The 1153433-nt window shown below is 35.5% G+C and overlaps 58 protein-coding genes and 1 long non-coding RNA gene across 132 annotated transcripts; 24 read left to right on the forward strand and 35 right to left on the reverse strand.

The window, feature by feature from the left end:
- Window positions 1-46017: 46017 nt before the first annotated feature.
- LOC128677010 (hemicentin-2-like) lies at window positions 46018-150301 on the forward strand. 2 transcript variants are annotated; one of them, XM_053757523.2, is made up of 16 exons: window positions 46018-46159; window positions 66998-67025; window positions 106242-106440; window positions 112371-112497; window positions 117580-117776; window positions 128117-128230; window positions 135918-136118; window positions 139612-139775; window positions 140196-140349; window positions 141275-141405; window positions 142254-142413; window positions 143472-143654; window positions 144995-145150; window positions 145692-145991; window positions 147947-148123; window positions 148665-150301. In XM_053757523.2, the coding sequence occupies exons 3-16, from the start codon at window positions 106350-106352 to the stop codon at window positions 148853-148855; spliced, it is 2346 nt and encodes a 781-aa protein (XP_053613498.1). In that variant the 5' UTR covers window positions 46018-46159; window positions 66998-67025; window positions 106242-106349; the 3' UTR covers window positions 148856-150301. The 2 variants fall into 2 exon arrangements, with proteins under 2 accessions (XP_053613498.1, XP_053613500.1); XM_053757525.2 differs by having other exon boundaries at window positions 148705-150301.
- Window positions 150302-154598: 4297 nt separating this feature from the next.
- Window positions 154599-157929, reverse strand: LOC128677053 (protein Fer3-like). Its single transcript, XM_053757624.1, has 4 exons — window positions 157745-157929; window positions 156542-156635; window positions 155818-155981; window positions 154599-155579 (listed from the first exon to the last, which is right to left on the reverse strand). Exons 1-4 carry the CDS (start codon window positions 157787-157789, stop codon window positions 155406-155408), a joined length of 477 nt encoding a protein of 158 aa, XP_053613599.1. The 5' UTR covers window positions 157790-157929; the 3' UTR covers window positions 154599-155405.
- A 5526-nt stretch (window positions 157930-163455) lies between these two features.
- On the reverse strand, window positions 163456-168837 carry LOC128677301 (CXXC-type zinc finger protein 1). The gene is made up of 10 exons (XM_053758047.1): window positions 168642-168837; window positions 168447-168568; window positions 168131-168294; window positions 167453-167579; window positions 167020-167121; window positions 166643-166826; window positions 166015-166212; window positions 165515-165724; window positions 164730-164977; window positions 163456-163800 (listed from the first exon to the last, which is right to left on the reverse strand). Exons 1-10 carry the CDS (start codon window positions 168666-168668, stop codon window positions 163695-163697), a joined length of 1488 nt encoding a protein of 495 aa, XP_053614022.1. The 5' UTR covers window positions 168669-168837; the 3' UTR covers window positions 163456-163694.
- Window positions 168838-169157: 320 nt separating this feature from the next.
- On the forward strand, window positions 169158-172661 carry Wdr92 (WD repeat domain 92). Its single transcript, XM_053758051.1, has 6 exons — window positions 169158-169556; window positions 169675-169802; window positions 170241-170458; window positions 170813-170935; window positions 171337-171449; window positions 171865-172661. Exons 1-6 carry the CDS (start codon window positions 169273-169275, stop codon window positions 172070-172072), a joined length of 1074 nt encoding a protein of 357 aa, XP_053614026.1. The 5' UTR covers window positions 169158-169272; the 3' UTR covers window positions 172073-172661.
- On the reverse strand, window positions 172424-235205 carry Pli (Pellino). Of its 3 annotated transcripts, none has more exons than XM_053758048.2 (10): window positions 234975-235205; window positions 218183-218287; window positions 208668-208899; window positions 185084-185278; window positions 184724-184903; window positions 183601-183708; window positions 178102-178258; window positions 177535-177715; window positions 177061-177194; window positions 172424-176428 (listed from the first exon to the last, which is right to left on the reverse strand). In XM_053758048.2, exons 1-9 carry the CDS (start codon window positions 235166-235168, stop codon window positions 177068-177070), a joined length of 1479 nt encoding a protein of 492 aa, XP_053614023.1. In that variant the 5' UTR covers window positions 235169-235205; the 3' UTR covers window positions 172424-176428; window positions 177061-177067. The 3 variants fall into 3 exon arrangements, with proteins under 3 accessions (XP_053614023.1, XP_053614025.1, XP_053614024.1); XM_053758050.1 differs by lacking the exon at window positions 234975-235205 and adding an exon at window positions 232321-232719; XM_053758049.1 differs by lacking the exon at window positions 234975-235205 and adding an exon at window positions 218883-218974.
- A 2003-nt stretch (window positions 235206-237208) lies between these two features.
- Brf (Brf RNA polymerase III subunit) lies at window positions 237209-270906 on the reverse strand. Its single transcript, XM_053758135.2, has 11 exons — window positions 270492-270906; window positions 270153-270377; window positions 269708-269812; window positions 253531-253680; window positions 244949-245175; window positions 244634-244772; window positions 242534-242677; window positions 241802-242035; window positions 241200-241440; window positions 240668-240828; window positions 237209-240485 (listed from the first exon to the last, which is right to left on the reverse strand). Exons 1-11 carry the CDS (start codon window positions 270703-270705, stop codon window positions 240358-240360), a joined length of 1968 nt encoding a protein of 655 aa, XP_053614110.1. The 5' UTR covers window positions 270706-270906; the 3' UTR covers window positions 237209-240357.
- Window positions 258388-268186, forward strand: lute. 2 transcript variants are annotated; one of them, XM_053758137.2, is made up of 7 exons: window positions 258388-258650; window positions 264083-264246; window positions 264993-265274; window positions 265507-265654; window positions 265994-266210; window positions 266822-267187; window positions 267298-268186. In XM_053758137.2, exons 1-7 carry the CDS (start codon window positions 258484-258486, stop codon window positions 267784-267786), a joined length of 1833 nt encoding a protein of 610 aa, XP_053614112.1. In that variant the 5' UTR covers window positions 258388-258483; the 3' UTR covers window positions 267787-268186. The 2 variants fall into 2 exon arrangements, with proteins under 2 accessions (XP_053614112.1, XP_053614113.1); XM_053758138.2 differs by lacking the exons at window positions 258388-258650; window positions 264083-264246 and adding an exon at window positions 264569-264774.
- An 868-nt stretch (window positions 270907-271774) lies between the features above and the next one.
- On the forward strand, window positions 271775-303096 carry LOC128676955 (transcription factor kayak). Of its 4 annotated transcripts, none has more exons than XM_053757435.2 (5): window positions 271775-272164; window positions 298868-299042; window positions 300257-300803; window positions 301789-301951; window positions 302375-303096. In XM_053757435.2, the coding sequence occupies exons 1-5, from the start codon at window positions 272033-272035 to the stop codon at window positions 302588-302590; spliced, it is 1233 nt and encodes a 410-aa protein (XP_053613410.1). In that variant the 5' UTR covers window positions 271775-272032; the 3' UTR covers window positions 302591-303096. The 4 variants fall into 4 exon arrangements, with proteins under 4 accessions (XP_053613410.1, XP_053613409.1, XP_053613412.1 ...); XM_053757434.2 differs by having other exon boundaries at window positions 271780-272164; window positions 301789-301957; XM_053757437.2 differs by lacking the exon at window positions 271775-272164 and adding an exon at window positions 277420-277714 and having other exon boundaries at window positions 301789-301957.
- Window positions 273157-274822, reverse strand: LOC128676956 (uncharacterized). The gene is made up of 3 exons (XR_008405487.1): window positions 274745-274822; window positions 274542-274625; window positions 273157-274258 (listed from the first exon to the last, which is right to left on the reverse strand). It is a non-coding gene; the product is annotated as an uncharacterized LOC128676956 (long non-coding RNA).
- LOC128676954 (sodium channel protein Nach-like) lies at window positions 302760-309387 on the reverse strand. 3 transcript variants are annotated; one of them, XM_053757431.1, is made up of 10 exons: window positions 309166-309387; window positions 308887-309096; window positions 308317-308446; window positions 307697-307866; window positions 307456-307594; window positions 307091-307227; window positions 306671-306861; window positions 305444-305570; window positions 304846-304955; window positions 302760-304521 (listed from the first exon to the last, which is right to left on the reverse strand). In XM_053757431.1, the coding sequence occupies exons 1-10, from the start codon at window positions 309261-309263 to the stop codon at window positions 304382-304384; spliced, it is 1452 nt and encodes a 483-aa protein (XP_053613406.1). In that variant the 5' UTR covers window positions 309264-309387; the 3' UTR covers window positions 302760-304381. The 3 variants fall into 3 exon arrangements, with proteins under 3 accessions (XP_053613406.1, XP_053613408.1, XP_053613407.1); XM_053757433.1 differs by having other exon boundaries at window positions 308887-309016; window positions 309166-309279; XM_053757432.1 differs by lacking the exon at window positions 304846-304955.
- A 2064-nt stretch (window positions 309388-311451) lies between these two features.
- Window positions 311452-321089, reverse strand: Syt14 (Synaptotagmin 14). 2 transcript variants are annotated; one of them, XM_053757954.1, is made up of 11 exons: window positions 320777-321089; window positions 320535-320708; window positions 319849-319934; window positions 318243-318428; window positions 317522-317680; window positions 317024-317132; window positions 316276-316445; window positions 315235-315453; window positions 314652-314816; window positions 314001-314165; window positions 311452-313774 (listed from the first exon to the last, which is right to left on the reverse strand). In XM_053757954.1, the coding sequence occupies exons 1-11, from the start codon at window positions 320811-320813 to the stop codon at window positions 313742-313744; spliced, it is 1503 nt and encodes a 500-aa protein (XP_053613929.1). In that variant the 5' UTR covers window positions 320814-321089; the 3' UTR covers window positions 311452-313741. The 2 variants fall into 2 exon arrangements, with proteins under 2 accessions (XP_053613929.1, XP_053613930.1); XM_053757955.1 differs by lacking the exons at window positions 319849-319934; window positions 320777-321089 and having other exon boundaries at window positions 320535-320691.
- A 2051-nt stretch (window positions 321090-323140) lies between these two features.
- Atpalpha (Na pump alpha subunit) lies at window positions 323141-371690 on the reverse strand. 12 transcript variants are annotated; one of them, XM_053758035.1, is made up of 18 exons: window positions 371570-371690; window positions 344028-344134; window positions 339793-339873; window positions 339270-339401; window positions 338834-339004; window positions 338086-338307; window positions 336809-337027; window positions 335325-335505; window positions 334843-335100; window positions 334197-334546; window positions 333566-333817; window positions 332722-332933; window positions 332015-332198; window positions 331275-331490; window positions 329551-329645; window positions 326118-326292; window positions 325592-325824; window positions 323141-325150 (listed from the first exon to the last, which is right to left on the reverse strand). In XM_053758035.1, exons 2-18 carry the CDS (start codon window positions 344034-344036, stop codon window positions 325030-325032), a joined length of 3111 nt encoding a protein of 1036 aa, XP_053614010.1. In that variant the 5' UTR covers window positions 344037-344134; window positions 371570-371690; the 3' UTR covers window positions 323141-325029. The 12 variants fall into 12 exon arrangements, with proteins under 12 accessions (XP_053614010.1, XP_064292593.1, XP_053614014.1 ...); XM_064436523.1 differs by lacking the exons at window positions 329551-329645; window positions 339793-339873 and adding an exon at window positions 328432-328526; XM_053758039.2 differs by lacking the exon at window positions 339793-339873.
- Window positions 371691-372403: 713 nt separating this feature from the next.
- On the forward strand, window positions 372404-386381 carry LOC128677159 (alpha-mannosidase 2-like). Of its 6 annotated transcripts, none has more exons than XM_053757809.1 (21): window positions 372404-372728; window positions 373158-373259; window positions 373665-373809; window positions 375479-375656; window positions 375928-376028; window positions 376269-376469; window positions 376603-376688; window positions 377897-377997; window positions 378794-378971; window positions 379157-379341; window positions 379724-379897; window positions 380419-380683; window positions 381645-381817; window positions 383018-383236; window positions 383995-384175; window positions 384467-384625; window positions 384757-384909; window positions 385179-385301; window positions 385371-385562; window positions 385705-385818; window positions 385902-386381. In XM_053757809.1, exons 1-21 carry the CDS (start codon window positions 372597-372599, stop codon window positions 386046-386048), a joined length of 3309 nt encoding a protein of 1102 aa, XP_053613784.1. In that variant the 5' UTR covers window positions 372404-372596; the 3' UTR covers window positions 386049-386381. The 6 variants fall into 6 exon arrangements, with proteins under 6 accessions (XP_053613784.1, XP_053613785.1, XP_053613787.1 ...); XM_053757812.1 differs by lacking the exon at window positions 373158-373259 and adding an exon at window positions 374265-374390 and having other exon boundaries at window positions 372405-372728; XM_053757813.1 differs by lacking the exon at window positions 373158-373259 and adding an exon at window positions 374293-374390 and having other exon boundaries at window positions 372405-372728.
- A 2381-nt stretch (window positions 386382-388762) lies between these two features.
- Window positions 388763-405059, reverse strand: alpha-Man-IIa (alpha-Mannosidase class II a). Of its 2 annotated transcripts, XR_008405495.2 has the most exons (22): window positions 404594-405059; window positions 404054-404347; window positions 402857-403004; window positions 401644-401821; window positions 400628-400728; window positions 399718-399918; window positions 398962-399047; window positions 398082-398182; window positions 397136-397313; window positions 396533-396717; window positions 396085-396258; window positions 395318-395582; window positions 393869-394041; window positions 393269-393487; window positions 392662-392839; window positions 392148-392306; window positions 391419-391571; window positions 390977-391099; window positions 390393-390584; window positions 389924-390037; window positions 389638-389846; window positions 388763-389315 (listed from the first exon to the last, which is right to left on the reverse strand). XR_008405495.2 is itself a non-coding variant. In XM_053757634.2 (21 exons), the coding sequence occupies exons 1-21, from the start codon at window positions 404723-404725 to the stop codon at window positions 389700-389702; spliced, it is 3501 nt and encodes a 1166-aa protein (XP_053613609.1). In that variant the 5' UTR covers window positions 404726-405059; the 3' UTR covers window positions 388763-389699. The 2 variants fall into 2 exon arrangements, 1 of the variants encoding a protein (XP_053613609.1); XM_053757634.2 differs by having other exon boundaries at window positions 388763-389846.
- Window positions 405060-405878: 819 nt separating this feature from the next.
- On the reverse strand, window positions 405879-418761 carry Gnpat (Glyceronephosphate O-acyltransferase). The gene is made up of 11 exons (XM_053757545.2): window positions 418357-418761; window positions 418049-418225; window positions 417475-417604; window positions 415928-416131; window positions 414658-414809; window positions 411351-411837; window positions 409413-409550; window positions 408918-408997; window positions 408345-408506; window positions 407775-407923; window positions 405879-407410 (listed from the first exon to the last, which is right to left on the reverse strand). Exons 1-11 carry the CDS (start codon window positions 418543-418545, stop codon window positions 407263-407265), a joined length of 2016 nt encoding a protein of 671 aa, XP_053613520.1. The 5' UTR covers window positions 418546-418761; the 3' UTR covers window positions 405879-407262.
- Window positions 418762-419789: 1028 nt separating this feature from the next.
- Window positions 419790-435935, reverse strand: LOC128677015 (putative helicase mov-10-B.1). Of its 2 annotated transcripts, XM_053757542.2 has the most exons (21): window positions 435765-435935; window positions 435245-435295; window positions 434642-434768; window positions 433511-433631; window positions 432649-432811; window positions 432324-432451; window positions 432067-432170; window positions 431604-431741; window positions 430754-430850; window positions 430050-430146; window positions 429700-429805; window positions 429045-429215; window positions 428394-428541; window positions 427689-427837; window positions 427201-427335; window positions 426735-426928; window positions 426023-426171; window positions 425631-425749; window positions 422565-422676; window positions 422158-422334; window positions 419790-421628 (listed from the first exon to the last, which is right to left on the reverse strand). In XM_053757542.2, the coding sequence occupies exons 2-21, from the start codon at window positions 435264-435266 to the stop codon at window positions 421350-421352; spliced, it is 2736 nt and encodes a 911-aa protein (XP_053613517.1). In that variant the 5' UTR covers window positions 435267-435295; window positions 435765-435935; the 3' UTR covers window positions 419790-421349. The 2 variants fall into 2 exon arrangements, with proteins under 2 accessions (XP_053613517.1, XP_053613519.1); XM_053757544.1 differs by lacking the exons at window positions 433511-433631; window positions 435245-435295; window positions 435765-435935.
- Window positions 435936-437069: 1134 nt separating this feature from the next.
- On the reverse strand, window positions 437070-452747 carry LOC128677020 (uncharacterized). Of its 2 annotated transcripts, none has more exons than XM_053757553.2 (5): window positions 452448-452747; window positions 446129-446231; window positions 439689-439821; window positions 438744-438903; window positions 437070-438045 (listed from the first exon to the last, which is right to left on the reverse strand). In XM_053757553.2, exons 1-5 carry the CDS (start codon window positions 452451-452453, stop codon window positions 437860-437862), a joined length of 588 nt encoding a protein of 195 aa, XP_053613528.1. In that variant the 5' UTR covers window positions 452454-452747; the 3' UTR covers window positions 437070-437859. The 2 variants fall into 2 exon arrangements, with proteins under 2 accessions (XP_053613528.1, XP_053613529.1); XM_053757554.2 differs by lacking the exon at window positions 452448-452747 and adding an exon at window positions 447613-447751.
- On the forward strand, window positions 441499-451651 carry LOC128677018 (uncharacterized). Its single transcript, XM_053757549.2, has 4 exons — window positions 441499-441747; window positions 442854-443030; window positions 447647-447774; window positions 449730-451651. The coding sequence occupies exons 1-4, from the start codon at window positions 441654-441656 to the stop codon at window positions 450522-450524; spliced, it is 1194 nt and encodes a 397-aa protein (XP_053613524.1). The 5' UTR covers window positions 441499-441653; the 3' UTR covers window positions 450525-451651.
- A 311-nt stretch (window positions 452748-453058) lies between the features above and the next one.
- On the forward strand, window positions 453059-462102 carry LOC128677017 (uncharacterized). 3 transcript variants are annotated; one of them, XM_053757547.2, is made up of 9 exons: window positions 453059-453237; window positions 453854-453988; window positions 457468-457572; window positions 458768-459082; window positions 459535-459621; window positions 460052-460214; window positions 460531-460674; window positions 460973-461177; window positions 461374-462102. In XM_053757547.2, the coding sequence occupies exons 3-9, from the start codon at window positions 457503-457505 to the stop codon at window positions 461596-461598; spliced, it is 1209 nt and encodes a 402-aa protein (XP_053613522.1). In that variant the 5' UTR covers window positions 453059-453237; window positions 453854-453988; window positions 457468-457502; the 3' UTR covers window positions 461599-462102. The 3 variants fall into 3 exon arrangements, with proteins under 3 accessions (XP_053613522.1, XP_053613521.1, XP_053613523.1); XM_053757546.2 differs by lacking the exon at window positions 453854-453988; XM_053757548.2 differs by lacking the exons at window positions 453854-453988; window positions 459535-459621 and having other exon boundaries at window positions 453063-453237.
- A 627-nt stretch (window positions 462103-462729) lies between these two features.
- On the forward strand, window positions 462730-464311 carry LOC128677019 (uncharacterized protein). 2 transcript variants are annotated; one of them, XM_053757551.2, is made up of 2 exons: window positions 462730-463627; window positions 464150-464311. In XM_053757551.2, exons 1-2 carry the CDS (start codon window positions 462806-462808, stop codon window positions 464168-464170), a joined length of 843 nt encoding a protein of 280 aa, XP_053613526.1. In that variant the 5' UTR covers window positions 462730-462805; the 3' UTR covers window positions 464171-464311. The 2 variants fall into 2 exon arrangements, with proteins under 2 accessions (XP_053613526.1, XP_053613525.1); XM_053757550.2 differs by having other exon boundaries at window positions 462730-463883; window positions 464150-464289.
- A 3602-nt stretch (window positions 464312-467913) lies between these two features.
- puf (puffyeye) lies at window positions 467914-498201 on the reverse strand. 7 transcript variants are annotated; one of them, XM_053757536.1, is made up of 57 exons: window positions 498007-498201; window positions 497759-497855; window positions 496703-497457; window positions 496195-496466; window positions 495283-495501; window positions 494814-495005; window positions 494323-494401; window positions 494173-494245; window positions 493766-493884; window positions 493408-493519; window positions 492471-492651; window positions 491921-492049; window positions 491431-491558; window positions 491215-491293; window positions 490751-490962; window positions 490251-490431; window positions 489754-489904; window positions 489142-489427; window positions 488464-488656; window positions 488028-488156; window positions 487617-487796; window positions 486876-487200; window positions 486450-486574; window positions 486198-486317; window positions 485718-485840; window positions 485268-485399; window positions 485005-485134; window positions 484378-484761; window positions 483803-484041; window positions 483186-483389; window positions 482783-482955; window positions 482094-482260; window positions 481621-481711; window positions 481216-481393; window positions 480424-480561; window positions 479827-479978; window positions 479326-479452; window positions 478756-478866; window positions 478241-478317; window positions 477988-478096; window positions 477489-477647; window positions 476791-477003; window positions 476218-476394; window positions 475370-475549; window positions 474408-474656; window positions 474012-474146; window positions 473467-473657; window positions 472697-472894; window positions 472142-472269; window positions 471599-471714; window positions 470892-471165; window positions 470205-470429; window positions 469573-469712; window positions 469177-469311; window positions 468853-469057; window positions 468441-468598; window positions 467914-468305 (listed from the first exon to the last, which is right to left on the reverse strand). In XM_053757536.1, exons 1-57 carry the CDS (start codon window positions 498047-498049, stop codon window positions 468249-468251), a joined length of 9855 nt encoding a protein of 3284 aa, XP_053613511.1. In that variant the 5' UTR covers window positions 498050-498201; the 3' UTR covers window positions 467914-468248. The 7 variants fall into 7 exon arrangements, with proteins under 7 accessions (XP_053613511.1, XP_053613514.1, XP_053613513.1 ...); XM_053757539.1 differs by having other exon boundaries at window positions 485005-485116; window positions 493408-493522; XM_053757538.1 differs by having other exon boundaries at window positions 485005-485119; window positions 493408-493522.
- Window positions 498202-498729: 528 nt separating this feature from the next.
- On the forward strand, window positions 498730-502458 carry Alg12 (Alg12 alpha-1,6-mannosyltransferase). 2 transcript variants are annotated; one of them, XM_053757451.2, is made up of 8 exons: window positions 498730-498949; window positions 499018-499150; window positions 499259-499432; window positions 499647-499800; window positions 499911-500055; window positions 500383-500609; window positions 500740-500880; window positions 501013-502458. In XM_053757451.2, the coding sequence occupies exons 1-8, from the start codon at window positions 498824-498826 to the stop codon at window positions 502151-502153; spliced, it is 2241 nt and encodes a 746-aa protein (XP_053613426.1). In that variant the 5' UTR covers window positions 498730-498823; the 3' UTR covers window positions 502154-502458. The 2 variants fall into 2 exon arrangements, with proteins under 2 accessions (XP_053613426.1, XP_053613427.1); XM_053757452.2 differs by having other exon boundaries at window positions 498759-498949; window positions 499018-499146.
- A 790-nt stretch (window positions 502459-503248) lies between these two features.
- Epp (Ecdysteroid phosphate phosphatase) lies at window positions 503249-517288 on the reverse strand. 2 transcript variants are annotated; one of them, XM_053757453.2, is made up of 14 exons: window positions 517061-517288; window positions 516588-516828; window positions 516018-516213; window positions 515514-515603; window positions 514615-514784; window positions 513365-513503; window positions 511267-511362; window positions 508351-508524; window positions 507909-507967; window positions 506131-506291; window positions 505631-505797; window positions 505003-505138; window positions 504807-504916; window positions 503249-504328 (listed from the first exon to the last, which is right to left on the reverse strand). In XM_053757453.2, the coding sequence occupies exons 1-14, from the start codon at window positions 517207-517209 to the stop codon at window positions 504078-504080; spliced, it is 2139 nt and encodes a 712-aa protein (XP_053613428.1). In that variant the 5' UTR covers window positions 517210-517288; the 3' UTR covers window positions 503249-504077. The 2 variants fall into 2 exon arrangements, with proteins under 2 accessions (XP_053613428.1, XP_053613429.1); XM_053757454.2 differs by lacking the exon at window positions 515514-515603 and having other exon boundaries at window positions 517061-517287.
- Window positions 517289-517641: 353 nt separating this feature from the next.
- HSPBAP1 (HSPB1 associated protein 1) lies at window positions 517642-522778 on the forward strand. Of its 2 annotated transcripts, XM_053757826.1 has the most exons (7): window positions 517643-517981; window positions 518200-518359; window positions 518491-518627; window positions 518741-518865; window positions 519360-519484; window positions 519733-519843; window positions 520994-522778. In XM_053757826.1, exons 2-7 carry the CDS (start codon window positions 518243-518245, stop codon window positions 521390-521392), a joined length of 1014 nt encoding a protein of 337 aa, XP_053613801.1. In that variant the 5' UTR covers window positions 517643-517981; window positions 518200-518242; the 3' UTR covers window positions 521393-522778. The 2 variants fall into 2 exon arrangements, with proteins under 2 accessions (XP_053613799.1, XP_053613801.1); XM_053757824.1 differs by having other exon boundaries at window positions 517642-518359.
- A 328-nt stretch (window positions 522779-523106) lies between these two features.
- LOC128677164 (very long chain fatty acid elongase AAEL008004-like) lies at window positions 523107-526194 on the reverse strand. Its single transcript, XM_053757827.2, has 6 exons — window positions 526022-526194; window positions 525401-525591; window positions 524959-525093; window positions 524620-524725; window positions 524236-524372; window positions 523107-523320 (listed from the first exon to the last, which is right to left on the reverse strand). The coding sequence occupies exons 1-6, from the start codon at window positions 526080-526082 to the stop codon at window positions 523150-523152; spliced, it is 801 nt and encodes a 266-aa protein (XP_053613802.1). The 5' UTR covers window positions 526083-526194; the 3' UTR covers window positions 523107-523149.
- A 339-nt stretch (window positions 526195-526533) lies between these two features.
- LOC128677367 (aldo-keto reductase family 1 member A1-like) lies at window positions 526534-534817 on the reverse strand. Its single transcript, XM_053758142.1, has 6 exons — window positions 534658-534817; window positions 533072-533252; window positions 532535-532722; window positions 527972-528210; window positions 527315-527465; window positions 526534-526830 (listed from the first exon to the last, which is right to left on the reverse strand). The coding sequence occupies exons 1-6, from the start codon at window positions 534727-534729 to the stop codon at window positions 526687-526689; spliced, it is 975 nt and encodes a 324-aa protein (XP_053614117.1). The 5' UTR covers window positions 534730-534817; the 3' UTR covers window positions 526534-526686.
- A 248-nt stretch (window positions 534818-535065) lies between these two features.
- Window positions 535066-538469, forward strand: LOC128677370 (homeobox protein MSX-1-like). The gene is made up of 3 exons (XM_053758144.1): window positions 535066-536526; window positions 536885-537051; window positions 537574-538469. Exons 1-3 carry the CDS (start codon window positions 536388-536390, stop codon window positions 537895-537897), a joined length of 630 nt encoding a protein of 209 aa, XP_053614119.1. The 5' UTR covers window positions 535066-536387; the 3' UTR covers window positions 537898-538469.
- Window positions 538470-538594: 125 nt separating this feature from the next.
- Naa40 (N(alpha)-acetyltransferase 40) lies at window positions 538595-552758 on the reverse strand. Its single transcript, XM_053758143.2, has 5 exons — window positions 552539-552758; window positions 552047-552303; window positions 551664-551822; window positions 541246-541404; window positions 538595-540877 (listed from the first exon to the last, which is right to left on the reverse strand). The coding sequence occupies exons 1-5, from the start codon at window positions 552542-552544 to the stop codon at window positions 540727-540729; spliced, it is 732 nt and encodes a 243-aa protein (XP_053614118.1). The 5' UTR covers window positions 552545-552758; the 3' UTR covers window positions 538595-540726.
- LOC128677365 (UDP-glucosyltransferase 2-like) lies at window positions 543618-551558 on the forward strand. Its single transcript, XM_053758140.1, has 6 exons — window positions 543618-544114; window positions 545945-546412; window positions 546503-546673; window positions 548541-548772; window positions 549010-549229; window positions 551109-551558. Exons 1-6 carry the CDS (start codon window positions 543944-543946, stop codon window positions 551461-551463), a joined length of 1617 nt encoding a protein of 538 aa, XP_053614115.1. The 5' UTR covers window positions 543618-543943; the 3' UTR covers window positions 551464-551558.
- A 146-nt stretch (window positions 552759-552904) lies between the features above and the next one.
- On the forward strand, window positions 552905-555767 carry LOC128677366 (1,5-anhydro-D-fructose reductase-like). Its single transcript, XM_053758141.1, has 6 exons — window positions 552905-553438; window positions 553519-553686; window positions 554000-554203; window positions 554442-554692; window positions 554983-555133; window positions 555364-555767. Exons 1-6 carry the CDS (start codon window positions 553295-553297, stop codon window positions 555532-555534), a joined length of 1089 nt encoding a protein of 362 aa, XP_053614116.1. The 5' UTR covers window positions 552905-553294; the 3' UTR covers window positions 555535-555767.
- Window positions 555764-563018, reverse strand: Mcm5 (Minichromosome maintenance 5). Its single transcript, XM_053758139.1, has 14 exons — window positions 562744-563018; window positions 562522-562669; window positions 562295-562402; window positions 561778-561950; window positions 561488-561566; window positions 560688-560846; window positions 559933-560170; window positions 559468-559661; window positions 559004-559144; window positions 558361-558537; window positions 557740-557867; window positions 557170-557283; window positions 556449-556591; window positions 555764-556294 (listed from the first exon to the last, which is right to left on the reverse strand). The coding sequence occupies exons 1-14, from the start codon at window positions 562896-562898 to the stop codon at window positions 556065-556067; spliced, it is 2187 nt and encodes a 728-aa protein (XP_053614114.1). The 5' UTR covers window positions 562899-563018; the 3' UTR covers window positions 555764-556064.
- Window positions 563019-563508: 490 nt separating this feature from the next.
- LOC128677107 (dynein beta chain, ciliary-like) lies at window positions 563509-598695 on the forward strand. The gene is made up of 81 exons (XM_053757716.1): window positions 563509-563679; window positions 563915-564019; window positions 564785-564953; window positions 565217-565389; window positions 565533-565621; window positions 565694-565797; window positions 566009-566197; window positions 566650-566823; window positions 567136-567271; window positions 567472-567700; window positions 568376-568567; window positions 568958-569092; window positions 569343-569476; window positions 569961-570150; window positions 570709-570810; window positions 571019-571172; window positions 571871-572066; window positions 572923-573013; window positions 573118-573367; window positions 573695-573843; window positions 573993-574113; window positions 574435-574575; window positions 575040-575134; window positions 575299-575466; window positions 575704-575873; window positions 576106-576325; window positions 576863-577027; window positions 577274-577447; window positions 577623-577771; window positions 578210-578333; window positions 579087-579217; window positions 579299-579413; window positions 579544-579768; window positions 579910-580096; window positions 580258-580436; window positions 580514-580709; window positions 580872-581082; window positions 581322-581463; window positions 581681-581837; window positions 581943-582183; window positions 582275-582476; window positions 582586-582810; window positions 582895-583382; window positions 583564-583782; window positions 584141-584378; window positions 584790-584982; window positions 585206-585383; window positions 585529-585657; window positions 585826-586045; window positions 586175-586336; window positions 586428-586627; window positions 586977-587143; window positions 587276-587454; window positions 587589-587666; window positions 587749-587910; window positions 588128-588376; window positions 588534-588645; window positions 588796-589058; window positions 589173-589253; window positions 589399-589614; window positions 589990-590138; window positions 590399-590558; window positions 590917-591083; window positions 591218-591419; window positions 591734-591864; window positions 591952-592236; window positions 592349-592604; window positions 592781-592962; window positions 593113-593244; window positions 593532-593664; window positions 593819-594045; window positions 594285-594408; window positions 594559-594695; window positions 595008-595203; window positions 595572-595745; window positions 596069-596137; window positions 596218-596400; window positions 596680-596853; window positions 597047-597195; window positions 597576-597770; window positions 598483-598695. Exons 1-81 carry the CDS (start codon window positions 563671-563673, stop codon window positions 598580-598582), a joined length of 13767 nt encoding a protein of 4588 aa, XP_053613691.1. The 5' UTR covers window positions 563509-563670; the 3' UTR covers window positions 598583-598695.
- A 519-nt stretch (window positions 598696-599214) lies between these two features.
- LOC128677124 (uncharacterized protein) lies at window positions 599215-617273 on the reverse strand. 4 transcript variants are annotated; one of them, XM_053757753.2, is made up of 9 exons: window positions 616446-617273; window positions 611164-611391; window positions 609276-609555; window positions 604746-604879; window positions 604204-604376; window positions 603700-603965; window positions 600545-603236; window positions 600059-600453; window positions 599216-599964 (listed from the first exon to the last, which is right to left on the reverse strand). In XM_053757753.2, the coding sequence occupies exons 2-9, from the start codon at window positions 611218-611220 to the stop codon at window positions 599660-599662; spliced, it is 4302 nt and encodes a 1433-aa protein (XP_053613728.1). In that variant the 5' UTR covers window positions 611221-611391; window positions 616446-617273; the 3' UTR covers window positions 599216-599659. The 4 variants fall into 4 exon arrangements, with proteins under 4 accessions (XP_053613727.1, XP_053613728.1, XP_053613729.1 ...); XM_053757754.2 differs by lacking the exon at window positions 616446-617273 and adding an exon at window positions 612091-612269; XM_053757752.2 differs by lacking the exon at window positions 616446-617273 and having other exon boundaries at window positions 599215-599964; window positions 611164-612007.
- Window positions 617274-618555: 1282 nt separating this feature from the next.
- Window positions 618556-620939, reverse strand: LOC128677125 (uncharacterized protein). The gene is made up of 3 exons (XM_053757757.2): window positions 620646-620939; window positions 619177-619273; window positions 618556-618938 (listed from the first exon to the last, which is right to left on the reverse strand). The coding sequence occupies exons 1-3, from the start codon at window positions 620766-620768 to the stop codon at window positions 618574-618576; spliced, it is 585 nt and encodes a 194-aa protein (XP_053613732.1). The 5' UTR covers window positions 620769-620939; the 3' UTR covers window positions 618556-618573.
- A 1937-nt stretch (window positions 620940-622876) lies between these two features.
- Window positions 622877-647743, forward strand: LOC128676902 (uncharacterized protein). Of its 2 annotated transcripts, XM_053757349.2 has the most exons (34): window positions 622877-623111; window positions 624183-624293; window positions 624532-624549; window positions 625781-625952; window positions 626039-626616; window positions 626699-626992; window positions 627108-627289; window positions 627942-628094; window positions 629533-629714; window positions 629897-629979; window positions 630152-630303; window positions 630694-630880; window positions 631049-631171; window positions 631456-631557; window positions 632194-632295; window positions 632540-632796; window positions 634693-634796; window positions 634917-635044; window positions 635458-635612; window positions 635976-636101; window positions 636302-636469; window positions 636754-636850; window positions 637159-637343; window positions 640248-640403; window positions 640983-641217; window positions 641566-641704; window positions 641838-641946; window positions 642261-642418; window positions 642682-642855; window positions 643268-643394; window positions 643568-643723; window positions 644070-644228; window positions 644797-645055; window positions 645266-647743. In XM_053757349.2, the coding sequence occupies exons 1-34, from the start codon at window positions 623006-623008 to the stop codon at window positions 645466-645468; spliced, it is 5640 nt and encodes a 1879-aa protein (XP_053613324.1). In that variant the 5' UTR covers window positions 622877-623005; the 3' UTR covers window positions 645469-647743. The 2 variants fall into 2 exon arrangements, with proteins under 2 accessions (XP_053613324.1, XP_053613325.1); XM_053757350.2 differs by lacking the exon at window positions 624532-624549.
- LOC128676904 (larval cuticle protein 65Ag1-like) lies at window positions 637555-639642 on the reverse strand. The gene is made up of 3 exons (XM_053757353.1): window positions 639485-639642; window positions 639218-639327; window positions 637555-638847 (listed from the first exon to the last, which is right to left on the reverse strand). The coding sequence occupies exons 1-3, from the start codon at window positions 639494-639496 to the stop codon at window positions 638625-638627; spliced, it is 345 nt and encodes a 114-aa protein (XP_053613328.1). The 5' UTR covers window positions 639497-639642; the 3' UTR covers window positions 637555-638624.
- Window positions 647324-650396, reverse strand: mr (morula). 2 transcript variants are annotated; one of them, XM_053757351.2, is made up of 2 exons: window positions 650100-650386; window positions 647324-650003 (listed from the first exon to the last, which is right to left on the reverse strand). In XM_053757351.2, the coding sequence occupies exon 2, from the start codon at window positions 649772-649774 to the stop codon at window positions 647765-647767; it is 2010 nt and encodes a 669-aa protein (XP_053613326.1). In that variant the 5' UTR covers window positions 649775-650003; window positions 650100-650386; the 3' UTR covers window positions 647324-647764. The 2 variants fall into 2 exon arrangements, with proteins under 2 accessions (XP_053613326.1, XP_053613327.1); XM_053757352.1 differs by having other exon boundaries at window positions 647324-650396.
- Window positions 650397-652578: 2182 nt separating this feature from the next.
- Window positions 652579-653913, reverse strand: Nop10 (Nop10 ribonucleoprotein). Its single transcript, XM_053757567.2, has 3 exons — window positions 653476-653913; window positions 653181-653223; window positions 652579-652860 (listed from the first exon to the last, which is right to left on the reverse strand). The coding sequence occupies exons 1-3, from the start codon at window positions 653527-653529 to the stop codon at window positions 652763-652765; spliced, it is 195 nt and encodes a 64-aa protein (XP_053613542.1). The 5' UTR covers window positions 653530-653913; the 3' UTR covers window positions 652579-652762.
- Window positions 653914-655185: 1272 nt separating this feature from the next.
- Window positions 655186-658903, forward strand: LOC128677027 (tRNA-specific adenosine deaminase 2-like). 5 transcript variants are annotated; one of them, XM_053757562.2, is made up of 6 exons: window positions 655344-655853; window positions 656338-656457; window positions 656808-656951; window positions 657302-657457; window positions 657634-657762; window positions 658055-658903. In XM_053757562.2, the coding sequence occupies exons 1-5, from the start codon at window positions 655578-655580 to the stop codon at window positions 657742-657744; spliced, it is 807 nt and encodes a 268-aa protein (XP_053613537.1). In that variant the 5' UTR covers window positions 655344-655577; the 3' UTR covers window positions 657745-657762; window positions 658055-658903. The 5 variants fall into 5 exon arrangements, 4 of the variants coding, with proteins under 4 accessions (XP_053613537.1, XP_053613538.1, XP_053613539.1 ...); XM_053757563.2 differs by lacking the exon at window positions 657634-657762 and having other exon boundaries at window positions 655539-655853; window positions 658055-658217; XM_053757564.1 differs by lacking the exon at window positions 656808-656951 and having other exon boundaries at window positions 655539-655853; window positions 658055-658193.
- Window positions 658904-659024: 121 nt separating this feature from the next.
- Window positions 659025-660670, reverse strand: Hexim (Hexamethylene bisacetamide inducible). The gene has a single exon (XM_053757561.2). It carries the CDS (start codon window positions 660612-660614, stop codon window positions 659595-659597), a length of 1020 nt encoding a protein of 339 aa, XP_053613536.1. The 5' UTR covers window positions 660615-660670; the 3' UTR covers window positions 659025-659594.
- Window positions 660671-661664: 994 nt separating this feature from the next.
- Trs33 (TRAPP subunit 33) lies at window positions 661665-662574 on the forward strand. The gene is made up of 3 exons (XM_053758024.2): window positions 661665-661931; window positions 662017-662280; window positions 662370-662574. Exons 1-3 carry the CDS (start codon window positions 661845-661847, stop codon window positions 662493-662495), a joined length of 477 nt encoding a protein of 158 aa, XP_053613999.1. The 5' UTR covers window positions 661665-661844; the 3' UTR covers window positions 662496-662574.
- Window positions 662575-663967: 1393 nt separating this feature from the next.
- PolA2 (DNA polymerase alpha subunit 2) lies at window positions 663968-671079 on the forward strand. The gene is made up of 12 exons (XM_053758019.2): window positions 663968-664116; window positions 664261-664495; window positions 664780-664825; window positions 665880-665950; window positions 666215-666385; window positions 666552-666675; window positions 667078-667202; window positions 667461-667609; window positions 668253-668487; window positions 669143-669346; window positions 669870-670047; window positions 670924-671079. Exons 1-12 carry the CDS (start codon window positions 664041-664043, stop codon window positions 671050-671052), a joined length of 1743 nt encoding a protein of 580 aa, XP_053613994.1. The 5' UTR covers window positions 663968-664040; the 3' UTR covers window positions 671053-671079.
- Marc (Mitochondrial amidoxime reducing component) lies at window positions 671068-675194 on the reverse strand. Its single transcript, XM_053758020.1, has 8 exons — window positions 675037-675194; window positions 674261-674483; window positions 673900-674048; window positions 673601-673691; window positions 672903-673014; window positions 672543-672748; window positions 672371-672445; window positions 671068-671942 (listed from the first exon to the last, which is right to left on the reverse strand). The coding sequence occupies exons 1-8, from the start codon at window positions 675050-675052 to the stop codon at window positions 671813-671815; spliced, it is 1002 nt and encodes a 333-aa protein (XP_053613995.1). The 5' UTR covers window positions 675053-675194; the 3' UTR covers window positions 671068-671812.
- A 450-nt stretch (window positions 675195-675644) lies between these two features.
- Window positions 675645-676861, forward strand: Srp14 (Signal recognition particle 14). Its single transcript, XM_053758025.2, has 3 exons — window positions 675645-675809; window positions 675911-675983; window positions 676069-676861. The coding sequence occupies exons 1-3, from the start codon at window positions 675786-675788 to the stop codon at window positions 676293-676295; spliced, it is 324 nt and encodes a 107-aa protein (XP_053614000.1). The 5' UTR covers window positions 675645-675785; the 3' UTR covers window positions 676296-676861.
- On the reverse strand, window positions 676859-694186 carry Sptz (Spastizin). Of its 8 annotated transcripts, none has more exons than XM_053758011.1 (20): window positions 693995-694186; window positions 693622-693806; window positions 693448-693535; window positions 691570-693223; window positions 691239-691360; window positions 685113-686837; window positions 684919-685032; window positions 683891-684703; window positions 683506-683651; window positions 682969-683094; window positions 682300-682431; window positions 681649-681770; window positions 680906-681324; window positions 680351-680821; window positions 679974-680199; window positions 679496-679644; window positions 678908-679059; window positions 678622-678756; window positions 678166-678292; window positions 676859-678026 (listed from the first exon to the last, which is right to left on the reverse strand). In XM_053758011.1, exons 3-20 carry the CDS (start codon window positions 693529-693531, stop codon window positions 677859-677861), a joined length of 6885 nt encoding a protein of 2294 aa, XP_053613986.1. In that variant the 5' UTR covers window positions 693532-693535; window positions 693622-693806; window positions 693995-694186; the 3' UTR covers window positions 676859-677858. The 8 variants fall into 8 exon arrangements, with proteins under 8 accessions (XP_053613986.1, XP_053613992.1, XP_053613991.1 ...); XM_053758017.2 differs by having other exon boundaries at window positions 693622-693778; window positions 693995-694176; XM_053758016.2 differs by having other exon boundaries at window positions 693622-693788; window positions 693995-694176.
- On the forward strand, window positions 687018-690894 carry LOC128677289 (uncharacterized). 2 transcript variants are annotated; one of them, XM_053758022.1, is made up of 5 exons: window positions 687018-687283; window positions 687483-687600; window positions 689398-689548; window positions 689993-690229; window positions 690591-690894. In XM_053758022.1, the coding sequence occupies exons 1-5, from the start codon at window positions 687033-687035 to the stop codon at window positions 690776-690778; spliced, it is 945 nt and encodes a 314-aa protein (XP_053613997.1). In that variant the 5' UTR covers window positions 687018-687032; the 3' UTR covers window positions 690779-690894. The 2 variants fall into 2 exon arrangements, with proteins under 2 accessions (XP_053613997.1, XP_053613998.1); XM_053758023.1 differs by having other exon boundaries at window positions 687018-687140.
- A 236-nt stretch (window positions 694187-694422) lies between the features above and the next one.
- On the forward strand, window positions 694423-702836 carry CLS (Cardiolipin synthase). 2 transcript variants are annotated; one of them, XM_053757866.2, is made up of 5 exons: window positions 694425-694977; window positions 695403-695540; window positions 700962-701177; window positions 701640-701735; window positions 702382-702836. In XM_053757866.2, exons 1-5 carry the CDS (start codon window positions 694552-694554, stop codon window positions 702529-702531), a joined length of 1026 nt encoding a protein of 341 aa, XP_053613841.1. In that variant the 5' UTR covers window positions 694425-694551; the 3' UTR covers window positions 702532-702836. The 2 variants fall into 2 exon arrangements, with proteins under 2 accessions (XP_053613842.1, XP_053613841.1); XM_053757867.2 differs by lacking the exon at window positions 695403-695540 and having other exon boundaries at window positions 694423-694977.
- A 1820-nt stretch (window positions 702837-704656) lies between these two features.
- On the reverse strand, window positions 704657-706783 carry LOC128677133 (transforming acidic coiled-coil-containing protein 3-like). The gene is made up of 2 exons (XM_053757764.2): window positions 706624-706783; window positions 704657-706340 (listed from the first exon to the last, which is right to left on the reverse strand). Exon 2 carries the CDS (start codon window positions 706266-706268, stop codon window positions 705303-705305), a length of 966 nt encoding a protein of 321 aa, XP_053613739.1. The 5' UTR covers window positions 706269-706340; window positions 706624-706783; the 3' UTR covers window positions 704657-705302.
- Window positions 706784-707261: 478 nt separating this feature from the next.
- On the reverse strand, window positions 707262-715227 carry CIA30 (Complex I intermediate-associated protein, 30 kDa). The gene is made up of 5 exons (XM_053758163.2): window positions 714786-715227; window positions 709704-709921; window positions 709045-709230; window positions 708359-708503; window positions 707262-707396 (listed from the first exon to the last, which is right to left on the reverse strand). The coding sequence occupies exons 1-5, from the start codon at window positions 715078-715080 to the stop codon at window positions 707317-707319; spliced, it is 924 nt and encodes a 307-aa protein (XP_053614138.1). The 5' UTR covers window positions 715081-715227; the 3' UTR covers window positions 707262-707316.
- LOC128677380 (uncharacterized) lies at window positions 710406-713095 on the reverse strand. The gene has a single exon (XM_053758162.2). The coding sequence runs from the start codon at window positions 712909-712911 to the stop codon at window positions 711343-711345; it is 1569 nt and encodes a 522-aa protein (XP_053614137.1). The 5' UTR covers window positions 712912-713095; the 3' UTR covers window positions 710406-711342.
- A 364-nt stretch (window positions 715228-715591) lies between the features above and the next one.
- On the forward strand, window positions 715592-725494 carry Gnpnat (Glucosamine-phosphate N-acetyltransferase). 3 transcript variants are annotated; one of them, XM_053758165.1, is made up of 7 exons: window positions 715592-716073; window positions 716509-716728; window positions 717829-717956; window positions 718428-718489; window positions 718901-719041; window positions 719401-719457; window positions 725384-725494. In XM_053758165.1, the coding sequence occupies exons 1-6, from the start codon at window positions 716047-716049 to the stop codon at window positions 719417-719419; spliced, it is 597 nt and encodes a 198-aa protein (XP_053614140.1). In that variant the 5' UTR covers window positions 715592-716046; the 3' UTR covers window positions 719420-719457; window positions 725384-725494. The 3 variants fall into 3 exon arrangements, with proteins under 3 accessions (XP_053614140.1, XP_053614139.1, XP_053614141.1); XM_053758164.1 differs by lacking the exon at window positions 725384-725494 and having other exon boundaries at window positions 715594-716073; window positions 719401-720154; XM_053758166.1 differs by lacking the exons at window positions 715592-716073; window positions 725384-725494 and adding an exon at window positions 716291-716309 and having other exon boundaries at window positions 719401-720154.
- On the reverse strand, window positions 720664-732429 carry yata. 3 transcript variants are annotated; one of them, XM_053758160.2, is made up of 14 exons: window positions 731824-732428; window positions 731429-731658; window positions 730606-730782; window positions 730183-730411; window positions 729161-729304; window positions 728628-728809; window positions 727967-728195; window positions 727180-727267; window positions 726530-726691; window positions 725979-726119; window positions 724536-724666; window positions 723911-724109; window positions 723451-723647; window positions 720664-720961 (listed from the first exon to the last, which is right to left on the reverse strand). In XM_053758160.2, the coding sequence occupies exons 1-13, from the start codon at window positions 732199-732201 to the stop codon at window positions 723496-723498; spliced, it is 2442 nt and encodes an 813-aa protein (XP_053614135.1). In that variant the 5' UTR covers window positions 732202-732428; the 3' UTR covers window positions 720664-720961; window positions 723451-723495. The 3 variants fall into 3 exon arrangements, with proteins under 3 accessions (XP_053614135.1, XP_053614133.1, XP_053614136.1); XM_053758158.2 differs by having other exon boundaries at window positions 720664-723647; XM_053758161.2 differs by lacking the exons at window positions 720664-720961; window positions 723451-723647; window positions 723911-724109; window positions 724536-724666 and adding an exon at window positions 724677-724699 and having other exon boundaries at window positions 731824-732429.
- A 325-nt stretch (window positions 732430-732754) lies between these two features.
- On the forward strand, window positions 732755-734035 carry mRpL11 (mitochondrial ribosomal protein L11). Its single transcript, XM_053758149.2, has 4 exons — window positions 732755-733019; window positions 733175-733364; window positions 733604-733770; window positions 733881-734035. Exons 1-4 carry the CDS (start codon window positions 732885-732887, stop codon window positions 733977-733979), a joined length of 591 nt encoding a protein of 196 aa, XP_053614124.1. The 5' UTR covers window positions 732755-732884; the 3' UTR covers window positions 733980-734035.
- A 338-nt stretch (window positions 734036-734373) lies between these two features.
- On the reverse strand, window positions 734374-744968 carry LOC128677372 (uncharacterized protein). Of its 2 annotated transcripts, XM_053758148.2 has the most exons (6): window positions 744768-744945; window positions 741566-741693; window positions 740927-741101; window positions 739116-739200; window positions 737519-737741; window positions 734374-736460 (listed from the first exon to the last, which is right to left on the reverse strand). In XM_053758148.2, the coding sequence occupies exons 2-6, from the start codon at window positions 741647-741649 to the stop codon at window positions 736293-736295; spliced, it is 735 nt and encodes a 244-aa protein (XP_053614123.1). In that variant the 5' UTR covers window positions 741650-741693; window positions 744768-744945; the 3' UTR covers window positions 734374-736292. The 2 variants fall into 2 exon arrangements, with proteins under 2 accessions (XP_053614123.1, XP_053614122.1); XM_053758147.1 differs by lacking the exon at window positions 741566-741693 and having other exon boundaries at window positions 744768-744968.
- Neurochondrin (neurochondrin) lies at window positions 741951-744708 on the reverse strand. The gene has a single exon (XM_053758145.1). It carries the CDS (start codon window positions 744396-744398, stop codon window positions 742185-742187), a length of 2214 nt encoding a protein of 737 aa, XP_053614120.1. The 5' UTR covers window positions 744399-744708; the 3' UTR covers window positions 741951-742184.
- Window positions 744969-874537: 129569 nt separating the features above from the next.
- Window positions 874538-961594, reverse strand: LOC128677215 (nephrin-like). 6 transcript variants are annotated; one of them, XM_053757900.1, is made up of 18 exons: window positions 961464-961594; window positions 944418-944826; window positions 932553-932694; window positions 921166-921374; window positions 905558-905668; window positions 899293-899499; window positions 898991-899136; window positions 898239-898389; window positions 890595-890725; window positions 888957-889116; window positions 882031-882192; window positions 881563-881697; window positions 879362-879541; window positions 878940-879098; window positions 876676-876930; window positions 876465-876533; window positions 876306-876382; window positions 874538-876045 (listed from the first exon to the last, which is right to left on the reverse strand). In XM_053757900.1, the coding sequence occupies exons 2-18, from the start codon at window positions 944524-944526 to the stop codon at window positions 875731-875733; spliced, it is 2718 nt and encodes a 905-aa protein (XP_053613875.1). In that variant the 5' UTR covers window positions 944527-944826; window positions 961464-961594; the 3' UTR covers window positions 874538-875730. The 6 variants fall into 6 exon arrangements, with proteins under 6 accessions (XP_053613875.1, XP_053613874.1, XP_053613877.1 ...); XM_053757899.1 differs by having other exon boundaries at window positions 961457-961585; XM_053757902.1 differs by having other exon boundaries at window positions 944418-944762; window positions 961431-961585.
- A 59728-nt stretch (window positions 961595-1021322) lies between these two features.
- Window positions 1021323-1022369, forward strand: LOC128677315 (uncharacterized). The gene has a single exon (XM_053758063.1). The coding sequence runs from the start codon at window positions 1021323-1021325 to the stop codon at window positions 1022367-1022369; it is 1047 nt and encodes a 348-aa protein (XP_053614038.1).
- Window positions 1022370-1048482: 26113 nt separating this feature from the next.
- LOC128677157 (piggyBac transposable element-derived protein 4-like) lies at window positions 1048483-1052391 on the reverse strand. 2 transcript variants are annotated; one of them, XM_053757805.2, is made up of 3 exons: window positions 1052015-1052391; window positions 1051362-1051772; window positions 1048483-1050738 (listed from the first exon to the last, which is right to left on the reverse strand). In XM_053757805.2, the coding sequence occupies exons 2-3, from the start codon at window positions 1051770-1051772 to the stop codon at window positions 1048879-1048881; spliced, it is 2271 nt and encodes a 756-aa protein (XP_053613780.1). In that variant the 5' UTR covers window positions 1052015-1052391; the 3' UTR covers window positions 1048483-1048878. The 2 variants fall into 2 exon arrangements, with proteins under 2 accessions (XP_053613780.1, XP_053613782.1); XM_053757807.2 differs by having other exon boundaries at window positions 1051362-1052391.
- Window positions 1052392-1057167: 4776 nt separating this feature from the next.
- Window positions 1057168-1145465, reverse strand: LOC128677093 (neural cell adhesion molecule 1-like). 4 transcript variants are annotated; one of them, XM_053757698.2, is made up of 18 exons: window positions 1145310-1145465; window positions 1139236-1139729; window positions 1079252-1079384; window positions 1077468-1077676; window positions 1075174-1075284; window positions 1070879-1071085; window positions 1068679-1068824; window positions 1068180-1068330; window positions 1067386-1067516; window positions 1066580-1066739; window positions 1062885-1063046; window positions 1062373-1062507; window positions 1061555-1061758; window positions 1060851-1061000; window positions 1059718-1059835; window positions 1058892-1059019; window positions 1058377-1058483; window positions 1057168-1057404 (listed from the first exon to the last, which is right to left on the reverse strand). In XM_053757698.2, the coding sequence occupies exons 2-18, from the start codon at window positions 1139327-1139329 to the stop codon at window positions 1057294-1057296; spliced, it is 2457 nt and encodes an 818-aa protein (XP_053613673.1). In that variant the 5' UTR covers window positions 1139330-1139729; window positions 1145310-1145465; the 3' UTR covers window positions 1057168-1057293. The 4 variants fall into 4 exon arrangements, with proteins under 4 accessions (XP_053613673.1, XP_053613672.1, XP_053613675.1 ...); XM_053757697.1 differs by having other exon boundaries at window positions 1145322-1145452; XM_053757700.1 differs by lacking the exons at window positions 1077468-1077676; window positions 1079252-1079384; window positions 1139236-1139729; window positions 1145310-1145465 and adding an exon at window positions 1075428-1075587.
- Between the last annotated feature and the right edge of the window lie 7968 nt (window positions 1145466-1153433).

Here is a 1153433-nt window from a genome sequence, read left to right on the forward strand (position 1 = left end):
CGTCAATTTTTTAAAGATACTTAATGCTGAAAATTATTAAAATAAAAATTCATAACGATATACTCATATTGCGAGTTCGCCCGACCGATGCATTACCGCGGCACAAAGTTACATGCAGGGTAACTTGATATGTGCTCGTACATGCAGTCGATTTTATGTACGTTCAATAAAACAATGGAGAACTATATAGGTACATTTATATTTCAGAATACTCCGTAATTCCCACGGGAAAATACTTCATTAAATCGCGGGTGAAGCGGCAGGCGAATGTTAGTACTATCGTAATCCACAAAACCTCTATAAAATTTATAATTGGTAGTAACCGTTAACTTTTGTGTCTCCTAGTGTTTTGTTATCAGTTTATGCAAATAAAGGCTTTATGAGGCCCATTCATTTCGGGCCCACTCGGCCGCTTGGCAACTTTTACTGCGAATTTTATTTTCCTTATCCAACAGACGAGCGACGGATGGACATACAATATTGTATATTGTGGACTAAAATTTTAAATTATACATTTGGTTTTCACAATTATCGCGTAGTATCAACCTATGAAGCTGGGTCCATGGCGGGTGGTTTGCCATACACAATTGACAAAAACAATTAATTTAATATTCAACAAAATTGTATACACGAAGACCTATCACTACAAGATCACAAACACATGGTTGCTTTTTATATATTAGGACAAATCACACAGATTTTCAGTTGTTAACATTATGTACTATGTCCCTCGGGACATAGTACTGTCATATCATCGGCCAAACCTAAGTTTATCACAGCTCATGAAACATGTTTCAGAAACAATAATTGTGTGTTTTTGTAAAAAAAAATACTTTTGCTTGAGAGCCAGCTTAAAAATGTCGTCCAAGTCTAGCAGTAATAGTAAAAAAATGTGTCATCTCAACTTCATAATATGCTAAACATACTTAAATGTTATAAACCACTCAAACTATCACAAGACTATAAAATTATGCTAAATGTCTAAGTTATGCTAAAATCTTTTAACAAAGCAAGTTTTAAGTAACGCCAATTCGTAACAAATGCTAATTCAATTAAGTTTTAGTGGGTTACACCAGTCAACTTTAACCTTTGCCATTTTGTCTAAATTTCAGCGGCGCGAAGGTCAAAGTCAACGTCAAAGATGATTGGTGAAACTCACCCTAAGTGCGACTATCTTGACTCTAATAAAAATCTGTTCAGCAAGCTAAATTGAAACCTCCTTAATAAAATTATTATCTACAGTAAAGATGCTTCAGCTAAAATCTTTTTAAACTTATAATTTTTTTAGTACTCAAATGGATTTGAATAAGTCCTTGTAGGGTCACGGCCATTTTTAAGAAAGTTGTAGACAGATTAGTTGAGGCAAAATTAAATAATATCGTTACGAATTTTTGGATTTCAATAAAACTTGACTTGCAGTTGTTACTCCGTCTAACAAAATCAAAGGCCTGGACGGCAACTGGTCGTGTGGCAATAATGTTAGTTCTCTTGAAAATGATAGAGAATCTCAGTTGCCAATGTATGTGGACTAATGGAAATAATTTTATTTTTCAAGTAAAAACATACAACAAAAGGCGAACTTGATGCTAAAAGCATTCTCTTACAGTTTATACAATTCAAAGTATATTTTTATTTCGCAAATTATTATTATGTATTTCCTTTTAAAAATTCACGGCACTAAGTCCGGTCCTTTGAGGGGCTTGCGTGGGGATATGGATCCAACACGTAGAGGCCCTTTGGAGAGTTATTATTATTTGATGAAATATATATTTATTTGAATTTACAATTCAAAATTGATTGACGAGGAATCGAGTAGGCTGTAGAGGTAGAGTAGAAGACTAGACGAGTATATATAATATATAGGTACTTATCTGTCTCTCATCTTTAATTCAAGGTAGTGAGAGGTGAGAGGTAGTGACGCCGTGAATCCCAGTTCAGCGTATAAAAATAAATCTTAAAATCTTGAAGTTTTGGCTGTGATTCCACAACCAAATCTTCAAGATTCAAGAACCGCCCGCTTGACGACAACTCTCCTTGGGAATGCTATTGTCACCTATCCACTGTCAAAGCAGGGTGTCCCTTAGGAGTTGTCCTATTGTAGCGCCGTAGCGCAGGACCACAAGCTGTATGGATGGATATCACAAAAATTTGAAATTCAAAAATCTTGACATTCTACAATAACCAAACAAAGCTTATATAAAAGTAAACTATTCAAAGATTAAATTCACTCGATATAATTTTATTTTAATTCTATAGAAAATACTTAATAGGTAAATATTTTTTCTCAATGGGGTGTACTGATTGCTTTAAAGATTTGAGTACAAAATATGGCTTACACCAGGATGGACTGAATTGTATCTGATGCAGGAAATTGCTCTCATACTTCTTATTAATGTTGTAAAAACCTTTACGTCTAACTTTTTCCTTTTATTTGAGTTCTTTATGATTTGTTTTTACGAGTTAAAGTTTGCAAGAGTTAAATATAAGCAGTATAGCTACTTAATTTAATTTCACAGAATAAATACTTACGAGAAAAAGTACAAATTATTATTATATAGCACTATAAAAAAATACTTATACATTATATATAATTAAAAGTTAGTAAATAAAAGTTATTAAACTATACTTATTTAACTTCTGTCGCCCTCTCTATTGCAGGTGTTTTATACTACTAAACATGCAGCCCACCTAATGGTAAGTGGTCACCACAGCCACAGCCTATCATTCTATCCCTGCAACGTCACACGCACGTTGCGTTGCGGCGTGTATACTTTACATACCTTATAGACGCCTCGTGTGACATAGAATCCGCGCGTGTGCACAGCACAAAAAATAAACCTATTAATTTTGAAAATTTGGCTATGCTTTTACGACCGGCCGTCTACCTGACGTCAACCTGTATGAGAACAATATATTATATATATTGATAAAAAATTATACATAAATTTATATATATAGACCAACACTGTTTGAATGAGTTTCTTTCGGCATTTCTTCTCAGCAGTGGTCGTTCCGAAATGCTAGTAGTTTGTAGCTTTGGTAAACATCATTTAATTTAGAATATGACGTGAAAAAGTGCCTGTGAAGGCCTAATTTCTGAATAAATGATTTGATTTTGATTTTGAGAACAATATATTATAATAATATATAATACGAGTACATTTGAGAACAAAATATAATCTATACTTAATAATTCAATTTATCCTTTGCAAATCGCCCTCATTATCGTAGAATTCTCCGTCAACTAACAGTCTAGCTAGTCTTTCTAGGTCGGGTTTCCGCCTCGTTAGAAGATTGAATTATCGTGTTACCACCATTCCTCTGCTCAAACGTGACTTTAATTGTGACAGATTAATTTCAAAATGGCGGGTAGTTTTCTCTGGCCACAGAAATTCGCTTCGTGACAGTTTCAAGCTCTGCCACATTTCAGTCAATTGGTCTTTAGATTAATATTTTTATTAGGACAAATCACACAGAATGAGCTAGCCCCAAAGCAAGTTCAAGACTTGTGTCATGGAATACTAACTCAACGATACTATATTTATATAACAAATACATATATTGATAAACATCCAAAACCCGGGCCAATCAGAAAAATATAATTTTCCATCATGATCGACGATGGATGACCGGGGATCGAACCCGGGACCTCTCGGTTCAGAGGCAAGCACTTTGCCACTGCGCCACCGAGGTAATTGAAATTATTTTCGTTATAGGTATACCGAACTCAGACATATATGCCGACGCAGATGCGCGAACATTGTGTAGTTTATATGAGTGCTTTTATTTACTGCATTGAATCAACAATATAGGTATGACGAATCCGTCAAAGTTTAGCCAACAGTTCGCGATAGGTCTGGAACCGGCATAAAAGTTCTACGTGTTGCGAAAACAAATTACGTCTAATATTTGACAACAAATTCACAGAACAAATGTATGCTATTATAGCTGTGTAAAAAGCAATTAAACAGCTTTTGTCTAGAAGTAACTCAGTCAATAGGTTGTTGTGATCTTTGTGTAATGCCATTAACAGAAATAGTTCTTCCAGAGACTGCCCCCGACGGATCAAGTAAGTACTAGTGTTACAATAAAGCTGATATCACATTGGTATTAATTTATTAAGTAGATTGATTTATTGGATGTGATTTTTATTGCAGAATTTACTGTCCCGCGCGGGACAGCTTTGTCCCGTTTTTTTGGATTTGCAGTCTGAAGGAAAAAAATATACGACATCGACGTATTTTTGCACATTTTTGCAAGGGTTCATTTATAAAATAGTCAGACATATAGAGAAACGAATACAGAAGGTTTTATTTATGTGTGCAAACATAAAAACGCTTTCTCTTTATACATATTAGTAGTGCAGACAACTTTTACTCGCGGCTTCACCCACGTATTGACATATTTATTACTTTTTTATACCCTGAATAACGATTTGAGTATTATGAATTTAAATGCAATATTTTTTTTCTTAGAAAATACAATATCTAAAATTGAGTAGGTACAATTTTTTGCGACAGCGACAGGTAACGTGCAAAGTTCTTTAAAAAGCTACGTTCAAAAAACAACTTAATCAGAATTCAAATTCATGTAGGTACACTCCATATATGAATTCCACTTGGGGCAAAAATTTGTATGTATGTTTGTAACACGATAACTTTAGAACCGTTCGTCTGATTTTAATGAAATTTAAAAACTTATGTAGAATTTGTCAATAAAATTATTCAGTTCGAAAATAGGTTTAGTAGTTTTTTTTAATTTTTGCAATTTAAAAATTAATTGTGTTCGCGAGGTCTAAGTTCGCGGCAAACAATTACTTATTCAGTAGGTAATTAAACAAAATAGAGCACAAATGTATGAGGCCGCCTTATTTGTTTCGTAACAAGTACACATCAACAAACGAAGTATCTGTTAGTAGGGCGTAAACATCCCAAAATACTGTGCTACACTTTCTCAATCAAAATAATTTGTAGTTAAGATATTTTCTAGGACTCCACCTGCCTTAATGCTCATTATATCATTCGATATCAGTAATTTCTCAGGCTTCAATTTATTAAATTGAATTAATAGGTAACCGGTTCTCAAACTCTTTTAAGAAATGACGGAGAACACTGAATGAGTTTCAAGGATGAGAATTTAATGGAGCTCTAAGTTACAGTTGTAAAATTTATACGTGTTATATGAGTACTGACGTAACAGTTAATTTTATTAAAACTTTCTTCCAAGTTCATATAACAAATGTAAATAATGATTTTACGAAATTAATTAAAACACATGATTTTTTCATCTCTTACAACGCGTTTTTAGGGGTTTCGTGTTTCACTGGCCATTGATAAAAGTGAAAGTAATAATTGTATTCCTATTTTAAATATTTTTTCGCACTAATGTTGTAAAGGCAGTAGGTAATTTCTTTACAATATATGGTCAACATTTTTGTGGGGCTCCACGGATCTTACTTTGAGAACCACTCGATTAATAGATGAACAGTTCCACCACTGACCCATCTTCACATTGAGCCTGGGACGGGGAAATAATTTATATATTACCGTATTATTAAATTAGTGTGTAGTTTCTTGCCCAGTTCACTCACTTTCTTGACTGGATCCTGCTCAGACTCGTGCAGGCACACAGATCGCGTTGGGTTGGCTTAGCCGTGGCCAACTACTGGGAAAAGCTGCTATAGTTCTCAATTGTCCAATTTGTAGACTCGAATAATAAGAAAAAAATCTACGCTAAACATCGCTGCATTATTTCTAGTTTCTACGTTCAGAAGATTTGGTGTTGATTTGCCATTCCCAACCGGTGTCTATCTTCATTTAGATGGAAATGTAATTGTGTAACAATTGTTCTGAGTTCTGACACCGACTTGCTTTGTTTGAAAGGCCAAATATATCACAAAAATCTGACATAAAAAACATTTTTTTACGAATATATTGTTCTCCATACAATAACATCTACATATGAAGTGCATAAGTAAAGAAATGATTTGTGTCACCATAAACCCACCTCTTTCTGGCGTCTGGCTTCTTGCTCGGGAACAATCCTCGATTCTCCAAGTTTATGGTTACCCTGAACCTAGTTAAGGACCAGACACTACACTTTTTCCGACTTCAAACATATTTATCCTTCCGAGTAAATTTGAAGTTCGATTGATTTTCGATTTTTAAATCACTTTGCTTGTAATATACTTACAGTTATTTTTTTTATCTGGTGATGAAATATAAAATCATTGTATTCTGCCTGGGTCACAAAAGCAATTATAATTTGCAAAAATATAAGAGGCGGACTTAATGTCAAAAGTTACCTTTAAACCTACATTAGAAAGATATCTATCCCTTGTTATCATGTTTTGGGCCTTCTGATAAAGACTGAGTAATTGCATTATTGATACATTACGATTTATCATAGATAGTATAATATTTAACAAATCCATACATTGTAACTCTGCGAGATAAATTTTTCAGTTCTCCATTTCGAACTAGTATGGATAACAAAATTTATAGTTTTTGAATTTTACTCAAAAAAAAAAATATATAAATCAATGTTCAATCAGGGCTGCCCCTTATCTTTTCCTTTCACGTCTACAAATCACATAATGTTGCATCTGTCAAATGTGGATACAATTTATTATGGATAGTGTTAGTTAGTATTGCATTCATTTCTCGTAAATAGAAATTTTGTGCTCCTGCTTGTATGTAGCTATAAAAATTACAAACCGAAATTCTCGTATAGTAAAAAATATACCGAATATTTATAAATGACCACTCGGTTAAATTTTAATGAGGAAAGTAATATATAAAGTTGCTTTATGATGTGACTCATTTCCTGGGGGAGATGAAATCATTATCCAATCAATTGATATTAAAGCTTTTGAAATTATTTCGCAGAATTAATAATAGTACTCAGAAAGGCCATGTTGAATTGAATTTCATCGCTATAGCTCATAAAGCGTGAACGATATTTATTACTGGCAGTAAAACCGCCATTTTGCTAACCGCTTACAGGCTGATATAGATCAGAGTGATGTGTTGAATATGGGCTATATGGCCCATAACATTCCTATAATCGGCTGGCGAAATACGCGTCAAATACGAAATAAAATAATTACAGCTTTTATATGTATATATAAATATCCATGTTCTGGTGGAGAATCTTGTAACTCAATTTTGAAGCAGATATCTTCAACCGATTGAGCTGAAACTTATACACACGTTTAGTTTGTATGACAATACAGTATTGTGATAAGCATGACTTGTCAGTGCACTCAGAAACGGCGCTTGACGAGGGAACTCGTCACGGTTTTACTCCACAGACCTGATTTTTGTCACGCACTGAATGCAATCAGATTTTTTAAAACATTTAAAGCTTGTATAAAACATGGGAAACAACACTGTATTACCTGTATTGGATTAAAATAATAAATATAAGCTAAATTATTTATGCACTACGCATTAAAATTATTTCTGTGTAAAACGAGAAAATCTTGACTTACTTATCGATTATTTATAAAACTATAAAAGCTGCATTAAACTTTGCGTTGTTAACTAGTGGGTATTGTATTAAACTTTAATGAATTAGAAAATTTTCTTCTTAACAAAATGCAAATGAGATGTAAAATCATAGTTTTGAAAAAGTAAAAGCAGCTGGAACTTTTCAGACATCTACGTGAGGCGAATTTTACGTTTATATCGTGGCTAAAAACTTGCAGGACGAGGAAACACTATTTTACTATTATATTGTACAAAGTTATATGCCAGCATATTTAAAGGAACAATGCAAGTAGAATACATTTAGGCTACTTTAATGCTGTGTTTTTTGCAAAAGTATTTGTTCTAAAAATTATGAAACCTAATGATGCAAAAAATAAGTAAGTAATTTCCTATGATAGCAATTCAGCAAATAGCACAGTTACTATGACACGTTCTGCAAATTAATCTAATTATAATATAGGTAATTAATTATTGTTATAATCCGTCGTTTTATTCACTGCCTTATTTTATTGTTTTTCATAGAAAAGTATTATTGCATAGTGAAAATGCAAGTTTAAATACGTAGATCAACAAACAACACAGCATTTTAAAGTGTGATATACATAAAATAAAACATTGCGTAGTTTCAATAAGAGCTTTTATGTAGTAAGCATGAAAAACCAGCAATGTATACTAAATTAGTTTGACGAACTGTTTGCTGATAATGGGTGTAGAGCCGGCATAATGGTTACAACTCTTTGCTTGTGAGCCAAAGTCAGTTTTTTTGTAGATAATAATATCAACATCCGTTTTATTACATTACTAGATTTTGCCCGCGGCTCCGGTTCCGTGGGAATTTTAAATATAGCCTATAGCAATCTTGGAAATGTACCTTTCCAATGGTGAAATAATTTTTGAAATCGGTTCGGTAGTTTCGGAGATTACTCGTCTCATACAAACTCACAAACACTTACCTCTTATAGTAATATAGTATAGATTATATGGCGTACTTATAAAAGTCAATAAATTTGTTTACATTATAAACTCAGAGCTAAACTTCCTACCACCTAACCGAGAGTGGAGAAGAAGCGCAACAAACTCTACTACAACATTTTCTCCTTATCAATATTTTACGACCTAGGTTACTAACATGTTCATAAACATTAAAACGTAAGAGGTCCATGTTTATTAGTAATTTACATTAAAACACGAAACTCCCATGGTTTTTCTAACCAGAACCAAGCTAGTGGCATGTAAAAAAATCATTATTAAATGCATGTTGATCCGGTTATCCGTAGCCCGCGAAATAAGGAAATTGTATTAGTGTTAGTTCACTTATCATATTAATCAGGTTAAAATTATGCGACACGCAAATTGCTAAGCTCTTGAACTGGTACAGTCTACTCAACTTGAACCTACCCCTATGCAGTGGTAATAAAAGTGGATTCGCAATGAATTTGTACAGTTTGATATGGTGTTGACCGTGCTACATGAATTAGCAATTTCACCCACGTAGTTGGTACTTGTAGGAGAAATATTTTCTCTGAAGCTGTCCTTCCTTATAGTCGGATTCCTCAGGGCTGTGGATGGTGGTTCTTATGTGGAATGAAACACACGTAACAATTTTCTTGGTAATATTAATTTAGGTTGCCATGCACTTTTCTATTTTAGAGATCGACTCATACTAGATGATAAATTAATCAACTACTTATATACAAGTTGATCAAAATCTAATGCAAAGATCTAATGTATGTAGGAGGTCTAACGGTAGTGTATATTATATAGTATATACTATAGTGCACTCTAAAACAAGAATCGAAACAGTTTTTGAACAAACATTGTCGTGTTCACTTGGAGCCAACATGCGTAAAATGACAACGCACGTATGGCAGTCACATGCACCTATACACCGCGAATGACGTGCGTCGCATGCGACATCGAAACATAGACGGAATTGACGCATGCGACACGGAATCAGAAAATGTAGAGGAAGTATATGGATTTACAATTATTTTTATATTTTAATTTATTATGACCTTTGCCCAAAGTGTCTGTTATTTCAAAATATCTGCATTTTTTTATTGCATAGTATTAATAACCCGTTTCCATTACCTAAACGCTTTTTTTACAATTTTTGTCTGTCTGCCTGCTTGTTCAGGGTAATCTTCGACACGGCTTTGTCTATGACATTTAAATAAAAACATCTTTTTTTCAATCCCTTTTATGCAATACAATGAAAATAACGAATTCTATTTAAGATTATTGCTTAGAGATTTGTTTTTATCCGACGAAATCCATTTTCTTTATTCTAAAATAGATTTAATACAAACAATTGGTCAATAAACATTTCGTGTTGTTGTACAATGTAGTGACCGGATACAATATGTTGAGGCAAAAATATTTGTAAACAAGGGGAATCGGCGGGAACCAGTTTTGGACACGTACGACTCAGGAAACGACACCAGTTATGAATAAATTTATTATATCTGTAAAAGATTTTAAACGAATTCATGAATAAATTAATGAAAAGAAAATTTTCTTCGTACGTAATACGCGGTTTTGAATTTAGCTCCAAAGCGTGACATTTGTTATAATTGGATGAAGCATGTAAATACAAATTTTGTAGCGTTTGTCCTTAATTTTCAATGCAAAACAGTTTTATTTTTTTGTTATTGTATTAATTATTTGCATTTGTGTTCTCCTTTATGAAAAAATAGTTATGAATGATTGTAGAGTTTTGTAATACTTATACACTGACGATAGTTGACGATTCAACCTGATTTGTATTTATTAAAGATATGTACTTATATTTTTATTTGAAACGAATAACCTTAAAAAAACAACAGGACATATTTTGATTAAATTATACACAGACTAAACCTTCTAAAGTAACATGCACATCGAAATATAACATGCACATGAAAAACGTGGACGAAGTCGCGGGTGGCAACTATAAATTTATATCAATGCAACAGTTTAAAAAACGTTTAGCATCTGTCGAGCGCCCCGTGGCGCTTACAACTGTATAATAAACTCCAGGGACTATAATACCACTACACTACAATATGTATGTAAAATTCATAATCATAAAACTTATTTTATATCCATTAATTACATGTAATTAAAAATAATTAAAACTAATTTAGTTTAAATTACTTGTTTTATACAATTTACGTTTAGTCCCTTTCCTGTATGGGTATCATTAATCTTATTGAAATGCTGTCTGCTCACTGCCTGTAATAATTCTGATGATACATATCTGTTAAAGAGTAAACAAGTGCCCATTAGTTACGCTTTGAACATAGAGTTAAATATAAAATAGAAGGGACAGGTACCTTACCCTGTTTCACACCTGTTTTTGCTGAGGATTCGAGTCTTCTACGATAAAAATTATATTAAAGCATATATCTTAATAGATACATATAAGGTTCAATATTGCTTCAATTTAATACATAGACCTCGTGAATGTCTCAACCGGGTCACAATAGACTTTATTCCATTATATTATTTTGATTAATATTTTTTGTATTTAGAATTTAATTCTAAATACGCTAGGAATTACTAATTCTATGATTTGAATTTTTTTATGACCTGTCTGCACTGTATTCTAATTTTAGTCTATGTTGACAGGTGATATAAAATAACTTAACCACCTCGTTAACCCGCGTAATCTTGACTTTCAAAATTTAACAATGTTACCCATCGTTTACCCATTAACCTTTCCACTTACAATTATGGTTCAAATTCCGCTGGCAACGTGGAAGTCCGTATCTATAATGACTTCTTTATACTTCCCTCCAACATTTTTTTTTACCAAAGCTTGAGATAAAAGCAGCCGAATCGTAAGTAATCTCTTTTATGGTGTAATATAGTTTTAATTTTATGGTGTGGTAAAGTGTAGAGAGCCTTCTGGTGTTACTAGTTTTCAAACCTGTCACTAAAAGGGCATTTTACATCCATCATAATTTTCTAAAGTGAAGTTTAAGTGAATAAGTAAGAATCTCCCGGGGATCACGTTATAATTGCTTGTACTTAAAAAACAATCTTGATTGCATTATTAATGTATACAAAAAAAAGATTACTTACCAGCGACTGGGGTCTGAACTAAGCAGAGCGAGTATCCCAGAACAGAACACTAGCCACCAGGCAAACCCATGTGTTTATCTAGAAGATTCCTAATTTACTGCTTAACTTTACAACATTCATTCATCATACTATAACATCGTGTAATTTAATATTTTTTTCATAGACTACGGCTAGTAACCTATCACTATTTAAATAATTTAATCTCCATATACGCCATACAGCAAAATACTCGTATGACCATCGTATGGTCTCGACTCTCACGCGATATCCTATCATTTCTATCTATAGATCTATATCCTTGGTTAGTTATATTTATAACTAAGGATATAAGGAGAACCACAAAAATACGTACCACAATAGTAATAATTGTACCACAGAATAGTAGTAGTAATTGTACCACAGAATAGTACTAGGGAACCTGTCTCATAAAGCTAGTTTCTAGGTAGAACCTGCTAGGTATTTATTAGAAGCAATCTGTCTCAATTATGTTATTTACCTATGGTTTCATAGCACTCGATGGAGTCAAATATGATAAACGAGGCGTGGTACTCATAAATTGTCAATATATTCGACTAAATAGCGGTTAATACCATGTAAAACTAACAATAATATTGTGGAACAGAAAAGTTATGAATATATTATTAACAGCGACGAGATGGCTAAGCCAATATTTTGACTTGTATGAAGAGTTAGGAAATGCCAGACTTACCTATATGTATATTAAACTGCAGAGTAAGAAAGTTCGCTCTATATGAGATCTGATGAACATTACAAATGTTGGAAACATTTTCATGAAAATGTTATTGGTTTAAAAGTTCTTTTAAGGACCTTACTACGAACTTATTTCGAATAAATATATTTATGTGGACGAACCACACAGATTTGTTAGTATCCCTTTATACAAATCACGATTGTATAAAGGGATACTAAACTCATCGATACTACAGTTTATAACTATACAAATATAAGTAAACATACAAAGTCCAGGTCAATCTGAAAGAGATCATTTTCCATCTTGACCTGACCGGGGATCGAATCCGGTAGGAGTCCGGCATGATAACCTCCAGGCTCTGAGGTCGTCAACGTTATCACCTTAAGGGGATGACTTGCCACACACCACGACAGCTCGTCATTTTCCCAGTGAAGTGTGGCATCTATTCTGAAACGACTTACTGTCGTTAAGGTCGATAGTAAAGAACCTCGCGTCATCATTCTCTGATGTTCGTCAGCTGGAGAACGAATAGGTAGTAATGGTAACTGTAACACGTTAACACGGCGCCTGCTTTATGCAGCCAAAGTTTGAGATGTTGCTTGTGTAGATGCGTTATATATTTTTATTGCAAATAAGTTTTACATTTGAAAATTGTTTGATAGATTGTAAATTAATATATAATTGGCCGAAGAATGACGTTTAGGAACCCTTTTATCTATTACCAAAATATTTTTGTTTTCTTAGCTATGAGCTTTGCTTTTGTAGGTTTCATTGTGAGGAATGCACGTATTATGCATTACAATTTTGGCAATGTTAAATGGAAAATCACAAGAGCTTTTTCATCACTGCGCACACAGTGCGTATAAATTTTGGGAATCGGGTGAGGACAAATCACTGCAGGAACTCAACCGATTCCAAATATTTTTTTCAATTCTACATTATTGCTTAGTGACATAGGGTACTTTCTAATTCCTACGGTAGCGAAGCCCTAGGGCGCAGCTAGTAAAATATAAATTCATTTACAAATTGCTGTACAGGATCTGTACATAAAACATCGTAGACACCCATTTAAAATAGCGTCAGCTGTATGCACACTTCTACTATCTGCGGATTTCATAGCAGTACTTTCGTCTAACAACTTGATAAATGTGCAGTTGCTCAGGTTATTACGTCCTGTTTAAATATAGCTTAATCGCGCGGTTTCTCCCGCAAATTGCTGGTTGTATGCTGGGAATTCTCGGGTTGTTATCGACGATGACTTTATGGGATCGACGGTCTTATACACAATAATGATCGTGACCAATCGATGTACATTGCTGAGTTGTTTCTTACGTTGATACAAAGTTTACTTTCAAACTGAGCAATGTACGTCGAAAGATCGCGATTATGGCCGTGTGTATTTTATCTACTCTCTGTAATGACGGGCATTAAAATACAAAGTATTTTATTAATAGTTTAACATTGAAACATGCAAAATGCATTAGGTATTTTATGGCATTTATATATGGTGTGAAATTATATTAATTTATTACTAACTGAACATCGGGACCGCTCGTAGGAATGTCATGATAGGTATCTTTCTTCTAATTAAGTTTCAAATTTCATCGAAATATTACATTGCGTGATTAAATAATAAATATTATCGCGAAAGTTTCTCATAAACGTATTAGTAGGATAGTAAGTTTAAATACATCTAAAGTTCATTCGGTTCCGTACTTCAAAAAGAACCCCGTACGATAAAAACAGAACCCTACACTTTGTCCGTCTATGAGTACTAGTATATTAGTATTGTTTCTGTTTCCACCCAAAGATTGGCTGGAAGAAATTGTATTTGGGATAAGTCCGTCGTTGCGCTCATTTATGTTTGAATACCTTATTGTAACTTCTGACTCTTTCTTCTTCTTCTCTCTCTTTGTGAATGGGGCAATAAAGAGTTCATATATCTATCTATATTAGTATTTTAGCATATGAATTACGGTAACAAATATCGTAACTATGTTAACTGCGCTTACAACAAAATGTATGTAGATTATTTTACAAACATTATAATTTTGCAATACAATAAATAGAGTATTATGCTTCACATGCAATTTTATCCGAGTTACAGCTGTCAGCCGATATCATTACACATCATTTGCAGCAAAGTATAATGACAGGTATATTATACTTAGTACTTACTCAAATTGCTACTCCAACATTATATATTACATACCTAACTGTGTACACAAAGATAATAATGTTTCAAAACTACTTCGAGTATACTACTGGATCACATTATATTAATAAATGTATGTTAATAAATTTAAAAGATTAGATATGAAATTGTTTGATACATAAATCTTTAATTTTACTAAATTTTTCGGCAGAAAGTGTACAGAAATGCATCCGCCACATGCTTCTTCAAATATTTTATTAATCTAACAGGCCTCCCCGCATCATACCTGAAAGTTCCCATTATACTGGCTGCATTGCCACGCTGTATGGCAATGGAGATTTTTTTAGACAGACACATAATAGGCTAAATCCTAGCGAAAGTAAGTATGTTTGTTTGTTACCTCTTCACTCTTTATCTGCTCAACCAATCATCTTTTTCAGATTTTGCACACATGTAATTTGAAGTACGGAGAAGGACCTTATTTTTCATCTCAGAAAAATAACTGTTCCCATGGGAAATTCACGTGGGCGAAGCCGCGGGCAAAAGCTGGTACACTATAAGAATTTTGATGATATTTGACACACATTCTTACTCTTATCTCCATTAACTCATCCTAATGGTTGTAAATCCCATCCTATTTTTCATACTAAGTACTTATGTACCTAAGTAGGTATATCACTGTTGACGAAATACATAGCATTTTGAACAGTCAAAGCAGTTTGACAAAATATATGTGGCAACATAATGTTTGAACATAATGTTTTTTATAGATAGTTAGATAATTAAACCCCCAGTGAAAAGGGATAACGGACAAAGAAGAAGAGTTAGATAAAATAAAAGTACCTGTAGCAAAAGAAAAACCGCGAGCAACAGCTAGTACGTAAATTAAGCTTATTATCATATAACTATTATCTTTTTGTCTTCAGAAAAAAGCCGCCAATTATCGTAAATTACCAAGATATAATATATGCTAAAGAATTCAGTGATCATCGTTTCTGCGGTTAATTCTACAGCAATCATTCATAGATTGCTCGGGCAATCATAATCGTCATCGTTTACTCATCTCTGTAATACTTACTTGGCCTTGTTGGACAAATTGAAAAACAAATAGAATTAACTATCATGTTTAATAGTCCCATCCTGAAGCCTCCTTGGTTTTGGCTCATATATATAAGGTTACTGGTAACGCAAAACCTTCTAAAGACTACCTACTTGGGTACATCAAAACAAGCAACTTCTATTCGACTTTTCGTGATGCGATAATTTTTTTTTCATATAAAAAAAAACAATCTAACTCTGTGTTATAGCCAAGGAACACGAGACCTATATCTATGTAGCGGAATCGAACATAGAGGTACGTTTTATAGAAACGACATTAAAACTAAAAAAAGGGAAGTCGTAGAACAAAAGATAATAGTACCTTAAGCGCCTTTGGAAGGTATAGATTTATTAGATATCGCCATTAGATACCAGTACCTGCATAATACATAGTAACAAATTAGCTACCATAGATTTATAATATAACTGATATCATTCATCGAATGTGATTTAGGATTAGGCTTGTAGCATTTTTCGTAGGTATTAAAATTATCCTGTAAAGATAGATGTAAATTCGATGTATTTTTTTTCATCATTTACATCCTACACAACTCCGATTCTATTAGTAGCCCCTTAAATGTTCAGAACAAGCCTGCATCTGGCAACCCTAATTAGGGCATTACATATAAAATAATTTGATTTCATAATAGTTATGTTGTAGGAAAACTATGATTCCGTTCGTAGCAAGTGGCAACCCTAATAACATTGCATATTTTTAATTCAATACATTTCTTTACGTTCGTAGTTGACTCTCTCTAAAGTGTTCTATTGTCAGTATTTATGGTATACTCCCAATATTTTCCTAAAATGTCGAGCGTTATCTCAACTAGGAGATGGGTTTGCGCCGGGCTGTTTGGGCCCAAACTTGGGCAATATTGGGCGAAAGCCCATCCCTGATTTGTCAGTCATTGATTTGATATAATGATTGTATGCTAATTCCTAATCAGATCCTGTCACGTCTGAGTTTATAAAAAGCCCACGTTGTATGCTTGATCCATATTTCAATAGAATCACAATTAATTTTGTTTCGTCGTGTTCGTAATAAAACCTACTTAATTGTTACGTCATGATGTAGCGAATGACATATATATTTAACTAGCTGCGCACCGGTGCTTTGCTCCCGTGGGAAATATAGGATAACAGTGCCTCTCCAGGATATATTCTACTCGTGTACCAAATTTCATTAGAAACCGTTCAGTAGATTTTTCGTGGTTGAGTACCAAACATTCTTACACACATCCCACAGACTATACAACGTAAACGATCACGCATACCTACTTAGATATTAAACCAAAAAAACTGGCCTCTTAAACAAACAAAAATGAGACAGTATTACACCAGTCAACTTTGACGTTAACTTTAACCTGCGCGCTGCTGACATTTAGACAAATTTTTTCCGTGGTTCTACGCAGATAAAAGTTAACGTCAAAGTTGACTTATGCAACTCGCCCTAAGAATAAAATGATTTAAGATTGTCTTTCTCAACAGTTCCCTAACAAAGCATCCCACAGATCACAATTTTACTGCCCGTGCAGCGTCATTTCACAATATTCCTGTATTCAGTAATAATAATAATTTCCAATCAAGAAGCTCTCAGTTGTGGCGGCTAACGAACAGATTGCATCATGTTTAATTACTCACAATTTATATCATTTAAACAAACATTCTCTTCTTGATAAGGCCTGGCGCCATATTTAAAATTATTCTGATTTTGTGGTTCCAATCTATTGTGAACTTCTCTTTAGAACTGAAACAAGAGATTTTGATAAATTGCGGTGCGGAGACGGTGTAGTTTTCATTTAGGTCATTTGTTGATGCAAAACTAAAACATCACTCCTCCCTCTCTAATTTAAGCGTATCCCTGTGACTTTCTTGGATGTGACGACCCGAAGCGTAAGGTCTGTCTAAAAATAAACGTGTAAATTTCAAAGATCAGGCTGTGATTTGACAACAGATTATTTCCTTTGGTCGCCTCGTACGGCACCCTCTAGGATATAGAGTATTATTCTAGGGCGGGAACTACACGCCCCGCGGAACTACATAATGTTTCAACTAACCCCTCTTTTTACGTTGTCGGTCAAACTAAGCTTCTTCTCAAGACCATAAGTTATACAATGACAGGCCCTTTTTCAACTAGCACATGCATAAAGTCAATAAAAATGTTAATAGGCGGTAGCAATACCCAATAACTTATTTAGTGAAAGTTAGCCCTTAGGGCCCCTGTCCACGACACAAAGGGAATATGATTTACATATTATTTATTCTACTTTTATAACATTTTATTGGTTTCCATAGTTATTCGATAAATCATTAAAATATTCTAATTGAATCCGGTCACCTCGACAGATTTAATTCGTTAACTAAGTAATTTATAAGAATACATCTCAATGTTTCAAAAAATTAACTATTATTCTTCTTCTTTGTATGTCGATTACAAATAAGTGTGTTCCAATTTTGTAGTATGTCAAATTCCAATATTGTAGTCAATAAAAATGTTCATCATCATGGGGTGCCATCTTCGAATTGAAGTTTGGAGGTCAGCATACGGAAACCCTCGCGGCTTTGGGCCGCTATTTTCAGTTGGTTGTATCTACGTCCGATCCAATCCTTTATGTCATCAAACCACTTTCGTCGAGGGTGGCCAGGAGGTCTTCTGCCAGGGATTTTGCCTTCAACCGTCGATTGATCAAGAATCAGTCTTAGAAATACAAACTGGAGTCCTCTTTGTATGTGGCCAAAGAAACCAGCTTTCCTCCTCCGAATGGTGGTCAACAGTTCGCGTTGACTCTTAGCTCGTTGCAGTACTTTGACATTGGATGTAAAACTGGTCCACGGAATCTTGAACATTCTGCGCAGCAACCACATCTCGAAGGCTTGTAGTCGATCACAGCTATCTTTTCTAAGGACCCATGTCTCGCAGCTATACAACAGGATAGACCAGACATAACATTTCATAAGGCGATGTCTTAATGGGAATGGGAGCGAGTCAGCCCGAAAACAGATGTTTGAGCACTCGAGACTCGGGACAGGCGATCGCATGACCCAATCATTTATTACCTAAGAATAAGTATAGACGAATGTACTGATACTTATATAGATGGTATAAAACAAAGTCACACGCCGCGTCCAGAAATAGTCAACCAGTGTGCAATTTTTCTCACGATGTTTTTCCTTCAGCGGAAGCAACCTGAGAAAACTACTAAATACATTTACTCAGAGTTGTATACAAACTCATGTGGCACGATTAGGATTCGAACCTTCCAATCCACAGGCGGGCGCTACCACCACTTCAATATTATGTAAATTATTAGTGTAAACACAGTAATGGATGTTCACCCTAACGAGTGATAGATTCTCATAAATTACTGTCGCCTCTCGAGTGATGTTCGTTGACATTTCATATGGATTTCGAGTACTCTCGGGAATATCGACTCAGGCTTCTGTTTACACACCGTTGGACGATCGATCGATGGAGTGACGAATCGTCGAGTTGTATTGTTGACTGGTAGTGAACTACGGCTTCGCTCTCGTGCGTATTTCGAGGTTCTTGATGGCCTCATGAAATCATTTCTTTGTTATAATCAGGAGTTGAACTTATCCAGCTAAATGGGTTTTAGAGCTTTTCGACTGCCGTGAAACGGTATTCGCAAGGAGCATAGTGTGCAAAGTTAGCACGTTACTTACTTTCCCTAAGTCATTGCCTTATACAATGATGAAACACGTGAATGAAAGATGTAGACCCATGAGAATGAACGTTTATTTTGGATTATCATCATCTTATATACTAGTAAAACAACGAAATAATAAATAAAACACACAAAATTATGTACTAAGAGATCTTGGCTGCATGCACATATGTCGGAACGTATGATGCTTAATTACCATTTCGTAATTTATTTCCTAAATCAACTCACGTACAGCAAGGTGCAGCCATATACTTTCCCTTTGAGGAAAAATAAACAACAAAATAAATAAACTATAATAATTTAAAATATAAAAGATACAAAACTATCAATGAAATAAATTAGACATTATTTATAGCAGCCGCTTCTGAGAACTGTTTCTTCCAACCACGTCCCGAACATAGCCGCCAAGCCGAGAGTGTCAGGTTGATCACTGCAGAGACGGCAACCAACGACCCCATCCTAAAGCGCAGGTCCTTCATCGTTGAGAAGCATCACGTGCGCGTCTGGTCCTGGTTCTCCTGCAGTGGTTTGACGTTCTGTACCATATTAATTTGCTCTTGCTAACTAATTCTGGTGGCTTGCAATTGTTCTCATGTTTATATATGCTGGATGTGTTTCCACCACCACGTCCGATTATTGAGGACTGCAACAGTTCCCTGACTTGCTGTGATTGCCCTTGTGAATGTTTTCTCTATCCTCCCTTTGCACTTTTAATCGTTCACATTATAAAAATTATTGACACTATTTGTTTATATCTTTATTAATATTTAGCCAGTTATAATTTCGTGATCTTGTTTTCGCTGAGCCGTTAAAATAGGTTTTTGAGGCTTCGTTTATTGAGGAAACTAATACATCAACAAATATAAATACGAAGTCCGCAAATGTCTAAATATCGAGTCATTGAGCTTGGTATGAGTACGGTTGCTTGTTTACACGTTAAGTTACTCCGTGTGGATCTCTATGACAAGGTAACAAATAAACGCATAGAATGTTATACTGTAAATACTGTTTGTATCCCAAATAATAATTTAAAAAATCCCCACGAGATAGTACTCTATCTGGACACTATATTCGATATATTACGTATAATGTTGCACCCTGTATAGTGCACTATATATACCTACTTGTTAAACACTAATAACCTCGCAGAACTAAGAAGCTTACGTTAAACCTACACGTCACATAACTCCTATTCTAATAAAGCATTGGTAGTGATTATGAACCTTGGAGCCTGCGAATCGATAATGGGTGCCAAGTTCGAATCCTACTCGTGCCTTTTGTATACCAATCTGACTCCTGTATGTATGTCTTAATGAGCGCTACTTGTTTCCGGTGAAGGAAAGCATCGTGAGGAAACCCGCATTCTAGCTAGTTGGTGTAATGTATCAGCTATTGTGTGACATGGTAAAGACATCAGCAAACCACTCCAACAAATATTGCCCAATTATGAATTATGAAAAAGTAAAATTTACATGTAGCCTCGTATATAGGTATGTGTTTACAGTATATTCGCTAAGCTAAGTAACGAATAATTATTCGGATTCGGAAATGGGATCAATTCAGACATTGTTGTATATATTCCATTGAGTTTGATCATCGAATCGGAAAGATATTCCCTCGCATGCCAAGCTCCGAATTGATGTACTTAATGATAAAGCATAAACTTGTAGGTTCAAATGGAAGTATGTTTGAACACGCTAATCTCTAAAATTCTAATTTTCCAAATGAAATAAGAAACAAAATAATATTAATGGTTTTTTTTTAATATTTCGTAGATATGTCACGGAACTAGATCTTTAAACATTATGTTATTACTAACGGCCCGTCCTGGCTTCGTTTTTCATAAATATACACCTAAACCATCCTCTTCAATCACTCTATTTATTTTAAAAACCTGCACCATTAATTGCTGCAAAATGCGTTGCGTTTTAAATATCCATGCATACAGACATACAGCAGGAAGCAGCTTTATTTTATACATGCAGTGATGATGTTTATAGAATCAACTTTTGAAATAGATCTTGTTCTTGTAACGACGCAGTCCCTGCGTTGATTAACATACAAAGCACTATGTCTCAAAATTCAGGTATATCAACAGAAATTTCCGTTTTTATTGTAAACATTTAAAGTATCGAAATATTCAAAGTAAGTATCTCAGTAGAAAACAGTGCCTTAGATATGATCGGCCAAAGAACACGAGGGCTTCAGGATATCGAAAACTCCATATTTACTGGAGCGAATATATCGGGGAATAGCTTGTAAATAATACGGATAAAATCGTGTACCAAATCTCCATAAAATAAACCAAACTCTATCGAACGAAAACCCGTTTTTTCTTACAAGATTTATCTTAGCATTTCTTGATATTACAGCAATTAATAGAAAAAACGGGTTGCACTCCGAGAGTGAAGTGAAAACTTGAATATTAACATTGTGCACTTTTGACGTCTAACGAATTTTCGATCAGGGTCACGTGTCCTGACGCGAGTTTATCATTTTTTACTATCACAAAAAGTGCACAACGCCGCTAAAGAAGTTTTCACTTCAAAAACACTAAGTATTTAGGAAATTACTTTCATGGTTGATGAATATTTTACTTTAAAATAGTTTATTATATAAGTTTGAACATATTCAATAACAAGTACTGTGAAGATCGTAGACTCGTAATAAATAAATAAAAAACTAAAAATATCGGTTTAGCCGTTTGGTTGCTACGATGCAACGGACAGACATACTTATACACAGTCTCCAACTCCTCTCTGTCCGTCATCGGGGTTTAAAAAAGGAGTGTATAATAACTAGTATGACTAGATCAGCTTTTTAAAAGAAGAAAGTTTTTATTACACTACAGTTATATTAAAAAAAAAAACAGCTAATTAACCCGGGCAATGCATTAATAAACTTAAAAAGCGTTTGTTCCGCCACTTCCACCCTTCCAAGTTACCCCAAGAAGCAAATAACTTAGCAAAAAGTTGATGGCTATTAAAAAGTCGTTACGTAGCATCGGGAAAGAAAACATTAAAGTTGAACATGCACGTTCTTTTATGAGTTTTATTGACTTCATAGAAAGTGGTTTTTTTTTCAAACAATTATTATGTACGATTGCTTACACGTTAAGTTACTCCGTGTGGATCTCTATGACGAGGTAATAAAGAAACGCATATAATGTTATACTGTAAATACTGTTTGTATTCCAAATAATAATTTTTAAAAAATCCCCACGAGAGCGAGGCACACGGGCTCAGGTAAATATACGTGATGTTCCACATTATAAGATTATAGATTACAGTCAAGTCGTCTAAAGGTATCTGATAAGCGCTCCAAAGCAAATACACACTAGCGAACTAATTATAACGATTGAACGAATTCAGTAAGTGGTATTATGTTAAATGGCAATGATAAATACAAATTTATTGCGTTAGGTATTGAAATTGGGCAATCTGGCGATATATCTCCGCCGAAGGAAAAGTAATCATTACTTTGTAAATAAATTTCTCTTCGAATTTTCATATCTCCGATAATAACTTTTCTTTAAAACAAAACTGATTTGCAGAGTTTTCGGCACTTTCTGATATCTTCAACGTACGTGGGGCTCGTAATCGAATCACGAAATTTAACTAAATGTTTATTTCATACAACTCGTCTTTAGAAGCCCTAAAACTTTTACGTAATCGAATGAGAGGAGTAAGATAAATTGAATTGAGTTGGAAGTATGTACTTATGTACGAATATAATATTAGGTGTGTTATAAATGAACTTTGGTTGTAAGGTCGATTGTTTCGAATTTAGCAGCTGCACAAGATGCTACCCAAAACCATTACAAATACCTTTGGTAACTTGACAGAAGTTGACTGTATAAAAATTCTCAATAGCTGGGTTGCTAACCACGTCCAGCAGATTTTAAAAAAAGGGATAAAAGTAGCTTAACTTTAGCCTTAGTTTTGTTGAAATATAATTTAATTTTTATTATCTTTTACCCTTATTTTTGTTGAAATCGAATTTAATTTTCATTTTTACCTTTAGTTTTATTGAAAATTTTACCCTTAATTTCATATTTTTGTTACGGCTGACATTTCAATGGAGTTGCGTAATCTTGTTCGAAGAGACAGTCAAGTATATTATTAAAGAATGATGAATCTTATTCTCATAAACTTTCGCTTTTGTATTTATGCTGTGGCTTTGTGCTTATATTTATTATTATTACTAGAGAACCTTGTTGATGAGATCTTGAACAAACATTGTAAACGCCTAGTAGCCTTTTCGCTATTCTTATCATAGGCTCGTGTGGCCGTACCTACTTATCGACAAAACAGTCGTGTTTAGAAAGTGGTTCTATATCGTCAATGGCTATTACCCTATCGTATCGCTTGATCAATCGCATATTTTGAATATATCTCGCATAGGTACAGTGGGCATAAAAAATACAGCTTAAATTTTCCGATTAAAAGCTTTTAAATGGATGTAGAATATACGTTCCCCTATTAGTTAATAGTCAAATGGACTGATGCTAATGGCTGAAACTGAGGTTCATGGTTATTGTACTGGTCTATTTTTCAGGTTCATCAGCGATGGTGAGTCGCCCGCCTGTGACCGAAAGTCCCTAGACACGATTTCTGACCGTCCTCATAACTTATAGGTCTCCTAAGGTAAATCATATATCAAGTAAGTAATTGTATCACTTGCTTCCGGCGAGAGAAAACGTCGTGCAGCTATATAGGACGAATTATTAACGAACTACATTTTTTTGCTATTGCAATACCTACCAAATAGAATGGACAAGATTGGTTGATATACACCCAGTATTGCCAGCTCGGAGGAGACAGCGCCCACATATGTTTTATTTATTTTAACTTAACATTTTTGATAGACTGTATTGTAGGACTGTTTGTCTCACTGTACAGTATGTCGATATTAGCATATAATGTGTAACGTTACGGTAAGGTGATGGGAACAGATACATAGGTTTATCTTAATTGGTTTTTTATTGTGCTCTTCTGATAGCGATTGAGAAATTTGGGGGTCACAATGTTAACAGTTTGAGAAATTGTGACACTGTGTTCCAATCTTTATGTCAAGTGATGTTAGCCCACTAATATATTTTGAATACAACGTATTAATTATTTTGATTATTAAAACGGTGAAACATATTTTTCGTTTTATTATAAGTGGGTACCAACAATTTGTGTGTATGTTTTTGTTTTGTTTACTTAGCGAAAGTTATTACCAGATTAAAAAGAAACGTTTTGGGCTGGTGGAAATATTAAATTGTGATAATTATTTCAAAATAAAATTTGTTAAATAATGGGCTTTACCTATTATAGTTAGAGACCTATTTGCAATATTATAGGATGTTCATAAAAAACAATACAAGTGTGTTTAATATTTATTTGAAGTTAGTACTTACCTGTTTTTATAAAAAAAATATCTACATATTGATTGACAAGGCTGTTCAGCTGGGTGACGAAATCGCTGATATCTTATAAATTTGACAAAACCCCAAAAGATTTTCGAAAGTTTTCGATTTTGACCGCCTGACCAGATAGGATATCTGGTCATGTCATTGTTTACACACATTCATTACACATAAAAAACACTACACGTTCGAACTTCAGAAAACAAATATTAACATCAAGTAACGCTGCAATTTATACATTATACTCATAAATAAAAAGTCGAGTCATTATCCTAACCAACAATCATTGTAGTGGCTACAAAATAAACAAAAGTTGAGTGCGTGTGGACTGGATCCGCTCCTCGTAATTATACACCGGCCGTCTACCAGAGACTTTATAATTAAATTCAAGTATCGGCACATGTCATCACTAATTATAATTTAAAAAATAATTACGCCCTTTTCTATCGTTACAAAAATATTGAGAGTACAGAATTAAAGATAATACTAGTACAAACGCAGGTTAATTTTTTTTTAATACGATATAGGTCGGTAAAAAAGCAATCGTGTCGTCTGGTAAGGTGAGTGATCACTACTGCCCAGAAACAACTGCAACGCCGGGGGCATCACAGAATTGTTGCTGGTCTTTCAAGAAGTCGTAGACTCGTTCCTTGAAAAGACTAATGTCGTATCGGATCGGGAATACCGCCGCAGGAAGTTGATTCCACAGTAAAAATTAATAAATTGAGCATGTTTTCGAGAAAAGAATCAATCGAGAATTCTGTTTTAGCAGAATATATAGTTGAAGGACTGAAAATATACTTACTAGTAAAAAATAATAGTTGGAATCTTTGTAATAAGTATTTGTAATAAGCTTTCATTAAGGGAATTTCACTATATACGACGCCTTAACAACGGCATAAATAAGAGTTAGCTTCCAATCCGTAATGGTAATACGAGTAGCATGGCCCATACAATGAAACCCTGTGCCCCAGCAGTGGGGACATGTAAATGACGACATAATGATGATGATAATTAGGAGTACTACTTAATTGGGTTGTACCTACGTGGCAGTAAGTTTTTTTTTTATATACGGTATTTGACAGCTAGCAAGTCTTGCACATTGCACTCCAGGAAGCTGCATTATTTAGTGTGTATTATGTTCTTGAGTTACATTACTCTCTGTTCCTATATTCTGGGAGCGAAGCCCTTGGCCTTTTGTAGGTAATGAAATGAGGAAACATTATTCTTTTGAATTTCATCAAAATATCACGTTACCTAAGGGTATAACGAATGGTATTTATCATTTTCAGAGTTCTATGGCGTCCCTTCTGTACTTAATTTGTCTATTTTTTAAATCCCTATTCTCCGAAACGAAACCTAACCAATATTAATAATAAAATTGAAATTAAAAGTTGGAATTAATCTATTAAGTTATTTCGATGGCTAGCAGGGTAAGTCATAATTATATGTACTAATGAATATTTTAATTGGGCCGGTTATTATTAAATAAGTGTTAATTTATGTAAGACCTATAATATGTATGTTTAAGATGGTATATAGAGACCACCTGTGTAGAAATAGCGACCTGTTATCACTGACACAGATTCTTGAAAATTTGAAGAAATAAATTCCGCCACGATTAACACATTAGTTTTAAATTTATCGCGAACAGACATACAGAAGACTTTGTTTTATAGTATAAGTAAGGATTATTAGTGTTTTTTCTTGTTTTGTAGTAAAAATAGGTACATTTCTAAATTACGTGGATTGACATGAAATTATGTTAAACATACATTAAATTCCATGTCAATCATAGATAATATATTTATCTATTGATACTTTTATCCATTGATGTCAATCCATATCTATATACCAGTACTTAGTGTTAAGTATAGGCATATGTAATCAATTTACACGGAAATAACGCCAAAAAAAAACAAAAAACGATCGTTTTCGCATTATACTTGCAGTTCATTGTATTACTATATTTATACCTTTAAAGGATCCCCAATTTGCAGTAATGACTACAATATCACATCGTCCAATCTCCTGTTCATTAAATCAATTAGCTTTAAAATGGAAGCGTCATGGGAAAGTATTCGAAATACTTACCGATGCATCCGCGATATAACATTTCGTGCGTGAGCGAAATTTATTAAGTTTTTACCTGAACGAGACAAGAAGGGGAAAGATGTTTGGCCACCATATACGACACGACAACTTTATGAAATATCTGATTGAAGGAAAAAACGAAGCAAGAAGAGGAAAAGGAAAGGCAAGAAGGGCATTCCTAGATGAAATAAAAGAGAAGGCAGAGCTCGTGACGTATAGGGAGGTGAAACCGACGGCTGATGACAGAATAAGATGGAAAATGCTCCACCGACAAGAACAAATTTATTACATTAAAGTGCTACTAGTGTATTATAACTATAAGATATGTAGAATCAATTACAATTTCGATCGCGTATTATTGCAATCAGTCCAAGCAGATGTTGACTCAAGCCAATCTTCATCGATTATATCTGAACATACGGAGATGCGCGATAACAGTAGCAAATTGCTCTATTATCTATGCTTAGATCTTTAAAACTGATTTTGATGCGGATTCTTTAACAGATAGAGTGATTCAAGAGGAAAATGTATAACATGCATAAAATTGCACTTATGCGGAGTCGCGGCGGGCTGCTAGTATTATTATATAAAAAGTTTTACTGTAGATGTACCTAAGTATCTGTGTCACAAAATGTTGATGATAATTAGGTGTAATAACAATACTTCTGAACGCGAGCGCAGTCGTGGGCAAAAGCCAGTTATCTATACTGTTAACGGTTAGAAGCGGCGGTGGTGTAATGGTTAAGACCTGAGAAGAACGGTTAAGCCTGTGGATCGAGGGTCCCAGGTTCGAATCCTACTCGTGCCACATGAGTTTGTATACCAATCTGACTCATGTATAGTAGTTTTCATCGACCACCACCTACTTCCGGTGAAGGAAAACATCGTGAGGAAACCTGCACACTAGTTGATTATATTAACTTGTGTGTGAAATTGAGAAGGCAATGGCAAACCAATCCATTACTAATGCCAAGAAAGTTGTTATGTGTGTTTCATTCCACATAATGACCACGACCCTCAACCATGAGGAATACTACTGTGATACTAGAAGATACTGTTAACAAATAACAATTCCGAAAACAATTTATCACAGTGTTTATTCTTCGACAACCATTACCAAAGTGGACGAGACACCCCCATATAATATGTACTTTCAAGCTTTTAACGTTTTTACAATACATATACATTAATCACATTACTATTATGTTTAGTTTATAAAGCACGTATTATATGCATATATATAAAATATTTGATTGAGCTGATTTTTATTCTCTCATCAAAATTAGGTTAATTTTTTACAATGAATAGGGAACACGCGATGTTGAAAAGATAATTGTATCTGATAACCTTTGTTACGAGGTATTCTCGGCTAAGCTGCAAAAATCCAGCAATAGTTTTGAATTTTATTTCCTAGTAATAAGGTTGAGAGGTATTACTGGACTTTTGCAGGCGACTGTACACAATCAAAGTGCATTCCGTCCAGTTTGTCTGCAGATTGATTCACTCACGTTACGATGAGCCAATATCTGCTGGGGCATGGATTAATTGATTGATTAATTGCAATAGTACGAGATCGAAATGTTATCATATCCTCATAGCAACTATACAGGGTATTGGTATCAAACGCAAAACCTCCTAAAGACTACTTGGGTACATCAAAACAAGCAATTTTTATTCTAAGATTTTTCGTGATTCGTAGTTTTTTTCTTTCATATAAAAAAATACTATCTACTTTGTATTTCTACACATCTTAACTCTATGTAATAGCCAAGCAACGCGAGACAATACAGTAGCGTTATGTAGCGGAATCGAACATAGGGTTAACTTTTTATAGAAACAAAATTTTTGTATTACACCCACATCCAACACTTCGAATTCATAATAATAGTACTATATATATTATATACGTACTCGAGTACTTATATAACGAAAAAATATAGACGAAGGCAAGCATAACAGTATAATAGTTTTAATTAGGTAAGTAGTTTCCCTTTAAAAAATAAACAAGTCTGTTGAATTTCGTACGTCATTCCGGATTGAGTTTGTTTAAAGGGTTGGTTACACCAGTCAACTTTGACGTTCAATTAAACCTGCGCAGAAAACGCAAAACACTCAATTCAAATCTAAAGGATGGCGCCAGCGGCGCGCATGTTACACTTATCGTTAAAGTAGATTGGTGCAACTAACCCTTTTTTCAAATTTTCAGTTCACTTTTAAAATATTATCGTTCTATCATTCCGCCAGTCGCTCGGTAGGACTTGTTATTTAAATTTCTCGTTTTTTATTTATTGATGCTTTTATATGCAAGTATTAATATTTATTGGCGTTCGGTCATTGGCTACAAAGCGTATCAATGAAGTATAGCCGACCGCGTATCAGGTTACATTGCATACCTCTTTATGTCGTAGAATTAGCGGGGAATTTACAATGAAATCGGATAGCTTGATGTGCTATTGACTGTACGACGACGTCAATCACTGTTTGTTGCTTGCATGTAATAGTAGTGTAAGCAGTCACGAAATTGAACCATTTATGTAAAATAGAGTTAAAACTAACAACTTCCTAAAACCGAGATGTAGGTATAAATTAATATTAAAACACTGTTTTACTAACTTTTCGCTTGACGTTTTTATACAAATATTGTTCATTCAAATATCAATCGTACCTTTTTAATCTTCTTTCTTTTTCTTGCTGGTAGATATAATTAATTAATAAATATCTATCGTATAATGTTGTTGTAATGTATAGTTATGCTAGATCGGACGGACAAATCTTTTTGACAAATTCTAACTTTTTTGACATATTATTTGTCTGTACACATTTTTTTGTCTGATTAATTTAATATTATGCATGCGGTAAAATTATGTGTGGTAATTAAATCGTTTTTGTCACAATAAATAAAAAATAAAAAAAAAACTTTAAACTTTTTTTTTCTTATTTATGGAAAACTATATGTGGAAAAACGTAGAAATGTTACTTCCTACATGAGCAAACTTATTTAATGTTTGTCTTCCACAATAATAGTTCATTCATTTCTAGTGTTTCATAGTCTGTAGATTTTCAATATGTCTGTTCAGTCGAACGTGAAACCGATCAATACTTATTTTTATATGCGCTGTTCATGTACACATTCTACTAGATTATAGTCGAAGGAGTTGCGAACGGAATACCAATTCGAGCGAGTCGTGTCCCACCTACGACCATTTTATTTAATCTGTAACATGTGGCACTTATCTGTTTGTAATAATATGGTAGTTTGCTACCTACGTAATACGTTATTTCGCGCTGAGGTTTTATAATGTGTTAAAATTATAGCCTTTGCTGCAGCTCCGTTTGTTAATAGAATAAGAAGCAGCCTGAAAATTGTAATTATAATATTCTGATAGTCTTGAAGCCGCGAAGAATGATGTCAGCGTAAAAAATAAAAAAATAAACCAAAGATTTTGAATATTCAGCTTGGCTTTACAATCGGCCGCCTGCCTTATGTCAATCCTCCTTTAGTATAATACCATGCAACTTTTTTTCAGAGTTTAGGTAGGTTATATTGGAGAAATTGCTTAACTCACTTTCCTATTCAAGATCATAATATGGGTGCAAATCAATCAAAAAATAAATAATAATTTCTGACCGGTTAAAACCTTTAAAGACTTTATTCGAAGAATATTCAAGTGAGTCTTTGTCTTTTGTGTACAGTCTCGTTAATATAAATATGTGCTGTAGGAAATTTATTAAGCGGGATGATTGGATTTAGAACGCAGCAGCTTTGTCAAAGTTGACGGTACAACCCACGCTAAATAGTTTGAGCTATGTATTTTGATTAATAACAGATGTATTTGTTATTACATGAATCCTATGACGACGACTGTACAAAGTACACGTGTGTTCGAAGAGTTTTACTATAGGTAGCGAGCGGTAGGGTTTAGGTAGCGTGCTGTTAAAGTTAAAATGTTTGCTCTTTTGAAACTCCAGCTGTCAATTAGTGTTGTCAACAAATTAGTGACGGCGCTCGGCCGACGCGTGCGATCATTTTAATGAGATATCGATATATTTAGAATCGGTTATTGAGCATCGTTAAAATAATTTGACAAAATGAATCTATTTACACGGAAAAATTATGAAAGATGGAATTTCTATGGTGGTTAGATTTGCTAAGTAAGAGTGGATTGCCCAGTTTTAACCTGCGCACCTCTAGACAAAGACATAAAATCAAAAACAAATAAAAAATATTCAAAAATTATGCCTTCACAATCACCTAAATTAAACAATATTTATCAAAGCTTCAAACTACTAGCATTTCGGAATAACACTGAGAAGAAATATCAAAAGAAACTCATTTAAAAAAAGCACATTATTAAAACAAGCACACAAAATTTAGCATAGCATTCATAACAATTTTAATCATAAAAGAAACAATAATATAAATTCCACTGCCTCCATAACCTCCATTATGTTTATTTATTTCATTTATTGCGGTGTTGTGACCAAACCGGTTTACACTCCTAAAGTCGTTTATAAATTGGGAGTAATTTCGTTTGTCGTTACCATTGCCATATAATAAAAAGAATGTGTATCAAATCAATTGTAAAGTTTATAAGTCTCTATAGAATTTGTGTTATAGTTCTTAGAATTTGAATTTATATTTAGGTTTATACACGTGTAGGTTTATTTTTATTTAGATTAGATAAGCACAGGATAGAGAAGGAATAAAAGAATAGAGGCTTATGCTCAGGACTTTTCTGCCCAGAAAAGGATATCGTTTTATGGCGCGAAGGCGCGAAGTTTTTCCGTATTAATTTATCTTACAATAACTAAGTTTAATTCTATTTGAAACCACCCTATGTCTTGTATAATCCTCCTAATGATATATTTCCTATTTTCTCCTTATCTTCTTCGCTCAAAAAATACCTATGCAATTTTTAAGATCTAAATCGAACCCCCATTAATTTAGGATTAAAATTTCGGATATATCAACATATATGATCCTCAAAGAGTCAATGACATGAACCAATGGACAAAAAGAATGCCGAATCTCCTCTATTGGTGGGCTTTAGTGAAAAAGTTAATGATTCTGCTTCAAACTGGCTCACACCGCTTCTGACTGGCTGGGTTCGGAACTAGAACCGTTTTATTTTGATAGCAGCCGCCGTTGTGGCGGTTGCTCTTCAAATTTTATCTCTACTACTTTTATTCGTATATTCGAGGGAATTTCAATAAAAACTTTGTGGGTTATTTCAATACACAGGTCGAGTTATTGTTTTCATTGCATATACTTGTTGTCATAACTAGTTCGGCGTATTCCACTATACGTGTAACATAAATGGTCTTGATTTTGATAAAGCGTTTAAAAATACGTTACAGCTTGTCCATAATCAATAGAAGATTACTTTCAAAGTCAAGAATTGATCGACGAAGAGTCAGCGACAGCCTGCACTTTGACTGACTGTTTATTTAGTCGTACCTATTCTTTATCATACTGTGATTTATTTTTTTTAGTGTGTACTTACCTATTTGATTACTGCCGGCTGGATTTGTGATAGTAGTAAATCAGTTGAGTAAAAATAGTATACGTATACTACCAGTGAACGAATCACTCAATAGAAGGGAATAAAAATGAAGTGATTTAAAACAATAAACTTAGTTATTGAACTTGCACATAGTATATTGAATTCTAAATCAGTTAGGGTATTACTGTCACTAGCAGTCGACGTCTGCAATATTGCCTTATTATTTGTTATAGATTTTTCAGGTTTCACTGAATTTCAGGTACAATAACGTTTCGGTTTTATTTCTGAAAACACATAAATAAATGTTGAAAAATTACACACTGATTTAGCTTCAATGTGAATTTCCTTGCATGATCGGATAATAATGTTTTATAGTAAATCCATAATATGTATATTATACTTATAGATCCTAGTTTATGTAAAGATCATTGTCCATTTTCACTTGACTGGAGCATTAACCTGGAATACTGTTGTTCAGAGACAGGATCCTTTGTGATCACTACGACATAGAGTTAAAAATAAAACAAAACAAATGACCATATATTCTTTAAAATTCATATATTAGATACCACCTTATAAAAAGGCCCTTGAATAGGAGTTCATTACCAATGCACACAGTATGGAGCCTTAGAGACAAATGTATGTAATATGTAGCGAAAGGCCATACCTTTAAATAAAATATTCTACCAACACACCTGTTAAAATATCAAAAAGGTGTGTAGATGGTCTAAAAATCCACATTTCTGGGTTCTGTTACATATCAAAAAAAATTTTAATAACGAAGTATACGTTCAGGATACAGACTACTTAACCTTAAGGCTAAATGGTCTGTGATTCAGGATTATAGTTACAAATAACTAAAATTAAACTAAATAAAATTAATATGACTTAATATAGAAATAAGATAGAGAGAGGCCTAACGAAAACAAAACCAGTGTCGTCTCAAGATTTATCAATATACTAATTAATATATTTAGAAATTTTAAGATCTCTAGACAGTACGGATTCTTAAATATTTCTTGAAGCCCTAGTTATTCTGTGACCTACCAATGACAGACGAATTTCATTTGTAAGAATATCCGGAGAACACATTATAATTAACTACAAAAAATAGGCTTGGCTTCTTTAGATATCTTGTTGAATTATTTATTTGGTAGACATTTCTTTTATCAAAAGTAATACAAATTAAGGTAGAAGTATGGTCAATACTATGAGTCAATCTTATAGAATTACATTCATAATCACAAAGTTTGTGAGTAGGTACCAATTGTTGTTTGTTCTTCTACCGAACGGATTTTGACGAAATTTTTTTGACGTGCGATTTTGAAATCACGAATGGTATATTTTAAATATAGTATAATATTTAAAATAGGTAGGAACCTCAACAGACATGCATGATATAAAATTATCATATTCAAGCGTTACCTCAAATTAAACCACAAATTATTTGTGATATTAATTGCTAATGCCTTTTAATTAGTTGTTCCGTCTGTTCTAACAGCGATATATTAATATTACGTCCCTTTGTCGGTACCTTCACGTTTCATAATTATCTTGGATGATAACAAAAAGGAAGATGCGACCTAGATATCACCATAATGTTTTTAATTAAAAAAATTAAAATAAATTGTATTAAGATCTCGAATTTCTTTTATTTATAAATTTATTGCAAAAGATAATAGTTTTCATTTATTGAGTATTTCAACATTTATTTCATTTATTAATTTAGCCGTTAAGTTAGTAACTGGAGTTTGTTTTTTTTTTTTGACGTCAATAAGTGATGTTTATCAACCTAAATTGAATACAGAATTTTGAATTTTTAAAACTGATTTCTTAAAAGGATTTTTACAAATAATATTAACCATTGAAAGATGGAAAAACCTGATACAGTTATGCGTACACCCAGTTTAAACACACTCGCTAAAAATGTACATCATGAAAATTAAATAATTTGGTTAGGTAATTAAATCGTACAATAATTATTTACGAGTATGTTACTAATTACACAGATATCGAGGCAAGTAGCGCATCCAGTTCTAGTACTGGCATCCGTCGAGATATAATTTACTTAGCAAAGTTTTAATCCAATGACCACATCTTAAATTTAATATCAATGACACGTGTTCACAGCTGCGTCACAATTTCCTGTAACTAGTTTTTTAAATGTAATACTGTCAAGGGTCATTCGGTCCACGATTTGTTTATTTTCGTAATTAACATGTAATAAAACGATTAATTTTTATGATTAGGTATATTTATATCCATTTGAAATTTTAAACGAATCTTAGTTTTTTCTTAAGTTGCTTGACAATCAAAATAAAAACTATAGGTAGGTACTTCATGGGATTTAGAGATAAGTTTTTTTTTTACAAAAATGTCATTTTTGACTGTTTTGTTTTTATTGTTGCCAGAGCGATGTTATTGAATTCAATGCCGTTGAAGAGTTCCCTCGTCGTGAACCGTTTCTGGGTGTATGGTTGGGTATCCCATAATATAATATTTATTTATATTATTTTATTACTAATTGAAACACCAGCCGAATACTGCATCTAAAATTGAGGGTTTTATTACTATCCGACTTTTCACGATAAAGAAGTAATTAACGGATGCTTTTGAAAGCTCACACCTGTTTTTGATTGGGCAATATTTACGACACATTGGTTCCGTATAAATTAGTGTATGGCGAGGGGTTTATAACAGCTGTCGCCTGATTTTTTCGTGTCGTATCGTAGATTCCCAACGTTCAATACTTGACTTCCCAATTTGTCCGCAATGTGTTTATTTTTTAGCCCTCTTCCACCAACTGGGAGCAATTAAAGAAGATTTTATCTTAAGTTGCCTGAAAGACATTTACCTACCGGAGAATATTGAGCGGTTTTAGGGCGGAACCACACGTGTCTTAAGTCTTATCAAATCCCGTTTTCGATTGGGTCAGGGCATATTTATTTTCCTTCGACAAGTGCACCTTAGTATCTAGTACTATATTGTCTATATCCGTATTTTCCAATACATCTCAAGGGATAGGACTTTGTTTGTCTTTTGTGGTTCGTTAGCATTCAGTTTTGGTCCGAAATATCAAAGCTTGAAACTGGAGCGCTGTTCAGTTTACTATTGGTTTGTTCTTGTTGAATATATATGTTATGTTATGTGTAAAATGATTATTTTTCTATTGGATATTCCTCGAAAACAGTGTTTTAGGACGCATATATTTATGATGGTAAAATAGTTAAATCATTAGAGAAAACACTTGATTTGCGTTTCGTCTAATGAATTTACCTAAACTTTAATACCAAGAGGGAAAGTTACTTAATTATGGGTTAAGAAACATACTTTTTTTACTAATATATTGTGAATGCGGAAGATTGTGAGGATGTGTGTATGTATGTTGGTTACTCTTTCACGTGAAATCTACCGTGTATCGATGTTATGAAATTTGGTAAACGGGTATAATATGATTGTAACCTGGAATAACATATATGGTACTTTTTATACCGAAATTCCCTGCGGGAACGAAGCCCCGGGGCGCAGCAGTATTCTATATTTCTTGTAATTCGTTAGGTATAGCAAGCAAAATCAAATAATTATGTTTGTCTGTGAGCGATACATAATAAATAAGTTCATTATCCAAAAATAAACTGAATAAATCAATACATTCGATCAGATTACGTTGAAGATATTTTAAATTCGAAATCTTTCTTGTCATTGACATCACAAACATTTAGCTTCATCTCTTTACATTTTCATTACAGCGAAACCTACTGAGTATGCCGACATTGTCAAAGCCAAAGAACCAGGCCTTTTGAGAGACTAACCTGAATTTCAGCCATTTTGCGATGCTGACAGTGCAAGTGGATTAAAAACGGGGAAAACGTAATTTCATAGAGAGCTCTCGTGAATAGAGACATTGACAGGGCAACTCGGTTTACTGACCTACTTAGATCTTTTTGTCCAGTGTACAGGTAGCTATTATTTATTTTATAGGGCATGATCCGCGAAGTCTCCCTCTTAGAGAAATGACCGGACCGAAGAATTGGGCTAGGTTTACATCTGCAATTTGTAATGTGTGAATGAAGTGTGTTAGAATTTGTAGCTTAGTAATAAAACTTAGTGAAATTTAGTCCTTAAACATATTTAGAGAAATTAAAACTAAAATGCGTTATACCTACCACCAGTGGGCAGAGTTGTGTCTTCCATTGTTTAAAAATGTATGTTTTATATTCTTTCATCTAAAGTTAAATATAATAATGCGCAATGTCAAAAGGAAAAGTTACGGAAGCTTGCGTAAATTCGCAATCCTCTTAAATGATTTGTACATACGAGCTAATATATTATACAAACAAACAAACTCTGCAATTAAAACAGGAGCTCCTCGTTATCGGCGCAAATCCTACGGGATCGGGCGGTCTCCGATTATTCGGTTACGAATGGAGCAGCTGGTAAATAATAAAGGCGTTACAGCCTTATATGTGTGTAGGTGCAGAATGTGGCGTGTGGCTTCGCGGCTTCACAACCCCGAACTCAACCGGGAACATGCAGAGATGAAATATATAGGTACAGAATGTTATTTTCAAACCCCGACGATAGAAGGGGGGGTATCTGTTTGTCTGTCCGTGGCATTATACATAGATATATTAACTACCCATTTTAATCAATATTATATAGAGTAGAGATACATAAATAGAAACACAAGAAAACAAATTAACTAATGTAATAATCTGAAACAACAAATGAATCAACAATTGTACTTTCTACTCTTTCCTATTCCATAATAAATAACTTCTTTTATAGCAAAAGATGTCTTTGATCTAGCCTTGAGGGCGCGATCAGCCATTAGGTATCAATTTTCGATTCCCAAAATTACGGTCCTTCACCGACACTACTATAAAATAAAAGTTGTATAGACGTTATACTACACCGCGAAAATACATTTTTTGGGGTGTGTTTTTTTTTTACTCCGCCCTAAAGTAGCTACCTACCTAACTACTCCAACTCCTCCCAATTTCTTTTTTCACATTTGTAATAAAAGTTGCGTAATTGTAATAAAAAGTAGTATAAAAGCACAATAATATACAAAAGTGGACACAAAAGTTGCGTGTATCTTTCCACATTATGTCGAAACCAAAGAAGATTCACTTTAGGGCAATGTTTATAGCCAAATCACCGAAATTTGTAATTTATTTTTTTCGTGAATTTAAAAATGAAATCACTTAAAATATGACTTTTTATTCGCAATCTTCTTATTTTGTGACGGGCTTTATTTACGAAATTCAATTTAAATGATCATTTAGAACGAACTTCGGCGGTTTCCGAAAGCGGTCCTAATCTAATTGGAAATTGACTTCTGTTTTCTGATGTTTCAGTTTAAGTGTTATATTGTCGCTTCTATTTAACTTTAAGTCTACTTTGAAATTATTCTAGGCGCTGTGTAGTGCCTCCAACGTTATCTATGTGTTTTTATAGCTACGTATTTTCTGCTTCTTTACAGTATGCAGTAGAGCACTATTTAAAGCACTTTATAAGATGTTCCGCAAACATCGTATCATTAGGTAATTGCCTTTACAATATAATGAGTGATTTGATGTTTTGATGTTCTAAAATAGACGGGACTCGACATGTATGTGTGTGTATATCGAGTCCTCAAGTAAAGTGTTAATTTTAATTTATTTTATTTATTTATATATTTAGGCATACACAACAGGTTACAATCTTAAAAATCAGTATGTAAACAAAAGTAAATTTAATATTATGAGCCAGACTGGATTCCAAAAACGTGCACACACAACAACTATTGTAAGCATTGCTAATGTTAATGTTAATACATAAGACTTAACTAGATTCGGTTTTAACGAGATATGTATGTAGGAAAACACATTATCACATATCAAATTAAATTAAGTCATTTATTCAGAATAGACTTTCACAGGCCCTTTTTTACGTCAAATTTAATATTATGTAGTAATTTCTCACAAGCTACAATCTACTGGTACTCACTAAGTTAGTTACTAACTAACACTGATAGTGCGATAGAGAATATCAGAATTCTAGATTTATAAGTATTTTTTATAATAAAATTTGCGTTTCCAAAAAAAAACCATGACAAATCTCATTGTTTTTGGTATCAACCGGATCAGCATAGGTACTATATTTTAGGTTTGTAGGTGTCGCTCCAAAAAAACATTGTTTAGCAGTTAACTTTAACGAAATTTTAATCTCAATAATTATGATTTTCAGGTTTTTGTTGAAAATAAAAATCAGCGGCGCGCCGCTGACGTTTCGACAAAATGTCGTACATGGCGGCACACGTTAACACAACTTAACGCCAAATTTAACAGTGCAACCCACCCCTTAATGTGAACAACCACCACTATTTCATTAAATTGTTCATTTATAGTGACAAAGGTACTGGAATTGTCATACACTGAAGTCGCCAAGCAAATAATCCTAAAAAACAAAGGTGCTATTTATGATACGCCAGTATCGCTATAAAGGCATTTATGGCGTAATAAACATTTGCAGACATTAACAGAAAATTTATATGCCTCCAATTTACTACCTCGGAAATATTCAGGTTTATTTGGTGTAGATTCCCGTCAAGGAAAATCTTGCTTCTGAATGTTTTTACCCATTTCAAGGTGTAAGGTTTTGTTAGAGGAAGAATTAAAGATCAGCATTGTGCAGCAAACTCACAAACGCTTACTTCTTTATAATAATAGTATACCAAATTAACTTTTGCCCGTGGCTTCTCTTGCGTTAATTTCCCACGGGAACATTTATTTTCCGGGATGAAAGGTACCTATCCTATGTCCTTCAAGATGATTGGACGAGCAGATAAAGCGTGAAGAGGTAAAAAACAAACAAATAAACGAACTTACTTTCGCATTTATATTAGTTGCGATAGAATATCTAAATATTCGATTTTCATATGAAATAAATACTCACATACTCGTCAAAATATAAAAACTCACATACTCGTCAAAATATAAAAGTCATCAAATAAATTTCCACTTTAATATTTCGCGCCCTTAAATGACAATTACTTACATATGGCAAATTAACAATATAGGTTATGTAGTGCTAATGTTTTCAAGTAAACCGGTCTCGATAGGATTGAATAATTATAGCATGTCCGTCCAGTGACCTAGTTTTGTAGAAGTTATATATATGTATACTAATATTATAAATAGAAAAGGTTCGTATTTTTGTTTGTAATGAATAAACTCAAAACTTAAATTTGGTACAGAGATGTAAGAGGCAAAAAAACTATGTAATCTTAATGACCAAGCCATATCCAGACGATGGCCAAAAATGACTCTTTGGCTTCATGTATCTTGAGTAAGGAGCCTAATGTTCTCTGGTACATAGCGCCGAAACCGTCAGGCTACTTTTTATTATGGTTTTACCCAAGTGAAGTCGAGGGGATCGGCTAGTATATGGTATATTTTCAGAATTGTTATTTATTATATTGGTTTAACAATTTCTCAGTAGGTAATGTATCTTTTATTTACATTGCTTTATTATCAAGACTTTGATGTCAAACGTCGACAATGATTTACATGATTAGATTTTCATATTTGGTAATCATTCAGAGGATGTCAATTTATAGAAATCGTGTTGGATATTACATTATTATGGTAGTTTGATAAATGGAAATCGTTATTCTAAAGTACATTTTTTAATGCAATTTGAATTTAGTTTAGTACTCGGTCGCTCCCAATATCAATTTATGCCAATTGTTGATATACATACATAATATATCAACGGATAGAAAAGTATGATCATTTTTCAAGCCTCTTTTTACAAGCTTTTATTCAACTTGCACTGTATGTATATCCGATTCGGATGGAATCTATAGTAACTCATTTTAAAGAATTTTTTCAACCGATTAATAACGATAAGTATGACCTGATAGTGCACCCAGGAACGGCTCCCGACGAAAATCATAATCTTGTGTCAAAAATAAAAAATAATCTTAGGTACTACGTGCTGTGTACATTGTTTTTTTCTATAACACGCGTTTCTCTCCCACATTCGTTAAAGCCGATGCTGAAGAAAGCACTCAACTAATATTTATTGATCAGTCGAAACGGTCGAAATCAATAAACAGACGGGCCCTACCAATCAGCAGAATATTAGTCACGTGCTACAATTGAATTTGCCACATACGGTTTACGAGTGCCATCAACAAACACGCGTGGTTTCAACTGGTCGAGTGGAAGTACTTAACTGACCGAAGCGAGTAGAAACGAAAGTGAGGGAGAAGAGATGTACTTCCATCTTCTTTCTTATAATGATTCTTATAGTGCATTTTTTTTTTGTATTTTAAGAGCTAGTGTACTAAATTATGTTTTTTGTTTTATTATTTTGTGCAAGATTATTTAGTTTTGCAAACCCATAGTCTGTAAAACGTGTAGGTTTAAGCTTAAGAATACGTAAACAGTCATAGGTTTAAACTTTTTTCTTCAACACCAATAACAGGACAGGACATTCCTTACAGTAATTCGGTAAGGAATGTCCTCATGTTTTTCTGAGCTTCAACTATCCAAGTACCCAGTAATGCAACAAAATCTTGCTGTTAAGAGAGAACTAAGTAAGTAATTACTGGCTCAGTGTGAATTTAATTTTAACGCCTGTATCAAACAAAAGATATTTTTATTTATTTTATTTTCCGTAATGGCGCCCACGCTGTTTGATGGGAGCGGTTTATTTATGGCAACACTAATTTATCGTTCGGAAGGGAATGGTCTTTTGTCAGACCGCTCATTGTCGTCCTAATTAGGAATTGGTGATGAATGATTCAGATATAGATTTATAGGTGCTGGATGAGACAGCTACATGGCAAACTATTTGATTTTTTCACCACCTATAGACCTACAAATATTTCAAGGTCATTAAAAATAAAGATTAATTCGACTCAACATATACATATATTTTTTAATAGTAGGTAATAGATTAAACAAGAAATATTTTTCTCACTTTCGTAAGAAGAATTAAAATATTTTTTTGTAATTACGATATTGCAATTATTATTTTTTTTGTTGAAGTAACACAATATATTCGACCAGCTTTTGCGTTGAGTTTCGCCCGCGTGATTTTCCTACGAGATCAGAAAGTACCTATATACTCTTTCCAAGATGAAAGGATCTCTTTTAGCATATTTTATATTTGCATTTAGTATTCGCATTCTATGTAATTATGAAAATTTTTGAGACAACTAATTGTTATCCGGTGGCCGACTGCCTGTTAATAGGCGAGGTCAATGTTACATTTTCACGCATTAGAACCCTAGAGCGTAAAGGTAGCAAACGAATTAATTTACTTTCGCATTTATGATAGGAGTGACCGGTATTTTAATTAGGTAGTATAATATTTAGTTTATTACAATCATTTTATCGTTTCCAGCTCAGAAAATGATACAATTCTGATATCAACGTAAGCAATAAGACAAAAGAGAGTGGTCTGCAAATGAATGAAGTGTTACAGAAACGTTCGCTCCGGGAATACCTATCGCAATATTGGGAATGTGGGACGATCCGGTAGCCATTTCGTCAAGACTTGCAGTACACGGGGAGCGAAATTCGTCCCACAACATTGTTGTCCCATGGGACGAAAACGGAACGTGCATTCTTTGAAAAAATTTTAATAATTGGTTATTGCCCAGAAATTTATACGTTTAAATTTAAACTTACTTATAATAATTTTGATTATAAATAAGTTTTTTACATAAATATAATGTTTGTCACAAGCTTTTACTGGCGTCAGAGAAATCTTGTAGCATTCAACGCATGGCAAAATTTGGTGCAGTAAACCGTTGAGGAGTTCCCTCGTTGATAACAGATCGTGGCTTCATTATGAAGGTGCATGACCTCAATGTATTATAATAATACATAGTATTGAAAACTGAAGCGACAGGAAAAAAATCAACTCTGTAGTAGGTAGAAATAAACATTGGGATAGATGCAACTAAACAAAAGCTTGTAAAAAAACAATAGATTTTAATATTTTCAAAATAGGCATTTCTCCCCAGGGACGAGAACATTGTCGAGATATACGCCTGCCCACTCGGACAATCGGGAACGGAAGATAAACTTGCGAAACGGGGGCAACACTTTAAGAGCGCTTTTATAAGAATTTATGCCTTTATAAAGACGAGATAACGTCCGTTAAAAAGACCTAGCTACTGATGAGCCGATCATTCTAGCTGTGAAATGGCCGTGTAACTTTTAAAAGGCGATTTTCAATGAATTTTAATGGGTTTGAGAAAGACTCTGGATAACATTTTAACAGTCAAAGTTGTTTTTGTTTTACATAATCTTTTTATTGCTGATAAGAGATTACTTTCATTACTTACGCTTTCAAATATTTTCGCATTGACCTTAAATAGTTATACGCAAGAAGATATCACAGTTTTATAAAATTATACCTATGAGTAGGTAGGTGCATTTTTATCATTTTTTTTCGGAAGCTAATATATTACGTTGGTTTGTATATAGTAATGCGCTATTTTAAGATAACGTCTTATTCTTATTTAAATTTCACAATAATACCTAAAAAGCTATTTCTAAAAGATCGCGTAACAAACGGGCTGAGCTCAATAAAACCGTTTAAAAATGGAAATTTCAGATAATCTTCAATTATTTTTTCTTGAATATGGAAAACTAAGGAAGGACTAGAGTTGTACTTATGTTTGTCTCAATTGTTACGCTTAGATGGAATATTTTATTAATTTATGGTTTTATTAAATATATTCGGTTATAAGTACATTATTAATTACAGATGCGATAACAAAGTATTGGAAAAAACTGTAAATTGACAAAGGGAAATTTTGCCATTTACATTGGAGTAATCAAATTTTCTGAAAGATCAGAGATACCGCCGATTATAATAACGGCCGCGGCACCTTAATGTGAAAATTAATGAAATCGTAGAAAAATAGCTTAATTTTTTAAATTCCGTCTTTATTTTTCGCATGCTCAGCACGGGAGAGTTCACAGATCACGATCTCGTCACGATTATAGAGATCAAACAGCGCGGACCAAGCTGCTTGACCCAGAAACTCTTGCGCAACCACGAAGAGCATTACTTCACTGATGACTGTTAAAATATCGATTTTATTGTCAGAGGCATCATTGGTAGCTCAGTATATATGTACATTTAACTTTTGATTTTGTAGAAAGCTATACAAGCTGTTGATTGTCTGAAAAACAAGTATAAAAATTATTACTGGTAAGATATTTGTACAACGGCGGACTTATCCCTTGTAAGGATATCATACTGTTAACCGGTGATAGGTTGAGAAGACATGTATTGTATACAGTAGCAGGCAAGTCAGAAATAATAACGTACAAAACGTAGACTAGGAGAATTTTTGGGAAAAAATAAGTTACATGCATAGATGAATTTATTTAATAACATATATAATATATAACTTGTAACTTAATACTAAACTAATTAGTTAACACCAACCAACTTTAAAAGTAGTTAATCGCATGCCATAAAACAAAAAAGACATTTCATTTCCCTTGTTAGATTAATTACACATAATTTCATCGGCTAGAAGTTGTTTATTATTTTATTTTAAAGAGCAAACGCTCCGCGTGTCAAAATTGTTTCTGAAAATTTACTTACCAAGTCGAATCGAATGCCTGGCTCGACATTTTCACCGCAATCTATTTACCCTGTATCTCAGAATTTGCTGCGCCGCCGCGCCGGTGCTGCTTATTTAGGAGTCCGGTCGAATCTAGCCAGTCAGCAGTGTCTCGCAAGTTATGGCATCTCTTTGTTTGAGGCAGTCCGAGATAAACTCAATAAGGTATAAAAATAAACATATTTATATACGGCAACTCCATTCCACAAGAAAAAAGGTGTAGAGTTCATCATCATCCCCACTGTTGGGCCACTGGGTGAGCTACCCTATGGGTGGGTAAGGAATGGATCATGACCCACCACGCGGGCCCAACTCTAGACTCATTCCTGGTCCTAATTCAATTTATTATACTTTCGAAGGCGTAATAAATTATAATGTAAGTAATGCTTTTATTCACTAATACACGCCAAAAACAACAGGACGGATTGTAATGAAAGAACTTACGCTAATGATGGAATAAGTTAAAGTGATTTCGAAAAATATACCGTTATTCGAGCCTTGGCTTTCTATGAAAATTTCTTTTGTAATAATTAAACGCAGTCTTTACGAAAACTATACGGAACGATTACAGGGGTCGTGTCGTGAGTAATTTTCCCCAATTTCATCCAACCATCTTATTACCTCGAGGGCCGTAATCAAGTGAAGGACATTTGTGTAAATGTCACCGCACTAGGTCCAGAAAGTGTAGTTAAACCACTAAATTGCAACCAAAACAGTGAGGGTTCGTTCGTGCACGATGGCCATTTTGACAGACTTTCTTTTTATGAGACAACGATTTGCGATTTTCGCTAACATGCCTTATCGACTGATAACATGTATTGAGTATCAAAGTATTAATTTAGGAAAATAATTTATTGTTATGTTAGTAGTTATATTTTTTGATAATTTTTGGTGTATGTTTTCTCGCGATGTTTTCCCTCACTCAAAAGCTAAATCTATTTACAATAAGGTTGCCTATACATAAATAACCCTATATATAATATGCGAAACATTATGAAACACAATAATCAAATGTCACTTTAATTGATCTATTTTATTTATGTACATTTAAGTAAAATATTTTTTATTTTTTGTTCTCATTAAAGTATAATTAAAACACTTTCTGGCTCCAACATTTGTGACGCCATTTGTGTCCACTGCCATACAAGTCCCATATAATTTTTGGTTATTGACACATGGAAAATAATATCTGATTTGACTTGATGGTGACTACTCTATTTAATAGAAGATGGGTCGCTGTCAACTTATATGTTAAATATTTTGGATGGTCGGATTTTTGAAAATTTAATATATAAAATTGTTTTCTCAAGAAAACTAATTTTCTACCATTGGTCGGGCATCTATTGTTGAAAGTTAAATTGCATTGCACGGAATAAAGGCTTTTGAGTGGAGGATAAAATCACAAATGTCTTATAATAATTCTGATAAAATCCTTATCGGAAGTGATGAATGTCATTTTTTAATCTAGTAAAAGGTTTCTTCATATTTTAATCAATGTATTCGATTGTTTTTTTTTATTTGTTTGGAAATCGAAGAACTATAAATTCAAAATTAGTTTCACATTTAATGTTTTTAAAACGTATAATATATCTATATAACATTTTTCAATAACATAAAGTATTAGCATTATAACATAAAGTTTACAAAATTGAATTCGTATTATCTATGTCGATGTAAATTATAAATACTGCTCATCTAATATTATAAATACGTATGACGCTTAGATGTTATTATGAATACGAACCTTATTTTTCCAGATGAAAATTAATTACACCCATCATTCGTCCCGGAAAAAAAATCAGTTATTTTTATTTACTAGAAAAACACCCTATCACAGATCACATAATACCCCAGTAACCCTATTAAAACAAACAAAGCTAGAATACTGATAATTTAATGATGGTAATCGATCATTAATATTTTAATATTGCTGACATCCTTGAACTTTCGTGCGTGACTTTGCTTACTAATAAATAAAAATAAAAACACAGGTGTATTAATTTTTCGTCCTGCAAGCGGCATGCGGCGATGGAAGCCCATCACCCTGGCTGGCCCATTCAGTATGTTTTCGGTCCGCGTCAGGACTGCACGCCTCAGAATCTCGTGTCAGCTTTAGTCCGCGCGTTGTGTGTATCCGATCGTAACAAATATATGTATTCGTTCGAACTTTATTCATTAATAAAAGTGTGTGTACTCGAGTGAAACTTTTGTGTTTTTTAGCGGTGATTTTATTGTGCGATTATTCTATTTTGTTTACTGTGGGACGTGAACAGAAACTTTCATTTGGAAAAAAGTTGTGTAAGTATTAGATATATGTTTTAAAATTCTATTTAAGTATTAATTGTTTAAAGTATTTATCCAAAGGTTTAGAGATTACCCGGTTTTACCCTAAAATTTAGGGCAACTTTAAGTAGCTTTACTGATTCAAATCCATCAATAAATAAATACTTTGTTAGCTCTAACTTTGTGTGTAGATAGTATACCAACATTATAAAATCCGATTTTGCATAATTTATGTAATTATATACCTATTTTGATAACTTCAGAATGTAGGTATGAAGTAGAGTAGAAATATTTTAATTGAATTTGATGTTTATTCAACACGTTTTAATGTTGTTCGTACATTACAAAACAACATGCACTGCTATATTTGATTTTAAGTTAGTATTAAAAAACATATGCTTGTGATTTGGTCCTTGTCGCTTAGTTTTAATCTTCAGTTTCAACACACGACATTTTGATTCGTAACTTTATCATATCTGGTTCTCTCGATATTTCTGAATCATAATCTCATCTTGATAATCGATAAATGTCATTCTGATGTCAATTACACGCATTAAAGCAACTGAGCTCATATCCCATCGGAATATCCGAACGATTGTGTGGTCCACGATAAAACACTAGTGATGTAGAAAGTCGATAACTTCACATCATAAATGTTTATTTATTATAGTAATTTAAACTTTATATTACGTTTGATGAATTCATTATATTTTTGGTAGGTAACCATGGAACGTCATAAAAACAATTCTGATGAGTTTTCCCTTTTGAAGTCGCCGCCTGAAGTGATATTAATAACCGAACGTGTGTACATAATCGTACCAAATCGATGTATTTAAGATATCGATTAAAGTTGTTGCAGCGTTACTAATTTGTACGTCTGTGAAGTTAAATCGCTACGTTATCGTCACTTGAATGTGTAATATGTAACGAAAAATAAGTTTTATTCCAAAAAAGACATTTTTGTCACAAGTTTTTATTGTGGTCAGTGAAATCTCTGTTGCATGTAATGCTGGTTCGAGCTCCACTCCCTACGAGTTCTCTCGTTGGAAGCCATTAGCCGATCCTGGGTGCATCAGGTTATTCCATAACAATGTATTAATTATATCAACACATTGTTGTGGAAACTGAAGCGACGTAGAAAATTTACAGGACAAGCGAAAGTAACAGAAATTTAACTTGCAAGATTTGATTACAGACAAACATCACGAAGCTAAGAGCTTGTAAAAAGATAAATAGATGGTGGTTCTCAGAGGGTTTCGACCGGCTGTGATCGCGCTGTCATTACGATCCATCAATTTTCTTGAGGAAGAAATCCTTTCCAAAATTAATCACTCATAATCAACCATTCATAAAATGTACATTACCACAGTACAGATTAATTATAATATTTTGAAGTTGGATATTATTATTTTCTTTGCTAAAATAGTAAACATTCTAATAATAACGCGGCCATAGCGATCGAAACGTTCTAAGAACAAGAACCATACAGATATGAAAACAGGCAATGAAAATAATAATAAAAACATGTGAAGGGCCCCAAAAATTCTACCTGCCGTTGCAACACCTATGGATAAAAATATTATAGCCAGTTATAACCTCATTCTGTTTAATATGCGTTCGATACTGGTCAGACGAGGCATAGGATGAGCATGTCGCCTCTATGCTAAACTTGTTTTTTCGCCATGCTGGAGCAAATTAACGAAACAATAGATAAGTAAATATCTGCAAATCAAGTCTTTGAAAAAGAACTAGCCACGTATATTGATGTGCCATTCCAAATTCATATTACCAAGTAACGTTCGCTCAAACTGGTAATATTTCATTCCCGGAAACGGAAACATTTATAACTGGGAATAATTCTGAAAAAGTAAATGAACATGTTCCTGTTTCTTTACTTTTTCAGAATTATTCCCTTTCGAAGTGGATTTAAAATACTGGAGGCTGCAGTCCAAATTCATTAATGATAACTCTAGGTCCGTTTTTTTACCCCCCGTCTAACACCTGCACTCGGGATGACCTAATGATGGCCAAGAACGAGGTTATTACTGTCCCGACACCGAACATCACTACATAGTATTATAATGCAAGCTATTCCCAAAGGATTATAGACCATGTGTCTATTACATATGATATAAAATAAAATCATTTGAGAGCATCGAAACACAAAGAATAACTAGGAAATAGCATCGGTTCACCAATTCTGTGTTTGTAGGGTTACCTCGGTTAGTTAACTTCTGTTAGCTAATTAATTTGTGATCAAAGTTGGATCGTTGCGTGTTTTCGACGTATTAATTTAGCTACCGGTGGTCGTCGTGGTCTCTGTAATTGTGATGTCACTTGTAATCGTGACTTTGCCCTTGTTTCACATGCTGTTGACACTCATCATCATATCAAGTGTGTTATTGCTAACACTGGTGTCAGAATTTATTCAAATCGTATACAGGCATATGACATGACATTTAAGACATGTTTGACACTCAAATGTCATTACATATTTATTTATTCACATCTGATATGGGATAATAGAATATGACGTGGTGATAAATTAAGTGCAATGAAACAAACATTATCAACTTCTTGGTAAATGCTGATAAAATATTGATCAATTGAAGTATATTCAATGCTTACTTCATGTAAACTTTTACGCGAACACCACCTACTTACTAATGTAATAGTAAATGTAATATATATTTTTTAATTATTTCTCTAGAATTTATTCATACTCGTATCGATTCTCTCAAATCGAATTAAACTATCCTTAACTTCTAGACAAATTTAACAAATCTGTGGAAACTTTTTGTCTAATCTTATTTACTGAAAAAAAACTTACATGAATTTAGAAGTAACAGACACGATCTAACATTTCTGACGAGCAAAGTCCCTTGCTCCCTGACTTCGCTCCTGATAAATGTTAAAGAAAAAATACGAGATTTGGTTACCCGTAAATCAGGTTCTCCGGAAACCTATCATTAATTTTGTATGCACCTACAAACTAATTTTATTTTTAGTCTGTTTCTTGTGGAGAAAATAAACAATATTATTATTATTTATTACTTTGGAAAAAGGAGAAATAATACCAACTGAAATACTGATGTAGACCATTTATTTTATTTAGAAATACTTGAAGCTTCTGTGGTGGAAGCTATGAAAATTTATTGCCGTCAGGAGACGAGGGCCAAGCCCAAACAGGCGGATAACGCGGGAAATTCGAACTTGGCCTTCGTCACAACTTGACAAGTCTGCCGAACATTGCTATTTTCGATATTTGTACCTTAAATAAAAGAATTTTTGATCAAAGGCTGCTCTGATATCTATGTCGATAAGAATAAGGTCTATATACTGTCACATCACTATTTTAGCATTTTATCATTATTTCGGTTACTTATTGAAAAAAAAATAAAGACTTTGTTTTCTTTTTTAGAACTTGTAATATTTATTATACTTAAATATGTCCTGGACAAATAGATGTTTATTTTGCTATATTGTCGTTGTTACTATTTTTTTTCGTATGGAACTGCAATTTCTTATGGAAAGCTTTCATTAAAATTTTAAACAAAATATGTATTTTTACAAAAAATATATTTTTGACACAGACAAATAACATCACCAGAGAGATCTTATCGCATTCAACAGGTGACAAAATGTCCTAGCAGTAAACCGTTAAGGAGTTCCCTTGTCGGAAGCTGATCCTGGGTGCACTATCAGGTCATGCATATCATAATAATGTATTATTATCATATCATGTATACAAAATGCTATATTATATTTCATAGTTTAGTCATAGTCGAAAAACGCAACTGAACTCGACAAAAAAATTTACAAAACTATATAACATACAACTGTACTTTTTTGTATGAAGGTAAATGACAAAATTGAAAAATAATAATTGTGTACTTAGCTTTGTCCATTCTTTTGGTATAATATCCTCGGATCTACAATTGGAAGTATTATTACGACCCTAATAATGTTATTATTGAATTCGAGATAAACTACTGAATGAGAATCGATACAATATGTTCTACTGGCGGGTTGTGAAAGAAAATATACTTGTATTATTTTAGGTTCGATGTTCAAATGAGAGGTTCCAACTTCGCTCATATTAGAGGGAGAGAGAGTTTCAAATATTTTATACAAAAACTTGAATGGGGAATTAAGAGAGAATCAATCTTATCCAAGACTAGCTTTGCCCGCGGCTTCGCCCGCGTAAATTTCACACGGTAACATTTAATTTCCGGGATGAAAGGCACCCTATGTCCTCCATATTTCAAACTATATGTACCTATGCACAATTTCAAGAAGATTGGTTCAGTTAGATAGAGTGAAGAGCTAACAAACAAACTTATTTTTTTATTTATAATATTTTTTTCGTAAATATCTCCTATGTACAGACATAGTCCAGTTACAGTTTTATTATAAGTATAGATAAGGGTTTGTTTTTGTTACTCCTTCACGCTCAAACAGCTGGGCCAATATAATGATATTTGGTATTCAGATTGTTGATATCTTAGATTAACTCATAGGGTACTTTTTATCCCGAAAGTACACGGTTCCGGGAGAATTTGCTCAGTTTTCTTAGTTACTCTTCTCGCTTGTCAGCACGCACATCTTTCTAGACGACGACACTTGTGTAGCCTCCATAAATCATAAAGTTAATTTACCATAACACATATTTATTGATGGTTAATTATTTAACTGTTATTGTAAATCGACTATTATATATGTAGGACTATATTTTATGTATGTAGATAACACAATAACTTGTGTTTCTAGTACCTAAGGTGATGTCAAATACGCAATTACCTTTACTAACTATACATATATAATACCTATATAATTTTCGCACTGTAATCACACTTATTCACAGTAAAGTGTCGCATAGTAAATTACTATGCTAATCGTTAAATGCTACTGGCACTTAGTATATTTTTATTTTTCACCTTATACTCGTACGTATTAGAAACTAGTTGTGCACTATGTTGGTAGGATTCATAAAAGGAACTAGTGGCCCCGGCACCGCTCGGGTACAACCATAACAAATTATATACCTAATTCTTCCTCAGTAATCTATCAATTGGTGAAAACCGTACAAAAATCCGTCCGGTAGTTTTTGAGTGACAGAGAGACAAACAGATAGACGCGACAGTAGGTATATCACTTGATGTATCTTACAGGTTTTTCAGCCTTCAACATATGTATAAGATTATAAGAGCATAAGTGATGTCTATATAACTTGGGGTGAAATGTCTTAAGTCGTCCTAACATTGCGTAGTTGGAATGAGAGTTTATATTTACCGCAATGAAAACCCAGCAATGTATACCGAATCCGCCATAGTTCGGTGAACGTTTCCGTGATAATGTATAGACGTCATTAAGTGAATATAATATTCGTCTAGTGAATTTTAAGTTGAGTTATTGTGCCACCTTACATGGGTAATGGCATATGACCTTTATTTCCATAACGACAAAGGTCCAATAGCAGGTCATTATGTAGTTTTTAGGTAGGGTAGGTACAGTCCACATCATTACACCTATTACAAAACTTGCTATTGTTATGAATAAGTTATTCAAGTACATTCACACGCGACCGACATGTTATGCTGGCTCCACACTGTCGTCGAATAGTTTGTCAATTGCTACGCCCGTAAGGGTCCTTAATTGTCTCTATTACCTATAAAGGGTTACTGGTACCAAACGCAAAACTTCCTAAAGACTACTTGGGTACATAGATCAAAACAAGCAACTTTTATTCTACGACTTTTTGTGATTCGTAGTATTTATTTGTTCATATAAATAAATTAGATTGTATAATCTAATTTGCGATTCTACACATCTTAACTCTATATTAACGCAACACGATAAACAGTACCTACTGTAGCGTTATGTGGCGGAATCGAATATAGAGTTAACGTTTTATAGAAGCGACATTAAAATTAAAACACTGGTTTTTCATTGCGGTAAATAAAAGCACTCATACTAACCACGTTTACGAATTCACGTCGGCATGTGTCTGAGTTCGGCGACAGTGTGGAATCGGCATTAGAATAATAATAGTTGCTGGAATATATGCAAAATTGCCTCGTTGCATATAATTGGTAAATTACGGGTTTTTTCAAAGATTTCTTATAGAGTTTATCATAAAGTATTCCAATTTGTCTAAACGTTAGCAGCGCTCGGGTTAAAGTCAATGTCAAAGTTGACTGGTACAACTCACCCAAGTCTAAGAAAATCCTAATATGATAGTGGCAATCCCAACTAATAACAAAATTATAAATGCGAAAGTAAGTTTGTTATCTCGTGACGGTTTATCTAATCTTAAACTCAAGATCGTGTTCTTTTCTAGAAGCCAAGATTTTTGATTGATTCATTCAAAAATTTGTAAACAATGTCTCATAAAGCAAGTTTGTAAGTAAGAATTCTTTCTTGGAGGATGCAGATCTCAGTAAGTAGATATAGCTAATCTATACTATTATTATAAAGAGGTAAGCTTTTGTGAGTTTGTATGTTTGAGGCGGGTAATATCCGAAAGTACCGAACAGATTTCAAAAATTATTTCACCATTAGAAAGATACATTATCCAAGATTGCTATAGGCTGAGCTATTTTATCTCCAAATTCCCACGAGAACGAAGCCCAGGGCAACACCTAGTTATACTTATACTGAGATTGTGTCCAAAATATCATTCCTTGCCATTGGTGATGAAATAAAAATTTATGTGTTGATAGAAGATAAGTGTGATTCAACAAAATGTTTGATGTCCAACCAGTTTTAAAGGTTATGTGAATACGTTATTGTTACGCACCTCAAATGTAAATATTTTAAGGTGAGTTGCACCGTCAACTTTGACGTTAATTTTTGACGTGCGCAGAAAAACGCAAAGTACGCCATTTTGTCTAAATGTCAGCGGGGCGCACGTTAAAGTCAACGTCAAATTTGACAGTGCAACTCACTCTTAATGTGTATGGCACACGAATACAGAGATAATGACATAGAAAGTTCAAGGTCAAGCAATCAAAACGCATGGAATGTTGTCTGGTCTGTCGCTGTCGCCAGTGGTGTGCGGTCCCGCCCTAGGATAGGATCACTCCAAATCCACTTTATCGCCTTTACATGATAGGCACCAATAGCCCCTAAAGAGGGTTGACGTCAGGCAAGCAGCCGCTTGCGGACAGCTAGGTGTTACACAGTGTTTGCCTACTGTGTACTTACCTAAATTTGTTAAACATGAATCTGATGTCTTGAAATGTTACATTTCTGACTAATTTGACGACTTACGTAATTAACACGCTATTTCTCTACTCAAGAGGTCCTAAGTTCAGAATTTTGTGAGGTCCAAGGTCGATCCTGTCTGTATCCTACTTCCTATTAATATTATAAATGCGAAAGTTTGTGAGGACATCCTCGTACGTTTACGTATGTATGTTTGTTACTCTTTCACAAAATGTACTAGACCGATTTTAATGAAATTTGGTGTACGGATAGAATATAACCTGGAATAGCACATAGGATACTTTTTATCCCGAAATTCCCACGGGAGCAAACTTCCGGGATGCAGCTAGTAGTCTATATATATATATGAGATTTTCTTGGAAAACTTACCTATGAGTCATTTTGTGCCTAAAAGTAGTTATTAACTACAATGTCTGTATCATTACGGGTAAATACTTTAAGGTTCTTATTATAACCCAAGCCCAAGCTCGATTTTTTTACGGATACAGCAAGCGAAGACTTTTCTTGTTTGAATTTCGGCGTACATTTATGCGGGTTCCCGAAATCCGCTTGACAGGAAAAAGGGCTGTAGGTAACAGGGAGATAACAGATTAGATTCCATAGATTTATAACTTCAGAGACAGCTATAAAGTTCCTTCTGACATGCATGAAATAGATACACAACAGTGAAAAAAATTGTCCTTTGTCTTCCTTCTTTACGAGTGGGTTATTGCTAACACTTATGTCAGATTTTATTCAAGTCGCCCAAAGGCATCTGACAACACTTTTACGACTCCTTTCGTCTAGTGGCAAGTAATCATATAGTGAACTTCCAGTAACCGTTTGGCTGCTACGATGCCACGAATACACAGACACATTAAATGTATAACTCTTATCTTTCTATCGTCATAGGTTAAAAAGAAACTAAGATTATCGCAAGGTTCCAGCTCCGAATATTATTTCCCAGTAAAATGTCGTTGTAATATTAAACTTTTGTACCTGCGAACAAATGTCCTTATCTCAAGTTCGTGTCCTCTATTTTTATACAACTCCTAAAAATACCTATTTATTTTCAGAATGTAAATCGATCCAAATAATCGTGTCCTACAGTGTCCTACTAATATATAAATGCAAAAATTTGTGAGGATGTATGTGTGTATGTTTGTTTCGCTAAATCTACTAGACTGATTGTTATGAAATGTACAAGGGCAGAATGTAACCTGGATTAACATATAGGGTATTTTGTATCCCGAGTTTCCAACGAGAGCAAAGCCCCGGGGCACAGCTAGTCATAAATATATTCTTTACGCATTTTAAGCTAATAGTTTATTTATTGCAAACTGCGCCGAGACTTCTCTCTCATGAATTTCAAGATAAAAGAGTACCTACCCTATGTGTTATTCCAGATTATTATCTACCTGACGAAGTAGATCATGCAGTATTTCTCGGGATAACTATGGACAAGTGTTGTACATGGAAACAGCACATAGATAAAATTTGCTTAAAATTAAATCGTTTTGTGTATGTCTTAAGACGTCTTACTATGATAACTGACCAAAAAACAGCACTGCATGCCTACCACGGATATGTTGCTTCCAATCTACGATATGGAATTCTGTTGTGGGGTAATTCGGTAGATATACAGAGGCTCTTTCTTATCCAGAGGAAGTGTGTTAGAGCAATTTGTAACGTTCCTCCTCTCACCAGTTGCAAAACACTCTTTAAAGAACTTAAACTTCTGACTCTTTCTGGCCTATATATCTATGAAACTTGCGTCTTTGTTAAAAACAATATGCACCTGTTCAGGAAACGAGGCGATCATTGTAATAATAACTGCAGATATCCGAACCGCTTATTGTTGCCCGCTAGTAGATCTATGATATGTTCTAGAGGTTGTTATGCTATGTGTGCTAAAAAAATTCAAAAATTCAAAATTCAAAATTCAAAAAAACTTTATTGTAAAACATAGGTAGGTGTTACAGATATAAGTCACATGTTTTTAGTATCACTATGTTTTATCCGAGAGCGGATGTACAATAATTAATTAATTATAAAAATATTATTTCCTTGTGTGGCATGCATCAAGATTATATGTTTAATTATATTTCACGAGTCATCATTATTAAATTATTAGAGTCAAAAAACCTTTTAATTGTAAATAAAATTAAACTATAAGTACTGTAAGTTTGTCAATCGCCATGCAAAATAAAAACAAAATAACAAGAAAGTAATTAAAATTAAAATAATTATTTATACTTGTCATATTAGGTAGGTATATATCATAAATTGTCATTTAAAAATTCATTTATTGTATAATAGCATTTATCTAATAAAAAAAGTTTCAATGTTTTCTTAAACTTCAAAAAATTAAGATCTTTAAAACTCTCTGGCAATTTATTATATATAACAGGGGCCATGCCAAATACACTGTTTCTTAATAACGCCGTATTGTGACCACCAACTACCAGTTTGTGTACATATTGTGGCCTAACACGGTCCTTTCTTTTTCTCGTGTCCCTTATTTTCTTAAATAAGTGCGGATTTAATTTTACAAATATACATATTTCAAATATATAAATACAAGGAAATGTTAGTAATTTAAGGGATTTGAAATATGGCACACAGCTATCTTGAGTTTTTAAAGCGCACATTGATCGCACACATCTTTTTTGTGCTTTAAAAATGATGTCTTTATCCCTTGAATTACCCCAAAATATTATCCCATATCGCAATATCGGCATGACTAAGCCGTGATAAGCTACAACACACGCCTCTAATTTTATTTTTTTCTGAAGCTGAAAAAGAGCGTACGCACATTTATTTAATTTGTTGCAAACATTATCGGTATGACCATTCCATGTTAGTTTGTTGTCAATTGTTAGCCCTAGAAATTTGGTTGTCATGACTTCATCAACCTGTTCTCCATTATAATGAATAGTTAAGTTTTGTACTGTCTTTCTTTGAGCGAATTGCATCAATTTAGATTTCTTCATATTAATTTTCAAATTATTTATCTCAAGCCATTCTACTATATCACGTAATACATTAGTTATATCGGTTTCATATTCCTTTGGGTCATTACATTTTATTACAGCTGTACTGTCATCAGCGAACAATACCATGTGTTGTCTAACATGTTTGGGCAGATCGTTAATGTATATTAAAAATAACAGTGGCCCTAACACACTGCCCTGCGGAACTCCAAATTTATTGATACGATGGTCCGATAAATAAGTTTGTTCTTGATTAGTTACAGTGCAGATACGGTTTATCTCAACGTGCTGACCACGGCTATCTAAATAAGATGATATAAGATTCAGTACATTCCCTCTTATTCCATATGCGTGCAGCTTATTTATTAATCGCTTATGGTTAACAAAATCAAACGCCTGAGTCATGTCTGTATACAGTGCACATACCGCGGTTCTATTATCTACATTATGCATTACAATGTCAAGTAATTTATATATTGCCATGTTGATAGTTCTACTTTTCCTAAATCCCATTTGTTCGTCACATAGTAAATTGTATTTTGTCAGATATTTATAAAGAGCATCATAAAGATATTTTTCAAATATTTTTGTGAATATAGATCCCAATGCTACGGGTCTGAAATTGGACATATTGAGTTTGCTTTCTTTTTTATGCACTGGCTTGATAACTATTGTTTTTAGTGTTTCAGGAAAGATACCAGCATCTATGCACATATTTATTATATGACTCAGATGCTGAGCTATCTCTTCTTTTACAAACTTGACTACTTTAGTACATATACCGTCGAGTCCAGTACTATTTTTATTTTTCAAAGTCGTAATAATACGTATGACGTCTTCAGGTGATATGGGTTGTAGGAACATGGATTGTGACTGTGTTTGTATATCAACTTTGTTATTCAAATTTTTTGATAAATATTCAATTTTATTGATGAAGTGTGAGTTAAAAGCATCTGCAATTTTTTTAGGGTCCGTAATAATACTACCATCTTTTTCAACTCTTGTAATATAGTTTCTAGTATATTCTCTTTTATTTATTATTTGCCATGTTGCTTTGGACTTATTTTCGGCTTGATGAATATAATGTGAGTTTTGCGCCTTTTGAGTTAAGTTTACGATTTTCTTTAATTTTTTACTGTAATTTTTAAAGTTAATTTTATTTTCATATGATGCATTTTTTCTATATTTCCAAAGAAGAGCTCTTTTGCTTTTACAGCATTTTTTTATTCCTTTTGAGACCCATTTATTTTTATTAATGTTTCTTACAGTTACTATTTTTACCGGAAAACAAAGATTATACAACATTTGGAAATTTTCTAGAAAATATTTAGTAGCCAAATTTGGATCCTCTGTGTCGTAAACACCCGAAAAGCCAAATTCCTTTACATATTTTTTAAAAATACTTAAATTGTCTGAACCTAAATCACGTTTTTTTACCCGCCAATACTTTACAACATTTACTTTCTTGACCGGGATTTCTATTATTTGAGCCGTGTGGTCAGACAAACCGAATTCTAGCACATAAGTTTTGCTTATACCTTCCATATTGTGAGCAAAATTGTCTATACATGTTTTACTGCTCAATCTAGTCGGTATTCTGATTTGTAATGTCAAATTATAACCCCTAAGGAAGTACTCAAAATCCAAAGCTAAAGTACATCGTTTTAAGATATTAATGTTAAAGTCTCCGCATATTACAACTTTCTTGTTTGAATGTGCACATAATATTTTTAAGATAATATCCAATTTATCATAAAAAGTATCGTAATCCTTAGAAGTGGATGGTCTATAGACGCACAATATTATTAATTTAAATTCTGTCAACTCTACTGCACAACATTCTATAACTCCATTAACACAATGTTTTGATATACGAATTTCTTTATATTTATATATTTTTTTCACTAAGATACATGCACCTCCACGACTTTCACTAGACCTCGAATAACATGCTGCAAGACAAAAATTTTGGATATACAAATTGTCTTCATTTCCCGATTTAATAAAATGTTCAGATACACAAATAATGTCAATGTCAATTCTATTACATAATAATTCTTCCATGTGTATAACAAGTAAGTCAGACTTATTCACTAAACCTGCAATGTTTTGATGTATTATAACTAATTTCGAATCACAGAAAAAACTGATCGTTTGTGTTTAAATTATTGATTGACAAGAATTTATCACATTCCCTATTATTATACTCGATGTCTTGAATTAGATTTTCCAAGTCTTTAAATATCCTCTTCATCCCGTAGTAATTTATAGTCCCGTACTGTCTTGAGAACATGTCATATTCAAATGATAAATTCAAATTTGTGTCTAGTAGATATACATAATTATGTGTATGGTTATCCAAATATAGTAAATTATTGAAGCATTCCAGTCTCCAATTAAAAATGTCTGTATTGTCAGCACATTTAAATATTGGCAGACATAATATTATATTTGTATGAGTAATTGCTGATAATGTTTCCCTCAGCATTAAAACTAAATCAAAATAGTTGTTTGTTTTTTTAAAGTCTTCTTGACCAATAAAAATAATGCAACAATCATCCTTTGTAAAATCTTTAAGTTTCACATCTATGTTTTTTATGAGCTGGCCTATCCCACACTTAGGGTACAAGTAATGACATATTTCTGAGTTACTAAAAGAATTTTTTGCTATCTCTAGCATTTTAATATCATTATTACTGCTTATCATGCATAATTTCATCTTCTTTTCTGATTCACTCTGTATTGATATATTTTGAACTATATTTTGGGGCTTCATAGTAACTTTTCCTGCTTTCTTAATATCATTTATTTGAGGACTTGAGACTTTTTTAGTTTTTGGTGCTGATTTTTTTGTTTTAGACTTTTTATTGTCTTTGTGGGGCTTTAATTCTGAAATAGTTTTTTTCAGAACTTCATTTTCTGCTGTTAATTCTATTATTTTATTCGAAGCACGATCCAATTCATTCGTGAGCTGCGATATTTTATGTTTAAGAGAAGTGATTTGATCATCTTCTTCGCTGTCTGATAACTGAGGTATACTGCTAGTGGTGACACTCAATGCAGCATTACAGGCAGTGGACGTTGACGGCTGCATCAAATTACTGTTTTCAAATATAGATAAATCTAGGTAGACCGGACTACTTTTGTCCGCCCCTCGCTGTACTGTCACGCCGTCAAAAGAAGCGCGTACTGGTGTATTTGTATTATCGATTTTGGGCTGTTTGCTTTTACATACAACGCACTGCCAAGTATTTTTGAGTTCTTTAGTCATTATTTTGTAAAATCGAACTTCCGGAACATTGGCACAAATAAGGTCGTAATATTCCATGCAAATGCTGCATTGTAAATACCGTTCATCAACAATAACGCCTTTACAGCCACTACAATTCTTTGTATCAGACATTTTTTATTACCTTAGTACAGAGGTAGCGATAGTTAACGTCGCTAAAATCTGCGTCTCGTGGTACACGGGCGGTCGTGGCTCAGCTGAGCGATGCGATGCAATGATTCATCAAGCGGCGACTCTGCGGGTTGTCGTAGGTCAGGGATTCCAACAGTTATTTTGTAAAATTTAAACTGTTTTGTTGATTTCTTCTTTAACTGTTCACTTTTCCATTAAAGTTACATTAAAATATTGATGATCTTATTCTTATATTCACGTATTTCACATAAAAAACTAGAAATGTATGCAAATTACACACTTAAACAATTAAATTCTACGCAGCGGTTAGCTTATTATGCTTGCCTCTTGCCTGGCAACTCACAACTCTAAAATATACAATAACGTTCCTGATGAACTTAAAGAACTACCTCTAAGATTGTTTAAAAGAAAATTCCAGGATTGGCTAATAGAAAAAAGTTTTTATAACATTAATGAATTCCTAGAACCAAATTACAATTAGTCATTCAATTTATTCAAATAATATAATTTAATTTTGCTGTTTGTATTGATTATTGACATTTATATATTTTTTTTTGTTTGACATATGTTACGCTTAGACATCAGTTCTACATCCTGAAAAATTAAAATCATATTTAAATTGACTTTGTAATTGTAAGTAATAACTTTGACTCATGTAATGCATATAAATAATTTTACTTTTTGCATGCCAGAAACGGCTAAGTGTGCGAACTAAAATTTATGTATTTCACCTCATGTACCACATTTAAGCAAATAAATTTCATTCATTCATTCATTCATTCATTCATTCATTCATTCATTCATTCATTCATACCTGTGTGTCAAATTTCATCGAAATCCGTTAAGTAGAATTTGCGCGATTGACTAACAAACTTCATCACACTCCATCCTCTATCCAAAATTTTCTATTATAAAAAATATATTAATTAAATATATTATGGAATTGGTATCTATTTTCAAAGGTGATTTGTTGTTATTCTATTTTCACATGTCCAAACTTCCCCGTAAACTTACAAATGAGCTGTCGTGTCGAATGCGGGTCCTAACATTCTTCCTGAGTCACGGTTTCATAAGGAACCCCACTCCATTGTAACTCTTCAGGAATGCGGAAAAAGAATTGTGGGCCGTTTCAGCGAAGACTTCTGTGTTAAGACAGCCAACATTTTAACAACTATTTCTTTTTTCCTTTTCAAGTGGCCTTTTCCACAAGTTTGTATGCTATACTCAGCAAGCGTCTGCAATTATCCGGTGTCCTAGGTAGGCGACGGTACACTGTACGACATATGTATCTTCTTCTTGGCGATTATTAAAATATATCGTTGGAATAGCCACGAATTTAAATTTTCCCTGAACTAATACTGCCTAATCGGTGGCCGCTATTAAGTTATCCTGGGTGGAGGTGATATCCACAGGACAACAGGTTCTCCATTGTTTGGGGAGAGACGCCACACATGCATACATTTTGTGAGTTAGTTATAAACCCCCACTTTGTCAGGCTGTCTTACGATGCGATGCAAACGTATGCATGGATGTCACAAGTGGGTGGGACGCGATAAATCAGGATTTCCCGATTTCATCAATTAAACCGAACTATAGTTTGTGCATCAATCAAACGGATCATTCTTTCTATATCTGCTCCAACTGATTGTTTGGTTGTGCAAAATGGATATAGATAGGAGGGATTTCCACTCCGACTAATTAATATTCATATAGATAAATCGCGCTGTTTTGTTGCGTTTGTCGCTCGCTTAGGACAAAGTAAGATTTAACCTCAACGCCTCCAAACACGTAGCAAATAACAGGTAATAACATGTACTTGTTTTATCGTGTGCTCTAATTGGAAAGAAGATACTTCCGTGGCGCCTTGTATTGTATTACGTACTTTGTATAATATAATAATATAATTGTGGCTACCCAATACCCACGTAATAATGACATTCTCTGTTCTAATTTTAATGACATCTATAAACGATAACAATACAAAACAACACACATTAATAACCTATTGACAACGAAACTTGATTCCTTTGGCGAGGACAAAACCTGTGCGTTCCAAGCTTATGATTCCTATAACAGAAATCAATACTACATGAAACATTAGGTACCACAATACCGTTACCAGATTGTTTGTTCGGACACATGAAACTAGTTTTCATAACATAAGGTTGTGATTGTGAGTCGGACACAATGTTGTATAATACATTGTTCGAATTGACAAATTTAAATTTATAATTCGGATCGGAAACATAAAAAGACACGACCATCCTTGAACTGTTTCAAACTATAAGTATTAATAAGATAATGGCAAATAATTTAAATTATTGCAGAAACAACTATCTATATAATACACGTACGTATGTTTCTTTCATCTATTATAAAAAAATTTGTGAGGTAAACTTATTTATGTTACTTAGCTTTTGTTGACTCTGTTTTCGTTGTATACCAATCCTGATAGTGTCAATCCTCAATGGAGAATGGATAAAAAAGGATATGCTATGTGTCTGAGTTTTCAGTCTTTCGTATACGGCAGATTCTATTGCCTGTCTTACTCGTACTACTGGTGGTACAACCGGTAGTAATGAGGATAAAAAAAAGGAATCAAAAACATCGAAGGACTCAGAGCGCGTGCTTTCATTGAAAATTCTCTATGACACTTCTTTATTCGTATTCCTGAGGGCGGAAAGGGTATATGCAAATATATTTAAGCATGTAAAAAGCATGAGTTTAGTCCCAATTTTAACCCTTTAACCCTCAAAGGGCTTTTCTCTTCGCTCCTTATATCATGTCACACTATTTGTGTGATCCGTTGTCCTAAGTGAGCGATTAACACGGTAGGGAAGCGCGACGCGACGCGATACATCAATATCAAATGTACGGATGTATTTTCTTGAGGCCTATGATTTCGCCGTAACTCGTACTTCCATACTAACCATACTTCCATGATTAATAAATGGGAAAGTGTACTGTCCGTATATAAACAAGAGAGACTCGATGACAAACTTAAGCTACCTTATGTTAAAAACTTATATTTTAAAAAATCAACAAAATTTAGAGAAGAAAAAAAGATTTCTTTTCTGCGGATCGCAAAGCATCATTTTGCGCTGTGCAGCGTTCAGTCGCCCATCTAGGACGCCTGGTTATACTATGTGGCGGGAAGTCAGTCGGTTATTGACGCCACAAGCGCGACGTTTTCAATTTCGCGAAACCACTCAATATGTTGACGCTTTCGTGGAAAATGGCGTACAGTTATTCCACAAAATATATAAGATGAAAAGGTATACGAAAAATCATGAGAAAATTATAAGGATATTGGGAATAATATTCGCGAAATTTTGTAGATACTTTTTATTAGTCTGCGAAGATTTATAGAAAAATATAATTAAGTAGGTACCTAAAATTAATTACTTGAATTTACAAAATAATCTTCGTACACAAACATTGATGGAAAAAATTAGTAAGACTACATTTTAATAACAGATTTAATAAATTGGAAACAAAATCAGAACTAAAAAAAATAACAAGAGAAAATAAAGTGGAAACTTTTATCATAAAATTTATTTATGACTTAACTGTTAAAAATGGTAAAATTAAAGCAAATTCCTGGAATAAACATAATCATACTTTATTTGCAAACAAAATGGCCGTGCTTTGAGTGGAAATGTCCTGTTATCGGCTCACGGCTAAACAGTTGTAATCCTCAAGGAGCGTTTCGGTTTCCCGACAAAACCATTCAATGCGCTTTTTATGTTAACATACTGTACCGGTTTTTGCTGTAAAAGCGCCCAGGGCGATTTCTACAGCGCGCCCCGATAAAAGATCTAAACCAGAAACTAAACGCGTACCTGTTTCTGTCCAACTGACCGACTTTTATTGCGGTGCTAACAAAAAAACGGCGTGATAGGAAAAAGTAAATGTATGGACATATTGGACGTAAGTATATGTTATTCAGTATAGACTAAGGGGGATCACAGATATATTATTCATCCATACAGTTAGCTTGTGTGTAGAATAGAATAGAAATAAGTTTATTCAAAAAACTACAGACACACACATAATAACATAAAAAGAAAACAAAGATAAAAAAAAAAAAAAAACAAAACGTACAAAAAGTGATTATGGGTGTGTGTGCTGCAATAATCTAAACAGGCCACAATTCAGTGATGTTATTACTCTAGGAGCAATACACTGATTTTCAGTTGGAGCCTTTATTACTAAGTAGCTGCTGGCTTTACTACTAAGTAGGTGTTGCTGGTGCTGGTGTATGAATGCACCCATCCCTTGCACAATGAAATATTATCCTTATCCTATCGACAACGAAATGGACCTCAGTCGTCATCCGACCGCCGTCGCGTGTAACACCTCTTGGTGTATTACCGTTAATTAAGTAATATAGTTTTACAACAGTACATTTTTATTTTGTTTTTGCTAATAGGTATTTTCTCTTACATATTTCCTCATCGCATGGAGCCGGTTTGTCTCAATGAAGACAAACCATTAGTTTTGTTTACCGTGTTGATCGCATGCGCAGTATTGTATGGAATTGTATCTGGCTGCCATACGCATTACGCATTATGTCTGCTACCAGCTAATAACTAATAGTAGCAAGTGTTGTGTGAATAAAAAAAAGACTTCGGGCAAGTAATATTTACACGCTCTTTTTGCAAACCTGAGACGCCCATTTGTATCCTGCGCCCTGGGCAGTAGCCCCGCCTCGCCCGCCGCATCCGCCATTTCTGTTAACATACCTATATACACTGATTCAGAGAATCCTCGCCACAGTGATGTTTTTGTCCTTTATGTTGAGTGTTATACATGTGTTTTGTTAGGGTTGGGAACCTCAATATATGTAAAATAAGGCACAACTGATATTTTTTATTGTTAACTTTTTCTTGTGAACTTTGATCCAGATTAGAGGGTTGCCCAAAACGTGTTTATCTAAAGAGATAAAGTTTTATTTTATCCTTAGTACTGCCTCTCATCGCTTCGCAGAATATATAATAGGCCTAACCCATTTAATTATCGGCTATGACGACGCGAAGCCCGGTACGCATAAAAATCGAATGCTTAACAGTTTTAGATTCGTTTGTGATTTTACTGGCCGCTTGCCTGACGTCAAACTTTTTTAGAAATGCTGCTGTTATCTATCAGCTGTCAATTTTTTTCTGCTTCGTACAACATCCACGAGAGGATATTGAGTGAAGGGGTCCTATACTCGTCGCATCCAAAATTCAAAAGGTCTACACAATACAGTAAATTATAGCCGGAAAGGTGACCATTAGGACGCGTGTATCCTCATCTTCTTCATTTCAACACCTCAATAGCTGTCTAACTACGTATTTTCCAGCTGACTGTACCTTTTATACGCATCAATCATAATACTTAATCATTTGACACGGGTCCGGTCGGTTTGGATTAGTCAAGTGCTTAGCGAAGTGGATAAGTAAAATCGCTCTACTATCCTGTTTCGACGTCTGAAAAGATCTTTCTTCTGAACAAATGTCACCATTCTGAAATAGGTACGGAGCCCTTATTGAATTTTGTGCGCGTCTGTCAATTAAGATAAATGTTCTTTTCATTTCATGTAGGTACATATTATTTCTTATCTTTGTAAAACTATAATTTATTTTTGAATTGGTTTAAAAGCTCGTTCTTTTATTTGAGGTTCTCTCACGCGTATTCGCGGCTGTGATACCGCGATGACCGGACTGAACCTGACGGAAATTTAATTTATTTCTTTGCCCAGCTGTGAGACACATAATGCAGGCTATAAAAAATATTTATAACCATCTTAATACCAATTAATAAATGTTTAAGTTTTGATTCGGCTGTCATTTTACTGTCTGACGCCAACCCTCTTCGGGAATGCTTTTGTTCCATTTCAGAGAGGCAAGAACCACACGCCGTTGTTATACTGTTGAAAACTATTAACTCTGTACATGTATAAAAAAATGTTACAACACTATTGTACAGTTCATGTTGTGCTCAAAATACTCAAGGGAACATTACTCGTAGTTTCAAGGTAGGTTGTAATAAATCAATTCACATCTTTCGATTTAATCCTGCCCGTTGTAGCTAGAATACTTCAGAAGTATTATTTGTGTTGTTATTAATAAATAATCGCTAAAGGAGTCGGTCCCGCGACACCTGTCTTCTGTTTCACTATTCCACTCACATTTATATTTATCTTTATCACAAGTACAAAGTACTTTCTTTGACGGACCTTTTAGCGAGCGCTGCTATTATAATTTAAATTGTTGAAAAGAAACGCTAAATTATAATAAAGGCCAGTAAGTAGACACTCTTTGTTGCTGGATAATCTTGCTTCGAGGAAAATTCTCATTTACCGCACGGGCCCAGGTGGTCGCAATATAACGATGGTAGAATATCACAATCACTATATAGTATAAAACCTTAGGTTAATAAAGACTCCGACTATTATTCTAAATTCTGTGTATAAAACAAAGTCGCACCTCCGCGTTTGTTTGTTGACTTTTTTCATTTAAACCACACTATGGATTTTGATGTAGTTTTCGCTGTTGTTTACAAGATTTATAGACCTCGTGCGAAGCCGGACCGGGTCGATAGTAATTGATGTAAAGCGGAGCTAAGAATGGCGAAGACAATGGCTCGATTAAATTGCCCAAGGAGTAACAGCTGCGTGTGTTACATTCCACACTATAGCTACGTATATACTACGAATAGACGCTGTTACTTAAAGACATACAAAAGTACATTCCCTATAGATGTATAATGAGTGTGATATTGTCGAACACTGGTTCTAAATTTATTCAAATGTTTAACGGCATCTGAAACGATTTTTATTTATATCGACTAGTGGCAGTAGACATACATTAGTGAAATTAACAGTCTATCATTTGGCAGGTTTCCTTCACCGGATGCAAGTATGTTAGTTTTTGAACATGAGTCACATAAACTCAAATGTTTCAAGTAGGGTTGATCAAATACTTTTATTTGTTTGAATTGTTGGTATTACTGCTTTAGTTTTACTTCTTTCCCTTCCTGTTTTAGCAGGTGCTATTACTATACTTTTAACGGATCAAAATCTTAACACTTCTTTTTTTGACACTGCTGGAGGGGAAGATCCTATCCTGTGACTTTCTGATTATGGGCGGCTCAACAACTGGACCACCATCGCTTCAGTTCATAATACTAAAAACAAAAAAATGATAATTAGACGAAGTGTTTGCACTCATAAATTTATTTTTGTTTCAGATGGAGCACACATCTTGATACTATTCTGGTACGTACTTAAAAGTTGTTCGTCCTAATTTTATTTAAAGAGTAAAATCATTTTCTTCTTCGTAGTCGTGTTCCTCATGGCTGAGCGTCATGGTCATTAGGTGGAATGAAACAACACGACTTTCACTATTAATGGAGTGGTTTACCATTGTCATACACAAGTTGATTATCAACCAGAGTGCAGATTTCCTCATGATGTTTTCATTAACCGGTAGCAAGTGGTGATTGATACAAACTGCTATACATCTATACTCTTACTATAAAGAGCATTTGTGAGTTTGTGTGTTTTAGGCGAGTAATATCCGAAACTACCAAACCAATTTCAAAAATTCTTTCACCATTAGAAAGTTACATTATCCAAGATTGCTCTATGCTATATTTTATCTCAAAATTCTCACGGGAGCGAAGCCCCGGGCAACATCTAGTGAGTCATATTGGTATACAAACTCATGTGGCGTGAGTGGGATTCAAACCTGGGAATTTTCGGTTCACAGCCGAGCATTTTAACCATAAGTTTCCCCTTGACCATTATTTATAAATAGAGATTGTCTGAGAACATGGGGACGAAAATATATGATAATAATAAAAATAGGGCAGACCGTAAAGTTGTTAAAAAATTGTGGATTTGACTACGGACTTTCTCACTTCTCTGGTTCTATCTAATTTATATAAAAATAGGTTTGATGACCTGAGTTATAGTTCAATAGTCTGTACATTGCACAGGCGATTTATTCTAGCCATTTTTCCGAAAACTTTAAAACAGAATCTGTGACACCAACTGTTGGGAATCGGCTGCTGAAAAATTTAGAGCCGAAACTAAACGCAATTCAGAAGGAAATACTGGCAACACTAGCGTTTTAAATTGAACCTATTGTTTCGTAACTTTTCGAGAATCACGCCCCAGTTTCTGAATAGTTTAAATTTCTACATTTTTTATTGTAGTTATATACGAGTAGTTTAAATTTCTACATTTTTTATTGTATTTAGTTCTACCAAACTAAACAATTAATCTTTGACATTCAGAAAGGGCATTTAAGTATTTAGTAGAATATTTAAGTTGGCAATAACAGCCGACACTAGTTAGTCTCTAAAAACCTGTCTTTTATATTTAAAGTTGTTTATATTTCAAGAGGCAATCTTTCCAATTTTTTGCACAGTTGAAAAATAGCCCTATTCTAATTTTCAAGACCGGAAAATTCTATCTTATTTTTTATTCAAACATCGCTTTCATTCGCCCAACTTTACATGCATGTGATAAATTATTTACATGAAAAAAGAATTGGCCGAGCCGGCCATTAATCTCGTTGGTTAAGTTTCGGCGAAAACTCGATAAAAACGGTCGACTTTGCTAACTTAAGTACCTACTTATGGACGGAGACGTCCTAATTGATTAATGAGAAACTTTTGCCGAGATGATCTTAATATTGTTAATTGGGCAGTCAAATTTATAAGGAAGATGGATACCTTCCCAGGGATATTTGTTTGCTGTAATCACATTTTTCGAAATAAAAAGTTCTGAAATTTTGTTAAATAATGCAAAAGAAAAAAAACCATTATTTTTACATTTGAAAATTTTGTGATGTTCCGTAATGCATTTACGCATAAAAATATACATTATTGTTTCGCAGCCATATTGAAAAACTCGCGGTTTATGTCGATTGATGTTCATAAGTAAGGTAGCATACATACATACAGTATCTCGTCGTATAGGTATGACGAGCTTATAGTAATGAAGGTTAAATAGTGACAGTTTACAGGAATAATTTCTACAAATTTTTCCTGCAAGCTGTATATGGCCCTTTCGCATTGACATTTTCAGAATAATTATAGTGAGTTGCACTGGACTAAATGGCGTACTTTGCGTTTCTCTGCGCACGTTAACTCAACGTCGAAGTTGACGGTACAACCCGCCCTTATTAGTAGGAATGTAACTAAGTATATGTTAGTTTTTAAAGTGAAAGATGCTTATTTAGATTTCATATCTACCTATTCGCATTAAAGTCTAAATTTTTAATAAAAAAAACACTAACAAATACTTCAAACCTTCAAACTAGCTGCTCAAATAGCGATAAAATTCATAAATTTCATTTCTTTAATATTTGTTAATTAAAATCACGGTAAGCACTACTATTTGAAAAAGCATTCTATGATTAGAGTGTTATTGTTGTCAGAATCCGTTTTAGGGTTCCAAGTCGAGTGAGGCATTTGTTTTGGGGGGATTACCGCAACTTCCAGAAATGACGGTATTCTATTTTTACGTAAACGTGAAAGCATACCGGGAAATATGCCTGCTCATAATTCTCACTCTCGCAAATTTAAAAAGTTTATGTATTACACAATCTGTTATGCGTATAAGAGTTTTTGGAACCCTTCTAAGGGTTTGTTTACAGGCTCGCGACGCTTGAAACGGGCAAGTGGGTGACAAGTTAAATTAAAATCTGTGTGGTCATTACATTGTGAAAACATCGGTCAGCGCCATAAGTGATTTTAAATAAATATTCCTTTTTTATTGAAAAACATTAAAAGTGATTACACGCTATGAAACATAATTACTTTTACCAAAGCACATGCGAGTATGATAACAGGCACTACAATCCATCTAATTGTAATAAACTCAAAAGTGAGTTTGTCTGTATATTTATTTATTTTTAACTATTTCGAAGTGTTAAGGTTTAGTGTGTTTAGTATATTTCAACTGGATTGGGATGGCCCAGGACAGAGATGGTTGGCGGAGACGGAAGGAGGCCTATGCCCAGCAGTGGGCCACGGAGGGCTGCAGATGATGATGATGAAGTGTTTGCTTTTGGAAATTATACGTAAATATAGTTAGGTTTAGAATGAAATATCTAGAAGGACATAATATAATAAGTATGTACCTTTCGCCCCGGAAAAAAGAAATGTTCACTTGAGAAATTTATGCGGGCGAAGTCGCAGACACGACAGTATAAAATAAATAGCACATAGTCGTATGCGAATGAAATAGAAATTATTCATGAAATTCGAAATTGAGGCTATGGTTTATTCGCCAGCTTGAATTCGTTTGTATAACGTATGCTGTTCCGATAACAGCGAGCAATGTATCATGCACAATTGCACGTATCACATTTTTGCAGTCATTGTATTCAAGCTATCAAAAATCATCGCAAATTCGCCCTTATTACCGCTGATTTAAGATTATGTAGTGTACGTTAACATGCAGTTGATTATACACTCGTGTTTTTCCTTATGCTTACATAATTATAAAACAAATTCCTCTGCCGCATCTGCGTACTCAAAAACAATTGGACGAATTTTTATTCGGTTTTCACCAGTACATAGAGCGATTTCTGATGCAATAATAACATTGATAAATGGGACAAGAAGCCTATGCCCAACTACAAACTAAAAAAAAATATCCTCCTACCAGAGGTGTATGTATGGTGGTATCATAATAAATGTTATTTCAACTGACACCATGGGAAAGTTAACAACCACATCTAACAAGAGAAAATGTGACTTTAACAGTACTACAAACTATTCTATGAACAATTTTACTGTCTTCTGGGATGCATTTTCTTGGGGGCACTTAGTGGGCAATGATGGAAAATGGTTACTGTATATGGTCTTAACATTTTTCTAAGTACCTATTTATTTTTTACAGTATTTTAAAACAATAGGATAAAACAACATACATATTTTTAAATATCTATCTATTTTATCTATATCATACAAATAATCTTTAATGAAACATTGAAAAGCGAAATAATTATGAAATAGAATGATAATTATCATACTATTTCATAATTTATTTCGTTTATATGATGTTAGCCACTTATGAACAAGAAAATATTTTTCTTTCTTCTTATCATTCAAACGGAGCTCGGTCGCCCATGGATATACTATCCGGCTCGAAGAACCAATGATCAGTTTGTTAGTGGACTGTGTTTTGTGATGCTGGGTTAGGTTCGTCGCTGGGAATTAAAATTGCGGGCTTCGAGACGATGCGTTTATTTTGGCACTGACAGGAAGAAAAAGGCAGATACATTACAATGCTTCCAGTAGTGAATATTAATAACAACTTTAAATTAATGTTGCTAGTCGCACCACAATATTCCGTAAACGCATCATAGAGCTTACTTTATTGCGGCAAATTGAGGGCAATACATTGAATTATTTCTAGCTTAATTATATTTATACTTTTTTTTCCATAGCTTCCATGTAATTTATCTTTATTATTGTTTGTTTTTCTTTTTTTTTCTCAGTCAGTATATGTTTAATTCCTCAATTCCATCATATTAATATTATTTCACTACACTTGTACATTAGTCTCCTATCTATTCCTAATGTTTGCTGTTGTTTGTTTCTGTTTCCGTACATATTAACTTGTTTATTTTGCCACCTTACCTACTTTTGTACTTGGTTCCAGCTTAAAATCAGCGCCTCGGCTCGATACCATAGCATAATGCTGAGCTGGTCGCCATTTCGGTTGACATATTGTATTCGATCTATATTCGATACTCTTTTGTACTTTACCTTTAAGTGTTAATGTTTAATGTTTGGATTTTATGTGTTTGCCGAATAAATGATTTCTTTCTTTTCTTTCTAACGACAAATAAAATAGCAGGAATTATACAATTTCTTCTTGTTTAGCTTTGCATCAACGGTCATAGTTTATTTATCCCTTATATCTTTATTATAATCTCTATAATACATACAATACAATGGTGATTTGTTTAGACATAAATATTCATTTATACGCTACCATCGACAGCAGTATCGCTTGGTTTAACGCTGCCTCACGTACGAACTTTATTGGTGTTCCATAATGACTGGCCATTTGTTTTATTACTTAACTAACGTTTGCTACAAAATAACAGTCTATCTTAATACCACAGGGCAAAGTCCCTATCACCATAACTTTGCACCTCTAGACTTCGTTCGCGTGAGTGCTTTTTATACGTTTCAATAGAACTTTAACGCGACGTATTTTTATAGCATTTTCAGCGTTGTCCGTTGGAGGGTTGGTACGTCGAAAACGTGAAAAGAACGCGTTTAAAAAACGCTCGTGCGGACGAGTGGTTGGCTTATTATTAACCAGTAGAAAGCTATATTATTCCTGTCTCAGTGATATAGGATACTTTTCATCTCGATATTCCAACTAAGGATAAAGTAGGAAAACTAACCCTGGACTCCAACGCTCAATGGCGGCATAAGTAACCGGGAAAACGCTAAGATGAAAGAAGATTCCCTCGGAAGCGACGCCCGGGGACGCGTCTAGTTGATTATAAAAATGAAATACTTACCGGCATGCCTTTCCCCCTCATAATTCTATCCGTTCTAAGATTTTATGCAAATCCTTACGCATTTACCGCGACTTATTGAGTTTATTACAAAATGAAACTTTAGCAATGCTTTTAGTTAATTATATAAGGCTGTGCTTTTAGCAAAACTCTTGGTGATCATTTATATATTAATTAATTTGATAATTAATCAAATATATCAATTAACTTCAAAAGCCTTCTAACAGACTAAATTTTGTTTTAAAAAAAGAATTGTAATGTAATGTATTATTTTTTTTAAACTAATTAATTTAATACGAATAGATATCTTTCGGAAATGTTCGCTGAGGGTGAGTTGCACCACTTACATCAGTCAACTTTGACGTTGACCTGCGCGCCTTTACTTTACGTTTTTCTGCGCAGGTTAAAGTTAACTTCAAAGTAGATGTTGCAACCCACACTAAGTGTGTCGCTGACGCGTTTCCTATCCAAATTTAATTATTCGCCATTGAACCGTGATTGAGCACCGTCATAGTGATGTAGGCAACTGCTAATGAGTTTTGTACTTTTAGTGATTACTAAACAGGCTTCAGACTTACTTTTTGATTGACTTTTGGTTACAAATGTTTTATTTCAAATATTAAATTTTCTCTTATCACGAACTAGCTTTTGCCCGCGGCTCCGCCCGTATGAGATTCTCTGCGAACGCGAATCCTAAAACCAAATTAAAATATAAAAATAAATATAATATCGTACATAAAAATATTGTTCAAACAAACAAAATAAGCACTCTTCTGCTCACTTCTTCTGCATATTTAACACACAAACTTGCCAAATAAGATAAGTATTATGTACAACAAGGGAAGAGACCTTCCCAGGCCTATTTTCACGTTCAAAATTTATTTAATAACATTTTTTATTAATTCTTCATAACAATACAAGCTTGCAAATGTTGGTCATAAGATTCGAGGCGAGATTTTAATTAAGATGGCGCCTTGGAAATTTAAATAGTAGAGATTTCTATTTTTATTAACATTTACAAATAATGTCAAGTGATATTTTATAAGTTTAATCTTCACTTTCAAAAACCTTTTAACAATGTTTTGTCTGCGCATATATATATATATTATTTCTTTTTACACTGCCCAAATTTTGTAAACTGATACGGATCATGAAACTGAGCCGGTATGCAGAGAAATCTATCAAAATATAACAATTATAAAATTTGTTTGGCCTCCCATACAAATTCGGAAACTCGAAATTTTTCGTTCTTATTTCACTTATTATTTCTTTTAGTAATCAATTTACTGATGTAAAATTTTTGTAAAGAATATAAATATTAAACTATTTTTCAAATTAACCTCTTCTAATATTGAGATTCAGCATATATGTTGAATTTGTAGCTTTGGTAAATATTATTATCTAATTTTGACGTGAAAAAGTGCCTGTGAAGGACAAATTTAAAAACAAAATATGATTTTGCTTCAAGTCGAAACGTGTGTTATAATGTAAACGTACAAGCACTTACTTGTACGTTTACATTATAACACACGCAAAATAAATATTACTTAGCTCATGTAAAACACCAATTGTCTTGTAGACTGTACCGATTTATCAGGCCTAAAGATAATCTCGCAAAAACTTGTAATCCTTCGTTGGCATTCACCCGAACACCTCGTTTCAAATTAACCACGGTAAAAACCGTTGAATCTGTATCCGGCTTTGCGGTAAAAAACAGCCGTTCTGATTGGTACCTTCGTGTAATTTTGTCGACTTAATTGTTTATTTTTCTGTGGAATCTACCTGATTTACGAGGTCACGGTAAGTGTTTATTTTATGATCTTAGTACCTACTAACTATAATTCCACTTCAAGTTTTTTTTTATTAAAAGGTTGCCTGCGCCAGCCATTGTGACGCAACGACAACCACTCTGCAATGTGATTGGTTCGCTGCGTCTCAGTTCAAATCAATTCGATGGTGAGAAATGAAATGCAAACCCGCACTAACCCCTCTGATAATATTGTAAGTATTGTGCAAAAAGTACAATTCCAATATGCAATAAAAACTGAGAATTTATAATCGACGTACAAACAATTGAAAACTCTAAAATGGTGCTTATTAGCAGACGATACGTGGAGTCCGGTCCTTAACCGACTACCAAAATTAAAATATAATAATAGTTACCAACTAAGCCTAATTTGTATAGGTTGCACCAGGACGTTAACTTTAACTTGCGTGCCGATTAGATAAAATGGCGGGTTGTAATGTGCAGGTTAAAGTTAACGTCAAATCAACTTGTGCAACTGACGCTAAATAAACCATGATTTCAATTAAAGCCTCCAATTACTACAATGTTCTATACACAAAAGTCCACAATTCGTATTGCACAGTTTTGGACACAACCACGTATATGAACAGTCAACTACATTTAAAGTAACCCTTTAACCTCTATGTAAATATATAAATATAAATATATTAGGACAAATCACACAGATTGAGCTAGCCCCAAAGTAAGTTCGAAACTTGTGTTATAGGATATTAACTCAACGATACTATATTTTATAACAAATACATATATAAATAAACATCCAAGACCCGGGCCAATCAGAAAAAGATCATTTTCCATCATGACCCGACCGGGGATCGAACCCGGGACCTCTCGGTTCAGTGGCAAGAACCTTACCACTGCGCCACCGAGGTCGTCGAAGTGGTGGGGTCTATGTGGTGGTAATAAAGACGTATTTGCAATAAAAGGTTGGTTGATATGCGACCGTGCAAAACAGAAGTGACCTAAATACCACCGCTGGCGGCCCAGCTCCGCGATGCGACATGAAAAACTGTTTTTCAGTAAATGGACACAAATAACAATATGGCGAAATGACATGACGAATGAATGAAATTACGGTTGGCTTATCACGTGGGGACTGAGGTAGCTAAAAATATTTCTTTAAAGTAGAGCAATGGAATGGAATTATTTGAAAAATGTTTTGTAATTTAGTAAAATTAATCTTGAATAGAGTATTTTTTCTTCCTTTGTTTAATTGCACTTTATGGCACCACCTTGCCAATCTCTGTTTGGTCTAATTGTTGACGGGTAGAGAGTCCACCTTTTGTACATATTTTTTAAAATAAAGTTTGAAATATGATAATAATAAATCAATCCAATAAATTAGGTGTTGAAATACATATAATTTATAGCCTTGATAATATGTATGTACTAGTGATAATTATTATTTCTTCCTTTCTTTCGTTCGTTCGTAAAGCTATTAAAATTGAATATGTACTATTTTTTTAAACTGTATTTACGGCTGTTCATTGTAATAATGATCATTGTGTTTCCTTAAGTCAAAAAAATGTCCTTGCAAAAATAAGGTCCTTCATTTTCCCAGTCGTACAATCAGAACATTTCCGGAATCAAGAAACGACGAGAACTCTTGTATCCAGACAACATTTTCAACGTTTTTTAATGTTTTTTTTTTAAGTCGATATACTTTGTATTTACGCGATTTTATACGAATTATTTTTTTGTGCATTTCATAAGAAAGTCTATAGTAGACTTCGTTCTTGAATTTGAATTTTAAAATAAAATACAACATTATTTTACAATTTAACGCTATGACAATAAATTGATTTAAATCAATCCAAATCAGGAAGTAAAAATACATGTGTTGTTAAAATCAAGGCACAGAACCCTCTCCATGCTAGTTCACCTCGTTCTTGACTGGGCTTTTCATGCTTGTGTAACCCAGTTCGTACGTCTGATGAACGAAAATTGTTGACGAAAGCCACTGGAAATAGGCAACAAAAAAAAATGTTTCTCGTGTTTGGCCACAGCCCCGTCAATTTGCATGATTAAAATTCAATAGCGGACCGATTTATTTTATTTTACAAAGTCATTAATAATTCAAATGTATAATTTGAAATTGAAATGAAGAGAGCAATCAATGCAAATAACTTTTTGCTTACCCACTCGTACCTACGGGCGCTGATTTGGGCTTTTCCTCTGTAATATTTTATCGAGTCCTTGATCTCAAAACTTGAAAGAAGTTCAACGAAAATGTTATCTTGTCATTCCAAATTTATTGGAAAACTAGTTTTCCCCCGCGGCTTTGCCTATGTTTATTTCGTGCGTTCGCTTGTAACTGTATCGTCGATACTGGTAACTGTCACTATCTCGGGTTCGGGAAACCTATAGCAGATTTTGAGTTAAACCATATAGCTAAAACCGCATCAAATACCATCAAGTAGGTTTTGCGTAATACAACATACAGACAGAAAGACAGACAGACAAAAATTCTAAAAAAAATTGTTTTGGCTTCTGTTAGTTCCATAAAGAACCTCCATAATATTTTTCTTTTAGCCCTCTTACAGTTTTATTATACGTATAGATATGCCTATAGAAATTTGATAAATTATCGGCCTATCCCCAAAGGAAAAATCGAAGCAACTCAATTAATTAATTTTGTCAAGAGACTCTGAAGAAGAAAAAGTAATGTAAACACAGATAAAAGACATATAATATTAATTTTATCTTTGAACGTTAACAATAATGTAATAAATTGCACACTGAATGCGTATGCAACACGATTATGGGTCTTAATGGACATAATTAAGGTGGAATTTTGTGTAATAGGTGGTATGTTATTTCAAAAATTACGTTCACTTCGAAAGGATTCTACTTTCGAACAAATGAATGTAAATGGCTTCCATTTATTACTTCGAAAGGATTCGTTTGGTGAAAAACACGTGAGAAAAAAAGAGTAATGGAAAAGACATCAGACAGAATGCGCTGTTTGTGACACAGTCATGGCCGACGTGTTTACATTACGCACCAACGTGGACTCGTATATTTTCAGTATTTACAAGCACATTGTGTGAAACTAGCTTTTAGCTACTACCCGGCTTCGCCCGCATAATTTTCCCACGGGAACAGTTATTTTTCGGGATTAAAAATAATGGACCCTATTGTCCACACTTCAAACTTCATGTATGCAAAATTTCAAGAAAATTGTTTGAGTAGAAAGAGCGTGAAGAGGTAACAAACAAACAAACTTACTTTATAAGTACGCAGACACTAACAAACACTATATAAGTACGCAGTGGGTATTCGTAAAAGGCATGTCAGATGCCTTTAGGCGACTTGCATAAAATGTGATATCAGTGTTGGCAATTGACAAACTTGAAAAGAAGAAGTACGAATGACATAGGTGGGTAATCGAAAAAATGTGGTGAAACATGACATGATTAGTCTTTTAAGAAGTCATGTCGTTATTCAAAAATGTATCTCCTGTTTACAATTTAAAGCTGACACAGCCTCTAAATATTCGAGTCGCTCATTCCCCCATAGAATTACCAACCGCATACATATTTAATTGATTGAGGTGTTGAGTTACATGTGGTTTCATATACGATGCTTCACATTTCATAGCGAACTTGTTGACAAAATGCGTTAGGTTCTTCTGTTACTGTAGCAAAAAAGCATAACTATATTGGATTAGCTGCACACTAATTATTTAAAAAAATACTGCGTTTTTATGCAGTAGCGCCATCACCTTATAAAGCCCCATTGACTATCAGACTTTCAAACTAAATTCTATGTTATTTATATAGAATAATATATTAAATATATATATATATTATATAAGTAACAGTGTTAAACATAAATAATACTAAAAGTGGGATAAGCGTCTTTTAAATTCAGACCAAAGATGTTCAGAATTCACGTGAAAATTGTGAAATGCACTTACTAAAATTGCTTCACTTTTGGAGTGCTGCTTGTGTTCAAGTATGAAAGGAGCTTAAAGATGTGTCATTTTTAGGGTTCTGTAGTCACATTGACAAGGAACCCTTATAGTTTCGCCATGTCCGTCTGCCCGTCCGTCCTTTCGGTCTCTAGCTCAAAAACTATTAGTACTAGAATGTTGTAATTTGGTATGGATATACACATACATCACGGCGACGAAGAGGTAAAAAAATTAAAAAAAAAACATTTTTTTATGCTACCTCCCTCTGTGTGAAGTGGGAATAATTTCTTTTTTTATCTTTCTTATAGTGTGTTGTGTGATGTTTTTGGATAAGCCTTTCAAAAAAATTTTGGATTGTGAGAAGACCGTTTACAGATTTAGTACATCATTAGTAAATTATTAAGCTACTTTCGTTCCAGTCAAGTGTCCTCTAACAACGTAACAGTTGTTAGAAATTCAAACGTTACGGTATTTGAACACATTATAACGAAATTTGAAGCAAAAGTATCACACTTTATTTGGGGCTTCACAAGATTATCAATAATATTCGACCAACTGTGTTCTACTATAAAACTGGTTACGAAACTCTCCGACTCGCCCTTTTTTGGTTGTTGTAGTAGACTACGGAACCCTACAATGCGCGTAGCCGACCCACACTTGGACCGATAATTTTCTATCGATACGAGCGACACAGCAAACTGCATGACGTGTCACCACATCAGGGACTTTTATGCGGTGGTAATAGCAGCCAATTTGCATTGAATTTGGCTGGGTAAATTTGATTGAGTCCCATAGCCCAATTACAGTTTTATTATATGTATAGATTTATTGGACATAAATAAAAAAAAATGATGGACTTACATTGCGTAGCATTGTGGTGCGATATAATTCATCTAATAAATAGAAAACTTCCACACCTAATTATTTTTATTATATCATTTCGGGGAATTCCCTTTTACACACGACTTAATAGGCCACGAGGAAGTCCCAAATTCACTAGCAAAAATATTATTACTCACATAATTTTTTCTATGTGGACTTTTATCTGCGCCTAATAAAATTGTGTCGTCCCTCATAAGACCAAACAAATTGCTACACTTACGTAATTTCATAGAAACTTGAGATGGAGGAAGACAAAAAGTCCCTTAAGTGCATCTCTTCGTGTAGCTCCGGAATAATGGATCGCACTAAAACGGGGAGAGATACAGCTTCATATATACAGGGTGTTACAAAATAATTGTTATTACTTCTAACTAGCCTTGAGAGAACATGTATAAAGTTCTCACAATCCATCTCCGGTTGACTGTAAGAGATCCCTACATGGGATAAGTCCGTCGTTGTACATATAAGATACATGTACAAATGTATAATTTTTTGTATAAATTTTAATTTATGTTTTATTTTCGTGCAAAGTTATTACAAACAAACAAATTACCTATATATCCTACTAATATTATAAATGGGAAAGTTTGTGAAGATGTACGTTTGTCACACTTTCACGTAAAATCTACTGGACGGATTATTATGAAATTTGGTACACGGGTAGACCCTGTAATAACACTACATTACATTTTATCTCTAAATTCCCACGGGAGCGAAGCCCCGGGACGCAGTTAATACATATATCGTATCGTAAATTTATAGATATGTATATATTTAGTCTTCGTATGTATATTGGTATTTTATGACAACCTGTATGTCTCCTATTTTATTGAATTTTTCTCAGGAGGCTATAAAATATAGGCTCTTAAAGAGCGTGAATCATTTATCTGACGACTTACAAATGCGAAGACGTGATGTAAACTAAAACTTTAGGTGAGATTCAGAGGTTAACACGCTCGCCTGTGAACCGAAAGGTCCCATGTTCAAATCCTATTATTGAGTGTTTGAGTTACATGAGTTGTTTTATCAATCTGATTCAAGTATGGTAGTTTTCATCGACCACTGGTTTTCTCTCCACTCAAAGATTGAAATCATCGAGAGGAATCCTTATTTATCAGCAGCCGTGTGGAATGGGCGTGTAGGCAATGGCAAACTACACTTCTAATATAAGGATGTGGTTTGCCAAGATAGTTATTGTGTCGTCAGCCCTCAGCTTAGAGAAATACCTATAATAATTATCCTTAACCTTACATATTATACAAAGTCCGCTTCCGCGTCTGCCTTCCTCACCGCGACTAACTCACAGGGCACGGATATTCATGCAAATTTCACCAATAGTGTGATTCCTAAGGATGTTTGAGGTGTATAATTTATTATGTTTTAGCTGAACGAAGCCTGGACGGGCTGCTAGTTAAATTTATACAAAAGCTGGTATTTTTGTGTAACTCGTGATATACATAAACTCTTTATTTTGTGTGTACTTCAAAAACAAATGCAATATGAAAATAGTTTTTACAGTCTATGTGGCAGATTCCAAAATAGGAAAAAGTTTGCTAAAAATATATTCAAAAGTGTAGAGCGTATTCGCGGATATCGAGGCAGTGAATCGACTGAAAACTGAAGCTTTGATCCCGAACTTAGGTAACTTTAAGCCTCTGAAATTCCTACTGGTATTGGCCTCCATCATTTTACTTGAAATCGATATTTTCTATGATGTAAGGTTTACGATATATTTACTCTTCTTACACAACAAAGCTAAAGTAACACATTCCTTTCGAGATTCCTTGGGTAAAGGTCCTTTAAAGTGAAGCCAAGAGGATTTTATCGAATAAGGACAATTCGTGTACAAATGTTTTGTGGAAAATGGTTTTGATTATAATCGATTTCAATAAATCCTCAATCCTCAATATTTTCGTAAATAAATACCAATTGATATCCGATTTCGAAAGTAAGTAACTATTCCTTCAAATTGACGTATATATACGAAATTTACTACGATAATGAGTGGATTGCACCAATCAACTTTGACTTTAACTTTATCTTGTGCAGAAAAACGCGAAGTTAGCAAACGCTATTTTGTCTAAACAACAGCGGCGCGCAGGTTAAACTCAACGTCAAAGCTGACTGGTGCAACTCAAACTACGTGTTATTAATTATATTAACTTTACATTACTATAACGTTAATTAAATTAATCAGCAACTGCCAGTTACATAACACGTGGATTGAGAACTATTTTGGTAACATCTTCCACAGTGGAAATTATACTATCGATATATTACGCTTGGGTGTTTAATACAAATTTTCAAATTTTAAGAAAGACAAGAATTAGATTTAAGTACTATCTGACTTTAAAATAATTAATCTGTACTGTGGTAATGTTAGTTTTATAAGTTATTGATTTTGGAAATGACTCCTTCCTCAAGAAAATTGACGGGTCGTAATGACAGCGCGGCCGCAGCGGTCGAAACGCTCCTTCAATGTAATGTTTTTATATCCTGTGAAAGGCTCGAGTCCACCGTCCAAAGGTTAGCTCAAAATGCAACATATATCTCACAAACTGCACGTGTGTATCCACAGTAGGTCTGTAAAGTCAGTGATTGAAACGTCAATTTATTAAAATACGTAAATAAAATAAATATCAAGGCCACGAGGCCAATTAAAATGTATAAAAGCATGGGCTTTGTTAATATTAACAAAATAATGTAGATTAAAATGACGCTATACAATAGCGTTAACACTTACGAGTGTTGAATATTTAATTCGCTTTTGTTAAAATTTAATATAAACGGCCCAAAAAATTTTACGAAAATAACAGTTTGCCAATAAAATTTTAGTTTTTTTAATATGATGGTAAATATTTTTAGTTTGTGTACGAACTTTGAAAACAGAGAATATTAAATGATAAAATGATTACTTTGTATGTATTACCGGTTTATGTTTGACGACCTCGGTGGCGCAGTGGTAAAGTGCTTGCCTCTGAACCGAGAGGTCCCGGGTTCGATCCCCGGTCGGGTCATGATGTAAAATGATCTTTTTCTGATTTGCCCGGGTCTTGGGTGGATCTATATGTGTATTTGTTATAAAATATAGTATCGTTGAGTTAGTATCCCACAACACAAGTCTCGAACTTACTTTGTGGCTAGCTCAATCTGTGTGATTTGTCTCCGATGAATCCGTGTGTTTATTTGTCCTAATATATTTATTTACCGCAATTTTATACAAACATCCTTACATATTATAAAACAAAGTCTTCTGCCGCGTCTGTCTTTCTGTTCGCGATTCACTAATGGTGTCATTACTGAGGAAGGTTTAGGTATACCTATCATTTGTTGTGTTGTACTCGAGAGAAGTCGGGACTGTCCGCTAGTATATAATATAAGTCAGTATTTTGTACTTGACTATGCTGTAGTGTGAATTTGTTAACCTACTGTTTGATAAATATGTGCGTATGTCAAGTACGTTAAGTAAGTACCTACTTACCTACTTATTTTGGGTCAGAGACTGTCACGTTAAGCTGTTGAACATGACCAAATCGTTGATCAACAAATTGTATACTAGATATATTAAGAATAGATATTTTAAGATTGTATACTAGATATATTAAGAATAAATGAATAAGTTTTTAAAGTGAAAACTTATTTAGCAGCGTTATGCACTTTTTGTGATGGGTAAAAAATGTTTAACTCGCGTCACGACACGTGACCCTGATCGAAAATTTGTAAGACGTCAAAAGTGCACAACGTTAATATTCAAGTTTTCACATCTGTCGGCACTCCCGGAGTGCAACACGTTTTTTATTTAATTATTTATATTTTTATTACTAATTTCATATTTTAAAAAATATATGAATTAATATTCAAGTTATAGACGCTTTGTTAACATTTTTTTCTTCCCGTATTACTTTAAAAAATGCTTGTATCTTCTTTCTATAGGTATACAAAATTATTCGGATTGAGGATCTCTGTACGCTCTATGACAGCGGCTTAAACTTCTAAGTTACTTTGCAATTTAATTTACAACATGAAACTTTGCGACGCAAAAAATACTTAAGAGCTTAACAAAACCTCATTTCCAAAGATGCTAAGTAAGTCGGTACCTCTTTGTATTCGTGATTTATGACACAATAAAATAAAAACAATAAATTTTGGCATTATTAATTACGGTGTTGTCAAGCGCAGCGTTGAAGAAAATTTGCAGAGACCGAAAATGTTTCGACGAAATCCGGCTTAACACCGGAGAAATGTTCGATGGAAGTACAAAAAAGCCCTTTTTAGACAAAGTTAATAACAGCCCCTTGTTCTCAATCAAATTTCTCGGGCCATATTTCGACGGAAGATTAAATTTTCTTCGTTGGAAAACTACTCTTGTACAATTTTTAGAACAAACGAAATTTTGCGTCTGGGGTACTATACCTACTTAGGTATATTAATTTTGCAATTGTTAAACACATGGTTTGTTCAGAAATTCTTCACAGGAATTTTAAATTATACCATAGAACTAGCTTTTTCATGTATTTTCATCCTCCATTATATCCATTTGGGGGTTGATAATACACGCAATTTAGCCTATGTTTGAACGGGAGTATTAGTAAGTTATGGATTTCTCAAAATACTATTGAATAACGACCACTGGTGAGAAAAAATGCCAATAAAACTAATTTAAACGGTGTTGGTCCCTAACACGACGGTAGCGGGCTTGTTTTTTCAGGAAGTAGTATAGTATAAAAAAGTATAGTAACAAAGTACATAATTAAAAATAATACAAATACATGTTACGATTGAGATCGAGTGCTATTAAAAAAATATAAAATACGATTAACCAAAGGGACAAACAATCGTTATATAACATTTATGTTAAAATCATCTGGCAAATGTAATCCGCCGATCGATCAAACGAAAATCGCAGCGATAAACCGGTACAGGTCACTCGAAACCAACTGATAGATAATTCTAGAAATAAATGTGATAGGAGTATTGGCTTCATTGGACTGCCAAAATTGGAAATCACTTTATGCTGTGATAAAAGCGAATTCTATCACGCAGACCAATACATATAGGTACGATAGTTCTATTCTGGTGCGGAAAATACGCCACGCGATAAAGGTAGCGGGTCTTGCTTGACTTTACTTTTCTTCAAAATAAATAAATGAATTCAATAAGCCATTACTTAAATTCGTTATACAAATACCATTAACGAGCCAAAATGTCAATATATTCGGGTCTGACTCTCCGGACTTAGGATCTCGTGTACTTTTGGGTTAAAACGTCGGGTTGAGTAAAAATATGCAAATTAACCCGTACCTATACTGAAGAAACAAGCACCTCGATACGCACAATTAAAGTCGCGTTGAACAGGCTTTACTTGTAAATTAATGTACTTTTTATTTTTTAAAGGACATAAGCACACATGTATTGTGGCATGTCCATGTGATCATTTCATATCCTCACGCGTGGATTTTGGCGACTAAAGGACACAAACTTAGATCGATCATTATTCCCCAGAACATAGTGATAACAGACATGCGTGTTACACATACATGATATGCATGAAAAGCAATACCAATCAAAATCAAAATCTTGCTGCGTTGTTTTATTCCGCAGATTTCCGCATATTTTTTCAGTTCGATTTCGCCGAATCAATCTGAAGCCTGTTCACCTATTTATAAATTTAAGCCAAAGCCAAGAAAAAAATAAAGCCAAGAAAACCCTTATTTATAGCTTATAGCTTTTGTTTTTACTTATGAATTTCCTATTGTAAAAGATGATAAAGACATGGAGTTATTGAGATAACCTTCTTCACTCTCCTTGCCCAGCAAATGAAACCGCACAAAGAAGTAGGGCTTTTGTTTGCCAAAAAGACATAAATCACTGTTCTCTGTTAGCTTTCAATTAATAAGTACGAGGAGTAGGAAATGAAACATGAATCATTTTCTTACAGTTAATGAAATTCCCCGTTGTTTTGAATGTGTGTATCTGTGAAATCGTCTTGAAATCTATGAATTCATCTTTAAAAAATAAAAGTAAAAATTACCTAAAAACAATTCGGTACCCAAAAAGAATTCATAGATTAGGCGAACGTCATATTATGGTACACAAGGGCGCTAAGGTATTCATTGCACACGGGCGCTACATTAGGCTAGATCTGTCCCTGCTGGTCCTAAATATGAGCTATTTTATTTGTTTTTATACTTGGTCCTCGCAAAATTGGCCATTCAAATAGTTTATCCCTTGTCCGTGTGTGTTTTAGTAATGAAAGTCGCCAAGGAAAAGGCGAAGAACCAACTTGCGCTAAATCGTTTTACGTAATCAATTTTATGGACGCTACCCACAAAAAATTACAGACACTTTGGGTTATTTCTTGTTATATGAAGATATTTTTTTTACTCTGGGCATAAAATGTAACATTTCACGTAATACCTGACCTGGATTTCGCTAACAAAAATACCAATTAACATACAGAAGGTGTAAAGTCGTGTCACTTTCAGGCAAGTTTTAATTGTGTTGTGTTGGGAAGTCAGAAATGTTCGCAAATTCTTGTTTACCGTAATCTATGCAGTCTTGCTCACGTTGCAATGTGTACCTACATCACCGCAAAACGTTAATGTCTATACAAAATGTTGTTTTTGTATATTAATTTTCTTGTTACATGAAACAATGAAGTGATTTCATAACACTTATTTTTTTATAAACTAAAAAAAAAAATTAAAACACGGGTCAATAAGCATAAAATTTAAGTCAATTAAAAAAATCAATTATACCTTAGTCCTATTATGCCAAAATATTTTACGCCAAAAGGACAAAACACAACCGTGATTGTGTGAACGAAAAATTAATAATAAAATAATAAATATATTAGGACAAATCATACAGATTGAGCTAGCTCCAAAATAAGTTTGGGCCTTGTGTTATGGGACACTAACTCAATGATACTATATTTTATAACAAATACACATATAGATAAACATCCAAAGCCCGGGCAAATCAAAAAAGATCTTTTTCCATCCGACTGGGGATCGAACCAAGGACCTCTCGGTTCAGAGGCAAGCACTTTACCACCGCGCCACCGAGGTCGTCAAAATTCACAAAATATATAAGTATAACCACGACCTTTACCCGAGCTTAGTTCACACCACAGAGAAACAAATATGCTGAAAGGAAAATAGCCTATTTGTGCAAAACCCGTGTATGTTCCAGCCACTTCTCGTATACAAGAAATAGCTTTTAGAATATATTTGAGGTGGTCGCTATACTGATTTCAGAGTAAGTATTTTAGATCGAAATTTAGTTCTATTCAGGTAATGCTGACACGAGTGGTTGTTAGTAGAATTCTATTGGTATATTTAATATGCAAGCACTTGACAGCTCCTATATTATATTTGCAGTTTTATTATTGATTTTAACGGCTTTTATGAAAAATTGAGTTACTGAAACGATATTAAAATCATCAAGCAAATTATTTGTTCAATATATCCGGGTGACCCTTTCGCGTACGCTTGTTGAGCGTATAAAAAAACTGCTATAGGATTCGAGTGTCTTAATTGGACAAGGATATTGATTAATCCTGCTAAATTCTCTAGCACATATCTGCAGCTATAATAATACCGTTCATAAACAATAAAAAGCAAGAAGGGAAGCGACTGCGTGAAAGGAAACACAAACCACACTATAGGCCCGGCTGAGAGAGATCTCAATGCAATCAATTGTACTCCCCAGCCAAGTTTATGAGTCTCGGCCCTACCTGAATTTATTGCGTTTCACCCAAAATCCTTCCTTTTCTAAAAAAGATTTGGCCACTTTATTAGGTAGGGTGAAAGGATAAACCTATAAGTGTTACTGATTTCAGGACTTATTTTATACACATTTTTCAGGAAAAGAGAAAAAATGTATTAATAATATATATTATTTATTTATTTATACCTATGACGGGACCACACGCTGCCTAAAACAAAATAATATTTTATAGTAATGGAATTAATGGATGTACATTTTATATTATTAAATTACTTCCCGATTTTAATTTAAAAAATAAATTCATAATATTTTAGGTATTTTAAAATTGAAACTATATTAACCGAATAGATAATTTTATATTGGGTTATTGCGTATGGATGGCAAAATCATCATTTTACTTTTTATTTTTTTTACATGGAAAGGTTGCTACTGAAACAGCTGAAAATCTACTAAGTACTTATACCTCCAAAGTCTGCGATAGTACATTGAAATTATTACAATATTAGCCTCCATCATAAAATTGAATATGCCTTCCGAGCTCCGATCCAAACCGCAGCTTTATTCTCAAATAAAGCTCAAAAACTGGCAAGTGTTACGGTGTAATTTAAAAAATCTGCTTAAATTAAATCTACCTGCAAAAATATATAAGGACTAATTACTATTTAATGAGTATTTCGTACAAACAAATGCATAATTCACACACACACTTTAGCTTTGGTGAGCACACCAAAGCTAAAGTGTGTGTGATCCAATGAGCACATTGGATTATATTATTTCCATGAGTAACGTAACGAAGTAGAATTCTACGTAACGAAGTATTTAGTAACAATGATAAATGTACCGCCTGCGGAGGGCTATATTTGTACTTTATTATGACGAAACGCCGCCGCTAAAACTTCTTTTCATATGAACGTTTTCTCGATTTTTTTCTTAAGCTGTTTTATGTCGGAGCACAGACTGATTTAACTTTCTTGTAGCAACTTCTAATAAACCTATTGCACCAAAGAAAACAGAATAGGTACATACATAAGAAATGACCTAAATTTAGTTCCCTATCTATTTGCACAATTTTTTAAGTTATAATATTATAATGGCATACTGTAATTTTTACTAATATTTTCGCATAACTCGGATCTTTAACTATATCTATCCCAAATTTAGTCAAGTACTTTATTCGTGGAAGCGTAACAGACAAATAGACTTTTGCATTTAAATCTTTTATTTCAACTTTTAATCTTTTATCATGTGTCTCAATTGATGCTAATAAACTTTATATCTATGTAAGTAGGTAAGTATTTATCTGCCATTAATACAAATAGATTTGAACCAACTATCAATCGGTCGAAGCCGTCAATGTTTACGAGATCAAATCAACAAACCGAATCTAAACGAAGAGCCGATGCAGAAATGAAAAGATACGATCTCATTTATACGAATTGACCCCGAAACGTCCGTAGGCCACTTAACTGTTTCTTTTCACCCCATTTACGTGAACGTAAAGGACTGACAGGGTGGTGAAACTGAGAATCGGAACGGCCAAATAAAACTGAATAAAGAAGCTAACGATTCGTTCGATTTAAATCGTGTGTGCAGATAAAGGATACCTCCTATCTATAAAGTGCTTTTATTCAAGTAAATGTTGACCTTTAGATCATAAAAAAAACTATGCCTAATTCCTTAAAATATCTACATTAAAGCAAAGTATGGGTTTGCATTTCATTTCTCACTAATGAGTCGATTCGCAATTGACGCAGCTAACCAATCACATCGCGGTGTGATTGTCGTTGTGTCACAACAGCGCACTGTGATTGGTTAGCCGCGTCTCACTGCGAATCGACTCAGTAGTCTAGTCGATAGTGAGATGTGAAATACAATCCCACAATTCGCCCTCTGGAAGTCAGTCTCCACACGTTTGTGTTGCTCTTGAAACTGGTAGTTAATTAAGTGGAGGCAACCCTAACCTGGAATCGAGCCAGTTTACATACCGCCTCACAACCCGGGTCTAAATCAAGCCCGCTTTAAATGCTTGTTTTGTCGTGTTTTACTGCATTGGCTTAGTTGGCAATATATGATTCGGCGTGACGTAACTAACGTAATGTCAGTGCGACCTTAGTGCGGGTAAAATACACTTTTCACGTTGACCAAGGAAACAATAGACAAGGACACATGAGATTGAACTATTTAATACTAGTGCCTACTTAGTAACTAGGAGACAGGCTGGCCCTTAGTAAAAGTCTGCACACGATCTGTGTGTAGTTTTCTCTGTCTACAACTTTTCAACGTAAAGACAAATATAAAGATTATTTATTTGCAAAAACATGAGTTTAAATTTTTTTACAATGTGGTGTTAAAAGAAAAACTTAATCCTACATGTTTCACCGTCCAGAAAATAAGTAAGAAGTTAAGCAGTAGATAGAGAAAACTGGAAAAACAATTTTCTTTATCTTTGCTAACAACAACAACTCTTTTCACAGTGAGACGCAGTTAACCAATCACAGTATGGTACGACGATAAGCACACTGCAATGTGTTTGATTGGCTGCGACTTACTACGGAAAGATTTTAAGGTGACACGTGAATTACAAACCCGCACTAAGACCTTTGGTCACAGAATACATAAATGTACTTTCGGTACAGAAAGTCCAATTTGGAATGAAATTCGAACGATATTAAAACGTGTTGCCATATGCATTCATTATTAAGGCAAGTGCAGACTACTGCAGACCCACAAAACCTATTAATTATTTAAAAAAAAACTCTGTAGTAATGTTTCAATTGACTAATTCAAAAGATTATGCGATAGACCCGATTAGTATCAGACGAAGTCACACAAAATGCACATCACAATGTAACTATACAATATCCAAATCATCTATAAGTATGTCATAATTGGCTACTTGATTGTTATCAGAACAATCTATAAATAATGTCGGAAATGATCGCTTTACATTACTAAGTTACCTTTCGGGAAGTCAATTGAGAGAAATCTTAACTTGAGGGGTCCGTCAGGCGTTCGTACCTAATTTTAGAAGTTGATCTCCACACGTCACTAACATAATGCTACCCCTGATCACAGTTAACGTAAGGTAACATGCAATTGACATACCACTTTTCTATTTGTGTTAATGGCGGCAAACGCAGTAAAAAAGTCATTTGAACTTTATCTTGCCTGCGCCAACTATACTGTATTTAAACCCAGAGGTGTTTAAGTTACCCACAGATACCAAGGGCAGTCACCTGCCCTTGGTATCTGTGGGTCTGTCTGTGGGACGGCATTTTGATCTACTTTATTTGTTTGACATTGAGATTTTTCTTATTTAATTTATTAGTATACTTTGTACTGTGTTTTATTTCGACCATTGCATTTTAAAAAGATTATATACAACAGTAACCGCTAATTAATATGCTCCAACCGGACAAGGCTCATCATCACCAGCCTGTACTTAATGCCATAAGGCATTTTCTGTCAGTCAAACCCAGGGACCAAACAAAGAATGCAAAAGGACATTAAATATAAATCTAAATAACAGTGATAAATAAAATTATCACTGTTATTTAGTCAATTTATTTCCGAATATCGACAGACCTCTTGCGAAGCCGGCCTGAGTCAACAAAAATAATATTTTACTTGCAAAATTACGGCCAGAGAGCTGTGCGAGCGACCGAATAAGTTGTGAATGTTAAACACATACAAAATAGAAACCTGTGTGGAACCAGAACAATTCTAAGTAAGTGCATTACTCTAATTTGTTCGTACGCGGGGGGAATACGGCATCCAGATTGATTCCCAGCGAAGTGAGTCTTGCGCGTGCACGTGTGGGATGAAAATAAGATTTTACTGTAAGAAATGTGTAGCTTTATTTCTTGCATGACTGCTCAAAGGTAGCTCAATATTATATGAATTTAATCGATAACTCTCTATTTGCAGCAACTTGATATGTAGGGTCTGTGAATGTGAAGAGTATATAAAAGATTTACGGAAAATATTACGGTTACACAATATATTTCTTGAATTATGTACACAATAATAGTGCAAATAGAAAACAAAGTACAAAGGCACTTCCTACTTATTTCAATAGACATTAAATATACTACAATATGCAAGTACATCGCTCTAACGTCTCGGAATAGATAATTGGAATCGAATAAGTCTCAAGACGGTAGTTTTCGACGCAGCTAAATGATCAGAAGAAATCGTAACTCTGGAGATAATTAGTAAGGACCAGGTCTCGGCTCTGAGGCTCATTAGAGAGTGGGAGTGATTAAGCTAAGAATAGAATCTTCCAGATCTATTCCATACATATAATCGTATTTACTTTCGTTCGTTGGATATAAAGAACTTAAAACATAATGTAGACAATGATAACGATTGACTTGTTGATGATTCGGATTGTACTTTCAATTCTGGAGAAAAATCGATTATTTTTATTGCATTTCATATATTTATTTATGTCATATCATATTCAGCCTATATTAACCCACTGCTGGGTATAGGCCGCGAAAAACGGGACTTTTTCGCACCAATTCCTATGGTATTGTGTCAGTCTCATCCATTTCTTCCCCATGACATTCCATAACAAAAATGTGACCCAAATAATGTCATATGTCTTCAATCTAATCACATATTATATATGTGACAACAACCCTAAGCTCCTTGTCAGGCATTAAAATGAGCGAGAGTGATGCATTTTTTTAATCCATAATCTAGCCCCATTTGTAGACTTGATTTTTGACTCGTGATGCCACTATAGTCTTTATTTCTACTAGTCGGGATACAGTGGAACCACGAGCCAATAAACCTAAATGTGTATATCAGTGGTTCTTGGTATTTTTTTTTTTTTATTGAAAGTGGAACTACGAACCCAAAGCTAGTGGGACTAACTTTTGTGTAGCTGCTCTTGGAGTGATTACTCTGTGAGCACCTCGAATAGCTTCAACTCCAATAGCACTTAGCTATTACCTATTCCTCTTAGCGTACCGATCAATAGGTACCTATCTCGCGGTGGGTGGTTCTCAGAGAGTTTCGATCGCTGCGGCCGCGGTCAAATTTGAACAAAAATAAGAATTAGTTTTATTATCTGTCTTCAAAATAATTAATCTGTACTATGGCAACGTCAATTTTATTAATGCATGATTTTGGAAATTATCGTAATGACAGCACGGCCGCAGCGTGCTAATGTGGTATATGGACACGTATGGTACAAAACAATCGCAATATTTGTTAAAGGTAGTTTTCATAACCTATAATTCATAACATTTTCTTAATAATCTGTAAAAATCAAGAAAATTAATTTCGAAAACAAATTAATTGACCTCCAAATCTACAAATAAATAGCTTAATCAATTGTACCACTTTGAGTGGCCGCAGATGATAAAATAATATTAACACCTTCCATTTTAATAGGATTGGAATTAAAGGTCTCGAGACCATAGAAATAAAGTGGGCACCTACTCTCAAATATTACTCAATGGGTTGATTAATGAAATAATGCCGACGTCCATAAAGGCTGTTTACGATCACTTTACGATTACGACTGACCATTGCGTTTCATCTGATGAAGAAACAACCAGATTATGCAGATACAGTCTCATATTTTCCTATCCGGGGTTAATTTACAATACTATATTTTATCTCGAAATAAAATTAATAATACAAATCGTAATTGTTTTTTGAAAATATTTTTTCTTTCTTTCCTTTATTATCATCCTTTATTATTATTGAAGTCAGTAAAAATCAAGAAAATTTAGAAGTTTACCTGTACATTGTATTTTTCTAAATATAAAAAGTAGTTACAATTGAACACGACATAGATTTAGCTTAGGTTACAACAGGAGTATATTACATCTGGAAGATTAAACAATTTGCTTCTTATCCTATACCTATATTGTTTACATTGCAACACAATATAATTAATTGTTAATAAAATTTGACAAGATTTTTTATTTATTTAATATTTCGTGTTCATGAGCTTTATTTCTGTACCCTGTACATTTTGTGGTGGTGGGTTGGTATAATGTAAACACTAATGATTAATTCTCTCCGTAGTTTACAAGTAACAGCTATTTTCGGTTACTGTGGACTATTAAGTCATCGGAGTATAAAACAGCTCACGTATATGCCTGGTGTCATTGTTGTTAATGTGTTTTATGATCATGAAATTTTTCGCTCCGGTCGCTTTCATAACGTTTTAATTTTCTTGGCGAAAATATTTTCCTTATAAAGTAATAAAGGAGTAAAAATATACAGCTATATTATTATTTTGCTGAGCTTTATTTTAGGCAGTGTTGTCAACACACAATACTTTTATTATGTGAAAAATATTACATTATTCATCGAGAAATGATAGTCACAGATTCTTACGAGGGTGTATGTAATTTCTTTCGTGTGATACATAGTGCTTTATACGACACCTGCCTACGACGATAATAAAAATAACAAGATACATAAATAATTACAACAACATCCATCACATAATCACATTAGTTCGTATTTTTTAAATATGATTATACGAGTATGAAAATATAATTAAAGAGAATTATATTATGGTCATCCATGAAATAGGTCATCCATAGTTATACTGTTAACAAAAATCTGATTAATTAGCTAAAAACAAAGAGCTTCGAAGACCACATGGTGACAAATGGATAAAATGGTCTTCATTATCTCCCATCATTTGAATGCACAAAATGTTTTCTTTGTCTACAATCTATCACGCTCAAGACCACTCTCAATCCTACTAATATTATGTGTATGTTTGTCACTCTTTCATGCAAAATCTACTGAACCGATTGTTATTAAATTTGATACACTGGTATAATATAACCTGGAATGACATAGGGTACTTTTTATCCCGAAATTCCCACGAAGCCCATCATAACTACCTTCATATAATCCTTACAATCTACCCATCTCTTTTTAGGTCTCCCTCTCCCCCTGTATCCATGAAACTTTATTTTCAAAGCTCTTTAAAATAAAAGTTAATAGATTTAGGAGACGGCCATACCAAATCTAATTCTAATTCTTCGTCGGGTACACCACTATCGCCGAAGTCAAAAAATGCCGCCGCGAATGCATGAACATTGCAATACGAGTGCGCAATGCGAGTTTGGCGATACTGTGTAGCTGATATTAAACAAATGATGACTCTCTCTCTCATTCATCTGAGCGTATTCCTGGTTGTTTCCTTAGCCGTTGTGCGTTGAGCCCTGGGCCCGCTTTCCAACCTTTTAATTACCGCGATTGCCAGCATACTTAGTTGTCAGACCATTGGCACGCATATCAAATAAATGATAACTATCCTATCCTGTTATTTATAAAAATAGTTAAAACATACTTTAAACTAAAGTACGTTTTCTCTCTTTCAGTCAAGGACAAATATTATAAAGTGTGACAAGTTATGAATAACACGATACGTATGGTTTCAGTTCCCACATCGCCATGAACAACATTTAATTTAGCCTGTTTAAGATTCGGAAATACCTTTCTCCTTGTATTTCTCATTACGTTACTTATCCATTTAATTTATTGGAATAAACAAACATCTGTCGTACGGAAGCCATTTTAATTTTTCCTTCACGAAGACCACTTGTTCTCAACTTCTGTACTTACAGTGAGCAAACATCACAACTTTTAAATTTTAAATTCCGTTGGCGTTTAATAAGCAGTTTAATTTATACGTAAAACTAGATTTTACCCGTTTGCATTTTTCTGGGCACGTTAAAGTTACGTTAAAGTTGACGGAGCAACCCATCCTAAGCAAAAATACATGGTTAATGGTCTAATGTACTGTGAAACATTCCTTTCAGACGTTTTTATCGACTACGCTCATTGTTTGTAAACGCTATGATATTTATTAATTTTATGCTTTTTTTAATGCCTGCTCATAATCGTACATATATGTATATGGGTTCTGGTATTCCTACTTTTTTACATATATTTTTTTATTATTATTACTTGAAATACTTAGAACGCCAATAGAGCAAATGTGAAAACTACACACAACTTTTTGAAGTGGCACTTTAAAAATTACACTGATAAAAAAAAGTTCACTCGAAGTGAATCATCGTATTCTTAATAATTTGTTTAAATTACATTGTTTCATATACTTTTCTTTAATCAAGAAGGGGAAAAGACCCTGAAAATTTCGTTTACGACTGTAACTGAACCATACAAAAGAACTCGTGTTCCTTTAATTGATGCATAAACGTGGTTACTCTTGATGTTACATGTATTCCGTTTTAGAGTTAGCCTGTAAGCCTTATACAGACGCATGCACACTGCTGCTTACCCTTTATTTACCTCTACGTGGCGGTAATAAGGCCGAATGCGCACTGAATTTGGGTAGGTTAATGTATTGTTGACTGTCCATTTGTACCCAAAGCACGTCCCGTTCCCATCGACTGTTTAAAAGCAAATCATCATAACGTAAATTTCCCTGACATTCCTTCAAATGAGCTCATAAAATAAAGATTATGTGAAGGTATGAGTCACTTTTCAATTTACGAGATCCGATTACAAGTGAATTATTAAATTTTTCAGCAACGTATGAGAGTAGCCTCATGTATGTGTCAATTCAGCAAAATAAGACTATACTTTATCTATGTATTTAATGTCTTTAAAGATCATTTCGCATTGCAATGGAGTTTCTAAGAACAATTCTATTTTGTTAAAACAAAATTTAATTAACACGCGCTTTGAGCTCGTGGCGGGTAGTTTCGAAGTTTCCTCGAACTTTTGAAATAACAACAGAAAATCGACTTATATTTCAAACTAGAACTGAATGAAAATTCTATCATGACAATTGTAGAACTTAATCAGTTTTCCTATTATATTATAAATGTCAGAATTTGTATCTATCTATGTATGTGGTGTGAACATGTGTTAGTTCCCTATCCTCCCGAGTCGCCACGTTCGACGACGGGGCGAGCAAGGGATAAAAGGAATAGCAATCGATAAACAACAACAGCATTCCAAACGAGACATCATAAAAACGACCGATGGTAAAATTACTGCCAAATATTCAAAATTTTTGGGAATATCTTTTATGGAGGATATTTGTAAAAGCCAATCTATAATCAATGATTGAACTTCAATTCTAATTCCATTAAATATAATGAAATATCGGTCGATGAATAATTAAACAAACAATTAAATTAATGATTGATATTTAGGTATTACCATTCGTCATAGTCATATCGAATCGTGATAAGAGTTTTACGGTTTTATATATTTCTACTAGACTAGGCTATAAGTTAATATGACATAAGTTATAAGTTAAAATACTATCCAGCTTTATTTAGAGCTTTACAAAAAGTAAAAAAAAATGCTAGATGCTATCGGAGCCTACTTGCAGTTGGTCGCTACGTCGACCTTAAGCAGTAAACTGCTTAACCGGAGAAAATATGGCGACAGTCGCAAGGACCATACAGCCGAAATAGTAACAGCTCAAAGGGCTCCCAGGTGGGAACGAACCTCGGCTTTGGCGTTACATGTTACGTGGCTAGAGCGGTATATTCTGGCTATTTATACAGGCTCAAGGTGCCTGAAGAGCCTATTGAGAGAAGCGTCCGTGCCGCCGGGCGGTACAGAGTATACGCTGAGAAATATGCTGAGAATGTCATATTACTACACAAGTTTATTTGTTAAACAAATTAAAAAACCCTCGACTTTCAATAGTCATTTCGCTACAACTTTCGAACGGCTGAACCGATTTTCACGAAACATGGCTAAGAACAAGATAAAAAAATAAGATAAAAAAATAAACGAAAATCGGTACATCCGTTTGGGAGCTAAGATGACACAGTCAGATACACAGATAAACACGTTAAACTTATAACACCCCTCTTTTTCCGTCGGGGGTTATAAAATAGAACTCAAGTGTGTGGCTCCAGAAGATAATCGGTTGACTCTGCTCAACCGATTACGTGCGCCCATGCGAACAAACCCGAACTCACCCGAAAACAGAGATCACCCTCTATTTGCTTAACTATTCCAATATACGCTTTTGACCAACGAAGTCTATGAGTGTCTATACGACTGGCCCTATAGTGTATATTATATTACTGCATTTTATGCATATATTGCTGTAAAAGAGAGAATCGTGGGAAATAAAAAATATATAATAATAATATTAAAATATTTCCTACCATTCGATACGATAATTATAGTAGGTAAGGTACACCCTCCACATTAAAAATAAATTTAAAAGTTTTAAAGTCATGACAGCGATGAACAAATTCCACCGAGTGACTCTTTCATCTGCGCGTGTTCTTAGTTGCATTCCGGGATGTGATCCAAGGAAGTGGTATGGCGTAACAAAGTCTGCCGCCCCCAATCGCGTTAATAACTTCTGTTGCACCGCAATCGAACCTCTTGCGTTCCGGAATTTTCTGAACGTTTCTGTTACAAATTTCTTTTTGAAAATTGTTGTTTTGACAACGACAATGTTGGTTTACGTTTCAGTTTTGATCCAAGAAGCTGTTAAACTATTTTCGAGAAATACCAAAACGGTAGAAAAGGTGAGACGATTTAGGTGTAACTGCGTGATCCAGCAAAAATTAATGAGCGCGATAAAGGGCCGCTGTATCAGCGCAAAAATATTCTTTAAATTTTGAAAATTCAGTTGTGATTTTACAACCGGTCTCCTGTCTAACATCGATCTTCCACATTCAACATGCATCAACTTTTACCGGCAAAATCACGCAAAAGCCGTTCAGTAATAATCGTTAAATTTGAACCTTTACTATCAATCCATTTTACTATTATGTCGTATATCATGTCAGAAGTAACTTCAACGTCAGACTTTGATATATGTCAGGATTTACGAGTACATAGTGGCGTATAATAACACGACATGCCATGAATATATTTATTAAATAGCCTGGAATTAGTAGGTACTCCGAACAACGAAGTACTTATTAAATCCATGTTAGATAGATACACCAACTGTAACAAATATAGAAATTGCTCTAAAAGGCAAGACCAATATTAGTCTAAATTCTAATCAGTGAAATAATATTATTCTAAGAAAAATCACGGGTTTATAATTTTTAAATAACTAAAATATAGTAGTAATTAAATAAATATTCGTTAAAAATGGAACATTCTTCATTCTTTTAACCGGTCCGATAAGTCAGTTTATAGCACCAATAATTTATGGCGCGCGAGATTTTAACAACTCATTTTATTATAGTGCAGAAAATTCGGAAATATATAAAGTAAATTCTCCAAAAACAAAAAAGGATCTCGTATAAAAAACAATATTCAAGGCTGAAAAATAAAGACGGTAATCCTAAAATATTTATACCCTGGCTCTTGGCTCGTTTCCCGAGGATTTTTTAAATCCTTAAGGATACTGTGGAATTGCTTGGTCTGTAAGCCTTATACGGATATATCAGGGATCTTTCTATTAGCTAAGCCTTGCTTTTGACGTTTGACTTACGACAGCGAAGACCATTCTTTTAGGGTGAGTTGCACCAGACGTTAACTTTAACCTGCACGCTGCCGCCGTCGTTTAGACAAAATAACTTTGGGTATTGCATTTTTCTGTACATATTAATATTAATCAAAATTGATTGGTGTAACCGAACCTTAGAACCCCGAAATTAGTGTAGTTAATACGTGATATATCGTATTGTATTATTGTTCAATTAATAAGGACGTTATCCTTCTAAGTTCTTAGGCGTGACTCGTAATTGATGCCGATTAAATTAATTAAATATTATCTTATTTTTCCTCTCGCTTATTAACTATAATTATAACTTGAAACAGATTTATTTTTTCAACGACGTTAACGCATTTCTATCTCATCCTTTTATAAGTTTTGTCACGAGTTGTTGTCAATCGTTTTCATGTTAAAAGCTACAAGTTGCAGTTGAAAATAAACGTTTTGCGAAGCAGTCTTCGAAAAATCAAATTATTGACAATATTTTTTATAGCTTTTAGCCTTACGTTTGATTGCACATCAATTTAAAACAACGTCAATTTTCAGTTATTTTTCGGGATTCAGGGTTGAAATGAAAGGAAAAATATATAGCTGAAACATATTATATTTAATTCGAGTTCAGTCCTGAAATTTTAAACACGAATGACTTTTTTTTTCATTTATCAATAAATTATATATCAATATTTTGATCACTCTTAATGCCAATATTAAGAATACATAACGAGGATACGGTACAAAATTTTAAAAAAACTTGACAAATCAATCAGTGACTTAATGACGAAAATTAAAATACCACCCATGTCCGTAGTGATTCATGGTCGCTAATAAATGAGAAGTGTCAATCTGTCGCCTTAGGCATTTTTTATGTTGTGAAACAAACAATTACGCAGTCATAGCACGCCTTCTTTTGGCACTATATCTTATAGATAGATGATAAGAACTTGTTTAGTATCGTCAACTAAAACATGACTTTTGAGTATACATATACTTGATTTTAAAGTACATAAGATATTTAAACACACCGTGGTCGCGTGGGATTCATTTGTAGATGGATCAGCGGATAAATGAAATAAAATATACACAATCCAAATTTTCATATCTACTAGTTCTAGCTCATGTGGCTATATTCCCCCGTGGATGTCGTAAAATGCGACTAAGGGACAATGGCCTAGGCAGCTGATACACAACAACAGCATTTCCAAGGAGGAATGACAACGGCCAGGCGGCTGAAGGTAACATTCCTTCCGAATCTCCAAAAAAAAAAATTAACATTAAAACTAGGCGGCGTAAGAGCCACGAGGTGAGAGAATTATTAGATATCCATTTATGATTTACAATAATATTGACCCGTTCGATTCCCGGTGGTTACCCTTATCGCTAGTTATCCAGCGGCCTGTCAACCCTTAACTCCCAAAACAATTTGCTCAGATTATGCTAAACAATCGACCGGAATATCCCCAGTCGAAGCTGTCAGGAGGAAGCGATGTTTCATTTCGATACTGTTATTATACTGAATACTGATAAATGGCTCAAGTTATTTGAAATTCAAAATTTAATTCAGTCCTAATTTAATAACCGTAGATTAAAAAAAATAACAAATGAATTTTATAAACCGAACTATTAAACCGATGCACAATACGCACATGCCGATGGAACTACAGCTTTTTTTTAACAAATTCCCTCCCACTGCTGGGCATTTGTTCCCATCTGTTCTATTGAATAGTTCTACGGTAGAAAATCCATAAGATGATTGTGTCTCCAATTCCTACTAGAAAAGTAATAATGTAAATTATTTTAAATGCAACTTTTACACCTTTTCTTTTGCAGAACGTAATCTTTGCAACAGTCAACTTTGACGTTAATTTTAACCTGCACAGAAAAACGCAAAGTACGCCATGTTACCTAAACGACGCGACGGCGGCGCGCTGGTTAAAATTAATGTTAAAATTGAGAGGTTCAACACACTCATACTGATTTGTTTCTCGGTTTAAGGCCTTTGTGGGAAGATCATAAAATACTAATTTAATTCATTGGCTATTCGTAAAAGACGTTCTCCTTTCTGCCTCTGATTGCCGTAAAGTTTCCCAGTGTTTGCTTAATCACCAAGATGAAAGCGTGTATGTTTTCTAATTCTTAGGAGTAGAAAACATACACGCTATCAACTTGGGTGGTCCATTATTAAATTGACATATTATTATTATATGTATATAGTATATTTGAATTAGTTGTAGTCTTATAAACAATCGCGTCAGACTCTGTAGACAAATAAATTTTTTGAAATATAAAGTTGAATTTTATTGTACATTGTCACTTCATCAGCATCGTCTGCAGCCCTCCGTGACTCCTTCCGTCTCCGCCAACCATCTCTGTCCTGGGTCATCCCCATCCAGTTGTTGCCAGCAATTTCCTTTACATCATCGACCCATCTAGCTGCCGAAACATTGCCACTTACACATGTACATTGTAAAACAGACCAAAAATTCAAAATATACCTACCATACGGGTCCAAGCGATCGTCCCGGAGGGACATTAAGCGAAGAGCACTTCTTGTAGTTGTAAAATTGAAATTGGCTAGAAGGAACAATGGAAGGTGGAGTAGAGCTGTAACTGAGTGGTACCCCAGAAATGGAAAACTGATTCGGTAGCTAATTGGATCGATTATGTAATCTGGCAACAACTGTATAAAGTTGGCCCAGAACAAAGATGGTTGGCGTGGACGGAAGGAAGCCTATGTCAAACAGTGGGCTACGGAGGGCTGCAGTGATGATGTTGATGGATATTGAAATATTTGAATCAAATGTATTCTGCACCAAAACCATCGGTCGAATACAATTATAGGATAGCGAATACGTAATATCAAACAAATATTTGGTGCATTGCAAATAACGTTGCTTTTGCTCCTTTTTCCTACTTCTAAAGCATCTTTTTCCAACGTTTTCTTTAAACAACTCTAATGACTGAAGTTTAAATGAATCCCGTGCAAGGAAAGATTGATTAAAGTGCTGTTGCTTCACATTAAAACTAAGTATATAACTTACAAACAATCGAATAAAGGTCTTCGAGTATATCATATATGACATTCCATTTCGTTTACAATGATGTAATGATTTTACATAGCCATGGAAAGATCTACTTCGTATTCTTCTTTACGTATCGATGGCATTTGATTACGAGAACAAGTCAAATCATGTCTTCCATAAACGGGCTATATCAATAGCTTCATTTGTGCCACTCAGGACAATCGAGTAAGTGAACCATTGATTGCAGGGAGACACCACCAACAGTCATATGTTTTGGGAGTTATCGAGCATACCCCATCTGGACAGATCTTTGCGTCGGCCCATTTGAATACGCAGTCTATTAAGTAATTTCCATCAGTAAAGACTTGTCTTGGTCAGAGCTTATGATTGATAGGTGGTAGCTCCTCTCGCGGGGCGAGATATTCTCTACCATAACTCGATTTTGCGATCTATCCTATCTCTTATAGATACTATTGTGTGTCATTTGAAATATCTATTAATCAAAAACTGTAGTTATTGTTTTTTTTTAACTCAATAACACAGAATTCGATTGGACAACTGAATATCATGTCACACCATACCATGTAATCCACTTGGCGCACTTATAGCGGTGAATATTGCTTGCATTTACATTAGAGTTTTGTGTGTTTGAAATTTATTAATACTACGGGTCTTTAAATATCAAATTAATAGACAGAATTTCATAACATATTATGATATCTGAAGTTACGAGCAGTAAAGACAGAAGTTTAATAATAAATTAGTTTGGCGGTTTTAACTTTGTAAATCAGTACGTTCAGAATATATCACTTTTGTAGAAAATTGTGAAAGTTGTAGTATAGATGTCAATTTCATAGTTACAAACAATTTTGTAACTATATTCGGAGTCACTTTGAACATTTCTAAATACCGACATAAATCAGACACTGATATTAAACCATGATACGAAAAATAAAGGGAGGCATTCTGAACATTAGTCATTTATTTCAGAGAAATTTTGGATGACAATATAGGGATTAACTATTATTTTTTACTTTCCATACAAATTGATCAATCTGTTGATCGCATTTAGCATGGAAACATATTTGTTATATGTTACACGTGCTAATTAAAGTGAAAAAATTCAAGACTCGGTTTTCATCTCATTAAATTATTTTTGGTTTTTATTTTGTATGCACTGAGCATGTTGTGAAAATGCTTAAAATGCGTCTCAATATTTAAATTAACCTTCTTATGTTGATTAACTAGAATCAGATTTTAGACCAACCTTTGACATAACTATGTACTAATCCGGGCGAAACTATAAAATACTATGGTTATCATTGGACATTGGTATCATAACATTTTGCTTCACCAATCCGACCCATACTTATTTCCCAATAAACTGTAACTGGGATCAAAGTGATAGTGCGGAGTTATCTCGAAACTTTCCGGTGTCTGGCCCCGAAAGAGGCGTCGGCCAAACATTATATTTGTGCCGAAGCACATCAAATACTGTCTTGAAAAGTTACATCGACCTTTTTTCTCGACGTGAAGAATATTAACTTTTTCTCGAATTTCGCGCCGCCCTAATCCATACGATTTCCCGTGGTTTTGATTGACGTCCATATTTTCATTTGTCAAAATGTTCATCATAAAGTTACCATGTTTTTGTTATCTCTGGCTTTTATATGGCCGTTGCCGTCGGCTTTTATTTACGTCTCTCTCAAGTGATATCTGTATTACTGAAGCGAAAACTTTCATAAGCTATTATTAAAATCCGTCTACGATTTAGTAATAAGCGAATAATACTTCAAATATGGTATAAATAGTAATACACTAGGCTTCCGTAGAAATTTTATAAAAGTACCATATACATTGCTAATCCTGGATTAATTCCACTAATCTACAGCAAGTTTTAGGCCACTGTGACTGTTATATGTACCATTTTTTAAATTAATAAAGAGGGAGCATTGCACCAGTCAACATCAACATTAACCTCAGAAAAACGCAAAGTACGCCATTTTATCTAAACGACAGCGGCGCGCAGCTTTGCCAAATAGAAATTTCTTGGTACAGAAACAAAACTACATATTGAGGTTTGAAATCGGGTATGCGCAAGTTTAAAACAAAAAGGTTTACAATCTGAGTTCACTGACCCGTACCAACTACAAGATGCCTATAATAAATCAATAGGAAATCTGTGTTTCGAAAACTTATACACCTCGTGATAATGTCTTACCCAACTCAATGAATGGCGATATTGTTGTAATGTTGAGACATTCGTTTCCTATTGTTTTAAGTAAAGTTTTTTTTTGAATGAACACATCTCTATCTATTTAGATATACTTATTATAGTAGGATAAGGAGCCCACGGAGCAAAAGAAACAAAAAACAAAAGCAAACAAACAAAAAAGGTGGTGTCATGTCGTATCAAGAAGTAAAACAGTAAGCTATGAAGAGAGAGCAATAGAAAGAACTCCACCGACAAGAGAGCAGAGTCCAAAGGCGGATTTGTGGCTCAAGCGCTCAACGTCTGATGAAGAAACCGACAAAACGCTCAGACAAGAGAGTTCCATAGGGCCTATTTGTTTTGGCGTGCTTAAAAATGTAAAAATAAAGATATATACTTAGGCTTGGCAAAACAATGTCTCAAAGGCAACGGGAAAACGATGAAAACCAAGCCAAAAGCGTTCGCCGGAACCAAACGAAAATGGCAGGGCAGTTTGCAGTTGACAAGTTCGGAAATAAAAGCTTTCTAGTTCACAAACTATAGTACAATTTCTTTTTTCATTTTCCCATAAAAAGCATCGGGAAATCCCTCTTTGTCTCGTCCTTGCATGTTACCGGTTTCATTTGGGGCTGCGAAGTTGTGAACCCCGGCGTGAGGCATAGGCCGCCTGCCTGATATCGACAGCATATTAGACTGCACGTCACATTAGCAAATTCCAAAGACATGACAAAATGAAGCGTAGGCCCAATTGTAACCGGAAACACGCGAGGATGAGAAATACTTCTTAGCAAAATGAAATGATAATTTATACTTTTGATCAAAAAAATTACAGGATTTTGTATTTTTTAAAGAAATGCAAAATAATCGTAAAGAAGAACGAAAGAGTCGTTACCGTAAACTCACCCAAAACAGAAACATGTTAGGCGTAGTTTTATTGTGAGTATCTTCATGAGTGATGTCACAACCCAACGCATTATCAATTAATGTCTATAATATGTAGTGATGATGACGGCCATAAACTTTAATTAAAGCGTTTCAATAGCTCTATTAATCTAACCCAATATAAAACCGACTCCGTTGCAAACTAAACGAATAACCACAGTAACAGAACCATGTACGTGTCGTAATTTTTTTGCTTCTGATTGCAAATCCAAAGGTTACTTAGGTTACTAACCCTGGGCTTCGCATCATCACAGCATCGGATGAAACCAGCCGCGTAGATAAGAGAGACTGATGTAAGACAATTTCTTCACGCTAACAGGCAGTTAATAAATAGTTAAAGCGGATTAGAATGATTTAACAAAGGCTTCAATATTTCTTCTTTAGCGCAACATTTTTGGCTTCGAAGCATTCCCATTGTCTTGGCAGGTGATTATGCGAAATGAAACCAGTCTTGCCGTGTAATAATGCGGAATGAAAGCAGGTGAACTTAATTGAATTACCTCACCGTCATAATTCGTGATCTCTTTGTACCTGTCCCATTTTCTGAACCAATTTTCTGTTATGAGCGTTATAATTTATAATTTGCCTTTTATGATGTGACGTTATTGATATTACATATATTGTGTTGAATATGCTTTGACAGAATTAGAAAAAAATAATCGTTTATTGCCAAATATAAAATACACCACAGGAACAGGGAGAGAAAACAAAAAGAGAAAAAATTGTTTATATCATTCAAAAATATATTTACATTCGTAATGGTGAATCTAAATGGTCTATGTGGTGAATAAATATGAATTTGATTATATAAGGTTTCTTCTTCAGCCGTGAAGCGTCGAAAATATGGTACTGTCCATTTAGAATTACAAATAACACGTGAAAAAAAAAACGTTTCAACCACGATAAAAAGCTATTGTATGCAGAACTGCTAAAATTGTAATATTCCTTATCATCTTAGCAATGCGCTCCGATCTCCTTAAAGTAGATTACTGATACAAAAAGTTGTTTGACCCACACACACGCACACACACAATGACCAAAAGAGTAGCGACTTTCCCGTATCGTAAGTAGATCTGTTTGATCGAACCTACAGGCTATTTGTATATAAATATATAGGGACAAATCACACAGATACTAACTTTTTTCAGCGTCCGCGTAAATGTCGTTCTTTTATCACCGTTTTATTAATGTAATTTTCAAAACTCCCTTCAATAAATTATACAAATTAGGTGTCTACCTACCTTCTGATATTACAGCTTTAGATTACACATGTCCATCAGTCAGCGTAGGTACAATTTTTTAGCATTAAACATTATGAAGAAAAAAGATTTTTATATTTACTTTTTGGGGTTTTGTTTGTAACGAATAATCTCAAAAGTACTGATTTACCTAAGGCTTGATTTCGTTGAAATTTGAATGATGTCAAGTATGATTTGCGTGCCTATGGTCTGACAACTAGGGATGCTGACGACTGTGCGAAGTGGAGTCAAAAAAGTAGGAAAGGATACCTGGGATGGACTTAGACATTCAGAAGTATGATAAGCCAATTTAACCTATTAACTTTATTGTACAAAAGAGCAATTAGATGTGGGGAGGTACACCTCTCCAATCTGTTTAGTTAAGACTTCTACATTTAACTTTTAAACTCACTGAGAGCAAAGATCAGTGTAATATCATATCATATCAAATCTCATTAATAAAGGTCAATTCACATTGGAAATATGTAATGTACGGTTGACTAGTAAAGACTTAATTTTCTATTCAAATATTGCCAAACATTTTCATTATAAGTAGAAATAATATAAGACAGCCGAATAGAATCAACATGATAACAGAATTAAGAACTCGACGTAGACATAGTCAATACGAATACGTTACTTTGCAAATAACAGTTTAGAGAACTGTTAAACTTCACCTTCCACGAATAATTAAATTACTTCCTACGCCAGGTATTATCAAAATTTAATTAAATCATTTGATTTCAGAATGCCGCACGCGTACACATGGCGACGTCGCTTGCGATTGGTACAGCGCAACTAGTACTAGATGCGAGTTACTATCTCCACCAATGAGGGCGCGGCGAAGGAGTATGGATGGACCATAGGATGCGCGTCACTTCGGCGCTCATATATTTATTGCTACTGTTCTTCACTCAAGTCTACACATTCATACCGGGAGTTGACGGTAAGATTCACGATTTTAACATCCATACTAATATGAATGCTACTTGTTACGCTTTCATTACTATAGCGCTGGGCCCATTCTGATAGTATTTGAAATAGATTTAGCTGATGATTAGAGGTCAAACAAAAAATTACATAAACAAGCTGCGGACAGTAGCAAATAACGGGTCAAAAATGTCTTTAAATATATACAGTTCCTCACATCCTCGCGTGTTGCACTCGGGTCTGTGACGCCGCGAATCACATTGTCAGAGGGGAATATAATAAAAAACAGTACTAGATGCGATAAGTAATAGTAAAATAAAGAAAATAAAATTTCTACTTTCTACTACAATAATAATTATGTAGCTTTAGAAGAAAGCTGTAGAGCAATAATATATCAGATTTTTGTTACGTTCGTCCAAAACTACTCCCATTTTTGCGGTTATTAAAAACACAAACCAAGACAACAGAGGCAAATTACCGATAAATATTTAGATAGACCGGTGTAATTGACAGTTGAATAACACCAGTTACATCGCGATGGACGAATCAATCATCCATAATCATAAATGTTTTAGTGTAAACCCAAAAGTAAATTTATGAGGTCAACGTACAGTATATCCTCTATAACTTGTTTAGATCGACACGCAAAAATCCAACTTCAATTTTTTTTTATCGCCAAAAAAGAGCCGCACATTTCTATTCTTATGTTAAAATGTAGCACTAAAATATGTCGTTGAATATTTAACTATAAGCTGTTTCCATATTAACACGCAAAGCCAGTAGAATATTAGTAAAGCTAAAAAACTTCAGGAATTTTAAACACTAGCATTTGCTCACGACTTCATACGATTGCAATCAGGACGTTTACTTACTTTACGTTTTTCCCCATTCCAGTGGAAATTTTGAAAATGGCAGGTTGGCAGTTGTCCCCAAAGGAGTCTTGGAGTCACTGAGATAAAACAACTGCGATGCGATACGAAGATATCAAATGTTCTATACATTTGATATCTTCGTATCGCATCGCAGTTATCGCATACGTCTGTAAATTAGTAATTAACATATAAAGTGACACAGGACGCAGGCGTATACACGTCTGCGTCCTGTGTTACTTTAACAATACAATGTGACCATCGCCCTATTCGTTATCAAATCACATCGCGTCGCGAATTTTATCTCAATGAAAACGCAGTATAAGGAACGATACCAAATTTCAGCTCTACTTGTAGCTTCGGCTGAGGATTATGTGATCAATTGGCAACAAAATAATGTTATTGATAACTAGCTTTTGCACGCGGCTTCGGAAGAATCGAAGTTATATCTCAGTTATTTTATTAACATTCTGGTAAAATTTGTTTGATTTGAATTCGTATCGTCTCATTGAAGTATCGATCTTTTCACTACAATCGTTACAATATTACGATTTTCTAATTTTAGTATGTCTACCACTTATTGATTTCAGTTTCTTTGCCTCTTATAAATATTTAATTTCTATTTGTATTCACAAATTTGGTTTTTTTAAGTTCAACAGTTTACCTATTTTTATTTTTAACAGCTATTTATCTCGTTGTCGAATAAAAATAAAAATGTAAAATCCTTCCTGAAAAATATACCCTTTCAAATCTTCTAGCAAAATTCACATAACTTTTCGTGTCACGTCACTATCGCTAAATACCATGTCTCTGGTATCCTTACAACCTGTAGACTGCCAAACAATGAAATGCTTTCAAACCCATTATTCCGCTGTTAAATTTCTACAATGAACTTTCTCTTTGTTAGGAATAAAATAGCAAAGTATTTTGTAATCGAAGTTGTCTTAATCGGGGTTTTTGCTTGACCCAAATAGATGCAAAAAGTGGGCAATGTTAATCTGACAGTCTTTAAGCCAAGGTTAAAGGAAGTGCGTCACGCTAAGTTAGCGTCGCTAACCATGACACGGAGTTTAGAAAGCCAATTTGATATATTAACATGACACAAGACTTCGGATATGTATACTATAGAGATATTTGACGCGGTGTTGGTCAAGTGGTTAAGTAAGCTCGTCGACTGTTATCGAAAAGTCCCAGATTCGAATCCTACTCATGCAACATATGTTGGTATACTAATTTGACCCATGTATAGTAGTTATCATTATCATAGGACACCATTTGCATACGGTGAAGAACAATGTCGTAAGGAAACCTTCACGCTGGTTGACAGTTTCCCTATAGTGTGTATGGGATTACTTGAGGCGGTAGATAAACGTAAAATTCATGTCAGAAGCCTTAAGGCGACTTGTTAAAATCTGATACCAGTGTTTGTAGCAATTAACATACGCGAAAAGAAATAAAGAGAAAGTATATTATAATAATGAATGATCTGCAGATAATATTGAGCTTCAAACAATAGTACAAATAGACTCTCTCAGAAGTTGTATTTTCTCGATTACTTTACTTCCGCAGCCATAAAGCGTTGAAGCCCAGGTTCCGTTCTCCCTATTTTTCTCCTACACTTCGCTCGATCTTAATTATTCCACTGTCACGTATATCCTTGACAATATCAAGCCACAGCTTCACTGGTTATAAATCCAAGCTTATTAATTAGAGTAGACGCGAAACCCGTTCTCATTGTCTCAGAATTTGAGGATTAAATTACTGTTACCGAGTTGAACCCCACCACAAAGTGTACCACTGCTCGTCCTGAGTTACCCAATATCTAATAAGCAGGTGCTGTAACAAAACATCGAATGTGCACAAATATACTCATATTGGTTTACGATTATCCACCACTTTTCAAATGCTCTCTCTTTTGCTCTTTACCGAGTTATTCCCATTAGTTATACTTGTACTATGCAGTAGGAAGTAGTAGGAAGTAAGTAGGTACTAATAGGAACAACCTTCTTTACCTAACCTTTATTTGGGTTCGGCCCTTTTCGTCAATCTTTACCATGTACAGTCACGGGCAGATACACCTAACCCGTGGGGGATTAGGTGTATCTGCCCGTGTTAGTACCCTAAGTAATTTAGGTTTATTTTCTCCACGACTATACATAGATTTCGTCGTCCTAACAAAGTATTAACTTTTTTTTAGGTCACTGTTGAAACGAGCTGTTTAAAGTGCCTAGAACTTTTCCCCGCTCCGTCTGCCTCAGCCTCGCGTATCATTTTGGATAAAAAGTAGTCTATGGTTTAATATATTCAATTTCAGTTTTAAAATTCGCAACAATTTGGGGTCTTAATGAACAAATACTATACTAGGTACTATTACATTTCTAATATTTACAAAGTAAAAACAATTTGATAATTATTTATTTGGGCGTTACGTCATTTTATGACGCAGTTTAGCAGATTTATCAGTAGATATCTGTTAATGGAGTAAATCTGTTTGCAGTCAGAACTATTCTATAAGACGGGATGAGGTCTAGACTGTGCAAGACATTTCAGACCATTCAATATAATTAGATTAGCAATTCGCTCGATATGACAAATCTTATGATTAATTTGTAAATTTAATATAAGTACTTGGCACATACTTGTAGTTAAAACATTTCTGCTTTCAAAGTCGACAGACAACTTTAAAAAATATAAAATTCCGTAACAATGTAGTTGGCGAAAAGCCGCTTGGCGAAGAGTTAAACCTAGTAACTTTTCCACAATTACAATTTTGTTGCCGTTTTGCTAAGCTTTTACCAACTACCTGAAATCTATTTGTAGAAAATATTTTAATTTTATAATTTTTAGGCTTTAACTATGAATTAAATTCAGCAGTGCTGTTATAAAATATTTATCTATATGAAAAAAATGCTAGAACTAGATACGAAAATTCGTTAATTCGGTCTTCAAAATTAGTTTACTTCTGCAAAATTTTATGAAACCCAAATTTTCATGTTTCATTTTCTTTATGAGAAATCCCAGAAATTGTTCCACAAGACAACTTATTCTTAATGAGTTTCTTGCAGAGGTGACTTAACACCTGAATCGTTCTGAATCTACTTTGAGCTCCCGCTCTAAAAGTAGGTACCTGCGCTTTCACTATTTTTTTACTCCCTTGAATGCAAATTCGCATAATGAAAAAGCTAATGAATTAAGATCGCTTTGTTCTTTTAACACGAAATCCCGGAAACTAGAATCGCACTCAACAGTCCAGATGTCTTGAATAAGATTTACGTTTTCACTTAAACTGAGAACGTTTTAGTAAAATCCTATTGTAAATAATCTTTATGAAAATTTACAGCGCAACCCTCCGTTTATCTTATACTCGAAGGACGGAGGCCGGTTATTTGTGACAACTTATGAGAGGATCGCCGTCCTAGCTACACAACGACGACGCTATGCTTATATATGTAAGACTAGATGTTTACCCGCTATTTCGAAGAAGACAGCGTAGAATAGTTACTTCTAACAACGTTATATTTCATGCTATTGTATTATTTACTAACACCAGATTTATAATTTCTAGGATTTTATGCCAATCATCTTTGATCAAATTGCCAATTGTCTTTGATCGTCCTTTCCACAAGATTTTCATACAAACTTTCAACCCCATTAAAGAATTTTGGGAGTTGATTTTTGAAAAAAAAGGAGTTCTATGTTTGAACAGGGCTCTTGCATGCTACTACGTGCATGCCAAATTTCATAAAAATAATCGCAGCAGTATTGCAGACAGATAGACATTCGCATTTATAATATTAAAGTATGGATTAAGGCCACAACACAGGACACAAGAAAATACATATGAGTAACTATGTCGTATTGGTGGTTTAGTTAGGACGCTGGCTAACTACAGATACTCGTATCTACAAGACCACGACCTGAGGTTTCGATGCTGACACAAGCAGACCCGAACAGTGGTGAAACAAATATGTCTCAAGCCGCAGCATACCTTGTTAGTGTAAACAATTCGACCCCCTGTTCATTCAGGCTGAGCTTGATTTGATACTGATATCGGGGTCAATGTAAGGTCAACTCACGAACTTACATACATTCCGATCTCTTTGTTAATTTAAAGCGTGCATACGTTACATACATTTTATTTATAAATATACTACTAAGGCAATAAATTGAGGGATGGTAAGAACTGGAATGGTAAGATAGAAACGTGTCGAAAATTGAAGGCAGGCTTTCTTATTACTTATACTAATTATTATAGCAAAATATCAATAATGCACTATATTTAATTACAACATTGACAGAGAATAACAAGTCAGCTTACGTAATCTAAATATTTAAAAACAAGCGGATATAAAAACCAACCAGGCGTATAGATCCGTCCAGCACTGTGACACTAATTCGCTTAAAAACAACTTAAACTTTCATATTAAATCTTCCAATATATTATGATGAGTTTCTTATTTACTAAAATTTAGTAGAACAAGCCGTGTGAGTATATTAGTATTATATTATATAGTAAAATCCCCAGAATCATTACTCTTTTTCTTGTAATTTAAAATAGTTTTTAGATTTCCTTCGTAGGTAGAAACGATCGTCGAACGTCGATTAGGTAGAAACCTAGCAAGTTCATTTTCTGTTTAGCGTCCCAGTAAACGCATTTTAATTCCGAGTTAATTATAAATTTATGTAGACTTATTTAACATGATCTTGCAAAGTCTTTCTTGCAACTGTCTTGTGATGTCATTTTTTACCTTTGTATCTTCTTGGATTCAAAGGTTCTTCCCTTTGAATCCAAGAAGATTGAGAGAGAGATGTTGGAAATCTTACTAAAATCGATAAGTAAATAGTAAGGTATCTATTATCTTAACCGAGTGTATATCCGCTTAGATAGCTATACTTCATGAAATATGAAAAATTGAAAGCTTACTAACGATATTGGAAGTATTGTAAAATCTGTGCTGACGGTAATTATTAATTTAAAATTCTGAGTTATTTACTAAAAAAAACCGGTCAAGTATGCAAAGCATCGGGCCACACTGAATGTAGGGTTCCGTAGTTTACTACAACAACATCGTTACAGGTCCTGTGATCCACCAGGAGGCCCTGGAGGGAGGCAACACGACTCTGCTATGCGACACCTCAGTCGACACGTCTGCCGATGAGTTTATGCTGTTGGTGTGGTACAAGAATAACGTTCCTATATTCAGGTTTGTTCTATAGCTATTTTTACATTATTTGATCTTCACCTATGTCTGGCACGCCGTGCACACCGATTACTGTGCAGCGATTTAGCTGCACGGTTGTATGGAATTAATTTCGTGTACACGCATGATATGTTTCCATGCAATTTTGTTGTGTACGAATTCGGGGTGCACGGGCCTATTAAGGTGTGTTGGAACTTGCAATTATCAGGGTGTAAATAATACCAATATACGAATAGCCTCAGGCAAATCCTTTATGCAAATGCGAGGGCGAGATGCGAGATTTGTGAGGGCGAAGTGTGGGTCTACCTACATGTCACTTCTCACCATAGAATCGATTCGAAGTGAAACGCAGCGACCCAATCACATTGCGGTGTGGTTGTCGTTGCGACACTATGGCGCACTTTGATTGGTTAGCTGCATCTCACTGTGAATCGACTCGATGGTGATATGTAAATACCAAAGTCGCACTACGATCACTGAAAAAGGCGCTCGGGACGAGGTTTCCATATTCTTTACAGTAGACATGACTGAAGATTTTTAGGAGTGTTGATAAGTTATCTTATCGCTTCATATGTACATACTTAAATATGTATTTTAACCTTCTTCTGCTTGTTGTACCAAATTTACACATGACTTCACTTCCGATAGCAATACATAAATTATTATGATGGATTTTAGGTCTTCGTTTCACAGGAATTTATGTAGGAACATGACAAAAACTATATTCAAGCTCAACAGCATGTATACAAATCTACATAAATCATAAAGCTTTCAACAACAAAACACATAAATGCGTGTTGCGTATTTTTTCTCAGTCATGTAAAAACCAGAAACCGCTTACACCTAAAATTGTTATAATGCCATAGCCATAGCGGCTAAAACCAGTATATAATTACAATAAAGAGGCAATGACCTTTTAAGATCATAGCAATTAAGTATTCCGTATTCTTTAAATTTCCCTATTCCAAAATTAATTGCATAAAAATTCGAATCTAAAAACTATTCGGCATCTTAGATTGAAAAATTTAGATATTAGAACATTTTTTTCTGTATTCTTTGAAGTTCTAATTTTTTCTAAATTTATTGCATTAAAATTCGAAACAACAAGCATTCCATCTGCATCCTGCGAACATTTTGAAGTGGATGGAAAGAAAATGTATCCTTAGAGTTTATTTCACTTTTGACACATTGTAAGAGGAACTATTTTAATATCAAAAGTACCGACGACAGGCAGATAACGAGCAAGAAGTGACGCAAAAGAAACGTCTAAAGACACTTAATTTAACATATGAACTGATTTCATTAGTGCCCAAAATGTTCACGTTATTAAGGCTAGGTTTTCTTCTGAATGTAATTTGTAAGTCAGCTTTTTGCATAGTCATCCAAAACCATTTACTATTTACGACTCAACATAGAAATACCTACAAAATATTTAGCTCCAATTTGTAAGACATTCCAGTTAGACCATTCTAAATATAACAAACTGGATATTTCAACAAGTTTTCAGACATTGTGGAGTACCCTTTGCTTTTCATCCGAGCAAATGTTCTCAAGGCTAGTTGTATTTTTATATTATTTTCTTTTAATTTTTCTGCTTCTTCTTTCTGTTACATTTCAACTTTTGTAAAGTTTGTAAATTTCCGAGATACATGACTGTTTCCAACTTTTTTTTGGTTCGAAACGTTGCGATGTTGATAAGTATTAAAAATTTGTTAATTTAAACAATTAAGTAGTTAACTCTCAGTCCCGTCTGAGCGTTTTCCCCGGTCTTCTTCAGAAATTAAGCGTTGGAGCCCAAAGTCCGTTTTCCTACTTTGTACTTATATTACTATGTAAAATAAAAATCAACCTATTTTTCTTTTTTGCTCATGCTGACTTCACGTCGTGTTATGAAGTTACTTTTATCCGTTACGATTTTATAACATTAAAGTTACAAAATGTTATTTTCGTTTTTATAGTCATACATCACCGTCATCGACACAGATTTCAAATAATACAAATTAAAGAATATTTTCAGAATATTTATTTAAACTGCGCAAAAGATCAAAAACACAGTTTATAACAATATAACTATGAATATAAAAAAAAACTAATAGTACAGACTAACATTATGCAAGTAGGTTAACAGCTCAGAGAAGGCTAATGGTTAAGTTCAGACTAAGATAACGTTAATCTCGGGTACCAGGTGAACCGCTAGTTGTACCTATTCTAACCAAGTTTCAGCTATAATCACAATGTATAGCACTAACGTCTATTATAATAGCCTTAAATATTAGTCTTAACGTCGATTCTCTTAGATGTAAATATTTAATTAGTTTATTCCACTTTATGAACTTGTGAAAAAACATTACAATATCCATGATCTTTGGTAGGTTCGTCCTTTGCCGACCTCACGTTAGTCATTACCATTCCATTAGCCATTAACCTGCCATTCCATTAGTTCTCACCTCTCACGTTTACGAACTACACTTTGTCTGTTTATCTCCTCTTTAGACCTGCTACACACGCTCCGATTTAAGGGACTACAGATAGGGATGCAGGTATTTAAAAGAAGGAGATGTAGGACAACATTCCATTGCTATTACATACGTGCATTTCCTTCTTTAGACCCTAGATTGCCCTAACGACAGGTGTGTAAGTAACCTACCTTAGTTTCCACTCATACACATACACTCAGTACATATCCTATAATATTTTGTATTTGATAATGTCGTATAGGATGATATGCGTGTCAATGGTCTAACAACTAGGGATGCCGACTACGTTGCGAAGACGACACGAGAAAGTAGGAAAGCGAACCCTGGGCCCCGATGCTCAATGGCTGAGGAAGTAACCCAGGAAAACGCTCAGATGATAGAGAGATAATATTTTGTTGTTCTAGCATAGTATACAAACAAGCATTGGATTGCCTAATGGCAAGCATAACCCAATATGAGTATCTCATGCGTTGCCGACTTTTGTTTCATGTTCTTCTTATTTAGATTGTTCTTCGCTTTATGCCAGCTATACATCTATCGCCGAACTCACACAACATTGCGTAGTTTGTATGATAGCTTTTATTTATCACAATGAAAAACAATCAATGTATGTCGAAGCAAGTTCGGCGAACTGTTTCTAGCTAGCATTACCAAAAAAGGTTTTCTGCGATGTCTGGCTATTTGCCGTGGCATGAGCATATTATTTATCTTTCTGCGTACATATTTCATTAATATTTATGATTATTGTACTATTACATAATGTGTGTTAGATATATTCATTTACATCTTGTAATTTCAATTGTAATTCTGTTTAATTTGTACAAAAATTTACATTGAATTAAGAAGCAAACTTTAAAGTCCGTGACTCCGTCCGCTTTTGTTATTTAAATATTGTAATATTAAAGGGGTGGTTTCTCGCAAAGTTGTGAAATACACAAACTTGATGATAATTTCAGTTCTTGTTATGTTAGCGTTGGAACTTCTTCATTTATCAGAATAGTAATTGAAGAAGCGAATTTGATAGTTCAGTTGATGATCTTTTAGCAAGTAAACGACGTGAAAATGGCAAATCACTACGTTAGCTTTACCAAAAACTCATTGTTTCATTCCACTTAATGTCCGCAGACCTCAATAATGAGGAATACCATTATAGCAGGTAACATTGAAGAGGCAAGTATCGAGAATGTTACCTAACTCAGAACACGCATATTGTAAAGTTAGCTGAAATTAATTTTATGAAATAAATTACTTTTATGTTATGTTCGCCAAATAACCTATTTCTGAGATCGACGAAGACAATTGCAAATGTAGAATTCAGATTGTGCTTGCTCACGAAAGACTTGTTTATGGTTTGGACTAAAATCGTTTTGAATTTGGAATGACGCGGCAACACGCATCTGTTGCGAAATCATTTCATAGCTTATATATACTTATACTTGCAAAAATAATGATATAGGTATAATAAATAATGATTTATGATAGTGATAGATAGCTCAGTAACGCAGTCGACTGTTGTACACGTTTAAAAAGGAAATGACGTTTGAAAATTTTCAATTTGTACTACACCCCACTTTGTTCAAAACATTTATCTTCGGCTGTCAAATATCGAGTATATTCCGAGATCGACATATTATATCTATATGACATCACGATAAAACTATTCTTCTTGTCACATGACAGAACAGTGTCGCGAGTCGTGATTGAGGTTTAACCGGACTCGCGAACGATCGAGCTAAAACTATAAAGACAAATTACATTATCTGAAACTTTGACAAAAAAGTACAAATATCTCGTATTTTTATCAGTCACTGAACAGCAAGTATATATACCGGGTTTCCATTGGATTGGAGCTTAGGGATGCAGGTCATAACTTAGTGGTTTGGCTTACTATTGGAACACTATGGTCGATTACACAAGAAGGCGGGGGCGACGAGATGAATCGAGGTGATAAAACGTTTGCCAACTCTGTTTCTGTGATAATTAAAGTAATTACTGTTGATGTATGTGTTTGGGCGAGATAATAATAAGATAATAAGAATATACTGATATTTTGAGAACATTTTTTTCTTGAGGAAATCACACTATTATGTTATTTATGATTCTTTACTTCTTCCTACTCAGGTATTATATTGTAAACCATTCGATGTTTATTTGGGGGACTCACTCACAATCTTTCACGGCCACTAACTACTAACTATATATACATATCTATATTAACTACACACTTATATACATTTCTTTGAATAACAAGTAAAGTAATTTTACAGGATTTTTTTTTATTTGCCTTTACTTGTACTTTACCTTTACTCCAAATTGCACAGAACTACAACCCCTTGACGCAGTTAGACCCAAATAATTCATGTAATTTTGTTACGTCTTCACGCTTTATTTCCACATAACAGACGATTTTAAAATTTCGCCGACATATCTCTAGGATTAATGGTGCGCGACATAGGAATAGGGTAACTTTTATGCCGGAAAAAACGTAAGAAAGACGGACAAACGCTCTAGTTCTTTTTAACTCTTTGAAATAAGTATCTGGTACCTTTGTACTTAGTTTTCTCAAGTCTTTCCGTTCAATTTACATTGTTATGTTGTGTACCTACAGCTACGACGCACGGAACGACCACGAGTGGTCCAGCGATAGTTTCAACACCGGCGGCAGACTGAAGGCAGATGTGGTGTCCCAGCCCACGGCCATCACCATATCAGCTCTGAGGCAGGACGACCAGGCGCTGTTCCACTGCCGAGTGGACTTCCTGGTCTCCCCCACCAGAAACATCGGCGTCAACCTCACTGTTATTGGTGAGTCATTCAAAACTAGATACCTGTGACTATTTCTAAATCCTAATTCCACTAATAAGTCCAACTCCTAGAGTGACTCCTCGAGGTTGTCAGTTCGCCTATAAATTCAACTAACTACCCCGTAAAAGATGTAGACGTGAAGTTCTATCTGTCCACTTGGATAAGTCTCCCATATCCCATTCAAACATCTTATATAATTTTCAACTTCAATTTCTTTTTCAAACACCACACACTATATCAGTTATGAGACTGGACGACCAGGTTTTGTTCCACTATCCAGTGGACAGGATATTCTTGTCTCACCAAGAATAGGCGTTAACCTCACTATTATTGGATAGTCACTTTAGTAGATTAGTTCATCTTCTTTTCTATTTCTTCCATTGTCCTTTTTTTAAAGTTCCGTACCTAAAAAGAAACCCTATTAATATATCTCTCGAAATTTTTACACAATTTATTTTTAAAAGCTTATTGTCTGGCTAGCGTCCCATACCCTCTTCAACGCCAGCGCTTAATTTTTATTTTGTTTTTCATCGATACATACTTGACCTGAACTACTTTCTTATTAGCTACAAGAACACACCCATCCGCTTGTGCAGCCCTTGGTAAATTATCAGCCGTTTTATCCTCTTTTATTTATGATAGGTACCTACTTAATCAATTCATATTAAAATTCATCTTCTTAATATTGCGGATCTGCCGAGTCGAGTATGATATGAAAATGTTTCCTGTCGACATAAAATTAGAAGTAGAGATTACGAACATTCGATGCGTGTTGAACCGTGAATGTCTTTGATGAAATTTTGGCGCTTTTTTTATAAAATAAATCGATAATTGTTAGGATTATTTAGCAAATAAAGCTTTGCATTAGCTTGTAATTTTTAGATGGTCATTTGTTCGTCCGTCTACATTTAACTGATTAAATAAAAAATGCTTTTTTAAACATCTATCATAGTACATAAAGCTATCAATTCATTAAAAAATATCGCTATTACCACAGCATAGAGATCATGCCGGTTCATTTGACGTGAGGTTGACTTTACTACATAGGCGTGACAAATCTGGACTCATAAGAATCTAGACCCGTGCTGGGATTTCAACCTGGGTGAAGTACGAGGTACTTACAGGTCCTCCCATAACGTAACGTATGGCCTATTTTTTTGTAATACTGTTGCGTGACCTACCGTGTTTATCCGACTTTGTAAAACACGCTATCGTTGCATGTTTTTTTTTTTTTTAATTCACTATTTATCTGTAATGGTATTTAAAAATAGAAAATAGTCAATAAGAACTTATTTTTCACAAGATTTTATTTAACTTGAAATGTATGCACGATTAGAATATTGTAATTCTATTTTGAAGCAGATATCTTCAACTGATTGAGCTGAAATTTTGTACATAAGTTTAGTTTTGATGACAATACATTACTATGATAAGCATGACTAGATAATGAACCCAGGAACTGGTCCCGACGAGGGAATTCCTCAACGGATTACTGCACCGCCGTGATTTTGAGGTCACTCATTGAATGAAATAAAATCTCTCTGACAACAGCAAATGCTTGTGTCAAAAATTATATTTTTGTAAAAAACTTATATCTCATTTTAACTCTTTGAAATTCTCTACTCTTATTTCCCCAAAAAGAGCACGGAATTGATATGTTTGCGTACTAACTGAAATCATGCGAAGCGCGAACTAAAGAAAAACAGGATAGGAGACGCTGACCTGAGTTCCAATGGCTCTATGCCCAGGAAAACATTCGGAAGATAGAAAAATAACCAGAGTACTATATACTTTATTGTGTACCTATGCATAGAAAGTTATTATATCGGCCCACTCCTTTTCATATTACCTTCTATTTAGTGAGTGTATTCCAATCCAAATGCCACACAAAACGATGTTTGTAATATTACAAATGGAATCGATATGAAACAACCCCGTGATGGAAACGAAATGTTTCATCAAATATGTATTCGAATGAATGGTAATCGAAAAAATACCAGATGGACATCAAATAATGAATTTTGTAAATACGTTGAAATTCCGTCGAACAAAAATTTACCACCACATTGTTGTAAATATAAATCTTATTTAATAACACATAAGGTACGAAATTCCCATGGGAGCGAAGTCCCGAGGCGCAGCTAGTATTGTAAATACGAAAATATGTGTTTGTTTGTTACTTAGTATGTTGTGATTTAGTACACGAGTAGAATATAAGCTGGAATAACACATAGGGAAGTAACTTAGGTATTATTCCGAAATTCCCACGGAAGTGAAGCCCTGGGACGCAGCTAGTATACTATATAGTATACTAGCTGCGTCCCAGGGCTTCAATTCCGTGCGTCCCGTAGTATACTGAATTTTGTTGATTACAAGTTGTATAAAATCTGTTCAAATAGTCATTTGTTTAATAGAAGTCTGTTTTGGGAGAATATTCTTGGTCAAATATTTTGGAGTTCTGTGAAATCTGATCAACTATCGTCAATGAAATACCTAGGTAATACTATTTTTATATTTCTAAATATTCTAAATATCTAAAATAGTATGCAAAACGTTGACGCCACGCTGCACTGCCACACGGGACACACTAAGGGACAGCAGCATTCCCAAAGACGGTGGATGTCCAGTAAGCGGGCGTTCGAAAAACCACAGCCTAAGTTTAAAATTTAAACGTTTTTAAACGGCCACCGAACTTCCAGATGTTATTGCCGTAAATTCAACCAGGAATGAGGGAGAGAGAAAGCGAGGATGAGAGTGCAAGAGAAGGATAATAAGGTTTCAAATTGATTGCAGTTGAGCTAGTTCCTGTCTCAAAGGAAAGTTGTCGAATACCAAGTTATCTATGACAGTTTCGGTGCACAATAACAGTTGGATATAATAGACCGAAGTTTTAGTATACTGCCCCACTGTTTGTGACATGGTAACGAACGAGTATAATTTTAGTAGCTCACTTGCCGGGTCGGCTGTGACCGCAAAATCATAGTTTTAAACTTAGTATAATGACCGTCTTGAAGGAATTTTCCATTAGTACATATTTAAACATAATAACAAATGTGGCGTGTGGTTCCGGTCCCTAGAATAGAACCACTCCATATCCTCCCGTGGATGTCGTAGGAGGCGACTAAGGGACACACAACCTAAGCAGCTAATAGGCATCAATAGCATTCCCAAGAAGGGTTGACATCAGGAAGGCGAGCAGTTGTAAAATCGCAGCCGAACCTTTGAAATTTTAAGTTTTTTTTTACTGACGATGGCCTTCGCGGCTTCACAACCCCAAACGCAACCGGAAACATGTAGACGACGAGAGATAAACATATAACACATTTAGCTTCATTCATAAGCTAAACCTAGAAACCAAAAATAAATTAGTTTTCTTTTTTTAATGGTTTCCTTGTATGTTTTCAAAGAAAGCAAGAGTTTACAAAGTTTGTTTACAAAATTTTTGACATAAGTTTATACTGTCACCAAAAAACATCGAAATAGGTAAGATAAACAAACGAAGGGTGGGTTCCACCATCAATTTTGTACAAAGTTGACGGCGCAACCCACTCTAAGACGCGTATTAATTCGATTTTATCCATGGAATTAGTTAGGTAATCCGTAGTAATTTTATCACACTATACCATACAGAAAACGGATCTTAATATATATACCTATAAGGACAACTTTCGGGGTACGGAACCCTAAAAGTATATATTAAATATAGTGTATTTTCAGAGATAATACCTATCTATTCCAGTGCCCTGACCCGTGTTGTAGACTTGAATTTAATATTGATGGCCATAACTGTAGGTTCCGCCTCCAGGGACTTACTTCAAATCGAAATTATCTATGTAGGTATAAGCTAATGTAATAGAACATTTTGGGAACCATTAGTTTAATTCCTTCCATAATTGTCTCTGTGAAATTTTAGAATTTGATAACGTAATGAAATACTTAATGATTTTTAATATAATTACATAAATAAAACATAGCTTAAACTAAAAAATAAAAACCGAAATCCAATTAAGTATTTTGATAAGTAAAACAGTTTTATCACAACAATGGCTTTATTGAGAAAGATTACTGTAATTTCAGATTGTTTTGTGTAATCTGATGGAGAAGGAAATAAAATTCATAGCGTGTTAATAGCACCGTGCCCCGAGCCTAGTAGCTACCTGGTCACCAGTCCTAACTGCACTACAAATGTGGCAAGGTTACGAGACATGGCTAGAGCTACAATATAAAACGTATGTAATACGTGTTATGTTTCCTTATTTTCGAATTTCAATGATTTTTAGGGTTCTCTACTTCATACAACCCTTATATCAAGATCATTTCGTTGTACATTTGTGTGTCTAAGACTTTTTCTCAGTAATTATGTACTATAGTAGATTATAACCTATGTTAGCAAGATTAAGCCGTAAACACAGGTCACATTTAGTTTCTGAACATTTTATGCTCTTGCCTGTGTGTCCTTTGACCTCAAAATTTTGTTTGAGCTTTTGGTAAACTTTTATTTATACTACTTTTGTTTGGCGTGTCCGAATAGGCTTTACATAAAAATGAATTATGAATGAACTAAACGGATTTATAACATGTCAATGGCTTTTTTATATCCTACTAATGTTATAAATGCGAAAGTTTGTGAGGAAAAATGTGAAAAAAAAAAATTGAAGCATAAAACATTAGATATAGGTGAAAGATAATTGAATGTTAGTTATTACGTGCCATTAATTAAAGCTTAACAATCAACATCAATTCCGCAGATGATTCGAATGAAATGCTCGATATAGCGAATATTTTAAATTGCAATCCTGCTACAAGCGTCTACAATTTAGTGATGTTCAGATGTACGATTCGAAAATAGCTTCTTTCTGAATATGTTTGAACTTATCGCGAGGGGAACCACGTTTTTACTCTGAGCGTTTCGTGGTCCTTCTTAGCCGTAAAGCTTCGGAGCCCAGGGTCCGGTTTCCTACTTTTTCTTCCCCACTTCGCACGGTCATCGACATCCACAGTAGCCATCGGCATGCACATAGTCCATGACAACCTCAAGTCAACACTTTTAGTGACATATAAGTAACAACCTGGTACTTCCTCCGACCTGTTCGGTATCAAAATTTAAATAATGAGATTTAAAAAGTCATAACTCTAGCGGGAATTGCACCACGTCCATACATCAAACTATTGTGACATTCAGATCATATAGCATTTTTTTATTCAATAAATGGCTGTGCCTCCGCCACGTCACATCTCTAGACTTGGCCTCGCCTCGTATTTCACAAACATCAAAGATAACGTAATTCCCGTGTCGAGGCGATATTAATTAGTCGCCGGAACATTCTGCCAGTTTCATATGTAACATGTGCCCGCCTCAATTTATTATGAATGTCAATCTCCATGCATTTCCGAGGCTCATACCAATTGAACTACCAGCCGTTTTTAAAACAAACTTAGAGCAATAAATAATCTAATAACTTATTGGGATAAAGTTAGCTTTTCCCCACAGGCTTGGAAACAGGAAGCCACAGGAAAAGCTAGCGTAGACAAACGAAATATAAAAAAATAAAAGCTGCAAATATTTTATTTCGCACCAAATCTTTTCTATAAAACTTAAACAAATTCCAATTTATATAAACAAAAAAATCGACATAACTCGACGGCCCATACTAAGCACTAAGCTTGTATTAAGTAAACAAAAATAAAAGTAGTTAGTACATAGTACCTTCATAATAAGCTGAAATGGAAAATTTGAATTTTTATAACGTTTTCATGTGACATATTTCAACTCCAACAATACTATGGATAAAAATGATTAGACACCTTTTTGAAAGCTTTTGACAACAGAAACACTTTCCTTACCAAATACTGAGTAATACAAAAGTGGATATGCTAAAGTAGGTATTATCTGGCATAGAAGTCGGAATATTAAAACAACTATAAATACGATCTGTTTTCCAAAATGTTATAGAAATATGGAAAGAGAGAACCGAACCCTTGTTTTTACAAATAAAAAAAACATTCAAATTAGAGTCGACATTCAATTTGTACCATTGATTGTTTTTAACCTACAACGACAGAATGAGGGGAGTTATAAGTGTATCATGTCTGTATAAGTATATATATAGTTATATATGTCTGTATGTCTGTCAGTGGCATCATAGTATCCAAACGGCTGAACCGATTTTGATCTAGTTTATTTATTTTTTTAATTTGAAAGAAAAGATTAATCGAGAGTATCCACTCGGAAACTACCAGTTGCATTCTATAAATGAGAGTAGGCAAACAACTTCCACAGGGCTGTTTGGGACCTCGTAGGAGGCGGTTAGTTTATTGGAATTTTATTATAAAAGGCTCGCAAGTTCGACAAAACCATGCACCTGGACACTTCTATATCTTTCCGAGTCCAAGTCATACTTTATCAGATTTGAATTCAATCTCGCAAGAAATTGAAAATGTTTTCTGAACAAACATCAAGTGCCGAGTGTATGGCACGGCACTACGGTGTAGACAGTGTCTATTTGCTTCAATGGAAACAAATATATCCCTGTTTGCTTCTATTCGGACAAAATATAAAGTGTCTACTTTTATTTGTGTGTAGGTAGACTTCTATTTATTTCATACTAGATGCGCCACGCGGTGTTAACCTTAATTTATATCATTCGTTGTATTGTAATTATATATAAAGAAAATGTAGCTTTAAATACCTAAGTTTTTTTTTACTGTACAGTAGTGCCATTTACTTTATGATGCGCCATTATTTATCAGACTGTTTGATCAAATCCTACTAAAATCGCGTATTTTCGGAATAAAAAGTACCCAATGTCTATATATAATCCAAGGTACTTATCAGTTATGTCAACACCCAATTTCACAAAAATTGGCATTGGAGAAAACTGGAGATTCACATCGGCGATATAAGCTAACAACATATCTCCACCAATGAACCTCCCATAAAGCTAAACATGGCTTCGGTTTTTCACTCTTGGCTCTGTCTACTCCGTAAAAGTTGGAGACGTGACACTGTACTTACACAAAAAATAATCGTTTATAGTATGTAAGGACAGATGAATATTTTTACCTCTCGCTGTTATTGCATCAACAAAACGAATTCTATTTTCCATTATCTATAAAAACAAAACGTGTAATGCCATTCGTCGATACATCGTGATCGTGGATCATAGTGGGATGTGTGAAAATAAACACGACTACAATCTCCAGGTGTGTTGACGTGGGGAAATAAATAGGGATACCGAGGTAAATTTGAAATAGAAATACAGTTATACTCATGGGCGTCGTGTCATGCGTACAATATTATTCTTTATGTAATCGTCATAATAGCCATTTTTAATATCTACCACTGCACTGTCGACTTTCTTATAATGCTGAGCAAGCGCGTAATTCCCACGGAAACAGAAGGCCTACCACGAAACATACAAACACGTAACACGTTACAAACATCTACAAGCTGTCTCTTTTTTCTATATCGTGTGCGCGTCATGTAAAAAAAGAGAACATGTGGACGCACAGACGTACTGCGTGTTTTATGTTTCATGGTAGATAAGCAGTACATTTTTCCAGGATAAATTTGTACCCAGGATAAATTAATCCTTCTCGATGAAATTCAGGAAGATTTCAGGAAGATTGCTTAAGTAGATAGAGCGTAAAGTAGATTATATGATAATAGTAAATTTGGCATTTATAATATTAGTCACGGCTCATGCGCACCGAATCGCGGTGCAGTATTTTTCATAAGAAGTATACTTTTATTTATAATCTTATAAAGAAAATAATTTCTGGCTATATGTAACAAAAAAGTTCCTCGGAATTATTTCCGGAAGACTTCATTTGAATACATTTTCGACTTTTCGGCTTGATTAGATAAACAACCATGATTATTTTCTTCTTTTTGAAATCGTACTGATAAAGAGAAAAATAAATACAAGAAAAAACTGAAGTATATAATCCGTTCAATGAAAATAGGTGAACAATATCCATGTAAACAATGTTGATTTATCTCATTATTAATTAACACATTAAAAATGTTTGCACACCACAAAATTACGTACTATAATATATATGTTTATATAATTTGTAATGTGCAAGTCGGCCCTCTGACCACACGCACAAAATAATTTTGATATTTTGTGTGTGTATTGCAATAAAAAGGTAGGAAAAAATGCACACCCAATCAAACACTTTGTTATCCGAGTATTATTCAGAAATTAGACCTTCACAAGCAATTTTTACGTCAAATTTTAAATCATGTAGTAATTTCTAAAATAGCTACAAACTACTGGCACTTCGAAAAAACTACTGCTGAGAAGAAATACTGAAAAAAAATTGGTCCCTATCATGGCAGAAAGGCTACAATTATTATTTATTTATATGCGGTTGAAAAAAAATTCTACTACCAAAGTGATGGGCCCTAGGGCCTCTTTCTTTCTTTAGATATTTTTAATTTGTAAATATTTATAAGTTAATTAAATTTATAACTTAGATAGTTTTTAGTTGAAATTAATATATTTTGTGTTTTTATTATTTAAAAAAATCATAATCATTCAAAAAACTACCGAAGCACAGATTAAATAATACCCCAGTAACCGAAGTAATATACCGATTACTTTACCTACCAAAACAATTTACACTATCCTCATATCTTCGTGTAAATTCTCAATGATTATTCTGTCGAAAGTATTCCGATTCTCCAATACAAATAACAGACAAAATCCGAATAAGGTATTCGAAAATAACATGTTTATACAAAAGGCGAATATTGTATTAGGGTCGGCGCACACGTAAACGTTGTTTATCATGCTCATATCCGACCACAGATCGATGCCGTAGAGAGAACACGACACACTTACTGAATTGTACACAAAATTTTAGGTCTAATTGGGTTTGTAATTAGGCGTGCATCAGAATTTATCGTGTTTATTAACGCCCATTTTTCAAATTTCGTATATTATTGTCCGAAATATCAATCACATAGTGTAGCGGCTCTCGTAATGTGCTTCGCAGAGCTCCTACAGCTCCAAAAGCATCTCGAAAATATTGAAATTGAAATAAAAATTATTGATCGAATATTGAAAAAAAAAATTATTAGCTTAATACATGAAAAATACGTTAAAGAAAATATTTTTAATATGATATGGATATTTTGAATAGGTATTCATACTAGGTAGTCAATATTTAAAACTGTTAAATATGAATGTATTGAAAGTCCCTTATTTAAAGCAAATAAATATTTTTTGATTTTGATTTGATTTTGTCCAATAATTATCTGTTACGTCAGTACATACACATCTCTCTCTTTATAGTCGTATTCCTCATGGCTGAGGGTCGTGTGGTCATTGGAATGAAACACACACAATAACTTTCTTGGCATTATTAATGGAGTGGTTTGCCATTCCACACACAAGACTACACAAACTCATTTGGCACGAGTAGGATTCGAACCTGGGACCTTTCGATCCACAGGCGTGCGTCATATAACTATTACACCACCACCGCATTTTGATTTAACAGACCTTATAACATATAATGGAACGGTACTCAAGGGTTCAATTTACTTTGACAGAGTTGTGTACACTGTGGTCGAATTGAATTTATTTGCGGGGCATCCCCAGTAACCCAGCATCCTTGTTAAGTGTAGTGTGTTTATTTGGACCTCTATCACACCCCATGAAACACACCCTCGTCGCTAGGTAACAATTAACAATAAAATTTCATCCGTTTCATATTTACGTACACAATTTGTGGCCTTGTTACAGTAATCAGGTTGTTTATTTATATTTTGTTTATTGTGAATAATGGAACACAAATTGAACGACCAATCAGTTTTAATTATCTTATTATACTAAATTTTAGGTAAGCATATCATTGATACAGATTACAGAATCATCCTATATTGCTGTTGAGTATTATATTGTTAAATTAATCACAAACGTGACAAACGAATTCCATTTCTGCATTTTATTTTTATAGTAATAGTATAGTATAATTTTATAGTAATAAAGTTATAGTAAAAAAAACAAATTCTTGGTATTCTGATTTTTATACACACAGACATAGTTACAAAGAGGTTTTATTGTACATTAACATTTTTGCTAATTTTAAGTAAAATAACAAAGTTTTTATCTATCTACAGCGGAGCATCTCGTTTTATTTCTAACTAGTGACCCGTCCCGGCTTCGCTCACCCGAGCGAAAATATAATAAATTATACACCTAAACCTTCCTCAGGAACCACACTATCTATTGGTGAAAACCGCATGGAAATTCGTGCAGTAGTTTTTGAGTTTACCGCGACAGACAGACTTTGTTTTATAATATGTAAGGATTGTGTTTTTGTTATAGTACTGCCAAGTCAGCCGTTTTTCCTGTATGAAGATGGCAACAAAGTGGAGGAAAATCGCATCAGGCCATTCCACGAAGGCGACACGCTGGTTCTCATCTGCCTTGTCATTGGAGGTACGTATATCAGGCCACTTCTAAGCATAGACTTTTCTTTATGCGCCGTTTTCTGCGATTCTGCGCCAAGCTCATAATGTTGTTTTCCATCAACCAAATAAAGCGAGACCAGCGGGCTGATGGTGAATGCGTCTCTATATCTCTTTCTCATCATCGAGCTTTCGGTTACATACTTGGAAGTGATACCAAAATTTAAAAAAAAATAGAAGAGGCTCTGGTTTGATAGGCCGTCTGACTGATGTCAAACCTATGTGGAAACCCTGTCGTTACCTATCAGCTTTATGTCCCTTAGTCGCCTCATACGACATCCACGGAGTGGCCTCTTTTTGGGGCGAGTACAATATTGGCCTGTTAAGCCTACCGGATCTAAAATCCATATTTAAGTAGTGAACCAATATTTGTCCAAATTGTTGGACAAACATTGGTGTTTGCTTGCGTGTCACCATTGATGTAAAGGAATATTAAAGAACTCTCTCGAACCATTTTCCAATACTCCATAGTCGTAAACAGATTTCAAAATATTATTTCCATATAAATTCACTAAATAAGGATTTTAAAAGTCACAGTCTTTAAAGACATTTTATCTTTTCAAGTACTAACTTCCGACATTAATTAAAATGTTTTCTTTTTTTTTGTCCTATGCAAATAAAATTCCCTAGGGGGAACTAAATCTCATTTCCAGAGTAGGTAGGTAGCAAAATCTCAAGAGTGTGAAACGCTTATCTAAGTAAAGAGTCTTGCCGCCTTCTTGAAGTGTCCTTCAATGTAATTTGGGAACCAATTATCAAATTATTTTCGTAGAATGCTTGTCTTATAAATTCGTCCTACTCATTATGGATGCAAAACTTTGGATGTTTATTATTCAAACGTTTGTGGAAGGAAATTCTCTCAGTGAAGATGACGAGAAGGGTTTTCAGGGCCAATTATACATAGCGGAAAATTAATTTTCATATCGTCTTCATCGTCTTGTGCCGTCTCAATATTTGAATAATTGCCCGTTTGATTGTAGGTTAATGTGTGTATGTATAAATACATGTAATAGTTTTTTTTATTCATCAACGGTATATACGTGCGTGCAAAAAAATCCGAATCCTCCGAAATAAAACCTAGTTTTGCATAATAATTATATTATATTTAAATGAACATTGTATTTCATTCATGTGATTGAATGAAATACAATACGTCTTAGACCATCCGCTATATAACTAAGAAAACCGCATCAGTTTCTATCCTGTAGTTTTTGCGTAATGCGCGAACAAACATACTGACAGACAGAAATACAGACAGACACAAATTCTAAAAAATATGGTTTTGGCTTAATGATATTTCTGTACTTCTGTGATGACTAAAATCTACATATATACCGTGTATTTGTATGTTAATACGTTGCCAACACGGCATGGCGAATATTGGATGAATTCAGTTCTCCACTACTCAGGTCGTGACTGACCTGCTACTATATTGCACGATTGCAATTGTACATGTAGGAATTTTTTGGATAATGGAGAACGCGTAGACGCGCACATGATGTAAAGACTTGTTTTATTTTGATTTCTTTCATAGTTTGATCTTTGTATCCCCGAACGACATTACATATCTGGATATGGCATTATATAATTGTTAGGTACATACTATAAAAAAAGGCATAATATTATAAAACAATGTCCTCTGCCGCGTCTGTCTGTTTGCGATAAACTCAAAACTGCTTGGATTTTCATGCGGTTTTCACCAATAGATAGTGTGATTCCTGAGGAAGGTTTAGGTATATAATTTTTTATCTACTTTTTTTTAGCTAATCGAAGCCGAGGCGGACTGGATTAAAAGAGACGGAGACGGATAGACGTAGTAGTATTTTTCGAATTATTAGAATCATACGAAAAATACGAAGGAAAATTTAATAAATTTAACACAGATATCATGCTAATATTTTTCTACATTTGATGAAATTTTTAAAATTAGATGCAGCAGCGCTGAGAAAATCTTAGTCAAATTTAAAGTAAATGGCCGTCCACGGAAATGAAATGCGAAAATGACATACTGAGTTTTTTTATTTTATCTGAGCCAGGCACTTCGTTTTGACTATTATAATTACACAATGTTGCATAGGTTTGACACCATCAAATTCTATATTCTCTCTCTCTATCTGTTTTTTACCACTCACTTTCTTTTTCTCCTCCACGGTCCACGGTCGTCGGCATCCATAGTTGCCAGATCATTGGCACGCATATATAACCTGGCGATATCAAATTAGACTTTCTAGCTGAAAAAATATCTAAAAGACACAAATATTTGCATTGACAAATTCTCCAAATTGAAGTCTAATAAATTCGATTATATTTGAATCCAACTTCGAGCCGCATTAGACTTGCAAATAAAGATGGAATCTCCGAATGACCACAGATGCATCGAAGTATGCCTTCAAATGACTCCGTTTCTACAATATTGGTTTTGAAATTGCCGTCGTAGGCATTTACTTTTAATTTTAAATGGCTATAACTGGCATATTTGCATAATTAGCAACATACACACACACACTTCCCGATTTTGAATAATATTACTCGTTCATTTTTTCATTAAACATTATTTAAGTACCCTTTAAAGTATATTATCAAGGCTAGTTCTTATAGCTCATAATAACTAATTTTCGAATAATCCTACATCAATATGTGGAGAATGTCTTGAATAACCTGTCTGTTGGTTTAATTATATTAAATAAACTGTGGCGTGCCAACGATTACTTTTTCTAGGAATTAAATTACTAGATGTGGTTAAGTACTTGAAAGTGGAATAACTAGAGGATTCCGTCAACTGGGGACCGCTATATACCAGGACTGCGACCCCAGTCACAGGATCGATTTATTTAAACTTTGCCCGCGGCTTAATAAAAACCATACACAAATTAGCCTAGACAGACATTGGGAATATTCATTATTGATTTATAATTCTACATTACAGCAAAAAAAATATTAATGTCACGTGAAAAGTATTTCAGCGTAACCTACCCGCGCGCTATGTCGGAGGTCACATGTACTTTCAAGGTTTATACAAACTCTGTATAAGTACATTGTATTGTATACCCGTTGTCAATATTGATATAGGATAGCACGTGTTATAATAAATCACACACTAACCCTCAATAGGTTATTTATGATTGCATGAATATTCAAAATAGATGCCCAATTCAGATAAAACGCGATGCGGTATCGATAAAAATGTAATCTAACTTCACGGGTATTTCCCATCTACTATATGTCATTTGCTGTTACTGTATTTTATCGCTGTATAGCTATAGGAAAAATACGTAACAAAAAGTGCGTAGCAAAACACTTTTGTCCGTTTATGTGTCATTGATCCATTCTTTCTTTCTTTGCTACATGGGAATAGATTTTTGCCATGTTTTGCAAATCAAAAAAGTGTCAAAAATAAATTAAACAATGTAGTGACGTCATACAGGCCAGTGGCTTAAAATTGGCTTAAACATTGATAAAATAAATATTTTTTCCCACGTCTCTTCTCTTCTCCCCTCACTCGTCCCAATCATGATAGGCCTCTACCCACCAATGTCGGATATTATTCCGCTATATTTCATTTATACACTTGGTTATTGTTATTTTGCGTATCGTGACACGTAACACATGTTCTTCTTCAGTTTTACACAATACATAATACTAAGACTTCATTATTTGTTATAAGAACAGACATACTCGGTGTGGTTATTGTGGGGAAAAATAAATAGACATTAGCGATTGTTTACAAACATAAAACAACCGACTGAAAATTTATCAAGCTTTCGATCTAAATTGAGATGATATAAAGGAAATATAATGATACAAATCCTTTATAATGACAAAACCATGTAATGTGGAACGTTCAAAGAAACAATGGAAACTTTAAAGAATATGCTCATTACCTAATCTCATAAAGTGAATAACACAACGAAAAGAAAAGGTCGCATGTAAGTACTCGTATTTTGTTCTCTTAATTAGATGACATCTAGTTTTGCCACACGTACATAACTTAATTACGCCAAATTACTCAAATAAGTAGGATGAGCATAACTCTCAAAAGGATAAGCATAAAATATATACGAGACAAATATTTTCAGAATATTTTACTCGTAAATATTATTACAAATCAAGTTTATTCCTTCGTGGGTACTTTACATTTGGTCGGTTGTTTTAAAATAAAACTTTATTAACTAGCTGTTGTTGGCTTGTCGTGTTATTTACGACGACCTCGGTAGCGAAGTGGTAAAGTGCTTGCCTCTGAACCGAGAGGTCCCGGGTTCGATCCCCGGTCGAGTCATGATGGAAATATTTTTTCTGATTGGCTCGGGTCTTAGATGTTTATCTATATATGTATTTGTTATAAAATTTAGTATCGTTGAGTTAGTATCCCATAGCACAAGTTTCGAACTTACTTTATTTAGCTCAATCTGTGTTATTTGTCCTAATATATTTATTTATTTACAATGATGAAGCCTAAGAGCAATAGACACGTATTGAACACAGACACATATTATATGTATATTATTAAGATTTCTGTGGAATTTCGGTTTTGGTACCTCATACTTTTGGTTTTATTATATTTTCTCAAAAAAAAAAAGATTTTTTATAGATAAAAAAGTACTTATTTTCTTTCACTATTCCTTACGTATCTATTACATACTAAAACTATAAACATTAATAACAAATTGTAATGTACATGTAATGATATATTTACTAAACAGATGTTTGTATCTCAGTACATCAGCGTATTTTCATACTAATAATAATAAATAATATTTTTCCTCGCAACAGAAGGAAACATTAAGATTGAAGAATGTCGTTCATTATATGCTTCCCTAAATCCTTATCTTGTTGAATAGACTCCACTTTCACATCGGAAGGCTTTAGAAAAGGGTGGTCGTCCATCGAGCAGGAAATATAAATATGTACCTACCTATTTTCTGGCTGAACGATGTGAGGAAAATCGATGTAAGACTTCGACTTCGTTTATGGCAACGAAGCTAAAATATAACAAAATATACACATCTATGAATGACAAAATGGACTAACTTACGTGATTGAACTTAAGAGAGTTTTTTTATATACTAGTGTACATAATACAAAACTAATGGTGCCTGTGCTAGGATGTAAAACTCGTAATGTAATGTTCGAGAGATCGAGTGGTTACTCATCGGGTACAGTCAACCGCATATCAACTTACCATGCATAGAACTCCATGTAACGGCAATAGCGGCCAATTTCCAATGACTTTCGAGACGAGGTTCTGCATTATAATATATTGTTTAATTATTGAGTCTGATGTTACAGCATACGAGGCGTTAAACAAACGAACGAATATAGTAATCTATAATTTGAAAAAAAAAATGCTTTGACATAATCACTACCCAAATATTGAGTGTGTGATATAATCTAAGAATTTGAAAATCCGCTGACAATCCATAGATTAACTCGACGAGATTGTTATCTTTAGATTATCGGTTTGTCGAGAACCCTCACTTACATATGAATACTAAAATTGACACTCCAATCTCTGTATTTCCTGTGCTTGTTAGCTTTGATCTCGGCATAAAAAATGAGGTGCCGATGGAAAATATATAGACATATTTCCAATCGCCACGATAATGAGGTACTGTGTATCATTATTATTTATTATGATAATATGATTAAGGTTATTACTGCTACGGGGTTTCGTAAGGAACTCATTTTGAGGGCTCATTCTCGAAATCTCTTGAGAGAACCTTTGTTACGTGTAGACTATAAATTCAGACTTAAAATAACAATACTTAATCTCATATTATGGCTATGTTGGTGTTGTTTAACTATGTATATCCGTCCATAGTACTTACCAGATTGTATTTATACCAAATTTCAAATAAAAAATTATTGGTCCACTTGCATAAATTTGGTCCAATTTATCAGAGGTTGGCCTTGGTACAAAAGTAGCATGTATACCTAGCATAACTAAGGTACTTCACTCTCATCTATGTCTACCGACAAACTGCAGTACTTGCATTGTTGCGTTTCGATGTGAAGGGTGAAAGAGACAGTGTAATTACAGGGTAATCTTTTGCCAAAAAGATTCTAGGCCACAAAGTAGGCAACCGCGTGTGACGCCCCTTGTGTTGCAGACGTCGATCGCTGCCACTTACCATCAGGTGGGCCGCATGCTTGCTTGCCTGCTTAGCAGTATAAAAAAGATAATAAAAGACAGGTCGACAAAGATTCACGTTTTCTAGCAACGTGACTCACGATGTTTTCCTTCACCGGAGCTAGTGGTGTTCGATGAAAACTACTATACATGAGTCAGATTGGTATACAGACTCATGTGGCACGAGTACCTGGGACCTTTCGATCCACAGGCGGGCTTGACCATTACACCACCACCGCTTCAAAGAAAAAGGATAGTCATCTTAGAATCAGAGTGATTTTTTATAGATTTGTGAGTAAGTGAAACCTTCAAAGAGTGTACGAATGTGTACAAATTGCACTGCAGTTTCTATCAAAATCAAAGCAATCAAACATATTTACATGTAACAAAAGATTCGTTGAACTTCTGGCTTTGCTTTGAATTCAAAAAATCATATTGAAAACATGTATGCAGCGGTAAATCAAAATACATCTAGCCAACGCTTTGATTAAAGGATATACAATCTATGAGGCAGGCAACATTCAACAGAAAGGGAGGGTAAGGCAAGGGAAAGGTTATGTGTTTCGCGAGTGTCTTGTATGCGTGTAATATTCTTTATAACCTCATACTCACCAAGCGGCTGGATGGATTTCCAAATATAATATTTATTAGAATCTTCTTGACCGCCCAAGTATTGTTCTGTACATTTTTGACGTGTCCTAAGTGCCGTGTCTTAAGTACATATGTTAGAAAAACTAAGATGGCGGTCATGAGATGAAATTGTGGCGTGTGGTTGGAAAGATACGTCATGCTATCATAATAATAAAGCCTTGAAAAATTACGAAATCTCTTTTCAGTCGACATACAGGCATTTATATATATTTTTAAATGAATTCCCTTTTACAAATGAAATGCGCCTCGTTACAAGCGGTAAACTTGCGACGCTTGCGTTTATTTCAATTTGTTTCAAAGAGCGAAATATGTAAACGAATTCTGCAGCAAAATTGTAAAAAAATGTGCATACAAAGCAGTATGGTTATCCAAATGTATGCAGTCAAATTGTCCGAATTTGTATTTTTTTTTATATGGAATGAGAACAAATTTAGTGTTTCGTGGCGTGTGGTTCCGTCCTAGAATAGGACCACTCCATACCTTTCCGTGGATGTCGTACGACTAAGAGACGCATATCCTAAGCAGCTGTTATCCTATACAACAATAGCATTCCCAAGGAGGGTTGACGTAAAACAGGCGGTTGTAAAATCACTGAAGAGACAAAAATAAAATAAAAAACAATTTTGGCTGGCGCCTGTTCAAGATGAAGATTTTTGTTTATAGCATAAAAAGTCGTTTTAGGTCACCTGCATCCAAGCATAATGAAGAACTTCACAATTATGGAAAGTGAAAAGTAATCAGCCTTTCAGTTCTCGCGATCCTGTTATTGTTCGATTATTTTTATTATCTCCAGTATCGAAAAGGTAAAATAAATCGGCATCTAAAATAAGTTCACAGCGTGTATTTCCCTCATATCCTCACCGTTCTTTTTCTTATCCAGGTCGCCCCCCGCCCCGCATCAGCTGGTACTCCGGGGAAACTCTGGTGGACGCGTCAGACGGCGCCAGTGACATCCCTAACGTGAGGGAGAACGAGCTCTATCTCCCTCTCACTCGGGAGAACGCCGCCGACCTCTCTTGCAGAGCGTCCAACACTAAACTCGCACCTGCTTTGATTGCGAATCTGCAAATTGAATTATATTGTGAGTATTTACCAATATGGTACAAAGACGGGCTTAATGCTGAAAGCATTCTGTATCGGTCGACCTTTGGGTTTTTCGTCTACTTAATGTACCAAATCAATGCAGTAGATTATGTCTAACAACCTTACAAACCGGTGCAAATACACCAATCAAACAATTGTTTAGGTACCTATTCTATTGTGTCTCGATTCTGCGCGCTATCGACGTATTGAAATATAAACTATGATACAAACATACATACATCCATTCTCACAAACTTTCGCATTTATAATGTTAGTAGGATTGGTGCATAATAATTGTTAAAGTTTACAGGTAATTGTGCATTACTGGTCAGATAGATTACCATTTATCAATAGTGATGTCGTTTATAATATACTAGCGGCCCGTCCCAGCTTCGCTCGAGTAAAAACATAATAAATTATACACTTAAACCTTCTTCCGGAATCACACAATCTATTGGTGAACCGCATGAGAATATGTGCAGTAGTTTTTGAGTTTATCGCGAATTGACAGACAAATGGTTCAGAGGACTTTAAGTTATAATATGTAAGGATAATTATATTTCAACCTTAGATTATATATCTAAAATATTCTATTCGCCATGTTATCTATGATATGGCAGCGAGACACGTAGCCGATGTCATGCCAAATAGAGTACATGACGCAAGTAACGCCACTCATGTTTTTAATAAAATCCTGTTGACCGATGTGACCCTGTGCCATCATCTGAGAATTATTTATAATGAACAAAAAATCGAACATGTCGGATGTGGTCAGATTAGCCTTCGGGCATTTGACTGAGTTTCTGATCGCCATAGTCACCATAGCCCGGTTATTCATAAAAAAGTTAAAGCATACTATATCGCACTTTATAATATTTGACATTGATAGAAACAAAAATACTTTAGCTTAAAGTATGTTTTAACTTTTTATGAATAACAAGTTTTAGAATCTAGCAATATGGTTCGAAAAAGAATTAAAACCTCATTCTTATTTTACCCACCGACCAGGAACCACTCAAGAACATTGTAATGTTCTTATATACTCGTATCTGTGGATTCACCTAAGGGATTCACTTGTGGAAAAATGATCCTTTTCAATCCACCGTTTTACGCTAAAAGGGTATTTAAACTAGGAATGCACGCGTGGATTGATCGATATAATGGATCATGTTCATGGCAGTGACATGGTGGATGAGAGATAAATTATCTTCACAACTATTTCTAGATCTATGAATTTCAAACACAATGTAAATTGATCTTGATAAAGATAAAGAAAGAAAGACTGAATCAACTTGCATAAGATGACAGTCAAAAGGACTGAACAAGATTCTCTTGGTTTCGGTTTACCAGTGAATTCATGAATACAAAATAAAAATGGCGTCCAACAGGAGATACTCGGGAGTGCTCAACAGGTTGACAAATGGACAAAAGTGTCTTGTAAATGTAGTTTTATCCTCGGTGTAGAATGCTGCTTTGCGTCACCTTTCTATTCCCTTGTCTCCTAAAGGAGATACACATTACTAACACAGCACTAAATATCGTCTAAAACGAGTTGAAAACATTTTAGACGCGATCGAAGAATTTTACTTTGCTAAGTTATTTGCATTGTCAATAATCCGAATATTTTACATTTTACCTCCGATTTTGACATAGTACCTAGGCACTATGTCAAAATTGCTTGCTTTCTGTCATAATAGGGTTATGCTTATAGCAATGGGTAGTTGACAAGGTCAGAAAATTGTAAAACAATATGTATAATTTATCTATATCTATATTTTTTATATATACATATGATCATTATGATAATTCATAGACTGTAACAATGCAGCTAGATCTAATTACGAAGTTTTTTTACGTTAGTATAAGTTAGTTGGAAAGTCAATTTTCAAAAAATATGAAATTATAAAAAAATAATTTAACCATCGTAATAAACAAAAATATTGTAACAACTTTTATTAAGAAGTCATCAACATAAATGTAATATTTAATGTAGCTGTCGAACAAACGTAGCTTTCTCATTATCACAGTAATTTTTTCACATGTGTTTCTATTAATATAAGTGCCTTCGAATAGTCATCAAATCAAAAATTATTACTTTCGGAAAATGCACTGAAAAGTAGATAAGTATTTGAAGTCAATAGAAGCTAGAAGGATGCCCGTATAATAAAATGTGTGAATATTCAAGTTGAATACATTTACTTGGTACTTTCCGATTATATGCGAAATTTTATAATTATTTGCAAAATGTTACCTAATCCTATAGAGATACTTCTAAATATAAATATAACTATATGGCAAAAGCTACATAAAAATGGCGTCTATTTATCATTCCGTCAACGAATAATAAAGTTATGATAGAAAAAAGGTAATAGCAAAATACCATGTGAGCGAAACGACTATCGTAAATGACTATAATTTATTATCACAAGTTTTTTATTCTACATTAATATCGAATTTGCATGTCATGGTCATTCTGAGCGGGACATCCTTGAACTTAGAAGCTCGAATTATGGCCGTCTCATCACTGGTAACAAGTTGGTTAACTTCCAAGGTCGCCGGTCCAAACATGGCTCGTCAAATTTAACATTTACTATATAGGTACTCTGTAATCACCGTGACTAAGATTTTTAATCTTATTAGGATCTTCGGTTAAAAGGTTTACGCTTTACGCTGTCAAATTATCGTGCTATAGACATAGCCTACTTACAGTTTTATTATTCTTAAGTAGTTAATAAATTTATAACATATGAACTTTAATTTTCTAGGAATTCATGCGTCAACAAATCAATTTAAATCTATCGTTAGCTGTGGTTTTCTCATCTCTAATAATTTCGTGTACTGAGCCTCAATTAGTCATTCCGAATGATTAATAGCTTCTGGTGGTAATGTGTCCAAATAAATCTTATGCTCGCATAGTGATGTGGTGTTACTGTGCTAACTAAATGTTGAAAGTTGGTAATGATTTAATGTTTCGGTATCTATAAACTTACAGTGAACTACTACTAATATAATTTTATTTCACTATATGATTTAGTATATTATAGTAATATTTTTTTCATGTTGAGGGGAGTGTGTACCTCGCACTCGCCCATACAAAAAGAGAAAACGTTTTTCTATTCCTAAATAATTATATTTATTCAATGAATTTTCGTAGTATTTATATTATACAAATGCACCGAATTTTAGTAATAAGAAAGAAATAGCAATAACAATAGTTTGTTGCGTCTGAATGCTGCAATTTAAATTATTCGCGGTTATTCTGCAAAACAAGAAAATCTAAGTACTATTAATATATTTACTTACTTTGTGTTTCTATCGTGCAATATTTTATATTTATAATTTAGTACGTTTTGAGAACTGAAACATAAAATAAGAATGACTACTTTATTATTGTTACTTTATATTTAAATTTGAAATATAAAGTAAGAATAAATAAGGTAGAAGTAGTAAAGTATCAAATTAAAATCTTACAAAGAAATAATATTCAACAGTGCCAGCTTACAACGTGTCAATCCACTGGGTGGGAGGTACAGATGGCGAAACATTAACGGTGGGAAAACCAGCGCTTGTACAGTGCACTGCACTGGGCTCCTACCCCCAACCTGACCTGTCCTGGTGGCTAGATCACAAGCATCTCACGCAGCATAGCAATCAGGTTAGTAAGGCACCAAGTTTAGTTACTAAAACAAAATGTGATGACCAATAAGAATTTTGAGCTTACAAGTATACGGGATGAGTGTAGAAAATAAACTATAATCTTACAACCGACCGCTTGTCAGACGTCAACTCTCTCTGGGAATGCTTTAATTGCCTTCAGCTACCAACCAAGTCCCTTAGCTCTTACTACTTACAATTATTCTATCCCAAGATTTCGTAACATAAAGGAGCTGTAAGTTCTTGATATATCACACGAGTTTTTTGTTTCTTTGAAATAATTTTATTCCATAATAAAACACAAAGATACAGAAACAGAAAAAGTACTAGAAACCGCGGGCTTTTCTTTTTACCTGTCAAGTTTAATTTGTGATTTTCATTTTAATAAATCCTTAACTCTGGTATAACATTTTTCTTACAGACGTGGAACAGCAAACTGCGTAGATCGGTTTCATTTTTAGAGGTTACGCCATCGGTGGTAGACAATGGTGCGACGCTGGCCTGCGTAGCCACCAACCCCGCCATGGCGCCCAGCCGAGGCTCCAAGGCCGACGTCATCAAACTCAACGTCACTTGTAAGTCTATCTTCCATTGCTTAATATCATGATCAAATAAGCAATCATGAAATAGGATTTATTATGATAAATAAATAAGATATTTTAGCATGGATTTACAGAACACGCTCACATTTTCGTAATAAGTCATAATTTATTCCTTTCGTTTTAACAGGGTATTAAATGAAATTGATGTAAATGTTCGTGCGTTTTTTAATATTCTTTATTTATTCTTCATCAGTCCGTTTCATACAGTATTATAGTGTCCCGTCCATTTTATAATATTTGTACACGTTTGCCCTGGAAAAATTTCTTTGCCGTTTGAGTGAAATTCCCACATACAATAAAAATGCTCTGAATGAAACCATTCCGTTCCGTCGAAAGGAAACGAAATATTTTGCGCATTTAGCGCACATTGAGTTACGACGTGGAGACGATATCCTAGTAAAAACAGCTATACAAATCTAACAACTAGCTAACAGTATATAAACCTTTGAAAATTGCCTTCGTGACCAATAGGTGATAAATAAAAAAATCATAGGATAGTGGATAAACAAAATTGTTTTGATTTTGTTATTCGTCGTACGTAGCGCAAATAAAAATCATATTACCTGTCCGCTATTTTTTACCTTTGGACTCCACACTTAGGTACCTACGTGTAATTTGTTTTTATTATGCATTTAAGAGAAATGTGGATGTGCCTGTTTGAATGTTACGCCTGCAGACTAACCGCAAACCTCAACACGGTTGTTTAACTTAATTATATTTATCAATCTTTCTGAATGCTGAAATGAATTTTATGGCTCCAAAAAAATCTCAGAATAAGTACCCATTATGATATTTCATACAACAATATAAACACATACCTGAATCATTTCATGGGCTTATTTTTATTTTGTTGGCGGCTCTATGCAAAATATATCAATGTCTATATAATTCTTTTCAGATAGTCCAATAGTTGAAATATCGAGGCTGGGTGAGGGCAGCCTGAACAGCGTGGTGGAGCTGGACAGCTTACACCTGGAGTGCGAGGTCAGGGCCAATCCGCCCGTGCACAGGTTTCGATGGTATTTTAATGTGAGTATTTAGAAAATACTTGTTTCTATGCATGCATTTTTGCAGCCGATCTAGACTACAAAATAGAATGCGGTAAATTGGAATTGAATAGAAATTTTATCATCTGAGGGTGAGTTGCTCCAGTCACATTAACGTTGACTTTAATGTGTTTAACCTGTCCGCCATCGACGATGTTTATACAAAATGGCGTGATTGTTTTCCATTCTCAGTCAGAGAATTCATGTTGGGACTTGTTTGTGTAATATATTATAAGTGAAATAAAGCTAATAAAAATCTGTGTTTTCCGCCCGTGTATTATGTGAAATAATTATTCATAGTACACTCGAATATTATTTTTAAATATTCGCCATAAATAATAATTTTAATGAACCAGAACGTTAAAGATAATCAGTTCAGTTAGTTATACGTTCAGTCAGTGTTCGAGGAAATTAAAATACACATGTATTTTCTAGTTATCGTTCACTTTAATGTGAAACATAAAGCTGAAAAATAACTAGGTAGTTGTTTTTCATACTTATTTCTGGACGTATTTTTTGTGAATAAAAATTATAGCTGTTGAAATTTTGAAATAAAATATTTGCTTATAAGAGCTATCTAAGGAATTGCACCAGTCAAGTTTGACGCTGACTTTAATCCACTCTAAGAGAGAAGTTTCCTATACATCCATTCTTACATACTTTCATTTTATAATAATAGCATATTGTTTTACATTTTATTTAAAATTCCGCGTTAGTTTATTAGTGTGGGTAAAATCATGCAAGCTGAAGATTTACTTCCACAGTGTTTAAATTTTCTTTCAGTTCCTGTGGACACATTATTTTTATTATTTTTTTATTATTAATTCCCAGGACAGTAAGATAATTCCCGGGAACATATGGGGCGAGCAGACGTCTTCCCGCAAGCTGGTCATCGAGGAGATCTCCAAAAACCACGCCGGGTCGTACTCCTGCGCAGCTACTAACTCTGTAGGGGAAACCAGGGCGGAACCACTATCCGTCACTGTATATTGTAAGTAGAATATTTTCTTTCTATTTAATTATAGTGTAATCTATATTGTTCAAATAAGATATTCTAGTTTTTGTCTGAAATTATGCAACAAACTAAAAAAAAAAACAAAAAAATAATAATTTATACCACCTTGAAAGTATTTAAATAAGTACTAGATGAACGGGGCGTAACTGTTTAACCACTCGTCTGCCCCAACTCCGCGAACATTTATCCATGATTAACATTGTTCATGATTGACGTTGCACTAGCAACCAACAAAAAATAAAGTAATTTTACATTCCTTAATTTACATTTTTTTACAATGACAGATACAAATATTCCCGCCGATTGCTTTTTTAATATGAAAATTGATTGTTATTTTTATTGTAAAATTTAAAAAAGCCAATACAATTATACTTATTTAACTACCACTACATAATACTTTGGACCAAGGATAAGGACCATATTCATAAAAAAGTAAATTATGCTTTGTCACTCTCGAACACAATGCCAGAAAGAGACAAAACTAACTAGATTATAGAAAGAAATCTAGGTCAGAGGTGGCAGCGTATCTGTTGGATGTCGTTATGCAACGATTTACATGAGATTGATAGATAGGAAGATAAACGACACTTCGCACCGGCTGTCGAAGTCACGTCGACGCAACGCGTACCTTGAAAGTATGAAATGGACGATTGATATGAAATTTTTTAATCATTTTTAATTAGCTGTTTTAATCGCAAAATAAACTTATTTAGATACTATTAACTATTAATTAAATATTTATAGCAAGTATTTCTATTATTATAAACTTTCATTGTAAATGGGCTACACTCTCGTAGGAATTTCGGGATAGCAAGTTCCCTATGTGTTATTCCAGGTTATATTCCACCCGTGTACCAAATTTCATAACAATCGGTCCAGTGAGTTTTGCGTGAAAGAGTAACAAACATACACGCATACATCCTCACACACTTTCGAATTTATAATATTACTAGGACAATGCCAAACAGGTTACATTAATGACTACAAAAAAGCAAAAAGAAAACATTCTCCAAAAGAATCGCTTCATCTTCCAGACCCTCCAGAATGTTCTGGTCCCGGCGTCACTCTAATCAAGGAGACAATAAAATGCAACGTCAGAGCACTGCCAGGGCCGGACACCTTTTTCTGGCACGTCCAGCCGCTGGGCCTGGACGTCCAGCACCTCACTACTGGCTCGCCGTTACTGCCTCTAGCCCAGATCACAGGACCGCTGTCTGGTAAGATCTAAGTTCTTTTTTAATTGAGAAAGTGTTGAAACGCTTCAAGCATTTATGACTTTTTTGGCTTATTCGAGGTAATAATTAATACCGACTCTAAACTTTAGAAATAAAAATTTATGGTACCTCTCCTTCACTTAGAGATAACAATTTTTGTGTAGGACATACTTTCAGAACCCTATAACATAAAGCGTGGCCCGACCAACACTTTTTTTTAATATATTTTTGTTCCACTTCTAGTCCAAAATAACTCGAAACATAAAAAATATCCTGTAACTGACAGACACACGAATCATCCCAACGACCTGAGAACCTTAAATTGGAGTCAATCGATCGACACACCGCAAGTAATCAATCACTCTGAAAAAGTTTTGCTTAAATTTGTAGTTTATTTACACTTCAATGGCAGACAATCAATCAGCGGCTTTTTACAGCTACATTATACTCCAAGGGTTAGGTTAGATCCTATAATAAAGAATTTTTCAAATAGTAGAAAAAGAGGTCGATATGGTACAGACAGAAGGACCAATCTCAAAAACCCAAACCCAAAAAATGCTGGCTTGAAGTCTGATAACTTTGATTATGAATTCCACGCAAATTCTGGCGTGTCACTTCCGACGCTCAGATTGGCGAAATTGAAAATTTTCAATCTCTATTACTTTTCAGACATCATTAGTTGGATACTAATGATTTTCTTTTGTTCTGCGTATGTCTAAAATAGGTATTTTGCTTATTATACCAGTTGATGCTTGGTAATTTGGCTGCAAAATCATAACAATAACTCTTACTGTAAGTAACCATTTTGTTGGAAACTTCACCAACAAGTCACATCAATAAATAAGTATAACCGATTCCCGTAATTTACTTAAAACAAATATTGAAAGCAGAAAGTTCCCCCGGAAACTCAATACTTCAGTGTAACTTTGTTTTGGCAGAAATTTCGCAGAAGACTCGCTTAATTTCGCGTAGAAAGTAGACTATAGATTTGATTTATTCATCTATTCTAGATTCCTAGCTGTAATCACATTAAAATGACAGCCAGTGTCATTAAAAAAGGCAGTTAGCGTTCCATATTTTCAATTTTAAAATAGGTACCTACTGTTTGGATAATTTCTTTGACTCCATCGCCGAATTTCGTAATCGAAAATCTCAATTTTAATAGCTGCGCTGTTTGAAATGTAATCTCGAAATATTTGTTTATTTATTATTATGCACATCTTTATAGATACAATTGGTTACACTTACTGATCAGCAGTCTTCTCAGTTCGCCTTTGAGACAATGTGAGAATGTTGTAGGTGTGCAATCAGTACTTTCAGTGTACCTTAATATTTCTTTTCAGGTACAATCAAAGTGAGTTGCGAGGCCAGTAACGGCATATCGAACCAGTACAAGGCATGCCAGCGCACCTTTAGCTTGGAGCTGCTGCGGCCTCCGCAACCCAAGCAGTGCGACCTGGCCTACGAGCTAGGGGAGTTCCACATGAGGTGCATACCTGGTGAGTAAACCGCCGTAGAATGGTCTCTTGTATCCCGTTTTGTCTTTATTATTATTATTATATTATTGTTGCGTGTGGTTCCGCCAGGTAATAGCAACAATAGCCTTCCTAAGGTGGATCGACGTCAGGCAGACTGCTGATGATTGTAAAATAAGCCAATCTTTGTGGTTATTTTTTGCGGGGCTGCGCAGTGCAACAGCCCCGGACGCAACCGAGAACATGAGGAAATAAGTGCGAGTATCCTATATTGTAGGTACCTATTTATCGATTGACACAAGTTCATTGATGTCTGTTGAGGGATGTTGTTTGATTCAGAAAATGAGAATAAATCTGATCTATGTCTTTTTTGGTCGATAGCGTCGATAATATACTCCCGTAAGTGGTGCAAAAGCCGTCCCAGGCGCGATGGTAGATAGGAATTTTGTTTATTTCTGTAATTCGGGGCTTCATAAAACCTACTTTTGTAAACAACTTAATCGCGTCGTGTGAAAACTTTTCTCAAAATGTACTTACCAAATGATGTCTACCATTCCCTTTTCAGTTGAAAACGCAACATATTACGAAGTGTCAGTGTGGCGGATGTCGACTTCAAACTCCTCACTAGTGTTGGAACGCCGAGGGTCTATGGGGTATGGAGCGCGGCAGGAGCCCCTAGCTCAAGGAGTCGAGGGGGGGATCCCGATGAGCACTGGTTCGTGGCTGGTGCGGGGGACCCTGGGCAGCCTGCGGCCGGCGGACGAGGCGGGGGCGGCGGCCTGCAATCGCTACGGGTGCTCCGCCCCACTTCTTCTAAGGCCAACGGAGTATCTGCTGGAAGCAACTGAACCTCCCTGGTGGCATTGTAAGTTTGTTTGATAAACACAGAACAGAACACACAAGAAACAGAAAAAGTAGTTTATTGTACAAATTTTAACATCATTATATGTTACTGCGCATTTACATTTTTTTTTCAGACCATAACTATTTAGTTATGGTCTTAAAACTTATTCTATTTTATACCTTCGTATTTACGAAGGTATAAAATAGAATAAGTTTTCTGAATATTTACGTTCTGTTTCAATTCCGCGCTTTGTAAAGACGTTCGAAATTAAATTCTCAGATACAAAGGGTCTTTTTGATATATAAGAATTGTCTTCTCTATTATTTCATAAATAGTTACAATGAACAATATTAAACAATACCTTAAAATAACTTGAAATAATTGCTTCACACTAACTTCTTTTAGACAATCTAGTTTCTTTCAAATTTAATTATTACTGAAACAAAAATAATAGTTTTGCAAACCCAACAGAGAATTAATTCTGGATCTTTAAAAATGTATATAAAAAAGATGTTAGGTATAAGTAACATTATATGTTAAACGTACAGGTAGGCTCTAGCGTGAATGCAAATGAAAGTAAGACTAATATGTCTGTTTATAATATGCAAATACGTTACTTAGCACCTGTCTTCATATTTCACGCTTCTAGCGGAAGGGAATATGGCCTAGTTCGCACGAATATTTTTTCTACGCGCGTTAAAAGTACCATGGAATTAAAATTAGTATCCGTGTATCGTTTACACGGCAACTCTTTTTTACAGCGAATATTTTTTATTCCGCTGGAGCCCGATTGTTACGCAATTGAAGTTCTTGTAATAAATTTTCTCCACCTTTAAAAACTTTACTTTTAAAAAGTTTTAACACATGCATGGTTCTCAGAGCGTTTCGTCCGCTGCGGTTGCGCTATCATGAAGAAAATGAAAAACAATTTTTAAAATTGGAGAAATTTGAAGAAATGAACTTTGATTGCGTGATAGTCGAGCCCCTGTGCATTGAACGAAAGATAAGATAGATGTCGAAAGTGACAAAAATGTGCCGACAACGACAGGAGATTTTTAACGCCCGTGCGAAGTGGTGTAAAATTTAACATTTGCCGTTCCGCTTTTAGTTTCAGTCATACATGTACCATACGTACAAGCTATAAAGCTTTCAGCCTCAAAATAACATAGAATAACCTAAATTATGTAAACAATTCGTCTTTGCAAGATACTTAGCTGTTTCGACACGAAATTGTGGTTCCAGTAAAGTACTTCTTAGAATTGAGTTTAATACCCAAAGAATACCTCATCAGAATTTAAGCCACTTTTACATGGTTTAAATAATGCCAGGTTTAGAGCAGTAACTAGTAAAGTAATATTAATTATCAACTTAGCTTTGTTCACTAACTAGCTGATGCCCGCGGCTTCGTTCGCGTGGACTGAACGAAAGTGAGGACATTTGTTACGTACTTGTACATGACCCGTCGTTACTTGCCACTAGATACTGCAGGTACCTAGTCGTAAAAGTTAAGTCACCACCGTAAAAGTCAGACACAAGTGTTAGCAATTAACACACTTGAAAAGAAATACTATTATTTTCTAATTTGACGACCTCCGTGGCCTAATGGTCATCACGCCGGACTGCTGAACCCCGGTCAGGTCAACATGGAAAATTATCTTTTTCAGATTGACCTGGGTCTTGGATGTTTATCTATATGTATATATTATACAATATAGTATCGTTGATTTAGTATCCCATAACACAAGTTTCGAACTTACTTTGGGGCTAACTTCATCTGTGTGATGTGTGTACTATATATTTATTTATTTAATTTTATCCCGGCTCCACACTATCCGCGAACAGTTCGCAAAACATTTCTGATTTTTCATTTCGGTAAATAAAAGCTCTTATACAAATTACGCAATGTTCACGCATCCTAAGTTCGGCGACAGTGTGGAACTGGCATTAAATGTTTTTTTTTTTTTCATTTTTTTCAGTCTTCCTCGAACGCGACGTGGGCATATCCCTGGGCGCGGTGGTGCTGGTAGTGGTGTTCGCGGTGTCCTCCGCGCTGGTGGTGCGGCTGGTGCGCCGGCCGCGGCTCAAGCCGCCCGCGCCCGTCATACAGGTCATGCAGCTCGATGACGTCACCAACTACTTGGACTCCATATCTGGTAACTACATAGATCCTTACTTATTATAAAAAGAAGACCCACTCTGACTGTATGAAAGCAACAAAATTTTCGTATTTTCATGCGGGTTTCACCAATAGATAGTAAGATTTAGTAGTATCATTTATTGTGTTTTTACCCGAGCGAAGCCGGGATGGGCCGCTAGTATAATAAAAAGAAGTAATAGTGTCGTAAAAGGAAAAGCATGTCGGAGACACTATCGCGGTGCAGCTCCACATTGTCGCCAAACAGTTTGTCAAACGATGACGTTGCTGGTTTTTTATTACGGTAAATAAAAGCACTCGTACTAACTACGCAATGTTCACGAATTCGCGTCGGCATGTGTCGACAGGGTGGAGCTGGCATTATATAGGAGCATACGGAAATTTAAAATAAATTCACCTAAGTATTACTTTGATAAGTAGATAGGTGCCTAGCGAAACTACTTTAAGAGTTTATCATCTAGAAACTCATCACCAGCGCACTATTCAAAGGCAGAACGCAAAGACATTACAGAATAATAAAGTAATTTTATTATTTTTAGAACACATAGTCCGCGCTTCAAGCAGCATTCGTTCTTGCAGCAGCGGATACTCAGAACGGTCGGCCTTCGAAGACTCCGCACTAGCGCCACCTGTCGACCGGCGACGGAAGCCGCCGGCCATCTGGCGCGAGAGTTGGGGTGTGCCGCCACCAGATGTCACCCTGACGCTGCACAGAGAAAGTGCCGTGTGAACTGCGAAGATCCTAGACTGTTTTACCGCTACTTCACAGATGGGGTGGGTAGGAAGCTTATGCCGGCTCCACTCCACACTGTCGCCAAAGAGTTCGCCAAACTTTGGCGAATTCGGTATACATTGCTAATGTTTCGGCGGGCGGTAAATAAAAGCACTACGCAATGACGCAATGTTCGCGCATTCGCGTCGGCATCTATCTGAGTTCGGCGACAGTGTGGAGATGGCATTATAATGTTAACCTTCGAAATATTCGCCGTGTCACGGCGGGATCGACTGGTTATTGCTTATTTTTCCTTGTGCAGAAAGTTCTCAAACCTGGCAATATACATGTGGCATTACAATTTCAATGTAGAAACCCTTGTCTGTGCTACTGGAAGTATTATATAATCCATGCCTTATCATTTTATTGATTAAGGGAAGCCTTCTGTTATTATATTACACAAGTGCTTTTTCCTAAAACTCTATTGAGCTTTATTTTCTGACTGCTCAAAAACATATTTCATACTTACTTTTAGCGAAATTGTAGAACAATAGGGATAGTTTCCTCCCGGTATTTTCTCTGGAATAATGAAACCTATCATAGAAAAGGAAAAAAAAATCATTTTCATCATGTCATCTTCAAAAAGGCATAAAGAAAATAACTTAGTAACTAGGATACTTGGTTCTACAATCAAATTGGTTGAATGAAATGATTCGTAGCCGCATTATTGCTAGTTCATGTGTAAGAGTAATTTACGTTTGTAACTTTTTCTATGATTTACAATGTAGGTACGTCATACCTACCTTAGTTTTCTGAATAAAAGCTCTGAAATGCAGCTACGAGAGCATTAGGAATCTTCGAAAGTCATGCTTGCTTTGTGAAGCAAGTTAAAATAATATGTTTCTCCATATTCGTAGTTTGGTTATTAAGGCAAAATGATAAGGACGGTGTTATGAATGAGCAGCAGTAACTTTTATTACTTAAATGTTTTGATCCGATGTTATTAGTTCTTTTAGTACAATTATAAGTAGTTTGTAGATAAATCTGTCATTCAATCATTTTATTTTCATCACGCTTCCTACCGCCTCCAGTGATACAGGTTTAATTTGAAGGCAGAGCGCGTTCAAGACAGTTGCAATGAGATCATTATAGGAAACTAAGTAAAAAAATGAGAATGTTGATGATATGTAAATCCATATTTGTGTAGCGTATAAGTATGATATAATAAACTCAATTGCGTAAATCTAATTCAAAGTTGAATATTTGTAAGAAAACCAGTTCACGAGTCTTGTACATTTGGGTGCTGTTTAGGAAACGATTGCCAATTTTGTGTTTAAATAAAGAGACTTTAATAATTATAAAAGTTTATTATTGTAAGCTAATTTAATTTCTAATAAAAGTTAAAAGTATACTCGTACTTACATACTACAACTATTTAACAATAAATAATTAAATCGAATAAAATATATTTTATTATTATCTTACCCTTCCCTGCTTTTACAATTTACAAATACAATATTATTTACAATAACTACTCAATTACAGTTATGGAATATCTCCTCTTTTAACATTATCTTTCTTCGGAGTAATAGTTACAGACACAACAGTCTGATCACTTTCCATGATCACAGCTGAGCCGTCAACTTTTCTGTGTTCATATGAATACGACATAGGCTCATCTAAAACTACAATAGGATGATCACTCAACTTTTCTACACATGTGACGTCTTCTACAGGTGCCAAAACTACTGCAGACGGTGGTGTATGTATTTCTTCTATAGGAACAAGAGATTTGACCGGAGGCAGCTCATTTACAATAACTGGTGGAATATAAACATAATCATTAAGTACTTGATCAGCTGTAGAATCATTGTATGTCTGGCTGCCAGCTACGACTTGATTGGATACCTTCAAATTATCCTTAGATGCTGTTTCGTCAATGTTTACTGCTACTGTGAATTGATCAGGTTGATTATGATTGATTTGTTTGTACGAATAACTTGACACGATGGGTTTTGTAAGTAAAAGTTTGTTGGAATCAGCAACCAATATACTGGCAGTACTATCTGTTATGACATTAGTTGATGTTTCCTGTAATTTGGGAGCTGGAGGAATAATATTAGTGGCTTTTGTATACTCATAATTTGATGTCGAAACATCGATTGCATTCATATGCACGTTTGTATCGTCAAATTTCATATTTTGCTTACTTGGAACAGAATCCTTTACTTGATTGGACTTAACAATTAACGATTGTTGATTTTTATCTCTTTCTTCTTTCACTCCATTTTGTGAAATAATAGTCATGGAACCGTCACTATGAACTTTTTTGTAAGGAAATGAGCCTGAAATAGGGCTTACATTACTTTGTTCATTTACTTGTCTATTAGAAGGCAGTACAGCATAATTTACTTGAACATTCTGTTTGGCGTTTTCAATTACTTCTTGTTTGTCCCTTACCGAATTCTGATTTTTATCTTGATTCAAATTTTTTTTCTGTATGCCGTTAATTTCGCTTACTCCATTTTGTGAATAAATCGTCATTGATCCATCATTATGAATAGTTTTGTAGGAAAATGAGCCTACCGATGGATTTTGTTCACTATTAACAACATTCTGGTGAAATACATTATCTGTGGCACTCATTCTGTTACTGCCACTTACTTGGCCAGTTCCTTGATATTCAATGGGCAATTTGTCTCTTTCATTATTATTGCTACTTGCTGGAATATTTGATCCTTTTTTTTCGACTACGCCTGTATTAGAATGACTAGAAACTGAACCATCATTGTGGATTATTTTGTACGTAAACGATCCTGAAGATCCCTCCTTGTTTAACTGCGGTGTACTTGCATGGAAAATAGGAGTTTTCTTCTCCAATGGTACTATTTTATTTCCACCATCAATTCCTTTGTGTACTCCAAATACTCCATAATTTGTTACTGAGCCATCCTTGTGAAGTATTTTATACGAAAATGATCCACCGCTTGCCTGAGCGATAGATTCCAACTTATTTCCTATATGTGCTGGGGAAATCGGCTTTGCAACAATATTTCCTGCCGGGTGGTTGAGTACTGGAGCTGTTGATTCATAATGATTAGTAACAGTACCATCCTTATGAATAGTTTGGTATGAATATGTACCTTTTGAGACAATGTTCACCTTCTGCTGCTCTTTACTATCCATTTTTAACGGTACTCCACCTCTAATGTTAATTATTGGATTGGTATTGATAGGCTGCTTATACCAATAAACTTGTCCGATATGTGGTGCAGAAAGAAGAATATTTGGTTGTTTTCCTGTAACGGCTGTAGCAGCAACTTTTTCTATGCTTTCTGTAATAAATTCTGGTAAAGTAGGCACTTTCCCTGTTTGTGTCACGATAACGTTATCGCCTTTAAACTCAGATGAGTATGAAGTCGCCGTGCCGTCCTTATGAATTTGTTTGTATAAATAATTTGACGCATGCGGAGAATAGTTCACTTTTGGAGTATCAAAGTACTGAACCACGGGCTTTCTAATGTGGCCTTCAAATATCGGCATTGAAGACATTCCATGTGCTCCCGATTTTATAACTTCTTGAAGTCTGTGGGTAACAAAAGGCGGCAATGGATCTCGGCGATTAGATTCCGTTACCATTACGTTGTGGTTATCATTTGAGGTATACGTAGTTACTCTTCCATCTCCGTGAATTTGTTTGTATAAGTATCTTGTTGGCAAAACTGGCACAGGAACTTGTACTGGCTTCACAGGTTTAAATACACTTGGAAATGGGATGGGCCTATGGAAGATTGACAGGAGTCGTTGATTATGGTAATATTCAGGTTCTGGGATGAATACAGGTCTCTCATTTACTGGAATATCATCATAAATGGTTGGAGAATCAAATAAAATTTGTGGTCTTTCCACCATACTGTTACTAACAGTAACCACTTTTAAGGGAGGTAATACAGGGGCGACAGGAATAATTCCTTTTTTAGCAGTCGATACTCCTAAGCTAAGCAATGTCTTAAGACCTTGTAAAGCTTTAAGAGTTTCAGATTCAGTCTGGGTTCCAAGGTAAGAAGCAACCATACTTGCTGTTTGATGTTCAGCTACACTGATTGGTACAACTTTTTGTACAACTGCAAATTTTTCTGGAACTGCAACAGCTACGGGCACTTTTGGTATCGCTTTAATTAAAATATTATCAAACCCAGGCACCTTGAAAATTCTAACGTTTTCTTCGTTATTAATTAGAATTGGTGCTGTAGTAGTTTTATTTTCCCTTCCAAAAATGGCTGATTTGATAATTTTTTTAATTAATGTCAAATCTCTTTTATCCCTTGGGCCTTCAGCATTTGTGGCTGATAATATAGCAAACCCGGCCAGTAACACACACTGAAACAAAAACATAAAATATAGTATACGCATTAATATAAGAATCCGCATGTTTATACACAATTAATAATAAAAATGTACTAAAAGAAAAATATAAAACAATCAAGATAAATGGACAAAACTACATGAAAGGATATAGGTACAGTTGAATTAATCGAGGAAAATAATGCACATAATAAAGGTAATTCTTAATTACTACATCGAATAAGACTCTAATTTCTAATAGTTCTCTAGGCTTTACTAAGTACTGGACTTGTCAATAACTAGGTATTCAGGGAAGGAGATGTAACTTATAAAAACTCTTTATTTTAAAAGGAAGTGAAATTTTATAATTTCTCTAGATCTAAATATATACACATATAAAAATAGCATTTAAAAATGCTATACAGGATAGATAGATAAATTATAAAAATAAAAATATTACGCAGTAATGAACATGTAAAAAATATGTAAATTAAAATGAAAATTATCCAATTATTGATTGACCTTTGAAATATATACTTACATTAATTTGTAACCACCGCATTTTTTTCTTTCTAATAACATGCACTAGAAATCACTTTTTACAATATGATTTGCACTTGACCGTCCCGGAGTCCCTCTTGGTTATACTGATTTAATACAAGAAATGTATTATCTTTTATAACAACATCATTGGGGAAAGTCACTTAGATAGTAATTTTGGTTAATTTAAGGATCATTATCTAATTTAAATGAATGAACTTTCTAAACATTCGTCATATCTCCACTACAAACTTCAAATGTCATTATAAATCGATGGATTAGCTCCTAAGCTAATTAAGATTCTTCAAATAGGTATGTTAAGTCATTTATTTCTATTCAAAATGCTAGTTGCTAGTGAATTTCGGGATAAAAAAGACTCTATCTGTTATTCCGCAGGTGATATTCTAACCTGTGTACAAAATTTCATCAAAATCCGTTCAGTAGAATTGACGTCATTGAGTAAGAAACGTCTCACACACTGACTCACTCACATACTTTGACATCAAAGTCTGTTCAGTAGATTTTGCATGATCCAGTAACAAAAGATCCTTACACACATTCAGTAACTTTTTCATACTTACTAATAAGTAGGAAAGTATACTACTATCCTAGACTAATATAAATGGGGATGTATGTTTCTTACTCTTTCACAAAAAATCTACTGGTCGGATTGTAATTAAAAAATAATTGTAAAATATGGTACAGGGGCAGAATATAGCCTGGAATAATACATAGGGTACTTTTTACCTCAAATTCCCACGCGCAGCTAGTAGGTATACAAATTAAAGGAAAGTATAACTTATGACAGTAAAATTAGAAAACACTTTCGGAGTAGGAAAAAATTAAAATACCACACAAATCTTACTTAACTAATTTATTATAAAGTAACAAGGACTGTAAATACATGATAAGTATTATAATTAATATCTAGTCACACAGTCTCTATTTTTATTTAATTTTAAACGCCATGATACAATAGAAACTACCGTGCAATAGATACGTACCATACAGATAGACACTGTACATCTCTAAGTACCTGACTAGTAAATAAATGGAAGACATTTTTTTTTATTTTAGGCTACGTATATCTAAAATATACAAGACTTATAAGTTGCTACTTGACTAGAATTTATACATGTGGCGTGTGGTTCCCGCTCTTGAATAGGACCACTCCATAACATATCGTGGATTTCGTATGAGGCGACGAAAGGTCAAAAAGCCTAACGTTAAGAAGGAATAACAGCATTCTCAAATATTTTTTTGTTTCTTACAAATAATTATTCGTGGAAGACAACGGAGGAAGCCCAAGGCTATTTCTCCTAAACTCCACACCTTCGCACTAAATTTTTCTCTTAGTAAGTGTCTCTTTTGATGAAAACCATAAGAACATTTGTTAGCTAACTATTGTATCCCACTGCTGGGCAAAGGCCTCCCCTTTCAGCCTCCACATTTCCCCAATGCGGTTTCCCGTCATTCTACCAAGTAGCGCTGGATGTCGTCGCGCCACCTCGTTCTTGGTCGTCCTCGTTGCCGACGCCCCTCTGGTTCCCACAGAGCAGCCATTTAAACAGAATATTCCTATAAAATACCTAACATCTACCACTGGCATATCCTATTTAAAACAATTGAGATAATTAATAAATTAACAAAATGGATCAAATTGAAAAGCTACACATACAAACGATTACGCACACCATGGTACTTCAGCGTCAAACACATGCCTCGGAGGTAAAGAGTGGTGGGAGTGGTGAGGCTGCGGGGAGCCGTGGAGGAGCTCACACATGAAGCTGATGTAGGTGATGGCCAGGCGGAGAGTTTCGATGCGCGAGAGACGCTTCTCGTACGCAAAAGTTGGTACCTGGAACAAATTCGTCCCATTTATATACAGTATGTAACGTTGAGTGTCAAAATAAATACAAGCCAAGATAAAACCACCTTACTTTTCGTCTCAGCTTGAGGTTGAACGTACGCCGTCGCTCCCGAATGTACGTCGCGCGCCACTGGGCGACGGACGTGACTCTACGACGAGGATTCATAATCCTCGTCTTAAACAATTCTAAGAACAATTATTATGCCAAGGTGTGTAGACACATTACCTTTCGTCTCAGCTTGTCAAAGGCTTCATTGAGGTTGAACATACGTCGACGCTCGCGAATGTTCGCCGCGCGACGCTGAGCGACGGACGCGACGCGACGACGAGGTTTCTTTCCGCCGGGAGTCGATCGCGCCGACCCTCGACCGCATCCCGCCGCCGACCATACTGTTACAAATAAAAAATCTATCTAAATTCATGGAGTCTCTTCCTGAAAGCGTATTGCCCATAGCTTTGGGTCGTGGTTATTAAAGTACTTTCTTTGCAATATTGCAATCAATCAATTCTTTTGGATCATAAGTTCGTATATAGTAAAGTAAAGGTTGTGTCCTATTACTAGGGCTTATAAGAATTTGCCATAGTCTTCTCAATTTCACACGCTAAACAATTATTTGAATAACAATCAAAAAATTTTTTTGCCCACAATTCAATGTCAAAAGTTTGAGGAGCCGTGGAGCCCTGGATCTCTAAACAAAAGTAGAAGAAGGTGCATAAAAGAGCTATATAATCATGTTTCTCCTTTGGAACTCGCGGCACATAGTCTGGTCATTTAAGAGCCTTGCGATATTTCTTTTATCTATGCTTGCGTGAGTATACCTATATAGATCCAACACAAAGAAGGCATTGGAGAGTATTGGTTTTAAGTAGATTAGGTCTAGAATACTACTATTGTATTTTGTGTAAGACTCCAGATAAGGTGTTTAAGAAAATGAGAAAGGAATACAAACCCAGGTCGGCAGGCGGGAAAGCCAGAATGTCTGGGTAAGGCACCGGCGCCGGCGGAGCGTCCCACAGCGGCCCGTACGGCGACACTTCACTGCCCTGCACAATGATCAGATTCGTAAGTTGCAGTAACTAAAGTAATTCGGCAAATTGCCAGGGGTGTGCCCAGGAGTAGACAGTTACGCCCCTGCTTAGTTGGCTTCTTGTTGGACATTGAGGCAGTACAGTACTTGAACACAATAAAATTTCAATTATTTATTTCATTGTGGATCATAATCACACGATGGTAAAACTCCAGATACCTATTTATCCAGGTACCTATTTATTTAAGTATGTCCTACCACAAGGGTTAATATATACTTATTTCTTTTATGGGTTAATCACATTGCACTAGGTTATAAAGATTAATCATTACAGCCAGTGTCTGTAAGAAATTATTTTTTTCGGAAGACCGATGTTTTTTGCATGAGAAACATTTAGCAAGGGCTTGAAGATAGATACTGTGATCTTATAGAATGGTAGGTTGCTAAAAATTTAATTTATTTATACATCTCCTGTAGGTACTAAATGAAAACATTATAATGATCATTTTGACTTGTTTATTAAGATCACGCATGTAATCTAGTACAGGCAACATCTAATCCAAGATAATTTAAATATTATTTCCGTGATTTTATTTTTCCATGTTGCTTCTGTTCCAATTTTAAAGCACTAGGCCGTTTAAAATAAATAAATTAAATAATAAATTATACACCGAAACCTTCCTCAGGAGTCACTTTTAATATATATTATCTATTAAAAAATACGATCAAAATCCGTTGCGTAATTTTAAAGAACTAAGCGTTGTCTGTCTGTCCCAAGGCTGTCCATAAGGACAGCCTTGGGAAGCAACTTTGTTTTATAATATGTCATGATACCTACATGATCAGCAGGCGCAACTAGGATCATCTCCAAACAAGGAAACTCCTCATTAGTCAACTGTTCAATTGGAAAATAAATTCTGTCATCCATCGGCCGGCACCTTTATGCAAATACATTTCTTTTTTTTTACGTAAAGATATTAAAATTAATTTAAGTAAATTGTTACGAATTTATCATTAAAAATATGCCCGTCTGATATTAATGAGACTAATAACGCTAACAAAAAACCGCCGTATGAAGATATTTTTTAAAGAATAGGTTTTTTTTATTCAAGTAAATTTACATACTGCAGAACTGCTCCAGACGTGCGGCGTCTCGCTGCCGTATGACATCAGCGGGAAATGAATCTTGATACTTTTGCACCGCGCCGCGAGCCGAAATCACTCACCACTACACCACTGACCACTTGCGTACAATATTATTACTTTATATTTTTTTCTTCATGCACAATTTTGAGAGTCAACTGGATACAGAGGAATATGAAACTGAACTAAATCATAACATTAAAACTTACCATCCCGAAATATAGACGGGAGAATTTTATTAATTTTACCAAAAACAGGCAAAAAAACTATCTTATGCTGTCGGTATAAAGTTTATTTTACAATGGCAGACCAGAATTGCACCCTTGGTGGTAAGCACACCAGATTTCTGCGATATGATTGGCTGATCTCGGGGTGCTGCGAGGGTGGTTGGCTGTGATTGGTCACAGATGATGCTGGGCGGGTCTTCGTGACTCCTGATTTCAGTCATAAGGCATAAATCTCCAACACAAGTATAATAATGTGCTCAAAATCTAATACGATACGAAACCAAAAATATTAACAAATGAGATCATTTAGATAAACAACTTTATGAAATATAGAATGATTGATTCATTGTTGTTATTTTCAAAAAAAAGGAAATATTTTTAAGTCTGGACTATCGCGAACTCTAACAGATGCCGAAACGAATGTACGAACATTGCATATGTGTGAAGCATTTTTTACCGCAAGGAAAAACCAGCAATGTACGTTGAAGCTGAAAAATTTGGCGAACTTTTGCCGATAGTATATAGCGGACATTACATTCACTTTGCTTGCTTTTGCATTGCAACGCTAGAGATCATTAGCTCGTAGAGCTAGCTACGATGTGCCTACGACGTGGCTATGACCGAGACGTCGATCTCGTGGCATCACATGTATGTATGTAATATAAGTTTTTTGCCTTCCTAGGTTACTTTCCAAACAAATCTGATACTTTTATTATTCTTCTTCATAGTGGTATTGCTCATGGCTGATGGTCGTGGTTATTACGTGGAATAAAACACACACTTGGCATTATTAGAGGAGTGATTTGCCATTGCCTTCTCCATTTCACACACAAGTTAATAAGAATCAACACTTGGCATTATTAGAGGAGTGATTTGCCATTGCCTTCTCCATTTCACACACAAGTTAATAAGAATCAACAAGGAAAACATCGTGAGGAAACCTGTGCAGGTTTCCTCACGATGTTTTCCTTGTGGTGGTCGATGAAACATGAGTCAGATTGGTATACAAACTCATGTGGGACAAGTAGGATTCGAACCTGGGACCTTTCGATCCACAGGCGGGCGTCTTAACCATTACACCACCACCGCTTTACTTTTTATATATATTATATTTATATCACAGTAATGTGCTTCTTCTTATCGAGTGTGTTATTGATGTGCTATGCCGACATGATTTAGGGGTCAAAGTTAATTCCTAGTTAAAGTTAGTGAGAAGAAAAAATGTAAATTAAAACTGTTCAATCAAAATGACATTGTTGTGTTTGGTTCATTAAGAGCTACTATTTGGTAATTTAATAACCTTTATGTAGTTATGAAATTTATTTTTTACTCAGTCAAATAGCCAAAAAAACCTATATAATTTATTAGTCCCATAACTTAAAATAATTCACTATAATATTTATTAGTCCTTTAGCTAATAATTCATAAATGTAGGATAGCCGGGAACATGGTAAATACATTTAAAGGTTCATTATACATATTTGAAATTGTCAACTATACCCGCGTTACAGAAGTGAAATATAGGTACATAGATTTACTTGAATTTTCTAATAACGAGTGTTATGTAATGAATAAGCGTGATGATAAACAATTATTCATTATTATAATAGAGATAAATAATAAAACGTACTTACATTTCAACAGCGTTTATTCTCCTCTCTTTTTTAAACCATAGAGGACTGATCGCTCACAAAAATAGCGGTAAATGTAAGTATCACCGGTCATAACAACTACTTCAAAATATAATTACACAATGCGATCAGTCCGAATTAATCACATACAATTAATATATTATTAATTTATTTATTTATGTATTAATACAATATTTAATTATTGTTTGTAACATAAGTATGAAGGAATTTTTGATACGTAAACGTTGGGATATTTGAAGTCAAATTCGTCTTGCAGGTAAGTTGTAATCATATTTTTTTTTAAATCAGTATTTACTTAGCTGTCTCCGACTGGAGGTATATTAATACAAAGTCGATAAATAAATGTCACTCAATTGCATCAATTTTATTAATTAAGCAATTAATAATAATTTTAATTAAGATATATTAGGAATGTGTTTTGACTCCCAAATTAGAACGTTACAGGATATCACTGTCACACAAGCTCTAAGGTACAAATTATTGTTTTATCCATATTTAGGTAGGTATAGTTCATATACGTTTTTTATACTGCACTTGTGCACATCCACCCTCGCTATTTGTGCAGTGTTTGCTGATCAGTCATCGACAGCACTATTTATTTCTCTCATTTTTATAAACAACGTGAAACGACACGTCACGTAATTTTCTGTTTTTTTATAAATATCACTTTTTGACTTTATAAAAAAAGAATCGAATTTGACTAGTTGGAAAAGCCCGGGAATTTCTTTTTTTATTCTATAGAAATTGCCTATAATAACTATGAAGCACTTTTTAATGTAATTTTTTGTCAAGTTAAACCAAGATCGAAACCATGTTACCGTATTGTAAAACTCAAACCCTATGCACTTGCATCGCATACGTAATTTCAGACAAATTAATCTGTTATTGATAACTAGATCGCATTGCGATTAGTCGCGCCAAAATCGCAGATGTCGATTCGTCATCGCCATATTGTTCCGATGACGTAATAACCTGACACTTGTCATTTTGGCGCAAAATTGGGGCGGATAGGGTAAATCCGAAAACTAAATTAGCAGAGGGTAGTTTGCAGCTGTCAGCATTCTTTCATTAAACATGGTTATACGTTAACTACATTTAGAATTAATCTTGTTCAAAAGATATTTTTATTTAACTTTTCAAATTCAAAATTCTTTATTCAATTTAGGATGATCACCACTTATTGACGTCAAAAATTACTTAAACTAAGTCTACTGCCGACAGTGCCGACTTCCAAAGCGCAGGTGAAGAAGAAGCGGCGCAAGAAACTTTACCGCAGCCTTTTCTCCAAGGACGTCAATTAACAAATATACTTAGCTCTTTTTACTATTTACTATTTTCCCAGACGGTTTTACCATCATCCTAAAGCTAATATCTATATCCAATCCATATTTCCTAATATTCTAAAGTCTCTTACGATTTCACAGCTACCGGACATATTGATGAAATTTGGAATTTATATAGTTTAAAGACCTGCGTTGAGGCTACTTTTCAAATTTTTATTTCAAATATTAGATTGATGGGGATTATTTGGTTTATTACTTTTGGTGTGGGAAAAAAGAGTTGGCGAGCTGTAAACTACCTACTTTTTGTCGGGGCTAATAAAATACCTACCTATGTTAATATGGCTCATATCCTTCAAAGTTCAACCTCTCGTAAGATCCAGACCTTCCTCATTTCCATTACAATGTAGAAAGTGATACAAAAACGATTCAAGGATAAAAATCATTTTAAAAGTCAACGAGGATGATGATTCGCGTCAAATTATAGGATTTAACAAAACATGTCAAGAATTACACGCTTCAATTAGAGGGTGTTACAAAAAGAGGGTGACGGCGACCGCACGTGTCTACGCTTGGGGCGACTTTTGATATTGATATTATGATAACTAGAGGCCATCGTATTGTTGTCTAATTGTTTCATTTTGCCAATACAATGGTTTGTGTTTATTTGAAAATGTAAAATATTTCTCTCGGTCGTCAGTAGACATTTTCTTTTTTTAATGTATAAATGGCTATACATTTTGTATATTCTATGGTCTACGACTTTATCTATGGCCGGGTAAAGAAAATTTAAACGCCTAACGTCATACAAAGCATCTCAATTCTCAAACATTTTCTCGATCGAAATCCATGGGTTTAATTAGAAGAGTGCAATTTTAATTAGTAACGCATTAAGTAAATCGATATCATCTATTATAATTACACCCGTCATAATAATGACAATTTACAATTACTTAACATTTCACTCATTACAGTTTGCTTAATAATAATGTACTTAGCAAAAAAATTCATTCAAGTTCATTTCTTGGCAGAAAATTGTAACAGATTGTTGATGCATCTGTATCTGTTAGGTAATTAATACCTTTATCAAAATAACGGGTAATTTATTTAAAACTAGCTTTTGCCAGCGGTTTCGCCCACGGTGAATTTCCCACGGGAACATTTATTTTTCCGGGATGAAAGGTCCCAATGTCCTTCTCCATACTTGTGTGCAAAATTTGAATTTATTTATTTATAGTTGCCTAAAAATGCAAAATTGGCCAAGTGCGAGTCAGACTCGCGCAAGAAGAATACCGTACCATTATATATAAAGTATGAAATCAAAGCCCCCTTAAATATGAATTTTATTCTGTTTTTTAAATGACGAAGCGTGTTCGTTTGTAAACTCTTTATTGCACCCAGAAAACACATACAAAGAAAGCAGTAAAATAAAGAAAGAGACGCGTGTTGTTAAGTTTATTATTATTACTTTTGTAACGAAATAAAGTAACATATAGAAACAATATATATAGATATATATCTTAAAACAATGTATGAAATAGTTTATAGCTTAAAGCGTATAACTTTTATTTAATAATTTTAAAACAGATTATATTAAAATCACTTATTTCTATACAAATTAGTAGTTGCACGAGCGTAAAATCGCATATCCGTATCTAACGCGCTAATACGATTTTAATGAAACGGAACCAAAGATAACGCGTAGATTTAGACAATATGTCCGACTGTCGCCCTATTTTATTGTTACAGTAGTAAACAAGGCAGGCAGGGTGACCATGAGTTTTAATATAACTAAAATAATATTTTTGGTCACTATTTGACAATGTATAACGTAATTAATATATATACTTATAATACTTATAATAATATATATACTTATAATAATATATTCTAGAGTTTACTCTAGAATATATTATTATAAGTACTTTAACATATAACAGAAACTAGTTTGTTTGTACTGTTTAATCTAACTTTATATAATATAGCGTGTGGTTCCGCCCTACCATACGACCACTCCATAACGTCCCGTGGTGTCTTACGAGGCGACTAAGCACCAACGTATGGGCAATGACAGCATTCCCAAAGAGAGTTGACGTAAGGCCTTTACAACCGGCACCACCGGTTGTAAAGTCCTAGCAAAATCTTCCAAATGTAATGGCAACTTTTTAACGCTAAACCTGGGCTTTGGGGTATCACAGCTCCGAATGAAACTGGGAACACTGGCTGTACCTACAGATATAAGGTTCCATTTAGATACCTACTTACATAGCTAAATAAATCAAAATATTATATTTCGGATACTATTTCCTCTCATGTGTATGGTGTTAGTTTTGTCACCCTATTGTTTAGGACACAACTGTTCGACCGTATAAAATGCTTTTTTTTTCATTAAATACCGTAATTAAACTGTTTCATCAGTTAATTACTCATTAGTTATTTCATGACGAATCATTATATTTGTTTACGTTGTACATAAAAAAGTGTATCCGAATTGATGGATATGGGTGAATTAGTAATAAAATAAAAGACACTTATTTTTCATGAAACACATTTACTTCCCTTTCAAAAACAGTATTATTTACAAAATTATACTTAACTAACTTCGCTTGCGTCACATTAAAATAGTTTTTCTTATTCCTTAATCTAAACAATTTCAGCAATAAAACTTAAAATTACATTGTTCTTAATTTAAAATGGCGGCTTGACAGCCATCTATTTTAGCCAATTCGTTTTTATCCAATTTTTTTTGTTTATGCGTAGTGTCGCTGAGGTGTCAAGAGCCTTCCTTGACTTTGCCATTCTCTGTGACCTTGGAGGTGATTCGCTCCATCACTTCATGGTTGTACGTCGAATGCAGCATGAGACCCAGCACGCCAGCTCTGAAAAAGCAATGGTATATGATACATTCATAAGTACACATATTTTATTAATACCATGATTTTGAGCATGTAAATCAATTTATTAATTACTAGCCGCCCCGTCGCCGCCCGGCTTCACTCGGGATAAAACATAATAAGTTATATGTCGCAGTGTTAGATTAAAAGTAACTACTAGCGCCATCTGGTTTGTAGATTAACTGATTTTATTCAAAACACGATATGGTAACACTGACATGTGACAGTTTGTCTTTGGTAGAATGAAATTATTCAGTTGTCAGTTCAGTTAGCGAAGGAATGAAATGAATGATTGAACCGTTTCATTCATTGGACAAGAGTGGGATTCAAATCTTGTTCGGTGGGCGTTGTCTTCTAGAGATTCAGTTTGTTCTGGCGCTGTCGTGCAAAGTGGTTGTGTCGTAACTGGCTGTCACGAACAGACCCGTACGGGGCGGGGAACGGATCCTTGCTGTGGTAGGTAGGGTTTTGTCCAGATGTATGGGCAACGGCCCTGGATTTTATGGTCGTGAGGACCACCACCTAAGTAGTATTTGAGAGTTAGTAATGGATGATGATAATCGGAGGCTATCTCAGTAATCTCTTGGTGTTTTGAGCTGTAACTTAAGATAAGAATTCTATTGCCTGTTCATTGGAAGCTGTGTGCATTATTTTAGAGAAATACGGAGTCTGCCATGTTATTATTGTTTGTTGTTTAACCTGCGGGCTATTTGCCTGTTGTTTTTGGGTTAAATAACCCTCCTCCTTAACCTCCTCATTCCGTCATTTACAACAAAACCTTCTACAGAAATCAAACTACACATTGGTGAAAACCGTACAAAAAACTGTCCACTAGTTTATCGCGAACAGACAGAAGACTTTGTTTTTTAATATGAAGTAATATTGAAGTGAAGATTAAGCTTCAAAAAAGTTACCTAGACGCCATAGCCAATCGAATGCTCCTCTCCTGCTCGACCAGTTCATCAAGTCTGAGCCACTGTCGGACCCTCTCCATGTCGATCTCAGCCCGTCTCAGCTTCTCCCACTGGTAGTGCTTCAGACAAGACTTCTTGGGCGCACGACAGAACTCCCCCGTAGGCTCGAACACATTGCGAACTAGTGGACAACCACAGCATTCGGAGTCACTGACCTTTGGGTCTTTGAAATGTTCCGGACACATCACCTGTGAATAATACAACTTGAATATGTGTTTTGCGGCCAGTGTAATGGGAACCTTTGTAATAATAAATGATAATATAAATGACGAATGATAATAAAAATGTAATAAAAGTTTATTTTATTACAAAAGAAAAAAATTATATTATATTTATTTTATAATATATATTATAATTATTTTTATTATTGTAATATATATCTATAGCTACTTTTTTGTATACGTGTTCTTTTTATCGAGTGTGCTATTTATTCATTTATTTATTGTTAATACTATGCAATGAATGTTCATTGCCTTTAGCAACTTCGTGACGTATCTAGAATGTTCTTAGCCTCAACCTCTAAGTTCAATTCAAATTACAATAATTTCCTCACAGTTCTAGAACCCTCAATCTCTTGCAATAAGTCCCACTGACAGTAGTGACAGAACATGCTTTATCCCCCATCTGGCGTTGACTACCAAACGAACTTAACAAATAATGAACCTTATGCTCGCAATAAGGTTCACATCAAGTTACAATACATGCCCGTTCTAGAATGTTCTTACCCTCAATCGCTTGCAGTAAGTCCCATTGATAGGGTTGTAGTAGTCACAGAACATGCTTTGGCCATCGATCCTCGTCCTATGTCGACTCCCGAAGGACGCCTGAGCCTCGTACTTGACGAAGCACTTCTCCATGTGTTTGACCGCTGTTCGCGAATGGATCTCGTGTCCGCACGTGATGCAGTACATTGTTAGGGTTTCATCGTCAGCCTCCTGTTAAATAAAAAATATTCAACAGTCAAGATCAACAAATATAGACTAATAAACTGATACATAAAACAAGTACAAGTACTTGTCTGCACTATGGTTATCGAACCTAAGACCTCCACTAGGCGGTCAGTTTTTTGACCAAGTTAGCTTTAGTTTTAACTTCAGTGCTAATTGTGACGGTCGAACAGACAGATGCACGAAAATAAAAAACGTTATGTGGCGTGTACCTTATCAAGTTACGAAACCCTCACCAGCAAGTTCAATTCGCACTTGACCGATTTTTACGTACTTACCTTATCATCACTATGAATGACTGTAGCGTTCCTAGCCCTCGCCACTAAAGCATCCAGATCTGTATGTTGTTTGTCCAAAGCGCGGAGTGCCGCTTGCGCCTTGGCCATGCCGCTGCGGACCACTTCCAGGGCCTTCCTGTTCTTCAGCTCGGCCACGCAGCTCGACAGAGACCACTCTTGGATGCGTTGCGGCAACACCTGCAAGATCAAAAGAGATATGTAAATTATTTTATCATAACTTATGAAATATTCCCGGCCGATGCTATTTTTTTTTAAATGTCATTATTTAGACTATATGTTTATTTCGGAGGTGACTTCGTACACACGTAAAATTCTGTTGTTCCCCTTCCGTGGTAATTCAAAATAACTGGACTTTTTGATTCAAGACATCATAAATCAACTCCCCAGTAGCTGAAAAGGGGATGAAAATTTACATACACAAAACACTTTTCCCGCGACTGGAGTTGCAGAATTTAACTATACTTTGTAAAATATAACTTGATTATAATGACAGATGTCAAATAGTATGAAAATAAAACATCATTCTCTGTCGTTCTAATTTCGAATGTATCGGTTCACACTACTGTCATATGACTCCAGTTATATTTTAGATAGTATTACATAGCACCTGGTATATCCTGGCTGTAGCTAGCCTGACGCCACACTGCCCCGAGCAGTACTTGGAGCCGAACAGAGCGGCGCGCGTGCACTGCGGCCCGTAGCATTGCCGCGCCTCCGCCGTCTGCAGGTGAGCTATCGATTCTTCTGGCTCGTATGTCTCGCGTTCGTGGTGCTTCTTCTTTACTCTCGTGCTGTAATTTTAAACAGATATTGCATAGCATTATTGTCGTCACTATGTTAAAAAAGTCAAGTGAAAACTTGTTGAACCCGGTTGTTGAAAAAAAAAACCAAAAACGATTGAGATAATTTTTGGTGTGATTGAATACATATAGTTAGAGATCCATAGATTGGAGAAAGTGAAAGTTTACAAGTAAATATATTTACCTAGATTGCCTTGAAGTCTTCTTGGCTTTTATACAAATACGCTGTTTGCACTTCAGCTTCAGCTTATTACTTCCGCTGTACATATCTTCACAAGCATCACAACTGAGGAAGAACAAATTATTTTATAGTGACTTCTGTTAGACAAGAATACGAATCCTACTGTGGATATCGTAAGAAGCGACTGAGGGACAGCAGATAGACAACAATGTCGTTCCCAAAGTGTTTACATCACAGCCAAACTTTCAAAATTTCTAGTGTTTTTTACATTAATATCATGCATAAGGAAATTTTGAAGGTACTTCAAACATTTGTAATTTATATATATAATTTATGTAAGATGTTAATTACATTAATTTATAGTGTAAAACTTGTTGGACTGAATGATTTGTACAAAAGCATAAAAATATTAATATAATCAATATATAGTACTGACTGTCCACAATCATGTGTCTGCAGACATCCCGCACAGTCCCCGCATCCATCTTTGGTGCTCGGTCTCTTTGATGACTTATTTTCCGAGTGATCCTTTTCCTTACGCTTCTTTTTTCTGTCATCCCGACCTGTTTCAATACAGTTTTCATTTTAATGCTTGCAATAGAATTCATTTATTTACTTTATTACTAAAAACTTAAAAGAATGGGGCTTTTTCTACCAGTCAACTGTGATGTCAGAGTGATGTAAATATCTGTAAGATAAGTAAAGATATGTGAAGAATACAAAATAGTAGGTATACATAGATAGACATAGATTGTTTTTCTTTTATCGATTTTTTGCCGAGGCTTCAGTTGCTTAGTGCGACTATGCCAGCCTCATGCGGAAATTCCTACACAGATTCTTGTTAAACTAATTTTGAATCATACAAACATATAAGATCTGTAACATATACTTCTAAATGTACAAATGTACAGTTTGTAGAACTAACCCAAGGGCTTTGCTTCCAGTACATATTATCCAATACATGCATTTAAATTTGTGTATGTGGTGTTAAGTAAAAATATTTGAATTCTCACTGATCTGTGCCCGTCAAAATTGTGAACTTAGCATCTGCACTTAATACTCTCACTTGACATGAAACAAAATGAAAACAAAGTTCTATCCATCAATGTCCTACCAGAGTCCCCATCATATTCCCTCTTCTGTGGCTTGAACCTTGTCTTCAAAGTCGGATCCTCCTCCCGACAGCGGTCACAGAAATAGTTCTTGATGTACTTAGCCTCCCTCTCTGATATATTAATGCAGTCTCCATGATACCATTCCTCACAAGAATCACAAGCTCTGTAACAATAAATAGTTAATTTATCTAGTCAATGAATTTACACAAGCACACTTTTCATTATCCTTTATAGGACAGAGCCCAAAGGGACTGTCCGTTAATCAGGTAATGTCATTTTTTTGTGAGATTTAATACTGCTACTGTAAAAACTTACATCATAAACCGCGAACTGTCTGAAGATCTACAGATGCAATATGCTTGGCCAGCCTGATTTAGTAATGTGGTGATCTTGGACTGCCTCTCAGGGAGATTGAACTGCTTAGCAATATCTGCTTTCTGTAAACCGATGGAAAATTAATATTTATACAAAACTTGCAGTTTTTAAAAGAAAATAATAAAAAATACTTACACTTTGCTTGTATTTTTTATCTCCCATTTTATAAAAGGTTTATTTGACTTATATAAGTAAGAAGTATCGGATATAATTATCTCGACTAACTTAACTTAGCGACAATGATATTATTTTCTCTATTTATTCCTTAAATCCAAAATAATTTTCTGATTTTCATGAACCCAACGAAACGAAGCAAACAACAATGACATTAGTGACAAATGACATTGACAGTTTTTTTTGTGATGCTGGCTGATGCCCTTTCTTTTCGGAAGCTTACACACACGGCGGCGGTCTACAACTTGCCGCTGCAACTGAGAGGAATGCACGTATGAAACAGAAAGAGAAATACGGTTTCTCTTCTTCTGAGTTCTCCTTTTGATACGGGCATTGAGACGAGCACGGGGCCCTTTCTAAATCTATGGTGGCATCATTGTTCATTCCCCTTCAGACGCTGCCGCCACCGCTTTTGAAACTATATTCTCATCCATGATTGCAAAGTGTGTAGAGCGCCTAAACCCAGAAATAAAAGTAAAAAAATAGAAAAGACAGCTGTCTGTTGCTGTTGCTATAGCAACGAATATGTTTATCGTTTTAGGTTATAAAAGTTATCGAATTAATAAAGTTATAAACAGTAACTTCTATAACAATGGAAGATCTAGATACTCCACAAATAATAACACATATAGAGAGTAATTTGAATCATACACTATTTGATTGCAAATGGATTCCATGTTCAGCGAAGTTTGTCGTCATTGGGTCTTTGCCAAAGGGAAGTGGAATGGTAGAAGTCTATGAAATAACATCGGGAGAAGCTAAGAAACTAAAGGAAATTGAAAGACCTAACTCATTCAAATGTGGTACTTTTGGAGCGAGTAGCGACGTGGAACGTAGGCTTGCCACCGGTGATTTTAAAGGCACCTTAGAAATATGGTAAGATTCGTTGAAACAATTACTATATTACAGTACAAGTCACAAACTTTATGTACTTACGTGCAGGCATTAGTATCAAAAAGTAATGCCTGCATGTACATAATAATAATGTTTTCAGGGATATAGAGAAGAGTTGCCAAGTTTACATAACAAGAGAGCACAAAGATATTATAAACTCAATAGATGGAATGGGAGGGAACACAACAAACTGCGGTGCCCCAGAAATTGTCACTGGAAGTCGTGATGGTAAGATCTTCTTTGAATCTTGGACAAGGATCTGAAGTGTAATTTCAATTTTGTTATTAAAAAGCATATCAGCATATGCCATCAAAGTAAACTTTGAGGATTTGGTATGATTTTACAACCAACAACCTCAACTTTTCATCATTACATCAACCATCCTTGAAATGTATATTGTTGCCTATCTGGTGCCAAGGCAAGACTATGAGATGACTAAAGGATAATAATCTCATCGGAATCACAAGCCATGTTTAGTAGGTTTACTAGCTATTTGAAAACGTCTACAAGAAAGAATCGGCTCCATCTAATAGAAACTCACTCATAACTTCTAGATGTTGAAGTTTTCTCCATTTCAAAAGACACTGTGACAAAAGGCACTTGTCATCAATTAATAATCAAAACACTAGTACCTCTATGTTTATGCTATGGTATAATGAATTTCAGGCACAGTGAAAGTATGGGACCCCCGTCAACGAGGCAAGCCCGTAGCCAACATGCAACCGAGAGAAGGCGAGAGTCGTCGTGACTGCTGGACAGTGGCGTTTGGCAACTCCTTCAACGACGCGGAGAGAATTGTGCTTGCCGGTTATGACAATGGTGACCTGAAAATGTTCGATCTCCGTACCATGTCATTGAGATGGGAGTGCAATTTGAAAAATGGAGTAGGTTCTTAAAAGTATTTTAGAAGTACTAGAACATTATTTACACCGACCAAACTACTTGGTTAGACTACAGTCCGAGGGAGGACCGCTAAATAAAGGGATTTATTCGAGTTTAGAAAAAGTAATACAGATATTCATTATGACAAGCCTGACTGCACTGTCAATACTGGCGGTTGTTTCCCTTTTAGCAAGGCCATCGAACAACTGTGTAAATGTCATTACACTGTGTTATTAGTAAAGTCCAGTGGTTTTTTTTAAATTTTTAAGAAAGGCAATACCAAGCGGGGATCAAGGATACTTCATCAATTGAGTCCATTTTAGCTTAACTGTGTATTTGATTGTATTTTTTTTCAGGTGTGTTCAGTTGAGTTTGATCGCAAGGACATTCCTATGAATAAAATAGTGGCCACTACCCTCGAAGGGAAGTTCCATGTCTTCGATGTCAGAACACAAAACCCGACTAAAGGATTCGCTCAGGTATATTAATAACGAATAACGTACGGTAATAATTAACGAATGTCAAGGCAGAATAAAAACATAGTTTGATACCTACTAACAGACGATTAACAGACGAACGACAACGGAAGAAAAGTACAGCCGTCCTGCATCTATTTTATATACCTTTATCCCTTTCTGTAGAACGGTCGGCCCGTGCCTTTACACCAGTTGGTAGAATTACGCTGCTCCACCCGGCATAAAGTCGTCACACCAAAACCACCTCAATCCAATGCTCTGTTTTCACAAAAAACTAGCTTTCACTTCCACATATACATTATATGTATTTTAAAATAAACACGTTTAAAATAAACACATATTGTATTTCTTCATATTAAAGTCTCGCTCAGATATACTTCGCTTTACTAAAATGTTTGTTCTAGGTTCTAGACAACACAACCAAAAGTGGTACTATATGGGTGGCGCGACACCTCCCTCAAAATAGGGACGTATTCATTACATGCGCGGGCAATGGACACGTTACGCTATGGAAATAGTAAGTACTAATGATTTTACAATGGCCCAGGACAGAGATGGTTGGCGGAGACGGAAGGAGGCCTATGCCCGGCAGTGGGCCACGGAGGGCTGCAGATGATGATGATGATTTTACTAGCTGCCCTCCTGGCCCAACCCTCTTTAGGAATTATGTTGCCTATGGACTACCAATATTTATATATAACACTATTGTCCCTTAGTCGAACAATCGAACCCAACGACCTACGGATCGAAAGACGCGTTGGGATCTTAATCAAGGGCTGTAACTTTTGTATAATCAGATTATTAATTACGGATGTATGCGAAATTATTAATTAATAATATTTTGTGACAACCCGGACTTCATTCGCTCAACGCTGGCTGCTGCTTCGTCCTTAACAAGGCCCTCTAAAAACTTTATGATTACTCTGTTGCAGCTTATACCCCGAACAGCGATGCCGCACGGACGACAAGGGCGCCGCGGTGGGCGTCCCGGGGAAACTCAAGCGGCTGCAGCGCATGGTGATCAGCTCTCAGCCAATCAACGCGCTGGACTGGAACCGCGACCACACCGGATTGGCTGTCTGCACCGCGTACGACCAGTGTATTAGGGTTCTTATTACTACCAAGCTCAATTTGCTGTAATTTAGGTTATGATTATTAAATTATTTTATAAATAAGTAAATACTAATGTTTTCTCAGGGTTCAAAGTAAGGTAGGTAAAGGTAGTTGATAACGGAATTTCCACGGGAGCGAAACCCCGGGCCGCAGTTAGTGTTAAATAATCATTATAGGATTTTTTTCATTCCCCACACTTTGCTTCTGATCTATTCGAACAAAAAACTGTACATCGATATCAACATTTCGCTCATACAATAAATACGTACGTAGAAGAAACAAGACAGCCTATCTTACCGCTTTGAGTTTTATCCAAATGTTATATCTCATCTGGCTACGCTGGACTTGTGAAGGTGATTTTGAAATAAAACATCATGATAATTTTCTAACTCAAAAGAGTGATTTTATTATCCTAGCACTTATCATAAATAAAATTAAGGCTAGCATTCAGTTCTTTACCACTAATAAATGTTAGAACATGTTAACGATTGTGCACGTCAGGCCAAGTCTTGTTTATGATCACTTTGCATTTGGAAAATAAACTTTAACTATAGCTGGATAGAGTTCTAATTTGCATAAATATCTTTACTTTGCATTTTTTGACACCTCTTACGGGTAACATATCTTTTTTTAAAAGTGATTCTTATTTATCGACATAGGACTATTTAAAGCCCATTTTCAATTAACATAATTTTGCCGGGAACAATCGGATGCTTTATGAAAAAAAACAACGCATAGAAATTAATTTTTCATATCGAATTGGATGGACTGATCTCGATTAGACAAAATAAAGATATTCACATAAATTGTAAAACATACAGATTAGACTGAAGTGCAGAACGGTCGACACAAGCGCCACTACATCGTAACGTTCTAATCAAAATAACGCTATATAAACTATCTAGTGCAATGTAATTTTTTACAACACAAGCATGTTTTAAGCTACATCCACACCGTGCCACGAAGGCAAACGAATATGTTTCTATCTCTTTTTAGCATTGTAGTACTAATAAAAGATAGACTCGTATTTGTTGGTGTGGACATACGGTTATATTGGCGCAGGAGGGTTCATTGACCCCGGTCTGCGCCGTCATCGCCATGACTGTCAAATCAATAGTCTTAAACAATTGGTACCTGGTTGAACAAAATGCACAGTTCCGCCTTTATACGCTTGGCGAAAATATACAAAAAAATCTGATAATTTGATTCCGCGTTTTGTTTTGACATTGTAATATGCAAAGTTGAAGGATCGATATATAATTATTATAATTGTTCAACGACGACAATAATTTGTTTTTGTATAACAGTGGAAATCTGTATACTCTCATATATAAATCTTTAGTATTCTTTATTACATTGACAAACAAAACGCATTATTAAATTATGAACATTACAAAAATCGATCGTAAGAGTGTCGTCATCACCGAAAACGTTTTATGAAGTCCACCAATTACTATGAATAACCATTACGTTTACAATTTCTCAGCTCGAAGGCAATTAATCCACTAACTAGTGAATCCAAATTGTACAAAAACTAAATTGTCAAACTCGTAAGCTAACGGTCTACAGTCTATCTTACTCTATTTTTACAAAACCCCATCAAAGTACCGCAAGTTCCATTAACGCTGCATTTGCCATCACCACAACAATTAGTGCGCAAAATTTAATTATTGGAAAGTGTCTTTCAATTATATATTGCATACTTTCAATAGTATACGTATGAATATGTTACGTAGTTGTACGTAATTATTTTAATATCCTGTCTCAGATGCACACAATTTAGCAATATTTATGACTGACACATTTAAGCCTGATAGTATTTATTGAGAAAAATTCCCAGCAGTTAAACTAGTAAGACTACTCAGACTAAGAAATATAGGGAAAATTCCATTTAGTTCAACTGGTAAGACTACTCAGTTGGACTACAAGGAAAAAATGGCCTCCAGACTAAACCAGTACTTTTATGGTTACGGACCCGCTTATTGTTGTGGTAAGGTAAATTTTTCTCATTATAACAGAGACTATATTAAAGATTACCACTGTTAGCTTATATCAACTGATTAAAGAACTCTTTAACATTTCTACATTGTAAGTTCAACATTCCAGTATAAATATAATTATTGACGATACATTTAAGTGGACTGTTGCACTATATCATCGGTCATTAATATTTTTTCTGGTTTGAAATACTTGTAAATCGAAAATTGCATATAAACAATATAGCACAACAGCGCCGTCTATCAAGCAGTTTACCGTCAACATTTCATCTTACACAAACTCCACACAAAATATTTATTAGATAGAGTGAAAGTTCAAATTATTACAATCTAATACAAACGCTTATTAGTATAACTGTTTATAAACAATATACATGGCATTGCTATCACGATAGATGAAAATCGTCGGATATTTTGTGGGAGACGATTAATTTTAGGATCATGTCTCAAATGACGACTATGCTAAGCCAAACAATAAAAAAAACGTTTCGCCAAATACAGACATAAAAATAAATGACAAATTCGAAAATAGAACTTTCTTTTTTTACTCGAAAAAAGAAGAGCTATATTTTAGGCCAGTAATTTAGTTTTTATGTCTTTTATTTGGCTTGTGTCTAAGGCTAAGGCTGTATTACGCTATAAAGCATTTCACACGCTACAGAAACACTCAACATAAATTACTAACACTAAGGCATAGGAGTTAGCATAATAAATATTTACACGAACCGACTAAATGTTCCATATGCATCTTCACTTATCACATAAGGGCGGTGTTGCTATATTCAACGTTTTAAATCGTTATAAAATCTATAGTGAGCCACGAATGTAAACTCTAATAAGACATTTGCCTTTATTAAAATAAGACACATTATGATCTGTCTCTATGCACGTTAGTTGAAAAATATTGTCTGATAAAATATTTTTTAAACATGCTATGTCTCAAACAAACACAATTTCGAACAGCCAACTTACAGTACAGTCGACTGCATATAACAAAATTCACAGCGTTATGGATGGTTATTTCTGGAGGTAATCAATCAGTCTAAAATACTAAATATTTTAGACTGATTGATTACCTCCACCTAGTTCCATGCAGGGCAGCTTGATATGCAGTTGACTGTACTAAATGAATATACAAAAGATTGTGTCAATGTAGAATACAATATATCGCGTATTGACGATTCGAAATCTTGCATTCTCTTCTGGAATACTTATGCGACAAGCTCAGTGTGTTGTACGAAATTCTTTCTACACAGCAATGAACGAGCTATACAATTCATAGAACCTTATGTATATCCAACATCAATAAATTGCGCGCAAAATAATTTGGAGGTATTTGAGAACAGTTACGCTTATCATTCACACACTGACCTCGTTATAGCGATGTACAAAACATTTCAATACATATTTCTTTATACGTCTTCGTCAAGTTTATACACGAATGAACCAATAAATAATTATAGCTTATTCAAACATACAGACACCATTTTGAACGTAAAATATAGCCTTTCCTTAAATATTACATTTCATATTAATTTTCTCAATCCATAATCAACTTTAGTATAAAAGGCGTATAGAGAATATTACTGTTTCAACAGGATTAGACTATTATGTGTATCCGTATGCGATTATTCAACGATTGTGAGGCAGCATGATATATTGCTTGTCAATGTAACCTTATGAAATAGTATACCTTAGAATTATTTTACCAAAAAAAACAATAAGAACAAATAAAAAAAATAACAGTTTAAATGATTATGGAATAGACTTCTTCCGTTGATATTTAAATCGTTCTATACGCCATACCTTCTTTAAACATTTGTTTAAAGTTATAATGAAAATAATATAATGATTGTAAAAAGTTTACACGTGCATTTTGGAAGCTACGTACGTGAGATTCCTTAGTTTACCGTCGGTGCGTCATTGGCTTAAATTATGTATACATTTCCAATATATAAAGCGTTGTGGTCATGAAATAAAAACAAGATGCCATGATTTATCCATCTATTTATTATATGAAACACTGCAGGATTTAGCTATAGGACTAATTCTAAATAGCAAAAAAAAAATCATAAGATTTTTTTTGCCGCCCCATTCCACGAATCATTCAAAATCGGTGTATAAAATCAGGATCTTCAATGAATTTTTTTTTATATTACTTGTATACTTTGTGGGTATTATTACAACGCCATTTTAACGAGACGGCGGTATCATAAATGATAAGTAAACCAAACAGGGCTAACGGCCAAATACAACACGTAAATAGAACATACACGCTTTATAGATCGGAAATATGTTATGGACATTGTGGAGACAGTAACAGAGCCACATACAAACTGACCACGTGATTCACACTGCTTCGTCTCCAGTGACACGTGTCACGAATCTGGAAAGAAATAATTATATTATCTAAAAATATATACAATACTCCATCGACAAAAACCTGATAATAATTAAATTGATTTGATAATTATATGCTAGTTTCCCATGGGCGTAGGCAGAAACTAGACATTTCCACTTGTCACAATCGTAATGCCGGCTCCACACTGTCGTCGAACAGTTTGCCAAACTTTGGCAGATTCGATATACATTGCCGGTTTTTCGCTTGCTTGTTGCGGCAAATAAAAGCACTCATACCAACTACGCAATGTTCATTCGCGTCAACATGTGTCTGACTTCGGCGACAGTGTGGAAGCTGGCATAAGAAATCTCACTCGCCTCCTCTAGTATACTCATCATTTTCTTCGCACATGAAATCGTTGAAAATATTTAAACACATTACTCATCAGTCTGCTATTAGGTTACATTGTAATATAAATATTAGTGTACTTGTAGTAGATCTACTTTGATTATACCAATTTCTTAATGTTTCACTTCGTCTTGATGTCATCTTCTGAGAAGCCACAGCTTGGTGGCAAAGAAATATTTAGTATCCAATAGAGCGTTTGAAGATCTGCCGTCGATTTACAAAGAAGAAAGAAGTACCGCAGCAGAGCTGGAAGTAGACAAAGTACTGACCTCCGCTTCAGTCGAGGTTGTCCTGGAAGATGAGCCGCACGTAGCCGGGCGAGCCCTCGAGCGGCGCCGCGCAGAACGGGCAGATCGCGTGGAACCCGTTCGTGCCGTGCGGGATATCCACCGTGGCCCAGTATCTGCAATTGTTCCAAGTTAAGAAAATATTGATCAACAAAGGCGAATTTAATGCTAAAATCATTCTCTGCCAGTTACTAACGGAAGAAACTATTTAATGAATTTAATGGTAAATGTAGGTAAAAATATCTTGTAGAGCAAACACAATGTATTTTCAATAAAAAGAACGAATATTCTAAAAAACAACAGGAATCGTTTCGAAAAATTGGGTAAATAGACTTCGCACACTTTGGTTGGATGGTCAATCGACCGTGCGCGCCTTTTGGTTGGTTGCATGGTCAATCAAATACGCGCACGCAAATCATCCAAAATTCCACCGCAAAGCCCCCAGAAGGCACTCACTTGACAGTCCTCTCGGAGGCCATGTGCCCGCAGGGGTTGAAGGCGTAGCCGGGCGGGCCGGAGTCCACGTAGAAGGCGGGCTCGATGCCCATGCAGACGCGCACCACGGGCCCGGCCGTCAGGCACATGGGGCAGCGGCGGGTGCCCGCCTCGCTGCCGTCCGCGCCCCACGAGTGCTCACCTGGCGTGGTGTTAAGACGAATACATTACATTAATATTGTGGTGTCATTCCGTCCTAGAATAGGACCACTCCGTACCCTCCCGTGAATGTCGTACGAGATGACTAAGGACTCAGCTGATAGGCAACATTAACATCCCCAAGAAACGTCAGGCCCGTTGTGAAATCACAGAAAGTATGTAAAATCTTTATCTGAACTAATTGTGGTCTTATAACACTGCTTTTTAAAACAAAAATCTACAATGATAATAATGCAAAAGTTTCGATTGATCGATCATCTTGATGTACATAATCTACTATTTTAGTTCTCATAAAAACTTTTCAACTTCACTCCTATGAAATTCAAACATAAACAATACGTACTAAATGAAATACATAACAATTGTTACCTTGCACGTGTCCACAGTTGAGGTAGACGTAGGGCTGGTTGAGGTCCTGGTGGTGCGAGGACAGCTTGCGCGGGATCACCAGCGTGTTGAGCCCCACCGGGCACTGAGGCCGGCCTGCATTCAGCTCGTCCACTAGTGTCTCCAATACACGTTTTGTCTGTAAGATTAATCACTATCACTACATAGCATAAAACAAAGTCGCTTCCCGCTGTCTGTCCCTGTGTACGCTTAGATCTTAAAAACTACACAACTGATTTTGATATTTTTTTATATACCTAGTGTAATTCCTGAGGAAGGATTATGTGTATTATTATGGTTTTACCCGAGCGAAGCGGGAAAGGGTAGTTATACAGTCAAATAGGTTACTTTCCTGGCTGTCGTTGGCATGCCAATGGTCTGACAACCGTCTGAAAGTCGTGCGGAAAAACACAAAAATGAGAGAGAGATTACTTTCTTTGCTAAAACATAAAATGTATGAATTTCATTGAATTGACTTAACGAAATACTGTAACTTACACGCTTCCATTGATAATTTATTTATTTCACGGCAATTCCTCCCCCATTAGCTAGGGAAGAATTGGTTTATCAACGCAACGCCACAACTGTCACTGATCGTGACATGTCAAAGCACAGATAAGCAGCTGTCTAGTTCCGCGCATGTACACAATGACGGGTCACCGGGTCGCGAACGCTGTAAGTACTTGTGGGTATTTAGCACTAACTGTAGCACGTAGCGGTCAAAAAGGCTCGAGCCTTTTAGCCCTAAATTTAAAGTTGCGAGTCTTTTTTAAAGGCGGACTCACAATTGTAGCGGTCGAAAAGGCTCGAGCCTTTTAGCCCTATTAAAAGCTTGCGAGTCTTTTTTAAAGGCGGACTCACGAAACAGTAGTTCTAAAATTGCTCACTAAAAAAGAGCTTAAGGCTTTTTTAGGCCTAGGCTTTTTTTAAAGCCTTTTTACAAGACTGGCGTCGTAATTAGAGTTTTATCATTTTAGCGGTCAAAAAGGCTCCTTATAGCCTTTTTTTAAGACTCACCGTTTTATAGCGATGGCTACAATATTAATTATAATAATAAATCGTCGTCTCAGCCGATGGACGTCCACTGCTGGACATTGGCTAATAATAATAAATATGTCACTACATTCATATAACGCCATGGGTAGTAAAAACAATTAATAAATATAAATTTCTAAATACATACATATTATAGATAAAACACCCAGACACAGAATAAATTATCATGTTCATCGCACAAACAATTGTTCTGGGTGGGAATCGAACCCACGACCTCCGGATTATCTGTCAGTGTCACTAACCACTACGCCACGAGGCCAGTCAAATTTAGACTTATTTTAAAAATAAGACTGTATTTTATTAATTTTGTACTTACGTGAATATTATTTTTTTACAATTTTCAAAATAACATCGATTCCTATTTCGCCATTATTATCTTGGAAATGACAAAGAAAAATACTTATTTCCGTGGTGTTTAATATTTTAATGTGAGGGTAGGTAGGTATATTTGTTCTTATGCGTTGCTGGATGCCCGGTTTAATTTACGTCATTCATTCGTTTTAATATCGTTCTATTCGAATTGTTGTTCGTATCATGACCAGGAAATGTGTTAAGTTAAATATCTGTTAGTATATTGTGTTGCGGTTAATATCGTAAATAAATACTGGTTCATCAATTGAACTGAAACATTGGGTTGGAATTATATTTTAGCGCGTTGGTTACTATTACTCGTTATCTTTGCGCCAAAATGGAAAATGATGGATTTGATGGTGATTTGGATGTGTCTACTGATGTCACATTTACGAGTTCTAGAGAAAATGTGAGTATTGAGTCTTCTCCGAATCCTAAAAAAAAATATAAAAAGCTGAGGAATACATATTACACGAAGAATGACAGTGGGCTTAAATGTAAAATATGTAAAAAACCATTTTCGATAAAATCGTCACATTCTACGCTAAAAAATCATTTGCTAAGTCATGAAGGCATTGAAGGCCCCTCAACCTCAACCAGCAATACTTCTGCATTGACATTGAGCAAACATAAAAAGGCACTGTATGACCGACTAGTGCTTAATTTTATCGTTCACGGCAACCATCCGTTTAAACTTGTAGAAGAAGAACATTTTAAAAAATTAATGGCTGAGATAAATCCTAAATACTCGCCATTAAGTTCAACGTCACTTAAATCAAACATTCACAAACTATTTAAACAGAAACAACCTGAAGTTATAGAGAAAATCAAAATGATTACAAATAAAATTTCTTTGACTTTTGACTTTTGGACCTCCGTCACGAACAAACCATACGTAGTTGTTACTGCGCACTTAATAGATAATGGTGCATTACAGTCATTTATCCTGGACTTCGATTTAATACCGTATCCACATAAAGCTGAACAGATATTACATAAAATTGTAGAAATCTTCAATTTATATGCTTTACATAAAAGAATTATGTCCATTACTACAGATAACGAGAAAGTAAATGTGAAATGTTTACAATTACTGACTTTATGTAATGATGATTATGATGATGTGATTCACACTAGATGTTTGGCACACATTTTAAATTTGGTAGTAAAGAAAGGTCTAAAAGAAGTTGAAGAGCCTATTTCAGCTGTGAGTAAACTTGTTAACTTAATAAATTTTTCCACTAAAAAAAAGCAGACCTATTTTGAAAAGTGTGCAGAATTAGATATTCCGCAATTAGCTTTACTAAAAGAAATTAACATAAGGTGGAATTCGACCTACCTTATGCTTGAGCGTGCATATAAAATGAAAGCAGTTCTCAATGATCTTTGTCAGAATGATAGGGAATTTCGAAATTCCAATATTGAAGAAATCATGTGGGCTGATGTTAAATTATTGATTGACTTGCTAAAGCCGTTTTACGATGCCACACTTTTACTATCTAAGTCAAAATACCCAAGTATTTACTATGTAGTACCTATAGTAGACGTCCTAATGAATCGACTTTCTAATGCCGAGGAGATGGATAATGATCTTAAGAAAAAAATTTCTGGAGCCATGCTCAACAAATTGCAAGAATATTTTCCCTTGCTACGCACTGAGTATGCTATGTTTTCTATTATACTCGATCCAAGATTAAAAAATGATTATTACTCCGAAAATTACAATGGTACTGAAGATCCCCTCACTTCTATGACATTACTTTTTAATACCAGATACAATCTTGGAAATCAAGCAGCTGAACAGCAATCCGATCTATCGGAATCTTCCGGTGCATCTGGAGTCAATAACAATATTTTTTCTTCAATTTATAAAAAAAGAAGACTTGATAATAATGAGCTGGAAAAATATTTATCCCTACCGATTGAACCCGAAGACACTGATGTAATAGACTGGTGGAAAAACCAACAATTAAACTTACCACGCTTACAAAAGATGGCTTTTGATATTTTATGTATACCAGCTACAAGCGTTCCCAGTGAACAGTCATTTTCCAAAGCTGGAAATTTAATCAATAAGAAAAGGAATCGTTTGAGTAATAAAAGCATACAATCCTCAATGTGCCTTTCATCCTGGCTAAACGTTTTTGGTGATTAATGTTCGCGTACCTAACGATGTTTTACCTATGCTTTTTTTATTTCATTAATTGATTTAAAATATGTTAAACTGTTATAATACATAATAAAACTTTCATTTATAATTCATTACGTTTCTATTAACCTAATCCTCAAAAGAGTCGAGTATTTTTAAAGATGGAACTCTAATTAAATAAATATTTTTTTTAAAGAATGTTTTTCTTTTTAATCACTTTTCTTTTGGATATGTTATGCGCAGTGGTTAAAGATCCAATATATTATATTGTAACTTGAAGTTTAAAAAAAATATCAAAAAAGTTGTGGGTAGGTCAACATTTCACCTACCCACAACTTTTTGGATATTTTTACTATTTTGTAATCTGTTAATCATTAGCAATTGTGATTTCTTGGCTCGTTAAGATAATACATTTCATTTTTATTATATAATAAAAATGTCTAGTGATGACGGGTCTCCTCCGTGTTCTCCGAGTATTTTACCTGGTTTATCTCGCGAGAAGAAGAGGAAGTTATCTTTAAATGAAGAAAAGTTAAAACCAGAATCATCATCAAAAAAACAATTGGACAAAGGAGTACAGGTACGACAAGAAGATATTATGGATTGTGCCATATATAAAAGAAATCGATGGGACTCATCCGATGTGCGAGCACAATTGAATGTGGTAGTGGTAGACGATATCCACCTGTGCTCAGAGCAGCAACCAAATGATCAAAGAAACAAAGAGTTTGCAAAATTATTAGCTTTTGAGCTCGACCGTGTTCCTCCAGAAAAACGCACGATGACGTATTCAAAGATTCTGGATTTCATTAGAAAAATACGCCAAGAAGACAGTTTGGCTAATATCAGTTTGCCAAGTTTTGATGATTCCGACAATGAAAATGAGTAGATATCCAAGTTGTGTCATTGGTTATATTTATTACGTTTAATTTCATTTTTATATTTTTTAAATATGATACTGTATTTTTATTAACACATCCTTTATTTATTTACAATTTCATTTCATTGCCATACCTAATGAAAATCGGCTGTTTTTCTTTTTGGAACAATGACTATTTTAAGTTGGCCTCTTATGACTTAGTAAATCTTTATAACCAAGTGTCAACGTATACTGGTTTTATATTTTATTATTAAATGTACCAAAAATTATGTAATTGTTTATGTTTTTGCTATATTTAAACCAATCATCGATACCACCTTTAGACCTAATTAGTACCTAATAGTGTCAAATAATATTATATCTAAAAAGACTTTAAAAAAGCCTATGCCTAAAAAGCCTCAAGCCTTTTTTAGTGAACAATTTTAGAAAAAAAGCCCGCCTTTAAAAAAGACTCGCAAGCTTTAAATTTATAAGGCTCGAGCCTTCAAAAGCCATAAATACAATTAGCCTCGAGGGCTTAAGAGCTATTTAGCCTTTTAGCCTTCTAGCCCTCGCTATAAAGCGGCGAGTCTTAAAAAAGGGCTAAAAGGCTCGACCTTTTTCGATCGCTAGTAGCACGGATAATTATACTTTAGCTTCAATGTACAATGTGTACTCAACCTTTTGTTCGTCAAAATACACTTTAACAGTAATTGTTCTTGAAAATAGAAAAGCACCAAATTAATAATTTATTGTATAAATTGTTAAAGACAAATATTTTTTAAATGTTTTGTTGTTTACAGAGTTTGTTAGAAATTACTTTTAGTATTAAGACATAGTTTGCCATGCCATGTTTATTTCTGAATCAACGTATATTATTGTCCGTCCCGGCTTCGTTCGGGTAAAACAATAACAAATTTTATACACCTAAACCGTCCTCAGGAATCCACAAAAACCGTACAAACATCCGTACAAAAATCCGCTCGGTAGTTTTTGAGTTTATCGCGTTAATACAGACAGATATAATTATTTATACTATGGGCCCGGCTGTCTACTAATTACTCACCGGCGAATTTTTGAGTCCCTCTGCGCTTCTCCATAAGAGCGTGGCTCCACACAAGTCTATCATGGTGCCGTCTCTCAGCACGTTCGTCTCCGATTGACACGGCAAACCCTGCAATAAAAAAAATATAGAAGATATACATAGATAATACATGTAAGATATACATAGAATATGAACCTCATCGATACTGAGAAAGTCCAAGCTCAGGATATACCAAAGAGCAATGGAGCGCAGTATTCTAGGTGTCACAAGACTGGACAAAATCCGAAACACCTCCTGTCCAACACTGGGGTCGCGAACGAAATAGCTGTTGCCAGCTCCAGCTGCGGTAGATTAATTTTGGCATGATCATATTTATTTCAAATTTCAAAGATAAATATTAAGTAAACAAAATGCTCAACTTAATAATTGCACAATCTTTTAATGACAAAAACAACAAGCACGTAATAAAATGTAAAACATTTTTTTACGACCTCAATCAAAATTGAATATTAAGTCTAGTGGAAAGTCTAAAGCATTATAGATAGCAACCACGTGTTATCGACAAGGTGTGTCGTTAAGCTATCAGTTAATGAAGTCGGTACCGTTATAAAGAGTACTTATCAATATGTGAACGAGCTGATTACAAGACAATGGACGATACTATCTAAACATCTTTGTTTATCTTTTGTTTGTTTTGCTATTTTATTGATTTCTAATTTCAGCCTTGATCGTGGAGACGACCGACTGTAGTACAAGGTGACCTAGAGATATAATAGACAATAATAATAGCATTCCCAAAGAAAGTAGACGAAAATCAGCGCCGAATATTCAAAATTTCCCTCCAGACGACTACATCATTTTCTTTTACACTTTATAGTACCTTTACCCAGATTTAACTTTGGTTATTTTATTTTTTACGCAGACCCTTGTCTTCGGGCATCACAGGATGAGAGAAAAGATGTCTGGAAAAATGCTATAGAGAAATTTGTTGTGCCACTTCTTTTCCGCTGTTTGTCAGTTATTAAATTGTCACGACTGAAAAGTGTCATAAAACCATTATGTCTTTGACCTTTTATAACAGTTCGAAATTATTGAAAAAAAAAATTATTTTGATCTCATTAAATATCTTTAAAATTAGACAAACCTTCTGCTGTGCGGAGCGGCTCTCCCTTAGCGAGAAGACGGCGCCACCCACGGAGGTCTCCCTCCAGGGCTCCGAGGTCGCGTTCCCTCCACAAAAGTCCCCTCTGGGATGCATGATGAGAACGCCGTTCGTTGTGAGCCCGTCGATTTCGTGGTTCTCTGTCCATTTTGTCGCTTTCTCCTGCAAGTAATGTTTACAGTACTATTTGATTACATGATACATATTTTTTAAGCATGTGTAGTAATTACTTTTCTACCCGATCTGCCCACTTGTTTTTTTTTGCCTTCTTAAATTTAAAGCCTAAGTTCTATAATAATTAACATTGCCTGAAGGTATAAGTAACTTTTAGTGTATACTTACACCAAGAAAGATATTCCTAGAGGAGTCGAAGCCGGCCGCGTAGATGCGGCAGTTGTTCACATCGTTCCTGTCCGCTATGATTCTGCAAGCGAATCGTGATATCGTGCTTTGCAAGACTTTCGTGTCGCCCGTCTTGTCGCCGGCGACTGTGTCCATCACTACGAAGTCGATTGGTGGCTCTGATGATCTGCCAATCTGTAACAATCGATAAGATACATTACGGAAGGTATAATAAAATTCTCCCAGATCTGAAAAACGTAAGTACTTTATCTTTCTAAGCGTGTTTCCTGTTTAGTTCCAACTGCACCCTTTTTGGGAAACTTACATAGCTAACTAGCATTTGCCCGCGGTTTTCCTACGGGTATAGTTATTTTACATAACAAGCAAAACGTGAACAACTTGCTACGACAAATTTTGTTTATTCACATTAAAACATAGTTATAAAAAGACTATAAAGACTGTAAACATTGATTGGACTCGTTTTCGGACTAATTAAAATAAATGGGTTTCCCCACAATGTCAACCTTCATGTAGGTTGAAAAATATTCCGTAATATCGTAGACTAGCACCGTACAATGAGTACTACGTACTAGCACGGTCAACAATCATATCTACATAATGTATTTACATTTTTTCTTCGATCGCCAAATCATGAGCTCAAACGTACCCTGGTAAAATATTGGTGCTTCGTCGCAGAATGTATAAATTTGTTTTTTTTTTAATATCATATTTCCATTTTCTATCACGAACCACTTATGAAATCTAAAAAGGCCAAAATATACATTCTGCGACGAAACGCCAAGTTTTTACCAGGGGACATTTTGCGAAAGGGGTAATTTGCCACGAAGCTATTCATATGTGTTTTACGAATAAATAAATAGTGAATTAAGCACTTCAGGAATACTAAAAATCATAGGAATATCGTATACCTATATGACACTGAATAAAAAAGTATTTACAATTCACTCAGCGTGGTATTTACTAAGATGGCGATGATAATCCGCCCAAAAACAGAATCATTGCGATTCAATTGTATTTACGTGATGCGGGCGGCTCCTCAAATCATAAGGTTGTGTGCCATACACGTACGTTATATCCGGTTTTCAATTGCAAGTACCGTTGTTCGATGTTTCATTTCTCATTTCATTGTGTGACTGTTTCCTTCTAGATATCACTATCGACGCGGAAGTTTTGATTACAATCGTGATTATTATAACAACACTGAGCGGGAGCAAAAAGATAAGGCTGATTTACTTAGTAAGTTTAAGCTAGAGAGCAGCTGATAAAGCAATATTATACTCTAATCCCAATAATTTCCCAGTTTAAACCTTTTTAACAAGGACTTTCCAGATATCGACATGTTCTCACAATTGCTGCAGACTATAAAAAGTAATTTATTTAAAGCACTGTCTTCAGCTTCGTAAAAGTAATATAAACTTTTACGAAGCTGATAAGAACATGTCGATATCTGGAATAAAGAAATAAACAAGTATGTATTAAACTATTTATGTAATGTTTTGTAATGCGCGAATCTGTTACTTCTTCTTATATAATATCTGTTCTTGTTTTGTATACAACTAAATAGTACCTATGTTGTCAACACACTATACTTATTATGTTCTTCTGTTAAGTTTTCGGCATTGTTTTGTACCTACATGTTATTTGTATTGTAAAATGATTCTTATAATGACTGTTTGTGCCAAAATAGATTTTTTTAAAAACCGAACTTATGAAAAGCGATGTTTTCTAGTTGCTTGCTTTGAGGGGTGTACTTGCACATGCATCCTAAATAATTTACCAATTGATTTTTTTTACCGATTGACCACATCTGTTTTATCAATAACTTTAGAGGGATACCTATAATGACCTATAATGAGAGAGATAGAAGGAGATCATTACAGAAACCAGTGTGAAGTGCTATGAAGGCTGCGTTACGTCAATCGTTCCGCCATGCGCCTGCGCCGCTCTGATTGTCAATGACGGAGCGAGAGGCAGTCACATTTTGGCATCGTACCATCCAGCAAGGAGAAGTCGCATTAACAATGGGATAAATTTTATGCGTGAAAATCAGAAGGATTCATTTAGCAATTTTACTAAGTACACCAAGTGCAATTAATCAACTAACGAATGTTAAAAACAATCTGTAAGCCATGTGTACTGCCAACAACACTTATTACCGTTAGCTTCGAAATGGGCAACTGATCCGTTTCAGAAAGAAAACACTTTCTGAGACCGTTGTATGAAAAATAAAACCGATGGAATAACTGCACACAAAACAACTATAAAAACATGCACCTTCGGGATAAATTCAAGCGTTATTTGAGTTCCCAGAAAAATTCTTTTATCGAATTCCACATTCGCCCGGGGCCGAGCGCAATGAATATTTGTTGCGTGGAAGCGACAAATTCCACCCGACTTGAATATTGTCTTCAAATAAATTTTCTATTATTTATTTTTTAATTTTCTATTATGTATATGTATGTATTCTATAAAGCTTCATCATTTGACTTCGAGTAAGTTAGCAGAAACGTAACCGTATCGTAATTTAGCTATTATTATTAGAGTATTTACACATCAATTTACCAAGTTGGAGAAGTTTCGATCACCAATTACGAGGAAACGTGGCGTTTCATTGAAAGTTTAATTACAAATTGTTGATGAAGCCTGGGATTTAGAAACGAGAACTTACTCAAAGTCGCTTGCATGAAGCTTGAGAGCCGAGATTATTTTTAAAAAAATATGTTTGCAGCCAAAAAGGCGCTTTGTATTTTGTATCCAGTGTTCTGTTATTTAAAACATCTGTATGTTTGATTGATGTAAGTTGTCATAGCTGATCGTCTGACTCTGACTGCATGGCCGCGGTGTGCCGGCGATGTGAGGCATTGCGATGCACTATTTGCGAATTATAATCGCTGTTACATTACAATGCAGATGGCTTAAGCCGCAGTTCTGAACGCGATGACAAACCCCAATGTCTTAAACTTAATATATCTACAATTCTACATGACCAAATCAAGTGTTTCTTAGTCTAAACCGTGACCGTGAGAAGTGCAGACGAAAAAGTAGGAAAGCCTGGGCACTGGGCACCGACGGTCAACGGCTGAGGAAAAAAACCGAGAAAACGCTCAGATAAGAGACAGAGCTTCAATTGGCCGAAGTGGAAAAAGAAAAAGAAATTGTAGACGTCGTCGTATACACCACAATACTATAACTTTTTATACGATTGTATATACTATTTTGATACGATTTTTGAAATCATTATTCCAAGCGTTTCCAGTTGTTTGCATGTTATCGGAACATCACCTTTAGTTCAAAGCAGTTGAGTAAAGGCTGGCCCGCGTCACGAGTCGCCGCGTGCTGCGTGTCCCTGCATTATGCACTTGGGAAATTGCAGTTTGAATCGATCCTTTATTGTGCTGCTCAACCGTTATTGGCTCTTTAGGTTAAATATTCAATATAGCTTTAATGCTATTTGGATGAGTGGAGCGGTGCTTTATTTTTGTGTTGTGAGTATCAATTTCTTCTTCAAAATAAAGCAATTTGAATAGCATAGTACTACACATTTCATGATTGTCCACCAACAATAATCCTCTTCTTCTTAGAGTGACGATTTGACTTTGACAAAATTTATGTGTATCGGATACAACGCCTCCGAAACAGCATTATCTGCCTCATACACCTTGACCAGCTTATTTTCTTCAGGAAATTAGAGGAGTTAAATACATTTTGCAATGGTACCAACTCTAAACTAATTCATGACTATGATTAATTGCAAATATATTTTCATCAGCTCAAATCAAATCAGAAGCATTTAGTCTCAAGCGTTCGCCAATCCATCATTTCAAAGGCCAGTTTCGCCACTTGTAGTATTCTTTAAACCACTGGTAAACGGAACTCTCTACACGGAATCTTAACTTATTCACATCTACCGAAACCGCTGCAGAGCGTGACACTAAGATGTGTGGAAGATTACATATTGGGTCCCGTTATGTGGCGAGTTGATTTACATCTTAAACCGTGGTTACATTAATCAAACCAATCTGTAATTGATTGTATTTATGTGAAAAACGAGCTTTCAAATAACTATTCTGTAATAATACACAATTTTAAACTAATTTAAATAGATAAATGATAACTAGTCATTAATCAAATGTACAAAAAATAAATTAAGCCTTTCTAGGAAAGACGTCTTATAGAAAATATGTATACGTGCGAAGACAGGATAATCTAAAAATAGCAAATTCTATTTGATTACGTTCGTACCAACGAGATCGAACGGAATTGAAAACTCAAACTCCTTCCCCGACTGGACTGTGAACTGATGTCTCCAGAACCTATTACTACATTATATTTATTAGAATATTTCTTTTTACGTTATTACAGTACTACATGTGTTTAATATTACTATGTTAGTGCCTTTTAAAAGTTAACGCAACAATTTATTGATTCTATTTTGAGATTATATATAAGATTTGCTTCGAAAATATGGTGATATAAAATATCGTCACTTTAATCTCTAAAACTATATTAATAAATATCCATACGAGTAAGAATTGGATAAAAACAGCACAATTTTTCGTGAAATTAATGATGTCGAAACTAAAATTGTACTAAATTATGCCAAAGATTTTGTTTTGCCGCCAGCACACGTCAGACCAAATCCAATCTTTGTGGAAGTAAACACAGTTGGTCCAAATTGCCTGAATAGTTTTTTCCATAAATAGCTGTTGACAAAACGTGCACGAAACTGCTGACCCTAATGATAATGATCTCAATTGTGGCTGACCGATGGTCGTATCTTCAAATGCACGAGCAACTGCTATTATAGGAATAGAAACTAACAGTATACTTTGACGATGAAGAAGATATTTCCTTGTAAATACCAGCAAAATGTCAGACATAAACAGGAGCCAAAAGTGTCGACACAATCATAAGTTACCTAATTTATAAAAAAACCAAACCTGTCAAAGTTTTAACATTATATGCTCGTACAGAAATAGACCAAACGCAAAATATAAATAAAATTACAAACTGGATTTAATGAAATATAGTATTAATAACAGTTGATTGATTGAACTGTATAATAACTGTACTGTTTATAGGAATGAAGCCCCGGGCGCCGCATATATATTGCATATACTAGCTGAACCCGGCGCTTCGCTCCCATGGAAATTTCGAGGTAAAAGTAACCTATGTATTATTTCAGGTTATATTCTACCAGTGTACCAATCGATCCAGTAGATTTCGCGTGAAAGAGTAACAAACCTACATACATACACCCTCACAAACCATACATAGACAATACTCGTTTGCATAAATTGATTAGTTTATATATTCGTATGTATCGAACCAAATCTTTAGAAACCTCTAAGAATGAGCGAGCAGTCGGATCTGATCCAATATAAAAACTAGTTGTAGGTTGACCATGAGTGGTTAACATCTCGATTACAGAAACCGATATTATTTGTATTACTAATATGAATAAGGTACGTGGCAATGAACTCACCAGATGGCTCTTTTACCACTTCCATCAAGTAAGCAACAAAAACTCAAAACTTAGTATATTTTTGGTCCTCAAATCAGCAAATACTTATTTCGCAGAGAACATCTACAAATTGGGCTGTTGGGCAAAAAACGCTCCAGTATTTTTTGAGGCGCAGAATAGTCATGAAACACGGAATTATACAACTGATTATTCAATCTTCAAAATGTAATTACAATGGCTACAAACGGAAATTCAATTATCATATTAAACCGTAAACAATGCCAAGTTCCACTTGTAATGTTTGAAGGTTGGTACAATTCGGCCAAGTTCATCATTACTTTGTCTGTGTTTATACATTTGCGTGATTATGATAATATACTACACACGTTTGCAGCTAAAAATGTATATCAGGTTTAAATCATTAATAATAGTGCAATCATTGGAAATATAACAAACTTTTATATTTTTTGTGGTTAAGGCGCTTTAGAATATTTTTTTTATTTTTCCCTGAGAAATAAAGGAAATTAATAAACGTGTGGAGTGGCGCCATAGTGCGAGGAGTAAGCGCCTTAAATAAAACTTTTAAATCATTCCACAGATTTTGGTAGAACACTTAAAACCTTAAAATAAGTTGAGAAGAATAACAAGACCTATAAAATTTTATTTCCAAATCCACCATATATGCTGAGTTTGATCAATACATGCGATACACACATTCAGATATAACTTATGATGTAACTGGCGTTGTGGCTAGAAGAGGACTATAAATATTACAAAATTTGGACATGGCCAATATGGTCATGGTCAAGTTCAATGCAAAGTGCCGTCCAAACGTAATGTCGGTCAAGAAAGTGAAGAAAATAAATGAGGTGCGTAACACTGCGTGTTCATCAACCAATCTTGACAACTCTATTTGATCTTGCAATAGCAAAACAAAATCGTTCATTAAAAATCCGTTTTCTTCTCTTTTTTGACAGACTAAAAAATAATTTCATATCAAAAAAGAAGGGACGCTAGACATCAACATGGATACGACCAATTCGAAAGCAAAGTTCACGGTTTCCTTTTGAAATCGGAAGTGAATAAATCAAAAAATCTGATACCGTGAGTGGCAAGTTTAGTAGTCACACACGAATAACGTACATGAATCACCTGATAATTTCAGTAAATACAATTTTTTGTAGGTTTGTTCATTACAATTTTTGACAATGACTGTGATTAAGAAGCAACCTTGTGAGTAGAGGCATGGAATTTCGGAGACTAATTTTTGTCTCTGACAATAACATAATGTGTCCTCATCTTCATATAATAATATAGAGTTATCGATACTAAGAATCTTATGTCATGTTAGTCCGAGTAAATTTGACGGTTGAAAGAAAAATGCACATCGATTTATTGTAGAAGCTGTTAACAAACATGCACATCGATTTATTGTAAAAGCTGTTAACAAACTAGAAGCGGCGATGCTCTAAGTTATAGCAGCCGCTTCATGGCAATTTCCTGGCACCCGACCGGCTATCATAAGCCTGGATCTCTACGCAATCTAATTTGGGAACAAGGAAGCGTTACATTGCAGGTGTAACAAGTAAGTTAGAATATAGGAAATATACAAAACAAGGCATGATAATCCACTTTACGTCCAAGTTTCGTTGTTTCCAGCTTTTAATGACAGCAGTAAACTCACAAGATTTTACTAAGTGTTTCCTCGTAAATCTGCATATGGTGAAAATATGACTAACAATGAGAAGCTACAACTATTACTGACAATAGGTAGTCGTTGGTATTTCAAAAGAAACTAAATCCCAACAGCGGTGTTCAAAAGCCGGCATTCAATATCCTTTACAGTTGTATTTGTCGCAAATACTTGTTTACCAACTGGCGTTTACCTGTCAAACAATATCCATTCACCTCCTTCCTGCTGGCGGAATACAAAAATACACAGATAAATAACATCGTTATTGAAAAGGCAGAATCCACAATAATTTTCGGTACGTAACGGTTTAACTTCTTTTTGCATGCCGCAGTAAATTACCAGTTTTGTGAGAGCTCTCACGATCCGCCGCTAACCGCTTTTTAGTAGAACAAAATTTCAAGTGAAATACATTTAGGCAGATCTTGTTTACATGGTCACATCGTCGATGTGATTTGGAAAGCGGGCTAATATTTAGGAAACATTAGAATGGGTGACTGAGCATTCAAATACGGTCTGAGCTATTCTATTTACGGCCAAATAAGCTCTGAACGTAATCGTATTATCGTCTTAGCATCACTACTAAAAGCACGTCAAATCTGTGCATACAAATCTGTAGGCGTATGTAGGCGACGCACGGGGGCTAGACTAACAAAATATGTCTCAAATGTATTCAATATACATAATCAAGGCCCATTAAGTAGACAATGAACTTGGAATTATGTTCTTGAATGCTTACAGTATCGATTCAGGGTCAGGAAACATAGAAACCATCCGTTTTAGTTTTCAAGGTGTTTTCTAAAAACCTGGCTGAGTAACAATTTATTCTAATTCTTGTAACTGAACGACTAGGCGAACTATTTCATAAGTAATGGCGTCTTTTCTATTGATACCTAATACTATAATTATCAATACCTATAGGCTGAAGAAAGATTTTTATCAACGTTGACATTTGCGGACACAAGTAGCGTGAAAGGTGCCCTTAAAGAATATTTGGTATAGAAGGTCGATATTGGCATGTAATTTCCATCAATAACACAGGTGGTTGTCAAGTGGGGTGAGGAAATTGTGCGGGACTCCAGTCGGCTGTCAATACGGCTTCCTGAACGTTTCATTTTCAAGCAGGGCGTTATGAAAATAGCAACAATTGAAAAGGTAATTTATGGGAATGATAGGCTCTGAAAGTGAAGGCTTTTTATGAGAACATCTGCTATTGTGCTATGTTATGTTACGAAAACTTGATTGACATAAAATAGTCGTTAGTCGTATATCGTCGTTTGCTGTTCTAAATATTTTTAAACTTAGCTGGTGTAACATAAGAATTAAATAAATAAATTATATTGCAAAATCATGGATTGTCCGATCGTACTGTATAAAATCGTAATGTCCCAAGATCGTAATGTTCCAAGTGAAGTATGTATAGAAATAATGTATGTAACATATAAATTAAGACTGCTACTACTTTCAAACCGCTTATTTTTCTCTGTCTTCAGTAAGTAACACAGACGTGTGAGCAATAAACATAAGTTTCCTATTTGCATGCAAGGAGATGAACCACGTATCACGAACACGTTGACATTTCTCCGTCTTTCCCATTGTTTGCGCCACAAATCACTGTTACGCAACGAACGCTTAAACTTTTGTTTTGTTTTATGTGTAATTTTATTTCACGTCCTTTGTTCTTAGAATACAATGCTATTACTCTTGTAATAGTGCTCACCGGTGATGCTGCCCTGGTCGAATTGCCTAGTCTTTTATTTTCTATTTTTAATAAAATAGCCAAGATGGTTAATGAACTAGCTAGATATAACTCATCAGTCGAATAGAATTTCTCTTAAAATAGCATTTCGTAGCATATAGTTCCATTCTATTTCCTCTATAGATCCATCATATCTAAAGACTATTTATCTAAGTAGTATTTAAAGAAAATTCACATACTTCTAAAATGATAGCTGACATTTATCTATCGTAAGGATAATAGCAAACTAAGTATTCCTTATTTACGATGGATCGATAGAAAAATACAGTGACGTAAATGGAACTTAAAATACAATCTTTGTACTATTTTCAACAAATGAACTTTTGAACTGAACTCAATTCCTGCAATCACGCAGTCGGCACTGCAGTTCAATAAACAGCTTTAACTGACAAACACATTACTTAGTGCCGTAACAGGCGTTGGAACCACAAGTGGAACCATTTTAGATTACGAGTTAATCACGAACATCTAATTAAAATTCCCCGCGATAAACAGATCGTGTTCCATGTAGGCATAAATCAAAGAGATTTACAGAAGTATGATCCGTAGGGTTAGTCGATGGTGTGAATTGATAGGTTCGCGATTTGTCAATAACTGGTTCAGGTCACACAATAACACTTTTTGACAAATCGCGAAATCATGCGAGGCAGAATGACAGAATCCCGAAATCATTAAAAAAATACCGGAAACGATGTCGAAAAATGAATTTCAACAAATTTCTTCAGCAAATGAATATTATAAAATAAGAATGTGCATTATAAAAATCGTTTATCAAGACGTGCCACGTTGGAAGTGTTCGATGCATTTCGTCAAATAATAGTCGACCCACGCAACGTCATGAAATAGGACATCCTTCATACTCTGCGCACAGTTGCATCAGATGCATTGTGTCGTAAACGGCCTATTGCATTCGACACTTGGATTTATGTGCCAAAATAACGCACGTAACTGCTGCAAATATTTAATTACTAATATTTCTCATCGAAATTTTATGTAAATTCCACTTATTATTTTTCTTATATAATCTGTTCGTGTACATAAATTGGTAAATAAATAAATAAATATCTTTTACAAATGAAAATTCTATATCAATTGAAGATGGCTGTTGAATGTTAATACGTTATAATCATTATCACAACTCTATTGATAGTTTGTTTTTATCCTTTTGTACGAGTAAGTCAACAGTTATCTACTCAAATTCATTGCAAATCCATCGCTATAACTGCAGCATAAACTTCCGTGTATGACAACTTTACATGACGTTTCCTGTACACAAACGGGCATCAATCGTGTGAAAATCAAAGGAAAATAATTGTAAACGGTATCTGGGAATGTCCACGTACGTAGTTAAGCATTATGGATAGAAATCGTACTGGGAATCTGTGTTTTAAATGACAATTTCCATAACAGATCCATCGTTCAATAAATAGTTCTGTTGTTTTCTAAATTATACTTTATTATTTTACAATTGTGTAAGAAAAACTAAAAAGACATCACAATAAAAAGAAAATCAAATGTAATCTGCATCGTGTAACAACGAGATAAGCAGTAGATATTTCAGTTTAAATGGATTTGTTATACCTACATGTAACATGCTTCTTTTTAAAAACAAGATGAAAAAATTCTTTAATCAATTCCCGCTCGATTCCAGATTTTTTTCATCTGATTATTATTTTCGAAAATAGATATAGTTCAGTATTCACTAGTTATAGGATTCAATATAAGGATGTATCTACATACGTAATGCTGACTAATAAAACAACCGTGGGAAGTGGAATTACGATGATTAGATCATTAGAATGTCTAAGTATTAGAATGTTTACTTACATTAAATTTTCTTAGGTCACAAAACGAACAATAACGATTTTCGACAGTTGAGTTAAAGTTACACAATCATCGAAAAAACCCATGTATGAAAATTCCATACGGTAACTGAGGTTTTTCCTTCGTAATGTTGAAAATTATACCCGAATTAGGTATGTGATGGTAAAGAAGATCAAATAATAAATACTATTTATTTGCAGTATACAATAAAGTACTGTTAATAGAAATGCTGAAACATTCTATGTATTCTTTGTTAATTAAGAACTATTTGAAAAGTATTCTAAGCTATTTATAATCTCATGTTACGGGAATAAGGTCACTTTTTAACCGATTCAGAAAAAGGGGCACAAATTTTTCTTTATAAACACCTAAGATTAAAGCGTATCACACAGATAAATCTGAAACTGCAAATATTGATCAGCAATTGGTACACAGGGGCAAATGAAGTCCACACTACAATTTTCCTCTGAGCTATTCTATATCACAGCAATGGTATTTAATTTCGCCAAACGAAATAATATACGCTTCCGTGACAAAAATACGGCTATAATAACACCGATTATACATGCACATAAAATAAAATATTTTCCTACGTACATTTGAAATTGGTTGAATTTTACATAAGGATATCGAATTTAAAATTACACGTGTCTAATAAAGTCACATAAACCGAAGCGTATACATAAACATTTTGAATAACCGATTTGACGAGGACGAGGGTCTGTATACATAATTTACTCGATATTCTACAGTATTTTGATATTAAAATAGAGAAATTCGTATAAAAATATAGTTACCAAAGTGTAGTAAAAATTATGTCAAATTAGAAAGATTCAATTTTTTGTAGATATAGAGGTAATGTATACTGTTGTAGCAGCTACTAAGTATATTATATAAATGCATCATATATGTAATACCTATGCACTTAACTAAAAGGTCGGTTCAATTCAAGGCATTTAGATCTATTAGCAATCGCAAAATATATAACTACTAACTAATAAACTTTCGCGAGCGTTCGCGTAACCGTCGTAGCCCAGGGTCCACTCTTTCGTCTCCACCTTGTACAGTTTCGTCGGCATCCCTACTTGTCCGTCCATTAGCTGGCATATATGACATATTTGTCCCTTCTTGCCAGGGCCAGACGGGAATGGCATATCCAGATTTTTGTTCTTTACGTAATGTGCCAGTCTACGCAAGGTCTCATACAAAAACATAGCATATGTGGAAGTATATCAAAATCTTGACATTCATACGCGTTCCCATGTTTTCTGTTTAAAAACATTACATTCACACGTATCCGTTTGTCGTCAATTGAGAAAAACCCACTCGTGAGGTCGTATGAGTCCCACCACATTCAGTAATGAGTTTCTGATTATTTACTATTGTCCATATGGACGTCAAGTCAAGGCGACTTGCTGTGCCGGTTTTAGAACTACCAGCGCTCTGGGCGAAATTTTACGAAGCGCCCACCTATTTAACATTATATGCGCTGACCATGTGTCAATCTAATTCGCAAAAACTAACAGGAATACTTATCGCCTATTTGTAATTTATAATTTGTAAACCTATTTAATATATATATATATATATATATATAAAATAACATTTGCAACCTATCCAAAGTTATAGGACCGTACGACCTAGCTCGTTCGCAAACTCGTGGCGCACTTTTGTATCCAGCGCCCAGGGCGGTCACCAAACCCTTACGCCGCTCCGTGCGACTTGTGCAGCTGCGGTCAGCGTCCGACGAACAAAGGCCCAGCAAGATGGCGCCGAGATGGTGTCCGTATGGTGGACAATATGATGAAAAAAAAATACCAGAAACGGCTGGTCATTTAAATTGGGAATGTTCTGAGGATGACCCATTTTAAAGAGCCCCGACCGTCAAATTGCGTCGTTTAAGGAAGCAGTGGTCCTTTTGAAGAATGATAGCGAGTCGTTGTTTAAGCATTGTATTTCCACAATAATGTAAAAATATGTATTTAAAAGGTGCCCTTTAGACGAGGTTAGTTCCAAGGTTTGTCGTTGTTGTCTTAGATGTCTATCTATGAATATGAAGTGGTTGATTTAATTTTTTGAATAAAATTTAATTTATGTAAATAACATACAATTGTTTAAAAATAATGAACAATGGAAGGAGATAATCCAACATTTTGAATTTGGGTATCGATTACAGAAAACACTGGAGATTTTAATGAAGTACAGTCAGCCGCACGTCAAGTTACCCTGCACCGGTCTCTATAAAGCGATAATAGCGACGTATCTATTTGCAATTAATTTTGATAGCTTGATGTGCTAAATGTACAAAATATGTTGGTAATAGTAACTCGAGCTGCAAGGAGGTCAGATCACTACGGTTCTGTTATAATAGAATACGTACCGCGAATATGTTGGGTCCAACTACATTACGTCTACACCAGCAATATAATACATATTTAAATTCATTAATAAGTTAGTATGCATCTTGTAAATTATAGAACGAGTTCCCATTTCCATAATGATGAATCATTAATTAAATACAATAATACTCATTTTACATAATGAGAAACCCCGGAGTTTGTAAATGTTATTACGTTCAAAATTACACATTTCATTTCAGGTATATAATAAAAAATTATAATAATAATCAGCAGCATCGGATTTCATTCTCATAGCATTTTATCGGCAGACGAGTGTGGGCAAAAATACAAACAACACGTATAAATTCGATTTAAATGTTGGCGACACACCTTTTCCGGATGTGGTTTCGCGGAAGGCGGCACATGAATTGATTAAATACACTTTTGTAAATTATTTATTCCGATTGCCTTTTAATTTTCCACTCTTCTTGTTTTTCGCGAGACAAAACTAAGAACGAACGCCAAGATTTTTCCTGTGGCTCAAACCTCAGTTTCGCTTAAGAACCGGATTTTGCGGTCAGACACTACTATAAGTACTAAAAAGTATCTATAAGTTCTTTAAGAACTTATTAAATACTTTATAGTTTTAAAAAATCCTATCAATCCATTGATGAATTTAGACGCGAAAGTACAACAAACCAAAAATACTATTTTATTCAACGATACATATTCAATTTTAAATACCATTATCAGTTTTAATACGCTGAGTTGCAACCAAAAGTTGCAAAAGATCTACGATATCAATAACAATCAAGTCTAGACGCAAAATAATAACCCGAAGTTCGTGTTTCAACAGAACTCCAAGGTCCGATGAACCGTCTCGGCGCAATTCCCGCCCCTAATCCACCCCTCTCGTCTTATCTCTGGACTCTAACCAAATAAGGCCAAAAATGATCCCGATAATTATATTCCTACGAATCTAATCCTGTTCACATTTGCAGCGTAGTTTGGAATAGCATATTACACATCATAAAAAAAGTCCATACATCCATTGAGTAAGTATCTACAACTAGTTGAAGAGCCGCAGGAAACAGTGAAATATACAAAAGTAATACATCAACAGAACACGATAATATAATGTCTTTTTAATTGGTCAATGATATTGATTACGTGTCTTACGTACTTTTTAGTTCACATTTAATTGTAGTTTGATTTGTAGAATATTTTGGCTTGATGTTCCTAGGTTTTGTAATGTAGGTAGAATCTAGTCAATATTTGTTGAAATCAAATTTCTATACTAACCCAACACAAACCCTTGATAAATCTTTTGGAAAGCTCGGAAATTAAAGTTTATATATTGTTAAAATCTGTCTACATTGTTCACAAGTCTGAAACAGTCCAAATTGTGTACCCAAGTTGTTAGACATAAATTAATTTCAGAGCAAAATGAACCTTTTGTTTATTATTACACTTTCAAACAGTTGTATCAGAACAAAAGCTGGCAAATTTTATTTTAACCTTATAATTTTATTCCGCCTTAGGCATTAATGAACTCGTGTTTCGTGTTCGGTTATTTGTAGGCTTGCTTAGTTGCTTATAAATTTTGCACGAACACACAACGCGCAATGTGTGGGAGTGCTGTGTCGATTCCACAACATATTGAAAAATCATTGATTAAGATTTATTTTAATAGTATATACACGAATATACATTAATCATCATTATTTAAATGCCTGATTTTGCTAGCAGAATCGACACCCTGTGCTTTATGTAGCAATAGCTCAATATCACTACACAAATTCCTAATTTGCAATCTATTAGGGAATGCTAGTAAAGATTTTCAGATCCAACTTTCACCAAGAGTTCGCTCGTTGGAAGCAAGCCAAGCCAGAGTCGCGCTAAGGCTGAATAAAGCAAAACTTCATTTACGCCGTACCACGTATACCGACTAAAAGCATTAGACTGGCTAGAAGTAGATTTGATTGTGTTGTCTACTTGCTTGATTAGCTAATTTTTAACTATATATTATTGTGCACCTAGGTGTAAAGGAAATTTTAGCCTCCCCATTTCACCTCGGACACATAACACCTAGGTGAATTGATTCTATTTTGGTCTAATTTGTTTAGCACCAGACCCAGCTGCACCCAGGTGTACAAAGTGGGAGAAAGGAGATCGAAGTCTACATGCAAATATAATAAAAATATCAAATATATCTAAAATCTGTTTTTTTATTGCATCTAAAGATTACAAACTAACAAAGTAAGCCAAGAGCTCTAAAGACATATACTACAGTAAAGGTACAGTAAACCGCAAGCCAAGTTAACCGATTCGATCACTATGAAATCTCGGGCCGAGAATGACAACTTCGTAAAATGGTGTCTTCCAAAAACGATAACATCCTCAAACGACAGCTTCCAAAAATGACAACTTGCCGTGGTTGTAATGATTTTAGATATCTTAATCTGCTGTTGACTGTATATTTAACTGACATGCCTATGGTGAGCCTGGGCTGGAACCAGTTTCACTCGTGATCTTGCTCGAATTGAAGGTTGCTGGACGCTCGTACAAGATTGCTAGCGAAAGTTAGACCACTTTTGCTTTTTATCTATTTATCTTGCTACAGTTATTCAAATATAGCATGAAGACATTGAGGATATGAGCATTTATTCATACCATAATACTGCACAAAAATATCACTGATGTACTATTTTGGGAGAAGATATTATTTGTTGTGGTCACTGTTGCTATTGCATTTACAGCCATAAATTATCCGATATTTGCTTGAATGGCAATTTTAGAGAAGTTACGATTATATTTTACGCCAGCCGCGCCCTGGGGCCCATTCATCAAAATCTGTTCAGTAAATTTTATGGGATTAATTAACAAACACACTCACAAACATAAAAACTTTCATATCCTTACAAATTTGACCTGATGACCTAGTTTATAATGATTACTATTTGTATTCTAGCTGTTTCACTATATAGTTGTCATACAAACTATTACCGGCCATATCTGGTCTCTCGAGATAGAAATTGTTATATAGAATAGAATAGAGCTAATGTTGACCTGGAATTTTGTGTATAACATATGCACTTTTCTCAACATAAGCCGATGATCGATTTGAGGATCAATACAATCGAATCGGCATCCGCAGATCATATTATCGATTGCGGCGGGTGTTGCGCGCTGGTCGGCTTGGTGACGGCCTTGGCCCGACCACGCCGTCTACCCCCACTGCTCTGACGTCACGCCCTACCCCCTCCCCTTGCGACATATGGGCCGGGTCATCCGTGACGTCATGTTGCAACCGCTAACGCATTGGAACCATCCATAGCCAAGAGCCACTCAACTTCTTGAAAGAGGAAGAAAAATAGAACGTTGCCGAGTGTTGGAACAAAACCTTGAAATAAATCTTTTTAATTCCAATAGAGTGTACTTTCAAGAATGTTCTACTTTGATTTAATAGCCTAGTCTTTGTGCAGTTGTGATTCTATCTTGAAGTCCACGTGGGCGATGCGTCAGTCACATAATTTCATGATATGATGGAATGTAGACTAACAATAACAAAACCAAAACTGCCATTGTGGGCGTCGCTTTCAAAATATAAAGATCTAATTGATATAACACAATGACAAACCTTGAAACTATATCGAACAAGATACCGATATTTTGGTTTGAAAAAAAAAAACAAATCGACGTAGGTTAATTACCTAAACATTCATCCAAAAGTTACAGGTATTAACTTTACATTAAATCCATCTTATTGTAAGCGTGGCGATGGCATTTGACAACGAGAACAAGTAAAAAACATGTCTTGCCAAAAATTGGCTAAATTAATTCTATACATAAATCTGATCTAAGCATGTTCTAGTAATAAACACTGCAATAGATCGACATTCTGTCTGAGTCACTGAGATTCAAACGAAATACACAATCATCTAATGACAAAGCAAAATTACGTCACACAATAATAATCCAAGATGGAATGAAAGTGTTTCAATAAAATTACTCGTCATTGTTGAACTATTAGACTAAATTGAATTTGTTACGTTGATATTGAAATAAGTACTAGATAGGCACGAATCAGATTATACTTACAAATTGAGATAGACCGCATGCTATATTTTTTAACTTCAATTGTATTCCGGTTTTTAACATTGATTCTTTCTAACACAAAGGCAAACGTCAATATCATGTTGAAAAAGGAACAATTTTTTATAGGCTGTTTTATGTCTTACTGCTGGGCAAAGGCTTCACGTTTTGTCTTCCAAAAGTCTCTATTTTGAGCCGTTTGCCAACCACGCTTAAACTTGTTAAAATAAAATTAAAATTAACTAACAGAATATTATGGCGCATAAAAATGCTGGTGCAATGCTTGGTTGAAATAAAAACCGCAATGCCGTTGACGCAAACAGTGAAAATTAGATTTCTTTAAAGGAATCAATAAAAGCAAGCCATGTAAGTGCTGTAATTCATAACCTCGAGAAGTTTCTACGTTGGCAACTCTTTACAGTAAGCCGGAACAGGCGAATCAAATGCATATTGCAAAATGGATGCCACTCCAGTACATATTGTTAACGCGCCAAATATTAAAGTGAAGCCAGAAATAACATTTATACAATGATTATACCATTTCATTGAACCAATATACAATGATTATATCTCTCAAATTTCGTCAAAGCTGTAAAGGACCGCACGTGAAATGTGCTTTCTAAGAGCGAAGTGCGGGTTTGCATTTCACTTTTTATCTCAACTTTTTTTTCACAAATCAACTCCCGAATGACTATAATGGGGGTGAAAGTTTGTATAAAAATAGTTTTCGCCGAGGGCAAAAACTTTTTAGCGTTATATATAAATAAATTAAGTTCAGTCATTGTAGAAACTGTAGAAAGTATAAGTAAACAACAAAACCTATGTCAGCATTAAGTTATTATAGGAAAACAAGCCCTAGTCTAGAACTAATACAAACTTTCAGGCAAGTTTAGGAAGGAAAGTAAGAAGATCTAATAATCCAGCTAGACTTGGCCGACTTGGGTGACTGAATTCTTGGGCTAAGTTAGAAAAATTGTGTAATAACATTAGAAATAATAAACTGCACGTCGTTCTTGTCGTCTATCTACATTTCTATACTAATATTATAAAGAAGAAGTGTTTATAAGTTTGTGTGTCGGTGGTAATCTTCGGAATTATCAACGGATTTCCAAAATTCTTTCACATGAAACTACATTATTCCTGAGTGACATGGATACTCCCTTTTACCCCGATATTCGCACGAGCGAATACTGCCCCGGGACGCAACCAGTCATTATAGATTTACTTTATCGTAATAGTATTTAAAACTAGGCTATCAAGAGGCGCTTCCCTCACTTTAATAGTATATTGTAAGGCAATTCTTCGGTCACTCACCGAGTAAGAACACCGAGATAATAGAACAAAGGGTAATAGAAAACTAAGAGATATAATAGTCATAGATAAGACTTCTTTGTTGTTTATCGAAAATTCGTTCAAACATGCACTGCCACTGTACTGACACTCCATAAAATTGCTTATTATGTGTTATTCAATTTAATAATAGCTTATTAAGGGTCAGCGGGTCAAATCTTCGCTGGTTGATGCGGAGGCGGTCGGTCGTTCATCAATTCTATCAGATTGTAGACATCATACGGTCTATTCGACTGGATATTTCATGAGGTCACTACGTTATTGGCACCGTTTCGATAGTTAGTAGTTTGGGTTAGTAATAAATAACATAGCGACTTCTGCGATAGTACGTTTATAACCTTTCTTGCTTACGTGGCTTTACCTAACGAAAATTGCAATTAGATTTTTTTATGTATGGCCTTGTTCATGTTGGGTTTACACTGTAATAGTAATGTTGTTATGAAAATTGCTGATTTTGAGTTACTATGTACAGAATACCAATTACCATGCCGTGGAAATGGATTATTATATTACTTGGCAGGAAATTTTGTGAATAGTCTTCACTGTTATTAAAATCCTAAACCAGAAGACCAGAATCACAATTTCCTCCTTATAAAGAAGTGCAGTAATCACCTCATGTATTATTATAACAAAAGATCCTCATAATAAATCTCAGCACAAATAGAAGACCTTATAAAACAACATCGCAATATTCTAATACCGACCCAGGTCCTTTAACTTCGAAGACGTTCAAGCCGTAGGTATAGTTTGCGTTTTGGGTTTATAGTTCAAAATTACAATTTAAACAATTCAGATTTACATACAAAGCAAAAATTACCGTTTGATAGAAAAGCATTTTATTATTTTGTCCTTAAATAATTCGAAAACAAAAAGTATAAAGAAGATGAGTGATGTATTTTTCGCTGATAGTAAATATTTCTGTAGAATATGGTGCTGCTTAGTTAGTGCTATATTTTTCATTGGATAAAGACATACTTTATATGTCCTCGAAATGATATTTCAAGATTTTTTTATAGTATAATGAGCAAACTAGCATGCGGGTTGCCTGATGGTAAGCAAACACTTCGCATCGATAACTCAATGTCACCGGCGCGTTGCCGACTTTTTGAAAAAGTTTAGTACAGCGCAGAAAGAAGTTACGTGAAAAACGTACGAGTATAGTTGAGCGCCAACCGTCAAGATCATGGGGTTTTTTCTTTTCTCCTTACGGCGAGTGGTACGGCTGTGGAACTCAGAGGCTGGCACAAGGTCGAATATCTCCTGAGAACACTCTCTATTATAGATGCGGTAGAAGATGCAGAAGGACGCCACATCCCTACTAAATACATGAGAGTAACGGTCAGAGACTGGAGTTGCCGATAAGCCGAGCAGCTCTCTGAATGTGGTCAAATGGACGGAGTTGAGAATCCGGTGGCCCAGAGATGAGAGCAGTAGGTATTCAATGTACACACAAAGGATGGAAACACTACTATGATACAATATTCGGTAATGGTTAAATGAATTGAAAAAGAAAAAAGAGTACATATAGAAGGAACTTTTCGTCATTGACTAAATATAAAATTTAAAAAAAATCCGAAGAAATGTTTTAATAACGTTAACATTCATATATATCATCGAATCGTCACATATTTATTAACATGTTCCCACTGCACTAGAATATTTAGAGCAAAAATATGATATGATATCCATTTGAGACCACAACAACGAAGCCTTGTACTAAATCGCGAAGATTAATTTGCCAATCAGTATAACCGAAAACGGCCAGTGATATATATTATTACTTATTTACAGTTCCAAATTACTTGCTTGGTTACTTAATAACAGTAACCAAGTAAAAGAGAGGTGAAATGTTAAAAATGTACTTATTTCCGGCATTTTCCCTTATCAAGTTCGGCCTTATTCGTTTCGTATTTCGGATAAACAATGACGTTGCCAGAGCTACGATGGTCGCTTCCGTCGTATATGCAAATGAAACGTGTCATTAGCACAAATAAATATTTATTTGTGTGTTTATTCACGATGATACTGGTATAAGTAGTTGAACTTGTGGTCGTGGTAACAATGAATCGACGCCGACGTCTAACAGGATGTACAGTTAACATCATCAACCTATACAAATTCACGCACACATTGCAAATAGGCGCTATTACCGCCGCATAAGATACTTTCGCGGTAACTTGATATGCAGTTGAATGTACTAGTGTGGAGCGTCGACCGCGGCAACGAACTTCACCGCCCCATAGGAATTAAACCACGTGACCACGTACTCATTAAGGAACAATGTCCTGTAACTTAACACGCGACTGGGGGACAAAAGTAGAGAAGTAGTAGAGTTGTATGGAGTGCAGCGAAAGTCAAATACAAGTTTTGAATTCTCATTGGCCAGGCAGAATTGAACCACAGTGCTTCAGATATTGATAAAAATGGGTATCGTATGGGTCATGGGGCAATAATTTTTTGACAAGATGATACAGTAATAAACAAGAATTAAAGTATCCAATAACAAAAGTGATGATATTGCATCATCTGGACAATGAAGCACCAAAACGAATTGCCGGAAGATTTAACAGCCGACAGTGTAATTTCGCCCTCATTGATATTCATCGTAAATCATGTCGTTGCGTCCCACGAGTTTCCGAATTCAGTGCATCAACCCATGACACAGATACAGAATAAGCAATAGTAACGCAGATAACAGTATAGAAAAACAGATAAATGATAGAGGTGTTTATTTGCTCGTATCTTTAGGGTCGTCACGATTGTGACAGTGCACGGTGAAGGGACCGGGACCAACGCATTGTCTCACTGGGGGGGCACTAACCCATGTGTTGATTAGATACCGCGCCAGGACACCCGGCGATGCGTAAACAAACCGCAGCGTACAATCAACTACACCAGACGCCAGTTCATAACTGTGAACTTAATGCAACGCAAAAAGGCACAAAATTGAGTTATATTTTTACTTCGGGTGTTGACTGTACACAGAAAAATAATAAACATAAAACTAGGCTTAAACACATGAAAAGCGAAGCAGCAAGAATCGCACATTGTGCTCATTTGTGTAAGCAATGGGACTGGAAAAACAAATAACCGTGGAACGAATAGGTTAGCTGAGTGTCCGATTAACCATGATATAAAAATCCTATTACCCATTTGTTTATATTTTGGACGACCCGCTTTATGTCACGTTTGGGTAAACGTGACATAAAGAAGAAAGCGTTAGAAAAAGCAAAATATACTTGGTAAATGGCGTAAATTTCTGTTTTCGTACATGACATGGTCAGTGAAACATATTTACTTCCCTATGGGATTGTTATTGAAGAAAATTATTTCAACATTCTGATGATTCCATTAACCAACACAAGAGCATTCATTCCTGGCACAAAACCAACGCGTTTCTGCAAAAATAAAATCTAGTTCAAATATTTGTTGATTTCGGCGAAAATACGAGTTATTTACAATTTGATCTGACGCCTTCGCAACATTAGATAAAGGTCTCGTCTCGCGGTAACGCAAGTTAGTAAAAAACAGATTACTCATTCAGCGAGATATTTACAAAACATTTTTTTCAATGGTTGCTCTCATCATTTACATTAGTTAAAATTTGTTTGCTATAAATTTGTCATATTCATTGTCGTCTAACAAATGTCAACGAATGTAGTATTCAAGAGCTTTGTACTACAAACAGAGGCCGTCAGGCGCCTGATAAGCATCCCACTGGGAACATGTGTGTGAACATGTATGTGATACAATTTCGAAACCTAGGTATATTCATGATGTTGCAACCATACTGAGATAACGTACCTACAACCTTAACGTATCATACTAAGAGTAATATGCGAACATCGCACTCATAATTCTGTGGAAAAACCAGGCTACCATCAACATACCAATGAAGGACAACATCGAGAATAAATCTTGTTGAGAACAACCATTTTGTCACGTACTCAGTTTTGTTTCCAAAGCATAGATATCAAATGACGAATCTTGTCACAGTCACAACTAAATAATTTATTATCAAAATTATTTGACACAATATTACAAGGTGGATCACGTTTGACTCCGCAAAGCACTCATCTGTTCATCTGTTCATGCCGAGGTCAATTGCTACCCATAATAGCGGACAACCATAAAGCCTAGGAGATAATAGTGTTAAGCAATTACAAACTACAATTTTTTTTATAGCCTGTATTTTGTGTCCCATTGCTGGGCAAAGGCCTCCCCTTGTGTCTTCCAAAGGTCTCTGTACTGAGCCATTAGTTGCCAACCACGCCGAAACCTGTCTAAATCGTCCCGCCATCTAGTTAACCTACAATTAAATAAAATAATAATGTGCTAATAGCAAAAATATATAAAAACGTAAGGGATATTAAAGAACAGTAAGTCATCAAAATTTGCTGTGATACTAGAAGCTCAAGTGGAAATTCAGTAGGCTCATGCATCATTGAACTGATTAAAATTCCACTTGAACTGCAGATAACAGAACAAGGTTAAAGTGCAATCACCCATGAAAAAACAGCTTGTTCAGAACGTTTTTGTGTTCAAAGATCAATTCCACGAAAAAAATATTTACCTAAACCACTTGAGATAAATCACTTGAGTGAAACCCACAGCTTTAATGAGTTGCTTCTTCAGAATAAGGGAACACCCGACCCCTGTACAGTTGATTAACCTTAGTAATAACTTAAGTGACACATCGCATATCATAGAATAATACTCATTTAAAGCCCCGTGCTAAATGGAGTTTGTGTTTGCGGAAACTTCAGCCGTGTTTATTGCATTGTTTGCAAACATATTTGAGATATCGTCGAAGTCACGTGGTTCTATTTAAACCTCTTCTAATGCTTCTTCCTGTTATTACAAATCTAGCGATCAACTGTGGGTTTTCTAAAATATTCCCATGTAGATTGTAGATAAATGCTTATAAGATTTTGTATTTTCGTTTGACAGAACATTAGACAGAACTTAGCCGAAACATGCCTGAAATTACAACATCGAAATAATTCAAGCAGGACATACTAAAATGAATGCGTAAGACTAACCTGAAACATATCTGTGTCCGGATCTTCCGTGTACTCGACAATGACGGCCTGGTTGCGGTTGAGGGTGTAGGAGATGGAGTGCTGGCTGGCGTCGAGGATGGCCTTGCTGCTGTGCGGGGTCTTGACCACATAGTGCTTGGAACGACGCACGCCGTTGGCCACGGGCCGCCGATACAGCACGAACTTGCTGCGTCGCCGGCCGCGTTCGCCAGCGGGCAGTGAACCGTTGTAGCTGTTAAAACATCCGATTGTTTTAATACATTTTTAAATAGACAAATTACCTTCGTAAATATAAACAATAAATCCCGATTTATAATAGCAATTGATGACTTTGGGTAAAAATTAAAACTGCGTCAAAATATCGAGTCAAAGGAGTCCGAAAAAAATGTTTGCAATGTATAAATCAAAAAAGTTATTGAGAATAACAAAAAACATTCTCGATATATGTAATTGTGTTGTTGTAAGTATGTCATTGACATCTGAAGTTACGTAGCTAGTTAGGTAGCTAGATAAAATAATTTTGTTTAAAAATATTGACGTCAATGTACCTTCGTCATACAAATACAAACTCGCGTCGTGATAAAATTTTCATGAACGCAGTAAAAAATTTGCTTGAACAAAATTCAAATATCGCTGAAAATTTATTTATACAACACGGCGATTGATTCAACTCGAATTGTGCTCCCCTCGGGCAGAACAGAGGAAATTGAGATGTATGTCCCGGGGAAAGATAATGTTTTGTCAAAAAACAAAGACTGTTTTACTCAAGAGTAACATACCCTCCAGTTATTTTTCTAACGAGTTCGAGGAATGTGGATAACAAAATTAATGAAAATAAATAAATATAAGCATAATAGTTTCTTGTTTAATATATCATATCGCGCGGTATGCGGTTAGTGTTCGATGAAATTTTACATTAGAGGAAAAAATCGAACTATTTAGACTTTCACCAAAACAATGAAACACTGATTAAATGTCCGGCATTTTTAATATCCGTTTGCGTACAATTCTCGTTAAAATAAATTAATGTGACAAACAAACTTAGAAATATAATTCAGTAGGCGTCGATGGTAAAGGTCCGCTTCCGTGAGAAAAGGCCAACAATAAGAGATGGCGTAGCATTGATTTCACACCGATATTGACTTCGGAAGACTAGCACGAGATGCTGCACACGAGATAATTATCTATTTAGACGTAGAAAATACAGAAATGGTCATTATAACTCCGATAATGAGTATCAAACGATAACAAGCCGTCAAAGATCCTCAGACGCGACGCTATAGTCGCTGACAACAACGTGGCCGATCTGTTGATAATTTCACATACAGCAGGGGAACTTCCTTCGTGGTGCGTTATCTACCAAGTTCCTTGCATCCGTCTGCAACGTCCAATTATTGTTCTAACGTGTTTTGCAATTGTTATATTGTCATTGCCCTTTATTGCAGCTCTTCTTGGTCAGTTTAAAAGGAAATAAAACAACAAATAACTACGCGTAATTCACTGACAGTTAATTAAAACTCATCATAATTGTATTACGCGCAAGAAATCAGACAATGTTGACAGCCTGAGAAGCCGCACAAGTGCAACCTTTGTTATAATCTTAGCTATTGTATAACTTATCGTTGCGCTCGTATGTGACATAATAACTTGTCATTTTTTAAACATAAGCGCGAATTGTCTTACGCTTCTATGACATATGCCTGAATTTTATAATATCGTTGATCTGTTCCATCCCTCCTCTTCTTCTTTACCTTTTTCTCAGATACTTATGGGAAGTGGGGAAGTTAACTATTTCCATTTAGTTCTTTCACTTGTTACATTTAATCCTAATGAGAAGATAAACGATAAATCTACAAAATAATATCTCAACGTATTTGCTGCGTATAAACTGCATGATCTCGGTTGGTGGGACGTTTAATTGCATTGGTGATAATTGATTTATGTGAATTCCGTGCAGTAAACAGAACAGAAAAACAAAACAATGACCTGCGGTCAGACTTTTGTAATTACGGCTGAGCGATGGAAATTACGAGTATATGTGGCAATGAACATTAAAAGGACAGAAGGGTAATTTTAAGAGATATCTAAGAGAATCAGCCTTAATGATAGAATAAAGCTTCTGGAACAGAGTGAAGTTCCATTCGCGGAAAGTTTTTTCTGCCTAAGAAAGGTTTCCAATGTAGCCCTTTCTCTTTATTGACTGTTACAATAGACTAAAAGACAAGACTAAATTGTCATCACTATCTGCATTTCTAGTTGTCATCAAGGTTGTATAGTAAAATTTTTAATTTCATTTTGCTCGAAATCTGGACTTATTAGTCCTGCGACTGTTTACATTTTTGCGAAACAGAGTGGCAATTATAGTTCGCTGCACAAGAAATCAATTAAGACGGACGGTTCGAGGTTCAAATACGATAACGTCCCCGGAGGAATAGTGGGCGGTGGTAATAAAAGTGATAAATTGGGTAAAAGTACCATTGTGCGTGTATCAATACAGACAGGCGGGCGCAATAAGCACAATATGTGTACTGTTTGGACAAAGCAAACAATGCATTCGTATGTAGATCGTACATGTACATACAATGTAATATATGTCTGTGTGCACTGTATATGGTTGAGCGCAGATGAAAAGATATGTGCAATTCAGATAAAGAGATTAGTTTATTTTTAGAAGGCTTAGCTATCACTGCTTTTTGATATTATTCCATTACATTATATTTAATAAAAAATTTAAAAAAATATATTAATCTCCCATAACACAAGTCTCTAACTTACTTTGGGACTAACTAAATTTGTGTGATATTGTGGATATTTGATTTTATTGATTGATTTATTTATTTAGCTTCAAGCGACAGAACGAAGTGGAAGGAACTTACGAACTGTGATTACCCAATAAGTGAGAAAAGATCAAGAAGATCTTTCTAGGACAGGTAATCTCTGCTGACGAACGTTGTTAAACATTTTAAAATACGTCACATGTATACTTTACTTCTCAGGCTAGTGTAAAACTACGCATAAATAAAAAAAATACAGTTTATTCATGGGTTTCGTATGCGGCGAATGCCGGAATACTCGTACGTCGAATGAAATTAAGAATTCAATATTTGGGAAGTGATATAAGCGGTAAGGACATTAATATTCCAGTAATTGAATTAAGCCCTTGCATTACGAACAGCTGCAGAGGGTAGTAGCTCAAATTATGGAGCAAATAGAAGAGCGACATTATGCTTGGTTTTGCAACTGAGCCCGCTTAGTATTCTACAAAACGTTTAACTTCTGTGAAATTTAGTGCTTTGGATTTATTCTACCTCGCCTATCATATGAACAAAATGTATTCGTATGACAATTTTGACAATTGTCAAAATGACATATAATAATGGCACGACTGTCCCAGTATATGTTTTAGATTGTGCACACCGCACATAATCCGCTGACCCGTTCTCTCTTGAAAAATATGAATCCTCTGGGTTCAGAATTTAAATCATAGACATATATCGTAGATATGAACAAAATAATATTGTGTTTGAATGGTAGACTGGGCAAGTATGTGATAAACTTTACGGTCACATCCACGGTGTGCTAAAACAGTTACGACCTATCTGTAGCATTTTTCATTCTGTGGCAGAAGCCTTGACAACGTTGGATCGATGACATACACGGTATAAATAAACAAATCATAACTAAGCTTCATTTCTTATGTATACGCACTTGGGAGGCTCAAGTGCGTAAATTATTTACTTTCCAATTTCGTTGTCATGTTCCGTCAACTGTCGCGGAATTTCTTGCTCGTAAAAAGATTTATTATGATCCAAATAAAGGTTAAAACATAATAAAAAATGAGAATATGTTTAAAGGAAATATAATAATAATGTAGGCCGAAAATAATATGATAAATAAAAATATTGCACAACTACGACGTGGTAACGAAGGCAAAAAATGTACGTGGGAACGAAGGGATTGATACACAAATGCTTAGCCATAACCTATCACCTAACATCGTAGATCTAAAGAGTAGATGGATTCTAACTATTTGTAAATACATTTGAGAAATAGCTGCAAGTATTCCTTGTTCATTAAAACTCAGGATTTTTATCACACAAACTCCTCTCGACATGACTTGTTTAACTTTGTTTTAACACTGTTTAACTACCTCTTATAGCCATAACTACAAGCACACAGACACGGTCAACAAAGTGAACCAAAGCTGAAAGAACTAGCTGTTGATTTTATTGTAACATAAGTTTCCTTTGTAATTTAGAGTGGGATGGAGTTCCGACACTAGATCACATTGTAACAAAACTATTATTACATCGGTATTATATACCATAGTATATAATACCGATTATAGTATATAGATATGTATAGTATTAGCAAGTCTTTAGTAAACATATTTACTAAAGACTTGCTAATACAGTACACTTTATTTTACTGTACTAATGCGTTCATCGCGAATTGCTGAAGTACAAATGTTAATTTACAGATAATTGTGCACTAGAAACTAGTTAGACGGTGGAGGCTTAACGCAGTCTACGTAACGTAATCTACTTACGATGGATTATAAGACGATGTATGCCTTGCATTAGCGTCTCCCCTCGACCTATCTTGTTTTGACGCACGTTGATGTATCGAGTATGAGAGAGGAATGACATGGATGTAATGTTTCTTAGATATTATATCTTACTCTTGAGCACAAGCCTCCTGTAATTTTCTCAACACAAAATGAAAAATATTCTCTTGTAGTCAGAGATTTTCAAAAGATCAACTACCTTACAGCGTTTGTTAAAAGTGTGGAATTCTTTAAATTTAACTATAGTTTATCAAGCGACATTTATTTGCAATAATAGTGTGAACAGATTGCCGCATAACCTTGGAATGGTAATTCTACATAAGTTCTCTTCTAAAATATCATTCAAACCTAATCACTTCGTCTGTCCATCATTCCTTTATCATCGCTGTAGCAATCCTCCATTCCATTTATTTCAAGCAATTTCCCAATAGATTATATTTTAACCCGTAGGATAATTAGAATTGTTTACGGAGTTAGGAAAACGCTAACGTAATTCTCATTTTTGTTGTCAACCCCAACAGAAATCATTAGCAATACATTTTGCAATTTCCAATTTAGATGACAATCCAATCATATTTTTTAAATCACATTTAAATTTAAATAAGCGTATCAAATAAGTTTTGCATCATTATACTGATAAGTAGTGTGTCTGTTTATTTGTTCCTTCTCATAAAGGCACCTGACTTAACATAACCACCAGCGTCTGGCATTTATAGTCTTTTATGTCATTGCAATAGAAGTCAGAACAATGTTAGTTGGCACTTGGCATTCAGTAACTATATCAAATAGCCTCTTAAACTGAGTTAAACAACGCTTCTCGACTGCTCTGTGTGACTGGTGGAGTGGTTCAATCCATGTCTCAACTCAACTGCTGTCTTGCTCAAACTGTGTCTTCTTCTGCTCCATAGAAGACCTGAATGAGACCAATGAATGACAAGGCAATTTCTTCCTAATACTTTATTTCCTATTTCGACTCGAAAAGTAGAAGAATAGCCTCTGTTCCACATTTAGATGTTTGGAGCAGACGGGCGGTGCTTCCTCGTCGCCAATCCTGTGCCTCGATCTCAAACACATTACTTGCACAACATGGGCTGTAAAATGACGATAAACCAACTAATAAATGTCTTCATCGTCGCAACGCTACATGCGTTCTATTTCTTTATTTTTAAATGTCTAATGAGATCAGGAAGGTGGCTTTGTAGTCTCGCCTACCCGTTACATTAAAAAAGTAAATGTTTCCTCATAGTATATATACATATAGATAGGTATTTAGTACACCCTTTATATATTTGGTTTTATTTGTTCATTTGTTTTAGTCTAAGGAAAGTTTCACGTTTTTCATTTCAGTAAAACGAACGCATCAATTTGGAGATTTGTGGTCGTAGTACTGACCACAAACAGACTTTGCTTCCATTAATAGGCAAATTTAAAGAATAATGGGTTTTTACATATTACAAGAGTGATTTTCGGAATAAATATTTTACATCTAGAAATTATAATTTTGGTCATCACATACCTAAGTAATTATTACTTAGATTACTGAGTTAGATTTAGAAACTATAATTTAGCCTTAGCTGGATAAATATTATTGCATACCGTTTAGATCTCAGAGAAACAGAGAAGTACATAATAACTAAAAGCTTGACAAAAGACCGCGACTGCAGGTGGCCTAAATAAATAATTGGAAACGGTACGCAAATGGCATCTTACGAGAAGATTGTGGCAAATTATCAGCACGTGACTGCGTTGAGGAGAAGCTTGATCATGACCTCGAGGCCTCAAATATTGCATTACCGGTCATAGCACTCATAGCCAATTCGCGATGCAATAAGGCAGTGGCATTATGGCTGCATTAAGCGCTAAAGCTAGGTTTGGATTTGGTTGAATGAAGACCCTACTTTTTCCGTACCCTACTTTTCCGTTCTGAGTAACGAGACTGGACAGCAGTATCAGTAGTTAGTAGTGGAGACGAAAAAGTAGGAAGGCTGACCCTGATCTCCGACACTAAACGCCTTAACGTTCGCTGAAAAAAACCGGGAGCAAGCTCAGATGAGAAAGAGAGAGACACTTCTAAGGATAAAAACGAAAATTTGGCTAATCCAAAATATGTATCTTTCCAGGTCTTACCTTTAACATAAGGGCGGAAATATCAAATTAAGATGGGTGTTGTTTAGATAAAACACAATATTCCTGAAAAGGAACGCAATCGATAAGGGACCCGGGAAGTATGGCGACAACGGGCGAGACAGTGACGTCACTTTATCGCACGCATCTTATGACTAACAATTATAAATTTTTAGAAATGTTTTGTCAACATTTTAATAACATATCCTGTGGTTTTATATCTCTTTTATTCAATGACACCTCAACTCCCACGTTGAGTAAAAAACCCTTCAACTCGATCGATTCAAAACAATGGATTTTCAACGCCGAATCATTAACATTTACTCTCTTGCCGTGTTATGATAAAAAAACATTCACACAATCAATACTAAATATAGCCACAATCTTTCAGTTTTAACAATTTAATCCAGAAGTATTGAGATACATATTTATCTGCGAAAAATCGAAAATATAATCTCGTCATATCTCTGCAGCTTATAAATAAATCCCGATTGTTAATTAATTGAAAGATAGAAGCTTGGGAAATTTAATGCCCGAACTGCACTCAATTTCACAAGCTTCTATTTAACTTGCAATGTAAATGTGTCGCTATGTCTATTCTGGTGGAATCTTGCGACTCAATTTTGAATCAGATATCTTGAGAGAGTATTTTGTATAGTTTCGTTTTTAGTTTGGATGACAATGCATTATTATGATTAAGCATGATCTAATGGACTAGAACTCCTCCAGTAGTGGGAGCTCCTCAACGGTTTTCTATCACACATTGAATGCAATAAGATCTCACTGACAACAATAAAAACTAGTATAAAAATGTCATTTTTGTAAAAAAACTTATTTTATCCATCGATATATTTTCAAATTAGCATTCGTCTACAGATGTGAATTTATCATACGGTAACATTTTTACCATAGGTACCTAGGTGCAGGCAGGTCAATGTGCGCAAGTGACACACAAATTAGCACTTTGTATACTTCAAACTGTACATGATGGCGCAGCTACGAAATAGCATGGCAAGTTTCAAAGAGAGACGGAAAACCGTTTATATTTGATAAAATGTTATATATTCCAAACCTAAATATTGGCTAATGATGTCTAGACCAGAATGTTTATCTCTTCTTTGATGCAATAAAGAGACGCCGAAATAAAATTAAACTATTCATAAATTATTCCTCAGACAGGGACAAATGCGGTAAGCTATTTTTATCTGCTTGTATTACGCCTGACATACTAACTATAGTTAGTACATACCTCTAAATAATAAAGCGAATATCATTTAGCACAAGTTTTCTCCCACATACATAATATAAATTAGATATTTCTACATAAATAAAATTCTAAGATTCAGTGAACATACTTTACAATAGTAAATTCCGTGAAAAGTCAAGAACCGGTTGATCGCCATGACCGTGTACGTTTAATTTCTATTTTAGTGTTTGCGTAGGTCAAGGCGGACGTTATAGCCCAATTGCCTATTAAATAAAACACACGTAAGTCTTGTGTGTTTCTGTGATGAGATGCCGAAGTTTTATTTACTGGTTTATGAAATTATAAATAAAATAAAATTATGTCCCTAAAACTTAATTTATAATATCATGTTTTTCTAAAAAAACTGTAAATTCCTACCGATTTTGTTATATCAACGTGGGACAAAGAGTAAACGCCCACGCAGTAAACCGTTGAGGATTTCCTTTATTGAGAGCCGATGCTGGGTGCACCATCTGGTCAAGCTTATCATAATAATGTATTATTCAGGTGGTAATAAGATTTTTCATATGACAGCGGTTTGCCCTTTCCTTTTCACTAATTATCTAAATCAATTAACGGCAACAAGATCTAGCCTCACCTTAACTGAATACCCTTTCCAAATATATTCAGTGACTAGTTAAAAATGCATGGTATTAAGGGTATCTCAAAAATAGTTTGGTACGCTGTCCCTGCGAGCCACGCAAACGTTCTTGAATATTTAATTAGACATGCCGCTTGTTATAGAACAGAATCACACAGTAAATATAAACATGCTTTCTAGTCAGAACATTATGGACAGAATAATCCTCATGTTCGACACTCTGGTTAGTGTGACAAGTTACATGAGGAGACGGTACGTTTGTTAATTTATGATATGCGGTATGGTATATGGTACATAGTTTACTTGCTAACGGTGTAGAATGGGGGTTACAGACTGAATTTATTTCTTTTACGAAAGCTCTAATTTTCGAAAACAACCCTGTAAAACCGAGCTACATCATGAAGAATGCAGCTTGAAGAGTTTTCAGTTATAAGAAATGTATTTGTGTCATTAAGCATTGAAGAATTGTGTACATAGTTTATCTCACTGATGTTAGGCATATTATTTGAACTGTTGCCCGGGAAAACCCCTGGGCCGTCCGTCTGTCCACTAATGATAACGTGACTAAGGGCCAGTTTCACTACTTTTTTATTTATTTTGTAATATTACAGATAAAACTAACAACTAGATAAATCTGCCTAATCTGATTGGCCAATTAGGCCGATAGCCCTACCCAACATTTGTGAAATACAATTTTTAACGCTATCTGTTCGATATGTTACATATAGAATATCAGATATACTTAATCAGTAACCGGTGAAACGGGCCCTAACTCCAGTGTACAAGATGATATAACGTTACAAAACATACGATCGAATAGAGTAATCGAGAAACTGAGGTACCGTTTAGCGGATCACTTTCAACAGCACCAATTCGAATCTTAATTTCATGGTTCCGTTTAGCGTTCCAGTCAAGTTAGCACTCCACCGGTGACTATATTCTTATTTTACCCAAGCGAAATAGAGATGTTGACTTACCCGAGTATGACCAGCTCGCCATATTTGACCAGCGGTTTGGGTTTCTGTTCGGAACCACTCTCGCCGGCCTCCTCAAGTATGGGTGAGTCCGCACTGTCCGCAGCACTGAAACAAATGAAAATACTCATTAAATAATTAATTTGAAATGTCGGGAAATGCTCATTAATAGCTCCGTTTTCATCTTTTACGTACGTTTCTTTTACGTACGGAAGAAATAGGGTGTAAACTGTTAATAAAAATAGTCTAGGCACATAATTGTTGTCATTACTTCTTTGACTCATTCCAAACGAACCATGTGTGAACTATTTTAAGTGTGACAAAACAGAAACATTGGCTTCTAATTGCCAATTAGTATTAGAAAAAGTACCCATATGTGATTATTTAACCGGTAAACATATTTTCGGCTCGATATTTCATTAAACGGGAAAACACTCGACCTTCAGGAGCAATTAATTCTGGAGGGGTTGAAATTGTCTACCATGCAAGCGGAGTAGAGACGCATCACGCGAAATTAATGTTATGATAATTGCGATTTTAGAATTAATAAAATATCATCTTAGCTATAGGTATCATGCACAATAAAACTTTATTTTTTAAATGAAAGTGGCAAAGAAATCTTGATTTCACGTCTATCTTTATGTATGTTTCAACATATTTTTCGTAAGAAAATAAAAAATTAGAAACACAAAATCAATCATACTTCAAAGGCCCAAAATAATAGCAGGAAAATGGTGAATGCCATAGAATACGATGTTCCGCTTTATCACAATACAACATTACGGAAAATATTTTAGTTTTAACTCAATAAATAAAATAAATCCACATAACGCTTTTGGCGGTTGCAGTGTACAGCGGGAAAACACGTCTGAATCAGTCTATGTGAAATTAACCATGTTTAAAAAACATAATTGATGATTCACGGGTAATCCACAATATAGTAATAGTGATAAACTGATAAGTTAAATATTTGTACTATTAGAATAGAGAAAGCCCGGGATAATTATTATGTATGCTCATAAATAAACAATATGATTTTAAAAGGAAAGTATACAGAAGCCACTACAAGGAATAAGCAGCAAGCGTCGCAGCAATAGAATAAATTTGCCAAAATAAAATACTTCTCAAGTACAAACAACTTTACGTCAAGTTACCCAGTACGGAACTCTATGCGGCTGTCATACGGGCGTATTTGCAACGGTTTTAGGTTGATCGAAATGCTGTTGACTGCACAGAGCTTCGCAGCGTTTAAAAAAAAAAAAGAAAATGACTTCTAAAAGATTTCGATTTTGATCGTTCGGTCCGGTTTAAATCAAGCATTATTTTCATTACTAGTTACTTAACCAGTTCTTAATGTTAAGACTTGATAAAGTCAACATAAACAATGTCACATTAATTAGTCAATTCGATTTGACAGCGATACTAATGTCCAATGTTTTGATTAACCTTTAGATAACTAATTAATAAATGGCGTAGCAAATCCAATTCCCTACAGAACACGGGCATGACACTGTAATTTGATGGGCTTTTTCTTTGTTGAATAGAAAAAGGTTATAATCAGTCTGAACCAAGTGTCAAGATTTATTCAACCACGACCAATTGTGGCTAAGTTTAACTTTCTCAATATACCAAATAATAAGGACAAAATATTTTTAAACAATAATTATGAGATACGTGTAGTGTTGTTTATACCTACTACTAATATTATAGCGAAAGTTTAGATTTTAAATATCACGAAGGTACTGTGCATTAGTTTAAAAACTAAAACTGTCATTTTAGTCATGGAATTTGTGGATCAATAAATGATATTCAATGAAGCTCATACCTAGTGTGTATGCGATTTATTTCGGTAGTTAGTCGTAAAAGTCGTGTCAATGCCTTTAAGCGCTTTGAATAAAACCTGACGCTCTTGTTATATATTAACACACTCGATAGGAAAGGAAGAATGAAATGTATAATTAACTAACAAAAGGTATGTGTATAAAACCACAATGTATTTTCGTGATGCTGAAGATAGCTTCATAGAGTCTATGATTACGCACACCTGCGCACTAAATCATTATAGTATGGGGCGCAACAAACTGGTATTAATTACAAAAAAGTCAGTAAAAAGTAGCGTGGGCGCAGCGTTCATCGAGAACCAACTTACAAGACAAACTTCCAGTTTTTTCTTTCGATATACCAGTATTTTTGTTAGACTTTTTCTTTTCTTTACTCTTTTTTTGACCGTGTGGAATTGCCAGTAGTAGAATTGGCATCGAGCTCAATTAGAATATCAGCCCTGTAGGCCTACCATCAACATTCAAAAATGAATCGCATTCATACTAAAAATTAAGTCGATGGTACGAATTTGCGACGCAGTTCAGTTTAGGTCGTAAAGTGGATCGCGTTAAGAGATGATATGGTAAGCCCCCTGGTAAGACCAAGAAATTAATTAATTCATTCATTCAAAAACATCCACTACAAAATATTATTGAAAATGCTGTCAGAAAATCACTAACCAGTAATCCTCATTCAATAATAACCGCTGCCAACAATGGGCAACATATAATTCCATTCAAATAAATTCAAATCCGTCTGTCTTTTCATTACCACTTCCGCCCGATCTTTATGATATCACGGGCGTTAGGCCCAGAACTGGTCCGAGACATCTGTACTGTGGGTCAAGATTAGTGGTAAATTACGAAGGCGGTTCAAACCGGTTGCGGCCGATGCACCGCCTTGCGCAACTCTTAAAACTATAACGCTCACAGTAATTAAAACTATTATTCCGCTATTTCCGCCGTCGTCATACGAAAAAGGATGAACTACGTCTGTTTACTACTTATTTAAAATTTATACATAATCGTATGCATTTTTATAATAATTATTCATTAATTAATAACTAATATGTATGCATTTTCAAAAAAATATGTCAGACAGATATCTTTGTTCCGTATGATGACGGGGCATTACACAGGAGGTGTAAGATAATAGCCCTTTACGAGCTGATCAAGTAACGCTTTTAAATTGACTGCACATGGGCCGTTATATTTGATCTGAGATTGTTCAGTCCAGATTCAATCGAAGACTATTGAACGGAATTGATTAAACCAATTGCCTTGCCAATGAGTGGACGTAATGAAATTAGGACGCTGCCGCAGTGGGGAATCTCAGCACCTAGGTCCTAGAGTAAATAAGTTTAACTAACTTTTATTTAGATTGGAAATCTTGTGGTTTCCTCAATAGTTATATTACAAAGATTACAGCGAAAGTGTATAAAAGCTTGTAAAAGGATGTTATTTCACGGACGCCGAACAAGAGCAACGTATGTGTCATTATGACCCTTAAAATACTATGATACTTAAAATACTACTTCATGGACCGTCCAGTCTTCAAAGCTAATATAAGTGCTTTATCAATTGATCGAGCAAACGATAACTTATCTGCGAACTAGGCCACTCTATCACTAAACGGGTACTTAATTCAAGTAGACTGACACCAATCGCGAACTCTCGCTTTTGTTGAAAACGGTCAAACTTTTCCCTCGTTTTAGATACATTTAACGGGGTTTAAACAGGTCGCGGTTGATGGACATTAATAAAAATGCTCGAAGTGGAATATACTAATAAGAAATAGCGAGAGTACAGAAAATTTTCTTCAAAATTTCGATCAAATTATTTATTTAGTTCTACCTTTGCTTATTAGCCGCATTGAATAGATAAATTTATGGTGTTGAAGCACTTGATTTGTACGATCTAGACCACAGAATTAGATCTGTGATCAAAACCGATTAGATAGAAGCCTTAAATACGATATTTCATGACTAAACTACTTAATGAACTAAGCTGATAGATGAAATGGACAATAAGAAAGAACCTTAATCTATAAAAATAACTAGGTAGTAGGATTTAGGCGACTTGAATAAAATCTGACACCAGTGTTAGCAATTTAAGGGTAAGTACTGCCCGAACAAGAACTTTCAGATAAAGATTAAAGTCAATGAAGCCACGAGCAATTTCAATAGCACCTGCCTTGTCATTTGTGCTTAGTCATCTGTAGCCTCCTGTAATTTGTGAGGAGATCCGAGGATCGCGTCTGCCTGAGCGGCCGTGATTGTGGGATCGGGGTCAAAGCCCCTGTCTCCACCCCCGCCCGGTGCCCCCCTCGATATAGGCCACGGTTTCCACTGCTACCAGCCTGCTACATATGGACTCGTGAGACAATTATTACTAAGTGCTTTAATGGACCATGAGGGAGGATGTTATTGGGAAATACCTATGTTTTTATCTTCGAAACGAAAATCGAAGACACGAATAGATTAGATAAGGTAGTTGTTGGGACTTTTTTCTTATTCTGATAATTTGAACTTCTCCAGGGTCAAAAAAATAAAAGAAAAATCTATATACTAGGTAGAACATCTATATACGAGGTACAGCGTTTTAGAACATAGCATAACTCAGAAAGGGTTGCCAAATGCCAATGTCGTGCTACGCGGTATATCTTTACTAAAGTCGGCCAAGGAATTATTGATTGAACTAAGTATATTGATTGACTGATTCTACTCTAATCTGGGCTACCAATTACGAAACTCTTGTGAACCCTCACAACCCAAATATTATTTATGAAATCTTTTCAATACTACACATATTACACAATGTCTGTTTGTTCCACCTATTTATTTGTAGATTGCTCACGAAAATATTTTTTTATTTAATTTGACTGTTTCTGTAGTTTTATGTAATGCATGTGTATACTCATGTTTCGTACGAATAAAGTCTATTCTCCCAATATACAAAATTTCATTGGCATACCACGGGTTGGATCAAACAATAACCACGTCTGCTCTGGTGGCCTTAAACTCGGACATGATGTCATTGCGATAGCCCGAGATCATGTCGCAGTAAGACGCACTCGGTTCCTCAAGCTGTTTGCATGCCACGCAGTAATTATAATAATTTCTTCCGCCAGTCTCGGCTTTGTCTGGTGTCATAATCGCTGTAATACGGGTAGACGTTTATCATCGTATATGATAGGAATCATAAATTTATAACTTCTAAGCAATATCCGCATGGAAGTAAACTTTCTAAAGGTATTTAAAATAGTCTTACAGGGATTAAAGTGGGTCTAATGAAAATGGTTAAAAAGAATTGTAGATAGTCGTTGTCAGTTAACATACCTGTAATTGAGAAGTAACGTGCAGAAATGACAAATACTAAAGGTACGACAAAGTCATTCTAAACTCTCGGAAGAGTTAGGAAAAGGCATTGTTTTGATATACCTTTTGACTATGTACATTATGTACTTTTATATATTATTAGAAAGAAAAGAAAAAAAAAATTTTTGTAAGAAACAATAATGGTAAGCCGATCTGGCATGATAGGGACCAACACTGTTCAAATGAGTTTCTTTCGGCATTTCTTCTCAGCAGTGGTCGTTCCGAAATGCCAGTAGTTTCTAGCTTGTGAGAAATAACTATAAATTTAAAGACTGACGAGAAAAAGTGCCTGTGAAGGTCTAATTTCTGAATAAATGATTTGAATTTGAATTTGAATTTGCATGGCATTATTTGGTAAAATTAATAATCACTTGTCAATAAATTACACGCATCCGAAGCTAAACATATTTTTGCCAATATCTTAATTTACATATAAGTAAAGTACACAGACACAACATAGTCTACGATATCTTAAAAGGAAGCTTCTTCATCATAAATATGGTAGTTCTCAGAAGACACGCTGTGATTCACAGTACTTCATGGGCAATACGAGTTATGGGTACTGGTATTTGTGAGCTGCCACGGGTAAAGACACTTTATAGCCTTGCCATAAGGCTCCTTTACCTGTGGAACGTCACACATTATGCGTTAAGGCTGTGGAGCATCCGGTAGAATGGGCACATGGGCATATGGGAACAGCGGAAGTGGTTCACTCAACTCTGACACGACGAGAATATCCATGACTCATTTCGGTGTGCAAGGTCATATCGCACTTTATTTGGTGCGTTATTAGATTTATGGCGCCATGATGGGAACTTTACTTCTTCTCATTGTACAAATTTTACATACTTAAAATTATTTCAGTTTATGTTGATACATTACATGTAAGACGGGCTGAAGATTTGGCTGACATCGATAAAGCTAGTACCTATACTAATTTGTTCGTGTCGATACTGTCGACAGCTCTTTAACTGAGTTCAAAGCGTCGTGTCGTCGGTTTGTGATCAATAAAATAACAAGTGAGTAGTTATTCCAGATTTATTATTTAACGTGTCTGTTTCGGACTAGTTTAGTCAAATTAGTTTCAATCAAATTATTCATCTCACAACTTTTTAACAGGTGGTATTAAATAAATGTAAACTCATTTACTACTTTTAACTCTATGACATCAAATGATGTAACTACCAAATGAGGCTCTCAAAGATAACCGACTTCACTCCCATGCGACTACTTACTACGGCACTCAATGAAGTAATTACTATTTCAACAATTAGTCCATTATGCAATATCCCTTGTTGGTTACCATTTCGTACTTTCTCTGTTCACACGGTCGTGATCTCACAGGTACAGTCTGCAACGTAAATGATTTGCATTTGACGCCGACAACACAAATTGTGTTGAAGATTGCTGTGCGGTTTAGAACCAAGTAGCCTACGGAGCCGACTGTACCACTTTCTCGATCGCCTGGCCTTTCCCGCTGATCGCATCGCCTTTTGTTGACTTAATTCTGTTAGCGAAATTAATCTACCAGCATCTACCTTCGTTTTGTGTTAATTGGTTGATTGATTTCATTAACTTCACACAATAAAACCTATTGACTAAATATTATATTGAGGAAGTATTCGACAGTAAGTCCCGACGTCCTCGAGCGTTTCAGGGATATAAAACTTTTTTATACCTATTAATTATTTTAACTAAACATAGGAAGCAGCCTGGGAGGGACGTCCATTTTGAGATTTTTATTTATTAACCATCCAGAAAGTGTAAAATTATATTCTGAATTTCGTAGCTCACTTACGTTTAGTTAAGCCAAACGCTTCTATAACTCTGATTCTAAACGATCGATGGATATTCGATTCTATTTTTATACCGACCCTTTCGTGTGTCCCATTTACAAAGGAACTAACTACTAAACCGCCACTGAGTTTTAGCTAAAACAGCTGCCAAAAAGTATAATTATGGGGCCTGCCAAGCATGGATTTTCCATACAATATAAAAAATAAACCTAAAACAAAACTAATAATCAAAACGTGAATATTTCTACATTGTAAACATCTAATCTTGACAAGGCGATAGTGTCTAGCTAGACATATAGACTTTATTAAATACGTCTGACACAATAACAGACACATTGAGATATCATACTTACTTCCTTATAAGTTAAAAGTAATTATAAGCACCACTAACTACAAAGCACTAGCTGTAAGTGCTCAAAGTTACTCCAACGACCGCATTTGCCGATTCAGTTAGGCAAAGTCTGGCAATTAAAGAAAATTGCTTTTCTATTTTTTTGAAACTACTTTCATTATTTACTCTGGCAGGTAATAAAACTAAAGTTTTCAAGTTAGAATCGTTTTGAAAACATAACAATGGAGAGCTTTAAACATGAATACGGTCAGTATTCATTTCATATTCAAGGAATAAAAATAAAATATGAAGATTAACTCGTCGACGAAGGTTAAGAGGTGTTAAGTGCCTCGTGGAAGGTTTTATCTGTGCCTTCATCTTAGCTGTATGTAATCATCTAGTTCGTATATATGTAGTCTAAATATTGAGCCTCTAAACGTAACTTAATTTGGGTAAATAAATAAGTGGTATCAGCAAGGTGTCTCTACGGAATCCAGCCTTCCACTTCCATCATACCATAGTCAGCTCAAACAAAACTATTAGGTCACAATGTGGTAACAGAATTTTATAAGACTTGTACATGTATAACTAGTACATTAAGTTCTCTGATGATGCGAACTGGTCAGACGTAACGGTCAACGTTTCAACGGTCAGTTTTTTTACGGCAGACGGAAATTAACTCTGAATCAACATCGTGTCCGGATACTGTCGATTTAACGAGAAACTGAGTCAAGATGGCCGTCTTGTCGCGTTGTAACCCAACTTCTCAAAACTCACTACTTTGACCAATATTCATGCCTGACGTAATAAATTGATTATTTTTTTAATACCTTAATATGAAGCAATCTGGGTCGTAAATGACTAGCTACACTGAATTGTATCGCACAAATATGGGTAGCATAAACAACTAACTTACTGATTTATATTTACTTTATTAATTTGTCACTATAAACGAATCGATAAGAATAATGGCAAGCGTACAAATGGGATATGTTTGTTGCTAGCGAGTCGAACCATCGACTTCTGCCCTACTTTTTAAAACTACCTAGTAGGTGCAAAGTTTATATACCCAAGGCCCAAGGAGTTTCTCAATGAAAAATAATCTTGATTTTAAAAAGAAACAGAACGTAGACGTATGAGTTCAAGGTAACTTTACCGACAGTGAAATTAATTGCAAACATAACCGTGTACAGTATGATCACAGTATAATAAATGGATGACTGTGGGCCCCTTAGCGTCGGTCAGCGAACCGCAACATTTTGGCAATGCGCGTGCGATGGACGCCACAAGGGGAAAACCACGGAAACCTTTCTGTTCTGTTGATGCAAAATCTCCTATATAAAAAACTGCAGAAGTACCACATCAAATGCCCGCCTGATTTTAGAGCTACCATCGCTAAATCTTAAATCATTACACATATACTCACCAAATGGATATTGTTAGAGTCAGCGGCTTCCAATCTAATATTTATTTTAATGTCAAAAATTTTAGTTAAGTACATACATTTATTAATTTAATTTCTTTTTTGAAAACTTAATAAAAAACTAAAAAACAAAAATAGATATCTATAGGCAATCAAGATATCGCTGACATTCATGTTCACCTTCTGTTCTCTATCTATTTTTAATGCCCCCTAACCATAACACCAAGCCTAATATATGGCCGGCGCGTGCTTAATTTTATTAGGTATCTGAAAGGGGGCGTTCAATCGATTGATCCGTTATTTTGATGACTTATACATAAGTCGAGCTTATGCGCGACTTAAGCATAAGACAATAAGATTTATATGATCATAAAAGCTTGTCGCGAGGTTTACTTGTGTAAATAAACTAATACCTATTTAATTGAGTAACATACTTATGCAGAATGAGGTTATAAGTTGATAGTTAAAATTTTAAAGGAAAATTTTATTTTCTTTTTGGAGCATTTAAATAAAAGCTTTTCTTAAAAAAGTTTTTTTCTTTTAATTTATTTTTTAAGTTTTAGTTATCGCTGACTAGGTTTCTAAATCTATATTTAAATAAAATGACATCACATTATTTTTCGACTTACTCTCAACAAGACCTTTCATTTGATACCCTTATAGAAGTGTATAAAAAATAACTATTCTGCAATCTTGAATGTTCCGCCATATTGGATTTAGAATGACGTCACATTATTTTTCGAGTTACTCTCAACAAGCCCTTTCATTTAATACCCATATTGTAAAAATGCATTAAAAATAACTATTCCGTCATATTGGATGGTCCGCCATATTGGATTTCGAATGATGTTACACAGCTTATCGTGTATTGTCATAACTAAACGTGTATACAAAATTTCAGCTCAATCGGTTGAAGATATCTGCTTCAAAATTGAGTAACAAGTTTCCACCCGAACAAACATATATACATACATACATTGCAAGTTAAATAAAAGCTTTTAAAAACAAACACGTTATAAGAACTATTTAGCAATAATACTATTTTTATGAGACTCAACACCTTGCCTACATTAGCTTCGTATTTCTTCGAAAGGTCGCCATTTCTAAGGCAGCAAAAACATTTCCCAAAAGGGCTTTCTAAATGGCTGGAACATCTGTCCCGCAGGTGGTAAGCAGGTGGCGGCGGATGTTAGCACTATTCAAATATAATGGCGGATTTACACTATCGGGAAACAGTTCGCCGAACTTCAGAGGTTTCGACATTGCTGGTTTTTTTACTTGAGGTAAACAAGCATACAAACTACGCTCTGTAATGTGTCATTTGCGTCGGCGGCGTCGGTCCCTGAGTTCGGCGTTATTGTATACCCGGCATAAAATGCGATACAATAAGCGGCGAAGGAATAGCAGCTACTTAACATTTTCTACCTCGTTTTGTGTTTAGTCGTCGTTTAGTCAATTTTAGTGAGATCGACTGAAAGCACATACATACCATATTAAGTAGCTATGTTTGATTTGTTAGAAACAAATAATTTTCACATGACCAGAACTAGCTATGACATTAACAAATGAAGCTTGAAAGATTTAATAGTCGACAGTGTGTCTCAACCTCAGCAAAAGAGAGCATGGCTCTTAGCGTGCTAAGTAAACCAGTCTTTTCGTCAATGGTAGTCATAAGTCGAAGTTATAGGTAAAGTCATATCGATGGTTAAGTCATAAATTAATATTTTTCATATACTTTCGAATATTCATTGCAAACTCGGCTCAATTACTGCGTAAAGATGCGTGGCGGTTAACTTGCGATGCTGTCTGCGACTGTACGTAGGCCTCTATTTATCAGTGCGTAGTAGCGCCGTTTTATATCGGTCGTAAAACCGCAAGAATACAAAGCGATATAATTCCGTGTGCGGTTTAGTTACCACACGCGACACTAAATAAATATTCCGTGATCGCGATCTTCGTAAAATATGACCGAGATCTTAGATTGCTTCAGCAATAATCTGATCGTAATCATGACCAGTCTTCATGGACTAATTCCGCATATTTTAAAAAATATATGTAGTTACGCCTGAAGTTTTATTTAGCTCTTTCCAGTGGAGCATTTAGGCGTTGTGTATGCGAGTAAATTAAACTTTATAGTACTATACAGTGGTCTTTATTTAATGTGGTAGCTGGGTAGAATACTAACTTTCGTATTGACTGTACCTATCAGTGATATGTCCCGGTAAGAACCGAAAGGTCTTAGGTTCGAATGTGTAATTGTATACCAATCTGACTCATGCATAGAAGACGATAGCAATTGTGTGTCGAATGAATTGCCGTGATGGCCGTGAATTCTGATTTTTTTTTGGAGATTTTATCTCATCTATTCTTAAAACAGTTGACTCAAGGTGTAGTGACGACATTTTCATAAATAAATATAATAATAAAATTGAAAAGAAATCTGGTAGATGTACCTAACGAAAACAAGGAAAAATGCGAGTATTTTTTTATTCAGCTTGGAAACTCTAGCTAGCTGAATAAGCACCACCGGGCACCCACATACCTTCGCAGGTAAAAAGATAATAAACCTTCTCGGAAATGTAAATCGAGGGTCTTCCGGCGGCTTGCGCGAATTTTTTACGATAATAGTGAACCACATTTAATGCGAGAGGCAAGTCTTACATTATATTTTATAGTAGGCAGACAGACGTAATGGAAAGTGATAAGTATAAACAAATAAATTGAGCAATTTTGGCAATTAAAAACATTAATAGACGTGACTTTTTAATTTATTTCAGTTTCAACGTACAATTACTAAATTTTCCTTCCCGTAAAAAAATCACACAGTACATTGTTATGTATGTATGCAATGCATTCGTTTCGGCATCTGTCTGAGCTCGCCGTTAGTGTGGAAGAGCCATAAGTTGCAAATATGTTGCCAAGTTTCCAAGATTTGTTTTTTTGATGGGCTGGCAAATTATAAAAAAAAGAATTATAGGTTATTTAGCGTGATATTTGTGCAGTGCTAGGCCTAAGTTAGTATCTGTTTGTAATTTTAATTTGTACTGGAACGCCTAGGGACAAAGTCGCAGTGAAACTTTAATGAGCGAGGGCCTAAAGAGGGCTCCGCGTAAACTCCACTGCTCCACATACAATGCAGGCTAAAAATAAAACTGGATAGCCACAAACAATCCGCCGAAAGCAAATGCATCCTTGTCTTGCGTACACGAGTGGGCGTGACGTAATGGCGAAGCGAATTGCTGGCGGAAAATTTGAAAATGTCAATTCTATATTCTTTGAATTTAAAACGGTGGTAAAAACTGGATTCATTTTTTAGGGAATGTTATTTATTTAAACAATGGTGGCGTCATTAAGTACACTCTTTTTTTTATCAATAGTCATAATCAAATCAATATGTCTTTGATTTTATGACGGGAAAAACAAACTAGTCACTGCTGTATTCCTAAATGAAATGAAACTAGATACACTTAATTCATGAGAATATTCTCAGCATATAAGTTAAGTATTGTTTCAGAAAATATATAATATTGAGAGTGCAATGAGCAATAGTAAATTATTATTTTAAATTAAGTACCACAGCCTATCATAACTGAAGTTGTGACAAGTTAGGCATAGTTATAGCATTTAAGCTCCAATAGTTAGTATTATGTCTATAATGTTAAAAAGTGTTCATTGGTGCCATTATTGATTTGTCTTTGGGGAACCCAGCACAAGCACCAGATGTGTGATCAGTCGTCTCATACTGGAACCATTTCATCCAAGTATAGTTACTTATAAAAAATAAACCAAACCAATACCTATTGAGCAACTACTTTATATGATATTGCAATTTTAAAAAATAAAGTTAAAAATCATTCAAAATACCTATCTAAAGTTATATTTTAAAGGCAACCTATGTATTTAGATTTTTGCAAGAATAAATCAGGTAAAAATGTAAGTGAATGTCATAATGAAAATCTACAACAAAAAGTCATGGTGTCATGATGCAATGTCAACACCTGACTCCAGTTAGACTTCATTTGTATGTTGTATAACAGAGACAATAGTGTCACTCTAGCAATCATGGATTGCTAGAGTGAAGCAATCATTGGATTGCTAGAGTGAAATGACCAATGAAATATTACCAGATAGCAGAGCTTGCTTGAACTGACAGACAGAGAAAAATGATGATGAGATGATTAAGTAATATATAGTTATTTAATAGGTACATAATTATAAAATCCTGGCCAATAGGACTATATATGTACACAATATATTTCTAAGTCAAAATGATACTATAGAAAGTACAAAAATTTTGTGAAAGTGATTATTCAATATTGTTAAGGCCGTTGTGAAGTTTGTTGTGCTGCTTCTTCTTCACCTGCGCTTTGGATGTCGAAGTTAGACTTAGTAATATTTTGATGTCAATAAGTAATGTATGTCATCGTAAATCAAATAAAGAATTTTTAATATCTTTGTTATAAAACATAACTATGGAGATAATTGTTAGAGTGGCATTGACACTTCAAGTTGAAAAAAGAAATCAAAGAAATTGTTATTTATGTATATTTGAAATTAGATATTTATCAAGACCTAGCTTCCAGCTTTTCGAAGCAATTCTTCCATAGGAGAAATTATTCCACAAAGTGGAATCTAAAGTTTCGAAGCAATTCTTCCATAGGAGAAATTATTCCATATGAGAAATTATTCCAAAAGTTCCAAGGGTAAATTCAAGCCTTTCAGTTCATGTGGCCTAGGCCATGTTAGTTGATGCTTCAGTTGAGTAACTATTCAACAATAGAAATCTAGTAGAAATAGGTATAACTTACCATTAACTACATCATAAATATAAAAAAAAAAAACAAGAAATACAAAAAGCTGTTAATGGATAAATACATACACAAATCAACTCTTTGCTATAAAACTTGCCATTGATCACAGTATTCAGCAGCTAAATAAAGTAATTTACAAAAAATCTGTAATTTTTTGTAAATCTATTTTTTTTAATTAACTGAAACACAGAAATGTAAGGGACATAAGATTTACCTTGAAGTAGGAATTAGCAACAAAAAAAAATCATTTGATCAATATTTATGACAACAATAGTAAATATCCAATTTATATTCTTAATTAAGAACGGAGCCATTTGACTAATAAAAGCAAATTAGTAATTGTTTGTTATTTAACGGAAAATAATGGTAAAATGTAAACAAACAAAAGGTGACATTTAGGGGTACGCATGTAATTACGTGGTAACACAAAGGACACGTTTTCAAGACAATCATTTTAAAAAAAATGTTATTTCTATTCGTTATGTTGATAAAACGACAGTAGACTGCATATTAGTGTAGTCACTAATAGAATTGGGTCAAAAATGCACACAAAAAACAAGCAAGTTCATTACAAAAAACTTACCGTTTTACGACCATGGTAGAATCCGTCTGTTCGTTCGTGGACCCTATGATTTGAACTATTCGTTACAAATGACACTGACGAAGTAAAAAACACCATTAATTTTATCAAGCCACCGTCAACTTAATTTATTAAAATCACACATCGCTAAAAAGCGATAAACGCACTGCTCCTCATTATTCCATAAACCTCGATTATACACTTCACTTTTGGAAACATGAAAAGATATCAAATCTTTATAAAGCACACCTCACTTTCGTCGCAATTAGAAATTTTATATAACAATGCACAACGTTTTATTAATTTCACTGTTTTAGCAGTAATCGCATAAACACAAACTAAAATAAAAATGTGTTTGTGGAAGGAATAGCGTCAACTTCATTCAGCAGCAATCGTAACAAACTAACTTCACGTCGATTCATGTTTGACAATCAGGATTGACAATAATATCAAAATGTTGCCAAATAATTAAAAGATATTAATTTGGTGGTGAAAATATGATGTCCCCAAACTTGTTCTATGTCTGCTAACTCCAAATGAGCAACGACGAGCTGATATTTGGCCTCATCTCCCATACATATATACATACATGCGACGATACAGGTACTGGGCGAACCATAATCTCGGCCTTTGACGCCAAAAAGGAGGAATTCGTTTCTTGAAGGAAAACGTAGCTAACTCTGGAGATTTCCTAGTTGCGTCTTGAGTATCGTCAAAACTACCTTCCGTTGAAGACATTATAGAAGGTTGCTTTTCTCTTCAATGTCACCGCCCGCTACGAACAAGTACGGAATACTTAAAGAACGACTGCTATCAACATACGAAGAATCAGAGTCTAGACAACTGCAGAAACTTCTCGGAGAAATGGAACTTGGTAGCCAAAAACCTGCACAATTATTATGCAGAATGCGTGATTTAGCCCAGGAGCGCGTACCAGACAACACTTTGAAGATCATGTGGTTCAGCCACATACCTCCATCAGTTCGTGCTGTCAACTCAATTAGACGTTCTCGCATCCATGGCGGACAAAATGACTAAGCAAACCCAGGAAGTCCAATCTGTTTGCTCCTGCCAAGCATCGACGTGGTCAGCAACCCAATGAAGAAGATCGACGTACTAGCCAATTGAATCGCCACACTTAAGATGGAAAGATCTGGACCACAAAGTTATTCCAGAAGAAGATATAATAACAGACGTCATTATAATGACTATCGTTCTCGCTCGCGGTCAAGATGAGCAGCTGAGAAGCATCCACTTTGCTATTTTCACCGAAAATTTGGCAAAGATCCTAGCCGCTGTCAGAAGCCCTGCGAATTCAAAAAGATTCGGAAAACTAACATCGACTCTGGCTGCGACAGAATCCGGGGTCAACGAAATAACAAGTTTCCGTCTATTCATCAAAGATCGTATAACGGGACTCAACTTTCTCATCGATATTGGAGCAAATGTATCTGTTCTACCTGCCCGCAAGTTGGATAAGAAACAACATATTCCGACCAACTACCTCTACGCAGCAAACGGTTCGTCGATACCCGCCTACGGTGAACGAATTGTACTGCTCAACCCAACAGCTTCATACAGGTCAGTCAAAATCAAGTTTATTAGTTTATCACCACAACTGACCAAATAACGCAGAACATAATCTAAATTGGTGTTATAATTTTCAGGACCAGTTAACCGCACTTCAGTTTTCTCATGGTCTAAAACTGAAGTCTTCAAAGTTTACTCAAAGGCGACAAAGAGCTGCTAAACTTGAAGCTAAAAATCACACTACACTACATACGCTTTTTTGTGTTTATTTTTTGGATTTGAATAGTTTTTGGGAGGCAGTGGTTAATTGATTATTTTGAAGAAGTGGTGGTCAAAAATAATATACATATCCCAATCCCACAAATAGTGCAATGTGATATCAATAGTGTTCAATAACTATAATAAACGTATCGTGTTTTAGAATGCACTAAATCCTACTTTTTTTCGTTTAAGCTCGCACGACGATTACGAAGAAGGTATTTTAGTCGTAATTTTCAATAACATTGAAAATTGCCGCTTTTTGCCTCCATTGGCAATGTTTGTTAACGCTAGTCTTACCCCAGTTGTATCAGTAGCGCCATCTGCGGAGAGCTTTGCGTAATATCTCCTATATTGATATGGAAGGGTATACGAAATGGTAGGTATAGCAACACTAATGTTCAGCCTTACCAACCTAAGTTTCCATTGGCTTTGCTGTGTCATGATCGAGAAAACCGCGAATTTTGAAAAAGAAGAAAAAATTGGTGGGAATAAACGAAGCAGTGATTAAATTTAAATTGTGAAACAATGACAATAAGAATATATATATATACATACATTGGCTAATAACTCGCAGATTCGCCCGCAGCAAAATGTAACAAATACATTTTACTACTATGTTACTGGGTTTAGTTGTTTCTTAAAATATGTGCGTTAAAAAAATCTCGCAAAATGAAAAGTGAAGTTAGAGAAAAAACTTTTTTTGCATAGAAAAGCCGGCGCTATTAAAAGCTTGACAACCTGTCTTCCTTCCTTGTACATAATATTGACGCCTAATTTGAGAAAATAGGTATCTACATGCTATCTACAATTTCGCATTTTTAATAAGAAGACACATGAAGTATTTGTTGTAATTGTAACTCACCCACCATATGCTTTGTCTTGTGAATGATGAGGACACTAGCGTCTTCAGCTTCAGCGCATCGGCGCCAAAATATATCTTGCAAGAACCCATTAATTCCGTAAAAAGATAGAATTTTAAATCAGACACTAGTTTCGGGATTAATCTACTTTTTAAGATTTTTTTATAAATACGTGCTTGAGTGTTACACGTTAGTCCCATTTTAATACTGACCGTTACTATAAAAACTAAGTATATTAAATAAATTATTTTTTATTTATATATTAATATTTCTTACATTAAGGAATATATTATTTTGACTAGAAGACCGTCAAGTCCAAACACAACTCCTTTTCGAACGGTGTGGAATTTAGCTTTATATGTTGCGTCTCTTTCATTGGACAAACGAACGCCTAAAGGGGCGTTCACAAAGACTCTAATATGTAAACACAACAATGATGGCCAAATATCATTCCACTCATCTCAGAGCATCTTTAGGTCTCTGTCACACTAGCAAAAATACAAATATAAAAATATGGTAAATAAAACATAAAGTAATTGTAAAGTACTAGATATCGTAATAAGTATTATATAGTATATAAGTTGTGAGTATCTATCTAATCTACAGCCTGTTATATATTTTATTTGTAAACCAATTAGTAATATATACATACTTAGTACCTTAAAATAGGTATGTATTTTACTCATATTAGTAGTTACATTCAGCAAATGAAAATTAATTATAATATACTTACCTCTAGATTCTAAAACTTGACTTTTAGTTTCCAAAGTCATGTAGATGAATATAAAAAATAAAATAATCTTAGTGAATTAGGTATGTACTGTGAACATAGCTTAATAAAGTTTCCCGCGCTGCGCATTCGCGATCATGTACGGACAAGTCTGCAACTGTGCATGGCAGACACTAATCGAGTGGATTTTATTTTAACTATCAACTTTTGTTCCGTTCTTAGAACGTAGGGAGGAAAACACACTCCAATTCGGGTTTTAAAATTGTTTGGGGAGCGCAAATTAATATAGTGATAACACTATATTTTTTCTTACACACACATGTAAACAATCTTAACCATACTTACATATTGGAAATAAATTAAATATTAGATTTATTAATAAAACATTTATTCACCACAAAAGTCATTTCCTGAAAAGTCACTTTAATTTATATTGTTATAAATCACAAAAAGACATAGTAAGATTGTTTTACTAAGACTTGTAAAAATAAAATAGGTATGTTTAACACATGGGTGACATTTACATGAAACAAAACGTCAAAAGCAATACCTACATTTTTATACAGATCGGTGATCTTTTAGGGGGAGACAGACAAAGTTACGAGGCATTGACGGCTATCTTTAGCTATGATAAGCATGTCAATACAATATAGAGAATGTGCTCCCAATTTCGTCAATACGATAGGTACTTATCACACGATATATCAACTGTGTTGTGACTGTGTGTGTGATGTGTAGGGTGCCACCTTTTTTGAGAATAAATAGCGTATATGTGTATGTATATTTCAAAATACAGTAAAGTGATAGAGGCCCTCATATGTAGATGATTGATCCTTGATTCGTTAATCTTGGCACTCACCATTTTAGACTTAGTTACGTTTAAAATCGGACAAGATTTTAGTTAGGTGTGGCGCCAACTATATTCTAATTAAATAAATTTAATAACATAGACAAAACTAGTATATAATTATTTTAGTTAAAAATTTTCTACATATAATATGTAGTAGGCTATCGGCAAAAATATATTACGTTTCTATATATTACAGTAAGGTGGCAACCCTAGCATGACTCCACTTCTGTTATGCGTGTTCGGACATGATCGTCGTTCCGTGCATTGTCGCGATTAGATGATGTAATTTATACAATATTATAAAGACATAAAGATGTTTCTTTATATATATTTTGCAAGGTGATCCTTATTGTATTGTTTACCATATTTTGCAAAAGTACATCTTAGTTGGCGGAAAATTTTTATTTTCTATACTATGAGACCTAATGATTATGTCTATGATTTACCTGTTATTCATAAAAAGTAATGTTTTGTCACTTTACTGTACATACATGTACGTTCACACACACGTACATTATTTGACACTGACGAACGAAGCAAAAAACGTGGTTAGAATAAGTATACCAAAGTGATTTAAAATCTATGGTCACACACAACAACATGTTTTGCTTTTGCGAATGTATTATCGCTGTAGAATATTGAAAATAAAAAAGATTATTACTTAGCAAACATATACTTTTTTATTTAGGTAGGTAATTTAATATAAGAAAATAAAAATACATTAAGTATCTATGTACTTAATTACACTTAGGTAAATAGCTCAACTCATGGACATAGTAGAAATATTACGGCCACAAAGTGCGGCTACCTCTAGGTTTAACCGGCTAGAGTTAGGTGCAGCCGGCCGGCTAAACCTAAGTTTAACCGAATTCCGAATTTTAGCTGTAACAGATACTCATGTTTCTGCTAAATCAGCAAGTTCGAGCCAACAAGACAGTAATCAGTTGGATTTTTTACGGAAAAGCCGATCGAAACATAGCCAAAAGAATAGCTTCCTTATATATTAAACAATAAAGGCGGCCTTATCGAAAGTTAACGTTATTATAATAAACGATTAACTTTCGAGATAATAAGTTATTAGTTTGATAAAACGCAGATTCAAAAGGAACATAAAAATATCTAGTAAGTCGAGTGCAGATAAACTTGATCCCGCTGTGGTAGGTTCATCTGTGCCTGATGTTCATTTATTGTATATGTACTAACAGTAATAAAGTTATATGCTATGAATTATATTTTAAAGACAAAGTGTTTTTACAACAATACAGCCGAACTTACTATCCAGTAGATAATAGTATTAAACAATGTGATATAGGTTAGATATAGTTTAAACAATTTGCCTTTTAATATCAAGACTAATTACATTTTTACAAAAGTATATTATGTACTCATTTTCGCTTCTCAATGAAGTTAAAAATAATCTAATTCAAATCTGTCTTCTTATATGAGTTTGAATTTCCATAATATATATTTGATCCATAATATATAGTGAAACTTTAGCAACAGTTGATTTTATATACATTTTCTGTCGTATGATAAGTATATAGGAATTCATCTTTAAAATGTGTTAGGCCACTTCCCAGTATTTTTGGTGTAATCCTCACAGAATATACATATATAGCTCTACTACCCTCCTACACCTATATAGTATAAAACGCCGAACTACCATACACAAATAATTTTTTAATTATCTACAATGTCTAAATAATCTAATTTCATTCGTAGAACGTTTATCATTGCCTAATTGGACATAATTTAAGTGTTGATTCATTACTAAGCAACTTGTTTCGACGCGATCTCGCAAACTATGATAACTAAACTATCTATAGCTGGTTTCTTGATTATACAATACAATACAAATGTTCTTTATTGCCAAAAGAGATTACAAGTAATGCTAATGTTTTGTATAAAAAGATCTAATACAATAACCTATTTATAGTTGTTTAATCTTAGGCAATTCAAACTTTAACAATAGCATATGTCAAAAATAAACGCTTTGTATGTATCTTATAACATTTGTTCATTATTTTTCACTATACATATACCCTCATGATTATATAAAAATATAAAGAATGATAAATCATATTATAGTGAATAATAACAAATAAAAGTTTTAACAATTCTAACAGTGGAATACAGATTATTGTAGACCAAGAGCCCTCGAAAGCTACGATAAAAAAAAAAAACATGAAAATAAAAGCAGAAAATTGCATTATGCCTATCTAGATGAGAAAGAACGATTTGCAATCATGGGGTCACGTCATTATTCCAAACTTCTCTCAACTTGTATTTTTACAATGATCATCATAATCGTTTAATTTAAGCGAGGGGCTTTTGTTACTTATTTTAGATATTTTAGTATTTATATTTTCTTCGGAATTTTATTCGAAAATGTTATACTTTGTAGTCTATGACGAAGAAGTAGCTTTCGCTAACTCAAGATCAATTTCCAAGCATACAGAGCACACAAGGATTTTGTATAACTTCAAAACTTTCATATCAACAACCTTTACTACTCGATCTAAATTCATAAATATACACACAGAATCGACTAAAACGCATCTACATGCTATATTTCTACTACTGTTTTTTTACCTCATTTATCTTATATACAAAGAAACAAAAAAAGTGAAAAATAACTTAAATAAATAACAAATCAGTCTAACACACAGGTTCCTGTAATCTTCTCTAATACATACCCGTTCAAAGAATAAACCTCTTATTCATGAAAAAGTTAAAAAAAGTCTCGAACTGTCAATGTCAAATATGTAAAGTGTGTTGGTGACAAACATATTCCTTAACTTTTTTATGAATTACAGGTAAACATATTCAATACATGTATTTACCGAGCATCATCTAGATTTACATAGTATCACATAATCGTATTACCACTTTTTTCTTAAGATTTTATGTGACTATCTAAACAGGCCTCTGATAGTGATAAGGCAAAGAGAAGATCTTACCAGCTGTGAGGAAGAAGAGGAAACTAGTTTTCACTACATGGCAGAATTTTCCCTAAATGCTGCCAAAAATGAGATCATCGCCTCAGATATATCTGAAGTGTTTTTAGCGACATAAAATTAGAGGAGTTATTGAAATCTATGACACTGGAAGTTAGTTTTTCAATGTAGGGGACCAGTTAACCCATACCCCAAAAAAAGGGTCACAGAATTTATACATATCGTATGTGTAGTATATAATTTCCAGTCAAAACTCGACGTTTTGCAGCTGGACGGCAACCAGTCACATTGTGATTATAACATCACGTCCACATTATGATTGGCTGCGTCCGGCTACGAAAAGTAAACACAATAAAATCTTCGACTGAGAAAAATAAAGACACAATAATCAATCTAATTAAAACTATACACATTTTAAAATTAAAATTATATACATTTTGTTCATGCATGAAAAACGCGTATTAGAATACATGAGAGAGGACATGGGGAGTCTAATCTTTTGTCCCTCATGGTGTGTCTTTATCTTTATAAAGAGAACCTTTACTGATCTGCCGTGCCGGGTAGGCGTATAAGTTTTATGTCGTGTAGCTAAGTTTCCCTCGCGTATATATTCTTCTATACATCTTATTTATTTTTTCTCACAACTGAAAAGTCTAAATCAACATGTTAAGACTCGGCTCCATTGCGCCATCGTCCTCCATTGCGTTGACATCCATCGACAGATCAATGTAGAACAACACAGAAATTGTTTAAAACTAATGTAAAATAACGGAGCTCATCGGAGCGGCAACGCGCTGTGTTGTCGCAACGGAGGACGATGGAGCGATTGGGTCTCACTAAAATGATATTTGATCAGTATTCCTCATAGCCATAATAATCGTCATCATCTCCCGCTCCGTTCTGCAACATGGCCGCCAAGGACTCGTATCCAGTGTCTGTTGGTTCCACTTCCACGTCTTCGTCGTAATCTTCTGCTGTTTCTGTAGAAATCAGTTTTATTAATTACGCCAATTACTATGTTTTTGTTCAGATTAAAGTACATTAGGACTATATATATTATTGCCCGTTTAATGTAGCTGACATTTCAACGGCAGTCGTTATGAGTTCTGTGTGAAAGATCATAAACAAGATTTGACTAAAATATTTATTCGCAATAGGTTACCGTTAGCCGGTGTAGAGGGCGCGGGTGTGGCGGGTGTGGCGGGTGTGGCGGGTGTGGCGGGTGCGCGGGGCGCGGGGGAGGGCGGGGCGGCCGGCATCTTCTTCTTGCGCTTGCGCGGCACTGGCGACTGCGGCACCGCTGGCGCCGGCGTCGGCGGCTTACTGAAACCAGATTTATTGATAATATTATCATTATACTAGCTGTTAATATACTAAGTGTTCCCCGCAGTTATCATTCGCTGTAACACTACTTTATAAAGCGCCATTGACTACCAGACTGTTAGGCCAAATCCTACAGGAATCGCGATACTTTCGGGATGTGAGTATACCCTATGTGTGAGCCTAAAGAAGTAACAAATATACAAACTTGTTAAATCTGTGAATAAAATGTATTTCTTCGGAGTTTATTTATAAAAGCATTTTCCGGTATTACAGTTGTTTCTGTAAACCACTTGCTTGTTTGCCATCCTATACCCTAAAAAAAACAGCATAACAAATTAACACAGATAAGACAAAGATTAGATTAGACTCACGTATCAGCGACCGTGTCTCTTGCAGGCGTGGCCGGCGTCGGCGCAGGAGTCCCAGGTTGGTCCAAACTCTTTAATATATCATAATTAATTTTAGCACTGATTTTCTTTTCCGCTAGCATCTTCTCTATGGCTTCCCCGGCGGTCGCAGCGTTGCAAGCGACCTTCTTCTTGTACGAGCCGCGGAGTTTCTTCTTTTTGTCTTTGGATTCGTCTTTCTCTTTCGCGCGGAGCTCTTCTTTTACTGTTAATAATAAAAGTATTATATTATACATAATTCACAAGCTGTTTACGCGCGTCATGCCAGATTATTAATTTCTCGGACCAAAATTCTTGTGTTGTGTGTGTGTGTGCCAATTAAGTTGTGTTTACAAAGTTTTTTGGTTGATTTATGAAAAATTAGCCTATGTTTTAACAATACCAATTTTTTATTTAGACAAAAAGGCCCACTTTTCGGCTAATGCCTTTCTGAACTTTTATTACGATAATGTTCATTAAACTTTATGTTCATTAAACTTTTTTTTTCATTCTGTTTTGATGTTATGTGTTGAACAAAATGGAGACGTCATAGTTTTTGAAATTTCCGACTTAAAGCCAGTACTCACTTTTCTGTTCCTTCAAGTACCCAGCATTGATCTTATGCCACAGTATAGTTTTATGCTTGGCCTCCTCCTCAGTCATGATGAGGCTGCTGATGTAGTCCTCGTCTCTGTCGCTGAGCAAGAGCTCGTCTGCGGCCAGGTCCTTGCTGAACTGCTGTTTGGGCTCCGGCTTTAGGAATTTGTCCTTGTCTGATTTATCCTCGGCCTGACCCAGGCCTATTACTGCTAGGTCTGGAGCTGGAAGTCACGAATCCATATTTATATACTGTTCTTATTGTTATAATAGCTGTTATATTATTAATAAAATAAGATTTTAACAAAAATTTAATTTTTTATACAAGCTTTTATTGTTGTCAGAGAGATCTTATTGCATTCATTGTGTGACAAAAAATCATGTCCGTGCAGCAGACCTTTGAGGTGTTCCCACGTCTGGAGCCGTTCCTGGGTGCACCACAAGTTCATGCTTATCATAATAACGCATTGTCTCGTCATCCAAACTATATGTGTGTACAAAGTTTCAGCTCAATTTCTTGAAGATATCTCATATTTGCCTCAAACTTGAGTTGCAAGATTCCACCTGAGACGTAGGGACATAGGGACATAGCGACATACATAGTTTACATTGCAAGTTAAATAAAAGCTTTAAAATATGAGTCACTTTTGTCGCTATGTCTCGGATGGAATCGTGTGATTATCGATACGTATTATTTAGTTTTAATAAAATAAAACAGATACCTAATCCTTTCTCCAACTTCAGCCGCTCGGAAGTTCCCAACGCCGTGTCCTTCACGCTATCACTAGCGATCTCACCGATCAGGCTCAGCGTGTCTTCTGCGGCGAACCGAGACGCGTCCGCGAATTCGGGGTCATTGTGCTCTTCTGACAATAACAAACGACAATAAAATAATCTGACAATAAAAGGTGCGGGTTCATTATATTTACGGCAATTAATTTTGATAACCTCGGTGGCGCAGTGGTAAAGTTCTTGCTCTGAACCGAGAGGTCCTGGATTCGATCCCCGGTCGGGTCATGATGGAAAATAATCTTTTTCTGATTGATCCGGGTCTTGCATGTTTATATATATATGTATTTCTTATAAAATATAGTATCTATTTATTTATTTATTTGGTACACAAAACAGTTTTACGACAAGTAATATAAAAATAAACAATAGAAACATGGCCAGTTGCAAAACCAAAAACAAGTGTACTCAGCATGATTAACTTAAGTGTCGACAAGTAAATAATATATAAACAAATAGGAGGTGAGTACTTACATAGTAACAATGTGAGGACAAAAAATTTGGAGCATAAATAAAAAAATACATAATCTTAGATAAAACAAAACTGTAAAAGTATATAAAATAAAACAATTATAATGAGTGGGTGATTGTGACAGCAACCTACAGATATGGTTTTTGAAGCTATTTGATGACAAGCAAAAGATATCAGGTACCTGCTCAGAGTTATATTTGACATGTAAAAGATTGTATTTTCGGCAAATTCTGAGAATCTGATTATGAGACGAAACTTTATTATTACACGCGGGTATGATGAAGGGGGTAATGATGCGAACTGATCTAGTCGGGACTCTGATATTTATATTCGGAATTTGAAAAAACTAAGACGCTGGTCATAGCTACTTAGCTGTCGCTTAAGGCCCCGTCGCGCTGAAAGTAAGCGAAGGAAACGTCTTTGAATGGATTCAATTAAATCAATAGAGACCGCGTATTGTGGACCTAACTTGAGGATGGAGAATGGATCACCTGAGTCTCTTTTCGCGATTTCAGGGTTACTCTTATACGAAAAGTAATTCAGTATCATGGACATGGAATTAAAGTCACCCTGTATAGACTGAACCTTTCTATCCTGATATTCCCACGACAGCGAACCCGGGTCGCATCTAGTTAATAAATTGCTTGTATTGGATGTCTTTTTGCATCAATAATTTATCTATTCAAATATTAGTGTTAGTTTTTTCAAAGCTCCTAAAATAGGTGCCCAAAAATACCTAAATGCTATTATGTCCGTGTATCAGATTTTATCGGAATAGGTAGATATTTCAGTCAAGAATATTTTGCGTGATTGAGTGCCAAACATTCCCATTCCTCACTGACAGACATAATTTTCATATTTATAACATTAGTTGGATATTATATAATTTCGAGTATATAATTTCGAGTTCTAAGCGACATAAATGATATACCTACCATTAAAATCCATTTGATTAGTTAAGTATTTCCTTTACCTTTTAATGACTAATATATGGATATTCTTAGTTCTATTTACGATCTATTAACTATTATTATAACTTTACTACTTGCGTCACTTCAAAGGAACCTATCGATAAAACCTACAGTTCCACGGTAATGGTCTTTTTTTCTATATTTTATATTTATATCTTATAGATATAGATAGGTTCAATCAAAAAACTTATAATCGCAGATGGGTTAAACGATTTACATGTTAGTCGAAACCTAGCGCATTGGTTCATAATATTAGTTAGAATTGGCTACTTGATAGTTGTATGAAATTTGTTTTATGAAACATTCCGCGCCCCGCAGGGAAGAAATCCAATTTTGGTAAATGACAACTCATTTACCACCACAATTGGATTTCTTTAGGAACGTTCATAGTTTCGTAAAAACGAAATATTGACATGATGATGAAAAAGTACCTGGGCTCCGACGCTTAATTTCTGAGAAGCAACCGTGAAAACCCTCATCACACACAGAGCCAAGTAGCCAATTAGTCAAGTTCATAGATGGTTTATCTCACATAAAATATCCACTACAATCATGTCTGGGTGTAAACCCATCTCTAGTTGAGATTTTACCTAGTACTGATAAAGACGCAGGAATCGCAGAGGCAGCCGCAGCAGCCTTCTTTCTTCGAGAGTTGTCTTTCTCCAACTGTGCGTCAATCTCTTTCTGCAGATCTGTCATTTCCTTTTCACCGTCCTCTTCTTCTATAAGCTGTACACATAAGATAACAATTTTAAAAAATACACAGTCCTCAGCTTTCCTAGTTGTCAGATCATTGGCACGCATATCATCCTTTACGAAATCAAGTCAGCATTTTTTGAGTTTGTCCCTTCTCGCTTCTCCCAGTGATATCTCGTTCCTGGGTTTTCAAAACATTTTTTAGTTACCTTCTGCAGTCGTTCTTTGTCCCTCTTCCTAGCAGCCCTGAATGCCGGCGGGTCCTGCTCTTCCTCCAGGTCCACGGTCATGAACTCGTCGACGGTCAGCGCGCTGGACGGCGTCTCCCCGAACTCCATCAGCCGCTTGCGTATCGTCGACTCGTGGACCTTTACTATTCGCACCACGTCGGAGGGAGTTCTCGAGAAGTTGTGAAGGCGGGCTGCGATCAGGATGGCTGGAAATCATGGAAATACATATCATTGGCTAAACAAACTTTTGTCTTTGGGCGACTTGAGTAAATTATGACACCAGTGTTAACAACAACACATAAAAAGTTCAATTATCAAAACATTTTAATGGATGCATTTACTTTAACTATAATTCTGAAATGTAAGTTAGATAAAACTCATGTAATTAAAGGATTTATTGTTCTAGTAGTTTAATTTGACGTCAAATATGACTTAAGTATATATTCGCCCCCAATCCACATCCCACTTGAGGAGCGAATACTTAGTGAATGTAATGTAAATGAAACTTTACAACATTAAAACCTTGAATTGACACTTTCCTGTAATTTGAATGTTATAATCTACCAGTCAATTAAAACATTATTAAAGAAAAACTGATAATTAATTAAGTTTAGTTTATTAGTGATAATAGAACCAGCACATTACAGACAGAGCAGCGCGGGAAGAGAGACGCAGAAGGCGGGAAAAAAATACACGACTTGACGTTTATCTATTGTCAGAATAGGGTGCGTTCTATATTTCAACATCCTCCCATAGACGCACGGAGACCCATCTTCAGACTGCAGTGTTGTAGCTTAGGCTGTGGTGTACCCTTTGTCAACACATCAGCTACCATGTCACCAGTGCTCACATACTGAATGACGATCCTCCCAGACTGCACCTTGTCTCTAACGAAGTGATGACGGATGTCAATATGTTTACTGCGGTGCCTGAAACTAATAGATTCTGTGAGTTTGATTGCACTTTGATTGTCACAGAAAAGCTTGACAGGTAGAGAAGCCAGCTGTGGCCAAAACTCTTCTTGCATTTGCTTAAGCCACATTGCCTCTTGAGTACAACTTGAGAGAGACATATACTCTGCTTCCGTTGTGGATAGTGCAACTGTTTGCTGTCGGCGTGAGTTCCACGAAATTGCACCACCCTGATGAATAAATACATAGCCAGTACATGATCTTCGGTCACTCTCGTTACTGCCCCAATTTGCATCACAATAACCTTTTAAAGTTTCTTCTTTACTGTCCCTCATATAATTCAATGTAAAATTTATTGTTACTTTTAAATATCTTAAAACTCTCTTGAGAGCATTCCAATGCTGCATCTGTGGCTTCGAATTAAATCTACTGAGAACATTAACAACATAACATATATCGGGTCTTGTACCCTGAGATAAATATAATAAACATCCAACCAACTCCTGATATGGATATACATTGCTTATAGATTCTTCTGTATCATTCTTACTAAACTGTGTTTTCGGATCTATTGGTGTACTGACACCATTACAATCTGACATTCCAAATTTATCCAACACTTCTTGAATATATTTCTTCTGGTTGATATTTAAAATTCCATTTTGTCTATCTCTTGATACATGCCAACCCAAACAATATTTCAATTCACCTAAGTCCTTCATTTCAAATTTTGACTTCAAATTATCTTTTATAAATTTCTTAGTATCTTTTGAACTTGTTAATAATATCAAATCGTCTACATAAACGGCTAAAAATGTTATATCAGCTTCACTCTTTATTCTAAAGTAAATACATGGATCAACAAGTGACTGTGATAGACCAATCTCTTTGAGTGCAGTGTCCAACTTCTTATTCCACTGCCTACTCGCTTGTTTTAAACCGTAAAGTGATTTCTTTAATAAACATACTTGGGATTTATTTTCTTCAAAACCTGGAGGTTGTAACATATAAATTTCTTCCTCTATATCACCCTGCAGGAACGCTGACACAGCATCCATCTGGTCTATATCCAGATTATACTTAACTCCAAGTGAAAGTAAGTATCTCAAAGATGAATATCTGATAACTGGCGAATATACCTCATTATAATCAAAACCTTTCCTTTGTGCACATCCTTTGATAACAAGCCTTGCCTTATAATTTACTATTTCACCTTTTTCATTCCTTTTCCTTTTAAAAACCCACTTACAAGATATAGGTTTTTTTTGAGGTGGCAAATCACATAAAACCCAAGTATTATTTTTCTTAAGTGACATAAATTCTAAATCCATAGCTTTCTGCCATTGCTGAGATTCCAGTCCAGACAAAGCCTCTTCAAGCGTCAATGGGTCCTGAACCATCGCCATACACGCATATTCCATCCCTTCTGTATCTTCCTTAACTTGACCTGACTTTTGTCCTCGAGGTCTAAGATTTATATAACAATCGGGCGAATCGGTGAGTGTATAGTCAGAACTAGGTACATAGGTATCATCCAGATCCTCAGTTGTATCCCTTGTGGAGTTGAAGCTCTCATCTGAAGTCTCTTGTTGCTCTGTAACAGCAGGACTGGAAACATCTTGATTATTACTGCTAGGTAGGTCTAATGGTATCTGTAAAGTGATAGGAGGCATTTTGATATTGGGTAATAAAACATTTTCATTATCAGGGCAATCTTCTAAAAATATCACATTTCTGCTCTTAGTAACCTTCTTTGTATGTGGGTCCAATAATCTATACCCTTTGGTGTTTTCACAATATCCAAGAAAAATCATTTCAGTTGATTTAGGATCCCACTTCAATCTCTTCTCTTTCGGCACATGTACCATGGCTTTACAGCCAAAAATTCTTACATGAGAAATGTTTGGTTTGTTACCTGTCAATTTCTCCAGTGGTGTCATGTAGTTAAGAGCTCTAGTTGGAGATCGGTTAATAATGTGAGCAGCTGACTCTACTGCTTCTGCCCAATACCTCTTTGATAGTCCAGCGTCCAACAGCATACACCTGGCTTTTTCTACAAGGGTGCGGTTCATTCGCTCCGCTAACCCATTCTGCTCCGGAGTGTATGGAGCTGTTGTTTGATGCCTGATACCATGACCTGTCAAAAAATCATACAATTGCTTATTTATATATTCTAACCCATTATCAGTCCTTAAAATTTTTATTTTTTTATCAAATTGGTTTTCCATCTCCTTTTTATATATTTCAAACACTTGTTTAATATTTGTTTTATTTTTCAAAAAAATATACATTAACTTTTCTTGAATAATCATCCACAAAAGTGATGAAATACCTGGCTCCACCCATAGATATAGTCTCCATGGGGCCACAGAGATCTGAATGAATCAATTCTAATGGAGCACAAGCCCTCATACCAGTATTATTAAATGGAAATCTTGTTTGTTTCCCTTTCAAACATGTAACACAATTGTTTCCTACATCTTCAGATTTATTAATTAATTTTACACCTTCAGTGCATAGTGGTAACTTCTTTACATCATTATAATTAAGATGGGCCATTCTCCTATGCCATGTGCTCATGCTATAACTATCTGAAGTTGAAATAAATGCATTGGCCTTAAATGTGTTCAATTTGTACATGTTATTAGTCAGTCTCGCCGTTGCTACTAATTGCTTTTTATCATTAAATATTTCACAGCCAGTTTTATTAAATGTAACTTGACAGCCATTTTTTGACAACTGACTAACTGATAACAAGTTAGCACTTAAATGTGGAACATATAAAATATCTCTCACCTGTATATGGTTCACTTTACCATCTTTAGCCAAAAAATCCAAATTTACATTACCAATTTTCTGCACAGAGACATGTGTATTGTTAGCTACCATTATTTGATCTATCGGAGGTGCCCTGACATCATACAAGCCTTCAGAACTGTTGGTCATATGTAGAGATGCTCCTGAGTCCACATACCATTCCACATTGTTTATTTTACCTTCAGAGGCTGAAAAAACTGCAGTAAAACCTTTATCACTATTATTCTTCTTTGTTTTACAGAATTTACTTAAATGGCCATACTTATTACAGCTGTAGCAACGGGGACCACGGGACTTATTATTTTTATAACTGTTTTCTGTTGTATTTTTGTTATGCTTTGTGTAAAGAACTGAGACATCACTATTTTTATCTTTCACTTCTTGTAATAATTTTGTTTTGATAGAATCTGTGCTTATCTTTACACCAGAGCTTTCTAGTCCCATGATCATTGGTCTGTATTGTTCCGGCAGACCAGCTAACATTAAAGTGCCCAACCACTCGTCGTCTACGTTAAAACCAATATTCCTCAATTTGTGGGCGGTGGTCACAATTTTATTAACGTATTCTTCGACATTGGCGTAACTTTCCAAGGTTGTGTTCACTAAGTCACGGAGTAAACCAACTCTTCTTGTCAAACCCGAGTCATCAAACGCTTTTTGTAGATTAAGCCACACCTCTCTGGAAGTTTTTGCGTCTTGGACATGTATATAGTTTATCGGGTCCACGAGCAATATTATTTTCGACTTCGCTTTCCGGTCGCGCTTCAGATCTACAGGTTTTTCTTCGGTGGGTTCTATGCACTCCCACAAGTCTTCATGCTCTAAATATGTCTGAACTGCGAATTTCCATGTGCTATAGTTATCACGTCCCATCAATTTATCAATTTGGATGTTGGACATAGCCATTTCGGTGCAATGATATGCAATTTTCTATGTCCACCTAAAATCAAGAAAATCACTTCGCGGAACTAAACTTTTACGGAAAAAATTACCTAAATCCCTAAAATATGGGATTATGGCCCATAACCTAAAGAAAAACTGATAATTAATTAAGTTTAGTTTATTAGTGATAATAGAACCAGCACATTACAGACAGAGCAGCGCGGGAAGAGAGACGCAGAAGGCGGGAAAAAAAATACACGACTTGACGTTTATCTATTGTCAGAATAGGGTGCGTTCTATATTTCAACAATTATTAATTATGAAATTCAATTACATAATTAAAATCAAGTGCCTAGTAAATTGTATTTAGTGGTATCATAAATCAAATTGTATAGAGCCAGAGAACATATGTCTCTAAAAAGTTTCTTTCTTCTAATGAACAACACAAAGGTACTTAATCGTTATAGCCATTATATCCCCATTGTTCGAAAACAGCCTTAATTGTCACATCTATGGTATTGTCAAATGTCATCTTTTACAACTGTCTTTAATAAATATGTTAATCAGGACCGGATTCAGGATGTCAGGGCCTGGCCTTTATGCAATTCTCATGTATCTCCTTTTTATCATCATGTATTCAATGTGCCTTTTTATATCTCGGATATTTCGGATGGTGCCTGTTTAATACCTGTACATTGTATTTAATAATGAAACGCGAAAGTTTAAAATTTATATTCAATTTAGTTTAAGCACGCGCGGGCCCTTTTCATCCGGGGCCCCTAGACAGTTGCCTACACTGCGTAATTGCAATGCGGCCCTGTGTATAATGCAATAAGTTAAATACTCATGGAACAAAACTTGGGATGGGGTCACGGATACATGTAGGCAGTAAAAATGTGGTAACAGTGTGCCCACAATGATCTTCAAGACGACCTTGGATATCTCAAAGTGAATAATGATTCTGCGAACAGTGCAGTTGACATATAATGAATCATTTCAGATATGTACTTGTATGTATAGATAAATATGCCTTACGTAGTGATAATCTCATTAGAATAATAGAAAAAAAAACATGTGAAAAATAGGTAAAAAGATGTAATCAATTTATTTCTGAGCGTCATTAATTTATGCACTATAATTTATGCCATACCACGGTAATAGAGACGAGTTTACAATGGATTTGGAAAGGTTGATGTTCTGGTAACTGTACATAACAGTTATAACTATGTCATTTCGGCTGAAAACCATTGGGTGCAGTGGGTATAAGGGCAATAAACATTATATGTCAGATAAGAGAGTGTTCTCACGAACATTACTCGTGGATATGTCATATAACGACTCAACTATTAAATTCACGAAGTGTAGATACTACACACTACTGGTATAGACTGCACATTAATCTACCCAAAGTCATTGCAAATTCGCCGCTATTCTCGCGGCACAGAGGTTCATGTGGGCTAACTTCATGTGCTTGATGGCTGTACAATTTAGGCCTGCCAGCCTATTTATTCGCTAATTTAATTAATTCACGCTTCCATTGTTCGCAGACAAGCCCTTTTGTATTTATCAAGTTGCACAATGTTAAGTGTAAAAATCTCGTCAAGTGCGAGTCGGGGCACGCGCTATGTTAGGGTTCTGTAGGTGCCCTAATTTACACAGACATATACAAATCTTTACAATAATGCAGGAAAGTTTGCTCCCATTGTACCTAAATTCAATGTAATGAATACCTAAGCTATTTTATTATTTAAATTGATATTGTAATCAGTTACATCAATGTATTAGATAGAACACACGAGATTATTGTTTACTAGCTTTTGATCGCGGCTTCGCCCGCGTTAATTTTCCGGGATGAAAGGCACCCTATGTTCTTCTTCATACTTTAAACAACATGTATGCAAAATTTCAAGAAGATTGGTTGAGTATAGATAGCGCGTGAACAGTTCACAAACAAACAAACTTACTTTCACATTTAAACATTACTTAGGATAGGATTAAGATTATTTGGTCAAGGAACCCCAAAAAGAAAAGGTTACATAACATTTCATAACAGTGATAATTCACGCGGTTACATACAACGAAACGTAACTTGGTGATTGCGAATCAAATTACAGTAAATTGGGTCGTAATGGCAAAGGTGTTGGTATGGTAAAGGTTGAGATGCAGTGCAATGATAACTTAAAATAAGTAAGTTATAATTTTTGATACTAGTCTTTATTTCCACCAATAAAAAAAAAATTAGTAGTGCTTCATAGAACTCTTCGGTACTAATTGTCGTCAGACTCTTGTTGCATTTAATTGGTAGTGACAAAAACATAATGTCCCTGCGTAAACCGTTGAGAAGTTCTTAGTAGGAGCCGATCCTGGGTGCACCTGGTCATGTTTAATCATAATAAAATAATGCATTGTCATGGAAATTGAAGTCTACCTACAAAGTTGAAATTTTCCAAGTCACTTCAGTCCTCCAGTCACTGGACCTCCTGAGACACCAGTGTCTCAGGACCAGTGATATTCAACTTGCAAGAGATTACAGACAGACGGGACAGGTGAAATGAAATGAAAGGTTGAAAAAACAATATAGGAAGATTCTTAAAATAATTTACAAATCAAATCGAATATAGCAGGTTTATACAAGTAATACGCTTATTTAAGCACTTAGCGAATAGATAATGAAGTGGCATCGATGACATTGCTATATCGAGATTATCAGCCTAATAAATAGATTATTTATTTCGTAACTTACGCAAAATATTGATTGTATTGTTACGCAATAATAGCATTGCTAAATCTCGATAATGTTGAAATGGACGTACCCACAGTGGGGCACCTGATTAAAGCAGCTGTTATTAGTATTTTTAGGTTTATGGCTAACTAGCGGCTCGCCCCGGCTTCGTTCGGGTAAAACTATAATAAAAAAGGAGTCTATGTCAATCTTGAAGGTTTCGTCTATCTCGGTGCCAAATTTCATCAAAATCGCCCCAGAATGTTTTTTAGTTTCTTCATTACAAACTATATTTGGTAAGATTGGTTCTGTGTATAAATTGCAGTAAATAAAGAGCATTTCTAAATTTCTATTAGGTATGTTTACCGTATTTTTTTACTTTTACTTAACCCTTAAAAATTCTGGTTACGCCCACGACTGTTGATGAGGAAGTTAAAAAATAAGAATAGTGTGACATCTTCGTAATCATTGATGAAAAATTTTTATTCAGATTCATAGATTCTAGCTCGCTCGACCTCGAGTACAAGGAAAAGTCTGCTTGTTGTTGGATGTTATTGAATTTCAATAGATTTAATACCTGATTAACCGGACCATAAACAATAAGCTACGATGTTGACAGCGTCCGGTTTATAGATAGGTACTTGCATTTTCATTTTTCAACAAGAGTTCGATTGCATTTTCGATTTATTTTCAAGATGTTTCCTGAACTTCAAATTGTTTATGCTCAATACTCAGAACCTTAATTGCATAGTATAAAACTGTAATACAAAATACATTATACCCTATATGTAATTGTATTTTAGATGATGACAATATGCACAAGCTCCTGTCGAGTGGCAGTAGCAGGTGAATCTTAGTAACAACGGTTGTTTACCAAATGTGATGATGGCGCCATTTTCCTTTTCTTGCGTTGACTTGCGTTTTCTTCTTTTTCTTTTGTAGTAATTGTCTACGCCAAAGTACGAAAAAGTAAGACTTTTCCGTGACCTCATTGCCTGGTCCCTGGCATCCTTTTGGAACACAAGTCATGTCATTTTCTCTTCTGCCACGGCCAAGCGAAAGCGGCAAAGCAAGACATGTCCCTATACTTAATTTGCTGGTTTACGCAAGATGTGGCCGCACCACTTCACATACGTACATACTCGTTGTACTTACGTGTTGAGCAATATATTTATGTGCCTAAATTTCATAGTAAGTATAAAAAAGAAAAAAAAAGATTCTTCAATCACCAGCTCCACAAATCCCGGAGGGTCGTCGTCCCGAGTGGATGGAGTCTTTCTGCATCCTCTTCACGAGCCTTAGGGCCGTGGTGGTGACCTCGTGCAGTTTGCTCTCGAATTGCAGCTGCGATGCGAAGCGAAGTATGTACATACATGGATCTGTAACAATTTAAATAACATAGTTTTATATACCATAGAATGGAAAGAAGTCAGGGATAGAAGAAGACAGAAGATGCATCCCAGCAGTGGGACATATAGGATTTTTTAAAATATACATATTATATATACATACTAAGCGTGTGAAAAATAATATAGAAAGCTTCAAATTTTGTTTTTCTACTATTTTCTGTTTCAATGGCAAGATTTGTAAGCATTTTGATGCTCTAACAACAGAATGCTTACAAACCTAAGCCAGGTTTGTTAGTCATTATTCTTAAATAGTAGTAGTAATAGTAGTTAAATAGTAATAGTAGTAGTATTTTATTTATTAGCATTAGAATATTATTAGGATGTTCGTATTATAGTGATCGAAATCTACAGAGCTAGCGTTATTTTTATGTCGGTCTTTTTAGCATCATTTCTGCTTACAAACCAGATTTCCTTTTCCGTGATTGAAATCATAAAAGGTATTTTACATAATCTACTGATCAGCATAATAAAAATAACGGTAATTTGTCACACTTTAATAAATAAATTTGTCTTAATTCGTAAATTACACAAAATAATTACACAATATATGATATGGTATAATGAGAATAACGTCAATCATCTTTTAGAACATGTTTTTTATGTTCTGAATATATTTCCTTGTCCACATTAAATTTACAGGAAAAAAAGTTATTTTTGTTTGTATTGACTAAAGTCAACGAACTACATGGTGAAACGAGTTTGAACTTGGAAGCAATATATCAGTGTCGACAAGGTCTTTGCTTCCATGTTCTTAATTCAAATTGAAAAACTTTTTTTTTTCATGCAGTACGAAACGGCGCATAAAAATATTGTTCAACATTTTAATAAGTACTTACAACGATTGTACAGATACCTACTCCACAAAGTTACAAGCATATTGCCCTTTAAAACTGATATAAGATCAGAAACAGATGGAGGAAAAAACACCTAATCGGGCAAGCGATCAGCGTAGGATTTGATGGTCAAAGTCAAAAACAACTAGCGGCCTGCGCCGGCGCAGCCTTCAACCTCACTTTGCTAATTCCGCTTCCCGCCGCTACTCAAGGTGGTCTGCTATTCACTGTTACTACATTTTAGGAGAAACTGACCGTTGTTCAGTCTATTTATTTATTGTTTCTTTTGGTTATAAGGTACTTGATGAAGGGTATTCAACAAGAGAGAGATAAAGACAAATAGAGAACTAGAGAAATAGGTATGTTTAAAAAAATATATTATTTGGCAAGAAATGTTTAAAGGATTTCAAAATTTATTTGGAATGTTAAGATTTTTAAATGGATTTAGTGACATAAATATGCTATTAGTTATACAAATAAAATACCCGTTAATTCAACTTATGAATTCCTGCGTAGTTGAACGTTAAGGATAAATACATATTAAATAAATAAACAACAAGTAAGCTAAGAATTTGCACAGATTCATTAAACATAAGTAATAGTTTGATCAGCTTTATTGTGCTGTTCAAATATCGCCCGGTTCTAATACGGCATAAAACTTATAAAATAAATCCTTAGACAAAACAATATTAAGTTTAAATGCATCATTTTTATTTTGTATTTTTTTTTGATGTACAAAAAAAATTCATTCATAATTATTATTAGCTATCGTCATTTTCTTATAAAGCTTCATTATGACCCTGGTAAAAGTTGCTGAATCATACTGCATTGAATCATGTGATCAAAAAGTCACTGCTATCAAACTATTAATCGAGTCAAGGGCTCCGACTATAGATCACTCCTAAGACACTCACTTTTCGCACCATGACGAGTGGATGACTCGGCACTTTTCAATAGGCTTACCAAAGATAAAACTGCAGATGTACTGCCGCGGCTTCGCATTTTACGTACCTATGTATAAACCTTCCGGAATAAATTGTCTAATTAACAGTGAAAACTGCATCAAAATCGGTTGCGTTATTTAAAAGGAGAAAGCTTAGAAACAGTTGACGACTTTGTTTTAAACAACGCGTATGTAGTGACATTACGGTTAGAAATACATATACGTGATCATTCAGACATTTTAAACTGTGATTATGTAGGTATCTAATCTGTCAGTTTTTAATATTTTTCCCATATTATTGCGTATGTACCAATAAACTACGAGAAAGATAATTTTCAAAAATCAATAAAAAAACTAACGACATATTCTTCAGCAGTACTGTATGAACCAATTATTTTTGTACCGAAGTAATTTTGATGGTGCGAAATAGTTTATTCAATAAAAACTAAACCTTAAACCACGAGCTGATGAGCAAACCACGACCTCCATTGTCCGGGTGGCAATGAGACCGTCTTCACGGACAATTTTCCTGCTATGGAGCACTCCACAAGCTATGTTCATACAGTACAGTCAGCTTGGTATACTATCCCAGGGCCTCCCAACTGTGAGTCGTGACGCCCTGGGACGTCGCGGCATCGTCCCAGGGGTACGAGGAGAAAGAAATGCGAGTGGCAATTTGTAAGCTAAAGCCCCGTTTTAAACTATACTCAGGAAAGCAAGCACATCCATCTCATTAGGGGCCAGACAGTTAGATAAAATATCTCTTTTTATTTTTATGTTTTGAATTTGTTCTCATTTAATAAAAATATAAACGTGTTGTATTACTAGGCTAATAGCCTACGAAAAAGGGTTTGTTTTTTTTGGGGACTGGGTTGAAGGGGGTCGTAAGAAATGGTAAAGACCCAAGTGATTCACAGTACAAATAATTTGTGAAGCCCTGTAATATTCTATTCATCCTATTAAAAAGTAAATATAGACAAACTAATAGGTTAAAATATGGTCATTAGTGTAAACGCATAGAGATAAATTGAATTTTAAATAATCTAAGAGTGTGGTAATATTTGTGGAATAGGAAAAGAAGAAGTAATAAAAAAGACTTAAGAAAGGCAATGACAAACAACGAGCATTAACCAAATAAAAAATAAATAAAAAAGCAAACGAAACGGATAACCGTCCCATGGTTGATGACGTAATAACTGCTGCAAATACTTTGGCCAAAAAAGAAAGATAAAAAAATAATCAGTAATTTACAGAGAAGACTATACCCTGAGTACATGACACATAAAGCCGCTGTAGTTGGAGTAACCCGCTCTGCGCACACGCATGGTTATGGTCCACTTACAGACGCGCCCTGCGCGACTTGCATGCTGATGACCTATCAGTCACAATCACGCACCAATCGTGGACGCAGATGCATCTGGCAATCGATTTTCAAATCAGATTTGGCACGAATATTTCGAAACAAATTGTCGCTTGTTGGCGATTTTCGATGAATTGATAAATTTAATAAGTTAGTTCTACAAGCCAAATAGAGGATTTAAACGACATACGTTATATGGATAGAGGAAATCCTGGATTAAGTAAATAGTAAAAAATTATCGAATAACTATGTACTACATTAATAGACGTAAGATTACATACATAATTATTTAACAAAGAAATGTCAAGCTTTTGTAGTTTTAGCATTAACAACTTTTATCCTTACATGGCGACCCTGACAATTTTCATAGCTATACATAGGGGAAATATTTAACAATTAAGATGAAAGTAACAATCATCACACAACTAAGACCCCACATATAAATCATTCAGAGGGAATGCGAAATGAAAACATGCAACATATTATTATGTAAATAAATGTACCTAGTACATAAATATATTGGTATTGTTTTGTTGAGCTGTCAGTTTAATTTGTGGACATTTTTTAAATAAGATAATTTTTAAAACTGACAGGTAAAGTCACTGTGCAGTTACACGGGACTTGTTGTGATCTATATAATTGATATCAATTTATTTATCGTAATAGTTCGAATTAAAACCGGCAAGCGATTACATCCTTTTAAAACAGAAATTATTAAAAATTCAAGTGGCACGGTTGCCACTTGAATTGTGATATTGTCGAAAAACAAGAAGACATCCTATATACCTAGATATGCCAGTGTTGGAATCTTGTTGAAGTGAACTAAAAAATGCATTAATAATTATTTGAAAATTCGCGAAAATCAATGTCAAATAATGAATCTAAAACTTTGTATTCCGCTAATATACGATTAAATTAATTTTCATCAATAAATTTAATCTTACAATGTAATAAATGCCGAAAAGAAGAGTTATAAAGTAATTCAGAACCAAACCCAATGTATTTACTGTAATGACAGCATTGTACCATGTAGGTTTGAAGGTCTCAACAGGTAGTTCCAAATACACTTTTGATAACTTAGCTATTTCGTTCAGTTCCGGTTTGCAACAAGGAACTTCCGGATTATAGTTCCAAATTCATATTAGGTACTTACTTTTAATATTAATTTCAAACATTACATTTAGTCAGACGTGCACAATGTGCATATGGCGTTATCCAAAGCGATATATTTTAAAAAATAACAATCAATTATGTTTTGGCTGTGTTTAATAATTGTAAGGTGAGTATAACATCAAATAAAAACAATACCATAATTTAAAAGAAAAAATATTTTATAAACTATTATCTGTCTTCGAACGGGGTTGTTGATTTTCCCATCATAAATATATTATTACATTATGTCATTACTAGGTTTATTAGACCGATTCGCTATCACCTGAAACTAGTTTACATCGATAGCAGTGTGACATCATGATCTCGTAGTGTGTCTCTTGGAACTGAGGCGACCTTGCGCAAGCGCAAGTCTCGCAGGCAAGTCTGACACTTGCCACAGTCTGTCGACCGCATTGGCGCGCGCGCATTCCATATTTGAACTTGTTCGAATTTAAATTCAAATTTAAATTGTGTTTTGTGTTCGAATGTATAGTGATGTAGATTATAAATGGGGAACTTCCAGAGATGAAATGAAGAATAGGGCTGTGGTGCCTTGTAAATTGCCAGTGGTAATCGGGAAAATATTTCTTCGTTGGATCTTCACTAAAGCTGATCTGGTTTGTTTTGTTTACCGGCTAGTCTGTTATCGCAGGTAATAATATAAATTTAATGTGTTTTATTATTAACCAGTTTGTTTTGTTCTAGTGGCATTTTTCCAATACCTGTTTATTGTTTAGTGCTCCGGAGATTTTCGATTAAATGGGAAAATTTTATAATTACAATAAATATACATTTATTAATGCTAATACTAGCATTAATACATATTCAGCAGTAGGATGGCATGTATTTTATAGAGCCAATGGATAGTAATTGATATACAATACGCTTATAATAAAGTAGTTTAGCTTGAATAAAATATTAATATACAATACACATAGAATAGTATAATAAATTACAAAACAATTTAATATCATAAAATTACTAGTGATAATTTTATTGTTAATTCAACACCATCATATAAGTGGATATTGCCACATGTAAAGTGTACGATCTAGAAATTACTCTGCAATACAGAGTGGCTGACTCTAAACTGTGTCATATATTGCCAAATAACGATAACTTTCATCCTATTCTGCTACGAATATCATAAATTCAAAAATATCCGATGGGTGTTTATTTGTTACTCACACCAAATCGGATGGATTTAGATGAAATTTGGCATCTCTGGATGGCCCTACCACATTATGCGGGGTTGCCACAATATTGTCTGTTTTTTCCACAATTGCTTATTCCTCGTTGTATGTACATCCACCTCCAACATCCTCATATCTTCTCTGACACGATCCATCTATCTCTTTTGGGCATTCCTCTCTCCAACAACTATCACTATTCAACAACAACTATCCATATTCATAGTTAATGCCTTCTTCAGTAATTGTAGCTCTTCTCTCCTCATCACGTGTCACCATCTCAGTCTATGACCTCTTTCAAACTGCCTCTTATGTAGATATTCCTTATCATGTCCATACATTCTTCCACTTTGGTAGCTCAACATTCTGATCCGCACATAATCACCGGTCCCAGCATTATAGATATTACCTTTCAACTTTATTGGCAGGTCACATTTAGTGCCGGTGACTTCTCTCGACTTCTGTCATCCTGAATTGATTCTGCGTGTTATCTCCTTATCAACTTCTCCATCATTCTGGATATAGAAACACACGCCCCTGCATAGAGTAAATATAAGCTATTTAATCAGGATTTCAAGGGTACAGAGGAACATGAAGTTTTAAACCAAAAATAGTAATGGCCTAAAAATATTATATAATTTAAATAGGGGGAAAATCCAAACCGCCTCCCCTTTTCCTTCGTTCATAAACATGTATGTAATCCCTATTCGTATTTCAATAGATTTCCGATTCGTTTTTTTTCTACAGATGCAGTACTGCGTCTTTATCCCTTGATAATTCGCGAAATTCTGATATTTATTTACAAGTTACAAACACTTTGTTATTTTACAAGTATAAGTAAGTAAATAAACTTAAATATCGACTTGGATGACCCTAAGTTCGCAATTCACAATAATATCACTTGCCCCAAATTGTAATTGATCAATTACTTAAATTCCCAATTCTCTCCAATCTCGAAATGTATTGTTTAAGATCGTCCATTGTTATTAGCCTCATTTCGATTGAACTTGCTTCACTGATATGATAATGATAACAATAGTGTTACGTCAAACAACAACGGTAGCTACCAGTGGTCACAAAGAATATTATTCTAATATAGGACAACTTTTTGACTTGCAATAACTTAACAAATATAATTAGGATATATTCAATATATTAGGACAAATCACACAGATTGACATAGTCCCAGAGTAAGTTCGAGACTTGTGTTATGGAATACTAACTCAACGATACTATATTTTATAACAAATACATATGTAGATAAATATCCAAGACCCGGGCCAATCAGAAAAGATCATTTTCCATCATGATCTGACTGGGGATCGAACCCGGGACTGCGCCACCGATGTTGTCAAAACAACAACAATTTATAACAATATTTTTAAATTTAAGAAGGTTGGAAGGAATTGGCTCCGAAGTAGCTGGCCTCCTCCTCCTCCGAAAAAGCTGACGATTTGCAAACGGCTTAACGCACATTTTCCAAACATAGCTTAGAATACTCTCGATTAAATTCTCTTTCAAATAACAAAAAATGACTAAAATTGGTTCAGCCGTTTGGCTGCCACGGACAGACATACAGAGACACAGACATTTTAAACTTAGAACTTCCTGACAGATAGTACTCAAAGGTCCTCACATCTATACAAAATGCAATATGTGATCTCGTTTGAAAAACAAGATAGAAAGGTACAAAGATAAATTAGAATAAAGTACTCGTATATAATATTTCTCAATCTCATAATATAAGAACCAAACAATTAGATCCCCGAGAAAAATATTAGCTAGCTATCCATGATAATTATATTAAAAACTAAGATTTGTTGATAGTCTCGGAATATATTTCGACCGCTTGACGTCACTTCATCTCACTGTCATTTAAGCCCCATATAAATTTTTGTTTTTCATTTAGAAAATGTATCCGATATTCCGATTCGACTCGATGTCAACTACCCTACTTTGTTAATTTTCTTAATACGGTGTATTTATAATGCCTGGGATAAGATGACACAGAAAAGAGATAAAGTTCGGGGAGACAGAACCTGGTCAACCTTGACATGTTGGCCAGATGTTAAATAACCATAATTCGACAGTCGGATAATTCCAAGAGAATTGCGCGATAGCACGTAAAAAAGAAAAAGTTCATGAGGGTATGCCTGAGTAACTGTTTTTTTTTTGTTTACATATATCATACAATCTTTAGATGGAGCTGATAAATTGCACCCTCTAGTTTTACTTATATTAATTCTGAGTAGACCTAAAAACATAATTTAACGTCGGCTATACACTCGCCAAACATTTCGCCAAAATTTGGCGGATTCGGCATACATTGCTGGTTTTTCATTGCAATAAATAAAACCCCCATAAAAAACTACGCAACGTTTATTCATACACTTCTGCATCTACTCGTATCTCGAGTTCGGCGACGGTGTGTAACCGGCATAAAATGTAGGTATATGATACGATAGCATCTTGCAATAAAATCAAGGTGTGTGAAGGAACTCATTAAGGAAGTACTTAACATATTAGAATTGTGTATAATTATTATACAACAATGAGTGCATCAAGAAAAGTCAATAAACGTAAAGAGGATTTTGGGAAAGTCAAGAGTTGATGAAATATAATTATGATCTTCCAATGGAACGGATTTACCCTCATCAACTTCAACTTCTAGCTAGAAATTTCAGAGTACAAAAATGCTAGTTTTATTGTAAGGAATTGTTACTCAATCACTGGCAAAATCAAAATTCTACTGGACAGATTTAGATAAAAGGTACACGAGTGTAGCCTGAAAGGGACGAGCTATGTACCTACGCGTGCTCCTGGTAGAAGAGGAGAGTAAGTAGGTACTATAAGTATCCTTAAGGTCCATATGTCCTGTATATATAATATTCGTCATTATTACTGGCACGAATTCCACAAATCACCTGTGACCTTAAAGTAGCGCAGTATGTAGGTAAATGTAATATGAATATCAAAGTAAACGGCCGTGTAAAATATTTTGTGTTGTCTGTTATCTAACTTTGATACACTAACACTAACAGTATAGTAACACTAGCAGTAATCCGAAGAAAGCACTAGAAATGATCTACTTTGTGCTACAAAATTTATCTGTTTATAGGTAAATTAAACTTCCATCTATCTTTGCGATAATCTTAATACCTACGGTACCGCGCGCGGTGCCCTTCAAAATCTATGGGTAAATGCAACAAGCTATCTTCCAAAATCACATCCAATAAATGATGTCAGTTATATTATAAATCTATGGTAGCTATAATTTGTTACAATAACGCCACTTTTGTGAATTCATTAGCAGTGCAGCTAAACAGGTCTATTTTGTTTATTATCTTACAACTAACCATTAGGAAAAATACTGTGATGCATTTGAAGTTGCATTTGAAATGCAACTTCAAATGCATCAAAAGAAATTGCATTTGCATTCGAAATATCGCGATGTCGATTTTTTTTCGTTAGTTTATCCATATGGAAAGGCAAAGGGATCTAAGCGCGATGTCGACAAGTACCTATATAAAATGATAGTCAGTACCAGTCAGAAGCAATGAAATAACAACACCGACATGATTTTACAAAAGTAAATAATATTTTAATTTTTAGTAAATTATACTCAACATCTTTTAAAATAAAAAAACACGTATTGGTCTTAATTTCCGTTTTTTTTTCTATTATGTCCCGCATTTGACGTAATAATACCGATATTTTAATCGCAAGGATTCAAAATCCCGCTTTGCCTAAAACCACCCAAAAACAATCTCGCAGGCAACGCTGGTTCGCTGGTTCATACCTACTAAAGTTAAACGTATTAAACGATGAAGTTACATTTCCCCTCCCTGATATGGATGTTTCATCTTCCTTATTACTTCCTCACTACACAAAAATGTTCAGTTGAATACACCAATCCAATATTCAAAATAATTTTTATAGTGTGATAAAAGTATACAATCATGAGCAAAAAATCATTGCCTTTTCTTTATGATATAAGTACGTAAAGATATCTTTGGAAAAATGCTAAGTTTCATCATCGTGAATATGCTTTCGTTCAAAAATTCACAACAATGATAAGCCCTTTTGGCATGATAGGAACCAATACTGTTTAAATGAGTCTCTTTCGGCATTTCTTCTCAGGAATGGTCGTTTCGAAATGTCAGCAGTTTGTAGCTTTTTGAGGAATTACTATATAATATAGAAATTTGTCGTGAAAAAGTGCCTGTGAAAGTCGAATTTCTGAATTAATTATTTGATTTTCATTGATTTTGATAAGTCGTCATTATTTGCAGTCTTTTTTGTAGCACTGCTATAGGCCTCCTTACATACGCTAACCTCTTTCAACAATTTGAATATAAAATGTGAGGGAGCTCCACATATTCAGTATCAAAACACCCGCGGGGCGGCAACGCCCAACCACACGTAGAGTAATAGTAGGTCAAGTTTGAACTTATTTATATCGGCTGCCGTTATTATTAGATATGATTGTGGTTACGGTTACATACAACTCTACTTAGTAATCAAAGTAATGTCGATACAATGTTATTATTTATTTTATTTATTTAGAAGATTACCAGCGTCACTATACAAAGAAACAGAGAGATCTATCTAGGAGGTTCCTGAATTTCCCTTGTATCGTCTCTCTTACATTCTCAAATAAGAGAGAAGATTATGTTCCAAGTTTTATTTACGGCTGTGATTGCTTTTTAGCTTTCAAGGATTTTTATCCCTTAGTCACCTCATACACATCATAGGTACATGGATGGATATGGAATTGCCCGATTTCGAGATGGAAACGACACGTCATGGATCTCATTGTTTTTGAGAGATTTGTATCATTAGGTTCTCTCTTTCTATCATATAGGTAGATTAATTTTCTATATTTTCCTTTCAGTATTGTATGGTATGCGTGTCATCTACAAGTCCGGTCATCGATGAACAGCAGCAGTGTTGATTTTTTCGAAAGCCTAATCGACGAAGATGGACGCTTCTCGGAACTCAACTGCCAGGATCCTCCGCAATACCGCCACCGGTCACGGCACAGGCCAATGATCCAAGGTACAATATCCATGGTATTTCTGTATTTCTAAAAGCGTAGGTACCTAACTGAAGATTCACATGAAGGTTCTATACGTTGTATAGGTAGATCTATCTATGAAAGATGGAAAGGCAGATTAAATGATGAAATGTAAAGAGATTACATTATAATGAATATAATAAGGTTACAGAAACATTACATATAAACGGACAATGGGACAAACGAAACAAAAAATGGCAACATTTAAAAAACCTACAATGACGCTTCGCGCAAGTTTCGTTTCCGAACGAGTGACATATTTCGAGTTCGACCGCTCTCGTTTCTCTCCGCTTGCTTCGCCCCTCCTCCCCACTCCCTCCCATCAATCCACAGAGTCAAGATGGCTGACGTCAATGAGTGATAATTATAAGTGCTTAGGTTTGAATAAAAAAATCGTGAGCTTATAATCATGTCGAATCTGTGTTCGCGAATCGTTTCAAAGCCACCTAAAAGATTGCCCGATAATAGGGACAATAAGTCAGTGGCGCAAACGAACGCTTGGATGAATGGTAAGCGTTGCAGTTTTGTAAATATCGATTAGATTGGACCTCTGCGAACCAGTATTTTTGCGCCATAATTATGGTCACATAGATTAGGCTAAAAACAACTGCATTTATGTCAAAATGTGTGCAATTTCAAGTCAACAGTTCTAACTTTGTATAAAAGTACCTACCTATATTGGTTTGAGTTCATTGTCTTTGATCCTGATGAGTGTTTATTTTTTTAGCGGAAAATATAAATAATGGCGGTGAGTTGTCCCTGTCTCCACCACATACGATATCCCAACGTGAGACAGGAACTCAGGTGTCTCAATGCTACAGTGGTCCACCTTCACCAAGTGGTATTGTCAGTACAACCCCATCACCAATATCGTCACCTGCCCCACCGCCAGGAACTGCCACCCTCGACCCTAACTGGCAGGCAACTAAACCCACAGTGAGGGAACGGAATGCAGCTATGTTTAATAACCAACTTATGTCAGATATAACTTTTAGAGTTGGAAGTCCAGGTGGGACAACATTATTATTATTCTTTTATTACCTATATTCATTTATATTTTATATAAAGTTATAAATAGTATATAATAATGAATTGTTTCAAGTCTAATAGAGCTGTCATTATACAATAATACATAGACATGCTAAATATGATTGAATAACAATCATTTTCACTTTAAACATTTGAGGAACTTCTGTTGAATTATAGTTGTTCAGATTAAGAAAAACATGGTGTATTTTCAGATCATATTCAAGTCATACCAGCGCACAAATATGTATTAGCTACAGCAAGCTCAGTATTCTATGCAATGTTCTATGGAGGGCTAGCAGAGTGCAAACAAGAAATTGAAGTACCCGATGTTGAGCCATCTGCTTTCCTAACTCTTCTAAAGTAAGTTGAATACCAAATAATTACATCTATACTATTATTATAAAGAGGTAAATGTTTGTGACTTTGTGAGTTTGTATGTTTTAGGCAGGTAACCTCTGAAACCACTGAACCGATTTCAAAAATTATTTCACTATTAGACAGGTACATTATCTAAGATTGCTCTATGCTCTTTTTTTCAAAATTCCCAAGGGAGCGAAGCCTTTGGCAACATCTAGTTAATTTATATAATCATCAATGTAGGTAGTATTTATTAATTTTAATAGTATACAACAAATGTCAACAAATTTATAAGACAAGGTATGTTTATAGTATTTAAATGTTCTTCATTTTGAATTCCAGATATTTGTACTGTGATGAAATCCAACTAGAAGCAGATACTGTGCTGTCTACACTCTATGTCGCAAAGAAGTACATAGTGCCACATTTAGCAAGAGCCTGTGTTACATATTTAGAGACTAGTTTGACAGCAAAAAATGCTTGCCTATTATTAAGCCAATCAAGGCTTTTTGAAGAACCAGAGTTGATGCAGAGATGTTGGGAAGTTATTGATGCCCAGGTATGTGAGTCCACCGAGAACATAGCAACACTCTGCTTGCAACCTTCTTCCTCATATAGTAGTTTGCTAATGGATCTTTCTAACACCTCGAGTTTGAACTTCTCCAGTCCCGACAAAGAGAGCATTGACAATTTACATTTCAATTAATAGTTAGGTATTTCCAATATTTGATAATGCTAGAAATAAATGTCCCAAGCACTAAATATAGTACCTATAGATAGTACTAATTTATTTATACATAATTCTATAATTTTTCTTTTGTGCCAGAATGTCCGATAATTTTTTGGTTGTGATTTTAGATTAAGATTCAGATCTGACTTATTATGCTAAGTTATCATATCTTGTACATATTGTACAACTTTTAAGTTCAACATTCCCAAAATGTGTATGTCTAGTCATTGTACCTCAATATCTGTCTAGTAACTGCAATACAGTTTATTAAGTGTTGTATGCATGTCTAGTGTTTGGCAGTGTGATATTCACTATAACAATAATTTCAGACTTGTAATATTTTGTCATTACATGTAAAATGATCTGAATAAAGTATTGAAAAAAATTGTATTGCAGTTTTAATTAACCTAATTTACCTAAAAAATGCATTTCTATTGTAGGCCGAGATGGCTCTTACTTCTGAAGGCTTTGTGGATATTGATGTGTCGACTTTAGAGTCAGTATTAGCTAGAGAAACACTAAATTGCAAGGAGATCAACTTGTTTGAAGCTGCTCTAGCATGGGCGCATGCTGAATGTGTGCGAAGAGAAATCGACCCTACATCAACGAATAAGAGAGCTATGCTCGGAAGTGCCATATATCTGATTAGATTTCCTACAATGAGCCTTGAAGAATTTGCAAACAGTGCCGCTCAACTTGGAATTTTGACTCCACAAGAGACAATTGACATATTTCTGCATTTTACGGCTGCTAGCAAGCCACAACTATCTTATCCTGTCAAACAAAGGGCTGGACTTAAAGCACAGGTAAATAATACATCTTTACAATATTAGTATATAATTTTTCATCTTTAAAAAGATTGTATAATTTTAAAGGTACACATTGTATGCCTAAAATAAATATTTTCTCATTTCAGATTTGCCATAGATTCCAATCTTGCGCTTATAGAAGCAACCAATGGAGGTACCGCGGCCGCTGCGACTCCATACAATTTTGTGTAGACAAGAGAATATTTGTTGTTGGATTTGGATTGTATGGATCTTCAAATGGTGCAGCTGACTACAATGTCAAAATTGAGTTGAAGCGTCAAGGCAGAATCTTAGCTGAGAACAACACTAAGTTCTTCTCTGATGGGTCAAGTAACACATTCCATGTGTACTTTGAGAATCCGATACAAATTGAGCCAGAGTACTTCTACACTGCCTCAGCCATATTAGATGGTAGTGAGCTGAGTTACTTTGGACAAGAGGGACTAAGTGAGGTGTACATGGGAACTGTTACATTCCAGTTTCATTGTTCATCTGAAAGTACCAATGGGACAGGAGTTCAAGGTGGTCAGATACCCGAGCTAATTTACTATGGTCCAACTGTGAACTCTGCAATGACAAACTCAAATGAAGACTGACAATTGACCAGAACTCGGCCCTTCAATCATTACTCTGTATAATAATTCAGCAAATCAAGCTCAATTTGACCCAGGAATACTTCTATTTAACTCATTGCTATACTTAACCATTCCCATGTTAAATTGTTATGTTAAAATTTAAAAGTTCTTGTGTATATTGTTGATTAGGAACTAAGGCAGGAACCTAAGATTGTGATATGGGTGTTGTAAAAGCTCTCTATAATATGTAACTAGATGCAGACAAATCCTAATGCAAATTATTGTCATGAACATTAAATCTTGGATTTGTTTACTAGTTGCCTTTGCCCTTATATAATTAAATTAGGTCACAGACTACACATAATGTAGGCTTAAATTATTCTTAGTATTAGTAAATATATGAATATAAAACTTAAATATTCTTATTTTTTTCATTGCATATCATTTGTATGGAAATTTATCTTAAAAGGTAAATATTGGATTCTATTTAGAGCTAGTTCAGACATGGCGGATTCCGCGCAGATGCAAATCGCGCGGTTCTAAACGCAAGTGTTCAGACAGGCGCGGATGTACATGCGGAGTGCCGTTATTCGCATAGGGTGACAGTCCAATCATGGAAGTCGAAGAAGCAATATGTGTGTACTTGTTGCTCCGTAAAAAAGAAAGAAAGAAGAAACGGCAGTATTGGGTGCATCCAATATTACGCGATCGGTTTACTCATGGTCAGTTTCAGACTTTATATCCAAAATTAAGAAGTTTTGAACCAAAATTCTTCAATTATTTGAGAACGACCGCGCGAATTCATTTTCTAGCGGTTGAGTGGCGGGAGCCGCGCGGATTGTCAATCCGTGCGGACAGGTATGAACGATTTGTAAGGCGCTAATGTAATTAGGATCCGCGCGGTTCAACCGCGCGGATCAACTATCTCTTAGAGATAGTTCAGACACGGCGGATTCCGCGCGGTTTCAAACAGCGCGGTTGAACCGCGCGGATCCTAATTACATTAGCGCCTTACAAATCGTTCATACCTGTCCGCACGGATTGACAATCCGCGCGGCTCCCGCCACTCAACCGCTAGAAAATGAATTCGCGCGGTCGTTCTCAAATAATTGAAGAATTTTGGTTCAAAACTTCTTAATTTTGGATATAAAGTCTGAAACTGACCATGAGTAAACCGATCGCGTAATATTGGATGCACCCAATACTGCCGTTTCTTCTTTCTTTCTTTTTTACGGAGCAACAAGTACACACATATTGCTTCTTCGACTTCCATGATTGGACTGTCACCCTATGCGAATAACGGCACTCCGCATGTACATCCGCGCCTGTCTGAACACTTGCGTTTAGAACCGCGCGATTTGCATCTGCGCGGAATCCGCCATGTCTGAACTAGCTCTTAGGGACAACCTAATATTTGAAAGGAAGCAATAGAATGTGATTTTTTTATATGGACAAGTTGGAGGGCTACACTATGTCACCACAGATCTTTCACATTGTAAATCAGCATGATTCAGACAAGTACCAAATTTCAATAAAAACTTACATGGATAATTTTCTTCCTGTGTTTCACATAACACCACAGGCAGTTAAAACATTTTCTGCCTTCATGAGGAGTAAATAGGCACACATAATGCAAGATTGATGGTAGCATAGATGTTCACAAGGTGTTATGTTTCAATTAGACTTGGCTAGTACAAATTTTTGTCACAAGCTTTTATTGTAGTCAATGTGTGACAAAAAATTCATGTCTGTACAGTAAAGCCTTGAGTTCTTAGGTTTGGAGCCATTCCTGGGTGCACCATATGGTCATGCTTATCATAATAATGAATTGTCGTCCAAACTAAATGGGTATATACTTCAAAATTGCAAGTTACATTACATTCATTACATTCTTTTAAAAAAATTTCTAGATGATCATTTACAGTCTTAAGACTAAACTCACCTGTGGGAGGGATGACAATGCAGAGTGCCCGTGATAACCTGAAGTATGTCCGGCCGAGCTGGTAGCAGCAGATTTGAAGAGCATCACTGATGTCTATCAAGAGATCTGTGTTGTTGGTTAAAAAAATCACTTGTTCAACATTTCAATTATCCTATTTAAGGGAAAATGAATCCGTTATTGTCCTTGTTTCCAATACAATTTTATAATAGTAATAAGCAAGCAAGCTGTGAATTTGTTCAGACAGATCATTTTGAACATGAAAAGTTATTAAATAGATCTAAATTCTTACTAATATGAAAAATGTAGTCATGCTATCACGGCTAAACTACTGGGCCAATATTCAGAAAATTTGGAATAGACATAGTTAAAAAGTTAATGAACCAAAGACAAACTTGCCTGTATGTGAAAAATTTCTTTATAGCTTATTAATTCTTAAAAAGGATACGATCAGTGCGTTCAGTTCTGCATGTCATATATACACAGGCTGCCTGAGTGTGTGATGCTGGTCTGCCAATCGTGAGGTGACGAGACAAGGCCATTTTGAAGAAGTTGCAGGCAATGTCTATGCACTGCTGGTTCAGGCGCAACTGCTGACATAATGCTGTGATGCCTTCCCTTGCTTTTCTTAATGTAATCTCTCTGGATTCTTGCCCGATTCCCGCATTGAATGCTGAAAATAATGTAAATAAAACCAATTACAATTTGACAGTATGTGCAATTGAATTTTTCTTTCCTTCAGAATAAAATCTGGTTAAAATTTGAATATCAATAAATAGGTACACACCACGGCCGAAACCAGTGGCTCCACCCTTCGACTCTGCAGAGACAAATTGCCCTATAGCAGAAGCCCCTCCATGAGCATTTTCTTGGAACTCAACTTCCGCTACGATAATGTTGTCTTCCAATACTGTTCCGCAGTTTGTACACACAGCATCTCCTCGAGCTGGATCTACCTCGATTTCTGATGACCCACAATGTTTGCATTTTTTTCCCGACATGTGTACCAAAGTTCTGCTCGTATCAATTGAATTTTACAGAAAATGAATAGTATCGAGTGTATCGTATGTAGTAGTATCGTTGGTGATATGTGCCGTCGAGTTGACAAAAGCTATTAAATTATGTAAAAACGAAGAATAAAATACAATAACACCAATCGCACACATGCGATTCGGATAGATAGTACCTACAGAAAGGAAAACAAATTATTATTGAGTTGACATTGACATTTTAATTTAGACATTGAGAAAAATATATATTTTTTAAATGATTGCTCATCTGACTTTGGAAGTTTTCCCAACAAACATTTTGGCTATCAAAATACCATTTTTTCGGCTGGGCTGTCTGTTCTGCTCTTTTATGCTACCTGTGCGGTACACTCCCAGCATTGTAGACAGTAGAAAACTATAGACTTTCCCTGTTATTCATAAAAAGTTAAAGCATACTTTAAGCTAAAGTTTGTTTTATCTCTTTCTGTCAATACCAAATATTGTAGTGACGTAACATATTTTAAGTTAAAGTATAACAGGGTTTTTAGTCAAATGTTACACGAAAAATAAATGCATATTACAAGCATTACAAACACACGAAAAGAAACGGGACAGAGTGCTAGGTTTTATCCTTTACCGTGTGCCTGCCAGATTTTACAAGTATGAAATGAATGGACCAGGAAGTTTTATAAAAATCTAATTTGGTTATGTTAGCATTGCTAGCCTATCTACTTTAGTTTTTGTCTTTTTGGAAGTTGTATGAAAATTTTCTATTTTATTTTGTTACTTAGTTTTCTTGGTCTTTGGTCTTTACTTTATGTTACGCAGAAGTGTCCGATGACGTCATTAAATTTCCTTGCTTCCATTGGTGGAATATCACGCAATGTCACAAAAATAGCACATGAGATCACCCTTTAAATTTTATTAGGCTGTAGCTATATGGTAAAATTAAAAAGTATATTACAAAAACATAACGTTGGGCGGTTAAGCTGTTTTGATTCCAAACCTCAGAAATTCCTTACGAGAAGGGCATCCCCAAAGAGATGGCGATGTCATCGCTTGCAAATATGATGATGACTCATCATTGTTGTGTTCTTGTTTCTCTTTAACTTTCAAGCGCTTTTTGTGCTTTGAAGTTTTGTTTTCTGTCAACATTTATGTGCTATCTGTCAAATCTACGTCGTAATCGCAAGCAAGTGGTTTTGATTTCGATCAATCAACAAAAAAGTTTTTAAACACGGAATTTGGTTATTTTGAACATTGATATCATACCTATAGTGTCACTGATTAATTACGTAAATCATTTATTTGTTATAACTGTGCCTTTGAATAAGAACTGATGACGATGAAGCTGGAAATCAGTGATACACAGTCCAATCACTCGGACTTTTCATGTGATAGTCAGTCCTCCCAAGGATCCTCCACAAATGACTTTGTATCATCAGTGCCGACCTCCAGAGCGTTACTTACGGTAAGTTTTGGCAAATCTTTATGTTCCAGGTTATACATAAATAAATATAGAAAACAACCAATTTCAATAAAATTGAAGTCTTTTATAGTACCTACCAAAATCGCATGGTTTTTCGGAAATACTTGATAAGTAAAACATGTACCTATAATAAACTGGTGACTTTGAGTAAACTAATGCAATCCCAACTAATATTATATATGCGAAAGTAAGTTTGTTTGTTACCTCTTCATGCATTATCTACTGGACCGATTGTTATGAAATTTAGTGCATGGGTTGAAAATAACCTGGGATAATACATGAGATACTTTATATCCCGAAATTCCCACTGCAATGCAATAACATACTATGTTGCTGTGTTTAACGAGAATGAACATATAAAATACCCCAATATCCTTATGGTATACCTATACCAAGTGACAGCAGCTCTACATACCTATCATATATATGGTATGTTGAGCTGCTGTCATTTGGATAATTAAAAAACTGAAATGTTAACTCTGTACACAGACATAAACTAAGTAGGTACACAAGTATGTAGGTGCCGCCACACTACATGTATTGTGATACCTAATTATTTTAATGAATAGACAGGCAGAGATAAAAACTAAATGAGAGTTAACAAGTTATTGTGGTTTAGAACTAACCACATTTATATGTATATTGTACATACAATATTGTTTATTTGATAAGTGTTACAAACAAAATTTGTTGCTCCAACACCCATTGTAGGTTTTATGGAATAGGAGTCAAGCTCTTACTCGATGGAATTTGATGTGGTTTTCTCAGGTGTATAGAGGATGGTCTAACTTAAAATCTTGTTTAAGTTTATCGCGATATATTGCTTAACACCGAAGCGGGCGAAGGTGCGGGCAAAAGCTAGTCAGAATTTAAGTTAAGAATGAAATTAAGTTATTTAGGTACCTACTATTTTCATTTGCCTACAGTCTCTTTAAGAAAGAGAATTTTTAACAAATTTTCACCATTGCAATACCAAGTAGAATGTTTGTGATTGATTGAAAAACAGTGTTACCAGCAAAGAGAACCTATTTATTTTCTACTCATTAGACAGACTGTAAATAAAATGGACCTGATGATTAAATGAGAAGTAATGATTACATCAAAAATATAGTAACAAGGTTGGTACAATACATCAATACTCGTTTGGCAAGTCTTTCCTGGAATCTTTCTTGCTGATAACTCCTTTATCTACTGATAAGCGCAATTTGGTGTTAGTCATCATTCTATAATAGAAGTCTATACAACATCATGTTTATTAAAATTATGGATACTATTATTTTTGTTGTATTTATTTCATTTTTACATCAAACTTATAATGAACCATTTCAGCGTTATTTTTAAGTGTATAATTTGTTTTCATTTGTCAATTTAAAACTTAGTGATCATATTTATTGTTAATGTGTGTTAAACATAATTAAATACTCAGTTACAAAGATAATAACTCTGTTCGATAAAGTATATAATATGACCTTATCAGTCGACCTTTTGTTTAATTCTCTAGATTTACTGTGTTTTTTTTATAAGCAGGACATTATATAACTGTAACTCATTATAAAAATATCTATACCTTCTAAAATAAAAAAGGTGACTGCAATTAATTAAATAAAAAGTAAAGGCCCATTTTTTTATTATTACTTAAACCAAGTTATCTGAAATAAAGTTATTTTAGTAAGTATTTGAATGCCCAAGATTCAGATACCCAACATTTAGGAGACAGATATTTACATTCATCTCATGAAAGGAGAAAAGTGATTAAGATTACCTAATGAGATAAGATTTCATAATGAAACAAAAATACAAGTCTTTTCTCTTTATAATTAGAATGGAGTATTGAAGTATGGATTATTAATATTAGTACAGCATTTACAAATGTAAATCCTGTATCCATCCATACTGAAGGTCGTGCGTGATGTACATTTTTGACGAAGACCCTAACTGTAATCAAAGGCGAAATTGGCCACAATTGTTGTTCACTTGATTTATGTGCGCGTGGGCCCGCGGCGCGACCCGCGATTTTTCCTCGAAGCCATGACGTCATCGGCCGTCGACGCCTTGCGCTCACACTTCATTTTCCTGCTGTGAACCCGTTCGGTTTATTTTCAACTTATTGCTGCGTTTATCTACGGAGTTCCAGGTAAAACTGGATAATGGGGCAATTTTTAGTTTTTATACATTACTAGCTACCCGTCCCGACTTCGCTCGGAAAAAAAAAATTATACACCTAAACCTTCCTCAGGAATCACACTATCTATTAGTGAAAAATTGTGCAGTTGTTTTTTAGTTTATCGCGAACAGACATACAGACGCGGCATAGGACTTTGATTTATATGTAAGGATAAGGATTTAAGGACATTCTTACTTTGGATTCTTGTGCTTGCTAGGTGCTTCAAGAATATGGAGCCAGAATTACAATAGTTCAACTTGCAAAAGTTCACCTGTTCCCCTGAAAAAAAAAAGTGGTGGTTAGTGGTGGTGGCCTAGGCCTGTACACCAAATTAACTGGTTTGTGTGATTTCAACAATGTTATATTCGAATTATAATATAATTTTTCCAGGTAAATACCTAATAAACTTGAATTAAATGAATAAAAAATAATAATATAAAAACCCGCAACACGACCGTTTTAGAAGTGGACTGCGAACTCTGCGCCGGCGCACATTAGCAAGTCAATTAACACGAATCCAGGTTGGGCAATAACTTCCTCGCAATGTTTCTATTTTGTTATGAATATTCCAACTTATTATTAACAATATTTGTTCTTGGTTCTTGGAAAACATAGAAAAAAGAACATAAAAAAAAACAGAATACCTATTGTATTCTGTTCTTAAATATTTTGGGTAATTATATCTAATCGCCATTTAGTGGGGTTTTGTGGTTTGCTTTTCTTTTTTTTCAAAACAAAAATTCACTAATACTTAAATTAAATTTATATGAATGAGTTTTTAAGGTACTGCCCTATTTCGAAATTTGAATAGGATGATGGACTGTAGTAGTAGTAAATTAAATATGAAGAGGTTTTCCGTCAAGTTTACTTTCGCGTGTTTAGCACTTAAAGTCATGCACAATGAGTCACTCATTGTTTTCTCATTGTTTCGTTTGATAAGTCAAAATATTCAGGTTCATGTTATCAGTTACCACAATCGGTTCGACGATAACGATTATGAGTTACATGAAGCATGTTTGTTTCCAATAATGATGGAATCGCATTTCGTGGAAGCGGAGGTCGGCTTGCTGGAAAGCTAGTCGCGTGCCAACACATGTCCTTGAACTATCGCCCCACTAGTGATTCAGCCAAAAGACTGAAGAAATACCTACCCTGTAATTGCGGAAGGAATGGATGATTTCAGGCCAGGGCGATAGATAAAAAGGATGTATCAGGTTCGTAAAATGGCGCTCTAGCGTGGTTTGGTTGGTCCTATAGGTACTATTTTTGTAATAAATTTGTTGTATGAAAAAAGTGCATATATTAAAATTAATACTAGAAGTTTACATGTACCTAATTGTAGTTTGTGCGATTGAGTTGTTTTTTAGGTAGCACAACGCAGATACCAGACAGAAAAGGGCGAACATTATGTAACTTTTTAGGCCGCATCGTAGACATTTCGCCAGGGCGCTTACAGCACTGAAACCTATGCTGAACCTACTCAATTTGGTACCCCATAAATCATGTTACAAAGGACATGCAAATATAGTAAAAAAAGAAGAACACACTGTATATTTATTGATTGATGAGGAAAAAGTAAATGTATTTGATATTACCATTTCCGTTAAGTAAGAGATTCCACGTAAGGTAAATATAATATCTGATAGCGTTATACTGTGAATGGATCGATTTCAACTAAATAGTATAATAGTCTCCCGCATATCAGACATACAACGCGTGTAAGGGTTGATTTTCAAATAGAAAAAAAGTAAAAACAAATGACAGGTAAAAATATTTGCAAAGCAATGAGAAGTGAGAGTTTGCATTACATTTCTAACATTCAGTGATAATTAGATGGGCTGGATTAGCTGGTTAAAACCTTAAATAAACAGACCAATAAAACTGAATGTATTAAGACCTAATATTTTATATCTTCAGTTTGACACAAGAATGATACAATTTTGATTAGAGTTCGTTATTACTTGTCACAGACCGTTTAACCTATTACTTGTGGTATTTTACGGAATGTTGTATTCAAGAAGTTGAATAGCCAGTATTTATACAGATAAATATCGCCCTAAATGTAGGAAATGGGTGAAATGATTAAACAGTGGATAAGATAATTTATTGTTGCGAACAGCTGCGTAGCTTTGGCAACCCCAGTACCTAGTTTTGTAACTCTAGACCTCAATCGAATATTAACAACAGTACAGGACCAAGCTAACTTGAATAATGCAGATTTCCTTTGTTGTCACTCTGTATAAGTTCATTATTGTGTTGCATTAATTGCAATGTTTACATAAATGTTCGTTGCAAATACACCACAATACAGATTACAAATGTATTGTCTTATGGCAAATGATTCATTAGTGTATATAATTATAAATTTGCGCCGGTAAAATCGTGCGATACCAGAGTCCGCCTATGTATCATGGAAGGAGCAACTGCCCCACTTAACCATATCGGATTTATTGTGTCAGCTTCTATTCTCTAATTATTTAGAACAATAACGACTGTCGTTGCCATATTTGCTGCGTGATCTGTTAGAAATGGGACAAATACTTTAACTAATTTATCCTTGTTCATTTGTTTTTCATCCAGAAAATTAGGTACAGGTACTATGTAGTTATTTGCTTCTTTTTTGGACTCTGCCAGTATTTTATATCATCGGTGATATGACTGAGATGATTATCTTAAAATCAACACAATCAGTGTTGAAATGAGTTGTCCTAGATTCTCGTATGAACAGATTTTGGTAGTGTCAAAGGCCGAATTTCTGTTTACCAGTTGATGATAAACATAACAAGGTACACATATGACATAATTATACATATCTATATTGTTGTAATAGTATTTCTCTTGGCAATGGTTTCCAATATCTGCGAATTCGTAACACTAAAAATATTTACTTCAAAGTGTGGAGTAACTATTCCTTGAATCACTGAAGAGGAGTTCTCGCAAAAAATGTGTTTGACTCAATTTGCAAATTGTTAGAATGCTTGAGGACATAAGACGTTTCGATATGGAGCGCATGTTTGCGCGTGCGCGGTTTAGTTGCCCGTCATCGTACAAAACCAGCTACGACCGCGTTCTCTGACTCAGTCTGATATAAAACATTCTAGCTGCACGTTCGTCCATAGTTGATAGAAGACATCGTATGACTCATACTCTTATCACAGTGATTTGACGCGCTGTTCCGGCAATTCGCAAACTTTTTCAAAGTGTTATTTAATTCGCAACCCTCTGTGGATATCTTTTTTGGACGGTTGTTGTGCAATCCCGCCTTGATGTCTCAGTTGGTGCCATACCACTTCAACAGCGAGCAAGACGACAGTCTGATGTTCGCCACCATGTTCGACTACCAGACTGATGAATATAATAAGCCGGTGGTGAGTATTGCAAACGATTTGTTTATAACAACAGGGTTTCTGCGCCGCAGAGCCGGTGGTGGCGCGAACATCTTTGTAAACAACTTTCTTGAGGTTACCTAGTTTCATAACATCGTTTAAATTCGATATGCATGCACTCATTGTCGTTTCTTTTCCTGAATGTTCGTGATTTTTCAATGAATTACCAAGATTTTAATTACTCGGATCCTAGATGATGAAATTAGTATCATCCTTCAATCACTTATTTTCCAAATTCTAATTAATGGATTTATTTTCAATCTCAATTTCTCCGGAAGTTGTGAATTTACGAAAACTTTTAAACATAAATAGTTTCGTTTGGCTGTTAAATTGGAGTTCGACAAGATTGGTCTTGATTGGACTAGACAACTTTCGCTTTAGCTCGACGGTTGACAGGCTATTGTATCCTTGAAATAATCCATAGCTGTTTGGATTACAATTCGTAGAAATTACAATTATATTGTTCTAATACAGTTTACATAATACAGTGTTTTCGTAATACAATCTATATCACAACTTTTTATATTATTGCATAGTTGTCTTGTTATTGTTTAAGTAATTTATATTTTTTATTTACAAACTTGTGCTTACTATTTCATATAAAATAGCATACGTTCCTGCGCTATAAGTACATATATTGTGTTAATTAAAATAATGAAAACATTACGATAAAGTACAATCAGTGTAGGTTACTTTAGATCTATACTGAATTACTGACAATTGAATGACAAATGACTTGATAATATTGGATGTCAATTCATACACTGTTTTGATTCCAGTTATGATATCAAATATATAAGTCTGGCTACTATTATTCGGACAATTTTTTTTGCTAAGCTTGAGACTATAAAATAAATAGAAACTGAGAAGTAAATAAGAAAGTGCGTGTTGTTATCTAGATAACCCTGACGTCAGATATCGTGTGAGGCGATGACGTCACCATATGACGTCACTGCCCCCACCACTGCGGCACCGCGACGGCCGAGTTCCACGAACTCGCGAACACTACAGAAGGACATGAAATATGCCTTCACATCGCACATTTAACTGTTTTTTTCTCTTGTATTAAACCTTGCTTGTTTTTATATAATATAGGTAATGTTAAAACGAAAATATGATTAGTCGTATCCGCATTAGTAAATTTTCAGACGATTTATCCTGCTAAAATTTTAGCCCATATTTAACCAGATTTACCTCAACGAACAATGTACCTACTTAATTGCCTCAATACTTATTGTCATAACTACATAATAAGATTCCTACCGAAATATATATTGCGATGAAAAAGAAAACTAAAATTTTAAAAGTTGTATAGGTATTATTGTGATTGCATGATTTTTTTTTATTGGCTGGATAAGATATTAGTCACGTCACAACATACATAGATAGAGACGACGACGTGTCAATACTCACGACAATATTACAGACACCAATTAAAATTGTGCCAATACGTGCATTTCGACAGTTTCCAATAAATTGTACATTAAGTAGGTATAATCTATTTACCCGTAGACGTCACAAAACCGCAGAGTTGTTTACTTCAGAAAAGGTTACTAATTCCATGCATGAATGAATATCCTTGGATTTACCCAACATGGCTTGCAATGCTACAACTATGTCACGTACATATCTACAATTGAATGCAAGCCGTAGCTGAGATAGATCAAGGACTCCGAATTGCTTTGTCTCTTATTGCACAGTGCTGCATGGCTGTTCTAGAAACAACTGATCTTTTAGGATCTGATAAACGAGGCTATCAATTGCGCAAAAGACAACCGGACTTCGCTGCCGTCAGCGGCGCGCCGGCGATGGTAACCTTTGTGCGAGACGGCAAGTCCGGTCTGACTGACTTGACCCACATCGCACTTGTGAAATTTCTCCTGCGTGCACTTCCAAGAACACGCTCGGTAAGGGATTCCCCAAGCGCTACCACAGCTTAATTTACCTGTACGATTGCATCGTTATTTCATTATCCATCCAATTAACTATTATAATTAAAATAACAACCTTGTTTCATTGTTATTGAGCAACTGATGCTTGTAAAGCATATTCATTCCGAATAAAAATGTTCCATTACAATTAATATGACTCCAAGGAACCACTGCTCTTTTGAACCCGAGCAGATGGGTTTGATTGACCGACACCTCGTTTAATGACATGAGCCAATACACGCCGGATGCAGACAATTCAGTCTCATTTGTACTAGAATTAGAACATGCTGCAGCTGATTAGGATAGAACAAGAAAATATATTAACAAACACATTTACGTTTATCCTGCGATCTGTGAGAAACGCTAGACAGATGGAATGGAAATAAATTCTCACGATATTGGTTTAAAAATCTCTGTTCTGGTGTTATGCCATCTTGATGAAGCATTAGGTAATCTCAATACAGTTTCTAAGAATTAAATTAGTCATCCTCACGAGCAACGGAAGTAAACAATTTGTTAGTGAACATAAGTGACATTTGATTCTGCTCGTATCTAAAACAGTACTTTATTATTTTTGTGTTCATCATCATTCATCATATTCAGCCTATACTAAATTAATTGAAAATTGTAATGTATAGGCTTCCCGTTTTTCACGCCACTTTTTGTGTTGCACATTTCAAACAATATATTTTTGGACCAATCTAATCATGACTGAAATTTATTGGGATAGTTTATAAGAAAAGAAAAGTTTGAACGTGTATTAAATTACAATAATTTATTAGTATCCGCACACTTGTGGCTATAGTACGACGTCATATTCCAAGCACGCTAGTTTCTCGCGTTTTAGTATCGAATTAAAATGAATGGGTAAACTGAAAGTGGTAGGTGCCGTAAACCATGGGGCTTTTAAGTAGTGGCACAAGCAGCTCCAATGCTCCATAAACGCCAGAAAGTGACTACTTTATTACCACTCCGAAGATAACTGACCAGACGTTATCTGTTTTGAACCATTACATAAAATGTTTTCCATTGTCTCCATTTTCATTTGCTTTCGTTGAAACTTTATTGTCCTTTACATCCATATCTTGACGATAACGTAAATGCAGTGGTAGCAACTACTACGAAAATGTTATTTGGTTCCCTTTTATGTCGTATGGGTTTTCAAAAGATACTTAAGAATAGAGCCATCACTTCGATTTGGTGACTTGGCAACATCAAATTGGTAGAAAAAAGCAAAACATAAATCTTAGCGCGGTGCTACGGTCTTTCATAAAAGTTGAGACTCGAACTTCAGAATTTTTTACCTGATGCCTAGTGAAGTGACCCACGTAATGGAATTTGTCTACTGTGTTGTCAACTTGTCACATCATAACCACCCACCGTGCTGGCATACAGGTTTTTTAGTCATATAATGGTCCATTTACATATTTAGTTTTTGGGATTTATTTGCACTTTATCGTTTGCGTCTATTTTATAATTTTATTGTTAATTTCATAATTCATAAACGGTAAAGCAGAGCAATTACGTACACATGCTTTATAAAGACACACATTTTCCTGTTGTTTTAATAGTGAGAAATAACCACTGATATTTATTTAAAGAGATAAAAGCATAAGAAAACACGCAGCAATTACTTTATATGCTATGAAGATATTTGTTACTTTTTCAACAATGATTTGTTACTTCCGGTCTATACTTCTTACATAAATTTTTGTTATTCCTCGCTCAGCCACGATGTTACTCTACTTGTACTGTGAATGAATAATGTGCATTTCACATTAAAGAGGTTGGAAATTTGTCATTGATTAATGACCCACTTTGTACCATTCGTTACGGCTCTATCTGCCTTAACATATACGATTACGCATAATTCAGATTAGAATTTGAACAAAAGGTATAAATGATCAGGCGAATTCGCAGAATCAAGCCCGTAATGATGTCGTTTGAGGTTTGCTATAATTTTTTACTTTCGTTTAACTGCGTCAGTCTCGGCTTTCTTGAATAGTTTTGACGTATACCGACTACAATAGCAGTTTAATGCCAATAATGGACAGTACCTTCTTGGGAAGTGCTCCAAAGGACACTATTTATTTGTTTGCAATGATCTCGTCAATGCAAACAAATAAATAGTGGGAACACTTAACAGGATGAGAAGAAGCCGATCTTGTAACAATTACATTTGTTTGCTTCTGAAAGGTCGGGAATTCCGTTATAGGTGGCAGGATCCCATGCCAACGATGACTCATTCTTTCGGATCGCGTGGTATTTCACCGGACACTCGCAACATTCCGTTCAAAAGCTAAATCTCTCGATAACTGTCCGTCAGGTCACTTTTTATTCAACCGTAAATGCTACTTACTATATTTTGTGTATTAACAAAGGGAAGCTCTGTGAGAATTGCGAATTTAATTTTCTTTGTTCCAAGCAATAATAATTACGTCACAATAATAAGCATGGAGCTGGTATTTACAACAGCTGCGGAGGCCTTGTTCCGATTATGGGCAAGAATCGTGCTTACAGCTCTATAGATTAATGATATTTCCACGTTTCCGCCAATGCCTTTTTAAAGGGTGTCATACTTGGTATGCATTACAATATAAACATATTCAGTACAATATAATATTAATTTTACATGATACACGATATGTATTTGAACAATAACGTGAAGAATTTATACCATAGTCATTCACAGCTATCACTGTGAAATTTGACTGTTCAATCAAAGGGTTTGGATATGTTTATCAGATAACCCATCATATCGGAAATATCTCGCTCGAATACCATTGATTCGATAAATCCTGCACTCCCGCCCTCTACAGAATATGTGATAGACGGCACAATAACTGCACTTCCAATACCGACGCCATTATTTAATGAACCCTCGTCAGATGAAAAGGTCAAATTGTTTGAAAAGATTAATCTCGTAATCGTAATTCATGTGAGTCCGATGCGGCTCGCCTCGCCAGATTTTTCTATTTCGGCTGACAAACTGAGTTATATGACATTGATTTTATGTTACACAAAAGAAATGTGAGCTCATTTTTTCTTGATGTCTACCACCTCGTTTGGGTCACGACTATTGTATTTTAAACATTTTGATAGATCTTTTCATGGATGTTGAATTAGAATAGGCGTGTTTTTATACGTTGAGAAATTATATGTGGCATCTCCGTGATGAATTGAATTGTTGGATCATGCTGAAGAATCGTTTGGCCAGCTACGTTGCTGGCGAGAGTAATGCACTCGTAAATGTTTTATGTCTGTGGCCAACTTCGATGTTATTCAAATCATTTTTGAGAACCAACTTGAAGAGTCCGTTTCGCGGCACAATAATTTATCTTTACTGCATTCCGATGAATTGTAGAACCGTTTATACTGTTATTGGTTTTCAGTCTTAATCTCAAATTTATGTTTCAAAATAAACAACGATGCAATGAATCCAAACAATGCGATGAATCAGATATTTTTAAAGTAATTTATGAACTATGTTAGTATTTTCTAGTTACTTTGTATGTACTACATTTATAGTTGTTCACAATTTATCAGCAGTCCTGTAAACAATCCAATTTTTGTTTTGAATGCCTGCTTACTGGCCACAGTTCTTTGAAACCATTATTGTATTTAGTACACCTACGCAGTTCGCAATTCTGGTTTGATGCGGTTGTAAAATGTCACATGTCGACATTGTCTTAGGTTTTTACTTATTTTCATTTTAAGCCTCCAATTACTCAAGAACTTGTACCCGTTGGTCAGACAGCATTTGCTTATTATCTTTAATTTACCTTGATTATCTATACGTACTTTATATAGTATCCGTTTGTCGAACAATGAACCCTTCATATGGTAGGTGACACCACGTCGTTGCCTTCTTGATTGATTGAACTGGAATTACAGTTCTATTTTTGGAAGAAATAAGATTATCTAAATATTTTCAAGTATTTTCCTCAACAATCTGTATTGGATATAATTATATTATATGCACGAAATAATATGTAAACTCTGTGTATAATATTTTATAAGTACGTTTTTATTATCACACTATGTAAAGTTAATATTTTGCTAATTGTAAATGTATAAATTAAAAGTCTTGTATTCCTACAAACAAATGACTTTCTTTCTTCACAAAACTATTAAAACTATCGACTGATCGTCTTAAATAGCAATGTTATCAATGTTCCAAATATCTAGTATACCCTGTAGGGCCATTGGCTTTGACGATTCGATATCGTGGTTTTCCTTTAGTAATTTGCTAGATACTAGACTAGTACTTGTATATTCATTCAACCATCAAGTTTTCTACAACCTCATGTGCTACTTATGTTTAATAACCTCCGGAACTGCCCGTTCCTTGGTATGCGAGGAGTTTATGGGCAATAATATGCCAGCAACGGTCTTAAAAACGCATATTTGTGCAATTTGTGGTATGTTGCTCGAGGCGATGCTAGCCAGAGCCGTACGCATAAAGTGATGCGTGCTTCAAGTATTTCTTGATTTTCCTGGTATTCATAGGAAGCTGGCTTCACTTTTAGGTGGGTAATGGTGTTAGTTGCCTGTGTTCGGCGCGCTCGCACTAATTCAATTATTCCGTTTATGTGCCTGGCCGATCGCATTGCATATTGATTTTCTGTTCGCTGACGTGCCTCTGGCTAGCCCAATTGAGAGGAACTAAAAAGGGTTTGCGTTTGTTTGCTCCATTGTTCTGTTCGGTATCTGGGCTGCCGCCAACGTTTCGCAATGGTTGGCCTGTACCCTAGCCTTTTTAAGGAGTCGAAAGTTGCTTATTTTCTGAACAGCGCGTTGCAGTTGTGAAATTTTGCGTAGGTGCAGTGCATAATGGTTGAGGGCCTGTCTGGCCGGCGCGGCGGTGGCTGGCGACGACGGTCCCGGGTGCCGAGGGTGTTTACGATGCACCGGTGCAGCGGCGCCGAGTGGGGCGTAGGCGTCGCCGGGGGGCGTCGCGCCAGGCTTATCAGACGGTGGCGGGGCCGGCGCGCGAGCCTCACTCCACGGTCTACCGCTGACCGCGCGCTCGTGTCTTGCACGTTCACTGACAACAGTTTTAGATAACAAAAACCTTTGTCCAGTCGAAGCAATAATATTTACACTGTGCGTCCTCTTCGCTACGTAGTTTCCGAGGGGTTTTCCGACGCTGTCCGACATCTGTCACATTGTTTTCGTTGCGCACACGCGTGTTCGCGCTTGTTATATCAAGTTCTGACAAGATTTGATGTTTTTGTGATTCTGTGCAGCACTCTGTGATTTGATTTGTTGTGTTCTTTGGATTGCAGTTTGAGGACTTTTGTAAGTAACTTAGTTAATTTTGACTTTTTTGACTGAATATAATATAAGTAGCTATATGATATAACTGTTTAACCATTTCAATTATGATTTGTGTACAATTTTGATTTTACTGCTGGAAGTATGATGTTTTTCTTTTGGAGATAGGACGATAAGGCAGAGAATTTGCAACGTTAAGCATTTCATCAGCTTGCATCATTTTATGTTTGTCTAGAAAGTTCGGATGTTTTGTGAGATCTACTAGAGTTTCATCAGGCCGGTTATTGTCGGATCAATATATAGTAGGTAGTGGTAATTTATGAGGCTGATCCGATGATCGGCCCTTAATCTTTTGAATGAGGCTGTTCAAAAGATTAAGGGCCGATGTCCTTAATCTTTTGTGACCTGTGTCCTTGAGGGGTGCCAGCGTTAGATGAGCGTGACGGTGCGCTGCGACGCTGCGCCCGCGCGTGTCATCGTTCGCGGTCAGTTGAACGAACCCTCGCCGAACGACGTCAACCTTGCCATAATCACGATTATTTGCATCGCCATTGTACCCGATGTGGGCTCGAAGTGAGCCTCTAATTGTCTCACCAACTGCGCATGACCGCAACCTGAGTGATGTTCGCTGCGATTACAACCACGTGTTTGTGGGTTTATAGCAACACTGACAACACATTTTTTCTCTTTCGTAAACAATGTCATACCTTGCTTAGAACCGCATCGTTAGTAAGCAATCTATAGCAAATAGTAGGTGGAAATCCTTAATTGCTATATGTTGAAAAGTTAAAATGCTTTCCTGTTATGGAAAATGTAGCGGACACTTTAGATATGCTAATGATAAGATTCAATGTTTGAACATTAGTAAACAATAACTTTGAAACAATGAAATAATCTGATTAATTACTTGCTTATAGTATAGTAAACGATAAAATATTTACTTGAAAAATGATAAAGGAGAAACGCAAAAACGCATTTGCCTACTTGACTAACCTTGGCATAAAAACATGTTTCTACAATTTCTAGCTTAAATCTCTTTTGCATTGTACTAAACTAAATCGTATAAAAACAAGACTTCGCAATTTTGGTATCATCAACATAAAATAGGCTTGTAAATTTTATTGAGTACATTAGCCAACAATAGCTTTTATTCTCGACAATTTTATAAAAAAACGTTTAACTCCCATAAATGCGATGCGGGCTTATTATTCGATGTGCATCGTTAAATGCGTCTGGCTGGTGCGTCTGTGTCTGTAATCGTACTAGTAGGTACCGATTGTAGACGGTCGTCCCTTCGTACTTTGATTACAAGCCGTACATTGTAATCTTTTAATGTACTTATTTAGATTCTTTATAATATGTGTCCAGGAAATACGTTTTTATTACTGTGAGAAGCTGAACTACAATATTAAAAATTTGCTACGCTGAACTAGCTGCCTTCATAATTTCTATGCTTGCATACTTGTTATCAACGTTCCAGATCTTCTATAAGTTCTGCCGATCGTGTATTATGGTGATAAATATTATTAATTTCTCTCTTGAATTTGCTGTTTATTTTCTATTTAATATCAGTTACCTTAGCAATTACGTTGTGGTGTATTAGTATAATAAATTATGATTATGACAAACTAATTAGCTGGCCGGGTTTGAGCCGCACACGACGTACAAAGGTCCTTGGGTCCGTGCCAACCTCACTGCCGTATGAAGTAATGCCGGAATACAAGAATATTGTGTACACATTTTCACATTACACTTCTTGGAAGCTTGGATATATGTAAATACAATTAAACTTACATTTAAACAAACAAAAGTTGGTTAGAAATGAAGAGATTGTAGGTACATTTGACATGACATTTGTACATTTGACTCACAACTTGTTGCATTTTATTTATCTTCCCTATGTTTTCATGTAGTTGTTACAAAAGCTAGTGTCGTTAAATCTTGATTTAGTTTTTTTTATTAGAAATTTGAGTGCGTTTAACCTTATATCTAGCTTGATGGGAAACAGAGATTAGATCTTGTTGAACAAAATCGGGAGGTACGATGTGGTGGAATGTCGTCCACTTAGGGGTTAACTAAAAGAAATGTTACAAGAAGTGAGGTCTACACTCAGCAGTTAGCTGGCTGAAATAGAATAAGCGCAAGAATTAGACAACATAACTAACGCTATATATAACACAACTGACACTTATCAACCAAGTTACTACAAGGAAATGCTAGTGTTTAAGATAACGCATATTCCATTTATAATATTGACGCGATTACAACTATTATAACTCTGTATTAATAGATTCTATTTAGATTTTGATCTTAAACTGATTCAGCATGTTCAACTTTAGAGTCTGTTGAGTTTTTTCTATTGAAGTTTAGGTGAACTTTTAGTATTCAGAGGAAAAGTCACGATGTTGGTTAAAGAACATACCAGTTAACTCCTTAAGGAAATTCCTATTTAATAACTTTATAACGTGGTAAAAGGACGTAGAAACTCTAACAGGCACGGAAAATAGTTAACAGTGACGGAGAGAGGCTTTTTGATGACAAAAATGGGACAGCATTACAGGTTTTCGAAACGCCAAACATAGTACGTATAGATATTGTGAAATTTGCGATAAACGCAAGTGTTTGTTGTTCGTGGAAATGATAAATTGTGGACAGTCGGCTCGGATGCCGCTATCTACGAGCACCCTGATAACGTGCAGCCGGGTTCGGATAACTGGAAATCTGGCGACGACATGGGCAAACACATAAATAGTTAACATAAATAAAAATAAAATTGAGGGGTTTTAGGAATAGAGGAAGAAATGAAGAAATCATAGAAGAAATGGATGAATTGCGTCACCGTATGAATAGGAAAGAAACATAAAGCAAATGACAAATGACAGAATAAAATAAAAGGAATTTACATAATTTCAAATATAATATGGTGGCCATTAAAACCCTAGAGAATAATGTACGCAAGAAATAATATTGTATGCAAATGACAACGAATTGTTTATGAAGCTTTGCATGTACAAATTACGTTATATCTTGCTGGTGGTTTAAACGTATAAAAAAAATTTGATGTGTCTTACTTTGGTTTCTTCCGGTTTTACAAAAAAATATCTAATTCCATCAAACTTTTCAGAAATATATTATCAGAAGAATTATGGACCTAATATTATATTACGCTATGTCGAAGTCATTTTCGTACCACAAATTTGAAAGTTCTCCGACGTAAATTCTAAAACACATAAAAGAGAAGGATTAAGAATTTTCGACGACGACTTCCTGATAGCGCATAAATTGCGAAATATTTGAACTTGTCACGAAATAGAAAAGTCATGTCATGTCGGGTTATTCTCACTCGGACATTTACCTATGTGATCCAGTAGGTCGAACTATGACGTGCGCCAGCGCATAAAGATGCCTTTGATAAATTTATCAAACCATTACTCGCTTATTGCACCCATCTGGTCACAAATTAGTTTATTAATTACAGCGTTGCACTAACACTTGTTACTGTTCCCGTCAAGTGCTCTGATATACTCGATCTATTAATATTAAGTTCTAGCTTTTGCTTGTGAACTGCTTTAGTTATTAGTAGAATCTTATCAACTGTATTGTCTATTCCAATGCACATATGAGAAATACTTGATTCACAATTATGTTTTGGGTTGTTAGCCGGTTGAAGGAGTTCCCCGATAATTATAAATTTTATAATGCACTAATTTGTGTACAAACATGTTTGTGTAAAAACGCTATAACTAAATAACTTTTCTAAACAAAGCAATTAGATATTTTCGACACATACAATTTGTGGTGTTCAAAATGGCGGGCGCGGGTTTTTCCTCAAGTACATGTGTGCCGTTAGGTCGATGGGCGTTGCTTATCTGGTGGTGCTAGGCGGTGCCAGGGTCGTTGAAGGCCTCACCCTGTCGATAAAAAACGCTTTCGACTGCGCCCGCGCATACTAAGTTGCCGCTTATGAACTATATATTTTTGGATATGTTCGTTGTGAAACATCTTTTTTGTTTGTTTCATTAGACTGATAAATTCTTTAAACACTTTTAAAGATCAGTGTCATAAAACATAATGTAGTTGGCCAATAAGAGAAGTAATAGATTGTTGCAGACTGTGCATAAGATAAATAAAATATACCGAAGAATTATAGAGAGATGTAATATAACATGGTAGTCGATACATGCGAAATAATGAAGATGGAAGGTTACTCACCTGACACAGAGGCTCAACTAAGGTGGCAGTTGTTATTGTTTACGGAGAGCGCTTCTACTCCTGGCCCATTGTCATCATAAGTAATATCGGTAATAAAAATTTTACCCGACAAGGATCGTTATCCTCAAAGGAAATTAGCATAAGTTGCGCTTGCGCCGCGAGACAATGTCTTTGTCTGTCTATCCGTCTACACGTCGCCGACGCCTGCCTTAACTGTTTTATTTATTTACAACGCAATTTCTGAAAGTGGCGCCAAACCCGTTATGATCTTTATTTCTATGATAAGAATTGGTAGAAATTCACACTGTCTACCTACTATACTTTTTGCGGTATCTGTGTACGAATATGTTATTATTCACCTTATTCGCAGTTTAAATGTGCTAAACGATAGCTTCAAAAAGCTTCGCATTGACTTCTTGAAACTCAATTCGATTTTCATTTTCAATACGATTAACCTCATAAGAGAGCACGCGCTGTGCAAACTTTACAAAGTTCAGTTTGACGAACGTGACCGAGGAAACACGAAGCTGTTCGCGTCCTGGAGTGCGTGGGCGACGCAATTAAAAATTAAATAAAACAACCACAAGCGTGGGCTCGCCCGGCCAATGTCTAAACCAATTGGACTCCTTGAACTCGAGGAAATGAAGGATAAAATTTTATTGAGGATACAGCCGAGCGAATAAAATGCATTCATTTGCAATAAAATAAAACTGCACGTGTTGATTTGGTAATATCTTCAGCTTTGCCTAATAATATCTTGTAGCTTATTCTGCTGGGTCGGTAATGTGGCAATAATGATCCGATGACACCGCACAATCATATCATCGTGACTCATCTCCACTAAATATAATAACAAGGGGCAAAGTCTAAATTCTGTTTTTGTATTGTGAACGTTAAATCCTAACGTTTCCAGTTAATTAATTCTAGATAACCTAGTGTATTTAATCTGCTTCACCATATGGGGCGCGATAATGACCAGAGTAGCGATATAATTTGCATCGACATACGACGCGCTAGAACTATATTTCTTTGTCCTGCCGCACGCGTGCAGCTGGGCTTTATCGTTTAAAACAATAATAATGAAAAGTACGTATTACGACACCGTTTGAAAACAATTCCCGGTACAAGATGATTTGAACATAACAAAATCCCTATCTACCTTAGCAAAATGTGCATTCTAGGAATATGTTTTACTAAAACACAGGGGAAACAGGCGTTCCTGGGAAAGCCCTAAGGTTGATGCAATGAGAATATTAAGACTAAGATTTCATAAAACGCTTGCAAAGCTAAAGAGTTTTTTGTTGAGTGTACAATTACGAAAAACATATAAAATTATTTTTTCGGCGAAGTCTGCGGCTTGGAGCGGCGCCGCGAGGAATGCTCGCCATTTCCGGACGATTTCCGGAGCCGAACGCACGTACCGTCGCGGCTTTAGATAACATTATCTAAGTTCTTACTACTACAAAGAATTTTACAATAAATCTCTTTTGTTGTTTATGGTGTCACATTCTAGACTAATATTTGCTAGGTTAATTTGATTTGTCAGTATTTTAAGATTCTCATCACTCAGTGGGCAAATTAATGGCAATGAAAATAAAAATGTGTTATTTTCATTGCCATTAATTACACACTAAACTTCCTTTTTCTATTTCTACAATTTTCTCACTCTTATGTAAATGTCGGAATCATCACTACATCCAATATCTCAGTTACGGTAACAGATTTACATTTTCCGACATGTTGCCAGTTTTTCCTGTTTTTCTAATGCTTCCTCATTAGCAACCTTCAAACGTTCAGTAGTTGTTGGCGTTTTATATGTTAACCTGTTATTAAACATATGTAATTTCTTTATCTAAAAATATCCAATATTGTAGTACCTAACTGGTCATAGTTAACACGCACGGCAGTTCCTAGTGATTTTTCTCCAATGTCGCGTGCTGATTCATAGCAAGTTCTTATGAATCATTCAACGTAATCGAGTTTTTGAATCGAGCCGACGACGAATGTAAATACGCGATCGTAGTGACCCGCGATAGAGAGCGGTGAGTCACGCGGGTTTTCCGAGAAACACGCGCCGGAACAACGCTTTTCATGAAAATGAAGGTTGGCATCGCTCATACGGCTGTAATAACACCTCTTTTGTCAGGGAAGTCAGTTCACTTTTCATTGTAAGTTAGCATGGAAAATTATGGTGCAACCTTTATGTTGCGTTTAACAAAGGTCTATAACCCTTTGTCCTTAAACTGGGGGTGGAAGGGTGCATTGAAAAGCGACAGTGCACCGATCGATGGCGCGGGGTTATCGGTATGGCGCGACGTTCATTGCGGCTTCCGTTGTAGATTGTTGCTTGTTAGGGATACTGATGCAGCGTTGGTAGGACCAGCGTGTTGCTGCTCCTCGGTCGGTGTTAGTGAAGGGAGGTTGGCATGATGCCAGGCGCGATTTGTTTTATTATTCGCTTGGTGGCGGTCAATGTCGCGACGTCGCTGGCGCCATACTCTCCTAACATGTGTTGCTTTCTATTATTTATTTTTTTTAGTTGATACTGCGAGTTTCAAGAACAAAATATTCGATCACGCTTATTCATTAACTCGCGTAGGTAGACTTTTTGTAATTGCTTTATACTTGAATTCTGAGAAATTGTAAAGACATATGTTAATGACCTCGTTTCCTTTAAGTACTCGTAAAACTTAAGTGTCGGCGGCGTGTAGGAAAAATTCATATGTTGACGACCTCATTGTAAGTTCCTTGATCAATAATAAGCCAAATGTATTTTTAATTCTAGTTAGACAAGGTCTACTTCAAATGACACCCTTCAAGTTCCCACGAAGACATTCTGAGACCTTTACAAATAAACTTTTTGTTTGACCAGAAATTGTGACTGACACTAAACACCAAAGTTAAAAAAAAATAATTTGGACTAATAAATATCCGTTAATAATTCACACATATTTATTCAGTTTAAATCAGTTCAAGGAATTTACTAACTCTAAGACCGGAGCACTATTCTATTAGAGTGAGCAATTAGCACTGCGTTAATGATCTACCAAATAACCGGATAGATATAAAATACCCATCCTACAGAAACAACTCGGTGTTTAAAAGACCTCTCTAAATAGATAGTGTAATAGTCTGCTCGCATTTTATGGCATGTTCGCTGCAGTCGAATTGGTTCCCTACTTCGAAGGTATTTAGGTCACTTTTCGATAGACTCGAGTCGAGCAGTAACTGGCACGATAGGAATTTTACGCTACTCTACATAGGTGTTCCATTCTTCGTATCTATTAACCTTGTCACAGTGTACATAAACTAAAAAATGTTGTTCTGTGGTTTATCCTATAATGAGCATGGCAACGGACCGACTGACGATTGTAAATAAAGCGCGATATACAAAGAGCCACGTGGAGATGATTTTCCAGCCTAAGTCTCACAGCGTGGTCTATACAGCTTATATTTTTCATTTCATTTAACATTTGGTGGACATACCAACACTTGTCATACCGTCTCATTCTCATCCCCTTTACAGAAGTCATATACACTTCGGGTGTCGCACAGAACTTGACATTGGAACAGGAGCATTACCTATCCTCAGCCTCACGAGGTTAGCACGTGCGCGTATCTGAATGCAATACAACGCGCTGCCATTATTACTGTCCAAAATACGTGTGCTATCTGCCGATACACCTACATGCGGACTTATGCCCTACATATTAAAATGCGAAATAAAACTGCGCACGCAAGAACCTTTTTATTTAAAGTTCTTTATTAGTAAATGCGATGAAAAGCAGAACGAATCAGAAAAGTCTAAGTTATAAATGTTTTCGACAATTTACAGTTGCCAAGTTTTTCCAAATGACTTTCTCATAGTCAAATTCTCAAGGACAACGTTTTGGCAAATACATACACGCATGGAAACCAAATTTCAAAATGTTTTCAATGGGTATTAGAATGTATGAATGCATGAATCTACAAATCTCGTTTAGACCTCCTCTCAGTCATTCACCTGTCGACGAGGTCGTATTCACTTAGTCATAAATTGAAAGCCATTATCATTTGTATTATTACACGTATAACTTACTATGCACTCTAGCCTGTCAAATTACGAGTATCCATGTATGTAAAAGCTTGTTTTATTTAAATATTTTTTTAATAATCTTTTAACAAACTTATCTTGTGTTTGCTTATTTTTACTGTAGTCCTGCTTCAATTAGAATCTAGCAATCAACAATGTTAATGAGAAAGAGACGAAAAATATGGTAAACACATTTTGTTTATCAGAATTAGTTTAGCTATCATACATTCTCAGAAGAGAAGCTAAATAAAGCGGTGACGGCACGGGCGCGGGAAAATGCAAACTGTCAACGTTAACCGCTTCACGGAAAATGTAAACAAACATGGCCGGCGACGAGTATCGGCGACTAACTTTAGTTATTTAAATTATATTTATCGCAATAACTAAGAACTTAACACTAACAATCCAGTACTAGGTTTAAAAACTTAAAAGGAAAATTGCAGATTTTGATATTTTGATTCTCGTTACGTATTTTATTTTACCTTTTAATGAATGTAATCACAAATTAATTAACTATGTTAACTATCTAAAAATAATACGTTCTACAATAATGGTAATAATGGCATTATACAATAAATAAAGTTTATATTAATTTAATTAGATAAAATAATTAAATTAAAAAAAGCTTAAGTGAGTACAAGCAATACCATGAGTGACCATAGAGCACAGTAAGCATACACTTGAATTTGAAAATTTTAATTTCGTTAAACATTATTATTATTACTGCCATTTCAATTGGGGTGAAATATTAACCGATATTCTTTTCATATGGATTATGTATTGGTATTGCAGTCCCACTTCCAATAGTAGGATTTGCTTCGTGAACCAGGTGCATAATGATTGCACACAACTGCACTCAGGTGATGTAATATTGAATCGCCTTGTTGATAAACGTGCATTCGCTGGCACGTGTCCGTCGTCTAGGAAAGCAGATCAGAATCTACTTACCATCAACACTTATTAGGTACTCGTTTTCGTGGAAATAATCTTCAAGTGAATAATTACTATAGGTCTATAATAATAAGAATTGTTCGATTCGTTTGATGATTAGAATTTAATGTTTCAATCATCATGCTTTTAAAATAATAAGATAAAAAATTCAGGACACTAGCGGGAATTATTTCATTTCATAATTTTATCGTTAATCTTTAATATCATTACACTGTAAAGTGGTCTAAATAAGTAAAAGTATTTTTTTATAGATACCGTTCACATTATTCGAGATTGTTCATGTGATTGAACTTTTCCGCGTTTAGACAGACCGGCAACACGAAGTGGCAATAAAAATGGTAGTGCATCAAAAAGTCGACAGTACTCGGCAGTACAACGTCACAACTAGTTATAGAGGTGATGTCATGGCCGACCTACCGGCCTACCACTGTACCACGCGTTTGTCTCGCCCTGCTTTGCTTACCATCTGTTGCCGCACATAGGCTGCTAACTGCTTAACGAAATATATATATTCACTCTAACTTGTAGACATTACATCCATGCCAAGTATCATTTACTTTGTTACATTACTTGATGTGGACTTGGTAAATCAACTTGATGTTCTTCAACAAATCAATGTTTTTGATTATCTTTATTGTGTTGTGTCACTACTTACACTAAATACGTCATCAAATGAACTCGTGTGATAGACTAATAATTGTACATAGATAAATAGTTTTTGAACCACTTATCTCAGTATTAATTTTCTAAAGTTAATAATTTTCCTGGTGTTTATTTATTATTGACTTGTATACCACAATCAGAATCAATTAATTGCAAACACCTTTGATTGGAAATTAAAAGTTAAATTTGACTGATGTAAAGAACTGAGAAAGAGTATCTTGAGAACTACACTACACAAGTTGTAACTTCAGCTTCAGACTGAAAATTGCGAACAATAGACTCCGATAAAGATTACGAGGCAATGAAATTTACGCCAATAGGTTTATGTGGCGTCAAACGTTGCCGCCGCATCGATGGCTGGCAAGAATTCTGATAGTGTATCAGTTGATTGCTAGAATGCTAGGTAAGCACCGTGGCCAATTAACCAGATTCAATCGCCGCGTTTGAATTGGAGAATAGAAAAGATATGGAGAATTTCATTCCACCAGTAGCGGTAATTGATACTGCTCTTTCCGGATAGAGTGCTGCAATGCATTACAAAAGTGAGAATTCTTGTCTCTTTGAACTTAGAAAAGACCTTAGGAACTCACATACGTTCAAGACGGTATAAACAGCATGAAATTGGCTAGAAAAATAAAGCATTCCAAAAGTACGGACTCGATAGACACTTAATCTTTGGACTTATCTGTTCGCTTCTAACAGGTTCGGTGCCATTAGTGATAAAGCCAAATATGGGTGTTCGTTTAGTGGGCTTATCAAAGATCCATGTAAGGCTGTATTAACGCGGACGCCCACGGGCGATCGCGACCTTGCGGCAAGGACCAGCCTTTCGCCCACCATGATGAGTACTTAGAAGGTCCTTGGTTTTCATTGATAGTGATTAGCCTTTTAAGCTATATATATATTTTACGAGTAGTTCCTTGTTATCGTAGAACAGTGTTTCCATATAACAAGATAATAATGTCATAAAATGACAAGGGCTATCATTTCAGTCTTCTACATGAACAAGTCCCAAATGGCGGTCTATAGTTGACATAACTTGTTAGATTGAGTGGACAAAATATGTGTCGTAAACGGTCGATAGGTCCACTCCACAATCTTTGGCTTCAGCTTAAAGGCGGTCGCCCATTACCTCAGATAACTTGCGCCGCCGCGTGCGATGCGAAATGACGCGAAATATTTCCGGAGTTAGAGGAGTATTCTATTAATAAATGATTCCAAGTTGCTTGTGGGCGAAGATTTCGGGCGAGAGACTGCGGGCTCGGTGTGGCAGTAGCGCGCGATCTGCCGCGGCGGCCGCCGTACGAGACGCGCGCGCAACGAACGAACGACCCGCACTCACGCACTACCGCGCACCATCACGCACGTGAACTGTGTCCACGAACCTTCCACGTCACAAAGGACAAGATCCCTCCAATTTTACAAGGGAACCCAACATTTGGGTCTTCGAAGGATAGAGACTACACAGTACTTGCGAGGGCGGATTTTAACGAACAAATCGACTTACAAACTCGAACCGCACGAAGGTGTCGCGTCGCAAAAAGCGCAACACAATAGAGTAAGCGTCTAATTATAAACGTGGTTGAGTTAGCAGCTAAGATGCAGAACATCGATCCGCTGGAGATCGCTAACATCCTGGCAACGGAGCTGTGGTGCCACCAGGTATGACCCGAGGACCTTAACATGCCGACTATAGCGGGCATTTTCCTATGAATTTAGTGCCCAAATTATCTTTAACAACCTGTAAAAGTACTGAATTTCTTCTGAAACTGTTGTTTTCGATAACTCGACATCAAGTGTAGTGATGATCCGAGCATCTAATTTCGTTCCTTTACCAAGTAATTAGAGTGTGAGTAACGAAGGTTTGGAGTGATGTTTAGAATATTGAAATCGCGCGGACGACTGATTTATGTAATTTTGCTTTTAGTCGCTCCTTGAAATGATGTTGCACTTTACCTCGTGTTTGTGTGTGAAATTATCTAAATATTCATTCAATAAAGAAGTTTTGTTTTACGATAAAATAGTCACGTACATAATAATACGTTTATCTTTATTCAGGTTGTCTATCAATTTAGCGCTAAATCATTCATATATATTTTTTTATAGATTGACTGACATTTCATTAAAAATGTTGATGTTTTCTTTACCTTTATTTTTCTTATTTCAAGAGCAAAATAATATAAATATATTGGGCCAACCTTCCAAGGAGGGGCTGCTCCAAGCTCTAATAACATTAAAACACTATGCAAGCATATGTTTTCACAATACTTGACTTGATAATGTTTTGGTGGAACAGTTTTCACAAGGCCAATACATAAATACAGTATCACGTCTTTATCCCTTACGGGATAGACAGAGCCTAAAGTTGCAATACTCGAAATTCACGATTACCCGGCTTATTGGCGGAATTGGTATATAGCGTTATTTATTTAGCGTTAACCAAATAACCTAATTATTTGGTTATTATTTTAATTGTTTGACAGATGCTCAGAGAGCTACCACTAACAATATAACCTATCAATTTACCGGTATCTCTTATCAAAAATGGGGTCTTGGTCGCACTTCGCTTCTTAATCATTCAATGGTTGCTAAACCATCGCTTATGAGGAGAATCTCCAGTTTGTGAAACTCTTTCCCTCTATTGACTTTTACAATTTATGAGGAAGGAAATATAGCTATGTTTTTTTAATTCTGTCCAAGTTCCAATCAGCATGGAAACGGATTATTAGAATAATAAATCAAATCATTTATTTTTTATGGTGTTATACACTATGGAATTACACTCTGCCCTTTTAATTAAACTGATTAAAAGTTATCAGTTTAATTAAAAGGGCAGCGTGTAATCGTCTAACGGTAAATTAATTTATTATTAAAATTTGATTACATTTCATAAATGCGATAACAAAACATATAGCTACAATATAATATGTCTACTTTGTTATTGTTTCACATCACGCCATATAAATATTATGTCGATAAAAGACGTATGGAATGTGGAAGCAATCGGTTGTATGTAAATAAACAAACATTGCATAACAAAATTAATTAATAAGTAGGCTGGCCTACTTAAGTAAAATGCAATAACGTGCGGGAAATATTGGTCATGTATTTACATTATTGTCAACTTTTACAGTTTAGAAAATATAACAGTCATTCCATAAATTATGCTTCATGAAGTTTGTTGCATTTGCATAAATTGTACGTGTAATATTAAGTTGTAGATTATTAAATTACAATAGAAATACATTATGCTAAATTAATTTTCCTATTTATATTTTGAATAATGGAAATCCAGTGAGGAAATAACATGTAAATTTATAGTTGCTAGCCGGACAGTGCCTATTGCATAAAAGGAAAACTTACACATTTTTATTTAATAAAAGTTCAATTATATTTTTTTCTAAGTTCCTATGTGTATATATACTATTTTGTGTGTCTATTCTTGCCTTAGTAGGTGTTTCATAACTTGGAAATTCCGACTCAATATTTTTCTGAGTACCAACCAAGCAAATATGGTTATGCCCGGGTTACACACCGGGTTACACGCAGATTACTACTCCAGAGATGGGTTTAAACCCATCTCTGAAGTAGTAATTTTCGTGGTTAACATCATCTCATGTTAATAATCCATACTTCCCTATTCATACTATCCATATTAACATACTCAAATATAATTATTTAAACGCGAAAGACGCTTTCACGGCTAAACCGCTAGGTTAATTTTGATGAAATTTAGAAATATTCATACTATCCATATTAACATACTCAAATATAATTATTTAAACGCGAAAGACGCTTTCACGGCTAAACCGCTAGGTTAATTTTGATGAAATTTAGAAATATTCATACTATCCATATTAACATACTCAAATATAATTATTTAAACGCGAAAGACGCTTTCACGGCTAAACCGCTTGGTTGTGGTATGAAATTTAGAAAAGATACAATTATAGACCAGAAATTTAACACAGGTTATCACGGCTAGTTAGTAAAATATTTTTTCTGACATATTGTTTCTCTCGTTTTTAGCTGGCGAACCTAGAGGGCCTCCAGTCGGGGGTCCCAACCCGCACCACGGCGACCATCACGCCCACGCAGTTGCGCAACTTCGAACAGACCTACATCGAGTTGAGCAACTGTCGCGGTGACCAGAACAACCACGTGGGCTTCGTGCCGCCCTCTGTCTCGCACGCCAACAACTACGGTAAAAGAGACCGCCCTTCATAGCTATCACTCTGACGATCATCCTCGTGTTTTCCCGTTTAGCATTCTAGGATATAGTATTCCCAGATCTGCGTAAAAAATAAACCTTTATAATGAAGATTACTTTGATTTTATAACTGGTCACATAACGTCTAGCCACTTTGCGAATGCTGTTGTAGCCTATCAACAATTTTTACGTTATTGTTGCCTATCAGCCTGTCAAACACTTATTTTTCTTTCGATATCCACGGAAAGATACAAAATGGCCCTATTCTAGGGCGCAAACTTCACACCTCAAACCTCGCCTTCTCAGTTGAGATAAAATCCATCTAAGAACTAAATTGATCATGGAAAAACCGTATTGTAACGCCGTGTAGTAAGTACTTGCCCAGAACCAGTAGTGTATATTCACACTGCCAATTAGAGCATTCAGAATGAAGACCAATTTAATATATCGCACCAAAACGTGAAACTGACTACCAAGTGGCTCGGTTCCCACCGTACCTCACCTCATCTAAGTTATAAATTACTGCTAAGTATTATAAACAATAGTCGTTAAATAAGAGGGTAGTTGACAGCAAGTCAGACAATGTTAAATACTAGTATTGTATCTATATTTTAATGACAAATTAGGACTTCATTTCTAGATTGTGTCGTCCTACTATAAAAAGTCTATCTGTAGTCTTTTTTTCTATTTTTATGTTATTTTAATTTAAAATCAGCATCTTTTATAAATCAAATTGTATATTATTGATTGGACACTGAGAAATCCGTATTATTCATATTAACGCTGGCCATATAGGTAAATTATGTGCTAAACCTCTGTGGGCGATGGCCAGTGGGTAGTGACCACTCGCTGTCTAGAGCTAGAATAAATTCTAGACTCAAGACTACGTTGAAAATTATATTGATTTATTAATAAATATTATAGATAACTGTGAAATAATCCTGTATTATCAAAGACGAAGAATTTGGGACTTTCCAAATTTATGTAATTTGAATATAATTTTTATTTTTTAAAATTAAAACAAATAGGGCAAGGCATTTCCCCTCTCTTTCCCTCTCTTTGTGAGAACTCATAAGTACCAACGTCAACCAATACCAAAACTAATACATTACCAAACCTCATTTCATAATTCGACACCACATTTATATTTTTGGTCACTTGAATTAATAATTTTTCATGAATTAATTAATTGAATGTTGACTTTGCAGGCATCCTGAACAACGCGGGGTACTGCGAGTCTGCGAACACGGCGCTGCACGTGTCCCCGGGCCCGGCGTCGTCCGGGGACTCCAGCAGCAGCCCCGGCCTGCCCGCGCCCAAGCGGCGTAACATGGGCGGTCGTAGACCCGCCAAAACACCCCAAGACCTCTCCCCCGAGGAAGAGGAGCGCAGAAAGATACGCCGCGAACGAAACAAGATGGCCGCCGCCCGCTGCCGTAAGCGCAGACTCGACCACACCAATGAACTACAAGATGAAACCGACAAACTCGAAGAGAAAAAACAGTCGTTACAAGAAGAAATTAGGCAACTTAATGCGTCCAGACAAAAGTTAGAAACGATCCTTCAGAATCATTTGCAATCGTGCCGCCTGAAGAACAATAGATCAGTGAGCCCTGCCGACGTGAAGCCCTTCCAGCCGTACCAGTACGCGGACGCGCCGGAAGATGGCATTCGAGTTAAAGTGGAGAACATGGAACCTACCGTCGACCTGGGGCTATCAGACAGTGATTTGTTCTCGCCGAACCCAGACCAAAAGTAAGTCACGCTCGCATAATATTATTCTAATCATCTTTTCCTCTCTTCATATTTAAGTTAAATAAATTCCCATGTTTACAGTTCAGTTGTTTTCGGAGCAGTTAGGCTCGGGATAAGCGGAAAAATTACCATTAAACATTTTAAGATTCGCCGGTGATATTACAACCGGCAGACTGCCTGACGTCAACCCTCCTTACAAATGGAATTGTTGCTTATTATGTGTCATTCAATGATTACACGCCTCATATGATTTCCACGGGAGGATATTCTAGAGCACCACGCGCCAAAATTAATTAACTATCCGTCCATAATTAGAATGAGTACAATTTATACGGCTGGTGCACAATTCCCTGTTGCATTACATACGAAATAACAATAAAACGATAATTTTGAAACAATATATTCCCAAATTTGGAACTTTATGCCGCTGCAATAAAGTTAATATTATAATAAATTGAAATTAAACTATACAATAATTAATTGAATTTAATGGTTTAACAAGGCATTACGTTAATAACCAAACTGTAATGAACTCTGTAGGATGAATGTGTGACGGGGAATTCAGAGTTAGGTTTTAAACGTTCCGTAGCTTATTTCAACTGTTAATTAATACCACTCGTAATACAGAATTAACAATAACTGGATTTATTATATGTTATACTCAAAGTCATGAATTATTCTGATCTATTTTTGCCGAATGTTCTACCTATTGTCTACTATTTTCACTATGCCTTGCAGTACCTAGCTAGGATATTGATTTAAAAAATTGTCGTAAGTTTGGCTTCGAGTCTTCAGCTATATTTGTACCATGTCAAAATCCAGCGTAGCAACTTAGACGTAACAGACATAGTGAACTTAGATCACTTCGCGCTTTCCCATTTATAATAATATTAGTATGGATCTGCATCCATGTGCATAAAGCTTAAAGTAAAAAATGTTCTCTTATCGGAAACCGAAAAATCTAACATGACGTTTCCCTTACCAGGATAATGCTGTCGGCGGCGAACCCGGTGGTGTGCGGTTCCCCCCCTCCCCCCGCGCTGAGCACTCCCCCCGCTCCCCCCGCGGCCCCCGCGCGCCCCGCGAGGCCCAGCTTCCTGCAGGTCCCCGCGCACGCAGCGCACGCCACACAATGTGCCCTCGGACAGGTAAAGGTATGCACAACTACACACCTTTTGTTTTAAACTTGCACTCGATGGTTGATTATGCTTGGCTTTTTAAAGAGTTTTGCTGCTATTGTATGTTCGACTTTATATGTCTCGCTGATGCGACGTATGAACAACGTAAATAAAGTCGTCCTGCTTCTCTTTCTTTTGTATATCTGCATTTTTAGACAGTGATAGCTATAAACCCATCTAATATCTTTTATACTTCATCTTGTACCCGGTTTTATAACACTCAATCTGTTTTGAGATGGACTGGGAAGTTGTATGGGAATGTTATGTTTCGTTTGACAATGCCAGCTTGTCATATTTAATTTTTTTTTTTCTTTGCCTATATCATTTTCTATCAGTCGGTTACTACCACCTTTAGCAAAAAATACAGCAATCTAATAAAGATTTGTTCCACAGGCGCAAAAACTGAAAATCCTCGCGAACAACAACTCAGTCCCTGGCGTGGAGATCTCGACGCCCAGCAACGGCATCCCCTTCAACTTCGACAGCCTCATGGAGGGCGGCACCGGGCTCACGCCCGTCCACCCCCACCCGCACGTCTGCAGCCAGCAGACCCGCGCCGCGCCGGACGCGGCCTCGCCCGACGGCCTCAACAGCCTCGTCAGCCTCTGAGGCCCGCAGCACTGGCCTGATGTCACTTTGTGGAAATTGCAGACCTGTTGAAAACGCCAGTTTCTGAAAATGTCAGATTCCACAAACGACATATTTTTGCTATAAATGCATGCCACTAAGATCATTTGTGATGATATTTAGCGCAATCTAAAAAATTCGAAGATTTTAAAAAAATTATCAATCAAACAATAATCGATCATTTATATAATCTGAATATTTGCAGAAGCTGGCGTTTCGAAAAATAAGTTTGTCTTATCCAGATTCGGACATCAGTAGACGATACCCTCCACCTCGCACGAGGCCCGCGTCTAACGCGCCCGAACATAGTTCGACACTAAAAATTCTAAAGACTATTCCTTTCTCTTTCTATGGACGATTTTCTATCTTATTTATTGTGACTTAGGTAACTACTTGCTCACTATGCGCTTTCTATTTATTAGACGGCCCCGGCCTATACGAGTCAATTTGTCTATTTTTATACGAATAATAATTGTAATGAAATAAAACAGAGTTTTATTTGGAGCGTTTCAGGGATCGTTTGCGCTTTAGATTACGTAGATCGGCACCGACGCATGATCCTCCAGTATCTTGTCATAATAAACTTTGTGCCATTGCCTACGTCTACTCTCAGATACAATAATTACGAGTACGAAATATTTAGTTAACCATAAACTAACAGCAATATTACTTAAAGAATATAATTAATATATTGTATTTAAGTTAGCTCAATGTTGATGTAACGTCGTACCGTTCCATTGGTTAGGTACCTACTGGTAATGTAGCCTTACGTTAAGTGATTTATGTGATACGTCCAGTGATGTGTTTCATGTTGTGAAACTCATGCCGATGTCTGTGGTCGATGTCCAGGCCATATTAGGACACAAATATTCTGTAATTCTGCACGTTTTAGAAGCATGTTAGAATAAATGTTTTTTAGAATACTCTGAGACAATATAACTTTTACTTTGGCATGAGTTCGACGGTCGAGCAATACGACCACTGGAATTTTATTAATTAAGGTAATAATTAATTTAAGGGCACTTAACCTTTAATTATAATATTCATAACTTAGACCAAATTATTACTTTATATGCTTTATCGTAGATGTAATTAAAATCTAAGCCAAAAATTGATTTGTTATTTTTAGATTTAATTTAGTCTTCATTTACTTTGAAGTATTATCGGCGAGGAGCGAAGTATTTATTTAGAAATATGTTGAACCATCACTCGATGAGACTCGTGCTAGCACTTGTCTGTGCCTGTGTTTATATATAAATTACATTTTATATAAATGTATTAAGCATTCGAAATATTACGCATAATATGAAACTTGTAGCAAATAAGAGAGATGTAATTTTTTCTAGTGGATTTTTCTTAACGCAATTGTAGAATACTTTTGTATTTTTTCATGAAAATTAGTAAAGCAATATGTTTGATAAAAATATTGAAAATTATCTCCAGATTATAGTGAAATTATATATATATATATGTAAATCAGAAAATATAAATTTGTTACATACACCTGAAAAACGAGTTTTCATTTATTTTAATTTAATCCTTACAAGGCTACAACGTTACTTGAAAAATGAAGCTTATTAAGTTATGATATATATTTTATATGATGCATATTTTACATTAGAAGCATATGCTTCAAATGTAAAATATGCCAATATAAAAAAAAATAACATTAGCAAAAATATCTTTGCTAATGTTATTCATTTTTTTCCAGTAACTTCAAACTTTTTTGCTTCAGTGCCAAAGCACATACAATTCATTTACAAATACCGAAATTCAGTTAATAACTGGATAGACAGGATATTGCCTTCGGTGACGAAAATAGTTTCTGATCACGATGTACAAGAAGAACAAAATCTCGAGGACGCTGATTGCACTGCAGCCCATACACAGCCCGAACACACCTCCCAGATTTGCTGGAAAACGAGAAAATAAACACGTTTTGTGAAATTTTCAAGTGTGGTGGTAGACACTTCAAACTTTTATTGCGGTTCGAATACAAAGTCAGATATGTAACTTGGCCCTCACTGTATTCCATATATTGAGCATATTGTGAAGTGTTCAAAAAATTACCAAGTATTGGATAGTCAAGCTAATGACTGTACTTATTGTATTATTTATTTCAGAGTACAACGCCCATAATTGTTTTAAAAATAAAAATTGTGTTTAATAATTGCTACAATGACTTTAAAATCAGTACCATTCTTGCATGGCCCTTGTGCTACAAAATGTACACTTACAGGTGAGAGTGATGAGCGACATAACAGTCTCCTGTTTCTGCTTGACGTACGCCGGACTCTTGAAGAAGAAGTGCATGATGGAGGTGCTCTCGTTGTTTACCAGGTTCGAACTGGCAAATGCCAATGATAAATTTTTGTATAGATACATTTAGAATCAATAGGTATACACCACTAAGTGTAAATTATGGCTCTTTTAGCCGCACTATAAAACAAAAACGGTGGGCCCTGGTCAATTTGTAAAAGATCATTTTACATCTTGACCTGACCGGGGATCGAACCCGGGACTTCCAGTGTAGCAGTCTGGCATGATGACGAGGCCATAGAGGTCGTCATAGATAAATTATGCGCGTATTGTTGAGGCCAGTTCTTGACATTCGATAAACGTATGCTTAGGATTTGTATTGCATTCCAAAACAAACAAAAACGTGAAAATTGGAATTATAATGAACACTCGTGGAACTGCTTTATTAATTGTGCGCGGACGCACAAAATGATAGGCTTACTATGAGTCTTTTTATTAGCCACGGCGATTGCAAGGTCATTGAAACATCAGTTATGTGTTCAAAGCGCGAAAGTTAAAAAAAAACATTCTACTTACTAGGGATAGTTGTAGATGTAGTTCAGGCCTCGGAGGTTTCCGATGGTGGAGTCTATGCGGTACCGGCGGTGGTCACAGTCTCGCGGACACTCGCACTCCTCCGGAGACACGTAGTGGTACATATGTACTGACGATAATACAGCCTTATTTGAATATATTATTCAGGCTTATTTTTAAAATATCAGCAATAAAACTATGTACATTAAATAGGTTTTAAGAAAAACATAACAACAAGTCTATTCCAAATCATATTTTTAAACATGAACAGCTAGTAGTGGTCGAACCGAAATGCTATTTGTTTGTAGATTTGATTGAGAATTAGGAATTTTACAATTAGAGATGAAGAGTGCCTGTTATAGCCTAATTCAATACATATAATAAAACAGTAGAAAAAAAATTCCTGTATATTAAATAAATTTTCATAAAAATAAAATTAGGCTATAGTCACAGCAGAATTTGAAAAAAAAATCTGTCTGTCATTTTTACACGCCAATCTTCGAAACTACTGGACGGATTTGAATGAAACTTTTGTTATATAGCTATTAAGCCTGGGCAACATATAGGGTATAAATTATTTTGAAAACTGAAACACCTGATGGAGTACAATGATGGTACAGCTAAACTATAGGAAATATTGAAGTGACGCTTTAACAAAAATGGTTCAGACTGATGTGTATTTTCTGTTGAGATATAAAAATCGAAGATCTGGAACACCTGATGTAGACCTATGATGGTATAACTAAACCATAGGAAACATAGTAATGACGGTCTAATGAAAGTTGTTCAGTCTGATGAGCATTTTCTATTGAGGTATAAAAATCGAAGATCTGGAACACCTGAAGAAGAGATTCAGATAAACTATAGAAAATATACTTTTCCTTTCTGATTAGCATTTTCTATATGTATAGGTATCGTTACATTTGTTTTTAAAATTCTTTATTCAGTATAATCTACAACATCCAACAACATTATAAAACCGCATCACAAAAACCTCGCAGGGTTTATCCGGGCATCGGCGAGTCGCTGTTATTATATTTAGGCAGGTAAAAAGTTTTCAACTTATTCTTAAATGTTTTACTATTGTCTGTACAATTAAGACTCCTTACCAAAAATTGTTCGGCCACGCGAACGAAGTCGCATGCATCAGCTAGTTCTTAATAAACTTTGCTATTGAGACGGATGGTGTTCCGCAGGGTGCAAACCTAGAACCGGCGCTTTTCCACTCACACTTAACCTTCAAGATGCAGGGGATACTGGAGACGTTGCACGCGCGGCTTGCAAAGACATAGGGCACGTAGAACAGCAGACATTTACACTCCTTCTCCACAGCCATCACGGAGCACAGTAGATCGCAGTCGGAGTTGTGATAGTCGCCGAAGAAGCGCTGTTTGTACTCGTCTTGAAAGTAACATTTACGGCTGAAAAAAAAAATTTCGTTTATGTCCCAGTACTGGGCAACGGCATCTTCTCTCATTCTTTCACGATGCTCTAAAAGATTTTAAAAAATAATGACATCAATTAAGCAGACATTAAACGTAAGTGTTTTCTACCATGCAGTCACCAAAAGGTGGGTCGTGGTCTAAATTTTGAATATAGGTACTTAAATGCTTTGATTTGACTTTTATATTTTAGAGACATTATGTTTACCTCCATGATGGTAGCTGCTGCACCTCCTCGGAGCAGTAGGTGTAGGTGGCGTGGATCACATGGAACGTTTGTGATTGCGGCTGCAGCATCTTCATCTCGTCGTCTGAAGGGAACTCATACGGATCGTTGAACATCACCTATGAAAGCCGTATTAAAGCAAACTCTAACCCAAACACCTAAAATTATTAAGTGAATTGAAGAAGTGAAGTGTATGTACATTTTGAGACGTATGGTTCCCACCCTAGAAAATTCAATTAAATCTAAAGCTAATATGCAAATGAAGCATTCCCAAAGAAGCTTGACGTTAGACAGAGTATTTTTTCCGAAAACCTCAGTTTTGTCTTATTGTGTATTGAAGTGAGTACCCGAACTGAACCCGCGTTGAGTATGCTACGGTCGAGAGCGTCTGTCGGGCTGTAGTCGGTGACCACGGTCAAGGTTCCTAAGATTATCGACGACATCGACTTCACTTTCCAGGTTACGAGGCTCGGGTCCTTTTCGTTCCTGAAAAAAAAAGTAAAACATAATTGTATTGAAGTACAGTAAATAATCGACAAAACTAACCCATCATCACATGTGGGTCACAATACGTGTCAGCGAATATACCTGTGGTTGTTTCTGAAGTGGTACACGCTGTTGAAGATGCAGCACAGGCCGTGCGCGGTCAGCACGGGCCGCATCAGGCCCCGGCAGTTCGGATACACCCGTAGTCCCATCACGCACATGCGTAGAAAGTCTTCGCATCGTTGGGGCAGGGAATACATCACTTCTGTTATCTGAACAATATTTTTTTGAAATTTTATTTTACAGACAAATAAACATCCTTACAGTTTCTCAAATCGACGCTATGTATTAAAAAAATCAATTCAACTTTGGACAAAATAGAAAAAAAAATGCAAAATGTAAGAAAACAAAATAATAATGGCTAATAAGTAATTTTGTTTATCCGAAACCACCCCCCGTTGCTCAGTAGTTTGTAGCTTGTGAGAAATAACTATAAATATAAAAATTGACGAGAAAAAGCGCCTGTGAAGGTCTAATTTCTAAATAAATGATTTGAATTTGAATTTGCGCTCCGTCGTTTTCATGTCCGTCGATAGACAACGCAGATTAGAGTTTCGACGTACGTCAACGCATGTCTGTGTCAAAACCTATAGAAAACAACGGGGCCGCGACTTGCTGTGTCGTCGTTACGGAGAACAATGACAGTCGGAGAAGACTCTTACTGTATATCGATTGATTTCTATGAGCGACTGAAGGCGATCCAAGGTGTCGTTCTCCTCTAGAAACAGAGGAGCGTAAAACCCTTGCAGTCGAGGGAGCACTTTTTCTAGGTCCAGTGTTAGATTTCCATCGCTAAAAAATAACAAAATAACATATTAGATGCGAAAAGCAACACTATTTAAAACACCATAGATTAGCAAGTAAACTAGCCAAGTGCCGCAACGACCTCTACGAATCGCTACGAAGTCGTAGCAAAGCCCGATGATGCGTAGGCGCAACTTTGCGAGAGATGTAATAAAGTGAAGTTACTTATATAGGTACATGAATAATTTAAAGTTTGCCTATGCAAACTTTAAATTATATTACCAAGTTATTTGAAGTATATTCCTAAAAAAGATCAAACATACTTTTTTAAGCTTAAGTATTATTAAACATAATTAACGGCTTATGGCAAATATTGTAAAGATAGTGACAAAATATATTTTAATAACATGATATGCCTCGACTAAATGATTTGATTACTTTTAATGCTACAAATATTTCTTATTTGTCTTTCGAAATAAATAACTTACACAAGGGTCCTGTTAAAGTGCATCATAGAACTGATGGTGATCTGGTTGGGCGAGCATAAAGTGATGGCGGGAAACGGCATGCCCTCCAGTGGTTCATATTGATTCTCTATGGTTATTCTAGTGGGAATTTCTGTAAAACGGTTGTAGAGGAGCCAAGTGAGTATGCATGAGACGTACATCATTGTCAGCATGGTTATAGCCCAAAAGCATCTGTAAAAATATATTTTTAAAGCCTGATTCACCATAACTTTGAAGAAAAACCATCTAACTTAGTTTTACCTTGATACTCTGTCTGGATATATGTAAAAATATTTTAATCCCGATATTGAAGTTTCAAGACAAAACCTGCGGAGCAAATTTCGATAACCAGTATTCATTTTTGCTTGCTTTTTTTTAAATACTTAGGTATATAAGAGAAGTTTTTTAACTTTGCGCTTAGAGTGCTAAGTAACTAATTGATTTAATATTTTAGTTGAGAAATAAGTACATTGACAAACTAAACTTTCGACACAACAATTAATAATGAATAAACAAAATAATGCCCTCTTTAAATGTTTTTTTTATCACGCAGCGTCTAATTAAGTATAATTAATTATTAGATTTTATCTGAATAATTCCATTTTAATTATATTCCACATTTTAATTATACTGTCCTTGGCTAACACCTGGTGTTGTACACACGACCACGCGACCCTCAAACAAAGAATAACAAGGACTCTGATTACTGATGCTATATCATATCTACTTGATTTGAATTTATACAGAATTTATAACTTACTAGTCTTGCCCGCGGCTTCGCCCGCGTTTATTTCGTGCTTCCCCACGTAACTTATTATTGTCATTATCTCGGGTTCTAAGCAACGTATCGCGATGAAACCAATACTAAATTTTAAGTTAGACCGTCCGTTATACAGCTGTGAATGTGAAACCGCATTAAATTCCATCAAGTAGGTAGTGGGTGATGCGCGAACAAACAGACAGACAGACAAAAATTTGTTTTGGTTTTTATTAGCTCAATAAAGACCCCACAACATTATTTTGCTTTAATATCTCCTATGTAAAGACATACGCCACTTGCTATTTTATTATATGTGTAGATACATAGATAATGAAAACAAGATATCTAATAAAATAAAAAACACCATTTAGGAAAAATGTATAAAGTGGTTTATTGGAATTACATTCATGTAATGGTAACAATGTTAAAGTTTATTAGTTAGAAATGTTTAAATCAAATCACACTTACTGTACAGGCAATCGCAAAATATAACAGGTATGCAAGTGTATAGAAAAGCTTACAACAACGGCGCATTACAATGAACATACATATATTACAACTTATATATAGACAGAGTATTTCCACATAGAGCCTTATTATCATTCACGCATTAATCACGTATACGTAAGTTCGTAGCATTTTTCTCAGAATCGTCTTTTTCTCAGATAGAAATTGACACATATTCGAAAAAAATATTTAAATCTAGTAAAATGATTGATAAACTAGCTGCGCCCCAGGGCTTCACTCCCGTGAAAATTTCAGAATAAAAAGTAACCTATGTGTTTTTTCAGGTTATATTCTACCCGTGTAACAAATTTGACAACAATACGTACAGAGAAACAAACATACACACATAAATCCTCGCAAACTTTCGCATTTATTATATTAGTATGATATTAATAGGAATGCTAATAACTTTTACGAGTTTTACTATTTTAGAGATTAAGTAGTGGTATATAATTCTGTTTTTAATGTGTCATTTTTATTATAGGTCATAATAACAACAAAATGTTTCATTTTATTTTGTTATATTATATTGTGAAGACTAAAAGATAGGCATTTTGGCCTATGTAAAATAAACGCGGGTTATTTAAAATTACAGCTTTTAAGGGCAGAAATAGCATGTATTAAAAAATTAAGTAACTATAATCTTTAGTTATAATCGTATATCCGAGTAGCAAGTCTAAATATCAAACAATTTGATTATAAAATGTTTTAAATACAATATTTCTTTTGAACTATCTGATAAGTAGTAATTTATAACTTGAAAATATCCAGGTACTAATTTGGCTTACTGTTTCGATTGAGATCTTTACGTAGATAATTAACATGAATAACGTAGTAAGTACATGATATAAATTTATTTGTTATTCAATAAATATAGAAAAAATAAAATGACTAGACTAACTTACTACATATACGTATCGAACCAAGAATATAATTTTATTAATATCTACAAATGTATATATTTGGGATACAAATATCTTATTTATCTATTTGTCTATTTATCTTATTTATCTAATGTCTTATTTATCTATTTATTTTCATTTATTCATAGAATCATGCGCAGCTTGGCAATCATAGTTATGATTAAATCATGCATGTTGGACAGTCGTTAAGGCACTACAAACTGACCAATGCATATAATAACATGAAAGTTAGTTCCGATAAACAAGTATCCGATAAATAATAATTCTGCACTTGCGTCAATACGCAAGTACGGAAAACCTGATTTTAAATAATAAGATTACCAAAATTACCTTGCCGCGAGCTGGATTTTTAATCTATATTTATTCAAATTTAAATAAAGCATGTGTGAGATGCATACTTATCAATATAAAATTGAAACTTTATTGTGATAACACAAAACTTTCGAGGTTGATAACACTAAAGATAATTTCACACGTCATCGGTATCACATATCTACCTACTGTAAATTCTCATTTTCTATTACAGACAAATTTTACAGTCAAAAATCGTCTATACATTATTAGTCAATATTGTATCGACGATTTTTGACTGAAATATTTATAAAACATTAAATCAGTTACTGTTGTCGTATCAACAACGATAAAAATGTATATCAGTAGATAATCAATGATAATATTATGTGTCCCAGCCAACACCATTTTGGAACTAAAAGCCCTAAGTACTGTTTTAATGAAAAAATCATCATAACAAATAACGTAATTAACAAATTGGTAAATTAAAATGACATTAAATTAACGTGATTGGTTGAATGTCTAGTGAATTTTTATCTAATCAAAAAATTAAATTATCGTAAGAAGTTATAAATTAATTTTATTTAAGTAGGTATTATAAATTTGAAATTTTGAAAAGTTTGAATTCTTTTTCTAATTACAAAATTTATTGGATCTAGTGAAAGTACATTTTTAACTTTCTATGTCAAAAGTTAAATATCAGTTAATATTAATTTATATTCTATACTAGTTTAACGCAGCTTTTTATTTGGTCAAAAATTTGTTCTTTTATACAAGATACACAAAATGAGATCTTGATTAAATTAAGTTTATAATTATTTGACCATCTTACTGGAGCATTACAATAGAACATTTTTCACAAGTTGTTGAATATGTATATCGAATAATTTCTAGTAATTTTACATGTAGCTAGGCAAGTATTATTAAAAAACGTTGATCGAAGTAGTTTATAAAATAAATTAATTAAAAATATAATTACTTGTCTATAGAATATATGTTGTATTCGTAGTGCAGTAATCATAGTATGCACACTTAAATGTTAACACAACCTAAATATATAAAATTGTATACAATAGAGACGGAATTAAAATAACTTTCTTTTTATTTCAACTGGTATCAGATTATTCAATAAAGTCGTTTTTGTCTGACATATTATACAGATAAATCGGTTTCTATCTACAATAAAGTTCGGAACTGTGTCATATTTGTCCATGAGCGAACATATCTACGCAAAGCATATAAAATATAATTATATCCTCGTGGCCAGAACCTCCTTATAAACAGAGTCACTATCATGAATTAATTATAACATGGATTACAGATTAAAAAATAAGATAATCTGTGAACCCTGAAAATTATTAAGCATGAACGGTCAACACCACATCAAGCTATTAATAATAATAATATTTTAAATACATTTTAAAGTTAAAAAGTTGGGGTCGACATTATTTTTATTTATATAAATTATTAAAGAATGTACATTTAATTTTCATTTGTTTCATCATTTAATTTTCGTTAATGATTATGTAAGTTTAACTTATATATATGTTTGTTTCCTATTTGATATAAAGTGTTATTCATATAGGTACCTACATACGAGTATACAACTATACAATACATATCCGTAAAGTTAACTTTAATCTATCTCACATGATTTGTGCGCTCCAAGTCTTCTTCATCATATAAAACGCTACTTACAAAACTTTCAAACACGACAACTCAATTTTGTGTCAATATTTATCTAACACATAACCTCTACGATCCAATTTACGAATACAATTCCACTGTGAAACGTATTTCATACGTACTAGACAATAAAATCACTATTGGATTTATTCAAAGCGATAGAAAGAAATACACCGAAACCTCTATTCTAAGTATAATACATATCTTTCATAATATCAAAATTTTCAATCAGATTCAGTCAGAGTGTGCTTCGAAAACATCATTTTACACTTCGAAAACATCAGTATCACATTACAAGAAATCCATTGCGGAAACGAAATTGATGATCAATGTGATATTAAGCTGATCGCTAGTGCTGTAACAAGTAAAGCATAACGCACCACGTATGACATCTAACCTTGTAAAATTCAAACGCCTCTATTCTTTGGTCGATTTCAGCACATCTAAAAACAATAATAATCCGTTTTCGAAATGGAATTCTCAATTTGAATATACCACAGACAAATCGGATTATATGTGCCTCAGACCAAATATAGGTTACATAGCGCAAGCTGACGCGTGACTTCGGATCAGCTTCCCGTCGGAGCCGGCACCTGGGCGCGGCCAGCGAGAGCCCGGAGGCGAGACAAATTCAAGCGTGCGCGACTTCCACGCGCTAAGTCACTGACCGTCAGGAGTCCAGCAACACGTGCCAACGCTGTACCTGAAGCAAGATCAGGTGGTTAATAATAGCTAAGTTACTGGTGTAGCAATAGGGTGGGGATAATGACTTCTTTTGTTGGTCGTAAGTTATTGGGAACAGAACAAGTTAGAAGAGGAGAGTCCGAGAGTAGTACTTGCGTACACAATTGATTCAGGTCAGAAAATTGGTCAGAAAATTTTAATCTGTGTCCGAGGGAGAATCAGCAGACACACAAGAGTCTAGCCACCTGTTCCCCGTGCCGCTCGCACAGCTGCTGCCAGTGCTGCTCCTCCTCGCGGCCGGACGGACTGTGGCCCAGCGAGAACCAGCCCACCATCTCGTTCCGCTTCACGCTGCGACGCCACCACACAGACACCATCAGGGTCACCTCCGTCAATTGGAATAAGGCCACCTGAAACATACAGTTTATTGCTTATGACTTTTGTATAACTGAAAATGAAGTTACATCGAATACATTTTCTTAGAAATAACCTATGTCATCTGCCGACGGTTGTCGATACCACGTTATTTTAGTACGGTTCCCAATGAATATTGAGCAAAATTTTGTGGGACTCAGCTTCGCCATACGGACTAACGGGGCTTGAACCCATCACACCACAATCCACGCAATGGGTCCATTACTTCCTAGCGATCCATGACAGGAGTTTTTGGAAAACGTTTCGTGTGTAACATCGATTCTGTGGAACTTTCCATTATTGTTAATTTCGACCAGTCTTACGGCCGGCCGCGTGTCTGACGTCAATCCCAGAATAATGTAAATATGAAATATGGGAATGCTTTTGTGGCCTATCAGATAAGTCAAGTTAAGGCCTATGTCCCTTAGACATCTACGATAACCACAGGAGAATATGGAGTGGTCCTAATATACGATTAATACCTGGAATATGAAAATCTCCTTGTAGAGTGGGTTGGACTGGGCGCGGCGGGTGGTGGACTTGCAGCGGCCCATCTCCATGCCGAGCGAGCTGATGAGGCACAGCTTCACGTACGTGTCCGGGGCCTTGTTGGGGGACAGCTTACGGAAGTGCGTGCCTTTTATCACCTGCACACAGGATTCATGTGGATACGAGTATAGTCGGTATTCGTAAAATTAAATGCCAATAGTCGAGGCAGAAAACCTGAAGGAAATAATACGCTGCACAAAACGCGGGCAACATATTTTTAGACTGCTGCGCAAAGGTTGCAAAAATTGTGATAAAAAGAAAGAAACATTATATAAATGTACTAGCTTTTTGCCAGCGGCTTCGCCAGCGTAAATTTTTTCGGGATGAAAGGTACCCTATGTCCATACTTCAAACTATATGTATGCAAAATTTCAAGAAGATTGGTTGAGTAGATAAACCTTGAAGATGAAGCAACATGCTGGAAGAACAAAATAAACAAACTTACGTTCGCATTTATAACATTAGTTAGGATTAATTTAATCTTTGATGATCATAGACTACGCTTTTTAAAGTTACCTCGACAGACAAATGTCCAGTGGTGGAGTTATACTGCAGCCCGAGCAGCAACTCCGGCGCAGACCTGGCGCTGCAGCAGGAGGAGGCGGAGTCGGAGCGCGCGAGGCTGCACGCCTCTGCCCCCGCGCCCCCCGCGCCTCCCGGCGTCGTCACCGTCGCGATGGACGAGGGGCTCGCCAGCACGCCCGAGAACGAATGGCTCAAGTCCAGTTTCGGCAGCTGACAAAAAAAAGGACTTTAAATTTCAAGAGCAATTTTAGTAGATACTAGCGGCCCGGCTCAGCTTCGCTCGGGTAAAATATAATAAACTTTACACCTAAACCTTCCTCAGGAATCACACTTTTTACTGGTGAAAACCGCATAAAAATCCGTGCAGTAGTTTTAGCAGAGGATTTTATTTATGTAAGTATGTTTAAAAGAAAAAAAAATGAGGGGAAGAAAATGGTATTATTACCGAGTTTAGGTCGAAGACAAAATAATTTATCTAAATGCAACAGCCTGAAGTCACAATGAGAAAGAAAGAAAGAGAAAGAAATCATTTATTCGGCAAACACATAAAATCCAAACATTAACACTTAAAGGTAAAGTACAAGAGAGTAAATAAAGATAAATGACATGGAAGCTATATATATATATATATATATATAATATAAAGTATAAATATTAAACTAGAAATAATTCAATGTCTTGCCCTCAATTTGCCGCAATAAAGTAAACTCTTTGATGCGTTTACGGAATATTGTAACAGATGACAAATTACGAAGAGGGGGAGATAAATTGTTGCATACGGCATACTTAAAACTTCATTTAAAAGCTGGCCTTCTCATTGTCCAGAGTCACAAACTCTGGACAATGAGAAGGCCAAGGCCAAGGTTTACGATATTTAACAATTCCAAAGAGGAGAGTAGATAGATGGATAGGTATAGCGGCGTGACGACATGTTTAGCATTTTTGCAAAATTGATGAAGGGTGATGCATGTTGTCGTGGTGGAATGTTAAAGCAATATCTTGCACAACGCGACAGTGCAACAGTGCCCTTACCTGCAGCGAGGGCTGGTGGTGCTGCCTCGGCGCCAGCTGCAGCCACAAGCTGTTCTCCAACTCGAAGTTGAGTGTCGCGAAGCTGACGGCCGCCTCGCCCAGCAGCCGCTGGCGGCGCATGCGCTCGCACCCGTAAATACGGATACGGAGGCCGAGGCCGTGGACATCCTCTGAAAAAAAAAAATGTGGAATCTCGCTCGATTCCAGGGGGCTACCAAGAAATATAAAACACATAGCACGTCATTACGTCCACACGTTCTCTTTTTTTTTACACGATATTGGAAAAGAGATAGCATGTGGACCTTAGTAACGTGCTAAGTGTTTGTATATTTCGTGGTAAGTCTTCTGTTCTGATTTTTTAATATTATTTTCAAAATTATAGGCATGTGTGATATATGTACAACGAAACCATTTTCAATAATATATATATTGAAATGGCATTACGTAGAATTCATATTTAAATAAGTTTTGAAACCTTTCAAAATCTGTCTTCGCAAATAAACGTTTCTGATCAGACTACGTTTTTAACCTTTTTTCTTTAATACCATTTTCAGACTTTTCCGAGGTTTTTTACCGTGCCGAATCGACATCACAGTCGACACGCTAGAAAAAAGTCTCAGGGTTTATTAAATTTATAAATAAATGCCCTTTATGCAAGACAAGTTAATAGGTTAGCCACCAAGTCAAAACTATGTAAACCGTAGACAAAAAGTATTATGTGTAAGTGAGTACCTATATAATTACCAACCTGGATTTATTTTGTGCAGAACGAAACTCTCCATGTATTGAGGATTTTCCCCGTTCCTGATCTTCGACTTGAATTTTTGCTTTTTCAACGGTAGAAGTACGATCCGAACCTGGAACAAAAATGGAAAAGAAAAAATAAAACAAAAGAAGACTTATAACTTATGGAGTTGCGAAATGTTGACTTGTAAATCACGGGTTTGGGTTACAAAAGAACAAGTTATTAACATGAAGCTTAACAAACTCCAGAAAAGTTGTACAAATTAGAATTCTCAGAACAATTTAAACCAGGTGCACCCTCGCCGAGGAAGCCACTGTGAAATCGCTCAGAGGAGAAAGAGATAGTGTATGCTCCATCTCATTACCTCTTCTAAGGTATGAAAGAAAGACTCAAGATTGATCCACGGAGTAAAATGTACTAAGTTAAGACCACGAATGGTCTTTATCAAGATTTATATACTTTATTCTACTCGTATGTAGATCATACAGTGGTTGACTGTACCTGGCTTTGTAGGATCTGGCCCTGTGTCCTCAAGGGCAGAGATCGAGCCTGCAGCACATGAACCGTCATGCTTCGGACAGGCGCGTCGTACAACAAGGTCAATTCCACGGAACCCCGCTCCTGAGAGCTGCTGCTCTCACCGCACAGAAGTGACGTGTCCTTTTAAATTTTAAAAAGTACATGAGTTCGTAACTTAGAAATTATATTTTGTTCTGGGCTGGTAAACCGAGCTACCTAAGAAACATTTTACCGCTAATGCAATTTGATCGAAATAGTGGTTAGGTCTTCTCTGTCGCGCTTGTGTCAAAATTGTGTGACAGAGAGTAATTTGCAAAACTGAAACATAAATTAGCTAATTTAATTTTTAGTTTTCTTGCACGAGTGAGACATTTGCTCGATTTTAGTGCGATTTATATTAGGCTAATCTATTTATGTTAACATGTATCTCTGGAAGTGGAAAACCCCTCTCTTATCTAAGCGTGTTCCGGTTTCATTTTCGACCATATAACGTCGGAGCCCAAAGTCTATTTTCCTAATTTTCTTCTTCACTACACACGGTGTTTGTCATTCTAGTAATCAGACCATGGGTACGCATATGCTTGACAACGCCAAGCCAGCAGAAAAAAATGCGCATTTATATGCATTAGAGCGTATTTTTCGTACAATACAACCAAAAATACAATTACAAACAAAAATAGCAATATTGGAGTAGTCCTCTCACATTGTGTACCATGACGTCACTATCCACACTGCTCTGCGCCTCGAGCGTGTGGATGTACTCTGCGCGTTGCGGCACCACATCATCAATCCTGGTCTCCCGGAGCGCTGTCTCTACCAGCTCCACCTCCAGCTTGACAGGTTGGTTCTCGTTCTTCTCCTCATAGTGGCATTCCACCTCCTCTTTATCCTAAAATGCAGTCCAATCAATTCTTCTGTGAGTCAGGTTTGAGACGTGAAGGCCTACAACCAACCTACGACGAAACATACAATCACGTAGCACGTTACAAACGTCGTAATGCTGTCTCTTTTTCCCACATTGTGTACGCATCGAGTAAAAAAAAGAGAATGTGTGGACGCAATACCGTGTTACGTGTTTTATATTTCATGTTGCATGTTTGATTATTGAGATTACGATTTGCTTGTTTCAAGGTTGGTTTTGATTAAGGTTTATTGTTTTTATTGTTTTTTTTTGTTGGGACGTAGTGGCTATAAATTGATATTCGGCCAAAAAAGTAATATAAGTTATAACTAGTACCTAAGTATATCATAGTATATCTCAATATATACAAATTCTAGTTTACATTTTTACCCCTTATACACAAAAGGTATAATATATTATTAAACTATAAGATGATAGAGAAGTATATGTCTAATGAATGATAGACAAAATACAAATGTTAAATGAAATACAATAAAAATCCTGGCTACAAAAGAAATATAAACTAAACTAATGAATGAAGATGGATCTAGAACAAAAAGTGCTAGTATTGTCGCACGAACTACAAAAATTATATAAGTAAGTAAATGGTACTTTTCATTTAATTAACTTACAATATGTATTACGTAATTTTTTTTTACCTATTCCTTCCTACTATAATATATTATATATATAACCTTCAACTATAAATTGGCAAAGAAACTGATCTTGATAAATATTTCAAGAATGTGTAAACAAAATTGTTATCTTTGGAGATCACAAGGTAATTACGAAAGGATAATACGAATTCCTAAGATACTTTATTTTTGGCGGGAATGATTGGAATCCATTGCGGTGGACGAATGACTGCGAGTGAACTGTGACTCATATTCGAATTATATCCATCAAACGGAGTTATAACATATTTGATAGATATTATAGAACTGTACCTAATGATGTGGTATTGTCATACGTTACGCAGATATCGAGATATCAATCGATTTATGAGGAAAAATGCAAGTAATGGCGCTGCTGCTGAGATAAAAAATTTGTAATGTCCTATATCCCTATAAACCACGTGTATAAAGTACTTAGGTATTTATGAATTTTTCTACATTTTAGATTTTTATAGCATGAAGTTTATGTAACTTTTCTACCAATATGTGACTATTTATTAATCAATTTTATTTGCGTATAGTTCGTTTTTACATTTATTGTATTGATTTTTTTACGTTACGCAACGTGTTATCATAAAATTATTCTACGTACTTTGAAATTTCCTGAATAGTTAACGAGTTTGTAAACAACAAAATGCTGAAGAAACCGCGATACATAGAAAACGTAAAAACAAAGATTTCTACACGTAAACACCATGCACCTACAATTTCAAAACCTCCACTAGCGCCCTCACCTGTTGTATGCGCAAACGCAGCTCTTCGTCCGAGTCGGAGGTCTCGAACGTGAATATGCGTTCGGGATAATGGATCGGTAAAGCATCTATAACAACACAGACGTACGGACAACTTCAATCGATATACGCAATACCCCATTATAGTGAAAATAAGCCTTATCTACGCTAATTAGCACATCTATTTTTTAATTCTATATCTATGGTAAGGTAGCATTTCTGCGTGACCAAGCTAATCGTAAGGACAGCGTCGCTAGGGACCTTGGGCCACTCGCCCTTGAAGCTAAATCAACACTACGTTATTGATGTCCAGTTTGACTATTCTAGGCCTAGAACTTTCAGGAATAAAAATCAAATTAAAAACATTTATTTTTATTTAAATTGTATAAATTCTCTAAATTTTAAAATAAAAATGTAGGTAAGAACCTACAAGTAATAGAAAAGTATTACAAGCACATGTTTTTAGTTACTTAAATTTAATTAAGTATTTCAAATTGTTTTAGTTTTCGTTGACCTAGCATTCATAAATATAGATTTATCGAAATATAGAAAAATGTCTCGAAATTTAACTAGATTTTCTTTTTAACAAAGACTCGGCGACTGATGTCACAACTACCTATAACTACATACACTATGTGTATAATACAGGAGATTCTTGTCACACGAGGGATAAAATAAAGAGTACTGACCAAACTGAGCATTGTCGAGCGGCAGGCAGGGCTGCGGGCGAGGGATCACCGGATCATCGCAGCATTTGCGGCCGAACACAGCGGAGTAGCACCATCTCCTGCCCAGGAACAGGAGCAACACGAGCACCACTGCCGCGAACGCCGCTACCGCGCTTATATACGCCGTCGCCTCCACTACACAACACAAAATTATATTAGCTCTAATAACAAAAAGGGTGAGTCGCGATGTTAATAATGTTTACCATTTCCAGAGTTGATAACGCCAATGTTGGCCACCATGTTTAGAGGCGCACGGCGCGGCGCATTGCTGCTTTCCGCGCGCGCTCAACCGTTATAAACCCGTCGTGCTGGGCACGTTCACGGTGGATTTGCGACGTTGATAAATTCCATGAAGGAAATTGGGACGTGTTAGCACAGTCGAACTGTCAAGTCAAAGCCACGCATGCGCGCTCCATAGGGGGCACGACGGGGCGTGCGGAGCGTTCTGCGCGGTTATAGGACGAATGGCTCCAGTCCTCCATGTACCTACATCTCTATATAACTCTGTGTATAGGCCATAGGATACAGTCGTCAAGGCCGAGGGCGACACGTGCCCTGCGGGACTAGGGCTGCTACTAAAGCACGACCGTCCCTTAATGCCCTTTACATGAATAAAATATTACCAAATTTATAGAGGTCTACGTGTTACGGCAAATATAAAGAGCGGTTTCTTTTATTACCAGCACAGTTACGATAATTAACATGGTTCGCTCGTAAATAAATTAGTTACCTATGTTATCTCTCTCTTATTATGTTTTCTTGGTAGCATCCCGGGCTGTGAAGCCGCGAAGTCAGAGTTAGCGTAAATAAGTTTTTTTTACAAAAATACATTTTTGACACAAGCTTTTATTGTTGTCAGATAGATCTTGTTGCATTTAATGAGTGACAAAAAAATGTGCCTGTGTAGAAAACCGTTGAGGAGTTCCCACGTCTGGAGCCTTTCCTGGGTACACCATCATAATAAGGCATTGATATCTACACTAAACGCGTGTACAAAATTTCAGCTCAATCGATTGAAAATATCTGCTTCAAAATTGAATTGCAAGATTCCACCCGAATAGACATAAAAAAATAATTCGTTAGCTAAGGAACGGTATGGATATACCTATATCTCTTGCAATAAGTATTGTACCTAAATATTAGGTATTAAAATATTACACTATCTTCGATTTTTTTCTTTATTTTTCTTTTCTTTGTGGGTATCAAACTTCTCCAATAGAGCTTATTTTTGCCAGTGTCGAGTCATAATTTTTCAATAGACAGTAAGTACTTACACGACCTAAAATATACAATTCCTTATTAATTTCCCACCTAAATAAATTAGTAGTAATTAGTTGCATCGAAATCTTAGAGCATTTAACCTAGGTTAAATGCTCTTAATAAGATGTCCGGTGTCCACGCTCTATCTGAGCGCGCGAAAACACCTATGAATATTTTATGATGACTATTCAAGATGGCGGATAACGGAAATATTTTCTCCTTGTGGGAATTTTCTTTCCTAATGACCTTTCGAATGCGATCATCATTTTAATCTGTGGAACTAACCTGAATCATCCAATGTTTTCACAATAATACTAACTGTGCCGTGCTGGAACTGAGCCAAGGATTGTAAAGTTCACGCTTACTCAAACAAGAACCATAAAGCCATAATGTGACCATTAATCTGAAATTCTATAAAAGCCACAGACATATAAGCATACATAAATGCTTATATGTGTGTGATAAAAGGAAATAAGGTTTTTCAGTTCCGCGTCAGTCATATAGCAGAGTTAATGCTAAAAAAACATTGTGCTATGTTCATCATGCATCTGATATAATGATGGCCCACAATAAAATACAAGTAAAAGTAGGTATTAACAAATTTATTTTACTTTAGATTTAGTATTTTGCGTCAGTGTCTAATCATTGGACACCGAGGGCCACTTGCCACGGCCATCAGAAGCCGCTGTGAAGCATTTATTCAGAATCTGGAAATTAAAATAAAAATAAAAAAGTACAAAACTAACTAAAATAACACTTATTACGTTCGCTGGATAAAGATCCAGAAACTCTGATATTTTTCCTTTATATAAAATAGACAAAGTGTAGTCACAACAAAGATATAATAATTGAAGCTTTGAAACCCACAGTTTTCTTTAACCGATTTCAATAAAGGAGGAGGTTATTTATTATAATTAATGGCAACGGTTTGTATAAAACGATTTGTAATAAAATCATTTATCGGTTACGGTAGCGTGATCTCAAGTGGTATTTTTTTTTAGTTTTTGTTGTTTATAGAAAGGAAGTGAAAAAATGTGATGGTGGCGCTAGTTTCACATGTAGAGCATCTTTGTATTATTTCTTTTCTAATTGGCTTTAAGGTCGGTACTTTAAATACTAACTACAACTTATCAAAACTTTTATAAGCATCAGGTCGGTCTCCACCAGAGCGAAAGTAAATAATTGATTATCGAAGGTGTACTGGTTGTTAGACGACCTCTGGTGGAGAACGACCCTTGCTTCGCTTGTGTTGTAAACCGTACTTTTAACAAAAAAGGTAACAAGGAAGATAGCAATAAAAAACCGTGTTAATATTTTGAAAATGTTTTTTTTATTAACACTTACATTTTTACAGCGCTCCTAGCCAACAGAGTAATACTATAAAATGAATTGGTGTAAAGAACTGTCGAACGCAAAACAATGTTAGTTCTACAGTGTACATAAAACAAACCGCTTACAAAGATCAGATCATTACAATAATACCATCAACGACTATTGTCAGTGAGATGTACATCGTTCTCATCAAACAAGCACAGAAGGTCACCCTAAAGAAACGAACTTCATTTAAATCTATAAACATTTCATATAATTTAGATTTATTAGTCACTATAATGTTATATTTTACTTTTGTAACCATTATTATATGTTATATGTATTCGTTACGAAAAATTGAAATGAATCTCCCCACTTGGTCCTTCTATCCGGCTGCCCCGACTCGACACTCGCACCCTGTACCTGACAATGCCTACGCACTCTCTCGTAGAAGAGCCAAGTGGCGACTAAAACAAGATGACTCTATCATAACTGTATAATTTTAAAAATTTCTAATTACGCATCCCTACGTTTTGTTATTATCTTTTAATTAAGAAATAAAATCTTACGTAATTACCATGAGCAGCCTATTTAATAAATTTGACGAAATTCGCTAATAATCTGATTATTTAATAAAAGAAAAGCGTCTGAGCTGCGGGCTCCGCAGCCAGCGCCGGAGTCAGGTCGGCAGTGGCCTGGACCGCACCGACAAGCATTCGCGACTGTGTATGCTTTATTTATCTACTTTTACGATTGAAAATACGGCATCGAAATTTCAACTACCTACCTAACAGTAAGCAGTAGTACGCTAAAACTCAGGCACTCCACATCGACCTCTCATACGCCATGCACCCGATCCAATTCTCAACTAAACTTTATTCACTCGAAAAATTCAACTTAATCTAATTCACTTAAATTATAATAATAATAATGGCTTCTTAACTGTTAATTTTACAACAAATGCATTTCGTTGGCCGCCGAGCTCGGAGCGCGGCGGGTCGTGTGCGGGCTCTACGCTACACGATCATTACTTATTACATAAGTATGTGAAAACAATTCATTACATTAGTTATTCTATGTCAGCCGAGCGCCCGGCTCCGCGCCCACAGCACGAGGAGATTCCAAACTCGCCACTTCATACTCAAATTACATTTCAAACGATTCAATATAAAAATAACATGATTCACGATTTAAAAATAATATGTGTATAATTTTTTTTAACATCACAAATATCAAACTTCATTCTCCACTGTGCATATATACATACATAGTTCATAAAAACAATAATAGTGAGTTTGCGCGGGCGCTCGAACCGGTGAGTCGCGCGCAACCAACGTCATACACACTCGACAGGTACATACACAGTGCCCCTGTGCGGAGCGATGCGGTAACAAGCGGTGACAAGCAAACACGACAGCGAGTACACATATACCGGGACACGGCACCGCTACCTCTGTCAAGTCGGGTGCGGGGCGCATCGCCGACGAGACCGCGCGGCATACGGAGCTACAATCAAATCTTCACATTCATTTTCATGGTCAATTCGACAGTCGACAAAACTGCTCAAAAATTAATAATTAGTCAAATAAAATACCATAAAAGTTTAACAACAGATTGTACTTCTATTTCGAATTGACCACAAAAAAATTAGATTCAGCTAATCATACGAAAACCACACAAGTATAATCGATCGATTGAGATTCATCGGCGATAATTATGGGACGTTTTAAAATTAGATGTTCTAATCGGCCGTTTGCCTATCGAGCGGCAAGGGGCCGAGGTCAAAGAGGCTAGGGGCGATGCGCTCCGCACGTTGAGAACACAAATGAAGTATTATGTATGCAGTAACTAAGTGATGCACGATGGCGTGGACAGTGGTCGGTGTTTAGTAGTAAGTCTCTTGTTCGAGCCAGCCGCCCGGGTTGCGGCGCAGGTAGAAGCGCCGGATCTCGTCGTAGATGAAGATCGACAGCATGAAGGGGATGGCGGGCAGCCACCACACGAACCTGTGGGAATTAACAAGTGTTAGTTTAAGTTACTCCAGGACCTGGCCGTGGCTGTTTGATTTTACTTAAATAAGCCGGTAAAGGTTATTTCAATTATATTTATTCATTAATTATGTGCGTACATTCTCCAATAGATGGAAGGTTGAAAGAGAGAAGCTGCGAGAAACACACCTACAAATCTACAAATATATATCTACTACGCAAGAAGTTACGCAGATATACATGGCACTAACACAGCGGACCGACCTATTTCTTTGTTTGCACAGCCCTTGAATTAGCTTCCAACGATTTATATAACGAATTGGAGGCAATAAGGTCAGTGCTGTATTTGTATTAAAAATGAATTAATATAACAGCACTGACTGTATTGTCAATGCTGGCGTCTCTTTCGCCTTTAGCAAAACCGTTGAAACTCGTATCTCATTAAATTGTGGTACTAACTTGAGAGGGTACATCCTGAGCCCCTTATCCATTCCAGGAGTGTAGGAGAGGAATGCGGCGAGCGCGGTTTCGAATACGATGCCAAAGTTGAGGGCCCAGTTGCGCATGCCCTGGTGCACGATGGAGTTGCGGCGGGTCTTGCAGATGATCAGGTCAGCCCACTGTACCACCACGATGGACACGAAGAACGCAGTGTGGCAGGTGAACTCCAGAGCCTTGCGGTCGCGGTAGGTCTGCGGATGTTCTCAATTGGTTTTGGTAATGAAGAATTTTGACAAAAAAAACTTTGAGAATTGACTTTTTCAGATTTTTCAGGAACCCATTTATGTACTTAAAAATTTCGGAAATATTATACGTGAAAATTATGCTAATATAAGAAGAATAAAGAAAAAGAGTGAAAGAAAGAACTCTAAAGGAATTGTATGAAAAATATAAGCTATATAAGTTGGATTAAAAAATAGATAACACAGTCTCAGTCAGTGACAAAACAAGAGTAAAACAGTTTATCAAAAACTCGAGTACATACCCATTCTTGTCCATAGGAATCGGTCAGATCGTTGATAGCCTTGGAGTCCCACTGCTTCCTGATGCCGAAGAGCTTAGTCGGGAGGAAGCCGTTCTCAGCCATGATCACGAAGTATACGAAGAAGCCGGCAGCGGCTTGGATCATACCGATCTGACCGTAGGCCATTGAGATCAGCCTGAGAAACACGGCAGTGTCACACAAAGACATTGCAAAACGCAGTTACCGACAGATCCAAATAGAAATGTTAAAAAGGTCTAAAATTTGAGCATTTTGAAATTGAAATAAATTTACTAATCAGAGTAAAATCGTGAACTTCTTGGTTGACTGGTAGAAAATGTCAGGCTTTAAGTCCGTCTTTTACAAATTTGTTAAATAAATAATTAAAGTCTCAAGTAGGATTAGAGTAAAAAATATTATTGGGTATACACGTTCGATGAGTGCGGCTGTTCGCTAAGGGCTGCTACAATATATTTCAAGTAGGTATTTTCACAAAAATGGTAAGGACCGAAAAATTATACTCGATAAAAGATTATACAGATGTCTATTTGGCTCTCTCGGTATATTGTAGTGCTCAGTCGAAGTTGCATGATTCCATTAAAAAAGCAATGATGCATTCCAAAGTTTTGCTTGTACTTTTGCGAAAACTCCGCTATTGATTTGCAAGTAAGGTATTTTTTATTGGACTTGCCAAAACTATATTCAAATCGTTGACCATATTGCTGAGAACATACTAACCAATCGTAATCGCAATTATAAAATAAAATTTTCTGGATTATATATTTTTTTAAATAAAAAATATTTTTATAAACATATTTTATCAGCTTGTTCTCAGTTAACTACTGTTCAATGACATATGAAACAAAGAATAATCAATATATATATATTTCATTAAAATGATAATTTTTATTTGTATTTCTTTGCTTTTTACGCCTTTGACAGCCATTTTCATATACACTTACATACCATATACATCAAAATCATGCATAGTTCAAGAAATAGAAAAAAAAGAGAGGCAGAAGCATCGTTATTTGTTAAGCGGTTCGAATTAGTTCCTCTACAATGGAAAACGCAATCAGTTTATACATATTCATGGTTTCGGCGTTACTTACAAGCAGAATAGGGTAAAATATAAAAATAACCATAAGATGAGAAAGAGATAAACCAAATTAACTGTTTAATAGGCTTTACTTTACTGGCCATCTTTTATAGACCTTTTATAGCGACTATAACGTTACATAGAAAATATTATTATCCATAATAAAAGATGACCAGTCGTTGATATTTTGCGTGTGGTGTGGGTAAGTAGTCAAGCTCGTAGCCGTGATCTTTGCAGCCGTAGCTATGTGCCAATATACTAAATAAATTAAATAAATCTATATTTCATACTATATGAAAACAAAAAAGTCTTTACCGCCGTAAATAAGAATGAAGAACCACTATAATGCTCCATGTCACCTACAACATTCCTTAACGGGTGGTTTATATTCTGTCTATGACTCTAAACTAATACGAACGACAACTTCACACAAATAAACTAGTGCGCAGCTACGAATACTAATTATACTTTCTTCTTTTTTTCACTAAACGTGCAAGGCTATTTTATCAATAATTTCGAAATATGGAAGAGTGAAGTTATAGATAGATCAAGTGGCTAATCGCTATGTTCTATGGCAATAGACGGAGGCAGTTCTTAAAAAAAACTATTGCAATTTGTAAGAAGTAAAAGTAAATTGACAATTCAAATGAAAATGTATCTAATCTCGTTTTTGTATATTTATTCTGTATTCAACAATCTTTGCTTTGAATTCTGATTCCTACTGGTAGTTCCAAATAGCTGAAAACACAAGAGCCAATTGCTTAGTGCTATCTCCACTGTCATTATCACTCTTCCACATCTAAAGATCGAATTGATCTAGATTGCTGAGGCACGAGTAGCCGCTCCGTTCACACATTGTGCAAGTGCCGCCAGGATTTCACGGGCACTTGTACAGAAATCCATATAAGCGCACTTAGAGCAACTGCTAATTTCTATAGATTACAAGAGACGATTGCATGTCTGTATTTTTGTTATTTGTACTACACATAGTGCCTGTCAGGCGGAAAACCTTGAACACAAGAAAAATTGAGTTGATAAAAAATTGTACAAGTCGTATTCGTGTATTTCAAAGTATACACGAAATGCATTGACGATTTCACTCTAAAGTCGCTTATGATATGAATATCTGGCTCGGCACAAGGTTTGGGCCTGTGTGTTAACACTCAAAGGAACTAGGAAGCGTTGTCGCCGGTGGCGGCTGCGCAGTGCGAACCCAACCTTCTGTTGACGAGGTTGTCGCGGTAAGGGTCCCTCGGCTGCCGCTTCATGATATCGGACTCGGGCGCCTCGTACGCCAATGATATAGCAGGCACCTTCGGTAACACCAAGCAATCAGATACCAACACCAACTTGTCGCTAACCACTTATACATAATAAATATACGTACATGTCGGCCGGCGGGCCACCTACAACTAGCGTCTCACCCTTCAAAACTAGACATGTTCTCACTTAATATTATGCATTAGCTAGATAGATAAAGATAGAAAAATCAGCGTGATTAAAGTTAAAACATTACTAGCGGTACCTTTCTTAATAAAGTATAAAATCGAAATAACTAAACTAGTGATAGAAGTTACAAATAAGCCCTGCAGCGTTATAAAATAATATTTGTTACATGTAGTATATAATACAATTCGTGTCAGTATACCTGTACGAGTACTTATATAAATCTATCCTACCAATGATATATACGAGTTTGTATGTGATGAAGCTGGCGTGGTTAGATTGATGATGACGGACTCGTGTCGAAAGTGTGTCGTGGTGTCATGGCGATCATGAGAGGTAACACATAAAATAAAAATTAATAATATACGATAAATAAAAGAAATATACGAAAAAACACTCGCTAATCATATGTAGAGGGCGCTGCTGGTCAGCACATCAATATAATGGCAACACTCGACACAGGCACGAACATTTGATTAGTAAGCGAAAGACTTGAATATTCGTTGTGCATGCACAATAGACAGAGCGAGACATCGAAAACTTACCTTCCGAAACCACATCAAAACTGAGTACAAAAACCACACACATGGAACAAGGGGTTTGCGGAGCCGCGAAACCCGTTGTTCCATCGCAACACCAAGCTACATACGGTTAAAGGAAAGAGGAGAGTCGTTAATAAGAAAATGTAAAAGACAACGCAAGGCATAGTTAGAGCGGTGCGATCGTCGCCTTCAATATCCTCGCTAGAGTGGGTGACCTACAGGACACCGTCACACTGCAGGCAACAACCAAACATTAATATTGAAGACTAGCTTACACGTGGTAGCAAGCAAGATAGCGGATAGAAATAATATTTTTGAACGAGTGCGGGGGTCACTCGTGATGTTTTACCTCTCGTTAACGAGTTTATCAGTGAAAGGATTACGCGGCTGTCGCTTCATAATGTCAGATTCGGCCTCCTCGTAGGCCAGGGAAATGGCGGGCACCTACACAAACACTAGCGATGTGAGCGGCGAGCGGAGCGCGAGCGGAACGAGCGACGCTCGCCGCTCCGCGCCGCCTTCGCTCGGCTGAAGCGTGGTGCGTCAGTATCACATGTGTACAACATCGAACATTTAGCAAGACATTGCAATCACACGCCACTACCTCGGAGATGACTGCTCAACACGGCAATGTATCGGTAGCGCATGCTTGCAACTACTTGTAATACTTAAAATTATGTTAGAAAAATAATCGATAACACAAAAATGTTGATTATGAGATGACTTCGTTGGATCGGGAGTCGCATAAGGAACTCAAATTAGAATGAATGTCTCGGAGTAAAATTTTCTAAAGCACCTCGATGAATGAGATTTTAACTGAACTAATCATAATGGGATGATATGAAGGTGACTGTGGTAACATCAGTGTGTTGTGTCTGTCTACTACATAACATCGAGATCGATACACCCTGGGTTGTCGTCACTGCACTCAGTTGATAACTCCGCATAATCAGACATAAAACACTTAAAATTAATTTCATTCATTTTTAAACTAAATCACTCCATTCAACACATCCTAATCGCATACAGCAAACAATACTGTTATTTTAACCTGGTTAGTTAGCCGGCACGACAACACATATTTAACAATGTTAATTGTAATATTTTGAGTACTTTACATAATCATAAGTTTCATTATCACAATTTTGAATCAGCATGTCTTATGATTATATAAAATAGGCACATAAGGATTATATAGCAGCCACTGTCACGATATCGAGACACCAGCGACCGATTAGCTGAAAACCAGTTAGAGGTTATAGGTAACAATGATGCAATTTCTGTATAGAGACCTCTCATTGACTAGTTTGTCGCAAAACGGATTCCTTGGCGGGCGTTTCATTATGTCCGCCTCGGCTTCTTCGTACGCCAGCGCTATGGCAGGCACCTAATGTCAATCACTTGTAAATAACACAAATAAAAGTTCACCTTCTGCAAGACTTATGAAAATTCTAAAGTAGCCGTAATTCAGTTTTTTTGGACAAAATTAATAATTAACTTAGAATCTTATAGCTTTAAGTATTAAATCCCACAAGTATGTCTTGATCATTAAAATCTGAATTACAGCTACAAATTATAAAATAACATTTTTTAAATACATAAGTAATATTTATTTTAGGAAAAATTCTATGTAACAATGTAATATTTTATTTTTATTATATTACATTGCGACATACGAGGCAATGTAGTAGCGATATCGTGAAGAATTTTGTAAATTATTATGTCTTAAGTATGTATTACGATTATGTTAGTGTGTGTGAAGTGTAAATTCAAAATGAGTAAAAGGAAAACGTATTTGAATAAAATTAATTTTATTGACTTCCTTTGATGATTTTATTCATTAGCATTTGTGTAAGCACTGTTTAATAAAAAACAATTTAAAGTTGCGACAAACCGATGTGTCGTTTAGTCATTTTATATGTATATGTCTTCACGCAAATTAAAGTTGTAACAACTTATTTGTTCTCATGGGACATATAAATGATCACTTTTAAATATTCCGACAAAAACCAATTTCGCTACTAAATTACTAACAATATCAATACTAAATAGTCCAACTATAAAGCCACTTACCATGTCGGTTCCAAGATCGATACAAAGGATGGTGACAGTGCCGAGCGGCAGCGGGATATCGCACAGGATAAAGGCGAGGAAGGGAGAAATTTCGGGAATGTTAGACGTGAGAGTGTAGGCGATGGATTTCTTCAAGTTGTCGAAGATCAGGCGGCCCTCTTCGACTCCAGTCACTATGGACGCGAAGTTGTCGTCCAGGAGGATCATGTCGGCGGCCTATGGGATTTATTTACAAATTTATTTAAACATAAAATACAATTTGTAAAAGTATGATAGGAGAATTTAATGCTAAAAACATTACCTAACAGTCAACCATTGTGTCTTACAGGTAATGTTATATGTAAGTATTGTGATTGAATAATTATTTGTTTATTTTTTTATTTTCCTTACAAATGCGTAAGTTTGAATGTCATGATCTGTGTTAATGAAATAACCGCGATGGCACATAATTTTTATGCCAAAATTCATGCAGGAACGAAATCCTAGGGCACGGCTAGTATTTAAATATATTTTTTTCTGTCAGACAATATGGTAAGCAGAAATTGGTATAAAGTTTCCTTGAGAAATGTAGAGGAGAACTGAAGGGGATTTCCCGAAATTATCACGAGAACGTAAAAATATAGCCACACCATTGCCAGCCTTCTTCAGGACAGCAGAACCATTCACACCATTTCCAGTCACAGCCACAATGGCGCCCAGTCATTAGAAGACAGAATATTTTAACTAAAACCGTTCAGTACCTGTTTGGATACATCGGAGCCAGCGATGCCCATAGCAACACCGATATCAGCTTTCTTCAGGGCTGGCGAATCGTTCACACCGTCTCCAGTCACGGCCACAATGGCGCCCAATCGTTGACATCCTTCCACAATGATCAGCTTCTGTTGCGGGGAGGTACGCGCGAACACGATCTCCGTGTGGTATCTAGACAAGAGAATAAAACTCAATAAATATAGACCTGTAAAGTATGAGGGTTCAGTTTCATTGAAAGTAAATTATTTTATATATTACCATAATTATTCATTTAAGTTGGGTGAAGTAACTAATGTGAGCTTTAATGATTGCCTGTGATTGGTGATCAGACTTGCCCCCATAGTCATAAAAAACTTACAACATACTTTACATTACAATGTTTTGTAACTTTCGCACTTAAAATATTTGACATTGACAGAGCGAGACAAAACATACTTTAGCTTAAAGTATGCTTAACTTTTTTATGAATAAGAGGCTAAGTCGTTAATATAGAAATCGACAAAATTTATCAATGAATCCTTCAATACCCCTATATTTAAAAATGACCATAATAATTACTTACATTATTAAAGAAAATATCCTAACCTTGTCACCTGTACTTTTAATTTATGTGATATCTTTCTAACTTGTGACTTGCAAAAAAGGAACGTGAACCGGGAATCTTCAGTGTTTCCAACGAGAAAGTCAAACTTACTTGAGGATCTCATCAAGCTGATCAGAGTTGAGTTCCCTAAGCTCAGTGCCGTGGACGACGGCCGCCTTGGCTTCGCGCGGGTTGACCTCCGACACGGGGATATTCAGCCGGGCTGCAATGTCTTCCACCGTCTCGTTGCCTTCAGAGATGATGCCGACCGACTTCGCGATAGCTTTAGCTGTGATCGGGTGGTCGCCCGTCACCATGATAACCTGAAGATTGCGGGTACATTAGATCATCATATATAAAAAATTAGTCTGTCAAGAAAGTTAAAAATAAAAACGGATTTTAGACAAACTACATTTTTTTGCTATTACAATACCAAATGGTCAAAATTGGTTGATAAACAACCAGTATTGCTAGCCAATAGGAGACAACTTAACTTTAATTCTTCACGTTCTTGACAGACTGTACGTACCTATATTTTCTTTGCATGTACTTTTAGGGATTGCCGAATAGCAAAACGAATTAAAAAAAAATACACTAGCTTTTGCTGTCACCACATAATATTATGGTTCACTTAACGCGTGACAAAAAAATCATCTCTGCAGTTAACTATTGTATACCAAATTTAAGACGCTGGAAACTTGGTCAAAATTAACGTACAAGATTTGACCCACACTAACATACAACAAGGCAAGTTAATTTGTTTCATGAATACTGTTCTCCAAAGGAACGGCATGGCCAGGTATGTGTTCCCTACGTAACTTGTCCAACTACATAATATGATTCAGATAAAATATAATTAAGGGTATGACCCATACTCATTATCCATCCATAAGGAAAGTCTGTGCCCCAGCAGTGGGGACGTTTAAGCTGTTGATGATGATTGTAATTAATTCACCTTGATACCAGCGGAGCGGCACTTAGCCACGGCGTCGGGTACGGCAGCCCTGGGCGGGTCGATCATGCTCATGAGGCCCACAAATCTCAGGTTGTCCAGGGGGAAGTTGGGGTCATCCGTGTTGAACTTGTACCCGATGGGGTACTTGTCCGAGGGCAGTTGGAGATCGCAGAAGCCCAGCACTCGTTCGCCCAGGCCGCCCAGTTCGAGGTATGCGTTGTTGAAGGCTTCCTTCATTTCCTCGTCCAAAACCTGGTGAATAAATGAGAATTCATTACTAGGTGCACCCTGGCCTTCCACGCTGTATGACTGAGAAGAACTCGGAAAATCGCACAGAAGAGAGATTGGCAGAGTTAATGTTTACAATAGTGAAATATTTTTTTGGATAAAGAATGAATATTTTATTATAAATATTTTTCTTTTGACATCCGTCTCCGTGTTAATATTATTAATACGTATTAGTGCACTTGTTGCAGCAGTACCCATCGAAATGGTAATCATTTAATCTAGATAGCATAATGGAATGAGAAACACAGGCAAGTACCGCCCGCATTTAATAGAATGATAAGAACTTCAAATAAGAAATGGGATTCACTTGAATTACTGTGAGAATGATAATGCAAAAACCAACCTTCTCCTTTCCACCAATGAAGATAGTGCTGCAGCGTTCCAAGATCCTCTCGGGGGCTCCCTTCATGACCAGCAGATGGCGCGGGTCGCTGGGGTCATCGCTCTCGTGCACCGACACCTGGTACTTATTGGTTGAGTTGAACGGAATCTCGCAAGCTTTCTTGTTCCTCTTCCTGATGGACAACACGTCTCCTAGAGCTAATTCCATGCATTTGAGCAGAGCAGCTTCGGACGCGTCGCCGGCGACTTCCTTCTTCAGAATTGGGACGCCATCTTGACCGCCCTTGAACTCGGCGCGGTTGCAGAGGGTGGCGATTTTAGCTAGCGCCTTGAATCCGGGGCTGGTGCGGTCTGCGGGTACAAATTGCTGGTTAAATCACAGCACATCCGAACTTATACATGATTTATACAGTGGGTTATCGAATACTACGTGGGGCAATCCTGGGGGTCATAGGTGCGGGAAAAGGAGCGAGTGATGTTCCAAATGTAATTCAATTTGAAATCAGTATGGAACATCGGGAGCTCATGGATAGGGCAGGGTCAATCTAGGCACTGGCGGCTGGCAAGGCAATTTCATTTCTCATTATATATTGTTTTATTTACGAAATGAATGTGAACATCAATATTTAACCTTCTACAAAACTCACCATACTGCACTCCAGATTGGTCCTCGGTAGTGTCAGCCTCAATGATCTGATTGTCAAACCACATGTGAGCCACAGTCATCCTGTTCTGAGTCAGTGTGCCGGTCTTGTCCGAGCAGATGGTGGAGGTGGACCCCAGGGTCTCCACAGCTTCCAGATTCTTCACCAGGCAGTTCTTGGAAGCCATTCGCTTAGCCGTCAGGGTGAGACACACGGTCACGGTGGCGAGTAGGCCTTCTGGCACGTTAGCGACAATGATACCTGTGGGAAAATGTTACGATGTTACCAAAATTGTTGGTACGAAATATCCACTCGGCGTTAAGTCCACCTATTGTTAGTTTTTAAGATTCTCTGCAATAAAGTTAAGCAATAAATAAATTAATATTTTTTCCTAGTAAGTATAGGTCATAAAGCCTACAAAAGGTTTAAATATATTAAAGTCTTACGTTGCCATCAATTACCATTAGCTATAAAGACAAACTGACCAATGAGGAAGATGACAGCGTCCAACCAATGGTAGCCGAGGATGAAAGCGATGACGAAGAAGGTGACACCGAGGAAGACGGCCACGCCCGTGATGAGGTGGATGAAGTGGTGGATCTCCTTGGCGATAGGGGTCTCTCCAGTGTCCAGGCCAGAAGCGAGGCCGGCGATACGGCCCATCACCTGTTAAACAGAAATAATATTGAACTAGCTACTTGGGCCGGCTTCGCATTGGGTCTTTAATGCATGTATAAACCCCGATTGAAATTGTTTAAATAACGTTGAAAATTGCATCAAAATCCGTTCCGTGGTTTAAAAGACAAAAGCTTAGAAACAGACAGACTCGTAAGGCAACTTTATTTTATATCATGTGGTGATGAAAATCCACTTTACGGCTGTGATGCCCGGAAATTCGCTAAAAAACAAACCTTAAAATTTTGTAGAAATGGTTTTACGAGTGGCCACGTGAGGTCAACCCTTTGGAATGCTGTTGTCGCCTCTCAGCTATCAAGGTTTTTTTTATCCCATAGTTAGTAATTTAAAATTACGTATTTTGAGAATTATCTGTTACAGCTACAACCTGTTTTTAGTTCGTTTTTTTGTTAGAAAGTTTTTACTAAACGCCTTTGTTAAACCTCTATACTTTGTATCGATGATATTTAGATAAATACGATGTAATATTTTTATGTCTGTAACGAATTAACTCAAATAGTACTAAATTGGATTTTTGATGAAACTTGTCACTAACAACATAGGCTACCTTTTTAGGCGAGCGCCAATAACAAAAGTATGGCGTGTTATGAACTGCTTACAAATCAAATAGTTCTATGTAATTTGTTCTCGTATTTTATCGTCATTTGTTCCGAGAAATGTGTAACAGACTCCACTAGATGTCGTGTTCTTAAGTCCTGGATTATACGCAGTTGTAATGCTAACTGGTTCATATACTTATTTTGTACACTGTTCTGTAATATTTATGGTTCATTTACAATGACAATGTCTAAATCGTAATAATGTGTTTAGATTTTTTTACTCATTTATGAACACAAATCCTACTGATCTCATAAATGCAAAAAATATTTTTATATGGGAGTACAGACGTGTGTGTTAGGATATTTTTTTACTCAATCACGCAAAATCTACAGGATGGATTTCGATAGAATATAACCTGGATTAGCACTTTATCTTATCAATGAATATTACTCATAAACATGCCGACGCGAATGCGTGAATATAGCATAATTTGTATGAGAGCTTTTATTTACCGCAATTAAAATCCAGCATTGTATACCGAATCCGCCAAAGTTAGGCAAACAGTTTGACGACAGTATGGAGCCGGCATAATAAAAGTTTGGTCACCTATCCTATGACCGACTGTTGCGAAAGTGACTCAACTTCCATTATCGCAAGCTGAACACGATAAACAAAACGCTATCGAGCCCTTAACAAAAACGAGAATGACTTGAAAATGTAACAAAAAACTCACGGTATTATCTCCGCAGCAGATAACGATTCCCTTGGCGGTGCCTTCGACAGCGTTGGTGGAGAAGAAGGCGAGGTTCTTTGTCTCGAGGGGGTTCTCATTGGTAAAATCGGCGCCTCGGGACTGGGGCTCTGACTCGCCGGTCAAGCTAGAGTTGTCCACTTTGAAGCCGCGCGCCTCGATGATCCGGATGTCAGCTGGGATTCGGTCGCCGAATTTCACCTACGATTTATAAATAAACATATATTATTAAAAACATATATTAATTTGGGAAACTGTAAGGATGTTATCGGCGACAATTGTCTGTAAAATGAATAAAAAATATAGGGACATATCACACAGATAATATTTTGTATAAGGTGTACGTATATAGCCGATTGCTGAAAAAAATATCCTTTGCGGCTAGGATATGAAAAAGGTAACCTTAAAAGGTAAAGGGCGAACTTCCACATTATAATGCACTATGGAGAAAACAGTACAGTAACCTGCATCATCTTTATGTCGCGATAATAGGGGCGCATTTGCAAAGAATTTGTTAAGCTTGATGTGTTGACTTTACATGAGTACCCAGAAACCTAATATGTATCCAATGGTGCAAAAACTCTTAATTTTATTAAGCAAGTCAGATATAACGTAATAATGAAAAAATATTGAGTCATACTTTCATTCCTAACTAAAAATAAATGAGACCTTCGAGACGCGAGTGTGTAAGGCCATTTCGTGCGTGACTCTTAACACTTCACGAATAAAAGTTAATATTGTGTGTCACGCAAGGCCCATCATGTAGTAGTCAGTATAGCTACTATGGGACGAGACTAATTATATTCATAACATGACGTAATTACATACTTAAAACAAACATAGCAGGTGACATTCGTGATATGAACTTCCAGATAAAGTGTCAACTACCCGTTATATTTTTGTATTTGTTCATCCGCCCGATTCACGGCATGTACGTCTAAATTGGAACATATGCCCGATCTGAACATATGAAGCAAAAACAAAAAGGAAACACCATATTTTCATCTATCTAATAAAAGATGTGTGACGATATGTGGGGCTGAGGCAGTGGGGTAGGCGGATCCGCCATGTCTATGCCCCGCACGTTTTCGTGACGTCTTATTATCATTATTACTTCAAAATCAATGCTACAAGGCTGTTTATCGTCTAATATTAATTAATTGTAACATTCATGTATAGTATACCCGGGAAGGCATCTGTTATCTGTGCAAAAGTCGATATAACGAGTCCTCGCTATATATAAAGGGATGTGGTCTAACCTCAACGATATCACCAAGCACCAGGTCCTCAGCGCGCAGCGTCAGCTTCTCCCCCTCCCGGATGACAGTCGCGAACTGCGGCACCATGTTTTTGAACGACTCCATGATTTTCGACGACTTGCTCTCCTGGTAGTACGAGAATATGCCCGTCACGATCACCACAGCCGCTAACACGATGCCCAGGTAAAGGTTGTCGTCCGCCGGTTCTTCCACAGTACTCGCCTACAAGAAAATGTGTATATTAGTGGCCCACGTAATATATTAGGGCTGCCAACCGACCCGTGACATTGTTCTATTGAAGACTTATCCTACTCTCGTAGGGTTTATCTAATTTCGTGGAGAACGTTTTTGTCAGAGGCGTCCGAGTAAGAAATTTAATTTAATTTTCTTAGCGCACCGACTCAGGCGGATTTAATTAGACTAGTATTTCGCTATTTCGACAAATGAGGTAACGGCAAAAGTTTGTCGATGGCATAACTTTAATGTTGCATTGTACATGCGAATGCCAAATTTCATAGCGAATGGTTGAGTAGTTATTAGACCTACATGTAAGTTTGCGTAACAAACTAGCGTTTAAAATTAGAAGTTCATTTTTATTAGGTGGTTACAATATCACGTGTTTTAAAATTACCCTGAAAATAAACACAGTGTATAGAGTACCTAGTTTCCAGAATAAATTATTACGCCTTGGCCCAGCAGTGGGCTACAGTAGGTAAAATGATATGACAATGTAGTATTTATCATTCACCTGAATTCCGTAGGCAATGAAGCATAGTATAGCACCAATCCAAAGTAATAACGCGAAACCGCCGAACAGATTTTTACAAAACTTCACCCATTCGGGTGTCTGTTTTGGAGGCGTGAGAGCATTGGGACCGTCCCGTTCAAGATTCTCTTTCGCTTTTGCATGACTAAGGCCCTGTAAAACAAAACACAGTGTAACACATTCGTTCCCTAAATAATAAAAAAAGTGAACAACCATTTCTAAAGAAATGGAACTAACTGGAGTATACAATTAATGGATAATATATAGGTTTACGCTGGACTTTTTGCTAATAATCTGGGAAAAGTTTTACTTTCATATAACTCCTATACAATCACCAAACAGAAGAAGAATGTAAAGTCTTAACTTAGCAAATAGAATTATGTCTATATATTATATTAATTCCATTCTTCGAACTTACGTTTTCGGGATGTGTTTGGAATCTTTGGTATAGTTCTTCAGGTGTAACTTTGTGGAAATCGATATCGAGTTCCTGTTTGAGATCATCTAAGTCTCCTGTTTTCCGTTTTTTCGCAGGGGGTTTTCGGCGTGTCTGCAAAATACGGACACATAATGTTACAATTACAATTTGTAAATGTATAAAAACCCAGATCCAACCACCGAAGCTTTACGCGACTCCATTATTTATAGCGTAGATGCAACTATAATATTGACAAATACAGATTACTGACAACTGGATATCATGACATCTAATTGCGTCTAAGTAATGTTAATTAATACATATTTTTAGATCTTGATATGCCTTCCTGTAAAATCTGCCTTATTCAATAAAAATGTAGGTATCCAATAATGCAAGTATCATGCAGGATGTAAGTCAATGACGATGGAAGGTCGCATCCAAATTGAGAGCCATCTCTCGAGAATCCTTCCATCGTCAAATGACTTTAGAAAATAAAATGAATGATGGTAATGTAAATAAAAACCTTGAAGAGTCCGTCAGCTGTCCTATTATCGTCCTTAATGGGGCCGATGGTGGCGACGCGGTACGAGTCGGTACGGCCATGCTGCAAACACAACTAGGGGCTAGGCACATTCTACTAGGCGGCCCTATGGACCATGCATCATGGATTACAGTGGTAGTGACTACCCGATCTTGCATGAGTCTTGGACTATCGTAACATGACAGCGATCGATAAATCAGTAAGAAACAAAGAACAGATTCATGCAATATCGACGTATAAGTGACAATAAAAAGGGTGTGACCACAAATATTGTAATAGGATAATAAACTAAACTAATGAACTAAAGCTAATGAAAACGTTAAAAGTAGGTAACGATTTTGATTAAAACAAACGCAAAGTAGGAAGCTATCAAACTAATGATGACTTTAAATAGGTAACATCCTGAGCGGACTATAATGTACAAAAGAGCAATGATAAAACGTGTTTCATGAGAATACTGTACTGTGGACATTTCAAAGGGGGAATTATAAAGCAGTGATCACAGCAACCTTGCCGAATGTGCACAAGACCTGGGGCTGATCAATGATGCTCAATTGACGTGAACTAGATGAGTACGGCCACTACACTCACGGCAGTAGCCATTATGCTCATATAATACACATCAAAATGAACAGTGTTATCCCAATTGCTAACCACATAAAATATGCATCAGATAGCCATTTCCCGGGGGAAATTACGTGTTTTATAGTTATTATAGGAAAACGATGTACTTCAGTAAATTTCCGGAAATATTACATGGATAATATATGTATTCAAAACGTTCCATAATAGCACTCATATTTTATTGTGGCAGCACTCTGAAATTTTTTTAAAGGCGTTCAATATTCTTTGTACCTTTAGTACCTGCCAGATTTGATTTAGATCTGGTTATAATAAAAAGCCTTCTTCTATCGTAGCAAAAGCTGCAATCATCAGATTGCAAGCTACATTTATAACTCTACGGTATATCGTACTAGATGTTTTATGTTATTCCTGCAAGAGATAAGCAGCAGAGTATAATAGGTATACAAAATTCCGTAAGTGGCACTGTACGTATAAAACTAACGTATCGTGTGCAGTAGGGCATAATGTCATTGCGTCTAAATGCGTCCGCGCTGCGGTAAACAAGGCAGCCGTCGCCGTCGATAATTGACGAACGTTTTCATGCAGGCCTCGTTAAACAGTGCCCTGAATTCCAGCCAAGGCCGTCATTGGAATAACTCCTGTAATTTACAGGAGACTCAGGAAATTGGAAACCGCTGCATTATTAAACCGTATGCTTTGATAAAAGAGAAAGTTTTAACTAAGGGCCCGAGTAATTAGTGAATTAAAACTCGGCCCTAAGCAATGGAATATTCATATTGAAGGTGGATGAGATCACGTTCGGAGATGAGACATGCGGCGGCGTGGTCCGTCGGACGAGTTATATAAGGGTCGCGCACTGAGCATGCGCTCTGCGGCCCATCCCCCACTTAGTACCCTCGACATAAATAGCTAAAAGACAAGGTTGCCACCCCCGGGCCCCGGCGACCGCATTTATAATCTCTATAAAGGTTAAACCGGAATATCTGATGGAAAATCGAAACCGGTTCTTAGTGGGCTAAATGTTAGCACATTTTAAAGGGTTGGTGAACACGTCAAATATTTTAAGAGCAGGATCATAAACAGGGTTGACTTCGATTTTGCTAATATAATAATAATTTCACCTGCGATGTCTTTATAAACTGTTAAAACACAAGCGCCTTTTGGAAAGCAGAAGACTGAATAAATGCTGAAAAATATATAAAAGGAATTCAATAAAACAAGACAGTATGGAAAAATAAAAATTTCCAGACTGATGACGATGCACATTTTTTTTCATACCCAGTGTGTTATTTAGAGATATTTTATTCCTAAAGTCACCTAAAGGACCAGATATGAGAACTATCGCTACGATCATACCATGATGCACATTTGGCAGGCGAGACAGCGCTAATTTGGCGCACAAAAAATGTCTAGCGATACATCGGAAGAAAGATTCATTGACTGATTACAAAACTGCTTTGAACCGAAAATTAGTCGTTACTATCGTAGTGGATGTATGACGTGTGAATGAGACAATAATTTTTAACATTAATGAAGCGCTATGTGACGCGTTCTTCGTCTTCAAGTGACGAAACGAGGCGCTTGCCAAAATTATATTATTATCAACGGTGTCGGATGCTTTATTTATAATTTTAGATGCAATAGCCGGCACATTACGTGAACATGTTGTTATAGCATCACAGTTAGTCACGTGTGACAACGATGACCACACGCATAGGGTTGGTACTAATTTAAATGATAACTTATCGACATTTCTTATAAAAAAGGTATTTTATATGGGCGCCAATTGACAAAGTCAGTAAAATCGAATACAGCAGAACTTCGTTTTAAATTTCGGCAAAGTATTTATTAGACAGTATGATGTTTATTTGAACGAACTGGAGTTTAAACAAAAAGAAAGATCTATACTACATAAAACTGCAAATCTAACGATGATTTTTATTTGAATTTAGAAGGTGTTTATAAACGGAACGAATCTACTTTTATTGGATGCTTATAAATTTATATTCACGAGTCTACATTCCTTTCGACAGTATATTTAGTTTTATAGATCACCTTTAAATTGATGACTATAAGAACTTAACACAATTACACATCCAATAATAAACCAAGTTAAAATTTTATCAATTTCATTTATAGTTTCAATTTTATAATATTTAAAGATACAACTCTATCATGATTTAAATTGAAGCCATCATATTTATTAATTATTTTCAGTTATGTAGAAGAGCAATATATTGAACTATTATTATAAACTATTGAATTATTATCTACCCGGAAGACATTATAATACAAGGAATAACAATGAAATTTAATCCGATTCGATGGCCGAACACTACTGAAGATGAACAATTGGTAATCTAGATTTACAATAAAGACCGTGGTAAGTTAGACAAGTGCAAGTACTGAGATAAGGAATATTCCCCAAGGACCACGTCTAGCATCCTAATTGATGCGTTCTGTCGTCATAAAGGATAAAGGAAATACTCCAATAGAGCGACGGTACTCTATGCGATTTAAATGACATAATGACAAGCAATTTTCTAATAAACCTTCGGGCTTCTAGTTCTCGTGTCCGAAGCACGGACGCCCCGCAACCTGTTACCTACTTCCTTCAGAACACCTAGATAGATTGTCTTTACGACTGGATGATATGATTGCGACTAATTTCGACAAGTATAAGGGCAGTTTTGTGATCTCCATGCCTCCATATATATATTTTAAATCAGATTAATTTTGGAGACTTTTTAAAGAATATGTATTTAAATATTAAAATTTTAGTTTTATACAAAGACATTTTTTTTTTCATTTTGCAATTATAGGCCTCCTCAAACGTTAAGTATAAGTTTTAAAAATGACTTTTTTTTTAATTTTCACAATTTATATTTCTAGTAAAGTTAAGCTTAATAATGCCGAAATCATTTCATTATATCTCGAAGCACTTCCATTTCCAACGGAGTCAGAATCTTCACAGATCACAATGTTGCAGTTGTTTTTAACTCTTTTCTTTAAAATAAAATCAACTTTTTCTGTAAGTAGTATTTTAGCAAAGATTTAATTTTAAATGTATAATAAGACGATCGCATATTGGTTATGAAAGGCCAGAACTCTTGTCTCGCCCGCACAGATCGATAGCGACAGTTACGCAACCCGGCCGGCGCCGTCTCCTGCCTGACACACTTGCTTCCGACAAACTTCGGAATCATAAATTTTGTAATTAATATAAACCTCCTAATGGTTGATGAATGACACAAAAAAATAAGCACAAAGGAAAACAGCCTAGGTAGCCTTTACAGAAGTTCAAGCGGTAACAATGAACGATACGAACAAGATGATCACAATTTCTGCTAATATGTGCTCAAGCGAAGTTAGACAAATTGAGTTGGTGATAGAACAAAGACATAGTGCAAATGATATCCAGCATATCGGACACATGGGATATGCCCCTGGAGACGCAAGCACTGATCACAAGCAGCCGGTGGCGACCGCTGCTGCCGCCGGCGGCACCGTGGCAGCGACGTCTTCCGCACGCACTGTACTCGGCATGCACTTGCACCTTCACAAAAGCACTGTCCTGACGGATTCCCTACTGAAAAGGCTAAGGCAAGCACTACTGCAAGCACTGCACTCACCTCGCCCATTTTCGCTAGTCTCTATGAAAAAGGCGGATAAAAAGGAACTAGCCGCCTCTCGGTCTCGCCTCTGTCCCTCAACGGAGCGGGGTGGGTCGTCGCTAGTTCTGCAACAACGGGACCTTTACGGTTTCCTCGTTCCAACCAAAAAACTTAAAAATATGTGCAATTTCACGTAAGTTTCGTGGCACGGCACTTGGCTATGTCATCGTGGTACCAAACTAAAACCCGGTATGAGAAAGAGCGCGGATGGCAAGAGCGCGGAGGGCGCGACGCTCTTTGGCCTGCTTCGGGCGGCGACTGACGGCGGGGTCCGCGCGTATCGAGCCGACGGCGCACTGACGTCACACTGCGTCACGACGCCAGCGCCGCCGCCGCCAGCATCGCGCGCAGCACGCCGCGCAAAGCGCCCTCTGCCGCCCTAACCCGCCCCTCGCGTAACCTTACACAACCGGCACAATGACAGCCTTCTGCTATCGACAAACTATCTGTCGTCGCACGCCCCTGATTCGCATCCTCACAGATATATACATGAATTAATGCAAAAAATCGAGAATTTATTGACTTTCCTGACACGAAACTAGATCTTTTTTCTCTAGGGCTACACCTACCTAGCTCAAGCACCAGTTCTCTCCACTTATAGTTTTCTAATAATAACTTGTATATACTTAGGATTTATACACCTATACGGATAATTTTTGTTATTATTAATGGAGTTTCAGACGATCGCATAACATTTTTAACCACCGATGACAGAAGGTTATAAGTTTTTTTTACATTAGTTTTCAGTCGTTTCTATATGGTGTTGCTTGCTTGCTTATTAAATTATTAACTTCCTAGGCGTGATGAACTGTTGAAAGAGATGAATCTGTGCCAAATCGCTTACGAAGGAGAGATGTCAAAAGGAGTTCTCGATGAAAGGTTCACTTTGGTCGTATAACCTTAATATACTTTCATTCATTGCATTTACATTTTGTAACCAGATTCTCGAAACGGAATCCAGCAAACGCAACATTCCTTACAGAGCAGAGCTTGGCATCGTGTTTAAAATAAACATAGTTAACAATAAAATAACATGCAAGTTTTATGGTAAACGAATATAATACGTTTATATTGCTTTTGCATTATAATAATGTCATGAAGTTGCTATAGAAATATATTTGCAGTAAAGGTTTTATTGGTAGTGTCCAGGAGCAGCACGAGTCCGTAGACAAAATCTGCAATTCTCGCCGTATGGAACAAGCGCCAAATTTATTACCTCGCACTCGAGTAGAGCCGGCCGCATGGCATGACAACCGAAAAGGGGCTTTAGATGTATTAAGTAAGGTTCCATAAAACTTTGTCCGTGGAGAAAAACTTAAGAAAATCTTGGCGCCTTGAGCCTGAGATTTAGTGAAATTTTATCTTTATGGATATAAGATATTAGGTTAGATTTTAACTCCCTAAAAATAGTAATGCTTATCATAGTCCTCCTTCCCTTATAATGGGTCAGGTCATATAAAATGTGAGAGGTCAGGTCGAGACTTCACTGCATAAGCCGTATTTTCTTCAGCTAGGAAGTTAAAATTTCATTGAAGTGATACATTTACACGCTGTATTTAGAAAAACCATAAAATAAATTGCCTTCAAAGAACAGTCACTGAATTTTGTATGGATATATAGATTTTATTGGTTTTATATGTGTAGATCGTGCTATTGCAGACATAAGATTGGTGAAAACAAATTTGAACAGTTGATTGAGGCAAGAAAAGCAAACAATATCCTGTAGAGGCGGACTAGGGAAAATTAATAGAAGCTTGTAGTGATTGCCGGAATGATTAATGGGACGCGGAAACGTGCGATCAATTTTGAAGGGATGAATACAGGGAACAAGATAAACATGATCCAACAAAAAGTTATTAACATTTCATACTTCGTAATAATATTATAAATGCGAAAGGATGTATGGATGTAAATGTGATTCCACGCTAGAATTTACAATATATATATTGTAAATTCTTGCGTGGAATCACATTTACATAAAAATCAGTTTTAAAAAATTTGGGTACTTTACATGCTCGTCTAGCGCCCAACGAACAGATTTTGATCGTGCATTAATTTAATTTGACAATGAATATTTAAAGCATTAAGTTTTTTTTTCATCTAAAATTATTGAAAGCCAGAATCTATACACTGACAATTTACACAAAACATATCAACAAAGTCTCAGATGCTTAAACCGGATAGCCAAATACTCGAACTTTAAATTTAGTGTATATTACGAGTATTTTAATACAAAATTGGTTCAAGAGGATTAGCTTTAACACAGAGACGCGGAGCAATAAATATTTGTTTTATAGAGATCCACGTATCATTCAATTTATACAGATACTGCTTTTAGCTAATCGTTTTCCTCATTCAATTGCTTTTTAGGTAGAGGAAACACAATATTTGGAATATAAGGAAAACTTATTCTTTATACACCCCTGGAATATGTATGAGAGATATTTTTTTAACAATTCGTTTTATGTTGAATACCATACGTAAATGACACAAAAGTAATACACTATCACGCGTTCGTTTCCAGTATTACTAGAAGACAATGCATCATTATATTATCAATCCACCATTACTGTAATTGTTACGTGACTGCTTATGTTGTAACCCTCAACCATCAGCTCGATATAATTCAACAGTGAAAACTATCATAAATTGAAAAGTTGGCAGAAAAAGAACAACACTTAAACATTCACGAGTGCCTAGCCAAGTTAGACAAGCGAGGCGGAGTGAAGTAGCTAGGTGGCCCTAGGTGGAGAATACGTTTCCGTTTCCGGTGGCCGGGAGCGCCACCTGTCAGATATTAATTTCCGGCACTTGACGTGGCCGTTTCGTAATTACACGTCAGCAAATATAGACGTATCACTGAGACCCCTAGGGCAGCCGCACCCCACTTACTTAGGCACGTTACTGAGCTGTCGTTTTTTTTTATTACAAAGGGATGATAAGCCGACCACGGAGTTATGTATAAAATGTAATATCAAAGCCCCATTTATATTCCAAGAAAAGCACATGTCTGAAAAGGCTAATTTTAATAAATGTATGCAGTGCATTCTTATTCCTACTTTACACGATAGCGATTCTATAATACATAGTTAATGAGTCAGATTATTGCAAATGCAACTGCGGGTGGATTTCAAAAGGCAACGGTGGACATTTTTTTCGCAATCTGTTGGGAGCAGTACTCTCGGGCAGTCGCACAATAAAACGCAAACTTGCACACTTTTCAATTTCAACGTCCGCCCTGCCCTCGCTGTGAGGGTATTTTTCATTTTCTGTCCTGGAACGTTAAACAAAAGGATTTTTCTGCTCATTGTTTCTCTTGATTCGTAAATCCTAAATATTTCTTTATCTTCCATCGTAAATATTCTTGTATTTAACGAATCATCGCTGAACTGAAATAAGGAAATTACTAATTGCTTCATTACTTAAGCGATTTGCAAATTGCCAATAAAGCAGCGGAACGAGGTCTGAATGTTAATAAAGACCATATTACTATGGATGACGAAAATAGTTCATTTTTACCTTCTAAATTTATAATTTAGTAATTGTTTCTGGTATGCCTTGATAAACGATCAATATCAGTGCATGATGTCAGCCAAAGGTAAAGCATTAAGTACGCATGCACCAGTTCCATGCGACCCGGGTATTTCCCAGGCATAGGTCAGTTATTCCCTGCGCTACCTGCGTGTTACGGTAACTGTTATGATATGAATAAATTATAGTCACGTATCCTTATTATTGTTACTAAGTGATAATATAGCTGTTTTAGTATGAGATATTTATTCATTGGATAGCTTTGAATTCGACGGTGAAAGTGACCTCGAAACTTTACAGTTGAGGTTCTAAAACTTTCACACCCAGCATCTCGTCCCTGAGGGCGGCCTGTTGTTCTCTGACAAGTAACCGCAACTTGTAAAGAAGATTGTACAAAACGGATAGAATTAGCAGACGTCAAAATGTCAAAGGGACAATGAGATTTTAGACGAAGATTCAACAGGGAGTGCGATATATAATGTAAAGCATTAGTATCAAGAGTCGGGGCAACGGGCCATTCCTTCACCGTGAAGGACTGGCTGATATGAAAATTCGTCGTCGAGCGGTTGGGGGAGTTGGGAGGGGCGTCCGGCCCTGTGGTGGGGGTTCATGGAGGCTCTATTTGGGTCACCCCGGGCGTCATTCCCCACGATCAATATTGGAGCCGGCGCGCGCCGCAGCTCTCTCTCTCTCACGCGCCGACAGTTACCTAACGCGTCTCGCACACTACCCCACCGACATTCATTATTCTCAAATTCGTCTCATACGAGCTATTTAGTCTTAACTAAGAACCATGGATCAAATTCTGAGGTAAATGACATTACAGTAAAAGTTTTCGTTACTTGCCGCACGATTTGACAGACGTTTCCGCCCGCCCTACTTGGATAGAACAGACATTTCGCCGTACAACGCAAACGAAATTATATAATACATTTGGACATTATCGTACGATAACCGAGATATACAAAAAAATATTTTTTAGTATACCATACGTAATCTGACAGATAAACGAACTACTAGATAAATCTGCCGGAAGTTATACTACCAGTTAGCGGTATCCAACACTTACGAAACAACGTTTTAACGCTGTTTGACCAATGTGTTTAAACAGACCTTTAATTTAGTCGTCTTCTAACGTAACGAACGATGTTCTAAATAAATATAAAAATGTTGTAATAAACCTCTCAACATTGCTTCTATCTAAACCCAAGTTTAAAATTGCACGGAAGGCTTATAATGAGGCGTCCTGAGCTAAGTCAGCGAGCAGTCTCAAGTGGAAGCATAAATATTTCTGGGATGGGCACGCCGCAGCCGCAGCTAACTAGATCAATGAAATCACAGTAGAAATTTCGTATTCAGTAGAATACGAAATACCGTCTATAAAGTACAAGGAGCAGTTATCGTTTACCTGCCAAAAACTAACAGTAATAGTTGACGTTGGAAATGTTCCGAGCCACTACACCCCGAGGGTCCTCGGCATTTGCATTTTAACTGGATCGAGTTCGGCAAACTTTATACATTAAGCTACATTGGCTGAAAACTTTTCTCGGGTGAAATATAATATTTTATTCACGCATCTTTTTGTCTTAATGGAATTATTTCGCGAAGAAATTGTTGTCAGTATATTCGAATACTTTTATCAGGACGGAAAAGTAATGAAATAACTGTCCATTTCTTATAACATTATAGGAGATTGACTAAAGATAAATTAATTTGCGTTAGAGATAGTAATATAAGAATTTCGTATCAGCAAGAAAACAGAAACTTCCTCGCCCCTCATCTTCGCTAACGACTCTTGGATCTAAAAATGAACTTTTGAACTCGTAGAAACTTGCTTCTTGCTATATTTTCTCGTCATTCCATACGTGCCAATAGAGCGCAGTAAATCATAATATTGTTAGGTAAAACACCTAGACCACAATACGCACTTCAGAAATAGCCAGGCGAGTACTGCATCGAAATAAGTAAAGGCGAGAGTGACGTGTAGCCAAAACGGTGCCAAAAACGTGCACATAAAACCATTGAGTTTATTATAAACCAAATTCATGGTGATACCATCCAGACGCGTCCTGCTTCTCACTATTACACAAAAAAGTACTTCATATTTAATTGTAAAAGTGACAGTTTTGAAATTAAATCGTCTCTCTCTACTTCAGGGAGAAATGTTATACAAATGATGATACTACAAAAATATAGTGCGCATTGCATACAACGAAGGGAACTAAGCAGTCTATAAAGTTATATAAAGGCTGCAATAATATAGACTAACGTTATTGCCCCGCACCGAATTTGCCCCGTCTACGCCGTCGCTTGAAAGGTTTATATGGCTCTAAATGGGTACTAGAACCGTATCGAAACAAAGATACTGTTCGCGGTTCAATTATGTTAACAAATTTCTTGGAAGTTTCCAACTGATAGAAAATTGCTACATTTATTTGATTAAGCAGGTGCCGGCCATTCGTGATATACAAGCAAATATACTTGAACAATTACCGTCAATTTCTTAGTGTTCAATACTTTTATTTGATCTCGTAAAAGGCTGTAGGTGTGTGCCCACTGTAAGTTTCCATTGATGAGATTGCAATCTATCAATAATTCCATACACAGAAATGGAATATTCCGAGGAGCGAAAGCTATCATAAATCAATATCGTCAAAAGGTTCGCAAACAAGGAACGTAGAAGAATTTCCGAATATGTTAGTGAATGATGATTATGATAAATATCACTATAATGCTCGATAAGCTGTAGGTAGCTACTATAAATATGGTAACTTAAACGAATGAAAAAGGTGATAATCAAGTTACAAGTCTTTAGTACTTTTTTGTAAATAGCTTGATAACATGTATTATCAAGCTATTTACAATATGTGACTTAGCAAGAAGCATTAGTTAACCACGAAGTTAACTAATCCTCCATGCTAAGTCACATATCGACTACACGTAAATAACCTACGTTATAGCTATTTGCCTAAAATATTAGAATAGTTATACCTGAAATAATAAGATACATCTATTTGTGTATCTTATGTGATACGATAATAATAGGTTATTAAATTACAAGCTAGGTAAACGTAATTCGATATTTCGCGGCTGGGAAACCGGATTTTTCCGGTTACACATCGTAATAAAATAGGATTAGCCTTGCTCACATGTACCTATTATACTTTACTACAACTATATATGGATGCCCTGTAAAAGATCCTCGCTAACACACAATTTTGGCGAGCAAATAAATTTTATCTCGATACTTTCAAGTAAAGTATCTCCCCTAGCAATTCCTGCCTTAATGCAATGAAGGCCTGGATAATAGTTTTATCTCGTGTCGAACTGAGGTGAGGTCGGGTCTTACTCGGGTCAATATTTGCGTATGGAACAGATAGATTTCATCTTAGCAGTTTTAGTTCATTTTAGTCCGGGAGACACAAATAGTAAAACAGATTTCAAAATAGAATGTAAGTAAATCAGATCTTATAATTCGGGGAGTACAGAAATTTCATTTCGGTTAGTTTGGGAAGCTATTCTTTAGCAATATTATTTAGCCGGCCATGACATAACCAGGCAAGGGAAACTTAAAACATCGAAGCTTGAAACTTTGTAAGCTCGTAAATTTCGTAAATTAAAATGTAATCGAATTTGAATGCCTTGAAATTAATTCTATAGGAAATTTTATAAAATTCCCATCTCCTTGTATCCGTAGTAGACGAACAGAGGAAATTTCAAGAAAAATGTTCAGACGTAGTATGGATTTATGGAGCCGCGGCCTCGATTCTCGACTTAGAACACGATTTAGTCCGACACGTCCCGTAAAACGCTTCAGTCAATGAAATTATTATAGAGTAAACTAATATGAACGAATATAAACAGCGCGTCATGACGTTGCTACGCTGTTACTGTTGATTCACTCAATTCTCGTGTGCGCCGAAGGTGAAGACGAAGGAAGTTTATTGCAGCATACACCAGCAGATAAGATTTATAGTTCCACGAAATGTTCTAAAAATTGCGCACGACCCTGCGAAAGCATGGTGTATTGGTGTACGCTATGAAAATCAATTGGATGATTTTTATTCTATTTATAAATATTATTTTATAGATTTTTTTGTGATATTGATACAATTTTACAAAGTGGTCAGAAATAATAGAACAACTCAATTATGAAACCATTGCATTAGAACTTATATCACAGGATGACATATTTTTTTTAAGAAATGGTATACGAAACCTTATAGAAAATAGCACTTAACTAGAATAATCCAATAAACGTGGCTTATTTAATTGGGTCAGCTCACTCAAAAAGCGAACTGAATAACAAATAGTACTGAAATAAAAATGTCAAACTGTTTTGAAGCTGTTTGATAAAAATAAATGGAAAAAAGTGCGTATTCACAAAATGCGTGAACAAAGAAATAAAATGGGCTTAAGTAAAGAGGGTGAACATTCAGAAAGGAATTAGAAAAACAGAGAAACAAAAGGTGGTTACGTAACTCCAAACCGCAAAAAGTAAGCCAAATGGAATCCGACAATATTTTGAAAGGTTACCAAAAGGGGTTGTTTTAGAGATAAATGAGGACGAGTACTCGACGTTCTCTGCCTAATAATAGTATCCATAATCAATAATGTCAATCTGCCTGGTCCTGACAAACCAAAATGTGCTGGCTCGATGGTGGCAAGGAGGATATGCGTGCCATGGTCTGACAATCGATTGCCGAAGACCGTTCGAAAGGGAATATAAGAAAGCATCTATGAAAGATAATAACAATAATCAAGTAAGTTTTGCTGCATTAATTTTATATGTTGTGCCTTACTTATGTAACAAGTCAGACAGTCAGCGCAGTCGCAATGTACGCAAAACTTAACCGGGCTAAAGTTGAATGTGCTTGCCGATTGATTAGTTCACGTGGAAAGCAATGCAGGTGGTCAGAAAAAGACAATAGAGAAGAGAAGAGGAATTGATGGACGGTTGCAATGAGACATCACTAGGATAAAGTATAAACGATCTTAATATCGAGCAGAGCAATATTAGCACCGCACTCATAAACGGGGGTATCGAGGACAGGGTCGGGTGTCGCTAAACACTCCAGGGTATTTTATGTTACGTAAGTCGAGCCGTGAATCAAGCGTTAAGTGCACGCGAGAATTGCCGTGCTCTACATAATTCAATTACAAGCCTGACGGCTTTCAGACTTCAGCCCCCTGCTAAACCCGCACCCTGGCCAGATTTATTACAAAATTTTCACTTGAACGCAGAGTGAGGTTTTATCAAAATTTTAGTCCTAAAACAGTTGGCTGGAATCAATCAAACATCTCCAATAAACAACCACAACTATGACTGATGGAAAAGTAATATCCTTCTCAAGGTGAAAATTTCTCTCAAGGTGATTTGAAATGGAGCAATTAGAGCATGGCATTATGAATATAAATAAAATAAACGTGTAGTTTGTTTGAAAAATTAGTTTTAGGTTTAGTGAGTCAGGTTCCCGAACGGCATCTACCGAAATACATCGGATCCTTGAGGAAGGAGTGGTTCCAACCAGAGTTAGCCGGGTGAAGCTGAATGTTGCCTGCATGGTTTCCGTTCCCAAGTCTCGGACTTCAGTTCAATGCACTGTCTGACCAGTGGTAGAATATTAGTTCACTCGCACTGTTAAATAATAAAGTTAAAAAGTTTCGAAATGTCAGCTCGATTGAAAAAAAAAAGTAAATATCAGACAAGATTCCCAAACAACATATAAGCTGAACTGTCCCGATTCTCTGACTAGGGTGAAGCTGGGTGCTCCACCCTAGTGTTATATAATATTCAGGTTCATTTACGTAAGATTTAGAGCGCATTGCCCGACGGGAGCGGGAGTTAGTGTCCAATTTAACTAGATCTGTACTAAGTAGATTAAAACTTGACGCTCCGCTCTGAATTATGTAATTGCTATCATAATGAAGTTAACCGACGTATTTTATTAAAAAAACAGTTTGCAAACGCGGTTTTAATAAATTATCTATATAATAATCACAATATGTACAATTGTACAGTCTATATGACAAAACTAATAATATTTTGAAAATAAATAGTTGCTATTTAAGCTTGTCTAGAAATACACGGGGTCTTTCTTATATAGAAATCTTGTTCATAGTTAACTAATTATTTTCTTGAAATTATTCGTATAATATATTTAAAATGTCTAGGTTATTACGGGTAAAAATAAAAATATTAATAAGATTTTCACCCAAACTACGACAGTGATCTAAAATACTAATGAAGCACAATTTCAGCTATAGATACGCACACTTACGTCACGGTAAGGTATGGAATCTTGACGTGACATGCGTTCGCTTAGATATTTCGAAAAATTCCCTGGCACAATTCAGCCATGTTCTTTCCTCATTAAAGCGTAATCTGAGAACGGAGGCCAATTGAGAGTGGGTGGGACATGAATGAAATTCGCGCATGAACCTCACAATAGCTGTACCTGTGTGCACTGGTTCATGACGATGCAAGAGTAGTACGGTAAATTGCGCACTGAATTGCATGGCGACAGGATCTAATTACATTCGTGTTGATGTGATTGACATACGTGTGTCACACGTGATTGATTTATATGATGCGGTGGTCCAGTGGCAAAGAAACCCGCCTCATGTCGCAAGTTCCAAGTTAGAATCTTACTCATGCTACTTTTTGTACACTAATTTGCTTAGACTACCACTGGTAGACTAAGTTCCTTAGTGTGCATGTGCGTACGGAAATATTAATTAATTTTATTAATTTAGATCAGTTCTCAAAAAAGCATAGCACTAGCAACAAAATCGTGCATCGGTTTTACTCCAAATTAGATCCATATTTGAAAGTGTATCATAATCATATCAAGCAAGCCAGAGAAAGGTAAGTAACCAATAATATAATATTAAAATATGCATATTACGTAATAGGTTTCACGTCAAAGGCAGAAGGGAATGAATACATTAGGATTTGCGGGACCGCTCCGCTAAATTGCAGATTTAATTTTTGCCGGAGCTGTACAGTCGACAGAACATCAACCTGTCCAAATTCATCCTGTACAAAGCTCTACGCAGTTTTCAAACGAGAAAATAGTTGATACTGCTTTGGCGTTACGTAAGCTAATTAGTGAAACACTAAAGGTACTATTCATAGTAGATAGTCTCATTATCCCAAATTATGTGGGAAAATATATAATCTCAAACAAACTCTATATTTAGAAAATCACTAATCAAGGCAAATCAAATCTTTAAAAGTGAAGAAGACTTACGACGCTAACATTTTAAAAGATTAAGTACTGTTGATAAGTTCAAGACTGGAGTCTGTTCTTGTTGATAATAATTGAGTGATAATATTGATGAGAAGATTTGGTATAAAGTATGATATGTGAGTAACAAAGTCACTCAAACATATCCTTTCACACTTAAAATCAGGATATAGGATAAAATGGAATCTGTAAAACATCCTGATAATATACCTGATAATATAAGCTTATGTCGTAAAGGAGGACATGCGTGCCAATAGTCTGACAAGTAAGGATGTCGAAGACCGATCGAAGAGGATAAGAAATATTAAGAAAACGGACCGCGGGCTCCTATGCTTTACGGAACAAACAGATGACAGAAAGAGAGAGAATGAAATCAGTAAAACAGAATGAGAGATGACGATGCAGTTACATCCCGAATCACATATCCTGGAAGATCCGGGATAAACTAGTAAATAAATCCATGAGTCAGAGGAAAAGAGCTATCTTGTGTGACGCATAAATGAGACCAAACTCGTAACACACTTAAAACCCTATTACAATTTAAAATTTAAACGGGTATACGCTAGAACATTTTAGTAATCTCAATCGAGATGCAACTATATCTGTAGTATTCATAAACATAACTGTTCTCTGTGTATATACATACAACATAGTGTGTATATAAAGGTATAGGTTTCTTCTTTCAAATTCAATCCATTTATTCAGACCACAGGCACTTTTTCACGTCAATTTTTATATTAAATAGTTATTTCTCACAAGCTACAAACTACTGATGTCTAAAGGAAGAAAAATACAGAGATCCATTAATTGAAATTAAAGAAAAGACCTTAATTCTGCTAGCAATCAAGAAAAGGTCGCCAATTTGAAATATTACAATTCATACCCCAGCTGGCTTAATAATAAAGGAGCAAAGCTAATAACGGCTTTTGTAAAAACTAATAACTCGCTTTATGAATTTATTTCTAAAAGCGTAGCGATTAACGCATTCGATAAGCTATATGTTTGCACACGGGGATTTACACAACACTAAATTTATGATAAAACCCATAAATTTTGTGTTGTGGAAATCTTTAGCCTTCCTTTTGGTCTCCATGTTTGACACAACTGTCTCTTCTTGGCATTCTTTTTGCTCTTCTAGCTGCTATTTTCCTTTCCATTTTATAAAGAAACTATCATATATTTTAGAAAATGACACATATCATTCTGACTTTTAATAATAGGTAATTGTTTTTCTTTTTTCTTCGCCAAGATATCACAAAATTTTTAACTCCAAGGCATAGACAGCTTATAAGGCTGACTGCGATATGAAATGCAATTCGAAGCTGCTTACTGTTTGAAGTGGGATATGAGTGCGGTGAGGCCAGGTTGGGTTCACGCAAAGCAAACATGCATTTATGAGACGCCCTTTTGGGATATACGGCAAACATAATTACGCTCATGTTTACTCCCGTCTTTAGCCAAAAGATATTGTGATAATATAATTTATTAAGACACCAATATAACAACGGCAAGTTCATTAACTATGATGATGGCGAATCAAGGAGACGAGGAAAGGTAAGTGTAAAATTAGACAGGTCTGAAAGATAAAGTGGAAATCCATAGTATTTGATTTGACTATTCTTTCTTGAGGCCTATATGTGTAATAACAATTGGCTATTCGACTGGGCAAAAAATAAAATGTACCTATGAAGGTATTTAAATAATTAAATGTCACTTTAAATGATCAGTTTCATCACTATTTTAGGTCTCATTAAATATATTAGAAATGCTTTTCGACTTCAAATCCGTGATGTCACAATACATACGGTCATTCAAGCTCCATATAAAATTTTGTTTTTGACATTAAAAAAAAGTATCTAATTTGACTAGTTGGAGAATAGCCAATCAATACATATAATAAAACAGTAAAAAAAAACCTGAACATTGAATATATTTACATAAAAACAGAATTACGCGATAATCATAGTAAGAATTTGAAAAAAAAACTGTATGTCTATTTGTACACGCTAATCTTCGGAACTTCTGGACGGATTTGAATTAAACTTTTTTTGTTATATAGCTATGAAGACTGGGCAAAATAAAGGGTATAAATGATTTTGAAAACTGGAACACCTGATGAAGAACAATGATGGTACAGCTAAACTATAGGAAATATAGAAATTACACCGTAACAAAAGTTGTTAAGCCTGATAAGCATTTTCTGTTGAGATATTTATTTTTATTTTATTTTTTATTTATAAAAATCGAAGATCTGGAACACCTGATGCATACCCATGATGGTCCAGATAAACTATAGGAAATATAGAAATGACGCCGTAACATAAGTTGTTAAGCCTGATGAGCATTTTGTATTGAGGTATAAACATTGAAGATTTGGAACACCTGATGTAGAACCATGATGGTCCAGCGAAACTATAGGAAACATAGAAATGATGCCTTAACAAAAGTTGTTCAGCTTGATGAGCATTTCCGGTTGATGTATAAAAATCGAAGATCTGGAACACCTGAAGAAAAGTCATAATGGTCCAGCTAAACTATAGGAAATATATATTTCAGTCGTATGAGCATCTTTCCTTATAGGTATCGTTACGCTTCGTCTATACAGTTAAATTTCTCTAATATTTTGATTCCTTACCAAAAATTGTTCGGCCACGCGAACGAAGTCGCGGGAAGCTAGTTACTAATATTTGTTTGAACATAGGAATTTACCTTCTAAAAGAAAAAGTAACGCACAGCTTTATATGTTACACGTTTTATAAAATAGTTTAAAATTAAAACAAAATAATTTTCAATATCAATTTAAATCCTTCAGGTAACTATCAATTTCGTTGAAGCTTACGTGACATGTGATTTATAACCAAAACAGTTTAATCCTGAGGGTTACAGGGTATCCTCACACGAATATCGGGCTTAACAACTTTAGGGTCCTCATATCGTACACAATATTGCTTGAGGAACTTGATGTTAAAATCTGATTATATCACTTGATTGATAGCAATAATATAGTATCTATAAGAAATCTCATATCATGAATTAACGAAAAATAATATCGATTCACGTCCTGATAAGATTTGGAATACACGAATAGACAAATTTGCTACTTGAGCATGAACGTAAAAAGTAAAGTTTATTTTAAACTAAGGTAAAAAATAAACATTGTCCTCTCAGTCACCATTTAGAAAAATATGGGATTAACGAAAAAATTATATCGATTCACGTAAAATCTTATCGGGATTTTGATTGATGGACACGAATAGACAACCTACCTCTTTACTATTTGAGCTTGAAAGTATTTTAAATATTATACATAGCATTCCATCTCGTATTGTCTTTTGTAAATTCGATTTTATTTCCATTTCCAAAACACAATGGAGCCCCGGCTGATTCAATTTATAATATTGCAGTTGTTTCAAGTAGGCGTGTGGGCGCCGCGAGCGTCACATTCAATGAACGCCGAATCTATAATGAACAGACAGAGTGTCTCCCTACATTACAATTAAAGTGATGGAAGACGGAATACGCCTTTCATTTAGCCCCGAAATGTTTGATACAACGAAACATATCAGATCAGTCAGATTGTATGACACCAAAATGGCTGATGTCAATTAAATGAAACCTTTATAACGAATAAAATGATAATCAAATAAAAAATATTTAATGACATCGCGGAAACGAGGCGTGGCAGAACGGTTGGTAGGTAGTAAAGAAGTCATTTATGTCGAGCTTTTTTCATTTTATCTGCATAATAGTTTCGCCGAAGTTGTAATAATCACATTTTAAGGTCAGAAGAGTTAAGGATTCTCAAACGTTGAATTAGTTTTAATTTATTGTTATTTTTTATAACAAATGATAATACTATAATTAATGCAGCCTAAAGTTACTAATTTATGATTTGTGAGTAGATTGCGGCTATTTGAATGGATCATAAGGAATCATAGTGGATACTTTTCAACGATTAGTGAATGATCGTAGTCTAGAGTAGTAATAAGTAGTCTAGATCTAGTTTTAATTGAAATAAATTATATGGGGAATCGTAGTAGCATGACAGTCTCTAGCAAAGTTAATATATTTTATAGAAAATCGTAGCAGTCAAGTCTTGGAAAGTCGTAGCAGCAGTGAGATCGTAGAAGATCGTAGCAGCATTTCGTAGCAAATAAAAAATCTCGTAGAGGTCTTGAAAAGTCGTAACAATTGTTATTGTGTCTATTCCTGATGATAGATTTTCGCCAAATTGTTACTGAAATGCGTGTATAACGAAAAATTATTCGTTAAAATGCAATTATATTGTCAAATTCTTTATCTACAAAACGTACATAAATATAAACTTGTAATATGTTTTTAACTCAAAATGGCTTAAAACTTAACGGTAAGGATCAAGAATTAATTTCATTAAGATACCACAAGTTTAAAAAGTTTTGTTGCAGCAACATTACACATTATCGTTGCGGCATCGTACTTAGTCCAGTAGTCTCGAAGTCTGCAGGCGCGACGTCTAGTTATATAACAGTCAGCAATCCTGTCTAATCAATACGAGGGCGGGCATCGAGTGCTAGCAGGGCCAATGTACGAGAAAAGCAGAGCCATAGAGTTTGTGATAGCTTTCTTTGTTTGAAGTTGAAAGCTCGGATTAATACCATGACTTGTGTCAGGCAAATTATGTTTGCTGCCATGCCACTGGCAGTTTAAGAGGAAATGATATAAAAATTGGGCTTGTTTCAGCGCTTGTTGATAATATTTCTGATAGCATATATGTAACATATCGAAAAGAAAGCGTTAACTGTGTGTTTCACAAGTGTGGATTGGACTAACTGGCCAATCACATCAGGCAGATTTATCTAGCAGTTAGGTTATCGTGTAAAGTTTATGTGATTCATGTTCCGAGTTCGCAGGAAGTTAACTGATCCGCTTAGAGTTATTGATTTTACTTAGTTTCATTTTACTGAAAATACAATTTTGTGACCAATGGTAAAATGAGCTTGTTATGGCAAAACCTGATTTGTTCTCTATTTTAGGACAATTTCACGTATAAAATCTAGTAAAGCAAACTACGGGTAACTAGGTTAAATTCAGGGTAGTAATACCACAAAGAACCTTTATTGAATAACATAGCGTGAAAACACGAAAACCTACGGGATACCAAAAGAGCGGAGCGCTGAGCTCTTGAATTATGTAACAGCGAAGGATAATATTGTCGAATATGTTTCACAAAAACGAAGGTAGGCGATGTAAAAGCCAAGGAACACTATTCACAGTTTGAGGAAAATTAAGGACCGCTATAAAAGAAACATGGCTGTGTTTATTTCGCACAATAGTTTTTAATGCCGTTGTTCCTTTTACTACTAAAAACAATGGCGAAACATTTAAGTGCGATCCAGAATGTAAAAATATTTTAACCACATCTTCCTCAAGTATTTATATTTTTATCTGTATTCAGCAACTGGGTCATTACGTGCTACAACTACTACTATTATATAAATCGAGTGTGCTTACAACTCGTAACCTTTAGTGGATAGTGTAAGCTTTAGTGAGAATGAATTCCCCCACATTTAGGTCTATTTTGACAACCATCTTTTTATTAACAAACTGAGTCCCGGGGCTGCTAGCTGCCGTGGGAATATCGGAATAAGAAGTCGTTTAACAATAATGTAGCTTCCTAAACTATTTGTAAAAAACAATAAAACAATCTATGGACAAATTGATGTAGCTGAGACTAGGCTCAAAATCGAAATAAGTACCTGTTTTATTTATCTGTGCCAACGACAGACCGGCAAGCAAGCACGTAAGTTAAGTTAAATTTTATTGTCGAAGGACGAATTTCAAGGACCTTTTTCGCCTAAACTCCCCCAGTAGCTCAGTGACACGTAAGCATTCAAATTCCGGCACGCGACTCCGAACGCATGACCTTCCAACTGTATTGACAACCGAGGGTGGGGCAACGCGAGAAAAATTCCCATACTTCGAGACTTTTCCATGCCAATTTTCCATTCCGCAAAGTTTGGGCGGTCCTCCTCCTTTTGTCGTTCCACTAGAGGCAAGGCTCATTTACATATAAATTGACATCTTCACGCCTACAAAATCTTGATAGATCGTCGTCGTACGTTGATAATAAATTCGCGCACCTCACTATTCTGTTCCATAAAGGTATCTACGTCAATGGACCCTTGAATGTAATAAAATAGGTGTTTCCCATAGACAGATATGAAAGATACATTCCTTTCTAAGTTTGGCGGCGCAACACCAACCGACCAACCTCGCCAACTAGGAGGAATCGCCACTGGCATAAAGATTATTACGAGTAAGAGGAAATAACTTGTTATCGCAGTATAGGTGAAGTTGATGGCGATGGCGCTCCCTCGGTGAAATTAATCTGGAAAGTAAACTGACCTTCCCTTAATTGGTTCCGTTCGTCCATTCGGCGATGAGATACTTAGAGCCGTAAACAAACCGTTAATTGAAGTAGGTATCGTTTTTAATACAGGTAGAAAGTATCGAAATTAAATTTCGTTGATTAGTTTTAATTTTTAATCACCACTACTGGGGTGAAAAAAGCTATTTGAAGAGTATAAAATTTAAACTGACCAAGTTAGTTACGTTTATGAATGCATACATGTTTTATCAATATATTACTAACCTTACTTTTATTTATTTTCATTTTTATTTAAGAAGTAAATATTAATGTCTAGAATCTAAACCAAGGTTGTTTCATATTGATATCTCTTTTTTCATTCGAAAGGGTACCATCAATCATCTTAAAGGTTTTTGTGAAAAACTTTTGGCAGATCAGAAAATATCTAGTTGCATTTAATTCTATTTCCAGAAAGGCCACACCTTGAACTCTGACATTTAGTATTTCCCCGAGTGCGAAAAAATCTGGTGAAAGTTTCGACGTTCCATAAAAAGAATATAAAAGAAAAAAAAAATATTTGTAATAAGTAGTTAATTTGTAATTTGTTTTAGTTTTTAGGATTATATAGTTTTCGTTAATTATTAGCACTATTTGTAATTACTTTAAGATCATTGCATTGCACATTGTAACATTTATACACAATAATTTCATTTAAATGTAATAGATTTACATCTTCTGGTGACACCATAAATAATAATGTAAACTTATGTTTGTTAAGTTTGTATTGGCGTTTTCAAGCTCCAAATGCAAAATGTGGCGTGCAACGAACAAGTCGATTTGCAGTAAATCAAATGGCGTCGGCGAGGTCCAAAATAAGGTGCTAACAGAAACAACTCTTCGTACACGGAAACATAAAGGGTATATGAAATGTAGGCACAGGTGCGTTATATTCGTATAAACATAACTGTTTATAGGTATCAAAATCGAATCAAGTGGATGGAGTGTACCCCGTACTATATATAATATTATACGAAAATTTACTTTATTGTGAAATATCTTCATGTCACTGAAGATAACGGAGCATTGGACTTTATTCGAGAGCCTTACGAGCTCCCGTATTAGCTGTGGTAAAGAAGATTTATAAATTTCTATTTCCTGGTTCATTTCACTCTTCTATAAACTATATTTTATGCAGGGAGTATAGCTGCGCCGAGCTGTGCCGCATCACATCACTGCAAATTGATAACTCGGCCTAATGCATTTTCTGCCAATAAATCGATTCATCAATCAATCAATTTTTATAAATCGATATACTTGTCAACGCAATCTCTCTCTCGAATTTCATTCTATTCAAACTTAACAATGTTAAGTAGTGCTGCACGAGGTCAGGTAGTTCTAATTAGAGAAGAAAGGCTCCCATAAGATCTGCAGATTAACAAAAAAATACGTAAACATTTAAGTACGAGACTTACTTACCTTGAATAAAAAAATTATTTAGGATAAAAATTTTCCTTTTACATAATAAAGCCTCGAGGACAAATTAATACGATTACACGCAGTTTTATTATTCTCTTTAAAGAGGCGGTCAGCATAATGAAGGACCCTGGATGGAGTAGGGTTAAGGATTAGTAGTAAATTTTCGGCAAAGACCTCAAGCGACCGTCATACAAGTAGGGAACGCTCATTACACTTCATCCATAAACATAAAGGAGTTTTATAATTAAACCGATTCTTCAGAATAGTAATCGCCTGCCTCAGTTTTACATGTATGTAGTATATTGAATGGAAACAAAAACAGCCATAGTATACTTATACAGTATTTAACGTAAATACGATTAAGCTTACTACGGGCCAAGTTGGCAAACGCAGAGTTTCATGTCTATCACGATAATAGACTGCTTATCTAGAAAATTGGATGTTGTTCAAGCAAGTCTCGGTAACATTAGTCATAGAGCGACAACAGAAATTGGTTACAATTTGGTTGGAGCCAGTGCAAGTTAAAGCTGCGTCGCGATCGATAGTGGCGACCTCTTTACCGAGCGATGCACCTAGTTGCCCGGGACACCGTGGTACCGCAAATAATGGAGAGCACAAAAGTTGCACAAATAAAATCATAATATTCCCCGTTTTTACGAGATGAAAATATTAACGTATAAACATCAGATTTACGGACGACGAAATTGCTGGAAACGGGCAGTTTTGTTAAAATGTAAAATAAATTTTTAACCTATTATAAAACGTACAAAGGTGGGTTTAAAGTAGTGATAGCATACAAAACCGCGCCCCAAAGAAAGATTATACAGATAGTAGTAATACACAATAAAACTAAAAATTTCTAAAAATACCCGAAAATATTGTGAACATCAGATATAAAGACAATCAGAACACAAAACAAAAACAACAGAACACAGATTTTAATTTCAGTTCTCGTTTAAAGGTCTTAAAACTAAAACGTCAGATGACTTGGAAATATATATTTATTAATGTAAATGGAGCTCTCAGCGTTCAGTGGAGAAATTTTCTGTCACTGAATGCATTTGTTATAAAGTTTTTTCGCAATTATTTAATTAAAACTGTGATGAAAAGAGTTTTAATTAAAATTCCAAGACTAATCGAGAAAATACTTTGTTACTCTGTATGTATCCAAATGAAAAACAAGCTTATCAGATTCGTCAAGTAGGTAGTTTGAAATGAAACAAACTTGATTTATTAAAATGATTACATTACATTATTATAGGCGACATTTACGATACAATATCCATTAGGATATTGTATATATATTGTATCTTAGGGTTGCCTAAGAAATTTTGACGGCCGAAGCCGCGGGCAAAAGCAAGTCCTAACGAATATTATACATACGAAAGTTTGTTTATTATTACCCTTTCACACTTTATCTGCTCAAACAATCTTCTTGAAATTTTGCATTCATGTAGTTAAAGCTTGAATAATGACATAGAGTATTTTCAGCCCGGAAAAATAACTGGTCCCATGGGAAATTTAAGCAAGCTAAACTGCAGGCTTGCTTGTCAGAAATCACACATGTTTAGTCTAATTACAAATACCATTACTAGCCCACTGTGAGCACACAAAACTATTTTCTTATAGATAAATTTTAAGACAAGAACAAATGTAAGTAAAAGCGAAGAAAACAAGCTCTACTTTCAACCTCTTATCGTAAGAGGATGTGTCATTCATATTCATTTTGGCATCGTGTCAAAATAAATTGCAAAAGAATGCGTTAAAGGAGTTTTTCACGAGGCCAAATGGCACCCCGCCATGGCAAATTAAGCTGATACTGTTACTTCATTTCATCTTAGTTTTAATATTCATATTCTGTTCTAGGAGTAACGGCATAAAAATATGATAAAGACCCCCAGGTCTTACATCCTTTCCCAAAAGGGGATACAGATTGAGGATGACTTTATAAAGTGACGCCGGCCGCCGCACCACATCATCTTCATTCAAAGATGCGTCTCATGAAAGGATCTATCCAAATGGAAAAGGAAAAAGTTGAGTTCATTACTTTAAATAAATTTTCGTTACGGTATATACTACAATTTAACACGAAAGAGTACAGAAACCGATATTAAAATCTCGGTACAATTCAGAAAACTGTGCAATACAGCAAAGTGATTGATTTACATTCGTGAAAAGCATATCAGAGTGTTTTAGGCTTTCAATGAAAATCTTCTAGAAATTTTCCGTTATCCTACTATATCCCACTAATATCCATTCATACATATTATAAAACAAAGTCCTCTGCCACGTCTGTCTGTTCGCAAGAAACTCAAAAATGACTGCACGGATTTTTTTCACCAATATCTATTGGTGAAAAAAATCCGTGCAGTGATTCCTGAGGAAGGTTTAGGAGTATGATTTATTATGTTTTTACCCGAGCGAAGCCAGGACGGGCCGCTAGTAATATTATAAAGGTGAAAGTTTGTATGTTTGTTACTTCTTCTCGCTCCAACGATGCGATGGGTATTTTTTATCAAATTTGGTATTGAAGTAGCTGACACCTTGGATTAACACGTTTTTATCCCGAAAGTACGCGATTCCTGTAGGATTTGGTCAATACGTCTGATAGTCAACGGTGCTTTACAAAGTAAGATGGTGCTACTATGCATAAAAAAGTAAGCGTTTGGGGTAACACCGCAGTAATCAATATATCTTGAAATTAACTCCGAATCGTTTTCTATAACGAACATTTAATATATTGATACGCCTTTAGACTTTATTAATATTGTATTTGTATTTTGCTTTATGTTAGCTTGTGGATTTTCCGATGGCCCCCTGACCATTTATCTTACAACGGGTGCCATTTATCGCGGACACGCCCGCAGATCAGTAGTGTAATGTCAGATGCCCAGAACCTGAGTAGTCGTAAATTTTTGTATTTTCTTACAATAAATGAAATAGGCTCAGTAAAAAAGAATTCTACGTCGATAGTTGAAGCCTTCTTTCTTCCTTTTCGAGTGTGTTAATTGATAACACTAGTGTCAAGAGGATATTCAAATCGCCTAAAGGTCGAAAATATATTACCACATCTCACCACTAGATGTAATCGCAAACACACTAGCGAACTTAAACTATCAACCAGTATGCAAATTTCCTCACGATGTTTTTTTTCACCGGAAACAAGTGTTGGTCTGTAAAAACTGGTCAGATTGGTAACAAAAATTGAGTAAGATTTGAACCTGGGACCTTTCGATGTTAAATCACAGGTGGACAGTCTTAACCACTTGTCCACCACCGCTTACTTGAAGCTTTATGAATATAGAAACTACACACACACCTAGACACATTGTACCTAAGTTTAAATTAATTGGTATAATGTTACGTTATCAACGCGTTACCTACGCGTTGATACCAACACACGAAAACAAACTAGCGTAACGGAATAAAAGTGTAATACTATATTCCACCCTGTCAGGGTGTCGCTTAATGACCCAGAAGAGGCCTGGAGGTGGTAGTTTCATACGTCATTAGCTTAAATACTGTTATTGGATGCCTAAAACTCAATCGTTAAGCCAAGCCTCCATTCTAGATGGAGAGAATTCGATAAAGGCTTCTAAAAAGTAAACTGTTTATTATTACGTAAAATTTTGAAGCCATATATTTTTTGGTAAAATTTATATTCTAAATGATACAGTCATCCTCATGATATCAGCTACAAAGTCTTCTGCTGGAAATGGGCTTCTGCCAAAGGCCATAAGACCAATTGAAAGCAGCTTGCGTGCACAAGTTTCATGCAACTTTGAGGGTATCTTCAGATATCTGCTTGGTGGATATAATCTAGGTCCTTGATGAGAAAACTGAGATTACTATATTCAACCCTTAGTAATTAGTATTGACTATTGAATCTCTATATGGAGGAAAATATACAGTGATCAGCCACCTTGGATACTAGATAATTTTCGACTACTCCCTCCGCCGTAATCCACTTTTAATGGCAGTAGCAATAGGAATTCTTTGCGTGGCTCGCATTCTAACGCCTCAAAGAGAGCCATAAACCTTTTTATTGTAGCTAACTAAGACCACTAACCTTGGAGGTATTGATCCGATAGTAAACTGTTTACTGGGCTCCCTACGAAGCAATATTTTCAATTGATACCATCCCATATATTTAAAAAATATGCACCAAGAATGTGCTAGCGTCACATTACAACCAACGTTAATCGGATGCCTTGATATGTTATTTGCTTTTAAGACAATTTAAAAAAAGGTGGTACAACAAAATGAAGTAAATATTAGCCATTATAGTGTTCCCCTTAAATTACACTCTTAATAAGAGAAAACTATATGTCTACATGAACGTGCCTCACTAGCCCTCCGGCATTCATTAATTGAAAATCGATAGAAGAGTAATGAAAATGGGCAGGTGGTGCGGATATTCTCATGTACTTATTACATTTAATGGAAAAAGTAATAACTAATTGGATTTCATTAACAGCCACTAATTAACTGCAACTAAGTATCTACACGAGAAAGTTGCAGACTTAATTAGAAACCCTGAATGTTTCTTTGTTCTCCGGAGAGAATAGTTTGGTATGAGCAATATGGGCATGGATATGTATGTTTTCTCCGGCCATAAAGCGTCGGAGCTCAAGTTCTGCTTTCTTATTTTTTCATCTCTACATCGCACGGTCTTGAGCACCCGTTCTATGTATGCTTGGTAACATAAATTAAAACGGGTATCTTGGTATCAAGCACCAAACTAGTGAGATATCTGTCAAGTAGCGATAGAAACCCACAAAATGACCAATGTGCCTATCGACGTTTTCCTCAAAAGAAGGCATGGATAAATATTATGCTTGTTCTATATCACCAAATATGGATTCGATGCTACATTATTGCCCTTCCAAAGTATTTCCGTCGTTGTTAAGAGCTTATATGGGCTTATCTCGAAGACCAGCGCACGCAGTCTATTGAGCCCCTAAATACGTAGGTATTTTTGGGCTAAACTTACTCCTTGGTTTTCCTATATGTGTTATGTAATTAATATAAACCCAGTGACTTTAGTTACGAAAAAATATTAACAAACCGCCTAATGTGATTTAGGGTTTAGGGGCTATTGTGTAATCTGCATGCCATATGAAGAAAATTCATAATTCATCATCAGAGGACATACCATTTTGACGATCGTAGTTAATATGCAATAAATCTGAATCTGGAGGATCTTGTGACTATAATGGCATTGTGTAATGCCCATTCTAACTTAACGTAAAAGTTGAGTTTTCAACACAACTCGATGTTTTGATTATGCTTATGGAGAAGCGGTATTAGAATGATTAATAAGATATCCAAAATATCGCCTTTCATTAACTAAAGCAAATTCACGATACTTCTCCAAACTTTTAATAAGAACGTAATTTTCCAACTTCACACGGGAAACTGTCTTTAGTATGAAACATGCCGAACATAGTATCATATTTAATAACTAATGTTAACAAATTTTGCTTTTATTATATTCTTTTTATACGTACAATACAACCAAATCAGTAGCATATTATTTCCAACATTGGTTACAGGATAGTTGAAATGGTTGGGAAATAAAGGTGAATAAAAATTGGAAATTTCCACTAGCGTGGAGGAAGGAAGCATTCGGGAGCTGCAGAAGACTAGCGCCTTTAATACATTTGATAATTGCTCTTGGAGTTCGCTATCAAATAATACGTTGAATATCCTCATTATGCCAAGAGTTACACAACGTCTGAGTGAGCCATGTTTGCCACCCACGACTGCTCAGGAGTTATAAGGACACGCTCTCATTCCCCACATCCTGCGGGAAGTGCGGTCACTTGCGTCAGCGCCGGCCAGGACCTTAGCCTCGCCAATGTAGACGATCTGTCAGACGATTGCTCGCAAGATATATGGTTGCCGTCGCAAATAATATCACCTTGTAGTTCGCCATCAAACACTTAAGGGCTTCGAGGATGCCAATGATACCCGACCGACGGAAAATTTTCAACGCTAGCGAAAAATAGGGCGTGTGCAAAACTGGAAAACGAGTTGCTTCTAATGAGTTCAGCGAGTAGACCTTTGTGTATTGAGCCGAGTTATCTCTAAAAGGGGCTCCCATTTTGACGTGGCCTATTTCATTCGTGGGACTGTTTTCTAATTTTTCGCTAGACTGCAAATCAGGAGAGAAAAAGCGTGAACTTATTGTGTTACTGCGAAAAGGATTCAGAAATGATACCTGTTCAACTTTACTTTTGCGAAATCAACAAGACAAAGGAGCTTTTACAGTGAATATAGCATACAATTTTTGCTTTGCAAAACGTTATCTTTTCAGTCCGAGTGGTATTAATGATACATGTAGAAAAATCTTTTCAATAGGTTAATAGTACATCCGGCAACGATGCTGAAAAATGAGACGTACTGCTATTCAGAGACATTCATTCATTCCATAATGCGAGTGTACAATGTGGGCATGGGCGAGGAAGGTCGTAACTATTCATCTGTTGGCATTGGTTACTGGTTTATTGCCGCCGCGTCGATACAATGTACAGATTATATGATGGAGAAGATAGAACACGTCCAAGTTAGCACTGCTCATTTCCGACCTATCAATAAAAAATATATTTAAGTTTTAATTAAATGATCATCAATTCGAGCCAATCCTTCTTGACACTAATGCTTGTTTATGATAATTACTCTTTGTACGCATATAATCTACTGGGCCCTCATCCACGCATGTTGGTTGCACTCTGGGCTGTTTCACCCGAAACCCGGGGTCCGCGTAAACAAGAACCTTTATATTTTGAAGATACAACAAAGTTTTAAACTTAACCGGAAGATTTTCTGACATCGACCCTCTTAGGGTATTGCTGTCGTAATCAATTGCTTTCCCGTATCTGGTATTGAGAGGTTATTGAGTGGTTCTATTCTAGAGGAACCACACACCACGAACCATCAAAACATACTCTACCTTTTTCCTGAAAAACCTTCTGGAAGAAGTTGGAACACAATTAGGTATCAAATGTCAGATGAAGACCGATGTGTCCGCTATAAAACAACCTACATGGGATCTGTAGCAGAGTTTCATCGCGGATGTGTATGTAACCTTGTGGATAAGCGCGTCTTGGAGCGCGTGCTGTGTCCTTTGACACAAATGCGGATGCGCTCAATTGGCGCGGTGGCGGTTATCGAAGCGCGCTAAACACCGCGCAAGGCTGCGCATGTCTCCACTTCCAAAGTACTTCCATTTAAGACTTTTAAAAAATTGAAATGCAAGCTGGTGATCGAATTCACAATGTCAGTTAAAAAAAAAGTAGAAAATCTTAAACGTTAAAAAACCATCAGCCTCACGATAACTTTTTAAATACTTACTTTCAAGAAAATAAGAAAGTTTACAATATTTTGATATAATCATTGCTGCCTTGAACTCTGTAGATTCAGACAGGCTTTCCCACATATATTTTTTTAAGTAGAAATATTAAGGTTTTGGAAAACCAATACTCAGAAGAAACACCAAAATATTTCAATGTATCAATTAAGAGAAAGGCTTTCTCTATGAGTGTGATCTTTTGACGATTTGAGAAAATCAAGCCTCAATACAAAAATTTTTGTATGTTGGCTGTTCTACTGACTGATTAAAAACTAGAGGATTTCATATCTTTTATTAAGGTTTTTTGAGGGATTGAAACAATATTTATTTTAATAAGTTTACATTAACACAAGTATGCACGAATGTGCATTGCATACATATAACGGTAGGCCATCACTAAAATTAGTCCCAAATTTTGCAGGTTTGATCTAGTATTTTTAATTTCAGTTATTTAACTGTTTTATTTTATATTTTTACTTAAATATGATAAATCATAATATGAAAAAAGCAACATTGGATGCTTAATACAATGCTAAAATTTCAATAATAACAAACATATAGTTGCGGAAATATTGCAATGTGAATTAAAGCCAGAATTTAGATTGAAGATGATTGTTGTACAGTCAAAAAATTAAATAAAAAACATGTTGCTTGTGATCAAGTTACTAAATTTAAAGGGTATAAAGTAACACTTACAGGCCAGAAAAACCAGAAAACAAAGACCAATTCCCCCCGCCTGATCACGAGTGGACATATGGACCAGCTAACATGTGGCGGTCAGCCATTATAGGCATGATCCTCAAACTATGGATATGGATAAAGATAATAAAGAGCAAAGTGCAAATACTCAAACTATCTATTAGGAAATCTTCTTAACATACTAATAAGTACAATCTAACCTCTCAATGAACCTTTTTCAGAAACCTTAATAGCCCTATTGTAAAGTCTACTACTACTCAGATTAATGCTTATTGGTCAACTAATTTTCGATTGTGAGGAACAATTTGAATAAGTTTTTATTAGTAGGTACTAACTGAAATAGGTAAAAAGTACCTAGTTTACTTAAATATAATTTTAATTCAATGAATATGTAGGTACCTAAGTACTTCAATTACATTTATACTTTAACTAATAAAATAAAATCGGTAGTATTATTTTACTCTTCATATTATAAGTTCTATACAAAAACAGTTTAATCTAAACATTGAACGAAACTCAACTTTGGGTGTAATTTTATAAATGAAAAAAGGTTTTTTAAACATTTAAATGGCCAATAATTTGAAATAATATGAAACTGTCATGTATTGGCATTATTTACACATGCATATCGAATTTATTTTCTTTAAAATATCAGTATATAATAAATCGAACTAGAAAACTTCTGGGGCGTGGTCTTCACCGCTACTTATCTCGTATAAAATGCTATACCTTACTTTGCAAATCAGGAATTTAAAGAATACAAACACTACGTACAAATAAATGCAACTTTTCTAATACAAATTTCAACAAATAATGTTAGAAAATAATTTAATTTAATACTCACATCCAGAGACTCCTTTGACGCCATCTTTCACATACAAACAATTTGACATTTAACAAAAATCGATAACAAAGTCCATTGAGCGCTCGGATATTTGCATCGAAATTTTTCTTAAAAGTTGATGAATTTCTATTTATATTTAGAAAATTCTATAATAGGTAAAAAGTGAATAAATGACTTTGTTGCGACATTTATTCACTTTTTACCTATTATACGTAAGTATTATTTACTAACTAAATAAAATAGGCATTGCCTCTATCACTGGCATTGGCCACTGTATTCTGCACCGGCGCTGGCCACGAATCTATACACAATACAGGATCCAGTATTCCCAAGAACATTTTAATGCAAATTTTGTTATTTTTAAAATTATTTTTAATGCAAATTTCTATTATCGGTACTTCTCTTACTTTTTTGTACTATACATACATATCATACCTTTCAGTGCGCAAGTAGGAGAGGATGCGTACGGAGTACGGAGTGCCGTGCCTGCAATCACCCGGTTCTTCCCATTTCCCTTTTATGGTGTCCAGCAGAGGCGCGTTACTGTCAACAGATGGGTTACCTATTTGCAGCCTTTATTTTAGTTTATCCATCACTATATTGATTTTATAAGACAAATTGAAATCGAGCGCGAATCGAAATCGAAACCCACTATGTATGCGCGGGGCCCTTTTTAAATCATACACTAATCTATCTCTATATTTAGCATATTTAGTTTAGCTCATGGAATTTATAGGTACTCCGTGAAGTACTTACTAAATCCATGATTTAGCTGTACCTACTTAATCTCATCTACTCTACCTAATCTTTGTGAAATAAATGTCAACGTCAAAAAAAGTTTCCTTCCTATGCTTTTGTTTTGCCGGCTTTATTTTGTTGATTTTGTTTTCATGTTGATTTTTGTTTAATTAAATAGGATTTGTTACTATTTTTGTTAGCACACAGTACTTTGGATGACTCTTATGAAGTGATTTAGAATTTAGCGACCGAGAATTCGATATTTAGATTATAAAAATATATTACCAAAATGAGGTTTGGAAGATCTGCCCTGATTTGCGCGACGATTATTGTTGTAGTTTTTAATTTTATATATAATATGTTAACGAACCAGTCAATCATTTTACTTAGCACTAAACCAAGCAATCATGACGTGGACTACGTAAGATTATAGTTCTTATTTTTGATACAAAAATGTAATTAATAGTTGTGAACAGGTTTCGGATTCTCTCATAATGTCGTATTCCTCATGGCTAGGTGGCTGGTCACAGGTATTATTTAAATGTAACACACAACGATTTCCTGGGAGATACCTATTAATGATTTGCCATTACCTACATTTTAGACATTACCTAGTGGATAAATAATCAATTAGAATAAATGAAGAGCTACTACCGGGTGGAGAATTCCCCTAGAAAGTCTCAAAATCCTTAAACAGACTCTGGGCTGGCTTAGGGGACGTCAAAAAAAGGGGCTTCTCCAGCCACAATATGTGTGACTGGCGTTGTCCAGTTAATGGCTCACCTACTGCAAACTGTTCACCTGTTGACTAGTAGTAATTCTGAGTCATTAAGAAGTTGTTTAATACCAGGTACATGAGGAAAAAAGTAACATAACTGAGTACAAATTCGGAGAAGGTAACAATTCCACTTGTGCCATAAACAAGAAGAGTATTCCACAGACAGATGTTCAGGTACAGGTTATGCATAGTACTAGCAGTTTACCTGCGGCTTCACCTGCTTAAATTCCCTCAGGAACATTTTTTCTTTGTATTAAAATGGGATTGGGATAATTAAAATATCTATAGTGCATTTAAAATACACACAGCTGGTGCTGTGTTTTAGTGTTTTTATATTGTAATATAATATAAGGTTTTTGCAAATCCCACGGGAATGATTAGGTAACCTTTAAGTTATGTAATATTAATACAAGTTAAGTAAGTGAGTAATAAGTCTAAGGTAAAAAAACTTTCAAGCCTTGTATTATGACCGAAAACCGTCCTGTACATTTTGCATGATAAATCCTCATGCACGAATCCAAGCTCACATTTGCTCACATCACATTTGTAATATGTATTGGAAATACAATAAAATTTTAGGTGTTAAAATTGTATGAGAGAATATATTTGGAAAACAAAGATGGAAAGTGGAAGGAAGGTTGGAACATAAAGTATCAGAAAAATCAGTGGAGCCAAAAAAATAAGTTAAATGTGTTCATTGTGCCTCATTCTCATAATGATCCAGGTATCTATCTATATATTTTTTATGTAATAGATTTATTCTGACTGGAGCTTCAGATTTTGTGGGAATTAACTTATGGTGGTACATCTCACTCAATGTTTAGATTCAAATTCAAATCATTCAGAAATTAGACCTTCACAGGCACTTTTTCTCGTCAAACTTTATATTTATAGTTATTTCTCACAAGCTACAAACTACTGGCATTTCGGAACGATCACTGCTGAGAAGAAATGCCGAAAGAAACTCATTTGAACAGTGTTGGTCCCTATCACGCCAGATCGGCTTACCATTATTGTTTCTTACAATGTTTTTTTTTTCTTTCTAATAATATATAAAAGTACATAATGTACATAGTCAAAAGGTATATCAAAACAGGTTATGATTGTGATCCGAGTGCTGATTATAATATATATATATATCGATGTGAAACACAATTAACTTACATGAAAATATATGAGAAACGAGATGACCAGTTCCCTCTGGCAGCACCCGTTCACGAGTTGACGCATGGGACAGCCATCGCGTAGCTCAACCATAATAGAGGGAACCTCACGACCCGGCCCACGACGCCACCACCAGATTGAGTGAGCATGACACACTCGATTCCCATGACTTCATAATTACAATTCTTATTCGTCGAAATAGAAGTATAATTCAGACACTTGAAGATCACAAATCACGTACATGTTTTACAAATTAATTTAAATGTCACAATATATGAATTATTATAACAAAAATAAAAATTATGAATAAAATAATAAAAAACAGTAAAATAAAAATTAGATCATGTGTGGAGTGGCAAAGTTGTCGGGAGGATCCAAGCGTTTTTATCAGTCAAATGCCTATTTGACTGATAAAAACGCAATTAACGCCTGTTAATTGTGTGTGTTAAAGTTCTATAGTACATTCAACTGATAGACTTACTATGTCTTTCCTTTCTTTATACTTATAACTCTTATTTAATATTATTAATGATCCTCCGTGTTCGGCATTTTGTCTTACAAATGCACTTGCTAATATATACTTATCGGGAAAATTTAAGTTAATTTCTAAAAAAGTGTTCAGTTACACAGAAAATATCAATACTATTATTTTCTAAATATAAACAAAGTTCATTGAATTTGCTGGTGAAGCCCTGGATATTTTTATGTATAAGATTTAAATAGGAGGGCTTCACCGCTGTCTTATCCAGTTTAAAACTAAATTATTAGTACTTGTACTAATATTTGGTAATTTCGTTATATCGGCTATAACGGGTCTATAAATATTGAATGCTAAGAGTTTAGCAATGGTCAGCTTAAATCTATAAGGTAGGTACACAGTACCATTGTTATATATATATATATATATATATATATATATATATATATATATATATATATATATATATATATATGCAATTATATACATATGCAATTATATTTATGGAATGGAATATGAATTATATAATTCGCTTTCATAGTGATCTAGATGCTGTTGCGTCTGGATTGAGGAGACACTTTAAAAACTGTATTTTCTTAAATAGAAGCAGTAAAGGGCAGTAGTATTTATGTTTATCCATGACAAATTTATCTTTTAATATTGTGTTGTTGTATGTTTTTATAATATGTACGGATGTACAAACACAATTATTTACTCTTTTAATATATGTATTGATAAAAGCACATTGTAGGTTGGCTGCAGACTTTAGAACATTACTACGAGTTACATACAAAGGCTATTTTCAATAATATACTGAAGAGGCTCCCAGTAGGCTCTAACAGAAGATTTATTTGGGCCGAGACTAGTTACCTGGATATGTGGTGGCGGGACACTAACACAACTGGCTCCAAGAGGGCCAAATTCATAAAGTAAAGTGTCCAATTTCATATTTCTCGTCGTTACTCTACTGACTTCTGAACACATGTTAATATTCGTCTTAAGTTTAGTTTTTTCTGTAATTAAACTTTTTAAATACTTTATAACAGGTTAATAACAGGGAATTTAGGGGGATTGAAAATGCAGTGGATTTTTTAAATTTTTACACAAAACACCATGTCCCCAATACGCAGTGGTAAAGGAGTGCTTTAAAAGTTGATTGACCCACACATTATCGTATTTTAATTAAGCACTGATTTGCAGTCTATTGCATACCGGCAAACTGGAGATCGTGAACGGCGGGTGGGTGATGAATGACGAGGCGAATAGTCACTGGATGTCTGTCGTCCAGCAGCTAACCACGGGTACGTTGTTGATTACTAGTGCGGCAATGGAATTTATTCCAATCTGGGGTATCAGATCGGAATGAAGATGCTACAATTGAGGGACCAAACTGTATGGACTATTTTTGACTTTTTATTGACCTTATGATTACAACCATTACAACCTTAATGTAGATGGAGTTTTATGAATGTGATATTATCTGGATCTTTCTTTGGTAAAATTACAAGTCTTAGCTCAGCTCTTCGTTTTTTTAATTACAGGTCACCAATGGTTATTGGACAATGTAGATTATATTCCGAAGAACTCGTGGTCTATTGACCCATTCGGGTACTCCAGCGTGCAGGCATACCTCTACAAGTTGGCTGGGTTCGACAACGCGGTGATCCAGAGGGTGCATTACAGGATCAAGAAGGAGCTGGCCTTGAATAGGCAGCTGGAGTTTAGATGGAGGCAGTTATGGGGTGAGCCTGATGCTTTGTAACATCCAGGAATCTGCTATAGATGCTTATTATCAAGATGATAAGTCATATTTTATGCATCATATGTCAGTTTGCCCTAATATATGGATGTAACCAGTATGTTACTTTTTTGTAGATGGTGTTGGCAAAACTGATATGTTTACTCATATGATGCCATCCTATTGGTATGATATACCTCACTCGTGCGGACCAGACCCCAAGGTAATGTTTTTTTTTTTTAAATGTCTAAAATAATTATTTAGACAGAGAACACAAGGGAGTTCCCTGTCTAAATAAATTCACATGATCAAGATGTTTTACTGAATATAAATGTGAGAGGACCTCTCAAATCTTTTTCTTCTCGTTTATTTACCAGTGCTAAATTCAAATTTATTTTTTTTTACTTCCCATAGATCGTAGGGAAGTAACTTTTTTCTACGGTAACGGCGTTTTTAGTTCTTTTGTTTTATTTTATACTAGCTTTTGCCCGCGGCTTCGCCCGCTTGAATTTCGTTAACAAATTCTCAGTATTTTTTTATCGCGTACTCTGTAAGACTGGTAAACATATATGATTCAAATTCGCATTTTTTCTCATCTTTAGTTCAATTTCCTGTTTCCCGGTGCGTGTCTCGTCCCGCAAACTTGTGCTCTTTCCTACATATAGTGCCATCATGTTTTTCGCAATGTGTCCCGTCCCGTTTCCCACTACGTGTCTCCTTCCCATTTCCCGCTCCGACTCCCACTCCCGCTTTCTGAAACGCGTGCTGGCCGTCCCATTTTCCATGACGTTTTACATCCCAGTTTTTTTTTTCGGATTACTTTATAAATGTCGATTGATCTGGCTGAATACTAATTCAAAACAAAATTGCCTATAGCAATCTCGGGTAATGTAGTTGAAAATGGATACCTTCTAAATATGTCTATATCAGACTTTCATCGATAAAAAAAAATTGTTTATATTCTGTTTACGCCTTTCTACAAAATTTTAAAGTAAATCGGCTCCGTGGATTGTTATTTTAATTTTCCTACAGGACCCTCCTCATTTACCGGGATATGAAATGTCTATAACATGTTAACCCGGGATTCCGAGGAATTTTTGATTCATAATTAGTTTTTCAATTATCCTACGGGAACCTGACCATTTATTGGGATGAAATGTATCTAAGATGTTAACCCGGTATATAAGGTACCTACATACCAAATTTCAAGCAAATCGGTCCAGTAGATTTCGAGTGATGCGCGCGTTCAAACAGACAAAAATGTCTAAAACTATATTTTCGTCATCTATATCAGTAACTAAGTATATTCCATGAAGAATTTTTAAAAAATCCAATGTACAAATCTGGCTTTTCTTCAAATTTATTATATGTATTGATGATTGATTTTGACATTAGTATTGTAAGTAGTTAACATAGTTTTTGTAATTATAGATCTGTTGCCAGTTTGACTTTAAGCGATTACCCGGCTACGATGTGTCGTGCCCATGGGGCGTGGCGCCCAGGAAAATAAATATGTGGAATATACATGAAAGGTTTTTTAAATTTATATGTAAAGTAATTAAAATTGTCTCTAAGAAATCAACTATTGATGCCTACCGTATTGAAAAGTGACTTTTGAAATGAACTATAGATGAGGAAGGGAAAGGGATAAAACTATTTTTTGTGTCTTCTTGGATTGTGGATATAATAATGTTACTGGCTACCGAACCGATGTAGGGATGAAACACTTGAAGACGTAGATGAGACTTTATTTCCGTTAAACCACGGTGATTAAGTATGTAATAGGTTTAATTACAAAATATTGCGTCTACTGCGACACATACTTTTGCTAGGCCTAGTAAAAACTATGTGCCATAATTGTGTGTAAAGAGGATCTAGTGTGAAACATTTTCACTAGATCCATTATGGATTTGGATAATGGATCTACTGAGAATGCTATTACTCAATAGATCCACTGGAGCTACTGTGAAAAAATCTCACTAGATCACTCATAGTGGACATAATAGACACATTGGTTAAATAGGCGGGTTTATCCATCGTCCAAATCCAAAAGTGTAAAGTAAAATCTCATACTTGAAAAAAATCATCGTCTAATCAGCTTATAGTTTTTAGAAGTTTATTCACAATATTGTTGTGAATCCTAGACAATAAAGGAACATTTCACCCTCGACGTAACTACCTCCTAGTTACACTCTTCTAAAATGCGTCACTTTACTATAGTGGTGTATAATTTACTATTGCTTCTCAAGAAAGAAGAAGACTATCTATAGTCAAGTTAAATGTTGTAGTCCCGCCAGTCTTATTTTAATAATGAATAATATTCGTCAGAGCGAGCGCGATCCTGGACCAGTGGCGCAAGAAAGCGCAGCTGTACCGCAGCAACGTGCTGATGTTCCCGCTGGGGGACGACTTCCGCTACGACCGCGCCAACGAGTGGGACGATCAGTTCCAGAACTACCAGAAGCTCATTGACTATATCAACGCAAAGACACAATGGAACACAAAGGTAAGGATTGCTAGTAGCAGCAATAAGAGGTGAAAAAATACACTAATTCCTAAGTTTTTATCAGCCTCGAATTTTTGCTTAATTATTCACGAAACGGCAAAAAGTTGGATCGCTGAAGTTAAGCGTTATTGCGGGGTCCCATCTGAGTTTGGTCGGAAAACATGTCAACATCTAAATTTTGCCAGATCCAGTTTGGTACACTTGAAGACTACTTCAAAGCGGTTCACGCGGAGGTGAAATTATCGAATTTCCCGGTGTTGACTGGAGATTTCTTCACGTACGCCGATCACAAACAGCACTACTGGAGCGGGTACTTCACCACACATCCGTTCTATAAGAACATGGACAGAGTTTTACTGGCATATGTCAGGTAAGTAGCCATTGCACAAACATTTCTTTAGGTACACGACCGAGGTGTGTTATATTCTATTTTGTATTGCCTATGTGCTTAAAGTATATGTATATAATAATTTTCACATGAAAATGTACGCAATGACCACGACCCTCAGACATGACGAATACGACTATGAAGAAGACTTTATAAAAAATATTCTGTAATTAATCTTGTCGGTTCTGCTCTCTATACTAAAAAGCTAACGAGTTTATGTTTGAACCGTATTGAAAAAGAATTATTACCCAAGTGATTACATGGTCGTCAAAGTCACTGGAATATGGTCAGTGGGTAAAAATGGACTGCAACATTTACGGAGTAATTCCCACGCAAACAAAACAGTAACATGTAGGACCGCCAGGGCCGCGGAGTCGCTGACGGCGCTGGCGGTGACGTCGTCGTCGGTGCCCGCGGTGACGTCGCTGCAGCTGCGCGACGGCGTGGAGCAGGCGCGCCGCGCGCTGGCGCTGTTCCAGCATCACGACGCCATCACCGGCACCTCGCGCGCTTACGTTATAAAAGACTATGCCGTCAGGTGAGACAAGCTTGTGTTATTTATTTCGTTATGTGTACAGTAAATTTTTGTCGGCGAATCTAAAATGAATTTGATCGGTGATAATCAAGGAGGATACAGCCAGGTGATGATCTTTGGAGCGTATACTGCTACTTAAAATTAGTTAAGTTAAAATAGCTACAACTGGCCGCATGTAAACTGTATGTCGTTTTTTTTTCCTGTGTATCGAATTTCAACTTATTTTCACTCGACATTTCTTCGCACGTTCCTGTCTACAATTGTTTTCATATGATATAATGATTGATAAGTAATCTTAGTTCTTAATAAATAACTATTAAGATCACTTATTGTACTTTTTCGAATTGTATTTTTATGCAATAAATAAAATACCCATGTGCATTGATTTTGATTTGCTACTAAGCTCCCGACACCATACGGCTAAAGAAGAACCGGGAAAAGAAAAAGAGATGATTAGAGTAATTAAAGCAGATATAAACCAATTAATGAAGGCTATTTCTAAATTTAGCTAATTTTCTTTTTAGACTTCTTAACGCCATAAACACCAGCCAATCAGTGCTGCAGCGCGCCGCGTACTTCCTCCTGCAACAGCCGGCCATCTTGAATCAAACGGGAAAAGACATTTACTTCGATGTGGACGACATCTGGCGGCAACACGACAAGATTCCCAACAGGATCACGATAATTCTGAACCCTTCGTCGCCTTCTAGAAGATTGGTGCTGTACAATGCACTGGCGTTCAAGAGACAGGAAATATTCACTGTTATGGTGTCTACCCCTCATGTTCAAGTAAGTATCACTCCTCATCAATACATATGTATAATAAAACAGTAGAAAAAGAAATTCTGTACATTGAATATATTTACTTAAAAACAAAATTAGGCGATAGAGTCATAGTAATAGAGTACCTAAGAATCTGAAAAAAAATTCTGTGTCTGTTTGTACACTCTAATATCCGGAACTACTGGACGTATTCGAATGAATTTTTTTTTTAAGTTTATAATATAACTTAATAGTTAAATTATTAAAAAATGTTTCCCAGGCTTAATAGCATATAGGCATATAGACTTAATACAATAAATGATTTTGAAAACTGGAACACATGATGTAGATGTCCAGCTAAACTATAGAAATATAGTATAAATGACGACTTAACAAAAGTTGTTCAGCCTGATGAGCATTTCCTGTTGAAGTATAAAATATCGAAGATCTGGAACACCTGAAGAAGCGAGTTGTAATGGTCCGGCTAAACAATATAAATGTGAAAGTGTGTTTGAGGTGATATTTGGTGTGGAGATAGTCGGATAGTCATAGGCTACATTTGCCGCGGGCAACAGCTAGTGATTGAATAAGCTCATCATATGTGGTAAACAAACCTCCCGTTGGCAATGCCATCATGATAGCACAAGACATGTCTTATTCTAATCCGAGAGTTTTCCGCTTTGTTTCCTCAGCCGTTAAACGTCTGGATTCCGCAGAAGAGTTTTCTTTTATGGATACTATAGGCAATAGGCACGCATGTTCATACCAAATAATAAGCTCTTCTGGCATGATAGCGTAGCCACAATTAAAATGTATGCTAGCATAATTAATGTATAAAAAATGTATCTTTCTTGTATTAATATTGATTAATGTACTTATTTTCGTGCAATAAAGTTATTACAAACGAACGAACGAGCAAACAAAAATGCTACACTTTGAAATGCTAGTGTCCTCTGGCATGATAACATCATAGTACTCTCCATTGGAGGTGATGGACCCGAACGGCGTAGTGCTGGAGGCGCAGGTGTCGCCGGTGGTGTGGGGCACGGACCGCCTGTCGCTGGCGTTCAGCAAGTTCCAGCTGTCGTTCCTGGCTACGGCCACGCCGCTCTCGCTGACCACCTACACGGTGGCGTACAGGCATACCCACTCCATCAACAAGTTAGAAAGAGTCCGCGCTATAAAAGAAGTCTTGGACGCAACAGACGCTGACGGGTCAATCGACTTTTAAAATACTCCTTTTCCACTATGTTACTTTGATTGAATATTTCGATACTTTAATTGTTTACAATAAAAAAGGCGAGTGTTGGTTTTTGTATGAAAATCTAAATTTTCCACTGTGTTATTTCAAAAAAGTATTTAAAAGTTGAAAATATAAATAGGTACAGCCATTCCCTCGTCCGTGAAATATAGTCACATAATATCTAAGGATCTTATTCTGTAATATATTTAAGAAACTTAAAAATATTCATTAATTAATAATGTTTTTTTTTATTTGTAATTTCACGGGGACACAAAACGAGTACTTTAAAAGTTCACTGATTTTTCAACAACGAGACGATCTACTTCTTTCATATCGCGCATTCTAACTTCTCGTCCAGAGTGCTCCTTGCCAGTGCGATGCAGGAGGCTTACCATCATCTCTTAACGTGATCCACTTTACGACCTAAACTGAACTGCATCGCAAATTCGTACCAACAACGACTTAATTTTTAGTATGAATGCGATTCATTTTAGGTTCCTAAATTGTACTGAGTTGCATTGAAATCGTTTTGTAAAAGTTGATGGTAGGCTTACAGCTATTATTCACGTTGGTTTGTCGTAGTCGCCGCCTCACAATGCCATACTGTAATCAGTAGTTGTGCATCACTATCGATCATTTTCGATGATCGAGTTCGAATTAAAAACTCGTACAAAGCACGCGTTTCTTATGCACAATATGGAGATTTCATCTTCATCCTACGTATCCTACTTATGCGTGTTGCATCGAGTAGATTTCATTTTCTTGTCATATTTATATATACTCATATGTCGGCTCATGTATGTAGATTTTATTTTCCAACTGTATTCTTAGCCTCACGTATTCCCGGTTGCTACACGTTCTATTCTTGAGGTTCATATATTTAATTTCCAACTATATCACAATATATTTGTGATATTTCACGGGTAAATGTACTTTACGGTTTCTTTTATATGTACTTTTGATAGTTTTTGATAGCAGAATATAGAAATGTGCGTACTAAAAATCCACGACCATAAGGTACCTTTACCCGTGATAAGTCACATTTTAGCTAAAGTTTATGGGTAAAGCATTTGCATATAATAAAATACTCCGAGTTAAGGCATTAATAATGTTTACAGTCACACAACATATGCTAGCGTGCGGGTATATAATACTTACCACTGGGAGATCTACTTGCCGAAGATGTTCAACGTCACAAAGTTACAGTCCAGACTCACAACAGATATAACTCTGCAAGCCGGCAACGCGACAAGAGTCGTGCTCACGCCGAGTGGACTCATCAAGGCGTTGGTCTCGAAAGATGGAATCGCTACGCCTGTAAATATGGAGTTTGTTAAGTAAGCTGAAAATAAGTTATCTAGTCATTTTCTCAACTTATACAAATGTATAAGAAAATTCTTAGATTAAGAATTTTATACAATCTCAAAACTTATTCTATTAGCGGAAGAGCCAGTTTTATTTCTTTCTAGGTCTAAAAATACTTGAAAAGCGACCCTTTATCAATCAACTTTTAAGGTACTCCTTTTCCACTGTGTTACCTTGAATATTTCGATATTTTAAATGTTTACAAAAGGTTTTCTCGATATACCTCAATTATTTCGGAGACAGTGTAATAATTGTATGAAAATCAAAAATTTCCCCTCCATTATTACAAAAAATAGGTGGAAGTATTTAAAGGTTGATATAAGAAATCGTTCCTTCTTTTTAGTGTTCTTTGTCTTTGCCATAACGACAATAGTCAAAAGGTTAAAATATACAGACTTATTCATTGGGTGGGATTGCCATTTGCATTCCGAAAGATGGGCCGACCCACATTCTTACAACTGGATACCTTATGACGGGTACAAAAACGAGGTAGGCCAGACTTGATATTCTGGTCAGATGAACTTAGTGCATTCGACAAGACATAGATAAAAATACCAGGGATATTAATGGAAAGAGGGTGAGAAGACTTATGCACAGTAATGCAATATCTTATTAAATTATTAATTATTATTTAGTTCTAAGTGTTTTTACTAACTTAATTGTATGAATCTGAGTTGTATGATTACTTGAAATAAATAAATGTATTTATTAAAAATATTAATATTTCCAGATACGACACGCCACTGAACGATTTCGACAACAACAGCGGCGCGTATCTGTTCATTCCATCGGGACCCGCCGAGGAGTTCCGGGCGCAGATGTTCTCTGAGATTCTGGTGGTGGAGGGGAAGTACAAGGGCACCATGTACACCGTACTCTCTGAACCCGCGAAGGCAGACATCATGATGGCGGTGAATAAATACCTTAAGAAAAACAAATTTATAGATGTGTACAAATTTGTGTCACACGATACGGATTATATCTTATAGTTTAATATTTCATTATATATTGTAAAGAAAAAACTAGAGCAATCTATGTATTGATTATTGATATGACTGACTGATATGTCTTATAAATATTTTATAACATAGAGATAACATATGATTCCTCCTACAATATCAAAATACTTCATTCTATTAAGGATACGCTCGATCGGACGCTATGACTAAGCACTGAATATGTAATGTGTTGTTTGTTCGCAGATCTCTGTGTACGACAACCCGTCGCTGCCGCAGACGGAGGTGGAGATCACGAACACGCTGATGATCAACCCGCAGGTCGATGACCTCGAGCTGGCCATGCGGCTCTCCACCGCCGTGCGGAACAACGACGTCTTCTACACCGACCTCAACGGAATGGAAGTGAGAAATTAGCTATCTTTCTGTTTCTCTCTCTTATCCGGCATTCTGACGTTTATGTGTAAAATAGAAACCTTTGACACCATCTAGACCACGAAATTTTAATAGCTTCAATTTCTATTCTATTATCTTAGATGATCAGACGGCGGTACTTCGAGAAGCTTCCGATACAAGCGAACTACTACCCGCTGCCGGCGGCCGCGTACATTGAGGACGACAACGTTCGCGTCACTCTGCTCACGTCCACGCCTCTCGGAGTCGCCGCGCTGCAACCTGGCTCCATTGAGGTTTGTATAATGCTAGTAGTAGTAATGTAGAATGCTATAAACCTAACAAAAGTTAACTATCTATTATGTACAATGACGAGAATATGTTCTGTGAAATTCTAATGCTTATATTTTCTAAAAGTGCGGATGGCGATGTCGTTATAAGACTGTCAAATCGAAACATGTGATTCGGTAAATTTTTACTTTAAAATTTTATTCTTAAATATTAAAAATACGGGTACATGTTTCCTATTTTCATGTCTATTTATGTGAATATGGATTTGCGTCAGGTGATGCAGGACCGTCGTCTCAGCCGCGACGACAACCGTGGCTTGGGCCACGGCGTGCGGGACAACATTCGAACGCGACACACCTTCCGGATCATCGTTGAGCCCGCGGACAAAGGCTGTGAGGTCAGTGCTGCCCCACAGGTACATCCAACTCTTCACAGTTCCGCAATAACGTTCTCCCTCGGCTTCCAGCCGCGGACGCCGGCGGAGCACCCGAGCGGGCAGCTGTCGCTGGGCGCGCACGTGTCGCAGCAACAGCTGCTGCAGCCGATGATCAGCATGCAGTACTCCCCGCGCGACGACTCCTCGCCGCACTACTCCAGCGCGCTCAGCTCCGCCGCCGACATCGTGCTGGCTTCCTACAGGGCGCACGTGTCCGCCAAGGTCAGATGTTCTGTGGACATCGTCATGTCTCATATTTACTATTTATCCAGACCCCTCAAATATAAGTTTTAATCTCAAATATTGCATCTATTCTGTATTCAATTTGATAAACAGAAATGAAGACTACTTATTTCTTTTGTAGGATAAGGAGGACAACTTTCAACATGGCTTAGGCATGACCTTCCATAGGGTCTATCTGGATTCATGCTACGGCAACAAGGAGATTAGTAAGTGGTATCCCGTGGGAGACGGACAGGTAACGTGTTACATTAACAAAGCTCCGATTAGTTTCTTCTATCACGACATCCAACAAATGTAACCCGAACATTTTCCCACCAGGTCCGCATAAAAGAAATAGTGGACGCTCGAGCGGAAGATATTCTAGAAAGTTCGTTGACTTATGTCCGCACCCGGAACCCAATCCCTGATGGAATAATAACTATATGTCCCATGGAGGTGCGCTCCGTGTTCGTCCGCCAAGATTGATCAGTTAAAATCTATATACTTATTTTTCTTTATAGAAACGTCTACATCAAATCAAAATTATGTACTTAGTATATACAAATATTAGTTATTTAGAAGTAATAATTATTTTTAATTGTATATTTAGTTTACTATTCTATATGCGACTACTTTGCGCTGCGCCTTTGCCTCTTGATGGCAGTATTCGTAAGATGTGTCAGATGTGCCTGTAGGCAGCTTGATTTGGCTCCAGTTTTAGCTCGATAATAATTTGAGTATTCATGCTGAAATATACATTAAGTCCGCCTTTTGTAAGTGCCATGTTGTTATTTTTGTAAATAAAGTTTTATAAATTGAGATATTTATTTTGCTTGTTTGCCCTTTCCTTTTATTTATAACCAGAAACAACTACATTTGTACTCAGATTGATAATATATAGAGATTACATGTATTGTAAACATAATGAACACATCGAAATGTTCTAAGTAACACAATGGAGGAGGGGTACCTCAAAAGTTGGTTGGCACTTGGTTTTTTGCAGTGTCAATTCGCGCCATGATGGTACGCAAAGTAGTCCTAAAAAATCTTTGTACAAAATGTCATAAGCTTTTTTATGGACAGAGATCTTGTTGCGTTCAACGCATGGCAAAAAAAAATCACAAAAATGTTCATGATATGACGCTTGTCATAATGAAACTGAAATGACGAGATGATGAAATTGTCATGGAAACTGAAATGACGATTTAACGAAAAAAATTGTTGTAGGACAAACGGAAGTAGGTGAAATTCTAATTGAAAGATTTGATTACAGACAGACAACCCATGTAAAACTCAAAAAATACAATGAATAAATGGACAAAACTAAAAGGCACACCTCTCGCTGCTGGACACAAAAACGAGCACAACATACGCAGAAACGCCGGCAAAAATTTGTGATCACAGGCAAATTTCTAAAATTATGTAAATTGTCGTATAAAAATATAAAAAAACAAGCGGCCAGTCCCGGGTTCGCTCGGGTAATAATACACTGAAATCTTCCTCAGAAATCACACTATTTATTGGTGAAAACACGTGCAGTAGTTTTTGAGTTTATCTCGAACAAACATGCGGCAAAGGACTTTAATAAGTACTATCAAAACTTTCTTCGACGGTCCAGCAGTATATTTTACAACAGTACATTATATAGGTACTTACTCCGAAAGGAATTTTCTATTAATCTTCTTCCTGTTATTATCAATTTGAAAGTGTCATGGCCGCGAATGTAACAGCGGGAACATAGGAATAAAAAAACAAGCGAGTATGAGAGTTCTTGTACTATACTAACTAAATAATAAAAATATTTTATTTTTTAATTCGTATATTTACAAATGAACGGACACAAGATATTAGATATATATATACAGAAATGTTTACTAACTACCTAAATACAAATCAATCGACGGATCCTACAAGATACATTTGGTAAGCGAAATATATTAAGCTGTTCCTAAGAATTTATACTAAATACATCCGTCGTAAATACATTAGGTACCCATATTATATTCTTGTTAATATGTACATACATAGAACAAGATTAATTTTTATTTACAATGAAGTTATTGAAGTCGTAATGATATTTTTAGACGGAAATATACAGTACTTAATCAATAAGTTGTGCAAATGAGCTTTTGCTGGGAGCATAATCTAGATATTGGCAACACTGACTTCCCAGTAAAGACAAACATAAATATACAAAGTATATTATTACAATTTCTTTACATTAAAATTATTTTGTGACTGGATAAATTATAAAATAAAAAGACGTTATGTATAGGAACGTACAAGATTGAATGTTGAGTACACCTTATATTATTGGTGAGTAAATTTGAGACTGATTTTTAAAACACTAATAAAATACTTCTATTCAATTAGTTGTCATTTCGAAATTCTTAGAACTCAGTTTCTTGAAAAAATTAACTCCTATTGCAGGGTAGTTGCCATCGAATCAAATACTTTAAATAAATCAAATAAATCGGATACTTTCTTCTAAATATTAAAAAATATATATGGGGCTTTTCTGCCAGTGAGAACAAGTGCTGTTTGGAATGTATATACATTTGAACTAAAATTTAATTTATTTTCAACAAAATTCAACAATGAGTACTGTGAAGATTGTTTACATGAAGGACAAAATAAAAAATTGAGCGTATCCAGTTATGCGAGGTTGCTGGTGTTACAACACTGTATATGTATTTATGTTTTGATACCAAACAAATAATTAATAAAAATAATAGAAGCATATAATTTCTATAAAAATAGTACACATAAAAAGTATAATGAGTATATATAAGGCACTTGTCCAGCACTGGGACACAAAATGGGTTAAAAAAAAGTATAAATAAAAATAAAGTAAAATAAAATTGTATAAATTATCTATATAAATGAAAAGTATTATAATTGACACAATTGATAGCAAAATGCAATAAGGCCGAACTAACACCCCAAATACTACTGAATTATCTTAAATAAATTGATTTAACACTCTAACATATACTAATCTCACGCAAATTAAGGGCCCACCAAAAAGTGTGACCACTTTAAGTTTCGCCGCTTTAACGGCTCTCAGAAGCATTTTATAATGAATGAGTTCTTAAAACGCCCGTAAAACAAAACAAAAGCCGACTCATTAAAAGAGATCACATAAATTCACATTATCTTATACAATCATCAAAACACCAAAAACCTTCATAAAAACAATAAAAAAAAGAACATGATTGAAAAAAATAAACAATTGTGTATATAAACATCACACACGATTCAAAAATAATATATATAATTAAGTTCACAGTCACGTTTTATACAATTAAAAAATTGATATTAAATATTCCTACATCAATTTAACATAATTAAAAACAAATACACATATATACAACAGCTTAGCGAACCCTCAGATTCTACTTTTAAGGGGCCTGTGGAGCAGCCCTCATAAGTATCAGTCATTTTCATACAAAATACCAATATAATCTTCAAGGCGTGAATAAAATAAAAAATTTTAACATATTACCGGGTGCTGGTGGGGTTGCCACTATGCAGTAGTGCCTCTGGTGGACTGCGCGGAACGTTGATCATTCGCAAGCGAGTGACTTCTCTGTGGCAACTAGTGCGTCACACGCCAATAGCCCAATCCTGCGATATTGGACTGCTACTCACGTGTTGCTTACTATCTGAACCGCACATTGACTGTTTTTGTTTTATTATATGTTCATTAACACCAGCAATTAAGGAATTGTTACTAACAAATTATGGAGAAATCTGAAATAAATTATATTATTATAAAAGACATTCCTGTTATAATGTTTGGATTGTGTGTATGGGAAATCCATGCTCCACCGGCCCTTCGAAACTGAAGAAGTAATGGACAACGCTCAGATGAGACAAACACAATACCTCAAAAATATATTAAATAAAACATTTCATTGTAAATGCATCATTCAAATAGCGAATTATTTCTTTGGACAAAGTCACTATTCAGTCAGTTGGATTGCCATTAAAATATAATGTGCTAAGGATATTCACATGGTATTTGGGCTTTTATAGTATCTTACTATCACATGAATTTTTTATGATTACTGACATAATTTCAAAAATTTTATCACCCCCTCCTCAAAAAGCTTCTCTTCTTGTGGTGTCGCCTAGTCAGTTCTGGCGGACAAACACGGAGCGCACCTCCATGGGACATAAAGCTAACATTCCACCAGGGATCGGGTCCCGGGTGCGGACATGAGTCAACGAACTCTCGAGGATCTGATCCGGTCGAGCCTCCACTATCTCTGTTATGCGGACCTGGTGGGAAAGTTTTTCGGTTACATTCGTTGGATGTCATAATAGAAGATTTGTCAATAGGTTAGTTAATACGTTACCTGTCCGTCTCCCACGGGGTACCACTTGCTGATCTCCTTGTTGCCGTAGCACGAGTCCAGGTAGACCCTATGGAAGGTCATGCCCACGCCGTGCTGAATTTTGCCATCCTTGTCCTTTAAGAGAAACAAAAATCAAAAAGGAATTTATGCTATATTTGAAATGTGTCTATTTATGACATTGCCCAAAGCATCATCATATCATGTTGACACTCTCCCTGTAATCATGTTAAGTTGCGCTTATTCGCATCTGAAAATCAGCGGTTGCACTGCTTTGCTGAGTAACATCGAGCTGAGCGTGTATAAGTCGGTAATTAACGCCATTATTGCCGTTGTGACCTAAGTGCCAGTTTTGGACGGCCACATATTGTTATATATAACAGTTGGCAAAAATGTTTCTGTCTAAATGAACACTGAGGGGTCTGGATAAATAGTAAATATGAGACGCGACGATGTCCACAGAACATCTGACCTTGGCGGACACGTGCGCCCTGTAGGAAGCCAGCACGATGTCGGCGGCGGAGCTGAGCGCGCTGGAGTAGTGCGGCGAGGAGTCGTCGCGCGGGGAGTACTGCATGCTGATCATCGGCTGCAGCAGCTGTTGCTGCGACACGTGCGCGCCCAGCGACAGCTGCCCGCTCGGGTGCTCCGCCGGCGTCCGCGGCTGGAAGCCGAGGGAGAACGTTATTGCGGAACTGGGTCACAAATTTCATCAAAATCGCGCCAGCCGTGAAAGCGGAACAGACAGGACTTTCACATTTATGATATTAGTATGAATAAATGTATCACATAATCTTTCGCAGTTTTATTGCTATGAACTACTAATCTACTATAACTACACCAAAACTCACAATAATGGCAAATTATAAAACGGATGACTACCTTAACGACAATATATTTTTTTACACTTTAATTATGGCATTCTTCACTTTCGTTTTGGAAGTCGACAGTGGATTTAATTTTAAGTAAATTTTTGACATCAATAAGTGATGTATATTATCTTAAGATAAATAAAGAAGTTTTTTAAATTTCGACTGTACTGGTGGCAGCACTGACCTGACAGCGTTTATCCGCGGGCTCCACAATGACCCGGAAGGTGTGTCGCGTGAGGACATTGTCCAGCACGCCCTGGTTCATGCCGCGGTTGTCGTCGCGGCTCAGACGCCGGTCTTGCATCACCTGATAATTCAGAAAGTAGACATTTACAGACACATTTTCACTACGAATTCTAAATTACACCGTATTTCTCAAAAAGCTACAAACTGCTAGCATTTTTGAACGACCACTGCTGAAGAAAATGCCGCCGGCCAATTTTTTCGCTGCGATTTTCATAGCTCTGCGGCACTACCAAAACGATAATTTTTGTTTATTTAATATAAGGCTCGCTTACAGCTATATTGGCTAACATTTTAAGTATATAACTGTCAAGATTATTTTAGCTCAACTAACCATTGTATTTAAGACATAGGTAGATGTCAGCACAGTATACAATACAAACCTCAATGGAGCCAGGTTGCAGCGCGGCGACTCCGAGAGGCGTGGACGTGAGCAGAGTGACGCGAACGTTGTCGTCCTCAATGTACGCGGCCGCCGGCAGCGGGTAGTAGTTCGCTTGTGTCGGAAGCTTCTCGAAGTACCGCCGTCTGATCATCTGAGGCAAGCAGTTCTTCTTATACAAACTGACTGCCCATTTACTTCGAATTAAATAGCACCTTTTTATCCAAACATATTTTTGTAACAAACATAATAATAGCATTTATATTATTTATTCAAGAAACATTCACAGTAGTACTCAGTTCTTTGATACATTACGAATTGTTGAAACAAACAAAATAAAATAAAATGTTTAAACGGCAATCCCATCTCAGGTTAAATCAAAACGTCCCTATAACCGCTACATTGGATGCCCAAACATTTTTTCATAGATGTAGAATATTGTAGAATCTTTGCAAGAAAATTGGAATAGAAATCGGAGCAATTTAAATCACGAACGAGACATGCGATTGTTTGGATGGTAACAAAGGTTTCTATTTTACATATGAACGTCAGGGCGATATAAGAGAGAGAAAGATATATCTATATATGCGTTTGTGACCACATCCATCTGCAGCACTAAGAGGGTGAGATATATATATATATATATATATATATATAATATATATATATATATATATATATATATATATATAATATATATATATATATATATATATATCTAATTTCTCACGTTCATTCCGTTGAGGTCGGTGTAGAAGACGTCGTTGTTCCGCACGGCGGTGGAGAGCCGCATGGCCAGCTCGAGGTCATCGACCTGCGGGTTGATCATCAGCGTGTTCGTGATCTCCACCTCCGTCTGCGGCAGCGACGGGTTGTCGTACACAGAGATCTGCGAACAAACAACACATTACATATTCAGTGCTTAGTCATAGCGTCCGATCGAGCGTATCCTTAACAGAATCTTTCATAAATATCTCTATATTATGAAATATATATAAGACATTATATAATATGACACAAATTGGTGAAAATACAGTTTACAGATTTGTTTGAAATTTGTTTGTTAAATTCTAAAATTTTCTGACTAGTTTCTCGCCTTCATAAGGTGATTTTTTCCCGAGGGTTCGGTTAGTTTCTCACCGCCATCATAAAATCGACTTACGTAAATAGGTATACAGGACCATCTACCACCAGCTCATACAAACATTTTCTTTATTTGAAGTCTAGTCTAGTAAGTTTCTCACCGCCATCATGACGTCGGCTTGCGCTGGCTCAGTGAGCACAGTGTACAATGTGCTCTTGTACCTGCCCTCCACCACCACAACCTCCGGGAACGGCTCCGGCCGGAAGCCCGCGGCGGGGCCCGCGGGGATGAACAGGTATGCGCCGCTGTTGTTGTCGTGACCCTTGTCAGTGTCGTATCTGGAAGTATTGCCACTACTGTTGACGAACTTTTGATTTTTCTCAAACTATCGATAGTCTATCAAAGCGTTATCGATAATTAACTATCGAGCGGCAACTGTAATTGCCACATAATACTGACAAATTGGTATTAAAAAAAAACATTTACTTGTACCACGTCCCGGAAGAATACAGTTCCCGTGGGAAATTTATTTATTTATTTACCAATTTACACGAAACAGAATATATAAGCAAATAAAAAGTGGAATATAGTACATAGATACTGCTTATTTCTAAAGAAAACTCTTCCAGCAGACTCGAGAGAGGAAAGAGGAAGAAAGGGTAAAGTGCGTGTACTAAACAAAACAAAATAAACCAACTTAAAATTACACACATCTATAATTACGCGGGCGAAGCCGCGGGCAAAAACTAGTAACCACATAAACTTACTTAACGAACTCCATATGCATAGGCGTAGTGGTGCCATCTTTCGAGACCAACGCCTTGATGAGTCCATTCTTGGTGAGCACGACTCTTGTCGCGTTGCCGGCTTGCAGAGTTATATCTGTTGTGAGTTTGGACTCAAACTGTGTGATCGCGAACATCTTTGGCAAGTCGATCGTCCAGTAGTCAGCGTTGTACACCCGCACGCGAGCATATGACGTGTGTCTGCCAACATAGGGTCGTCATTCAAGTAATTCCACTTTCATATTGAGTTTGGAACATAAAAAATACTAATAAGCATACAAATTTAATTAATATATTGTGATTTAAATATAATTCTATTTGCTAATATACTATAAATAATTACTAACATGACTATGGATCATTGTTATCTGAAAATAAACGATGTTGATTTGACTTGATAAGCATCTTTATAAAATATGGGATATTGTTCCTGCCTTAGTTTCAATAAGATATGCTGCACGCCTGTCTTTATTTTAATTTTATGAATGACTTAAAATTATATTTAATTTTTTTAACCCCCAAAACCCTTCCCCTGGCTAAGCCCGTAGATGGTTAAGGCAAATGATGACGACAGTATCTAACTTGTTGATGGTGGCGGTGTCCCGCAGCGACACGGTGTAGGCGGTGAGCGCGAGCGGCTTGGCGCTGGCCGGGAACGACAGCTGGAACCTGGCGGCCGCCAGCGACAGCCGCGCCGCGCCCGCCGCCACCGGCGACACCTGCGCCTCCATCACCGCGCCCTCCGGGTCGTATACCTTCAATAGGGAGTATTACTGCACATTTATCCCGCCAGAGTACAGAACTGTATGTTAAGTACACAAAAGCTTTGCCGCCTTTTGCTATGTCTATTAAAACGTTTATTTTAGAGTACTTATTATGTAAGCATTCGTTTGTGAAAATATACAACAATGTAGCATATTCGGGTGCCGATATATTGGGAAAAATCGTTTTCCATATGATAAAAAAACTTCGAAAACTATGGAATACCCTCACGTTGTAAATTTTTTGAGCCAGTAAACGGTCGAAAAGAAGCTCGAAACACTTCACACGTGAAGACTATCAAAATATGGACTTCATACACGTAAGATCTTCAGTCAAAATCAAGTTTATATCCGTTTCTGACCACAGTTGACAAAATAATGCAGAACATAACCTAAAATAGTGTTATTATTTTCAGGATAATCCACTTAATCCTTCCCTTTTTTTAAACTCGCACACGATTGCGTAGAAGGTATTTTTGGTCGTAAATCTGCAACAATATTGAAAATTGGCGCTTTTTGACTCTATTGGCAATGTTTGTGTACCTTAGTTGTACCAGTAGCGCCATCTGCGCTGAGATTTGCGTAATATGCCCTATTACATTATATATTCATAGCAAGCTTCGGGAAAGACCCAACACTATATAATGGTGTTCGTGAAGCAGTCTGTCAACAGCTCGCGTGTGCTACATACGTCCCAGTGTTTTTGTCTAACAATATGTTTCAAGTTTATAACTCTTTGCGTTGGAGTTTATTTTATTATAGCACTACCTAAGTTTAATCCACTTTGATTCAATTCATCGTAAACAAAAAACCGTTTTGGAGGATTTTGGTAATAGGCTCCAAATTAAATTACCTTATAACTGAATCTACCACTGAGTAGGAACGTAGTCTTAGATTGAGATGATATCATCTAGAAACTTAACACATACTCTTTTAAACAGTCTCTTAATAATTAATTTTACGATAAAGATAACTACAGAAATATTTTAAAATAATCACAATAATTAGACAAAGTAACGACTGCGCCGAGCGCAGACAAGCGACTGTGGCAAACTACAGTGGGCCGGCTATTTTTATACTCTCCGGGTGGGGGTTACACGTCACTTTACACTTTACGTTTCCTTGGTTCTAATGCAAATACTATAACTGACCGACCTTCTTTTTCGAATATGTAAATTACCATGACTTACAAATGACTCTCAATGTCCATCAATATATACTACTAATTATATAAATGCTGTAATAGTATATCTTCACCTATTGGACTCACCTGAACATGTGGTGTGGACACAAAAACAGTGAATATTTCCTGTCTCTCGAACGCTAGAGCATTGTACAGCACCAGTCTTCTAGAGGGCGACACTGCGTCCAGAGCTATCGTGATCCTCGAGGGAACCTCATCTTGGCGCCGCCAGATGTCGTCCACATCGAAGTAAATGTCTTCTTGACTCTGGTCCAAGATGGCCGGCTGTTTCAGGAGGAAGTACGCGGCGCGCTGCATTACAGATTGGCTGGTCTTTATGGCCTTCAGGAGTCTAGAAAAGGAAATAGATATATAGTTCGGCAGATGTGTATTTCTGTCCCGAGTTAAAAGTCTCACTTATATGTTTATTTGTGTTTTAATTGTCATTAAACTTATAATGTATCACGCCTTATTAATTGATTTTAATTATAATAAAATGTTTATATACTTTGTGTACTTATAAGCAAGTGTGTAAGTTATTTAAATAAAGCAGCGATTCTGAACATTTTTGAAAACGAAACCTTTGGAAAGGTAAGCTTTTGATGGAACTCTAAACTCTTTTTTATGTGTACTGGCATAACAGAACTCAATAAAGTTCATTTTTTATAGTTCCAACACGTTTTTAATGTCAGATGGCCATTTAGAAGTTACTTTTTTTTTCAATATGATCAAAATTTTCGCAGCTCCGCGAAGCACACTTTGAGAACTGCTGAAATAATGCATTGCTCTATTTTATTTATTTGAACTTGTATTAAAACTATGTACAGAAAGCTGTAACACAAGGTTGTTCTCACTTGATTCCATAATCATTGTGCACTTCGGTGCGCGAGGTGCCGGCGACGGCGTCGTGATGCTGGAACAGCGCCAGCGCGCGGCGCGCCTGCTCCACGCCGTCGCGCAGCTGCAGCGACGTCACCGCGGGCACCGACGACGACGTCACCGCCAGCGCCGTCAGCGACTCCGCGGCCCTGGCGGTCCTACATGTTACTGTTTTGTTTGCGTGGGAATTACTCCGTAAATGCGGCGATTCCTTTTTATCCACTGACAGGAACAAAGGACAGAGACTTAACGGTCCACCTGGGTAATGCTTTTTTTCACAATAGTCTAACAGCTTCAGAGATTCGCGCTTTCAAATATAAAATTCAACTTTATAGTCTTATCTTGGAAGGTTTATAAAAACTCAGTGACTAGAGTAAGTGACCAGAGAGATGGTAGAAAAATCATACTACAATGGACACTCACCTGATATAAGCCAGCAAGACTCTGTCCATATTCTTGTAGAACGGACGTGAGGTGAAGTACCCGCTCCAGTAGTGCTGGCTGCGATCGGCGTACGTGAAGAAATCTCCAGACAACACCGGGAAATTAGATAGTTTCTCCTCCGCGTGAACAGCTTTGAAGTAGTCTTGTAGTGTGCCAAATTGGACCTATTATGATCAAAATAGCAATCTTTACAGTTTTATACCACATTAGCGGTTATCTGCACTGTCATTCTTCTTTCACAATCTTATTATTGTTATTTATAGATGTGTATATCTATCTAACATGTTCCAACTTTCATTATTTGTACGGGTCACAGTGGATGCAAATAAACTTCTTAACTATCTATCATTATCATGTTTTTCTCCATTTTTTATTTAGAGAAACCAGTAACCAGTCACTTTGGAGAAAAGGCTGCGGTGAAGTTTGTTGGGCCGCTTCTCCTTCACCTCTGCTTTGGAAGTCCGCAGTAGACTTAGTTGAAGTATTTTTTTGACATGATTAAATTATTTATATCATCATAAATTGAATAAAGAATTTTAAATTCTTGAACTTTTGATAAGACCAACGCATAGCAGTCCTCACCTCAGTGTTCCACTCGTCCCTATTGTTGATGTAGTCAATAAGCATGTCGTAGTTCTGGAACTGGTTGTCCCACTCGTTGGCGCGGTCGTAGCGGAAGTCGTCCCCCAGCGGGAACATCAGCACGTTGCTGCGGTACAGCTGCGCTTTCTTGCGCCACTGGTCCAGGATCGCGCTCGCTCTGACGAATATTCATTGTCGAAAGTTGGTCAAGGTCGAATGAAGAACCAAGCAACAAACAACAGCCTTAAATGAACCCACTGGTGGGGCACAGACCTTCCTTATTAATGGATAAGGAGTACGGGCCATGACCACCACGCGGGCCCTTGCGGATTGGTGGGTTTTAACGACTGCAATATGGCTTAATATGCCTTCCGAAGCACGGAGGAGCTTTAGATAATACATTTTTGGTCATCCATCCCATGACCAACCATTGTGTATGATTTAAAAACCAGTATGACATATGACCACGTGGCCGAGCGCTCTTACCATTGCACTACAAAAATTACATCTCAAAAAAGGCAAAATAGATACATAATATTGTTAACCTATTCTACAGAGTGTGATATAAAAATATATAAATATTTAATATTTCCTATAGAAATAACTAAGTTTCCTATTTGTAAGTTTTATATGCACTCTGTATCACACTCAGATTGTACATAACAGTACAATCTGTCTATAAAGAGTAGAATACAGATTTTTAAGGAACTACATTTTATTGCCATTGCAATACCAGACTTTGTTGATAAGTCCCCAGTGTTGCCAAGCAACAGGAGACAGCGCCCTCGTGTATTGACAGAGTGGATTTATGTTGGCTGATTTTCTTCCTTCCAGGAAAAAATGAGACACGGAAATGGTCTATCTCCTGTGTGTACCTGGATTTAAAAAAAAAATTATAAAAAATTACACTTATTGTAATTACTATGAGTATAAATGCTTTAAATACCTTTCGTGTACATTCTTAGTAATGATTTTCCTCGGCGCCACGCCCCACGGACACGAGACTCCGTTACCGGGCAATCGCTTGAAGTCAAACTGGCAGCAGACCTATAAGTAATTTTTTTGCAATCTTTTATTTAGTTTCAGCTGATAGAAACATTTATTTGCCAACTGTTACACACAATAATAATATAATAATCCTTACATAGACGACCTCGGCCTAATGGTCATCACGCCTGACTGCTACACTGGAAGTTTCGGGTTCGATCCCCGGTCAGGTTAACATGGAAAATGATGTTTTTCAGATTGACCTGGGTCGTGGATGTTTATCTAATAGTATATGCTATAGAATATAGTTGAGTTAGTATCCCATAACACAAGTTTCGAACTTACTTCGGGGCTAACTCAATGTGTGTGATTTTCCTTATTTAAAATATATATGTATATGTAATATATATATATTATAAAACGAAGTCCTTTGTAAGTAGTAAGACTATGCATTATTATAAAGCCCAACGCCTAAGCTCTAAACAATTTACTATACACGGACATGTTTTTTCTGTCAAACGTCGAATGCAACAAGATCTATTTTAATTGCCATACTTGGAAAGTAGTGCTTGATCTTACGAGTAGCCAGAAACTTACTACCGGCATGTCATTGTATGGACATGCAAGTAAATTGTGTAACAGCACATACTAGCTATTTGCTCGTTTTAATTCCTTTTGTATCTTTGCCATTAAAGCCTGTTCGCATTTTGATTAGTGTATGTGCGAGTATTAAGTGCATGTGTTTAGTACAAATACTTGGACTCGCCCTATCAGTCCAGATTTGTTACTACACATCGAAATGCGAATGAGTTTTTAGGTTAGGGGATTTCAGTTCCTACCTTGGGGTCAGGTCCGCACGAGTGAGGCACGTCGTACGAATAGAATGGCATCATGTGTGTGAACATATCAGTCGTGCCAGTGCCATCTGCAAGATTATATAATTAATCCATCCGTTGAATTGGTCGTTTGGGCATCCCATTCCGAACTAATAATATAAATGCGAAAGAAAGTTTGTTATCTCGTCATGCTTTAACTCAACAACAAATCTTCTTGAAATTTTGCATACATGTAGTTATGTAGTTTGACTGAAGTAGGATATAGCGTACCTTTCATTGCGGAAAAATAATTGCTCTCGTGGGATTTACACTACTACACTGGACTGATTGTCCCGGGTTCTAACCCCGTTCAGGTCAAGGAAAATTTAGATTGACCTGGGTCTAGGATGTTGATATTTTAACTCAATCTGTGTGATTTGTCCCTGTCTAATCTGACTATTTTTTTTAAGAGATCTTATAAGAGAGATCCTAATAAGCATTTTGTGTTTATTAATTATAAGTATGACCAATCCTATTTCTAATCTATATTTTATCAGCAATCAACTACAATCGTAATTTATTATGATTCCGTTTAGAGGTCCTTTCAGAAGCCTATCTTGAAATGAATCTTATTTTAGTAAACTTAACGTCGGTTTTTATTTGCCTATTCCGTATTCGTAGCAAAAACGGTTACCACAACGATAACAAGAATTTTAGTGTTATAGTTTATAGATATCAATTCCGCGGATGGTTGGATGTAACAAAGCAACTATAGCTCACCCCATAACTGCCTCCATCTAAACTCCAGCTGCCTATTCAAGGCCAGCTCCTTCTTGATCCTGTAATGCACCCTCTGGATCACCGCGTTGTCGAACCCAGCCAACTTGTAGAGGTATGCCTGCACGCTGGAGTACCCGAATGGGTCAATAGACCACGAGTTCTTCGGAATATAATCTACGTTGTCCAATAACCATTGCTGACCTGTAAATAGAGAAAACTAATTTTATTACAAGGTTTTTATCAAGGTGTGAAGGTGATGGTTGATATCACGTTTGCGGCGTGTTCGAAGAGATTTTTTATTTATAACACATGTACTGTCACTGGCAACACGGCGGACCATCGACTACAGGCCGCGGGCGCAGACTCCCGCGCGCCGCACATCACGCGTCACATTCAAGTGACACATTACTCGTCCGATCGCTACTCCGAGCGAGACGTACTGCGTTCGATTTAACCGTCCGAATACGAACCTTTGTTTTTATTATTAATAATTACCATATAGTCCATCCATTACCGAAGTTCCCTTTATATCATCGCGTTATCATCATCCTCTGTATCTACAGTATACAAGCACCTGTCGCAACATGTACTTTTGTAATCTGTGCTCAAACCATCAATGTAATATCGAAAAATTGTAAATACGTTATGTATAAATAAACAACTTTATAGCACCAAAAACAAGATACAATTTTGTACAAGACATGCAACCATAAATATATACAATAATATAAGTCAGGGGGCTACCATGAAACATGAAACACGTGCACTCGATGCGTACACGATATGCGCAAACGTGACAGTATATGCGTGCACGATAGTAGCGTGTTACGTGTGTGTATGTTTCGTAGTAGGCCTGTGCAATACATGGGACTGTAGATAGGTTTTTTGTGTTATCGCAATATCAACGTACCCGTGGTTAGCTGCTGGACGACAGACAGCCAGTGACTGTTTGCCTCGTCATTCATCACCCACCCGCCGGTCACGATCTCCAGTTGGCCGGATTTCAACAGGCTGCAAAATCATTTATATATTTCTAGCGGCTCGACTCGGGTAAAACCATATAAAACAAATAATATTTATTAAGCTCCCCACAAGTAGTATACATATATAAACAAACAGTATAAACATTTTTTTAGATAAATAACTTGTGGGAACTCTGACGATACCAAGTATACCGATACCTTCACACGTATTTAATAAATTTTCACCATAATAAATTATAAACCTAAAACTTTCTAAGAAATCACACCATCTATAGGTGAAAACCGTACAAAAATCTGTCTGGTAGTTTATAACTTTATCGCGTTCATACAGACACTGACAATACTTTTTATAATATGTAGAGTTTACACCCACACTGCACTAACAGTCGCCCAAGGAAGGCATTGAGCCAGTAGGCAATCAATACGACAAATAATAGTGGTGACAAATAATACTTAATATACGATAAGCAAGTGGGCTAGCGCTTTTATGATGTGTAATTAAATTTTGAGAATATCACCAAGATGTAAACTCTATTAGTGATGATTACAAAAAAATATCGCTATTTTCACTTAAGTTTGAGATTGAGAAGCTGATGGATCAAGGTCAACTAAATCCTGTGCTATTTTTGTTTGATTTTCTAACGTCAAATTTTCGACAAACACACCTGTGTAAAGAAATCTAGACATCCTTGCGTTTGGCATATATCAATAAAATCACTATAATATTCAGAATCATCAATATCTATCATTTATTTGCATGATATACTTTATACTATATAAATTATCCATCAATTAATTAATGAATCAATCTATCTATTAAAAAACCCTCATCAACATCCGATGCGTATTTTTAAAGATCGAAGCATACACAGGGACAGACAGACTGCCGAAAGCGATTTTGTTTTATACTATGTATGTAATTATAATGATTTATGACACTTACTTTTTGAATGTGGTCTTCTGGGCGTCTGTGGTGTCAGGGTCGCGCCACCACAGATACAGATAGCTCGTCTCAGCCCAAATAAACTTTTTACTAGAACCTTCTGAGAGTTTCTCCACCATATTATTGAGAATAGCCTTTGTTTGTGCCTTGTAGTAATTTTCGAAAGTCTTTATCCAACCTGCAATGTATTAAGACTAGAGTCTAGCGATCAGATTTTTACGAAATAGATCTTTGTAAACGATTTCAATTGCCAATCCGGTGGGTGTTATTTTCTTTTTTGTTGATATTGTTTCAGGTTTCAGCATACTATTAAACAGGTTAGTAGGCTTCGCTGTTAATTTTTTTTTTAAATTAATTTAAACGCTAAGTTCAACCTTTCGAAGTTTTAAACAAAAAAGAATTTATGAGCTGCCAATAAATTTTATTCTGTTATGTTAATTTCCGTCCCAACTTATAAACTTACCCTGTTATTCGTAAAAAAAATTAAATCATACTCTAAGCTAAAGTATGTTTTGTCTCTTTCTGTCAATTTAAAATTTTATAAAGTGGGATAGTGACAAACCACACTTTACCTTAAAGTATGGTTAACATTTTTATGAATAACGGGGCTAGTATTATATGATATCAATAACATACAAAAATAATAATTAAGGTCGGATAATATTTAGGGGTAGAAAAAACGTTTTCTCTTATTGTATCGTCGAATGGCCGGTAGACGTTCCCCTTAAGCAGTAATATGTCAACAAACAACGAAGTTATTCCGCTAATGTCATTGTGAGATGAAATTACTGAGAATCACTTCTATATAATCTCATTTCAAAGACACCTTTTTCCAAAGAATTGTAAATATCGCACCGCCCAATTTTTTTTCCACAACCTGTTCATATATGTTATCGTTTCGATTTTTTTAAATTGAATGAGATACAAGAATTGAACACTACACTACATACAGATCCCAGTTATTCATTAAAAAGATAAAGCATGCTTTTAGCTAAAGAATGTATTGTCACTAGGTATTTCACTTTACTAAATTTGGCATTGACAGAACATATGTTAGGAGGTAAGGGACAAAACATATGTTAGCTTAAAGTATGTTTTTTTTATGACTAACAGAGACAAACATTAACAAGCGAGTCCGCCAATACGAAAATAGAGTTCCAATTAGATATGTACACTCCGAATTAAATCAATAGAATAAAAATATTGAAGATACCTGGATCATTATGTGAATGAGGCACAATGAACACTTTCAACTTATTTTTCTGGCTCCACTGATTGCTTTTATATTCTATATTCCAGCCTTGCTTCCACGCTCCACCATCTATGTCTTCAAAGGTTATCCTCTCATACATTGTTAACATCTAGAATAATGATAGAGTAATAAGAAACCAAAAATTGGAAAAAATAATAATACTTAAAAATAATATTAATAGAAATACTTAAAAATAATAATAATAGGTACCTTTATAAAGGTACCTTTCCCTTAATTCAAATTAAATTTAGAATGAGGAAGAGCTATGTCTGTGGAACTTCTCATATTTTCAACATGCTCTAACGCTTTACAGAAACTGTGTTTTATTGAATGTTTTGAATCACAGTTATAGAAGTTTGTTGAAAACAAAAACACTTACATGATGTAACGTACATAATCAGCATCCACTTTGTATGATATGAAATGTAATAACCAACATTTGAATGCTTTGACCATAATGTACTATTATCATGCAATTTAATTTATTACCTTTGTGGCGACATCCACCACGCCACATGCACAACGGCGCAGATGTAAAAAGCCAACCAAACGCAACTAATAACAAGCCATACAAGTGATCCAGGACACTACAGACAGATGGCATGACAGTCGACTCACTATGGACAGCTAACAAGCCTAGACCGCGCAGACAGTGCGTTTTCAATTGGAAGCATAAATACAACCTCTGACATGACACCGTCGGAGCCGTGCGGTTCCCCAGGTGCAACACCTAGCCTGGCGGGAAGATCTTCCCTTTGTGGCGGTCGAGCATAATCACCTAGCTCCCGCTACACCTTGCTTTAGTAACAGCTGTTTCTAGTTACTTAATACTTGCTATACTTACTTACTCTCTATTCCATCAGGACTGGAGTTTATTTTATGCACAGCATTGGTTGTTGTGAAACTCTAGTAGTTTGTAGCTTTGATAAACATTTAACTTGGAATATAATGTGAAAAAGTGCCTTTGAAGGTCTAGTTTCTGAATAAATACTTTGTTTTGGGTGTATCAATCTCTCTTTCTCATCTGAGCATTTTCCCTGTTCCTTCCTCCACAACTAAGCATCAGAGCCCAGGATCTATTGGGATCAGGATTGTTTCCAATGCAACTTTTAGTTTATGTAAGACGTAAATACAATAGATAAAATAACCTCAGATTACCTGAATATCTGTCAGTGGAATACTCTGCTTCTTTATAGCACAATGGGATTCATCTATGGGAAGCCGTATTTTTGGGGGTTCCTCTTCCAATTTGGACTCTCTTATGCTACTTTTATCTTCATGTACCACCTTTTTAACAATTTCGAAATTATTGGTATCATGGAGTTGCAAATCTTGTGGTGGCTGTTCCGCTATCTGGTGGACAGATTGCTTGATTTCCTCGACAGCAGCATTGTGTTGGGACAACTCATGTTCTATGTGTCTCAATTTAGATTCCAAAGATGACCATTTACTCTAAAATGGGAGTTTTATTAAAAGATTTTAATTTAACATTTTAAGATTAAAACATTAAAAGAAAACAAGTAGAAACAAAATGGTCAACTCAAAAATGCATTTAATGATTTTCTGCTTAGGGACGCCAGTGCAAGCACCTGAAGTGTGATAGATCCTCCTAATGTGGGACCATTTCAACATCTGATGATAAAATACATAAAACTTATTGTTAAGCATAATATTACTTGGATGAATACAACAACTTACATCAACCACTTCTTGGCTGCTAGGTTTAGTCCCGGGTAACCGGAATGTTAGGTCCGTCACCACATACCATATGAAAATAAAGGCAAAGATGACCATAGTCCAAAACAAGGTAGAAAGTTTTCTGACCCTCATTGTGGGAGTTTAATTGTATTGAAACAAATATGATTTTAGAACGATTGTAGCTGAAATTTAAAATCTATCGAGCCACGTATAAAGGTTGACAAAATTTGTCTGGGTAACAAAAAACATAATAAAAATTATCTCTTCATTCGGCTGTGCATCACTTTTCAGTATTTCACTTTTCTACGGAATGGAAATTCAAGTAAACAAAAATAATACTTTGTAAAACTTCACAAAAAATACTAACAATTATATAAAATTGTATGTAGTTTTAATAGATTTCTTTTTCAAACCGACAATACAAAAGTAAGCCTCAGTAGGCAATAACTGTAGGACACTGTAGGTATAATAGGTATATTGACTTGACTTGACAGACAGCACCTGTGACAGAAACAGAAACCTTGACGTTGGCAAAACATCGTTTTGGCGAACCATGGAGCCATGAAATTTAAATAAAAATGCGAATATGGTTGACGTTGACATTTGGATTTATCAAATAATAATATCTACTTATAATTTTTATTTACTTTATCCGTATATACTGATCCGTGTTTATAATATCATTATATTCCGTGTCAATTTCAACCTTGACGTTGGAAAAATCATCGTTTTGGCGAACGATGGAGCAATGAAATTAAAAAAAAAAAAAGATTTGGGTAAGATAGCTGGTCACTTATACATATCGATAGGTAGTCAAATAGTCAACTATCACTAACTGCCTATCGATAGGTAGTTAGTGATAGTATCTATAGCTGGTTATGGCGCAATCATAGATTTTAAAAAATATCTGGGGGATTGGGCATTGACCACCCCTTATCCCAAAGATAAGGGGATCCAAAATCTTTGGCATGGACAATCTTTTCTATTTAAATTATAAATTTAGAAAGCCAGCGCGCATGGCCCTTTCTAAATGTATGTTAGAAAGGATTTAATTTTTCAAGTATTTTTCGCGACGGGACGAAAATACCTCTAAAAAACAAATCAGCAAGTTGCAAAAGTTCTTTCTTTCTACTTCTACTATGACTTCATTTTGTCTCTACATCTCTTTATGGTGGTTGGTTATATAGTTTTTTTTATTTTTCGGTAATCTTAAAAATATAGGTACCCTTTGTAGGCATACAAGGTAAAACATTTGATTACATACTTATTATAAAAAATACAAACGTGTTTCAAATATTTTATTCATAGTAACAAACTGACTACCTTCTAATTTCCTTTAAACATATTAGTTTTAATAGGACATATTAGTTTTACAGGAAACGTACAATGTGTAGAAAATATATTTCTAAAAAAAGTCTCGACATAATGATAAATATTTGCAGTACAATCGATCATTTTAATACATCTATGAATCGAATATACAGTTGAAATCATGATGTTATTTTAAAAGATGGAGATACTCTCGTGACTCGTATTTTACCGTTTACGTAATGCGTAACGCGAATGTAGCTTGACGGTTTCGCGTAGTATAATCTTCACAAGTAATCTTTGAACTTATGAGTTCGTGTTGTTTTTGTGTTAATTCAGGGCGCGGTTCGCTATTTCGGTCATAAAGAATAAAAAAAGTAAATAACAATGGTAACTCTTAAATAACTAATAATAACTAAAAAATACAATTCGGCAACGCAATTTACAATACACCACAAAATAGACGTCACTATCACAAAATTAAAAACAGGTACATAACAAAGTATCAAATAATACATACATAATACTGACACCAGAAGGATTAGACAAATTATAACATATCTAACACATTTTCATGACAAGTCATAACATAACAATGGCAAGGTTAACACAACAAATATATTGAGAATGAAATAATGACTTCACATTATTGGTACAATATTGAAACTTATACTATTCAAAATACTTATTTGCATTAATAATATCGATTTATCCAATAAGACACGCAGATATTCGATACTTCATATATTCGTCTATATAATAATAGAGTATTCAAACACTTTCTCAATAAAAATACGTGGCCAAGTGCGAGTAGGACTCGTCCATGAAGGGTTCTGAAGTAGTATACTTTAAGCTAAAGCATGTTTTGTCACGTTCTGTCAATGGCAAATTTCGTAAAGTGCGATAGTGACAAAACATACTTTAACTTAAGTATGCTTCATAGATATATATATTATTTAGGCGTATAAGCTAAAGCATATATAGTTTTTGAGATATACGAGTAGCTCATATAAGCTACTCGTATATCTCAAAAACTACTGATTTGCACCTCGTTTAAATAGTTACAGTTTTCATTTAGATCTAGAGTATGTTGTTTAGATTGTCCACTTTTAGTTTAAAATTTCTAAGGGAGGGCACATTTTATTAGTTAAGTTCTACAATCACAGAAGCTCTCGCGACAGTGGCGCCACTTAGGGAAATACAAAACGAGCTAGTAAGTACGATTTCTCCATCTCCATTGACAGGTGATAAAAGGCGGGAATGTAAAAAAGCTTGGTGACCTTGACATTTATAGTTGCGTTAGCTCACGTTTTAGTAAAATGTGTGGTGTTCTTCTTTTTTAAGCATTTGGCATTCTAAATTTAAAGTTTGGCGGCGACATCTGCGCGGGCCATAACCACAGGGTTTCGAGTGGTGAAGTCTACGCGCAGCTTCGGCAATATGGCACCGATCAGTTCGCGCGCCTGCGCCATAGCGTCGGGCACTACAACGTACGACATCTCGTTTTCTCTGCAAAAAAAAGTAACAAGAAAACCGATTAGGTATTCGTATTGATATCATATGCTGTAAACAATGTTTCTAGATTATAGATTAACGGAATATGTCTGAATCCTAATTAACTGGATTCTCCAGTGATATCAATCTTTGATGTAAAGGTTTATTTTGTACGCGAACTCCGGGTTTCAGACATCACAGTTGTAAATACACCCGGGAACACGCCAAAATAAGATAGATAATGTTTTCTTTTTATACTACTTAGCAAGCATGCCGTGCTCCTGATGGAAAGTGGTCACCGCAGCCTATGGCCGCCTGTAACGCCTGGGGCGCCCCTGAATAAAAACAAAAGAAACGAAAGTGTACAAACAAATCTCACAGTTTGTCCCTGAGCAGAGCCCCAGCGAGCACCAGCCCGCCGAGACAGTTGCCGGCGCAGTCCAGGCTGAGGCAGTACGGATGGCAGTGAGACGACTCCACCGCAGCTTGGATCAGCTTCAGCAAGCGGCTATGCGTACATTTCCTTTCCTGAAAATTACAGATCATTTAGGTACCTATATTTTTCATTATCTCTATCACTTTTATCTGAGCGTATTCTCGGTTCCCGAACCAAAAGCCGCTTATATACAGCATCAATAAATATAATAACCGAACGGGTCGTTCTTTATAAAAGTAATAAAAATGTTTATAATACAATTCTATTCAATAACAGATACCTATTACGTAGTTTGCTAACAAATAATAATGCTAATTACGTAATGTTTGGGAGACATAGAAACCAAGTGAATATAATAATAATCTCTAATAATAAAAATCTTTATTTCGGACATAATCTATATTTTGTTATTAATGAAACAGAAATAAACTTAATCTAGTGTTAGGTTAGGCTAGGTAGGCAAAGGATTGACTCAAAAACGGCACGGTAATTCTTGGCTGATCGCCGGCGTACCTGTGCCGCGACCCTGGCGCAGACGTCCGCGGCGGCGACAGCGGGCCAGGCGGCCGCGCGCAGCACGCGCTGCAGCCGCTGCGCGCCGCCCGCCGCCAGCTGGCCCGCCCGCCGGAACACCACGTCGTTTGACACGCAGTACGATAACGCTGACTCAAACGTCTACAACGGTTAATAGTAATTTTATCCTTCGATTAGCTTTTGCCCGCGGTAACAAGATTTTTTGATAATTTTTGATAAGAAGATAACAAACAAACTTACTTTCGCACTTATAATATTAGTTGGATTGGATTAGCGGCCCTTCCGGCTCGGTGTAATACACCTAAACATTATTACATGGCTATATATAGTATCATATAAAAAACCTTATTTGCACGGGCACATATGCATATGATGTAAATACAATTTGTGTGAAGTCGCGTCAATAAATATAATAATTACTACCGCAAAATACACAATTCACAAATCAAATTATGTAGTTTCTACACAAGAGCCCACATAGTTTCAAAACAAAAGATTATCTACCACATAAACTACAGCAACTATGTTCAGACAATAAGCAATATAACTCACATTAGCTTCGTTTTCGTCAACATAGTAGAACTCGTGACGCAACAGTTTCCTGACGCGGTGATACTGCGACGCCAGTTCATCTGAAACAGATTTGTTACATATACAAGTTTATTTGTTAGATAAATTAAAAAACCCGACTTTAAATATTAATTTCGCTACAATTTTTAAACAGCTAAACCGATTTTCATGAAACATGGCTAAGAACACTCGGGATAAAATTATCTGACACAAAAAAAAGTAAACGAAAATCGGTTCATCCGTTTGGGAGCTACGACGCCACAGACAGACACGTTAAACTTATAACACCCCTCTTTTTGCGTCGGGGGTTAAAAATAGGCGTTATCAATACTAATGATAAACAATTTAAAAATTAATAAAAAAGGAGATGCAGGAAGAAGCTAGTGTTATTATAATACATCGAACTTGTGGATTAAATCAATCTGTGTGATTTGTTAACATATATTTATTAATATTTGTATTTATCTGTATACTAACCCTCGGCCATTGCTCCCTCGTGGACCAGCAAGTATATAAGCGCAGGTGGCAGCAAGTAGTGTAGTACGGGGTTCACGTACAGCTGCAGTTGTATGATGGGAAGGGCGGTCGCCATCGTCTCTGCCCTTAAGGTGTGCCCTAGAAGGTTACAGTGGTATAGCCGTAAGCTAAATTTAATGCACCACTACTGGAACACTAGCTTTCCTCGTGAAGGATGAGCCTTACAAAACGGGCACAATACGGTTTTAACGACTCAAATGAGATCAGAAGCTTAATGTGCCTTCTGAAACATGGAACCCGCCAAGATAATATATTTTTGGTCACCCATCGATATTTGCTCCACACTCTCTAAAAAAGTTATCTGTTAATTTTTACTTGTAAGTTTAGCTTATGCCAAATGGCACAGCATGGAATACTGTTTCTACATTATGCAACGAGTATTGTAGTCCCTACATATTTGGAAAAAAAGTCCACTGTGGCTTCTGGCTGCCTGTTCGCTATAAACTCGAAAACTATTGCATGGATTTTACAAATAGAGTGTGATTTCTGATGAAGATTCAAGGGTGTAGTTTTTACCCGAGCGAAGCCAGGACGAGCTGCTAGTATACATTAGTAAAATAATAAAGATGAATTGTAATCATTATGAGTAGACCTGTGTACCTAAAATATCAAATATTGTATTGAATAAAGATTTCAATGAAATGCCTGATAGGCAATATTTTGACATGTCAGATAATATTGAAATATGTTCTTTGATAAGGATTACAAAAGGAAGGTGATTTATACAAATGGTTGAATCATCATTCAAACATGCTATAAATATTGCGATCATACGATACAGGAAAATACACCATTAAAATTACATTGATACCAGAAATTCTGGTATCGTTATGTACCAAAATAGTAATGTTAGTACATATTTAATTTTTGGAAATAAAAAATATAATTTATCAACAAACAATAAGTAGCCAACAACAGTTAAAAAAAAATAATACTTTATCTTTTAAGGAAAGGCTTCACTGACATATATGTGCAAGTACATTGACCGATAATGATGATAAATGTTTGATAGATATGATAAAATATATCTTCTACAGTTTTAGGACATGATAACGTAATAGGAATAACAGTCGAGGGCAGACAAACCTGACCAACATATTATAGTCAGCTAGATAAGTATCTATCATAGTGGGTTAGGTTTATTTGTCACCGATTGTACATTAATATTTAAAAGTGTTATTTATTATTTTTACTGGCCTTTCACGGCTTGGCTCAGGTAAATCATACACCTAAATCTTCCTTAGGAATTTATATCTACGGCGAAACTGTACAAAAATATGACTGGTAGTTTTTGAATTTATCGTGTTTATACAGGGTCAACTGAAACAAACTTACTATTACTTAAAAGTACGTAGTCTACTACAGAACATTGTATTGGAGATGTCGATCTTGTAGTGCACGGGCCAAGGTTATAAATATAGAAACAGGTAATTATTACACCATCATGTAGTGTATGGCAGCTTAAACGACGAAACTTAGATATTTAAAGGCAAAAGTAGAAATCCGGACTCTGGGCCAAGCCGGAAACTGTGAAAAGCGAGAAAGAGGAAAGATGAGAGAGAGGGGGATAGTTGATGTCGTAGTGTCGATTGATAAATTTTTACTTTGTCTATCGATTGTGTAGCACAGAGAGAACAAGAGGCAGCGACCTGCTTTCTCATTTTATTGGCTCGCTAAAAAAGGAGTTAGTAGGAAAGAGTTGGGCTCTAACGCTTTACAGCTGGAAGAAACCTGAAAATGGGCTAAGCTTTGCTGAATTTGCCGCTAGGGGCGCTGGTGTTTGAAATGGTCAGCTTTCAAACAATTTTTTTACGTTTGTATTATGCGCATGTGCGTGGGATATTGTTCCCCATAGATTACAATTAGAGTAAAACTTACCTTTCATTTTCTTCTGCACCTCGCTGGAGACATCCATAAGCGTCCCCGTCACGAGCCTCAGCCTATTCTCCTTGTCCAGTCGCATAAATTCCCTGTGCACTACTAATATCCGCTCCACACTACTCTTCACGTCATTTTCATACACCAACGCGCCTAACGCCGTCAACACTTGCACCATCCAACTCACTTCACTTAACACTTGGTCTAAATCCAACAATTCACTTTTCACTATACTGTCCATTAAAACTAGAGCGAGCAAATTGGATATCGTCACAACAGTCGCTTTTTGCTGCAAGCTGATGACGTATTCAGCGACAGCTTGAACCTGTTTGAACTGGTCTGGAGTGATTTGCTGCAGGTCTACCGGTTTGAGGACGTCCGAATGGGACACCTCGCCGAGATACGACCGGACAGACAGCGGGGCGCCGAAGTTGATGTAGATGTTGCCGTAGTGGTCGTTCAGTTTGTACAGAGATTTTAATAGTCCCTGGAATTTAAATTTTTAATTCTTTGATCTTCAATTTTAATTGGTTGCGGTGATCACTTCCCATTGGGTGGGCCGCAGGCTTGTATGCTTGCTCAGTAGTATAACACATAGATATATATCTAAAATGCCGAATGTCGTATGGAAGAGTTCGAGTCGATAATAAAAATGCAAAATTTGGGCAAAGTCCGAGGTACATTATTATACAGAAGGTACTGTAATGTATAATAAATTTATCGAGTAAAGTCGTGTGAATAAGTTAACTTGGAGATAAGTAAATTTCGCAATCACTTAGTTGATAACTACAAGATTGCGTAATTTATTATCAGTTTGAACAATCCCACCATGAGATATTCGTCCAAACCTACTAATATTATAAATGCGAAAGTTTGTGAGGATGTATGTGTATATGTATGTCTGTTACTCTTTCACGCAAAATCTACTGGACGGATTGTTATGAAATTTGTTACACGGGTAGAACATAACCCGGAATAACACATAGAGTACTTTTTATCTCGAAATTCCCGTGAGAGCGAAGCCCCAGGGCGCAGCTAGTATTACGTAAATGTTTCTTACATAAGTCTCAACTTTAATATGTTTCGATATGTTCTACAGGCACAGTACTAACTGGCCATTTAGTAGACATTGTATGAGAATCGGAACCTTGGTGTTATTGACAAACAAATGTCAACAATGACCGGAGGCCCATGCCGTCATATCATAACTGGTTTCGTGGAGGGCACGTCAACTGGGGTACTTAGATTTATAGCCCTATTATAGGCTTATCCTGATATTATAGTTTATATACAGCTTTGAGAAATATTATACTTATATTGATTTTAAAATTTGTCGCGAAAACGTGCCTGGGAAGCTGGTCTAATTTATGAATTAATGCTTTGGCTTTACATTGAAAGCCAATATTTCATAAATTAGACAAAAATATATAGCTGGGTCGCCCCCCGATGTTCCATATTCATTTTTAAATTATGAAACGTCGGGAACTTGTGGACAGGGATGTCAGTCACGTCATTATCAAAGGCTACTAACTGTATGAATTCAGTATACCTGAGTGTACTTATCAATACATGTAATAAAACAGTAGAAAAAAATCCTGTACATTGAATAAATTTACATAAAAATAAAATTAGGCGATAGAGTCACAGCAACAGAGTAAGAATTCGAAAAAAAAATTTGTCTGTCTGTATGTCTGTTTGTACACGCTAATCTTCGGAACTACTGGACGGATTTGAACGATACTTTTTTTGTTATATAGCTATTAAGCCTAGGCAACATATAGGGTATAAATTATTTTGAAAACTGGTACACCAGATGGAGAATGGATGGTGGTACAGCTAAACTATAGGAATTATAGAAATGACGCCTTATCAAAAGTTATTCAGCCTGATGAGCATTTTCTGTTGAGATATAAAAATCGAAGATCTGGAACACCTGATGTAGACCCATGATGGTGCAGCTAAACTATAGGGAATATAGAAATGACGACTTAACAAAAATTGTTCAGTCTGATGAGCAGTTTCTGTTGAGATATAAAAATCGAAAATCTGGAACACCTGATGTAGACCTATGATGGTATAGCTAAACTATAGGGAATATATAAATGACGATTTAACAAAAACTGTTCAGTCTGATGAGCAATTTCTGTTGAGATATAAAAATCGAAGATCTGGAACACCTGATGTAGACCTATGATGGTACAGCTAAACTATAGGAAATATAGAAATGACGCCTTAACAAAAATTGTTCAGTCTGATGAGCAGTTTTTGTTGAGATATAAAAATCGAAGATCTGCAACACCTGATGTACACCTATGATGGTATAGCTAAACTATAGGAAATATAGAAATGACGCCTTAACAAAAGTTGTTCAGTCTGATGAGCATTTCCTGTTGATGTATAAAAATTGAAGATCTGGAACACCTGAAGAAGAGTCATAATAGTTCAGCTAAACTATAGAAAATTTACTTGTTTTTCTTACTTTCAGTCTGATCAACGTCTTCTGTATGTATTGGTTATCGTTACATTTGTCTGTATAATTAAATTTCTCTAATAGTTTTGACTCCTTACCAAAAATTGTTCGGCCACGCGAACGAAGTCGCAGGCATCAGCTAGTATCTAGTAAATCTCTCACATCTGAGCGTTCTACCGGTTTCTTGGGAACGATATAGCGTCGTCTTCACACGCATCCTTAGTTGTCAGAATATCGTTAGATAATCTAGTAACTAAATTCCTATACTTCTTTGAATGGTCTCATTACTTAGGGCGGCTCTTCTCGGTTTTAAGCGCCAGGGCGTTCTGCTCTGGATTGTCTTGAGTGTCGAGCTATTTCCGCTCCATATCCTTGGAAACGGTTGTGCACAACGTGGCCGATATTAGTACGTACATCACGTATATACTCTTTCTTTCATCTGAGCGTTTTCCTGGTTTTTTTCTCAGCCGTTATATCTCAGGGTCCGCTTCCTAATTTTACGCCTTCACTTCGCATGGTTGCCGGCATCCCTAGTAGTCAGACCATTGCATATCATCCTATAGGTACCCTATTCATTTCGGACTGAGGCAAAAGGTAAATAAACCTTGAAAAAAAAAACATTACTTATCGTTATTCCCTTGGTAATTTCGTATTTTTAGTTGTTATTTTAAGGAGTCGGTCGCTTCTTAAATTTGCTGGCTTGTTAATTTCTAATTTTTTTTGTTTACCTTTTGTCTTAATCCATGATGCATCAGATTATGCATCAGCATGAGATTAGTATCTCCTATACCCTATGCCATGCATCGTGGACTACACTAGTAGGTGGAAGATACTCACTCCTGTGGACTCCTTGGGCTTGGGCACTCCCAGATGCTCATAGGCGAAGAGCCCGTGCTCCATGAGCCGGTCGTAGCTGATGTTCACTGGCACTATGGTCACGTCCGAGACTTCCCTCGCGAACAGCGGCATCAGGCTCATTGATAGCACTCCTGCAAACAAGTTTTTTTTTATTTTTTTTTACTCTACAGTATATAACTACTGACTCACTACCGTTGAGACATACTTGAAGTCCTCGTAGCTTTTTGGGAACATTTTGGCTTCTATCGTTCTTACAGGAATTCCTTTCCATTATTACCTGGGGACCATATCGCCTATTTATAACTACATAGTATAAAATAAACTCGCCCTCAAAGGTTTTTTTCACTGTTATCTAGACAAATTGTTCCCGAAGGTTTATACATACATAAAAGACCCCGTGCAAAGCCGGGCTAGGTCTTAGTTAGCAAATAAATTGATCAACGTGAACACTGATAAACATATGTTTAGTCGACGTATTTCGTTCGCACGCAGGTATTTGTCACGCAAGCAGGAAAAATCTAAGAGTAGATATCACGTTGATATAATTGAGGAAATTTTATTATCTATGGTAACATACGGTAATTTCAACGATAGTCATAATGTTAGTTAGCATGTGTTTAATTATTTCCTACTTATTTAAAGTAAAAGCTAAATGCCCATAGAATACTTAGAATAGCCTATATCACGAACAACAACTTAGGATAGCCCCTTTTTATCCCAAAATTCCCATATGAGATAAGTTCGGGGCGATGATTTTTTGAACTGACTATAAAGGCTCATTATTAAATAAATTAACCCCAAACATTTGAAACCCAAGAAGTACTGGACAGTATTTCGATGAAATTCGGCACAGAAGTAGACTTGACCTTAGAAGTAACATGGACTAGGTCAAAGTCGCTGGCAATCGCTAGTGACTTAATAATATGACCTAAACTTAATAAGAAAAAGGAAATAGTGTATTGTAGTGAGTATATATATGTTTTTTTTAATCCCTGACGCAAAAAAAGGGGTGTTATAAGTTTGACCGCTAAGTGTGTCTGTCTGTCTGTGTACGTGGCACCGTAGCTCATCAACGGGTGAACCGATTTGGATGCTTTGTTTTATTTGATAGCTATTTTTTATGCGGGGATTCTAAGATATGTTTGATCAAAATCGGTTCAGCCGTTCAAGCGTCAAAAGTTGTAGCGAAATGAATATTGAAAGTCGGGGGTTTTATAATTTGTCTAAAAAATAAAATTGTCAAACAAACCATATTTTGGCGATAAACTCTTGTTGCTGCGACTTCTAGTTCCTTCTAGGAAGAACTCGACCGGTGAAGAGTACTTGGCTACCACAGTGCGCACATACTGCTTGAGAGTGGCGGCGTACAGTGGCGCCCCCGTAAGCGTGCGGCGGATGTAGAAAGCACCCGTCTCTCTCATACGCTGACCAACTACTGCCATCGAGTAGAAGTCTAAAGAAAAAACAAGTACGTCTACATAGTAAATAGTTCCAAATGTATGACAGTGGATATCTAGAGAAATACATAGATCGCGATGCCGAATAGCATAATCAGAACATAATATGCTTACCTATCTAGAAATTCACGGGAGCAAGGGTGAAACCAAAATGTATGTATAAATAAAAACAAGTTTTATAACACTACAAAATGTGAGAATCTGCCATAGCAGTCCATATTACAATATCCAATTTTAGTAGTCTTAGGTACTTTATGCCCAAAACGCCCGGTAGAGAGTTCACAGATATTTGTTTTAACAATAGTAATTAAAAAACTTAATATACTAGAATGTATGAACGAGACGAAAATAAGAAAAAGTTATTTAACATTTTAAACAAAGAATAGGTATAATGTTCGACCTTTGACTGGCAAACGATATGGCGTGATTTAGTGCTATTCATTTTCAATATTAGCTTTACGTACAGACGTTATTTTGCATAATATCGTATAGCGTAATATTAAATGTAAACAAGTATTTTCCACAACTTAACTAAATAAAACCTAGGAGTATTCATTCATCATTCATTGCGTAGAAGGCAATAACGGATGAATTAAGGAATGGGGGGGGGGGGATTAAATTTAATTGAGATTTTTCAAAATGTTTGTTTCATTTATAGTAGGTAGGTAAATAATAAAATATAAAATAGTTTATATACAAAATATAAACAAAACAGTTCTACAATGTTTTCTTAACAATTTTTTTACAATTGTTTTATTTACATAATGTACATTGTTGTTGTGTTAGATTTATTCATTTATTCTAAAAAGAGATGTTGATACAAGAGGGCTGTTGAATGTTGCTGCTCCTGCGGGTTGAGTAGTTAGTGAGTAAAAATTACATTTGATAGATAGAGGATAGGAGGCTATTAAGAACCCCGAATTTCGGTTGAAGTTACAGTGCATAACTAGTAACAAGGAGCCGTGATTAAAGATATTACATCAGTGTTTATGAGCAGTCTGTTATCAGATTATAAAACAATAGGTGGCCTTATCACAAAGTAGTTAAGCCATCCCCCGTAGGTGGGCAATAAAATCGTTTTTATTTGTTAGAAATATAGGTACTCTTTTTTGAAAGTTTTGTTGCTCTGTATTATGTCATTCAATATTGGAGTGTGGTCCTAGAATAGTACTGCTCCATATCCTTCCGTGAATATCGTAGGGGCGACAAAGGGACACATAGTCTTGACAGCTGATAGGCAACAATAACATTCCCAAAGAGGATCCGATGGCGAATAGCCTATCAAACAATGATAGCTAAATCTTCAATATTGTATATAGGCTGGTGCTTTGTGACTTACCCATTCCTGCAGCAACTGCTGGTAATTCAATATCGTAGTGGTAGCAGAGGTATGTAAGAACGCAGAAGTCTGCATAACTGCGATGTGTGGGCAGAAAAAGTATAGGGTTCTTTCCCATTGATGATTTCAACTGAAATAAAATATTAATATAACACTATTTTCGAGGCAATAGTTAATAAAGATATCCAGGGTAATAAACAATCAGTTTTCAATCACTATATATTACAAAACAAATTCTCTTCCACATCGGTCTGTTCTCACTAAACTTTTATATGGTTTTCACCAATACATAATGTAATTCCTGAGGAAGGTTTAGGTGAATTATTTATTATGTATTGCCCGAGCGAAGCCAGGATGGTCTACTAGTTTTAAATAAAGTAGGTCAATGGGCACTTTTTACATGTGTCTAAATTATACAAAATTTTAGTATGTATAAAGGGTACATTAAAAATGAGGTCCTCTTTTGCTGAATGCAAAAAAAAGTGGCCATTCATATAAATATAAGCCTATTGCCATCTCCTTACCCTATATATGCCTTAAGGTTGTTAGTTAAAAATAAAGAAAATCAACATACCCGAAGAACAGCTGGTTCGTTGACAAATATGCCGACTTTCATCATAAATGCAATTTTCAAAAAGCCAATCCCCATCCACCTGATCACATGCATTTTTTTTTCAAGTCCAATTTCTTCCAAATAGTCTAACACTTCTTTTTTAAGCTTTTGTTTACTCACGCCACTTTTGGAACTTTCCTATAATAAATTTGAACATAATTAGTGACAAATTCAAATACTTAGCTACCTACCTATCAAGATCTCACTATTGTCATAGAAAGTATATAACCAGATTTTGCAAAATCAATCATCAAAAATAGAATGCTTACCACTTCTATAAAAGAATCCAGATAGATAGATTTTGCCGCAACCTCCTTTAAATCCTGAGGTGAGTAATATTTATCTGTGTCGAAAGTCCGGTGAGGGTGCCATGCTCGGGTCATGAATCTAAATATTCCACATTCAGCTTTCCTTGGCTCCAATATATTTAGAAACTTTATTTCCTCTTCCATTTTCATAAATAAATATATTATTTTCGTTTCAATGAATATCCAACATTTTTGCCACTAGGTATGGTACTAGTTAAGAATAAAAATGAACACTGTAGTCCCCTTTTAAAGATTTTTCATTTTTATTATTTTATTTTTATTCGTAATAAATAATGAAATTACTATACCTAACACAAACTACATAGATACACAACTGACTGACAGAATTGAACTGAACTGAAGGAAAGAAGAATGATGAAACTGAATTTTGCTTGACATAACGAACAGTGACAGTAAATGGAAAGTTACCCGTTAAAATAATACTGTATTTGGATGGTATTTGGTATTACTGAATACTAGCAGTCACAGTCAAGTAGACAGAGAAAGCTGTGCAGAGAAACCCGGATGTATGTGCGATTCATGGATTTAGTAAGTACTTCGTTGTACGGAGTAGGTAGTATTACTGCACATTTATCCCGCCGGAGTACAGCACTGTATGTTAGGTACCTACACAAAAGCTTTGCCGCCTTTTGCTATGTCGATTAAAACGTTTATTTTATAGTACTTTATTAATCTTTTCATTATGTAAAAATTCATTCATTTGTAAAAATATACAACAATGTAGCATATTCGAAATATTGGAAAAATCGTTTTCCCGTCCTATCGTCCCTTTACTCAATATTGCCGAGCTGAACATACTTTATAATTAGTAGAAATCATTTACAATGAATAAATGGTAATTTGTTTTGTATCTCGGGTTCTAGAATTTGATTTTAAGTTAGACTATCCCCTATACAGCTATGAAAACCGCATTAAATTATATCCAGTAGTTTTGCGTGATGAACGAACATACAGACAGACAGAACAGGCAAACAAACTAAAATAATTGTTTTGACTGCTATTAAAGATCCCCCATAATTATTTTTCTTTAAAATCTTCTGTGTACAGACTTTGCCCACTAAAAGTTTTATCCTAATATTATTATCTACTCAACCAACCTTGGAATTTTGGATACTTATATGTATGGAGTATGGAGGGCACATGGTACTTTTCATCCCGGAAAAAACGCGGGCGAAGCCGCACTTAAAAGCGGTATGTCGATTATCAGATTTTGTATGCTGGGCTCCGCCGCTCTGTAGCTGCGGAAGGAACCAGGATAACGGTCAGATGAGAGAGAGGAGTGTAATAAAATACTTATTAAAATACAGTCACACCCCATTTTTTTTCTAGTTAACTTCGGCTGCAGCCATCATTTCAATTGGATTAAAACAAAGTTTTATACAAATGTATCACTTTATTATCACTTCACTTAAATTCTAATAACCAAACGTAATATTTGTATGTAACAATTTCGATATGAAATTATAAAAATAGTACGATCTAACAATATAGTTATATAATATAATTTAAATTCTTTGTGCAACCTCATTGTCGTAGTCTTCATAAAAATATTTAATAAACTATTTTAAAACGATGTCAAATCAGCGAACCAATCAATAGAATAATAGGCAGACCGACAGAGGCGCAAGGGTATAAGAGGGTGTGATTCCCATCGTCGTCTGCCCCCGCCCCTCTGCATACTGTGGACGAGGACTCAAGCGGTTGAGCTATATTTTGCGAAGGTCATTTGTTGATCAACAGTGATTTCTTATACATTGGCATTATTTTTTCTACATGCTCAGTCCATGGTACTGTGGGCGAAGTGCGGGTTAGCATTTCACTTCTCACTATCGAATCAATTCGAAATGAGACACATCGTTACTCAAAGTTAGCTATCAAATTTTGTATAGAACAGCTGTTTTTTTTGCGATTTCGGAGTTACTTCCATACTATAAGTTGTTCAGAATCATGAACTGAGCATGTAGACAAAATATTGACAATGTATAAAAAGTCACCTGTATAGATAGATATTAAAGTCATCAAAGTTGCCTAGGTAGGCATCATACCTGAACCATTTTCTATTACAGAACAGGTGACCACTGTACTTAACATAACAACACTATACCACAAAAAACAAAGATCTATAACTAACAATAAATGGACTATCTGACATGTGACAAAAAGTCTTTTCAAGTCTCAAAATCCTCATAAATCATATTGATTCAATACATTTTTAATAAAGAGAAGTTTAATACTAATACAAGAAATGGGAATTTCTGAAAGCTGAGCTTTCATCGTCTAAACAAAATACAAATGTATTTAATGCTTTCGATGTTTCACGATTGTTTATTTTATAACATTAAAAAAATATATGTGCCATAAATCTAATGTCCAATAACAATAATGTATAGTAAAATGTAATACAAAACCCTAATTAACGGGTGCACTATTAGGAATAAGTATCACAAATAGTTCGTAACACTAATAAAAATAACTAAAAAAGATTAACAAGGTATGTACCTTACTACCCTTTAAATGCCAACAACTTATATTTTTTACGAAATTATTGAACCCTGTAATATGAATTAGGTATTCATTTACGTACTATTCTCTTATAGTAATTAATTTTATCATAACATTTGGTAGACAGCATGAGGGTGACTTTATGTACTTAATTATTAATAATGACGCTCTATGGCCAGTCTTTATCTTGAAATGTAAATTCGGTTAATTGATTAGTTATAACAAACGTTTGCAACAAGTTGCGTTGCTTCAGTACGGTTAGTCGGACGCCGATTCCTGTCATCATATTTTAGTTGCACAAGACGTTGCACTAGACGTCAGGTCCAGAGTGAACTCGGCAGGGTAGTATGTAAATTGCTTATTATTGAGTGGCGGAACAGATGATAGTTCCGCCCGATCCACTCCATTCAACACGCCTTAAACCCTTAAAACTAAACGATATTCTTTTTCTTATTTTTCTTATCTTTTTTATTCTTTTCTTCTTTCATCATGTTTAGAGTTTCCAAGATCCGAGCTTTGTTCAACCTGGACTTGACCTCGAGATGCAAGGCAGCAGTTCTCTCCAGCTGCTGCGACTCCTCTCCGAAGTAGCAGTCGTACTCGCGACAGAGGTCCATGTACTCGCGCCACTTGCGGTCGCGCACGAGGCACGCTGGGTTGCCGATTATAATCAGCTTGGCCTTCGCTCTGGTCAGGGTTACGTTGAATCTCTGTAAGAAACGTGTCATTCTTTTATCTCTTCTGTTGGATTAATTGGGGCGGTGGCAGCACAGCACCGAAACTTATGAGAGCAATCACTCGGCCCTCAAAAGTTTTTAAATTATATATTTTTTGTCGATATGGTTCCCTATCAATTTGCATAAAATTTTAATTTTAATAAAGCATGGTATATTTGTGCTTATCCTAATGTTATTAACGCATAACATTTAGTATAACAGCTATTAATAATATTGAAGAATACATTTCAAAACTTTTTATTTCACTTGCCACGTAATATTTGGCATGCTCGCTTTTGTGATAGTCCACAAACACAGTGAACTAACAAACCTACCAGTTTTTTTTTTAATTGATTAATTAATTAGTATACAAAAAATATATATGCCAATGCCAAACACAGGTTATGCGAAAGTACTGATAAGACCAAACAAGTTATGGTAACATTGTTACGTTAAAGCATATAAGAAAAAACATAATTATGCAAAGAGAAGAGATCCCTGTAGGTATGAACAGTTGGCCGACCTTATCATCGACGAGGAAGCCGAGGCTGTACTTGGCGTCGTAGTCCAGCAGCTTGCAGTTGGCGCGGACGGTGGTCACGATGATGACGCGCTTCTCCTTGCCCTGGAACGACTCCACCGTGCCCACTTCGATCTTCTCGTAGTTCTCGTTTGTCAGCCAGCCTTTGACTTTGTACACCTATGGACGTTGACACTTATCAACCACAGAATTGCAATACCTATAGAAGGTGACTAATTTATAAGTAACTAATGTGTAATGATTTTAAGACCATCATTGTACACTTAGTTAGCAAATAAATGAATATAAATATAAATAGTTACAATTAAATTTAATTACTTTCAAAAATAATTTTAATGAGTAATTAAAAAAAAAATAAACGCCTGGGTACACCTGTAAGTAGTACCCACCTGCCGGATGTAAGGCGCGATGACGCCGATGTCCTCGGGTAGCACCTGGTGCTGCGTCACCAGCGCCTTGATATATCTCTTCACCATGTCCAGCTCGCGCTCATTGAAGTAACTGTGCGTGTTGAATATCAAGTTTATTTAGGGTGAGTTGCACCGTCAAATTTGATATTGATTTTAACTTGCGCGCCGCTGACGTGAATGAATTATAAACTTGCACGTATACAAAAATAATTTACCAGTAGGCTGCAACCCTGTCCTGTGGCAGCCAAAAACAGGTTAACAATGTTTATTTAAAAAGCCAATGACAATAAGGTTTATTACACATAATCTATTAAACTATACATATTTGTGTACTACAAAAATGAGAAGATAGGGATAGACAAAGTATAAAGTCACTTCAAAGTCGTCAACAACAACTCAGTTTGAACATAGTCCCAGGTCATTAGTAGTGCTCTAACCAACCAAGTTTTTATGTTACACAAACGTATCATTTTGTTATAAATTAAATTTGAAACAAAAGGTTCAAACCGGTGTGAAAACACGGTATTAACGAGCGGTAACTCTACTCTAAAAATTCGCCTTCGGAGCAAGTCATTGTAGTTCGGCAGTTTTTGTTCTTGTTTATGTTTATCCAATATTACCTATAGGATGTAAAGTTTGCGTACACTCAGGACTTGTGCCTCTTTATATAGCTCAGAAGTAAGGTGTCTGAAAGGCTTACACAACATTACCTTCAGTACAGCTCTTTGTGCACGCTCAAGTTTGATGAGGTATGTCATTGATGCACTACCCCATACCACTATGCAATATGTTAAGATAGATTGACAAAGTGCCAAATACACGCTCTTTAACAACTGGAAATTTGCCGCATCTCTTAGCAGTTTCATAGTGTGGATCAGTTTCCGCACTCTCCCGCACGCGACGTCAATATGAGCAGCAAAATTGAGCTTTTCATCGAGTGTTACCCCCAGGTAAAAAATTGTCTTCGACCTTTTTACCTCCCCGCATTGAGGATCCGAACAAGTCGGGTAATCGCTCATACATTTGTGAATTTTGATTTTTGGAAATTGTGTCGGAGCAGAAATTGTTGTTTTATAAAAACAAATCAATTTAGTTTTCTGGACATTACGAGTAAGGAGATTTGCTTTGATTTGCTGATTTTGCAAATTTCGATGTGGTTGAACAACCACATCGAAATTTGGGACAGGCCCTTACTGACCTCTTCATGGCAGTTCTTCCAATTTTCAGCAGAGAATATAATAGCCGTGTCGTCTGCGTAGCATATGATGGAACTGTAGGGTGTTGTTAATGAAGGAAGATCATTTATGTATGCCAAGAACAGGGTGGGACCCAAAATACTCCCTTGAGGTACTCCAAAAAGTACAGGTTTGCGTTGACTCACTGCAAATTCTGCTTTCACACATTGGTATCTATCACTCAGATAACTAGAGAACCACTTCAAGGCTAAACCTCTCACACCCATTATTTCTATCTCTCTTAGGAGTATCTTGATAGACACTGTGTCAAACGCCTTTGCTAAATCGAGAAAAGCGCCGACACAGGCTCGTCCATTATCCAGATGGGAAACGACTTTGTTCACCAGAAGAGAAATTGCATCCTCTGTATCTACAGAGGATGCAATTCAAAATTGTTTCTCCTAAATCCAAATTGCGAGTCTGATATCAAATTGTGTTTGTCTAGGAAGGAAATCAGCCTTGTATTTACTAAGATTTCCAGAAGTTTTGACAGGGAACTCAGCAGAGAAATAGGTTTGTAGTTCATAGGATCGTCTTTAGCACCATGTTTATGGATCGGGGACACTGCAGCAATTTTCCAGATATCTGGGAAAATGCCCGTTGAAAAGCTGAGATTAAAAATGTGAGCCAAAGGAACCGCAATAGATTTCCCGATTGATTAGAGATAATACCTTTTGTATTAGAGATAATACCTCATGTGCATCAGTTGGACTAAGAAAAAATGATTTAGTAGGACCCGATGCCGATAGTCCAAAGCGCGCAGCCAAGTCATCTTCAGTTTCTTTTCTATAAGTTAATGTTTTCTTAGCCAGAATCTGCCCAATTGTTGAAAAATAGTCATTGCAGTGGTTCAGAGACTCCGTGGGTGAGTTCTTAATATTGGTAAGATTACATGTTCTGGATTTTTGCTTACGAGTATGAGTAATTTTGCTTATGTTTTGCCAGAGTTTCTTGGGATTGTTTAGATTTTCATTTAATAGTTTGGAGTCCGATTTGAGCTTTCTGAGTAGATTCTGATAAAAATTTCTATATTTTATGAAAATCTCCTTTTTAGCAGAATCATCTGAATTTTTTTTAACTTGAGCATGAAGTTTATCTTTGTGAATCGCGCACCTAATGAGTCCTGGTATCATCCAAGGCTGAATGTTAAATTGCGAGTTACGTACTTTCACAAGTTTAGTATGCTTGGCTACAGCATCTTTCAACAGAGCATCGAATTTTTCTGCGGTTCTATTAGGGCATGCACACTCCAAAACTTCCCACCAGACGATAGAATCAATACTTTCGGCCAGACCCTTGTAATCGATTTTGCTGCGGTAGCGATTCTTGGTAGTCTTTGTATGAGGAGTGCCAAATGTAACGGCAGCCATTTCTACATGGTGGTCCGTAAGCTCAGTGTGACAGACTATCGACGTGGCTGACACCTGATTTGGCACATAAAAACGTTTACGTTTTGATAAAATAGCGTACTTTGCGTTTTTCTGCGCAAGTTGACTTCAGAGTGCAATCTACCCTTAGACGTTTAATTTAGTTTGTTCGAAAGATTCGATCAATAGTAGTATCCGATGCGCGACGTTGCGCCATGACGTCAAAATTCTAATTGACAATGTCAACAAACAAAATAATATGATAGGTATATAAATATATTTGACCAATTTTTCTGAAGTTGAATGTTGTAATCAAAGAGCATGTAAGGTGTTCACAGACTTTTAAGTGTGATATACGGCGGTAATTTCGGATAAGAATTTTTTTTGTATGAAGTAAGAATGGTGAATGAATGAATAATGTGATAGTATAGTGGCGGTTGTACCTGGGCGCGTTGCCCATGCGCTGCTCGACGGAGTGCACGGCGTGGAACAGCAGCGCGCGGCGGCCGCGAGCGCCGCCCAGCACGCCCAGCGCGCTCAGCGCGTCGCGCTCCGCCTGCGCCTGTGCACGAGCACGCACCACACTTACAGTTTAACCTACATTTACAATTATCGAAGTATTGCTCTGTTCCGCTTTCACGGCTAAACCGCTAGACCGATTTTGATCAAACATAGGCTACTTTTCTTTTAAAAATCGACCCCTAATGACTATAATGGAAGAATGAAAGCTTGTATGAAAATCTTGTTTCTTTCGAATCCACGCAGGCGAAGCCGCGAGCCGAAGCTAGTATAATGGTACGTAAGGATAAAAAAATAAATAATATTTTAAGCTTACCACCAAGTTATCGTTGTAGAAGAGGCGGTTAGGAATGGCGAGGATGTCGGGGTCGGAACGGAAGTTTTTGATGAGCATCGTGATATAATTATTGTCATTAGAGTAAAGGTTCTTATATGTTCGATGCAGTCGCTCCAACAGAGAAGTGCCTGGAAATAGAGCAAATGTTTGATTAAAATCCATTCGATTATTATAAATGTGAAAGTTTGACTTTCCGTCCATCTCATTTTTATAGCTAAATCACTGTGCCGATTTTAATGTTATTTGGTATAGATATAGTTTATGATGAAGTCAAAAATATTCTTCCACGAGCGGAGCTGCGGGCATCAGCTAATAACTAATAGTAAGTCAAATTATACAATAATAATATAAAAATTAAAATCAATTCACTCACTTATCACGTTTCGAATAGTATTGAGCCAACTTAGGCCAATAAACATGAATTTGGCAGGAATATAGTTTGTGACTAGGAAACGTCAGCTAAGAAATGACTTTTGAAAATTCAATCCTTAAAAGGGTTGAAGAGGGTTTGGTTAAGTAAGTAGTAATTTTTCATTTCATTTCGTTTTTCAAGCTCGTCTCTAACGCTTGTTGCTGTGTCATGTCAGTTTGGGGAACCTCTTTTTTGATAGCCTATTTAGTTTATGTGTGCCACTGCTGGGCAAATGCCTCCCCTTTTGTAAAGCTTAAATAGAAAAAATTGAAGGCTCACCCAGCCCCCTGTGCTGGGCCTCCCTGGAGATGCAGACGGGCCCCAGCTGCTGGGGGTCGCCGGCCAGCACCAGCTTGCCGCTGGGCGCCAGCAGCCCGCAGATCGGCACCAGCGTCGCCGGCTCCGACGCTTGCGCAGCTTCGTCGATGAACAGGTGAGTCATTTGCACCTTATGGGATGTTTGGTTTCGGGGTCTGTAAAGGAGAAAATAAAGACTTAAGACATTAATACTTTGACGTTGTTAAAAAAATATTTAGAAATCGACGTGCCACCGTGCTATTTAATCGAAATGTATCAAGAGTTACAAGGTTCCACTCGAACCAACATTTCCCTGGTATGTACAATGAAAGTTCAATAAACGCTTATCAAAAGTAGGAAACCAAATCTTGAACTCCGAAACTTTGTCTCGGTAGGAATCCGGAAAGCCAAATGAGAGATCAGATCTAAAATCAAGATGATAACTTACGAAGCGTATTTGGCGGCGTGCGAGAGCGTAGTGATGACGATCCTGTACGAGGCCATCTGTACATTGCTGACAGAATAGAAGTTCTCATAGCTGGTCCCGTTGGACACGGGCGCCAGCACCGGCGGCATCACTGACCTGTAAACGCGATCATTACGGTTGATTCAAAGTTGATATTATTTGAAAATGGATATACTTTTTTTATCTTAAAATGTCGAGTGCCAGATGCGTAATGTCAGCTTGAAGTAAAATTGTATTTTGAATTATCTAACCTTGTTTCTTATCGCGTGTGTTATTACTAACACTGGTGTTAGATTTTATACAAGTAGTCTTAAGACTTCTGACATTACATACTTGAACATTCACATGTAAACTGTCGATGCAACACGCTTCTTCAGTTGAATCTAGATATCATTTTGTCATATTATGTACATCCACCGTGTTTGCCTGAAAATAAATTTATTCTTTAATTCATAGAGCAGTGCACTCACCATTCCCTGGACTGTGAGTTGGCTCTTAGCAGATAGTTGGTGATGTTGAGGGTCTTGTTGTAGTGCAGCAGCATGACGGCGATGTGGTCGGCCGCCATGTTGGAGTCCGTGCACACCATCACGCGGTTGCGCGGGTTGCTCACCACTATCTGGAAATAACCACGTTCATTTTTTTTTCTAATTACAAGAGTGAGCCTTATAAATAGGTAGGTAAAAATTAAACTATATCTAGGGTTGGGAAGCTTACATGCGTATGTAAAGTATGTTAATTCATAACAGTTCGATGTTAGTGTGTGGGAGTGGTACAGATTGGTTCTATTATTATTATATTATTATATTGCTAAGGCTAATATCACACAAGGATATAAACGCAAGTATGCATATGGACAGATAGTTTGGATTTGTGTTTATCTGGGTAATTATTGTAAACAAACAAGCGTATTGGTTTTAAGAAGTTTAGCACTCGCACCTGCATTGATGGCAATAACTGAAAATCAGTGTTTCTGCTATCATGCACAAATCTCACTGAGTTACGCTCATTTTACCTTGCTGCAGCACACTAATTCATCTAGTAAAAAGTTGTTTGTAATTTACTGCCAACTAAATTATTTATTTTGATATTAGTCTGTGTCTATTTTCTATGTCTAATTTATTCCGAACAAGGGCTCCACTGTATTATATGGTGGAGAGTAAACCCTGAGCTACCTGTATGATGGCCTCCACGATGGTCATGGTCTTGCCGGTGCCGGGCGGCCCGAACACGATGTAGGGCGCCTTGCCCGCCGTGCCCGACACTATGTGCTGCACCGCCGACCGCTGCTCAGAGTTGTCTTTTATCAGCTTGTTGTAGAATCTAGAACATTTCATTTTTAAGACAATCATGGTGTTGCAGGCGTCTATAGGCTGTGGTGACCATTTACCATCCGCTGGATTGCATGCCTGTTTGCTTGGTGGTATAAAAAAAATATAATACTTTTACAAGTCTGCATATAGTAGAAAATTATAGAAAGTGTTGTATACTCTTGGCTGGAAATGCTGGGTGTTTACCAACCAATCTTAACCATTTCTATTGCTATGTCAAAAAATCTGGTTCGTTAAAAATCCGTTTGCAACTATAACTGTCTCATTCAGTCGTAGCTGTCTTAACCTAAAATTTTGATATACATCGATAACTAAACCGAGAAACTAAGGGCCATCTACAATGATTTAGGTAATAATCCTTGTAACAACTGGGAAAATCGCCATCTAGTGTGTCACTCGTTACGCAGTTTATCTGGAAGTTATTGAAACACCTAAATAATTATTATGTAGACGGTTCAAAGTCCCTTTCTTCTTCAGTTTTAACTAATAACTGACCTGTCTATAGTCTTCAGTTTGACGGGCTTGTTGTTGGGCACGGGGAAGACGCGGCAGACCTGCTTGCTGGAGTGCAGCTTGGACACGGCCTCGTGCATCCTCTCCAGCGGCACGCGGGACATCAGGAAGCGCACGTCGAAGTCCGCGTCCGGGCTGAAGTGGCTGTGGAAGCTGCGAGACACGTGGAAACGACATTTTTTCACAATCGTACTACACAGAGATACCGGAAAGGGACAGACAACACATAGGAAATTAAGTATAAAGGTGCTGCTAAATTCAAATGAAATTTCTCGCGAAAGGAGAGTGTGAAAAGAAAAGCAGATAAGCAATTATTTTCAGTTAAGAATAAATAATATTAGCCATATAGCTAAATAATATTAGCCAGACACTCCATAGTGTTGGTTTTCAGATAATACTTAAAATAAATAATTTTTCATTATACAATAACACATAGGTATGTGAGTGATTTGATAAAATCTTGAGAATTTTTTTTTTTTGGAAAAATATCATCATAATATTGTGCACGTCGACGAAAAATCACTAGTATTTTTAAAGTAAGGTTGGGCTCAATTGGCTTAAAAAGTTATAAACTTACAGTCTGATGATATTTTCATTGTAGTCAAATAACCTAATAATATTAATGATAAAAACTTACTTGTCATCAAATCCAGCCAAGTGAATTTTGCAGTCTTCCAAACTCTTGATGTAGCTTTCGAAATGAACCGTGGTGTTTTCTACGGGGCGTATTACTACTCGATCGCCTGTTGTTAAGAGTCATGGTTTTAGCTGAGTAAATTGTCAATAAGCTTGGATATCTACTGACGCGTTTATTAATAAATATATATGGATAAATCACATAGATTGACAAAAAGCTAAATCTGACTAATGCCAGCTTTAAGGTGAGGCATCTGACATAACTTAACGCCTTAAACAGAGGCGAATAGTGGTATACACATTTATAAGCTAAATACGTCATTGAAACCTGGATAAAAAATATGTATTTACCACGCAATAAAGATGGCCGCTTTTCCGCTAATCCAGGAACTTCCAACATATACAAGTCTCCCACTTTCTCCAGCTTCACCATAGTCATGTTGTATTTCTAAAAAACTAATATTAATAAGAAATAAAAAGGAAAATCAGGTCCAGAGCGAGTTAAAATCGCGAGAGGGTTACGTACAATTTTTAAAATTCGTATAGGTTTTGTTGTAATCTACAGGCAATGAATTAAATTTTGTATTATTTTTTTCGAATATCAAGGAGGCCAACTCCACACTGTCGCCGAATTCAGACATATACGGACGCGAATGAGTGAATATTGCTTAATTTGTATGAGTACCAAGAACCAGCAATGTATCCTGAATCCGCCAAAGTTTGGCAAACTATTTGGCGATGATGTGGAGACGGGATGACGGCATCTATTAAATTTTTATTAAATGAATTACATTTAAAAGAAATTAACGCCATCTATACAATTTTTCTCAATCAATTAATATTTTCTTCATAAAAGCAGTTATTTTCGTATTTTTCACGAATTACATCGAACCTGTTTATTTACAATATTAACAAAGCTATATTTGAGATCCTCATAACGAGCCTCATAATAAGATTTGCAAAACTTTTTTATTTCCTAATTTACCCCCCCGAAAATTATCCTAACATTTAATTACTCTGCACGTTTGTGTTTGGGTATTATAGTATATACATACTCTCAAATTAATTCTCTCAATAACTTCTTCCCACCAAAGTAAATGATGGAAATATATCATATAATTTTCTTTGGTAATTCCTTCTTCAAGAATAGCTCTGAAACAAAATATTAGAAATTATCATTCCAACAGCATATTATATAAATAAATGTATTATTTAATATTATATAAATATAATCATTCATATACAATTTTAACAGCTTATTTTAAAAATGTAACTATACTGAATGTATAATTACAAAAAGTATAAAAATAACAATAATTATAAATAAATATTTATTTGAGTTTCTTGAAAAAACAAATACCTATATTTTGTCAAAACTTTTATATTCAAAAAATATACACCAAGCCGAACAAAAAAAAATTAACAAAAATATATTTGTTGATCACTCTTTATAACCCTTCGAAGCATGTAATAAATAAAAAATAATAATTAATTTTATGTTCAAATTGTTTCATTACTTTAAAAAGATATCCAATAGTTTATTTAAATCCATTCTTCTCGCATGATTTGATGTAGATACGATACCTTATTTACAAATCGAAATCTAATAAAATAACGATAAAAGTGCTAATTCTGTTTTTCCGATTGTGTTATCACTAAATTGATTAAATATATCTGGAACATTCAAATAATTCAATAAATTTTTGAAGTCCCTTCCAAATGCGATGAGACATTATGAAGTGATTACGTCATAAATCATAGACACAAACGTTGCAAATATATTTTGATGACAAAAAATCACAATAAATTATGTCGAAATAAGTATATTTCCTCATTACAACTTATCTTTATCCTCCCTCTAAAGAATATATGAATGTATAAGTCTGGTTGGATTATGTTTAATACCTGGTGTCAATGAGTACCACTCTCAGTTGGTTGAGCTCCTCACGGGGCAGATGAAGTCCTTCCAACGAGTCCTCGTTCAAACCTCGAGGGAAGAGGATTTTAAGGAGTTTCGGTACTTTGAACATTTGTTGTTGAATCCTGCAAGAATACAGTTATCCATGTTAATAATTATGAATGCAAAATAGATATGCTTAATGACCCGAGGCAACCGCAGGCGAAGCTGCGGCTTGTTGCCGCACAATAGCTTGTTTTTCAAATTTAGCATATTATATATGATTTTCTTGAAATCGTTTAGTTAGCCGCATATCTAGTTATACGTACGGAATTTTATGTCGCAGTAATAGTGCCGAATTTGCAATGAATTTGAAACTATTTATTTATTTATACTGGAGCTGAAGCTGCGGTTGATCATAGGAATAGTTAAAAACAAAAGAAAAATGTAACATATTTATTTTATACATACACATTGGTAGATCTGATGAAATGATCTGGCTTAGCCCAATGCTCGCTGTTATATGGACTCCTAGTTGGAATGTATGATAATGGGTTTTCTTGGACATAAACCACCTGAAAAAATTATACTTTAAATTGAAAAAGCTCCAGAAAAATCGGTCTACTTTCTCATTTGGTCTATTTTGAATATTTGGTCGGGCAATTTCGAATAAAATCCATACACTCGTGGACAAATAGATTGTTTTATTAGGACTAAAAAATACATACCATTTCGCGCATGAAAATTAAACTCCTTTCCTCACTAGGTTTGAAGAAAGTAAATATAACAGGCATTTCATACTGTCCTATATCAGAGGCCATGAAATCTATCGCCACTGCATTTGGGATGCTCTGTTCTGGAAAAATAAAAAATAATTTGAGAGAAAAGAAATAAAAAACTGCCAGTCGTATCCTGAATTATACATTATGCCTATGATATCTATTCTCACTGTTGATCATTTTGTTGGGCCATTTAATATTTTAGGGCACTCATGAACGCGGTGTTCAATTCGTCGCGAAATTAAATTCAAATAATGCAACTCAAAGAACTAACTTTTAGCCAAGGTGTGCGGTTCCTCCCCAAACACATAAGGGTGGTCATTAGCCACAAAATTGGGCTGAGGATGAGCCATCAATATCCCCACCACAAGCACATCTTCATTACGCATGTCGTTGGCCATACTGAACGAGAACCTTGCCGATTGCCCAGGCTTCACCTGTGAAAACAGAATAATTTTGCAGGTTAAACAGAGACGATCCTATTCGCCTCCGTGTTTACATCATACATACAGTGTTTCATCTTTCCCTATTATTTGGCTACGATTTTACGACCGGCCGCCTGCTTGATGTTAACCGTCTCTGGGAATGCTATTGTTACCTATCAACTGACAAGGCATTTACATCCATATTTCCCCCTAGTCGCTTCGAAAGGACATGGGCTTGTTCTATTCAAGGGCGAAAGTATATTCACATCCTCTCGCTCATACAGTATTGTCTACTTTAGTGATAACTGTGTATGATAAATTTAATCTAAAATTTGCTTGGACATGAAACTGATAAACATGAGCATTTTCATGTCCAAATAGATTTACAATTCTTTTCAGGCTTAATATTATAAATGCGAAAATAAGTTCGTTTGCTTAACACTTTATCTACTTAATTAGTCTTCTAGTAGAGTATGGAGAAGTAAGTGAATTTTCATGTGGGAAATTTACGCAGGCGAAGCCGCGAGCAAATGCTAGTAGGATATATCTTAAAAATAAATTAAAATATAGGCATGTAATTTAGATAACATATAACATAATCATATTGACTACTACTCTAATTAGTAAATTGATCAACTTGTAAACAGTGCTAAAACCAGTATTTGGTTAAGTCATAGTTACATCTATCAAGAACAATGGCAGTAAACTCACATTGATTCTGATTTTCTGATGGTCGCTTTTTTCGACGTTGTCAGTGACAGCATTGCCATGCGCTTGACTTTGAGCCGAGCCATAGATAATAATTCCATCTCTATTCTTGCTGAAGCTTTTTCTGAAGAAAGGTTTAGGGTTGGATTAAAATCTTTGTACATATACATAATTTCATGTTAGTGTTAGTTGCTATACTACTCCAAAAAGGCTGGTCCGATTATGATACAACTTTATGTGTACAATCAGCAGGTATTCTCAGACCTACAATGAGAATAGGTCCATTATAATTTTATACTCCTAAGTGATAAAAGCCAAGCCTAGCCAGCTAGCAATAATATACAATATATTTAGGATTTAACAATTTTTCATTGAAATTAATTCAATACCTATTTATACTTTAGTTTTAATTTTAGGTTAATTTAGCTGTTCTATTATTGTATATTTTGTTAAGTAGTTTTAGTTATAAACAATTTATATGTTCAATAAACCTAATATACACATGTGATGACATCAGTTCTGATAAATATTAGATATTAAGTACTTGAGTGAGTATTATCTGTTTAGACTTTGTCAGCATAAATAGGTAGTAGAATTTTAAAAAATATTGCTGTTCTATGAAATCACATTATCATTTTAAATCATTTATGTTGCTTATTTCAAAGCTCTAACAAAAAATACACATTAATAAATAATTTATATAGACAAATAAAACAGATAACACATAATTTTGAGATTTCTGTTATGGGATCCTAAACAAATATACCTACTAGGTATATTTTAATTACAAGCTTTTTTTATTTAGTTTCACCTGTTCATGTTTGCTTGTTTGTCTCTAATCAAATCTCGCATGTTAGACTTCTCCTACTTCCAGTTCTCCTACAGAGTCTTTCAGTTTCAATGACAATGGATTATTATGATAAGCATGACCAGATGGTGCACCCAGGATGGCTTCCAATGAGGGAACAATTTACAGCACGGACATGGGTTTTTGTCAGGAGTTAAATGCCACAAAATCTCCCTGACGACAATAAAATCGCACCTGGGACCTCCAGTGTAGCAGCCTAGCATGATGACCGTTAGTCTACAGAGGTTGGCTTGATATTTTTTAAAAATAATGTACAAAGAACTTACTTATTTTTCTTACAGTCATAGAGAATTGTGTTGCAGATATGTTTTGGGGTGTTATCATGGAACACCTCAGCATTCTCATCGTAAAACTCATCCACTACACCACATACTTCACAGAAGATTCTGTTACCTAAAATTTAAATTTTTCTTTAATTAATCAATACATTATGTGCACCTATAATCACCTTTATGTACACCTAAAATCACCCTATTTGAAAAAAATATATTTATTTACTCTGCATGTCTGTGTTTGGGTCAGAGAATTACATCACATTACCAAATTTCACCTGATTTGATCCAATAGGACCAGTCAGTTCACAGCAAATTGTTTGTGACAGATGGACAACAGACGACACACAATTGATCCAATAAGGGTTCCGTTATTTTTGTATGGAACCCTAAAAGTATATTGTGATAAATGTGAATCAATAACATTATGTGAATAAAAAACCACTTATTTATAAATATTAATGGAGTAGTTGGGCACTGACTTCTCCATATCACAAAGTCACACAATACCTAGCTGATAAATCATCAACTAGAGTGCAGGTTTACTCACAATGTTTTCATTCACCGGAAAGAGAGAATGTGGATTATTATTTTTACCTTTCTTATTTGTTTCCTCCATTTTATTGGTTATTTTTATGAATCTCAAACCTGTAAGAGTCATAATAATAAAATTATAAAAAATCACACTGTATGATTTTATTTTAGTAGAATGGTAGATATTATAGTTGGCAAAAATAGTAGTTTATATAAATTTATTATAATAAAAATATAAAATAACAATTTTGTCTAGACTTTGTAAATAATTAAACACAAAAAAATGCCAAAAATTGTTATTTTATATTTTTTAATTGTTGTTGTAAGTACAACACAAGTAAATGGTATGTGCTATATCAGCAGTTGAGCAGCACAAACCCTAGTAGCTAGTAGCTACCTAGTCAGCAGTAATTTAAATGTACCCACTGTGATGATGTATTTAAGCTCCAATAGAAATTATTAATGCAAGTAGTACCGTACCTCATATCACTGAAGATAAACGTTGTTGATATCCAATTTGAAATTACCTGAAGAAGTGGAAGTCAGTATGATTTTATAATATATTGGACATTGTTGTACTTACCTGACAAACTTTTCAATCACAAGACCCACATTGAAATGTAATCTTTAAACATCAACCCACATCAACTGATACAGAAAAGCTAAAATAATGCGGTGCAGTAAGCGCAGTCACATTTTATGTAGGTAGATTAGATTTTCCCACTTCTTGGAATTGGAATTCCCCGAACAAGAACAAAGAAAAGAGATAACGAAAGTATTTGAAGCCAAAGACAATAAAAATAACTGACACTGACAGTTACTAAATGAAGTCTTAGTGTTGCCCTACGCTCTATTGGGTGCGCCCTACACACTTGATCTCTCGCTTTGAATACGGCATATTACTCAAAGCTCAGCGCAGATGGCGCTACTGGTACAACTAAGGTACACAACCAATGGAGGCAAAAAGCGCCAATTTTCAATATTGTTGCAGATTTACGAACAAAAAACCTTCTACGCAATCGTGTGCGAGTTTAAAGGAAAAATGAAGGATTTAGTGGATTATCCTGAAAATAATAAAACAAGTTTAGGTTATGTTCTGCATTATTTGGTCAACTGTGGTCATAAACTGGTATAAACTTGATTTTGACTGAAGATCTTACCTGTATGAAGTTCATATTTTAATAAGTCTTCACATGTGAAGTGTTCCGAGCTTCTTTTCGACCGTTTACTGGCTCAAAAATTTTACAGCGTGAGGCGTATCCCATAGTTTTCGAAGTTTTATTATCTTATGGAAAACGATTTTTCCCAATATTTAGGCAACCAAATATGTACAGTGTTGTATATTTACACAAACGAATGCTTACATATTGAAAGAATTAATAAAGTACTCTAAAATAAACGTTTCCATCAACTTATGCACTCTGGCGGAATAAATGCGCAATAATACTCCCTATTTGTTACATGTAATAATGCAACAAATAACAATGCACTCCTAATTTGGGCAGTCGAGTAAAAAGATTAAAATTAAACTAGGTAAGGTTTCAAGGTGCTATGCTTCCAGATAAAACGTATAAAAAACACCGACCAAATCTCACTCTCTCATCTGAGCGCCTTCCCGATTTCTTCCTCAGCCCTAGAGCGTCGGAGCCCAGGAACCACTTTCCGACGACCGTGCGAAGAAATATCATAATAGCCAAAAATCGTAAGTCTTTTTGGCTATTATGATATTTTTAGAAATAGTGTCTTACTTTCATGATGTAAATGTTAATATCGTCTGTGACTGAGGGTCAGACATTTTGTTCCCTACGTAATTTGACGAAAGACACAGACTATATACAGCTCAATTGTATGTGGCCACAGTAATGGTCATGAAATCAAAAACAGTATATTCATCCAATTAACTTTATTGAGATCAATATCATATAAGTAATCGTTGCTTGCAAGTAAGACGTTGCTCTAATAATTGATTAAGAATAAAAAACTAGGTACAAACTTTTGATTTAAGTAGCATTGAATAGGTTATATACCAAAACCGGCCAAAATCGGATACTTTTCCTAATATAATTGTATACCTAATCCATACCAATCCATATCTATACTTATATACCTAATATCCATACTAATAATAGAGAAAAGATTAGTTTTTTTGTTTGTAATGAATACATTTAAATACTACTGCCGATTTTGATGAAATTTGACACAAAGACAGACGAAAACTTTAGGAGTAACTTAGGCCACTTTTTTATTATAATGGTTTTACCAGAGCGAAGCCGGGACTAGCACTAGTTGTAATAGTAATTTTGTTTGATTTTGCATGGAACAGTGTAGGTATATCTAGTTCTTTATTGACAAAATAACTAGTTATGTATATGTACTCGTACTATGTAAAATGACTACAACAAGTAAAAAAATAAATATTAAATGATATATACATACATTTAAATATTTTTACCTGGAACTATGTTCTAAGGTTTTTCAAGTAGATAAGACGTAATGCAAGTACCTAGAATTATTGAAATCCATTTAATTAAATTCTTATCAAAATCTTATTCATAGATATACCATTAAGTACCTATTTTAGTTGTTTTTTTATATAAGTGAGAATAATACTGGTCGTTTTAAATTTATTGTTTTTTTTTCAATTCAGCGTCCTTTCTGTACTCTTCGTTGTTTATGGTTCAGATACTTCGTCGGGCTCTCAGAGGGTACCGATGATGCGGATTGAGAAGCCACTGGGTTTTGCTCTCCACGTTGTATTCGAGGCCAGTGCATACACCCAGGTACTTGTTGCAGTAGTACCCTGGCGCACACTTTTGCCCGTAGATATCGAAGTCCATTTTCTCTGTGCATTGTTCTTTTGGACCCTGAAGTAATAATATGTATTGTTAGAATACATTTTAACTAGCCTTACCAGGGTTTTGTAGTTTGCATTTGGAATAATGGGCTAACATTGACGAAGAATTTTTTATCGTCATATTCCTTATACCCATAAGCAAATTGTATAGTGTTTTCTTTTTATCTCATTCATATCGAGAGTATTAGGTAATGCCAACACTCACCAGTGTTGGCATTAATACTCTCATTCATACACTCAGATTTTATTCACGTTACCTAAAGGCATCTGAGATTACCTTTACGATTACCTACCGCAAACTAGTGGCAAGTAGTCCTTTGATCTCTTATTCTCACAAATATTAATGGACGTATCGCCATTGCCTTCTATTTACACATTACTTTATAAATCGTTAACTAAAGTGCAGGTTTCCTTCGCCGGAATCAAGTGGTGGTCTATCAAAAATAAGTAATATACATAAATCACCAGTGGATGTCTATCTTAACCACTGGACTATCACCCCTTATCCTTTACGAGGTACAGTGCACAGCAATCCTCATATAACGAAGTGATAGGTTTGTTCTAACAAACTATACTACTTATAAAGTATATCAGACCAAACGTTTGTATCTCTTGTCCCCCTTCTCGATGGGACCCACTTTACAATACTGTGACCGTGGCAAAGCACTTAGCCGCGAAATCTCGTGTAGAAGAAGAAGGTACCCTTACCCGGTAGCAGTCAAGCCGGTTGTCGCAGACCGTGTTGACGTAGGTGCCGAGCTGGCAGCGTTTGTATCTCTTGTCCCCCCTCACGATGGGACACACTTCGTTGCTCGGCAGCCACTCGCTGTTGCTGGAACCCACGCACACGGGACACTCCACCAAGTCCCTATAAAATATTAGGAATACATAAGTACGTCCATTGTGAAAACGATCGGAAAACGTGATTAGAGACATACTAAGAAATATACAGGGTAATTTTTATTTACAAATTTTCACAATACCTATGTGTAATTTCAACTTAAAAATAGAGGCTAATCTGCGTGTAGTTACTAAGACTCTGATACTCCCTCTTTTCGGAGGAAAAGATCCATTTTGGGGTCACTCAGCGGAGTAAGTTAAATTTTCTTAAAATGGACGAGAACAGTACATGAAGACAGATTAATATTTTTTATACTGCTACGGTAGGTGTATCACAGGTATGTAAAGTCTGTCGATTTATCGGTCAGACAGAACGAAATGAAATGTTCTCATTAGTAAGATAAAGACTTTTACAAGCTTTTATTTAGTTTCACCTGACCCTGGCTGTAATCATACATCTACTTGTCGTCACTTTAGTCTCAATGTTCAGTTTCATATGATGATGCACCCAAGATTGACTTCCAACGAGAGATACGTACAAACATGATTTTTTTTGTCACGCGTTAACTACAATAAAAATCTTCTCATTAATAATCTTCTTTGTCTCCGACGACAATAAAATTAAAAATTACATTATTGTAAAAAACTTGATATGTCTTTATACCCAAAATCACTAAGCATACCTACGTGGATAAGAGAATCATAGGACAAGGAAATATGGCATACAAAAAGAGAGTCGCTCAGATTTATTTGAGAAACTGCTGACATTGGGCGGAAAGAAGAATGAATGATAATAATGATCGTGATTCGTACCCATCCAGGTCATCCTGCGGTTCTTCTCTTTCTATGAGGTTGGAGCGGGCCTCGTAGCCACCGTGGTAGTGGGCCAGGCAGCACCCCGCCAGCAGCAGCGCGCACATCGCAGGATGCATGCTTCTTGGGAGTTCTAAAAACATATCACTTCGATTTTTCGCAACCACAGACATGTATTTCATTGTAAAACATGTTACATGGTATTAGCACCTAGTTTTAATAATGAAGTTTGCTATATCTTACCCCTAATGTTAATTTACAAGTTAAAAAATAACTATTAATACTAAACTTAAAAATAAATAAAGAGATAAGTTAAAAAATATCAGGTTTCCATGAAAGGCAGATTGCTGTAAAAATTTTTGAAAATTCTTTATAAACAACATTAAGTTCAAAATTCAAAATATACGATAGTATGACATATACACTATTGATGTTCCGTTATTGACATCAAATATTTACTTAAAACTAAGTCCTAACTTAGTAACGTCCGTTATATTCGTGAGAAAAAATACTAACATTTTGCTAATAAATTTCGTCAGGTTTTATAGTTGGGGTCGTTGTCCCGTGGGTCGGTAACTTGCCAGAAAGCGTTGTCATTGAAGATATAATTTTCTTTAGATCTCCTTAAAATTAATTGTATGTAATAAACCACATTTAATAGCTGTAGTTCCCTTAGAATAGTGTAGCTAAGTGTGTTCTCTTAAATTTAAATAATTATGTATATAATAAATATCATTTAGTTTTATTTTTTCACCTAACTATATTGTTTTAAAGCTGGGCAAAGGATTTCTTCAAAATATTCATATTCTATCAAAATCTATCGTACCATGTGAATTTCCCTGTCCTAATAAGTACTTTCTAACTATTATTATAAATACGAAATTAAGTTTGTTTGTTTCTCTACGATTTATCTGCTCAATAATCTTCTTGAAATTTTGAAGGTTATATATATAATATACAATACATGTAGTTTGATGTAAGGGGGCAGGAAGGGTAAATATATTTAATTCTGGAAAAATTACACCGTTTCCGTGGGAAATTCACGCGAAGCCGCGGTCAAAAACTAGTACCTAATATTATCAAGGGAACTATTTTAAAAATACATTACGTGGAAGACAGATATAGATTGCAAGTCTTCGCCATAATCAACACGCATTAGAAAGTAAGACGCATTAAATAAATCATGCATTTGTACACACTGGTTTCGATCATAGTCTCGCATATCTTCACATTAAAGTCATGTCATTCATTGTGTTTTTTGGACCAATGGAGTCCTAGTCTAACAATTATTGAGATGGCTCAATCAAGTTACTAAAATAGAGTCTTAAATTATATGAGTCCAGTCAAGCATTACCCTTTATTCAAAGTTCGGTCTTAAGAAAAGAAATCTCCGAATTGTATAAATTCTTGCAGCATAATTTTCATGAATGAAATTTTCTTGTACCCACATTCATTTATTTAGTAGTGAATCTGTATTTCCAGGATAGGTGACATTAATAGACGCACTAATGCAATTGGGTATCTAATTAGCCACCGAAAGTAAATATTTCGGTTTCACAAGTCAGTGACATGGAATTAAAATTAAAAATAAATCGCCGCTGCAATGTAGGCAGACGGCCAGCCACGAGAGAGCTCACGGTTTGAATCTTTTTTTCGATGCTCATTGCTGTGATTGTTAGGATATTCAATATGAGTCTACTACGAGACGCCGCTGTGTATGATAAAGTGCTGTCATTGTTAGCTTGTCGTGGTTTATATAGGTTTATAATGGGTGCGCACACGCCGACGCGACGCCGCCCGCCCAAGCGCTCGGCCTCTAATGCGCATTCGTGTGACACACTTCGCGCTATTCAGAGGCATTACAGCCAATACTGTTTTGTTATTGAATATCAGTGCTTGCATTTTACGGCTATTATTGTGCAGAAGTAAACGTTAAACTTGTTCTGGGAAGACCTTTTGTTCGAAATGGGAATGATTTCGCGAGTGCGCGGACGCATAAGAAGTGATTCCTTCTCGAAGATTCAGACAATCAGATCTGAGGACAAAATTGCCAATATAGGTACGTAAAGTTTGATATTCTTTGTGCAGTTTAGGTCGAGGACACTTAATATAATTTACTGTTTTTATATATTTTCTGGCTCTTAGTAACTTTAATTGAAATAACAGATAACTATATGTTCGTGGTTCATTGTAACCTGTTCAAAGATTTTTATTTTATTTTATGTCCAATCTAATACTAGATAGACGTTAGAAAAGCACATGTACCACACTGTTACGCCGTTGATGTTGATTGATCTTATCTGTAAAAGTCAGATGAAAAATTATGTTTTTTCCTGGATTTCGAGACAAACAAACCATGTCACATGATTTCATCATGCGGTGAGACGGGTGGCTGGGAATTTCATTCATTCTATTGCTGCCTACGTTTTCCTTACACAAAAAAACATTATTAGACATTTGTTTTGCACAGTTCCTACGTTGTTTGTACGTTTATGACGTAATCGATTGTTATTTACATGGGAGAAATGTTGAATAAGGGTTTGAGTAATTGTTTGGGGCGTTCAATTCATAGTAAAATGATATAACGAGTGGACTAGTTAACATACAAGTACTTATTGATGTGCTTAAATTCCATATAAATATATTTCAAAAAGCTAAAGTGATATGCCCGTCCAAGGAATAATAAGATTACTAGGCCTACGGACGAGCTACGCTCCGCCCATACGTAGCAATAAGTAGACATTCGTAGCACTCGCAGAGCCTGTAACTTTCGCTACATGTGCTACGAGCTCCACGGGTCTACGGCCACAGCTTTTCGTAGCATGCTACGCCACTTACGGGCCTAATATAAGTGACAAGCGACTTGGCCCGGCTTCGCATGGGATTGTTCGCATGTCAGTATATAAACCTTCGGAAATAAATTGTGTAAATAATGTAACAGTAAAAAACTGCATCGAAATCCGTTGCGTGATATACTTATAAGAAGAAATCTCATAAACAGACACGGTACTATATACGCGGTACTACTGTACTATAACTATTAGTTATTAAAATCAACGAAATTAAAAAGATATAAAAAGTCATATGAAAGTTTGATCTCGGGTTTCGTGGTGTGTCACAACAACGAAGGTTTGGACACCTAAAATGTAAATCTCTGTATTCCAGTATGGCTGCTGTCACTAGTCCTGCTGCTGCCGTACTGGGCACCCCGAGGCTTGCTGGTGGCGCTAGGTGGCGCGTGGCTCATGGCGGCTTACACTTGCCTGGTGGTGCCGGTGCTCATCTCCGCGAACTACAAGTACCCGGCGCGGTGGTACCCGGCCGTGGCTAAGCTTGCACAAGGTATGTATCCGAACGAATAGTAATGTATCTATATGGTTTGAAGTAAAAAGTTCATGAAAAGAAAACTCATTTTGGATTATATTTTGTAATAATAAAAACTTTTTTGCAAAAAATGAACCGATTTTTAATAATGTGAAATAATAAAGTTAGAAATGAGTTAGCTGACTACTTGAGTGGAAAGAAAATATTCGAAAAGGTCACTGAGCTATCATAGTAAACCGCGAAGCGAAGTAAACCAATAGCGAAGAAAAGCTAAGAGCAAGAAGACGCTCAAATGAAAGAGAGACTAACTGATAGTTGTTGATGAAACTTGCATATTTCCTATTAGAAATAAACATTTAGCGTGAATAAGTTTTAATTACCTACAAATTAAAAAGAACAAAGTAATTTTGAGTCAAGTTTTCGACTGACAAAAACAAAACATCACATCTCACCACAATGAATCATGCATGTTGCGGTCAAAATTGATAATATTTTCGCGGAACGTAATAAAATTAGGAATTTTTATATCCCGCGCGTCTCCGTCTGATCATTTAGTATTATAATATTTAAATATATCATGGTCATATCGTACTGCTAAAAGAGAAAATTTATTTTGGCGCCAAATGTTGGACCAAATATCCTATAGTTATAGGATCAAAGTCAAAAGCATTTTCAGAAATTACACCTTTACAGGCACTTTTTCACATCCATTTGTTTTTGTACTTAGTCCCATAGGCCTAACGGTCTGTGGTGTCTATGAACGTTTAGCATAAACAGTGGGTGTGAGTTCTCCTGACCTATGTCCCGCCTACGTTGTTTTCATCGCTGGCGTCACGTCACGGCATATATTAGGGAACTTGTGGTTATGAAATAAAAATAAAATAACAACAGCAATAAATGTTTAATATTTGTATACATATATGTATATTAATTACTAATGTCAAAACACATTCAATACAAAAACGATAAAGAAAGAAAATTTTAATTACCTGTCAAAGAAAGCGGCTGGCATCGGTCATCGCCTCTGCCGCGATTATTCAGAATCAGAAAATGCAAAATGTTTTGGAAATAAATAATAACCCAATTTTATAAGCCTGAATCATCGGTCTTTCGATGGATAAATGCTACTTTGAGGTTGAATGTCCACCTTCTCCAAGAACCCTGATGCGTAATGCTTTGCGTTTAAAGCGCGTTGTACCCGCATATTAGCGCCACCATCTTTCTATCAATTTCTTTTAGTTCTTAGCGAAAAATAAAACAAATATTTTAATAGATTATTCCACAATTTATAGAATTTTATTGGAAAGTATTATGTACATTACGCTGCCAGTCACCGTAGCACATTCGATTTGCATTGACCTTTAGGAATGTTCGAATGATCGTTCACGTAAATATATGTATTTTGTACATGGTTTAATAAATACTTTACGGAGTACCTACTAATTCCATGTTTTGTACCAGTACTCATAATATTTTCTATCTACATATTCTTCATCTTATTATTAGCTTCGTCCTAAGGCTTGGCTATCGCGAGAATTTCGGGATAAAATGTCTGGTATGTGCTGTTAGTAGTACCTACGATTCCACGTTGTTATACCCGTGTACCTTTCATCGAAATCAAAATTTTATGGTCATAAACATCCTTATTGAAGTCGATAGTAGGATACCCAATTATTCTAAAAGATATTTCTAGTAAACTGGAACAAAGCAAAAAGGTCAGAATCGTAAAAGTTTTCATTTAAAAATATACAAACACACACAATTTGTGTGGAAGAGTCAGGTCATTGTCGAGCTGAATGGGCCGGCGGAAGCTGGCGGCGGTCCAGCCCCCGTGCGTCAACCGACGCCGCTTTTACTTATACTGCACAAACACGAGCTAATCTCACACCTCTCGCATATTTTTAGTTGTATAAAAAGCGTCTTAAAAATATGGTTTTATGACTCCTTTTAAAAAATGCGTAAGTTTTACTGCATTATTCGGGACCACACAAAATATTATAAGTACGACATCTACTATACATACTAAGATATGGCTTTAGGGACCAAAAAATATGGAGTAAAACAACAGCTAATCATCATAAGTTCATTGGATTAAAATATGATGTGAGTAGAAGAAAAATTTTGAATTATTAATATACAGATTAACAAAATGTATTTTATAAAGAAGTTCTATTAAAATCATCACCTAAAATTGCATGGCCTCCTAAGTCAAAAGACCCACAGCTGCTCTACTGATGATCTCGACCCTCAGTAGTGAAGATACGTTTATATGATGACGATTATTATGTATATTCTTCGACTAAATCGATATTCCATTTCATAATGTTCCATCTCCATACATACAAGAAACTATCGAGTAATGCTGAGATACATTCTTGTATGTATGTACATCTACAAACACAGATATTGCAATAAATGCTTTTAACTTTGACTTTGTTAAGTTAGGTCCCAATCCCAAGCCTCAAATTGCTTTTTATCGTAGAAGAAAAGCGATTGTTATTTTTATATAGCTAAAAATAGAGTAATAACTTGATAATAATAATATCAATGAACAGTGTCCAATAAAATATTTAGTTACTTGTTTTTACTTTGCCAGCTTGCTGCGTAGCAAGGTGCAGCGCAGTAATTCTACCCAAAAAATAACAACGTTATAGTTTGTTTACGAGTCGAATATCATGATTTTTCGTGTTGTTTATCATGATGTTTTGTTTTCAACGACTGTTCTATTCTGAAAGGTTGACGTCAGACAGACGGCCAAACCTTGCATAGCAGTGGATGCAATTCTGACCATCCGGTTCACATGTGATTGAAAGAGTCGAGAATTTTCAATAACTGACTAAACGTTAAAAGAAACAGACACACACTGAAGAAATAAGACCTAAAAAAAAGATTTTATTGATTTGTACTTAATTGATAAAACCAAAAACTACCTGACCGATTTAAATGAAATTTAAAATTTTAGTGATAGTAGGTGCTACCACACCTAAGGGGTTTTTTTAAATTCATTATGGCATATACTTATTTCAATAATATAAAATATGATAAAATCAAATAAAATCATTACTTAAACACAGTATCTCTAAATTAATATAAATAAATATCAGTCCATCACTTACCAGAAATATTTGAGATGTTGTTTGAAGAAGATGCTTGATCTGAACTGAAGACTCCTTGGCTTGACATCCTTTTATACAGCCTTTTCTCCTTCAGAAGTACTAGCTGGATTCCATGAAAAAATAAAATAAAAAGGCTTATACAATAAGTTACTATCCAAAATAGAAAAGTGACTAACTAGATTTTCCTCATTTCTTAGGCTAGTAATTTTTTAGTTCACTGCACATAATCATACTAGATTTTGACGTAATTACCAATTACCATTATTGATAGAACAGGTAGTATAGTGATAAATGTCAAGAGTTCGTTTAATTGAGCTAATCTCTGAAAAAAACTGTAATGTACTATGTGATTTGTATTTTTCACGTACTACAGCCACACAGAAAGTACCTACTTAGGTAGTAGTAGGTTATTCACAATGCCACTGAATGAAGTCCTTACATATTTTACATGGCTATTATGCTTTCTATAATATTTTGAAATACAATGAAAATAGCTAAAACAAAAAGCTTTCAGTTCTTTATGCGTTATCTCGTTTTAAACATCCTTCATCTTTTTATCCTTTCTCTAAAAATAATAAAAATAATATGTAAATTAAGTGAGCTCTCCCAAGTGGACAATAGATTGCGACAGGAATCAACGTCCACGCTTATGATAATCCAATAAAATATTATTCTTAATAACTATTTATTTATATTTTTTTTATTTATTGCTGTTGCTAATGTTAATTTCTAATAAGCTTAAATATGCCTCGCATACATAACATAGTTTACAACAAAGTCGCATCCTACTGTATCTGTCCCTATGTACTCGTATGCTTAGATTTTTAAAACCAAGCAATGGATTTTAACGCGAGTTTTTAAAAAGACAGTGCGACAAGGATTAGGTGATATATCTGAAATATATCTGAGGTTTTACCTGAGCGAAGCGGGATCATGCCGCTTGTAATATAAAAAATTATTTTGTAACTTTTCATCTATTACTGACCATTTTTTAACACAAATAGCATTATTTTTAATTTATTATATTAGTCAATTTGTATAACCTACATGTAAAAGAGGCATTAATGCATTTTTAAGCGAACAAGCTACATAGGTAGATCATCAAAAAGGGAAAAACATCCTGCCAAGCTACGGTTACCTACGACCAAGCTACGGTTCTACGACCTTGCTACGAAGCCGCAGTAGTCCGTAGTGTTCTACGGAGCTTATAAAAGTATGTTGTAATGAGACTACTGGGAGAGACTACTGTTTACTAATTTATTAAACTTTATTGTTTCAAGAAATAACATACTTATAAACAAATGGCAACATTTGTTTGTTTGTCATTTGTAGAATTAATTAATTATATTCCAGCTAACCAACAGAAAACATTGTGCGGCGCAAAAATGTGATCCAATATAATAAACTTACATACATACATTTAAATATAATGATGATAGCTATATACAAAATAAACTACTTAAAAGTGATTGAAAAGTATATACCTATTGCATGTTTATTATTATTTTGTTGTTCCAGAAGCAGCTCGTCGTCTCCGCGCGCCCTTTGTGTCCGTGCTGGGGGTCCTCAAGGCAATATACGCGCCCCTCGACCGCGCTGAAGTCATGTTCCTGCAACTCAACAATCTGTCCACCATGATCAGCCAGGTAACATTATTTCACTAATTCTTAAGATTTCACATCCAAAGTCAAATTTGTTAAGTACAAAAAGCCAGGTAAAAACCTTTAAAAATTAATAACCTTTAAAAATTATTAGCACCAGTATTGACATATTTAGTAAATTTATCATTTGTAAACAGCACATTTCCAACAAAACTTAAAGTAACAATAATTAAACCGCTGTTTAAAAAAGGAAGTAAACAGGATATCAACAATTATCGTCCCATCGCCTAAAATATTCGAAAAAGTAATGTTAAAGCGAATAAACTCATTTATTGATAAACACAATATTATAATTGAAGAACAAAATGGATTTCAAAAGAATAAATCAACAACTTTAGCGGCTTTCTCACTCATGTTTAATATAACTCAGAACATTGATAATAAAAAACCAGTGCTGACAGTATTTTTCGATATGACGAAGGCATTCGATTTTGTAGACCATAGCTTACTTCTTAAAAAACTTGAAAACTATGGTATTAGAGGCTTAGCAAACGACTGGATTAAAAGTTATTTAACAAGCAGAACACAGTGTGTGGAAGTTACTCGTATTGATAAAAAATTACAATGCGAAGCATATAGATCTTCCTATCAAGTAAAAAAATATGGGGTGCCTCAAGGAAGCATTTTAGGGCCGGTCCTATTTCTGTTGTATATAAATGACATTAAAACAATAACTGACTATAAATGTAACTTATTTGCTGATGACATCTCAATAACAATACCAGATACGAATGACAATATTAATTATGAAACTGCAATTAATCAAACCATTGAATCAACGGCAAGGTGGCTTAAGTCCAACAATATGTTTGTTAATGTTGATAAAACAAAATATGTAGTGTTTTCTAATTACCAAACCAAACATTCTAGTTTGAATATAATGTGTGAAGGTCAGAATTTAACTAAAGCCAATGAAATTAAATTTTTAGGATTAACATTAGACCAACACTGCAACTGGAAATCACATGTCGAAGGTGTATGTAACAAAATTAATAAATTTGTATTTGCTCTTAGAAAATTGAGACGAGTCGCTAACAGTAATATTGCTCGTACAGCATATCACGGATATGTGTCATCTGTTTTGAGGTATGGTCTTATCTTGTGGGGAAACTCAACAGATGTGAAAATAGTGTTTTTAACGCAAAAAAAATGCATAAGAGCATTATGTGGTGTAGGTCCTTTGGAATCATGTAGACCTCTATTCAAAAAACTGAATATTTTAACATTAACTTCAATGTACATTCTTGAAGTCGGAATATTCGTAAGGTCACACATGAACTTTTTTACAAGAGTTAGTGACATAAGCAGAAAATTCAGACATAGAGATCCGTCTCGTTTGATATTACCTATTTGTAGAACCTCTCTCTTTAGCAACAATTGTTATGTTATGGCGACAAAAGTTTATAATAAAATACCAAAATGTATTAGAGAATTGCCAAAAAAGAGATTCATTTCGGAATTGAAAAAATGGCTGTTACATCATTCATTTTATGACATGAATGAATTTTGGAACACAAAATGAATAAGTTCTTATCATTAAGTTTTGACCTGATTGTGACATACCTCGTACTTATTATCTGAAAATGACAATTCTTTATATTTAATGACATTTTAATATTTTTAATGACAATGATTATTATTATTATTATTTTTTATGAGTAATTGTAGAATAATTAAATTAAATTCATAGATATAAATTTATTAAAACACACTTATATTTACATGCCATATTTTTGGCGAAGCATGTCATAGTACCCACAAGTTCTGTAACATCTATTTGTACCGTGCTTTGTGTAAATAAATTTATTTCATTTCATTTCATTTCATTATATGTAAATCCAAAAAATATCATAACAATTGCATGTACACCAAATTCTCCATTCTATCGTTGTGTGGTCGTACACTTAAGTACTTAAATGTATTTCCAATTTATTTTTCAGTTGCTAATATTCACGGCGTGTGACCGGCTGCTGGTGTCGCAGGGCCAAGGCAGGCTGACGTGTCTGTACTCCCTCATGTTCTACAACGTGGTCACCTACTCCGTCAGCTACGTCCGCGAGATCTGCACCAAGGAGGACTGGTCGCCATACGTCAACGTCACGCGCCACTCCCGGGTCAAGCACCTCGCCATGTCCGCCACCAAGATCGTGCTCGAGTGGACCAAGGCCGTCACCTTCATTGTCACCATCACCTTCGTTCTCCTTACTCTTGGCCTTGAACAGGGCTTAGAGCACTACCGGCCCAACTTCTTCTACACACTGATCACTGGAGTTTATTATCTGCTTACGGAAAGGACTTTTCTAGAGCTTTGGCCTATTGGCCTTTCCGCGCTGAAGTTGGAAAGGTTGGAGGGGATGGAGACTCTCTACTTCGGAGTGTGGGCACGGGGCGTGACCACAGCTCTGGCGATACCGCTAGTTCCAGCGCTGGCGTGGTACGAGCGCTGGAGGCTGGCTGCGTTCGTGTCATATGTGTGTGTGTTCGTTCACGGACGACATCGCCTCGGGGAGGCGCTGGCCAGGCTGAATGAGGCGCGAGGGTCCCTGGCGAGGTTCCGGCGGGCGACGGCCGAGGAGCTGTCCACGCTGGAGGACGTGTGCGCGGTGTGTCTGGGCTCCATGCGTTCGGCCCGCGTCACTCCATGCGCACACTTCTTCCACGCGGACTGTTTGAGGAAGTGCCTGGCAGCATCTGACAGATGCCCCATCTGTGTCAGACCGTACGTTTTCTGCTGATTGTAGGATAAGACTATTGCTGGATAAGACTGCTACGAGTAAACTGAATGGGTTGAGGTCCAAGCGAGGTGGAGTTTGAATTTGGTTCATGGGCCGAATGGTAATGAGAACAAGTATTTAAGTTGCACTCCTAGCAAGAAATTAATAAGTACTAAGTAGGTACCGTAAATAAAATTAACATAACTGCTTGACTCTCTACAAATATATTTTGCTTATAGGTATATTTGCGTACAGTATAGTGTTATTATCCCGTATTCTTGCATTTTCCTGTTGAAAACGTAGTGTGGCGTTTTTTAATGTTAAACCGGTATATTGTATAATCATCATTCCCTATAATTTAACGTTGTAACTTTTATAATTTAGAAAAGTACATACTATATAGTACGTACTATCATAAGGAAATCTTCATACTTATCTACCTACATAATATTGAAAAGTTTGTAAGGCTACCTATATTTACATTGTAATTTTTTGTAGATTCCAAAAACACAAGTAAGTACACCTAAGTATACTTCAATTGTTACATTGTCAGAGAAGAGATACATTTTCCTAAGCTTAAAATATTTTGTATGATTATAAACAATACACAATTGTAGGCAACACTTTAAGGTTCATATCAATTGTTGATTTATCGTATCATCAGATATCTGATATCTGCTTTGAGGTAGGTAGATTATTATTTCATTGAATTGAATAAATTACTTACCGAACCAATGATAAAATGGATTTAAAATATAAGGCATAATCATAATAAAATATTCTTAGACTACAGAAATTACTTATTATTCTAAATTCTATGAAAATACTATTTATACAATCACGGGCGTAGCCATGGGGAGGGTTTTAGGGGTTCACAAAATCTCTTGTTTGTTTAGAATCTCTAAAATTGACAATTTTCTTATGAATAATGTAAGGGTTATTTTATGTACTTCTTTTGAGCTTCTCGATACCAAAACCTAGCTACGCCCATGTATACAATACTCGTATATATATACTCTTAATCCACATTACAAGGGTGTATAAATTTTAAGATTAAATTGTATCTAATCATAAAAATAAAATATAAGATAAAATAAATTATGATTTTTACGTGAATATATATTATTTTATAATCTGTTATAATCTTTTATTGTACACATGTAACAAAAACCACAGGTAAAAAAGTGTCATACAATAACACATTGTTTTCACTTCAGAAATTATAAAATTTTAAAAAAAGCTCTTTAAGCTCTAAAAGGGTTAAGTCGCCAACTTTTGGGCTCACTTATGTACCGACATGTGGGCCCAAAAGTTAGCAACATCCTATATCGGTTATTGCGGGATTCCCGTCTTTACACTTGAACGGGGGAATCCCGCAATAACCGATATATGCCGATATACAATGAAAAATCACGGAGCGGTGAGCAATGTACGTAAGTACGTGTTTTATCAGAAATAAATAAAAAAAAATAAACGATAAAAAATTACCTAAGGACTTCGTTTGATACAAACGGCTATCAGAATACTTTCTGTAATCTAAGGTAAGTAGCTATATGTATGTATAGTATAGAGAAAAACTGATTTTTTTTTCAACTTTATACGAAATTGGCAATAAAAGTAAAAAAAATAATTTAAATTGTTTGGCTAGCTCAATTTCTAGAAGGAAGTGACAACTTATATATACAGAGTGACTTTTTATACATTGTCAATATTTTGTCTCAGTCCAGGATTCTGAACAACTTTTAGTATAGGAGTAACTCCGAAATCGCGAAAAAAAATCAGCTGTTCTATACAAAATTAAATACATTGTGGAAAATGTATGTATCACATGTTTTTTTTAATAGTGTTGTACCATTGATTGAGCATGTAGATAAAATAATGCCAATGTATAAGAAATCACCTGTATAAGTAACTAATAAATATTAATTTTAATTGAATACTTACAAGCATTTTTGTAATTTTTTAGGTTTCCGTTCAAAAAATCAAATAACCCTTTTGTCACAGACAATTCACTCCGAATCTACTACACTTAGACCAAATCAAATGAAATTTGGTAAGATGGTGTAATCCTATGGCCCAAACGTACGGAGCGTGGTACAGTGTGAATAAATCTGAAGGGTGATTTTCGGGGGTAAACTAAAAAAAAATATATATTTAACCTTAATTTGGGTAATTTTGATACAGTATAGGGGTCCAAGTGACGTTAGGCCACTGCTTAGAGTCGAATTCTCGCAAACTTTAGGTTAACTAGTTGATTTATAATAATGAGATTGGAAGTAAGCTATTCATTCAAAGGAGGATTCCTCTTACAACATAAATTCCCGCCAAATTCAAACCCAAGATCGAATGGCGGCTGCTGCGTTGCCATGACATCATGCGGTTACGTCAGATAAACAAAAAGCGCCGCACCATTTATCGACCGCTGAAGTTAGAAATATACACTCGTCCTACTCATATGATACAAGATTTTGTTTTCATGCTATCCCTCTCTCTGCGTGTACTATTCCGACTGCGGTAGAACGAGGTTCAATAAAGTTATTCAATTTGCCTCGAAACCGAAGAAAACCTATTTGTATTCAGTCAACGCGACATGCGTGGTTGATAAACGTGTGTTAAGTGAAACAATTTTCTGCTGTTATGGATTTTTAATAATAAAATTATCAATGAAAATGTGAATAAACTGCATTGTGAATGTTATTGACGTGTCCTCTTCCTTTTTATTTGGATTAAACAGGTATGCAATGACAGTGGGTAACTACTTTAGTTAAGTAGTCAATAAATATATAAATACAATTCTGCTTATCATTAAAATATTAAAGATAAAAATTATGAAGGTGTTTATAAATAAGAAGCACTATGCCAATTCTACATCCAAATTAATGAATTCTCATAAACTTCATTATCTTAATAAGTATTCATTTTTTATTCACATAGGTACTTGTATTATTATGTACCTTCTAAAGTTACTACATACTTTTAAGTACTCATAAATTACTAGGTAAATACATATTATGGTATTAGTTTTAGTGGCTAATGGCAATAGTGGGATATTTTTTATGGTACAAATTCGGTGTTAAAATATGTACATACAGCTACATAGGTAATCTATCTAATAACTTTACTAACTGAACATTGCAAAATCGAAGTTTTGTTTAACATGTGCTTTGTACCTTAGGTAGCCTTGCGATTCTGTAAAATTCGAATGTCATTCGCTCACACTGGGTTATTATTGATTTATTTCCTTATGAAATTTACAAAATTTCCACAAAAATACGGTTTATAATTTTTTATTTCACTTGTGAAGAAAATTGGGTTGCTTCAAGAAATATTTCATGCAGTAGCAGTTCTAGGTCAACAGGAATTTCGATGCCGCGCACACCGAGGGTTCCGTAAAATTCCCACGTATAATGAATCTCAAATATGTCTAAGCGTTCCTGGGAAAAAGGTTCTTGACAGATGGACAACGAAGGGATCCGATTTTTTAGGTAAGGAACCATAAATAAGTTGGTGTTTGTAGATTTTAGCCGAGGGTCGGCTATGTCCTTGGTTAATCCTTGACCCGCGATTGTGATCAACACCGACCAGACGGCGACTGGCCACTTGCTACCCACCCCTAGTATTATTATCATCTGTGGTCGAGGTATTGTGTGAATACTTAAATATAATATAAAAGTATAAATGATATCATTAATTTTATTTTTATTTTTGTACAATATATTTATAATCGAGAGATTTAATGATAATGATAATAAGTTCAGAACTTAAATGTAGCGAGAAGTTTAATTTAGAAACACTTTATAAGAGGATAAGGATAATATTCTTTGTGATGACATTAAGTGGGTTAAATTAAGAAAATGAGGGTGAGCATCTAACAACAAATGCAACATCGGCGGTGGCAATCCTGGTTCTATAAGAAACAAGTACTCACTAGTTATAGGTATAGGTAGCTAGTCTTATTATAATCGCGAGCGTGACATCATCGTCTTCACCTACCGATTGTGGTGCGTGAGCAATTTCTGTTTTATTTGTTATGATTATGATTCTGTATGAGATGGAACATTTCTTTTGAATGGTTAGTTTTCCTAAAAAACTTATAATTGTGATACCTATTTGCCCGTAATACCTACCTATACAATATATCTGTAGATAAAAAATAGGTACTTATGTATTTATAGCCACAAGCTTTACCAACTTGTTTTGATCAGACTGATGTATCATCTTACTGTTGATGATATTGATACTAACTCAATTTATACTTATTTTGAAGTGTGGTTCCCGCTCTAGTTATATTAAGATATAGAACTAAGAAAATAACCAATGAACTACCATGGTTAACCATCGGACAGTGGTCCTATCCAATATGAATCATGTCCATATTTAATATTATAGAAATAGAAATAAATTTATTCATAACATACTAATATAGGTACATCACAAGAAATGAACAAAATGTTAATATTTCAAAGGTACATTAAATATGCTATAAAAGGGTACCACTCAGCTTGTGCCGTGACGAAGAGCCATGACGCTGATTTTCAGTGATACCAAACAAGAGACCACCAGAAAAGAATTATATTATCAAAATAACAATGTCAGGAAGGATGGATATTAGAGGATGGGATGGGTTTGCAACTCGTTTTCAATCAAAAAATTTGGTGTCAAGGCAGTTGGCAGTGCGCCAGCGCAATATAGTGTACAGTCATAGACCATGTACAGTCAACCGCATGTCACGTTACCCTGCAATCTTTATGTCGCGGTATCGTTAATGCGATGAAAGCAAATTTATAATTTAGGTAGCTTGATGTACTGTTGATCTAGTGGTTGGAAATGTCAAACATGAGTAATACTTAAAATGCTGTTAGCAATAAATTAATCGGCCAGTTTCCTTATATTATGTTTCCGAAAAACAGAATATTTTCTAAATTTAGAAATATACCTAGTAACTGCTGCTGCTTCAAAAGTGAAATTAAAGGCAATAATTTTATCAAAGTTAAACTTTAAATATGTTTTAAAGATTAACTTTGATAATTCTTGCCTGTATAACAACATGAACGAATTATTATCACTGAAACTTAAGACTACGAAAATACTGATACCAGTAGACAGGTGCACCAAAGGTCAAGCCGAATCATTTTGTTTGTTGTGATCGCTACAGAGTAGACGTCTACCAACTAACCATGCATTATTTGTGATAATTTATGTACATAATTACATCAGAATGATGTCATTACCTGTGCCATTACACCGTCTATAGAGTAGACGGCGTGCTACGAATGACTCCCACACTAAAACCTAATAGAAGTAATTATCTAGTGTATGGATCCATCCATAGGGAAGGCCAGTGTCCCAGCAGGGGACGTTACAATTGCTATGATGATAATACTCTTAGACATGCCTCATGTTGCCTTTTACTACATTGCAATGTGTACATATGTAAATAGTTACCTATATGAGTATGTCTACAAAAAATAAGGGCGCTGGCTACTCATACATACAACATAAGTAGGTACGTATATTTCCGTCACGATAAAGTGATAACGCTAGTACCAAAAAAAGTGGGTTACATTCACATAAGTATTATGTACGTAAACTATAATTATATTTCAATCCCATAGATTTCAATGGTTTACAGGTTTAAGGTGACCTTTTAGATGCCTTTTATATACCTACAATGTACAATAAAAATATTACTTATAGTCAATAATAATATTTTATGTACCTAGTAAACAGTTATTGTATTACCACATTCTCACTCAATGCTTAGTAAAGTTACTATTTAGTAGCGCAGAAAGTAGACATCTCGTTGCAATCTCGCATAAATAAAAATGAATTTCTAGGTAGTAGGTACCTAAATGCCTAACTAATAAAATACCTATTTCTCATATGAAATTATGCATCAATCGAGAGGCAGAGCAATCCGGTACGATAATACACTTGGATAGAATAGTTTCCCATTTGGTCTATTTTAAGGTTTAGTTAACTTTCCCAATTAACTATGAAATATTTAACCAAAATTGCCTTGGTAGATTTGGTAGAGGTAACGAAACCACGGTCGGTCTGGCTCAAAAATAAAGATTACAATCGCAAACAATCACATTGCAGTTCGAGGGCGAAGCGACGCCAAGACGTCGCGCGTCGTCGCGTCATCCACTGGCCAGAGACGATATCTATCTACTTATATTACGTTTTGGATCATTGAATTTATCGAATTTACGCTTTTGGTTACTAGCGCCTCGTCGCTACAGAACTGGGGTTCTGTTCGATATGTTAATAACTACAATGCCATCCATTTGTCCATTGTGTCGGCCCTCATTTTATTCGACTGTTACATAGTTAGGGCTCTAGAGAGTTCATATATACGTGTCTAATTAATTAAACAATAAAGATACCTTTTTGACAAATGACAACTACTTAATTGAAACTGTTTTTATGTTTTGCTAGCAAGGCATTAATTATACATTGCTCGAATTAGTCCTTTATTTACTAGTTAAAAAAACATATATTATTTTGTATGATGTTGATTAGATCTAGGGAGTTCAAGTTTTCCACCGTCTGTGGAAGCAAGTACCTATCCAGCTACATGGTTTAACATCGTTTCAAATCAAATACATTAGGTACTTTCGAGAAAATTCTTAATTTTATCCTATTACTATCTACTATTTTTCTAAGATTTTGTTGAATTGTTTTAATGTGCCCACTGCCGCTGTGGCACTGATCTTCTTTATATATGTATGAGGAGGATGGAACCTGCCCATGGAACTCGGGCCCAATCCACCGGGACCGACGTGCCTTCCGAAGCACCAAGGAGCTCAAGATTTTTGTATTTTCAGCCATCTTGTGACCGATCATTGGGATCTGTGTCGTATACTCGTATTTGTGTCATATTAAGCGACTTGCTTAATACGACATAAATACGAGTAGGTATCAACGCGTCTGATAAAATAAATTTATTCTTTGTCCACAGTTTATGCCATAAAATGGACTAAATAAATAGCAAACATGACTATTTTACTTTACGACCACTGCGAGCTGGAGGAACGATCGTCGAAGACTTTAAAAGTTTGGAAAGGTAATTTTTAAGTATTTTCTATAAATTATGTAAGTATATTACTTTCTATGAATGAATATAGCAGCTTACATTTTAAATAATAAATTAAAATTAATCTATAGCCAAATTATAAAAAGTACCTAGGTAACAATTTTCTTGAATCATGTGAAATTAAATTAGTTACTAGAAGTAACTAGGTAGCTGTCGTTGCTATGATGAAACAAATAATCACGTATTCAGACATTTAGTACAGAGTACATGTAAAGGCGGACGTGGCCTGAATCAGTTTGGATCGGAGCCAACACACAGCGTGGACCACGCTTACCATGCTGGGGCCCAATTTTCACGCAATCAAAGAAAAAATGTTCAATCGAAAATATTTTGCATCTAGAATTTTTTTCTAAAGTTTTAGAAACTGACCAAGAGGTTAGTTTCTAAAACTATCATAACATCTACTAGCTTTACTAGTGAAGTCATTCTAGGAGCGGGAACCTTGACAGCTAATAAGTAGGCAACAACATTATTTCAAAAATTTTCTAAATTTAAACTTTCGTTTCCTACGCGGACCCTGATTGTCGATATCATCTTAAATACTTGAATAGGTACTTTATTATTGCTTGAGTTCTACATTACAATTTCTTGAGTTAGTTGATTTGTATAATTTTTCCTTAATTTCCATACCCTAGAAAGTCAGGGCGGATAATATTATTATTTGTCTTTGGGGGGATCGATAGGTAGTACAAGCACCAGACGGGTGATCAGTACTCTCAAACTGGGATCATTTTCCCGAAGAGGAGTGAAGTGTATAAAATGACTTTAAAGTTATATGAAAATACGTTCAGTTAAAGTTATGAGCATATACACTACACTCAGTACATATTGGTTCACCGGATGACTAGTTGCGACAGCCGACGTTATCGCACGTTGTCGTCTCGTCGCTGCTAGTGTGACGGCATGACCTCATGTTTATTGTTACAAACCTATCTACCACTTGAGGTCTTAAATTTTAAGTTACAAGTTTTAAGACCTACATAAAAGTATTATCTAGGTGTTTTATTTTGGTATTTAAGGCGGATAAAGCCTGAGATTTTTGGATATAGTAAGTACCTGAGTTGGCCAAGTAGGTACCTTATGCCGATTCTGGAATTACTTATTAAAATGTTACTTTTACTGTAAAGAATTTCTATGACGGGAATAATGTATTTTCTAATTTCAGCATGGCATCTCATATTGTACATTTGCGCTGCTGTATCCGGCATCGCCAACTACACTTTACTCCACAAATCTCAAGAGTTAGTCAACTACAACTGCATATTCTTCCCTCGGACGTTGGAATTTCACTTGGTAGAACATGTCGATTACGTACAAGTTATTGATCCTAATGACGCAGACAATACTGCTCAAATAAATTCAACTGTTGCCGCCCCATACAATTTTGATGCTCAAAAAACCAAAAGAGAAACTGCTTCAAATGAAACTAGCAAAGAATCAGAAACTTCCGAAGAAATATATAACAGGACCATTATGACTGGTCAGTAAACAATTATTTTCTTAATAAAATATATTTTTTTTATAATTAAATAGGTAGCGAGAGACCTATGTCTCAGTATATGTTCTGTATTGATTCTCTAGATTTATATAAGTATCTACCTATAATCATTTACGTTTACCATTAGTTACACGCTCATTTGTGAAACTATGAGAATATGACGGCTACCAACCAAGTAGAGTAAATACTACTATAGTTACATTTTGATACACGCTTCTTTCAATAGTTTTAACAGACTAGTTTGAAGTGCGGCAGCAATATCCTGTGTGGGATTCTTGGGATTCCACTGTGAGGAATCTGATAACTAATAAGTGCCTAGATACATGTTTATTTGTATTCTGTGAGGAGGCGAAACCGATAATCCGAGTTCCAGCGGCGATGACTACTATAAGTAGGTAATCATGTCTAATATTTATGCTTATTTCTTTCTTTAGGACATGTAGAACGAGATCCTGGAGATCCTTCCTCCGTTTACTATACGCTGATGTATACAAGAAAACAAATTCGGACGATCACAAAAAGTTTGTTTGTGTTTTGCAAAATGATGTCTCACGCCACTAAACAAGTGTTTACACTACCTAATTTGATTTGAAGAATTAGTAGAAATAGCTTGCTAAATTGATATTCACTACTATTGCGTATGTGCTATTTAATTGTTGTGGTTGTGACTAAATTTATCGAAGTAACTGCGGTACCCAGACCCACTATGCAAACATCCTACTGAGCAGACAGGGTGGCAGTTACAAAAAGTCCACTTTCCTTATCTAATCTTTATATTAATGTCGAGCTTATTAGTAAAAAAAAAATTTTCCAATTTTCATTATTTCTTAGTGACCATTCTGTTGTATTGCAATTGAAAAAGTGATAATAATGAGTGAAGATTCGAGTTGTTTTTATTTGCTAGAAAGAAACTAATTTTATGAGAGCAAAACTGAAGTGGATGTTTTCCAGGAAATGTGACGCACCGAGTGGCCCTGTACGCGTCGCGGACGCTGTTTGGAGAGGATGGTCGGTGTCAGTTCGCGGAGTACATGCCGCTCATGTCTACTGTCCTGGCGGCAGTGTGGCTTACCTTCTTCACCATGTGTCCCAGCGGGGGCCGAGTTAGGACTGGGTGGATATCTTTTATTATTATTTCCTGGTTGGGGACGCCAGTATTCCATTTCCCCGTAGGACTGGTTGGTTAACTATACTTTGTATATGTGAGAATAAGTGTTTTTACTTTAAAAAGGAATTTGTATATTTTGTTCTTCAGACACACTTACATATTAAATATTAGTATGGGATAGATAATACCTAATGGATATATGTAGTATTTCCTAGTATTAATTATATATAATGTACATAGGAAAAAGTGGAAAACGTAAATAAACGCATAATTTTTATATTATGTATTAGCAATAAATATATGAGATTTTCCTCCACGGCAGACTGCCCCAGCCGTGGCGGATCCTGGCGCCAGCGCTGGTCTGCGCACTCGTGATGGTAGGCCTCACGGGGCACAGCTTCACTACCACCAACGCAGGCATCCACGCCTTCTGTGCGGCCTTCGAAGAATATACCAATTCGACTAAGTATGTTGAAGTATACTTTAATATAATAGCTATTAATATCTAGCTAATGATTAGGTACCTACTTACCTATACAAATCTGAAGACTTATTTTTTCAGGCTACTTACATACCTGAAAAATATCTATACCTAAGTCTTCAGATTTTATTTGTCATGGTATAAGTAAGGAAAGTTGAAGGTACCTAATCAAAGTTGCAGGCAAGCGCAGTAGGTCGCTGCCAACCGGTAATTTTAAAGGTATATTTTCAGCACACTTCCCGCCGCCCCATTCATTCAAATGTAGGTTATTTTGCTCCGTCAGTTGTTCCCCTGTGAACGACTTCCTCGAGCCTGGTTGGAATACCACGTGGGGCTTCGGCCCGCGAGTGGAGGCCACGCGCGCCGCCAGCGCTGCCGTGTGGGTCAGCTGGGCATGCGCGGCCGCCATCTTCCTCGCTAGATGCCTCACCGCGCCGGACTTCCAGGTCAAGAGGACCAAGATCGTCGTCACCAGTGACCCTGATCAGGTAGCCTGAGTTTGACATCTGCAACTTGCTGGTCGTATACGAATGAGTCGTAAACCTACATACCTATAGCTTGCTTGAGTGTGTGCAAGCTGCGTAGATATAAATATAGATTGTATGATATATATAGATTGTATGATTGTATATTGTATGATAGCTCTGACGATTGAATCTAAAATTGTTGCCCTACATTTTACAGAAAATAACTCCATTCCTCAAGAAACAATCAACACGCAGTTCACGCCGCTCGGAGCGAAGCTCGCCGAGCAAGCGCGACAACGTGTCGACGCGCTCGGAGCCCACCGCCACCTCCGAGCTTGCCACGGTCTCTGTCGAGCCGGGCCTGGACTCCGCCCCCAGTTCGCTGTTGGCCACCCCGAGAAAAAACAATGGAGAAATGATCGAAATGACCTACACCTACTAAGAAAGATTACATCACTAAATAAAATCTAATTTATTGACACAATTTATCGATAACTTTTTGAAATGCTTATTTATATAAATCTTATATCTCCAGCTCAAACACTAACATGCTCAAGATAAAGGAGATATAATTGTATTCAGAGTCAAATCGCTGGAAAAAATTTCACATGCTCAATGTGCTGTACAAATGGTTCGCATTTTATATCATGTAATTGATGGTGCATAAAGCAATAACTTCATCTTTTTGTTAGGTACAATTTATATCTATAACTAGGCACAATTAAGTACCAAACTATAGGAACGCTAAGTATAAAACTTATATGTACCTAATATTATTCTACTTACAAAAAAGTTAAAGAAAACACTGAAAAATTTGTTTTATTCTTATCTATTTCATCCATGGAATTAGTAAGTGCTCCACAATTCCATGATTTCAGCACATTATATCTAAATGAAACGGAAATGGATGGGCCATGAAGTTGAAGAATGTTCTATCTCATTTAGGTATTGTGTACGCTTATACGATAATCCGCGTAGTCCATGGATTGAATAAGTACTTCGACGGAGTACGTACAAATTCCATGGTTTAGTCAGACAAACGGGGCCGCGCGCGGAGCCCTTCTAAAACTATGCACAAAAAGCTAAGGTTTTTTGGTCTTAGATGGACTTGGATTGGATGTAAAAATTTGCACTCTCTATCTGATAAGAAAGTGAAGAAAACTGATTTCTAACGAACTACATTTTTTGCCATTGCAATATCTACCAAATAAAATGGTCAAGATTAGTTCCATGGATTTAGTAAGTACCACGGAGTACGTACCTATTAATTCCATGATTGATTGATAATCACCCAGTGGCCAGTTAAGTTAACAGTAGACAGTACCGCGCAAGGCCCTTCTAAATCTATGGACAGCACCATAATTTATCCCAAATATAATTATAATAGGCATGGAATTAGTGGGTACTATTAAATCCATAATAAAGGTATAGACATTTAATTTACCTATCTAGAGAGTGACATATCCAACTTGGAACACGACCAAGATACCAAATACATTCCAAATCCAAGAAAAAAAAAAGCTGTCAATGTCAGTTAAAATAAATACGTCAAGTCAAACAAAATATTTACACCTTGTGATGTAAGAAAAATAAAATATTCGCAATAATTTTAAAAAAATGTTAGCACAATAATTTACTCCAAAAAAACGATGCTATTAAACCAGGTAAATAGGCTTGTTACCAAGCGTTCCTTAATAAACCAATTTTTCCGACATACACATTCGAAAACATCGGAAGTTCTTTACCCATTGGAAAGTAGGAGAATAATACAAATTTCAGGAAAAGATGCCGCTGTATTCTTACAAGGTCTTATCACAAACGACATGCGGCACTTTGATGAAGGCGCCCAGTCCATATATACCATGTTTTTAAACAACAAGGGCAGGGTCTTGTACGACACACTGATACACAAATGGGATGCAGAGGATTCATTTCTGATCGAATGTGACAAAAATATTACTAGTTTATTGCAAAAACATTTAAAGATGTTCAAACTGAAAAGACGTGTTGATATTCAAGATATGAGCCAAGTCAAGTTATGGTCATTATTACCTCAAACAAATGAAACATTTGATAGAAATCTTGATCTCAAAACAGGGGTAAAATTGTACAAAGATCCCAGGATAGCAGACTTAGGCTACAGAGTTTTAACACCTTCATCATTGAAGGGCATTGAAGTAGCAGAGAGAATTGGAGAGAATGTTAAAGTAGAAGGAAATGAAGATGGCTATAAATACCTGAGATATAAACTTGGTGTGAGCGAGGGAGCAGAAGACCTTGTTCCTGCAACCTGTTTTCCTCTAGAAGTGAACTGTGACTATCTACATGGAGTGAGTTTTCATAAAGGCTGCTATATTGGACAAGAGTTAACAGCACGGGTTCACCATACAGGAGTTGTAAGGAAGAGAATCATGCCTATTAAATTTCAAGAACATGTTAATGAGCATCTCGATAAAGATGCTGAGATCTCAGTAAGCAACAAGCCTAAAGCCAAAGTAGGAAAATTGAAAAGTTATCTCCGAGACTATGGTTTAGGATTGGTTAGGATAAAGGACGCTGTTGAAGCGAATGGTCTGTGTATTGGCAATTGTACAGGAGAAGTTATGAAGCCATCCTGGTGGCCAGTTGAAGCACCCAAAGAGAAATTAAATTTGAACAAAGAATAGATAATTGGATTACTGAAAACTATTATCAAATTCTTTAACTTATTATCTACCTACTCATTATGTATGTATTTTTATGTATTAACATAACAAATTAAGTATGTTATCTATTTATGTATATAAAAAAATATATATTTTATGATAAACCAAAAACACCCCCTCTGAGCTTGATGAACTTTTACACTGTTATTTGGCCAACTTGAGTAATATAATAGTTTATATCCCAAAATTTCTATGGGACAAACCCTCCAGGCTACAATCGAAAAGTAACATCTCTAACTGTACTTTTACAAATTTAGGTTAGTTTAATTAAATAAAATTTATTTTCAGGAAAATGGCAGAGAAATCTAAAGAGCCAGAACAAATAGTTTATAGTTTTCAATGTACTGCTTGCAATATGACAGAGAAAGCAAGCTACAAGGGAACACATCCACCTTTTTCTCGCAACATGGAGCTAAAATATCCAAGTTATGTAATGAAGGACCCTTTCAGTCCACCTGGTAAAGGGGAAATATTGGTGTTAGGAGCAGACTGTGCCCTATGTGATAAAAGTGTATGTATTAACAAAGAGTGTAGTTTATTTTACACAAAGATGTATTGTTTAGAATGTGCTCACAATTCAATGGACAAATTCCCAAAAGAAATTAAATCTAAGTTATCTCAGCTTAAAAGATCGTAAATATATTTTATCAATGATAGCAATTTTGGATTTTATTTTAACCTAAACCTTTTTTCTATATGAATAAGTATTCATTTAGAAATAGATAACTAGGAAATTTAGAACCTAAGTAATTATAATTTCAGGCATATATAGATGATACTCTATGAATTAATAAACCTTACTTATTTGTAGGTGATACATATAGATAGTAATAAGAAATAAAATAAGCCTTCTATAAAATACTGTTTACTTTGGCTTTCCAGTCCGATTTACAGTATTTTTACTTTTTAATTTTCACAAATTATATTCAATAACACAGTTATATTCGACTGAAACTTAATTCAGTAACATGTAATTATCATACAAGGTTCAAAAGGTTTATTATTACAAGCCACAAAATGAAATAAGATGCCATGTGCCACTGGTCAATGTCGCATCACATCAAACTTCATTGAAAACAAGATATTATCTTAAAATTAATTAAATAAGATAATTACAGCATAGCTATGTATAGGGTATATATTAATAAGCTCTAAAATCAGGACAAAATTAAATATACATTTTGTCTTACAACCAGTCACTCAATCAATTTGATAGCACCACATTACTTCGACCCTTTACAAAATTGTCCAGTGACTGTTCTCTCCGCACACACACTACCATTATTATTTCTATTACATAAGTAATATATGATAATGTTACATATCCATTGAATAAAGTACAAAAACGCTTGTGAAAATTGAGACGTCATTTAGTGAGTATAGTATTAATTCGTATTATTTTATATAATATTGCTTTATGCTTATGTGGTTTTATGTAAATAAAATTAAAGATTTTAATTACGTGACTATTGTACATTAATGTGGATATTCGAGATATTATAACTACAAGTGATTGATTAGCATATTTAGTTCCCTTTTGCATTTTTCTTAATATACGAGTAATAATTGTGATGGTTATTATACTATAGCAGTGTTACTATAAAGATATAAAATGGACACCCTACTTGTCAAAATACGTTATAGTCGGATCCTGATTGGGCTAGCAACCTTGCGAGGCTGGGGTAGGCGCGGGGAGGAAGTGCCGGTGATTGCCTCGGAAGAGGCACGTTTTGACATGTCATGTCATGCTGCCGCACGAGGCTCCTTCAGTCAGGAGCCGACTATTCGTTGACCTAATAAACTAGTACCTAGTTGTAATGAACTAAATATATGATGTATGTATCTATCGGTAGGGCAGTGTGTTACTGTAGGCTCTATCGGCTCAACGCATATATTAAAATTAATTAACATTTACACTCGACTTAATTTATAACTCTCCGCGAAAGAACCATTACGTGCCCTGATACATAAAGACATTAATAAGAACACTAAGGAGATTCTGAATGGTAAAGGCATAACGCCGTCAACATTAAGAAAATCCTAAACGTTAATTAGAAGTTTTATAAAACATTTACGAAGCCTATTTAATTATGTAAAACACATTACAACTATAAGATATCAACAACATCTATGAAAAACAGTCAAAATGTCGAACTTCACCTCATTCAGTTGCTTCAATAATAATACGCTGGGCCCAGTTGTCGTCATCAATAGTTAAGACTAAATATGTCAGAGACAAAACGACCTCACTCTCAAGACATCTTACACAATATTTTTTTATAAAGGATTATACAAATATTGTACTGGCTTAATTTACGCAATTCCGCAAAAAAAAGTACGCGCCTTGGACGGGAGGTTGTATTGATATACCTATTAGCTGTCAAAGCAACCTAATAGGGACAAAGAATACATTATAAGAAGGTTTCACTACACATAACTTACACTAACAAATCTTTCACAGCCGAAACGCAATTATTAAATTTCAATGAACATAAAGTGAGTAATTTATTTATTAAATAGAAATAGAAGTCCTCATATAGGTTACTCTTTGCAAAAGAAATAAATGCATAAAGTAATAATAAGATAACAATCAAATGACTAATTTATGGTAAAACATACCTACATTATCTTGCTTTTCTTTGAGATTAAAATAATTTTAATCTTTGAAAATATATACGTTAAGATTCCTAACAATTCTCATGAAATAATTATCATTATAAATTTTGTATAAGTTTGAAAGTTTTTTAAAAGCGACGCCATAGTTAAAGCAGCTTTTACAGAGACAGCCTGTTGCGATAACGTGAAATAGTACAAAATGCATCTGTATGTGATGTCCGAATTAGGAATGTTCAATAGTACAGCCTAAAACTAGTATAAATCAAACGGAAGTCCAACCGAAACAAATAATTTCAAGATTCACTCATAAGCAAAGCGCGCCAGTCACATCCCATACATTTTTACAATAAACTTCGAACACATTTCAACATTTGCACTTTTGACTAACGTAATATATTAATGACTTAAGACTTTAATTTACGAACTAACATTTATACAGCTTTGAGCTGGACGCTAGGACCTCCTGGCGCTCACAATTTGTGAGCAACGGTACATTATTAATTGTTCTTTCTTTCTCATTTAATGTGTTATTGCTAACATTGTGTCAGACTTTAATCACACACACCTTACGATGTTTTCTTTCACCATTCATTTACTGTTAATATGGCCACAGATATCCAAAGCCCGATCGTAGAACAAAATTAGTTCCAACAGTTTCAGGATATATTTTCGTAAGAAAACATTTGCATGCAAGGCATGGTGCTCCCTAAGTTGGTATACGTAGCTAAATCATTTGACTTCACTCGAGACGACAATAATGTTACTTTTTTGTATAGTTCAATGATGTAATTGACCTTTGCGAACCTTTTGCAAGTACTTACTAGACAAAATATTAATTTCCTTAGAAATACAAAGCGTCCCGTATTCAAGTATTCTTCATTGAATAGTCGAATACACGACACTTTGTTGACTTAGAAACCGAAGCTCGAAGTTATTAAATAAATCTAATTTCATTTAATTTTGTTCTTTTTTTACTGCTGTGTGATTACCACACAGCAGTAAAAAAGCTGGTTATTACTAAGAGGTAAAAATATTAGTAAAACCAAGTATGTAATGATTCAATTATGTTATACGTTTTACAAACTTGTCCGGCAAAATTACGAGTAAGTTTGTTACAAACTATGTAATATCTTCTTAGTTTCAATTTCCAAATAACACGCATAAAGATTTATTATAATGGAGTAAAAGATCCATTATGATAACTCTTTCAACTAATCAATAAATGAAACTTGGCAATTTATAGAAATGAGCCAAATAACGATAACACGTGAAGAGGTGAATAACGATGTTTTCATTCATTTCTCGCTAGAGAATAACTATTTCTTATCATGCGAGTAAAAAGCGTATACTTACATGAGATTTGTTTGCACATGCAGTAAATTCCCAAGTTACATTTGGTGTTTAAAAAGTAACAAAACTGTCGTGTCGGGATATTAATTTAAAATTAGAAGAAAAAATATACATTTTATATATTTTTTTCTATGGCTACGATGTGAATATAATGTGACTGAAGAGATTAGAAACTCATTAGTCAAAACATTTTTTATTATCCTACTAGAATTCATGTTACAATTAAATGTAATACCACCAGTTTCAAAAGCTCCAATCGGAGTGTTTGTGATTGTGAAAATCACGCACAAAGCGAACAAAGTACAGTTCAAACGTTGAAATATTCAACAAGGTATCTCACTGCTAGTGCGAGCGACCCGAACACGAGCGCCGCGGCGAGCGGGGCGGCGAGCGGAGCGGTGAGCGGGGCGGGGCGACGCTCCTACGAGGGCGCGGGCGGCTGCACGCCCGACAGCAGCTGCTGCGCCGCTAGCGACACCTAGGGACCGGGGTTTACTTTGTTTTATTTCGGAGATTCTTGTGACGCCACAGTTACTGCTGTATCGGTGGCGTGTTATTGGTATTCACAAATATGATTTGCCGCTAAGAAGAAGGAAGTGTAGGTGGAGAGTACCTGAGCGCGGTAGTGTATGGGCGGACGCTGGGGCTCGGCGTCGCGCTCGTCGTCGAGCTCGTCGAGCGAGCCCAGCTCGTCCAGCGGCTCGTCCAGCGAGCTCGCCGGCGACTGCGTCTGCGCAGGCTCCGGCGTCTCCGGCTCCGACGACTCTTCCTCTGCAGGTCGGACAGAATTATGTCTCGTTATAGACACTAATAGCTGAATGTCTCACTCTCATCTGAGCGTTTTAGTTATTAGCATCCAACATGACTTGACATTAATCACATTAACATATGTACACACTAATAAACTTATGTAAATGTTGGATAAGACGAGGTGCAGGTTTCCTAACGACGATGTTTTCCTTCACCGGAAGCAAATGATATGTCTATGAAACCTGGTACTGTGAGAAAGAAACAGCAAGACTGACCATTAGCCCTCTGCAAGCGTTGCTGCACAGCGTTGGCGGCGGCCGCAACAGCCCTCGCGAGGGGGGCGGGGGGCGGGCGCGCGCACAGCACGACGAGCGCGCGCAGCGGCGACAGCAGCGCGCTGAGGCGTGCGCGCGCGGCCCCGCTGCAGACCTCCTCCGCCAGCGCTTCAGCCGCTGCTGAGGCGCCGCCCGTGCCGCCCAACTGTACAATCATAGAGGTTCTAGGTGTACTCAAATACACCAAAATGCCTATGATTTATGTTAGAGTTGTATAGAGATTGAGAGAAGAGGAAAATAGGTCGATGGCTCTGGAAGACTCACCTTGGGGTAGTAATGCCTCAGGAACTGGTAGATGGCGCCATCTTCCAGAGAGTCCCGCTCGTCCAGTAACACCGCGTCCACGTATTCCGACACCACGCTGCATTCCAACAGCATCTCCTCTAGTTTCGAGTCAGTCTGTGATTCACAACACTAAATAAGTAAAACAGGAACACATGTTGAACTGGCCAAAAATGAAAAATTGTATGAAACGTCATGTCGAAAAGAAGACCAAAGACGACTTCATCGGCTATTACACAAAAATGTTGGATTCCTAGAAATTAGTAATCTGGCATGGGTAAACACATTAATCACAAAAAAATTGTTATGCTGTCAGAAGTATTTTACGCTGACGAAGTCGCGGGTAAACAGCTAGTATAGTATAAAAAAATATCTCACCGGACAGGCGGCCACCTCGTTCCAGAAGGCGGCGAAGTAGTTGAACCTGAGCGGCACCGCCTCGAGCGCGCACAGCGCCGACAGCAGCACCAGCTGCTCCGACATGCAGCGCTGGCTGCGCGCCACGCGGCAGCACGTGTCTGCCCATCGATATACACAACCATTGTATAGTATTATCCAAACTAATATTATAAATGCGGAAGTGAGTTTGTTACGGCTGTATCTGCTTGACCAATCTTCTTGAAATTTTGCATGCACTTTGAAGTATGAAGAAGGACAAAGGGTATCATTCTACCATGGAGGTTTTCGGTATACCATCAGCAGCAAGTTTTCTTTGAATTAAATTATCCAACAGATTTATTCAAGTCTTCAATAATCCTTATTTAAATCTAATAAAGATAATTAAAAAAAGTATGCTTTTTAAAATTTTCTGAAAATTTCAGGCGCAAATGTGGTACAATGACTGAGTATGACTAACTATTTTTCTGTCATGGGTGAAGGACACACGAATATTCGTGTTTGTCTTACCTAATTAAGTTACCGATCGCACAAGTTGATTACACGACGATTTCCCTTTTTTGTTTTAGAACATTTTGTATGAGAAGTGGAGAAAGTTATTGAAATGAACTCACCAATAAACTTGTGATAGGGTCTGTAGACGGGCGCGAGGGGGGGCGCAGCAGCGGCGACCTGCCGACAGAGATGGAGGTGCGCGCGCGCGCGCGGAGAGCCGCGTGTGGGTGCTCCGCCCCCCGCCCCGCCCGCACCCCGCGCCGCGCAGTGCGCGCCCGCCGCCAGCGGCACCAGCGCGCCTAGAGCTGCGCTGCCGCCGATCATCACTAGTTCGCGGAGCACGCCTGTAATACAATACATTCATTTAATAATATCATTAAAAATTTACGACACTCAATGGCACACGTTACATATTGGAAATCATCTTGTCATCACATCACCTTTTCATTTTTAGTTGGATAGCATCGCGACTATAATACCAAGTACTAATGCTATGGAAAAAAAAATATTTTTACACGCAATACGCACTACATAAGTTGATGTACTACATAAGTTGATATCAACATTCTTACAGCTAAACTTTAAGGATAAGAGCCTCCTTAAAGTTGAGCTATGAAGAGAGAATAAGAATGTTGAACAGATTTTCCGTCCTTCACTTTCTTTTTGCCTTTTGAAGGTACACCAACATTAACTTTCATAGATTCCGGTTTTCATTTATTCCGGTTGCGTGAAGGTAAGCAAACACCGCAGCCTATGGACACCAACGCCAACTTTAGAGCTCTATTATAGTACACCGGTCCACTCACCCAGAGCAGCCCTGCGGAGATGCGCCAGGCGATGGTGCAAGGTGAGCATGGTCAGCAGTCTGCGCGCGCACTCCGGCCAGTCCTTGCAGGCCAGCAGCAGCGCGCGCGCCTCCTTGGCGTCGCGACGGATGCGCAGCGTGCGCAGCAGCGCTCGCGCCCAGCGCAGCGCCGCGATCAGCTCCCCGCGCACCGCCCCGCCCGCACCCGCGGAGCCCCCGCCGCCGCCGTTCGCGCCCCCGCCCTCCACGTAAACCGCGTGTAGACTGTGCAATGCCTACCACAAGTTTTCAATAAATATATATTTCTCTCATTTTTGCATATTTCCTGTTTCATCCGGGATCCGTGGCCTAATGGTCATCACGCCGGACTGCTACATTGGAGGTCCCGGGTTCGAACCCCGGCCAGGTCAAGATGGAAAATTATATTTTTCAGATTGACCTGGGTCTTAGATGTTTATCTATAGAATATGCTATATTCTTTAGATAAACATCCAACGTTGAGTTAGTATTTCATAATACAAGTTTCTTCACAATCTGTTTGATTTATCCCTATGTATTTATTTATTATGTTTAATAAGTTTATTAAAACTAAACTTAGACGAAGTCAGTTTATTACATAGAAGTTTCGGTTTAAAAATATATATGTATATATATGAGCGAAATTACATTCAATAGACACAAAATAACTAAGATTTGTTACTCTCTTACCTCAAACGTCATCTGCAGCCCGCCATTGTACACTACGTATAATCTGTCGTCCTCGTTCTCCACGAGTGTACAGAACGCCGATATGAGCGTCGTCCAACATGTACGTCCGTTTAAACCTGATGAACAAAAGTAAATAAGTAGTTTAAGACCAGCTATGTATTATATAAGAGAACCTAAGCAATATTTAAAACACTATTCTTAAATTACATCTTTGGAACGAAAATTTTGAAATTTTCAATTATTTATTGCGCTTATCGACACGCTTGGAATCATTTCAATATTTATTATCACACAAACGTTTAAATTATCAAGTGTGTCATTGCTAACACTGGTAATTTCATGTATTTCTTTATTTTTAAAGAGAACCAACAACATACAATCTCGATACTAGACAAAAACAATAGATTACAAATTACAGGTTCTCGTCGATAGTGTATATTACGATTTCTGAGCAACATTTAAACCATACACACAAAGTATACACATGGCGATAAGCACTATAAAATACTCCAATATACTACTGTCTATTGAGGAATTACATACCCTGTAAGTATGCTGATAGTGTGGTCCGTCGGAAAGCGGCGGCCTCGCGCGCGTCCGTGTTGTCAGAAGTTGTGGCGGCGGCATTGCTGCTGCTGTTACCGCCGCGCGCCGCCAGCACTCGCGCCAGTCTGGACACAGACATACAGTTCCATACAACACAAATCATTATTAAAAATACCGGTTCTGTTATGTCAGAACATTAAATTAAACTACTGTTTCATGCAGCTCCGCCCGCGGTAGCCTATATTTGTCTTCACGTCATTAACTATATATATTCCAAGTTTTGTTAGAATCTGCCTAGCATTTCAGCCGCGAAAGCGTGACAGGCAGACAGACAGACTTTCGAATTTATTATGATCTGATGATCTGTCCGACCGATTTCAGCCATGGCGAACTCTTCTGGGTCGTAGATAACATGTAATTTTACGGCAATACTTCATGCACATTAAGGGCGCATAAGTCACACAAAATCAAGATCACATAACTGATGTTAAACGGACCTCGAACTCGACGTTATGGAAATATGAATAAATCATGAAATATGAGATAAATTACCTTAGCAGCTCATCAGCAGCGGCCTGATATAGATGCGCGTGCGGCGCTATGTTCCTGAACGCCCAGTGTATGTTCTGGTGCTGCGCCAGCGCGCGGGCGAAGGCACTGGACCGCCGGCAACACAGCCGCAGCAGCGAGTAGTAAGGAGGCAACATCGCGCGGTTGTATGCCACCACTTCGCCGTCGTCGTGGTCCGCGCTGTAGGACGTCACAATAGTTAGGCTGTTCGCACACGGATCGTAGGCGCATTCGTTATGATTATTATTATTGTTTACAGAAAAAAAATGAAAACTGAGTGGTTTACTATCAATCCAAAATGGATTTACGACATTGTCGGCTTTAGTGAATCTGTGCAATGGCACTTTCAATAGTGGGTCTCGGATGTCTATCTATTTAATATATATGTTATAAAATATAGTAGGGTGGTTCTCAGAGCGTTTCGACCGCTGCGGCCGCGCTTCATTACGATCGGCCAATTTTTTTGAGGAAGGAGTCATTTCCAAAACCAATCATTCATAAAATTTACTTTACCACAGTACAGATTAATTATTTTGAAGTCAGATAGTAAAACTAAATCCTATCTTTGTTAAGATTTAATACAGCGCGGCCGTGGCGGTCAAAACGCTCTGAGAACCAGTCAAGTTGACCTAACACAAGCCTCGAAATTACTAACTAGGAGCTAATTCAACGTGTGTGATTTGGCCCTATATTTTATATATAATATTTTACATATTTCAGTTTCCCATTAATTGATTATCAGAGCAACTCACAGAATGTAGTTGAAGGCGATGTGCTTGATGACGCGAGGGTTGGACACGGCCAGCTGGACATTTTCCCCGCAGTCGAGACACACGGCGTGCCAGAACGTGAGCAGAGCTTGCTTGTTGGGGTGCACGGCCACTGACGGCTCCGATATCGCCGGGTGGTACAGGTCCCACAGGTCGTTGAAGTATTGACCGAACTATAGGATACAATAATAATGTTTAAATTTTATTTATTTTTATTTGGTTCGCAAACTGGTTGAAAGACCAACTAAAAACATTTACAAAATTAAATAGGATGAACAACCTACTACGAGCGAACACAAAATACAGAACAAAGGATACAATAATAATGTTTAAATTTTATTTATTTTTTATTTGGTTCGCAAACTGGTTGAAAGACCAACTAAAAACATTTACAAAATTAAATAGGACAATTTGAACAACCTACTACGAGCGAACACAAAATACAGAACAAAAGACTAATAGCGCTCTTTCGTTTCGGAGGCCAAGATCAAATTTGTGGTCAATAGAGCTAGAGTAGTATCCCTTACCATGAGTTTCTCGACCCTGCTGACGACGCAGTAGGACATCACGCCGAAGTACGCAGTGAGCTTCATGGTGCCGTGCACCGCTATGTCGGTGTACTTGCGCGCCGCCTTCAACTTGCTCAACAGCATCGTGTACACCTGAGGAGAGTATTTTGCTATTATTTTCTTGACTAGTTGCGCCCAGGGGCTTCGCTAACGTGGGAATTTTGTGACAAAAAGTACCTTAAGTGTTATTCCAGGTTATATTCTACCCGTGTACCAAATTTCATAACAAGCTTAGGGTTCGCTATTACTTTTCACATTCATTTGATATTAAATAAGTTTAAAAACTACTATATTTTCATTGAAAATATTTCACGTACCACGAAAAAACTTCAAAAACTCAAATACCACACTCACTTGATGCAAGGTATGATGCGCAGAGTCCGGCAACTTCGCCAAGTGGTGCGCGTGATGCGCGTGGTGCGGATGATGCGGCTGTCTCGCTCTCGCGTAGCCCGCGCGGAAGTGTTGCGACGGTACTAGTGCCACCAGCAGTAGGGCTGCGGCGGCCCTCACTCGCGCTGCGCTTGCGGCTAACAGATGGGGCTCCACCCAACGTTCCGCAGTGCGGAGGGCCCATGCGTGAGCTGCTTTATTGCGTGGCACCTACAATATACACTGTGTATTAGTTTTTTTTATTTAATCGAAAGATAAGCATAAGAGAGTTGGAATTATGAGAATATATATATATATATATATATATCTTGCGTTACTGAGTGACTGACTGACAGACAACGCAAAGCCGAAACTACTGGGCGTAGAAAGCTAAAATTTGGTGTGTAGTTTCCTAGGACATTGTAGGGGAGCACTAAGAAGGGGTTTCCTAAAATTCCCACAATTTGCAGTTGTTAATAATTACACATTACACCTTTGATTACGATGTCTAAAACTTGGCTTCGTTTGAATTCTCCGATCCTTTTAGTAAATTGCGGAAATTTGATCTTGAGTATAGTACTACATGTCTTTAATCAGCAGTACAAGACATAATCTAGTATAAATGTAGAATTATGAACGCAGCCACATTCAACCATAAACACTCAATATTGGAAAGCATTCTTTGCTTGTTGCTATGGTAAAATTATCATCTTTTATTTTTAGTTTAGCTCAGCAATAAATCACTGCTCGTCTGTGATTTATTTCTGAATCTGGACCTTTTTTTCCATCCTTTGTACTTTCATTGTCATATCATTACGGCGCATCGTCTTGCACTTTTTTGTCAACCATACCACGTATTGTATTTAGTTACATGTACAAAATGGTGGTGAAAAAAGTTAGTTATCAATCTATGTATATATGATAATGTAATAGTTTAGAGGAACCTGCGTGGCGAGCCACTCGAGCGCGGCGTGCACGCAGGCGTCGCCGACGTCCCACAGCCGCGCCAGCACCAGCTGCGTGAAGCACGGCAGCCCGCCGCCGCCACCGCCCCCGCCGCCGCCGCCGCCGCCGCCGCTGCCCTCCGCCAGCAGCGTCAGCAGCTTAAAAAATGCTCCACACGTCTGAAATAAAATACCATATACCATATAAAAATCACATAACTAGATTGCTTCATGAGAAACGAGGTTTTGTAAGTTACATTGTTGTTATAAATGCATTGTTGGATTTGTTTCCTACCCTTACAATAAACGCTTATACCCTTATAATAAACCCTTACAAAGTAGTAAACAAATCCAAGGAAAGTGTCATTTTCAATCATTAAATATGAAATAATCTATGTATGTATAATTTGGTAATGAATTGTTCTGTTTTAGATGTTGGCGTCGTAAATATATTTTTGATTTTGATGTGTGCACGCCATACTACGAGTGCGTGTTAACCCTTCCCTCCGCCAAAATTTATGAAATGATTTGAATAGAAGAGATTCTCGATGCCTAATCCCACCTTTATATTTTCGATATAAATAATTATAATAAATTGACAACACTTAAAGACCCACGCTAAGCACTAAGCTTGTATCGCGAATCCGATGAACAAAAACACAAAAACTGCACAACACACAGAACCACAAATAAATATTTGTGTCACAAGTACAAATATTTACCCGCACTGAAAATCGAACCCAGGGCCTCCAGATAGCGGACGGGTGTGGTTACTATTGTAACCAAAAATATAAAGAAGAAAATAACGCTGATTCAGTGTACTTTATAATGATCAACAGACAACATACCTCAGCATGCTTAGCGATGGCCTGGAAGATCATATTGACGATCTTCTGCGCGAGCGGCTCATTCCAGCGGCACAGCGCGAAGATCAGCGCCCGCGTCTGCTGCAGGTTGAGGCAGTCGCGCGTCTGCTGGTACAGGAACGGGAAGCCCTGCGCACACACCTCGGGGTGAGATTGTGACTGACGGACGGGGAAAATAGATAACATTAGTCAATTTGAATTTGGTCCCGGTTAGGCTATTCCAGCTTGAGTAGTGAATTTGACAATCCCATTATTTAAATTTCTTAACATCTTTTGGCGATAATATGATCGAAACGAACGGTCGAACACGACAATTCCAACGCCGACCTGTGTCAAAACAAATATTCCGAAAATTTAGCTTCCTTAGCGCTTATGATTGTTTTGTTCAAATAAAGCTATCAGCTGATGATAATTAGTTCGAGATATAGATTGATTTTATTCTTGGAACTAAACTTACCACTAACAATTTTTTACGCACATACAGTAAGTCTTCCGAAGTAACAGAGCCAAGACTGTCGACAAAACCGCGTAAAAAAGTACATGAAATCCCTTTACCTTGGTATGCAAGAGCGCCCTGGCATCGGGTTCATGCAGGGTCAATACGCCCTGCGTGTCACGTGACCTCTCCACTAAGCCCGCCACTAGCGCCACCATCTTGTCCAGGGCCCCGGGCCGCAGCTTGTCCCCCGCTGATTCCGCCGCACCGCTCCCGCTACCGCTCCCACTTCCGCTGCCGCTACCGCTTGCTTCTTCAGTTGGAGACTCCACCTTGAACAAAGTAAGTAAAGACCGTTTGAAGAGTTTTAACTAGATAACTAGAAATATATACAATAGACGGCCTTATAGCTAGTGCAATTTCTTCCAGACTACTCTGAGGATAGAAAAACATCAAATGAATCGGATTTTTTTTTGTACAAGGAGCGAAGATAAAACAACATGAGCTAGCTCCTATATTCCTGCGCAAGTTATATAAAGGAAAACAAACTAGCTAACATAATTTCAGCCAATTCTTCATTGCCAAGGTTTACGATATTCTATTGGTGTCCACACTATGATGGCCAATAATGGCGTGCTGTCGCGAATTATTCCATCTATTACGCTTGCTATAAAAACTCAAAGAAACGCAACAGAATGCAGTAGGCTGCGCGTAGCCGTTCGCGTATGCATTCGTGACATATATCACGTAAAAGGCACGTAAAAGGCTGACATAAGAGACATGAGAGAGAAATGAGGTTAATAAGAACTTGACTTACCGAAGTGGAGTTCTGTCCCAAATAGAAGTCCACCATGCTGGCGATAGCATTGACTCTCAACATAAATTTGCCTTCTTCCTCACCCATCTTGCTAAACTCATACAACAAACTGAAGTATTCAGTCAAGTGCCGAAGGTGCGACCGCGCGCCGGTTTCCATCTGTAATGCGATCTTATTTATAAAAGTTATACACAAATTTTAAATTAAAACTATAAATGTGCTTCTTTTTTTATATTTTTCTTTTTTTTTCGCGAGCAAGCTAGGGAAATTACATTTTATTTAAAATCGACAAGAAATTGTATATCATATTGTTATTTTTCTTATAAACATGGCAACCCTGCCTGCAAATATTGGTAATTTTAATGCAAAAAATATTAGAGGAATAATGTGTGGTCACTTTTTCATGGAGCGTTAACACCAACGCTCTCTATAGAAAAATCATCATCACCATCTATAGAAAAATAAGTTTTAAATAAATATATAAATTAAAAGTACTTACCAACGATAATAACATCCTTATAAACCTAGTAACACAACTGGCTTCGCCTAACTTGCTGTTATCCTCCCCGTCCTCACTACCTTGAAGGTATAGGGAACAATGACTAGATCTGAAAACAAAAATAATATTCACAATTTCGAAACAAATAAAAAATATAACCAGGGTTTTTTGTTATTTTTTTTTTTTAAATCAAGAAGCGATGAATAATTCGCCATGAATGAATTAAAATCTTGTATTGCAATTTAAAAATTACCTGAGCCTTTGTATGACGTGCATGCATAGCCTCTGAAACATCTGCCGGACCATTTGATTCGGACATTTTATTAACACCTGCAAGTTTTAAATAAATTTTATACACAGAATTATTAATTTTTACTCTTTTGTCCTATTTACAAAAATAGCTATTATAATTATATAAGTAAAATTTATAATTTTTTCAGCATTGGCATGAGGAAGTGGCGCTTGATTCCTTAGAATAGGACCATTCCATATCCTTTAGCCGACTAAGGGACACGTAGCCCTGACAGCTGATAGGCAACAATAGCATTCCCGAGGAGGGTTGACTGATGTCAACCGTCAATAACTGGACAACAAAACGAAACAAAAAATCTAAACATGTGGCAGATGTAAAATCACAATCCAATGATTAAAATTTCAAGGTTATTTTTACGCTGACCCCTGGCTTCGCGACATCACAGCACCGAACGCAATAGGGAACAACCGGAGATGAGAGAGCGATAGAGAGAAGTAAGAAGAACAAGTACATACTTGCATAGGCCACCAGGTGTCGTCGGCCATGTGACCGAGGAACCACTCTGACGCGGCGGCCGAAGCGTTGAACTGCTTCGTGACTAGCTCCACCCACGACACCATCGTGGGCTGCACAGACAATATATATATATATATATATATATATATATATATATATATATATATATATATATATATATAGTTCAAATGAGCGCGCTGTGTGTGCTATATGAACTTGTCAACCAATCTTGACAATTCGATTTGAGGTTGCAATGGCAATAAAATTTTATTCCTTAAAAATCCGTTTTCAACTCTTAAGTAGAATGTAAAGCTCCAATATGTAACACACTTAACAAGTTATTCATAAAAAAGTTAAAGCATACTTTGAGCTTAAGTATGGTATGTCTCTTTCTGTCGATTTAAAATATTATAAAATGTGACAAAACGAACTTAATGCAGCTTAGGGTACGCTTTTGCTTTTTTATGATTAACGGGGTTAATATGTAAAAAAAATAAAGATAATAAAAATACACTGATAGAAATATGGAAGTGTTATATACAAAAATATATCTTCGAAAAATAAAATACCTTTTCTTTCGCGTGTATGAAAGTTTCGATGAAGAACGAGGTGGACAACCTCGCGGCGTCTTCAGTGATCTCGGGTCGCAACGTGAGGAGCGACTGTGGCACTGAGCTGCACATTTGACCCATGAAACTGTAAATAAAGAAAAATAAAATTCATCATACTGTATGGGGTGCTTTCGATCCAGACAAATATAGTCAGAAGTAAGTTGGTCCTTTTTTCAGAACCTTTATATGCTTTCTTCAGTTCTGGTACAAACTCTGAAATAAAATTTTCAAGGCCAACCAAAATGCTCTATTCATCTCTACAACTCTATATATGTGTACACATGGTTGTGCACACAGAGGAAATGTATTTTAACTTATTTTGTGCTGACAATCGAAATGACAGTGAAAGAACGAAAATTCCATGTTTATCTTTTCATTTTTACGATCAAATTCTACATAAAAAGTTCTTAATATGCAGAATTACGGGGACGGGCCGCTAATAAGAATAAAGGAACTAACGTGAAATACGCATGCTGGAAGATGTTCTTGTCGTGCAGGAACTGCATGTTGTCGTCCCAGATCCACTTGAGCAGCTCCGGCGGCGGCTGCGGCGCCGCGTCCGACCCGCGCCGCTCCAGCACCGACGTCGGCGACTCCTCCGACCGGGAAGACTGGAATATTATGGATAAATAAACCATAGACCAGTATTCGAAAGCGCGAGCGATTGCTAGTAATATATATATATTGCTAGTAGTATATATATATATATAGCTAGTTATTAATAAATAAATAAATATAAAGCCTAAAAGGGCGAGTGATTCCACCTTAGAATAGAATCAACCGGGGAGCTCACTCGAGGCGACTAAGGGAAACACTTATCTTACCTGGCTTATCAGCTGTCAGCCACAATAGAATTCCTAAAACCCGCCAAGTCACAACAGTTTGGGCCATGGCCCAAAGTCATGAACTGCCCCAGCAGTGGGGTCGTTTCATGATATAAATTTTCAAATGGGAAGAAAGAAAACACCTTTCCTGTCACTCACATCATTTTGACACTTAAGAATCCTGCAGATGAAAGTGTCAAAAACAGATATTGACAGTAAAACCAAGTGGTACCTGTGCCTCCCCCCGCGGCGACTCCTCCCCCCGCGGCCCGCGCGGCGGACAGAGCTCGTAGAACAACATGTATGCGCTGTTGGTCTTCTCAAATGAAAAATCCATAAACTTCTCCGTCACCGAGTCGTAGGTTTTACTCTGAAATATTTTTTTTTAGTTTAAAAATTTCTAATTCTGGCTACACCCTGTCGACAAACTCAGATTCCGAAACGAATGAATGTATATTGTGAACCGCAAGAAAAATCAACAATGTACGTCGAAACCCACAAAATTTCCTATTTGATTTAAATGGGTGTTTTAGAGCGCATACACAACTACAAATGACAAACTAGAAATCTTTATGTATGAAAATTCTAAAAGATTAGACAAAATTTGCAGGTTGTCATCTATAGACAGGCACTAGACAGAGAGGGGTGGCATACGCGAAAGTCTTTGTAGTAAACAACGTAGTTACAATTTACTTCACCAATTTTGGTGGCCACCATTTTTGTTCTTTTTTAATTGTGGTAACTGTGTATAGAAAATAAAAAAATATATTTTCTAATAAAATCCATCATCTTGTATAGCATGATTTCTAGATTTAGTTCTTGCTAATAAAGATAAATGTGATACATATTTATTGGTGGCAACTGACAAAGTCATCGAAGTGGCTCGGTGCTGACAAGAAAAGATTTAGGAGCTGTGGTAGTGTGATTTAGTAGCTAGGAGTGGTATAGTATGCGTTATCAAGTAGTATAAAGTCAACATGGACACTAAAAGAACAATATATATAATTTAATATAGTTGACAAACCGTCATCTCCCCGCCGAAGCACTCGGCGGCGATGTGCGCCGGGTCGAAGGGCTTGACCTCGGCGTCGTTGAACAGCAGCCAGCGGTCGTGGTGGTCGTGTTCGCGGTCCCTGATGAACGAGTAGTAGTGGCCGCCGTCCGCCGTGCCCGTGTGCACCGTCACGCCGATCAGCTCGTAGCTGCACACGCAAATATTGTATATATATATATATATATATATATATATATATATATATACGCTAACATATATATAACATATATATATGTTAGCGTATATACTATATATACGCTAACATGGATCTCAACAAATGGGCGACCGGGCAAGCCTACCAAATGGTGGGGTGATTTGGACAAATTAATAGCATATATGACTAGTAGAAAAAAATAATATCATATATGAACTTACTCGTAGTGCTCTTCAAACTCTGAATTGTCCTCTGCGTCCGTATTGGGACTACTTTCTCCATTTTTCAACTCTGCAGACTTCCGTTTTTCTTCTGCAAAGAAAATAGATTGATTCGAGGTTGCATGTGAAAATTAGCTGCGCCCCGGGGTTTCGCTCCCGTGTGAATTTCGGGATTAAAAATACCCTACGTGTTATTCCAGGTTATATTCCACCCGTGTACCCAAATTTCAATTCACGAGTACTCGAAATACACGAGAAACGGGACAGATGCTATCCGTTGTCCCTTATCACGTGCCGTCTCTTACAAGGTCGTGTTATACCGGGTAGGCGTACAATTTGTATACAATAGTTATATTTCATACGGCTACGGTCACTACTATATCTCGTATAGTTTTCTTGGTCTACCTTTCGCCAACCTACCAATGCTAGTGCGGCTCTCTGGCGTGACAACTTCGTAGTTACACTCATAATACCTTGATACTGCGCAGGCATGAGGTGTTTCTCGACGTATCCGGACATGTCGAGCCGCATGGGGAACGAGAAGTGAGTGTTCACTTTCTCTTTCAGCATCGTTAGCATGTTGAACGTGTACCGCATCGTGTTGAAGCACAGGATACGTGGCAGCTTTTTGAAACACGCCCTGAAATAAAAATATTAAGTTATAGATTGATGTCAATAATATAACCCGCAACAAATCGTGCTTATAAATAATATAGACTCCCCTATTTACTATTCTAACTCTATTTGGGATTACTCTCTCTCATACTCGCGTGTTCCACGACGATCCAAAGCCCAGGTTTCACTTATTCCATTAACCATAAAATTTTGAAGATTTGGCTGATTTTACAACCGGCCGCCTGTATGACATCTACGCTCTTTGAGAATGCTATTGATGCGTACCACAGGAGGATACGGAGTGGTCCTAATCTAGGGTGGAACCACACACCACCTATAAATCGCGATTTCATTCATGCAAATAATCGAAAAGATAACCAGCATTGCAAGAAAACATTTGTCAGATTTTACCACCTATGAAAAACAACTCACGCATATAAATATGAGATAATGAAGGCACGTAGATACTCTATCATCATATCAGCCCTGTCCTGGGCACTGCTAATAAATATAGACTCTTTTGTACTCATAGACGCAAATTTCTCACCGTTTCTCAGCTCGTACTTTAGCCGCACACTGCGAGCAAGTATAGCAGTTGTCTCCCTCTAAAGTGTCTTTAACTGTGACTTCATCCAGACTCTGGTGAAGATTTCGCATGTCCGCCACTTGACACCGCACTGTGTAGAACTCTTCTAGCGTTCGGGAGACGTGAGGGCAGTCCTGGGAAAAAGAAAATAAATCTATAATTTTTCTAACAAGACGCTTTACACCGGCCTAGTTAAAGCCGATACTAGCTAGATTAACGATTTATCAAAAACTGGTAAATAAGTATTTAAAATTTAAATAATTATACGGGGCACTAAAAGCCACAGTTAGTTGGAAATTGACCTTATTCGTCGTCTCTTCCACTTTGGTATTTCGAAAGCTAGGATAATAAACATGACACTCACCAGAGATACCACGTTATTGCTGAGTACGCCACAGAACAGCGTTTTGACTAGTTTCTTGAGCTCCGGTGTCATTTCCTCCAGTTTGGACACCAGGTCTATGAAGAACTCGGCCATGTCTTTCTGTTCTCCAGTGTTGAGTGGCTGGTGGTCCATTTGGTACACTTTGCAGAAACTGCGAGGGTTGTACGCTTTGCGCTCGCTCTCCTACAAAAACATACCACTAAATCAAAATATATAATGTAATGTGCATATTTTTCGATTGTCAATGGAGTGTTATGCCATTGGCTTCGTTTGACAAAAAAATATATAGAAAGATATGATTCTACTTCTCAAAATACCTAATAAATCATAAAGTAGTGTATAGATTACTTCATGATTTTTTCCTTCGCTGGAAGCAAATGGTAACCACCATTTGCTCCTTTTGAACTACATGAGTCAGATTGGTATATAAATTTATGTGACACCAGTAGGTTTCGCATCACAACGTTTCGATTCACTACAATTTAAGTTACAAAAGAAAGTGATAATTCTGTAATAAATACGTGCATCCCTTTCTTTAAACGCCGCCGGTGTGTGAGTAGTACGTCTTATGTAAAAATTGTGTGCTCCGCACGTACCATGAGATAAGTGAACATCCTCTGCATCTCGTGCAGCGTGGAGGCGTGCGTGGTGGCCCTGGCGTCGGCCTCCAGCACCGCCGCGCGCGCCGCCGGCATCATGTACAGGTGCTGCATACACGACGCCATGTAGCAGGTGGCGCCCAGGTTCGTCAACCCCACGTAGCCGCATTCCGAACGAGACTCCTCCGCCGGCCAGTAGTCCCATGGGTAGGAAGTCGACGGACCTGATGAATTTACTGTTTTTCACAAAATTACCGATTAGTGGCATAGAGAAGAAACAATAACGACGTAAATGACAGAAGAAAATGATAATAGATATGTGTGCACATACGGCATTAAGTAAATACATTTTGGACAATATTAAAAAAATATATTAATACGAACTACAAGAAAAAAAATTTATTCCATTCGGAAACCGAACTAAACATTCATGAAAAAATCAGATAGGACAAGTTTTTCAAACAAGCAAAATACAATATACGCATATAATAAAGTTTTTAGTATGCATTTAAAATATACAAAAAAAACGTTAAATCATTATAGAATATCTTGAACACAAAAAAAACGCTTACCCGGTTTATGGTGCTCCATGAGTTTATGATGTAGCACCATATAATTATCAGGCGCCCCGCGAACCAACTCCACCAGGAGATCATACGCCGCCGCCCGCGACTTTTGCGACTTGCATTTTGGCAGATTCCTCTGCTCAGGGTTCGGCACATCGAAGAGAAAACCGAACACCATTTCTAAAGTCCTTGTCCCTTGCTCTGACGTCTTGAATCGTAACGGATGTTTTAACAGATGTGTCAGTAAGCTTAGTTGTCCGTAAAGACCGTCGTCCGGGATACTAGGTTCTGTTCTCCGTTCGATAATTTCTCGTTTCTCGAGCGATGCGCGGATCTGTTCGCACAGTTCGTTTAGATCTGGCGCGCCGCTGTCTTCAGAAGTTGCGCCTTCTGCAATACAACCAGTTATTGTAGTCATTATTTATTAGTTATTGTTGTACAATATCGAGAAAATTTTAATATAACTTTATAACCGAATACCTACAAACAAAATGCTAATACAGATCCTAGTCTTAAATATCAGACATATATAAAGTTACATTTTATGTAATTCATCTATATATAGCTATTCGAATTTAGCAACAAAAAAAAGGTCTACAAAATATTGGTTTTATGATAGTTTCAATCACGTACCTTTGAAGAAATCGTCCGGCAGGCTATCAATGAGCCGGCAGACGAGCCAGAAGTAGTCCCTGCACGCGGGTCCGTAGGGTTCCTTGCCTTCTTCGGCGTGATGATGCACTATCTGCTGATAAGGCATCTTCTATAAGTACAATAAAATACCCTTTATTACATATAAAACAAAACATACAGTTACAAACTTGAAAATTAAATAATAAATTTTCTAATTTAGATATATACTTCGCGCATAATAGTTTAATTTGTGTATGTCTTACATCGTGGTGGTGCTGGGTCATGTCCGCGGCGCGGGGCAGATGCGACAGCAGCAGCTGCAGCAGTGGCGCCACCACGCCACATTGACCACCAGCACATAGGCGGTACAAAGCGCTGCCAGCTTCCCGACGAACCTACAAGACAGAATATAATTTTAAAATAGAGCCTAAACATTGTATTTAAATTGTGAAATTTAAAATATTGCTGTTACTGTACACAATATTCGGTGGGAAATTGGTTTAAGTTCAGAATCTTTCTTACCCAAAATGTCAAAATGTCCCTTTCTCATTATGCCCAATCCACAAAAGTCCCTTTCACAAAATGTCCTTTTTACAAGTCCCTTCCACAACCGAATAGGGAAATCTTGTTACAAAATGTCTAAGCTTCCAAACAATGACACAAACAACAACAAAATCAACAGGGATAGTGTCCCGGTCAACATGGGCACTCACCGCCGGGTCGGCGTCGTCCAGCAGCAGCCGCGGCGCGGCCCTGCGCAGCGACCAGGCCAGCGCCGCCGCGTCCCCCCCGCCCCGCGCCCACCACACGCACATCCGCATCGCGTGCTGCACCACCTGACAACCACACCTGAGGTAACTAATAGAACATTCTAGAACCGACTATGGAGTTCTCCGAAAAGAGAAGATATTTATTTAGGGTCAGCGTCACACTCCTGGGATAGCATGGAACCGCATTCACCGCAACTTTCTCTCTCTCATCTCACCGTTAAGAATGAATAAAACAATACGTCACGATGTATTCCAAATTTAAATATTTTTTTCCGCACTGTGTAGTGATTATAACTATTCTTGTTGATTTTACATTTACTTTATTCCACCTTTATTTAGGTATCTATTTGATATACATAGTAATGTTTTATTGAAAATAATTTCTAAATTCTGAAACATTACGTAAAAAAAATCTATTATCACCTGTGCACGTCCCCAGAATCCAGTCTTGTAAGTGGTGGGCTCTTTAGTCGTGGACGCATCGCAGAGAATCGATATGAGCCTATCGGTCGTCTCCTCCACAGTCATCAGGGAGAGCAATGACTGAAACAAATTGTAGTATTAACAAACCATTGTTAAAAGTGAAAGGATGTTTTTCGTTAAAATATAATTTATTAGTTCTTATAAATTATATTTTATGGGACGACAATTATAAAATTAGAACCAAGAACTCACCGGATGCAGTTTAGGCGACTGCGCAGGGTCCGAGGTGGGCAAAGTGCCGATTCTACATAACAGCTGCAGAAGTAAAGCCAGGCAATCTTGTCGCCATTCACCGTCGTCACTTCTTTGTAGGGTGCCTAAAAATATTTGGTGAGAAGGGACTGAGAAGAGTTTTAAACTCAGATCAACATTTTTATCGTGATTTGTTAGCTTAATTAAATTACTATTTGTACAAACGACAGACCGATTTTTATCTTGATTGCATATTATCTGTTAGTTATAACTATATTTTTTTACTTTCTTAAAATATAAGATTTTATTTTCATACATCCTATCACATAAAACACCAATCAATACAGTGCTAAGCTTAGTCTTGTGACTAAATTAAATTGCACAATGTTATTTGGTAGTAAAAATGGGTAAAAAATTGTTACTCACCAGACATCATGATATCGTACAATATCCTCAATCCACCCTTCTTTATGAACAATTCGTTCCAATTTTCCACTGACAACTTTTCTTCATCGCTCTTGTCTGTGGTTGACGTTTCTTTAATATTCGGACTACCAGGTGAGCTCAGCTTGTCAATGATATGCAACGAATACATTAGCTTCTGAGGGCTGGTGGGATCGAGTAGCTCGGGCAGTTTGCTTTCGGTGGGGTTTTGAAAGGCTTCCAAGAGAGTCGGGTTAAGAGGTACTGCTTGGAGGATGTCCCACACCCGTCTGGACAGTAATTGCGCTTTCATGTGCGCTATGGGCTCCTGTAAATACATACGTCCCGTATAATCCATACTAATATTATAAATGCGAAAGTCTGTCTGTATACCTGCTCAGCTTTCACGGCTAAACCGTCGCTAAAATTTGAGCATGCCGAAGTGAAAAATACGTTATACATACGTTGGGGTAGAGGAACAAAATGGGCGTCAAAATCCCGCCACAAATTTCCGCTATGCAGATGCTAACATCTCAGTATATCGCAACCAAGCCGTCTATCAAGTTTCCGTTCAGACCACTCGGCCAGCGACAATACTAATTACAATAATGTCCAAAACTAAAAAAGGTCCAGCCGTATTTGCATAATCGAGTAACGTACGTAATAAAAATAAAATATCGCGACAAATTGAGAACATTTTTTTTTTAAGTTGGATAAAAATATTCCAAAAACGATTACACTCACCCCAGTACAACCGGGCTCCTTCATGCGGCCGAGCGCCTGCATGAGCGTGAATAGATGGTGGAAGTAGGTGGGGTCCAGCAGCAGCAGCGTGGGCAGCCGCGCGCGCGCCGGCGCCGGCTGCGCCGACGGCCACTCCGCCCACGCGCCCCGCCCGCCCACGCCCACCGACACGAACACCAACTGGGAACAGACAACATCATCATCTGCAGTCCTCCATGACCCACTGCTGGGTATAGGCCTCTTGCCGTCTACACCAACCATCTCTGTCCTGGGCCATCATTAATCTCATCAGGCCCCGGTTTTCAATTCGACGCACCATTATGTCAAACGACGAATTCTATAATATGGCTGCGACACATACAAATGTAAAATATCTTCAACTAAACTTTTTGAAATATCTTTAGTTTTTACCTGATTATCCTTGAACCCCATGTCATAGAGCGTCTTCTCATCGTAGTCTATGGTTAGTTCCTGTCCCTGTGTTATCATCCGCAGCGGGCCGTCTGTCGATAGAGCCGTCACGGCTTCTTCGCCTTGTATCTGTCAAAACCACGATGAAATACTATTTTAGTATCAAAACATACTAGCTAGACTTTAATCCAATGTCACCATGATTGATAATTACTTAGGAAGATAATCAAAGAAGGCTTTTGCATAAATAGCTAGCAAAAACTTATTTTTATCCTTACATCGTATCATTCGCATCCCCTCAAAATAGTTTGAAACAAAATATATGCTCTTTTATTTACCAGAGAAGTATTTTTTGATTTGACACATTATCTAAACGTATCAGGCGACAAAGATATTTTAACTTTAGCGTGGTTGTCATAAAGTGGATGTAACACACCTGTTTCTCCCACCAGACATGAACGTGGGCCCGCAGATGGGCCACCAGATCGGAATGATGCAACGTTAACGAGGCCCGTGGGCCGGCGGCCCCCGGCTGCAGAGTGAGCCGCACGGTCCCCGCCCCGCCCCCGCACACACCCTCCCACGCTCCGGACTCCGCCAACGCCCAGCGACGTAAGTGGTAAGCATATCTGATGACCAAATAAAAAATAATATATAAGACATAATGAACAAATTATATTTTGTGCAACAAAGTTCAATTGACTAAGCCAGTTAAATAAATGTTTCTACATAAGTTAGTTATAACGACGCGAAAAGAAGAACTAGGTTTGGGGTGTGGGTTCAATGGACACTAACACAGAAACGAGTACCACACGCCCAGAACTCCGCAAATATCCGCGAAAAGAAATAAAAATATTTTCTCGCTTTGAGAATCGAACCACGGACATCTAGGAGGCGGACAGGTGTGGTGACCATTATCCAAAGGGTATCGTACATGCAGGAGCAATGAATTCAGGTGGAACATCCCATACAATTATTAAATACCGAGTACAATTAGTTCACGCCAAAACAAAGAAAAACAAAAGAAATTAATGTTTGTTTCATTTTCATTCCGACCAAACTATATTCACATTCATGCAAATAAACTTAGAATACCTCTTGATAATTGACTTACCTCCTTTTGAACGTGTCCAAATGAGTTTTCAGCAACAGTAGCGCCCTCTGTATACACTGCAAAGCTGCCTCTTCAGTCATGTGCTCGTAAATGTTCTGTTTATCAGCGGGCGTGTCCGTCTCTTTTTCGCACGGTGCCGGTGAAATCTCTCCGTCCTGCTTTGATATGAGGCGCTCGGCCGCAGAAGAGAGATGGAACATGCACTTTGATACGAAATCATCTTCTTGTTGAAGTTGCTGTCCCATGTAATAACTATTCAGGTACTGTATTGCGCCCATTGATACATCTAAAATAAAGTAGGTAATGTAATATTGACAAATTTGAAATAAATTGGCTTTATATTTATTTTTTCACTTTTACTAACAATTATGGCCTTTCATCTAAAAATTATGTGTCGTCCACGTCCGTGTAGTTTTGAGTTACCTATTTTTAATTTATGTTAACAAGAATATATAAGAATCGAATTCTTAGCTTCAAAATAGCCTAGGTAGGTAACTAATAAACAAATAGACGATACTCAACGGCCCATACAGAGCACTCAGCTTGATTGATATTGTACAGGTACCTCTTTATATGTCATACGTTTCGGGGCTAGTTACAACATTATATTACCTGTATTATTGGCCCGCAATGCGATCTTCCACAAATGGTCCATGGCGAGCGTGTGAGGGTGGGCTGAGTCGCGAGAATCCCCCGCGCCGAGTGCCATTCGCGCTAGATTGCATAACTGCTGATATAGGCTTAGGCCCATTATGCTTATAGTCTGTGGAGAGAAAAAAACGTCGCATAATATACAGTTCTAGAAGGAAATTACGCGCATAATTAACTTCATTTAAAATGGGATCAAGTAAAAGGCAAGAAAACGACAGATATAATTAACACTCTAAAATTTATTGGATATGGATTATATGGTCTGATAAAAAAAGATAATTTAATGTGTATTTCAAATCTACACATTAAATGACCTAATTTTATTCATGAATGATAGAACAGAGGTTACGATCCGAATCAGTAAATTTTTCAAAATTTTAAGTTCACGCGTCACAGTTCAAATGCAACCAGGAACGTGAAGATGAGAGAGAAAGAGAGAGACATATAAAATTCCTCACCTCTGGGTCAAGAGTGGGCATCTTCTCAACGTACAGGAACCTGAGAGCATCCAATCCCAACGCATGTTGCTCGGGGGACTTCGTGTGAGACAGCAGCCACGAATACAAACAGTCGGCGCACTCGCCGCCGCCCTTCACCACCAGACACTGCCACAGTTCTTCCACTTGGTCCACCGTTAGCCTGGGTAAATAAACATCACACATCACCTATCATGGTTCCACCGAAAGAGATTTCATTTTAAATAAGTACAAGGGTGCTCGTACTCATTTTTAACATGTAATCACAGTTTTGATTTTAACAGTGGCGGCTTATTCAGTCCTGGAACATTTCGGTCATGATAAGTATCCAGCTACTGTAAAACCATAGATTCAGTCGACAAAAATATAGCAAAGTTCAACAGCCTTTGCCAGTTGCTCTAACCTTTGTTAATCTATGGCACCAATTTACCACAAGAGTTTGTGCTGCCATTTGGATCTAAGTAAGCCTATTAAAAACTAACCTGAAGTGTTGCGGCGACCCGACCGGCGAGAAGATAGCCGTAAGAAAGTGCAGTCGCACAGTCAACTCTGTGATGTGGGCGTAGTGAGCCGCGTCGGAGTTGATCCCCGGCGCCCCCGCCCCGCCCGTCGCCCCCGCCTTGGCCATGTAGTGTCGCAGGTCTTCCAGGAATAGACGCATCATGCCGCGTTCGCGCTCCGCCCACATTACAACCTAAGAAAAAGATGTATTTTTTTTTAACCAATCAAATACACGTATGAAAGATTACTAACATTGTAAAAGATGTAAATATTTATAAATTTAAAATAATTATAAATAAATAATTTAGAAGTTTTATATACATATGAGTTGTGTGTATGTATATGAGGGATATTTTAAATAGATAAATCTTTATTGATAGGTCAAATACACATTCTAGGTACAGAACAGCATATAAGAGACAGTTGTGAATTAATGTGAATTTACCTGATGCATATCCATGCCACGTAATTGTTGAAATGACGAAAATAGTTTCGGCAATAGCCGAAGTGACACCGCGACAGATCTGCAAATTATACAAAAGTAATTTGACACAGAGTTTAAAGATATAGAGCAGAACATAAAGAAAGAAGATGGGAATCCCATCCCATCGATTTAGGGAATGTGACGACTCGTCACATTATATGTGTTGACAGAACTTACTTGTGATTAGCGAGATTGTCAAGGCAGCCTTCAATGAATTTGATTCGTATGAATTTGTCAGTGCTGAAGCAAAGTAGACCGCACAGCGCCTTCTCTGCCTCGAGTGCTAGGCCTTCCCCTAATTGTTCCTGTCGATTTAAATATTCATAATTTTGTATGAAATCAATAAAATTACAATTTCAGTACATATTTATTGCTCTTTCAGATTTTTAAATCTATATAATAAAAGTTCGTATGAGTGACATTTTTTATCATGTGTGGATAATTTCGATACTATTTTACAAAAGCATGTTTTTACAAGTTTTCATGAAACTTGCAATGTAACTATGTACGTCGCTATGTCCCTATGTCTCGGGTAGAATGTTGCAACTCGAGTTTGAAGCAGATATGTTCAACACAACTCGAACTTTTGTGGCTAACTCAATAGATGAGATTTATATAAATGCATTAATAAACAAATGTTTCTGTGAAGGCAGGTCATACAACTCACAATGTTGCCGTCCTGCAGCAGGTCCCACAGCAGCGTGTCCCCGGGCCGGCACACGTCCTCGCAGGGCGGCGCGGGGGAGGGCGGGCGCGCCGACAGCGCACGCGCACGGTACTCTGTCAGGCTTTGCGCCTGAGTTAAACAACATAAACCACCATATAGTTAACTCAATAACAAAATATTTTATTGCACACATTAAAAGCATCGGTGATCAAGTGGTTAAGTCCGCCTGTCCTGCCACATGAGTTGGTATACCGATCTGACTCTTGTATAGTAAGTTTTCATTGATTTTCATCGGTGAAGGACATCGTGAACAAAGCTGAACACTGGTTAACAGTTTAAGTTCACTGGTGTGTATGCGACAACTTGCCACCATATTTTGGTAGGTAATCGTAAAAGGCATGTCAGATGCCTTTAGGCGACTTGAATAAAATCCGACAACAGTCAATACACAGTATAATTAAGTACAAAAATCACACATAGCAGCAAAAATGTATTCAGGCGCTGCTCTCCTCCTCCGTACTCCCCAAATGCAGCTCTAATCAGCAGATACCTGAGCGGCGAGGCTGGCCAGCTCCTCGCAGGCGGAGTCGTCCTCGTCGAGGTCGGCGAGGTGCGGGTGCGAGTGCGGAGACATCGCTGAGCAGGCGCTGCCCTCCTCCTCCTCCGCAGACACTCCCAGGCCCACCCGGTGACGCTTGTAGCTCTCCATCAGGCGCAGCTCGATCAAACGCCTGAATAATACAAGACGACAATTTAATAACACATCAAGTTGTCCAACGCAGGCCTAGAAAAAAACTACGTTTCACTCAGTTCATGTAATCACTACATAGTATAATACAAAGTCGCTTCCCGCTGTCTCTCTCTCTGTGTATACTTAGATCTTTAAAATTGCGTTACGCGTCTCTATAGGTAACATTTTTCATAGCGCTAGAGCCCTGTCCATAGCCCCTCGACGTTTCATCCAAATTTTACTGTTAAGCGCGACCCACCGCTCATGATTGCCGCACATTTTTTGAGGTTTTTGAAGAGACTAAGAATGTCTATGACAAAATAAATTATACAAATGATGACGTCTCTTTCTTAGTACTCTCCGATGTCTCTTTATTCCATTTCTCTTTCGTTACTCGCTGGACTGGCTTACTGGCTTTTAATGATTGAAGAACTTTCTATAAAAATAAGTTTTTCACTTTTGATCTTAGTTTCCTATTTGCAAGTTTTATATTTACGCAGATGTTATATACATACATTAATGAATATTAATAACTAGCTCCGCCCCGGGGCTTCGCTCCCATGGGAATTTCGGGATAAAAAGTACCGTATGTGTTATTTCAGGTTATTTTCTACCCGTGTACCACATTTCATAACAATCGGTCCAGTAAGTAATGCGTGAAGAGGTAACAAACAAACTTACTTTCACATTTATAATATTAGTTGGGATTGGGATATACACAATTTACATTGTAAAGTCGTCCAAATAACGAACTGACCTGCCGGCATCAACGTTGTCGCACAGGATCTGACAGTGCGTGTCGCTGCCCGAGGACTCCTCCTCCACTTCAGATACAGACTCGGCCAGCTCCGCCGCCTTCAGCTGCCCGGCTACTGGATGAACAATAAGGGCTATGAAATAAGGGGTATAACATTTGTATCGGTATTTAGTGGAAACTTGATTGGTTTTTGCAGCGTTTAAGTTACATTTTACTGTTATTATGCAAAATAATAGTATCATTGCAATGTGGGCTGAATGAATATCTTCACTTATTTTTGGTAAAAATGTGACGTTAAGAGAAGAAACATATAGTAAATCATAATTAATAAATAAAAAATATATTTAAAAAAAATTACATAAATGCCTGGCGTTGGGCGGCTTGTGCCGCTTCTTGTATAACTTCTTCTTGCGCGGGCGCAGCAACTCCTCCGCGCCGCTACTGGCGCTGCCACTGCTGCCTGCGCGCTTGCTGCGTCTGAACAAACAAATAATATATATATATTTTTTAAGAACTCTCTGGTTATCTGTGAAAAATATCTTACAAGGAAAACCCATTACCTTCTTATTATTTTAATTTATATTAACAGAAAAATAGCAGGAAGTTACAAGGAATAACATCAACATCATTTATGCGAAAAAAGGCAAAGCCATAAAAATTTGAATAAAAAGGCAAACGCCGAAATTCTAGTTATTTTTGTATAACTTAGCGAAATATTGGATAACTTGGCATTGATATTGACCAACATGTAAAAAAATAACTTACTTCTGGCAAGACTTGAGCGTTGCACATTCCTTCTTAGAGAGCTCCTCTCCCTCCCGCAACCACTCCTGTTCAGCTGTAAACAATATTTTAATTAACAAATTATACAGCTCAAATTGAAATAATTAGTTTATTGGACGAAGAAAGATTTACCAGTAAGCTCTCGTTGATGTTTGCTTTGCTTTCGAGGCGTGGGTCCGGCCTCTTCGCCTGATGTGCTCAGTTCCTCACACTGCAGACAAAAATATTTTTACTTTCATTTTTATTGTTCCTAAGTATTAGATTTAAAAAAAAATAGACATAATTTTTATCAATGTGATTATATCTGTATGTGTCATGACATATCACATAAGCATTAACGTTTTTCCCATGACCCACCCAAGCTGCGTGGCAATACCGCAGGCCTCGTATGTGGCGGGCGCCGTGGCCTAAATGGTATACACAACTAGTTGTGCCATCCCAGATATGTAATTGTCACAGGTGCCGAGGCCATTCATATATGTAAATCAAATTAGGTTTTGTCCAAGTAAAGAAAGAATATAAATTAAAAAAAGCCTATGTCACTCTCCGTTCCAACTATATCCACACTAAAAATCACATAAATTCATTGCTTCCCACTATTTCTCTGCGGGTCAAAGTCTCACCGGGTCATCATCCGAGTTGGTCTGGTCCATGCTGACGCTGGCCTCCGAGGAGGAATTGTGGTGCGTCTTGCAGGGCGGCTGCGGCTGGCGCAGCGCCGCGTCCTCCAGCGGCGGCGGCGTGCTCAGAGCTACGGCGCCGCCGCTGCCGCGAGACCACATCGCGCGCATCAGCGCTGATGCTAAGTATAGACTCTGTTGGAACAAAAATATAATTTATTTAATTAATTGCATGTTAGTTTACCACATATCCTTTCTAATTGTATTTGCAAAATAATTGCTTCTAACATAAAGACACTATAATATATATATATATATATATATATATATATATATATATATATATATATATATATATATATATATATATATATATATATATATATATATATATATAGTATTATAATATCCCAGCCAATATTATATGAAGACAAGGGAAGATATCATTGTTTAGATTCAATCCACGTGTTACCTGCTCAGTGTGTTCCTTAGGCGGCAGCGCGCACAGCAAGCTGTAGAGGTGCGCGCAGGGCTTGGGGGCCAGCGCCCGGATGAAGCCCGGCAGCAGGTCGTACACCTGCCGACCGCAGTGCTTCAGCTGCGCCGCCGCCCACACCAGCTCCACGTGCTCCGGCGTCACGCGCCCCTCCACCGCCAGGAACTTCAGGATCATGTGCGACTGCTTTATCACCTGGCCAAATATATTATACTGTATCTCATATTCATAAATGGAACAGCCTTGTCTGTCTATCACAGCTTAACAGATGCGGCGATTATGATGAAATTTAAAACAGTTTAGTTAATGACCAGGTTCAAACATAGGCTATTACTACTGCTACTAAAAGTGCACTAAAACCTACATATGAATATATTACTAGTGTTGAATGAATGAATGAAAGGATTTTGTAGCACAATGCCTACTATTGCTCTTCAGCCCTAGGCTATTAGTCAAATTAATTTTTTCTGTAATAATGATTAATACACAAATCAATCTACACTATCTACAATTATATTATGAAGATGTGTTTATTAACTTGTGTGTAGGTATTCAGATGAGATTCACATATTGGGGAGTCAAGCCCTGGATAGCAGCTAGTATATTGATATTTTACTATAATATAATTGCAATTCTGGCAAGTTTCATTATCTTGTCATTATATTTTTAATTTATCAAGCCAATTAGTGTATTGTTGTGTAAAGTAACATTAAATAAACTAGACAAATAAATCACCAATATTTGTTAATGAGATTGTTTAGACAACCTTTGCTTGGACCAAATAATAAATTGTTTATTGTATTTGAAATGTAATCCAATGTCTGTCCAGCTACACCACTTTTGTCAATAAAATGAAGAGAATACAGATGTTTAAACAACATCACTTACCTCAACATGCAAATTAGGCCCAAAAAGATGTTCGATGATATTGTTATAAGTCAACCAAGTAGCGAGCCTCTGGCCCGCTACTTCAGCCTCAGCGGCGGGTTCGCCTGCGCACAGCTCGTTGTGAGCAGCGATATGAGCGTTGATCTGTGCGACGCCTGCAAGCCGCATCGTCAATGTGCTGCTGTTGAAGTACTTGAATGCCAGCGCAAGCCCATCACTGTCGAAGGTAAGTGGAGCATCTAACGGTTCTTTTGCTGCACCCCACATGAAATCTATAAAGAAATGGGATACTTTAATGCCATAGCAAGCAGTCAGTTTGGTAAATGCATCATAATTGTTGCCATCTCACATATCTTGTACAAGAGAGCTAAATGAAGACATAATTACCGCAACATTTTCTTACTTAGTAATTACATTACATTAGTATTGTTGAAGTTGACTTTGAAATTTATTTATAATGAGCTAGTATTGGAGAGGAAAGGAAAGTAGGTTTTCAAAAGAGACTTACCAGCCATAGATTTAACTGCAGGTACCCTAAGATCCTTGTCTTCCAAGCTGCACATGTACTGCAATATCTTACTTCTTAAGGGCATAAACAACTGTGCCACTGCTCTAAAGTTCAGCCAGAGCTTCAAGTTACCGACAGCTGCCACTATTGCATGGGCCATAGATAATGGTAAAGTGCTGGGTGTTGCTTGCTCAAACACAGAGGTCATGGCAAACACTCCACCCAACTTGCAAAAGAGGCTTACATTGCGTAAGAGATATGCTGGGATCTCAGTATCATGTAGGTCACAGTAAGAACTTAAGTTTGATATTTCTTGGGCGGATAAGTCTTCTAAGCCACTTGGAATTGTGGAATGTTTACATGCTAGGTAGAGAGGAAAATTGAGCAGAAAGATCTTTGAGACAATGTGCATGAGTTTCTCTTTCTGCTGCATAGGCCAAACTTCTGTGTCATCAGTGGATGTTGATGGTTTTTCCTTCTTATCTTCTGCATGTTCTGGATGGCCAGTGTCACTTGACTCCTCTGGCTCAGTTGGAGTATCAGAATGTTTGTCATTACTTTCTTTATTTCCATTAGGGATAGTAGCTTCAAGTGGCTTTGCTTTCTCTTTTGTTTCATCTGATGGGGATTCTTCTGCTTCTGCTAGTTCATCTTTTAGCTGCTTGAGTTGGCACACTGATAAGCACAGTATACTTTGGACTACTAAATAAAACCTTTCAAAATTTTTCACATCTCTATAGCAGCACATACATTGCCTAAAAGGGACAAATGTTTTCAAAGTTAAAGTTCACTTTACTAAAAAATGTTTTGTATTTGTAAAAAATGTAAAAGTCATTAGATACCAAAAATATGACTATGAATATTGGATTTCTTAAAATAATGTAATACTGTTTTTATCATGTATTAGATATTCAAGAAATTTGGTAAGCATTTAATGATATCTTTAAGATTTACAGCCCTATGATTATGGTATGACTTGGTGTAAACATAAAATGGTTTTAAAAGCACAATAAAGAGAGAAATAGTCCTAAATAGTAAAACAACGCAAAGCAATACCTTTGAGGCCATGAAAGAATGTAGTTTAACACTGTTTCTAGTTCAGATTGGCTTATAGTTGGGTACTGAGATACATCGTCCGTTAGTCTAGCTTCACCTGGAAAATAACTTTCAATTTAGACATCACTTAGTTGTTATGATAATATTAAATACAAAACTGTATAAATGTACGAATTAATGTCATGTTCTCACAGAAAACTAGTACAACAAGCAAATGGTTCACAAAATTTCGAAACAATGTAACTTACAATTAACCAAAAGCTGCGAAAATTCCGAACAAACATCACACATTCTTATGGTTTTAATACAATATGGGGCGAAATATTATTGTAATAATATCGCAATTAATAAACCGTATGAAATATTGATCATTATTGATATTTTTTCGTATCAGAAAACGAACACTGCCTCAAAATGTCAGTCACAGAATCGGGGTTCCTCCATTGTTGACGACTGTTGTCAAACAACGTTTTGTTTTGACATTGCTTGTAACAATTTGCTTAAACAATGGTTTATTAGTATTTTATTGTGTTTTAGGTTTCACAAAAATAATAAATAATGAGGCTTCGTTTATTGATAATTTTAGCCAAACATTAAATGATATTTCAGTCCGTGGGTTACTATATCACGGAGCCTATACACAGTATAGCTATCATGAGCCATGCCATTTATGTGTACCTAACCTACCATATATTTAGGAAGTAACATGTGTAGCGCTCCACAGCATGTACGCATTAAAAATGCTGTCTGTGGTGCTGATTGACAAATTCTCATCAAAAATTTCACGATAACGGTATGAATAAAATTCTCATGGCGCATCCACACATGCCGCCGGCTTATGCCTGATGGCGCAGGCATTCCCGAGAATATTTCCTGTCCATTTCACTATATAAAAAAATTCGAGAACGGTAACAACGCACGGCACAGGTAGACATGCATGCATGCCTAAGAGCACTAATCTAGTTTTTTTTGGCATTTTTGAGTTTGACATTGACAATCAATCATCTGTTTTTGTAAAAATAGTTTGAGCAATGGGTTGAGTAGACCTAATTCAAATTAAAAGACATGGTCCAATTATTATATATCGTTGCAAGTTTACATGTATTATTATGCCCTTTCACTAAAGTGGAAGAAAGTTTTAATATACAAGCATTTCATGACATTTTGTATCACAGACATAACCTATCACAGGTGGCTATAAGTATTCTAATTTTGGATATGTTGAAGTGAACAATGTCTGACGATCTATTTTCTTCCAGTACGATCACAATGAATTTCCCGGTGTTGTGCCGCGTACATTTTTGGGACCGCTAGTTATATCAGCATTATCAGCTCCTTTAGTTGGAATCTTACATATCGCCGGAATTAATAAATATTGGATGCAATATGTAGGTTCGTACGACTATTATCGAACCTTCTTTTATTGTATATTTCATAAAAAGTTTTTATGGTCGAGTTTGTGTATTTACATACCTAATGGTGGTTTAATATTTTTTCCAGTACGTCTGATGCTTGCTCTGACAGTCATCGGAGCATGGAGTCGGCTCAGGGATGCACTGCAGAAGCAGTTCGGCAATACATTCGCCTGGTGGTTCACAATCATATCAGTAACTCAGTATCACTTCATGTTTTACATGAGCCGCCCTTTACCTAATATTATGGCACTACCTCTAGGTATTTTATGTTTCTAATCTTAATTGAAATATTCATCATTACTGCAGCATTCACCCACTGCTGAATATGAATAAGCTGGTTGTACCAGCCTTACTGAAATGTTATATATTTTACTAAAGGATGAAGGCATGCTATTCGCCATTCATTATTCTTGACCTAAGAAAATGTCCTTTCATGTTATCAAAACAATAAACTTTATTAATCTAATTTTCAGTACTTTTAGCATTTGAAGGATGGATATCAGGAAAACATAAGCTGTTTCTAATATCAGCGGGTGCTGCAATAGTTATCTTTAGATCTGAGTTGGCTATGCTGTTTGGCCTGTTCCTTATAATAGACCTATATTTCAAGAAAATTGATTTCAAAACGTAAGTATTCCATGTTTATGATACCTTTTTAGTTTGAAACTGTGTTACATGGTGTCCTTGGAATGTTACATAAATCAGTATGACAAAAAATATATATTGAATGATTCCAGGTTATTCAAAATAGTGGTACCAGCTGGAGCAGGTTTGGTAGCTTTGACAGTGGTAGTTGATTCCATCTTCTGGAGACGCCTTCTATGGCCTGAAGCAGAAGTGTTCTTGTATAATACTGTCATGAACAAAAGTTCTGATTGGGGTGTATCCTTTTTTTTAACTGGAGTATATCAAAGATAATCACAAGAGTGGTAAAATCCACTAAAAATGGTTCTGAAAATTCGATTTGACCCAAACTACACATAAAAATTTACACATAGGTTTACACTTATATTAAAATTTACTGGAATTGGATCTTCCCATTTTATTCCCAGGTTGATACATAAATGTGTATGTTGGGTTTGTGCCGGTTAAATACTGGGTGCAAGAAGATTTCTCATATATAAACAATAAATTTAACTTGCAAAATTGATCCACGCTAACAAATAAAACCTTGTGATAACAGTATTGTCCTGAAACTTGGTATATCAGACATCACCATTCCTATGGTACTTCTACTCCGCTCTGCCGCGTGGTCTCGGCCCCAGCTTGGTGCTCATCCCAGCAGGCGTATACCTCGACCGCAGGCTCGTGCAATATGCTGCTCCAGCTTTCGTCTACATACTGTTGTACTCGCTGCTGCCTCATAAGGAACTGAGGTTTATTATCTATGTCTTCCCGCTGCTGAATATGGCGTCAGCAGCAGCTTGCTCATATATGCAAGTATACTTTGTAGTTTATTTGTTTAACAACCTTTTTATATGTATTTATGGAAAATATCCTTTCTTCAGGGCACTGATTTTTTTTATGTATACACAAGAAATAAAAAATGAATTTGTTTTCCTTCAGATACATCAGGAAGACTAAAGCCCCTTTATACGAGCTATTATTCTGGGGCACTATTGTCGTAATAGTGGGCAACATAGTGATGTCCCTGGCATTCGTCTTAGTAGCAATGACTAATTATCCTGGTGGAGTAGCCATTACAAGGTAAGTGAAAACTCGTCCAACACCCATTCCTAGCAATGTCACTACTATAATGCCATAGGGTGAAATAAATTTTTCGAGTATGCTGTAGTGTCAATGAAATTGTAATCATTACCTTATCATAAATGATTTCAGATTCCACAAGCTGCTCAAAGACGAGCCATTTGTTCATGTGCATATCAGTAATTTAGCTGCTCAAACGGGAGTCACAAGGTTCACCCAGATCAATGACAACTGGATATACAGTAAAAACGAATCATTGCAAATAGAGCAACTGCAGGAATACACACATCTCATCGTCGAAGCTAAGAGCAAATATTCAGCAAACATGAAAGCCTTTGCTAACACACATGTTGTTTTAGACAGCATTGACTCATTTTCACAGATTGCTATGAACTACAAACTCATACCGCCAATAAAAATCAAAACAAAACCCGCCTTATTTATTCTAGAGATGAAAGGTTTCAGCAATTTTCCATCTCGTCCAATCCACAAGTCCTCTGCCCCGGTTTCCGAAGAATCAGTAGAAGAAAGCGTTGACTCTGTGAATGATAAAGATAATACGATACCAAGTTCATCTATTATTGCAGGTGAAGCCATTATGGAAGAAAGTAGTCAAATAGATAAGCCAATATCCAAAGAAGTCATTGATGGTGAAGTAATTACTCCAATTGAAAAATCTATGGTAGATGAGGAAACAACGACAGCAACAGAGGATCTTGAATCTCAAAAACTGCCAAAAGCAAAGAAGGCACTTGATGAGTTTAGAAGTTTACGGCAAGAAAGGAAAAAGAAGGCGATCGAAAAGATAAAATTGGAGACTCGAAAAGAAGTTGTGGCGTCAGCTAAAGAAAAGCTGCGTGATATTATGAAACGGCATAAACATATAGCTCATGAACTAGCCGATAATAAAGTGACCGAAGACGAAATTCTACTTGAAGATAAAGATGGACGTGGAGATATTCCCGAAAAAGCTGCTGAAACTGGAGAAATTGAAATACCTGTAGTTGATAAACAAGAATACATTGAGCCGCAAAATGTTGAGCCACAAGATACCGACACATTGGATGATATTCTTCAACTCACTGATACAGATACGAACGAAAATATTGATGCGATAGTGGAAGAAGTTATAGTCAGGTTGATAGATAGGAAAATTTACGATGACAAAACAAAACCCGAAGATATAAAAGCTGAAGACAGGCAAATTATACAGAAGATTGTTGAAGAAGTTCTCGCAGAAAGAATGAATTATTCTAATGCCGAAATCAAATGATCTCATTGAATTTACAAATGTGCCAATATGTTAAACTTGAGTTCTTTTATGCTAATTTAAATGATAAACTTACGTGTATCAGTGTATTGTCCAAAGAAATTCACACATTGTTTTTCTGCTTATATTTGTCAAAGGAAGTTACTGTTAATTTTGCTAGACATCTTCGGTTGTGATAAATTGATACAGGAACAGCATTTACGTTTGAAGCATTTTCCGTTTTTATATCATAATTACAACTACCGCAGCAAGTTTCTCTAGTCATAAGATTATAATTTCAAGTTGTGAATAAAGTTACAATGTTAAAATATGGATTTTTAATTCCGCAATACTATCATGTAGCAAATATTTTTTAATTCCAAAAATCATAGTGTCATCGTAATTAATTTTTTTATGATTTTGATCGAATGCCTATTATTCGAGGTAACATCATGAAATTAAAATGCGAGTTTTTATATTTATAATTTATTACTAATATAAAATTTAATTCATACATGGTGAAATACGCATAATGTGATCAGTCCAAGGCATATATTATACAATTTAGAAAACAGGTGAAACATTAGATCTTTCAAATAATACATTGGTTTCCGTTGAGTTATACCAAGATTTGTGACACTGATACTCAATGAGAAATAAATTCTTGACATGTAACACGTGTCATTGCAACTAGCATTTACCCAATGAGACTTACTAATCACATTTTCACATTGGTACATTTTTAACCGCCAATATCAAACAACGAATTAATGAAACTCACTAGAAGCATCACAAATCTATAGAGCAGTTACTGCTAGTAAGCAAGAGCGGTTGATGTCTTATGTGCCGCTTGCTTCCGATGAAGTAAGCTTAAGCTATGGTGTGTGTTTGCATTGTCGACTTCAAAATATCGATGTGCAGTCTCGCACTTAATGTATAGACATTTTTTCTCGTTGAGTAACAGTGATTTAATGAGAACAAACTAAAGCGTATGTTTCTTTATAACATCCACAATTGCGCTGATAAACTCTATAATACTAAAAAGATACAGTAGGTATGAGGCATTCTGTTTTGCGATAAAGAGGTATTTTAAATACTGGATGAATAAATGCCCAAGAGCATTTCAAACCTAGCTTATTTGCTACGATGCAGCCTGCTGCATCATTTACTATTTACAATATATGTATCAGAATGAACTAGTGTTAATGCGACTACTTGCTACTGGATGGCGGTAGGTAAGTCCTGTCAGATGCTTTTAGGAGATTTGAATATAATTTTACACCAGTGTTATCATGAATACACAAGATAAGAAGGAAAGTGAATCACAGATATGGTATTGAATCATTCTGAAACGTCTGATAATGTTTACGTACACAGGAAATATATTAATCGTTAAGTCTTATCGGAGCCTCTTATTATTTTAAAATTAAGCATATGTACGGTGCATTGATAACTTAACTAATTAGGTAGTCCTTATCTAAACAAATATCACACTCATCTATCACACTTCAATAATACAATAAATCATGGTGATAGAATTGATCAATAGAAAATACAAAGTAAGACGTGTGCCAAAAAGTAATGTATTCCCATGATAATCTGATTCGTACAGTGTAAATTTATTTTTAGCATAAAATTATTCGTTGAAGCCAGAGAGTGAATGGAATAAAATAAGTACTCGCATTAATAAATTTTGATTTGATTCTGAAAATATTTGCGATCGATTGGTTTTTTATAATGCTGTCGAAAAATTAAATGGTTTTCTTGTTTTATAGTCGTTCATTTAAACAAAGTCACATATTTTGGATTACTCAGATCACTGTCGAGCTGCAAGTGTAGCCGGCAATATCTCAACCGGGCATCGAATTGCAGCTTTCTGAAGCATTATTTTGGAAGGAAAAAAGATTTCGGTCAGTCCCGATACACTAATGGCGCACAAGCGCAGCGTTTACTGGGCGTCGAGCAGTATCTTCCAGTCGAAGCGGCCGGAGCTGGAGTTGATGGAGGGCGGGCAGGGCGGACTCACCAGCTGCCAGGGCCGGTCGCGCACGGCCGCCAGCGCCGCGTACGGCACGCGCAGCAGCTGCGAGCTCAGCTGGTACGCGGCTCTAGTGGCGCCTGCGCTCGGCGACAGGCGCTTCAGCGCGAACACGGACATGTCTAGCGTCGCCGCGTGGCCCACGAACATCACGTTCCCACCTGGAGGACAACACGGCGGGAAATTGAGCTCACCTGACTGACGACTAGCGACGCCGACGATCGTTACGAAAATGTAGAAAAGCGGATTTTGGACTTTATCAGATAATTCGTATCGTATACCTATAATAGTCTCTCCCTCGACCTTAATAAAAAAAGTAATGTCGAGCATAAAAGCATTTTTAAGCTAAAGTAGGTTAATGTAATTTTTTTATGAATAACGGTCCGTCTATGAAGTGGTACACTGGGGATTCGGCAAAATCTTAGACCTGCCTCGTTTTCTGGACCTGTCAGTGGGGCTATCCAGGTGATAATTATAATATATTTATCATTATTGTATATAAAGCAAACATTTAACTTAATCGAAAATATAAAAATCATTATCATTGAATTAAATAATTAATTCTATTTCTCCTGCAAACGGCAATAAACAGTTCTTCTATCTAAGTAATGTAAGGAAACCATGAGCCTAATTACTGACCTACAGCTTCGGTATCTTTGACGACAGAATGTATGACCTTCTCGTGTCTGTCATAGAAGTCTTCCACCGTCTCTGTCGTGTCTATAGCCAGGTCTACGTACGGTTTGTAACTGGAAACATAAAAAAATATTATTTAAAATCAAATATGATAAAAGATATGCTACTCTATACATGTAGAGGATATAGTGGTACTCACTCGACATCAACCTGATAGCCCGCTTTGTGCAGCTCCTCGTTGGTCATGAAGGGCGCGAGTCCCTTGGCAGCGTGCCACACCTTGTACTCGAACAGACCAGGCTCTACACGGATCTTCACAGATGGGTCTTGTAACCCTGCAACACCATTGTGCAGTCAGTTTTTATTCCTTTCGAAAAGCCAGTAGTTTGTAGCTTTTTACTTTGCTCTTATATATTTGGATAAAATATCGGAAAGTTACATGATAGTCATCGTACCAAACAAAACAATGAAATATGAACGTTTTAGAGACTCGATTTCATGTATATTACAGGTCGTGTCTAATGCAAACAAGTAAAACGTAATTATTATAGTTTTTCACAACTGCACATAATGTAAGTAAGAATTTACATTCCACCTTCAATACAACATAGTTGAGTGAAAATTTAATATTACTTTGACTATCACAAAGTAACACAATAGGTGTGTAACATGTATATTTTCTGGATTTCAGGAACTCGCAAGTGAGACCATTACCTTGCAGGAACCCTCCTCGTCCGCGGTGTCGACGCCACGTAACGCAGAGGACGACACAGACGAAAGAGTTCAGTCTTGACGCAGCTTAAAGCAGTGGACACGCAAAAAGATACCTTGCAGGACCTCGTGCGCGGTCTCGACGCAGCGTAACGCAGCGGACGCGTACACGTGCTTCACGGGGACTCCGGCCAGCCGCAGGCCTTCGCCCACTAGGTACGCCTGGTAGCGCCCGATGCGCGTCAGCGGGGAATCTTTTGAATATGAGTCTCGACCACCCGCCCTGAAAAAAGTTAATTTTACATAATTGATCTCAGGTATTTTTCACCAAATTCTAAGAAGAATAATCAATATTCGCCTATTATATATAGTCACAGTCAATATTCGCCTATTATAATTAACACGCAAGCCATGTGAATGAGATGGGGAGAATCCCGCGCATTTGCTTGATCGTCGTATCGGGCACCCTAAGTATAAACAGAAAATAAAATAACCAAATAAAGAAGAATAATAGAAAAGATACTTATACATTGAAATTCGAAATTCTTTATTCAAATCGAGTTCATATACATAACTTATTCGCGTCAATAATGTAGTTAAAACTAAGCTAACATACCTTTTTCCAAGAGCGAGCGGCATATTAAGGTCCTTGCGCACGTACGTATCGTTTTCGTCGAAACAGAACGGAACCCACTGCCCGTAGGTGAGGTCCACCCGCTCGCCGTGCCGCATCGCGAAATACCAGCGGCGGCCGGACTTGTCGCCGGTACTTGTGTCCTGGACACGCAGAATATTATTATAGAATACCGTAAACAGAGATGACCATAGACTACGTCATGTCTTTCGGTTCGCTCATGCAAGGAAAAGAAATGTGTATTGGGAATAAAACTATAGGAATTTCAGAATTGGAATGTTTTTTCAAAGGAGTATAAGTCGCACCAATTGGTAGTGAGACACTAAAGTGAAGTAGTTGGTATATAAATGTTTTTGTTTCGCAATGATGTATATTTTTTGTGGTTCAAATTGCACCCCGCAGGTTAGTCTATGTGTACTACTTAACTAATACCTAATCCAAACTATACCTACATACTACTACTTATATTTATAGTTATACTTATATATACTTAGTTATAAAAGTATGGAGAAGAATATTTTTATAATAATTATGTGTAGTTTTTTTCTACAATATTAACATTGCCGCGAAATAGATGGCGGGACGATATTGATGGGTTCCTGCTTGGTGGCAACAGGCTGCCCTCGACAGAGATTTGTGGAAGAAGGACCTTTCCTTCTTCCACAAATCTCTGTGGAAGATGAAAAGTCTTGGAGGCCTTTGCCCAGCAGTGCAACACATCGACAGGCCAGATAAAAAAAAATACTGCTGTGATTGTCCGCTATATATTTTTATAGATCACCGTCGGACCGTGTTTATGTAAATAAAAACGTTTTACTTACATAAAGAAATAAGGTTTATTTACACAAAGTATACCTATAAGTTCATTGACTTGAAGCGTAATCACGTGTTGTATTACACAACGACAAAACTTTATCTATAAGCCGTTACGAAAATATATTATTAACACGCGACGTTTCAATGACCTCGTTGTGTAGTGGTCAACACACCACCATTGTCAGAGATCCTGGATTTAAATCCCCTCAAGTTATCCAAAAAATAATCCTTACATATTATAAAACCTTTGTGGTGTCTGTATCTGCGCACGAATTTTCATGCGGTTTTCACCAATAGATGGTGTGATTCCTGAGGAAGGTTTAGGTGCATAATTTATTGTTTTTACCCGATCGAAGTCGGCACGGGCCGCTAGTAGTAAATATAACGGTTATTGCTGATATGTAAAATAATACACGAGAATGACATGAGCAATATCTTTATGATTGGTCGATTGCGATAAGAAACGAAATATCACGGTGAATCAATGCTATCGGTATTGTGTATGCTCGGATGCAGTGCATATAATCATGATTTTTACTAATATTATTACAAATTATTTGTATTACAAATATTTAAAAGACAAAGTCAGTTCTACATATTTTTTGGAAACGAACTTCTAGAAAACGCATAGTTATATAACAACGGTGGAATGGTTGGATTTGGCATCGTATAGAGCGGCTTGGAAAGATTTGGGGGACATCTTCGCCCAGCAGTGAGACGAAACAGGTTTAAAAAAAACGTTATTGTATTATTCTATGTTGGTTTTCGTAATCTTTGTGAGGACAACTTCTTACCGCATTATAAGTTTATTTCAATATTTATTATTTATTTTATAGGTACTACTTAAATTCTGCGTATATTCTAACGTCTAAATACGTAGAAAAGAATCAGCAAAATCTTTTCAGAAAGAATTTTGGTGAAGTGGAAAAATTAATGTTACTTACGTTACCAGAAGCTGCCGTGTCTCCATTTCCTTTGGTCGCCTTGCTGCTGTCTGCTGAATCTGGACAACAATATTTAGATATTCCTTACATTTACTGTACAAAACGATTATTGTACAGACAGATTTGCTAGTGTTTTACAAGAAATTCTGTATATTTGACGCAGGTAATATCGAAAGTCTAAGAAAGAAGCAATTATATAATTTTCTAAAACATATCAAAATGTCTACGGTATCAAATAATCATCTATCTATTAACACACACACGCCAAAGGCTTGGGGTCTAGTAAAAATTACAATTTAGCTAGTGATGGAAAATACAATTATTATTTACTTATATACTTATTTATCTATGTAGAATTTTTGTTGTCAATGGTGTCTTAGTCACGGGTCCGTTTTGCAACGAAATTGGTCAATGAGATTCAAAGGGTGCTAAAAGCTCTCACCAGACTCCGTCAGTATGTCCTGGTTCTTACGCGCAATGGCCGCCTCCCAGTACGCGGCCCACTCCTTGTACGTCTCCTCAGATTTCTCGTGGCCCAGCTGAGCCGCGTCCTCGTGGGGGTACGCGCCCGACATCTCCACGTCGGTCGAATCTGACTCCGACTTGCTATCAATACCTAAAATAAACACACACAATAAAAAAACCTTAATCATGGTCCGAAATGATAGTAGAAAAGCTACAGCTTTTAAGATAAAAAGATTTTAATTTAACGTAAAAACGTTGTTGGCCTAATTTCTGAATAAAAACATTGACATGTCTGGCCAGCTAGGGATACTAAACTGGTGTGATTCCAATCACACCAGTTAACTTACTAAATTAACTATCAACCGAGAGATAGTTAAGCAAACTAACGCAACAGGTTGATATCGAGAAATCGGAGGGCGAATGTTTGTGAGCGACAGAAATATATAATTGACATTTTATCTTAACGAGCTATAATAACAAATATCTTTGTTAGGTATTGGAACCATCGGCTAAAATGTCAATGAAATATTTATGCCAATATAGTGTTTTATCTTCAAAATATATTTTTTGCTATAATCATAGCAGTTGTAGTGTTTACTACAACTGCTATGATAGTGTTTACTACAACTGGTATGAGTTTTCATACCCTGTTATTAATAAAAAAGTTAAAATGTTTTGTCACTTTCTGTCAATTTAAAATATTATAAAGTGCGATATTGACAAAACATACTTTAGCTTTGAGTATGTTTTATTTTTTTTTCTGAATAACAGGGATAGTTGTCTTCCTGTTGATCTGGGAGTAAAAAAAAACATAGAATGCGCCGGCCGCTTCTCCTCCAACACAGATTTTAAAAGTGAACCAAGTGAAAGTGAGAGAAACCCCCATAAGGGAAAAAGACGTGATACTGTTACATAGTTGTTCAGATTTTTGATACCCACTCCTTCAATTATTCCTTATGAACGGAAAAGCGGATAAGATATTAATTTTTACAATGCCGTTACGATCAATCTGTAGATTACGTTGAATGAAGTCTGCGATGATCCAGTATTACAGAATCGACACAGGTTTAAATAAAATCTCATACACACTCACGATATTTTTTATAGATTACTAGTGACCCGTCCCGGCTTCGCTCGAGTAAAGCCATATTAAAAAAGTTGACTATGTTACTATTGTGGAAAAAGGAAGAGGAGGGCCTTTGCCCAGCAGTGGGTCACATCAACAGACCTACAAACAATTTCATCAAAATCGGCCCAGTAGTTTTTGAGTTTATTCATTACAAAAAAAAAAAACAAAAATAGAAACTATATTGATATTGAAATGACTGATATTGAAAAGAGAGAAGCTTTTCAATATCAGTATGGAAGTATAGATTACACTTTTATTAAAGCGATTTTATTGGCACATTAGGCGTATAGTTTGATGGGTTATTAAAATTTTCATAACAGAATAGTGTTTGTTATAAATAGTACCTACCTATTATATTATAAAATATATTTACGAGAACCTGACCTAAAACTTATTATGACCAAATTAAGAAATATATTATCTACATTGACATTAAAAACATATTTTATTGATAACAAATAAATTCAAAAACTATCAAAACAAACAGTTGAGTTTTGATGAAATTTTTCACACAGATAGGTAGACTTTCAGGAGTAACATTAGGTTACACAGGCCACATTTTGGCACAAGTAAATACAACATGTGCTTTGAGAGTGTTATCGAAATATTCAAGGTAATGCAGTGGAAAAGGAAGTTGATTGGCCCACTATCTTATCCAATCAGGTGTTTAAAAACTGGCTACATTCGACACTTGACATATTCACATTATCCTGCTATACCATTAATACTATAAATGCGAAAGTTGATGTTCATTATTCTATCACTCTAAATGTACTGGCTGAATTAATATAAGGTCAGTAAAATGTGAATAGAACAAATAATACAGGTATCTATTTGTTCTAAACCTGACGCACCTGGACAAATTGTTTTCAATAAAAGTGCAAGCATCATGTATTCCTTATGTATATAGTTGTTTATATTTATTATTTAAACACCTAGTTCCTGAATAAGTATATCCATGTTACAACGATTCGCTCTGAGTCTGAAGTATTCATTGACAATCTATCTTATGTCAAATGAAGTTATCAAACATCGTTACATAGGTTATAGACATACAAATAAAGCAAAAAAAGGTTTCCTGGCGTGGTATTTTTCCATCTTGAACAAAAGGTATTATGCTTTCAAGGATAATCATACCATAGTGAAATTACGGTTATATAAAAGAAAAACTAATACTTTCACCGTTATTATGAACGAAATTTTATTTTTTTATTTTCGGCAAATATATTTTTTGTTGTCATGCCACGGGCTGTGAGCTCAACAAAGGACCTCATGTCACTTTTTTTATAGGGTCTGCCCCTAGGCAATGGTATGGTAAAGGACGACCGACACGAATGCACACGCGGCAAGCTGACCTAGTTTTTTAATTTTGAGGAATTTAGAATGTTACTATTTCTATTTTATATTCTCCATTTAAAAAATATTAATATTATTTTATGTCTACGTTACTAATAGACGTTGTTTGCTTTTTTTACTGTACTCAAGTTACTAAAGCAAAACATGTACTTATTTGAAAGATTCATATAAAATGGTGCGACTGAATTGATGACGATCGTTACATCAACCATCATATCTATCATATTGATTATCAAAACAGAAATTGTTTCAAAACAAAACGTTAGACGGCGACGCTTGGGATTTCCTGGTGTCCACAAAAAAAAGTATTACAACTAAAATAACGCCAATAAGAGTTTAATATATTTTTCATATTTAGAAGACTTCATTTGGAAGCTAAATTATTAAATAATATTTATGTGAACTTACTGTTAGTGTTTCCAAGGGAGATGGCCCTGTGCAGAGTCCAAGCGTCTGACTCCGCGGTGCGTCGCGTGAACACTGCTGGGAGGTAGCCGCTCACACCTACAACACAAACATACCTCCGTACCCGTACACACACAAGGACACAGCCTACCTCGCGATATTTGATGATGCGTCAGCGCAAGTTCAAAGTCAAGGCAAAAAATGTTATCTAGCCCAAACGATGGTATTACTTTATTTTATCATTTCAATCGTTTCGTCGTACAACAATATTAAAAACTACGGGGTTTACTTAAATTATGGCATTATTTATTTTATAGTATTTTCACGCAACTTCGTTTGCGCGAAATTTAAGTACTGTTAATATCTAAGGTTTTAGCACGGTTTTAGGTAACGATATGAGCATACTGCATATATAATACATAACTGCTTACTATTCCATTCAGTATTTTATGAGTAACGTGTCTTTATAAATGACTAGGGAATTTCGGGATAAAAAGTACCCTGTGTTATTCCAGATTATATTCTACACGTATACACCAAATTGCATAACAATCGTCCCAGTAGATTTTGCGTGAAAGAGTAACAAACATTTACATACATACATACACACATCCTCACAAACTTTCACATTTATAATATTATTTGGATAAACAGGAAAAAAATACAAAAATAATCTTTTTGGCGGATATTAGGTGTTATTATAGATTACAGCATAGGTACCTATGTAAGCGTGTGTGTAGAGTATCTTCGGATCTACTAAACCGATTTCAAAAATTCTTTCACCAATATAACGGTTTGTCAGAATGGATACAGGCTATATATTATACATTACTAGCGACCCGCCCCGCCTTCGCAGGTGTGCAATATTATACATGTTATATACATATAAATATTAATCTCTATCTCCCGTCGCATCAAAAACCATTGCATAGTTTTAAAGATCTAAGCATACATAGGGACAGAGAGGCAGCGTGAAGTAACTTTGTTTTATATGATTCAGTAACATAAAAAACCGGTCAAGTGCGAGTTGAACTCGTGTGAGGTGAGGAGGGTGACGTGCAAAGAAAAATAAAATTCTTACAAATTTCCATTTTCATGAACTACATTTTGTATATATTTTAAACTAATCTTCCCAATTTTTCACGAACTGATTAAAAACTAATTGTCAATTTTCGTATTTTTGAATGGATAACATCGAAACTGATTATTTTACAATAGTAACAAAACTATATTTGAGATCTTCATAACGAGCCCTTTTATTTGATACACAATAAGGTTTAACCCCCACCCCAAATTTACACCCGAAATATCACCCTTATTATTATTATTTACTTCTACACGTGAGTTTGGGTCCATCATCTTAATAGAACATGCGATACCTGTTCCCGTGGGAACCCGCGGCCCGCGGCCCGCGGTCTTATATACCTAGTTATATCAATGATAATATTAACAATCATTAGCCAGAATTTTGATACGCTTTTAATTACCTAACAAGACGTTTCAAGAATTACCTACTCGAATTGCTTGGTACGTCAGCTTTTCGAAGGCCGACCGTATGGAATAATTATTAGAGCAAACCGTAGACACGATTGCATCGATAGCAAATGAAAATGTGAAGAAAATGTGTCATTGGATCCAAGCCGAAAGGTTTTAAGCTCTAGAGAAAAAAGTAAATTCATTTTTTGCTAATGATCAAATCTCATATAAAAGTGTAGGGTATTGTAGGGTATAGAAGTAAAATACTCATCTAATCCTAACTAAGCAAAAATATTTTGAAATCATCAGAATTTTTATCAACTGTATTTACAATACGCAAAGCATAAATTGCCATACTTTTATAACGCTCGCCGTTGCCGGTGGCGACAGTGAAAACTCTAAATCCAATTACGTACTATATAACCTACTTATACATGACTGCTGAATTAAGAAAAAAAAGATAGATTTAAAACATCTAGGGCCTACTTCACTTCATAGATAACTCCTATCTTATAGCACTAACCTGCAAATTTTAGGTTCAATCGTAAGAACTTCATTGTAACGAATGCTATCGCGCACTGGCGAACGTCTGATAAGGTGGGATTGCGCCATTGAGCGCTCTTACCTGTAAGCCAAGAAGTCCCGTACACCCAGCCGTCGGGAGAACTGTCAAACTCCTTCTCCTCTATGTAGATAATGTCTCCCAGTACAAGTTCAAGTTCATCGCTGGCCTTGGGCGAGTAACCTTGAGTCACTTTGTGGACCTAAACAAAACGTATTTTTAGTACAATAAAGTTTGAGTTGCCATGAGCAAAAACACATTTTTACTGCTATTTCACACGGAGCTTGTATTGATAAATGGAGTGTTGACGCAATATTGATAGTTGCTAATGAAAATGAGAACACCTATCAGTACTAATATTACAGGCTAATATTGTGCACCGGGTGTTTTAAGATATATTTAGAAGCGACCGAAAAGTGTTGTGATTACATAATTTTTACTTTCCAAATAGGTCAAAGAACAAGGTCCAATGTTAGCAAGGAAAATAATGATTATATGTATAGATAATAATAAATAGGTCAATTAAATTTGTAACTTATGGCTTCCAGATCTCATTTGTTATACAATTTTTCTTCAAGTGACTTGCTTTTCTTTATTTTAGTATCCTATTGAGTCTGGGTACTCACTCACCTCACTTTCATCTATTTCTGCCGTTAAACAGTAGGTGCATTATTGCGTTCTGGTTTTAAGGGTGAAAGAGGCAGTGTAATTACAGGGTACTGTGGCAAGACCCAATTGTCTCAACGCATTCCTGAACCAGGTACCTGAGTGTGATGTGTTCGTGGATGGATGGAAGACGCTTGTCAGGAATTGTTTGCAGTTTTGTGAGATTGACGAATGTGAGTCAACGTGTTTAGGATGATAATATTGTGTTTCTCTAAGAAATTTTTGTATGTGCCTATTTTTTCTTACTAAATACTTTAAAAGGATACATATTGTGTACCATTGTATTTAGCTAAATAAATAATAATAATAAAGTCGGTAACGCGCTTGTGACACCCCTGGTGTTGTAGAAATCTATAGGCTCTGGTGACCACTTACCATCAGGTGGCCTGTTTGCTGCTTGGTAGTGTAAATGTTTCAGCATTGCGGTAGTTAGCTGTTTTAACGAACGGCGTCAAGGATGTAATCGCAAAACGACTTCTGAGGCGTAGTAATCACCACACCCGTCCGCTATCTGGAGGTCCAGGGTACAATTACCAGGCAAATATTTGTAACTGTGATCATAAATATTTATATTCGGGTCCAACCGACCCGCGATACAAGCTTAGTGTGCGTCTTCCGAGTGTTGTCCGTATAAACGAGTGCTATACCTGGTGGTTGTTAAACCTGGGGTCCCGGGAGTAGAGGCGGAGCTGCCAGCTGCTCTGCGCCAGCGGCTGCAGTCCGTCCACCAGCGCCTTCAGCTGGTCGTAGGCCGCCACCTCGAAGTGGTACGCCAGCGTGATGTGCAGCGACTTCACGTGGGCTTCTAGGTTTATCGCTGCGAGGGGCATGACTTGATAATTATTATTTTATTTAATTTATTTATCATCACTGAATAGTTTAAAATAAAGTCGCTTTCCGCTGTCCATCTGTCCTTATGTATTATAAGATATTTACAACCACTTGTATTATATTTATTTTTAATAAAATATGTGAAATGTGTGTTTACATGATGTAAGAATGTTGTAAGAATTCACACAAATGTTAAATGTAACACTATTTAGATATTTCAATAACTAAAATGCTTGAAATATTTGAATAGAAAATAATGACAATACCCATCGCTGGGTATTATTTTACACATACCTACATCACAAAATTAACCTATGTGATAAATTCCATAAAGCAAAAACTAATGTCTGCAAATGTTTAAAAAAACATTTTGTACATTTTCTTGGATCTTCTTATATTTATTTCATATTATGCAAGTGTAAGACTAAGGCAGTCTAACAGAAAAGAATTAATAAATATTTAGGCTAAAATAATTAGAAAAAATAAAAGTGAAAATACCCAAATAAATCAGTAACAAAATTGCTACTCATGCAGTACATTTAATAAAAAATAAAAATGTGTTTATTTTTTCAAAGATAGTGGGTAAGAAAGATAAAGCATTATAATTACCTTCATGATACTGGGCATGCTCAAGATATCTTCTACCATGGCTATCTACATGGTGCTGATGGAAAAAAATAAATTATAATCGGGTACAATATTGGTCTAGGCTTACATTTAATAGGTTTTTCTTGCGGTACAGTACACCAGGGAAAACATGTGCCCAATGCATCCAAGTGCTCATAAGTATCCACCATAACCCCCACTGTATAAATATAAAAAATTTAATATATATAAAAAATATGTGTAAATTAAATACATAGTATAAATTTTCTTAATATCCAAGTTAGCTACTATAGAAATCAATTTATTAAATACCTAGCAAACCTTTGTCTACTATCCCACTCCAATAAATAACAATATATATTAGAATGGTTATCTATATGTAGGTTTGGTAAATTTATTTATATCTATTTGTCCACCTTTTTGATATTTAACTTTTAGAGAACATGAGTTGTTTTCATAACTTGTGGAACCTTTGAAGGATTGAGGTGCCATGTCAGATTGATTTAATTTCATCAAATAAAGACTATATTCAGTCATGCGACGTGAACACTCAATACAGTTCTCTTGTCTTAAGAGATATAAATTAACTTTAATATTAATAATCAGAACCTACATGCCGAAGACACTTGCTTCACATACTGCACAGCAATTCTTTTCAAATAATCTGCATGCTCCTCAGACACAAAGAGCCCCATGAAGTTTTGTGACATGTACGGCTCCAGCTTTAGGGGACAGGCGGGAGGGTCGCCCACAGTCTCCACTACATGCTTCACTGCCTTTGCTAATTGTAATGATGTTTCATCAGGAGCCTAAAATTAATAATTTAAATTACAAAGAGTTCCGAGCAATTTGCTGGTTTCTTCCTCAGCCTAAATCTACACTATCTACCTACATGAATGTATAATATCTATCTACTGTGTATAAAACTGAGTATTTGTAAGTTTGTGTAAAGAGGACAAATTTTTAAGACCAATAGCTACTTGGACAATATACAAAACTCTTTCACCAATAGCAAGCAACATTATTCTTTAGTGACATACTCATGATTCTAATATTCCCATTGTAGAGCAGCTAGTATGTGACTAAATGGTTAGTAAAGTTTATTGATTCTTGTATAATTCACAAAAAGAGACAATTAAACTGACATTACAAATAATACAAACAAACAAATTTATTTGTTTACCTTGAAAAATGAAACCAAAGTTATGTGAGGTGGAAAGTTGTGAGCTCCATTCCAACCTGTGTTTGTTTTAGACTTTTCCCAGAAGTCTAACAATTGGGCTAATAAAGGCCCAGAAGGGCTTGCATAGAAGATGTACTCCCTTGGTTCTTCATTGTCAATAGAGGCATCATTTACATGAGTCAGCAACCAATCTGAGGCTAGCTGTACACTGCGGTTCCCAGTTGCCGCTAAAGCTTTCAATCTAAAAATAATGGATATGACTTTAGTGCCATATAATAAAGTAATATATAATTTTATGGATTTATATAAATCATACGAAATTGGTACCTACCTTTTATTTAACTTAATGTTTTTCAGTGTAAAAATGATTGAGAGGCTCAAATAGACTAGCTATTGAGCAAGACCATAATAGGCGTTTGAATTTCTTATTCATACATAAAAAATAAATATTAGGTACAAATACAATTACTTACGCCCGGTGTCTTGGAAATCCCATTTGTAGTAATATTTGCAATGGAGATGCATCTTGTTTTGATGCTTTAGGTAACGAAGAAACTTTTCGTGGTGGAATATTTGGCATTTTAAATACCTGAAGAAGTAAATCACGTATACCTGTCTTCATTCAGCCAATAATTCCTCATTTTCATCTAGACAAGAAAACAACATATTTGATTTAAAACAATTTGACAAGTTGTTGCTGGGTGCCCCTGGGTGCACTATGATGACAGCTAGACTTGACATTGACAGTGAGTAATTTTTTAAACATGATTTTTTTATATACAGCCATACGAATGTCAAGAAACACGTCCGGAAACGTTCTCAACAGAGTAAAATATCGAGAAAATACTTCAAATATTTATTCATTTTTCTAAAAATGACTGTCTTGCTCTTATGATACTTTCTTTCTATCTTCGCATGGGAGAAAGCTCTAGGAAAATTTTTGAAAGAGTTTCTGAGAAGAGAGAATTTTCAGTTGGGGCTCATGACAAGGCATTATGGAAGTATGTATGTACGAACTGCGAAAAAATAATATTATGTCAGTGTCAAAGTCAAGTTTCAAGTATTATTTATTTATTTTGTGCATAAACTATTTTTTGTGCAATGCAATGCAATTTCGTGTGTAGTGTATGCAGTTGTAAGGTGTATTTTATCTGTAGAGATCCGGAACTAAATAGATACGATAGATCATACATTCATTGCAATTCATCGTTACAAAAGGTTGGAATTGCCAAGCACTTAAATGAACAGAAAAGTGAGAGATTGAAGTTGTTTATTTTATTTGTGAAGTAAATACCTGTGTAATAAGACCTGGGTTACTATTATAGGCGTATAACATTGAATTAAACTACTGCATAAAGGAATTCAAAGCTTGTGGGTTGCACAAAATTTTAAAGGTATATTTTACTTTATAAATAGGTACCCTATTTATATGAAAGATTCATAAAATGTCTTCTCTACTGAATGAGGATGTCGTTCGTGCATTAATCAGGAATTCTACTGTGCCTGTTGTATTCCGAGACTTTGTAAAGAACTGGCCTATGTGTCAGTGGACAGTAGATAAATGGAGTTCACTATTTGGTGAAAAAGTAATTCCATTTCGTTGTCTGAATAGGGGCTTTGTTTCTGATGAGCCCTGCTGGGAACGAAGGTGCGATATGAAATCAGTGACTTTTAAGCAATTTCTTAATACTCTTGATATAACTGAAGAATGGATGTATTTTGATTACAAGTATTTGCACCAATGGTTTGATGGAGATACAGAATTGTTTAAGGTGAGCAATTCAATACTAAAACTGAATATTTTTTATTTCATTCATTTGATCATAAAAACAAATCAAACTATTATATGACTGAAAAAGTAAAGAACTTTGAAAAGTATTCTTATGTGCACTATTTATTCCAGGAAGTTAGTTGGAAACAGTTTGGGTTCGCAGACAAGGGTCCCACAGATACTACTGTGTGGGTCGGCAGCAGTGGCGCACACACACCAGCCCACCAGGACACATATGGTGTTAATATTGTTGCTCAAGTACACGGAAAGTATGTTTTCATATTTACTTATATTATTTTAATATATACTATTATTTTAATATTATTGGTAGTATGTGGTTCCACCCTAGAAAACATATAATTTACATACTTTTACTTTCAAGGAAGCGTTGGATTCTGTTTCCACCTGACACAGCAGGAATGAAGCCAACTAGAGTGCCTTACGAAGAATCAAGTGTTTACAGCGAGCTAAATTTCTACTGTCCTAACAATTTAAATGTTTTCAATGGTAAGTTGGCCTGTAGAAGCATTCATTATTTGACGACCTCGGTGGTGCAGTGGTAAAGTGCTTGCCTCTGAACCGAGAGATCCCGGGTTCGATCCCCGGTCGGGTCATGATGGAATATGATCTTTTTCTGACTGGCCCAGGTCCTAGCTATACTATACTAGCGGCCCGTCCCATCTTCGCATGGGTAAAATCATAATAAATTATATACTTTCTTTGGGAATTACACTATCCGTTGGTGAAAATCGCAAGAAAATTCGTGCAGTAGATTTTGAGTTTCTCGCGAACATACAGACGCGGCAGTGAAATTTGTTTTATAATATGTAAGGATTATTTAATTTTGGGGATGCCAGTGCAACACTGGGTGATCTTTCCTCTCATATTGGGACTCACATAAGTCCTGTTACGTTATCTACATGTATTATTTAAATAGGTTATACGCCCAGAAACACGAAAGCAAAAGACATATTGTAAAATAATAATCCTGATTGTTACAGGTTTGTCCGGGGCTCACGTGGTGGAGCTGTCGGCGGGCGACGCGCTGCTGGTGCCCCGCGGCTGGTGGCATTACGTGCAGAACATGGACCCTCTGAATATCACTCTCAACGTGTGGTTACCGCATGTAATTATCTTCTCTATTCTTTTTGAGTAAAGATCGAAGAAGATTGAAGTTATGGTGTATGCACCACACCTATTTCTTATTTCTATTGATCTATAGCCAAGTTATTTTTTAAGTATGAAAGGTGGAAGCAATAAATACAGCTGACAATTTGTGCAGAAAAAGGCAAGGCAACATGCAAGTGCAGTCGCACTTGCACATTGATATTGTTAGGGGCGATGTAATAGCACTTGTATTTCATTTGGCCGCAGGAAAAGGACGCGTCCGCTCGAGTATCAGAAGCTCTGATTAAAATACTAGTGGCTCAGATCTGCAAGGACTTGCCGCACGAGACTGCGAAGCTTCTAGTCAACCCTAACGAGGTGAGCTGACAATCCTAATACCAATACTTACTAATATTATAAATGCGAACAGACAGACGTCTGTCACGCTTTCAAGGCTAAACGGCTTTGACGAATCATTAACTGCTGCAATCAACATATAGTATATAATACTAATAATATGTTATAAAAACATTTTTGTTTTGTATCGCTTTTGTCTAATGAAAAATAATATTTGTACACTTCAAAAATAAACTCTGTCATACATATCAATTTCTTTTAATATCTTAATATAATAAAATGTGGGCTTGTTTGGGGCTACCCTTATAATTTCCGCGATCAAACACAGAAATTTTCAAATATAATCTGTAGTTTCAAAAACGAAAAGCAATCAATATTTGTTCCTAATATAATTCGCAATTAAAATGTCAGTTGATCCGCACACAAAATAAAGCATCAACATATTGTATTATTCTACATTCTTATAAAGTTTATTAAAGTTCATTAAGATCATGAAGCATTGAAACATTTTATACGTGAGATTATGCCATGTAGTAAATTTTATAGTTTTTGTTAGCTTAATTTGTTTTATACTCATGACCGCATTGATAACTATGCAGTGTACAATGATAACATATCCATGAATCACTCTGCTGACCCTACGAGATGACATATGCAGCTGATTAGTTTAATATCCTGAATTATGTCATCACTATTATTATATGTTATATTCGTTTAATACCCAATTAATTCTAACTACAATATACTTTGTTATTATTTCCAAGAAATTAAGAGGAATAAACCTGAACCTGAAGTATTTTTCGTTTTTTAACGCGCCATTTTCTACAACCACTGATACTGTACAATTGAAAAATATGCTACCTATCATTTCATTCATTCATCACTTAAAACAAGGATCTTATCCATGACTTAAGGTAGAGAGAGGTGTTCTATCCATCTCCCTCTACTTTCAGCCATTTTTTAACCTCTCTGTACACCACGTTGATATCAAAATTATTGATAAAATTCCTGAAATCAGCTTCATATAATAATGCTAAATAGGTTTGTGCGGGTAGGCCTGTGAGCTTTATCTACAAGGTTCTTTTTTTCTAGGAGGAATACACAAACTTTCACATTTATAATATTACTTTGGAAGTATTGGATCTATCTTTATAATAATTCATCTTTGCAGGACGATATTGCCGATACTCCACTCGCAGTCCTATTTCTGCAACTAGAGACAGTCTCTAACCTATACATGGACAGCAAACGCAAGACGCGTCGAATGAAGCGTCAGAAGACGTGTGAAGGAGACCCCACACCCTCTGATTCTGAAGATTGCGACGTCAGCGCCATTTTGGAAAACTCTGCGAATAAACTAGAGGTACCCCAAAGCATTAGTACCGTAGATTTGATAAACTTAATCAACGATAACATAAAAAAATATGCTAATACGAATAAATCTTTTGACGAGGACGAGGTAGATGGCGCCACTGCCAATCTTTGTTTGACCAAAGCTGTGATTGACGCGTTCAGTCAGAGCAACGTTATAGAGCTGGTTAAGCAGAATATGTTAAGTAGACTGAGTTAGATACTGCAGTTTGTTGATATGTTTGCTTTTTTAGTTTTACCTCTACACTTTAGATATAAGGTTTAGAATTATTTCTCTATTGTCAAGCGGAATATAAGCTAACTCAAAGCGCTGACACAAATTATAAAGAGCAGTTACACTGTCCTGATTGCAATTACATTTCATTAGACTTAAATTTTATTTCAAATTATATATTAAAAGATTGTATGGTCCGCTATTGACGAAAAATATAGAGAAGTGACTTATGTTCTCGTAAGATAGTTTTATTTTTTAATTTATTTATTGCGGCAACTGACAATTTTTCTACACATGTTTCATAATAAAAGAAATGTTTTAGTAGATATTAGATAGCACTCAATGCTCCCTTTTATCTTACAACTGTTGATTGGAATATTTCATTAATGTGATATTAGTATCATAAATAAAGTAGGTAGTCGTAAAGGTCATGTCAGATGCCGTTAGGCGACTTGAATAAAATCTGACACCAGTGTTAGCAATTAAAGAAATAGTACGACAAAGTAAGGGCGTATTTTTAGAAATCTCATCTTTTGACGCTTTAGTATTATTTAAGTACGTATTAAAAGTTGTTGCAATATAAGGAACTTATTCCCGGCGCAGAGCGAGTTTGAATAATATATTCCTTGAGGTTAATATGGTCTGTAACAAATTCGATGTGGCTTAGTCTCATTGAATGAGTAGATAATCGAAATTTTTTGATAATTTTACTGTTTAAATTTCCTTTACTAATCTACCCAGTAAGTTAATTGGGAAGAAAATTCGTTCGACTAGTAAATCTAATCGGTGGAACTCAGTAGATCTATCGTTTAATTGGACTCATTAGTCCTAGCCATTAGTGTAACCAGTGGAATGGCCGCATTTTGTGGCGGTTACGCATCATATCTCGCTCGCATAACAATCCTACTAATATTATAAATACGAGTTTGTGAAAATAGTGTATGTTATGTTTGCTACTCTTTCACACAAAATGTACTGGACCGATTGTTATGAAACTTGGTACTCGGGTAGAATATAACCTGTATTAATACATATCCCGAAATTCCCACGGGAGCGAAACCCAGGGGGCACAGCTAGTAATAGATAGATGTAAACACTGCCAATGTTGTTAGTTTTATAAACTTTCACTAGTCCTAGTGTTAACGAGTCAAATTGTCAAATTACGGATATAATGCAATTTTTTTTGACGTTTTCTATAATAATATTATATTTATTACACATTGTCATTACGTAAAACATTTCGATATTTTCTAAATATGTAATAGTAAAATGTGCTATTTGCAATAATATTTTTAAGATAGTTTTGTTTATATTACATTACATTACAATATTTGAATTTAAATACTATTTTTGAAATATATATTCTTCTATTATTGTACCTATTTATTTATTTTCCAATTTCCAAAGCCTAAAATCAGCAATACTAATAAACCAAGTCAATCATCGGAATCGTGCCTCAATCAATAGTGGTTCTTATTTACACGCAATAAGACGCGATATTTTCAAGTTAAATATTCGATAAGTTCGATTAAGATATAAGTTCGATTTCAAGTTAAAATACCGCTAAGTTCGGAAATGAAACAGCCACGTAATTATAACATCCATGGATAAAAAATTTTACCCGTTCTGTGTATTGGCTCCAGGGCTTTGTGTTGCGGATAGTCGTGTTAATAACAATAAATATAAATAAAACAATGTATCAAAGAAATTACATATACAAAAATACATTTAACACATTATAATTATGTAGATTTAGGCTTCTTGACGTATGCTCTATAGTAGAAATCACTAAAGAGTATGACCATGAAGAGGTTCTGCGGTATGAGGAGGTAGGCGGGGGGGCGCGGGTACCTGCACTGCGCAGGCGCAACCACAAGCGACACGAAGTGCACGAAGAGTAATGTGAACTGAAGCTAAACAAACAATGTAAGTATTATGTGGCGAATTTAAAGCAATTTTTAGTTTACGAGTAATATCCAGCTAAACTCGAGTTTCGATTTTCGGCGTTCTCTCCCTATTTTATTTTATTTGTTTTCATTCAAAATCTTTGGATTTTGAAATAACCGTTGGGCTAGCACGAAATTTTGCGGGACAGTTTTTACGTAGGTACAATAAAGGCGATGTTCATGTTCATATTCCATATTTATATTCATATTGATTACTTCTCACAAAAATTCATGCTAGTCGCTATAAAAAGTAATTCTTAATCCGTAGGTACCGAGTTCAAACCACAGGTTCACTGACAGGATATGAATCAAGAAATGTAATATGTATATAGGTATGTAGTCCATTTACCTCTTATGATTTTGGCCTCACATGCATATTAAATAAGTTTTAAAGTCAATATTATTTTTGGAATTAGAATCAGAAATAACAAATTTGAAATAAAATGTTTGATGAAATATTTTCAAAGAATGAACATTTAAAATTTCAATAAACATCACAGCGTTCAAAAATTATGATCTCAAATTATGTCCGCGACGCGACTGTAACGAAATTACATATATTTATAACAAGGTATTTCACACGATAATAAAATATAATGCTTTTGCACAGATATAAGAACAATGTAATGTTCTTATATCTGCGTGGTTTTGACTCTTTTTTGAAGTTCCATATAACTTTTAATTTAGAAAAAATACCTAATCAGATTTTTGTGTTCCATACTGTGGGAGCGAAATAAGAATGTGTTCCCCACAGCGATGAGCTAACATAACCTGTCGATGCCCACCATACAGTATACGAAATCTTCAAGTATCGCAACTCTTTGTCTTCTTTTTGTACCTCGCAAGGGACGTGATACTGTAGCTGTATCTGATTGTACTCACAATCTGCAGCTGCGTGACATGCTTCTTCCACCAGAGCGAGCGCTTGTAGGCCTCGTCCCACGTGGTCAGCAGGTAATACGTGTACATGACGACGTGCACGAATGAGTTCACCGCTACCAGCATCGATCCGTGGCCACCTGCATGTAACATAAATCATAGTCCGTCTCTCTCTCTCTCTCTCTCTCTCTCTCATCATTGCGAAATCCCTGTTGTGTACGGGGCTCTACCAACACGAAGCAGAGACTTCTTTTCTCTCCACTTCACACGGTCGAAGAAGAGGACTGAATCCTCTTCTCGGCGGTTATATAGATTGTACATAGATAGATTGGAAGCGGAACCCTTGCAAGTGTTGCAAAAACTTAACTACACTTAACTATCACGTACCTGGTACCCATTTCACTATACCCCACGACACCATCACCATGCCGAAATGATGGTACACGTGTAAAAACGAGACTTGGTTCTCTTTTTTCCTCAGGACGAAAAATATCTGTGAAAATAATGATTAGTTAAGCAACTTTTCCAATTTTATTCCGAGCTAGTCGTCATTCTATGAAGAGACAAGATGGTGGCATATGCCACGGCAGTGATAAACCATGATGATTATTGAACTATTTTCAAAATTTAAACTACCAGACTGCAACGGATCATAAAAAATATAGACATGATGTTTTAATATCTATTGCAAAGATGTACTTATACTAAAGATAAATTAAGAATTACCGTGTCGAATAGGTCCACTATTTTGACAAGGAAGTAGAGGTAGCAGACCTTCCACGCGTACTCCTCGGCCAGCGGTCCTGACTCCACCGGCTGGCACACCAGCGCGTAGTGGTTCAGCCAGCCTAGCGCTAGACTCTGGAAATATAACACTATCCTTTTGTGTATATATACAACCACGTGGACTCCTGCAATGATGTTAACGAGGCATGCATTGTATTCTTCGGAATACCTAAGTAAATATTCAAACTAGCCAGAAATTCAAGTCCATTGTAACAGTCGTGGGAGAGGCCAAAACCTCGACCTTCTTTCATTTCAGTCTGTCTTTAACCTTCGGACGCTAAGTTGTTTTCCTACATCGCTTCTTCAGGTCTTGTTGGAGACAATATTTTCATCGCTCGGTCTCCTTGACTATATACCTACTCTAATTTGAGCTGGGACTCACATGATACACAATGTAGACGCACGCGACAATCTGCACGAGGTTGTAACCGGCGATGAGCAGCCGCAGGTCGTACGGCGGTCGCGAGCTCATGTAGGCCGGCAGCCACCGCTTCACGGTCAGCAGGTACACCACCAGGAACGCCAGTCCGGGCCATGGCGTTCGCATCAGGAACCAGTTTTGTGTTTTCTCATCTACAGTGAGAAGCACGCACTCAAGTTTAATAAACTATATTATGTGCCCCGGTCCTTTGCTTCTGTATGAGTTTATTCTGGATAGCCTGTAGCCTTGCTTGTGAATCACATCCAAAGAAAATCTAATTGAAGCAGTAGTTTCAAAAGATTGACGCGTAGAAACTTTTAAAAACTAATAAAAACTATCAAGCTTTATTATATTGGCACAGAATATTTCCATTTCTAGGTAAATACAAGTTAATATTGCAAATTAGAATTTTCGTACGGAGTTGTATCGTCTGGAATTTTCAATACGGTGAATATTGAATATTGACGCACAATATGCTTGTTTGGAAAGTCATGGCATATTCCAAAGTATTAAAATGTATTTTAATCGTCTGAACTTTGACCTTCCGTCTTAGCCAGTTAAATGTTTGTTTCAAGAGCTCACCCGCTATTTCCTCATTGAGATAATAGTATAGTCTCACAGCGCCTCTCAATATTACAGACATATTATATCACCAGTCGTCGGCTGCTCCAAGTTAAAAGGACCACTCGTGATGACACGCACGACACTGTTTAATAATTGACTGAATTTGAATTCATTATTGGAGCTGCATTAAAATTGATTAATGTAAATTTATTGCAATTATTCAGTGAAGGTTTCATGTTGCGGTCGAAAGTCAAAACAGTCCGAGGTATTAATCGATCATTGCATTTTTAGCAATAGCGATATTCTCATGTCTTTGAAGGGTCGCCAGATCAATAAGTCACGTTTAGTTGGATTAGTATAAATAAGAGTTGATTAGTAGAATTATTTAGAAATGGTGACAAACAGGTTGCAAGAGAAAAACTGCAGTTTATAGCACTCGATTACAACCTTTACATTCTTTTTTTTTGCATGTACAGCGTAGAAAAAACGTTTCTATTTACATAGATAAAAAAATAAAACGAAATTAAGTATTTTTTAAGCTTAATTTATTTAAACAATAATAGTAATACTTTTGAAGAGTAGGTATATAATTTTTGATAACAAAGTAATAATCTTTATTAGGTACCTAGTTAATTTATTATACACGGTTCAGATCCCTTCTATCAACCCTGTATAATTACGAGTTACTTTTTGAAAGGGAACTCTGGGTGTTTGTCGATCCCGAGGAAGAAGGAGAAGTCGCAGATGCGGCCCTGCTCCCCGCGATCCAGCGCCGCCAGCTCGGACATCTCGCTCGCACTCAGCTCGAAATCCCACAGGGTGATGTTCTGGTTATAAAAATTACATGTACCAGACAATTTGCAGTTTTTATATGAGAGTATAGTCACCTTGGAACCCAAAGTATCGCGTACAGGGTTCTTCTTCCTACGTACTCTGAGGTTGTGGAATGTGAAACAATGCCATGGTTACATGAAGTTAGTTTCGGAGATTCCTCACATACAAACTCACAAACGCTTATCTCTTTATAATATTAGTATAGATTATTATAACGTATTGATATGTTGTTGTCAAGTACAGTGGGACTTATCAAGTACTTAAGCACAGCGGACAGTTATTTATCTGCGTCGGTCGCTCCCGACGTGTCTATCTATACTAATTAATTTCGAAATTTGTAAGGAACGTTGGCATAGCTAGTGGACATTATCGTGTTACGTGAGTGCGTAACGGGCGACTGCCGGGCGACGAGGAAGTCGCCTGTGCCTGGACTAACGTACAGTTGTATGAATGATAAAACTGCATATTGGGTTATACCTGTTTGATGCGATCAGGATTCGTGCTCTTGGGGATGGCGGCCAGGCCTCGCTGCAGCGTGTGTCGCAGCAGAACTTGCGCAGGAGTGCGATCGTGCGCCTGCGCGATGCGCTGCACTATGGGTAACTTTAGCAGGTCAGGGTACTCGCGGCTGAGGACAATAGTTAATCTAACGTGAGGCTGGTGTGATTGTAATACAGTAGGCTGAAGATACATAGTATATGTCTTACCGACTAGTATAAGTTTTAGGAGTTGTTCTCAGTTTGAGGGTAATTATTTATGTCATATTTCGTTGTAAGTATATTTCATAGTCGGGATTGAATTTCTTGTTTTTAATAGAAAAGATATGTCGTTCTGTAAAAAGTTATTAGCACTGAAAAAATGTGAACTTTATCTAAAGAAAATAGGTACAAGACATAATCTAAATAATCAAAATTGTTTAATTATGAACCTAAACTTGGATTTTGGTGAATAATAAATATACAATATTAATTAGATACCTGTTTAGAATATGCCTATCCCCGTGGAAGACAGACGTTATTTTTCATCATTAAAATAGTAAATACATTTGTGTAAAGACGGATACAACAAAAAATATGTTATGACTCCACTTGAAAATGATTACTGCTGCAGTGATAGTAAAAAGTTTGTATGCACCCTGTTTTCTCAGCGAGGGCATCAGCTAAGGCCTTGGATCCGAGCGGGGAGTACGCCACGATTGGCACGCCGAGCTCACGCGCCTCCGCGACCAGCGCCGGCTGCTGGCATAGCGCGTGCACCTCCACCTGCAGACACGCCGGCTTCTGCACCGCACACAGCCGCCGCAGCTGTTCAGCGTTCACGTTGGACACGCCCACGTGACGTGCGCGACCAGACTCCTTCAGTTTACATATGCTCTAGAATAGACAGGGACATTGTTGGTTATTCTAAGCTCATAATTGTTTTCAAAAAGTTAACTGTTTGGAACTGAGTGTTTGTTCGGTTCAATAAACTTAGTTCGGCAGCTTTTGCAGTGAGAAGGATCACACAGTGTACAAACAACGAAACAGCTAGGCTCGTGTATTACAGCTACTTTCATAGCATAATGTCTTACGGATTATTGTTATGGGGTAATGCAGCTGATATAGGAAAAAATTTTGTTTTACAGAAACGAGCAATTCGTTTTATTTAAAGTGGGCTTAAGCCACAGGATTCCTTGGGAAAATTATTCAAATCGATAAATATTATGACTGTTGCATCTCTGTACATCTTCGACGTACTTATTTTTGTTAAATTTAACTTACACCTGTATAAAACACTGAGCGATGTTAACAGTGTAAACACTCGTAATAGGCATAAACTTTGTATGAACAGATTCCGACTTAAAAACGTTAGGCAATATTTCGTGGGTCAAAGTGTAAAATTGTTCAATAAACTCCCTGTAGAGGCTATTAACTTGCCAATGCCAAAATTTAAATCATATATTAAAAATGCTTTGATGGCTAATGCTTATTACTCAATTAGCGACTATTTAAATGATAAAAAAACTTGGACCCTTCCTAAAATTTCTACCTCTTACCCTTGATCTTACCTTTTTATAATTATTTATATATTTTCTTGACATGTTTATTGCATATGTTTTGACATTTACTTGTAAAACATATACGTGATTTGTGATCTTCAAGTGTCTGAAAGTAACATATGTATCTATTATGTTAGATTATGGAGATCGAGTATGTCATGCACACTCAAATGGTCATACCGGTAGCGGCGTCGTGGATCGGGTCGGGAGGTTCCCTCTATTGTGGTTGAGCTTCGCGATGGCTGAATCACGCGTCAACTCGTGAACGGGTGCTGCCGGGGGGAACTGGTCAGCTCGATCTTTTATTAATTTTTCATCAGCACTTAATCACAATCATAATATGTTTCAGTATACCTTTTGATCATGTACTTTATTGTATACTTACATTATTATATTACTGATAAAAAAATATACATAAATTGATATTTCAAAAATGGTAAGCCCTTCTGGCATAATTGGGACCAACACTGTTTGAATGAGTTTCTTTCGGCATTTCTTCTTAGCAGTGGTCCTTCCGAAATGCTAGTAGTTTGTAGCTTTGGTAAACATCATTTAATTGAGAATATGACGTGAAAAAGTGCCTGTTAAGGCCTAATTTCTGAATAAATGATTTGATATACAAGTTGATTCTTTACCTAGGCCTGCGAGTTTGTCAGGATCACAAAATTTTTTTTTTACACAGAGGGATACTGACTGCATGCACCATAGATTTAGAAGGGCCGCGCGCGCGAGATACAAATTGTCGATCAAACTATTGGCTTCTAATCTAAATTAAGGAACTTTGAGGCATACACGACAGGGGACTGTATCAATCTATATCTAGGTTTATAATAAAAGTATTTAATAATTCATTCATTAGTATTTTCTTTACTTTTTCAACTCAATATACCTACACACCTAGATGATCATAATAGCAAATTTTCTTCTCATTGAACTCAAAGATATCTTCGAATAATGATTTCACCCGGTCCACATATTTTGCTGTGACGTAAGCTGTCCACTCTTTCTGGTAGTTCTGGAGTATCGGGTAGTAAAGGGTTTTCATCTTTTATGACCAATGGTTTCTGGAGCGTGTCGACCTTGCTGCACAGCCCGACTGCGTTGGAGGGCACCATGCCGACTGATAAACTGCTTTGTCTTTTCGGCAAATGGAGAACAATGACGTTATTATTTTTTTCAATATGAGACTTTTCCACCGGTCGTTTTCTTTTAATTTTTTTACTTAAAACGTTTATCATAATTTGAAAAAAGCTGCCTTCTCTTTTATGTTTTCGCGAGCAAGTCTGTTTCATCTCTTCCGAAGACATCGAAAGAGATTTTGATAGTAGCTGCGATACAATTTCTGAGCTGTGGCCCGGGTGGACCCCGGGTGGACCAGGACGCTTACACACATTACCGACATCTTTTTCAGAAGTTGTATAGTTTAAAATTCTTGTGCCAACACAGTTACTTATATGTTTCTTTGTATTTTCATTTAGTTTATGCAGAGTTCGTTTTGGAGCATTCTCGCTTTCAGCATTCCTTTTATGATTTCTTACGAAGCAAAACAATATTCTTGATAAAAATGACTTTTTTGAATTCTTTGATTTTTGTTTCGTAACTGCTTTTACAGGAAATACTTCCAAGCGGTTGATCTTCGATACCTTATTTGCCGAATTGATGTAATGTTTGGATTCGGCTGAATTGTGTCGCATGCTGATGCAGTCTTCGTTATATATGCATTTCAATTGTGTCGGTTCCATATAGTCTTTGGAGATCACCCCATGTTCAAAGTCGGCGCGGACTATTGATTGTATGAGATCTGACGGTTTCGGCTTACATTTTCCATATTGTGTTGTAAAATTAGAATAAACGTTACAGAAATACACATCAGTTGGTTTAGCTTTTGATGGACTTTTTGAATGGCTTTTGCGTTTTCCTGGTGGTTTTGTTTTTTTTACTTTCACGTAATCTACATCGGCCTCTCGACGAGTGATAGTTATAGTGCAAGCCTTCTCGCATGTTGTTTTTTGGGTTTGTTTTGAAGCTACTTTTGCTGGTTTTTTCTTTTTAGAACACATTTTTCTTTAGTGTACTGCATATTTCATTTTGTAGATTACCTTCTTGTGAAATATTGGATAGTATTATATTTTCACGGAGTTTTAATGTTTTATTTACGACATGATTGCAAACTGATTATTTTTATGTTTTTGTATCTCACATCTTTATTTTGTATATTTTGACATATTTACCCTGTCTTGTTTTCTTTATGGTTATGATATACTTCTAAAAATGTCAACATTTTTCTTTATAATTGGTTTTTCATAAGACTTTAATCTTTTCCTATTGGATATCTATGGAGTATGTATTTATTGTAGAATGTAAAGCTATATGTTTGTTGGTTCCTTACTAGTAAGTTGCTTTTAACGATTGCAATATGAACGCTGCATTCTTGTACGTATTTCGAAGTATTACTTTTATTATTTTAGAATATACATTGGGAGTTTTCTTTTTCTTAATAACTCCTTGATAATGCATAATGCTCATCAAGGAAGCGTCCAAATCTAGGGAGTTAGATGAAGTGACGGCGATTGGGTTCAGGTTTATAACTTCATACGATTCTGTAGTGCTTCTGTAAGCATAAACTGAATCCACGGCATCGTCTCCACCGCAGCAGCAAGGACACAGCAGCTTGGGCATGGTCTGCCAGGTTGGTTTCCTTACTATACGATTATTTACAAACATAGAGGTGACTGAAGTGTCTTTAATCTGATCTGTAGATTGAACGTCCTTACCGCTCATGGGAACGATTGCTTTCTCAGTCTTATTCGTAAATAACGCACTTGGAGCGTTCAGTTTCTGAATATTGTCCGATATAAGGCACGTGTCATTGGCGTGTCTCTTGCTAATAATTGAAGATTTGTAAAGTTTGGACCACGGGATTTGGCAGTCTGTTTTTATCATATTATTTGAAGATTTCATCTTAACATTTCCAAATCTGGGTGCCAGTCTTGGTTTGCACACTCTTGGCTTGGTGGTGACGACGGCTGTAGGATACAGCGGGTAAGCACAGTCTTTGTAAACAGAGTCCGTTCGATACAGAGCATTTAATTTAACATTTTTCACATCGTGATTCGGTACGGTATACCGGTCCGGAATAGTATAATTCTCAAACAAAGGCACACCCATGTTAAAATGTGCAATTGTTTTCAACGAGAAATTAAGTCAAATGTAAATTTTGTCGACTTTGTCTAGTTTTAGTAACTTGTACTTTGGTAATTTTACGTTTATGTACGGATTTGAGTGAAAACGACAGACGTCGAATAAGCATGAACACAAGATTTTTTTTTATAATTCCTCTTTAGTCGGAACGCTTTTTGCCATCATCGTATTCTATATCTACCATCATGATTCTCCACGTGTAATGGTGAGGGTTAAAATATTTTCCATGGTTTTAGAGTTTATTGTGGCGTATTAGACAGACAGACGGGGCGGAGGACTTTATTTTGTTAAGTATAGTAATCTCAGTTCAACAGATTGGTAATATTACAAAAAATCGCTAATAAATAAGTAATGCTTGCATAGTTTCGCTGCTTCTTCACCTGCTTTTTGGAAGTCGGCAGTAGACAATTTTTTGACGCTAAATGAAGAATAATTTGTTGAATTAACTGGCATCTCACCTTCCACACCGATAGAAGGTCCGTGGAGTGATCCACTCGCATGGTGCCGTCGGGGTTCTTAGGGTGCAGGTCCCCGGGCACGTGGACGAACGCGAAGGGTGTGTGCATGAGGTATAGGTCCACGTACTCCAGCCCGAGGTCCTTCATTGATGCTTCGAAGTATTCTGCTACCAGTTCGGGACGGTTTCCTGCATAATATGAGTAATATACATATAATAATGTTCTTATATCTATGGAGTAAAGTTAAAAATGTATATCTTAAAATATAAGTCTTAACATTAACTTCAATTCTACTTTGTAGCTTAAAACAAATGTAAAATTTTTGAAATAGTTCTATATGTCCGTTCCGTAGAAAATGTAGCAAGTTAATGTATAAGTACTATGATATGATTCAATTTTTATTTTATTTTATATTTTACCAAACAGGCATGCGGCCCAACTGATGGAAAGTGGTCACTTTTGGAGCCTTTTTAGTCTATTCGTATTTTAAGTAGAGGACAATTGTCCCATAAATAAAATAAAAGCAAACCAACACACCTCCAGGAGGCAGCTTAGTGACGATGAACAGGTGTTGCCTCCTGGTTGTATCTTCGCCGATCCAGCGGCGCAGTGCCCGGCCCAGCGCGGCCTCGTTCTCGTAGGCCCGGGCCGTGTCGAAGTGCCGGTAGCCGGCCGCCAGGGCAGCCTCCACCGACCTCTCCAGCACCTCGTCTGATGCCTGTCATTAACATACCAATCCTAAGTAGATTGTGTATAATTGTGCTCGTATGCAAAGACAATTCAAAATATAGACAATGAAACAGATCCGAACTTGGATCCGAATTTGTTTGACTGTTGATCGACATTTTAGAAGTCAAAATCATACTCCATATGATTCTGAAATGTGATTCTGACTTCTGAAATGTGTCTAACAAACAATGAACAAATAGCACTTCATATTGAAGAATAAATGAAAAAATGGGCAATATGATTCGAAACGTGAATCGGGTATTTTTAAAGAAATATGTCTGCGGAATTATCATGCGAACCCTCGGCGGTGAACAAGTGGTGTTTTGAGGAGGACCAGCCCACCACCTCCAAAGGCGTGCCTGCCAGGCACAGCGGGCCCTGCACCGGAGCTTGCAATGCTTATTCTGGCGACATTTGTTCATGTGACTCCGAATCCTTGCTATCTTATGACTTTGGCAAACCTTTCATAATTATTGACTCGTCTACAAAACTCAATAAATCCAAGTGGATAACCGTAAAAGCATTCTTCAGACGATTTAAGAGGAGACGTTTCAAAAGGAAAAGCAAATCACCAACTGAAAAAAGACCGAGTGATTTCTCAGTCAAAGAAGGAAAGATTCAGCAAAATGTATCTGATGAAATTGAAAAAACTCGACGAATGTAAGAGCTGAGATGAAATTTTCTTGTAAATTGTTAGCGTGCGATTCCTTTGTGTAATTTCATAGTCAGTTAATTAAATATGATGTGAGAAATGTTGTATATTTTCCCACGAGCGCCTTTCCAACTCCGGAACAGGCAAGACGCGCGCGGAGCCTCATCTGAATAACTTACCTTTATTATTTGCACATGGACTCAATACTGAATATCGGTTTTGCAAGCGAGCCGACATAATTACCACCACATGATAAAACGTCTAACCTTGGCAAACGTAACGATTCTCTAGGCACAGATTATACAATATTCAGTACTCTAGGGCAAAAGTTTAGAACTTACATTTTATTTTCTGAGAACATGTAAAGGTGCCAAATTCAAATCATTTATTTAGGAATTAGATCTTCACAGGCACTTTTTCACGTCAATTTTTATATTAAATAGTTATTTCTCACAAGCTACAAACTATTGGCATTTCGGAACGACCACTGCTGAGAAGAAATGCCGAAACTCATTTGAACAGTGTTGGTCCCTATCATGCCAGAAGGGCTTACCATTATTTTTTCTTACAATTTTTTTTTCTAATAATATATCAAAGTAGATAAGTGCCCTTTGCAAGTAATTAAAGTATATTGGCCTTACCACAATCAAAGCCAAACACAATGGTGAATACTGAACGATTCAATTCAGGCATATCAAAACAAACTACTTTTACCTACTTAATAAAGATTTTATAGACTTACTTGCCATGTTCCGAAGCCGATCCTGGGCATTCTGTCCCCTCCTTCCAGCGTATAATATTCAGGAGTTGCCATTATAACAGTAATACAAATTAAACAACTGGTAACAAGTTAACCGCGAAGGCTGTTGATTGTCCCACGGTTACATTAACAATGTGAGGGATCGGTGACCGGCGCGGGCGCAGCGCTGCCGGCCCTGCATACAGCCTTGATGGTCATATTTTTCCGTTGCCTGATAACCGGTTTTTAACCATGATTGGGTTTAACGGCCGTTCAGAGTGACCCATTTATGAAAATCCACTAATTAAGTAAATATGCTATTAATTATATTGATTGTAATATTTATATAACGATATAACGAAACTGCTACAGATTTGTGAGATAACTCAATAGATTGAAGTAACACGATATTGATGCGGTTTTCTTCGCGATATGGCACATAGGTACGCTATCGATTCGTTAAAGTAGGTCCCTATATAAAAACAAAGTATTATCAGGACATTGCAATAAAATTCCATCACCTCGTTCCCACAAGGCCATGTGCAACAAACTATGCATTCGCTGCCTTGTACCTACTTATTGTCTGTCAACAAAAACACCGGCGCTGGGTTTCTTCATATAAAAAACTACAAATTATTTCCGTATTTTTTGCCAGTCATTGAATCAACTACTTACAACTGATGTTAGATAAAATAATATTAATAGAAATATTTAGTAAAACTTCAATTAGATTGGAAAAATAATATAAGTATAGGTATACCTCATACCTCCATGTTTCAGTATAGAGCAATGCTTTTAACCTGCTAGTACCTAGATAGATGGAATGTGGAATGCTAAGAAGTTGACGAAGTCATTCATTGTATAAAATTTTTGCTAAAATCTTACTGTACTGCGTACAATTATTTTAAATATAAACCAATAAAACTGAAATATTTTTTTATGTTACGAATTGGACATCTGCAATGTTGAACTTATCAATGGAGGTCCTTGTACATGCATTTGTTTGTATTAAAGGATGCAACGCAATCGCATTATCTGCCGCGGTATCTCTGTACACAAAATAAACGCCACTTTAGCTATCAGGTAGGATCTGTAAAATGCAAACAATTGTATTGAGTTGTCGTTGACAAAAGCAATTTAATAGCAGTTTATTTTATACGTTATTTAGGAATAGCAGGATAGAACTTGAATACTTGTATAACTAACTCGTAAAACTAGCAAAATTTACATTTCTATATTGAATCAAACGATTAAAACTTAGTTCCTAATATAAATAAACTATACAAACCCACATCATCTCAAAAAAAAACTCGTTAACAGATTGTTAACTAAGTATAAGTAAATCGCTTCGGAATTTCTAATGACTTTTTAATTAGCCGCCACAAAATCTGATATCAAATTACGTGACGGCACAATAGCCATAATATAAGTTACAAATTAATTTTCCCACATACCCTTAAAGTAATAACATTCTTTTGTGTGCAAACAGTATCCATTTCCCATTGAACTGGTAAATTGTATGAATGGACGGACGTCACAACACTCGTAAGCTCATTGGTGCGTACGCGCCGATTGCGGTGGCTGATATGATAACATCTATTTGAGATACAGTTACAAGTTTAGGGGATGATGCGCAATTATTCCTTGGGGTGTGGCTTATGTAAGTACCACCCTTCTTGCCTGAATATAATTTTAGACTTGAAATGTAGATTTAGTTTGATCAAGTTAGTGCGATGGACGTATCTCCGATGTCCGGTCGGTGCAGTTCGGACTTCAGTATCGAGAGGATTTTGAGTGAGGATTCTGGCAGAAGCCGGGAGGAGGCACCCAGCTGGCTGTGCTGTACTCGGTATAGGCCCCCACGACTTCCAAGTGAGTGACCTTATTCGAAATGAAACATCGACTTCTACGTATAAATGCGAACGAATAACTAATATGGACTTTGTAATGAATTTTGTTTCTTAAAGAAATTTCGAAATTAGAGTAGTATGAGAATTTTTTTAAAACGAACATAAATATTATATTTTTTTAAAACTGGCATGGAAAAATAACACTACTTCAGCCGGCTAATCTTACAGCCTACAATAACTTAAATTATATAACTATATAATTATATACAATAAATTAAATTAGAATAATAATAAGTTTATTAAATATGTAACATTTGGATGTATGTAAATGTAACAGTTTATCTGCGTTTCTTTTTCATACAAACGAAAATGACTTGTAGGGTCTACAAGCAGCGCCTGCCGGGCGCGCCGCTCGGGTCGCCACGCGCGGGTGCCGTTCACCGCGGCGCAGGCGTCGGCGCTGGAGGCCGCCTACGCTAGGGCTCCGTACCTCGCCCCGCCAGCCCTGCGCGCCCTTGCCGCAGCCCTACAGCTCAGAGACGACAGAGTAAGTTAATTAACACCTTTATATAAACTTTATAGCATTTTAATGTTAGGTTTGACGATAGGCCGCCATTTGCCATAAATATTTGAATATTTTTTTCTTATGATTGACTGCTGGGCTTTGCTCTTGTGGGAATTTTGGGACAAAAAGTACCCTTGTGTTATTCCAAATCATATTCTACCTGTGTAACTCATAACAATCCGTCCAATATATTTTTCGTGAAAGAGTAACAAACATACATCCTCACAAACTTTCGCATTTATTTAAATTTATAATTAGTAGGCTATCGACAATAATAGCCCTCTCATCTATAAAGTAATTTTTTCAGAGTGAAACCAATTATATAAAATCGTTCTTACTCGTTGGCCACTATTGCCTACCGCAGCAGTGTACCGTGGGATATTTATGTTTCACTCTTCAAATTAATATAAATATAATAATCCTGATAAATGATCTCACAGATATGCAGGCACATATCTGTGAGATCATTTATCAGGATTCTTTGAAGATGTGAAATTGTTTCAGATAAAAATTTGGTTCCAAAACCGGCGAGCGCGGGAGAGAAGAGAGAAAAGTGCCAACATAACTCCGCCACTCGAAGTGACTTTACCACCGACCTCCCGCATACCACAATCTGCCACCTGGATACCGCAAACAAATACCACACATTTTTTACCTGTAGAATCCAATGCCGTTAGTGCTCATGAGAATATAGAGATTCACGGAGTGCCCTATGATTTGACAGTGACATCTTTACAATCTTCTCTTTATTCTGAGACGATGAGAGGGTCACCTCCAGGGAACAATAGGTCCGAAACACCTCTAGATGTTGAGAGCATAGACGAATAAATACGGCTGTGAATTGAATAATGGTTTCGGCAGTATATATGTAGTATTTATGATTTGAGCACAGCATAGCCGTCCTTACGATAGCAGAGCTGCATTAAAGGAGTTACGAATTTCATAAATTCAGCTCGGGTAGGTATATAAAACAAAACTATTTCTGTGATATATTAAACTAGCGTGTCATTTGTGTAATAAATTAAGAAATAAAGTGTGTATTTATTTATATAATATCTTTAGATAAATATTCCCCTATACAAAGCTAGATGAGACTAACTCAGACTTTAGTGCGATTTCAATGAAATCGAAAAAACGGCGTTTGGTGACTAATATTCGAACGACATACATTTTAGCTGTATGGAATTTTAATGTGCGCATGCGTCAAAACGCGCACGCGTTGCGTAGCGTACGTATTGGTGTGCATCTGCCTTTAAATTCCTATTCCCGCTATTATCAATCATAACAAGTTAGAATCGGTTTGTTTATTGTATTGGGGACACAACGACTCCATTCAGAGCGTGAGCCAGTCCCTCTTATCAGTTGAAGCGCTGCCTCCCTACTGAGATTACACACTACTTTATTATGACTTGTGCCTTTTCTAGTATCAATTATGTTAAATACCTACACCATTTTGATTTCTCTCAAATAAAAATAAATTATGGAATACAATTAGAAGGAAGGCAATATCAAATGAAAGAATGTGTAAAAAATACCTAGTTATTTATTGTAATCAATTACAATGTTATAAATAAAATATTAGACAATGCACTGTATATACAACAATATGAATACAACACGTCATTTATTGTGAATGGAATTTTATTTACATATACGTTGCATATAAATATGAGTTATTTATTTTTGACATATGTACTACCTACATATGACATGACTTGCCGAATGCTCGAAATTTCTTATGACTATAAAAAATAAAGTTATAAAAAAACAGATGATAAAAAATATGTTACCAGTTAGTGATAATGTTTTACAAAGTTACATAGAAAGGAGAGAGAGAGAGAGAGAGATAATTCCTTCTCTATCATTTGCGCTCAGCCATAAAGCATCGCAGTTTTTATGAGTTGATGAAATACTACTCTTGAGTTTAACTCCGATTGAAACGTATAGTAGGTCATCCATGTGCTGAGCGCGTGCGCAGGTCAACGAACAATGTTTAGTGAATACGTGAATACCTACCTAGTTGCCGAGTACCGGCTTCGTGTGACCCGCAGATTAGCGGAGGGTGATCGCTCTTGCTATCTTATGATACTATGTATTTATTTATATTTGCAATTTAAAATTTAATTCATTTTGACATCAGTTTGTATGTTTGTACCCATGTTTTTGGCAAATAAATATTTTCTTTCTTTCTTTCTTTCTTTCTTTCTTTCTTTCTTTCTTTCTTTCTTTCTTTCTTTCTTTCTTTCTTTCTTTCTTTCTTTCTTTCTTTCTTTCTTTCTTTCTTTCTTTCTTTCTTTCTTTCTTTCTTTCTTTCTTTCTTTCTTTCTTTCTTTCTTTCTTTCTTTCTTTCTTTCTTTCTTTCTTTCTTTCTTTCTTTCTCTCTCTCTCTCTCTCTCTCTCTCTTTCTTTCTTTCATATTCAGCTTTTTTATTATTTTATCCTTATACATTATTCCTACTTATATACTTTCTATTTAAATAAAGATATATTCGAAACATTGGTGCTATTTCAGATCTGTCGGAAGCTTACAGGAAATACTTGTCGCAGGGCTGTATTATAAAGTTACTAGTGACATTAAAATAACACGGTTATTTGTCAATACGTTATATTTCTTACGACATAACGGCCGATATAGTTAAAATGATATTTTAACAATAACACTGGATATAAAGGGTCGTTATTTAGAACACAAATCACTGATTGATCCATTTTTATTATTAACTGTGCCACAAAGTATAATCATAGAGTTATGAAATAATAGACAGGATTTTCAAGGTATTGTCTAGAATAACCAACAAAACAAAATATTTTAATGTTAGCACGCTCAACATTTTTTTTGCAAATGGTGACTGATCAACTCGACTTACCAATCAGAACGCGCGGAATCCCCCTCCACAAACAAACATCATATAATATAATGCCTAGGGTTATTAAAATATCACTGGCACCGTCCCTTGAAATTACAATATCACGGAAGAGATCGTAAAATTATGAAAACCGGTCGCTATTTACAATCTCATATTAAAAATTCACTAGTGAAATTATTAAAACCACGTCTCTGATAAAATCCCTCCGACATATATAAAAAAAATTTTTGATTATCTTTTTTATGAATAGTTACGAAATTAACATAAAGACAATATGTTCATCTCTATGAAATTGTTACTCTCTCTCATCTGAGTGTTTTCTCGGATACTACCATCGCCGTAGAGCGTTGGAGTCGGTTATAAAAAAATAATAATAAAATACGGTTTAACATTAATAGCAATACAGTCTGTCTCTATAAAAAATAGAAAACTGTAAATTTTTAACGGACTAAATTGTATTGCCATTGCAATACCGAGAGCACACAACAACCTTATTTATTTTCCATTCTTTATAGACTGTAGCTACTGGTGTAGTACCATCTCTAATCGTTTCACACTCGAAAAATGCAGACAAAACTTTTGATAACAAATAAGACTTATTAAGTCTAACTTGAAAAATACGAATAATTCATAGTCAAAAACTCAATACTACTTCATTCAACTAGCGAATGTACACCTATCATGCTATTTTTCTAATCGCTGCTGCTACACCACTTACACTTACAGTTCGGAACTGGCATTATATTTGATTTGTATACGTTACAACACTATCACTACCCTAGACGCTGTACTATGAGTGCGCGGGGTTGACGTTGACCGCGCGCATGCTGTCGCTGAGGCAGGGCTCGACAGCGTCCTCTGTGCTGGCTGACGTCTCCTTGCTGAGAATCTCGTAGTGGGCCGCGTCTTCCTTCGGAGGACTCGTCTCATCTAGGCTGTACCTGCCAGGAATATATTTTTTTGATTTATTAATTTTATTGCATAAAATCTATAAGTACCAATAATATAATATAGCCATAGCCGTGGAAAATATTTAAGTGATAATTTAAGGCGATTTCCAAGTATGTAAATTCCTTGTCATATAGGAAATTGGTATACATCTTGGATCATTACACGCCTTGAATAACAGTTAGTGCAGTGTACATTAAAATACATTATATTAAAACATTAAGAATATCTAACCAGTGGTACAAAATCTCTTTCTCACTCTCTCATCTGAGCGTCTTCCCAGTCTCTTCCTGAGCCTTTGAGCGTTGGAGCCCATGCAGTGTCCGCAGTGGTACAAGTATTAGGAGAAGAAAGAACTAACCCGCAAGCCCTGAAGAAGGCCGCGGCGCCAGCGTTGTGCGTGAGCGCGGTGAGGCGCACGAAGCGCATGCGCGTCGCGCGCGCCAGCTTCTCCAGCACGACCAGCACGCGCTGCCCCAGCCCGCGCCGCCGCCCCGCAGCTTCCACTTGCACTTCGTAACTGCAACAAAAATACACTAATTAAATGCCATGATCGTGAAGAATCGAGACACAATGCACAAGTCTTATCCGGTAGGTAGACGAAGGGTTAAAAAACAAACACGATTGCCGTAAAAATATAGATCGTCATATCTCCAATTTCGATTATACAAGAGAAACACGTAATAAAAATACATGAGGAGAAACGGGACAAAGCTAATATCACCATCGCACGGACTGGCAAGGGAAAATTTGTATGACAGTTATTTCTCTTGTGGCTACGTTCACCTCTTGCCTTTCTTGGTCTATGATGATGGAGTCTAATCAATACCGTTTAAGTTTTCTAGGGTAATATAAGGTAACTAAGGATTCGTCATATATAGGTAGGTATACATGCAAAATCTGCAACGCGCGGTCTCCCATAGGCAGCGATGCCCACTGCCCATCAGGTGAGCCGTAAGCCTGTTTGCCTGCTTAAAAGAAAGTAATTATTGTAAGTAGTTTGTTTCGTGCTGTTGTAGAATTCTCGAAGTTATAAGGTACCTATTATGGTATAACGATTATGTAGAAATTTTTTGGAGCTTTTATTTTTATAGTAGAAATTTTAAATTTAAATTTTACAAACATTTAAAACGATGAACGTATTTACTGTGGTGCGACTGGACTGGACTGGGCGGTGCAATGTGACCTCTCGTCGGAAGAGTAAAGTCTCATTGATAGAGCAATAAAAGTAATTGGCAACACACAAGTAAACAAGTTATACATGCACATCACTACAAATATAAAACAAAGTAGCTTCCCGCTGGCGTCTTTTTGTACGCTTAGATCTTTAAAACTACGTAATGGCTTTCATCGAGGGTTTTATATATAGTGTGAATCCTGAGGAAGGTTTAGCTAGCTAGCATATCAAGTGTATATCTATACTTACTTTAAATGAAATTGTATAACGACCAGAACTGATAAGTGTCATAAGTTTGAGCAATCATTAAATAGATCATGTCTGTTGTATGAGACCACAATATTTATTTTATTCTGTTTTTTAGTATTTGTTGTCACAGCGGCAATAGACATTATCTGTGAAAATTTCAACTATTTAATTATCATGGTTGATGTGATTCATCCTGGTGACAGACGGACCCCTTACAGTAATAGACACTTTCTCAGTAATGCGTCTCGTTTTACCCAAATCCTAAAAATAAAGTTTTTGACTGGATCATTTCCATACTTTGGATATAAACAGGTACTATCTGGTATAAACTGAAGATTACGTACGCATACCATGAAAATGTTATGATGATGAATAATCGTATTGACCTGGACATTGATAAACTCTATGGTAGATACGCCACCGCCGCAGTTTAATTAACGACAATTCTTAATTAGCAGACGTACTCTCCGCAACTTTAATAATAAAAACAACACAATAAATATGCAATATATATAAATAACTTATTCATATCTCGTCGTTACTAAGTCAATAGCGATTTAGTTACATACCGAAACACTATGAGTTAAGATTGTGTCATTTTTAAATACAATCAGTATCATCAGTACTGATGCAAATTCTTAAGGTTCTTTGGCCAAATATTGGCAACGGGGCCCTATATGTAGTAATAATATAATGTTTCGTTGTTGAGTAACAAACTTTCGCGACTACAACGTGACTGAATTGTATTTTGTTGTACATTAACCTAAATAGTTACAGATTACTTATGCATAATTGTGTTTTATAATTTTAAATATTGCATGCCTGGAAGTGCAAACTGTATCTATATCTCGTATGTACGTACGCCTACTTTGACACTACGCAGTTATCGCAATAAATATTTTTGAGTTTGAGATCTATGTTTTTGCTCAGATACAGGCCGACATAATAAGGTTAATTAAAAAATAAGACATTAATTTTAAGTAATGGCTTTCAAATTTGTGTCTATTTTTTTAGGATTTGTCTTGTAATCTCTATTGAATAATATGTAATTGTAATATAAATTATATGTATGTTAGGCGATAATGTATTCATAATATGGGCCACTGACATAGTGTATTCATTAAAATTATTTATTATTTACTAACTGTTGCCCGTTATTTTCTTATGTGGTAAATTATTATCCTGAAAAGTAACCAGTATTGCTTTGCTTCGCTATTTATCAGACAGGATATTCATAGTATGATCGTATAGAAAGTACAAGTCAGTAACTTTTAGTTTAATTAAAATATGTATCACCAAATACTTTTACTTACAATTTTTTCCAAAAAAAAAATAGGAAAAATAGAAATGATTTGCATCAATGTTCTCTGGAGGCCACATATCAGGAGGAAACTATAGATTCACACGAGGTTAAGCACATTGGCTGTTAAATATAACTAGGCCCGCGACGTTCGTAATAGAAAACTAGACATGGGGTGAATGTAAGAATGACTGAAGAAAGTTTTGTCGCGATTAGGCGGGCTGCGCCCGGAGTAGCGGGCGTGCGGGCGGGAGACGGTGACGTCATCGCTTATCAGGCCGGGTCTGCGGGCGGCGAGCGGCGTCTGCGCAAACTGAGCCGAGCAGCAGAGAGATGCAGGTGCGGGTCTGCCTAGTGCTGATGTGCGCGGTGGCCGGCCACGCGGCCCGCATACTGGCCGTGTTGCCGACCAACACGAGGAGCCACTACGCCATGTACGGCCGGCTCGTAGACGCCTTGGCCTCCAAGCAACACCACCTCACTGTCATTTCGCACTTTCCAATGGTACGTACATATCCGTCATTTTATTTTATTAAGTTTCGGTAAAAATTAACAAGTTTACATTAGAGAAAAAAGGCCTTTTCTTAATAAGAGTTTGGTACGAGCCGCACGGTCAACTGCATGTCAAGTTATTCTGAACTATATGTAACGGTAATAGCTTAGCGCATTTGCAATGATTTTTGGTAGGTTAATGTTTTTTTGACTGTACATGAAAAAGAGATAAGTAATCTATTTATTTAAATGGTTGATGTAAATTCCAGACAATGACAATGTATACGATCAATGATACATTATACATTATCAGTAGTATATATATATATATATATATATATATATATATATATATATATATATATATATATATATATATATATATATATATTCCCCAAATATTTATATAATAAATTTTTACCAAAAAATGTGATAATATGATAAAATTCTTCCGTGGATACGAATATTTGGTGAGGTTTTTTGGAGACTAAGAAAAGATTTCCCAAAATTATCATGGGGAAGAAAAAATCTGAATTTTTACGCGCCTATAAACTCGCGAGTAAAATATATCCTACATTAATAAATTTAAGAAGTCGGAAATATCAGTACTTGAGACTTGTGTATTTATCTTGACTTTTATAAGAAATATAACAAACTGTAGTCTCGTAATCTCGGCCATACGATAGCTGCTAGACAGCGAGGAGACCCGTGACAAACTTATTGCCTACATCGCCATTCGGTGAGATAAATCAACAAAATATTTATCTTAAGAAAGCTTATAAGTTTATACGTTTAAAATTGTTTCTCGATGTTACCGACCAACCCAACTGGTTTAAAAAAAAATGTAATAATTATGTAATTATTCAACATTCTGAAGTGCTTTAGCTAATCATATGAAAATTAAATATCAATTATGGTAATGTGAATTTGATGATTACGATAAGTCAAAATTCATAACTATCACAGTTTGTTGCAATCTTTTTCAAGTACCGTCTAGCTGACATTACCTGGTCTGGTATCCCAAATATATCAGAGTGTCCAAATATCAAAATGTTATAGATCTAAGCATACATAGAGACAGACAGACAGACAGAGGCAAGAAGCGACTAAGTTTTATACTATGTAATAAAATAATAATAATGATGATGATAGCTAGGTAGATACCAAATGACTTAAAATTCTGAATATCAGCATTCGATCTTACATCTGTCAATCGAGCAAAAAAACTTATTGCATTCAATTGACAGATTCAGGATATTAACGAATCGACCAATAAAGCACAAGTTTGGATCAATAACTTAATCCTGCCGAAGACAAGAGCAAAGTCAAAATCATTGCTATATGTGTTGTTCCAAGCTTCTTTGGTGGTTTAAACATTCATACATGACACGTTGTAAACACGTGAATATCACTAGTTAGTATCGTAAGCTAAAAAACGGGTAACTGACCGAGAACTCTACAACGATCTTCGAAATGACACCAGTTCCATAAAATTTTTACAATGTCAATGAACTGGAGTCAAAAACTTGTCTTCCAAGGTGACGATCGGTCATTCATTCTTAAACATACTATATTTTATCAACAAAATATATTTTATCGTATTGTAGGTTTCGTTTTAATTAATCGTTGCCTATCTTGACTGTAAATATAATTAAAATGATACGCATTTGTGAAATTTACATAAGTACATACCTCCTCTAATATTGTTGGGTGTAGTGGCAGCTGATCAGAATCGTATGCCCTTTCACCTCCCCATTAGCCGCATCTTATCGCGCGGCACGCGTTGCACTCAGCGTAAATTATTTCCTACTAACACTGACGTTATATTTTTTTTTTCTTCAGAAATCCCCCCCACCAAACGTAGAAGTAATAAGCCTAGCCGGGACCATACCAGAGATTACCAACAACCTTACAAAGCAACACCATTCATTGAAGCCCAATTTCATGATAAACCTAGAGAATATAATGAAGGAATGTGTCGATGCGTGTGAAACGGTTTCCAAACTACCCGCAATCAAATCGCTACTTCATTCCTCAAGCAGTTACGACTTGGTGATAGTCGAAATATTTGGAAGCGAGTGTTTCCTTCCGTTCGGGCAAAGATTCCAGGCACCCATAGTGGGCCTTCTCTCTAGCGTTCCATTGCCTTGGTTAAATGAACAACTGGGGAACCCAGAAGCCACTGCATACGTTCCCGCCTATATGACACCTTTTGGTCAACGGATGAATTTGATAGAAAGATTTCTAAACACGATGTCTGTGATTTGGGCTAAGATTTTGTACAAATATAAGTCACAGATACCATCTCAGGTCAGTATATATGTATAGCTAAGTTGCGATAGCACTAAACTTCGGAACAAATGAAGCATATTAACCTATTTTCTTTATCTGCTGTTATAGACAATAGCTGATAAACTGTTCGGTCCTGGCCCTAAATTGGAAAGTCTAGCCCAAAACTACAGCCTGGTCTTATCTAACAGCCACTTCAGCATCAACGAGGTGCGCCCTTTGGTGCCGGGTATGGTGGAGGTCGGTGGACTACACTTGGACGACTCCCAAAAATTACCAAAGGTAAGTAATGATACAGTTGGAGGGTTATATACAAATTGCGTTACGTGTCATTCCCTATTATCACTCCGTCTGCGTCTGTAAGCCGTCTCCGGAGTCTCAACATCCCAACAGTAGGGGTTAACAGATAACCGATAGCTTATAACGTTGTCAGTTTTACGCAAATTAATTCACATCACACAAATGTGTAATTTTCGACCTTGATAATACGATTCTTCTTCATCAGCGGTATGTTTAGGAGTCGGACATAATTAAATCTATATCTAAATATAACATTCGTTATATTTACATATTGATCGTCTGTCAAAAACAGTATGTTTGTGTCAGACCTAACCAGCAGAAAGTAACATACATGTTACTTTCTTCGCAGGCTTATCAATTTAAATACATAAATTAACTACAATGTTATTGCTATATTTGTTATTTTGGCAGCCACAAAGTGAAGTAGTACCATCCCTGATATAAAAACGTACGTACGTAAAATTAAATAAATTACCTCCTACCATTAAATTACCTCCCTAATAATAACAACGAGCATTGCATAGCCTATACTCTAATGCATATGTGTCATCCCGATTATCTAATTGCGCTAATTAATATAAATACAGAGGCGGAAGCTTTTAAGATATAGTATATAGCATCTCTCGAGGAATTACAGCGTTGATAATACATAACTATATGTTATTAGGACGAAGATGTTATTCAACAAATATATGATAACCCCGGAGCGGTGCATTCTAGAAGCCGTGCATTAGCTAGCCCTTGATAAATAGGTGATTTATAATGTTATTGTTAACTGTCAAGAAACTGCAATGATAATGCATCAGACTTTGTTGGTACTAGTGTAAATAAAGAAGAATGATTTTAATATTTGTACATAAGGGTGATTTGGCATCAGGCATTTCGTCCGAGCAGTAGTCTTTCCAAAATGCTAGTAGTTTGTAGAAGATTATTATACGAAATGTGACGGTCAAACTTCTGAATAAATGCTTTGACTATGATGTTGACAACTGCTAGTGAACTACGGCCCACTTGGGATGTCATGAGCATTTTGTGCATTTAAGCATTAGCTTATATGCTGTAAAAGCTACTTGATAATAAGCTTCTAAAAATAAAGCATTACTTGAAAAACTAGACTACTATATACAATAGTAGAAAATAATGGGAATATGAAGAACTGATAATGATATTGCACAACCTTTTCGGATAAAAGAGAGGGAGAGCTCTGGAGAGCCGAAGAAATCACTAAGCGCAGCTCTTGTATGGTGTTTCTTCCTTGATGGTGCTACTCTCTCTACATAGCTAATTGCTTCACTTCTTGATACGCGACTTGCATACAGCTTGCATTACATAATATGTAAATATTCGCATAGAAAGCGTATCTCAACAGATTCTCAGCATAAAAGTTTTTGCTCAAGTCAAACCATTTTGTTTACTCGTAACTGCAGTGCATGCAAAAGCCGCGCGTTGTGTGGCCGACTATTAACCCACATCGACAAGTGCAATAGGGAACTATCTCGCGACCTGGGACCTACGACTCCTGACTCAACAGATACTGTCAAATGAATCGAGTTATTGCCAAATTACACGGGACAATCAATGAATAAATCGATGGCCTAGTTAGATCGGCGGTGTCTGAGAAATCATTGTTATTAAAATTTAAAGACTATAGAGAAATTAAGTATTACTACTTATATAGTATACTTTCATCGTATGTTGCATTTTCGTATTAGATTAGTCAGACCCATGTCAGACCAATAAACGTTTGAAATACCTAAAAAATCCGAGGTCAGACTAATGACATTTATTTTAGATTCAAATTAGATACGACCAGTGACTTTTTAAATGAAAATCTTTATTTATTTACCAGGATTTGAAATCTGTGCTAGACGCGGCAACGGAAGGCGTGATCTACTGGAGCTTCGGATCTATGTCGCGCATCGAGACAATACCCCGCGCAAAGCTGGCGCAGATCTTCGAAGCCCTGTCGCGGGTCAGCCAGACGGTCCTCGTCAAGATGGACCGCCGGATGCTAGCCAGGAACCTCACGGTGCCCGATAACCTCTATACCATGAACTGGATACCGCAATATGCCACATTGTGTAAGTTTAAAAAGTTGATTAGAGTTTAGAAAAAGTAAACATAATTTTTTTGCAAATATTTCTCGTTAATATAATGACGTAAAGACTGATTTTGGAATACCAAAAGGAACAGATGTCTCACGATTATATGTAAATGTTATGTATATTTTATTCTACTCATTAGTTTCACAGTTGTAAATGTTATCTTTCAAGATTCTATTAGAGACTACAAGTTAAACAAGTGCATCCTATTGGCAGGTCACCCTAACGTGAAGTTGTTCATATCTCACGGAGGCCTGTTGGGGACTCAGGAAGCAGTAGCCTGTGGGGTGCCCATGCTCACAGTGCCTCTGTACGCAGACCAGGCCCTCAACGCGCGCGCTATGAGCGACCGCGGCGTCGCCAGGACTGTCACATTGAGTGACACCTCTACCCACTCCTGGGCGGAGGCCTTGAAGGTCTTGCTTACAAATTCCAAGTGAGTTAAGTTTAATTAACTTTAAGTCTTGTTACAAATAAGATACTTTATCATTATGGCAGATATAAATTTATTAATGAGACTGGTACACAATAAAATGATGTTGATAAACATCACTAACGTTTATAATAGTGTAGTAATTAGATTCGTGGCTCCTAATAAGAAATGAAAAATTAGTATTTTATCTTCAGCTTTCGATAAACTGAAATTTAGTAATTACAATACTGTACTATTATTTTAACTAGCTAATGCTGATTAGTAAGAAGACCACCCAATACAAACTAGGTAATCGATTCCTTTTAAGTCAACGACACTTTTTTATTAAGGGCAATAGGTCTCTAATTAAAATTATCTGTGAGTATAGAGATATTTAGCATAAACAAGTCAAAACAATGTGCGGTGATGAACTAGCGACTTTGGTGGACATAATGTTTTTTGACGCTATAATATATATATTTTCCGTAGTGACTTCTTATATACTTATACGAAAAATTTTACAAGCATTTTATAACTTGATGTATTACGGTATGGTTTTGGACTAAGATAGATTTTACCTGCATACTTTTATTTGCCATATTTTAACGAGATAGAGAGATAGCGTTCGAGGTAATTTTATTTTAAGTAGTAAGTAGGACATTTTAATTTTTATACTGTTAAAATATTTTCCAGCCATTCTTATATTTATTATCGCTATCCGAGTTCGTGGTAACTAGGTACCCGTTTCGCGACATACAGCTCTGTTTACTCCGTGACGGATAAAGTCGTAGTACTGTAGTACAGATCTGTACCCATCGTAAATTTATTTATGTTCTTCTTTTCTGAATGCGTTATTGCTAACAGTTGTCAGATTTGATTCAGCTTTAGTCGCCTAAAGGTATCTAACATGACTTACGTCTTGCTGCCGCCATCTGGTGGCATGGCTATGTTAAAAGAATACTATATGTAATGTAAATGAAATCTAATAATATAAACATCTAACTTTTTGACATAATCACATTACTTATTTCTTATTACAATAATTTATCGATATTTTTATACATTTTAATTAGTATGACATTAAAATGCGATAGCAGGCGTTGGTGACAATGCTGGCAAAACGATAACCTTCAGCAGTCTCCTGGTGATAAGATCTGTAGCTTTCAATACGTTGAATTACAAATACGTGGAGGAAAATTAAAATTTTAAAATTTGTGATATGAAATACATTAATGTGTGCGATTTTTTGTATGGAAATTCAAGCATGCGTCGCAATTCCATACAAAAAGAACGTACGCGTACATATAGTACCTATATACTTCAGTGTCCACTGGCCTTAAACCGTCAGTGGACTGGACTGTTTTCTAGACAAATCATGCCAAACCTACAATTAACCTCAATAAATAATGTAAAAGACGGTCATTGCATCAGAGCCAAAAGTTTTCAGGCATCATACCCGTGAATGCAACTGAGAACATGCGAAAATGAGAAAGAAAATTTAAAAGACGTTGGACCTATATGTACAGCATAGCAATAATTAACATTAAGCTACTCGTACGTAGGAATGACGTAGCCAAAACACGAAGATATCACGAGATGTACACGACACATGTACTACCTATATCGGGTCTTATTGATAGTCGTTTTCGGCGATTAATTTCATTGTTCACTCACATAATTTGAGTACGCTTCATTCAATACACACTATAGGTAAATTAAATGTTAATATAGATATATTATGACTAACTGCGTCTCTATGTTCTTCGCTGTAGTGGGAAACATTATTTGGATCATAGTACTTACTTACACACAAACGAGGATACTAAACGCAAGAAAAATCAACTTCTCAGTAACAGTCAAACGTCAGCATGGAAATTAATTATTTCCTATTCTCAAATTCCAGATACAAGGAGAATTCTCTCAAGCTCCGGGACATATTCTTGGACCGGCCACTTCCTCCGCTGGAAACCGGCGTGTACTGGATCGAGTATGTGCTGCGACACAAGGGGGCAGCGCACCTGCGCTCACCGGCCCTCGACCTCACATTCCCACAGTACTTACTCCTAGATATAGTAGCCCTTAGTTTAGTTATAGCAGCAATGACCATATACATACTACATAAACTATTCAGATACCTATCCACTCGTTGCATTCGGTGGTTACCATCTCAGAAAATTGTCTTTGAGAAACAATTCTTCAGAAAAAACATCAAATTATTTCTATGTCTGCTTTGGAAGTACAAGGTGAAACCTAATTGACCAGTGCTCAAAGTTAGCCAGATTGTATTATATAATAATGTAGGTGTAAATAATTATGAGTAAGATATTTATGAAATAAAATTTGTTGTAATGTTTTTGTTGTATTAATTTACAGTTTTTGACTGTTTATATTAGTTCAATGCTGAGACTTAATAAAGAACCAGGATTGAAAAGTATGCCAACATAATAATTATGCTTACCAATATAGTACTGGCTCTCCAAAATCCATATCAAACCGGAAATGTGAAAATGCGAGTGGCATTCCATTTTTATTTTTAGCAATGAGGTACCATGCTAGGTCATCTGTCATCTCTTCCACCTTACGATCTTTATTCCAGCCCCATGCACAGGTCTCATATCTGTAAATAGATGTCCAAATGCCTTGTTAGCATTTTAGAAGAAGCCAGAAGTTGCTCTTAGGCTCATAAAATTTAACAAATAACTATGTTCTTGGACTGTTCAGTGCGAATCACATTACTGATTATATGCTTAATGTTTAGATAAAATAATAATTATAATTTTTATGATTATAGTCCATTGATCGATTAATATGATATATATACATTAGTGAATAGGTCCTTACAGCTTTTTCATATTCCGTTCAGTGAGATCTATTGCCCAATTTAAAACTTTTTTATCTAGTAGGGATGCCCTCTGAATATACATATCGACTTCTAGGTCATTTCCCTTGTATACCAACAGTTCCTTGCATAAAGAAGATAGGTCCTGCAGTTTGTTAGCGGAGTTGACGTAGGACATGCCATCAGCTATTCGACGTTGTTCCACTTTTCTTGCCTGACGTTTTTCTTTACTTTTATTTGAGGAAGCTGTTGATTTTTTCTGATGAACAAAGCAAACCCAATGATGAAAATTTACATATTCAAGGAAAATAAAGCATAACCTATAACTTCAATTTTTTATTATTTTAGTACTCTATTTTAATATGAATACAAATAACAATCATATTAATGTAGGAAATATAAAAATAAGTATTCTTTATGACAATTATTATAAGAAGAAACATAAAAATTGAGCACAGGATCATTTCCAAGTAGAATATCAAAATATTACTTACACCCATTTTCGTAGTGTTTATAAAGAATTTATCAATAATTACGCGTGCTAGTTTTGGCGTATTATAATAGTAGTTTATATTAGTTATCACAATCACAATAAAAACAAACGGGAAACGGCGGGAACTAAAGTAAGTACGTACAAAAATCAATCACCGACACAAAACAAACTATAAACAAACCAAACCAATCGTAGCGTAGAGTAGCGTAGAGAGAAGAGTGTCGATCATAGACAAATTACTTTACGACCAAGAATGAAAAAATATTACGTCGAGGTCGTACTCCATTGGCTACAATTTCGACGTGCGTATTTGACTAGCCAATAGTGTTGTCAAATGGCCGTCAATGGAGTCTACGGTTTAATGAATTTGATGAATGGAGAGAATTATTGAATTAAATTTTACAGTCAATCAAATGTGGTTAAATGAAATATGAAAGATGTGCTAATAATAATCTATAATATACATTATAAATTAAAATTCCAATCTTAGATAGTGATGGATAATAACTTTATTTTAATTTGGCAATATTTTTAGTACAAGCCGCGAAATTCAAAATAATGACATAATTCCGAACGAAAAATCAATAGATGTCGCAAATTGCTAGAATTTAATACTTACTTGATCGGATGGTTATTATTTTTTAATGATTTGTTATTATTTAAAGCTACGAATACTTTATCATATTAATTTGGTTTCTGAGCGATTTTGGCCTCATGCCAATAATTCATTCTATAACTAACTTCAGCCTGAAACTATATGAAGTGTGGGATACAACTGCGCTGCATTTCTAATATTTCCCTACGATATATCAGTTTCTACAGTAGATTAAGAAAGATGAAATTTGTGACACTTTCTCAAACTAAAAATTTAATGCCCACTGTGGGTTTGGGGACTTGGCAGGTAAGTCTAACCATTGACCAATCGGAGTATAGTTTATGCAAGGTTGTGTGTATTGGGTACATGTATTTTTTTAATTTCAGGCCCCTCCAGAAGTAATAGAAACCGTAGTATATAAGGCGTTAGACCTCGGGTACAGACATATCGATACAGCATTTAATTACAACAATGAGGAGGCTATAGGCAACGCTATCAAAAAATGGATTAGTGATGGCAAAGGTACAAGACAAGATTTATTTATTACGACCAAGGTTAGTAAATTGATTGTCCTTGAATATGTTGATGATATGCTATTTTTAGGCTATATTTTAACTGTTCAAAAATTACACCGAAATCTGACCAATACAATTGGCCACATCTAAATTTAAATATTATCATTCTGCATCCGCGGTAATCTGTTTTACCTTGGGTCAATAACTAAATATACTCGTATATTTCAAATGTCATCAAAATTAGTCCAGCAGTTTAGCCGTGAAAACGTGACAGAGAGACAGACTTTCGCAATTATAATATTATTATGGAAGTATATGGAGGTAAGCAGGATTTATTTTTCGCCTTTTTCAGTTACCGCATGTCGGTAACCGCGCGTCTGATGTTAAGAAGTTCCTGGAGCTCCAACTACGTCGGCTGCAACTGGACTACGTGGACTTATACCTGATCCATGTTGCATTCGGCTTCCACTGCGATCCGGAGAAATTGACACCATTGGTCAAGCCCAATGGAGAGTACGAATTGGATATGGACACCAATCATGTTGAAACATGGAGGGTTAGATTTTATAAACATATAGAATTAGGCAATCAAAAGCCCTCTTTTGGATAATTGGGTAGGAAATATGCAGGAACACAGGATGTTTCTTCTTAATGGAATTATTTACATGTTTTTATATAATGTTCTTGTCAGTGGAGTTCCTTCCATCTCTCTCTATGCTTAGCCATTATTTTGACAAGAATGATGTTCTTAAATGATGAATGAAAGTATAATATAACTAAAACATATTTCGTAGGTAATGGAGCAGTGTAAACAGGAAGGCCGTATTCGTAACTTAGGATTGTCGAACTTCAATGAAGACCAAATATCAAAAATCGTGAAGGAGGCGACTGTAAAGCCGCAGGTGCTGCAAGTGGAGCTGCACGCGTACTTCCAGCAGATGGCGCTGCGCAAGTTCTGTGACGAGCACGACATCATCGTGACTGCGTACGCGCCGCTCGGCAGCCCTGGCGCTAAAGACCACTTTGTTAGTAAATATAATTATAGGTGAGTAATAGTGACTATTTTAAAAAATGTTTCCTTTGTCAATCTGACCAGTAACTGTAGTTGTTGGAAGGTATCATGCTGTTCGTATGCACTTACTTCTAACCTTGTCTTTTTCGATTCGGGCCATAACTTTGTCTTTTTTATTATCTTATTAATAAAAAAATCATCCCACATATTGGTGGTATGTGTTTGAAAAAAATCAATCAATGGAAATTTATTATAATCTACTACTAATAATGAACTGAAATGATAACGGATAATAATGATACACATTTTTTCTTAATTTTCAGTCCTGACACGTTTCCAGACTTGTTGGGCCTGCCGGAAATAAAACAGATAGCGGAGAAACACTCAAAGACGCCTGCTCAAATACTGCTGCGTTTTTTGGTGCAGCAGCAAATTGTGGTTATACCGAAAAGTACAAGCGAGCATAGATTAAAGGTTAAAAAAATAAAATTTCAAATTATAAGCAACTTCGTACCTATACAAAATAGTGCTGGTGACAATGTGAAGAAAAAAAATTACAAGTTGTTGTGGAATGGAATAAAAGAAAAAAATATATCCGCAAAATATAACTGCCCTTTTCAGCATTCATGTAAAAATAATAATTAAGGTCACTATACTAATAGTAACTACAATTACATTACAACAGGAATATATTTTCTTTCCAGGAAAACATGGGTATATACGATTTTGAATTGCTACCAGCTGAGGTGAACGTACTGAAAAAGTTGGACAAAGGCGAAAAAGGTCGCATTTTCAATTTCCTCTTTTGGAAGGGTGTTGAAAAGCACCCAGAATATCCGTTTAAATTATCTGGCTTGGACGCCACACAAACATAATCTGTTAAAGATGTTATAGCTAATAACGACATTCTAGTCAATTTCTACCTCCGAGTAATATAATTATTAATAATTATGACAAAGTCATACCTGCACAGTAGTAGGTATATGCAATATACGTAGTATGCTGAATAGCTTTATGAAATGACTGATGAAAATGTTAATTTATTGTGCTTTGAGCATAAATTATGTTTTAATTTGGTTTTGTCCCCGAATAAAAAATGATATGTACATGTTGATTCGTTTTTATTTATCAAATTTTAGATTACAAATATAAAAAGTGGCGGCGAAGGTAAATTAACGGTGCCACTTCGCCGGTCAAAACATAGGTGGAATAACTTCTTAAAACTATGTGAAGGTAGATTTACATCAAACAAGCGAATGCTCACTTATTCACACTCTTTGTTCATCAATATCTGGCCGCAGGCTGTGGCTTAGCATTGAATCACCAGATTGGGATTGATTAATAGGATAGAATGAGCATTCGTAGGTAAATGTAACTTGACACTACCAGTAGTGCCTTAACAAAATCATGAGAGCCTATACAGCATCTTCCTCTGCAGTCGATGTTGCAGTTCGCCTCTCCTTATCATCGTGTGTATGACCTTCTGGATGGCCCGTTCAGGGTACTTCTGTTTGAGGAAGTCCTGTATGATGGTCTGTTCGGAGACCTGCGAACCGACTGCGAATCTCCGCTTCAGCTGCTTCTCTATGCGCGATAGCATCTCGTGGTCTTCCTCTGTCGTGAAGCCTTCCGCACCTATGCAGAAAAGATATACCTTAGTTGACACTAGTAGAAGAAATTGACATTGATTTATTTTTCAAAATGAAAGACAAAATACTATTGGGATATACTGATTTGATTTTGAATAGCGAACGCCGACAGCTGCATCTTGTGAGAGTCCGGTATTTACCCGCGAGTGAGCCGGACATGGCGGCGTCGAGCGTGGACACCTGGAACAGGCGCAGCGCCTCGGCCACGTGCGCCTCCGTCGCGAACGCCGACAGCTGCATCTTGGCCAGCGACTCCGAGATGCGCACTATCGCTTCCAGCTGTCTGCAAATGTTATCACATACTGTTACTATTTGTGACTGGTATTTAAATCCCAGCGGACCTACCATACTACCAGTGGTATGGTGAGTCTAAAAGTATACCGCTGAGACAATATAGTGTTGTGGACTACAATGATAGGCTATCTAGTACGAGAAGTAAAAACTGCGAGAACTGGTATGAAAGAGTAGATGAGATAAAACAGGAATCAGTCCTGCTGGTGAAATCAGATTTTTTAAATTGGCTACAAAAAATAATTTGGTTTGTGTGTGTGTGTATGCCTATGTGAAGAATATAATTACAAAATCAAATAAAAGCATTTTTTTCAACATCAGAAAATATTGCACATTTTTAGGGCGCCATTTAGACGTGCAATACTAATCGCACTTCGCACCTGCTTGCAATATAATCGAAAAAAAAAGTCCCGTAAAGTTTCACAATATTTCATAATTATCCAGTGACTAGCCCGCAAAAAATATAGTGTCCAATTTATCGATGATCCATATTTTGATATGAAAAGGTGCCAGACAGACTTACACATTTATAATATTAATATAGAAAGGAAAATTACAAATGGTATGAACCTGACAGTGATGGGTATAGACAGCCGCTTGTCCGCGTGTCGCTCGTGCTGACTGGCGCCCGTGCGCATCAGCACGTAGCGGGCCCGCAGTCGGCTGGCCGCCGCCTCCGACAACCTGACAGAGGGATATATACTTTGTAGCTTTTTGCGAAATATATAATTTAAAATTTAACGAAATAAAAAATACTGTAAAGGTCTGGTTTTTAAATAAATGCTTTCAGTTTGGAAGATCTAGTTTAAATGCCGTTGACGTCATAGTAATAAAATGTAAACAACTTTTTACCGTACCGAAGTCGAAGCACCTTCATAGACACTTTATACGTCAAATGTTATTACAGTATCTAGCTTAAAACTAGATGATATTATATAGTATATTTCAAAGGTTCAAATTAGTTACTTATTCGAAGATATGGGCTCAGATATAGGTTGCAATTTTTGTTGATTATAATAAAATTATCAAGTATCCCAAACAGAAATTTGTTATACTCGGCCATTTACATATGGCCGGCCCCGTTCGCTTCGCTGGCTTCGCTATCGCGAACAGACAGACAGACGCGGCAGAAGGCAATACCTAGGTCCGCAGCGCGCGCGACAGTAGGCCGCATAGCGCCGCAGCAGCGCCAGCGGCAGCTCGTCCGCCGCCGCGCGCTGCTGCGACTCCCCGCCCATGTGCACGGAGATTATGTGCTTCGCTAGCGTCTGCAATGAGGACAACGCATTGGTCAATCATCTGCCGACCTGCCATCTGCTGATAGGCCTCCGTCTATGTCAACCTTCTTTGTCCTAGCAAACTATGTGTATATACTAAATTAAGTGTTTATTTGTAAACACCGTCCATTCGATCACTAATATTAATGACTACAGCGCGGATAAGCATAGTAACTTAACGAACAGAATATTATCATCAAGGATTATGGTTTTGGTCATCTCAACTATTAGACCCTCGACCATTCACACTCTATATTGTCAAACATAGCCGTCCTCGTTATAAGTCGTCGTGTGTGTTTTATTCCATCAGTACTTTGAATTGTTTCATACTGTCGTTTCTATTGTTACGTAGCTGTAAGTCTTCCTAAATAATAATAAATAAATTAGTAATAATCACGACCCTCATGAAAATTATGTTTGTTCCGCTTTCGTATATACGGGCGAAACCGCGGGCAAGCTGGTTTTTAATAAATGTCACACTCACAATATCTCTATTCTGGTCGTGCTCGTCTTTGACAATGAAAATCATGTCGAACCGGGAGAGGATGGTGGGCATGAAGTCGATGTTGTCGTCCGCCTTGGTGTCGTCCCAGCGGCCGAACACCGAGTTCGCTGCGGCCAGCACTGAGCACCGCGAGTTTAGCGTCGTCGTTATACCGGCCTGGAAAACAGAAATGTTCATTAATTTTTTTATTATATACATTTTTTGATATTTAAACTTTTAAAATTTAAATGTCTAATTTAATTTTTTTTAACTTATCCTTACATATTATAAAACAAAGTCCTCTGCCGCGTCTATCTGTCAGAAACAACTGCCCGAATATTTATCATCAGATAGTGTGATTCCTACAGGTGTATAATTTATTATGTTATTGCCCGAGCGAAGCCGGGACGGACGGCTAGTTAAGACTAAAAAAAGATTTAAAACTTTTTGGTGCAATAAATATTATTTATTTATTCATGGACAAAACATACCAATGTAAATATAAAACTTACAAATAGGAATTGCATAGATATTACCTAGTAATTTATTTCTAAGGAATTTTCATTTTGTTTATTAAATTGAATACTAATAGTAAAAAATAACATATGTATTAAAGGAGAAACTTTCGCCCCTATGTGTATACCTTGGCGATGGAGATGGTCTGTTGCTCCATGGCCTCGTGTATGGCGACGCGGTCGTCCTCGCGCATCTTGTCGAACTCGTCGATGCACACCACGCCGCCGTCCGCCAGCACCATCGCGCCGCCCTCCATCACGAAGTTGCGCTGGAATATTGTTACATTTTCAGCAATGAACCGTAAAGGTTGCCATCTATGTTGCACGTATGTATGAAATGAACTTTGACGCGCGCGATTTAATACTCAATCATCAAAGAATATGATTTTCTATTCTATATACATTTTGATTCTATAGTTACCGGAAAATTTATTTAGTTTCAGATTATATGTTAGCTACCCTTGAAACACAAGAATTCAAGTAAGCTATATTTGCTAACGTCGACTTAAAAAGGTTACAAATTAACTTGCACTCCAAAAATTTTTCTCAAGGAACTGGGTGAAATAGAGAAAAAACTAAAATTGATACTTACACTTCCCGGGTCACGAATAACAGAGGCAGTGAGACCAGCAGCCGAGGAGCCTTTCCCCGAAGTATACACACCAATCGGCGCCACCTTCTCCACAAACTTTAGAAGTTGGGACTTAGCGGTCCCCGGATCTCCTAGCAGCAAGATATTGATGTCCCCACGACGGGTCAGCCCATCTGGCAGACGTTTGCGGGAACCTATAATAGGACATTTATATAAAACTAACTTTTTCAAATACTTAATCCTAAATTACCTAGGAAAATACAAAAAATATCGATAGCTGCTCTTCAATTAGGTTGTACTTCCTAGATGAATAGTACATAGCTGAACATAGACATGTATTTGTTTGTGAACCTTCGTAACTAAATCTACGACATATAACCAAAGAGCAGGGAAATCGATGTAACCCCAATAAAGTATCATCATCATTCAGCGAGGGTCATGTTGGTAACAATAAAATATACACACCTCCGAACAGCAAAGCGGCGATAGCCTTCTTCATATCGACAGCTCCGAAGACACTGGGTGCGATGGACTTGGCAATGCGGTCGTAGACATCGGGCGCGGCGGCCAAGCGGCGGAACTGCTCCTCCTCGTCCGCGCTGAAGGGCAGCAGCCCGCCCGCGGCCGCCTCCTCCGCCGTCAGCCCCACCGCGCGCACGTACGACGACCGCACGCCTACTGAGCCTTTGTCGCGGCCCTCGCGCTGCTCGTCACAATAAATATACTGGTGTTACATATATGTTCTGCTATATATTGCTAAACTCCGAAGTGCTTGTAGCCAGCATGATATATTTTGGTGCAGGGCTGAGGAAACATATTTATTGACTAAACCTCCTCAATCCTAACTAATATTATAAATGCGAAAGTAAGTTTGTTTGTTACTTCTTCAAGCTCTATTTACTCAACCAATATTATTGAAATTTTTTATATGTGTACTTTGAAGTATGGAAAAGGACATAGGGTACTTTTCATACAAAATCAAAATCAAATCATTTGTTCAGAAATTAGGCCTTCACAGGCACTTTTTCACGTCATAATCTAAATTAAATGATATTTACCAAAGCTACAAACTACTAGCATTTGGGAACTACCACACTGCTGAAAAGAAATGCCGAAAAAAACTCATACAGTGTTGGTACCTATTATGCCAGAAGGGCTTATCATTCTGGAAAATTATCGCGGGCGAAGCCGCGGGTAAAAGCTAGTTATCACTCACTCACCCCAATCTTGGCAATCTTCTTGATGGAGTAGATCCCCAGCACAGTGACCCGGGCCCCAGGCGCCACTTTCTCACACAGCACTCGCTCACAGTAAACGGTCAAGTGCCGCGGCATTTCGCCCTGGGGTATGCTCTCAGGGGCTTCTTGTAATTTCAACACCTAAAAATAATTCATGCACACTAAGACTTTGCTATTTATTAACATTTTGAAAGAATATTGCGCAAATGTGGTGGCTTTGAAGAAAAAGATGATTAATCTATATAATTAATCAAAAATTGTGTGAAATTGGTATTAGCAATGAAACCAGCATTAAATACAAGATCTATATCTGCTGGCAAATTAGTAGTTCCTCAAGTAAATAATTATTTTGGAGATAAGACATCAAAGAAAAGAATTCCTTATTTGTTGAATGGTTTGCCCACAGATCCATGAAACTAATAAAAAGACATTTAAAAAAATATTAAATATTTTACTATTTGGATAGCATTTTGAAAGTAATTAAATTTAACTTATTTCTTTATAATTTCAGTACATTTACTTCAAAATTCAGTATGGTATACAATTTGCTTAAGCATTGTTCTCTCTGCCTGTTTATAATGTTTAACAAATATTTCGTTTAATTAACTTTGTTAAGTTTTGGCACTTCTTATTTTCTTTTATTAGCACTAATTTTGTTAAACTAAACCTGATTCTGCAGTCAACAAAAATATGGTTTTGTGGAACTTATTCTAGTGTATGCTTGTATTGTGTATTATGATACAAATAAATAAAATAATAATAATATAAAAAAGAGCTCCTACCTGGTAGTCTATGCATTTACACTTGTCCGGAATGATGAAATATGGATCCAAGGGACATTTTGGACGACCAGTTTGCTCTCTAAAAAAAAGAACTACTTTAGAATTTAATCATTACAAAAAAAATTATGCATGGAGGATTATACTAATAACTAATGAATATATACTAAATCTGATCTGACTTGATTAAAATCTAACACCAGTGTTAGCAATAATATACTTAAAGAGAAGAATGTATAGAGGTGGAGTCGTTGCTACTTCTAACATTATTATAAAATTATGCCTGTACTTACGTATTACATTTTCTTGGCATAATATATCCTTCCAGACCAGGCCGAACTGGTAGATTGGGGATGATGTTGCGGCAAGAACGGCACTGGATGGAGATTTTAGTGGCTTTTGCTTTTATACCTGAGGCTGATATTACTATGCCTGGAATCTTCACCAATCTGGATACAGTTTCAGACTGAAAATTTAATATTTTAAGAATAATTTGTATTTATATAGTCATCATTGTAAGGAAATAATATACTGATTAAAAAGGCTTCATCTCATGATAATCTTAGACATATTTAATATCTCTAGGTTAAAGGCCAGTGCAAGGCCAGTCTCTAGATTAAACACCAAATGTGTATGCAACATAGATTCGAGTGAGTGCAGCCTCAATTCTTTACAATAGAACACATATAGATGCTGTATATATATTCAGTTTGCATGGCCCTGAATCCATTCAGTAGATTTAGTGGGATATCTATATAAACTGTCACATTTTAGATAATGAGAAAAATTTAAACAATACTAATACCTTACCTTCAATTCTCTCAAGTTAGATGCATGTGCGTCTGAAGACAGCAAAACTTGTATATCTTCAACCTTTTCCTCCCCTTCAGGTCTTGGTGCTGTCAATTCATCAGCCAACTGTATAATTACAAACAAGGTTGTAACAGAGATCACAATAATAAACTACTCTAATTAAATATCATTTAAAAAGAGCAAAGTTAGTATAACCATGTTTGTAAAATTTGTTAGGTACTGACCTCTTTTGCTGCTTCCTCTAAAATAGGTAAATGTTCTGTAGGTTTCTTATAAAGTTTTTCAGCTAATAGTTCATCGAAGCTAGATAAATCTTCAATATTAATCTCTACCCAATATTGTCCTAAATTATAGTTGCGTTTGAGAGCATCCCTAAAATAACAATAGGTTAAAGGTTAAGTTAAACTTCATCTATAATAATATATGGAATGGTAAATAAATTTTACCTGTATTTAAAATCAAAGTTTCCCGTGTGAAATTGACGAATAAATTCTTTAAATTTTTTCTTCACTGCTTGGAGGTTAATCTGATCTTGTGATTCATTTTCTTCTACACCAAAGTTATCAGAAAAGAAAACGCCTGGGTCATCAAAACCTTCCATTTTTACTATTTAATAACTCTGTTTCAATTTATTACGAACAATAATTATTTTATTTCTATATAAAATAACAGAAATCCTCAGTCACAACCAAACAACACACAAGCAATTTTGGCGCGTAAGTTTGACATAGCTGTCAATCAGACATTTTTTTAAATTGTTTTATAAAATGACGCAAATCATACAAATTATCATATCATGAAGACTGATTGTTTAAACTCAAACTTAAATATTATTATTGCAAAAACTGTTTATATTTCAATGTATACTTTCGATAGCATATCAAATTATCCAAATCCACAGCAAATTCATCGCTATTATTACTGAGATATAGATTGTGACTATAGAGGTGGTATAGAGGTAGGTAAGTATACAAAGCAAGAAGTAGTAAGACCACGAGTTTTGATATCACATATCTACGTATATTTCTTTCCGTTGTAGCGACAGAACAGTTGCCAACGATAGATTTAGAAAGGGCTGCTCTCAAATTGGCAGAAACCCTTTCCTACAATGATCATTTTCAGATTGAATAAAAAAAGTTTTGAAAATTGGCTCCAAATTCAAAAAATCTTTGAGATTTGTGTTACTATAGTTACAATGTAAACAAAAAAATTATAAAACAACAAACAGTGCATATTTATATTTTAGAATATTATTCTGTAATAATAATCTAATATTTGAAGATATGTAAAATACTATTATAATATTTATTTTGCAATACCCACGATGATAGTTGATTAATTAGTGTTACGATAAATAAAGATTTTGTCACAAAATGGGTGATGTAAGTATATATATAACAAAAACCAAATATTAAATTTATTTATTTAGATACAAATTGTAAAGTTCACAGAATGTTGTTGAATGAATAGTTCACAGAATTGTAAAGTTTACAGAATCACAGAATGTTAGTTACACCCATTTTGTTCTTTCGCTTGCCATTTTACGAATCATATTTATACATAGTAGGTATACGTATACGTTTTAATTTATGTTTTTCTCATATTTTTTTTCACCAGAAAGAGGACGTAGACACTCGTCTCGAGTTCATGAGTGAATATATACTTAAAACACTTAAGCAGAAAATAGATAAATGGGCTAAGTTCATCACAGGTGATGAGAGAGTAAGTACTAATAAGACTATTTGAAAATCTGTTGTTACTATTATTACTTTGTGGTCACACTAAGCGCTAGTCCAAAGTTTCAGTCTATCATGATTACGTACATCGTGGCAGTACACAGTGTGGCTATAAACCAAAAGTCAGGGTTCGCGTAAAAAATACATTTTGATGATTCGGCTATGGTTTTAGAACCGTCAAGCTCCCCGACGACAACCCTCTTTGGGAATGCTGTTGTTGTCTATTAAATGTTAAGGCTATGTGTAGTTGCCTCGTACGATATTCACGGGAGGATATGGAGTGGTCCTATTCTATAGCGGCACCCCACTACAAACATCGAACGACGACAAAGAATTTGTAACGCGAGTGGGTTTTAGGAATTCTATAGCGGGAAGGTTCGTGACGTACCTACGAACCTTCCCGCTATATGATTGCTAAATAGAACTGTGAATTGATAGAAAAAAATCATATCTTTATCGCTATGAACATACTGCTAAGTAGTTATTTATAAAATCTGTGCTATTACAATGCGAATGTTGGCGATAAAAATCATGCAAAATTTACAGGATAAATCTTACTTATTTATACATACAGGCAGAATAAAACGTGCACACAGTATATTTAGAAGAGGCGATCCGAGGCGCTTAGTTTACTAAAAAAGCAATGAAATGTATTAAAATTAAAACGTTATATCGGCGACATTTACTGTTGTATTTATTATGTTCATATAAGATGAATTTTGTAAGAGTTGATAATTTTCGAAATTTTCAGCACATTTTGTTCCGATTTTTCGACATGCCAAAGTATGAAATCATAGTATTTCGCATGAACACCGCCGGGCTGCTGACGTGCGCCACAAATTTCCCCCCCATAAGTAGGGGGAAAATGGTGTACTTTCTACGGAACATCGATGACAAACTTACTCAATCTAATTTCCGAAAGTTAAGTATTTTATGTAAACAAGCTAGTTGATTTTTTGTAGCAAGAAGTTGAATTTCTTCAGTCAGTATAATATAATTGGTGACGGTATGTAAGTTAGCTAGTATCTCGAGGTATGTATACCATTGTAAATATAATGGATGCTACTTTCTTCAATGATTCTCCAAGGTTTGTAATAATTTTCGAAAATATCATAAATTACCGAAATATTAATATAAGACAAAATATCCAATGTACCTATATAATGTGTAAATTATAAATTACAGTCGATTACTATCGGCGAGATCTCAGGCAATGTGTTGATGGACCTGAGCGTGATGGCGGACGAGGTGATCGGGCCGCTGCTCTGCAACCCCGAGAACCAGAAGGGCTGGCCCAAGATCGTGCGCCACGACATGCGGAGGCACATCAACGATCTGAGGAATCTCATGACGCAGGTCAGTCAGTAACGAGATGTTAGGAACGTGCTACGGCTGGACCTTTCTGGGAATTATTGTGCTATAAGTGATTCTATGAGGTCAGAATTGATGAAAGCACCTTCGTCTAATTGAATAAATTGACAATATTGTTATTCCTGTAGCTAAAAGGAGAGATGGCCAGTCAAGTAATGTTGCCCATGCCTGCTGGTGTCGAGAACATTTACCATGCCGAATCGAGATTAAGAGAAAGGTAAATTCAGTTCTTACTTATACGATGTTTTTATTGCAAAATTTTACTTAATGGTCTTGGACTTCCTTGCAGTGATGGTGAAGATGTAGACTTGTATTTGAAAACGAACATCGAAGGCGCTATAATCAAGTGGGCCCAACAAGTGCACGATTTGTTACAGGAGGATTCCTACATAGGTTCGCATACTTGGTTTTAGTATAAAAAATATTCTCTCTCTTATCTGAACGTACTGTCTTTTCGGATTTCTGGATGGCCTTCCTCATGCCAGAGATCAGATTCATATTAAACCGTTAGTTCCTTACATCAACGTATTCAAACAAATGCATGAGTAATGATTAACTATACTATTTCCTATTATTATATTTATATTTTCCAATTTCCTATCAGCGTTCAAGAGGACTAAGTTTCCTCTACCGAGTGCTGACATAGACTTCTACGCGAGTAGACTGCGCAATCTGGAAGGCATCTACTCCCAGCTGAGGGACCCGCGAGTCAAACGCATGGCGCACTACCTCGAGGACACCCGCAGCGTCTACCTCAGCTGCTTCAAGACTATGCTTACTAATGTTGTGGCTTGTAAGTCAAATTATAATTCTTTCTCTCTCATACTCACGTATTTCCGGTTACAACCACGGCTATGAGGCCGCGAAGTCCGGGGTCAGCGTAAAAAGTAAACCTTAACATTTTGTAGATTCAACTGTATTTTACAACCAGCCCGAAGTCAACTCTCTCTGGGAATGTTATTGGTGTCTAGCTGCTGTCCCATAGTCGCCTCGTAGGACATCTACGCGGAGGATTTAGAGAGGTCTTTCTATGGCGGGATTTAACAAATATTGATTAATAAATATTTGCGAAGACCAAAGCTGGGTTCTACTTTCCTACTTTCGAGTCGAAATGGGCAAAAGATGTATAATGTGACGACAAACTTTTGTCTTTTTCCACCTGTTGTATGCTGATTTAAAATCAGTCCGGTAAGTAGTTTTCGTCAATTGACAAAAAGACAAATCAATAACAATAATTACTTTCAGCAATCGTAGAGTGCAGAGATATTTACGTATACCAGAAGCCATTGTTGACGCATTTTGAAAACTACGAAGGCACTGACTTTTCTGACTCGAAGCCTCTGATTCGGCCCATGTTCCACTGCATTGGCTTGCTATGGGGAAATTCTAGATACTACTGCAGTGTGGAGAAATTGATACGTGAGTTTTATTTCTCTGTTTCATAAAACGATGTATTTTTTTCACACATAGGAATTGAACTATATTTTTCCACCAGGTATTTAACTTTATCCCTTACACTGGTATAGTTTTTCATACTAACAATAAGGAACAAATCTCTAACAGTGAAGAAGTGGTTTATTTTGTTTTTTATTAAGGCTTGTCCTGTCTTGGCTCAAAAACATCAGAGAGAAATGAAAACTGTTTAACAAACTATCATAAAATTTCGATACAAATTAATGACACATTACCCAATAACAGTTTGCTCTACTCGAATGAAATATTTGCCTGCAGCTTTACTTCGCGAAGTGTGCAACTTGGTGATCCAACAATGCACGAACTCCATCGATCCTGCCTCCATATTTCAAGGAGAAGCGGACGAGCAGCTGATTAAGTTGAGGAAGGCTCTCAATATTTTGACACATTTCGTGTAAGTTTTATACTAATTGCGTTATCCTAACTTCTTCAGAAATCGCACTATCTAATGGTGAAAACCGCTTGAAAATCCATGCAGTAGTTTTTGAGTTTATTCGCGAACAGACAGACAAACAAACGCAGCACAGTTTTGTTTTATAATATGTCAAGTATATTGACCTTATGTTTATCGAATTAAATTTCTAACGTCTACAGAGAGACGTATGAAATGAATCGCGACAAAGTCCACACTTTCTTCCCGGGAGGCGTGATGCCGGTCCGCTGGTCGTTCGACTTCGACCGCGTCTTCATGAGGTTCAACGTCTACATGAAGCGACTCAAAATGATCGAGGAGATTCTCGAGGCGACGGTCGAGATTCTCAAGCTGGAGAAAGTAGAGTTTTGCGGGCTTAGGGGCAAGATTCTTAGCACTGAGTGTATGCAGGTACAAATTAAAGTTTCTCTAGTGTAACTCTCTCTTTCTCATCCTCGCGTGTTCACGGTTACATTCGGAGCTGTGACGCCGAAAAGCACAGGGTTCAAGTAAAAAATCAACCATTAAATTTTGAAGATTTGGCTATGTTTTAAAACCGGCTGCCAGACGTCAACCCTCGTTGGGGAATATAGTGTGACTATAAAAATAAAGTTACACTTCTCCTCTATATATATATCACACCCTAGATCTGCGGTATCATTTAACCACGAACTATACATAAGTTTTAGCTAAGCTTAGTTAACATAATTTATATGTCCAGTAGATAGGTGTTATTTACATCTATTAAAAAAATAAACGCGGTCCCGACAAAAGAAACGTGCAATAACAACTACTTCTATTAATGTGGAAACATTTGTAATTAAATCAATCAAAAGCATCAGTTCGAGCTCCATAGAGCCGTTTTCAGGGGTGTATGTGTCGAACACAGTCAGTTTGACAAATACAGTAAACTTGTTAAAAAGAGGCAAATTAGGTACAGATGTTAGGCTGTGCTAGCTTGACGTCGTTAAGGATGATGTGCGTGACAATAGTCTGACAACCGTGCGAAGTGCGCTCAATATCTGAGGAAGAAACCGGGAAAATGCTCAGATATGAGAGATTAAACTTGTTAAAGTATTTTTTTAGGTTCTAGATGAATACACACTGATTTACCAAAACCTGGGCAATATCACGTACGACCCGGCCGATCCGGAGGATAATAAGTTCCTCCCGGACTACGCCAAACACATGAAAGTGATAGAGGATGTCGACAGGCGATTAGCGTCCTTATTCTCGCAGGGATTGGACGAGTGTCACAATCTTGAACACTTCTTTAAGGTATTCGTTACTTTTCTTTTAAAGGTAGTTTTTAAATTTAAAAAAATATGATTACTCATTATGTGCGAGGAAAACTAGCTAGGAAAACGAACTGTTAACTGTTCAAACGCGTAAGGTTTTTGACAACATAGACCAGTAGTATTTGTGAATCTAGAATGGCGAAATTCCCACTATCTATTTGACGAAATCATGGTCACTAGGTAGTAGTCATTTGGCAGTCCTGGGTTCAATCCCAACGCGGGAAAATATTCGTACTTATTTTCATACGGTTAGGATAGTCTACGGTTCTGTATTAATTTTGCTCGTTTCTGTTATCGGCCCACTATACAAGCTTAGTGTTTAGTTTGACCCAATAAGTGTAGTCCATTTTTAAGATCTGCCCATTTTCAGTTCTTCCAAATCATGGGAGATCTGTTCCATCGGCCCATCATCAAGAAGGAAATGAAACCCAAACTGTCGAAGCTGCTCGATTTTATGCACCAGAATCTAGACAACGTCAAGGAAATTTACGATGAAGAGATGTCGGTACGTTGTTATAGCTTTGCCGATATTAACTTGATTTAAATATTTATTTTAAGTTGGTGGGTATCTAGTTACACGTTGCTGCTAAACATGGTGTAAATAGGCAGGTATATTCATAACTTTATATTTAAGTGTATAGGTGTGCACGCCGATTTATAATTATAGTTTTATGTATTTTTTTTTATTATTACTAATAATCTTTGAAAACCATGATTAACCATAATAATGTTGAAACACATATTTTATAAACCAGAAATTGACAAAAGGCCCTGAACGACCAATGGTGGACAACTATTTGCCTCCTGTAGCTGGTATGATCTGGTGGATTTACAAGTTGCGGCGACGACTCGTGATGCCCATGGAAGAATTGATCATGTTTGAAGATCCGTAAGTATAATTATATTTACTGTTAGTTTGACGGCCTCGGTGGCGCAGTGGTAAAGTGCTCGCCCCTGAATCGAGAGGCCTCGGGTCAGAACCGCGGTCGGGTCATGATGGAAAATGATCTTTTTCTGATTGGCCCGGGTCTTAGATGTTTGTATAGACAAATATGTATATGTATATGTTATAGAATATAGTATCGTTGAGTTAGTATAGCATAACACAAGTCTAGAACTTACTTTGGCTCAGTTCAGTTCAGCTCAGTCTGTGTGATTTGTCCTTATATGTTTATATATCTACTGTTACAAAAGTCGACTATTGGACTTGAGCTTCTCATGCCCAAAGGGTAATTTTACCTCGATAGATATCATCTATTGATCGTTCTATTTCTTCAATGCCTATTTTAACTTTCAAGCCGCCTAACGCATAGTGTGGCGTGTAAATCCATATTTTTTGTATTGTGATTGTGAAATAAATATACTTTCAAAAGGATAATAGAGACAGAGTACGCCATGTATATGAAGCAGAAGCACAACGAGATGCTGGGCTACCTGAACGTGCTGGAGGACCGGCAGTTCAAGCAGTGGTGCGCCACCGTGCCCGGCATCTGCAAGGTGCACCTCGCCAAGAACCTCATCTACAGGGACCCGCCCTTCGTCAGGAATAACTTCAGCCCTGAGGTCAGTAGCCAATGCCTCCTTTCTATTCCTCGTGCCTGAGGGTCTTTTTTTAAATAAATAATGGTGTGGGCAAACGAGCGTGCGCGTTGTCTGATGGTAAACGTCCATTGACCAGTAACCCGATACGGACACCGATGCGTTGCCGACTTTGTAAGAGATGTCTCTATGATATAACCTCTCTTTTTTTTCTTGGTCATAAGTGGAATGAAACATTTGTTGATTCACACGGTATATGATAAATTATCAACTTTAGTGCAGGTTTCCTCACGATGTTTTCCTTCACCAGAAGCAGGTGGTGAAAGAGTCAGATCGGAATAGGAAATTCACGTGGCACAAATAGATTTCGAAGCTGGGACTTTTCGGTATACAGTGTTAACCATTGGATCACAACCGCTCCAAATGCCATTGCATGTAATGCCAAACCATTTCAAAAATTTTCCAAACCCTACGGGAGCGAAGCCCCAGAACACAGCTAGTGTTCCGGGGTTTCGCTCCCGTAGGATTATCGGGATATTGCACCTTATGATCCTATGATGAACTAACGAATCTTTTTTACAGTTGGTAATGCTGTTACGTGAAATACGTTACATGAAATATTTAGACAAGCAGGGAATACCGGCTGATGGGCTCGAATTGTATGCTCGGAATGAAAAATTGCAGGTATCTCCATAATTTATTTTGTCTATTTTACTTTACTATGTGTTTTGATTTAGGATTTCCACGCCATTTGATTGGCAGTCTGACCGAATGACAAAAATTTTCGAAACTTATCGTAAACCTAAATAAAGCTATCTTTTCTAAAATACGTCAAATGATTCCTGCCCTGACTGTATCGGAAAAATGACAATCTTGAAAATTGTATTTTTAGTATGACATGAACCGGCTGAATCGAGCTATATCATGGTACAACGAGATCCGCGAGGGCAGCCACGAGACCGAGGTGGCGCTCATAGAGAAGGAGATCTCCGCCATCGACCAGCTGCTGGGCCACGGCGTGGAGGAGCTCACCTGGAACGATGACTGTAAGACAGGATAACGTTACTGTTAGTACATGAACATAAGCTCAGACCGAAGTAGTGCTCTGCTCATAGATGATCTCTGCCATAGACTTCTGATGCCCATTGACCATTGAAAAAGCCGTAATATAGTTATATTATCTTACTTTATCTTTACACGTGTCATTTTAATTTCCATTTCTAAAATAGCGGACAACTATTTGCAATAATCATCAGCTCAACACTTTATCAGTATGTAAGTCACGGTCCACTTTTTCTTGCCTCTATTTTCAATGTGCACGGTAATTTGTATGAGATTTGTTGTCTTTCATACTGGACGTACAAAAGACATCAACGCGTCAGTTTTCTTTATTTGGTAATTAAATAATACATTGTTAAAACACTACTGCCGTCCTTTACTCAGTTCCAGTTAACGAATTTTCATACAAATACATAACTTGCAATTTATGTAAATAAATATGGCATATTGATTTTGTAATGATACCACATAGCATATGTAACCCGGGGTACTGTAAGAAATCTAATAAGAACACACACATCCTAAGAGTGATAGTGGAAGAAACTCGCACACGAACCTGCAGACAAACAAACGTGAACCATGAAAACATATAACACCCCTTTTTCTGGACAGTAGTATAAAAGTACAATTAACCATCCAGGGAAAGACATATCTATTGTGTCTATAGAAAACATCACCGTTACAGTCTCGGAGTGGATGGCGGAAGTGTACGCGGCAATAAACACCCTCCAAGAGCGAGTGCTCACCGCGCAGAACAACATGAAGAGGGGCCTAGCAAACATCGCGGCGTGGGGCGACGTGCCCTTGCACAACCGCAAGGAGAATCCCGACAAGAAGGAGCTGTTGGACGTCCCCGGCAGGTTCCCCAGATTTGCTAGACGGTATGTTACTCGCTAGCTGCACACCGCGGTGATACCCGTGGCTTACCATTCGATGTAATTATTTACGACGCCGACAGCCGTTAATAGATATTGCGACACTAGCCACCTGTAAACACCGTCATGAGTTAGAAATATCTATTGACTTCCATTTGACTAATAAAAAAACTTAATTTAATTAATGTACCTTAGCGCCATCTATTTTATAAAAAAATATTTCCTTTTTGACCAAAGCCTAGGGGAATTGTGTACTTTCGGGCTTACTAAAAATTGGTCCAGTCGTTTGAGTGTGAAGAATTAACAGGTAATAACAAACTTTAGCATTTATAATTCATATTGCATTACATTGTTTTGAATAGCCTTTCACAGTCTGTCAAGAAAGTGAAGAAATTAAATGGCAACACTGTAGTGTTATAAACCAATCTCGACCATTCTATTTGATATTGCAATGGCAAAAATCATGTAGTGCGTATGATTCTATTATTTGACTTTCTTTACACTGTACCTTGATACCTTTTCTATTGGGTTAATGTTCGGAGACGATTTTACTTGTTAAAAGACAGTCCGCCTGTAATGGTAGGATCCCAAGTTCGAATCCTACTCGTGCCACATGAGTTTGTAGACCAATCTGACTCATGTATGTATAGTAGTTTTCATTGACCACCCCTTGCTTCCCGTGAAGGAAAACATCGTGAGGAAAGCTGCACACTGGTTGACAATTTAAGTTCACTAGTGTGTATACTACTTGCCACTAGATGTCGGTAGGTAGACAAAAGTCATGTGGTATGCCTTTAGGCACAATGAATATAGAATCTAATACCCACAGGTGGTTTATTCACATTTTTTTTTAACGTTACAGACGAAACAAAATATTGGAAAGCTATGAGGAATTCGTTCAGATCTTAAAGGATAATTACAAATTGTTCTTCAACATTCAAGAAGAGACTGAGGTAATATCATAGACACAGACTTTACTAGTAGATTAAGAAAATTATTATATTTCTGTAAATATGTGATTATTATAATTACGTAATGTGTGCTTACGCATTTTTAGTCTGATGATGAAGAAGAGGAATTGGAAGAAGTTGATGAGGCTACCCTCGACGATGAAGAGAAAGCTGCCCGTGCTCTCAAGATGCAAGAGATGGCTCAACGCAGAGAGGAGAAAATGGCCGCACGAGAGATCAAGCGCCAAGAGAAGGAAGAAGCTGATAGGATCAAGTTTGAAAGGAGAGAGGCGCGCCGGCTGAAGAGGGAAGCTAAAGAAGAGGAGAAGCGAGAGCGAGATGCACGTAGAGCTGAAGGTTACTTTTTTAAAAGCTTTTATTATTTTGAAATAATATCGAACGTTCCCAGTGTTTAAAATTATCATCATCAGTCTCACAACTATTACATATCCAGATAGAAGATGTATTGTAGAATGTTACAAATTAAAATTGTATTTTATTAAATTTCTTTCATAAACTTAGTAAAGTCTACTTTCGATTTTAAATCAACAAGTGAAGAAGAAATAGCGCAATTGTACAGAGCCTTCTACAAATATTTTTGAAAACGATAAAGTATGTTCGATATTACAAGAACGTTAAAAAGTATGTTTTGAGCTGTAAGGTTGAATTTATATAAACATTCAGGGGAAGAAATAGATTCTCCGGCGGAAGAAGAGGAAGTAATTGATGATCCAGAAGAGCTGGCTGACATAGAAGAAGAGAGGAGGGAAATGGAAGAAGAGGCTTTCAGGAGCGCGCGTTGGCCGGCCTACGTTGAATATGTTGATTCTTTGGTACGGCTGTTGTATGGTAAAATTGGTATATAACATTGCAGAGCACCTTTGTATTTAAATCTGATAGAGTATAAATTTATTTAACACAAAATAAACTAGTTATACTTAAACTAACTCTTGATTTAGTACTTAGCAATAGTATTTTCTAGGTTTCGAAACAATTGATGCAAGCGATACAGTCGAGCTTAGACCTGTTTGAGTCCCAAACCAATATTGAGAAAGGTCCAAATATCGCATTCATGAATATTACTGTGGAATTGAAAGATCCAGGTAAATTGACATAATCTATTGTTAAGTATATGAATAGAAGTAATTTGTTCTTGATATGTCTTCAATAGGTTCATATTGAAAAATGGAGAGACTTTGCCCTTGAAAATAAATCAATTTAGAATCTAAATTTTTGCTGACTTTCCTATCCGGGTAAAAACACTTTCCACAGTTTGATGCTGTAGAGTGCATTTTAGAAGAATTATTATTTATTGGTTAAAAAGGAATCCAATTAGTATGCCTCCGCTGCACGTTGATCCTTAAGGGTATTCTAACTTAGGAACTTAACACAATTGAAATTTTATGAAATGTGTTTTTTTTAAGACATCTATTTCTCACCGTCCCTGCTGCTGGAAGACGAGGACGGGCTCTACGACACGCTCAGAGAGATGATGAAGGACATGTTCCTCCAAGCCACGCTCTTCCCCAGAATTGATCCTATCGTGCCAATCGCTTCCTATGAAGGTACTTTGTCTAATACTTGCCTTTGTCTAACGTATACATTATTTAGCGTGAAAGACAGAACTTTCGTGTTTTATAACAGTGTGGATATTGGATATGGGTGACATTTTAAATGAGGTACCTTTCGGTCTCATTACTGTTGTGGTTGCGTAACATTTTTTTCACCTCAAGGAAAGACGTCTTTTTTGTTATCTACTAGCTTTAAGCGCGGCTTCACCCGCATAAATTTTCCGAGATGAAAGGTGCCCTATGTCTTGTATGCAAAATTTCAAGAAGATTGCTTGAGTAGATAGAGCGTGAAGAGGTAACAAACAAATAAACAAACAACCTTACTTTCGCATTTAGGATTTACTTATATCTGACATGGTGATCTAACCCAGACCATCCCAGCCAGGTTACATCACTATTTATGTGTTACTACTACTTACTTCATTACTGGTTATATGTGTAACCTTTTTTTGTTGCAGACGATATTGTACATGAAGAGGCCATGATTGATCTATTCCATGAAATATCTAAACGAATTGAGAACAGTATTAATGATATCCTCCAATATGCTTCGGTATGTTAGATGAACATTGAATTTTGTACTATAACCTTCTCCGAAATAAAATTTGGACATTATATCAAACGAGCTTTATAAGGCGATATGATCACTACCTGTACTACCATGGTTAATTTGAAATTGACCCATTATTATGTCCTCATAATCCGTCATATTTACAGAAATATGAAAAATATGCTCCTCTGTGGACGGAAGACAGACAAGAAGTATTGGCTGCCTTCCTCAAGTATGGGAGAGTGATACCTCCAGAAGAATTTGACAAGTATAAGTACGAAAACGGGTGTGATCCACCGGAGGCCAAGCCCAAGCTAGAAGAGTACCAGAAAGAGGTAACACTGAACACTTTAATCTAGAGTTTATTTCCTTTGCCGTATGTATTCCGATTCTTACTATTAGTTACCTGGATACCAGCTGACGGGTGCAGAAAAAGAGGCAGACCTAGGTTTAGATGATGGTTTCATGGTATACAACAAAACTTTTATGAAAAACACCAAGGATTACAATAACAATCTATAGAAAAAGAGTGAGGACGCAACATTTAAATACATGATTAAAAATTTTTTTAGATTGACAAATACAACGCGTTGTACGACGAAGTGGCGGCGCTGCCTGGGAACTACCTGTGCAACGGCTGGCTGAACTTGGATCTGAAGCGGCTGAACCAGGCCATCATGAACATTGTCTGCAAATGGAGCAACCTCTACAAGCAGAACTTGAAGGACTTTGTGCACAAGAGGTGAAACAATAGATTAACATTATATCACACAAGCTGTTGTGCAGCCAAATGAAACTTGTATCTTTCAAATTTTAATTCCCTCAAAATCAAATATCGGAGCCAAATGACATGAAAAATGATCTTGCAGTTCTACCTTGAAAGGTTTACAGACAGTAACAGCCTAAATGTATCTACATTTAGGCTTTTGTAGTTACATAGTTTGATTTTAATTATACATTGTCATTTCTTTAAGTTTGGACGACCTAGAAGAGTTCATAGCGTATGCTACGAAGGAGCTGAATGTGGAACTGGGAGAGGACGATTACGAAGGCTTGCTGCAAGTGATGCGGGTCCTGAACGAGGTGAAGGCTAAGATGGATGCTGGCACCGACCAGATGTTCGAGCCTCTGAGGGACATCATGTATGTCCTCAAGGATTATGGAGTGGAGTTCCCGGAAGAAACATATGAACAGGTACAACTTCCAGAAAAAGGTTAATTTTCTTTTAAGTTATTGTTAGTTATTTGTTAGTTTCTAAATGTCGTCTCTTTTTATGCTGACCATTGGAACTAAATACACAGAATTCTACGAAACATCAATATTCGGTACATACATTGGTAAGACTGTTTATTTGCTTATTATTCAAAAGTTTTTGTTAATGTATTTAATACATACAGTTACACTGACTTATTACAGAATAGACAAGGACCACAGGGACTAAAGCCAAAGTAATTCTACATAATGTCGTTTACAAGACTAAACCAGAACATACAAATTGACATATTTGAATTTTATTGCATAAAATTACAAAAGGTGAACTTAAAGCCATATACTAAAGTGCTATAAACTACCATACGTACTACCACTGACATAGCAAATGTAATAAAAGTTTTCAGTTATAAAATATTCGTAGCAACAGTAGTAGTCGTATGTAAAATCAGACTCTTTTTTTTTTATTCAAAGAATATACATTTACGCTCAATTATCTTAATATCATAATTTCATTCATAGTTGGATATGTTGCCTGAGAAATGGCGCAACCTGATCAAGTTGGCGACGGTGATGAAGAACAACGTGGCGCCTCTGCAGGCGGCGCAAGCGGCGCTCATCGCCAAGAGAGTGGCGCTGATCAACCTGCGGCTTACCATGTACAGGGAACAGTTCAGGCAGAAGGAGGTTAGTCACCAGCTGCAGGGGACTCTGATGAAGTTACTGACAGGATAACTAGGAGTATAACAAGTTATTCCAAAAAATTACATTTTCAATGTCAAAAAAAATCAATAATAATCATCAATCATAAATTACGTTTATATACCTATCTACATTTTTGGGCAATTGGGCGCAAGTGAAGCAATGCAATATTTTTTTTTAGTAAGTGCCTAGAATACCTTCTTAAGCTTTATTTTTACTTTTCATTATCAGATATTCTTGGAAAGTTGCAAAGAGCCATACAAGCATATCGATAAAATACATCAAGAATTGAAGGGCTTCGAGGATATAGTGGAAACCTTGAAGAAGTCTTGCGCACTGTTCGACATTCAGCCTCCAGACGAGAAGAATCTCAAGCAGTGCCGTAGGGAACTGAAGTTAGCTAAGGTTAGTAAGATGTAAGAATTATAGATAAACAACTTGTAGCAATATCTTAATAACCACTTAGCCCAATCTTCAGGCACCTTAGGTGCTAGTCAATGACCATTTAGTCCTACCTAATATACCATACCTTAGTATGTTGATACTAAGTGGTCATATAAGTTATTAATTATTTGTGTAGCAACTGTGGGATTATTACTACTTGGTAATGGGAACGATCGAGTTCTGGAAGAAATCACCGTGGAAGAAGATTGATGCAGACGGAATGGACCAGGAATGCAAGCGGTTTACCAAGGATCTCAGGCAATTGGACAAGGAATTGCGGACTTGGTGAGATTCGTTGAAATGAATTTGGAAAATCCAATTTCACATTTATACTTAATTAATTTGCCATCAAAATGTCCCTGCTGGGCTCTCATCCCTCGACAAATTTTTATACTACTGACTCGGCCCGGTTTCGCACGAGTGTGTTTAGCTTGATTTTCTTGGTCTGATGTGCTTTGCAAAAAGTATTAAATCTTTTTAAATTATTGACTCAAAAAACGTTTTTACATCGCAAAACATGCAATTAATTCTATTTATAAATACCTAACAGTGAAAACTGCATCAAAAGCATTGAAAGAAAAAGCTTAGAAACAGACAAACAAAAGCCGAGGGCGACTATGTATTATACTAAAGTACGTAGTGCTTTGGCGACGGAGGGTGTTGTATTTTAAGTCATCTCGCCACCTTCGTAATTTTTTTTTACATTATTGTGTTAATTCTCAGGGAACCATACCTTGCCATTGAAGCAACCATAAAGAATTTGATGACATCTTTGCGCGCAGTCACAGACTTGCAGAATCCAGCCATAAAAGACAGACATTGGGTCGAATTGATGATGGCTACTAAGGTTGAATTTTTAATTCTAACTATGTCAATTCTAAGATTGTGTAAATATTTGGCCACATAACGTAAGATTTTGCAAGTAGTTTAGCGGCCTATCCATTTATTATCTCAAAAACAACTTTAGGTTAAGAACAATTACATAATTCGTTCTTTTTTCTAATTTATGACTACATCTAATCATACTTTCATTATTTATTTTATCGTTCATGTTGTTTTTGTTTCATTTAGAAAGCAGTGCACTCACAAATCATGACCATCAGTACAGATCAGGTTTTTCATCCACCAGTCTTAGCTAATCAATCAAATCGTATTTCTCTTCAAGAAATATTAGACGACTTTAAATCTCTAGAAGATCTGGCATCTTCCATGAAATTTCCTAATAATGAAGAAATTGACAAAATTGACTATAAACAGTATCACCAACTACAAGATTACAGAAGACCAAAGATGCTAGAGTGCCAGACCAGTGGTAGCAAATTTAGAAATATAAGTAGATCATACTCATTGCAAGAGTTGAAAGAGAAAGGCTTGCAGTTGAAGGCGTCAAGAAGAGATTTACCCCAGAAAAAGTCCTTCGATTGTTCAATCATTTTATCAGAATTTATACTGTAGATAGATTGTAAATAATTAGCATTTAAATTATATAACTGTAAATAGAAGTAATACTGTATAAAACAGGTACGTATAAATTTAATCGATACACTAATTACGTATGTATTCGATTTTTGATTACTATATGTGAATTGTGCTCTTTCAGGTGAAATTCCATATAGATGATGACACTACTCTGGCTGATTTGCTAGCATTGAATCTGCACAAATATGAGGAAGAAGTAAAGACTATAGTTGATAAATCAGTGAAAGAAGCTGCTATGGAGAAAACACTCAAGTATGTAATAACTTTAGATGTATTATGTCAAGTTGATTAGGTTTTGTTTAAATAAATATGTTATAATTTATATATTAATAGGGAATTGGAGGCTACCTGGGCTGTCATGGAGTTCGATTATTCGCCACATGACAGAACTGGAATCAAACTACCAAAGGCAAGTGAGGAGCTGGTAGAGGTGCTGGAAGACAATCAGGTAAATACAGTATTTTGCTGTTGTCTTTCGTATTATTGCAGTTTTTGTCGTTGTAATGTATTAAGTAATATGTGTGTCGTGTCTGTTGTGTGTTATTCTATTATATTTTTAACGTGACTATATATTTCAGAATCAAGTGCAAAATATGATGTCATCTAAATTCATCGGATTTTACGAGACGGAAGTTACAGCATGGCAAAAGAAGTTGGGCACGGCAGATGCTGTTATTGCAATTTGGTTTGAAGTACAGCGAAAGTGGCAATATTTGGAAAGTATTTTCGTTGGATCTGATGATATACGAGCACAGCTACCTGAAGACTCAAAGAGATTCGATACTATTGATAAGACTTTCAAGGTGAATAGAAAAACAATATCCATGAAGCCAATCACATAAGTTTATATCTATATAAGTAATAAGTTTCCTTTTAAAAATATGAGTGTGAATTAAATACCTGATGTTCTATTAACATTAAGAGTGATGTTTGTTTATCGACAGGAACTTTTGAAAGACATTGGAGCTACACCCAATGTAGTGCAAGCAACAAACAAACCAGGCCTCTTAGAGAAGCTGGAGGAGCTCATGAAGAATCTTAACTTGTGCGAGAAAGCCCTCAATGATTACCTGGAGACCAAGAGACTGGCATATCCTCGTTTTTACTTTGTCTCGTCTGCAGATCTACTCGGTAAAATTGATTTTAACAGTCGTTGCATTACATTAGAACAATTATTGAATATATGCATATCTCGCTTATGCTCTAAATTTATCTATTAACAATATGTAAATTTGGTTGTCTCTGCATCTATATGTTGTCTTCATTCTGTCAACATTACATTTACATTACAGATATTCTGTCAAATGGCAACAACCCACCAGCTGTCTGCCGCCACTTAACCAAGCTGTACGATAACTTGGCCAAGTTGGTATTTGCCAAACCTGGCAGCAAACACGCCTTTGAGATGATATCCAAGGAAAATGAGGAGCATGTGCCGTTTAAAGCTCCGTGCTGCGATTGTTCTGGAAAGGTAAAATGATTCAAATCTTAGACAAGTTCGTTTTATAATCTGAATATAACGAATACATAAAACAAACTTTATTACAGGTGGAATTATGGCTGAACCGCGTTACAGACTGTATGAGGTATACACTGCGCGACATTTTTGAGCATAGTGTAAAATCTTACGAAGACAAGCCCAGAGACGAGTGGGTATTTGACTGGCCTGCACAGCCGGCGCTAGTGGGCACGCAGATTTGGTGGACCACAGAGACAAACCAAGCCTTCGAGAAGCTTGAGGAAGGTTATTGACACATTTCCAATTTCTACTCTCATTAAAATTTAATTACCATTCAAAATTTTATCAAATATCTAAAAGATTGATCATTATAAACATCATACTAGGTACTCGTAATATATAGGTAGACTTATTAATACAAAATACAGCATTGATTTGTTTATTTAGGTTACGAGAACGCATTGAAAGATTATCAGAAGAAGCAGATTGCACAGTTAAACGCGCTCATCGTGTTGCTGCTGGGTGACCTGACGGTTGGTGACCGACAGAAGATCATGACTATCTGTACCATTGATGTACACTCTCGAGACGTGGTGGCTAAACTTATTGTCGCCAAGGTGGAGACTTCCAATGCTTTCCAATGGCAAAGTCAGCTCAGGTGAGCTCTTTTTATTAATAATTTGAGTGCCTTTGACCAATCTAGCCTATTTAGATAAGTTCTAGATGAGGTAGGCCTAAGTTTGTTTATTTTTTATTTTACTGTACTTTAGCAGTTATTGTATATACCAATTATAACCTCTATTCCTTAACTCACAATTTTCTAACATTTAAAATGATTTAGGTATCTTACATTACCTGTGTCAGTTTAGTTTGTAATGTGATGGTGAAATTGAACAGGCATCGGTGGGATTTAAATCTGAACAACTGCTACGCCAACATTTGCGACGCTCAGTTCCTTTATGACTACGAGTATTTGGGCAACACTCCGCGTTTGGTGATCACGCCATTGACAGATCGATGTTATATTACTTTGACACAGGCAAGTGTTCAAACAAGTTAAAAATAACAGGTCCTTATTTACTTGACGTTTACGATGTAATGACAGAAATAACTACCTCTCCAGACATGTTCGTTTATATATTAATGAGTTACCATGAATCTAGTTTGCAGTTATCTAAGCTTTCGAAAATATCCACTATTCATATTACAAGCCATTGCTTACCATGCATAAAATAAACATGACTAGTTTATTGTAGAGCCTCCATCTTATAATGGGTGGTGCACCTGCCGGGCCGGCCGGTACCGGAAAGACGGAAACCACCAAAGATTTGGGACGCGCGCTGGGCATCATGGTGTATGTGTTCAACTGCTCTGAACAGATGGACTACAAATCTTGTGGAAATATTTACAAAGGTGAACATTCAATGCGCATATTATGAAGACAGCTCTCAGCTAGCTTCCGTTTGAGTAAGAACAAAATTAAGTAAAATATATTTCAAGTATTCTTATTAATTTTAGGTCTGGCTCAAACCGGCGCCTGGGGATGTTTCGATGAGTTTAATAGGATCTCGGTCGAAGTGTTGTCTGTGGTATCCGTGCAGGTGAAGAGCGTGTTGGATGCCATCAAGACCAAGAAGAAGAAGTTCGACTTCATGGGAGAGTATATAACTCTTATACCCACAGTGGGTATGTTCATTACGATGAACCCTGGGTACGCCGGTAGAACGGAGCTGCCAGAAAATCTTAAGGCCTTGTTTAGGTAAGTATTTTTGAAATTTGATATCTATAATATATTGTACTCTGTTTGTGGAACTATTAGTAAAATATATATTAATTAATTTTAATTTTAGACCATGTGCCATGGTAGTACCCGACTTCGAGCTGATCTGCGAAATCATGTTGGTGGCCGAAGGGTTCCAGGATGCGCGTCTTCTAGCGCGAAAGTTCATCACCTTGTACATGCTGTGTCGAGAGCTGCTTTCTAAACAGGACCATTACGATTGGGGACTAAGAGCAATTAAGTCGGTGCTTGTCGTTGCCGGCTCATTGAAGGTAGGTTACTGCAAAACACGACAATATGGGATAACGATGAATTATTATTATATATATATTAAGTAATTAGCAAATAATGAGTTCATTTTATTTTCATGTTATCTTTTAGCGAGGTGATCGCCTTCGTCCAGAAGATCAAGTGTTGATGAGAGCATTGAGAGATTTCAATATCCCCAAAATTGTGACGGATGACACTCCTGTCTTCATGGGTCTGATTGGTGATTTGTTCCCAGCACTCGATGTCCCCAGAAAACGTGATTTTGATTTCGAAAAGAGTTTGGTAGAAGGAGCTATTTCCATGAAACTACAGCCAGAACCTGGTTTTATACTTAAGGTATTTAACATACATTTTTTGTGTCACAGCTATTAAGTGATTATTTATGTATTAAGAGTTTCAATATAATTTTTATGTTTTTAGATGGTACAATTAGTAGAACTGTTTGCTGTGAGACATTCTGTATTTATTGATGGATTCGCTGGTACTGGAAAATCTATGGTATGGCAATGTCTCAATAGAACCTACCATATGTTAAAACTCAAACCTTATTATAATGATTTAGACCCTAAAGCAGTAACAAATGACGAGTTGTTTGGAATTATTAACCCTGCTACAAGAGAGTGGAAAGATGGTCTATTTTCAAATATCATGAGAGATATGGCAAATATGCCTGGAGATGGTCCGAAGTGGATTGTTTTGGATGGTGACATCGATCCCATGTGGATAGAAAGTTTGAACACTTTGATGGATGACAACAAAGTGTTGACGTTAGCCAGTAACGAACGAATTGCTCTCACAAAATCCATGAGGCTTTTGTTTGAAATCTCCAATTTAAGGACTGCTACTCCTGCTACCGTATCTCGTGCTGGTATTTTGTATATTAATCCGCAAGATTTGGGTTGGAATCCGTAAGTAACTAACGAATTCATTTTAAATATATCCTTAAATCGTGTTTATATTATATTTACATCTTTGATAAAAAAAATAAGATAACAAAGGCAATAATTCCCATGTGAACTTTCGTGTTTCTCAAAAAGTAGGTAGATTAGATGTATATTGGAACAATTCGTAAAAAATTATGTGATTCAGATTCGTAGCTTCATGGATCGACACCACTCGTGACGACGAATCGGAGAAAGCGATGTTAACGGTGATGTTTGACAAGTATATCCCATCTCTGTTGGAGTCGTGTAAGAAATACAAGCGCATCACGCCCCTCACGGAGCTGCAGCAGATACAACTGACGTGCTATTTACTCGAATGCTTCCTCAACAAGAATCTCCTGCCATCGGACTGTCCTAAAGAATGGTTTGTCAATCATTAATAAAAGTATTATTACTGTTTGATAATTACAATCCGTCACTACAGGCGTCCTGCAAGAAATAAAAGTCCATTAAGCCCGCACTCTCATTGAGATGAAACAGATACAAAAGTTGTGTTACCTGTTTCAGAAGAAGTACTTCTTAAAAAATACTAAGGACCACCCATCCCACCCAGATCTAAATTTTGTAAATTTAGTAGAAACATTATTTTTTATTCCTTAATTAGTACTAGTACATCTATTGGTTACTATAGAGGAGTTTTGAATAAATTTTTCCATCAATATTGGTAAGTTCCTATGTCTACCAGAGCTATAACTAGCTACATATATTAATTTATTCCCCAGGTACGAAACCTATTTCGTATTTTCTATAGTGTGGGGCTTCGGCTCCGCTCTGTTCCAAGACCAGCTGGTGGATTGGCGCAATGAGTTCAGCAAGTGGTTCTGCAACGAGTTCAAGCAGATAAAGTTCCCATCCTCCGGAAACGTGTTCAGCTTCTTCATCGACCCGGAGACGAAGAAGATGTTGCCCTGGTCTGAGAAAGTGGAATCGTTTGAATTAGACCCTGATTTACCATTGCAGGTAAAAACATTACTTACAAACTATATTCTTTTATTGACCGAGGGAGCGAAGCGATCGAGGTCTAATATTTTACTTGGGGAAAAAATACATTTTTTGTATGAATGTATGTTTGTAAAGTTAGCGGTGAACAACTAGTTTAATAATAAAAGAATATAGTTTAAAATGTAACCTACGTAATACTTTTATTTGGTGCTAAATTGGAACTATATTTTTCGCTTCGCTTGTCATATCTTAACTAAATGTACATTTTTCACATTTTTATTGTACCAAAATCGCTCAGCTCATAAGAAAAGTATGATTGCTTTGCTGTGAATAAAATTTACTAGCTACTACTAGCTTTTTAGCTGGATAAAAGCCTCCCCTAATTTTCATAGGAATCAATTGAAACATTTCTTATGTATTTTTATGCAGTCCTGTCTGGTGTCGACCTCGGAGACGACTCGCATCAGATTCTTCATGGACCTGCTGATCGCGAAGCAGAAGCCCGTGATGCTGGTCGGCAGCGCCGGCAGCGGCAAGACCGTCAGCTTTGCAGCCAAGCTAAATGCGCTGCCAGACTCTTACGCCATCACTAATGTTTCACTTAATTTCTACACCACTTCTGGTCAGCAAATAAAATAACTCTTTGTTATCATTTAATCGAGTTTATTTGTTCTTTTAATTTTTGAACAAATAGGTAGTAATCGAGAATTAGTTGTCAAAATAACGAATATCTTCATCCATTTGGCGGACACTAAACGAGACATAAAATGTTTGTTATTATATATTTACACGATAAATGTCCAAAATATATTATAATGTAACAAATATATTGTTTTTAATTGCAGAGATGATTCAAAAAGTACTTGAAAAACCTCTCGAGAAGAAGTCAGGTCGTAACTTTGGCCCACCCGGCAGTAAGTTCATGATATATTTCGTGGACGACTTGAACATGCCCGAGGTCGATACTTATGGTACAGTGCAGCCACATACCCTTGTCAGGCAGTTTATGGATTATAAGCATTGGTAAGTCCAGACAAATTGTAGATCATAACTTTTTTGACTTTTTGAGTTCCTTCCTCCTAATTAGATGTCTCCGCTGCTCTCTGTCTGTTATTACAAAGTTGTCTTTATTTTTAGAAACCATATTAATATGGCGCAATTTTTTTAGGTACGACAGGCAAAAACTGAGTCTGAAAGACATATCGAACTGTATGTTCGTGTCATGTATGAATCCAACGGCTGGCTCTTTCACTATTGATTCTCGGTTACAAAGACATTTCTGTACTTTTGCCGTGAGGTAAAAATATTCTAATTTTTATACCTTATATATGTAATGGGAATGTATTCCCATTACATAGATTCGATTTTCATTCATATTTGTCATTCATCTTCTTTTTCTTTGTCGTGAATTCAATGATGAATATTTACAATATTTTATGAATAAATAGCGTTTATAAAATTTCAGTTTCCCCGGACTAGACGCGTGCTTCCACATCTACAAGCAGATATTGTCGCAGCACATGGCTAATCCGCTGAACAAGTTCAGTATGCCTGTCATCCGATACGCGGAGCCTTTGGTCAACGCCGCGTTGGCGTTGCACAACAAACTCTCTTCCATGTTCCTGCCTACTGCCATCAAGTTTCATTATATTTTCAACTTGAGAGACTTGTCTAATATCTTCCAGGTGGGGGTTCAAATTGGCATCTGCATTTAACATGTACGCTTGCGCTATCCGTCTCTTTATTTTCTAATTAATTACGATAAATCAAAGTGATGAGGGTGAAGAGACTTCTTATATTTATACTGTTAACAGGGCATACTTTTCACGACCGGAGATGCAATTAAACAACAGTCCGAGCTCATTAGGCTGTGGATGCACGAGGCCACCCGAGTATACTCTGACAAACTGGTAGATACATCTGACATAGAAAACTTCCAAAAACTAATCACTGAGGTCATCAAGAAGAATTGCGAGGTATTCACGAAGTTTCTACCTATATACCATCGAACTTACTAAAACTATCTGGTCTGATACATTAACAGGGTCTATCAAAATATTTTTCCAGGACTACGATGAGAATGTGGTGTTTGAGAAGCCGTTGATCTACTGCCATTTCGCGGAGGGAATCGGTGATCCGAAATATTTCCCAATACGGGATTGGCCACAAATCAAAAAGTTATTGGACGAGTCACTGTCCGCGTACAACGACATGGTAGCTACTATGAACCTGGTGCTGTTCGAGGACGCCATGTACCATATTTGTAGGTAAGTGCAACGTTTCATTAGCTAACAAGTTTATAACATGAATTAAGTTATCTTATCAACACTTATGATTTTAAAGATGCTTCACGTCAAAACAATCAAGTATATAAGATTATATTGAAATTGAATAATTTCAATGTTAATACATATTAATACATTCATTACATGTGATTCGTTTTAAGTATAGTCCGTTTGCTTTAAAATTTTGCTTGTAAACTTGCGGTCCTTGTGATGTGCCAGTTTTTGTGTCCGCCGGACCTGCCATAAGAAGCTTTATGCTTAGTAAGGGCGGTTGAGTGCTGTGCATTTATTTCTTTATTGTAATTATTTATACTTACCATTTCATTCATAGGATCAATCGCATCCTCGAAGCGCCACGTGGAAATGCGTTGCTAGTCGGCGTCGGTGGCTCAGGAAAGCAGTCCCTGTCCCGACTCTCGGCCTTTATCTCCTCGCTGGAGGTCTTCCAGATACAACTGCGTAAAGGATACAGCATTAACGATCTCAAGGTTGATCTGGGTAAGAATTGAAAATAATGTTTATGACCAACCAGAAAGTATGTACGCTAGTATTATTATTTCGATGCTCATGACACAAAAATATATGTTCGATGACTAATTTAGTATAATAATACTAATTTTCCTTTACCAGCTCTCCTGTACATAAAAGCGGGTCTAAAGAACATCGGTAACATGTTCTTGATGACGGACGCACAGGTTGCTGAAGAGAGGTTCCTGGTGCTCATTAACGACTTATTGGCCTCTGGAGAGATTCCGGAGTTGTTGGCTGATGATGAAATTGAAAATATTATCAATGGAGTACGCGGCGAGGTGAATTTAGATTATACTCTGTGCCCTAACTAACCATCACGGATCTTAACATTTGATACAAAATAAAAGCTTGTTACTTATTTCTGTCTGTTGTTTTATGTCTATTTATTTAATTATTTTGTCTTTTCCAACAGACCAAAGCATCAGGTGTGCCAGACACTCGTGAAAATTGCTGGAGATTCTTTATCAATCGAGTTAGATCCATGTTAAAGGTACGTCTATTGTCGTTGTTAAAAACTAAACAAATTTAATACCTAAGCAATTTTCTTAATGTTCTTTTCGTACACAAAACAGGTGGTGTTATGTTTCTCCCCGGTGGGAGCCACGCTGCGTGTCCGAGCGCGTAAATTCCCATCCATAGTCAACTGCACAGCCATCAACTGGTTCCACGAGTGGCCGCGTGAAGCCTTGAGGTCTGTCTCCAAGCGGTTCTTAGCCGAAGTGGAATCTTTGCCGGTACGCATTTAAACTTTCATGAAGAAATTAAAACTAGATATATAGATGAACTCTTTATTGCAACATTTACAAAAGAAACATATGTTACAACTTGGTATTCATACCATTTACAAAAATGAGCTTAAAGACGGACTTATCATATAAGCAATTTCTTTCAGCCGACCTTAAACCTAGATAGGAGCAAAAATTGTTCTGAGTGTTTTTTTATTATTTCCAGGTACATCTCGTTGAGCCCGTGTCAAACTTCATGTCCCATGTGCATCAAAGCGTGAACGCGATGTCCGCGGTGTACTTCCAAAATGAGAAGCGTTATAATTATACCACACCCAAAACTTTCTTGGAACAAATTGCTTTGTATTCCAAACTCCTCAATGAGAAGACGAAAAACTTGATTATGATGATTCAAAGACTTGAAAATGGTCTTGAGAAGTTAGCTTCTTGTGCTGCTGATGTAGCTGTTCTCAAGGTTGGCAATACTTTTCTCTTTATTTATAGTGAATTTTAACAGTTCAAATGATTTAAGTACATTTTCATACATTTTCGGATACTGGATTGAGAGCGTATTTCGTATTTATTTATACTTATGTAATAACCATGGCCAAAATTGTCGTTCTCCTTTAAAGGTTACTCTCGCTGAGCAAGAAATTTTACTGAAGGTCAAGAATAAGGCAGCAGAAGAATTGATTGAAGTTGTCGGAGCTGAGAGTGACAAAGTGTCTAAAGAAAAAGCATTCGGTAATTATGCATTTAAACATCACTGGTAAAAATGGTTGCCTTTTCTTCTAAAATTACTACAGCCTTCACAGATATCCCCTAATGATAATAAGGTCATCTATTTAATGTAAATATAACACTACAATCACAACAATTTGTCGTCGTCAACAGCTGCCGAAGAGGAAAAGAAGGTGAAAGTGATTGAAGAAGACGTCACAATAAAGGCGAAGATTTGCGCCGATGACTTGGCGAAAGCTGAGCCTGCGTTGATGGCCGCGCAGGAGGCGCTGAACACGCTTAACAAGAACAACCTGACTGAGTTGAAGTCCTTCGGCTCGCCGCCCGACGCTGTCGTTAACGTCACCGCGGCCGTGCTTGTGCTGTTCTCTAAGAAAGGCAAGATCCCGAAGGATAGGTCTTGGAAGGCTTGCAAGGTAATCATTATTCTCTGCTAATTAGGTGTGTCAGTAAGCGAATACTTACAGGTGTATTATGTATCGTCTTATATATGTGTTACCACGAAAATTAACTTTATCGTTTTTTTTCAGCTCATGATGGCTAAAGTAGATCAGTTTTTGTACGACTTGGTGTATTATGACAAAGAAAATATTCATCCAGACGTTATAAAGGTAAATAATCATAACTACATAATGTTCCAATGAAAATATATAACGTGTGTAGCCTTAATAACTGGTTATAACATGTATTGCAATGAGCTTATCCTAGTGCTCAAATTCCAATCATCTTATCACTTTACTTAATGCCATATTCTAGGCTGTGCAACCATACATCAAGAATCCGGAATTCAACGCAGAGTTCATAATGTCGAAGTCGGCGGCTGCGGCCGGTCTGTGCGCGTGGGTGATCAACATCTGCAAGTTCTACGACGTGTACGTGGTGGTCGAGCCCAAGCGAAGGGCTCTCAACGCCGCCAACGCCGAGCTGCAAGCCGCTAGGGACAAGCTGTCCTTCCTCACTGAGCAGATCCAGGTTATTTGTCAAATGTAGTTTGGATAATTTTGTATGAACTAGAGGCGTCATTATTTTTTTAACAGTCAGGGACAATTTTATTGTTATTTCATAAATACTTAAAGAAACATATTTAAGTAGTACCTACTGTAGTATTTTTCTATGTAAATTTGGAGCTGACATAATATGTGTTTTTAAATTATTTATTTTCCCCCAAAAATAAAATATAGTTTTGATGTTCTTCCAAAAAATCATAGGTTTGGTAAGTGGCCGCAAAATTTCCATTTTACCCACCCACACCTATTTTCCTACTTTTCGAATTATTTTTGTATTATATCACAATTAATTAGTAATAGATCATACTAATACTAATCCTCTTTTCTATTCTTTCACCAGGAATTGGAAGAAAAACTGGAAGTATTGCTAAAAGCATTCCAAGAAGCCGTGAACGAGAAGATGAAGTGTCAAGCGGAAGCTGATGCAACAAACGCCACGATTGATCTGGCCAATCGACTCGTAAACGGCTTAGCATCTGAAAAAATCAGGTGAACACAGTTTAATAAAATAGTGCACTAGTACCGACGGCTACTTATGCCAGCTCCACACTTTAACGGATTCGACATACATGGTTTTCTATTGTGGTATATAAAAACACTCATACAAACTACGCAATTTTCATCTGTAATATCAGGTGATCCAGATATAAATTTTATTAAAAGTATATGCGAAAGTTTTATTATTAGTCATTATCCCTATTCCTAAGTAGTTATCGGCGTCTAATCTTGAATATCGAATTATGTGATAGATGGTCAGCCACAGTGGTGAACCTGAAGGAATCAGGAGTGATGCTGCCAGGTGACGTGTTGCTGGTCACCGCCTTCATCTCATACGTGGGGTGCTTCATGCGCCGGTACCGACAGCAGCTTATGAACGACGACTGGATGCCCACACTCGCCAAGACCAATGTGCGTCTCATTTCTTAAATTATCCAATAGGTCTACCTGACAGTCAGCTCAGAGGTGATGATATTCGGATTTCACTAGATAAAATATATGTAAAGCTCATTTATGTGTGTCAAAATTGACATTGACCAATTGGATTTTTTCTAAATCTATTTCTAGGCACGCAATTTTTTATTGAGTTAATTACTACTCTACTTATTTCTCACTAGCACGACACTGGATTTTTTCACTCTTTCCTATTCTGATAGTAAATTGATATTATAATTACAGTTCGATTTAAATTACGTAAACGGCGTTCATAATCTTCCATAAAGAGTATTTATCTCTGTGACACTAAAGAGATTTTCTCCTTTCTTTACAGCCAAAGATCGACATGACAGAAGGTCTTGACCCGCTGTCGATGCTGACGGACGACGCCCAGGTGGCCACCTGGAACAACGAGGGGCTGCCGACGGACACCATGAGTACCGAGAATGCCACTATTTTGACCAATTCGGCTCGATGGCCCCTCATTATTGATCCTCAACTGTAAGTATCAGTTAAAACCTCAACATAGTCTACTAACTATTCAGATTAGGATGCAGCAAGTTTTAAGTTGAAAATCACTTATTATATCGGTTTATGCTGCTTATTCTCGAAATGATCTATTCTCATGCATACAGCCAGGGCATAAAATGGATAAAATCGAGATACGGAGATGGGTTGGTGGTGATTCGTCTGACGCAACGGAACTACATCGACCGCATCGAGCGAGCGGTTACCAACGGCAATGTGGTGCTCCTGGAGAATATCGGGGAGACGGTCGATGCTGTGCTGGATCCTCTGCTTGGACGAGTGCTCATTCGTAAAGGCAAAGTGCTTAAGGCAAGTGCAAGTATTTATAAAGTATTTATAAGTTCTGGATTTTTGTCCTAGCTGATGATGAATCAGGTATAAAATGAACCGCATTTCAATTCTTTGAACCCTTTCAATTTCAAACACAAGTTGATAATCAACCACCCATCTCCACCGGAAGCAAGTGGTGGTCGATGAAAATTACTATACATAAGTCAAATCGACAAACTCATGTGGCACGAGTAGCATTCAAACCTGAGGCCTTTCGATTCATAGTATTAACCATTACACCACCACCGCTTCTATATTTGATAGGTACTTATTTGAATTTTTGATTCTTGTAGATTGGAGACAGAGAAATCGACTACCACCCTAGTTTCAGGCTAATCATCCAAACTAAGCTAGCCAACCCTCACTACCAGCCTGAGATGCAGGCTCAATGTACTCTTATAAATTTCACTGTCACAAAAGATGGGTGAGTTTAAGTGATGAATTATGAATAAACGGACTATTTCATCACAGGTATTTTTGGTTTACATTTTATCTTTTTATACCATTACAGCCTAGAAGAACAATTGCTGGGTGAAGTAGTAAAAGCCGAGCGTCCTGACTTGGAAACCCTAAGAGCCGGGCTCACTAAACAACAGAATGACTTCAAAATCACCCTTAAAACGCTTGAAGACGACCTGCTAAAACGGCTGTCTTCTGCCGGACCAGACATTCTCAGTGATTCGGCCCTTGTGATTAATTTGGAAACCACTAAGAAAACCGCGGCTGATATTGAAATCAAAGTAGAGGAGGGTAAAATTACCGCTGTCAAGATTGACGAGGCGAGAGAAAGATACAGGCTAGTACCAGTTTATATCCAACCCAAGTGATGGGATGGGCTGTTACATTACTATTTAAATTCTAACTGTCGTGGAATTCGATAACGTTTTTCGTAATTGCCATCATTACAGAAAAGCTGCCGGCCGCGCCTCACTCTTGTACTTCATCTTGAATGACCTTTTCAAAATCAATCCCATGTACCAATTCTCGCTGAAAGCCTACAGCGTGGTGTTCAAAGACGCGCTGGCCAATGCGGAAGTATCTGAAGACTTGGACGGAAGAGTCAGGAACCTGTTGGATAGTATCACGTTTTCGGTGTTTGTGTATACCAGCAGAGGCTTGTTTGAGAGAGATAAGCTCGTATTTTTATTCCTCATCACGCTGCAAGTTAGTAATTTCTTAGTTCCTTTTATCTTTCCAAAAATAACCTTGTTGATATATTTATCAATATTAAACTTTTGTTCAAATGTTCTAATTATTATTATATATCATTGTCCTGTTCAAATGTCATGTTAAAATAGCTAATGCTTTATTGACTGCTAAACCTGCATGATTATTGTCAGATTCTACAATCAGAGGGTAAAGTAGATCCGCGCGAGCTAGACTTTCTGCTGAAGTATGCTGTGGCGCCCGAGGTTTCTCCCTTCCCGTGGCTCGGCAACAACTCATGGGGCGGCATCATCGCTCTCTGTAAGATGGACGCCTTCGAGAATTTGGACAAAGATATCGAGGGAGCCTCTAAAAGGTCAGCTAAATTCAGTTTTATATTAACCACGTGTCATATATAACTATTATTTTATTATACATAATAATAATCAATTAAGCATCTTTGACTAGAATTCTAATTAAACTCTTAATGGCAGTCTTTTTGCACTCTATTGCATATACTGTTTAGATGGCAGAAGTACACTGACGGCGAAGCTCCGGAGAGAGACAAGCTGCCCGGTGAATGGAAGAACAAGACTCCTCTGCAGAGACTGTGCATCATGAGGGCCTTGCGTCCGGACCGCATGTCTTATGCTTCCGGGTTCGTTAGATGTTTTAATCCGACCGGGTGATGTTTTGAAAAAAAAACCATTTCTTTCGAAATATTTAGAACATTATAATACAGGGGGGGGGAAATCAGGGATGTTTGCCGAAGAAGGTGATTTATGTGCCTTTTCGGGGGGAGTGGTGCAGGAATGGCCCCTTTAAAAACAACTATTTTGTGTCCCTACTAACATAGTTTCTATGTACTACTAACACAATGAGTCCTGGTTACTTGAAATAAAAATTATTCATTCATTCATTCATTCATTTTAAAATTATTTTCAGTGCGTTCTGTGAAGAGAACTTGGGTACAAAGTATGTAGAAGCGCGGACGCCTCCACTTGAGAAGTCTTTCCAAGAGAGCAACGCCACCACCGCCATGTTCTTCATTCTATCTCCTGGAGTCGACCCGCTGAAAGTATATGTTCAATCAATGTTTATTACCAAATATCTACCACCCTACACAATGTATTCGATTCTTTAAATATTTATTTACTTCGATTTCATTACGTATGTTTCCTAAAGCTTGAGTAATGCGCTACTACTACTACTAGCTCTTTTGCTCTTTCTAGGATCTTGAAAAATTGGGTCGCAAGTTAGGTTTCTCAACTGACAAGAAGAATTTCCACATCGTGTCTCTAGGACAGGGTCAAGAAGTAGTGGCTGAAGAAGCTATGGGCGTGGCTTCCACGAATGGAGATTGGGTTATATTGCAGAATATCCATCTGGTCGCCAAGTGGCTCGCTACACTGGAGAAGAAACAGGAAGAGACATTTGAGAATCCCTTACCAGATTACAGGCAAGTTCCTTATTAAGTACTTTTAATATTGCTTTGATCGTTTATCCTTCGACCCTGAAGAAAATAAAAACAATAGGATCGCAGTTCGTTCGGGGCGAGCGGGAACTCAAGGGTCCACTTTTTCAACTGAACTGTCGTTGGCTCATCTATGCATGGAAAAAATAAAGTACATTTCGAACATGATGAATCGTATTTTTATGTCTTAAAAATATAGGTACCGAGTAAACATGTGATTTCAGATTGTTTTTGAGCGCTGAGCCGGCCGCGGATCCAGCGTACCACATAATACCGCAAGGTATTCTAGAATCTGCCATCAAGATCACCAATGAGCCGCCCATTGGAATGTGGGCTAATTTGCACAAGGTCAGTTCACACTCGATTTGGAAAATGATCTATCTAAGCTACTGTTACTATCCGATCAGCATTCATTAAAACAGGTAGTGGTTATCTCTAACCAAATTAGGATTTAAACCTACTTCAGATGAAATACAGCTACAATTACAATTTTTTCAGTCTCTGGACAACTTCAGTCAGGAAACTCTTGAAATGTGCAGCAAGGAAGCAGAGTTCAAGGCTGTACTTTTCGCACTATGCTATTTCCACGCCGTAGTTGCGGAGAGGCGTAAATTCGGTCCGCAGGGGTGGAACAGGTAACTTCGAAAAGAACCATCAATTTTAATAAGTACAGTTTATGTATACAGAGATGATATGCAAGAGAGACAGTAAATAGAAAAGTAAGGATAAAGGTGCTGCTTATTTCAAATGAAATTTCTTCCAGCGGACCCATGAGAAGAGAGTTGAAAAAAACATTTTTCCTTTTCTTCTCAAGAAACTTTATTGTTACGTTTATTTGATATTTAAGTGAATAAAAGAATACTTCAACGCTCAATGGTTGAATAGGAAACCGGGAAATCATGATAAGGAAAATAATTAATCTTTAACTCAGACCGGCAATATTTCAGAGTGTACCCATTCAATTTCGGTGACTTGACGATTTGCGTGTACGTGCTGTTCAACTATCTGGAAGCAAATCCCCGCGTGCCCTGGGAGGACCTGCGCTACCTGTTCGGGGAGATCATGTACGGCGGACACATCACCGACGACTGGGACCGCCGCCTCTGCCGCACCTTCCTGCTCGAGTACATGGTGCCCGAGTTGGTTAGTATTTGCTAGCCACTTCCAGACATACTTCACTCGATCAAATTTTATTAGACCAGCTTCGTCAAGTTACGCGTGATTGCACACCACGATAGTTATTTTATAAATATATTTTTTTAATTCTAATAACATAAGATTCACATACCTATGTTAGTCACTCACTCATCTCCGCATATTCCGGGTTACTTTCGATGCTGTCACCGCGAAGTCCGAGATTAGCGTAAAAATAATCTTAATATGTTGTATGTATTAATAACAATTTGATTTAATACTATTAGTAAATATTACAGCGAGTCAATCACGCACACAAGCTAATTGACAGCACCAACCACAATCACAATCTCAACGACATTTACTTTTTTGGACAGGTTGACGGCGAAGCACAGTTGGCGCCAGGTTTCATATCTCCGCCGAACTCGGACTACGTTGGATACCATCAGTACATAGATGACTTCTTACCCGACGAAACTCCGTATTTGTACGGTCTACATCCTAACGCGGAGATCGGATATCTCACCACCGTCTCTGAGAGATTGTTCAAGGTCAGATCACTACACGAATAATTATTATCATGTCTACCACTTACCTACCGTTGTGTAAATAAATTTTTGACTATTTTGTTCTATTGCGTTACAAATAACTGAATTGATTGGATTTGCAAAAACAATTTTTTTTTTCAAACTATTATGTCAAGAAAATCTACTGCTGACTTAAAAAGCGCAGATAAGAAGAAGGCGCAACAAAAATCATCGTAATATTTTCTTTAAAGACGTCAGTTAACAGTGTGGGTCAGTATAACGTAAATAATTGCACGAAAGTGTTTTTTTAATAACAGCAATTTTATTACATGTTTGTTTCCATATAGGTGGTGTTTGAAATGCAACCTCGTGACACAGGTGCTCAAGCTGGTGGCGGAGCAACCAAGGAAGAAATGGTACATTGCTTGTCGCTTTCTTTGTTTCGCATAAAACTTAAATTCCAAAGTTCTTGACTTTGATAACGAGCACATTTTAGGTTCGCTACATCTTGGACGACATAATGGACCGCGTGCCCGAGCCGTTCAATCTGCAGGAGCTGATGGGCAAAGTGGAGGAGCTGACGCCCTTCACCATTGTGGCGCTGCAGGAGTGCGAGCGCATGAACCGGCTCATGGGCGAGATCAGGAGGTCGCTCAAGGAGCTCGAGCTCGGCTTGAAGGTTCGTATTATAATAAACGTCAAGACGTCGCATTGTTAAAAATAATTTCATTAACAAATGTGTCATTATTCCGAAAAATTCATCATTTGGTACTGAAAGGAATTATTTGCATGTTATTGGGAATTTCTCGAAGTGAGCGCTTCGTTATCTATTTATATACGCTATTAATTTACATCCATTGCTTGCGTTTAATCTATTGCTTTGTAAACATCAATTAATGAAAATTATTAATAAAAAGTATTATATATTGTCCTGACATCATATTTTTGCGTGTGACAGGGTGAACTGACAATCAGCAGCGACATGGAGAAGCTGATGGAGTCCCTGTTCATGGACAAGGTGCCGGACTCGTGGACCAAGCTCGCGTACCCGAGTCTGCTCGGGCTGGCCGCCTGGTTCTCGGACTTGTGTCTGCGGCTGGTGGAACTGGAGAACTGGTCCGGAGACTTCAATGTATGTGAATCAACGCTTTTTTGCTTTCCTTTGTTTTGCTATTGCGTTTTGGCGGAATTAAAAAATATGATATAATATATATAACTTTGAAATCAGTGAAGTATATGATATAATATATATAACTTTGAAATCAGTGAAGTATTATTTTACGTGATTTACATTATATCGCAGATAACAATAATTTCTCCTGCAGTTGCCGCCGGCAGTGTGGCTAGCCGGGTTCTTTAACCCGCAGTCGTTCCTGACAGCCATTATGCAGCAGACGGCCAGGAAGAACGAGTGGCCGCTCGACAAGATGTGCCTCAACTGTGACGTCACCAAGAAAACGCGATCAGATTTCAAGTAAATTATGATTACTTTTATTTAGCTTATTGTTAGGGTTTTCTGACTAAGTGCCATTAGTAGTTTAAATCAACTAATTAATTCATAAATGCCAACACAGAACGTTAGAGCAGCTTCCATTATCACCCAGTGATAGTTAAAGGTTTTGTATTTCAAAATAAATTCCTATTTATCCATGTAGAACATAACGATGTTGCTAAAAACTAACCATATCAACTATATAATATCCTCACTTCTTAGTTAGGGTAAAGCATTATACCGCATTATAAACTAAGTACGTCACTGATACAAACTTCGTAATTGCGTCAACTATCTGTTACCGATATACAAATTCACCGATAGAGTGTGAACCTTAAAGTTATATGTAAAATGCGTGACAGCGCCCCGCCGCGCGAAGGCGCCAACATCCACGGCCTGTACATGGAGGGCGCGCGCTGGGACACGGCGTCGGGGGGCATCGTGGAGTCGCGCATGATGGAGCTGTTCCCCATCGTGCCCGTCATCTTCGTCAAGGCCGTCACGCAGGACAAGCAGGACACGCGCAACGTGTACGAGTGCCCCGTCTATAAGATCCGGTGAGAACCTTCAGATGTACACTATACATCTACTATACTTATTATGTATTACAAGTATATATACTGTAGAATAGGGTAGTTGCCATCAAGTCTAATAGATACTTCGTCAGATACTTTTTTCCATGTGTCGATAAAAAAACTGCATCAAAATCTATTCAGCCGTTTGGTTAACTACGATGCCAAAATATAACCTGTGGAAGTTTGCAGCTTCCTATTTGCTAGAAAAAAGATGATGGTTTCCAAACGGCTAAACACACGTTGTACAAACATAGCTAAGAACACTCTCTATTAAATTCTGTATCAAATGAAAATACTATATCGGCTGATACGATGCCACGGCAGACATATATACAGATACAGACGTTACAAATAGAACTGCCCTCCGGCTGTCGTCGGGGGATAAAAACAAAAAATTATATGGTTGGCTCGTGATATCAGAAAAGTTTGAGTCAAAAAACGTTATAATTATACTTTGATGATAACAAAACATAATAAATGTTTAAAATTGATCAATTAAAATGACATTTAATTTTTGTGTTTAATTATTTAGTGCATTTATATATTTTAAGCTCAGGCAACCTACTCGTATTTTCATCATTAATCACACCGTCTTATTCATTGCACACGTAATACTCTACGTCTGAGAAATTTTCCACATGAGCCAATATAATAGGTGTAACTACTTATTACAGTTATTTAATTTCCATTTCAGTATGCGTGGACCCACGTTTGTGTGGACTTTCAATCTGAAGACCAAGGACAAGCCAACTCGCTGGACACTCGCCGGTGTCGCTCTGCTGCTCGGAGTGTAGTAATAAATATTCAATGTATCAAGTCTGCAGACTGCCCCAAGAATTATGTTCCCCAATATTGTTTAGAATAATTTTAAATGTATATGTTATATTTCAATAAAGATGTTGATCATTAAAATGTATTGAAATTAATTTTATTTTATATGTAACTAGCTGTACCCACCCAGTGGCTCCGAACCCGTGGGAGTTTTGCTGGACTATCACAAAAATAATTTTAGCCTATGCATTATCAGTTTTAATGCGACTATATTATATGCTGTGGGTGTTTTCATTTCACTTCTCACCATCGAATCGATTCGAAGTGAGATGCAGTGAACCAATCACATTGTGGTATGGTTGACGTTGCGTTACAATGACACTGTGATTGGTTCGCTGCATCTCACTTCGAAAAGATTCGATGGTGAGAAGTGAAATGCGAACCCGCAATTCACCTCACTAATCAGTAAACTAAGCACGTACCTAGGTAGTTTGTATAAACTCCCCTTGTCTAATGAGGAGAAACATTGTGGTGCTCTGCGGCGGTGCCATCATTTTAAAAACATCAATTATACCAATGGAATTAGTGGACCTACTAATTCCATGATTATAAGCTAATATCCTTGACAGCGTTATTGCCTGCCTGCCTTGTGTATATGCCTTACCGAGATTAATCTGTGTCTGACACCAGCCAGTGCTATATTAGAATAAAAAATAACTTTTCTTCACATTTTATTAGAATTTCCTACAATTGAGATTCTTAGAATGAATTTTCAGTGCAAACAACAAATGGACGGAATCTTAAACTTATTTACACAAACAATAGTTATTTGTGCACGTACCGCAACATCTTAAGGGAAGACTACAAAACTTTATAACTATGTTAGCAAATTTTGAAGATATTTTGAGTGTTTCGTGAAAATAGATAACATTTGTATCTCTTTATGTAGAAAAATATGTATTTTCAGCCATTCAAGCTGTGATATTGGACGGCTCCTTTCAGTCTCCTTTAAAATTTTATAGATTCAACGATAAATATGAATATTGGTGCCAATCAACACAAAAAAGACTACTAATCTGGCATTGAATATTTTTTTGTGTTCAGCCACTTCGTACACTTTTAGTGTTTAGGGTGGCATTAGGCGACGACGTATTATCATTGTCCGAGGGCGGCTCTGAGCCTTTTACTGTAAACGTTACGTAATATCTTTTATTTCTATCAAGTTTCTCGGCAGGCAACGCTATTAACTGCTTTTCATTACCGTGAGACACCTCGAGGGTGACATGGGCTTTGCTTGAACCACTCGGAGGCTTGGAATTAATTTTTGGAAGAAAACCTTTCGCTTTTGTACTGGGGCCTGCTGTAGCCGGCTTCGGCATTGTATGATGGTCCCATTTATATGGTACTGTAAGTAAAGTTAATAATTTACAATGCGAATATAATTAAGTAGTAAACAAACTTTACTTAACCTACAATATTTTAGTAAAAGCTTTACTTACAATAAGCAGCGCAAGGAACTCCAGTATATGCGTGCACTGCGTGAAAACATCGATGTGTCTTACTCGTACACAAACAGGGGTTATCCGGAATAGCACTCATTTTATACAATTCGCTCTCTCCATAGTCAAAGTCTATTGGTTTCTCAGGTAGATTATCTAAATGCCTTTTACTACTCTTTTGCAGTTTCCTTAAACTGTCGTAAAGAAATTTCTCAAAGTTGCTAAAAGAGAAGTCGGGACTGTTGTATGGTCCCAATCCAACATTAGCGAGACTAGATTTGTTGTATTCGTCAATGGCCCTTTTAACAAGAACAGCTTCGTTTGTTTTACTCGTTCTAATCTGAAGTCGCTTTAGCTCCAACAAATGCTGAAACAGCTTTCTTTCGCAGTAATATCTGTAAAAAAGTACATTTGAAAGAAGTTTAGACGCTCAAGATGTGATAATTCATAAATAGGAATATAAACAACAAATAATACTTAACACACCGTCTCATATTTGTTTGTATACGTTGCGTAACAGATTTCATATCTACAGCATATTTGTCACCTGGTTTTCTCACGGGAATCCTGCTATCAGATTTACCGGAATACCTTCCACTCGCATTTCTTTTCTGATAGTATGCAGCTAGTCGGGGGCTCATAATACGCCGTTGTAAAGCTCTCGGACTTGGCTCAAAACCAGAGTCCATCATTCCACTGGATTCATAACCTCTTTCGGAATTTTCACTTTTGGATCTTATCGTTGTTCTACTTTTAGTTCGACCTTTTTTGCGAAACCGTTTTCTCCTACCATTTGCCTCAGAGTGACTATAAATTTCATTATCACTGACACTGGGTACTCGTCCATAAATACTATCTTTTATCCCTTTTTCATCATTATCAAAAGTATCTCCATCATCTCCGAGAGATCCATCTGCAAGTTTAGTAGGAGATTTTTTCAAAATACCCGTTGTTACCACAGTATCTGGAGCACTTGCTATATCGGAAAGAACTTTGTAACTCTCGGTTTCATAAATACTACTTTTTCTACTACTTGCTGCACTATCTTTAGAAGTTTTTCTGATTCTCCTTGGTGATGACTGTGATAGTGGTAAATTAATATCATAATCCTCTGGTTCGTTTTCAATTATAACTTGTTGAAGTGCTCGATCATCAGAAGTAATATTTCCATCGATTACTGAAACTAGACCTTTGTCAATACTTTGACTTACTTCTGTACTACTTCCAGTGGTGGAAGCATATTCAATTCTCTTTTTATCCATTTCAGTTTGAGAATTTGCCTCTGTCATCCCATCTTGATGATCTACGTGTTCACCCATCAAATGGTCACAAGATTTTTCAGAGTCTTTGGTTTCAAATATTTCATCTTTGTTTGCAAAAGAAACTACTGGAGAACTTTTATCTTGTGATTCTGTTTGTTCAATACTAGAAGCATCAAGGCTCGTTTTTAAATCGCCTGACATATCTTTACTCTGTATTAAAGCTTCATCGGGACCCGATAATACTTGAAACGATCTTTTTCGAGTGCTTGTTGCTAAGGGGGAGTTTCCATCACTTTGGTTGACTTCATTTCCAGATGTTGGACTAGTAGTAGTAGATCTTTGGGAGCCTTTTTGAATGGTTTCGTCTTCAGTTTTTGATAAACTTTTTACATTTTTAAGTTCCACAGAAACTGGTGTAGTTTCAGACTTCATGACTTCATGTTGTATTTCATTTTCTGTTTTTGATTGCGGTGCATCATCCCTTTTCATAGTACCATCTTGAGTCGTTTGTTCTTTTATATCACGTGTGATGTTTGCCGTTTCTATATTTTCACCTTTTGTTATCATTTCATGTGTTTTGCCATCATTAATAGTTGTTTCTATCTTATTTTCCATCATATTATTTTCTTCATCTAAGTTTTTATGCGTCACTGATAAATTAGCAGTTTCTATTGAAACATTGTTTGAAGAATCAACAGTTACAGTTATCTCTGAACTTCCATGTTGGCTTGATTCACGTTCCATATGAATTTGTGCTTCCGTTACAATCATATTAGTTTTGACAGATAAAGTGTCAGTTTCTGTTTCACTAAGTGTTTTACTTTTAACCAGTTGATTTTCTAAATTTGATTCAGGTTGCTCAGTTTTTTCAGCAGCAATTATACCTTCAGTACCATTTTCTTGATTTTCAATGTTTTCTTCTTTATCCAAGTTTTTGTATTTAACTATGTTAACGCTTTGTTTTTCATCATCATTTTCAATATGAATAGATGTTTTTTTACCCTTCCTCTTTGTACTGCGCCGTTCACTAGATTCTGACGAGCTACTTTCTGAAGAACTCGATTTCCTTTTACTTCTTTTCCGATGTCGTTTACTTTTCTTTTTTTCGGAATAACTTTCAGCTTCTGAAGAGCTTTCAGTGTCGGATTTGTACCTTCGATGATGTTTACCACTACCTTCATCTCGTTTGGATGGTTCACTTTTGGATCGAGTTTTTCTTGAACCCTTTTTACTTTTTTGATCATAGCTATCTTTTCTGTAACCATCAAATTCACTATCATAACCGTCACTAAAACTTTTTTGAGATTCTACCATTCTTTTTCTTCTATCGCGCGTATTCGAATATTTGCACCCAGATTTACGTCGCGATCTTTTTTTTTCACCTGATTCGTTGCTTGAATCACTATCACTGCCGCCTTTTATTTGCCGCCTTTCCTGAAGAGGACTAGATAGTTCAACTACTTCTCTTTTTTCTATTCTAATTCTATCCCTTACATCAATTTTAGTACTAGTTACTCGTCGAGATGGTAAACTTGTGATTGGAGCTCCATCAATAACAATTTGCGTATTCATCAGTTTTGTGGCTGGAAGACCACCATGCATTTGCAAATATTTAGCAGTTGATCTGTGACCTCGAGTAGAAGCACAATCCAATGGAGTCAACGGCTCATTTTTCGATGATCTAGCTACTGGATTGACTTCAGCTCCTCGATCCAAGAGCAGACGGCATAGATCGGCATTATCTGTTGCCGCAGCTATGTGAAGCGGAGTACGACCTTCGTGGTTCGTAGCATTTACTTGAGATGGTCTTCCATCGAGTAGCCACTTCACCAATTCTCTTCTGCCAGATGCTACAGCTTCATGTAATGGCAGATCCCCTTTTGAATTTCTCAGCCAAAGATTCCCACCTCGGGCTCCTGCAATACAAAGATGCCTTTAGGCGACTTGAATAAAATCTGACACCAGTGTTACAATGACATACAAGACAATAACATACTCGATATGATGATAAATACAAAGATATTTCAATCAAAATCAACATTTTGTTTAGTTACAAAATACATACATATTACAGACTATATAAAAGTATAGAAAATTAAGTTAAAGGCATACAATCAAAAGCCTTGTATCGATAAAAACATTGTATAAATAAAAGTAGTTGTGATACTGAAGCCCGTTACGCTCGTGCGCCTGGGTGAATCTCTGATCGTGGCCGAGCTGACCCCAGTACAGATTAATGATTTTAAAGTTAGATAGCAAAACTGATGCTTGTCTTTGTTTAAATTTGAAATGACGCGAATTGACTATGACGCGCGACCGCAGCATTCGAAACGCTCGGAGAACTAAATTAAATAATCCTAAAATAGATTCTATGCTCACCAAGAATTCTCACAGTTTCAATTTGGCCTTTAGCAGCGGCTGTGTGTGCAGGACTACGACCTCTCCTGTCCTGGCGATGAGAATCTGCTCCATGTTGCAGAAGTGCGGCAGTAGCGTCGGCGTGTCCCAAAGCTGCTGCGTAGTGTAGGGGCGTGCAGCCGTGAGAGTCTGCCACGTCCACCCGCGCGCCACACAGACCTAGCAAAGTCTCCAAGGCTTCGGTGTGACCTCGCGCTGATGCACAGTGTAAGGCTGTCAGACCATCCCTGTAATACGGTCTTTTTGTCGAACTCGCAATTATGGTTTATGTCATTTGGAATATTTAGTGGTAACATTAATTGCAATGATAACCACTATTCCAGAATTAAGATGTTTTATTCCTCAACCGATAGTGGTTACGATCCTATAGTTTCGTAGACGGAGAAAAAGTAGATCAGCTTCATATATGGTTAAGCGTCAGCCATTTTCATCTCTTCATATCTCTTTGACGTGAAACCTAGTTACCTATCTGCATCGTCGACTTTGGCTCCCGCTTGATGCAGCGCCAGCACAGCAGCAGCAGACCCCGCGGATGCGGCCCACAGCAGCGGCGTGCGCCCATCCGCGTCTCGCACGTCCACTCGGGCGCCGCCCTCCTTCACCAGCGCCCGAAGCACTTCCAGTGCGGCTCCTCGTGACTGTAAATTAACAAACTTACAAGTTAAATAAGTAATTAGAAATACATCTTCCGAGTTCCTATTTCTAGATTATGTCATCGTGATATTTATTCCTTTTTTCCCTCCCACCATATAGTTGAGTTCACAGTTAGACATCGTATTATTATTTATCTATTGTTTTAAATAAAATAAAAGACATTAGCAAAGTCTACTCTTTGTGTCTTTTTATTCGTTGTACAATGAGTATATTGTTTGTGAACTTTTATCTTTTATTCTTCATTACAATGAAGGATACCAATTTCATTGTATAGTTTCCCAGTTGCTCAAAGACTAGACACATTACGTGACAGCCAAATAAATAGGAACCAAGGTTCTTATAATATAAAAAACCTGATGGTCGGTGGCAGCAGGCGCGCCGCACATCTGAGCCGCGTAGTGCAGCGGGTAGCCCCCGTGCTGGTCGGGGGTGGCTGCGTTTGCGCCGGCCGCCAGCACTGCGCGTAGGGCACCCACCTCGCCGCACACTAGAAATACAAATAATTATAAGAAAATACTGACATTTGTAGAATTTGAAATACTCTAATTATGAGATAAAGTCAAGTCAACGCTTCTAAATCTATGAGGTCAACCTCTATCTATGATTTGTTTGTTCTAGAATCAACATAAGGCATTTAATGTCAAATACTGGAAGGAATTGGATTACAAAATTTAATTTATAGTTTATCTTAAAGATCAAAATTATTATCATCAATAATCTGCCATTGACCGATTATTTATTTAGACGACCACTGTCCGAAGACTAATGTTAGCGTAACTGTTACATCGGAGGTCCCGAATTCCATCCCCAATTCTGTTCAATGATGTTTTTCAGATAAAGATCATAAAAATGTGCTTTGTACCTACTTATAGTTGATTTAGTATTCCATAAGTCTCCAATATTTCGGGTCAATTGAAAATATATTATTGGGAGATGAAAATCAAATAGTTATGAAAATGACCATTGCTCATCAAACATGCGCATGACTTATCCCTCCCACCACCAGCAAATCCAGTAACACACAGATTTGACCTCAACTGTCATGCATAATACACTCGAGTCAGCTGAGACAGAATGACCTTTGCGGTAAATTCCCCAAGTTTCTCCTAGACATGTAGTGGGCAGTTCAAGGGCTGGCCTTGAGCGCCGCTCAATACCACTGGACTACCCCCCTTTGGACTCCCGACACCCACCACTCCACCACCGCTTATCTATGACGGTAAAATATTAATGCGCTACTATTCAGCGAAACTATTAGATATTTTTATTCATATTCATTTATTTGCCAATTAAGTGTACAATTTAGTTTCGAATTAGTGAAGAACTGTAACCAACATAAATTTATACCAGTAGGGGTACATCTATGAACGAAAAGAATAAGTGATAAGACAGTTAAAATAAAAATAATATATTTAACGAGTATGTAATCTAAACTAATAAAGATAAATTCATCATTCAACTGCGAATTCAATATGTATTGCATTGATTTGAATGACTTCGAATGCTAACAAACATGTATGAAAGAAAAAATATACTAGTTATTAAATACGGATAATAATACAATCTAGTCCTCACAGCTAAGGATGCAACCGAGAAAACGCTCAGACGAGAGAGATAGAAAGAGAGAGAGAATACAATCTAGTCCTCAATCAAAGCACTGAAAGCGAAGGTCGCTAGGCCTTTGAAGCAGAATGGCGAAGGTCGGGACAACGGACGTCCGCCGGACCTCCGGACCTCCTTGGCCAAAGGACGGAAACATTAAACCTATCACAAACCGTGTTAACGCCATGTAAATGTCAGCTATTCTTCAACGGGACTGAAATAAAGTATCTACGTAACCTTCATAAACTAGAATAGTCACCTAGTAATGAAGTAGGTACGAAGTAGTATATAGAAACCATGAAGAATATTATAAAACATCAAAATATTTTACAACTGTAAGAGCACTGCACATGGCAAATAACGATAACATATAATGCAGAAAGTTCTCAAGATATCAAATCATTAAGTACTTGTAGCTGCGCCTGTTATATTGGTATTAGTAAAAAACTATGATGAAGTAGAAACTATGAAGCGGTGGTGGTATATTGGTTAAGAAGGTCGTCTGTGGTACGAAAGGTCCCAAATTCGAATCCTACTTGTGCCACATGAGTTTGTACACCAATCTGACCCATGTATATATATATGACCATCACCTGCTTCCAGTGAAGGAAAACATTGTGAGGAAACTTGCACAATGGTGGGTATGAAATGGGGTATAAACTTGTGTATGAAATGGGGAAGGCAATGGCAAATTACTCCATTAATAGTGCCAAGAAAGTTGTGTGTCTTTCATTCCACTTAATGACCACGACCCACAGCCATGAGGAAATACGACTATGAAGAGAGAAAACTATGACATTAAAAATATTCTCGTAATAACGATGACTTTGGCCGAACCAGAAGGCCTACCACGAAATATACAAACACGTAGGTAGCACGTTAATAACGTCCACGTGCTGTCTCTTTTTTTCATATCGTGTATGTGTATGTGTAAATGTGCTGTGTTTTATTTACTTTTCATGGTAGCCCCCGCGGGTTCTTTATTCCTCCGGTAGCGTTAAAAATACCTGTACAACCAGTTACAAACAAGTAATAAATTAGGAGTTATCAATTATAAATACGTTACGGTTTTGTTTAATGGTCGAAAACCAATTTCCTGTCAACAAATTCTTTTTCCTCAGATTCTCTCTCTCTCTCTCTATATCTGTTAAATTTTTTATTGCTATTCAAGCTATTCAGATTTATTTAGTTTATACATTTACTTATTTAGTAACACTGCTTATATTAATTTTCTATATGGATAATCAAATATAATTTTACTTGCTGAGATATCTTGTATTACAAGTCACAATACAATTTGTTTTAGTAAATAATTAGTTTCAACAATTAATCCACCATTACATACGGTTGAAAGTGAGCCGCAGAAATTAACAACTTGGGTTCGCGTGCAGCGAAAACTGATTTAGCTTGCACATGGTATGGTTAGTCCAGTTACATAGCTGGGTATAAGTACCAATAAAAGGGAATCGTACAGTAAGTTTGTATGCGCTTGCATCTGCCACACATATGCCTATCTTTATGTGTGGCAGATGCATACCTACCTAGGTACCATGTTAAGAAATATTCTCGTTCTTAAAATGGTACCTACCTAGGTAATATTATGTCGTCACCGAAGTTCCCAAATTCTCCGAACAAATTGTTTAAAGATTTTCCTAACTAGTATTTCCTCATTTCCTTTATGTAAATAAGATTATATACCTACACAAAAACTCTATTTGAATATAGGTATTTTCATGGTATTTTCGAATAAATTCCGCATTTCACTCCTCATCATCTCAGCCATAGGAAGTCCACTGCTGGACTTAGGCCTCTCCCAAGACTTCCACAATTTCACTCTTATTCTAATTATTTTTTGATTAGGATAGAATATCCCTTGGTACTTATATCTGTCATTTGCCTTTCCGCTATTGGAAGTGAAATGGCTCTTGATATCATGATTCCCGGGGCAAACCGAAGATTAAATTAAAACAGAGCTGCCGGCTGACAAGCTGGTAGCCCGAACAAACTGCTCGCGTGACTAAGTCCATGCTGGGTGAAGTTAGTTCAGTTGTATTCGCTAAGACTGGCGGTTAAGCTTGCGTCAGTATCAGTAATCATAAAGTCAGGCAACACAACATCGTATATCAGAAAAACCATAACTATACAAAATCGACGGGTAAATGAGAATGTCTATTAGTTTTATTGCAATTGGCATTTTGCACAGATCCGTAAAATTCGTTTTTGTATTTGACCAAACTTAACTTTCATCATCATCATCTGCACCTTAACCTACCATTACAGAAAACATATAATATTATAATTCGATAAGTTAGCATTTTACATTAGTCTGTATTTATAGGATATTCAAAGACGTTATTGTGAATTCTAGCAACTCTGGGTGTTTATCAACCAATCTTGAAATATTCATCTTTAGAGAATCATCATTCTATTTGGTAGATATAGCAATGGCAAAAAAAATGTAATTCGTCAAAAATCCGTTTTCTTCACTTTCTTGACAGACTGATTTAGTTACGTTTCAACTTGTAGGAACTCAACCATTCGTGATAGGCGAAGTCGCGTGCTGTGGTTCCAATGATACCGCGGCGCGATGTGTTCACAGTGACACCTTAGATAAGCGCTTAAAGCTTAGTCTGCTGGCTTCTAGTTAATTGTGTGGTGTGCGTTTATGGGCTACGAGGACTATATATACGCTTATCTACTAGTGTTGCTTGAAAATGTACTCCAAACACTAAAGAAAGAGAGAGAACGGTTTTGTTTTACGGTATTTTTAAGTCACTTTAATGGTAATTACAATACTGTACACTAAACTGTACGTGACATTTTATTTTTGATTTTGCAGGGTAAACAAACTGCCAATTATGGAACAATTTCGTAATCCAGTTCTCCTCTGTTTATTTAAAGATTTAATCGAAGTCAATGCTCCGTACGAAATAAAAACATGTAGATCGATAAAATAAATTGCATCAGCTTTCCTCTTGAGCCGTTTGGGTTTCCCCAGGATTAAGATCGTGTTTACGTATATGGAGAGTCAGAATATAAAAAGTGGTATTTAATTTGATAAATTAATCACATATTGCAATTTAATCACAATCATTAAAGTGTTTATTGCAATATATAATATAGGTATGTGCTGCTATCGATATTTTATTTTTGCGGTAATTTCTGTTCACTCATTCTCTTATTATACTTATATATATAGGCCTTCGCATGTGCATACAATCATCTACATAAATGCAGCTTCTTTTTCTGTTTGTGATGGGTAAATAGTAAACTAGTCTCACCAGTAGCCCAGTGCACTACGGTGTGATGTTCATCGTCTCTGGCATTGACGTCAGCTCCGGCTGCAAGGAGAGTTTGTACCAGTGGCACGTTGCCGTGGACCACGGCGAGATGGAGTGGCGTGAGGCCGTCAGCGTCGCGGGCATCGGCCAGCGCGGGCGCAGCCATCAGCACGCGGTCGGCGCACGCGGCGCGCGACGCCTGCGACACGCCCGCGCCGCTCGACGCGCAGTAGTGCAGCGCGCAGCGCAGGCCGCGATCACGGACGCGCACTGACGATGGCTGGACATGCACAAATTCGGACCAAATTATGGTAAACTAGTTGCAACCCGGCGCTTCGCTTCGATAGCAACAACGGGATAATGTATATGACATTCAGGAATAATGTAACTTCCTACTGCGAAAAAAATGTGCACACTGGATCCGTCGATTAACCTGCGTATTGCCTAATATTAGTGTGTTTTCAATACAGAAACTACTCTAAATTATGTGTGTAGTAGATAAATAAATATATTAGGACAAATCACACAGATTGAGCTAGCCCCAAAGTAAGCTCGAGACTTGTGTTATGGGATACTAACTCAACGATGCTATATTTTATAACAAATACATATATAGATAAACATCCGAGACCCGGGCCAATCAGAAAAAGATAATTTTCCATCATGACCCGACCGGGGATCGAAACCGGGACTTCTCGGTTCAGTGGCAAGCACTTTACCACTGCGCCACCGAGGTCGTCAAAAACAACACAACAACGGAAAAAAGTTTCTAAAGCTTCCAGAATCTTATTGCGGATCCGTTGAATCTGCGGTCATACATAATAATCCTAATATTAATATCAGTCTAATGACATGACAAATTTGTAGACCAATTAGCATTTGGCATCTAGATTTTGCTCGACTTTTAGCCATCAAACTCATTCCTTGTTTTCCGAGAGTCACAGATTTTTTTGAGATGTTATAGTCATGTTCTCCCTATCAATCATTAGCCACCTATGTAGGTAGATACTAGAAAATTAATATTAGACTGAACCTTGAAAGAGTGGTGGAATAGATTTATTGTGAATGACTAATGACAGTGCGGCTATGGTCCGTGCGAGACGTATACCTCTGTGAATAATTAACATAACAAACAAGCACAGCGGTTGCTCGGCAAGCACGTGGCTGAGACTAGGGTCGCTAATCGCCGCCCCGACACGTGGAACTCCCTTTTGTAAGCCAGTCGATTCCATCTATTGATTGACGTCACCCCCGCACACCGCCACCATCGCTCAGTGCATTTCCTTGAAAGCTTTTCAATTCGACACTGCCTCGATTCTTGCTATATTATTGATGTTTTCGTCTATAAATGGTCCCTGCACTGTTAACATCGCTTTGTCTATTTAGGCTTTGAACATTCTTGTTCAAAATGAGGATAGTAGAGGCTCGTAGTACATAATTGGTGCGAAAATATTGACGGAAGCATTACAGCACAGTTCACCCTCTGGGTTGTTTACAAGACGTTGCCGTCGCAAACATCGCGTGCCGTTCTCACTACGCTTCTCATTTCATATTCTCCCAACGCCTTCGTAATCGCTATGTTCGTGATTTTTAAACATCATGCATTTTCGTTGAACTTTATAAAAGTTGAAAATGTTTTGTGGTAATGGGTTTTCATTCAATGACGTGGTTGATGATCGAAGAAATGCACTGAAATTACAATACTATCCATTATTCAATTTTATATTCTGTAATTTTGAAAAAACATATGTGAAGTATATAAATCCAACATTAAGAATATGTATCATAATATATATATATATATATATCCGGTATTGAATGTGGTGGTCAAAAAGATGAATTTCGTGAAGATGATGTCCATCGAGAGTGCCGGTGACGTTACACTCACATCCTTGTTGAGGGCATCAACGACAGCCTTGTAGTCGGCCTGCTGGCAGGCGTACATGAGCGGCGTGCAGCCCTGCGGCAGCGGCGCGCTTACATCCTCGCCCTTCGGAGCTCCCTCCACCTTCTCGCGCTTAATCTTCGAGCTCTTGTCGAGGAGATCGCCCTTGCCGCGGCCCTTGGGCTTCTTGAGGATGCTGGGGATGGGCTCGCCCCGGCCGCTGGCTGCGCGCTTGTCCATAACAGAGGAGAGTTAGACTGTGTGTGCCATCTGTGAGCGGAGTTGGCAGCGCCTCGCGACGGGCGGGCGGGCGCGTAGGGCGCGAGCCACGGACTGCCCGCCGCCTGGCCAGCGGGCAGCTGGGCGGCGCCCGCGACACGCAACAACGCCCGCCCCACCCGCGCCGCCCGCCTAAACCTAATCTATTAACTTATTATTCAAAAGCAGGTCACCGCTTTTACCGTTGCTCGGTAAAAACCCTTTCTTGGGTTCTGGTAATTGTTGTTTGTCATTGCTAAATAGATTTTCGTTTCCAATTTCAATTTATACTTATATAGGTAATATTCGCAATTAATAAACTTAGAATAAGGGTTACTAACTTTATAACAATTTTTATAATAATAATTTAATAGAGCGATATAGATGCCTGAACGAATTTAAATATTCCATTTATTAATTGTTGATGATTTAGAAGCTAATTCATGTTATTTTTAGTTTCATGTTTATAACCTATCTTTTTGCAGTCTAATTTACATTATCAGTAAATATTATATTCAATAACAAGCAAAAGTTTATTTAAATCTATTGTATCAAAAACTTGCCTGTAAAAGATTTCTTCCTATTGTAATTGCGAAATAATTTTAACAGGTCGCAATTTCGCTGACCTTCAGTCTGTCAATTTGTTTGGTATTATAAAGTTATACTAACTACCTTCGTGCGTGTTCTTCAAGTATTCGTAATCACAGCCAAAGAATGTCCGACGCAGGCCCAGGCGAAGGAATCATGAAATGTCAAGTTAGTCACTGCCATATTAGAACTTATTCATGAACATGACCTAGAAATTTTCAGGGCTAATCTAGAATTGTCCAAATCCAACATAACATAAATCATAACATAAATTAGGTAGGTACCTTTACCTACCTAATTTATGTTAAGTATTACTAGCTGCGCCCCAGGGCTTCGCTCTCGTGGAAATTTCGGGTCGGAAATTTACCCTATGTATTATTCCAAGTTATATTCTACCCGTGTACAACGGTTCAGTAGATTTTGCGTGAAAGAGTAACAAATATGCATATATATATATACACCTCACAAACTTTCATATTTACAATATTAGTAGGATAATCACGAATTATAAAAATTTGCAGTAAAATTTATGTACTTACAGATGTAGTATTTACGCAATTAATATATTATGTATGTCCTATATGTCCGTAATTTTCTGTATCTATATATTTGATGAATATTATACAGAAAATTACGGTAATAATTATTATAAATAACATAACAAGGAAAAATATACCTACTCGTTTTTTGCAGAGTTTTTGTCATTCCCCTTTATTCTAGTCGCGCTATATATGTATTTTGCTTTAGTTATTCTTCATAGGTATTTTGTAACTTTGTGACTGACGGCTGTGACGCAAGCCAGCCGGCTCCACACCACCCCGATCTTAATCGCACTAACATTATTTACACCATGGATGAATTTGCACATGAATTCATATTGCATAATTTTAAAGAAAAAATTTAAACGCATTTTTTACTCTCTTCGAATTTCTCTAACGTTTATGTCTTTAATTTGAATTATGTAAAATAAATCCTATTTAAGTAACATGTGCATGTGAGGTATATTCTGGGAGGGACACCATTACATAAGAGCGGTCGTTTGCTGATAAATTGGATTCTGTTGAATTGAAATGAATGCTTTATAAGACCTAAGAAACTGACGGGCTTGAAGTCTGGCTTATAAATAATACGGCTTGTTATCTATATACATGTATTTTCATTTTTTACTTTTAAAATGTCACTTGTCAATGACAATGATAGCGTAGTTATTTTGTTAGAGAAATTTAAGTCTAGGATTTTAAGGCCTGAAATATGTACAATCCTGGGTACACAAGTAGGTACGCATTTACATTATAGATATTGAAAAAAACAAAAAGTTATTTGAGATGATTCATGAATAAATCAATAGTTAGGTATAATTGATTAATGGTGAATCATCATTTAGATAAGCAAACGTAAATCCCAAAAGTCGTCATAACATAATTTATGCAATGTACACCCATATAAACCACACCCGGGCCGCCGAGAGCCGGTAAAACCCTTAACAAACAGGAAAATCTCAAATTCCGATGTGACATGTGACGCCGTGATCCCAATACTATGCACTCATTATCACAACGTTAAATTAGTGGACCTTGGCAGTATGGTATGGTGTTTTTGGTGCCTTTAGTTAGGTATACTTGATGTGAAATCATATTAACCGTATTTTAAGCGGTCCTTTTCCGAGAAGCCCAAAAGCTTTTACTAATCCACATTTTTAGCGGATCCTGGGCTCCGACACTCCATGCGGAAAAACCGTGGAAGCGAGTGAGACTGGAGTGGACTTTCATATAAAGTATTGAGGCTCTTTAATAACAGAACATTTTGGTAGAGTTTACCAAAAGAGCATAGCATTAAATACTTAGCAGTGCATGACCTATACCTCGAAAAAAGAAAATTACGCAATTGATTTAGGTACGGAACTTAATCTGAATTATTTATTAGTTTCGTAACGAGTACAACAATTGAGTGTTGTAACTCAATCTAATTTTGGATGTAGGCTACGCCAGCATCGCCACGCATAGCGTATCTAAGCACGCAATTGTACGCCATGCCACGCTCAGCTCAGCAACGCAAGTACCTCTCTCGTGCTTGCCCGTAGTTTCCCCAGATCTGCTCCAAGGCTGACCCACTGCCCTCGATTTACACCCCTAAAAAGGGTTGTAAATTTACAAATGTGTCTAAACGACCATTACTGATATTTGCGTCGACTATTTTACTTTAGATGTTTATTGAAATATATATCAAGTACCAACCAGGTAAAACAAAGTAGTTAGACATAGAGTGTTTAAACGCCTGCAATATTTATTTTCATATCCTATCAAAATATTGGGAACACGGGAGTTCAGCATACCTGCAAGTAACACATTAAACCGGAACAATATATTTATTAATCTAAACAGAAGTCTTCAAATTAACATAAGTCTACATAATTATGTAAATGTTACATGGATGCAATTTGTATGAAAAGTTATGGCGAATAAAAATTTCTTTAATTGAAAAATTATGCTAATGTGGTCTGACATATACCGATCTGAAATAATTAGCGTTTTTTGTTGTATTTCAGCTACGAAGTTTAGAAGCATAGATCTATGCTAAGCACAAAGTTTCAAAAATTTTACAAAAAAATCAAAAACTCTGTGAGGCTCGTAGCAAACTTCTTTGCTACGATGAATGCGTAGCTGAAATACTACGAAAAGCACTACGTGATAACTTTCTTTCGCTAAGTACAAACTTATTATAATGACTTTTAATGTTCCCTAGTAAAAAATGAAAAGGGGTTTTTAAACATTACAGCATCTTAAGCAATAAAATTAACATTCACATCGGTCTCACTTAAGTTTGGGCTTTAATATTTTCTAGAAATTGTACGTAGTTAAGCAAGTGATATATTAAAAATTGCAGAATTTTTTCGCATTTACATTTTAACGATGCCGAAGATTATTTTACACGTTTGCTAATTAAGGAAAGCAGGTCAAGCACTGACCCACTTGCGATAGGTAACACTAGCTAGTGTGTGCACGCCTGTCGAGATTCGACGCGTTACGAGAATCAAGGGAACCTCCCCTAGTACTTGTAATTTATGGTCTAGTGTAGCGATCACAATGTCGACGTCAATGTACAGTCACAGTAAATACGAGTATAACTAATGTATGTCAAACTACCAGTATTATTTTTACTAGTTCTCTACTGCATTGTAACTATTAAGTATGTTATATTGGCGGAATAGGTAAGATAACATAAATAAATAAATATCACATTTCGTCACTTACGATCATCGATAATTCCAATAGCAGTAAAAATATATTATATATATTTATCAGGAAAAAAAATATATACGATAGAATTTGGGATTTAAACGCATTGCCAATTTGCCAAGCACTTTTTTAAGCTTAGTCTCGTTTCTGCCTATCACCGCGGGAAACAAGTGTGGTAAATAAAACCTACTAAATAATATTATTATTGCGAAAGTATAAGTATTAAAATATACAAAAGATGTCATTTGGATAACGGGTAGAATATAATAACTTAAATAATAATACATATATAATGTGTTTTTTATCCAAGAGTACCGGTAGCGAAGCCTCGGGGTGCTGCTAGGAGTGTACATATGTCTACCAACCCAATATTTACAGCCCAAATAGCCTAGTCCTTCCTAATTAAAATAAAACATACATAGGTATATTGAGGGAGATTTCGGTCAGTAGAGGTATAAAAATCGGCGAAGGCCGCTCGTTAACCAGCTGCCCTGCGGCCGAACTGGGTCAGCCATCAATCTGATAGGCAAGCTCGCGCGCAGCCATTTTATGGAAATTACCTGAACACTGATTCTTGTCGCTGATGAACAGATTGCTTGTTTAACTAAGCTTTTAACGGCCAGTTTAACGACCAAGCCATTATCACACTGATGTGACAATTGATCGGTTATGCCAAATTCATAGTAAAATATTTATGCCCTGCACGATTGCATTTTCATTTTTTTTAATCTTCGGAGTTAAGAAATTCAATAAGTTTTATGTACACCTGTAATGAGAGCATACCTTGGTAGGACATAATTATTTATTAATTATAATGGTTGTGAGTTTTTACGAAGTCTATTGGATGCTTTTGTTGTACATTTTGACAAAACTTGTAGCGGATTTTATCATCCATTAAAATTTCAAATTTAGTTGTCGGTTACATTTGTCATAATCACCCGAAAGGTGAGAACCAGGCGATGGTGACTCTACCGTCGACTTCTGAAGGGCTTTTTCAAGCGCAAGCTTCTCACGAAAACCATTTAGTTTTCTTGCTACTAAATTAAGAAATTCACTAAATGTATACGAGTAAATTTCTTAATTTGCTATTGACCCACTGCCGGCCCAAAGCCTCCCCTAATTTATTTTACGCATTATTGCTGCTAACGGCAAGTAAAATTTACTATAAAGCATAATAGGCATATTATTAAATAGATCACTTACCAAACCGAAGTCGCATTATTGGTTATCATGCACTTTAAACATTTAAATTTTATCAATTGCGCCGCCAATCAGCTTAACACCACGCGTGTCCTGCCTCGTCAGCTCACGGCGACACATTGATTACTCGGCACTTTATTCTAATGAACTAATGCTGATCACAATCTAGAATATCGATATTTCCAAGCGTGGACAGTCACCTCAGTGGTCGATGAAATAAATGGTAAATAAACGATAATGACACGTTAAAGTCGAGGTGTGCAGACGATGTCATCGCTATGGTTACTACAGGACGCTACCCGTTGCTAAACAACCCCGAAGGTGGAAAATAAGGGTGGATTCCCTCCTGTGCCACACTGTGCAAGGTTATACAACTTCTAACAAACAGTCAGAAGTTCAATTAACGATATTAATATTGATTTGAAAGGCGTAGAACACACGGACTACAAAAATATGTCCTTGCTATAGGTATTTCGGCAATAAAGCTGAATATATATTTCATGTCCTTGAATTTGTTCATGTGACGCAATTTATTTATTACAATAAAACGATAATGATTGTATCGCTTATATAGGGGAAGTATCTTCGGCTGAGGGCATAGGTCAAATGTCTGACAATGGACGCGCATTACATATACTATTCTATTTAGTCAGAGGCAAAGAAAAGGTCTAGTAAAGGATAAAACCTTCGGGACTAATAAAGGCATGTATGTCTAGACATACTAGTCTAGCATTATGTATGAATGCGAAACGTGGACACTCACCAAAAAGGATACCGACAGATTAGCCGCTTTTGAAATGTGGTGCTGGAGAAGGATGGAAAAAATAAGCTGGAGAAAAAGCAATAAAGAAGTGCTGGAAATAGTAAACGAATAAATTACAAGAAAGAAAACTTTTTTATAAACAGCTTTTATTTCAATGCTCCAAAAATGCTCGAAAATTTAATTTTCCTTTAATATTTTAACTATGAACTTATAACCTCATTATACACAATTTAATTTATATGACCATAAAAGCTTGTCGCGAGGTTTACTTGGGTAAATGAAGTAGTACCTATTTAATCGAGTAAAATACATACAGGTACATACACAAACTTGGCGACAAGCTTTAATAATCTTATAAATTGTGTATAATGAGGTTATAAGTGAAATAAAAGCTTGATACGACACGACACTTTATTTAAAACTATTTTAGAAGGAAAGGTGAAAGGAAGAAGAGGTCCAGGGAGACCGAGGAAGAGTTATGCAAGCAACTGAAAGAAGGCAGGCGTTGTGTCGTATCGAGACCTTAAAAGCAAAGCCGAGGTTAGAGAGGCGTGGCGTATACTCCACCGACAAGAGTATAGCACTTAAATAAGAAGATGTCTAGTCTATATCTATACCAAATTTCGTGAGAATCAATCGATTGTTTTTGAGTTTGTTCATTATAAACATACACTTATCTTTCATTTGAATAATATAATAGGAGGTACCTATAAATATAGTTCAGGTTAATACACAAGAGAGTTAGATTAGTATAAATATTTTTTATAAACACAGGCACTCCCATAAAATTATTTTAGCTTTAAGGTAGTGTCTTAGATCCTGATAAAGAAACATTGTAGCTTTAAAAAAAGTTAATATCCAATACAAATATCCAGTTTCAAAATACGTACAAAATAAAGTTGTCAACATTTAGTTACCGTGTGGCTCGATTTAGGATATTTAATAACGAAGCCTAAATATCGGACTGTTTAATGACTTTGATGGTATCAGTTAAGAAGCTCTATAAATAATGGTATATTTCGGTATAAAAAAGTTCTACTTAAAATACATAATTTTACGTGTGACGTGTGACAATATTACATAATATATAGATATATCATAATGATAGAATTTGTTTTTTCCTCTTTTATGTACTTATGTATCGATAAATATATTAGATATTTAATTAAGTACATAATTGAAGTAGGTACGAAAGAAAATGATCTAAAATAATTTACTTCATCTAGATACAGAGAAGTCTGTCAATTTCATTAATTTTAGTTACATGATGGACTACACCTATTAATCTTATCTATACTCTCAACTTTACCTTCGGCAGATTATATTGCGAATAAATAGAAAAGACATGAATTAAATATTACATTTTTATTACGAATTCGCCATGCACTGGGCATTGACGTTTCTTTTGCAGCCCCTCGGACATGAAGCCACCGGGGATACCGGCACCACGCTGGCAAACCTCAACTCTACGTTCAGTCTCACGCAGCTGACCACCAGGGTGGTCGCGTTGACCCCCAGCGCTGCCGGGATGGGGAACAGGTCCTCACAGGCCTTGGTGGAGCCGAGCCGCTGGCAATGCTGGTTCCATTCCACGAAGCCATCAACCACGCAAGGGTTTTGAACGCACACTGGTATGACGGAGTTCTGAGGTAGTATAAGGTATTCCTTCTCTTTACAAGGCCCCTTCTGGAAGGCGGGCCAGCACTTGTCTGTTGCTGGGTGGTAGATGAACGCTGGAACATAATAACAGTTGTTAGTTCTATATGATCAACACAATCTGTGTTAGGCCAGTGCCTAGTAAAAACGCCAACAAAAAGTATAAACAAAAGTCATACAGTAGCTACTTAGATAGTCTGAAAAATGACTGAGGAAATGAGTTAACATAATAAGTTTTTGTTGAGTTTCCAATTCAAAATCGTTGTTTAATTTAACTGATAATTTTGTTAAAGTTAATTAGTGACTAGGTATTACCTGGTCTGCAGTCGCATATCCAATCGTCTTTTTGGTCACCAGGATAGTATAACTCCGTATCTGGACAAACTGTAGGTAAAAATACAGGCTGTCTGTTCTGAAACACAAAAAGTATTGACTTCAGTAAGTTATTATGACAGAACCATTATGATAATAGCATAGGTGTATACCTAGGTAAAGTTCATATCAAATCAATACACATATTCTCATCTTGCCAATATGTTTTTTTTTTCTCTTGATAAGGTTCATTCATCTGTACTGCTTTTTTTCTGTTTATTTATGTACTTATGGCTCATTATCGTACATTGCAGCGTTTCGATTTTGTGCAATCAAAATGTCTAAATAATAGCGTAATACCTGTCTAACACAATCCTTTACTTATAATTTTATAAAAATTGTGTTTGTTGCGGTGCATACTTAAGTGTACCTACAGTCGACACAAAATCGTGCAAACTTAATTAATTGCAAACTCGCGGGAAAATCGATTGATCTGGCTGTGGAGCGTAGACACAGCGTAGATAAACGCTCGCTATAATATATGTTATAATATATCAGATAAATAAAAAATTATATTACACGGAAATCTCAGTACCCGCGAGTTCTGTAAAATTAACGATGTTCGATTTTTTTGTAAGTAAGACCTTTTCACTTCTTGCCTGTGCTTCTTGCTAAATTTCATGATTTCAGGTCATCTGAAAGTAACCCTATACTCGTTTATAAAATCGCAATAAATAAATAATAGAAAAAATATATAATAATAGAATAAATGGTTTTATCCTCTACTCGTGCCTGAGAAAATGTATCTTGACAGACATACATACGAAGTGATCCTTTATGGGTTCTGTTTTCACCTTATTTTGTGGTATAGAACCCAAAAAATGATATATTTAGTTAGATGTAATTAATGAATCAGACCATCTGACCTGTGAAAGGTCATGGTTAATAACGTAGAGATAACTTTTATTAAAACAAGCAACAGAGTCCCACGCTGATCGGATCAAAGAAAAGTCAATGTGCCAGTTTCCTCTTAAGTATATACCAATAGTCAAAGTTGAATATGGGAATGGTTCCAAATGAGCGATGGTCTGGAATACTTAATACATTACAATTCAAAGACCGTCTTTTGAAGTACTTACCTACCTACTATACCTCACTAACATCGACGACATACACGTAGCTACTCTCAAAATTGGTCTTCAATTTTGGGTCGTTAGGGACATTAGTGTGTAATACTATGTGTACTTCACAGTAGTTATATCATTTAAGTTATTATATAATCCATACTATAACTATTGTTATAAATGTCTCTAAAAATGCAAACCGGTTGACTATTTGGTTCTACTTGGTATAGTTTGTTGTTGTTGTACAAGTCGAATCTGAAGATGTCTTTAATCGACTTCGATAAAATCTGACAACACACTTGAAAAAAAGGTCATTTCGTTTAATGAAAATTCTAATCGATTATTTACCTCTTTGTTTTTCAAGTTTTCGTCTTCCTCAGTCTCTGGAAATCCGAATAATTCCGTTTTGTTCTTAGCCTGCGAAGTAACGATAAAAACACTCAACAACAAAATCCTTTTCATAATGAACATTTTGACACACTAATTATGTTCGTTCACGTATATCTAACGTGACCCTTATTAGATAGTGGGATGGTAAATTGATGACTAGATCCACAACATTATCGAGTTGGAGACGAGTGGTGACGCGCGAGTAAACGCACGGCTTGAAACAGACTAGAGATGCTGAGCGTGTGATCGAATCAAGTTGGGTTGTGTGTAAATAATGACCGAACGACGTCATTCGACAAATCAAAACAAGTTTTTGATAAAAAAAGATAAATGCGAGTTATTATCGCTCTAGGGTTCCGAACAAGCTTCGCAGTGGGAACGGGAAGATACTTATGTAGTATTGTAATCTGTGCTTATATTTACTCAAGTCATTACCTAGTCAGCCAATACTTAGTCATGACTAATTTTCAATTATGTTTTTTATTAGCTGTGAACTTTCGATTGGAGTACTATGTATTAAAGTATTTAAGTATTTACAATCGAAATAGACACAAAACAACGCAACCAAAGGTTTACGGCTACGGGCTTATGAATTTGACTTGTTTATTTCCTAAAAAATATAATTTATGAAACGAAACTAATGTACCTACCTAAGTACGTATAATAAAAATTGAGTTAATAGATACTTACCTATCTAGTAAGTAGATCATATAAAGAAAGCAATTATGTTTTCAGTTCCTGAAAATAAGGAGTCTTGATAACCCATGCGGTGAATTTCATGCGATCAATTCAATCATGCATAAGGGAGACACCTCCCTACCTACACGACTATTATTTCAGTTATACCTGTGTGAAAACTAAATATCTACCAACCGATACTATGTGACCTTGATTGTAGTTAAAAACGTATCTGCCACTGCGGTAACCACAACATCAAGGGTAACCACAATATTATCCACAGAACTAGAGTTATACCCCGTCTGTTTAGGTACCTATTGATTGATGATCATGTATTTTTATTGAAATATTTACTTTTAATATCAAAATAATTACACATTGCATAATACTATTTTGTAAATTCGCACGCTAGCGTACAGGTGGACTCTATCTACCCAAAAGGAGTAGTGCGATAGAGTATAAAGTCTGGAATTAGAAGAAAGATTTTTTACAAAAATTACATTTTGGACGATTTGAAACCTCTAAAAACAAATATTTGGCGATGTCGATTGAAACGAGAATTCCATTAGTTTTTAAAAGTAAAGGGGTATTTGAACGCATGTATATATATTTTCGAAAATATCTCACAATCATCCTTCCGCCCATCACTTGGGTGGTCAAGAATATATTTTTGGTATATAGGTAAGCAGTGTGGAAATACAATCACTATATGTAATATTTAAATGTGGATCTCTGGCTGTCTGTTACGGTTTCACGGCTAAACCACTGGACCGATTTTGATGAAATTTAATAACAGAATACTTAGTTAGTCAACGACCCGCGAGGTCTAATGGTTCCGCGGGCGGATTTGCAGGCAACGGCTAATTAATGTATTCACATCAAGTGTGTTTTTGTAACACTGGTGTCAGATTTTATTCAAGTCATCTAAAGGAATCTGATATGACTTTTACGACTACCTACCGCCAACTATTAGCATACATACTAGTGAACCAAACTGTCCACAAACTAAATAAAATTGGTAATATTTCGAAATATGATAATTAGAACACTGAAACAGATATAAGTACTATTGAATGTAATCTTACATATGTGTAATTAAATAAAAATCACGTTATATTGAGATAAATTAAAAATAAATGAAGTACTTATTATGAATAGCAAAATTAAATTTTCCGCCTAGCTATCAGTGTGTGACGTCGATTATCGTTCTGAAATCGAAATATACTCACTTATATACTTATAAAGTAACCTTTGGGCAAATGTAAGCTAGAAGTAACCTGACCGGGTTAAAAGTAACCAATAAGGTTACAAGAGTAACTTTCTGGCAACGTTCGTGGAGTAATGTGAACTTACATAGTATTAAATACATTGCTCTGAATCGATTATGCTTTAATGACTTATCGATTACTTGATATGATTTCTGAACAGAAAGACAGAATGCGGAACGCGGTTCATGCCTTGGTTCGCGCACGTTCCTTCGAAAAAAAAAACTTACTGTTTACGTCAACTTGAAATTATTTTTGTGTAAATGAAGTGTCAAAATGGGAGTGAAAACCGAAGAAAACAATCTGAAATTAATATTTTTTTCACTCTGATAGTGGAAAAGATCTCAGTTATGACATTATAACTTTAATACCGAAATGTTTACCAAAAAATCCCATCAAGATGTTAAAAAATCTACAGTTAAAATTCAGGATTCGAAGAAGGATTCAGCAACTCGGCTAAAGCACTTAAAAATCGTATTAGGTGAGTAATTCGTGTGAATACTCGATTATATATGTTTAAAAACGATGTCATTTAATTCTAAGCTTTGATTTTCTACGCCTAACTTCACCTAACGCTACTTTTAGCAAGACATGCTAATGGCTTGAGAATAACTGTATCTGATGTACTCTACCATCTATGAGATACCTGTGGTATTTAGCTTTATCATTACGTCCTTCCCTGTATTTTACTTAGTGCTAGAGTTTGATTGTATTAACAATATAAGTCATTTGTATAATCTAAATTATTTCTCATCATGAATAAAGCATTTTTTTTTCTAAACTACATCTCCAAACCAAGTATTTAATTATATAAGTAATGTAATTTTATTTTTTATTCAGAAAACCAACAGTGTTACAATTCTATAGATACTTATGTTATATATAACTAAAAGTAAAGCCAATAATAGGTTCCATGTACATATCAAAGTACAGTAAAATAAAATACAATAAAGTATACCTAAATAATCTCAAAGGAGAAAAGTGAGTAAATGAGCCAAGACCAACACATATACATTTTTAAACTTACAACAAGATATAAAGATACAAAGAAAGAATATATTTTTTAAAGAAAAACAAACAAAGAGACATTTTTTCTGGGTGTGTTAGTAATTAAATAAATATGAACACATGAAATAAGTAATATATATTAATAACTTAAGTCTGTTGTAATGGTTTATTTTTGTAATGTGGTTTACAAAAATCTTTAAGAGTCTAATCTCCAATTCCTGTAAAATGTTAACAAAATATGAAACAAAGGAAGAAAAGGAAGGTATACATAAATGGAAATGTGCACAGGTATAATGTACAAACCTTGGAAATGGCCTGCCAACCACTTCTGCACAAGCCAGTGCTAGTAGCACTTTCGAGCTATCACTGCTGAGGAGAATGTCAAAGGAATCCTCACTAAAATATCAAACAAATTAAACATGCTATGGTGTCTTTAATAACAATCTGTTGTTAAAATTGCCAGATAAAATAAATTTATATATATATATTTATATTTATATAATAAATAATGGAATGGAATTAGTAAAATATTAGTTTTTTTCAGAACATTATGATGCTGATGAAGCAAAAGCATATTTTGAGGCAAACTTCAGTCATGTCTACTTCATATTGTATGATAACTTCATACAGGCGGAAAATAATCTGCGTCAGAGAGGTAAGTGTATAGCTAATCTTGTAAATCCAAATAATAAAACAAGATTTGTATTGCCTAACATTAGTTTATTTTCAGTATCTGAGTCAGTTTACTTAATTTAAATATAAAAAGATAGAATAGAAATAAAAATTATACCTAATCTAGTTATCTACCATAGTACAAACCTTTTGGTATTTTGTTTCACATTGGCTGTTTTTAATGTTATTTATAATTGTTTTCTTTTTGTTTTTGCGTCCAGAACTACCATTCCACCTTGGTGAGTTGTAGTTTGAACCTTGCATTCAGATTCCATCGGGGAGCTTTGTATCAAACCCAGATAATCTTATCACACCTCTAGCTTGTCTATTAGTATAGGAGTGTTATCATGAGTGGGATCACTGATTGTAATAGAATTACGCAGTTACTACACCTTGATCATATTGCATTTTGCCATTTTATTATTTAAAATTTGCATTTTATTTTTCAAAATTATATAATTTTATTTTGAGCAGTTATGAATGATTATCACTAGAAATATAATTTTCATCTGCTAGTATATTGGGTTTCAAAATAAAGCTGAACCTATTACAATCAGTCTGTCTGTCACAGGTTTAGCAAAATTACAGTTTCCTAATACATTAGTATTAGTATTTTTGTAATTCCGTATCTATATAATTTTGTATATTAATTAGTGGACATAACTAAAAACATTGGGTATTATTTGACTTAAAATGTTGTATGAGTGTCAGAAAAACATTTTTAAAACTAGGGCCTCATATCCAAAAAAAGTTCTTGATCTAGTGACCATGGGTGGACATAATTAAAATTAGTTAGGCGAAAAGGAAGAATCGAAAATATCATGATAGTATAAAACAATGTGTGACATCATTATGAGTACTTATGTTGTGCTTGAAAAAACAAGTTTACTGCACAGCATTACTTTTTTGTATGTTATAAAAATATATTATTAATCTGGTAATAAGAGAGAATACATAAACAGTATGTTTTTGTTTGTATTAGATATAGATTCACCATTAAGAATAATGTACCATTGTAAATTGCTTATAATAGGAATATTCACAAGTATTGACTTGTGAATGATCATTGGTTCATGTTTAAAAATTTCTGATGTTTCACACAATACCACCCACCAAAGCATGAATTAATATACATTCTTGAAGTATCATATGATTTTCGAATTGGTATTTCGATTTATTAACATTATTTTTGTATATCTCGGTTAGCTAACAAATCAAAAATTATTTAAAACTTGTTTCTGCCAAAATTAGACCATTTCCATGTTTTGTCATGCCCTATTAACATCACTATTAACGGAATGCTACATAACAATGGGCTGACTCACACAGAAGACATTACATAATGCTGATAACAAGAATGTGACCACCTCTAATAGTTTCATAATGGCTGCACTAAACAAATTTGTTTTAGCTTTGTCTTGAACCCACCTATTACCTACATTTTGAATGCTTATTTTCTTCATATTTCAGTGCACAAGGCGGGGAGGGAAGAATTAGAAGGAGCCTTGTGTCTTTTAGAAAAAGTATTATGCCTCCTCCCCGAGTTGATTGGGAAAAGATGGCAGCTACACTCTTTGACAAGAGTATTTTCAAAACTCCTCCATAGCTGGAATTCACAAAAACTTCGAGCAGAAGCTATAAGGTACTTTTAATATTTTCTACAACATAATAATTTTAAAGCATTATAAGAAAGAACAGATTTTAATTCAAATTAATAAAATTCCACAGATACTTCCTTCTCTGGTACCAAGCACTAGGTGACAATGCGCCACTCGAAGTTCATAAAATGTTTGCGTCACTGGTGCCTGGCCTTCCGGAGCCCAACATCATGCCATCTGGCTCCCCCCTCAAGGCGATGCATGATGCTTCGGGAAACATCTCACATGAGTCCAACGAGTTCAGCATGGAGGACATCCTACAGCACCCAAATTTTACCGCCACCACAGATAATGCAAAGAAAGTAGTCGTAGAACAGACACCTTCGGGCATAATTGGGAAAATAGCTAATGTTTCAGCTTCTATATTCCATGATACAAACGCATTAAATCCCGTCCAATCTGTCGAAATTCAACCCTTATTGCCGGCTAGCGCCAACGAGAGGCCAGTGGAAAATGAGACCAAATATTTTTTTGAAATATTACTGGATGGTATGGCGACATCGGTCACGAAAATACACTGGAAAGATCGCTCGCACGCGAAAGCTATGAGATGTTTCGCATTCCTCCTAGAAAAGTTCAAATTGTATTATTTGCCTGTAATATGTCCGCAGTTTAACCATAAAAATTCGTTATACAAGCCTAATTTAGGTAAGCTATTATCTACATAAAATTGATACAAATCATAAATCAAATTCATTGTAACATTCTCATAAATAAATGTTACTTCCAGAACTACCTGTACAGCACAACGTTCTAGAAGACGACTTTGTTTTGTGCCGCGTGACATTGATTAAATGGGTGGCGAACTTCGCGCACTTCATGAAAAAACAGGGCAGTGACGGGGGTCAGCCCTCCTCCATGACGAGCACGGGCTCGCACCTCCCGCACTCTAGCACTCCCACCCCGGCCACCTCCCTGCACCACGAGGAGGAGACCTCCTTCACTGTCGGCCACCCCTCCGACTCCAGCAGAGCTTCGTCACATGATTCCGCCTCTAACACTCCGCATCCAAGTTTGGAATCAGGTAATAAGCCTATGCAATTAAAAATACATACTCTTTCTTTATTTACCTCATATTTTTTCACATTTTAATAAAAAAATTGCAACATTTGATTATGATCTTTTTAATTTTCACGCAGGCTCAGGAGTATACGAAGAGATAAGTTCAGAACAAGTCGTCCGAGACGTGCTATGCTGCTCTTCTCGAGAGCACGTGGACTTCACTATAGAGGTGCTGCGGCAGGCGTTCCTGCTGCCGTTCTCTCACGCCGCGGCCACCAGGCGCGTCATCGCGCTCTACAAGGACTGGATCCAGATGAATGTGAGACACTGTTCACACTATTACACTTTGTGTGACGATGGACCAGAGGTAGATCTTGGCACAAATGTCCGATCAGAAGTCTTCATGCTTTACAATATGTATAATGTATATATAATACATCAGTAGAATGTGCTAATTACAGTTATTGCGACAAACTGATACGGAGCTTAATATTTAAGATACTTTGTTACAAGAACGCATATAAGTATCAAGTTGAAATTTATGTCCGATACTTGGGTCTACGAATCAAAAAATCAAATTGGTGCAATCAAAAATTACGGCTAATGTTGTTTATGTTTAGTATAGAATAATATTGTTGTTTATTTCCTACAGCTAATTATATTGTATACAGTGCGGATAAATAAGGAAAAATCTTTGTGAACCACAATAGTACTGAATTTTAGTTTAATAGGTGGACACATAACAACACTGATAAGATAATAGCGGAGCTGCTACGCCATGACCTAAAACCGGGCTTCATGGCGAAAAAATCTTAAAGATTCGGCTGGTATGTAGCAACCGGCCGCCTGCCTGACGTCACCCGTCCTTAGGAATGCTATTGATATCTATCAGCTGCCTCGTCGAACGCACACGGCGTCACGGATCAATGAGGAGGTCACAGGTGTAAACTGTAGTTGGACGTTTGCGACAGGTGGCAGAGATCCCCCCATTCCTGATGGAGAACACGTACGAGCAGCAGCTGGTGGCGGCGGGCGAGCCGCTGGCGCCGCCGCGGCGCCTGCGCAACGACTCCTACCTCGGCGCGCTCGGCAGAGACAACGTCATGGTGCGCGCCGGACTGCAGGTACTCTATGGTTGATGTCTATTACATTCAAATATAAAGTTAAAGACAACGATTTACGCAAAGCCAAATCGGATAGACATGTCATCAACGATCTCTGTAGCCTAATAATGGTCATCATGCTGCTGTCTGCATGACTGCTACACTAGAGGTTCTGGGTTCGATCCTCGGTCAGGTCAAAATGAAAAATGATCTTTTCTGATATATCTAAATATAGGTTATAGAGATTAGACCAGTTTCTCTGATCGATTTTAAGCAGTGGTACAATTTTTTGAGAACTTTTAAATCTACACTTGCATCCATCCATTTTGCATCAGGGAAGCGGAGAAAATAATGGCATAGACAGCAGATAGTATAAGTACGGGTACATTATGAAGTGATCCAAAACCACATCAGCCCCAAGTAAGTCACTGCTTCTACCAATTTCTACCTGTTTGTGTGTCGACTATGGAATTAAAAATTAAAAATTTCGAAATCTGCATATTCTACTTTCTACAAAACATCAGTATAAATATTTACAACAGGTTGTTTGAGAAGCATGCGGCTGTTTGCGTAGGTGGTCTAGCAAACAATCCATAAACGTATGTAAATATACTATTATTCGTTGAACTGCGTTGTAGAAATAAAATTATCATTATTAGTAATTTAAAATGGCTATAGTTATGATAATTTACACAGGACATCATCATGAGAATATTTTTGCAATGTTTTATTGAATGTGAGTATTTTGCTCTTATGGCATACCTTATTAGGGTAACTTGGTATTGTCTAAGCGTTATATATAGCCTGAAGCGCAATTTTGAATATTACGATATTGACTTCCTTGTACGAGTCAAGTAAACCTTTTAGTGATTTTACAGCCTAGGACTACACTTCGGAAATGCTATTGTTGCCTATCAGTTGTCAAGACTTTTTCACTAAACCGCTTCATATGACAGTTACTAGAGGATATGGAGTCCCTAGTCCTAGCCTAAGGTGGGAACCACACGGTTGAATTAGAATATTTCCATGGTTCTTAAATAGTATTTCGTCACAAAGATTAATGACAAACAGAATCATTGTAAAATAAAACAAGTGCGGCACTCGTGCACAATAATACCATATTTGAGAATCAATGCATTATGTTGCAATTTATATTTGTTACATGTAAGCTACAACGCGCACCTCGAAAGTTAAGACCTATGGAAGGATTGTCTATGGTTTGCCTGCGCAATAGCAAAATAACTTTTAAATCGCCTACTGCTGGGTACCGTAAACACGCCAGGGCCCACCATTCATGGCGCATACAGTAATGTGAAGAAAATTAATGAGAGCACTGTGTCCTCTTGGCTAGCAATACTTATACTTAACAACCGATCTTGACCATTATATTTAGTATAGCAAAAATTGTTCTTTTTATTGACATACTATACATCTAATTTGTCTCTGTTTTTTTCGACAGAATGTGCTCCAAATATTCATGACGCAAGCTGCGAACGTGTTCCTAGCGTCGCCGTCACCGGTGGCGCCACCTGGCGCGCTCAGCCAGCAACAACTGCTGGACGAACAGACCGACACCTGCAAGAGAGTACTCAACATATACAGATACATGGTCATGCATGTGGCCATGGACGCTAATTCTTGGTGAGTTCTTATCTAAAGCTGTTTTATGATTTAATTCAAATTTACGATGATTATATTCAAGTTTATTTTTATACACTAGTATCACAGCCCACCGACCTTCTTGATTCCTACAGTTGAATTTCCAACACCATCACGCAATAATCAAACGCACGAAATCAAGTAATTAAATTATATACTTGCAGGGAACAACTGCTGTTGGTACTCCTTCAAATCACGTCGCTCGTCCTGACAAAGGTGCTGCCCAAACGAAAACAAGAATCATTAGGTAAATTCGCCCTTTTTACATTTTTGTCTATATTTAATTACATTTCTACTAATAATGTAAATTCTGCCACGCTATCGTGTATATAGACCCGAGGTCAAACATATCGACGGGCAACGTTCTGTGAAAGCCACAGACAAATAATATATATGTAAAGTATAATTTTAATTTTCAGGCGGGTTTCTAGCGCCAGCGTTATTCCAAACTCTTATAGTGACGTGGATCAAAGCTAACCTGAACGTGGCGGTGAAGCCGGAGCTGTGGCAGAACTTCATGGAGTTGCTGTCGCGGCTCACTCACTGGGAGGAGCTCATCAAGGAGTGGGCGGTCAGTGTGTGTTATATCATCTCTAGCTGATAGCTAGTGGCTGAATTACAACTAATCTGAACGTAGCGGTGAAAGATATGAACATGAAGTGTTGATGCTTGCATGAGCTTCTTGACTTTGCCCAAATATCTTCTCATCAAACCCAATATCTTATCATCAAACCCAATATCTTGTCACCGTTCAATCCCGAACTTTTCCTCATTGCAACATTTATTTGGTGTCATTTGACTGCAAATCCCATAAAACTTTCACGTAAATTCTGGAGTCAACAACCGGGACGTCTGGCAACACTGATTTTTTGATTATTTATTTGCTTTAGATAGGGTACAATTTAATATACATGGCTGGTACATTGCATACTCTTGTGACGTCACATGCCGGCCGTTACAGAAAACAATGGAGACCCTGACGCGGGTGCTGGCGCGTCACGTGTACTCGCTGGAGCTGTCGGAGGGCGGGGGCGGCGGTGGGGGCGGGGAGCGGGGGCGGGGACGCCGTGCCACTCCCGCGCCCGCGCCCGCGCCGCCGCGCGCCCCCGTGCCTCATCCGCCGCCCCACGCTGACGCTAACACGCCTGGTAACTCCCATTTTCTTAGTGTTGAAACTCATTTTATTTAATGTTATTCATAAAAAGTCAAAACATATTTTCAGCTAAAATATGTTTTGTCGCTATCGCACTTATAATTTGCCATATTTATCATAAAAAATTACATGTACTTAACTGTATGTATTTTCCAATGCTCAGGTAAATCGCCGAAAGTAGGTCACGAGTCGCACCCGCGCAAGGAGGCGAACTCCAGAAGACAATTGCCGCGCTGCCGCAGCGACCCACACATCGCTAAACATGCGCACGCGCCATCTAGTACCGGTAACTATAATATTTTCGCCTCCGGGAACGTTTTTATGTGCATAAAATCTCGAGCAAATGCTAGATCGATTATAAATGCTCCTCAGAACTTCCAGGTTCCTGTCAGGATAGGATTTTTTTTTCATATTGATGAATAATGTACCTATTTTATAATATATATTATCTAGAACCTGAACTAGTACCCCATAATACAAGGAAAATTTCATTGGGACTTGTTCGATCTGTGAATTTGTATTTCTTTAAATAAGTATTTTGTCCAAATGAATTATGTTTTGTTGTTATAGAAGAGACCAAAGAAGCACAAATTAGTAGCAAGACAAGGAGATGGTACTCACTGGACTCATTGAGACAAACGTCGAGTCATGACGAACGGGACTCTGCGAGCGGTAAGTTCAAATGAAATTATTAAAATATTTGCAACTTGATTTAGACAGAAATGTGTGAACTCCAAAACATTAAATTTCACTTCGGTCGCTGGAATTAACACTGTCTCATATTATTATTATATGTATCTTATGTACTTCACTTTATTGTAAATGTATCTACCATATTGTTGATAAAACTCGCTCGTATTACAAAATGGTACTCGTCGGTAAAGTGACTCATATATAACCTCATATATACACGTAGTCACCCCTCTCGCTTTCGTTTTATAGTCCACTTGTGTGTTGGCTATAAAACAAAAGCGAGCTTTATAAATGATTAGCTTTTGCCCGCGGCTTCGCCCGCGGCTTCGCCCGCATAAATTTCCCACGTGAAGTACTATTTTTCGAGATAAAAGTATCCTATGTCCTTCTCCATACTTCAAACAATATGTATGCAAAATTTCAAGAAGATTGGTCCACTAGATAGAGCGGGAACGGTAACAGATAAACAAATAAACTTACTTTCGCATCTATAATATTAGTTAGGATAATGTTCGATTAGTGGATTCTTATTCCAATGTGACAAGTTTAATAAAAATTAATGCTTTTGTATACATATCATTGCACGTGACTATACTGTGCCGTATTCACTCTCAGGATCCCGCTCACCGTCGCCGGCGCCTTCTAGCGGCGTTGAGAGCAGCTCGATTAAAGATTCCCCGCTGCAGATTGATCTGGCTTCTGATGGCGGCAACGTCGGTAAGCACCATGTGGTTTTACCTCGTCGTAAGTAATGCATGATAAAACTTCTGACTGGCAGAGAAGTCCATTTATTGTTAACTTTTATGTTGTACAATAAAGTTTAAATAAATAAAAATAAAATAAAACAGGCTTGTACCCAGCCTACTGCTGGATATAGGCCTCCTTTATTTTTCACGGATATGCAGTATGATAATTACGACTGCACCTGTAATGTAACAAAACAACTGTTGTCGTATACCAGAGTGGTCAGAACAAGAGTCGCTGGGGTCGGGTCGCGGTGTGGGCGGTGTGGGCGGTGTGGGCGGTGTGGGGTGTGCGGGAGGCGCGGGTGTGGGCGTGGCGCTGGGCGGCAGCGCGCGCGGCTGGCTGCCGGACGTGGCGGCCGTGCTGTGGCGCCGCATGCTGGCCGCGCTCGGCGACCCCAACCTGCTGCACGACCCCGCCGCGCACAAGCATCTCTACGTCTACCTCATACACCTCAACCAAACTCTGCTCAAGGTATTCGTTTTTTTATGGTCAAAATGGATAGTTTCACGCTGATGCTACAGTACAAACTTAAGTTACACATCGTTTACCACCACCATCGATTAACGTTTTATGAAAATTCAATAGTAATAGTGTTTGTAAAGTTTTTTTACCTATATTTCTTAGATATTTTTTCAGTGTTTAGCTATCCATACTATCCATATCCATACTAATATTATAGAGAGAAAAAACTTATACTTTTGTTTTTATCCTTGAATGAATTTTTTTGAACGATTTTGACGAAATTTAGCACACAAATAGATGAAACGTCAAGAGTATTATAGGCTATTTTATAGTTTTACCCAAGCGAAGCCGCGACGAGCCAATAGTTGGTTATCAATAATAATATGTTGAGCTGAGTTACCATTCTGGCTGTCCAATTGGTTCAATTATTAAAAAAAGTTGAAGAAAAATGACCTCAAAGAGACAAAGAAAAATTTTAGGAAATACAAATAAAAACACGCCAACGAATCCGTGAGCAATAACTTGTTATAAAACATTCACAACATAAACTTGTAATACACTGATTAGAATATTTAATTCCACTGTAACAAGAATCGATTTGACCACACTCAAACAAATCGATTACGAAAATAAAATCGACTACGCCCATTGAGGGCCGTTAGTTAATCAGCACCTACGTAACATGTCACCGGCATCTGCTAATGTTTATCGCAAATATGACACGCTGGAGTAACTTATCGCCGGTATCATAACAGATGGCCGATAGACCTGACGCATCTCAATAGTTAGTTTGAAAATACAATTTCAATAATAGAACTACGTAGTTGTTGCACTGTGGCGGTCAAGCTTTGTGTATGGTGTTGCTCAAGGTGTGCACTGCGCTGTCTAACTCGAAGGTTTTCAAGGACTGCCAATGCGAAAGAAGAGCAGGAAAAAGAAGGCTTCTGAAGAGGCTACGGAAGAAATATGAGGTTGTTTTTCTAAGGTTTTTTTATGCGATAAGAACTAGCGTTATAAAAATAAAGAACAAAGACTTTATCAATAAAAAATTACGCGCAGCATTTTTACTTTTCTTTGTAATTTATGTTGAGATAATTTCATTCTGTAATACAGATACTACACATCTAGTAAATTGCAACACAATAACACTCGAAATTTATTACTGTGTTTGTTAAATAATTAAATTAGGGACTCAGCAATTTTCATTGTCAATAAACACGAATGTAATCGTTAGTGCACTATTACTACGGTAGTAATGAACAATGGCACGAATCTGACATAACCGGGTTGTAAAAGGGAATATAACTTCAGTTTGAATTCTTCCGCGTGATAAAACAAAAGAAAAGTTGGTAGATTGCATAGTACAATGCGCGGGTACCCATAAAACTCGCATCTAATCACAACAGTGAACAGGTATTTTATCGCGCCGCAACTAATCTGTGTGGAAAATGATTGATACAGTGTGCAGCAATATCGGAGAGAAATCTTTCAATTGCGAAGATATTACTGAAAAACAGGCAAGTTTAAAAGTAAAAATATGATTTTTAATTGACATTTGTGAATGATCAGCTGACATACACATTATAGCTAACCTAAAAAAATATTGTAAACAAATAATAAATAATAATCAAAACCTTAAAAATTAATAAATAAATTAAAGCTTAACTTGTATTATTTTCTAGTTGAATAACTATGTTTTTATTAACAGATGTTAAAATTTGTTCTATAATGCATCATGTATTACATTTTTGATATGGTCATCAATAAACAATCTATAATTGGCGTATTTCAATGTGTATCTTGAAAAAAAGAACTTTAAAAAATTATACAAACACGATTTTGTGAAAACACATCTAATTTTATTAGGAAGTTTTTCACGCCAATAACACCCACGTTTTTTTACAGATCAGTGCGAATCAGACTCTGAATGGAAACACCGAGATCCATGTGCCGTTCAACTTGGTGGCGGGATGGTGTCTCGAGGCCGAGGCTCTGCCACCCACGCACAGGTGTGAGACTAAACACAGTACATTCTAAATATTTTACTCTTAATTTGATATGTTGTTGTTTGTTTATCTTGTATGTTTGCAATTTTACATTGAAAATTAATCAGATATTTTTGTACCCAGGGCCGGCAAACTGCTGGCGTTACGGTTGCTGTGCGAATCGACACAGGCGCAGGGCCCTGGTTCCCCTTCCGCCTGCAGCGGGTTACATCTTGCGCATTTGCATCTCTACCAGCGCGCATTACATCATGGTATGTTATTTCGAATAAGAATCACGGAATTTGGATGTAATTCAAACTGATTTATTTATGTAAAAAAAAATTAGAAACGCCTACGTGCGGGCGTACGTGTCTAAAAGTGCAACTGACGATATATGAAAACAGATTTACGACAGTTAGATGAAGTTTTTCATATCCTTAAACGGGTACGACCTTTCACACTTTTCAGCGATTTGTTGTTCAAACCCACCGACATAGAGACACTTGATTGATTCTTGATTATCACATTCATATAGCTACAGGTCGAAATATATACTGTTTTTGTGACCTTCGAACGATGCAACGCACTATCGTTTGTGTTGTTTTTTTTAACTTTTTTAAACATTAGTAAAAAATGTTCATAGCTTTTTCCGACTGTGAGGTAAGGATTATTGTTTTGTATACAGGCCTGACCGGCGAAGATCGGTCAGTAGTAGACGTGTTAGTGGAATACGCGGCACCGCGGTACCTGTCCCTGGCTCTGGACGGCTACTCGCTGCTGCTGCTGGACTTCGTGCACGCCTCCACTGTGGTGCTCAACTCGTCCGACATGACGCCCGAGGTGACTGACCGAAGTTCACTTGCATTGATTTTTTTCAATGGTTTTAAGCAAATTTATAAATGAAAAAGTTCGATCGCTTGGTACATTCGCTCGAACTAGTTTACGGTGATTTTTTGTAAATACAGAAACAGTAATAGATCTTTTAAAAAATTGGAGAAAACCGATGAAGTGAACTTAAATTGCGCGAGACGATTCTCGCGCAATTAAAGTTCACTTCATCGGTTTCGGAAATCGGTGAAATTTACATTAACGATAAATTTCCTCAGAGTAAAGAAAATGTTCTGCAATTTTTCCTATACTCCAGTACAGGAAAAATTGCGTTGGGATCCATCCTAATCCTATACTACTTTTATATTATCGCAGTGTCCCCGCACGGCCGCCGTGACGTTCTTAGGGTCCCTGTTGTCGCTCCCCGACGGACTGATGAATGCACCGATGTTGCAGCCTTACCCGCACCAATACAATACGGTGTCTTGTCCTGATCTCAAGGTACAACATTTCGACCTTATTTTTTATGTTGAAACGCATTTTTTTTGCACACCTGAAATCATGTCATCTATTATTTATTGACGAATCATTTTAAATACCATTTTATTTTTTTAAATATTGCAATTTGTCAATTATGGCCTACTTTTAAAAGTATCTTTTTTTATAAATAATGTGTACAATTGTAATTTTATTGTTGCTAGGAACACGTGCTAAATATAGTAGTGCGCGTATGCCGACGCGAAGGGTCAGCGTCCGCGAGGTGCGCCGGCGCAACGGCTCTGTGCGCACACGTGACGCACCTGCTGGCCACGCGCACCTACACTGAGAGACTGCCCGCCTGCGTCACGTGTCTGCTGCAGATGTTGATGGTGACAAATCTTTATTTAATTTCATCCAAAACCATTACATTTTTTTTACAGCTTCCGACAATATTGTTTCGACGTATGGGTTCGAAGATTTGGATAAAATTAATCATCAATGTCTACATGTAATACTCTTGAGTCCGGTAGTATGGCCAAAGCGCTGGCAACCACTTTATCTCACTTATCACTCCGATGTCATTTGTAGCTCTATATAATAGTATTGTTCAGTTATTTTAAAAATGCATTTTGCCGCAAAATATTTTCCACTAAGGCTAAATCGTTTGTTTCAGATGAAAAACAAAACTATAGCTAAAGTGGTAAGCGACTGTATTTTGGTGCTAGCCGACTATACAGATCGAATCGTGGAGCAATATCCAGGACTTGCCGGTTAGTTAATGTATCCACCATACTTAATATTATAAATGCAAAGTCTGTCTGTCTGTCACGGTTACACAGCTGCGTCGATTTTAATGAAATTAGGATTATCGCAGTTTATGATCCGAGTTCAAAAATAAACTCCCGAGTTCAAAAATAACTGTGAACAACAGCTAGTTCTTATATAATGTAGATTAATTATAATACAATTTTACATTTTAAAGATTTTATCTTTGCCTTAAAATTAAATTAACCACCGTCTCACAAAACTTGTAATCACAACTGAGATATGTATGACTATAGAAAAATATACTTCACAGGCAAAATAATCAAATGGATTTGCGCATGCCTCGGCCAAATATCGTCAAACAGCAATCGGGAATCCGTGAAGCCTCTAGCGGGCTCGCTCTTGCTCTGCCTCGCAGAATTCGCCGTGCGCTGCGGGCCCACTTATCTGATGCAAGAGAAGGACGGCAAGCAAACTTTGCTGCTACTTATATTCAGAGTAAGTTGAACATTATTGTCACATGCCACGTTTTTTTACTTCCCTTCTTGATTTTTTATGTCGATAAGAAGAATGTAAAATCTAATTGATTGGAAGCACCGATCGCCCGTCAAATATTTGCACTGACGTCGCCAATCAGAAAAGGAAGGTATATAAAAAAAATTATGGGGTAAATACGAGATCTTAGAAGTAAAAATCAAAGTGTAATAACTATTATAACAAGAAAAACGTTTATTTGTAAAAAATATACAAATTGTATAAAAACATAAAAAAGCCATTAAGAAATAACAAAGTTACATCGTGGACTGACAGTGTAATCACATTTTAAGTGCCATTAATATAACATTGAACGCAACATTCAATACTTTCTATTTCTGACCTTTCACACCTTTCAATTCAACGTAATCACAGTCTAGACAGTTTCGAATGTAATCAACTTAAAATATCCATTGATGTAACTTATATTGACATAGCTCACATGTTGCGTGTAGTAAAACCTACACAAAAAATAGATGACTCAATAATTGTGCTAATGTTTGCACGAATACAAACATTGAATTTAACTTTTCCTTATAGAGCCTGAAGGTACGCTTAACATATTACTATTTACTGTTTTCGTTTTCAACATGGTTTTATCGTGGCATAATATTATTTTGTATCAAAAAGTACTTCTAAACCTGGTATTTAAACAATTTACACATATTATTTTGACAAAGGGTCGTAAACAACAGTTTAGGATTGTGTTGCAGTTATATTGTCGACTTGCTGCCGGCCTTTTGTTTTGGGTATTAGAAAGGGAATGGAAAATATGAGTAAGGAAAATCAGCTATATCACTGAACAAGTAAATTGAGCCGATATAAGGAAAGGAATAGGAAGGGGGGAAAGGGATAATTTCACGCACATAATTCAAGATACTGCATGTGTTAGCGTGGTAGTTTCAGGCCGGACGGAAAAGTTCTAAGGTGCCTTGCATACGTATACCATATACCACGTTAAATCTCTTTGGTCAATAGCTTGATAAGGCTGCGTTTCTATTAAAGTTGTGCGATATATAGGTAATTTGCAAGGGAAATGTTGATTTTTAATATTTTGCATACTTACAATGAATTCCATATTGCACTTCTCTAACAGAAAAGCAACTTAACTGCCACACACGTTTACCGTTAAATACTCACGATACACAAAAAATACTGAACAATTAAACCGCGCGTCGTGTGTTGTCAGCAATAAACGTAAACATAATACCTCAGCTCTTTCGTACCTTCAAGAAAAGGATGGAATTATTGCTGGTACTGTTGTTGTTGGTTCTGCTGTCCGTCCTGATGCTCGACGTGCTCCTGGGGCTGGAAGCCGTGCTCGTCGGCGGTGTAGGTGATGGTGTAGGTCACGCCGTCAGGGGCGACGTATTTGTAGCTGCCCTGGACTTGGATTGCCTTGTGGTCTTCCGAGAACTGTTTCAAGGTGCCCTGCTCTTGGCGGGCTGTGCCGTCGCTCGTTTCGAACCTGGAAAAGGAAATAAATGAGATAAATCATTGCAGGCTAAGTTAATTCCAGAGAGTTCGGCGACTATATACTAAAGAGAAAAATTACTAGAGTTGACATGGCATGTTATAAAAAAATATTTTTGGGAAATCTATATTTGTGAAGAAATATGTCATGAAGTTAATTTATTATCTCAGTTATCCAGATAGATATTTTCAACTTATCTTGTCTTGTAAAACTTGATAAATAAAAATTTTAAACAGTAAAAAAGCTTTATTAAAATCTGTTTAAAAAAAGAATTGTACTGTGTTTTGCGAACAGAAGACATTTATAGTGGTTTCCTAATTAAATGTATACTACTTTATTATACATAAAATATAGTTACACTCACTGGAATTGGTATCCCTCCGGGTTGACGTCAGCTTCTTGCTTCAAGATGTAGACTTGGTTATCCTGGGGCGCAGCCAACGCCACGGCGACGAAGGCAAGAGCGAACAACATCTGTAAATTATTTAAAAATATATATACATTACAACGTAGAGTAAACCTATTACTCATAATTATATATATTTATCTAAATTAACATATTAACAATAATATCCAACTAAACAAATTTTTGACTAAAAACAATAAACATTCCAATTAAAATCTTACTTACAGATTTATGCATTTTGAGATATTTATTTTATTTTACTGTAAAAGTAAGTTGCACTGATGAAGTCAGCTGTAGACTGTGTGTAGTCCGGGAGACGCAGCCATTTTAAACGAAACCCCTAATTGATGTCAAAACTGTCTTCGATACGTCTACCGAAGTGCTAATGAGGAGAGACGCTCGTCCTACAAATATGAAATTCTATACTGTTACCTAATATCAAGACTCAATAACCTTGAAGCATTGTCTCATAGCTTTGTGATAACAATATCATGACCTTTTTTTAAAAATTGCAAAATAGGTGCATTGTTCGATTCTGCTTTACATATGAATTTTCTTTACTTGGTAATAATTTAAACAAATTAATAATTTACCTTGATAATCTCAGGGTGAGGTATTCGTATTTCAGCAATTCTTCAAAGGCTTAGTTCTAGGAACCTATATTTATTCCTATATCTTAAATTACAGAGAAACAAAAAATGTATCAGTAATTAAAATTTTAAATAAAAGAGAACCCAGATTTTTCAGTGTTTTGTAACCATTAAAATATAAAATAAACTAGACCAAAATTACGGTTCATCCATTGGTGAGCCACGATGCCACAGACAGATATACACATACATAAACGCGTTCAAACGTATAATATCTTTGTTTACGTATAAAAAAAAAAGTTGTTATATATATATATATATATATATATATATATATATATATATATATATATATATATATATATATATATATATATATATATATATTTCATTTTCAGGTACTTAATGCGGTTATGAAAGGCACGAGCGGCTCGGACATCGAAGGTCTGACTTTGCCGGTAGACGAAGACTTCGACCCCAACGTGCAGTCAGTTAACTTAGGACCAAAGACTTCACCAGCCTCCACCATTGACGTCAAACTTTGGGCTCAAACGGTACGAATATTATTTATGACTATACTCGTGGGTATATTAATGAAATAGGGATATTTTTAAAAACTTCATATAAAATAGCTGTATTCTAATAAATATTTGTGATTTGGCTTTCAATATACAATAAGCTCATATAAAAAGCAAAGTCATGATAGTCCGTGGCTTTAAAGGTTTTCGTGATTATTACAGTTTTGAAACATTATTAACGAGATGAAATGCTGAAGGTTGGTATTAAGATCTACAACATTTCATAATGCGTCTAGCAAAAAATATACAAAGCATATTAGTATGTGACATACAGACTGTGGCACAGATTTAATCTGCTATAATGTTGTCTTTTTTATTTTTGTTATATAAACGTCGTAAAACAATTAGATTTTGTGTTTAATTTTGAACATGTGAGGTAACTTATTAATTAAATGATTTCCCCTTTATTTAGCTAAAATGTAATTTGTCACTACCGCACTTTATAATTTTTGACATTGACATAAAGAGACGAAACACCTTTAGCTTAAAGTATGCTTTAACTTTTATGAATACAGGGTTTAACTTGAAATCATTATTAATATATTTCCCAAACAGATATGCACACAGCTAGTGCTGTTCCTTGGGCACTGGCCGCTATGGAGCGGCTGCCAGCTGTCTTCAAGCGTGTGCGAACAACACGACAGCCCCTCGCTGGGAGGCTCCTTAGGGCCGCCGGTCCTCACGGCGCCGCATATACAACTGATGAGGCTGAGCGATTCCACGCTGGCGTCCTTTGTTGAACTACCCGCGTTGGACATGCCTGCGGGGGGCGCGGGGGGAACTACGCCAGGTATAATGGAATCATATTTTTTCAACAGCAATAGAAACTATGACACCACTAGCTATTCGACTAAGACACATTTTGTATTGTAGATTATACAGCTTACGCACCATTTCAATAGTTTATTTATAAGTTATAGCAACTATATACTATTATTTGTAAGTACGAAAAATAAGTATATTAATTAATATGACTTTAAATATTTTGTTAATGCATGTACATTTTTGAATTTTTATTATTTAAAAAACAAACAAGATAGATGTACAACGGCTGACTTATCCCTTGTAGGGATCTATTACAGTCAAGCGGAGATGGATGATGAGGCCATGTGTACAGTAGCATGTAATTCATGTGCAGGTCTATCGACATCGGACCGCCAGGTGCGGGTGCTGCTCCGCGACATCGCCGGCAAGGCGTGCTGGGACGCCTCCGCCTTGCATTACGACCCGTCCAATTCTTCTGTGGAGACCCTGGAACTGCTACCGATGCCGGAAATGTATGTCACATGTTCTTTCAAGTTTTTTTTTTATATAGCTATCAGGTTTCTAAAAAAATGACAAGTATTCTAGTTTACAGCACCAAAGATGTTGGGCAACATTGTTATTAAACTGTGGTTTTTGTCTGGTCAGTGTGGAGAGCCCCCGTCACAACACACTGTCGTCGCTGCCTCCGCCGCTGCCGCCCGACCTGCTTCCGGACTACAAGAACTCGCCGCCTGACAAACATCAGCTGGACCACGTGAGTTTATGTGCATATGCAGAAATTTGATCATTATCTTAAAAATATCTGTACAAATATTTTATTTGCTAAATTAATTTTATTTAAAATTTTATTGTAGAAAATTATTTAAGTAAAATATGTAGAAATTGACTTAACTCCATATGACATTCTCTATTTATATTCTCTAATACAAAACATTATAAGACGGACTTATCGCTAAAGCTGTCTCTTTCAGTCAACCGTAGGGTAAGGGTCTAAGAAATATGTCGTATTAAATTTTTGGTTACTCTATTCCATAAACAATATTTTTCTTAATAAGTGAATACTCGAAGGTACTCGCATACATCGGCCACACGTCACCGGAAGTGGTCTGCGGACGTAGACTGGACGCGGGCAGCGTGTCAGTGCTGCCGGCCGGCGCCGAGCAGCAACTGGTGGCCGCGCTGCAGGCGCACCGCAACGCTGAGAGGCTCTATCTCAGCCGGGAGAGGTGAGTGACACTAGTTGTGTGCTAAGCCGAGAGGTGTGAAGATGCGTTGGGAGCTAAATAAAGGCCTGTAACTTTTGAAATACCTATATAAAAAATTATAGTTTCGATGCTAAAGATACAACTGAAAATCATTTACACTATTATTTTCTTTTTTTGCATCCAGGAATCGGCACGAAGCAGAATTCACATAAGTGCAAACTTATGTGAAATTTTTCATATGTGTATGTCCATAAACATATATTGTTTTACTATGTATTGTACAGTGAACAAGAGCCGGAGAGGACCGAATGTCCGAGCGGTGGCGTGTCGCCGTTCGCAGTGAGCCGGCTGCTGCTGGCGCAGCTGGGCTCACTGGCGCCCGCGCGTCGCCCGCACGCGCAGCTGCTGCGCCGCTCCGACCGGCTGCTGCGCGAGCTGCGGAACCTGGACGCGCTACGGTACTGTATCATACTGTGTGTCACCCTCGGCTGAGCACGCTGGCGCCCGCGGATTGCTGTAGGCTGATGATGATGATGTTTATGAGCACAGGAAAAAGAGGACAAGTCTACTAAACTAGGTCTTCTCAGAAAATATTTTTTATTTATTAACTTGGCCTAGCAGTGGAACAAGGTTAAAAAAATATGAATTATAAGCTTTACTACTGCATCTCAATGAGATTTGACAGACAAATACTAGATCTCGATTGGACAAGATAGACCCATTCGCCGCGACAGATACTGCAACTCGACATGTTTAGATGATTTTTATATTATTTTAGAGATCGTGGTTCTATAATTTAAATTTAGAAAATCCTTTTGAAATGCAATCAAATAATATGTAGTATAAATATTTCAACACATTGTTTTACAGGTGTCGAGAAACGCACAAAGTGGCCGTCATATACGTGGGAAAAGGACAGGAAACCCGCAATGAAATCCTGTCCAACCGCTGCGGGAGCCCTGCTTATGAAGCTTTCTTGGCTGCTCTAGCTTGGGAGGTAATTATACATTGTCTTTGTGTTTAGAGTAATCATAAATAAGATCGTTCGAACTAATATAGATATACTATCGCGTCTTTATTTTTTTGTAACTGCTGATTACAGTCGACGCGGACGGCTATTTCACCTTTAGCAATGCCGTCGAAGAACTGTAGAATTGTAATATTGCACAGGTGGAGCTGGAGAGCCACGTGGGGTTCACGGGAGGGCTGCGCGGCGGCGGCGGCGGCGGCGTCAGCGCGCCGTACCTGGCGTCGCTGACGCTGGAGGCGCTGTTCCACGTGGCCACGCGCATGCCCGCCGACTCGCCCGACGCTCTCCTGCACAAGGTTGGTACCTACTCTCAAATATTCTCTATTCAATATTATACTGGCCGCAAGTTAGTTTCTTTTTTGTTCCTACGTTGGAGTTCTAAATTCAAAATTATTTTTTCCTCCCCATCGCACGGTCTTCGGAATCCTTAGTTGTCAGGCCATTGACGCGCATCCATATTTGTGAAAGTGTGTTTGTTTGTCCGTCTTTCACGTCAAAACGGAGCAACGGATTGAGGTGATTTTTGGTGTGGAAATAGTTGGAGAGTATCATAGGTTACATTTTTGCCGCAGGCAACGGCTAGTTTCATTATAATATTGTTATACAAGTTTACTATAATAAACAAATGAGACATGTGCCCAGACTCGTCACCTCGGCAACGACGAAGTGCACGTGGTGTGGAGCGAGCACTGGCGGCCGTACAAGCGCGACACTCTGCCCACACAGTTCTGCGACGTGCTCATCGTGCTGTACCCGCTGGACGGGGGGCTGCTGCGGTGCACTGTCACTAGGAAGCCCGACGTGAGTCCTATTCATTTTTATTAACAAAATATTGGAACACCTCCGTCCTATTTTCACATATTTCTTCCAATGGAATATAGGTAAGGTATAACTTCTTTCGACGATGTTCCCTAATAGTTTCGACATAGGAGACTTCAAAGAAAGGAGGCCGTCACTTTCCTAAAGAACCCGCAACGCATACCGCAGCCAGACCAGCGGTTTGCTGGTGTCCAAGGTCTGCCCACAATACTATGGAAAAACCTCGACGACACAAAACAGGACAATCTAGGTAAAGGAGTTTTGTTTGGGCCTTGCGGTCGGGTAACGCCGTCACTGGCTAAGATTTGTAAAATGCAACACGTGATACAATTTTTTAAGATTCGCCTGTGATTTTACATTGCTGCCTGTCTGGTGTTAACTTACTTTGAGAATGCTGTTATTGCCTATCGGCTGTCAAAGTTCCTTATCCTTTGATCACCTAGTACGACATCCACGAGAGTAAGACCCTATTCTAGGGCAAAAAACTACATGCCTCCTGAATATTGAAATATCCAAATTACGCTTTCCATTTATATTTATATATTTTCAGGTTGCAATATTCGGACCTCTGTGGGAAGAGTGCATAATCCGCGTGAGCTGTGGCGCGGCGTTGGTGCGAGCGGCGGCGTTCTGCGGCGGGCGCTCCGTGCGCGCCACCATGCCGCTGTACCAACACGCGTATGCCGAGAGGGCCAGGAGTTTGGACGCCTTGGTCACCCATCACACGCAGCCAACGACCTTTGAGAACTTCGTGGAGAGGATACGGGAACCTGTGCCGCCGCAGCAGACTGCTTCCGCTACACTACCAGGTAAATATTATGCAATTGTTGGATATCTGTTTCTTCTCAGCAATGGCCGTTGCAAAGCCACGAATGCGCAATTTGTCAATTTTATTATTAAGCTACGCCACGAAGATTCGCTCCGAATAATAATAGTATAGATTATGTAGATTGCATGTAGAAAAGGTAAAATTTATGAATTTTCAAATTTGATTTTAAATCTGCGTACTACAATTTCAGAGGGCGGCAGCGGGCGGTTGGCAGCAGCGCTGCTGGACCACGGCGCGGCGTGGGGCGGCGGCGACGGGCCCGCGGTGTCCCCGCGGCCCGCCAAGCGGCTGGGGCCCTTCAAGCGCGGGCCCGGCTTGCCCGCGCCGCTCACCGCCCCGCCGCACGTGCCGCAGTCCGCGCCGCCCATGCCCGCGCCGCGCCGAAACCGGTGAACTACACTTTGGAATTCGAACACAACACATTCTTAATACTAACAGAGAACTGGCTGAAAACGATGTCCTAAATAATTTCTATATTGGCCATTGACTGATGTGTATGGTTATTCTCACTTACTCCTATATGGATCTATAAATACCAGGATGTAAATGAGTCGTAATGAGAAAGTGTGACAGGCGCGGATGATGGCTGAAACTTACGCCAACGCGTGACAGACACGACATGTCAAGCCCACAATTGATTATTTACTGGAAAAATGTTAAACAATATTATTTTACGGCGGCATGTATCCAAGGCTAAAATAGACATGTAACTAAAAAATATTTTTTTTGCTTAGCATCCTATCTCAACTTGGGTACTCGAAATTTATCACATTTTAGAAGCTCTAAAGCTAACTGCACATTATACCAAGATCGCCACGGAAAACCATAATATGTTGTATTAATATTGGAGGTAATTAAGAGTTCATAATTGAATATGGCTCTATTAAGCATACTTATTTTAAATGAAGATTGAATAAGTTTATATTCAACGTAGGTAGGTAGTTTTGGTACATTTATTTGAACCTTATTTTTTAAACATAAATTAAAAATAGGCAGTATTTTTTATGTGAAGGTTATTTTTACATTAATTAATTCTTTATTTTCATTATTTAATAACAGTAATAACGAAGAAAACAATAAAATTGCAGAGTGCCAGAAGTTTGTTATGCAACTTTACAGTGCTATTGTTAGCTTATTGTTGAAAATATCAAGACTTGTTTTTATGATTATATAATTTTTTAAAACAATTTAAAATAATAGCCTCTAGAGCGTCATGCTACCTACCATGAAGAAGAAATAAACATTATTATTATGTACTTATTTCAAATACTATTACAATTCTATTTTTTATATCTTTTTTAAAATACCATCTATGAGTATTATAGTATACTGATCGTTTTTAAATATTTGTTGCGAAAAACAAATGGATTTGAGATTAATGTGAAATCACATTAAATATTATTTGATTCGTCCAATTAGAGATTCTTAGCACTGTAACTTCGTACTTAATTATTTATTATGTAAGCTTTTTAACTATATAATAGTATCGCATTTAAATCATATATCTTTGCTATGTTAAATTTGGTTGTATGCATACTAGCAATATTAATATTTCACGAAGTTTTTGATCATCTTACATTGCTAACAAAATTTTACATAGCATCAATACAATTTCTGTAAATATGTAAACTAGTTGTAGAGCTTTAACTGTCGTAGTTGAATTTACAATACTATGTAGTTTCTGTTATTACTTATTTGTCGGTATAAATGTTCCGTACAATTCCTTAATTACTTTACTCAAAACTAAGTACTAATTTGTTTAAGAGCAAATGCGTAAATGCACTTAACCTCAGCCTTCTTGGTGTGCATCTTTGCATCTGTTGCTAGGCAACTTAAACATTTTACTATGAGGGTATTTTTTGGTCGTAAACTGCTCATTAACATTTTTATGTTGAGTTTAGTTGACTTAGCTCACATAATACCTATTTTACATGTTTCTCTTATTATTTTCACATTTTGTTAGGGACTTCACAAAATACAGAATGTCGTTATTATTAGTAGTACTACACAACTCGTAACCCTCAAGCAAATAATTTATTTCACAAAACTTTTTTAAAATCTAAATGGTGCTTTTACATGAAATATTTTTTATGTAAATTAAAATCTAAATAAGACCGGCATCAATTTTAGCACACACCCCTCTTTATATACAAAGCCGCGAGCATATTTTGTAGAAGCCTATTTATATAAAACATTCCATGTAGTGCATGACCTAGGGAAAAGTATAACATGGGAAATTATAAAAAGGTTTCTTTGCATTTAAGTTTATTCATGTACTAAATGCATTCCAAACAAATATTTTTGATGAATCTGTATTTGTTTCTCAATATTATATAGGTAACTGTTATTACTGTAATTTGTTGGGTGAAAAATACATTGGTTACATTTTAATTTAACAGTATTTTTATAGATGTTAAGACTGACACAAGATTATGTATTGAAATAATTGAGTATTAAATTAATATCTTATTTCTATAAAATAATGTGGTGGTATCACTATTTATTGTAGTTAATTTATTAATATTTGTTGATCCAATTAATTGCTTCACTGAATAATTGTCTTATGTTATTTCAGTAATTTGAAAATATATAATAACCTACAGACATATTGTAACCAAATTTTTATATTTAAAACTGCAAAAAAAAATAAAGTTGTTAAACTTTCCAATGTGTCTAATTTATTTATTTATTACGTTTTTGGTAACATATACATGCCCCCCTGAAGAACAAGTTGATGTGTTCGTACTTTTGTGTCCAAAAATTGACGCAGTTCCTGAAGACTGCATTCTGTCCCAGGAGCAAACATTTTGAGCATTTGATGTATTCTGTCTAGTGGTAATGAGTTCAAATTAGTCAACATGGCAAAAATATATGACCAAAATACCTGGAGATCTCTTTCTCTCTGGTCATGTGCTGACGCCATCACACTTTCTGCTTCATCATCTTCACATATCATTTCTTGTACCTGATTTGAGGCAACACTTGATTTGTTTGCATCTGAGCCATCTACTAACACATAAACATCAGAACTCTTTTCTGACACAAGGCCCATCGACTGCCAATATGTGATTTTCCTCCTGAGTATAGTAACTGGAACTTTCATCGCCTGGTGGAGCTCCTCAAGTGACCACTCTGGTTTTGTTTGGAAATGCATGATTAGAGTAGCATTGAATGGAGAGACTGTCAAATCCAGCTTCTTATTCCCTATTTCTATTTCAATGTTGACATTGCCAAGATGTGGTTTCCAATCTAATGTTCTATTGCCTTTTAATGCTTCATATGACTTTGTGTAAGATTTAAAATGATTTTGTATTTCTTCTGGCAATTCTAAAGTTTCATCTTTGAATGGTGGCCAAAATTGTGCAGACAAAATCATGGCATTAGAGGCAAACTTTTTATTTTCTGCTTCAAAATCTTTGTCTTGTTGTATGAGAGCATTGATCCTCTTTGAATCTGATATGTCTTTTAGCATCACTTCACAAAAATGCAATTGAGACTCACCAAATCTCAATTTCAATAATTCCAAGTATCTAATTTCTTTTTCAGTGTTGATGACTCCCTGTGCCAGTAGCCTGTCTGCTAAGAGTGTGCGGTATTCATTAACAAACAATTCTTTACTACCATAAACATTAACCAGCATAGATATTATGTCATTTGCTTTCCGGTCACTGGAATTGACTTTAGGGTCTGCATCCACTGGATCTGGATTCCATTCATCCCAAGCTTCATCCTTGTCAATTTCTCCTTCACCATCCACAGCAAACTTAGCAAGTTCCTCAGCTAGCTCACTGCCAGCACTGTCTTCTGTGAGGCTACTCACTACACTGCGCACAGTATCCTCTCTGTTCCTCAAATAATTTCTAACTGGCTTCGTTACAGTTTCTAAAATAACTCCAGATGGATCTAAATGTCTCAAAGCTCGTATTGTAGAAACATAAGCAGTCAATATATCTGTTGTGTTCACTCCATGGTGCAGCAGCCTAGTCTCTAGAGCAGCTTGCAAGTTTTTGCACAAAGAGGCTCTCAGATCAGTCTTGCACAAACACAACTTTATATCCTCTACTGCAGGTTGGGAATCTGGATAATCGATGATTATATTAAATAGTTGATCTATCCTTAACTTAGTATAACTATGATATAGATAATAGCTTAACTTTTGCTTAAATTTTGAAATTGCGTTTTGTATATTCTTATCATCAGGTGGTGGTTTAGATGAGCCTGCACAATAAATTCTTGTTAACCATGACATCACTGTGGTGTCCAACCAATTTTCTAAAAAACCAATATGAGATACATCAAAAGTGCCATCACACAATTTTTGTATATGGGACTCTATTCTTGTTTGGATGAAGTTTGTCAAAACCTGTCCCGTAAGCCGCTCAAGTAACTGTAAATCCATCAACTTCCTGTTTGTATCATGAAACACCTTGACAATATAAGAACAGTTGCAATCTGAATACTCATTCCAGCATCCTGAGCACATAACATCTTCACCCATATCAGAATATTCATATTCATTATCAAATACATTAAAAGACACTTTGTAGAAATGATTGATTATAATGTGATAATCCAATGGTAATTGAGACAGAAGGGTTGCCCTGATTTGCTGCTTGAAACCCATAATGACATCTTTCTCACCAAAGACAGGTTTGTTATCACAACAACTACTATTCAGCACTGTCAACCTTCGCAACATATCCTGAAAGCTCGATACTGACTCATAGAGATCGTTGACCGCTGACTTGAACAGCTGGAAACCTTTAACCTCCTCTTCTGCTTTAATAAATTTAGACCAGAAAGATGGAGCGACATGCTGGCGAAGATATTTCTCTATATGCACTAATGCAAGGTCTCTTATTCTTATTTGAATGCCCAATCCGACAATGATTTGCTGAATTTCTTCATATTCGGCACTCGTACAGTCGCTGAAAGTTGTATCATTTAATATAGGGAAAGCGTAATTTATCTTATTCCAATATATTTTCAAATCTCCTTTTTTATGTGACATTTTATTGAAGTACCTATATAAAATGTTCGTAGTTCTTGTTTGGTTCCCGCGCGGGGCCCTGCCCTTCTAACTAAATCTATGTTTGGTTCAATAAATCAAACAAGTTTTTACTTCTTGCTCTCCCTCCGCACCGCAATTCGCAATAGGCAGGTTAAGTATTGCTAAACACACGGAATCGGAATAATAATCTCTCTCTAGTTACACGTATTTTTCCGTAGCTAAACCGACCGAATATTGTTTTTTTTTTTGGTAGGTACATAGTTACATACTTATTTTTGTTGTTTGTAGTAGCAAATGACATGACAGACTGTCAACGTCATGACAGAATATCAACAAATGACTGTAGCATTAGGTACGTACTTTTTTATTTTTTTACGCTACATTTGTGTAGAGTAAAAACCATGGAACACTTGATGACGCACTCTATTTCATCTTCATGTGTTTGCATTCTGAGCTGTGAAACAACGAGGCCCGGGGCTAACGTTAAAATTTTGATGTTCGGCTCTGATTTTACAACCGGCCGCCTGACGTCAACCCCCAATGGGAATGCTATCGTTGTCTATCAGCTGCCAAACCTATGTGTCTCAGTCGCCTCGTGCGACATCCACGGGAGGATATAATATATAGACCATTATCGCGGTTCTTGCCTTTTTGGGCACAATTGTGTCACAATCATGAAATTAGTAGGTACTCGAAGTACTTGTTAAATCCATGGTCACCTTAGAAAATAAAAATCAGTGGAGAAGCTGTTGTCAACATATACAAATTTTACTTATACATTTATTAAGCATTTATGGTACAGAGCATGAAATATATATTTTTCTACCGTGTTTTTTCATTTGACGAAAAGGACAAAAACATTTTGCATATTTATGGTAACACATTTCAAAAATTTAAGGAACGTGCCGTTATGCGAATGCGGCGAACGGTACGTTATGCGAATGCGACGAGTTTCGTGGTAGTTTCGCCGCCAACAAGTTTTGTTTATTTCGAGAAAATAAGTTGTAGCGGGAGCTTGCTAGCTGTTTATGCTCGACCGCCACAAAGGGAAGATCTTCCCGCCAGGCTAGGTGTTGCGCCTGGGATACCGCACAGCTCCGACTCTGTCATGTGGTATATATATGCTTCCTATCGAAAACGCACTCTCTGCGCGGTCTAGGCTTGTTAGCTTCTGGTAGAAAGTCAACCGTAGTGCCATCTGTCCGTATTCGTTGCGCTCGGTCGGCTTGTTTCATCGGCGGCGTAGTCCATGTGGCGCGATAGATGTCGCCACAGAGTATTACTGCACCTTTATCCCGCCAGATATGCCACTGTATGTTAGGTAGGTACACAGAAGCTTTGCCGCCTTTTGCTATGTCGATTAAAACGTTTATTTTAGAGTACCTACTAACAGTATATTTTCAACATTCATAATGAAAGGATTAATAAATCCTTTCATTATGAATGTTGAATATATACTTGATACTACAATGTAGCATATTCGGGTGTCGAAATATTGGAAAAAATCGTTCTCCATAAGATAAAAAACTTCGAAAACCATGGGATACGCCTCACGCTGTAAAATTTTTGAGCCAATAAACGGTCTAAAAGAAGCTCGGAACATTTCACATGTGAAGACTTATTAAAATATGAACTTCATACAGATAAGATCTTCAGTCAAAATCAAGTTTATATCATATATTATTATATCATGAAATTAATAACTATTTATTAACATTTTGAGGACAGACTTCGGGTGTACAGGCATGAGCAGTAATAAACAGTGTAATTTGGTACATAGTACTTAGCGAAAACTAGTTATGCCAGACATGGGACCTAGCCAGATTGACATTTTATCTCCGTAATTACCTATATTTCAAATTTCAACAAAATCCTTAGCGCCGTTTTCAAAAACGCGATCACAAATATATAAATTGTTCATTTAGTAGTTTTAAGATAGGGTAAAATAATTTAAAAATTAGGTGGGTAAATTTTACCTATCCTTCTAAATTTTAAACTAATAATCGGAGAGAAATATTATTCATGGTCAGTTAGCTTAAGTGTGCGGAAGTATGTGCCGCGAAAATATAATTAGTGGGTGTTCAGGTCATGCAAATACTGAGATTTTTGCAGGAGTAACGTTTTGCAAAATCGTGTTTCTCTTCAACCATTACAGGTAAGCATGTAGACTAAATATACACGAGTAGCACTTGATTTGTGCTCATGGCACATATAATTAGATTTATGAAAATACTCATAATTTACGATTGACTGCACGTTTTTGTAAAACAGGAAAAAAATTGCAGCCCCAAATGAGAAAACGCGCAAGTCCACTGAAAACTGTATTTGGTCCTTCTTGATGCCTTATATATCCATAAAAAGTTTCAAAGTAATTTGAATTATTATCTTGACTCTGCAAACTAAATAATTGTAAATTGATTTTTAATAATATGCATTACAAATGAATATATTTACCATGTAATAAAAAATATAAACAAAAAATCAAACAACTATTATGCATAAGTGACAAATTTCAAGTTTATTTACCACAAATTCATATTTTTACATTCAACAGTTTTACTGGTTCCTACCAGATTAACTGGAACAACAAATTACAATATTCTCAAGAAGTAACAAAATATAATTTAAAAGATTTCCTAATTAATGGCTTAATCTAATTAATGTCTTATAATAAATCTAATGAATAGGCTCTGGCTGCTGCGTGATTAGAAGACCAAATCTCTTCTTGATTGTTATCCTTTGCCTAGAGTACTTGTCTTCAGGAGAGAACCGAGCTGAAAAATAATAATAAAGCTGATGAAAACTGTAGATTTTGCAAAATATGTATAGAGTAAAAATTAAATTAATAGTTAAAACTCAGCAACATAATGTGTGATGCCCTTGGTGTTGCATGAGTGTCTATATCTATAGGCTGTGGTCCCTGTTCACCTACATAGTAAAAAAGCAATAAAACCTAAATGGGCATTACTTATATCCATTTAGCAAACTCATGAATAACTTAGTCAAAAACACAATTTAAATAACTAGATATACAAGATAGGTACATGAGTATCTACCTACTTGTTGGGAAAAGATCAAACATATACTTAGTTACCTGGATGAGCAGAAAGTGTAGGCTTTCCTTGGGGATCAATAGTCTGAAAAGAAATGATACATATTTTCAATAAAACAATGCTACAATATAAACGGAAAAGTAAAACAAAAGAACGGATAGATGATGCTTATCGTATTTTATGCAAAATCTACTGATCGGATATCGTAACTAGGTACCTACTATAATACATGAGTAAACTTAATTATAGTAACCTCAGAGCAGTTTGTAAAATAGGACATTGTTGAATAGTATAAGATTTGTCATTTTAAGGTTAGCGCATATAAATTGTCCTTACCGCCAAGGTGTATTGCCTGTCACCATTCTCGTTTAAGTAATAACGCAAATACATTTCGTTATTTTAATTAATGTGATAAATAAAATAATTAAATCAATCACACGCGGATTTTGGTCGCACACCACACGCTACGACTAATGAAATGACAGACAAAACAAACGCCCTGGGTAGTCCTTGTGTTGACATTGACACTCATGTAGTAGCGATGTCGTGCTTAATTGTTACGCTATCGAAACTATTCAAGTTTCGATAGCGTAACAATTAAAATGTTACGCTATCGAAAGTCATTTGTGTAAATATTTTGCAAACAACTTCCCTCGGCCCATCTCAATTGATTGAACATATTAAATCTTGTGAAGTCGGTCACATATCCCGTGTCTTCTCGTGTTCTTAAAGGCTTTTCTCTTTATTCGCTCACAAGAATAATAGTGTTTTTTTTCAGGGTAATCCACTAAATAAATAAAATAATAAATAAATAACTGTTTATTTCGGACTTATAAAATCCATAGAATTGTTAGTAACATCAAGATACTTATCGACTATGTTAGTAAATATATCTATTCTTAAGTAGGTATAAGTAAGTATGGTGGATTGAAAATGCATAACAAACAGACAGGGTCTATGTTTGCTATGCATTTCCAATGCAAATGGCTGCCCAGTGAGCCTGCATTTTGCAGTCATATCTACCCGCTATCATCTTTAGAATGCTGTTGCTACTGCCTCGCACTCTCTGGAACAGTGACGCCACTCTCTTGCGTATCAAGGCATGGAAGCCGTCAGTTCGCGCGTTGGCGAACATCTCAGACGCACTACAGAAGCGAGGCAGTCTCAACAGCACTCTAAAGGCATTATTGTACTGTACCCGCAGCGCGTTGTAGGCACGCTGCGTATGCCGGAACCACAGGCTGCTTGAGTAAAGTGTCTGGCAGTATGCTCTGAAGAGAGTCAACTTTACCTCTTTTGTACTCCGAGCGAACCTGCGCACCAACATATTGCAGCGCACCGCCAACGCCCTGCGCTCCCTCTCAATGTCTAGATCATCCTTGAGATCCTCGGTCACCACATGACCAAGGTATTTAAATTTCGTAACTATCTGCAGAGCAGTGCCATCAAGTATAACTGGAGGTACAGAACATGGTGTCTGGTTTTTTGCTTTAAATATAAGCACCTCACTCTTTTTAGAGTTGTACTTGAGACCGTGCTCCGCAGCGTAGTCCTCACATGTGGCCAGCAGTTTACGAAGACCCCCGACCGAGGGACTGAGCAGCACCATATCATCTGCGTAGCTGATGTTATTCACGCTGATGTTATCAATTCTACATCCGACATGCATGCTGCTCAGCCTCTCGATCAGATCGTTCACATACAGGTTAAATAAGGTGGGGGATGTTATCCCCCCCTGCCTTACCCCACAGCTCAACTTGTATGCATCAGACCATGTATCGCGCCACCTCACCTGGTTCACCTGATTCTGGTACCAGTATCTAAATAATAAAATACACTCAACCGGTATACCCGTGCCCTTAAGCTTGTTCCACAGTATGTCATACATAACTCGATCAAATGCTTTTGAGAGATCCAGGAAGCACGCGTACACCGGCGTCTTTCTATCCGTGTAGTATTTGGCAGTGTGCTTAAGGGCCAAAATAGCACTTTCGGTTGACAACTCTGCCCTGAAACCGAACTGAGCATCATGCAGGTGAGTAAAGCCTTCCTTTTTCCTTTAAACTCGCGCCATGCGTAGAAGGTATTTTTGGTCGTAAATCTGCAACAATATTGAAAATTGTCACTTTTGTTTGTGTAACTTAGTCGTACCAGTAGCGCCACCTGCGCTGAGCTTTGCCCTATTGTCGAAGAACCCACAGAGTACTTTCTATTTATAATGAAGGAGAGCCGTTTCAGACTCTGGCAGTTTTTATGCCTAATTTTGGTTGTGTTTTGGTAGTTTTGATCATGCATTAGTAGGTACATAATTCTGCTTGGTTTTGTTTGTTATTATGTGAATATTATTGCGTATTACCTATTCCATATCGTATATTATATCCAGTGCTTATAACGTAAGTTAAACAAGTTTTCATTCATGTAAAGATCGATAGGTGAGAATGGAAACTGCACCAGAAGTAATATCATCGTTTTTCGTTTCTGAGAATAATGTTTCGAAAGCAAAGGATATAGCTGACGAGTTTCTTGAACTTTTAGACCAATTAAATAGTTCATTAAACCAATTAGAACTCCCTCGAAAAGTAGAATGTGTTTATAATCCTACTGTATACGCGCGGCACACCTTTGAAATGTATGTGAGAAAGTTTTGCAACACAAAAAAGACTGTTATGTACTTTGGAATGAATCCAGGACCTTGGGGCATGTCTCAAACTGGAGTAAGAGCAACATGTGTATTTATTATTTATTTTTATAATCTATATATATATATATATTAAAGAATAAAATGCTCGTGTAACTTTTGCCCATGAGATTATAAAAATAAATAATAAAATATTATAAAAATAAATAAATAATAATAAAAGTTGTGACAAATGTGTACAATAGAAATAATACTTTTTAATAAAATTAATTATGTAGTGTAGTATAATTTATTGCATTTTTTAGTTTATGCTAATAAATAAAAGATATTGATAAAAATGGAGTGGTGCTAGTGTGCACGCTCATACTAGCACCACTCCATTTATCCATTTCTAGCCTCAGCTTAAGTAGGTAGCTACTTATTCCTTGCTTGATAACATTGAGTATAGTTAGAAAAGTGATTTAGTGTGACTATAATTGTCAACTGTCCTTTTTAAACTTCCTTACTTATAATTAAAATAATAATACATACTTAGTAGTTAATAATAATAATTTGTACAGGTGCCCTTTGGAGAAATAAGTTCAGTTAAGGATTGGCTGGGCATTGAGGGACCTGTTGGTAAACCTGCTGTGGAGATTGCAAACAGGCGTGTATTGGGTTTTGCCTGCAATAGGACTGAGGTAAAATGAACATTTTGGTACAAAAACCAACCCCCAAAAAAGTCAATCTATAACTTAAATAAAAGGTAGTTCCAGAATTTGTATCTTTCTTAATATGAAAATGAAAAATGCCTTTATTTACTACAATAAACAAATTAACAAGAAAATATTAAAGTAATATATAAAGTAGTATACAAAAAGTTTTTATTTTTATCAGTACCATCCAGTGAGGAAAAAAGAAATAGTATGTATATTAACCCGTCTATTGCATTGAATCAAGACAATAGATAAACAATTGTTTATATATTGTTTCTCGATTTGCACTGGTTTGTAAGGTAGAGTTCAATTAAACAGTAATATCTAAATTACAGGTAAGTGGACTAAGATTTTGGGGTTTGACAAAGCGGATTTGTACAACTTCTGACGATTTCTTTAAAACTAGCTTTGTCTACAACTATTTGCCACAACAATGGATGAATAGCAAAGGCACGAACATTACACCAGGCGACTTCTCTGTGAGTTGATATCTTGTCAATATCTTTAAACTTAGTCTAAATTTATATTAGGGAAAAAGCTATTTTTATCATCTGATTTCCACGAAATTCTGAATATTTCATCTTCCACTCTCAGCATAGGTGCACTATAAAATCCAAAATTATTGTTTGTAAACTCTTTATTGCACGAAGAAGACACATACAGAGAAAGCAGTTAAATTGTCATGATGATTGCAATTTTTGATGTCCTCACTGCTATGGATGGATAAGGAAGATGCGCTGACCTAATGAGGATTCTCAAGTTGAAATACATGAATATTCAAATTCATGGAACATATGTGAAGTGTATGCTAAACACTTAAAATTTTCAGCTGGCCCAATTGAGACCCCTCTTCGACATTTGTGATCCCATATTTTGCAAAGTCTTACAATTGTATGAAGTGAAGATAATCATAGCAATTGGCAAGTTCTGTGAAAAAAGGGCAGAAAAAGCTTTGAAAACCTATCTACCAAATAATTCTGTTCAGGTAAAAACCATTTCAAGATTATTAAGAGAATTTTGATAAAATATTCTAATGGGCTGTTATATAATCTGCAATTTATAAATATAGCCATTGTTTTTAGGTTCCATTAGAATTCAACTTTTCCAATGAATGTCAGCATACTATAGTTTTTATGAAATAGTTTTATAATATTTTTCTAGATTTTATACTTACCACACCCAAGTCCAAGAGTGGTCAATAATATAGACTGGGAACAAAAGGCTTATGAATTTTTGCAATCATATAACCTTATGCAATATTATTCAAATTAAAGCTTTGTAAACTAACAGGTAATCTTTTGTTTTAATTCTTAGATTGCGAGTTAAATATGTTCGTGAGAATATTAATGCATGTTTATGTATAGTATGCATGTTTTTTAAATGTCTGTTTTAAATGTAAAAAATATTTTCAATTAAATAAAGGCAATAAATTAAAGACTTAGGTACTTTTTATCCTGAAACAAGCTGCAGGGCGCAGGTAGTACCTATGTGATTATTTTTTTTTAATGTTCGACTTAAAAAAGTATATCTAATTAACAGATTTAGACATTGTAATCTAATACAGTAACTAATTTCTTTTCAGGCAGGGTTAAACATTTCAGTGCAATAAATGTTTTATAATGGTAGAATTAATGACAAGAGCTTTGGAACTGGCTATGCAAGCTATGGAAGCACAAGAAGTGCCTGTTGGATGTGTGTTTACCATCGATGGGAATATTGTGGCCGAGTCACGTAACACCGTAAATCTCACACATAACCCAACAAGACATGCAGAAATGAATTGTATAGATATTGTACTAGAATATTGTAAGAGTAATCATATAGATTATAAGGCTTACTTTCGATCGATTAGTGTTTATGTGACTGTGGAACCCTGTATTATGTGTGCAGCTGCATTGAACAGTCTTAATATAAAAGAAGTTATATATGGTTGTGCAAATGATAGATTTGGTGGAAAAACTGTACTGGATGTCAGTGACTTTTATGATCACTCATATTCTTTAATTGGCAATGTTCTCGCAGATGAAGCCATGGATCTGTTGAAACAATTTTATAAGGGTGTAAATCCCAATGCACCAGAAGCAAAGGCAAAGAAAAAAAAATAATTGGTGCTTTGACTTGATATTTTTATATCTTGCTGGCACTAGCACAAATATTTGTGAGAATGTAATGATGTCGCTTTTGAAAAGATCTATATGGAAAATGAACAGCACCTCTATTGTACATAGGTACTGTCAATGCAACACTGCACCCTTATTTGTAAATAAAACATTTTTTTTATCCCGATATGCTCTTGGGAGTGGAAAATGTATTCGATTAAAACTTTAGGTTTGATTTTTTTTAAATAATTATTTAAGTAGATTGAGCTAACATTGTCTTATTGCATAAGATATGTAATTCTGTTGAATATATTACACAACATGAGAGAGAATGTGATTTTATTTTTGTTGATCTATATAGAACACTTTGCAATGTCTTGTTTAAGATTTGTATTAAATATATATAATAATAAAGGCCTACCCATTATTAAAAAATAAGTAATAAAAATAATATTATTTATCTTATTATGTTTAATAAGTGGCAATTTATTACAATCCCTGTTAGATAATAGCAGTTCTTAAACTATTCTACTTGAAACTTGATACATTCCATTTGGTTATAACTACAATGTAGACAGTTATACTTAACAAACCCAACAGTAACAATAAAATATCTATATCCAATTGCTAAAATTAATACTTAATCGAAACTTTCATACATTTTTGCTTAAACATTACACACCTCACTGTATCAACATAAAAGTGAGATCCTTATTTTGGAATATGTATGTACATTTCAAACAAATCACTAATAAAATATCCACAAGGATATCACAGAAATTTTTCACTAAACCTAAAATGAGATCTCACAATTACATTCCCACAGTGAAAAAGTCAAGGGTATTTGTACAATAACAGGGTATATATTATTATGATAATATGTATATAAATAGGAAAGTTAACTAAATGCAATTCAATATACATAGGTACCTACTTTTCATAACAATTTTCTGACTACATAACACTGGATAGATGGTCAATAAAAAAAAGTTAAATTAATTAAAACATTTTCAGAGATAGAACTTAATTTTCTGGGCTGTGAAATCCATTGACAAGTGGGTATGCTGGATCCAACTCTTCAGTATCCACTCCATTCTGTTCATGATCTTGATTTCCATTGGATAGATCCTGTAAAGGCTGAGTTATAGGTTCGCCAACGGGACTTACACTACAACTGGAAGTGCTACAACTATCCGAACTTGATGAACTGTCACTCTCTGAATCCTCACTGGAGGATGCCTGTGACCTATGCCGCAAGTGATCATTCTCCAGTTGTAACTTCTCATTTGTTAACTTAAGCTGTATTATCTGTTCTTCTTGTTCTTTTAATCTCTGCATTATATCACTAAGAGATTGTTCCTCTGCCAAACTAGATACAACAGATGTTCCAGAAGTATCCCTCTCAGTTATCATACTATCTCTATCAGTAGCTGAGGTATCTTTGTCATTTGCAATCATATCTCTCTCATTGTCCAAATTTTTTGGTTTTGAACGTTCTGTTCTTTTCACTAGAGTATCATACTTAGCTTCTAGCAAAAGATACTCTTGAATTAACTCATTTTTGGACATATTTGATAAACGTTCGCTTTGGGCATCCTCATAAACGCTGGAGAACTCTTTAGTCAAATATTCTTCTTCATCCTCAGGTAGAGAGAAAAAATAATTTTCTTCAGAATCTACACTAAAACTAGAATCACGGGTACGCGCAGAAGGTGTGCGCAAAATATGAAAAGAATTCTCAGGTTCTGGTTTGTGTATTTCCATTAAAAATTGGTTATTGTTGTAAGGAGCACGCGTTTTTGACAAAACTATTTTTCTGAAACGATTATTTCTTTTTGTTTTATCATTTTTTCGACGATCTTGCCAAGGTGCTTTTATAAAAGGTTTTAGAACTTTACGTTTAGATTTGCCGCGTCTTCTCTTTTTCTTTACGTTACCTTCTAACTTTGGTTTTTGAATTTCCACAATAGATGGCGGTTCAATTATAGAAGGTCGCGTCTCGTCGCCATCTTTTATATCTGTTATTGTGTTATTTACATCCATATTTCGAAATAAAAGTAGATGCTTCAAAGCAATTAAATTGTGTTATTAGACTCACAGTTGGCGGGTTCAATCACTTCCCTGCGTGGTTTTTCAAGAAAATTCGGCTAAGTGGCACATAAACACACGGAGCTCAAAACAGGGTTTCACAAGTTCAGCCATCTTTATTTATTTATTTCGTTCATGCGCATTTTTGTCTCTGTTCAAACGAGGTTGCCATTTAACAATAATGAAATCGATAAAGGAGTTTCATGTGATGCGTGCGTGATCTATAATTGAGCTTCACGAGCACAGATAAAAAAAACATTAGGTAGGTACATCGTTCACGAGCTATCATATACGCATGACATGGATTTAGTAAGTACTTCGTTGTACAGAGTACCTATTAATAAGGAGTAATACTGCACATTTATCCCACCAGATTACAACACTGTATGTTAGGTACACAAAAGCTTTGCCGCCTTTTACTATGTCGATTAAAACGTTTAGTTTAGAGTACTTTCTTAATCTTTTCATTATGTAAGCATTCGTTTGTGAAAAATATAACAATGTAGCATATTCTGGTGGCGATATGTTGGGAAAAATCGTTTTCCATAAGACAAAAAACTTCGAAAACTATGGGATACACCTCACGCTGTACAATTTTCGAGCCAATAAACGGTCGAAATGAAGCTTGGAACACTTCACACGTAGAGACTTATTAAAATATGGACTTCACACAGGTAAGATCTTCAGTCAAAATCAAGTTTATATCAGTTTATGACCCAGTTTATGATATTTGACCAAATAACCTAAGGATAATTCACTAAATCCTTCCTTTTTCCTTTAAACTCGCACCACGATTGCGTAGAAGGTATTTTTAAGGGCATAAATCTGCAACAATATTGAAAATTGGAGCTTTTTGCCTCCATTGGTACTTAGTTGTACCAGTATCACCATCTGCGCTGAGTTTTGCGTATTCCATGGCCTATTCCATGGTGCCTGCATACAGCGGTGTTTTGACAATGGTTTTGACGAACAAAAACGTCAAAAAAATGTTTGACACATCATTTTGACAGTGATTATATTGCTTGTTTTCTTTTCATCGTCGATTCATCGAATCATCTTTGATTTAATTTTACATACATTATTTAATTACCTACACAGTTTTCAATTTGTAATCCCATTTATTCCTCGTTTTAAAAAAATATCGCCTATTCTGCCACAGAGTCCTACTGCCTGCTCGACCAGAAGATGGCAGATGATATACTTTTTGAGTTACTTCATTCCGAAATTATTAATTATTCTCTTGAACAATCAAAGGACAGTAACGAAAAAAAAGTGGGTTCCTCTTCAGATAAGTAATAAACAAACTTGAATCATAAAATCAGTACCTAACAATTATGCCTCTCTTTTTTTCTTTCAGGAAACTGATTTGTCTGTTGTTGAGTATATTGGATTTGCAGCTGGCTACAAAATAATGGAGAGGCTGACTAGAGAATGGCCACGATTTAAAGATGAACTAGACACTATGAAGTTTATTTGTACAGATTTTTGGACTTGTATATACAAAAAACAAATTGATAATCTCCGTACCAATCATCAAGGAGTTTATGTATTGCAAGATAATGCATTCAGATTTCTCACAAACTTTTCTAACGGACATCAGTATTTGGAATATGCTCCCAGAGTTAGTGTTAAAATTTATATATTTTCTCTATCTTAAAAAATATTTGAAAATGTTAATAGTGTAATATAATATTTAAACTCATGTTTCAGTATGTTGCATACACTTGTGGTCTAATACGAGGTGGATTGGCTAACCTTTGCATCAACAGTGTGGTCACCGCTGAAGTTCAAAATATGCCATCTTGCAAGTTTCACATACATGTCCAAAGGACATAATAAAAAAAGTATTATTATGTTGTTTATATCCATTTAATTAGTGTAAATATAAATAAAAACATACATATTTGCTTTTCTCCTTTGGGTACCTTATTTTTAGACTAGCATCAGCAGGAACTACACCCACATTTTCTGTTAGCTTTAGTCTTTAGTGCTAAAGCATGTATGCATAAAACTTTTGAAACTATGTAGGTAGTTGATTCTGTAGCGATGAAAAAAAAATGAGACTAGTTATGCTACATTATATAGAGGACACATGGATTTATTTAGTAAGTAGTTCAGAGTACCTACTAATTCCATGAGAGGACATTAGCACACAGGAGAGTATAATAGCATTTCCATTACATATACATAGCTTTACGTGGGTACATTTTTTCCTTTTAGTTGTAGCAACTGTGTCTAAATATGTCCTACTAATATTATAAATGCAAAAATTTGTGAGGATGTGTGTATGTATGTTTGTTACACTTTCACGCAAAATTTCCGATTGATATGAAATTTTGTACACGGATAGAAAATAACCTGGAATAACACATAGGATACTTTGTATCCCGAAATTCCCACGGGAGCGAAACACCGGGGCGCATCTAGTAATAATATAAATGCGAAAGTTTGTCAGGATGTGTGTATGTTTGTTTCTCTTTCTCGCAAAATCTGTTGGACCGATTATTATGAAATTTGGTACACTGGTAGAATGTAACCTGGAATAACACATAGGCAAGATACTTTTTACCTCGAAACTCTGAATAACTGAAACGGGCGCGAAGCCCCGAGGTGCAGTTATTATTATAAATACGAAAGTTTGTGAGGATGTGTGTTTAATCGCATATGATATTTTGTTTATTTGACTAAGAAAAGAAATTGATAAAACTATGATGGTGGCGCTAGTATGCGGATTGGCCCATGGAATAGTAGGTACTCCGTACAAAGTATCTACTGATTCTATTTATTACTTTACTCTTTGGGCCCTAGACTGGGCATCTTACTGGGTAATATATATGATATCGATATTATTGTATCGTTATAGCGCTAAAATCGATAAAAAATCGATATGTCAGCTTAGATATTATCGGTTTGCCGATATATCGTTGCAACCCTAAGGCCCGGTGCCCCTAATAAATCTATAGATTTGTTCGTAAGAAAACGTTCATCTCCCAAACATTATCGAAAATTTCCAATAGAAATATTTCTGAAAAATGCAAAATATAAAATTTATGAGAGACTGTCTACTAAAGTGTGTGTATTTAATGTCATTGTCATATTGACAAAGAAGAAAATGAAAAATGCGAAAGAAGAGAAATAATATAATATATAATATTCGGAATAAGACTAAAAGATTTGGGTTTTGCCTTATAATACAATATTATTAATTACCTAAATAATAAACTACAGATGACGCCTGTATGGGTTTAGATTCCTTTGCCTCTCGACATGAATAAACGAAACAAAAAAAGAGTCTATGAACGTAGTAGACAAAACTTTAGCGATTGGCGCTCTTTCTTCCTTCATTCTGTCGTTCTGTCTTGTCTTTCAATTTTACAGAAAATGGCTTCCGAGGAGTTGGTGACTGAGCAATTTCAACTTTTAGGTATTCATGTTGAAAGAGAAGTTTTAATCAAATGTAAGTTGTACATAGTATAGTAAACATAATATGAATATTAGTTTTATCAAAAACCTAACCTTTGGTCAGTTGTTATTTCTATTTTATACCTACCGCTAAAAAATGAATGTCCAAGGCTGTTCAATTATTCACTCCTTTCTCTAGGTGTTAGTATATGTGAAGATAACTCCGTTGACGCAGAAACATTCATAGAAAGATGGATGGCGTTCAGTTTAAACCATTTGAACAGTGCATCGCCTACTTTAGAGAATCTAGATTTACTGTCACGAAAGGAATTTTCCAAGCGAGCGTCGGAGCGGCCCAACGCTCCCGCTAAAGATGCCTCACGGATAAGTACCGGTACAACTTTGACAGTTTATGGTGCACCCACTACAGCTCAGTATCCTTTTTATACGTGAAATCCACGTGTTCTATTAGTATTTTAAGTTTCTTGGAAAATTTTAATTTATAACCTGAGAGTATGTAATTATCGTGTAATTGTTCATTGTTTGCGGCTGTGATATGTCAATAGTGTTACACTTTGTACTTGATACGTTTGACGTACATATTTTATGTAGATACAATGACTATTGAAGTTCACATAAGACATAAGTACCTGCCTAAGAATCCTTTAGATAAGTCCTGCAAGTTATGTAAAGTGAAATTCCTTAACTTATTGAATAGATTAGATAGCAATGTCCTGTCAAATTATATGACAACAACTCCCAAGGTATGTATATTTTTGTTACTTATATTTGGAATGATCTTATACCACCACCATTACTATGTTCTATATGTCTGCAAACTGCAAAACTACTTAATCCTGGTGAAACCATATGTATATATATATATATATATATATATTATGGTCTTCAATAAATACTCAATTTTTAAAAATCACTTTATGTCATGTATGTTTATTGTTTATTTTTTGTTTACTTTTTCTTGTACAAGACTTAAGATAACCTACGACCTTGTTAAGTATTGCTTCCTGCAGTTAATGGGTTTAGGTTTAGTAACACAGTGATTCTATTCTGTGACTAGATCTACACTCATTGATTGCTTGAAGGCCTATCTACAGTGTGGCAACTGACAAATGAGGTATAAATTTAAGATGTCTATTATTTTTAATAACTTATTATTTAGCTTTGCATATTTTATATGTTACTTTTATATCAAAACACTTATGATTTTGGAGCTCTCAGATCATAGATAGAATGTCAAATTTTCACAGGACTTCCTACTACTACAGATGCATAATTAATTCACCACATAAACGTCAAATCTGATATTCGACTTTGCTTTTTCAAATGTTGTTAATAAAATACAACTTTGGACAGAAAGAAATGACTTGATGATATTTGTGGGCGAGTTTGCTTCTGGTTCATGTGTTTACTTATCATGACTAGATCCATACTCGTCTGCAGCCATCAACTCAATCAACTCTAAACTGCATCGCAATGTTTTATACAAGTTGTGTATTTAGTTTTAGTCATTATAGACGTGGTTACACAGTTATTGTTTGTTTGTTTTGTTTTACTTAACAGTAAATTACATATATGACTTCATAGCCTTAAAAGTTATTGTAAACCTTTGTTTTATAGTTAGCCTGGTTAAAATAATAATTTAGTTTTAAATCACATCTTCCAATCCAATTTCAACAGGTGACTTAGTAAAGTTACACCCCCTTTTTCTTCAAAACTATTATCTATTTTATTTGCTAAAAACAGCATGTTATTTTTTCTTAAGTTGAGTAATGCTTGCTTTAATTTAAAAAATTTCAGAGGGTTAAAGTAGAGCCAGACTTGGTACCAGATAAGACTGAACTGTGTCCCATCACATACTCACCAACAACGTTAGTATTTTTAACTATGAGTTTCATATCAGATTTTATTTGTATTGAAGCAAAATAAATAATTACGTATTGTCTTTATTCTCACTCCAATGCTAGTTTTTTATGTATATTGTTTTCAGACAGGCATAGCAAGGGGTGCACAGAACTTTTGTAATTCTTAATATTATGTTGTCTTGATCAAACTACAAAAATGGTGTAATCATAAAAATAGCTATTCAATGACAGATTTAAAAAATAGTACCAACATTTTTTTGTAAATTTCAGGGGAAAATCTGCTAAATATGCTTCTAGAGGCAATCAAGGTATTGTTGTACATTCATATGGAGACCAGAAATTATTAGAAGACTTATCACACCAAAATAATCTCCTTGACACTTTAAGTCTCAACATTACACAGGTTCCCAATGAGGATGGTGATGTTTATACCAAAGCAATGTAAGTATATTGGATTATTATACCTTCAACATTGTAGTCCAAATGGATAAATTGTGAGTGTTAATGTAAACAATAGGAACACCACCAGTGTCAGTCTGTAACTTAATTTGGCTATTTAAAAATAGAGATTCATCCCTTTCCTCTAACACCGTCTCATTTGTTTTAGGTTTGGCTTTGAACTACTTCATGAGAAAGCAAGCATATATGACAACCACATTAGTTACTTATCACAATGTATAATGCAAAAGGCTGGCATTACAGAAACTAGTTCAACTAGACATAAAACACAGGTTTGTACTAAAAATGTGCCATAGTATGTTTAATCACGCAAGCCATTCCCTTATACTATAAACCATTATCTGCATTGGTGTGTTATACTTCTGAACCCTATTACCTTCTTCATCTATCCCCTCTCTCACTTTGTTTAGGGTGGGGTCTCCTCGTATATTTCCGCTATAGGTGTCTACTCCGGGTTGTCTGAGGATTGAGCCTATCTGTCTGAACCATATAATTTAAAATAAATACAGTATAATATTCATGGAAAAGGCAGAGTGATTTTATTGAAATCATATTCTAGTATATAGACAAATCATTTATTCAACAAACTGTGTTTGTAACTGAAATAGTGTGATCATTATAGATAAATATAAAATAAAAATAATTTCTTGAAATATATTTTTGTAATATTGAAGACAGAAGTATGGGTGTGTGGTCGGATAGAGTGCGATGCGGACGCGCGACTCAATCCGAAGTGTGTGGTGCTGCAGGGGACCTGGGAGCACTCGCTCAGCCAGACCGTTCCTGTCGACCTGGATAAGTACGTTTATATTGTAATTCTTTACACCATTTAGTTATGTACTTCATCTAGAGAATAATACAATCCCGACCTTGAATTATTTACTCCGCCTTTGTAAAAAACTAGCCTCTTATTCTCCTGGCATTATCTCTATACCAAAAGTCACCTCAATCTAATGCTCTTTTGATGTAAATGAGAAATTTTGACTTTTATTAAATCCTGCAATAAATGTATTTAAAAGTTGTAATAAATATGTCAAAACTATCCCAATTGTCACAGTTTGAAACAGTACTCCCTGTTCCCTGGGCAAGTTGTGGTGATGCGCGGCACCAACCCGCGCGGCGACCGATTCGTGGCGCACGAAGTCCTGTGCGACGCCGCGCGTCCTGTGCCCGACCACAATGCTGACATTATGAACACTTTGCAAGGTATGTTCTGATAGTGCTTAAGGTTTAATAAAGGACTGGCAACTTGATAGGTACTTTGAGCCAGGTTAGTGGTTCCTATTTGAGCATGGAATGAATATGTTTATATCTATTTGCTTTATGAAAGAAGTAATTTATAATATGGTACTTGCTTATGTTTTGTGCTGAAAATTGTGATTTGAGAAATACTGACAATATGAGTGATTTGAGAAATACTGACAATTTGAGTGATTTGAGAAATACTGACAATTCGAGTGATTTGAGAAATTTGAGAAATACTGACAAATTTAAAAATATAAGTATATAACACTAGCTGTGCCCTGGAGCTTGGCTCCCGTGGGAATTTCGGGATAAAAAGTTGTGTTATTCCAGGTTATTTTCTACCCATGTACCAAATTTTATAACAATCAGTCCAGTATATAATATGTGAAGAGGTAACAAACAAACTTACTTTCGAATATAATATTAGTATGTATTGGATAAATCTTATAAAAAAAAAATACTAGAATAGTACTGTGAAACCAATACATTTTATATATTTCTACCTTAGTTTCTCTGTTTAATAAAATTAATATGCCTAAGCTAGTAGCTTAATGTAATTTATTATTTTACATTAAACTGTAACACTATGTTAATAATCGTCCAGGAAAAATGTCGATGATATTCGCGGCGGGCCCGTACACGACGTCGGACAACATGTCGTATGAGCCCTTCAAGGACCTGGTGTCCTACATCGCCTTCCACCGGCCGCACGTGGCCGTCCTCGCCGGGCCCTTCATGGACTGCGATCATACCAAGATCAATGACAACTCCATGGCAGAAACCTATAAGTCCTTCTTCGAGAAGCTTATGGACAGTTTAGCGGCATTACAGACAACTAGGTATGTACTCTAAATGTTTAAGTTCTCTCTTTTTCATCTGAGCAATGTCATGGTATTTCCTCAGCCGTAAGGCGTTGGAGCCTAATTACCTCTTCACTTAGCAAAAGGTATTGAGCATCCTTGACTATCGAACTATTGAATATCTATTTTGAAGTAGTCGTTAATTATTTGGCAGGTGGTTAATTTGTTTGCATACCTCCCGTATTACTTAGTTATCCAAGGTACCGTATTACCGATTATTAACTGGTACCGTAACTTGTCTCCTGAATCAACCTTGGCATAAATTGAATAACTGACCTAGTGCTCTGTATGAGTTAGTGGCTATAAACATTCAGACAAAAACTGTTATTTAAGATCACTGCTTTACAAATAAGTAACAATATGGAGGGTATAATCCTATCGTCCAGCTAGTAAAGTTCAATTAGCATATAATGTTGTAAATGTGAAAATAAGTTAGTTACCTCTTTACGCTTTGTCTCTTCAACTAAATGTTCTTGAAATTTTGCATACATGTAGTTTAAAGTACGGAGAAGGCCCTAGAATTCTTTCATTCCGGAAAAATAAATGTTCTCGTGGGAAATTCACGCGGGCGAATTATTATTACTATTGTGTCGCAGTTTGTGTTTAGATAATAAACTTATTTTATAATTTCCAGCCCCTTCACGAAGATCTATATAGTGGCGAGTCAAAAGGACGCATTCCACGTAAACATATACCCGACCCCGCCGTACTCCACGCGGCGGAAACATCAAAACATATTCTTTATGCCCGACCCGTGCACTCTCAACGTGAACGGTGTGATCGTGGGGGTCACCAGCACTGACGTTTTGATGCACATCAGCCAGGAAGAGATATCATTGTAAGTATTGTATGACACGTATTTTTACAAGATGTTGCCCGCGGCTCCGCCCGCGCTAGTCTATTCGACCGGGTGTCATTAATTCGGACAATTCGGAATAGTCTTATGAACATTTCAAAAATGATTGATTTAGAAAGGAAGCTGTTATAATTAACAAATAAAACTATAGCTTCTTACAATAAAAGTAGCTTGTGTCACTCTTCACCCTTCCAACTATCTTCACACAATGTCACTTTCATTGCTTTAATTAACTAAACTAAAAATTAATTTACTAGGGATCCGTTCCAGTTTCGCTCGTATAAAACCATAAATCATATACCTCTAAACCTTTCCTCTTCAATCAAACCTACATTATAATATGTTGCGTAGTTTGAAAATCTAAGCATACATATATAATGGAATGGACATAAGGCAGCTGGAAGCGACTTTGTTTCATACTATGTAATTGTAAATTCACATAGGGTTCATGTGAATTTTGTTTTACAATCATCACTACATTGAAAGTCAATGGTATCACGTGCAGGGGCACAGTGGGAGACAAGCAGTCGCGGCTGGCGGGCCACATGCTGGCCCAGCAGAGCTACTGGCCTCTGCTCAGCCCCGCGCTGGCCGCGGACGCGGCGCTGTGGACTGCGCATGCGCAGCTCCACGCCACGCCGCATCTGCTGCTGCTGCCCTCCAACTTCAGATACTGCATCAAGGTACTCATTTTAAGTGGAATGAATCTGTATCTTCGGTGCCGATCGGGGAGTGAAATAACATGAATGTGTTAGCTGGTACTCCTCCCGTGCAGATTGTAAAATCCTTAGTAGTTTGAATGCAAATCTTCCTTAATCACATCAAGCCAGAACTTTATGGATTTGCTCCTTTTGCCCGAGTCTGGCAGGAATGTATGCACTTACATAACTCATAGTGAAAGTAGTTTATTTATATAAATATTTTCAACTTGTGGTACATTTAACAATTTTTTAAAATACTGCCTGCCTTCATCTTACTATTTTGATTCACATGGTGATAGATGATCACTCATGAACTTTTTCCAAGTGGATAACATGTTTTATCTTGCCACTACACACTGGGTATCTGTGGTCGAGCTTCTATATATGAATTTATTTGATAAAAATGAATAGATATTTAAAAAATCACATTATAACGCATGATGGCGCCTAACTTACATGCAATCGTGTTGCATATGTATTCAATGTGCACTGGCTTTAATGCAAAATTCCTTGATAGAAGTAAGATAGTATCGAGGTAGTCTTATCACATTGGCTCTTTTCTCGGTCTTACAATCTCTCTCTGCGTGGTCCGCTTATATTGGGAGCTGTGAAGGCCATTCGCGTAATAAATAACCTAAAATAAAATAAAATTTTGAAGACATTGCTATAATTTAACAGCCGCCTGCCTGACTTCAATCCTATTGTTGCTTATCAGTTGTTAAAACTGTATTCTTTAGTCCCCTCGTACGGCTTCCACGGGAGGATAATGATGGATATGGAGTGGTCTTACTCTAGGGCGTGTGGTCCCGCCACACGCCACAATTTCTTGGAGTTTGAATATATTTTATTGTGTTTCAGGAAGTGAACGGTTGTGTGGTGGTGAATCCCGAACATCTGACAAAAGGTCTGTCGGGCGGCACGTTTGCGCGCCTCCACATCACAGGCGGTGAGAAACTCAATGTCGCCGCGCAAATACTTCGCATTTAAATATAAAATAAAAACTTTAACTTAAAACCGTTATTTTATTTACATTTGGTACATTATATACTTAGTTATTCTTATCACTAAAAATTAAAATATTCGCATTACTGAGATATGAAGTCGTTGTGTCTAGACTAGACCATACGTATTGTTGTTGGTTTTTGTCTTTGGACATTTGCGTTTATTAATTTTAATTCCTAAATATTAATTGTTGCCGATTGCTTGAAAATATTTTAAAAAGTGAACGAAGGGCGATAGTATATGTAGTAGGCTATGTGCTACTAAATCCATTAAAAAAATATGTTGAAATGAATACTTGATCTATATATGTACCCGAAGATCCACCGACCATATCACTAATATGTTGTTAAATTCAAAACACTGCCACCACCCATTAGTTTCTAGCCCAAGTAGAAAAATGCTAATAATTCTTATATCTTAGTGTATTTTCACATCGGTGAAAAAGAAAGATCCAGTCTTGTCTGCAGTGGCTATTACCTTTTCCACTTACGCTGGATCACACCCACCGAAACATCAGACCAGAAGGTATCTCATACGTTATGGGTCTGAAAGAAAAAGCAGTGCGTAGCGCGACTTTGCTTATTTACATGACCATCGAGTTTATTCGAAGTGAAACGCAGCTAACCAATCACAGTGCGCCATTGTGACGCAATGACATGTAATTGGTTCGCTACTTGTCACTTGGAATCCACTCGATAATCAGAAATGAAATGCAAACCCGTGCTTCGCCCTCCTGTACGTAGTCTTAGGCTACGTAAATTGGGTCGTCGAGCTTGACCAACCCGCCGGGCGCCGAGCGCAGCGACATCTGGACGCCCATCCGCGGGGACGAGCCTGCGCTGCGCCGCGCTGCTGGCTCCGTCGACTGCCGGTAGCTACAACAAAAATGCATCGTGTATGTAAAGAAAAATATTATACATGTGGTAACTTATTTCTCACACCTAATCAGGATGGCTCTAAGGACGGTACACGCCATGCGCTAGCTGATCGACTAGTGAACAAAAGTGTTCCGGATGAAGCATCATGGTTGTAGGTACCTCACTTAACCATTGACGATAGGTTTAAAATAAACATAAACCGCGAACACCACCTTCGCCGTTAAATAAGAGAGCAGTTTTATATGATCTACTGACTAAAGCTTTCCCCGGCGAGCCATAATGTGGCTTTGATCGCCCGTGGATCAGGGTCTAATTAAAATCCAGATTAAAATGGTCTTTGATTTAGTTTTGTGCGTTGCACATGGTTGAACATCCTACTTTTGAACAACTTTTTCCCGCTCTACATTAAATCTTCCTACACTCACGTTTTAAGTGTTTCCAGAGGGTCTGCATTGACGTTTCGCACTCCTGTCTCTGGGTCAATTGTGGTCAAAATGCATCTGAAAATTGTAATACAAAAAAGTTTGGTAACAGTATCATTTTTAAGTACACAGTACATAATAATAGGTATTACGATTTACTTCTAGATGTTCTAACCTAAAGCACGGCTTGATGATTTCAAAAACGTTGTCTCCAATCTTGACGAACTTCCAGTTGTCCTCATCATAGGCCTTGCCGCCTTTCATCACGAAGTTAGGACGGAAGTTGCGCGGTGTGACTTGCGTCTCCTTCAGCCGCGTGTTCAGGTCGTCCACGGACGCTTGGTTGACCAAGTTGAACGGCACCTCGTCGGGTAAAGCGCCCTGGTAAAGTGGGATTCTTATTTTAAATTAACTACCTATAAAATATATTTACTTAAATGAAGTTAGTCAATTAAGTATGTAAGTATCTTTTGTAAAAACCTTTTTAAAATAATGATTTTTTCAAAAATGTTAAATGTCAATGATATTTACGTACAGTATCATTCTTAGTAAACCTGTAGATCTTGCTGGTGCCAGCCCTGAGAGTGCGAGCTCCGTGCGAAGCGTAATACACTAGCCTGAAGTTGTTCGATGACTTGTCTAAAATTCTGAAAGGTCAACAACTTCAACATTAGTATTCAATATGTCCTCAACAAAAATAATAAACCTACCTAAATACTTTTTTTTAAAAGTAGAAACCCGTACACAAATAGGTATAAGTAAGTATTATATAGAAAGTTTTGTCCGCGTCTTTTCCATTTCCAACACATATTTTTACATATTTCTTGTGTAAATAATGGTAAACTTATCTACTTATCAGCAATTCAAAGTAAACATTATGGATAATACAGTAAGATAACTGTACTGTACTGTATAAATATAAGAAGAAAAAATAACGTAATGCCACCACCCACTTATCACGCATTGATAAAAGAGGTCTTATAATAATTTTAATCATGTCATTTGTCCTCATTTTTCAGTTTGACCTGAAATATTGTCTAGCATCTCGTTTTGTAAAAAAATGACAAAAAAGTCACGCAATGCCGATTATCCTATCCACAACCGCAACAATAAATTGTTCGGTTCGGTTACGCTCTTACGATTTCACGACTTGAATGAACCAAATAAAATACACGATTGACTTTTACAAAACCGATGAGTAATAATTTTCCTGAAGTTGTATTATATTATTACCTAGAGATCCACTCGCTGGTTTCATGGCCGCAATCGAACACTGGCACCTCTACTCCCCACACGCGGGCAGTTTTTGCGCACTGATTTGTAACTACCTAGAAATAAAAAGATTTTACCCAAACATACATACATACATTGCAAATTAAATAAAAGCTATTAAAAATATATAGGTATCATTTATTTATCCACCATCTGATGTGCACTGCACGGATCGTCAAATTTAAGTAAGTACCTAATTCTCAAAAAGCTACAGACTACTACATGAAAAAAAAGCTAAAGACATGCCTATTTTGGAGTACCTACCTCTGCCAAGTTGACGTGCACAGGTTCCATGTCAGCATGCTTGAGGGTCAACACGGAGCTCTTGACGGATGGGTGCACCAGTAGCATCTCCGGGTACGCGCGCGCTGTCACGAAGTTGTTCTTCTCGTCCACCACCATCAGAAATCTGAGACCAATTAAACCTGAATATATTCATGAGCGAATTTCTTTAGGGCGTATTTGATTAAGTCCTAGGTAGGGTAAGAATATAGGAACAGTAGCAAGATCGTTCACTCTTTCTGTGCAACTAAACAAAGTCAGTGAACAGTACCGGAAATGTTGTCTAATCTATGGTACCTAACAGGTAACAACTAAAGTGTGTATTGTGAGTAGAACTACCTGTCTCTAAGCCATCCGTCTTTTAACCCTAAAATCGAGAGTTCAGCTTTGTTCATAATGACGGGCCCACACGACTTGACCGGGTAGGCGTAGATGTCCTTGAGAGTGCCGACTTGGGTCCATTGTTCGGGTATCTTTGTCGCATTCTCCTGGTACCAGCGGTAGGCGTAGTAAGCTCCGCTGATGGCCCCGGCGGTTACCACAGCCGCTGTCACATACTGACCTGCAGATCAGGTAAGTGGTAAGTAGTCTGTGGCTGGCATTGAAGCAAATGTGCCAGCCGGTATGTGTATTTCGAAACGAAAGCAATAAAAGCTCTCATACAATCTACGCAACGTCCATGCATACGCATCGGCATCTGTCCAATTTCGGCGATAGTGTGTAGGCTGCATAAGTTGTGTTTCCAAAAAATGAGAATGATAGAACGGTCAAATATAGATAGTAGAAATAATTTAAGGGTCAACCAGGGCTGGAATGTTGTATGCCATGCTCTGTAATGTTGTTTTGTTTCACAGGAATAAAAAAAGATTTAGTCTTTTTTTTATTTTCAAGACCCAATTCCATCAAAATCTGACTAGCACTGTTTGTGTTATGTACGTCTCAGAATAGTATATAAAGCTTACAAATCATATCTATTTAAGTACAAAGAGGACGAATCCATTGACAAATATATAGATATATTTCGTTTTTTTTATTTCTATTATTTATTTTAACCTTGATCATTGCACGCATAATAGGTACAATGGAAACTTTTTGCTTAAATATTATATTCTTACCACGTTGACACGACATAGCTTTAAGAAAAGTCAACAGGACCTGGACCCCGAATCTAAACTTAAATCAACACAAGAAAATACTAATCGCTGTGTTTACGTACAGCGCGCATCGGAACCGATGTAGGACTGTCAATTCGGCCGGCGGCCTGGTGGCGGGCCGGGCGGGCGGCCCGCCACGCCAAGCCGCGTGCTTTGAATGAGATATTAAAACATTACATAGCTTAAAAAAGCCATTTTGAGTAGTTTTTACTAATAACATAAGTATCTAACTACCTAAACATCTTTAATGTGATCATTATCTTCGAAATATTGACCAAGAGCAATGACAATGACCTAACATCATGTGCGATTGTATCAAAGTTTATTGTTGTATTGTACGCGCTACGGTTGACGGGTTTATAACCAAGACATTCTCTCGAAAGTTGATCTCAAAAATATTGCTAAGTGCCTTTTAATGTAATTATTTTTGTTTAGGAATACCGCATACCGTTTGGATCTAAATTATTATAATATTTAAATGAATTGCAGATTTACATTGCAATGCTTGCTTGTTGCAAGATTCTATTTCTAAACACAAACGCCAATGTCAAAAGTAGGTAACGCAACGTCATTGACATTATGTCAACGTGTCCGACCGACGGGCGACGATTGAAGAACTTTGAGTACGAATTTACATATAATGTGCTATCAAGATTAATTCAACTATTAGTAAAACTATAAACTAGAAAGGCGTTTAATACTATTATAAAATGGTTTTGCTGGGCAACGATGAGGTACGTCAATCTGTTGAGTTTCAATTTCCTACCTAGTGATGCACCGATGCAGTATTTTAATTCTCTTAATCATTTTTTTATATTAATTTCTCATGTTACAGTTTCTTTCGGAGTTGACTAAACTTTTTCAAAAAGCTCGTAGTGCAGGATCAGTCACCATGACAATGAAAAGATGTGAGTAAAAATATCTGTAGTATGTATTATCATTTATTTATTAGGTAGGTAATGTAACTTGCATAATTTAATTTTTATGTTCTAGATGATGGCCGTACAAAGCCGGAACCAAGGGATGGTTCAGCTGTAGTGAAGGATCCTAAATACAAATGTTTAATAAGAGCACAACATAAAAGTAAAAAACTATCAACAGTTATTGAACAGAGAGATGTTGAAAAATTCAGTACAGCATATTCTAATTTGCTCAAAACTAGTGTCAACGGGTTAAAACGTTTGAAAAAGCCAAAAAAGAAAGCGGTGGCAACTCAGTAAGGAATTGGGATGGAGACAATGTGTCAAGACTGAAATACCTATTGTGCGCTGGGAAGTGATGAACAAAGTGTAAATAGTGAACCACCATATGCCTGGCCTGTAGGACGAGGTCCATTGAACTGTGCTCTTCTCTCGTGAGTGAGATAGGAAGAGTTGGAGTCGTGCTGCCCTTGCTAGTGATGCAGGCGCAATTTAGTCATGACCATCTGTCCAATGCACATTTTGTATACATACTTACCCATATTTTATATGTTACATTTTTCAGTAAAATTTATTAGCTGTATTTTGTTTGGCTGCATATATTTTTTATATTGTGATCATTCTAACCCCTTTTCTGAGTATTCAAATTTATCCACCCATGTGTAGCCATACATAAATGAACAAACTATCAAGTCAAAATGTGTTGTTAGCACTGGGTATTTATTTTTTCTTTTTTGTTGATCTATGTGTTAGACATAAACAGTCCACTATTTTGTAAATCATTCTCAAAGGTCATATTATATATTTTGCCCATATTTTAAGTTATTATGGTTTCAAAACATTGAAAAATAAACTCTCTAGTAAAAGATCTTTTATTATTTTTAGTCATTAGTATAACAAAATGATAACATTAATTTCTTATATCACTAATATACATTTGATATCACAATATGAGACTGTTATACATTCCAATATAATTCATAATGTTAATCAGTTCTTATAATATTTTTCTATGTATACAATTTAAATACAGCAATAAAAATATAACATTAAATACTTTCAAATTAAATACTGCTATACAATAATAACTAAATTAAATGACTTGCTTTAAATCTATCAATACTACAAATTATGACTTAAGTATGCAAATTATTTAAAATAAAATAACAGCTTAAAATACAACTTGAGACTTGCATAAGTAATAAGTATTTTAATTATTAAAAAATAAAGTGCTTGTTTTAAATTGAGAGTTTACCCATGTCATGTCTGTCATAATCAAAGCATATTACAATTTAAATTTTGAATAATAAATGAACACAAATCAGAAGCATCATAATATCATAATATCACAAAAAGAGCCCATAATTTGGCATACATTTTAATTAGATAGCAATTTTAGTATACATTTTGGCCCTTCAAAAATGAGCAATTTTGAAATATTTTTTCAAATTATATTTCAAGATTGTTTATATATCAATTCTGTGTAGGAGAGTAAATGACTTGTAGCATTGTATAGAGGTTGTAGTCATCCAAATTATTTGTTACAAAAGGCTTACAGTTGGCATCTTCAACCCAAGGATATGTTTTTTATATTTATATGAATGCCAAAAGTGATACAGTTGAGATGTGTGGATCGAGGACCAGATTCTATTTGCCAACAGTTGTACAGACGAAATACAGAATATCTGCTATTAACTTACGACATTGAGTAATGCCTTGTCTATTATAACGCCTAATAAGAGCACGATCCTTTTTCGACTGACCTGACTATTACAATGACGTTGCTTTTGTCAAGATCGCAGTTAGAGTAAATAACAGTTAAGTCTATAAAAAATAATACAATTAACCACGATCAGCATAGTATCAGAGCAGGTTCTTGTTGGTGAGCCGCTTGAGACAAGCGTTGCGGACCTGGTCGTGCCCGAGTCGCTCCGCTTCTTGCAGCACTCTGCGCAGGTCGTTGCAGCGGTCGTGACGCGCCGCCAGGATGTAAGCGTTACTGACGTTGCGGCACACCAGGTAGCAGGATATCTGGAATATGTAAATTGAGATTCTATATATTTGTGTTTAAATATTATTGAAGTGCTCATGTGCTCACATGTCTCGAACAAGTACGCCCCCGAACCCAACGCCCACGCTGGAAGCTGGCAGTGCTGTGAGTGGGAGCTACCTTGACAGCGACGCTGTGTATATCGCAGATGAGCAGCTCAGCCTGCTCGTCGTGCAGCTGTCCGCGCGCCTCGCAGCGCGACACCACCGCGCTCACGCCCCACTCCAGGACCTGGTCGCTCATCAAACTGGAAGAAATTCTCAATGTTAGGTCAATGAAAACAGTCATTTTTCATCTTGACACGTGTGACGCTTTTATAGTTATATAAATTGTGTATAATGAGATTATAAGTTGATAGTCAAAATTTTAAAGGAAAATTTTATTTTCTTCTTTTTGGAGCATTTAAATAAAAGCTTTTTTAAAAGTTTTTTTCTTTTAATTTGTTTAACAGTGTTTTCACTTGAACACTCAATTTACCGACTTTTTTCTGTATCGAAGAGATTTTAAAAATAAAAAAAACATTAGGTACTTATTATTTCCCTGGGGAATCAAAACGTGATAATCATATGTACTCACTTCGCCGCGGTCTCTTTAGAAGCCCTGATACACTTGGCCAAACTCTTCACTTCCATGAAGCGGTCCGCGTGCACCAAATATTTCGCGACATGCGTGTAGATGTTCATGGAGTCCAGCTTGTGTTCCGTTATGATTCTGAAAAAGTTTAAAAAGTTTAAATACCATTTTTTGTAGGAATTATCATATACTAGATTTATTTTAAAAGTTTTTATCTGAGAACCAGATATTCTACATGTTATCCGCAGTTTCGATGAAAACATACCTAATATTAGTTAGGATGACTCACTTGAAGGCTAGATCGTAGCCGGCCTCTATAGAGGCCCCGGTGGCCAACACAACGGCTACTAGCCTCATCTTGTCAGTGTTGGACCCGAACAAAGTTAGCGGCCTGAAGTCGTTACTCTCGGACTCCTTCCGCGCATGCGGCAACGGGATCACCTGAAATTCGCATTAGCTATTTGAATGGACAGAAAGTAGAATTCATATAGCAATTTCTTTAACCATAGACGATAATTTAATGTTACATGGATTAAATATAATTTAACTTTTTTGTCATACAAAATCATTGTACCATTACATTATAGTCTGTCAAGAAAGTTAATGAGGGTGCTGTCTCCTGTTGGCTGGCAACATTGGGTATTTATAAACCAATCTTGACTATTATATTTGGTATTGCAATGGCAAAAAAGATTTTGAACATTTACCTCTTTAAGAATACTATTGTTGTCTATCAGCTGTTAAGGCTGTGTGTTTAATAATCGCCCCTTCACGACACCCGCGGGAAGATATGGAGTGGTCCTATACTAGGCCGGAACCACATGACACACGCTCCGAAGAGTTACGTGGTGATTAATTAAATAATGAAGAAATTTACCTCATTAACAACTTTCTCGTTTAGTCTGCCGCTAGATTCGGCGGCAGCAAGGTAGTTGGCCAGCTCTATTTGACGAGAAATTGTGGTCATCAGGTTGTCTATGGTGGCCTTGTCCAGGTGGAATTGAAACGATTTCGGGTCGTTCACCTCTGCAAGTCATAAAAAAAGTATCGTTATTCATCTATAGTGGTCAAAATTATTGAATTAAATCACAAGTTTATTTTCCATTTACCTTGTTGAACCTGACATTACTTTCTGACAAATTGTGTGTTACAGTTAATTTCTGTAACACTTTAGAAACATTAAATAAAACAGATAAACTCTTTTCGTATACAGCTACAGTCGTAGGGACTGTAGAATTAGGACTGGACCAGTACCGCTTCAATAAATAATAAAAATTATTTCAATACATGGAAAAGTTTTACAATAAATATTGATACGCTCAGATGAGAGATAGAGATCGCCGTAAGATACTGACTGGTAAGTGTGGGCACACAGTGCGCGAGGTGGCTGAGCGCGGCGGAGAGGTGGTGCAAGCGCGCTTGCAGCGCCGCGAAGGGCGCTTGCGGCGCGAGCGCGCGCGCGTACAGCAAGGCGCAGGTGGCGGACGCGCGCGCGTGCTGGGAACTACCGCATTGGAACGCGTACAGCGCTTCCAGGCGCTTGCTCTTCTCTAGTGTGCGGCAGATGTGCATTATGTAATCCTGAAATAAGTAATGACTGTGGTAATGTTAATTAATGTTTTGATAGCTATTAAAACATTCATCAATTATTTAATTGACCCCGAATATTTGATTTAATTAAAAAATAAATCAAACATGATTAATTAAAAAAATATATGATCATAAAACTTACCGCCCACATTTCCAGCGTGCTATCCATGTCAGACATAGCCTTTAGTAGTTCACTGACCTTATCCCTCTTCAAGCACTCCATGTAAACAGACTCGGTAAACGTCTCCTTGTCCACCATGTTATCGTAACAATACCTAATTACCTCCCCCATAGTACTATGCTTCATAAAAAATAATATGTTCGCTACGTGAGATCCATAATTCGTCAAATAGTATACGCATTCTTTAAAAAAGAATGGGTCCAATCTTTTTAAATGGTGATTTGTTTTCGGCTCTGGGTGGTGGCTGTTACGCCTCAGCAAACCTTGCGCTAAGCTCTTTTTAGGCTGTATGGTGGCTGTTTGGAAATCGCTGTAGTCGCCTTGTTTTATTTTTTTCACGCTAGCCAGGGTGTGCATTATGTTGAGCGCGGGTTCTATGAGTCGAATTTTCTTTTTGTTCGTATTCATTGTTGTTAGTTTTTCATTCGTGGTCTGAAATAGTAATAAATCGTATCGTTAAATGGCAGTGACTTTGTAGGCAAGGAAATAAAGTACTTTAATTAATCCTATTTTTACCTTTATAGTTTCCGCCTTCTGCAGTAACTGATGGTTAACCGGGTAGTTCATATCCTCAATTAGAGTAATAATTTCATTCAACAACGGCGGGTTGGTCCTCGGGCGGCCATCAGACTGGACACTGGACATCGAACTCGAGCGCTCCGATTTCTCGGAATACCTCAATCTTCGAATTTTTTTGTTCACAAATTCTGAGGCTTCTTTTCCGTACTCACAATCTTCGGCAATGTCCACGCAAACGTTTACAGTATTCTTGAAGCAGTGTGCGAATTTTTCCCGCGCTTGCTTGAAGCAACCCGCTTTCAAGCACGATTTGCCCCACGCTGCCAGCACGCTGGTGCGCGGTAACCCTGATTTGGTAGCGATCTCTAATGCCAACTCCCATTTCTCGGCTTCCAGTAAGGACCGCACTATTTGACCTGTTAATGAAAAAAAAACGAATTAATAAATAATGCTGAATTACCATGTCCATTACACGACAAAAACTCGAATAGTTCAAGTTGCAATAGAAATAGGGTTATAACAATGATTTTAAACACAAAGTTGGAGCACGGCACGTGTTAAGGGACTAAGATGTCAGCGCTCTCAATTCTTACTATATACTTCTAATACTAATATAAATTTGCATATGTGTGTGTGTGTGTGTGTGTGTGTGTGTGCGTGTGTGTGTGTGTGTGTGCGTGTGTGTGTGTGTGTGTGTGTGCGTGTGTGTGTGTGTGCGTGTGTGTGTGTGTGTGACTGACCGGCGGGCGCGGCGTGGTGCACGAGCTGGTGCGCCTGATGCCGCACGAGCGCCGCCAGCGCGTCCGCGTGCGCCAGGCAGCGCGACGCGTGCGCAGCGCCCGTCTGTGCCACGCGCGCGCTCCTGAGACATTACAAAACCTTTATTAGACTTACGATGATTATACGGGCGACTGGGTGAAACGGTCCTATATTTTAAATTTTGTGAAATGCAAAAAATATACAAATGGTTAAATGTTATACATATCAGATAACAAAGTAAAAATAATATAAAAATAGTTTATCTGTTCCACTTACTACTTCAAAGTTTGCAATTTTGCAATTTCTACGAGTCAAGACCTTAGCGCCATACTAATAAAGCCCGAAATGCATCCAAACATGACGTCAAATATCTTAAGGTAAATGAAAAATTGAGAAGCAAAGATAATGTACAATTTTGTTTATATCATGTTGGTAACATATTAAAGAACTTCTGAATACAAAAGTAGACTCTAAACACTTGTTAATAAAGTTTAAAGTGCTGGCCGAGTTCGACCTTATCGGCGTTAGGGGGTACAATCTTTCTTAGAACATTCATTCATCAAAGATATAACTGAGGGCAGACAGAAGTGCCGGTCAGTGGAGTAGTATAGATAATATAAAGTAGTACTGACGCCTTCTCGTGCGGCGTCCGCGAGTAGAGCTCGTTGGCGGCGAGCAGCAGCGAGCGGCGCGCGCGCACCAGCAGCCGCGCGTCGCCGCCCGGCAGCGAGCGCGCGATCTCGTCGCTGCGGTCCAGCAGGAATCTGAACCACACGCCCAGGGACAATATACTTGTTCACTTTTTTAATTTTTGTTTGTTCAACATTGTCATTGACAAAGAATTGCGGATTAGGAATGTTTTATTTTTAATTGAATTTAATTGTAAATAAAGAATAAATATATATTTCGACAAAGTCGAGACGGGCCGCCAGTATTACAAAAAAAAAACTTAATTAAAAAACCCCTGAGTCCGAAATGGCTGACTTCATACCATCTGCTAGAAAAGAGCTGACAGTTTCCAAACGCTGAACTGAACGCATATTTTACCAAATATAGCTAAGAAATTCTCGGTTAAAATCTCTTTGAAATAAAATAAAAACTAGATCAAAATCGGTTCAGTTGTTTCGCTGGTTCGCTAAAATAGATAATGGGTCAGCAATTTATGGTCATTAAATATTAATAAATTGGTTTGCAATTATATCATGTTTAAATCAAAATAATGTTTGGTATAATTGACTATTGATAACCAGAACACCAGTGTTGACACACTTGATAAAAAATAAAGAAGATAATATTCTCACCTGGGGTAGTCCAGGTTGATGGAGTGCATCTTCATGATGGTGAGACAGAGCGTCACGTTTGGAATGAACTCGTAGCTGAACTCCGACCTCACAGCCTCGTTCTTACTGCTGCTGGTCGACAGGCACCTGATGTACACCATGAAAAATGTTATAAACAGCCATTTTGATGATTGTAATTAAAAATTAGACGCCACATAACAAATAGAGAAACTGGATGGAATTTATTATTTGTCACAAAAATTTAACTTAATTTTAAGGCACAAAAACCTTGTCGAAATTTGTTTTTTTTATTCTTCACCATACCTACTGGTGTGAAGGCTTAATGTTAGTGTGAGTGGTATTTGAGATATCAATTTTATCAAGTACATTTTTATAGATCCAAAGTATTTCGTAGATCATAGATGTAAAAATAATCTTACTCTTGCCAAAAATGTTGATTGAATACATTGAAATTTTTTGTGTGAAACAGTCGTCCATCTGATCACTAAACCAAGCTTCAACCAACAAGATTACAAACGGCAAGTGATGTTTCCATACCAGTCCATACAGGTGGCGCCACTGGCCGCCGAGTCGGAGTTGCTGCTCAGCATCAGGTTGTCGTGGTCCGAGACCCGCTTGTTCATGCTCTGCGTGTAGCAGTCGTCGCACACGCGGAACTTCACGCCGCTCGGGTATGTCGGCACCTGGACATTATTAAAATAGGTAATAAAATACATTTATAGAAAAGTAAACAGTGTAATAAATGTGCCGACTTTGATTTTAACCGAATAATCTCTAAAAATCATAAAGACTATCAAGTGGGCGTATAATCTGTTTTACAAATCATCACTGAATTTTGTAAAGTTGGTAAATGCTTTACCAACTAGATGGAATAACTTAATAAAATCAAGGCTAAACACATAGTATGGTTTGAATAATATACCTGCATACGATGTGTAGAGCACGCGTGACAGACCAGTCTCCCACACCGTCGACAATGATGCCTCCGGATGATCATAGAGAATATAGACGTGCGGCACACCATGCAGCGGTCCGTGGAGTAGTCCTCCACCCACGCCTGCTTGCTTGGCACCTGCTCCGGCATCACGAAAGGCATAGACGCCGCTTCTATGTTTATGGAGTCTATGGACTGCAGCAAGGAGTCGTCCGAAGGCCGAGGCGGCGCCGGACACGAGTTCCTAGGGTTCTTCATGTCTAAAGCTTTCTCCGCGTAAAACCTCAACAATGCATCCACGGCATTTCGAGATATCACAAGACTTTCTATCGTCTTAATGTTGTAATACAAATTGTCACCGGTCGGATCCTTCTTCAAATTCGGTGCAATTTTATTAATAATCACAGCGAGAATATCCAATTTTGCATTCATTAGGAACTGTTCGATCATGAGCAGCGGCTTCTCTATCAAATCCCAGAACATGTTCCGCATATTGACGTCGATTTCGAGCATTATTTGCAATCCAATTTTTATGTTTTCAAACGCCTTCCAGTCGAAGGAGTTTTCCGAGATGAAGTCGACGCAGACTTGGAGTATTTCCACGTTTCTCACTTTGGACATCTCTTCTTGGATGATGTCCATCGCTTGCTTCTCAGGCAGCCTGTGAAGCAGTTCCGATACGAAGCCTGGAGTGGCCTGGTTGGTGTACTCGAACAACTGCCGTAGAAGGTTCATTATGATAAGATTCTTCATGTTTTCCGACACTCCTTGGACGTCCGCCCATTCCAAACATAGCTTGAACTGAAAAAATAATACCATTAAGTCTTAACTTTACTAATAGGATGTATGAGTTACAAAAAGTTGGGGAGTTACTGTTTGGGAGATAGCGATCAATGAAATAAAGTAATTATTTACTTTAAAATTCTAGGTATTTACAGACTTTATGTTATCTTCTATGTACTTGTGTTTTGCATCCTTTTATATTGGTTTTGACAAAGAGTAAATAAGACAGTTACCTGTTGACTATCAAGAAGGACCTCAATGATCTCCTCGGGATTTTGAACAGATTTCTCATAGATGTCGTACCAGTGCCGCCGCACACAGGGACTCTCGCCAATTATCGATGCTATCTAAAAAAACAAAATACATCATTAAATATATACCTCCCCATTTCTTATATATTTAACCCGTGAGATAAAACATTACATACTTGATCGTAAAGCGGTATTTTAGTCATCCAATCAGTGCACTTTTTGTATAAGCCTTCTTCTAAAATGTCCTGATTTAACAGAAATCTTAGATAATCTAATACTTCCAACGCGCCCTCTGCCGGCCAACTCGACAAGTTGTTCAACACGAGGTCCACTTTCAGTTCCGGGCACTTCAGATATTGACAATACTTCCAACTGCTACTTATCTTGGTATTCGTGGAAAGCTTGAATAGTATTAAATCTCTAAGGTTGGCAAGGTTGGCGCTGCACATCCGCTGGCGCTCGGACAGAGCCTCGATGATGTTCAGACATTTGAGGATCTTGCCCCGTTCGACCAGCTGCCGCATGTACGGGAACAGCTTGTCTAAATCGACATTACTATGAAGCGACGCCATATATTTATTGCCGCCAAATAATACTTTGGTACAATTGAACCTTTCTAACTCCATATAATTGTTCAAAATTTTGGTACGCGCGTCCATACTCTGTTGCAGAGAATTCTCATCAGGGGATGTATGGATTTTTTTTATAATGTGCGCCAATACCCAGTTGTGTAACACGACATATGTGAGACATTGCGAGTCAGGTGGCCGGGGCGCTGGGGAAAAGTCAGCCACGGGATCCAAAAACAAATTTTCTTCCGGGTTCTTGAAGTCATAGACGACATGAAGTAAGCTGTTAAAGTTCGCCTCCGAGGCTTCCTTGTGACAACCGGCTAACGTGATAGACGGACAGAACGTCAAAATAAGCTTTGGTATCAAATTAACGTTTAATTTCTTCGATATTGGTTCCAAATTGGTTACAGGAACATTTTTACCGTGTATCATCTTCCCGAATATATCATGTAGTTGTCTTTCTAAGATAGCAAAATAGGGGAGATCCGAAACGAGCGCTGCGCCATCGTCTTCTAATTGACTATCCTCGAGTTCTAACTGCGAAACAGTTTTACAGTACATGTAACACATTCTAAGATACGGCATTCTAGTCTTCTTGACGCCGTGGCGGCAGACCTCGCTGACATTACACACGTCTTTGTCAGACGCGGCGACCACGTTCATGTAAATCTGGTGATATTTTTGTAATAAACTTTCGTCAAAGTTTTCGGAAAGTTTGGGTTTGATAACATCCGTCAAATCCTCACAAGCCTGCCTCAACTCTTTACAGAGCTGATTGAGTTTGCAGAACTCTTTGTGTTTGATCGGAACGCGGCAGTCGGCAATGAGGCCGCAGATGTTGTCCACGAAGTCGAAAGACTTCTCCGTGTTGCCGAATATTTCGAAGGTGACGCTCGCTATGTCCTCAACAAAGCGGATGTAATTCGTTTTCTTCACCGCAGCTATGTCTGTGCTGCACCTCACTTCGGCTAGTTTTCTTTCCACAACATTTATTAATCCGTAAGTGATTTCCCTATTCAGGCCGCTGCTTAGCAAAATGTCGACTGCATTAATGAAAGGGGCGTTTTGGTGGTTGTATAACTGTAGATGGGGGTGGCGAGAGGCCAAGTCGATGATGTCGAAAGAGTTAGGGGATCTGTTCGATGCCAGGAAACCTTCGACGAGTCCCATGACTTCTGTGGAGACTACGGACAGCGCTGATAATTCTTTGGTCGGGTAGCGGGTGTCGTCCCGGTAATATATTATATTTTTAATTTTTGTCACTAGATGGCGCAGTTGTTCAGTGAAAGTTACTTCGGTTGCAATTTCCGAATCGGCGAGATCGAACATCTGGAAAATAAAACATTTTTATTTATTTACATATATTAATACTTAGTTTTGTTTAATTATACATAAGAGGCCCATTTCCGTAATGTATCACAAACATATTTTGTCTTGTCAGAGTTGATTCATTCTAAAACTCCTTGGACTTGTCCAAAGGTCAAAGAACGTCATGTGTCAGAGCATATGTTCATTGGTTATTGCATGATATATACAATGAAATTTCATAATGTATTGAATAAATATTTACTTAGGAGTAAACAAATATTATATTATTTTATGGCGGCCCTGTATATATCGAGAATACAAGGCGTAAGTCGAGAAGAACCTGTCTACATGTTGTTGAAAGATAACACTGACTATACAATTGAAGAAACGTTTGGAGAAAAAGAATACGAGTTCATCCATAATGACGAAACTGTTGAAACACTTTATAATAAAAGCGGTTTGAATAGGTCTGGTCGGTCTTTACTCCAAAATATTTAAAGCATGGTAGCATTTCTATTATGATTTAAATATTTCGGGGTCAAGTTAGTAAATATGATATGATAAAACATGAAGACCCATTGGGTCTTCATAAGTAGATAAACCACACCATTCAGTTATTGATTGATTTGTATTGATGAATAAACCTAATCATATTTTACTATATAGTCTAGAGCTTAAGATGTATGAGAAGATTAATCATACGGACTTACATAGCAAAAATTCTGTAGAGAGAGAACGCACTAATTGCTATTTCCATTATCTCCCACTGACCACTGTCTCACCGGTAAGGAAGTATATAATACTAGCTATAGGCTAAAAACCTCTTATTAATAAAACAGTTAAAGTAAACTTAAAGCTAAAGTACGTTTTGTCACTATCACACTTTATAATGTTTGACATTGACAGAACGAGACAACATACTTGAGCTTAGTATCCTTTTAACTTTTTTATGATCTACTACTATACCTACTTTATTTATAAGGGATATAGCCTTAAGTACCCAATGTTAATCTCTCTTCCAACACCAAAAAACATTGAGATGTTTTTTGGATGTTCAACCCAATGCTCCGTTTTGAGGACAAAAAAACAAGGACAAATAAACACAATTTCACATTTATTATAATGCTGCGTAATTTGTGTTAATCAAAATCAAATCATTTATTCAGAAAATAGGCCTTCACAGGCACTTTTTCACGTCATATTCTAAATTAAATGATATTTATCAAAGCTACAAACTACTATCATTTCGGAACGACCACTGCTGAGAAGAAATGAGAAGAAATGTGTTGGTCCCTATTATGCCAGAAGGGCTTACCATTTTTTAAATATAAATTTATGTTTAATTTTTTATTAGTAATATAACAATGTAAGTACACATTGTTATGATCGTGATCAAGTGCTGATGAAAGGAAAAAATAGAAAGCTGAGAATAAATCGGGCAAGAATTTCCCATTAACACAACTTATGAGTTTGATAATATGCCTCCAGCCAATTACCAGTTTAACCTGTCCGACATATAATAGTCTGCATTAACATAAAACATTTTATGTACAGTACATGTGCTGTTTTATAAATATCATGTGAGAACACATACAATGAATTGTGCAAATGATTGTACCACGTAAATACATTCTTTTTTATCAACAACCCAGTGTCAACGACCAGCCAGGGTCACAGCTGCTATCAGTACAATAATAATAAACTAAAGCTTTAACTCCGCAATCTACATTATACTCAAAATATAAGTAGGAAAAACAATTTGGAACTCCAACGTAAATTGCATTTTATTTGGATAAATATTTCAAGTATTATAGCTAGCGACCCGGTCCGGTTACGCACAGTTTAATAGGCCGTTTTGTATGTCTAAACATGCCGTTATTAAGTTGTCTATATAACAATGAAAACTGCATCAAAATCCATTACGTGGTTAAAAGAAGAAAACCTTAGAAATAAACAGGCGCGGCGGACGACTTTGTTTTATACTATGTAGTATTAATGCGATGTGGGTAGATATGCGAAACATCAAATCAACAGGCTAAATGGTCTGTGCAACAGGTCACGTGCTGCCTGCCCTGCACATATTAATTAATTATTATTAAATTATACAGATAACATAATATTCCGAATAGCAACAAGAGATCGTCGCATAATGCCCTGTGATCATTCAGATACACATGTCCAATATGTCTTACGTTAGTAAGAAACAAGCGGCTCGTAGGGGTTTGCTCGGATAAAAACATAATTAATCATACACCGTAACCTTCCTCAGGAATCACACTATCTATTGGTGAAAACCGCATGAAAATTAATTTTTAAGTTTGTCGCGAACAGACAGGCAGACTGACGCGACAGGGGACTTGTTTTACAATAAATAAGGAAGGATTATGTACATTATTAAAATCTAGCGGGAAGCTTTTAAAAACATTAAATATAGTGGCCTCGATTACGTCGCCATGTGGTCGCTATATAACAAATTTTATATGCAATATTTATTTTGCTGTTTTAGATTTTTTTGGTTTTCAAAATTAGAATTAGCCCAAGTAAAGAGTACTAATACTAACATCTGGATTTCTTGTTACAGCCAAATAAATATTGGTACTATAAAAAAGACAAGCCTATAAAATATGTTTATATAAACAATGGAACTGATTATATGTACATACCATATGACAATTTCCTGAAAGAGGAAGAAAGAGATGAACAACGTTTACGTTATTTGTCGAACAGTAATGGTGTAGTATCAAATAGTTTATTCCATTTATTACAACATTGTAAGCAGAACTAAATATTATGTACATATCTATAACTAATATTCCGAATCGAATTAGACATCGAATTAGTAAAGTTCAATAACACCAGCCCAAATATAAGGACTCTTTCATACTATTCCTTAGTATGAAAGGTTTCTATCACAGAATAATAAACTATTTCCATGCATATGCCTTCTTATAACATGGTCCATAAAGGATATATCTGAATAGCTTTAAGCTTTCTTGACAATTCCTTCTACTTTTTAAAATTTTGAATAAAATTATCATGTCGCCAGACGGCCAAACATTTTTCCATGCCTTGACTCTATAACATTTAACATTCTTTGTTAATGTTTTTCATTAACAAGGTCTCCTGTTATGTATTTTCTGTGCAATTAAGTTATAGGAATAAAATTCAACTTTCAGACACAAACAGCCCCGCACTGCTGCGTACAATAAAGTCGTTGTTTACATTTGACCCCCATTGTAAGAACTGCACGGCGGAGGAGCTGACGAACATTGGCCTCAAGTCCATCTGTTGCATAGCGTTAGACTACCAACGGGGCGAAGCGCCCAGGGTGCTGGCGGCGCGCCTGTGGCGTGTCGTGAAGATTTGGACGCTTGTCTATCTGTTCATAGCCTTGCCTTTGTGGTGTATGAAAGGTATGCCCAACAAAACTGACATGTTCTTTTGTTAAATAATAAATTACGAGAATAGATGTTTTACCTAAAGTTGATTATTTCGATGAAATTGATAGTCGACACTGGTTATAGTCTGGTCGAATTTTCAATGTAGTATTAGTACTTCCATACATACATAAATAAGTACATCCAGTAAATCCATACTTCCGTATCCATGATTCCATCTAATATTATAAATGCGAAAGTCTCGTCTTTCTGTCTGTCCGCTGTCAAGACTAAACTGCTGGGCCAATTTTGATGAAAGTTCCAATATAGCCTAATGCGGGCGGATCCACGGGAAACAAACAGCCAGTATCAATATTCTATTTCTATATACATTCAGGATGGTGCTGTTGCTGTCTGTGTTGCAAGTTCTTCAGACCGAGAGAGACGATCGAGGAAGCTAAGTCGTATCTCCTGAAGAACCCTCCCGGCGTGCTCGCGGTCAACAACAAGGAAATTCGCTACCACCCCAGTGAGAGCGAGAGAGATGCGTGCGAAGAGTTCGAACATCTATTGAGGACCATTTGAGGAAAACGCTGCACTTTGCACGGATTGCACTTTTACTACAATACTTTATGATACGACGCACATATGTTTATCACATATAATATGGCATATGTTTCTTCACGCTTCTTTGACGTTTTATTGTTAATTAAACCTACACTAGATCGCTTGTATCATAATGTTTGTGTAACGCCGCCGCTGTTTACATGCTAATAGTAGGTCCTATGTAATTTACTATACTGTGCACTGGCTAATATAAAATTAAATATTAATGTTTTTGTTTTAATTGGGACTTTTTATAAGCAGCATTAGTAGTATTCATAATTAGTATAATTACTCTTTTAAGTAAAACAGCGTCCATTCTTATCATACTAATATTTATTAAAGTTATGAGCCATAAAGGTCAATCTACTCATACTAATAAAAATAAAGATTAATTTGTTATGAAACTCTTGTTTGTCAATAAAACGAAAATGGATCTCACCTCTAGTATTTGGTTGGCTTTAGAGAAGTCATTGTTATACAGCGCCAGTGCCACTAAGCAATTGGGCTTCGCTAGCATTATTGAGATGAAATCAATTATATTTCCTTTTGTGGTTATAAATGCTGAAAACAAAAATATTGTCAATACAAACCATAAATTACAAATTCCCGTTTCTACATATATTCCATAGTCAAAAACATAACCAAAAGCAACAGAAAAGGTTCATTTGTTGCAAGATGATGCCAAGACCCAGTGTTATATATAATAATAGTAATTTGTAAATTGCTTTTGCTCTACTATACTAAATAACACCTTTGATAAATTAACGTACCATCGTCATTAGCTGAAATTGTAGAGGCTAGCATATGGTCAGCATCATACTTGTTATTTGTATGTCTTCTCCTGGCTTTAGGCTTCTTCCTCAAGGTTTTCACGTCAATCTCCCGTTCATCGTCCTCACTGCTCTCGTCCACTTCCACGTAATCTAGACAAAGCTTCAGCTGCACAGGGCTCGGGTCTGGTGACAATGTTGAGACGAGCTGCAGCTTCCAGACAGAATGGTTCACCACTTTCACCATGTGCTTCAACCTCGACATCAAGTCCTGATCGATATCTGGTCCAGCATTATCCTCCATTTTCTCCAAGCATAACTTCAGGGTATTCAACACAAGCTGTGTGGTCAATGAATTGCACATAAACCCTGTACTATTACTTTTAATGTTATTAGGATTTGGTGTTTGTTTTTTGGAATAAAAATATGAACATTCAGAGTGAGTGCCACATGGAAATTCTTGGTTGTGTTCATAGCAAGAAAAGTATTCATATCTTAAAAACAAGCAGGCGAAAATATTCTCTATGGCTTCTATGCAATATTCTAATGGGTAAATTGACAAGACAAGACGTTTTATCTCATCCAGGGAAGATGTTGTGTCCTGAGTCTCATCAGATCCTTCTGATAAACTTAGTATGGTATCTATTATCTTTGTTATAGCACAGTAAGTGTTGTAAGTCACAACTTCCCAATTAGTTTTATTTTCAGTCTCAATGCTGGCCTCATTTTCTTTATCATGAAGCATCATTAATTCCTTCACAAATTCGTTATTTGTATTTAAGAGTCTTGATACCTTATATCTATCTATTTTGGACAGTCTGCACACCTGAGACATAACAGCTAGAGAACTCTGTGTCAACACTTGACTGAATATTGAGGTTGTCATGATCTTGCTGTTGTTATCAAGACAAAATTTGATTATTGTCAATTCTCTTTTCACTTCTGTTAAATAAAAGTGTAAATGTTCATCAGCCTTTGTGTAAGTATCAAGTATGGAAAATATATTTGTTAGTTGGTTGATTAAAGATGGTAAGTCATAAGTTTCAGGGCTATTTGTTAGGTCTATAAGGACCATGATCAGTATTTGTTTTGTGAAGTTATTGATTTTGAATGTAACAGTTTTCAGGTCATTCAGTTGATGTTTATAGACTTGAGCAGCCTTCAGCAGCCAGTGGGTCTTGTCTTGGTAGCACAGTTCTAGCATATACTCAGGAGTTAATTTGAATTCTGTCTGTGGTTCATTTTTCTGCATCTGATCTGACACTACATTTAGAAGCTGAGGTTTTTTATGCAAAATAAGACTTAATAGTATTTGTTTTCTGAATTGTCTAAAACTATCCTCGGTGAGAGGCATTAGTATTTGCTGCGAAAATTGTGGTAAATACTTGTCCTCCCATCTTACTAATGAGATTAATGTTATGAGTTTATCCGAACAGCTGTTTTCTTTGAGTTCAGCTTTTAACACTTCAAAATAAAAAGTTTGTATTTTATCAGTATTCATGACATTTGGGAAATTATCTTGAATGAAATTGATAAGAGTAATGGTAGTGACAGGGTTGCTTCTTAAGTTAACCTTCAAGAAATTATATGCCTGGTCTGTTAGTTGTTTAGGTTTGTTTGATTCTTCTATGTCATAATAAACTTGTAAGATTTCCTGGAAAAGTAATATCTATTTATTTATTTGTTCATCTGAGTAATAAAGGATAAATTAATAATAATCATGTAAAATATCTATGCGCTATCTCTACAGATTCTATTTAACAAAAAGAAGACAGACAAACAGAATAGTATATGTAGGCTATTTAAATTTCCTAAAATACATATGGCATCAAAACTTTAGAACACATGCCAATATTTTCTACTTGAAATCATACACACCTCAAATATTTCTTCATCAATTTCATCAAGAAGACGCAGCATATATTTCAGTTCTTCTTCCTTCATTTTACTACCAAGAGCCATGTTACTGCAAAATATGATTAATATTGATAAGTTTGTCAAATAGGTATATTTTTAAAAGTAAATACATATTTGTTTTATTTTCTACTTTACCTGAAACATGTACTGATATTGAAGTTTCCTACCTAATGATTGAATTGGTTAGAGCCAATTCAGTAAACAACCCATTAAATTAGTAAGTAGATGTTTATCAATGCCACTCGCCCTGGGTCACAAGTCATCTTATAAGATTCCTTCTGTGCTTTTGTTACTAAGAGGTACTGTATACAGAGCTACTGCTATTCAGTTTAACCACCAAGTTTAATTTTGATCCAATTTAAATATCTTTACTCTATATTACAATACAATTTAAATTTATAGGTACCTACATTAAGAAATCGTCATGTAGCGAAATACTATTCAAACAAAGACGATAAAAGTAAACACAAATCAATCATAAACTACCTTACAAGTGAAATGTACTTACGAATAAATTATTTACTCTTAAATTTATGTCATTTAACGCAATTTTAAGTTTACAGTGGTGGTTTGAACTGATATTTTTTCTAATTACATTATAACTGGGGACATCACAAATCGAAACTTTGTCTAAATTGCACAAAAATAGACTTTCTCAACCTACAAAGGAAAGGAAACGAAAGAAAACATAAAAAATGGTAAGTCAATGTCAGAATGTCAAATCTGTCAATTTGACAAATAAAAAAAATTTTTGGCAAACCTAGCTAAGGAAACTTTACAAAGAACTACCTACCTACTGTAATAAATTTAAGTTATGTCCTGCTCCTGCCTGTATGCGGCAGCAGAAGCGTGTGTAGAATATCAATTTGTCTATTAGAAATAATTAGAAAACAAAACAAATGTCACCTTTTGACAGTGACAATCAAAATATTTTGGCTGACTTTTTTAATTTTTAGGTTAGGAAATGGACGTAAATGCAATTGCTTAGCTTGCAATAGTCCAAAATAATCTATTTATAAAATTGAAACATTTCCCACAGCATCTGTTGGTAGTGTCTGTATCAATATGAAGTTTTTATCACGATGTGTTTTTCTAAGGACTATAACAAGTCGGTGTGCAAATGAAAGTAGCGGCAGCATAAGTAACGTTAATATTCGTTCTTTTATGGCTATTACCACAAATAGACGACTTGCCCTGAGAAAACCTCATGTATTTGCATCGGCAGTATGTGTTTATTCTTCTGATAATAAAAAACATTTTTTTAATTTGGAGAAAAAGACTGGAGCATTAAAAGATGTATTGGAGTACAAAAAAGAACAGTTAAAGGATACCGAACATAGGATACGTTTGCGGGGTGAGGAAATTGTTAGAGATATAAAGCAACAAAAAGAAATTACAGGACAGAAATTAAGAGAGAAAAAGGAACACTTGATCAAAGATATTTTGGAGACTAAGGCCAAAGTCAAGGAAAGGCTGGAAATTGTTGTTGAGGTAATTAAAAGAATATTGAACCTTACTAAAAATGTAATTTTATTTACAATAAATGTATGAAGATATAGGATCTCAAGAGCATTGACAATCTCATTATGCACAAGTGGGATTAAAACTTGGAACTCTTTGAACATAGACCCACTTAAATTAGCATCAGTTAATAATAAAAAAAATCACAGGTATAGAAGGCATGTTAATGTTGAAATTTTAATTATAAAAACAAAGCCATCATTATTATGAATTAATTAGCATATAATTAAGTTTTGACCCTGTGTGTGTGTAATAATGTTAGGTAATAAACTTTTATGTGTGCACTCTGCTGGTTTAAAATATTGTCATGTACCTAGTTAGTTTGTCTTAACTATTACCTCTCAACACTAGCTTCGACAGTATTCTTTGTAATAAATATGTGTTTATTTATTCAGAAAGAGAACCCATTTACAATACCAAATATACTATGCATGACCAGAATAGTTATGTCACCTTATTTGGGTTATGTTATACTACAAGATAACTACACACTTGCATTGGGACTGGTGACATTTGCGGGAATCACAGATTTGGTAAGTCAACAACTTTGTTTCATTATATACCTTTTAGGCAATCAACATTGAGACATGAAGTGTTGTGCTCATGATTTGAATGCTATTCCCATAATTAATATTGGAAGGCTGGTGTACTGAGATACAGAATTTACTTATTTCAGGCACCAGTCTCTCACTATCTTGTTTTATATTAATAACAATCATCTGCAATGTAACCATAATCTTCTGTCACTCCGTGGCGTGGGACGCATCCACTAATTCCATTTAAGTCGATATACTGGTGAAGTTAGCGTAATTTAACTTAAACTCTTTGATCTTAACCTTAAAGTTGCTAATTATACACACAGTAAATTTAGCTCGTCAATAATTATTTTTTGTAGAGGTTTTGTGTGACAAAGATATATATTAGACTAGAAGAAACACTCCAGAGATGTCGCGTTCAGGTTCGCCTGGCATACAGCCCAATGTCGTATGCGGCTCCGAGTCCGATTTGAGCACAGCTTCCGAATCGGGGTGTGTTACACACTGCAAGTGTAGACATGGTGATGACTTCAGTGAGATGCTCCTGCGCTTTACTGCTGAAATAAGAAATTGGAAAACCGAAATGCAACAAGATATAAACCATATAAAAACACAATTGGACTCTGGTTTCCAGGAGTTGAGGTTATCAGCAGCATTCGGCAGGACCATGCCGACATGAAGAGTAAGATCCAGGAATTGATTATTGCAAACAGTGAGACTACAAAGGAAGTGACTTCGCTGCAAACCTCCGTTCAATTCAACAGTGACCAATGTAAGGAACTCAAGAAAAAAGTCTCTGGATGACAGGAACAAGACATTTTCAAGTCTCAAATGTGAGTTTGAAGAGTTGACAAAAAACTACAAGCTCAAATCAAAGGGACCGCTTGATGAACCTTGAGATTCCAGGGACGAAAATGTTCCTGATATAGTATTGGCTGTCGCCTCACATGCGGGAGTCGCGATTTCAACGGATGATATTGTTGAAGTAAAACGTGTAACCCCCTCGTGTCAATCTTCAAGGGACGCTCAAGGAATATAATAGTCAAGTTCAAGTCACGGGTGGTAAAAGATAACATCTTATCAGGGGCGAGAAAGAACAGGATTTCCACCAGGAGTTTGAATATTCCCGGCCCCATCAAGCCGGTGTATGTCAACGAACACCTCACTTACTACAACAAGATGCTGTTAAAAAAGTGCAAGGAAACTGCAAAGGTGAAGAACTTCCAATTTGTTTGGATCAAAAATGGACGAATTTTTGTTCGAAAATCCGACGGGTGTCCTCCCCTTCAAATTATTTCAGAAAAGGACATTTTAAAAATATCCTGAACGCAGTAAGCCATATTTTTCACAGGATTTCTTTATACACCTGTTTATCTTTGCTTTCTATCTACTACTCTTAATATTTGTAATAGTATTCGTTTTGCAAAAGATTTATTTATCCGTTTATGTTTGTTAAAGTTGCATGCTCCTTCTAGCTGTAAGTGCTCTTCGTCGTTAATTTTTTGCGCCCTGTCTCGGATTAACCGCATACCCGTGCACTCAATGCGCGTAACAAAGGTGCACGCTTTAACCTGTGGAATGAGTACCATGTTCGAAATTATAAAATCGTCAAATTATTTCTTAATAATTACTTTCATACAACTCTTATTTAAACAAGACGTATTTTATATGCCCTTATATTATATTGTAGATTCAAATGTATTTTCTATGCCTTTCATTGGACTCTCACCCCGCGAGATTTTTATAACTCCTCGTGATAGCATTTGGATATACTTCATTATTACCTAATTTTAACAGTGTTTGATAATAACTTAAATATTTTTTATCAGAATGCTCGCGGGCTGAGATCTAAAACCTTAGAAATTCGCCATAACATATTATGCAATGACTTTGATTTAATCGTCATTACGACGGAGTCATGGTTATTCGATGGCGAAATATGTGATGATAGGTATGATGTGTTCCGACTGGACCGCGACTTGAACATCACCGGGAAGTCGACTGGCGGCGGGGTGTTCATCCTCTCGCGTCATTCCCTGGAAGCGACGCGGGGGGAGTTCTCTTCGGCCACGGCCTCCGAGCTTTTGTGGGTGACGGTGCCGGCGCGCTCGTGTGGCGCATCGGTTGACTTACACATTTGCGTCGCTTACATACCTCCTGACAATCGGCTCCCGTCGGACATTAAAATATTTATTCAGAGTGTCACACAGACAATGACACATCATTGTAATGATAATTATTTGTTGATAGGCGATTTCAATCTGTATTGCATTGCCTGGGATAACGGTCAACCGACATTTTTACGAAAGGAGCCGATAGAATTACAGAACGCCGGCGTTGAATTGGTTGAGGAACTACAAGTATTAGGATTTTCACAATACAATTTTATAAAAAATAAGTCTAACAATACCTTAGACCTTGCCTTCTCTAATCTTCCTTTATCTATGACCCGTTGCTCCTCTCCACTCGTGAGGGAAGACCCAGCGCATCCTACCTTCATTCTAGAAATTTTGGACCTCAAGCTTCGACCTTTGGCTGAGGCGTCTGTCCCGAAACGTAACTTTAGAAAAACAGATTATAACTTGATAAATACACATTTGGCTTACTAGCCATTAGAATAGAATTATTATGTAGCAAGGAAAACCAGTCGATACTTCGACTGGTTTTCCTTGCTACATAATAATTCTCTAGACGAGGCAGTCGACAATTTTTACAATGAGATCAATCACTGTATCGATAATTATGTTCCATTAACAAATAGAAATAAACGTCGCTCTTATCCCGTTTGGTATACCACAGCCCTAATTAAAATAATTAAAGAGAAAGCTAAAGTTCATAGCAGATGGAAAAAATATGGTAATAGACTTGATTATGACGAATTCTCTTTGTTACGTAAGCGTGAGCGTCGTGTTCAACAGGAATGTTTTAAATTGTACACATCTCGTTGCGAAGATAATATCAAAGATAATCCCTAGAGCTTTTGGGCATACGCCAAAGCCATTCGTGGCAGTTCGAATTATCCTAAAACTGTAACTCTAGATGGAATTAAATATTCGGAAGGGATAGACATCTGTGGTGCGTTTAACAATTATTTCAAAAGTGTTTTTGGAAGCCCCTCCAATAGTTCTTTACCATCGCTAGATCATTTTGAGGGTATCGAAGTAATTTCTTAAATTCAAATTTCAACCGTCGAGGTAATGAAGTTGTTAGTGCAAATGGACGGCTCAGGAAGTGATGAAATCCCCCCTTTCTTCTGGAAACAGTGTGCCAAATGTCTTGCTGTTCCAATTTCAATTATATTCAACCGTTCTCTTGGCGAAGGTATCTTTCCTACAAAGTGGAAGTCGGCACACATTATACCTATTCATAAGAAAGGCTCAAAATCTCAAATTGAGAACTATAGAGGAATATCTATTCTCAATCCCTTAGCGAAAATGCTCGAACTTATTGTTTATAATTCTATATACAATACAATCTCTCAGTCGTTGCCTAACAATCAGCACGGATTTTTTAAGAAGAATCAACTTGACTTGTTTTACTAACTTTGTGTTAGCCAACATGGACGGCGGAGGCCAGGTTGACGTGATCTACACGGACATGGAGAAAGCCTTTGATCGGGTGGATCACGTGATCCTGCTTGAGAAGCTAGCCGCTTAGGTATTCATGGTAACTTGTTAAGATGGGTGCAATCCTATTTGGCAAACCGTTCGCAAGCAGTTGTGCTTGGGGGATATCGTTCAGATTTCATTTCTGTTTTTACAGGAGTCCCCCAGGGCTCCCATTTAGGCCCGCTGCTTTACAATGCCTACTTGTATGACATTAGCGACTGCTTTAAACATTCAAAATATTTAATGTACGCTGACGATATAAAAATCTACTGTAAAGTTAACAATATTTTACACTGCCAGTTAATGCAAATGGATCTTGACAACCTTCGCACTTATTACGCCGACAATAAGCTTACCGTCAAAATTAAGAAATGTCAATGCATATCTTTTTCCCGTAAAGCAAAACCCATTGTGTTCAATTACAAACTTGACGGTGTCACTATAGTTAAAACCAAACTAGTTCGTGACTTGGGAGTCCTTTTCGATAATAAGATGGTACTTTCTGATCATATAAATTATGTCAAGAACAAAGCATTTAAAAAACCTGGGTTTTGTTTTGCGCACCTGCAGTTCCTTTTCCCATATAGCTGCTATCAAAACAATTTATGTCGCATATGTTAGGAGCATATTAGAATACGCGAGTCCCATTTGGAGACCAAATGGGACTCGCTCAATATAACGTTTATATCAATCAATTAGAACGAATCCAAAAAAAAAAAAATCAATCATCTCAACTATCGTGCCCGAAGACCCCATGAATCATACGAGGATAGCTGCCTTGCGCACGGTTTGCTAACCCTGGCTCAGCGGCGTACTCTCTCTGATATGAGTATTTTGTACGATATAGCAAACAGCCGCTTAGACTGTCCAGATTTGATCTCCAAGATGTGTTTTCGGGCACCTTTGACTCGCACGCGTCAGACATCCCTGTTCTTTACACCACTGTGTAAAACAAAGTATGCTCAAAATATGATTACCACGCGAATTTTCCATAAGTACAATACTACATTTGCTAACATTGACCCCTTTGCAAGCTCCAAGGCTAAATTTAGACACCAAGTAATCGACGAGGTACTTAAACAATCATAATTTAATTTATTTTGTATTATATTATGTTAGTATGCAATAAATCTTCATTGGCATGGGGCATGGCAATATATTATAACAATCATTTTCATAACTGGTAGGTAAGTATACTTTCCCATTTAACTTCCTTCTGACTTCTTTTGTTTTTCTAAAATATTATTAAGCAGGATTCTGCTCGTTACATATTTATTACTCATGTCATTATATAGTCACACTCATTTCTTCACCTGTATCAATCGACTATATTAATGTAATAGTGAGAGAAACCTTTATTGGCCTTATTATTGAATAAGAATTTGTATTGTATCCATTTGTAAACGCTGTTGGTTTCTTTATTAAATAATAAATAACCAATTACTTAGGATAGACACATGATCTGCAATTTTCACACATGCACTGTATTTTATTTATTTCTTGAATAATAGACTGACATCTTTTTGCAGATCATGTGTCTATATCAGGTAGCATTGAAAGTTCTACAGTCCAGTACACTTTATAAAGTCACTAATATCACTACATAGAATAAAACAAAGTTGCCTCCTGCTGTCTGTCTGTTTCTAAGCATACAGCTTCATATGTAACATATTTATATGCCGGGATTTTTTAAAAGATAAGAGTTCAAGAAAAAGGTTTAGGTGTATAATGTATTATTATTATTTTATTTTATGCGAAGCTGCTAGATCATAAAATTTATAAACAATGTCATTTTTTCTTTTTGTTCTAGTTAGATGGTTGGATTGCAAGAAATTGGGAAGGTCAATCGTCGAAAATGGGATCTTTCTTGGATCCATTGGCTGACAAAGTGCTGATAGCAACTCTATTTGTATCACTAACTTGGCAAAACTTAATACCACTTAATCTAACGCTGCTCATTGTGGGCAGAGATGTGGCCTTGGTTGCGTCTGCCTTCGTCATTAGATATATGAGTCTGCCGCCACCAGTGAGTATTGTTGTTTATTGATAAATAATGAATAATATAATTGACATTGTTCAATAACAGTCGACGAAGTTCATCACATATTTCTTATAAATAAATATATGTCTGTCTCTCTCTCATACATTTGCGACCATGACGCCGTGAAGTTCTGGGACCGCGTTAAATATATATAAACCTTTGCCGCATACATGCCTTCAACCCCTTTGGGAATGCTACTGATGCTTATCAGCCAACAAGATTTTTTAATTCTTAGTGGATGTCATACGAGTCGCCTTCAATTGGTTCAAGGGGAACCACACACCTATTAAATAAGTAAATGTTTAATGGGTGGAGTGAACTCATAATTTCTTGTTTTGTCCTTCAATACTTCTAACTACTCATGTGCTTCTAACAGTAAAAAATAATGTTTTTTTATGAACTGTATTTAGATTAAGTTAACCAACTCTTTATTTTTCCACTTTCCAGAGGACGCTGAGCAGGTATTTCGACGTGACACACGCAACGGCGCAACTTGCACCCACATTCATAAGCAAAGTGAATACAGCAATCCAGCTATTACTAGTGAGTGCTATAACTTTTGTCTTTTAAACCAAACCCACTTCTGCATACTGCCAGCAAAATTATTCATTTCTGCCATAGCAGAAAGAATAGTCAGCGACAACCGAAATATGGAAAATGGAAAAAAAAAGTTACCGCTTGTTGCTTCACTTGTATGAATTTAAATTTATTTAATAAGAATAAATCTTATTTTTATATTAATGGTTCAACAAAAACGAAAACATGCAATCATGGGTGGAAATTCCGAAATTTCTGTCTTTCTATAACTTTTAGACAAATTTCACTATAAAATATGTAAGGATGTATGTGTGGATTTAATGTATCTTTATTACTCTTTCACGCAAAATCAACTGGACCGAATGTTATGTGGTACACCGCTAGAATATAACCTGGAATAACACCTAAGGTACTTTTTATCATGAAATGCCCACACAGCTAACTGGCTCTCTGCCAGTTTACTTCACGGTTCTGTTGTGATTAGCTTTACTGGTCCATCTGAAGAAAGTGTCTATTTTTTTACTTTGTGTAAAAATCTATTCACTCAGTGCTGCTCCTAGCGGTGCCTATCTTAAATTAAAATTTGGTTACAAGTATTGGTTATTTTTCCGACGGCAGTAGTTTTACCATAATGTCATAATTAATTTTCCAGGTGGGGACAACCCTAGCGTCGCCCGTGTTCGGGTACGCGGACCACCCGGCGCTGCACGCGCTGTGCGCGGTCACGGCCGTGTCCACCGTCGTGTCGGCCGTTAGCTACCTAGTTAGTAAGGACACATACAAGTTCTTGAAGAAGTCATGAGACTACACGTGTTCCTTTGTTGCATAATGGCCGCAGTTGTTTAATATCTTATTTTGGTTTATGAAAACGGGGGTTCTTAATAATGGGCATAATGACAGTGACATAATTTGCACTGATATCCCTGGGCCGTATACTTGGTGGTATTGTAGATATGCAACCAAGGATAATAGCAATAAAATGAGTATCTTGTCTCGACGTCTCGGTCTCATTTGAAATATTATCAAGCAGTCTTCCACACTAATTTGTAGCTGAGTGGTGTTTCGAAATTGTGTATAATGTAAATAAAGTTATACATTATAAATACATCCTCATTTTTTATTTCTTTTTATCCTAAATAAACCTATGATTATTTAGGAAGACAAATACAGTAGGTTTAAATTGAGTGTGATATACTCAGAATAAATAATACAAAGTTTGTGACAGCAAACTCCAGGAGTACTGTCTGCGGTGGTAGGACCACGTCTTACGCAGAAGAGGCAAACAAGCTCGATATCGTCAAGGATGATATGCGTGCCAATGGTTTGACAACTAGGGATGCACGATCGAGCGAAGTGGAGAAGAAAATGTAGGAGCCTGGGCTCCGACGGTCGACATCTGGAAGAAACCGAGAGAACGCTCAGATGAGAGAGAGTAATAAGTAATACAATTTATGTACAAATGGAATCAGTTTATTTTTCGATCTATTCACATGAATAAATTGTATGTAATTTACATGAGAAATACTCAAGTTATAAAAATATGTAATAAAATTACAAAATTATACTTATATTAACTGAAAATATATGGTTCATATAATTTCTGTAACTAACAATTTACGATTGATCAGGTATCAATAGAAAAACAAAAATGTATTTTCTAGTTACATCGGTATTGAAAATAATGGTTAACTGTTCTTTTTCACATAAAAAGATCTATAAAAATAATAATGTGGAATGTCAAACAATTTTAGTGTTTAATTTGTTAGCTTGTTAAGACGGTGTGATTGGTTTTCCGTTTATAGACATAACATTAGCAGATACAATACAACATATAATACACAAACATAAACTTTATACATAACACACAATTTCACTTACGAAAAAAATGAGATTTATTAAAGTACATTATGATTAGGAATCTCAAGTATGGACAGAATGGATGGTGACTTCAAAAGGCACATTCGCAAATCTCAGTTATCCATGTTAATAAATTAAACACCAATTTAAATTATACTTTCATTATATCATTGTAAGGTATCTCTATTTTTGGTATAGTGATTTGTTTCTGAATATACTCTAAGTAGCCTTTCTAAAGCAGAGGCAGGAGATAAAGCATTCAGTGCATATCTATTAATATATTACTATTTCTTTGTATTTTATTAGAGAAGCATTTATATTTTTAGTTTTTTTTTACTACAGAAAAATATAAACATATAACTTAACAATTATAACTTTTTGGAACATTATCATTATTTATATAACTTCTAAGCCCTTTGATGTGAGTGACATAAGACTAGAGAAATTAATTGAATTTAAATAAATAATAAATATATTAGGACAAATTACACAGATTGAGCTAGCCCCAAAGTAAGTTCTAGACTTGTGTTATGGGATACTAACTCAACAATACTATATTTTATAATTAACTATAATATACTATATTTTTATTACATATACATATATAGATAAACATCTAAGACCCGAGCCAATCAGAAAAAGATCCCGTCCGTTTCGTTCCATCATGACCCGACCGGGGATCGAACCCGGGACCTCTCGGTTCAGAGGCAAGCACTTTACTACTGCGCCACCGAGGTCGAGGTTGAGGGCAGTAGTTCTCGCGTAAGTATATTTTTATTCCTCCTTTCAGTTCCCGCCCGGCTATTTGGATTAGGATCCTATTGTTATTCAATTGTGTTTATTATCTCCAAGATCGAAGGGAACATATACATAAATATAATTTATGTTATATAAATTACAACAGGGAAAAAACTTCAATGTTTCTGAGGTGCTTTAAATTTCTGGAGTAATTTTCGTTAATCACGCAGTATGTCCGAAAAAACAGCTAATATATAGGTTGTTAAATATCTGTTGTAAATGATATAGCCGTATATACCAGTGGTTAAAATAACTTATATATCTTGATGTTCTATAAAATTAGCACTTATGTGTATAATTATATAAACATGTTATCATTAAACCTACAATATTAAGCACATAAATGTAATTATAAATTATTTATACAAAAAGGATTTTCAAAATAAAATATGGCAGCTAGGGATTAAGTTTAAGTAATATGAATATATCGAAAATGCAACTATTCTTTCATTTACTAATGCTCCACTTTAAACTCAAAAAAATAATGATAAGAAAGTGATCTTTCAATTCGGTAGACTCATACAAGTGGACTTTTTAACCTAATTCTTATTTTCACATTAGAGTTAAAAAGAAAAAATGAATACTGAGCATAAGTGATACAAAATAAATTGTTGCCTAAATGTTTCCAAAAGCTGTACTGAGAATAACAACACCAATAATGTCAAAAATAATAAAAACTTACACTAAAAATGTACAAAAATAAAAAAAGGACAGATTGATTGCACTAAATGTTACAAAACAATAATTAATTACAAACATGTAAAAATTATATTTAGAAATGGTAACGGCTCTTGCTTCCAAGTATGTATTACAGTATTTGATTATTATAATATTTCTGTGTAATATACTATTATTGTTATCTGGATACAAAATATAAAATGCATGTTATAATTATTAATGTATGATGAAGGTTGTAGTTCAACCAACCTTGTTGATAAGTTCATCACATATGGCTGTGAGTTCTTCATTATCTTTTATCTTCTGAGCCAGAGACTCCTGCAGCGAGGAGGCATGTACTTCACTCTTCTTCAGCATGGCATTAAGTTTCAGAATCTCTGCCTGGTGAGCCTTCTTCACTGAGTCTAACTCAGCATTTGCTTTGTTAAGTTGTTGCATGGCATGCTGTCTTAAAGTTTCATACCTAGCCTCTAATTTCTGAATGGCATCATTGTTTTCTTCGACTGTTCTTTTTAATGTCTCTTCATTACTTTTATATCCTTGTATGATTACTTTGCATCTCTCATACTTGGTATGGACATCATTAAATGCATGCTCCATAGATGCCAGGTGGGCCGCTGCCTCATCTCGCTCACGCACCAGGGTGGCTCTTTCGTCCACCCACCTCTTGCCCTCTGCATCTCTTTCACCAATCAATGAAGAGATAGTCCTCTCATATTCCTCCATGACTACACTCATTTGCTTATTATTTCTTACTTTCTCAGCAACTCTTTGGGATAAGTTTTTCTCTTTTTCAGCATATTCATCATTCTGTTCTGTGAGCTTTTTTATTTTTGTTTCACACTCTTCAAGGCGTTCTCTTAATTCACGATTGAGGTCTCTCAGATTCTGTGCTTCTTCTTCTTGAGCTGTTAATAGCTCTTTGACAGCTCTGAGTTGCTCCACAGTGTGAGGGTCCATGTCAGCAGGCCGAGTGATCACAGGAGGGGGAGGAGGAATATTGGCACCTAGGCTCAGAAGTCGATCAATCGTAGCTATAGCTGGGGACACAGGATTTGCCTTTACAGGGTTCACTTTGGCTGCAGCTGGACTGCGGTTTACAGCTGGTGTGACCACTTGTGTTGGTTTCTCAGTAGGACCACTGTTACTGGGTTGCACAGACAATTGTTGCATAGAGTTCACTATATTTTGCTCTGTACTTGACATGGTACTGTCCACAGTGATCACTATTTCCAAAATTCTACAATTTTTGGTTAAATAGTGAACACATGGTTCCACCTGTAAACAATAGAATCACAGCAGATAATCGATGCTTCCTTCAAGGGCAACATACATACTGACTGAGTCATAGGAAACCAATTTTGGATGTTTACTGTGTACAATAAGGTTCGTATTTATTTGTCACAATAGTACTTATATAATCATAAAACTAGGAAAGTATAACACGGATGCTATATGCATTCCTCTGAATCAAAATGTACATCCCACGCATGGTGCAATAGAAACGGCCCAAAAGGAATGATTCCGTTATGGACATAGCACATATAATACTGTAACCTACCTCAAAGTCTTCGAATCACTGCATGTGGACAATGGGGGCAGCAAGAGCAATAATTCTTCCTAATTTCGTAATAATTCCTTATTTAGGCCTCCACTTTTGTAATTAAATAAAGCCTACAAAGAAATTATGACGATGACATCAGTCACAGTCACTGACAGACAGGCTTTCCGTTTTGACTTTATCTGACATTGACGAATCCACGGAAACCATAGACTCTAAACATAGACTATAAAAGTTATTTTGGCCAAGCAAATGAACAAGACATACAAAAAATATTGCACACCTAATCAATGTACTTTTAGTTGACCTTGGATGCTCATTATCTCATAAAAATATTAAAGCTCAAAAGAAAATTTCTTCATTTTTTTAAGAAACGAAATAATAGGTTCCTTTGTTACATCCATCCATCAATTTGGCTATTCAAAGATAATAAGATATAGGCCTCCAGCCTTCTGGGTATTCTACTGAATATATATCTCCATCGACACGCTATTGCATGATGACGATCCCTTATTTAATTTAGTCTTAAAATTATTTTATTAGAGTACCACGCTACGTTTAGCAGGCATATTTATGCAGATTCTCTCTATAGGTATGCTAGCATTTTAAATTTGTACGTATGACGTCAGTAAAACAAATTAATAATTCAATATTTTATTAGGTACTAAATCTTAATTTTAACAGAAAATATTACTAAACAGCTACAATAAATTTTTCAGTTTTGTACATTTCATACGCGAACTCTTCCTCATGTGTTGGGTCGAACTCTAATCCTGTAACAATAACAATATTCTATAAAGGTACTAGCGACATGGCCCGGCTACGCGTAGGGTCATTTATGTAGGTCTATATAGAAATCTTCGGAAATAAATTGTCTAAATTACATCAATTACATCATCATCAATAATAGTTTCGTGATATATTATACTCAATATACATACCTATTATATAAATAATAATAAAAAAGATCGCAACGAATTGAGAACCTCCTCTTTTCTTTATGTCCATTGAAATAGATCTTTCATATATACAAAGTTTTATTTTGTGATAAAATTTTGCTCTTCACGCAGCACCTCCATGTGCATAGAAAGAAAAGCCTATAGGATTGGAAGGGATATTGGGAGGGACTCTTTCTTAGACACAATAATAATAAGTTTAACTTACTATTTGTGTATTGGGACAGAGGATAATAGACAACAATAGCTCTATCTCTCCAACATACCTGATAAAGTGTAAAATATAATGTAAATGTGTGGGTCTATGCGAAGAAATTAAACGAGGCTTTTGCCTAGCAGTGGGACATAAAGGAAAAAAGGTCAAAAGTTATCAGTCCAGGGTCTTTTTAGGTAACCCATTGAAATTTTGACCGAATACTACTTTTCGTAAAGGATATTTATATGAGTATTGTTTTCCAAAATAATGGATCATAAATTAATGCCCGTAAAGAGCACAGAAATTCTCACCACACCGCAGTCACCGATGATAATAATACTTCCAGTGACGCTAACGCGCCACCCCGCGCGCTCGGGGTTAGCGGCCAATGAGAACTGAATAAGTGGTAGGTTGTATCTATTAGCCACTAGGCGCGTCTATGTGTGTGAATTGTGTTGTGGGTGCATTATTTAACCATTGAGCCAAGTTTACCTACTTTTGTACCAAGTTTTGTATCATTACATAGCTTACATTTAAAATAAGCACATGGGCTTGTAAATGAGTATTGTAGTTTGATACATACCAACATATTCTATTTCTAAGTCAAATTTCCCTGGTATTTTGTCCCCGCAAGATATACCGAAGTGGGTGATTCTGTCCAGCCGCATACGGTTTTGTTTGTCTTGCAGTCGACCTTTTGATCCTAATACAAACTTTGAAAATGGTATCTGAAATTGAAATTATAAATATACCTTCAGATGTTATTCAAGTCCAGTGATAAAACAACCTTGAAGTTTCGGCAAAATCATCGTTTTGGCAAATAATGGTGCAGGGAAGGGATCAGTGTTTCACGGAAACTTCATGGGGCTTTGGTTTCCCTCATAAATAAAGGAAATTGTTAAATATGTCATTGTGACGCTAGTTCGCGACCTTATTTTTGGGTATTTCGGCAGATTCGAATCAATACCGGATACCGCACCAACGTATACCACCGGGTTGGTGTCATGCGAAATAATTCTTCCGCTAAATACGAAACTTTGTACTGTCTTTCATTAAAATGAAAAAAATAAAACGGATTTTGAATGAACTACATTTTTTTCCAATACCAAATAGTTGATTGATAAACACACAGTATTCCCAGTCAATAAGTGACAACGCCCTCATATAATTTCTTCACTTTCTTGACAGACTGTATGTGTATGTTTGTTACGCAATGATTGATTTGATGATGATAGATGACTATTTTTTAGAAAGTATTAAATTAATTACCTTAGCTATTTGCCAATATGGTCCACCTCTAGTAAACAGCACGTAATGGTAGATGTCGTTCCAGGTGATGTCATAAAAGCCTTCACAGGATATATTCAGCAGATAAGATCTCCCGTCGCCTCTCACTTTCAGTACTAGTGTGTTGTACAAATTCCAATCGTAGGTAGACGAACGCTTGAACGATTTCTGAAATTCATGATGATTTGTCATGTTGTAAGAAAAATGTTTAAGAATGTATACCAGTTGCTTGTAATTTCATATCTAATATAAAAATCAATAGGAAACCGACAATTTATCAGAATTGTTAAAAGTATGCATTATTATGATCATGATATAAATGTATTCCCGCCCCTATAATAATAAACATTTAAAATTGTAAGACTTTGCTTTAGTTTTAAGACCGGCCGCCGACGTAACATCAACCCTCTTTGAGAATGCGGTTGTTTTTTATTACTACTTCAAGGCACACATGACATCCACGGGAAGATATGGATTACTGTTTAGGCGGTCTGTGACGACTTCTTGTGACGTCCTCTTCTGGTACTTAACTCACGCCCCTCACGTACACCCATTTTGATTGCCCTAGAATGAACCATGGTAGACTGTGTTCAGTTCTATTTGTCTGACGGATCCAAGCATAATCTTATAGGCTTACTCACCCTAACCCGAGCAGACCTCATGGCGCAGTAGCCAGCCCTCTTGATGCGGCCATCTTTCGGCACGCGCACGTCCAGGGTGCCGTGGAAACGCGCCCGGCCCGCGCGGCTCATCTCCAGTGCGCATGTGCTGTATCCTTCATTATGATCGCTGTCGCTGGTCGTCACAAACTTGTCCAGCACTTCTTGTTTGTTGAAAAGCCACAACAAATCTGTTTCACCTGGAAGTAGAATATAATCATGTCATGAGCAATAATGGAACTGAGGAAATAATAAACAATTATACATAGAGTAAAATTTTAAAATAGGTAACCAAATATTAATCCTAAACGTAACCAATATTACAAACACGAAAGTAAGTTTGTTAACTCTTCACGCTCTATCTAATCAACCAATCTTCTTGAAATGTTGCATACACAGTATGGAGAAGGACATAGGACCTTTCATCCTGGAAAAATAACCATTTCGATGGGAAATCACGCTGGCGAAGCCGCGGGTAAAAGCCAGTTTAGATATCTAGTAAATAGCAACTGGAGTTAGGAATATTAACAAAGAAATGTTGTACAGAACTGAAAACTGAAAGAATAAGGATGTCACAAATTTTGAATCAACTCTGTGTGAATTAGCTGTGAAGTGAGTAGATAAGGTGAGTAGTTTTGTGTTATGTGAAGGGGTGTTTTGAACTATAAACAAATTAAAATATAATTATTTGTCTTATATACTTTATTTATAAATTGCAGTCGAAATAAAGCAGTGAAAGTAAACACTCCAACACTAATGACAACATTTAAATTACAAAATATATGCCGAAATCATAAATTTTCAAAAGATGTCACAGTAAACTATATATTTATAGATAGAAAAGCACAACAAATTAAAAAGCAACTGCACAATTTGTATGACTGACATAGGTTCCACCACATTACATCCATCTCATTTAAAAATTAATGTCAACTTTAATTATCCTCCATAGAAATAGTAAGGAATTACTACTTCATGTTTTTGTACCTATTTTAAAAGGCCATTTTTCCCATAGTTTTATTATAAGGATATTGGAAAACAAATTTCATTATAAGCTTTTGGTTTCATTTCTAAACTAAACCCATTTTTGATTGAGAACAAACTACAAATCAAATACAAAGTCCATACACCATCACCAAGTTTTCTTAAAATACTGGTACCTATGAGAAATCAAGTTCAAAATAAGTAAGTACAAGATCAGATCTGTTTTCCTATCAATTATAAAAGTCTAATTTACAATGTCAAGTTATTTTTAAATATTTACACTCATTAGATGAACTCTGTAAGTTGGTGCTGACATTTAATATTTACCAACACATAGTCGAAATGCTACAATTTATCAGCAAATTTATTTTAAAAAAACATTAGTACACACAAAATAAACTTTCAAACAAGTCAACTAAAATGGACAATTCAGATTTTTCGTTCACAATGACCATAATTAAACAGACTGGATGAACAATATAGGCACTAGAACAATACAAAAACTAAAATCTAAATCATAGAATTGAGTCGCTTTGATCACAGAAGAATTTAGTTAGACTATATTGGATAGTAAACAATCCCAAATAAAGTCTGAAAGGAGCACCAAGTATGAGAACCTAGTAATGGGGATGGTTGATCAGCGCACTTCATTGATCAACTGATCACATATTCTGGTCAACTCTTCATTATCCCTTGTTTTTTGTGTTAGAGACTCCTGCAAAGATGCAATTGTAATTTCATGTTTTTTGATCATAGCATTCAGTTTGGTGATCTCAACATTGTGATTCTTCTTGATACCATCCAGAGTCTCATTTGCTTTAGATAAACTGTCAGAAGTGACTTCTTTTAAATTGTTATACAAGACTTCATATTTTTTCATACCAATTTCATATTCTGATATCTTTTGTTCAAATGTTTTCTCTCTTTCTTTGACATCTACTATCACACTTTTACACTTTTCATATTTTGCCAAAAGATCATTAAAAGAACTCTCCATACTCATAAGATGATTCAAGGCCTGGTCTCTCTCGGACACTAGCCTTTCCTGCATTTCCTGAGATTGGATTTTGTCCCTCTGCTGCTCGCATATTAATGATGAAATCGTTTTTTCATACTCCTCCATAACAATGCTCATCTGTTTGTTACTCATAATCTTTTCATTAATCTGCTGCATTAACTTGTTTTCTTTTTCTTGCAAGCTATCTTTTTCATCTGTCAATTTTTTAACTTTTGCTTCTAAATCTTCAGTCATTCGGGAATATTTATATTCCATATCTTGCAAAGTAGATCTTAATTCCCTGTTTTCCTGTCTTAGTTGTAACACTTCTTGGTCTTGTCTCTGGAGAATGGTTCTTAGTGTTTGAAGACGATCAACTTCTTGTGTGCTATAATTACAGTAGCGAGGGCTTCGAGGTGCAGCTGTAGGGGGTGTGTTCCCCGAAATACTGATCAGCCTCTCTGTGGCTACTTGAGTAGGCGTCAAAATCGCGGATACGCTGCGAATCAGTGCTGGCGTCGACCTTGTCTGGCTGGAGCTTGCTTTCGGTACATCACAATTTATCACTGGAGGCACAACTTGCATTGGTTTGTCCTTAGTAGTTAACAAGATTGACCCAGTTGATTGAGAGTGTTTCGGAGAAGCCACATGGTTGTCGAACACAGAAGCTGCACTACCTGTTTCATAACCAATATCCAATTCGGAGTCACCTGTAGATTCTTCAGTATTACATGACTCTGTGTTAATCAGTTTTTGTCTAGCATACAGTGGGTCGAACTTTACAAACAAACTCTCCTTGCCACGGTCAATTTGGTTATGATTTCGATTCGATTCAGCACATTTGACAAGGTAGTCCAAACTAGTTGCGTCTATGAACATGTCGTCGTAAGCGGGCACTTCCTGCATGGTCACGTCGCAGATGCTGTCATAGCCCGTGAGGAAATCTTCAGTAACGTCAGGTTGCGCAGACACATCCGCTGGCGGTTTCTTCGGCGATAAGGCCATTAGGTCACCCATTGACGAAACTGGTGTTATGAAGCTATCTTCAGAGGCAGCAGTACTTCCTTTGGAAGACAACATATTTTCCGTATCTATTTTCTCAGTACTGGTATCACCACGTCCCAAAAAATTTTGAAATTTTTGATAAATCTGCTTTAAATTACTGTTCTCGTTCGGCGCAGGACTGACGTTTAACAAATTTGAAAACATTCGCTACAGGTTTATACCCCGTGAGGGATTCTGACTTCAAGTATGACAAAACTAATATAAACTACTCGTTTGTGCTATTTTTGTACTACTCAAATAAAAACAAAACAGCTGAAACCAAAGAATTATAAATATGCTCAACGACTGGTAGGTAACGGACATTTATTTAAAAACATGTCAAGTGTCAAGCAAAATTGTGAAGTAATATGTCAATGTCAAAAATAGTGTTGCCTTGTAATTTGTGAGTTTGTTACTGTAAATTCGATTGAATTATTTTACAAGAATTTACACCAGGTGCGTCACGGAGCGGTCTTTTTGACTAAGTTTCCTATAAAAAAAGATTTGTACAAAAATATAGCGTATTTGTAACTAACTAATATTATAAATTTTACAAGAATCATACATTTTAGCATGGAATTAGTAGGTACTCCGTGAGTACCTACTAATTCCATGCTACTAACTTTTTCAAAGAGAAAGAAAGAAAGAAAGAAAGAAAGAAAGAAAGAAAGAAAGAAAGAAAGAAAGAAAGAAAGAAAGAAAGAAAGAAAGAAAGAAAGAAAGAAAGAAAGAAAGAAAGAAAGAAAGAAAGAAAGAAAGAAAGAAAGAAAGAAAGAAAGAAAGAAAGAAAGAAAGAAAGAAAGAAAGAAAGAAAGAAAGAAAGAAAGAAAGAAAGAAAGAAAGAAAGAAAGAAAGAAAGAAAGAAAGAAAGAAAGAAAGAAAGAAAGAAAGAAAGAAAGAAAGAAAGAAAGAAAGAAAGAAAGAAAGAAAGAAAGAAAGAAAGAAAGAAAGAAAGAAAGAAAGAAAAAGAAAGAAAGAAAGAAAGAAAGAAAGAAAGAAAGAAAGAAAGAAAGAAAGAAAGAAAGAAAGAAATCATTTATTCGGCAAACAAATAAAATCCATACTTAATCACTTTAGATATTTAAACAAAGTAGTTTATACCCATGTTGTATAAATATTTTCTATTAGTTTAGTGATATACTAGCTTTTGCCCGCGGATTCGCCGGCATGAATTTCTCACTTTTTTTCAGGGATGATGGTCTATGTCTCTCTCCGTACGTCAACGTCAAATCACATGTATGCAAAATTTCAAGAAGATTGGTTGAGCACATATGGCGTGAAGAGGAAATAAACTTATTTACTTTCGGATATCGTTATAATATTAGTTAGAATTATGGAACTTATGATTAGGATTGTAGGTTGTAAACAGAGAAAACTAAAGACTATGTCATATGCCTTTCCTTTGGTTTCTCATTAGAAATACATGAGAAGAAACTGGCCAAAGTGCTAGTCAATCAATATCAAAGCCAAAGAAAACTAAACACGACAAGCTAGATTATTGCTGTAACACCGTACATGACTTATGTGAAAGAAAGATACACAAAGTGTATATTTTTTTCTGTCTACGTAATGAATAGTGCAATATTTTTGTCTCTCATTGTGTGTCCAGTTTTACAACATATCTTGCTGTTTTGTATGAGATAGGATAGGATTTTTTTGTATATTGAGAAGTACACAAACAACTAGTAACTATATAATATAGTAATCATACATAGAAATATATTTGTTAATCTAGACAAATATGATGGACAAATCCCACAGATTGAGTTAGCTTCAAAGTATATACAGATAAACATTCAATTTGAGTATAGTCAGCTGGTAACAAACAAGTTGCACTGCATGAAACTGTGCAATGTCAACAGTAGACAAGTGAAGAATCCAGCCTCTGGAGTGTGTTTATGTAACAAACTTATCTAAACCGATCCAGCTATTTTGACGTGATACTTAGTGCTTAAGATTTTCTTATAATTAATGTACCTATACTATGGGAAACAAGTGTGATAATATGTATGACAAACAAATTAGGTACAAAAACTAACCTGGTCGTGCTACTAACAAAGGGTCGGTGACAATCGTTTGCCTGATTTCTTCTTTCAATAGGTCTAATTCATACTTTAGCTCCTTGAAACCTAGTTTTATGTGTTCCAAAGTTGGTACCTTAATCTTAGTCTCGTATCCACCTTTTCTATCTTTCTCCCAAAATAATAAACGCTTCTGAGTAAGCTGAATAGATGGTTCAATTTGTTTTAAAATAAAGTCAGTATTGCGAAAAGAAGAAAATTTCGGAAAGTTCACTAACAAAGGTTGAAAGATCTTTTTATGGAATAAAGCCATAGTTGTCTATTATTCACACTTCCATCACTTATAAATGTTAAATCAAAGTTTAACTATAGAAATAGAAAACTAAAAACTGGAAAAATATATTTTTTTATTAGATAGTACTTTCATAACCTAAAACACGCACACACAATGTCAATAGGAATTATTAAAAATCAGCTGGTGTAAAGTTACACATTTAAAATTAAGCCCTAATAGTTGCACATAAGATGCATTTTTCATTCAAGGATATTCAGAATTCGTTTCGTGCTATTAGTTTTGTTAGATAATTTAAACATCTTTATTCTATATTACTTAATTTACTATTTATTTAGAAGTATCATATCAAGGTTATTATTGGTATTTTTATAAAAAACACAAATAGTTAATTTCGATCAGGAAAACATTTTATTCAAAAAGTTTTCTTTGAATTTATTTGTGTGGAATGAAATGCGCCTGCCGTGCCGTCGTGACCGTGACAATCGGGGCCGCGCGCATGCTGACAATAGTATCGACCACAGAGTACATTTTTATATACTAACGACCCACGACAATAGTACATACTTAAACCGTCTAAATCGATGCAAACATTTTTTAATATTTTACACAAATTCAGAAAAACTATAAGTACGACAAATTTATGAAGTACCTAATTTGATTTTGGTGTAGTATTAATGTGAATGTTTAAAAAATCATATATTAAAGGCAGCACACACCACACAATCAATCGATTGTGTTGATAAGTATATTTTTTGACATTTTGACACATCAGCTGTTTTATTATCCGCGGTGTGAAGGTTATTTTGTGGTTAGGTTACTTTTACTTTCACTTTCATGCCGATAATTTAATAATCTCTACGTAATTTATTACTACAATTATAGATTGTAGAAACGTGTATATACACGCACGTACTGGCCTCAGCGGGTAAAAAAAACGATCGTTTAGTATTTTCTATAATGTATTTTGAATAGCAGTTTAGAAACATGGGCATGGATAAACAAAATATTGGGGTAAGTAGTAAATATATAATATCAGGGTAATATAACAAAGTACTTATGTTATCAAATCTAAGACTCAGTCGCTTTTGGGTTTGTTTCAATTAATTCAGTAATAAATTTAAACAGTTTGACTGATAGATAAATATAGACAATAATATACTTGAAGGCACATTTTTTACATTGTTCTTGTATACAAAGTGGCTGTTGTGAATCGACATGCCACGTGTTATTTAGTGTTAGAGACTATGGTTAAGTATAACTTTGATGGTCTTTATAGATGGAAATAGCAATATTAAAAAAAATACATGGTGTCTACTATATTTGTTTTGTTTATTTATCAAACTTGGCAACAAAGATTTCTAAATAAAAAGCAATATAATCTGATATTATTAAAACAACAAACATTGAATGTATTTCAGTCAACCAAGTTTTTTATTTATTCTTCAGGATGGGAAGCTCTACGAGTACCTCTATCCACCAGAGATATTGCAGAGGTTGAATTTCGACAAGAGTCCAGCAACCTTCAAGCCCAAAATCAGTGCAGCAAGCCCTGGAGAGGAGTGGATGGTGGTCAGACCATTGCAGAGAGCAGACTATGACAAAGGTTTCCTCCAGCTTTTGGGTCAGCTAACCAGTGTTGGAAATGTCTCTAGGAAGCAATTTGATGGTGAGTTCCAATGAATGCATTGAGTGAAAGAATATCCAGGCATAGATATCAAAAGTTGTTAATCTAATTGGAATAAAATCTAAACTGCTTTAAATAGAGACAAGTCTCTCCACTATGTTCTCATTTTAGAGTAAAAGAAATCATCATAATTAGAGTTTTACTCTATTCTGATTAAGAGGATCTAGTAGAAAATAAAGTAGCTGGGTATTATAATAAAATCACAGACGTCTTTAACAATCAATGTAAGTAAAGATAAGATTGCCCATTCAAATGATAACACAGTTAAGATTATAGATATACAGGTAAGACATAGACAGGTAAGATTTGAATGATTCATGACTTGATAGGTATGAACAAAATTCAAATGCTTATCAATATTGATACTAACATATTCCTAAGTTATATTATACTAGCCACTTGTCATGGCTTTGCTTTGGTAAAACCAAAATAAATGATACACTTATCCTTAGGAATCACACACACATCACACTATCTATTTGTGAAAACCATACAAAAAGCCATCATGTAGTTTTTGAGTTTATTGCATACAGACAGTCAGAAGCGATATGGGGATTTCTTTTTATAATATGTAAGGATAATATACTATGTTTTACATATGAATATGTTTTACTAAAATTCAGATTATATATAAAATTTGCAAATCCTATGAATCTGTGCTTCAAATACATTAAAAAATATATGCTCGAACATTTTTTTCCTGTTATTTACACATTCAAATAAGATGGCCTTGGTGTAAATGTGTGTGTCGGTGCCCAGCGTGATAACCTTTCTGTCTGCCTTCATTTTCTTCCTGCATACAATAATTTTTGCCATGTATATTAATTAGCTTTTTTTTTCCATAAACATTTGTTTGAAATGGAACATCAGAACAAAAAAATATCTCCAGCCAGTATTTGTTAATTAGGTTTGTTTCATAACTGAAAACTAGTATTTTAATTAGTTTATCATCATCCTTGTTTCTCAGGAAATATAAATGATGACTAGATGTTTTAAACACCTAGAAAAACAAATAAATAGAACACATTTAAACATTTCAACCTTGTTTTTGTTTGTTAAATATAGATTTGCATTGTTTACAGACCGATTCACAAAGATGAAGCAGTCTGGCGGGTACTACGTGACGGTGATAGAAGACACGCGCTTAGGCAAATTGATTGGCGCAGCCACACTCGCTGTCGAACAGAAATTCATACACAACTGCTCTCTGGTATATTAATGTTTATGTTGTTCTGCATAAAGAATAAACTTTAAAGATTCGGCTGTTGATATTCCAACGGGCGCCTGCCTAACGTCAACCCTCCTTGGGAATGATATTGTTGCCTATTAGATGCCTAAACACTTAGTCGCCTAGTACGACATCCACGGAATATCATGATTCATGATCGTTATTGTTGCCTGACAGGACAGCTGACAAGGCAACGTGACCCTTAATCGTCTCTTACGACATTTACATCTTTGTCTATTAGTATTCTGCGAAAGTTAAATTGACATTAACGGAAGAATAGATATAATTCATTCAAAAATATGAATGGGAGGCCCAAACACCCGCCTGGTGCTTGTGCTGGCGTCCTGAAACAGAAAATAATGAAACCAGTTCAAATAAATATTCAGTTGAAATAAAATAAGTTTTTTTTTACTGTAAATTTTATCAAACTAATATATTTTTTATATAATACAGCGCGGTCGCTTAGAAGATGTAGTCGTCAATGACACCTACAGAGGGAAACAACTTGGTAAACTGTGAGTATAAAGTCTGTCACACTAAACTCTGGACCCTTTTTGAATGAATTTGCTTTGTACAACAATTACAGCATTCCTTCGCCTTTACAGATTTAATGTGAAGCATTATTGATATATTTAGTATCATCATCTTAGCCATTTTAATTAACAACCTTTTTACAATTTTATTTTATTTTATTTAAATCACACATATAAGATTTTCATTTCTACTGCCTGACTGACGTCAATCCTTCTTAGGAATGCTATTCCTATCAGCTGCGTAAACACTTACACACAATTCTACATTAGCATGAACTTTTATTTTATGTTGCTGATGTTTCAACAAGCTTGTAGTCACAGTGGTTGCAGCCAGACTGTGTGGATGCAATATTGTAAATGCCAGACCAACAAATTTTACTGTTATATTTCCAGTATCGTAGTGACAGTGTCGCTGCTGGCTCAGGAGGTGGGCTGCTACAAGATGTCGTTGGACTGCAAGGACAAGCTCATCAAGTTCTATGAGACCCTCGGCTATAAGCTAGAGCCTGGAAACTCCAACGCTATGAACATGCGGTTAGTACATTTTAAATGTTTCAAATAAATAATTTTGGATGCCATGCTAATTGGCTTAGTAATTTGTATTAGGGATTTATCGTAAACATATTGCAAATACTATCGAAATATATATTAAGATTCTTTTGTTACTGCTGCCTTAGTGTAACGAAGTGAGACGCAGCCAACCAATCACAATATGGCATTGTGATGCGACGACGACTATACTGAAACGTGTGTACAAAATTTCATATCAATCAATCAAAATTTCGTTGCAAGATTCCACCTGAATAGACAGACAAATAGGGACATACTCGTACATTGCAAGATAAAAGCTTGTAAAATGTCTGATGGTAAATTTTATTTTATATGTTTTCCAGGTTCGACGATCCCTCCTGACAATTAGCCGCTGGGACATCCGACCTGCGCTCCAAGCTGTAAGTACACATCCCAAGCCGAGCAGTTTTCACAGCACACTACCATATTGCATGACTTAATTTTTTTTTGCAATTCATTCACTGTTTTGTTTTTACATAGAGGCTGTGATTGAAGTAGTTTTTATGTAGAGCTTGAAATTGTTTTTAAAAAATCCTGTGTTTTCTGAAAAATATATTGGTCATCATTAATTTATCATTGAAAGGTGGGGTAGAAGGGACGACTGGGAGTGATAACACATTGCATCTCCTCCCCCGTTATTATTGGAAATCTATAAAGCTAAGCGTTTCCGAGTCATAACTCTTCGTCCCTTTTTACCCACCTTGTGTATTAAGCAGCAAAATAAAATTATAATTTTTGAAGACAAAACACTGCTTTGTTTACTGGATAATTGTAGTCATAAGTAAAGCGGCAGTGTATGCTTTGTTGAAAATTATGTTAAAATTTATTTATTAAAAAAGTTATTAAAATTTATTATATAAATTATGTTAAAACTATGTTCAAAATTATATAAAATATCTTTTAATTTGCTCAAAGCAAAAAGTAATTTGTGTGATTCCTGCTTGGTGTTTGTGTAGTTATGGTTCGCAGGGTCAATTCTTCTATCCATCAAAAGTTGTCAATTACATGAAATGTAATTATTCCGTTTGATGGGGTTATCAATTGATTTCTGGGTATTCCAGCACATAATATGTGATAGATGGGTGTAAAACAAATCTTATATTATCCATTAACTTTGTAAAATGTGCTTGATAATTCGTCACTTGATCGTGTCATTTGAAATAAAATTTTCCAGTATATGGGTGTTTCTCAGAGCGTTTCGACCGAAACCGACGACATTGCAATTTTTCAAATTTTAAGACGAGAATTAGTTTTACTTACTTCAAAATAATCTGTACTGTGGCAATGTCAATTTTATGAACGATTGATTTTGAAAATGATTCCTTCAAGAAAGTTGACAGATCATAGAAAGATTTGATATTTATATATGTTGGAGATTATTTTTTGTTATCATTGTGACTAAATATATTAACTTTTTTTTTGCATTTTAGTTGTAATATTGTACTTTAGTTAGTTATCTCATAATTGCTTGTGTACTTGAATTCTCATTTTCTCATATTAACCACATTATCATGTAATTATCATTAAAACATGATTGCTTAATTTGTGTTTCATTTACGAAAATATTAGAAATAAAACCAAATGAATTAAACATTTTTACTTTTTATTTACAGAAGTGTAAACTGTAGCGGATAGAATAATTTCATCATAAATAAAAATATCAATAGTACTTAATAGTCGACAAGAAAACAAATCTGAATGTTGACTTCTTAATTGATAAATATCAAATTATTAATAAACTGTAAATCCTGTTTAAAATTTATGAATGAATGACTCGATTGCGAAAGTCAAGTAAAATAGAGAATATTTGCTGAAAATCTTTTTCCCGGTTCTTTCTTCAAGCGTTTACCGTCAGAGCCCAGGGTCCTCGGCTTTTCTTTTTTGCTGAGAATATAAAGCATACATGCACATATTACTGACGCAAATATTATTTAAAAGATATGTGATGATGACCTTAACTGGGTTACAAAATTAGTATTGTCATGATCATTGAGACAAGCAACATTGTATGCCAGCTTCATACTGTCGTCGAACACTTTGCTAAACTTTGGTGGATTCCATATACATTGCGGGTTTTTCATTGCGATGCATCGCAATGTTCACTCATTCGCATCGGCATGTGTCTGGTTATATAGAGTTCGGAAGTTGACCATTGAATATTATAGTACATAACAATGATAGAACTCTAATCAGGAAAAATGTTATAACACTGTACTGTTTATAGAGCTGCAACAAAATTCTATCATTATATATTTTTTAAGTTAAAGCTAAAATAATAAAAATTATCCTGTTTAAAAATAAAATATTAATACGGCTATGGTTTTGGAATAGTCTAATGGTTTGTATGAGAACATAAGACTTAAAATTTACTTGTCTATTTATAGAACGCCTAGTGAAGTTGAAAGGGAGATTTTACAATACATATTTAAAATCGTTAGGAAATTTAAGCAATATCGATAAAATAGATGTGATTGTATTTAAAAATATATTTCAAATTCTAAATATATTAGTCGTAATATTTGTCTGATTATAATTTTTGATATCTTGCAAAAGAATTTATGATAATGTGTGAATTGGTAAAAAACGTAGACCGTTTCAGTCTGGTAGTTGAAATACAATTAGTTATAAAATATGCAATAAATACATATTGCACGGTACATATTAAACCTATCCATCAACCATTTCTCTATTCACTTCATCAGTCACGACACTTGAAAGTGGACGAATGGAATTTTTAAAATAAAATAAACTGTGTGTGGCTCAAATTTTGGGCCATGCAGTAATGTATTACTACGGCCCAAAATTTATTTTTTATGTTTCAGCGACACAAATTGTATCTTATATGCTGTGGAGTACGATAAATATTAGAACTATTTGAACAGATGTATTTCTTCCTAATATACTGTCTACATTTTGTTCATTCTCAAGTGTCGGTTCTGGAATGTCAGATGCAGTCATCAACACAAGCACTTATTACAAATTGACACCCTCATATCCCGATTGCACACATTCCCGTAACTCAGGACAAAGCAAACGATTTATTCTGTACATAGATATTAATTAAATACGTATACTATATAATATAAGCTAGAGAAAAATATGGCCTTGGAATAAAATACCTAAAAGTGGCAAAATATTTTGCCGTTAAATACCTATTTTTGTCATCTAAGATATCATTCTCTTTAGTAATTATAAATTTATCAGGTCTATAGTATTATCTATTATAAAATCACCACATTGTCTAAAATTGTTTGCCGATCATCCATAGCCAGCAAAAAACCCCTCAAAAGAAATTCGCAGAGCGAATGCAATTTTCAAGTTAGAGGAAACACATAATTTTTTTAGGCTATTGCAACAAAAATAGTAGAAACATTGTGTCATTGTGAATTTGATATACATTTTTTCAATTACTTCATTTCTATTTGCAGAAGGCTCGCCTTCGCCACTGTGTGTGGGTAACATCAGTAATCACACCACACTGACGTTCAGCCTCTTTGAGCGTTAATTATAATAGTTTGGTGCATCATTTCTATTTTGTTCCCCAATTCCATTTTCAGTAAAGACCAAATTATGATTATTTAATCAAGTATATTTTATCATAAACTACACTATAATAAATAATACTTATTAACGCTTTGCTGGACATTTATCCTATAAAGACATGATAACAATTTAAACTTCTTTAGTGTTTTTTTGTGTCCGCCAAAGAGTTAAATAATGCATTTTAAAGACAATACAAATAAATACAATTATTTATATTAATTTATGCTTCATCACACACAATTTCCAATATTTCTTTAGCCACAAATACTTTTTTCAGAATTGACTGTATTATAAAACAGTACTTAATCATTGATGACAATGTATGTAATGGAATAAATTAGAGTTATCAAATCTAATAAACACTATGGAACACTTCATAGTGAGGCAAGTGAAACGCGCTACAAAATCTTACGAATTGAGGTTTCTATAATGATTTGAAACCATACTTGGAGCATAAGATTATGGATTTTAAAAAGTCTACTGAAGATTATTTACTTGATGTACAGAAAGTGTCTGTAGTAATACAGAAATGAAACATCTAGCTACGTTGCGTTATTAATCGAAACCCTATTAGAGGTGTTTTGAGTTCAACTAATCTGTTTCGCTAGGGATGCTTCGACACATTGTTTTTTCATATGTAAGTATATACTTCTTATAAAACCCTACTTTATGTTATGACATGTTGTCTCGTTCTGTCAATGTTAAATATTGTAAAGTGCGATAGCCATCATATATTAACAAGTTGGTATTAACTTTTATATGAATACGAGCTTAATTTCTGTATTTTCAGTAATCTTGGACACAACCTTTAGTAAACATTCAAAGTGAACCTCATTGAGAATTGTGCGCGTTTCGTGAGCATGTCCGGAGTCCCACTAGAATGGCGGCGCTGCGGCCGTGAGCTTGGAGCCCAGCTTCATGGGCCCTTGTCCGCGCGCGTTGCGGCGAGCTTCCATCTCTCTCTGACGTTGTAGTTTCCTTTCCTCGCGTTTCCTTCGCATCTCGTCCATTTTTGACGCGTTGTTTTCTGTAATTTACATTTTGGTTTGTTAAGAGCAAATGAATAGCTATAATATTGATTAAACTGAGCTGAAAGTCTGGCTTGTTGGAATATTCTTCAATGCATACGTGAAGCGAGAATTTTCTGTAGTAATCGACATTTGAGGACGTTGATTGTAAAAGTTAAGCCTATTTCGGCTCGTCTTAACATCAACGTTCTTCTCCATTGGCCCAATGCTTACCATCAGTTTTCTTTTCAATAGGCCCAAAATTTACAATAGGAAATCTTACCATCGATGTTCTCCTCGATAGGCTCAAATTCTCCGTCCTCCCATCCGCCGAGAGAGTCGTTGCTGTTCTGATGCGCGGTGGGGCGATGCTCCAGCTTATTGCCGCGGACATAAGTCGCGTTCGCGTTGTTGACCGCCATCGAGGTCCAATCAGAGTTGTTCCACGTCTCTGAAGGGCTCACTAGTTCCGCTTCTGCGCTCTATATTTGAACAAAACTATGGTTTGAACTGTCCTCAGACCAGAAAAAATAAAGCCTTAAACGATATTCTATTTTTTTCATTTTTCTCAGTATTTACTTAACATTTACCCTAAAAATTATTAAATGAATCGTAATAAATTTCAAAAACTTGTGTCTCCGAATGTAGTCTTTGCAATTTGAGCCAATGTCAGGTAATCTGAAAAGCTTATCGTAGTTCTATTCGTTAAATTCTGTGTATAATCCATGCGCACTCACTCACAGTGCACTAGTGAAATTGAAACAACCTCTATGGCAAGAAAGGAAAAGGCCCGATTACGGAAGTATTTTTGTATAACAATGAGTACAAGTTACCCAGACTTGGGAATTTTCCACGGGAACGAACAACGCATGATAAATCCGGTGGTATCTATGTATATGTATACTGACCGGCTGCTCCTGCAGCTGCCCCCACTCCTCGTGGTCCCAGTCGTCGTCGCAGAGCTGCGCGAGCGCACCGGCGGGCCGCGCGCTGCCGCTGCTGCTCCCGCCGCTGCGTGCGTCCGTGCCCGTGCCCGTGCCTGCTCCGATCATTATTCACTCATTTTACATTTCTGATGACAATATAAATTGGAGATTTTTCTTATAAGCTAACAACCATTGCTATTGCATCTCAATTTCACTAACAAGCCTGCCTAAATATACGCAGCATATGGCTAAATATGCTTACTTACCTTCGTTCTTTTTCTTCATAGGCCCAAATCTTACCATCAGCTTTCTTTTCAATAGGCCCAAAATTTAACATTGCATCTCAATTTTACTAACAAGCCTGCCTAAATATACGCAGCATATGGCTAAATGTGGCCTTCGAGTTTCGCAACTTACGGCAAGTCTACGCCGTAAGGGGTATAGACGTAATAAAGTATGTATGTAAATTGTTTTTACTCAGGATATGAATAGAAATAAGTGGACACAGGAGTGCGAGGCCTTTTCTTATCAGTGGAATCTTAATGGATGATATTTACAACAAAAAATTAAAGAAGTTTGTTTATTTGTTACCTCTACACGTTTTATCTCTACTCAATCTTCTTGAAACTTCTCATACATTGCAATCAAAAGTAGGCATGGAGAAGAACATAGATCTTTCATTTTGGGAAAAAGTACTGTTACCGTGAGTTCAACTGTTAAGGAGAACGCGTTCAGATGAGAGAGAGATTTGTGACTTGATTTTTTTTGACATGCATCAACCATATACTGAAAGATTATTTCATTATTAATAACAAAATACTTATTTTCAGGTTGCCATCGAACCGAAGCTGTGAAGACATCGGATCTGATTAGTTCAAATTGTATAATAGAAGGAATTTTATATATGTACTTACAATTATTTAAACAAATTTATAAAAAACCAAGTCTTTTTTTTCATGAACAATACTACACCTAAATGAAGTACCCAATTTCATATTATCCATATATATGATCGCAGGCTAGGTAGCCTTGCGATGAATGAATGAATTTATTTATTTATAAAGTTTTGAGGAGAAATTGCTGCATAAAAGCTTTGTAGTGAGAGAGCGCGAATGCTCAATTGCCTCGAGGTTGTACTAATGCTCTCAACGCTTCAACTGCGCGTTTTAGACTTGTCGGTTTGACTAGGATTCGACCGTAGCGCCATCTATCCGCAGTAGTGCGAACTAGCTGTGAGTGTGATTGGGAGGCCTTGTATAGCAACGGGATTAAATACAAAAATTCTAAATGTTGACTTGTTCAGGTTTTTTCTTCATATTGGATTTTAGATGAAATTTGATATCCATGTAAATATAACTTAAATTAACCAATGAAGTTTTTGCTTCGAGAAGCTACATGAGCACACGAAAAAGGTAAAATTGTTACCAGCACTGGAATCTATCTCTCCCCACGCGGCCATGTCCCAATGTTCTGGATCGTAGTCGGAGGCCGACTCGCTGTGCTCCAGTGACGTCATCGATGTCACCGATGACGTCGTTGTCGACATGCTGCTCGATGACGGTTGCTCTGAGAAGGAAAAATCAGTAAATTTTATTTATAATTTAACGAGTGTGCTGCCTTGTGGAACGCCAAATATTTGGAATGATGTGTCTTACGTTTGTGTGATGTCCGGCCTTAGAATACCATATCCTCTAGTGAATGTCCGATTAAGGGACACAAATAGGACCTTAGCAGTTGATAGGAAACAGGTTGACGCCAGGCAGCTATCATGTAAATTCGCAGGCAAGTCTTAAAAATTCTAAGATTTATTTTTTATGCGGACTTTCACGGCCGCACGGCCGTTTGCAAGAGAGGATGCGATAGAGATAATCCTAATAAATACCGGCCTCCTTCCTCCCAATTCCACGCTAGAAATGGTTCAGCACTTAAGTATTGAAGTCTTGCGATTTCCTCGCTTAACAGTAGTGATAAATCACCTAGTGACCCTGGCTTGGAGAGCGCAGACTTGGCGGAGATGGCGACGCGCGCGGTGTCGGAGTGCGAGCGGTAGAACTTGGCCGTGACGGCCGTCACCGCCCAGCCCGCCCACGTCGCCGCCGCGTTGCTCAGCGACGGCGTCGCTGTGTGCACGTCCGCCTCTGCCAACAACCACTCCGGTCAACTAACAGCCATACCCCGCATTGTCCAGATGTCACGTGGACGTCCGTCCACGAACAATGCAGAAAATGTATGGTAAGTATGTAGGTACATCAACGTGAAGTGTTAAAACTTATAGAAAACAATGGAGCACAATATAACCGTTGTCGCAACTGAGTACGACTGGGTAATGGGGCATGGCTCTTAATACCAAAATATTTACGTACATTCAGTGAACTCTTTTTTTGACTAATAAATTCTTTTAGACACGTGTATATAGTATTTAGGACTATACTCAAAATTCCGCCTTCACACGAAGACTCCAGGATTTTGAACAGATTTACTTCTGGAGCATACTCTCAGTTCCACATTGTGCCTTTGAGAAAGAGATTGACTGGAACCTGTTTGCTAACACGGACACATTCAGAATGTCAAAAAACACGAGAATAAAAATACAAATTAAAAAAATATTATAAAAATTCATTCTTACCCATTCCTTCTTTGAGACTAGGGTCTTCTGAAACTTTCTCTAATTTGCCAAGGAAGCCCTTTATCGTTCTGAAAGTTGCGTCACGAACCTGGAAATGTAGATTTAAAAAAAAAAACTTATTTAAGTCAGGTGAAAATGCCACTTTTGCAAATAAAAGCTCCAAATGGTATGTAAACAAAATAAATTGATGAAATATAAAGGACCGATCACGTTTCAGTTTGGTTCAATTGACAATATAGGTCATTATAATGAGTGTATTTATCGTTGTCAAATAGGACAATGTATTAATTCCACTGTCGGTATAAAGTGATAACAATTGCTTTTTAAATGATTGGTGTACCACATACTATATTCTTGGTATAATATGCGTTATTCGACTCATTGACACTACACTACATATTTTAATTCTGAAAATTAATTCCCCTTGAATAATACAAGCAAAGATTAAAAAATAATAATATAATATTGTACTAAATTATTCGTTCTAATGTAAAATACCTACTTATAATAACGTAAATAAATTAATGCAAATATTTTTTTAATTCATACTAATAAAGAGGAAATATTTGTATTTTGTTTGTAAATAATACTAAACTACTGTGACGACTTTGATGAAATTTAGCACAGAGACGGAAATAAATCATCTAAATAACCGTGGAAACTGCATAAATATCCGTCGCGACGTTTAAAAGAAGAAAGCTTAGAAACAAACAGACGCGGGGAACGAATTTCTTCTAAACTGTGCAATAAATAGTAATAGACAAATATTTATATGTTATTTTTTTACCTGTTTTTCCGGGTCATTAGTAAGCGGACACAGCGCTGGCAACACTCTATTAGCGACCTCGGCCAGCAGGAAGTACTGTTGTGTGGCGGCCAAGGCTAGCACCCCGGCCTGGCGCGCGGGCGGAAACGCGTCCCGGGTCGCGCGTACGAACGCTGACACCAACACTTTCTGACGGATTTGCGGGTGTAAGTGAGCCGCGATTTTGCCCAGGCACACTGTTGTGTTCGTTCTAGAAAACAAATTATTATATTAATTAAATGCATATGTTATGCATGTCACACATGCTTTTAACTTAATTTTGAAAATAATAACGTAATTCAATTCCTGATTCGCGATTGCAGAATATTTTCATCTCTTTATTATTTTCCTCAATCCTGTTAATGTGCAAACACATCTAAAGTTACGTAAAAAAAGGGTTTTTAGGCTTCCTTTTATAATTTGAAGTTTAGTTAGCAAGTGTGCAAGGTACAGTACTGGCAAGTGTATTTCCAGCTATACAGTAAATATTTACTTTGAAAACTCTGATACGTGGTAATTTGAATTACTTATTTTGATGGCTACATGTAAGTTCAGCAAAACCTTTACACAATTGAACTGAACTATTAAATATTTTTTATTAAGTACCTACCCAATTCTAATAAATCTAAATATGATTGACTACCTTATTCCACCCTGATCATCCTTGGCCTGCAGCCGCGCAAAATGTCTAAGCACCTCAACATTCAGGTTGTTGTAGTTGAGCTTCGATGCCAGATGGACTATGGACTTCACAGTCTGCTCTCGTATCACTGCGTTGGTGTCGAGAAACCCGTTCACTACTTGCGGGAATATTTGGTCATTGACCTGTGAACAGACAATGCTAATTTATTAGGTATAGATCGAGTATCCAATTGATCATTATAACATTATTGTCGTCAGACAAAAAATAATGTCCGTATTGTAAACCGTTGAGGTGTTCCCTCGTTGGGAGCTGAACCTGGGTTCACCATTGCCATGGAAACTGAAGTGACAAGTAAACAACTCTGGACAAGCGGAAGTAGGCGAATTTTAACTTGCGATTTAATTACAGACAGACAAACATCAGGACAGGATTAAAAGCTAAATAAAAGCTTGTAAAAAGAGAACTTCAATTACATGAGAATCGTGTCCCTGAGTCGTACCTTTAAACTCACTGATACTACAAAAACATCTTACAGTGGAGTTGTGTAGATGCATGATGAACTGGTCCAGCTGCTGCAGCAGTCGCGAGCGCGTGGTGCGGTCGTTGGACGCGAACAGTTTCACTACACACGGCACTATCTGCTTCTGGTAGTCCGCGTCCTCCAGCAGCTTGCCCAGCTGACAATTAAATCTTAAATAGATTTGCTATTCTTATTTGTATTATTACATTTGTGTATTGCCTTATAGGCTCTAGTCAAGAGAGCTACAGCACACAACCGTCAGTTTTGAGTACGTAGTAATACGACTATGATATCACTGCATGAAGCAGTCTTCATATCTGTGATATAGCAGACAAATTCCAGGAGAGCTGCTATCACTGGTACAGCCAGACATATGCACCCGTGGCTGTTGTATGAGGCGATACTAAGGGATAAAAATCCAGGGCAGCAATGAGTAGCATTCCCATAGGGCTGAACATATTTAAAGAAACGCTAGTTGTTTGCTTAAAAATAATATAATGTTTTAGCCGAAAATGTAATTAGTAACACACTCAGATAGAGAGTGAGTGCCAAATTTTTAATGTTATTTAAACTTTAGTTTATTCTTTCAATCCTACATGAAACAGGATTTGACAAAAGAAAATAAAAGGTATTGTTTTATAAACACTCTTGTGGAGTTTGTTAAACAACATTTATGATAACAGATTGGTCGAGTATTTTATGATGTAATAGCTATAATTTCCTTTCACATTATGGGTTGAATAACATGTGGACCATAAAAAATATGAACGTTTCTTACAAGATTTTCAGTAAAAAAAATTTTCATGTATTTACTATATAGCTGTTTATGAATAGACAGTTTAAGAGGTGGTTAATAAATGTTTTACTTTATAATGTAGGTTTGAATAATATTTGTTTTATTTTCAACAAAATTCAACAATTAGTACTGTGAAGACTGTTTATATTACGTTAGGTCTCATAAGAGGAAAAAAACTGTGTGTATGTATAAAAGTCAATTAGAAAATTCAATTCGTCAAGTCAAATAAGAATGCATACCTTAAACATAGGCGCTAATACCGCTGACCCAGCATCACCATAATGAAATGCTGTGAGCAGCTGCGGCAAGATCTTATGAACACACACAGCCTCTGGGAAGTTGTCTAAGTGTGAGCTCAAAGTGGAAAAGAACTTCCCTTTCTCCACCTTATCCTTAATTTGAATCTCTTCTAAGAACAACATAGTGTCTATGAGATCATTTTTGAAATAGCCACCCAATTTTCGACACCTATAAGCATGAACTTTTATTATTATTTTGAAATGAAAAACAAAGGCAGATAAAAGTAAAAAAGTACTTTTTAAATTTTTTTCATGCTTCAGTTAGCTAAAAAACAAAGGAATACTAATTATTTCCTTAATCAAATATAATAAAGTTACTCTTATTGTTCTACTTATCATTCTTAAAACAAAAGAAAAATGTACCTTGTGATAATGTCAGCTGGATTTGGTCTAGTAGCAGGGTTGGCACTGACTAGTTCACAGTACAAAGTGCTCAGCTGTTTTGGAATCGAGTCTGTGGTTTTGAGTGCAGGCTGATTCTTCAAGGGTCCATTGAAAGCTTCCCAGATCAAACAACCAAGACCCCACATGTCAGATGAGCTGTTACAAAAAATAATAATTTAGGAACCCCTAGTACTCCTAGTAGTTTTGAGTTAGTAACACAAGTATCGAGCTTATTTGGAGTTAATTAAATCTGTCTAGTCTGCAGTGGCGGATTTACAAGTAGGCTGGTGCCCAGGGTGGCAGACTTTTGTAAATCAGCAAATACTGTTTTATACCACATATTTGCGAAATTATATTTATTTTATTATAACATAATTGTGTAGAGAAAGAGTAGTAGAGGATTAGCATCCCAAGGTAGTGAGTGTCTGATAAATGTGGACATTGAGGAATTCCACATTATTTCATTGCCACATATCAGAGAAAAACTATTATCTTGATTCTTGATATTAAAAATTTAGATTAGTGACTATAAAGAAAATTTCTCCCTGATATTCCAAGGTTTCTGTACAAAGCAGATACATTTTCAATGATTTTATACTATACTATACTATGTACTGAGAACATCAGTAATGTGAGCACTCACATTACTGATGTTCATCAGTAATGTGAGCACTCACATTACTGATGTTCTTCACAAAAATATATACATAAATGATTTTTCAGTACATTTCACCCAAAGTTTGAAATCAATATAGAAGTGAGGAGGGAAACAAGTATACTTATGTACAGACAAAAGACTTACCACTTTGTAACAGCTTTCAATTTAGTGGGATCTTTCTTTTCAGGTGGATCATAAATTTCTAAAGCAGGTAATATTTTAATAGGTATAGAATTATTAGGGTCCTGTCCTTGGTTGGCTAAAAACTCAAACCCGCCAAGTTTCCACTCGCCTGCCTGAGTTACAAAGACTGAGTACAGACAAACATTGTTATGTCTCATGTTCCCATCATTATTTAAAAAGGATAATGCTCTCTGAAAGAAATGGACATATTAATATTTCTATCCATGAAATATGTGTAAAAGGAGAAAAACATATAATATGAATTTTAAAATCATGTAGAACAAAATGTTTTAAATAAACTTTTTAAATATTTCCGTAATTTATTGTATATATTATTTATTAAATTAAATACTTACAGTTATTTGGAATATACCCCAAGCTAAAAATAATTCTCTTTGTTGCCCTTCAAGCTTCATATCTTCTATATGGGTGGCTAAGGGGTCTACATATTCAGTAGCTACATACAAAAATTTCTCAGTTTCACAGCTATCTAAATAATGTAAAAGGCTAGGGTGTCTCATAGTCTTCAGTCTCTTCAGAGAAGCTTTCGCTATGTCGAATAGAGTTTCAGAATTCTTCTGAACATCAAATAGGAATATTGACACTTCATCTTGTGTGCCTCTTTTTTTACCCTTGTGAAGGGTCCATACAGTCCGGTCTTCTAATCCCCTGATTGGATCTCCTACTTCATAAGGAAAATCCTTTGTGGGATCCCGTGAGAAAAATGACCACATCTTGCACTATACACCAAAACTATTTACAATATTTTACATATACACTTTTCTAAATTCCAAACATTCAAGGAATATAATGACATAGTGTTAAAACCGCCGTTAAATTGTATAAAATTTTAATATTACATACGTTGAGTATATTTAAAATTGATAAAATAGAAAAATCACCTATTTCTATTTTCACAAATAGTGACGGTGACGACGATTGTGATGACAAGAAAGAATGACATTTATTTTTTTAAATCGTAGGACAGATAAAATCCAGATTTAGTTCGGAAATAATAAGTGGTTCGGGTTCTATAAATTATTAAATATATCTGTGTAACCGATTAACTGATTAAATATATCTGCGTTCGAGTTGGTTAAACCAATGAGGTTTAAAACACATTAAGAGATATTTATAGTTAAACATGGCACGAATTAATGCTACAGGTATTTTAAACTTGTACGAATCTTACTTAGCTTGTCACGTTATTGAGATAACGGTGCACTGCACTGAGGTGCAGGACTACAGGAGTGCACGCAACAGCATTGACTCCTAAAAAAAAATGTTTCACTTTGGCATTGACAAATAACCTATATTTGAGGTTAGTAATAGTAAGTAACAAACCAAAACAAATTATAACTTCTAATAATTCTAAAACTTTTTACTTCAAAAGGTTATTGAGAAAAATTAGACAATCATGTCAAAGTCAGTATCCCGTTTAAAATCGATGAAAAAGGTTGCAGAAAAAATAGAACATATATCCAAACTAAGAACTAATATTCCTGCTGGTATGGCTGCTCCTGGTCCTCCCTTGGGTCCAATGCTTGGACAGGTATTTACACTTTCAATTTAGCGAACAGAGCTTTTTACGTGTATGAATTAATTACAGCTTCCGTTTATAAAACATCATTTATTAAAAAGTTGGTAGTCTGAAAATAATTCCATGTTCCTGCAGCTACAGTTATTACAGTGGTCTTTTGATTTCAGCGCAACATCAACATAGCCGCTTTTTGTAAAGACTTCAATGAACGTACGGCTAATATAAAGCCAGGTATACCATTGCCAACTAGAGTAAAAGTGAATGCTGATCGTTCATATGAGCTTGTTATTCATCAGCCACCAGCTTCTTACTTTTTAAAGCAAGCTGCTGGGATAAATAGAGGTGCTATGGAACCTGGTATGTATTGAACTGAAAATAATACAAATTTTTTATTTGGTAAGTATGTAGTCAAAGACAATATTCTTGGTTATTAAAAATTACAACTTGAATTTTTGCTACAGTCAATATGGATTTTTTTGTAATATTTATATTATTATCATTAATTATTTTTCCAATATTGAATGAAATGAAAATGAGAAAATAAATATTTTCTTTCAGATATTCTGGGTTCTTAAATTATTTTGTATTTATTACAGTCAAGGAGACAAGTGGGAAAATTACACTGAAACATATTTATGAAATAGCTAAAATAAAATCTCAAGACCCAACACTGGAGTGGAAACCTCTGAAGGAAATCTGTACTATGTTATTAGCTACAGCCAGAACATGCGGAATTGAAGTTGTTAGAGATTTAAATGCAGAGGTACATATTATGTTTAAGCTTTCTGCTTCATGTACATATCTCGAGAGCTTTCAAACCACTTGACAAATAAAAAAGACTGGCTAATCTAAGAAAATATCTTTTACTTTTAGGAATATGCAGAATTCCTTGAAGAAAGAAAGAAGATTGTAGAGGAACAGAAGAAACAGTTGCAGGAGAAACGGGAAGCAAAGATGTTGAGAACTGCTTAGATGACTTATTTAAATTAGTGTAATTTTAGTTGTGAATATAGTTAGAGAAAAAATAATTTTCTTTTTTTTGTGGATGTTCTCTGTTTGTTTGGCAGCGGTAACTGGCTAGAGTCCTTGAAAGAAAGAATTCCTTTATGTTGGTTTGTGAGAGGAATTATTACGTCGAATTAGAATTAAGCATTTCCGAATTAGAGTTTTGTCCTCATAGATCACATAACTATTTGGAACTTTATATCACAGAATTCTAAGACGTAAATAATAGCGCTCGCCCGAACAAGAACATTTGGCCTTGGGAAATTAAATTACAACTTCTCAAAATATTCAATCATCTGTTTGTTGTGCTTACATTGTTTTCTCGTCCAAAAATCGGGTCATCTGAATAAAACAAAAACAATTCCCAAAATATAATAATCTTTATTTATTTCTTTACAATGTGGAGTGCATAGTACTAAAGCAGCAGTTCAAATGGCACGGTTTGATTCTCGAAATGGTAACAATTTTCACCTATTTTCAAGCAAAAACGAAGACTTGTTGGTTAGATCTTACTTGTAACTATGTTACAAAAATTATGTTGGCAGAATCCTATTCTACTAAAATGAGGCTTATACCTATCTATACTACACAAAACTAAGGTACCTAATTATTAATAGAACACCCAAAGGCTTAGACAGGAAACACTGGAAGTCTACTTACTAGCCAGCATGTGTATGTACTTGTTATAGTATTAATTTGTTCTAATTCAAATAATACTCTAAACAAGATATTATTTGAGTCCATTCAGCTATTATTATGGGTCAACCTACAAAAATATTACATCTTCACAAGAAAAATATAGCTTACTATCTATATTAATAAAATCTCCTTTTTTATTTATGTACAGATAAGATTTTAATTTGTGACCTGGAATGACGTTCATTCGTATAGCTCTAAAGATACGCGAGTATAAGGAAGCAATCAATATTACTTCCTAATACTCGCGTATCGTATTAGATTTATTATTTGTTTTATAGCATTCAGCGGTATTTACTTAAACTAGGTAATTAAATTCGACTATTCCAAAATTATGTTAAGATGAATTAACTACATATCACATGAAACAGTCTTGAGAAGGTGCCTTAACAAGATACAACCAATAATAAATATTTAACAATATATTGATAGGAACAGTAAAACTGACACGAAGTTTTACGAAAAAATATTTAAAAAGGTAACATATAACTGTACAGTTGAGTACATTTAAAATTGGGAATTTTAAGATTAGAAACTAGTCTTTAAAATAAATACAAGTAGATTGTTAAATTACTAGACAATTGGAAATTATAATGTTAGACACGAAATAAGATACTACGAATTCACAAATGTTAGTTACCAGTGTTTTTGAAAGCATACAGAATATTTATATTTACTATTCACTGTTCAATCTAAATTCTAAATTGTGCAATTTCCATTAACCAATAGTCATAAATAAAAAAAAATAAAAAATCTAATGAACGTTTGACAACCCAATGATCACGTCCATTTGTAGAAGGCCGGGTATTATTAATGTTCTTGATACCAACCCCTGAATTTTGATATTTGAAGAGATTCAAATTCTAATTTACTAATAACTATATGGGAGCCCGCGTATTGCATTGAGACCCCACATTGATTACTATAAGAACTAAGATAAAAAAATAATTAGCAAATTCATTATCACTCAAAATGTAGAAGCACTATATAGTCTAGAGTAACAATCAAATAGCATTTAATATGTACATTCTTGGGTGAATGTTGTACATAATAAAAAATATATAGCTTCTGTTGGTAACTTAAATACTAATAAACCCTTGTACTTTTAAATACTGTTTAAACAGATCCTAGGTCCCGAAAGTAACAAAAACAAATGCAGGCAAGCATTACATAAACATGCGTAAAATGTAGTTGATAATTCAGTTGGCATAATCTTGAGCAATTTTCAACTTATCAAAAATTGGATATTTGGTTCATCTTAAATATTTTTATCAATATTTAGTTACACAGAGAGTAAAGAGAAAATAAAATATTTATCCGCACCTATGTACCATACATAGAGTAATATATAAATCTGTGACACATATACAGATTTCGTCAAAATAAATCGACTTGAAGCGATATTAATAGTTAAAACAAGTCAAATCACTGCCGTAATCGATTTTATAAATATAGGTACATTGTGATGCTTTGCCGACATTTAACATATATACAATAGCTTGATAAAAATGACGCAGTAGGATTTGAAAATATAATTTGATAACTTTCACTTGTATCAAACTATTCCAAGAAGTAAAGCATTTTTCAGGGTTCGTTGGCGGGATGGGCGGCTCGTTTCAGTCGCGGCGAGTTCGGTAGCACCTCCGGTAGAAGGGTCACCGTGTCTATTGTGAAGTCGGGCAGATCTGACGTCTCCTTGTCCTTCTGCAACGGGATCCAAACAGTACCCGCAAATTCAGCTTCTTTTCCACCCTAGAAATATTAAAAGTAATAATTAATTTGGCGACAATAGGAAATATACAGGGTGACTTTTTAATCACTGGAGAATACATGCTCAGTCCATGATACTGAACAACTTTTCCATACATTGGTGATCCATACATTTTCCTCAGGTTAAGGTCAGGTCAGTTAATTATTTCAAGATATCAGTATTGTAACTTTCGTTTTCGGGAATACGAAAAAATTTTAAAGTAAGACAAAAAGTCCCCCTGGATTAAAAAGTCACCTTAGATACCAACATTCTGTACAAAAAAACTCTTAAAAAAATTATTGTGAATAGGATAGAATAGTCTTTATTGTGAGAAAACTGTGAAGATCGTTTACATAGTTAAGAATTTTCATAGTACTTATTGTTGAATTTTGTTGAAAATAAATCAAACATTCTGAAGTGAAACATTTACGTTCATGAAAGGAATTTCCTAAAAAGTCTATTGTAATTTATATCGCGCAAATAGTACGAATACTTTTTTGTTGTCCCAGAAGGCTTTCTCCAATAGAATTAATATCTAAAAAGAAGACTCTTTTTCCTATCATGTTTCAAATAAATCACTTTCAAACGTAATAAATTCCACTTTATCAGAAAGTGCTCAAGAGGTTATCAAAACAAAAGAAGCTCACATACGTACGGAGTTCATAGGTGATATACGATAGAGAACACATGACAAGATGACACGTGATTTGGCACTATCATGATAGAAGTGCGTCTTGGATTTGTATGGAGTCAGGTCACGTTCGTAGATGACAATGTTATTATGACGTGTGTAAGATTGTTAAATCTATTGGGTTCTAGTAGTTGATGAAAATAATGGTGGAAATAGACAGGAAGGTCAAAACGATGACTGAAGATGATGGAAAGAAGTCCACCGACAAGAACATTTTAATAAATGTTGAATAAAGTGATTGATTGTAAAAAATTCTGTGTGAAATAGAAAAAGCAGGAAAGCGCTTGCGGATCTCGGATTTGCACAACGCTTAGATTGGTAAAGGTTGTTGGAAATTTATTTATAACAATAAAAAGGAGTAATTATCACCTTAATATCAGTCTCCAGCTTATCGCCAACCATGATGCAAGAGCGGGGCTCGACGTTGAGCAGCTTGCAGGCCTCCAGGAAGATCTCCTGGTCGGGCTTCTCCCATGGCAGGTCTCCGGAGACCAGCAGGCAGTCGAAGTACTTGCGCAGCCCCAGCCGGTCAATCTTCTGCCACTGGGCCCGCGAAGGCCCGTTCGTGATCAGACCCAGAAGGTAATCCTCCCTGTACCACATTCATCGACCAGCCTTTCGTTATTTCCGGCAGCACTGTAACTCAGCACTCATAAACTCCTGACTTAATACTCCCGAACGATTTTTTCCCCCATAAGTTTAAGTATTACGTACAAATCGTGCAAGAGCATTGTATGAGCTGAAACGGTTATGTGATTGTGTTATTAGCGGCACATACAATTTATATTATGCATATAAATTATATATGAAAAAGCTTAATAACTAATATAGTGCCATGTTTGAATAGAGATAGATTGCGTGTTTTTGTTGTTATTATTTTTTCCCGAACATGGCACTATGGGTCAAAGTTTTATAGAGATAATCATGAAGATATTTCATATTTACTTGTTAAGTACATAATATATTTTTGCACGTTTGAAAAAGAAAATACAAATATTTACAGCACAGATAAAATTACGTTCATTGCTTAGTTTAAAAAAAATTGAATTATCTTCAGGATTGGTTCAAATTTTTGAGGTAGTGGTTTACCTTCGCCTTGATGTCCCTCATAAATTTACAAATACAATCAAACCTAAGTGATGCGCACGCGGCGCCCCGAATTTACTCACTCGTTGAGCAACAACTGTAGAAAAACAAGTCATTTATTAGCAACATGCGCTCAAAGCCAGCCCAATACAGTCACGAAGGCATCATATATAAGACTTTAGGGTAATTATGTATAATACACAATTAAAAGTGTCTATGTACAAGACAATATGCCTTCATGACACTTTGGCGCTGACTTTAACATGATAGGTTCCAAAAATCAGTATTCAACTGATGTCAGCATCATAGTATTATGTGGCATGCATCCAATGAACGAAATGATCACAAATTAAAAATGGTCTACACAATCTATATCAGATCTGAAGTCAATCTAATAATGTGGATAAGTACATCTAAAATGAACACATTATATAATGGAAGTGATTCATGTAACGGATAAGGCGTTTAACGAAACAATAATTTTGATTACCACATAACACCATGCACAAATGAAAGTAACGAAAATAATATTCCAAGATTGATCAGCCAATGAAATTTGGTTTTAATATTATGAGTACTTATCGTACTTTATTAAGCATGAGATGTTACAATCTTAGAACAATATTTTGCTCTGCCTTATCATAAAGTGATTTCTTTGTTTACGATAAATTTCAATAATAAATGCGACCTGATTTAACCAGACTAAGTTTCAATTAACAACAAAGAAATTTCTTTATACAATCTGTAATGTAATATTATGGAAATAAAACTATTATATCATGAAGAAATATTATGATTACTACACGCTCTGAATGAAGTTGCGTCAGTGTTAAATATTTCTGCATAACATAAAATAATTTATGACTGGAACAAAACTTACCGAAGCGTTTCCAACAGATGTATCACATCATTTGTCAATGCCAAATACTGAAACCTTAACTTTAACCATTCGGCTGATATATTTTCTGAAATAAAATAAAATGGAATTTTTAACGTCCACGTTTGTGTCAAATAAGGAACTAGCTATTAAAAAGCTACTATAAGTCATTAAGTCAAGTCATTAAACTTACTATTTTTTTAAACTATAACAGTTATGACTTTCAAGGTTGTTTAAAAACATATGGCAATGCAATCAACAGTTGTAATTTACAGATACGATAAACCCTCGTATTCTCAACTGTGATTTCAAATGTTGTTTCTCTTACTTTAAAATATGACTGTCGTGGTCACCCTTTCACATAAAACAATCATTATCAAGGATGATTAACATTGTAATATCCAATGCAAGTCTGAAATATAGTCGTTCTCGCGCCTCTAGCTGTGTTTGTTTGAATGTTTGGGCTATTTATAACCCATGCGGCTACGGTGCATGAAATAAGCCATAAATCGGTTCATTTGTTCCAGATGCATTTCTTAGCACGAAATTCTTTGGGTTTGGGAAAAAGAAACTCTGCTTCGATTTCAAAGTCTTGGGTGACTATAATATGCTATGCTTAACAACTTGACTCGACTATGTGTGGTTGTGACTAAATAATAAAGATCATTCAAACATAAGAACGTCACACTTTCAATACTGTGCAAAAATAGGAATACCTATCTAATACCTAATTATTATACCAAATAAGGACCAATTTGTACAAAGACTACTATGAAAAACATAGAAAGTGATAATTAAAATGATATCGTAATTTCCATAATGTCCATTCAGATATGCGCAGCATCATGCGCACGTGAGCGGACTCGTGCGTCCACATAAATCCTACAAGATTTTCCACCGACGGCGATGAGGCAACTGTTTACGCAAACTATGATGAAAATATAAACGAAAAACAAAGTGTTTTATAAATGATTGTATCACTTTCTATAATTACCACAAGTCTTGACGTAGTAGATCTTAAAGAGATTTAAAACATGACTAAGTTTGTAATTATTTTACTGTTATGCCAATTGTAAGTATTTAATTTCTGGCAACATGCCAAAATCTGTGCATGTCATGACAAAGCGTAGGTTTCGTGTACTTATTGTACATTAGATTAAGATGTTTACATTGCATGTACCTACTAGCTCTGTACCTTCTGGCTTCAAACCAGTGGGAATTTCATGATATTACAATTTTAACCGAGCATTCTCATGAAAAATATTGTTTGAGCGACAGGTTGCACGAGAAGGATGCCCAATTTATAGTTTATTGCTCTTACTTGACTTTTACAATTTGCGCGGGAGATTCAGCTAGCACTGATTCAGATGTAAGTAGTCTTTGATAAGATAATTCTCTATTTGCATTTTGTAGTATCCACCTAATGGACTTCAATTTGATAATGCCACATTAAGGCTGATGATGACGACACCCTATTATTAACATCAAGCACAATCAATACAGATAAGAAGGCACTAAAATTACTAATTATAGCCGATATCACCCAATTATCAACATTAGGTAGGCATTTAAATTTGAAGTTCAGGGGTTCAATTATATAACCATCATGGAAAATATCGCGAGGAAATCTACACAGGTAGGTACTGGAAGTTCACTAGCTAGTGAATTAAAACCAAAGTTGCATAACTTTCTCAACTGAAATGTGTCTCATGGTCGGATATGGGTTTACGCCAGGCAAAACGTACCTATACGCCCAGGCGTAAGCTCATTTCTGGACATATGCTGGATACTAGTGAATATTACAAAGAACTTACTAGCGATATGTCTGTAATTTTTCGGCAAGCAATTGCGCCACAAGTGCGCTGGCCACTCATCCAGGGCGTAGGAGTCATCGTCAGGGCGGGCGCGGAATGCCCGTAGGAAGTTTGAGGCGCTCTCCACTGCCATATTTTGGGGGAGTCCATATTCTTGCTGCAAGATCTCCACGAGCTGAAGAACAATATAAAAGAAAAATCTTTTGTTTGCTACGTAGGTATACTAAGGACTATTTTTTATTAAGCTCTGCTGGGTAAAGGGAAGAGGGAGATCTCATTCCCTTCCATACCTATGTCTCCAGAGCAACCTCCGAATTTATCAACTTATTTATACCTTTAACAAACACATTTAATATTATAAGAACTGAAAATCTGTGTATTTCCCATCGGGTAATAGTACCAGTTTTCCTATTTGTGTTTGTAGCTACAAATAAAGATCTAGGTACCTATATCTAATAGCGTTTTAAAAATGACATATAGGTAGTAACTCTTGTTTGTCGTCCGTGGTGTTTTGAGTGGCCGTTTGAAACAGGTCCAAATAGCTGAGTTTTAGCTGACATTATATAATGTCGAAGGAAGTAGGTATCTGCTCTGTGGTACAGGAATAGCGTCGGGTCAACGTTCCCGACGTTCACTCACCTGTTTCCTTGGCAGAGCTGCGTGGCTGTAAGCTGATAGTCCAATACTGTACCATTTTTCAAATAAAGTTCTAATATCTCTCATATAGTCATAGCATATGTGACAGACTTAACATGTGTCTTATAAAACTAAAAAAAAATGTATTCATTCAGTAACAGTTCCAATTCAATAGAACCCACCAATTCAATTCAATAGAAAGTTTATTGAACTAGCTAACTTTATTAATGAACTATAAATAACAATAAACGATTATTAGGCTGCATCTTTAGAAATAATATATGTCTTAGGTACCTACTATATTAAAGTGTGAACTTTGTTCTCTATATTGTTGTAATGTACCTAGTTTGTGAAATGTATTTTTGTGTAATAATGAAAACAGCAATCATAGGTTAAAACTCAAAACCGCTTTATTAAATAAATACCTATTTATTTTTATTAGTTAGAACAGTGTAATGCATTGCAAATCATGTATTTATATAAATGTAGTGTAACAAGAGGGGAAGTGTTATTCACCAAGAGAAAAGAAAGTTAACAGCTTTTAAAATTAAGTACACATTTTAATACAAAAATGTAAAACAATTAGACACTAGAAGTAAAATCAATAACAAAAAATCTTCACTTAATCTCCAAACAGTTTCTTTCCTAAATCCATCAATCTGTGGTTTCGACACATTTTCAGTGCTCCACCCTTCTTCAGCACTGGTATTACAGCTTCATTCGAGTCTACTAATCTACAGAGGAAGTCTTCAAAGGCTGACTTTACATTGGGAGGAAGAGTCCCAACTTTTACTTTAGTAAGCATCTCAGCAATTCCTTGCGCCCAGCCACTCTCTATTGCAAACTCAGATATCCATGGCACTATGGCTAAAACTCCACTCATGGTTTGCATACCCAAAAACCACAAATCAGCAATTTCATTCCAATGTTCCTTATAAGTCATGGAAACAACTAATGCTGTGGGATCATTCGATTCATCTACATTATAAGCATCCCAAAGGAACCTAATTGTGGACTGGATATACCTGCATATTGAAAAGTCATTTTTTTTTACTTTGGTAGCTTGCTGTTTCAACAGAAGTAGGCCAAGTACAGCTAAGTGACCATGGAGTACAAGGTTATCAGGAATATCCTTTAATTCTGGCAAATTATTGAATATGAACTTCAATAGGGTATTGAACAATAAACTGTTTTCAACTACTTTGGGTGCGAGGACAGTCAGATTCATAAAAATATTACAAAGACTGACTAATGCTGCTCTTGAATCCTTCATGTCTTCTAATACTTGAGGATCTAATTCAGGTTCTGGTTGGGTTCTGACCTTTAACCTTTCAGACTTAGGTATGGGAGGCTTTTTATAATGCACAATTGACCAATGGAAATTAATAGCCTCATAAAGTATGTCTTCTTCTTTTAAGTTCAGAACTATATCTCTTGCCTTGTCTTCAACCACCAGATGACACAAGGCAGGTAACATTAGTCTCAACAAATCAATTTGTCCCATCAATGTTGTCTCCACATCCATAGGTTCACCATCAGATTTATTCTTTTCTGCTAATTTCCTTGCCCGGTGCGCATGGAAGGAATCATTTGCAAGAGAGAATACAAACGGAAGTAGAGCATATATCTGCTCCCTCATGGCGGTTGTTTCTTGGGCAATCCATGCTACTAATACTCGAACCATAGCACAAACAAACACCTTTTCAGCATCAGGCAATTTGTCCCTGTTCTTATCATTTGATACTTTTGTCAATAAAGAAACAACAGCATTGAAAGCACCCTTAAGGCTAGTGTACACTGATTGCTTTTCTTTCTGCTCAAGATCTAACTGGTCAGTAGCCATGTAATTTATAGACAGCTCCAACACAATGAAACAAGCTGTAACTAAATCTGCATTAGCAAATGCCTGCTTAAAACTCCTATCTTCAAGTTGCATCCTGACTTCAATGGCACATAGTTGAAGGAGCAAAAGGAAAAACTTCTTTGGATTTTCTTCATCATTTAAAGTCCACTCAATGCCAAGTAAATCAACAATATTGGCAGCAAGTTTAAGTGCTGGGTCTCTTTGGTTCTTCCCAATTTTGCTAGTGAGAATATCATGAAGAGCCTTATAAATACTCTGAGGCCAAGTCTCATCAGATGAACTTGGCACAACCGTTGCTTTGTTACAGCTGTACAAAAGTGCACTGAGGATGGATGCTAATTCAAATTTTCTTTCCGACTGATCAGTAGCAAAATCCAAAGCTATTTTATTCACCAATGCATGGAAAGGTTTTGGGTCATTTCCCCAAGCAACAGGGCCATATCTGCTCACAAGTTTTACAAGAATATTAAGAGCTTCATCTGTTTGGAAGCTTTGATGTGAATAAATTTCTGACATTTTTGTTATTGCACCCACTTCTATAAGTGCCTTTTGGCCTGCTTCATGTTCTGCAATACATTGCAGACATGTAAATGCTTCACTGATGATAATTAGGTTGTCATCATAATCATCATTGTCCGATGCTTGTACTATGTCAAGAAAGACTGGGATATTGACAAGCATCTCAGGATGGGTGGCCAGTTCGGGGTCATTGCAAAAGTTTGTGAGTATGGAGAGCGCCACTGACTTGTACACAGACGGCGGGCAGTCATCTTGGACGTCGGTATTGGTTAACAGCTTCTTCAAAAACTTGAATCCGATGGCTTCGAACAGAGCCTTTTTCGCCTGCGAGTTACAATCCTTGCTCTTTACCAGTTTCGTAACCATAAACAACGCAGCGAACTTTTCGGTGTCGCTTTTCGCAGACTTTAGTATGAGAATGCATTTCTTTATTGGCTCTGATATATCACCCATTTTCACAACACTTGATACGAACACAAAGCGCAGTAGTTCGCGCTCCACTGAATGTTCGTTCCAATCGCACGACGACGACGATCTACATCACGTTTATATTTAGCATGAGTTCTCTTCCAAAATATCTAAATCTGGACGTCGAGCTCGCCTTCTCCAACTATGAAAACACTATTTTTATCCACACACTCTGGAACGCTCAACACGTGAGGTGCAGAAATCCTCGCACCAGAGAACATCACACCAACGACGAAAAAATAAAACGTGCGAGATGACAGCGCGCGCACTTCGTTTCGAACTTTCATCCATGACCGTGGCAATGTCATTTGAACGGATCGAATATTGTAATAATTTACCAAAAATAGGACTTACCTTATTGCAGGCTTTCGAATCACCCTTTCTCGTTTGAATTAATGTATTATCTAAATCGAACAATATCGCCGACACATCATTATTTTCATCATAAACACTAGCCATAATATTTCGCTCAGACAGCTCAATACGAGAACACACGCAAAACGAAACAGTGGGAAAAAATTACTCCACGTTCCTTTCCTACACTACACACGCATTTCAGTCAAGATTGTCGAAACATGACGAAACAGTGACGAAATCTGTCATAAAAATATATAGTCTACTCGCTCTCACATGAAGTATTTTCAATGAACGAAAAATTGTCTATCTCACTTTTTCTTCAAGTAAATAAAAATCAAAGTTTGCTCACGTAGCACCCTCTCACGACATTATGATACAAACATACAAAACAGTTGGCTTACAATTTATGCTTTTCAGGTTGTTTGGTTAGTACAAATTTATGTGTACAGATGGCAGTCACTGTCACTTCAAAATGTCAAATTCGATAAAATCCTGATAATTTAGGCTTCAAGCCACCTTCAGGCTTAGATATAAGTATTTTTTGTATTCAGAGCCTACAGGTACTTTTCACTGCGCACATTTAGAGCGCCGCCCCATTGCTTAGTCGTGTTGCGTTGTTTTAATGCCCGTCGACGGACAACGTAGCAATGGGGCATGCATGGCTAATGGAGTATTTAATACAATGTTATACAATGCATGTATTTAATACATATAGTATATATATATATATATAACGACGTTTTTGTGAACGAAATACAATAATTATGGTTAATAAATACACAATATATATCATCATCATAGCATCTCGATTGTATCTAAGTACATGTGCGTGGTTTAATACCACGAGCGGAAATGCGGAACAATAAGTTAAGTATGTTTGCTTGGTAAGAATCTTAGCGACGCGAAACTCTGGCGGGCCGCTAGTTCCAAAAGCCGGTGAGAAAACAAGCAGCCTTTTAATAACATCACGCAAACATTTACGTCGTAAGGCGTGTTGCATCCACTGCAGCTTCGCGTCACCATAAACAAGAGCTGACTAACCCAAACTTGCCGTTTTGTATGCATCGAAATCGCAAAGCGGCTTATTCTGAGCAGTGGTGCATGAATGAATATAAACTAATAGAATCGACTCTATTCGTTGCTCACCTATCTAAACTTATTACGTAGTATTATGAGATAAGTTAGCCAAAAATCTCTGACATATAGGCGATCCAATCTTAGGTCTTTTGGCCTAATTATGCTCTCTCTGCAAAGGATTTCTGGACGGTTTATTACAGAAATATTTTTATCTTTTTAAATTAAATTTTTAATTCAATAAAACTTGAAATCTTGGTCAGTCATGCCCGATCAACCCACCTCCTCACTAAGCCTTCACACCAGTAGAAACAAATTCCTCGACCCTCACATTAGTGTGAAGAAACCATTCCACACCTTATACTGCAGACAAGACGAGTAGCCCCTTGCAGTATGTTCTCTCATGCGGCTTACAGTGCATCGCTTTGAGTCGGCACCGGATAAGGCAGGTGCAAGGCGTTGATAACGCGTGCGATGTTTGCCCGGCATAAATCAGCCGGCCGGCGCCGGATCGACGGAAATCGTGTAAATTAACGAGAACACTAAAAATATTCACCAAGACAAAGACAAAGAAAATCACTTAATATAGTGTAATCACATGAGACTATTCAATGTAATACACCAGACAGTTCGCGGTTGTCTTGTCCTAGTAAAAGCCGGCACACATGGGTATTATCCAGTGATGCGTCGAAAAGCGTTTTCACCGACGAATAACCGAATACCGAATACTATCCGGTTTAACGTTTACGGATCTTGATATTCATTCGGCCGAATTATTCGGTTTACTATTTCATTGTTTTGCCGCATAAATTGGTTTTAACGTAGGTACGCCACGTGTAAACGTATAACTTGTACGTACACATTCTGCTGATAGGTACATGATAGAACGAACCGTACACAGCGCTGTCACTTTGTTTTAAAATATCGCACGATTACGTTACCAATAACAAAGGTGCTTATTATTTCAAAAATATTGATAATACTAACTTTGTTTGCAAAATGAATGAGCGTAAACCATCACTGCTTGGGACTTTTATGACGAAATGAAAGATGATAAAACGAAGAACGAGTAGCCAAGTAAATAGAAATACTCGGACCGAACATATTCGGCACTAAACAATTAGTGTAAAAAATGCTGAATTCGTCGAATACCGAACCTACCAAAAGAATATTCGGCGCATCTCTAGCATTATCTAATACATAAGTAGGCACTCTGATCCGTTTCACCTCGTGTATTCCTAATACATGATTCTCTATCATATTATATATACATAATATGACCTATCGAACCTAAAGTACACAACACCATTATTACCAGGCAAGTGGCAGTGTCACAGGACAGATAGTATGAAGGGTAACTTCTGTACAGCATATTCTGTAAGGCAGTTTGAATACTGTTTGCTCTCAAGGCCTCAATACCAGATTGCCTAGCTCGAGATTGATGCCTGTGGTGCTATCTATAATTGCGGATTTATGTTTGCACTTCGTACTGTTGTGTTGTTTACTTATGTGAACAGTCGACCCACTCAGCGTATAGTTTTGATGCAAACGAACTCCGAAATATATTTATACACACAACGCACTGCCGAAACTACTGGGCGTAGAAAGCCGAAATTTGGTGTGTAGGTTCCTAGGACAGTGTAGGGAAGCACTAAGAAGGGATTTCCTAAAATTCCCACGGGAAACAGATTTTTACTCACCTACGATGTTGTGGCAATTATACTCAACGGTCAATCCTATTCTGCAAAAATGGCATAGATATTAAACAGCTACTCCTATTATAAATGAGGTAGTTTCTTAGTAATGTGAGGTCATAATCGTAAATTTATCGCCTATCTAATCTGCTCGTTTAAAGTTAAAGAGTACTAGCAGAGTGAAGTAGTAGAAATACGTAATGTGAACGAAACATTATTATACTTACGTAATTTTACAATATTTAACCGCTAAACCAATTTACCTGTAAAATCACTACCTGTAATATCCCAGAAATTCGCTGAGCCCGTTTCGTTAGCAGAATGTTAATTCAGTTGTAAATATGTTGTACTGAACTAAACCTCAATTCGCATCCCTTTTTATAGCGCCAAAATTATTCTAAATGGCTCACTTACTGAGATGAGCGCGCCAACTCGTAATTAAAAAGCGACAATTCGTTAAACAGCCACATAATAGTGGATCGTGGAATGAAAGCTAAACGTAGAAATCACAATTGCCAGCTGCGTGGCGCTGCCGTCAGCACATTAAGAGGACGTGATACAGTAAATCGAGGTGTTCAAAGAAAGTTGGCTGGAAACGACTCCCGCACAGAGTAAGGAATAGTACAAGCATATAAAAGTGACACGTTTTAAAGTTGGTCCCGGTTGTATTTGTAGTTGTTAAAACTCGCACCAGTGGTGGAACATGATCCATCCACAAGGAGGCCTGTGCCCCAGCAGTGGAGACGTTTATATGGATGATGATAATAGAACTGATGTGCCGTCGGAATTTTAGCGCATGATGACATCCCATTTATGCCAGTTGCCACTCATGTTTCGTTTCCGTGCCACGAAAGAAGCCTAAGATATATAATGGCGCTACAGTTGCCGACAGCAACAAAGAGGTCGACCCGTTATTGATAGTTCTAAATATTGCCGTGTGGTGACTTCAATCTCTAGACTCTAGATATTGGCAAAAATGTTTGTAGTTGTTAGGTACGACATTAGTATGGTTAGTAATCACGTCATAAAGTATTACCCCCTGGGGGTTGCCGGGGCTATCGTACCTATAGTTCGAAGATGCCCCTAGCTCCAATTCGGATTACGGCCGTCGAATGAAAACGGCGTGCTAATGAGCATGGCGAGTTAATTGCCGCTTGCCGCGAGGGGGCGCCCCTTTCGCACTACTGTTTAAGGGACCCTGAATACTGATAAGAGCACAATGCCAGACGCTGAATGACTCCGAATGAAAGAAGCTACGGTCAAAATAGAAAGCAGTGAATACAGATCTATAAGTAGACGTTTGTTTGTGAATCCGAGACGATTCGAAAATAATGGCAACTTAAATTAATTCCGTATTTATTAGGTGTTTAAAGATTGAATTTAAAAATAATGTAAATAAAATATCTGTTTGTTTAAAGACTGAATTTAAAAATAAAGGGTTAATATGTAAAGAGAATACCTGTTTCGTATAAAATATAATCAAATCAATATCTAAGTCTCTAGTGGATTAGGTACATCATCTTTCAATGCGATCTAGTTTAGGACCTAAACTAATTTGCATCGCAAATTTGTACTACTAACTTAATTTGCTATACTAATGCCATTCAGTTCATGTTCCTAAATTGAACTGCGCTGTATTTGAATCGTTCTGTAAAAGCTGTAAAAATTAAAGTAGGCCTGCAGGTCTTTATTTAAAAAAAACTCGAAGCTGAACCTTTTCCAGTGCAGATCCTAAAATTTGACACGGTCGGTGGTCGGTGTTTGATAAAGCCCGAACAAACCAAAGTCGTTTTTTCCAATGGATTTATGCGTGCGCCTGGCGTAGAATTTTCGCTCCTCGCGCTTGATAAATTTTCAGCACCAGCATAGCGCTCTGGTTCGTGGAAAACTAACAACAAAATATTATTGATAAAGACTCCATTCTTATTGATCTATTTTCCTAATCCACATCTAATCCCTAAGTAATAATATATACGAACATTCTGCCTCCATAACAACTGTTTTTAAGTTTCTAGTAAGCAGGCAAAAAAAACATCACTTGAAAAATATGAAGTTTATACACAAGACATTCGAATAGAATAAGAAAAATAATAGAGCGCAAATGTGGAACAAGGAAAGAACAAGGAAATATAATGGCGGCACAAAAGGTTTACGCAAGATATTGGCATCGGCCAGCAATGTTTGTCAAATAAGGAGTGGGCCGAGTGTGACAGGAAATTTAACAACCCGGAACGGACGCCACGTATAAATTTCTTACACAATTGCCTATGTAACCCTGAAAAGGGACACTACTTTTGCGCGATGTTCTCTTTTCCCTTTGTTCCCATCTGCTCCAGCCTGGAAATGTGAACGGTCCTAACATCTATTTTGGATATTGGAAACGTCTTGATCATATATTGTGATGTAAAGATGTATTGCCAAGAAAATATAGGTTTCTAGTTTGGGAATACGAATTTCGGATGATATAATTATGTTCTGAGTATACCCTACTATTACAAGTATAATCAATTTTAGCAAACATTGGGAAGTTATACTTGGAAATCCTTTCAGTAAAACCTTTAGCCGTAAATTGTTTTAGTTGGTTTCTTAGTAGTAGCACATGTTCTACGAGTACAATACTTTCAGTATTAGTTGTGTTGTAGTAAGTAATTAAATTGTTTATAGGTACTTTTTAAAACGAAGTAATTAATTTTGAGGATTGTGTACTAAAATATCTGTGATTGTGTGTTATCATGAGAGATAAACTGTAAGATTTTGAAGGTATATTGATTTATAATATAAATATAAACAATTTAATAACACGATATGCATGTATGCAGTCTGCATAAATCAGAAATCCTTTCGGAATAAAACATTCCTTTTAGTAAATATTTAAAAAATATTAATGAAAACGGATTTCGCCAAGTACCTATTTCTAATATATTTATGAAACAAGTGAGTTATTATTCATACGCGAAGGAAATCAATGCCACACTTGAATGAGATTTGAGCCTCGTTTGTGAACAAAACGAGATTTATGTTACTGTACGTTCATTCGCGTCGGCATCTGTTTGAGTTTGGCGATAGTGTGTAGCCGGCATAAGACAAGACTCCCAAACACATACTGTCAAGACAAATGAGTATAGGCTGAGACGGAACACCGTGGGGAGCTGGCGTGCCGTTACATGCCTCAACTCGTGTACGCAATACGTCCACGTCTCACGGCCAAGTGTTCAGTGTGTCAACTACCTTAAATCTTATCAAACTAGGATATGTTTCCTTATTATATTATTATATTTAAATTCAAATTATTTTGGTTACAATAAATGGACAATTTGGACAACACACACATTAACACCATATATATTGTTTATACTTTTTAATTATTAATATAAGAGTAATTAATACACGAAATAGAAAAAATAAATTAAAATATGAATAAGATTCACGAGAAATAAAGTTCATAAACCCTGTAATTCATAAAAAATTAAAACATACTTTTAAGTAAGTCATACTAATAAGTTTTGCCACTATCGCTCTTTATAATAATTGCTAATTGACAAAAGATTCTTTAGCTTAAAGCATGTTTTAACTTCGAACAGGATATGTCTATAAAAAAATAGAACATATTTTTCGAATTTACGATTTACGACTTGAGTGAGATCGAAATATGTTCCATGCTTACCAATTTGAGACATAACAACACGGCGCAGGATAAATATTAAACCTCATCATTTTGGAGAAGATAAAAATATGTTTGTTTACTTATGCAAATTAATATCGGTGTGTTGCGCAAACAGAACTTAAATCGACTTTTCTTCGAGTTTACATGCTTAACATGTAAGTGAAGTTTGATTATTTAAATTAAACATTAAAAATGTAAATTAAACACTATTGTAGATCAAAATTGAATACGTTTCGGTTATTTATATTTTACGACACCAAAGTTACTGTAGAATTGGTTATTTTTTACAGCATCTCTATATACATATGCAAAATGTACGTACAGTCTGTGTATAAATAGTAGAACACAAATTTTTAACGAGTTAAATTTTTAGTAATTGCAATATCAAATAGAATGGTTAAGATTGGTTTATAAACAGAAACACCCCGTGTTGTCAGCGCTTTTACTTTCTACTCTTTATAGGCATGACGATGTCCGACCGACTTCAGTCACGGCGACAACTTATGAACTCGCTGGTGTGCGCGCGTGTGACTTATGTAGACAATCTTATTGGTGAGAATCTAATCACAGTCCATAAACACAGACGTGATACGTTACTTAGGTTTAAGACTTTTGTTAAAGCCGTTCGGGGTATTTCATCAATTTCATATAGCTGAATCAGAAAGTAAATATATTTTAACGACGGTAAAGCCGTAAACAAAAAATCTGCCGTTATACCCCGGACATATTACACGAGGAAACAATGTTGATAAAAGAATTTCTGTGTTGAAGAGATGACGTGTCCCTGATCGTAACTCACCCGGGCCTACTCATATTACTTTCATATGTCGGGTTTGCGCAACTTGCCGTATGTTCCGCGACCAACAAAAACCGAAAACGATGTGTCATCGCCACGCCAAACGAACGCCGGGGAAAATAATGGTACGCAAAATATCTCGGATTTGCTACATTTTATCTACTATTTAAATAAGATTCTACCCGTGATATTTTATATTTATTCCAATTGCACATTAATATTAAAACTAGTTATAAAAACTATATTATCACGGATGCAGTGCTACGCGATAAAGTACGGAATCTACGACGGCGGTGTAGCCTGACTACGCCGTTATGTAGTACTGCTACGCCGTTTTGTAGCACGGCTACACATACGATATGACATTGAGAACTTCGAATACGTTCATTCTATGTCATTACACAAGTCACAACTAATTTTTCAGTTACACTAGAACCATCAGTACTTAAATAGAACTAAAGTTAAAGAGCTTTATCTCTTAAAATTATATAATTTTGATTTAGTAACATGCATCATCAGTATTCCTAAAATATCTTAAACTAGATGTTGCCCGCCGCTTCGCTCCTGTGGGAATTTTGAGATACAATATAGCCTATAGCAATCTCGGATAATGTACCCTTAAGAATTTTTTAAATCAGTTTGGTAATTTTGGAGATTACCCGTTTCAAACATACAAACTCATAAACGCTTACCTCTTTATAATAATAGTATAGATAAAATATTTATTAGAGTATTTTTGCAAGAGTAAAAGCTTCAAAGTGCTAGCTAATAAATTAGCTATCAATGCTGCCTCTAATCGGGAAGCAGCCGGCGCAATAATTTGTCTTGCACGCCTCGACACGTACATTTTTCAGCTTTTCAAACTGTGTGGCAGACGGAAGACCGCCCGGCCGGTAGTTTGGCGCCATTTTTATTTATTATAGCATTTTTATTGGCAGATTTTTACTAGCTTTAAGTGAATAGCTCCCCCTCTTGCATGCCGATGCAAAATTAGGGATGCGCTATGTTAGCTCGTAATATGTCTGATGAGAACATCAATTACGTTAGTTATTTTTTTGCTATTCTGTTTACTTACCCATACTAATATTATAAATGTGAAAAATCTGTTTGTCTTTCAGACTGTCTATTTATCACTATTACGCGGTTAAACCACTCAGCAGATTCGATGAAATTCTTACATATTTATAATACAAAGTGGCGCACCAGTAGAGGTCTATGTCCAACTAATACTTTATATGTATGTATATTTAATTAGCAGCCCTCAGTCTCATACATAGGTAGTCAATTAGGTCTTCGTAGACCTAATTGACCTCGTGGTCATGAAAATTATCAGTTACGAAATATTATACATATAAATGTTGTCTCATTCATTGTCTCTCTGGCTCTGTTTTATTTTACAGTTGTTAAATCATCTAAACTTGTTCAAAAAAGTGAGACAGGTGTAGAACAACAGTAACTGTCTTCAATCAAACATTTCATTTAAACGTAGTTAAATTTTCCGCGGCATGTAGAGTCAACAGCGAACAAGTTGGTCGATGGGGAAGCGATGAGTCCGCAACGAGTGCTACTGGCGTTTTCATTAACTAACCGTCCACTGGCAGCCCTATTCACAGAATAAATATGCTACAGAAGTTAAACTATGACGACCTCAGCATTTTACTCCAGTATTATCCCAGTTTCTTACGAAAAAGTGGGACACAAACTCGGTAAAATCAAATAATTTGTTCATAGAAAAATATTTCACGTCATAGTCTAAATTAATTAATATTTACCGAAGCTACAAACTACTAGCATTTCGGAACGACCGCTGCTGGGAAGAAATGCCGAAAGAAACTCATTTAAACGGTGTTGGTATTTTATTAAGTATATGTATGTTAGTCTGTAAGGCCTGAGATAAATAAATAATTATTTGGTAGTCGTAAAAGTTATGTCACATACCGTAGGCGATTTGAATAAAATCTGGCACCAGTGTTAGCTAGAAACTCGATAAAAAAGAAAGGAAGATTATCCCTGGGGGTTTAGAATATATTTAAAAATCCTTTACATATATTGTCCAGGGTCAATAATGTAGCTCAGATCGATGACAGACGTATTTTTACTTTGAAAATAAAACATGATCATGGTAACTAATAAAATATAAGGTAGTATTGATTTTTTAATAATTTTTACTCGATAATTATAGTCACAGATTTTTTCATACAGTCAAGTTTTTCCGCAGTTTATAAAACAAAAGAAAAATGAAAGAGATAATAAAAATATAACAACAAGCTTGATTTCTGCACTATCCATATTTTACGAACAATTGCTTTTACGTGCCAATATTGGCCAAATATGGCCCGATGAATAGATAATATTTAATGCATAATCGATTACTCGGCCAACTAACACGAATGGCAGCCATATTTTGCCGGTTGATTGCCAACTTACTAATTCTGAGCCAAACGGTTATTTGTTCTAATAACCGTAGATAGATTTCGGTTATTGCCGGTATTGTAAGTATTATAGTATAATACTTTTTAAATTTTTAAGTTAATATATTTTGTATGTATGCTTTCAGACTGTATGTATTAATATGGGTCACCAAAACTACTTGCTTCGTTCAGAACGAGAGTTATTACTATTATTAGCATTGAAATGTGAATGCAATTTATTGCAAACGTCTACTGACTTAATAACTAATCTCTATATCTGATTTGGAACATATGGTTATTAAATTTTAAAAATACAAAGATATACATACATGTAGTCATACAACGCCATAACACATAGACCCGCAAGAGAATACATATTTCCCAAAATTCCCAAGTGAGAGAGGCAGTGGACAAAATCTGCTCGCTAATAATAAAATAAACCGTAACCGTAGACACAAAGATAGACGCCGAGAAGCAATTTCTTAAAAGCAGCGTCGAATTTATATCCGCATAACATCTCAATATACCTGCATAATATCTCGCATCAATACAGGGGTTTGAATAGCATAAAATAAATTACATACCTATTTCACCAATACCTACATCCTCAGACAGGATAGTAGAAAAAAAGCCCTTAAATTCAGACGCATAGAGTGGTTTCTACATTGGATCACATTCAATGGAGAAATATCCAAACTTTTAAAATAAACAGCAGCTATAAAACACAAATCGGCGTTATTGAATAAATCAGTGGCGACGATAAGTGTTCGGCGGGCGTGGTGGTGAATACTGCTGTAGTTTTAGCAAAACAAGGTATGCTCCGCGTGGGTGAAATAGTGCGAATACACTCGGGTAGTGAGTGGGGCTCAGCAAAATTAAACATACCGAAACTTTGAATCGGGCGGTATGCGGCATTCACTAGTATACATTTAACAGTTAGTTGAGCACGATGCCTGCGTCATTAAAGAGAAAAGCTGCAGCGGTCGGGGAAAGAATGTAGCGAATAAAATGCTGCAAAATAATGCCGAATCTAGTGAGAACATTTAGCGAGCGACGGCCGGCCCGTGCATTCTTTATGCTCGAGCGCTTGCAGCATACCTGATCGAGCTCCTGAAAACGCCACTACATTTAGGATTCAATTAGTATTCGTCATAATTACTTTTGAAACTTTCTCTGAAGCGCTCGTTCCGTTGAACACCTATTACGGTTGTCTAGACTTTTAAAGTGTGCTTACACGTGTAAAATCGTTCTGCTAATGGGTATAAGTTTGCAGGGAGCCTGTGTTTGGAGCGAGCGTAAATATTATGCTTTTTAGAGAATTACTCGCAGAAAGTGAAACAGAATGTCATTAGACTTGGCAGAATTTACGTTCGTCCTATCTGATGTGAAATTGAATTCATTTATTTATTTGGAAAACGATCACCAAGTATAAAACGAACTCACATTTATTTTACCTGAGTATTACAATTACTTAAGCATGTTCAGACGTGTGTTGGAATATACATATAAAACAGGATAGATGAAAATAAAATGAGGAAAACGAACATTAGAAAAAGATTAAATACGAGTTGGTTGGCACATTTTTTGATAAATGATATTATTATATCTACTTACATAGCAATGAAAAGGCAAATTAGTTAATTGTCAACCAGTTTACATTTCCTCACGATATTTTCCTTTACCGGAAGCAAGGTATATACCACCAGGTATATAAAAAGTACTAAACATGAGTCAGATTGGTATATACAAACTCATGTTGCACTAGAGGTTTCGAACCTGCGGGACCTTTCGATCACAGGCGGACGGTCTTAACCACTTGATCACCACCGTTTCGTATATTAATTTGTATGACGTGATTTATCTAAAGTAATTTACGAGAATAATCTCCCAAAACTTCCCGTTCAGATTACAATGAATGCAGCTAAGATGTGATCGATAAACTTATTTGTTCAAAGGTAAAGAGGTTGGAGCCGCAGTGTTCAAAGATTATACTGTCGTATTCTGGATGGATTAGCTATTTTGTCAGCAAAACTTCGTGATGCTATTTGGAATACAGATTAAGACTCAACGAGATTAAACTTGATAAACCTATTCCAATCTCACCTGTAATTCGCTTTCGAGTTTCGACGTAATTCCCTTCTTATGAAAGCCAACATGGTGAGAAGACGGGCGCACCTGTACCTTTGTATTTCTCTGCGGTTACCATATTGAACTGATTTAAAACTATTATACATATTTACTGCAAAATAAAACGTGTTTAATGCAAAAAACTACATATTTACTGCAAAAAAAAAGTGTGTGCCATGTCTTCATCATAGTAAATTGTCTTTAGAATCCCGTTGTGCGGTATGCACAATTGAACTGCACAATTGATGAAGCAGAAGATAGATTCTAATTAGTCTCGTGTCTTGCTGATCCCACGTAATATGTACCATATGTACCCCATATTACCTATTATAGTAACAATAAGTTGGCAGTATTTATTATGCTAGTAGTTTGTAGCTTTGGTAATATATGATGTGAAAAAGTGCCTGTGGTGGTCTAATTTCCGAATAAATAATTTAATTTTGACTGATCGAACGGAAAGATCCACATTATATTACGTTGAAGAGGATTTATATTGTTTAGAATTCTTAGATTGAGATTCTGAGATTTTTATCAAGTTTCATGGAGAGCCTTCGCGGCATAATTCATACAATATAAATGCGAAAATTTGTCTGTCTGTTCCGCTTTCACGGCCCTAACCGCTGGACCGCTTTTGATGAAATTTGCTATGCATGTAGCCCGTTCAAACATAGGCTACTTATTTTTCAAAAATCATCCCCCTATAATGGGGAGGGGGAAATTTTGTATGAAAATCATGCCTGTTCCGCAATTGCAGAGAAACTCGCGCGGGCGAATACGTGGGCAAAAGCTAGTTTAATTATATCAAAAACGATAAACATGGACATAAAATTAATTAAAACTTTGTAGAGAGTCTCTAGTAACATAGTTGTGTACTTGTAAATAAGCTTTCATTAGGAGCCAATTTTAAAGTTATATTTTAAAGGTCTTGATTTCATTGAACTTGTTAGTTTTATGATATAAACAGTTCATACATTAATTTAGTTTATAAATTAATTAAGCACAACTCTCATAGTGAAATGATAAATTAAATGATATTACAATAAAACCGGCCAAGAGTAATTCTGACTCGCTCACAAAAGGTTCCGTAGCGATACAAAACTTGTTTGTTTTACATGCATCATATGCGTGCCCATATAGGTTTGTGGTAAATATATGCTAATTATATTAATACGTAGGCATAATCATAAGCCCTAATGTAAAAGGTTGAAATTTAATTAAATATTTGAAACGCTTTGTACATTTTCCCAAATAGTATGTAAATATCGATTTCGTAAACTGCTAGATCGATTTTGTTCAAACCAATTTCGGTTAAAAGTTTTTATTTAAGTAATTCTTTATACAAAATGTTATTTACAATCTTGCAATTCATAGTTTAAAATTGAAATTTGCAAAACATTATTTTGGTTTAACCTCAAAATACCTTACAACATTTCATAATCGGGAAAACATCTATTCACGCGGATCAATTACTTTTCCTTCGTTCAGTGGAATTATACGCAAGGATAATGCGTGAGCTTCTATCGTCTACAATATTAATATTAATTTCAATTTAATTTACAAATTCAATACATGCCCCGATTAACTTAAGTGAGATTTCAGTAATTCCCAATCAATTAATACACATGAATAAATGGACACTCCTAAGATTAATCCAGAAATCGGATTAAAATTAAAGCATATGCGTGCGTTATGTCTTATTTATATATAATGGGAATTTCGAGATAAAAAGTACCCTATGTGTTATTTGTGGTTATTTCTACCCGTATACCAAATTTCACAATACAGATTATTGTGAAATTTCAGCAGATTTTGCGTGAAAGAGTAACAAAAATACATACACACATACAAACTTTCGCATATAATATTAGTAGGACTAGAGATAGGCCGGCCTTCTAGGAGGAATTTATAAGTTTTATAGGAGTTGAAATCTACCATTATCATAATATAAAAGAGAGGTAGAATTTACGTCTTGTTACCTAAAGATTTCTTTACTTTCTATAAAGAAACAAACAGCTGCATTGAGATTTGGATAGTTTTTTTACATAATCTTTTTGATGGGATTATGTTTTCTTTGAGTGTTAAAAATGTCGTATGAAGTGTCTTAAGTAACAAAAGCAAAATTTTCTTTAATTTTTCGATTAAAGAATGTTTTTTGAATAATTACGGAGATCATGATATAGGTATGTAAAATAATAGTTGTTGTTCCAAGAAACATTATGTTTCACATACATCATCAGTCTTAACTTGATTAAATGGACCTTACTCCGTAGTTGTTATAATCCTCTCATCTGCTGACTCATGAGCTGAAAGGTTTCCAAACGGCTAAACGCACATTTTTTAATATAGCTATGAACACTCTCGATTAAATTCTCTTTTAAATAATAAATAAAACTAAATCATAATCGCATCAGCTGTTTGGCTTCTATGATGTTACGGGCAGACATAAATATACACAGACACGTAAACTTAAACTTATAACTCTCTTCCTTTTATCGTCGGGGGTTAAAAAAACTGAGCTAAGTCTGATCGTCGTGGAACTATGAATGAATGTATATGATGTAGCGAGGTAATGAATAACATGCAAATGGGTCGCTTTAATGAAACCGCTCACCCCGACTCCCTCCCAGCTCCAGGACAGGGTTCCCACTTCTAGAATTCTGCTCATCTTCCATATTTGAAAGTTTCAACTTTGAAAATAAAATCCGGCTGTCGAAAGGAATTTTAAACGAGTGAAATCCTCTTGGAATGAAGCTGCTAGGAAATAAAGATACGAGGGTTGAACGAACACCCAGTACACCAGATTCTGTGTGATAAGGTAATATGTTGCCATTGCTAAATGATTTAACGCATCTTTGAGCTGTTAAATTTAAATGAGTTGTACTTAGGGTGAGTTGCACCAAACACATTTAACGACGACTTTAACCTGCATGCCGTAGGATATCGAGCTTAATAATTTATTTTGTTCTACCACATTTAGCATTTCTCAGTGATAGCAACCCTACTTCAGAATCATGAATGTGTCGTATTTCGTATTAATTGAAGTGAATTATAATCACCGGTGTAACTCGGGCTCCAATCAAGACTATTGATAGCGAGGTACCTGGTTTTTATAGAAGGTATTGCATTTGGTAGAGTTTATGTAACCCGTTTAGTTTGCGTCTGTACTTTATCACACATGGATCTAACCAGTTAAACTTTATTTCTAAATACGTATTGACTATAATATTATATATAGGCTATGTGCCCATTCCACGTGACCAATATTCTATTCCTACCTATACCACATTTCATCAAAATCCCGCGATTAGATTTTGCGTGGCTGAGTAAAGGCAATCCTCAACACACGTTCAAACATAAAACTTTCGTCGAGTTTGATGTATGTGGCGCAATGTAATTTAAAAATCAATAAAATATCGCTAGTATCACATACATTAAGTGCCATTTCATTTCCATTAAGCTCCGAACTTAACCGGTAGCTGCACTGAAATCATAAACATATGTTACATAAGTTAGTACACAGTCTACTCTACTCTGTACTAATAGTGCAGATACACGGGAGTGTTTAAGAGACAAGTTGGGCGGCAATCGAAACTCCGTCAGCGCGCAAACTTGCCGAAATTACTGGGCGTCCTCGCTGAGCTGCTAACCCGGCGCCCTAACGTAGCTATGAATGCGACAAAGCAGCGCGACAACATCTACGTGATGCGATTTATGTGTATATATGAAAGATAACAAGTAACAGACAGTCCACACGCTGACTAGGTTTATAGTATCGCGTTACGGTTGCTTTGCAGCTCAGCTATGACGCCGGTTTCTGGCGTATCCGACAGGCTGGTATTGTACGTGTTCCGACCATGCACTCTAACACTACCTATAGAATCATTATAATTCACATTTCTAAGTTCATGTAACTAAAGTGAGATCAAATCTACATAATGTCTCAAAGTACCTAAATCTTTTTCACTAAGGTCAATGTGAAAGAGCCACAGTATCTTGCTTTGGTGTCTCTATAGTTATCAGATGCCTGAAATTCGATTCTAATTACGTATGTACGTATATGGATGATGTTGATATTATGGACCACGAACCAGGTGATTAATTATTAATAATATACATAATATGATAGTATTTATTGAAGTAAACTTTATAGCACAAAATACAATATGTGTAAATAAAATATTATCCGAAATTTTGCCCTATGCGTGTCCTGTGTAAAAAAAAAACTCTCTTATCTATATAAAATTGTCGAGAATCAGCAATATTGTTATAACAGCTTGACTCGAGTGTCTTTTAAAAACCAGCGCCTGTTACAATATAGCCGGCTATCTGAATGGCTGAAAGTGGCGTCGCACTGACAGTAGGCACTGTACCGTAAACAAAAGCCTCTCCTCGCACTTTTATAATTTACTTATTCGCTGTTCCCTTTTGAATTTTGTTTTTAGAATCTCCCCTTTGAAGAGCTGTTATCTCGGACGGCTCCTGCCTCCATCGCCGTCCGACTGCCTCTTGCCCATTGGACTTACCTGATTGGACCTCGACTGCTTTTCCCCATTCGAATTATCATAAACCTGGTGGCTATCTGGACTTTCAAATATTATTTTTATTTACACGATTGTGCTATCCATATAGGTAAAATTTTCCGTACATACGAAAACTATTCCATCCATATTTCAGCTTCAAATATGGTCGGAGTAACATTTCGCCATGGATACAATGTTATACAATTTTTGTTCCTGTGGGCAATTATTATATAAAATTTCTAAGAAAGTCGAATGCGCGCCCTTTGAATAAGGTTCTATAGGCACTTTTTGCTTTTGGATCGAATCTTGGGGGTCTAGTGGGTGCAAAACCCAACGTCTATTCAGATCCTTTTTTTGACGTGATATAGGCCTCGCCTCGGTCTGAATTATCGACAGATACGTTTGCTTGGCGAGTACTAAGACAACAACGCCCATTGTTGAACCTGACTATTGTGTACTGTATGATTTATTATTCATAAATGTATTTAATGATTAGTAGGTAGGTATCCCTTATTATTTGATGAACATCGATCAAATAATGTTTCTTCATATATCGTCGTATAGATCCCTACCGAAAATTATATTATATACTTAATCCGGCGATTAATTTTACTACCCATCTTACCTTTTCTGGAACTATTCATGCTGCGTGTATTGTTTGAATACAAATAAATAGCATGGGTAACGTTAGCATATTGCAATATCGAAGTCACGGGTATGCGGCGAGCGCGTACAGTCAGCATCACATACAATCTCCTCCCCGAGACAGACAGGCCGTGTTCTCTTTTGTGATCTTACCCATACAATAGTCGTCAGTTAGCTTCAACCTCATTTATTGATATTAATTTCTCATTCCGAATAAGTCGAATCTCAAAATGGGAATCGAGTACAATTCTTCATAAATAAATAATGTAATAGATCAAATAATTAGCATAACACAATATTGTGAGGTAACGAACGAAGAAGCGAGGACACAGTTATGAACTGAATAGGTATAACTCGGCACTCGGTGAAACTTGTTTCATTAAATTTAAATTTAGCATCTGCTTATTATTTCAAAGAAATGCCCGTCTTCGCGAGTTCAACATTCAAAAGCAGTTCTTTTCGAGCTCGATTCTACCTATTCAGAATTTTGTTGAAATTAATAGTTTGATACATATTCGATACAATTCCTATTGAAAAGAATCTTAGGTCAAACTGACTATTTAGATGGAAAAATTATGTCAACTCACATTTAGAAAGAAAAACCATAAAGTTTGTCAATCATACAAAAAATATATTCGAAATATTTTTTCTATTGTCAGTAAAATCAAATTACCAAGAATGCAAATGACTAAATACCTGGCAGGTAACATTTATCAGTGTGGCGGTGTCGGTCGTCGTTTCCTGCGACTGCGACTAATCGCAGAAACTTCCTCTTGCCGGATATTGGCTGCCCAGTTTATCCGCGTGGCCGTCGTTGCATTTCTGCATTTAGATGAGGCTGTTTGTTCACAGTGGCGTCGGTGTGCCCAGGTACGGACCTGGGCACACGGAGAAGAAATCCGAGAAAAAATCGGACCGTAGAAGCGGGCTATAAGTTCCTATAACAACTAGGCGTGGGGATGATCAAAGATAGAGCTAAAAGGCAGAAGATCGTGGAGGAGGTCAAGATCCATAAAGCCTACCATTTTCAAATGTAGTAGCACCAGTTTTATTTATTAGTAACTTAAAATAAATCGCATTAGTATTAAAAATTACATTAATAAGCGATGTTAGGACATCTGCAGGCTTACTCCAGATGACGTATCCGAAGAGATGGACACATCAGCCGCGCCGTGGTTAAACAGCTTTTTCCCATTTCTATTATCCGATGTCCTAGTTTAGTGGTAATATAAAATGTAGTATCTATGGAAGTACTTACTTACGGCGAGCATGCTGTCCATTCGAGTTGCATTAATTAACCAAAGCGTCACATCGCGCCGTGCAGCGTTCATCGCTCACCAAGGGCACTTGATGAGGAAGCAAATTGCTTATTGCTGCAAAATTATCATTAGTTTAGCTTTCAATTCGATATAATTTATGGATGAAACAAGATGAATCAGAAGAGCAACAACAAACAGCCAAAATGATCGACGTCAGTGAGCGACTAAACAGCGCAGATTACTATACCAATAAATTAGTTTGGCACGCATAAACAAGTGAATGGATTTAGTAGTCCAATTACTGGCCGTGTACACACAATGATTTCATTAAACATGCAAATTTGCGCCCATAGACACGTATAGAATCGTGATCGAGGCGCGATCTGTGTTATTGGGTCGAATGAACGTTGATCATTGGATTTAACGATGGTTTATTCCGTACAAAATAAATATACATTCCAAAAAGCTGGGAAATTCATGCAAGATAACTTGACACATGACGTCTTCACTGTCTCCCTCTCATCTACGCATGCTCCCTGGCTGTGGAGCCTGAAACTCAAGGTGGCTGCCTGCCGTCAAACATCTTTGGGTTGTGATTGTTGCGTCTATTAGCTGCCAAGACTAGTCGCTTAGTCGCCATACGACATCCACGGAAGGATATGGAGTGGTCCCATTCTAGGGCCGACCACAGGCCACATGATCCATCCTGCCCATTCATTCATAAGAAATCCAGTATTTCGTCCTAGTAATGGGAATATTATAATGCGTATCAAGACGACGGGAAGTTTGTAATAAGTTTGAAGAAAAAAAAAAAGATGTACTTACTTATATTATCGTTTGTATAAAATTCAAATTCAAAATCCTTTATTCAATTTAAGATGATATATATCACTAATTGACGTCAATCAAAAATTATCTAATCGTAAAATTATTTAAATTAAAGTGATTTCCAAAGCACGGGTGAAGAAGAAGCGGCGCAACAAACGGCTAAACATAATGTTTTTACATGTATCGAGCCTAACCTGAATCAAGGCGTATGGTAACCAAACGTAAAAATTTCGATTACAGTCCCTTTAGCTGTGAATATCTTGACAAATACCGCAATAAAAAGGCTCGCCGCGCAGCCGGGGCGTTTGGAAAACCATTTACAAGCTTTATCGCCGCCATGGAAATAATAACTGGCGCCGTTATCGTCCTAAATTGATCTAATTTAAAATTATTGTTATCGCAAACCTTTTATTTTTATTATGCGGATCATAATATTTTATCAGCTAGGAAATCTTTTGCATGTTAATTCGTTTTCGACCTTGAATTTTTGAGTATATATTTAAGAAGGTAATGTTTAAACATTACCTTCTTTAAATTATACTTACTTAAAATCTAGGATCATCTAAGCTTCTTAGCTTTTCATCGTCATTACAGACTGAAATATGTTAGCCTGCTTATCACAATGTGCACAATGTGGATCTCGGGAATATATTTCTATTAATTATTAGTATTTAGATGACTTTATAAAAGTAGGTATCAGAAAAACCACTGGTAAATATGTTAAAGTTAAGAAAGCAAAAAAAAGAAATAGCTAGTTTCTGTAGGTAATCGATAATAATAATTACGGCAAAAAGAAAACCAAGAGAAATTCTTCTTGGAATGTTATCGAGCGAAAGAAAATTACGCGACATTGTGTTAAAATTGTTCATCTCCACCTTTTGTTAGGGCAGCATAGTGTGGATCGTTCACTGCAGCTGAATGGCGTGATCGGCACTCTGTCTCAGACGCAATAATTGCCTTTTGAGACGAGAAAACACTGCGCTTGCGATAAAATATTATTTGTGTGTGACAGGCTTTGTGTCGAAATGTGTACCGACCATATCTCAAAGACACCCGTTGTAATTAAGTAGACAATGAGAGTTCATATTCGGAGGGCGGCAGAGGGCGCCATTGTGGCAGACCCGTTATCTGCAGAACAGCCTTTTTAGCTTCACAACAAAGTCCTCGGTGTCCTGTGACTCTTTATTTGCTGTTTTTCGTGGTGTGTGATAGCAAATGTGACACTTCTCTATCGTGTTTCTTTTTGGCCGACTATTATGAACAGATAACAATGAAAACGCTCCAATTTTTTTGTCTGTCATAATGTAGTTCCATTTATTGTGTGGAAGTTAGTAAGGTGTTACACTGTACTGTAACTTCCACTTTTTGTTGTTTCGAAGTCCGGGGTCTGAGTAGAAAAAGATACCTTTTAATTTGGGAGATTTGGTTGTGTGTTACGACCAGCCGCCTGACTGTCAGCCCTGAAGAAGTGTAAGAATACTGGTGTCGGCTATTACATTTGAAAAATTGTCTTTAATATCTTAGACCGCTTGTACAACATCGACGGGGGTCGGGAGGATATGGTCCTACAATAGTCTAGGGCAGGAACCACACTTTACTACTACCTATTAATTTAGTCAACGACGAACACAAAACAAGCAATCAGATTAGACCGTCTGCCAGAAAACGATACGAAATTTACGGGGACGTAAGCAGGCAATTCTAAGGAATAAAAAGTTTATTTATTCCATAAAATAGATACAAAGAGCGAGATTATCCGGATTACGAGGCTACATCGGCTCGGCGGCAAACAATCGTCTTTTGTTGTCGCCCGCCATTGAACTCCGTAATTAATTATATGGCGACCGTCATTTTGCAGATTCACTTCTCCTATAGCCCAAGATTGACTGATTAGGGCCTCACACCAGCCTACCTTATCTTTCAAGGGATACTTCAATATAAACCCGTATTACGCATCTTTTGTTTTTGGCTGAAATGTTTCTTCAGAACGCGACTTTTTGGCTTCTTGGCAATTTAGTGTGGAACTAGAAAAAGTTCCCTGAGAAACTCACGCGCGACCCTGGAGAAGCCGGGGATATAATTATAACATATTTTAATTATGTATTGCTGGATATATTATCCCCGTGATACCCGACAAAAAAGTTTAGTTTGATCATCTCTTTATTTAAATAAAATTCTCACTCCATGCTTTATATTTGTACAGCAATCGTTGAATTCAATAAAAACCCATCAACCACAACTCAGACCAGTAGCCGCGAGCCTTCGTTTTCAAAACGGTGCGATTTATCAGAAATACCTAACTGAATATTGGAAAAGGCAAGCGGGAACTGCGTGCTAGAAACCGAAGCGATACCTCTGGCGTAGAAACAAAGTAATTGGTGAAGAGAAAAATTACGCTTCAGAGAAGCGGTGTGTTTAAAAATGGAAAAAGAAATCGCCTGTGTTAAGGCATCAATCCGTTCACACTGAGATGCCGATTACAGTAATCATCATCAATGTTTTTTGTTTAAATCTATTCTTACCTACGTGATGGTGAAGCGGTGATGCCGTTTTGTGATCGTAAGATCCCATGCCACATGAGATTGTATACAAATTAGACTCACGCGTTTTCATAGACTACCAATACTTCTGGTGAAGGAAAATATCTTAACACAACCTGCACACGGGAAAAATTTCAGATGTATCTCGGCGATTTGAACTAGATATTAATAACACTGTCTGCATGTGTTATTACTAACCTTTCTTGTCGAGACCAGAATGGACAAGATCAAGTGGAAGTGCAGGTTAACAGGTGCAGCGAACAAAGGACGGTTTCATTCGTACTCCGCAATTAGACGGTCAACCGACCATCTATTCTGGTTGCTTTCATTTTTCTATGTGTTATCGTTTCATCATGTTACGACCATCTATATTTTCATTACAACATGGGACCGAAGTCCGAGGAATAGGCTAACCGAGTTCGTTTTTGTGTTCTGTACAATTAGCCTGTTGTTCACCTCAACCTTACCTAGTAATGTACTAGCAATATTGGTACAGTTACCTTGGTATCTAATGTGACCAAAATGAAATAAATTAAATATTATATATTCTAAGGTAGGCACTTTACTTGCTTTCGGTTGAATATAATATCTCGCTTATGCATAGTGATATAATAAATTCATATTATCCCTTTACGAGCGGGATAGCTTTATTAGTGTTAACTTTTTTGGACGAAAAATTAAAAATACCTACTTAAAATAAAAATAAACAACAATAGTTTAGTCAATACTCAAACTTGAAGATATTTAGATATAAAAATATTCTTACTATATGTCACTAGTATCATAATGAAAATGAAGCTTTTCAGACGACCTGCAATAAGCTTACAACCACATGGAAGCTTTTACATATTGTCATCATACTTTCAATAAAATTGAAGGTTTTATTGTGAATGGATATGAATATATCCACTTTTTGCCGAAAAGAGTAGAATTTTAAGGCGCTGGGCCGTTAACAACAAATTGTCGGCAGGCAAAGTTTTATAGAAGGCCTAATAACTCTTACTTCTATTTTGTACGTCTTCAATTTGTCTATAGCTGGCCAAAATGTATTCCATTACGTTATATTTTCAAAGGTTGCGAAACCGAAGGTCACTTTTAGCTGTACGGTGGTCTTCAAGATTCGCAACCCTTGGCTCTGACTACCCCGCAGGGGTATAAGACGTGATGTATATATTTTTAAACTTATATGTACTTTATATGCTATTTTAAGTAACATAAACATCCAAGAAATTTTATTTTTAGTGCACTACACTACCTACATAAATATGATATAAGTAATTATTTTACTTTTTATATAGTATAATAATGGGGAATAATGATTGTAAATTATAGATGAACCCATAGAGAATTGAGGGTAAATGATGACTCCTAATATACATTTTTTAATTTTGAGACCGAAGTAGGGTTGACGCCAAGCAGGCGGTCGGTTGTAAAATTACAGCCGGATCACAAACTTCAATGGTGTAATTGATGCAAATTTATGGCGGTTCAATATTTATTCAATAATTGTCTTTCCGATTAGGTCCTCACCTTTCCTCAGTTACATTTAACCTATCAAACCACACTGAGATATCAAAACCGTAACATCAATACTGTATGTAAACCAATATGCTTCCTACAAGCGTTTAACCCGGTCAGGGGGATAAGCTGGCCAGCCAATTTCCGGAGCTAGGAAGTCGCTGCGATTAGTCGCAGTCGCAGGAAACCTGGCCACCGCATTGATAGAGGCCGAGTGAGATGACCTGCATGTGGCTTTGTGAATATCATTTTCACTGTCGTTCGTGTAGCTATGTAATATAGCGCCTCGTTTGTGTAGTCGTGAATTAATTAAATGTAAAATAAAAGTGCTATGGGAACACATTCAATTTTAACCACATCGCTTCATTAATTTTGATGTCTTAATTTTTGCTGACAATAAAAAAAAAATTAGCATTTATGATCACTATATAATATAATATATACGATTCATGTGTTCATAACTCGATAAATAAATAGGAACTTCATTGATACTGCAAAATTTTATGAATCAATACATATCATCCGGAATCACTGGACGGATTCGAATGAAACTTTTTTGTTATATAGCTATTAAGCATGGGTAAAATATAGGGTATAAATTATTTTGAAAACTGGGACGCCTGATAGAGTATCATGATGGACAAGCTAAAGTATTGGAAATATAGAAATGACGCCTTAACAAAAGTTTTAAAGTCTGATGAGCATCTTCTGTATAAATCGTTACGCTTTGTCTGTACAGTTTAATATTTAAAACATCGAAGATCTGGCACATCTGATATAGAATTCATAGAGCAGATCAGCATAAAATTTTTGTTTTAGTCATAATTTATCAGAATAACTTGGCGCCTTTAGGAAAGATCCCCAACATAGTATAGGTATATATTTTTATTAATCTCGCTAATAATTTTGTTTATTAAAAAATATTTGGCTACGCGAACGAAGTTGCGGGCATCTGCTAGTATAAAAAATATAAATATATATATAATACACATAGTTGTTGTAGAGTTGTGTGTTGGCACACAACTTTATGAAGTTTTAATAATACTATAAATGAAAAATACCGCAGAAAATTTAAGGCAAACTAATATGATTAGCTATCAATTCAATGATTAAATAATATCTAAACATATAATAATATTAATTTTTGCCCATCTGAATGAGGAATGGTGGGGGAAAATTAATTAATCGTATTCTAAAGGCCGCTTTGAAAGTAATAAGCTTAAAGTTTTAATTGGCCAATCTAGACCCTTTGGAGAGAAAAAAACATATTTTATGGGCGTAATTTGGTACACTACGCCTGAAATTAATAGAGAGAGTACTTGAAAAGTTTTTTAATTGCATATTTTCTTTGTCTTTAATTACCTTACGACAAGAATAACGAGTTTAAATCTTCGCGCCATTTTAATTACACGCTTATAAATAGCTACTGGAATTCGAATAATTATGTAATATTTTTATAAACCTGTATTGTTTGTTTCCTCGGTCTTCCCATTTTTTTATATGCGCGTTACAGAAAATCGATATTTATAACGATTTTGTTGTGCTTACAGTAAATAATTTAGTACTAAATTCTCATCAAAGTCACATTCATAAGAAACTCCTTCCGAGTCTTAAGACGGGCATTTCTTTGAATTAATAAGCAGATGCTAAATTTAAATTTAATGAAATAAGTTTCACCGAGTGCCGAGTTATACCTATTCAGTTCATAACTGTGTCCTCGCTTCTTCGTTCGTTACCTCACAATATTGTGTTATGTTAATTATTTGATCTATTACATTATTTATTTATGGAGAATTGTACCCGATTTCCATTTTGAGATTCGACTTGTTTCAGAATTAGAAATTAATTCGATAAATGAGGTTAGAGCTAACTAACAAATATTTTATGGAATATTCAGAACACGGTCTATCTCGGGGTGGAGGCCGCTTGTGATTGTGTCTGCGAACATTGCGTAGTTATTATGAGTGCTTTTATTTACCGCAATGCAAAACCAGCAATGTATACCGAATCCGCCAAAATTTGGCAAACTGTTCGATGACAGTGTGGATAACATGTGACTTCGATATTAAATTATAAGTATGCTATTACAGACACCGTATAGCAAGAAGATACCAAAAGTCATAATAAAAATCATTAAATATTACAGCTAATAAAAACCGAATAATGTATGTAATTTTCTTTTCAAATATAGCACGATGGAGGTTATGAAATAAAATTAATTAAAGTATCGATACTTAGTTATATATTATGCGACACGGAAAAGCCGTTTTGCAAGGTGGGCGCAAATATTTCCAATCTAGGCCATCGAATCGCATCGGGAGGGTGAGGGTGGCCATGTGGTGACATTTCTGGAACTTTATTTCCATTTTTCCTATACATTTATAACTTTTTTTAATTTGACATAAGTAATATATTTTTTTATTTTGACCAGAATTTGTTAACTAATGGACGGACCAAATGGAAAGCTAACGCTAATTTTATAATAACTATGTACCTAGTTTGAAATGAAATGAATGAAAGAAATATGTTATATATTTTCGAGAATTGTATGTATCTGAACTGTTTGGTTTACGTAACTGAGTTCCCAGGGATATTATCGGATGTGATGCTCCGAAGCCGCTTAAAATAAACCTACACATTTTGAAGATTTGGCTGTTATTTTTAGACTGGGGTCGTAAAATGTTATACTCTAAGCTGTAATTCAGATTTGTACACACATTTTTATAAAAATGAACTATAAAACAGACTAAAGCAATAATAGGATAGTCATATTTTCCTAAAAACGCAAAGCGCAAGTGTGGTCACCCTATCCGAGCCAGAGAATGCTCAGCGGCACAAAATGATTCATGGAATTGCGAGGTAATTGAAAAAAATATGTTATTGCTATTTGACGTATCGCTGTACGTCCCGCGGAAATTTCGTAACCAGCCACCGATAGCGTTACCACACCTATTCATATATCACTTTCTACACGAAAATAATTTTGGTCATACGTTTGCGTTCGGTGAAACTTGATCAGAAATTGATGTAACTACGGAATCATCGTAAACGTTTAGAGTTCCTCATATACCTACAAAAGTTTATATTTGATAGGATGCATATAAGTATTTTGTTTTAATATGAAATATTAATAGGACAAATCACAAAGATTGAGCTAGCCCAAAAGTAAGTTCGAGATTTGTGTTATGGGATACATTCAACGATACTATATTTTGTAACAAATACATATATAGATAAACATCTAAACCCGGGTGAAATGATAATTTTCCATCTTGACCCGACTGGGGATCGAACCCGGGACTTCTCCGTCCTCTTGTCTTGCCTCTGAGGCAAGTACTTTACCACTGCGCCACCGACTATACGACATACAGATTATCATATACAGATTTCGATAAAATAGTTTTGAAAATAAAATATTTTGAATAAAATCTGACATCAGTGTTAAATATAATTAGAAACATATTATTTATGGAAGAAATTAATTATTAAATAGAAATGAGTTAATTAATTAGCATTTGATTTTCTAATAATTAATGTTTATGTGATCTCACGTATCTCAGAAAAAAATTATAGAAATATGTGATTGTTGTAAAATAATGGATTAAATTGAAGACAATGAAGCAGATGCAGAGTTTAGTCCCACTTTGATAAAAGAAAAACAAAAAGAGTATTAAACGTACGGACATTTTCCTCATTTTTCATTTTTTTTACTGTCTCTAAAGAGGGGAAACATCGAATTTGTATAAAAAAACACATATTTCTGTGGTAAAAACGCACTAACAACATTTTTAATATATGGAGCACGTCGTTGAACTTTTGCTACAAACTAGGTTTAGTGAATATTTTTTTTCACTTTGCGCTTGGACGGTTCGCGGAATTCTACCCGAATAATTCGGAAATTTCCGCCGGCGCCGGTCAAAGCCGTAACTATCTATGTATCTCGAACATATGTTCTGGTAGAGCTACTCGCTACTATTAACTACTAACTATTCGTAACTATACGGACAAAAATATATACAGACAAATCACACTGGTACATACTAGAACATTTATATTCTTCATCCCAATCCCAACAACTGATATTATAAATGCGAAAGTACGTTTGTTTGTTACCTCTTCACGCATTATCTAGTGGACCGATTATTATGACGACCTCGGTGGCGCAGTGGTAAGATTCTTGCCACTGAACCGAGAGGTCCCGGGTTCGATCCCCGGTCGGGTCATGATGGAAAATGATCTTTTTCTGATTGGCCCGGGTCTTGGATGTTTATCTATATATGTATTTGTTATAAAATATAGTATCGTTGAGTTAGTATCCCATAACACAAGTCTCGAACTTACTTTGGGGCTAGCTCAATCTGTGTGATTTGTCCTAATATATTTATTTAATATTTATTTATTATGAAATTTGGTGCACGGGTAGAAAATAATCTGGAATAACACATGGTACTTTTTATCTCGAAATTTCCATGGGAGCGAAGCCCCGGGGTGCAACTAGTAAGTCAGTCGGTTAAGTTAACACAGTAAAAAGGTTGGATTTTGAGTAATAAATCATACATTAAACCTATTTAAATACAAAAATAATGCAGACAATACCCGATCACTCTTTACTTCTTTATGTAGGACAGTATTCTACTTTTTGCTGTTACATTTTTATATAATACAAAAAAACATATAAATAAATCTCGTACAAATTTCTGTTTTGAGTTTTCGGATAACCCTATTTTAATTTAACTATGTACAAAAGTAAGTACGAATCTAACCGTTACAAATGTTTTTAGTGTTATTTTCTAGTATCTGAAATAAATCCCACTGTTTATTTATGTTATTGGATACGGCGACGTAACAAAAGATACGTATTGACGTATTTGCAAGAGTAACGTACCTAACGTATTCATGTAACCGAATGAGATAGGTTTAAAGAAATTAAAGTAAGAGAAACTTTAAGTAGATACGTAGTATAAATTAAAAAAAAAACCGCTTTATACAACCAGAAATAAAATTTATAGCAAATAAAGTCTCGATTACTTTCTCGAATTGAACTACAAAATAAATATTACATACAATTTTTAAACAACACACTGCCGTCCCGGCTTCGCTCGGGTGAAACATAATAAACTATACATCTGAACCTTCCTCAGGAATCATACTATCTATTGGTGAAACCCACAGACTGCGGCAATGGACTTTGTTTTATAATATGTAAGGATAAGGATAATGACGCTGACTTGTCGTTGCAAATAAATTGATAGTATATCAATGTAATTTCTACGCAATGCATCTAATTTAATTTTTGAATGCTTTATCGACGAAAGTATTTTGAATGAGGGAATAAAAAGATTTCTTACTTTGATATACATTGGTATCTTTTGTTTCGCATCTACAGAATCCAGTTGGAATCGGGAGATATGCGGAGGCGAGCCCGTATCGACAAGCGGCTTACTTTAAATTGAAACATATTGGCGGGGAAGGGAATCCTTACCTTACGTGTACAATCCGACTGTTCAAATAAAGTACTCGTAGACGTTTTGCTGGATGCAAGGAGCCGGCGTTTTCCCATGTTTGTTTTTGGTCTCCCGTTTTAGTGGGAAACTCATTTTAACCATAGCATTGGTTAGAATTCTTGAAAAGTCTTGTACAGTGGTGTAGGTAACTTTAGGTATAAGTATATATCATTACATATTATAAAACAAAGTCCTCTGCCGCGTCTGTCTGTCTGTTGGCGATAAACTCAAAAACTACTGCACGGATTTTCATGCGGTTTTCACCAATAGATATTGTGATTCCTTAGGAAGATTTAGGTGTATAATTTATTATGTTTTACCCGAGGGAAGTCGGGACGGCGGCGAGTAATTAAACTAGTAATGAAATAAAAGCAGCTCTATGTCTACCTACTATGGTGCTAACATCTATGATGGAAATCGAAACTGATTTTACCACAGGAAACAAATGTCCTGTTATAAAAGGTATACCCTTGATAACTTGGGTTTAATACTTTAATGTGTATTAAAAATACGCAATTTTATAACTGTGGTCACATTAATTCGTTTAGTCCAATTTATAAATAAGGAAGACCAAAAACTGTAGAGCATTTTATGGAATTGGTTCACAGGCGAAGATCCATCCAAGTTGTGAATTTTACGGAGCGCGCACTCTATTTCAGTTATAAAATTTCAGACAGAAATATTTTATTACACTTCCTATTTTGCTGAACGGCGTTCACGATTGCGCGTGTTATGAATTTCAATTACATATACTAGCAGTTAGTCGAATTGCACTGTTTGTCAGTATATACGTATTCAGTAAGTACATATAGATGTGCCGAATGGATGTCGATTGGAAAAGTTTTTTAATAGACAAAGCGGTTTATATGCACGTGCTTGAAATACCGTCAAATATTCACGCGCGTCCAACATCAATGGAATACATTTTCTGGATCAGAAATGTAATTATTTTAGCGTAAAGCATTTATGGTTGAACGTGATATTTATTTTATGTTAAATTGGTTGTACGGGGTTGTAGTTATTGCAATTTATAATATTGTTTTTGTATTGTGGAACTCCGCGGATTTTTACAATCCGCACGCAATTAAACTTATATTCTTCGCATTAGTCCGTAGTTAACTAGAGTCATATAGTTTTATATGAAATCCTCATAAGGCTTTATATACGTTTATTATGTACAAGTTCAGAAAACACTCCTAAGGTACTTTTATAAACGCATTTAAGGATACTATCCCTACCTATATTCAACGCTATTTCTACTTAGTATATGATGCCAAAATTCTAAGAACTCAAAGGGTAATATCGATCCCACTGAACTTTATAACGAGTTATGTCGTTTGTATGTACACATACACTGTGTTAACAGTATGAAGGGAACTTAACTGTGTGCAGGTTTCCTTACGATGTTTTCCTTCATCCGAAGTAGGTAGTGGTCTATGAAAGTTTACATGAGTCAGATTGATTTACACAAAACCGTTTGTAACGAGTAGGATTCGAATCTTGGTCCTTTAGATAACAGAGTGTGGGCCAATAACGTGGGTATACAAATCAATTTACTCCACAATTACTAGGGTAATAATAGCTGTTGCTAGACCGGGAACAAAATACCAAGAAAAAGGTCAATACATGTGCCCTTACAATGTGTCCAATATTCGGAACTGTTTCTTGTAACAAATAGCAGAACAAGCTCGGTCGAGCATTCCTTTAGGCGCATTCTCCCCGCACATAAGCGCCAGCTCACATTTTAATTATTATTTTTTCTATGAATATGTGGTCATTATGTGGTCACAATAAACTAAAAGGAATTTGAAGTGGCCACAGTTTTCCATTTAGTCAACTGTGACTACATTTTGTAATGGAAAACTATAATACTTCCTACTAAAATTCTTTGTCTAGACTGGTATGATCTGTTAAAATATTTTTTTACTTCTCACTAAGAAATAAAAGAAATTGATAAACATATGAGGTGGCGCCAGTGTGCGGGCAGAAAGCGCCGTCAAGCGAGCCGTGGTCAATGAGCGACGGAGTTTCATGAAAACGCACAGTGGGTAGATTTAGTGCGATACACAGCAATAAATAAGTGACCCGGAAGGGACAAAGGTACAAGAGTATCGTCCAAATGAATTGAAAAGGCCTCATACATAAAACAACGGAGTGCCGTGACATCGCAGATATCACGTCTGTGGGGATCGCAACATCAATTTTACATAAAGTCGTTTTATTTATATTCATCATAGTAAACAGCCACTTTGATGACCCCACTGTTCTTACACGGCACTGGTCTTCCTGGCGGAAGGTTGCGGAGTCAAAACCCGACACGCGGGTCTAATATGATTGGTGGGTTTTAACATATGCAAATATATATTTTTAACTAATGCAAATGCAATCAAGGGCTTAATGTATCTTCCGGCGCTTGGAGAAGTTTGATATAATAAGTTTTTGGTCACCCATCCAATGGCTCAACATTGTAAACGTAGCACAGTTGCTACTATCGCAGGTCGAGGTCGCGAATGACCTGTATTAAGTTATTTACACAATGTACAAATCTTAAATCCTTACATAATTCTGTTGTGTCTGTCTGTTAACAACTCAAAAACTATTGCACGGTTTTTCATGCGGTTTCACCAATAGAATTAGTGATTCAGAGGAAGATTTTTGCATTTAAGTGTATAATTTATTATGTTTTTAACTGAGTGAAGCCGGAAAGGTTCGCTTAAATCTATACTAAAATTATAAATGTAAAAGTTTGTTTGTTATTCTTTCGTGTCGAAACGGAACATTGAATTAAGCTCATTGGTATGGAGATAGTTAAAGAGGTGACATGTTACTGTTAGCTGAGCGGTAGGTAACCGCTAACATAACTTCGAAATTACCTTCATTTATAAAACAATCAATAAAGAAAGGACGATAAAATCTTACTTTCACAAAAAAGTAACTCTAAATTAAATAAATACGATACGATTGCCGGACAACTGTGGTGTATTTTAAGGCCCCGAGAATCTTTATTAGGCCTACGCAAACAGCGCCCGCGGGTTAAGCCGGGATGGACTTACACGCAATAAATGTTGCTGCTGAATTGGAAATAGTGAAGGGTATTTGGAACTATTGTTACCTTAGCCGTGCTTGTTTACCTCTATATATATGTAGGTTCATATGTATTTTACTTAGTTTGTCATGAAATTAGTAATCAATGTTGGTCTAGGAGCGGAAAACAAAAAATGTGCTAGCTACTTCTATAGCTAGAATATAGAAGAATCTCCATTCTTCCCACAGGCAATGGGCTAGCAACCTGTCACTATCCAGCCATACTTCGAATTTTGAAACTCTTGGCTCTGTCTACCCCGTAAGCGATAAAGACGTATATATATTAAAATTGCGTTGCTGCATCTAGTGTGTTAATTGGTGAAGCTCATGGCAATGAAAAAAATTCGTCGTATGTGTTTCATTCCACCTCTCATGAGGATTACGACTGTAAGGAAGGACTATTGTTAATAATAATTTCAACTATTTAAGTCACATTTTAACACGAAGAAAAAACTGTTCCCTAGAGCATTTAAGCGGGCGAAGTCACGGGTAAACGTCTAGTTTACTTAATAAATGCAACCAGAAAAAAAACTACCTCTGGCATGACAAAAGTTAAATATACCAACATAAATATTTACCCGGCGAACTAAAAATATAAAGTTTAGGAGAATAAAACGTTCCTTTGCACAAAGTATCCAAAGTTGCGGCGTTTTATTGTTTCTAGTTGCAAGTTGCAACTTTGTCCAATTGACATCGGCCGCTTCAACCCACTGAATACTTAACTATTTTGTTTGCACAGGCATTAGCGATGTAAAACTGTTTTGTTGCTTTTATGTCTGGAATACAATTTATGAGGGTGCAAACGATGTCGTTATATGCCTACAAATGTCAAGCTGCGTTGCTTGGGGAAATAAAAAATAGCAAACAAACACGATTAGAATTGCCCAAAATATTACGCTTGGTCCGACTTCCTTTGTCCGACTGATTGGTTGTACATATGGCTTATGTATTAGTTACTGAACAGTTGAATGCCTGTACATTGTCTGTTTGAAACAAAATATATAGTTTTTGATTCCACATGTTTTGAAATACCCACTTGATGGTTCCATTTTTTACAAGGTTTTTTATTTAGTTTCACCCGTCCCGATGTTTGCTTGTCTGCCTGTAATTAAATCTTACAAGTTAGATTTCTCCAGTACCACTTCCAGTTGTCCTTAATACTTGAAATTCCTTCAGTTTCTATGACAATGTATTATTATGATAAACATGACCTGATGGTGTACCCAGGGTCGGCTCCCAACGAGGGAACTCCTCAACGGTTTACGGCACAGAGATGGGTTTTTGTCATTCACATATTCACATGATACCGATACACTACTTACTTGCGAGGAGCATCTTTAATAACACGTAATGAATAGTATAGTGCTAATATACAATATTAAAATCGGCCAGTTTTACTGAAGAAAATCAGTTACAAAAATATATACTCATCAAGAATGATAATATTTTATTACTTTTCATTTGATCATGCAAATGAAAAGGGACCATATGGCGGCTAGCAATTAGGTCTAGCAATTGCCGTTGTTCGAATACAAAACAATTGCAATAATGGTTTAGTGCCGGGCGCCATAAGGTCCCATTTGATTTGGACGTCCATATATAGTAACAACATCCCTGTCTACAATATAGTTAGTCTAAGTGAGCTGTAGGTATTTTAAATCTTAAAAGCAGTACAACTTAAATGCTGTGCGCAACCGGAACATCACAGTAGGAAAATTCTCTAACCGTGTTAGTCTAAGATCCCAATCGACGGTTTTATAACAATTAACATAATTTTGATAAAACCGTAATGTTTTGCGGTCTGTTCCGGCTTTGCTCGGATAAAACCGTAAAAAATTTACACCTAAACGGATATTTTAACTAACATTATCTATTTTAAAAAAATCAGCTTCAAAATCCTTTGCATAGTTTTAAAGAATTAGGCATAATTAGGGACAGAAATACAGTAGTAATAATGTGATGTTATAGCAGGTTGATTGTTTTAGAACTAAAGAAATAAACACAATGACAACAAATATCTGGCTGTGCTGTTCTCGGCCTGGTCCTGGCAGAAGTGGCAAACCCAAGACGTGCTGGTTGATGTCGTCAAGCCTGATATGGGTGCCAACAGTCTGACAACTAGGTATGCCGAAGACCATACGATCTGGGAAAGAAATAGGAAAGCGGACAGCGGGGTTAGCAGCTCAGGAATATTGGGAAAACACCCAGTTGAGAGAGACAGAATTACATTGATAAATCTACGAAATTATATTTGGTGTAAATTTTTACACCGTACAGCTAGATCCCGTACCATGCGGTGTAGTGAGTGAGCAATGCTTTCACAGTGTTCGGTTGTTATTCGGTGCAGCGCGGGCGGCGCCGGCATAAATTCTCATTTATCGCCGAACCTGCCGAACTTTTTGGACGCCGGCGCCGGGTTACCGTTACCTCCCCACGGAAATTCTATTTTATTTGACTATTAGGGTTGGCAACATCACGGGCCGTCACATATTACTACTAGTTTTAAATTTAAAGGCTTTATTTGGTCAAGGGTTATTAGCGACCAAAGGCAACTTTTTTTTGATATTATCAAAAATTGGTTTTTCTTCGATTTTTTGTTTTTGATCCACTGTTGAATCAAAGGGCACTTAGTTTTGATAAAAGTTTGTAGCATTTTAAGAAATGCTATATAATTTAAAATTTGTGTTCATAAGATACAGATAACATCGATTTTGAAACAAATTTCTACCGAAAAACCTTTAATACTTTGTAGCAACTTAAACGAAAATGAAACCGATAATTTCTGAACGAATGGTCACCCTTCCTATGCAATACTGCCGTCTTGGCCGATAAAGGTTAATTGTATATGAAGTTTGTGGAACTTTTAGCGAGATTGTTATGGTGACACCGCAAAATACTGTCGAGGGGAGCTTGGGGGAGCAGGAGTGACGGACAAAGAACTACTAGTAAGACCATTCGGTAGGACATCGTAAACATTGAATTATAAAAATGCTAGCGGTCCGTCCCGGCTTCGCTCGAGTAACAACATAATAAATTATACATCTAATCTCAGGATGTGAAAGTGTGTGAAATCCGTAATGTAGTTTTTGAGTTTATCGCGGACAGACAAACGAATTCAATTATATACTACGTCACATTGAATATTAACCGATGTGTATATCTATTAATGCACGTGATTGTACGATGTATCGAAAATAATAATAGTAACACGGCACAATAGGGAGGATTGTCTTATTGCCTTCATGTACCCTATAAACCTTTATAGACCGTCGATAAGTTATTTTTATGGAGGGTAAGGAAACTGCGGTGGAAAAAAGGCAAATTTAATATCGCCCGTCAATATAGCTGGTACAGCTAACTATAGCCACAATATAAGAGTAGAAAATCCGAACAGAGGCAAAGCTTCTAAGGAGCTTGTGAAATAGGTAGTTATCTACTCGTATTTTCGTAGAGCCGGCATAGGAGATTGAAATTAAATAAACAAAATATTTGTAAGATTGACGTTTTCGACTCTTTTAAAACTACTTATAACAGTGAATATTCGTCAATTTTTTCAGAGCAGGAGCGCGAAACAAATATGACGGCCGTTGCCGGCCCTCGGCTTGTCAGCTTGTCTATTGACCGAGCGCGCGAAAACAGATTTTATTTAACCAACAATAGGCTATTTGTCAATATTGAAAATACGTTACACAATTTGATCACTCGATTTTAAGCTCTAATAGCAGTCTGTACGATTTAATGATGATTAAATAAAAACTAAGCTGCAAGCAGCAATTTATGTTTTATTTATCTAATAGTAATAATATTTGTACACAGTAATAAACATGTATAATAATATGTGGCGCGTGGTCCCGAACTAAAATAGGATCTATTCTCTATATCCTCCTGTGGATGTCATACGAGGCAACTAAGGGACACAAAGCCTTAACAGCTGATATTCATCAATAGCATTCCCAAAGAGAGAGTTAAAATAATCGCCAAATTTTTTAAATTTAATGGCAATTTTACATTACATAGGATAAAATTATAAAAACTCTCCGAGCTATATCCGTTTTCTTCGTCTTAATAAAATAATAATCGCTAAATACAAGGCTCGCCTATTTACATACATGTGACGTTACATCAATTATAGGTCACCCGGCATTACAGAAGCAGCGTTATTGGCGCAAATTTTAGAATTTAAACTTAAACACGGTTATTTGAGGAAAATACTGCATATTTAATGGAAATATCAATGGAGTTTATTTATTATGTTAAGGTATATAGAATAATTTAAAACGTAAACTTAAAATTAGTTAAATAGCCTATTGCGGCGCGTACGCACACATGTGCTGCATGATTTTTTTATTTAAAATATTGGCTAGTATTTAAAATATTGGGCAAAGTATAAACAAATATAGGTAGCATTTATATTTGGGCTAGGTGCTGCATGATTATAGTACCTATATAGTGTGCCTACGAAAACGCAGGTGTATGAAGCTTTGTCTCTGTTCCGTCCCTACTCTATAGGAGTAGCTCAGGTACCGGGAGTTCGCAAACAATGCAATAACCGTTATCGGGAAGACAATTAATCATTTTCGTTTTATTATACGTAGCTTTTATCTTGAACAGTCACAGTTATCGTTAACTATAAAAAGGGTAGTAAATAAATTAAACAAATCTAAACTATCTACCGTATACCGGCCACTCGCCCGTATTTTGATGTAATATGAGGATGTGCAAAATCTACTGGACGGATTGTTATGAAATTTGGTACACGTATAGAATATAACCTGGAATAACACATAGGGTGCTTTTTGTCCCAAATTTGTCACGGGAGTGAGGTCCTGGGGCGCAGCTAGTAATTTATAAAGTAATAACTTCGGTTTGTGTCTCTGGTTGTTAGTGTGCTGCTCTGCAAATTATAAAGATGACCTCCATACTAATATTATATATGTGAAAGTGTTTGTTTGTCCGTCTTTCACGTCACAACGGAGGAACGGATTATGGTAATTTTTGTTGTGGAGATAGTTGGAGAGCTGGAGATAGAGTGTCTACTTTTAGAGTTAGAGTACTTTTAGCTGCGGACAGAGCCGCGGGCAACAGGTACTTAGTTGCTAATATTTTTAGTTGTACAGTATAAAAAATTTGAATTTCAGTTTCGTGGGTGACCCACGAAGAATCATTTGAATTTTCAAGAAACGAGTCTAAGACTTCTTGAAAGGCAACGTTTCTCTTTCGCCTATTCGGTCAGAAATGGGATTAGAAAAAGGGATAAAAAATCTAATATCTATATTTTTAATATATATCCAAACGAACCGGAACCGTCACTTTGTGACGGCAAAGTTTTATTTCTCTTCTCTTTTAGTCATTATAACTGCATTCGAGTGTATCTACTTGACGTAACGTAGTCTTCCGTAACGTGAGTACAATGTGGGCGTTTCTCTTGAAGAATACTATAACGTGGGCAGTTTAAAGATACTATTAGTACTGTATTTTTTATTTCGTTCGTTGAAGTCAACATATTCCTTTTTTGAATAAGATAAAATTAATTGTCATAAATCAAATAACTACCTTATTGTTACTACTTAATATGATAAGTGACATCTCTTGTTTGGGTGAGGTTTACGCACTATTAATGGAAGAAATATTTTAATGTTTGAAATAGCAGACGGCTATACCTCGAAACGATTGGCCAAAATATTTTATTGGTTGAATTTGTGGACGGTTATGGCATGATATGATTGGTCAAAATATTCTATTGGCTGAAATAGCGGACGGATTTGGCACCTAGTTGATATAGGGGAGAAATACGGCGCGATATTGGTCAACTAAAATAGCAGACGGATTCATAGCGAAATATTTTATTGGTTGTAATAATGGACTGGTCTAACGTGTTATGATTGGTTAAGATATTATATTGGTCGAAAAAGCCGATGGGTTTAGGACACAATGATTGGAGTTGACTTTGGAGACGGTTTCGATGCGCTATGATTGGTTTGGTTGAAGTAATGGACAGATTAGGTGCGCTATGAGTGGTCGAAATATTTCTATATTCCGAAATTTAAAATTTGTTTTCTGTTTTATACAAACTTAAGATAATTAGAACATTTTGCTTTCTTTAAAAATAATACTTGAGCGTTATAATGCCAATTCTATCCCTAATCTTGAATCCATAACTTATACTTAGCTAAAATAAATTAATTTAATTTTTGACAAGGTTACAAAAAAAATATATATATATATATTTGCAAGTTCGTTGAGACTACATTTTTTTCAGATACCAAGAATTTAACTGTTGAGACTTTTGCATCAGTCAATTTTGACGTATTTTATCTAAACGACGACGACGGCGGCGACGGCGGCGCTCAGGTTAAAGTTAACCTCAAATCAGACTGGTGCAACTTACCCTCAAAGCTGCTTTTGTACGAAGAAAGAGACTGTGTGTTTTTAAAGAGGATTATGTACAAAACTTTATACTCTGTGACATAATATGTATACGAAAATAAATTGTTGCACCTGTATTGTATGTATAGTATATATAGAAATAAAATATTGTTGTATAAAAACTATTAATAGGTGCCGTATTTCGTCCCTGTTATTACCGCCAAAGAAATTTATATGAGCGTTGCGTATAAAATTCAACTTTATTAGTATTACCATATATATTAAAACCATAATAATAAAGTAGCCTATGTGGTTCTTCTGAAGGTTTCGTCTGTCTCTGTGTCCAATTTTATAAATATCGGTTCAAGTTTAGAGTTTATTTGTTAGAAACAATTATACATTTTATTTCACTAATTTTCATTTTAATGTTTTTCTTGTTTCTTCTTCATTTGTTCCTACTTCAGGGTGGAACCACACACCACAAATCACGAATTCCAAATATTATGGATTTATCAGCGAGACTTAGGTCTTATTTTAGAGTCTGGGAAGTTCACAATCTAAGCTGGCAGAAAAGTTCAACATTGTAACTCGACTCCTTCGCATTTGTTTCGACTGTGACTGTAATTCAGATAGTAAAAAAGTTTTATGCAGTGCAGAGTGCGATTGTTGAGCGAACTTGTTATTTGCCGCTTGTAGAAATGGGTTTAAATCAGGGCGGAAACTATTCACACAGCGTCAACCCATTTCCAGGTTGTGTTCATACATTTTGTTATATTAGCGGTGTTAAGTCTCAAGTTTATAAAATAAAGTTGTCATTTTCTGGCGTAGGTAGATTACTTTGGAAATGCTCTGCTCATAAAATTTGCATATTAAAAAAAATGCTTTGTGTTTCTTAATAAAACAAAATTTAAATATGCTCTGTCTCGTCCTTTCAGTGTCAAATTTTGTTATGAGATAGTCAGGGACATTTTTTTCGGTTTAGTTTATCCATATGGAAAGTCAAAGGGTTCTAAGACCATACAGCCAAATAGCTAGGGACAAAATCTATTATCGACTTTTTTTAATAATAAGAGTTGTATTTAGACTCATATCTATTTTCAGAAGGGGTCATTGGCTAAATAATACTTGAAAAAATAGTCCTGTACTTTTTCAAAGGAATAATGTAATGTGAAATGGAGTCGCACCGTGCTAATCTCCCTTCATTTGTATGCAGAGACTTAAGAATAGTCAGCTAATTAAAAAGAGGGTCTTTGTGATGCTGATGTTGGTGGGGACACAATCGAAGTTGCTCATTTTGAGATACCCTTAATAAAATATTCCTTTAAGCGTTCACCTTTTTGGGTTCTGTTTTTATTTCGGCATGAATTCGACGGTTTCGTTCCGACATGTTAGTAATTCGTATTCCTACTATTTGTATTTTATATTGATATTGGAATCAGTTTTGGATTCCTAGAATGGTAAATATACCAAATTCGGAAATAGCCTTCTCGGGTGTCTACCTCGTATGAGATTTGATTCTTTTCTTCCTTCCACATAATAACACTGTTGTAAAAGTAATTTGGCCTGCCCTTTTATTCATAAAGAAATACTCCAAATTAAAGTATGTTTTGTCTCGTTCTGTCAATGTAAAATTTTGTAAAATTCGTTAGTGACGAGACATACTTTAGCTTAAAGTATGCTATACCTTTTTTATATATTAATTTTTTGTCTCTGATTCTCTTTCAATATTATTATCTGCTATGACAAGAGCTTCAACATGTTGTTTTATTGTATTAGTTAATTAAAATGAAACACTTTCCTAACATTTACACCTATACATTCATAGTACTGTCTCCTCCCAATAATGAAGCCTGTATTTATGAACATTAACAAAACAAATTTATTAGGGATTATAGAGCGTTGTAATGCCATTTAGCGAGTTTTCGAGTGAGAGATGTCATCTAGCGACAATTTCCCGAACCACTGGTCGCATAAACAATTTCAACGACGTTCAGGGCTGGGCGATGGCAGACTTGCGGTTCTCTTGTTAACGACATTTAAAATAACTTTAATAAAATTGACCATAGACAATGAACGTTGTTTTAAATTAGGAACACATTGCAAACACAGGTACAAGAACGTACGTAATGTTCTTATGTCTGTGATTGCAAATGACAATATTTATCAACATGATAGGTATGTGTATTCCCGGAACAAACTCTGTATTTGCCTAATAACTTTTCACTTCGCTCTTAAAGTTCTTTATTTTGCTTGGATGTGGGCCACCTCAAAGTGAGGTTTTATGCCCTTAAAGCATAAAAGAGGTTAAAATCGCAAATAAGATTTACATTTTTGTTCAAGAGTGTGGAGTAAAATTTTATCTAAGCAACCACTAAGGTTTGTCATACGTGTTAATATAAAATGACGGCTGGAAATAGTTACGTTTTCTTGGTGAATAGTAACGCCTCGTCTAAAATGCTTCGCTTTATTTTTCATTTAAAAAGTATATTTATATTTGCTTTCTTATCTAGCGTGTAATAACAATAGTTACGCTAGTGTCAGAATAAAATGTGTTCGTGAATCCTTAAGTATCTCGCTATACTTAGATTCTATAATGCCCTTCTTATCTCTGACATCCTCGCGTGTTCCCATATACTTACGGAGCTGTGATGCCCCGAAGCTCGCGTAAAATATCAACCATTGAAATATTAAAAGTACATGGAAATAGAACTCTTCTCTCCGTATATCTCTTGCAGCATACTTTTTGTGGTTTATTGTTGAATAACTATATTTCTTTGTATGAATAGACTCTATCTGATTTCAGACACATAAATCCAGATGAAATAACAATCAGGTATAATATTACAGAAATATTATATTTGCTAGTAGTCACAAAATCCATCAATTTTTATTCCAAATAGCGCGTCTGCCAAGTCCCTTATCGGATATCTTTCCTCCAGAAAGGGATTGTTATTTTAAAAAAGATAAATTGAAAGAGCATTTAATCGGAGAGATACCTAAGTACCCTCTTTTCTGTGTTGTTTATGTTCCATTGCACATGTAGGGTCTGACCGGATAAATCCGGTCTAGACCGGATTTTCAAGGAATAGGGCGGATTCCATTAAGATTCTTTGGGAATAAATATACCTACCTATTGTAATTTAAAATTTCATGCGAAAAAGTGCGCCTGAAATTTCACATAGTACATAATAGTAGTGATAAAAAAAGAAATAGTATCCACGTAGTCAAATTTTTGTATTTTATTTTGATTTAGATTTAATTTGATATTATATAACTTGTTATGCTAGTGGGATGGTGGTGGTTTTAACTAATAAAAATTTCAACACAATTGTACCTATTGTTATAAAATAAAATGAATAAAAATATACCTAGTTAGAATTTTTATATTATTTTTATTAGTTTTTGTTCTATCTATACGGCCTTTACAGTCATATTTCTGAGAACATCACAGGGTTCTACAGAAATAGTAATTTTGGCGCGAATTTCCAGTGAAACGGTTTTAATTACCGGGACGTCCCCGAGTGGGCGGCGGGACAGAGTCCCGCCCCGCCATCCAGATGAAATAACATGCAAATCTGATGTCTAATGAAAGCGCTCCATGCGGCTACTTTTGTAAAGAAGTAATATATATTTTCGTACTTATCAATCAAGGCTTTTAGTTGTATTTATATTAGTATACATTTTTCAGGCCTCCTATGACAATCTGACATACATGACTTTACTACTACTGCTATGGAGTGGCAGGTAATCACATACATATTAGTGAACTAAATCCTTGGCTAATAGCAGGTTCCTCACATCACATGTACCTACGTAATTATTAAAATTAGTTAAAAACAAATTGAAAATAATATGTATATAATTCTTATCCTTTTTTTGATTAGTTTGTTTTAATTAGTTTTATTTTTTTTCTTTTAGTGCAGTATATTCAGGTATAATGACAAAAAATATTTTTTAAAGTTGACCAAATGCTTAACTTTATTTTCAGTTCACGTGTCTATCACTATATGTAATTGTAAAACGGAATTACAAATCGGCCGTAGGTATTGTAATATTGCATCCGTAGGCAAGTGAGTTTGCGTGTAATGGGTGATCCTACACAGAGATTTGCATAGCAGTAAGTGGATCCAATAGAATATTCATTACTTCTGTAACGGTTGTTGGAGGTAGGACAGGATATTAAAACTAGCTTTTGGAAATGTTCAATTTCGAAGTAGTGGTTAATTTTAGTACCCAAATTTTATATGCTACAGACTAATAGGAATTATATATGCTTTAAGTTAACAATATTAGAGAATTTGAATACTTACTTATAGCCAGATTTTTATGACTATTTTATTCTACTGGATTGCGGTCTTTGGAAACACTTTGTTTTCAGGAGAAACAAAAAAGGGATTCAGGTGAAAGTTAAGTAGTAAGGACTTCCATACAATTATGTGAATCCATTTCGGTTCTGTTTCAAAAACGTAGGAGCGTCACGGCTAAGAGCGTAGCGGACAAACAAATTGTATATTTAAGATCGTCGCGGACGAAATTTAGTTTTTTATTTAAGTGACCTTTTTGTTGGCGTTATTAATGTGTTTACCCATATCAAATCACTTCGTTCTAGTACTAAGAGTAATAGTTTTTGAGCTAGACCACGGACGGGCAGACGCACATGGCGAAACTATAATAATGGTTCCTTGTCTGTAGGACTACGGAACCCTAATAATGTGATGCTGGATATGGCCTGGAATGATTGAATAAAACCAATCAAGAAAACTGGCGATCATATATAGGATTCCAAACGACACATTACAAAACTATTTTACACTACAAATCGGCAAAATACTTCACGCGAAACAAAGACGAACTTATTACAAGTGCCGAAATAGTGTATAAGTTCACAATTGTATATTGCATATCTCCGTATCGACGATAAAGCCGCCGAGATCCGATTGAAGGAAGCGTCCCGATTCGATTGTTGCTGGAACTTCACAATACTATGGGAAATTGACAATATGCTCTCTTGGATTGGGACCTGTTGCAATATAACTTTATCAAGCCCTCTCGATGCGACTTATTGTTCAGAATTCAATAAATATTTTGGTAAAAATTGCGTGAAATACTATAGCGACATTAATTTAATTTCAATAAAAAGTTATAGATTTAATTTTGATTTATATTTGGTCTAATTGATTGATAGCAATGCGATAGCCCACCATTTTTTTTGCAATTTTTTTGCAATATGTTTTTAAATAAAAACGTTGTACCATTAAGAGTACAAAATATATTTTTTCAATAATAAAGATGTGAGTTGTCCAATTCAAATTTACTTTAGTAAATTGAAAAATTGTACGACTTTTCGTTATATTGTATCCACGAAATGTTACGAATTGTACTGGCCAGTGGCCCACACCGCAACAATATAACAAACTATGTTAATTCAGAAGCCGAACTATGCAAATTAAATGGAACCTCATTGTTGACGGCACAAATATCAGAAATGCCGAAACAAAAACAATAGCTTGTTTATCCTACCTCGGGAATAAAGATATGTATCTTTTTTATTGTACAGTGCTGATGGATTGGTTGAAAAATAAAAATAATTAGAATTGTTATACAATAAGCTGTATAGAAGAGAGATATCAAGATATCAATCAAAAAGCGAAGAAGCGGTCGTGGTTAAGACCATCTTCGAACCCTACTCGTGCCACATGAGTTTGTATACCAATCTGACTCATGTATAGTAAGTCGTCGTTGATCACCTTTGCTTTCGGTATAGGAAAACATCGTGAGAAATCTTGCATACTGGTTGACAATTTAAGTTACTTGCTTTGCAATTTAAGTTAATTTAAGTTTATTTAGATGTCGGTGGGTGGTCGTGAATGTCTAATGCCTTTAGGCGACTTGAATAAAATTTGACAACAGTGTTAGCAATAAAACACAATCAAAAAGTCTTTGATGTTGATATTAACTCATAGAAAAACATTATGTACTTATGTTTTATATGTCGCAACTTATTAATATATCCTAAGATTTTTTAATTTCTCTCTAAATCATCTTTTAATAAGGTCGAGGGAAGAAGAAGAAATACCAGGAAAAATGATTCTTATTTTAAATTAAATGATCAACATTTTAGATACTAGCGGCCTGTCCCGGCTTCGCTCGGGTAAAATAATAAGAAATCATAGACCTAAATTTTTCTCAGGAACCTGTTGGTGAAAACCATACAAAAATTCGTCCAGTAGTTTTTGAGGTTATCGCGTTCAAACAGATAGGCAGACGTGACAGGGGTACATTATGTTCAGTAAAAAAATATTTTTATACGTACTGTTTCCGAGGAACTTATGCAAATGTCGGATAAATATTGGCTTGTCATCATTCACGAAACAATGCGCCTTGATCCTGTAATTTCAATAAACTCACTTTCAGTGTGTTCTCGGCTGAAACACAGACATATGAACGAACATCAATGTAATGTTCATACATCTGTGGGCTAAACCAAAAATATAATGGAGTAAGCATTGATTCACAAAAACCAATTCCAAATTTATGTGTAAACTTTCAAGGGTACCTGATTAATTTATTATTTGTAGTGTTGGTTGTTTGTAGTTTATTGATAAAAATATAATGTATTGTTCTTTGATTATTTGGGCGCGAATGGAGATCTTAAAATTTGTCAGTTGCTTTTTGAGATACTATAAACATAATATCAATTTATTTTTTCAGTGAATTGAAAGAAAATTACTTTAAAGAAGAGATTTTCATATATAAATACTTTTTAAAGGTATGTTTATTTTACCAATGGAGAGCCTTCTCCATCTCTACATTTATTTCTCCAAGCGTCGAAATCTAACCTCAAAATATTTTAAAAGTTATATATTAATTTTAAAGGTTATCCATTAATATTATAACTTTTAGAATATCTTCACATTATCCTACTATTAGGTGGTATATTTTACGTCCGAGGTGCGCGACACGCGTATGGTAATAGGGTTGTGTGATTTGCGCTCATGAGATTCAATTTCACGCAGCCTGTATGATTGACGGCCACATTATGCAGGTGTACAGCTAGGGCTACCAACTCTGAGTTGTCTATATTCGAGTAATCGAAATAAACGTGCGAGAAAGGTAAAACTGCACGTAAAACACATTGTGGACTGTGGCTACTTAACTGTTGTGGACTCTAGCGTCATATACATTTTCGCGATGCTCTTTTGACAAACTATATTTTTTAGCAACTTACTGTTCCCGTTAATTTCTAATGGTTTCGGTAAATTATGCCTAATAGTAAAGGCGATACTTAGTAAGAATGTTTGTTAATTCTTCACGATCAAACGACTAGGCCAATTTTTGTAAAATTTGATATTGAGATAAGTGATACCTTGAATTAATACGTAAGGTACCTTTTATACTAAAAGTACGCGATTCCCTTACGATTTGGTCAATTAATCTGATAGTCAATGGCGCTTTATAAAGTAAATAGTACTACTGTGCAAAACATTACGCGGGTATAACACCTTGAGATGCATCTAATAATTAGTATTTTCCGAAGCATATATGCATATATAATCTCCTTCATGCCATATATTGCCGGAAATGCGACAACCCTATGTACACGTACAGTACAGCCCTCCGCACGATTTACTATTTCATCTTTATTCCTAATGACGTTTGTTGTGGAACTATTTGACGGCTTTAGGAAACGACGCTTTTTGATGACTGTATAAATCTGTGATTTTCGGAATTTATGTTATATATTTTCAATGAAGTTTGATTAAAAATACATTGTCAAGGATATGTCCCCTTTGACATTATAGTTTTAATGAAACTTGAACATTCAAATTTTGAGTGCGCCAATAGTCATATGATGCCGAAGACCGTGTGAAGTGAAGAACACAGTTGCTTTCGGAAGCCGAAAAGTCTGAGAAAAGAACCAAGAGATCGCTCGGGTGTGACTGGAAGTATAATAAGTATAAGTTCATAAATGTGCTGTGTGTGAGTGATCCTTACACATTATAAAAAGAAGACCCCCTGTCGCGTTTGTCTGAAAGCGATGAACTCAAGAGCTACCGAATGGATTATTGTACGGTTTTCACAAATAAATAATGTAGTGTAATGTAACATACAAGTATCTATAAAAATGTGTTAGTTTTATTTTACGTCAGAGATTGCATATAAATAATGTTGATAAAGTCAACATTTAAAACGCATAATAGGCATGTATTCGTTATTTAACAAAACACTTCCCTATAAATGATCAAATAACTTAGTGCATGTTGTCTACATAAATTATTCAAGCCGGTTCCGTACTTTCGCACACATAACGTCTAAAATATTGAATTCGGGTTTTCAGTCTGTTGGATTCAAACCTCTGAATTCGGCTAAGCGGGGATCGAGTTTATATTCAATGTTTCCGTATGTTGACCGTTGACCGTTAATTTTTGTGTCGATTTTTCTAAATAGGTTGTGCCACTGCTGGCCTAAAATGTCCCACTTTCCGTTAATGCTAATCTCTCTATATCTGTTTTTATTCCGGTGAAAATAGTTAACCTACATACTAACATAAATCTATTACTTTATTTATTCGTTAGTTCCGTACCTCAAAAGGTAAAAACGGAACCCCCTAATAGGATCACTTTGTTGTCCGTCTGTCTGTCTGTCAAGGCTCTATTCTCAGGAATGTGTACACGTATAAAGTTGAAATTTACATGAAATATCCAGGTCGATGGTCCCTTGACTCGATCAAAATATATGACCATTTATGTTGAACATTTTGCAATTTTACAGGAAACTCAATACCGACTGAAATGAAACGAATGAAAGCTTGAAGTTATAACCCTCGGTGCGCTAAGACTAGCGCATTTGCTCTTGACCGTTTTATTTTTTCTTTTCTTTCTATCTTCACCAAAGGAACCCTAAAACCAACGCTGAGTCGACAATACCGATCTGTTTAATACATGGTCGGGGAAGTCTACAGGGTGTACTGTTCGTGTCGGACTCTGGGGTGGGTGGATATCGACATCGCCGTGTGATGTAGAATATCTTTTGAACTAAAACTAGTTGGAATATAGGCTTGAGTCAGTTGGTAAAATATATAGACAATGTAATGAAGGGAAATTAACTAACGTACTTCTTAGTATTGATTCTTCTAAGAAATTTGATTTGGCTATACACTACGTAGGTAGCTACAAATCAAATTAATTAAAATATTAATTGTCTATTGTTGAAACCGTTCGTTTTACACTTCTAAAAACTTTTATAAGGTTAAATGAAATTAGGTTTTAAAAAATAATATTTCTTTTATATTTAATTGCTCAATACAAGAAAACTAAGCAAGAAAACTAATAACAGAAAATCTGTTTTAATTACCTTTGAATTTTGATGAAGACGCGCAAGAAAACAAAAAGACGAGTCTTAATTGAATGTCATAGAAGAATAATAAATGTCAATTATGAGTGAAATGGAGAATAAAAACTAGAATAAGCGGATCCTGGGCTCCAACGCAATATGAAGGAAACAACCGGGCATGTGCTATAATTTAAAATAAGAGATTAATGTATTAAATACAGATTGAAATAGAAACTTACTAGTTGAAGGCATACATGAGGCTTATTGTGTACAACAAGCAGGATTCATACCGACCTCAACAATATTTCGTCAGCAGTGTACGGGCGAGCTGTAAATCTAGTGGATAAACTTGTTCCACTAACGAATACTGAATAGCAAGCAATTGTTGAGCTATCTTGTTCGCGACAAAGGTGTATGAGGAAATAATGTTTGCTCCAGGACTATAGAAGATATTTATTTTTGATATATAACATATAATCATACTTTACGTACCGATATGGTACAGTGGTGGATTTGATGCTAAAAGCATTATCTATCACTCTACCTTTGGGAAAAACTGATAGATCATCATATGTTTCTTATTCTTTCACGACAAATCTACTGGACAAATTGTTATGACATTTATTATTATACGTATAGAATATAATCTGGAATAACATATAGATTTTTATCCCGAAATTCCCACGGGATGAAGGCCTATTCGCAGCTAGTATTTAATAAAAATAATATTACCAAAACAATAAAACTACGATATAATTTAGTACAAGAATCTGACTTACAATTTATATTTTATTGTTAAATAATTCTTAGAAATTGACTTTCCGCGTATATATAACCTGCAAGTTAACTATGTAAATCCAGTAATGCTATTGTTACATGCAACAAGGGCATAATTCTTGTAATGTATGATGAAAACAATGAGCTGATTTTGTAGGTTTTCGACATTATGGTCTGGTTATACAGAAAGCAACTCCTTCAAATATTGTATTCAAACAAAAAATATTTGGCACAAACTTTTATTGTTGAGTCGCACTAATGTCACTTTTTTTGCCCCTACACTATTATATAGGTTGGGTCAAAAAATATGTCCTGTGACTCCGACATGGTGATGTCACAGGACATCACATACATGTCATACAACTTCCGAACGAATATTTGTTATTGACATTAAGAAAAAATATTAGATTTGTGTTGTTGGAAATTAGTCAATTGAAAACTTCGTAAACTTTGGACCATATATCGATTTTCATGATTTTTCATATGTCTTACTCGTAAATAATCATTCAAAGATTGCTTGATAGACTTGTTACAACAACTCCATTATATCTTTGATCCTGGGTTCGGATGAAGAGCTATTGTCGGCGCGCTGGAAAGAAATACTCGACGGAGCGTTGGCATATTGTTTGCTAGATATGAAATTACTTGCATGGCTCTTGCTTTAGCTGTAACAAAGGTGAGCGTCTACTTCACCCGGATTTAATTATCTTTCTTTGTTCTAGGTAAAAGTGATATGTATAAGATTATGCATTAATATTATTTAGTTTATCATTAATAAGACCTTCGCTCCGTGGCCCAATGGTTATCATGCCGGATTGCTGCACTGAAGGTCCCGGGTTGAATCCTCGGTGCGGTAAAAAAAATACTATACGAATATACTATTTTTTGTTGGTTACTAGGTTTTAAGAAATAAAAGCAGTTTCCGTTATTTAATACCTTTGGGCACCCTTTGACTAAGCCACACTTTCCCGTATCCGACTTTATCATACGACTAGCTTTTGTCTGCAGTTTTGCTTATGTTATATTATAAGTTAGTTAAATTTGTATGCAAAATATGCGCTTATATTATAACTTTACTTACATCAATGTGAAGTAGCGGACATGTCTTACACTCACAGAGTTCGTTTATATAAAATAACGAAAGAAAATAGTAATGTTACGAATTTAAAAAAACTTTATTTAAAAAAAACTTAACAAAGGAAAAGTTTGAATTTCACACTTGACGTCGCAGTCAACTTAGGGTGGAAAAGTTGTCATAATTAAACAAAGCCAGTTTCGTTGGTAAACAGGAACACTTGTGCGGACTGGAGCCCACAGGTACACTTAGCGAAGTGAAGTCTTTCACAACTCGAGTTAGCAATTTATGCCACTAACTGGCTCCGCCTTCGTGACGAATTATAAAAGAACTTATTGCTTTTTATGTTGTAAAGTAAAATTACGTGAAAAGTCTTGATGTTATTTGATAAGATTGTGTCATTGATGTAAAAGTTTTTTGAATTATTTAATGTTATTCATGTTTTGGAGTTTTTCTCTTTCTAGCATAGTAACTTCTATTCATTAGTGACTTTGGAAAAAGCTTCAATTTCGCTTTTTACATGTTTTATTTATAATAAATTTACAAAGCGGCGGTATATATCTAAACCAAATTGGTTTAAAAATATTAACTAATTATTCCAAGTAAAAAATACACAAAGTATTTCGCAATAAGGCGCAAAAATGTAAGGCAATAAATCATATTTATTTAAAATAAAAATAATACACAATATGAGCGAACAGAATTTCTATAAATCACTTTATGAATCTAATTGAAATAATATTAGAGGACTGATGATTCTCGACTACAGAGCTCACTACAGTATTTTCTCGGAAAGCAAGTTACAAACAACTTCCGCCACGCTTCGCCATAATATTTTCCTTTTTAAAGTAAATTTGAAATTTAGCCTGTAATTAAACGAAAACAACGATTTATATATTTTATCCTCTTTATCCTGTCATATTGAACCCAAGTACATGTGAAAAAGATATTTATGAAAATTAATGAAAATCCTAACTAATATTATAAATGCGAAATTAAGTTTGTTTGTTATCTCTTCACCAACCAATCTTCTTGAAATTTTGCAATCATGTAGTTTGAAGTATGGAGAAGGACATACCTTTCATTCCGGAAAAATAAATCTACTTCACGCAGGCGAAGCCGGAGGCTATTGAATATAAAAGCATAGAATTAAAAAAATCGACAACCCTGGTAGCATTGTCGCATGTTTCTAAACAATGAATGTCAATGGGAGGTAGTGTTTTGAGAAAAATGTTGCCAGGAATGCAGTGATACCCTTCAATGGGTGAAATTTTCCCGTCCAATACATTCTGCTATCCTTTTGAGATTCAAGAGACAATGCTTTTGTATGATAGCTACGCTCGAGCTTTACCGTTTTGTCACAAGAGCCTCTCTGATGCTCTGGATATAGACATCCGTTCATAAAATTTTATATGTTTTCAATGACAATAATAGTTCAATTTGTCGCCTTAAATTCCATAGGTTCTAAAATCCGTATGCTGTGCTGTACTCAAGTTTTATTTTACTTGCAATGGATGAAGAGGTACGTTTGGGTGAAATCTGGCAACTCAATTTTGTGTTATCTTCAACCAATTGAACTGAAATTTTCTACACACGTTTTGTTTTGATAACAATGCTTTATTATGATAAGCACAACTGATGGTGAACAAAAGAAACTCCTCAACAGCTTACAACTCTTCTATGACAACACAATAAAAGCTTGTCAATTTTTTCACCATTATTGACAACACAATTGTCAATAATGGTGATTTTTTTAAAACTACCGTCCGTCCGGCAAATAACTTTTACTGTTATTTGCCGGACGGACACTGCGGAATGAAGCCAAGTTAAAACAAGATTCCACGAGTTGTGTTTATTTAAAAAAATACATTGTTGTAGTAGGGATTAAAACTTTCGACTCTCGTTTACGGTCAAGTGTATACATTGTCACGGATCGTATTTCTCTTATCCATTATAATGAAAACTGCAGACGTAAAGAAAACGTACATTGTAAGACGGCACGGCGAAAATTGTTTAATAGCTCGATTGCTCAAAATAAAGATAGTTTAGAATATACTCTAATATCAACATTTGCAAAAAATTGCTACTTTTACTGTCATATTTTTGAATGCGATAATGTTTAACTTTTCAGGGTTCCGTACAAAAATGAAAAAACAGAACCCTTATAGGTTCACTCGTGCGTCCGTCTGTTTGTCAATCCGTTTGTCACAGCCAATTTCTCTGAATCTACCGAACCAAATCAGATGAAATTTGGTAAGATGGTGTAATCCTATGACCCAAACAAAGATGTGCAGAATAAATAAATGTTTTTTTTCAAATAAGTATAATTATCAGGGTCTAAATTAGAAAAACTAAAAAAAGTTTTGCAAAGCTTCTTGTGTCATACATATCTTTTCTACAGGTTATCTTTTATACAGGTGTATAGTATACTAGCTGCGCCTGCGGAATTTCGGGATAAAAAGTGTGTCCTATGTGTTATTATAGGTTATAATCTACTTGCGTACCAATTTTCAAAACAATCGGTCCAGATTTTGCATTAAAGAGTACCAAGAGTAACAATTTGTAGAATGTATGAGGTATGAATTCTGTGCCCTATTTATTGCATGTCACGAGCAATGGCCGTAAAACTATAATTTTGTTACGAAGGGGCAGGGGAGAGGGGTTGAGCACGGGAGACACCGCTCGTTAAAACTCTGGCCGTCCACTAAATCTTGTGGGTTTACGATTCAGAAAAATTGGGACAATGCCCGGGACTTCAGAGTTACTATTGTAGGAGAGCGCCCAATGACCTACTATTAATTCAGATCGATTCACATTTTCTTAGCAATCTCAAAATTGAAATAATTTACGTTTATTGTACATTCAATGTTACTGTTTAATTGCATATGACTATATTTAATTACTAGCAGCTCGCCCCGTCTTCGCTTGGGTAATACCATAAAAATGAAGGTTTTGACATCGAAAATCGGCCTTAGGCAGTATCCTAAAAAGCTTGACCTTTTTAAATCAGTTACATCGTCGTCTAAATTTTAGTTTTTATTCTGTTGTAACTCTCGTAGTACTTTTATATGGTAATAATTGACCGATGAATTATTTAGCTTATTTATATGTTTAATGCTTTGGTCAATTTTATTGAACATCATCATCATCATCAACATCCAAATTGTATCATTATCTCTATCTATTTTTAAATCACCACTAGTGATACTTGAATTTAAAAAAATAATAATCAAACAGTGACACTAACGAGATTTATAGTTATTTTGTGGCAAGACTTTATTTAATCACGCTCTATATAGATACTAACTCTATGCCGGGACATACAAAACGTTTCTTCGTTTCGACTATGTACGGCCTACTGTTAAGGCTACTCGTGTGTGAATTATTGGCTTATTATAAATTCAAGTAATAGGTATGTCTCTCTTAGATGTTCTACTCTATTATTATAAGCCAAAATAATAGTTACTCTGACCGATGCTTGTACAACCATTTTCCGTTTCTTTTTGATAAAAATCCTTTATGTGACCACTACAAATCCCGTGGATATCGTACTAGGCGAGTAAGAAATAAAAAGCATTGACAGCTGATATGCAACAACAGCATTCCCAAAGAGGGTTGACGTCAAGCAGGTGGTGAGTCGTAAACAATAACAGGCGCTAAATCTGGGAACATTCGCGGATGAGAGAGAGAGTTTATATATATACAAATATTTAGGGTTGGTTGCATCAGTCAACTTTAACGTCAACTTTAAACTGCGAGTCTATTTTTCGCTGTTAAACATCAAAGTTGACTGGTACAACGCACCCATAAGGGTGCGTTGTGTGTGTTGAGTGGGATTACATGTACGCCATTTTACCGGATCGGTGGCGTCGCGTAAGTTATAGTTAATTTCAAAGTTGACAGTTGCAACTGAGGCTTAATATTCAAAAATACGTTGTTGATTTTTAACTCAAAATGCAATCAAAAAAATTTAAAATTGTAAAAACTATATTTTTTTTAAATTATAAAAACGAAGGTGACAAGAAACGCTAGGCCACAATAAACTGCCATAAGTCACAATATTTTCCAGCAAAAAATGAAAAAGCAACAAAGTAACCAGTCAAAGCGTTGCAGTAGCAATGGGAATAAAATAAGAATTACGTATTGCTTCTCTTTGACTCTGCGTCAGGTGACAAATTGGAGAGAGACTTCACCTCTGCTTCATTCTCCATTTTTCAGCGATTGTTTCAACACATTAATTTCCCAAGATGTTTTCAACATATGTATTACTTAAATCGTTTTGCTGTGCATATACACATGCTTTTTAACTAGTTTTTGACAATAATATATTATTAGCCAATACCCACTATATTTTCACGCGGACGAAAGTTAGCTAATAATGAACTAACATACTATTATTGTTTTTCAGAATTGCTCACTAACCCAACATGGATGTAGTCTGAAATAAAATCTTTCATAGTTTCATTTAACTAGACTCGTGAATTTAATATTCTCATCCTGTTCCATAGAAAAAATATTGACTTAACAGACGGACAACGAAGTAATCTCATAAGGGTTCCATTTTTATCTTTTCAGGTACAGAATCCCAAAAAGACAAATACGTTACCTGTGTTTATAGTCATCTCGGCTCAGTCTCGTCGCCTACTCATGTCTCAGCGCGTTATAAGCCTATTTCGCTCCTTTATTACCTGAAGATGAGCAGGGCAAGCGTCCTTTGTAGACTGCCTACTTATAGCTACCTATACCACCTTACTGTGCTCCTCGCCTTCGCTCCCGTCGGAATCCGGATTCTATCATACTATACACAGAGAAACAATTTCAAATTTAGAGATTAACTTTAGAGTATAACAATAAAAAGGCCGAAATTAAGTTAATAAAAAACCAGGCCGTTAATACTTTATACTTACACAAATAAATAGATAATATCAACGGACTGCACTAAGTACGAAGCTTGAATGAATATCTGTGATCATGTATAAATATTTGCCCGCGGTGGGATTCTAACCCAGAACCTTCAGATAGCGCACGAGTATGGTGACCACTATATATCATATATTTATTAAAAACGTCACGTTAAACCACAGAATAAAGAGGATCAAGAAAATAACGAGAATCAAGAACATACCCCGGTTTTTGTAAACGATTTGTACATTGATGACGCGTCCAAACCCAAAAACCAATCCGTCACGTACTGTATTTATCTTAAATCAGAATATTGTATGTAGTAATGTGGAAATAATGGTGGCTGGCTGATTGCTGGCGACAGGTGCGCGCGCGTCCGGAATATTAAACACCGTAATATGACATTCAGGTTCAGATTCATTAGTTGACATTTTACTCCAAAGTGTGTGTGATTGTGGACTAATTATGACCCGTTTACGGTAAAAAGCACTAAAATATTGGAGTTAATTAAGATCTGAATTGTTTCGGTACTTCGGCAATGCTAATCGCAGTAAAGGTAACTTAAAGAGTAGGGTTGAACTCGAGTTACGTAAAACATGGTGAGGAGTCCATCACACTGGTTGACAGTTTACTCGTAAGTTCACTAGAGTGTATGCGACTACTTGCGCTAATATCAGTAGGTAGTCGTAAAAGTTATGTCACTTGCCTTTAGGCGACTTGAATACAATTTAACACCAGTGTTAGCAATTAACACACTCGCAAAAAGAAGATTTGATTATTTATCAGATTACAGATGTAGGTAGTTGACAACGCTGCTAAATAATCTCCGAAGTGGAAAACTAACATTGTAACTTTATGCCTCGATAGTTACGCGTGTTAAAATTTACAACTAGTTATTTTTTTTTATGAAAAATTCTTTGACGTTGTTTGCATTTCCACGTACATGGAAATAGTTCTCATTAATATTCATACCAACAAATAAACGGCATAATAAATATTTTTTTATGGCTCTGCCCCGCCAAGTTACCTGAATTTTACTGCCTAAACAAAGGTCAAAACAACATAAATACTGGGTGAGTTTTAGGAAATGTTACCTTGCTGTATATATGTAGATACTTTATACGATCGAATTTTGATGATCAATATATTGTATCAGGTACTTATAATATATATCATTGTATACAAAATATATATTTTCTCTCTATTTTTCTTCAGACCGATTTCTCGGTTCCTTCCACACCCGTAAAGCTTCTGAGACCAGGGACCGCTCCAAATTATATATTTAAAAATGTCGAACTTTGTTTTTGTTATATTCTATATACTCCATAAAAGTTTGAATAGTAAGATCACATAATGACATGACTAAAGCCACTTGCAGTCTGTTGTGTAGAATATGAAGCCATGCACTATGCGCAGTGCATGGCTACTTGGCTTTGAAGGAAATTGTCGTGAGTAACCTCGAAATGTTGACTTGTCCAGAGTAAGTATACAATGCACTTACTATATTATCCTCTATACTGAACGTTATAAGAATCCCTATTCATGAAAAAGTTAAAGCATACGAAAGCTAAATTATGTTTTGTCACTTTACTATATTTGACAGAACGAGACAATTAGAGTATGATAAAACTACCAATCATTTTTATGAATAAGAGATTAATATGAAAAATAGATTTTCTTTTAAATTCAAGCTTTCAGAACTACAGTTCTGAAAGCTTAAATAAACAAATAAACCTTTTTAATGGATCCTTTAATTAGTGAAGTCAAAACTCGGGAAGTGTTAAACAAAACTCGAAACCGACAAGACGTTGCAGTCCAGAACTGAAATATTAAAATATGAGGAAAGTTGCCAAAGTTTTGCAGAAGCGAGTCTCTCAATATCAACAAATTGAATTAAACCGTTTTTAGGGTTTCGGTAAAACCTGAACCTTTATAGGATCATTCCGTTGGCCATCCGTCTGTCTGTCGACACTTTTTTCAGAACGACTAGAAGTATCAAGTTTTAAATTTTAATAAAGTGACTTTTGACCGTATGTCCTCCATACTGGTAAGGATATGTATGCGAAATTCCAAGACGATTGGAAATTTGGATGAAGTATATTGATATAGTATAGAAATATTAAAAAACAAATAAATTGTATTTTTTCAATTACAATTATAGGATTATAAAAGCTAGGTCCCTTTAAGTTGTAAAAGCGGCCCGACCCGGATTCGCTTGGGTAAAATCGTAATAATATTTACCCAAATCCTCTTCCAGAATAACTCTGTCTATTTAAAAAACCCACATCATAATCCGTTGCGTAGTTTTTTATATTTATACGTACTCGTAAGCATTTAGAGAGACAGGCAGACAGCGGGAATCGACTTTATTTTATCCTATGTTGTGATTACAATTAGGTATACGAAAATTATAGATTACATGTTAAAATTAATATATTTTTACGTAACAAAAAAGATAATGTTACGGAACCTTCGTTGCGCGAGTCCCACTTGCACTTGACTGGTTTTCTTTTTATATTAACTGCCGTTAGTCACGGTGGAAGTTCCCGGGCGCCCGGTCCACTCGGACATTGTCTTCACCATATTTCAGGGAATATTTATTTTACGGTTTTAAACTTTCCCACTTTTGTCGAGTCATGTTTGTGTACGAAGTTCAATCCTCCTCCGTGTGTAATCTCCAGACCAGTCGAAATTGTACCAAGTTTTCATGTTTCAGAAAATAGTCGGCACGGATTTAATTTTCTTTGTGAAGAAGATAAACTCGCGTGAAGTTTTCACTTCTTGAGTTAGTGCTATATATTTTTAAAGCTGTTTTGTTGTTTTGTCATGGACTAAACCACTCAAAAATTTAGTGCTCCCAGCGTTGGCAAGTTTCAGTGAGGATTAGGGTCTCGCTTATATCTCACTTACACGACGTCGGTTGAGAAATTAATGTTTCTCAAATATCAAAGCATCTTTTCGAGTACACAAATATATATTTAATTTATATGTATAATTTTGCAGTACGATTCTAAATCAATTTTATTTGATATTTTTTAAATAATTGTAATTTTGAAAGTAATTTTAATTGTAATTTAACTTTTTATATGTACAACATATGTACTATAAGTTGAAATTAAAAATTAAAACTAAATTAATAAATACTAAATTAATTTAAATAAGAAATTGACACTAAATCGCCGTCGTCGTGCGGAAGTTCCCAGAAGGCTGGCAATATTTCCTCTTTGTCTAGTGCTTAGTTGGGTGTATATGCTAATATTAAGATATCATCAAGGAGTTTATGGTTATAAGGTTTTGAAATCTTTTTTATCTGTCATTTTTTTGAGAAAACAGTAAAATACCATTTGATTGTCGACTGCTAATATTTTTTTTTCTCATTTTTGATATAATTATTATTGCAATAAATGTGAAATTATCATTATCGTGGAGGAACTACTTATTTACTCCATTTCCAGGTCATATTAAGGTCAAGAACCTGAACATAATATCAACGTCGTTCTTCGAGTTTGGATGATTCAGCTCGAATGCTAATGCATGCTGTATCGCATTTCGTCAAATGTAATCCGACGATCCATCATGTTTGTTGGTAAAAGGAACATCTATCAATGCTTTAAGTTTGCATAATTTTCTTTGGCGACATTATTTTTCTTCGTATTTGTTTTATGTGACGTAGATTTATGGGTGTTTGGTATAAATAAAGAAAGTGTGTCATGTTTTTTTGTTGATGTTGGTCAAACAATTGGCGAGTTTTATCTCGAATAGTAATGATATAAATGGAATTGAAAATTATTAATCTTCGATCGACATAACAACTATCAGTAATGTAGTTAGGAAACCATATCTCCCTCTCATGTGCATTTTCCCGGATTGTTCCGCCGCCATAGAGCGTCGGAGTCCAGGGTCCGCTTTCCTACTTTTTGTCCTTCACATCGCACGGTTTTTGGTATCCTAAGTTGCCATTGGCATGTATACCATCCTTTACGCCATCGAGCCTGCTCTTCTTGGGTTAGCCAGTTTTGCCTAAACGAGTGGGAGCGACAAAGCCAGTCATTGTTCCCTATGGTACTGCAACGAAACCATATTTGAGTCAAATCTGAACAGCTACGCCCCGACATGAATCTATAATATATTAAACAGTCTGTTATTAAATCAACATTATGAATGCTAAACTTCATGTTACATTGAACGCCCTCTACACGCCTTCTGTCGTGATAAAAAGGCAATATTACTCCCCATTGTTTAAAGGCATAATCTCGTGACTCCAAATAATGTAAATGAAGAAATTTTTCAACGGCAGAGCGAAACACCCGCATACAATCCATTTCCAGCCAAATTGCAGTTCATTTCATTGTAATGAGGCGGTTATGCCAATGTGCTTCGTGCCTCTAATAGAGTTTTGTTATTGCTAACTTAATTTACTGACATTTAAAGTACTATTAACATATTTATTAGCTTTTAATAGTGGTGCTTAGAGTGATGTGTGTTGTAAAGGTCATTTGATTGAGCGAATGCGATTAGTTGTCCTGTGACAAATATTTCATGGTTGTAATTTCCGTATGCAGGCACAAAGCTAAATAATGGTTAAACTCGTTACAAATACATGTTATTTCAACTGATTTGACTTTTCTAAAAGTGGAAGCGTATTTAAACCAGACTTTCATATCTGAACGAGAATGTTTAAAATTCTTCTGTTTCATTCGGCTGTGATGCTCATAAAAAATCTAAATAATTTATCTAAAGATATGTTTGCAGTTTTATGACACCGCTTATCTGGTTGTAAACATCTATGGGAATGATGCAACTTAAATGAGAAGGTCAGTTAAAAAGAAGGCCCTAGAATACTAGGGCCTTCTAACAACGAGACATCACGCAGGTCTTTAAGACCAATAGTAAATAATATGTATCATTCACCTGAAGTTAGAATTCTCTATACATTCTACTATTAAGTAAGAAACTTGGAAAAGCAATATAACATTTTCTATCTATATTGTTTCATAATAAAACTTTCGTCTAAAGCAAACGCCATTACGAGCCATAATACAGGTGCTCTCGGCTTGATCCGAACCTTAAAATGACTTTTACGATACATTAAACTCCACACAAAGTTTAAATAACGAAAAAATGCGTTCTCGACATAGAGCCGAACCGTGGTATAAACTAAAAAGAACAAAGATATGTCATCGTGATAAATTCAACACATGGTAGAGAAACTTGGTGTCAGATGTAAGTTAATGGACATCAACTTAAATCTGAGATCAAGTTTCTTTGTACATTAACTTAAATCTATCTTAATGGACATTAACTTAAATCTGACATCAAGTTTCTCTACCATGTGTTACTAAAGGATTTTTATAAGGTTTTTATTACAATATTGCTTGTCTAATTTATATACAAACTAGCGACCCGTCTCGGCTTCGCTCGGGTAAAAACAATAAATTATACCCCTAAACTTTCCTCAGGAATCACACTATCTATTGGTGAATTTTTTTTCAAAGAAAATGGGCAAAAACAAATAATATTTTGTAAAAATGATAAAAAACACGTTAGTATCTTATATCATCCAGAATAAATATACATACGGCACACTTTTCTCCTTTATTTAATTTGCAACTTTGTTAAGGAAACGAAAACTCTTGAAAAGCTCTTAACCAGCGTAGAAAACATAAACCAGGCACACAGGCGCGTTTTATGAACTTAACTTGAACTCGATTAAGGCGCGGAAGAAACTTGAGAGAGAGAAGTTGGTTGGCTGCCTGATTGAATCGCACGCAACGTGAGTAACGACGCCGTGTGCAGTGCTGGTCGCAGGTTACATATCTTTTAAGAAATTTTAGTTTCAGGTGAATCATGTGCCTTTCCCCAAACCGAGGTCGTGTGAATTGAAGACAAAAAACTGCTCCGACGATCAACGGCTGTGCTTAATAAATTATTATATCAATTTAACTCAATCCGTATCTGCATTACAGACAACGCGGAAACTAATACCATCCCACATGTCCGAGAATACAAGCACTAAATTAATGCACAATTAAATAGCATAACATGAAGCACAGAGGCTATTAGTAATGAAGGCTATATAATCAGTGGCAGATTTGCAGGTTTAGTCGCCCGAGGTCACATAGAACACGGCTGCCCCTTTTTACCTCCCATCATTTAGGTACTACATAATATGAATTTACTTTCGCATCCATTTTCAATTAAATGAGTGGGCAATGCGCGTGAGATATCCCTCGTGATGCAGACGTCCATAGGAAGTGGTTGTACCTACATTTTTTTTGTTCAATGTATATTTAGCGTCTTCGACATTCGTCTCCGCATTATAATGAGAGTGTATTAACTATATCCGAGCCTTTTTGGTACGAAATATTTTATTTGGGTCGTTTACGTTTATCATCAAGGTAATTTTTGTCATTATTGCTGGCCTCTGATATTTGGCCGCCCTATAGTTCCGTGCCTCTAACGCTTGAAGGTAAATCCGCCCCTGTATATAATATGTGCTATTAACAATCCGGTATTCACGTCCATGTTCTTGTATGCGAGCCGGGCGATTAATTAAGCTTGTCGAACTCGAGCTATTGACAATGGGTCCTATTCAAAGATAAGCTGGACGCACGGACCCGTGAAATGCGAGAATACGTGTGATCCCTACATGTATTCTCGCAATGCTACAATAATCCAGAAACCTTGGAAATTCGAATGATGTAACATAATTAGAATTTATATTTGTTGTATTTTATACTTTACGGCAATGAATGTCGTTGTCTCGCTCATTAAAATCAAATGAACGAGAAAAGCAATACGTAATTTAAAATGAAAAGAAGTAATTTGATCCGATCGAGTATGTGTGAGTGAACGAGCGAAACGCTTCTATGTATTCTATTGAAATAAAAAATGTGAAAAATACACTATAATAACTACACTAAAAAATACACTATAAAAAGACGATGTACAAGAGTACATCGTCTTATTTTTATTTCAACCAAAAAGAAGTCTACATCCTTCAATAGATTTCCATTTAACAAAACTAAACTAATCTAACCGAAACCAAAGAACTCAATTTTCAACGTAACAACACAATTAAAACGTCAGACGGACCACTGAAAAAAATCCATGGAAGTGACAGACATTTTAATTTACTTTTTGATATTTGTTATTTCATTTTTAGGCCAAATTTTATTATTGTCTAAACCACGTGGCAGCAAACTTCGACTTCGAACGACTTCCTTCAATTTAAATACCTCTGAAATTTTCCATATCTGTATTAAAATCCACAGATATATAAATATATTGAATATTTAAAAATATTATGTTATTTTAAGCATGAAGTCATGAACACTATTACGGCAGGTTAAAAAAAATATAACAAATGAAATGTTAGATATTATTACAATTATAGATTTCTATATTTTTCACTGAAACTGATTTTGAAATGCAAAATAATACATACATAATATTTTTGTTGAAGTAGTTTGCTGACCGCACTACATAACTTTCAATGCAAGAGCACATTTTAATTCATTTTGACTCGTTCTCCAATGTAAATTTTCCGTTTTACGAACCTTATATCCGTCCATTGACCCCTAATCTGCCAGCTGTTCCGTCTCATCACTTAGTGACTCTTTTATTGAATGAAAACTTTCAGCATTCTCCTGATTCCATAAAATGGCTCACTTGCGTCAGTCAGAAAATATTGCTGGTCGAAATCCAGCGCCGAGGTTTAATATAATATTTAATAACTTTTTCAAGAACATAAAATTACTTTAATCAGAAAATCCGCCATTTTCATTACTCATGAAGATAGGTTATTTATCGGACTTATAACTACGCAGATTTTTTTAACAGTTCTAATAAAGCAAGTGAATATATATTTTTAGAAGGTATTTTATATCGATATCTCTGTATGTGTGTCAGGTCTCGGACCAGTCAGGCGCCCCAAAAAACACAAGAATATTTTTATATCTCCCAATTATTCTACTCATACGCATTAAAAACATTATGTAAATTCCGTTATACAGATTATTCAGGAAATTTTAACTATGACAGTTAGCGACATTGTTTGTAATGAAATTGTGCTCGTCTCAACGTTCAAGCTCTGTCAACAACACATGGGCTGGCTGCACGTTGATTAGTCATAACCCATTTGCATCATTGAAATAGGCGTGTTTGAATAAGAATTTAGTTTTATACACACAACAAGTACCTAACAATGTCTACTGGAAAAAATATTTTGTAAATGAGTAGGTATTACCCTTGTACTAATGTTTATCGTATAATAATATAAGTTTCATATGTACATAGATGAATAAATAAAAAAAGAAAAATCTGTGACGTCAGATATTTTAGTGTACTTTTCCTTCCGTTCCTTTTCATTAAATCGTAACCCGTACGTAGAAAAGTGTAAGAAATAAGTTAAAAAAGATTTGATATTACATCTTTTCGTGGGGGCTGTTAAATAAGGGCACTCATATTTAGTAGTTCAATAACAGGCGACTATGGAATAGATAGTCGTGGCAGATGTGAAAGTTGACGCCAGTCCGGTTGTAAATCTTAAATTAAAGAATCTTAAAATTTCAATGTTTCCTTTTAACGCCGAGCCAGGCCGTGCTTCGCATACGCGAAGATGTTGAGAGATGATGACAAGAGTAGCAAAACTCGAAAGCCAAATTTAGCTACATAAATATAAATAAATAATTATATTAGGACAAATCACATAGATTGAGCTTGAGCCCCAAAGTAAGTTCGAGACTTGTGTTATGGGATACTAACTCAACCGTACTATATTTTTATAATACATATATGGATAATTATCCAAGACCCGGGCCAATCAGAAAAAAATCATTTTCCATCATGACCCGATTAGTGATCGAACCCGGGATCTCTCGGTTCAGAGGCAACCACTTTACCACTAAGCCACCGAGGTCAGCTGAATAGTGAGCGTACATAAGATGGAAAATAAGCAAACGAATGATATGACAGCGAGTTGAATATATTCAAAAGCATCTCCCGGCAAAGACGTGCATTGTGATAATGCCAAGTCGTTTGTATAAGTGGCTGGTTGCAATGATCGCGGCTTAGCGCTTTATAATGAGCTCCCCAGACGGGCTCCTCTTCCACACATCCTGTCATTGCCTCCAGGGACGTGGGTACACGGTGGGACACAGAACACAGTATGTACAGAAGTCAAGCTATTGCGTTGGTGTGTAAAGATCTGTTACCTATTAGGGTATTATCATGTAATATCTAGGTACATATTTAATTTTTGTTTATTATTATTTATATTTTTACGCACACAGCACATTGCCTCTAAGTAGACATCCATGTACTTATTTTGTGAGTAATGCAATTATAAACAGGTATAAGTTATATGTGTACATAAATAGATATATACATAAATCAAAGCCGTGAAGAAGTAAATGTAATGTCAGCATCCATTTTCTAATTTCATCTACAGCGAGCATTACCGTAGTACATATAGTCCATTAGTAACGAAGTTTTTTCTTTTAAGTGTTATTAAGTACAATGCTATTTTACATTAACTACTAGCTTCGAAATTAGAGCAATGTAAGATTTTTTATACAAATACATACATATAGTCTTGGATCCGACGATTAGCGCAAAACAGCCGGGAAAAAGCTCAGATGAAAGATAGTATTTTTATAGAAAACTTCATCATCATCATGGGGTGCCATCTTCGAATTGAAGTTTGGAGGTCAGCATAAGGAAACCCTCGCGGCTTTGGGACGCTATTTTCAGTTGGTTGTATCTAAGTCCGGTTCAATCCCTCATGTCATCAAAGCACTTTCGTCCAGGGTGGCCAGGAGGTCTTTTGCCAGGGATTTTGCCTTCAAGAATCAGTCTTAGAAATTCAAACTGGAGTCCCCTTTGTATGTGGCCAAAGAAACCAACTTTCCTCTTCCGAATAGTGGTCATCAGTTCGCGTTGACACTTAGCTCGTTGCAGTACTTTGAATATTCAAGATTCCGTGGACCAGTTTTACAACCAATGTATGTAAAACTGGTCCACAATCTGCAAAACTTGTGTGTCTTAAATGGAAATTAATTAAACATGTTTTCTATGGTTTCGGTGTTTTCGTGCTACGTTTGCCAACATGCTTCATATCATATTAGCAACGGTAAAGTGATTCAACGATCTAACTTTTCACAATAGCTTAGCACTGACTTTTGTATTTTGTTCGAAATATTTACTTAATTATGGTTATCGGTTTATATTCAACGTTTATAAAGGAACATTGTGTGATTTTCAACTACGTTATTATGAATCTGATTATGGTTTGCACGTAATTATGATGTGTTTGATGTTACTCTTTTTTTAAGCTTAGTGCAAAAGTCATGTTAATACAAGACTTTTGCTAACTTTTGCTTAATAATAAAAAAATTAAATAAACATCACAAATATTAGTCAATTTTGGCATTAAATTTAACCTGTGAAAGTACGCCATATTGTCTAAACCTCGACAGCGCGCATTTAAAGTCAACTTTGAAGTGAACTAGTGAAACTCATCCTTCCGACGGACACAGACACAGAAATGGGCACAACCAGGACCGCATATGAATGTACAAACCGGTATCTAAAAATAAACAGCATAAAACGGCTTTATATTTTATTTTACCGCCAATTATGAATATAACGCTTATTTTGAATGTAACGCCCGTGGAATTAGTAGGTCCTACGACGAAGTACTTACTAAATCCATGGTAACGCCATCTTGCCTGCTATCCCTCTCTGACATTATCTCTCTGTCTTTCTAATATTGCCATACTACAAATATTTGATAGATAATTTATACTTTTGAACATTGTGATGCAAAGAGGTTACAATAGTAATAAAATATTTTTTTTTCGGTTTTTGTTTTTGTTTTGTGATTGCAATTTCAAAAGTGAAATATCAAATGAAAGCATATTTTACCATTACTGTGTACATAATACAATTAACCTACGACTGAATTTCTTGCTGAAGAAAACCAGAGACGTGAGTTCATTGAACTTTCAGACTGAATGATATTCAAACATTTTTATGCGGCGTTGCCTCCGAGGCTATAAAATTATATTAACTACGATAAATTTGGCATCGTTACCGATTTATTTCGCGCTTAAGAGCATAAACAACGCTCGTCAACGGATTACTGCTATACACGTGATATAAACTCAAAGTGATCATTTACTAAGAAACTGCCACGTCGTTAAAGTATTTAAGTATGTAGTGGTTGAAGTACATAGCGGATTAAACTTTGTTAAGACTATATATTTTAATTTTATTATTTCAAATAAATACTGAAATACCAAATTCAATGTCACTTCTGATATTAATTATTTTAAGTAATTCAGATGAGCAATAATATATTATATTATTGGTCATATGAATAATTAAATATTTATTGAAGATCAAACGAACTTCTAAGTGAAGTTCGATCATAATTATGTGAACAGCTTCATTCGAAGCGATTTACCATCACCAATGACTATGTTATTCCCATGGATTTAGTAAGTACTTCGTACGGAGTACCTACTAATTCCGTGGTTATTCTTTTTGTGTGTAATGTAATGACATACTTTGACTGTTGAAAACGCATACCACACACTTATATATTCTGTGACGCACATTATTCTTCCGTATCACACTAGGATGACAAAATTGTGTGACAGAGAGTCGGAACTAGTGTTTTGTTTTTTAGAAAAATGAACTTATGCGTCGCGATTTGGAAGCAGCTAAAAAAGAACGTGTTTCTGTGGTTTTAACCATTATTTATTCGTTTCTTCTGCTGACTAACCTATGCTTTTGTTTATAACTTTATTTTATAACTTAGTTAAGTATTCGTATATGGTCCTGGTGTTTAGTGGTTCATTACGTTTATATTATTGTAGACGAAAACAGGGTTATGTCAGAAAAGAGATCCGTCTGTACAGTCAATGGTAAATCAAGTTAACCAGCTAGGATCTTTATGCCGCGTTATTAGGGTTGAGTATGTGTGGATTTGAGTAATTTGTTCTGCTGTTGACTGTGCGTTATATTGGGTATCGTAAAACGAGAAAGTTTTTAATTTTGTTTAATTCAAAGAGACTAGCATTAGCCAAACTAAAAAAACAAAATAAACGAAAATAAACAACTACTGAAAAGATCTCGCTGTTATGGTGAAATACATATTTTTATTTGTAATTAAGTTCATTTTTTACTAATTTCTGTATAGATCTTTAAGATATTTTTTTATATTTTTTAATTGTAATTGCACCAGCATTTTACGCTTTAACACGCGATAAATTGGCAAAAGCAAAATAAAAACTATATATATAACTATAAAGCAACTCTCCCGCGTATTGTTCGCGATAAACTTAAAAATTTTACGGATTTTCATGCCGTTTTCAACAATAGATAGTGTGATTCCTGAGGAAAGTTTAGATGTATGATTTATTATGTTTTTAGCCGTGAAAAGCCAAGACGGACCGTGAAATTAATTATTTCATTGAACCACAAATGACGTATCAAACGAAAAGCCAGCAACGGTACATCTAAAAGTTCCAAGACAAGCAATCTGCGCTAAGTAATAGCTGGCGAAGATTTTATCTATAAATCAATTCCCATTGAGCTGAAGCCAGTGACGCGGCATTATTCTGGACCATCGATTGCAGGTTTATCTTTCACAAGTGCAATTGAAAATTAATTTAATATCCGCTTTCTTTGCCGGTTATACAGCTTCTTAGCTGTGAAATAGGAACTGCTACCGTAATAAAGATTTAATAGAAAAGAAAAAATTAATACTAGCTTTAAAGTAATACGACACAAGGCGGCAGGTATAGGCGGTGGCAGATAAACCTAACCACCGCGTAATAATTTACTGTCAGGTTATTCTTCTTCCGACTGTACAGTCACCTCTATTGTGGTATCACTTTTGGTCCAAAGCATGAATATTTAAGACTAGCTTTTAGCCGCGGCTTTGCCCACGTGATGTTCTCACGGGAGCAGTTTTTTAGGGATGAATAGATAATTTCCAGTAAGAAGCAATAGAGTGAGATAAAAATATCGAACATATTATTATTGTCTCGTAAACTCATTATAAAGTCAAGTCGTTATAGTAAAGTTGAATCTGTCATCTCGGATAAAGTTTAATCATTGTTAATAAAACCATACTAAAATAATACTATAGTAAATCTTTATTAATTACCCAGTCTGTATAGGAAAAAATTTAGTAATTAAGGAATATGGCGGTATTTACGTTGGCTATTGTAAATGTAATAAATAAACAGACTAAATACAAGTTTTCACTATTTTTATATTTATTATTTATACAAATGTATAAATAGTACAAAGTGCATGCAGCATCTGTTTATGCATTTATTAAGAACTTATTTAATTTATATGAGGAAAGAGATTTTATTAGATTACAATATAATAATCTGAAATGTTGTGTATCTCTTAGACAAATCTTTTGACACCTAAGCGGGCACTCGATGGGCCAAAAAAATTCTAATATTGCTTTAAAGAATATTGGTTGAGCATAGATAATAAATAAACTTTTCTATCGCATTTATAATAAGTATTAGTCTGGAAGGGATTTTTCAGAAATTGCTACGGAAACGGAAGTTTGCGCAAAAGCTAATTTCATATGTACACATAGTTTACTGAAGACAATATTTTGAAACAAGATATATGTAAATCTGCTTTGTAAATAGAGTTAATAGTTTAAAATATACATTTTCTTCGATGGATTGGCACAAACATTTATGTGGGAATTATTCTCATTCTTCTATAATACAATTCAAAATATATTTATCAAAATATAATAATTATACCTGGTAATAAGGCGTAGTAAGCACATAACGATACGTTTTGTATGTTAGTGCCAATCATTCTAAGAATGCTATAAAATATCTTATAGATTTATTAAGATCTAGGAAATACAAAGAGCTAGGTTGTAAAAGATATAGTAAATATGAAAACAGAACTATTTAACTACATCATGGTAATAAAATTACAAGAAAAATTAAACGGTTTAATATCTGTTATTTAGTATATAATTATGCAACACGAAAGTATAAAAGTAACTACTTTTATACTTTCGTGTTGCATAAAAAGCTATTTTTGTAAGGTAACTCATCGCTCAAGAGAAAGCTTTTATTACCAAACCAAATAATCGTTCGGCTGGGTATTTAAGGATTCCAAATAACGTATGTAGTAACGAATGTAGTGCACTTTACATTTCTTGCCTTCTGCGCAATTCAATAGCATAAACTAGCAGGTATTAATAATAACTTATAATTAGTAATCTATACTAGTGTCAAACCGATCGCTGAAGATAGAGACAGATGGAAAGAACTCCAATGACGAGAGCGATATTCTTGAATGTTGAATAAAATACTTATTATGTTGTTATTTAATTTACTAAGCAATAGTCTATCACAGACTGACTAAACAAGCCGGAATGGGATGAGGAAGAAAGTAGGAAAGCAGGCCAACGGCTGCAGAAGTAACCGGCATACCACTCAGACTGAAAAAAGATGAAAAAGAGAAAACTAAAGATTAGTTTACATTCTGCCAGTCAGTGTTTCCAACTATGGCAGCTCGCCATTCTTACGGCACCACAAAACGGCTTGCGGGCTACAATCGTATCTCGAGGTGGCTTTCTCAGACAAAAACAAATGGAAGTATTACGGGAGACAATCTACATTTAAATGGATCTTTTTCCTCAATTCGTGCGGAGTTTGGTGATAGGTATCGCTGGATCCGATTTATTTCGGGAATTTACATTTAGCGCCGCCGCAGCATTGTAAACTTGTCGCCGAGTTGCACTGTTTACGAGGTTACATATTTTCGACCGCACCGGTGAACGTGAAGTGAAATCTATGCTGGCGTATAAAATATACATAGACGTGACAGCTATTTTCTTCGTCACTAACAATATACAACACGTATTTTGTGATGCGGATTTTTCGTAATAGATAGAGAATAAACAAATCTTATTGATTCAAGAAGAAGTTTTAGGTGTAGGTAGGTATAATTAATTATAGCTACCGGTTTAGTTTGGCTATAAAATAGCAAGTATGTGTAAGCAGTCTAAATAAATTTAAAATAAAAGAATCGAGAAATCTTTTATTTTATAAATTTTGAAGTGAACCAACATTTATTATTCCGGTTTGATAGATGAATAAACTTTTTAACTTGTGTATGTAAAATAGGAGGATCTGAAATCTAAAATAACTCGCATATTCAATGAAGGTTTCACTTAAAACCGAACCAATTTCGAAGCCGGCCAAGTTTCCTTCTGACCAAAATAGACTTACTTCCAGAGAGGCATGTAATCTCATCCTGGCTACTTGCGATACGTATCGGTAGGTATCGATACGTAGCGAGAGCTATTTCGCGACAGTTGACCCTTTATTGATCGAAGGGAATCTAATTTTATTTAGGAGTTAGAGTTAGTTTAGTTATGTATTAGGTTTCCGTCTTTAAGATGTGGAAACAAGTTTTAATTGGTATTTGTTTAAAAGTAAGATGGATTGATCAAGCGTCCTATGTTAGCGATGAGATGCTGCAGGACACTTTACATGATACTAATACATGAATTAATATTTATTACTCGTTTTAAGGTGTCAACATTACATAGGCCTTAGGTAAAATGTAATACATTTTTTTCATTGGCTATGTGTATGGGTATTTAATTGGAAAGCATGTTATTATGCCAAAAAATTAACGGCTTATTATGGCTACTATTGATATTAATTTTTACTTTGTGCCTCACCTCTAGACAAGTGAATAGAATACATTTGATATAAACGGATCGCGCCGCTGCGATCTGCTGCCTTGTCGCGTTTGTTACTCAATTAGGACACCGAAAACCTTGCCAACAGTAGAATCACGTAGAATGCTAACTCGAAATCAAACATTAATAATTGAAAGTAAATGAACGTGAACGGAGAAACAATATCCTATTAGATATTTGGGCATGATAAGTGTTATCAGCTTATATAATCTAATTTGGCTTATGCCTAAGGATTGGGGCTCTCGATACGATATCATATACGCATTATTTGGATTAAAATAAAGATAATGTATTATTAACTATCATTTTGTTTTCGGAGGTTTACTCTCAAATTATAGAAGGAAGAGTGCTTGGTATCAACCAGGCACCTTTTGACGTTACTTTGAGCCTGCGCAGAAAAACGCACAGCACGCCATTTTATCAAAACGCAGCGGGGCGCGCGGGTTAAAGTTAATGCCAATGTTGACCAGTGCACCTCAACCTGAGCACAACATAAATCATGAAAAACCTACTTAAAACCACAAGTCTACCGACTTCCAATAATATTAGTATAGAAGATGTAGCATTAGTATGAAAGACAGTAAGATGTAAACTATTGTCTGAGAGCCGACAACACATCCTGCTCAGCGCAGTCGCAGCTGATGACAGATCGCAAGGAAGCGGTGCGCCATTATCTGCACCGCTAATGCCTTTTGTCAGGCTCCATTCACACCGGAATAATTAATAACGTGATTGTGAGCGGCCATCGCTTCTGGATTGCGCCTTTTGATTCCTTAAGCGACTATTTAACTGGATAATTGCGTTAGATAATTGCTGTTTGTAAATAATTTAAGGCTTTTGTTTTAATAAATTATTTGTTCGCAAAGAGAATCGCCTTCGTTTGCGTTTATAGGTTTATCTATTTTCTAAAGTGGCTTAAGAAGAAAAGATATACAGTTAAGAACAATTTCACCATTACGGGGTATACAGAGTCAAGAATCGGGAAAATTTAAGAAGATTGGAGATTAAATAGTGGTTGGTGCCAGGCTGTGACAAGATTATCTAGTTTCCCTTAATTGTCTTTTACAAAATTCTAGTAAATGCAAAGGTGGAAAATTGTGTGAATTTTTCCTAGATTAAAATGAATATCAGTATCAAAATATAAGTAAATTAATGAAGTTTCATTTTATGATCTCTCAATTACTGTTTATCTATTTTGAATATTAACTTTATAATGTATAACATCATGTCGAACACGACATAAAGTGGTGTGGTGGTAGACCAATGTTGAACATAAAATTTGCGGTTGTCTTTTTATTCAAATAAATTACCTAAATAAATAAATAATAAAATAAATAAATATATTACGACAAATATCACACAGATTGAGCTAGCTCTAAAGTAAGTTCGAGACTTGTGTTATGGGATACTAACTCAATAATACTATATTTTATAACAAATACATATATAGATAAACATCTAAGACCCAGGCCAATCAGAAAAAGATCATTTTCCATCATGACCCGACCGGGGATTGAACCCGGCACATCTCGATTCAGAGGCAAGCACTTTGCCACAGGTATACAGTTAAGAACAATTTCACCATTACGGGGTATACAGAGTCAAGAATCGGGAAAATTTAAGAAGATTGGAGATTAAATAGTGGTTGGTGCCAGGCTATGACAAGATTATCTAGTTTCCCTTAATTGTCTTGACCTTGGCATATAAATATTAATTGACTGGAATTAACAGTAGCTTGGTGGAAAAAAATATATTAAAGAAGTTTAATGATTTAATTAATTTGTGTTGCGAATATATTGGCTTGTATTTATAAAAGTTACAAACTTTTTTATAATTTTATCGAATGACATCATAGTAAACAGAATTATGAGGTGGACTGACTATTATAATAAGGCAGAAAAAGAAATTTATTATCAATAAAATATTAAGAAAAAAATCTTTTTTAAATACATTTTAGAATACATTAAAATTGTAAAGAACAAAGTTGTATTTATTTTCATAGGAAATGCAAATACAAAATGGTGGTCAGTGGTGGCGATCTCCGTAGCATCTGCTACGGAGCTACGAACGGGTGCTACGCCGTAGCCGCTTCGTAACCCTTGTCAAACAGACCTGTCCCTCGAGGCCCATGACAGTTTTCCTTCGGAAATTTATTTTATTAGAAAAAAGCTATGAATAAACAATTTTGGGACGTATTTCAGTACATAATATACTGAAATACTATTTAAGCAATTTCAAATTTTAGTTCATTAATGATTTGTTAACTGAGTTATAGTGGGAACGGCATGTTGGAAATAGTAATTACAGTTTGTTTAAAAGTTTAATTTATGTCACTTAGTAATCAAAATGTTAAAATTATCTTCTTTCAATTAACATTTGCATTTTTGAATTTTGTTCGTTTTAATACGTATGTTCTGAAAATGAAAGTAAGTTTTGTGAATGAGCCAAAATGATTAAAAATAAATGCAAAGGAACGGACACTAATTTGTGGGCAACATGCCTATCTATTAGGCATATTTCCAATTTCAAATCAATCGCTCTTATATTTCCCCCAATATACTTATTAATATTAGGAGTATAAAAATAAAATCAGTGCGCCGCGCCCGTCAGCTAATTCCCATTAAACCTTATTAAAAAAGTCGGCACGTCTTTACATTCCGGCTCCACGTTCAAAAATAAAAGCCTCGCAATTTACACACGACAAATGGCTACAGACTGCAGCAAACGGAAGCCTGTAAACAACTTAACGCGAATTTGCGAAAGAAATTCACCGAATGGAATTATGAACGATCTAATTTTATTCGTTAAACGTCCGAACAAAATTACGGGAACGAAATAAAATGAAGATTTAACAAGTCTTTTCACTTCGCTGCATAAATACGTGTGTCGGAATGTTTTCGAATCTGTACTGTAAATACGGTCCCCCATAATAATTATTCGAACGCGGAATGGACACGGTTCCGTAGATCAGGAGGTCACTATTATGTATATTCCAACTTATTATGATAGAAAAATAATCAGCGACCGAAACTGCAAAGTCTCAAAAGTTTTTCTTAATTATGCAACAGTAGCGACGCCCGCATCGCATCAGATAAGTTTGAATTCAATCTGTTAACTTCGTAATGACTTCACCACATACTTATTTACCTATACGTAAACTGTTGAGCAGCATTGCTTAGCCACGAAAGCAAACCAATATTCGTGAATAATTCTAATAATTTTGAATGAATTATTTTCTTAATCATCATTATTTTGTACAAAAGCGAGTTAATTACCTAAAATATGTGACAAAATTAATTACATCAAACTAAAACACGCCTATTTAGTGTACGTTAGCATATGCATGTGCAGCAAAGGATTAGTGCCTTAATCATTATTTGAATGTAGAATTAACATCGGAGTCCAGTGCGAGCCCATGCCGATAATTCCATTTATACGGGCGTCACGGGTGGTAAACAAATAAATGTACCTTTCGTTAGCTGATTCCAAGTGAAATATTCCAGTAACGGATTCAATCAAGGTTCGGAGATGACGACATGTAGGCATGTTCAAATGGAATTAGATTATGTGTTAGAAAATCATATAATTTGATAGTTTTTGCAAATTAAATTAGATCCTTAGATTAGATCATATTTTATTATCATTTATTACACACAAGGACCGTTTCATTCCCATCGTTGTTTCACGAGGTGACTAAAAGAAATGGATAAGAACGTGTGATAGCTAATGAGCAACAGCATTCCGAAAGAGGGTTGACATCAGGTCAGGTAATAAAATCAGATAACCTTACTATTGTAATGACGCTGATGTATGTAACGGGTTGTCCACATTCTGAGAAAGCGGCACGGTGCGGGGCGACGTATGCTAACATTTTAAATATATAGTCTTAAAGACAATGATTCTGTCTGCCCACTAAACATTGATTGCTTATTTACATGAGTAAATAAGCAATATTATAATATAGTAAGTATTTACGTACTAATGATAGCATACTGCTGTTTTCAACATGCATACGTGGTCAAGAATGTTTTAAAAGGTATTATGACAGCCGCGTATACTGATAAATACATTTTGCCTCGCTCGCTCAAAAAGCCTGTCTTAACATAATGATGATCTAATATAATGACCAATGTTTACATGTTTACACGTAGTCATATAGTTTCACTCCTCGTGTAAAACTTCCCATCATAAAACATGCAGACACTGCATAATTCAGAGACCTCTCGTCAACTCGTAATTATGACACGAATGCAAATTAGGACTAAGGAAGGGTTGTTGACTAATGATGCCTAAATTACAAACTGTCAAATAATTTGCACGAAAACGGCCCGACGACTTATGTTTTCTGAATTGAATTACTGACAAATTTCTTTCCACTTAGATTGGAGGTAATTGTCTGTATTGTGAGGCTGTCTATAAACTTTTTTCGATAATTTTTAATCCTGTTATAAGTTTGACCGTTAAGTGCGTCTGTCTGTCTGTGTACGTGGCACCGTAGCTCATCCAACGGGTGAACCGATTAGGATGCGGTTTCTTTTATTTTATATATAATCTTTATGCGGCGGTATCTTAGATATGTTTTAAATATGATAATCTAGCGGCCCGTCCCGTCTTCGCTCGGGTAAAAACATAATAAATTATATACCTAAACCTTTCTCAGAAACCATACTATCTATTGGTGAAAAGCACATGAAAATCCATGCAATAGTTTTTGAGTTTATTGAATGACACGGATTTTCATATCTATCAAGAATAAAACTTGTAGATAAATTATACTGTCTTCTTAGAGTGATCAATATAAATTACAGTATAGAAATCAATTCGGGTGTTAATGAAATATGGGGGAAGATTATTAACGCACATCGTTATGCTATTCACGTCGGGGGGTAAAAATACCAGTCATAATGTTGGTTTATGTTCACCCCTGTTGCCCTTATAATATGTACTTACTCACTGACTCATCTTGGCGTATTCCCTGTTTCATTTGGGGCTATGGCGCTGTAAAGCCCAGGGCCAGCGTAAATATAAATAATGAGATAGATTTTTAACGTTAACTTGAGTAAATTAGACATGTAGGACATAAATCGTGTTTTTGGTTTAATATGAGTTATTTTCACACTTAAAATCTGTTATCTGTTTGCTACGAAGTTGAGAGATTTGTATTGTTTCCAAAGAATCGAGCGCAATGCCGCCATTGTTCCCGCGCGCGAATAAGTGCAGCGAACTTGTTCTCAGTTATCGTGAAATATTTACTGCAAACCGAATAACTTCTTAACAAACTCCTGTTTTTGAAACATTTCATTTCATTCGCTCACTCACTCTTTATTATCTGGTGCGTTTTTTGGTGGGGTTACTTCCTCAGCTACAAAGCTTTATACATATCGTATTAGTGATTGTTCTGAGTATAAGGATACTAAAGTATTACACGCACATCATCTTTGATGATTTATGCTAAGGATTTTAAGGATATATACATCTATACAGTCACGCATGCGACAGGAACTGCAGGAACATAATAAAAGGAATGCCTTTTCTGGGCGGTCGCGTGAAAAAGTGAATAAATTGATTGCTTGTCCAGAGTGGTGGCCAACTCCTGAGTGTAATCTTTAATAGAGTTCTCAACTTCATCAACTCCGTAATACTACGACTGGGAACTGAAACTATTAATTACATTTTTCTTTCGCAGCCGCAAAAACTCCCACTGCAATTCGAACTTAATTACTTACGCTCCAACTTTAATTAACATAGCATTTACCAACGAATCTATTTTGTATTCCCTCATTTCGATGTGTCAATGTAATTTGATTGATAATAAAGAATTGTTAATAACCATATTTACAATTAAAAACTAGGACGATATTTATTTTACAGTCGTTTGTGAGTAATACTACCTATACTCTCTCTCTCTCATTCCCGGATACATTTAGAGCTGTAACGCCCACGATTCAAGTAAAAAAATCAAACATAAAAATTTCAACACTTGGCTTTACAACCGGAGTTATTCCCGACGTTAACTCTATTTGTAGATGCTATTGTTAGACATGTGTCCCTTTATCGCTTCGTACGACATTCTTGAGAGGTTCAGGAGTGGTTCTATTCTAGGACGGGACCGTACACCACCTATACATTTGTCAGACCAAGAAGAGCTGGCTCGATGTAGTCAAGGAGAAGTGGAGGTGAAAAAATTACTGAAGTAGGAAAGCAGACCCTGGGCTCCGACGCCTTGAAGCTAAGAAATAAAAGAGATAAGTATACATATGTATAAGTAGTGAACACTTTTCTTTTTATCAATCTGTGTGAAATTGTTAACAAGCGGTGTATTGAAATTATGGACTTCACCGTTAGGTCTTGTCTCTCAGCCATTTTGCAATTTTGTCCACGGCTTCGCGTTCATTCAGTACTTTATTTCTTCATGAAAGATTCGTATGTCCTTATCCTACCTGTATATAGCATACATACATATAGGTAACAAATATACAAACAAATTTTCGCATTCTTAGTTAAAATTAGTTGGGATTCCGTAACATTTTTATAGTTATTCATAGTCCAAACTTTAGACTACAGACTGTCAATTTTACATTGTAGCATCCAGGCTTGAACAAATACATAGTACGTTATACTGATATTGTCAGCGACACCGAATCTCGGCAAAGTTTCGCAATCTCGTGTAGAAGACGCTTTACACTGTTCACAGGAATTTGATCTTCTAAACCTTCGAATATTCCGTCAGAATTCTACTTATTGGAAATAAATCCTGGATAAAATTGGATCACAGCCATTCGGAGGCAACCCTACAGCTGCAGGGGTGTCACACGGGCCCAACCTCAAACCAACCGTGATTTTATACATATGCAAAGGCTTTTAAAGATTATGCATAATGCGAGGGGAATGATTGTGTAACTCGCGTCGTATAAATGTATACCTATCCGGATATGAATAGAATTACACGGAACGGTACGTATAAGAAGCTAAATAATGGAGCGAGTTCGGTGAATAGGTAATAGATGTGTGGGGATTTTTGAAAGAACAACTAAATATAACATCGAAATCAATATACTCGTAAACAGTGTGTAGTGTGCTTAGACTACTCGAAATAAAATTCCAATGAGAAGAATGGAAGTAGAATAATTTATTTTACAATATTTACATATATTTATAGTACAACATTGATACTGCACACGTAATTCGCATCACGGCACAACTCGCGCGGTGGTGGGGAGCGCGCTGAACGGAGCGCGCGTCGCGTCGCGTTGTTTCTATTCAAACTGTTTGTGGGCTCCACATTATCCCCCTTCAAGCGAAGCGTACACAAGGTTTGATTACTCTTCCATGTCTTGATATCTTCGGCATAGTTGTTGTTTCCTGTTTTCCCGGCTTGACAATACGTGGTTGCGGCGCACTCGGCGTGTGAGCAGATAGTGAGCGCTGAGATGTACTCGTTGCTGGTGCGGGTTTCGAGGAGTGGGGATGGCTCGGTTGCGCGTTTGCCGCTACGTCGTCATCTTGCTTGATTATGTGTGCCGGTTTGAGTCGATCTATGGATATATTGGATGCTTGAAGTGGCAATTCAATCTTGAAATATTTGTTGTTTCGCTCTATCACTCTGTATGGACCGTCATATGGCGCTATCAAGGGGCTTCTCACCGTGTCATTGCGGACGAATACATGACTGCATGTTGATAATTCCTTATATACGAAGAGGTTCTTACTCGATGCGATTATTCTCTGTACAGGTGATAGAGTTGACATTGTTTCTGTGAACTGGCGGATGAATTGGGCGTCTTCATTCTTTGACTTTGTAGGTACAAAGAAATCGAACGGGACTCGTAGCGTAGAACCATACGTCATCAGTGCAGGACTAGTGTTGTCGTCACGTAGTGCAGTGCGTATGCCAAGCAAAACTGTAGGTAAATCTTCTATCCACCTTGTACTGGCCTCTCTTGCCATCAATGCCGCCTTCAATGTGCGATGGAATCTTTCCACTTTTCCGTTGGCTTGAGGATGATAGGCTGTAGTTCTTATGCGCCTTATGCCACATTTCTTCATTAGTGCATTGAACAATGATGACTCGAATTGCCGTCCTTGGTCCGTGGTGATTTGTAAAGGACATCCAAATCTCGATATCCATCCTTCATAGACTGCTTGAGCAACAATCTCGGCGGTGATTTCTTTGACCGGTACCGCTTCCATCCAGTTCGTGTTGCGATCGATGATTGTGACGAGGTAGCGGTATCCCTGCGAGATCGGTAGAGGTCCAACGATGTCTGTATGTACATGTTCAAATCTTCTTGCCGGTGAAAACTCGCCTAAGGGACTGACGACATGTCTATGAATCTTCGCACGCTGACAACCAATGCAGGATTTGGCCCATGTTCCGACGTCCTTGTTTATAGACGGCCAAAAATATTTTGAAGTCATTATTCTTCTCGTCGTGCGTATTCCTGGATGGCTTAATTCGTGTTGCGCTTTGAAAGCGGCATAACGAAAAGCTTGTGGTAGATACAGTCGATTTTTCCCTGTCGATGTCTCGTACGTGATAGGTTGAGTGACGCCTGCCAGAATTGTGTCGGCAAAAGTTAATTTCGGATGATTTTTCAAATCTTGTAGGGTGATATCTCTTTTCTGTTCTTGTGATAATTTTTCGTAATCTATGCATGTGAGTAGATCTATTTCTTCTATGCGTGACATGGCATCGGCTGCTTGATTTTTTTCTCCTTGTATGAACTTGATTCTTGAACAAAACTGGCTGATATAATGTAGTTGTCTCTCTCTTCTCGGTGTGTCACTGTTGCTCGGCGGTCTTGTTAAGGCGTTTACTAGAGGTTTGTGATCGGTGTAAATGGTCACTTCGCTCCCCTCTATAAGACGTCGTAGGTGTTTGACAGCGGTGTACATAGCTAGTAATTCGCGATCGTACACGCTGTAACGCCGTTGCGTCTCGCTCATTGACTTCGAGAAAAATGCGAGTGGTTTCCATACTTCATTTTCTTTTTGCTGTAGCACTGCGCCCAAACTGCAGTCAGACGCGTCGGTCAACAAAGATAACGGTGCACCGGGTACTGGATGTGATAACGTAGTAGCTTCGAGAACGCTTTGTCGGCATATATCGAAAGCTGTTTCGGCTTCAGTTGTCCATACTATCGGTGTCTTGTCGTTCTTCTTGGCGTTATGTAAGTATTTGTTTAATTCGTGTTGATGTTCGGCTTGATGAGGTAGGCAGTCACGATAGAAGTTGACCATGCCAAGAAATCTTCTAAGATCTTGCACCGTGTTTGGTTTCGGATAGTTAGAGATGGCGTGAGTGCGCTCTTCGGTCGGTGTTATCCCCTCCACTGAGACTTGGTAACCGAGGAATTCAATCTTGTTTCTTCCGAATTCACATTTCTCGATGTTTAACGATACTCCATATTTACTTAGGCGTTCCAGGACAAGTTCTACGTGCCTTCTGTGGTCATCCGGATTATTTGAAAATACTAATAAATCGTCGATGAATGAGTAGACGATGTCATCCAAGCCTCGTAGTACCTCGTGCATAAATCTTTGGAATGTTTGGCTAGAGTTTCGTAGGCCAAACGTCATGCAGTTGAATTCGAAGAGTCCGAACGGTGTAATGATGGCTGTCTTTGCTTTATCTTCGTCTCGAATTGGGATCCAATAATATGCCATTTTTAAATCTAATTTCGTAAATATTTTCTTATTGTGCAATCTGTATGTGAAGTCTTGAATTCTCGGTATGGGGTAGCGATCGGGTACAGTCACGGCGTTAAGTCTTCTGTAGTCTCCACACACACGAAGTGAGCCATTTTTCTTTGTGACGACGTGTAATGGACTCGCCCATGGACTTTTGGATGGTTGGCAAATACCCATCTCCATCATTTTCTCAAATTCAATCTTGGCCGCTTTGTACTTGTCGGGTGGGAGGGGTCGAGGCCGGGCGAAGAGTGGGGGGCCGGCGGTTTCGATGTGATGTGTGACGCTGTGTTTTGCTGGTTCCTTCACTGACATCGGGCGTAGTACTTCGGGATATTTTTTTAAGATATCTTGATATATGTGATTTTGGTCTATGATGTATACTGTGGGCTGATTGCTTGTTGTTTCTATGACTTCTATCTTCAAATCAGTGACGCTGTCTATGAGTTTCTTTTGATGTAGATCGACGAGTAACTTGTGACTTCGTAAGAAATCAGCGCCCAGTATGGATGTCTGTACGTCTGCAACGATGAATGTCCATTTGTATGTGCGACGAAGGCCTATGTTAAGATTTATAGTTTTCTCTCCGTAGGTTCGTATCGGCGTATTGTTCGCTGCGTACAACTTGTAGGTGTTGCTCGGAGTTTGGTTTCTGTTTTTCGCTGCTAATACAGATATGTCTGCGCCGGTGTCTACGAGAAAACGCTCTTTCGTGTTCAGCTCCCTGATGCAGAGGCGGTTACTCCCTTTAGTAACACCAACGCCCGCCACCGTCGATGTTGCTTCTAGTTTTCCGACCGTCGCCTAGCGCAGGGTGACTGGCATTTTCTGGCCTTATCACCGAAGCGATAGTGATACGAGCATTCCCATTCTGGGTCACCTGGTTTTCTTCCGTTTCTCGACTTCGATCTGGTTGATGATCTGTTCTGGCGTGGGTTTCTAAAGGGTTGACGACCACGAAATCTGGACCGACCTTCTTTGAGAGCGGCAATCTCAAGTGTAAGCTTTTCTATTTGTTTGCTTAAGACTTGAAATTGCAAGTTGTTTTGCGTTTCGCTGCTGCTTCTAGGGGTTGAATCTTCACGGACTTCTGCTACCACTTGTTCTGTGTGCTCCATCATCTTGTCTGCCATCGTAGCCATGGTGTCGAGCGAGGATTCTGTGCTGACAGATAGCACGGCTCGTACTTGCGACGGCAAATGTCCCATCCACAGAACTTTCAGGGCGTCATCGGCGACTTTTGTTCCGGATAAATCTCGCATTACACGAAGAAGTTGAGAAGGTTTCTGTTCTCCCAGCTCTAATCCTCCTAGCAGCTTTTGGAATTGCTTGGACTCGGATTCTTCGTACACCGACAATAGTCTCTTCTTCAGCGCTAGATATTTTCCAGTGGATGGTGGATTGCAGATGATATCGCTCACTTGTTCGATGTCTGTTCTCTCTAACACGGCGACAGCGAGATTATATTTTTGATCTTCACTGGTCTTGTATGAAGATACCACGGCTTCAAATTGTGCAAACCACAGCTTAGGTTGGGCTCGCCAAAACGGCGGTATTCTTGACTGTAGAGAAATAGTTGACACTTCCTTTGCAACCGCTTCCGGAGAGGAGGACGCGTCAGAGAATTCTTCTCTCTTTTCCATTTTTATGAGATTTCTTCTTTTTTCGGGGTCACCAATTGTAGTGTGCTTAGACTACTCGAAATAAAATTCCAATGAGAAGAATGGAAGTAGAATAATTTATTTTACAATATTTACATATATTTATAGTACAACATTGATACTGCACACGTAATTCGCATCACGGCACAACTCGCGCGGTGGTGGGGAGCGCGCTGAACGGAGCGCGCGTCGCGTCGCGTTGTTTCTATTCAAACTGTTTGTGGGCTCCACAAGTGTATTGAATTTTTTACACTATCGAAAAGTTAATTTGAGGCTGATTATGTCTCACTCTCAATTCTTGATGCCGAATATTCAAAACCTTTTTTGAATATTCGGCACTGTTTTTACAACCAACCGACTGCCTGTGCTGTTGTCTTTCAAATGTCAAGATTTATCGCTTAGTTACCTTGTACGACATACATGGAAGATCATCCTATTTTAGGGCAGTACTTAAAGACATTGTATCTTATTAACGTCAAATATAGAACGTTCATATAATATGTGCTCTGTCTATGTGCTACTTTAGGCAAAAAAGTTACTTGAAGTCAAGAGTTACACAATGTCCAGTTTTCAATTCGAAAAAATTCGAAACATTTTTGCTCCAAAAACCCTACTACGAACTATTTAATTAACAATGAATGCTAGACTCGCAATCTATAGATACAGAAGCTGTAAACCAGATTAATACGAGAGATAATTGGCGCGTGCGCTCATAGGAGAGCTAAAGAGGCAGCATTAAAGTTTGATTAGCGTTTCATAGTCCGGGAGGCCGTTAAGTTTACGGCGACCGCAAATCGCTCACTCATTGCCCGACCAGACCCGTGGCGGAAATAAAACTACAGTATACAACCTTCCTGTCAAATTGATGTATTGGCATAAAGATGCTATGGCCTGTGGAATAGCCACATTGTTACATGATTATATGTGTTAAACGCATGTAAGCTACATGTAAGGAGAATAACCCGCTAATCTGCAATAGGTTAAATGACTGATGATGATGCATGTAGCATATACCTATATATTTATATATCTAATATTATAAATGCGAAAGTAAGTATGTTTGTTTGTTTCCCGTTCACGCTATATTTACTCAACCAATTACCTAATTAAGGGCTTAGGGTACATTTCATCTCGGAAAAATTACTATTCCCGTTAGAAAATCAAGCGGAAGTCGAGCCAATACCATGTCTGCTATTACCCATAGACAAAATTCAATGTTTATGGCGCCATGCGGAAGCCGTGGGAAAACAGTTAGTTTATTATACAGAAGTCCTTGTGGGGTAGACAAAACCGGGATTTGCGGAACTCGAAAGCCATATGTAGTTGGCGGGCATATTAATGAAATTGAGAGCTTGAACTGAATTGAACTGTAATTTCAAATATTTTATCAAATAAAATAATTTCTTTCCAAGGCTTTATACATTTTTTTATAACATTCACTAACAGACGTGGAAATGTCTATTTATCCATTTACTGTTTCATTCCCGTCATAAAGAAGGTGATAAGAGGAATGAATGTTCACGGAGCGCGACTGGCAGATCATAACGCATACAATATTCAGAAGCTGTTGTCTGCGAGTAAAGGATCATTTCCACATAGCGTCGAATCCAGTAGTGTGGAGGCCTTGGGGCAATGAAGAAGTGGGATCCTCTAACTTATTTGTCTATAATATTTTCTTCTACAAGGAATACGTGCTAAAAGTGCATCAATACATAGTATAAAATGAAGTTGCTTTCCGCGGTTTTAATAGATGGTGTAATTCCTGAGGAAGATTTATGCGTATAAATTTAAAAGGGAGTCGTTTTTATTTCAGAGAACTTATGTATGTGTCTTCTTATTTTCAAGTGCGATACTTGTTACTGGCACTGGTATCAAATTTCAAATTTCAAAATAGCCTTATTTAAACGGTAAAAATGTGAAAAGAACAATATTAGAAAAAAAACCATACAGAAAAAGTAATTTGTTTATTATTTTACCGAGACGACCTCGGTGGCGCAGTGGTAAAGTTCTAGCCACTGAACCGAGAGCTCCCGGGTTCGATCCCCGCTCGGGTCATGATGGAAAATGATCTTTTTCTGATTGGCTCGGGTCTTGGATGTTTATCTGTATATGTATTTGATATAAAATATAGTATCGTTGTGTTTGTATCCCATAACACAAATCTCGAATTTACTTTGGGGCTATCTCAATCTGTGTGATTTGTCCCAATATATTTATTTATATTTATTAAAAAAATAAAAATTATTTATTTCTAAAGGGCATTCATCTTGTATATGTCCCAGGGAAGTAGCCCGCCTGCTCTCCCCTAAATCCGTCCCTGTTTCAACTCTACTCCTGAGCACCTACTGATGGGAAAGGGATTCAGGAAATAATTAATGGTTGTGCGAAGGGAACTGTTGAATAAGGCTTTGTTGCGATTATGTTCTGCGGTTAAGAAAGGTACACGTTTGGGATAAGATGTGGCGTGCGATTGTTTTACTTAACAGTTAAGGCGGTTAATATCAATAAAGTGTTTATTTGTAGTAGTTGTAAGCCTTTCCTAGCTATTAACTTACTTAAGTTTTTTCCTTAAAATATAAATTTTCACAGATGTTATGTGTTTGGAGCCCGAGGTCCACTTTCCAACTTTTTCCTCTTCACTTTGCACGGTCATCGGCAACCTTAGTCAGACCATTGACATTCAACACATATCATCCGGAACATTGGGATATTTCGACTAAAATAAAAAATAGAACTGTAAGAGGGGGAGAACTGTAATTGAGGGGTTAATTAACAGAAACAAAAAGCACGAGATAGGTTTTACGCCCCGCAGCAGTTCTCACGTCTCATCACGTATTCCGTGGAGATTATTAGCACGCTAAATACACGCCAGGTACATCCTTCTTTCATAGTCGTATTCCTCATGGCTGAGGGTCGGGATCGTTACGTGGAATGAAACACACAAACGACTTTCTTTATGGAGTGGTTCATCATTGCCTTCTCCATTTCATACACAAGTTGATTAACAACCAGAGTGCAGGTTTCCTCACGATGTTCTCTAATCTTATCGTTTGGACGATGACCTACAAATGGTATCGTTGCCAAGCAAGTGTGCTAAGCATTATAATATAAATATTCCGATATGTTTATTCAATCCGCAAAGATAATTGCGTTTAATCTAACTTGTTGTACAATTCCGGTTATTGTTACATTCCGGGTACAATTGATTCGTCGCCTATTGGATTAGGGGAAGGTCCATAGGCGGTGCTCTTTTGGTGACATTTTCCAAGTTGTATTGAAATTGTTTATCGTTTATGTATCTTTTGTTTGTATTTTTTTATAAGCTATGGTAAGTTTACTAGGTTGGTTAAATATATCAGACACCAAATATGTATCTGTATTTATATAATAACATATTCGAATATTTTTCAGCGCAGGTTATAACTTAACGTCAAAGTTGATCGAATTTTTTGACGTGTCTATTTTTACAAAGTTTTATATCTCACTCAAATAATTATTGAAAATATTGTTTTCTTTATTTAGGAATACATTCAATATATTCAACGTCCAAAGTGCAATGTGTGTTATGTATAATTAAGCCATGACTACTACATATAGCCACCCATCTAGGGTTGTCACCAGGGAGACGCTGACATCAAGACGAGCGTTTTTTCCGCATCATTTGCCTCTCGGATAAGAACCAGCCATATACGTCAAGCGCGTTAACGCTCTCGCCTCACTGGATGCTCAGCGCCAATTTGTGCCAACCCTGCGTTTTCTTATCATATTTACCTAATTCTACGGTTATACGGTGTATTAACTTCTTATAACACTCCACCAACTGGCTTCTTAAAAATAGTCTACTTAGGTGAAATTTGGGCCCTGTGCCTATATTAATTGCCATCAGAACTATATAGACCGAAGCACTGCACACATTTCCAACAACCTTATTGCCAGATCTGTTCAAAAACTGTGTCTAAAATTAATTATAACTTTTAATTATATGGCTGTCTGCGGTTGAAACTTCATTAGGTATCTAAAGCAAATATGATTTTTGTTTGAAAATTATATGACATTTTAAAATCCCATAGGTGTCGTCGGGTCAAGAAATCAAATTTAATTTTGTTTTTCTGAAGACTGTAATTTTATAATTGGAAAACCATTTCAGTCGAAAGGAAAACGTGTAACAGTTTTGTAATGTTTGTACAAAACAAAAGTTCAGAATGGTCAAGTGACCAAGGTCAAGCAATCTTCAACATATGATGATGTTAGTTAGGTAGGTACAAGAGAATAACATAATTTACGTGTGTAGATGACGCACATTTCCCTTCTTTAGCTTAAGTATAAATTTGACGTTATATACCTGTGCCACGATGCAGAGCGAAGCATAAATAATTCCTTTCGGTGTAAAAAGGCAGCAATCGTTAGCTGTTCGCATCAGTTCCGCATCATTTGACGCGCTCGAGTAGGGTTGACGTCTTCTAAACGGCGTAACAAGAAAACGGGTTTAACACGCTGAAAAAGTCGCAAGTTTCATGGGTTATTACCCATGTATTATATTACGCACCCATGGGTGTAACCCCCATGGGTTTCATTTTGTCACGTTATTAAATGATTACACAAGTACATTTTAGACATCCAATAATGTTCTACTGATACCACGATATTGTATTAGAAACAGTGCAAAATCGCGGTATATTAAGGTTTGATAGATAGTGTAAAGTTGACCCTTGATATTAAACAGTATTTAGAATAGAAAGACAATGCAGTTTCGAGTAGATCTTCGCAGGAACTATTTGTTTTGGTATAAAACATAGCTAACATAGCTATAGATACAAGTAGTGATTTTATCCTGAATAGAATGTGCCGTTTGTTTCAAGTTGAAAGAAATTATATGTCAAAATAAAAATTCATTGAAATGATTCTTTAAAATAATTTAAAAAAACAGATTCTCATAATGTTATGCATCTATGATCAATAGTCGACTGAGGTTTAAAATGGGACAGAAACAGAATTAGGTACATTTATAAGTATTCATCTAATGCTTTCAATAATTATTTTCCAGCTGACAGCCCTGCGATAAAGCCGCGTTTACACACGCCACTCCAGCGGATAGAGCGAGCGTTTGTCACCGAAGGTCGTTAGTTCGCCGCCGAGGCGCGCGGGGCATTCGGAGGAAAATTGTGCTGACTCTGTCTGGCCTGCTTTTATCTTCACTCACAACTGACTCGTTATGGCTAGTTGCGAACGCGTGTTTTTCACAATAACTCGATTGTAAAGTTGTTGAAACGTGTGTTGTTTAAAATCAATAGCGGCTGTTCAGCGCAAAATTAAGAGGGTTAACGATAAAATAGTTACTAGACAAGCTGCAATGGACCGGCCAAAGTAATGACGACCAATGTAAATTGTCCCAATTTCTTCCAAAGAACCCATCATTACATGAGTCAGATAAGGTTAGAAAATTTGGGTATAAGTAAACTGAAAAAATAAAATAAAAAGTGTTTATGGGCATTTGTAAATTTGTATATTTACATAATACATCATACATCATGATTACGTCGCAAGTTCACTGATCTCCGAGGCTTATCTTTAGTAAAGCCGTTTGAATGTGGATATCTTTCGCATTTCCTGCACCCCTTTTTATATCCTGGACTTCACATTGCTTCACCAACTTAGCTCGACTTAATTATAATGTGAATCACGAAAATGCGATGACATGTCATTTTTTCAACACTGATAACACTTTCGTGTTAGCGTTTCTTATGAGCACTAAGGGGAGGCTTCTGATGAAGGCGATTCATACTCTTATCTTTATAAGACAATCTAAATTTTGTCATGCGTTTACGTAAGGGAGCAAGTGAAGTGTTTACTGTAAAGTGGGTCTCGGGAATTTGCATCGTGATTTTTTTTTAACTTGACGAGGCAATTTACAAATGTGTTGCCGAATGTTACCCAAGGTCTTTTTGACACTTTCACCATACTGACACAAAGTATGGTTAAATATTATAACTGTTATAGCAGTCGAGCACGTTAGAAAATTATAGTTATATTATAATTTTCATGCATTTTTTCCACTATTTAACTAATTTATGTAACGACAAACAATTCGTATTCAAGTATCGTTTCAAATCGAATAAACATTACCATGAATACAGAAAGACACAAACTATAACTACCAGATTACTGAGTCGGTGAGCCCTTATCTCTCGCTAATCAGAGGAAGTTATCGCTAAGCTTTCCGAAACGGCTGCGCGTCCCCGAAGCGACGCAAACAAATAGCTCTCACGCAAATTGAATACAAGATATAAATCTAGCATTCTCCTAATAACATGCGGTGGATTTCTCAGCGGGCCGTTTTATTTCAGAGCCACAAAGCCTTTGGCCCAGTAAATCCGGCCATATCTGGGAGAGTGCGACGGAGTGCCACAGCCGTTCGTTCCGGGACGCACTTTAAATTTCCCGGCTGCGAAAGAACGGATATCGTCGAAATTTAAAATGCCATCGCTCCCCATGGAACAAAGTGCGGGACGCGACGAGACGAGATGACGGGACGGGCGCGGGGGGAGCGGGAAACAGCTCATGTACAAAATAAAAAGAGGATAAATACTAGACGTATTTATTCTGCTTGTTTGTATGCTGGTGATATGTGATAAGTTTGGAAAAAATACTCTGGTCCCACCAAAGAGAGAAATAGAAAAAAACCGACAAAATACCAAACATACATGTAGTCTGCATACAACTGCTATTTTTGTCTAAACTTCTTTCAGTTTACATGATTTAAACAATCTCTGGTAAGGGACTGTAGATTCACAAAATATACAAATCCCGCCAAAATATGTGCATTATGGGACACTCCGCCAATTTTTTTTGGTCAAAAGTCTCCTCTATTTGGGTTAAACTTCATGACAGAGTTTATTTACTTAAATAGAGAAACTCACGGACGACACGAACACCCTTAAACACGGGAAAAATAAATGATAAATATATTAATAGTACTAATATATAGTAACGTAATATTGTGTCAGTAGTACCATCTGGTGGTACCACTAAGTGGCCAAACCCGCAAATAAGAAGAGTTCTACGTAATATCACCTCCACATCTTCCATAGTTTGCTACCCTGGGACAGGCAAGCTCTTTGCATAATGCTGCCACTTAGAGTATTCGCCACTCCTCTGCAATAATGCGATATGTGGAATTGATTACGACGTCTGAAGATTACAGCTTTGAATTTGTTACTCATTTCATACTTGCTTTGGCGAGTTGGGATATGTAAACAAGTTTGTAGTTTTGAGAGTATTTTTTTACTTTGGTCACAGATTATTGCTATACTTTGGTATATAAATTATAAAATATCTATACATATATAATACTATCTGAGTTCCGGATCTTCACTGCTTGAACATCGCTATTAATGTGGACAATTTATTGGTAGGTATTGAATATATAAGGTTTTCAGTTTGTCGGCTAGGTAGGTACTAGGGTTTGTATAGTAGTAGGTACTTGTAAGTATAGGAAGTATTGTACAAGCGATAATTGAAGGACAATATGTTCTGTAAATATGTGACCACTGTACATGTATACCCTTCCAATAATGTTGTACCAAATCTCTGATAACAACTGCATTCTCAAAGAGAGTTGATGGCAGGCGACTGGTCATATAACCGTAGCTTATTATTAATCAGTTTAATGTTTATTTCGTAGGTTATTCGGGACCACGAAGAGTAGATTTCCTAAAATTCCCACGGGAATGGAAAGAACGGAGTATTCAAAAAATTGTCAGCAAAAACTAATGTACAATAATAAAATACTCTACTCGTATATGTACCTATTTTTCAGCTGCCCTAAGCCCGATAGAAATAACAAATACGTAGAATAGCTCGCGGCCCCCGACGCCCTTCAAATTCATGGCTAAGATTTACTGACCTAAGCCCGTATCGCTCGATACCGCCCTTATGTATGAGATACCTAGCTATCCCTGTCTGTCTAATGTTACTGACCGGCTTAATGTATAAAAGTGCGATTTTACTTTTGTTTCATTTTACTTTACGTTCTTTTTTTACCTTAAATATAAAACTCCCACTTTAAATATGCCTACGTGTATGTACACTACACATTTATATCAAAGCATTGAAAAAAATTTTTATAAGCAAATTGAAAATCAAGGAAATATAATCCTCCATACGCATTAACCAATTATTTTTAATTTGAAAACGAGCAACATTTAAATGTATCGAAGCTACTAACTACTAGTATTTCAGAACGACCTCTGCTGAGAAGAAATAGGTATACTAAGTAGATGCATATTGTTCACAATCTAATAAGATTTAAGTTACATATATTTGTATCCGCCTTTGTACTCATTTGTGTTTCAATGCCTAGTTGTAACTTGTTTCTTATGTAAATGGTGCAATATAGAGTTCATCTGTCTATATATTCTACACTAGTTTTTGTCCGCGGCTTCGCCTGCTTTAATTCGGTGCGTCCTCCAATAACTTATTATTGTCAAAAGGTTCTAAGCAAGTTCATGTTAGACTATCACCTCTACAGCTGTGAAAACTACATCAAATTCCATCCAGTAATTGTTGATTGCGTAAAGAAACAGGCAGACAAAAATTAATAAAATTGTTTTGGTTGCTATTAGTCCCGTAAATACCTTCCATAATATTTTTTCTTTAATGACTTTTATGTACAGGTGTGTCCACGTACAGTTTTATTATGTATAGATTTGTAGCAGTTCAAATGACATCACTGCAGTTTTCTTTTTCCCAGGCGAAATCTGGTGGCGGAAAAATCCACACTCATTATAATAAAAGGTTATTTTAATTTGAGTGCTGGGCTGGGGACCTTAGTAGCATGCTCTCTGTGTAAAGCGCATATTTGTTGTTACTTTACATTATTTGCATTTGAATCATAAAGTGTGAATTGGTAGAGGAAATTAGAATAAAATATATGATTTTTTTGCGATCAAATATGAATCAGTGATACGGGAATTTGTAAGTGTCATGGCAGTAGCTAAATTGTGCATCACCAAATTTGACGTTCATTTTAACGGGCGCGCCGCTGACGTTAGACAAAATGGCGTATTATACTACAGACGGATTAAAATCGATATCAAATTTATATTGTTTCAAAATTATAAAATAACAAGAAAAAAACTCATTTCAGGAAGCTTTGAAAATAGGTCGATAAAACTAAAAGTACACAGTCTAAATTGACTACGAAACGGAATGGGGCCAATGTCCAGCAGTCGTTTACAGCGAGTGTAACACGGCTGTAACCCGCTGTCATTACACGCTGAGTCTTGCGGGTATCTCATCATCTGCTGAGCCCCGGGAATGCCCACTAGCCATCCCCCATCATCCCCTACATTAGAAAGTATTTCTCTTTAAACTCCACAATAAAGAGAGTGCGCGTTTAGAAACGCGAACGTTGGATTGCGAGACACTAATGACATTGAAAATGAGGTGAAAAAAGTTTTTTTTTTTAATAAATGTACTGTTTAAGAAAAATATCGAAACGTTCATTGCACGTGAAACCGACGAAGTTAAAATAATGGGTTTCCTATACCGAATCCCTTATTTCGATAATTTCATAGTACAATACTTTGTTCTAACGATGCTTTCCAACGCGATGTTATGTTAGTTCGATGATTAGTATGTACTACAAATCTTACAGTGCTGCTTCAGTAGTTCGGTGATTTACTAGTTCTATGTTCTATTCTTTTTTCCAAATTTAGTTTGATAAACACTGTTTCTAAAAACCTATCAGGTATTTACCAGGGTTTTCCGCAAACAAAAAACTAAATATAAAAAAATAGTTACAAAATGTAATGCAACATTCGCAATTTTAAACGCCGCACAGCGATAGGCCATTACAGATATAAGATGGTTCAGATAGTGCACCACAGTCTCGGGCCGGCTTTGTTTGCTTCCAGAACCAGGGGCGTCACTCAGAAGTTTAGGTATGATGACCGGGAGGTGGTCTCATACAAATTGTAAAATGGTGAAAGAAAATCAGTTGTTATCAACTGGACATTTTTGTGCTATGACAGTAGTATTACTAGTTATAGCACTATAACTGTTTCAGTAGTGGTATTTTTTCTATCGTTGTGTGAACTACCACCCCCTTAGGAGTCTTTTTTAAAGTGTGGGCCTCAACAGAATGTCAACTTACATGTCTGGGAATATAATTTACCTATTTTCATAAAAAAAGCCGAGAATATTATTTTCTTGCCTTGACACTGGCCTGAAGTGTGGCGAAGGCTCAGTAAAGATGAGTTGAATATAAATAGTTGATCTATTTCAGTTGGTTGGAGTAGAAAAATAGGCAACTTCGTACAGTAATTATGTTCAAGGCGGCCGCTCTAACCACCAGGTTTTGATTTAACTTTCGTTCGAGTGTGGACCTTCTGTATATTTTCTATAATTTCCTACTCTGTGCTAGAACTAAGCATTACGTATTGCTATGTCTACGGAATGAATCGCCGGAGGATGTTCACTTCTACTACGGATTTAAAACAGGCACTGACGAATTGCAACATTATCGCTAACTACGTTCGATGTAAAGCAACAACCTAGATACTAGGATAAGTACAAGAAAATCAACTCAATAACATTACCAAAGGTGAATAGATTTTTCTTTAAGGATTACTTTGATAAATTCTTCCTAGATTGTTAGCACTTGCTAGATGTTATATCTAGTACTTTTTATAATGAAAAACAATTATTGAAAAAAAATATTTTTTCAAGAAATCAGATCAATCCGTTGATGGATTCACTAAATCAAACATTCAATTTGTTTCCACTTGAAAATCACACAATGCAAGTGACTCTCTTCGAGAGAAAGTTTCCACAACAATTCCTTCCCGTAATTAACTTTTTATTTTCCGCTATTACCCACTGTCGGACAACGTGAATACTGGAGGGGAAAAATACGAAACAATTATACCGCAACAACGATTCTTAACGAGCAGACATTGAGCGGAATTACAAATGGTGCAAAATTATGAGGAGCTTCAAATAATCATTAAACATAAATGCGTAATGGTTTCCCATCGGAGTGATGGCTGTAGCAGTTAACTGCCTCTGTAATGTCTCAACACAATCTCTTCCATGGAAAATTGTTACGTTTTACTGAGGTATTAATGAATGATTGCCCATTAGGTTTGGGAAAAGCTTCTCGTGGAATACCAGTATATAACCAATGTTATCACCGAAAAAAAAAGCAGTAGAAAACCTAGTAAAACTTGATATAGATGACCAAATTAGGCAGCCCTTGGCATTGTCTATTAACTGTAACAAGAACACGTTCTTTATTGAGGACGCGTTAACTTGGTAAGGGCTCTCCAAACGAAGCTACGTCAGTAATTACACGCATGTATATACATATGTATGTCATGTCTACACAGAGATGCTTGCTTTGATTAATCAGACCTGCTTTAATATTGAGCAATACCTGAGCGTCCAGTACTTCACGTGTATGGTACTAAAGCAACAGCTGATTAGGCACAACCGTTTATTACATAGCCTGAAAATAAATGTAATATACAAAAGCCATTTAGAATAATGTTTAAAATTTTAAAAAGTAAGGAGAGGTCTTCGTCATGAAAATGTAAGTCTGTGAAGATCTAATTTCTGACCAAATGCTTTTATTTTTGATTCGTGTGGTCTTTCTTAGTCCTAGTTGTATGTTCAAATTGTTAAGATTCATTTTTACCTTATTCCAGGCATCGGAGCTTTGAATCTGATAACGAGAACGAGAGAGAGGGAGAATTATTATTAAAAAATACTTTCCTCCAAAGGTCTGTTATAAAAACAAAAGTCAGTAAACTGGGCAGCAAAATGTTACGGACTCGTTTATTGTTTCAAACTTTTTCAGATTGAGCCGACCAGTTAACCCTTTTGTTTCGGATGATTTCGCCTTAATTAAAATGACGCACTGTGACAATACGGACAGTTCTGTTTAAACTGACTTACTGACAATTATATGAATTAAACAAGATTTTGGTACGGATTTGGTTAATTTATTTTGACATTTTAGAAATAGTGATTTCTATATTGCTTTAATTTATATTATATTCAAAAGAAAGACTAGCACCGAACTCAGACAGATGCTGACACGAATAAATGAATATAGTGTAGTTTGTAGAAGAGCTTTTATTTATCGCAATGAAAAACCAGCAATGTATGCCTAATCAGCGAAAGTTTGCCGAACAGTTCTGCGATAACTAACAGGTAAAGACGCGTTTTAGAATAAATCAATAAAGTGGAGTATATACTTATTCATTTTATTTGAATTCCGTTGGATTTTCAGACATCTGTTTACGCCAAAAGGCCGGAACTTAGCGACAATATTATGAAGTATTTGCTTAGGCAAATACAGCGGCAAAGTTTATGCTTCGTTTGCCTTCAGCCGAGCTGCTTACTGTGCCGTACTCAATTTTCTGTCAAACATATAGAAATAGACATAGGTGTTTTTATAACTCCAAAAAAGCTAATGCATAAAACATTTTTTTTCCAAATGAGGATATTATTCTTGTTGTTGTCTTTGTTCAGATGTGCTGACTGTGTCGACAGTTACGCGCACGTGGAAAGTCATCCTTTCCAATTAATCAATAATATGCTATAATAACTTATTTTTATTCTAAATAGAATTAACTATAAAAACACAAAATTATTAATTTAAACTAAAAACTATCTAATTAAAAAATAACTTATTTTTCTAACTATGATGATAGTTTTGAGAATAGTGCGTTCAAAACCATGCACGAAAATGAAAATGAGAAACGAGGTATCCAATGGAAATAGTCACGTTATTTTTTTAAAATCTACAGACATAAAAGTCGGTACAATCAAACTACTCAAATTAATTTTAAAGGCGTCACTATTACAACTAATGCAATGCAGAATAACTTTGGAACGTACTGCCATTGAGTTACGCAAATTCATAGCAAACTCATCACTATTACCGCGGCATAAAGATCCTGGGGGGGTTACTAGACACGCGGTCGACTGTACATAACATAATTGCGAAGTATTTTATCTCGAGGGTCTCACAGTCGGTCCAACTTTTAATTGTTTTAGCATTTCATAAGACGGGGCCCGGCAAAGTCTGCCATTCATGAATTTATTCCGCAAATATGACTAATTTTATTTTGCCGCCGAAATATGTTCTTTTGAGGTTGGCCGTCTTTACATTATTATATAACAAAGTCCTCTGCCGCGTCTGTCTGTCTGTTCGCGATAAACTCGAAAGCTGGTGCAAGGATTTTCATACTTGATAGTGTTATTCCTGAGGAAGGTTTATTATATTAAGTTTTTACACTAGTGAAGCCGGGGCGGGCTACTAGTTAGTGCGGGCCGCAGATACGAATAATGAGTAGGTTTGTAGAGAACAATTTTTTTGGTCTCCCAAACAAATTGTGTATTTGGAATTAGTTTATTTGGAAGTTATTGTATTCAGTTGTGAAAATTTATACGGTGAATAAAAAATTACACACAATATACAGACTTGTTTTGTTAGTAGCATCGTACTTCGATTTATAAGTTATTTGAATGTGGCAATTGCACTTCAAAGTTAATAATTATTAAGTAATTAATATATTATATAATACATTGTATATTGTACTGGTAATATTTATATGTTGGTTTTTAAATAAATAAACGAAAAAATCATATCTGATCCCTCGTCTGTTTTACCTTTGAAAATCATTCAATATACAGCAAATAAAAGAGAACAAAAGTGAAAATACATTCAGCGCGGCTACAGCCAAGGTATGAGGATCCAGGGGCGCTAAAATTGCACATTCTCAAGCAGTATTAATAACACATCATTGTACCTATTTACCCCATAAAACAACTTCTTTAAGCACAAATGACACAAAATAATAAATATACAAACAAATACAATAAAATACACAAATCAAAATATTCTACAAATCACAATATTTATAATCACATTATTATTCTTTTGCGTTCGGGTCTGTGACGCCGCCGCGACGCCAGCGTAAAAAATAATTTTGAAGACTCGGTTCTGATTTTACAACCGACTGCCTGTCTGACATCTACCCTTCTTGGGAATGCTCCATATTAGTTATACCTTTTCAAAAATAAAACTGGTTATATAATTATCAGTATATTTTAACAAAACCATGTATAATATAATTAATTGTCTGTAAGGTCACAGATTATATAATACTTCCAGTATTAGGTATTACTACATAAGGCATATAAATTCTCGTATTATATAATTTGTTTTGTTATTTAGCCGTTGCCTGAAATATAGGAATTATTACAAAAAGTGGATTAACTCGCAGTACTAAAGTAATATAATATATATACATATATATTAACTTAACTATTAAGTTAACTTCGGCTTAGAAAATACGGGCGGTATGAAGCAAAACTTTGCTTGTGCAGTTTCTAATGCCCTGTAGGAGGCAGGTATTAATTAATAGTTTGTTAAAATAAAATCATAACGAAGTCCTTATTAAAAGTAGCATGTCAAGAGATGCTCAAAAAGTCGCTTTTCACTCAGGTTGTAAAATTACGCAAAGACCTAATGCCGGCTACGGTTATACATTGTCGCGAAATAGTTCATTTGAAAATAATAGCACCGAAAAAGAGGCGCCGGGCAGGCTGTCGGCTGAAAAGCATAGCCAAATCTTCGAAATCTTATAGTTGATATTTTACGCGAGGCTTCGGGGCGTTACAGCTCCGAATGTTACCGGGAATACGAGTGGATGAGAGAGAGAGAGAGAAAATGGCGTATCGTTTACACTAAGATTCATATCGGAGCGGAGCCTCGGGGTGCCGCTATACATTGTAAAAAGGCACAACTTTAAATCTCCGAAATTCAGTTTCAGAGTAAAATAGTAGTCGAAATGAAGAGTACCTGAAGTTCGAGTAGACGATCGGAGCGGAGTGGAGAGTGGAGTGGGGGGCGGGGGAGGCACGTCAAGCACTTAGCCACACACGGCAAAGCGGGTTAGAGTTTAACAGTACTTCAGCCTTGTTGCCCTATTAACCTTTTGCTATTCCTTCGATAGAGGGATGTTAACATTTTTGCTCGAAAATGGTTTACTATGTTTTTGCGTAGTTATGTACTTCTTGCTTTTGTTTAAAAAATGCTATCCTACTTACCTATATTACTTGCTGGTATTTTTTCACCAAAAATCTAGGTACTGGACGGAGTGTAATGAAATTTAGCACTCGGGTAGAAATAACCTGAAATAACACTTAAGGTACTTTTTATTTCCCCACTGGAGTGTGGGATAGAAAATAATACTAAACAGTCTTATGTGATGCTTACACATAAATTTATACTTAAACCCCAAGTAAGTTAATCTGTAACCTGTTTTCTACATCTTATTAAATAAAATACATTTCTTAATTTCAAAACGTGTACTTATTATGAAATAAATATATGGGATAAGTCCTTTGTTGTATATTTAACTTCTTATCTTTTGACATGTTTATTAAAGATATTACAAACAAACAAAAATTAACATTTTTGCATAAAACGGGCTCGGCATCGCACGAAAGTAGTTTCCGAGAGCAACGTAAATGCGGATAAACCCAGGACATACGCGTAGCTAGTGATAATACATAAGTAGAATATTCACAGTGGTAGTGCCAATTTATTCATGCAAGTATAAAACGAAGCCTTTGACACTTTTCCCCTATTAAAATTGCGTGAATAAAAGTTTTTGGCGCCTGTGAATGTATAAAGGCCGAAAAATATATTTTGCTTAATTATCTGTCGATGGCCTGTTCCACAATTTTTTAAGTTTATTTTTCTTTTTTTTTAGTTTTGTTCTTTAGCCCTTATTTGAATATGAGAAAAAAAAAGTTAAAAATAAAGTATATGTACTTTGTGAAACTCAAACTATTCTCTTCTACTATAGAACTCTTTTTAATCAATTCAGTAAATACTTTACGGCTATTGCAATTACTTACGAATCAGCGATACAAGTTTAGTGCTAAATGTGGGCTGTTGAGTGTTGTCCATTTTCCAAAATAATAATTATTATAATATAATCTACATATAACTAAATGAAAAAATAAACACTACAAAACACGTGTTAACAAAATCGAAATGTCTCAAAAACTAGATCCTGACCACTGGACCTTTCTAACTTCGACAAAATTACGGTTAATTTGACAATTATAGCCATTGTTAGCTGAAAACAATAACGTAAAGGTTTTCAGTGGCCTTTAAATTAATGTTGGCAACTTCGAAACTTGCAACATAACCGTATGGGTCGAACCATTGAAATCGGAATTATATAAAACCATAGAAACGGACAGTACTCTTGCGACTAGCAACATTAAGTTTAATATTTACTACTGGCAACATTGTAATGTATCGTTCTTCTTTTTCCTGTGTAAGCCCAAATAAAAGCATCGTCCGTATCAAGCCCGCAATTTTAATTCTCCTCAGCGACGAACATAAGCCAGCACCACAAAATACAGTCCACTAACAATCCGAACATTGGTTGTTCGAGCCGGATATGAACCAGCAACTTATATATAATTGCTGTGTGTGGTCCCGCCATATATAAAGACAATTTCATATCCTCCTGTGGATTTCGTACGAGGTGACTAAATGACACATAACCTTAACAGCTATACACCAATTCCAAAAGAGAATTGATGTCAGGCCCCTCCGGAAACGGTTATTATATCAATAACACACTACATACAACAATAAGAAAGAGAGATGGCCGGGGAAGCTACCAAAACAACGTTCACATGAGATATAAAGTGATAGTGCAACTTTTGACATTTCTAATTTTGTATACTTTCGATTTCATTGCGGTCGCACACGTAACGGGGCATAATAAACACGTCCAAATAGGAAACTACTAATCGTATTTCACCACAATATAATACGGAACCCACAACTGTGCTGAAGTTACGGAGATTGGATTCGGAAAAACGGACGGAATGTATGTGTAAAATGGCGATCGATTGATAGCCAGAATACAAAGAGTTTAGTGGAAAATTTACAATCAGTTTCAATGTATGAAAAATTTTTTTAAAACTTTTTAATTTACAAAATAAGAATCTGTAATCGGCCGTTAATTGGCATTAAGTTAAGCCCTAAAAAGAGACGTTTTCCTTAATTGTAATTTTTTTGTTTGTTTTTTTATTTAAGTAGGTACTCGGGTATTTGCAGTTAGATAATTCGAAAGGTTTAAATGAAATTGTATGTAGGTACATAACCCGAATCTCGTTACCATTACCTACTTTTTAACATTTTATTAATCCAATGTTAATTAATACCTAACACTAAACGAAGTTACCTACATATAATATTTAAACGGTTTTAGACATGGCATTAGTTAACTACCCACAGCAAAGTAGACAAAATGGTCCTTCGGAATTATTCGTCCGGACGATTAGTGACAACTAATTGATTTGAAGTTGACCGGGCGAGGACACGCTCAACTGTTGCGGTTTGACGGCCGGATGTAGGGGGCGTTTGGGTCGCTGGGATCTGTAAGGTCATTGTTGGACCATGCAATTTAGTCGGATTAAACTTGACCGAAATAGTCAAAGAGCTGAAGCGAGGAAGTGTTTTATTGAAATTTAAATCTTTCTATAATAAAAAATAGGATTATAATTTATTACTCTGAGCCTAGATTTACTACTTTCCCGTTTGACCAAACGATCAAAATAGACCTATTTTGAATATTTCTGTATTAGTCTGTATTCTCAAACTGCTAACCAGGTACAAAGACCATAAAATATATGTGCTGTGAATGATTTAGAAAATTACAATTCCAGCTCCTATAATATAATTGTATGTGTCATTTTTGTTTTTAATGTACCTACTACTACGACACTAGCTCATCAATCTATAAGGAAGATTGATGAGGCCCATACGGGCCATCCATGACCCACCACGTGAGCCCATTGAAAAAGGTGGGTTTTAAACTGCCGGGACGTGTCTACGGAATCACGGAGTTCAAAATATTATGAACATTTTTGGTCTTCCATCCACCATTGTAAAGGTACCTATAGTATACCGCATCCGCTTCTCTAAAGATCTTAAACTGTCTGTTGTCTTTGATCATTTTTGATGTTATTTTTAATTTATTTCAAGCTTTTTTCATGCGTCACATGGCCAATGAAAACCGGTTGAAAATCCGTTGTTAATATCTAAAATCCATCAATGAAAATAGCTCAACAGCACCGAATCCACTATCCATTCCAGACCGCTTAACTATTAAAAAACGCAAACAAAATATCATTACTTAAAAATAATTTCGCGTTCGCTGACCGAGATAGCAATTACTTTCGCGCTGCACCCTAAAGTTCTACACGTTTACATATTTATGAGAACGAATGTACTTTTACGTCTAACGCCTACCATTTTGATGTTTTACGGCTCTTATTCCTGTAGCCGTAAAAGCCATAACATCACGTGCGCGTTTTTAGACAGCACGTAATATCAGTTGTATATGAACAGGCATGAGAGCAATCAAATTCTCGTTACTACACATGTGATTTGTCTAGCTACCTGAACTGTGATAAAATATTTTTTGTTTGGATGTTTATGGAGCATTTTCAAGAGATTTTTTTTTCAAGTGTTTCTAATATGAAATTATAGGTTTACTGTTACCGTCGCATTACTTAAAAATATATATAAAAATATTGAAAAAATAATTACTGGGTGTAGGGTAATTTGAATATACTCATTCTTTTATTTTTGAATTGATTTGATTTATATGAAAATTTTAATATGACACCTGTAAATTGTAACTGCTTATACCAAGTTATACTATGCCAGAGGTCCGTCCCGGATTCGCTCGGGTAAAACCATAATAAAAAATTAGCCTATGTTACTCCTATGCCAAATTTGTGCCTGTGTAAAATAAAAAATACAAATCCCTTCTAAGTTTATATACATCATCAAGTTTATACGAGTAATATTATTACGGATATTTTAGCAGGTAATATAGTGTATAGGTATATAATATTAATGTAATTCCATTTTTGACTACCAAAACGAGTAATATCAACATACCTATTATCCTTTATTAAAGTTTTGCTATTAAATAAAAAAAAAATATTATAATATCTAATTTATGTAAACATTAGTTTATATGCAACTAAATTCTGCGGACGTCTCTATATGCGATATTAGTATAGATTGATAACTATAAGGTTTTTTACAAAGATAGAATATGCTCTTTTAGCCATACTATTAGTTTATTTGTTCAATAATACTAAGATAACCTTTGAAAATATAATTTTATAACAGAAAGTATATAATAAAAACCTATCATACATATGACTTCGTAAATGAGACGGTAAAAGTTTACATCCACATCAAACAAGTACGCCGTGTGCACTTTCAGACCAGGAACTCATCGATTTCCAACTGGGTAAATATAAAGCCCCGAGCACACGGTCCGGAGTTCCCGCGGATGTTAAGGTCCCTAACGAGCGATAAAATTCCGCCGAATTCCTTTTTAACTGCAAGCCCAAGTTTACCTGCGGGTTTGTAAATACCGACCCACATTTGGTCTCTCGATTGTGATTTAGATCTCCAAATTATAAGGATCCAATGCGTTTTAATACTTGCTCATTTTTGTGTGATTGAAAAGGATCTGAAGGGATTTCGCTTTCATGATTCCGTTTTTTACATCCTTTATACGCGGCTCGGCCGTAATTTGTATTGTGATGTCGAGTGTGGCATACGTGAAGGTTGAGGGCGATGTGTTTATACAAACTTCAGTTTTATTCTGGAAAATATGTGAGCAGTCTTGACATCAAGTGAAATATTAATGTTATATTATAATTTATTAATATTATAATATTAAAATGTACAGTGTTTAAAGTCATGAGATGAATGATTAAAGTTGAGTTTTTTTTATTAGCCTGTGGTGTCCCACAGCTGGGCAAAGGCCTCCCTTCTTTTTCGTTGTCGTAATTCCTGTCTGTTGGTAATTAACTTCAAAATAAAATTCTTTCTGTGACCGTTCCTTCAGGTATCGCAGCCGCTTTTAGTCATAAATTAAACATGTAAATTATCCCAGCAGCATGATGTTAGGGCAGTGAATTTTCATTAAAAATTAATAAAAAGACATCGCGACGCAAACTTCTAAACTCGCGACCATGTAATAAAAGCTCCAGTACAAAAAGGATTTTGTTATAAAAGACTCAAGTTTGTCTTTTGTTGGCAGATTTATTTTTAAAGTTAAATGACATAAACAAAGCATATTTTTGCGACTATAATAATTTTACTATATGCATGATCTCTCTCTTCTTCTTTCATATTATCCATAGATAAAATTATTATATATTTCTTTTATCTATGATCTTACCGTTTTCCGGTTTCTTCTACTACCATTGAGCACAGGGTCTATGATAATGCATTATCCTTGACTACATTAAGCCAGTATTTCTTGGGTTTGCCTAATCTGCCAGGACAGATGGAAGCGGCACAGCCAAACAATTGTTACCTACGTAATTTGCCTATTTACGCGAAAGTTGCAATTCCGTAAATGCGCACTCTATCAATTTGTTATGTAAATTTTAATTAACTAAATAAACTTAATACAGGTAAAATGCGGAGGCGAAGTAATTGAATTCAGTTAACAAACATCCTGTTCCAAAATGAAATACTATTTGGCAACCAGTTCGTAACATTGTTATTTCATAATTCATTATGATATATGTAGTTTTCTATACCTACATTTATTACACTATATAAAATTACATTAAATGATGAAACAAGATAAAAAAATATAATTAGTAGTATTACAGAACTGATTCTAAAAACATTTCATCTCAATAAAAAAAATCTGGAAGGTTAGCTTTCGTTTTTAGCGACAACGTAATCGTATCGATACCGTCAAAATATATAAGTGAAATAAACAAAGCCTCTATAGTACGCAAAAGGAATTATATATTTTCCATATAAACGATAAGTTGTTGCAAGACCTCATACCAGCCTCACTTTAGATATTAAAAAAACGTGTTAAACAGAGCATGTGAAAGAAAGTAGTGGGACAAGTGTACATCACGCGTGAACAAATTGATGTGCCTAATGGCGGTCGTTACGTTGCGCGCGCTCCATCGAACATAAAGGTCGACCCGGATCAACTTCTAAAGAAAAACTATGAAAGGATATATTCATAAATTCACAGACCTAAAAAATTTCCCACCACTTCACCTCAACATTCCTCTTTATTTTTCTTTATAGTCCGTCGTTTCCTCAGCTATAAACCGGCTGAACCGTCCACGGTCCATCTTTCTACTTTTTCTTCTCCGTCGCACGGTCAAAAAAATACAAACAAAAAATATCACATTGAAGGAAAGTGACTTAAAAAAGAATTAATTTTTCCTTCATTCCTGAAACTTTGTGTTCATAAACTTGTGTTGTGTGTTTATAAACTTAAGTTGTTTTTTGTGTTTCATCGTCTTCTATCTTTAGTTGTTACAGAATTGGCTCGCATATCCTCCTTGAGGATATCAAGTCTTAAGCAAAATCTCTTTAAATATTTTGTTCCTGATGCTAACATCGAATTTCCAACAGATTATCTTAAAATTCTGATTAAAATTCCGTATATTCTTTATTTTCCTTTGCTCCACTCAAATTATGATAATTTCTGTCGAAATGTATTCAGTTTAAGCCGACTTTTGTGCTATGAACGCAGGCACATGAGTTTGGGTAATAAGCTTGGAGTAATTATGTAGAGTGTGCTGCCAGCGACTTTATATTGACAAGGTAGCATATAATATAATGTAAAATACATAGATAGAAAACAGTAATCAAAAATGGAAGGAAAGTTCATGGTTAACTTTTAATTATACTATTACTATTCTATTACACATAGACATACACAAACATACATATAAACAATACAGTACAATCATTTCATTCAACAATAGGAATCGAATAAATAATGACATAAGCAAGCAAAATTTTAAATAATTATTACAGTCGTGATAATCACATGTGATATTATGTTTAAATCCGAAAAATATTTTATTATTTTTGCGTAATTTTTAAGAACTTGTTATCTATGTTTATAATTACGTGCTCCTAGAAGTAGCTTTGTGAAATGTGACACCAGTAAAGTTAAAAGAAAAAAATACCTGTTTGTTCATTGTTTCGAATGTCAACTTTTGTGTCTATAGAGTTACAAACTAGAACGCAGCTGATAGCATCTTCGAGTATGATCGATATAAGTTTTCGTACCGCCTTTTGCAGTGAAATAGGTAGCTTTTGTAAAAGGTTGGTCACTGATGCCGAAGATAAACGAAGCGTTTTCTTTGCGTCAACAATTTTCGTTAAATATTTCATTGAGATCAATTTATGTCTTTTTTTAAATATAAATAAGAGCTATTTCGGATTATCTTATCTTTTCTATGCAATTGGGACAAGTGTATTGCAACCTTTTATTATTTTTATGGATATAATAATATTGAGATATTTCGGTAGAATGATACAAAAAAAAAGATTTGAGTTGGTAGAAATAAGTATTTTTTGTGTTAATTTTTTTTGGTGACGTACAAAGTCAACTTAGCTTGTCTTGCCCATCCGGTCCACGAAGGTGGATCCGCGTCTACAGTAAAACGAAATCCTTGTTTAGCGAGAAGACGCAGATAAAAGTTATCTTGAGCGTCGTGGCCGCAAAGTTGTGACTGTCTTCAGGTAGGATAAGGAAACTCGATTAACGAAGTAGAAAAAGTAATTGGGGCCTTAGGAGGCGGGTTTGTACAGTACAAGTTTAATTAAGTAACCGCAGAGTCTCGTATTCACACATTTCCTATGACATTTTCATTACTGGAGCAATTAGTACGAACACTAAAATGCACGTCAAAGTGAGCCGAGAGACACTGCAATATAAATAAGGTCCGAAGTTTCTAAGTTACTTCCGTGAAATTATTTTAAAGATAGCGAATGACATTTCAAATAAGACTTAAGTGGTTTTAAGAAGTTATTTTTAAAGTGAGTCTTGGTCTGCCGGAGTAAAGTGAAGGGCCCTCACCTACCCGCGCTGTGCTACTATTGTTCTTCACTGTAATTTGAATTTCTGTGTTCGTATTCCTGTTTTATTAAGTATTAAATAATTGTAATAAATGTTGTTTTACTCGCGAGTAGCGTCAACATTATGGATCGACTCAGTTTTAAAGTAAGTGCAGTAAGAACTAGAATTGAATGCAATTATCTAACTTTGTCGCCGACGGTACTCGGTTGACGTTTCTTGTTCATTTCGGATATATTGCGAAAATGTTTTATCCCTTTGAGTTACGAGATGTATTGTTTGTTACATTGCTGGGTTGTTGGTTACAGTTTATAAACGTTTTCTCATTACTTCAAGGTGGAATTTATTTCAAGATGTTACTTGTGTGTAGGTAACATAATTAATTTACGGAGAACTAGGTGAAATGGTCCCAGTATGGGAAGACTGACCACCTGTCTGGCGCTCGCACTGCTGTCCCGGGTGAGTTTTTGAGCATTTCGATTACTCTACTTCAACGTTTAAGTTTCAACAAAGACAAGAGTCTTTTTATTACCCTAATTTGTGAATAATATTCTGTGTTGGTGGTAATGTAAAAATATCAATATTTGATTTTTAAGATTTAAGAAAGATTCTTTATTTTGAAGGACGGTAGTGACGGCGGTCAAAATGCTCGAAAATTCACCATCCCCAAAAAATAACAATAATAATAAATTAACATAATTAATGTAATTTAGGTACAATTTCTTTTCAAATGGTCGAAATTTTCAACTATATCGTGTTAAGGGAAATGAAAAATATATCATGATATTTGTTAAAATAAACTATACTCATGAAAATGGCGGTATAACCTCCAGTTACAAGCAAAGAGGCCTGTCTCAGGTCACACGATCAGAAGTATGTATATAATAATTTTACCTAAGTGTATTGGTATCGTGACTATTGATTTATTTATTTAACATGCACGCTTTATTTATTAATTTATTTTACATACAAAATTTTAAAATACTTATAAGATTGTATTGTGTGTGTGTATTTATGTATTCCGGATTAATGCTTAGAATCAGCAATGTTTCATAACAAAAACCAGTATAGGTAGGTAGGGCAGTATAGGTAATGAAAGTTATAAATATATATATACATAAGAGATATTACAGAAACAATGTTTTTAGAATTTTTATCTGTTGTTGTTTTGAATTTGAAACGGTTTTCACAGTCACAGATGGTCTAACTTAATCGCGATACGTTGTTTAGAAACCCAAAATGGTTCTTTTCGTATTAGAATAAGCAACCATTAATCGAGTTCTCAAAAGTGAGTCATAAATGTTTTGAGGAAATTTAATTTTATAATAATTGTTGGGTACGTTTTATGTCGTAACGAGAATTTGATTCGTCAAATAACTGGCAGTTACTCCACTGCAGAGAAATATTAACAAGGCTATAAAAGTTATTATTTATATTGAATTATGCGATTAAAAATAAAACTGCGATTATAATTGTCAAATTTGCCATTTTAGATCAAAGTTATTATTTTATTACAATAAAAATAGTACTAAGTCCCGTCTGGCTGTTGCCGATGAACTCAAAAATACTGAGTTAATTATTTATTTTCGACAATTTAAATATTGAGATTGCTACATGTGGAATGAAACACGCACAATAACTTTGTTGGTACTCTTAACCCCTCCAGGTTTGCCATTGCCACACACGAGTTTATTATCAACTATTGTGTTGGTTCTCCTCACGTTTTCTTTCACCAAAAGCAAGTGGTGGCACTCTACAGCAGATTGGTATAAAACTCATATGGCACGAGTAGGATTTAAACCTATAATAAAGTTTTAATCCATTACACCACCACCGCTTTAAGCTCAAGGAACTTTGGAACTCAAATATCATTTTCATGGATTCATAACAGTTTTCTTTTGTTTTAATGGCAACTTGCGAGAATTTTTTTTTCTAATTTAAAATTGGAACGAGATACCAAATTAAAATTTAAGAATCCTTCGTTTTATTGTATATCTTGTATAGGTATGTAAGCATGTTACTCAAATTTAATTGGATGCATGAACAGTTCGAGTAAGGTGGCAGGAAATAGTTGAAGACTACCCAATGTTATCTTGCAAGCAGAAGTCGCTAACAAGCTTGGAGTTGCAACTTGCAAGTCGGCCACACAGACCACGTTAACATGTTAGAACTGCGATAGAATGCTAAAGGACAGCATTGAGCTGTCATACATTTTAGTCCAAATGTTAAAGTGCTATTCAATATATAACCATCCATATTTAGCTAAAGCTCGCTCGCTTTTATGAATATTTTTTTAATATCTAAAATAAGTGAGTGTATTAGTTTTATGTATAAGATCTCAAAAGTTAGTTTTTTTATTAAAATTAAAAGCAAACAATTTTGGTATACTATTTTAGTTTTTTTTTTCTAGTTCAAATATTGATTTTTTTTTGCCAGCACCTGTTTGTAACAGCCAAATAAATTGTCACATATCAATTTGTGTACGTATTTCCCAAGCTATAAGAGTCAAAAACGCGCACCATTGGCATGTCTCATCCGGTGACTGCTTTCTATAAGATGAGCGGCTTTTTCTTATTAGGTTAGATTTTATTAAATATGCCTACAGACATCTGATACGACTTATACCTACCGTCGTTTACTGTGTCACTTGTGTGTTACTTGAGTCATAAGACAGCAGCATGGACCGATACATTCGAAATGAAGGCGACAGAGACAGATGTAGTATATTGGTGCAACTTGTAGTATACTTGTATATACTATTGACAATCGTCTTAGGACTCAAGTTATATTATACAAAGTCTACAATAGTAAACCTGTGATCTTCCTCACGACATTTTCCTTCACCGGAAAGTAGTGGTGGTCTTTGAAAATTAATGAGCCAGATTAATAATATAAATAAGTTTGCAAATAAATCTTAACTTTACAAGATCACTGCTCCTGCGAGATGTGATTGGACGAAATTCTTTGGATGAAAATAGTTTAAATGAAAATATTTCACCCATTCTTCTGCAAAATACTCGAAATCTTTACAGTACAGGCTATTCGACTTTTGAATGCCCTGCCCCTCGATGTGCGCACCGCTCAAACTTTAGACACCTTCAAAAAACGTCTCAAGGAGTATTATCTTTCATGTTGATTCATTATTTATTTCATCATTAAGTATTATTGTCTTGTTCATTTGTTTAAATCTTCATATTTCTGTTTGTATAAGTGTTTATGTTTATGTATGTTTATTTATATTGTATTTATTTGTTTATGTACCAATTTATGTAAGTAAATGTATGTATATTTATCATAATGTTTATTGTATTTGCTGGTGGCTGTGCCCATCCCCTGCTAATTTGTTCCTCTTCTCTACCCAAATGTTGGCTGGAAGAGATTGCTGAGCAATAAGTCCGCCTTTGCTCCATATGTACCTATCTCTATTCTTTGTGTACTTAATGTGTTTATGGGCAATAAAGTTCATTTATTATTATTATTATTTCATTACTTGCATTAACTGGTGGTGGTAATAATGCGTAACAAACCCTTTTTCGATATATATCCTATCTATCATCTATGCGCTCAATGCCCCCGACACAGTTCTGCTAGGAGCTGCCCACTTACTAAGTATTACTATGTAATTTTGCCTTACATAAGAGGATTGAAATTGACGTCATCACGTGCCAAATGTTAGCCAACTAATTAAGTTCAGATTGTTTCATCTGTATATATTATTTTATTGTCTATTTACACAAACATACCTAATATCCATTCTTCCATATTAATATTATAATGCGAAAGTATGTCTGTGAAATTCGGTATGTACTATGTAGTTAAAGAGCCCTGTATAAACATAGGCTACTTTTTTCCAAAACTCTACGCCAAATTACTATAAAGGCTATATGAAAAGGCGTAGCTGCAGGCGAAAGCTAGCACACAATCTTTTTATTATTAGTAGTATAGGATGTTCAGTGTACCTATGAAATAATAAACACTATTTATAATAATCTTATTATAGAAAGTTTTAGATACTTTATGTACTAAGATTAGAAATGTATGTCTTAAAATTACAAAAACCAGAATTCAGTTTGCGCAGAGTTAAACTAATTTGCTCCATTTTTAATATTTTAAAATGTCAATTTGGCTTCATAGAATTGGAGTTATATTTACGAAGTTTTCTATTGAATAATAAAATAATTCTCTTCTAACTTTTGTTCGAATTTCGTTGGACTTGGTATTGTATTTTCTTTTAAAATATTTTAAAGATAATTACTACAAAATATATAAAAGTTTATAATGCATTGATTCTGGATATGTAGTAGATAGTAGTATTAAAGTATATTCCATATTTTTAGTTTTTAGATGTACCAGTTTGTCTACTACTAAGTAGACAAACTCATGTCTCGACAGACATGCCCAGGTTCTTCTAAAAATATGGTTATTATCAGGTTAAGGTCGCTAGTATTTAATAAATTAGTATCTAACATTTTTTTACGATTACGACTCAAAACTCGTTCCGACTATTACGCGATTCGAAATAAAAATGTTGATAAAATTTTACGTCGCCAGGTCACTCTTTCCTGATTTTATTACAGGAGTTTCCTGACGATCCCAGCAGCCTTGATAAATTGCCTATTTTTACGAGATTAGATAAAATTAAGTTCTCTTGTGAGTACTCTAAGGTGGAAATTTAAAAGTTGTGACTTAATAGCCACTTTTAAGATTAAAAGGTCCTACAGAATCTATTTCACGGCCAATTGCTTCTTTGATGACGCATAGCAGCTTTAAACTTTACAATTATACAGGTTATTGACTTTGGTTTGAATGTGATAAAGATTAGTATTTTAATTTAGGAACTTATATGGTACTTGCCGAAAAATTTGGGAATTGACTGTCAATATCATTGGACACGTACTTTTCATAATTAAATTTTTATTAACTTTATTTAGTATCCCACCACTTGGCCTTTACCCATTAGTGGTCTTTGACTTGAATTTGAGATACATACATACTCGGCCTTATTATAGCGCTCGCTTGATAATCTTACCTCTTATATGACTAAAAATATCGCATGCTTGTTTTACGTTTTATCACCTTTGTTAAACAGCAAGGCCTCGTCAACATCAACGGTTCAACGCAGTATTGTATGCCACAACTGCAGGGTGTAGACCTATGTCAATTAACTTACGATTAAAGCTAACCAAAAAAATATGTAGCGGAAACTCTCTGCATCGACGCTATGTAACGCAACGGACAACCTATGTAAACAACCTGATGCAGTGCGGCTTCGCGGACAGCACTTAGTGCTTATGTGGAGAGCCTCTACAGACAATGCCTCACTTGCTTGAGTTCTGCAATCTTGCCCAGATTCGTGCACCTTGACAGATCTTATGAAGAGTATAAGTAATGCGCAGGCCGTGACATAATTATATTCAAAAAAACGTAAGCTAGCAACATTTATAATGTTGCAAGTTGCAATTAGAACGGTGGACTTGACAAAGAAGAAGAATAACACAACAGAGCAGTTAAACCGGCCTTTAACTTCTACCTGCGCATCATAATATTAAGCCTTATTAAAATGGACAGTTTCCACCGGAAGGCTGCGCGAAATTATCATTCATCCGTCCAATCCATCTTCAAGCTATTGAAATTCCACAAGTCGGAGTACTCGCGTGGGAAATGATTAGCATATCGAGCGCGAGCGGTAGGCTTGCGGCACAAAATTGATTGGTACAGATGTGAAACTTATCACTACATATCACTACACAGTATAAAACACAGTCGCTTCCCGCTGTCTGTCCCTACATGCTTATATCTTGAAAACAGTTTTCGATGAGGGGCTGTTTAATAGATAAGTGTGATTCCTGAGGAAGGTTTATGTGTATAATTCATTTATTATGGTGTTACCTGAGCGCAGCCATTAATCCGGCTTGAAGGACCAAAAGATGTAGAGTTTGTTGGTAGTAGTGGAACTGATAATTGTGGAGTGCAAGAGGAAAATATCACCAAACAATCACAGTAGTAAAGTATATTGTAGAGTTACAAGTTAATGACGTTGGCTATTCCTTTCCATGTTAGTAGTAGGTTTTAATGCACTCTAATTAAGTAAACAAAGTATCAACTTTAAATACGATAATATTGCGCGCTTGCCGTGAGGTTTCCCTCGTAAGCATAAATATGTATAGTAAGACTGTACAAGTAGAGTGATTAAAAATATTTCACTTTAGTACTTTTTGTGGTGTTACATCTGTAATTTCTTTTATTTGTACTTGTAGGAAATTATTTGTCATATTAATGTCACTCTGCGCTGCGGATGTTAATGTATTCAATTATCCTCGGGGGATTCTGATGTAACTTATATATTTTACATAGGAACATACATTAACACAGGTAAGTATAATTATATATTAACATATTGGGATTCTAGTTCAGACAAAGAACGATGTTTCTTGCAGAACTTTCAGAAGTTTATTCTTATCCAAAAGTATTTTTTCTTTTGTAACAGTAGTAAATTCCGTTTTTGAAAACTTTTATAATTTTTTACTTTAAATCTGCATCACTATTAAATGGTTCCCGCGACTTCGCTTCCGCGAAAAATATTAGAGATTAAAAATTTCTTTTTATATATATAATATCTCTATATAAAATGCCTACGCCATCGACAAACTCCATACATAACTATGATGATTTTAATTTTGCTACCTAAATTTAGGTAAGACATACAGACAATATCATGCCCGTTTTTACAGGTGTATGTATAGCTATAATATCCACAAAATTTATGAAATCTAAAAAATGAATGTCTAAATAATAAAATAATTAATGCAACAATATAACCATAGTGCAAATCCCATTCGTGTATAAAAGCAGCGGTAGTTTCAACAGAAAACAGAATTTATTCCATCCCTTTAATCACGAAATGAACGCAGAACCGTCTCCGGCACTCGCTTTATTTTCCTTTGATACAATGACAGCGGGCGCACCTAAAGGCCGTAACGTGTATGCCAACGTGACTTTATTTGCTCTCATTGGCTCCACATACGTTAGTTTGCGTTTCTTGACTTCCAATTGTTGACGGTTCCCGTTAGACTCTTCTGCAGCAGGCGACGGTTGAAATTGATTGCGTGAAAACCATGGAATTAGTAGGTACTCCGTACTTATTAAATCCATATTTCCTTTGACGTTATTTTATCTAATCAGCGGCGACGCGCTGAGGTTAAATTTAACATTAAATCTGACGGGTGCAACGCAGCCGTTTCTAGTTGAATTAGGTATGGTGGGATATTGAGTAGAAGTGGCTGTGATGAACAGTTCCGTGAGTTAAAGCTCTCTGTGGGTTCAGATTAAGCCACGTTTCATAACATACATTTAAACGTTCTAGTTATAATTGATCATATTCTTCTAATAAGAAAATCTAGGTACTAGGTTAGCAATTTTAGCATGAGAATGGATAAGATAAGAGAGTTAAATTAGTAATCTTCAGGATACGTGAGCCATCGTCATCCACCGACGCTATGCGCGAGAACCCGCTTTTTGAAGAATTTCGAATTTCTGCATATTCCCATTGGTGGCTACCGTTTTTGGCTCACTAGTTGAGGTCGCCACCAATGGTCGAGTGAGACCCTGTTAATGCTAGCCATATTTTTTTTAAATGTAACCGTAGTTAAACATTCTGTTTAAAAATTGAATTCAAAAGTTTGATGCTACGACGGATTATATCAAAATCATTGCGATAGCTTAGTTGAAAAAGCTTCAGACGCGTATGTAAAATAAACAAAGTTATTTATTGACTTATTCACTAAGAAGAAGAAGATTAAAGTGAAACAACATCAAAATGAACTGGAAATTTTGACAACTTAACTAAAAATACCGGGTCTAAAAACCAAGGGCAGGTGACTTTGTTGAGCAAGTATATCACATACCCTCCCTTTCAGCTTCCAATACTACAAAAATATAATTCACTAATTTTAAGGTACAGCGTGCACGTTTATAATATCTGCAAGCTATGCACAAACTAATTTGCGGTCAATAGCACAGCACCAAGCCGTCCGCCCGGAAACAATATCGTGTAAAGTGGGCCTATATATTCGAAGAGAAACTCCCAGCTTACACCCAGCTGGCTTCAAGTCTTCTATAACACGTAAATAATCGTCGGAAACACTCCATAACTTCCTAATTGCTTTTTACCTCGATGGGCCCATGCTTTTAGTCAGATTGCTTATTTTGTTAATGAACTCAGCTTCTAAAACTTTTTGCTTTCGCTTCTTAAACAGCTTAAAATTATCTTTAAAGTATATTAAAGTGATTACGGTATAAAAGTTTGAGAATTTTGTAAATAATGGTTGATTGTTTGAATGAGAATGAAATTATGAGATGTTCGGTGTGACAGTAATGGGTTTGCGAAGAGGTTTAGAGCAGCGTTGGCAGGGCTGGCAGTAATGTAATAAGCGAGTGTTCGACTTCAGTTGAAGGGTGCGCCTTCCGAATGTATTTTCAGATGATTGGCGTTGGGAATGTAACAAAACAATCCTGAGTTCTGGTGGAATATGTTTGTTATCTTTATGCAGTGTATATATTATATTGTAGGTATAATTTTTTGACATTTCTAAATGTTGAAGATCACTACATTTAATTAGTTATCTGTTAGGTGATGATGTATTTAAAAACAGTAATAAACTGTCATACGTGTTGTCAACATAGTCTGCAGCCTGCTATATTTGACCTCGCTTCAATATCACTACGCAGGGCTAACTAAATGCAGGGCGCATTTAGTGAAAGCATCACGACAATCAGACTTTCAAATCACAATTAGACTTTTGTATTTATGATATTAGTATGGATGGATGCATGAATGAACACAGGAAATTAACGCGCATTTTGAAATGTGTGAAAATTTCCCGAGCACGGCCACTTTTGCTATTTACTTCATTTCCGTAAGTGTGTATTCTAAACTCAGATCGAAAAATGTTGTTTGCGCTATGATTCAAAGCGTCAGGTAGCATTTCGGACATGTAAAGGCGCGGTGCACAAAGAATTTCAATTTGGTACCGTATCGCGCAACCCTTTTCAACTTTACAAAGTAATTTCCCGACGCGAAATTGATTTGTTGGCTTCGTGGTTTTTGTTTGGCGCGGCGACTGCGGTTTAATTAAAGCAAAAAATGTTGCCTACCGTGTTGTGCTCTACGGTAAACGATTGCTTATTGAGAAGCCGTACATCGAAGAACTTGAAACGCCTTTTGCGAAGTTGAAAACATTTCCGAATATTATTATCTAAGAATATTTTTCTTACCTTTGTGGAACTTTAAAGTGTGTTCCTCGCCAAATTATAATACAGAAACTTGAATTTTTATACTACCAAAAGGCAAACAGGTATGCGGCCTACCTAATGGTAAGTGGTCACTACAGCCTGTCAACGCCTGTACACGCACTTTTTGGCCTAGGATCTTTTGCCACAGTATCCTGTAATTACATTGACTCATTGCCCTTCAATTTAGAACACAGCAATACAAGCGACGCCGTTTGGCGACAGATATAGATGTGAGTGAGGTTCCAATGCAGACGACCATGGTTACCAGGTTCTACCTTTAGTAAAAATTGTATTGTATTCTTGTTTTATATTCTAATCTGTAAAACCAGAAGGAAACGAGTAGGTGCTTTAGCGGTTGTATGATAGCCTTATCCCATATCATCATATTTTGACTATCAAACCGGAGCGAGTAGATAATTTAAGAGAGATGCACTATCTATTCACCCGTCTCTTTCATCTTCGCATATCGCCGCGAAGCACGGGCTTAGCGTAAATAAACTTTGAACTTTTGAAGATTCGGTTGAGATTTTACAATCGGCCGCCTGTTTCAATTCAATTCAATTTATTCATAAAAACAATTTACATTGCATTCGAATATTGTAACTTAAAACTAGTAATTATAATTTAGTATAATAAAATCAATTTAACACTTAAATGCCAACAAATAGAATTACAAAATACAATTTATAATAACAATTTCTTTTTTTTTTTTTTTTTTAATTTTTAATACATATCAGTTACAGATAGATAGACAATAAATTACCTAAAAGTCATCTACATTATAACAGCACTTGTTTAGCAGCAATGTTCTGAGTTGATTTTTGAATCTAGAAAGCTTTCTCTCTGACTTGAGTTCAATTGGCAACTTATTAAATAAACCTATGGTCTGATGACGCGCACAGTGCTTTACAATTTGCAGAGCAGGTATAACTTTTAGAGTTAAGTCCTTTCGCCTAGTACTTTCGCGTAATAATATTTCTTCTTCCGTCTCAAAAATAGCTCTGTTTTTAATAAAGTCTGTTAAAATCACAAAAATATATAAGGAGGGAACGGTTAATATTTGAAGTCTTTTGAAATGTTCCACGCATGACTCCCATGGTGGTATACGGACCATGGTGCGTATGGCTCTCTTTTGCGCTACAAAAGCTTTATTAATGTTGTAATCGTAGCTTCTACCCCAATATTTTATACTATAGCGCAGCCTAGATTCAACTAGAGCAAAGTATAGCGATTTCAGTTGATCCACCGTGAGTTCATCCCGTAAGGTTCTCAGTGCACAGCAAGCACTGTTGATGCTATTTTCCACGGCCTTTAACTCAGGCTTCCAGTTCAACAAATTGTCAATTTGAATACCGAGGAATTTCACTGCTGTCACTGGTTCAATAACTACATTTTCTAACTTTACAACAAGGGTATCTCTATTGTTAGCCGTCGTTTTAAATAACATTACATTGGTTTTGGATGCATTTAGTTTTAGGTTATTAGCTGTAAACCAATTTTGAAATAATGTTAGAATATTATTTATCTTTCTATTAAGAGCGTCAATATCACTACCCCAAACTACTGCATTAGTGTCATCGGCAAAAATTACTAGTTTAATGTCAGATTGTAAAGTTGTCATGTAATTTATTAAATCATTGATAAAAATTATAAACAATATTGGTCCCAAAATTGAGCCCTGTGGGACTCCCCTAGTCACTTTATGCATTTTTGAATTTTTTATGGAATTCAAAAACTCTCCCTTAGAGTCTCCTACCTCAACATACTGTTGCCGGTTGCTGAGGTAGGACTTAAGAAGGTTTAAAGTTTTGCCCTGAATACCACAAAAATCCAATTTTCTTACAAGGATTTCGTGGTCCACTGAATCGAAAGCAGAACTAAGGTCCAAAAAGATGCCAGCAACTTTCAATTTCTCGTTTAATTTAGAAGTTACGTCATGTACAATGGTGTCCATAGCATTAGCTGTACCAATACCTTCCTGATAGCCGTATTGCCTTTCATTCAAAATATTGTTAGCTTTCAAGTGTCTAAGTAGTCTAGATTTAATGATGTTCTCAAATATTTTAGAAAGTATAGGCAGCAAAGCAATCGCTCTATAGTTTAGTGGGTCTAACTTAGAGCCTTTTTTAAGTATGGGAATTATTTTTGCTATTTTCAATTGCTCGGGGAATATTTCATCTTCAAAACAATTGTTTATAAAATTTGCTATAGGCCACGCTAAGATGTCAATATTGTTTTTGATTATTGATATTGGAATGTCGTCGTACCCCGAAGATTTTTTATTTTCCATTTTCCTAACTACATCGATAATTTCAGCTTCGGTTACGGCTGGAAAATCGCATGTGTGTAAAATTTTATTACCATAATTATTTAGAAGTACATCCGATATGTTTACATCTCCAATAGACTGTTGTTTTCCACTATCAAATATATATGAAAAGGTATCAGCTATACTTTGTGAGTCCATGATTAATTTGTCGTCAATTTTGAGGGTCATTGGGTTCTGGTTTTCAGATTTCTTTCTATTTAAACGCTCATTAACAATTCCCCAAACACGTTTATTCGAGTTAATGTGTTTTGTTACCACCGATTGCACACTAAGTCTTTTTGCAGATCTTATAACCCTTTTGTATATATTAAGATAACGACGTCTATATTCATAAATGCTAGAATGATTACTGTTTTTGTCTAGTATGCATAAGACTCGTTTCATTTTACTAGATATTCGTATACCTCTTGTGATCCAATTTACCTTGCCATGTTTATTCCGATTGATTTTCCTTTTCTTTTTTCTAAAACATTTCTTAAAAGTGTTAACTAGCGTTTGAATGAAAGTGTTAATTCCTAATTTCGTCCAGTCTACACGCAATAGTTCTTGTCTGAAATACGCCTCATTTACCTTATTAAAACACCTTTTTTCAACGAATGCTACGTTTTCGCGCCATTTCTCAGTATTCCCACTATCACTTATATTAGCAACTATACACGCATGTCCATCTGAGAGTCCATTATGGTCAACTTCAGTCGAAATAGGAGTAACTTCAGGCAGATTAGTCAAAATATTGTCTATGCAAGATTCTGATCCATTTCTAGTGAATGTTATTTCGTCAACTAAATACCTAAAATTATAAGAAGTCAGCAAGTTCAAAAATTCTGTCCTGTTAGCACTATCTGCCAGTAAGTCTACATTAAAATCTCCTGTTATTAAACATTTCTTACTGAAGAAGCGCTGTAAAAATAGTTCAAATCTTACAATAAACTCATTGAAATTGGTATTATTATTATAAACACAAAATATATACAAATTAGTATCCTTGTCTCTAATACCACATAGTTCGAAGTGTTCAGTTTTGCTTAGTTGTTTACATATGTTTACCTCCTCTACACTTCTCCCTTTACTAGCTAAAATCAGTGATCCTCCCCTAGTCTTATTCGTTCTTACAAAAAGTGTTACTAAGTCATAATTTGTGAAACTTAGCATTGGAGCAGAGTGAATGTCTAAGAAGTGTTCACAAATACACACAAAACTGGGCTTATCCACTAAGTTTTCTATATAAAGTTCAATTTGATCTTTTTTTGAATTTAAGCCACACACATTCTGATAAAAAACAGTAGTTAACTGGAAGTGCGCCGAGTCTTGTTTTTTATATAATGTATCAAATTTACTGCTCTCGAAAAAACTTTCCTGTGTGAAATGTGTTGTTTTGGGATTGTGTAATTATTGATGACTTGTTGACATTATCATTTACTGTACTAAAATAGTCAAGGATGTTTTTTTGTTTGAATTTTTTCTTTATTGTACAGAGAGCATTTTTTTCTGTAAAATAATCAGTGATTTTTTTTTGGACTTGGAACTTATGATAACCCTTATTTACTGAGTTTGTGATATTTGCACCATGTTTATAATTTTTGTACAACGTTGATATATTTGTGATAAAATTGCAAACATATTGTGGATAGTCAATTTCGACATTAATTTTAGTAGCAATAAATTCTAGGAGGCGAGATGATTTATAGTTGTAGTCAATATGTAAAAATTTACAGTTAGGATAGTTCATTGCAATTAATTCTAATTCATAATTAAGTTTTTTTATATTAAGATATTCATTATATGGTGTACTCATTAAAATAATTTTGTTGTCCTTAAATCTAGACAAGATATTACATAGATCAGATTTCAATATGTATGGATTTTTGTCCATTGTGCCTATAGATAAAACAATAATGTCCGTGTTAGAGATAGAGGATAAATTATTACAGCTGCTTAAAATTTGTTTCGAAGTTGCGTTGGGTTTGATGAATCCGTGTACATCATATATGTCGTTCCACTTTCCGTTCCTGGTCTTCATAATTCTTTTTGTTAAACCACAAGCTTGTTCTCCGCCAAAGATGTATATTTTAGGTCTTTGGTTCGAAAATGGTAATTCAAGATTGGTACTGGTGGCGCCATCTATGATTTCTAGTTGTGATGACTGATCTAGTTTAGATGTAGTTTGCGACTGAAGTAAATTTTGTGGGTCCAAAGTGAAATCTAGTTGGTTTTGTTTTAATCTCTGTCTTTTCCCCCTCAAAGAAGTATTAATTATCCTCTTTGAACACGGCGAGTCACTACATATGTGGGTAAGCTTTTTTATTTTTAGCTCGTAATTTTTTATTATGTTTTTTAGAGAGGCATTTTCCTGTACAATGTTACATATTTCGTTGTCGGCAATATCTAATTTTTCTTGAAGCAATTTATTTTCCTTTTCTAGTAGTTCAAGTCTGTTTACATCTGTCAATAGTCAATGTCGTCAACCTTCTTCGGGAATGCTAATAATTGCGTTTCAATTCAACTACCACGTCTAAGTGTAGTCGTCTCGTGGTAGTATATAAAAAGGTCCTTTTCTAGGACGAAACCTGAAGTCGTTATCTATTTACTTTTATGTGTATATAAAAAATATTATAACACAATGTATAGATCGTCTAACTACCTTCGTATTCCAACTTCATATCAAGAGGTTGGGGAGATTTGAACTCTATAGGGTTCATAATATAAAATGAATTTCACATGCGTAAATACTTCTGTATCTAACATGCGATATACAAATAAGAATCTAAGAGGTTTTCTCCATCGCGGAACGTATTGCACTTTGCATGTCAATGAAGGCTGCATCCGACAAAATACACTCGGGCTCGTATTTACTGCACATGCAATCATGTCTGCAGCCCCGGTGAATGATATGGGCACATACTATAGTTATTTGGTTCTGATACTGTTATAAATCTTAATCCTACCTAACTACTTTTGTAAGCTAACTTAGGCTGATTTTGAACAACGAATTTTCTATGAAATTTCGTAATAAACAACTGGCATACAAATTAGATACAGTTTTCGTTACAACAATTTACACGTGTTTTTGCAAATAAAATATTTTTTATCTTTTTATTTTTTAAGTTTCACGGATTGAGGGCACTCTTTGGTGTCCAAAGTCTCTGACATTAGAAAATATCTTGTCATAAAAATAGATGCCAATTTAGTAAATAATTTATGGAAGCTAAAAATAAACGAAACAATACCCCACAATCCCGACATAAAATCCCGATTAGGAATTATCGGCGATCTTTCAATTTTCGCCGCGATCCCTTTTGCGTCGCTCCGTTATATTTTTCTAAACTTTGTTATAGTCAAAGGGTATTCCCTTGGCCTTAAGATTTACTGTCATAACTAAGTTTGTATGAGCGGGCGCGATAAAATAATAAAACATGTCTGTTTTGTGTCTGCTCGATCCTCCGGGAGGAAAAACTAGCATTTCTCTCGATTGAGAATGAATGTCACGTTTACTTGCACTTGTGAACAAATATTTGTGGTAAAAGCATTCTTTTAAGTTATATCTAATGTACAGGTATTTTTTGTTTTTTTTTTTGACGTGTTATGTTACCCTTCTCGAAACGAAGGAGAAAGTTTAAATTATATTGTGTTTGACGAGTTCGCAATTATATATTTATATCCTTATGCATTTTTATCACAATTTAACAAAATAATTTCATTTTATGTCTGATATATGGTAGCGGCGACGACATATTTTTACACGGTAATTCTTATATCTTGGTATATGTGATGTTTAGTACGAAACATCAATAAAATAAAAATCACTTACCTACATATTATTATCAGAATTAAAATCATGACTTTTGAAGTTAATTATCAAACAATCAATAGGTACGATCAAACATCGGGAAAATAGGTTAAACAAGTACATTAATTAAAAAAGTTGTAATTACTTGGTTATTAAAGCTGAGGAATAAAGAGATAAATAGCTTTTATTTCTTTGTGAATTGCTTGTAAGAATGTGGAAAATTATTGACATAAGCTGAATCATTTTATTAGAATACATATATTTTCTTTAGCTAAAATTACAATCTCAAAATGTCATGTTTAAAAAATAGCCTATGTTACTCTTAACGTTTCGTCTGTCTCTGTGACTAATGTCGAGTACCTACTAATTCCATGCTAATGTCATTAAAGTCGGTAGCTTTTGTATTTATTCATCACAAACAAAAAAAATATACAATTCTTTCAAACAAGAATAAAAATCTTTTATCTTTATAACATTCGTGTGGAAAATCAAGACATAAACTCCGTATTTGCGGAATTAGGTAATTCGTGATATTTCCTGGGATTGGATTGTTACTACTACAGTTATCGGGTTCAATTTAAACATTCCTCAAACTAAAGGTGGGTGGAGCTGCGGGGGTCAACTTAGCTCCCGCAGTTTCGCATTTCCTCGCTTAATTTATAGTTTATAAGAATTTCTAAAATTTAAAAATATTTTAATCGCAGCAGCACGAGGTATAAGTAATTAATAAATTATTAGCCAGAACTTTCGTAACCACAATTCATTAGCTATCTTTCTAGTATATATGCTAGACACAATAACATTTGCTGTATCACCAGATAAAGCCAACAAAATAGCCATCTTAGATCTTAGACCGAAAATTCCTGTTTGAAGGCATCTTTAAAGCGCTGAAAACAAATTCCGTTGAGGCCATAACTAAAGATTAGGCCAATTTCGTGTGATATCCGGATCTTGTGTGACCCATTTGCTGGTTGAGCGTGGTAAATGGTTTTCTGAACATCACTCCGATGTCCCTAGAGCCTCTATTACCGCCTCAATACGGAAATACTGTCTTTTACTATCTGCCATGTATCTTTTGTTTGTGGTGTTCCGAATTTTAGATGTGTTTTGAGTATATCCTGTATGTCCTTGTGTCTTATATGTACAGATATGCGAATGTAGGTTGGAGTGGTTTGATAAGATCAACATATTTTTAGAATCTAATAGGCAGTGTGTATGTATAATCCTATGTATAAATCCTTGTTAATAAATTGTCTAAGCAACAGTGAAAATTGCACCAAGAATTCAGAAGAAAGCTTAGAAACAGAGGCGGCGCGGCGACGACCTTTTCTTTACACTGTTGTGATTAATTCTTATTAATCCCCACCCTACAGATTTTTTCTTAGTAAGTATTCTGGAATGTAATAGAAAAAGCCTGTTGAATTTCATACAATCTCACATGATTGTGAATTTTAGTATTCAATAATGGACTGTTAAATTTGATAGACTTTACAAAAAAAATATCCATAACAAATAGCATTGTCAAGTTTGAAATTGTATCTCGTTCAAATCTAACATTTTATACGGACGTTAGTGTTATTTCTTTCATATTTATTGCTTTGCTCTTAAATTACAAACATGAAACGGTTGCTGGACAATACAGTATGTTATTTACACTAACGTCAGAACACGCCATTACGAGCAAGCCGGTTGAAAAGATCGCAGTTTTAAGTTCTGCAACATTTTCTAGTTCAATAATATACTCGTTCGCCGCTGATTGCTCAATTTGTGTCGGACAATGTACCTTGATTCGTTGGAATAGAGTTGGTAATGGATTGTTTTCATGGGGATATAAGACAAAAGGGTAATGACTGTAGGAAGCGAGCATCTGTTGGCCCCTTGCCATTAAGCGGTGCTCGAGGCTCCTTCCTCAGCACCGAGGAATGATCGGGATATTTATTTCATCATAACAGTTAGGTGTATTATATATTTGTACTGTTTGTAGAGATATTCGTCATCTTTGATCTTTATCCTGTGTTGTTCCGCCCTAGAATTGGACCATTCCATATCCTTGATATCATAGGAGGCTAAGGAACATAGACTTGGGATATAGATAATCAATATTAATATTCCCGAAAAGGGATTACGTCAAGCAGGCTGTCAATCAAGCTGTCGGTCAAGCTGCTGTTTGTAAAAGCACAGTATGATCTTTAGAATCTTTAGGTTTTTTTTTACGATGTCCCCGCGACATCACAGCCCCGAACGCACACGGACACACGCGTAGATGAGACAGAGAGAGAGTACCTATTTATTATATAGATCTTATACTTCAAATCTACATTTCACATTCAACAAGTGTACATCCTTTGTAACCATATTTTGTTATCATGTTTTGTGATAAATCTTATCTTGAAGTAATCATATAAATTACATAGATTTGATCAATTTATAACAGTGTTTTCTGAACCGTCACGAGTAGTTATTCCCTAAAATAGGATCTCACTATAAACTCTGAAACAATCAAAAATGGCTTATTTGCTGCAACATATGATAAGAACATTTTTATTTCTCTCATAAATAGGATCCTCCTATGGATGTCGTACGAGGCGACTAAAGGATAAAAAGTCTTGACAAATAATAGTTGCTAGAATACTAAAAGAGGGTTGCCGTTAGGCAGGTAAAATAACAATTTATCAATTACAAAAATTATCTTCAAAATGTAAGGTTAAATTTTATGCATATGTCTTTTTAGCGTCATTCACCACTATTTAGTTGACACCACAGTTTAGTTATTAGATTGTTTAGTTAGGCACAGTTTGACGTGGACAGAGCCGCGGGCAATGACTAATAAAATAAAGGAGAGAGGGTTAATTATGTATATTGATCACATAGAAATTGATTGTATGACGGTGATGGTTTTGTATCATTAAAATGTCGTTATCCTTTCTGGTTCAGCTTGAATAGGGCCCAATCATTGTAATTACCTATGTGATTCATAAATACGTACATGTGATTGAAAATAATTGTTCGTTTTTATAAGTTCCTATTGTGTGAACAACACTATGGAGATATTATTGTTGAAATAATGTACCAATTTACTTTCTAACAACGATGTAAAAAATTGGTTCGGATTTTAGTTTTGTAAAAGATTATTTAACGTATTACAAATATACTTTTAATTGTAAATATGAAACACAATATCTGAATAGAGTTTAAAACTGTTTGTAATATATAATATTTAAAATATATAAAAACCCAATGTAGAACAAAATTATGAATATTTCAATTGATGATGATTTGATTGAAAGTGTATGGTTAATTAGTAGGTCTTCTTCATAGTCATATTCCTTATGGCTGAGGTTCGCGGTCCTTACGTGGAATGAAACACACACAACAACTTTCTTGGCATTATTAATTAAGTGGTTTGCATTACCTTCTCCATTTCACACACAAGTTAATAACAATCAACCAGTGTGCAGGTTTCCTTACGATGTTTTCCTAAACCGGATGCAAGTGGTGGTCAAATACATGAGTCAGATTGGTATACAAAGTCATATGGCACGAGTAGGATTCGAACCTGGGACCTTTCGATCTACAGGCGGGCGTCTTAAGCAATACGCCACCGCCGCTTCTTTTGATAGCATGTCGCGGCTGCTATCATTATATAGATATACCTACGTTTTTATTTGATCAAATTATATGATATATTTAGAACAATTTCCATTCCTATTCTTGGGCGGAACCACACGCCACACACAAATTAACCATTGATATATACATCTTTAAATGAAAAGAGCAGTCAACATATAAAATGGCAATTTGAACAATTTTATGCGCGCCCAGCTCCTGTTAAATGACCTTTGAAATATATCCTGAATATTCAGTGGGGGTGTGCGTTCATACGTACGGTATATAAATTCTTACGAGTTAGTGAATATTAATTTAAGCTAACGTTTAAGCGTTTAGCAGGAGCCTGTACGCTGAACATGTCGTATGTAAAATAAAGTGCAGGTTGATTTTATACCTTGATATGAATTCATAACATTGCCAATTAATTGCGTTAATAAAATTTCCAATGTAAATTCAAATTCAAATTCAAATCATTTATTCAGAAATTAGACCTTCACCGGCACTTTTTCTCGTCAATTTTTATATTTATAGTTATAACATCTAACCGCTTTGCTATCGATTACTTATATTAATAACTAGATGTTTTCCGGGGCTTCGCTCCTGTGGGAATTTTGAGACAAAATATAGCCTATAGCTATCTCGGATAATGTACCTTTCCAATGGTGAAAGAATTTTTGAAAAAGGTTCGGTAGTTTCGGAGATTATACCGGTCTCAAACATACAAACTCACAAACGTTTACCTCTTTATAATAATAGTATAGATTTATAAGTTTAATGTATTATTTTCTTTAGAATTCGTAATTATAAGTTGAAATATAAATAAATAGTTTTATTGTACAACTAGCTAGTTTAAAACTAAATATAATTAATTTTTCGTAATTTCAATATCAGCTTCATAACCGATTATAGATATCGTATCAATTCTAAGAAACCAGAAATTCTGGCAAATAACTAAACTGGCCGCGAGCCATAACTACATATATTGAAATCTTTCGGAAATTATTTGTATTAAACTCTTATCCTGCCGAGGACAATACACCAAATATTTTTACATATCGGAGAAATGATTTATTTATTCAAAGCAGCCAAAGTCAATCGTTGTCTAATATTAAAACTTAGCTTTAGTTAATAAATATAAACATGGCGGTGTTTGATTTGTAAATTCATTTATATAATTTAAATTAGGCAGGAACTATACACCAGTAAAAAGTCGGCTAGTTTGTTCACCTAAAGCGTATTGTAGAAGAAAATTATAGTTTATGTGTCACGTGACACAGTTAAGACCATATTTCTTTTATCTATGGTTAGACTGACAGCTTCTTCTTTACCTACACTTTGGAAGCCGGCGGTAGATTTAGTTTTGAGTAAACTTTAAACGTCAATAAGTGATGTATTATGTTTTATCGAAGGTGATCAAAACATAATACATCCTGCCAATTGAACAACAATAGGATCGCAATGAATAAAAAACAATGAATTAATTGGTCTGTAGAAACCAAACACGTAGGTACGTGTATTCGTACCTGCGTCTTTCCTACGTAAACTCATACATTGCCTTGGCCACGAAGCCATGTAAATGCCGCAACACAAAGAACTTTCAACGGGCAGGCTAAATCTGAACAACTAGCCAATTTCAAGTGTCCTAAGTTCACGATTCATGCCCGTCGCAGTCATAGTTTACCTGCTCGGCTTTTAGTGCACAATGACGCTGCATAAAATATCGACAGCACAAATGTGTACCTATATTTTTTTTTATCTTAAGCTATGTTTGTTGTGTCCCACTACTACTAAAGGCCACCCTATTTTTTTGTCGCTCATATCTGCCTATTAATAACTCGGGCCATTTTGGTAATAATTTTTCGTTATTCAATGTAATTCCAAATTAAATTTAATACTTCGACACAAATAATAATTATATTGTTGTTTTCGGATATTAGCTTTCATCATTATATATGGATGGATATAAAAAATATTTCATGTGTGGAAATGAGCACATGGCATCGCTTATACAACTTTATTGATTGGGTGGGTGAGACTTAAAACACTCAAGCCTACCAATTATTTGAAAATCAGAATCTTTGCTTTTAAGAATTCACGGAACAATAATTTATCATTCATTTATGACTTTTTAAGAGAAAATCTGTTAATTTTTTTTTCTAAAGGAAAGTTGATCATCTATATTTTCTCTAGTTTACGACATTGTGCCTTTGTCGGCGCGCAGTTTGCGAACTCGAGCGGCGAGCTCGAGCTCGGAACACAATCTTGACCTGATCGTGTGTGCTTTATACTCCACAGAGGACTTATCATAAGAGCTAACTTTACGAGTATTAATAAAGTTACTCATGCAATTAGTTTGCCTGAATCCCACCGTTATAAAATATGACCACATGATTGTGTAATTATGGCATATTTAAAACAGTGAATCATTAGAACCTTATACCTATATTCTGTATGCTAAGGAATTAAAATCCCGACTACACTATGATATTTGGAGCTACCACGGAGGAAATATTCAACCTATAACTTTACTGTAACTTGTTTTTATAAAGTCAGTTTCTACATTTATTTCAAAGATAGGATATTTATTTAGAGGTAATCAGTACGTATTTGTACACATAATATAAAATAGAATTGTATTAACACACAATAATTTATACGAAAATTACAAAAAAAAGGACGCGCTGTTTTTTTTGTGAATATCAAAAAGTAAAATATATACTCACCAGAACTAGATTATTGAGGTGTAACCGACTGAGACCGACTGCAACGCGACTGAACGTAGGTACTTCGGGGTTTAGCCGTAACATATAGGATCATCTGAAAGAAATTTAAATAATACATGACCGTTGCAAGCCCCAAAGTTTTAATTTACCTCATGTGAATCAAGGTCGAGTTTTAATAAAATGTGGTTCATGTAGAATATACAACCTGGAATAATATGTATGACGGTTCCAGGTGGAATAACTTATCCAAAATTCCTAAAGGAGCAAAGTTCCGGGGCGCAATTAGAACAAAATAACAGAAACTTTAATTAACATTCCGAAAAAGACATCAATGGCTGATAAGCTTACAATGTTACCTACGACATTGGCGAAGTTATCAACAGGTTAGGTGAAATCTTCTCCAACTTTTGATTGGGTTGGCTTAAAGTAGAATTTGTATTCAAACTTTAGTCAATCTTCATTGGAGTGTAAATGAAGGCTAACTGAAGTAATTTGGTGCAGACAAAAAGTTTTCAATCCGAATGTGCTAAAGACCTTGTTTTCATGTCGGCGGCAATCATTTCTCACAACAGGATAGCTATTTTTGAAGTTTTATGGGAAGTGCATTCGCTTTTTGTAAAATGAATGAATTTATGATCGATATTCGTGTCGTTGATAACGATAGGTTAGTTTTATGTTTAATCGTTTTTAGACGCATCGATCGACGCATCGACGGCATCTATCTACGAAGAACGTCATCTTACGGCGACAGAACGCTGAATGGCGCGATGTGATGTTTCAGGGCCAAAGGTTTAGACCATGTGTCCACGTGTGTATGGAGGAAGGATGTATATACTTGTACATTTATATTTATAAAATTCTTGCGTTGCTGAGTAACTGACTGACAGACAACTCACAGCCGAAACTACTGGGCGTATAAAGCTGAAATTTGGCGTGTGGACAGTGTAGGGGGAGCACTAAGAAGGGATTTCCTGAAATTCCCACGAGAAATGGATTTTTACTCACATATGAAGTTGTGGGCAAATACTAGTATACTATATGAAAGTTTGTTCACCAGAGAAGTTGGACTGAAGAAGCAGGTTGTGTATATGAATGTACGCTTCATCGATCGGCCAAACTTATGGTTGCATTACCAGTTGCTTTGTCACATTTCCATCTGAGCTAAGACATTCATGCAAAGACGTCCTATCGAGTCGATTGGTACAAAATACATAACACATCACAAAATGTTTGAATTGGTTAGATATTTATTTTTACCGTCACTTGTGAATATTTAAGCTTCTCCATTTTACTCACTTTTGCAGCTGTTAGATGTATATAATTCTACAAATGAAAGAATTAGCAACGTAGTAAGTCCACTTCTACTGTAATTTTATTCGTCAGAACTCGGCAGTACTTAAATGAAGTAGAGGGAACGCCATTATTACTCAAAGGATTATAAGTATTTTAGTTGGATAAATAGTATTCTTTCTTTATATTGCAAGTAAAGCCTGAATGAAAAATATATATACGACTGTCGTCTGTTAGTTTTAGCACGCTTGTCGCACAAACTACATCTACCAACCGTCTATTATATTTACTTAATTTAGCTAGTTTCGACCGTGAAATTATTCTATCTGTATTGATTATATATTTTTATTATTTTTTATCACAGTAGGCAAACATGTCAATAATACTATAACATAACATAGGCAATAATACTATAATATAACATAGGCAAGTAGCCAGATGGTAAGCAATAATCCCAGTCTATGGACACTAACAACCAAGTAACAGTCACTGATGTCAATGAGTCACCTCTTTTCTTGAGGCCATGGAACTAGAAAGACCGCGAAATAATTTATTTTAATTAATTGGATTATATCTTACTTTTTCCATTAAAGGAACACAAAATAATCCAACAGAGATCTCAGAAAAACAGCGAAAATAAGTGAAATTTTGTAAATCGCTGGAAATTGAACTCGGGCCCGACAAGTTATTAATTTTTAAAAACCTTACGCTGGAAGTCTTGATAAAATTAAGTTTAATTTGCAGCGATTCAGCGCGGACTTTTAGCACATTTTCGCTTGCTTTCGCAAAATCCATCATGATTATATTATCACCCGACATTTTGTTGTTATCTCACTGCGTGGGAGTTGTAGGTAGATCGGTAATGGCATTACTCTGAGATGTAGACTCACCTTTATTCTATAAAGGCTTATTTATTTATTGCGGCTTCGAATATAAATATTGTAATTATGACATTTATGAAAGTTCAAACGTTGTTCTTCATTATAGATGAAAATGAACGAACATTATTAATATGTATATTAAGAGTGGGTTGTACTAATAAATTTTGTCGTAAACATTTACCTTGCGTAGAGAAACGCAAAGTATACCATTTTATCTAAACAACATTGGCGCGTGAGTCAAAGTTAACGTCAAAGTTGATTGGAGTAACCCACCATAATAATCATTGGAGAGAATACTATGTATATATTCTTAGATGATAACATTATTAAGTATTAATAATATTATTTCCGATTATATTAATTAAGAATCTGAATTACATAAACTATATTTACAACCAGATTTCTTATTTCTATACAGATGTGTAGAAAATAGTCAGTCACGAATCCACCAGAACCGCCTAATACCTACACTGGTGTTGTATATTTACAACGCGTTTCTTGAGACACCATGATTCCAGTACAACCGCACCTTTAACTTAGAACCATTAAAGGTGGGTTCCCCTTGGTCTTACAATGGTCTCTGCGGACAAGATTATGTGATGATAACAGCTCACGCGACATTCTTCGCGTGTCTTAATGGCCTTTAGGAGACTTGGATTAAAATCTGACACCATTGTATGAACCTGGCTCCATTGCTCCGCTTTGTCGTGCCGTTCCGTTGTTTCCGTACTCTCGGTTCAATTTCTGGTGTAGTATGCACTTACCCCAATGTGACTTATAAAAAGATGATGAAGAAGATCAATTCGCAAATACTCCGGTCTGGCGGTGACCACGGCGACTGCAAGATCGAAACGTCAGCTAAATTTAAAAAAAGGTTATGTGTTGTAACTCAATCTCGGAAATTTCTATAGAATCAATGAAGTACCACGCCGGGTGAAGTTAGTATAGTATGACGTTTACTCTGTCAAATATCTCATTATTTCAGCTCGAAATTCTTGTAAAGTACCGAAAAATTGCAAATATTTAACATAGCTTGTTTCCATGGGACTACGATAGAGAGCACAAAGTGAATAGAATTCCGGTGACGACAAGCGAGGGGACAGGTGAAGGGTAGGGGAGGGGTATTTCATTACATCTAGTTGCGCGGCTAAATTGTTTATGTATTAAGTTCATAAGGCTTTGAATTTCCCTACATTTATATGAGAAATTCTGACATAGAATTTTTTTTAGCATTGGACCAATGTGCTATACAAATGTGATCAATGTGCTGAAATGAGAAGTGTAGATATGTCATACTCATTCTAATCCGTTTATGTCAATTATATTAATGTTTGACGTATCTGTGTATCTGTCTGTGGCGTCATTAGCCACGTCATATTTTCAATATACATAAGTTATTTTTTGTTTAAAGACAATTTGATCGAAAACGTTCCGTTAAATAGGCTATTTTTTAGTATTTAAATATGAATACATTTGTTTTTCAAATGGCACAAAGTCTCAGTTCCTGCCTGCGTTTAAAGAGTAGAAAACAGATTTTAGACAAATAAAATTTCTTCGTCATTGCTGTAACGGATGATATGGTAAATTATTTTAGGCATATTGAAAGAAATTTTGTTTTATACAAATCAATATTTATTTTTAAATATAAAATTGTCATATCAGATCATTAGGACCACGGAAATTATTGACAGCTACAACAGTTCGATCGACATATTATTATACATTTACCTATGTACTATATCCATTGTTAAACTCTATATAATAGAATCAACACAAAATTGAAACAATTACAAATAGGTATCAAATACAAATGGCACTACCAGTAGGGAAACAATTCTGTTATATATTTAAACAACGTAACAACATATATAAAGGCGTGATACTGTGTCTATATTTACATTCTTTTTGTTTTCATTTCAGATAGTCTTACATATGATTTTTTAGGTACAGTTTACAGTTCTGTTAATAGCGGAATACCGACGAATTTGCAGTTAATTCGTTATTTTACTGAATTAAAAATATCTTTAGTAGATCATCTGGTAAAATAAATCCATTTTCACCATACTTGAAATCGGTTTTTAAACACGTACAGTCTACAGAGAAATCTGAACCCCTAAGAGATGGTGTTTAAATCGCGGGCGGTTCAGATTTCTCTGTGGCAGACTGTACAACGGACAGAATTGTTTTCCTACAATAACAATTTTATTTACATTACATGTTACACGTAAAAAAATTACAACAAAAGCTTTGCTTACAATTATTAAGTACATGTACATACTTATACATCTTTGGTTTCATTTCTTTACCTACGTTTATTTACAATCACCACAACCGAGTTTATTAAAATAAATAGAAATTTCTACAAGCTTCTTTTATCTCCTAAATGCTAATATTTATTTACTATATTTTCTAAGTTGGAGCGCCATTTATAAAGGTAATGAGCTTTCAAAGTTAATATACAAAAGTCTGATTTATATAGGAATACTTCAGTCTGGCATAGATAACACAAACTTTAATGCTACATAAAATAATGTCTAGATTGCATACTGGTTTGAGCAATTTACAAAAAAAAAACAATTAAATTTTGAATAAACAACAAACGCACAGTGGTTTACTGGTCTATTTCTTATAGACCATGAAATAGAATAGAAATGATTCACCACCAAACAAGAATTTAAAGTCTATATGCAAATTAAAAAAAAAGAAAAAGACGTTGATGCATCAATCCTATGATGTTTCGATTTTCAAACAAAATAATTTAATAATTATAAATCTAATAGCGAACCTGTATTTCGTTGAACAAAATCCTAATTGTTCCTCAGCACTTACACGCAACTTTCGGGGCCTGGCAAATTTTCAGCTAAAACATGTTCTCTTCTCCTTGCATTCCCTTTACCTTTGGTCCTATGTAGGGTCGACGTTGCAAGACTACTTGAGCTCAAAGTCGGCCCAGTAAGAGTCAAAGTTTGACTCCCAAATGGAGACCCTACGTTCCCATTCGGACATACAAAATTTGGGCTCCCTAGTGTGGGGCTATTAACTACGAAATTAGGCCTAAAGTTATTTGTTAGTGGTTGAGGAAGGTTCTGGTTTACAACGTCCTCTTGTCTACTGCTGGGCATGTCGCCTGCTGGTGTGAGCTGTTGACAAGACGATGTGTATTAATTTAATATATAAATAGCAAAATTAACTAGACAACATGGTCGTAGACGTAAAAAATTACGAGACGCCGCTCTTCCATTCGCTGCGCAGTGCGTTGTATTTTTTGTGAAACTCACCATTTTCTCGTTTCATTCACTAGCCAACAAATATTTACCAATTGATGACGGTTGAGACGCAAACTACTATATACTAACATTGTGCTTCATACAACAGAGTTAGTTTATTCATGACTTATTACCTGTTGCGGGCGCCCGGCCGTGTCCAATAGTGCCAAGTCCTCCGCTGAGAACACAGCACCGGTTTTGCACCAATCTCCTGAGAAAACAAAAGATAAATGAATCAGGATCAGTTACAAATTGGAGATATTGAGTTAAAAATAAAGTACGAATGTACTCACCTCTCACTTCTTTTATGCTAGGCCATTCATCTATTTCTTCCGTTGGTTGAGTTGGTTGCGTTTCAGAATCTGTAAAAAATATATTATTACTATTCATACGTATAACTTGGTTATAATTTTTACTAATTTTGATTTATTTATTGAGAAGAGAGAAAAGAAAGAGAAAATAAAAAAGCAAATAATATCTCAATATAATTAAAAAAAAAAACACCTGGAGCATTCAAAATATCCGGCTGGGGATCAGGCGTCTTAAGATCCGGCGAAGGCTTGATGGTGTACGCCACTACATATCTCCTGCCGCCATCGCTTAGTTCCAGCATGTCTCCCGGGGGGTGTTTGTGGGGGGGCTGGGAACGACGCCGGCGGGCGCAGAGGGCAGCAAACGCTATGCCACCAATTGCAAGAGTCACGCCTAATGCTGCTGCCACTACCACGCCTAGGGTAACTCCGCCCATGGTGCCTTTATCTGTTGAAAAAATGGTCTAATTATTTTATGGCTAGGATTTCATGATGACGAAGCCAATTGCAAGATTTTAATCATTCTGAATGAATTGGCTATTCTTCAACTAATCAAATGAGATAGTTTTTCTTATAACAAAATTGAAGCTTGAAAAGGATACTTCAATGACACCGAAAAAATAGCAATATCATAATTATTAAAACTGATCAATTAAAGTGACATTGAATTATCGTGTTTAATTGTTTAAATACCTTCATACATTTTATTTTTTACTTAGTCGAACAGCCAATTCATATATAATATTTGTGTAAAAATTATTATATAAATTGGCAATTCGCATTCGAGGTGAACCGAACGCCGCCTATATAAATACATAACATTATTTAATTGTATTAACCAATTTGTATGTTGATATCTGTGGGTTTTATATTTATTTCGAACTTAATCATAGAAAAATATTTTATTAGTTTACCATATATATGTATATCATGTATGTATATAATTATCTTATGTATATAGGGTGGTCCATACTATACAGATTAATATTTTAAATATTATTTCTAATATCATATTTAGAAGTTGTAAGTAATTATTAGCAAAGTAATGGAAGCCACCAAAACTTTGCTTTTAAATATAATCCTAAAGCTTGGAGTTCAGAAATTTTCTGAAATGTTTTAAATGCCAGGCATTTTCATGAATAAGAGAAGAATTTTTATTTTATACTAGTTGTTATACGCGACTCCGCCCATGGCAAAAGCCATTCCATCAATCTATTTAGGTATTTCACCCTTCGATCTTGGAGATAATAAAAACAATTGAACAACACTAGCATCGCAATCGGATCTGGGCGCGCGGGAATTAAAAAAAAATGAAATACGTTTTGGCCTCTGGTTTTAAGAGTTTTATATGCCTTTGATGGTGAGCTCAAGGTAAAATTAATCTTAAATTTAGTAGGTAATTTAAGATAGAGGATCAAGATACGGGAATATTTGTTATTCGACCTTGTAGTATTATTTTTTTATGGAAAACAAATTTATGAAAAACTTGCTGATGAGGTAGGTACGTATTCTGATTAAGGAATTCGACCGAATGTAAAATTACTTTTTTAATCCCTCGATCGCGAAAAACAGAGACACAAATAAGTATTACCTTTGCACAAAAATTCCTATTTATAAGTTTTATATTTACACTATTTTGTGTACATAAATAAAAAAAATGTTATCCTGTAGTATTGAATGGTTCAATAATTGTTTTGTGAGTACAGTGATTCTAATAGGAGTCGTGTGCTAAGTTCGCAAACTGTATTACGTGGGCGAGTGTACTATCATACCATCTTTCATTAGGTGGCTGTAGCGGTACAATTAGATAGTGGTCCAGTCTCGGGAGAATGGTGGGAGGTTTTGGCTGGCTTTGTACCTGTTTATGCGATACGGGGGTGTTTAACATGGATGTTTGTTGCTATGAAATTAAGTCACGGCATTTAGGTAGGAGGTGGGATATTGTTTTATAAAATGAAATGAAAGGAACATGCTCAGATGACAGAGAGATTTTTTTATAGTGTGTATTTTTTTTTACTCAATCACGCCAAATCTACGAAGCGCATTTCTATGAAATTTGGTACACAAGAAGAATGTATCCTGGAAAAGCATGTACAGTTCACTTTATCCCCACTGTTTTACGAGTACAAAGATCCGTGGCGCAGGTAGAACTTTACAAAACAAATATAGCATAACAAAACTGACTATCTAGGATCGAAATATAACAATGACTTAAATAGCGATGTGCCGTTCTCGGCATTGCGAGAATGCACGCAACTGTCAGAAAATATTCTCATGGATTCCCAAGAATTTTCTTCAGATCGATCCCGTGAAATTTCCGGTGAAAAATTTTCATAGAAATCTGCGGGATTCTCAATGCAGGAAATTTTCAAGAACAAAGATATTCTCATTGGAACATTACTTGTTTAATAAGTATATGTTTATTTTGTCTTTCTTTTACATAAATAAAATAAATACCTGTCCTCCTAGCTGCGTCGTTGAAGGCAATATTTTCCAGTAAGGTTTTTTCCGATTCCCCCTTTAGGTTTTTGGCGTAGATCAGCAAGTTGAAAGTGGCACCCTCGTCGCCGGCTGCTGAGACATGAGCCAGGTCCAGCTTGAACTCAGCTAGCCCATCTACGAAGAAAACAATCTAATTAGTTGATATAGGTGGGACATGCATCTTATGAGGAAATATTGAAACGCTGATATTGGTACTAAAAGTGGGCTACAGTTATATTTATCTATTTGTATTTATAGAATTTGTATTGGGTAATAGCATATAACAAGGAGTAATAAACGTAATGCTGAGTTTCCATGCATTAATTTTATTCATTCATGCTGTTCTGTTGATGTAGTGGTATGTTGTGTGTAGAAAGCAGAGTGCTGAGTATCGTTACCGGTGTCATTGACAGCGCTGGTGAACCTCGTCCTGCCGGTGCCGGGGTCGAGCGCCTCCAATATGAACCTCTGAGGCAGCCCGCCGTCGTAGCCGGCCACACAGCGCACGAGCAGCCAGCTACTGTCCACGCTGTTGTTGCTGGCAGTCAACGAACAGTTCCTAGGCGCTGATGGCCGAGCTAGGAAAAAATAAAGAATATATAAAACCACTTACGCAACTGAGTGTCTGACAGGTAAGACACAGTCAAGACTGCTTGGCGTAAAAAGATATTCGGTATGTAAATTCCTTAGGGAGCACTGACAAAGAATTCCCGAAAATTCTCATTGGAATGGAATAAACGGTTGTTTTATTCGCGTGTATAATGTTCCATTTCATAATCAAGGACGTTAGGATTTTCCACAGAAAATTATATAATTAAAAGATTTTCTATCATATAATTTCTCTATATTTATACTATCCAAATTAAATACTAACGAAGGAATTAGTTTAAATCCAATCGTTCTTATACCATAGCTGTCCTTCGTTTTTATATTCGACCTATTTACAAAATGAACATCCAGTTTACATTTCGAACTAGAGACGAGAGTATTAAAGTGGAATTAGGAGTTGCTGGTGCATAAAAGGGCACTATATTTTTATTCACATTTAATTCATCTGAGGATAAAATGTATTTTGCTTTTGAGATCAGGCGGCTACCTATGTACTAGAAACACATATAAGAACTTCAGCAATAAACAATAAATACTCGTATATGTAAGGATAAATATAAATTCTTCAATTTCAAGGTGATATATTGCGACTGGTCTGACAATTTAGCACGTTATATGTTATAACAAACTGTTGGGATATTAAACGTTGCGGGTATTTCGTTGCACCTCGCAGCAGCAACTCATATTTCCCCTTGCAATCCGAGGAATTAAAATTTAATTGAGCACTGGAAGCGTCTACAATTTCTCTGCAAAGAAAAATTAGTTTTCGCTTTTTTACTTGAAGGAAGCATGATAATTAGAAAGTAATTTTGTTAGGCGGTTTGCAGTAAGAAAGGGAACATAAAATATATATCTGTAGGTATTCACTAAGATTGACTTTAGTATAGTTTAATCCAGCTAATGTACAAACATATCCTTTCAAACCTACATGTTGTTTCATATTTTACCAGAATGTATGTAGTTCATTTGCGAAACAATAAAGTTATTTCAAACAAACTGTATTTATTCGGTGAATACATGAATGACCTATACCTATCTCCCATTTATATTCAAACCACAGCAAAGATGCACATTAATAATCACTTTGGTCTATTTTCATAACTGTTATTCACAACTAGTTACAATAAAAATGAAATTTACTTCACCATTTACACCATTAGTTATCAAAAATTCAATTTCATAAATCTGCTACAATGTTATCGTATCCAGAGGCATAGGGCTTCGTACAAGAGTTATGAGATTCGGCGTACGCGACAAAAGCCGCACATTGGAATTATAAAACGTGAGCCATTTTGGCTCGAGCTGTTGATTCCTATGTACAATTAGAACCATTTGTACAATACTATTCATACCGCAGTTTATTTAGAGTATATACTAAATGTAGTGATGATGTTAAATGTTTAATTTGGTAATTATCCAATATTGCTTTAAAGTGCACTTTAAAATTAAAGTACAGTACGTAACAGTGTAATGTATTATAAATTAGATGATAAGTTGTTCAAAATATTTTGGTGGAATTGCCTGCAATATCTGTATATAGGTGGGCTGTACGTAGTCAGGAACAAGAAGTGTATGGATATGGATATTCAATAAAGAGTAGTGTTTCCTTATTAACTCGCAATATCCTGCTTACCAGAGAACTTCCTTACTAACTATAATGAAATAAAGTGTTTCTGAAAATTCACAATAGTTTGTAAATTTTCAGAAACACTTTCAAAAACACTTTTAAGGTGTACCCACCTAGAGACCTCCTTGACCTTCACGAGGAAATTTTCTTACCAACCCTGGTGCTCTTTTACGAGCAACCATAAGATCTGAAGGTAATGTTTCCGAATATTTTCACTATCCTCCCCTATTGGAGCCTCCTTTGCCTCCTCCTTGCGTGTAAACTTTCTTACCAACTCAAGTGAAAAGTACTCATCTTAACACGAGCAACCAGGGTCAGAAGGTAATATTTCAAAATGTTAACAATATTCTCCATCTTCCTTACCGGCTGGCACGACCTGGAAGACGCATGGTTCAAGCTGCCTGCCCACGTTATTGGTCCCTCTACAGCTCAAAGTCCCGTAGTCCCTCTCACTCTGCGGCTTGTAACTCAGCTCGCTTGTGCTGCCGTTGGCTGTACCTAGACAATAATAATACATATTATGGATAGAGGTCCATAAATAATAAGTGAGATTTTTATTCTAATAAGTGATAAGGCTACGTCTAATAAAAAGGTATAAAAAGGCCCTAAAATGGGCCTGCCGTTAACTCTTTCTGCTATTGCGTCGTATCAACTGTCAATACTATTCTTATGCCTTAGTCGTCTTGTACAACAAGTAAATACAGAGTACGGTGGTATATAAAAACTACTATCCATATACAAACTCATAAGGCACGAGTAGATTCGAACCAACGACTTGACGGCGGCCATTTTAACCACTGATCACCACCGCTTGATGATAAGTAGTCTTACCAAATTTGGTAGGTGATACATCGAGGCTTTCCCCGCTGTTATTGAATTGCCAGAAGAAGGTCACGTCTGGCGGGTTGGCGGTGACTGAGCAGCGCACGCGTAGCGCTTCGTCAATCTGCGCGCCTAGTACTTGAGGGGACACGTGGGCGCATACTGGGGCATCTGTGTACGAATAAAATAGATTTAAAAATAAAATAATGTTTATGTAGATAGCAAAACATATTGACAAATAAATTATTGGTTGATTGAATATAGATAGCAAAACATATTGACAAATAAATTATTGGTTGATTGATTTATAACAATAGATCCATATATCTTAGTAACAATTTGGTTTAATATAGGTACTATTACTAAAGGTATATATAGTACTTGATAATCTTTAATAATAATATATTAAACCAATAACTAAGTTGCGTAATCAATTATTGTGACTTAGTAATTCTAAAAAAAGCAACTATCTGACGTCTATTATAATTTCCCCGAAGTGAAAAACCGAATTAACTCAAGTTACACGTGCGAATAACTCCGCCTACTTCAACATTAAATTAGAGAGAACAAACATCTTATTACTTAAATAAATCTAACGAAGTTTGCCCGGGACTCGACTCCTTTCCAAATCGGAATGAGGAAGAATGCAATAATTAACACAAAGATGCGAAATACGCTGTATTCAGTTCGTTAAATCGTAACTGAAGTTAGATGTTCCAAATGTTGGCTTTGAAATAATATTTTGTATAATGATGACTCGGTATATTTTAATTGTTTATGAATAAATGAAGTTGTTAAGATAGTATTAAGTGTAGGTGACAATAAAATTTATCAATGGGAAGTAAAAGTTATGATCTAATTTAACCAATACAACGGAACTACTGTTATATTGCATAGATTTAGTGCATAGTTGTTGACGGTTTTGTACATTTTATATTGAACGAAATTAACAATCAAGCTTATTCTATTAAAAATTTACGTAATATAAAATAAAGTAAGTATTTTTTATTTATAAACAAATCTCCGCGGCGATAACACCTAGAATATCACCTTACAATATTTCAATGATCAGGGGCAAAATTCAAGCTGTTTTCAAATAAAATAACTTTATCAAAATTTTATAGTGATTTCTAAAAAGCTGGAAACTACTGGCATTTCAAAAAGACCACAAATAAATCGCAGAAGAAACAAATCCATTTTGAAACAGTGTAGTGCCTGACCATTATTAATTTTTTTTATCTGTGCCATTATTGCACACTAGGTATACAATAATTTAGGTTTATTTACAAAATGAGCATGTGCAAAATGCCTTTAGGTTTTCATTAATATCTCAAATATTTTTTCACGTAAAGTAACCATTTGAAGGAAGGATTATACTTAGTAGAGGAATATGATAATGTTTGCGGATTCATATAGGTTTGTCAAGCTTAAGAGATTGTGGGCCACGTGAATTACAACAGTCGCTATCTGCAATGTTTAGGAAAAAAATAAGTTTAGCATTCCCGACACGACAGAAAAATACTATATGATTAAGCCTAAACCTAAATTTTACAATGAATAACATGAAAAAAAAAAAAACAAATGATTTAAGCAGTAATTAATGTTCCTCTCAAAAGGACATGACGATGATTAAATAAAGCATTCAGCTTGTTTTCACTGTCTGACTTAAAACAATGTTAATAAAATAAATATAGATGCAGTAATTCCTAAACTAGAAGTATCTGTATTGTGTTTGTATATATATAACTAATTATCTAATTTAAAGTCTTGTATAAGGTTATAGTATTTCTGTTACAACACAAAATAAGAATACGCTAACAGCGCGTGAACATTAAAGCGTGAGTATGGATGGTATCGCGATTTTGAGCCGCTTCTTCACGTTGGCAGATGCATTGGCAGATATCATCTGCCGATACGTCTGCCTACGTGTAGAGGGGTGATTTGTGCGTCTGTCGTAGGTATTCAACGTCGGCCGTTACATCTGCCTCGTATCCGTATGTTGTCTTTGTGGCACAGATCAAAGGGATCTGACGCGGACGTTCGGCGTTGTGTCCACACGTCTGCCGATGCATCAGTCTGATCGGAGTTGCCTTAGCGAGTACACGCAGTGTACACTCTGCTGTTATGCACTGCCAAATAGTAATGATAAGTGCTAAATAAACAAATAGCTGCGGCAGTTACGGTCTCTATATTCATTTTTTAATGTACGAGTGCGAGCGTGTTGCGTCTGTCGCGAATAAACTGATGGATCTGCAGACGTGTGGACAGTCCATGCGAATCCATCGGCTGATGTATCTGCCAATGCATCTGCCGATATATAGAGGCGGCTTTACACATATCGGCGCGGCAACGCGCGTTTAGACCCGATGTTGTGGCAGGCTACTATTTCCCATCAAGTAGGTCATATGCCAGTCTTTCTGCTAAGTAATATAAAAAATATTCATTTATTCTTCACTCACAACCGCCGTTACATACTATAATTCTGGTGCGTGCACGGGGCTTGATTAGATTTATGGAGACTTCATTGGCATCTAGAATAAACTGATGATTGATGTATAAGATGGAGGGACTCCCACACTGCGGATATTGACGTATTCATCAATTATCGCGACAAATTAGTCCCCATGGAAGCCATAAGGTTGGCTTTGATTGATAAAGAAAATATTATTCGTTGAGTTCGATATCTTGTGGAGTTGACATATAAAAGGGTTAATATAAAGATTGATAGATTGCGATGCGTTTCAAAAGATTAGCCAATGACGATGTCATTTATATTTTAAGATATAACATTTCGAGCTTGTTCCCATCATGGAATCAGTAGGTACTCCGTACAAGTCCTACTAATTCCATGGTTCCCATTGCTCAATTACTCTGCGACGTTCTCCGTCATTTTGACATCCGTCGACGAATCGATGCAGAGAAACGTAGAAATTGTATGAAGTTTCGACGTACGTCATCTCATGTCAGTGTCAAGCTCTATAGAAAACAACGGAGCGTGACGTAGCTACCACGTACTGCATCTAGGAGCACTAAGCAATGGCAACACGCTCTTAGAAACCTTATTTTTCGAAATAAGGGTATTTTTTTATTTTATTTGCTTTGAGCGTGACAATAAATTGCACTTTGAAAAATGCTGGGCAGCTACGACATAGAATCGACAAGAAATTGACAAATAATAAAATAAAATAAATGACATATCGTATATCATTTTCAAACCAATAAATTTATATTATTTAAAAGAAAACTTTTAAGTTTAAACTTAATATTTTTAGAAGTAAGATTCTTCTTTAAATAACTTAAAATACTATATGTTCACTGCGCTTGTTCTTTTGATTAAAAACTAGGTAATTTCTTATTGATGCATATGTCATATTGTTAGTTCTAGTAATTTATTTCAATCATATTTAATCAAACCCTGCAACGCAATGTAAATTCCGGTACCAATCTATATTAATATTTCAATCAGGATAGATGTTATTAGTTAATTAATCTATAACAGGGGTTAATATGAATATGTAGGCTGATTTAATAGATGATATTAAAATATATACGCAATATATCACTTGTATCTACCTACAAATAATTATAAGGTTAAATGAGAAAAGGCAAGTACAGAATTCCCAAAGAGGATCGATTTCAAGCTGACGGCCAGTTTTGCCCGCGACTTCGCCCGTGTAAATTGTAACTGCGAAAGCGATTGATAATTTTCTGCCAAACTTTCACCACCCGTTATAAGTCTTAACCACGTGCATACCAAAGTTTATCAAAATCGGTCAAGAGGTTTAGCCGTGAAAGCGGAACAGACAGATAGACTTTTGTTTTTAATAATATTAGTATAGATTCAATTCAAACATTAAACAACACGAAAAAAAATCACCCAGAATAAAATATATTGTTGCTAGCAAAAAGTATAGTGAACCAATTTTATCCAATAAAATAAAAACAGGTTGAACTGGGATGAGCAGACGTTGAGACAACTTGGACGCCGTCCAGGGGTCGTGGCCTGGGAAAATGGAATCGGACAGAGAAGAATCAGGTGATTACATAATGTTAATAATAGGTCATAAAAGGTGGAGTCATGGCGTTGTGATTGTTGTTCTTAGCTTGAGACTGGTTGAATGGGACTACCAAACTTATAGAAATGACGAAAATCTATTATACGATATATATATATATAGATATAACAAATGACGAAATTCTATTATATGTATAGGTTGTTTGAAATATTTGCTACTGTTAAATATTACATTTCATCTCATCACAGTTCGCAGACTTTACTCAATGTGTTCAATATCTTCAAGATCTGCAATATTTGTCCATAATTTTCTGGATGCGGCTCACTCAAAAGGGATAGACACATTTGTTTTATTTAGAGTACTTAAACTTTATACTAGAATTATATAGGTATCTATTTTATACAAGACGATTTTGTAAACACAAACAAAATTGTTATATACATATATTGGATTCAAGTATTCAAATATATTTGTAGTAAAAACTGTCATTTCTCCCCATAAATACTTATTTACTAATTAGCTGATCGGGCTTAGTACCGAAAATTTAAATGGCATTAAAGTTGGGCACCAGTCAAATTTTATTGACTTTAACTTTAAACCATACGCATTTTTTTACAAACGGTGATAGCGGCTCGCAGGTTAAAGTTAACGTCAAAATTTACTGGTGTATCTAAGACTAAGCCCATATATATGTTTTTTAAATACATAAATAAAATGTTCTTATTTTGGGACTCAAAAACCCACCCTGCGTATATTCGATACATTATCAAAATTTTTTCGTATTCGTTGACTTTAACAAATCTTTTGTAAGAGCCCAGTGATTGATGTTGCCTTGGAAGGCTTCTTAGAAATGAAATTTATTGTGCAAATATCAATAACAATTTCTACTCAAATGGGGTTATGCTAATTGCTTGGAGTCTATTTCATTTAGATTTGTAAAATGATTCACAGAAATTCGAGAGATTATTTATTATCGAAAATATGTATAAAAAGGTAGGTATTTAACTTTTTACCTAATTAAACTTGTTCTAAACTTCATGAATAGTTTTAGTTATATTTGTAATTCATGAATTAATGTAAATTTAAAGTAGAGTTCATAATTTCAGCCTCTTTGTGCCCACTGCTGAGCATAGGCTTCTGTTCGCGTACGTCCTCTGTCCTGTGCTTCTCTCATCTATGTATAAAAAAATGAAAAGGTAGAGTTATTCAAAGTTAAATCCGAACCTGTATAAATAAAAATTAATCAATACAGTACCTGCCGTGGAATGAACTGGGTTACATATAAGTAGATACTCAGTCTATTATGGTATTTGAAAATGTAATAAAATTACATGTCTTAATTATTTCAATTATATAACAATACATAAAAATCCCTACTACTTACGAAGTATCGAAACAAAACAAATAAATCAACGTCACAAATGAGATCTTTCATAATTGTTACGTCTTAATAAATTAAAACGATGAAAACGAGCGGCTAATTATTTTTTCCGTTGTTCTAAATACGCCGCCATTATTATCGATAAATTGGACGAATCAGGATAAGCGGCGGATACTGTGGACAGCTAAAAAAGGAATTCCCGTTTTGATACGAAAAAATAATCTTTATTATTGAGATGTTTTATTTTTCGGCCGATGTTATCTTTTTCGTCGAAGCTACTATACTATAACATAGAAATAGGATTATTTAAAAGTTAGAAGTGTGTCCCATAATTATGGGAAGCGAAGGAATGGAATCGTCTTAACTAAAAAAATCTTTTTTTAGTTAAGACGATTCAATTCCTTCGTTGGGACTCGATCCTGGGTATGGTGCACCCAGGATTGGTCATGCGTCGATTATTGTCATGCAATGTTTATCAGCGTGCATTGTCATCCAAACTAGACTATTTCAGTTTCAAATTCAAATTCAAATTTTTCAAGTATTGTGGAAATTCGTGCAGTGAATAAAAGACTCCCTGTATTGGGTGAAGTAGTCCTTTTTCCTTATCCTACTAAAATACACGATTTATATTTATTCAATTTGATATATAAATTAATATCTTTATTATTTTTATGTGTGTGTAAAATTTCAAACTGTCCTTCAAGGTGCTCTTTCTATACATTTTTCAGATTTCTGCGATTGTTATGAACGCCACCGACTCTTGTCCTTGTTTTAAGCAGATAATCGCGTTTACGAGGAATTGGAGTAGCTGTTTTTGTAACGAGAGACGAGTGGGGAAGTCAGATATTTTTGTATTATCTTCCTTATTATTTGTTTTAAGAATAAGCATATTTTTTTACGAAAGCTGCCTTTGTAGTTTACCTTGAGTTGTTTGTGGTGCTTACATTTAGAAATAACAATATTATATTAGCGTGCTTTGATCCGCCTTGTCACAAGTACAGTGCGTACGTCACATCTTTATATATTACGGAGTGGATAGACTTTTGAAAATCGAAAGCCTTGTTTAGCTTTAGCTGTATGTAGTATACGCACGAGACTGTCTGACACATTGATAGCCTGAGAAGAATCTCTCGTACTATTTCCCTTGATTGACTAATACGATCTGTGCAGAAAGAGGCGCAGTTTATTACGATATAGATAAATCTTTATTTTTTCGCTCCTAGGCCAGTTTTCATACATTTAAATAAATATAATTGTACTGATAAAAAAAATAAAGCAATACTCGTATATGTAATGTTTATAAAGTAAAATAAATATTACTCATAGGTATGGGAAGACAGAAGACTTTATAAACTAATATTTTTTTATCTAAATCAAAATTTGGTCATCTATTACGTGTGGTACTTACTGGCCAGAAATATAACTGAACACTAAATGCTATTTTGGTATTGTATAATTTTGAATCGTGTTTTCTAAATTCAAAATTACGAAGCATTGCAACAAGTTTACATAAGTAGCGAATATTCTAATATACTCACATTGTATACTAAGATGAGTGACTTGGCTCGCTGTCTCTCCAAAGTCGTTGGCCGCTCTGCAAGAGTAGTCTCCGCCGTTGTCCCGAGCTACCTTCTGCAGGACCAGCGACTTCGTGCTGACTATCACTCCGGATACCACGTTGTGTAATACTGGTTTGTCCTGTTGGAAAAAAATCTAACATTAAAGTAAGAAAATTTGTGATCTATTCATTTAAAATTATTCAAAATAAAACAATTGTCTATGGTGTTATAAATTGCTATTTGTTCTGAATAATTTTCTTTTTTTTATAATCTTAAAATTTTAAAGTTCAGTTCAATTAAAATTCTGAATTAAAATAAATAATTTTGCCTAGTATGTCTCTAGGATATAAGGAAAGATAAAGTTCAAAATCCAAATTTCACTTTAGACAGTGATTCCACACATGCACTCAAACTGAACCAATTTCGTAGATTTTGCTAGTACATTTACTAAACTAACATTCAAGTTCAATTCAACGGGCAGCAACTTCTGTATCTCGCATAACCACAGTGCTAATGTCATTTTGTGAGCGTAATGTCTGAAGTCTCGCTTGTAACGGGAGTTGCAAGCTTCAAACTATTTAATTAACTCTACAACTGCGGGTTTGTTACACTTACACTCGAATAAGAGAATTTTTGGTATTGTCTCAGTCAGACCATGATTAATTTATGAATAAACATAAGTTAAAAAATACTAAGAATGTTCTACGTTCTAGTACCTACGTCGATATTGGTGACTTGCTCAATTGTTTTAAAATATTTCATCGTTCTATTTTCAAATATTTAGCGTGACTTATAATCTATAGGTATATATAGATTTTCCATGTGGCAATGCATTAGGTCTGTAAATTTTATTTACATTATTTTATTTCAATGGTTAGCTACTTATATATTTATCTAATATGTTTACTACTTAAAAGAACATAAGAACGCAGAACAATTTATCATGTTCAAGGAAAATTTATATAAATAGCGAAGAACGAAAACAAAACTGTTGACCCAACTGATCGCTCTATTTGTACGGGTCCGAAAACATACTTCATTTTTATAGAGATATACAGCTTTCTCTGCTAGCCATATTATAAAAGAGTTTCAGACATTTTCAGAGAGCATATAATATTTTATAACTCTTTCTTTTTAATATTAAAAGAATCAAAAAACCCTTTATATTTTCATTATTTGTATACTTTGACGTACGCTGTACGCACACGCATGTACGCACATAATGTAAACAGTTTCTTTTCAATTATATCCTAAATCCGATAGATGGGAACCGTAAATGTTAGTTAAATTAAATTAAATTATTGTGCACACATTGAATAAAAAGTCAAATACGGACTGATTTGTAAAATCGATTTTCTCATAAAATGCTATAAATTACTTTTTTAGATTATTATGGCGAGTACAATAACTCATTAGAAATTGGAAAAAACAATTTTATCAAGAGAAACACTAATCATGGTTGCCGCAAAGCTCTGAAAAATATGGAAACTCGAAACTCAATGTATGCAATCACCTTAATTAGTACCACTTTTTTGTGTGATTTTATTTGTTAAGTATGTGTAGGTGCAAGAAATATCTGACTGAAAATGTGATAGCCAAAATAAAAAAAATACATACGTTATGGTACCACGTGATACGATGCTCCTTAGGATTGGCCCGCACTGAGCACTCGAAGTACACGTCGTCACCCTCCTTTATGTCGTGGGGATTGAGGGTGCTGCCCAGGGACAACGATACCACGGGTGGGTCTGACAAAAAAGAAATATAGAAAATATTGAATACTAACAATTGCACGCAGCTACTAGCTGTAGCGTAATTTCAACTCGGGTCGGTTTTACCGTGAAAACTGTGACTGACAGACTTTCGCATTTATAATATTAGAATGGATACTATGGTATGTGTGAAAGTCATTGGTATGCTAATTTATGAATACTGTTTTTTTTATTTTCGTGATCGATATAGAAATAAATGAAAGAAACACAGTTATTTTCGGGTGTCATTTTGAATTATATAATAACATATTTTGTAATTCCGATTAATTATTCAGCTAGTTTTGAGTAGCGCTGTAAACTAAACAAGAGTAAATACATTTTAATGTATGATCTGGCTTCTTTTCCAACTAAGCATCCACCGTTTTTCCGCCATCAAATAAGTCTCACCGCAACCGCGAGCAAACGCGCGGGGCACCGCTAGCTGACGCCCCCTCTTTATTGCAAAACCACGCTTCGAACACGCTGCGCTGCGTTCACTGTGTAACTGACGTTTTTCTAATCAGACATTTTTCACACGCTATAAACGTTTGAATATGGAATGCTTTTATTTTTAAAATTGGCTTGTCCGTTATGGAAAATAGAGGTATAATCTATGGTATTTATGTCAGTTGAAGTTTATATTTTTAACTTATTTCTAAAACATTGTCATATGGACTCTACACTTTATTTACAAACCGAATTAATATTTTTAAAAATCTCCCACAATTAATCACGACTTCTTAGTCTTTCAACTTAAAACTTTGCAAACAAAATTATGCCATCTGGTTGGATGCTACAGAGCCACAGACAGGCAAATACAGTCACAATCTAGTCAAAGTCATAACATCCCTTCTGGTCTGGCGTCAAAAATAAATGCATGATGACATAACCAACAATCCAAGGTGCATTACGAATTTGAATCTCGGCTGATTAAAAATAATCATCTTAACTTAGGATGGTCAAAAGAAACACTGGCGATATGATTGGCTCCTAAAAGAAAATTTTGAACAGTAAATTAATAATCCACAATTTTACTAAAGCATTTTACCTACTAAATTATTTCTTGATGCAAAGAAAGAGGGTCTTTGATTGATATTTGAATTGACTTAAAGGAATATCTGGGCTGGAATATTCAACGTAAAATCTGTGAGCAAATAAAAGAGACTCTACTAAAGTAAATTTTGAAAATAAAAATACAGATACTAGAAAGATTTACATTCAAAGCTTTGAATATGAGTAAGACCATAATTTAAGAGGATTTTTTCAATATGAAATATTAATAATGAGGCTAAGATGATAATAGTTGGTGCTTTTGATATAAACACACAAAAGGCTTTCCTCGGGGCCTAATGATAACATAACCCTCCTTAATGTATTCTAATATGTTCAGTTTCTGAGAAATGGTTCAGAATATGATCCGATTACAATCAAGTAGGACTTAATATTTTATACATTAATTTTTATTTCCTAAGTACTGTATCCTGGGGCTCAGTTCCCGTCCAACTTTTGAGATACAAACTATTCCAGAATGTAAATAAACATTTGAGAATGAGACTGCAGTTCGTTACATGAATGTTATATCTACCTATTCCTTTTTTGAATTTATAAAAACATTGTGGCCGGCCAGTAATATTCTTCGTTATTTAATTCAATAATAATTATTACTTAGTATTTTATTATTCCAAATTTAAAATGATGAATAAAGTCGATACTCTTCATTGGTTGCAGCGTAAATAGTATTTTTAAACATGTCTTTTACACGGTAATTTTTTGTAATAAAAAAAGTTACAAATTTTATTGCATCGTCGAATCCATCCATCAGCAAAGACCACGAGGATTACCCTCGAAAGTCAGCATAGCTACTACAGGTGCTACTTATACGTGGCCGTAGCCGCTACTGACACTTTATTAGCCATTATAGTCGTATAACGACGTAGCCACCGCCGCCGGGACGTCCTCCAAATAAACATTTACGATTTCTCCCTTAAAACTGTTGGGAAAACGATTCGCGAGGGCGACGAAATTCCCCCTTCTAAATGCGTTACGGTTCGCCAAGCAGAAGTGAACAGAATTTATTTATATTTGGAAATAAATTTCCTCTGTCGTAATAGAGTCAGTGCTTCCCTTTCAAAATGCTGTGTGTTTAGAGACAAAGATTTGTAGGAAATCTGTGGCCTTGTAGCTTGTACCTTTACGAATGTTGGATATAAAATGAATCTTGAACTGGTATGGTATTAGCTCGATCAGTTAATTTAATACTTATAATTAATACTTACAATAAAAGGCTTTGTTAACAGAAACAGAAAAATCAAATTAATGTTGTAATTTTTCTTAAATTCCACAATGCTTGCTGACGTTGCTCTAGTGGTATTAGATATAAGAGCGATTTTATAAATATTTTTAGCACTTTCCTGAAAGTTGAAAATATTAAGTTAAAAGAAAGTCAAGCAAGATGTCGATAATATAGTTTTATATATGGTTAAACTTCTATACTAGCGGTGTTCTAAGTTTCCTCGCTCATTTTAGAGTGGCCGTCGCCATTGAAGAAGTGTTTAACGCCTTTGTGGGAAAAAGCCGAGAAATTAAAATTGTTTAGCGCCATACGGTCGTACGGACATTCGCGCCTTAAATTTATGTGAACACAGAATGCTACGCGAGGCGAAACCATCTAACGTGATGAAACAAATTTCTCAGTACTCATTTGTTAAATTGTTCAGATTAATTTACACCCCTGGTGTTGCAGGCGTCCATAGGCTGCGGTAACCACTTGCCACCAGGTGGTTCGTATGCCTGTTCGCTTGCTCAGTAGTACATAACAACTTTTACATCCTCGTATAACATTTCTTATCCAAGAAGGTATATTAAAAATGAACTGCAAATTAAAATTTTGCTATGACCGTACTGTTCGTAGATATGCGCGAGTTTTTCTGGTGCTCTAGACTTTTGTACTCGTAATAGAGTGTCGTTCGATAGAATCAGGTTTCTATGTCCCGTTTATTAAGTAATTTAGTGAATTTTTTGTCGAAGTCCCATATCTGCGAATATGAAATTACCTTGGAAGAAATAAAATTAATTACATCGAATTTGAATTCCCGTAGAATTACTTGTATTTTGAATTTTTTATTAACAAATATTTAGATTTTTTCTTGAGTACAGAATGTAAGATATAACATTATTTTTTACATCAATTTGGTTAATAAGATTAAAATATTCATATTCGTGCATGGGCGTGATTGAATCATATTAAGTGCGTAGTCTAGGTCATATTAACCATTTATAAAAACAATAGTGTTACCATTAGTCAATAGCCTGACAACTAAGGATGTCAAAAACCGTTCGAGGTGGAGGAGAAAAGGCAGGAAACGGACCCTGGGCTCCAACGCTCAATGGTGAAAGAAACCGGGAAAACGGTCTAAGATAATAAGAGAGAGAAAGAGAGACAAACAATAATGTTACACGAAATTCAAATTCCAATAAAATCAAAACGATTCTAAAACGAAAACCGCTCAAGGAATCTTAATTGATTCCATTGTTGTTATAATCCTTCCGTGAGTTGTTAGAAAATTAGGAGGCTGTTTAGGTATTATTGTGCTCCGGCGCTTGTAAGCCCAAGTTAAGGCTTAAGCATGACTTAAGCCAATCCGCGGCGCTCGTCTGCCGTGAAGTGACGGCTTTCGTCAAATGCCGGTGACGTACGGAACTCTGATCCGGGATGGATCCGATATTCTTGGTTCGGTAATCCGTCCGTTTTATCTATGGATGTAGAAAAAAAATCCTATTTAATGGGTTGATTTATGTTGTATTGCGGGGAAAAAATTCGTGTCATCTGATATTTTGGTGGTTTCGATAGATTGAAAGGAAACGAAAAACCACGCGAATAATTTCATTACGTAATTCATGATTTTTCGACCGATTACAATGTCGCGAGTTAGACTTTTTAACTATTATGAATATAACACATCAGCTGGGCCGCATGCCTGTTTACTTGCCCAGTAGTAAAAAAATATAATTTTACGGTGACATATAATTTTAATTGAAGTTGACCCAACGGATTTGATAAAAAATATTAAGACAGTACCTACTACATTCTTAGGGCAGCTCCTAACTTCAAGCCATTCAGCTTAATTTTGATTGCCTTGATTTTAATTACCCAGCTGAATTTAATCGCTTAACAACTTTTAATTGCTGTACTAAATTCGAATTTTCAAGTTAGCAGTGGGGAAATTTTAAATTACTAGCTTTGGTAGAAAAACTGTTTTATTTTGCACGTTAATTGGCTGAATAAAGATTCAACATAAAATGTATGTATCCATCATAATACCGGAATCTTTTGTTAATAAAAGATTCCGGAATTATGAGATCCTATCTCAAGATTAATCTTGAGACATTGAAATTGTTAAATGAGTGTGTAATATAGTAATATCGCTTTTGCAATAGGTATGAATTTCTTTGAGTACATAATTCCAATTTTGAAAAAATAATCGGAGCAGTTATGATGTTATTGATGTCTAAATTTCCCTCCAAAATTTTCCGAGCTGCGACCCTAGTGGGAATTAGTTTTAGTTGGTTTTAGTTCTCAACACGTGTTACGCGTCGCGTTTGGTTTAATTGCGTTTTAGTGAGTCGACGACGACCGTTCCATATTAGGGTCGGGGTAATGTTGACAATTGTCTTGCGACTCGGCCACACGTCAACACGTATTAACCTATTAATTTTTAGACCGTCCTACCCTCGTAAAAGTAGTTTTCAGCTTTAACGATTTCGCATTTAATTTTGTTTTACAATTCGCTGTTTAGAAACTAAAAGGCCACAAACTAAAATTATCACAAAGTGTTACAATAATAATAAATTAATATTTAAGTTCACTTTAACATTTGTTAAAATGAAACATGGTGACGCATCAATAGAATTTTCTGACCTTGTCAACTACCCTAATATTACGTCATTTTAATATTCTTGTGACATGTGAGTAAAGACGGCAGTGTTAGCAGAGCAACGAACAAAGGGGAATTAATCCTTAGACAGGAAGGTGCCACTGGCCGAGTTGGCGTAAGCTGCCTCTACTACGGCCACAGCTTAAAGCTCGTCTACACTGTATATGCGATTTTATATAGTAAGCTAAGTATTCTATAAAATAGTACATAGAATGTACCAGTAGCTTCTCAACATTTAAATGTCCCCACTTTCTTATGGATGGATAAGGAAGAGCTTCTCCACTTCATTGAGGAAATTGTATACAAAATTTTTCGTTCTCGACTGTGTATGCCCCGACTCGATACTAAAATAACTTGTAATATAGCTTGTACTAATATTGTATAAATAAAATAAAAAAATTGTTTTATTTTATTTTAATATTGTATAAACTGTTACCTGGTAAAGTTGAGTTTGTGCATTGTTTCTTCTCCATTTGCGCTTTGGAGGTATTTATAAACTTAGTTTTAAGTAATTTTATTGATGTTAACGATATAAGAGGGCTGTGAATAAAGTCTATATTTTCATTTTGATTTTGCCAACGCATCATGCCATTGTTGTACTCTTTAGCTCTTTTGAACACACATTCTTGGTGGTGACGCCTCAAAGCCTAGACACCACTAAAGTACACCACGATCGGTGGCCTGTCTAACGTCGGCCCTCTTTGGGAATGTTCTTGTTGTCTCCCAGTTGTCAAAGCTTTCTTATCACGTAGTCGCACCACTAGCTCTAGTTTTACTGTCTTGAGTTAATTACCGGACTGGATTGTTTATGTATGGAATTGACTTATTCTATTCTTATATCTTCTGGTCTAGGTGTAAATATAAACATATCTATCCCTGATTTACTGTATGATTTGAAGTTTCGAGACATGTAGGGGTCAATGTATTGTACAAATAATGCTTTTTTCGATGTTTCGTCTCAGATGTTCAGGTTTCTCACACACACAAAATATGTTTGAAAACATTATTATTATAGCTTGTAATGTGTAATAGACCTAAAATAGACAGCGTTAGTTGAGAAGTTAGCGCCAGTGGAACGAATAAACTGTTACTCGGTAAAGTTGGGGACGCATCACGCCTTGCTGAGCCTGGCTATACTGTCATAGACTAAAGACTTAACCATAGGATAGGTTGTGTCCGTAAGTTTTCGTGTCGTTCCAAATAAAGAAACAGATACTTGAAGCTTTACTGTTCTTTTTGACTTTCTTGTTTGCGTGCTAACATCGATCTTCCTTATAGTATTCATGCTTGGAATTTTATGAATAATTATATGCAACAAATATATACTGAAAAGTGGGAAACTTTTTTGAATTGCTAAAGTCGTAATTTTTTCTGATATACTTAATTTTTAAATTCAAAACTTAATTATCATTAAGAATTGTCATTAGTCTCGAGTTTCCAGAAGGCACAATTACAGTTACTTCTTAATTCTCAAGGCTACTAAACGAATATTGCGACAAAATAAGCAATGAAGGCGCTGGCTTAACCAGTTTTAACCAGTTTGCACATCTCCGACGTCGTTCGGTTTAATTATCATTGCCACTTGAGTACGCTCCCCGTCTACGACACACAGACTTAGCGGGTTTTTAAACGGAATAATTTCAACTTAGTTACTCTACTTAGCTTGCGAGATGTAAGGTTAACGAATTTGCAGGATTCTACTAATTGGGACAGTAAAACGCTCGTGGCATCCCAAACGCTGGCGACCGTAGACTAATGTAAAGCATTCAAGGTGGGACGTCACGCCGTTTTACTCACTACTGTCCAATTAATGAAATTAATAATGCATTTTACGACTATTCATTTGCTATGTTCGGTGTCTTATTTCACATTCTGTTACCGAATCTTGCTTCAACTGCTTCCAAAAGGCTAAGAAAATTATAATTGAAATCATGGACGGCATTAAAATAACATTTAGTTTAGTGGTTCAATAATCTCCTTTCAGGAATATATCGATAATATTTCTCAACAAACAATAGTTTCCAAGAAGTTTATTTTCTTCAAAAAGAGCTAAAGGTTTCAAATACAATGCGAATTGTTAATTTATTTCAATTTAGACTAACACAAAAAGGTGTCTGCTCTCAATGTGATAGCAATTATTTAACAGCAAAAACGTACTGTTAATTATAATTTGTCGGCTGTACGCTAACAGAGAACAAAAGCTGAAATTCAGCGAATCCTGAGTTAGCTAAATGTTCCAATCTCTCTACATTGTTTCCAACAGATATCTTTCGGAATAGCAAAGAGAATTTCCTCTTATTTTAATAAACGTACGGTTGCGTTAAATCTAAACTGTATTTTTGGTTTTATTTGCGGAACGGTTGCATTTATATCCGAATTTTATTTTGAAACGTATTCAAATGAAACTGGCATGTTATATTCATGGTTCTGACTAATGTATTCTATCCATTAATAACGGACCTATTTATAAATAACACAGACCACTCAGTGATCTATATTCAGAAAAATTCAATTGCTTTTTTTTCCACAATCATTTTGATTTTTTTTATTGGAAAAGATTTAATAAAATGACTTACAAACGACGTCCAACTTGAAGGAGTCTTCAATGCTCTGGTCTGGGAGCGCATTGTTGTCTGCTTGGCACTTGAGCTGGACACCGTCATCTTCTGGTAACGGCATGAAGGACAAACTGCTGCTCACCCATGTCTCGTTTTGACTTTCTGCTATCTAGAGAAGGAAATATATCATTTCATATTATTATGTAATAGCCATTTATGTCCTAGTACTCAAAGTCTTCTCTCTCTCTCTTTCTCTCTCTCATATTAGCGTTTTCCCGGTTCCTTCCTCAGCCGTTGAGCGTCGAAGCTCGGGGTCGGATTCCCTGCTTTTTTGTCACCATTGGCATCCTTAGCCGGTCGTACGCATAACATCCTGGACCGAATCAAGTCTTGCATTTACCCCTTCAATCAAATATTTATCCCTATGTAATTTGCCAAAGTCTACTTTCTTATTCTATATTGACGGACGGTCCAGTGCTATTATAGCCTTTATTGAACTTGGAGTGCATTCAATTTTGTTTCTGAATATATATAATAAGAGGTAAAAATGGTGGAAAAATGTATTAAATTAAGCATTTTTTTTGTTGTATTTAAATATTTGTTGTATATATAAAATCGGTCTTGAAAAAAACATTATCCTCAAATTAAATAAGCGAGTTACTATGAATCTGTTTCATAAAAATGTAATTTATGAATACTATAATTTTCTTAAAATTAGATTACACTAATTGATAGAAAATAATATTGTAATTATCTCTACAAGGTATTACCTTTCCTCTTTTGAATTTCCTATTGTCCTTGAACCATGTAAGGCGAGCTGGTGGTCTACTGCCCTCTGACACGCAGGTGAGGGTCGTGTACCGTTCCGACGATAATGATGTCGGCTTGTTCAGGATCTCAACCATTGTAGGCTTTACTGTAATAAAAAAAAAATAGTTACATAGATATTTTTACATAGATTCAGTTCCAATAGTACATTTTATTAAAAATGAATGTATCATCTATTGATTTATTCATTAAAATCGATAAGATTTTTGAGCTATTAAGAAAAAAACCCGTGAAAACCACTCACGATTCATCTCCAAGCGGACGGTCTTCTCTTGTGGGCTGACGAGGTTAGTATTGGAAGCTCTGCACTTGAAGGTGGTGTTCAGGTGGTTCCTCCTGACGTGAGGCAGTTCTAACCGATTCACCACCACGTGCGTGTCAGTCTTCTCACCGATGTACTGCGGGGCGGGCGTGCCGTCGATCAGCCACATCACCGTAGGCGCTGGCCTTCCTGAGAACAAATATTATACAATTATGATAGTTTTTCTTTGTGTTGTCATCTCTCACTTTTCAGTATTTGATATGAAATAACGAGACAAACAATAACTATTTCGAGGCTATTTCAGAGGATAACGTTTTTAGTTTGATTAAGGGTGTCAAACATATTGCTATTCTCTCTACGAACGAACTCCAAGCCTAATCAGAGAATTAAATTTTTATTAATAACGCGGTTAGATTTCAAAAGATCGACTGGAGAGAAAATGTCTTTATCACTAACTGCAGCTTTATCTCTCTCTTTCACATCTTTCAGTATTCCCTGTAGTATTAGGGGCTGTAACGCCACGAAGACAAGTCAGCGTGCAAAATAAACTTCAAAATCTTGAAGGTTTGACTGTGATTATACAACCAGCCGCCGCCTAATGTGGACCCTCCATGGGAATGCTATGCCTCTTAGCTGCCGAGTCTATGTGTCTCTTAGTCGCCTCGTACGACAACCACGAGATCATTTGGAGTGGTCCTATATTATAGGGCGGGACCACATGCCTCTTTACAGACTTCATATCAAACAGATAAAAAACTGTTGGTCGACCCGACGCCCGTACATTTTCTGAGTAAACAAAATAGTTGATATACTTCAGTTAGTCACTTCAGTGTTGTCAGTTAAGTCAGAATAGAAATAAAGGTTTCTCCAAATCTTCATTTCTAAAATACAATTGCAATTTCACTGATATTGAATGTATAAGTTTGTCTCACATTAAATTTTACTCAAAATATAGAGTGACATATTAAGGATAGATAGATATCAGAATATAATCTCTGTGGGTATTACCTAGATAAATAATAGGTTAGGTGAATGTATTCGTATTAAATCTATTTTAATTAATACTGTTGATTTTAATTAGTAAGTTAATGAGTGATAAATTTTAACAATATGATTATAAATTTTGATCCACGACTTCGAAGTCACATCAAAGTTAAAAAATAAATAACAAGCATGAATAATGAAACACCGTCTGTCTGTCCTACTCAACCACTAACCATTAATTGATACTCCAGCCTAGACAATGATCGTCGGCAGACATAATAATTGAACTTTAAATAGAACAATTAATATCGACAAATTGTCTTCAACCAAACCAATGAAAGCTGGTCTTGAAATGAACGGCTAGTCACAGTTTAAACTGGGCGAGTCGTATGGGTGAGTTCGCGCGAAATAGTGCGCACTAACCAAAAATATTACGTTTTATCTCGAGTCAAGACTTGGTTGTGTAAAACCTTCTTTTACTCTGTTTTATTTTTGTTTTCTATTTTATATTACAGCTTAGCTGTAATAGGTGCAAGCATGTATCTAAAATTGTAATTATTTTATTCAAGTATTTTTGGGCGTTTGATAAAAAGCAAGTTCTAGAAGCATTGTCGATTAATACTCAGGCAGTGACGCTCAATGTGAACCTAAGGGTTAAAACGAAGAGTGTAATTAATAAGTTCATAACGACTTTACTTGTCTTGGAGTGACGATCAACCAAGTTTGGCGTTTAATGTGACTACCTAGTACATCGATCAATATAGTTTCTGCCTAAATAATTGGTCTTATAAATGTGTACTATTTATCACAACTTAGCATGAAGTTGGTAGCTGTTAATCAATTAACCAATACGTAGTTTGGTGCGCTTTCCGCTAATAGATACCGAACAAGGTTTGTGTACAAAGCTGAGAGTAACAGTTGTTAATATTATATTGATTGGAGTTATCTTCTGGTATATATATAGCAGCTATACTTTTTCTAGGTATTGCGCTGCATTTTTTTTATTTGAAAATTTTGTATCTCAGGCTTTTATATATAACAACAGAATAGAGATATTTTAATATCAAGATAATATTAAGATATTTTATTTTGTCTTTTTTATATATAACAACAATACCTAGAATAAGTATAGCTGCTGTATTTTTAAAATATATGACTAGGCAAAGTCAGGAGCCATAATGCGAAACAAGGTGGGTACTTTATTCTCAACATATAAGTTTCCAGAAGGAAATATAACTTGAAACACTCCAGTATTCTCTAATTTCTCCGTCAAAGTTGTAAGGAGTGACAGTAAATTGATTAAGAAACGCGTTTATATTTAGTAATATTGTGTACCTCGCAAAGTTTTTTAATTCAAATTCAAAATTCTTTATTTAATATAGGATGATATACATCACTTATTGATGTCAAAAAGAATAAAAATTGGAAATTTTTGGAAATAAAAATCTATTTTTATTAAAATGTCAATTCTAAATAACTTTGACGTACATCCGCCCATACATTAATTCGTTTTAAAAAGCCTGATACATTACCAAAATGTGTTTTATCAATACAATCTTAGTATAATAGGTATCCTATCTTACTCGTGCAATATAAGTTTGTAGTACTCGTATCTGGTAAATGAACGGTAGTTATCTTTATTTTATAGATTATAAGTATTTTCCTTCATAGCTCTGGCTATTTGGTCCATTGGTGTGTATAAGTTCGACTGCAGACGCTAGATAGCAGTCGTAAAACTCAACTCGATTACAAAGATTCGAGACACAATGTATAATCAATTGTTTTTGGTAGCAGCTCCTGGTCAGTAGAGTTGTCTACCAGTTTACTTAGACCGATCAATGAGCCCAACATACAATTATGATTTGACAACAGTGCTGGTATACACTCCATAGGAAAGAAACAGTATATATTACTATATATACCTCCATCACTGACTATCCCAAAAGCAGACGTAACATTTAGAGTCAAAGAGTCGGACTGCCTTGGGCAAAAACCATTATACCCGTGTAAATCGGGCTTTATATCCATTTCAACCATTCGGAGCTACAATCGACCATGAAAACGATCTACAAAGTCGGTGCGAGGGATGACAACTCGCTAATCCCGGAGGCTATGCATAATACCGACTCGAAACATTAAGCTGTGGGGATTAAACGGTTCATACAAGAAGATTCGCAACTTAGAATCATGTTAAGAAAATATTATATTATGCGTGGAAGTTAATATGGCGTGCGAAGGTGTTCCGTGTGTAGGTAGTAAAGGGAATATCGCAATTTGTATTTTGTTTTCTTAGAATAATTATGCTAGCTTATACATAAGTAGTGAATAGATCAATAATGTGTCTATTTGTTTCTAATAACTTAAATATAACTTTGCGTTTATTTGTAATTGAAAAACTCTTCTGATTTTATAATCAGATATAAGTAAAGTTGCAAAGATATTTTGACTGCGTTGATTTCGACGTTACAATCTTGTTATGTATAATTTTTTTTTTTAATTGAAGCAAAGTATATACTAAAAATTAGGTATTTGATTAGTTAGGCATTTTATATAAAGATATATCTTTAACGCCGAATTTAATTCAAGAAGTAGGTAGTGTAGTAGCACATGCTTTGTTATTCATGATTTTATTTATGATTTTTTAAAATTTTTTTTAGTGACATGGAAATCGGGGGGTTTAAAAAAAATGATTATATCAACCTTTTTAGTGCAGTGTAGGTACCAAAATTAGCATTTTCATTTCTACACGTGGTGGTTGGATAAACAGCCCACGAATGTTAACCCTAAAAGTTAATTATTACTAAATGGTTAAAACTACGATCCACGGTAGCATATTAAAATTGATATAATTTTCAGAATCTTAAAATTATTGCATTATTTAATCTCTTTGGAATTTCGGAGTGTCAATTTTCTTTATTTTTCTAGATTACAAAATAGAATTTTTCACACAACAAGCTGCTTATACCTTTATCCCTTGAGATATAACAAAATTTACTGACAAATTTAGAATTGTTTGTTTGCCTCAGAAAACATTATTTTATCAACACTATATATAACTTGTATACAATAATTCTCTACGGCCTAAAATAAAGCGCTTTATCGTTTATCTTTTATACATGCCTTAGGGATTAGACTTGCGTATACTTACGTCGCTTAAGTTCGACTTTGCTGATGTAGGCAAAAATATATTTCATATAACATTTTGCTGTAAAAATACCTTCAAGGTCGCGTAAATTTGTGTTTATCTGAGAAAATATATATTCGTATATGGTGGAATCTTGCATACCTATTTATATGTATATTTTTAATATAAGGGAGCAGAAAACGAATTTACAAAAATTTTTTTGGCTGATCTATCAATAAAATACATTTATTTTTGTAGGGTTTTTGAAAAAATCTAGTATAACATATCAACTTACCTAAACGCATTATAAATAGATTACTATTAGTGTGATTTGAGGCGTGTGGTTTCCGCCTTAAAATAGGACCACTCCACGTCTTCGGGAGAATATGTACAATACTAACACATCACAACCTCTACACATTTCAAAAGAACTCAGGTCTTCGCACACATAATTAACTTAAAGGGTCCAATTTATCTCTTACTTCCCCTGTTATAAGGTTATCAGCGAAACTTTGGAGCCCTAAATCATTATATCGCGGCCAAATCTGTCGGGATAGGCCCGATGTCCACTAAAGTAAACGGGTGGAAAAAATATTTTATAGAGATAGTTGGTACAGTGGTTATATTTATAAAAAGTTATGTAATTGTAATCATCTATTTCTTAGTATAGGTAGACACATTGCTCGATCTATGAGAGAAGAGACTAATGTCCACTGGAGGATATAAGTTATCCAGCGCACACAATACGGGAGTTAATCTAAGTGGGTTTAGATCCCAATTTTTTATACGGCACGCTTGTGCGGATATGTTGCGATGGTTATAAAACACTTTATTGATGTATGAGGATACAATACAATGATTCCTTTACACTGATGGAAAATAGCATTTTCAAAGAGGTTTAAAATTAGGCCAACGGCTAGTCGGAAAATCAGAGCTTAAATCTTCATAACTCAAATAATTTTTTTTTGACACGGGTTTCGAACATCGGGAATATTAAGGCTTTCGGGAAAAATAAGAGAAAACTTAATAATAGATATTAAAACTTTAAACGCGACTTTAAAAATGTGATACACAATAAAAAGAACAATAGTGTAAACCCGGCTTTACTAGGTCAAAAGAAATTGATATAAATTTCTGCCGGCAAGCCCTGCCTAGTGGGGCGTCTAATTTCTTGTTGGAAGGCCTCCCTTCAGGCGATGGATAACTTTACACCGGGTGCCATTCCGAGCCGATCTCGAGTGACTTATCGGTAACTTTAACGGCGATATATCAAAGTAATCGCTTTAATTTCTCATCTCCCACTTCGGGTAGGACTTATGCTTATTCCTTGACTGATATTGTCGAGATTTGTGTCGGCGCACTCGCGATAATGTGTATCGATTTGTTAAGTTTGCCAATTTGCGTTACTTTGCCGGAGATGAGTTAAGTCTAAGGGAAAGTTATTTTTTATAATATTTTACGTTGCTATATTTTACGATTTTTTATATTACAAACATACATATTATAATGATCTGCAATAATAATCTAAAATGTTCCCACCTTCCCATGTTTAATGTAGTTATTTAAACTTACAATATGTTGTGAAAGTATATTTAAAAGAAAACTTCAGCCACTATACGTCACCAAAATATTTTTTCATATTTTATTACCTATATAAGAATTTCCTTGTCATATAGTTATACGCATTTGCTTTGGATGACCGTGCATATCATAACAATGCCAGGTCAACCAAATTAAACGTGTGTACAAAATTTCAGCTCAATCGCTACGTCTTTGGAAAAACTGCGATGAAGTTTGTTGCGCCGCTTCTTCTTCACTGCGGCTTAGAAGTCGGCAGGTAGACTTTTAAAGTAACTTTTGGACGGACGTTAATTTAGCGATGTATATCATCCTAAGTCGAATAAAGAATTTTGAATTTGCAAGAGTTCATCTAAACAAATATAGTTAACTTCGTATTTAATTAATAGATACACAAAACAAATTGCTATATAAGGCCCCTGGCACAGGCATTCTTTAGCTTAAAAAGTGGTCTTAACAACTGAATTGTCGTGTAATAATTAGTTACACAATAAACAATTTTCGTTTATTTTTACACACTTGCACACATTTATTGCAACTTAAAATAATGTAAAAACTTACCGCCCCTAACTTCGCATACTAGCACCAGCTCGTTGCCCTCCTCGAGCGGGCCGACTATGCCCGATACGTCACGACCCGACTTGTCGTACAGTATCAGCTGATGCGGTGGCACTGGAAAAAGACAATTTATTATAGCTATCATACAGATATATGTATATTGAAGCGTTGGTGGTGTATGATTAAGACGCCCAACTGTGTACTGAACGGGCCTAGGTCCCAATCTTACTTGTGCTACTTAGTTTCTATACTAATTTGACTCATATATTAGACAGAAGTCAGATTGTTTCATTGACGGTGATCTGGTAAAGGAAAAAATCATCGTGAGGAAACCTGCACTTAAGTTGGTGATTTAACAATTTTGGTTAATTCTCTCATCATCGAGTGCTCAGGTTGCATCTAGACTGTCATACCCAAAACTCGTAAGAAATTAAGCTGTAAATTAAAATTTGACTTTGACTGTACTGCCGGTCGTCTGACGTCAATCCTCATTGAGAATAATATTAGATGCCTCGCAGGAGACCCATATAATGATATTCTCCAGTGGACCTATTCTAGGACAGGGACCTAAAGTATCGGTTTGTCTTTGAGGGTTAGTTTGTGACGAGTTATTCAATTATCCGTAGAAGAATTAATTATAATATAGTAAGAAAATGCTTTTCAGAAATATATGGCTTAAATAATTACTATGGAAATATTAAAATAGTGTTAAATATTTATGTCATGTTAGCCTGACTTTTCGTGAGCGCTAAGTCGCTCAGTCCTTCTTGGAAATTAACGAAGTTGTTCCAGAAAGCTTAGTCTTGTATAACGATACAGTTTTATTTATATCCAATCTGCCAACGGGCAGATTGTATATAAATAAAACTAAAATGTTTTCTGAGTATCGTTTTTTATTCGATGAGAAATCGGAAACCGAAAATGTTTGGTTTTACATTTCAAAAATCGATAATAATAAAAAACCTGTTTTTTTATTATCCTACTAATATTGTAAATGCAAAAGTTTGTGTGCATGTATGAGTGTATGTTTGTTACTCTTTCACGTAAATTCTACTAGATGGATTGTTATAAAATTTGACACATGGGTAGAATATGACTTGGAATAACACGTAGGTTACCTATATATTCCCGAGGGAGCGAAACCCTGGGGCGTAGCTCGTTATGATTTAAATAAGAACTAAATAGGTATATATTTAGTAAAGCATAATATGACTACACACATTAATACTCACAAACACATACATACTCATAACAAACGTACACACATATACACACAAACTTTCGCATTTAGGATTTTTACAAGAAAAGCAAATGTTTTTGAGAAACAAAGATTAATCACACTAGAATCAACAGCGCGTTGTCATAATGTATTACGAAATATGCAAGCATCAAGAGAATGTTACTTATGAATAAACAGACGAGATGAGACACAGTATAAAATAAACAGTGGTTTAACTTTAAATATGATTGTTGGAAATAGCAACATTTTAGTATTGTATGTCTATGTTTGTCCATGTTTGTCTTTGATTATGTTTCAATAAATATATTGAAATATTATTAGGACTGTAATTAAATAGGGCTGATGTAATAAAAGGTCCGGAGGTGATAAAATGCGTGTATTCGTCCAGAAAAAGAGGGGGAGAGAAAGCGAGAAAGAGAGAGCACGCGGGAAATTAACGTATGTAAATTGTAGACTAGTTACTTTATATTAGTCTTATTCTCCTATTTATTGTATTTTAGATTATTTCGTCTAAAGGATTTAAAAAATCTTGTAACCTTATTTAACTAAAAGGAGTACTGTTACACAACTAATTACCACACTGTGGCATAGTGAAGCTACCCTTGCCTCCACTTAGCGCGACAAGGGGCGGTTATGGCAAAACGACCCCTATCACTTGTAAATGCTTTGTATTACACTCGCCGAAGGAAAACGTCCTCTGATACAATGTAGGTTGTGGCCAATTGAATAATGCAACGTTATGTGACAATACAATAACTTTCGACAACCCTGAGCAGGGTTTCAGCTTTGTGTTGCAAAAAACATGGGGTCTACAACAGTTTTGGGTTACACGATTAGTTATGATAAGCGAAGGCCCAAAGGGTTTGATGTTTGAAATCGAGACGTTGTTATAGGTAGGTATCGAGTTTGTTAAGGATTATGTCTAGTTTCATCGAAGTATAGGCAAACGTCTTCAAAGTTGTGTTGAAAAGATTTTGAGGATCAAAATGTCTGGTTAGTATTTATTATTTTATATTTTTTGTTTCTCTTCTTTGGCCAATAGGAAAGCGTAGTCGTTTTGCCATAATTTGTCGTATGGACTACGTGTGGAAAATTTTTCACTTCACTTTTCCAAAGCAGGCAAGTTAAAAATACGTGACAAATGCTGATGGAAATAAGGTATAAAATATTTTCTTTCAGGTATAAAATTTCTGGTATTATCACAACTATGATATGTTAGATTTTTTTAAATGTCATGTAATCAGCACTAAACTAACAACAAAAAACTTTCAACACACACTATTATAATACTTAGACATTAAAAATTAAATTAAAAAATACATAAACTTATAGACTGTGAAGTGGCCTAAAAATCCTCGTTATTTTCATTTTAATCCGATATACCATTTAAAAGATGGCGAGATAAACAAGAAATGAAGTAATATTCTATTAATATTCAAATGAACATTAATAGCGATAAGAGGAGTAGGAAAAGTGCGGTAATTTTCTGTTAGCCTGTCGCGGAACAAAGATCCATCGTGAAGTACGAAAAATGATCCAACATAAATGATTGATGTAACTTCTGATTGTATTAATAAGTCAAAGGTTTATGTTTAGGGACTGAATCCCTTTGGCGTCTCGTACGTTTTTTACTATACTTTTAACTTTTGGTACCTATATGTATTTCAATCATTATATTCGTATTGATTTGATAATAAACGTTTTATTATAATTGCGATATTCGACATATAGGTATATATTGTCTGTAAATATTGTTGTTCCTAAAGTTCCTATCGATACCCTTCCAAATCTCGTAACGACTATCACTACATACGTATTAACAGATATCATGTTGTTATAATGGAGTGTAGTTTCGCCCTAGAATAGGACCACTTCATATCCTCCTGTGGATATTGAAGGAACTTTTGACTAAGGTACATTATACGGTTAGGTATGTTTTTTTTCATTTCGGCCAGTTTGATATGTTTTTTTCAATGCTACAGGACCCCAATAATTTCCCATTATCTCTATCGCGTCACGAAATAATCTTGTCAACAACTTTCTTTTCTAAACGTTTACGGTATTGTAATGTTAAAATATTATCCTTCTTGTTATACAGTATTTTTTTTACGTTGATGTTGTCAAAATCATCGTTTTGGTGAACGATGGAACCATAACACAAAGATTCACGCGAGTAACTGAAGCGGGAAAAATTATGTTTCTTTTCAATAACTTGCGACGTTCATGAATGTCTCTTGAATGTCGTATCAGCTATTTAGCATTTTACCGTCAAACTTTATCATGTCAGTTAAAACAACAAGATTGTTATCTGTTTAACTGTAGCTAGTTATCTTGTCAGTCTGTTCGTTACATAAAGCCACGGAATTACTGTGAACCTATAGGAAATTGTGTTAAATTTATTTTGATTTTTCGTTTTTGCAAAAAATGAAATATATTGCCTATATCCTCATATCCTAACCTTAACCTTTCAATTTTGAAGACACCGCCGTGATTTCACGACCGGCCAACTGACGTCAACCCTCTTTAAGAATGTTTTTATTGTCTACGATCTGTGATAGGATTTTCTCCTTTTAATCGTCTTCACGGGAGGACGATGAAAACCAAAGATTTAATTTTTTCCACAATGATTGTACATATGTTCCTTTGTTTTGTTGCATACCCTTATATGTAGAAAATAGGGATTTTGAAATCATACATTCGCCCTTTTCCATTACTGTTAAGCATAGGAAGAACTCGCCAAGACATTAGCCAGCGTGACGTTATAAGACTAAAATCCACTTCATGCAAAAACATTTTTTTAAAATTATTATACGAAAAACTCTCATTATTCCACGAAGTTTGCTCTCAGCCTTACAATATTGACAGAAGCCTTGCTTCAAGTGGCTGTGGATTTTTAGCCAAGCCGTGGTTAAACATCGTCAAGTTGTTGGAACAAAATATTATCATCTGAATAATAAACTAGCAGATGCTATTTTTTTTCTATTGATAAATTGAGAAATATTAGGGAAGTCAACCGCAAGAGATTTGGGCTCTGAATCCTACTAATAAAATACGATAGATTGTGAGGATGTGTGTGTATGTTTGTTACTCTTTCAGGCAAAATCTAATAGACAGATTATTATTAAATTTGGTCCACGGGTAGAATATAACCTGCAATAACACATTGGGTACTTTTTATTCCAAAATTACAACGGGAGCGAAGCTCCGGGGCCCAGCTGGTAATGTATACGCGCCACGCTTTTCAACTGTTTAATACAGCATGTCAAAAGACGTATCATGATGATGCATTACTTTTTCTTATAATGCCAGCTATCGCTGAACAGTTCGCCAATCTTTGGCGGGTTTGGCATACATTCCTGGTTTTTCATCGGGATAATTAAAAGCTCTCATACAAACTACTCAGTGTACCTGTATTCGTAGGCATTTATCTGAGCGGTGATAGTGTGTAGCCGGCATAAGACAAGCAGAGCGATCGATCGCTAAGTTGTATATATTTTTATGATCACCAGTTGTAAAACACATACCTATTGTACTTGTACATAAACCATGAAAACATAACTCCTTCTTTGGGCAGTCGTATAAATAGTAAATTTATATCGAGAGAAGATTATATTACTATTAGATTATTATATAATGTAAGTGACATCTTCATTATGCCAAAATTACTGAATTAGAATTTGACAGTTTTTAGTGTTCGTTGTTCGGTTCCAGTCAAATAAATTGTATCACGTTCACAAATCACGAAGACGTCTCAAATTATGAGCCATGAATAATACATAGCTTTGACGTTGCGTGGCGCTAAAACTGTGTTCAGTTGGATGTTGTTAGATGTGACGTTATGTATAAATTATAATAATTGACTATATCAATGTACTGTACAATGACTATATATGTAGCTTTAGTTGAACTACACAAATAAGACAAGTAAAGTAGGTAAGGAAAAAGTTAATACACGTGTAAATCATGTAAATGGTTAAGATTTGTGGTTTTTTTATTCCTGGATTCGATATATTTTCCATTAATCATCCTCGATTAATCATCTAAAGTCTTAGATGTTTACCCAATGTATATATTATAAAATATGGCAACGATAACGTAACCATAACGCCGCGGTCGCTGAGTTGTATCCCATAAAAAACTCTCGAACTAATCGTGTTGCTCACTCAATCTGTGTGATTTGTCCTTAAATGTTTACTAGTTGTTCTATCTATTGTTGTTCTTGTGTACCGCGAACTTAGACCTTGCGAACACAATTTATTTTTACAGAGTTGTAAATATTTCAAAAAAGACTGAACCAATTTTGATGCCCCACGAACATAAAAATTCTATTGTTATATCCTACATACCTTTTAAATTTCATTAAAATCTAATCGGACTAACGGTTCGAAAGTTATCGCGTTACAAACCAACAATCAAACATACATACATACAAAAAATGTATTAATTTTTGCCCCAAGTAGAATGTAAATTATTATACAATTATTACATTATCAAATATTTAAATTTGATAATGTAATAATTGTTTTTTTTTTTGCATAGATATATCACAAACAGTTTGATAGTTCCCATAATATTTTAACAACCTCTTGCAAATTCCGTATACAAATTACTCTAGTTTATGGCAACTTTGCGTTTCTGGAGCACACTACACTTTATAGCAGCAACACTATTTATATGACTTGAAAATTTGTCCATGCCCCGAAAGCCGTAACTGAAAAGCATGGGGTTTTACGACATCCGATAGTTTCGATCTTAAGGCAGCGACATACATGCGAACAAAACTGCGATGATAGTAGCGATTCGATGAATCGGTGTTATGTATGGACATAAACATTTCGTCATAGTATAGTGTGGCAAAATTTTATTTAAATGGTCTTTTAATAAAATTGATTTTATGGGCTTTTGTTTATACAAATATGCCAGCCCTATTGTACCATAAAAGCAAGTCATTACTGAAATGATTTTAAATATTATTTTTGGAATTGTGATTGGCTCAGAATATACAATAGTGAATTTTTTAAATGTTAGTTTAGAATATTTATGAAAGACCAAGTGAAATTAAAGTCATACATAGAATATATTATTCTAGAATAAATTATAAGTACTGGTGAGTAATAAATTGAACAGGTAATATTTAAATTTCGAATAGCAATATTTTCATCGATATTCCACATAAAGTCTGTTGAAGCCCTTACGGACCCGTTTGGCCAGAATATTCCGTGTTTCATAAAATTACGAGATTTTATGTACGACTAGCTAGGTAATATATGGAAAGTGGTCTACGGGACTTTATGGATGAGAAAAGTTTATTTGGTTCGCGGATTAATATATGGATTTTCTTTTATATTTCAAATATTAACAATTATTCATGCAACTTGCCAATCTGAAATTGTTTTTTGGATCACGTTATATTATATTTAAAATATTTTACTTATTTCTGTCATCAGGCTTTTGTGGAAATTTTAAATTTCAACAAGCTTTTAATTAATGTTAAATTCGAGACATTCATTTAAGAATTATGCACGGAAATTTCATCTATAGCATGAAAATTTCATTTCAATGGTTCCTGCAATACGATCTAGCTTAGAATACTACAGAAACTCGGTCACTCAGATAGCTCTTATAATGAAAGAAAATAATCATTCCTATTCCCTTCCTTTCACCTGCTGCTAAAAGCAAAATAAAACAGTTGATTACATCACGACGAGCAAATGAACCAAATATCTCAATAGGTACACAATTTTTGTCAATTCATATTTCAAATACGTATGCGAGACCATTCTCTGCATTTAATAATGCCCGACCTACTTCCACAAAGTATACAAAATCGTAAAAAAATAATTCACAACGAATAGAAAGCTTAGGGAAATGTCGCTCATTGTACCTATTGAGTCGATTATTCAGCATCAGTTCATTTCTTATAACAGGATCGATATTCGCTCAGCTGTTCGCAGCCAACTTGTTTCATTAAATTCAAATTTCGTGTTGTACTTATTAATTCAAGCGAACGTTTCCCGCGCACGTCGCAATTCGCCGAGCGGGTGCTTTTTATATTCTTGTCGCCTCCACTGCGGAAGTTTTGAGGGAATTTCGAACGGAAGGGTTCCTTTATATGAGATTGGGATAATTGACAAGTTTTGTGATGTTTCGACACAAATATTCGGTTGTTTTATCGTTTGTTTAGTGTTCGGGCCGATTGTGGGCGATCTAGTTCTCTACAGCTTGTTTGGGACGAGATTAAACTCTGTGATTAAACTGAATGGGTATCGCTGGATGGTTTCAGTGATAATCTTAATTAATAATCACATATTTATCATACTAAAGCGAAACTTATTTCATGCCATTAGAATATACGTTAGCTCCGTACAGACCTCGTATATTTTAGAATTAAAGCTGAGATAAATCATTACATCACGTGAACGTCTCATGAATATTTTGCTAATAAGAAAACAATAAAAATTATAACTGAAAACAACGTATATGTCAGTAAGATAGAAAAAGCCGTAATATAGTTATGTCCCTAGGGATATAACTATATAATAAAATTTATGTAATAAAAAGTACATCACTGTCTATGGTAGAAAAACTTAAACAGAGACAACCCTTCAGCGGATCTAGCGTCGTCGATCTCGCTCGTACAATACAAAGTGAAATCTATTGTAATATGAATCTAGTTGACGGCATCGTGTTTCTACTAAGATTGTTTAAAAGGAAAGTGTACTAAGCCGTTTATATCAGAACAATTAAGTTTTGCAAGTTCATGTCAAGCAATTCACTTAAAGTTGGTACGTAATCACATTGCGCGCAGTCGGGACTTGAGCATTGTTCTATCGTATTATATTACTCTAAAATTTGTGATAGAAACGGATAGTTTACACTTTGCTTTTATGTTAATTTTTTGGTCTTAAATAAGCGACGCAAAGTACTTCATTATTTAACACGTATAAAATAAATTAAAATTTGACCACAGGTTGACACAAAGGTCTCTGATATATTTCTGCGGCCAAACCAGCAGTGCTTGCATTGTTGTATTCCGGTTTGAAGAGTAAGATGCAGTGTAAAATTAGACAACAACCCTAAAGATGTAGGCTTTGATACGCTGTGGTGACCACTTACCATCAAGTGGGACGCATACCTGTTTGCCTGCTTGGTATTAATATGTTAAGCCGTGACATAAGTGTCACAGCTTAACATGCATCGATGTTGGAATCCGGTAAAATGATATCAATTGAGAGCCTAATTGATCGAGAGATTAAGACAACAGTGCACCAATTAATTAGTACAGGGTTGGTTGGCTAAATCCAATTTATGTATAACGTCAACATGTACCACTATTCACGGAATAAATGATTTAATTTGAATCTTAACATTTAAACAGGTAGATTGTATTTACGTTCGCAATTCTGAATGTTTTCCGACACCGACATCACATTTCATTTCTGCGCTTCTGCACTAAAACAACTGCATCATCATTTTCCGTCGCACGATTTAAAACGAAAAAGAGGTCAGCAAAAGTGCTGTGGCCTGTGTATTTTATGTCACATGCTTCGCTTAAAAATGTTTGTACCGAATGACATGTGACCATACAAGCATTTAAAAAGAAAAAGTAATTCTATTCGTAGAATTTCTTATAAAAGTATTTGTATATTATAATTTAATTAAAATTAATAAGTACTGACCTCGAAATAAATATTGAATCGAATTCCGTTCATTTATTTTTTAGATTTTATATATATATATATATTACGTAAAGTATTTTTTAAACTCATGACTCTAAATATAAAAACTAGACTTGTATCATAAGATCAACCAGAAGACTTAACGAATCTTTTATATTTTTTGTAGTTAATGTGAAATGCAGTCAGCAGTCTTAAACCGTTCCGCAAAAAAAATCACAAATTAAAGTAAACTTCAGCCAGTATTCTACTTCATAGTCGTATTCCTCATGGCTGAGGGTCACGGTCGTTACGTGGAATGAAACACACACAACAACTTTCTTGGAATTATTAATGGAGTGGTTTGCCATTACCTTCTCCATTTCACACACAAGATAATAATAATCAACCAGTGTGCAGGTTTCCTCACGATGCTTTCGTTCACCGGGAAGCAAGTGGTGGTCGATGAAAACTACAACCTACACAAGAGTCAGATTGGTATACAAACTAATGTGGCACGAGTAGGATTCGCACCGAGACCTTTCAATCCACAGGCGGGCGTCTTAACCCACCGCTTCAACTATTCAAGCCAGCAATAGTAGTAACTAAATGTTTTCTAAAATAAATACAAAAATAAGACTGGCCTATCACAATAATTCACAAAAAAAGAAAAAAGCGTTCCTATTTCGAAAGATGCCATAATCGACGATGTATGGCCATCGCGCGGGTTCTTGTTTAAACAATATGAAATGTGCGCAGTACACTGGCGTGTTAAGGCGATGACTTACAGCGGCCCTACTGCACCTCCCACTTAACTGTTACATATTGCTTCACTTAACTCAAAACCCGCCTGGAAAGAATTACGCGAGGAAGTACGTACTAGTACAGAATGTGAAAAATATAGGAGTACAACCTGTTCGTAGTGCCTAGCTGGACAGTGAACTGTTACGTTTTTCTTACGTTGAAAAATGCCTGTTTTGTTCACTACCCATATAACATTAACGATACCTGTGTGTGTATGTATATTTATTGAGTAATGTTTGAATGTGTTTTTATGCAGCATATTCAGCAAATAAACACTTCATCATTGATTGGTATGTAGTTAAGTTTTCATAGATCTTGTTTAAGATACAAAATATCACGAGCAAACCTTCTTAGTTTAATTTTTAGTTAGGGAAGATATATTATTTACATAAAACTCACATAATGTGACAATGTTGAATTTTTGTATTTTCTTCTTTTTAAAACAGTTCTATACCCTAAACAATTCTGCATTTTCGTTATTTTACACAACCATCGCCGACACAGACACATTACACTGTTGGACAAATAAATGGCTCAGCTTGCTAAACGGCAACTAATAAAGCGTAGTTGCATACAAATAAATAGGCTTTGCTCCGAATTGGAAGCCGAAAAACGAGTCGGCCGCCCGAACGATGCTCGGTCAACTTCAGTAATTAAGGTCATTTATATCGAACTAACCTTCGTCCGTTGAATACGTTTATTTAAATACTGGTTGTGTAATTTAATGTATGTGATATTTTGCTCGAATCGATTACTATGGATATGAATAGCATTTAGGAAAAAGTTACAATTTAGTATATATTTTTTTGTTTTTTTAATTATTATTATTTATTTGAACAGAGAGGTGACTTTTAATATTTAAAAGTCTTGGAATGGAATTTTAACAGTCAAAATCGATCTCACATTCGACCCAGTCTATAAAAAAGTACCCGATCACACATATAATATTCTTTTAAAATGTTTTATACACACTTTGCAAGAATAATTTTAAATGTGTAATTACTACGCCACGATACACTACAGAACTGCTACGAACGCCATAGTAGCTAAAAGAACTCTACGAGAGTGCTACGAGAAGCCTACAATCTTGCTACGAGTTGAGATTATCTGATCTGTGTATATTTCGTTTGAAAAGTTGCCGGTGCGTAAGCGAATTGTAAATTAATAAAAACAGCATCTAAATATATCTTTTACTAATAAAACTGCCTGTCATTTGTTAATTTACAATAGTTTTGGGTAGTTAATTAAACATAAGTCTGTTGCTTAATAATATTTCTAATAATATTGTAAAATACGAAAATTTGGATATTACTGTTATATTTTTTGTCTTTTTGGTTTTGTTCTCGGCTGTCTACAATAAAAATAAACATTGGAAATTTTAAGATTCGATTGTCGGACATCAATACTCTTTGAGGATGCAGTTGTTTCCTATTATTTGCCAGCCTTGTACAATATCCACGAGAGGCTATGGAGTGATCGTGTTCTAGAGCGGAATATGAACTAGAAGTGGGAGCTCCTAGTTCATATATATTGTTCAATCACGCATAATCTAATAAACAAATTTTGATAACCAAACTTTATCAAAATTTGTTTATTAGGTACCCGTGTAAATAACAACAAGAGATAAAACTCTGAACGCACCTTATGTTATTATATTATTCATCAAATATTTTTAAACTTCATAGTGTTTATTTTCAACTGCTAGTAGCAACTCTACTTACAAGTTATTTTAGTAAACCAACTTAAAAAATAGTAGGAAAAGTTTCCAGTAAAAATAAAACAAATCACGATCGACATCCACTCAATCATTAACTACAACATTACCATACGAAATTCTACAAGTCAACAGTACCGTATCATTATGTGAGTCGATCAACACATGCAAGGTATACTTACTTGGCGTCGTAAGTGAGCGACAAACGCGGCAAGACAGCAAGACGCTGCGCGACGAGGCGCAATGCGTCTGTGTCAAATCTATGTATTTATTTGTGTAGTGTGAAATATTTGATTTTCTAATACATTATTTGAACGAAGAGTTTTATATTGTACTACTTTTAATAGTATTGTTAATACTGGCAACATGCTTCGTTGTGCTAAAAGACTGGTGATGTTATCTCTACATAAATAAATAATTTTATTCAATTAACTTAATAACAAAAATCATGTAAAAGTCGGATTTAAAGCCTGAGGCTTATTCTACCAGTCAACAAATAGATGATGCAGAGATAAGAACATTTTCAGATTTCTATGGTTTTGCTGCTCACCTAGGACTCTGGGTTAGGTTTTATTGCCCTAGAATATTGAGGTGAATCACCTCCATATTAGCATAAGCCGGTATTGCAGTGTTTCAGAGAACGTACGTTATTTATGGACTAACTGGAACGCATTTGGTACTTCTGCTTTTGCTGTGAATCCAACTTTGTTTATTAATTTCTAGTCCAAATTCTACATTGATTTTTCATACGATTATGCTAGATTAGGAATTTGAATTTTCAGGTGTGTAAGGAATATAAGTGTAATACTAATTTACACGATTTGCTTCAACATATGCTCACACATTGATTTGAACATAAAATAATAAAATATGTTGAAAGTACTTGATATTATTTTTCTCTGTAACTGAATTGTAAAATACAGTATTATTATAATATATATTAGAAGCGGTGGTGGTATAATGTTTAAGACGCTCGCCTTTGGATCGAAAGGTCCCAAGGTCGAATCCTACTCGTACCACATGAGTTTGTATACCAATCTGTCTCATATATAGTAGTTTTCACCGACCACCACTTGTTTCTGGTGAAGGGAAACATCGTGAGGAAACCTGCACACTGGTTGATTATTAACTTGTACATACAAGGAATAGGAGAAGGCAATGGCAAACCACTCCATTATTAATGCCAAGAAAGTTGTTATGTGTGTTTCATTCCACATAATGACCACGACCCTCAGCCATGATGTATACGACTATGAAGAGTATTATTATATGTATAGATATAAATCTTTTGTCATTTTATATCAGCAATGTATGTGTGTCATTTTATATCACATGTCACCATGTGATTTGTAATTTGTTCATATTGATTTTTCCCTCTGAGCATTTAATTTATTTATTAAACTTTATTGTTCTAAATAAAAACATACTTAAAAGCAATTAGCGAACTTAATGATTAAAGCATATTCTACCAGCAATTTGGACAAAAAAAAAATGTGGCGTAAAAAGTAACACAATATAATAAAGTTACATATACTACAATATATGATAATTAAATTAGCTAAAACAAGCTAGCATAAATATGAATAACTATATAATAACAAATATAGGTGATATATAAACATACAAACAACAGATACAAAATGATGAATTATGAGAAAGAAAAAATAAATTATTAAGCAGAGAGAACTCTTTTCTTAAAAGATAATCGAGTATTCAGCGGGCAAAGTTTTCCCAGTTTTTTACTCAGCCGTTGAGCGTCCAAGCTCAGCGTCCGCTGAATCGACCATACAGTACTAATTACAAATTTTGTTATAAATATATATTTATTTCGTACACAACGTGGTAAACAAGTGGTGCGTACTTTCGCAAATTTACATTTTATGGAACATTTCACCTATAACGGCGCCCTAAAAAGAGCGCCGTACGAGGAATATCAACGGTCGTTTACAATTTAAAATTCAAAGATAAACATATGTAGATAAGGGGCGACGTAATAAATTTCAGGCGAGGCGCCCGCGCCGGCCGCCTGTGCTAATAAAATGGCTTTGATACCCAATTCTGTTATGTGCCAGAACTTTTTAGTGCCCATCACATTCTTTTTTTGAATGTCTAATTATTTTTAAATCTACTTACAACAAAGCTTTTTTCTTTTCGAGTATGTTATTGCTAACTGGTGTCAGATTTTATTTCAATTTAAGCGAAAGAGACTCCGAAACAGATGTAAATATTATGAAGTATTCATGTCTTTCAATATATAGTTTCATGATGAAATTGAGTTACAGAGAATCTGTGAGTATTATGTCAAGCGAAAGCAAATAACTCTCCCGTTTTTCCAGTTTTTTCCTTAGCCGTTGAGTGTCGGAGCCCAGGGCACACTAGTAAGAAAGTTAATAAACTGACTGATATATATTTTTATCAAGTGCACATAAACACGGCTTTCGTGAAAAGGGTGATCCTCGAGACTCATACGCTCGAGTAATTTCTCTGGATTATTTTTGAGTTTTAATTTGTTTAGTTTAATTGTAATTTGATATCATATTTCATTTTTACTAATATAGGTTAAGAAGTACTAACAAAATATGGATTTTTAAATTATTTGAAATAAATATTATTATTATTATAAATATTTTTTTGAAAGATTGAACTGAGATTTAAAAATAAACGTAACATTCATTATCCTATTACATGAAATAAACCAGAGGCGTACTAAAATACTCAAGTTATGTTAAAACATGAATACATAGAGAAATTCCCTCCGAAAGCGACTATTTTGTCTGTAAACAAATGTGTCAACCATTTTGTGAAGTAGAGAACAAACACGTTATCATTAGTAATATGTTTAACTGGCGTGTGGGTGAGGAGTCCAAACTACCGAAATTACAGATATATACCTAATTATATAGTTATTTATAATGCTAAACACTTAAGGTATGAAAAAATATTGACACATCGAGAAAATTCCCCCAGTAAACGAATATTTTATCTATATTTACCAGAGTAGACCTTGGTACAAATGTCGTCGGCATGGGTACCTGACTCTCAGCTATTTCTGCCGCCAAACAGCAGTGCTTGCATGGTTGTGTTTCGGTTTGAAGGCTGAGAGAGGCAGCGTTATTACAGTGTGATGTGGCACAAGATTTTAGGCCACATATTAGGTAATTCATGTCCATGCAGTAAACTGTTGAAGAGTTCTCTAGGGAACCAATCCTGGGTACATCAGGTCATATATATCATGATAATGCACTGTCATGGAAACTGCGTGGAAAATTCCAACTCTAGAGATTAAACTAGGAGAAGCAAACAATTATCTTTCAAAAAAGTCGCGGGCTCCACATTTTCCATCTACAATATTTTCTGCATCAGTAAATGAGCGATATTCCGTCGTCTATCTCCCACTTTGCCAGCCTGAGCGAGACAGCAATACACATTCGTCAGATTGAAGTGTGTACCTTACGAAAGGCACTCCAAACGCGATATCGCGGTACATTATTGTAATAACGGCACTGAGTCTTCTTTGACGGCCCGGTTCATGTGTAACCTCCTCATTCTAACCGAAATTCAAAAGGAGTTCTAACAAAGCTTTGTTTTGCATCGCTCGCTCGAAAGCCTCTGAAAGGCTGGCTTTTTAGATAAGGCTCTCTTATAAATTTCCAGCATAGAGCAGACGTTACTCTAAAGTTTTTCGCTCTGGGAACCAGAGCAGATGGCTCGTTTCTCTTAGATCGCGATTTACCGTTAACCGCCTTTTCACTCGTTAGCTGGCTAATTGTGTTTTGAGTGTTCTGACTCGTATTTGGTTTGAATTCAGATTCAACTTATTTTGATATCGATGTATTGCTTAGACATTTTCCATTATGAAATTTTGAATAAATTTGAAATAAAAATTAAATATTGTTTTTTAATTAAAGATGTTTTTTAAAGTATACACTAAATAGGGATCTTTAAACAGGTTTTATTAACAGTGAAAATTGGTTGGTGAAAATTACTTAATAAGACACAATCAAATTAAATGACAAATACTTTAGTATTACATTATATTTACATATTAATTGTATTTATACAATTATATTAAATTAAATCTTACAAAATAACATATACATTAAAATACCTAGTAACTTGCCCATCTCGAAAAAGCTACTATCCTTAGGATTACCTGTTGCCTCCCTCAGTCAACTATTAAAAAAACAATTGAACTCACCAATGACAGAGAGCCGTATCTGGAAATTTCTCGTTGGAGAGTTCTTGAAGTCAACGCGACACCGATAGACGCCCTCATCATCCAACTGGACGGTGTCGAGTGTCAGGGAGGCTGGCCGGGCGACCGTGGCGAAATATGCACGGGGCCCGAACGCATTTGGATCCGACCACTGCAACGCCTTATTGAACGACCGACCGCGGACGTCGAAACTGAAAAAAAAATTAATAAGCATAAACTGAATAAGTTCAATAAAGGATGGCGCGATATAGCACTAGACCGGGCGTCGTGGAAGAAAGAGAGAGAGGCTAGCAATGGGACAGAAAAAGTACTTGTTATAAACTTCTGCATCAAAAAATTGCACTGCGTTTATCATGTGAAAAGATTTGAAAAATCAATAATGATGGTTATTTTTACAGACATCAATGAGCGAAAAAGTACATAATTGCAAAAGGTTTCTAATATGGAATATGTAAGTAATAGTTTTTTAAATTCGAGAAATGTCATTAACCTATCTTGAAATAGACGTGAAAAAATGAAAGGTCTATTTTACAGGCTTTTATTGAACTTGCAATGTAATGTATGTCGCTATGCCCCTATGTCTCGGGTGGAATCTTGCAACTCGAGTTTTCAACCAATTGAGCTGAAATTTTGTACACACGTTTAGTTTGGAAGCATTATTATGATAAGCATGACCTGGAACGGCTCCAGACGTTTCCGTCATCAACGGACGAACATAATATTTTGACACATATCTCTCTGACAATAATAAAATCTTGTGTCAAAAATATATTTTTGAACAATAAACTCATTCTGAATAAATTAAACTCGCGGTTTAAAAAATCGTAGCCTTTTCATCAAAGAGAAAGTTATCTCGAATTTAAAAGGTATATTTTTGTCTCATTACCATATAGATAGGTGAAGCCCAGGACATGACTAATGTAATATATTTATTTTGTATTTAGATGATTTTATTACTACATTGAATGACTTTGTTGTATTATTTTTAACACAAAATCGAGCATGGGTACGTCACGAGTTTAGCTAATTCTGTTTTAATAACAAACAACAACATAACAATGAATAATGGGTTTTAAGGCTTCAATTAAAGCCTCAATTTAAAAACAAATGATGGGTTGATATAGCGATAACTTTAATTTAACTTTGTTAATTAAATATCTTGAATTTCAAGCGCTACCGCAATAGTTTCAGACGAGAAAAAATAAACTTGTCCAAAGCTCTTGCTTACCTAATTAAAAACTTTAATACATCCAAAGAGAATTAACAATCTATTAAGATATCGTCGTTCAAGAGTTTCTTAACTTTACTTATTGTAATTAGGAATTCATTTATTTTTTAGAAGCGTTCGAAGAAAGTTTAAACAACTATTAATTCTGTATCAAGAAATTAGTAGAAATTACTAATTTTATACTTTCGCGTTTCATTATTACTTAAAACAGGTAAATATTTTGGCGGTAGAATAATATTCTGCAATGCAGTCGTCGGAGCAATAGCTCGATGACTCAGTCGCTCGATGATCACGGGTCATTGTAACACGACACGAAACATCCAAGGTGTAAAAGGTACGTGCGAGTTTAATACCTTTTTTTAAATACTCAAAACCTGTTGTTTCGGTTATAGCAACAGCTTCGATACACCAATCTGTACAGGCTATTAATAAGTCCACCCTCTTATCTGGCGTTACCGGGAGGCTGCGGGCGGCGATACGCGGCTAAGACATTAATCATTTGATGAATATATGTGATTCCACCGCTAGATGGCGATAACTCCTGAACTGATATATTGGTACGTTATTTATATAGCCTCAAAGGTAATAGAAACACAGTGTTATGTTACGTTGCGCAAATAAGAAAGGAGTGCTTGATTTTTTTCATATCTTGTAATGAAGGGTTTTAAAATATGATGCAATATAAACGTAAATAATATATACGTTTATATTGCATCATATTTCGGATGGATTTCGATGCAATAGGTTATTTTTGAAGTAGTCAAATCACATACTTTGTTTTAATGTAAAATGTGTATGTTTATTTTATATACCTACTACAAAATTGAGTTTGTTAATTATGAAATAAAGAACAAAGCAACAAACCGGTCAAGTAATGTGTTGGACTAGCGCACCAAAGGTTCCATAAAATCCTATTAGTGTTTTTTTTTTGTATTTATACTTACGTAAACTACATAACAGATACATTTAACATTTGGCAAACTTATGTAAATTTGATTTATTATGATAAATTTTTACAAATTACAAATTTATAACTTTGTATATTATCATGTCTTCGTTCTAATATCACAAATTAGTAACAGATTACTGCAGTATATATTACTGGTGGAACGCCACAAACATACATTTGTTTCATTATAACCAGACTTCAGACAGGCGTTAAGTCTTAAATACTTGGTCTTCAAATAATATTATTGTTTTACTGGTTATACAGGTACTCTATTTTGTTACAGCAAAAGTTGATAACGTGATTTTCCGCCACGTACCGAAACTATCAAACTAAAGCGATCCAATATTCGCAACATGCAACTTTTATATCCACTCGAAACAGAAGGCTCGCTGTATCCTCAGCTGTAAAATTCAAATTTTATAGTTGTTAATGTCGGTACGCTCAAGAACATCGAGCACGCTATATTCTACATGGAGGGCTGCGAATAGGGAAAACTATATAAAGTGAGATTTTATAGTACCATGTCAATGTTATAGAATCTTTACACATATCATTGCACAATTGAATTGGTATTTTTCATACTCGTAACTGCATCACACTTACTATTTAAACAAAATATAAAATACCTAATGAGAAAATTTTTAAACTAAATATAAAAAATGCAGAACTCGAACGGAAAACAAACCTGACTCGCACAATCTCGGTTAGGTTAGATTTCTTAACCACTGAGTTATCAGTACGGCCGAATTGTTTCATCTCCATAATATTTAATACTTTCATCTTTAAGACGTACGCTCAATTTCATAATTATCTAAATGTATTTGATTTTTGACGATATTGTTGTAGAAATATAAGAATACACAGACAAAATATATAATTCTGTATATGATATGTAATTCTGCTATGCATAGTATGTTCAAATGTGGGTAGGTACCCACCTTTGAACAGGACCGCTTTCTATGCTCCCATGGATGTTATACGACTAAACTAGATTAAAGGCTTCAATAGCTGTTATGCAACAGCTTCAAAGAAGATTGATGTCAGGCTTACTGGTCGAAAATTATTTTAAAATATAAGGTTCTAAATTTTAAGATTAATAAATTTTATTACACGACCCTCGGGCTTCGAATGTCACAGCCGAGAATCGGGTTCAATAAATGGTTGCTAAATGGATGGATACAACGAATTCCAATCTGTAGAGTTATTTTTTATATCAAAAATTTATTAATGTAAATACCTATGCCTAGAATCTTAACACTATGGAATTACCTAATGCCCGCTACCAATCGCTTATCCTACGTATAGATACCTGCATAATCTGTCACAGACAACCCTCCATTAGGCCGCCATTCAATAGCAGACGCTGTCGCTGGACACACTATACTATTGTTCTGGTCAAATCCGTGCAATGAATGCACCGTGAATTTCCACTGAGGTAATGACAAAAGGGCTTGGTAGAATAAAAACGATAGTTTTCATCATTTATTTATAGTTTCCGATTCGCTTTGCACTGTCTACCCCGTAAGAGACAAAGACGTGATACTGTATATTTACAGTTTAAACCATTTGATGTCCCCGAAATTAAATATCACTTTTTTCCAAAGAAGGTGATTTTGTTGTTTAAAATTATTTGTTTAAAATTAAGAAAAATTCTAGATATTTATCGCTGTTTTGGCTTGTTCGATTGATCTGTATTTTTTGTATGTAGTTTCTTATTTTTGAATGTTTTATGTAGCGCTAAAAAGTGCACTAGTTATTTTATGTATTTTTCTAGATTTTATTATGTAAAAGCAATATACACAAAGTAGCTTTTATATCATCTTTGTTCAGAAAATATCACTTTGTGCTTGTGATTATAAGTTACCTTCAATCTTTGAGGTTATAATACAAAAACGATTACCATGTTCTGCATATATGCATACGTAAATAAAAATCAGATAAATCTAAATCTAATTAAAAAAAAACATGTACATTATGAAACCGGGTACACTATATATATAACTGACTACATTCAAAATCCTTCCTACCGTTGTTAACAGAAATAGAAGAAAGCAAGAATGACGATTGATTTTCTGTGTATGAAATTTCCCCTTTTCAAAAGTCAACATGTTCGCGATCCATTTTCATCTCTACATTTCTAGATTTAAGACTCGAAATGCATTGAACATTTTTCACATCGAGTAGTGCCTACTAAAAATGAGTCAATTTGTTACATACAACCGGCCAGCTTTTTATGAGGTTATAAATTCAACCGCCACTAATTTAGTATTGATTCTATCAGCATTTTATGAGTAAATAACCTGATATAAAACGCTGAATTGCCAAATTATTTTTTACGAAGTTATAAACTTTGATTATTTTTTGTAGCGATATTATAATGATAATTTGATCAAAGCGGAAAGTATTTATATATATATATATATATATACTTTAGATATTTTTTTTATGTTAAATAATTTATTTTCTTCTAACTCCTGTGTCTGTTCATATTATTGGGGAATCCTTTTTTAAAATACAAATAAATATTTGACAAACGTTAAAGTTTTTGTGTATATCTTGGTGGTATTAAATCTCAAGAATTTTTGACTATTTTGAAAAATGAGTACAGTTAGATTGAATAGACAAAAAAAAGAGTGTTAACACAAAGAACTGCATTTATTCACACACAAACTATACCAACGTATACTCGATCCAGTACAAAACTTAAATAAATTGCACAAACTAAGGGGTGATCCGTCACTGACAGAAAAATGCAAATTTTGAATTAACCCAAGAAAGTGTAATATTTTATTCATTCGCTGCTATTGAGTTCTTTGCGAATTTGTTTCGCTTTTGAACTCGCTTTCTCAGCTACTTTGAACTTATATTTTCATGTAAAAACCTTATAAAGATGCAAAGTTTTTTGAAAAGAAAATAAACATTCTGTATTTAAATAAAGATTTTTCTCCGTATTTCCTACCTAGCCACGAATAAGAATAGGGCATACGCATACATTTTAAGGACAGATGTAAAGCCAAAACTCTCAGATACATTGTAGTTTTCAAACTTAATGGCCTAGTGGAGGTATCGCTGCTGGTGAACAAACTTCAAAATTGTTCCAATTTCGTTCACCGAATCCAATATCCTAGGAATACTTGTTTGAAATGGCTATAGAGTACGCTGTTACTATCTCATTGTTTAAACATTTTAATTGGATGTTCCGATTGCACTACAACTGTAATATTTCAGTCTGACATTCTAAAGGTTTCTGCATCACGCAAAGGTCATTAAAGTTCCTATAAATTAAGCATAAGGGTTATTATAAAATATTAAACTGAATAAAATGTATTTTCTTAAGTAATTTTAGCTATGTTTTCACTATCGACACATATAAATTTTCACCTATTGTCGATTCAATGTATAATCAAGCTATTTATAACTAACCATGTGTGAAAATTCACCACTATTAACATCGCATAGAGTTCCATGTGGCTGACTGTACGATAGTTAATGTACGTAAGCAAAATTTTATAAATATTTAAATTCCTGAAATACTCTGACTCCTCATCACCCGATCATGCAAAGTTTAGAATTGATTACAGAACAAAGCAAATTAATCCCAAGAAGGGCTGAACCCTATCTAACAAGGGAATAACAAATCATGCGGCCAAATCCACACATAATAGAGGCAGCAACTACGAACATGCTTACTAAGCATTCTCATCTCATCATTAATCACCAACATCGTTCACACCGCAGAAATAATAATAATGCTAACAGAAGTGCCATATTTTAAAAACGGAAATCAATAAAATCTCAATTGTATTCAAAATTTTAACGGACATTTGACTCGATTGACTCGATTCGACCTCTGGGTATAAACACACATACATACGGTACATAAACATCTAAATGACTAACGGATCGCTTTACGATGCGATGCGATGCGAAATCACATCGAGAATACGCACCAATATAGGCCACACATGTACAAAATACTGTTGAAATTGTCACATCGCGTAGTCTTGTTACTTTTGTAGCACAGTTGTCGCATTTGTAACTAAGCTAGGACGTCGGACGTCGTTGGAGACAAACACATTTCTATGTTTTGATATTACAACTTCTGGCGTTCACCCTATTATTAGGCTGAAGGCTTTTAAATATCTACTTTGTACTATATACCTAATTCTTTGGAAGTTTTGGCGTGGGTTGATATAAGTAGTATTCATTTGTTTAAAATACAAACGAAAATATATAGGGTTACAAAGAAGCCAGGTCGATTTTTGTAGGTAAAACAAGGTTAAGTTACATGTATGTTTATAAAAATAAATAGAATGATGATGAATCAATAAAATAACTAAGTTAGTTTGAATACCAAATAATACTTTATCGAGAAATGTCAAATTATAATGGAGACATGCTAACTCTTAAACTAGTTATATGTTAAAACAAGTGACACGTCCCGTCGGGTAAAATTATATACATCAAAACCTTCGTCAGAAATGACTATCTATCTATTAGTGAAAATCGTACGTAAACCCGTCCGGTAGTTTTTGTGGTTATCGCGTTCATGCATAATTAGACAAACACGACAGAGGATCGAAGAGGGCTTCTTTTTATAATGTGTAAGGATTTAACGGTGCGGAAGCGGTGGTGGTGTAATGGTTAAGACGGCCGCCTGTGGATCAAAAGGTCCCAGGTTCGAATCCTACTCGTGAGTTTGTATAAATCTGAATCATATTATAGTAGTTTTCATCGACCACCACTTGCTTCCGGTGAAGGAAAACATCTTGAGGAAACCTGCACACTGGTTGATTATTATTAACTTGTATGTGAAATGGAGAAGGCAATGGCAAACCACTCCATTAATAATGCCAAGAAAGTTGTTGTGTGCGTTTCAATCCACTATGAAGAATAAGGATTTAACAAAATATATCCGATCGTACTGTTATAAAATCTATAATACTTAATTATTTATATTTGCATGTCACTATCCGCCGACTAATATTTTAAATTGGATTAATCCAATAAAAATTAGTAAACTTGTAAAATAAAATCTCGTACATATAGTGTAACCTATATACCAAAATTCCTGTAAATCACCATGAGACAAGTATGTTCCAATGGTTACACTATTTTTCATCATTTAAGCCCTATATTATTGTTATAAGTATCAGAGCAGTGATAAAGTAGAATACATTTTATTTGATCGAAAAAACATGATTTAACGACACATTTATTCGTTCGTTTTACAACGATTCCGTGCAAATAGCTTCGGAACAAAAAGTCCATATCGAATGCAATTCTCTTTCAACGATGCATTATCACGGCGCAACACCGTTTCCGTTCACAGAAAAACTAATATCGTTGATTTTACAGAAAAATACTATTTATCGTAATTTTGTAGTAAATATTTATAAAATACAGAGAGTTCTAGATTACCTTCTTCTGTTTGGTCAAAATCTTTTACTGGCAGAGAATGCCTTGTAAAGTTCACCTAATGTTAACTATTAAGTTATGCAATAAAGTTTAGATAAAGAAAAAATCTTTTAGCTTAGGTCGAGCGACCTAAACAAATAGAGTTTTGTAATTTTTGACAAACGAAATTCTATTGGTTAATAGAAACTTAGTTTCATAATTACTCAGCATAGCAAAGCACTATAGTCGCTACTCGACTTCGGTCCTTAATGTTATTTTTTTTTCAATTTAAACAATAAAACATGACATAGCTTACACAGCTACAATCATTTCAAAACTTCCTTTTAGATCAATTTATCATAAGCCGCCCTACGTCTACACCCTCCATTCAATAAATTTTCATTCCCCGAAAGTATAATTACAGTTCTAGTAAAACATAAATATTTCAGAGTACTTATTGTAATCACAATGAAACCGTAAACAAGCAACCAGTGAGTTTAATCTAAAAAAACTGGATCAAAGATCCAATGTGTAAATAATATATTCTCTTTAATCTAAGCGATTTCCTGGTTGTCTCCGTAGCCATTACGCGACGGTGCCCAGGGTCCATTTTCCTCTACCGCTTTTCAAGGTCTTCGGAATAGCCATACGAATATTAAAAATTAAATCCTGACTTTTATGAAATTTTACATAGTAGTTGAAGATCGGACAGAATACTCAATCAAGGCTTTATTTTTGTGATAATTATGTAAATCGCACTGATCGCATAAGATACATATTGTTATCATATTAAGTATAGTTTCTTTTTGATTTACCAGTTCCATTAGTTCGTAATCCAGTATAAGGTAATAAAACCGAGCTTTATTTCCTTAACGACTTCCATTCGGCCGTCGATCGATACTGAACACCTGCATTCTTTAACACAAGGCAGTTAAGGTAAGGAATACTTACATACATGGTTGAAATTTCATTTTTTTGACTAGTCACCTGGCCCGGCTTCGCACGGGCTCATTTATGTACTTTTAGAATTATTTTCGTAGGTTTATAGTTACATAAGTCTAAATAACAGTGAAAAAAAACTGCATCAATATTTGTTGAAGTTCTTCTATTAGGGGTTATAGGTTCTTGAAGTTCTTCTATTCTATGAAGCAGTTTGAGCAAGACAATATATTAATATGAGCCATGGATTGAACCGCTCCAAAAAGCGAATAAAGAAACGAAATAAGTGCTCCGAACTAGCTACGCCATTGCTACGGGTAGTTTCTCGTAGCTCGAAGCGTAGTTCTGTTAAGTTAGTTTATTTTTGTAGTTTCATATGAACTTCTCCGTATCGAAAGCATTATACCCATATATCCATAGTAGTCCATATTATTAATCTTAAAAATATAATAAATGCGAATATTTGTGAGGATGTATGTTTGTTAATATTTCACGCAAAATCCACTGCAGCAATTCTTATGAAATTTGGTACACGGGTAGAATATAACCTGGAATAATACATAGGGTACTTTTTATCCCAAAATTCCTACGGTAGTGAAGCCCCAGAATATTTAATTCACTAGTGTGTTTGAATGAATGATAGTCTTTGTATTCATTCCTATGCGACAAAGTGGCGGTAATCGTTAAAATCGTGTCAGATTCTCCCAATATCAAATGTGTACACTCGATAGTGAAATACATCACACAATTTTAGTTATTGACCCCTCAGATCGTGCGGCCCGATCGAATTGCGATGAATTGTATTTATAATCTCCAGACTCGAAATGTTAATGAATAAAAAAAAAGTCAATGAATTAAAAATGGAATAGCAATAGAAATTAATATTTCTGAAAACACTATCAATATGAGTTAAAATTGAAGCGCCAATTAGCATTTCAATTATGGAGGGTCACGTGTTGTCTCTTTCGCACGCAAAATGCATAGGTAATTATAACTCTGTTCATACTCGTAACGGGACCTTTTAAGCTAATAGACTTGATGTATGTTCAAGATTTACATCTTCTATGTAATTCCATCACAACTAATCTTACAAGTGGTTAGTTTGTTTGTGTCTGAGAATAAACGAAGCGTGTAAATGCATTCATATAATGAAACACAATAATAAAATGTCACTTTAATTGTTCAATTTTATTTATAGAAAGATTTAGAATTTTTTGCTCTCGTTGATGTAATTCTTATATAATATTGATGTAATATTTAAATAGCTTTTTGACTTCACGATTTGTGACGTCACTTGTCCATACAAGCCCCATACATTTTTTATGTTCGTGATACACGGAAAAAGTATCAACTACCCTACCTACGTGCCAACTACCTTATGTATACATAATTAACTAGGTACAAAAATACATTCATATAATAGTCAAATATTTTTGACCAAATCTTTGGTCAAAAATCTACACGTCATATAAAACTAATGGATGTATCTATTTTTGTAATTATTATATTTTAATCATAAATATGTATATATGTTATTTTATTACAGCGCGATTAGGATTAGAAATTCATTTTACACTTTATGTACTCAAATGTTACATACTAATAAATCATTAATTAATGAAATTTATGCAATGACGTGTCAAAATGTAATTATTCAAAACATTATAAATTGCACTAAAGAGTGATCTGTCATCGAAAATTAGAAATTGCATCGAGCGGCGAGGATTTAATGGATAACCCATTCATCATATTTCTATTGGCGCTCTGATTTATACTGGGTTCAGTTTTATGGGTGACTGTTAAGAATTATGAGTCGTAAAGTGCTAAATTGATGTTACTCCATGTTTTCTAGTCTCTATGGTGACGTATCAAATGTTCGGAAGTAATGAGCTAGTGAGTGTGTATCTATATAGTGCATGGAACTAGTAGACTCCGTACCGGGGTACCTACCCAGGCCAGAGTATGTGAATAAAAAATACTTAATGTTGCTACAAATCTAACTATAAAATTATTCAATTAAATTAATATTTTATCATCGTATCTTATTATGTAAATGCATTTATACATTTTATTTTATACCCAGGCAACCATAGGCAACTAAGCTATTTGCGTAAGTCTTTAAATAACGCCACAAACTCCTGCACAGTAGCGCCGCCATTACATTATTATCAATTTATTTTATTTATTAACGAAAACTAAAAAAGTATGTGGGCGAGAAATATAAATCAAATATATTTTTTTTGTTTTTTTTTTTTAATTCAATCGTTGTACCGATACCGACCCCCCACCACTGACGACGACCGCTCCCTTTATATAAATAGCGCATGATCTTTGGACAGATCAGACGTTGTCTGACTGCGGACACGGCAAGTTGTGTACCTTGCTCTGAACTGTCCCAACGACATTGTACCGGGTATGTTAATTTACTATGTATTACTAATTAATCACATTTTAAATGTAATAATCGTAGATATATTTTATTTTATCTTGTATTAAGTTAATTGGGTTTATGAGTTAATTTGGTAATCAATAAAACATGATAATAAATTAATGATGGTATTGTTTTTAATTTTAAATATACCTGTTACCTACATTATATACATATACAAATTATGCTAAACTAGATACAAAATATCCATCGACCCCCATTGCCCCCTTTATGGGTGACGTAATTTACCAATAATAAATATTCATAATGCAAGTAAATCAGCTGGTAGATTACGTGTTTCTCTTTCGCTCCCGGACCTGTATATTTTTAGTCTATGACACAATAAACACCGAACGAGTCTGAGGCTATAGGCTGTGGTGATCACTACTACATGCCTGTTTGCTTGTATGTAAAAATAATAAACGTACCTGTATATAGGTTTCCCTCCGGTGGCCTTGCCTGCCCGGAACCAGAGCACCATGTAGACGCGGTCTTCGTTGGTGTCCGGCGTGACGTCACAGGGCAGCGACGCCGTGCGGCCCAGCACTGCGTCCACGTCCACTGTTGACACTGGAACGGTAAGGACAATTTGTTATTAGAGTACATTCTACCAAATCCTATTAATATTATAATTGTGAAAGTTGTTACTCCTTCACGCGAAGTCTACTGGACGGATAGGATATAAGCTTATATCCATAGGGCACTTTATTTTTCACAAAAATAAAATAAATAAACATGTTTTAAATGCTAGCGAGACGAGAAGCACTCAGATTATCCTGTTTGTCCTTTTATGAGTATACGACGACACACGTAGCGTGGTCCCTGTCGTATCCTCGTCAGGCTATCCTATCCTGGAGATAATCTTTTTGGACACCAGAAAACATTTTCGATTTACATAGCATTTGTACATATATAGCGGCAATCTTTAAGAAAGTAAAACGATATATAGGTACGTGAGAAAATTATGAAGATAATTTTCAGTATGAAATGAATGGAAAAAAAAGTTTATTCATACGAAACATAGTACAAATAGATGTTATACGATAATAGATCGCCAGGAGTATGACATGGAAATCCTATTAATATTATAAATGCAAAAGTTTGTAAGGGTGAACGTGTGTGTACGTTTATTTTTCTTACACGCAAAAATGAAATTTGGTACAGAGGTAGAATAGGGTACTTTTTATTCCGAAATTCCCACGGGAGCGACTCTCCGGGGTGCAAATAGTATTATAATTAATAGGCGTTAATAGTTTCAACTCTAAAACTACTGATACTATTAAATCTCGGATTGTTGCCACTCCTACAAAGTGGCACCATACGGCTTTCCTTGAAACCCAACTATAGAACGGCGTGAGAACTACTAACTAAATTGACGTACGGTAGACGCGGACAACAGCTGCGGTTGAATTCACTGTGAAATTTCGGAGTTTATGTGTAAAATATTGAAAACTATAAATAATAAATTGACTGTTGTCAGAATATGTATTTTTATCCGTCTAGTGAAATGATACTATTTACTGGTAAAGAAGTTGCGATATACGAGTATAAATAAATTAAAGAACTTAACATTATCAAGCTTCACTGTCGAAATAGGTTTTGGCTGCATTTCCTTGGGCGATAAAGGGAGCATGAATAAAAATAGGCGTAATATGAGAGAGTTTCGTTTCCTCTACCGCAGAAATAATGTGTCCTTGGTGAGCGACAAACGTGGAGAGGCGCGACGCGACGCGTTGCACCCATATAAAATGTGATTTATAATCCCTGTAATCTAAGGAAATAAGTTCGAATACTATTCACGTCAATTGGGTTTGTAAACTAATTTGGCTCATGTAAATCTAGTATTCATAATGTATGTGTGTGGGTATTGTGACTTGAGTGGTGGTGCCAATTGGTGCCGATGAAGGAAAAAATCGTGAGGAAACCTGCATTGCACATTGGTCGGCTATTCAGTTCACTTGCGTGTTGACTACTTGCCACTCGATAGTAGCGTAAAAGCCATGTCAGATGGGTTAAGGCGACTTCAATAAAATCTGACAGTGTCGGCAACAGCACAATCGATATAACCTGTTTGCTGTTGTCGCCGTAATCGCTCTTACTCGGACAAGGTTGCACCGCGTCGTGTATCGTTTACTCACTCACTTAAGACACAAGGTAATCCTCTTTTCTTTACGGGAAAACTGTCGCCATGTTGAGGGCAAGTAATGTGCATCATCAGTCATACTTAGGAAGAATTTTCAATTTACTCCCGTGAAGACTATAATAAAGATGGATTACTCGTCTCGGAGCCATTCGGCTATCAATTTTCTATAATACAGTCTAGCGTATTAATTTTTTTTGTCGATTTATTTAAATGAATGCCTGTTAACTAATCGTAATTAGAGATAAGACCTGAAATAGCATATTCTATAACATATTGTGAGTTTTGTATGACACAACTCGCAGTAATTTAGACCATACCATATTTAAACAAAAATAAAACCATTGTTTTAATTTTTTGTTTCAAGTTTCTTATATTGCATTTATAAGACTATTGTACAATGTTTTTTAAATTGTAAAATATAAAACTATTTTCCTTTCATTCATTCATTCACAGGCTACTTCGATTTTTTAAAATAAACCCCTGAATGACTGTAATGGGAAGCGAAGCCGCGGGAAAAAACTTTTTGCTTTAATCTAACCATCACATACGTAGTAATAGAAAATATCTCTGTCAGATTCATATATATTTTGGTATATGGATTTTACATTGACATCATACGGTAAGGGCAATGCCCTAGGTGCTGCTCGCCGCCGCCCCGCCGTCGCTTTACAAAAATGTTCATTGCATATTTTCAAACTTATATGTTAATAGTAGTGTTGAACCAGTTCTGATTTTAAGTAGTATGGTGGTTAAAACTGGCTATTAACCGGAAGGTCCCAATTTCAAATCCTGCACAAAATTGGTTGAATAGGGAACACAGTGAAATGTTAATAAGCAAATTTCTTTGGCAGTTATATTGGATAGATTTGGGATTTATAATTTCATTCGAGACTAGCGCCCTCTTCCGGCTTTGCTCGGATATAAACATAATAAATTATAAACCTAAACCTTCCTTCGGAATCGCTCGCAGCTATTGGTGAAAACCGTATGAAAATCCGTGCAGTACTTTTCGAGTTTATCGCGAACAGACAGTACAGGTAGCACCAATATTTTCAAAGTAGTTAATGAAATTTAATCAACTTGCCATTCCGTGTCAAAAAGGGCAATGAAAGAACACAAGTCACGACACAAAACGCCTATTCGCATTAAGATAAGAGAAAAATGAAATTACAAATCGAGCCCTCCTACACTTCGATATCATCCACCGCGGTCGCTTATTATAGGTAAAAATTTATTCGAATCTAATTCGACGCTTGAAATTTAATAATATTTTACTAAACTTAGACCGTTGCTCTGCACAGAAAAACGAAGTCATTTTGTCGAAAACTTCAGCGGCGGCGCGCCGGTTAAAATCGACGTGAAATTTGACTGCAACTCACTTTCGCATTTATAATATTAGTAAGGATAAGGATATAATTTAGGAGATTGTATCGTGTCGTGGACTACTAACGAATGCGCCACTCATTATGTCGACAAATGTGGTAAGTAGTGACCACGCGTCACGGCATACGACCATATACGTCAAAATAATTGTCTACCTACGTGTCGAATTTTACGTTCTGCTTTGAATTTTGCTAATTCCCAAAAATTAATTATAGTGTTCCGTGAAATTATAGGTATATAAATAAACATTTGGCTGAGCAATTTTCCTTTCTAGGGTATCCATCCATATCCATCTGTCTGTCGTATATATATATTATATAAGTCTGTGTGTCGTGTTGGTTAAAAATATGTACATTCGACTATGTATATATTTTTAATCAACACGGAATACTTGTATATGAATCAATGCAAAACAAATTTATTGTAAAAATACAACAGACGACCGACTAAGAATAAATGCGAAAGAACTATACCGCTATTGTGGCGATTTAGATGCAATTTCATGACAATAAATTACCTAGTTAACGATCCGAGGTTAAACATAGGCGTTTTTTATATATTTTAGAGAATATACAAGATCATAGTGAAAATAACAATTTTTATTTATTATTTAGCCATGTCTAAAAGGATTTATATTTTTATTTGATGTAGGCACTTATACTCTTACTAATTTGACTTATAGCGATTAAAAAAGTCTAGGTTAAATTTTTATTCTGAAAACATGTTACTCGTATTTCCGCAAATCATAACGTGATTGCTCGAGGTTATTCCTTAGTGAGTCCCGGGGAGCGCGAACGTAACAAGGATAAATTATAAACAATATTTCATACTCGAATATGCGTGAAACTGGTTAGTAGGTCACTGCGAAATCAATATAACTCGTGTGTAATGAGAAACGACTAACAACAAACTTCTTTAGACCCCTATTTGCTCATTTAATTCTTCTGTGTCATACCTACTAGTGTAATAAAATAGTGTGATAGAGAGTCTCCACTCCCATTTTGTCAACTTGTGAGATCTATAAGTTACCTATTATTAAACTGGCATTTACAGATCACGTCTTTATACTTTATGGGATAGACAAAATCAAGTGATACGAAACTCAATGGCTCTGTCTGGATAAAAGACTTCAACGAAAATTTCATTTTTAATATAAGCTTTTGTCGGAGAGATCTCATTGTATTTAATGTGTGCCAAAAAAAAAGCAAACCGCTGAGGAGTTCCCACATCTGGAGCCGATCCTGGGTGAATCATCTGGTCATGCATTATCATAATAATGTATTGTCATCCAAATTAAATTGCTTAAAGATATTTGCTTCAAACTTGAGTTGCAATATTCCACCCGAGACATAGGTAGGGAACATACATACTTAGTTATATTAAAAGTTATATAAGCTTGGTAATGTGAAAAAAGTCGATATGGACCAATCTACTTTTTTGATTTGCCTTTTGATGTGTTCCATTGCTGGGCAAAGGCCATTTCTCTAAACGTCGGTGGAGCGCAGGTTAAAATAAACAGTCTAAGTGAGTGGTGAAACTCGCCCTTAATTAAGGCTTTACGACGGACGCCAGTATGCTTAACGAAAAAAAAACAATTTACAAATCAGTGTGCCAGTTCGTCTCACATATTTTTTATTTTTACATGATTGCAAAAAAATGTAAAAAATGTTCTGTTATTGCAGGCATGAATTACGTTAGTATTTTGATTGCGTACAATCAACGTCCCGGGAGGCATATCATTCAGTTCAATGTTAAATGTTTTGTTAACATTCAGAATGAGTTTCGCAGCCGTCGGTATTTCTGACTCACTCACCAATCACAGTTTTATGGGGTAATGTGGTTAGGAATTGTACAGTCAATAGCGTATATAGCAAATAAACCATTATAATGCGGTAAGAAGGGTGATTTTACAATGAATTTCAGCAGTGTTGTTGATGTAAGCCCGGTAATGCTGACCACGTGACCACATATTTAATCGGGCAACTAAGTATTTCAGTAATGTATAATGTTACTACCTTTCGCCCGCGGCTTCACCCGTGTGAATTTCTCTGCGAAAGCGGAAACCTTCGAATAGGGGTCTTTACCTACATGCATACCACGATTTTCAAATCGGTCCAGCGGTTTAGCCGTAAAGGTGGATTGGACAAACAGATAGACAGTCCGACTTTCGAATTTATAATATTAGTATGGACAATCTAATATCTGGGGGCACGGCAGTGTCCCCGCAAGTCGAGCAAAAAAAAGACACGGCCGTGCCATCCTTTTCTCGAAGCAATTCAGACCAATTTCGAACCTTAATAACTTCGCTGTGGGTAAAACAGGAAGCCTGCATTTTTGGTAAATAAGCAGGTATTGGATAAATACCGTAAATTTCAAATTTCATTCAATTTGAACCATACTACTTACATATATAAATAGTTCTATTCATATCGTTTTCAAATTTAGTGAAACAAATAATTTTAACAAATTATTTCAGCTACTTATTTTACAGAAGTTAGTCAAATGTAAAAGTAAATTTTAATTTTTCCAAATTTTTTTTCAACAGCAAAATAAAAAATAACAGTGATAATGATATTTGAACACCATTTATTCTTGCATGAAACACCAATCCATCAGAGAATTGTTCCCATCGCCTACCTTTATTCACTCGCCGGGTTTTAAGGACACTAAAAAGACGCTAAAACGGCGGCTAAAGAAGGCTCTCGTTCTCTCAATATATCATATTTTTTCCCCAACTTGGAAGATGAACGGGTCGTGGTTGCGCGCGTGACAGCCTTGCCGGGGTGATATTAATAAAATTATTTGGAGACACGTCTTGAGTTGACCTAGTCGAGTCGTCGAGCTCCTTGAAACCATATGAAATATTTTTATTCTTATATTATAAATACGAAGGTCTGTCATGCTTTCACGGCTAGACCGCTACGCCGATCTTGATGAAGTTTGGATTCGATGTAGTTAATGACAACCTAGGCTACCGCGGTCACAGCTGTGGGCATAATTATTAAACACTATAATTATGAAATCTCTGTCAACCAAAAACTATTTTTTTTATTATTATTTACCATAAAATTTAATCCTGATTTCCCAAAAAAAAAGATGCATTTTCGAACAAAATTAGCAATATTTATTTTGTAGTTGAAAAAAAAAACGGGCATTTTTTATTTGCTTTTCGAAGTATGCTAAATGTTTTTTTTTGTGGAAAATCCAACTGATATAATGAAAAGAGTACCAAGAGAAATAAACTACCTACTCGAGAATAACACTCAGCTGGGACTAACCACATACAACTGCATAAAACCGGAGCCAACTAGTTTTAACCGGTTTCAAACTTTTTATTTAAAACTGTACATGTGCCAGTTACCTACGTGTGTACATTTATTTATTTAAATTTCTTATCTGGTTCACCAGGATACAATAATAACTGTTAAAAGACTTAATAAAATTTATATACTACTTGGCAACATTTAATATGTAAATACTTATAATTTCAAACAACTAAAATATTCTGTGTAAATGCAAGGTCAAAATTTTCTACATTTGACAATTGGCTGCTTGACTGGGTAAAATATAAACGTCATAAAGTTAATACATTCGTTTTTAGTCTCTTGTTAGGAATGATTTTGGAATCCAAAAATATGACTTCACACTGTATCACTGTCTTAAAAGCTCCTTTTACATTAGAAAACAAATATATAAATGGATAAGTCGCACAGAACTGTATCTGATTTGACTAGTTGGGAAATAGCTAATATAATAACAGAAATTCTGCATACCATACAACTAAGAATACGCTAATGATTTTCAAATAGTTGCTCAATTTGCTGAGTATGTATTTCTAGAATCTTACACGTTGGACACAAATAATGGAAACGCCAGATACAAAGCTCTGTACCTTAAAGACTGTCGCCGTTACTTGTGTTTATGTGGGTTTAGCGTGATATTTAGATTTTATTCATATCGATAACGTCAAGGTTTATGTAAATTTATTACTCCTGTTTATGTACTATATTAACTCTGGTCATTTTAATTCTTTTTTGGTAATAACTATATGATTTCGTACTTGGGAAACCGGTCTCGCTTATTTATTAAGAAGATATATATTCAGAAAATCTCATGTCCCTTGATTGTTAGGTGGTGATAATCGTTAGGTAATAAAGCTTAATCTAAACCTGATTTTAAAACTGATAAACGTCACGATCAACGTTGTTAAGTAACTTTTTAATTAATAACATTGTGTAACAAAGTTAAGTAAAGTCAAATTAAGCATTGGGTTGCAATAAAATTTGATTTTATATTCTTCTTTTAGCTAGTTTTGTAGTGATGTTCTATTTTAGATATCTGATCTGATTCAGCAGATATATAAATAATTGTTCATAATTTTACACCAGTGAACGAAATAGTCAACCATAGATAAAACTTTATCTCCCTTCAGTCAATGTTTTGTGTATCCTTGTATACCTATGATATGATTTATTGCTGACGGGTTGTTTACCTAAGCTTAATTAACTTCAAGTGATTATGGCTTTATCATGCCTTCTAATTTTAATTGGTGGCACGGCGTAGTACCAAGGTTGTGTGTTTCCGTTACGAAATTAATAAAAACTACTTTCCCAATTGTATCAGATTTCATATTATGAAATGTCACTCAACTCTTTTTAACTGTGTTAGGTTTTTCTTGATATTAATGTATTATGGATTTTCTTAAAAAATCATCCTTTGTGGTGTTTGCAAATTCATTACTTTGGCAATTTAAATAAAATGAAAGAAATTATGATGTCTCCAATTATTTGCAAAATACGAACATACATAAATATGTCTGTTCGTATTTCACAAATAATAACAGACTACGTGGCAAAATATTTATGATTTACTTAATCGCTAGCATATATCACCATATATGTACTCGTATTTGCGAAATAAATTATTTTTTCCTTCATATAATTAATATACTTGACAGCTGATATCTATTATCAGTAGTCTGAATGATGGTTGACGTGGTTAGGCGGTCGCCCGGCCAGTCAATGACGGCTGAATTTTGATTTTAAGCTTTTGGACATCATGGCGGGGTATGAAACCGCGCTCAGACTAGACAATCAATCATATCTAAGTAGGAACTTCCATCCTTGAGCAAGTTAGAAAATAAATGGATATTACAGAAACAATTTGTACTAAGGCTTCCGGGTCAATCGGCCATAAGATAGCTTGTGTGCCAGAAGGAAAATGGACAAGGAAATAACTTAGTGAAGGTATTTTGTCTAGCGAAAGATATTTATTATCATGTAACGAGAGCCTTTATTTGTATTAGGCTGTCGGTTTTTGCTGAAATATGACGAGGAAGCTAATATTAATTTACTATATTTTTATCACATTAAAATAGGCTATTAATAATATTAAGAAATATTTATTTCTTAATGAAAATATACATTATTGATATAAATTTTTATCCAATAAGCATACCTCGAATGTGCCTATATCCTTACTTTTGAACGATATCTGTTAAATAAGTAACAATTGAAGCGCACTCAATCGTTAATGTTTCCAATTACACGAAATTTTATTCATTCATCACGTATACGACGGCAAAATGCTTTTTTAGCTCCACGTTTGATTAGATTCGGTGCAGAATAAACCATTCGTTACGTCGCCACAAACGTTTTGGATGAGGATTGTACAGAAAAAGGAATCGTGTAAATTCTACTGCAAACTTGAAATCATCATCGTCATAGTCATGTGATTGAGGGTCGTGGTCATTACATAAGACTTTCTTGGCACTATTAATGGAGTAGTTAGCCTTTGCCTTCTCCATTTCCCTCTCAAGTTGATTATCGATTTAAGTTTTCTCACCATGTTTTCCTTCACCTAAAGCAAGTGGTGGTCGATGAAACTATACATGAGTCAGATTGGTAAACTTATTTAGCACGAGTAGGATTCGATCCACAGGCGGGTGTCTAAACCATTAAACACCATCACTTCAATTTTTAAAACTTTATGCGTAAAAATAAAAGACAATTAATACATTGCTTAAAAAAACTGGGTGCTGTATTTCGTAGACGATTTCTTCAATGGGAAGATGGTCTAAAGTCGCAGTACGTGAACTAGATTAGCACAGGATAGAGAATTGCATTAACAGTCTAACATTATTTGCCATATATATTGTTTTTTTTTTGCGTGTGTATCTATTCAAGCCTATTTTCATCAACCACTTAAGTAACCCTTCAAATAAATAATAACAAAAAGTATTGCCACAAGTAGATGCCGTTGTAGCCATCTTAGATGCACACGAATCTTGATTGTCCTGTCCTTAAGAATAGTGGATCCTGGGCAATGATATACATGTAGGTTTTGGTCTAATTTTACTTCCAAGCTCTCACTGTTTTGCATGCAAAAGGTCGGTGAAACCACATATCTCCCGTCCTGTTCATTCGTTCTGTCCAGAAATTTCCGCTATAAAATTAATCGTTCCAATAAAATTGAAGCGAATAGAACTACCCATGCGTGAACACTTTTTAATTGGGTCTCCCTTTTGTTCCTTTGACAGCCATTCGGGTGGGAGAGCGGGCTTGAGCCGAATTTGCTTGTATTATTGAAATACTTCTAGTCTTCTAGTACATGAGTTTACTATTTAAGTAGTTAATTTAAGGATCTTCATTACGGAATATTTAAAAAATATACAATACTATTTTACGATAGGATCAATGTTGCTATTTTCAATAACCTGGAACATGAATTTTCCTCGTCGTTGGTAAACAAAACAAAGGCAGTTACCTATACATACTATTGAAAAAAAAAAACGAAAGCTATGTAAATGCAAATTTCATCAACAAACTCTGTATTTCGAAAATCTAATTTAAAAATCGACAATAAAACTATTTGACGCAATCAAATCGTGCCATTTGTTGCGTGTTCCCAACGGATTGCATGGAAATCGGACAAAAAATCAGTCAAGCGCGCGTCGTACTCGCGAAACTAGGGATTCGTATATATTTTTTTATTCTAGTGGATAGTAATTTCCACTTACTTATTGTATAGCTTTTTCTTTTACTTGTACCATATAGTGGTAAATACCAAATAAGTGGCATATGTCTTTGTTTTGTTTGTTTTAAAGTAAATCTAATTAAAAGTTAACGGGAAGTCACAAATATATAACTCCCAAGTAACTTTTGATATTCTTGTTAGAATGAGTGCCTTTTGATAGCGTTTTAGTTTCAATATAAAATAAGTCAATTTTAAATGAGTGACAATCTCAACAGTAACCTGCGTGTGATAGCCGACAGTGTCGATAGCCTCCTCAACCTGCGCTTGCGACAACATTCATTTATAGAATTCAAATATAGTATTTAAAACTTGAACATTATGAATGGGAAACAAGAAGCGAAGAGATTAAAAATCGGTTTCTCCCTTTGACGTGCGGATCCCTATAACCGGAATAACCAACGCGTCGAACAAACGAAAATATATCTCCCCATTTTCATTTTCGACAAGCAATCGCGTTTAATGGGTTCAACGCGATTCCCACTTGAGTTTGTTCCATTTGTTTCATTCGATCGCCCCGGCGATTCATGGCGAGGTGTGCCGGCTTTTGAAAACATAGATGTAACATTATTTCCTCACCACAATCTGTTAAATACAGGGGGACTTTTTAAATATTTGCCATTTTGATAAAAAAATCGGTTCATGATACTGGAAAAGTTTTCGTATTGGAGAACTGACTAGGAAAACTCGTGGAAGATGTGTAGTAGCTGTAGCAGAGTATCCCAGAAATTAAAAACTACATCGTGAACCGGCAGCTGGGCTCACTATGTAAAGGAAATTGGTGGTAACTACAGAAGAATGGCCCAGGACAGGTTTGGCATAGACTATACCCAGCAGTGGGTCAAGGAGGGCGGTTTTATAGGCATATACTTATATAGGTACTGGTTGCTCGAGCGAAAGATGCTAATAAAGGAAACTCTCACCTTCGTAATTTTTTCAAAGAAACCTCCACAATTTATCACAACTTTCAAATTGGCACGTCCAAAAACAGTATAAATAGTATTGGATATTCGTAAAAATTTCGGTATATTTTCGGTGGACGGACACGTCAAACTTTATTGTTATTACTTTTTACATTTATATTTAACAAATGTACAAGTGTGATTTACACGCAGCAAAGCACTCAAATTAATTTAGGCTTGACAATAATCGGCCTAATTAACAGTAGATATGTGATAAAACGAACCCCTCTTCATGTGTGGTGATTTTAAGTGACCAATCCTAAACTTTAAACGCTAATAAAAATCAGATTGATCAAATTGCAATTAGATTACCATAATGACATTGATCAAACGGCCCATTGCTTTGAGCGGCAACTTTTTTTTTTCACATTATTGTTACGTGATAAGGAACAGTAAGTGGGCGAGTCACGAAATTCAATGTATGTCTGTCAATTCGACCACTGATTATGCAGGTCGTGTAGAGGTATACCAATATCGCTAATGACTGACGATTTTTTAAAATACACTTCATACCCATAAACTCATTTATTTATTTACCTATGTTTAACTTTGTTACATTATAAAAAAAGTTAATAGCGGACTCAAAGCCTAGGGTTTTTTTTCTAACCAACAGAATGATGTAGAGAAATGTATATAATGTGTATGTAGGTTTTTTATTTCGCTTTTACGGCACTGCAGGACATGACGTGTACAATACACTTCCTTTGAAACCCAGCAACTACACGAGATGTTAGGTCCATAAATTAGATATGAGATTGTATAGATCCACTTACCCAAATCTTCGGCATCCTCGCTCCACTCGCCTTCTTGCGCCCAGCACGCCGCCAGCATCACAATAAGCCGAATCCACTTTACTGGCCACATTTTTAACCCTATTCCCATTACATTATGGCATAATTTACACGAAAACACAGCAATAAAACTTCACTATTCACATAACGTTATGTCACAATCACAATACCGACCGGCAAAGTTTGCTTTTTAATTTTAAATTTGTCAACGGACAAGCCAGCATTTTCGTGTTCTTTTTTTAAAATATTCCGGGGCTTTGAAGCGAGTCTTGGTCGATTTGTTTTCTTCGTAACAACAGGGTTGACGTTTTTAGGCCGGCAATTCCACTTTAATATTGTAATCGGATTCGCTTTTTTATTGTTTGGAAAATATGGAAGAAGAGCAAAGAAGCTGGAAATTGGAAATTATCTGCATCAGGAACTTTCTTAAATCTCATTGAATCAAAATCATTATAAGGGATTGAATTTATGTCGATTGTAATGTTGGTAGTCTAATATTCTTTTTTATGGAGTGTTTTACTGCTAACACTGGTGCAAGATTTTATTTAAATACCTACCGTCGTCTAGTGCAAGTAGTGTCACACTAAATACTAATAAATGGTTTCACGTTAATAGCACGTGTCATCTTGTCAAGATTATAATATTACTTTCAAGTTTATCAGTTTCTTTACTATACCTAGTTATATAACACTTCCATGGTAAGATCATTTGTTGTATTCCTGTCAACTTCGATTAAAGTACATAATGTGTACTGTTTTAAAAAGTTAACAAAATGAAAAGTATGCGGACTTAGAATGGTACAAGAGAAAAAGGCGGGAATAGGCTAAAGAGAGATGATCATCAAGTACCTAATGATATTTGATAAATTTTATGCAGAAATCATAAAATAACATAACAGCAGACTGAACTTGAATTCAGTAATCCAAGTGAATAATGACCGTGCCACGTGCGTTAGGCATTCAAAGGGGGGTAGTCTCCCCCCTCACCGTAGTCATTCAACCTCTAATAAAGCAAGAATGAGGCATCTGGATGGCGAGGCTGCTGGAATTATTAGCTAAATTGCAAGGGCTAAGAACTTTTAATTTTGATAATTGCAAGGCTTTGCCAGGAAGTGGGAATTTTGGGAAGGAAGAATTTTTTTAAGTACCTCTGTAATTATTAAGAAATGATTCTTCAGGATTTTTATTTTCATATGTTTCACGCCACTAGTGTTGGAACTCGTGGTGAGTACTGATAAGTCAAATCAAATTAAATAATTTCAAATCTAATTATTTATTCAGAAATTAGACATTCAAAGGCTCTTTTTCACGTCAAATTTTATATTATACAGTAAACGGTAATAACAATAAGTAATAAAAATATTAAGTAATGTATGTATAATTGTATATATGATATACCACACAATTTCTAATTCCGCCCCACAGACAGATGTCGAAGCAAATGAACGTACATTGCCTAGTACGTACGAGGTTGGGTGTTTACCGCAAAGACAAACCCGCAATATACATCGACACCCCAATGTTTAGCTAACTGTTTGCCGGCAAAACATAATATAAATCATTTCAAATACGTCTTTAGATATTTCCTGGGACACATTACCTTACAGTAATATTCGTACAGTGAATACGTATTTATTTCTAGGATGTTGAATGTTATTCGTGAACCATGTTTTAATTACTCCCTTTAGTATTACGTTTCGTGCACTGAAGAATAAATAAACTAAAGCAAATATTTACAACAGGCAAATAGTTTTTGTCGTATATATAAATATCATTAACGTTTGTAAAAGAATATTAAATTATAAATGTTAGGAACTCCCGACTCCGTAGTTATACTGGTTTCCTAAGACAACCCTCCTTGGAAATGCAATTTTTGCCTATCAGCTGTCTAGGTTTTGCTTCTCTTGGTAGCCTCGAACAACATCCACCGGTGGATATGGGCAGGATTTTAATTATTTTATAAAGAACTAGCTGTAGCGGGGCTTCGCTCCCATGGGAATTTCGGGATAAAAATTAAAAAAAACGTAAAAGATTAGCAAACATAAAATTCCCACGGAGGCGAAGCCCTGGGGCTCAGCTAGTATATTTTTAATTTAATATTTAACATGCAACTAAAAAGAATCACATTTTTGAAACTGTTCTCAAGAATTTGGTTCAGTAGACGTCGCGTGACGTACAGAACACGCGAAGGTACTTCCCTAATTATATTATTATTTGTATTACTATTAGGAAGCCGTATTCTTTAGAATTTGAAATAATTTGATACGTGTACATGAACAAACATTTTAATTCGAATTTCTTACAATAATGTATATAATGGGTTTACCGTTTTGTTAATGATGTCGGACTTTTATATGAATGAATACTTTAGCAATTTAAAAGTAAATGCCATTGGGCAAGGCAACATGTATATATGAAACAGCAGATTTATTTCTTGAATGGAACTTTCCTTTTTTTTGTGAAGTGAATTGTAGAAGCTAAGCCGTCGATGGCTGGACTATAACTGTGGTTATTCTGATTCATGGCATATTCATATATGACGTATGGCCGTTAGTGAAGGCACATGTGAATCCAATTGAGCTTTTTCTTTTGTACCACAAAATTCTGATGACAAATGTTGATAAAGAAAATATTATGTAGAAACTTCACTGAATACTTTTAAAAAGCATGTTAATTATCTTTCTTTGTCTAGTACAGTTTATTTATTTATTTTAAGAATTGTTAGTGATTGATTTTGGAAACTATTATTTCCTCAAGATGATAATTGACTGATTGTAATGTCAGCGCGATCGTAGTGGTCGTCACTCTTGGAACGACCTAAATGAAATTTTCTATTTTTTACTTGAGAATTTATTACCAAAAATCTTGTGAAGTCCAATATGAAGAGATATGGTGCCATTTTATTAAATTTACGGTCAATGTAGCACGACAGTTCATCGGATTTAGGGGGTGAAGGAAAATCAGCTTTATTGTTAAAACACTCCCCCTCGCTCCGAGTTAGCTATCATTTGTCCTGTAATGCACTTGGAACAAGATGTCGGACGTAATCTTTGGTCGGAAATTGGCTTTCGCTGAGTGATTCGGCCATATTAATGTGACTTTGTGTTGCTAAGTATTTACAAATGGAAGTACATAAGTTATATAGTGCTAAATAAAGTAATGTGATTTATGTATTTTTTAATCCAGTAAATAAATAAATATATTAGGACAAATCACACAGATTGAGCTAGCCCCAAAGTAAGTTCGAAACTTGTGTTATAGGATATTAACTCGACGATAATATTAAAGGTAAATTTTTCAATATCATATCTCTACACGACATGAATATTGTCTTAAAATTGTTCCTTTTAAACTACCATAGTTTTATTTGGTAAATTTCCCAACGTACCTCGGGTCTAAAATCTATTAAATAACTATGTAGGTACATGCATATCTAGGGATTTTGTTTGAAACAATGTTTTACATAGTAAATATTGGATTGTCAAAATAAAGCGGTATTTACACAAACAGTAGAAATAAAATGGCTCATGTAACCGACCCTTAGGTCGGCAAGAGATTAAAAGACATTATTTACTCGTGTATGCGTAACCAAGCGTCAAAGTTTTATATTTCTGACAGGGGACTGAGGGCGAGAGGCCGACCTTTGAACAGGTCGGAACATATGTTCCGTTGACGTCTGAACATGTTTCGTGTAGCGATTCGCTTCGCTTTGACCGCGTCGGGTCTTGTAACGTGCGTCTTTGTGGGTAATGTTCGTGAGTGTTTTCCTCTTTCCGCGAAATATTTTCTCGGTATGTATGTATATACAAATTACTTAATAGGCACAATAGATGAAAGATTATAGCATGAACTATTATAATTTTCTATTGTAAATAAATATATATTATTGTTGTACAATATAGTCACAATTGACTGTTTAGTTAATTACAGCAACTGTGTCTAATAGTACATTATGTACCTAAACCTTTCTCACACTATCTATTGGTGAAAACCTCGTCAAAATCCACTATACTTTATGGATTTATCATGCGGTTTTCATTTCGAACAGACAGACATGGCAGGGGACCTTGTTTTATATATAACGATAAAATATAAATAATTATTTCGCTTTTGTTTAAATTGATGAAAATGGAGCTAATTAATATGCGCAGTTAAAAGCAATTAATTAATGTATGATTACTTCGTACTCGTACAAAGTTGAGATCGTCAGTTTTTGCTGCCTACTTCTTACAAAACTACGCTTATTTCAGCAAATTACATCTAAAGACGAGCGAAAACTGATGAGAGCCTCTCTCCATTTATCCTGTTCCAAAGAAGGTATATTTTATACGGCTATTGTTTATATCTTGGGCTTAGCAACGTCACGAGAATCGGGAACATATAAGAAATTATAATTTTAGTATATATGGTCAATAAAATGACTTTATTGTACCTCTATAAATGCATAGCATGAAACACTGGTGGCATAATAATGAAATTAGTTTTCTCTTTTATTAATTTATTGATAGTTCCTAATTCAATTAAGAGTGTTGATTTTGGCTAAATATTTTTTTTAATATAAATTAAAATTCTATTTAAATCTTTAAAGATTATTTTTAGCAATGACTCAAATTACGTTATGGTTCCACAAATCGTTGCTAAATCTTGAGACAAATTATTTTATCTTTTATTTTATTGAATATAAAATGGCCCAATGCGTACCTTTCTCTTATCCCACGTACTTTATAGGGGAACCTTTGCTATACAGAATGGCCAATTGTTATTTGATATGGGTTCGTAACTATTATGTACGTCGGTTATGTAACTTTTTGTGAATGATAGTTACTATTGTAATATAATATTAATGTTGAATGTGACATTTTGTGAGCATATTTTAATGTGGGAATTATTGGATTTCTTAATAATTACGATGGTATATTATATTGGACCTAAGGTGTGTTAATGCAGCAAAGCTAAGGTCTCAGCAGTGGGACACACATATTATAGGCTATTAAAAAGGTGTTGATAATTTTGTTCAGTAGTAGTTAGCCAGTAGAGCTCAATGGTACAGTGGTCAAGTCACTTTCACAAAGGTAGGTCATTGGATGGGTGACCAAAAATGTATTCTTTATTCATATAGAGTGGTATAAATATTAACATTTTCCTCCTGCATTGATTTAAATCTGACACAAGTGCTAACAATAAAATCCTAAGGAAGACTATTTAGCAAGGAATTTTTAAAACAGGCTCATGAGTACATAATAAATTTATGAAGGTTAGATAATATCACATATAGAATAACACTAATATGGAATAAAATATAATACACAGGGCTTAGAAAATTATGTTATGTGGAACGCGTAAACGTAGATCTGCTAGACGGTAGCGTCTAGCAGCAGGATTTCTGTTAGTAGTGCAAAGTTTTATATAGGTATATACTTCTATATATATATAACTACATGTATATATTATATATGTATGTATGTAGTGATATGTTTAACCTAATCCAGCTTAGATATTCCACGTGCAAAAAACGGTCCGTGTAGACTAAGATCGATGGATCTAAGTTCTGGAAAGATAGCCTAATATCACAACAGATGTCGACAACGTTTACGTGTACGGAACCTCTCACGAAACTAATAAAAGATTCAGCGTAGTCGTTTTACCGAAAGAGGGTATTTGCAAAGAGGGTCCTTCCAGAGCATGGTCCCATTTGGACCGTGCGTATGGTTTCAGGTTACGTTGGACCTTCATATTATCGCGGTGTGGTTCGCACTGAACCCTGTCATCCCATTTTTCTACCTTTTGTATACCGTTATTATCTGAATTAACGTTTAGGCTGCTTTGTTTGATAACGATTTTAGTGTTTTTTTTACATTGAGAGGAAGGCTTTTTTTTGAGCAGAGAAAGCAAATCTTCCTTGCTTGCTTGCAAGGTCTATATCATCTGTACATAATAATAAAACAATGAATTATATTAATTATAAAGAGAAAATATTTGGACGTGTAATGAATAAAAAACTAAACTGTACATTTTACATTATGATTTTACCCGAGTAAAGCCGGGATGGGCAGCTAGTTCATAAACATAAAGCTAGATTTTTTTAAACAGCATATTCGACGTACGATATGACATAACACATAATTTACATGAAGTGATAAATGGGGTTAGGGCTGACAGGTCGCTTATTATCCCATTAGCTTGTTTGTCTTTACAATATTAATGTCTATTCTCTGGTTACAGGTTCATTAGGTAAGTAACCACACGGCTAATCATTTGTACAATTAAATTGGCTTCAAAATTTGATTCGTGAGTTTATTCAGGTTTTCAGCAATAAAAAAGTCAATTAGTTTTTTTAACTAGCTGCCCCCCGGGGCTTCGCTCCCATGGGATTTCGGGATAAAAAGTACCCTATATGTTATTCCAGGTTATTTTCTAACCGTGCACCATAACAATATTGCTTGAAGAAGTAAATAATTTATAATATTAGTTGGGATATTTGTGATCTATTAGCCACAGGGCCTTCGCTTTTGTAAGTTCCAAATATCGTACAAATGTGCAAAAAATTAAAAACCCAATACCAACTGCTGTCCGTTAACATGTACAGTTTTAAATTAGGCATAGTTTAGATAACCCTTTGAATGAAACAAGTATCCCTGGAGGGCTGAAAGCCAACATTTCCTCTCCCGAACCTTCTGCGTCCCTCTGATTTTCCTCTCTGAGGACTAATTAGAATAAAAGAGTGTTAAACTTATCCGCATTTAGTCACAAATTTGGTACCCTTATCCTCAAGGGTAGGGAAATCACGAAGATGATATATTTTTCATCAACATTACAAAATTCTATTAACCCGTCAACTGCAGATCAGTGATGTATGAAATAATTCTATTTCATGTTAATAATAATTTTGTAAAGTTGACGAAAAATTTATCATCTCCGTGATTTCGCTATCCTAAATAAATGAGTACATTTATTTACTTTTTCATTTTTTAATATGTAATTTGGCCTTTACCAAAATACGCAAAGGCAGGAATAACGATTAATTATTTATATATATAGTGTGGTTATATTATTACATTTTCTTTTACTTTAGACAAAAAAAACTAAATATGTATAAAGAATATGACGTGTTAAAAAAAAACCGTTAACAAAAATCCCATTACTTTATCTCTTTATAGAATTGATAATTAGGGTTACTCAAAATAATAACAAAAAAAGCGAAATTTCACAAGCAAAATCTGTCACAGCGTCATTGATTAGCCGCAAGGATTATTTTTATTTCACATTTAAGATTTATTTTCCCTAGATTAGCATTCCTCTTATTTATGCTAATGTAATTTTAATGGCTCCGCCTTTTCGGCTAATTTCATTTTGGGAAAAACTCCCCGGATTTGTTTTAAACCTCGGCTTATTAAGACGCTTCTGGTGATTATTCGTTTTTAAATTTTAATTTGTTACATAGTGTCGACATTTGAATCGCAGAAAATTTATGCTGATATGACTAATGGAGATATTAACTTATAGTATACGTGATGTTTTACGAATTAAAGATAAGAGAAATTTTGTTAATTTGATATGGATTGTGTTCTGTTAACACATTCGTATAATCTTATATGATAAGTATTTTTCACGGGTTTTTACGTGTATAAATATTGAGTCATTTTTAAATTTATAGAAAATAAACATTCGATTACTCTACAGAGGGAATAATTAACGCGTCTATAAATCAATGGGTTATAAAGAGGCGTGCCCACATTACGTAACAGAAGGGCGCGTGTACATCAACTTACCCAAATTCATTGCAAAATCGTCACTATTACTGTGCCATAAAGGTTCATGTAGGGTAACTTGATGTGCTGTTGACCGTGCACGTGTTAGAGCCGCACAGTCAACAGATCCCGGCTGGCAGCCTTCGGAAATAGGAAGAAAAAGGAATTGTCTGTACATTTCTTTACGACGTTAGCAAACATATGGGGATATTGTACGTACGCTATATTCGTTTCTAGTATAGAGGAGCTCGATGGCGCAGTGGTGAGCTCGCTCGGTTTGAGATAGTGGCGGTTAAGTTACTTTAAACATGGTCGTTCATTGGATGGGTGACCAAAAGTATCTTGTCTTCCCAGATCTCCCAGATCTTGCTTAGAAGGCATTTAAATCGTTGGTACCTAATATATGTTTAGTAGTTCCAACACAAACAAAATAGAGAAATCTTCATTGGGCCCGCGAGATGGGTCATGACCCATTCTATTTATCCGTGATGATTTTTATTTATATAAGTCGTAGAGTAGTTATGTGTAGGTGTCGACAGTTTTACATAATACTTGCACCTGTACGAAGCCATAATATTGCTCAAAAAGCCACATACTGACATTTCGGAACGATGCTGCCGATAAGAATTGTAATCTATATTTATACTTATATGTCGAAAAAAACCTTGTTACTACGAGGCGAAAACGACACAAAACTTCGAAATGTTTCAACGCAGTGGAGTTTTATTTCTATTTTTCAGCGGCGTTGTGGTATTGGCCTGTCATGGCTAGTTGCTCTTTATTTTTGGAGCGAATAGGATTTTAAAAATATACTAGTTTTGCTATTTTTCTCTATATAATACCAATTTTACCAACTGATTCCGGGAAAACATTTTCAAATAAAATTAAAAAGTAATTTCAAATCAAATTGCTTGGTTTTTTTATATTTAAAAACGTTGATTGGATCCAACATAGTTGATATTATTTGCTCATGTGAGTATAAATTAAACTTTGTGAATGTTTGCGTTATCCTCATATATTATTATAATATAAAACAAAGTCCTCTGCCGCGTCTGTCTGTTCGCGATGAATTCAAACTATTTTCATGTGGTTTTCACCAACAGTTTAATTTATTACGTTTTTACCCGAGCCAAAGATAATGAAGTGTTTCTTGCAATAACACGGACCTATTTCTAGGGAGGCTGTAACAAAAATTATTCCTTTATTCATCCTCAAATAATCACAAGCGTGAACAACAATCACACAAATAACTTTAAATGCGTATCTGTAGTTTATATTACGAGTGTAAGCTTTATTTAGCTTTTTATTGCTAAGGTCCATTAGGGACAATTAAACAGAGAAGTGCCCTCTTTCTCATCATAAAATGATTTTGCACTCTATTCCGTTTATATAAAGTTTAATTTCGCGTGGAAGAAGAGTCTAGGGCCGGACGCGTTGGCATTATGACATGCGATTCCAACATGCAATATTGAAACCATATTAAAAAAAATATGTGATGTAAACAAAACGATCATTGCTATCTTATTCTGCTGTCCCATTTTTCAGACAAGGCCAATAATTGAGTTATAAATATTTTTAGGTGTAAAAAAAGTAAAAGACTTTCACATGCATGCGACATGCATAAAAAATAATATGAAGCCTATTTAAAAAATGACATACTTAATCGAAACTAATCAAAGGGTCTAAAAGGAAAAAACAAATGTATTCTAGTGATGTCATAGTATACCTACAAGGCTAATAATTTTTTTTTTGACAAAATCTATATAATATTTGATATATATATAAAACCAGGTTGTAATTATGAAAAAGAAATTAATGACACTATATGTAAGACAGTAAACTGGTTGGAGTCCAATAATTTATATGTTAACTTGGCAAAAACTACCTATTTGCAATATATTAATAAAAATGGTAGACCTCAAGACCTGTCCATAACGTATAATGGAGAACAAATTGCAGAGTGTGTTTCGACAAAGTTTCTAGGAATCACAGTTGATAAACATTTGTCGTGGAAAGAACACGTTGAAAACGTGTGTCAAAAAATAAACCGGTTTGTTTATGCTCTATATCGGTTAAGGAACACTTGTGGCCAAGAAACAGCACTCCTTGCCTACCATGGCTATGTTTGCTCCATTTTACGGTATGGACTCGTCGTTTGGGGAAATTCAGTGGATTTAAATGATGTCTTTCTTATACAGAAAAAATGTGTGAGAGCTTTATGTGGCGCTAGACCATTGGATAGCTGTAGACAATTATTTCAGAAATTAAAAATTTTGACATTAGTTTGTATGTACATATTGGACATTTGTATTTTTGTAAAGATGAATTTAGAATTATTTACAAAGTTGCCGTACCCTTCTGGATTAAGATACCCAAATCGTTTAGTTGTACCACCTCACACTACCACGTCTTTTAGAAAAAATAGCTATAATATGGCGGTAAAGATATACAACCATTTGCCAGAGAGTTTAAAGTCACTGCCATTTACGAAGTTTAAAAAACAACTTCATACTTTTCTGGTCACCCATTGTTTTTACACCATTGACGAGTTTATTAGTTTTAAATTTTGACATAAGGTAGCGCCCTCAAATTTATTTATTTTATTATGTTGACTTCATTTTTTAATCCTTGACATATTTTTATTTTATTTTTTATTTAATTTTTAATATACCTAACCTAACATTTGATTATTAATTAACTAGAACTTTTTATGTATTTTTAAATAAATAACTTTAAACATTTGCATGCCAATTGTTGGCGCAACACGCTTGTCCGATTTAAAGACATATTTGTCCTATACATGTATATATACCGTGTTTGTGTGCAAATAAATATTTCATTCATTCATTCATTCATTGAAATCAACATCGCCCTTTGTAATATTTTGTTCATATTTTAGATTTAATTTGTGTAATCGTGTTACCTGACTACGCTACGTTTAACAGAATCTAATTTCCGTGAATGTCGGCTAAATATTTCGAATAACTAAAACAATAAAGCTATTTCGGCGCTCGTTGATTTGAAGAAGAAATATTTACCAAAATTGACGTCGCCCGAGGCTCAAATTCAGGGCATTTGTCACGGCGGTGTCTGAACTTTGTGACTTGTGACTTTGTGACCAATTACTTCAAATTCCATTAAAGGCTGTCAACAAATCAAAATAATGTTATTCTGTTATTCCACTGAAGTTGTCTGTGTTTAATTTAAACGCTGAAAAAGACGGGTTAAATCAAATGACTACGTTTTTTTGGGATACTAGTACTCAAATCGTGGCCTTAAGTTATTTTTTTATCAATAAATAATTTTAATAAGTTCAATATTATTTTTTTAAATATTTATAGTCAAAATAAACTGTAATAATGATCTATTTGTATTTATTTCTTTCGTATGAACCTTGCTAAAAGACGTGAGGAAGAAGGATTATAAAAAATCCATATCTATTCTTAATTTCTTCTCTCATACTTCTTCTTCCTATAGTCGACCGTTCTATATGCAACAAACAGAAGTTAGCTCTTATACTAATATGAACGGTTAATTTGACAGACACATAATTATCACTGGTGTGAACTCTAATCCATTGATTAACTTTTCGGGTTTAAACACCGTGATCTAATCTTCACACAAGGCTTTAATGGTTCCAGTATATGTCTGTCTGATCCACCCTTTCTCGTCAATGTTTCATTAATCATTTGCTCACATTTCCGACGCATTGGCCCTTTTCATTCACATGACAGTTCATTCAGTTCATTCAACGCCGCCATTATTGGAATGTATAAGGCTTTATCGGTGCAAATGTCTATTCGGATCGTAAAACAAAAACCTTTCATAAAATGTTGCCGAGTATTTATTATCCTTAAATATTTTAAAACAATGTCTGTCCCGTCTATCCGTCTGTCTGTTCGCGATAAATTCAAAAACTAATGAACGGATTTTCATGCGGTTTTCGCTAATAAATAGTGTGATCCCTGAGCAAGGTTTAGGTTTAGTACAATTTATTATGTTTTTACCCGAGCGAAGCCGAGACGGACCGCTGCTAGTTATATTCCAAACAATATTTATTGCAAATAAAATAATAAAAAAGTATTATTTATTTTTACTATTAAACTCATTAAAATACACACACAGCACAGAACATGTGAACATAGGTGCTTACCCATAGCCAGTGAAATATGTAAGTTTAAGTGTTCTTTTGTAAATAATGTAAACTTATTAATTTTTACAAATTAATAATATTTATCTTTGATTTACAACTGGTTGGACCCGAAACGCTCATAGCATTCATTGGCATATCTGATGACATTCAAACATTTAGTTACAAACAGGACAAGTAGAATAAAATGTTAAAAAAAACCCTACCACCTTTTTCTCGGGAGGGTTTTCTAGCAAGGGTCATGCCCTCGAGGACTTGATACGATTGTTAGCATTTGCCGAGAAGAAAACAATTGGTAAATATAATATTACCGCATATACGACTCCAGAGATTGCCTCGGAGTCTCCTCCAAACGTTTTTAGATTATATCACGCTATTTTCTTTTCTTTGTAGAAATTTTTAACTTTTTAAAATCAAGTTTTAAAAATATTGTTATTTCGTAATGTCTTGTAATATTTTATTATGTTTTAGTTTGACAATTCTGTATTAAAATAGATACGTAAACATATTTTAACATATAAGCAAACTCAAATATATTTCGTGTACAAAATCAATATACGTGGGTTTTTCAACTATACTGTTAAAAATAACGACTCGTTTAAATGGTAAAAGGTATTTTTTTTTTCTTGGAAGTATTCATCAATCCCACTCCTTTTTTTATAGTTGTTGATTGTATAGGTGAGTTACACCAGTCGACTTTGACGAAAATTTTAACCTGCGCAGAAAATGCAAAGTACGTCAAGTTTTCAAACGACGGCGGTGGCGCGTAGATTAATGTTAACGTTAAAGTTGCCTGGTGCAACACACTCTATGACAATAGATAAATAAATCCCATAATGATATCCGATTAATGGAATATTATATGTTACATCTAGTTTATCTCCCGATTATCACAAATGGCTTCCACCGTTCCATTATCTTCTCCTCATAATTAATATCAAATGTATGTATCTACTACCATAAATGCTGTTTCGGAGGCCATTTAGTTGGATTTAAGACTTTAATACGAGGGTCGTAAAGCCGAAATTGGTAATAAACTATGTTAAGCAGGAGGGATTTGACAGCGATGCTAATATTCTATCATGAGTTTGGTAACATATTTTTCATCATTTATACAATAATAAGTAAACTATTTGTGAAGATGATAATTAAGGGAGGGTTCAGTTAACTTTGACGTTAACTTTATTCTGCGCGCAGACATGTTTAGATAAAATGGCGTTATTAATGTCAAAATTGAGTGATTCAACCGAATCTAAGATGATAATCAATACGTTATTGCATTGACGTGTAATTTCCAAACCTCGATGAGACATAAATTTTGAATTTAAATTAACTTTGTGAATAGCACCGACAAATTTGACGTTGATTTTAACCGGCGCACCGCTAATGTTTAGACAAAATTGCGTACTATGCGTTTTTCTGCGCACGTTAAAGTTAACGTCAAAGTTGACTGTTCAACTCGCCCTAATTTACTTAGTTGCTTATTACTGTTTCCCAAACAGCTCTTTTTTGCAAAAAAAAATTGTAACCTGTTTGTAACTATTGTACCAAAATTTGAAGAAACAAACTGGTCTTGGCTTTACAAGTCCTCTACTCCACCTGAGCTGAATAGTCAATGTGACTGCTAGCAGAAGAGGCTACTAATTGGTATCTAATTGATAAATATTAGAAAAACAGCTTTTGCAATTATTTATTTATTAATTTATTTCGTACATTATATGTTACACTATCATTACAGGTGCTCTCAATGCAAGATCTAAAATTACACATGGTTTCTACCATAACATATTATATACAATGTAGCTCTTGTGAACTTTGTCAAAGACGACCAAATAAGTCTATTTGAATTGAAGCTTCATTTAGGACCCTCGGTGCTCTAGTGAGAGGAGGTCAGAGGAATTACATAATAAAGTACTCTTAATGAACAATTTAATTCAATTACAAAACATTTTCTATAGATACCCTTTGTATCTCAGGGTGTGTGTTCGTATAAACTAACACTCTTGTCAATGACTGTAGCTTTTAAGCACTCCGGATACCCTCATTATAGCGTATAACTTTGAGCAACACCTGGTCCTCAAAAGGGATGATAAGTGGTGTATAGTACCTGTCTGTTGCTGAATTACTATTACAAAATTTTCACAGAATAACAAGTTTTAGTATCAGAGTTTAAAATGTGCAACGTTATTTAGTAAATTGGTTTCACATGCACAGTGTCGTGGTATTACCGTATCTTTCAGCGTTAAACTTCTTGGAAAAAGTGAATGATAAATCTGATTTATTATAGATAAATGGAGCTAGGTTTTAATAGTATAAATACATATACAGTGAAATTATTTTGTATTAAAATGTTTTACTTTCAGGGAAATTTTGAATATATCGTTGGAACAGAATATCGAACATGCCAAGAGGAATATAAAGGAAGTAGACATAATACGAGTTAAATCCACAAGTAAACACCAAAAATGGTCCTAAAATGTCGATCAGTGGGAATGATAATAGACTTTTCACATTTGTAACTGGTAAATGTAGTGAAATTCCACAGTACGGTAACAGTAAGATTCATGGAGTGGACGTCAGGGGTGGCAGTCGACTAATTTGTCCGCCCGGTCCGACAGAAAACGGAAAAGGGTCCTTTCAGAATTCACCTAATTTCTTCTAATCTCGGCTGTAGATCGCGCGATTAATGATCATGGCGAATTTTGAGTCAATTTTGAAAAATTAACTGTATAATTTAATGACTTGTTTTGCGAAAATATAAAATAGGTACTAGAAGCCCGTCCCGGCTTCGCTTGGGTAGAAACAAAATAAATTATATACATCTTTTGGTAAGAACCACATGAAAATCCGTGCAGAAATGCCATATCGTGGTATTTTTATTTTATATAATGTTTATACGTCTCGTATCCGGAATAACAATGAGGGTTTTAATGAGCGTCAGAGCCAATATATTATTATAAGTAGTACTTAAAATAAATCAACATGATCACAAATAGGCGTCTTTAACTACTAGACCGCCATTGCTTCTGTTTTTAAACGGAATCTTAAAACAATTTCAATTTCTAGACTTACACCTAGTTACAGCCTGTTCATGATTACGAGCTGGCTGAGTTTGCTACCTCGAGATAACACGACTAAATTACGGTAGCGGGTTATTATCTTTTCACCGTAAGGTAAGTAGAATAACATTTATTTTGCAACATTGTAAAAATTACTATAGCGCGAAGATTATAATTTTGCAAATCCAGGAACGTGATTTTGATGCGCTAATTGAATTGTGTATAATTAACGTAAGCGTACCTAGAAATTTATATATAGATAGTTTTATATATTGTATTTTACTATGTATTTATATACATAATGAATTACATTATTAGGTTATCCTAATAATGTAAACATAAAACTTACAAATATGAAACTAAGTAAAATGTCATTATTTTTATATAGAAATTAGACCCGCGAACGAAAATGGCGTGTTAAAATGTGTTTTGTACACTTTTAGCAGTGGGTTGGTGGTGGGAGGTGCAGGCATAGCTAGCCATTACTTTGTATAAAACAATTGCAGTCTGTCTGTTCTTATGTATACTTAGATCTTTAAAACTACGCTCGAGAAGACTGTTAGTAGAAGACTAGTTATTTATAAATATTAATATATTTTTACGCAGGATTAATGCCATAAAAACAACTGTAGTACATCCTATTTATTTAACTTGAAAGTTTGAGATAACGAAATAACATTTGTTAATTTACTCGACAGCAACAGAATGGTCTTAAATTAAATTCAGTACAAGGGTGGAATGAAGCCTAAACAACAAACGCACAGTGACACACTACACAAAGTATCGTCTTTTATTTTATATCTCTAACTAATTTCCTACTAATATTATAAATACGAAAGTATGTGGGGATTCATGTGTGTATGTATATGAGTATGTTACTCCTTTACGCAAAATCTACTGAACCGATTGATATGAAATTTGGTGCACTGGTAGAATATAAACGATAGTGTACAAACCCATAGGGTAAATAACACATAGGGTACCTTTTATCCCAAAATTCCCATGTGACCGAAGCCCGGGGCACAGTTAGTAAAATATAAATGCGTCCATATCATCATCGATTTTCTACACTCATGTTTTTTTAAAATAAATTTCTATAATGTAATACTACGTCGATGATATGTTGTTATAATAGAACATTTAGCCCGTTGCCTATCGGCACGTATCTACGGTACGTGCTCCCAAGTGCTAGTCTAAGTAATAGGTGTCGCTTATTATACCTACTAGGTGCGCCCCGGGGCTTCGCTTCCGTGGGAATTTCGGGACAAACAGTATGCAATGTGTTATTCTAGATTACATTCTACCTATGTACCAAATTTCATAACCATCCATCCATAGTTTTCGCGTGAACTATAGGTATACATCATCACAAACTTTCATTAGCAAGATATACATACTATAGTAAGTTACGCTATACTCTACCTGTATTACTAATCTGAAACCTGGCCAATATTCAGTAAAGTAACACTTTTCAAAAGCCTCACACTACCAGTGGAAAAATTTTTTTTTAGTATATATAACAATGGTTTCTAAAAAAATAAATATGAAATAGTTAGAATTTGCCATATTATATTTATTAATGTCTCTAGGGTCGTTGTGGGCTTTGGTCATAATTATATTCCACATTATTAATTTTTTAATTAATCAATGTATGCTGTTTAGCATAATTCGAATAATAAAAATTGAATAATGAACTATATTCATACGATACCCTTCCAGGATTCATTCGTTATGACAATTTTGCTGCATTCACGTATTTTTAATTAATTTGTGTGTTAACCATTACCAGATAGTAAATTAAAATGAAATATAATCATTTTTAGAGATTATATTTTGTTTAACTGATTTCATATAATAAACTCTGCTTATAATTTATACACACAAATTATAAGCGAATATGAGTTCAAAATAAATTCGATCCCATAGAATATTTCTATTTACACAAAAATATTTTTCCGGCGCCTCAAGCGGTCCTACAATCACGTTTCGGCTTTGAACTTTGATAAGGGGTTAAAAGATTTCCCATGAAAATTCCTCACAATTATATTTAATATAAACCAGGTACCACAGACTAGAAATTTCCAAATACTGAAATATTATTTGCACAAAATCACTATTATAACGTTTTACTTTATTTAGTCTGTACCGCGCGAAGCACGGACCGGCCGCGACAAGCCGCGACCATTCGCGGCGAACTGCGAAGGAACACTGATTCAGCATTGGCCAGCATTTTCCAAGGTGAGTAATTCGGAGTGATTCGGGCACCGTCGGCAACACTCGGCGAGCTCATCTAGATATTCGATTGTGAAAGAAAATTCATATTTTCATGAACAACGTATTCTCTAATTGAAAAGGTACTAGGAGTATCAAGGGCTTTTAAAATATTTTCAAGTTTCCTAGAAAAAATGTAACGAAGAATGTTAAAAGAAATTTTACTTTAATATATAATATTAGGTTTTTCAGAAGTCAAACGCTGTTTTTTCTAAACAAGCGACATTGAAAACTATGTTAGCTTCTAACCTAATTGAAATATAAATTAATTTAAAACAAATTGTACTGAATCACAAACAAAGATGACAAAAAATATCTTTGAGGCTTTATATAATTTTCTTATTAGTAATAACAGAAATAGAGGCAGGCCTTGGACGCCATGGTCTTAAGAGATTTTGACAAGAGGTGAATGAAAAAAAGCTCTTGTTTTTAGCCATCACCGATTTTACTTAATAGCTTATGAAGGCGGTATACCTGTGGCGTGTGTTTACCGCCTAGAAATAGGACCACTCTATATCCTCCCGTGGGTGTCTCCAGAGGCGACCAAGGGACACATAGCCTTGGCTGCTGATAGGGAATAATAGCATTCCTAGTCGGTTGTAAAGTCACAGAATCTTCGAAATTTTAAGGCTATTTCTTTCACACTGACCCTGGACTTCGCGGCGTCACAACCCCGAACTTGCGGTAACGAAAGAGAGATGGCCATATACGATAGGTTTTAAATGTTTCGCCGAAATTAATGCTGGGTTTTTACGAATTCAATTAATTCGGACTCAACGCTGCGTTAAAAATCAATTTTGCCAGTACATCCGGGTTCCTCATTTTTCCGGACAAGCTGTGTTTCTACCAAATAAATTAATTACTTGTGTGTTTACATGTACAATGTGTGGTGGTCGGTTTAGGCGCCCTTTTGCGATTTGCCGCATACATGCTTAATAAACATCAATTTTTAATTTGCTGTAAATCATACACGAGATAGTCACGAATAAAATAGTTAATGAGTGTGCAGATTTCGAGATGTTTTTCCACTATTTTCCAGCATTTTATGTTCTCCCTTTGCAGCCTCAGCCACAAAGCTTTATAGCTTGGAAAGGCTGAAAACGAAAGAAAAAGCGACTTATCTCTCTCTCTTTCTCATCTCCGCAGTGATGTGGCGAAACCTGGGACAGCGTCAAAAATAAACTTAAAATACTGAATATTCAGCTGTTTTCTGTGAACATTCGTCTGCCAATCTGACTTCAACTTTCCTTGAGAATGCTGTTGTTTCTTGTCAGCTGTCTTGACTGCATGTCCCTTAGTCGACTAGTAAGATATACAATGGTCCTACACGCCACAATAAGTAATAATAATAACGAAGTAAAATATGAACATACGTACAACAAAAAGTGTAACATGAAACTCTTGGAATTAAAGCGATTACAACGTTCTGTATATAGATAAAGGCAAAACAACTGAAAAACATAATCAATTTGCTATCAACAAAGTTAGATTCAGCCGGGATTAACATGTCATTAGGCTACTATATTAGGTGAAGGGTAGACCACGGAATTTGTACCACCACAATATTAAATCCAAGGCAACTTGGACCGAAAAGTTTGCAAACACAAAAATAATTAACCTTCCGAAATTACAATGTATTTTTGGTACCTAACTAGAATGTTATTTATTGATGTGAAGTATTTCAAAATTTTTAATGGTAATACACTAGAACTTTATAATTGACTTGTAGTTCTGCCCTAGAATAGTCATAAATCCATATCTAGCCGTTGCTGTTGTATGAGGCGAGTAAGGGACATAAAGCATTGTTATTGTTAACCATTAGCCACCTAGCTAATGGTTAACAATAGCATTAATAGGCACAAGAGAATCATCAATTTTTTGTGTTTTATTACACTGACTCGGAAGTCACTGACGCCGCTGAGTCGGAACTCAGCGGCGTCACAGCACCGCCGAACGAAAAGATTATAAACTATTTAATATTGAATTACATCACTAAAATTTTACGAAAATGAGTGACAAAATATCTTCACATACACTTCCATATATATTCGGTTAATGTCGTTAATGATCATAAACTTGTCAATGTGTCAAGATGTGTCAATATGTAGTGACAACTAAGGACGAAAACGTGTGGAATGAAGAAGAAAAATAAGTATCTAAGCGTACCCGAAGCGGTTCCGACACCTAGTGGCTAAGGAAGTAAGTTTACGCGGGGGGGGTCAGATTTCTCTGTGGCAGACTGTACGCTCAGATGAAAGAGGGTTCATAGACTTCCCATATTTTCTAAATTAGGTTCTATAACATTATAACGTACACGAATGGTTGCTTAAAGTCAAACGTAGGTAATAATCACTAAGATCTTTACCCCACATGTTTATTTGAGAAATGGTCCCGGTGCGTACGCAGCGATACCTCGCAGATTTTTCTCTGGAGTACGTTTACATCGCACTAGGACAATCTTTTATATGGATCAATACATTGTAACAAAATACGCGTTACACAATTTTTCGCGTTTGTTTATCTTTATAGGCGATTAGGTCTTACGCAAAGAGATATCTTCATTGTAATTTAAAATTTTCTTCAGGATGATATTACAAGTACACATTAGTGCCCTCTATAACAAACCGAAGTGAATCTCTGATTAATATTATAAAAAATTATCGCGACGTATTGTGAACATCTTCCTTTTTTTAAAGCCTCTTAAAATTTTGCAGAGAATATTTTTAAAGCGGGTCGATACAACTACCTACGTATTTGGAAGTTAAACCCACTTACGCTAGCAAAACTGGGTGTATAAGTTAGTCATTATAAACCAAGGAAGATTCCTTGGTTTATAATGTTACAGATGTAACAAAGCCAGCTCCAGACTGAACGGTCAATGAATTTTTATCCCTGTTAAGAACATAATTAGTGCATTCGCTTGAAAGTTGCTGGTTGTGCAGTTTCCACGAACGACCAGACACATAAGAGAGCTTTTACACATCACTATAATTTAATGTTTTATTTCGATAACTTTGTCCACCCTAGCCCACAAAGTCGGCTATGCGTGTTCGATAGCTATCGTCCATAGTCTGCGGTGACACCTTCCTATAATATGTAATTAACTTTTTACAAAATTATGGCTGCTAATGCTATTATATGGTTACTGGCGGACCGCCCCGGCTTCGCTCGGGCAGCATAAAAAATTGATAAGAATCTGTTTTCGGATTCCAGTCATTCGTCATCCGTCGACGCACATCAGTGTCAAAATCTTTGGAAAACAACGAAGCACAACCCATATTATATACATATGGTAGCTACATTCTATGTAAATCCTTCAGCAACGTCTTGTCCAGTCCAGTAGTCGGCAATTTGCTGGGTCAGATTCGACCGAGATAAGGCACGCGCTCAGCTATGACGCTCTCCCAGTGTCCTGGTTGAGTTATATATGTGATGAGGCAGTGCGACGCGGAGTGGTGATACAATATCTATCACTCTCCCTTTTTCTTATCTCTGATAAGCTCAGATCAGGTTACGATTTTCTACTTTTTCTCTTCTACTTCTCACAGTTTTCGACACCTCGATTTCGATCATCAGTGCTATTTTTTATCCTTTACGACGTCGAGCCAGAATTTCTTTGGTTTGCTTCTTCTGTCAATACCAGGGGGAATTGCTGATTTACGCTAAAAGTTGCAGTGAAGGAAGACTGCACACCTGGAGTTTGTTTGCAAAGTTGACACGGACATTAAGGCTTACGTAGGGATAAAATGTTTGGCTATGTCGCTTCCACCTGGTCTGGACAAAAGGGGCAAATCAAAGAAATTCGTGCGGCATGAGTTCTCGTGATAATTTTTCATGCATAGCATCGTATCGCAGCGTACTGCTTTTAGGCGCTCACCTATGACACTCTAAGCCAGATAGATATGACGATTCTAGCTGAAGGAACGAGGATACTCCACGAGCCTCGGAGTTATGAGTGATAAATTAAAAAGCATTTCTTCAATTCAAGCTTTCTTTAATAATGCTTTAAAAAAAAATATGATGTAAATTACTGTATAAATCATCGTTTGTCTGTGGCTTCTCCGTGAATTTCTCATCTATACCTATATTACAAAAAAAAATCCTATTGACTATTAGAATAGTAAAAAATACAGTCAGCCATACGCATTAAGTGTGGTCACATAAACTGTGTAACCTATATTGCGATTTTGGAAATACTTTGGGTAGGTTGACGTGACGTCGACTGTATCTAAGCCTCTAAAATTACTTTGCGCACTTTTTGGCGGTCTTAAAGAACTAACAATTGTTTGTGCTACACACTGCTACACACTACAAACTACAATACAACTTATATATCTCATAACCGTTTTTCTTGGTTAGAACTTAAAAACGAAGACGAATATAAGCGACAGACAATTTTCCTGGGTTGTTGGGAGTTAGTTACATTAACAGTTGTTACGGTGTTTATTTTGCGGTAACTTTTCACCGGCAATATTGCGGCAAAGTTTGCAGGCAGAGATAGATGCTTGTTACACCACAAGCTCAGGTATCCTGAGAGAAATCATATTACCTACTTTAAAGTACAGTTAAGGGCGAACAAACCTTACCCTTCCTATATTGATAATTTAGATGGTGGTGAGTTAGTTATATCTGTCTCTGACTGCACTTCATACCTTTTTTACAAGGTTTAATTTAGTTTCAAGTAATAAAATTACACATTTTTCCTTTTTTCTCTTTATAAACAGGAATGTTATCTTAAGTTTTAATATATATTTCACTTATATTACGGTCCTATACTCCAAATATGCGTAAAACTAAACGGTATCTTATCGCATCGTTATAACAAATCTTCAAAGTACATTGATACAATTTTTTACTTGTAAAGAATTCAGATTTTTACATTGTCTGTATTCAATGACAATGAATTTATTTAGTTAAAATTGGAGTTGGTATTGGGACACCGCGAAATATCTCGGATTAGAAATAACTCGGCAACTTTAGATAAAGGGCTATAGTTGTCTGTATCAGGGTTGCTCGTAATTTAATTTGAATATTCCCGGAGGAATTTCATGAATGACTTTTGTTATGTATTTACTCCGGCCTGTAGCCCAGCTATGTATTCCCACTGTCGCTAAAACAAAAAAAAAACAAAAAAAACAGACGTGTGCAGACTTATCACACGTGTCTATTCCCCACTAGTGTGAACGCGCCACAACCTGATACGTCTCAGCTAAAACGCGTACGCATTAGAGGCAAAGGGGCGAACCAAGATTGGCTTAATCAAGAATTCGTAAGTAAAGTTAAATGGTTGTTAAGGGCATTCGGCGGTTGATTTGTAATTTATTTATAGGATAATAGACTGGCAGCTTGCAGCAACGAGTGAGTAATGTTGAATGAAGATATGCAAAAAAAGCATAAATATTGCTCGAAGTTAAATTTATTATCATCATGGCCACTACCTACTCGATTCAACCATAACGAAACGAACTAGTAACGTTTTGATAGAACTTTTTTGTTCTAGTAGTATACCTTTTGAAAATTCTTTAATGGTTGTCAATTAAGAAAGTCAAGCGTTATAGAACGTACCGAGCCGTCAATTAGTAGTGGAACTAAAAAAGTACCAAGATTTAAACACCAGCAAAATTTTAGGAATAACTTTAGTCTGTTTTACTTTCTTTTTTCAGAACTACGTATCTAAATGAAATATATATTATATACTTATTGATTGGGGTGATTTGGGAATTCAATCAAATTTGATAAAAAGTCGAACGGACTTAAATCAATTTCTTTTATAGAATAGAAGAAAGCGAGAAAGTAGGTACATAGATAGGTATCTATCTAATAAGGTTATTAGCGCAAAAAATTGATTCCTGTTGCGATGTTGTAAAAACTTCTAGACAAGTTCCGATTAAATTTGCTGCTACCTGAAACACTATTTTAATATAAATAAATTATATTATATAGGAAAATATATAATAGAATTTATTTTTTCGGAAATTCCTACGGGAATAGATCCCACTAGATAGCTAGTTACACCAGTCAACTTTGACGTAAACTCCAAGCTCTGCGCCGCGCCGCAGGCACTACGCGCCGATTATATATAAATGGCACACTCTCCGCTCTTGTATGCAGATTAAAGTTAATAAACAAAATAATTGGGTACAAGAAGAGCGGATCATTTCTGTAACAAATAGTCGAATCGCGCCGCTTTGTGGCGGAGGTCAGTCAAACAATCCATTGAGCTGTTTATTCCAGCCCGCTCTACATGTGCGATGACCTTCACTTTTATTTATTTTTCAACGGAACGCTTGCAAAATAATAATTATTATATTTGTATTTTGCCAGTAACATATGTAGGTTTATCAGATAAGTGTATAACGATGCGTGCAATCAATTTTGCTCATCTTAACATGCTCTTTATTTATCCATTAAAATAGTTAAAACTTTGATGTGGACTTTGACTTACGCACCGCTGTCATTTAAACAAATCAGCGTAGTACTTTGCGTCTTTCTACGCAGGTTAAAATTGACTGGTGCAATCCACTATAACTAAACTACAACAGTATCACGTTAACAACTGAGCAAGAACCTATATTTCGTACTATACTACACATAGTCTAAAAATATTTTTTCAATAGAATGATGTACGATATGGAGAGGAAACCATAGAGGAAATCACATTGGATGACCGGAAAGCGTATCAAGCAAGTTTTATTTGATAAGCTTTCCGAAGATTTAGGGACTATTCGATAAATACCACTGATTTATCTCAAACGACTGATTTGTGATTTTTTGTCTCAAACTCATGTTTAAACTATATAGTATTTTAACGGGAATAGCATGAATTTTAACCAGCGCACAGCCATCGTTTAGATAAAAAGGCGTTATTGTGCGCAAAGATTAAAAATAACGTCAAAATTGCCTGATGCAATCGACCCTTAATGTAGCTGACGATTAAAGCGAAAGAGTTTTTAAAAAATGATATAAGTAGGTAAACTTAAATATGTATGAATGTTTTGTCGAAATGTCAAAACTAGCACACAGACAGAAGAGAAACTTTTTAGACGGAACATGAAGCCAACATTGTTTAGTTGGTGCATTGAATAAAAATACCATATTGTCACAGAAAATTTTAAAACTAATTGTAACTAACGAAAATTTAAACGTTAATTTAGTAATTGCTACTATTTTAAAATATCGTGAGCAAATATTTGTACTTGTGATAACAGGGTTTTGTCTGCGGTTCTGTGTGCTTATTTATGTGTTCCTCGAATTCACGATACGAGTTACTTGGTTATTATCCAATAATTTACACACATAAATAAATATACATTGGATGTAAGTAATGAAAAATTATTAATCCGTAATGAAAATTATGTTCGAGAGTGTTATAAGCTACTACCGCAGATTGGTATAGGATATGCGTTCGATGCCCAAAATTATCATTGAGCTAAGTCTCCAAATCAACTTGGGGCAAACGTAAATTTTTTGTAAGGCTAGAACTTTCGAACCGTAATTGGTCTGATTTTGATGAAATTTAAAAGGTACATAGGATCTGTAAATAGAATTTTATAAGTTCGTGGGGCATCAAATTAAGTAGTTTCTGAAATATTCACAATTTTGTAAAAAAAATATTGTGTTCGCGAGGTCTAGTTCGCGGCGAACAACTAGTGTAATTAAATTTTAAAATTGACAATGTTACTAAAATTCAATTATGGATTTTGCAAATTAATAGGAATTGCTGAGGTCTTAGCCCAATTAGTGAACTATGACTATTCCTGCCCGAACTATTGGAAACTTCGGACAAACAACACTAGTAGTTACAAGTTATAATTCGAAATACCAGTGTTCTAGTAACTGGCGCGGACATTGTTATACACAATACGCGTTTCGGGACTTCGCTCTTGAATAAGAATAAGAATGTTTGTGAGACATAGGTAGGTACATACATGATATATAATACAGATGGAAAATTATAGGTAGACCATTATGCTCTGTGTCCATTATTTATTCTATTTGCTGAACAAATTTACCGATATGTACCTATCAAACATTCAAACATCTATTGTACAGAATGTTTAATAGGTACATATCGGTACATTGACAAAAAAAAAACACAATAAAAGTACTGAGGGAGGCTACTATCCTCACATTACATGTTTTTGTAATAAAGATAAATAAATAAATAATTAAATAAATATATGATAAGTTGCACCAGTCTGTTTGGACGTTGACTTTAACCTGCGCGCAGCTGACGGTTAGACAAAATGACTTATTTTGCATTTTCTGCTCGCTCAGGTTAAAGTTCACATTAAAATTAACTTGTGCAATCCATTCTAAATTTGAAATAAGACAATAGGTAAAGATTTTTTTATTGTAACTACATATCTAAAAATGTAATAAGATATGTAGTTACAATAACATTTTATACATATTGGCAACATTTATCAGTTGATAGAACGACACATTATTCCCTTTTAGCTCGGGATAAAAAATCTAAATCGAGGTCAAAGGTAGAAGGTAGGTAATCGATTCAATAACAACCCTAAGGAATTTGATCCGCACTATCGCGTGATAGCATATCACCTGGCATTATGGAACCCGCAAGCCAGCACGACTGAACATTCCGGGTGAAGGGAGAAACGCGAGTATTTCGACTGGAATATTTTATATTTTTTTGAATTTGGCAACTATTCTCTATACTATGCTATAATTTGAAAATGGAAATAAAAAAACTGTACCTAAATTATAGATTATATCCCGGTTCCTTCAAGAATATTAGCATAGAAGATTATTTTTATCAATGCAATAGGCAATTTTAAATAGGATTATTTTGACTCAGAAATAATGTAGCTTCGTAATGGTGAATACATTTGAAAATCGGTTGATTAGTTCCGAAGATTAGACCGCTTCACACAAACAACTTCCTCCTAACAATATCTGTGGGGATTACGTTTGTGTAAATATAGATATTATATTGATATTAGATTTTTATGTTAGTTGTTATCAAAATTAACGAAAGAAATTAAAAAAGAACGAATCGTATGATTCGATTTGCTACATACTCGTAGCCTATCTACGAAATATCGTAGCTCACCTACGAAGCTACAATACGAACACATGTTTCAATATTGTTATTAGTTTAGTGTTTTGTTTGATGTCGTGCTAATATGAAAGTTATATTTTTTTATTATCCTTATACTATATGTTATAATACAACCGATTAGATTTAGATTGTCATTAAAAGTGAGTGACCTGTATTTTTTATTAACTTGCATTTCTAACGGCATTCTTAATTGTGATATACGTCAGAAAAGTATGTTCTTCTTTTTTAGAAAAGCGTGAAATTCAACAATATTAAACAATACGTTTCTGATTATTTGTCATCACAAAAAAAGCATATGCCAGCTCTTGTAAAAAAGAATTATATATAACTGACATTTGAAAAACGAAACATCCAATTTCGAACTTTTGCTTATTCGCCGTATTCCATAAAGCGATACATTATGTTATAATGCGAGGTAATAAACCGAAGTTACTCTGTCCCAAGCGACGATAAAAGTCTGTCGTCATAATAAAAAAACACCTACTGTATAAAGCAAACCACTTCAGTGTTGCCACCATAAGAAATCCAATTTAACTTTGTCCTGGCGCAAAATGTTTCAATACAAATAATTTCGTCAAGGACTTTGAGCAGCTGTACAATTCAATCAGAGGGAGATTTTTTGTCTCCCTCGTCTTTTGCGAGGTAGGTTAAGGCGGTTATCCAGTATTAAGCGTTCTTTAGCACACGTTCTACAAATTCTACCTGTATGTAAAAAAATTTTTTGTTGATATAAATGAACCTTATAAGTGGCGTGTGGCCCTAGAATACGACCATACTCCATACCTCGTGTAAATGTTTATTTGTTTAAAAATCAGCTCGGCACACTGGCACATACTTTACATTTTTATTAATTTATTTTGTTTCTTAGTGACAATTAAATGCCATACTAAATAAAGGATTTTAGTAGAAAGTTGTTAGGTGGTAGGGTACCACCTAACAACCTAAGGGTAATCTCAGGTAAGGTTGATAGGCAAAGGCAGACAGTTGTATAATAATATAATTAATAAATAAAATACAGACCCCTTAAAGGGTCTATAAATAATTTAAGATATTTTATTATATAAATATTTTATTATTACAGCGTACGTGTGGTACGTGCCGATATCGTTATGGTAATGCATGAGTCAAAATGTGATTTCAAAATATCAAGTGGAACAATAATTTAAAATTTTGAATTTAGACTGAAAGAAATAAAAATCATGCCAGCGCGCACGCGATATGACTAAAGAGGTCATAATGCGTGGCGTTACAAAGTGTATAGGTTTTTTTTTTAATTTTCACAATAGACTGAAAGAAATTTGGTGGCCAGGGTTTTTAATTTAGTCGACTGTGAGACAACATTAAGCAATGGAAAACTATACTATGTACTTTCTACTAAAATTCTTTATCTAGTGTGGCATAATCTGATAAGGTATTTTTTAATTTTCGGTAAGAAATAAAAAATGTATAAAAATGTGAGGTGGTGCTAGTGTGCAGGGAATAATCGACGTAATATATGCAACCGTAGCAAGTCGTGATATAACGGGTATATTTCACATCACTGGATACAAAACCTTATACTGATGTCAATACTTCTAACACCTGTCCGGCGCTGTTAGCAAGTTTAAATGCTTGTTTTTCTCCATTCGAGTCAATTAGAGCGTGACGACCGAACGAGTGTATGTGATAAAACATTTAAAGTTTGCGTATATGTCGACCCTTTTCTAAAATATTCCTTTCGTTGATATGGAATTGAATGTCAAAAGATTCTTTTGCGGTAAGAATAATAGATGAACTTATATAATCTGTATTTGTCCCTAAATATTTATTAATTGAATTGAAAAGTGTAATAGAATAAATAATGTATGTGAACGGTATTAAGCAAGATATGGAATGGTTCTAATGGAATGTTAAACAAATGCGTGGTCGTCCAAATCAAAAGTGACCTTATGGCGCCTGGCACTTACGTCATTATTGCCGTTGTTTTGTATTGGAATAACGGCAATAAAGACCTAAGTGCTAGTCGCCATAAGGTCCCTTTTGATTTGGACGACCACAAATGCCTAAACCTTACTTAGAATTAGAGTGAGTTGCACCACTCAATTTTGACGTTAACTTCAACCTGAAAAACGTAAAGTACGCCATTTTATCTGACCGACTGCGGCCTTCAGATCAAAGTTATCGTCAAATTTTTCAAAAGTTTCTTATTAAATCGTCTCTAAAGATTATTTTCCTTTTCCCTATTTCTATTAAGTATCATCACGTAAAGTATGAATTGAACAGTTATCCGAGACATCGGACGAATCACTATTTTTATGACAGTAATTCTGGCAATGCTGTTGTCATACGAAAAAAGGCGTCTGTGAACTTTTATTTCAAAGCAAGTAATATACTGATCAGCAGATCATTCCAGCTTTGCTTAATTAAAATCTTAAAAAATAGATGTTCTTAAGAAAGAGTCTTGTCTTGAGTCCATAGAAAGCGTATATAAAATTTCACTGTAAAAATCGTAAATTCTATGAAAATTTAAATGAAAACCAACATGTGTTAATCATTCAGATTTTTCTGTATACCTCTAGTACTTTCAAAATAAGGTACTGCCTCTGAAAAAATTTCCTATTGCCTAGTCTAAAGACTAGAATAAAATTCAAGTTTTTCATTTTAATATTTTTAGTATGCACAATAACAGCAGAAGTACATATTTTATGAATTCTTCGCGACCCTAAAACTGCAGGTTTGCAAGGAGCTAGTATCTAGTATTTCAATATACAGTCATTACGTTACGTATTGAACGTCTGTCTCAGAGCGACCATCTTTTCGCAGTGCCGGCGCAGGTACAGAATAGAATCACGTAAAATATGATTTCGCCGAACGTGTCCGAGATGCATGCATTCAGTGTAACTGCCGTGGAAATGTCTAGGGATCCATCGATATGTAGGGTGCATATTTCATATTTTTATATCATTTTATATATGCTTGTGTTGTATTAGGATTGTTGCCATCAAGTCAAATCAGATATTATGTTTATGGTGAGGTGGTGCAGACTGCCTAGGATCGAGGTTCACGGTCCAAGGTTCTAATTCTACTCTTGCCACACGAGTTTGTCCACCAATCTCACTCAACTCATGAATAGTAGTTTTTATAGACCATTATATTATATTAATAATCATGCATTCATATTTCATGCATGTTTTTGTTTAAAAAGTCTTATTGCATTCAATTTTTGCCAAAATATCTCTAACAAAAAATTATAAGATTATAACGTTCTATAAGTGAAGTTTATTTTCGAAACTCAATATTAGAATACCTACTTATTCGAAAACCATTCTGAATGAACATTTCATTTTAAATTAAATCAATCTTTATTTACCATGCCTAACATCCAACTCAGGTAAGTCACAAAATTGTCTATTCTGTGTATATTTTCGGTGAAACCTAGTTGAAATTGTATCAAATTTGATTTATTCAAATTAAACTCACGGTTCGTCGGCGGCAAATGTTATCAAAGCGTCTTTGACTAGGTCAACCGCCCGGTTGCTGCCGCCTGAAGACAACTTCCCAAACTGTTCCGCTCGGTTGACTTTTAGAATGACCTTGTACTACGCAGGCTTAAATGATTGAGACTCCTACTTGGACCCAGTTTCTCGATTGTAAATTGACTCTATTAGAAATTTATAAAATCCGTTTCAAGTTAATCATACGAACCTGCTATGAAAATTTGGTCGTTTAAAGCCCACCTACATGTGGGTAAATATTTTTTATGATTGATATAATCGTATGTATATGGGTGACACTAACAAATTAGTACAGAAAGCCGGATAGATGTTAGAATAAAATTAAAAAAAAAGTGTAAGATAAAAAGAGTGTAATTTAAAAAATGTTGGCGAAGTTTTTGATCCCATTGACGCACATTTCTTCACAATATACTTACATTTATCTGGTATAAATAACGTTCGTGAAATTGCTTTCACAAAATTGAACCAACTATACAGTGCATTAAGTACAGCAATAAAATATGTAGGAAGTAGAAGCCTTTTGATTTGTAATAATTATCTCTTTTAATTTAAATTGTAGTCGAGAATAAAATGAAGTAAAAACGCTTCGAGAAACCAAAGTAATGAGGCAAAATTATATTACATTGAACTAGATTGAACTGCTCAAATTTGTGGATTAAATTATACAGGTTCGTATTATTTACATTAGTCAAATATTGAACTTGAACCGTTGTAACATGTCACGAGTGTTTGATCATACGCTCTTTCTAATGATAGTTTAATATAGGTACATGTTTGATGATATTTTTTAAACTAAATCATTCTACGCTCATTTATCAATAAAATATTAGAAGTGGGTTGCACCAGGCTGCTTTGACGTTGACTTTAACCTACGCACCGCTGGTGTTTAGCCAAAATGGCCTACTTTGCTTTTTTCTGCACAAGTTTACGTCAAGGTTGACAGTTCGAATTTAAATTCAAAATTCTTTATTCAACTTAGAATGATACATCATATAAAACAAAGTCTACTGCCGACCTCCAAAGCACAGGTGAAGAAGAACAGCGCAAAAAACTTGTGCAACCCATTATCAAACTTTTTAAAACGAGATCTTTGACTATAAGTTACAAAAAAATATATAATTGATTAATAAAAAATATTATTTATTGTGATGGTATATTTCTTTTATATACTAGAACTAATTCTTCCAACTGAAAAAGAAATAAAAATCTTCTTTGTTTATTAGACAAACTCAACTCAACATTTAATGAACTTATCTATTTATATTCCTGAAGTTAATTAACTTTAATAAAGGTTCCTGTGGCACTGCAAAGTATAGCTTTAGACTAAATTATAAAGTCATCTGCACTATTCACTTAGCGCTAACAAGCACAAAGTTGTCAAGGTAAGTAACGTAGTTAGTACAAGTTAATTCATTCTCTATAACTTAGTTTAATTTGAACAAGTCAAATGCAGCTCCTAGTTGGAGCCAATGCTACGTCGAATCGGATGCCATAAGTATTTAATTCGATGTCATAAAGTAGGTACGCGAGTGCGTATGATGCGGTGGTGGTGTAATGGTCAAGACGCGTGGATCGAAAGGTCTCAGATTCGTGTTAGTCGTAAGTCAGTCTTTAGGTGACTTGAATAAAATCTGAGACCAATGTTATGACGATATATATGATGTGAATACACTCGATATGACGATGATAATGTACGCGATCAATAAAAGAGAGGTACATAAGCTTCTATCCTTGTTATAGAGTGTGTTCGTTTGTTATCGAGTTATACTAAAGCTAACACTACATCGAACATGTCTTTTGCGAGTAGCACATCTAGTGGATTCAACAACATTGAAGCACAACCAGTGAACAGTTATCTCATGAGTAGTACCGCACGTGTAGGATTCGAACCTGAGACATTTTGATTAGGCCGCCACCGTATCAATAATCGATGGTAATATAAATTCCCCTTGCGGATTCGCTATCATTCTCACACCACAAACTATAAATTATATCTATATAATTAACTAGCTTTTGTCCGCGGCTTCGCCTGCGTGATTTCCCACGGGAGCATTTATTTTTCCGAGACGAAATATACTAAACTATACAAGTATACAATATATAAGTATATAATATAAGTATACAAAATTTCAAGAATATTGGTTGAGTAGATAGAGCGTGAAGAGGTAACAAACAAACTTACTTTCGCATGTGTAATATTAGTCGGGATAAAAAAACTAGAACAAAATCGGTGCAGCCATTTGGCTGCTACAATGCCACGGACAGACATACAGATGCACAGACACGTTAAACTTATAACTCCTCTGGGTGTCGTCGGAGGTTAAAAACTAGAAAAATATAGATTAAATAGGTGATATTTAGCTCTTATAGTGTGTCGTGCAAGTCTAAGATACAATATAATTTAAGATTTATTAGTGACTAGATTTTGTCCCTTGAGAATTTTGAGATAAAATATAGCCCCTATAGTAATCTTGGATAATGTACCTTTCCAATGGTGAAATAATTTTTGAAATCAGTTCGGTAGTTTCTGAGAATACCGGCGGGTATTCTCAGATATACAAACTCAAAAAGTCACAAACTCACAAACGCTTGCCTCTTTATAATAATAGTATAGACTAGCGTCCTGGCTTCGCGCGGGTAATGACAACTCTGATAATGTTGAGATTACATAGCATAAAATGTAATCATGCAAAATTTTTAGACATATTACAATAATACAAACCATGTTTACAAGAAGCAAAGTAAACATTTGTCATATATTACGCATGCAAATTATAGAATAGGGAATGCTATAAGCGCCCTAAATAAACATGTAAGCAGTAATAAATAAAATACATATATATTTCCTGAGGGAAGTATTCTATACGTAAGTGTATGGCCAGGAGATAAGCGATATTAATCTTGATATTTTTAAGTTTATTCGATTTATTCGTCAACGTCAACAGTGTACATAAGACAACATCATAAACAACATCAAAATAAATAATAAACAGTTCCTTCTTAAATTAAGTTAAACTTGTTCATGCCAAACTTATCTAAAAGCTGGCATGCATACAAGCGACACAGGATATTTAAACTGCTGATACAGTACCTTCTAAAATTTGGAACTATTATGTCTTTTAAATATACCATTTTCAGGATTTATATTTCAAACAAAAATATTATCTAACAGATGCAATGCCAACTGATAAGTTTCCCAAACTGTATGTAGCTCAGTTATTTCTCACTAGGTAAAGGAGTCGCTATGTATTAGAGCCATGCATTGCTACGTTGTGTTGAGCCGTTGTGTTGTGCTCAGTGTGTGTAGTTTACTTTGCTATTGACATTTCATCATAGAGTCAATTTACAGTAAGACACAGCTAACCAATCACAGTGCGCCATTGTGACGCAAGGATTGTCGCCGCAATGTGATTAGTTCGCTGCGTTTCACTTCGAATAGACTCTATATTGAGAAGTGAATTGTAAAATCGTACTTTGACCTCTGTTGTTTTCGACGTGTATATCAAATCTCCATACAATTTCTGCATTATCTGTTGGTGGATATCAAGACTAAGGAGCATGACTGAGCAATCTGGCTACGCTTTTATTGTATAGCATTATTTTCTCCTATTTCATGGCCCCAGTGTATCGCCGACATTTGGCTGTCGAAACGCGCGACATCCGCCGATAGCGACCGCCACTCTCATCATTTCCTACGGGCCATATTCATCCGATAGAGGCGGCAATAACCTCTGAGTGCGTATACTTGAGACCTATTGCAGCTCTCTACACGATATCTGTCTCATTCATTGCTTAAGTGAGATTGGTTGGCGAAATCTTCTGATTGATTTGTGATGGCTTCAGTTTTGCTGTTACGATATTTCTTTTATATCACATTACTGCTTACTCTGACCACATATTTTATTCAAGTCAACTTTTCAGATGCAACTACATCTGAATAGGTACTACATAGAGAGCTAGGGTTTTATTACGTAATGGTGACCGTAAAACGGCATGATGACAATTACAAAAAATCATACAATAAAAATAATTCTATGATTTCTTGATTATGACATTTTTATTTATGTAATCTAATCGATTTGCCTAATCGAAAAATATAATCTTATACATATTCCAGCTAAATTAAATTATTTGAAAAATAAAACCATAAATTGATTTGTATTTTCATCTTTACAATATAACATCGAATTTCTGTTAAAAAAGATTCGAAGAATGTCATGGCCTAGAGAAAAAAAATACCTCCACGTAGCCGGCGACGTGTCGGAAATATTAACTTGGCGCATTCGAATACTTTATGATCAGTAAAAAAAAAGATTTGAATAGCAAATGTGTCCGTATTTTAATCAAACACCGTCGCGAAAGCTGTACTTATGGTGTACTTACGGTGATTCATCCTTATTTTGTTAAAATATTTTATTTATTTTATGTCGATTTTATAAAAGTAACTTTGTCTAACTTAAAATTAATGCCAAATTGTCATTAAATAAGTACTATTTGACTAATTCGAATTCACGTTCATGCTTATCTGGAAGCAAAGAAAAAATATTATGTGCCAAGTGAGCTGCTTACTTTTCCGCGCAAATTGTATGTGACAATCAAGGGGCTACAAACTGGGGATATCTTAATATAGATCATAGGCGAACAACCTGCTTATGTTTAAAAAAAATGTTTTCGCGTGATCCCTGCGCTTAAGGTATTCCAGCCGAGAATATAACAGGGACATGCGAGTGTGAGAGACAGTATCCAAGTCTGAATTTAATTAAAAAAGTACATAAGTAAAACAACATAAATTTATATTTCATACGTAAGACTTTTTAGCTGAAACGTGAAATAATAAGTTTTCTTTCCGCAAAATCCGTTTGAACAACAATAATCAAGAAAGAACACGTTGTACTGAATAGCTTAGTGTTCCACTGAGCACAGAAAAATTACCACTTCTGGGAGCGTTCGCTCAGATACGAAATAAATGGCTCACGGCTGCTGCTTGCTCCGTATTGTTTTGTAAATGCAACGTAATCATGTTCAGAGGTTAGTAATGTGTATTGTGTACGTTCGTTGTGCTTTGTCTCATGATTTTATACTCTCTTGTGCCATGTGGTTTCTCCCGTGATTTTAATGCGATGTTCCCTTGAGTTTATTTTTTTTAACAGACTGTCTTGGTGCCAAGAAATGAGAAAGAGAAGACAAAGAAAAAGAGTTAAGGTTAATGTTGACTGGTGCAACTCGCCAAAAAAAATACAAATTCTGAGATGTTAGTAAAAAGAAAAATATTAAAGATAAATTGCTTCAATACAAAGCTGAAATATTGCGAATACGTGGGACATGATGCTACCCACTCTTTGTTTATATACCTGGATATACACACAACCTGTACTTCTTGGTTTCCGTGATTATTTACTTTATGTTGAAGCCTACGCCGCTATCAGCTTAGCTTTTGAAAAATGATACGTTGATAAAATACTCGAGCAATCTTTGAGAAAAAACTAAAGAAATAATTTAATATAAACAAAGAATTTCCTTGTTTTTAGAAAACTGAATACTTATAGGATCACTCGTAGTATGTTTATGCCCATCCGTCTGTCACAGCCAATACGCTCCGAATCTACCAGACCAAATCTGGCTAAATTTGGTAAGATTGTGTAATCCTGTAAGCTACAAATGCGACAATGGCACGGCGCGGTCGTTATTTCATCAAATATCTTCATCAAAGATCTCGGTAGTCGAGAGACACAGCTTCAAATAAACAAGTCGTATAGCGATTTGCAGAAGGAGACTGAAATTAATGTAGTCTAAGTCCAATATAAATCAATATAATATGGACGGACAAGTCGCACAGATTAATTTAGTCTAAAAACATGTTGGAGAATTGTGCTATGGGATACGAAGCTATTTTATGTTATAAATAACATAAACATAATTATATAATAACATCCAAGACACAGAACAATTTGAAAAATATCGTTTTCAATATTGACCTGATCGGGTTCCGAACCTGGGATCTTCAGTGTAGCAGACCGGGGCATGTTGACTATTGAACCACAGAGGTCATCAATCCAAAGGGTATGTTAATGAAAGTAATTAATCAAATCCTTCGGGGATCAAAAACGTAGATGCAAACATAAACAGATAACTTAAACTTCCAAACATTTCCGCTAAGATGGAAAATTTTCGATTAATAATCTATTCTTTGCATTATAGGCGGTGAAATAAAGGATTGAGCGGGCGTGAAATTCAATTTGTAACAATCCTTCAGGAAAGGCTTTCAAATGAAACATTTTGTTGCGAGCAAGTTAAATTGTGTTTCTTACAAGAACCTCGTTGGTGGCCTCGTCTGACACAAGTTTCTTTATTACCAGATACATAATATAATTTGTATAAGAGGTTCGTGTTGACTCTTAATTCCACTTTTAATGTGAAAGTTGTTATGAGATGGAGGACCGATCAATCTCGTAAAATCTACTCGACGTTTAGTCTACGGTTAGTATACCTCTAAATTGCACGAAGGATAAAATGTTTAAAAAATTATGACGAGCGAAGCCGATACACGCCTACATGGAAATTAATAAGATTTCTTCTTTCATTTTTAACCTTATTTTTTGTAACTCCAACATTTAAGTCTAAAATGTTATTTACTAACTTTTGACCCCGGCATCGTCTGCGTGCATTTCCGTCGGGATAGCATTATTTTTCTGTATTTCTCCGTACTTCATACTTCTTCGTAGTCGTATTCCTCATGGCTGAGGTTCGTGGTCATTACGGGGAATGAAACACCCACAACAACTTTCTTGGTATTATTAATGGAGTGGTTTGCCATTGTCTTTTCCATTTCACACACAATTTAATAATAATCAATCAGTGTGCAGGTTTCCTCACGATGTTTTCCTTCACCGCAAGCAAGTGGTGGTCGATGAAAACTACTATACATTAGTCAGATTGGTATACAAACTCATGTGGCACGAGTAGGATTCGAACCTGATACCTTTAGATCCACAGGCAGTCTTAACCATTACACCACCACCACTTCATACTATATATATGCAAAATTTCAACAATATTGGTTGATTTAGTAAAGTGTGAAGAAGTAGCAAACTTAATTTAGAATTTTTATTACGAGTATTAGTTAGGTTTTTAATATTGCAGCTTTCAAACTACCAAATGTTTATACTTATACTATTCTTTAACTTAATTAATCAATACTAGTCCATACCAATATTATAAATGCGAAAGTCTGTCTGTTCCGCTTTCACGGTTAATCCGCTAGACCAATTTTGAAGAAATTAGCAATACATATTGTCAAAGACAAGTTCAAAGATAGGCTACTTTATTTTTCAAAAATCAACTCTCAAACTACTATAGTGGGGGGGTAAAAATTTGTAAAGAAATCGTGTCTGTTCCGCTTTCACAGAGAAGTTCACGCGGGCGAAGCCACGGGCAAAAGCTAGTAAATTATATATTTTTAGTCATTGTGAAGTTTATATATATTAAGTATTTGAAAGTGCATTAATATGGAGCAATGACTTGCTCCATATTAATGCACTTTCAAACTATCAAACAGAAAATCCGATTACCTGAGTATGTAACGTTCCTCTTTAATCTCACAAAGTCTAAAGGTAAAGATACAAAAAGCTTCCATTTTTTATTACCTGTTTTTTACTTGTATAAAAATAGCCTATGACCAACCATGCTTAATGTTTACTGAACCAACAACCAGGTCGTTAGTGTGACACGAAGATACAAGCTTCATATCCGGAGCCGAGTGGTTGAGTGATGGAGCTTCCCCTGGCATCCGGGGAACACCTTGGATGAGGGTGATTCATCATTTTGTACGTCTTCTGAAACTACAGGGACATTTTGTGCAGAGTTGTGGGAAAACTGTATTGTTATTCTTTTAATTTATATGTACTTACATACAAGTTATAATTAACAGTAAAGAATAAAAATGTGATACTGTATCTGTAATTAAAAATCTGTTTCTCTGTTTAGTGTAACGTAGAAAGTGATGCCCATGCCAAGAGATGGGCAAAAAGTAATTGGATTTATTTATATTATGTAATCCTCAGATTACACAAAATAAAGAAATAATTAACATGATTAATGTAACATAACTATATTAATCGAGATTACTTTTCAAAGATTACAAAATAAATTCTTCTCTAGCGACGCAGTAAAAATAATCTTATATTTTCGAAGACTCTGGTATGATTTTATAACCAGCCTGTAAGCTGCCTAGGGTATGTGACCCTTAGTCGCCTTGTACGACATCCATGAGAGGATATAGAGTGATCCTATTCTAGGGCGGAACCACACGCCACGCCACGCTATTAATGAAGATAACCTATGTGTATATTACACACTAATCTGGATTGCTTCGCGCGTGTAAGTTGCAACACACAGTAATGCAATTCAGCGCCTACTTCACACAACTCGTGTACAAACAATATCGATACTATATCTACGTCGGACTGCTATTTCCGCCAACTACAAACTGCAGTTACGTGCCGCTGCAGATATTTTAATAAGAGCATAACACAGTTTATGCAACTATTCTCATATGAATTACTGCGAGACACAGAACTTCTTGCGCCATTGTCTGACTAGTCGATAATTTCTGCAGTTACGCCATTAGGCCTGTTTTCGTATGTAATATTAGGTTCTAATAGGTATGTGTTATATTAGATACTACTAGCTTTTCCCGCAGTTTCGCCCGCATAAAATTCCCACGGAAACAGTTATTTTACCCCTATGTCCTTTCTCCACACTTCAAACTACACGTATACAAAATTTCAATAAGATTTGTCGAGTAACAAACAAACTTACTTTCGCATTTATATAATATTATAAATGCGAAAGTAAGTTTGTTTGTTTGATAAGGATGTATAGAAAATTGAAGATGGCAACGGCTAACTACTATATTAATATCACCCAAAAAAGTCATTGTGTGTGTTAAAACAAGTAAAAAAACTGAAACGTTTTCTCTCATCATCGCATGTTGCCGGATGTGTTCGGGGCTGTGATGCTGTGAGGCCAAGGATCAGCGTAAAAAATAAAATTACAATTTCTATGATTTTAAAATTGTCCGCCTGATATTATCTCATCATTATGAATACATTTCATGTCCCAAAATTCCCCCGGGAAAGTCCGCAAAAAGCTAAGCTAAGCTGCACTGAAAAATAATTAGATAACATGTTTTTCTCCACTATTTGTTGACAGACATGGAAAGCTTCCAAAATTTGATCGCCAACGCTAAAAGTAACGTGTGGGTTAAGCCTTAACAGCTCTATTGAAAACTACCTTAGATATTGTGAGCTGGCGGAATGCCAGGGGATTACCCTGGTCTCAGTAATACTTGTCTCACGTAACCCAACATTCGGATCGAAAAACTTTTCTAATATTCCACTTTGTGGATATGCGCCCCGCCTGTCTACAGATCAATGCATTTTTTGAATGCTCTGACAAGTTGCCAATAAATTACATTCAAAAATGTTTATATTGTCCGTATTATCTGAAATTATAAAGTGATAAAAAATTGTTTTTATTTTTTGTTTGTAAGAAATAATCTCAAAAACAATAAGGCAGATTTTGTATGACATTTCGCACAGATTTCCTTCATTATTTCATAGTCGTTTTCCACATGGCCGAGGGTCGTAGTCATTACGTGGAATGAAACACACACAACAACTTCATTAGTGTGCCCCGCGGTTTTGTACCGTGGGAATTTTGGATTAAAAAGTATACGTATACCAAACATAACAATCCGTCCACTAGATTTTGCGTGAAATAGAAACAAACATACACATATATCTTCACAAACTTTCGCATGTATATCGTTAAAGACTTAAACTGATATATAGCATTGGCAGATGATAGGCAACCATATCATTCCCTGTGAGGGTTGACGTCAGGGCAGACGGCTGGTTGATAAAAATCACATTCAAAATTTTAAGGTTATTTTTTATCCTGACCCCGGGCTACATGGATTCACAGCCCTGAAGAAACCTGGAACATACGAAGACAGGAAATAGAGAAATTGTATGTTTTGTAGGAAAATAATAGCACTGTTATAGTGATAAAAATACCACGGTGATATAGAATATAATTGTCACCGTGGTATTTTTGTCACTTCTTATTGGCCTAAAACGTAGAAAAAAAATCTCTCTCAAGAAAATTTTGTGAGAAAAAACTGATGATAGCAATACAGTAGATAGGATTTAAGGAAATGGAATTAGAAAATGTTGTCCGAGCACACATGTTGTGCTCGCAATACCGAATACTTGGGGGGTTCGTCCGTACGTGACGCTACTGCGGTATCGGGATATTGATGTGTGCCTCATTTGAAACGATTGTGCGATCACATTGTATAACAGGTAGGTATGTTTGCTTTGATTGCTTGTGGAGAACTTTGCCAATTACTACTCATAGAAATAAAGAACTATACCTACCATATAAACTAGGAACATACAAGTAGCGTTGAAGTTCATCGTTAGCATATTCATAATGTAAGAATTATTTCTGGTAGGTCAAAATAGGGCATTGGATTTAGATTGATAGAACTGGAAGAATCTTGGTGTAGAGGTAGTTGGAGAATTGGAGATTGATTGGTTATTTTTAACTCAGGCGAAGCCACAATCTGCGTCTTTAAAGTTACAGCGATAAAACAAAAAGTTACAAGTCTAGATAAGTGTCAACAATTTCCGCATTCCTGTTAGTATAATAATTATCTTAAGCAAACCTGATTTTGTTTTACAAAGGTGGTGGCGTGAATGGAAGTTTTCCGGGTCGGCTAAGTAACGGTAACTATAGTGGTATTGAGTTTGTTTATATTTAACGTTAATGGCTTTTAATTAGGGATATGCCTTTTTGTTATCTACTTTAGTTACAAACAAATTGATAACAAACTGGCTTCGTAAGTTGCTATAAAAAAAATTGTGTAAAAACCTTTATTATATCCTGCAGAAAAAAAATAACATCGATCAAAATGGATCACGCAAAATTCCCAGTGGGATATTTTCAACATTTTCCCCTCGCATTTCATTTAAACCTGGGCGTTGCGAACTAAAAAACTAAAACTGGCCAGTTGCATTTCAAATTAACCGGTGACCTTTCGTTCCAAATTCAAATTTTTCAGTGGACACAGAAAATGCTACGGCGTGAAACTGGCAACCTCTTTGCGAAACGAAATGTTCCGTTTATTGGAACAATGAAATTAGCATAGTAATGAAAAATATTGGTTGGGACCGACGGCGGCCTGCCCTCGGCCTTCTGCATTATGGCCTTTGGGAAACAAAATATTTTGGTATAAAATTCGCTCTTGTGTTATAAAAGTATTTTTTTATTAAAGTTATATTTCCTGTTTTCACATTTGGTAAAAATATAGGCAATTTATATTTATTTTGCAATATTTTAGGTGTCAGCTAATCAAATCTCTAACAGAATAAATATAGGTATTAATTGCACAAACTAGCATATCGCAAAAACACATAGTGAAAACTAAATTAAAATAAAAGACCAATATTGAAATATGTTTGAACGTATAAACGTTTATTACCTGGAGTATAAAAACAAAATTACTCAGATAAATTAATTTATCATAAACCAATAATAAAAGCTTTTATATCTGTATTCGCGATTGGGAGATTTTGCATACAAACCAAAGCAATTGCTTTTTACGGCCCCTTTCCACGGTCCCGCAGGATCTGCGTGTAGATACCGGAACGGGAATCATATTATTAACAACAGTATGAACAGTTATCAAAAAAATTTTATTTTGAATTAGACCTAATTTACAACCGTCAACCAATGTTGCGTGATTAAACATTTTGGTATAAAAAATGAATAATATATACTATCACTTTTACAAAACACACAGCGTCATTATGTATATGTATGTAAAGTAACTAATCTGGATGATGCTCAATTAGGAAAACTGTCTGCGAACTAGTACAGTCTCCTTCAATAGTGAATTCATGTTAAGTATGAAATATTCATAGATTGCATTGAAGTACGTTAATCGCTAGGCAAATCCTACTTTAGTTTAATTAATGAAAACTTATCAGACTTTGAATAACTGTAGATAATGAAAAGAAAAATAAATGGTCTTAGGTTATCATAAAACTTCACAACTCGTCGGGCTATTGTTTAGCTTCAAACAATAAACTGACCTAAACTTATGGTAGGATCCAAATTTTATTATAAAGAATTTTATTATAGGCAATATAATTGTCGTTTTTTATGTATGATAGAAATGGTGGCGAGTGGTGGCCTATGGTCATCATAAAGGACTGCTACACTGGAAGTACCTCAATCTACGTTCAGATCAAGATGGAAAATGATGTTTTTCAGATTGATCTGAGATGTGGGCTAACTCAATCTAAATGTTTTGTCGCTATATATTTATGTCATGGGCTTCAGCTATGCGATAACAGTCACTGAGGCGTTGCAGAAAATATAGACTTATTTTCTAAACGCCCTAATGTCAAACGTGTCAAACTTATTCAAAATTATTGCTCATGAAATCAATGTACAAAGAATGTACAATGTATAAAGAAGTTTAATTATTACAAGTGCAGTCGTGCGTCTGTAATTTTTTTTTGTATCATTTATTGATGAATCTGAGTACTTCACAGCGCGACTGTACGCGCGACCGTCGTGCGTATAATTCTAGGCGAGACACTTTGATTACAACTGTAATTCACGCCCTTAATTTACCACTTGGCCGCTTCGATCCTTTGAAAAGTAAAAGCAGATATATTTCCCTACTACATTTATAAGAGAAACACTAACTTAGTTTTAAGGTAAAGTTTTAATTGCGCTGGCAAATCTCAGTTTATCTTTGGCGGTCGCCGAGACGCTGTTGACTATAAATTCAATTTGAGTGGTGGAAGAGATAGGACGGTACACTTTTGGCTTTACGAGAGTAATTAGGCATATTCGTTAGTAAACAAGTATTATTTCTGCATTAAAAATATAATTAGGACTTATGTTTCACAGTTATAAAGTATTTTTTTATTTAAACTTTATTGATAAGATCTCATTGTTACTAACACAATCGACTAAGTCTGGATAAATGAATTTATAATGATTATTGCATAAAATACAATAAGTAAAAGTACCAAAAGGTGGATAGGTAGAAGTATCTGATAGTCTTTATATAAATATATCTATCAGGTTAAAAATTAGCGTTAAAATGTGTTTCTTAGTATTGGATTAGGCTAACTGGCCAATCGGTTCAGGCAGATTTTTCTTGTTTTTAGTTAATTGTCAGATTATATACAATATAAAATTTTATCAGAAATTAGAAAAACGGGCACTTGGGGTGGGTTGCACCAATCAATTTACGCCCGGTGTCTGAGTTTTTTAACTGCAGTTTATCTATTCAATGGTGCTATTCGAATTACGCCATGATAGGAATAGCGCTATCGAATAAATAAACTGCTGTTAAAAACTCAGAAAGCGCGCGAGCATTAGACACGCAGGTTAAAATTACCGTCAAAGTTCACTGATACCATTCCCCCTTAGTTTCATGTCTACATTTTCTATTAAAACGGCCATTACTCTAAAAACATATTGATAAAATATCCGTCATTTTTGTCTAAAAACGCTCTTCATAATTTAAAGCCAAGACAAGAGTTTAACCGTCCCATTTTATCACCTGTAGTCACGTACCTGCCCGTAACGCCTCACCTAATGAATTCCACCTTGTTTACAATAAACCAAATGGCTTTTATGAAACTCATTCATTAAACGAATCTGTGGATTATGCGTCAAGCCGTCTCAGAACGTGACTTTACACATTTTGCACGAAATTGATCTTGTTTTACTATTCGTAAAGTGGCGCTCATCAACGTAAGGCAGTCAGTATCTAAGATTTACTTTACTACTTTTTTTAAAACATGCAGACAAAATAAAAATAGGACAAAATCGTCTTTATTTTGGGCGGTAGATTATTTTCCTAAACCATATACATTTCTCTAGCTAGCAACCATAGATAAAAGAAATATATCTAGCAACCTAATATTATTTCATGTCAATTATACCAACAAACCTATACTAAACATGGCAATAGTTTCTAGTCCGAAAAACCTGAAGTGTTACTATATCTGTTAAATCAAGAATACTCTCGAAAATGTCAATATACTAAATTAAAATCGGAATCTCATCAATTTGTGATCTACTATACCATAGATTTGCCATAGCAATTTATACTAGACCACTTTGTGGATTAAAAAAACACAGATAAAATATACTCGCATACATACTAAAATAAAAATTGAAAACAGGGGTCATTCGACACAGGTATGTATTCGACATAGATGAAACAAAAAAAGTTGCAGATTTTGTCAAAATATTTACTACATACTGGAAAGATTGTCAAAATATTTACTCCGCAAGTGGCTCTTGGCACGGTAGCATTACGGTAGGGTAATGTAATAATAATTATCAAGACTAGCTTTATACCAAGTCCAAGCTTTATTCAATAGATGGCAGCATTTATAACATGTGTATTTTACGCAAACTAATGGCCATGTCCCATTGCTTGATCATGATCTCGTATCCGTTGTTTTCTATACGTTTTAATAATGGCACGATTTGACTTGGGTATATCAAATCTTCATACAATTTCTGCGTTGTTTATTAACAGAGCGCGACTGACTAATGGGGCAAGGCTCATAAACTCACAAACTGTCTATAAAAAATCATTGAAATATTATATAATAATAAAACTATAAGTGGGCTTTGTTTGTTCGCACAAAACGTAAAAACTACTGGATAGAATTTGATGCGATTTCATTTGTATAGCGAATAGTCCCACTTACAGGTTTCATCGCTATATATTGATTGGAACCCGAGATATTGATAATAATAAGTATGGGAAAAGCTATTAATAAATAAATCTGAATCAGAATATAATTGTGAAGATTGCTTTATAAATATCTAGTCTCAAAACGTCTTCATTTGTTTTGTTCTCTTTATAGACACTTGTTATAGTACTTAATCGTAGGACGTTAACCTCGTATCTAAAAAAAATTCTATTATAATAAAAAATATTGATATTGGTAAATTAGCTTGTGGTATTTATAGTGATATAATAAAGAAATAATAAATTTATATAGATATTTGCAAAAAATTGCAGCATAGCACTACTGATTCAGAGATCATGTAGAATTAGCAGAAAACAAAGCCGTAGCTCGAAAGGCACCTTTCCTTTACTCCGACAGCTAATTCAGAGAAATAAAACTGATGTTACAAGTATGGCTGCTCTACTAGGGGATTTAATATTTTTACTACTATTACCGACAATATTAAAAAAATAGATCTATATAATCGTTAAATCGACCACATCTTATAATATCGTTTGGGGCACATCGTAATTCCCCGTCATGGATCGCACCCAGTAATAATTCGCTAAATCAACATCAGATATATTCACGACTTGAATAAATCTGACGCCAGTCTTGGCAATAACACACTCGAAAAGAAAAAGTAAAAATTTGAACAGACTAGAACAAGTCTGTTATTTGTCGATTAGCAACATCGGCTGAACTAATGAGCGGATCATACTAATATAGTAGTATTTCTGTATTCAAAACAAACCCCGAATAACACATAAAAGCAATTACTTGTTATTATTACAAATGTCACAAGTTCCAAGTTAGCTAATCAATCTCAGAGTTAGCTGAAATAAAGGAAGTATTAGGACTGAAAAGTGTTATAGGAAATGAAATTATAATATTGTAATTATAACGGTTAACAAATAAAAAAATTGAACTAAGGCATGTTTCGCCTTTGTTCTATTTTTTCTTTTTCTGTCGCTGTAACTGTGACCACACCTCATAGCAGTAAGTACCCGGCTCTGCAATTATTGGCACGTGTTCACCTCGCGTCTCTATACCTTACAGGTTCTACTTCATACGTATTGACTTACAATGCGATTCCGATAAAACACGTACGAACTATGAAGTTGTGAAGTATGTAGGTTACTTTAGTTCATTTTTATTTGTCTCTGCTTTGTGTTTATTTGCTCATTTCCAAACGGATCTAAATTATTTTCGGCTTACCTAAATAACACCGACCCACTAATTATACTGTACCCAGAGACCCAACAATTAATACTGTAGTAATTATTTGGGTTAATTAATTTAAAAATTCTGGACAGAATTTTATTTAAATTATTTTTAAAAATAATTAAAATCTTTGACATGTATATGAAATAATTTAAATATAACAAGAAGTTTATTCCAAATTTGATTTACTCGTGTGTTGATATATTTCAGTTGGTTGAAGTGAAAAGACATGATGTTGGCCCATGGATTCGTGTTGTAACGATCTCTAATACAACCCACTCGTGTATGGCGAAAATAATGAAAAGACAAATAGTGAATCACTTTCTCTTGTTGGTATTGCATCAAAATTTAACAATAAACAATATAAAAAAAAACAATAAAGAGAAAATCTCAAATATAATATTAAAACAATAAAAGAGGCTAAAAATAAGTCCCTTGTATTCTAACCAAAGCTATTGTCATGTCTTCTGGCTATTACCAGGCAACTTTCATCGATTCTTCGCAAAATGATAATACAAAATTCTCTCAATGTAAAATTATGAATTCGTCTCAAACAATTTTCAGTCGGGCAATATCGAAGATTTTATTTTTTCCAATAACAATCGCTTAGGAACTTCCAGAACAGTTACAGGTAAGAAGAGCTATTGTGAACAGGCGGTGGGGACCGTACCTTATTAGCCAAGTTTGTTATTATGATAAAAATTTACTCTATTTTCTCTATGTTAGGGTTGAAATTCACATGCTTGTGGTTGTTAGCAGCTATTGAATTTAGAAACTAGTCTAATCTCTGGTATCCTTAGTAACGTTTTAATATGGAAATGTGAATTAGACAACACATCAAACTATAAAAAAATCATTTCAAATACGCTAAGCGCGGCTTACCTATGTATATATAAACGAAATAATTACGGTCACAGACTTGTATATACCTAATTGTAAATAACTAAAGTCCTCAAAAATATTTCATTTGTTTTTAAAATTATATATGTATATTGTATATGGTATTTGGATATATTTAATATTTTCTGTAATAGAATTATTTAAGCTTTCCCGCTAAATATTGATTGGCCATTATATTCAAAATTTTTAGTTATTGTCTAGTCGGGTTATTTGTTTCAGTTGATTAGCAATTTTGAATTCAACATAGCATATTCAATAAATCTTTTTTACCAATCCTTATTGAAAAATATCAATGAGTACCTATTAATTATAGTAAATAATTCAATCGGACAGAATTTGAAAAAAGAACTAAAATTTTTGTTCGAAAAATAAAACTGCTCCAGCATTATAGACTCCAGTCTCTATTACAACCGGGTGTACATAATTCAAAGAAAAATTCGGATTAAAAATCACCAAGCGGAGAGTGCTTGAATTTATTTCTGGCGACGAAATTGCGGCGGTTGGCCTTCCTTCCGGTGGCTCCTACGTACTAAAGGCAGCACACACTTACGAGTACGGTAAAATCTTTAATGATATTATTTTACTTATTATTATTTTAAATGCGAAAGTTTGGGTGTTAGTGTATGTTAGTGTTTGCTTGATTGATAGTATAAAAAAAAAAAACGAAAAACAAATCTACTTAATGAAATCTGATACACAGATTATATCCCGCAACCCGAGGTGTTACCCGCGATTTATCATTATTTGTAATTCATCAAACATTTTAATGATTTACAAAATTCTCACATTTTACTTTTATAATAATAAGAGGATGGGATAATCTTTATTAAGTAATTTACAGTCAGTTCACGGAACTGTAGACCTAAGGTAATCGGTTCTCATATTTCTAAATATCGCTAGATATTGCCCGCAGCTGGTGCCCGCGTACATTTCTTACGAGAACAGGTACTTATTTCTGGGATACAAGATACCGTAAGTTTTTTCCATACTCTTAACTTTAAGGCGAATTCTAGAAATATACAAACTCAGTCGTATACTTACTGGTAATTTTTGTTTTCATATTTAATATGGTTATGGCCATCGAAATGTACTGTGTACTTGATTTAATTAACATATAACTCGATACATAGTCAAACAATGTTCAGAAATCTTGGACTCGAATATAATAAATCGGGTACGTACCTACCTACATGCCAAAACCTTAGTCTATGGGTATCGCCCTTTAAATAGTACGGTTCTCCAGGCACCTCGATTCTATGAATTTTTGTAGCTTCATATTTCTCGACAAAATAGTTAACTGCTGCATGCACGTCTGAAATTGGCTCTTTATGAAAATAGAAGTCGTATCTTTTAAATGATTTGTGGCTCTTGGAAAATGTTAACAAACATTCATTTCTCTGGGTATATAGCGTAATAAAACATATTTTTGAATAAATAACAGATATTCAGGATTTCTTTGTTTCATAGATATGTGATATTAAAAGTTATATTAAGATATTAAGAGTTTGGCTTACGCAGCCGCCGCATACACACGTTCCTACAAACTATCCCCAAGAAAACCAGTGATCAAGACCCCTGCCTTACGAAGTTTAACACAGAGCACCGTGTCTACGTCGCTGGTCACCTTGCATCACCGGACCAAGATATGCGAGACCTCTCGCTTACGGCGTTTAACCCGGGCGCACAGTGTCTCGCACGACTGGTTTGCACCGAACAATAGCAGTGACCGCTCGGAGGCTCCTTATCGCACGTATGTAGTTTTACACCAAGTGAAGTGAGACAGTGCATGTGAAGTGACGACCACCGGCGTTTGCGCATATAGAAAATAATTACGATATTGGGTATATCGTAATTAAATAAAATTTGGTTGTTTTCGCAAATTGCATTTATTTATTACGGATCTGTCTTACCATGAAACGATTGCTAAATAACAAGGAACCGAAGTTTAGTTCACAGCCTGACCTATCTACAATGTCGGAAGAAGTGGCTACAGTCACCATGCGCAAACGAAAACAACCCGACAGCGACAACGACTGCGACTATAAGAATGAAATCAAAGGGTTGCGTAGTGAGATATCTCGCATGAATACTCTGCTAGAGAAATTTATGATGTCACAGGATAAAATGATGAGTGATATGCGTGAGAGTCTCACAATGCTGAACGGAGAGATAAACGAAATTAAAGCCTCAACCTCTGGGGTAATAAAGGATCAAAATACTATGAAAAGTGATATAACTGACTTCGGAAAACAAATCTCTATCCACGAAGACAGGCTTGTGTCTCTTGAACAAAAAGCCTCAATTTCCTCATCTTTACCACACTTGGAGACAACAATTCAGCCTGGAAAAAACGAGGAAATTATCCAGGAAATACAAGAGCGCAAAAGGAGGGAAAATAACATCATTATAGTTGGCATAGCAGAACAATCAACTACATACTCTAAGGATAGGATAGCAAAAGACGAGACCGAGGTACTAAATGTATTTTCTCTAATAAGCCCAGATATTCCGAAGCCGAATAAAATTTTTCGCATTGGCAAATACAACGCTGAGAAGACACGTAGAATAAAAGCCTGCCTCGAAAATCGAGAACAAGTGATGCTTTTGCTCCGTAACAAAGACAAATTGCCTCCTAACATTCATTTTTTCTCTGACCAAACACCAGCCCAACAGAAACACTTTCAAGCTATAAAAGATGAATTTGCAAAGCGCAAAAATGAAGGAGAAAATGATCTCATAATAAAGTACATAAAGGGAACACCAACCATCGTTAAAGCTATCTCAAAAAACTACAACAACCAAAAAAACTCATCGAGCAAAACCTAAAAAACATAACATATCAGATTGTTGATGACTACAGACGCATAGCAACAAAAAAATCGGCAATATCGTGTATATATCTTAACGCAAGAAGCATCAAAAAGAAAGGAAAACTGGACGAACTAAAGTGTATTTTAAAATCAATGCCAACTCTAATTCAAATAATATTGGTGACGGAAACTTGGATAAAAAACGAAGATCAGGCCCAACGACTACAAATCGAGAACTACACCCATCATTACAATTGCAGACGAGATATCAAAGGCGGCGGAGTATCAGCTTTCATACATAACGACCTAAAACACTATCTGATTAGTTCAACATATGAGGAAGGAAACAACTACCTCTGGATCCACTTGGAGAAGCTTACACTCAATATTGGGGTCGTGTATAAACCAGGTCATACAAACTTTAATACCTTTCTGGAAACCTTTGGATCACAATTACAACAGAAGAAAAGATCAATTATATTTGGCGACTTCAACATCGATCTACTGGAAAAGAATAAAAACTTGACCAAATACAAACAAACGTTGAAGGAATCAGGTCACAGAATACTAAATAAAATACACCAAAAATATTGTACAAGAGTATCAGATTCAAGAAAGTCAATTCTGGACCACATTATCAGTGATTTGAAAAATGAGCCTTCCAATTTTGCTATTATCAATTCATCTATGTCAGACCATAAACAATTTTTCTTCCAATTGAATAGGTACAAACCACCTAAGAAAATGCGATCGGTATATGAAGCAGTAGACTACAAAACTCTATATGCAGAAATGGAATCATATGATTTGAAAAACATGGCAAATAAATACGAAGATCTTGACGATAAACTGAAGCAATGCATATCACACAACAGAGTAATAAAAACGAAAATACTGAACCCTCCTAAAGAGGACTGGATCAACGGTGATATTGTTACTGCCATCAGTCAAAGAAATTTTTTATGGAGGCAACATAAAGATTCCCCTGGAAACAAAAGTCTGGAAGAGAATTTCAATCAAAAAAGGGACACAGTAGCTAAATTAATCTCAGGTACAAAAAAATCTTATTATCTAAAATTGTTTTCAAACTGTTCACGAAATCCCAAAAAAACCTGGTCTCTTATCAACGATCTAGCTAAAAACAAACTTAATCAGGGCAGTTCTTGTCCAAAACTCTTAGTAGATTCTAAAGAAATTACCGATAAAGCGGAATTATGTGAGGTTTTTAACGCATACTTTTCCACCATAGGCTCCATATTAGCAGAACAAATACCTGATAAATATCATAATAGCGAATACAACCCTGTTATATTGCCACAAAATACGAATGGACATGAGTTGCTTGCCTTTCCTCCATGCGATGCTAAAGATGTAAAAGCGATTATTCAAAACCTTGACCCAAATTCTAGTTGTGGAATAGATAAAATCAGTATAAAAATTATAAAATGCTTGCAAGACCTAATTTCAGAACCCTTGTCGCGTTGTTTCAATAAGTTGATGATCGATGGTGTATTTCCTGATACCTTAAAGATTGCGAAAGTAACACCTATCTTTAAGTCTGGGGCCATAAACGACCCAGGCAATTACCGCCCGATCTCTGTATTGCCGGTCATATCTAAAATACTAGAAAAACTATTATATAATCATTTGCTAAATTATCTTGACACTCTCGACTTCCTGTCACCTCGACAATACGGTTTCCGGCCGAAAAGCAACACGACAGCAGCTATAATCGATCTGGTAACAAAGATAAAAGCTAACTTGGACCAGAAAAAGTCTGTTTTGGGTGTTTTTATTGACCTAAAAAAGGCTTTTGATACGGTTAGTCACAATTTACTATTACAAAAGTTAGAATGCATTGGTATAAATGGCGTTGCTCTTAAAATGTTCAAATCGTATCTAACAAATAGGGCACAAATAGTTCAAATTGATAATACTCAAAGTACGGCTCGATTCATTACCCATGGCGTCCCACAGGGTTCCATATTAGGACCACTTTTGTTCCTCATTTATATAAATGATATTCCAAAATTGGGTCTTCATGGTCATGTAACCTTGTATGCGGACGATACATGTCTATTTTATATAGGTAACAGTTTAAATGAAACTACAACACAAGCTCAACAGGATCTTGATAAGTTGTTCGAATGGTTTCAGTTCAATTTATTAACCATCAATATTTCTAAAACAAGTTATATTATATTCAAGACAAAAAATAAAACAATCCCCCCCCATAACTCTCTAAAAATTAATGATACATTTATTGAACAGAAAGCTCACGAGAAATATCTTGGCCTTAGACTTGATAATCATTTAAGATGGGATAAACAAATTTCATACATAAAAAATAAGTTAGCTTCACTTACAGGGTCACTCCGTAGTATAAATGAATGTGTTCCTAGAAAACTCAAGTACAATATATACAACTCGCTCGTAAAGTCCCATTTGTTATATTTAATAGAAATATGGGGTACTGCCGCCAAGACCGGATTACAAGAACTACAAAGAGCCCAAAACAAAGTAATAAAAGCACTATTCTGCTATCCCTACTCAACATCCACCACAAAGATTTTTAAAGAAACAAAATTAATGAACATTCAACAACTTTATCGTTATAATACTTGCATTCTAATTAGGAAGATACTAAATAAAAACATGCACACTAGTTTATCGTTTACCCAAAAATCACAACTTACTAAACGCAAATTACGTAGACCAAGTTTACTTGTATTACCAAAGATACGTACCAAGTTGGCGAAAAAAAGCATCACTTTTGAAGGAGCACTCTTGTACAACAAATTACCCTCTAATATAAAAAACGCGGAGTCCTTTCAATGTTTCAAATCACAGCTACACGATTATATTATTCAAATATAACTGTTGCTATTTATCCTGAATAAAATAAATGTATATCGTTGATAAATACTTGTATAATAATAAACCTACATTGACATAAGGGAATAATAAGATTTTCTGTACCTTTTGTTTGCCCATTGTCTAAAATGTTAATGCGGTGACTGCATCCTAGTTTAGTTTAAGTATTGTTAATTCTGTTCTCATGTAAGTGGATTTAATGTAATCTTTTATGAGAATAAATTCTTTAAACCTAAAAGTACGTTGTCTGAAAATGTTCTACATTTAAATCTATTATTCTGCTGGCTGTTCTTTATCTATCAGCCAGCTACAGATCACGGATGACATGTCACGTGATGTATGATAGTATCTTCTCACAGTATCTTGTTTTTAACCACCGATGACAGAAGGAGAGTTATACATATAACGTGTCTGTCTATCTCTGTCTCTGGCATCGTAGCAGCTAAACTGCTGAACAGATTTTGTTTTTTTTTTTTTTTATTTAAATGAAAATTTTGTCAATTAGTATTCTTAGCTATGACATGGACTAATTATGCTATGATTGGAAAATGTACGTTCAGACGTTTGGAAACCTTCAGATCTATTCTAGCATATGTGATGACGCCAGCTGCCTTTTCTTTTGTTTAACACATCGCTACTTTAATGATTTCAAATTTATTATTTCGAAAAAATAATACCGCCGCCATTTTATCACGATTAAAATAAAACGACGGCGGTGTTCTTTTTTCGATACCGTAAGATTCTCAATCAAATAATTACAACTTCTTATAAATTATAAGAGAAATGAAGTAAGATAATGATGAAACAGTGAATAATGCGACAAAAACGTCACACATTACTCAGAGAAAGACGCAATTCGCCAGCGGATGTTTGCATTCCGAAACACAATCCCTCCGAGATCGCGCAGATGATAAATATAGACCACAAGTTATGGAACTTTACAGATATTTCTCCATATTGTATACTGTGTCGTATAATGTATACAATTGTTCGACAACCCTGCTACAGGCGAATCAGTCGCCGAGTTGTCATCATAAACCTAAAATACGTGATAGTACATGCATTACATTTTTTTTCAAAAGTATATAGTCCTTAGCTCCCAATGCGTCATATGGAGCATCGGGATCTCCTAATTCCATTAAAGAACTAAGTGCAAATGCCACGGCTTCATGACACCGAAATCAAGCGGGAACATGAAATATTGAAATTTAAAAATTACTTAGGTAATTAATTTTTAAGAGATGTCATAAAGTGCCGATTCATCATCATATCGAGTGTATTATTGCTAATACTAGTGTCAGATTTTATACAAGTCACCTAAAGGCATCTGATATGAGTTTTACGACTACTTACGGCCATCTAGTGGCACATAGCCGCATAAACATAAGCACACTAGTAAACTGAAACTGTCCACCAGTGTGCAGGGTTCCTCACGATGTTTTCCTTCACCGGAAGCAAGTGGTGGTTTATTAAAACTACTATATACGAGTCAGATTGGCATACAAACGCACGTATAGGATACGAACCTGAGACCTTTCGATCCACAGGCGTCCAGGGCGTCTTAACCATTACACCACCACCGCTTCATGCCGTACCGTGCCGAGTAAAAAGTACAATAAATGGAATTCTTCTGTATTTTATGTAGTTTGTGTATAGGTGTTGAAAAAACACAGCATGATAAATGGAGCATCATAGATCTGGGTGTCGCATGAAAAAGTGTGGACGAGTTTATACAATGTGAGGTAATTATACTGCGTGCAGGGTTTGTGCAGTAGACTGTGATGCAACAAATTGGTTGTTACGTCAAATTGACTGATATTTGCTAGTGTATTACATGGACAATAACTTTTAAAGTAACTCAATATACAGAATCTTACTCTTAATAATTACAGTGTATTCTAAATACATAATTATGTATTTAGAATACACTGTATACATTAAAATTATATGTGCTATGTAGCCGTATTGAATATTGAAGTAGGTAAATAAAGCTGATTGTAATACTGTACTATTACACCGGTCGTGGCTCATCAATATCCATGCATGACACGTTGCATTTAAAATAAAACAGAGAACAGATAATAACTGCTTATAATAAATATACAAAGATTTGTGAAGATGTGTGGAAGTCAAGTAAAATAGATTATTTATTTAGGAGCAAACAAAACAGATTTGGACAGACTGTAATTAATGTCCTTCATAAAATTATTTTGGATTTATTTATGCTTTAGATGCTTAAACTTCTTTTGTGTAAATACAAATACTGATATCAAATAGTACGTCTTCATATCTTTCAGGGTAGACAGAGCCAAGATTTGCGAAACCCGAAGGACATGATTAGCTGTAGGTATGTAGCTCTAGATAAAACAATAAAAACATATTTATATTTATGAAAATGACTAGCTATTTCTTTTTACCCTATATTTGTTACAGATTCACAATTACGGATTGGTACATAAATCATTGATATTCGGTCATCATTTGTACTATTACCAAGTCAAATAACCGGTCTTCCAAAATATTAATATTAATATAAATGAATATAAATAAAAATTATCAAGATATTAAAATAGAAATAGAAGCAGAAGAAGATTTAACTCGGTTGGTCAGTGTTTAAAAGAATGGACGACATACTGAAATCGACTGATACTCCACATTGCCTGAAAACCCGCTAAATTTGATATCGTGAAATAATATCAACTTTAGAAAAAGAAATGTTGGCTAAATATATACCGGAATATAAAACTGGAAAATAGACCCCGGTGACAAATCAACTTTATAGATACAATGCATTTGTTTAAATTTAAAGCTTTAAGTTTAAATTTTACATATAATTTTAATTGAAATAAAGTTGAATCGAAATATTTCCGGTTATCGAAACTTGTTCGCTGCGGTGGATAACGAGTGAATATTGATATAAATGACACAGTTTTCACGCACTAAGTGTTTTAATGTAATTTTGCTTTTCGATCAATTTCACAATTATCATTCATCAAATAATTAATTATTTTCGTTGTGTAACGACCCACTTACACATCATAAAATCGTGTCGTGCAGTAGTAAAGCATTGAGGAGGGGAACTCCCCATTGGAAGCCAATCAGGGTTCATACATTAACATTCAGTTATATATTTTTTTAATTCTAATTTATATCTCTTCTTAATAGTCGTATTCCTCATGGTGGTCATTACGTGGAATAACACACATAACGACTTTCTGGGAACAATTAATCGAGTGGTTTTCCATTGCCTTCTCCATTGTATAAGTTGATAATTATTCAACCAGAGTGCAGATTTCCTCACGATGTTTTCTTTCAAGGCAAGCAAGTGAAAAATATACAAACTCATGTGGCACAAGTAGAATTCGAACCTTGGACCTTTCCTTCTCCTTCTTCCTTTCGGTTCATATGCGGGCGCCTTAACCATTACACCATCATTACACATACATAAAAAATAAAACAAATAAAACCCAGTTAAATCTCAGTCCTCCTAAGCCGGAGAAGTGGCATAGTTATAAGTAAAATTCAACGTTCCAAGATTCCACCATAAAATACCGCTACAAGAAACTCCGGTGAGGAAATTCCGCTTTTTACGGTTCCGAAGAAATATAAGGTGAATTTAAAATAGTCGCCGACACTAAGGTTTTGCTATGTAAATCTCGAGATTAAAATTGTTTCAGTTTATGTGGGTAAAAAATACTGAATATAAACAAATAACAGTAAGGGTGAGATGCACCATCACGTTTGATAACTATAACCGGCGCGCCGACTTTTTGATTAAATATATTTTCTGCACACTTTAATGTTAAAATCAAAATTGACGGTAACACCCACCCTAAGTTTTGTGTACCTATCTGACTCATGTATAATAGTTTTCATAGAACACTTGCTTCTTGGACATAAGATTTACTTCACGACAAACTAATATAGAATGTTCAATATTATATCTACATACAATTTAATTTAAAAATAATAAATTATAACTCTTCAAACATATTAAATTTTGCTAACAAAAGAAAAGTTTCAACGTGATTCCAAAAATGCTCCACTTGCCTCTTCACGTGAATTATATAGGTAAATATGTACTTAAATATAGTAATGTTATTAGAAATTCTAAATTGAGCTAATTAGTTTATTAATTAATCTTCACAAAGATGGCTTTTACATGTGCATGTTTCTAATTATGTGTTATTGACTTTTTAACAATTATAAGATGAATGCAAAAGTTCAATTAATTTTTAAGCTTTTGTCTTATTTATCCAAGTAACACAATTATCAGTGGGTACAACCAATAGAAAAAACGTGAAATTATTATTTTAATGTCTAAACGCATATATAAAATACAGAGATATGAATAAATATTTTTTATGTAGCTCTCAGGTCCCACTGCCGGGCAAAAACCGGGGAGGCTTTTCTATGTTTCCAACCACTTCTATTTCTCGCCAGTTGTTGCCAATCCTTATCGAAAGCCGACAGACAGTTCGTCAGACCATCGCACCTTCGGCTTGCCTGAATGAATATATATATATATTGACAACCAGAAAGTAGTCGATCAAGTGCCAATATCAGGTGCCAGCGACACCTATAAAGCAGGTCACCAGGCGAATTATGTCACACAGTATATATACAGCAAATTTCAAAAATAATATCATAAAAAATAAATTGGAGCTAGTATTATACAAGGTAAGGTAAAAAGAAGAGTTAAATTAGGCAAACAAAAAAACGGCTGTCGTACTGTTCAAGCGACAAAGGCTTCACTCTTAAATTAAATTATGATTTCTCTCTCTCTCTCATTTTCTCCTTCTCTCTCTTTATCTTATCTGGGCTGAAGAAATTAGGAACCGATAAAATGGGCTCCGGCCAAGGGTCTGCTTTCCTACTATTTGTCTCCATCTCGCACGGTCGTCAGCATCCCCAGCTGTCGTTGCACAATGTCAGACCATTGGCATGCACATCATTCTCGACGATATCGAAGGTTGTAATAATATCACTTATACAACAAATTGTGAATATAAAAAGTGAAGTACTTAGTTCTTTCATTGCTAGTATCTACTTGGTAACTTGAAACACTTAATACTACAAGATGAGAAGGAATCAAATTGCATTAGTGTATAATGCTGCCGGACGTCGACGCTTCCACGGTACGTGACTCAAATAATTCAGCATTACAATTCCTTTTACCATAAAATAAATGTACAATCCTAGGGTTTTTACATAAATTATGATGAAAATACATAAACTTCTACCAAACGACAATAACCGATACGTTCGGATACTTCAGCTTAGCCATAATGTGGTCATTATTTAAAATAACGTAGCATACTTTAATTGTTGTAATTCGATTTCTTTAAAACGGAATATTATTTATTAGAAAAAAGGTCTGATAACTAGCATGTCGATGACCGTGCGAAGTAAAGACGAAAAAGTAGGAAAGCGGTTCATGGGCTCGGACGCCAAACGGCTGAGGAAGAGACCTGGAGTTCGCTCAGATGAGAGAGAGAGAGATTTATTAGAAAAAGATAGGTTATAAATTATATGAAATTTTAGGGTTTAAAATTATTATTAGACTTTATGATTAATTGTTTTATTATATGTAGTTATTGTAATAATATTATAAATAACATTAAACTTTATTCCATTCTCATTAGAACCAAAAATAACTTTACATAAAATAAATACAACAATTAAACACAAACATTTATTTCGCAAAGCATATTCTAACTTTGAGTATGTCTAAAGGCTCAAAACTTTTAATTGGTGTAGGCCATAGGCGGTGGATATAAAAAAATGAAAAAGGAGTATTATTTTGGCGTAAAATTCAGTTGATTAATTGATTTTTGTTATTACACATCGCTGTCACCCTGAGGTAATATTTCAAACATTTTTCACCTGTTGAAACATGGGATGTAATGAACTTGTTCCTTTGTTTATTTCTGTTTTTATTACTTCCTTGTATTTTTTTGTGTCGATACGTTTTTTTATTATATAATGTTTAAATATACATTTGTGAAATAGTTATTATAACTTTAAACTTTATTCCATCTTTATTATTTTTTAAAAATGACAATTATATTTTCAAAAACAAAGATTTATCTCTGGGAACGCTGTTGTTGCCTGTCAGCCGTCAAGGATTTTTTAGCCCTAAGTCGCCTAGTACGACATCCACGTGATCCACGGGAGAATATTGGACCCGCGCGCGGGGCCCTTCTAAATCTATGGAATATAGATCCATTATAAAATAAACTAAAAATAAGACTGCAATAAAAACTAGTACACATAATATTCTGAATTGAAGTCACGTCCGTGCCTTGACGCCACAGCACGAGGCACACATAAATAACACTAATGACATCCGATTGTGAAAAAATTGTGTTTTGGCGGGAAATGAACGGCGCTGGGAATGAGGCTAGATTTATCTATATTTCTTACTTACGTGAATTTTTTTCCAAAATATTTTTAAAGGTTTTTTTCGCGCCATTCCAATCCCAACTAATATTATAAATGCGACCGATACTGGACCGATTGTTATGAAATTTGGTACACGAGTAGAAAGTGGGAAGTGTGTATGTATGTGTAGTTAAATTAGCCATTCATTCATTAGTAGTTACTAGGCATTCATTATTCATAAATAAATATCTAATTACTTAGTTTAGTGCGCTGATTCAAAGTAGCCTTTTCTTTTTAATTTAACTTTGTACAGATACAGTCACCTCATCTTTATCGCTTACGGGGCAGACATAGCCAAACATCTATATTATGACAGATATTGGTAGAATTGAGATTAAGAGGCTATAATAGCAGCATTTCTCCATACAAACGTAGTTCCCTGTTTTCCACAATCTCTTAAATAGTGACGTTGCTGCTAAAATATCGCTTATAGTAAGAATCTTCAGTATTGTCTTATACTTTTGGGTAGAGAACAAGCTGGCCCATTCTATAATTTTTCACTGCTAGACCAATTACAGGGAAACTAATCGATATTATATAGTAACCTACTTTGTTTTCGTGGTGTGTGGTTCGGTCCTAAAAATTAACACTTTATAACCTCCAGTGGATGTCGTACGAGACATGTGTCACTTAGAGTTTGCCTAGGCAATAATAGCGTTCCAAAAGGGGGTTGACGTCAGGTAGCCCGTTGTAAAATCGCAGCCGAATCTTCAAAATTTTAAAGTTATAGCCTCAGAGAGAGAAAGTAAAAGTTAATCTTAACTACTTTTCTCCTTAATACTTTTTATCTTTCCTAACCTGGACTCCAATGTAGAAAATATATCGTCACACTGCACGAGAAGCTATTTTAGTACCTTATATACCTTATCTTTATACGTATAAATACAATTGTGTGTAAACATATAACATCCCAAATGAAACGAGACATGCGTCAGCCCTGATTTAATAATGGGAAACGCAAAAATCATGGCGAAGTCAACGCCTTTAGGATTTATCACTCGCGCTGTGCAAGATTACAGGATCTGACAGTGACGGATTGACTCCTTAGTAGCTACTATCTCTTTCTAACGTTACAAAGTCGCTACTCCATGAATATGAAAACATTTAAAAATACTATTTCAATAATTTCAAAATTGAATAGAGAATTTTGAATTTGGATTTACCAAGCGCATTGCGGGACTTGAAAATAACATGACTTTTTGTAATTGAAATATTTACTATTATCGTTACAAGCCTCGGGAATTTTTCATAAAAAGCCTACTATTAGAATACCTTTTTTCCCACTGTTACGGTTGTACAGGGACCATTTCAAAATTGAGGCTTATTATAGTGCATTTCTTTTCTCCGTAGGGTTGAAGACAGCAAGTCCATAATATTCAGGCAGATCTTTGTATTGCGCATCTAATATGAACATTATAAAAATATTTTTACAACACTAAAACTAATTTAAAAAGGAATAAATTACAGCAAACATAATTAAATTCGATTAAAGTCGGTTATTTAAAAAAAATATATATATATAATTATGGAACTGACAATTAAACCAGTTGCTCGTTCAGAAATTCAACAAATATCAACGCTGTTTGAATATGTTTGGATTTAGAAGCTATTGAAACAATGGAACAAAGCCTTACACCAATATTTCTATTTCAGTCACTGTCGCTTGTAATTAGGCACCTGCAGTCAGGAGACAGACAGTAGTCGGTGACTATCTGGCCACATAGTAATGCCGCAAGATTGATGCTCTTTAAGTATTGACCGAGAAAAACAAATTCGGCGAATTCATTATTTCTATTACAAGACTTTGAAGATTGTAGTTCTGTGTTTCTAAAAGACTCGCTAATGCATCGATAAATGCATATAACTGTATATTTGATAATGTAATAATTTAATAAACTTTGTGTTCACAAAGTGGCCACCGAATGAGAGGAAGATTATGTAACAGATTTTTATTATTTTAATCAATTTTTCTCGTCATGCAATTACGCTAAAAACAAGTTGAACGAATAATAATAATAACCCTTAATTTTCCTTAATCAACAAAGTATGTTAATACATATAGGTACATAGTAAAAGAAGTACAATAAAGGGCGGCGGCTGGTCCATCTTCCTTCCGGGAGGTCATCCCCGAACTAGACATAGGTCTGTATCTCGGGTGATTAACAACCGGTCGGTTGATGAAATAAGCGCGGTACATTTTTATATAAGTACATTATAGCTACTTCATATGTCAGGCTACTTAAATTATTAAAGAAAGGGCAATTACTTAGGTCCAGCTAGTCTCATCTGTGACGGATGCTGAGATTGAAGCGAAAGTAATAGACGGGCTTAAAGAACATAACTTTACACAATCTTCTAAATTCTTCTTCTTCTTATTTAAGAGCTGCTCTTGTCGGTGAAGTATACACCACACCTTTCTATCATCGGTTTTGCTTTCAAGGTCTCGATAGTTATATATTTTTAAAAGTTTAAGTAAGCACATCTTGTATAATTTTCTTCGACTAAGGATTTATTGAATTGTATTGAATACAGTTTTGAGTTGCTGCCTGGGGGTATGAGCCAAGTTTTCCAATAAATAATATTAGTTCATAGTGTGTGCATTCAATAATGCTGGTCATACTTGAAAACTGAAACACTGTCGACTTTTGCACTGCGTTTATACTGAAGAAATATGCACCTGTTATTTTTTCGATCACATTATTATAAATTTCTTTTATTTCTTAGCGAAAACTAAAAAAAAACAAATTTTAACAGATTATACGACATACTAGTTAAAGAATTTTTGTAGAAAGTTATATAGTTTTTTTTTATACTTTTGGTGGCCACCGTTTTAGATTTAGTCCTTTGTGACTACATTGTGTAATGGAAAACTATATTGTCTCTCTAATAAAATTGTTTATCTAGTGTGGCGTAATTTGTCAACATCATTTTTTATCTTTCACTAAGAAATAAAAGAAATTGATAAAAATGTGGAGGTGGTGCATGTTTTTTTTCGCTGTCTTTCATAATCAGATTAAAGAGTTTTTTGAAAAAATGTCAGTTGCGACATTTTTTATTATGAACGCAGTATAAACGGCATGAGTTTGTTTTCGATTTCAATGTTTGCTTCAATACTCGTTAATTGTGATATTAAATGAGTATGTTAAAGTATTGTTTTACACGACTCCATTTATAGAAGTTCATTAAAACAGGCATTAAGCATTGAGTTATTATAATTACATACATGTGTACGTGTAGGTACATAACAGTCAATCGAGGGAATGGTTTATTAACTGGGGATTCTTTATATAAGGTTAAATAAAAAATATCAATAAGGATTAACAGGCACGGATTGTCACTATTTTAAAACAAGTCGCCTCCCGCTGTCGGTCTGTCTGTCTCTATTAATGCTTAGATCTTTAAAACTACGTAACCGATTTTGATTTTTTAATACATAGTGAGATTCGTGAGGAAGGTGAAGGGTGTAATTTTATTATGGTTTTATTGCAAAGCAATTATTTTATAAACTAATCACAATTATAAGCCCACTGTTCAACCAAAGCGTGGCTTTCAGAAATGGCAATCATTTTGTGAAATGGCATTGCCAACATAAAATTTTTAATCACACCTATAAAAAAATTCAGCCATTTCCGTGTATTGTTAATATTCCACAGTTATTACTACCGTCGCATACTGTTTCGATTTTGAACAGGATTGATTCTGTTTAAAATGCTGCATTCAATATAATTAATATATATATATATATATATATATATATATATATATATATATATATATATATTAATATATAGACAATAGCTGCATATAATATATTAAAATCTGAATTAATGAGTAATGGCCGGTTCACGACCTTTTACTCGAGTGAAGTTAGAACGGGCCTCTAGTAATACTAAAGTTCATAATGTTGTCTATTTTGTTTGATTTCGAAGATGGTGAGAAATGCAGATCCTGGACTCTGACGTTTAATGGCAACAAAAGAAACCAGGAAAACACTTAGATAAGAGCGATAGAGATAGAATCGAAGCCTCATGGCATAGCTGGTATAATATATCCCTTATACGCACTTATTTACATGATTTGCGATGGCTAAATTTAATCCGGTCGTAAATACAATTCCATTTAAACATTATAAGAATGTAATCATTCTTAGTAAACTGGCCCAAGTTGATATTTTAGAATAGCTATAGAACTTTTCAACAATGACTTAAAACATCTTTGTAGGTATAAACTATACAATTTTCACGCGTGAGATCGACAATGTTCTATTTCACGCGAGACAATGAAATGAGTAAGAAAGAGCGATTTGTTGCGCGTCAAATGTTCCCTAGTGTATTCGGGGTTTAAAATCTTCAAAATTATATCGTAATAGATCCATTATGAACCGGCCCAAGTTTCATATCTTAGTATACCTATCATGAAGTTTTCAGCAATTACATTAAATTTAAAACATCGTTGTTTATAAGATTTATCAAGTGAAAGCAATTAAGTGGACAATTTAAATAAAACGAAATTAAACGAGATAATTAGTAAAGAAACTTTTAAGATAAAAATGATTAATTTGGACGAAGATAATGATTGTTAAATTGCCCAACAAGTTTTCGGTTAGATTGGATTTTAAATAATTTACGTTAGAATTTTAAGAGTAAATTAGCGTATTTTCGATACCCTTTGGAATTTAACTTACCAGTATTATAATATTAGTTCCTTCATGTGAATTAGTAATCCAAAAGCGCTTTCTTATGTCTACTGACATTAATGACTCAATGCGCCAGTTTTAAACTTGAATAATGTACATATAATATTTCACAGATAAAAAATAAAATAATAAACATTTCATCGTTGTGGTAAAGTGACTATTAAATGTCAAAACAAAAAATATAAAAACTAAACAGAGACGATAATTTACGCTGTAAGTAATAAAGCAGTGGAAACTTTTTGCTAAATGCCACGAATTAGACATTATCTCCAGAGCTGTATTGTTCAGTCAAGACTGGGGCTCTGCTTTATCGTCTACTCTGAGATTCATTATTTTAGCCATTGTGTGCCCGATGCCGTTCGTCTTGGCACACGTTAAACTTCTCAAACAGAAGATCTTGGATGCTGAATATTTCTTTTGTGGTTTAAAACTTTAATTTTAAGTTACACTTTTAATTTTGAGCATTGGACATGTATGAGTCTGATTGGGTTAGGTTTTATTTTAATATTATTAAGAGATTATGAAAAATAGACTTATTGTTACCACGTCTATTTATACATTATGGGTGGGTTGCACCAGTCAAATTTGACGTTGACTTTAATCTGTGCAGCAAAAGAAAGTTATCGTCAAAATGAGTGCCCAGCAAATAATATATATATTTCACCTCAATTCTAAGTCTATTGCTGTGCCCGACAGGGCCCGAAAATTTATTCGTAATTCATATTACACCACATCAACTTTACGCATGTATTGAAAACGGAAACCATATCAAAAAGATAATACTTATTTGAATTCTGCTACAGATGCTGTAATCAGCAACAAGTCAAATCTAAAATCACTCTAATTCCAAAATTTATTGTTTCCATACATGAAGACCAGCAAATAGAGTCCAAAGTCGTTTAAATACTAATCACGTTTTACTCGAGCTGATAAAGAAACAATAAATTAAGCGGCTCATTTGATAGAATGAATGGGCCCCTAATAGAGTGCGAGCTGTCGCCGGCTTTCCACAAAAGAAAAGTAGGCAAAAGCCTTCTTTGTTCTTCGCAAATCGAGTGCCGAGTCGTTTGTCTACCTTATATCACGCTGATTCGACATTTATGGCTGACCTGAAGTATTCCGCTGTTTCTCTTGATTTGGGGCTATTACTGTTACGATTATAAATCTTGGGGAATGTTAGGAGTAATGAAATTAGGGCCGTAGTGCGTTAGTGCCACTTATTGGTTGATAGATAAATGCCAATTGTTTTTGTAGTGGAAGCTATGGATTCGCTGTGTGACGTTTTTATATTGGGTTATAAGACGTGCACAGATTTTATCGTGTGCTATTTATACCAAGTTTAGGTACCCTTAACCTAAAAACTAAAGAAAATGCCGCACATTGGGCTGTGGGCCAGCCCAATGTGCGGCATTTTCTTTAGTTTTAGTAGCTTTATTTGCTGAATACTTGCATATTATAAAAATAAATCCCTGTCACGTCTATCTATCTGTCTGTCTGTATGAACGCCATGAACTCAAACTACTGGGCGGATTTTTGTACGATTTTCACCAAAAGGTATCGGCAATAATCTGCTACTTAAAAAAAATAATTAATCTATATATACATGCTCATGGATTCTGCACAAATATTAAAATTTTAGTAAACATAAAAGTACAGAGCTACTAAATTCCTTGCTATAAATTTTAGCTATTTCCTCGGCATCATTTATAGTGTCTATGGTATAATGTGCCATAAGGCACTATATTTATGGCGATAGAAGATCGTGCTTACTGTCTCCTGGTAATGGCGTCGTAACTATTTGCTGAGGAATGCTTTCTATGGTGTTTATTGGCTGTACTGGACACTCATAGATATAAGTACTGAGATAAATTATTTTAAATAATTTAAATTTACTATTAAATAGTTTAAATATACTAAAAGTAGTTTAAATATACTATTAATAAGACGCAGTGGTTAGCGCGCTTAGCCTGTGATAGTGACGATTAAGACGCTCACACAATGGTCGGTCATAGGATGGGTGGCCAAAATTATCTTGAGCTCCTCCGTGCTTCGGCACGTAAAGCCGTTGGATCCGGTTATATTTGTATTCGTTAAAACCTGCCAATCCGCAATGGGCTCGCATGGTGGGTCATGGCCCAAACTCCTTATACATCCGTAAGGAAGCTCAGTGCACGAGCAGTAGTGGTGACGTTTAAATGGCTGATGATGATGATTGATGCTTAATAACGTAACGCGATTATCTTTTAATATAGGTAGGTAAATTATTAATAATATTCACTATCACTAAAAAATATAAATTACTCCTTATAAATTATTGCCATTTATTCGCCAAGCAGTTTTTGCTAGTGAATAGTATAATTTATCGAAGGTTTTTTATATTATACACAACTTTGAAAAATGCTTTAAAATGAAATGTATTAAAATGGCGATATATGCACAAAACAAAATACGATTGTTTATGTTCTTTTCCTATATATTATAATACTCATAGATAAAAGAAATACTCTTGCCATGTTCGGATCTTGCCATGTTCGGACATAATTTAAAATGCTCATTGGTTTATCTATAAAAACCTTTTCCAACTTTTTTTGAGTCATTATAATCCATTACTTCTAAAATTTTTATTTTGATAATTGAAATGAATAAAATATAAATTAAAAATTATTTATCTGCTGCAACTTACGGAACAAAATATACAGGCGTCTTATGCGTTATTATAAATGCTCTTAGGGAAGGTCCCCAAATTTTTAAAAAAGTATTTTATTTGACCACTTTGTCGGTATACCCATACCAAATTACATTACAGTAGTAATAGTTTTTAAGCTAGACCGCGAACGGACGGACATACAGATATGGCGAAACTATTAGGGTTTCTTGTTTGTAGGACTACTCTAAAAATGGCAATAATTAATATATGCAAACTTGCAAATATATAAAACTCGAAATTTATAAATGTAAAAGATAAATAAATAAACATAAATTTGTACACAAATATATCTATATTTGTCCAGTTAGCCCCAAAATAAATTCGAAACTTGTGTTATGGGATACTAACGATGAACGAAACTTTATTTTATGACTTATACATATATAGATAAGTCCCAGTTCATTCTAATATATCATTTTTCATCTTTACCTAACCGGGGATTGAACCCGGGATCTCTAGTGTAGCAGTCTGGCGTCAGATTATTAGACTACAGAGCTCGTTGAGAAAACTATGAAGACTATTAACTTCTCTCTACCCATATTTTACAATACAGATACTTTATAACATTCTCATTTGGAAATATAGAGTGTACAATAGCCGGCCAGCCATAGTGAGATAACTGTGATAAATTGGTGTTTTGACACGAGCCGCCGCTGGCTATACCTTATCGATTGTTTCGATAAAAACGTGCGGTTTGTGTATGGGAAAGTTTATCAGTACTTTGGGAATAGTTTTTAAGCCTTGGAAGAAAGGCGAGCATTATCTACTTCAGTAATAAATATCGACAGCGCAGTGGTAGGACAGATACCAAATATTGTTGTTATAAGTTAATTCTCAACATATTTTCTGGAAGCTGAAAGATTTTATAGCATTATTTGTGTAATTTGTTTAAGAAGAGAAATAATGGATTACTAATGTTGTATTCTTATAGAAGTATTTTTGTGGGTGAGTACCTATAGCTTATGGTGACCATATATATATATATATATATATATATATATATATATATATATATATATATGAAATAAAATTAACACTTATTCTCATATTATTTCTTCTTGACATGTTTCCTCTTAAATGACGTCCCTAAGTACCTGTTCATACACAAACATTACGAATTCACATAAATTGAAGAACCTGCATAATTATAAAACTTAAGAGGTATATTGATGAATTACGAATAGAAGAACTTCAAATTGTAAGATATTTTTTATTTCACATCACTTACAAATATAATTTATGTATATTTGTTACTCTTTCACTCGAAATCTACTGGACGAATTATTATGAAGTTTGGTACACGAGTAGAATATAACCTGGAATAATACATAGGGTACTTTATAGCTCGAAATTTCCATGGGGGCGAAGCTCCGGGTCGCAGCTAGTTAGTGATATCAAAAAACCGAGACCTGATCCTGTACGCACGCCAAGAAAACACGTAAATAACGAGACGCCCATAAACTGCGCATAATAAATAAGCAATTCCTCAGTAGTAATCCACATAAAACTAATGGTTTGAAAACGGGACAACTGAGGCGAAAACTTGCGATAAAAGTAATCAAAGTGTCGTTAAATTATTTTAGTATCCCCTCGTGTAACAATCGTAATTTTATCCCGCCCAAGACAAGAATTATTAATAAAATTGTAGGCTTGATTACTGGAACATTATGTTTCGAAATAAGTTCAGGTAAGTGTGTGCTGGACGGGTTAAATATAGGAAGGCAAAATGGAACTCATTTTTAGTGTTCTGTCTGTAGTATTAAAATAATAAAAACTCTTATGACATCACGCAACTTGTCTGTTTCTAATCTTTTGTACTGAACCGATTGACTTTAGAACGCATGGACGTCTGTGATCCAAAGACACAGTGATATAGTTATAGACAGTCATATACATTTTTGGGATATATTTGGGGTTGGGGAATTATTAAATCCTCAAGAACTATGTTGCAGATGTAATGATTGTGAAGTGATGATGAAGTGTCTAGAAGAAATACGGCAAATTAACAAATTAAATAAATTAATATATGACATTTTTCCAAAATAAAAAAAAGGGAACATTTTCCTTGACGAAACGAAAAATTATATTTAATTACTGCTATTGCTATTAGTATAAAAGTTACGACTTAACAAGTCAAACTTTTCATTGGACGAAAAAATAAACTTAAGTACAAATTTAAATACAAAAAGTTAAATCACCTAACCTTCAAAATCGATGATCATCGAGTATAATATCAAATATTGGTTTCATTTTTTCTGTTTCACGAAACAGTTTTCAAATTTATGACACTCGACTCGTCTAGTGCTCGGCCCAAGGGGCTTAACCTGGAATGGACGCGGCCGGCAGCGGGAAAATATATTTCCAAGTTTACTGGTCCATAAATAACAGTGGAGTGACGGGGCGATGATAAACTCCATGAGAGTTCATCTCACGTCGCTTACTGAATATTGAACAAGCGCGGGCTAATGTAATTTCACTGATTATGAATCAATGTTTAGGTTAGGATTTTGACAATTTGTTTTTTCCTTTTTGTTTCCTGTGAGTTGTGCCCGTTTCTATGTTTATATCTATCTATATGTGTCCCAATACAAGCTTAGTGCTTAGTGTGGGCCGTTGAGTATTGTCCATTTATTTATTCGTGAGTTCGGTCATACAACATACATACTATGTACGCTATGTTGTATTATTGCCACTAAAGAGATCTTTGCAAATTAATTGACTTGCTGGCAAACTAATTAAAACCCTCTTATATTATTGTGGTTTACGAAAAAATATCCACCAATCACCCACTCTGCATGTAACAAGCTACAGTAATAAAGCCCAAATAAAGCTGAAGGCTAACAATGTACCACGTGGGATAGTCTGCTCTAATTCCCTCAGAGTGGCTGGCAGTTGTTTGACTACACTACCGGTGGCCGATTTAAAGCTACAATCCCGCCTTTACCGAAGGCTTAGTTTTTCAATCAGATGTGAGTGTGTACCTCGTTGAAAAAACAGTGGAAATGTGTCCTGAAATATTTGCTATACAGTATATATGGCTGTTAGTTTCGACACAGTTACCCTTCATATTAAACCATGGTACACGGTATTAACCCGTCGATCGCGGAGAATCGTGTTGGAGAAAAATTGTTTAACCGTCGCATTTACACCGGTTTGTAATGTAGACATTAAACCAACGTGATTCAGTATGAATATAAAGTTCAAAACAAAAAAAAATATTCCCTAAACATGCGGTAATAAATTAAAATCATGAGACAATTTTCGTTCCTTGTTTATAATCAGTTTGAGCAAGCACACTGTGTATGCAGTTTCGGTTGCTAGATGAAGGTTTCGTACAACTTAAGTCAGATACCTTTAGGCGACATAAATAATATCTGATATAGTAAGTGTTCATAAAATAATACGATAAAAATGAAAGACAAATTGTTGACAAACAACACTTCAATAATAATATTAGCATGTCCAACGTGTATTCTGTTTGTCTACTTTTGCCCTTTCACACCCACTAAACCGCACAACTGATGAACTTTGCATGAACACGGGTTAAATTCAAGGGTTAGACGTAGACATTAACAATAACGTGTTAATTTAAGCTAGTGAAGACAAATGTATTATTTATTATCTAGTATTATTATGGATATTATATGAATAAGTCATACAGATATTTGTTATCTACTATTTTGATTATATTAATTATGAAATTTTAGGTTTATAAAGTACTATTACAAAGACTTAGGTATATAAATAAAATTCAGGGACTTTTACTTTACATTTTTTTTCTATTAGTATAACAAAGTACCTACATAAATTACGCAGTTAAAAAGCATATAAGATATTTATAATAAGAAAATATAGATATAAAATACGATTTATCATAACAAAATATATATACGAGAATTGCGAACCAGAATTCCCCAGAAGACCAGGGTATCTGATATCAGGAGATAACCTATCCCACCCATCTCGACTCTCTCTGTCCCGTAAGTGAGAGACGTGTTACAGTATCTATACCTCAATTTCAGGATTTTGTTTAGATTGTACCTGTAAAACAAGACGTTGTTCTCTAGAATCTTACTTCAGATCCTAAAATCGAAGTCCGTTGTTCGCCCAACAATGTTGTCGAAACAAAATAGCAAACAGTTCCCAATAAAACTATTCAGACTTACATTTTATTCAGCGGGTGTATTTTGCAGGTAAAGGTGACTCTAAACTGGAATATTTAATATTGAGAATACTTGGAAATAACAATAAAATATAAGTTATTTTTTAATTTTAATATTCTAATGATCTCACTACGCTGGTTACTGTCTGGACAATTAAAGATAAAAAAAGAAGAAAATGTATAATATATAATGTTTAATTGTTAGCATATTTTGGACTCCGACGCTTAATGGCTGATGAAGAAAGCAAATATAGAAAGAGATACGATGCTACTGCATGTCACAACCATTACATAGATTACAACCACTTCTTCCGCAGCCTAGTCCATGTCGTCTAATACCATTGTAAATGCTCATTGACCAAATAGGATTCACTGTATCGACATAAGCACAACTACAATGAAAGGTGCATGACAAAGGATTTTTAGAGAATTTGAATTAGGCGTCTCTTTGTTTTTGCGTCGTAATGTATAGTCATTTTTATATACCTAACAAAATAATTCTATATTTGGCAACATAAAGGATCTCACGATTCTCAGAGGTCTCGGGAGGCATTTCCATTGTTAAATGTTTAATATTCAAGTTATTGACAATTCTAAGACAATCTGGATTTCGAAGACGAACGTTCAAGTTTGTCGCGACCTTTAGAGACTCCACTGAACTCGTGTTAAATACTGTTTTCGAAGAAAATTCTTTTGTCCTCGTATTCTTTGTTTTCCTGGTGATTGTGAACGGTACAATACAAAGAGGTCCGAATTTCGCGAGGCAGAATCTGGCAAAGTTTTAATTGCACCGGAATGAGTTCATGTATCAAACTGTTGTTAATTCTATTAAAGTTGCTCCTTGGTCAGCATAATCCACAGAAATATAATGCTAGTGTATACACTATGAGCAAACAGTTAGCCAAACTTTGGCGATTTTGGCATATATTGCTGGTTTTTTACTGCGGCAAATAAAAGCTCTCATACAAATTACGCAATGTTCATTCAATCTCGTAGCATTCTGTCTCAGTTTGGCGATAGTGTTTGTATCCGGTATAAGCGTTTAATTTTGAACTTTTGAAAATTGTTGCCATCCAGTCAATCTACAAAATTTCGTGACAATTTCGTCGCTATTAACACCAAATAATGATACATGTAGAGTTACTTAACGTGTGGTTTGTATGTCAGGCGTATGTCGGCGTGTATGTCAATATGATGTTTGAAATAAATCCTTTGTACTTAGGGTGTGTTGTACCATCAACTTTGACGTTAACTTTAACTTGCGCAGAAAAACGAAAAGTACGCCATTTTGTCTAAGCGTCAGCGGCGCACCGATTAAAATTAACGTCACATTTGACGGTGCAACTCAGCCTTACATCAATTTTATTATAAACTAGATGTTGCCCGGCGCTTCGATCCCTTAGGAATTTTAAAATAAAATATAGCCCATAGCAATCTTGGATAATGTACCAATCAAATGGTGAAAGATTCTTGAAATCGGTTCGGTAGTTTCAGAGATTACCCGCCTCAAACATACAAACTCACAAACGCTTACCTCTTAATAATAATAGTATAGATTAGCGGCCTGTCTTGGCTTCGCTCGAGAAAAGACCGTAATGTATCGTACCTATAGGCACCTAATACCTAAACCTTTCTCAGGAACACACGATCTAATGGAGAAACCGTACAAAAATCCGGCCGGTACTTTTGAGTTTATCGCTTTCATACATACAGACTGTACAATTTTTGATAAATACGCGACAATGTTGCCACCATAATTCGAAGTAGTTTGTATGATTTTATTTCGCATATATGTAGATATATAGATTTCGCAAATTATTTATAAATTATGTATGTTTACAATAGCCTCTTCAGCTCAATATTCAGTCAAATACACATTTTTTTTCCAGGAATATTTCAATCTCCAATTTTTGTGACAACTAAATTTCGAAATACGTAATTCTCTATTGCAACAAAAGTAGTTCGATCAAAATGTATTTATTATAAGCAATAAATAGACAGTGAATCTACATTTTATCGAAATTGATTTTTTTTTTCTACCTATATTTCAATCTCAAATTTTCGCCAAAACAAAACATGCGGATCAACATTTCGAAACACGTAGTTCGCTCTAATATAGTACAGTCAACAGCACATAGACCTACTCAAATTAATTTTAAATTATTTCTTATTGCCCGCCGACGCGGTGCACAGCGGCGTAGAGATCCGTATTGAGTACCATGACATGCGGTCGACTACAGTCTACTGCAAAAGTCGCTAAGAATAAGGTTCAAAAGTATGTATCGACTTTTGCACCCGACCGTACGTACGCTTATCGTCAAGTCAATAAGCACGGCGAGTAACAAAGTTTATGGGCCAACACAGGTGTGCTCGGGCCATAAATTCTTAGTAAATAACGAGTGCATTTATTAACGTCAATAAAGTATATGCTTTACCGCTGCATACCTTTACGATCGTAATAATTATCGGGGAGGAATTTTTGGCTTTTCTTCTACAATGTAACAGAAAAATAGATGATCGCGCAAAAATCGCGCATAAATCTTGAATATACGATTATGGTATGGTGTAATGAATATAAATTTACACGTAAATTCTAGATTATGTCCCTGCGACAAACTAAAATTTCATAACTAAATATAAACAATTTAAAACGGATTAGCATTTTTAATCGTTTTTGATGATGTTGAAACGGCCTTTGTTTTATTTACTTATGTTTATAATTTCGCATTGATATTTTTATATGTTCCCAAAAAACATATTAATAAAGCACACGCGCTAGACATTGTAAACTTGATATTTCGAAACTGGACAAAAAGTGAAGTGAATAATCCAATATGAAACATAAATATTTATTTGTCTCCCGTTCACGAGGACTCATCCTACGTATTAAATTATTGACAGCTGTCATACATTGCGCGCACAAAGCCGGGACATATTGGCGACTCGCGTCAGCACGTACAGTGTAGTGCATTTTAGAATTCAGTGATTCTATCCGGTATTCAGGTTTCTACCCGATTTGTTAGCCGGAATATTTCGTCATGTATTTAAAAAAAGAATAACTTTTTTTCACAGATTTATTGTCACTGAGCGTAGTCTGCTCACATGCACACATTAATAGATAACAAATTTCTATTTGAATTTGATTTGGGTTTGAGTGATTTTGTAGACTATTGTTATTTTATTCCTATTTAAAGAAATATAGGTTATAACTTAAGATTAAACATTTTTTAAATAATTTTGTCTTCTTCTCAATTATTTTCGGAACTTAATCCAAACCCACTCAATAAGTACTTAATTTATATCATTGATATTGTTATATATATATATATATATATATGTTTATTTTTTGTTTAATTACATACACAAAATATATTATAATGTAGATCAATAGATGTTCGCTTGCATTCAATATCTACTGAATGTAGATGGAGAGAATGTAATATCAGAAATTGATAAAAAAAGTCATACTTTTCTAGGAATGATCCAAGAACTTTCTGATTTAGCAAGTGCATCAATTTCATCTTATCCGAGTTTTAAATAATGTACTAGAATTGGAAACATATTGCGCTTGCATTGTGACGCGACGTCAACCGCACCGCAATATGATTGCTTGATTAGCTGCGTAGCTGCGTCTCTCTTCGAATCGACTAGATAGTAAGATGTGAATTACAAACCTACACAATCCTGCTTTTCTTGTTGCCACGCATGACGAGGCCTTTTTTTTCGATATGCCTTTATTGATTATGCTATTCTGTCACAGACCTACAAACTTATATTTCATCTAACAATATCAACGGAAAACCTATCCATATCCAGTTACCGCATATAATTACCAGCGTAACAGCAATGCGTATGCGTTGCGTAATAGTGATCCGGTCTACTATACGTTCTCGAATGCACTGCGATTATGTCGCTTACGTGGCATCTCCTATACACGAGCTCACAGACTTGAACTTAAGAAGAACAACACGTTTTTTTCATACATTTGTCGAAAGTATTCGACCTTTGCCCATAGCAATGCTTTATTATACAATGCGCTTGTTATCAAAAGAGCAAAGTATAGAACGTTTTGAGGAGTCTTTGATCAATACAAGTACGTGATATAAAAGAATGAGTTCCCAAACAATAAATTAAAAGATTAAGACATGGAAACGTCTAGAACTTCAGCGAGTGCTGTAGCTGGGGAGCTCTTAAGTCTGCTGTTTTAATCTAAACTCTCAGTCTGCGAAGACGACCAGTTGCTTCCCAATGGAGTTTTAACACTAAATAATTGCTCACATACCTTTGTAGTTTTAAATTCGAGTCATTTTTGGATATTTTATGAAAAATGTGCAAAATGGAGGAGAAAATATAAGATAGCGGATTCTGGGTTTCGACGCTCTATGAGGAAGAATCCGGGAAATAAGAAATAAAACTGTATCTAAAATAAAGCTTGTGAGCTTAAGAGATTTGGAGCATGAACGCATTTAATTATAATCAAGCACGATAAGGCTAGGTACACCGAAAACTCAAAAACTTCTATAATTACTTTTTTAAATTATAAATTTAGGGTTTCGGGAAACAAGGATTTTATATCATCAGTATCCTCTTATTAATAATATTAGGTCCGTTAACACTTGTCCTTATATAAAAACTGTCAATTAAAAATTATATCACCTTCCAATATTTAGTAACATAATCCGTTCACGTGTTTTACTAAGCGCTTCGCTTTTAATGAAAATTTCACAGAACGTCGCTAACTGAACTTCAAAGGTTTTCCCACATATTCCCGGCTTTAATATCCCTATCAATAGGGTTGCCATAGGTTCCGTATGCCTGAAAACCAAGGTACCTACGCAACCAATGCGTCTTGTCTATACTCACGCTGCTGAAAGTTGGACATCTAAGCATATTTTTATTTAGACCGCCATTGTATACCTTTTTTATTGCGAATAAATAAGTTGAATTGAATAGATAAAGTCGCACAAAGAACTAATAAAGCGTGCCATTACACTGCTTGATTGTATACTTAACGTTAAAATTGATGTCGTACGACCCTTCGTACGACATCATCGTCATCAAGCCGTCAGAGTGGGAATGAGCAGGACATATACCTAGAATAGAAGAACATTATTGGACAAAAGCAATGTGAAAGTGGCTATAATAGGGACAGAAACTGGTTGGCAAAGTTAGCTTGCTTGCTGATCAGATAACATTGTTTGCATCATAGGAAAGTATTGGATGAGACTGGCACAGAACCGATGTGGCGTTAAAAAGGCGAGTCCTATACACCCAGGCCAGAAGTGGCTTCATGTAGCCAAAATCAAATCATTTTCAGAAATTAGGCCTTCAACGGCACTTTTTCACGTCATATTCTGAATTAAATGATGTTTACCAAAGCTACAAACTATTAGCATTTCGGAACGACCACTGCTGAGAAGAAATTCCGAAAGAAACTCATTCGAACAGTGTTGGTCCCTGTTATGCCAGAAGGGCTTACCATTTTTTAAATATAAATTTATGTAAAAATTATAATATGATATGCAAAAAATTATGATAAACTTCCTTAAACATAATTATATGAGACAGTCATCGTATTTGAGCATCTCGTACTGCGATACATCCCGAGAAACTCAGGTATTTTTCCCGTATCAGTTACTGAAATTATGGCAACCCTACCTATTGTCGTACAGTACTGCGCCGTACGAGTACTAATAAGCTACGTCATATTTCTTTACGAAAATGCGAATTTCCCGCAGCCGGCTTACCTGACGTTTATTGTAACTTATATATTATAGCAATATATTTTGTTATGGCCCCCCCTATCCGGACGCGCGCGCGAAAACACGTATTCACGAGTGCTCCTCATAATTAAAATCCTAATACTGGATTTTTGCAATATTTCACATCAGAGAAATAATTAATTGGAAGTATAAAACTATTTTTCCTGAAGGTCAACTGGTTTGGTGGCGTATTTCAAAGTTTTCCGGCGATATTTGTGGTTATATTGTACGAGTCCGAGCCATTACGAAGTAAGTGAAATATCTCAACATCATTTTGCGTGTATCATCCGCATCGCATCTGCTACCTACCCACTTGAGTGCTACCGGCGGCCGGTCGACGCGGCGACGACGACTACGTCACTCGAGTATATTGGAACTAAGGGCGGATTAAACTGGAGTGCTGCGTTTATGGTCACCGCGCGTAAATCATCGCAACCAAAGGCAAACTTAAACTGGAGTCAGTACGATCGACATTTGCGCATGCAAATTTTTGTTGGATGAGCGTATCACATAATATTTTTTCCTATTATTTTATGCTACTGGTGACTATAATAACACTATATGCTTATATCATAATATCAACTATACGCTTATATCACACGGCAATAATAACATCTGACTTAGTTTATTACTTTTTTCTGGCACCAAGATTTATTCAATTCAAGATGCCTCTGAAGCGCACGCCCCCGCAAACTCCAACAAATTCGTCCCCACTTCCACGGCCTGAGGCGACGGTCATGTCTGCGCTGCTGCACGATGACCGCAGTACCCTGCAGTCTTCCAAAGCAGAAATCAGTATGCATCCAAATCCTGTGATAATTGATGCAGCTACAACTTCTCAACCCCCAACAACGCTATTCGCGCCTAGGCTCCCACCTCACTTTTCGGGGTCGGACTCGGCCTTAAATAAACATGAAAATGTGACTGTTAGACCGAAACGCAAATTTGTCAGTGAAGAGGAAAGCAGCATGAGGGACTTCATGCAAGAAATGAAGAATATGTTTGTAACGTTTGAGGAGTCACAGAATCAAAAATACGCATACCTTCAAAGTACCCTGAATGAAATTAAAGAAAAAAACTTGGAGATAGCGAATTCGCTTGACTTCTTAAGTCAAAAATATGACGAGATAATTCTCAAAGTCTCAAAGCTGGAAGCTGACTCAAAGAACTCACAGAGCCACATACAAGGCCTTGAAGCAAAAATTGAACACCTTGAAAGAAAAGCCCGCCTTTGTGCTGTTGAGATTCGTAACATTCCTAAAATAAATCCCAATGAAACAAAAGAGGATTTGTGTAAAACTGCACAAATAATAGGCGAGGCTGTGGACGTGCAGATAAAATCTGAAGAAATCAAGGATATTTATCGATTAAGCTCAAAGCAAGAGTCTGCAAAGCCCATTGTGGTAGAATTTACAACGCTCCTCAAAAAAGATAAATTACTTAGTTCCATAAAAAGCTATAACAGACAAAATGGAAACAATAAATTGAACACGACCATTTTAAAAATGTCTTGCCCCGATAGACCTATTTATGTAAGTGAAGCATTAACCTTCAAGGCCAAGAGACTGTATTATCTCGCCAGAGAGTATGCTAAGATAAATGATTATCAGTTTTGCTGGACTTCAAATGGAACAGTCCAACTTAGAAAAAGAGAAAATGGCCCGATAATTAGGATCAACTCAGAGGAAGATTTCCCAAAAACTGACAAATGACTAGGCCTACAGGATTTAATGAACATTCACGCAGCAAATTTTTGTTTTGAGATATATTTATTGCTTATTTATTGCATGCATTTATTACATTTTCTATTTAAACCTTTAACAATATGTCATGTACAAACCCAACACATTATCTTACAAGTAGACATAGATAGCTTTACTGCGCTGAACTCACTTAGAAAATCTCCCTTGATTGCTTGCCTTTGGATATACTACTTTTGTACACAACATATCTCCCTGACAGAGTCCTTATATTTCAATGCTTTACATTTGCTGCCATAAACGATATTTTAAATGATATGGACAGTGTGTCCTTGTGCGAGTCACATATTTGTGGACCTGAAGACTGTACGAAATATATTCAGAACTCAAAAAATACCATTAACATTTTAGCCCAAAATTTACGGAGCATTAATGCAAATATGCCTGGTCTCCAGGTCTTATTGAACAGAATAGGGATACATTGTGATATCATAATTCTATCAGAATGCTGGCTATCGTGTAATCCAAATCTACCATCTTTGTGTGGGTATAATCTTTTTGCCTCATCACACACTTACAACCAAAATGATGGAGTCGTTGTGTATGTAAATTCCTCTTATACTAATATCACTGTACATGAACCGCAAGTTCCAGAAGCAAATTGCTTAGTCATTAAAATAGGAAGTGAAACAGCTATCTTAGCAATATATAGGCCTTTTGCTTTCTCTAATGTCACAAACTTCCTTAACGCCCTAGATCAAGTTCTTTTGGGACTCGCAGGGTTTAAAAATATTTATATCATGGGTGACATTAATATCGATATAACTCCGGGGCGTGAAAACTCTCAGGCATTAGATTATCTGGATCTTATAGCTCATCATGGTCTTTTCCCTGGCCACTATTTTCCGACGCATGGTGCAACTTGTTATGACCATGCAATCCTAAAAACATCCATGAGAGCAAAATGTCTAGTTCTAGAAACTACCCTCACTGATCATTACACTGTTATTGTATCGCTTTCGACAAAAAAAACAGTAATCAAGCAGAAAATCACCAAAATTGACGAAGTTAAATTGGAGGAGGCTGTAAAAAATATTGATTTTAGTCCTATTTACACTTGTACAAATCCTAATACTGCCATTCAATATTTAATTGACCATCTAATCCAAGCTATAGCTTTATCCAGTGTTACATATAAACCATCTAGAAAGCGTAAAACAATCAAACCATGGATCACTCCGGGGTTATTACGGTGTATGAGGCACAGAGATTACTTACATAAAAAAATGAGAAAAAAACCACACGATGAGACAGTAAAACTAGTATACAAAAGATATCGTAATTATTTAAATAGCCTTTTAAAAAGAATTAGAAGGGAATATGAAAAAGAACAGTTACAAAAAGCTAAAAATAATAATAAAAAGACATGGCAAGCAATCAAAGAAATTACAAATTTGAACAAAAAGCAACCTTTGCAGACTGATTTACTTAACCTTAATGAATCACCACAATGTTCTGTTGATCAAGTGAACCGATTTTTCGCCAATATTGGTAAAGAATTAGCAGCTAAAATTACACCAGATCCAAATTTCCAGATGAGCCCCAATTACCTTCCTACTAGCCCCAACTCATTTGTATTACTAAATACAGATGAAAATGAAGTAGAACGGCTAATCAACTCGTTAAAACCCGATAGTGCACCTGGATGGGATAACATATCATGCAAATTTATACAAACCCACAAAAATATATTAATCCCTCCTTTGACTTACATATTTAATCTGTGTATAGCTTCAGGTATTTTCCCAGATTATCTTAAGAGACCCGTAATTATCCCTATTCACAAAACAGGGGATCGAGACCGTATTGATAACTATAGACCGATTTCCATTCTTTCCGCTTTTTCAAAAATTCTGGAACGGATCCTTAATAACAGGCTCATGACATTCTTTGAAACAAATAATCTCCTATCAGCGAATCAGTACGGCTTTCGTAGCAAAAAATCAACTAGTGAGGCTGTTAATGAACTTATAAATCATGTTGTCGAGCATTTGGACCGTGGTTCTAAGTGCATAGGTCTATTTTTGGATCTAGCAAAGGCTTTTGATACGGTTTCGATTCCCCTGCTCCTGCAGAAACTGGAGGCCATGGGAATCAGAGGAGCTCAATTGGCTATATTTGAGAGTTACCTGTCAGGGCGAACACAACGAGTTAAGATTGGCTCTTATGTAAGCGTGGACGAACCCGTTACTTTTGGAGTCCCCCAGGGTAGTATACTGGGACCTACTCTTTTCCTCGCTTACATAAATGATCTTTGCAATTTACTCCTTCAGAATGGCAGGATCATCACTTACGCCGATGACACAGTACTTTTGTTTACTGGAATATCCTGGACAGACACATATAGTTCTGCACAGGTGGGTTTCAATATAGTCCGGAACTGGTTAAACAACAATTTACTTACTCTTAATTTAGAAAAAACTAAGTATATTCAATTCTCCATCCAAGATTCTAGTCATCTAAGGAACCTCGATCTTAAATTATTTGCCAATGATTCACAATCAAGCTACACTATCGAACACACAAATAGCATAAAATATCTCGGGATAATCATAGATAAAAATTTAAATTTTAAACAACACATAGTTATTTTATCTTCTCGGGTACGTAAGCTCATTTATATTTTTAAACAGTTAAGGCACGTTGCAGATGTTGACACCATAAAAATGGTTTACTTCGCGTTATGCCAATCAATATTGACGTACTGCATCATCTCATGGGGCGGAGCTGCAAAAACGTACTTCTTACGAGTTGAAAGAGCACAAAGAGCTATACTTAAGGTTTCATGGTTTAAGCCATTTCAATTCTCAACAGAAGAGCTTTACAAAGTCACTAAGTTATTGACTGTGCGGCAACTGTTTATACTTCATACCGTAAATAAGCAACATTCTTTGACTCCCCTCATTGGCGAAAATGTTAGACGCAACCATCTAGTAGCAAAATCAAAACTTTTTAACACTAAATTTAGTCACAGATTTCTGTGTTTTCTAGGGCCTTACTTATACAATAAGCTTCACAAATCGCTATCTATCCACCACTTAAACACCTTCAAAATTAAATATATTTTGGTGGAATGGTTACAAAAACTTAATTATGAAGAGACAGAAAATTTACTTCAAGTTTTACAATAAAAATCAGTAAATAATTGTAACACTTAAATACTTTCTGAAATCGTAATCTCACATCTACATTTAAATTGACACCAATACATGACATCTCACGCCCCTTTCAAGTAAACTGCCTACTTAGCGTTACATAACAGCGTTACATAAGCATTCACAATCTACTATTATTATATTTTCTAGTTTAGGAACTTCAATATTGTATTAGCACTGTTTTTAGTTGGGTACTTTCAATATTTTTTCACTAATTAAGAGGCGGGGCCTGATGACTTGTAGGACAGGTTTATACCTAGTACAAGCGTCAGCTCCCACAAACTCAAGTTGTTCAATTGTACCTCAATATTGTCAACTAGTATTAAGCAATCTTGTTTGTGGAGAGAAATAAAGATATATTATTATTATTATTAATCGAATTTGTTCTAAAAACAACCGGCTTAATCATACTTTTGTTACTGACATCTCAATTTTACATACGTAGCAACCCACACATGTACTTTTATGTATGGGGCTTTATGTCTTTGAAGCTTTTTCTTTGATAAGCTTTTAGAAACATAATATCGAAGAATATAAAGCGCCGTCGTTTCTATATTTTGTATACAAGAAAGCGAACACCAAATCAATATTCCGGATACTACGGAGTTACATTTGAAATAATTGATACAATTTTAAAATTGGAACTTGAATGCCAATGAAATAATTATTTGCAACTAATTGCCCGTCCCAACTTTGCTCGAGTAAAAACATAATAAACTATACTCCTAAAACTTACTCAACTATACTATCTATTGGTGATAACCGCATGAAAATCCGTGCAGTAGTTTTTACAAATCGGCAAAAAGTTAATTTTTATTTTATCTTGAAGAAACAAAAACGACATCATGATTTTTGGTATGGAGCAAGAAGAATATTTTGAGGAATAAAGTGTGGATAATAAAGTGTTTTTTTACTGATAATTCTATGTTTGTGAAGTGCAACAAAGAGGCATTAAATCCAAATTTAATCTTTTCCTTTTGTTGTTTACTGAATTTTGTCCTTGTGAAATGTAAGTCCCGAATAATATATATGGAAATTTTGCTACTTGAATAGCGTTTTAATGTATTTAAATAACTAAATACAATAAATGCCAGTTTAATTGATCCAGTTTTATTGAATACAAGATTTACTAATTTTTCGGTATCGTTAAAGTATACTAGAAATGCTTTTTAACGTCACAATACATTGCTGTCATACAAGCTAATTATAAAATTTTATTTTTGACATTAGAAATAATTTACTGGACGGAAAATAGCCAATTATATTACCACATTGTCTTAAAAAAAACAACATAAATAGATACTCGTATTATGAGTAATAATACAATTTACTAATTAATGAATCTCTAGAATCTTTGTGAATCCCTTTTAAATATAAATGCATAATTTAGAATCTATTAATGTGCCATTATAGGCTTACCGTAAGATGGTACACGAGGTATGCCATACTGCGCACATATTGTAATATCACCAAACGGTTCCGTGTAGAGCCCCAGTCAATAAATTTTACATACTATACATATTTTGATTACTTTTGGAATAGTACCTGAAATACATTAACTGGTGCTATTTGTATTGATTGTGGTGGTGTTGTCGGAGGTACCTTAGTTTTTTTCTATCTTTCTCTCTCTCTTTCTCTCATCTGAGCGTTTTCCCGATTTCTTCTTCTTCCTCATTTTTACTTATATAGGTACTAAATATATCTATTCCAAATTTCATTTCAAAAACAGCCCATTGATTTAGATACATGACATACATAGAAAACATGATAGAGAGACTTTCGTATTTGTAATTTTAGTATAAATATACCTCCAGACCAGTCGAATTTGAAAACAAAAACCTTTTCATGACGCATCGCCCATAAGATCAAATTAAAAAGAAGATACACGTTTCTATCATCCCAGGAGCATGCTTGCTTTGTCATCTGATTAAATGGTCATACTACTGTCAAGTCATCCTCTTTGTTTCGCATTGTGGATATTCCGAGCATGACTGTGCACTAAAGTTTACGGTAGCGCGGGAATTGAAATACATGACCCGAAGACGAATTTCACACTTGCTCCGTGGATTCAAGGATTTAAGTTGAGAATTTGAAGCAATTGAAACGAATATAACGGTAATAAAAGTCACTGTTTAGTTGGAGACAACAGTAACGATCCTATGTGGAACTAAGCTATAGTACCTACTACCCAATCAAATGTTTTGTCTCGTTCTGTCAATGTCAAATAATAAAGTTCGATAGTGACTAAACATTTAACGTAAGTTAAATAATAGGATTAATCTTTCTTTTAATCATATGTGTGCCTTTGGTGTTTTATTTTTGTATATTTCTTATGTCAATCAAGATACTAGATTGTTTTTTTGTGTCTTAGCGTTTTCCCGGTTGCTTTTCCCGCCATTGAGGATGGGAGTCTAACGTCCGCTTTCCTACTTGTTTACATACATACATATGTTTGTGTTGTAATACTTACATATATGTTTTCTCCACATTTCACATGGTTCTGTAAACTAAATATTCAGCCAGTGTGCAGGTTTCCAACGTTTTTATTCACCGGAAGAGAGTGGTGACATATGAAAACTACTATACCCGAGTCAGATTGGTATACAAATTCATGCGACATGAGTAGGATTCGAGCCTGGGATCTTTCGGTTCATAGGCATGTTCAAAGTTATTCAAAAAAGTAATACAGACCGACCTTCACCATTTCCCGGTATTATATCGCTATCGACACATTTCACCTGTGGGAAACCTCATATCATTGTAAATTGAAAATAAATTCCTTTAAGCTTTCAATTACCTCAATCGGGAGACATATATTCCCCATATCTGCGGCGGGTTTTCGATGTCGCGAGTAATGAATTACAATGTGTTTTAACAAGGCTTTAACTGTTGTCGAGACATAATTGGATTTATGATAAAAAAATTGTAAGTACCAATTTGTGTTGAATTTGTTTCTGTTGAACAGTATTTCTTCTAACCCTTGTCGATTAACGTATCGTACCTCCTATCAATCTGTGTGATTTGTCCATATCTAATCTATATAGTTTATTTTTAATAAGTTTAATTGAGCATATTTTATTTAGTTTTTATTATATTATGAAGGTCTGATTTGAAAATAAAATTTTAAATTCATTTAAAAATTAATAAAAATTTATATTACTAAATTAATAAATATAAATATAAGGTAGTAGAAAGAGTAACGAAATGAATTAGACAATGAAATTAATCATGTCGAAATCAGCTAGTCATTTAATACGCTTTATAATGCGATGCTGGCATTTATCAGCTAAAATTCAAGTTAAACATATTTGAACCAAAATGGTGCGGCGGCCAGCTAAAGAGAACCCAAATTTATTATTTACGAACAAAATCACATAAACGGTCACCGAGATCGAGTTTCGTGGAATTATTAATCACATGTTGGAAGTTTTACGGATAGATTAACTTACCTTAGTTGCCATTCAAAGTTGGCAACTAAAGGGGCGGCCTTATGCCTGTCCGACAGCCTAACCTTGCCAGCTTCAAAGGGTTAAAGTAGGGAAACGCCCGAACCACGCATCAATATTAACCCATTAAGTTTGAGAGTGTTTGCTGTTGGCATATGGGCAAGAGTGGTGACTTGATGCGTAAGGAAATTATAAAAATTATAGAAATATATCCTGGTTCGGTACGTGCAATTTTCTTTTCTTCTAAATGTATTCCCGGTTTCGTTCTAAACGTGGGTTTCGGTGCTTAATGTTTGAGGAAGAAACCAGGAAGGTAAACGTCTTTTTTACTTTTTCTTCTTCACTTCAAACTGTCTTTGGTTTTTTGACGATGTCTGACGATATTTATCTTCACAGGCAACAGGTTCACTGTTAAATGAGTTTATTTCGAAGTTTCCTTCACATCGATGGTACATTGTTCCAAAACGCTAGTAGTTTGTAGCATTGAACAAATAGTGTAATAATTATAATTTTATCTAAATAATTTAAAACTGGACGACAAAAAATAGATGTATTTTATTTATCATGTGATTTTCTTTACTATCGTTCCGAAGTCAGATTAATATATAAAAGTTAAATTAATTGCTCGTCTTACCGTAACTATTAATATTAAAACACCCATAAAAATAAATAAATCTATTACAGGACTATTCTACATACTCCATTTTTTGTTCGGAACCTTTCTTGTCAAGAATCAGCAAGCAGTGAGGTTATAGTGCGTGAAATTTCAGGCGATTACCTCTGGATTGGTGAAATTGTGTTTAAAGTTCAGTTTGACAGAACCCAAACTAGTTGATTTATACTATTTTTGTATCTATATAAAGATTGAAATCACCATGTTCTGTAAAGATCAAAGTGTCTTCTAAAAATATAAACTACCTGTGTATACGGGAGGTGTTGTGTATAAGGGAGAGTGGAAATTACACGCTGAAGTGATAAGTATTTTCTTACTTCATGAATATATCATGTCTTTTGTAGTTAGTTTTTGGTCAAAGGTTTCATGTCATACCAATGTTAGTAAACACTAGATGCAAAATGAAAAAAAGAAAGATGCACATTGCAACAGTATTCTTAATTATTGCAGTAATATTATTTAAAAATGAAACACTTGATGGAATATTAGAATTTTACTTTTGATAGATTATTGTTAATAGTAGGTATATCAGATCAATCAGACTATCAGCTACAAATAAATTTGTCTAATAACCTTTCACAGCTTTTTTTCAGCTATTTATGGTTTGAAGATAAATTGAAATATTTTTTTTTTCATATTTTGATGGAAACGGCACTCGCTGCTATATTTTATCAATTCTTTTATTTCTTGGCAAAAAATAATAATTTTTTTAACGGACTTTTAACAGATTATATCACACTAGATAAAGGTTTTTAGTAGAAAATATTATAGTTTCTTATAATATACTATGTGGTCACAGTTGTGTGGCATAATTTGTCAAGACTCAAGATCATTTTTTATTTTCGCTAAGGCTTCATAACTCTTTAAAATGTTTACGATAAATATACCTTGTCTTACCTTGTAAACAGAGAATACATAAAGTTTTTACCCACTGTAAATCCTCGTGAGTTGCCTCCGTGTAGAATAAAACCCAGACCAATATTTGACTAGACAATAAAGAGGATTATTAGACTAATCTAAGAGAGACGTATATTTGTCTAGACATGAAAGGGGATTATAACAATATGTAATAGTAAAGTATATACTATATGTATTATATAAATTATATATTATATAAAACATATAGTGCGTTAAAAAGTAAAACATGAATTTGATCAGCATTTTATGTAGGTTCTTCTTTTGAATATTTTTTATTAATTTCTTGTTAATGATCTATGGAATGTATTAGTAGTATCTCTAATGACAGATTTAATTTTATATTCCCTTGCTCATTCTCGCTCCATTATTTTGACTTCTGTCGGCAGACAATGCTGAACACATGGAATCCGAAGCACTCCGCGGAGTACCTACTAATTCCATGGTTGAACAACGCATTGTATGAAGTTTCGACGTTCGTCAGTGTCAAAAACGAAAACAATTGAGCACGGCGTCGCAACGGAGCTCGGCTGAGCGATGGGGCATGGCTCTGAAGAAGTCCGCCGACTTTTACGACCGCCATCCAGCGGCAGCGACACGACAATAAAACATTATTTGATGTTTTCCTTCACGGGAAAGAGAGTGGTTAAGGAAAATTACCGTATTAATAACGTTTGTATGAAAATTACCGTACACAAGTTACTGTCTACTGTCTAGTAAGGACCATGCCCCGGTGCTCAGTCGCGCTCCGTTGCGACGACGCACCACGTTGTAGGTCCGTCGTGCACCGTTGTTTTTTTCTATAGGTTTTGACACTGACATGCGATGACGTACGTCGAAACTATATAATTTCTACGTTGTTCTGTGTTGTCGGTCGACGGACGTGAAAATGTTGGAGCGCGATTGATTCTTAGACTTTATGCTACACACTAACTCGGACAGATGCCGAAGTCTTTGCGTAGTTTGTATGAGAGCTTTTTGTTGTTAATCTGTCAAAATATGGGGAACTGTTTGCCGATAATAGTTTCTCTGTATGTCTGTATAAGAGAATTTAACACATTTTTACTTAGCACAAAAAAATAAATTATTTTTAATAAATAAAGTACTATTTAAAAAAGCGCTCTTACAATGTTAATTTATTTTGTTGTTTATTTTATTATTTAAATATAATACATATTGTAATACCGTACTTTTTCAAATGATTAAATAATTTTAATTTTCCACAAAATTAGGTATTTTGTGGTCAATGCTCTACCTTATTGCCTTTGCTGTTGATACCATTAGAAAAGTACGTACCTACACTAACCCATTATACCGTATACCTACTTGCTAACACATTACGGTCAACAAAAAGGTCGTGATGTTGTTGGCAAAGAAGTTCCCGCATGCGTTGTACGGGACACACGGGATATAAAAAATACAGAAAAAAAAAAAACAAAAAATATTCTTCTTCTTTTCGAGTGTGCGTGTGAATTGCACTTATGTTGACACTATTGAACTTGTTAACACTATTGAAGTCGCCCGCATCTGTCATAATTTATGACAGATAACTCATAACATTTACGACTACCTGCCGACATATAGTGACAAGAGTCGCATGTACAAACTAGTGAACTCAAACTATGAATCTTTAAATTTTATTTATTATTTTTTTAAGTTACATTTTTTACAGACATCACTGCCTGAATGCAAAGAAGTTAGAATATATGCGACAATCTTCATTATAAATCGGTGAAAAAAATGTTATTCTTGTCGCCGTAAATGATTTTAATAACGCCTGTTTTACACTCTCACAACTCTCAACCACAAGAGAAACTTAAAGACTACTGTTTGTGGGTAGGTCTATATTCTTTTTTATATTCAAATTTTGAGTGTATTTGACTTGATTCTAGCCTAATGAAAAGCAAAGATTATGTCTAGGATGTTACACGTAAACTTAAAAAATACCTACAAAAATTATATACAATATAACGAAAATTTTCAACTGAACCGAAAACATTTTGGCTTTCCGTGTGTATCCGATGCATCGTATTCCTGACGCAAAAGTACAGCGTTCTAACGACCGTGCCTTGCTCCAAGTTTTAATAGCACTGCCTCACTTTTAGGTCCCAGTTAAAGCCTGGAATGAGGTCAGAAACACGTCGAAAGCGTAAAACCAAGTTTCTGTGAATAAAAAAAAGGAAATTCCTTATTTGTTATTGATTTATTTTGCTCTTATCGCGATAGTCATATTAAATTTCTACTTTTACGAATATGTATAAGTAGAAGTATAATATTGGATGAGAGAAAATGTTAATCATGGCTAGACAAATCTACAAATACACAATTGTAATTAGCGATTGTTATATCTATAAACAATCGAAACAACGAGAAACTATTTTGTTGTTTACTTGATGAACTTTGAAGTAAAATATCAAACAATTAAGACAAAATTATAAAAACATATGAATAATTTAGAAGGAGAATCCAGTTGGCCTGAAACCAAAAGCGTGGCATTGACTGCCCGACGCCACCCTACACTGATCCCGGTTTAATTAGGAACTAGTGCCAAATCCACAACTGTTTGTATTTTAAATGGAGTACATGGAGAATTTTAAGCGCGTAAGCCTATTCACGAAATGAATAGGTACAATGGAATTATGTTTAGTACAATCGCAATTAAAATGAGGGACCCGCCTCACGTGTGATTATCGACTGAGAGACCGATTGAAACTCGGCCCGCCCGTGTGCAAAACCTCTCACTAAATCAATCTAAATCCCAATAAGTTTCAAACGTCAATTCATAACCGCTATTCAAAGTATACAGAGTACACTCACAATGTGTACTTTGCTCGTGTCATAACAGAATTAATTAAATCCATGTGTACACTAAAGATTACTCGCCGTGTTTGAGTAGGTTAATCTATTATTAAAATGCAGCTGCATTCATTGTTTTTACAATATTTGTTTTAGCTGACAGATTGTTGTGTAGTCAAAACGCAAGTGTATATGTTTTTATACTACACCAGCGACCCGCCCCGGCTTCGCACGTGTGCAATAATATGCATGTTATATATCTTGTGATAGTAATAATAGCTAAGTGGCTTTAAATAATTTCACTGAAAATTTCACGATTTATTTCTGAATTTATCGTTGCATAAACGATTGTCAACACCCTCCTCTGCGGGACATAAATTATGGCGACCAGAATAAACAAAAATATTAACTGTGTGTTACTCAGTATCTTTACACGGAGTTAAATTTAATTGAATCACCTATTTTAGCTTCCGAATACAGATGGAGCTATAAGTTTACCGTATGTTGTGTTTACCGTTGTGTCTGTATGTCTGTCCGGCCAAACGGCAAAATTTTGATCTAGTGTTTTTTATTTGAAATATAATACAACCAAGAGTGTTATCTTCTACCTTTAAACATTGTATCTTAATATTGAATATAAAATTATAAGTATTCTTAGTGTTTTTCGACTGTTTTTGGACTGTAAGCTTATTTCAATCCCTTCGTAAGATTCGTAAGATAATATCAACCCGAAATCAATACTAATCAATCATAACTATAACTGATCACAATTGGACGACACAATTGGCAATTTACTTCAATTTAAATTCTATTCTGTTCCTTTCGAAATTTAAATTATAATTTTTTTTATCCAGTATCCATAGTGCTATAGTCGACACCCTCGTCGCTAAGTGTGGGAAGTCTGGGCATGTACACAAAAGAGCTAATTGTTTGCCGGAGACGACCATCCGCAAACAGCGACAAAATATCGAATCACCGCCCGCTTTGTTTGCTTTTTGTTAATTTATGTTTGCCAACATCGCGGCATTGAGATCGTCTGTTCCATGTTTTAGAACTCTGTGTTTCTGACATAAGAATCTCAAATATACTACCAACTACCTTTTGTTTTTGTATAGGAAAAATAAATTTATTTACTCGTATTTATCATTGCTAATAATAAAATACTTATAGCCACATATTCACATTCAGATTTTTTCGTTGAATGTTAAATCCTATTTAATTGTAAGTAGTAACCAGCAATATAGATATAAAATGACGTAGGTATATTTATCCTTCATCAAAGTGGCATATTCATTGACATGAATATCACCAACCCCCACAAATGGGAAGTAATAAATAAAAACAACAACAACAAAACAATTAATAATCAATCAATCAAACTGACATCGTTGCATGCGACAATTTCCCACCGAAAAACAGTTGTTTGAATTCAACGAAGAATGATCAGAGGGACAAATTCATATTATGATGTGATCCGTTTCACTCATAACTGGTTAATTCTGGGATTAGATTATTTTAGCCCTAAATCAAAAACATTACCCTACAGAACCAAGACGTTTGATTTCAAAGGAGATGTTACATTACAAGCACTAGATGGACATTGTATACTACTATAATTAATTTAAAAATTCAGCAAGACTTCAGTCCTAAAGATCACAGATACGTCACCAGGACATCAAAAGACATTTCACAAAATATGCCACTTATAAATAATTCATGAAACTTAAAACATAACACTGCTTTTGCGGGCAGTCATATTAACACAGACATATACCTCATCTATTGTTAAGAAACTTACTTAAATGATATAATAAAACACGCCATTGAGCCATGAGCAAAAGCTTCTATATTTACATTATTTACTACAAGCTAATAGTGGCCCTGATGCGGTTACCATAACCGCTATCCCCTAGGTTATAACATTCCACAAGGACCCCACAAGCATTCAATTTAAATACAATCCTTACAATTCGATTCAACAAAGAGAAATCGTGAGTTTGACATTTCATTCACCGCAATAATTAAAATTCTGCCATCTTGATCTGAAGCCGTTTGATTAATTCCGTTACTCATTTCTTCCAATTAAAATTTTCCGGGTATTATAATTTATAACATCAAAGCCAGGTCAGCTTGTTGCTACCGAGACCATACGTTGGAAAAACTCCATTGTTATTTTGTATTACGGCTTAATTAAAAACATCAAACGCAGGTTATAATTTCTTTGGAATACAGGATGCTAGTTTCCTTAGGTTTCTTGGCGTGGCTATTTATTTGATTAATTTTGTCTAAATCGGACACGAACAAATATTCCACAATAAAATTGCAACTACTACTATTGCAATAAAGGAGCCAAGGATCTGACAACTAAGGATACCGAAAACTGTGCATAGTGGAGAAGAAAAAGAAGGAAAGCGGACTGAGGAAGAAACCGAGAAAACGCTCATAGATTAGAGAAAGGGATGCATGTCACAGTGGCACTGTGGTTGTTAGGTAATGATCCTACTGATATTAGGTTATACATGACATACATTATAGTATATTACTACTACTATACCATAACTGACATACCTATGTATGTCAGCTTCTCGCACCTGGATAGACGAAACCCTGGAATAGCACAAAGGCTTCCCAAAATATCCAGAAATTAAAAGTTATTTATTCAACCTAAAATGATATATTTACAACACTTAATGACTTTAAATATGTCAAATCTAGTCTAATAAAGTTTACTGCAGCCTTCAAAGCGCCGGTGGAGAAGCAGCGGTACATTAATTTGATTCCTTACATTACTCCGGGATAGTCTATGTGATGTGATGTGATCTATTATTAAGTCTAAACGGCGAATTAAAATCTCCAACTTTCAAATTGAAAAATTTTAAGTGATGTAATCGGGTGGGATATCGAAACGTCCCCTACGTTTCAATGGTGATCCTTTACGGAAGTTATATGTTCAACTGTACACTGGTAAAAACTGTTTCTTCGTTGTTAAATTAGTTATAGTTCAGTATTAAATATTAGGCGCACATCCACTTGCTAACTACGATAAATTTTCATCACACAATTAGCGCAAAGAAAGACAAACGACCCACTGGGTCAAGCCTACGCCCGCGGCCGCTGTCATTCCAATTTTATTTGCATCACATTTAGATTGCATTAACCATTTTCTGGATATAAATTTGGTTAAGCCTCTCTTTTTGACGTGGCTACTTATTTAACATGGTTTGTAGTATCTCTCCTACATGGTATCCATGAATTTAGTAAGTACTTCTGTACGGAGTACCTACTAATTCCATGATGGTATCTTACTGGTTGCCTAGGAACCGAAGAAGATTTGATATTAATAATGAAATGAAAATACGGATGACTCACGTGTGATTATCAAACGCAAAGTAAACTATAGTAGAAACTTTACGAGAGGGAAGCTACTTCAAAGAAATGACTGTGATTTTATGACCTGTAAGTCAGTCAGCCTGAATGTCAACCCTCCTTGAGATTGCTTTGTATCAACTGGCAAGGCTGTCCTTATCCCTTAATCGCCTACAAGTTTAACCTAAGTATTGATCATTAAATTCCGATTGTTCTCCTTTTTTCTACATAGGGCTTCAATTTCTGTCATCCTTACATATTATAAAACAAAATCCTCTGCCACGTCGATGTTTGTCTGTTTGCCATAAACTCAAAAATCGTATTTTTTTTAGTTTCTATTTAACAATGTATAATACTTCGAAACACCGGTTTACTCAGCTAACGTTGAAAATTAAAGCAACATTTGGTCCATTTTTGGACAACGTTTTTCTTCCAACTTCATGATTTGAATACTGCACTAAAATAGTCTCCACGTACGTCAAGTCTGTCAGTCAAAGTCGGATGCTCGTAAATCTGGCTGACAGAGTTCCAAAATCAACGACTGCTGCCTTCGTTCTTTTGTTGGTGCAATTTGCAATCTCAAACATGCAATGTACAACATAACGACAATCTTACTTAAATAAAAATATATGCTTTATTTTAATTACCTACTATCATAGATTACCGAATCACTATTAATTCTGTTGTCTTGTTATTATATTACTTTATAATTGGACTAGCGGCCAGTCCTGTTATCGCTCGGGTAAAAACATAATGAATTATTCAATTAAACCTTCCTCTGGAATCTCACTATATATTGGTGAAAATGTTCAGAAGTTAATATCAAAAATTCTTTTACGTCGAGATTTATCTATATCATCAAAATTGGGAATTATAAATATATCAGACTTGCATAAATTGTACCGTAAGACAGTATAAACCTATAAAATCCTAAAAAGGGTTACAGAGATTGCCAATGAGGTATGTTTTCCATTTCTATGCTAATAAGCGTTGCCCAATGAACGGAGTCGCGCTGTGGCTGGGAATTTATTTCTTAAATCAACATTTTCTCTTTGCGTTTTATTTTTGCTTCACATTCTGCAAACGATAAATGTTCTAGTCATTGTACAATATTGTAATGACCAATTTGCGTTTTGATTTTGTCCTGTATTCTCGATTATTTACAGGTCGATATCGAGAATTTGTTTTGATTATTTTTTAACAGACTTCAAAACTAGAGAAGGTTCTTATTTCGTTGCGATATTTTAATTTGTTTTTGTTCCCACGATTCCATGTAATCTAAGAAATGCAGGTCTGTAAAAACAAAACGAGATAAATATGAATTTTAAGATGACAAAATTAAGTGGAATGGAATTGTGTGTAATTGGTGTTATTACATGACATCAATTACATAACTGTTGTTTTAATTTTAGTCTCGCGCGTTGGTTTTAGTCCTATTTATTTATTGTTTATTGCATCTTCGCAGAGTATACAATAAACTTATCTACCAGTTCACCTTTGGTATAATGTGAGAATGTACCATGATGCCCATACCATAATAGATAATCTTCAAAAGTCATCATCAATATTCAAAAGTCGTATACACAGCCCCCGTGTGAAAAGACCCTTTTCAACAGTCGTTGGTTTCACCTTTGTATACATTAATCGGTACTTTTCTAAGCATCTGCTTTGAAACGTAATAAAAATCGGCTTAGTAAGACACGTATGAGCATTGAATGCGAAAAATACCGTGGAACGATTATTTTTTTGCAGATGACAAGCCGTTGAAATAGATTAAATTGAGCTTTATACCTTTGAAACAGAGAACGATTGGGTGTAAAAATAATTTTGTCAGGTCATATTCAGTCACGTCGCCTGGTAAACACGTTTTGAACATGTTCGCAGTTTTATTTCACGTCGGGTAAACACCTTCAAAGATGAATTTCTCGCTTGACAAACAAAATGAAATATTTTAATATTTTTCCTCGAGATCAGGTACCAGTGTCAGGGCAGGACGTGATTGGGCGACCGCCCAGGGCGCCGGATTCAAAGGAGCGTCACAGGTTTACGCATGAGCGTTTTGGGTCGCACAACACACAACCGCCTGTGAATTAAAGCTAGGCTGGAATCAAAGGGGCGTAATTTACTCCTACGTAATTTCTTCCGAATGATATATTTATGTCGCAAAATAGGTGATCGCCTTAAGATATAGACAGAACAGGGCTCCGTAAAATTGACGCCCAGGTTTCTTGTAGTAATAAAACCTGCATTGCTCGAAACCGTTGTCGGCTTCATACAAACATAAAACAGGGTTTATATACGAGTACCCATCGAAAGTTATTCTGGCGTATTATCATCAAAGAATGTATGTTTGACAACAATTATTTTTCCATGACGAAAGGTACCCTATGTCCTTCTCCATACTTCAAACTGTATTCAAAATTTCAAGATCTAGTCAATCACTAGATAAAGCGTAAAGAGGTAACAAACAAACTTATTTTTGCATTTATAAAATTAATAATGAATTCTATAAAATTCACTTTTCATAAAATGTCAGTACAATTGTTAGTTCTTTATCTAATTTCATCAATGTTTATTCAGCTAAGGTTGATGTATGATTGACATCAAATGCCAAATATTTTCATGATGGTAAATAGAACAATATTTTTTCGGTTTCAAACGACCTAAATATGATTTTTTCATTTAGTTTCTCCATTCAATTTATTTGTTGTAAAACTTATATGTATCTAGAAAATGAAAACTCAAACTCACCATGTAACAAATATCATGTCATCAAGATTCAGTGCTGTATACCAGAGAACATTAGGCTCCTTACACAAGATACATGAAGCCAAAGAGTCATTTTCGGCCATCGTCTGGATATGGCCTGGTCATTATGATTTACAAAGTTTTTTTTAATACCAAAGAACTTAAGCGTACGTTTTTTTGACCCTTGCCCATGAATTGAGAATTTTTAAAGTCCTTGATATTTAGTAGATAAGGCTTTTTACTTTTCAGATTACTAGGTATTTTCTGAGATTTTGCCACGATTGTACGAAACCACACTTTTTTTCACGATTTGTATCATATAAAAAATCGTGATACATGAATTAAAAATAATATATAATTCACAAAAATTCACTTCAAGCCATGCATCGGTGGCATTTTTGAAAATGGGCTCATAGGCGAAAAAGTTCGATAATAATGAGAAAAATGTTAGATAACCAGCACTTAGCTATATGGATGATGAGAGAGAGAGAGAGGCATACGACAGAGGAAGGTCCCCATCTTTCGGCAAGAGAGGCGTATGCTCATCATTAAGCAAGTAAACGCTGAATAATGATATTATACTACCGTCATAGGATACTAAACATATGCTCTCAAATTCCTGAGAAACTAAGTTAAAAATATGATTTTGGGCCATCGTCAAAACAAGCTATCATCATTTCGTGCAGCAGTTGGTTTGCGTTATTTATCTTGTCATAAACGCACGTTAATGACACGATAAACGTAATGGAACATCGCAGCAATAAAGTAAATTGTACGTGCACAGATAACGTTTTGATGGCAAATTTTGAATTTAAAGTACGCAGTCTTGAACTAGATGAATTATCTGGTGGTGTTTCCACTGAGCAGGTAATTGATTAGATGATAGGATTGTTTCTAACAATCCTATTCGATATGTAATTATCGCGAAAAACGTTAAGAAACCTGCACACTAATAGATTTACTAGAATGAGATATGGCTGCCCCGAAATGGTAATTATCGTTCACTCATTTGAGTCCTTGTTTTATGTATGGAAGTCTATCTGGGATCTATAATAATGCTTTATGGTGGAAACTGAAGCGGTGAAGTGGAAAAATAAAAATATATTAGGACAAATCACACAGATTGAGCTAGCCCCAAAGTAAGTTCGAGACTTGTGTTATGAGATACTAACTCAACGATACTATATTTTATAACATATACATATATAGATAAACATTCAAGACCCGGGCCAAACAGAAAAAGATCATTTTCCATCATGACCCGACCGGTGATCGAATCCGGGACCTCTCGGTTCAGTGGCAAGAACTTTACCACTGCGCCACCGAGGTCGTCGAGCTGACACCGAGGTCGGAAGCTGTAGGACAAACGAAATTCGGAAACGGATTCAGTAGGAAAACGGAAAAACGGATAGACATCTGTCTATAGAGATAGGTGAATTGTAAACATTTAATATTTTTATTCACCTTATATTGGGTTAATAAATTATCGTCAAGAATGATATGCGTGCCAATGGTCTAACAACCAGGGATGCCGACGATCGTGCAAAGTTCATACGAAAAACCAGGAAACCGAAACCCAGGTCTCCGACGCTCAACGTCGAAGAAAAAAACCTAATACACTCAGTTGAGAGATATTAGGTTGGCAAGAAATATTTAAAACTACGTTAGTATGTAACAATCCAGTCTATCCAGTGATTCTGTATCTTTTCTCCCAGACACTTATGTAAGTAAATCGGTCAGCGAATAATATCCGGGCGGAAGTCGCAGTGTCTTGAGCGATGGCGGCGTCACGTTCCGCGCTCGTATGTCTTCTGGATGGCTGAAATGTCCAGTGATATACGCTGACATGCAATTATTTCGCTTGCTCAAATTTTAAATGACTGGTACGGTTCTGACTGCGAAACAAGGACTATTTATTATCATCTTCGTATTTATTAAATTACATAAATGTTTAAATTAAGTCATTCACAGAGACTGAATGTTATAAATATTTAAGTAGTCAAATTCAAAGCCTTAAGTGGCAATGAAGGTCTAATCTCGGGAATACCTACTCAAATTTTCACGTCAATTAGATTTATAACTTAGATATAATCTGACCACGTAATTTGCTAAAACTTTTTTTTTTTAATATTTCTAAATATAAATATAAATATCGCTCTTGGTAGATATAACATTACATTTGTTTTTCCCAAGTTTGAAATAACATATTAATTCATCACCAATTCTCCGCCCAAACTAACTGAATACCGCGCCTTATAGTCGCAATTCCCCAGAACGAGGGCACTGCGTAATAATATTGTGCTAGAGCGCGCGTTCTGGGTAAAATCATCGATGGTCATTATTGGAAAAGCGGGTTTAAGAGGCGTCCCAAGCCCGCCGGGACCTTTACGGAGGTCTCATCCCGACGCGTTCGATAACTATGCTAATGTTATTTGCGCCAGTGGGTTTGAAAACGACGGCATCCACTAACTTCGCGTTCCATAGTACAGAAATTCAGCTTCTTTTGACTATAGAACGCGCTTATAATCAAATGGAGAGTTTTACTGTAGAGTGCGCGCACGGTCTTATTAGGGTATTATTATCCTGGTTGGTGTAAACCCCATGAAATCCACCCCTGAAGTATGGAAATGTAAAAAGATTAGGTCTCATATTTCTTCCAAATTTCAACAAAATTGGTCAAGTTATTGAGATTGTTTATTATAATACATTCAAAAATACTTTTTCATTCTAAAATATTGTTAAATGTTTAATATTTATTTCTTTATAATTTTTATGGATTAATAATGATAGTGATGAATGTCAAAATTATATCAAGACACAAGTCGTGTTTATAAAAAAATAAATATGTTTATACAAATATTTGTTTTGAGAGGGAAATCGATTTTATATTTTTTCTATTTTTTAATATCTACTATTTTACTATTTTGGACGCGCTCTATGTGGGTATGATAGTTACTCTGTCAAAGTACCCACGTGATGTTCCCGAAAGGTAAGGTTTGAGAATGAAACCTCTAAGTTTACGATAACCTCATATTGTAAAAGATTTTGTATTTTCTTACAGGCTTTTTTCACATCTCCATTCGTTTGTAGCTGGTTATAATAGCTCTTCTGTTAGTAAACTAAGGGTGAGTTGCACCAGAATACTTTAAAGTAGACTTTAATCTTCCCGTTGTTTAGACAAAATGGCGTTTCCTGCGCGGGTTAAAGTTAACGTACATCTAACCCTAAGAATTTTAAGTCGGTTGTTATATAGATACTATCATCTATATATTAAGTATATACTATCATGTATTTTGGTCGCAGCTGAAAGTTTGAAAATCATTCGGGTATTAGTACCACTGAGTTGTTTTTTTTTATTTCTGCAATACACACTTTTTTATTTCTATTGTTGTTGTGTCCTGTGTTTTCGTAACAATCAACCCGCAAATGACTATAATAGGGGGTGAGAGTTTGTATGAAAATCGTGTCTCTTCTGCTTTCACAGAGAAATACACGCGGGCGAAACCGCGAGCTAATACTAGTATGTAAGCATATCTTAATTTATTTAAAAAGAGAATGTTTTATTGAAGTTTGTTGAGAATGCAAACTTGAAGTAGATAGAGAATTATTATTATTATCTTTTGTTGCATTTACACACTAGCATGGATTATTTACCTTTTTTTTGTTTGGATGATTAAATAAACAATTGTTGTCTGTTGTTTTCTCTCAAAGTCAGATCATGAAATCTATACAGAAACCGCATCTCATTATTAAAGCTAGCACTCCATTAACTAGATAAAATGCTATAGCGTTAACACAAGCATTTTAAAACCGTCCATTCCAAACGAAACCACTCCTAATTGGACAATTTGTTTCGAATCAGCTCTATAAAGCTGAACAGAGTTAATTGAGAATTGAGAAACTAAAATCAACGGATTAAAGACATGAAATAGACGTTTCTATAAATGCTTTGGACGTAAATTGACGCCTTAACACTGTTTCAGAAAATCTCGGAGAATTATCATCATGAAATAGATCTATATTCGGATTCTGCGATATTTCTGCTTAAATATAGTTAAGATTGAATCTATTAGAACGTGATAAAAAAATAAGTATGTAGCTTTTGATACGTTGGAAATGAAAGACGGCTCCACACTATCGCGGAAAAGTTCGTACGACTTTGTCAAATAAAATCATGCATACAAACTACGCAATGTTGAATGAATTCGCATCGGCGATAGTGTGGTGCCGGCACATTACTTTTCACTGTGAAAGTACGAATAAGTGTCAGTTATTTTTAATGTGCGCAAAAAAGCACAAATGTGTTAAATAAAATGGTATTCTCAGCGAAGATACGTTTTTTCATGCGAAAAAATATCATTTGAAACAAGCAGCAAAAAATTATAGTAAATTATCACATAGGCTATATGATAATTTACATATTTACTATAAATTTTTGCGCATAGACAATTAAATCCAATTAAAATGAGAAAGTTTGTGAGAATGTACGTATGTGTGATGTTTTTTCTTTACGCAAAATCTAAGACAGATTGTTATGGAATTTGGTACACGCATAGAATATAACCTGGAATAAGACATAGGGTACTTTATATCGTGATATTAGCGAAGCCCCGAAGCGCAGCTGGTAAATAAATAAGCCTGATACGATACATGGCACACATAATGTATTGGCCGTAGCTAACTATTGGTCGAATTGTCAAAATGTATTCAGAAACGAGACATTCACAACCTTTGTTATAGTATTTCTCAAAAAGCTACAAACTACTGGTACGTGTCGACATTCCAGTAGTTTGTAGCTTGTTGAGAGAAATACAAACGAAGTATATACGTATATGTAAAAATGAGAGGAATACAAACGAAGTATATATATGTAAAATACCAATTTTACTCTTTTAAACTTAAGGCATGGTAACCAGTTTTCGGTCAAAATATAAAACCGGTTAACATCTGCCGGCAAATAATCAGTATAGCTTCTGATGGCTTCATATGAAGTTGCAATAGAAATAGGGGACTGCAATAAAAGTGTCTTAGAAGGCAGCTTCGCGGCCAACTATTTTCTATCATCAGTGCGACTATTGGAAAACTTTTTCGATCTACTGAGTGCGCGCTATGTGCGACATAAAAGCTCTGTCTTGTCTGTTTTATTATTCTGTGCACAATAGAAGAAATAATTTCAGTTTTGTTAGTAATTTTCTTTATGAGTTTCATTTAGCTGGCTCATTTCGTCAATGTTTTGGTAAATGCGCGGACGCCTGGTTAGTTTTATGTTGTTTTCATGTGCGTACACTGTGATACCGTAGTAGCTCATTCGAGTTATTATTCCACTAGAAATGATAATTAATTCATTATGAAAGTAAAATGTATAACCTCTGATGAGATAGAGAAAGTTTTATGTATCTCTCTCATCTGAGTATGTTCTCCTTTCAGCTGTGATACAACACCCAGGGTTCGCTGGAAAAAGTAAAATATTTTTCAAGATTCACCAGGAGCGAAATAAAAACGTATGTAGTAACGTATGTAATACACCAGTCGTTTCTCGTCCCGCACAGCAATCTATTTGTACTCAAGCTGTGTACAGCTTGATTGGCTTTTACAATATGTGAATATCAAATTTATTTGACATTCTTCTCTGGTGCAAGGCAGGACAAATAGATGATAAGAATTGTGACAGGCTAAGTTGCTACTATCTCTATTTATAATCTCTTCCAGCAATAAGCTCACCATACAAGGTTCTCGAGATTCGCAACATCAAGCTCTGTCTACCCCGCAAAGGGTAAAGACATGATACTGTGTCTTTAAAAATTAAAATAACTAAAATTCTCTAGCAAGAGACTTCTTATTTTACAAACTGCAAACTGCTTTGGGGTTTACAAGGTGATCATGTTACGTTACTTGTTTTAACGACACAATTTTACCCTCAAGTGAAATTTTTAACTTTGAGGTTAAAAGAGTAAAAATAACCAACATCGATATTTTTATCTCAACAAAGTGAGGCACTGCTCTATTCATTGATATCTACCGTATTTTCGATGATTTTGTTTTATTTTATTTCTAAAAAGAGAGACCAAAGCTAAATAAAAACTAAATATACATCGATATGTATGGCAAATTAGCTAATAAAAATTACTCACAAATAAAAGTAGAATAAATGACTAAAACATACTGTTTTGAGTGTAAGTTGATGCTGGGTTTTTTAAAAGAGTGATTTAAGGTAATTTATATGTATATAACATGCATATTGCACCTGTGCGAAGCTGGAGCAGGCCGCTAGTTATAGTATAAGTAAGCGACTGTATTTTTTAATAAACGGAAACGATTTCACTAATTCTATTTCTTCCACATTACATAACGATATTTAGAATTTATATGTCCTTAATCCATAAACAAAGAATTAGACTTTAGTACAGAAACAGATTAATAAATCTATCTATAGACTACTGATCAGAATTAGAAGTGGCAAGTTTTGTGTACGTTTGCCAAAAGTTAGCTGAAGTCGGGCGGTGTAGGTGGCAGGTTTGATTGATAGCCGATAGAGATATTATAACGAAGACAAACGACAGTCACAGAAAAAATCCTAATGATGAACTTTAGAACATTTCTGACTAGAGTCATCTCTGCTGGAAAAATATTTGCCCGCGCAATTTCATTTTTTGTTAAAAATTTATTTTATTTTATCTACGTATATTATACTAACTATCCTAACTAATATTATAAAAGCGAAAGTCAGTTTGTTATCTCTTAATAAATAAAAGTAGTTTAAATGAAAAAAAAAATATTTTTGATTTTATTATTTCAAGTAGAATAAAGAAACAGAGAACTTAATGCTAAAAACGTTTTTTCTCACTCTGCTAACCCTAACTTTAAATATCAATGTGGACACTCGTCTTGTATGACATTATTTTAATTATTATTAAGTACATAATATGATGTTACAACTTAGTTGGTTGCTTTATTTAATCACTAACAAAATACAATTAGCTAGTACCACGTTTTCCATTTCCACACAAACAGAAATTGTGCTATTCATCCTACTTTATAGTTTCAGTTACATTAACAACTCACCTAACAAACCAACAAACCCTAACAGTGCAATTAACGCTCCCAAATTCAAAAATAGCCGTAACCCTTGATAACCGGTTAGCCGTTTTGGCCCAAAGGACCTGGGTAGATGATAAATCTTCATTTGCCTTGTTCGCACCCCTTCCCCCTTCCCCCCAATTAGTTAGCCCGCTTGTGTTATGCGCTCGGATTTCCGGGACGGTCACCTATACCCGTTGCTAGTATACCGCTCCGGCAGTAGGAAGTAATCGATCTTGTAGAAGAATTGGCCCGTAATACCGGTGGTCGGATTCGGTAGGGTTAATTTTCGATTGATTTGGACATTTGTAGCGGTGAAATGATTTATATTTAGATGAGCCCGTCGATTCGTTGGAAACGTAAATGAATTATTTTTTGTGCAATCCAATGTAACATTGATTGTGACAAATTTCATTAATTATATATAAGTAGCTGCGTGTCGGGGCTCTGCTTCTGTGGAAATTCGGGATAAAATCCTGTGTGTTATTTCAGGTTATATTCTACCCTCCCATGTACCAATTTTCTTAACAATCCGTCAGTAGCTTTTGAAAGAGTAACAAACATACTTACATATTCGAACATCCTCACAAACTTTCGCATCTATAGGATTGAAAAATTATTTAGAGAAACAATAATATAACATTATTTGGTTACGTCATTTAAATTAAACATTAAGTTGTTCTGCTCTTTATTAAGCTGCTTATTCTTTACAAAATTCTAAATTCTTCACAAAATCATCGCTGTTATCGCCGCTTAGTTTGGTTTGTTCATAAACCGATAATATGATAATAGTACTTTTGGAGGGCAGTCGCTTACAACGTATTATGAGCATGTATTATAAAAATATTCATAATAATTATTTTGCTAACTGAGAGTGAGTTGCACCATCTACGTTGACGTTAACTTTAATGTGCGCAGAAAAACGCGTAGTACGTCATTTTATATAAACGTCAGCAGCGCGCTCATTAAAGTCAACGTCAAATTTGACGGTGTAACTCACCCAAGTGTAAATTAGCGAGGGAAACTTCTTAACACTTTCAAGGACACTATTCACTAGATCAAGTACCAAATGTGGCACTATTTTTTTTCATACAAATTCAAACCACGTCTATAAATGTAGTGTCACATATTTAAAGATACTATAACTGCTGACATGGCAGTACGTCTCTGTACGTAGGCGTACTGCCATTATAACTACATCAGACTCTACCTTAATGTGACACTACGCCTAGGTACGTGACACGTAAATAGGCGTACTGTCATGTGGTTTTACATGCATGCTGTAAAATTCTGACACAACGCCTGGGTACGTCACCGTAAATAGGCGTACTGTCATGTGGTTTTACATGCATGCTGTAAAATTCTGACACAACGCCTGGGTACGTGACCGTAAATAGGCGTACTGTCATGTGGTTTTACATGCATGCTGTAAAATTCTGACACAACGCCTGGGTACGTGACACGTAAATAGGCGTACTGTCATGTGGTTTTACATGCATGCTGTAAAATTCTGACACAACGCCTGGGTACGTGACCGTAAATAGGCGTACTGTCGTATAGCATTGCTGCTCATATTGTGGATTTGACAGTACGTCTTAGTACGTGACACGTAAACAGACGTTGTGTCGAGATGTATCCAAAATTGATCAAAAGAACAGTTAAGAAATGACACAACGTCTTGGTATGTCAGCGCAAATAGACGTGCTGACCGGTAATAATAGAGATGTACTGCGTTAATATGACACAACGCCTTGTTACGTCACGGATTTAGACGTTTTTGGTATATAATTAAACGTAAAGTTGCATATTTACTTACTACAAATCCTTTGATGATTGTTTGCACAATACCTGTGTACGAAGTGTTTTTTGTAGGAAAAAAATAGAGTCACTTTAATTAAATCACATACTATAATTTGTTTACAACTTAATAACTATAATTGACAAACTTTAGATACAGTCTTTATATTCCAAGTCTTTTTAATCAGTTAAATCTTATAGTCTAAGTAGGAACATATTTTTCCATCAAATCACAGTTTTATCAATCTTTATGATACTGGGTGTACAAAAAAATAAAACGAAACTTAACAAAAACTTAAAATTTGTTCTTCCTCACAATAAAATAAAAGTAATTTACCCTGTTATTATACCTATTTACCTACAGTATCTATTTATTTTTAAGAAAACAAAAATGTGACTTCTTCACAGCAAACATAACAATAAAAAAAACTTAAAAACGTCAGTATCAAGTTCAGATATAACAAAATATAAGTATCATTTCTATTATATTAGAGATCTTTGTGCCAGTCTTCGAAGCACGATGGACACAATGCAGGAGATTTGTCACATCCTTTACAGTAATAGCTCGTGTCTCGTCGTATTTTACTCTTTGAGCATTGCTTGCATGACAAAAATGCAAACTTCTTCTTTGATGCTGAAGAAGGCATCATGCGTGTAGGCCAATGTCCGTGATTGGAAGTCGATGGGGAAGCAGATGCTTCTTCAGGTTGTGTTTGGGGCACTGGATCAGGTTGAACCACAAATCGTCGGCTATTGTGTTTATGAGACTTTTGTACTAAATCGACTCCTTTTTCTTCATTCAATCCAATCAGTTTTCGGATCAGTTCTTCTCTGTATTTTATGAACTCGTACTTTGTGTTTTTCTTCACATAGTTTTTGAAAATGTAAAAAGAATTCCAAACAGCCGTGTCCAAAAGGTGGAAAAGAACCTTTTTATACCACCGAATGGTCTTTCTTGGTGACGAATAATAACTGACCATTTGGTCAGCTCGATCTATGCCCGCCATTTTTTGGTTGTATCTATGAACTTCTATGGGTTTGGTTTTCTTTTTACCAAATCTGTTTGTCACTTCAATAAGTTCTGGGTGGTCCAAAGTTGTAATCATACAGACTTCTCTTTTATCTTTCCATGCACTTACGTAAACTCTTCCTTTTCTAGCCCAGACATGTTGTCCTTTATTTAGTTTCTTTCCTGTGACGTCTTTTGGGTTGTCTTTCCTAGACTTTCGCAGGGTTCCATTAGAATGAGTTTGTAAATCTATTAACTTCTCTGAAAGCGTTACAGAGTTGTAGAAGTTGTCCATATAGAGATTATGCCCTCTTAGCACATACGGACGCATCAAACGAAGGACCAATTTATCTGTTTTTCTCACAGTTGAATCTGCATCTTCCGCTCCAGTATACATTTTAATATTTAACACATAGCCATCAGATGTCGTTAAAACGTAAAATTTTATTCCGTATCTCGCCTTTTTTGACTTTATATATTGTCGAAACATCAAACGCCCTCTATATAGCAACAGTGACTCGTCAAGAGACAAATCTACTCCAGGGTTAAATTTGTTTCGAAAATTTTGTGTCAGTGTATTGATGAATCCTTCAATTTTTGCACCTCCATCTGCACCCAAATCAGCTGCATATAAGCACCGCAGTAGTTGTTCGTATCTTCTACAGGACATTGTGTAATTAAATACGGGATGGAAGTACAGCGGATCATCGTAAGTGAAAAGTTTTCTTTGGTTTGGGACATGAATATGACCATTTAATAATATGAGCCCTAGGAACTTTCTCATCTCTTCTGTATTTGTTGGTCGGAATACAGAGTTTCGCGCATGGCGTGTATGCGGCCGATTAGTATTTGTTAGGGCTTCTCCGTAAGAATTTGTTCTTTCAACTAAATATTCTAACATCTCTGGTGTAAAAATTTCATTAAATACTGCTTCACATGTGGTATTTTCATTTACTTCAAAAGTCGGACCTTCCGCAGCTGATCTGAACTCAAATGAAGGAATATCTAATACATTTTCCTCCCAAATCCTTTCAGTTGGTGGAGGAGTACCTCGGCGCACAGGATTCACCGAATGTCTGTGTCCTCTACTGACACTAAGCTGATTTCCGGCATTATTTTCTTCTTGAACTATACTGACCTCTATCTCACGCTCTCTCACTTCAGCTTGTGCCTGTGGTTGCGGCAAAGGAAAATCTTCAGAGTCTTGATTTCTTCCATCAGAAACTAGGGCCACTGGTGGTTGACTGGCGCTTGATTGACGATCGGTAATCGGTTCGTCTTGACTTGGGCTGATTTCCTCTTCCGAAACGTGTGAATCTTCTGGTCTGCTGCTTTGGTCCTGTATGAACAAAAAGTAATGTAAACATACTATTGACAATAAATCAAATAAATCTGTACATAAATTTTACAGTTTCAATTCAACACTCAATTACCTGTATCCTTTATAATATCGCACTAATAATACAATAGTGTTGTAACTGAAAATACATCTAACTTGACATAACACTATAAACAAACGTAAAATTCAATGCCCCACAAGTCAATAAAACCGTCGTTGTAATAATGCCAAAAATTTCATTTCAAAAACACAGAAAACATTCATTTTATGTGTATCTATAATAGGAAGTGATTTATAAGTCTTTTTTGATTCTGAAAAATTACCTATTTTGAGTTACAACACTACTTATTGTATTGTTAGTGCGATATGTGTTACAGCTAAAGCCCGAAATGCGGATACACCTAAATTTAGTCGGCTAAACTTAGGTATAGTCGCATTTTGGGTTTTACAACATATGTACAGTCAGCGTCATAAACATCTACACACTATAGCACCTTATTACAACGTGTTAGGGTACTAAAGTGTGTAGATGTTTATGACGCTGACTGTACTAATTAAATAGGTTATAAAAAAAATTGAACTCAAAGTTTCAACTTCAAGGTAAGTATCAAATAGCAGTTTACCTCATTTTCTTCTTGATGTGTAACTTCTTCTCCAGAAACCCGCTCGGGCGATCTAGCCCTAACACCCTGAATTGAGCTTCTTTCTTGGTCGCTGCTTACGTCGGCATCCTCACCTTCTTCCTGAGTTTCAGCTGAGTTATTTTCTGTCCCGTCATCACTCTCAGAGTTTTCATCAGATTCTTGACTGGATTCCTCACTTCCTGACAGAGATCGGGGTATGTTCTGCGGACGTGTGTCAAAAATACTTTCTTCACTGCCACTAGAATATTCCACGGGTGGTTCAAAATTTTTGTCGGAGTCATATTCACCTTCAACGTCAGAGAACGGATCATGACTACTACCTGACTCTTCTGCTCCAAACAAGGTCTTGGATTTCTCGCTTTGACGTGCCCTCTTCTTTCTAGTAGCCATCTATAAGTAAAATACCTATTGTAACAGACAGCCAGACCAGAAGCAACATAACACGATTGCAATAGATATACAACATACAATAAAACATAATAATAATTATAGTTACAGGTTAGGGTGTACAAAATATGTCATTTTTATCGTAAAATACACTCAATTCTCTGAAACACATTTCACAAATAATTGGCATGTTATTATTTTACTCCAAAAAAGCAAGAAAATAATAAATTGAATAAAATACTAACCACAAACACCACGTGCTGAAACTGCGCGGCCGCAAGCGATCGCCCCCCACTGTGGCACTGCGCTACTGACCGACCACAGCGCTATAGTCGCGCGTCGGCTATCTTCGTGGCGGCACGACACGCTTACTATGCGAACGTTTACATGTGTGTGTAAGGCCACACGTTTGCAGCTAAAAATCTTCTGTTGTGACAGTACACCATTGAAATTGCTTGCGTTGTGACAGTAAACATGTGACTTCATATAGACTCTATGAAATCTTCACGCTTATGTCCGTACTAGCAAATAAATTGAAAAATATTTTAGCGTAAATAGGCGTTGTGTCATATTGTGATTTTCGCAAATCACGAAAATCGCCGTTCTGCCCCGGAAAGTGTTAAGAGACTTCCCACTAACCCCATAACACGCATTCACACGTTCCTACATGCAGCAGCACTCGCACGCGGTCATGATGCACCGTCATGCATGCCAGGACTGCGCTGACCACTCCGATGCACACTAGACATGCACCGAAGCTACGCGAGGAATGCCTTTGATAACATTACACCATATCGAGAGAAACCCCGGATCGCAAGTAGAGTATTTGGACATTTTATAATATATTACTAAATTCGAAAGTCAGAATGTCTCTCTGTCACGCTTTCACGGATAAACCGCTTGGCCGATTTGGATGAAATTTGAAATAGATATGACATTGATTACCGCGGGTAAAGCATTGGAAAATAGCTAGTTCTAGAATACTTGTGACAATTTTGGGAATTTAATATGTACGCACAGTGTACACTTATTTTTTGCTTTGACGCTTTATGGCTGAGGGAGCTACCGGAAAAATGGACAAAAGAAAGACAGAGTGTACATGTATGTCAATTAAATTTGAGGTCTTTATACGAGAGTCAGTACCGTCCTAACTAACCTTAAGTATGGAGCCAAGAAGTCGTTGACAGGACCCATATAAATACTGCGCAAGGGTTTCCTTATTAACAGTTAACAGATCTTTATCCCTTCTAAATACATGCCCCTAAAATTTCTAAAGAATTGGCTTGAAAATAGGTTACTAAAAGAGCAAAGTAAAATTATACCCCAAAAAGTTTATCAAGCTCTATTTGTAAACTGAATTTGAAGTTAATATTATATTGACAAGGGACGGGAAGATTATTAAAGAATTTTCAGGACACGTGTAATTACCACGACACCAAACAAAGAATGTCAAGCGAGTACACCGAGCAAGGAAATGACTGCGAATGGTATTTCACGGGCCACAAATTCCCCGTGAAAACAATCGTAAAGTAACATTTTATTACTGTAACATTCGCCATTGATTCACGGCTGGAAACAATAAAAATACTGACTCAATCAAGGTACACAATTTTACGATTTTTATAGATGAGTGGATTTATTGTCGGAATGCCAATAAAATAACGTTACGTTTACACCTTCGCAAGATTCGCCGATGGTTATATTTTATAGCTCATAACGCGGCTATTATGGTCGAATATCGAAGAGAGATTTAAATTTTAATGTTTCAAAAAATATGAACTGAGCGTACTATAAATTGACCTGTAAAATTTTCTACCGTTTATAAACCTCATCGCTATGGTTGCGAAACTGTATATAGTGTATAAAGTCATCGTTTTTCTTTTAGTCGTTTCGGCTATTTTTATTTATTATTTGATTCATTCGAATTGTAACCGCGACTTAGTGTATAATATGTAGTAGTTCGTGTAAATTCAGAACAAAGATTTCGCTCTCAAAGGGCATGAGACCGCAAAAATGAAGCTCAGTAACCACACTATATTGGAACAATACCAACTCGGCCAGTTGACAGACGCGACGCCCCGCAACTGTCCCAGCCCAGTATTGCTCATTTTTCTTCTCGTTCACCCAGCTAACGGCAAAGAGAAACTTAATTGGGGGAAGTTGGGTACGAGTGAGACTCAATGAAAAATTACGAGGTAAACGAGTATACGCCTGGGAATTTCCACGACGAAAGAAATGCTGCTGCGTATTCGGTGCTTCCTTGCCTCATTCACACGAACTATTTATTCTACGCGCGTTAAAAAAACGTTGTAATCAAAATAAAATTATTCAGCACTTATTATTCAAACATGTTTATATTATATTATAATTATGCATAATGTTTACATAAAACAAACCGAGAGCCTGGGCTTCATAAGTGTCTCTTTCTGTATTTTTATAAGTGAATCACGTATTCGTTAGCGCTTTGAGGTTGCGACAGTTTTTTGCTGCATTTTAAGCGTTGAGTGTTGAATGGCTGAGTGTCTCTTACGTCGAAAGCTTTTTTAAAACTGGCGCTCTAGAGGCCTTTTAAACGTTAGTGTGAACGAGGCCTAACCGTAGATAAATGTAAGCTGACGAACGTAATTTCAATGAAATATACTGCTCATTAGAAGAGTTAATTTAATTCGCCCTTTCAGGAAGTGCTTGAAGATGTGTAAGATTACATTGCAGAGTTTATTACGTTTTCAAGAGGTTACGGAGAAGAATTTCAAATACATAGTTTTTGTTTTAATTTTAATAGTCAAGAATAGTCTGATATAAAACTACCGTCTATATTTCATAAGTAGACGAAATAAAAAATTATTTAATTTAAAAAAAATGTAGTAATACCTCATGAAACATAGATGCGAGTTATATGTCAGAATTTCCTGACTACTTGTTAGGGATGCCCAAGTCGACGACCGTGTGAAGTGGAGAAGAAAAGTAGGAAAGCGAACCCCGGACTCCGACGTGGAAGAAATCAGAAAAACGGTGAGATAAGAAAGCGAGGGTCTATTTTACGAAATTAGCTAGTTCCCAATAACTAAATATATGTAAAGGTATAAAATTTTATATAAATAAATAATAAATAAATTTTAGATTCCCTCAGTTAACATTTAATTCAATTCTATTAATGTTTTTGAAACTCTGAAAACAAAATTATGCTGTCCAATAGTATAACAAAGTAACAGCTCTGAATTATTTCATTGGCAATTTTTTTACTTTAATTAAATGTGTCCTCAACCATCCATACTCCAACCATAATGTATGTCTCAACCATCGCGAAGCTCAACCACATGACATTGTGAATCTCACGACCCTTCCCTTGACGCCGCCACCTGTTGGACCATTTGAGTGTGGATACCATACTGGATCCCATGATATAATCGATATGTTACTTTCATGGTCCATGAAGGAATACTTGGTGTCGAGTTCACCACGTAATCTGTGTGGGTTGTCTCATAAGCAAACGTACGCTGACAGAGTTTATGCCGCCAACCCTGGCGTCTTATTTCACTCACACATGCGTCCTAGGTATTCCCTCCTGTGAGAGGTACAGGAGAAATACCTATAGGAAGCAAGTTGAATTTGAACTGTGACATTGTGAAAAAAACGTTGGTTTCATTTATTTTGTTGGAAGTGTCAGATCTGTGTGATTTCAATTTCATCAGTGTACAAAGTATTTTGTAAATTTTTGTTTCAGTTACTGCGTTTTGAAGTAACACAGCCGACACCTGAATATTTGAAACGTAGCGTGTTTCAGTTCATTTTATTTTCTCTAACCCGGCATTTGGAGCTAAGCTTACTTAGTTTACTACACGAAATAATTAGACTAACACCGCATGTTGCTCTGGTTTGCAGCCTTTATCCTCTTCTTTAAAAGTTTTTCCCGTTTTTAGTCTGTGTAGATGAGATTTAAACATTCGTTTTTATTTATTTTTGCCCACTTTTACTCTTCTCGTTCTGGTTTAATTGCTACTATCAAAAGAATTAAACCGCCATCTTAAATATTTTTATGTATCAGTGTAGATACTGTCTACGTTGTTGATATAATCAAGTGGATTTTTTTCTTCTAAAATAATCAAATCTTCTATCTTTCCTTTCCATCTTTAATAGACGTATTCATCATAACTGAAATCGTGATCATCATATGTAATAATATAATACGCATACTTACAAATACTTACTTATCGATATTAATTTAGAAACTAGGTAAATCATCAACTAAAGTACTGGTTACCTTACGATTTTTCTATTCCTTGAAGATAGTGCTGAAGCTTATAAAATTGTATTCGACGCTGAGACCTTTCAGATAATCCTCATAAATGAGTACCAAAATTTTGATTTCAATTAGTAAACTAAACACTTTACCCGTTGACCGCATTAGCCGATGCACCTAGCTAATGCACTGCTAATCGGGGACGTAAATTATGTGTACTTTAAGGTAATTCCGACAACGCTATTATGAAAATCCAACGTAATCCTAGTGCCTGGTTTCTGCAGACTATTCCGTATTCTACCTAATTTTGTCGTTAAATCATACTATCTACATATGACAAAACAATTCAATAAATTCCTCGCTTGCATCCCGCAGCTTAGCTTTTGTTTCGGGGTAATTTTTTATATGTAAATGTAACTATTATTATATTACCTAACCTAACTTTCGTCGGCCTGGGTGAATCTCCGAGCGTTTCAACCGCTGCGGCCGCGCGTCATTATAAATTTTTCAATTATTGTGACTATTATTATCAAACTCCCTAAAGTTGTCAGTTGTTCAATCATCTAAATTTAGGTCTTTTTAGCTATCTACTGATATAAAATTAACCGAGTATTACTAGGTATAATTCTGTTGATTAATAAATGGAAACATGTACGTTGCTAATGCACGTTGGTCACACGGGAATTATGCAGTCTCTAATGGGTCGGTTAATCGGCGTGGGCGGCGTTTCAAGAGACCTGGGCTAAATACAGTTACCTTTACTCTGTTACCTGTCTAAATTCAGAGGTTGGGTTAAATCTAAACAAGTATTTTTAAAGTGCTCCAAATATCTGAATATGAAATTGGAAGTTTGAAATATCAGAAGTAACATTGAGTTATTATTTTAGACTGTCTGCATTTGGTTTGAAGTGATGCTATCAAATTATCTCTTGTAAGAATTTTTTTATTAAACTACTCTGATAAAAGACAAACAAGACTGTTATATCATCATTGTATAAATTGTCTTTGAATTAAAGGCAGCCGCGAAATTTGTCGTGTCGTTTTTCCTTCATCTGCGTTTTGGGAATCAGCATTATACTTACTTGACGTCAATAAGAGATGTAGTTCATCCTGAGTGGAAAACAGAGAAGCTGAATTTGTTAATGAAGTAAAAAAACCTTATACTTTAGCACTTCTCTTTATTTCTTTGATTCGTTATTTATTTACAATACGTTTATCACAATTTGACAGTCATTAAATACAATTACTATGTACAAAAATTACAAATTTATACATTTTTTTATTTTATACACAACTCTCGGGACCGGGAATTTCTTCTGCTATGAGATGCTCTCTCCTACTCAAAGTCATGTTGTTTGTCGTGACTTTGCTTGACGTCCTTGGCGGAGATAAAACCTGTAATAAAATAAACTTATGACATATAGGTAAGGAGAACATATTGGGAATAAATATCAAATTTGCTGGAGAGGCCCTAAATGACTGCAAAAACCTAAACAATGATGAAAAATACATCAGAAATAATAAAATTTACTTTTCTCCCTGAATAAAAAGACCATCTCTTTCTTTAGTACCTATATAGATTAATATACATTTAACAGATTCCTTTTTCGTCAGAACAAATTATAGCCTGTGTTTAATTTTTAATATAATTCTAATTTGACAATATGGAGAAGAACATAGGGTACCTATCATCTCGGAAACAAATGTTCCCGTGGGAAATTTACGTGGGCGAAACCGCGGGCAGTTTCGTCCAAATACATGATTATAGGCTGATTCTTCTGGGCGAGCCGCGCGTGCCACATCAAGAATAACTCAAGCACCCGTCTCTATTCACAGAGCAGTTTTGACGTTCGTTAATAATAGATATACTATCCGATGACAATGATCCTTACGTAAAATAGAAATCGTCAACTCGTAGTTTGTTTTGTTAAAACTTCTGTCTATTTTATAAACAATAACATGAAATGACGTTATGAATATAACAGCAGTGTTGACAAACCTACGTATATCTATTATTAGATAGGTGTAGTAACGAGGTGCTATTAAATACTGGTGTTATAATGGCAATGGTTCATTAGTTACGGCCATAAAACTCATGTTGCCCATAATGGTCCCTATAAATGTACAATTTAGGCCTCTTTCGTGTGAAAGTTAAAAAAAAACATGACAACTTATTTATGACAGTATTTTCAACGCTTTCAACATAAGTGACAACAATATGCCTTACAATACACAAAAGATAGCCGTATAAAAATACTGACATATGATTGTGAATAAACACACCACGAATGTGAATGCCAACAGATGTTTTTTAACGCGCTCTTTAAAAACGCTCGTGCAAACGAAGCCTTAGTAATAAAATCTCACGTTTCTAGAATCTTCCGTGTGGTGGCCGAGTCCACTCGTCCACTCCGTATCTTGGACGCCGCCATTTCGGCTTGCCTCTACGCATTTTGCATCTGGCGGATCTGCATCTATAGATAAGTATAAATTAGAATAATTTTATTCATAGATACAGAGTAGAGTTACATGCATGAATGCTGAAACTAAAATTTACTTGAATAGAAACTGCAATGATAAATAGGGTGAGTTGTTCAATTCAACTTTGACGTTAACTTTAAGCTGCGAAGAAAAACGCGAAATATCCATTTTGATATTACCACACCACAGCACCCATCCGCTATTATATAATGGTTGCCCGCAACTTCTTTCGCGTTCTTCCGCATAAAATAATCAATGTTACTCCAAAGTTAATTTTTGTACCAATTTTCATCAAAATCGGCCCAGTTTCTTTTTTGCAAGGAAAATATTTTTTTTACTTTGTAAAATATTGGTACAAAAATAAATAAGTATTCAATTGAATAATGTACTATTAGACATACCAGGTTGTGGATTTAAAATGTCCGGCTGAGCTTGTTTCGGAGGTTTCAGGGTGAAGGCAACCACATACTGGCCATCGCCCGCGTTTAGCTGAAGCTCTGAAGACTGCTGTTTTGCTGGGGTCCCAGCCCTGAATACAACCATTATTATTATGCAGTTACAAAACCAGTTCGTATATCAACTGGGCTGGTCCAACCAACGGTTGAAGCTGTGATGGTCCAGTGGTTAAAACTTCCCGCCTGTGATCGAAAGGTCCCAGTCCTACTCGTGCTAGACTTTGTATATCTATCAATCTGACTCGTATATCGGTTTTCATAAACCGACACTTACTTCCGGTGAAGGAAAACATCTTGAGGAAATCTACACATCGGTGGATACAGTTTAGTTCACTAGTTGTATCCGACTACCTCCCACTAGATGGCAGGGTAGGTAGTCATAAAAGTCATGTCAGATGCCTTTAGGTGACTTGAATAAAATCTGACGCCAGTGTTAGCAATAATACACTCAATAGGATGATGACCAACTGGTCTATGATTGCCGGCTCCACACTAATGAAGAACGCCGACGCGAATAAAACATTGCGTAGTTTGTATGTGTGCATTTAATTACCGCTATGAAAAATCAGCAATGTATGCCGAATTCGTCAAATTCTTGTGTTGTTGTAGGGGTGTTGAGCAAAACAACCGAAATTTACTTTAACACAATATTTCACATTCAAATAAAATAAGTCTCATCCAATAAATAGCTCGTTGCAAATTATGTATTCGTATTTCATAACTATAAGATAATTATGTACCTGTTTTTTTTGTATCTACAAATGTAAGTTACCTTTTTTTCCTTAAGAAGTATGCTGTGAAAATCGCGGCGCCTGCGCATATGATGGCGGTGAGGATGATCATCCAAAATGTCGACTTGCTTACCCCTGCCATTAGCCCGTTACTTCCATCTATATGAATTTTAAAATCAATTTAAATTTTGAAAAATACTAGCTTAATCTCAGAGTATGGTTGTGTAATATAGTTTCAGATTCGAATAAGAAGCCGTGATAGGATAGGTAAAAATAGCATTTCCCAAGGTTGATCATAAAAGGCTGGTCAGTCAAACTATCAAGTCAGGTCAGGCTGGCGGTCATAAAATAATAATCAAATCTTGAAAACTGCAAGATTTTTTTTATTATTTTGATTCTACTTCTAGAGGTGATAGGACAATCTAAATAGGATTTTTTTAAGTTGGCATACCTAATTATGTGTAATACTAGATACCTATCAAATATAGTACCTCTATAGCAGAATTTTGTAAGCTCAAGTCCATTGTTGTCACATCCAAGAATAAAACCATAAATACACGCGAATGAGAGAAACATCACGATAAAAAACATTACAAATTCAGAAAATAACAAAATCAATATTTTTTTTAGTCAATTCGCTGAGTTCCTGTTTGATCGTTTTATTGCGTTGCAACAATACAATGATTCAGCGCATCCAATATTTGCTAACTGATATGGCACATAATAAAATAAATATTACTCTCATTCGAGCTGCGTGTATAAATAAAACTTTGTTACGGATTTTTCAAAACTGTATGAAATGAAATAAATAGACAAATGAATGAAATGAAATAAATAGACTATACAATAATCGTCGGATGTTATCGTATCGTACCGTCTATCGCATTAGTGCTGGTATCGTATGTGCTTTACAGTCTGTTGCTTAACAGGCGCAGTGGTTGCTACAACGGCGGTCCCAATACGGCTCAATCTAAAAACCCTTCTTCGGCGAGAGAGTTAGAACTACGAGCCAGGCTGAATCCCATTTCTGCCGCCCGACCGTTCCTTAATGATCACGGTACATGCTATAGGCCTACCTTCTGCATCCTATTGGATACCGGCGGCATATAGCGAGGTCTGAGGATAATCCACCACACGAGTCCAATTCGAGCTAGCATATTTTTGTCACACTAACCAGTTCGTCTCTCGGGATCCTGGTATGCCAGTGCGTGAACCATGATTCGTTCTGATGCGCCTTTATCGTTCCTTGAATGTACTGTGAGGCGAAGTGAATTGCCACTTATGTACAGAACGGCAGCTGGCACTAAGAACATTGCGACGCCATCTGGTCACAGGAAAAATAAAAAAGGATTGAGTTGTGCAGTCGGAGGAAAGATAAAACTAACCACCCTACACGACATGAGAAAAAAATTTTTTAATAAGTTTTTCTCGCTAATTTATGTCTATTTTTGTCTCATATAAGTTCTTACTCACATTTTTTATATAAAAAGAAAATACAATGATGTCATAGTATTACAATTTCTAGGTAAAATTAAGCACTCATGAAATCACGTCGACATGTACAAATTTTATTCTCTTTTTATTACAAAATAAAGTTTTCCGGGTTTTAGTAAAAACTTAAAGACTATTGATAACAATTTAAACTTTAATAACAAATTTAACTCAAGCTTAATAAAAGTTTAAATTTTAACTCAAGCTAGTTGCAACAGTCAACTTGAGGTAAACTTTACGATAAAATGACATCATTTGCGTTATTCTGCGCATATTAAAGTTAACGTACAACCCAGCCTATTTAAGTATTTGTTTAGTTATTAATTACCGTAATAATCATGTGATGAAAATCTATGAAATTAAGGAATAAAATCATAATGAACTGACCAGTCTCATTGGCAGTGACATTAAACTTTATCTTCCCGCTGACTGAGTCCAGGGCTTCCAGCACGACCAGCTGGGGTAGACCGCCGTCGTATCCGGCGACGCAACGGACTACGAGGGCGTCTCCCATGTCTTCGTGGTCATCTTCAATGGAATTCGAGTTGTTGCCGGCCGTTACTGTGCAGTTGCGTGGAGGAGACGGGCGAGCTATTCAGTCAAATAGGTAACAATTAGATAGATATAAAAATAAACATTCGGTCGTATCCAGATGACAAAAACAATTGAACAACAATAGGATCACAATCCAATCGGGGCGCGCGGGAACTAAAAGTAATCTTTTCTTTCGAGCATAGGTTATAAGGGTTAATACTGTGAACTAATGATGTGAAAGTCTGCTTGTTTTTATTTCTGTCTATCACGTTTTTATGGCTAGTACGTTTGTGGTATTGAATGAAATTTGGAATACTTAGATATAGTCAACCAACCAAAGACACGTACATTTTTGTGCAGATCCGAGCATAGGTTATAAGGGTATAACCTATCGGATCTGCAACTGACTGAACGTGACAGACAGAAATAAAAACAAACAGACTTTCACATTTATAATATTAATATGTACATCAAACGAGTTAAAAGCCCGACCACGAGCGCCACATCAATACAACTACAATAATTTGTGTTCTCACATGCCCGCAATGTATGAGATCGTCATCGTATGCGTGTACATCAACAATGCGAGTACAAATTCAAAATAGTTGAAGTTGTAGCCAATACCGAAATCGCTCGGACATCATCATCATCATATATACGAATATTAATACCTGCAGGAACTATTTGGAAGACACACGGTTGCTCCTGGCGACCTACTGCGTTAGCGCCTCTGCATGTCAATGCGCCGTAATCTCTCTCGCTAGCTGGGGTGTACCGGAGCTCACTGATACTGCCATTTACTGTGCCTATTGTGAAAGTTATATTATATACTTATATTATATAGTCATATAATATAAAGTATATAATATAATTACATTTTTATAACATTTTTATACATATAGTTATATTATATACATATAGTTATATTATAGATCTTTACTACGCAACGAATCTTGGTTTTACAGTTGATAGAATGATTCAAGAGGAAGGCTTAGATGTTTAACTAAATCTTAATTATATCTAAGGAAGTTTCCCCATTTTTGTTTCTAAAATCTTCTTCAAAAACGAGCTGTTTCGTTCTTGAAAATTGGAATAAGGAACGGTAACATTTTCGTTCCCGGAGAATAGGGAATCGGTAAGATCATTTTTAAAACTTACAATTTTAATTCAGTAATAACAATACCGTATCTAGCGGGCGAAACATTGAAGCTCTCTCCACTATTGTTGAATTGCCACAAGAAGGTAACTTCAGAGGGGTCGGCGTGCACCGAGCAACGCACGCGCAGCGCCTCGTCCAACGCTGCTCCCACTACTTGTGGAGACGAATCCCCACATACTGGAGCATCTATGTTGAGTAACAGTCTTTTAATTACAATCGAAGAAAAAAATGCAGGCCGGCTGGTGTTTCTAGACGTTGTGTTATTTGTGCCGTATAATAACCGATATAATGCCATAATTATTTTATATGCTTTTTGGTATATTTTGTATACTACATATGATCAGCTCTTGTAGTTTTAAAGTACATTTCAATTTCCAATAAATAATCGAGGCATTATACTAGAAGCTTCTAGTAGTTAATTGAACGGATGTAGTCCATACTTATGTCTGTCTGTCTGTTCCGCTTTCACGGCTAAACCCCTGGACCGATTTTGATGAATTTTCGCATATAGTTAAAAACTCTCGTTCAAACATGGGTTACTTTTTTTTTTTTAATCAATCCCTCAATTTTTATAATGGGGGTGAAAGTTTGTATGATAATCAGTAAAAGATGACCAAAAACTACATAATTGGCTATTACACAAAAATATATAAATATAAATATTGGTCCTTGAAATTAGTAATTTGTTATGGATAAACACATTAATCACAAAAAAATATTATTATGCTGTCAGTAGTAACTATTCTACGCTGACGAAGTCGCGGGTGGAACAGCTACTGTTTCAGAAATAGGAGTTTAAATTCAACATAATTCTACTACTCGTGCAACCTGCATGATTATATTATAGGAAATAATGCGCAATGGCGGACTTATCCCAGGAAGGGATCTCTTCCAGTCAACCGAACATCTAAAAGTACATGTATCTTCCACAAACAAGCAAAATACATGTCCTGTGTCTTCACGGGTCATAAATATTGTCTACGAATATCCAAATGATTGCAGTGAGGGATCGGCGGACTTCCTTCCTCGCATAGTAATTGTAGGCAGGAAGGTAGGCATAAATCACCAGAATTATTGCCTAATATTACAGATCGAGTCCGCAATCTGTTGTTTGGGGAAACACTTTAATTCCATTGTTTTAGTTTGAATTTATAGTGGCTTCGTTTGAGGTGAAGGCATTTTAGTGATTTGTTTTTCAATAAATCTTGACTACGTTTGTATTTAAAAAAAAGAGGGATCCTATATTAGTAATAGGTTCATTATTCTTATAGTCTATATTAAACATCTCAATATCATAAATATTATGTGAATTTTGTAATTTATTTTTTAAATATTAAGACGAGTCTTTTTCACGAGAAAATATACAGGAAACAGAAAAAATATTTTTGTAAGTGAACTTGGTTAAGTACAATGACAATATAAACAAACATAGTTACAATAACTCTTTTTAAAAGTGCATTTAATTAAAATAATTGTTAATTCAAATAATACAGAACTGATTTCTAAAAAATAAATTGATGAAAGTCAAAATAAACATTGCCATTGCCGGAAATATATTATGCAAGACCGAAAAATAAAAACACTTTTCTATAAAAGTACTGATATTCGTTATTAAGTAATTGGATCGCTCAATTTGCAAACAAACGCAAAAACAAAATTGAAAAAGTAGTACAGTCAACTAAATATCAACCTACCCAGATTCATTGCAAATTCACCCCTATTCCCATCACAAAGGCCTTGTACAAAATGAAAACATAGTAAATTTACGTACATTTAGTGTTGTTTTTTAACTATCGTGCTTTGAACAAAAATAAAAATAGTGCGGTTAGTGTATTTGTTGAGAAACTGAATCCACCACTAAAACTTCACACCACATCGACTGCAAGATCGTTACAAGGTCAGCAACCTTAAATAAAAATAGTTCGTACCTACTATCTCATTAACATACCTATATTATATAGTTACGCACATTTACTAGTATCGTCTATAACTACAACATATCCTCTTGCACATTCCAGTGTTTTTGGTAGTCAACTATATTCTTATGTAAGCCGCAATATTATGTCACAAAACGATAATAAATAGGATTATAAATCTGTTATCTCTCTTTCTTATAACTTCGACTAATTTGATTATACTGTACAGTCGACTGCACGTCAAGTTACCTTGCATGAACCTTTATACTAACTATAATTAGCGCGGGTTTGCAATGATTTAATTATACCATTACCCGTGTTGCATTGATATCTGTATGTACTTCACGGATAAACGGTTTGATCTGCTGCTGATTGTACGTTGTCATTATGCAAAGAATATAACGCCGATTACACATATTGCGTAGTTTGTATGAGAGCTTTTATTTAACGCAATGAAAAACAAACTGCACCGCGTTATTGTGTAGTCGGCTTAATGTTTCGGCAATTTTCGGCGGCCAATTATTCGTCTACATATTCGCAATTAACTGAGTAGAAAGGAAATGTTGGGCTTGTGTATGTAACATAACAAATGTATGGATCTACTATGATTTACAAGCCGCTGTTCGACTAAATTATGGTATTTGCAGAAACAATTTAGATTGTATCATGCCCCGCTATTCGTTGAAAAGTTAAAGCAAAAATATATTTTGTCACTATCTCACTTTACAATATTTGCCTTTGACAAAAAGAGACAAAACATACTTTAGCCTAAAGTGTCTTGATAACTTTTTTATGAATAGGATTAGTCTACATCTGACGTTAGTTCGACAAAATTTAATGTATTTTTTTACAAATAAAATTATGTTTCTGTGTCAACTAACGTGTTTACCAATAGACAAATCATGATAAGTGCTTGTTGTTTATGTCCAATTACCTTCAAAAAATATAAGGTGCTATTTAAATAAGGAAAAGGGTCGTGACCCAAACTAGAACTTATAAATTATTATAGATAATAATTGACCGATCGAAGCCGAAAATATTAGAAGTAAAGAAACGATGATGTATTTTTAAATGACGTGAAACGTCCCCTTTAACCAACAGCCTTTCCGTGATCTATTCCATTTACCACAATTTTGATAGGATAAATAAAAAAATTCGGATTCGATGACAAAAATGTACCTGGGGTTAATTAAGGTGCAATCTAATAAATTCATTCGAATCGGTTTGGTTAAAAATGTTGCACTAAACAGAATACCCCTTTCCGTCTACGGAGAATTCATCTCGTCCCAGTTCCCACTAATGTTGTAATGGCGAAAGTTTGTGCATTACTTTTTCGCGCTCAAACGCCCGACCAAATATTTATGAAATTTGGTATCTAGTTAGCTGATACCTTGGATTTCCGTAGGATTTAGTCAAAAAGTCTGATATTCAATGGCGTTTTATAATATAATTGGCGCACTTGTGCATAAAATTAAAAAAGTATTAAAACAATAATTACAACGAACGATAAACCGCGGGTACAGTTAATTGTCTATATTTCATAAACAAGGACCTAAAATTTTACAAATTCAAAATTAAGGAAATTACTTTACAGTGATACCTTGAAGTGTCGTCTAAAAAAAATCCCGTCTTGAACTAAGTCTAAATTTAATTTAGGTACTCATTATATACTGACGTAGTTTACAAGCATCACTAACACTTTGATTCCTTGTTACTTCACAATAAACATTAATTAATTTGTTTATAATCGTGTATAAACTATTAATTTATTTCATACACTTTAATTCAATTCAAAATACTTACACTGCACCCTCAACCGGACAACGTCACTGGACGTTTCCCCCCTTGTATTGGCCGCTCTGCAGGAGTACCCCCCCGCCTCTTGTCTGGTCACCTTCTGCAGCACCAGCGACCGCGTGCTGAGGATGATACCTGATGACATGTTCTGCGTCACCGGCCTGTCCTAAAAAGGACACTTTATAAGCATTTCATTCTTAACTCCACTTGCCAAATCAGTTTTTTTTCTGGCTTTATTGCATAAAAGTACAATTTGTAACTGTTAGATTATGCTTACAAGCATTATCTAACAGTCAAACTTTTGGGTCATAGAGAGTATCTATGTGGGTGCCTTTTGTTTATCATGATTACTAATAAGTACTTAGTAATAGTTTTCATTGACCACCGCACTTCGTGAACATTGCGAGGCAACCTGCAAACTAGAAGCACATCCGACCAACCTATTTACTTGTTTCCTACAGTTTAACTCCACACAATGCAACAATCCTGGGGACTGAGTGGAGAGGGGAGAGCGGGTCTGTACGAGTACAGTTAAAAACGAAATTTAGATATTCATATTTTGACAGCCCTGACTGCACAGTCTACGCTGGCGGCGTATGTTCCGCCTATATAACAAGGCTGTCGAATAACTGTACATAATATACTTAGACACTCTAAACAGTATATTAATTAGACTATACTGTATGTATGTATGCAATTACTGCCACTAGATAACGGTAGGTACTCATAAAAACCATATTACGAGATAACTTGAATAAAATCTTATGGATATCAAAATATAGGTACACGATGCCACTTATTTTGAAACTTACATTATGATACCAGGATATCCGATGTTCCCTAGGGTTGGCGCGTACGTTACACTCGAAGTAGACGTCATCTCCCTCTTTGATATCATGAGGGTTCAGCGTGCTGCCCAGCGATAGAGTCACTAGCGGGCTGTCTGCGTGGAAGACGGATGAGCAAAATTTAAAACCATTAGCTCATTACGATATTAGTAGCACGAAAATAGCTTCATGGCGTTAATTTCGTCAAAAAATTCAGCGTGAAGTCTACATATAAAACTTGACATTTTCACGTGAAGTTTTGGCGAACGCTATTAATATCGCGGTGAGAATTAGTGTCATTTTGTTCTGGATTTAAATTTAAACCAATGGTATAAAAATGATCTACGTCAATAGATAAATTAAAATGCATTCCAAATTTTAAAACTAATAGGAGACATTAATAACGTTTCGTTCAGTAAATTTTTCTACCTCATAATTTCAATTCATATGATTATCAAGAATAGGTATTAAAACTAGACCCATTTTGGATGCTGAATCGTTTTTAGGCTCGTCAAAGCAGACGAAATAATCAAATTCACAAATGTATTCGCAAATTCAATTCACTGTAAAAATTTGAAATAAATTGGGCATTATGAATGTACGAAATAATGTACGAAATATTTCATTTGAAGGAAAATTTTGACGAGAATTTATGCTTATAGTGGAATGTATTTTTTTTAACCTGTATATGTACTGTGACTGTAACGATACATTTGATAAGAAAGTGAATAGTGTTGGCATCAGAAAACAAATAAAACATTTGAAAATAGAATACTAACATACAACATTGAGCGAGAAGTGATCATCGATCGCTTTGGTCGGCAGCGAGGGGTTGACAGCGACGCACTTGACCACCGCGCCGTTGTCTGATGGCGTTGGAGAGTATACTAGGGTGCTTATTGACAGTGTTTCATTTGAATATTGGGTTACCTGTTAAACATAAGAGTACATGCATTAATTATTGTACACATAAGCGTTATTCACTTGGAATCGACAAGCATCAACAATGCTGTAATATTTTTAATAAGCGTGTTTTTTTTGCTAAATACTAATCTTTGCATCTGCTGATTTCTATGAAAATAGAAACTTCCATTTTATATTTAATATGTAGACAATACAGCCAGCCTTCTTCAATTCGTTTGTGATTGAAACGCCAAATTACATATTTATCAAATTATTTAATTGGTGTTCCATTTTTAAAGTCAGATTTGATAGATCGCAATTTTGCGTGTTCATCACACACGCATTGAAGATAATTACCCAAAAATAAAATTATACCTTCTCCTTTTCAAAACTCCTGTTATCCTTAAACCAGGTTATTTCAGCTGAGGGTCTGCTGCCTTCAGCAATACACCTCAAAGTGGAAGCCGACCCCGCTATGAGTTGCTGAGGTCGGTTCAGGAGGGCCACTGACACGGGAGCCACTGTACATAAGATTGTTTTACTAATATCAAATTAAAAGTAAATATTAGTAGGTACTACAAGCTTTCAATTTAGGGCAAATATGGGTGGCGGGAAAATTCTATAATTGATGATAAAATACTTTTGGGTGATTCTCACGCGAGTTTTGAACTCCGCCGCGGGCTGTCATTAGTATTTATTAAATTGTACCATACACAGTAGCTAATCATATTAATTATCCTATTTTATAAATAACTAAAGTACTGGTACAATGTACATTCTTTTTTTTAAATTAAACATTTATAAAATTATATAAATGTGCAATTGAAAAAAATGATTATTTTAAAAAATGTGCGACACTAATGAAACGCTACACTCCGCGTTCAAACGGTCGTGAAATTTACCCTTTTTCTCTTTAATATAATGGAAACCACTGTTAACGCTTTCTTTCAAAATTAGAAAACAAAAATAAACGCCTACCCTAATAACGTACAAAAAAAATCAAATTGTGGTCAAGTTCTCCAAAAATAACCACAAAAGCCTTAATGACGTTTTTCAGAGGCTCTCGAAAGAAACTCGTTAAGTACAACAAATTGACACTCCTGGTCGAAATGAATCATCTATTTACACTTCCAATAATAAACTTGACCTTGTGGCCACTCAATTGGTCTAAAGAAAACCCAATAGACTGGGTACTTAAGGCTCTTAATTACAACTTTCTTTCTACTGTTCTACACGAAATTCGTAACAAAAGGGATCTTATTCGTTTTCCAGCCAGTATTGTCTCCTTCATGAGATGCTAAATGACATGAAATCTAATATTTTTTGTATTTAGAACGGCGCGGCTGTTGCTGCTGGCCGAGTCACAAATTAAAATATATAATAAATTCTGAAATAATACTAATTAACACACCACAAACTTAAAATGTCTAATAAGTCCACAAAACGTGATTTATTCCAATATATAACTAAAAAAAACAGCTACACGTAGCTCACTAATTTCTGGAAATTAGTTTTATCATCATGAGGGCATTACTATTTCATTCCAACTTGCAGTTTGATGAAAATACCGAATAATATAACTGACGACCTACATTCAGTGAAATAAGGTTTAAGCCAAAAGAAACTAGTTTAAACCAGCTGCGTCGACGTTAGGTTTCCCGCGCAAAATGTCGGAATTCATTACGAAGTGAGTTTCAGCTGGAAGCGAAACGAGTAATTAATTATAAGTCCCTCGTGATTACTGATGTGTGGCCAACTAGAGTAAGCTGAGCGGATTGGAAAGTGGATTATATTTTTGAAAAAAAATGTAATCTTTAAAAAAAGATAATTTAAAAAATTTAAGGTCTTCGAATTTCAAATATCATACTGAGAGCTAGGAGCTGACGTGCGACATCGATCAGCCATTAGAATATTACTATTCTACCACGTATGTCACTACTACTACCACGTACTATGTTACCACGATCAAAAATTCTAAGATTTCTTTTTCAAGAAAAATATGTTCTGCATGAAATCTAAACAGACGAAAGAAAAAAAAAATATTATTCATTCCTGAATTTTGAAAAGAGAATTTATTGTACCGGCGAGTACCTAAACTGGCCGGATATTTTTTCTTTTTGATGATCTATGGGTAGTATCATCTCAAACAACTTGAAATTAAAACACAAATAAAATAAGAAATGCTTCAGTCTTGTAAGTTTCTCAACAGCCAGTATGAAAAATTAAATATTAGCAAGGCTGCTTGCCCTGCACTGATGACTCGTGTTCCATATTTTAAATTTTAAATAGAGGGTCAATTTGTTTAGAAATGCTGCATATAAATATCTGTTTTAATATTATTAGAAATTGTTTAAGATATAAAATGTAATGAATTCCTTCGCTGTATTCATGTATCTACCTACCTAATTACCTCGTATGAATCTTAAAGTACTTTATTCTTTTTTCTTAAGCTGTCATTTTCAGATGCTAATCCTATCCTCCAAGTAACTATAAAATTCAATATAAATATAAAATATATTACAGAATCATAAATCAACGACAAAATTAAATCCAGCCAATATTAATTGCAACTTACGATTCATCTCCAGCCTAACAATCTTCTCCTGTGGCGGCACTAGATGCGTGTTAGCCGCCCGGCACTTGAAGGTCCTATTGAGGTCCTCCCTCTTCAGATGCTGCAGCTCCAGCCGGTTCACCACAACGTGTGTATCAGTCTTCACGCCGATGTACTGTGGAGATGGGGATCCATCGATCAGCCACGATACCACTGGTTCTGGACGACCTGTGCCAAAAAAAATTCAATTTTACACGAGTTAACATCTTTTTTCTCATTACGCGGCCGCGAAGCACCTCAGTGAAGTCAGTGCAGAATATTTTCTTATTTCATATAAGTTTATTAACTTTACCATTTTGAATATTCGGGAGTGATTTTACGACCGAACATATTTGTCGTCATTATTTTGTAATAGTAAAATTCTAGATGTTGTTTTTATATTTATCTGTATCTGTTCTAACAAAATCTCAAGTCGAATGTTCGTCTCGTATATGCGTTAAAGCCAAAGCATTCATTCAGAAATCAGGTCTATACAGGCACTTTAATGTTCAATTACCATTGACCAGCTAACCCTTTCAGTACATAAATTCATACGCGATTTTTTTCACCCATTCAACCGCAATCGACCGGTTAAATGTAGTGAGCAGTCCGCGGACCATAAGTTAGTCTTTTTGGAGACAGCGGAGATATTCCGTTTGAGTGGGTACATTGAAAATCCGCAGTATGGTTGGCCTCTCGCCAGGGTCTTTCTTGGTCCACTGATTGTTGTGATGCATGCTACACATTACATACGGACAGATAACGTAGGTACGTGTCGTATCTGATTGACGGAAAGCCGGATGCGGAAACATTTTTGCTTGAGTCAGTTTATATTTTACTAGCTGCCCGGCCCGGCTTCGCTGGGGTACCTAGAACCTAAATTATAATTGCAAATATAAAATTAGTACAAATTAAAAAAAAAACTTATAACCACGAGTGTTGTAATAAAATGGGAATAGCTCGACTACAACTATTGATAAACATCGCAATAGACCGCAGCAATGAAACACATGATGGCTTCAAATATCAATATTTCAGAAACGTTCACGACGATATCTCGAGCCAAAACATCAAAAACCTTTGATTGACTTCTTAGGAGACGCCGAAAAATATATTCCATCTGAGTGGTTTCATTGAAAAGCACCGCAGTGGGTGTTGGCGCAGCGCCAAGCCCGTATTATCTTGCCACACCCCCACCGATTGTCATGATGCACTGGCCCGGTAGAATTGCCCCGTTATCAGCTACATATTTTAATTATGCGGTTTCGCTAAAGCACACTGCTTTGTAGGGTTAACATTGTTTTAATGATGTACGTTCTTTTTTTAATAAGTTTTTTTTTCAATTTTGACGTTAATTTTAACGCAAAATAAGCCATGTGTCTAAAACACGAAGGCAGCTACAACATACGCAATCTATTTTTAAGACTACGGCTAATAAAGACTACGGCTATATTATTATGCCTTCGTGTAACTTAAAGTTTACATTATTATGAAAATGTAGTGAAATGTGTGCATTATCATTTAAAGCTTAGTCCAAATTACTGCCCTGGCTCGAATTATACATGTACCTAAGCCATGGTTTAGTTAGTGTTATAAGTTATTTAGTGTTGAGCGACCTATTTACCTATTTTACCGATGTTCATCGATCTTAAATGGCTTACATTGATCATGACGTTGGTGAAGGGTGCGGCGTCATATCGCCCTAATAAGCAAATGGGATATTAAATTTACAATATTAGTTATGAAGAAGGAATAAATTTATTCGAAAATAAAAAAAGGATATGAATTTAATGACGACTAGTACGAACTTGTACTTATAAAGAATTAATTATTCTTAACAAGAGAAGAACAAAGTCTGATCGTTTATTTTGTTTTAAATATTATTCAATACAAATCTTGTTGATATTTTATTCTAAAAAAATTCTAAGATTTAAATAACATTTAAAAGTAGATTAGTTGTTAAATTTATTTTATTTCATTTGTCAATTAAAAGTAGGTAGTTTTTATATTTATTTTATTTGTCAAAAATGATAATAATCAAAATAGGTAATAATAAATTTATGAAATGATGAAACTCACTTTGTTTTACATAAAATTCAACTAAATATACTTCGGAATCTCCATTTAATGAATTAAAAATTTGTTGATTTTATAATTTATTCTCTCTTATTAATTTAAAGTTTTCATAACACTTTAAATTAAAAAATTAAAACTAAATATCGTCTACTTTACGAACTGGTGCAAATGCGACGGTCAAACAATTGTCTATCTATACGGGATATGTTTATTCAAATTTCAAATCAAATGATCTATATCTATACTATATTGTAAAGGGGTAAGCGTTTGTGACTTTGTATGTTTGAGGCGGGTAATCTCCGAAACTACCGAACCGATTTCAAAAATTATTTCACCATTAAAAAGGTACATTATCCAATATTTCTATAGGGCTATATTTTATCTCACAATTCCCATGGGAGCGATGCCCCGGGCAACATCTAACTAGTGTATAATATACATTTAGTTTGAATAAACACCCTGACAGCATTTTGGATATATATATTGAATTAATTTAGATTGCAAAACTTAAATGGAGTTCTAATTACACATAACAATGTATGTATTTTATTTAAATTGATGTATATATACACGATAATATACATAATAAATCAATACCAATACATTTCAATGGACTACTATCATGGAGATTGAAGCTCTTATTGAAGTGATATCAAAAAGATACGTAGAATGGAGCGTTATGAGCGACGACCCGTGCTCAGCACAATGGGTGAAATATCACTGAACGGCAGTCGAAGTCTTTGTACTTCTAGACAGAAAGATTTTTTCCAAAGTTGCTGCTGCTGAAATATCATTTTACTAAAAGTTACAGTTAATGAGAAATAAGATAGGTATATACCGAAAAATAAATGAGCATAATTCAATACTCGTATTCACTGTTTAATCACGTTATACTATTATCAATGTGTGGTACCATTAGGAACATGCAGCGTAACATACCTAGATATTTTTTTCGTTTTACGGAAAATTCTCATAAAAATTATGTCTCATTCATATTTTTTACATTACGAACGAACACGTTATAACTTTAATAGTAATTGTGATAACTAGTTTCCCAATTATATTAAACAATTATTAAAAAAAGAAAATAACAGAAGCCGACCTAACAATAAGTTTTATGACATCGCACTTAACCCGTGTACCCTTGGCTTATAGGCAGAATAGAATGGCTTTCCATGCCAGTGGACTCAGTATAGTAACTCAGCGTCATAGGTGAGCGGCGTGCCGCAGCATGACGCGATGCGGCGATACTATGCGTCTATGAATGGTTATCAATTATCACGCTAAAAGTTATACTTGATCGTCAGCTCTCGGTAAGCCATTGCTAATAACAGCTGCCTTCCCTTTACATCAACCTTCTCTGAACTGGGCCATCTTTATTTAGTTGTTGCTAGCAATTTCTTATACAGCGTGAACCTATTTACTATCTAGTTTCACGGTTACACACACGGTTGGATGGAAGGTATTACCTTCCATCATTTACTCGAGTAACAAGTAAACAAATAAATATAATTGTTTACTTGTGGCTTGAGGAAACGACAACTCGGCGCGAGTTGCCGCATTTGTCGCTCACGTAGGACGCCGGGTAACGGCAGAAACGTACGCTTTATGGAACGGAAAAGGCAATTGTCTTCAGACACATTCACCACGGGGTTCTGCTTGCACTTTTCTACTTTATGGATGACTGGCTTGCCTGAGTCTGCGGTGTGAATATCTTTTATATACAGTTTTCAAGTTTTGCAAAAATTTCAAGTTAATCCGTGATTGCCGGCGGATGTTTCCTTCTTTGCAATATGAACACTATATCCTCCCGTGGTTATCGTACAAGGCAAATAAGGATTAGAAAGATTGCTGTTGCGTGTCATTTTCGTGAAGAGTCCAAAAATGTGGGATTTTATTTTTGTCATAAATTTGAAAGCATTGTTATTATCACAGTATTATTTTTACTGGTTCGATAAAATTTATCAACTAGCCTATTACAACTGGTAGCTTTGCTATTCCAGTTATTCAAATTCAAAATTTTTTTTCAATGTAGGACGGTATACAACCATAGAATTAGTAGGTACTCCAAAGAAGGACTTACTAAATACATGTACAACACTTCTTTGACGTCAAAAAAATTACTTAAACTAAGTTTACTGCCGCTACAATTGAACTCTTCGTACACCAAATTTCATGCAAATGTGTCAGACAGCACTTACCGCCGCGTACTTCGCAAACTAGAACCAAAGCTGAGCCTTCCTCCTGAGGTCCGACCACGCCAGACACGTCGGCTCCAGACTTGTCGTATAACAGCATCTGATGGGGCGGCACTGAAAAACAAATATTATTTTATTCTTTACTAGTTGCGCTCCGGAGCTTCGCTCCCGTGGGGATTCCGGGATAAGAAGTACCCTATGTATATTAGTAGGATAGATCCTACAGATCCTACTAATATTATCAACATTACCCGAACCCGTTCGAACCCGGGACCTCTCGGTTCAGAGGCAAGCACCACTGCGCCATCGAGGTCGTCGAATAAAACTATGTAGTAATAGTAATAGGCGGGAATATGGAGGAAGACATGTATATATGTATATGAATAATAAGATTTAAATATTTTTGATTAATGACAGATTTTGTATCTGTCATTATGTGAAAAAAATATTTAAATCTTGAAGACAACAATGACTTTCTTTTTTATCGGTGGCCAGTAAAACATTAATCCTGTATACTGAGTAAAGTACAAAGGTTGTTTTTTATCTATATTGTCATCAGCTGTCTTTCACGATCATAATAGGTTTATGGTTACTACCATTTCACCATGTATTATATGAACTTTGTTTATACGTAAAAAACGATAAAGGTAAGCCCTTTGGCATGATAGAGACCAACAGTTACTTTAGACATTTTCTCCTGGTCCAAACGATATTATAACTGTTAAATCTAGGTCTAACCTAAGATGATCAGGCTACACCCAGGTGTTACTGATACAGACCAGAATCCAGTGGGACTACACACAGGTTTAGCCGATTAAACTGTACTTCGGGGTTTACTTATAAACACATGTGAACCTAGGACCGTTTGGTTCATAACACTGGTTGGACCAACGCAACTTCGTTTTCGTTAAGCAATTAAAACATCGAAAATAAACAATTAAACAATAATTAATATTATTTTTCCAAAGCATCGATAAATTAATTACACATTAATATTAACACTCTAATAGAATGTTAACCAATTCAGAACAATTTTACATCCAAACAATGAAATCATATTATTTAGTTCTAATTTCCAACGTATTGACTTAACGGAGAGTACAGACAACAGCATATCAAGTTATCCTGCATTAGATTTTATGTTGTGGTAATAGCGACGATTTTGCAATCAATTTGGAAAACTTTATGTACTGTTGACTGTACAGTACATTCGAAACGGAAAATTAAGCAAGACTCACATAAACCCCAATATGTGATATTGCAAGAGGTTTATTTGAATATTACTTGACGCCTTTAATAGAAGCCTTCCGTTCTGAATGGTAATTGGATATTTTATCATGTTATGAATACGTCTGATTATGTAAGTATGCTGGTTCTTTGTGAAGCAATCCCTTTCTAACAAAAGACTGGCAGCAAATTACCTCTCGGCGAGAACTCTAATGGATCTCAACGGCGCTGCATATATGCGGTGGAGGCTTATTTTTAAATGCTTTGTTCTCAGCCAAAGAAATTCACTTCTCTCATCTCCTTTGCTCGAGTCTTTCGTCGCCTTGAATAGGGTAATTTGTTTGAAAAACTCGGCGGGTAGTTTCCCGACGTTTATCGTTGTTATTTATTTTTCATGGTTTACGTCTTTTTTTTTCTATTAAAATGCTACTTGGCTTGGAAGTCGGTTCGAGCAATTACTAACGAAGTCACGTTCCAGAACGGAACAAAGCTATGAATAATATAAATATGAAATTGAATCATAAATTACGCGAAAACAATTTAAAGTTAATAGGAACGTAAACGAATTCGAATTATGAATAAATGAAGTTGTCATCGCTGATAACGTTCAGACAATTTGATCTATTCAAATCTAATTTCCTTTTGAATTTAGTCTGTCTCTTACAGATTTTATCTATGTCCGTCGGAAGTTTTTATCAGCGCAGTTGAGCGCTGGTATCCCAGCAGACAGTTTATAATTAAAATGTCTGCGAGATGTCATTACTGGTCCACGATGCTCCACCATTTCTGCCGTAACGGCTAAATTGATTCCCTGTTGGCATCTCATAAAATTTTTCATTGGGTTGAGCTTGAGTTGGTTGGCTATATGCTAACCTTTACCAAATGTACCTAGTAGATATTTTAAATCAGACAAGTATGCGACCCAAAAGATATTACACGGTCTGTGCAGCTTGCAGCCTACTACCCCAGGGGTGTCATGCAAGCGTTGATCACTTTTGGAGCCTAAAGTCTTTGGCTTCTGTACCTTATACCTCATTAACCTGTAATTTAGTAACTTTTGAAGTTCTTACCTATAACAGTGAGTTTAATCTGGAAGTTCCTGGTGGGGGAATTCTTGAAGTCGACCCTGCAGCGATAGACGCCCTCATCATCAAGCTGAACCGAGCTGAGCGATAAGGCAGCTGGTCTGGCGACGGTCGCGAAATATGCGCGTGGGCCGAACGCGCCTGGGTCTGACCACTGCAAGGCTTTGTTGAACGAGCGGCCACGAACGTCGAAACTGGTAAATAAATATAAGTCGTATTATGAATCGAAGAGTAAGGTAAGCCGATGGCTGGCGTCCACTGAGAATGAAATCCAGCAGTGGCCTGAATAGGGCTGTAAATGATGATGACGATACATAAATGCAACAAATAAATTTGGAATTCCTAGAGTTTAAAAAAAATAAATTTTCGTACAATAGCTCGAAATTTACACTACAAAAGGTCAATCGGTCTACCCTTATCGGAAAACAAGGATTCTCGACTCGGAAGACGAAAATTAGAACATAAATAATTTTGAAATTTCATATTTTTATCAAAATTTGAAAGTAAATCCTCACCGGGTTAGCTACCCTTGTCGACGTAAATAACATTTATGTGATAACAATTGATAAGTAGTTTATAGTGTCGTCTGAACTTTGTAACAAACCCATAACGTAACCTTTTACTTTGATACACAAACAAAACATTGCTCTTTAGGATGAACAAAAATACCTAAAAAAAACATCACGCAATGGACTTTGCAGCGAAATTTATTTGGTCAAAATATGCAAATAAAACAACCCCGGGATCAGTTTAAAAGGCGCGTAAATTGCCACATGGTCGCTTAAATTCATTTTCCTTAAAAAATACTGGCAAATTCTAGAATGGACGGTGGCATCTCCTGAAGTTTTTCAATTTCCGGACTGGGCACATTTTCTCAATTTTCCGACCTCCCAATTTACTCGGCTACCAGCTTTGAGGGACGATTTTGATTGTACCCCCGCTGTTACAGGTAAATTTAACAATTTGAGCAGGCTTTACATCAGTATTATCTTTCCAGCGCTTGTTAATAACGAAATATTACACGGTGATGTGGTGACTTTTTACCTAAAATTTTAAGTTAAATTGATTTTACTATTTAGTGGTACATATTGTGTATAGAAATAAGTTCAAATAACTTGAACAAGTAGGTCCTGTGACCTATTTTCTTTTTGTAAGATCGAATAGTTTTCCTCTAGGAACCCTTTAGATGTGTAATAGTAACTACACATAAAACACTTCAGGTACCTATCTAAAACAAAATAAAAAAAGTAATAATAAAGATGGAACGCCAATTTATCTCAAAACCTGGCAACTCCGCGCCGTCTTTGATTAACCAGTTGCGGACATTGACAAAACCTTTAAAGGAATCGTCAAGCGTGATTTCACTAACGAGACCCAGGACTTCACTTCTTGAGTGTGTTTCGCTGTAGGTGTACGTCCCTCCTAATTGGATTGGCTCGACTTCCGTTCATCCGTTTAAGGTGGCGCCAAACGGTTCATTAGGCTAGACTAATGCAATTAATTAGATACTTATTCATATTTTTCTTAAAGTCAAAGTTATCCTTTATTTGTAGATAATTTTGTCAATATTTTCTTTCTCTGTCCACGCTGTAAAATATTTAAATACTTACTAGCTCTAATACTATGTTAAATGTTAAATATATAAATAATACCTTTGCTCCATTTTGATGTGAAAGAACAAACACACTTTCACATTGACATTTATAAACTGGTATGGATAACTTTTATCAATGTCGCCCATAATGACGTCGTATGTTGAAAAGATCAACCTGTATATAGGCTTGCCGCCACTCTTCCTGAACCAGAGCACCATGTAGACGCGGTCTTCGTTGGTGTCCGGCGTGACGTCACAGGGCAGCGACGCCGTGCGGCCCAGCACTGCGTCCACGTCCACTGTTGACACTGTAACAATAAAAAAAGGTATTTTATATGACATTTTTGACGAAAGCTTTTAAGTTGTATAGGAAGAAGGATGTATAGGAATATATACGAAATGATGTATAGGAAGAATTTATTTTAGATTCGACGCGTGTAAAATCATGGCCTTGCAGTAATCCGTTTGAGATGTTCCCTGGTCGGATCCTAGTCCATCCTCAGGTCTTGCTTATCAAATTCAAAATAAAAAAACACAAATACATTCACATTTACCTACCTACACATATAAGTATGGATATGGATACATTTAAATTCCAAGCACAGTGGCCCGTCAGCCCGGCTCAGCAGACTAATTATCAACAGAACCTCATTAATTTTGATTTTCAACACAGCTCCCAATTATAACTTTGTACGTAATTACATACTCGCCTTGCAACGTTTTATTTAGTTTATGAGTTGAATTAACATAGCACTCGAGTTACAGATAGTCTGTCAATAAAACGTTTGGGAGATTTTTCGTTTTCGGAGTGCGCACAAAATCGCCTATACAAACGTTACCAAAAAATATTAAACGTTTGAATAATTCATCTTAATAATATAGGTCAATACTATCCTAATTCACATAACATCCTGTTATTTGGATGGGTGGATGAATTTGGATATTAAAACATTCTCACTTTGAATATTATTTTGTTGTTACGTTTGTAACATATACAACAGATAAAAGAAATATCTATGGTTTGTACAGATAATCCATGATCCACAACCCTCAAAGGAATTAGGTAAAAATCTTTATAACAAACTAGGGTTCTATCCCAGCTTGGCTCGGATTATTCCATATCAAACTATCAGCTAAATCTTCTTCTACCATAACACTATCTATTGACTTTTAAAAATCCTACAAAAAATCCGTCCGGTAGTCCTAGAGATTACAGACGCGACTTCTTTTTAAAATAAGGATGTTTTGCAACAAAATTATAAAAGACGATATGTTGCCCAGGGCTTCGCTCCAATGCGAATTTTGAGATAAAATATAACCTATAGCAATCTTGGATAAAACACCTTACCAATGGTGAGAGAATTTTTGAAATCGGTTCAGTAGTTTCGGAGATTACCCGCCTGAAACGTACAAACGCTTACCTCTTAATAATAATAGTATAGATTAGATTATTAGATGCGCTGTCGCTATATCAATAGAAGTATGTTTAAAGGCAGGAAAAGTTAAGCCGGTAAAGGATATTACATTTATACGAAAGCGAGAAAATTCAAATTTCTTCATTGCGATCTTTATCCAGTTCATTATGCGATTTGGACGGATGACAGTGGGAAGGTCATACCATTTACATTTAGAATTAATCCTAAAAAAGAGGTCAAAATAAAATTTATTACGCCCTAGATAAAAAAATAACTCTGAGCATAAGACACTTTTCTACGGTTTATAATAAAATGGAGGGGAAAAGTGAAGAAAGGAATCCCCCGTGTAATACATTTATTCATTACGAAAGTAATTTAATGAAAAAAGAGGCGAAGCTCGAGTTTACGGATTGATACCCGTGTTCCGTAGCTGAGTGGCCGTGTCAGGATTTTGGGACATGACGTCTGCCTCCTTGGGATTACAAGCGGTTGGCATTACTTAACACGACGAAAATTTGTAATTCCATCAGACTGTTTATAAGAAATGTATTTCTGATAAATTTCGCTTGAATTTTAAGAGCAATATTTCAAATTTGCCACCATTTATTATAAATTATTAAAACTATATACATACTTACCAGCATTATAAGCGACATCGTCGTAATTTATTATTAAGTATTTTATATCAGTTAAAGTACACTACAAGTATAATTTGGAACTAATTAAAAATCACATAAAACGAAATGTATTTATAATAATCATGTAGAGATATAATCATACTGTAAAGACGGTATTCATTAAGTACACTTACTCAAGAAGCTTAAAACACACAAATTTTATAGATATATCAAAGAGAAATCCTAATCCAGAATACCACATACTTACCTATTCTTACAAAACATTCATAGTACAAAGGCACAAAGAACCTTAACTATGTCGTAATGACCACAGGCCCGGACATATCGCCCCATAAATATTCGGTTTTCTAATTTTCCCCGCGGAACACCAAAAAGGTCCGAGACGCAGAATGAGACTCTCGACTGCCTCACTTTAGGACTAACATTCATCTCTAGCAAGTTAATTGAGGCCAAGCAAAGAATAACGTGAATATAGAATAGAATTTCCCACAAAAAATACGTTTTAATTTTGAAGGATCATCAGTGCCTTCGCGTCCTGTTTGATTGCAACACTCTATGAGAATTCGGTTGTTGTGTCTTGATCGTTTGCCAAGTAATACATTCACGGGATAATAGTTGCCTGTTTTAGGGCTCTCCAGGATAAAAATGCCAGATTAATCTATCCAGTATATTTGTATCTCCGTGTCAGTGAACCAGATGCACAGTAACAAAGGAATCTCCTCGCTGAAAAGCAGCTGAAACATTATGCATCGCAACTTTGATCGTGACATGCATATTGTATTCTGACGTTGTGGGTAAGCAACGGAAGGCTGTACGACGCGGTCCTACAGTTTTATAGGTCCAAAATAGGCCACCTGAAAACATAGACAAAACAAGAATTTTGGGATAAAAATTAGATTATATACTAAAATTTTATCAATATCCGTGCAGTAGATTAAATAAAAGACTACAGGGATATTTATTATTACGTCGAAACTTTTACATATCTTAGGGTAATAGAAATGATACATTGCACCGTGTTACATATGTCGCTTATCTAGAACGGTGGAAGCACTACTGTTTTTTTTAATTATGTTTCGATAGTTAGTAAGCCTTTCATTTATAAAAATAAGGATTAGGGAAGCGTTAGTGAAAACTAATTCGAATGAATGAACCTAAGTCGAACCAATTTCGTGACCGTACACCTAAAGCATAATGTTTCATGGCAATAGCTCTGTAGCTATAGACATATATGTAGACATGTATCGCATGTATCGCATATGTATATATGTAGACAATGTCGTAACTAAGTAAAAATGACAGTATGCATTTTGCAGTAAAGTCTACGCGAATGAAGACGCGAGTAAAATAGGCATTTTATATTAGCATAACATTTTTGTTTCTATTTTAGCTATCAAGTTCTCATGAATAACGTATCCAATATTAACAATGTTCTACGAAAATAAAACGAAAACCAAAACGTTCCGTTAACATGCAAGACGGACAGGAAAATGCCGATCAGTCAATATGTCTTACTTGAAATCGGGAAGGCGTTCGTTATTGCGTAAAACGCTGAATTCAGCACACGGGTCTTGCATTATAATACTTGAATGTGGCGGTACAGTTCATGCCAAAAAGAACTATAAAAATATTTACTTTAAACCTTTTTAAACGCTCCAACAAAACATCACTAGTGAGGAGTTATATCATATCTAGTGAAAAGCCATGTACAAAAATAAATATGTACATTTAATTTACATAAAGTAATTGTGAAAAATTATAATTTTTTGCCGGAGATTGATGACTGAGTAAAAAAGCATCTACAAGTCTGGAAATTAATCCTCTAAATAGATGAAATGGACGTTACTATTTATTTATTTAAAACCATCAGGTGTCACTATATACCTATATTTATTTTATCTATGGGTCTCACGATGCTGGGCAAAGACCTCCCTCCATCCTTTCCATTTGGCTCTGTCCTGTATTGTAGTTGTCCAGTTTTTATGGAATCTGTCCAAGTCATCTCGTCATCTGGATTCTTAGCTTGCCCAAACTCCGCTTGTCTTTGAAAGTCTTTGACTACCTTTGTGCGCTATACGTCAGTATAAAAAGGAGACACGTGTCCTGCATTTTTATATATATAGGGGTAGAGGAAACATTATCTAATCAAAGTACATTTGAATGCTATTTGACTCCAAAATTGTAACGTCACAGGATATGACGCTCACACAAGCTGGATATACATTTCAGTTCCTGACATTAGAAAAAAATGATTTGAATAGTTGGAAAATAGCCTATTGAGAAAATCACTGATATACCTAGTTGTAGGTTTTCAATTTTAAAAATATAAGTTACCTATATCTATGTTCCGACTATATTTCCTCAGACTGTACCCTGAAAGAGGCAACCGCACAAAACGCTCGACGGCACGTGATCTCAAATAAAATACGGTTTTAACAAACTCAGTTGGCAGATCTGCGGTTTTCCGATATAATGATGTCTTACTGCGCCAATTTGCAATTTTTGTGCCTATTTTCTGAAACGGCGTGATTGGTCGCTTCTGATGTAATTATGCCAACGTATATACTTATATTTAATTTACCTAATTATATATACATATAAATGTAAGTCTGAAACTTTGATTACAAGGAAAAAACTGATTCATTCCATGGAAGGTAACCACAATAATTGAACGTTTGAAACATCACTTTCTAATCTGTGAGTCAAGTTTTAGGTAACTAATGTTTACTCGTCCATACTTCCAAAATGATTTTCACATTTCCAGACTATATTAAATGCTACAAAGCCCTGTAGTGCGCGAAATGAGACTCAAAAGATGATAAGATTGCAAAATTAAAAACGAACTCCAATCATAAAATATTAATAGAAGAGATCTCCTAACGGAATAAGTCCGTCATTGTATTCCCTTCTTATTGTGCTTTTAGTATGTGTTATTTTTATACAATAAAGTTATTACAACTATTTTTTGTAACCAAACGTTATTAATTTATTATATACAAATATTTTGATTAGGTATTCTTTTTGTATAATAATGTTAACACACTCGACGGTGCGAGTACATACGACACGAAACAATATTATCTGTAATAATTTCCAAAACATTAACCGCATTCTCTCGCGAATAAAGCTCAATTTATCATTACTCTTATCATGTAAATCCGAGCAATAAATCCTTCACTGATGTCACCCAAGACGATAAGACCAGACTCCCACTTGAAAATCAATACTATGCAGTTTGGGATGCCTATCCAAAAATACAAAGTGGGACGCGCCACGATACCTTACCTGCTATTGGATTGGGTAGTAGGTGCATGCTTGTGTTATAATATAACCTGTTTGAGTCACGCGATCTCATTCCTTTCCGAGCTTCCGAAAAGGTGGAAAGAGATTCCGTACGATTGAGGATCATAAACATTGATAGCACTTTACGTTATAAATGTACTCTGTGATTTCTTTTATGAGGTGAAAGGAGATGTTTTACATATTGTTCGAAGTAACTTGTAAGGATCTGGCTTTTAGCTCCATGTAATGGAAGCGATGTGAATGTTATGATAATTTCTTTTGGGAGGTACTTTTTCCGGGATCAAAATAATATCGCGTGCATAAAAGACTGAAAATCTTTAAGTGTGTTTTTTTTACAATAAATACTATAAATTTCATCGAACTATATAGTTGTTAATCGAACAAACTTAATTAAATTTATACTACTGTATGGCAGGTACTAAATGTTAACTCAAATGCCAATAAATTTCGCTGCTCTGCAAACATAATTACGTGTTAATTTAGTGATTTACTTATTCAGTGAGAGGTATATCAGGCACGTTTATCGTATATCCTGATGAGTACATAAATCCTAGAAAGCAGATTTGAACTATCATTTATGTAGGCTTATGTAAGTTTAAAAGTAATAGCTAGATTCATATAGATACAGTATTACCTCTTTCACATAACCAACAGTTGAGAGTTGAAATTCATCGCTTATGGGGAAAATCTCCAATTTATAGCCTTTTCCCTTGATTGACTTTTACAATAAGCTCGGGAAGAGGAGCAGCTGGCATATTCTATGTTTATTTCGCTCCCAGACCAGCATAGTAAAGTGCATCGAAATTGCCTACCAATGATTTTCTATCAACTGTTTACTAATATGATCGAAATTACTCTTAAAAATTCATGAATAAATAACATAAATGCCACACCGAACTTTTGCATTCATAATAAATATGAAATAAATATATTTACATTCATAAATGAAACGTGAAATATATTAATTTGTTCCGAAATTGGTACAATCACGACAAATAGTGCCATTTAAATTGTCCGTAGCGTCACAAAACGGATTTCGATAGCGATTCTCCTCACGTCTGTACCTCGAAATCGGTCAACGCGTCTGTTGGCCATCGTCACAACCCCCTGGGCGTCGTCATGCCCCTCCCTAGGGAAAAGAATAATTTTATTCGCGTTATTATTCATTTTTACTCTTTGTTTTAGCTGTGTTCCATTGCTAGTTTTAACTTATGTTAAAGCGTTTTAAATATATGGATTAAACACAATATATTTTAAAACTATCGAACAAATTGTCAATATCAATGTATTAACAAGGTATGCTATAGCATACCTTAAAAAGATATATCTTTTTGTGGTTGTCCTCATTAGGTCTTCCGAAATACACGGGCATGTTTGTATAGAAATATTTAGGTAAAGTGAATATTTCATAAACAGATATCTAATAGCCCTACCTATAAATGAGGTAAATAAACAAAATAAATTATATCTCTAATAAACAAAATTTCAAGTTCCCGACATGAAATTAAGACACACATAAATTTAAGTATATCTAGTATTTGTTCATGATAAAGAGTAGATTAAAGAGATTCGTCTCATTATATAAAAAAAAACAGTTTTGAAGGTAATAGGAATTAAGACCTTCAAAAATTGTGCTTAAAGAAATGTGGTTTTCATACATAGATTTTGTAATTTCTCTTATATAAAATGTGTAAAACGCTCAAAAGGACAATGAATTGAGGTACAATATTTTTTTGGGCAATATTTTTTGGGAATCGAATTGAGAAACCAGTAGACACTAGACCAAGGAAACTGTCCTTATACTGCTTTCTTAACGTGCTAAAAGAAGAAAAGTAACAGAAGCTGCTGTTCCGTAGACTTCTAGAGCAGGACAGAGAACGAGACGGAGTCAGGTCACGTGTCATCGCGAGCGGTGTCCCGCAGGAGGGAATCTAACGTGAGATGTATTCTTAATGCCATTTCTATATCGATGTAGTGCGATTTGTACCTATTATTTTTTGACGACGTAGTCTGGTCATCATGTGGGACTGTCACACCAAAGCTTCCGAGCTCGAATCCCGTTATGATCAATATTACCAAAGTAGATTCTACTAGCTACGGTAGCTACTAGCTACGGTAAATCTATTAAATTCACATACTTTTCATAACTCAATCGGAAAATTAAACTTAGTTATGTCATTTCTTATAAAAGCAGGTACATGCATGCGATTGAAAGTAGCTTTTAGGTCTTGTGTTTTAAAGATTCCTGTTATAAGTTTCCAGATAAAATTATCTTTCTTGAAGTCTTGTCACGTGCTGACACGGGACCACTGACCAATTCGATCTAACGTGAGACGGATTTCAATGTTATATCGATTGTATGGTGCAACTGCTCCAATTAAATAGGAAAAAGGTGTACGGAACAACTCCGGTATACGGCCACTGTATATCCCCGTGTGGTAAAGTAGGCCGGTGACCAACATTATTCCCAGTGAGGATTGCACGCCAGAATTTTATTTTTATGCAACCTCAGCCTTCCTCAACCGTTAAGAATCGTATAATGATAAACCATCAACCACACATCAACGTTCACAATTGTTCGCAACTACAGAATGACTAATAGGCTGCGTGCTCAAATCAGAGTTTATTAGTAATCCTGTATTCTCTGATTTGAGCATAGCTTGCATGCTTGTAACTTGTATCGTAAACAGCCCATCCCTAAATACATAATTATAATGATTTTTGACCTAAAATCCTAATATTATTATGTAAAACAAGCCAATCCCAAAAATTTCGCGTGACACAATTACACTTACAACACTACAAGCCTAAAAGTAAATTAAGTACACAAATTAATAACACGAAAAAAATACACTTTCGGTAATAAAGTTTTTCAGAATTTTGCGCTAAAATTGAATTGCCTGGACTATACGGGATAATAATATAGCTACATAAAAAGTTACCCATGAGCTGTTTTTATTTATTTTGTATCAGTGAATAAATTGTTATAAAATGCATTTAGTAGATTTTGAACAAAGTTGTATATACAGTTATCCATAAAAAGTAGTATTTTTTATTAAAAAATATTGTAAATATTTTTATTTTGAATTGATATTAACATCACCATTCAGACGGAAAAATATTTTAATCCTACTAATATTAAAACACAATTTGTGAAGATGTAATTGTGTATGTTTCTTACTCTTTCACGCAAAATCTACTGGATGGAATGTTATGAAATTTGGTACATTGGTAGAATATAACCTGGAATAACACACAAAGTACTTTTTATGCCAAAATCACCGCGGGAGCGAAGCCCAGCTGCGCAGCTAGTAAACTGCAAAATATTAAAATTTAACTATTTTTTTAATTGTGATGCAAACCCCGTTGCTATAACTAGTGGTAAATTATATTATAATAGGTATGTACCTATCCTAATACATAATGATGCTAATCTGTCGCACTTGGTCAGCATAACTTTTGATAAGGGTAGGTAATTTATTAGTTTTTTTGTCTCAAAGGGATTACATTTTATTATTACGAGTGGTGGAAAGAGAAATTGTCTAACTAATTCAATTTCCGTTATATAAATACAATAATTTGAATAATTATGGCATAGGAAAGAGTAAAAGAAATGAGAATGAACTCGTCGATTGCTGAGAATCGAGAGACAATATAATAATATAAACAATTGTTTAATCGGCGCATTTGCACGGATTCGAAAAGTTCGACGTTAAAGAGAAAGTATTTATTTAGTCGGGGGTTTCAAAAATGTTTAATTTTGTTTTGTTCACTGCTATTTTTAACTTTAACCTGCGCAGAAAAACGTCAAAGTTGAGTGGTGCTACTCACCCTTAGATGATCAAACAATGATCACTTTTGGCCGCCAACCATCAGCCTTTCCTATTTCAAAACGTAGCGTGACTTTCACAATCATCCGAACACTATTATAACGTCCGTTTTTCTATGGCTAATAAATGACTATATAAATGATCTATTTTTGTTCTTGCCCAGTCATTTTCGTTGTTCAACGTTATAATATTTTCCTAGTATTTACTTATTGACTCAGTATGATCAATGAAAGTAACTATTGTGATTTTTAAATTAAAAAAAAAACTTTTTTATAATACTATATTTATTATATGGTAAGTGATCACTGATCACCACAGCCTAACAATCAACAAACGCGTTGCCTACTTTGTGGCCCATCTACTGCCATAGTAATTGCACTGTCTCTTCACTCTATAAATCGAACAATGCAAGAACACAATAATGCAAGCAAGCTTTGGCGGCTAAAACAGATGAGAGTGAAGTTCCCATGCAGACGACTTCTGAAACAAGGTCGACCACTGGAAACTTTTTAAAAACATATATTACTATCCAAAATGAATAAATAGTACATTCGTTTTTCAAAATTAATAAAAAAAAAAATACTTTTTAGAATTAGGATTATGTAACAAACTAGAAAAAATACAATTATTTGTCAAGGCTACTGACTTTGAAACCGTTTCAGACGACAAGTATTTTAATAAAAAGAATCCCCTCAAAGGACGCGGAAGGGGTCTCTAGCTACAGAAGAGGTGTACATTTGCATGATTTTAATTAAATTCAACCCTCAACACTGCAATAAACCTTAATAAAAGAGTCAGCAAAATGCATAAGTTATATAAATCACGTTTAAATGAATTTTGATTTCGACAAATAACGGAAAATTTTAGCTATTCTCTATTTAATTTATTTTCTATTACAAAGGTTTGACCTGGTAAAGTACAATTAAAGTAATAAAAATATTTATTTTAAATACCTATTTAAGTATATATATATATATATATATATATATATATATGTATATATATATATATATATATATATATATCCTATATTATATACTATACACAAAAATACAACATCATGTCTCTTACGGGCTAGACAAAGCCAGAAGTTGCAAAACGAGGTTTTTGGTGGAATTGAGATTCAGCAGTGATTTTCTAGCTAATAAGATAAATTTCCAGTTTATACTTTCCTTTGATTTACTTGTACTTGTACAATCCACGCGGGAAGAGGCTCAGTCTATGTTTTCCTTCGCACCCAGACCACCATAGAAGTTATATGTTTTTTGGATTTTAAATAAATAAATTAGGACAAATCACACATTGAGCTAGCCCCAAAGTAAGTTCGAGACTTGTTTTATGATACTATATTTTATAACAAATACATATATAGATAAACATCCAGGACCCGGGCCAATCATTCTCCATCATGACCCGACCGGGGATCGAACCCGGGACCTCTCGATTCAGGGGCAAGCACTTTACCACTGCGCCACCGAGGTCGTCAAAATACTCCATAATTTAACACATTTAGTATTATCGTATGTATTCCAGGAGCTTTTTCTGTAATTAATTTTAGGAATCACGTCGCCTGTGACCCTGTAATATGACAGCTGACTGACATTACAAACTTTTGAACGTGGAATTATTGTATTACACTGATTTGAGTTTTACGCCAAATTTTCGGTGATATTTTTTTATGTTGTATTTTTATTTAACATTAGATACGTGCTCTTTGCAATCTATTTTATTTAGACATTAATTCTATCATATCATCAGATCACACATAATAAAAAATCGTGTGGTTCCGCCCTTGAACAGGATCAATTCATATCCAGCCGTGGATCTCATCCAAGGCGACTAAACATAGCCTTGGCAATTGACAGGCAACAATAGCATTTCTATGGAGGGTCTTAAAAATTTGAAGGTTTATTACAACTGGGTTCACGGCGTCATAGCTGATGCAAAGATTATGCCAATTACTATGTTCGTGTAGTTGAAACATCGTCAACCGAAAGTGTTCCACAGACAAGCTAGTAATCTTATGCTAATCCTAACAAATATTATAAATGCGAAAGTAACTTTGTTTACCTCTTCACGCTCGGTCTACTCAACCAATTTTCTTGCAATTTTGCATGTATGTAGTTTGAAGTATGGAAAAGAACATAGGAACATAGGGTTTCATCCCGGAAAAATAACTGTTCCCGTAAGGAAATTCACGCGGGCGAAGCCGCGGACAAATGCTAGTATACCATATAATTTTCCATGTCTTGTTTACTATCCACAAGGCATTGTAAAAGATTATTATACAAGATGATACGGCTTAGCTAACTACATAAGTACGTGTAGCTCAAACAAATATTGATCTCGTGACGTGTTCCTATGTGTTAAACATTAGTCGGCTGAAACAGCTTCACAGAGCTCGTTAACACAAGCTACAGGCTCGAAGACCACGGTTCGTTAGTGATGTGACTCGTATCATCGCCTACCATCGATCTTAATCAATCTTACGTATTCTCTAACCGTGTGCACAGAGTCATAAGGTTCAAAGTGATTCGTTACAGTTTACATCAAGATTGCGTTTAACGTTAAAGTTACTTAACATTAAAGCTGTTGAGGAATTCGATTGAGAGGATTGAGTTTTTTTAGAATAGACATTATCACACACACATCCTTTTATATTATAAAAAGAAGTCCCACTGTCGCGTCTACTGTTTGTATGAACGCAATAAACTCGAAACTCCCAGACGGATCTTTATATGGTTTTCACCAAACAAAATATGTTGTATGCTATAAGTATAATGGTATTTTTTGTTGAAGCTATATTATTTTAACCGAGCGAAGCCGATAATAAAATTTTAAATATTTTATTATTATAAGTTTGCAACGTTCGCTGACTTTGCGTTCGTTCACTTTGTTAGGTCACTGTGACAACACCTGTGCGCCCGAGATGGAAAGAGTGGGAAGAGATAGAGAGGAAGACCAAGATGGGAAGACGATATTAAGAAACCTAAATGCAATGTAACTACCTATTTTCGGGTGTAAGGTAAGTTTTAAATGTTTTCGAAAACACTCTTTTTATGGTGAAATTTTCAACTTGATAATGAAGGGATTTGTTGTGTCAAGCACAACAAATCCCTTCATTATCAAGTTGAAAATTTGAAAATGCTCGAAAATAAATATTGTACAGGACTCAAAAATATTATTTTTTATTAAAATTAAGGTACAATCACATTTTAGTACAATCACATTTTAGTCATCATTTCAGTAATATAATTATAATTCAAATTTCGAGAACAATGTGATATGAATCCACGGCGATCTTTTGTATGTCGTACTTATATGAACCGTTCCGAGTGCCAAAAGTTCGTGTAACCAATTAACGTTGCTTCCATATTCTCTGTTAAACTTTCCTAGTCAAAACAATATAGTTTCAGCGCTATAACAAGTTATATTACGAAATTCCACGCTTTTATGTATTATACTACAGGTTGTAGCTACAGACTTTGCCTAAGTACTTTCCATAAGTTCAATAAATTGATTGATGATGTTTCACCGTGGTTGTTTGTGCAAATATTTTGAACACTAATATATTTAATTTTATAGAGAAAATGAGCAATTTGGTGAGGAAGATCGAGTGGTGACTAAAAATTCTAATTTTCTCGCACGATCGGATATGATACAATAGCATTCCTAAAGAGAGTTTGACATCAGATTGTTATATCACAGTTGTCAATCACATAAATATATATATTCATTTAAAATCTTTAGATTTATTTTCTATTTTGTCTCCGGGCCACATATTTCGTGCCGGGATTTCGTGACGTAGACGAAATCCCGAATATTTTTGACAGATAAATATTTAGCGCGTAATAAAAAATCATGTCCGTGTAGTAAACCAGTGTTAAGTTCTGCTTTCAGCAGTCAATCCAGGGTGTGTGTCTTTAAATGAAATTTCAGCTCAAATGGTTTAAGATAAGAATTTACAAGATTTTACCCGAACGATCAGTTAAATTTTATATTTAAAAATTAAAGTTTATATTTAACTTGCAATGTGGTATTGCAAGTTAAATATAAACTTTAAAAAAATGTTGCTAATAAGGTCAGAATACATGAAGAGGCATCCAAAATTTAAGTCTTAATAGTATAACCCGCTTAACATCAGGAGGGAATAGCAACCCACATATGGCAAGCAGGGAAAACCAATTAACCCAACGTCCGGTAGGTATTAAAACAAAATTGACTGCAATATAATTTCACATTTAGTAGGGTGAAAATGTGATTTACCTTAAGATCACTTTATTATACACCCAATGAAGCATTTCAGGGTTGCAACTGTTTATAATTGGCTTAATTTTACTGACTCCTGTAAACAGATTCAACCTAAATTTGAGGGAAAATTTTGCGTTGAATTATGTAAATCGTTTCAACAATTAATGTTTGGTGTTTGGTGTTCTAGACTTTATTAATAAATACTTGTACAATTATCTGTGTCAAGCATGCTTGGTAAACTACTTGTATGTGGTATTCTAATTAATAACTTATTTTGGGCCGTCCATCAATCACATGTTATTTTTAGCATTTTAACCCACCTTGGTGATGAGGTTCAAGACCAACCCCCTCCTCCACCCAAAATCACGTGTAGGTATTTTGAGTTTTTCACGTGTAGGCACTTACAATAATCTATATATTTTTTTAATATCATCTTTAAATTGTAAATAATATAAATTATACGTGCTACAAAGGGTGATATTTCGTGATTTTGCTGAACGGAGTCCAGGTTCCGCTAGTACTCGGAAGTAAAATGTATTTTTTTGCCTGTATATAGTATGTACCTAGTGCCTGTACTTATCGAATTATTCCAAAAGTAAAAAAAAAACTTTAATACAAACGTAGCAAAGATGATATTCGTTTGTCACGTAAATCCACAATCTCATAGTTTGGCTTTATTTTTGTGTGACCTGTGCGTTCGGTCACGCACCAGCGGCAATCACCCGAGAATCTATGAATTTGCCCCATTACGTCAAATAAGTTTATAACCACTATGGTTTTGTTACTAGTTTCTGTGCCTTTGAGAATAACCACGTTACATACAAATCTGTAAAATAACCATCAGAATAATATAGCTTTAAAAGCCTGATAGGATGCAACTCTTACTTTAAAAAATCTATGGCAAATTCGTCGTCTTTGCTCACTTAACGTGTGTCCCTTAGTCGCTTCGTACGACGTAAACGGGAGGATACGGAGTGGTCTTATCCTGGGGTGAAACCACACGCTACAAATTTCGTAATAGTAACTACACATGTATCTTTATCTATAGATATCTTTTAAAGAATTAAAATACGCGTTAAAAAGTTCACCAGGGAATGTAGAAGTGACGCATATCACTCTGAGTATACGCGCTTTCCTTGTATTTTTAAAAAGAGGGTAGCCGTAATATCATCATTTTAATGGGATTAAATATCAGTGTAGGTATGTGGCCTCCGTAAACATACTGTGAAAGACAATTTCGCCGGCCTGTGATGAGTGGAAATATTTTTAAAATTCCCTTGCTTTTATCTACAAAACACTTTACACTCGATTTCAGAATATTATTTTTATCACAGCGCATTTGTGAAAATGAAAATTTCATTACATTTTAAGCATAAACCAGAAAACAAACAAAGTGATGTCTGATAGAGAGAGAGAGGAGTCTAGATTGGATAAAGAGAAATCTAGATTATAACAAAAATTTGTCGTTTGGTTTTACAAGGTCTCTACTTGCCACTAGATGTCGGTCGGTATTCGGAAAATGTCGAGAGCGACTTGAATACAATCTGAGACTAATCAAACGACCATAGAGTTTTTAAAACAATTTTCAACCCCTTGAAAATAAACTATATTTTTAGCCGAGCGCAAAAAAGGCAAGCTGCTTAACCACAAAGGCTAAAACAAAAACAATTCATCACAATTACGCCTACTTTTCCCGAAGCACTGCTCATATAAAGCGGCTTGGCACGTTTCATTACGAGTCTCAACTTTGCCGGGACTTGTATAAATGCCAAACAGTTTTTAACGCGAAACTTTCCGAGCAAAATAGGCTCTAAATCCTTAGTTTATGAGAATAACCCGCTCTGTGAAATACAACACGCTGTTATAACACCTGTGCCTTCGGAATTGCTCATATTGTGATATCGACGCTTAAGCCATAATATTATTTTTCTTGTAAGTTTATGATTTATGTTTCAAACAGTTTTAGTGTTACACTCACTTCTCTTAAAAGCAGTGTAGTGTTTCTAAACAATATTTAATTACTAAGTTTCAGTTTGCCTGTCTGTGTTCTTCGAGTTTCATGCTTTAAAGTCTCTTAAAGTACCGAGACACTTTTGGTGCCATAAGGTAAAGTAATAAATAGTACATAGTACGAGGTTAAGCGAGCAAAAGCCTTGTGGCTATATATTAATCTCGAATGCTTTTATAATATTATTTATTATTCACTTTACCTAATATTTACTCATGTAATTAGTCTTGTACTTTCTTTTCGGGTGTTTACTTGCTAACACTCTGGTCAGATTTTATTAAAGTCGCCTAAATGCATCTGACATGACTTAAGACTACCTACCAACGTCTTGTGGCTGGTAGTCGCATACACACTAATGAACTTAAACTGTGTTAAACTTTAACTTAAACACCAGTGTGCAGGTTTCCTCACGAAGTTTACCTCCACCGGAAGCAAATGGTGGTCTATGAAAACGAATATACAAACTCATGTGGCACTAGTAGGATTCGAACCTGGGACCTTTCGACAGGCGGTCTTAACATATATATATATACCCTGTATATACGAGTAACCTATACGCATTGCGTTATTTTGGGCGTCTATAGAATTAACACTTTAAAAGAGCAATTATCTCAAAATGGCTGTTAACGTCGTAATAAAGTTTCATTGTTAAAAACAAAGAACAATGATTTATGTCGTCCAAACCGGCGAGAGTGACAAAGTTGGAAAATTCTAAAATTTCTAAAGTGTCTGCGCGACGACGTTTACCCTGCTTCGTCCGGGTTTAACTTCGTAGCGCCTTAAATATAAATTTCGCAAGTTCGCGAGTGGAGTTAGGTTGTGTCGTAGCTCAACAAGTTAGCAGCGAGCGTTACTTGTGTTGTGATACTCTGAATAATCAAGAGTGAACGCTTCGAGTGGCGCACCAGTCAAATTTAACGATAACTTTAAGCAGAAAAACGCAAAGTACGCCATTTTGTATAAACCTCAGCGGTGTGCTGGTTAGTCAACGTCAAAGTGAGTGGTGCAAATCACCATTATAATTTTTAATTTGTACATTTCCTATGGACTACCGTTTTTGCGGTCTATAAATCAAATGCTGCGGAGACCACTTCCCATCAGGTGGATTGCATGCCTGTATGCTTATTATATAAAAAACATCTGGAAATTTCCACAAAAGAGAATAATATTCTAAATTACAATGTTACTAAAAATAACTTAAGTGAAAACCAAGCACAACTTGAAAGCAAATCTAAATACGTCTAGGAATCGGAGTTATTCCCGGATGTGTATAATTAACATTCGTAACTGAAACATGCGAAGGGTTAAGTTTTGTCTACGATTAGTTTCTTCGGTTTACCCTAGTGTTGTGGTAATGACGCGGATTCCGACGACAGAGGCACTTGAATTATTCAGATAAATTGCTATGTTAGACAAGTTTCTTAATTTTAATGATGAAATTAAAATGTATCTTTCAAGTGAAAAATCAATGGCAATAATAATTAGCATTGTCATCAACAGACAGACAACAGGCTAACTTAACATAGCATAGTTCTGATAGCAAGAATGAGTAAACATCTGCCATTAACAAATAGGATTTTGGCCTATTTAAATCCATTACACTAAAACTGCTAGGGCCCAGGCTGAATGCGCTGTCGTCCGTGTTGACGTCCATCGACGAGTCAAAGTGGAACAACGCAGAAAATGTATTAAATTTCGAAGTATGTCGATGCACTGTTGTAACTTATAACTCCTTCGTGAATGGTGCAATAAAGAGTTTATCTATCTAAACCTGTCAAAACCTCAAAACCTATTTAAAACAATGGGCACGAAGGAGCAGCAACGCGTTGCATCGGTGCAATGGAGCACGACGCAGCAATGGCGGTGCAGCAAAAGTCCCTTTTTGCGCTTGGCCATCGATTTTATGGATCCATCATTACTGCCAACAGTTGGAGCCACAGACCGCACCCATGTCGCGGTGATAGCTTACGGTCAGAATTGTTACCCATGTAGTGACTATGCTTAAACCGCGTGCACGCAAATGTTAACCATATTTGCAACTATATTATTGAGCACATTTACGAAATTAATAATATGCGCTAAGCATTTGACAAAAAAATTATAAAAATTATTAATCAAGATATAAATAAAAAAAACTAAAGCACCTATCAAAATAAGCCAAAACCGACTTATTTTTAAATACTATTTTAACCACAATTGCTATAATTATATATTACATCTTAATTCTAAACTTAACTACAGTACTAAAATTAACTACAATGTAAAATTCATACCCAAGCACAGGCTAATAATCTGTCCTTTAGTTACTGTTATTGTATATGTATATATTGCATGCCAGGAATGAACACCCTAATGTTGTCTTGAGTCTTTTGTTAATAAGTAACAAGCGAGCGGCTATTCCTACCGATACGCAACTACCGACTTAATTTTTTATCAAATGGTTTGAATGCTCACACCAACAAATGTACATAGTAATCTTAAGTTTTTTTTTCTCTGTGAGTGAAATGTAAATTTCTTTGAGAAAATAAAGTTCTTCTTTAACATTAAAGAGTATTTTATCCGAACTTCTAAATATCTGAACGAATCAATGAGATTTTAGAAATCGTGTTCGTTTGTAAGAATCTACATCAACTTTGACTTGCGTCAAACTAGTTGCCTAATTCGTGGATGTCGTATGGTTGACATCGGACAGGCGGTCGGTTGTACAGTCGTAGATTTAATCAGATAGAATCAATCATATTCTGGGATTCGAGGCGTCACAGTAGTCATATAATCCTATGACGCACCCCAAGCATGTTCGGAAATAACTCGATCATATTTAATTATCATATCATTACATCAAGACTAAATTGAGTGTGTTCTTGCGTCATTTCCAACAATATCCCTAAAGTAATTAGGAACTCTAAATAGATACATCTTGCACCGATTGAAAATATAATTATGAAACCTGTAACACGAACACGTAATTAATAGCCTAAAAAATTCTATTCTTATGTATACAGCAATTGGGTTACCGCCTACCTACTTTACTTTCATCGCAAAGCCGTTTAATCTTCACTAATTCACTTTCTATTTTTTAAATAATTTTATTTTTACCCTCTCGGCATTGGAGCGTCACAGTTCCGAAGGTAATGAGAAAACGGAAAGAATAAAGGAAATAATACTTGAAAATAATAATATGAGGACAAATCACACAGATTGAGCTAGCCCCAAAGTAACTTCGAGACTTGTGATATGGGATACTATCTTAACGATACTATATTTTATAACAAATACATATATAGATAAACATCCAATACCCGAGCCAATCAGATACAGATCATTTTCCATCATGACCCGACCGAGGATCGAACCCGGGACCTATCTGTTCAGAAGCAAGCACTTTACCACTGCGCCGCCGAGGCCATCAAATTTACAAATTTTGTAGATATTTTTCGAGGAAAATTGTAATTTCATTACGTGCAACCTCCAGCTATGGTAAAACGGTTTGAACCTAATTTCACAGTTTAAACTAAACTTTGAAACCTGAGTTTAGCATATCACTAGGAAGGTAATCTGGTAAACTTTAAGAACTCTTAAACGTGCACTAAATTGTATAACTTCTAGCATAAAACTAGGCTTTATTGCAGAGACGTGGCTTATGACATAGGTCTAAGCTTTTTTATTCTGAAACCTGTGCCGGTAAATCTATGGTAATTGCCTACTAAATCAAATAATAATAATAATAATAAGTTTTTATTCAGACTTCACAATCCATTTTGTTAGTATTCCATTTGACTTAACCTAATGTTAGTAAAAATAATTGTTATAAATAATAAATAACATTGATCACTGTTGTACTATCCCATGTGAGACAGCACAACAGCGATTAACATACGTGCAGTCCAGTCTGCTGGCCACCATCATTAGGATGCTGTTGGGGCTGGCCCGCACCCTCCGTACCAGGGATGCACACCTTTTACGCATCGTTGCATAAAAACAGTCAACCCGAGCTTCCGTGAACATCCCTGAAGCACTACAGAATTTAGGCAACCCCATCAGCACCCTAAACGCGTTGTTAAACTGGACTCGTAGGGCATTGTAGGCTTTCTTAGTATACGCAGCCCAGAGGCTGCATGTATAAAAAGACGTGCAATATGCTCGAAAGAGTGAAATTTTCACTTCCTTCGAGCACCGTGCAAATCTACGGGCTATCATGTTTGCCCTTGTCGACAATGCCCTACGCTCCCTTTCGATATCCACATCGTCTTTGAGGTCAGAGGCAAGAATGTGCCCAAAAAATCAAGGCAAAATCTTAAACAATATTAAGATTGTCATATCTTACAATTTTAGAAGTAGTCAGTAAAATCTTATATTTAGTTTTCCTACTCCTACGGGGGCGTGGGCGTTCTGAGATGCAGTCTCTGCTTAGTTCAAACACCAATATTGTGTACATATGAATATATATATCCTACTAATATTATAAATGCGAAAGTTTGTGAGGATGTATGTGTGTATGTATGTTTATTACTCTTTCACGCATAATCTACTGGACGAATTGTTATGAAATTTGATACACGTGTAGAATATAACCTGAAATAACACATAGGGCAATTTTTATTTTTATAACAAAGCTGTAATACAATTATTGCGGTTAAAATAAGATATTTTATTAACAAAACACGTGTAAATTGATAAGTACATAAAAAAATTGAATCGCTTCGAATCAATAAGCGTTACGATTACCATAGAATTAAAACCATACCATATATATGAAGAATACTGGTGAATTATAAATAATTTCAAATATTGAAAACCCACAGCTATTACCTGGATAATTATGCGAGGATTGAATAATTTAACAAGTCAGTATGGCGCACTCCAGGGCAGTAGGTGTGACCACTCGAAATTTACTCTGCGTAGGCTTCATTGCATTACACACCTCCACACGGTGACGTCATCTAGAGCACCGTAAACCTATGGGCACACTGAGCAATTCATGTTTCATTCTGACATATCAATTTGAATATTTTTTGTATTCTTTGGACTTGCAAACTACTGATTCTCTTAAACATAAGATGTGAAGAGTAGAAAGGAAGGCCTTTATGTAGCAGTAAAATATATAATTTTGTAAAAGTATGCCAACACACAAACATATTGACCAACAACTGACGAGGCAAAGCCTAGCCTACATTAAAAATGAAAAACGTCGTTGGGAAAAACTTGTAAAATTTTAAATAAATACGGTTCCTTGATGCCCCGTTGAGGAGGACATACAATGTTGGGCCAAGTATTCTTCACGTCAAAGACACCAGTGTATCTCCCGCCGAGTGCAATTCTCCTCGGGGCTGCAATATGCTCCTAATAGCACTCAATGCGAGCTCACTCTGCCATCAATATTCATGGTGTTTGTCGCTCAGCGTGGAGGGCTAAATGGCCACTAGTACTGTATTTAATTCATTAAATACGAGATAAACGACTAACTTTTTATGAAACTAAAATAAGTGAGACAAAAAAAATGCGTTAATTAAAAAAAATCTTTAAAAAATAAAAATTGCGACTAGGTAATAATATAAACTCTCATTTATAAAAAAAAGTTAAAGCATACCTACTTTAGGGTAAAATATGGTTTGTCACTACTATTGCACTTTACAAGATTTTATTTTGACAGGACGAAACAAAACACACAGTATCAGCAATATGCTTTAACTTTTTATGAATAAGAGGGAAAATTGTGATAGATTTTTATAATCAAACTATAGTAACTTCATCAGAGTTCGAGAGAAACAGATAAAAGCTACAAAAAAAAGGTATATTTTTAAGTTAGATGAACAAAATGTTTTGCACCTTTCATCTACTAAAACTGCGCTTGATACGTGTACCTAATTTACGATTCCTTTATATAGGAAACACATGTTACTTCTCTGTACAAAATTAAGGCCAACGCGGGAACAAAGTCGTAATAAAAAGTAACTTTGCTTCGGAGAAGAGTGCTTATTTGTACTCCAAGTCAAATAGAAAAGTAACTTGTACCTACCGAAAACGTCAATGTTACGTTTAGTTTTTAATTTATTTCGTTTATGTTTAACTGTAATCAAAAATCTTGCAAGTTGAAATTCATCTAATTCAAATTAGTAAATAACAGTAATAGTAAATACAAAAAAAAATTACGTTTGTGGTTAATAAAACCCGGGACGTAAAACGTCATGGAAAATGGGACGGCACGCGTTGCAGAAAGCGGTAGTGGGAGTCGGAGTGGGAAATGGGAAGGAGACACGTAGTGGGAAACGGGACGGGACACATAGCGAAAAACATGATGGCTCTACATGTAGGAAACGGTACGGGATATCTACATTACATAGCAGGAAGCGGGATTGGACAAGTTTGCGGAACGAGACACGCAGCGGGAAACAGGAAATTGAACTAAAGATGAGAAAAAATCCAAATTAGAATCATATATGTTTACAAGTCTTACGCAATAAAAAAATTACTGAGATTTTGCTATGAAATTCACGCTGGCGAAGCCAGCTGGCGGGCAATAGCTAGTTCACATAATAATATCTATTTCAATTTCTTACTTATTCCCTAGATGTTGTCATACAACAAAGTTGGAAGTACCTGAAACAAAAAATAAATAAAGTAGATTTTCCTTAACGTTTAAAACTTTTTATCATAGTATCCCATGAACTATCAAGCTGCAGGGGCGAACAAAAAGCGAGGTGGAAGAATGAGGGCGTTTGGTAAAAACCTCTATTAGGGTGTGTGACAAACGAGCGGGCGAGCTGCGCTGGGGTGATTATAGACCGGTCCTGTTCCCAGGGGAGGACACCGGCTTACAATTTACTACCAAGTAATACCGTGATTTTCAACCATATACGCCAAATGTTTCCTTAAATCCGACGTGTGGTTCGAAGGTAATACGACGTTCTATAGCGGGATAATTCGAATTTCAGAAAATAAATAAATTATTTATTTTTTATTTTCTATTTTGTGGAATTTCTATTTGCCCTCAAATTGATTTGACAACCGGCCAGTGCCAATATTGTTGTTACAATGTTGATAAATGATGATGAAAATACGGATATAGAGATAGGTGTAGGTAGTTTCACAGTATCACACATCTTGTATAATATTGATTTTAAGAGCTGCCGCAAACCATAGAGTGAGTGTTCCTAATTTCAATAAAATATTTTTCTATTTATAAATTTTAAATCAAGTTATAATTAACACTTTCGTGGACGCTCAACGATACACGGAAGAAGTTTAATCGTTGCGACTGCAATGGCAGTCGTGCGTCCATAACAATGTTAAATCATATTTCCTCACTCTTTCGAAAAGTATCATGTTCTTAAATTCATATAAAACAAACATATATTGTTGTATGAATAAATAACTAATACGTGTTGATAAGCAGACTCGTGTCAAAATGAAAGAAAATATGCCTTTTCCGCTTCAATAAACAGTTGTGTTTACATTGCTTACTACAAAAACCACAAAGAAAATATTTATCAACAAAATGAACGATGTTTTGACGATAATCCAAGTTGACGCCCACTTAACTCGGCAAACAATGCGAACATCAACTGCATGTCAAGTCACCCTGTTAACCTCTATGTCATGATAAAAGAGGCGGATTTGCCTTGGATTTGGGTAGCTCGATGTGTTTTTGATAGTACAACAAACAGTGGAAACATAAGTGGGCTAACGCCACTACGGTAGTGTTGTCAAGCAATCGATTGTTTTCATTTTTTTAAAATAAATAAAATAGTGTATCTTTATCTGAAACCGAGGCAATACCTAGAGTTCAATACTATCATTACCATCGATAGTATGTTGCTGGCCAAGAATAGACAATTGTATGGATATGACAGTGGCGTCTGGTACCGCCCTAAAATAAGACCACTAAATACAGAGTGAAGATATCCTTCTCCAGACATCCGTGGCTATCAAAGGCGACTAAGGGACACATAGCATTAACGGCAACAATAGCATTCCCAAAGACGGTTGGAGTCAGGCAGGTTGTAAAAACATACCCCCAAATCGTCGAAATTTTAATTTTTTTGAGAGCTTTGGGCTTTTGGACATCACTGTTCTGAATATAACCAATAATACTAGAAGATAATAGTGAGAGATACATTTTTATAGTGTCGATAGTTTACTAATCACCGATAAATATGAAACAATCGCTTTTGCTTCAACTATCGACACTTTGCTATCGATAGTCAACACTACACTATAACATGAGATACTATTGTTTAGACAACTAAAACATTCTAGGGTAGATCTAATATTATGTATTGGTTAGTATGTATTTACCCTTTGTGGTTTAAACTGTTGTGGCAAAGCCTTAGGTTATTAAAGCTGGTCTAAACTAATAAATATGTGTATCCCGAGGGAATCATATCATAGTTAGAGTTTTGCTGTTATCTGATATTTCAGAGCCTATCTAGCCATTTTTATCAATTTATTCTATTTCACATGTCGCGGTGTTACCCTCTTAATTATTTTAAAAAAATATTGATTTTTATACGCAGTAATGCCATCACTCTCAAAGCGCTATTGACTATCAGATTTTTTGACATAATCCTATGAGAATCGCGTCTCTCGAGTTAAGAAGTATCCTTTGTGTTTATCCAATTTATTATATAAATACGATTTAATTGACTAAATATAAGTCCTAGAAATTAGTTTTACTTATGCTGTTAGAAGTAATTATTCTGCGCTTACGAAGTCGCGGGTATTATATAACTATATAGTGCAAATAAAAATTATCTTTATACATTATCTACAGTATTTTAGTTTTCTATTATACATAGTTCTTTAATGGTCACAGTTGACAATTAATGTGTATGTAGCATTTTATTGACCACCATTCATCGATATAGTCAACTGTGACTGAGATAAGTCACAGAAAATTTTACTATTGTTGATTAACCTGTTTGTAAAATCAACAAAATTAATTCTTAAAGTTAGACATTTCAACTTAAAAATGTTTTTCGATATTTAAAATATTTGAATAATATAAAATACATAACAGGATTATCTCAAAACTGGTATATTCAAGACTAAGTAAACAATAGATCCGCAAAAAAGCCTAAACGCCGAGAGTGAGTGACATAAGTGAACAAACTCGCTTGATAGAAAAGCTAATCTTTGCTCGGAACTGTCGTTAATATAACCCTGTCGAAGTTATCTCCCTTGGGTGAGATAAAATATTTTCAGTGCAAAAAACAAACACGCTCACCGAGAAATACGACAAAGCAAAACGACGCCACGATACGAAACAATATCACACGCATGACGTGGGGCGAAGTGCCGTTCTTTTCAAAAATGCACGAAATGGTAACCTTCTGAGAGGAAAATGCTCAAAAAAAAAACAGCCCGAACGAAACAGAAAAAAGATTAATCATTTTATAGTAACAAATTGTTTCTTTTTTTTATAAATCCATGAGTCTATTCTTTAAAACAAAAGACTAAACTTTGATTAGGAAATTTCTCGACACTCTACATATTGTCTGTGCTGTCGTATCTTCTATAAACGCACAGCATCGTGTCACATCGTATAGCATTTCGCCGCTAAGTTAGGACGCCGTACTAGGGGCTTGGTCGCCGCCACGTACGGCAGCCGAGCACGTCTTCTTTACGTCCAATCATTGATAAACTGACAACGATGTGAAAAAATGTAGTTAGATAATCAGTGACAGACAACAGACATAAAAATATAAAAAATAAGCGTTACACAATATTTTAGTTACAAAATAAAATTAAATTGAAAATATAGTTTTAAAAACCTTGAAATATTACAAAATGTAATTCAATCATTAATGAAACAAATATTTTTACACTACTTTTTTCTTACATCTCAATTTTGGGAATGTTGCTGTGATCTGCTATATTCTCAAATATTTTGCACTAAATTTAATATATTTATGAACCTATTTGAAATATTCATTATTCGCTATATGAATATTCCAATGTGTTGGTATAAAACATGCCAGCGTTGGAATCATAAAATAGAATAATGTGTGTACGTAACTGTAAATTCTTACACTTACGTAAATAGGAATATTTCATGTTTATAATATTACGGGAATATAAATCGAATGTTTTTACTAAAAGTGTGTTAAAAGAAGAAGAAACACATGTCTACTAATTGTATTAAATGTATTAATAAAGTTTAAATAAATTAACGAAATTTCTAATATCAAACAAAAAATCAAGCCAAGAACCAAATGGCGAGATGACTTGGACAGGTTCGGCAAAAACTGGACAACTACAACACAGGGCCGGTCCAAAGGGAAAGAATGGAGGGAGACCTTTGCCCAGTAAATTATTTCAACATTATATTGTATATTACGACTCGTTCCATCTAGGAGTTTTATTTCTTTGACTAAATAAAGTCTACACGTATATTTATTTACGTTTCGTTAAATTCAATCACGTCAAATGTTTAACATACAAAATTGTCGAGATGGAATAAAATAATATGTACATACTTAAATGTAAAAAGTAAATTATTCTACCGGAAAAAGTAATATTATTATATAAATAGTAAACTCTTAATTATTTTGTAATAAGTTTTGTCGGCCGCCAACATAAATTATTTATTTCCTCATAAAACGTAGTTTTGTCATCCTGCGAGTAGTATTTATAATATATAGTTTATTTCATATATTATTTTAATTATTTGTTTATATGTAGCTTGTTTGAATGCTTATCTTTAGAACTTTTGTTACGTTTAAAATATTGGGTCGAAATTCTAAAATGTATTTAGCATACCGTAAAACGGGGTGACTCGAACACACGGGGTGATTGGGAACTACTTGTAAACTGAACATTTTTTCACGCCTAGTTTCTAGATTGCAGCGAAGTTAAAATATAATTGACTAAGGTTAAAACCAACGACCTTCTGATTGAAAACATTTACATAACCGTTTATTTATTTGGTTTTGTTAATCCAATAAATACCTGTAAAGTAAAATCAGTAGTTCAATCAAAGATCATATCTTTGACGATACTTATATTTTCCTGTAATTTAAAAAGTAGGTAGGTATTTGATCGAATCCAAATGAGTACGAATGAGTTCTTCATCGAAACTGGTTACGAACAAGCATAATAAAGTCATCTGGTTATGAAATATAGTTTCGTTGGTGGCCGAAGGAAACCAAATAGTTACGTTTTCGTTTCAAGGTGACTCTAACTGAATTGTTTGCCATGTGTGGAACATGTGGAAAATGCCTTAAGGAAAACAAAACTATTAACATTATGTCTACATTGGAAATGTGTGCGTGAAAGCAATTTAGTTTTTATGAAGCGTTTCTTGCGACTAGGCATCTGTGTGCTTTGCTATTTACATCTGACCATCGAGTCGATTCGCAGTGAGACGCAACTAACCAATTACACAGTGCGCCATTGTGACGCAACGACAACTACACCGCAATGTGATTGGTTCGCTGCGTCTCACTTTGAACCGATTCGATAGTGAGAAGTGAAATTCAAAACCGCACTTCGCCCTCTGTTTCAGAGACAGCATGTGGAGTGAACGTTAGTAATGTGCTACGTGTTTGTACGTCATTTTGGCATTTCACAATGCATTTTTTTTTTATCAAAAAAATGCCTGTAAATCAAAATTATCAACGTATCAATTCAATGTATTGTGTGTGTAAGTGGAGTTCTATCCACCCCTCTCATCATCACATCGTTTTGACTGAACGACATCACCCTTGCTCTTTCCTTTATCTGGTCAATATAAGTCTATTTTAAATTTCTTTTTTCTCTTTCCGCTTTTATTTCGCTTTTAATCAGATTATCGTGTCTTACAAGATGGCCAGTTAATTCTTAGTAATAATTCTATTTTATAATAACAACTCTTAAATTCAATAGAGCATATTACGCGATCGACATAGCAAAAGGCGGCAAAGCTTTTGTGTGCCTAACATTCAGTGCTGTACTCTGGCGAGATAAATCTGTAGTAATACTCCCTATTTAATGAAAATAGGGAATACAACTTTTTATTGTCATTTATTTTATATTTATGAAACAAACAAAATGACTTTTTAGGTACCTAATACAATGTTTGCCAATACAGTTAATAATACTAAAAACAGGTTAAAATTGACTTGATACATAAACTCGTTTTGTAGATAAGATACGATAAGAACGGAAGTGTCAACACAATTATTATCTTATGACCTAATCTAAAGTCAGCCTGTTTAGGTTTCAGCTACCTAGATTTTATGAACTTTATTAACTTCCAAGGAAAACCTCGAAGAAATATAACATAAACTTTATGTTCCAGTTTCCAGATGAATGTTGTAGCCCAAGTTATGAATAATACTAGAAAATGCATAGCTACTCACTATAAAATGCACAGCTACCTTATAAATAACCTAGTCATTCGAGCTCAGCATTTGAAACATTAGAAATATAACATAACATTTGATTGACAGTTGGATCGGTGAAAGTAATCAAAAACTTTACATGTCATTGAAATATTATGTACTTATATGATAGGTTTTAAAATCATATTTTCTTTTAAAAAATCTAGAATGTCTAATATTTTTTCTGGTCACAACAATTATTATATTATTTATTTTATTGATCAACGTTTGTTGTATGGATCAACTTTTGCCAAAGGATAATAGATATGTATTGCGACGAAAAATATATTTCAATTTTTATTTCTTCCAAAAATAAGTTGCATGATTCTTTTTTTTCTGTAAAATATTGTAACCATACTATCTATAATGTAACGAAAGTAACTTAATTAGAAAATAGACTATCCCACTATTATTAAATTTAATAAAGCGTAATATCTGACCTCGTTTCCGTCCATAGTAAGCCGATTACCACGACTTAACCCCTCGCAACTAAGTCTATCGATGCTTCTAAAGTGTTCATTGTAAAATATTGTTCCGACTGTGCTAGGTACACTATAGACTGGGTATATAGTCTAACCCACTTAAAGTAAAATAGAATTTTACTTCTTTCAAACTAAATGCGCATGATAATTCAAGCCAGCTGGTAAAAAAAATATCACTGTCAATGTCACTTTGATCGTTACATTTTATGAATTACGTGATTGCCTATTGTTTATTTATTTGAAATTGTTATATTATACGAAAAAATTTTGGAATAAATATAAACATTTTGTATAAACGTTCGATTATTTTCGACGTTTCTAAAAACAGCTGATTAAGCTTGGGATGAAATCGCCCATTGTATACACCAAATATCGTTCGTCAAAATACATTATATTGCATAATACATAAAGCTCATCATCATTCCTGCTTAATTGCTATAACTATGAGACATGTACATAAATATACTAGCTCTTGGACTAAGTTGACAAGAGCCCTTGAATGGGCAGACGTGTTGACAGCCGCCCTCGATCCTCTACTGCTTAGTTGACAAAGAAAGTGGAAACAAACCTAAAAGGGCGCAAAAAATTACCTTTGAATAAAATTAACGATGGCCGTGGAGGGTGTAGGGAATCTCGCTAATAAATTTATTTTGTCTGATATTTATTACTTGAATGACCAACATAACAAATTATACATGATTAGAATTTTCATAATAATCTTAGGTAAAATTTCACGGTAAAAGCTATGAAACAAAATAATAGTAAATTAGCAGCAAAATTTAATTGTTTAAAATTTTGTGAATTTTATTATTTCCCTGCAGATGATAGACCAATGGCGGGCTTATTGCCAAACAATCCCTTCACAGAAAGGAAGTTTCAGTTAAATAAAAAAGCAATAAAACTAGAATGTCCCCAAAATTACCATTGATTTGATTCCACCTGCGTAACATACCGGCAATAAATTACCCGAAACGTCGTTTGGGCATAAAAAGGCCAACTAAAGTGGCATAGATCCACCGCCCACTAATACGTTTTTACAATCGACCAGCGGTAATAAAACAAGGATGGGGCTTGGATTAAGCTCGTTTATCATTCGTTTTGATGCCCCTTTTTGCTGTAATCATTCATTTTTCTTCCGTCGTCCTCTGCTTCCTTTACGTTTAAATGCCTTTTGTTGCCGATTCAGTAAACTCTTTTATCAAATTAACTCACCTAGAGTTTTTATACTGTTGCCTTTTTGTTGGAACGTTTGGAGAGAATTGAATGTACTATGAATGATAAATTTGAGATTAATATGTAATGGTTACATTTATTTGTTTATAAAATAAGACCATATATTTTGGGAAGTGTGATATGGGATGGTACATTTTATGCATAAATCTAAAAAAGGGTGCTATTTAAAAAAGCACTATCATCGCAGAAAATATCATAAACGACATGAGTGAATCAGCCTGAAAACTTCATTACCAAATTCACATATTTCTAATGCTCGCTTATATATTTTCATTCATTAACACTATCATATACTCATTCATATTAATTATTTTATGTTAACTCTATACTATACAAATAATTTTGGTTTGATTGACATTTGCATATAGCCAGTAACAAAAAAACTAATACTATATCGCGTTAAAAATATTTTGTTATTCTCCTTTTCCAGTGCAATTAACTTTAGATAACATTATTTTCTTATAATATTTCATTGTATTACAAACATTAATAGAATTAGAGCGTAGGCGTTCCGTTGTTAACAATTCTTTCTCATTGGGGATTATTTTTCCTTTTATAAATTGTATTTTCAGTATCGAATATTCAAGTTACAAATTATTCTATATTCGCGTGTCCAAAAGACTTTAGCTTGTCATGAAATCAATTAGTGGCCTTTAAAAGGTCTCTTAGAGATCCGGTCTCACTATAAATTAATATAAACACAGGTTAAAAAGGTAATTTAAATTTAATCATTCGTCTAATTTTGCAGGCGTATGATTACATATTTATATAATAATTTTGCGTGTTTTAAATTATTATTAGCCCCTTTTGGATCGTTACTGGGTTTTTATTCAAGTAGGTAAGTATTTAAGTAGTAGTACTTTAATTTAAATTGAAACATATTGTCTAAAATCTATGACAATATGTTTCAATTTAAATAAAAAGTATCAGTACTGCTACTTAAATATCAACATTTTCTATTCGTGGCCACGATTAATAAGTACATTCTTTGTGACACAAATCAACCTCGAAAAATACTGACGGAAATATTGTCTGCGGTCTATGAAAAAGTTTTCATTTTGTAGCAAAAAAATGTTGCCAACCGTACTAACAACAATAAAAAAGTTTGGATAAGATTATTTTCTCTAATCTACACTCATCTGTCACAAAAAACGATATTAGTTTTCAATTTAAAAAAAGGTACTTCGTTATCCTATTTCTAATTCCCTTGAGTAGCGGAGCCCTGAGGCACACCAAGTGAATTTTATACTGCGCTACAATTTATATTTACACCGTTTTCTAAACTCAATTGGGTTAAGTATATTCAAATAATCTGTAATTTATAAAATTGCATGCTTTAAGCAGTGCCTTTATTATAGCGGAGCGTTATGTTTTGTAAATTCTATGCCATTACACATGTTTGGAATTACAATAAATTATATAATCTTTAAAACTTGCAATGTACGAATTTAACTTTACTGTTTGCAAATTGTTGTTGATTCATTTGAATGTTTTCTCGGTTCTTTACAGTAGCTAGCCCAGGGTCCATTTCGCAGGTCGACCTCTGTGGCGCAGTCGTCAACACCAGTATATATGGTCTATTCCCATCGCGGTCAATAATTTGTCTACGTTTCTGGGTGTGTTATGTTACGAGCTTATTACTTTGAAACGTGCAAATAGTCTTTCCTCCGCCGACCGAGTAATCTTTTGTAAGTCAAGAAAAAAGTATTGTTTGCTTTAATTGAATAAGTGTGAACGAAAATAGCAAAAAAAAGTACTTTTACCCAATATGCACTCTAAAGATACACTCTAAAGAGATTCATCACAGATAACTCTAAATGTGAAAGCATCTGTATTTTCTTTTGCGGGAGAAAGTTTGGTTAAAAATGCTCATAAATATTTACAAGCTGACCTAAACACAGTAAGGAGCAAACAGGCGTTTCAATTAATGCAACTAGTTACAGACATTACCATTCGGCTCACAGACAAAACGCGCCGTCAAAGGATCAAAGTTAAACTATTCAGTTGGGAACCCACTGCAAACAACAGCTGACCAACTGTCATGGTCTTTAAATTAATTAAAACAAGACTATGGATAGACCAGCGGATAATTTAGCAATTGTATACATACTTATTTGTCCCGTTGAGTTATTTGATATACAAACTCATAACATGAGTCAGATTGGTATATGAATTCATTTGTCACGTTGCGAAATGAATAAGATTCGCACCTGGGACTTCATCGGTAACACGTTATGTGTTAGCTAGATGTCATCGATAGAACCTGAAGTTCAGCTAATAAATACGGGCAAGCGACCCTGCACACCGAAGCATTACCACGCAACTTTCATTTTACCACGGCTGATTTTTTCTTTCTTTTCGAGTATGTTATATCTAACACTGATGTCAGTTTTTATTGCCTTAAGGCGTCTGACATGTAGTGATATGTAATCGCATACACACTAGTGAACACCGCAGATTCCAAGCTGTCAAAACAAAATTAAGTCAATGTTGTTAGAAATATAAACAAATAAAAATAATTAAACTAAGTTGAAAATTATGCGATGAGAATAAGAAATTTATAATTTATTTATTAACTTGGAGCGCCAATAAGAAAGCAGTTTGTAGTTTAGCTCAGAAACTCCACCCGACCATAAAATGCTAACAGACGCCCTCAAAGTGGGAAATAGTCTGAAGGGCTTGCCTTTTTTTATTACAATGTATGTTCATTTGAAGTTTCATGAGGATTTGTGGTAATTTCTCCTGTAGGACGTTATCTGGATGCTGGGATAAGAACAATAAAAACTGTGTTTGGAAGTCACTCTTTTTTTTTCAAAATTATCTATTCAACTTAGGATGATCAAAAAAGTACTTAAAACTAAGTCTACTGCCAAATTCTAAAGCACAGGTGAAGAAGAAACGGCGCAACAAACTCTACCGCAAGCATTTATCTCAACAAGAACAAATTACACATACAAGAAACAAAATACCATTTAGCGCATATAATTAATAAATTATATAAGATCGGCTTGTGTACCATGACATTAATTAATGAAAACATGGTTCGTTTATTAACAACGAATTTAATTCACGTGTAATTATCAACGAAAAATTCTATTATAATTTCATTCTACTTACAAATATAAAATAAATATTAAAATAAGAAATTTTACTATAACAATATTGTTCTAGCTACGATATAAAGTCATTTTAAAGAATTAAAATAAATTATACCCAACTTGTTTCAAAAGAATTAGTGCTAAAGTTGAGACTTTATAAAAACATAAATTGTATAACGCGAAGTCGATGAAATAACACTAGATGTGTATTTCTCAAATGTACTTAACGTGTTTGCCCTCCCGAGTTCGTTAGAGAACTTTACTTATCGAGTCTCTTAAATCCACTACTGAAGACTTTTTCAGAATTCAGCCAGTATTCAGCCAAGTTTTTGCGTGAAACGAAATGTTGAACTGTTTGCTAACAAACTTCTATAGTAATGAAAAGTAAATTCTCTCCGTCGTCATCAATAACTATTTCTTGCGAGTCGAGTTCACCGCAAAGCATCGTTTTCTCGAGAAATATTTACTTATTGCCAATCCGAACTTCATAGCTAACTTGCGACGTTTCAATATTTTTGCATCTTTTAGAGTTTTTTACAGTTGGCTTCCACCTAGTTTATTATTGAATCTATTGTAGCGCAGCGACCCAGAGTGAGTCTTGGCTTCCGATAATTAGATTTATACCTTTATTATTTGTAAGTTACATTCACATTCACAAAGATTGCACTTATCAACAGCTGGTTTAAATGACGGCTACGCTGTGTTAGATTAGAGTCACGAACAAAATATTTCTACTGTTTCTAATGTCATACTTTTAAATATAAGTACAATAATTAGAAGCGGTGGTGGTGTAATGGTTAAGACGCCCGCCTAGATCGAAAGGTCCCAGGTTCGAATCCTAATCGTGCCACATGAGTTTGTATAACAATCGGTCTCATGTAAGTAGTTTTCATAGACCACCACTTGCTTCCGCTGAAGGAAAAGATCTTGAGGAAACCTGCACACTGGTTGATTATTATTAACTTGTGTGTAAAATAGATAAGGTAATGACAAACCACTCCATTAATAATGCCAAGAAAGTTTTTGTGTGTGTTTCATTCCACGTAGTGACCACGACCCTCAACCATGAGGAATACGACTATGAAGAAGACAATAATTAAGGACCTTACTATTCTACATGGTATATTTAATAACGCTTATGTGGGATTATAAAAATTTGCCTAAGTACATGTCAAAAGTAATAAATACTCGTCTTACGTCAGAGTAACACAATGTCTACGGAATGGCTTAGCCTCTTTCGCGGAAGCCTCTCAAGTAAGGTGCTTATACTGCCGCTGTCAAGACGTCTTATATTATAGTTTTAAAGCCCGTTACTGAGCTTAAACAAGACCATCTTTATAGTATTACTAGCAAACTAAACTGGCTTCGCACGGGTGTGTTATAGTCCTAAATTTTCGTCAAGAAACACACTAAGCCTACGGTGAAAATGTTGTGAACAAACGCAAAATTCGAAAATTCCTTACAAATTAGGTTGAGATAATTATAATATATATTTTTTATACAGGGAACGGAACAGTGATAACAAGGATTTTTCCAGCGTATTCGTCCTCGTGCATTGTAGGTAGGTACATGTACTTTATAGTAATCAGTATACTAGTAATAACCGCTTAAAAAACAAAATCAAATCATTTATTCAGAAATTAGGCCTTCACAGGCTTTCACGTCATATTCTAAATTAAATGATGTTTACCAAAGCTACAAACTACTAGCATTTCGGAACGACCACTGCTGAGAAGAAATGCCGAAAGAAACTCATTCAAACAGTGTTGGTCCCTATTATGCCAGAAGGGTTTACCATTTTTTAAATCTAAATTTATGTATATTTTTTTATCAGTAATATAACAATGTAAGTACACAATAAAGTACATGGTCAAAAGGTATACTGAAACATATTATGATTGTGGTCAAGTGCTGATGAAAGGAAAATATATATACCTATATATATATATATATATATATGTATAATTAACCAAACAAAAAAACTTTTAATAAAAGATCGAGCTGACCAATTCCCCCGGCAGCACCCGTTCACGAGTTGACGCGTGAGTCAGCCATCGTTAAGCTCAACCACAATAGAGGGAACCTCCCGACCCGATCCACGACGCCGCTACCGGTTTGACCATTTGAATGTGCATGACATACTCGATCTCCATAATCTAACATAATAGATACCTATGTTACTTTCAGACACTTGAAGATCACAAATCACGTATATGTTTTACAAGTAAATGTCAAAATATATGTAATAAACATGTCAAGAAAATATATAAATAATAATAAAAAAGTAAGATGAGAGGTAGAAGTTTTAGGAAGGGTCCAAGGTCTTTTATCATTTAAATAGTCGCTAATTGTGTAATAAGCATTAGCCATTAAAGCATTTTTAATATATGATTTAAATTTTGGCATTGGCAAGTTAATAGCCTCTACAGGGAGTTTATTGAACAATTTTACACTTTACACGAAAGACCGCCTAACTTTTTAAGTCTGAATCTGTTCATACAAAGTTTATGCCTATTACGAGTGATTACACTGTTAACATCGCTCAATGTTTTATACAGGTGTAAGTTACATTTGACAAAAATAAGTACGTGGAAGATGTACTGAGATGCAACAGTCATAATATTTATCGATTTGAATAATTCTCGCAAGGAATCCCGTGGCTTAAGCCCATAAATAAAACGAATTGCTCGTTTTTGTAAAACAATTTTTTTTCCTATATCAGCTGCATTACCCCATAACAATAATCCGTAAGACATTATGCTATGAAAGTAGCTGTAATACACGAGCCTAGCTGTTTCGATGTTTGTACACTGTCTGATCCTTCTCACTGCAAAAGCTGCCGAACTAAGTTTTTTGGCCGTGATTTCAATATGTTTATCCCACTTAAACTTACTATCCACAGTAATGCCCAAGAACTTGGCACTGTGTACCCATTCTAATACTTTACCATTAACTACTAAAGGAATATCAAGTTGGGGTGCGTTTGAAAGAGAGAAAACGTTTTTTTATTAACTTAGTATTATAAATAAAAAAATACAGCACAGTTAGTTTCAAGAAAGCTAACAGGGTTATCCCTCTTTACCATTATCATAATGCTCTGTGCAAAGTAGCTGCCCACCCTTGCATCGCCCGTTACGTCGCTGAGGCGAGCTGAAATCTCAGTCACAAAGGCTTTTGCTTCTGGACCCCATAATCTCTACAAAATGAGCACAAAAATAAATTCGTCACCAAGTCTCCATATTTCCTGTGTTTCGCTGCGTGCCGCCACTGCCGCACCTCCACATCTTTTGAAGTGTTGATATTTTTTATTTAGTCCTCTTGAGATTTTTAGGCGATTTATTCTCAAAAAGATTTTTATACTATTATATGTTACTTTTGTCATCTAAAACTCAGTAACAAAGAGGACTAAGCGTAGTCACTTTACTAATAAATAAATGAACAGTTTTACGAGGTTTAGACCGTCATAAAAGTTGGGTTCGGCAATAAAGAAAATATGCAGCTATGTCGTGCTCTTTACGAAAAATTTTCAACAAATACTACATTTTTCCGGGAATGCTGCTCCTTTCAGAATTAGAATTTAAATTAAAAACTTTGTAAAGTCTGCGTCGAAATTTTGAAAAATTGTTTTTATCTGAATCCTAAACATGGTTGATATCCATTTTCGGAATTATCCATTTTTTACAGCCATCCAAAAAAGGAACCTTCCCGGTCATAAGAAGCTCGAGTTCCTGAGGTCAGTTTGTACAAATATGATATAGTATTACTATACTTCGAATCAGATGAGATCAAGTTATTAATATTAGTTTAGCATTCAGAAGGCGCTAGTTCCTGGCAGACTCGGCCTAGTTCGGATGTACTAGTGTACTAAACTTCACTTGTTTATTGTATTCATTAGTCTTTTAGGTATATTTTTGTCTAAACTTTAGCTTTAGGAGGCGGGGAACAGGAATAAAAATACTCCATCGACAAGAACCCCGTTCTTAAATTGATTGATTGCGTGAATAGTATAAATTCGAATTGTAACTTCTTAAGTAAATAATAAGTTGTTATTAAATCCTAACTAACCACGTAATAATAGTTGACGATAATATCAGAATGAGATCTATTATTACATAGCTTTCACAAACGAGACATTAGGAATATCATTTCTATTTATGTCCATCAAAACTGACTATGGAATGATATGTTATTACACAAATCAATGGTTATACTGCATACGATATTAATGACTTTTGTCTGGATGTTACTGTAACTATTAATCTATGAGTATATTTTGATAGTTTCACCATCAGCCATTTTAACGTCACCACTGCTGAGACATTGTCCTGCCTTATAGTATGGGCCATGACCCACAACGCGGGCTCATTTCGGATTAGTGGATTTTATCGACTGAAATTACTGCAACGGCTCAACGTTTTCAACAACAATATGCTCAGAATTCTGGTAGCTTTTCCAGATTATCCTGAATTAATGATTTCTTAAAAAAATGGGAGGATTGTTGAAAAAAAGTATTTTTAATATTTAAAAAAATCATAGAGTACATGTCAAAACTCTAGTTATCTACCACTCGTACATTACTAGAGAAATAACTGCAAGGGGTTGGTCATAAAGCGGACCTTCACACATAAGTGGAGGAATAGCTCATTAAACGTCTAGGGTGCCTGCGACCCTTATTAAACGAGGGTGCGTGAAGAGCAGACTTCGCGACACGAGGGAGCCTTTGTGACAAGTGGTAAGTACCCATCGACAGCCGTGGTGAAATTCCGTAATTTCTAGAAATATTTTTTAGATTTCTCTGTGCGTAGTGTCACTGCGATTTACGTCTCACCATCGAGTCGACTCGCAGTGAGACTCAGCTAACCAATCACAGCGCCATTGTGACGCAACGACGACAACAACCCAATTTGATTGGTTCACTGCGTATCACTTTAAAGAGACTATGGGATAGAAAACGTCACGTCAGGGAAAACTGTTAATGAGATGGAAAAACGACATCAAAAATATAGCGAACAGGAAAGGACACGGCCATAGAAAACAAATTTTCATGAAGGAATAGTACAAGTCCACAATACCTACCTAATTAAAGTGGCATTTAGTGATTATTTAAATCCTATTAATACTACTAATATTATAAATGCGAAAGTTTGTGAGGATGTATGTGTGTTTGTTACTTTTTCACGCGAAATCTACTAGACGGATTGTAATGAATTTTGGTACACGGGTAGAATATAACCTGGAATAATATATAGAGTACTTTTTATTCCGAAATTCCCACGGGAGCGAAGTCCCGTGGCGCAACTAGTGCCTTAATTGAATATGATTTAATGTTTTTACCCAGTCGAAAATCCAAATGGCCAACTTTCGACCGGGAACCACAATACTTACCTTATTATAATGATAATTTATATTTGATAAAATAAACCTAGTACCTATAAAGAGTAACAAATTGCACAATAAATAAGACAAACAAAACTTGAGACCTAAATTACCCAAACAATTTTGTTTAACTCTAAAAATTATTATTATCTCTTAATTTTAGTACAGCTATAAGAATTATGTACCTCATAATATTATAACAGGTATTACAAAGAAGAGCTTTAATGAAATTCGGCAAAATGTAGGCGCTACGATAAAATAATCTGGGTTTAAATATATTACACTCGGAAGTCATAAAGCAAATTTTATTTAACGAAGATAAGATATTCGGAATAATTCCCGAGTTGTTTCAACAAAATACAGTCAAAAACATTTGAAAACGAAAATATGGCAGGCAACCGAGAGTTGTTAATCTTTGGAATAAACAAATATAATTAAAATTGATCGCGCAAATTTGAATAATTTGACAGATAACATTTTCGAACGCAGAATATTTTGAATTTCGATCAAATAACACTAAGTTAGAAAATATGATGACAAAATGGCGGGGCTTAAATTATTTCTGTTCAGTTTAAGATCGCTTACATAGTAATTCCGGTATTTCAGTTATTGTTGAATTTGTTGTTATAACCATGTCATGAATTGTTGAAATGTTAACTTAGAAATTCATAGTTCCATACTAATATTATAAATGCGCAAGGCGGATAGTCTCACTTTCACAGCTAATCCGCTGAACTGATTCTGATGAAATTTGAGATAAAGCCATGTTCAAATACCTGTCTACATTTGCGTCAAATTTCTGTCCTCAGGTACCGAAACATGGGTGTGAAATCATTGTATAGAAAAAAGACCAAGAAAAAGACCCGATACGTTTTTCCATAGGCGGAGCTGCGAAAAACAGCTAGTATTAAATATACAAGGATATTACATATATATAATGAAGTATTAGATAATAGTATTTAATAATTCACCTACAATCGTGTCACGGAGTTACAAACCAATTATATTGGTATGTACGCTTTGGCCCCGAACATCGCTAGGGTTGCCCAAAATGTTTTACGATCCACACATTTACGTGTCGCGTGTGGCATGTGGACAGAACTGCGTGGTATGATTTAAAGCCTTTCATTTCACTACAGTTTATTTCACAGCACACAGTTCAATGACCTGTTACATGACGAGTGGTAATAAATGCGTCTGTACTGAATTGGGCGGTGTTCGTATTTGTTTACATTCATATAGGATCAATTGAAATGATGTTCGATAACCATTGTTTCTTTGGTTTAATGTTTCATAAGTTACAACTATTCGACGACCTAGGTGGCGCAGTGGTAAAGTACTGGCCGATGAACCGAGAGGTCCCGGGTTCGATCCCCGGTCGGGTCATGATGGAAAATGATCTTTTTCTGATTGGCCCGGATCTTAGATGTTTATCTATATGTGTATTTGTTATAAAATATAGTATCATTGAGTTAGTATTCCATAACACAAGTCTCGAACTTACTTTGTGGCTAGCTCAATCTGTGTAATTTGTCCTACTATATTTATATATTATATATATTTTATATATATTTAACTAGTTTTTTAAATTCTATAATTTTGTACAGTTTCACTATTTATGTTACTTTAAAAAATTTATTTGTTGCAGTTGACAACCCTAATTTACGCCGCAGCCGGGACCAGTAGAACGTGACTAAATAATTGACAGATTCTACATTTTCACCCACATCAAAGATAGTTATGGAATGGATTACTCACTACATGTAAGTACCTACCACAAATAAGGAGAGGGAATCAGTAAAAAAGTATACTATACTTTATAATGGCTGATTTGTCTCTATTTTTTTTTTATGCGAAGGTTGGAACATATTGCACAGAAAGGGATCTTGACCCTTAGCAATGAGGAATACAATGCAAGGAGGCTTTGGGGATACGAGAGTCCATCATACGCCTAACCTTATGCCACTTATGTGGGCAGTACAGCATGTCAGTTTCCTCCACTTTTAGTGTGATGAATTACTGTTTAATGGGAACCTGGCCTGGAAAAGGTCAAAAAAACGCTTAGATGACAGAGAATTTCCACGTTACCAAGAATCCTCGAAGAACAACAACCACGGAAAGGCAGTGCGACGCTATGAGTCAATAACAAATGTAAGTATAATAATGTATTACGCCCTTTGTGGCAGTACTCATACACAACCTCGCATACTTGTGCAGCGTTCAGTCGCTTAACTAGGACGCCAGGTGACGTGAGCATAATTTTGTTGGCAAGATTAAACTGGAGGCTGTTTGGTTGTAGGACTTGGACAGAGATAACGGGACTCGTTTATCAAGCCCATACGCAGCCCGCTTTGTTTTATCCGTATTTTTTCCACGTATTTCGTCGAGCACGTAACGAGATAAATGTCAAGTTCAAGGAATCTAGCTCGTGTTTGTTACAATCTTTTGTTTGTAAGAGAATTGTAATTTAAATGTCTTTAGTTTTGAGCATGAGTCAATATTTTAAAACTATTAAAAAAAAAACAAAATAATATCGTGTCTCTTACATTTAGAAACGAAAGAAAACAAAAAAGGAAATAACATATTTGAACTTCAAATTCTATACTTTAAGTAAAAACTAAACGTAAATATCGTAAACAGGTTATTTATGGTTGTAAACCGCGTACGTTATCTGTGCTCCTTAAATCATCGCCTTCGTTATCTGTGCCATAAATAAGCGCCGTTGGTATTATCTGCAAACATAATCGGTGATGTTCCACCGTTATTTCCTTGTGTTGTTAAATACACTTGCCTAAAAAAAATGTCTGTGGCTTGTTGAAAAATTACGCTGGGAAAATTAATTGTTTATTTCGCTTTTTTCTCTTTCTTTTTCATCTGAGCCCGGCTCGGATCCATAATGAATTTCTATGAAAATGTATCATCACGATAAGCATGACTTGAAGGTGCATCCAGGATCTAAATGAATGATTTTCATGTTACGCGTTGAATGTCACGAGTACAAAATTTCAAATTTTCCTAATGTAAGAAAGACATCGAAACCTCTGATGGCAATAAAATATTGTGTCAAAAAATACGTGTAATTTATTTATAAAATATTTATTTTTCAATGAATAACTTTTAATAATGTATTAAAACAATAGTTTTATTGCAAGATTATACAGTGGTCATGCATCGCTATAAAAGTTAAATTACTTAACAATATGAAATTTGAGATCTTTTCAATCAGACAAACGGAACTTAACTTATAGTGTATTATATTATTAACTAGCGGCCCGTCCCAGATACCACCGTAATAAAATAATAATAAACTATATGCATATACCTTCTATAAGAATCAATCAAAATAAACAATCAAAATATAAATTAAAATAAACCCCGTTTCAAAATCTGTTGTGTAGTTTTAAAGATCTAAGCATACATAGGGACAGACAGTGGTAAGCGACTTTGTAGTTTTAGTGAAGTAACAAGTTACTACCTAAAATCTTGTGATTAAGTATTAACGTACATCAAACGTAAATTTTGACGAAAATTTTTAAAGAGAACAAGGGTCACGCAAGTTTAATAAAACTTTAAATTTTGTAGTTCATTTGTTGAGTACAAACAAAGGGTTATTGCGAGGTTAGTGACACCTGTAAATGAAATTTATTTACGTGAAATTATTATAGAAATGTTCTAGTATAACTACTAAAATGTAAAGTGCGAGTTGAACTCGTGTACCGAGGGTTCCGTAAAATATTTATTTTATATGCACCTATAACATTTTTCATATAAAAAGCAATGTAGAATCTCTTTTTTTTTTAACTTTAGTTTAAAAATACTATAATTTATACCTATTTAATATATCAGATTTAATATATCAGATTCTACTTATACATTCACACTCACATTTACATGATAAAATCCAAAATAGAAATCAAACAGCAGGCTAGCAATTATCTCATTATTATATTGGATAATCATAAAGTTTAATATTTTAATGTATCAATTTGGTATAATTACCACAGTCAATTCACGTTACTGACAATATCATTAAACCGTGTCCACTAAAATTCACACTTAACTGGTTGGCCACATATGGCGCATAAACGAAACAATTATAATATGTATTATTTACTAGCTTATGCCCGCGGCTTCGCCCACATGAATTTCCTACGACAACATTTTTTTTTACTGAAAAGTAACCTATGAAGTCTTTAATTAACAAGATTACTGACAGTAGACTGACATATCAGTTTTGTTTCGCTTACTGTTCGCTAACGTGTTAATCACCAAATTTTATCAAATCTGAAGTGTAGCGACCATCGTTTTATGAAAATATTCCTAGATTATGCAGCAGTCGACGTTGGCGTTAACTTAAACTTAAACCTGGCGCGCCATTACTGATTACATTAAATAGCGAACTATGTAAGCGTAGGCTAAAGTTAACGTCAGAGTTCACTGGCTCAACTGAGGCTAAAAATCAAAGTCACCAATTGAGCTGTTTAAATAGAAAATGTGTAAATCTCCATTGGTCGTCGCCAATCAATCACATCCCATGGATTAACTCGAATTATCGTCATACTGCGTTGATGAATAGATGTTCGTGTCGCGGCCAACTTGAACGTTCAAATTAAATTACCGAGGCCACAATTATGGCGGTACGTCACGGTATTTTAGTGCGACACTTTAATATTAAGATTCAAAATTCAAAAATTACATTCCATTTTGGGCATGCCTAAAGCATGCCCAAAACGGAATGTAATTTTTGAAGTCAAAACTTGTTTAGTGGCGTTCTGCACTTTGTGATGGGTAAAAAATGTTAAACTCCCGTCAGGACACGGTGACCTGATCGAAAATTTCTAAGACGTCAAAAATGCACAACTTTAATATTCAAGATTTCACGTCTGCCGGCACTCCCGGAGTGCAACCCCTTTTGTTGTTTTGTTTGTATCCTATATTTTGGACTAATCCATCATAAAAGATACTTGGTGTTTTATCTCCATGGCTCGAAGGGTTTAAACAAGAAATATTCATACAAAATATAGAATATAATCAATAATCCAAACAAAATATAGAATATATTTCTGGGTAACAACCCAGAAATATAATTTATTTAAAACTTTCGCGAAATCCAAGCAAAATATAGAATATATTTCTGGGTAACAAACCAGAAATATAATTTATATAAAACTTTACATATGGATTAAAAACAAAAAGATTAAAAGTGCAAGATAAATACAACAGGATAGACAAATGGACCGATATCCGAGAAATGTATTTCGAAAAAATGCCCGACAAAGGTCCCAAGATGAAGACTTACACTGGATAGGGATGAATGAAGAAAACAGGAGACAGGCAATTAGCAGGATAAAACTTGTAAAATTATAAGTAATTATACGCATTACTACATCATTTTTTGTTTTTAATAATACAATGAAATACTTATATAGTCCTTCGTTTAGCTTCTTAACTTTTGAAACCTTATTAAGTACTTTGAAGTATTCAGTAGCGATTACGCCGCCCCCGTCTCTGCACCTTAATTATGCAACATCATTTGAATTCGATATCAAACTTGAAATTTAATTAAAACGACTTACTCGAAGTGTATACGGATTTAAAAAATAATTTCAATTCCTTTGAAAATAATAACGGATGAAAGTAAATTTAAATCTGATCGATTGCAATCTGCATCCAACTCAAATTTTAATTAAATTTTCTTGTCGTAAAAACTTGTAGTCGTGACTAAAGCAGATTGAGTTATTAAAGCTACTACGACTTGCGACTAAAATGCAAGCTTGAAAAGTAACCGACAAGTTACAAGGTAACTTTAGCTTAAGAATATTATAAACTCAAATTGTTTATAGAGATATATTTTGAAATTCCTAGAAATTTTAAACATTTTAGTCTGGCTACTTGGACTGGCCAAATCTGTTGACTCAAAAACACACTTTTTGTATCAAAACCACACTACCTTTCCACCAAATAACCGTGCATCTATCTATTGTTACTTCAGAATAGACCCAAAAGTTTCATCATAGTCTTACTTGTGCGCGAGATAGGGGCCGAACGGGTAGGCAAGTTTAGAATCGAGCAGTGAATGAACTTGTGAGAGCAGATATCCAGTGAAACGTGCTTGATAAACTGCCTTTTGTGTCCCTTTGTGACTTGCCGATAATCCTCGCCGGGAACCTCACTCAGCGTCGGTGTGCTGTTCGACGCGATGCGACGATATGCGACGGTGTGGGTGTATGATAGACACCCCAGATCAAGAACGTCAAAATTTAATCCTACTTGGCTCTGTCTATTTCCTATATAACTTTTGTTGATGACGGATACGTACTAAAAACTTATAGTAGGCCCAAGTATACATTTTTGCGAGAACTTACACACTGGTGTTTCACATAAATATCACTGCGTCGCATAGCGCCGTGTCGCACTGTCTTGCCGCGTTTGTAGCTCAGCTAGAACGCTGGGTCAATGGCGCTACCAACACCCACCGGCATGGAAAATACGGGCTTTTTTAGGAACAGTTTATGGCCGCGCTTAGGATATGTCGAGGAAACTGTTATTATTTAAAAATATACATACTTACCAAATTCAATTTTTATAGTAAATAAATCAGTCAGTCACCTTTGCGTTTTATATATGTAGATAAAGGCTGTTATCCGTTTATTTTTATCCGTCATTTATTTTTTGCTTGAAATAGTTTTGAAATCTATGTGCTGTTAAGTTTTTCACTTTTTAATGTACTTATACCTATATTTATTTTATATACGAATAACATATTGAGTTAAAATTAATAAATCTTAAGGCGACTATTGTGAAAATAGATAGCAAAAACCTTTCGAACAACTACGACGAAGTTTCACTTTAAAAGGGGGTCATTAGGAAGTTACCGCGAGTTCTCTCTGGGGGAAAATAAATATTTTCTAAAGTCGGATAGCAAATTGTTCTTTGTTTAGACTTTGACAACATAAACTGTACGAGTGAGCATATATTGATGTGTCATGCCTTTATATATTTATTTATGGACAAGTAATTATTACAGGACATATATTTGTATATTTCTCACTTTTACACTAGCCAATAAACTATCGGCCCGTCAAGGCTTCACTCGGGGGAATCCATAAAAAAATATTTACTTATTAATAATGTATTAATAGTTTTAAACTTCTAAACATACATAGGGACAGACATCATAGGGAAACTACTTTTTGTACTATGTAGTAATAGTGAAGAAACAGCAACTGATTGCAACAGTTTTAAGAAATTTTAACATTATAAAAATACATATAAACAACGACAACACTTAAATATACTAAAAAAATAAACAGACAAGAAAATCTAAAAGTATAATAAAGAATCATTCAAAATATGTATTCTTTACTTTATTATTTTTCTTTACTTTTTTTTCGAGAAACCGATAATTAAAGATAATTGTATCGCCACTGACCAAAATTATATGGAAAATGAACAGTAGCGTCTACCGTACACACTTACAACGTAGCCGTACTATTAATTGTCCAATTAAATTTTGACCACAATTATTATTTAATTATATAATATTCTCGGAAATATTTTGCTTAGAGCTAAAAACGATAAGATACGATAATAACTTAAAAACGATAGAATAAAATAGTGTGATATCGTGTATAAAGCTTGTAAATAATTTAAAAAAAAACGTGTAACTAGCCTATTATTACGATAATGTTGGACGTATTTTAACGCATGCGTGCTTTATTAACATTCAAGTTAATCTTCCAATGATTTTTGTTTAGGTCTAGTTTTACCTTGACCTTCTATAGGTTTAGTAATTTTCTGAACTAATTCGTCCACTTATTCAGCAAGTTTCGTTCTAAAAATATGCTAAATATTCATATTTCTAAATACGTTTATAGATATGAATAATGTGTCTACATTTTCTTTTTCTATTTTCTCCATTAAAGAAAACGAAATCTTTTTTCTTATTATTATTTTTATAAATGAATCCTCCTCAGGAAACACACTAATCAAAATCCGTTGCAAAGTTTAAAGATCTAAGCATACATAGGGACAGATAGAGAGAAGTGACTTGATGTATATCTACTACGTAGTGATTAATTAATTGTGCGTTAAGATGTTACACGCCCCCTGACAAAAATGCCTATTTACTCTGGGCTCTGGGTTTCCTAAATTGTAGGTAAATTTGAAATATCAGCTGTGTAATTTTACACCCGGCCACCTGTCTGACATCGACCTCCCTTGAGAATGCTATTATTGCCTGACAGCTGAAAAAACTATATTTCTTAGTAATTTACGAATATGAAGAGTAGTGAGAAACAACACGTCCGCCATAAACCAACTAAATGAAACCTATTACAAATGTTAAAAAATTTTCTCAAAATTTTTCACCCACATAATTCAGTCGGGTAAATGCTCAATAAAAGGCGGGTCTCGGGCAATGTAGCCATGAGGAGTGAGGAAGGAAGACATCGGGGCGACTGCGACGTTAGTTTGATAAACGAGTCTTTGTGCGTGGGGCGTTAATACGAAACGCCACACAATGCTCACCCGACGCGGTTGAAGTTGCCTGCTTGCTCCTCTTAATCCTCAATATTTGCCCCACTAGGATATATTATGTTATGGATCAGGTAATTGGTATAAATATATATCTCAATTTAATGTTGTAATACAACATTAAATTGAGATATATATTTATATACCAATTGACGGCCTACCTCATATAAAGCGTTAAGAAAGGCATTATAAAACTGTGTATCTCGTTTCTACTCGGGTATTTCTGACGCGTTTTCCCACTTTTTGTAAGTGCCTAACTAAAGATATATTGAAGTCTATAATTTTGTCTGTCTTCGTGCACAGTGCAATGGGGTACCCCCAGTGCTAGGAGACAAAGGGATTAAATAGATGGCTACGCCGCGCATGACTTAAGCAACTGTCACTCACACCGAACTGTAATTCGAGTTCACCTTATTTTAATAATAGTATTAAGTAAAATAAATATCATATGGTTAGCAAAACAAATAGGTGTCATCATTTGTGATCAGTAACTTTCTGTTGATGAACATAAGTAGGAATTAAAGTCAATATCGGTGCCACGATTATAGTTATTCTACGATTTTCTTTTTCTAGTACCGTGTCAGGTTGTAAATCTCTCGTAAATCAATTAAAATATGCATTCATTAAAAAAAAATACACCATTTTAATCGTGTGTTTCCTGCTAAGCGGTGCAGGTGTGGCGCAGACCTTGACATTTTTACGTTCTAACATACACATACGGAAACTGATAATGTTTTTCACAAATTAATATACATGTCTTTAATTATAATCAATCCCTATAAATAAAAATTATTGATAGCCATGTATAAAGAGAAAAATAACTTGCATCACTAGCAGAGTGAGTGCAATTTTTGTCGAATCAATAAAATAAAACATAAAAACCCAGATGCTAATAGAATCAAAATATTATTCATAACTTTACTGGGAATAACGAATTTAGCATGAACTGTATTACCATTTCAGCGAATACGAAGTTTAATCGAAACTGCTATGTAAATGACATTACTTGGAAAATCTTTTCGGTTACGGTGTTTGTGAATGATTAATTAATTATTATTTATTTATTCACCACAAATGACTTAATATTGTATCTTATATGTAATTTAATTTGTAATGGTATTAATCCCTTTTTGAATAAAAATACTCATAATATGAAGGAGAGAAAAACCAATTAAATAAAATTTTAGTAAAGACTTTCCATTCATTAAATATAATAGGGGTATAAAAACTTTACGTAAAATATTATAAGTAACATCAGTTACATTTAAATCACAATTGACTACGCTCATAGATAATATTTCTTTGATATTTTGTCTTGTATATCTTAAAGTTGCACTCCCGATGCTCTACAGAAGTGGCAAATTTCGAGAAGTAAGTAAGTTGAATACTTAGAGAATACACGGAAATAATGTGACTAATTAAAAATTAAATATATGATATCTTTACGTACAACTGCATGTCAACCCTGCATGAATCTTTATGCCGTGGTAAAAGGGACAAATTTAAATTTTTAGGTTGATTGACGTGCTGTTGACTGTACGCTAAGTTGCAAAAATTACTGATACCTATATACCTACACTAGCGCCACGGGTGTTATTCCAGGTTATATTATACGTGTGTACCAAATTTCATAACAATCACTTCAGTAAATTTTGCGTGAAAGAGTAACAAAGATACACATATATACACAAATTTTCGCAATTAGTAGGAAGTAGAATTGTTCTATGTATTTTTACATTACTTTCAAGAAAAACTTTACCTCAAAATACCGCAATGTATAAAACGTGGAGGTGTTCCTACTCGGAAGGGAGAGCGTTAATGTATAGCTGGGAACAAACGCTTAGAAATAATTGTATGCACATAATTATTTGTGCACCTTGCTTTGTCCGCCAGCCGAGAAAGCGAGTCGCGCTCGCTTGCGGTGGGGACGATTTACAGATACTAAAAGTGACTATTTTGCACGAAACAAAGCAAGCAAATTTTACTAAGCTATACTTAGAATGGGTTACAACGTCAAATTTGACGTTAATTATAACCTGAGGGCTTGGTTCGGGTTTGCATTTCACTTCTCACCATCGAATCAATTCGAAGTGAAACGTAACGAACCAATCATATTGCAGTGTGGTGATCGTAGCATGACGCAATTCACAAGGACGACTCGCTGCGAATCGATTCGATAGTGAGATATAAATAACCAACCCGAACGATATAAAAAAAGTTATATACCATTGGAACTAATTTAATATACAAACGATAATAATCTTTATGAAAAAAACTTAAAGAAAGTATTTAGGGTAAAATATCTGGCGTTCAATGATGAATCAATACTTGGAAAAGAGTAAAAGTTTTCAGGGTTGTTTGTTCGGCTTTATCTTTTCATGTAATATCCTTTTTCAGCTTTTTAAATTATTATTACGTACTTTATCAGCAACAGATATAATATATTAATTGCTCTTAATGGTATATACATGTGCTATATTTTTGTAAAACCAAGTAATAAGTAGGTACGTATAACTAGATAATTGTGTTATGTTGTATAGGGCTCGGTTACTCCACTTAAACGTTAACTGTAACCTGTTAAAGTTAACATCAAAATTGAATGGAGCAACCGAGCCTAGAGTTACAGCTTTTAACTTTAACCCTAAGTCTCTCTTAAACACTAGTCTCGAACAACATCTACGGGAACCATAAGGAGGTTATACGGCACATATTTTTATTATTTCTATTTCTCGCATATTTACTCTCCGTCAAAAATATCTTCAAGATATATTCGTGTGGTTGTCACATCCAGACAGACAGACGGGGTTCGCGAAAACCGCAGATGTTTCATTATTCCGTTTTAATGGCGTCAAAGCCATCGGGTTACGCGTCACACAGCCTCACACCAGCAAAATAATTCTATCTGAATGGAATGGAATGGAATTAGTACACAATACATAGAGGTGTAATCTATATAATATATTTATCCAATAGTTTTTTATGCCATTATAAAAGAATTTGTTTGTATTAGTTTGCAAAGAGAATTTTTCGTATCACGAAACTAGAAAATAATAAATATCCTATTCTGATGAGAAGCTATACGCATTTCGAGATGACAAAAATTTAATTAAAAAATTACGAAACTACGATGACTACGTATTGGCTCAGACGTTTAACAGCTGAAGAAGAAACTGAGAAAGAAAGACAATTTGTTTTAAATAAAGATGCTAACTGACACAACGCAACCCTAAATTAAAACAAAAAAAAAATAAGAAAACATATCCATAAATGGAGTAACAAATGTTTATTTATGAAGCCAGCTTTTTACAATTTTCCTCCAAGAATTCCATTTTACTATTCCATGAACATTATTGCTACATTCCTTTTCAAATAGTAATATCAAGTACAGCACTCCATCATACAAAATATACGAAATTACAGTCTCGACTGGAATCGATATAAGAAATTGCCGGCACTTCCCATGACGGCTATAAATTTCCTCAATACATACTCATAGTGACAGCAAAACAGCACACCAAATATAGTGACATCCGATGATAATATGGTATTATGTAAATTGTTTGTACGGGGGTTAGAAAATTGCTAACTTCGAAAAGGGGTGCAATATACGCGGGCTAAATTTTCAGAATAAATTTGGATAAAGGACTAATAATTGATATACAAAGAAATGTATAATGATAAGGTTGGTTCTCAGGGCGTTTTGACCGCTGCGGTAGCGCTGTCATTACGATCCATCAATTGTATTGAGGAAGAATCATTTCTAAAATCTATCATTCATAAAACTGACATTACAACAGATTAATTATTTCAAAATCAGATAGTATTATAGTGTTGTACGGAGTACCTACTAATTCCATGAGTATAACTATTTCTTGTCTTTGTTAAAATTGAGCAATTCTAAAGACAGCGCGGCCGAAGCGGTCGAAACGCTCGCTCTGAGAACCACCCATAAAGTGAGGAATTTATAGGAGACCGATAGGGAAGTAAAAAAAAAAGTTCTTTTTCATAATGTGGAAGATTTTCCATGTACGCTATTTGAATGATAGTTTTTGTCTGCAGTGTTCTGTGTTTATGTCCATAGACTCGATACAAGCGATACAAGCCATGTTTATAGTTTGGGCCGTTGAGTGTTGTTTACTTTTATAAAGCCTACGCTTCCAAATTACAATGTTATTTCAAAACAAGGCTGTCAGTACTGTCAATGAGGGCGTATCAATAAATACAACCCTTTTATTATTCAGGCATTTGCTTTTATTTGTCGTGCTCATGTATCATTTCCTGGTGATAAAAAAAATTCCAAACGTCTCATAGGCCTCGTTCGCATGAGCGCTTTTTCAACGTGCGTTATAAAAACATTGCTATTATTAACATAAATTTGTATAACGCGGCTTTTTCTTATACACCTAGCGTAGGTAAGTATAACGCGATGTTTTTACCGCATCGTGTAGATTTTCAAGTATATCGCGTTGGATATTACCTAGTTATAATATAGTATGCACTTATTATTTTTATTATATTATTGTTACTTATTTCCAAAGCGTTTTAAAAGCCGTCGGATGCTTTTTGACTCTCGTGCGAACGAGGTTATATCGCGGAGGAGAAATATAAAACGGTGATGTTATTTTTTACCGTTTTGTTGTTAGATATTCAAAGCTGTTAGTTGCACAAATAACTTGCAGGATATGTTTTTTATTGTTTCTCCCCACAATTTTGAGAGGAAGCGTTCCGGATAAGGGTTTATTGTGTTCCGAGTGATTTTTTATTCGATTTTCGTCAAGGGAAAAATACGTCTCGATAAAAGAAAAATATTTTACTTTATTGAAATTTTTTAGATGTGAAGTTTTAAAAGAATACGGTAGGTATCTAGTACAGTACAACGCAATCCTAAGTTAAAACAAAAAGCCTAATAAAAAAAACAATTCGCTATCTCTCTCAGTCATCCTCGCGTGTCCCCGGTTATATTCGAAGCTATGACGCCCCGAAGCCTAGGGCACGCGTAAAAAATCAACCATTGAATTTTGAAAATTTGGCTATGTTTTTATAACCTATCAGACATCATCTTACTATTGTTGCCTATCAGCTATTAAGACATGTAACCCTTAGTCGCCTCGTACTACATCCATGGGAGAATTTTGAGTGGTTCTATTCTAAGGTGGGACCACACGCCGTACATATAAACGCACCTGATATATCTATACGAAGAATGAAAGTTTATTTTTATATTTTTGTACGGCGTGTCCACAGTTCACAAAGTCGATTATTATATTTAAAAAAATTTAACAGAATTTACGTATTAGGTATTTTCATTCAAGCTTATCTAGATTTTGAGAAACAAAAAAAAATTGTACGAGTATTTTACGTACAAAAATAAAACTGTTCTTTTCAATGATATTTTTTCCCAGAGGTTTGCAACTTAAAGAGCATTAAAACTTGTAACATGATTTATATTTTGGAGATATTGTCATATCACTTGGTATTCCATTCAACCAACTGACCTTTAGTGGGATCCTAGGGAAACATGAAAGGGAATTATTAAGCATTTGTACATATGAAACTGCCGATGTAAGCTGATATTTCGATATTTCGACATGTGAAACGCTAGTAATTTGAGAAAATAATTTCTGCTGCAGTTTGACACTGTAAATGGAATTTAAAAATATAATATGTTTATAAGAAAATATGTTTCTCATCTGAGCGTTTCCCGGTAGCGGTTGAGCATCGGAGCCTAGGGTCCGCTTTCCTACTTTTTCGTCTCCACGGTCATCGGCATCCCTAGTTGTGAGACCATTGCGCATGCGCATATCATCCTTGACGACATCAAGCCAGCATTTCTTGAAGCCTTCTGCAAGGCCCAGATGAGCGGCATAGCCAAACATTTGTTATCGTAATTTGCCTGTCAACGTAAGACTTATAAAAATATATACACCATTCATTCAGAGAATAGCTCAAATGTGACTATGCTTCGTACTTTATAAAAACTTTATAAAAAGTATACCCAGAGAAAATTTGGCAACTCCAAAATAATAAATGCACAGATAAGTATAACCCTAATTGATATCATTACAGTATATAATGTAAAACAAAGTCGCTTCCCGCTGTCTGTCTCTCTGTCTCTCTGTATGTTTAGATCTTTAAAACTCCGCACTGTTGGAACACCAACATCAAAAAAATTTTTTTGTTTTGTTCGTCCTCGTTCTCCAACTCGTGTTGTTCGTTCTCTCTTTAATAAACGTTTCTTTATCAAGTTTCTCCGTAGCTCTGTCAACAGTCCGCAATATATCTATATATATATAATTTCCTCTCTGTTACAAAATGAATTTTTCATATAAAAAATATTTATGTTACATAACAATTCATACATACAAAACAAACTTTATGCTTCACCTCTTGTCATCCAGTGCATGATATTTCGCATCGAATGTTGCATAAATGTATTATATTTTATTTCTGTAAAATATTTTATAATCAGAAATGCTTTCTACGGCGTGGCTAGTTTGTGCTGCGGATGCCTGATGCCTCAGAACGGATCACCGATCAAACAAACCACATTTTGACGTTATCACTTTGACCTGATGTGTATAATATTATAGTAGTAACATACATTACCACTTTTTATGAATGTCCAAGAATTATACCATCACAGTGACTTTTTCACGTCAATTTTTAATTATATAGTAAGTACTAGCTTTCCCGGGTGAATTTCTCTGCGAAAGAGAAACAGACATGATTTCATACAATTTTACACCCCTCATTATAGTCATTTGGGGGTTATTTTTTGTTAAAAGTAGCCTATATTTGAACTATGCATAACAAATTTCATCAAGTTTTGTCCAGTGGTTTAGCCGTGAAAGCGGAATAGACAGACAGAAAGACGGACAGACTTTCACATTTATAATATTAGTATGGATTTCTCAAAAAGCTAAATACGACTGGCATTTCACAAGACCATTGTTGAGTCTATAAACAGTACTGAGGCTACATAGGGACCATTTGGACCCAGTTTATAATGAACTGTAGATATTGATCGAGTTAAGATTTTTTTAAATGGATTTCAAAATTGCGATACATAAAGCTATTTTAAGTAAGGGCCAAAATATGACCCGGTTGGCATTTCCGTTTCGTATTCCGTTGTTTGTCTGTTAAAAATTGTAACGCATTCACAAAACTCGAACATATAGTTATTTAACTATTGAAATCTGCCAAAGCCTTAACTTGTAAACTTGAAAGGTTTTTTTTTGGCCAGAACGTGACTGAAAATTAACTTCATCGGTAATGTGTTACAAAAAAAAATATTTTTATAGATTTATCAACAAAAAAAAAAATAGTCTAGAGTATTAATCGTTAATTGTACTGAATGGACTGTTGAAAAACCAGTGCATTGAATAATGCCCACCAATTGAACTACGAAAATTGGGCAGCTGGTTGTGCAATCAATACTGATACTCATTGTATCCGGTTGCAATCAAACTGGCTACTTCCAAAAACTAGGTCATTTCGACCGACCACATAATTATCGGTCGGTTTATTGTTATTTCAGTATCAAGTTATATCAAGTAAGTACTGGTATAAATACGAATAATAAAATATAAAATGTATTTTTATTTTCGAAAATTCAAAATTTTACTCATTCTGAGTGAGTTTTGAATTTAGAATGCAAATTTTCGTGAAATTGTTCAATTTTACATAAAATCTTACCTGATTACATGATGCTCTTTATAAATGACATAAAACGAAATGTTATTATCTTGAAACGAAATAAAACTAGCAAAAGGATTTTACTCGGAGTAAGTATATTATGTACCTACTCATCTAATAAGATAAACGCATTGAGTTAAAAATGGCTGTTTTACCATCGTTGTAACGATGGTAACAGTCCCATGGTAAATCATTATTATTTTTAGATAGAAGTCCCCCTGTAGCGTTTATCTGTCTTTCTGTATGAACGCGATGAACTCAAAATCGATCGTTTTTTGGTGAAAACCGTAGTTTTCACCAATAGTTAATGCGATTCATGAGGAAGGTTTAAGTTTGTGTCATAAAATGTGTTATGGTTTTACTCGAGTGATGCTGGTTCGGGCCTATAGTATAATAGTGACAAGTCACGATATTATTTTTTATTTCACAATTTAAATATTTTTGCATCACGTTTTTCCATTCACGTTTTCATTCGCATTAACACCGTACTTAAGAAATATAGGCAATGAAAAAAAAAAACAAATTTAAAATTTAGTGAATTAAATTCGTGCAATCCCAGCTAATAAAATATGCTGCCGGCCATCCAGTATTCGGAAAGTTCGTGGCGAAAATTGAGGGTCACTGACCTATGCTCCAAAAAGTTAATAATTAAGCCTGTTATAAATGTTTGCCGATATAGCTAAGCCGCTACGGGAAATTTTCTCGGGTTATTCACTATTAGACCATACACAACTAACCACATGTATGGTCAAATTGATAAAAAAGAAATAACATTCACCATAATCATGAACCATTAACCATATTTAAACATAAACAAAAGATTGTTCAACAAAACAAAAAACTATTTCCTATCTCTATAAATTAGGGTGTATATATATACATAATATTACATTACTTATGTACTAAGTAGTATAATATAAATTTAGACTTTATAGTTGTGAGGAAACCTGAATTGGTTTACTTACTAACGTTTACTTGGTTTACTTAATCTGCCACTGTATATACTTAATCTGTACTGATGTAAGATTTTATTCGATACGCTATAAATAACTCTATAATTAATATTCTAGAATCTTAATAAATAATATATCACTCTATGTTACATGCTATACATTATATTTTTTTTCGTTTTTATCATTTAACCACATTTGTGGTCAGTTGCGTGTGGTCTCATAGTGAATAGTCCATTATCTCTAACGCTATTAGCGATTGAGTTAAGCTAAATTTAACTTATTTAGTTTTAGAATAATATATAGGTATGATAGATACTTATACTACTAAAAAACACTACGATGAGAGATTCGTTATAAACTTTTTGTAATTGCTTCTCTAACTCATTGCAATTTAGAGACTTATTTTTATTCTACAGACTTAGTAATTCAAGTTTTGAAATCTCAACAAAGTTTTAGATTCAAGTTAAAAATAACTTTTGGTATCTTGCTGAAAAGTACCCAATTATCATCATTATTTTTGTTCAAGTAAGTGGAATAAACGAATAAGCACTTGAATGTATTGATGAATATATCATAAATAATCATCTAAAAATATTTTTTCTCAGACTCAGAGAAGTACTTAGACGAACAAAACAAACAATTATGCTGTTTTTTTTTTTTTAATTTTATTTTCTTAAATGAAAATACAGGGAGTGCAGAACCTCGACTTGTATGTAATACTATGTACTATATTTTAATAAACGAGACTTATTTGAATCTATATACCCCTTATAACCTATGTTTGACCTCGCCCGGTAGCAGTCAATAAGAGTACAGTAAGCAATCAGTACATCAGAGGCATTGATCGATGGTACTTCTGACACTACACCTTAGTGTCATCCACGGTACAACGACAAATGGTGGTCTCAGAAATGACAATTATCCCTTCTCTCTCTCTCAATTGTGTTTTTTCCACAGCCATAGAGCGTCCGAGCCCCGAGTACACTTTTCCACTTCACCTCATCTTAACGACATAATTCAGCACTTTTAAGGTCTGCAATTGTCTCTTCTGTGCTCACAATACTTTATTTCATAGACACTTCAGTTAAGTGTACCTATTATAGTTGGATCCCGTCCATTCTACATGAGTTCTGTCGTAAGAACGCGCCTTTCCGTTCGATTAACTCCCCAGCTTCTAACAATAAAACCAATTTCTTACTCCATTACGTTGCTCCTTGTATGATTGCTGAAGTCTGTGTAGTTTTTCACCTATTCTTGAAGTAAGCTATCAGATAAACTTGATCTAGGTCATAAAAATAGAAATGTATTGGTATGTACCTACTGTCAGACGAGAAAATCTAAAGACTGGACAAGACATGCACATTTACCAAAAAAAAATCCTCCCTAGAATATCCACTCCATATCGTGGGTGTCGTATGAGGCGACTAAGGAAGCCTTGTCAACTGATAGGCAACAACCACATTCCCAAAGAGGGTTCACGTCAAGCAGACTGCCGACCACAAAATCAGAGTCAAATCGAAATTTTAAGGTTTCTTGTTTACGCGGACTTCTTTTCCGGGCTTCGGGCTCTATAGCCGTGAATGCTGGGGACACGCGAAGATGAGAGAAATAGAGCAAGCAAAAGATCGTGTGAAGCAGAACAGCCGCTTGCAGTGGGCCATTGTTGGCCCGGATCCAACAATCACTTTGTCTTGAGACGCTCAGATGATGGCTTGGAATGTCTAAGTGACACGCCGTTCCAGATTAAGGTCTAAGGTTTACCTTAAGTGCTCAACCATATTCTATACATGTCTCGTCATATATAAGTAAAATAATAAAGGAGCCAGCTTTTTCATAGTAAGTTGTTTTTGCCATCTGGATCTTTTCTCTTCTCACCTGCTACATAAGATTTGGAGGAATGTTGATAAACTGTTCCTCAACTTTGTAAATGATAGAAATGACTCCATTTCATAAACTAGCTGATAAATCATCAACTTTAGTTTCCTCATTATATTTTCTTCACTCTAACGATTAATCTATACTAATATTATATCCTTATCTATATAAATAATCCGGCAGTTAGATGGGTCGATTATGTAAAGGAAATTGTTGGCAACAACTGGATAAGGATGGACCAGGACGGAGATGGTTGGCGTAGACGGAAATAGATCTATACCCAGCAGTGGGTCACGGAGGGCTGCAGATGATGATGATGATACAAATGTGAAAGTGTATTTGTGTCGTCTTTCACGTCGAAACTGACTGAGGTGATTTTTAGTGTGAAGATAATTGGAGAGTGTCATTTATAACCTACTTTTTGCCGCACGCAGGTAGTAAATTAATAAAAATACTGTATTCAGAGACCGTTGAAGGCGCTGTAGGCGTGGCCTAGTCACCAATCAAACGACCCTGGACGAGGAAGCCATTTGCAACCACTCGGTGTCCGACAGTGTCCGAAAATTATTTGGGGCCCATCCATATGGAGAAGAATAATGTGATTACGCAAAATTGTTTTGTTGATAAATCACGGGAACCGCACGATGCGCCATGCCGCCATTTTATTCAAATGATGCGTAATAAATTGAGGTTTTCAGATTTTGTTTTTGTATTTTATTCCTGTTACATCATATAATAATAGCTTCTTGCAAAATTGCAAATATTTTCGTTTAAAATTGTGTCTTGTATCTTGTTTTTAGTGCAATGAAGTGTTTTGCAATGAACTACTTAACCACAACAAACACAATAAACTGATAAGTACCCTCCGTGAAAAAATATTTTACTACTAGCCGTGGCCTGGAGATTTCGGTCACCCATTCTATTTAATTTCTTAACTATGCTTTGCCTACATTTGAACATTTTATTATATAGTTTGAAAGGGCCAATGTTATTACAAGGCGCTTAAAAGGACAGATAGGTGACATATCTCTAGATATATAGAAATATATCTGGAGATATATCACCTATCTGTCATCTAAAGGTTTAGTTGGAAAGAATTACACTTGCAATAAATTCGCCCTTGCTTTATACTTATCATTTTTTTATTATAGGTATATTTTCTGTAAATAATCCACTCAAAAGTTGATCTATCTCTTATTCTTCGTAAATTATAAAAGTCACTGTGGCAACTGGATGGCTTTTATAACATAGAAAATCAAGTAATTTCGATAAATACTCTTGGAAATGTCTGCAATGATACTTGAAGCCTACTTGACGAAGACAAAAGAAATAGTCTGGCCTCATGCCAAACAGTTCGAGCCATCAGGGCAGTAGCGGTGGAAGGGCAGGTGGGCGCCCAGGGCGCTAATTATAAAAGGGCGCGCGAAAAGTACACCCAAGTGTGATGTACACCCCTATAATAATTTGTATTTCGCGCGTGTTAAAGCGTCGTGTCGTCAACACAGAATTAATATGACATGATTGTTTTTTCGGATTATTTTTTTAGGGTGCACCTTAAAAACTTCGCCCACGGCACTTCGGTACTTCAAAATGCGGCACAGAATCAGGGATATGGAAATGGGGAATGGAACGTTCAAAGACAGTTGTTTTAAAACTAGAGGTAACTTTTGTATCGATACCAAATAGAAATGTGAATCGTTTAGCTAGTCGAATAAACATTTCGGATTCAAGCCAGGTATTCGGGCAATCAGATTGGTATTCTCCAAGTAGTATGTTGCAATACTTGCAATGCTATGTGAGTTACTCGTTGCTATACGGAATAAGTTTTTATAAATACATTTTTGTTTTTTATTATTTATTTTCTTGTCTCTTTTTTGGTATTGACATTAAAAAAACTCACTAAAAAAATGTTTTTTTAAATACAGAGTATACAGAAATTTAATTTTGGAATACTCGCTTAAAACAGTTGAATACATATTTATGTATGCCTATACATCAATAAAGTCTTCGTCTATACATAAATAAAGTATTCGTACATTATAATTATTAACAACAACAAAAACAACATATGACAAAATTAATTAAAATCAAAATACATGTGATAACACAGCATAAGGCCACGTGTTTACTTAACAAATATTCAAAATATGTAAATCATTTATAAATATTAAGTCTTGAAGCCATGGTTATGAATTCAATATGATTTTTTTGAAATATTGAGCAGAATCTTCTTTCAACCCAGCCTTTACATAATATATTTCACTAAAGAATAACCCGCTTGATCTAGATAAACTCTATGCTTTGAATCATAAACATTTATCTTGGCCAAGTATCAATGTTTTATTATAAAAACTGGGTGTTACCCGCAGCATCACTCGTGTTTGGCCCTGCGTCATCAACTACATACTAAGTACTCGTATATCTAATCCAAATTCAATTTTGGTCCTTTTTTTCTCACAATATTCTACCGGCCATTGCACATCTGAATTTGCGACGAGTAGTCTCAGAAATCAGCTTTTTTAAACCTGTCACGAGGTCGCTAAGTGGGTCAGTAGAAACAAGATCATTTCCAAAGAAATTATTTTCATTCTCCAACCCCAAAGCCTAAATCGGATTTATAAATTCACCCTCATTTATCACGTTTTGGGAAAATTACTAAGTGAATTAATTATACCGATACACTGACCGCACACATGTTGATAGGATGTAATTATAATCATATACTTGCCCATTATTAATTTCACAGTAAGGTAGACCATGAATTTTTATTAATGCAGTGGTTTTCCATTGTCTTCTCCATTTCACACATTAGATGATAAATTTATCAACAAGAGTGCAGGTTTTTATATTTTCCTTCACAGAAAACAAAGTGATGATCGATGAAAACTACTATACTAATCAGATTGGTATACAAAATTTCATTATATTAATCAGATTGGTATACAAAATTTCGGTTTGGTTTCGATGGTCGCCTTTACCATTGACCAACCACCGATTCATAAATAAAAGTATTGCCTTTATTATATAATTACTTTATCCTGGTGTTATAACAAATTTAGACGAGCCGACATGTATGAGATAAAAAGCACAAAATAAAATAAAACTTACCTAAGTCTTCAGCATCCTCGCTCCACTCTCCCGTGCCGGTCGCTAGCGCTACGATCGTCGCCGGCAACAGAAAACGCAGCAGTGACGTCATCATCACTATCACTTAACTACTTATTCCTATTTTGGCAACATTTCTATCAATCAACTAGTCCTAAGACGGTCTAACGAACATAATTTCAATGACGGTTCACGTTTCGGCTACCGACGCTACCTTCAGAATCTATTGTCATCAAGTTTCGATTTAATTTACATGCTTTACGTCACTCTTTCTTTAAGCTAAATGTTCCGGTTTAATTCTAAATCCATTACCCTAGTTGGAATACGGTTGACTGGCATTTTTATTAATCGAATCCAGTCAGAAAGGTCTTTGTAATCTTTCTTGCATTATGTCTAGGAACGTGTATGGTGCAATCGGCTTTTTGGACGTAAAATATTCCGTTGAATAATTCAGGACTCTTTTAGCACTGGCCGTGTGCGCTTGAAGACGGGAACACCTGAAACAAAGTACACATTCCCTCATTTATGTCCAAACACAAATTCGTATATTCTGAGTAGTCGTTGAGCAAATTGGTTGGGAATTTATAATTCATTCTCCCCGCATGAATTACGGAATAGTGAAGAGCAGTGTTGTAGGTCTATCGATAGATTAGCTATCGATGAACTACATATCAATCATCTAATACCATAAACTGACTAACAATATATGGACAATGCTTGAAACTAATTATTTTATTATAATTTTTCTATTTTTTGTTTGTAAATTAAAATTCGTTTATCAACTTCAAGTAGGTAATGATTTAACTAATCAGTTTGAAAGTTAGTTATTCAACTAATCTACACTCATGAAAAATAAAGTATTATAATTAAAATTCTTTTACAAATAAACATAATATAGTACATACAAAATTATTACTATGCGAAACCGACCCAGAGACCAAAGACCCTGGTAGGCTATTGTGTCAATAGTCCTATCGAAAATATCTAAATCGATGATACTATTCATTCTATCGATATAGTTAATTTTAGTTAGATAGTTTAGTTTTTAAGGTCACATTTATAGAACACTATAGATAGACCATCACTATCCGCGTACACTATATGTATAGTCCCGAGTGTGGCAGGATTAAGTCTGATATTATCATACAGTCCTTTACACCTCAAAGTACGTCGTTACATCACTTCCGCCGTTTTGCATATAGTAGTTTAAGTTAGTTTGTGTCGAGTGTTTGTTTTGATACGCGACGTGAGTGTCTCTTAACTAATTATCCCTACATGTTTAATTAAATGTACTACGTTAGTAAAGTCGACTTTTTATTAAGTCATATGAATGAAAACCATTTTTCATTATCGTCTGTAGTATGGGAGGCCCCTTAAGTAAGTATTTGTTTTATTCTATTTTTAAGTATTTGTTGTTATAACTGCATTATAAATACATAATCCGTGAAAAATTAAACTGTCTAAATATAATACCGTTCATGAGATATAGTTACAGATGGACAAACAGAAGGAGTACTTAGTAATAGAGTTCCGTTTTACCCTTTGGGTATAAAAAAAATAATTTGTATTAAAAGCGTGTGCTAAACTAACCCAATAAGAGAATGCGTTCCACTGAATACCACAATCCATTTTGAATCAGCAATAAAACCGACGGCTGCATACCAGACTTGCAATTTTACAACCATAAAACGGCGTTTACCTCATTCTACTTAAGCTGTGGTAATTCTTTGCTGCGATTCACATTATACTATATTATTAAGGCATTATTCACATACAAATACAAGTTTTTTTTTGTGCCTGGAAACTGAATTAGGCAAAATTCGGACGAGCGGAACGATTAAGTGGCGTGTTTTCAACTTAGTGATCCCTATTGTAAAGCGCTGCACATACGCGTCGAATTAACCGCACATCGTTTAGCATGAATTCTTCCTTACGCAGAAAACACTTTTCTGTTTATTTTAAAATGGAACTCTTTAAGAAAATATAAGAAAAGCTTTCAGAAGCAAATCCTTCGTCAAAGGCAACGCAACGACCCGTAGCGAGTGCTGAAGCGCTAATGTAGTTTAGGCGACGGGTGCTATTTCCCGCTTTTAGACTGTCGCTAGGATGTTTAAGGCTTTTTAAGTTATGGCAGGTAGTTGAGGATTCATATTCTGTATTATTCTGTATACGGTTTGTACAGATATTGTTTGTACAGTATCACGTAATTGTCCTTTACGGGATAGACAGAGCCTAAAGTTGCTGAACTGGAAGGCTAACTAACTAACAGAAGCAATAACAGCATTGCCAAAGCGGGTCGACGTTTATAGACGTTTGTAGTCGTTTCGTTTTCAACATTTACGATTAATTTTTTACACCGCCTAGGCTTTGAGACATCACATGTAACATGCAAAGATGTGACAGAGAAAGGATGATACCAAAAGACGACTAATAATTGATCGACGACCACCAGAGTGGTCAAGAGTAACCGAAATAAAGATGAACAAGATTTGTTCTTTTTATATTTTACCAATTCCTTCATTTCCCTTCGAATCTTTACCTCAAGGAAACTGTTTGATCTCGAGGAAATTACCCAATTGACTTGTCGTATTATCCTGACAACACAGAAAAATCATTTTTTATTAAAAAACAAATCCAGTTTAGTATATTTATAAACAAAGTAAATTTTGAAGGATGACTAAATATATATATCTACTTTTGGTTAAAATAGATATTTAGCAAAAATATATAAATTCCCTGTGCGCTCCAAAATACAGTTTTTGTATCATCAGTCATCACATTATAAGGATTTTTCGTATGGACGCATAAAAACCTTTATTAAGACTTCATAATATTATAATTGCATAAAAATCAAATCGATAGTATGAGTATATCCCATATTTATTTGTGTAATATTCAGACATTTATGGTCCAGCAATTAGCACATAGCATAAATTAGCAATATATATTAATGCAATTTCCTTTCAAACATGAAAGCGTTTAAAATGTTTTCTATGAAGAATTACAACTGACCCGCCTACTTAATGCGGCACGTAATTATTTTATCCACGTAATTATACGTAATAAGTCAAGCTTGTGTATATTAACTTCTGGATAAAGAAGTGGAAATTATAGAATGAAAAGTTGATGAATTAATTAAGGTTATTTTAAGACAAACTTGGGAAGCTTTTTATAACTTTTGATCAGTTATCCAATTTTTCGTATTATTTATAGTCAGGTCAGTGATTATTTTAAAAAAACCTACTTACTAAATTAATATATTGACAAAGTAAAATTTGACATAAGCATAAGTATATAATAACCTTTAAGAAAAAACAGATAAATTGAATTAGAAGGCAATCACTTTTTATTTTATAACTTATTACTTGGTGCCTGTCGCTCGTGGGAATTTTTGCAACTTTTCTTCTACGCGTTTAAAATTCTGCCAATTTCCAAGTATTGTACAATGGATCCAGTCACTTTGAAGTAACAACTTCAAATGACTACCAAAAAAACAATTTTGAAATCAATATTTCGCCCAAAAATAAATTAATGAAACGTGATAAAAATAAAATTATTGTCTTTTAACAACTACAATAAATATTTTTTTCTAAATTTGTTTTAGTTGTTTCTAGACTTTAAAAAAAACTGAATTAACACTGGCCAATCATCCAATTGCAGAAAAATAAAATTTTAAGTTCTTACGTCTCATCAGTACTACGCTAATATAGTATACTACAAAATTAAATCGAAGTTATTTGCTATGCTCTACCAATTTGCAGGTTTTTCCCCTACAATATAAACGTTATGTGGACCTGTTTCTCTACAAAGTTGCGCTCAATTCTTTAACGACTTCCAAGTAGGATTAAAGAATAATTGCAGAAAAGAAATTGTAACTAATAAACTAACTAGCAAGTAGTGATCACTAACTCAAAGCGTGGAACACTTGAGAACAGCGAACTATTTTTATTTTGTTTCAAGTTACAAGACGGTGGAACTCCAAGTCGATCGTGGTTTATTATATTTTACTCTAGTGTATTTATTGCCTCGGTATTTCTCGCGCCAATAGTAATTTTTGTGCCCAACGGCTTTGATATGAAGAAGATTTTGATATTCTTAAGATATATATAATAAAGCACAATGCTTGTCTCTGAACCGAGAGGTCCCGGATTCGATCCCCGGTCGGGTCATGATGGAAACTGATCTTTTTCTGATTGGCCCGAGTCTTGGATGTTTATCTATATATGTATTTGTTATAAAATATAGTATCGTTGAGTTAGTATCCCATAACACAAGTCTCGAACTTACTTTAGGGCTAGCTCAATCTGTGTGATTTGTTCTAATATATTTAATTTATTTATTGTTATTATAATAAGTTGATTTCTGGTAGAAATAAGAATACATGTATTATACGAGTAATATTTTTTGTACACTTTTTGAATTGATTTCGAGCTTCACTATATAAATAGTGAGGCTCGAAATCAATTCAAAAATACTACATACTTTATATAGTTCTACATATTTTAGTTCGGTCACCTATGTGGTTTGCTTAATGGTATCTTTCAATAGCAGTGCCCTCTCCTTGAAAAGGCGTGAATAAATATCTGGACAATATAATACGCAACTTACATAGCGAGAAAGAAAAAACAAATATTTTATCTAAAATTATTTCTTACTTTTTGTTCAACACTTATTTTAATTTTCAAACTTAAGATCTCACCTTGAACAACACAAACCAAAAACCTAATAATAACGTAATTTGTATAAATTAATTAAATTTACCCGTAATTGAATTATGAAATACTCGGTTCATTAAAATATTGAGGTAATAATAAATCATATTAAAGCAATCACAAATTTGAAATAAAACACGCATGGAGTCCCGGCCACAGGAGTATGTTCGCAACATTTCATTACTCGCGTTATAAAGTTCGCCCACAAAATAAACAGCTGTGCTGGCGGCCACTGAATCATAATTAAGTTGGCATTCATTTGTTTTATCCCGATGTGATTTTATGAAGAACAACCTATACTAAATTAAACTTCGAACAGAGAAAATCGTAGCTTTGTGTGTATGGCGTGTTGTTTCATTTAGAATAGAACCACTTTGTATGGATTTCGTACGTGGCGACTAAGGGACACATTGTCTTAGTAGCTGTTATAGGCTATAACAACATTCCTGAAGTTGGACGTCAGGTTGTTTGTAAAATCTTTTTAGCGTCAGAAGCCCGAATATAAATGGAGACACGCAAAAATGAGAGAGAGGGAGGGAGTGACTGAATTCACAGCTTTATATTAATCTGAAGCTTTTAGACGTTTATCTAAATTATTCGGAAATATAAATCAAATTAGTTTATTTCGTAAATATAGGTAAAAAACAGGTTTTCTGTTTGTGAAAACGTACACTCTGTCCCGCCACTGGGAATACAAAATTTAATTACATAAATTGACAAAAATCAAGAATGTACATGCATTAACATATGATTTAAAGTCGTATTCATTACTTTTCATTTAATTTATAATAATCGGTCACTTAACAGTTTTTATTTAACGTAATTAAAAAGAAAATATATATATTCTATTAGAATCTTGTTCCGGCTTCGCTCGGGTAAAACAATAATAAAAAATAGCCTATGTCACTCCTGAAGGTTTTGTCTATCTCTGTGCCAAATTTAATCAAAAATTCATGAAAAATCAAAAATACTCTTTATAATATTACTATGGCTAATTGTTTGAGGATTATTATAAGGATAAAGAATTATATCCATAATAGCAAAATAAATTTCATTAATTAAATGTAATGTTAAATTATGGTTGCTTTCGTTAAAATATATTTGAAGCAAATTCTTATCTAAATAATATCAAAAAGTTTTATTTAAATGAATTTCTACGTAGTCATTTAAAGTTTACATTATATTACTAATTAATACATTAGAAAGTTGTAGGTTAGAACAAAATTTTATATGATCTAGTTAACAAGTCATTTAGATAAGTAAATTATTTAATATGTTTTAGTTATTAGTTATTTACTATGAAAATGGTGGTTACTTGTGTGAAAGAAAAAAAACGAAAAATGCTATTATTATATTATTTCTTACACAAGATCGTACATTGTCATCCGAGAGGTGCCATTGGCCACAATTCACACGCACCAATTTGACAAGAACGGTTTAAAGTTTGACATTTACGCTAACCATGCGTCTCCGAAGCGAGATCGACCCGTCGTGCGGTCGAACGCGCGTCGCGCGGTATACTGCCGCTCACTACCTTGAAGCTTGCGGAGTTGCTACTCGGTCTACTTCGGCCGCCGTCGGCAGGTGAGGGCCCAGTGAAAACTAGAAAAATCCGGATAAAACGAGACATTTTAGGTTCCCAAGGAAATGATAAAGCTTTTCGCGTCCATCTGGCCGTGAAATCAACTTTTTCGCTGACTGCCTGTACTCGCGTCTTTTTAATAGGCTCCCAAATTTAATTTTGGTAAATTTGTAAATTTTGATATTGGCTGGTGCACGAAATTAACTTATTTAGAAAATAAAAAAATTCCACAGTTTGAAGCAAGTTAAATATAATTAAATAACCTAAAATTATAATAAAAATGTATTAAAAATTATCTTGAATTCAATGTATAACAGAATTAAATAAAATATATAAATATGTTGTAAAAAGCGCGTTTATATGATACTAGAGCGTATTGTTCGTAGCTTTTCGTAGACGTCTACGGCGTAACGCTACGAACATAGCAAGACAAGCTACAAGATCGGCGACCGATGCTACGTGTCTAGGTGTAGGAAGTAAGTGTGATTTAATATTGTATTTTTATTACCAGTACCATTTTTTATTTATTTACCAGCAACATTCTCTAAGCATTTAGATGACGTTACGTTAACGTAAGTTATATTATACAACCGAAATCTTTATAGTGTAGAAAACCGCGCCTATCGTAGCCCATAATGTGTGCAATAAAAAAAGAAAAGAAATTTCCATTCACATGTCAAACGCCTCCCATAATTGTACGCGTTGCGTAGATGTGCACGCAAGTAGGGTGACCAACTATTCGCAGGGATTTAGGAGAACATATTAACCATTTGTTCCATCTGATAACGCCCTCGCATTCTTAAAGAGGTATGCGAAGCAACGACGGTCTAAAATATTCCGGTCTCAACGTACCGTGAAGCAGCATATGGGACTATAAACCATTGAAAAATCTTCTAGACAGAGACCTGATTCAACTAGTCAACATCATACATCGGAGGTCCAAGTTCCCTGGTTCCCGATCCCTGTTCAGGTCAAGATGAATAGTATCTTTTTCTGATCTTCTTTTTTTGATCTTGACCTTGGGATGATTATATATATTTGTATATGTTATAAAATATAGTATACCTAAACCACGAGTCTAAAACTTCCTTTGGGGCGTCATTATTATTTATTCTTGTATATTTCGAAAAGTTAACATGTACAATTCAGTTTATTTGGGAATGGAATAAATTCATAGAACTGTGATAATCGAGTTCTTTTACGAAATGAACAAAAAAGAAATAAAAGATACTAATAGAAATCGAAATAAGTTTTGCTCAAACCCCATAATTTTCTCTGAACATAGTACAGACAGTTGGTCACCCTACAAGCGAGAGTATGATATAGTTCCGGCTTGCGTGTGCCCGTGTTATGTGTATTTTATGTTAATCAATATACTAAAACAAATTTGGTTGTTATTGCACAAGCAAAAGTTGAACAGGCTAACCTATGTTATGAATGAAATATTTGTAATTCAACTCAATCACAAAAAAAATAAATTATTTTATTTGACTTTTTCTACACATATTTTTGTAAAAGAAAGAAATAAACTTTATACTCAAAGAATGGATTAGCAAATGTTTGTTGATTTTTATCAACAAATTTTGCTACTCAAAAGTGGTAGTTCGGTTAAACGAACTGCCTATTCCTAATATAAGTAGAGCGAATTTTTATCCAGATAATCTGAGACCGTTTGCTGAGTATCACGTGGATAAATATAATCACACGATACAATATACAAAATGAAAGTAAGAAACACAATAATCCATGTTTGCTGTATTCGTCGAAATTGAATGAATATAATTTTGTATTATTATTTCATAAATTACTAAGCGATTTAATATTGTAATACTAATCTAACCTAATAACCTTAATCATGTCTAGCCATCTAGATTGCCATAAAAATCAATGAAGTTTTACTTAATAATAAGTTATGTTTTCTTACTTATTCGTGTAATTTTATTTAAAACATAACATATTTATTTATATTAATAAATATTAATAATAAATATAAATAAATATTAATAATAAATATTTATATTAATAAATATAAATAAATATATTTGAATAAATAAATAGACAAATCACATAGATTGAGATTGTTAAATGATAAAAAACCTTGGACCCTTCCTAAAACTTCCACCTCTCACACTTGATCTTACTTTTTTATTATTATTTATATATTTTCTTGACATGTTTATTACATATATTTTGACATTTACTTGTAAAACATATACGTGATTTGTGATCTTCAAGTGTCTGAAAGTAACATAAGTATCTATTATGTTAGATTATGGAGATCGAGTACGTCATGCACACTCAAATGATCAAACCGGTAGCGGCGTCGTGGATCGGGTCGGGAGGTTCCCTCTATAAATTGTGGTTGAGCTTCGCGATGGCTGACTCACGCGTCAACTCGTGAACGGGTGCTGCCGGGAGGAACTGATCAGCTCAATCTTTTATTAAAAGTTTTTTTTTTGTTTGGTTAATTATACATATATATATATATAGGTATATATATTTTCCTTTCATCAGCACTTGATCACAATCATAATGTACTTTATTGTGTATTTACATTGTTATATTACTGATAAAAAATTATACATAAATTTATATTTAAAAAATGGTAAGCCCTTCTGGCATAATAGGGACCAACACTGTTTGAATGAGTTTCTTTCGGCATTTCTTCTCAGCAATGGTCGTTCCGAAATGCTAGTAGTTTGTAGCTTTGGTAAACATCATTTAATTTAGAATATGACGTGAAAAAGTGCCTGTGAAGGCCTAGTTTCTGAATAAATGATTTGATTTTTATTTTCATTTTGTTGGCTCCAAAGCAAGTTCGAGACTTGTGTTATGGGATACTAACTCGATGATACTATGTTTTATAACATGTACATATATAGATAAACATCCAAGACCCAGATCAATCTGAAAAAGTTCAAAAAAAGTTCCATGTTGACCTAACCTGGGATCGAACCCGGGACCTCCAATTTAGTAGTCCGGCATGATCATGACCATTTGACCACGGAGGTTGGTGGTGGGTCGTCTTAAGGTGGAACTTAAGGCGTGCATATTTGTCTTACTTCTCTGATTGGCCTAGCTATATCACAACTATTTAAGTTGATAAGTCAACTACCCAAACCTTTATATATTTTATAAAAGAAAGTCAGCTACCGCGTCTGTGAATTTGTGTGCGATAAACTCAAGAACACCACTTGACTGGCTTTCATCAATGAGATGATTCCTGATAAAGGTTTAAGCATATACCTAATTTATTAAGTAATTTTATCCGAGCAAACCCAAGTCGAGAGTAACTGATAAATTTAAGTTGATAAGTCAACTAGAACTGATAAAGTCAAGTTTAATAAATAACTATAACTAGTTCTTGTCCGCATTTCCACCCGCATAATAACTTCTCATCCCCGAATCGCTTTTCAGCGCGAATACCCGCTGTTCCTTATCATTTGGATGGCAAGAATACGTGCCAAGTTTCTAGTTCGCAGTTTCAATACTTGTGGAAATTTATTATTACGATATCATTATAGTAGTCTAATATTATATCAAGCTTATTGCAGTGTAGATTTAATTTCTCATTTTTGTAATATCATCTATTACAAAAATGAGATATTAGTTAGAATATCATGAATGCAAAAGTAAGTTTGTTTCTTACCTCTTCACGCTCTATCTATGTAGTTGAAGTGTGGTGAAGGACATAGGGTACCTTTCATTCCGGAAAAATAACTTTTTGACGCAGGCGAATCGCGGGCAAGTAGTTAGATTATATTTTTGTATTAATCATCCTAATCATGAGATGGGTTAGGCCTCCCTTCACACGATCCATCCCTTCATACTTCTTGGTCTTATGCCTTACGAAATCAGTTTTTCTTGCTGTCGGATGACCTACCTACCTACCTACCATTTTATGACTCCGACATCAACTTCTGAGGAAGAAACCGGGAAAGTACCATGAGAGAGAGAACAATACATTATCAATTTCAAACAGGAATAAATAAAATTTAGCGAGTTTCAAGAAAACAATAACAATGTAATGTCTATAAAATTTTGTTCATCTTATACACGTTTTATTTCGCGAAGTTTTATATTCAAAACGTTCAATAAGAAGGAAAGATCGACCCCTTGTCACTGCCCGTCAATAAGCTTTTATTTGGAGCAATGCCTACTTTGCAAGTTATTGACGAAATAAGGACGGAGATTGAAATACGTATAATTTTGTGAAACACGAGAACAAGGCTGGCTGAATACATTAAACGAATGTTACAAAAACAAAAAAAATCCACCAACATATTGCAGGTTCATTATTTTTATTGAATATATACAGGAGGTTTTAGAATTACTAAGACTAATGTCAGATTTAAATCAAGTCGCCTATAGGCATCTAACGTAACTTCACTACGTTTGCGGCAGATCCGACCGTGTCGTTAGCATTTAAATAAAATAGGTTCTAATAATAGGTATATTTCAACATCAAAATAAAGTCGCTTTCTGCTGTCTGTCTCTGTGTATGCTTTTTTGATACGGGTCTTTTAATAAATAGTGTCATATCTGAGGAAAGTTTAGGTGTATAATTTATTAAGATTTTACCCGAACGAAGCCGACACGGGCCGCTAGTAAATATTATATTGGATCTCAGTTTGGTTAACTTTAAAGTTGTTAAACGTAAACATAAGGAATTCCGACAATAATGAACAAAGTTTCAATTTCTGCATGGAAATTGTGACAATAGAATCGCAGCAAGAAGTTTTTGCGCTTTGATGTTCTTGACTGGTGCGCGGGATATAATGAGAAACAGATGCTTTGATACATCAGCTTGATAGAAATCTAAATTAATACTTACTAGCGATCCGTCCCGGCTTCGCTTGAATAAAGAATAAAAGTAGCCGGCTCAGGTTTTATGTCTCTATGGCAAATTTCATCAAAATCGGTCCAAGAGTTTTTGAGATATTTCATTACAAATAAAAAAAAGCAAAGAAACAATTCATAGGTACATAAGTAAATAGGCTTGTATCGCGAGTCCGATGGACACAAATACAACAACGGGCACAACACACCCAGAAACGCAAACAAATATTTGAGATCACAGGTCAAATATTTTCCACCGCTGGGCATCGAACCCAGGACCTCCGGATAGCAGACGAAGGTGCCGTTTTGTTTTTTGTACGCCATGTAAACTAACTTACTAATAAAATTGTTGCTATTATGCAATATCAAGTCCGTACAGTTGTTTTAACATGATTGAGTAACAAACATCCAATTATTTGAATAATTGGATGTTTGTTACTCAATCATGTTACTAGCGTAAAACATAGTTTTTGAAGTACCAAGCCTGATCTACTTTTTCATTTTAACCTTATCGTAAATTGGAACAAAAAAAATCAATTAGAGATTACCCACGGCAGAGTTGGTAACGAAGACGTATGAAGCATAATTTCTAGATGTGAGGTATTACAGTTAATATATCACATCAATATACCCAAATTCATTACTAATTCCCGCTACTATCATTATACACTACTAGCTAGCTAGACAATACAAAGAGAGTTAATATTAGCCAGGTAGCCGTTCTAAAAATCGCAACTGAGTCCTATAAGTTCCTGGTCTTTTCAGGTGAAAATGAAACGGACCAGGTATATTATCTTAACTTATCTTCTGCAGTCACATTCTTCTATCAACTGTATTGACAGACAGACAATCCAGTCCTTATAAGAGTTTCTTTAAATATCAGTGCCCTAAAAAGCCGATTCACTATGAAATCAGTTTATGTAAACTCACCCTATTCCGACCCAAAACGTTTATGAGGAATTCGTGCCAAAGCTAATCTTCCCGTTTCCGTTATCGATAAACTAAATTCGATGCGGGCAGGGATTGTAGGGAAATAGGCAGAGGCGTAGCTAGCTAACTGCAGGCTCGGGTGATAAAATATCTGGGAGGGATACTAATCACGTCGTGGTCATCATTATGTTGGTCTAACCCGCCATATTAAATATATATCATGTATAATCAATATCATGACCTATAACACCCATAAGTAATGCAAGTAGTTTGTAGCTTTGAAAAATAGTCTAAGTTAACACACTCAATAAAAAATAAATAAATACTCTACTGTCCAGCAAGGTCTAACATATGAAATTATGAGGACAAAAAGAATTTGCAAATCAGGGTCAAGAGCCCCTTTGTCTTGTGGGCCCCGGTGCATGGCACTGTTTAGCCCCTGGTAGCTACGCCATTGGAAATAGGGAAATGTTGCTAGAACGTTGAGGCAACCGTAATTGACTCGGCTAATACCGTTCCAATGGCGAAGGATCAACTTGTTACTGGCCGATTTTATGTAATTACTTATTTGATGTTAATTCGAAATTTGAATCGTATTATTATTACAGACTTACATTTAAAATTAGAAAAGAGGTAGAAACAAAATACATTCGTATATATAAGACATCACTTACTATTGTTTTGTAAGTTCGATATTAGCAACACATGTCCCATAAGCTCAATAAGGTCGATTTGATTAATATCAGAATAATCCCATAAAAGAACAATCTCCTATGTTTGTTATCATACTTACATATTTATTACGGGATGAAAGACGTAAATAAATACGATACAACATAATGCGGCAAAATGAGACTTTCGCCAGCAGTTATGCGGAAAAATGCTCATTTGGCTTACTTATATTACATCCCGGCTTAGCAAAATATAATCAAGACAGAAAATAGTCTATCGCTTTCTCAAAAAGTCGACAACGCATCGGTGTGATCCGTATCGAATAGCTTGCTCGTTTGCCTACTGTGTTGAATTATATATATATACCCGGGGCTTCGCTCCCGTGCGAATTTTGAGATAAAATATAGCCTACAGCAATCTTGGATAATGTACCTATTAAATGTCGAAAGAATTTTTAAAATCGGTTCAGTAGTTTCGGAGATTACTCGCCTCAAACATACAAACTCACAAATGCTTACCTCTTTATACTCGTAATAATAGTATAGATTGTTGTTATGCCTAAAAAATATCTAATAATAATTAAGGCAGGCACTCGGTATATAGCAACTGCAAGTAAACAATAAATACCGTCGATTTCAAACAATATATACGTTTTTACTATAGAGAATTTTTGAAGTCAGACATAGCTAACCAATTATGTGGTTGTCGACGCGTCACAATGTCGCACTGTGATTTAATGACTGTTTCCGTGATTTAATGTCGTTTCAAAATTGTGTATCATTGCCTAGATTGTTGAAGTTTCATTACTACTATGTTCTGGACCTTAATATGGAAAAGTCATAGTTGCTTGTTTATTTATTGTCCAAATGCAAAAAAAATCTATGAACTTTTAATTTCCAATCAGTAATAAATTTCTCTCTATAGGGTACGAAGGGGCTGGCATGTCTTTTCATGATAAAAATCCCTAAAAAATAAGATTAAAAAAAACATGTCTATCTTTACCACGGAACGCAGAAATCATGGGAGTGTCATTAGATAAATTTATTACAGTACAGTGTTGCCAAATACACATATCAAACGGTAAAATAAATATAGTGCACTACAAGTAAACATTGAATTTGAATTATGATTTTTAAGGTTAACTTCTTAAGATTCGTTCTTAAGATTTCTTCTTGTACTATACATTGTATAATTATTTTTACCTTGAAATAATATATCTCAACTTAATTGAGAACTTAATTTATTGAGTTAGAGTTGTCGAAGGAATTGATTCATTAAAAAAACGTTTATCATTTTCATTCTTTAATAAAAATCAACATACAAATGAATTCATGTTATTCGATAGGCCAATATGACCATAGATTTAGTAATTAGGTACTTCGACGGAGTACCTACTAATTCCATGAGTATGACACACACACAACCAACTTCCTATAGTCAAAGTCAAAGAAGAAATTAGACCATGA

Source organism: Plodia interpunctella, chromosome 17 (genome assembly GCF_027563975.2).
Source record: "Plodia interpunctella isolate USDA-ARS_2022_Savannah chromosome 17, ilPloInte3.2, whole genome shotgun sequence".
In the NCBI taxonomy this organism is placed as follows: domain Eukaryota; kingdom Metazoa; phylum Arthropoda; class Insecta; order Lepidoptera; family Pyralidae; genus Plodia; species Plodia interpunctella.

Excerpts from the sequence above, each read along its gene's own strand:
- LOC128677010 (XM_053757523.2), top strand. The coding sequence starts at position 106,350 with ATGGACCATAGGATGCGCGTCACTTCGGCGCTCATATATTTATTGCTA. Across the intron at positions 117,777-128,116 it reads CGTCAACCTCACTGTTATTG|TACTGCCAAGTCAGCCGTTT; the intron begins GTGAGTCATTCA and ends TTTTTGTTATAG. Across the intron at positions 141,406-142,253 it reads GGTTTCGATGGTATTTTAAT|GACAGTAAGATAATTCCCGG; the intron begins GTGAGTATTTAG and ends ATTAATTCCCAG.
- LOC128677053 (XM_053757624.1), bottom strand. The coding sequence starts at position 157,789 with ATGTCATACGGCAGCGAGACGCCGCACGTCTGGAGCAGTTCTGCA. Across the intron at positions 155,982-156,541 it reads TTTCCCGCCTGCCGACCTGG|TATGGTCGGCGGCGGGATGC; the intron begins GTTTGTATTCCT and ends TATTTGTAACAG. Across the intron at positions 155,580-155,817 it reads TTGACAAGCTGAGACGAAAG|GTACCAACTTTTGCGTACGA; the intron begins GTAATGTGTCTA and ends AATTTGTTCCAG.
- LOC128677301 (XM_053758047.1), bottom strand. The coding sequence starts at position 168,668 with ATGGGAGATAAAAAATACAAGCAAAGT. Across the intron at positions 166,213-166,642 it reads CTACAGCCAGGATATACCAG|GTGTTGCCGCAACGCATCCA; the intron begins GTGCTATGTAAT and ends TTGATCTTGCAG. Across the intron at positions 165,725-166,014 it reads TCATTCATAGTGATGATAAG|GAGGCTGACGATGAAACCCT; the intron begins GTAAGTACGTAA and ends TTTATTTAACAG.
- Wdr92 (XM_053758051.1), top strand. The coding sequence starts at position 169,273 with ATGGAAGATCTAGATACTCCACAAATAATAACACATATAGAGAGTAAT. Across the intron at positions 169,803-170,240 it reads TGTCACTGGAAGTCGTGATG|GCACAGTGAAAGTATGGGAC; the intron begins GTAAGATCTTCT and ends AATGAATTTCAG. Across the intron at positions 171,450-171,864 it reads CACGTTACGCTATGGAAATA|CTTATACCCCGAACAGCGAT; the intron begins GTAAGTACTAAT and ends ACTCTGTTGCAG.
- Pli (XM_053758048.2), bottom strand. The coding sequence starts at position 235,168 with ATGGGACTAACGTGTAACACTCAAGCACGTATTTATAAAAAAATCTTA. Across the intron at positions 177,716-178,101 it reads CAACTGTGGACACGTGCAAG|GTGAGCACTCGTGGGGCGCG; the intron begins GTAACAATTGTT and ends ACACCACGCCAG. Across the intron at positions 177,195-177,534 it reads GCCTCCGAGAGGACTGTCAA|ATACTGGGCCACGGTGGATA; the intron begins GTGAGTGCCTTC and ends GAACAATTGCAG.
- lute (XM_053758137.2), top strand. The coding sequence starts at position 258,484 with ATGTATAGTGATGTAGATTATAAATGGGGAACTTCCAGAGATGAAATG. Across the intron at positions 265,655-265,993 it reads GCTTTCCTAACTCTTCTAAA|ATATTTGTACTGTGATGAAA; the intron begins GTAAGTTGAATA and ends TTTGAATTCCAG. Across the intron at positions 266,211-266,821 it reads GGGAAGTTATTGATGCCCAG|GCCGAGATGGCTCTTACTTC; the intron begins GTATGTGAGTCC and ends TTTCTATTGTAG.
- Brf (XM_053758135.2), bottom strand. The coding sequence starts at position 270,705 with ATGTCGGGAAAAAAATGCAAACATTGTGGGTCATCAGAAATCGAGGTA. Across the intron at positions 245,176-253,530 it reads CTCCGGGATTTGTGGAGCTG|CCATCCTGATCGCAGCCCGC; the intron begins GTGATTGAAGAA and ends CATGATTTCCAG. Across the intron at positions 242,036-242,533 it reads GAAGTTGGAGAAAGGATTAG|CTCCAGACCTAGCAGTAATA; the intron begins GTATCTGTTTTA and ends CGTGACTTCCAG.
- LOC128676955 (XM_053757434.2), top strand. The coding sequence starts at position 272,033 with ATGACGATGAAGCTGGAAATCAGTGATACACAGTCCAATCACTCGGAC. Across the intron at positions 272,165-298,867 it reads CCTCCAGAGCGTTACTTACG|CTGGCGAACCTAGAGGGCCT; the intron begins GTAAGTTTTGGC and ends TCTCGTTTTTAG. Across the intron at positions 301,958-302,374 it reads GTGCCCTCGGACAGGTAAAG|GCGCAAAAACTGAAAATCCT; the intron begins GTATGCACAACT and ends TTTGTTCCACAG.
- LOC128676954 (XM_053757431.1), bottom strand. The coding sequence starts at position 309,263 with ATGAATACTGGTTATCGAAATTTGCTCCGCAGGTTTTGTCTTGAAACT. Across the intron at positions 307,867-308,316 it reads TAGAAATCAATCGATATACA|ATAACAGAAGTGATGTATTC; the intron begins GTAAGAGTCTTC and ends AATATTGTTCAG. Across the intron at positions 305,571-306,670 it reads CTGCATCTTGAAGGTTAAGT|TACATATGTACCACTACGTG; the intron begins GTGAGTGGAAAA and ends TATTATCGTCAG.
- Syt14 (XM_053757954.1), bottom strand. The coding sequence starts at position 320,813 with ATGGTGGCCAACATTGGCGTTATCAACTCTGGAAATG. Across the intron at positions 319,935-320,534 it reads GCTCGACAATGCTCAGTTTG|ATGCTTTACCGATCCATTAT; the intron begins GTCAGTACTCTT and ends GTGTTGTTATAG. Across the intron at positions 317,681-318,242 it reads GTGACGTCATGGTACACAAT|GACACGTCACTTCTGTGCGG; the intron begins GTGAGAGGACTA and ends AAAATTTAAAAG.
- Atpalpha (XM_053758030.2), bottom strand. The coding sequence starts at position 371,593 with ATGGCGTCAAAGGAGTCTCTGGAT. Across the intron at positions 339,874-371,569 it reads CGTCAAAGGAGTCTCTGGAT|CATGGCCGTACCGACTCGTA; the intron begins GTGAGTATTAAA and ends TTGTGTTTGCAG. Across the intron at positions 337,028-338,085 it reads TGCTTGGTGATATCGTTGAG|GTGAAATTCGGCGACCGAAT; the intron begins GTTAGACCACAT and ends TATAAATCGTAG.
- LOC128677159 (XM_053757809.1), top strand. The coding sequence starts at position 372,597 with ATGAGGTTTGGAAGATCTGCCCTGATTTGCGCGACGATTATTGTTGTA. Across the intron at positions 376,029-376,268 it reads CGTCCAGCAGCTAACCACGG|GTCACCAATGGTTATTGGAC; the intron begins GTACGTTGTTGA and ends TTTTAATTACAG. Across the intron at positions 384,626-384,756 it reads CCGACCTCAACGGAATGGAA|ATGATCAGACGGCGGTACTT; the intron begins GTGAGAAATTAG and ends CTATTATCTTAG.
- alpha-Man-IIa (XM_053757634.2), bottom strand. The coding sequence starts at position 404,725 with ATGAGGGTCAGAAAACTTTCTACCTTGTTTTGGACTATGGTCATCTTT. Across the intron at positions 399,048-399,717 it reads TAGATGGAGGCAGTTATGGG|ATGGCACTGGCACGACTGAT; the intron begins GTGAGCTATAGT and ends ATAATCTTGCAG. Across the intron at positions 398,183-398,961 it reads CGTGCGGACCTGACCCCAAG|GTCTGCTGCCAGTTTGACTT; the intron begins GTAGGAACTGAA and ends AATTACTTATAG.
- Gnpat (XM_053757545.2), bottom strand. The coding sequence starts at position 418,545 with ATGAAAATGGAAGAGGAAATAAAGTTTCTAAATATATTGGAGCCAAGG. Across the intron at positions 411,838-414,657 it reads AGCCCAAGGAGTCCACAGGA|GGACTATTAAAATCTCTGTA; the intron begins GTGAGTATCTTC and ends TTTAAATTCCAG. Across the intron at positions 407,924-408,344 it reads GCGCCAGGGTCGCGGCACAG|GAAAGGAAATGTACGCATAG; the intron begins GTACGCCGGCGA and ends TGTAATTTTCAG.
- LOC128677015 (XM_053757542.2), bottom strand. The coding sequence starts at position 435,266 with ATGGAGGAAACAAATAAGAAAG. Across the intron at positions 430,851-431,603 it reads GTGGTACTCATTGACACCAG|AGCTATTCTTGAAGAAGGAA; the intron begins GTATTAAACATA and ends ATTTTGTTTCAG. Across the intron at positions 429,216-429,699 it reads TTGGCTGGATTTGATGACAA|CTTCCACAGCCACTTCAGCC; the intron begins GTAAGTTTTTAT and ends CGTGTCTCGCAG.
- LOC128677018 (XM_053757549.2), top strand. The coding sequence starts at position 441,654 with ATGGGAATGATTTCGCGAGTGCGCGGACGCATAAGAAGTGATTCCTTC. Across the intron at positions 441,748-442,853 it reads GGACAAAATTGCCAATATAG|TATGGCTGCTGTCACTAGTC; the intron begins GTACGTAAAGTT and ends TCTGTATTCCAG. Across the intron at positions 443,031-447,646 it reads CGTGGCTAAGCTTGCACAAG|AAGCAGCTCGTCGTCTCCGC; the intron begins GTATGTATCCGA and ends TTGTTGTTCCAG.
- LOC128677020 (XM_053757553.2), bottom strand. Across the intron at positions 439,822-446,128 it reads CAACATCTCAAATATTTCTG|AACTCCCAAGAAGCATGCAT; the intron begins GTAAGTGATGGA and ends ATATGTTTTTAG. Across the intron at positions 438,904-439,688 it reads CCGCAGGATGACCTGGATGG|GGACTTGGTGGAGTGTCCCG; the intron begins GTACGAATCACG and ends AATATTTTATAG.
- LOC128677017 (XM_053757547.2), top strand. The coding sequence starts at position 457,503 with ATGACTATTTTACTTTACGACCACTGCGAGCTGGAGGAACGATCGTCG. Across the intron at positions 459,622-460,051 it reads AATTCGGACGATCACAAAAA|GAAATGTGACGCACCGAGTG; the intron begins GTTTGTTTGTGT and ends GATGTTTTCCAG. Across the intron at positions 461,178-461,373 it reads TCACCAGTGACCCTGATCAG|AAAATAACTCCATTCCTCAA; the intron begins GTAGCCTGAGTT and ends TACATTTTACAG.
- LOC128677019 (XM_053757550.2), top strand. The coding sequence starts at position 462,806 with ATGCTATTAAACCAGGTAAATAGGCTTGTTACCAAGCGTTCCTTAATA.
- puf (XM_053757535.1), bottom strand. The coding sequence starts at position 498,049 with ATGTGTGATGTTTGTTCGGAATTTTCGCAGCTTTTGGTTAATT. Across the intron at positions 474,147-474,407 it reads CGCATCATACCTTGCATCAA|GTGTACACGATGCTGTTGAG; the intron begins GTGAGTGTGGTA and ends TACTCTCCTCAG. Across the intron at positions 470,430-470,891 it reads TCTCCGCAGGGCTGCTCTGG|GCGTGCTCCGCGAACTAGTG; the intron begins GTGAGTGGACCG and ends ATTGTATTACAG.
- Alg12 (XM_053757451.2), top strand. The coding sequence starts at position 498,824 with ATGGTCCAATTATTATATATCGTTGCAAGTTTACATGTATTATTATGC. Across the intron at positions 498,950-499,017 it reads ACAGACATAACCTATCACAG|TACGATCACAATGAATTTCC; the intron begins GTGGCTATAAGT and ends ATTTTCTTCCAG. Across the intron at positions 500,610-500,739 it reads GCAGCAGCTTGCTCATATAT|ATACATCAGGAAGACTAAAG; the intron begins GCAAGTATACTT and ends GTTTTCCTTCAG.
- Epp (XM_053757453.2), bottom strand. The coding sequence starts at position 517,209 with ATGAAGACAGGTATACGTGATTTACTTCTTCAGGTATTTAAAATGCCA. Across the intron at positions 516,214-516,587 it reads CTTTGGTTTCATTTTTCAAG|GCTCCTGATGAAACATCATT; the intron begins GTAAACAAATAA and ends TATTAATTTTAG. Across the intron at positions 504,917-505,002 it reads GGCTATCAGGTTGATGTCGA|TTACAAACCGTACGTAGACC; the intron begins GTGAGTACCACT and ends TTATGTTTCCAG.
- HSPBAP1 (XM_053757824.1), top strand. The coding sequence starts at position 518,033 with ATGTCTTCTCTACTGAATGAGGATGTCGTTCGTGCATTAATCAGGAAT. Across the intron at positions 518,360-518,490 it reads GAGATACAGAATTGTTTAAG|GAAGTTAGTTGGAAACAGTT; the intron begins GTGAGCAATTCA and ends TATTTATTCCAG. Across the intron at positions 519,485-519,732 it reads TCAACGTGTGGTTACCGCAT|GAAAAGGACGCGTCCGCTCG; the intron begins GTAATTATCTTC and ends ATTTGGCCGCAG.
- LOC128677164 (XM_053757827.2), bottom strand. The coding sequence starts at position 526,082 with ATGTCTGTAATATTGAGAGGCGCTGTGAGACTATACTATTATCTCAAT. Across the intron at positions 525,592-526,021 it reads TCTCAATGAGGAAATAGCGG|ATGAGAAAACACAAAACTGG; the intron begins GTGAGCTCTTGA and ends TTCTCACTGTAG. Across the intron at positions 524,373-524,619 it reads TATAGTGAAATGGGTACCAG|GTGGCCACGGATCGATGCTG; the intron begins GTACGTGATAGT and ends TGTTACATGCAG.
- LOC128677367 (XM_053758142.1), bottom strand. The coding sequence starts at position 534,729 with ATGGCAACTCCTGAATATTATACGCTGGAAGGAGGGGACAGAATGCCC. Across the intron at positions 532,723-533,071 it reads CACTAAGCTGCCTCCTGGAG|GAAACCGTCCCGAACTGGTA; the intron begins GTGTGTTGGTTT and ends CATATTATGCAG. Across the intron at positions 526,831-527,314 it reads ATCCTGATCGCATCAAACAG|AACATCACCCTGTGGGATTT; the intron begins GTATAACCCAAT and ends TTTTATAACCAG.
- LOC128677370 (XM_053758144.1), top strand. The coding sequence starts at position 536,388 with ATGGACGTATCTCCGATGTCCGGTCGGTGCAGTTCGGACTTCAGTATC. Across the intron at positions 536,527-536,884 it reads TAGGCCCCCACGACTTCCAA|GGTCTACAAGCAGCGCCTGC; the intron begins GTGAGTGACCTT and ends AATGACTTGTAG. Across the intron at positions 537,052-537,573 it reads TACAGCTCAGAGACGACAGA|ATAAAAATTTGGTTCCAAAA; the intron begins GTAAGTTAATTA and ends AAATTGTTTCAG.
- LOC128677365 (XM_053758140.1), top strand. The coding sequence starts at position 543,944 with ATGCAGGTGCGGGTCTGCCTAGTGCTGATGTGCGCGGTGGCCGGCCAC. Across the intron at positions 546,413-546,502 it reads AGTCACAGATACCATCTCAG|ACAATAGCTGATAAACTGTT; the intron begins GTCAGTATATAT and ends CTGCTGTTATAG. Across the intron at positions 548,773-549,009 it reads ACCGCAATATGCCACATTGT|GTCACCCTAACGTGAAGTTG; the intron begins GTAAGTTTAAAA and ends TCCTATTGGCAG.
- Naa40 (XM_053758143.2), bottom strand. Across the intron at positions 551,823-552,046 it reads GAACGGAATATGAAAAAGCT|ATATGAGACCTGTGCATGGG; the intron begins GTAAGGACCTAT and ends ATCTATTTACAG. Across the intron at positions 540,878-541,245 it reads GCCTTCTTCAGGGCTTGCGG|GTACAGCCTAGATGAGACGA; the intron begins GTTAGTTCTTTC and ends TATTCCTGGCAG.
- LOC128677366 (XM_053758141.1), top strand. The coding sequence starts at position 553,295 with ATGAAGTGTGGGATACAACTGCGCTGCATTTCTAATATTTCCCTACGA. Across the intron at positions 553,439-553,518 it reads TGGGTTTGGGGACTTGGCAG|GCCCCTCCAGAAGTAATAGA; the intron begins GTAAGTCTAACC and ends TTTTAATTTCAG. Across the intron at positions 553,687-553,999 it reads ATTTATTTATTACGACCAAG|TTACCGCATGTCGGTAACCG; the intron begins GTTAGTAAATTG and ends CGCCTTTTTCAG.
- Mcm5 (XM_053758139.1), bottom strand. The coding sequence starts at position 562,898 with ATGGAAGGTTTTGATGACCCAGGCGTTTTCTTTTCTGATAACTTTGGT. Across the intron at positions 562,670-562,743 it reads AACTTTGATTTTAAATACAG|GGATGCTCTCAAACGCAACT; the intron begins GTAAAATTTATT and ends TTGTTATTTTAG. Across the intron at positions 560,847-561,487 it reads GTAAATGCATAGACTACCAG|GTGTTGAAATTACAAGAAGC; the intron begins GTAGGAGCTCTT and ends AATTATTTTTAG.
- LOC128677107 (XM_053757716.1), top strand. Across the intron at positions 575,874-576,105 it reads AAGGACTTTGTGCACAAGAG|TTTGGACGACCTAGAAGAGT; the intron begins GTGAAACAATAG and ends CATTTCTTTAAG. Across the intron at positions 589,615-589,989 it reads TCCTCACTGAGCAGATCCAG|GAATTGGAAGAAAAACTGGA; the intron begins GTTATTTGTCAA and ends TTCTTTCACCAG.
- LOC128677124 (XM_053757752.2), bottom strand. The coding sequence starts at position 611,400 with ATGGACAAGCGCGCAGCCAGCGGCCGGGGCGAGCCCATCCCCAGCATC. Across the intron at positions 604,377-604,745 it reads CTGCTGCCACCGACCATCAG|TCACGAGGAGCCGCACTGGA; the intron begins GTTTTTTATATT and ends GTTAATTTACAG. Across the intron at positions 603,237-603,699 it reads TGAAACTGTGAGAATTCTTG|GAGCCCGAGGTGGGAATCTT; the intron begins GTGAGCATAGAA and ends TTTGTATTGCAG.
- LOC128677125 (XM_053757757.2), bottom strand. The coding sequence starts at position 620,768 with ATGTTCATTATGAAAAGGATTTTGTTGTTGAGTGTTTTTATCGTTACT. Across the intron at positions 619,274-620,645 it reads AAAACTTGAAAAACAAAGAG|AACAGACAGCCTGTATTTTT; the intron begins GTAAATAATCGA and ends TTTGTGTTTCAG. Across the intron at positions 618,939-619,176 it reads GATATGCGACTGCAGACCAG|CGTTCATCTACCACCCAGCA; the intron begins GTAATACCTAGT and ends ATTATGTTCCAG.
- LOC128676902 (XM_053757349.2), top strand. The coding sequence starts at position 623,006 with ATGTTTACCAAAAAATCCCATCAAGATGTTAAAAAATCTACAGTTAAA. Across the intron at positions 632,296-632,539 it reads TTCTGATGGCGGCAACGTCG|AGTGGTCAGAACAAGAGTCG; the intron begins GTAAGCACCATG and ends GTCGTATACCAG. Across the intron at positions 636,470-636,753 it reads GTCTGCTGCAGATGTTGATG|ATGAAAAACAAAACTATAGC; the intron begins GTGACAAATCTT and ends CGTTTGTTTCAG.
- LOC128676904 (XM_053757353.1), bottom strand. Across the intron at positions 638,848-639,217 it reads CCGGAGGGATACCAATTCCA|GTTCGAAACGAGCGACGGCA; the intron begins GTGAGTGTAACT and ends TTCCTTTTCCAG.
- mr (XM_053757352.1), bottom strand. The coding sequence starts at position 650,086 with ATGTCACATAAAAAAGGAGATTTGAAAATATATTGGAATAAGATAAAT.
- Nop10 (XM_053757567.2), bottom strand. The coding sequence starts at position 653,529 with ATGTATTTGCGTTATTACTTAAACGAGAATGGTGACAGGCAATACACC. Across the intron at positions 653,224-653,475 it reads ACAGGCAATACACCTTGGCG|ACTATTGATCCCCAAGGAAA; the intron begins GTAAGGACAATT and ends ATTTCTTTTCAG. Across the intron at positions 652,861-653,180 it reads TACACTTTCTGCTCATCCAG|CTCGGTTCTCTCCTGAAGAC; the intron begins GTAACTAAGTAT and ends ATTATTTTTCAG.
- LOC128677027 (XM_053757562.2), top strand. The coding sequence starts at position 655,578 with ATGGAAACTGCACCAGAAGTAATATCATCGTTTTTCGTTTCTGAGAAT. Across the intron at positions 655,854-656,337 it reads GGGGCATGTCTCAAACTGGA|GTGCCCTTTGGAGAAATAAG; the intron begins GTAAGAGCAACA and ends TAATTTGTACAG. Across the intron at positions 657,458-657,633 it reads TACCAAATAATTCTGTTCAG|ATTTTATACTTACCACACCC; the intron begins GTAAAAACCATT and ends ATATTTTTCTAG.
- Hexim (XM_053757561.2), bottom strand. The coding sequence starts at position 660,614 with ATGGATGTAAATAACACAATAACAGATATAAAAGATGGCGACGAGACG.
- Trs33 (XM_053758024.2), top strand. The coding sequence starts at position 661,845 with ATGGCAGATGATATACTTTTTGAGTTACTTCATTCCGAAATTATTAAT. Across the intron at positions 661,932-662,016 it reads AGGACAGTAACGAAAAAAAA|GAAACTGATTTGTCTGTTGT; the intron begins GTGGGTTCCTCT and ends TTTTTCTTTCAG. Across the intron at positions 662,281-662,369 it reads ATTTGGAATATGCTCCCAGA|TATGTTGCATACACTTGTGG; the intron begins GTTAGTGTTAAA and ends CTCATGTTTCAG.
- PolA2 (XM_053758019.2), top strand. The coding sequence starts at position 664,041 with ATGGCTTCCGAGGAGTTGGTGACTGAGCAATTTCAACTTTTAGGTATT. Across the intron at positions 664,496-664,779 it reads GGTGCACCCACTACAGCTCA|ATTAGATAGCAATGTCCTGT; the intron begins GTATCCTTTTTA and ends CTTATTGAATAG. Across the intron at positions 668,488-669,142 it reads GCGGCATTACAGACAACTAG|CCCCTTCACGAAGATCTATA; the intron begins GTATGTACTCTA and ends TATAATTTCCAG.
- Marc (XM_053758020.1), bottom strand. Across the intron at positions 673,015-673,600 it reads ACCAGCGAGTGGATCTCTAG|AATTTTAGACAAGTCATCGA; the intron begins GTAATAATATAA and ends TTGACCTTTCAG. Across the intron at positions 671,943-672,370 it reads CCTCTGGAAACACTTAAAAC|CTACCGGCAGTCGACGGAGC; the intron begins GTGAGTGTAGGA and ends TTTTTGTTGTAG.
- Srp14 (XM_053758025.2), top strand. The coding sequence starts at position 675,786 with ATGGTTTTGCTGGGCAACGATGAG. Across the intron at positions 675,810-675,910 it reads TTTTGCTGGGCAACGATGAG|TTTCTTTCGGAGTTGACTAA; the intron begins GTACGTCAATCT and ends CTCATGTTACAG. Across the intron at positions 675,984-676,068 it reads CACCATGACAATGAAAAGAT|ATGATGGCCGTACAAAGCCG; the intron begins GTGAGTAAAAAT and ends TTTATGTTCTAG.
- LOC128677289 (XM_053758022.1), top strand. The coding sequence starts at position 687,033 with ATGATATATACAATGAAATTTCATAATGTATTGAATAAATATTTACTT. Across the intron at positions 687,284-687,482 it reads AATAAAAGCGGTTTGAATAG|TCTAGAGCTTAAGATGTATG; the intron begins GTCTGGTCGGTC and ends TTTACTATATAG. Across the intron at positions 690,230-690,590 it reads GCCTTTGTGGTGTATGAAAG|GATGGTGCTGTTGCTGTCTG; the intron begins GTATGCCCAACA and ends ATATACATTCAG.
- Sptz (XM_053758011.1), bottom strand. The coding sequence starts at position 693,531 with ATGGCTCTTGGTAGTAAAATGAAGGAAGAAGAACTGAAATATATGCTG. Across the intron at positions 681,771-682,299 it reads CGGACGCCGCACGAGAAGGC|GAGCGCGCGCGTGGCACAGA; the intron begins GTCAGTACTACT and ends GTAATGTCTCAG. Across the intron at positions 678,757-678,907 it reads GGCTACGATCTAGCCTTCAA|AATCATAACGGAACACAAGC; the intron begins GTGAGTCATCCT and ends AAACTTTTTCAG.
- CLS (XM_053757866.2), top strand. The coding sequence starts at position 694,552 with ATGAAGTTTTTATCACGATGTGTTTTTCTAAGGACTATAACAAGTCGG. Across the intron at positions 695,541-700,961 it reads TTGCGGGAATCACAGATTTG|TTAGATGGTTGGATTGCAAG; the intron begins GTAAGTCAACAA and ends TTTTTGTTCTAG. Across the intron at positions 701,178-701,639 it reads ATATGAGTCTGCCGCCACCA|AGGACGCTGAGCAGGTATTT; the intron begins GTGAGTATTGTT and ends TCCACTTTCCAG.
- LOC128677133 (XM_053757764.2), bottom strand. The coding sequence starts at position 706,268 with ATGTCAAGTACAGAGCAAAATATAGTGAACTCTATGCAACAATTGTCT.
- LOC128677380 (XM_053758162.2), bottom strand. The coding sequence starts at position 712,911 with ATGTTTTCAAATTTGTTAAACGTCAGTCCTGCGCCGAACGAGAACAGT.
- CIA30 (XM_053758163.2), bottom strand. The coding sequence starts at position 715,080 with ATGGCTTTATTCCATAAAAAGATCTTTCAACCTTTGTTAGTGAACTTT. Across the intron at positions 709,922-714,785 it reads TTTGTTAGTAGCACGACCAG|GTGAAACAGATTTGTTGTGG; the intron begins GTTAGTTTTTGT and ends TTCTACTTCCAG. Across the intron at positions 709,231-709,703 it reads TGAGGTCTGCTCGGGTTAGG|AAATCGTTCAAGCGTTCGTC; the intron begins GTGAGTAAGCCT and ends CATGAATTTCAG.
- Gnpnat (XM_053758165.1), top strand. The coding sequence starts at position 716,047 with ATGGGCATGGATAAACAAAATATTGGG. Across the intron at positions 716,074-716,508 it reads TGGATAAACAAAATATTGGG|GATGGGAAGCTCTACGAGTA; the intron begins GTAAGTAGTAAA and ends TTTATTCTTCAG. Across the intron at positions 717,957-718,427 it reads TCATACACAACTGCTCTCTG|CGCGGTCGCTTAGAAGATGT; the intron begins GTATATTAATGT and ends TATATAATACAG.
- yata (XM_053758160.2), bottom strand. The coding sequence starts at position 732,201 with ATGTGGTCATTTTTCTCACGGGATCCCACAAAGGATTTTCCTTATGAA. Across the intron at positions 731,659-731,823 it reads GGGGTATATTCCAAATAACT|AGAGCATTATCCTTTTTAAA; the intron begins GTAAGTATTTAA and ends CATTTCTTTCAG. Across the intron at positions 727,268-727,966 it reads CTAATGACCCGGAAAAACAG|GTTCGTGACGCAACTTTCAG; the intron begins GTAAAAAAATAA and ends CTACATTTCCAG.
- mRpL11 (XM_053758149.2), top strand. The coding sequence starts at position 732,885 with ATGTCAAAGTCAGTATCCCGTTTAAAATCGATGAAAAAGGTTGCAGAA. Across the intron at positions 733,020-733,174 it reads TGGGTCCAATGCTTGGACAG|CGCAACATCAACATAGCCGC; the intron begins GTATTTACACTT and ends TTTTGATTTCAG. Across the intron at positions 733,771-733,880 it reads TTAGAGATTTAAATGCAGAG|GAATATGCAGAATTCCTTGA; the intron begins GTACATATTATG and ends TTTTACTTTTAG.
- Neurochondrin (XM_053758145.1), bottom strand. The coding sequence starts at position 744,398 with ATGGGTGATATATCAGAGCCAATAAAGAAATGCATTCTCATACTAAAG.
- LOC128677372 (XM_053758147.1), bottom strand. The coding sequence starts at position 744,872 with ATGGCTAGTGTTTATGATGAAAATAATGATGTGTCGGCGATATTGTTC. Across the intron at positions 741,102-744,767 it reads ATTCGAAAGCCTGCAATAAG|CTCGTGGAGATCTTGCAGCA; the intron begins GTAAGTCCTATT and ends ATTGTTCTTCAG. Across the intron at positions 737,742-739,115 it reads CATCTGTTGGAAACGCTTCG|GGAGGATTACCTTCTGGGTC; the intron begins GTAAGTTTTGTT and ends AATGTGGTACAG.
- LOC128677215 (XM_053757900.1), bottom strand. The coding sequence starts at position 944,526 with ATGGGAATAGGGTTAAAAATGTGGCCAGTAAAGTGGATTCGGCTTATT. Across the intron at positions 898,390-898,990 it reads GGAAATTCAAAAGAGGAAAG|ATAGCAGAAAGTCAAAACGA; the intron begins GTAATACCTTGT and ends TTCCTTCTCTAG. Across the intron at positions 889,117-890,594 it reads GTATCACGTGGTACCATAAC|GACAAACCAGTATTACACAA; the intron begins GTATGTATTTTT and ends TTTTTCCAACAG.
- LOC128677315 (XM_053758063.1), top strand. The coding sequence starts at position 1,021,323 with ATGCCTCTGAAGCGCACGCCCCCGCAAACTCCAACAAATTCGTCCCCA.
- LOC128677157 (XM_053757805.2), bottom strand. The coding sequence starts at position 1,051,772 with ATGGCTACTAGAAAGAAGAGGGCACGTCAAAGCGAGAAATCCAAGACC. Across the intron at positions 1,050,739-1,051,361 it reads CACATCAAGAAGAAAATGAG|GACCAAAGCAGCAGACCAGA; the intron begins GTAAACTGCTAT and ends TTGTTCATACAG.
- LOC128677093 (XM_053757698.2), bottom strand. The coding sequence starts at position 1,139,329 with ATGATGACGTCACTGCTGCGTTTTCTGTTGCCGGCGACGATCGTAGCG. Across the intron at positions 1,059,836-1,060,850 it reads GGATCCCGAGAGACGAACTG|ATGGAAGTAACGGGCTAATG; the intron begins GTTAGTGTGACA and ends AAATTCATATAG. Across the intron at positions 1,059,020-1,059,717 it reads TACTTCTTAAGGAAAAAAAG|GGCTGGGACCCCAGCAAAAC; the intron begins GTAACTTACATT and ends GGTTGTATTCAG.